This window comes from Planococcus citri, chromosome 2 (genome assembly GCF_950023065.1).
Source record: "Planococcus citri chromosome 2, ihPlaCitr1.1, whole genome shotgun sequence".
In the NCBI taxonomy this organism is placed as follows: domain Eukaryota; kingdom Metazoa; phylum Arthropoda; class Insecta; order Hemiptera; family Pseudococcidae; genus Planococcus; species Planococcus citri.
In genome coordinates this window covers 79,427,647-80,551,134 of record NC_088678.1, presented here as the reverse complement: position 1 = coordinate 80,551,134, position 1,123,488 = coordinate 79,427,647, and the positions used below count along the sequence as shown (strand labels likewise).

At 35.8% G+C, this 1,123,488-nt stretch overlaps 67 protein-coding genes, 4 long non-coding RNA genes and 1 pseudogene across 99 annotated transcripts; 12 read left to right on the top strand and 60 right to left on the bottom strand.

The window, feature by feature from the left end:
• Positions 1-12,571: 12,571 nt before the first annotated feature.
• LOC135837970 (acyl-CoA Delta-9 desaturase-like) lies at positions 12,572-21,505 on the bottom strand. 2 transcript variants are annotated; one of them, XM_065353426.1, is made up of 7 exons: positions 21,332-21,505; positions 21,165-21,213; positions 19,912-20,159; positions 19,683-19,813; positions 13,953-14,158; positions 13,448-13,633; positions 12,572-13,109 (listed from the first exon to the last, which is right to left on the bottom strand). In XM_065353426.1, exons 3-7 carry the CDS (start codon positions 20,147-20,149, stop codon positions 12,791-12,793), a joined length of 1,080 nt encoding a protein of 359 aa, XP_065209498.1. In that variant the 5' UTR covers positions 20,150-20,159; positions 21,165-21,213; positions 21,332-21,505; the 3' UTR covers positions 12,572-12,790. The 2 variants fall into 2 exon arrangements, with proteins under 2 accessions (XP_065209498.1, XP_065209497.1); XM_065353425.1 differs by lacking the exon at positions 21,165-21,213 and having other exon boundaries at positions 21,332-21,503.
• A 43,711-nt stretch (positions 21,506-65,216) lies between these two features.
• Positions 65,217-67,343, bottom strand: LOC135834582 (uncharacterized). The gene is made up of 7 exons (XM_065348499.1): positions 67,055-67,343; positions 66,730-66,895; positions 66,542-66,612; positions 66,180-66,218; positions 65,950-66,076; positions 65,636-65,687; positions 65,217-65,499 (listed from the first exon to the last, which is right to left on the bottom strand). Exons 2-7 carry the CDS (start codon positions 66,884-66,886, stop codon positions 65,328-65,330), a joined length of 618 nt encoding a protein of 205 aa, XP_065204571.1. The 5' UTR covers positions 66,887-66,895; positions 67,055-67,343; the 3' UTR covers positions 65,217-65,327.
• A 10,250-nt stretch (positions 67,344-77,593) lies between these two features.
• Positions 77,594-79,914, bottom strand: LOC135837969 (uncharacterized). The gene is made up of 7 exons (XM_065353424.1): positions 79,747-79,914; positions 79,059-79,217; positions 78,779-78,849; positions 78,630-78,668; positions 78,417-78,543; positions 78,098-78,149; positions 77,594-77,976 (listed from the first exon to the last, which is right to left on the bottom strand). Exons 2-7 carry the CDS (start codon positions 79,204-79,206, stop codon positions 77,805-77,807), a joined length of 609 nt encoding a protein of 202 aa, XP_065209496.1. The 5' UTR covers positions 79,207-79,217; positions 79,747-79,914; the 3' UTR covers positions 77,594-77,804.
• A 34,478-nt stretch (positions 79,915-114,392) lies between these two features.
• Positions 114,393-116,466, bottom strand: LOC135834579 (uncharacterized). The gene is made up of 7 exons (XM_065348496.1): positions 116,322-116,466; positions 115,998-116,169; positions 115,776-115,846; positions 115,382-115,420; positions 115,154-115,280; positions 114,834-114,885; positions 114,393-114,707 (listed from the first exon to the last, which is right to left on the bottom strand). Exons 2-7 carry the CDS (start codon positions 116,149-116,151, stop codon positions 114,536-114,538), a joined length of 615 nt encoding a protein of 204 aa, XP_065204568.1. The 5' UTR covers positions 116,152-116,169; positions 116,322-116,466; the 3' UTR covers positions 114,393-114,535.
• An 11,377-nt stretch (positions 116,467-127,843) lies between these two features.
• Positions 127,844-140,162, top strand: LOC135837967 (dehydrogenase/reductase SDR family member 4-like). Its single transcript, XM_065353422.1, has 7 exons — positions 127,844-128,058; positions 133,232-133,412; positions 133,488-133,565; positions 136,477-136,623; positions 136,731-136,865; positions 136,984-137,039; positions 139,833-140,162. The coding sequence occupies exons 1-7, from the start codon at positions 128,009-128,011 to the stop codon at positions 139,945-139,947; spliced, it is 762 nt and encodes a 253-aa protein (XP_065209494.1). The 5' UTR covers positions 127,844-128,008; the 3' UTR covers positions 139,948-140,162.
• Positions 140,163-153,064: 12,902 nt separating this feature from the next.
• MED17 (mediator complex subunit 17) lies at positions 153,065-162,321 on the bottom strand. Of its 2 annotated transcripts, none has more exons than XM_065353407.1 (12): positions 162,205-162,321; positions 159,083-159,245; positions 158,811-158,993; positions 158,593-158,728; positions 158,324-158,504; positions 158,057-158,251; positions 157,775-157,980; positions 157,411-157,679; positions 154,427-154,517; positions 154,118-154,336; positions 153,874-154,022; positions 153,065-153,564 (listed from the first exon to the last, which is right to left on the bottom strand). In XM_065353407.1, exons 2-12 carry the CDS (start codon positions 159,175-159,177, stop codon positions 153,351-153,353), a joined length of 1,938 nt encoding a protein of 645 aa, XP_065209479.1. In that variant the 5' UTR covers positions 159,178-159,245; positions 162,205-162,321; the 3' UTR covers positions 153,065-153,350. The 2 variants fall into 2 exon arrangements, with proteins under 2 accessions (XP_065209479.1, XP_065209478.1); XM_065353406.1 differs by lacking the exon at positions 162,205-162,321 and adding an exon at positions 159,364-159,485.
• Positions 162,322-162,490: 169 nt separating this feature from the next.
• LOC135837963 (juvenile hormone acid O-methyltransferase-like) lies at positions 162,491-182,877 on the bottom strand. Of its 8 annotated transcripts, none has more exons than XM_065353417.1 (6): positions 182,755-182,877; positions 166,086-166,286; positions 165,690-165,862; positions 165,473-165,605; positions 165,206-165,353; positions 162,491-162,738 (listed from the first exon to the last, which is right to left on the bottom strand). In XM_065353417.1, the coding sequence occupies exons 2-6, from the start codon at positions 166,269-166,271 to the stop codon at positions 162,569-162,571; spliced, it is 810 nt and encodes a 269-aa protein (XP_065209489.1). In that variant the 5' UTR covers positions 166,272-166,286; positions 182,755-182,877; the 3' UTR covers positions 162,491-162,568. The 8 variants fall into 8 exon arrangements, with proteins under 8 accessions (XP_065209489.1, XP_065209491.1, XP_065209483.1 ...); XM_065353419.1 differs by lacking the exon at positions 182,755-182,877 and adding an exon at positions 169,128-169,150; XM_065353411.1 differs by lacking the exon at positions 182,755-182,877 and adding an exon at positions 168,847-168,963.
• Positions 176,215-177,052, top strand: LOC135837959 (uncharacterized). The gene is made up of 2 exons (XM_065353403.1): positions 176,215-176,395; positions 176,470-177,052. Exons 1-2 carry the CDS (start codon positions 176,309-176,311, stop codon positions 176,836-176,838), a joined length of 456 nt encoding a protein of 151 aa, XP_065209475.1. The 5' UTR covers positions 176,215-176,308; the 3' UTR covers positions 176,839-177,052.
• On the top strand, positions 178,081-181,785 carry LOC135837958 (uncharacterized). The gene is made up of 2 exons (XM_065353402.1): positions 178,081-178,339; positions 181,220-181,785. The coding sequence occupies exons 1-2, from the start codon at positions 178,256-178,258 to the stop codon at positions 181,610-181,612; spliced, it is 477 nt and encodes a 158-aa protein (XP_065209474.1). The 5' UTR covers positions 178,081-178,255; the 3' UTR covers positions 181,613-181,785.
• On the top strand, positions 182,755-183,818 carry LOC135837965 (uncharacterized). The gene is made up of 2 exons (XM_065353421.1): positions 182,755-182,887; positions 183,218-183,818. Exons 1-2 carry the CDS (start codon positions 182,780-182,782, stop codon positions 183,653-183,655), a joined length of 546 nt encoding a protein of 181 aa, XP_065209493.1. The 5' UTR covers positions 182,755-182,779; the 3' UTR covers positions 183,656-183,818.
• Positions 183,819-183,967: 149 nt separating this feature from the next.
• LOC135837964 (uncharacterized) lies at positions 183,968-190,364 on the top strand. Its single transcript, XM_065353420.1, has 3 exons — positions 183,968-184,219; positions 189,401-189,574; positions 189,661-190,364. Exons 1-3 carry the CDS (start codon positions 184,136-184,138, stop codon positions 190,156-190,158), a joined length of 756 nt encoding a protein of 251 aa, XP_065209492.1. The 5' UTR covers positions 183,968-184,135; the 3' UTR covers positions 190,159-190,364.
• Positions 190,365-200,846: 10,482 nt separating this feature from the next.
• Positions 200,847-839,649, top strand: LOC135837960 (roundabout homolog 2-like). The gene is made up of 16 exons (XM_065353404.1): positions 200,847-201,248; positions 636,594-636,893; positions 812,170-812,323; positions 818,721-818,851; positions 827,017-827,286; positions 831,361-831,638; positions 831,736-831,943; positions 832,632-832,945; positions 833,036-833,263; positions 836,647-836,878; positions 836,961-837,076; positions 837,179-837,515; positions 837,608-837,925; positions 838,042-838,187; positions 838,263-838,426; positions 839,102-839,649. Exons 1-16 carry the CDS (start codon positions 201,185-201,187, stop codon positions 839,202-839,204), a joined length of 3,363 nt encoding a protein of 1,120 aa, XP_065209476.1. The 5' UTR covers positions 200,847-201,184; the 3' UTR covers positions 839,205-839,649.
• LOC135837966 (uncharacterized) lies at positions 201,193-283,010 on the bottom strand. Its single transcript, XR_010557279.1, has 3 exons — positions 282,802-283,010; positions 264,515-264,606; positions 201,193-201,325 (listed from the first exon to the last, which is right to left on the bottom strand). It is a non-coding gene; the product is annotated as an uncharacterized LOC135837966 (long non-coding RNA).
• On the bottom strand, positions 296,439-299,379 carry LOC135837956 (uncharacterized). Its single transcript, XM_065353401.1, has 2 exons — positions 299,157-299,379; positions 296,439-299,012 (listed from the first exon to the last, which is right to left on the bottom strand). Exon 2 carries the CDS (start codon positions 298,965-298,967, stop codon positions 296,700-296,702), a length of 2,268 nt encoding a protein of 755 aa, XP_065209473.1. The 5' UTR covers positions 298,968-299,012; positions 299,157-299,379; the 3' UTR covers positions 296,439-296,699.
• Positions 310,541-320,926, bottom strand: LOC135837962 (uncharacterized). 3 transcript variants are annotated; one of them, XM_065353408.1, is made up of 3 exons: positions 320,879-320,926; positions 320,702-320,776; positions 310,541-313,417 (listed from the first exon to the last, which is right to left on the bottom strand). In XM_065353408.1, exon 3 carries the CDS (start codon positions 313,368-313,370, stop codon positions 311,532-311,534), a length of 1,839 nt encoding a protein of 612 aa, XP_065209480.1. In that variant the 5' UTR covers positions 313,371-313,417; positions 320,702-320,776; positions 320,879-320,926; the 3' UTR covers positions 310,541-311,531. The 3 variants fall into 3 exon arrangements, with proteins under 3 accessions (XP_065209480.1, XP_065209481.1, XP_065209482.1); XM_065353409.1 differs by lacking the exons at positions 320,702-320,776; positions 320,879-320,926 and adding an exon at positions 313,569-313,695; XM_065353410.1 differs by lacking the exons at positions 320,702-320,776; positions 320,879-320,926 and adding an exon at positions 313,510-313,622.
• LOC135837953 (uncharacterized) lies at positions 325,628-328,939 on the bottom strand. Of its 2 annotated transcripts, none has more exons than XM_065353398.1 (2): positions 328,703-328,939; positions 325,628-328,418 (listed from the first exon to the last, which is right to left on the bottom strand). In XM_065353398.1, the coding sequence occupies exon 2, from the start codon at positions 328,363-328,365 to the stop codon at positions 325,966-325,968; it is 2,400 nt and encodes a 799-aa protein (XP_065209470.1). In that variant the 5' UTR covers positions 328,366-328,418; positions 328,703-328,939; the 3' UTR covers positions 325,628-325,965. The 2 variants fall into 2 exon arrangements, with proteins under 2 accessions (XP_065209470.1, XP_065209469.1); XM_065353397.1 differs by having other exon boundaries at positions 328,580-328,938.
• LOC135837955 (uncharacterized) lies at positions 331,214-335,822 on the bottom strand. The gene is made up of 2 exons (XM_065353400.1): positions 335,228-335,822; positions 331,214-335,078 (listed from the first exon to the last, which is right to left on the bottom strand). The coding sequence occupies exon 2, from the start codon at positions 334,129-334,131 to the stop codon at positions 332,830-332,832; it is 1,302 nt and encodes a 433-aa protein (XP_065209472.1). The 5' UTR covers positions 334,132-335,078; positions 335,228-335,822; the 3' UTR covers positions 331,214-332,829.
• On the bottom strand, positions 339,063-343,172 carry LOC135837954 (uncharacterized). The gene is made up of 2 exons (XM_065353399.1): positions 342,867-343,172; positions 339,063-342,709 (listed from the first exon to the last, which is right to left on the bottom strand). Exon 2 carries the CDS (start codon positions 342,688-342,690, stop codon positions 340,459-340,461), a length of 2,232 nt encoding a protein of 743 aa, XP_065209471.1. The 5' UTR covers positions 342,691-342,709; positions 342,867-343,172; the 3' UTR covers positions 339,063-340,458.
• LOC135837952 (mucin-2-like) lies at positions 344,058-346,498 on the bottom strand. The gene has a single exon (XM_065353396.1). It carries the CDS (start codon positions 346,318-346,320, stop codon positions 344,137-344,139), a length of 2,184 nt encoding a protein of 727 aa, XP_065209468.1. The 5' UTR covers positions 346,321-346,498; the 3' UTR covers positions 344,058-344,136.
• Positions 349,532-355,237, top strand: LOC135837951 (uncharacterized). Of its 2 annotated transcripts, none has more exons than XR_010557278.1 (5): positions 349,532-351,595; positions 353,128-353,387; positions 353,995-354,141; positions 354,232-354,368; positions 354,440-355,237. It is a non-coding gene; the product is annotated as an uncharacterized LOC135837951 (long non-coding RNA). The 2 variants fall into 2 exon arrangements; XR_010557277.1 differs by having other exon boundaries at positions 354,437-355,237.
• Positions 355,560-358,802, bottom strand: LOC135837950 (uncharacterized). Its single transcript, XM_065353394.1, has 5 exons — positions 358,728-358,802; positions 358,575-358,649; positions 357,794-358,239; positions 357,473-357,712; positions 355,560-357,364 (listed from the first exon to the last, which is right to left on the bottom strand). Exons 3-5 carry the CDS (start codon positions 358,233-358,235, stop codon positions 356,223-356,225), a joined length of 1,824 nt encoding a protein of 607 aa, XP_065209466.1. The 5' UTR covers positions 358,236-358,239; positions 358,575-358,649; positions 358,728-358,802; the 3' UTR covers positions 355,560-356,222.
• LOC135837949 (uncharacterized) lies at positions 375,693-378,952 on the bottom strand. Its single transcript, XM_065353393.1, has 2 exons — positions 378,635-378,952; positions 375,693-378,488 (listed from the first exon to the last, which is right to left on the bottom strand). The coding sequence occupies exon 2, from the start codon at positions 378,437-378,439 to the stop codon at positions 376,220-376,222; it is 2,220 nt and encodes a 739-aa protein (XP_065209465.1). The 5' UTR covers positions 378,440-378,488; positions 378,635-378,952; the 3' UTR covers positions 375,693-376,219.
• Positions 382,728-386,053, bottom strand: LOC135837948 (uncharacterized). The gene is made up of 2 exons (XM_065353392.1): positions 385,796-386,053; positions 382,728-385,671 (listed from the first exon to the last, which is right to left on the bottom strand). The coding sequence occupies exon 2, from the start codon at positions 385,653-385,655 to the stop codon at positions 384,345-384,347; it is 1,311 nt and encodes a 436-aa protein (XP_065209464.1). The 5' UTR covers positions 385,656-385,671; positions 385,796-386,053; the 3' UTR covers positions 382,728-384,344.
• Positions 389,148-392,998, bottom strand: LOC135837946 (uncharacterized). The gene is made up of 2 exons (XM_065353391.1): positions 392,609-392,998; positions 389,148-392,432 (listed from the first exon to the last, which is right to left on the bottom strand). The coding sequence occupies exons 1-2, from the start codon at positions 392,626-392,628 to the stop codon at positions 390,230-390,232; spliced, it is 2,223 nt and encodes a 740-aa protein (XP_065209463.1). The 5' UTR covers positions 392,629-392,998; the 3' UTR covers positions 389,148-390,229.
• Positions 397,471-400,579, bottom strand: LOC135837945 (uncharacterized). Its single transcript, XM_065353390.1, has 2 exons — positions 400,243-400,579; positions 397,471-400,064 (listed from the first exon to the last, which is right to left on the bottom strand). Exon 2 carries the CDS (start codon positions 400,024-400,026, stop codon positions 397,807-397,809), a length of 2,220 nt encoding a protein of 739 aa, XP_065209462.1. The 5' UTR covers positions 400,027-400,064; positions 400,243-400,579; the 3' UTR covers positions 397,471-397,806.
• Positions 405,884-409,171, bottom strand: LOC135837941 (uncharacterized). The gene is made up of 2 exons (XM_065353387.1): positions 408,845-409,171; positions 405,884-408,705 (listed from the first exon to the last, which is right to left on the bottom strand). The coding sequence occupies exon 2, from the start codon at positions 408,679-408,681 to the stop codon at positions 406,435-406,437; it is 2,247 nt and encodes a 748-aa protein (XP_065209459.1). The 5' UTR covers positions 408,682-408,705; positions 408,845-409,171; the 3' UTR covers positions 405,884-406,434.
• Positions 414,103-417,341, bottom strand: LOC135837937 (uncharacterized). The gene is made up of 2 exons (XM_065353382.1): positions 417,079-417,341; positions 414,103-416,884 (listed from the first exon to the last, which is right to left on the bottom strand). Exon 2 carries the CDS (start codon positions 416,855-416,857, stop codon positions 414,527-414,529), a length of 2,331 nt encoding a protein of 776 aa, XP_065209454.1. The 5' UTR covers positions 416,858-416,884; positions 417,079-417,341; the 3' UTR covers positions 414,103-414,526.
• On the bottom strand, positions 425,277-429,779 carry LOC135837940 (uncharacterized). The gene is made up of 2 exons (XM_065353386.1): positions 429,358-429,779; positions 425,277-429,200 (listed from the first exon to the last, which is right to left on the bottom strand). Exon 2 carries the CDS (start codon positions 429,163-429,165, stop codon positions 426,889-426,891), a length of 2,277 nt encoding a protein of 758 aa, XP_065209458.1. The 5' UTR covers positions 429,166-429,200; positions 429,358-429,779; the 3' UTR covers positions 425,277-426,888.
• LOC135837942 (uncharacterized) lies at positions 432,894-435,966 on the bottom strand. Its single transcript, XM_065353388.1, has 2 exons — positions 435,662-435,966; positions 432,894-435,532 (listed from the first exon to the last, which is right to left on the bottom strand). The coding sequence occupies exon 2, from the start codon at positions 435,493-435,495 to the stop codon at positions 433,252-433,254; it is 2,244 nt and encodes a 747-aa protein (XP_065209460.1). The 5' UTR covers positions 435,496-435,532; positions 435,662-435,966; the 3' UTR covers positions 432,894-433,251.
• LOC135834574 (uncharacterized) lies at positions 443,332-444,843 on the bottom strand. Its single transcript, XM_065348491.1, has 2 exons — positions 444,376-444,843; positions 443,332-444,231 (listed from the first exon to the last, which is right to left on the bottom strand). Exon 2 carries the CDS (start codon positions 444,226-444,228, stop codon positions 443,359-443,361), a length of 870 nt encoding a protein of 289 aa, XP_065204563.1. The 5' UTR covers positions 444,229-444,231; positions 444,376-444,843; the 3' UTR covers positions 443,332-443,358.
• On the bottom strand, positions 447,377-450,526 carry LOC135837943 (uncharacterized). Its single transcript, XM_065353389.1, has 2 exons — positions 450,166-450,526; positions 447,377-449,996 (listed from the first exon to the last, which is right to left on the bottom strand). Exon 2 carries the CDS (start codon positions 449,955-449,957, stop codon positions 447,741-447,743), a length of 2,217 nt encoding a protein of 738 aa, XP_065209461.1. The 5' UTR covers positions 449,958-449,996; positions 450,166-450,526; the 3' UTR covers positions 447,377-447,740.
• Positions 454,350-457,550, bottom strand: LOC135837938 (uncharacterized). Of its 2 annotated transcripts, none has more exons than XM_065353385.1 (2): positions 457,218-457,550; positions 454,350-457,070 (listed from the first exon to the last, which is right to left on the bottom strand). In XM_065353385.1, exon 2 carries the CDS (start codon positions 457,029-457,031, stop codon positions 454,713-454,715), a length of 2,319 nt encoding a protein of 772 aa, XP_065209457.1. In that variant the 5' UTR covers positions 457,032-457,070; positions 457,218-457,550; the 3' UTR covers positions 454,350-454,712. The 2 variants fall into 2 exon arrangements, with proteins under 2 accessions (XP_065209457.1, XP_065209455.1); XM_065353383.1 differs by having other exon boundaries at positions 457,232-457,549.
• Positions 461,296-463,377, bottom strand: LOC135837944 (uncharacterized). Its single transcript, XR_010557276.1, has 2 exons — positions 462,583-463,377; positions 461,296-462,367 (listed from the first exon to the last, which is right to left on the bottom strand). It is a non-coding gene; the product is annotated as an uncharacterized LOC135837944 (long non-coding RNA).
• On the bottom strand, positions 464,746-468,365 carry LOC135837935 (uncharacterized). 2 transcript variants are annotated; one of them, XM_065353381.1, is made up of 3 exons: positions 467,993-468,365; positions 467,543-467,669; positions 464,746-466,984 (listed from the first exon to the last, which is right to left on the bottom strand). In XM_065353381.1, exon 3 carries the CDS (start codon positions 466,578-466,580, stop codon positions 465,069-465,071), a length of 1,512 nt encoding a protein of 503 aa, XP_065209453.1. In that variant the 5' UTR covers positions 466,581-466,984; positions 467,543-467,669; positions 467,993-468,365; the 3' UTR covers positions 464,746-465,068. The 2 variants fall into 2 exon arrangements, with proteins under 2 accessions (XP_065209453.1, XP_065209452.1); XM_065353380.1 differs by having other exon boundaries at positions 464,746-467,669.
• Positions 471,621-475,388, bottom strand: LOC135837934 (uncharacterized). The gene is made up of 2 exons (XM_065353379.1): positions 474,617-475,388; positions 471,621-474,412 (listed from the first exon to the last, which is right to left on the bottom strand). Exon 2 carries the CDS (start codon positions 474,390-474,392, stop codon positions 472,068-472,070), a length of 2,325 nt encoding a protein of 774 aa, XP_065209451.1. The 5' UTR covers positions 474,393-474,412; positions 474,617-475,388; the 3' UTR covers positions 471,621-472,067.
• LOC135837933 (uncharacterized) lies at positions 480,011-483,061 on the bottom strand. Its single transcript, XM_065353378.1, has 2 exons — positions 482,660-483,061; positions 480,011-482,455 (listed from the first exon to the last, which is right to left on the bottom strand). Exon 2 carries the CDS (start codon positions 482,432-482,434, stop codon positions 480,119-480,121), a length of 2,316 nt encoding a protein of 771 aa, XP_065209450.1. The 5' UTR covers positions 482,435-482,455; positions 482,660-483,061; the 3' UTR covers positions 480,011-480,118.
• Positions 486,183-494,365, bottom strand: LOC135837932 (uncharacterized). Its single transcript, XM_065353377.1, has 2 exons — positions 494,066-494,365; positions 486,183-488,414 (listed from the first exon to the last, which is right to left on the bottom strand). Exon 2 carries the CDS (start codon positions 488,399-488,401, stop codon positions 486,353-486,355), a length of 2,049 nt encoding a protein of 682 aa, XP_065209449.1. The 5' UTR covers positions 488,402-488,414; positions 494,066-494,365; the 3' UTR covers positions 486,183-486,352.
• Positions 495,821-499,596, bottom strand: LOC135834573 (uncharacterized). Its single transcript, XM_065348490.1, has 2 exons — positions 499,215-499,596; positions 495,821-498,009 (listed from the first exon to the last, which is right to left on the bottom strand). The coding sequence occupies exon 2, from the start codon at positions 497,977-497,979 to the stop codon at positions 495,898-495,900; it is 2,082 nt and encodes a 693-aa protein (XP_065204562.1). The 5' UTR covers positions 497,980-498,009; positions 499,215-499,596; the 3' UTR covers positions 495,821-495,897.
• LOC135837929 (uncharacterized) lies at positions 501,492-504,494 on the bottom strand. The gene is made up of 2 exons (XM_065353373.1): positions 504,264-504,494; positions 501,492-503,841 (listed from the first exon to the last, which is right to left on the bottom strand). The coding sequence occupies exon 2, from the start codon at positions 503,808-503,810 to the stop codon at positions 501,696-501,698; it is 2,115 nt and encodes a 704-aa protein (XP_065209445.1). The 5' UTR covers positions 503,811-503,841; positions 504,264-504,494; the 3' UTR covers positions 501,492-501,695.
• On the bottom strand, positions 508,381-517,981 carry LOC135837928 (uncharacterized). Its single transcript, XM_065353371.1, has 2 exons — positions 517,734-517,981; positions 508,381-510,695 (listed from the first exon to the last, which is right to left on the bottom strand). Exon 2 carries the CDS (start codon positions 510,650-510,652, stop codon positions 508,493-508,495), a length of 2,160 nt encoding a protein of 719 aa, XP_065209443.1. The 5' UTR covers positions 510,653-510,695; positions 517,734-517,981; the 3' UTR covers positions 508,381-508,492.
• On the bottom strand, positions 520,702-523,851 carry LOC135834572 (uncharacterized). Its single transcript, XM_065348489.1, has 2 exons — positions 523,437-523,851; positions 520,702-522,987 (listed from the first exon to the last, which is right to left on the bottom strand). Exon 2 carries the CDS (start codon positions 522,540-522,542, stop codon positions 520,851-520,853), a length of 1,692 nt encoding a protein of 563 aa, XP_065204561.1. The 5' UTR covers positions 522,543-522,987; positions 523,437-523,851; the 3' UTR covers positions 520,702-520,850.
• Positions 526,631-529,756, bottom strand: LOC135837927 (uncharacterized). The gene is made up of 2 exons (XM_065353370.1): positions 529,419-529,756; positions 526,631-528,946 (listed from the first exon to the last, which is right to left on the bottom strand). Exon 2 carries the CDS (start codon positions 528,909-528,911, stop codon positions 526,767-526,769), a length of 2,145 nt encoding a protein of 714 aa, XP_065209442.1. The 5' UTR covers positions 528,912-528,946; positions 529,419-529,756; the 3' UTR covers positions 526,631-526,766.
• Positions 534,765-537,941, bottom strand: LOC135837926 (uncharacterized). The gene is made up of 2 exons (XM_065353369.1): positions 537,608-537,941; positions 534,765-537,078 (listed from the first exon to the last, which is right to left on the bottom strand). Exon 2 carries the CDS (start codon positions 537,035-537,037, stop codon positions 534,923-534,925), a length of 2,115 nt encoding a protein of 704 aa, XP_065209441.1. The 5' UTR covers positions 537,038-537,078; positions 537,608-537,941; the 3' UTR covers positions 534,765-534,922.
• LOC135837924 (uncharacterized) lies at positions 543,712-546,673 on the bottom strand. The gene is made up of 2 exons (XM_065353368.1): positions 546,458-546,673; positions 543,712-546,068 (listed from the first exon to the last, which is right to left on the bottom strand). The coding sequence occupies exon 2, from the start codon at positions 546,013-546,015 to the stop codon at positions 543,868-543,870; it is 2,148 nt and encodes a 715-aa protein (XP_065209440.1). The 5' UTR covers positions 546,016-546,068; positions 546,458-546,673; the 3' UTR covers positions 543,712-543,867.
• LOC135837923 (uncharacterized) lies at positions 548,606-552,451 on the bottom strand. The gene is made up of 2 exons (XM_065353367.1): positions 551,393-552,451; positions 548,606-550,881 (listed from the first exon to the last, which is right to left on the bottom strand). The coding sequence occupies exon 2, from the start codon at positions 550,843-550,845 to the stop codon at positions 548,734-548,736; it is 2,112 nt and encodes a 703-aa protein (XP_065209439.1). The 5' UTR covers positions 550,846-550,881; positions 551,393-552,451; the 3' UTR covers positions 548,606-548,733.
• On the bottom strand, positions 555,542-560,630 carry LOC135837931 (uncharacterized). Its single transcript, XM_065353376.1, has 2 exons — positions 560,226-560,630; positions 555,542-557,820 (listed from the first exon to the last, which is right to left on the bottom strand). Exon 2 carries the CDS (start codon positions 557,784-557,786, stop codon positions 555,714-555,716), a length of 2,073 nt encoding a protein of 690 aa, XP_065209448.1. The 5' UTR covers positions 557,787-557,820; positions 560,226-560,630; the 3' UTR covers positions 555,542-555,713.
• On the bottom strand, positions 562,243-565,008 carry LOC135837930 (uncharacterized). Of its 2 annotated transcripts, none has more exons than XM_065353375.1 (2): positions 564,613-565,008; positions 562,243-564,520 (listed from the first exon to the last, which is right to left on the bottom strand). In XM_065353375.1, the coding sequence occupies exon 2, from the start codon at positions 564,482-564,484 to the stop codon at positions 562,409-562,411; it is 2,076 nt and encodes a 691-aa protein (XP_065209447.1). In that variant the 5' UTR covers positions 564,485-564,520; positions 564,613-565,008; the 3' UTR covers positions 562,243-562,408. The 2 variants fall into 2 exon arrangements, with proteins under 2 accessions (XP_065209447.1, XP_065209446.1); XM_065353374.1 differs by having other exon boundaries at positions 564,619-565,008.
• On the bottom strand, positions 569,821-572,382 carry LOC135837922 (uncharacterized). Of its 2 annotated transcripts, none has more exons than XM_065353365.1 (2): positions 572,158-572,382; positions 569,821-572,056 (listed from the first exon to the last, which is right to left on the bottom strand). In XM_065353365.1, exon 2 carries the CDS (start codon positions 572,018-572,020, stop codon positions 569,972-569,974), a length of 2,049 nt encoding a protein of 682 aa, XP_065209437.1. In that variant the 5' UTR covers positions 572,021-572,056; positions 572,158-572,382; the 3' UTR covers positions 569,821-569,971. The 2 variants fall into 2 exon arrangements, with proteins under 2 accessions (XP_065209437.1, XP_065209438.1); XM_065353366.1 differs by having other exon boundaries at positions 572,162-572,382.
• LOC135837921 (uncharacterized) lies at positions 577,502-580,203 on the bottom strand. Its single transcript, XM_065353364.1, has 2 exons — positions 579,904-580,203; positions 577,502-579,797 (listed from the first exon to the last, which is right to left on the bottom strand). The coding sequence occupies exon 2, from the start codon at positions 579,756-579,758 to the stop codon at positions 577,677-577,679; it is 2,082 nt and encodes a 693-aa protein (XP_065209436.1). The 5' UTR covers positions 579,759-579,797; positions 579,904-580,203; the 3' UTR covers positions 577,502-577,676.
• LOC135837918 (uncharacterized) lies at positions 583,368-585,964 on the bottom strand. 2 transcript variants are annotated; one of them, XM_065353360.1, is made up of 2 exons: positions 585,760-585,964; positions 583,368-585,659 (listed from the first exon to the last, which is right to left on the bottom strand). In XM_065353360.1, exon 2 carries the CDS (start codon positions 585,619-585,621, stop codon positions 583,537-583,539), a length of 2,085 nt encoding a protein of 694 aa, XP_065209432.1. In that variant the 5' UTR covers positions 585,622-585,659; positions 585,760-585,964; the 3' UTR covers positions 583,368-583,536. The 2 variants fall into 2 exon arrangements, with proteins under 2 accessions (XP_065209432.1, XP_065209431.1); XM_065353359.1 differs by having other exon boundaries at positions 585,775-585,964.
• On the bottom strand, positions 589,530-592,147 carry LOC135837917 (uncharacterized). Its single transcript, XM_065353358.1, has 2 exons — positions 591,894-592,147; positions 589,530-591,794 (listed from the first exon to the last, which is right to left on the bottom strand). Exon 2 carries the CDS (start codon positions 591,758-591,760, stop codon positions 590,567-590,569), a length of 1,194 nt encoding a protein of 397 aa, XP_065209430.1. The 5' UTR covers positions 591,761-591,794; positions 591,894-592,147; the 3' UTR covers positions 589,530-590,566.
• On the bottom strand, positions 596,541-598,451 carry LOC135837920 (uncharacterized). Its single transcript, XM_065353363.1, has 2 exons — positions 598,231-598,451; positions 596,541-598,111 (listed from the first exon to the last, which is right to left on the bottom strand). Exon 2 carries the CDS (start codon positions 598,074-598,076, stop codon positions 596,832-596,834), a length of 1,245 nt encoding a protein of 414 aa, XP_065209435.1. The 5' UTR covers positions 598,077-598,111; positions 598,231-598,451; the 3' UTR covers positions 596,541-596,831.
• LOC135837915 (uncharacterized) lies at positions 601,155-603,839 on the bottom strand. The gene is made up of 2 exons (XM_065353357.1): positions 603,515-603,839; positions 601,155-603,416 (listed from the first exon to the last, which is right to left on the bottom strand). The coding sequence occupies exon 2, from the start codon at positions 603,377-603,379 to the stop codon at positions 601,331-601,333; it is 2,049 nt and encodes a 682-aa protein (XP_065209429.1). The 5' UTR covers positions 603,380-603,416; positions 603,515-603,839; the 3' UTR covers positions 601,155-601,330.
• LOC135837919 (uncharacterized) lies at positions 607,475-610,478 on the bottom strand. Its single transcript, XM_065353362.1, has 2 exons — positions 610,225-610,478; positions 607,475-610,116 (listed from the first exon to the last, which is right to left on the bottom strand). The coding sequence occupies exon 2, from the start codon at positions 610,081-610,083 to the stop codon at positions 608,821-608,823; it is 1,263 nt and encodes a 420-aa protein (XP_065209434.1). The 5' UTR covers positions 610,084-610,116; positions 610,225-610,478; the 3' UTR covers positions 607,475-608,820.
• LOC135837914 (uncharacterized) lies at positions 614,629-617,985 on the bottom strand. The gene is made up of 2 exons (XM_065353356.1): positions 617,555-617,985; positions 614,629-616,936 (listed from the first exon to the last, which is right to left on the bottom strand). Exon 2 carries the CDS (start codon positions 616,907-616,909, stop codon positions 614,816-614,818), a length of 2,094 nt encoding a protein of 697 aa, XP_065209428.1. The 5' UTR covers positions 616,910-616,936; positions 617,555-617,985; the 3' UTR covers positions 614,629-614,815.
• LOC135837913 (uncharacterized) lies at positions 687,567-691,324 on the bottom strand. Its single transcript, XM_065353355.1, has 6 exons — positions 691,046-691,324; positions 690,564-690,973; positions 690,458-690,481; positions 690,134-690,346; positions 689,496-689,657; positions 687,567-689,414 (listed from the first exon to the last, which is right to left on the bottom strand). Exons 1-6 carry the CDS (start codon positions 691,134-691,136, stop codon positions 688,941-688,943), a joined length of 1,374 nt encoding a protein of 457 aa, XP_065209427.1. The 5' UTR covers positions 691,137-691,324; the 3' UTR covers positions 687,567-688,940.
• LOC135837912 (uncharacterized) lies at positions 715,882-719,756 on the top strand. Its single transcript, XR_010557275.1, has 2 exons — positions 715,882-716,111; positions 716,222-719,756. It is a non-coding gene; the product is annotated as an uncharacterized LOC135837912 (long non-coding RNA).
• LOC135837911 (uncharacterized) lies at positions 774,019-779,852 on the top strand. Its single transcript, XM_065353354.1, has 3 exons — positions 774,019-774,272; positions 774,384-774,508; positions 777,268-779,852. Exons 2-3 carry the CDS (start codon positions 774,385-774,387, stop codon positions 779,007-779,009), a joined length of 1,866 nt encoding a protein of 621 aa, XP_065209426.1. The 5' UTR covers positions 774,019-774,272; position 774,384; the 3' UTR covers positions 779,010-779,852.
• Positions 839,623-842,607, bottom strand: LOC135834201 (spermatogenesis-associated protein 20-like; annotated as a pseudogene).
• Positions 842,608-849,705: 7,098 nt separating this feature from the next.
• Positions 849,706-853,903, top strand: LOC135837909 (uncharacterized). Its single transcript, XM_065353352.1, has 4 exons — positions 849,706-850,040; positions 850,154-850,287; positions 850,378-850,539; positions 850,621-853,903. The coding sequence occupies exons 1-4, from the start codon at positions 849,842-849,844 to the stop codon at positions 852,694-852,696; spliced, it is 2,571 nt and encodes an 856-aa protein (XP_065209424.1). The 5' UTR covers positions 849,706-849,841; the 3' UTR covers positions 852,697-853,903.
• Positions 853,667-860,162, bottom strand: LOC135837910 (uncharacterized). The gene is made up of 4 exons (XM_065353353.1): positions 859,269-860,162; positions 854,972-855,071; positions 854,250-854,354; positions 853,667-854,157 (listed from the first exon to the last, which is right to left on the bottom strand). The coding sequence occupies exons 1-4, from the start codon at positions 860,108-860,110 to the stop codon at positions 853,942-853,944; spliced, it is 1,263 nt and encodes a 420-aa protein (XP_065209425.1). The 5' UTR covers positions 860,111-860,162; the 3' UTR covers positions 853,667-853,941.
• Positions 860,163-864,153: 3,991 nt separating this feature from the next.
• LOC135834566 (uncharacterized) lies at positions 864,154-867,267 on the bottom strand. Its single transcript, XM_065348484.1, has 4 exons — positions 866,369-867,267; positions 865,217-865,316; positions 864,541-864,643; positions 864,154-864,437 (listed from the first exon to the last, which is right to left on the bottom strand). The coding sequence occupies exons 1-4, from the start codon at positions 867,202-867,204 to the stop codon at positions 864,160-864,162; spliced, it is 1,317 nt and encodes a 438-aa protein (XP_065204556.1). The 5' UTR covers positions 867,205-867,267; the 3' UTR covers positions 864,154-864,159.
• Positions 867,268-871,403: 4,136 nt separating this feature from the next.
• Positions 871,404-879,170, bottom strand: LOC135837908 (uncharacterized). Its single transcript, XM_065353351.1, has 4 exons — positions 878,231-879,170; positions 873,071-873,170; positions 872,322-872,426; positions 871,404-872,216 (listed from the first exon to the last, which is right to left on the bottom strand). Exons 1-4 carry the CDS (start codon positions 879,073-879,075, stop codon positions 872,007-872,009), a joined length of 1,260 nt encoding a protein of 419 aa, XP_065209423.1. The 5' UTR covers positions 879,076-879,170; the 3' UTR covers positions 871,404-872,006.
• A 7,232-nt stretch (positions 879,171-886,402) lies between these two features.
• On the bottom strand, positions 886,403-898,431 carry LOC135837907 (uncharacterized). The gene is made up of 4 exons (XM_065353349.1): positions 897,478-898,431; positions 888,121-888,220; positions 887,339-887,443; positions 886,403-887,232 (listed from the first exon to the last, which is right to left on the bottom strand). The coding sequence occupies exons 1-4, from the start codon at positions 898,320-898,322 to the stop codon at positions 887,140-887,142; spliced, it is 1,143 nt and encodes a 380-aa protein (XP_065209421.1). The 5' UTR covers positions 898,323-898,431; the 3' UTR covers positions 886,403-887,139.
• Positions 898,432-901,689: 3,258 nt separating this feature from the next.
• LOC135834564 (uncharacterized) lies at positions 901,690-909,147 on the bottom strand. Its single transcript, XM_065348483.1, has 4 exons — positions 908,081-909,147; positions 902,747-902,846; positions 902,549-902,653; positions 901,690-902,442 (listed from the first exon to the last, which is right to left on the bottom strand). The coding sequence occupies exons 1-4, from the start codon at positions 908,920-908,922 to the stop codon at positions 902,227-902,229; spliced, it is 1,263 nt and encodes a 420-aa protein (XP_065204555.1). The 5' UTR covers positions 908,923-909,147; the 3' UTR covers positions 901,690-902,226.
• Positions 909,148-927,327: 18,180 nt separating this feature from the next.
• Positions 927,328-938,256, bottom strand: LOC135837906 (juvenile hormone acid O-methyltransferase-like). Of its 4 annotated transcripts, none has more exons than XM_065353348.1 (6): positions 938,236-938,256; positions 931,294-931,480; positions 928,254-928,426; positions 928,015-928,147; positions 927,783-927,930; positions 927,328-927,658 (listed from the first exon to the last, which is right to left on the bottom strand). In XM_065353348.1, exons 2-6 carry the CDS (start codon positions 931,477-931,479, stop codon positions 927,474-927,476), a joined length of 825 nt encoding a protein of 274 aa, XP_065209420.1. In that variant the 5' UTR covers position 931,480; positions 938,236-938,256; the 3' UTR covers positions 927,328-927,473. The 4 variants fall into 4 exon arrangements, with proteins under 4 accessions (XP_065209420.1, XP_065209419.1, XP_065209418.1 ...); XM_065353347.1 differs by lacking the exon at positions 938,236-938,256 and adding an exon at positions 937,264-937,558; XM_065353346.1 differs by lacking the exon at positions 938,236-938,256 and adding an exon at positions 931,910-932,218.
• Positions 938,257-943,029: 4,773 nt separating this feature from the next.
• On the bottom strand, positions 943,030-974,515 carry LOC135837905 (juvenile hormone acid O-methyltransferase-like). Of its 5 annotated transcripts, none has more exons than XM_065353340.1 (7): positions 962,636-962,777; positions 957,694-957,757; positions 949,362-949,548; positions 949,095-949,270; positions 948,873-949,005; positions 948,563-948,710; positions 943,030-948,210 (listed from the first exon to the last, which is right to left on the bottom strand). In XM_065353340.1, exons 2-7 carry the CDS (start codon positions 957,744-957,746, stop codon positions 948,041-948,043), a joined length of 867 nt encoding a protein of 288 aa, XP_065209412.1. In that variant the 5' UTR covers positions 957,747-957,757; positions 962,636-962,777; the 3' UTR covers positions 943,030-948,040. The 5 variants fall into 5 exon arrangements, 4 of the variants coding, with proteins under 4 accessions (XP_065209412.1, XP_065209416.1, XP_065209415.1 ...); XR_010557274.1 differs by lacking the exons at positions 943,030-948,210; positions 948,563-948,710; positions 948,873-949,005; positions 949,095-949,270 and adding exons at positions 962,925-963,072; positions 970,479-970,611; positions 970,719-970,891; positions 974,233-974,515 and having other exon boundaries at positions 949,481-949,548; positions 962,636-962,818; XM_065353344.1 differs by lacking the exons at positions 957,694-957,757; positions 962,636-962,777 and adding an exon at positions 956,730-956,886.
• Positions 945,402-948,043, top strand: LOC135837904 (zinc finger MYM-type protein 1-like). Its single transcript, XM_065353339.1, has one exon. It carries the CDS (start codon positions 945,402-945,404, stop codon positions 947,805-947,807), a length of 2,406 nt encoding a protein of 801 aa, XP_065209411.1. The 3' UTR covers positions 947,808-948,043.
• Positions 974,516-1,001,943: 27,428 nt separating the features above from the next.
• On the bottom strand, positions 1,001,944-1,122,509 carry LOC135837902 (ATP-binding cassette sub-family G member 1-like). 4 transcript variants are annotated; one of them, XM_065353335.1, is made up of 14 exons: positions 1,122,338-1,122,509; positions 1,119,237-1,119,416; positions 1,118,668-1,118,849; positions 1,060,179-1,060,297; positions 1,035,360-1,035,477; positions 1,025,650-1,025,845; positions 1,025,382-1,025,527; positions 1,019,927-1,020,165; positions 1,019,164-1,019,283; positions 1,012,765-1,012,895; positions 1,012,483-1,012,651; positions 1,011,526-1,011,626; positions 1,010,973-1,011,128; positions 1,001,944-1,002,997 (listed from the first exon to the last, which is right to left on the bottom strand). In XM_065353335.1, exons 4-14 carry the CDS (start codon positions 1,060,279-1,060,281, stop codon positions 1,002,650-1,002,652), a joined length of 1,827 nt encoding a protein of 608 aa, XP_065209407.1. In that variant the 5' UTR covers positions 1,060,282-1,060,297; positions 1,118,668-1,118,849; positions 1,119,237-1,119,416; positions 1,122,338-1,122,509; the 3' UTR covers positions 1,001,944-1,002,649. The 4 variants fall into 4 exon arrangements, with proteins under 4 accessions (XP_065209407.1, XP_065209408.1, XP_065209409.1 ...); XM_065353336.1 differs by lacking the exons at positions 1,119,237-1,119,416; positions 1,122,338-1,122,509 and having other exon boundaries at positions 1,118,668-1,118,923; XM_065353337.1 differs by lacking the exons at positions 1,118,668-1,118,849; positions 1,119,237-1,119,416; positions 1,122,338-1,122,509 and adding an exon at positions 1,113,502-1,113,646.
• On the bottom strand, positions 1,070,154-1,076,006 carry LOC135837899 (uncharacterized). The gene is made up of 6 exons (XM_065353331.1): positions 1,075,924-1,076,006; positions 1,075,688-1,075,778; positions 1,074,988-1,075,595; positions 1,074,670-1,074,897; positions 1,074,316-1,074,597; positions 1,070,154-1,074,144 (listed from the first exon to the last, which is right to left on the bottom strand). The coding sequence occupies exons 2-6, from the start codon at positions 1,075,756-1,075,758 to the stop codon at positions 1,071,857-1,071,859; spliced, it is 3,477 nt and encodes a 1,158-aa protein (XP_065209403.1). The 5' UTR covers positions 1,075,759-1,075,778; positions 1,075,924-1,076,006; the 3' UTR covers positions 1,070,154-1,071,856.
• On the bottom strand, positions 1,076,110-1,086,090 carry LOC135834199 (uncharacterized). Its single transcript, XM_065348038.1, has 4 exons — positions 1,083,177-1,086,090; positions 1,076,464-1,083,078; positions 1,076,273-1,076,382; positions 1,076,110-1,076,153 (listed from the first exon to the last, which is right to left on the bottom strand). The coding sequence occupies exons 1-2, from the start codon at positions 1,086,088-1,086,090 to the stop codon at positions 1,077,395-1,077,397; spliced, it is 8,598 nt and encodes a 2,865-aa protein (XP_065204110.1). The 3' UTR covers positions 1,076,110-1,076,153; positions 1,076,273-1,076,382; positions 1,076,464-1,077,394.
• On the top strand, positions 1,091,075-1,098,771 carry LOC135837898 (uncharacterized). The gene is made up of 6 exons (XM_065353330.1): positions 1,091,075-1,091,749; positions 1,091,826-1,092,235; positions 1,092,316-1,092,339; positions 1,092,453-1,092,665; positions 1,096,899-1,097,060; positions 1,097,141-1,098,771. Exons 1-6 carry the CDS (start codon positions 1,091,659-1,091,661, stop codon positions 1,097,612-1,097,614), a joined length of 1,374 nt encoding a protein of 457 aa, XP_065209402.1. The 5' UTR covers positions 1,091,075-1,091,658; the 3' UTR covers positions 1,097,615-1,098,771.
• Positions 1,122,510-1,123,488: the final 979 nt, after the last annotated feature.

Genomic DNA, 1,123,488 nt, shown 5'->3' with positions numbered 1-1,123,488 from the left:
GTCGATTAATTTTTTTGCAATTATTTTACATAATCACATTTGATACAACACTATTTGGGATTAAAATACATACCTATATTTTTTAAAAAAATATTTCACTTTCATAAACATATCACATACTGTTCAAACACATCTCAAAAAATTAGAAAAATTATTGGCTACAGATACATATATTTGGGTGGATAAATTTCTCAAAATTGATCAAAAAAAATTACCTCCCTGAACGAGTATTGATTGCGATATATGCTTAATTTAATACCAATTTCTAAACCTGGACTAGTGGTGTACTCCTGTAAATGAAGTTGACAAACATCCCTTACAACAGTACCAGATACGCGGGGTAGGAGGAGATCAGCAAGAACCAAAGACATCCCAGAGAAAGTAGAGAAGAAAACCGGTTCCATCACTCTTTAGTTGGAGAAAATGACTTTTCTATGCAACTACAACATACTACCTAGTACCTAGGCCCCTACCCTACACATTCATATTTCTGTTAATTGTGGGTGTAGTTTTGTCACAAAAGGAATCTTTTTCTTTTGTTTGGTTACTTGTTCCAGCTACATATTACCCCCTACAGTGAATAGCATACCTTGTAGAGCGGATTCGCTATTCGCCAGCGAAAATGCTATAGTGAAGTGGTCCTAAAAAGTCGCTAGCGAAAACGCTCTCATATTTTGTCACTAGGGTGTATGTTTCACCTCTATAAGTGCAAAATTACGTAGGCAATGGGAATTGCAGGAGAATATTAAACCTTTGTGAATTGTTTACCTCGATAAGTGCACATTGTGGAAAAATAACCTTGCTAAGTGCAAACCTTTTGAAGTGAAAAACTCGATAAGTGCAATAATTTTTCCTGTCCCTTGAGTTTGCACTTATCGAGGTTTTACTGTATAAGAAAATCAGATTTCGAGTAGGTATGATTTTTGGCGTGCCAAGTTCAGGGCAGGGCAGTGTACCCAGGATTTTTTCAAGGAGGGAGTAAAACAAGATTTTAGGCATCAAAAATCAATCGGAGGTAATTACATGAAAACCCTTTGTAATGTGTGATGATTTTATGAAAATGAAGGTGAAATTGCATGCTGGAGCGAAGCGAAAGTGTTATGTAAAGCACCTTACACTACGCGATTCTGGTTCAATTGAATTTGAAAGAAAGCCCAACCCGATTTTTTTAAAAAAAAACAACGCAATTTCATAAAAAATAAAAGGGGATTTCGAAAAAAATAAGCACAACGTGGTTTCAGAAAAAAACAAAACGGTATTTTTTTTAAAAAAAAAAAAAGCAGACACAACTCAATTTCGAAAAAGAAGCACAACACAACCTAGAAAATGAAAAAGCGATTTTGAAAAAAAGCAACAGGATTTCAAGAAAAAAACAACGCGATTTTGAAAAAAACACACAGTGCGACTTTGAAAAAAAAACAACACCAACGCGATTCTGACTAAAAAAGCACAGGTGATTTTTAAAAAAAACACACACAATGCAATTTTGAAAAAAACGCTAAACGCAATTTTGAAAAAAAGCACAACGCAAATTTGAATGAAAAGCACAACGCAATTTAGGAAAAAAGCACAACGCAAATTTGAAAATAAAGCACAAAGTGACTTTGATTAAAAAAAGCACAACGCAAATTTGAAAAAAAAACCACCGCTATTTTGACAGAAAAGCACACTACATTTGAAAAAAAGCACAACGTAATTTTGAAATAAAAAGCACAACGCGATTCCAAATAAGTACACTATGCTATTCTGAAAGCTCCAGAGCTGAAAGCGAAAGCATAATGCAACTCCAAAAGCACTATGGTACTGAGAGAACCTCTTGGGAGCACAGCAAAATCACAAATGACTGGTGGGTTTTGATTCCGAAAGGATAACCACCTGCTTTCGATTCTGAAAAGGTAACCACCTGCTTGCGGTGTCTAGGTACTGAATGTGTGTAAATGAAACACCTGCAGGTGTTCTAAAAACAAAACCTTTCTCAAAATTGAACAATGGAGAAATGTTTGAAATTGAACAATGGGGAAGATAACATTGTAGATAAGAATATTTTAGAACACCTGCGGTGTTACATTTTAAAACAGATGTCAATTTCGCTTTTGATAAATATAACACCAGAGGGGTCGGCTTCGCTTTTGATGAAATCTTTTCCATTATTCAATTTTGAAAAATAAATTCGAAAATTGAATAGAAAAGATTTTAGAACCCCCATGGTGTTACATAAATTTCAAAATTTATCTGACGTTGGCTTTGCTTTTGTCGGCTTTGCTTTTGATGTGGCCCTTTTCCCCTTTTTATTCTTTTTTTGGTACAAATTTTTGTAATTAATTGCAATTACTGAAGAAGCTAATTGAGTAATTGCAATTATAATTACGACGTTCCATGTGTAGAGGTGTGGGGGGTTCCCACTTGTACCACATAGGTGGAATCCTACTACATTGATCGAAGATGCTCCTTGAGATGAAATAGGGTAGCTAATTAATTGCAATTACTGAAGAAGCTAATTGAGTAATTGCAATTATAATTACAGCGTTCCATGTGTAGAGGTGTGGGGGGTTCCCACTTGTACCACATAGGTGGAATCCTACTACATTGATCGAAGATGCTCCTTGAGATGAAATAGGGTAGCAAACTCCGAAGGGGAAGAGTATTGGGAAAAAGCTCTTATAATTAGCAAAGGCTGGAGTACAGCTTCTTGAGATCTTGAGAGAATGCTAACACAATAATGTTGATACCGGAGGTATGTTAGGACGTTTATTCGTGAGTCTGAGACAGCTGCATGAATTAATTACACTGCTCTTGATAAAACACGAATGACTACACGAAATACAACAAATGAGTATAGGCACAATTAATTAATACAGAAAATTAAACGAATCCCTAATTGAGCCTACTCATCAGCATAGCTGGAATTCAGTCTCTGCGTGATGTAGCTTAAGCTAACAAAAAACATACTGATGCTGCTTTCACAGCATCCATACAGTGAAGCTTCTTTGAACTACACGGCTAGATCGCGCCGCTAATGGAGCTGCGCGATTCTATGTATGAGAGCTCACAACTTCCACTTATGGTGGTAGCTGCGGGCGCAAGACCCACTGGTACACATGCTTCACGCTAGGTCACATCTACCTATGATAATTTCAAAAAAATCCGCCCATGCATCTAAGAGAACATTCGTTCCAAAGAATTTTTCCACTTTCAGACCAAAACTACTTGTGTGCTACTCACACTAAAAATTACAAATTCAACCAATTTGGAGTTTTTCAAATACGTGTAGACCTCTGTACAATAGTTGGATCTGGCGCATTTGAGGATTGTCGAGCGCCAGAAGGTGAATTAAGCAATGATGAACGATTATTTGTTGAATGCGGCTCTTGTGCTGGCATTTCTGACATGACTTTATCTTGATTCAAATTATCCAATGAGATCGTCGATTGAGTTGGAACATTTCCATGACCAGAGGTGGGAATCGATGTAGTGAAGATCATATCAGGATGAATTTGACAAATTTGATCTGCGTGCTGGTGCCATAGGTTTCCGGCAATGCTGACGGTGTAATTTCAAGGTCTGTGTACAGAGGTGATATGCCCATGCTCCCATCGGCAATTTCCGCAGTAATTTCTTAAGGCAACTTTTTCCCCACTTGTAAATGGCAAAGTTGACATACCATCAACGTAATTTTTCGAATCAACTGAGTTTTTGATCTCAGAATGGAGTAGGTCATAGGTCAAGTTTAGATTTTAATTCGCGCTCCAGCATCAATTTAGCTGGTGATTCGCATGTAATGGAGTGCGGCGCACATCTGTATGAGTACAACAACTTGTCTAATTTTTGTTGAACAGTGCCTGGCTGGTCCTTCATTGCCCAGATCACTTGCTTTAACGTGTATACATAGCGCTCAGCCTAGCTGTTTGTCACTGGATGATACAGGGCTGATTTTATGTGTCAAATTCCCGTTTCACTCATGAATTCTTGGAAATCATGTCCAGTAAATGACTTACTGCTGTTACTTACTACTATTTCCGGCAGACCAAAACAAGTGAAAATGTGTTGTTACTTATTACTATTTCCGGCAGACCAAAAGGAGCAAAAACGTTCAGAAGTACTGACACTGTTGTTGCTGAAGAAGTATTTGGCACAATGATGATCTCTGGCCATTTTGTATAAGCATTGACAATTACCAAAAATAATTTTTCATAGAACAGTCCAGCATGGTCTATGTGTATTTGTGACCAAGGCTGGGAGGGAAATTCCCAACAATGCACTGGTAGTTTGTTTGGCTCCCGAGCTGTAGAAAGGCACCCTGGACAGCTCCTGGCTAAACATTCGATGTCGTGATCGATATTTTTCTAGTGCATGTGAGACCAGGCGAGGTTCTTCATTTCAACCACACCTAAATGTCCTTTGTGCAGCACTTCTAAAATAGCTGCACAGTACTTAGTTGGAATGCGCGTATATATGCCATGAAATATGACGTTATTATGTAATGACAGCTTCGAATTGCATTCACCCATAGAATCACCATGCTGTAGGTTATGTAAAATCGGACTTAGCTCCGGATCTGTGGCTGTAGCTTGGGCAATCTGTTTACTTGTAATTGGTAACAAATCGACCTGCAAAGTATGGACAAATGGAAACGATGTCATTGTGGTCAGCTTTTTGTACTAGTTGTTCTGACTTTGTAGGTAATCTAGATAGGGGAAAGTCCCCTAAAAGTGCGCAGTCTCCTAATAGTGTGCAGCGCCATATCTCGCAATTGGCACCACTGAAAAATTTGTGAGGTAGCTCATTTGAAAGAGCGTGTTGTGACGATTATTTTGATGTATCATACAAGCCATTTGGCTAAATTTTACGCGTGTAAAGTCAAAAAATGTGAATTTTCAATTTCTGATGTATTTTTTTTGTGAAAAGTTAACAATTTGTATTGCTCTCGTTGAATTGCAAAAATTTATGAGATAACTTATATTATATCATTTTGTAGGGAATTTTATCCTCTTTAATATTGTTGTAAAAGTTTGAAAATTCATCCTTCCATTTTCTTGAAAATAATTTTTAAAGAAATAGAGGATATTTTTGAACTATGGATTCCCAATAGTGCGCATCCTAGAAAATCTGTAAATACGCTTGTGTTTTTCACTACCTGACTTTTGTTTTGATAGAATGGAGTGTTAAATACCTGTAAAAGGCTAAAGGGTGTTAGTTTTCAGTGAAGAAACATTCCTAAGAGTGAAAGAATACTTGAACAATGGGCTTTCTTTGCAGAAATAAGCTCACACATAACCCCTACTCATAGTAAAACATATTTTCGCAATTTTCATCAAGTACTCACGTTTTTTTATATCTGTTCTCAGTGTTCTCGTGATAATGAAATGTATTATTGCGATTTTTGTCAAGAATTCATTTTTTTGAAGTAAATTTACACATCGCGCACTATTAGGAACCCTACTGCGCACTTTGAAGGAGCCCATGGTGCCTAATAGTGCGCATTTGACATTTTTTACTCAAGGTAGGATTTCTCAGTCAGTTATCAATGAAAAATTTTGAAACTTTGGAATTATTTAGCTGAATGATACAGCTACAACATATCAAAAAATCACAATCCTAGGTAACTTTGCGGCGGAATGACAGCGATTTTGGTACTAAGTGCGCACTACTGGGAGACCTTCCCCTAAGGCATCCACGTTTCCATTCTTCTCGGAAGGGCGATAACAGATATCAAAGGTGAACAGATGTAACTACCTATATAGAGTAATGAAGTAATCGAGTAGCAGTAAGTGCAGGAAGATGTTTTTTCTTACTATGAAGATGTATATGAGGGGTTGATGATCAGTGTAGAGAATGAAGCGTCAACCATACAAATAAATGTAGAATTTTTTTATACCCCAAACAATCGCTAGCGCTTCCTTATCAATCTGGCTGTAATTTCTTTCACTTTTTGTAAGAACTTGAGAAGTGAAAGCAATAGGTTTCTCCTCGCCAGCAATAAGGTGAGCAAGAACAGTTCCGAGTCCAACGGGACTGGCGTCAAAGGATAATATCACTGGAAGATCAGGATTGTAGTGTACTAGAGTTTGGTCTGATGACAGTTCTATTTTTACCGCATAGAAACTATCTTAGTGTATTTTTTCCCAACAAAATTTGGAGTTTTTTCAGCTCAATGCACACAGAGGTTCGGCTAACATAGCTGAATTTGAACAAAAAGGTCCGTAGAAATTTACCAAACCAAGAAAAGACTTCACTTCAGTGACGTTTTCTGGCTGCTTTGCTTCGAGAATCGCTTCAATTTTCTCTGTCGTTTTATGTAATCCTCGTGAGTCAACACAATAACCAAGAAATTTTACCTTATCTTGGAAAAAATGACACTTGGAAAGGTTAAGATAAATGCTGTGCTCTTGGAGTAAGGTAAGTGCAGCTAATTACGCCACATTGGCAATTACGCCACATTGGCAATTACGCCACTGCCACAGTTCTCATAGTAAAAGGGTAGATGGCGCTGTGTGACGATTTTTAGGTGATTGTACTGTTAAAGCCAAGGTAGGAAAACCAAAAATATCATCGGACCTGATAATTTTCTGATCTGTGGCTTGCTTTTTCGTAAATTTGATGCTAAAAAAAATGTCATGTTAAATTGACCACAGTTTGGAAATGTGCTGTAGGTATTTTGTAATAAGGGTGAAAAAAAATTTGAAGATATGTTTCCTGTAGTAAATTTAATGACAATTTCAATGGGATAAACGGTTTTTTATCATTTCTCAATGTAAGTATCAAAATGTTGAAAAATATACAAAAGTACCAATGTTGAAAATTACGCCACTTTAACAAAACTCTTTCAGGACTTTCACATATTTGACCAAAATGCTAAGAAATAATTTTTAGCGATGTTTTTATCTATAATTTTGAATAATTTTTTTGGTGGTGGGGGGAGAGTGGCGGAATTACCTGCATATGTTGATGAATACACCACTTTGGTGAATAATTTTCAGAAATGGAGGGGTGTGATAGGGGGAGGTGTAATGGAGAACATTTTTTTCAGGGAAAGCTAGCCAATAAGATGCCCAAAATACCAAATGATTTTTACCAATGTTTTCATAGATTTTAAATAGTTTTTTTTGGGTGGTGGTGTAATTACCTGCACCTGTTGATAATTATGCCACTTTTGTAAAAAAATTTCAGGAGCAGATTGATGGTATTGGGGGAGGGGTACGAAAACATTTTTTTTCGTGAAAGGTAGCTAATAAGATGTACTTTGAGGTGGTTCATTCACATTTTTGCCAAAGATGCATTTTAACCCCACTAAATGACCTCAAACCTTAGGGTGGCGTAATTACCTGCACTTACCTTACTTTGAAAATAACTTAGAGCTTATGTAAATGCTCTTCATCTGTTTCTCCGGTTACAATAAAATCATTGTGTACAATAGCATCGCCTGTACCAGCTAAAATCGATTCAATGTAAACTTAATCTTGCCAGGATGTGCCTGCTGCAGCGAGACCAAACATCATACTGAGAGGTTGGTACAGACCACGGTGAGTAGATATTCAGTGTACATAATTTGGCAGCATTTATTTCATGCACTTGTTCATTATACTTACCTAGGTATTTGATATTGATACGAGTATGAATGATATGAAATTACTCTGGCTGAATTTACTCGAATTTCAGCGTTATCACATTCAGCTTTCAATTCAATTCCAATTCGACGTTGATTAAGATAAGCTTGAGATTTAGGTAATTTTTGGGTTGCATCTCGAAACCGGCATAACAGATGGTTTTCTTGAAAGCTTTACACCGTCGACTATATAAACCAGAATTCTGCAGGAAAACAATAGGTTCTCAACTAACTTCCTTGTTATTAATGTGTGCATGTTCCTGTTAAAATTTGTCCAATTCTTCAGATATTTCCATTATGTAAGCACTTCTAGAATACCTCCTTGAACTCTTATTTTGTTTTATTTTTTCTTCAATCTTTTCGGTGTCTTACATTTTTCGTGTTATTTTATTGTATTTTTCAAAATTTTATTTCAAGAGTTGAAATTAAATCTCATTTAGGTACCTATGGCGATGAAGATGATGTTTAAAGAGGAGTCTGCAGAACTTGACTGTAAACTTAAACTTGGCCCTAGAAGTTAAACGAAGGAAACTTTCATGTTAGTGCACATTGAATTCTGTATGAACCAGTCTTATTAGTGGAGTGGCAACTGAAAAAAATGGCATTTGATGAAAGAAGCGTGAATTTTGGTATGATGAATTTTAGGGCCAAAATGAAGTTTTTAAGACCGGGAGCCATTCGGGTTCCCCCCTCCTTCGAGGGGGGTGGACCCTACAATTTTGAAATAAGTCCTGTCGATCGAGTTATGGTCAGAAATCAATTATTATGGTGTCCGCTGTTAGGTATTAATCAGCACTTTCTATTTTCACCATTGAAGCCATCGTCCCCCCTCTCCCCCTGGCGTGGGGCTCAGCCCCCTAAATTGTGGATCTGGAAGACGTTGAGACTCGGAAATGTAATTTTGTGAAAATATCCTTCAAAAAGTGTACAAGTAATTTTGGTGATTCATTTTTTGGTTTCCTCCCCCCTTCTGCCCCCCGTGGCACCTCAAAACTTAAAAAACGCGCAAAATTGCCGCTTTAATGACAAAACATGGTGGAAACGGTGAGCGAAATGCTAATTCTTCTTGAAACTGGTAAGAAACATTTATTGAAAGCAGTACGTAACGCGAAAAATAATGACTCTCCCCTTTACGCGCCCCCATCAACCCCTAATTGCAAAAACAAATATACTGGTCAAAATTCCATCAGAATTGAAATATTAAGCCAGTTACTGTTTAATATTGATCGATATGTTCCGCTAAAAGTGTCGGAATCATCGCATACCTCCCACCCCTTCAAGGGGGCAGACCCCTAAAATGTGGAGTCGACATGAAAACCCCACTTATGGAACTGAAATTCTGTAAATATGCACTTCTCTGGTCATGGGAATATATTTAATAGTCTATTTCATCGATTACATTCCTCACCCCGCTCCCGCCCCTCCCCCTTTATAAACCATTATACAAAATTTGATCAAAAAGTAACCCCTCCTGCTTTGTAGCGCGCTCCATAGAAAAGTTACAGAAGTCGTTGTACACTTAATGGATAGAGAATTTCATCAGCTTTCCAACGGTATGTTTGTGATTATTGTGAGATGAAAACAAGCGAACCTGTGTACAATAAAGTGAATGAAGGTTTGGGTGCTTGGTCCATGCGAAAGCAATTTTTCAATTTTCTATCTCCTACTTTGTGTTGCACTTCGGAGGAACGTTACATTACAGAAATTGTTTTATACTCAATCGATAGAGAATTTTATCAGCTTTCCAACGGTATGTTTGTTATTTGGAAACAAGCAAACCTCTTTCCAATAAAGTGAATGAAGGTTGGGGAGCTCGGTTCATTTGAAAGCAATTTTTGAATTTTCTGTCTCCTACATTGTGCCGTGCTTTGGAGGAACATTACGTTACAGAAGTTGTTTTATACTCGATCGATAGAGAATTCTATCAGCTTTTCAAAGATATGTTTGTGAGATGAAAGCAAGCAAACCTGTGTGAAATATAAGTGAATGAAGCTTTGGGCATTTGTTTCAAGCAATGAAGCAATCCTTGAATTTTTGACAAATGGTCACCTCTCCCATCATCTCACAATGATCACAAACATACCATTGGAAAGCTGATTAGTGATGTTAAAATGCGCGCATGTTCATTTGCCTGCGCGCAAGGTGAGCATTTGCGCGCAAATTCCACAAATGGACGTTATTTGCTTCTATTTGTGATTTTCAACAAGAAAAGTTGTCCAAAAAACGGAAAAGCATGAAAAAATAGAGCAAAAGCAGGACAATTTCTCATATTTTATTTAAAAGGAAGGGAGAGGGGTTCAATAATATTGCAATCGATTTTTTTCACTGCTTTAGAAAGTATTTTGATTTCTTTTTGAATTCGAAATTTTCAAATGTTTGGACCTTTTCTTCCAAATTTATCATCATTTGAGTGAAAATTTTTAGAAATTAAAATATCCAAAATAAGGCAACAATAAAATGGAAATTGAAAAATTTTTGATTCAAAGTATGAAAAAACAAGCAATTCTTCCAAAAATACTCGTACCTACCTCAATATTTTCAGAAAGGGGAGCCCTCAAATTTTTGTTCCATAGTTAAGAAATGGTAAAAAAGACAATAGCAAGACAATTTCTCAAATTTTATATTTTGAATGAAAGGGGGTACTTCAGAAAGCATTTTGATTTTTTTTTCAATTCAAAGTTTTCAGATGTTTAGATGTTCTCCTCTTTCCCTCAAATTTATCATCACTTGACAGAAAATGTTTAGAAATTCATATTTTCAAAAAAAAAAAAAAAATGATAAAATAAGAAAGAATAAAATATGGGAAGTACAAAAATTTGTAGGGTTTCTCCACTAATAGGGGAACCCTATTAAAATCGCCTGGAATCCTCATTTGAGGTTTACCATTTTCTTCCAAAAATACTTGAATATTTTTCAGAAGGGAGAGTCTCAAATTTTGTTTCATGATTCAAAAATAGTAGAAGCGAAAGTGATGTAGGCTACAAAGTGTCAAACAAGCAGGACATCATGAAAAAAAGGGGAAAACAGCAGAACTTTCTGAAGGACAACTTTTTCAAATATTTTAAAAGTTGGGAATCAAATAAAACCAAAATTCATCACTCTTTACCGAGAAATTGTTATAAAATACAGAAAAAATGGCTCAAATAATAACATTTTCTGACTTTGGGGGAGGTGAGTTGAGTTTATAGCATTTCTATTAGTTTATTCATCAATAGCGACCTCTGGTCTGTATTTTGAAATGTCACATGATTTTTTCATTGCGCAAATTTCGCGCATTTGCTCAAAATTTTTAGGCGCGAGCATATGCTCATAACATCACTAAAGCTGATAAAATTCTCTATCGATCGAGTATAAAACAACTTCTGTAACGTAATGTTCCTCCAAAGCAGGGCACAATGTAGGAGACAGAAAATTCAAAAATTGCTTTCAAATGAACCGAGCACCCAAACCTTCATTCACTTTATTGTACACAGGTTCGCTTGTTTTCATCTCACAATAATCACAAACATACCGTTGGAAAGCTGATGAAATTCTCTATCCATTAAGTGTACAACGACTTCTGTAACTTTTCTATGGAGCGCGCTACAAAGCAGGAGGGGTTACTTTTTGATCAAATTTTGTATAATGGTTTATAAAGGGGGAGGGGCGGGAGCGGGGTGAGGAATGTAATCGATGAAATAGACTATTAAATATATTCCCATGACCAGAGAAGTGCATATTTACAGAATTTCAGTTCCATAAGTGGGGTTTTCATGTCGACTCCACATTTTAGGGGTCTGCCCCCTTGAAGGGGTGGGAGGTATGCGATGATTCCGACACTTTTAGCGGAACATATCGATCAATATTAAACAGTAACTGGCTTAATATTTCAATTCTGATGGAATTTTGACCAGTATATTTGTTTTTGCAATTAGGGGTTGATGGGGGCGCGTAAAGGGGAGAGTCATTATTTTTCGCGTTACGTACTGCTTTCAATAAATGTTTCTTACCAGTTTCAAGAAGAATTAGCATTTCGCTCACCGTTTCCACCATGTTTTGTCATTAAAGCGGCAATTTTGCGCGTTTTTTAAGTTTTGAGGTGCCACGGGGGGCAGAAGGGGGGAGGAAACCAAAAAATGAATCACCAAAATTACTTGTACACTTTTTGAAGGATATTTTCACAAAATTACATTTCCGAGTCTCAACGTCTTCCAGATCCACAATTTAGGGGGCTGAGCCCCACGCCAGGGGGAGAGGGGGGACGATGGCTTCAATGGTGAAAATAGAAAGTGCTGATCAATACCTAACAGCGGACACCATAATAATTGATTTCTGACCATAACTCGATCGACAGGACTTATTTCAAAATTGTAGGGTCCACCCCCCTCGAAGGAGGGGGGAACCCGAATGGCTCCCGGTCTTAAAAACTTCATTTTGGCCCTAAAATTCATCATACCAAAATTCACGCTTCTTTCATCAAATGCCATTTTCTCCTGTATTTCAGCTGTTTGCCACTCCACTATATTCTTAAGTTACAGGAATAAAAGTTTACGGTCAAGTTCAGTTCAGTATAGCCGCTCCTTTAGTCTTTAGTGACAAAAAGAGTCATAATTGAACGCATTTCTTCCGAATGCTATGAATTTTACAAATTTGTTATTAGTATCACCAAATTCCTACAGTAAGCTGAGTGAGAAATCTGCAAAAGCTTTCAATCATCACTTCGAAACATTTAATTTTTGCTTTCGCTTCGCTCCAGCATGCAATTTCACCTTCATTTTCATAAAATCATCACACATTACAAAGGGTTTTCATGAAAATTACCTCAGATTGATTTTTGATGCCTAAAAATCTTGTTTTACTCCCTCCTTGAAAAAATCCTGGGTACACTGCCCTGCCCTGAACTTAGCACGCCAAAAATCATACCCACTTGAAATTTGATGCAAAAACCGAAAGTACCCTCGCATTTCTTATAAAATGAACTATACTTAATGCAGGTACTTATCATTTTTATATTTTCGTCATAAATACATGATTTATCGAATATTGTATTATTTCTCTTTGGGGCCATTTCGACTCGATATCTCCCACATGTACTTCAGTAACAGCGAAACTCAAGACCAAACATTTTTTCCCATCCACCATGATGTGATTGATGTGTAATTGGAACGATTTTTTTCAACTGGCGAGCACTTCGTAAGTCTACATTATTTAATCGCCTTTCTTGTTGATGACTACCGCTGTGTCGATGTCTTGTTTCGGGATATCTTTATCATCCCAGCCCCAAACTGGATGGCTACCATCGCCTGTTCTGTTGACACGTTTCTTGATCATTTCGGCGGATGGGGTTTTCAAATCATAAGCCCAACCAATTTTAGCGAAAAAGTCGATAAACGCAGTTGACGGATTAAGCATGTAGTCTCCTAGTTCAGCCGTCTTGTAGTCCCATGGGAACACGTGATGGTAATTGTGCCATCCTTCGCCAAGACATGCGAACGCGACAGCTTTGTTTTCGCATGGATTAATATATCTGAAAAAATGACGACCAATTGAGTAGTAATCTACGAAAATTCCCACTAGATGCAGGGCTCATCACTTGTAAGTTGTAGTTGTAAATCAACAGCGAAATATATACCATTCGCTTATCAATACCTAACTCGAACACTACGTCTATCTTTGCGTTAGTACAACAAATTATATTATACCTACCTATCAACATTTTGAAAAAAGTTCGCCGAGTGATAAACTATACATATTTCCAATAATTCATAGGTATTGTTATTGTATCGTTTAAAAAAAATGTACCCCTACACTATAATGCAAGTTTTTTCATACATTATATGTAGGTACACTATGAGCACAACTCACTTGTCATATGGTTTGTCTCCCCACATGTGAGCGGCGCTGTTCACTAACCACGTTGCATGTAAGTACAACGTGTATCGGAATAAGGCGGGAATACACCACGCGTTCAACCAAGATTCACCCCAAAAGTAAACTGGTACCACAGCAGGAATAATGAAGCAGAAAAGTGGCATCATGATTGAATAGTATCTGCAACAGAAAAATACACATGTAGGTAAATAATTTGACAATGGAAATTGGAAACCACAAATTGAACGTATTAAAGATATAGGTGGTGTAGGCACTTAGATATGTATAGTAATTTAGGCGTTTTTTTTACCCTTTTGAAGTTTTGAACAAGTTACAAATTGGAATAAATAATAAAACCACTTGTACACGAAATTGCTAACAACTTTTACTCTCGTAGGATTGTCCCTAACACGAGCCATGTCAATTTCCAGCTATAACTATGCTCCAATGTCTCCAATGACAGAAATCGATAGCATGTGGAAAATTAAGTCGAACATACTTTTTTTGGAATGCAACAATGGGGTCTTGCTCCAAGTCAGACAAATCAATTTCTTTTCCTTTCTCGATAACATCAGGATGTTTACGACAAAACAGCCAGCCCATGTGGGAGAAGAAAAATCCACGTTTCGCGTTATGCGGATCGGCGTTCGTTTCCGAGTATTTATGATGCACCCTGTGATCTCTGGCCCACTCGTACACATGATTCTATAACAGGGTCAAGTGAAAAAACACACGAAAATTAACGTATGTACATAGTACGTTAACCAAATGGCAAAAGAAAAAATATATACTCTATGAAACGATTATGGTATGACATCATCGTGTTTCATCACCTTTTCATACAGATGGAAAAAACACGACCAAAGGCAAATATACAAAACGCAATTGTTAGGTACCATAAAAAATCGTTCAACGACTTGTGAAAATAATATTTCATATTTGAATGGTGGAAATGCAAAGTATGCTAAGTGCCAAAAACAGTTTTTTACAGAAGAGTGTAAAAACTATCATATGAGTCATATTGATATGTATTGGAAGTTTTTTACATTCATAAAAAGACCATAAAACTGCTGATTTTTAGTAAAAAGAGAAGCTAAATTAACTCTAAGTTGTTTCTATTCCTTATTCTTTGCTTTTTCAGTATCTAGCTACCTATTCAGCGCTTTTAAAGTAATGATGACAATGAAATTGATGATGTAATGTCAGTATTTCACCATCCTACAAAATATGGCCCAGGGCTCCTTTAATAGCTGTAATAATACAGATGATAAATTTCAGGAAATTTATTTTTTGGAAAATTTCAGAAAGTTTCTAGAGATTTATTTTTCTTTGATGAATGAGGCACCCCATACCTGTTTTTAACAAATACCAGTTTTGCTGAAATTCCTAAATAGAATGTACCAAAAAGAAAAGGTACTTGAAGAATTCAAAACAGCAATTCGTTACCTTAATGCCAAATCCGAGTATGTCCATCCAAAAAAACACCGTCGTTTTGCGTCACTGATAAGGCTCTGGGAAGCCCTGAATTGAAAAATTTGCATCGGAGTACAGTTAAAATGCACCACCGAAGATGCACGAAGCTGACCGATGTTCAATCAGAACTCAACGAACCCTTCTGAGCATATCCGAGCCTTATCAGTGATGCGTAAAATCGTCCTTTTTTTGTATGGACATACTCAGATTGGGCATTAAGGTAACGAATTGTAATACCACTGTTCAAGAAAGGCAATATGTCAAACCTGAAAAACTACCGAGGAATATGTCTACTCAACACCTGCTACAAGATATACTTATGTGAAAATACTGGCAACATGGCTGACAGATCATGCAGAAGAAAAGTTGTCAGAAAGTCAAAACGGATTTAGAAAAGGAAGATCATGCACTGATGCAAGTTATACAGTAAAACTATACCACATACTTAATGGAAAAAAAGATCAAATACAACCTAGAAACACACAATTGTGCTTTATAGATGACCTGGAAAAAGCATTACCTATGGTAGGGTCAATAGAAAAAAACTGTTTGAAGTCCTAAAAGATGAAGAGATTACATATAAAATGTGAAAGGTAATAAACAGCATATATAAGAACTTAAGAACACTAGAATAAGAGTAGGAATTGGAAATAAAATAAACTCTCAGAACAAGCAGAAATAAACAGAGGAGTTTGCCAGGGATGTCCACTGTCATGTGTTTTATTCAACATGTACATACATGGATCACATGGTAAAAGAATGGCAGAAAATGAAGCCAAAAGGAATCAAAACAGACAGAAGGTAGGAAATATCAACAGTACTATTCCCGGATGATCAAGCAGTTCTAGCTGAAACAGAAGATGATCTACAGAGATCAATGTACAATCTAACAAAGACATCAGAAAAATATGATATGAGAATATCATCAGAGAAAACAAAGACAATGGCCTTCAAAGGAAACCCGACAAACCACCTCGACACAATCTTGAAAAAAAAAATAGGGTCGAGTTGACTCAAATTTTAAGTCAAATTTGAACCAATTTATTTCCTTTTCATCATTTTTTTCGGCATAAAATCAACCTATTCTCAAACACTATCGGTATAAAATTGATCCATACCATCAAGCATATTTCATATTGAGCATTGCCACATATTTTGTGTCGATAATTTGAAGAGTGTGTGTAGTTTTTCAGTTGATTTTTCAACACTTTTTTGTGATTTGATACAAAATTGACTCAATATCAGTGTCTATGGTTTTGAGTACATTCTATCGACACATTTTCTGATCAATTTTGTGTCGAGCTTATGAAAAACGACCTTACATCTTCAGAAAATTGCTGTTCATATTCTAGTGCATATTAATGCAAATACATAATATTATTACCTATATTGTGAATTGATATTTAAAATGATTTGATGGGAAAATACTTCTTTTCTCCAACATTGAAGTTTTTTGAAAAACTACTTATAGTTTTTTCTACACACTTTATCTGCGAGTAGGTAGTAAATTGATGTCAGCGATGAATAAACTTGATGTCTATTTTTTATCAATTTTTGGTCTACTTTTACTACTACTGTGCTGTTAATCAACCATAAAATTCTGAAGCGATTTTCATACTATTTTCATTTCTCAGCAAAAATGAGTCAAAATCAACTCCAACTTCAATGTACAGAAAAAATATTATATTTTTAAGAAAAAAATTGATGAATATTTTGTGTCAAGTTTTGACTATTTTCAATTCATCAAAAAATCAATGAAAAATTGATTCAAATTTTGAAGCTTAAAAAAACAATTGACTACAACAGCACAAATACGCATTCATTTTTAATCAATTTTCACGCCATCCATTTTAATTTCTAAGTGATAATCGGCTTAAAATCAACTTCAACGTTTATGTGCTAAATTAATGTCAATTTTCAAGGCAAAATCGATAGATATTTCAAATCAAGTTTTCATAGTCTTATCATTTTGACAAAAAATTGATGAAAAATAGATCCAACTTATGATTTAAAAAGTAATCAATTTTACTACTATTTTGCAACAATTTTGAATCAATTTTTTACATATTTTCATTTGAGCAAAAAATTGGTAAAAAATCGATCCAGCATTGAAATTTTAAAAAGGGCATCGATTATGATATCACAAATTTAGAACAATTTTTAATCGATTTTCACATCATTTTTATGACTTGGTAAAAATCATCCTATAATTGACTTCAACTTTTGTTTGCATAATTGTTGCCTATAGAGAGAAAAAAATCAACAAACATTTGCAGTCAAGTTTAGGTCCTCAGCAAGAAATCGACCTGAAATCGATTTGAATTTTCATCATGAAATTTTGATCGATTCAAGTACTACAATAAAGGATGATTTGGGATCAAGTTTCCATCAATCTTACATTTTTTTAAAAAATTGTTAAAAACTATCAGTCGATTATTTTTATATTTTTTGTTAATTCTCAAAATCGTCAAAAAAATGATCAAAAATATTTGCCAATTTCTACTCGATCAAAACTTGACCTCAAACTGAAAGTTGAGATGGTTTGTTAGGAAGGAATTCAATGAAATGAAAATTTTTAAAATTTGACAAAGTTGAGTTGAAAAATTTCTCAAAAATTTTTTTTAAAAAGAAGTGCTCTAATGTCAACCACCCCATTTTTCTCATAAATTACAAACAAATCACATTACCTATGTCTACCTAATGTGTTAAGGAGGTTATCATTTGCCTTTAAATGTAAGAACACTGTTGCTAATTTACTCTGTAATAATAAGGACAAAATACCTAGTGATCGGAAAAGTGGAGTCTATAAGCTTGAATGCAGTACATGTAAGGCTATCTACATTGGGCAGACTGGTAGAGCTTTTAAAGTCCGCATCAACGAACATCTCGCAGCTTGGAAAAATAAAAAGCCAGGAATCTCTACATTTGCTGACCACCTACTCTCCGAAAACCACTCCTCCAACTTTAACTTCAAAATCCTCCATGTGGAAAATAAAGGTAAACGGCTGGATGCGCTTGAGGATTTTGAAGTATTCAAACATATCAAAAACAATTACAATGTTCTCAACGAAGTAGTAAAAGCTCCAACCAGCATCCAACGTAACCTACTGCACAGCTTTCCACCTACACAAACGAATGTACCTACCCCCCTCCCTAAATCCTAAGCACTACGCGTAACTTTTAAGCTCTCAACGAATATTATGTAATAATTTATCAGTCTGTTCTCATGCCTTGAAGATGGTACGTGTTGTACCGAAACGGCCGTCGCAGTTCTCATAATAAATATAGTGTTTTTATAGTAAAAGTGATCTTTATGTCTACCTATTAGGGTGGATCTGAAAAATTTACCCAGTCTTTGATTTTGCTAAAAATTGAAATAATATCCCAAAAAATTTTTCAGTTTTCACCTGCCCCTGCTGTGGAACCATGGTCTCTCAAAGTAGGATCATTTTGGAAAAAACCCATCGGAATGCTCTTGAAAAAATCAGTATTATGTCTATAGCTATTGCTTGAATGAATGATGAAGTTATGAAAATTATTTTTGTAGGTACCTTTTTTTACACATTTATTTTTCAATTTTGGGAGTGGTCGGAATTAGGACCCCAAAAATTTGAAATTCAATTTTGAGTTGTTGAAGAAAAACTTTTGTAGAAACTTTCACAATTTATTTATGTCGATGAGCTTTTGGTATGTGGTGGGGGGGGGGGGGAGGATCAAGGTGTATTTTAAGCCATTTACAGGATTTCTATCTCAAAACGTGTTCGATTGGCACCTAAAACAAAAAATGTAGTTGACATTAGAGCACCTTACCCTTACATGCAGAAAAAACAAAAAGTATTAATGAATTTCTCATTTTTCACATTCTGAACTTTGCCTGGATGGATCTGAACTCTGAAGAGTCCTTGAACTCCTTAAAGGAGACAACTAATTATATTTATTTTTGAAAAATGTGCAGTATTTTTTTTAATTTCAAGAAATTGTCTCAAAATGGATCATCCGCAGGTTTGTATTTGTTATACCTGTTGAAAAAGTGATACCCAAGTTGTGTATATATACGGGTATTTCAAAAATTTCATTCAAAAAAATTTTTAAAAACCAAAAAAAACATACCCACATTTTAAATGTCATAATCTAGGTGTTTGTTTACTGTTTACAAGCATTTTATTATTAAGTTATTATGAATGAAAATGCTGAACTCTGGTGAGTGTTCTGGTAAAAATTTATAAACATAAATTTCCATGAAAATGGAAATTTAAAAATTTCAAAGTTTCCGGAAAATTTCCAGAAAAATTTCAAGAAAATTTCCATTGAAAATTTCCTATATCTCTACGTGTAGTAATCAATATTTTACTTTCTTCAAATGTGACATAACTTGCGCATGTACATACTACAACACATGATATACATAATACATTACTTTGAAGGTGAGACAACACGTGAAAAAAAATTCCACTTAGCATACCTACTTTGCATTTCCACCTTTCATTCATAATAACCCTGCAAAGACAATGTCCTTAACGACAACTTGATGTAATTTTTTACATCACGCTGAAAAGAAAAAATTTTCCACAACATGGTGTAAAAAATTACATCACCACAACACTACAATACTGTAAAATTTTTTCTTTCTGTATTGATGTACTTAAGAAAATACATCAAATTGTGAAAAAAATTTCAAAATTCAACATTTGATGTATTTTTTACATCATTTGTCGTTTGAGGGATAAACGTAATCTGCAGGTAAATAGGTACTCACCTGGAATGCGATCGAGTTGAATATAATTAATATCACTCTTAATGGCCATTTGGCTTTGTAAGATCTATGTGTCCATAGTCTATGAGCACCAGCGGTAACTCCTAACCCATTGGCGAAGAATAATAGAACAGCTGCACAAAATTGTAACACATTAGGTACTTACATTTCAAAACACCACCATGATTATCTTATGATAGCTGTACTGTAAGGTAAATATTTCAATACTAACCCCAAATATTGGTTAATAATTTGGCGGACGTTAATGCTAAATATGCACCGTATAGGGCAGCTAAATGTAAATACGAAAATAAGATGATATTTCTCCAAACTAATGTTATTTTGTATTCTCTAGTTGGCTTAGGTGGTGTAATTTGCTCGTGATTGTTGGGTAAACTGGTTTCGAACTGATCTATTGAGTCATCTTCTGTCAATACTCCAGTAGGAATACTCGCCATACCAGGTGTCATTTCTTTTTATCTGTAACAAACAAATAAAATCATTGTGAAATTAGATCACCTTGTACTACAATGAATAGGTGGCTACATTACTCATTTAAATTAAATTTACAGGGTGCTCAAGAAGATCGAGTACCACAAAGAAACATTTTTTTTCAATTATTTAGGCATTTATACTTTTTTTTGGACATTTAAAAAGTGGTTAAAACTTTCAAACATATAATTTTTTGTTTAACCTGCAGGATCCTTTATTCGTCAAATGCAGTGTGCAGATTTTTACTGAAAGTTCAGATGGCCATGATTTCTGTTGGAATTTCATTGAAAGTTCAAAAGAGTTGAATGTATTACCCCTATACTTGAACCTTGAACACAAAGGTTCAAAAACTTTTTGTCTAGCCTATTTCTCTCATTCATAGGATCTGCACCTTTCAATTCAGAATCAAGTGAAAAAAATTGAGAGTAAACTGAAAATTAAAAAAAATTCTAAGAAACTAAAAACAGAAAACATTTAGAAAATTACAAAAAATCTTTTAAAAAAATGAAAAATTACCAAAACGGTATTCCAAAATAACACTAAAAATATTGTCCAAAAATTACAACTACCTATTACAAGTAATTGAGAAAATTTAAAGCACATTGAATAATTTTTTGTTCAATTTCTCTCATAGGATCTGCATAGACACCCTTCAGTTTAGAAACTTCTAGTTGAAAAAATTCAGTAAATTCTAAAAAAAAAAAACTTTGAAAAGTTGAAACAACTAAAACAAATTTCAAAAATTAAAAAATTTTTAAAAAATTGAAAACATTCAAAATAAAATACAAAAAATCTTTTTTAAAAAAATGAAAAACTAGCAAAAAGGTGTCCAAAATGAAACTGAAAATACCTAAGCATTTTTTTTTTAAACTTCAAAAATTTCAATAATTTAAACCTCAGCGTTTTTTATCGATGCCCCACTAAAAATTGAGTATGGCTTGTCAAAGATTTGGCTTCCAATTATAAGTTATAATATATGGAATGTAATCATACCTATTCGAATAGTAAAAGTCGGCTCTAGCTCATAATCCAATGTAGGTTCCTAAATACATAATCATATTCGAATAACATAGATTCAATGTCAAATGAGAAGAACATACATATGTACAAACTGCAATATGCTGTCAGATGATTGATGATTTATAAAATTTGCTATTTACCTGAATGTTCTTCGCCGACCGATTCCGAGTTGAGAAGAAAAGTTTCGCGATTTTGAATTATTTTTAGAAATTTCACAAAAAAAACTTTCGAGTGGTGATATCGATGAAATGTGATTATACCGTATCGAGCAACCATAAGAAACTGACGTTAACCGTAGGTGTGTGTGTGTGTGAAAATCCATGCCATTAACTCACGTCACTCCGTTCATGTTGCTCGCCATTCGCGAATATTAAATTACACACGTAGATACCTATTTGAAAACAACGATGTCTGATCAATTTTTTTAGTTGCTAATTAGCCCACTAAATTTCAAAAAATCATGTAAATAAGTTGTCACAATTTTATACAGCATGCATTTCGGGTCCAGTTTCTCTTACTTTCAATACACTACACTGCTACATATTTGCTGTTCAATCAATTTCCACAATATTCAGGCTGATCTGAAGCCTCCAGCGTTTGAGGAGCTGAAATATTCCTAGTCTGGGGCTAATACGTAATATAAGGAATTTTTGGAGCTGAACAAATTGAACCTTTTTGTCCTTCCTCTCTTCGTTTCAGGCTTTTCAGCGGGCTGTCTACCCCCCCCCCCTGGGCCAAACGTGAACTCGATTTACGATGGACTCGGAAATACTTTGACCAAAGTTGCACACCTCAACTTGTCTGCTACCCCCGCAAGAGGTCATTAACCTTTGGCAATCTACGTATTTCGGGTATATCGCCAAAATGAAGGGTCGGAGGGAAAAGTGATTCAACTAAAATTATTCTTCGTCAAATTTCCTATAAGCATGGCCAGTTCAGTTAAAATATATTTTTGATTTGTGGTGAATTTTTAAAAAATCAAATTTGGGAAAATAACGTAAAAAAGCAGGGGAAAAATGAAAAAATTGGTACATAAATTTTTTCTTCGGGAATTTGTTCGGATGGACCCTCTGAACCACCAAAAAAAAGCTGACTCTCCTACCCCTGGAGGAAAATTTTTTAGGGGGGTGAAATCGGTTACGATTCACGTTTTTTGCGTTTTACTCCGTAAATATTAGGTTTCTGAGAAAAACTACCATGACAAAAAATGTTCCCCTTCAAATTCTCGACAATTTGATACTACGCTCGATACCCATTCCTCAAAGGGGGTGTCCAAAAAAAGGGGTGGAAAGAGTAGGTGTTTCAAAAAAGGCCAGTCCAATAAATTGATCAAAATTACCACTTAAAATCATTCGTTTTCGCTCAATTTTTTTTTACAAAGTCTACTCACCCAACTACTAATCAAACTACCATTGGTTTGTCTTCAACCCGCCTCGGGGGTTCGTGAGGGTTGGTTGATTTTTCAAGTAACACACTACTGAATCATATATTTGAAAAACAAATCTGGACGTGCGATATATCGAATAGTATGTTTTCGAGGTCGCTGAATACGAACATGAACTTATTTTTTTAATACAACCCCTGAAAGCCCCTCTGTGCCCCAAAATGGGGGTCAAATTCTTGAAAAATCGTGAAAAGTCGAGTGATATATCGAATGGTACGTTTTCGAGGTCGCCGAGTGCGAATATGAACTTATTTTTTGGGTCTCACCCCCCCCCCAATGTCTCTCTGTGCCCCAAAATGAGGGTGAAAATTTTGAAAAATCGTGAAAAGCCGAGTGATATATCGACTTGAATGTTTTCGAAGTCGCTGAGCACGAATGTGGTCACATTTTTTGGGCCCAACCCCTCACAGCTCCCAACTGTCCCAAAAAAAGGCCAAAATTTTGAAAAAATGTAAAAAGTCGAGTGACATATTGAATGGTATGTTTTCGAAATCGCTGAGTACGAATATGAACTTATTTTTTGCCTACAACCCCTAAAAGCCCCTCTGTGCCCCAAAATGAGGGTGAAAATTTTGAAGAATCGTGAAAAGTCGAGTGATATATCGACTTGTATGTTTTTGAGACACTAAACTGGAATATGTACTTTTTTCCTGCTCTACTTCCGATTCCTCCAAATCTCCTTACGCCCCCTAAATAGGATAAAATTTTTACTTAATAAAGCTAGAAAGCTGTTTTGGTATCTATGTATTCTATTTTCGATTCCCTAAATCGACTGGAAACACTTTCAAGGCATTTCGAGTCGTTCTGGAGCCTCCAGCAGATTTTTGAAAATTTTTGGTAGCATTTTGTGGAAATTTCAACATTCAGAAATCTGCAAGAGACTCCAGAAGTACTCAAAAAAACTCTAAAACGTCTGCTTAGTTACGAGAAATTTTAATTTTTTTAAAATAATTTTTTTGCAACAATTTAAAAAATTTACCAAAAATCAAAAAATGGACTCGAAATGCCTAGAATTGAAATTTTTGCTGTTGGGTATTTTTGCATGCTCTTTAGCTTTAATTTACGTACTTAGTTTTGTTCAAAAATTTTCCTGCAAGTTGGAATCCCTCTCTCCTTCTCAGTTCTCTCCTCATCAAAGTTTCAATGAATGATTATTACCAACTTCAGACCCTCATTTTGGGGCACAGAGGGACTTTTAGGGGTTGTAGGCAAAAAATAAGTTCATATTCGTACTCAGCGATTTCGAAAACATACCATTCAATATGTCACTCGACTTTTTACATTTTTTCAAAATTTTGGCCTTTTTTTGGGACAGTTGGGAGCTATGAGGGGTTGGGCCCAAAAAATGTGACCACATTCGTGCTCAGCGACTTCGAAAACATTCAAGTCGATATATCACTCGACTTTTCACGATTTTTCAAAATTTTCACCCTCATTTTGGGGCACAGAGAGACATTGGGGGGGGGGTGAGACCCAAAAAATAAGTTCATATTCGCACTCGGCGACCTCGAAAACGTACCATTCGATATATCACTCGACTTTTCACGATTTTTCAAGAATTTGACCCCCATTTTGGGGCACAGAGGGGCTTTCAGGGGTTGTATTAAAAAAATAAGTTCATGTTCGTATTCAGCGACCTCGAAAACATACTATTCGATATATCGCACGTCCAGATTTGTTTTTCAAATATATGATTCAGTAGTGTGTTACTTGAAAAATCAACCAACCCTCACGAACCCCTGAGGCGGGTTGAAGACAAACCAATGGTAGTTTGATTAGTAGTTGGGTGAGTAGACTTTGTAAAAAAAAATTGACCGAAAACGAATGATTTTAAGTGGTAATTTTGATCAATTTATTGGACTGGCCTTTTTTGAAACACCTACTCTTTCCACCCCTTTTTTTGGACACCCCCTTTGAGGAATGGGTATCGAGCGTAGTATCAAATTGTCGAGAATTTGAAGGGGAACATTTTTTGTCATGGTAGTTTTTCTCAAAAACCTAATATTTACGGAGTAAATCATAACCGGTTTCAGCCCCCTGAAAAAATTTCCTCCAGGGGTAGGAGAGTCGGCTTTTTTTTTGGTGGTTCAGAGGGTCCATCCGAACACATTCCTGAAGAAAAAATTTATGTGCCAATTTTTTCCTTTTTAAAACCGCTATTTGCCCGCTCTAAAAAAAAATCAAAATTTTACCAAATTGAGCTATAAAGCTGAAATTTGGGATATACCCTATTGTCGACCTTCCAAAGCAATTATAAATAATTTCAAACCGTTTTCAGCAATACTGGAGCCTCCAACAAATTTTTGAAATTTGAAATTCCCACAAAATTTCATCAAATGAAGTTGGGATGTGGAAATTCACGCTGCAATCCAATTTAAAAATAATAAAAAATAAAATAAAAAATAAAGAAGCTTTTATTTTACAAGTGTTACAAATAATACAATAGATAACACTCGTGGCCCTAAGATAGGGCAAAAGCCTCCCCCAGCCTGCACCATTCTTTCCTGTCCTGGGCGATAAAAGTGAAATAGATTACATGCTAACCCCTCTAAACTCAAAAAATATCACAAATTTCGAGGTTATTTATAATTTCCCTTGCAATTCTGATCATAGAGTAATATCATGCACTCTGGAGACTCAAAATTCCAAATATCTCCAAAACCCCCAAAAACTCCAAGAAACTCTAACCAATTAACATTGTGGAAGACCCTCAGAGGAAAATAAGCAAGCATACCAAAACGAACTAAACAAAAGTCTCAATGAAATAGACTGGGATGGGGAGACAGATTACATAAATGAACTCATAATGAAAGCTTTAATAAATGCCAATGAAAACACACAAATAAAAAATGAAACACTAAATCCCAGCAAATTACCAGATGGTATAAAAATCTTGATTCAGGATAGGTACAGAAAAACTAAAACTCAAAAAACATAAAACAACAAAAGTAAAAATAGAATTAAATCTACTATGTAAAAGGATAAAATCAGAGTTGAGGATTTTCAACAAAGAAAAAAAAACGAAAAATATATTCTTGAAACTATGGAGTCTACCAAAAGCTTGAAGCAGATTTAAAAAAAACGATGTCTGGGAAAAATTTACACTCCTTACATCTCTGATGAAAGAAATAACAGAATTTATGATAGAAATAAAATTAACGAACACGCAACTCAATTCTATTCCAAATTATATGAAAAGAAAAATCATGTGAATCCATCAGGAAATGAACTAGGAATAGGTTTTTCGGAGCCTGAAATACTATCTAGAGAAGTAGAGTGGGCTATAAAAAACTTAAAAAACGACAAATGTCCAGGCCCAGACAGAATTACTAATGAATGTTTTAAAATAGGAGAGGAAATAGTTACAAAAGTGTTGACCAAATTCTTTAATAAAATCTTGAAAGAACAAAGGATTCCCAAAGATTGGAAATATTCAGATATCATTTTAATCTTTAAAAAGGGAGAAAGGGACAAAATTAATAATTACAGGCCTATTTCTTTAAGTTCAAATATTTCTAAAATCTTTTCAAAAATTCTAGAGAGGAGACTTGGACATTTTTTATATCAACCTAGAGAACAGGCTGGTTTTCGCTCGGGGTTTTCCACGATTGATCATCTCCAGGTCCTAAATCAATTAGTAGAAAAATGTAACGAGTACCAGATAGAACTCCACCTAGCCTTCATAGATTTCACTAAAGCCTTTGACTTACTAAATCATAAATTTCTGCTGTTAGCCTTAGAGAGACAGGGGGTCCCTCCATTCTTTGTTGGGATCATAAGAGAACTATATACAAATTTGAAAGGACGAATAATTACAGATGTACCTGGGGAACTTTTTGATATTCAGTGGGGAGTAAGACAGGGGGATCCCTTGTCACCCTTGATGTTCAACAGCAGTCTGGAGGAGGTGTTCAGAGATCTGGGATGGGAAAAAAGGGGTCTAAAAATCAATGGGGATTACTTAAGCAACCTGAGATTCGCAGATGATGTAACACTGGTAGCAGGGACAAAACAGGAGCTGGAAAAAAAGATAGAAGAACTGAATGAAAAGGGGAAAAACGCAGGTTTAGCAATGAACTTATCAAAAACAAAATTGCTTAACAATGTAGATGGAAGATACAACATAACCATTGACGGAGAAAAAATTGAAACTGTAGAAAGTGTAATCTATCTCGGACAAAAGATTTCATGCAAAAACAACCAAATAGAAGAAATTGAAAGAAGAATAACTCTGGCTTGGAACAAATTTTGGTCGCTAAAATTTATTTTCAAAGGTCCCTTCCCAGCAAAAATAAAAAGTGAAACTTTCAACACATGTGTCCTCTCAACTCTTACGCATGGCTCTGAAACATGGACAATATAAAAAAAAAAATAAAAAAAATAGAACAGAAAATAAGAACTACTCAAAATGCAATGGAAAGATCCATGCTAAATTTTAAAAAAAGAAAAAATCAAAACAGTTAAAATGAAATTGAAAAATAGTCGGAATGCAATCAAACTGATAAAATCAAAAAAATGGGGGTGGGGGGGGGGGTCATGTGGCTAGATTAAGGGACAACAGATGGACACAAAAAGTCACTTTCTGGTTCAATACGGGGGAAAGAAGGCAAGGGAAACAGAAGGCTAGGTGGAGGGACGACTTTAGGAAACTACTGACCCATCACCATTTTCAAAAGATCGCAATCCAATTTAAACACGCTATTAAGTCGACTGTTGGTGGGTTTGAGTCATTTATTGGCCACCAGCAACTTTTCCAAAATCCTTGGAGTCTCAAGTAGATTTTTGAAAATTCGTCAAATAGAGTCGAAAAGCCGAATTCATTCTGTAAACGAATTTTAATACGCTATGAAGTCGACTGCAAGTAAATTTCAAGTCGTTTTTTTAGCCTTCAGCGAGTTTTTGGAAATCTACTGGAGCCTCTAGTGAATTTTTGAAACTTTATATTTCTACAAAATTTCATCAAATGGAGTTTGGAAAACCGAAAGCTATTTCGGATAGATTCTTTGGCATTTTTTGAAATACAGAAGTTTCTAAAAATCTGCTGGAGGCTCCAAAACGGATTGAAATTGCCAGCGATCCGCCTCAGAATAATATCAAAAATGGGGAGTCTCTGTTTGGGGTCATTCCATGTCAACTCAACCAAAAAAAGGCGATTTTGAAAGTCATGTCTTTCGATTTCGCTCAAATTTTTTTTACAATATGTTACGCACCCAGTAAGTCAGAAAGCCGCAATCAGTTTGGTCCCAGCCCCCTCAGGGGGCGGGTGGGGGGGGCTTCCATTATTTGCACATTGTCTCGAGGTACTCAACTTCAGCAGCCCATTTCTCCAGAACTATGATACTTTGATCAAAACTGATTTCACAGTTCGAAAGAGCATTGAAGTTTGAACTTTTTAAGCATTCTGAAATTTTCAAAAGTTGAAAGTTGAACTTTCAATTTGAAAGTTCAAATTTCAAAATGGCGCTGTAAGTGGGAGCTACCATTTAAAATTTTGAAAAAATTTCCATAGATGTACATTTTGATACTTTTTTGAAATATTGAGGTTTCGAGATGGAACTCTTTGACGGAGGTGGAGCACCCCCACCCCCAATTTTGCGTGAAATTTTCGAAAGAAAATCTTGGACATGTGATACATCAACTTCTATGTTTTTGGGGACGCTGAACACGAATATGACGTCAGATTTTGGATTTGACCCGTCCACAGCCCCCAGCACCTCCCCAAAGGGGATGACCCCCCCCCCCCCCAAAAAATGGTCACATTCGTGTGACACATGAAATAGTATGTTTTCGATATCGCTGAACACGAATATTGCCTTAGTTTTTCGAATCGACTTCACCCAGGGCCCCCAGAACCTCCACCAATAGGTAAAATTCCAAAAAAAATGTTGGGGCCCCGTGGATGGGTCCAATCACAAATCTAACGTCATATTCGCGTTCAGCGTCACCAAAAACATACTATTCCATGTGTCACACGAACAAAACGCTTTTTTGAACTTTTACCCTCTTTGGGGAGGTGCTGGGGGCCGTGGATGGGGTTCTATCAAAAATCTGACGTCATATTTGCGTTCAGCGTCCCCAAAAACATAGAATTTGATGTATCACATGCCCCAGATTTTCTTTCGAAAATTTCGCCCAAAGTTGGGGGTGGGGGTGCTCCCCCTCCGTCAAAGAGTTCCATCTCGAAACCTCAATATTTCAAAAAAGTATCAAAATGTACATCTATGGAAATTTTTTCAAAATTTTAAATGGTAGCTCCCACTCACAGCGCCATTTTGAAATTTGAACTTTCAAATTGAAAGTTCAACTTTCAACTTTTGAAAATTTCAGAATGCTTAAAAAGTTCAAAATTCAATGCCCTTTCGAACTGTGAAATCAGTTTTGATCAAAGTATCATAGTTCTGGAGAAATGGGCTGCTGAAGTTGAGTACCTCGAGACAATGTGCAAATAATGGAAGCCCCCCCACCCGCCCCCTGAGGGGGCTGGGACCAAACTGATTGCGGCTTTCTTACTTACTGGGTGGGTACATATTGCAAAAAAAATTTGAGCGAAATCGAAAGACATGACCCAAAAACGTTGGTTGAGTTGACATGGAATGACCCTTTGGTAAAATTTTATGGTAATTTTGAGCATTGAAAAATCTGCTAGAGGCAGCGGTAATTTCCAAAAAGTCGCTGGAGGTTCCAAAACGACTTGAAATCTACTCGCAGTCGACTCTCTAGCGCATTGAAATTAGTTTACAGAATGAATTTCAGCTTTTCAACTGCTTTTGATGAAATTTTGTGGAAATTTCAAGTTTCAAAAATCTGCTGGAGGCTCCAGAACTGCTCGTAAAATGACTTGAAACAGTTCCTAATCGATTTGGCATGTCGAAAAATAGGATTCTTATTCCAAATTTCATCCTTGTAGGTGAATTTGGTAAAATTTTGATTTTTTTTTTATTTTTGACCTAAATTTGATTTTTAAAAATTTACCAAAAATAGAAAAATACACTTTTGCACTTGAAATTTTGCAAAAATGGCCGGACTAATTTTCCGTGCTATATAACGTGGAATTGCAAAACCTGCTAAACAAAAATGTTCGTTAGGTACCTACCTACTATTTACGAGTTTAATAGGCTATGATTATTATAAGTTAATGAATACCCAGAGGAACTGGTTCGGGTTATTTCGGTTCATTTTAGCAACATAATCAATCAGTTAAACATAGGCAGGGGTGGCTTTAAGGGGGGTATAGGGGGTATACACCGCCCCTCCAATAATTTGAAAATTCGGAATTTGTCGGCAAAATCGTTAATTTGCCGACAAAATCAGCAAACTATCCTCAAAAATTCTCAATTATGTAAAAAGCGTTTGCCCTCGCTTCGCTCGGGCTAAAATGTTTTATATTTCTCAAACTGACCTTTCACATCAAAATTACTACTGTTTTGTTTCTTGAAACTACAAATTTTCAAAAGCTTTTGCCCTCGCTTTGCTCGGGCTAATTTAGTTCTCTTCATTCCCACTTAAAATTTCAAGAAACCATTGACAAAATTTTTAAAAAGTTGGGATCGGGAAAATCGAATTCTTAAACTAAAATTGATATTGTTCTACATACTTTTCGAATTACAAATTTTCAAACGCAAGCCCTCGCTTCGCTCGGGCCACTTTCAAAGTCACAATTTCACGAAATCTGTGATTGAATTTGAAAAATATTGAGATCAAATACTCAAACTATTTGAAAGATACGAATTTTTCAGTTTCTCTGAATAGAGCCAACTAACTGTTCAAAAACATACAAAAATAACCGTTTATTCGTTTTTTGGACCAATTTTTTCAAAAAAATGTCGCTCTCGCTTCGCTCGAGCAGTAATTTTACCTTATTTTCGATAAATTAATAATTCTTTTTGAAAAGTTTTCAGAAAATTACCTAAAATTCCGATTTTTTATGTCCAGAAATCTGGTTTTGCTCCCCCCCTCCATCACAAATAAAAATAACCCTCTCCCCAATGATTTCAGCATACGCCACTGGTATTCAGCGTGTTGAAATTTTGATTTTTGTCGGAAAAATCACAATTTTTTGTCGGCAAAATGACATGATACACCCCCCCCCCCAAATAACATCACTTCGATCCGCCTCTGAACATAGGTAATATATTATATGTCCTTACGCGGTTATAAAATTAATAAACTCGAAATTACCCGTCTTTATGGTAGATTAATTATGAACATTTTTCTCTTATAGTATACCGCGGTACACCGCGAATGAATATGTATTAGGTATATTCCACCTACATACACGATCGTGTTAATTAAGTAATTACTGGTAGACACAATGTGCGTAAATGCGGAAATTCAAGTTCAATGTTAATGCCACCGAGTCAACGCTTTGTTTCTCCATAATTTATTGCTAATTCGATTAATCGTTCTTTTATCACGTTATATAAAGCCTGGCACTTCATCAACTGCATTCTGCGGTGAACTTTTGAGTAATACTCACTGAGGTGTCAGATTGGTCAGAATAAGCTCGCTGTCTTTGGCGCTTGATGCACATTGAAATCGATTACCTATCTATCCCTTAATAAAGTGTTTGAACTCAGAACTGAAGATACCGTTGAGTAAATATCATGAGAAGAGACAATGCATATTCATTACGAGAATAGATAATCGATTGATAAATCACTAGGAACCGATCGCCGATCACGTTAAATTTGAAACAAATTTTCAAAAAACAGCGAATCGATGGGGTTGACTCAGATGACAATAAGCACGTCCCATTCTAGAAGAAAATAGAAAGAAACACTTGCGAGAAACAATCGATAAGATATTCGGGAAGAAATATACTCAATGAATCTTTGAAAAAAAATTAAACCGATTACAAAACAAAATTAATTATTACATTAATTAACTGAATACCTAAGCATGAATATCATGGACGTTTCCCTCCCCCTCCCCGTATTCTATCATAATCTTACTTATCGAAACCAAGACATCCATTCTTATCATATTTTTCTTTCGAATTTTCGAAAAATTTCAATTTTATTGCCTAAATTATTTAATTTGATTTTCATAAAAGCTTTAATCGCCAATTTTTGATTTCAGTTGAAAAATTTTATTTATACCAAGTTGACAAATTTAATGATTTTTTCAAACACCTGATTAGGTATGTATGATGCCTCGTGGAGTGGATTTCTTTCCAAGAACCGATTTAAAAAATCGTAGAAGAAGATCAAGGTTAATATCTAATACGTTCATTTTGTCATATGTACCTTCAATAATTAATAACAATTTACTTCTCGATGTTTTTTTTTTCAATGTTTTGCTGTTTTCATTAGAAGTTTTTTAGCTTATTTATGGGAGAAAGTCTCTTTTTGAACTTTTTTTTAGTAAAAATAAGTAATAACGAAATAGTGAATTATGTAAATTTTGATGAGAACTTTTCTAAATCAAAATTAAATTTCCCATCAAATGATGTAAACAATTTTTGTTTTCGTGTAGAAACGAACGACTTTATGAAGGTAGGTAATTTTCATTCACGGATTGTTATATAAGTCTAAGTACCTACACTTTGAATTACAAGTTCTCGATATTTTTAGTGAGCACAAGAGTGATTCAAAATTTCAGAATTTTATTCTGTTCGAAATGTTTTTTTTTTTTTTTTTTTTTTTTTTTTGTAAACGCTGCTAGCACCTTTGTGTAAAAAACTATATTTTGAACAACCGAAATTCTGAATATTCTGGTATTGAAAAACACCTATGTTTTCACTAAAAATTTCTTGAAATTTGAAATTTCAATTCAAAATATACTTACCCACATAACAATTTATCCATGAATGAAAATACTATATAAAGTCGTTGTATCTGCACGAAAACAACCCATTCGACGAGAAATTTCATTTTAATTAAGAAAAGTCCTCAGCGAAAGGGTACCCCCGGATAAGATAGGCAAAATGCCCTTAACCTCAGATTTCGATGAAACTCACAGGGTATGTTTAATACCCCCAAAAAATAATTTTGGGCCCATAACCCGCTCCCCACCCCATCCCCCTCAGGCAGGGGAGCCAAAAAACGCGTTTTTCAGGGGAAAAATTCTGCATCAGCGAGTAATTTAGATAAATTTATTCTGTAAACGAATATAGTTAGAGGATACATGGGGGTACCTCCCTGAAGTTTTTCAGAATTTTTCATCGCATGGGGGGAGAAGGAGGGACAAAAGAAAACTCTAAATCGACATTACTCCGGAACGAAAAAACATACCAAAACGATTTTTTCGTCAAATATGTATTTTTAGATCTACTTTCTATAGAAATCATCACCCGGCCATTTGGAGTGGTGGGTCAAGCTCAAAAGTTCAAAAAACTCTCAAAAACCCACGTTTTTTACGTTTTTTTTTCAAAAATATGGACAAATGGCCGAAATCGAAGAGAACCAAGTTGTTCAGCGTGAAATTTTACCTCAGAATCTGTAATTGAAAATTCATTTATACCGCGCGATCGTGCAGTAAAACTACACGCGCAGAAGTATTTTTGCTTATATTGAACCGATCAAGCCGAAACTTATACAGGTGGTGCTTTTTGGTGTGATTAGTGTTCCCACAAAATTTCAAGTACTCAGCTTTTACCCTTCCTGAGTTTCGAGCACTTTGACCTTACTTTTTGAAGGCCCTTTGTATATATCAAGGTAGCTGAAAGGGTATTCCTGAGTAAAATAGGTGAAATGCCCCTGTCCTCAGATTTCTGAAACTTTGATGAAAAATCGTTGAGTACCTTTCAAAAAAATGTTGAAGCCAAAAAAAATTCCCCAACCTCACTTCCCTTGCTCACAATAGCGAAAAAACGTTGTTTTTTAACGTTTTTTTTGGGGGGGGGGATCATGCTTCAACGAGTTTTGAAAAAAAATCTGTATTCAATAGATATGAACCCTAAACTGGATCGGCTGCTCGTGAAGCACGAATTCTTCACCTCCGGAGATAAGCCACGCCCTCTGTAGATATATTTGCATTCACCTCCCGGGAAATACACGATTTGCGATTGGCTGATTTTTTGCTTCACTTTTTCCTGTACATTTTAAATGTAAGCAGCCGATCCAGTTTAGGGTTCATATCTAAGCTGTATTCACTCAAAATATGTACTTGAAGAAGATATGATTCTAGCAACGTATATTTCTTCAAAAATTGTTGGCTCCCTAGGGAGAAGATCGATTGACAAAAGAAAATTTGAAGCTGCAGTATCTTCAAACCTAATTCAAGCAACATGAATTTTTTTTCAGGAACATATCAGCATGAGTACTATAATTGGTATTTTTTTTCAAATTTTCCCTCCAGGTGGGCCATCATCAAAAACTCAAAAAACACTCAAAATTGTGTTTTTTGAGTCACGGTACCACAAAAAAAATCGATCTGTAATTTTGCCTTCTGGCCTCCAAAAACAATAGAAAACCAACCAACTTCTTGAAATTCCAATTTTGGGGCCATAGGCACCCCCTCTCACAAATTTTGGACCGAAAGTAGATGGACAATATGGGTATCGTTATCATATGAATCGAACTCGCTGAACACGAATATGAAATTTTATTTGCAGTTGGATCCTCCTAACGGTCACATTGTGGAAAGGGGTTGCCCAAAAATTAGATTTTTTGTTAAAAATGTTTCATTATAGCGCAATTAACGCCATGCAAGTTCTTAATCAAGATTTTCTGGAATTACAAGTATTTTTCAAGTACATAGTATAATCTAACTCAAAACTATCAGAAAGGTTTCTTTTTGGTGTCGACCATTAAATTTTTATGTGAGTTACCTACCAAGTACATTGAAAACACAATAAGTATACCTACCTAGTAGATGGGTGGATCGCGAAATAATGGGGAAAATACTGTGAATTTTTATCAATTACAGCAAAAACCGTCATTTTGAGTTGAAAGTTGCACAGAAAAATTCTAGCTCTAGAAGTGCCCCTAAAAAGAAAACATGGGCCCTCAAAGTTGGGGGTATTGTCAAAAAAACCGTGTTTTTTCACTGAAGCCACTGTACCCAATTTGTTTTGAAAAAAATGACGACCCAGTCCCAAATGAAATTATTTGAGATTCTGCGTCCATTCTTCCCCGTGTAGGGACGGGTTAAGAATATCCTTATGGTACCCTCTGTCTGTCATAAAAGGCGACTAAAAGAGGACCAGGCAGGCACGGAGGCCTAGATAGCAGCCCTATCACTGTGATATATCTGGCATGGCTGGTAACCAAGTCAGATGAAAATTATCCTTACTCAAAATACACAAACAACAAGAAACGGATGGAACTATGGGATCCCAGGCGGAGGTGAACCCCTGGTTAAAATAAAAACACCCGCAAACGAAAGAAAATACAAACTCGGAAACTGGAATGTAAGAGGATATGCAGCCAAGGAAGCAGAAATAAACGAAATTCTAAGCAGCAGAAATATAGACTTTGCCGTGATGTCTGAAACAAAGAAGAAAGGAAGTGGAACAATCGAATCTGGAAATTACATCATTATCTACAGCGGAGTTGATAAGAAAAGCAGAGCTGCAGGCGGAGTGATGTTACACATACATAATAAATACCGCGAAAACATCGACTCATACAACATATGGCATGAGAGAATTGTATCAGCAAGGATGAGACTGAAAAAAGACTTTCTTACAATAATCGGAGTATATGCACCAGAAGAGGGAAGAGAGGAACAAAGCAAAGAGTTATATGAGCAACTACAGTAGGCAGTACAAGCAGTAAATCCAGAAGATAAATTGATAATAGCAGGAGACTTGAATGCTCAGGTAGGAGATAGGCGTGTAAAGACAGTAACTGGTATGTATGGAACAGAAGGAATGAATACAAATGGGAAGAGGCTGATAGATTTTTGCATTTTCAACAGACTGAGAATCATGAATACATTCTACCAACACAAAAAAGATCACAAGATGACATGGAGCAATACAAGAGGACAAAGCTCAATGATCGACCATTTTATAGCCAACAAAAACGCGGCTAAGAAATTCTTGGATGTAAGAACATACAGGGGTCTAGAAATAGGCACTGACCATCATTTTGTTCAAGGAGTAATGAGAATGGAAACAACAAGAATACCAGCCAGGAAAAATGAAAAGAAAATCAACACAAGAGCCCTGGATGACCCAACCAACCAATGGCTGTACCAACGACGGATGAACATCATAAGTGAAGAAATACCAAAAAGGCAGGACATAGAAGAAGAATGGAAAAATATCAAATCCATCGTGACAAAAGCGGCAAAAGAAAGTTTAGGAATGGTTCCATGCAGAATCGGGGCAAAGCGAATAAAGAATTGGGACAATGAAATCCAAGAACTCATTCAAAAGAAAAGACAGGCATTTAGAAAATTCATGAGCTCAAAAAGTGACGTTGATGGTGAAGAATATCGAAAACAGTCCGCAAAAGTCAAGAGAAAGTCCAGGAAATTACAGAGAGAGAGAGAGCTGGGAAAATTTCATCACATTCCTGGAGCATGACACATACAAGTTACGGCCAAAGGTGTATAAGATCATAAGGAGAATTGACACAAAGGCTATAGGTGGATAAGTATGGTGAATTTGCCCCCGGGAGCTTCAGGGTAGATATTTGCATGGAAGGTTGGTACCCTTGAGCACCTTTCGTCACGAAAGTTTCAGACCCCCAGACCCCCCCCCCCCCCCGTTTTTGATAAACCCCCCATTTTCTAAAATTACAATAAAAAATTTTTCTCAGCCCCATGTGAACCGATTTTTTTAATTTTTTGGTATGTTGTAAACATTCATAAGAAGCATCCCCACAAAAAATTTCAACCCCCTCCCCCCATATTTTCCCCTCAAAATGGCGTTTTTTAGTTTTGTTTGCCCGTTTTAGCAATGATCATGATTCAGCACAAAAATGCGAATAGCACTTTTAAATGTATTTTTGACTCCTACAAAACAAATATTTTTTTCAAAAAAAAATTTTTGGTGGGCCGTGGTCAAAAATTGAAAAAACCTACAGAGGGGGTTAAAAATGGATTCTGGTGTAAATCATTGTTTTTGGTAAACAAGGTGTCGTTTCCATATGAATCGAACCCCCCAAACACAAATATGACGCCCAATCTTATGCTACCCTCATCCACACCCCTCCAGCGCCTCTGCCCCCTTCTCAATTTTTACTATATCAAAAGTTCAGCTATTTTCGTAATATTGGTGTCGTTTCCAAATGAATCGAACCCCCTGAACACGAATATGACGTCCAATTTTATGCTACCCTCATCCACACCCCTCCAGCGCCTCTGCCCCCTTCTCAATTTTTACTATACGAGTATTAATAGATGAGCTATTTTCGTTATGTTGGTATTGTTTCCATATGGATCGAACCCCACGAACACGAATATGACGTCCAATTTTACGCTACTCTCATCCACACCCCTCCAGTGCCTTAGCCCCCACCTCAATTCCTACTATATTAAATATTGAGCTATTTTCATAATGTTGGTATCGTTTCCATATGAATCGAACCCTCCGAACACGAATATGAATTCCAATTTTTTGCTACCCTCATCCACACCCCTCTCCAGTGCGCCTGCCGCCAACTCAATTTTCACTATATTGAAAGTTCAGATATTTTCATAATGTTCGTGTCGGTTCTATATGAGTTGAGGTTAGCATAAAAGTGGACTTCATATTCATATTCGGGGTGTTAGATTCATATGGAAACAAACACCAACATTTTGAAAATATCTGAACTTTCAATATATAGTGAAAATTGAGTTGGGGCAGAGACACTCGAAGTGTGTGGATGAGATTAGAGCTAAATTGGACTTCATATTCGTGTTCGGGGTGTTCGACTCATATAGAACCGACACCAACATTATGAAAATATCTGAACTTTCAATATAGTGAAAATTGAGCTGGGGTCAAACGCACTGGGGAGGGGTGTGGATGAGGGTTGCAAAAAATTGGAATTCATATTCGTGATTCGGAGGGTTCGATTCATATGGAAACGATACCAACATTATGAAAATAGCTCAATATTTAATATAGTAGGAATTGAGGTGGGGGCTAAGGCACTGGAGGGGTGTGGATGAGGGTAGCGTAAAATTGGACGTCATATTCGTGTTCGTGGGGTTCGATCCATATGGAAACAATACCAACATTACGAAAATAGCTCATCTATTAATACTCGTATAGTAAAAATTGAGAAGGGGGCAGAGGCGCTGGAGGGGTGTGGATGAGGGTAGCATAAAATTGGACGTCATATTCGTGTTCAGGGGGTTCGATTCATTTGGAAACGACACCAATATTACGAAGGGGAAAATATGGGGGGAGGGGGTTGAAATTTTTTGTGGGGATGCCTCTTATGAATGTTTACAACATACCAAAAAATTAAAAAAATCGGTTCACATGGGGCTGAGAAAAAAATTTTTACTGTAATTTTAGAAAATGGGGGGTTTATCAAAAACAGGGGGTCTGGGGGTCTGAAACTTTCATGACGGAAGGTGCTCATGGGTACCAACCTTCCATGCAAATATCAACCCTGAAGCTCTCGGGGGCAAATTCACCATACTTATCCACCTATAGCCATTTAATGAAAGAGTGGGTTTGCCAAAAATAAAAATCAATGATGCCAAGGAATATTTTGAAGAACTCTGGAGTGATGAAAACGCACAAGACATAAAGATAGAAGAAGAAACTGGAGAACCAGAAGACAGAATTTCATTTAGAGAGCTACAAGAGGCTTTGAAAACAGCAAAAAATGCAAAAGCTCCAGGAGAAGATGGCATACCAACAGAATTGTACAAATATGCAAGTGGTGAATTCAAAAGAAGACTGCTGGAATTCCTAAATAGGATGTACCAAGAAGAAAAGGTATCTGAAGAATTCAAAACAGCAATTGTAATACCACTGTTCAAGAAAGGTGATATGTCAAACCTGAAAAACTACCGAGAAATAAGTCTACTCAATACCTGCTACAAGATATATGCAAAAATACTGGCAAAACGACTGGCAGACCATGTAGAAGAAAAGATGTCAGAAAGTCAAAACGGATTCAGAAAAGGAAGATCATGCACTGATGCAAGTTTTACAGTAAAACTATTGATGGAAAAAAGGATCGAATACAACCTAGAAACACACATGTGCTTTATAGACCTGGAAAAAGCATATGATAGGGTCAATAGAAAAAAACTGTTTGAAGTGCTAAAAGATGAAGAGATAACATATAAAATGCGAAAGGTAATAAACAGCATTTATAAGAACACCAGAATAAGAGTACGAATTGGAAATAAACTCTCAGAACAAGCAGAAATAAACAGGGGAGTTCGCCAGGGATGTCCACTGTCTTGTGTTTTATTCAACATGTACATGGATCACATGGTGAAGGAATGGCAGAAAATGAAACCAAAAGGAATCAAGACAGACAGAAGGCAGGAAATATCAACAGTACTTTTTGCAGATGATCAAGCAGTACTAGCCGAAACAGAAGATGACCTACAGAGATCAATGTACAATCTAACAAAGACATCAGAAAAGTATGATATGAGAATAGATATCATCAGAGAAAACAAAAACAATGGCCTTCAAAGGAAAGGAACCAGTAAGAAGCAAGATTGTAATAAACAGAAAAATCATTGAACAGGTCAATAATTTCAAATACCTGGGAAACACGATATCATACCAGGGAGAAGTAGATGTTGGTGGAAAGATTGCAAAGTTCCTGAGAGTCACAGGACTGATAAATAGGACCCTGAGAAGCAGTAAGGTGCGAAAAGAAACAAGATTGAAGGTGTACAATACCCTAGCAATACCAATGATGACTTATGGAAGCGAGGTTTGGGCACTGAAGAAATCTGATAAAAGAAGAATAATGGCAGCTGAGATGAAGTTCATGAGGAGAACGGCAGGGGTGACTCTCAGAGACAGAGTCCCATCTGAGAAAATAACAGCAGATCTCGGAGTGATGCCAGTCATGAAAAAGATAAAAAAGTATAGGAAAGATTGGAGAAATCATGTCAAAAGGATGGAGGAAACAAGATCACCAAAACAGGTCCTCCAATATACACCAACGGGAAAAAGAAGCAGAGGGAGACCAAGGAGGAAACTCACTGATACCTCAGGCTCATCCTCAACAGGTTCCACACCACAGCAGACAGGCCAATAGGCCTACCGCTTATAAGGAAACTACGACAACGGCGTCCATTCTATGCTATTGTTTTTAATTTGTTATTGCCAATTACGAAAAATTTCCCACAAGTTAGGAACTTTTTGCAATTTTTCTCGATTTTTTGAAACCTAAAATATTGGCGTCACTGCGTCCCAAAATATTTCCTCAGTTTCAGAAATATATCTTTCAATGTTTTTTCTTCATTATAGCGAAACATTTGCGAAGAAAATATTTTCAAAACCAACTATTAATACCCCCCCCCCCAAAAAAAAACGATTTGCAAATTTTCAATCGCTCACTAGAACTCTAAAAGTGCACTTGGAATTTGACGGCAATACATTGCATAGAACCACGCAGAATCTCAAATATGTATGTACTTTCATCATACTAGCTGTCTCCTCTACACATTTTGAGTGAATTTAAAACATCTTTTTTTTCAGAACTCGTTGAAGCATGATCCCCCCCCCCAAAAAAAACAACGTTTTTTCGCTATTGTGAGCAAGGGAAGTGAGGTTGGGGAATTTTTTTTGGCTTCAACATTTTTTTGAAAGGTACTCAACGATTTTTCATCAAAGTTTCAGAAATCTGAGGACAGGGGCATTTCACCTATTTTACTCAGGAATACCCTTTCAGCTACCTTGATATATACAAAGGGCCTTCAAAAAGTAAGGTCAAAGTGCTCGAAACTCAGGAAGGGTAAAAGCTGAGTAGGTACTTGAAATTTTGTGGGAACACTAATCACACCAAAAAGCACCACCTGTACAAGTTTCGGCTTGATCAGTTCAATATAAGCAAAAATACTTCTGCGCGTGTAGTTTTACTGCACGATCGCGAGGTATAAATGAATTTTCAATTACAGATTCTGAGGTAAAATTTCACGCTGAACAACTTGGTTCTCTTCGATTTCGGCCATTTGTCCATATTTTTGGAAAAAAAAACGTAAAAAACGTGGGTTTTTGAGAGTTTTTTGAACTTTTGAGCTTGACCCACCACTCCAAATGGCCGGGTGATGATTTCTATAGAAAGTAGATCTAAAAATACATATTTGACGAAAAAATCGTTTTGGTATGTTTTTTCGTTCCGGAGTAACGTCGATTTAGAGTTTTCTTTTGTCCCTCCTTCTCCCCCCATGCGATGAAAAATTCTGAAAAACTTCAGGGTGGTACCCCCATGTATCCTCTAACTATGTTCGTTTACAGAATAAATTTATCTAAATTACTCGCTGATGCAGAATTTTTCCCCTGAAAAACGCGTTTTTTGGCTCCCCTGCCTGAGGGGGGTGGGGTGGGGAGCGGGTTATGGGCCCAAAATTATTTTTTGGGGGTATTAAACATACCCTGTGAGTTTCATCGAAATCTGAGGTTAAGGGCATTTTGCCTATCTTATCCGGGGGTGCCCTTTACGCAAATACATAAAAATTTTATTCATCGTATACTTAGATATATGCACCTAAGGATAAGTATGCGTGTTTTCGTAATTTCTTAGTTATTTTTAATTGGATTGATACAGATGATTTGAAGTTGAAACAAGTTTTTTGCTAATCGTAGAACCATCTTGGCCCATTTTGAAAATTAAATCTTTAATGTGGAAAAGGAAAGACGACATTACGTGCGTCAAATCTTTAGATAACCCTGCAGATTCGACTACAGCCTACAGGCGGTATCTTCAAATCTCGCGAAATTTGTTATTAAATAGTAGGTACCCGTACCCGATGTCCAATATTAATCTACGTAGGTATTTTATCGGTAATAAATTCTGTTTTGCCACTATTGTGTAGAAGTGTTTCGATTGTGATGTAAGTACCTACGTTTTCGTTATGAAACAAATTTGAAAACGCTGTCTCTAATCGCTTAGATATATTAACTCAGTTTATTTACCAATGAGATACCTGTGTCGTATCTCTCCAAATCATGACTCATCATCGAGATCGCCACTAGATATAGACGCGGTCGCGAGTCGATATTAGTTTAGTTTTTAGTCTTAGTCTTGACATATTATACGAATGTTCTAATCTGTAAATATATGGTGTACAGAAACGCGTGTTCATTTGCCTCGGACTTAACAATTAGTAAAATGATTGCTTCGAGGCTGAATATCGTAACATTCCAAGTATCCAACATAAGTACCTAATACCTAGGTACTCTTATTACTTATTCATTATCTATGTACTCGTCCAATTTACAATTTTATTTCTTCGCAACTTTTGAAATTGAAAAAATTTTCAACTCGAATTTTTTTTTGGTCGCTACAAAATTACGTGATGTTAAAAAAGAAGCACAACGCAATTTTGAAAAAACGCAATTTGGATTTCAAAAGCAGAACGCAATTTTGATTTTGAAAACACTGCGATTTCAAAAAAAGCACACCTTCGAAAAAAAACACAGTAATTTTGAAAAAAACGCGTTTTTCAAAAAAAAGCACACACAACGCAATTTTAAAAAAAAAACAAAGCAATTTCAAAAATAAAAAACATCTTGCGCAGTTCGCAAGATCAACCGACTTTGCTCTAAATATACCCCAGTAATTTACCAACATTTATCTCAGTAATTTACCAGACATTACTTAAAAATTTACCAATTTATCAAAATGCGCGGAAGTACCCAAATTTACCGATTTAATGAATACGAAAAGTCGAAAACATCGACAAAATAAAATAGTCAATCATAAGTAACCATCATATTACACTTTTATGAAATTGATTTTCAAATAAAAATTAGCGTACTTATGAAGATGTAACCGTCATATTACAAGTGGAATAATATATCAGGAAAATTGTTGACAAAAAACAAAATTATTACTGAAATTCACCAATTTACCAAAATTTACCAATTTACCAAAATTTACCAATTTACCTATTTACCAAAATTTACCTATTTACTGAAATTTACCTATTTACTGAAATTTACCTATTTTCCAAAATTTACCAATTTACCAAAATTTACCAATTTACCAAAATTTACCAATTTACCAAAATTTACCAATTTACCAATTTACCAAAATTTAGAGGTTTTTATTGGCATAATTTTTATTCAGAATTGAAATTTAGCTATTTACTGAAATTTACCAATTTACCACAATTTACCAATTTACCAAAATTCACCAATTTACCAATATTTACCAATTTACCAAAATATACCGATTTACCAAAATTTACCAATTTACTAAAATTTACGAATTTATCAAAATTTATCAATTTACCAAAATTTACCATTTTACCAAAATTTACCAATTTACCAAAACTTACCAATTTACTAATATTTACCAATTTACCAAAATTTACCAATTTACTAAAATTTACCAATTTACTAAAATTTACTAATTTACCAAAATTTACCGATTTACCAAAATTTACCGATTTACCAAAATTTACGAATTTACCCAAATTTATCAATTTACCCAAATTTACCACTTTACCGAAATTTACGAATTTACCAAAAATTACACTAGCAATTTACTAACATTTACCTCAGTAATTTACCAGACATTACCCACTAATTTACCAATTTTCCATTTTACCAAAAATTACCCCAGCAATTTACCAACATTCACCTCAGTAATTTACGAGACATTTCCTCACTAATTTACCAATTTTTTACCGAATTTTAATTACCCCAGTAATTTACTGTCAAAGGTTTTTACCAATTTACCAAACTTTACCAATTTACCAAAAATTACCCAAGCAATTTACCAAAATTTTCGACCAACTTTAATTACGAGTAATTCACCAAAAATAACTAATCATTTTATTTACTAAAAATTACTATTAATTAACAAAAAAAAAAAAAAATTATCAAAATTTACTGGCTATTTACCAAAAACTTAATGTTTTTTGTTAAAACAAAAATTACACTAGAAATTTTTGAAAAATTTTGATTTTTTATGGCAAAAAAATTTTGGACGGATAAAATTAAATAAAAAATTAACAAAAAAATCAACAAAAAATTTTCTCCTCTTGACTCGCGCAGGATTCGAACACCCGACCTTCGGCGTACCAATCTGCAACCTACACCACCTAACCACCCCATCTGTTTGTTGGGGGTGAGCCGTTTGCGAGATATAAGGGTTTACACAAATTTCTGCTTATCCATAACGTTGAAACACACTTAAACGTTCATATCTCGTAAACGGCTGAACCGATTTCGACCAAATTAAAAATTTCTCTAGTTCAGTATCAAAGCAATATTTTGCCATCATCAGTTTCGACTTAAAGTTCGGAGCTTTTGAGTTCAGAGTGACACAAATTTATACATAAATTGATATACCTATATATAAATATATAAATAAATAGATATGCAAACGGTACCTCTACGTCACCTTTTATATACTCACGCGTTCTCTTCGTCACCGAAATCGGTGACGGAGGCGTTTTGCCGGTGACGAAGACGTTTCCCTGTGTATACCAAGTCCAAACGGTTTGTTTTCCCCTGAAACGTAAAAGGGGAAAAGTTTGTCCGGTGACGAAAAGGTCATGTATACACCTATTGTATACAGATTTTAAAAATTTTGTTCCATTAACACTGACATACCCTCGACGTCACCGCATATAAACAGTACCTTTTGGTCACCGCTTTTTAAATGCTTCCAGTTGTGTTATATTTTCGTATTCGTAGCCAGTGCAGTTGCAACCTGTTAGGCAAGGCAGCAGGTGACAATTTGGTATAGTCAATATCTTTTTAAATACACAAGGTCACGGAAGAGATCAGTTTATAATCGGAGGCAAATTGGTACCATTCTCGTAAATTTTTTTTGTATAAGCTTAAACCATGTAAATCAAGTGGGGAAAAGAGTATAAGCACTATAACAACTGTGCTGGTTACAAATATGAAGTAAATACACCTCCGGAGGCATTTAAAAGCCTGGTGACCAAAAGGTACTGTTTATGTATGGTGACGTCGAGGATACTTAGGTCCATATATATATATATATAAACTTATCTCGTTTTGCGCCATATGTCTTATCGTGATCAGCACACTTCAAAACGTCAAGAAAACCCACCCCCACCCAAATCCTCAACCATCATGACAAATACAATACCTTACTTTTCCGTTTCACGGCAAAGTCGGTAAAACGCAATTTCGAAAAAATAAGCACAACACGATTTGAAAAAAAGCAACAAGCAATTTAAAAAAAAAAAGAAACACAGCACAACGCGATTTCGAAAAAAAACACAACGTGATTTTGAAAAAAAGCACAACACAACATTGAAAAATAAGCACAACGCGATTTCAAAAAAAAGCACAATACAATTTCAAAAATGAAAACGTGATTTCCAAAAAAAGCACAATGCGATTTCAAAAAAATGCACAACAGAAATTTGCAATAAAAAGAGCACTAAACCATTTTGAAAAAGCACTACATGATTTTGAAAAAAAAGCACAACGCCATTTCAAAATATGAAAACGCGATTTCGAAAAAAAGCACAACGCAAATCTGCAAAAAAAAGCACAACGTGATTTCGAAAAAAAGCACAACGCAAATCTGCAAAAAAAAGCTTAGGGCGAATTTGAAAAAAAAAACGCAACTCAATTTCAAAAATTAAAACGCAACTTCCAAAAAAAAGCACACGCGATATTGAAAAAAAGCACAACGCAATTTTTAAAAATGAAAGCACAACACAAATTTGAAAAAAAGCACTACACGATTTTGAAAAAAAGCACTACACAATTTTGAAAAAAAAGCACCATACAATTTTGAAAAAAAAAACGACGCAATTTCGAAAAGCACAATGCAATTTCGAAAAAAGCACAACGTGATTTGAAAAAAAAGCACAAAGCAAATTTGCAAAAAAAAAGCACAGCGCGAATTTTAAAAAAAAGCACCACACAATTTTGAAAAAAGTACTACACAATTTTGAAAGAAAAGCACAACACGATATCAAAAAAAAGCGCAGGCCAAATTTTAAAAAAAAGCACCACACGATTTTGAAAAAAAGTACTACACAATTTTGAAAAAAAAGCACAACGCGATATCGAAAAAAAAAAGCATAGCGCGAATTTTAAAAAAAAGCACCACACGATTTTGAAAAAAAGTACTACACACTTTTGAAAAAAAAGCACAACACGATATCGAAAAAAAAAGCACAACGCGAATTTGCAATAAAAAAATCACAGCGCGAATTTGAAAAAAAGCACCACACGATTTTGAAAAAAAGCACTACACAATTTTTAAAAAAGCACAACACCATTTCAAGAATGAAAACGCAATTTCAAAAAATAGCACAACACAATTTCAAAAAGAAGCACAACGCAAATTTGCAAAAAAAAAGCATCACACGATTTTGAAAAAAAGCACTACTCGATTTCAAAGAGCACAACACGAATTTTAAAAAAAACGCAATTTCAAAAATGAAAACGCAACTTCCAAAAAAGCACAACACAATTTTAAAAGAAACACAACGCGATTTTAAAAAAAAAAGCACAACGTTAATTCAAAAAAAGTGAGATTTTAAAAAATAAAGCACAACGTGAATTTGAAAAAAAAGCACAACGCGATTTCAAAACAAATGCACAACACAATTTTGAAAAAAAGCACCACACAATTTTGAAAAAAAAGCACAACGCAATTTCAAAAAAAGCACAACGCAAATTTTCGAAAAAAAAAAGCACCACATGATTTTGAAAAAAAGCACTACAGGATTTTGAAAAAAAGCACAACGCGATTATGAAAAAAACAACGCAATTTCAAAAAGAAGCACAACATGTGACATAGTTTGGCCTAGACGCCTCGGTTAGAGGGAGAGGAGGAATTATTTGTTTTCCTATGCTAGTGAGTTTTAGAAATATCACCTTAGGGGGTGAATATTTCCCTATTTTGCCTGGATAGCTCAAGACTCTCTATCTAACCAATAACCTGACTTAACTACGCAAAAATCTATGTAATGAACGTTGAAATGAATAAAACCTACATTACAATTTAAAGAATTTATTATAACGTATTTATACATAGGACTTCGGTTCTACCAATCGGTAGCCTACATCTACTACGATCCGTCATAAGGAAGTAAAATGCATAATTTATAACTAGTACCGAGTGCACTTAATTAATTTCCTCGTAGCATTCTTCCTATTTAGGGAATGCTCACGAGTAGAAAAATAAGAAACCTATACACAAAATACACGATGAAGTCATGCAAAACACCATTGATAAAATATTAGGTAGGCATGGAATTCTCCGATTCCACATACCTACCTATTACAATAATTAGTAATAAGCCAATTACCTTGATGATAAATGCGCTTTAACATTTACCTGAAAACTGTCCACATTGACCATCTCTATCATGGGTCCTACTAATACTAAGGACGACGATGGCACCTTAACTAGACGAGATTTCACATAACACTTCGCATAATTTACAGGTGACCGGTTACACCTCAAACTACCGAACAGAACTCCAATACAATTGATCATCGGATCAATTGACTGTCTAAATCAATTAAATAAATTTCACACGCGAGGTGTTAACAAATAAAAACTTATTACTAAATGACGAAGAACCATCTTACTGCAGGAAACGGAACTAAGTGGAGAAAATGCCGCGGACTACTTGTATATATAATTTTTTAAGATAGTCACGTGACCAAAGGCTAAGATCTTTGTCGGCATTTTTCCCTATTTTAAATAATCAACTCGCGGGCGCGAGCTCGATGCAAAGACCTAACTTGTCATCATAAATCTGTCATTTACTTGATGACAAATTGCTAAGTATTTTAGAGAATTTACCCTTCGTAAATAACACGTTCCCAAACTTATCAGTTTAAGGGGTTCACAAAATCATCCCCCTTTAGGCGATGGAGGCAGTATGCCCTATATCATATGCCCCTTCGTAGGTTTAGCTACGGGGTAGAGCACCGAGGTAAAATACGGACTCCAAAAACTATAGAGCAGAGTGCCTCCAACGCACACCTAAACCCCGCCACTCACCCCCCTCTGAGGGGAGTGACCCTATGCCCCTCCGTAATTTGCCGCGATGATCTGCAGGCGATTTCGCTGTAATCAATTTCATTACAGTAAACAGTTGCCAAAAGGGCCGGATCGGAGGGTGGGAGAATGAGGTGTATGAATAGAGAAAGTGTTTTTTGCATCTCTGGCAATGATCCAACGCTTGTGAAGAATTTCAGAAGAAATTGTAAGTCAGCGAAGGTACAATAACCAGAGCGTACGCCAAACACTTTGACAACACCAAGAGATGATTAAGACTATAGACACCTAGTTGTCAGTAGCAGAAAAAAATTTTTTTTTTAAATTTCGACTAGAAAATTTGAGACAAAAATCTATTTGGAGCTCAAAATCAAATGCTCTCTTCTTAATTTTGGCATAAATAAAAAAAAATATCAAAATTTTGAGCCTATCAATTTTGGGTTTTTCCTAGGAAGGGTAATTTTCTATTTCAGGTTTTAAGTTAAGCAGACGGTAGAAGGTATGGTATCGTCATCGTAAGTATAAGTTTTTTATTAAGACCTACATTTTTTAAATTTGTGTATGTTTTTTGTTGCAGATATCAAGACTGATCCGGTAAAGAAGAAGTAAGTATCCCTATTCTATATTTTTACACGATTCTGCAACATTTTTAGAATTTTAACTCGCGTGATTTTGTTTTTCTGTTCACAGGAGTGACCTTGAGGATTCCAAAATCAAAAAGAAGAAACCAAAAGAAAATCAAAATCGAAGACGAGACATGAAGAATAATTATTCTAGGATAAGTAATATTCGGTGATTTTATGTAAAATAAATTTTATGTCACTCTGTTTCTCGTAAAAAAAATTTAAAAAGAATTACAAAAAAAATATTGAAAAAATTGGAAAAATTTGTTCTTAGGTGGTGAAAAAAGATCTCAATTTTCAAACTACGCGATGCTATTAGAATGGAGGAATGATCAAAGTCCTGCCATCGAAGTCAAATTTGGATTCCCTAATAGAACAATATGGACGATCGCAGGTAAATGTTAATCATTCTAAAATAAAAAATTAATTTTGAGTAAAAAAAAAAATTCTCGATTATGGCATATAGATGTCAATCATTCAATTTAAAATAATTCTAAAGGAAAAAAGACGGATCTTACATGCATAATATGTCGATCATAATTTTTATCAATAAAAAAAAATAAAAAATTGGATTGATACAGGAGGTGTCAATCATTCATCGTTAAAAATTGAATAATTAATAAATTGAGAAATAAATTAATAAATATACTCTATAGTGTATCTTATCAATACCAGTTATAAATGTCAATTATCCGATTACGTTATTCGTCTTTGGTTGCAGTTGTTTTTACTCGATTATCCAGTGATGTGAAGAGAAGAGAAGAGTGTAAGCGCATTTTCGACAACAATTCCATAATTGCTGGTCACGAATCGCAAGCACTACAGGTATGCTGATATTTGAATTGGAATCAGGAAGATAAAGTCCGAAGCTCTGATCCTGTGGTCGATCATCTAGTGATTTGAAGAGAAGAGAAGAGTGTAAGCGCACTTTCGACAACAATTCCATAATTGCAGGTCATGAATCTCAATTTCTATGGGTACGTAGATATTCGCTGTCAACAGTGAACAAATATTATTAGTATTTAGTATTTTTCCCCTATTGATTTTGGAAAATAAGCGTTTCATTAGTAAATGTCATTATTCATGCACATGCGTCGTTGTCTTCTTGTCTTCTCTTCGTTAGGTTAGGATCATTTTTTCGGATTCAAAACCTGGTTTTTGAATCATCATTCTTAGTTAGTTATGCTTTCTGGAACATGGAAGAAAAAACTTTGGGCTTGCCAATATTAATAACGTATAATATGTGATAAATGAGATGTGTTACATCATAATAGTAGGTTCGTATAAAAAGTAATGAATAAGAATAAAATATGCTGTATGATTATACAAAAATGGGAAGGATTAACGTCATTTAGTTCTATACTATTGTCACAAAAATTGATCGTTTTCTTCTATCGTAAGGTATTCAATATTAGTGCTGGTCAAACAATGACAGATATCGTATTTCGTAATTATACATAACGTAGTTATAGCTAGTTTATGATACTGAATACTTTAATCTATGACTAATTGTACAGTGATTTGTTATAACTTTCTTACGGTTTAGGGATGTTTTCATCGTTTGTTTTGTCTGTTAGTGGGCTAGGTTTAGAGGTGTCGTCGTCGTTCTCAGTGCTATTGTTTGTGTCATCCTGGGATGTCGCAGCAGGTAGTGGGCGCGATACAGCAAATTTGAGGTTCTTCACGGTTTCCTCTGCCTGCCGGTAGAACTCATCGTAGGCCCTTTTCCGTTCATTCGTAAGTTTTTTATTTTTACGAGCTTTCGGTGTCGTGGGCGATCGCTGCTGTTCAGTATTCGGTCTTTCGGAGTTTCGTCGAAGGTCAGCGGTCGACTCTTCTTCTTCTTCGTCAGTACTACAGACGGTGCCTAATTGAGTTGGGTGTGACTCTTCGTTGACGTGTATAGCCTGGGCTGTGGCATTATCGAAACTCGTGCCCCCGTCAGTCGATTGTCGTGGGTCCAGCATCCCTGGGGGTGGTGCTGGTACGGACGCCGACGGCTGATCGTCTCGATCGAGTTGGCCTAAGGTTGCTTGGACCGGAGAAATCATTAACGGCGGTGGGGCCATTGACCGGGCTGAAGCTGGCTGAGGTTCTATGATACCTGGCACAAGCGGTGTCGGAGGTGTAGGTTCGCCAGGATTCACCTGTGCCGGTCGTTGGATTATGGATACTGCGGCCATTATTTCCTCCGCCTCCCTACGCCTTATTGCATTTATTTGTGCTCGTAGTCGTTCATTTTCCGTTCTAAGTTCTTCGCGCTCTTGGCAAAGTGAAATGGCCAATGCTTTCCACTTTGCTGCTTCGCTACTCGATGATGCCGGAGGATCGTCCTTAGGAAACATTTTTCTCGGTCTGAAACATGTTATCAAAGAAAAACAACTTCGCTATTAGGTCCTGTTACTCTGTCGACTTCGGATGATGAAAGAAATGTGGGTGTTTCTAGAAGAAGAAATTTACTTGGTTTCCGGTCGTTTTACCTTTATCGTCTCGTGCTAGATTGTGTTCTCTGTAACACCGTATAAGAAATTAAATGTGCAAAATCAATTGATTACTTCTATTTCATAAAAAAAATCGTTCAGAAAGAATTTGATATCAAGTAGCCGGTTTATTTTGATTTTGTTATCAGTCGATTTCTAGTCACGGATTTACGAGAGGGAGCTATTACTGGATCGCGTGTGTATTAGAACCGGTTTGCCTACTTAATTAGTCGTAGCATTGCATAATTTTTTTAATTTTTATCGATTACCTATCTAGTTTTTCAATTTGACTTATTTTTTCTGTTTTATTTAGAAAATCGAAGATAAGATGGGTTGCCGAGATTTTTACGATGCTGCGATGCTATAAACCGGATGTCGAGGCTATACCAAAGGGTGTTTTCATTTACGCATCACGAGGGTTGATTTATTTTCACTCCCCTCATTCAACGAGCATCATTTTACGACCGCGTCGCATGGACATCGTTTATAAGGGCGAGTGAAAGAAACCATTAATTAATTTATTTTCTATACATTACAAATGTCACTCCACTTTACGAGTATATCCTATGATATGTTCGTGTATTTGTTGAGTTTCACATTGTAACGTACAGAAAAATAGAACTCGTATTTTAGGATGTTTTAGTATGATTTTCGAAAGTGTGAGAAGTTTTAAAATACCGAAAATGTTTTGATGTCGAGAGAATTAATTACCTAATACCGTTTAACGTTGTTTTTATCGGATAGGGATAAGGAGTAGAGTGATGGGAATTTTTTAGGACTACTATTATTATCTAAATTCAATTCTTTCGACGAAGTTTATGTACTTTGGGTGCCTATTATGATGAATAGGTACTAGTCTATTACTATTTGAGCTATTTCATATTTTGAGAATTTTTGTTTTAATCAGAAATTTTGTTTTTAAATGACGTTAAATCTTTTGTTTAGCGTTGATACGAAGTTTATTCACATTCGGAAGATTTCTTATCGAATTTTTACGTTATTTCAGAATTATTTTATTGCTAATGGGTACAAATTCCTGGGGAATTGTTTTGATACTATTGTTTTGAATTTCCAACGTTGCTTTAATTAGACTATTGATTTTATTATTTCGATGCCTATTTGCTCAGAAGGAACGGGTAGGATATTTTGACTACTATTGTATTTTAATTTACGTTAAGTTTCTTAGGAAAATTAATTGAATTAATTTTAACCGAATGCGAATTTTATTTTAATTATTTTTAAACGCGAATTTTTAGGTCGATGACGTGATTGTTATCATCACGTCGTCCGTATATGCCTGTACTGAATCATCAGGTTGTTCACCTAGTAGCTCGTTTTTGAGCTTCTGGATCTTCCTCGTGGCCTCTTTATGGAATGGAGAGTCGCCTTGAAATTGGTTCAGAAGCTGCTGAGCGTAGTGGTGTACCGCGTTGGTACTTAATGGCGTACACATACGGAAAGGAAGGGTTTCGAATTCGAAGAATGGAGGTTCTGGAATCGCGATAGATTCAGGTTTTTTGGGCTCAAGAATCGGAGGCGCATTATCGACCCAGTATAACGTCCTGACTCAAATGTGGCTCGCGAATATCTCTCCGGGATTGTATTGTCGTTCGCGAGAATGCCCCTCAAGATTGGATAATCAGGATTCTCCAATGGCTCGTTTTCCTCTATTTTCACTTGCTTAACGGGTCTCTCTGTCTCTTTTTTCTCAGGCTTTCTAAACGGTATCGTAATCTTGCGACAATATTCAGGCTTGCATCCTACCTCTCTCTTATGAATGTCTAGGGTCATCCTTAAGTGATCCATCGACATCCTTCCGAGTATACTTAGGTCTGAGTCAACTTCTATTACGTAGAAAGGTACCCTTACAATATCCTTTCCTAATAAAAGTTTCACCTCAGCGAGCACCGATGCCGGTTTGATTATCGAATCATCGGCAGATTTAAATTCAATCCTGTGATCTAAATCCTTCATACTGACCCAGCCTGGAAATCTGAGCCATAAATAATTTACCAGCTTGCGAGGCATTAAATTAGGAAACGCTCCTGAGTCTAATTCTAAACCTATTTTCTCAGTTCCTACAACAACATCAATAATGCAGGTAGGATCCTCGATTTCTTCCTCAGGATTTTCAAAATTCCTCGATTTTGGAATTTTCTCTAAATCAGGGAGTGTAACCTTGACTACACCTGGGAGCTGATCTATCTCCATTTCAGAACATTTTACATTCTTTTCTTTCTTTCTTTTCGTTTTATCTTTTTCTTCGGGAAAAGTGACGTGTTTTTCAAACTCCTTTTCGATTCTCTCCTTTAACGGTCTCATCTCTCTCTTTACATCGCTCCTGTTAGGTAATTCTATGGTCTCTCGAATTTCATAGAATTCCTGAACTTCAGGCTTGACGACGTTTTCTGAGTTTGTTTGGACAGTGGGAGGTACAATCATCGTCGGAAGGTCGAAAAAATCAAGCTCCGACTCCGGATAGCCGGGGTCAATGTATGGTCCGTACCTATGGTCAAATAATCTCTTCAGGCCTCCTTTTATCTTTCTCGGATTTCCTTCATACCTATACTGAGCTTCCTCAAATCTGTCGAGTTCGACAATCATTGAATTTTTAATATCATTATACTCGAGAGTATTGATGGAAAATCTCCTCAAAATTGGTGTGTAATGGAATTTGTGACGAATAGGTAACAATTCCATGTCATCTCCTAATTTGGGACGAACGATGTGCTTTTCGGAGAAAAATTTGCTGCTCTCTAATTCCAAAAATTTCAAACTTGGACCTCTCCAAAGTATCACTCTAGGGTCCTCGGCCACAGAGTCATATAATTTTTTGAAGTCCAAGTATCGCGTAATTCTGATATTTCTCTCCTCAGGATTTCTAGGTTTATAAATCGGGAAGAGCAAAATAATCAACTCCGCGCCTTTTTGAAGTATCAAATTGATCACTTTTCTCAGCTGACTTTCTATAACCACGTATGGTTTTTCGGCGTAATTAAACTCCAATTGACCAGCTGATAAAATGACCCTTGCGTTTTTCGGAATTTTAACAGGCAAAAGTTTCATGTAAAGCTCGTTGAGTGGTATCTGGTCTTTCAAATACTCAGGTAAACGAGTCGTCTTGACCATATGTCTTCTCATTAAAAAATGACATAAGCCATCTCCGATCAAGGTATATTTCTGCAATATGGGAACCGGTATCACGCTACTTTCTTTATACAGTCCAGCATTTTCATCAGTTTCTTCGAGAGAAATATCTGCTACCATCATCATGACCGCAGCCTCAATCGCCTTTTCCTCTGAATCGGGATGAGCATCCTTAAGAAGCTCATCTAACGCCACTGTCAAAATCTCATCCTTGGTCAATTCTTCCTTATTGATGCGATTTAAAAAAGTCTCACTTTTCCTAATTTCTTTCTCAGAAAAATCTTCAAATTCTACTAACTCGAAATCAGGAAATTCATTCGGCTCTTTTTCACTCTTATCAGACAAAGGCGAAGTTTCGACACTTATAGGGGGATTTTTACGAATTTCAAAGGCTTCAGCAGGGTACGCAGTTTCATCATCCGAATGCGGAGGCGAAGGGGTCCTTTGATCTTCTTTAATTCGACCTTCATCGAAATGGGTGAGATCAAAAGCCGGAAACCGAGTATGATTATTAGCCATAGCCACTTTGGGCTGTTTTCTTTTGAAAAATGGTGATGCGAATCGAGAGTCACAATCCATTTTTTCAAAATCAAAGCAAAAAATAAAAACACGAAAGCAGGTTTTTCAAACTTACCTAAGTAGTTGAAAAAATTAAAGGCAATCAGACGTAAACTCGATGTTAGGTAGGTACCTATCCGAAGTCACTGAACACTTGTCACTAGAACAACTATGCTGCAAAGACTAATTTTTCGAATATGCGAGTAAATGGCTATGTAATCGGTTGCTTAGCTCTTTCTGATGTGCGCGCATATCCTTTTCTCCCCTATTTAAAAAGGTTAACACCCTGTCGTCGAGGTGGTCATTTTCTCATCTTTACGCTGGTGTAAGGAACCCTTATGTCTTAACAAATCCTTTGACACTCGCCGCATCGTATCTATTTTATGACTTAAAGCGTGCATATTTGAAGATTTGAAGGGTGGACAGGAGGGGTTGCGCGGATGGCCATTAATTACGCTATTTAACGATTACAAATACACGCATTTTTTCTATTTTCTAGAAAAATTGTGACAGCTACATATCCTAAATTAATGGTGTTGTTTTTCAGTGCATGTAACGCCTACTTGACAGATTTATGTGTCGCATATTTACGCTTCCAGAGGGGTGCGTCGAGTGTGATGACCTTGGAAAGGTACAACACCCTCACAGCATACCTATTTTCGAGTTTACATCTAATATTTACGCGATTACAAAGTACATGGTATACAGAAACGAAAAAATCGCGAAAAAATGCAGATTAGTTGTAGATTAATTTAGTTAATTTTATTCTAATTTATTTAATTTAAATAACCTACTATTATTTAAGATGTTTTCTTGTCAAAATTGCACTGGGGGTGCCCCTGTCTGTTTTTTCGAAATTGTTTTCAATGAATAGGTTGGAGATACCTATTTCACTAATTTCATCCAATTTCTATTACATTTTGAAGTATTTTTGATCAAAAAACGTAATAATAAGCAGGACACAGTGTGACAATTTAATACAAGAAAGCAATGATTTTATTTTTTCAAATTCTTTGATTCGTCTGTAATGCAATAATATTGGAAACTTTGGACTGAAAAAGCATCTTTCAAAGAGGTACTATGTATCGATCGTGAGAAGGATCACTTTTATCAACCAAAGTTCATTATATCCAATACTTCACAATTACCTACGAGGTCAAAAAATTCATTTTTGATTATAATTGACTGCTTTTTACTCGGATAGTCTGAGGCAATCAATTATAATATTTTTACTCTATTTTATATCACTATAAGATATCATTATAATTAGTGCACTTTTCGTACGTAGTTTCTAAATTATGCAAAAAACACTTGAAAAATACACTGAATGGGGCTGAATTTTGAATTCTCAAATATTCAAAATTTTAACTTTTGGCAAACAGAACCTAAATACTAAAATTTAGGTTAGAACAGGGCTCTTAGGGAGCTTTTTGGGTTCTAAAATGAAAATTTCGAAAATTTCAATTTTTGAAAAATACAATTTTAGTGAGTTCGATCGATCTATTTTATGGCAGTGCCATAAAAATAAGATCGCACCTGATCCGGGCGCCATTTGACATAGTTTGGCCTAGACGCCTCGGTTAGAGGGAGAGGAGGAATTATTTGTTTTCCTATGCTAGTGAGTTTTAGAAATATCACCTTAGGGGGTGAATATTTCCCTATTTTGCCTGGATAGCTCAAGACTCTCTATCTAACCAATAACCTGACTTAACTACGCAAAAATCTATGTAATGAACGTTGAAATGAATAAAACCTACATTACAATTTAAAGAATTTATTATAACGTATTTATACATAGGACTTCGGTTCTACCAATCGGTAGCCTACATCTACTACGATCCGTCATAAGGAAGTAAAATGCATAATTTATAACTAGTACCGAGTGCACTTAATTAATTTCCTCGTAGCATTCTTCCTATTTAGGGAATGCTCACGAGTAGAAAAATAAGAAACCTATACACAAAATACACGATGAAGTCATGCAAAACACCATTGATAAAATATTAGGTAGGCATGGAATTCTCCGATTCCACATACCTACCTATTACAATAATTAGTAATAAGCCAATTACCTTGATGATAAATGCGCTTTAACATTTACCTGAAAACTGTCCACATTGACCATCTCTATCATGGGTCCTACTAATACTAAGGACGACGATGGCACCTTAACTAGACGAGATTTCACATAACACTTCGCATAATTTACAGGTGACCGGTTACACCTCAAACTACCGAACAGAACTCCAATACAATTGATCATCGGATCAATTGACTGTCTAAATCAATTAAATAAATTTCACACGCGAGGTGTTAACAAATAAAAACTTATTACTAAATGACGAAGAACCATCTTACTGCAGGAAACGGAACTAAGTGGAGAAAATGCCGCGGACTACTTGTATATATAATTTTTTAAGATAGTCACGTGACCAAAGGCTAAGATCTTTGTCGGCATTTTTCCCTATTTTAAATAATCAACTCGCGGGCGCGAGCTCGATGCAAAGACCTAACTTGTCATCATAAATCTGTCATTTACTTGATGACAAATTGCTAAGTATTTTAGAGAATTTACCCTTCGTAAATAACACGTTCCCAAACTTATCAGTTTAAGGGGTTCACAAAATCATCCCCCTTTAGGCGATGGAGGCAGTATGCCCTATATCACATGATTTTTAAAAAAAGCACAACGCAAATTTGAAAACAAGCACTACACGATTTTGAAAAAAAGCACTCACGTTTTTGTAAAAAAGCGCTTGTTTTTGAAAAAAAGCACCACACAATTTTGAAAAAAGCACAACGCAATTTCAAAAATGAAAACGCGATTTCAAAAAAAAGCACAACACAAATTTGCAAAAAAAAGCACAGCGCAAATTTGAAAAAAAGCACATGATTTTGAAAAAAAGAACAACGCAATTTTTTAAAAAAAGCACCATGCAAATTCAAAAATAAAAGATTTAAAAAAAACAACACGATTTTGAAAAAAAAGCACAACGCAATTTCAAAAAAAAGTACAACGCGAATTTGAAAAATAGCACAACACGATTTCAAAAAAAATGCACAATACGAATTTGAATAAAAGCACTGCACGATTTTGAAAAAAAGCACTACATGTTTTTGAAAAAAAGCACAGCGCAATTCCGAATACACTATGCTTTTCTGAAAGCTCCAGTGGACAACCTGATATATCTCGAAAGCATAATGCGACTCCAAAAGCACTGAGAGAACCTCTTGGGAGCACAGCAAAATCACGAATGACTGCAGGTGGGATTCGCTTCAGAAAGGGTAACCAGAACCACCTGCTTTCATTGTCTAGGTACTGAACTTGTGTAAATGAAACACCCCCAGGTGTTTAAAATAATAACCAAATTGGTTTGAAATTGAACAATGGGAAAGATAACACTGTAGATAAGAAAATTTATGACCCCCCATTGCTTTCGATTATCAAAAGCAATGCCGACCCCATGTGGTGTTATATTTATCAAAGCGAACCCCGGGGGGGTCGTAAAATATTCTTATCTACAGTGTTATCTTTCCCATTGTTCAATTTCAAACGAATTTGGTTATTATTTTAAACACCTGCAGGTGTTTCATTTACATAAGTTCAGTACCTAGACAATGAAAGCAGGTGGTTCTGGTTACCCTTTCTAAATCTGTAACACAGCAGGGGGTTAAAATATTTTTTCCACCCCTTGCTGTGTTACATGCTGTCGGCATTGCTTTTGATATGGCCCCTTTTTCCCTTTTTATTCTTTTTTAGGCGCTAATTTTCGTAATTAATTGCAATTACTCGAGGAGCTGCTTGAGTAATTGCAATTATAATTACTGCGTTGAATGCCTCACGTTAAGGCGCATCTACGTAATGAAATTTCAAAAAAATTGGTCCATTCATCTAAGAGAACATTCGTTCCAAAGAATTTTTCCACTTTCAGACTGAAACTAATAGTGTGCTACGCACACTAAAAATAGGTACCTACGGTTTTGTGTTCAATTAAGTAGGTACCTATAGACTATAAAAATAAAGGTAATACCCGCCCCATTCAGAAAAGTGCAATTTTGAAATTTTTCTCCCGCACAACAAGGGGGGGGACCCTTAAAAAGGTGATTTGGGGACATGGTCGGGACCAAAAAAAACTCGACGGGGTTGTGTTAGGGGACTTCTCCCGATGCCAAATATGTAATTTTTTCCGTGATACCCTGCACAACTGCATTCCATGGCACTTTTAATGCGATTTTTATGCATTTTTGGCTATTTTTGGTGGGAAAATGGCTCTTATGTCCAGGATATGACTGGGGACCGAACGATTCTTGGACGTTTGTTAGACGGGGCTATTTGAAGCCCAACTGCGCAAAAACGGCGAAAAAATATGATCACAACGCGATTTTATGAGCACTAATAGGCTTGTTACCACTCCCCCGCCCCCAGAACTAAATAATGCATTGTCCATTCGATAACAACGATGCGACCCATCAAAATGGTATAAAATTTCGCGCTGAACTCAAAAATAGCAATCGTTTTTTGATCCCCCCTCCCCCCGCGGTGGAGTTTTGCCCCTCAAACTGAATATAACGGTGATATTGAACAAACATTGCACATTACACGTTGATACTGAGGATTTAAGTATGTGTACGCAATCAGAATGATTCTCATATTCGTTGCTTGGGAATATTTTTGCTTCAAAATTTTTCATTTAATCTCCACCCCCTCCCTTCTCCTTTATAGACTATGTTTGAACATTGATTTGAAAACTTGAACAGGACCTATCAAAATGACATGAAATTTCACGCTGAGCTCGAAAATTGGAATCAATTTTCATTTTCATCCCCTCCTCTCGCTCCCCACACTCGATTGACTGTTTTTCTCATGACTGGAATGAAGTTTGGAAATGATGGAGCTCGGGAAAGAGTTTTCTCGTATATTTGTTGTTTTTTAAAACACAAATAAATGGCTAGCAAGACTCCAGTGCACCAATAATCAGCTGATTACATCGCAACTATAGTCTGTTCACCGAAAGAAGGGACCAAGTCTAAACGGAAAGTTTTGTATTTTCAGCCAAATATTTGCGTTGCAATTTTCACTGAAAACTGAGGGTGCGCTTACTTTAAAGTACAATACACATTATCATGTTACATAAATCGAAAAAGTATGTAGAATGAAGTACAAATTCTGATCTGGAATGAAATGAAATATTGAATAGAGGCATTTAGTTGAAATGAAATAGGAAAATTTACGTGAAAATGAAATTCAGTATTGAAAATTTGAATACTCTCTTGCTGTTTATTCAAAGCATACCTCGAATTCTCAATGATGGCCTCAATCGCAGCGCAAATATTTGGCCTCAAACAGAAAATTTTCTGTTCAGCTCGGTCCCTTCTTTTGGTGAACAGACTATATTGTGCTCAACATCCACGTGTTAGTTGTGAAAAATGAATTTGACCAAAATATTTGTGTTATTCATTGTTGTTCCATTTTTCTTGTATGTATTTTTGAAATTAGGCATCCTATACCACTATTTTGCCAAAATGTACAATCAGCAAAAAATAAAACTTTGTTGTTAGAACAAACATTCAAAGACCTGAAAATTGATATTGCATGTCTAAATGAAATATGGCTCAATTCAACCATAATTAACCAGATGTCTGTTGATAATTTTGTGGTGGCGGACAGCTATTCTAGAACAGATAAATTAGGTGGAGGTACCTGTATAATGGAGTCAAATAGCCTTGATACTGAATTTGTCAGTTTCACTCAGATTAATGGATTGTCTATTGAGGGAACTATTGAACTGTCCTGTGCATTATTTCATAGTCTTAAAATTAAGGTTGTATCACTATACCATCCACCAGCTGGAAACTTTGCCGTATTTTTAGACCAGCTCGATAAAATGTTAGGTATCTATATTGCTCCGTGATGATAGTAATATTTATATTGGTGGTGATTTCAACATAAATCTATTAAAAAATCACCCCCAAACAACCAGTTTTCTTGACCTCCTGAACTGCTATGATCTAGTAATAACAAATAAGGAACCAACAAGAGCCTCAAGTTGTATTGATTACTTCATCTGTAAAAGTAATACCAGTTTTAAAGTAATAAATTGTCAAACACACATCTCTGATCATCAAGGAGTTTTACTTGAAGTCTTCTCCAAAACATTACCAACTAAACCCGACTCAATTCGCAAACGTATGTACACTTCAAAAAATAAAAATAGCTTTATTCACGCAATCCAAAACTCAGGATTTCTTAACTCAGATGCAACTTTGTTTCCTAGTTCTTTTAGTGGATTTTTTTCTCATTTCACTGACTGCTATAGGAATTCCATCCCTGTCCAAATCTCTAAACCCTCACAAACCAAGCTCATATTCAATTCTAAAGACAAACAAAATATCCTCAAAATAAAAAACAATCTGCTATATCTTCTTGATTTCTCTAAATCAATCAACTCCAGGTACTTGAAAGAAAAATACAAGCAGAAAACAAGCCATCAGCTATTCGCTGATCGCAAGAGAGTTTTTGCATTTACCTTTTGCTTATTGGGTGATCTAAATTCTAATGCTGTATGCTTTTGAAGAGTTCTTCAACAAATCTTGATGGTATGATCAATACACAAAATATCGTAATTTATTTTATTTTGAAAAATTATTAATTTTTCTGAATTTACCCTTTCAATTCTTGTATAGATACTGAGAAAGATTCCCGATTTTTATAAAATTAAATTCAAAATAATCTTTGGAATTTTGCTACACGAAATATTGTTACCTATATTTTATTTTGGAAAATTACAATCTTCACCGATTCGATTTGTTTTTCGTTGTTGAAAAAAAAAAAGGAATGTAACCCACCAAAGTTATATCTACAATTTCAGTTTTGGCTTATTACATACTTCCTCACCGTCTTATCTTCATTTTCATATAAATATTATCTACAATAAAGTTTTGAATTGAAATCGGAATTTAGAAACAAATAAATGTAGCTAATTATTTTTGCATATTGCTTAGCATTTTAAAAATCTACACGAGGACGACCATGAAAAAGTGGTTACAATAGAGTTTTTTCGCGCTTCGCGCAAAAACTCTAAAAACGGAATATAGAAATTCCATCATCTGTGCAAAAAAGAATGCTACGCATGACTACATTATTAAGTCAGGGAATAACAATAAAGCTATATGGAGTCTAATAAAACCTAAAACAAAAAAACAAATCATCCACAAATTGAAAGTAGATGACAATATCATCAATTCACCAAGAAACATTGCAAACACTCTTAATAATTTCTTTGTAAATTTACCTTCTATAGAACCTACAGGGATGGTTAAAACCCCTTCCCCTCACCCATTCTATTCATTGGGAAATTCTAGAGAGACCTTCTTTGCTAGGCCAACAGATGAATATGAGGTGTACAAAACTATGATGGAAATGAAAAACTCATATTCTGCTGACTATTATGGGCTTAATCCATCAATGGTAAAATTATCTGCCCCTTTTATATCAGCAATTCTTGCACAACTGTTCAATGATTCCATTGTGACTGGAATATTTCCTCAGGAATTGAAAATCTCACTTGTAAAACCAATATTTAAGAGTGGAGATTCCCTTAATCCTAGTAATTACCGTCCAATCTCTATTTCACCTGTATTTTCTAAAATATTTGAGAAACTCATGTACTCTAGGTTGCTAGAATTCTTTGAAAAAAACAACATTTTTAATTCATCTCAATATGGTTTTAAAAAACATATGAATACTATGGATGCCATTTATAATGTAATTCATCAAGTATTGCATTCAATCAATAATCATGAGCAGATAATGGCCCTCTTTTGTGACTTATCTAAAGCTTTTAATCGTGTAGTTCATGATATCCTGATTGGTAAACTGGAGAGGTATGGCATTAGGGGAGTAGCACTCTCGTGGATTGAATCTTTCTTGGCCAATAGGTTACAAATAGTTGAAATTAATGATAATGATGATAGTGGAGTTGTTTTTTCAGATGAGTTGGAAACAAAACAAGGTGTTCCCCAAGGAACGATATTAGATCCATTCTTTTTTATAACGTACATAAACGATCTTCCCAATTGTATCTCTTACCCTTCAACATTATTTGCAGATGATTCTACTGTTCTCCTGAAAGTAGATAAAAATAACCAACTCTCTATCCTTAAAGGGGCACTAAATGATCTCACCTCATGGTTTGAAATGAATAAAATGGCCCTGAACCTAAAGAAAACTGTAGTAGTCCCCTTCACCTCTGGCATACAGCACACTTTGGACAATCCTAGAAATTCCTCTTTACCAGAATTCAGGGAAACTGCAAAATTTTTGGGCATTACTGTAGAAACTAACTTGAAGTGGACTAGCTATGTAGATAAGCTTACAAAAAAACTATCATCTTACAACTACCTTCTCTATCAATTAAAAAAAAACAGCATCAATTGCTACACTAAAAGTAGTTTACTATGGGTTGTTTTACTCTAATATGTTATATGGACTTGCATTCTGGGGAGGAAATAAAACACTTCTAGATAGGATATTCCTTATCCAAAAGAGAATAATTAGGACAATGTTCAACTTAGCCCCCACCCAATCCTGTAAACAAACCTTCATTGATGAAAAAATTATTACAACACCATCCCTATATATACTGCAGGTATCAATAATGATAAAAAAGAATATTATTCAGCCTTTAGTACTGACCCATAACTATAATACCCGAGGGATAAACTCAATCTTTGCAGATCAGATGAGGACTAAAGTCAACGGGGAAGGAATAGATACTATGGCAGTCAAAATCTTTAATTGTCTCCCTCCTCAAATCAGAGATGTTCATAATACTAAGTTATTCAAAAAATTCCTTCAAAAATGGCTAATTAAGGAGGCATTTTATTGTGTAGATGAGGTCCTGGGCAAACTATAACCCTCTATTGAATTATTTTATTTTTTATATTTATTACTTTATTTATTATTTCATTTCATTTTGTTTTGTTTAGTTTTATATCATTCATTTCATTAATTTTATTGTATTGTTAATCATTGTAAAGTTGCTCTGTAGGCTCTATTGATGTAAATGACCATGTAAATGCCGCTTGCGGTAGCTTACAATAATAAATTTGATTTGATTTGATTTTTGTTCCAATTTTTTTATTTCTTTGTATTTCTTTCTCGTTCTTATTTTTCTTGTTTTTTTTTTCATTCATTTCATCTTGTTAATATTTCGTTTGTATTTTTTGTATCTCCCATTGTTGTTTCATTTTTTTTTGTTTTTATTTTTTTCTCGTTTTTCTGTATTTACTCATTTCAACTTATTTTTTTTCATTTGCTTACATTTTTTGTATCTTTCATTGTTGTGCCATTTTTCTTGTTTGTATTTTTTTTTTATTTCTTTTTTCATCCGATTTCTTTTCATTTATATATATATTTTTTTCATCTTTCATTTTTGTTCCAATTTTCATATCTGTTTGTACTTTTTCCCTTTCTTATTTTTCTGTTATTTTTTTTCATTTCATCTCGTTTTTTCATTTGTATTTTTTGAATCATTCATTGTTGTTCTATTTTTTTTTTGTATTTTTTTCCTTGAATACTTTTTATTACAAGTGTCACAATATTGTTATATAAATCCTCATATACAGACGTACATACATGTGATGTGCAACGTGTTCAATTTCATAGTTGACTTTATGGAGGGAGGGGAGCAAAATACCACCAATGGGGTCAAAATGATAAATGACTGCAATTTCCAAGCTCAACGCGAAATTTTATGTCATTTTGATAGGTCATGTTCAAGTTTTCAAATCAATGTTCAAACATAGTCTTTAAAGGAGAAGGGAGGGGTGGAGATTAAATGAAAAATTTTGAAGCAAAAATATTCCCAAGCAACGAATATGAGAATCATTCTGATTGCGTACACATAAATCCTCAGTATCGACGTGTAATGTGCAATGTTTGTTCAATATCACCGTTATATTCAGTTTGAGGGGCAAAACTCCACCGCGGGGGGGCGGGGTTAAAATAAAAAATGATTGCAATTTTTGAGTTCAGCGCGAGATTTTATACCATTATGATGGGTCGCATCGATGTTATCGAATGGACATAATGCATTATTTAGTTCTGGGGGCGGGGGAGTGGTAACAAGCCTATTAGTGCTCATAAAATCGCGTTGTGATCGTATTTTTTTGGCCGTTTTTGCGCAGTTTGGCTTCAAATAGCCCCGTCTAACAAACGTTCAAGAATCGTTCGGTCCCCAATCATATCCTGGACATAAGAGCCATTTTCCCACCCAAAATGGCCAAAAATGCATAAAAATCGCATTAAAAGTGCCATGGAATGCAGTTGTGCAGGGTATCACGGAAAAAAATTACATATTTGGCATCGGTAGAAGTCCCCCAACACAACCCCGTCGAGTTCTTTTTGGTCCCGACCATGACCCCAAAATCACCTTTTTGAGGGTCCCCCCCCCTCGTTGTGCGCGGGAAAAATTTCAAAATTGCACTTTTCTGAATGGGGCGGGTATTACCTTTATTTTGGCAGCGCATTTTTTTGGTCCCCGAAAAAAAAAAATACAAAACCAACTTCTAGAGCACTTTTTCGTGTATGGATTATAGTCTACTAATTAGATGATATCTTTTAATTCGAGTTTCCAATCAAAACTTACAAAATTATAATCAGAAGTTATCTGTTTGAAAATGAATACATTTTTTCACAATTAATCGAATCGATTTCGCAAAGCATCCAGATTTTATTAGGTAATTGCACGATTTCTTAAATTAGGTAAGTTGAATAAGAATACACGATTGAAAACAGTAAGTGAGTACAGTAATACATGATATTTGATCACTGAGATTTCTCATTTTAAAATTGCAAGATCGAAGAATAACTCGGTATTTTTTAAGGATTGTTCCATGGCTTCGTCAAATTCTTTCGGCATGCTTTTGCCATCCAACACCTCAAACACGAACTTTTCTACGTCGTCGGCTTGGGCGTGAAAATTGGTTTCTATAGTAGCCATCAGTATAGCTCTGAAATGGATAAAAATGTATGGTTAGAACATGTATGTATGTACCTAATCGTTTATGACTTGAAAGAACCTAGGTACGATATATATGTACCTATTGTTAATCAATAATCAATTTTATAATATGTATGGGTACTCACTGAACAAATCGATAATATACCAAGTAAGCCCTCTCACATTTATCAGTCATACCTGTAACATAAGAAGGATTTTATTTGCGAATTTAAAATTATTAAGCCACAACATTATTTTAAAATTTCAAGTTCAAGAAATCAAAAAAAATGATCCTATTTACATAGGTAAGTAATGGTAGGTATGCTATAGCCTATATAACTACTTAATAAGTTAAATAAGCACTGTTCACTTTTTTCAAATTTTCGCATAAACCCAGAGATTCAAATCCTAAGTAAATTGAATCGGTAATCGGCATAAATTAATTATATATGTTAGGTACCGTTAATGAAACGATAAGTTTGGAATAAGAAAATTCGGAGTATTTGCTTGTCGACTTTTAATTCAGGAAGTTTTTCAACCATCAAGTCGTACATCTTGCCAGGATCCATTTCGCCGTTCTCATCAGTCTAAACATGGGAAAATGTAAATTGTTAAGTATGGGTAGGTACATGGAATTTTTCTCGTACTGACTTGTTACATGTTTTAAGGAAAACTCAAGAAAAAACTCACAAATCCAAGTTTATCCAGATAACAATTCAGATGACACGTCTGAAACGAAATAAATATCAATAATTAATCAATTCTGCAGGCATGAGTACCATGTATCTATAATTCAGAGTGAATTTGGACAATTTCAATCAGTCTTTATTTCTTTTTTTCTTTTCTTTTTTCTCATAATTTTCCAAAAACCTAAACGAGTTTTTTTCAGCGCAAAATATTATTATTTTAAAAATTTTCAAAAACAATTTCAATTTTTTAAATAAAACTGTTTTCTTATTTTTTTTTTAGTCGGATCTCAAACTTTTCAAATTTTATACTTAGCTAAATTTACATCTAGGTGTTGGATGTAGATTTACAAGTGTATACTTTACCTCTTCTGAATGCAAATCAATTGGGAATGGTTCTCCTCTAACGACGGATCTTGCAAATTTTAAATGCATATCTGAAATCGTGTATAAAGTACAATTTGGATAGTAGTAGGTAACTTAGAATTTCAGGCTTGAAAATTTATAATGAATTAATAGACAAAAAAATAAAACACATCCAATAAAAAAATTACCTTCAGAGACTGGATAAAGTTCGTTACAAAATTTGATGGCATCTTCTTCTATCTTTTCTACTTTTTTATGAATTTCAGCCTGTTCTGCTGAATCTAGCTGACCTAGCACAAATACTAAGGCAGAACTGAACACCGCAGCAAACACGATTGATTTCATGGTGAATTCCTATTCGAAAAAAAATCGACGATCAAGTTTACTGTTTAATAATTTAGAGCTATTGCCGGTCTACCTATTGCAAAAAACTAAAGAAATATTTAAATTCATTTTCTATTAAAAAAAAAAAAAAAAATTAAAAAAAATGCATAAAAATCAAACCATATTTACCTTTGCAAAAAATACTCTTTAAAAAGTAGCTCGAATAATTTTTTTTATTAAATTTAACTTTCAACACTAAAATTTGCTCTAATGAATTAAGATACAGCAGGACAAGAGACTATCAGGATGAGTGTTTTCGCGAAGTAGATTGATTGACCTTAAATAAATGAAGTAGGTATGTACCTGAAAAACAACTCTTTCTTCCTCTTTGCCTCCCTTTCCTTGTGAAATCAGATAAACCTACAAATTGCCTTTATAGGTACATTCAGGGGCGTAGCTATAGTGAGAGGAGGAAAGGGAGGCAACCTACCTCTCACATTTCAAGTAATATAAGTTGGGGAAATGAGCCTCGAGTTGGCAAAAATTGCGATCTTTTGATAAATTATAAAACTGCTTGATAAGTAAATTTTCAATCTCGATTGTTAAACTATACAAATTAGGTGTAGTTGGAACAAGTCCGCAAAGACACTTCGGTTTTCCATATCTGGATTACTGCATCAGAAACATAATCAAAGATAAAAAAATTTATCTATTCTTGCAAAAAAATAAAAAAAATGATAGGTATAATATTTACATCTTGGATTAGGTGTGAATTTGCTAAAAGGAGTATTCTTGCGAATAATTGTACTTTTTTTACTCGATATGAAAAATTACACGAAACTCTTTTAATCTCAGGGTGTTTATTAATTGCTTGTTTAGCGAACGAAACACATAGCTTCTCAAAGTTGTAACGCATAAATTTCTAATAAACAGGATTAGCCAATCATATCACAGCAGCGCTGTCATTTCTAGGAACTTCATACTTTGAGCTTTATCTATTTTAACTATTTAATGCGAGAAGGAGGTGCCGTTTCAAATTTTCGAAAACTTCAGCCCTCGCTTTACTTAGACTTGATTGTTTTTGTAAAAATGTCTAAAAGCAAAAAATAATAAACTCCATACGAATTTTCAAAATTTTTTGCTCCTGAAATTTCTTTTTAAAAAAAAACTCATCTATTGAACCATCAGAAAATTCAGATGAAAGGAAAAATGAGTTCTTTTGTAAGAAAAATTGTCATTTTTTTAGAAAAAAATAATTTTTTACTTCTCGAAATACACATTTTCGAAAGCTTTTTTGCTCTCCCTTCGCTCGGGTTTCTTTTCTTTTCTATTTGCCACAATTTAATATTGTTGGAAGGCTAATACCCTAATTTCAATTCACTGAGTCGATTGGGGATGCTTTCAAGATGTTGTGGAGCTTTCATCAAAGACTTTGTGGAAATTCTAGTTTTCCAGAAAACCCCATTAAAGTTATCCAAATTGACTTTAGCACATTGCTCAGTACAATTCCTATTGTGAAGCTATAATTTTGTACTGCGATTCTGTAATAAAAATTTGAAAAATTCTCTGTTCCTCTCTTCTGATGCCGTTCGGCGTAAAAAGCTGAAATTCGATTTATATCCTCTATTTTTCGCATTCATTTTCTCCAGAAATTTCAAATCGCGCTGGAAGGGCTAAAAATGAATTTGAGGAACAATAAAATTGATCAGGGACCTGAAAGTTGAACTGAAGAAATCATCCACATTGGTTCACTTTGCTCGAAAAATTCCAATTTCATAAAAAATGTTGAAAATTGCCCTAGAAGTAGATTTTTACCCCTACATACCTATGATAAAAATATGATAATAAATTTTCAAGTCTGAAATTGTAAGTTACGACTATCCAAATTATTTGTACTTTATACGATTTCAGATATGCATTCAAAATTTGCCAGAGCCGTCGTTAAAGGTGAACCAATCCCAATGGATTTGCATTCAGAAGAAGTAAGTATGCACTTGTAAATCTACATTTTTTTCACTCTTATTGTAGGTACCCATGCAGTAAAAAAAAATTCAAGACCTACATGTAAATTTAGATACAAAATTTAAAACGTTTTAGATCCAGTTTTTAGCCTTTGAAGATATTCCAAAGGAAAATCGATCAAAAAACAAACAAAAAAACTCAAAATAACATTTTATTTTTAGCCAGGGACTGAAAGCTATCCGAAAGCCGAAAGCCAAAAGCCAAAAAAAAGTCGAAAGTTCCATATTTTTCAGTTCTCACTTTTCAACAAAAATTTTGGAAGTTGAAAGCAAAGGGTAGCCAAGTTTCATTTTGAAAAGGTCAAAACTTCAAAAGCCAGATAGAAGTTTCATTCCATACGGCTTTTTGCCAAGCTTTTTTTCGTGGTTTTGAATTTTTTGAATTGATAAATCGAGAAATTGGGCTCCGAAGTATCGATTTATCATTCTAAAAATTTATTAAATTAGCATTCGTTTACGAGAAAAATTGAATCAAAATTCACAACTTAGCTAAGTGATCCGTAAGTAGACTAGTAACAAAATATACGAGGGCTGTTCAAAAAGTTTTGGGAATGTGGCTCGGAAGGGAATTTCTTTTGAAATTTTGGGGTAACACTGCATATCATCGTGTAGCCTGTTCAATTCTCTATCCTTCGGTGTGTATTTGACCGTGTTTGGTGGATTACGTTGGCTTGTAGAACGATTCTTGTAAAGTGTGGATGGGTGCCGCGTCAACGAGTCAGCATACAAAAAAATTTAATGCAACGTTTTAGTTTGAAAAATTTTGCGTTAAATTGAATAGAAGTAAAAAAAATCACTTGAAATGTTGGAGTCTGCATTGGGTGATGATGTGATGCCCTTTTCAACGTCCCGCCCTTCGTATGATGCCTTTGAAGGGGGCCGGGAGTGTGTGGGAGGCATTTGGGAGGACGTAGCGCGAAAAGGGTGCCCTTCATGAATACCCCAAGCGTTATAATACGTGAAGATCGTCGAATTATACTACTAGAGACCTTGCTTCACATCTAAACATCTCCATCTGTAATGATTTTGCCATTGCTCACGACGATTAAAGATGGGATGTGTTCTGTAAGAGGGTAAAATGACTTAAAGTAATGATCTTAGGAGGGTACCTAATGGTGACATTACTGTCGTGTTGTTTCCTAGAAATATTCCTTGAAGCATTTCTTCTAAACACTTACCAGAATACCTCATATGCTCGGCTAGGGCGTGAGTAGGAAAAGTTGCATTTACACTCTTAACAGATGTTTTCACACACACCATAAATAACAACGAGAAACACAAGAATAGATAGGGTAAGGGACCCCTATTCCGCCCATTGCCTAATCCCGACCACCCTCTATATCTCGTCTGTTATTAGCGCTACCTACCGGAAAGTGATATAAACATGTTCCTCTATCACAGACGATTAATTTGAGACATTCCCGGCCATTGTACAGCCAAAACTCGCGAAATGAATTGAAGTTGAAAAAATTCGATAGTCAAAGATAAGTTTTTTGTCATTTTTCATCGTCAAAAAATTCTAACTAGATATCAATAATTTTATGATGTTATACATGTGTTGTGATCGTTATTTAAGTACGTTTCTGATGATATAGCCGCTTTCCTAATCCATCAAAGGTATGTATAAAATTTTTTTACGAAAGTGTAAAATGACATGGGTCTCCTAATCCCGACCACCCATAAGATCATGTAAATTCAGTCAGGGTGGTCGGGATTAGGGTACCAAATTCAGTCATTTTTGAGGTGCCTCAGAAGAAAATTCCAAAAAGCCATAAAGAATTATTCTATAACCCCAAAATTTCAATATGAGTTAGGGGAAGGTTCAATCTATCTTTTAAGCCATTTACTGTATTTTCATGTGAAATAGTATTTTATTGGTTGCTGCACTTTCAAATGTGGTCGGAATTAGGGCACCTAACTTTTGGAGGTGGTCGGGATTAGGAGCCCAACTTTTGAAAAATCGTTTTTGAGTTGTTTCGGAAAAAAATTCAAAAAACATATTAAGGATTCTTCATTTGGGCCAAAATTTTGATATGAGTTAGGGGAAGGTTCAACCTACATTTTAAGCCATTTACCACGTTTTGAAGTGAAATAGTCTTCAATTGGTGGCGATTTTAAAAAAAGTGGTCGAAGTTGGGCGCCCTTACCCTTATTTATAATGTGCATGAGATTAACAACACTTTACATGACTTATCTGTATACATACTTTGATGTAGTCAGAAGGGGTTAACATGTCAAATGGTTCATACAATTACATACTTTGATGTAGTATATGTGTTTACTCAATGCACCTTTCGCACATTGGCGAGGTTTCATTCGTACATTGATGAGGGGGTGGTCTGAAGGTATCTCTCAACGGAGATTCCCGTACGTTCATTGACGTATTCTAACCGTGATGGCGACCAGTAGATCATCAATCCTTCTGGCCTCACTCCGACGACATCGTGAGCGCATCGACCTTAAAATAAGTAACCTAATTAAAACTAAATGAAATAATAACTAACACTTAACACGCGCGAGTAAAAACTTATATACTAAATGACTGCATTAACCGTTTGACTTTGAATAACCTATCCGTTTCGAACCGAACAAGCTACTGATGTTCTGTACTCTCATCGCTTGGCTCCTACGGCTAGCTGACGAGAATACAACGCAGTGCTGCCAACGCGATGCAGTGTTACCATGTGGGCGCGCCCTAAACATACCACGTACGGCATAGTAGTATATCACAGTTCTTTGTCGCTGGGTACCGCGCCTCCTTACAGCTGATCAGATGCAACATGACCGATTATTTGCACCCTGTTGGCATTCAAATGGTACCACATCCACCTCAAAGCCCAGATCTCGCCTCATGTGATTTCTGGCTGTCCCCGGAGGTTAAAATGGACCTCAGAAATCGAAAATTTGAGTTGGATAAAGAAGTCATCAATGCCGTTGACGCGGCACCCATCCACACTTTACAAGAATCGTTCTGCAAGCCAACGTAATCCACCAAACATGGTCAAATACATACCAAACGATAGAGAATTAAACAGGCTACACGGCGATATGCAGTGTTACCCCAAAATTTTGAAAGAAACTCCCTTCCCAGTCACTTTCCCAAAACTTTTTGAACATTATGTAAGGTACAAATATGGCCCAACTGCCTAGCAGTTATTCTTGTAGTTATCACAGTAGGGGAAATGATGATAATCATCCCTAAGAGGAGAAAGTGCGATCTGTTCTCCTTCTTCTAAAAGAACAACCCTTATACTGGAAGTATGGTAAAGTGGGCGTTTCTAATAGACACGATGTTTTCTGGTAGCTACCAGGTACATCGCGAAAAATAAGATCCTTACTTAGCATCGGAATCTCGAGCTCTCTGGAGTTAAGTCACCCTCGATTGATGTGTTGATCCGTTGGCATATCAAATGCACAAACGCACAGGCATCTTGCCTGTGTCTTTCTTTTTACTGTCTGTACCACTTCTAGCGTGGAAATTTAACCATGACAATAGCCATTAAAAATATCTATTATTGGTTCGTGCCATTGGTTTTTATTCTCGATATTTGCGGTATTGATTGTAAAATCCATCTAAATAACTCTTTATAAATAACTCATGAATTTGTGAAAATAACTCAGAAATAACTTGTGAAAACTACATAAATAACTCTGAAATTCTCAAATAACATTAACGTAATTTAAATATCTCTGCTAAATGATGCTGAATAAAATTATCACTTTGAATAATATCACGGACAACTCTTAATTGTCGTCGAATGCCTCAAGTATTAGGAGTGCAACGGAGAGACAGCTGGACAGTGACAGTGTCAGTAAATATTGCATATTCCCCAGTTAATTGCAATGCGTTGCAATTAACAAACTTCAGTAAGTCTGCATGAATATTTTATATGTTCTCATTTAATGTATTTGTGTTGGTTTAATAATATTGCTTTGACCCCAGTGAACAACATGAATATGTTATACGAGGGAAGATCAAAAAGTAAGTTATACTTGGCTGTAGATTTTGAATGGGTGAACATTTTTTGACCAAAATTGGGGGAAATGTAGTTCAAACATTTGACTAGACTTGACAAAATTTATTTTGCATTTGGATGAGTAGTTCGTTTTTTACAGCGTTATTAGTAAAGTATTGTTGAAGATATTTCCTCCAAAAATGATATTCGAGAAAAAATTAATTTTTTAAGCTGACAAGAAAAAAAATCATCAGAAAATTATTTGAAAACTTCTTAAGACATAATGTACCAACATTATTTTGATTCAAGCAGTATCCAGGAAAAGTAGATTGTTCACTGATAATCTGCTGAACGTTGGCCTTCCATGGAGGCACTCAGCTCCTGAAATTTTGCGATCATCACAATGTACAGTTTACAGCGCCAAATCGCTTCCCAACTTGAAATAACATTAGTATGATATGTTTTGAGTAATTCTTGATGAATTTTAGTCATAATTATGGTAACCAAAAAAAATTTTTTTTGGCCAAACACCACTTTTGGAGGAAATTTTTGTATCAGTACTGTACTAATAACGCTGTAAAAAACGAACAACTCATCCAAATGCAAAATAAATTTTGTCAAGTCTGGTCAAATGTTTGAACTACATTTCCCCCAATTTTGGTCAAAAAATGTTCACCCGTTCAAAATTTACAGTCATGTGTAACTTACTTTTTGATCTTCCCTCGTATTTCCCATTTAATATGTTCACACTATTTTAATTATGCTTAATCTCGGAATTATATATTTGTGTGATTACCGAAAGACTCTGCTTTATAAATACTGTGTATTACGACAATTAAACATATTCAGTACACCTTACGAGTATGTTTTATTTCTTGTCTTACACTCTCTAGTATGATGTATATGGAGGGTTGGAGTTATCCCAGTGTCCAAATTTGAGCTAGTCTGGACCATGTAATTATTCCCCACGTAAGGAATAATTCTTAACCTAACCACCTTATAAGGGAATATCTACCTTATTCCCCTATACCAATAATTCCAATCCCCCATATAACAATCCCTCGTGCCATCTATGAGTATACGCCAATATGACCCTTGGTCATTTTTCATTCAAAATTTCAGCTTTTAAAAAAGCCAAAGCCGAAAGCTAGCCAAAAGCTAGCGGAATTAATTACTAAAGCCAAAAGTTTCAGTTTTTATTCTTTTGGATGTTAAAAGCCAAAAGCCAAGTTTCATTTTGAAGCTTTCAGTCTCTGCATGATATTTAGCACAAAAGTGATAGGTACTATAAGGGGGGATCTGGACCTTTGAAACCAGAAATAAATTGATCTTGAACCCTCGATGAGATTTCAAATCTACTCTGCACACGTCTCCGTTGAAAAAAATTATCAATTCGACTTCTTCAATGACAATTAGCCAGCACAATGGAATATAATATATGACTTCTTTGACGAAAAATAATTAACACAACGAGATGTTTGGCAAGATTTTTTTTTTCTAGTTTTATTCTCCAAACATAGATATTAACAGTCAACACAATTGGAGAAAATCGAACTAAGTATAACTTCTCGAATACATAAATTATTATTAAAACAACGAAATATCAACGAGATTTCTTCCATACAAAATAAGATCAATAATAAATTGCTTCGTCGAAAATTCACAGTATATAAAAGACAAAAACCACCGAACTTCTTTTTTCCAAAATTAATTCTCAACACAGACAAGAGGTGGAAGACTCAACGTTGAGTTTATTTTTCGGCTCAATTATCAACAATCAGAAGAGCGAATATGTAACATTGTAATTTTTTCCATGACTACTTGACTCGATAATAATAATTGAATAATTTGCCAAAAAATTCCCTTCCATATTTTTGATGTACCGTTATATCACGCGATTGTTCATATGGGTTTCTGCAAACTCGGCCTTTTACACATTCGACACAACGTTACCTCAGCAATAAATTTGCATCGAAGTCATTAACGGTATATGTAAAATCTATTCATAACAAATTCCCCCCTTTTTAGATAAGCTGGACCTCTAGCTTATGTAGAAATGTTTTTGGGTTTCAATTTTTATTTACCAAATTTCATTATCTTCCATTTCTCGTTTTTTCTTAAAATCTTAAATATAGTTTTTCTAATTTAATAAATATATGAAAACAAAATACAAAATACAAAAATTGCAGTGTATGATTAAACATATTTGGTTATAACATAATCTTAAATTTCTTATTTTATCACACAGTACCAATTGTTTATAACTGTGTTACTCATTGTGACACAGGTTTGATCTCAATTTTTATTAATTTCCCAAAAGTTATGTTCTATCTGCATATTTTTTAATATTTCAAATTTATTTAAAGTATTTTCAAATTCTTCGTTTTTGGACGTAATTTTGAAATTTCAGATAGTTTTTTTCCAATTTTTATTTATTAGGTATATCTGAATTATTATTGAACTGTATTGCATTATCTATGTGGGTGTGTATGGATGCAGTATCCATGTTTGTCCACTGGATTGGAATAATTTTGTGGATTTTGAATTCGTCATTTGAGCTTTTACATGGGAAAGTTAGAGGTATTAAGATTATATCGTCTTCAGATCAAAGTTCTTGGAAACAGGGAAGTTTTATTTTTATTGATCCAAAAGTTGAGGTTAAATTTATGCTAAAAGTCTTATTAAATTCAACATCGTTTAGGTATGAATAATTTTGCATGTACGTTTGTTAATATGAACTTGTCCTTTTTGATTTTTTTTATAATGATTTTTTCATTTTTTGGTTCGCAAATGAAGGTGCAATGTTTTTTCAGAGTTTCTGAAGACTCTCTTGAGTATATTTCTTTAATGCACTGAGGTGCTTCATTTGTATTTGAAGAGTGATATTCCAAAACTCGCTTTGTCCATTTTCACAGCTTTTCAGGAGAGAGGAAAAACAGTTTCCCTTTAAACGGGTAAAGTGGCTTTTTAGGCGAGTTAAGCACTTTATTTGGGTGGATTTATGACGTAGGAGTGTAGGTCAACATTTCATCCACTAAATGCTGCTGAAAAAAATTTCAATAAAAATGGACAAAACGCGTTTTGGAACATTATTTTTATTTTAATTTTCAGTGAATTGGCTATTTAGGTGAGTTTAACACCTCATTTTGGTAGGTTGATGATGTTGGAATGTGAGTTAATACTTCATCTACCACCCCACAAACCACCTCGACACACTCTTGACAAAAAAATAGGGTCGAGTTGGCTCAAATTTTAAGTCGAATTTAGACCAATATAATCCTTCTTCTGTGTTACATTTTTTAAATGCTGTTCCTGATATTAAAATTTTTTCATCTTTTAGTTCATTGGTTGCTATGAAGGCTTGTTCTGTGTGAATTCTGCGAATTTCGTTTTCGTGTACAAAAGGGGTGGGAATATATTTGAAAAGGTCCCATTGGCTGAGTTTATTCACTATTGGTACTTTGACATGAAGTACTATATTTGAGGAGCCATATTCCAAAACGCCCTTAGTGCATTTTTTTTGAATTGCGTTTTTAAAACTTAAGTTCAAGTGTTAAATTCGAATTAGTTAATTGTGAATGTGTAAGACAAGAATACATCTGGTTCGTAAGTAATCGTGTTATTCATTTCTATATGTAACCCATGTGTTTATGTTGAGTTTGATATACCCCATATAATCTCTCCAGCCAGCTAGGTATTTAATGCATGTGCTTCATCTCAGAATTACTCCGAAGAGTGGATTCTAGATATTTTATTATATGTATTGCTGCAGTCTATTCGGCTCAAGCCTTTAATACCCCTTTTATAGGATTTATCTCTCTCACAATATAGCAGTTTGCTAAATTTTTCATATAATAGGTTATAGTTTCTTACATTGGAATGGCTAATTTGAAATTTTTTCTAAGTATGTAATTTTGATTCTAAAAGTTCAAGGTCTGTTTTGAGAACCTGAGGTTTTAGTACAATTGATGGAATTTTGTGTGCCTTACAATGTTCAATTATTGTGTTTAATTGTTCTGATATTATGAATTTTTTCAATACTGAGAGAGTAAGTAATTGCGTTTCTTATGTATAGGCTACTTGGTCGAACGTGCTGTGTTCGCGTAATTCGATATGTTTTTCGAATGTGTTTAGTATGTTCTGAATGTTTTGGAATCCTGAGTCGATATACTGTGAATTTTCGACGAAGCATTTTATTATTGATCTTATTTTGTATGGAAGAAATCTCGTTAATATTTTGTTGTTTTAATAATGATTTACGTATTCGAGAAGTTATAGTTCGATTTTCTCCAATTGTGTTGACTGTTAATATCTATGTTTGGAAAATAAAACCAGAAAAAAAAATCTTGCCTAACATCTCGTCATGTTAATTATTTTTCGTCAAAGAAGTCATATAATCCATCGTGCTGACTAATTGCCATTGAAGAAGCCGAATTGATCATTTTTTTCAACGGAGACGTGTGCAGAGTAGATTCGAAATCTCATCGAAGGTTCAAGATCAATTTATTTCTGGTTTCAAAGGTCCAGATCCCTCCTTACAGTACCTAATTAAATCAAGTAAATATGCAGACTGGAATTTTCTATCCTGAAGTATCTTCATTACTCTTCCTCTACCTCACTCACAAGTTGTACCCAGTATGCCATTTCCAAAAACCTAATCCTAGCATTACTCGTAGAAATAATTTGAATATTTTCACGTCATTTTGGTTACTTTGGTATAAAAGTGAAATTTTTTGAAAAATAAATCGAAATAAACCTAGAACCATTGTTTAATTTGAATTTTTCTCTTCGATTAATATTGAATTACATATTAGGTACGAGGTACGTACTTATACACATAACACAATTCCTTAAATCAAGTTTAAATGTTGAGTGCAGTACAGAAAACAGTGGATAAGTATACGATTCGATCACGCGAAAAGATTTAACGAATGTTTTCGATGAGCGCAGCATTGAAATTTCTTATTTTAAAATTGCAAGATCGAAGAATAACTCGGTATTTGTTAATGCTCTTTGCAGAGACATCTCTAATTCTTTCGGTGTGCCTTTGCCAGACAAAACGTCGTTCAGAACCGTATCTATGGCGTTGGAATCTGCGTGGAAATCAGCATCCAAAGTACAAATCATTACTGCTCTGAAAATAATAAAAATAGATAGGTAGATAAGTAATTGAAAAAACAACTGCATCAGGTATACCTGTATTGTGTTAATCATTGTAAATAATTTCAAGGTATTAAATTCATATATGTACTTACTCAGAAAATAGATAATAAACTGCTAAAGCCTTTTGACATTTCTCCTTCATACCTGTAACATAGAATGGATTTCTTTAGTGAAATTGTAAATTCATAATTACAATTAGGTAAGTCACAATTTCACATGAGAAATACATATTTGTACATACCTAATCTTAGATGTCAAACTATTAGGTAGGTAATGTAGGTTATAGGTAGCAATTTTTTCAGATTGATTATTTACGTAGGTACCTACTTATATGTGAGTCGTTCATCAGGTACCTACTATAGTCTATAAATTGAATGTAGGTATACCTATACTTAGGAATAAAATTCTTACCTTCGGTCATTCGGTAAGCTTGGAATAATTCAAGCAAAAGGAATTGCCGGTTAGGTCTGAATTCAGGAAGTTTTTCCAACAAGAAATTGTAAATTTTGCGAACTTGCAGCGTACCTTTGGCATCAAACTAAACACGAAAAAATAAGAATTTGTTTCCGGTACCTACTATCTGAATTTTTCATATGGGTACATTATAAGAACTGAAATACTCACGAATCCAAGTTTCTCCAGATTACAGTTCAGATTACACCACTAAAATGGAATACGTAAATTGATATGATTTTTCAAAATTTATTCGTGTTTTTATATTTTAAAATAATTATAGAGTGAATAAATATGCAAGTTGGACTATCTGTGCTCACTTCTTTTGAATGGACATCCTCTGGAATGGGGTCTCCTCTAACGACCATTCTGGATACTTTTCCACGTATATCTGAAATACATAGTATGGATAATGATCAGAGTGTATTTGCAAGGGAGATATGGGCGAGTAGATATTAAATGTACCTACGAGTGACACCACGTCTTAATTTATTTCTCCATTAATTACTTACTTCATCAATTCATTTTAAAAGATTTTCACATGAAGCCACACAGTATAAAGAATTATAAAAACATTGGTACTCAACAAAGAAACTATACCTTCACTGACTGGGAAAAGAGTATTACAATATTTGGCAACATCTTCTTCTTTCTGTTGTACTTTTTGATGAATTTCTTCCTGCTCCGTAAGTCCCATCACAAGTACCAGGGCTGAACTGAGCACAGCAGCGAATACAAATGATTTCATGGTAAGTGTTTCTATTCGGGGAAAAAATTTACACCAATGAAAAAATGTTATCAAAATTAAAAAACAAAAAAATATCAACATACGAGTAGGTACATTTCTCACCAGATGGTGTATCAAAAAATGAGGAAAATTTATCCTTATTACTTTTGGCCTAATAATAGGTAACAGGAAAACCGGTGGTATTACGAACAAATTTTGAGAAAAAAGAATCAATTTAAAATCAAATAACTTGATGAATAGACCGGTAAGGTAAGTATGGGTATAGTACCTATACGATTTTTAAAATTTTATTTTTTATTTTTTATTTTTTTTTTTACATATATAGAAGTAAGAAATTACCTAAGACTGTTTTTTTTTTTTTCGCCAAAAATTTTATGCAATACTTTTTTATTTAAAACTATCATTCAAAAGAGAATTGTGTAAATCAACATTTTCTTCCAAATTCAGAATTATGAAGTTCACTAAGAATATTATCGAACTACTCACCTCTGAAAAAAAATATCCTTTAAAAAATTTTTAAATAACGGCTAAAATACTTACTAGGTGATTAGGTACTTGAAAATGATAAATTTTAATCCAAAAATTTGTTAACATGAATTACGAACAGACAAGGTATATGAGACTATGACGATGCGTATGTCAACGAAGTACCAATATAAATAGACCTGAAACAGAAATATCTGAATCTCACTTTTTCTTCCACTTTACCGCTCTCCCTCCTAGTTTTCCTCAATTCCTACGAAGGCAGGCAATGACAGTTATTATCGGACGTACTAATCTGACCACTCCCTCCCCTTCTTTTATGAAACAAACAAACGCGAATTGATAACTTAGTATTTTAGCTCAACCCTAAGCTCCAGCAGGTTTTCAAATTCTTCCATCTAAGTAACAGTTAGCGACACATTCTTCTCGTTTCCCCTCGCCCTCCCGTCCAAGGCTATTGACTATTCATTTTTTCGAAAAAATCCTTTCGAAATTCGTTCGAACCGGTTGAAATCCAAAATTTTCTCCAGCGATCACTTTTGAAAAAAAATGAAAAATTTACTAATTCGCGAACGAGGTAACGAAAAAAGCTGAAATTTGGTTTGCACCCTATTTTTGAGCTCCTCAGTGGATTTCTTATGGTTTTGAGTTGTACTGGAGCCTCTAACAAATTTTTGGAATTCTCCAGTTTTCGAAAGAAATTCGATAAATAAGTTCAAACTGAAAATTTAGTACTTCTAAACTCGGATTTACTACATCGGAAGGTTAAAAATATCCGAATTTGAGCGTTTTTCGATTAAAAGAAAATTTTGAATATATGGACTGGCACAAACTAATTTTGAAAATATTTGCTCAAGTGAGTCAAATGGTCACATATGTATATGGCAAATTCGAGATTACAAGGGGTGAATTTCATTTTTGATTCTATTTATGGCATTTTTTTTTTTTTTTGAAAACTATAAAACCTGAAGATCCGCTAGATGCTTCTGAATAGCTCAAAATCACGACTGATCTACTCTGCCAGAAGTGGAGAAAAGGATGTAAACCACCGTAAACTGGGGTAACATTGAAGGATTTTTCAGAATTTTTCATGTTTAGAGGTATGAATGGCGGAGGTAAAGGAAATGTGTGTGGTGCTTTTGATAAAGCTATGTCAGCACTACGTTTTGGCGTTTACAGAAGTTGTCTACCTTTTTCCTGTCAGGCGCAAAAGCCAAAAGAAGTGCCCTTCAAAGTTACCCAGCGTTTGGGGTAACTTTGAAGGCCCCTTGAAATGTGCTTAGCTCAAGGTCAAAAATTATCAAAAACATGAATATTCACTTCTGGGTCACTTTATACGCATCAAGCACCTACAAAATGATCCATATTCACAATTGAATTTATAAAAGAGTGCTCCAAAATGATAATTTGAAAGTTTTCTAGTTTTCAGGCGTTTTTCATGCATTTTGGCCAATGTGACTGAATTTCATGATTTTTCAATGATTTTAGAACTGTTTTTCAAGTTTTCACATCATTTTTAACAAGTTTTCAAGTATTTTCATGCATTTTTGGCCAATTTTATTGAAATTTCATGATTTTTTTGTAGCCTTCAAAGTTACCCCAGTTTGAATATTATTTTTTTACTCCTCAGGGAAGAACTTTGGCACATGAACAAATGCGCTAATTTGTAGTCAGGAGGTGTACCAACACATCTATAATGTCACTTGACTCATTATTTGAAAATTCAAAATTCCAGACACCAAGCTTTTCACATTAATTAAAATTAATAAAAACACCACTTTTTTTCACTTGCTTTTTTATTGGTGTTGGAACCACTAGTTGAAAATGATAAAATAGGAAAAATAACTGCCAAAGTGTACTCTATCCATTCCCGGTGTCAGAATTGCTCCATTCTTCATAATTCCACCGCCATAGAGCATAACGTGATGAAAAACCGCACCCTTCAATGTTACCCCGCGATTTCAATGTTGCCCCAGTTTACGGCAAGTTTCAACCTTTAACGTCAATTTGGTGAAATTTAACTTTTTTCATACGAAATTGGGCAAATTAAAAATTTTAAAAATTCGCTAAAAATTGAGAAATCAATTTCAGCACCTGAAATTTGTGTTGGAAGTGTATTTTAGGATCCTCTTTCAATTTTCCGTTGTTCAATTTTGATATTTTTGCGCTAGCTGGGATAATCACCTTCGTGAGGAGTTGAATCAAAAAAAAAATATGAATGACCTCATTAGTATTGGTTTCCGAAAACCAAGTGAATATTCGAACTCGTCTTGGACACTTTTTAATATTTTTCATTATACATACTACGAAAATGTAGCATTTTACTCCCGTTTACATACCGCGAAAATACACTTTTTCCTACTTCGATTGAAAAAATTCCTCTTTCCATCCCTAGGGATGGAAAAGAAATTCTTTTCCGTCACAGTGTGATGGAATAGTATATTACGTGACAGGAGCGGAAAGTATGCGATTAACGAGTGCGAAGTTTAAGGAGCGAGGCGAAGCCGAGTGACTTAAATCGCACGAGTTAATCGCGTTACTGTCCAATCCTGTCGCGTATACTATTTTAATTTCATATGAGAGGAAAATAAATGCTGAAATTTTTAAAAATTGTTAATTTGGAATTTGTAAACATGTGCGGAAAACGGTTACTTTCCTCCCTAGGGAGGAAAGTAACTACTTTCCGCACGTGTTTAGATAGATGCGTTAAAGACATATTTTCCAACCACAAAACTGTTGCGGAAACTACTCATTTTCCGATCATATGAAATTAAAAGAATTTACGATATATAAGTCAATGTGAATTCTTTTCCATCCCTAGGGATGGAAAGAGGAATTTTTTTCAATCACAGTAGGAAAAAATTTTCGCGGTGGATAAATGGGAGTAAATATGCTCTATTTTTTCGTAGCATTTATAATGAAAAATATCTTACAAGATAGTAGTCAAAAGTGAATGAATTCTTGTCTCGTGCGTTGGCTCCACTCGGCTTCGGCTCGTTCCGCCAAACTTCGCACTCAACAAGAAATCATTCACTTTCGTCTACTGTGTTGTAATATACTATTTCTCACTATAAAACATAGAGCTTAAAAGGGTCATTTTTCACTTGTTTATCAAATGCCTGACAAATTTGATAAGAGCTTGAAAAAATTCTGCAAATACCCGTTCAAAGCCCCATGTCAAAAGTGGCCTTTAAAAATTACTGTGAAAGATTCCCAAAGTTATGAATGTCCAATCATACAATTTGAGATTTTTGCATTTTATGGCTTACAACCTGTTCTAATTGATCAAATAGAGCCAAGCTTGAAGAATGAAGTTTTTTTGCGAGCTGTAGAGTTGACCCTTGGGCTGCGGATTCTCAAAGTTTAAAATTACAGTTTTGTTTTCAATTTTCCCCAATCCGCACCAGGTGGTGGGGGTATTTTATTATTAAAGAAAAAACAATCTTAGACTAAGGGTTACTAGGTAGAATAAACATAATTATATGTATCTAAATATAATTATAGCTTCACCGCAAGTCTAAGCAGGAGGGGACCGGGGAGAGGGGGGAAGGTGAGATGGATTGTCCACCACGACCCAAATTCCTAGGCAGTTACCTAGTACCTGTTCCAATCAGGACTGAGCCCCCAACCCATCACAGGGTGAAGTTTGAAGGGGGTGATTTCGCCTAGGGGTGATCCTAACTGTTAAAAAATAAGCAAATTCGGGTCAATATTGTTATCCTTTATTTTTGTTGTAATTACCTGTAATTTGCAGTATTATCGAGATACATTGTATCGTTTTCGTTTCCGAGAATTTATTACCGTTTTCCGTTCGCATTATGGCGATTATATTTTCGTTCGAATTAATGTACATAAGTATTTTAATTATTATGTATTTGTGTAAGGTGCACCAGGGCAAGTCAGAATGATTTTTCGCAATTTCAACTTTGACCAGCTGTTACTCCCCTTCTAATGAACCAATATGGATCAAATTTATTATGTAGGTTCCCATAAGGGTTCTTAACCTATGGTGAAAATATGAGCGCGATTGACACAGTAGCTTTCGCTCAGTGAAATAAAATATAAACTGTTCTGACTTCCCCCAATTGGGGGAAGTCAGAACAGGGTAAACTTTGCAGAGGCGTAGATCACAAACGGAGCGTCCTAGAAAAATTGCATAGAAACAAAATTGTAGAGAATTTAATTCTCTTTGAGATTACTCTCATCAGATTTTCACTAGGACACACGGTTCGTCCGCTATATGCGAAAAACAAAGAAAAAGAAAGTCTGTATTTTAGACCGAATTCAGTGAATTCAAAACAAGTTCAAAACAACAACAAAATACAATTGAACCAAAGATATCTAAAATGAAACTGAATCGCGAAAATTTTTATGCCGTGATGAAGTAGGGGTAATGCCCTCAAGTCACCTTTAGTGGCATTTCGCCAGATATAAACCTCTAGGCGCTAGAGCAAGTTTTCTAACTTACCCCGAATTCCAACTTCCCCCGGTGAACCTTAAATACATCTTTATTTCGAATGTGCACATCATATTTTATTAGGTTATGGGTATAGACAGTGGAGGTAAGACGAGTCACTCAAACGCATTTTACCATTCCTTACATACATTTCTGCAACAGCGGATATTTATCAGGTATGTATTGCTGTTTTTAGTGTTGGGGGGCGTTGTGTCCGCTCACCTCGGCTTCGCCTCGGTTGCGCGGGTCGCTTTGTTGTTCATACTATGTCTGTTAACTTCCCTCGGCCTTCGGCCTCAATGAGTACAGTTTTTATATACAACCACTGTTTTCGCTTTATTCCAAGGGGATGTAGGTGTGTCACCTTTTTCGCTTCATACCAAGGGGATATCACTACGAAAATAAACAAACGGCTCGGCTTCGCCTCGCCTAATTCGGCATACTATTCGAAAAAAAATAATATTAATAAAATACACTTGAAAAAAAATTTATGGCAAAAAAAATCTTCAAAAATTTGGAATCGAGCGGGTATCGAACTCTATACCTTTCGCTTACCAAGCCTTCTGTCCTGCCACACCGCCATCACTGTTGGTTGCTGAAACTAGTTTTCGAACGCTATACAAGCAGCGGGGCAACGACGAAAACGAAAACTACTTATATACGCGTGCGCGCGCATGTACGCGTTGCTGAAACTGTTAAAACGAGCCCATAAATCGAGCAATAGTCGCGTATTCAAATAAAACCATTTTCTAAAATCATCGTGCACAACGTGCAATAAAACCGAAACCTCGAACAGAATAAAAACAAACGTTCATTTCAACGTATAATTTAACAATAATAACGTGTTACATAAAATTACTTCAAACTTTACAAAAAGCTCAAAGCTTAGCGCAAGTTTAGGGTATACAAACGTTATAACAAGTAATGTAACAATAACAGAAACGAAACACTACAATAACGTATCTATACCTACCGACTATTCATTTTCAAGACCTATCAAACAATATCGATAGTAGCAAAGTCGATTAAATAGTGACAAAACTACGACACTCCTCCGTAAAATTAACCCGTACAACGGGAAATTTTAGACAAACTCGAGTTATGTAAACAATCACTTAGCGAAAGCCAAAAAACTTTTACAATTTTACAATCAAAACAAAACAACTTTTAACTTTCGAGCTTACACTTTAAAAACGATTAAATTAATCTAATTAATAATAAAAATATCAATTAAAACACACACGGTGTATAAAAACGCGAAATAAATCGAAAACCGAGCAATTTAAAACAATTTACCGTTACGCTCAATTACAGTGATGCAAAGATTGCGATCAAAACAAAGATTCAAAATAATGAAAAATTTCAACCACCAAACGGTGCAACAAAAACAGGTAAAATAATAATAAAATAAGCTAAAATAGCCATACTAATAGTTAAAACACATAGGTAATACATCACAAATTAATAAAATATAAAAATTCATCAATAATAAAACAAAAAAAATTAAAATACACGATGAAAATGTTTCAGGTATCGAACGTTCGAGCTATCAGTTGATACATACGACTAATTCAACACGATTAATAAGAAACACGATGAAAAATAACACGACAAATAAAGTAAGTACTTCGTACTAGTGCATAAGCACGACAAATATATCAATTAAAATTAGTTTTTAATTAAAGTTAAATGACAAAATCGGGTAATAAAAGTGCTGTCAAACTTCGACATCGAACAGCATAGACACTAATCGAGATAGAAACAATAGACTACAAGGGAAACAAATCGTCGATCAAAATAGAGACCATCAGGTCATTTATTTTAGTACCAGCTAACGATTTGGTGAACACGTCAGCGATGTTGTGTTCGCCAGGTACCTTGACCATTTTCGCCTCGCCATTTCGAATGACCTCTTTGGTCAAATGATAAGACACATCTATGTGTCGAGTACATTTTGACTCCATGGTATTTTTCGCTAGATCCATGGCCGAGTTGTTATCACAGACCAAAATCGAAGGTTCCAAGACAAAGCCCAAAGATTTGAGCAGATTCCGAGCAGCTCTAAGTTCAGTGACCGAGTCAGCCATTGCTACGTACTCAGCCTCCGTCGAACTACGAGTAACACCTCTCTGTTTACGCGACTTCCAATGAACGGCGCAGCCATAGAAAAATAGAATATACCCGGAGGTAGAAATGCGATCAGACTTATCACCTGCGTGATCAGAATCAGAATAGATGGTAAGTAAAGAATTATCCAGTGCTTCGTAGCACAATTTCCTATCAGGATATTGTTTTAAATATTTGATAATTCTTTTACAGGCTGAAACGAGTGCCGCGGACGGCTTAGACTGATATCGAGAAACCATATTGACTGCGTAAGAAATATCAGGCCAGGTCCAGCCAGCGATATAGGACAAACACCCTATCATCGACCTACAAAGAGTCTCCAACGACAAATCAACGACGACCTTCGGATCTGCAAATGATACGTCCTCTAACGGTTTAACAACGCTATCAGCATCAGTAAGGCCAAACTTCGCGCAGATCTCAGTAACGTATTCGTTTTGGTCCATCATAACGCAGTCGTCGGTACGTTTGAAACGCACACCAAGGTAATGTTCGACCGGACCAAGGTCTTTCACCTTGAAATTGAGCTTCAACAAGTCGAGCACCTGCTCGATCAGTTGATTATCGTAGCCGGTGACCAGCAGGTCATCGACGTATACTGCTACGATACAACGAGTAGGCTCCATAGCGCATATGAATAACGTAGCACAATACCAAGACACCGTAAGACCGACCTTGACCAATATTCTCTTTAATTCATCATACCAGGTGACCGGAGACAGCCTCAATCCATACAACGCTCGCCATAATTCAAGAACAGGATCCTTCAGTCTACCAAAATAAACAAAACCCTTCGGAATCGTTACGTAAACGCGGTATGTGAGCTTTCCATAGAGGAACGTGCCGACAATATCGCAATGCCGGAGCTGCCAGCCCAAACGCACAGCCAAAGCGACCAAAGACCTAACGATGTCGACAGATACCACCGGTGCGTACACCTCAGCATCGCTGAGCGCCAGCCGCTCCATATAGCCCAAGACTACAATTCGTGCTTTATAGGTATTGTCGCTTTTTTTCTTAAACACCCATTTTAAACCCAATACTTTTTGATTCGCAGGTCGTTCGACAACTTTGTACGTGCCCATTCGCTGGAGATTGGCTAATTCTGCAGCGATGGCCACTTTCCAATGGTCCTTCTCACTACCGGTCACCGCCTCTTCGTACGTTAATTGAGGAACGTTTGTAGCCACCATCGCAGCCTCTAACGGCCTTTCCAGCTCCTCAGCAAGATACTCCTCCGTGACGTTGACCATATCGACGCAATCGCCGAAGACAATAGACTCATCCACCTTTACATGCGTTACAGGTATCGACTCTGACTTTCCTAATTCCAATACACGGTATCCGGTTTCCGTGTAACCGACCAAAAACACGTCGTTCGACTTCTTATCGATTTTCTTACGCTTTTCAGGCATCACAAAGGAACGTACCAGGCTGCCAAATATTCGGATTTGGTCCCAATCGACGGCCCAATGGTATCTCACCATTTAACGCGCACGAAGGTAAGCGGTTCACCGTGTCGCGCACCATATATGCTGCAAAGGGCCAATTCGTAGATGGCATTCCAGCGTCGAACAACATAGCGCGCATTTTCTCGACTACGGTACGATTCAGACGCTCAATCTTGGCGTTGTGTTCGTGTACGTAGGGTTCGCTGGGCTGTTGGATAATTCCTTTCGCGTCGCAGACGGATTTCGTAAGACCACGAATAAATTCCAAAGGGTTATCGCAGCGTAACTTGTGAATTTTGACACCGAATTTAGCCGTCGTGGTAAGTTCATAATTTTCAAAACACTTCCCTACTTCGCTGCGATTTTTTAAGTAGTACATTACTGCAAAATGTGTAAAGTCGTTTAAAAACATTAAAATATACGAGCAACCGTCCACCGACACCGGCAATGGGCCGACCGTGTCGGTATGAACGAGCTCAAGAACTCTTTCTGCTGTTGAACATTCAGTACAGCAAGGAAGTCTGCACATTTTTGCTCTTGAGCATACCCAACAAGTCGTTGTGGTCAAGATCTTATTCGACGGTATTTTATTTCCAGGTACAGCAGCGATGGTGTCTCCGCAGGTGTGACCTAACCGACGTTGCCAGAGCCGGACCTCATCGTCGACCACCACCGAAGCTGACTCATACGCAAGATCGTACCTAAACCGAAACTCATGCAATCCGTCCTCATTCAACTCAGCACGCGCAATTAAATTGCCGTTCGGATAGAATAAACAGACATCCTCAGCCAACTCCAACTTACAGCCCTTTTCTCTGATACGCTGCGACGAAAGTAAGTTCGAGGCAAATTCCTCTGAATACTTAACACCATCCATGGTGTATTTTCGATTTTCGGCATCGTACAGAACGATGGTACCTTCCCTAGTCACCGTTACGAACTGACCCTTCTGAGCAGTCCGAACCAGTTCACGAATTTCCCTAGACTCCACGAAATACTCGGTCGAATTAACGAAATGATTAGTAGCACCGCTGTCCAATAAGAAAACTATTTCATTTGGACCAGCGGGCTTCGAAGTACCGGCGGATTCGCCAACAGCCATCAAGGCAGTACCAGAGACATTATTTGGTCGTCGAGCTTCACCAGAGTTATCGCCCCATTTATTACAATGGGCAGAAATGTGACCGATGGCACGACATCGATAACAGCGAGGCGGATTTGGATCATTAGGCCCTTTCCAATTTTGATTGGTACTCGTACCAGCGTTAGTACCCGAACCGCCAGCAGCGTTAGCCTGAGGCTGATTAGGCCTCTCGTTTTGACCGTTTCCCTGTGTACCCTGACCGTTCCTATTCTGATAGTTCGAGCCAGACCTACCATTATAACCGCTAAAATTTCGCTGATTATTTCCCTGACCACCGTTACGATTATTATAATGATTATTATTCGGATTACCTCCGTTACGATTAAAATTAACAATACCGTTACCATGTTTCAGCTTACAGACACGAGCAATATGCCCAGGACGGTGACAGAAGTGACAGGTTGGCCTGGTATCGGCGGCGGACATGGCGGACGCTCTAGGCGTAGCAGACGACGACGACGATTCGCTATTTCGATAGGCTTCACAAATAGCCTCACAAACGCCGGTGGTACTGTTGTTGACAATCATCGCGGTACGCACAGCTATTCGAACGTTTTCGCCGGTGGAATTCTTCGGCAATCCATTCAGGAGCCAGGCAGCTTCGTCGGTCTCACCAGCATCAGCACACAGCTTCTTAACGGTATCGCAATACTCTTCGGGCCTCTTGAAATGCCCCATTTGAAGATTAGCAAGTCGAAGCTTGACCGCGCATTTTTGCGCCGCGGACTGCGAACCGTACCGTGCTTCAAGCCCATCGAGCAGCTCTTTTGGATTAGGCTGCGGGAAGAGGACCTGCATAGGCTGCGTCATCATTGAATAAATAGTATCGATGGCCTGTGCTCGCTTTTCCTCAGACTCAGAGGTCGTGGTTTTGTAGGTCTTGGACAGGCCTAACGCAGCGAGCCTAATTTTTACACGTAATATCCAGCCTTCGTAGCGAGTGCCATCACCGTCGAAACGTTGCGCATGGTCGAGCGGCGGCGGAACATAGGCAGCCATGGCGATAGGTGGGTCGATTTGAACCTCTTCTTCGTTTTGCTGATCAGCCAGCGCGGATTGCTTTGCCTTGCATTTCTCACACTTCTTGAGTATTTTTTCAGCCTTTCTTTGGGCAGCTAAAGCGGCGTCGACGGACGATTGAGCAGACTCTTCCTTTTCCTGCTTACGAGTCTTTACCATTGACTAGCAAGACTTTTTCGGCGGCACGTGTTCGGCGGTCAATTCTACGAGCGTTGGGCAAATACGGTCAACCCACTACACCCTCGCAGAATGAAGAAAAAACAGCGTAGCACAACGTAGCGGTCGCGTAAGCAAAACGGTCGCGTAATAGCGAGGTAAAACGGTCGTTAAATAACGATAACAGTACTTACATATAGGCTAGGCCTATGGAACATTTCCATCACGTAATGGCGAACTTCGGCACGACAAAATTGAAAATTTAAAAGTTTTTTGTCACGATAGTAACCTTAGCTAATGCTACCATGTTAAAACGAGCCCATAAATCGAGCAATAGTCGCGTATTCAAATAAAACCATTTTCTAAAATCGTCGTGCACAACGTGCAATAAAACCGAAACCTCGAACAGAATAAAAACAAACGTTCATTTCAACGTATAATTTAACAATAATAACGTGTTACATAAAATTACTTCAAACTTTACAAAAAGCTCAAAGCTTAGCGCAAGTTTAGGGTATACAAACGTTATAACAAGTAATGTAACAATAACAGAAACGAAACACTACAATAACGTATCTATACCTACTGACTATTCATTTTCAAGACCTATCAAACAATATCGATAGTAGCAAAGTCGATTAAATAGTGACAAAACTACGACAGAAACGATGTAGGGAATGCTTAAGGCTATTCTCTACCCCTGTTATCAGTAGCAATTTTTGATGAAAACTACGAACTTTGGCCGGGGATTGTGCGAAAACTACTGGACGGATTTTCGTGGGGTTTGGTTTATTTTACTCAGAAAACATTCAAAAGCGAGGGTATGTCGAGATATTTTTGATTTATGTCATTTTGTGGCCGTCATTGGGAATTGAATGGAGGTATTATTGATGCTCAGATCTCCGTTGGAAAAGCTAAATTGGAAAATATGGCTACATACCCTCGCTTTTAATGATAAATTATTAGCATTGGTGAAAAAAAATTGAAAGAATTTTGAAAATTCACGGAGAAATCCCCGTCTGAAGTTTAGATGGGAGCGGGTCGCGGGACATAAGTACGACTAAATTCGTTCACTCGATTACATGCAATCTTATGAACGAACGATGAAAATAACGAACAAATCGGCTTCATATTTCGAACGTTTTCACTGGGGTAGAGAATAGCCTTAAATGCCACTCGCACGGCCCGCACGGGGACTCAGTAAAATACCGTCACATTTGCGTGCCGTGGACTGCAGAGCGCGCTCGCGCATAGGTTTTGTAGTTGCTCCATCAGATTCTTATGTCAAATTGCATATTTTCACTTTTTGTGAGGAAATAATGCGTTTTGGTGAAAATTTCGTTGTAACATTTTTTATAGAGAATAAAAATCTCTATAGATTGGTATAAAAATTTTTTCATTTTCGTTATGTGATAACGATTTTATTGAGTATTTTTATTCGCGGATTTCATCTCAGTCAACTTTGGGCTAAAATTACTCGAAATTTTGATCGAGCACATAGGTGTTTTATGATACCACAATGTTCGAAATTTTATCCTCTTTAATTTGGGTTTTTATTCGAAGCGCTAGCTCTTACGGTTCAAAATTTACGAAAGCTCAAAGTTGTAAAAACATGTTGCAAACGTTCAAAATCCAACTTTGAATCAATATTACGCAAAATTTTCATCGAGCACATGCGTGTTTTGAATAACCAAAATATTCAGCATTTTATCCTCTTCATTTTGATTTTTTCTTCAAAATTCTAGCTGTTACCGTTCAAAAGTTGCAGAGGTTTGAAGTTGTGAAAAGTGAGTGATTTATTTGCGGAACAGACAAATTCAGTGCCTATTCTAACGTGTAGTTCCAACAATATTGTGTAGCTCCAAAAAATCGATGTGCAGTTGGGAAAAAAATTGTGCAGTTGAAAAAAAATTATTCAGAATCCAAGTAATAAAATAATGAACAATTACCTCAGTAATTTACCAGACATTACCCACTAATTTACCAATTTTCCATTTTACCAAAAATTACCCCAGCAATTTACCAACATTCACCTCAGTAATTTACGAGACATTTCCTCACTAATTTACCAATTTTTTACCGAATTTTAATTACCCCAGTAATTTACTGTCAAAGGTTTTTACCAATTTACCAAACTTTACCAATTTACCAAAAATTACCCAAGCAATTTACCAAAATTTTCGACCAACTTTAATTACGAGTAATTCACCAAAAATAACTAATCATTTTATTTACTAAAAATTACTATTAATTAACAAACAAAAAAAAATTATCAAAATTTACTGGCTATTTACCAAAAACTTAATGTTTTTTGTTAAAACAAAAATTACACTAGAAAGTTTTGAAAAATTTTGATTTTTTATGGCAAAAAAATTTTGGACGGATAAAATTAACAAAAAAATTAACAAAAAAATCAACAAAAAATTATCTCCTCTTGACTCGCGCGGGATTCGAACACCCGACCTTCGGCGTACCAATCTGCAACCTACACACCCTAACCACCCCATCTGTTTGTTGGGGGTGAGCCGTTTGCGAGATATAAGGGTTTACACAAATTTCTGCTTATCCATAACGTTGAAACACACTTAAACGTTCATATCTCGTAAATGGCTGAACCGATTTCGACCAAATTAAAAATTTCTCTAGTTCAGTATCAAAGCAATATTTTGCCATCATCAGTTTCGACTTAAAGTTCGGAGCTTTTGAGTTCAGCGTGACACAAATTTATACATAAATTGATATATAAATAAATAAATAAATAAATATTCTAGGGGGTAAACTCGTAACTTTTTTCTAGATTAACCAGCAAACTCATAACGTTTTGACAAACTCGTAACCTTTTTAGGACGTGACTTTTCGATGAGGTACCATATGAATCTACAAGGTGTGGGGAGTCTACTGGCAAAGTTTGAGCAGGGACGTGAGATTGCTGTGTATACAATTTCACTTTTGACTCAATTTTCAAATGAGTACATAGCCTAATTAACAGGTATGAGGATATGAAGAAAAGGTTTTTACTGCCAAGAATCATTTTTTACGTTATTTACGCTCTTTTTGGTGATTTTGGTGGTTGAAGATGTCCTCTTTCACATGGCGTGGTCAAAAATTGTCTAAAATAACTTTTTGACTGCTGAATTTTAATTTTAAGTTGATTGTACAGGTCCAAATTTTCGTGTTTTTCAATCTAAACATTGATTTTATGGGAAAAGTATGCATCCTAGGAAAAATATGCAATGAAGGAAATTGTAGAGAATTAAATTTCCTTTCTGCTCAGAGCTGGTTATTTTTCTGTAGGATGCTTTGTTAAAAAAGCATTTGCGAAAAACAGAGACGTACGAGACTTTTAAAAAAAAAGCTTTTCTGAAAAATTGATGTTTTGGCAATGAAATACCTTTCCACAGGTGACCCAAAAATCAAGTTAACGAATATAACGCGGCCTAACATCGAGTACTATCAGGCCTATGGGGTGACGCGTCGAGCGTATGCACAGCAACGAAGTTACAGAGGGGTCTTGAGATTGCTGTTTATACAAAACGTTATGAGTTTACCTGTATGCGGCTATATATATATAGATTTAAACTTAGTCATTGTGGTGCCCGTTTTAAGTATACGTAGTCATTGTGGTGCCCGGTTTTGGGCTTGTGGCGCCCAAATCGGGCACCACAAGGTCTTTTTATATAAAACTATGTAGAATCTGATGAAATGCACTCTAAGGTGAAAAAAAAATTTTTGAGGCAGGCACCACAAGTACCAAGTTTATATAACGGGCACCACTATGACTAAAAAAAACAAAAAAAATAAACTGCTCCAAAACACCTTTATCATCCATATATATATGATCCTCTATGTACGCGGGCACCACAATTACCATAAAAGACCCGGGCACCACAAGGTACTAGGTACGTGTATTCATATATATAGATTTCCCCCATACATTACGCAGCCCATGATATTTCACTGACTTTTTGCGGACCGACTTGTGTTGGCACTAGCAGGGGCGCGCTTGAATTTTTCCACGTGTTCTCACAGCAGCTTACTGCTGGGCCATGAGAAGAAGGTATATACTCCACCAGGTTGGAAAAAGACTTACATTTAGGCTTGTAATTCGATTTTCGATTTTTGAGGAGAGCTCCCCACTCAAGTGTATGTTTTTTAGATATTCCCCAGACTTTTTCCGCCACCAAAAAAATGTTTTCATTGACTTACAGAGAGGTGAGGAGCTCGATTCGCTCGTGTATGTAACGCCAAGTTGATAAAATCGGATAATGCAGGTCTTTAGTGATGTTTTGCCTTATGTACACACTGCGTTGGCTTGTTTTTGAATGTCTGTAGTCGTCGAAAACAGAACAGACTTTTTGCAGCCCGGTACTGGGCTGGAAAAAGTCCTGATGTGCCGCAAAAAGTCCGAGGTTTATCTAGTATGGGCTGCGTAATACCACTTTTCATGTGTAAATATAGATTTAAACTTACCCGTATGAAAAAAAACTAGTCATCACTACTAAGTACCACTAGTAACTAGTAGTAACCAGTGGTAACTACTCATCATTGAGTGGTGATTAGTGGTAACTACAAGAAACCAGTAGTGATGACTATTCACCACTAACAGGATGAGTTGTGATTAGTAGTTACCACTGGTTACTACTCATCAGAAGGATGCTTATCAGTAGTGATGACTGGTCAGACTAATGGTAACCACTAATCACAACTAAAAATTTTACAGGTCAAAATTAAAAAATCAAATAATTATTAACAGGATGAAGTATGTGTGACTATTTTTATGGAAAGTGGAAACAGCAATTATTTTGCATAGAAATAATAACTCAAGCGCTCATTTTGGCGTTTTTGCATTACCTGGTTACCCATACCTATTTAATTTAAACTAGATAACCCGTTTTTCGCGCATACTGCGCTCCTCTTCTAGACGTGAATTGTTCATTTTGAAAATTTTGAAAGTATCTTTTTTCGCCTATAATTCCCAAAAAGTCTTGCTTTTTGCTAACATTGTTATTGTTGCTTTTTGCCGGAAATTGTGAAAGTTTATGGCTGTTTTAATAATTGACAGAAAAAAAAATTGTTTCAAAGCAAAAATTCCAATAATTCTTACTTTTTCATCAAAAATAACCCAAAGCGTAAATTGTTCTCTAAAATATCCTGAAAAGCATCACTCTGTCATCGCTTTATCATTCATTAAAATAATGTCCTACTTTTCTACAAAAATTGAAAAAAAGTATCAGCTTTCTTATAACAATTGCCTGAAAAGTCATGGTTTCATTTAAAGTTGGCAAAAATTTCAAGTTTTAGGCAAAATTGCGAATTAGGCTACCTACTTATCACTTTTTTAGCAGAAGTTGCTGAAAAATTCCAAAAATACTTGTTTTTTTTCCTACAGTTGAAATGAAACTAACTCATCGGATTGGATCTAATACCACATAACTGAAAATTTCAAAGTTTCACTTAACTTTGACCTGGAACTTTTTTAAGCTTTCTTCAAAACTGCGAATGTGTCAAAATGTATTTTATGGCAAGCTTTTTCTAAGCAGACTATGAGTACTCTAAATATTGGTTCGGTACTGGAGAATACTTCAATAAAATACTTACTTGACACAATTTTAGAAATATTCCAAGATTTCTGAGTCAAAAATGCAATTAGGAATTTCCTTAAAACGTGATTCTAATTTTGTCAAAGACTCACAAAAAAAATTCAACCTCTCAGTTGAAAAATCTAAACTCCTACCTACATATAACGGTAGAGATTTTCCCAAATAGTCCGAAACTTGCATAAGTTGATGAAAAAGTGAGATGCTAGATATAACCACTCCAGAACTCAAAAAAATGAAACCATGGTTCCAGGATTAATTTTGATACCCAATGTGGTAAAAATAGCACTTTTTCATGTGTGCATCAACACCGTTGATTTTCTGTTTTGAGCTATTTAAAAACTTTTTAAAGCTCCCTTCAGAAACTTTTCAACTTTTGATAAAAACCATCACAACTAAAGTTTAAAAGCTATTTTCAAATTAAAATATTATTGAGTAGTAGAGAATACTGATTGTATGAAGCTTTTTCATGTTTTTTAAGCTTTAGGATTTCATTTAAGCTTTCTTCAAAACTGCGAATGTGTCAAAATGTATTTTATGGCAAGCTTTTTCTAAGTAGACTATAAGTACTCTAAATTGGTTCGGTACTGGAGAATACTAATTTTTTATTCATATCTGAAACTTTCTAAAAAATTTTCAGCTTTAAGCTTTCTTCGAAATTTCACGAATATGGTCAAAAAGTATTTTTTGGCAAGCTCGATATAGGTAGACTATACATACTTTAAAATATTCATTGGGCACTGGAGTATTCTAATTTTTACATCATATCTGAAGCTTTTTGAACTTTTTTCAGCCTTTAAGCTTCCTTCAGAATTTTGCGAATATGGTCAAAAAGTATTTTTTGGGGAGCTCTTTTTAGGGAGACTACACATACTTAAAATATTCATTGGACACTGGAGAATTTTAATTGTTCTTATGAAGTATGACACTTTTTGAACTTTTTAAAGCTTTAAGCTCCTCCATGACTCACCCCACAACCTCGCCAAAAAATAACTCCAGATTCGAACTCTACGACCTCGAAAACATATCAATCGACATTATCACACAATAATATAAGAAACATTTGACATTTGAGCTTTTTTGAACTTTACGCTTTTTTCAAAAATTTACGAATATGGTCAAAAAGTATTTTTGGCAAGCACATTCTAGGTAGGCCATACATACATTAAAATAGTTATTGGGTACTGAAAAATTCCAATTGTTTATGTCATGCATAACGTTTTTTGAACTTTTTCGAGCTTTGAACTTTTTCCAAAATTCTACAAATATGGTCAAAAAACATTTTTTGGCAAGCTCTTTCTAGGTACACTATACGTACTTGCGCGTATACATTGACACAGTCATTTATACTGCCTTGAACTTTTTGAGCTTTTTGAAGCTTTTCAAAGCTTTAATCAGAACTTTCCAAAGTTTTGATACCACAACCCCACCAAAAAACTGACTCCAGATTGGAACTCTACGACCTCGAAAACATATCAATCGACATATTACACAATATAATATAAGGAAAATTTGACATTTGAGCTTTTTTGAGCTTTAAGCTTTTTTTGAAACTTTACGAATATGGCCAAAAAGTAGTTTTTGGCAAGCACTTTCTGGGTAGACCTCTTACGTAATTCAAAATGTTTATGGGGTATTGAAGAATTCTAATTGTTTACGTCATGTACAGAGCTTTTTCAACTTTTTCCAGCTTTAAGCTTTTTATAAAACTTAACAAATATGGTCAAAAAGTATTTTTTGGCTAGCTCTTTCTAGGTGGACCATACGTACTTTCGCGTATACATCGTCACGCTTGTTTATACTGTATCAATTTTTGAGCTTTTTGAATCTTTTGAAAGCTTTTTTCAAAACTTTTTGAACTTTTGACCAAAACCTGCACATCTACGGGTCAAAAGTTTTTTTTTGAGACATCATCGAACAAAATTGGTTCGGCGGTTCTTCCAAACGAACGATCACAAAAAAAACACCTTGCTATTAATATATAGATATTGAGCTTTTTTTGAGTTTTAAAGCACAAATTTTTTGTGAACTTTTTTCTTCAACATTTGACTTTTTTAGATGCTCTTTCAAGGTATAATATACGTACTACTGTGAATACATGAACATGACATATGCTACATATAGGCTAAAATCAATTATTGAGCTTTTTTGAGCTTTATGGCACAACTTTTTTGTAAACTTTTTTTTTGACATTGGACTTCTTTTGATGCTCTTTCAAGGTATAATATACGTACTTCTCTGTATACCTCAAGTTGGCTACGTATAGACAAAAATCAATTATTGAGCTTTTTTGAGCTTTAAGGCACAACTTTTTTGTGAACGTTTTTCTTCAACATTTGACTTTTTTAGATGCTCTTTCAAGGTATAATATACGTACTACTGTGTATAAGTCGAATGCGCTACGTATGGACAAAAATCAATTATTGAGCTTTTTTGAGCTTTACGGCGCAACTTTTTGAACTTTTGATTAAAACCTGCACATCTACGGGTCAAAAGCTTTTTTTTGAGACTTCGTCGATCAAAATCGGTTCAGCCGTTCCTGAGATCTCGCTGTCACAAGAATCCGGTCATAATTTTAATATATAGATAACTTTAAATTTTGAATAGGGAAATTGTTTCCCTTTTTTGGAACATTAAAACCTTTTATTCTTGGACACAATTTCAATACTCAGCACCCAAAAGCAATCATTCACTTTATTCTTTAAAAATTATGAATTAAGTATTTCAATGTGGGAGAATTACAAAAAATCAAAAATAAGGAAAGCTCCTTTGTTTTTTAGGTATAGATGGTGCAATATCAATTAAAATTTCATTTAGAAGTACAAACATACTAAAAACTTGATTATATATCCGTAGTTTATATTTTGTAAAATCATCATACTTGGAATTTTCTAAGTCCAGAGTGCTGAAAAGTGCTGAAAAGTGCATATAAATCCTTAAAACACCTAATCTTTCAACTTGCCCAGTAGCCTAGTAGGTTAGATAGGTGACTACAAAGCGAGAGGTCCCAGGTTCAAGTCTCACCCCAGGTGGAAATTTTTTTTGGTTTTCAAAATTTTTGGGGGTCGAATTCTTTGACCTAGAAGGGTCTACTATAAGAAACAATGACTGTATTGCCATAAAATATATGTTTTAATTGATTTTCAGTTCAAAATATGTACATCCTGCAGCAACTACAACTACCACTACCACTGGTTATTAGTGTAGTGGTAGTGGTAGTGGTGTCGAAAATACCACTGGTACTTTTTACCAGTGGTGATGACTGGTTTTTTTTCATACGGGTAGTCATTGTGGTGCCCGTTTTAAGTATACATAGTCATTGTGGTGCCCGGTTTTGGGCTTGTGGTGCCCAAATTGGGCACCACAAGGTCTTTTTATATAGAACGATGCAGAATCGAGTGAAATGCACTCTAAGGTGAAAAAAAAAATTTTTGAGGCGGGCACCAGAAGTACCAAGTTTATGTATCGGGCACCACTATGACTAACTATGATGAAAAATCCAAACTGCATTAAAACACCTTTATCATATGTATATATGTGATCCTCTATGTACGCGGGCACCACAATTACCATAAAAGACCCGGGCACCACAAGGTACTAGGTACGTATATTCATATATATAAACTTATCTCGTTTTGCGCCATATGTCTTATCGTGATCAGCACACTTCAAAACGTCAAGAAAACCCACCCCCACCCAAATCCTCAACCATCATGACAAATACAATACCTTACTTTTCCGTTTCACGGCAAAGTCGGTAAAATTACTAAATAGCAGTGGCACCCAGAGGATAGAAATGTGCTACTGCGGAATCTTGAGGGTCCCAAAAAATTTTCAGGATGACCCCCATTTTTTTCAGAAAAAACCTAATGATTGCCATGAGTTATGTGAAATTTTTTATGGGCCAGTTCTTTTCACCTCTAATGATAAAAAAACAAATCCAAAGACAATTTTGTAACGCTCTTCCTACTGTTAATGAGCTATTTCTGTGGAGAAGAAAAACTTTTGAGGCTTTTTTAAAGAAATCTTGGGGAAACGAATGTCTACTACCTTACAATAATGTTGATCCATCATTATTTTAAAAACATTTTTAAAAATTTGAAGAGCTGAAGAGCTAAAAACCAGCTTATTTTTGATCTACATATTAAAGGAGTTTATCCAAATTTCAGCTGATTTTCAGACAGTCACACTGTCACACACAGTACGTTTTTTTAACCAACCTTTTTTTAAATGATTGATTGGTGGAGAATACTGGTTGAAAAAAACGTCCTTGATGTGCTTGCCTGAAAATCAAATTAAATGTGGGCAAACTTGTTGAATAGACCCGAAAATGGACCACAATTTTTAGCTGCCCAAATTGATTTCCACATATGTAGGTACCTATTTCATATGAGAAATTTTGAAATTATATTTTTGGGGGGAAAAAATCGCGCTAGAAGTTCCAGAATGGCTAAATGGCTAGAAATTACAAAAGTTAGTTCATGGGAGTTGATTTTAGTTTCAGGGCTCCAAGGGGAGGGGGTAAGACTGAAATATTTTCAACTTTTTTCGCCAGATTTTCTCAACTTCTTTCGCCAGATTTTCTAAACTTTTTACCCCAGGTACCCCCCCCCCCTTCCACGGATTTTTCAAGCCATTTAGCCAGGAGTTGGAAGCAAAAATGTTGAATACTTAATTTAAATTTATCAAATACGATGCTACCTAGAATCACAACAAATTTGAATTGTTCCATTGCATGGTTTGTGTAATAAGATCAAAAATCAAAAATTCGCACCTTTTTTCTTTTTAGGTACATATCTTTTGTGGATTTTCTTCGGCTTTTTGTCTGTGAAAACAAAATTTAAAAAGAGGACAGAACATAATTTTTGGAAAATTTTCAATTTTTCCCGAGCGAAGTGAGGGTAAAAGATTTACTAAGAAAACTCACAATTTGTGAAGTACCTATCAAATAATGATTTTCAATATAAAAGTTTTGGAGAGGCATAATATGGTCCCAGAAGAACAAATAGGATCCAAAATCATATACCATTGGTTAGTACCCCCATTGTGATCAACATAATATCCAAATTTCAGCTTCCTAAGTCATCCCCACTCCGTTTGAGGTGGAAAAAACCTCATGTTACCTATATTTTTGACCCTCCCCACCCCTCCTATTGACCTAAAGGGTCTAAATTTTTACAGCATCTACAACGAGAGGATGTACCCAGTGTCTTTTGCAGGTTTCAACCTTTCAACCTCATTTTACCTCTTTCCAGAGTCAAGAAGTGAATTTTTGGAATATTTTACATGTTTTTGACTTTTAGGAAAGCCTTCAGTCCCTTCAAATTGACCTGAAGGGTTAAAATGTTTACATACAATGAACTGGTGTAAATGTTTAAAAAAGTCTTTTGTCAGTTTCAACCTTTCTATCTCATTTATTTTGATCACTTAAATCGATTTTTTTTGCTTCAGTGCTTTTTCTTTTATAAGGATGGTGCTGCGATTGGCACCAGCTAGGGGCTCCAGGGGTTTTCAAAGTTGTGAATAAAAAAATGATTTTAGGAACCACTAGATACGTATTATTTTCAAAAAAAATTTCAGCATAAAATTTCTGTTTGGTCCCGATAAACGTTATAGGAGAAGATTTTTCTATTTTCGACCCTGTGGGGCGGAAATTTATTTTTGGAAAATTTTGGAACCACCATTTTGAACTTACACCCATTTGAGCACCGCTGAAAATATTTTTACAGTTTATTAGTATCTGAAAGACCACCATCTTATCAAATTTTGAGCTCAATAAAATTTGGCGCTGGAACTCAAAAATCCAATTTTCCGATTATTGATATCTTGAGAACCCCTGGAAAACTGGAAATCTGCGATTTGCGCCAAACGTAAGACAAAAAATGGATAAACCATCTCATTTAAACATTAGGGAAGTAATAGCCATGAAGAAACATAAAACTAATTTACTAAATAATGACTTAAAACCCTTAGAAAATATCCTACTTTCTGTTATTAAAACTAAACTTGAAGACATGACTCCTACCACATCCTCACCTACAACCACACCCTTATTCTGCCACACCCCTGCAGTGTTGGAAAAAAAAACGTTTTTTTTTTAAAAAGACAAAACAAACAGTTTTTTTTTTGTTTAAAACGTTTTTTTGTTTAAAACAGAGTTTTAAACTGCTGGATTCTCATTTGTTTTAAACGTGTTTTAAACATGTTTAAAATGTGTTTTAAACATGTTTAAAATGTGTTTTAAACATGTTTAAAATGTGTTTTAAACACGTTTTTAACACAAATTCATTTGTTTTGGATTCAGTTTTTCAAATTATACGTTATCTAGTCATCAACTTTTAAGATGTGACGTCATAAAATAGCTATAAGGCTCAAGAAATATTGAAAAATTGAAATCAAAACACAAAATTTGCCTTTAAAAAAAAGTACAGGAAGAAGAATGAAAATCTAAAAATTCAGTTCCTTCAATTTCACAACTTTTTCAACGAGAAATTGAAAAAAAAACGTGTTTTTTTTAGGAAATCGGAGTTGAAAAAAAAACTTGTTTAAAACAAAAAAAAACATTTTAAACAGAATTTTGTTTTAAACACTGTCTGTTTTTTTCTCGACGTTTAAAACACTGTTTTAAACGTTTTAAACATATGGTGCTGTTTTAAACTGACAACACTGCACCCCTGACCACATCTTTTTTTTTTGGAACGCAATCCTATCAGGGTGCGCCGAATTTTTAGAGTAATATTGGGATACAATACGGGCGGCCCCCACCATCTCAACATGCCACAAGGCTTTTATGAGGGGCAAGGGCGGCGGGCTGGGGAACTAAATCTACATTACATTAACTTCAAAAAAAAAAAAAAAAAAAATTGAAACAGAAGAAAATATACACAATATTAAGGATACATTAAGGTCCACTATTACAACAGCCGATTAAATTTAAACGGCCCGTCAACGCTCAGTTGCGCATAAATTTTGAATCAAAATTTATGCGCAACCGAGCGTTGACGGACTGTTCAACTTTAATCGGCTGTTGCAATAGTGGACCTAACAGTAAGTGAGATAGTACATGTTATAGTTACACCCCTACTAACACTGCTTCGCAACACTTTGGTGCTACAGGGCCCAGTAAGTGCGTCAAAACAGCGTACAAAAATACTAATACATAAGTACATTCAAACTTTAAGCTCCTCACTTTAGGCACCCCTAAAAAATGAGAAAACTTAACTAATACTAGAAAACTTTAGTTAAAGCTACAGAGCTTATTCGGAATGGAAGAAGGTTGAAATTTTGTGTATGGGTTCTTCAAACATGAGCAGAATTTCCTTTCCTATTCGCATTTTGGAACTTGTTGCCTGTGAGCACTTTGTAAGCCTACATTTAATCGTTTTTCTTCTTGATGACTACTGCTGTGTCAATGTCTTGTTTTGGGTTATCTTTATCATCCCAGCCCCAAACTGGATGGCTACCGTCACCTGCTCTGTTGACACGTTTCTTGATCATTTCAGCGGATGTGGTTTTACCGACTTTTCTTAAGAAAAGTGGAGTACTGTATTTGTTGCGATGGTGGAAGTTGGGTTAGGGAGTGACTTTTCTTTACGTTTTGAGGGTCTGGAATCATGATAGGACTATTCCCGAAAATTCAGGTTTCCTTATATAAGGTTTATATATACATAGCAGCAAAATCCCAACCCCTAAAGAGTGGTGGTATATGCACAATGCGCGAGAATTGCTATGTACAAATACAGAGCTAATAAATAATTTTCTTAAACCCTGTCTTTGATCATAAATGTCATCACGACGCAAGCCTCGAGATCATTGATTTATTGACCTGTCACAGGGGGTGGATGCCGCCCAGGGCTGCATACTGATATAAGTACTAAAATACCAATACCGGCAATACCGGCAAATTTTGAAAAAATTTACGAGTACCGTCTTACCAATACTGATTAGCAGCCAGATGAATTACCAATTTACAAAATACCAATAAAGTTTTTGAAACGGTATTAATACCAAAATACCAATACTGAAATAATTTTCAATGGTATATTTTGGTATTGGTATTTTGTGGTATTTTGAATTTTTTGATTTTATAAATAAAATAACTAATGAATTACTCATATTGAAAAGCTTGTAAGTGATAATGATGAACCTTGAACTTGCAAATTGAGGTGGTTAAATAATTGGAAAAACTTTGTTAAATCTGGCCTAAAAACACACTTTTTACTCGGTATTATATTGGTACAATACCAATACAAATACCAATACCAGATACCGAAAAAAAATCCACAACATAATAAAATACCAATACCAAAATACAAAAAATTGATATCTGTATTGGAAAATACCAAAATACCAATACCATTTTGGGAACTGTATGCTAAATACCAATACCTGGTACCAATACCGTTTATGTTTATCGGTATGCAGCCCTGAGTCAAGGATGTTAGAATGACAGATTTATGAGATCTCTATTTAGCAACGTATGTGGCGGCAGGCAGTTTCCATTGTCAAATTATTTACTTAATAGGTATAGGTAAATCTCTCAGTACACCACTGTTTTCAGAGCAGTATTGTTACACTTTACGGGCGACTTGCATTAGTATGGCATTGTCACGAGTTTATCAGTAAAACTACAATAATATCAACAATACCTATACGCATACATATAAAAATACGGTGAATCTTTGTAACATTTTTGAGATATAAGGATGAAGTACCCCTATTCCACCCAGTGCCTAATCCCTACCACCATGTATATCTCGTCTGTTATTACCGCTACCTATTGAAAAGTGATATAAATGTGTTCCTCTATCACAGACAATAAATTTGAGACATTACCAGCCACCAGGGCTGTTCACCGACAAACATAAACGGTATTGGTACCATTATTGGTATTTTGCATACAGTACCCAAGATGGTATTGGTATTTCGGTATTTTCCAATACAGATGTTATTTTGGTATTGGTATTTTGGTATTTTGTGGATTTTTTTTTCGGTATCTGGTATTGGTATTGGTATATGGTATTGTACCAATATAATACCGAAATGAAAAGTGTGTTTATCGGCCAAAATTGACCATATCACCTACCTAGGTTCAATACTTGAGGAAGTTAAGGATGAAAATTCAATACACAATAATAAAGAAATCAAAAACTTCAAAACTTTATAAATTTTTTTGGGACTTACAATTTTTTTTATTTTTAAACACCTCAATTTTAGAGTTATATTACAAGTTTTTCAATATGAAAATTCAAAATAAGTACCAAAATAATACCATTGAAAATTATTTCGGTATTGGTATTTTGGTATTAATACTGTTTCAACAAGTTTATTGGTATTTTGAAAATTGGTACTTTGTCTGTCTGCTAATTGGTATTGGTAAAACGGTATTCGTAAATTTTTTCAAAATTTGCCAGTATTGCCGGTATTGGTATTGGTATTTAAATATCGGTATACAGCCCTGCCAGCCACTGTAAAGCCAAAACTCGTGAAATAAATTGAATTTGAAGAAGTTTGACATAGTGCAGATTGGCCCCACTGCTGAAGGTAGTGCATATTTTACTGACCCCTTATATTGAAAATATTGAGAACGTGTGAAATTATTAAGAAGTGTAAAAATCTCACATTCTTCTGTACTTTACGTACATGACGTCAGGTCGTTGTCCGAACCCTCCTTATATTATTAAAGGGTTCGCGACAAGGAAATTGGAAACCACCAATTGAATGCATTAAAGATATAGGTGGTAAGGTAAAGTCGCCTAATATCACCCAGTGTCCTAAATGCAGGGCTTGAAAACCGGATAGATATCACTCCTGGTTTTGGTTTTGGTTTTATGTTTTTTGAAAAAATAAAGGTTTCGGTTTTGGTTTTGGTTTAGGTTTTTTAAAATAATATCTCTCTCGTTCCGGTTTTGCTTAATGGGTTTTATTTCAAAGGAAACGGTTTTGGTTTCGGTTTTGGTTTTGGTTTTTTCCTTTTTTCTTCATTTTTTAGAGGGAAGAAGGCCAAGAAAGTGATCACTTTTTCAAATACATTGTGTATGTGCCTAGAAAATGGCACTTTGGCAGTGCCAAATTTGTCAAATTTTTTAGTTTTCAAGTCTTTTCACCTTCAGCATCAGTTTTTACTCAATTTTGACCAAAAATTGTAGCATAGGTCAAGTTAGTTGCCTGAATTTATTTAGGTAGACTAACCTATCTACATAATTTTCTTTGATCTTGGGCTTAAGTGATGAGAGTGGGGAAAAGTTGAACTTACGGACGTTAGGTAAGTCCTACCTAACGTGGTAGGTACCAATAGTAATTCGAAGGCTGATTAGTACGTACGTTTTGTAGTGTTACGCGATCGCGTTATAATTAATCCTTTTCTTTTTCTCTTTTTTATTTTTGAATAATGTTTCGAGTATGAATAAAATGACTTAATTTCGAGTGTTAATTATATTTGAATTTTCGATAATGATTTCGCGTTTATTACGATTGAATCGAGTATAATTATGGAAGAGTAAACCTGTGTCACGTAAGCCAGTAATGGCGGTGCTTAGGCACACGCCTAGATAATGATGTGAATGTAGGGTAAATTCTTCTTAGATAGGGCTACTATATAGTCATGGAAAATGACTTGGTCTTAGTTTAATAAATCGAAATTGTCAAGGTAATGTCAGGTTTTAGAAACTAATAATTAAATATATCAGGTATGATATTTTATTAGCTCTTAGAAATTTAGATAATCGAGTAAACGATTCAATTTCATAATGTGTCTAACATAGTAATTATTCATTCGAATAAAATTTAATGATCGAATAAATACTTATCACCTAAAAGAGGTTACGATCTCAACTTATGCTTTTGGAACTTTGATAGGTATTTACCTATTTGTATATAGTCCCTTTTGTCTAACCTTTTTGCATGATAGGAAATAAATTACTCTCATGTTTAGACATTTTAATTATCTGGAGTATAGGCAGGTTCCTCCGTGTTACTTTCCTGTAAAATTACCCACTTATCCTATTTAGTTATACCAGTCTAACTCCTTACCTACCTATTTGGACACGTCAAGCTTTCCCCAAAAAATGATCCCTTCTTAAAATTGTTTAATCCTATACTACAAAATGCAGTATTAATTAGGCTATTTACCTGAAAAATTCCAAAACCAAAACCAATTCAGTTTTCAATCGGTTACGCTCTCGGTTTCGGTTTTGAATTTTTTAAATAACACTCCCGGTTTCGGTTTTGAATTTTTTAAATAACACTCCCGGTTTCGGTTTTGGTTTTAGTTGTGGGAAAATAACGCTCCTGGTTTCGGTTTTGGTTTCGGTTTTGAGCAATTTTAATCGGTTTTTGGGGGTTTTGGTTTTGGTTTCGGTTTGCAAGCCCTGCCTAAATGTGCCCACCAGGGATGTGCCTTTACCGTAAAGTATTATTTTTTACATAGTTTACTTTACATGTAAAGTAAAATGTAATGTAAATTGAATATGTAAAGTAAAAGTAAAGTAAACTATTCTTTGTTTTTTTCGTTAGAAAATCAAAATTTGGATCAATTTCTTTTCGTTTTCGCGTTTTCAACTTTTTTCTTTGCTTTGTTTCGGTTCTAATGATGGCATAATTACCTATTTTGTGTGATTATTGTATTTTAACTCTAAATCGAGTGTCAGTGGGTCAAAAGCGAAATCTGGCATTCAAAACCCTAGGGTTTTGTACTTTGTTTACATTATTTTTTACCAAATTTTCATTTGTTTGGTATTTTTTGCAAATTCATTTCATTTTTCATTGATTATGAACACAGACACATTCAAAATGTGTTTTTAGGAACTCAAAACGTCAAAACAGTACAAAAACTGACCAAAAACACGAAAATTTACAAAGTTTACCTTTTAGTTTACTTTACAGTAAAATAAAAATATTTTACTTTGCAATTTTACATTACATTTTACTGTAAACTATGTAAAATATTTAGTTTACAGCCAACCCTGGTGCCCGCCTATATTTCTCGGATATTCATGATGCGAAACTGGTGGTGAAAAGCCTTACTACTACCTTAGGTGGGTACCTACTCATCTATATTCATTCGGTAGTGATATTGCATCATGCCAAAAAATCCTGAGAAAAAAATAAAAATTGCTGGTTTCCAAAATTTTTTCCACATTTTTTGTTTTTACTGGGAAAAATATTGAATGTGGTGTACTGATTAATTTTTTTATATCAATCAGAAGAGAATCGATGACACTTTCGAAAGATTTAATTGCGGATTTGATCGAAGTAAGTGTTCATATAATTTTTTTTCAATTTTTGGAAAGTTGACAAATTCCCAATATTGCCTACCCCATGTCCTAATATCGCCCACCTGATTTTTGCAGTGATATTGTGGAAATTTTTTGTGGGTTGATTTTGTGATCACTCGTGCTCAGAGATTTTCGGGTGTGTTTGGGAAAATTCAGGTGTGTGAATGCGTGCTCAGATATGTTCAGGTGTGTTTGGGAAAATTCAGGGGCGTGAACGAGTGCTCAGAGATGTTCGGGTGTGTTTGGGAAAATTCAGGTGTGTACGGCTCCTTTTCATCATTTCATTCATGCTAGCTATCCTGTAGGAGTCGTGTGTAATGGTAGAAGGTGTGCATCTAAGAGAGCTGCACCTCCTGACACATTTCATTTCGTCTTTTACTTTAGAATGAAACACAAAATCAAATAATATAAAATAATTAGTTACCTATACGTAAATTTTACCTTGATTTTCACAAACACGCCAACTTTGAAAACACACGAGAGACGAAATTAGCTACAAAATGATCCATAACTGAAGCCAATTAATTGAAATGATGCATTTCTTAATTGGATTGATATCGATGATTTGAAGTTGAAACACGTTTTTTGCTAATCGTAGAACCATCTTGGCCCATTTTGAAAATTAAATCTTCAATGTCAAAATAGAAAGGCGACATTACGTGCATCAAATCTTCCGATAACCCTGCAGATTCGGCTACAGCCCTACAGGTGGTATCTTCAAATCTCGCAAAATTTGTTATTTAATAGGTGTGTACCTTACCCGATGGCCGATATTAATCTACATGCTATATTATCGGTAATAAATTGTGTTTTGTCACTATATAATGTACATACATACACTTGTGCAGAAGTACATATTTCGATTGCGTAACTATGATTTCGTTATGAACCAAATTTGAAAACGCTGTCTATCCTCGCTTGTATGAACTCGGTTTATTTATCGATGGGATATCTCCCTATATTACGATACTCTGAAGATTGGTAAAATGATTGCTTCGAGGCTCAATATCGTGAATTTTTTTTTCGGTCGCTACAAAATTACTTTAAAAAATAGGTAAGGGTAAGGTGCCCTAATATCGACCACCAGCCGATTTTGGCCCCAAATGGCTAGACTTCCGCGGAAAAAATATTTCCTAGTGTATTTTTCACAGACAAATCGATTGAGACCAAAATCAAAGCTCTAAAACCAAAATTTGCAAAGGTATTCACAAAAAACGTTTTCGAGAAGTCAAAAAAAGTTGAGAGTGTATTTTCAATTCTTCATTAAATTTTAGCAGTCATATGTAATTAAATGCTGTAAATTGCAATTAAGAAAGAAGATTCCATATTTTGAAGACGCTTCATCGATTTGGAAAACAATTTCGTGCAGGTATTCGTGAACTTTTTTCAAACTTTTTTTTAGAGTCTCCTAAATCCGACCACCACCGCGCCGCTTATCATTATGCAAACATTTTTTTTTATTTGCCTTTATCCATCAGTTATGCCGAGAGAACCTAAAACTCGGCAAAAATGATCCCTTTCTGTGGGTGGCGTTATTCAAACGACCAAAATGACCAAATCTGGATCAAGTGTACGAAGTGCTTTTCCTGGACTTACGAGGTCTGCGATACCGCTGTTGAGGAGGCCTCAAATAAAAAAAAATACGTGTGCTCATATTGTTAAAATTAATATTATTCTTTGTGGTAAATTGCTTTAATTAATTTAAACTCGTTTAATCAATTAAAATCATTTTTTTTTTTTTTCATAATCACATAGTCCTTTTTATCCATTTTATAGGTGGTCGATATTAGGAGCACTTTTTTTCAGTATCTAAATTTCGCACTTTTTAGAAAATTGATCGGCAAACATCGAACGAAAAAAAATTGCGGGTTCAAATTTTGGGGGGTAAAACTAGAATAATTGACGGTCATTTTGAGCCATCAATAGGCTTTCTACATAAATTTGGGGCTGAGTAAATTGAAAAATCAAAATGGTGGTCGATATTCGGGTACCTTACCCTTACCTACGGTTTTGTGTTCAATTGAGGAGCTGAGAATCAAAACTCACATTTGCCCAAAAAAAAAAAAGAAAAACCGTTTTATGGCAGATTTGGATACCGTTTTACACTCTATAATGTGACATATTCGGTTTTTTTGGATCAAAGTCATTTTGGTGTGAAATTCACTTTCAAAACCAAGGATTAGAATCAAAACTTAGTTTTGTTTGCAAAATTCCATAAGGAAAAGTTTGATAACAAGCTGAATTTTGGTACGCGGGGGTTTTTTGATACGCTGAACACGAATTTGGGGTGTCCAGGTGAATCCGGTGTACGCTTCCCCCTTTTTTGTGGACCTTAAGCCCCCAAATTTATTTTTTTGCGTTTAAGTCCGAAAATATGCAATTTTATGCAAAATGCTTCTCATCGATCTCGTTTCACTATTCCACGTCGAATGAAGAGTCAGCGAAGTTTCCCACCCCAAAGAGGGTTGACCTATAGTCACTCAAAGTAGGGGTGCACAGTGGACTGTGAGCACCCTCAAAACGGGCGTAATTCAAAAACATACAACGAACCCTAAAAAAATGGTACAATGGTATCCTCCTTCATGTTTTTTGGGTCGCAGAATACGAATTTGACAATATTTTTTTTTGTAGGTGTGGGAGATGAGGGGGTGAGGGGGACGAGAAATTCAAAATTTGACTATAATGATGTGTGATATGTCGAAATGTATGTTTTTGAGGGTGTAGATCACGAATTTGACAATATTTTTTTCGTAGGGGTTATTGGTGGGGGATGAAGGGGGTGAAAAATTCAAAATTTGACCATAATGATGTGTGATATGTCGAAATGTATGTTTTTGAGGGCGTAGATCATGAATTTGACAATATTTTTTTCCGTAGGGGCGAATTGTGGGGATGAAGGGGGTGAAAACGGTGAACAATTCACAATTTGACTATAATGATGTGTGATACGTCGAAATGTACCAAGTATGAATAATTCAACTGAAAGTGAGCAATTTTCATCAATTTACTCGATTTTAGTTGTTATAAAGTCATTATAGAGGTTTAATTTACATTAAAACTCCGTTTTTTGCCTACTCTGCTACATAAATAGCAATAGAACAAATTTTTGCACGTAGATGCACGGGAAATCCCAGGGGCTAATACTTAAGATAGTGTATTTCAAGATGTCATTTGCCATTTTTGCCCCCGAATGCCCCCGCGACCACAACAGTCAATTACAGTGAAAAATCATGGTGAATTTTGTTTAAATGTTACAAATTTTTTCTTCCAGGGACTTTGACGGCTCTCCAATAGAAAATTCTCCATCCCCCACCCTTCACTTTTTCTACACTGTTATGGGAAGGATTGCCCTACACACTCTGCTAGTGATTCGTATCAGTATTTCATAGACGATGTCTCGAAAATACGTACACTAGCGATGTGTACCTTAGTACACATATTTTACTCCCTTATACTAGAAGTTTTGGTAATGTGTTAAATTCTCTAAAAAATAGGTATTCTCACCTACACATACACTCGTTGTGTATGTGTAGTGTAAAACAATGTAAAAAATAGGAGAACATTATTTTAAACATAGGGGAATATTATTTCTAATCTGACAGCTCGCGCTCCCACCTAAAGAGGGTGGTCTCAGGTACCTTTCTTCACCCTGTCTACAACCCTTATTATAAATACGAATGCACGAGTGCATAAAATCGCTAATGTTCTTACGATTTCTAGATAGTTGGTTCTTAGTCACTGCCTGGGGGTATGGCGAGCTTGCTCGTTATACCTAAATATATGATCGCATGAGCATCTTGCTCATGTCATCGCATTTTTGTCTGTACCACTTTCGGCGTGGAGATTTAACCATGACAAGAGCTAATTAAATTATCTCTTATTGGTTTTTAACACTGATCATCTCACTTCAGGAGTGATCTGCTAAATTATACGTGATCTAAATAACTCGTGAATTTCTAAATAAATAACTCGTGATTTTCTTAATAAATAAAACTAAATAAATAATCTTCATCTGAATTTCTCTGCTAAACAAAACTTAATCGAAATATCACTGCTAAACGAAACGTAGACCTTTTTTCATTTAAATATCTATAAATTCCGATTCTGTCGCCGCCTCTAGTATTAGGGAGTGCAAAGGAGAGACAGTAATATTGCATTGTTATGTAAGTATTTTACAATTTATTCCCTGGGCTGCGTTCGCCCATCCAGACAAATGTTGCTTTTAACGTAATTATTTTTAATAAGTGTAAAATTGTAACTTTATCGCATTTTTACGAAGTGTAAATATTTTTGTTCATCCCTAAGAAACTCGCGTCGCGTGTTTAATAACTCGTTGAAAAATCCATCTGTCTCTACTTACGAGCATATACTCGTAAATATGCATAGGTTATAACATTTGTGTGTAAATAAATCTAGACTTGAACTATTTTCTAATAAAAACATCATCGAAAGGTGTAGAGCTGTGTTTTTATTTAAAATGGTATCAAGAAATATCGTTATAAAAGGTTTGAATGATTGAACTCTCCCAAATTGAGCTAGTCTGGGAAACAAGGCAAATATTCCCCACGTAAGGAATATTTCTCGCCGCGTTCACATAGTGTTGATTCTTACCATCTTTCACCAACTAATCATTCTCAATCATTTTATATCAACACTTTCAAAAACATACATTTTGACATATCACACATCATTATGGTCAAATTTTGAATTTTTCACCGTTTTCACCACCTTCATTCCCCCACAATTCACCCCTAAGAAAAAAATATTGTCAAATTCGTGATCTACACCTTCAAAAACATACATTTCGACATATCACACATCATTATGGTCAAATTTTGAATGTTTCACCCTCTTCATCCCCCACCATTAACCCTTACGAAAAAAATATTGTGAAATTCGCGATCTACAACCTCGAAAACATACATTTCGACATATCACACATCATTATAGTCAAATTTTGAATTTTCAACCATTTTCACCCCTCAGCCCCCACCATTGACCCCTACGAAAAAAATATTGTCAAATTCGTGATCTACACCCTCAAAAACATACATTTCAACATATCACACATCATTTTGGTCAAATTTTGAATTTTTCACCGTTTTCACCCAATTCATCCCCCATAATTCACCCCTACGAAAAAAATATTGTCAAATTCGTGATCTACACCCTCAAAAACATACATTTCGACATATCACACATCATTATAGTCAAATTTTGAATTTCTCGCCCCCGCACCCCCTCATCCACCACCCCTACAAAAAAAAATATTTTCAAATTCATATTCTGCGATCCAAAAAACATAAATTTTGCATAAAATTGCATATTTTCGGACTTAAACGCAAAAAAATAAATTTGGGGGCTTAAGGTCCACAAAAAAGGGGGAAGCGTACACCGGTGACCGGATTCACCTGGACACTCCAAATTCGTGTTCAGCGTATCAAAAAACCCCCGAGTACCAAAATTCAGCTTGTTATCAAACTTTTCCCTATCGTCGTAATTAAAACAGTGAAAAAAAATTTGATCGCAAATCTAGGAGTCAAAACTCACATTTGCCATTCTTTGTCTGGATATTAAAGCAGAAGGGAGCTTGGTGGAAATCATCCAACACACGGAATCGTGTGCTAGTGAGTCATTAAGGGCCGATTCCGCATACTTTATTGCATAAGCAGCAGGCAGAATCCTTGACTAAGATTCACACGTTGCAAGTTTACTTAATTCAAGTACATACATTCACTTTTAAGTACTTGATCATCTCTGATCAAATAAATTTACTTGTATTTATTATTTTTCATCGTGAAATAGAATGGATAATCTGTCAATTAATTAAAAAATCAAGTTACTTGCGGTAGTTTGAATTGAATAAACTAGCAGCGTGTAAACCTTGCTTATCAGCATGCATCTTCAGATCTGGAGATCTACTGAACAGAATTAGATGAAATTTGAAATATATATGCTTTGAAACAATTAAAAGAGAATGTCGGAAGCGATTTTCATTTGATTGAGTATTTTTTGCAGAATTTGAAATTGAAAATGAACGAAATTTGAACACTTTTCAATCATTGATAATTCCAAAACTATTCAAGTAATTAAAAATCCCATCCGACATTTTTTCTAATTGCTTCATAGTATCTATATTTCAAATTTCATCGATTTTCGTCGGATAGATCTCGAGATCTCAACACTCGAAAATCAGGCGGGCCGGGTATGCAATCGTGTATGCGGAATCGGCCCTTAAATGATTCATTTTGGCATTATAAGTTTTTTCAACTGGCAACACTACTAACTCAGTTTTTCGCGTTTTTCTCAAAATCGTTTATGGTGGCAAATGTGAGATTTGATTCTCAGCTCCTCAATTAGATGATATGTACTAATATCTTCAATTCAAGTTTCCAAACAAAACTTACAAAATCATAATCAGAAATTGTATAATTTGAAAATAACTAGGTACATTTTTTTCACAATTAATCGAATCAATTTTGCAAAGCATCCAGATTTTATTAAGTAATTGCACGATTTCTTGAATTAGGTAAGTTGAATAAAAATATGTATAAGATTGAAAACAGTAAGTGAGTATGGTAATAGATCTATTTTATATGATATCTGATCGCTGAGATTTCTCATTTTAAAATTGCAAGATCGAAGAATAACTCGGTATTTTTTAAGGATTGTTCCATGGCTTCGTTAAATTCTTTCGGCAAGCTTTTGCCATCCAACGCCTCAAACACGAACTTTTCTACCTCGTCGGCTTGTGCGTGAAAATTGGTTTCTATAGTAGCCATCATTATAGCTCTGAAATGGATAAAAGTGTAGTTATGGTTAGAACATCCTATGTACCTAATCGTTCATCAGTTGAAAGTGCCTAGGTACGATTTATACCTATTGGTAATCAATTTTATAATATGTATAGGTACTCACTGAACAAATCGGTAATATAGCAACCAAGCCCTCTCACATTTATCAGGCATACCTATAACATAAAAAAGATTTCATTTGCGAATTTAAAATTATTAACCGACGACATCGACGTTATTTTGAAATTTCAAGTTCAAGGAACCCAAAAAAACGTTCCTATTTGCATAGGCAATGGCATGCTACACTGCTATAGCCTATATAGGTAACTAATAAGTTAGATACGGTTCATTTTTTTCAGAATTTCGCATAAATCCAGAGATTAAAATCCTAAGAGTATTAAATTGAATCGGTAATTCGGCATAAATTAATATTATACTGGGTACCTTTAATGAAACGGTAAGTTTGGAATAAGAAAATCCGGAGTATTTGCTTGTCGACTTTTAATTCGGGAAGTTTTTCAATCAAGAATGTGTAAATCTGGTTAGGATCCATTTCGCCTTCCTCATCAGTCTGAACATGGGAAAATGAAAATTGTTAAGTATGGGTACAAGGAATTTTTCTCGTACCTACTTGCTATACATGTTTCAAGGCCAATTCAGGAAAATACTCACAAATCCGAGTTTATCCAGATAACAATTCAAATGACACGTCTGAAATGGAATAAATATTGATATGATTTCTTAATCATCGATAATTAATCAATTATACAGGTATATCTATAATTGAGAGTGAATTGGGCATTCTCAATCAGTCTTTGTTTCTTTCTTTTATTTTTTTTTCCAAATAAACAAGTTTCCTTTCAGCACGAAATATTATTTTAAAAATTTTCAATAACAATTTTTTAATTTTTTAAAAAAAAATTGTTTTCTTATTTTTTTCAGCCGGATCTCAAACGTTTAAAATTTTATAGCTAAATTTGCATGTAGGTCTTGAATTTTTTTTTACCAAGTACATGGGTACCTACAATAAGAGTGAAAAAATGTAGATTTTCAAGTGCATACTTACTTCTTCTGAATGCAAATCCATTGGGATTGGTTCTCCTCTAACGACGGCTCTGGCAAATTTTAAATGCATATCTGAAATCGTATAAAGTATAATTTGCATAGTCGTAACTTACAATTTCAGACTTGAAAATTTATTATCATATTTTTATCATAGGTAGGTAACATTCCTTCCACATGAAGCCTTAACAGAAAAAAAATAAAACACGCCCAATAAATAAATTACCTTCAGAGACTGGATAAAGTTCATTACAATATTTGATAGCATCTTCTTCTATCTTTTCTACTTTTTTATGAATTTCAGTCTGTTCTGAATCTAGCTGACCTAGCACAAATACTAAGGCAGAACTGAACACCGCAGCAAAAACTATTGATTTCATGGTGAATTTCTACTTATTCTAAAAAAAAAAATCGACGATCACGTTTAGTAATTTAGAGTCATTGTCGGTGTACCTCTATTGCAAAAAAGTGACTATAGAAATATTTAAATTCATTTTTTTTATATATATATATATAAAATAAAAATGCATAAAAATTAAACTATATTTACCTTTGCAAAAAATACTATTTAAAAAATTTGAAAATAACAGCTGGAATAATTTTTTTCAATTAAATTATAACGTTCAACACAAATATTTGCTCTTATGAATTAAGATACAGCACGACAAGAGACTATCACGATGAGTGTTTTCGCGAAGTAGATTGATTGACCTTAAATAAATGAAGTAGGTAGATCTGAATCTCAACTCTTTCTTCTTCTCTACCTCCCTTTCCTTGTGCAATCAGATAAGCCTACATATTGCCTTTATAGGCACACTTAGGGCCGTAGCTAGCGAGAGAAGGGGAAAGGGAGGCAGCCTGTCCCCACGTGTTAAGTAATGAGTTGGAAAAATGAGCCTTGAGTAGGAAAAATTGCGATTTTTTGATAAATTATAAAACTGATTGATAAGTACCTACATTTTCAATCTCGATTGTTAAACTACAAATTGGGTGTAGTTGGAACAAATCCGCAAAGACACTTCGGTTTTCCATATCTGGATTACTGCATCAGAAACATAATCAAAAACAAAAAAATTTATCTATTCTTGCAAAAAAAAAAAAAAAAAAAAAAATGATAGGTATAATATTTACATCTTGGATTAGGTGTGAATTCGCTACGGAGTATTCTTGCGAATAATTGTACTTTTTTTACTCGATATGAAAAATTACACGAAACTCTTTTAATCTCAGGGCGTTTATTAATTGCTTGTTTAGCGAACGAAACACATAGCTTCTCAAAGTTGTAACGCATAAATTTCTAATAAACAGGATTAGCCAATCATATCACAGCAGCGCTGTCATTTCTAGGAACTTCATACTTTGAGCCTTATCTATTTTAACTATTTAAAGCGAGAAGGAGGTGCCGTTTCAAATTTTCGATAACTTCAGCCCTCGCTTCACTCAGACTTGTTTGTTTTTCTGTTTTTTTTTTTTTTTTTTTTTTTTTTTTCGAAATTTAACTCCATCTGAACATCTGTAAAAATGTCTAAAACAAAAAATAATAAACTACATACCTACGAATTTTCAAAAGTTTTTGCTCCTGAAATTTCTTTTTTAAAAAAACTCATCTATTGAGCCATCAGGAAATTCAGATGAAAGGAAAAATGAGTTCTTTTGTAAGAAAAATTGTCATTTTTAGAAAAAAATAATTTTTTACTTCTCGACGAAATACACATTTTCGAAAGCATTTTTGCCCTCCCTTCGCTCGGATTTCTTTTCTTTTCTATTTGCCACTGGGGATGCTTTCAAGATGTTGTGGAGCTTTCATCAAAGACTTTGTGGAAATTCTAGTTCTCCAGAAAACCCCATTAAAGTTACCCAAATTGACTTTAGCACTGTAAGAGGGTAAAATGACTTAAAGTAATGATTTTAAGGTACTGATCTTAGGAGGGTACCTAATGCTGACATTACTGTCGTGTTGTTTCCTAGAAATATTCCTTAAAGCATTTCTTCTAAACACTTACCAGAATACCTCATATGCTCGGCTAGGGCGTGAGTAGGAAAAGTTGCATTTACACTCTTAACAGATGTTTTCACACACACCATAAATAACAACGAGAAACACAAGAATAGATATTTATAATGTGCATGAGATTAACAACACTTTACATGACTTATCTGTATACATACTTTGATGTAGTCAGAAGGGGTTAACATGTCAAATGGTTCATACAATTACATACTTTGATGTAGTATATGTGTTTACTCAATGCACCTTTCGCACATTGGCGAGGTTTCATTCGTACATTGACGAGGGGGTGGTCATAAGGTATCTCTCAACGGAGATTCCCGTACGTTCGTTGACGTATTCTAACCGTGATGGCGACCAGTAGATCATCAATCCTTCTGGCCTCACTCCGACGACATCGTGAGCGCATCGACCTTAAAATAAGTAACCTAATTAAAACTAAATGAAATAATAACTAACACTTAACACGCGCGAGTAAAAACTTATATACTAAATGACTGCATTAACCGTTTGACTTTGAATAACCTATCCGTTTCGAACCGAACAAGCTACTGACGTTCTGTACTCTCATCGCTTGGCTCCTACGGCTAGCTGACGAGAATACAACGCAGTGCTGCCAACGCGATGCAGTGTTACCATGTGGGCTCGCCCTAAACATACCACGTACGGCATAGTAGTATATCACAGCACATTGCTCAGTACAATTCCTATTGTGAAGCTATAATTTTGTCCTGCGATTCTGTAATAAAAATTTGAAAAATTCTCTGTTCCCCTCTTCTGATGCCGTTCGGCGTGAAAAGCTGAAATTCAATTTATATCCTCTATTTTTCGCATTCATTTTCTCCAGAAATTTCAAATTGCGCTGGAAGGGCTAAAAATGAATTTGAGGAACAATAAAATTGATCACCCAACATTTCAGTGGTTCCCAAAGTTGAATTTTTGTATTTCAAGGTTTTGAAGTCACGCATTCAAACGAGTATTGTCAGTAAATAAATTTTGCAATCAAAAAATTTTTCGGATAAAAAAGTTGCAAAATTTTATGACAATTTCAAAAATGTGTGATTTTTTCCTTAGCATTGGTAGGGGCCGAGGTGAGGGGTTGGAACGTCGAAAAACGTGATCTAACAAAGTTGCATTTAAACCTGAATTTGAATTTCTCACGAGGTTTTACCGTTGAACTGTTCTCTTCATTTGTACTTATGATTGTTCTCGATACACGCAACTACAATCCACCCTCCCTCGCCTCACCCCCTTCGCTTGAGCTTCAATAACTACTAAAAGCGCACTAAACCTGAAATAGCTTCACTTGCGAGGTTATGTTGCTAAAGTGTTGACTCTATAATTAATGAACTTTACATATTTTCCGACGCACGTATCCACAATCAATCCCCACAACCCCACTTAAGCCTCCATAATCACTCAAAGTCCACTTTTGACCCTAAGATTGCATTTCACGCCAGAAATGGTTAAAAAAAAAATACACCAACGGCTACTAGTGATTTGAAAGATATACAATTTTCGCGATATTTCCTCGAAAGGGGACCATTTCCTGACCCCAAAACCACCATTACATTTTTGAGATCGAATTGCAAAACCGATCCAGGGGTTCCCAAAGTTGTGAAAATTGAGTACCTTTTCGTTGTCATCTGTTTTGGCCAATAAATCTTAACCAAAAGGGGATAGAAGCGTGATGACGAAGAAGATAGCGACTTCTAAATAGGTAGGTTAGCGTTTGATCTGATTTTGGTGAACAGTTTTCAGCTATTATTTGTGTTCTTCTTCAACTGTGTAGGTGTCTAAGTTTCGAAAAAGTTTACACTTCAATTTCATTTTCAGGTTTGCGATTCTATGGATAAATGCATAGCTTTGAAGAAATCTATGCCTATGTATCGATCTTGTCATTTTTCAACTTTTATTTCATTTTTCATCTCATTTGTAAGTTCTTGGGGTTGAAACTGTTGAAAAACAAAAAACCGAAAACGAAGAATAAACCAAACATAAATCGGTTGTGTGCAAAACTCAAAACAAAAAATAAAAAATATTTGATCATAACCAATTAACCAAAAACCAAATATAAATTCAAAGAAAACTGTGAGCCTGATATGGTTAGATAGGTAATTATCTAGATGGTGGGAATCGTTGTATTTAATTCCTACTGGAGCGGGATGATAATTATTCCTTATGTGGGGAATAATTACCACTTACCTGGATAGCTCTAGAGATGAAGTGGGGTAGATAATCCTATCCTAACTAATCACGTATGTACTCTAATAATAATAAAACACATTCGTGATGACTACTAAAATGTCTTTATTAAATATTAGTTACATATAAGAAGGTTCGTAGAAAGCAATTACAAACTACACAATTGAACATAATGAAATGATCAGGTGCATTACCTGCCATTACAACCTGGATAAGGAAAGAATTCTAATTAATTACATATTAAGTGAGTACCTAATACATAATTAGCCAGAATGTCACCAATAATTGAGATGAAGTTACAATTATTATGAGTTAACTTGGGTAGGCTACGTCAATATAATATTCCTACTTCAACTAACTTAATTAACTAATGCTAAACTATAATTAATTGAGGGAACCATCAGGCCCAAATAAGTATTTTTCAATACTTACCAAAGACACTGTACATATTACCTATCCAATCGGTGTACTCACTAATTCCAGGTACTTGATAGGTACATAACACACGAGGTTCGATGTAATGCGAGAAATGCCTTTGATGCCTGGGGTGATCAAATGTGCATTCAAAAGAGCCATATTGATTATGTCGAACTAATCAATATGTTCAGGGAAACACTAATTACCACGCTAGAAGTGGGTTAAACACGATAAATGGTACTTGATCTTAAGGACCAAGCACTTTCACATTTTCCGGTGCCGAAGCGAGAATACATATTTACAACATTGACTTAGCTCCAGAGAGCTCGAGATTCCGGTGCTAAGTGAAGAGCCTTGCTCGTGATCTTGCAACAGTTGCTGCCGGATCCACGAGCAGAGAATCCCCCACGTTCCCCTTACTTCCAGTATACGAGGTCTGACAATTATATAACGACATTTTTGACATAGATGAAGTTGTGGTAACACTACAACAATGAACGAGGTCTCGTTCGAAAGAGGAGTGGATTCTCTACTACTGTGCAAAATTTTGAGTCGATTGGATGAATTTTGCGTGTTTTGTAGCTGCTTGAAGTGAACAACTTTTAGAGCCTCGTCGTGAAACTTTGAGGAGTAACTTGAGGAAGATATTTGAGTCAAGGAGATCAAACTTTTGAGTTGGGGGAGAGTTTAAGGTCTGAAAAGGTCAAATGAGATGTTTAGAAGAGGTAAGAAAATTTTGGAGAAAGATCAAGTGATCAAAATCTCACAAAAAGTAGGTCATGAAAAACTTGTTCCCAAGCGGCTCTGAGGAAACATCCTCTGAGGTGAGTAAAAAAAAAAGTTTAAGTAGATTGACCTCATATATCATCAGTGTAGTCATCCTTCAACTCAGGGCATCATATTTATTCTCAATGCATCCCTTTAGAAAACTGCCTTGACTCTCTCAGAGGTGACTTTCTCAAAATTTGAGTGAAAGTTTTTGAGTCGTCCTCAGAAATGCAACTGATGTTGATATTCAAGTAAAAACCATCTGAGAACGAAGTAAAGGTCACAGGGAATCGAAACTGGTGAGGAGAAATGGTGAGGAGACGCTAAGATGTTTTGAGGAGATGAATATTCCTCTGAGAAGTAATTTGCAACACTCATTTTCACGACGAGGCTCTAAAAGTTGTTCACTTCAAGCAGCTACAAAACACGCAAAATTCATCCAATCGACTCGAAATTTTGCACAGTAGTAGAGAATCCACTCCTCTTTCGAACGAGACCTCGTTCATTGTTGTAGTGTTACTACAACTTCATCTGTGTCAAAAGTGTCGTTTTATAATTGTCATACCTAGTAGGTATAATTTTAGAGAGAGCAAGTAACGAAGTATCTCCCTATAAATAGATCGAGTAATATTGTGCAAAAAGGGAGTTATACTAATAATCGCTAAGGCGGTTACAGGCATCCTGCCTCTCACAAACCAAAAACCAAAATCGAATTTTCCGTTTTTTTCTCAATTTTGTATGTTTTGTAGCATCTTGTGACCTCATGACTGTTCGTAACAGTTATGTAACCTGTGTGCTTGAAAATAACGAAATCAAATGAGGTATCTGTTAAAGTGCTCAGTGTTGACAAAGTGAGTTCTTGAAAGCAGGGATGGAAACCGAAATGAAAAAAAATATCGGTTATTTTTTTAGCGGTTATTTTTTTCAAAATTATTTATTATGGTTACGGTTAAGGGTTATGGTTATGACCCAAAAAAATAAAGGTTACGGTTAAAAATAAAGGTTACGGTTAAAAATAAAGGTTACGGTTTTTTTCATTTATCAAAAATTAATTGCACTTTTAATGTCAAAAAAGTGTGCCTGCGGCCAAAAAAATGAGAAAAATGCAATTTTACAGCCGTTTTTTGAGTTTGAAGAAAATTTTAGAAAAATTGAGCCCTTTTTTTCTCAAAAATCATAATAAATGTTATATTTTATTTTAACAAAAAAAATGAGATTTTTACTCAAAAAAATAATCGTTATGTGTTTAACCAAAACAAAAAAATGAATCGGTTAAGGTTATGGTTAAAAAATTTCAAATCAATAATATCGGTTATGGTTATGGTTACGGTTACAGTTTTTGCCTCATTTTAGCGGTTAAAATTTATTTCGGTTAAAAATTTCCGTTACGGTTTCCATCCCTGCTTGAAAGTCATAAAGAAAATATGAAATGTCCGGTGTGATTTCTTTTTTGGTAAATGTGAGTTTCAATTTTTAATTTTGGAGTTGCAGAATAAAGTTTGAAAAAAAAATTGAAATTGATTAGCAATTCTATTTTTAAGAACATCTCATCCATATTTTATTTTTGAAGCAAAGTGAGTAGAATAAATTGTTACCAGTTCCACCAGAGCTTAGTTTGTGAGGGGGTGCGGTGGAGGGACGCAGGTTCGAGGTCTTCCCAAAAAGAAAGTTCGAAAATATCGAAAAATTGCCATGAAAAACTAAAAAAATGAGAGAATTTGAAAAAAATAAATTCTGGTAACTTTTCAAAAAAAATTTAAATTTTTTTTTAGGTCAAAAAATGACCAAGTTTTTTCATTTCAAAAAGCTTATACTTATTTCCAAAAATATTTTTTTACTTAGGTACTTGATTTTTTTCTCAAAACACAGTGTCAGCTAGCAGGGAGGCTATGAAAATTGGGGACTTGCAACTACAATTCACGATTTAGCGTCTCCTACAGAAGGAAATACAAAAAAGGTCTGATTGTCTTAAGGCAACCCCTAATGCTATCCTATATCCATTTTCATTTTTTCATTTTGTTTCATAGAATAATTTTTTTGTAAAAATATTACAACTTTCAACTTCAAAAATGTCCTTTTAATGATAACTAGATGACCCGTTTTTCGCGCATACTGCGCTCCTCTTCTACATGTGAATTGTTCATTTTGAAAATTTTGAAAGTACATATCTTTTTTCGCCCATAATTTCCAAAAAGTCTTGCTTTTTGCTAACATTGTTATTGTTGCTTTTTGCCGGAAATTGTGAAAGGTTATGGCTGTTTTAATAATTGACAGAAAAAAAATTGTTTCAAAGCAAAAATTCCAATAATTCTTACTTTTTCATCAAAAATAACACAAAGCGTAAATTGTTCTCTAAAATATCCTAAAAAGCATCACTCTGTCATTGTTTTATCATTCATTAAAATAATGTCCTACTTTTCTACAAAAATTGAGAAAAAGTATCATCTTTCTTATAACAATTGCCTGAAAAGTCATGGTTTCATTTTTCAAAAAGTTGGCAAAAATTTCAAGTTTTAAGCAAAATTGCGAATTAGGTTACCTACTTATCACTATTTCAGCAGAAGTTGCTGAAAAATTCCAAAAAGACTCGTTTTTTCCTACAGTTGAAATGAAACTAACACATCGGATTGGATCTAATAGCACATGACTGAAAATTTCAAACATTCACTTAACTTTGACCAGGAACTTTTTTAAGCTTTCTTCAAAACTGCGAATGTGTCAAAATGTATTTTATGGCAAGCTTTTTCTAAGTAGACTATGAGTACTCTAAATATTGGTTCGGTACCGGAGAATACTTCAATAAAATACTTACTTGACACAATTTTAGAAATATTCCAAGATTTCCGAGTCAAAAATGCAATTAGGAATTTCCTTAAAACGTGATTCTAATTTTGTCAAGAACTCACAAAAAAATTAAACCCCTCAGATTTATGAGCCTTTTGGACTAAAGAAAAAAAAATTTAACAAAATACTTGACAAAATTTTAGAAATATTTCAAAATTTCTGAGTCAAAAATGCAATTAGGAATTTCCTCAAAACGGATTCTAATTTTCTCAAGGACTCACAAAAAAATTCAACCCCTCAGTTGAAAAATCTAAACTCCTACATACAACAGTAGAGATTTTCCCAAATAGTCCAAAACTTGCATAAGTTGATGAAAAAGTGAGATGCTAGATATAACCACTCCAGAACTCAAAAAAATGAAACCATGGTTCGAGGATTAATTTGGATACCCAATGTGCTAAAAATAACACTTTTTCATGTGTACATCAACACTGTTGTTTTTCTGTTTTGAGCTTTTTAAAAACTTTTTAAAGCTCCCTTCAGAAACTTTTCAACTTATGATAAAAACCATCACAACTTAAGCTTAAAAGCTATTTTCAAATTAAATTATTATTGAGTAGTAGAGAATACTGATTGTATGAAGCTTTTTCATGTTTTTTAAGCTTTAGGATTTCATTTAAGCTTTCTTCAAAACTGCGAATGTGTCAAAATGTATTTTATGGCAAGCTTTTTCTACTCTCTAAATTTGAAACAGTGAAATTTCACTGCTTAGCAGTCCACGACATTTTGGCTTCTTAAAAGCAGTAGTTTTTTACTGCAAAACAGTGAAAAATCTACTGAATTGGTCAGCAAAAATAAGTAGACTATGAGTACTCTAAATATTGGTTCGGTACTGGAGAATACTAATTTTTCATGTCATATCTGAAGCTTTCTAAAAAATTTTCAGCTTTAAGCTTTCTTCAAAATTTCACGAATATGGTCAAAAAGTATTTTTTGGCAAGCTCGATATAGGTAGACTATACATACTTTAAAATATTCATTGGGCACTGGAGAATTTTAATTGTTCTTATGAACTATGACGATTTTTGAACTTTTTAAAGCTTTAAGCTCCTCCATGACTCACCCCACAACCTCACCAAAAAAATGACTCCTGATTCGAACTCTACGACCTCGAAAACATATCAATCGACATATCACACGATAATATAAGGAACATTTGACATTTGAGCTTTTTTAAACTTCAAGCTTTTTTCAAAACTTTACGAATATGGCCAAAAAGTATTTTTGGCAAGCACATTCTAGGTAGACCAGACATACATTAAAATAGTTATTGGGTACTGAAAAATTCTAATTGTTTATGTCATGTATAACGTTTTTTGAACTTTTTCGAGCTTTGAACTTTTTCCAAAATTTTACAAATATGGTCAAAAAACATTTTTTGGCAAGCTCTTTCTAGGTAGACTATACGTACTCGCGCGTATACATCGACACAGTCATTTATACTGCCTTGAATTTTTTGAGCTTTTTGAAGCTTTTCAAAGCTTTAATCAGAACTTTCCGAAGTTTTGATACCACAACCCCACCAAAAAAATGACTCCAGATTCGAACTCTACGACCTTGAAAACATATCAATCGACATATTACACAATAAAATAAGGAAAATTTGACATTTGAGCCTTTTTGAGCTTTAAGCTTTTCTCAAAACTTTACGAATATGGCCAAAAAGTATTTTTTGGCAAGCACTTTCCAGGTAGACCTCTTACGTAATTTAAAATGTTTATGGGACATTGAAGAATTCTAATTGTTTATGTCATGTACCAAGCTTTTTCAACTTTTTCAAGCTTTAAGCTTTTTATAAAACTTAACAAATATGGTCAAAAAGTATTTTTTGGCATGCTGTTTCTAGGTGGACCATACGTACTTTCGCGTATACATCGTCACGCTCGTTTATACTGTATCAATTTTTGAGCTTTTTGAAGCTTTTGAAACCTTTTTTCAAAACTTTTTGAACTTTTGACCAAAACCTGCATATCTACGGGTCAAAAGCTTTTTTTTGAGACATCGTCGAACAAAATCGATTCGGCGGTTCTTCCAAACGAACGATCACAAAAAAACCGCCTTGCCATTATATTTTTAAATCATATCTAAGCTTTTTCAAGTTTTTGCAGCTTTAAGCTTTCTTCAAAAGTTTTGCAAATATGGTGAAAAAGTATTTTTTGGAAAGCTCTTTCTAGGTGGACCATACGTACTTTCGCGTAAACATCATCACGCTTGTTTATACTGTATCAATTTTTGAGCTTTTTGAAGCTTTTGAAAGCTTTTTTCGAAACTTTTTGAACTTTTGACCAAAACCTGCATATCTACGGGTCAAAAGCTTTTTTTTGAGACATTGTCGAACAAAATCGGTTCGGCGGTTCTTCCAAAGGAACGATCACATGAAAAAGTGAGATGCTATTAATATATAGATCATTTATTGAGCTTTTTTTAGCTTTATGGCACAACTTTTTTGTAAACTTTTTTTTTGACATTGGACTTCTTTCGATGCTCTTTCAAGGTATAATATACATATTTCTCTGTATATGTCGAATGCACTACATATAGGCTAAAATCAATTATTGAGCTTTTTTGAGCTTTAAGGCACAACTTTTTTGTGAACTTTTTTCTTCAACATTTGACTTTTTTAGATGCTCTTTCAAGATATAATATATGTACTACTATGTATACGTCGAATACGCTACATATGGACAAAAATCAATTATTGAGCTTTTTTGAGCTTTACGGCGCAACTTTTTGAACTTTTGATTAAAACCTGCACATCTACGGGTCAAAAGCTTTTTTTTGAGACTTCGTCGATCAAAATCGGTTCAGCCGTTCCTGAGATCTCGCTGTCACAAGAATCCGGTCATAATTTTAATATATAGATATAGATATATAGATGAGCAGTAACAGAAGGAGGAGAGGGGATATCATGGTCAAGTGCATCGAGAGGTATCCAAAGTTCATTTGGAGTCGGCACTTCAACAACAAAACCTCACAAGTAAAGCTATTTCACGTTCAGAGTGCACTTTTAGAAGTTATTGAAGCTCTAGTGAGGGGGGGGGGTGGGTGAGGCGTGGGGGTGGATTGTGGTTGCGTGTATCGAGAACAATCATAAGTTCAACTGAAGAGAATAGTTTAACGGTAAAACCTCGAGAGAAATTCAAATTCAGGTTTGAATGCAACTTTGTTAGATCACGTTTTTCGACGTTCCAACCCCCTCACCTCGGCCCCTACCAATGCTAAGGAAAAAATCACACATTTTTGAAATTGTCATAAAATTTTGCAACTTTTTAATCAGAAAAATTTTTTGATTGCAAAATTTATTTACTGACAATACTCGTTTGAATGCGTGACTTCAAAACCTTGAAATACAAAAATTCAACTTTGGGAACCACTGAAATGTTGGGTATCACTAAATGAGAATGGTCATGGGTAGATATTTCAAGAGTGATCCAATACGAGTTATTTGAGACCATAAGCACTCCTCTACCCCCTTTTGGTAAGGATTTATTGGTCAAAACAGATGACAACGAAAGTGTACAATTTTCACAACTTTGGGAACCCCTGGATCGGTTTTGCAATTCGATCTCAAAAATGTAATGGTGGTTTCGGGGTCGGGAAATGGTCCCCTTTCGAAGGAATCTCGCAAAAATTTTATATCATTCCGATGCCACTCTTTTGCGATTTTGAAACGATAGACCGACATGGTACCCCTACTAATAGTTTAATGCTGACACGCGATTCACGGAGCACCGTGCAGAGGACAGCTTTCCTACCTACTCTACTAGTACGTACTAGATAAGATAATTAACCTTCGAAAACGAATAAAATACTCTCATATAAACGGATAATAATATCGCAGGCTTCCCATGAATCCAGTTAAAATTTTATCATAGTGAAACGATAGTTCAAGTTGTAAGTACATACTTACTTTTTCACAAAGATTTTTCAAATTTTAAACTCGTCCTGAAGTGTGTACGCATGGCAATTTTAAAAGCCAATTCCACACCAGTATAATGAACAGATTAATCGGAAAAGTTGCTATTGTCACAGGATCGACCCAAGGGTAAGTAACAGCAGTTTTCATTCGTCGTCATTATGATGATTTTTTTAAAACTAGGTATACGTATTTTCATATACTCGTAATTCCGAGTTCGAAAGTGGGCAAGATTGTACAGTAGGTAGGGGTTGAGATGAGAGGAGGGGGAGGTGTCGAAAAAACCGTAGGTCTCGGAATTTTCTGAAATTCGAAAAAGTGGCTTGTTTTGAGTTGAAACTAGCCCAAAAAAATGTTTAGCCTCTCGCGACACAAGAGCAGCTGAGCCATGTGCTGCCTCAAAAGTCAAAGTAGGGTCATTATAGCTGAAAATTTCCGGTTTTTACCAAGGTTAAAACTTGAAAGCTCCAAAAATCGATTTTTTTTTAGCCTTAGTACTCAATCAGTACAGTTTGAGATGTTTTTTTTTCTTATTTCCCTTTTTAAATTTTTTTAATTCGTTTTTTAAAATTTTTTAAAAATTTTTTCATTTTATATTTTTTTAATTTAAAAAAAAAATTAATTTTGTTATTTTTAAAGTAAGAGGGATTACTGTAAAAGAATTTGTGTTGAAAGATCTCCTATCGGCTATCTTCTTACTAATTTTGTCAATAACCTGTGTAACGACGACGATGCTAATTTTGATGTAAGTACCTAAATGTAGACACATCAAAATCCGTCACAATTGGATGCTTCAGTGTAGATGTAATTGTACATGTTTTGTAGATGTACTTGTGGATCATTTACAAACTCATCGACAAAACATCTACAAGGGATCCACATTTGCACGCCCTTTTGCAATGTAATTATGAAATTTTAGTTTCAAAATTGAAAACTTTTCCCAAAAATTATTTTCTCAGAATTGGCCACTGCTCCTGCAAAGAGTAGAATTCATGCAGAGGCCTTTCTCTGCATTAAGGTACAGACAGACTGAAGATCTGTACAAATTTCATGATGAACATAATTTTCTTTATACTTAGAAACGGCACAATAGTTTATCTAAGAGTACTAAACTAATACGTTTTCATGTCAATGGTATGGTCGGTATGTTGATGTTGGTGTCGATATGAAATTCAACATCAACAAATATGTATGTACATCCATCATCCACAATATCATCGTCATTTTTCATTCATTTAATTCTTGAATTATTTTTTTCAAAAAATAGTTGATGTTTTGTGGATTGATTTGTAGAGCATCAAGTCATCGACATTTACGTCGACCTGTGGATGTAACATCAAAAATGTCGATGTTTACTAAAAAAAAGAGAAAATTTTGAAAATTTTCAATGGAGGGGATTTATTAGCCTGAGAATATACCAAAAGAATCACAATTTTTCGCTAAAATTGCAATTTTAGCGAAAAAAAATTGTGTAGATGGTTTGTGTATGTCTACAATTTGTTACACAGGAAATATCCCTTTAGCAGGGAGATTTATCTGATACCTATGCTAGCTCTAAAAGGCATAAGATTCGAGCAATCAATCCAATCAGTCAAACATACACAGAATACATAGCAAATGAACATATAACAAATTACTATTTACCTACATTAGATATACATATATAGTAGGTATTTAATAAATAAGTTAAGTAGGTAAGTACCAAAGAACTAAGAAGGTACATACAAAACTCTGCTAATCATGGCAATTAACTGGCATTGCCCTCATAGAAAATCACTACTAGCGTCATTACTAAAAAAAAAACACTAGTAACTTTTTCGGCAAGTAGCGTCACAAGTACTGACAGATGTTACTAATGACTAGTAACGTTTGTCAATAGTAGTGACACGCGGAAATTTGCGCATTTTTCACTGAAAATCATGGCAAAAACATGTTAATGGCAGCTAATTTACTCGTACACCCTCCTGGAACAACGAATTCTCCCCAAAAAAATTTTGAAAATCAAAAAAAATTTCATGCCTGGGGTGGGGTTCGAACCTGAAATCCCTCACTCTCTCTAGTCACCTGCCTAACCAACTAGGCCACTGAGGAAATTGGAAGATGAGGTGTTTGAAACATTTGTATGCACTTTTTAGCACTCTGGACTTTAAAAAATTTCAAGTTTGATGATTTTTTACAAAATTAAAACTGAGTTTTTGGTGTGTTAATATTTCTAGATAAAAATTAAATGGATATCATACACTTGTAAGTATTCGATATTTCTTTGCGAAAATGGACCCTTCCTCGTCCCCTTACCCTTGTTCCCCCCTCCCAGGGGGCTGGTACCTCAAAATTTTTTAAAAAATTTTTCGACTGGAATTTAAGCTTTATTCGCAAAAATGGACTTTTTTCTGTTCCTCTCCCCTCCTTTCCCCCTCCGAGGAGGCTGGTACCTCGATTTTTTTTTTCATTTTTCGACTGGAATTTAGGCTTTATTTGCAAAAATCATGGACTTTTTTCCGTTCTTCTCCCCTCCCCTCCCTCTCCAAATTTTTAAAATATAAATGGGGCCCGAGCAACTGAGCAAACCATGACAAAAGCGCTGGACAATTGACAATTCTTCATTTTTTTTAGGATATAATTTCTATACATGCAAAAAATTGAAATGTTAAATGATTGTTTCCAGATATTTGGTGAAAAAAAGGGAGTTTTAAATTGAGGATTTCTGGTATAGTTTGACTGAAATGCAGCAGAGGACCCTTTTTAAAAAAAAAAAATCAAGTAAAAAAATCGCATTATTTGTGATGTGAGAAGTCAATTTTGCTACTATCTAATTTTGGTCGGAGAAAGAAAAAGGAAAATGATCTGGCCCAAGCGGTAACTTTTCAATAATTCATAATTTCAAAAAAAAAAACATGGTTTTTGGGAATTCTTTCATTTTAATTTTTCACTAATTGTAGGTACCTGCCATAGTTGTTAGTGGCATCAGTTTAATCGTTACTAGTGTTGGCTTGGTCATTAGTAGCGTTAAATCATTCACTAGTAATGTTGAGACAGTCGCTAGTAGCACCAAGCTGATCGCTAGTAGTGTCAAGCTGGTCACTAGTAGTGTTGAGCTAGTTGCTAGTAGTGTCGAGCTGGTTGCTAGTAGTGTCAAGTTGGTCGTTAGTAGTGTCAGTACAAGTGCTAGTAACGTTTTCGGTATCACTAGTAACTTTTTCAGAAACGCTAGTAATTTTTTGAAGTCGCTAGTAGTGATTTTCTATGAGGGTGATATCTTATTTAACTATATTTTCGCTATAATCAAATATGCAAAAGAGATTGAAACATTTGTAGGTATCAGGTCATTGTCTTCCACGTACAATAAACTGACTTTATCAATTAACTAGATTAGGCTACCTCTAATTAATTTAGTGGAGGTGCCACCATGTAAGTCTCTACCTACCTAACCACTGACCATCTCACCATCTCTCTATCCTTAGCCTACCCTGGCTACCCCAATAATAGTGGGTGTTGATGGCTGTGTTACTTATACTACAAGGACCAACAAACACTTGCTCCAATTTCATAGATGCCTGGGCACATCCCAAATTGTAAAAGGTAACCGAACGCAGATTATCACTTTGGGTAAATCCGACTTAGAATGATTAATTAAACACATTAATCCCATTGTTAATGAGACTCCTGCCACAGCTGATGGCTAGAATCAAGTGATTGTACATACTCACTCTTGGTCTTTGGCACGTAGCGCAGTAACCTTCAAGTACATCCTCTATAGGCTGTAACACACAATACAATTTCCCATGTTACCATGCATCTTTACATCATCCCTATTGACAAAATTATGCTTAAAAGCATGCATAATAACAATGTGTGATTTTGGACTAGTGTAAAAGCGTGTATTATCGCGTTAAAAATGTGCATTTTCACATGCTAAACAGAAGCAATCTAGCAACCAAGTATTTTCTAAAATGCACCAGTGAGTAAACATTTTTCTAAGTCCAAAAATTGATATCATTTATGCAAAAATAACCTCTACCTAGTCTAAAAAGCTGCGAGGTGGCCGAGTGAGTCAAGTGGCTGCACAATGCAGAAACCATGGATCAATCCCCGCACTTGCTGGAAATTTTTTCATTTTTTAAAAAATCATCATTGGAATGTCTTAAAATTCATAATTAATCGGTAGGTAGTATTGCCTGTGAGTTATGAGCAATTTTTTTTGCAAAATTTCCACACTTTTTGTACATACTTTTATGTAGTTTACTTTTAACCATGCTATTCACTGGCTGAATAGCATGCAATTTTTTGAAAAAGTCCAAATTCACACATGTGTGTGATATGCAAAAAAGCATGCATTTCAGCAGGCTTGTAGGACTGCTCAGGTTTTGTGGTTGCTCCAAAATCAAGGTGCGGTCCAGTCATTCGGTTCTGCATTTTTTGTCTTTGTAGGTCAGTCTGATCCAGTCCTGACCAGAAATTTTCAGCGTAGTCATGGGTCAGCCCAGGTCCAAAAAACGGTCTTCATTTTTCAGAAATAAAAAAGCTTCCTAACGCATAAGATGAGTTGAAAAATTGGATTTTTACTTTCAAAACTTTGAAGCATCAAAAGAAATCAAATCACAATGGAAATTTATTTGAAATAGGCATCTAAAATAGCATTATAAATTTGAAAAATTAGATATAACTGAGGTCCAAACTATGGTCATTGGTCCGATTTTTTAGAAAGGTCTTTCGTCTGTCCCTGTTATTTTTTCTGAAAAGTGTCACCTGTTTGGCTGATATTTACATACTTACATTTTTTTAGAGGTCTAAGGTCTGGTCTGGTCCACTCGGTCTTGTGAAGCCTGCATTTCAGCATGTTGTACGCACAATTTTGACACAATTTTTGTCAATAGGGATGGGATATGAATACCATGAAGTAAGGAGGCATTATTAGAATAACCACCTAAGCGGTAAAGGCAAACTGCACCATAGGTATATATCAATTTAATTTTTTAAATTTTTTTTTCAAATTTTTTTTACAGTTGTTTTTTGTGAAATTCTTTAACTGTTTCTTGTAAAATCTAATTTTTCTCTACCCTCCCCAGCCAGGAGGACACTTTCCTCCACCAAATCCAGTAAGTACCTACAGACAGTTGCCTAATCAAAATTATGTTCAAGCAAAAGTTTTTGCTCGAAACCCAATAAACCCAAACTATTGTTTTTAAAAAATTTTTTTAGAGAATGAAAAATTCTTAATTTCTTCCAAATTTTTGAATGAAAAAATCAGTATTCAAAAATTTACAAAATCTAATTTTTTTCTGTTTTGACTTCTGCTTTACAGGATCGGATTCGCAATGGCTAGAAGACTAGCCGCTGAAGGAGCCAAAGTAGTGGTTAGTAGTAGACAAGAAGCCAACGTAAACGAAGCAGTAAAAAAATTGAAACATTTAGGCCATGAAAATATTACTGGCACTGTATGCCACGTATCTAAGCCAGAAGACCGTAACAGATTATACGAAGAAGTTGGTAGATCTGCCAGGTTATTCATGGGGACAAATAAAATTTACACACTGATCAACTAATCATTTTTCCCACAGGCGTTGAATAAATTCGGAGGCATAGATATATTAATCTCCAATGCAGCTGTAAACCCTCATGTGGGACTCACTGCTGAGGTAGTATGACTTTCATATCATTTTCATCATACCTACCAGAGTACTGCACGGTTAAGTTAAAATAGCCGGATAACCGCCGGAGCTATCGGCTAATTTAACTACAGGTTACAAACTGCAGTTACTTTTGTCGGCGCGCGCAACCAGCGGTAAGTTAGGTTAATAACCATACGTTAACCGCATTCGGTTCTCTGGTGTCTCAACAATACATTTTGGTGACTCATCAAACAGATAAGACAGAATCGAACATTACATTTCCGATAAGAGCGCGGTATAATCGCAGGTAGTTTAGTCATTTTAACTACAAAATTATCCGCATAGGCTAACGCTAATATAACTGCTTTTGGATGAGTTATATTTGGTAGCTTACCGCACACGACACGCGACTAACGCAGATAACTTTTAACTATACCGTGCAGGACTCTGATACCTACATATGTACATAATTTACCTACCTTTTTAATTTTACAATACAGGATGAATCCGGAGTCATCTGGTTAAACTCAACTGTAGATAGACTCGAGGAGACGAACAAAAAACGTTATTATGATAAGTTGCCTATCTTGTAAAATGAAGGGGCTACGTGCTCCGCAAAATCAGAAATTTACCCATTTTGAAAAATTTATCAAAAACAAGAAAATGTTTGAATCATTCAAACCCATAGTACTCGAGTGGACGAACAAAAAATGTAATTATAGACAATTGCCTATCTTCAAAATTGAAGGGGCAAACCTGATTCAAAATATCCAAATTTCAAGTGTCCCAAATTTGAGTTTTGAAATTGTGCTTGCCCCTTCAATTTTGAAGACAGGCAATTGGCCATGATAACATTTTTTGTTCATCCACTCAAGTACTAAGGTAAACTGCCCTAATATGGACAGGGGTGCTAACCGTAACCGCAAAAAACGGAAAACCCAAACCCAAACCCAAACAAGATCCATAATTTTAGCCATTTTCAAACCCAAACTGAAAACAAAAACCGAAATTTCATAGGTTTTTTAAAAACTGTAAAAAACCAGAACAAAAATAATGAAGCAGCGTGAGTGAAACCGAAACCTAAACCGATATAATTTATTTCGATTTTTTTCGGTTTTCAGTTTGGGTTTTTTTCGGTTTTTTAAGGTTTTCTGTTGGGTTTTTTTCAGTTTTTAAAATTTTTTTGGGGAGATTTTTTCTAATTTTTGACTTTTGAGACTCGAAAGTCGAAATCCAGGGAAATTGATAAATATAATGAACTGAACCTAACAAATTGGGTCCTTGGTTGTTGCTGTTTGGGTTGCGAAGAAATTTTTTTAAAAAATATGTGAAACCCAAAAAAACCGAAAACCGAAACCAAAACCGGAATTTTTGTGAGTAAAACCGAAACCCAAACTGAAACCGAAATTTTGAATTTCAAAACTGAAACCGAAATCAAAACCGAAAAATGTCAACAAAAAAATTGGAGTGAAGCCGTAACCTTAATTAAAATAATTAAGGTTAGCACTCCTGAATATGGGATACTTCCTAATATGGGACACTCAAATTTCTCAGCTGTTTATTGGCGCACTCTTGCGCTGATTGCATGTACTAGTATGTATTAGTCAATAACCAGGCCGCACCTTTCAACCGGAGGTTTTCTGTGCATTCCATTGTTTTCATTTCATTGGTGATAACGTGTTTTTCACATCGCCAAATATTTACAGAGGTGTTTTTGGACGTATTACATTAGAACTAAGCAAGGGAATTTCATTTTATTTGCATAAATGTGTAGTGTAGATGTTATATTTTAAGATTCAGGCTTGTCTGGTGACTATATTTCATAATTTATAGATCTATGGGAAATGAAAAAAAAACTCCGATTTCCAAATATGATGGGACACCTTGCTTTGCCTAATATGGGGAACTAGTCTCACATTAGGGTTGAAATTTATTTTTTTTAATTCATGTCTTAAAAATCGCGCACCATCATTAGTAGTTGAAAAACCAAGTAATATAGCGGCCACATTAAATACTATGGGGCCTACGGCCCCCTGGCCGCTTTGCGGTACACCCCCCTATATTTGTGTGCCCAATGTGCCAAAAAGTGAATAAAAAAGGCATAATTATTAAGCAATGACGTTTCCTTGTTTATTTGTAACTAAAATACAGCTTTCCGAATTGTATTTCGCTTTTTTTTTGATCGAAAAAAAATCATATAATTTTTTATTTATTTTTTAAATCAACACAAGGGGGTTGTAGATTGGAGTATTGAGTACGTTTTAGCGCAATCAGAATTTGAAAATATGCAGTAGGTCCGGAGTAATACAGGTTCTACAAAAAGTATCCCATATTAGGGCAGTTTACCCCTATGGGATAGGAGCATTATTTAAATGGCACAAACATTTTCTTACTGTCTGCAAATTGAAGAAATTACCTCATTTTTGAACTAAAATTTACCTGTTTTGAAAAATTCTTCTGAAATAAGAAAATGTTTGAATCATTTAAGTGATGCCCCTAACCCATAGTACTTGAGTGGACGAACAAAAAAATGTTATTATGACCAATTGCCTATCTTCAAAATTGAAGGGGCAAGCACAATTTCAAAAGGGGCACTCAAAATTTGTAAATTTTGAATCTGGTTTGCCCCTTCAATTTTGAAGATAGGCAATTGGTCATAATAACATTTTTTGTTCGTCCACTCAAGTACTATGGGTTAGTGGCATCATTTGAATGATTCAAACATTTTCTTATTTTTGATAAATTTTTCAAAATGGGTAATTTCCGATTTTGCGGAGCACATAGCCCCTTCATTTTACAAGATAGGCAACTTATCATAATAACGTTTTTTGTTCGTCTCCTCGAGTACTATCTACAGTTGAGTTTAACCAGACGACTCCGGATTCATCCTGTATTTGTAGATTGTCTAAAATAAATCCGTAAAATTCATTGAATATAGTGCACGGAAGATAAATGGGATAAAATATTCGATGTAAATGTCAGAAGTTCATTTCTCCTTATTAAAGAAGTGCTACCCTATTTAAAGGAAAGAAACGGCGGGTCAATTGTCACTGTATCGTCAATTGTTGGGCTGAATCCTTTAGCGGCAAGTATAATTTCTTCGTAGACTAGATTCGGCGTTGATTCATATTTTATGTACAATTATTCGTTCATTAATCATTTGAAATATTTTCAAAACTGACTTGTACACAGTTGATTGGTCCATACAGTGTAAGTAAAAGTGCCTTAATATCATTAACTAAAGTTTTTGCCAACGAGCTTGCTTCTCACAATATCCGAGTCAACTGTATAGCCCCTGGAGTGTATCGGACTTCGTTCACGAAAGTGGTAAGTTTCCCTAATCGGATTTTTTCCAATAGCTTGTTAATCAATCAATCAAAGTACCTAAGAATTTGCACTCGACTGATCATACCGAACGTTATTATTCTCATGTTTTCATGAAAAGGTATTGGAAAATAAATCTATTCACGACGCTGTTTTGTCTACAATCCCAATGCGAAGGTAAATTTAAGAAATTGATTTACCTAGATAGGTAAAGAATATCTAAATACCGTAATAGTCCGGCATATGACAATAGGAGTAGGTAATTGCATCCCCCCGCCGATCCTCCGGGACAACTCTTTTCCAAAAGGGGTTGCTCAAAAAAAAGTTGGCCTTACTTACAAAATGGCGGCTATTTTGATTGACAGATCAGCCGAAAAGGCAGATTTTGCGTTTCAACGTAAGACTTGCACGAAAATTTTCAAACTTTACAAAGGTAGATCGAAAGATCATGCAAAAATTTATCACCTGTCAAAATTTCAAGTGCGTTTTTCGATTTTTGGTGAATTTTTGAAAATCGAATTTAGGCCAAAAATGAGTGAAGAAATCAAAATTTTATTAAATTGACCAAGAAAGCTGAAATATGGGATATACCCTATTTTCGACATGCCAAATCGATTGGAAACGGTTTCAACCCGTTTTGAGCAGTTCTGGAGCCCCCAGCAGATTTTTTGAAACTCGAAATTCCCACAGAATTCCATCAAATTGGAGTTGTAAAGCTAAAATTTATTCTAAAAACTAATTTCAATACGCTACGAAGTACTGCAGGTAAATTTCAAATCGTTTTGGAGCCTCCAGCGACGTTTTGAAAATTCCTGAAGCCTCCAGCAGATTTTAGAAACTTTGAATGTTCACAAAATTTCATCAAAACGGAGATGGAAAGCTGAAATTTACTCTACACTCCACTTTTAACACCTTCTGAAGACGACTTCAGGTGGATTCAAGTCATTTAAGGGCCTCCAGCGACTTTTTTGAAAATTCCTGAAGCCTCCAGCAGATTTTTGAAACTTCGAATGTTCACAAAATTTCATCAAAATGGAGATGGAAAGCTGAAATTTACTCTACACTCCACTTTTAACACCTTCTGAAGACGACTTCAGGTGGATTCAAGTCATTTAAGGGCCTCCAGCGACTTTTTTGAAAATTACTGGAGACTCCAGCAGATTTTTGAAACTTTAGATGCTTGCAAAATTTCATGAAAATGGAGATGGGAAGCTGAAATTTACTCTACACTCCACTTTGAACACCTTCTGAAGACGACTTCAGGTGGATTCAAGTCATTTAAGGGCCTCCAGCGACTTTTTTGAAAATTACTGGAGACTCCAGCAGATTTTTGAAACTTTAGATGCTTGCAAAATTTCATGAAAATGGAGATGGGAAGCTGAAATTTACTCTACACTCCACTTTGAACACCTTCTGAAGACGACTTCAGGTGTGTTCAAGTCATTTTAGGGCCTCCAGCGACTTTTTTGAAAATTACTGGAACCTCCAGCAGATTTTTGAAACTTTAAATTTTCACAAAATTTCATCAAATGGAGATGGAAAGCTGAAATTTACTCTACACTTCAATTTTAACTCCCTTTGAAGACGACTTCAGGTGCTTTCAAGTCATTTCAGAGCCTCCTGCGACTTTTTTGAAAATTACTGGAGTCTCTAGTAGATTTTTGAAACTTGAAATTTCCCCAACAATAATTTATCAAATGGAGTTGGCAAGCTGAAATTTACTTCGCAGACTACATGTTGGTTTCAAATGCTTTTGAAGCTTCCAGCTACTTTTAGGGAATATCAATTTTCCAAAAAAAAACGAAATACAACCTTTCAAAAAGTCGCTAGAGAATCAAACACGACTTGAAATCCACCAGCAGTCAACTTCGTAGCGTATTGAAATCAGTTTGCAGGATGAATTTCGACTCTCCATCTCAGTTTGATGAAATTTTGGGAAATTTCAAGTTTCAAAAATCTACTAGAGGCTCCAGTAATTTTTAAAAAAGTCGCTGGAGGCCCTAAAATGACTTGAACCCACCTGAAGTCGCCTTCAGAGAGTGTTAAAATTGGAGTGTAGAATAAATTTCAGCTTTCCATCTCCATTTAAGACCCGCTCTAACAAAATCGACAATTTCGACTCAAAAAATGTTTTTTTCTCAAAAATCTGATCTTTCAACCCTTAAAACTTCTTTTAAGCGTCATTATTTTGGACACTTTTTTTCGTCGAAATGGTCGATTTTGTCAGAACGGGTCACATTTTGATGAAATTTTGTGAACATTTAAAGTTTCAAAAATCTGCTGGAGGCTCCAGTAATTTTCAAAAAAGTCGCTGGAGGCTCCAAAACGATTTGAAATTTACCTGCAGTACTTCGTAGCGTATTGAAATTAGTTTTTAGAATAAATTTTAGCTTTACAACTCCAATTTGATGGAATTCTGTGGGAATTTCGAGTTTCAAAAATCTGCTGGAGGCTCCAGAACTGCTCAAAACGGGTTGAAACCGTTTCCAATCGATTTGGCATGTCGAAAATAGGGTATATCCCATATTTCAGCTTTCTTGGTCAATTTGGTAAAATTTTGATTTCTTCCCTCATTTTTGACCTAAATTCGATTTTCAAAAATTCACCAAAAATCAAAAAACGCACTTTAGCACTTGAAACTTTGACAGGTGATAAATTTTTGCATGATCTTTCGATCTACCTTTGTAAAGTTTGAAAATTTTCGTGCAAGTCTTACGTTGAAACGCAAAATCTGCGATTTCGGCTGATTTGTTAATCAAAATAGCCGCCATTTTGTAAGTAAGGCCAACTTTTTTTTGGGGCAGGTTTGCTTTAAAATGTTCCTTAGAATGCCCCCTGTAAGAAAAAAGTTGTCCCGGAGGACCGGGGAGGGGGGAGGAGGTGCAATTACTCCTATTATCATAAATGCCGGACTATAAGTCTAATTATTAAAAAGTTCATTTACTTATAATTTTGTTTGCTCTGATACAGATACGGCGAGACAAGTGATATAGAAGGCGTTGCTGCTTTTTTGTGCTCTGATGATGCAAAATACATTACTGGAGAAACGATTATTGTTGCTGGGGGAGTGCATTGTAGACTATAGATTGGTATTATTACCTATGTAGATGTTGCAGTTGCAGGTTAAATTAAGATTTATTGAAAGGTGTGATTTAAATTTGTAAAAGTACAGGAAGAAAAATGCAAATCTAAAAATACAGTTCAAATTCCACTTTTTTTCTGCAAGATACTGTACCTAATTGAAGTTGAAAATTAAACAAAAAGAAGCCAAGAAGGTATAAATTTTTTGTTTGTTTAAAACACTGTTTTGTTTTTTTTTTCATTTGTTTTAAACATGTACAACCCTATATACTCACAAAACTCCTGCAAGAACATTACTGACGTCATAAATTTTTATTTTACGAATCGAAAATGGCAATACCTAGATATAAAATATAAATAGAAAAAAAAACAAAACGATTTACACGTGAGTATCGTTAATACATATGTATTTACGATTTACGAGGCCAAGTACAAATTTCATTCAAACGAAATCGTAAGTTGATATCAATCAGCACCTATCTTAAATCAATATCTGCAGCACATCAAGTTGTTTGTGCCAATTTTACTAGATATTTTACGAGTATTTTGCCTTATGTATTTTGACATACTGCGTCGGAGAATCGGGAATGTCGAGGTGAAAAGTCTATACAAAGTGAGAATTGGTGATATCTACAATGTAAACGCTGGGACAATTATTTCGTTCTTTCATTTCAAATAAAAAGATTTTGCATTCAAACCAGCACTAAAATATTCCGACGATTCGTGCCTATAAATCAATCAAAAGGGTCGTAAAAAAATGATAAATCCGAGTTTATAGGTACTGAACTCCATTTTCACCCTACTTACTGAATTTTTTTGAAAATTGGAGAATCCTATAGTTTGCTGGAGGCTTCAAAATGGTTCTTATTGGTTCGAAACCGTTGTTAACAATGGACTCATGCGGTTGAAAATAGGATATAACTACGTCAAATTTGCTAAAATGTTGATTTGTTTCCAATTTTGAAATTTTTATTATTGTTTTTTCCAAGATTGTGCTTTTGAAAAAATTTTGAGGGCACATTTTTACAGGTTCAAATCATTGTCATCGAATCGATGGACATGGTTTTATACCGTGACGTTTTTAGGGCAGTATTGCGGATGATTTGAAATTGCTGGAGAGAAGCAACTTTCGCTGGAGGCTCCAGATCAGCCTGAAAATTGTGGAGATTGATTGATCAGTAAAATGCAGCGTTAGTTTTTTAATATATTCACGAATGGCGAGCAACATAAACTGGCCGACGAAAGTAAATAGGTACCTAGCATGGGTTTTTACACACACGTATAGTTCACGTCAGTTTATTGGTTGCTCGTTACGTGGTGGCCCACTCACGTGTTCTGTACTGTCATAGTCACATTTTCATAGATTTTATCACTCGAATGTTTTTGTTGTGAAATATCTAAAAATTCAAAATCACGAAATATTCGTCTTCAGCTCCGAATCTATCGGCGAATTACATTTACAGGTAAATAGCAATTTTTTAAATCATCTTACAGTATAATTGCAGTTTGTATGTTCTCCTTATTTTACATTGTAGCCGTAGGTATATAGGTTTGAAATTGTTTAAAAATAAGTTACTTTTTTTCTTATACATGTGCGACTCTTGACTCGAATTTTAATACCATACGTGTGATGAAAAATTCTTGGCGCGACGTAAATTAGATTATGAGATAGCTGACTTTACGAGTACTATTCAAATATGATTACCTACGTATCTCTACATACCTACCATTTTATAACTTACGAGTAGGTATAATTGAAAGCAAATCCTTGACAAGCCATACCCCCTTTTGTAGTAGGGCATCAATAGAAAAAAATGGAAGTTTGAATTTTCTCAATTTCTTGAAATGTTTGGATTAAAAAAAAATTTTAGTTTCATCTTGGAATACCACCTTTTTGGGAGTTTTTCATTTTTTCAAAAATATTTTTTGTATTTTTTTCAATTTCTTGGAATTTTTTTAATTTTTAAAATTTGTTTCAGTTTTTTCAACTTTTTAAAATTTTTGGAATATTTTTAAAGAGTGCAGATCCTATGAGAAAAATGGTCAAAAAATTATTTAACGTGCTCTAAATTTTCTCAATTTTTTGTAATTCTTGGATATTAAAAAAAAAATGTATATTTTCAGCGTTATTTATTTGGAATACCTTTTTGGCAGTTTTTCATTTAAAAAAAAAAATTGTTTGTAATTTGTTTGAATATTTTCAATTTGTTTTGTAATGTAATAAAATGACGAATATAGTTAATCCAACCAAAATATATATTGTAGGTAGTTCTCTGGAAACAACTCTACTAATAGGTACCTACTCGAAATGTCTATTAACATTGTTTTATCGCGAATATTTTCATTACAATATTCTCAACCAGGAACCTATTTCATTCCTTATACACTCAACTCAACAACGAATGCTACCTATGTCTTATACCGGATGAAATAAAACCAATTTCGAACTTTAGATATCACGAGACATGTAAAACAGTAACATGTTTACACGAATTCGTATAATATAATCGTTAATTATACCTAGGTACATTAAACCATATTAACATAGACTACAGTTCTTGTGCTTCTCATTAACGTTCCCAGCTTATGATTTTATATTGGTTACCTAATAGGTACCTTCAATGGTCGTAACACGAGTACATTAACTATGACACTACCTAGTAGGAAACATTTTATCGTTTCTAGGTATCATAGATAGGTACTGGTCATATTTACCATGACAGTTTTTGGAATATATTTTTTTAGCCAAATTTTTGTAAAAAATGATGGCTATTGCGGTAGGCCCAACTTTGGATAAAAAGGCCGGGGGTCAAAAATTTTGATAGTTCTCGACGTTTTGAGCTCAAACTAGACGATTCCTGATGTGTCAGTTTTTATATATGTATATATTTAAACTTAGTTACTGTGGTGCCCGTTTTAATTATACGTAGTCATTATGGTGCCCGGTTTTGGGCTTGTGGTGCCCAAATGGGGCACCACAAGGTTTTTTTTTATATAAAACGATGCAGATTCGAGTGAAATGCACTCCAAGGTGAAAAAAAAATGTTGAGGCGGGCACCATAAGTACTAAGTTTATATATCGAGCACCCTATGACTAAATAATATGATGAAAAATCCAAACTGCACCAAAACATCTTTATCATACATATATATGTGATCCTCTATGTACGCGGGCACCACAATTACCATAAAAGACCCGGGCACCGCAAGGTAATAGGTACGTGTATTCATATATATATCTTTTTATTTATTTATAAGTTTCAGCACGATCGAGATTTTTACATTTTTTGACCTGGAACCCACTCTAACTGATCAAATCAACTCAAACTTGAGAATAGGGTTCTTTTAGGACCTAAAATTAACCCCCGCAGTTTGAAGGGTCAAAGTTGGAAATTACAGAAAGGTCATTTATTTGGAGGGGCATAATATGACTCCAAATAGATGAAAAGGGTCCAAAATCATACCATTGGTCAGTACCCCCATTGTGATCAACGTATCCAAATTTCAGCTTCTTAGGTCATCCCCACTCCGTTTAAGGTGAGAAAAACCACATTTGACCCCAATTTCTGACCCCCGCACCCCTAAAATTGATCTACAAGGTCCAAATTTTCAGCATACAATGAGAGGGTGCCCCATGAGTGATTATTGCAGGTTTCAACCTTCCAACCCTATTTGACCTCTCTCCAGGGTCAAAAAGTGGATTTTTGGTCTATTTTACAGGGTTTCCAATTTTTCAGAAAGCATACAGTCCCTCCAAATTGACCTAAAGGGTCCAAATTTTTACAGTACAATGGGAGGGTGTACCCGAAGTGCATTTTGCATGTTTCAATCTTCCAACCCCATTTTTACAGAAAGGTCATTTTTTTGGAGGGACATAATATGACCCCCAAATAGATGAAAACAGTCCAAAATCATACCATTGGTCAGTACTCCCATTGTGATCAACGTATCCAAATTTCAGCTTCTTAGGTCATCCCCACCCCGTTTAAGGTGGGAAAAACCACATTTTACCCCAATTTTTGACCCCCTCACCCCTAAAATTGATCTAGAAGGTCCGAATTTTCAGAATACAATGAGAGGGTGCCCCATGAGTGATTATTGCAGGTTTCAACCTTCCAACCCTATTGACCCCTCTCTAGGGTCAAAAAGTGGATTTTTGGTCTATTTTACGGGTTTTACAATTTTTCAGACAGCCTACAGTCCCTCCAAATTGACTTGGAGGGTCCAAATTTTTACAGTACAGTGGGAGGGTGCACCCGAAGTGCCTTTTGCATGTTTCAATTTTCCAACCCCATCTTTACAGAAAGGTCATTTTTTTGGAGGTACATAATATGACCTCAAATAGATGAAAAGGGTCCAAAATCATACCATTGGTTAGTACTCCCATTGTGATCAACATATTCAAATTTCAGCTACCTAGGTCATCCCCACCCCAAATAAGGTGGGAAAAACCACATTTGACCCCACTTTTCAACCCCCTCACCCCTAAAATTGATCTTGAAGGTCCAAATTTTCAGCATACAATGGGAGGGTGCCCCATGAGTGATTATTGCAGGTTTCAATCTTCCAACCCTATTTGACCTCTCTCCAGGGTCAAAAAGTGGATTTTTGGTCTATTTTATGAGGTTTCCAATTTTTCAGACAGCCTACAGCCCTTCCAAATTGACCTAAAGGGTCCAAATTTTTACAGTACAATGGGAGGGTGTACCCGAAGTGCATTTTGCAGGTTTCAACCTTCCAACCCTATTCGACCTCTCTTCAGGGTCAAAAAAGGATTTTTTTGCTATTTTACGGGTTTTCCAATTTTTCAGACAGCCTTAGAGGGTCCAAATTTTTACAGTACAATGGGAGGGTGTACCCGAAGTGCCTTTTGCATGTTTAAACCTTCCAACCCTATTTGACCCCTTTCCAGGGTCAAATGTGTATTTTGACGTTTAGTAAAGCCTATACAGCCCCTCCAAATTGACCTAGAGGGTTCAAATTTTCACAGTACAATGGGAGGATGTATCCGAAGGCCCTTTTGCCAGTTTCAACCTTCCAACCCCATTTGACCTGTTTCAGGGTCAAGAATGTCAAGATAAGTTTGTTACCATACTTTTTGCAGGAGGAAGAAGAGAGTTGGGCAAAGCCCAAGGGGGCGCAGGGGGGACGGAGTCTCCTCAAAGGCAGACGAAGCACATGAGCGAAGTGAGGGTGCGAGTAGTTCAAGAGCCCTCAATGTTTCTGGCACAAAAATTTGGCTACTGACAAAAAATTATCTAATGTGCTCTAAATTTTCACAATTTCTTGTAATTTTTGGATAAATTAAAAAAATATATTTTCGGCGTTGAGTAAGTATTTTTTTGGAATACCTTTTTGGTATAATTTTTCATTTTTTTTAAATGTTTTTTTACGAGTAATTTTCTAAATGTTTTTAGTTTCTGGGAATTATTCTCAATTTTTTCAACTTTGATTTTTTTTTTTTAGAATTTACCGAATTTTTTCAACTTGAAAAATGACTGTTTTTTCTTCTTCTTTTGATGCAGATTAAATATTCACGATGGTTGAAACGAATCAGACATCGTACCAGTACCAAGTATTACTCCCTTTCGAAGAACTTTACTCAGCTTCGGAGGCCAAAAAATGGATGGAAGAAAACTGGCATGCGAGTTTTTACTTCAGTATCGCTTATGTGATGATTATATTTTCGATAAAATATTTAATGAAGAATCGTGAACCGTATTCGCTATCAAAATTATTGCTGATTTGGAATACTGCTTTGGCAATATTTAGCGTTACCGTGTTTATAAGAACAGTTCCAGAGTTCGTGTTTTCTCTCAATCAAGGCACCTACTATTCAGTGTGTTCGTCCGAGTACGTATATTTTTACTTAGTTATTTCAGATTTGGAATATTTACCCACTAATTATTTTTCAGATTCGAGGGATCGAATTCAAAAAATAAATAGATAATAGAATTTAATTGGGTAATTAAAAATATTTAAACTCGAGTAGATAGGTATCTAATACGAGTATTATTTTTTCAGTTTTTGGACGGAAAACAAAGTTTCAAGCTTATGGACGTTTTTGTTCGTTTTAACAAAACTACCCGAACTCGGTGACACTATTTTCATCGTACTGAGAAAACAGCCGCTCATTTTCCTGCACTGGTATCATCATATTCTGACATTAATTTATGGATGGTATACAACCAAAGACTTCTCATCATCAGCTAGGACATTTCTCATCATGAATGCTTTCATCCATTCTTTGATGTATTCTTATTACGCTTTCAAAGCGATGAAAATTCGTATTCCTAGATTTATTTCTGCACTTATAACGTTTTTGCAAATATGTCAAATGGCTGTCGGATGCTATGTTAATTATAAGGTTTTCGAATACACGTCGAAGGGTATGCCATGCGGAACTTCTCAAACTAATATGTTCGTATCTGCAGTCATGTATTTTAGTTATTTTTGTTTATTCGCCAGATTTTTTTATCTGTCTTATCTAAGTAAAAAACCAAAAAGTAAGAGAACGTAAAAAAAATGTAAGTAGATAGATACATAAAGGTAATAATTTTTTAAAAAAGCAAAAAACATTTTTTCAACTGGACAAAAAAAAACTAGATCGAAAGAGCATTTAAAAATTCATCACCAGCCAAAATTTCAAGCGTCGATTTGGTGAATTTTTGAATATCAAATTTAAGCCTAAAATGAGAAAAAAAATCAAAATTTCACCAAATTGACTTAGAAAGCTGAAATGTGAGACAGCTATTTTATTTTTGACCTACCAAATCAATTGGAAACGGTTTCAAACCTTTTTGAGCAGTTCTGGAGACTCCAGCAGATTTTGAAACTTAAAATTTTCATGAAATTGAAGTTAAAAATCTGAAATTCACACTGCCCTCTAATCTAAATATGCTATCAAGTCGACAGCTGGTGAGTTCAAGTCATTTTGGAGCCTCTGACGACTTTTTGAAAAATCTTGGAGCTTCCAGTAGATTTTTGAAACTTGAAGTTTCTATAAAAATTTCATCAAATTCTGTTCGTAAGCCAAAATTTATTCTGCGTAGTACCTATATAAGTGCTAAAGTTGTTTCTGACAAATTTTGTGCCATTTTTTGAAAAACAAAAGTTTCTAAAAAGCTGCTGGAGGCTCAAAGCGGATTGAAACTGCTTGCAATCCACCTCGGGATCAATGCCAAGAATAAAATATAAACTGAATTTCATCTTTCTACCTCAAACGGAGGCGAAAGGGTAATTTTTCAAATTTTCAAAGAAGATGAAATCGATGGACGAAAATATGATTTAAGACTGGAATACCACGATTTTGAAAATAATAACGGGTATCTCTTGGTCATGAAGGTTCAAAAAGTACCTAGCTGGAAGCTTCAAAATGACTTGAAACAACCTGAAGTCGACTTCATGGCGTATGTATTGAAATTAATTAGAAGAGTATAAATTCCAGTTTTCCAACTCCATTTGATAAAATTTTGTGGAAATTTCAAGTTTCAAAAATCTGCTGGAAGCTTCAAAATGACTTAAACTCATCAGTAGTTGACGAAAAAGATATACTTAGTCCTAAAATTTTAAGTTTTGAAATTGATTCAAAAAAACGTAGTTCTCTTGAAAACCTTACCTACATATAAATCAAAATAAAACTGTAAATTTCAAACAAGATGTAGAAACTCTAAATAAAATTTAATTTTTTATTTTATTTTTGTTATTTACTTTATTGTTCTTTATTTACCTTTTGTTATTAGTATGGCTCGGATTTTTATGCTCGAGCATATTTTTTTATGCATGAAGGATAGTGAATTTTTCAATAATAAGTGAGAACCAAGAACCTAACAGAAACAAAATAATTTAGTTCTAACAACCCTGGATTCCAGATTCCTAATTGTAATTATTTATTTATATTATAAAATGTAATCTACGAATTGGGTGAAAAAATTTTAAAGCGGTACATACAGTGAGTACATTTATGAATCAACCAATAACCACCAAGCAAATAACCAGTTATTATTATAAATTGCGAATTTGAACTCAGCGGCTCCAAGTCACTCCAGAATTGCCTTCTTCACGATCGTAGAGAGCTTTAAAATTAAGGGAAACTTTGAAATGGCAAAGAAATTGCCTACTCTCAAGGCGCAAAAATGATTCAAAACGTGGAGTTTTTCAGGGAGTGAGGTTTAGTGAGTTATCGATATAAAGCTATTTTTAATTCGGTAAGTTGGTATTCCTGAATGAAATAAATTTAAAATTCGAACTCCGCGGCCTCGATTTATCCCAAAATCATGTCTCCAACTTATGCAGCGAGCTTTTCAATTGAGAGAAAGTATGTGATTTTATGTAATCACGTCGAAGAAGTTGCCTACTCTCAAGGCACAAAATCTACTCGAAACGTTGAGTTTTTCAGAGAATGTGGTCATCGAACAAAACGGTTTTTAATCCGGTAAGTTGGCATCTCTGAATGAAATAAATTGTAAATTCGAACTGCGTATTCTTCAATTGGCTTCATAAAAGCGTTAAAATTGAAAATTAAACATAAAAGTTTTAAAAAATCGAAATAAAGTATTCAACATAGCGTTTACTCAGCGGATTTCCACTTTAGGAGAAAAATAAGCTCACCGTCTAATTCCTGGTATCGATAAACCCCCATTTTGACCCCTCATACGACCCATTTTGCATTTAAAATTAATCAGCGATGTCGAATTAGTGGAAGTCGACTATTCGTACAGGCTATTTGGCTTTCATTCGGCTGAAAAGCTCAATTTTGAAAAAGTACAAATTTTTCAGTTTTGATCATTTTTGAGAATATTAGATGCTAAATAAGACCAATTTCATTAGGAGAATATAGAGTATTAGGAGGTTTGATACTCCTAATACTTGAACTTTTGAATCAATTTTGCGAGCTTTAGAGAGCTTTTTAGGCTATACAAACTGTACGGATAGGGGGGTTTTTGGGTACAGCGAATTCGTTTCTGGTGTTGGTTCTTCCAAAAAGCTCAAAGTTCCCTCGAAAATTGAGTTTTTTTTCAAAAAAGTTGAGCTTTCAGGTAGAAAAAAGCTCGATCGACTAAAATAAACGAGCTTGACGTGATCAGCGATGTCGAATTAGTGGTAATCGACTATTCGTACACCCTATTTGGCTTTCATTCTGCTGAAAAGCTCAATTTTGAAAAAGTAAAAATTTTTCAATTTTGATCATTTTTGAGTATATTTAATGCAAAAAGAGACCAATTTCATTAGGAGAATATAGAGTATTAGGAGGTTCGATACTCCTAATACTTTAACTTTTGAATCAATTTTGTGAGCTTTAGAGAGCTTTTTAGACTGTACGAACAGTACGAATAGGGGGGTTTTTGGGTACGGCGAATTCGTTTCCGGTGTTGGTTCTTCCAAAAAGCTCAAACTTCCCTGTGAAATGAAGCTTTTTTCAAAAAAGTTGAGCTTTCAGGAAGAAAACAGCTCGATCGACTAAAGTAAACGAACTTGACGTGATCAGCGATATCGAATTAGAGGTAATCGACTATTCGTACAGGCTATTTGGTTTTCATTCGGCTGAAAAGCTCAATTTTGAAAAAGTACAAATTTCTCAATTTTGATCATTTTCGAGTATATTAGATGCTAAGTGAGACCAATTTCATTAGGAGAATATAGAGTATTAGGAGGTTCGATGCTCCTAATACTTGAACTTTTGAATCAATTTTACGAGCTTTAGAGAGCTTTTTAGACTATAAGGAGTGTACGAATAGGGGGGTTTTTGGGTACGGCGAATTCGTTTCCGGTGTTGGTTCTTCCAAGAAGCTCAAACTTCCCTGTGAAATGAAGCTTTTTTCAAAAAAAGTTGAGCTTTCAGGAAGAAAAAAGCTCGATCGACTAAAATAAACGAACTTGACGTGATCAGTGATATCGAATTAGTGGTAATCAACTATTCGTACACCCTATTTGGCTTTCATTCGGCTGAAAAGCTCAATTTTGAAAAAGTAAAAATTTTTCAATTTTGCTCATTTTTGAGAATATTAGCCATTAGGTGCTAAATGAGACCAATTTCATTAGGAGAATATGGAGTATTAGGAGGTTCGATACTCCTAATACTTGAACTTTTGAATCAATTTTGCAAGCTTTTGCCAGATTTTTAGACTTTACGAAATGTACGAACAGGGGGGTTTTTGGGGTCGGTGAATTCGCTTCCGGTGTTGGTTCTTCTAAAAAGATCAAAGTTTTCTCAAAAGTAAAGCTTTTTTTCAAAAAAGTTGAACTTTCAGATAAAAAAAGTTTCGACGCTTGAAACCAATGAGCTTGACGTAATCAGCGATGTCGAATTAGAGGTAATCGACTATTCGTACACCCTATTTGGCTTTCATTTGGCTGAAAAGCTCAATTTTGAAAAAGTACAAATTTTCCTTTGATCATTTTTGAGAATATTAGATGCTAAATAAGACCAATTTCATTAGGAGAATATAGAGTATTAGGAGGTTCGATGCTCCTAATACTTGAACTTTTGAATCAATTTTACGAGCTTTAGAGAGCTTTTTAGACTATACGGACTGTACGAATAGGGGGGTTTTTGGGTACGGCGAATTCGTTTCTGGTGTTGGTTCTTCCAAAAAGCTCCAAGTTCCCTCCAAAATGAAGTTTTTTTTTCAAAAATGTTGAGCTTTCAGGAAGAAAATAGCTCGATCGACTAAAGTAAACGAACTTGACGTGATCAGCGATATCGAATTAGTGGTAATCGACTATTCGTACACCCTATTTGGCTTTCATTCGGCTGAAAAGCTCAATTTTGAAAAAGTAAAAATTTTTCAATTTTGCTCATTTTTGAGAATATTAGCCATTAGGTGCTAAATGAGACCAATTTCATTAGGAGAATATGGAGTATTAGGAGGTTCGATACTCCTAATACTCGAACTTTTGAATCAATTTTGCGAGCTTTAGACAGCTTTTTAGACTATACGAACAGTACGAAGAGGGGGTTTTTGGGGTCGGTGAATTCGTTTCCGGTGTTGATATTGCCAAAAAGCTAAAAGTTCACCGTGAAATGAAGCTTTTTTTCAAAAAAGTTGAACTTTAGCGTAGAAAAAAGCTTCGACGCTTGAAACAAACGAGCTTGACGTGATCAGCGATGCTTAATTAGTGGTAATCGATCCCTGGTACACTCTATTTGCTTTCTATTATGGCAAAAAGCTCAATTTTTGAAATATGCCTGTGGCGCTATCTATAATGTAAAAAGTAAACTAACTGCTTAAACAGAGAACGAATTCTGTTGAAAAACTGATACAGCGCTTCGGGCGGCCAAAAAATGAACTTCTTTTGTATTCTCAGAAAATGAATTTGAAATGCCTTTTTCTGTATCCAAAATCAGGATAACAAAAGAACTTCTCGTTTTCACCGCCTGAAGCGCTGCATCATAATTTTCGAAATTTGTTCTCTCTTTAAGGGAGTTGTTTCATCTTTTTATACCATAGATAGCGCTGCTATCTGGGTCATTCCATGCCAAATCGGCGGATTTTTGCACGAGGGGTCTTCGATTTTTTTCAAAATCAGATCATTTGTAGAGGTCATCAAACGATGACGAATGACGCAAACCGGACATTTTTTCGATTTTTTTTGACGGAGCTGTGGCGCTTCAAAGTTCTCCAAAATGGCCGAAAATGGAAAATTTCAGTTGCAAATTGCTCCGGTTGTACGTGGTATAGAATTTTGAACTTTTTTTCAAATTGTAGTACTTTGAGAGGGTAATCGACGAGTGATGTCAAAATCAGTGTTGCCACTTTCAAAAACCTAAAAAAATCGATTTTAAAACTTATAATTTGAATATAACCACGATCTCGGCGAGTAAAAATTCTGAAAAAATTCTCAGTTTTAGTCCTTTTTATGTAGAATAACATATCAAAAAATTAGACTGGCATCTTTTTTCATTTTCGAGAAAAAAAAATTACAAGTTTTACAATTGCTGCAAAAGTACCATCCGAAACCTAAAAAATGAAAATTTTTGCATTTTTGAAATATTTTACCAATGTGTAGACGATAATGTGAAAAAAATCCCCCTCCCCCCATTTGTCAACGAATTGACATTTTTCGTGCTATAAATTTTTATTTCAAGAGTGAAATTAATGCATTTTTCGTCAATTTGTCGACAAATTGGGGGGAGGGGGATTTTTTCACATTATCGTCTACACATTGGTAAAATATTTCAAAAATGCAAAAATTTTCATTTTTTAGGTTTCGGATGGTACTTTTGCAGCAATTGTAAAACTTGTAATTTTTTTTTCTCGAAAATGAAAAAAGATGCCAGTCCAATTTTTTTATATGTTATTCTACATGAAAAGGACTAAAACTGAGAATTTTTTCAGAATTTTTACTGGTGAACATCGTGGTTATATTTAAATTATAAGTTTTAAAATCGATTTTTTTAGGTTTTTGAAAATGGCAACACTGATTTTGACATCACTCGTCAATTACCCTCTCAAAGTACTACAATTTGAAAAAAAGTTCAAAATTCTATACCACGTACAACCGGAGCAATTTGCAACTGAAATTTTCCATTTTCAGCCATTTTGGAGAACTTTGAAGCGCCACAGCTCCGTCAAAAAAAATCGAAAAAATGTCCGGTTTGCGTCATTCGTCATCGTTTGATGACCTCTACAAATGATCTGATTTTGAAAAAAATCGAAGACCCCTCGTGCAAAAATCCGCCGATTTGGCATGGAATGACCCATCTAGTTTTTAAAATTATCGTTTTTGCGTCGATTAAACACAATTGTAATGAACGAGGTGTCGATTATTGCTAATTAATCATCGCTGATTACGAATATTTCGTCCGTTTCACTGCAAACTGCATTTTAAACTTTGATACTTTGAACTTATCTCGAAAATATCGATTTTTGAGAATATTCAATGCTTTTTCCAGAGAATTTGATCTTTTGAAATTCAATTACATTGTTTTTAAAGCCTAATTGACCGTACGAGGAGTCAAAATGGGGGTTTTTCAATACGAGGAATCCGTTGGTCCGATAATTCTCAACGTAAAATGCATATTAGCAGAGTAATCGCCATTTTTGATCTGTCAACAACTGATGTTTCGGCGTGAAAATTTTTTTTATAATAGCTAAAATTACAGGTATTTTTCGCATAAAAACAAATGATGAAATTATTTATTCGACGAAAAAAAGTAAGTAAGAAAAAATTTGACAAAAAAAAAACATCAAAATCAACAATTTTTTAAAAAACAATTACCTAAGAATACATAATTATTTACAAAATTCAAACGTCTTGGAAGACGATTATTTACAGATCAAGAAATTATTACAATATTCTGATACTTAATCGTACAAATGTCCCAAACAAATTAAACCGCACAAAAGTGACCAAATTATCGACTACACGATTGTACACAAATAATAAGCGAATTCTTCACGAAATTTACGAACTGCTGGTCAAGCTGGCCATCAACAATTCCATTTTATTTAGGAAATTCTTGCCTTCCATTTTATCCCAACGAACTTCCTTAAACGGTCCTCCTAGGTTTTCCCATTTTCTTTCTTTAACAAGCTGCCCGCTGAAGAAATCCTTTCGAGGCGAATGTGCTATGCTGACGTGTACTTTGCCTTGTGGTTCGCATCTGATCGCGATCAATCTGTAACATGAAAAAAAAAAACATCAAAACTAGGCGGTCACTTTTTTTTAAAAAATGCGTAATTAATTCAAGCTAAAAGAAAAATTTTTCCATTTTTTCGTAATATGGCTCAATTTTTTTTTTGTTTTTTTTTGGAGAAATTCATTTAGTTTCCAACTTTTTAATTTGAAAACTGAAAATTTTGAGCACAAAGTGACACAAAAATTTGTTCAACTTGGCTTTTTTTGAGATGGTCAAACGACATTCCCAAAATTTCAAATAACAAATTCGACTTCAGTTTTCGAATACATATGATTAAAAAATACGTACCTATCTCCCAAAGGTGAAGCCAAAATACACGAGCTAGCGTTGCCCAGTGGTTCGACGTTTCCAATACCCAAATGAGGCGTACTTGTCAGCAACTGCCAACCCATACTTTTGGCAAGATTTTGCACACCGATCATTTGATGATGATGAATCTATTTCAAACAAACAAACAGAAAAAAATTGACACGATAAAACAGAATTCTAATGACATTGGTACGTATTCGAGCTAAAAAAAAAATGTACAAACCTGGCATAAAATCAGATCTCGTAATTCTTGCGGCTCGTACGATAAATTCATGACTTTTCCATCTTTGCAAATACACTTGAACGATTTCTGCAGCACTTGTACCATGAGCGAGGTCCTACATTGGAAATCGAATCCTTGCGAAATGATATTCACTCTGACACAAGATTGAGTAGGCGTGTTGAACGAATTCCAATGCGATATTATCATCGGGTCTTTAATCTGCGAACAAATAAATAAGTATAGGTATTAGTTGTAAAATCGTCATAATTTTTAGTACCAAATTTTTAATCAATCGTAAATTTTTCTTACTTGTTTGGCAATAGTGTCCAGCACTTGTTCGGCTCTGATTCGCATGAAATAATGTTGAGCTTGTTCGATAATCTGCTCCAATAGCATAGGACTGTAAAAAAAAAAGAAATCAGTTTCACATTATTCTTTGATATTTTTACATGGATGGATAATTATGTTTTTTACTCAGCGGGTCTGTAGAGTGTTATCCAAATATTAAAACATTGTTAATCTTAATTTCCAAGATATTCAATTTAAATTTAAATTGATTTATACTCGAGTTGATTCAATTTAATTTTAATTCTACATCATTTAACAATATTAAATTTTTTTTTCGAAAAAAGAATTGAATTTCATTTTTTTTGATTGATTTTTAAATTATTCAATAAATGTTTCAATGTTTAAAACCTTCATAATTATACATATAACTTTTTTGAAAAAAAAATTTTCAACCACGATTTAATTTTCAAAAACTCTTTTTTCAGCCATTTTATGAGAAAAAAAAACATACTCGTACAATTAATTATTTAAAACTGTTATATTTTTTATGAACTTATTTTTCAGATAAATTTAGAAAATTTTGGTACGCTTCAATTTTAAAGAGATGAAAGAGTACAATATGATTGGAATGAGTAACGTCAGTATGAGCTTAATTTTAAATCAAAATTCAATGCAAAAAAAATTGCAGTAAAATCTAAAATTTTTATAAATATTTTTCATTTGCAATGGTTTTAAACACATTTTAAACTCGTGTTTAAAAGACCAGAAAATTTTCACGTTCGAAACTGAATTTTAAGCAAAATTTTTTTGCTACATTGAGTAAAACTAAAATATTTTAGTTACATTTTTATTCTATTTATTCATTTTTTCTTCAGTTTTTAGTTTCAATTTCATCATTTTCCATTCAAGTTTTTCTCAACTTCAGTGTTACTTTCACACATATTTCGAGTGAGAATGTCGGGGATTGAAATAAAATTTAAATGTTTCATTTTCAGTTCTGTTTCTTCCAGTTTCAGTTTTCAATTTTTGGTTTCCCATGAATGATTTTTTTATTCAACTTGAAAAAAATCGACTAATTTTTAATTTCAATCAGCTACTTTTTTCAGGTTTCGTTCAATTTTTACTTCATTTTAAAGGGTTCCAACTACTTCCAATTCATTTTCAATACAATTCATTCGATTTTGATTTACATTCAATCCAACTTGAAATATTTAAATTTATTTTTATAATTTTGTTACATTTCATTCTCATCAAACCAATTAATTTTCAATTAATTTTGAATTTGAATCAAGTTATATGTACTGAATTCGATTCAATTGAGCTCATTTCAATTCTTTTGTGTTTTTCAATTTCATTCAATTTGTTTGATTTTAAAATGAAAATTATTTTACTTCAGTTTTACTTTTAACCATTTTTCTTTCTCATTCAAAATCAATTTAATTTATCCGAATTTATTCAATCTTCAAATTGAGTATTTCGACTTATATTATTCAACTTTTCAATAAATTCAATTTGTTTTGGATTCGATCAAACTTCGTTTTGTTTATAATGTAGATTTTTTCATTTTGGTTCAATTCAATTTCAATGTATTTTTCAAAACAGTCATTCGATTTCAATTTATGTACTCTCATTTCAATTTTTTTCTCGATATTGCTCAATTCTGTTTGAAATAATTCATTTTAAATTAATTTTCAATTTAAATAATTTAATTTGATTCAATTCAGCTCATTTCAATCTATCCTTTGCAGTCACGGAAAACTAAAACTGGAACTAAAACAAAAAAATTTATACTGAAACTGAAAAAAAACTGATAAGGTACTTGGTTTTTTTTTAAAATAAATTTCCAAAAATATTACGAATTGGATAGGAGAAAAAACGGAAGTGAAACGTGAAACTGAAATTGAAAAAAAAAATGAAACTGAAATGAACAAAACTGAACTTGAAAATAAATACTAAAAAAAAAAATAATAAAACTGAAACTGAAATGCAAAAGTTTTGCCATTACTGATGCTTTGTGAAATTAATTTTTTTTTTCATTTTAAAATTACATTAAATTTCATTTCATTTCTTGATTATTTTTTTCATTTGATTAAATCTAAAATTTAATTCATCAATTAAACCAAACTCAACTAAGTTGCAATATTTTTCATTTTTTTGATTTAATACGAGTCAATTTCCATTTTATTTCAAGGTAGGTATTTGATTTACTTTCAATACAATTTATTCGATTCAATTTCATTTCATCTCAATTCAATTTAATATGCATTCATTTATAATTTGAATTCACTTATATTAAATTCGATTCAATTCATATCAAACCATTTCAATCAATATTTCGTGTACTTCAATTTCATTCATTCATTCATATTCTGTTTTTTTTTTTTTTTCAAATCAATTTAATGTATTTTAGCAAATTTAATCAATCTAATTTTAATTTGTGTTTTCAAATTGATTTAATTGTAATTCATTCTCAAGTCAATTTAATTCATTTATTTTTATTCCATTAATTGAAGTGATTAATTTCAATATCGAATCATACTATTTTAATTTAATTGAATTTAGCTCATTTTATTCTACGGTCAGTTTAGTTCAATTCAATTTTATTCATTAAAAAAATATATATATTTTCATCGATTTTAAAATTAATTTAATTTTATACATTTGATTTAATTTCACTTTCACTCTTCAATACTTCAAATTAATTCGATTTAATGTATCTCAATTTAATGAATTAATCTAATTCAATCAATCCTAAATTGGATTCAAATTATTTCAACTGTTCAATAAATTCAATTTGGTTCAATTTTCATCAAAGTTTATTCGGTTTGTTTTTCGTTTTTATTCGATAATCAATTTTTAGTCAAGTTCAGTTACATACTTTCGATTCATTCAAATTTCAAATTCTCATCAGAGACATTAAATTTCGAACAAAATTTCCCCAACAAACAGACATCACCTGCAAACACCTAGGCCTATTTAGAAAAATAATCATCAACTAGACTCACTTTTTGGTCATCGAAAGCAATTCGTAACGATCAGCGGCATTCGGTCCGGCCAAATAACGCTTCTTACTCGGTCCCAAAGGCCCCGAGCTCGGATGCGGGAACGGATGATGGGTATTTTTATGATGCACCTCGCGTAACAACTGATGCAGCGAATGCTCCAGAACGTGATCGTGATTCGACTTCGGAGGCACTTTATTATTATTCGACGGTTTCTTTTCACCGGTCGAACTATGGCATAAGCCGATTATCAACTGGATACCAGGCAGCACCTGTTGTAAAATAATAACAATTTAATAATAAAAATTTGAATTAAGAAAATGAAACCTGATGAGATCTCTAGGTAAAGGTATCGTTGTAATATTACCGTAGCAGTAATCTGATTACCGATCACCATATGAGGTATGGGAGCTTGCAATTGGACAGCTTCTTTGGCCAGTTGGTTAAATAATTCTTTGCAAAATAGCACGTTTTGAGCAGCTTCCAGCTTCTGTTGCCAGTGCATATCTGGATTCGACGGAGCTACCGGGTTACTCAATAGGTTGATATTCGTGTTGAATAGTTTTTCATCGTCTGAAATATTTACAATACAATCAGTCATCAATCATTTCTCATTTTTTTTTTTCAAACATAAAAATGATAGAATTACCTTTCCTACACAACACCATAATATATGCTACACCTTGCAACTCGGTCGGAATAGTTACTCTGAGAGCAGACTGCTGGGCCGGTGTAGTAACGCTGGGCGATGGAGGAGGCGAACCAGAATTACTAGTCGAAGGAGTAGGTTCATCGTCAGCTTTGGTCACTTCGAACATACCAGTCTGAGGGAACTTCGAACCGGCTAAAACGAAAAATTACCCAAAGATTAATCATTTCTGAAAACCGAACCAAACCGATGAACGATTTTAGGCACCTGTTCGATAACTGAGATCGCCGATAATGGAATTCGATACTTTTTTCAGTCTCCAGTTTTGCCTTAATTTTAATAATTGGAAATGAAAGTCGGCCGTGCTGCTGGTACGACTCGTCTCGCTTTGACTGGCTTTCAAACGTTCGGCTGCCGAAGTTAACATAGCAGCTGCTTGAGCCAAGCCCTGCAAATAATTTCGTAAGATGATTACTACGTTGAATAAAAATTATATATTGGAAAATTAATCAATTAATCATTATTCACACACGTACCTTTTTCCTAGCGTATATCACAGCCATAGGTTTAACTTCGACGGCATCTTGTTGTACAGGATCGAAAACCATGTAGTGTTTTTCACGTGCAACGTTCAACACATCGATCAACACGCTAACTTCGGTCGCCGCATTTCTGTACAATAGATTAACAACACATTGCACATTAAAAATCCATCGAAAAATTTCAACTTTTGATAAAGTAAATACTAACGTACCTTATTTTACTAGCGATTCCTTCCCATGGTAAATTAGAAGATGTACTGGCGAGTGCAGTTTCGGTGACCACTTCGTCGGCTTTTTCAGCTTCGTTAGAATCCGATGCCACTTCTTCGGGAAATGGTTTGGAAAAATCTATCTTCTGGGCTAGCCTGATGAGATTCTCCGACATAGACAGAGGGCTAAGTGAACGAAAAAACAAATATATGTATTGTAGAAAAGTATTACTTTAATAATTGATAAGAAAAAAGAACCAATCGGTACTACTTACGGTTGATAGATTTCTTGGCCATCGTAGGTGATTTCTTGGATAATGCTTTCCGAAGGTGTTTCCACCGATACGTTTACGTTTAATGAGTAAGCCATTATCTTGATTAAACGAGTAGTTATCTCCGGGAATTCACTTACTGCATTTCTGCACTATGAAACCGAGTCTGGAAGGAAAGAATACACCGATAATGAAGACTGAAGTTGGGTAAACGGATATTCGAACGAAAGCTTTAATAACTAAGGGTACATTTCGCGCATTAATTACAAGAAAAATATGAATACTTTATTAATTTCTTTTCATTTTCATTTAATTTTACACATTTTCAATTTTCAATTTTCATTTCAATGTTCGCGATGATAAACATCAAACACAAGCACCAAGCATAAAAACACGAAGGCCAGGTTGGCAGGGTACTACAGTAGTGCGCCTAGCGCTTCTAGCGGCATCAAACAAAACTAATTTCTTTCAATTTTAATTTTTATTAAAACTTTTATTTTTTTCCAATTTTTCTACATTTTTGAATTTTTATTTTCATTTTATTATTTTTTAATAGCGAAAATGAAATCAAATTTTATTTATGTACTCTAATTTCACTTAATTCACTTTCTGAAACCAGACTCCTTCTAGTTCTAGTCTATAGACAATAGTCTTGGTATGTATAATTTTCCAACACACATTAGAACACCTAAACAAAAAAATTTCAAACCCTTGCGGCCTTGCCCCCCCTTTGGTTATGTAGAATCTCAAACCCTTGCCTCCCCTTTGGTTATGTAAAATCTCAAAACCTTGCCTCCCCCTTGGTTATGTAAAATCTCAAACCCTTGCCTCCCCCTTGGTTATGTAGAATCTCAAACCTTTGCTTCCCCCTTGGTTATGTAAAATCTCAAACCCAATCTTCCCCCTTGGTTATGTGAAATCTAAAACCCTTGCCTCCCCCTTGGTTATGTGAAAATTTTCAAACCACATTATAACGACTCAACAAAATAAATATTCTCAAAACCTTGCCACCTCCGTGGTTATGTGAAATCTCAAACCCAATCTTTCCCCTTGGTTATGTAAAATTTTTCAAATATCATTAGAACGACTCAACAAAATAATCTCAATCCCTTGCCTTCCCCTTGGTTATGTGAAATCTAAAACTAAAACCCTTGCCTCCCCCTTGGTTATGTGAAATTTTTCAACCCACATTATAACGACTCAACAAAATATTCTCAAACCCAAACTTTCCCCTTTGGTTATGTAAAATCTCAAACCCTTGCCTCCCCCTTGGGTATGTAAAAATAGTCAAACCACATTATAACGACTCAACAAAATAAGACACTGGAACTACAAGATGAACAACTAGTGGGCACAGACGTTAGGGGAATTCAAAGTCTCTTGTCTCGTACTCTCGTTTGATTTTCAAAATTTGAATTTCAGAACTGAAGAAATGAAGATTTATCTGCATAAAATGAAGGGTTCGTTTTTGAAACCAGGGTTGTACCTACATGTTTAAAACAAAAATGTTTGATTGAAGCATGTTTAAATTTAAAATTTAAAACACGTTTAAAACAAATGAAAAAAAACAGAACGCTATTTTAAACAAAAAAAAAAACCGTTTAAAACCATTTAAAACAGTGTTGTTTTTTTTTTGGTTTTAAACGTTTTTTTTTTCAACTCCAATTTCCTAAAAAAAAACACGTTTTTTTTAGTTTCTTGTTGAAAAAAAAGTGAAATTGAACAAACTGTATTTTTAGAGACACATTTTGTGTTTTGATCAGGAATGAAAAGCCTTAAAATGAAACTTCAGCTTTTGGCTTTTAGCTTGAAATAAAATTTCAAAATTAAAACTTTTGGCTTTAGCTTTCGGCTATCTTGATTTTTATGGCTTGCTTTAGGCTTTAGCCAAACTTTCGGCTTCCAATGGCTTTCCCTCATATTTTCAATTCAACAGCGTTCAGCTACATTTCATTAAGCTTTTAGCTTTCAACTTTTGGCTTCAAGTTTTTGACTTTCAACTTTTTTTAGCTGATACAAAAATTAGATCAGGTATATTGATTTCATGACTAGTGATAGTGGAGAACATTCATTGCTAGAATTATTTTCTTTTTTTTTCGTTGCATTCAATCGCATTAAAATAAAATTGAATTAATTTTTTATTTTTTTTCCCATTTTTTTGTTGAGCTTTACAGCTATTTTATGACGTCACATCTTGAAAATTGATATCTGGTGAACCGAAAACAGATGAATTTGTGTTTAAAACACATTTTAAACACGTTTAAAACACATTTTAAACACGTTTAAAACACATTTTAAACACGTTTAAAACGTGTTTTAAACACATAAAAAACTGTTTTAAATTTAAAACAAAAAAAAAACGTTTTTTTTAAACACGTTTTTGTACAACCCTGTTTGAAACAAATGAGAATGGCTTGGAATGACGATTCGATTTCGAAATTATTAACTCGTAAAACAGTCTCCCCATTATAAGTAGTAAGTGTGAGTTCTTAAAAAAAAAATCTGCTTTCTTGTAAAAAATAAACATTGCAAAAATTCAGCTTTTGAATTTTTTCTTTTTGCCAAAATTTACCTACAAAATTACAAAATCTTGATTTTTTCCCATTCATTTGATCAAACATCAAACATTGAAATTATCCATTTCAATATTCTTATTTTTCAGAATTCAATTTTTTCATACTTGAAATAAGATTAATCAATGACCTTCTAAATTCTTATTGAAATCATAAGTACATACACGAGTATATTCTTGCTTCATCCATTCAAACACGTTTTGAAAATATTTACAAACTTTTAATAAATATGAACAAAGATAGGTACCTAGGTATGTACTTTAAGAGTATTAATTAAAGAACTTGATACGATGTTCTGTTTCATTGTTTCTCTTCATTTCGGATGCGTTGAAATAAGTAAGTATACCTACTTTGGTTGGATAAGACGACAAAATCGAATCATATTTTGCAAAATGATATCGTAATAGTAAGTAATCGTAAATCGTATCATTTATTAATGTACACCAGACACCTATGTAATTTTGAATAGCAATCGTGAGGATGTTTCTGTTTACTCGAAAGAAACTTTCGACAGCGTACTTTAAATTATCTTTTATAGAATTGTCTACCAACCTGCTAATAATTATTTATTGATGTTTTGTTGCTTCATTGATGGCTTTAGAGTCGATATAAAGTCCCGATTACATCAGCTCCTAAGCCGACTAGGTAATTACTGAATAGGTATTAAAGTTTTATGTTACCAAATATTGCATCAGGTTGGTAGATATCTGATACGTATAAAAAATCAATTTTTTTTTTACAAAATATCAATGAATTTTTGACAACACTTGTGAGAATATTCTCAAAATTCATGACATTTAGTTAGGTACGTAAGTACATAAATAATTGTAAACTTAAAAAAAAAAACTTGAAAAATCTATTAGTAACACAAATAATAAACAAAAAAAAATTGAAAAACTTGATTCACATTCACACACTATTTATGGGCGAACACCTCGATCACAGAATATTTGTAAATAACCTGCCCCGTTTCAGTTAAAATGCATAATTTTTTGCGCCATAGCGTTTTCTTCACCTCATAGTCGTATTCTTCCAATAGACAGGGTGGAATATTTTTTGAAACCGTATTTGCTGTATTACACCATCCTGAAATCACAAGTGCTTCGTTATCAAACGATTCAAAAATCTATTCGAAACGTCATCTAATCTTATAGTCTTACTAAAGAACCTTCTATAGGTAGGTTTAGGTAGGTACTGACAAACCAGCTCACCTTGTTTGAAGAAAATTTAATGAAAAAGTTGAAACATTTTACCTACTTAATATTAAAAAAAATTGGCTTAGCATTTAAAATTTGGAATTATGTAAAAAAAAATGAAAATTCTGAAAAAATAAAAATAAAATGGAAATGGATAATTTCAAATTAATGGGGGAAAAAATCAACATTTTGTAATTTTGGCAAAAAAATTCAAAAACTGGATTTTTGCAATTTTTACAAGAAAGCAGAAAATATTTTTAAAAAACTTGTTATGGTGCAATCTGCCTCCACCTGCTTGGTGATTATTCTTAGGGTTACCTTTTACGCGATGTGATTTATCTTTATTGGGTAATAAAAGGTACCGAGTACGTGGGAAAGATACTCAGATAGAGAACCAGCCTTATATACGTATTCTTACGAATAACGTGTTTTCTGATAAAAAATATGATCAGATAGCTATCACGTAAGTGGGCAATATACCTCCACACGTTATAATCATTCAAAATCCACAAGATGCGTACTCGATTGCTGAAATCAAGTGAACCTTCTTCTTTATTGTCTATCTCCCGAGCATGACCAATTTTCGATAATCATTTGGCCTTTTTTACTTTTCAAAAATTACTAGTACAATCTCAAAAACCGAGATCTTCAACATTCTTCACCTATTTATTCATTTTATTTTTCTTTTCATTTCAAATTCCCTGATAAAAATTCAAAAAATCAAACCAAAACCTAAAAACTTTCTTAAGCATACTCTACAAACATCGCTACCTTTTAGTTTAGCTCAAATACCTACCTTTCGATCCTCTTGTAATGTAATTGACATTTCTTCTGCACTTCTCTTGGTATTGATTGAAACTTAGTGTTTCCATTTTCGGATGGATCTCTGATGGAAATTGATATCAATAAATGCAGAAACTGTGTTCAATGCATTACTTGCTAAATAATCCCGCCTCCGAACCATCTCTTGGAAACTGTTTTACCCAGAAATAGTTCTGCACATTGCAGCAAAAGTACGGATGGGCAGTGGTATCGCCAGGGCTAAGGAATAGGTAGAGGGGGCGGGGGGCAGATTTAGCTCATATTTCTTTCATGATCCGTGCTTTTTCTCCGTCTGATTAGCTCTCCCCCTGAGTAAAACCCACGAAGGGGCAATTGTTATGGTGCAATCTGCCTCCACCTGCTTGGTGATTATTCTTAGGGTTACCTTTTACGCGATGTGATTTATCTTTATTGGGTAATAAAAGGTACCGAGTACGTGGAAAAGTATTCAGATATTAGGGTGTGAAAGACATCTGTCAATCGCCAAGGAGGCACGAGCTTCTGGCGATACGAGTGTCTCTTCACTTGGTTTCTGCAATCGGCTGTGGTAGGATCCTCGTCGAAATATGTGGTCAGGGAGTAATCTGTATATGAAGACAGGCATCGGCCTAAGTAGTATTATTTTCATAGTTAACCCACCTCGCGTGTGGACTAAATTAAATTAAAGTCTAATCGTAATCATCGCGTAATAATTACTATGGTGATAATCCGACGATTATACCTAATTTTGCGGTCTACTCGAGATGTACCTAGGCATTGAGAGGGATGCGTGTGTAACATGAGTCTCTTCAAAGTAAAGCAGCCACCGACAGCCACTATTATTGGGGTAGGCTACGGAAAAGAGGTGGTGAGATGGTCAGCAGTGTTAGGTAAGTGGGTACTTACATGGTGGTGTCTCCACTGTATTAATTATAGTTGTATCGTAATTAATAGATGAAGTCAATCGTCGTAAGGGATGGAGCAGAGATTCCTCACTTACGCATTATTCGACATATTTCGCTTACATGGTTGTTGTACATTGCGCAACCAGTATGGTCTCAATTCCTTGTATAATTGGCATGAGTCACCTAGGAAAAGTACCTTAAGTACTATCCTATTTGTTTAGATAGAGCACATTTGTCGAAGTAATAACATATCTCAATATGTTATAAATGTAGCCAATGTAGTGAATATCTTCTCAAAATAAACCTTGTGTACATAAATGGTATTTAAATGTTGATTATTTATGTACTTGATGACTTAGAAGTATAGTGATTACTCAACTAGACTCCCATCTGAGCTAGCTAGGAGTCGAATAAATGTCCCCCCTTAGGTGATATTTATGAGATGGACCATTAACAAAATCATTACGAGAACGTTTATCACCGGCTAATCCCTATCATTTCTAAGATAACAAATTTATGTTACTTATAATACGGTGACGGTTTTACGAGTAAACCATTTCGAAATATAATCGTCATTATTTAAAAAAAGAACCATTTGATTCTTCTGAAAATCAAACAGGACTATTTCTACACAAAAAATAAGCAACTTACTGTAGAAAATTGACTTCGATGGGAACGTGAAAGACTTCCACGTAAGAGAAGAATGCTCAATGTGAAAACCCACACCTCGAAGCGAATTTCTAATTTCGGATAATGGATCGTCGCTGAAGTGATAAGGTGATATATAATCTCTGTAGTTCTATGAACAAATAGGTATCAGTGGCACTTCCATTTTAGAGTCAAAGATTATTAAAAATTCACCAAAAATTGAAAAAAAAACGCACATCAGCACCTAAAGTTTTGCTGAGTGAAACGTACTTTCATATAAGAAGACCATTTCGGAGAAGATGCGAAAATTTCATGCAGTGGCCAATGCGGACAATACACCAAGAGAGAGAATAAAATTTCGCCTCCTGGTTTCAACATTGAATACATGTTTTTCAGGGCAGTTCTGTTAATAAATTAAATCTTGTAGGTAATATTGAATAATTATAACCAAGGTAAGTACCTATATATATTTGTGAATAATTCTTACTGCTGATCGGGTATCCAATTCAGACAATAAAATGAAAACATCGTATCGAAACTCGACTCGTATTTATCGATATCTTTCGATTTCACTAAATTCGCAACGTCGAATTTTAAACGAGCATCGGGGTAATTACTTTTCGCCACGTTTATCATATTTTCGCACATATCAACAGCCAGCTAAGCGAACGAAATTAAAAAGCGTATGTAATTAGATAATTAATAGGTACCTACACTCTGTAAAAGGAACCCTCTAGAGATAGAGAAAGATGAAAGAATCGGTTTTTAAAACCAAAAGGCCAAGTCAACTTTAAATTCCCAATTTTTTGCCAAAATTTCTCTGACCCTCACTATTCGGCAGGTCTCCGCCGATTCAAGTAAAACTTTAAAGTCTTTTTATTACCAGTTCCGCGTCATCCGGAATCAAAGGCAGCAAATATTCGTACGTTACGTCTCCAGGACCACACCCAACGTCTATAATTTTCTGTCCACTGCTCCATTTGATTTGCGATTTGAACTTCTGCAAAAGCGTACTGGTGTCTCGAACTTGCAACGAGTGATTTGAATGATATTCGTCAGCTTTAAACATGCTGGATTTCTGAAACTTCGCATGAAAAGTAAGATAAATTTAGTGCAGGTCATCGCGAATCTAACGAAATAATCAAATAAGTAGACAAAATTTAGACATTATTCATTCAAAAATGTTATTCAAGCAGGGCAGTTGAAAAATCAGTAATCGATTTGTTACTTATTCAAATAGTCCGGCATATGACAATAGGAGTAATTGCACACCCCCCCCCCCCGCCGATCCTCCGGGACAACTTTTTCCTTAAAGGGGACATCCTAAGGAACATTTTAAAGCAAGTTGCCAAAAAAAAGTTGGCCTTACTTACAAAATGGCGGTCATTTTGATTGACAGGTCAGCCAAAATCGCAGATTTTGCGTTTTAACATAGGACTTGCACGAACTTTTTCAAACTTTACAAAGGTAGATCAAAAGATCATGCAAACATTTATCACCTGTCAAAATTTCAAGTGCCAAAGTGCGTTTTTCGATTTTTGGTGAATTTTTGAAAATCGTATTTAGGCCAAAAATGAGGGAAGAAATCAAAATTTTACCAAATCGACCAAGAAAGCTGAAATTTGGGATATACCCTATTTTCGACATGCCAAATCGATTGGAAACCGTTTCAACCCGTTTTGAGCAATTCTGGAGCCTCCAGCAGATTTTTGAAACTCGAAATTCCCACAAAATTCCATCAAATTGGAGTTGTAAAGTTAAAATTTATTCTAAAAACTAATGTCAATACGCTACGAAGTACTGCAAAGTCGTTTTGGATCCTCCAGCGACTTTTTGAAAATTCTTGAAGCCTCCAGCAGATTTTTTAAATTTTAAATTTTCACAAAATTTCATCAAATGGAGATGGAAAACTAAAATTTACTCTATACTCCAATTTTAACACCCTCTGAAGACGACTTCCGGTGGGTTCAAGTCATTTTAGGGCCTCCAGCGACTTTTTGTGAAAATTACTGGAGCCTCCAGCAGATTTTTGAAACTTGAAATTTCTCCAAAATTTCATCAAATGGAGATGGAAAGCTGAAATTTATTATACACTTCAATTTAAACACCCTTGAAGACGACTTCAGGTGGGTTCAAGTCATTTTAAGGCCTTCAGTGACTTTTTTGAAAATTACTGGAGCCTCCAATAGATTTTTGAAACTTTGAATTTCCCCCAACATTAATTTATCAAATAGAGTTGGCAAGCTGAAATTTACTTCGCAGACTACATGGTGGTTTCAAATGATTTTGAAGCTTCCAGCTACTTTTAGGAAATTTAAATTTTACAAAAAAAGTCATACAACCTTTCAAAAAGTTGCTGGAGCCTCCAAAACGACTTGAAATTCACCAGCAGTCAACTTCGTAGCGTATTGAAATTATGTAGTTTTCAGAATGAATTTCGGCTTTCCATCTTAGTTTGATGAAATTTTGGGGAAATTTCAAGTTTCAAAAGTCTACTGGAGGCTCCAGTAATTTTCAAAAAAGTCGCTGGAGGCTCTCAAATGACTTGAACCCACCTGAAGTCTTCTTCAGAGGGTGTTAAAATTGGAGTGTAGAGTAAATTTCAGCTTTCCATCTCCATTTGATGAAATTTTGTGAAAATTTAAAGTTTCGAAAATCTGCTGGAGGCTTTAGGAATTTTCAAAAAGTCGCTGGAGGATCCAAAACGACTTGAAATTTACCTGCAGTGCTTCGTAGCGTATTGAAATTAGTTTTTAGAATAAATTTTAGCTTTACAACTCCAATTTGATGGAATTTTGTGGGAATTTCGAGTTTCAAAAATCTGCTGGAGGCTCCAGAACTGCTCAAAACGAGTTGAAACCGTTTCCAATCGATTTGGCATGTCGAAAATAGGGTATATCCCAAATTTCAGCTTTCATGGTCAATTTGGTAAAATTTTAATTTTCCCCCCATTTTTTGCCTAAATTTGATTTTCAAAAATTCACCAAAAATCGAAAAATGCACTTTAGCACTTGAAATTTTGACAGGTGATAAATGTTTGCATGATCTTTTGATCTGTCTTTGTAAAGTTTGAAAAAGTTCGTGCAAGTCCTATGTTAAAACGCAAAATCTGCGATTTTGGCTGACCTGTCAATCAAAATGGCCGCCATTTTGTAAGTAAGGCAACTTTTTTTTTGGCAAGTTTACTTTAAATGTTCCTTAGAATGTCCCCGCTAAGAAAAAAGTTGTCCCTGAGGATCGGCGGGGGGGTGGGTGCAATTACTCCTATTTTCATATGCCGTAAGTACTAAAACCAATGAACATTTTTATGGCAATGTTGTGAAAAATTTTCAAAGAATGAAATATGAATAGAGTAGGTATGGAATTAATTAGGTATATATCTAATCAACTTTATATTAAAATAATTCATTTAAATGTTCAATTCTTTCAATTTTTTTTGTTTAATAAATAGGTAAGTACACATTTAATATTAATATTAAAAAAAAAAAAAAAAAAATCACTTTAAAAAATATAATAAGCCTAAACCGTCAACATTACACAATTACACACTTTAAAATACAAACCAACTATACCCAAGAGTTTAAAAGGAAGATACAAAAATAATCACGAAAACCTTCCGCAATCAATATTCATTCAATACTAACATAATACGTATTATTGATGAATCTATTCATGTATGTACTTATAGTTCAATTTGAACGCGCGAAAATATACCTAGAGACAATAACACTCGACAGCTTTCAACAACACAATATAAAAAATACTTCGTCACACCTCTGAGAATCATCAACTCACTCATACCATAATCAGCGAAGCCTAATCCATAAAATTTTTGTATCAGTCTCGACCTATTAGTTCATTTCATCACCTTCGTTTCAGCAATCAAAATATTATCAGGTACAGTGTAAAAATTCAATAAACGTACTTATTCGTCGAATAAGGGTCTTCATCTCGCTAAAATCCCCTTCACCGGTAACAAAATATTATATAACTAGCAACAATCGACTCCACATTATGACATGGGCCTATAACGACATGCCTGCAGAGCCAACAACGACTGTTACTGCTGCTGTTACAGCAAAAACGAGGGTGTAACGAGTAGGTAACGATATAATATAAACGAACAATATGCGAATGACAAGTTTATAACTAATGATTAAACGGCGCTTATTTCAAACATATAATACGCGAATATGCGAATATTACTTTGCAGCTCTGCTTTACCTATTGCTGTATTGCTGCGATTTGCACCACGTGGCTTGGCAATTTTTAATGGATACGAGAGAATGATTTGTTTTGTTTTTTTTTTTTATGACAGCGTGTGTTTGTTGGCTGTTTGCTTGAACGTTGTTGTTTTTGGCGTCCTTTTTGTCGACTCTTTTTTCACATTTCATTACATTTCGTTTCATCATTTCGTTTTCATTGTTATTGAATTGAATGGGGGAACAGGTCAAATAGGTACCTACTTATTTGGGTAGAAAATCTGCGATACAGAAATGCACTTTTATAAAGAATATTTTTGGGATAAAATTTACCAAAGTGAAAAATAATGAGAGACGATGCACGGTATCTGATAAATAGCCAATTTCAGCAAAAATTAGAAATTATTGTTTCCGAATTTTCAGCGAAAAATAGTAGGTACTTTCAGTAGAAATTGGAACTTTGATATAGTGCAGTATGCCTTCACCTTCATGGTGGTCATTCTCCGATAGATTACCTAGCTAGGGGAATCGTCGTAACGTGGGAACTATGTACACATAACTTATTATGTGTACGATACACCTGGTATGGTAATAAACTCAGACAATGCAGCCGCCTTTGGACATAAAACTACCTTTTTATGTACAAAGGGGTGAGCTGAGATCTTCTGGCTCGTGGCCGCCTGCTATAGGGATCTAGCCACGATCCTCACTTGCTTTCCATCGTCTGCAGCGTGCGGTTACAAGTGGCATTGTGCTTACATAGTGTCGAATATGTATAGTCTCTCGACGAGACATTTAACTTATATTCTGGCTATACCATTTCGAGCATGGTTAATTTATTTATATTAAACTCAATCGTCGGTAGAGTAATCAACGTAATAGTAATTATCATCTATCGCGATTATAAATTATCCTTTGCGGCTACCTTGAATGAATCCGGACATTAATAGGTAGAGCGTGTGTTATGTGAGTCTCTTCTAAAGTAAAGCAGCCACCGACAGCCACTATTATTGGGGTAGGCTAAGGGAAAGAGGTGGTGAGACGGTCAGCAGTGTTAGGTAAGTAGGTACTTACATGGTGGTGTCTCCACTAAATAGATTTAAGTTAATAATAATTAAATAATACTATCAGCATCGATGGGTCTAAGACAAAGATCTTGGCTTGTCGATACTTCTGGTGAAGGTATTAGTGTAATGTTTACGAACCACATGATCGGCAAGAAACTTATGGCAATGATCATAGTTTCTCATGTTGGCGAGAAGATCGAGGATAGAATAATTAAACTCATTTAATTATAAAGGAATCGATGTCTTTAGACCCAATAAAGTTTATCATCGGAATAATAGTGTTAGGTGTTCATTTCATTATTATTCTAACATTTAGTTGTATGGTTGAACCAGGATTGGAAACCTTTGTCTAGTGACATAAATAGACTTTGGCTAAATCTCCCCCCTTAGGTAGTTTCTCATGTACCCCCCTTTTAGAGCAATCATTCACTTAGAGATCCTCCTTTCCTAATCATTCGTAATTTCAACGATATCAACATTAATGATAATTCTAACCAATTCGTCATTAACGATGATTTTAACCATATCAACTTTCTGGCAATTTTGACTTGAATGTATTGGAAAGACCTTTTTTTTTTTTGTTGGAAAATTTCTGATGTGAAAAGTCAACTTTTCACTTCCCAACTTTGGTCAGAGAAAGAAAAAGGAAAATGATTTGGCCCGAGTGAAGTGTAAGGGGCAAAACCTTTTGAAAATTTATAATTCAATTTAGTGCTTTGTTGATCTGGAGAAGGCATATGATCGAGTATGAAGGAAGAAGTTGTTTGAAATCCTGAGGAAAATCGAAGTGAATGAACAAATAGTACGCTTAATTGAAGAAATATACACGGATAATGTATAAGAGTAAGATCTGGAAACATGTCAGAAGCAAAGAAGATAGGAAGAGGAGTAAGACAGGAATGCCCAATGTCATGTAGTCTGTTATGGAATGAGAATCTAGTTGTCAAAAACAAAGGTGATGGCCTTCGAGGGGAAAGAGCCAATACACAGTAAAATTGTTGTAAATGGACTGCCAGTGGAGCCAGTTGAAAGCTTTAAATATCTCGGATGTGAGCTATCATATGAAGGAGAAGTTGATGCACAACTTAAGATCAGTAAATTCCTGAGAGTAAGCGGAGCGATAAACTGAGCCATACCTTCAAGAAAAGTCAGAGCAGAATAAGAATCTACAATATGCAGGCAAGACCAATGCTGCTGTATGGAAGTGAAACATGGACAATGAAAAAGGATATAAAAAGCAGAGTAACCTCAGCGGAAATGAGATTCATGCGAGCCACAGCAGGATATACTAGACGAGATAGGAAAAGGAACGAAGACATCCTGAAGGAGCTAGGAGCAGAGCCAATCATTAGACGAGTTCTTTCCAACTGTCCCCAAATTTCCAAACTTTTTTCAACTCATCAAACTTTCCCCAAAAATTCACAACTTTTTGCCAAAATTTTGCTGCCTGAGGAGAAGGGAGGGTGGTGAGGCAAGCCTCTGATGATTCTGTTCAAAGGTTGCGATTTGAAAAAAAAGTCACCAAAAAATTCAACTTTACTCAAAGGGTCATTGTAATGTCAATTGTCAATTTGATAAAAAAAAATGCAATACCCATTTGTTGGGGGGGGGGCAAGGGATGAGCCTCAGCAAATGTTTTTTTTAAGAACTGTGAATATTTTTTCCGATAAGCTGGCACCCCCTGGAAACAGTAGTTCAACTATTGGCCAATAATCCCATCACTGGTCGATCATGCACCCTATGCCAGGGTTAAAACGGCCCTTCTCAGGGCATCCAATGAGGGCACCTCCCTTAAGGATCATGTCCATAAATATAGATTGGTCTGTCAGGGCCAAAGGAAGTTATATTAGCTGAAATGGTCAAGAATTTGAACATAGATGTGATTGCCATTGAAGAAACACTCAGGCACAGAGGAAGCCAAAAACCAAAAATTGAAGGAATGTAACTTATTATTCATAGACTAGAGCCCTGCGCCGCCGCCACCAATTTTTCAAACATTTTTTAAGCCGCTGCTGCCGCTGGTTTAAAAAATGCCTCAGCCGCTGCCAAGTAATTTGCTTGGCTGAGCCGGCTCAACTCACTCAAACAGCAAATTTCAGGGGGATGTTTAGCATATTTTGGCCTTTTCAAGAGGAAAAACTTTTGCTATTGCCACACACTACCAAAATGGTCTCCCTTCCAGACTTGTCAGACTGGATGGACCAAAAAACCGGACTTATGACCGCGACCAGACCAAAAATGCGCACAAGACCGAGTGGACCAGACTGGACCTTAGAACCCTAAAAAAAATGTATGTAAATATTAACCAAACAGATGACCCTTTTCAGAAAAAATAACAGGGACAGACCGAGACCAAAGACCTTTCTAAAAAATCAGACCAATGACCGTGGTTTGAACCTCAGTTATGTCCAATTTTTCAAATTTATAATGCCATTATAGATGCTTATTTCGAATAAATTTCCATCATGATTTAATTTCTTTTGAAGTTTCAATGTTTTGAAAGTAAATGTAAAAATCCCATTTTTCAACTCATCTTATGTGTTAGGAAGTTTTTTCATTTCTGAAAAATGAAGACCGTTTTTTGGACCTGGGCTGACCCATGATCACGATGAAAATTTCTGGTCAGGACCACACTGGACCAACCTACAATGACAAAAAATGCAGAACCAAATGACTGGACCAGACCGTTTGAAAGCTCTAAACTAGGACCTTGATTTTGGAGCAACCGCAAAACCTGAGCAGTCCTACAAGCCTGCTCCCTTCTCAATTTCTCAGCTCAAAAAAATAAGTATTCTGCCACCAGCCACAGTGCGGTGTGTGCTGTAGCCACCACTAATCATTTTGTTGTTGGTGCAGGGCTCTATCATAGACCCCATGAGAAATATGGAAGTGCCATTTGGTGTTGACATCTTGTGGCGATGCCACCATCGACTTGCTGAAAGGGGGACATTTTGACGTCATTTTGTAGAGAAATCGGAGAATTGCATCTCAACAAGTCGAGTGTGCATGTGTGTAAGCATGCGTGAGTATGAAATGTCCCCCCTTTCAGCATGATAATATGTATTTCATGCATAGGGTTAAAAAGTACTTTTTTTTTCTTGGCTATATGGTCTTAAATGGTAACACTACATCCTAAAAGTGGTAACACTACATTCCAGTTGAAGACTGCGGCATGCTAAAACGTAAAAGGGATCAACTCAGATATAACTTTGAACTTTGAATACTCAAAAACGGTGATAGCTAGAGCTTCGGGGAAAACCCCATTGCGAAGAGGATGAAATTTCACACATTTTCGTGTATTAAAACATGTATGTGTTCAATGAAAATTTTGAGTAATTGCAGTTTGGGCTTCAAAAGACGTTGAAATCAAGGTTACTCAAAATTTTCAACGAACACATGCATGTTTTAATACATAAAAATGTGCGAAATTTCATCCTCTTCACAATGATTCTTTCCCCAAAGCTCTAGCTATCACCGTTTTCGAGTATTCAAAGTTCAAAGTTAGATCTTAGTTGATCCCTTTTACGTTTACGTGTGCCGCAGTCTTCAACTGGAATGTAGTGTTACCACTTTAGACTACAGAGTGGCCCATAATTTGCGCAACGCTTAAGAAAAAGGCGCATGCGTCGTTTTGTTCCTAGTGCAAGGTTAACAGTTGATTTTTCGGCTAAATTTGGCAGGTTTCGGTTGTTTTCGTGTAGAGCAAAAGGATTACCCTTTGATTTTACCCTTGCGCAACATGAGTGGTTGCTACGTCATTCCCATTTCCTTAGTTTTTTTCAATCGGTTGCGCCAATTCTGGGCCACTCTGTATATAGCCAAGAAAAAAAAAGTACTTTTTAGCCCTATTTCACTGCCAGAGTGCAACACTTGTTTGTCAACACCAAATACAAAAAGTACTTCCCTATCTGATGCAAATGATGTTGAGATTCTAACAATTGACACGGGAGACTGCGTAGTCGCATCAGTTTATAAACCACCAAATGTAGAATTTACATGGAAAGAAAACAGCAATGTCCCACCCACAGCAACAAGAATAATAGTTGGAGACTTCAACAGCCATAGTGTAAGCTGGAGATATGTGGAAAATGATACAGATGGCGACCTGGTGGAGAAATGGGCTGTAGAGCAGCAGCAGAGCTTGATCTTGATGCAAAACTGCCGGCATCCTTCAATAGTGAACGGTGGAAACACGGATATAATAGCTATTTGTTGGACATTTACCTATTTGGGGAGGTTCTAGGTACCATAGGCGAGGTCGATTTGAAAAATTAAGGTTTTTACATTTGTGTTCAACGAAATCGGAAACATATCACACTATTTAAATCATTTTTTTGACTTTTACCCCCTTTGAGGAGGTGCTGGAGGCCGTGGATGGGGTACAATCAAAAATCTGACGTCATATTTCTGTTCAGTGTCACCAAAAACATATAATTCTATACATCATATGCCCCAGATTTTTTTTTTGAAAGTTTTGCACAAAGGGGGAGGCGGTGCTTTCCCTCCATTAAAAAACCCCATCTCGAATATTGAATATTTCGAAAAAACATCGAAAGGTACATCCATGGAATTTATTCAGAATTTTAAATGGTAGCTTCCACTTACAGCGCGATTTTGAAATTTGAACTTTCAAATTTGAAAGTTCAACTTTCAACATTTCAAAATACTTGAAAATTCAAAGTGCAATGGCCTTTCAAACTGTGAGATCAATTTATAACCAAAGTATCATAGCTTTGGAGGTATGAGCTGCTGAAGAGTGAAGTTGAGTAACTCGAGACAATGTAAAAATAATTGAAACCCCCCCCCCTAAGGGGGCTGGGATCAAACTATTTGTTGGTTTTTTACTTATTGAGTGGGTAGACATTGTGGAAAAATTTGGGGGAAATCGAAGGACATGACTCAAAAACGTTGGTCGAATTGAGGTGGAAGGAATGACCCCACAATGAAATCGCCACAGAAAAATTCTTCATCAAATCGAAAATCAATCACACTACCACAAACATAAATTTCAGCCTTCTAGGACAATTTGGAGAGGTGTTGTGCGTAACACGAAATTTTGCAGGGTCAAAAACCACGTAAAATCCTGTTTTAACCCCTTCAAATTGCTTTAGGAATCTGTTTTTTTTTTTTTTGGTATGATATAGTATGTACATCTTTTGATTTCTTATCGATTGGTTCCCAGTTTGATTTTTTAGTTTTTTGACATTTTTCACTTTACTCGACCCCTTCCCAAAAATTTGGACATGTACGAATTCTGAGTCAAGGTCACCGCCATCCACTCAAACCCATTCAGTTCACTGCAAACGGCTGAGATGACCTCAATTTCGTGAAAATTCCCTAGTTTCCCAACTTTTTCCAGTTCACTCAATTTATCCCGAAAATTCTCAACTTTTTGCCAACATTTTTTCGTCAAAGGGAGTTTTAGCAGTACAATTCGAGTACTTATGCAAATTCAGCTCATCGATTCGTTGAAACTAAATTTCACTTTCATCATTTCCATTTTATCTGAAATCCCCAGGAATAAATTTTGATTTTGTACACAAATTTTCATATAAGTAAATTTTATCGCAGCTCAATTCATATTATCGAATAAATATTAAATAACCTATACTTTCTCGAGCCTGCAAATTTGCTTCAGCCTACTTTATCGTTTCGATTCCAACAAAGTAGGTAGTTAATCGAAAAAATGAACGCAGATAATGTCCCTAATCTTCGATATCGATCAGATTATAAAATCGAGCAAGCTAAAAAGTTACCGCAAACAGCGTTCGAATGTACCAATATTTAAACTATGAGTAACCGGTAACACAACCAATCGTTTATTTTAATCCTTCAACATGTTTTTATTAAAATCAATTATATTCGGTTTTTGTTTCCTATACCTGAGCATAACTTCAACCGCGAAAGATGACAAGGACGAACTCGTAAGTTTTTTCAAATTTCATCCACCTGCAAATAATCCAAATACGGGCATTAAAACTCGATAAATTTTTCACAGATACAAATACCGAAAAAACTTTTCGCCGAATTGATGGAAAAACGCGACGAACTGATGCGACTAAAACCCAGCGAAGAAGAAACCACCAGCGTGTCTCCTCCGAATCAACCGGATGAAGAAAAATCCAACCCGGTTAAAGAAAAAATTAAATTATTTTTAGAAAAAATCAAACAATGGAAAGACAAAGTCGTAAAAAAGGCCGATATCGATAAACACGTATTGGAATTGAAACAGGCTTTAAACGTGAGCAAGATCAGCGCCAAGGAGTTTTTCGCTGCTGGAAAAAAAGGAGGCAAAAACGCTTTCAAAATTGGTAAAAAAGTTCTCGAAATTGCTTTAAAAATTAAAGATCCCGAGACGTCGGATTAAAAACCAGATTGTTTAAGAACTGTACTTTCGGATTTAAGAATTATTATTTATTAAGTATGTATTTTTTAAATGTAAATATGTAGGTTATAAGTATGGTAAATTAAGTTTTTATTTTTTAATTAGATACACTACATATGTGGGGAAGTAATTTCATCGCGTTGCTCGATATTTTAGCTTTATCTAAGATTTGAAAATAAATTTTGATTGATAATTTTGTTTGAAATGTTGTCATTTTTCTTACACAGTTTAGTTTTAGTGTTGGCAATATTATTTTCTCAAATTATTGCCTAATAAATTAGAACGAAAAACTCGAGGATGAGAAAATATCGAGTATAAAATTACAAGAGGAGTAATTTTGCTAAGAGGAGCCAGGATAATTTCCTCTCAAAACTTTTTAATCACTCAATTTTTAATTTCTTTTGAACTAGTACCTATTTCCTTCCTATCTTCAGAGCTGATGAAATATCTAAGATGAGATGGAATTTTCAAGGAGGAAGAAGAGCTCCTGACGAAATTTTCACTTTCAACTCCTCTCGAATACATGCTGTGAGGTAACAGTGAACAATTATCTACCTTAAAATATACTTTTGAATTGACCTAGAAGACTTTCAGACATTTTCTGGCACCATTCGCCACTTTCGATTAATAATCAACGTATAGAAAAAATTGAAAAATTCATTAAGTACCAATATTACCTACATCATATTGGATGATGAGCAGATTGAAACATCGATAATGATTCCTAATGCATCTTTAATGCGATCCTTGACCCCCTCCTTCCCTCAATGATTTCAGAAAAGTCACGTTGAATAGTACACGAATAAAAAAGAAAGAGCACACTTCAGAAAAAAATTAAGTAGGTAAGTCCGAATCAAATTATGAATAATTTTGACCCATTCAAAGCCTACATATTATGAGATGATAATCTTATCAGTCGTTTGTGGTATTTCTAAACAAACAACATCGACTTTTCTGCACAGCTTTTACACATAGTAGAGATCTAACAGCTAAACCATTCATTGGATTATTAAAATATTCTATCGATGAATAAATTAATACCCATATAATAATATAGGTTATCAATATGTTTATCAAAGAATTCATTTTTAAAAAAAAATAGACTCCTCGAATTATTCTTTACAATTCAGAGTCCCCTCCTCCTCGAAACATGATTAATGAAAAAATCAGGCTTATTTTTTTAACACGATTAATCACTTTAGATAAAAATGAATATCAAAAGCTGAATCTACAAACGATCGATCATATCCCCAGGTTTTGAAATCAAGTCACGTTTCGAAATCCAAATTCAGTTCACAACGAAAGTGTTCACAAATGTAGTTCGATAAAAAAAATTTTTATTCGATTAAGAGAGCTTTTTTTTATTAGCTAGGTACCTACTATTTATAAGTATTGCAAAATGTTTATAAAATTAGTTATTTGTTATTCGATTTATTTAGTCGATTTTTGCAGCGTTGTGATCGCAAGACCGCTGGATGAGCAGGTAAGAGTCATTATGTAATGTAATGCTAAAGTGGATTGAGAGGAGGGAGGGCATCGATAGGACTTTAATTACTCGAAATTGATGTAAATAAGCTGTAATGAACGCCTCGAGAAAATTTGGTTTTAAACACTTTGAAATTTTCGAAGTATGGATCAGAGCCAGTTCAGATGAATTCTGCAGTCTGCAAGGTCATTCTTTGGAGAAAGGGAACCACAGCTATCTTAGCTTCAAAATTCGTCGTAGAATAATAAAATTACGATTTTTCTGCCATTCAATTACAATAATACTTCCAAGATTGCATTTTCAGGGCTTTTATCAATCCACTGAAAAAAAATGAGAAAATCATCTACGAAATTTGCAGGTTTTCAAGAACTCTGATTCTGATTCCAAGAACAATTCCACTCTAAAAAATCAAGCACGACTCTCCCTTCTCCTAAAATGAGACGTCTGAGACACTGGAAGAACATTGGAGCTCTAAACTTCAAAGAATTGAATACTTACGAGTATCAAAATCTGAATTTTTAGAGGAGCTGATGAGTTTTCTTTTACAGTCAGATGAAGAGAGAGAATTGAGGTACAAAAATTCAAAACAAAAATTCCAACAAAAAAAAATAAACTGTCGGAATCTAGCTCATCTGGAGAGCTCTTCGTGTTAATGACATAAAATTCTCAAGAGCTGAAAATTTTCATCACTCGAATGCCAAACTCTGGAAAAAACATTTTCCTCAAATTTTTAGGCCTCCATAAAAATTTCCATTGACATCAAAGTCATTCCATCACATCACTCCATGTCAAATCAGCTCGATTTCAAGTTGAGGTCCTTCGATTTCACCCAATATTTTTGTGTACCTAGGGAAACAGAGAAAACCACGATCATTGACCCACCCCCCCCCAAACCACACTTCAGGCAGGCAGGGTGAATTTTTCACAGCTGCTGAAATTTCTGGTCATAATGTCCAGCTTTGAAGTTTAATTGTTTGGGACTCCTGCAATTTTAAGGGAATCCGTTCGTCGCGTTTTAAAAGTAATTAAGAGTACCTAATTTGAAAAATATTTCCCAAAAGTTTTAAAAATTCAAATTGGACTTTTTTTGAAAATTCAATTTTTAAAAGCTGGCCAAATTTTTCAGCTGCAATTTAGAAATTTGAAAGAAATTCAGGGAGCATGCATTTCAATGATATGTAGGTACCTATTTATAAATGAGAAATTTTCATCTTAGTATTTGTAAAATTACTGGTGGGAGGAAGGAGGGGGAAGGGGATGGGCGCAGAGTCCCAAAATTTGGGTCAAAATATATATTATACAAAACAGAATATTGATCGTTTTATGCGTTTTTGGAGTATTGACTCATTTTTTTGATTCGGACCCCCCTCCCCCACGCCCCCTTTGATCACACTCAAAATATCTCGACTTTTTTTTTGCAAAATTAAGAAAAGAGCTGATATTCAGCACGGTAGAAGCCTATAAACCGTATTTCAAAAGATTTTTTCAAGTTCATTGACCCCTCTGTTTGGCTTTTTTGAGCTCACTGATTCATCTGTCATGCTTCCCAAGGTCATCTGTCTGCCCGTCTGTCCTCTCAAAGTCATTGATCCATCTTTCCCAAGGTCATAATTTTTGCCTGTCTGTCTGGGTTCTCAAGTCTATTGACCCATATATCCGACCTTTCAAGATTGTTTGTCTGCCAGTGAGCCTTCAAAGGTCATTGACTCATCTGTCTAGCCTTTTAAGGTCGTCTGTCTGTCTGTTTTTCTGCTTGTCTGGGCTCTTTAAAGGTCATTGACCTATCTGTCTGGTTTCTCAGGGTCGTCTGTCATCCTGTCTGCTCTATTAAATGTCATTAGCCCATCTGTCTGACCGTTTGAGGTCACTGACCCATCTGTCTGGCTTTCCAAGGTCATCTGTCTGCCTGTCTATCCGGCCTCTCAAAGTCATTGATCCATCATTCCCAAGGTCATAAGTTTTGTCTGACTGTCTGGGTTCTTAAGGTTATTGACCCATCAATCCGACCTTTCAAGGTCGTTTGTCTGCAAGTTGGAGCCTTCCATGGTCATTGACTCATCTGTCTGGCCTTTCAAGGTCGTCTGTTTGTCCGTCTGCCTGTGCTCTTCAAAGGTCATTGACCCATCTGTCTGGCTTCTCAAGGTCGTCTGTCTTCTTGTATTCTCTACGTATTAAAGGTTATTGACCTGGCTGTTTGGATTCTCAAGGTCGTCTGTCTGCCTGCCTAGTCTCCCTAGGTCCATTGACCCATCTGAGTGGCTTCCCAAGGTTATCCTTCTATCTGCCAGATCTCTCAGCAATTCAGCAATTTTGTGTCAAGTTCTTACAAGTCAGATTTGGTATCTAAAATACACATCCGAGAATACCCTACTCTGTCTTGATTATATTTTGACTATCAATTTACCAAAGCGTTCTAAGAGATGTTTTTTTTGGAGGAGAGGGAGGCTGAATTGTCTTTAGAAATGTCCAGAGATCTTGAAATGTGTGATTGAGTAGCTCGCATTCTCAATCTCAAAATTTACATTTTTGAAAAAATTATCAATTTCCTGTTTAAAATTAGAGTGATTCTGCAACTTTTGACGCGTTTCAAATTTACAAACTTTAATTAATTAAGGTGTATTCCTTTTCACTCTCCTTTCTTACAGCCTTCCTACAGTTTTATTCCTTTCCCCACAGACCAACTTTTTCTTCTATAATGTAAAATTGTATTCAAGTCGAAAACTTGCTCATTTTGGCAAATGAAATTATCCTGATAATTGACCCATCAGAAACGAAAAAGATACCTACAACTTTATTTTTATAATTCGAGCAACATTTACGTATGTACCTCAGAATAATGGTACGACTACCTATATCGTTTAAAAATTCACATTCTAGGTCCAAGTACACAGAAGCTTCCTGCAAGAACTACTCAACAATCGAGATGAACTGGTCAAAGTGAAACTCGAGCTTCAAATGAAAAAAGACGAAGAAGTAAAACTATCTGATCTCAGACAAGAATTACAAGCTTTAAAAAGCCAGATAATCAAAAAAGACCAAAATCCCGCATTGCCCGCCGTATCCGATGATGCCAATGCCAAAGCAGAAATGGCAAAAGAAATAGCCGATATTGGAACCGAATTGATCAGATATGGTTTACGAAGGAAAAGTAAAATTTTATCAATCTTACAAGCGATCAAAGGATTTTTCCTTAAGAAAAGTGCCTTAGGAACAGGAGTGCAATTAGCACTACCGCTAGCAGTACCAGCAGTGGCACCAATAATGACGTAGACGACCGTCGACCTTCGATGACATTGTAAATTATTTGATCATTTTTTTTTTCATATCGAAAAATACTTACGTATAAAATAATCATTAGTATTATTATGTACTATGTACCTCATATGTAAATATTGTATTTTTTTCATATACTTTTTCATCGCAATAAAACCGTAAGAGTTATTGCCATTCCATTTAAAATCAGCGCAATTTTGGGATTTAGAAAAGGAGAAATGATTCATTTTCAATTTGCTTTTTCAACCTGAATTCCAAAGTTTGAACAGATTTAGGATTATGAACCGAGAAATGCCCAAAAACCGAATTTTTAGAATCCTCCCTCCCACCACCATAAAAAATTGATCATGATCGAAAATCGAATAATCGAACTCCAAAAATCGATTTGTTTTAGATTTATGATAGCTTGTGTACAAAATGATGAATCAATAAATTATTTGATGACATTTTGTGGAAAATTTCAAATTTTCAAAAACTTCCTGGAGGCTCCAGAACTGCTCAAAACGGCTTCCAATCGATTTGGCAGGTCGAAAATAGGATATATATATACTCAAATTTCAGCTTTCTAGGTCAATTTGGTAAAATTTTGATTTTTTCTCTCATTTCTGGCTTCAATTTAATATTTAAAAATTCACCAAAAATCAAAAAAAGGACTTCAGCACTTGAAATTTTAGCTGGTTATAAATTTTTGTTTGCCCTTTCGATCTAGCTTTGTCCAGTTCAAAAAATGTCATGCGAATTCTATGTTGGAAAGCAAAATCTGCGATTTCGGCAGTCCTGTCAATCAAAATGGCCGCCATTTTGCTACTAGGGCCAATTCTTTTGGCAAGTTTGCTTTAAAATGTACCTTAGGATGTCCCTTTAAGAAAAAAACTGTCCAGGAGGATCGTGAAGGGATCATAGGACTCAAGACACAAAACTTGACCGATCTTATATGAAATGACCCACACCAAGTACACGACGAAAGTCTGCATTTAAGTGAGCAAATAAATTTTAAATTTTTTATTCTAACCGATCAATTGATATTTTATCGATAACCGCACATAAGGTTCTTATTATGCAGTCTAGACCTGAGACCACGTGCAGATAACAGAGAAAAAATTTCGACTGTAAGTTTTTTTTTAATCTTGCTATCTTACCTTTTATCGCGAGTGTTGAGTGGAAATGTTCGTAAAATTGGCTTTCACCTTCTTGACTGTTTTTCTTCTTCATGGCAGCGATTCACAGTCAACCAACACTACCAACAGTACAAATGGCGAACCTGAAAAAACGGTAAGCAATGTACAATTACATACTTTGCAGCACATAAGACATGAAGCACAATAATACATAAATAAATAATACGAGTTTATCATTTTTGGTCACTCAACAAGTCAACATCCTCTCTCTTTCCCTCCCACAAAAGCTCAAACTTTCAAAATTTGAATTTTTCTGAAAAAAATAAAATAAAGTTTGAAACTACAAATCCTCTCTGCATGAAAAATATTCGAGATTTTTATTGATATTGACTTTCAAAGGAGGGGTAAAGCTCACTGCCTCGACACTTGATACTTTCAAATCACCACTTAATAATCCTCACTCAGCTGTATGTTTTCATTCAAGGTACAAATACCTCGATCACTCATCGAAGAAATGTTGAAAAAAGAAGACGACGTCGAAGGTATAAAAGAACTTCTACGTTTACTATCGACATCAAATACCACCGCAGTGACTCTGAATTCCACTGCAGGAACGACCCTGGAACCAAGCACAAGCAGCACAACCACACCGGACTCGGTTATTTTCCCTATACGAAGACTGGTCACAGGAATAAAGAAAATACTCTTCAATTTGACGAAACGAATCAAAGAGGCTAAAGTCTTGGACGCCAATGGTACATTGAACACAAAAATGAAGTATAGATCGAGAAAAGTGGCGAAACTCGTATACATTCTGCAAGGACTTAAGGGTGATTTGGATCTAGTGGTGACCGCCGGTCGTGATATGAAAACCATTTGGGTTTCGATGAAAGAATTTTTAAAAGAAGATATCGAATATTAGCTTTTTAAGTTGTGATCAAACTTGTATGTACTATCAGTTGACAAAATATACATATGTATTACAGAAATTTTCTGATAAGAAAGCGATTTTAATACGAAAAAGCATTAAGTTTGTAGGTAGGTATAAGAAAAAACTGTCTCGATTAAATTTTTTTACTCTTCGATATAGCTTTAACCTCATTTTACTCTTTATCGAACACTAACTACTATGAATATGTGTAGGTACCTCTATACCAACGGTTGAAAAAGTGATCAAATCTCGAATTTGAATTTTATCACATATTCAGATCATTAGATTTAGGTAGGTTAATTAAAACAAGCGCAACGTTGTGTATTCCTGCGATTAATACGTGTTCTTCGTTAGACGAATGTAGTTTAAGAAAATTTTTCCTACAGGTATTCTAGTCAGCTTTTTTCTTCTCAAGTTTCGATGTAATTCGACTACCTAAATTTTATAAGTTCCCGGAAAAGTGATCACGCCATGTTGCCAAAATTCTCAATTCTTTGTATTATTTACACCATCTGGATCGCCTCGAAGACGGAAACAATATCGGCTAATGCTCCAGTAAGTAGAACTTAATCATCACCAGCTTACCCATCTGCATATTTTTTTTTTTGATAAGAAGGTATGATTTAATTGAAGAGGGGGAGGGGGAGGAGGAGAGATTTATAACTCGATACTATTTCCGCGAATAATCTACGTTTATGAGAAAAAGAATTGGAAAATTCTCATACTCATATGATCATAGGACGATTTCAACTGCAGGTTTTGAAGGTTGAACTCATTGATAAATATCAGGCAAGAATGGAAACTAAAAAGAATCGACCTTGAACAGATCAGACTTGGATTACACAGCAAGGTCAATAACCTCTTCAATTGATTAAGAAGCTTTTCGTGATGTCGAGCTATGGCAAACCGCAAATTAAAATTTATTTCATGAAATTTGACGAAGTGAGTTTATCTTGAAATTTGAACTGGAATGCCCGAAAAAAATGCACTTAAAAAAACTAAAAACTAATTCAATTGAGAAAAAACCGAATTAATTCAAAATGCAAAAAAAAAAAACTAAAATGAAAACCAAAAGCAAGAAAAATTACATAAATAAAACTGAAAACAAAAAATCATAAATGAAAACATCAAATATATTATAAACGGAAACTAACAAAAAACAAACATCAAGAGTTGAAAATCCTCAAAATGCAAATGAACCAAACTTGAACATGAGAAAATGAAATGGAAAAACAAAAACTTATGATTCTAAAAATGAAATCAATCTTAAAAGAACTGAATCAAAACAAAAGAAATCAAATCAAATCGAAAACCAAAACCAGGAAACGATTGTAAGAAAAGAAAATGTAGGTAAAAATACTCGACATTTTAGGAACAAACTCAGTTTTTGAAAAACAGAAAGAAATGGATAAAATTAAAATATTTGAAAATTGAAATAAAAACTTGGGGAAAAAATTAATACACCCCCCACCCCCTCCAACGAAAAACCTCAAGAGTTGAAAAACCTTAAACAATGAAAATGAACCAAGATTGAACATGAGATAATGAGATGAAAAAACAAAAACTTAAAATTCTAAAAATGAAATCAACTTTTCAAAAACTGAATCAAAAGAAAAGTAGTAAAATCTATTCAAAAATCAAAACCAGAAAAGGATTGTAAGAAAAGAAAATGTAGAAACAAAAAAAAACACAAATCTTGCATCTAAGTTATCGCCCTCCATCTCTTCAACTTCAGTTCTTTGCAAAATACTTGAAAAAATGGCTATTGAATATCTTAATTGGTATATTATTGATTCCACAAACTTTTGTAGCATTTATCAAAGTGGTTTCAGAAAAAAAAAGATCTACCCCAGACCACCTCTTTACCTAGTCTCCAAATCCAAAAAGAAATTAGTTACTTTTAGCCTTCCAGAATAAAGGAAGTGTTCTTTCAGTCTTTTTTGATGTTGAAAATGCATTTGATAAAGCCTGGCGGTATAAAATTCTCAAAAAAAATTGCATTCCATTGGAGTAAGAGGACATCTGGCCTACTTTATTCAGAATTTCTTAACAAACTGTACTCTACAGTGAGAGTTAACAATACATACTCAGAATTTTTGAAATTATTGAAAATTGAGTTCTCCCAAGGTATACTTTTGATTGATCCAGACCCATTTCTCTAAGAATCTTTGCTGATGATATAAACATCCCAAGAAACCTTTGAAAAAATTGAATCATGGGCAGAGTCTAATGGTCTAACCTTTTCAGAGTCAAAACCCGACTGTATACTTTTCACAAAAAAAAAAAAGAAAGATTCCTCCAGATCTCATTCTAAACTTCAAAGGACACTCTTTAGAATTTTAAACCACTACTAAATTTCTTGGCTTAACTTTTGATTGTCGACCATAATATTATAATGGAGATGGACAAATATTTAAAACCGGTGTATATGAAGGCGACTTTTTGGATGCAGAATCCAGGAAACGTCCTGTGCATGTGCCACTTTACACTTTGTTTACTAGGGTTGGTTGCATAGTTGGATGTGTAAGAAGTGACATTGACTGTGTAGCAACTGCAATGCAACACTGAACCATCTCCCTCTCTCCACCAGCACCTGACCAATCACAACACTATAAACATCATGTTTGGCACATGAGCAGACAGTTTCCTGGATTCTGCATCCAAAAAGTCGGCTTCAACTTTGGCCCATTTTTTTTGCGTTGAAATACTTGTCCATTATAAATGGTCAGTGCTTTTGATAGAAAACTTAATTGGATTTCTCATTTCCTAAAAGTAAAATCAGATCTAATGAAACGCCTAAATCTGTAGAAAATAATCAAAAAATACTTACTAAATATATTCCGGCACAAACAATTGGTGACGTCGACTATGTTTTTTTAATTTCATATGTTTGGAAAATGAGTAGTTTCCTAGACAGTTTTGTGGTTGGAAAATACGTCTTTAACGCATCTATCAAAACAAGTGCGGAAAGTAGTTATTTTCCTTAACTGTTTTCCGCACATGTTTACAAATTTGAAATTAGCCATTTTTAAAATTTCAGCATTTATTTTCTTCTAATATGAAATTAAAATAGTATACGCGACAGGATTGGACAGTAACGCGATTAACTTGTGCGATTTAAGTCACTCGGCTTCGCCTCGCTCCTTAAACTTTGCACTCATTAATCGCATACTTTCCGCTCCTGTCATGTAATATACTATTTTTCAACATAATGATGGAAAAGTGATCAATTAATTATTTAGTAGGAATCTTCTGTCCATACAAAAGCCAGGTAAATGAAAATTTTCAAAATTTTCTCATTATTTCTGATACCTTGACATGCCATCTCGACATGTAGATGTAAAATTCTATGCTCAAAATTGACATCTACAACTATGTCGACCAATTTTTCAGAATTAAAATTTCTGGTTTAGTGTTTAAAAGTTTAATAAACATTCAAAAATATGATCTTGTTCAATGAGGAAAACAAATTTTTTAGGACATTGATGAAATTATTCATTTTTCCACAGTTGGAGTTGTACATAGATGATATGATGTTGATATTGTGGATGTATTTTGTTGGTGTTGAATTTCACATCAACATTAACATCGACATGTCGACATGAAAATGGATCAGTTTAGTACTCTTACATAAAGTATTGCACCATCTTTGATATAAGGAATTTCTGTTCAACTTTTTGATTATACAGACTTTTCATCTGTACTTCTTTGGAAGTGGACTTTGCATCAATGCTGTTTTCAGCACTAGCAACAGCCACATCGGAGAAAATCATTTTTGGGGGAAAAAATTTAAAATTTTCAAACTCAAATTTCATAGCTTTACAAAGGAGGAGGTTGACATAAATTTTGATGTAAATGTTGATCCATCCACATCAGTCACTTTTGGATGCCCCATGTCGATGTGAATTTCGACCCTGTGTGGAGCCAATTGTTGACATGAATGCAGATCAACATCAGTCAACAATTACATCAATAATTAGCTCGACACCGGGTCAAAATTCACATCAACATGTGGCATCCAAAAGTGACGGATGTGGATGGGTCGACATTCACATCAAATTAGCATGGTCATTGTTGTACGGGTAGTTCTTAATGGCAATAAAAAATGATGAAAAACAATTTTTTGATCATGGAATTTCTTCAAATTCAATTTATTTCGCGAGTTTTGGCTTTACAGTGGCCGGGAATGTCTCAAATTAATTGTCTGTGATAGAAGAACATGTTTATATCACTTTTCAATAGGTAGCGCTAATAACAGACGAGATGTACATACATGGTGGTCGGGATTCAGCACTGGGTGGAATAGTGGTACTTTAGCCTTACGGAAGCCCATGTTTTGCAAATATCTCAAATAAAACTACTAATATCCTAAAAACAATTCAAAATGCAGCCCTAAGGATCTGTATAGGTCTATAGGAGCCCTCTATTCCTCCTCATCCAAAAATCTATATTATATCCCCCTTGGCTCCTTAAGCCTCCTCAAGTCAATCTACAGCTTATTGTTACCTTAAAGCTGAAACGGAGTATGTCCATAAAAAAGAAGGTTTGCTTTTACACATCACTGATAAGGTTTGGATTTGCTCAGAAGGATTTGTTGTGTCCTGATTGAACAGTGGTTAGCTTCGTGCATCTTCCATGGTGAAGTTTTACTGCACCCAGATGCAAATTTTCCAATTCAGGGAATCCCAGCGTCTTATCAGTGACGCTCAAAGACAATTAAAACAAAACTATCTTTTGAACTCTTACAAGAATACAAAAAATTCAATCTCTGCTTCATAGATGGATCAAAAATACCAACACTTCATTCATGATATGCCTACTCTATCAAGTTTATGTACTTAGGTATGTACTCAGCCATGTTGAAATCACAGGAAATTAAATTGTAGATATAAATGCAAAATCTGCCACTACTCCTTCTCTTCTCATATTTATTACAGCTGACGACCTCAAATCTATCTTCAACCAAAGCACACTTAAGGTCCCTCCAAGCATCAAACAAACTCTTTCACCACAAAAAACAACTCAACTTTGGAAAAATCTATCCCAACTAAATAGACTAGAAGAAATCAGTATAACTAGATTGAGAATTGGCCACACAAAAATCACCCACAATTACCTCTATGAAAGGGTTGACAGTTCTGCCTGTCAGAACTTCTATCTGTCCCCAACACTTACTATTTCACTGCCCTTCCTTACATCAGCACAGCCTATCCCTACAAATAGATGAAAGATCCATATTCATACCAGATAACCCTTCTGAAATTAAAAAATTCATAGATCTAATAAAAAAAAAACTCAACCTTACCAACTGGATATAAAATCTCACAGGACGGGTGTAATAGTCATGTAATTACAAACGCCCTCTAAAAAAAATTGAATGAAATTAATTCATCAAAAAAGCATAAAAAGGTCTTAGAAATTAGGTGAAATCATAAGAATTCACTTCATAAAGCATTTGAATCACTCAAAATTGCACGAAATCGTTTCAATATCTAATTTTTCATAAATTTTTGGTTGGTAAATTTCAGAAACTTTATTTTTCATTTTTGAGCAATTTTTCAATATTTTTCCTCTAGATTTCTGGTAATTTTCAATAACTAACGCGTCAATTTAGCAATTTTTTCTATACTTTGACAAATTTTCATTCAATTTTAAGAATACTTGATAAATGTTCGGTAATATTCCATCATCTGTTTGAATAGCTTACCAATCACACGTTCTTATTCTTGTTTCCAGGAGGTAAAAGTTTCAGAATCCGAACTGAACGACTTGCGCGCCAAACGAGACGAATTGGCCGCACTGAAAACCACATATACTTTGGAAAAGCAAGCCTGGAAAAACGAAACGCAGAAATTAAATGAGAAAGTACAGGATTTGGAACAAGAATCCGCATTCGATAAGAAGCGAGTGGTAAGTATCGCGATGCTTTCTTCATCTTCATACCCCCACAACTCAAGACTCCAATATCGAACTAATTTTGTTTGTTTTTTTTGCAGTGGGCATTGATGTGGTTCAGATGGATATCGATGATAAAAAACGAAATCGAATGGAGGGAAACAGTCGTGACCAATTTCACATTCAACGAAAAACTATTCGAAGAAGAGAAATCCAAAAACACGATTTGGGTCAAACCCGATGAACACCGTCGTCAAGTTTGGCTCTACATACTCAGAAACTGTTCAGATAACCCGCACATCGTATCTTTACTACACGAAATAGAGAAGGCTGGAATCGAGACAGAGGTTTTCAGCAAAAGCATCGCGTTCGCTTATAAAGACATCACCGCCAAACTGCTGTCTATGATGCGTTGGCGTAGTTTACCGAGTTTCGCGAAAGAGCCTACTTTCAATACACCGATTACGTGGTCTTCCGAAGTCAACAAGTGTTTGTTGATACTGATGTTCGATGTCGATAACAACATGGTGTGGGATTTCGATACCGAATTGAAAATGGAACTGGCCACCGAAGTGCCGCTCAAACAACCAAAAGTTTAATATTCCACAGTTTTCAACTTTTCACATCCCATTCCCACCGAAGGCCAAACTAAGTATTTTAAAAAATTGCATCGAGCCTATATTAATGTATGCATCTGTTTCCCCCTGAACCTTTTCTTTCGATTTATTTATTTCATTCAAATTAAAAAACAAATTCATTACCCAATAAGTATATTTCATTTTTCTCAAGTATAATTTGCTTTTTACTTTGTTTCATCACAACTTTTTCCAGGTCATATGCCAGTTTCTGTTTGATTTTATTCAAATCATGATGATAATCAGATGATGACCAAGATCAGATGCAAAGTCAGTAAAAAGATTGGAAAATTTTAACAATTTTTAGAATTTTGGAATACTTTAGAAATTTTTGAAATCTTTTTAGCATTTATGGAAATTGTTGAAAATTTTGGAAATGTTTTGAAAATTTTTGGAAATATTGGAATGTTTTAACAATTTTTAGAATGTTTGAGCAATTTTTGGAAAATGTGGCATGGCATCATTCTAGAAAGCTTAAGTAGTATATTTTTAATAATTCTTACAATATGAAAATTTTTTGAAATTTCTAACAAATTTTAGAATTTTTATGAGAGTTTTAACAATTTGTGGAACGTGCTTTGAATTTTTGGAAAAATTCAAAATATCTTGACCAATTTTTAGGAATCATTGAAAAGTTTTGTACCATATCTATTTTTGTCAATGTATAAGGAACTTTGTGAAAAATGTTGATTAATTTTGTAAAAGTTGAGAATATTTCAACAATTTTAGTTGATTTTTGGAAAATTTCAGAAACGATGTGTGTAATAATCACCCCCCCCCCCCACCACTACCAAAAAAACAGCTTCAACAGTTTTTGAAGCGCTTCAAAAAAACTGAAATTTTGTTAAAAATCGAGAATATCATTTTGAAAAAAATAGATTTCTTTCTACTTCTGGAAAGTTTTCCAAATTTTGGAATAATTTTGAAAAATTATGTTGACAAATTTGAAAATGTTTGAAAAGTTTTAGAAAATGTTAAACAAGTTTCCACATTTTTAAAATGTTTGAAAAACCGAAAATTTCTGGAATATTTAGAGTATTTTTATCCATTTTTGGAATTTTTAAAACTTTTTATCAACTTTCAAGTTTGGAGAAATTTCAAAGAATGTGATATAGTCAGTATGGGATAGATTACTTAAGGGAGATGTTGGGGGTAAATCCAACTTTGCCCGCTAGGTGTGCCTCTCCCTTCGCTATCCACTCTGGGGGCACGCCAGCTTAGCACTACTACGTCAGACCCAACAAGTAATTAGGGACCCATATACCAATAAACTAATAAAGAGGCATATGTGACCTCTCAAGCGTAAGCGTACCACAAGTCGGATTTTTGAAAATTGATTTTATCACGTATTTAGATACTAGAAACTGTCCTCTTTCGAATGAGACCGACCCCAGCCACCTACATTCAAAATTCGCGACGTGACAGGCATTTGAACTTGAAGTTTAAGAAAAGCTCATTCCGAGAAAAACGCATTTAAAGATAAAGTTTGAAAATCTATTCATTTAAATTTTTTTATATGGTCAAAGTGGGGGGTTAAAAATACCATCAAGTGAAAACAGTTACAAATCACGATTTTATAATATAACTTATGAAAATTTTCATAAAAATTATGAAAAAAACATGAAAAACAAACAATAAAAGTCTTAAAAATAATTTTAAAAATCAATTTTTTTGAAAAAAAATTTCATGTTTTGAATAATTTTAAGTTAAATTTGCTTTAAAACGATTATTTTGAAATAAAATTTACTGAAATTTTCGTAAAATTTGTGGGAAAAAAATGAAAAACAAACAATAAAAGTCTAAAAAAAAAATTTTAAATCAATTTTTTAGAAAAAAATCATTTTTTTTTGTTTTGAATTTCAAGTCAGATTTGCATTAAAACGATTATTTTGAAATAAAATTTACTGAAATTTTTGTAAAATTTGTGAAAAAAACATGGAAAACAAACAATAAAAGTCTAAAAAAAAATTTTAAAATCAATTTTTTAGAAAAAAAACATTTTTTTTTTTGGTTTGACTTTAAAGTCAGGTTAGCTTTGAAAGCTGAAATTCGGGATTTCTGCCACTTTCCGGTCGATTTTTTATCTGTGACTTCGGGGCAACGTAGTACACTTGTAAACTCACCAGATTCCGCTAAAAAACGATTTTTTGACCTGAAATCACGTTATTGCCTCTAACTCGAAAACTCGTTTTCCGACTTGTGGTACGCTTACGCTTGAGAGGTCACGTATGTTTATATAACGTGTATTGATGATACAGGTAAATGGTCACCTGGTCATACAGGTGACACGATACAATACATTGGTATTATTCTGCTGAGCGTTGTATACTAGTAGTAGAGACCAGCGTTAAAGCTCTGCTACGTCAAACAAATGATATACAACTGCACAGAGGCAGGAGCTATCGGCTGCAGCTAGCTCTGGTGGAACCAGTCCACCAGAGGGCGCTAATCCAGTTAGCCTACCCCCAGCCTGGGCATCAAGTTCCCTCCTTAGGTGGGTAACTTGGAGTCCCAAGTCCCCACTACAGAGAGAAGGAAAAGTTTGATTTTGTACTCAGTGAAGATAAGAATTATTCCTTACGTGGGGAATAATTGCCTATTGCCAGCTAGCTCAGAAGGCTGTAACCTATCTATTCAACCATACACATTCAATGTTTATAGTCATAAATAAAAACGCTGTTTTACTTATACTATATATTTACACTATTTAAGCCTGGTACACACGATCCAATATATTTGACAAACCAGGTTTGTCAAATTGACATCGTTGATAAAATTTATCAACATATAATCAACATATATTTGGTTGCATGGAAAGTCAAATATATTAGATCATGTAAACGCTCTGATAATCTAAGTTTTTTTCCAAATTTTCAACGTTTTGTTGATCGATGACACCAATTCTGAAAATAAAAATTATTTATATTTTCAGAATTGTTGTCATCGATCAACAAAACGTTGAAAATTTGGAAAAAAACTTGGATTATCAGAGCGTTTACATGATCTAATATATTTGACTTTCCATGCAAATTGCAACCAAATATATGTTGATAAATTTTATCAATTTGACAAACCTGGTTTGTCAAATATATTGGATCGTGTATACCAGCCTTTACAAATCGTCATAAACATACATCGTGTGCAATTATGTTTTCACATAGCATTTGAATGAATGATATTTGGAGATGTAAATGACTTAACTCTACCTATAGTGAGAAAGCCTGCAGAGAGATATGTAATATTACGAGCATTACAACTTCGTCCATGCCACTCGCAGGTGGAATAGGACGTGAGAAAGATATACCTAATAGGCACCTGATAATATAACTAAGTATTCAACTAATTAAGGTCGTAGCACTAGACATTTTAGTCAGATGTACTACGACGAAAAACTTATAATTAAATAGTACACATATTTCACCAGGTACTTACAGAACACTATACGCTTTTTTCCATCTCTATCGGTGGCCTCCCCAATACTAAAGGCATCGATGGAACTTAACTAAACGAGACTGCACCTAGCACTTTGCATAATCCAAATATGCCGCGGAACATAACGAACTATCAAAAAAGATACTATTTATCGATCACGGGATCGATCAATATAATAAAACAAATTGAATTACCTCGCTAGAAGAGGGTACAAATAACCATCACTCGATCGTGGCCTTCCCTGGGGGCGCATCCACGATCCGTTATATTAACAGGTGACAAGGAACCAGCTAACGCGTATTTGCCGAAACCAAGTGCAAGATACAATTGCTGAGATACAATTGAGGATTTTTCTCAAGAAATCTCTAATATAAAGACGTACATAGCAGCAAAATCCCAACCCCTAAAGAGTGGTGGTATATGCGCAATGCGCGAGAATTGCTATGTACAAGTACAGAGCTCATAAATAATTATCTTAAACCCTATCTTCGATCATAAATGTCATCACGACGCGAGCCGCGAGATCATTGATTAATTGACCTGTCATAGGGGGTGGAATGCTGCCACATACGTTGCTAAATAGAAACCTCATAAATCTGTCATTCTATCCTCCTTGTCGCGAACTCTTTAATAAGGAGGGTTCGGACAACGACCTAACGACCTGACGTCATGTACGTACAGAAGAATGCGAGATTTTTACATTTCTTAACAATTTACACACGTTCTCAATATTTTCAATATAAGGGGTCAGTAAAATAAGCACTACCTTCGGCAGTGGGGCCAATCTGCCCTATGTCAAATGTTTCAGAAATTTTTGGAATGAATTTACTTCCAAATTTTTGAATTATAGGTATTTCAACAAATTTTGAAAATGTTGAAAAATTTTACTTGTTTTGGCATTTTTGAACAATTTTTAAAATTTGTAGAATAATTTACAATTCATTTGACAAATGGAAATTTGTGCAAATTAATGTTAATCAAGCTTCACCAATTTTCAAATTTAAAAAACTGAAAATTTGTAAAAGGAATGTCTTAGAAATATTTTGTGAGGATTTAAAAATTTTTGAATAGCGTAGGATATTTCGAAAGAGAGAAATTTGTATTATTATTGATGAATTTTTGAAAATTTCAGCACTTTTTCAAAAAAATTTTACATTTTTTCAGAATGTTTACAATTTATTTTGGAGAATTTTTGGAAATTTATAGAAATTTTTAGAAATGTTAGAGAATAGTTCTAACAATTTTTCAGGTTACGAGTACAAAAATCTTTGGCAAATTGAAATCAATTTTAGTTTTTTTCGGAGCTTTTCCAAAACTTTTGGAAAAATTTCAACACATTTCGGAATATTTTAGAAATTTTTGAAAAGTTTGGAATATTTCGACAAATTTTGGAAATTTTTGGAGAACTTGAAAAAATGTCACCAATTGTTGGCATTTTTGAGAAATTTTTCTAGAAATGTTAAGAAAAGTTCTAACAATATTTTTCAAGTCACAAAAACTGGAAAACTTAAAAATATTTCAAAATTATTTGACCATTGTTGAAACCTTTTCAAAACCTTGAGAAAAATATCCAAATTTTTGAAAAATTTACAATAATTTAACAAATTTTGACAATTTTTGAGAAATTTAAAAATTAAAAAAACAATCTACTTAGGTACAAATTTATTTGACAACACATATTTGAAAGTATTAAGAAAAGTTTCAACACTTTTCAAGCTACAAAAATATTTGGAAAATGGTCATTCCACGTCAATTGGACCAAGAAGTGGTAGGTGGGTTCAGCGATTTTTTTGAAATTTTTCCTGTGGAAAGACCTTCCGAAGGGATGACCAATGGCGCAAATCGCAGCCCTCTAGCTCATTTTTAACAGCAGCCAGGGGGTGTAAAAGTTTTCAGTGAACCTAAAATATCATCCATTTCAGCAGTGGATTGCTCGATAACCGCGATACCTACAAAAATGGAACTTTTCCCCATAGTTAGAGGTTTTGAAAGGCTTTCTGGTGATATCATAAAAATCAGTGTTGCCACTTTTTTTCGTACAAAAAATTAGCTTAAAAAGTTTCAAAACGTAATTTTCATATCGTTCCGACTCTCAAAAATTCTGAAAAAAATATATTATAGACAACTAACTGTTCATGCTGAATAACATATTAAAAAATTGGGATGGTAACTTGTAACAAAGTCGATTTGAAAAAAATTTAAACTTTGCGAAAAAATGCGATTTTTTGATTTAAAACATGAAAAAAAGTTTTGATTGGTAAAGTTGACCCATTTGATCCCTATTTTCACGTATCTGTTGAAAAGGTTGACAAAAAACCCTTCACTCGGTGAAATTAACTCATCACAAAAAAAATCAAAATTCAAAAAAAGCAAATTTCATTTTTCTCCTGTGAGTGAGATTTTTATCAACTTTTTCAAGAAATACGTCAGAAAGTGGTCAAAATAAGACAACTGAATAAATTTAAACTTTTTTTGATGTTTGAAATTGAAAATTGAATTTTTTCAAATTTTGATTTTTTTGTGATGAGTTCATTTTATTGAGTGAAAGGGGTTTTTTCAACTTTTTCAACAGATACGTGAAAATAGGGATCAAATGGGTCAACTTTACCAATCAAAACTTTTTTTCATGTTTTAAATCAAAAAACCGCATTTTTTCGCAAAGTTTAAATTTTTTTAAATCGACTTTGTTACAAGTTACCATCCCAATTTTTTAATATGTTGTTCAGCATGAACAGTTGTCCATAATATATTTTTTTCAGAATTTTTGAGAGTCGGAACGATATGAAAATTACGTTTTGAAACTTTTTGAGCTAATTTTTTGTACGAAAAAAAGTGGCAACACTGATTTCTATGATATCACCAAAAAGCCTTTCAAAACCTCTAACTATGGGAAAAAGTTCCATTTTTGTAGGTATCGCGGTTATCGAGCAATCCACTGCTGAAATGGATGATATTTTAGGTTCACTGAAAACTTTTACACCCCCTGGCTGCCGTTACAAATGAGCTAGAGGGCTGCGATTTGCGCCATCGGTCATCCCTTCGGAAGGTCTTTCCACAGGAAAAATTTCAAAAAAATCGCCGAACCCACCTACCACTTTTTGGTCCAATTGACGTGGAATGACCCAAAACTGAAAATTTTGAAAAATCATTTGACCAATTTTTGGTATTTTTTGAGCTTCTTCAGCGCTTTTAGAAAAATGTCAAAGTTTGGAATATTTTGACAAATTTTAGTAAATTTGGGAAAGTTTTGAAGGATGATTTTATCCATTTCTACTTTTCTACGATATTCAAACACTTTTTTAAAAATTTTGAACCATTTGGAAAGTTGACATTTTTTTTTACATTTTTTCAAAAAATTTTAGAAAAATTTTGGAAACTTCAGCACAATTTTGACACCTTTAAGATACTTCAGAAATTTACTGATAAGTTTTGAGCAAGTTTTGGTATGTTTTATATTCTTTTGCCAAATGTGAAGTAAAATTCTCAAAATTTCAAGAAATGCCGAAAATGGTGTTCAAATTTCAAAATGTTTCGAAAAACTTTATAGTCCAGGAGCCCAACCAGAAAAAATGTACGAGGGGGTTGAAATTGGGGACCCGGCCCAAAAGTTACTATATGTAGTCCTCTTTCCAGAAATGCCACTCTGGCAATTCGCAGGTGGGGCTTTTAAGCACAGTGAAAGCTCAAAGTTCACAATTTTTATGAACTTTCAACTTGGAAAGTTTTATGGCTGAAACTGGGGGGTTCTTATAGGATTTTTCACGCTGAATCCAAATATGCCGGTCTGCCGACCCCTAAGTGTCCCCAAAGGGGTGCCAGAGTGGGTTAAAGGGGTAAAAATCGCAAAAAATGCTGTAGTTTTTCAATAAATTTTCGTAAAAATCAAATAGATGACAAAAAGTGGCGAATACTTGAAGAATTTTTCGCGTTGAATCCAAATATGTCCGTCTGCTAACTCCTAAGTGCCTCCAAAGGGGTGCAAGACTACTGTAAAGGAGTGCAAAAGGCAAAATATTGAGGTTTTTCACATCTATTTGGTACCTAATTATTTTACTCGAATGTGGTTTGCGAACATCATTTTTGAAAACAGCATAAAATTCTTGTAGACATCCATACGTGAGGTGCCCCACAAAAATTTTCAACCGTCTCCCCTCATATTTACCCCTCGATATGGCGTTAACTTCAAAAATAGTGGAAATTTAGAAAGGAGCCAAGGCTCCGGATGTGCTGGGTGAAACTAAAACGAATTCTGACGCCATCTTTGCGTTCAGAGAGTTCGGGTCATATGAAAACGACGCCAATATTGTAAAAGTAGCTCCATGTTGAAAATAATGGAAATTGAGGAGGGAGATGAGGCTCTGGAGGGGCTGTGTGAGTGTAAAACAAAATCTCAAAGTAACTATTTCAAAAATAGCGAAAATTGAAGCGAGGGGGGGTTGAAGGCTCTGGAGGAGATTAGACGCGTGTTAACTAGCCGAAAATCTGAGGTCATATTCGTGCTCAACGGTATTGCCCTACTTACTCAATTATTTTCCACGAAATTCCTATTTTACCCCCTCTACGACTTATTATATCAATTTCTCATCGCAGCCCACCAAAACAAAAATTTTGAAAAAATATATGATGTTCTAAAGTTGAAAATGCATCCAAAAAACGTGCTTCTAAAATGTACCTCGCGAAATCTACATTGTTGAAAATCATAAAATAAGTTAAAAAACGCCATTTCGAAGGGTAAATATGAGGGGAGACGGTTGAAAATTTTTGTGGGGCACCTCACGTATGGATGTCTACAAGAATTTTATGCTGTTTTCAAAAATGATGTTCGCAAACCACATTCGAGTAAAATAATTAGGTACCAAATAGATGTGAAAAACCTCAATATTTTGCCTTTTGCACTCCTTTACAGTAGTCTTGCACCCCTTTGGAGGCACTTAGGAGTTAGCAGACGGACATATTTGGATTCAACGCGAAAAATTCTTCAAGTATTCGCCACTTTTTGTCATCTATTTGATTTTTACGAAAATTTATTGAAAAACTACAGCATTTTTTGCGATTTTTACCCCTTTAACCCACTCTGGCACCCCTTTGGGGACACTTAGGGGTCGGCAGACCGGCATATTTGGATTCAGCGTGAAAAATCCTATAAGAACCCCCAGTTTCAGCCATAAAACTTTCCAAGTTGAAAGTTCATAAAAATTGTGAACTTTGAGCTTTCACTGTGCTTAAAAGCCCCACCTGCGAATTGCCAGAGTGGCATTTCTGGAAAGAGGACTACATATAGTAACTTTTGGGCCGGGTCCCCAATTTCAACCCCCTCGTACATTTTTTCAGGTTGGGCTCCCTGACTATTAGAATTTTATTGACACCTACACTGAATACCCAATACCCCTATTCACTAGAGGATTGTTTTACTGCTTATTCGCTCTTACTACTGCCATTCAATTTAAAAGGTATGCAACCCAAATAACGTCATGCTAGTGTTTGTTCTCCTGAATTCCCCAAATACCTACTCGTTCAGTGAACGAAATTGAGCAAATTCCTTTTTGAAAATAAATCAATTTTTCAAATCTTCAGTCGATTCAATTCGTTCTGAGAAGAGTAAAAATAGACCAAATCCACTCTTTTACAACAAACTCTCTCAAAAAACGAATCTAACACTCTTTTCAACTCTTTTTGAACTCGTTTGGCCAATTTTCTGAGAAAAAAAAAGTTCAATGTTCACCACCTCCATTGGATCTCGCACAAGATTCCCAATTTTGAGAAAAACCCCTTCCCCCCTTCAAAAAAATGAAAATAGACTCACTAATTTTTGAACAAATTAATCATTACCTGAAAAATGAAAACAATTAAAAATATGTGATCTGTCACGAGAAAACCAGGTTAGTGTCCAAAACGTAAATTTTACAGGATGGGCATTTGAAGTTTTGAATCAATGTGTTCGGGGATCAATGATTCGTAGGTCCGTGAAACTTGGACCATTTTTGACCACCAGGGATGCCAACATAACCTGACATTTTTTTTCAAAATCAGGGTTGCCAAAGGGCAATAATCGAAATTTCCCTAAATCGATTTTTTCGTTTTTTTTAAAATTTCGCACCAAAAATTTCGCGAAAACTACTAAGAATGAATTATTAACATAAAATAGGTAAAGTTATTTATTGAGTTTTTCAATTTTTTCAAAAAACTTGTTCAAGGTGAAAAGAGTTGATTTTTCCAGCTCAAGCCTCATTCAATTTTCAAAAAAATGGCCTAAATCCTACAAATGTGAGCGGATATCCACAAAAATTTGCATGTCGACTCCCCCGGGCATACATTTTAAGAAAATGAAAAAAAAATTTTTTTTCATTTTTTTTTTGTAGTTGCTCTATTTTTTTAACCTTAAATTTAGGGTCAAAAGAATCGTTCGCGAACGTTTTGACCACCACAGGCAGATTCTGCACCCTAAGTACTACCAATATCCATAATAAAAAATATATCGATTTTTTGGACACTAGCCTGGTTTTCTCGTGACAGATCACATATGAAAAATTTCACAATCCTTTCTAGCTTCTTCAAAGAAATATTTTCGTCTAAAATTGATTTATCAATTACAATAAGCGCACTAACACCAGAAAATGTCTCACCCATCCTATTTCCAGCACTTCCCCTCTTCCTCATTTCCTCAGTTCCACGTATTGAACTTCTCACAGGTGCTATAAATCCTCGCACAGCGTTAAACTCACTACACACGACTGCAAAAATCAAAAACCCACCAGAACCGACAAATTGCACCCCCAGCGTAAAAAAAAACTGCAACTGCACACAGCGCAGCATTGTTTTAATCCCGCACAAAGTTTATATTCCAATTAACAAAAAATTAATGCGAGCGTAATTGAAAAAAAGCGCACTCGCGTCGAAATACCAACGAGTAAGTATATGTATAGTACGAGTAGGTAGGTATTTTGCATTTTTCGCAGCAAAAAGAGGAAAAACTAAACGAAAAAAAAAGTGAAAAAAAATGAAAATGCTGCTGTACAGAGAGGAAATGTTTTATACGACGGGATTCGTCTTTATCCTGTGATTATTCAGTTAATCTGGTGTTTTCGTTCTTCATTGGCTACGGTGCTCCCTCTTTACATATACGCCGGCTCCCGCGAACTCCAGCTTCCCTTCTGTCTATAGTCAGAGTCACCCGCTTTCTATTCAGGATACAAAGTAGTATTTCACTTATGGGTTAGTTTAGAGTTGAGCTGTGTTTGACGCGGTAGTTCGTGAACGGTGTGTTTTCGCCGGCTTGGATATTTTTACGTTCGTTCGCGTGTTGTTTTTATTTTTTTTCGAATTATTTTTTTTTTACTTTTTTAAAAATGTTGTATGTATTTTAATATGATTTAAAAATAATGGAAAATAATAATTTACAAATCACTTGGTGAGGTGAAATGATGTTTCAATTTTTTTCGTCGTTTATTTTCAATTGAAAATAATTTTCGAGTGGTGATATTTTTTCATTTTTAGTTACTTATACTTAATTTGAGTGAATTTTTTTCATATTTTATTAGAATTTAAGAGTGCATTTACCATGATCAAGAGTGTGGTGCTGCTTTTGGTGATCTTTACTACCGAATCGCTGTGTTATGGACGAGGTGAGTTCTTTATCTCGATGATCAGGAAAATTTTCATCGTAGTTTGTCAATTTTTCTTCTGCTACAACACTAATGGTCTGAAAAATGAAAATAAAATCCAATTAATCGCGAGTTGTAGAATCAATTCCACATTACAATTTAAAATAACGTCTTTTAAAAATTGTGAAATATTTTTAGCTTAATATTTGAATCTATTTTCAACTTTGAAAAACCCCATTAATATAAATTATGCACATTCGGTCCTTACCGATCGAATGAATCTAAATGAAAATTGAAAATTGCACTGAAAAATTGGAGACATCACTCAAGTTCCTCATAAAATTAATATCAACTCATTTTCTGCATTATTTTTGATCAAAAAAGCTGCAGGCAGCTAAACTAAGGTACTACATATATACATAAAATGGTTTTCCATTCTTACAGTTGTTGAAGATTTTGTAAAAAAAAAAAAAAATGAATGAATAAGTTGAATAAATTTCAGGTCTAGAAAGAGTTGGAAAGTCACACATTTTTATTATTATTCAAATTGTTCAAGTAGGTATTCGCGAAGTTTCAAAATACTTTTAATATCAAATTATTCAATTTTCAAAACGAGTTTTCTCGCAGAAGCATAAAAAGCAATCTCGCTCAAATGTTTGCCAATTATTAACAAAACCCATACGGAGGTGTCTGTCAATTTTTCAAACTTGAATTGTTCGATTTTCCCCTCAAAGTTTTTTTTTTCAATTTTCCAGTAGATTTCCCGAACTTTTTTTTACCATTTCTCAATTTTTTTCAATCAGAAGACGTTTTTGTGATTTTTTTTTTTTTTAAATCGAAAAATATGCAGAAAAAGCAGGAAAAAAATAAATCATTTTTAATGCGTCAATTTGAAATAAGAGGAAGGCTCGGATCAAAATTTATTCGAGAAAAATTATTTTTAGGACAAAAGTATCTAATTTTTAAAGAAAACTGAAGTGAAAAAAAATTCCAAATCCTGAACAAAATGAACTGAACAAGTGAATACGATTAAAAAATGGACTATTCCACAATTTTGACCGAGAAAATTGGAGTTTTCGTTGAAAATTCTTTAAACTAGGTATTCCAACTAATGAAGAAGGAAGAGGTGGGAAAGTAGAATTCACCCGGGTCAAAATTTCTCAATTTTCAAAGAAAATCTAGAAAAAAATGATTTAAATAAAAAAATTAAAATTTAGAAATGAAATAAGAGTAAGTAAGTAACAATTTAGATACCAAATTGAAGAAATCAAAATTATTAGAAAAACGTGAAAAAACAGGATTTTTCTGGCAACTTTTGAAAAAAAAAGACTTCTTTTAGTTCCTTTATTGTAAATTGGGCAAAAAGTAGGACTTTTTGGCAATTTTGGCTAGAACCGGAATTTATCGACATTTTTCGCCAAAAATAAGACTTTTGAGCAAGTTTGGCGAAAAAAGTCGGAAAAAACATGACTTTAAAGCAATTTTGACAAAAAAAGCAACAACAAAAATCGTTTTATCAGAGCTTTTTTTTGCAATTTTATCCAAAAGCAAGATTGTTTTAAACTTTTAGCAGAAGAATAGGATTTTTCATAAATTTTTACAAAAAACACTTTTGTGAAAGCTTGACAGAAGAGGCCACCAGGCAATTTGGGGGGGGGGAATTCTTACAAAAAAACAGGACTTTTTTGGTAAGTAATTTTTCAACGTTTTAGCAAAAAGTAAGACATTATTTTTGCAATTTTGGCAAAATCAGTTTTTTTTTGAAATTTTGGCCAAAAATGAGACTTTTGAGCAAGTTTGACGTAATTGGAAAGAAACATTACTTTTTCATGCAAATTTGTATTTTCAAATTTTGTCAAAAAGCAAGATTTTTCTGTACTTTTGGCAGAAGAACCGATTTTTAAAATTAATTTTTACAAAAAACAGAACTTTTGTGAAAGTTTGACAGAAGAGGCCACCAGGCAATTTGGGGGGGGGGGGAATTCTCACAAAAAAACAGGACTTTTTTGGTAAATAATTTTTCAAAATTTCAGCAAAAAGAAAGACATTATTTTTGCAATTTTGGCAAAATCAGTTTTTTTTTGAAATTTTGGCCAAAAATGAGATTTTTGAGCACGTTTGACGTAATTGGCAAGAAACATTACTTTTTCATGCAAATTTTATATTTTCAAATTTTGTAAAAAAGCAAGATTTTTCTGTACTTTTGGCAGAAGAACCGATTCTTTAAATTAATTTTTACAAAAAACAGAACTTTTAAGCAAGTTTGGCAGAATAAGCCATCAGACGACTTTTTTTTGGGGGGGGGGGGAATTCTGACAAAAAAGCAGGACTTTCTTGGTAAGTAATTTTTCAAAATTTTAGCAAACAGTAAGACATTATTTTTGCAATTTTGGCAAAATCAGTTTTTTTTTGAAATTTTGGCCAAAAATGAGATTTTTGAGCACGTTTGACGTAATTGGCAAGAAACATTACTTTTTCATGCAAATTTTATATTTTCAAATTTTGTAAAAAAGCAAGATTTTTCTGTACTTTTGGCAGAAGAACCGATTCTTTAAATTAATTTTTACAAAAAACAGAACTTTTGTGAAAGTTTGACAGAAGAGGCCACCAGTCAATTTTGGAGGGGGGAGGGGGAATTCTGACAAAAAAAAAAAACAGGACTTTCTTGGTAAGTAATTTTTCAAAATTTTAGCAAAAAGTAAGACATTATTTTTGCAATTTTGGCAAAATCAGTTTTTTGTTTGAAATTTTGGCCAAAAATGAGACTTTTAAGCAAGTTTGACGTTATTGGCAAGAAACATTACTTTTTCATGCAAATTTGATATTTTCAAATTTTGTAAAAAAGCAAGATTTTTCTCAGGGTGTCTAACAAAATTTCAAAATGAAAAAGTAGGACTTAAGCAGGACTTTCAGCAGGTCATTTTTCGAGCACTCATGAAATTTGTTAAGATGGGGGGGGGGGGGTCAAAATTGATATTCAAGTTTTTAGCTAAATTATTGTAAAAAATATTTGCTTTTCTGATGATTTCAAACACGTTTCACTCCAACTTTTCGTTTTATTTTCTCCTAATCAATTTTAAAAATTGATAAATATCACATCATGTTCTCCTAAAATCAAAAACTCGAATTCTTCTATTTCGATTGCAAATATTTCATATTATTATTTGCTTCAAAATTTTGAAATTTAAATTATGATTTTTTGGAAAATTTAACATTGAAAAAAAAAAGCAAACAGACCCGAGCGAAGCGAGGGCAAAAGCTCCCGAAGGGTATGAAAACGATGTTTTCTCGTATAATTTATGAAGAAGTTCATTATTTTTGTTTCAAAATTTTTAAAATCCGAAAGATAATTAAAAAAAAAAATCAAACTTGAAAAAGAAAAGCAAACAATTCCGAATGAAGCGAGGCCAAAAGCTTTCAAAAATTCAATCATATTTTGAGAAGTAAAAATAAAAAGTTTCTTTATGAAGAGAGAAGTTTTTTTTTCTGATTCAAACTCTGAAAATTTCTTGAATTTGAACAATAAGTTTTCTATGTGGGGGAAAAAATGAAAATAGCCCGAGCGAAGCGAGGGCAAAAGCTCTCGAAAATATGTAATTCAAAATCTAAAAAAGTCGACAAATGAGCCTTTTTCTATAAAATTTGTTCAAAATTCCGAAAAAAGGGGAAAAATTGAAAATTTGAAAAAGTCTTATTGAAAAAAAGTAGGACTTTTGGATAAAATTGTGGAAAAGTAGGACTTTAGTAGGACTAAAAGGACTTTTGAGAAATTCTGTACTTTTGGCAGAAGAACCGATTTTTAAAATTAATTTTTACAAAAAACAGAACCTTTAAGCAATTTTGGCAGAATAAGCCATCAGACAACTATTTTTGGAATTCTGACTCAAAAAACAGGACTTTTTTGGCAAGTAATTTTGGCAGAAAACGGATTTTTTTTTGAAATGTCAGCATAAAGTAGAATTTTTTATTTTTTCAATTTTGACAAAATCAATTAATTTTGGGCAAAAATGAGCGAATTTTTTTTTAGCAATTTTAGCAACAATTATTAGGTACCTACTTTTTTTTTTTGCAATTGTGGCAAAAGAGCAGAATATTTACATAAATTTTGTACAAAAAACGGTAAAGTACCTATCCTCCGGCAAGTTTTTTGAAAAAAAAAACAAACAAAAAGTAAAAATTTTCTGCACATATTTTTTTTTTGAAATTTTCATTTGAAAAAAAAATAGAACTTAACAAACAAAACAAAACTTTGTAATAGTTTAAAATGTAATAGAAGGGATATGAGACGGGGGTCATATGCATTGCCATAGAGAGAATGACGGGAAAATATCTCCTAAGGGGTGAGAATTTACCTGTGCCTAGTTACATAATACTATGCAACTTATATTACACAATTAACTATTCATACTAATACCAATCACGTAATTTATAAATTATTTACGAAACAACATTTTTAAACCATTTATTGATGTTTTAAATACTTACCAATAAAATAACCTAATAAGTTATGCATTTAATAAGACATTAATTATCGTAGGGATAATTAATGTAGTAATCATAAACAGGTGAATAGACCTAGATTTACATTAAGTATATTAAACTTTCACCTCAGGACAAATCCTGGTCTAATGATAGTTACATGAGCAGAATTAGAGTAATCTATTCCTTAACATCTAATTCATTCATAGCTCAATGTAGGTAGGTGCAAATGCTCCGCTACACTGAGTCAATTCTATCATTTAATTACGGTATAATTATAATTAAAATGATGATCGTTTGGAGCGTGTTTGAACACTTACCCAACTGTTCACATTAATCATCTCTTAGGGGGCTCACCAATACTAGGCCCAGCGATGATTATGAATAAAATCTCTGAATGCACGTTCAGCAAGTATACTCTCCTATGGTCGACAAATAGGAGGCATACCAAGATACCGATTAAACACGACGTTCAATTAGAAACATACCGCGAATATTGTTAATATACACAAATTTAACCGAACAAGCGGGTAATTATTGAATTTGATTAAAATGTAAGGAGGCACGAGGGCTAAGATAACCAACAGTGACCACATTACCGAGAGCTCGAGATCTAGCAAGGTAATGAAGAAGGTAATCTTCGCGATCCTGTCCAGACCCAGGATTGCGGTATTTCTCACGTAACCTTGTATCCTCACCTACAAGTTACATTAGAACCACCACAGGCGGTTAAGGCATGTCTGCTCATCACAACTTTTGAGTACGGTTTGACCAAAAAAAAAAAAACTAGAAAAGGCAGCATTCGCCCATTCATAGAATTTGGTTGCTCAAAACGAACTAATTCCCTATTTTTTGAATATATGCAGAGCCATCAAAAATTTGAAAGAAATGGAGTTTTTTCGTCATCTTTGAAACAAAATTCTACTATTGAAATCAGTAAAAATCTAGTAAGTATTTCAAACATTTCATTGACATTTTTTTTCTCGAATATTTACAAAGTTTGAACCCTATTCGTGATATGAAGAGGGGAGGGGGGAGAAAGATGGGTCAATTCCGTAATCTGTAATTTCTATCCCAATTTTTTGAGTTAATTTGCCATTTCTCATTCACCACCGCTTCCAACTCTCCAACCGAAAAAACAACAATTCATCCTAATACGCGTATGCCTTCTTCTTTCCAAAACTAATTACATCCCCCCTTCGCCCCTCCCTTTATCTCCCTACACCTACGCCAATAATTCACAATCTTCTGTAATTTCCTCCAGTACCTCTGTTCCTTCCCTCCCTGTTCGACCAGTAAAACAAAAAAGAAGACTAGAAAGATAACTTTATTAGCGAATATGACGCAGCATCCCCCCATATAACTAAACAATACCGCCAAATAACCTCCCAAAACAAACTTACGTAGGTACCTATCGTATATAGTTTTTGTTTTACAGCATCGCAGTATCCCTCAGACCTTCAGACCCTCACACATATCGTACATAGTGCCACGGTAATTAAGCAATTTTGCACGCTAGCTCGTGAAAGGACACGGATGCGAGGATTTTATTATCGCAGTAGCATCGTACTATAGGAACCTACCTACTTCATCTATACGGAATGGCGAATGATGAAGGGATGAAAGGGGTGTAAAGGTACCTATATCTCGGACTCAGTAGTCGGTACCTCATCTTATGTATAAATAAGTTGGGACGCGTATACTTCTCTATCTACGAGTAGATAGGTAAATGGAGAATTCGTCCTACGTCCTTACCGCAGCTGCATTCATACGAGCACGAGCATAGACGCATAGAAAGACATTGGAGAGTGAATAGAGAGATGCTGACGATGCCGAGCAAACTTTGCCAGTGTAATTTTGACCATCGGTTAATTAAAGTTTACGACCGGCTAGAGGCTTTTATGATTTGAAAATGTAACCCTTATATATGTAGATGTACCAAACAAGTAACCTATTCGTACAGTCCTATACAGTAGGTAGTAGGTACTCAAATAGATAGGTAGTACACCGGCCATGTATGATTACGTATCCCAAAAACATTACCTATACTAACTAGGTGTAATAAGCACCAACAATAATGCTTTAATGCTTAATGAATCATTTTACGAACATATACCAAGCTCCCCCTATTCATTTTCTCAGCTACCATATCCCTTCAAAGTACATACACACCTCGTAACTTCTCACACGCGAAAAGACCACCTGCAACGATCATTGGAAAATCGTTCTACAAACAATATCAATATCAGCATCGGGTCTCCCAGCCAGGGGGTGTACAGCCTCACTTCTTACGTACGTACACGATAAGCTATACGAGAGTACGACTCGCAAATGGTAATTAATTCAAAACCGCGAGGTATTTTATTCGGATTACATAGGTAAGCTTATAAATTGTACGTACCTACTACCTAACCTATAAGCGAGTCGAATAATCTAGATTAGGGTATTTCAAAAAACCCTTTTTGTTTTCCGTGCGTCTTTTGGTTTTCTTGAATATTTTTTTTCCTTTCCACTGAAATCGCTAGACTTGTCCAGATTACGTCGCAGTACGTATTCGTTGCACGCACAATTCGTATTATCGTAAAATTCGAAACAATAAAGTAAACGCGCCGACTAGGCTATTAATTATTACTAAATTAATTATTATTACCGGAGCTTAATCGTGTTTATGAGCATTTTATCGGTGTTATTTATTCAAGTAGTTAAGATACGTTGTAGGTACTCGACTCGCTCCCAGACTGGTGCGATAAACGCCAAACAGAATGTTTTTTTCTTCCGAGGAAGTAAAATTCTTCGCTGGTGAGAGAGTCTTACATATTATGGGTTTAGATTCGAATTTCAGCTGTTTTAGGTCTCGATTCAGAGGGCTTTTTCGGCAGCATCTGGTCATTTATAATGTGTTTGGGTAGTTCTGAAAGTAATTTGGGCAGTTTTTAATAAAAAACTTATAAAATTGAAAATTTTTGCTCATCATGTTATAATTTTGAGTCGAAACTCAAAACTGATGTAAAGAAAAAGTACTCAAGTACTTCGATTGACACAGAATATTTTGAATTGGATAAAGCTAAGTATATTGAGAGAGTTCGCAAAAATATGTACATCATAGGTCAAAATTTCATAAGTTGAGAAGCATTTTGTTGTTGTTTTTTTTTTCTAAATCAAAAGGGCCAAAAATGGCGAAAAACCCAAAATTTCATCAAATTGACCAAGAAAACTAAAATTTGGAATTTAATTTACTCATTTTCAACTATTGACTGGACACCGTTTCGAACCATATTTTGAGCATTTTATTGCCAGTTGAAGATTTTTGAAATTTTTTACCAACTTCACAAAAATTGCATTTTTTTTTTTTTTTTTTTTTTTTTTAGTAATTTTGATGTTGGTTTTTTTGACAGACTTTCGTTATTTTTTGCGTAGTTTTGAGAGATTTCCATGCTTTTTTATGTGTTGAGTTTTTTGTTGATTTTCAGTGGTTGTCGTGTTTTTTAAAAAATTATTTTATTATCATTTTAGCACGTTTTGAACCCCTTTTTGAGCATTTTCTCGGCGAATTTTACTTGATCTCATTAACAAATTCATTAAATAGTCATTCTAGTGATTTTTTTAAAATTTGTTTTTTTGAAAAAAGTTTTTCAACTTTTTTTTTACAAAATGAAAACTGGATTTGAAATGTGACTTAAAAAAAAAAGAGAAGATTTGGGTGAAAATTATTCAAGACGATGTTTTTTCATTTAATAAAAAGAAACTAGAAAAAAATGTTTGATCGAAAAAAAAATGTAATGAAGTGAAATCCTTTGGGCAATTTGGGCAACAAAGAAAATCTTGACAATTTTGGCAAAATTGCCAGACTATTTGTCAATTCTGGCAAAAAAGAAGGACTTTTGAATATTTTGATTAGAAGCAAGATTTTTTGCCATTTTTAATAAAAGATGAGACTTTTTTTAGCAATTTGGGCAAAAAACTCAATTTCATTTTTTGCTGAAAAATTTCGCTTTCTCTTAAAAAATTCCGAAAAATTCTAAACTTTTAGAAATTTTTTAAAAGTTGTGCTTTTTTGCCAAGAAATTCCGAAAATTTTCGTTTTTCAACCAAAATATTGCAAAAAGTAGATATCAATTGTTGCCCATAATTTTCAAAAAAATCCTGATTTTGTCAAAAATTGTAAAAAGTTTTCGTTTTTACAAAAATTGCCAAAAATCTCGGTTTTCAGTAAGATGGCTGAAAAATTGTGTTTTTTTTTCATTCAACTCCAAAAAAGCAATTTGTTTTTTTCCAAAAATTCTCCAAAAGTCTCGCTCTTTGCTTTAAAAAAATCCTGAAATCCACATTTTTAGCAATTGAAAAGAACGAATAAAATAATTTCTGGTGAATCATTCGCGAACGAATTGAATAATTTTTGACGAACTATTCGCGAGCCAATTGAATCATTATTAGTGAATTACTCACGAACGAATTGATTTGTATGTATAAAAGACACGTTCGCGAATGAATCTATTGATTTAATTAACTTTAGGTGAATCTTTAACATAAGTACGAATTAAATAATTTTTGGTGCATCATTCGCGAACGAATTGAATCATTTTTGGCGAAACATTCACGAACGAATTGAATAATTTTTGACGAACCATTCGAACGAATTGATTCGTATAAAAGACTCGTTCGCGAACGGATCGATTCATTCAAGTAATTTTTGGTGAATCATTCACGAACGAATTGAATCATTTTTGACGAACCATTCGCGAACGAATTGAATCATTTATTTAATTTTTGGTGAATCATTGGCGAACGAATTGAATAATTTTTGACGAACCATTCGCGAACGAATTGAATCATTTTTGAGTTTGACAAACTATTCGAGCGAATTGATTCGTATAAAAGACTCGTTTGCGAACGGATCGACTCATTCAAATAATTTTTGGTGAATCTTTCACTAACGAATTTGAATAATTTTTGGTGAAGTATTCGCGAACGAAACGATTCATTTAATTAATTTTTGGTGAATCATTCGCGAACGAATTGATTCGTATAAGTGACTCGTTCCGGAACGAATCGATTCATTCAACTATGTAATAATTTTCGGTGACTCGTTCGCGAACGAATTGGTTCGTATAAATTACTCCTTCGCGAACGAATTAATATTTTAACAATTGAAAAATCGCGCTTTTTTACCTAACATTGCCAAAAAAAAATACCAAAAAGTCTCGTTTTTTTTACCTAAAAATTACAAAAAAAAACACTTTTCGAAAATAAAATTGCGAATGAATGTAATTATCTTTTGGTCAGTAATTCCCAAAAATTGCTTGTTCGTGGTGAAATTGTCAAGTTTGTTGCTTCTTGACTCCAGTTCTTGGTTTTAGAAAAATTGCTACACGATTTCAATTTTTTTACTAAAAATTATCCGAATTCAGAAGTCTTGATTTTTTTGTCAGAAATTGCCAAAAAGTATCATTTTCTCGTTACTAATTCCCAAAAACGGCCGTTTTTTGCTGAAATTGTCAAAGTCTTGTCTTTTTATTAAAAATTCTCATTTTTCAACAAAATTGTTAAAAATTGTCATTTTTTGCAAAAAATTTCAAAAGGTGTCTTTTTTTTATGGATTATTACATAATTACTTGAAACTCATTTTTTTGGCCAAAAATTGCTAAAAACTCTTTTCTTTGTTAAAGTCATCAAAGTCTCGCTGTTTGCCAATTTTTTTTTTTTTACCAGAAACTTCAAAAAATTCCCACTTTGTTTGGAAACTTTTTCGCCAAGAAGTTCCGAACGTATTTTAACTTGAAAATACGGTGCAAGAAGTACATACATACAATTTTTTTTCCATTAATTTCCAAACTGGCAGTCCTGATTTTGCCAAAAATATCTAGCAAAAAATTCTATCGTATTTTGGAAGAGAGCTTCGGTCGTGACTTTTATTATTCGAAAGTGTACATTTTATCGCCCCTTATGGCTACATGAAAAAAATGTCGACAAAGGTTGAATGCGGTGAAAAAATTTTCAAATCACCTGACTTCATCTCTGGTTTTCAAGATTGAATTGTACGTGGAAGGTATGAAAATGATTTATTCGTGGGAGGGGGTGGGGGATGAAGGTGTAAATCTGGAAGTGACTAGTATTAGTATCCAGCAACGTATCAATTAATCTCTGCTACCAAAAATCATACGTCTCGTCATCGTCATCTCACATCCTGTACAAATTACAATAGTCAAAACAGTACCTTTATCTACCTTGAAGAAAAAAAACCTGCTGACTCAGCATCCTCCTCCTAAACTACTCAAACCCTCCTCCTCGTTCATCGCTCATCGCTGCACACCTGAAATATGCCCCATTAAAAACAGGTATCGTGCCAACGAGTAACGACGAACGGCACGAGAGAAACGAAGAGTTGTTAATATTCGCGTTATCGCCATCGCCTCGCAAATTCCACACCGCTAAGCGTATTTTAGCAGTCGTAAAACATTCCAGCAGCAGCCTCTCTAATTACGTCATTTTTTGCTTCAGCCACACCGAAACGAGATGCGCGCAGTCATCAAAACACCACGAACGAATGAATGGTAAATCTGCGACGCCACCGTTATCAACGATGGCGAATAAAAAATCACGCCAATTACACCCCGGAGACCAAATTGTACCGTGCACAATTTCCAGATATTATACAAAAATACCCCTACATAGCCCTATACTTTTTTCGCGACTCATTTCGGTGAATTTTTGATTTATCGAGGTCGTTTTCTTGTTTTTTTTGAGGGGGGGGGCTTTTCCTCCCTTTTTTTTTTGAGGTCGCTGATAGTGCGTTCAACTTGGCTCGTTACGATGTAAATATGCCTACCATGCTTGTGCCCCTTTCGATGATAATGGTGGTGTAATTTTGCATCGAGTTCGTCAAAATTATAGTCTGGCATTATCGTTTCGGCTAAATTGTTATCTTACGCTCGCGTCATTTTGATAAAGCGTAAATACTATATAATTTTAGTGACCTGGACCGCACGTTCATCGTTCGTGTATTGTGTATATGCAGACCAGGCTGGGCAGGGTGAAGAGGATGGGCATACATCGGGCACGTATCTTGAATATAAATCGCCGCTGTGTACGGTCCAGTCTCTGGCTGGTCCCTGTATCATCGTTAATCCTGCCTTTGCATATGTGCTACAGAGTGAAAGAGAAGAGATGATAGAAAAAAACCACAGTTACCGGTCGTGTTGGGTGTATTGTTATGTAAAATGGCTTCTGTGTTCGAGGCTGGGTGGCTTATGTATGCTCTGGGTATAAGGGTATGTGTCACCTCACTCACACGCTCACACTCACGCTGTTCTCCAAAGTCATTGTACATATCGAATCTGTACACTGTGCAGCATGGTGATGGGATAGCACAGGACACAAGACCTTACCTTATAGGAGAACATTGTTCCGTATACAGTTCGAAGAATGAACGAACGCGGACACTACCCCATGCTGTGTCATTATGCTCTCTTCTTCTTTTTTTCACTTTCGATACCAAAAAGGTACCATACACAGACAGTAGACAGATACACCTAAAAGAAGAATTCGTTTTCTCAGAAGATACTGTACCAAACATAAGAGCTACTGGGGGTGATGTGTGTTACATTATACCCAGTCTTCGGTCCTGGCACAATAAAAATAGACGACAATCGACAGCACAGCATAGCAACAGCAGCAGCCGGTGTCAATATAGTACGTACTACGTACGATACGCAGACAATGAAGTACATAGTACATAGGGTAGGTCCTATAGGTCGACAAGTGCTCGTAATACGTAGCTAATGCGTATGATATATGAAATTATGGCGGGAGACGATGAGGTGACGTGACGCGGGTTGGAATGATGGAAAAAAAGCCATGAACCCGGTATCAACTTCCCATATGGCGTTTCATCGTCGTCGTCCAGTCAAAATAGATGAATGAGAAACGGGGAAAAAATACCATTAATGAGGAGTACCTACTATAGTTGCACATATTCGCATCGTATTGCGAGCTCTATACATGTATTTTTTCAAGGGTGCCATGCTAAGTAAAAAGTCGCTTTGATACGTAAATGTACTCGGTATAAATGTAGTGTAGTGTGTATTTGGCCTAGATGGCAGGGTGTGCTCGAGGGTGATTCTACTAATACAGCCAGTTGAATATGGTGAGTGATTATGTAACACTAACGCCTGCCATGTGACATAAACTTAGCCAAAATAATCGCGTTATAGAGTGTTTTAAGCTGAATTTTATTTCCATTTTCTATTAGTCGACGTAGAAAAACATGAAAAAGGGGTTAGCAGTTGATTACTCGATGTTTAAGGAACGACTTTTTACAATACTTTTTCTCAGCTCTGCTGCTCGACTGCACAAAGACATCGTGGATTCGGATTCAAAAATGCCCATATTTTCGAATCAGACGTCGTATTTGAGTATTTTATAAAAAATCGGGACTCGCACTCAATTTTAAAAAAAAATTTTGTAACCAAAAAGGTTTGAAAAAGTAAACAAAAAAGTCGCAAAACGTGAGCAAAACATTGTAATGAAGAAAAAAAATCACAAAAAAAGTTATGAATTAAAAAATGAGAACTTTTAGACAATTTACATAGGAAAAAGAGGAGACTTTTTTGCAAAAAATGACAATTTTTAGCAATTTTGTTGAAAAATGAGAATTTTTGGCAAAAAAGCAAAACTTTGACAATATCAGCAAAAAGCAACACTTTTTGTGAATAATAAGAAAATGACACTTTTTGGCAATTTTTTTTTTGGTATTCTTCGCAGCTTTTGGCAATTTTTGAACAAAAAATCAAGACTTTTGGATTTGGGTAGTTTTTAGTAAAAAAATTGAAAATGTTTAGCCATTTTGCTAAAACTAAGAACTTGAGTCAAGAAGCAAAAACTTGACAATTTCAACACGAAGCAGATATTTTTGGGAATTACTGACAAAAAATAATTATATTTATTCGCAATAATGTTCGAAAAGTGACTTTTTTTTGTAATTTTTATGTACAAAAAAGTTAGACTTTCTGGTATTTTTTTTTGGCAATTTCAAGTAAAATAAACTTAACTTTATAATTATTAAATTTAATATTTAAAAATAAATTTTTAATTATAATTAATTTAATATAAAATTATTTAATATTAAATGATTTTTTGGTATTTTTTTTTGGCAATTTCAAGTAAAATAGTGTGATTTTTCAATTGATAAAATATCAATCCACTCGCGAAGGAAAAATTTATACGAATCAATTCGTTCGCGAACGATTCACTAAAATTATTGATTGAATGAATTGATTCGTTCGCAAACGATTCACCAAAAATTATTCGATTCGTTCGCGAGTGGCTCACCAAAAATTAATTAAATGAATCGATTCGTTCACGAATGATTCACCAAAAATTATTCAATTCGTTCGTGAAAGATTCGCCAAAAATTAATTGAATGGATCGATTCGTTCGCGAATAATCCATAAAAAATTATTCAATTCGTTCGCGAGTGATTCACCGAAAACGATTCAATTCGTTCGCGAGTGATTCACCAAAAATCATTCAATCTGTTCGCAAATGATTCACCGAAAATTATTCAATTCGTTCGTGCAAGATTCACCAAAAATGAATTGAATGAATCGATTCGTTCGCGAATGATCCATCAAAAGTTATTCAATTCGTTCGCGAGTGATTCGCTAAAAATGATTCAATTAGTTCGCGAGTGATTCACCAAAAATTATTCACCGAAAATTATTCAATTCGTTCGTGAATGATTCACCGAAAACGATTCAATTCGTTCGCGAGTGATTCACCAAAAATCATTCAATCTGTTCGCAAATGATTCAACGAAAATTATTCAATTCGTTCGCGAATGATTCACCAAAAATGAATTGAATGAATCGATTCGTTCGCGAATGATCCATCAAAAGTTATTCAATTCGTTCGCGAGTGATTCGCCAAAAATGATTCAATTTGTTCGCGAGTGATTCACCAAAAATTATTCACTGAAAATTATTCAATTCGTTCGTGAATGATTCACCGAAAATGATTCAATTCGTTCGCGAGTGATTCACCAAAAATCATTCAATTCGTTCGCAAATGATTCACCAAAAATTATTCAATTTGTTCGCGAATGATTCACCTAGAAACCAATCGATTTGTTCAAATACTAATCGTTCATGAATGATTCGATTCGACTCACTTCGCTTGAAAACAGATCAATTCCTATACACAAAAGTTTCATAAAAATCGAATCAAGTAGTGAAAATAGGAGAAAAATAGTGATTTTAAAAATGAGTAGTAAGAGTAGTGAAAAAGTGGCGAATTTAGTAAAAAAAAAAGTGGTAAAAAAATGAACAAATTGAAAGGCGCAACAAAAATCTTCAAATTATTAAAAAAGTATATAATTACAAAATAATTTGCACCCAAAATTTTCTTCCAATTTCAATTTTTTTGAAAGAAAAATTTGATTTTGTTAATTTTTGTGGGTGTGTGTCGGAGGGGGGTGGGGAGGTCGAGTGGAGGCTTCCTAAAAACTTGGTTGAAAAAAGGTAGTGAAAAAAGTTGTGAAAAAGTAGTGATTTTTTTCAAAAAAAATTCTGTTAGATACCACGAAACAGTTTTTAACAAAAAGCAAGAAGTCAGTATCAGCTTCAGAACGGATTTGCATTACTTATTTTTTTTTTACCGAAAAACACGCTCTGAAAAAAAATCATTGGTACCAACTACCAAATCGATTGGTAAAGTCCTTGCTCAGAATTGAAAAAGAAATACCTACGTGTATTTTCTGTACCTAAAACAGCATCTCTACTATTCGAAGAACTCTCCAATTTCTACAAATACAAAATGCAACGAAAAAGAAAAAGGGGACATAATGAAAAAAGAACGATACACGATATACGTGTATTTTCAATTTTTAATCTCAGCGTTTGAAGTTTCCGACAAAATGTGTAATTTTCGTCGCAACAAAACCACAAAAGCGTAACGAATCAAAAAAACCCTGCAACGTTTCGGGTTTCCAAGTCGGTGGTTTTTTTTGCTTTTTATATGACACGACTCGACGGATGTGTTTTTATAACGTACCCTACATATATATACGAAACAGGAAACTCTGACGAGCAAAATCACAGCTGGAGGTGTACGTACTACGTACACGATTCCGAAACAGTTTCAAAATCTGAGTACAAATACCACTTACAAAACATGGTGCACGAAATTACTAAAAAAAAAACGTACGAAATTCAAAAATGAGTTGAGAAAGTACGAAAAACCTCTAAAATTTTTCAATGAGCTCCGAAAAATTAGAGATCACGGAAAATTTTTTGATTTTGCCTATAAAGATCATCTTTGTCTATTTTTTTTATAGTAAAAAAAAATGTTTTTTCTTTTTTCCAAACGAACCTCTTTGAAGGTAAACATTTTTCCAAGTCGAGAAGATTTATTAAAAATTGACGAAAAATTAAAAATCAAACTTCCTTAGGTAGGTTAGGTACCTCAAAAACAAAGATTTATTAAATGAAAAGAGGCAGGGCTGTCTCATCCCTCATTTCCAAATCGTGCCTCTTTGGCTTCCTGCCAATTGAAATGGTATATTTCTTTGTACGAAGCGAGCTATGAAAAAATTCTAAAAGAGAAAATATTTACCTACTTGGAGAAAATTCGCCAAATAATTAAACTACCTCTTCTCATCGCAACCCCCTGCCCTCGTATACCGTTGATCGAAAGCTCAAGGCAGATAAATCAAATCAACCAGGCCGAGAGATTCGCGAGGCAGAGAACCGAACCGATCAAAGCGAAGAGAAATATTACACTCGGAATTAATTTACGCGCAGATTAACGATTAACCGCGAAACGCGAAAGCGAAATAAGCTCTCAAGTTTGTAAACTTTACACCGAAGATATAAAGGTGTCTTGTAACGTTATCCAGAGATCGGTATTAGTGCTACACCTACACGAAAGAAACACCCGCAGCTTCGTCTTACGAGTATAACAAATGAAAAATTGAAATTCACCTCGCCTCCTCGTACCTTCTTCGCATTTCTCTTGGCTGGAAAATTCATCGTACGTAAAAGACGACGACGTCGTATACCTTTACACCTATATACGACTATATCTCGAGAGAAAGTTTTAAAAACGCAACATTAAACAAACGCTTGGGTGAAATTTGAATTATCGTCTATCGTTCGATTAAAATTTCACCGGAGCGTGTTGCAGCAACATTATCCAGAACACGAGCGAGCACCGAGCACGCGGAATTGGAATTTTCAAAATCTATATAGCACATTTTTCACTTTGCTAGCTATTACGAGTAGGTATCTTAGCGATATATATTTCTCGGATACCAAAAGGGGTAAAATAATCTGCTCACTCGCGAGCGAAAAATTAGTCTCCAGTTTTGGTCTGCGTGTGCTGAAAAGTATATACGAGTTAGGTACCTGGTGCGAAGCGGTGCACTTTATTCCTATACGAAGAAATTACTAGCTCGATGTTCGTGCTTCGTGACACTGAAAATGCGTGGAAATTGACGACGATGGAGGATGGAGGACGATGGAGGGGTAATCTTTCACATCTAACCGAGCCTTCCGGGTATCCCCAAGACGATTAAACTTTCCTTTTCCTTTCGCTCCCTTTTGTTAGAGAACGCCACTCGGTGTAGAGCGGGTAGTCTTTTCAAGGCGTTCGCTGATTCTTCATTCGTCTCGATGCGATTCCCCCTCCCCTCCCGGCACTCCGTGTGCCAAAAAATCGTATTAGTATCCATCGACTGGACGAAATTTCGGAAACGATTTATTTTACAGGGTTTGAAAATTCGACGTCCGTCGCCAGCCACCTGTATTACTATACTTACTACATAATAAATGACCGAATGGTTCGTCGTCGTGGTACGTATAGTCGTATTTTCCGAAGAGCTTTCAACAATACACCTGATAAAGCTTGGAAAACGACGACGACGACCCGACCGACGAGTAGGTACCTAAATAGGTGAATGTGAAATTGAAAAGCTACGCGAAAGTCGAGTATAATAAGTAAGTAGCTCGAGTTGCCCAGCTTTTTAGCTCGACTCGAGAGGTTTTTCCATTTCATTGACTAGAAAAACGAGCCAATTTCGAGAACAGGCTTACTACAGCTTAATAATGAATGATAATAATGTACATGTACTATAATAAGATACCTGAACGTTGCCCTCTCACATTCCCGACTGGTTACACGTTTGCGGAGGTGGTGGCCGGGGGGGGGGGGGGGGCTGGCAAGAAAGATTTTCCAAAAATACTTGAATTTGATAATTTTTTGGTTATGCTTTTATTAATTTGTGTTTAGGAAAGGTAGAGGTTCACCTAAACGATATTTTATGCAATTTAGTCGAGTTTTGTCCAATTTTACAGAAATTTTCATCATTTTTGTTGATTGTTTTATACTAGTATTTTTTCAGTTTTTTTCACCTCAAAAGTCAATTTTGAAATTCCAAAAATTCCCCCCTCCTCCTTCAACCAACCATCCGAGATCCTCGAGATTTTGGTGGTGCACGTGAGTCGTGAGCCTAAAGTTCTGGTGATTCATGGTTCTGATAGCCATTAAAAGTGGTCTGTGGGAAAATCTAGCTGGCCAAAATTCTGAAAATTGATGTGGGGGATTTTCAGGCTGTGGGGGAGAGGGTAAATTTTTAAACTTTAAAAAATATCGTGTAGGGTATCAAAATTTATGTTTTTAAACCTCCTAAAAACATTTTTGAAATTATTTTTACAAAATAGCCAACGAGGAAACCCAGGAAGGAAGGCGGGGGGGGGGGGATTTCAAAATTCTCGAAAAAAAATGGTGTGAGGTATCAAAATGAAGCAACACTTTTTGGTAGATTTAGGTAATAAAGGAAGTCTTGATGAAAATTTTGAAGAAATTTGAGAACAATCTACACACCTATTTTAGCAATTTTGGCAAAAAAGCAAAACTTTTGAAAATATTGGCCAAGAAACAAGATTTTTTCGCCTTTTTTGATGAAAAGCGAGAACTTTTCAGAAATTTGGTAAAAAAAATCAAGGATTAGCTATTTTTTGTACAAATTTTCAAAACTTCAATTTTTTGATACAAAGCTCTGTTATTTTGCTAAAATTGTCAAACTCTCGTTTTCTGCCAAAACAGGGTGTCTAACAAAATTTCAAAATGAAAAAATAGGACTTTTATAGGACTTTTAGCAGGACTTTCAGCAGGTCATTTTTCCAGCATTACTGTGGAATTTTGTAATGTATTTGGGGGGGGGGGGTGTCAAAATTTTTATTCAAATTTTTAGCGACAGGAATTTTAGCGGGACTTTTAACAGGACAGTTTTTGAACACTTGGTATTTTTCAAGAGGGGGATGAGGCATGCAGTGGGCGCGGCAAAACTTTACATTCAAATTTTTCGCTTATCCAATGCCTTCAAACATCCCAAGATTATTTTCAAGCAAGCGTACATCGAAAAGGTAATTTTATCATTACAATTTTTGATGTACATATTTAGGTTCTTGTCAATGTAATGAAATTTGGTGAATAAAAAACTTGTTTCAAACTAACAAATTTTTAAAAAATGTAAAAAAATTAATGGAAAATTTGGAAAAAAGCACAAATTTTTCGAATGTTTTGCTTCAAAATTTTAAAATTTGAATTATGATTTTTTTGAAAATGTAAAGCTAACGGGCCCGAGCGAAGCGAGGGCAAAAGCTTTAGAAATTCACTATTTTGAGAGGTATAAAAACGATGTTTTTTTGAGTGATAAGTTACCTATATTTTGCTACAAAATCATAAAATTTAAAAATGATGATTCAACACCCCAATTCAACAAAAAGAAAAGAAAAGCAAATAAACCCGAGTGAAGCAAGGCTAAATGTTTTCAAAAATTCATGTTTTGCTGAGAAGTAAAAAGAAATCGGTAATTTGGTAAAGAAGGAGGAGTTTATCTTTCTGATTCAAACTTCAAACATTTCTTGAATTTGAACAATAATTTACACATTGGGAAAAGTAAAAGCAAATAGCCCGAGCGAAGCGAGGGCAGAAGCTCTCAAAAATGTGTGATTCAAGTTCTACAAAAGTCGACAAATCAGCTCTTTTCTACAAGTTCAAAATTCCGGAAAGAAAGTGGGAAATACTGAAAATTTGAAAAAGTCATATTGGAAAAAAATAGGACTTTTAGATAAAATTGTTGAAAAATAGGACACTAAAAGGACAAAAAGGTGTCATAGGCAAATAAAAGGACTTTTATAGGATATATAGGATAAATAGGAGTGTTAGACACCCTGCAAAAATACCAAAAAAATAATAATTTCTTGCTAAAAATTGTGAGGTTTCCTCCAAAAATTCCAAAGTTCCCATTTGGTGGAGGGGGAGGAATTTCCAAAAGCTTTGCTTTCAGTTTTTGTCAAAAACTACTGTTACATGGTATCTATCTAATAGAATTTTTTTTGAAAAATCACTATTTTTCACAACTTTTTTCACTGCCTTGTTATATTCCCTAGTAAAAAAAAATGACTAAAAATGCGGAAATTTGGAAATTTAGGTTTATTGTACAAAGTAAAAAATTATAAAATTGTTGAATTTTAAAAATAATAGAAATAAAAAATTATCAAATTATAAAAGAAAGTAAAAAATATGTACTTACCAAGAAAATTCAAATAAAATACCAATTAAAATAAATAAAAAATAAGTAAATATAATTAAAAACTTACAGTTTTGGATAATTTGCCTCGTTGCTCCAAATTTGTGAATTAAATAAAAAAAACACGAACTCAGAAATTTAAATTGAATAAAAATAAAAAAAATTGGATATTTAAGGCTATTCTCTACCCCTGTTATCAGTAGCGATTTTTGATGAAAACTACGAACTTTGGCCGGGGATTGTGCGAAAACTACTGGACGGATTTTCGTGGGGTTTGGTTTATTTTACTCAGAAAACATTCAAAAGCGAGGGTATGTCGAGATATTTTTGATTTATGTCATTTTGTGGCACAAAATGACATAAATCAAAAATATCTCGATTTGTGGCCGTCATTGGGAATTGAATGGAGGTATTATTGATGCTCAGATCTCCGTTGGAAAAGCTAAATTGGAAAATATGGCTACATACCCTCGCTTTTAATGATAAATTATTAGCATTGGTGAAAAAAAATTGAAAGAATTTTGAAAATTCACGGAGAAATCCCCGTCTGAAGTTTAGATGGGAGCGGGTCGCGGGACATAAGTACGACTAAATTCGTTCACTCGATTACATGCAATCTTATGAATGAACGATGAAAATAACGAACAAATCGGCTTCATATTTCGAACGTTTTCACTGGGGTAGAGAATAGCCTTAAATTGAGTAAAAAATTAAAGAGATAAAATGTGAAATTGAAATACTTCGCGAAAATTCAATGTAGACTTTAAAAAATTATATAATTAAATAAATTCGCGATCTACTGACAGAAAGAGTACTTGAAATTATTAAAAATGAAGTACACACACAAAAATTCGGAAATGAACTGATTTTTAAGTCTCTCCTTTGCCTGTATTTATATTAAATTGGACAATACAAGCAAGAGGGAGACTTTGGGCACCTGGATGAGGCCTATGTTATTTTGTGGTCATTTTCAATAGCCAATTAATAAGTTCTAATAGCTATTGAAAATGTACCTATCACAAGACAACAGTTTTTTAACAGAAATTTGTAAAAAGAGGGTTTGTTGACTTTTACGACCACGGTAATAAAATCACTTGACATGATTTTTAAAGGGAGGAAAACAGTGCTGCCTATTGGTATCGGCACGTGAACAATTATGTTGATCAAAAAGTCGTAAAATTTATAACAAGAGATCTATTTGTTATATTTTTTACCAATTGTCCATTTTTGCAGATGTTTGTGGTTGCCTAAAGTAAGATTTTATAGCTAATGGAAAAATCAAAGGAAACCTGAATTAAGTCGTAAAAGTCATCCAAATTTTAAGCAAAGCTTTATATAATCAATTTTTGATTATTGGGTAAACAATATAGGCTCATCCGGGGCTTTGGGGCAGGTGTTTATATACCAAGGGTGATTTGGTTCCTACCTATTTCATAATATTTCATCATGTTTCGAAATATTATGAAATACCCTTATTTTAGAACTAGAGATTTGTAGGTATATTACAGCCTTTTCTCTACCAAATTTTTTAGAAAGCCTCCACTCAACCTCTTCCCCTCCTCCCAACACACACCCACAAAAATTAACAAAATCAAATTTTTTATAAGAAGATTTTCAAAAAAATGGAAATTGAAAGAAAATTTTGCGTACAAATTATTTTTTAATTTCAATCAAATTTTTTAATAATTCGAAGGTTTTTGTTGCGCCTGTGAATTTTTCATTTTTTCACCACCTTTTTGACTAAATTCACTACTTTTTCACTACTCGCACTACCCAATTTTAAAATCATTATTTTTTCCCTACTTTCACTACCTGTTAGATACCCTGCCTGTGTGCCTGTATTTTGAAAAAAAATGACGCTAAAATTAATTTGGACATGGTGAGATCCCTTTTTTGGAAAATCTGAAATTTCCCAAATATATCCGAAGGCTCCAAAACAGTCTGAAACCTCGCGATTGACCTTTCAACTTCATTTAGTAAAATTTTATGGAAATTTCAACTTTCAAAAATCTACTAGAGGCTACAGAACTGCTTAAAACGATTCGAAGCCGTTTCCAATCGATTCGGCGAGTCGATAATATAGCACATGCCAAATTCCAGCTTTCTAGATCGATTTGGTGATTTTTTTTCCTCTAGCGTAAGTATAGAAGTTCTGAGTAGATTTAAATCCACCAAACCAGCTCCAAAATGGCTGAAAAAACACACACATTTCGTAAAAACTAACAAAACTGAAATTCCACCGCAATTTGTCTCAAAGTTGAAATAACGTTCACCCCCATTCAATCCCATATAATATGTACAATCTTCTTTCCAAACAACCGAAAAACTACATCAATTTTTAAGTTTGTTGCATTAATTCGATAAAGCATCCTTCATTCTAATATTTCGCTGTCATGTCGCCACTTCAAACTGCGGTCTCGATTGAAAAATACATATATACACGAACATGTGTATAATCTCGGAGAGAAAACTTGAAATACCAACATGACACGAAGATATATATCTCCCTGTAACGAAATCTACACGATGAGTAAAGTAAAGAAACCCCGAAAACAAATTTCAAATAATTTCCAATGAAACCCTGCTCGCCATCTCCACCGGCATCCACTCGGAAGAAAGTTTTCCGGCGAGAAAGTACGCGTATCCGTATAGTATACAGTCTCATATATGTATAGGTAAAATAAATTCATCTTTAATGTTTTCCTATACAACATACATATGTACACACACTACACAGATACATCGTAGCTATAGATACTCCTACGTGTACGTATGATAAAGAATCGCATTTAGAAAATTGTTTTCGCCGAGCCAATTATTTCAATGGTAAACCTATATCTAACGTTAGTCGTACTATTATGCCTTACAGCAGCATGTGGAAAATTTATTTCACAACCGGTCGAATTATCCGAGCGTAAACTTACACCAGCAACCAAGTTTGCAAAAGTATGCTAAATCATGGATGGAGGAGGCGATGGCGATGGCGCTGACACGGAAGTACCTACTCGCGAAACAGTGGACAGGGGGCTGAGGGGGCCTATCATCTCGATCGTACGCTATGGTATATCTTGTTTAAGGATAATTTACCACGAGCCAGATCCGGAGCCGGCTACAAGCGATAAACTTTTCCACCAGAGTAGTAGAATTTTCAATTTCGTTCGATTTACATAATTGAGAAAGTCGCAGACTCGTTGACGAACTTTTGCAGCCGTTCGCTCTTGCCTCCTCGTTCTCGTCCTCGTGATGTAATAAAAATTGCAACATTTTCTCGACTGGCTCACGTGACGTGGTCCTTTTACGCGCAACTATAATTACTCGTATACGTTGCGATGAAAAATTAAATCCTGCAAAGGGCCCGAGTTGCTGCCTGGTCAGTCATCTCATCCATTATTATGGAGGGGTGAATTGGCAATTAGCCCGTATATGCGATGAGATGTGACTACTTCATCATCCTTCTTCGGCCCATTTGAGAGAATCCTCAACCTTTCAGCGCTTCCAAAACAGCACTGGGGCAGGCTGTAATAAATACCATATCACCTTCGTGCCACCAAGACCCATACAACAGCATGGCCAAGCCACGTTTTCTCATTTATTCCGCTCGTTCTTTTGTTTCGCGTGTGCACTGTGCATTTTACGCACGCAGCATACTCGGCGTATAATTATCTGAGAATCGGAGCACATGTTGAAACAACTGAATTTTTATCCTCTGGCTCCGACGACGCTGCTGATTGAATAAACATCTCATTTTGTTTAGCATTTTACCAACTCGTATGAGGAAAACGAACCAGGAAGGGGCCTCGGAGCTGTATGGTAGGTATTTTCTTCGCAAACGTTCTCCAATTCTCCATCCACCCTGTTTTACGTATATTTGTATAATTTCGCTTTTCGATTGGTATGGCTGGCGTGTAGATATTTTATACGTAGGGTATGTTATAGTTTCGCACCAAACCGCAATCTTTCAACCATGAAACAAGACGCATTCAGAATTTTACTCTTGACTTTTCATCTAGATATTTTTTTCCTTGAGTAAACCAACCAAGGGTCTTGGTGTTTATTCGGTTGCTGAGCAATTTTTGAACGGTAATATTGATCTGTCTCATGTCGTGTATAGGAATGGAAGTCGCTGCAATGCATTCGATTAGAAGCACGTGACAAGTAAATTTTCCGCATTGAACCGCGATCTTTTCTTAGAAAATTTTAAAAACATGATGATTTTATGGATTTTCTCAGTTTTTAATAAAATACTCATTATCACAATTCTTTCAGACGTTTTTAGTACTTTATTTCAGTTTGGATGAAAAATGGAAAAATTCAGGGCAGCTTTCTGGGAAATTTTTACCAAAAAAAAGAAGCGATTAACCTTTTTCGAAAATTCCGCAAGGTGTGTAACAAACAGGACAATATGTAAAGACAGTGCAAAGAAGGTATAGAGGGGAGGTGATCGAAGTAAAAATTCATTTAAGATGAAATTTTTCAATTTAATTTTCAAAGAGAACAAGACGTGAAAAATAGAGAACAAATTTCAAAATTCTGGAAAAAATAAAAAATTCAAAGTTTGATTGAAAAAAAAAACAATATTAAAATAAAAAAAGCAGAATCTTATGGGTTAGTGGGCGAAGGGGGGAGGGAGGAAGGTTCTTAAACAGTACTTTTTTGCAATTTAGCAAAAACCCCCTTTGCAATTTTTGAAAAAAACAAGATAACATTCTCAATTTTTGACAAGGAACACGACACTTTTTTCAATTTTGGAAAGACGCATCTTTTTTGCATGCAATTTTTGACAAAAAAAACAGGACTTGGCACTTTTGAAAAAAATATGATTTTTGCAATATTAGGTAAAAAAAAATCAAGCAAAAACGGGCATTTTTTTACACGAACCGGGACTTTTTTTTCATTCATTTGGCATAACAACGAAACGTTTTTGCCATTTCTATTTACAAAACGTAGTATGCAATTTGGGCCATTTGAAATTTCCACTCAAAAACTGGACACTCGCTAGCAATTTTCAGCAAAAAATCAGAAATTTTTTGCAATTTTGGCGCAAGGCAAAATATTTGTGCAATTTTGGCAGACAAGTGAAAAATGAAAAAAAAAAATATTTCAAAAAAGTTTTGTGAAAATGTGTTTTTTTTTTCAAGTGATATTTGCACCCAAAGATTGCAAGCTGATTTTTGGCTTTCATATTTTTTTGGAGGGAGAGGTGCGAGAGGGGGGCAGTGAGAAAAAATTAAAATTCTCAATATAATTTTTCTGACCAGAAATTGCTTATCATAGCATAAAATCATTGAATTCTTCAAATTTTTGGATTTTTAAAAAGTAAGATTTTAGGCGATTTTAATTATACTATCTACATACATACATTATGAAAGATAAAATATCAAACTTCACCCCTCACTCTTCTCTCTATCAACAAAAATTTCAAACACAATACATATAAAAACACGTCAAGTTATGATTGAAATTTCGTTAGTGGAGGGAGGAGGCGGAGGGGCTTTGAGCAACCCAAACAGAGTTCGTTTCATAAACACTGATATTCGATATTTTGCACTAAATTTTTTGTATTTTTGTTACAAAATAAAAAAAAAATGTTGAATCTGTATTTTTCTTCTTGAGAAAATACCAGACCTTTTGAAAAAACAATAAATTTTTTTGGAATTTTCATTTTTTTTTAAAGTTTGCTTTTTCACTACGAGAAAAATTAATTCAAATAGATAACAATATCACGAGTATTTTTCCATTTTGGTTTCTAATTCAAAATTATTCATTCAAACTTATGTCAAAAACTGAGTCTTTTTGGTAATTTTTGGCAAAAATAGGACATTTTCTGCAACTTTGGTGACAAAATGCAACTTTTTGCAATTCTAAAAAAAAATTGATTTTTGAAAAGTTGGCAAAAATCAAGACTTGTTGCATTTTTGGGGGGAGGGGGGGGGGGCGAAACAGAACGTAATTTTTTTGCAAAGATAAAAAGCAGTAATTTTTGTCATCTTTGGCCAAAAACAAAATATTTTTGCTCTTTCATCAAAAAAAAAAAAAATTGTTTGGAATTGCAAAAAATGGGACTCGTTTACAATTTTTGCAAAAACGAGTTTTTTTACTCGTAATTTTTGGCAAAAGTACGACTTTTTCAATTTTGACATAAACAGAACTCGAGACAAAGGTAGGGAGAGCAGGATTAGCAGAACTTTTGGACACCCTGTCTTAGCAAAGAGTAGGCCTTATTTATGGCTTTTAGAGAAAAAAATTATATGTATTTTTTCGATATTTTTTTTTATTTTAGGTAGTTATATTTCTACAGAAAATTACTTAAAAAAAGGTGAAACTCGTCAAAAATGTAGGAAATTTACAAAATTTATATGAAATTTGGAAGGATTTTTAAAATGAAAAAAAAAATCAAATAAAGAAAAAATGTTTGCACATCGATTGTTTTTTGGATTTGGTATGTAGCGGTAGAAATGATCACTATTTCCACTATAGGCGGTAGAAAATGAATGTTTCCACGTAATTCTACAAGGTACTCGTGACGTCATACTCATTTTATTAAGGTATTCGTGACGTCAGCCGTTGGAAATATTCGCGACTCATCAACCCTTCCACGATACCACCACCAATATATCCGTCATTCCTGCCGCTTTTACATTGAACTTTCACCCTTATAAGCTCCTGCACAAGCGTTTTCTCCTCAGTTGTTAGTTCCAACAACTCACCACGCTAGCTGTTCCAGTTGTTGTACGCATTCCTCTTCACGCTTTCGACTTCTTGCTGCCCAGTGGAATACCTTGGTGACCAAGAATTACGAATACCAATTTATGCTGCGGATACGCTTTCTAAAGACGCTTGGAACTCATCCCATTCATCATGGACCAACATATTGAGTCACGCCTTACGCGTTCTTATATCTCCACCGTATCGTGGGACATAAGTCATGAAGGATCATAAATGAGGAACTGTGGAATGTAACTAGCACTCGGGCATCGGGGTTAAAAGCTCGTCAGTAGACACGGCACTCCAGAGAACGCAATGTCCTTAACCAAGACCCCAACAGGGGGTTGTATATGAGCTTTTTGGTTTTGGGCTCAATATGCAACTAAAAACGTTGAAAGCCTGCTACCAAATTACGCATTCGATTTATTACGTTTTCTACTAGAAGTTTATAATTATCATTTAATTATAGAAGTCTCATTCATGTATATGATTTGAGCAACCTGTGATATTACGTGTTTACGCTATCAATACATGAATGATGAATTTATTATTTGGCTAATTGAGATGTCATAATTTTCTTCATACACTTTAACCCTGAGAAGATCTATTATCAGGGCGTCCTACCTGAACAATTTATGACGTTTTCTACTAATTTATGACTTCGCGCTTCACGATATCAAGTTCCCTGTTAAATCGTGTATCTGTTTCGGTTCACGAGGCTCCTTAGGAAAGAGTCAGAGGACATAATGTTGGTGGATAATTGCGTTTATGCGAAGAAATGCAATTATATCAAGAATCAACAACAGTAATGTGTTCGAATATGCAATCCACCCCCCTACATTGCAGACGAGGACCAGATAATTACTTTCTCCCCCTACAGGTAGACACCCTGTTTTGGATTTTAATGATAACAACCTATGTCGACACAGAATTTCAAACGATGGGCTATTATTTTCAAAAAGGGTTGGGTGGAAATTGGAGCAAAAATACCATACGATTTATTCAAAAATGCCCTCTCTTCGAGTACTCATATCTCCCCTCCAGAGGCATCTCTGGAGCTAAAATTTTTTCCTATTGAGTTTCAACTCAAAATGAAAGTCTGTACTGAATTTGATCAAAATTCTCCTACCTTTTTTTTCGCAATCCCTACACGACAAAATTTCTTCTACAAAATCTTCGAACAAAAAGCCCAACAAATCCGCAAAATCGATTCTACAATCGATTAATCTACGGTAAAGGAACAAATCAACCTACAAATAAGCAAACCCTCCTCGTTGTGAATACGCATATACTACACATTATGTAAATCACCCTTCATAACTCGCTGCCACGTTGCCTCAACTCCACCCCCCCCCGGAGCATTGACGCTTTTCACGGTAACTCGCGCCAACTGCTACGCAAAACGAAATCGAATTAATTAGTTTCATTTTTAATTCGCCTATTTTACTATATTAAAAAGAATAAATACCCGAAAGCGAGTATTTTTCCGGGTCGGTGTTTGGCGAGAGAGAAAAAAGGGGTGAAATTTTAATACCTCGCGAAAAAGCAAAACGCTTTTACGTGATTTGATAAATGGAATCGCGATAGAAACAAAGAATTAAAAAAAAAAACGAAAAAAAAACAGGTGGGGAAAACAGCGTATCGAGTACCTACCACGCACTTTGCAGATTTTGATTCACCATCGTCGTCGTCGTCGTCGTCATCGCACGAGAGTCGTTAATGAATGACGCATATTGCACGAGAGTTTGGGTGTTTTTTTTCGTGGATAGAGATGCAAGTAGGTAGATTATATCGTGTACCTTCGAACAATCGGGAGAGATTTTCCATTTCGGAATTAATTAACAAATAGGTACTCGCAGCTATAGAGGTAGGCAGTAGGCATACAATGACGACGATGACGATGTCGACCGACCAACCTACTGGGAGAATTGAGTGATATTCGTTTTCGCTAATGGAGGATAAAAGCTATACGAAAGGATTTTTTAATCATTTAATACCACGCTAACGGCACAAGCACCAGTGGCGAAGGCGATATTGCCAAATAATCTATCCTATCGTAACGCTTAAAACCCATATCTGTTGTTATTTTGCTATAGGTGTGCCTCTATCTCTATATTTTGTACAGCCATTCGCTATAGATTTCAAGCTAATCTGCTGCTAAAGCTATCCAACGTCAACAACAACAATAACAACAGCGACAGCAGAATGCCCTTAAGTAGCTACTTCATCAAGTACCCATCAGATCGCCGTTGTTGTTGTTGTAGGAGCGTTAAAATAGTCTAATTTATAGATGCTTTCTATTTCGAATATCGATCGCCTCGGTACCTCATCCTACAGGCCATTTTGGGCTAATTTTTGGGCACCACTCGAGCCATCGCTGCCTCATCGTTACGCGTATAGCAGCAGTAGGTACCTTTATTCTAAAAGGTACCTGGTTTTAACGACCTTAGGTGTATTGCGCTTTGATGTGGTAATATAATATTTCGTAAAACCCTGCCTCCTCCTCTTCTCCTCCATCGCTCGTTGCGGGTAGTTACTTTTGCTGTAGATTACACATACATACATACATTTATATATCTATCCGCCAACATTGCAACTCTCTTTTGCTCGGTTTCGGTTTCCCCAAACGATGCCGACGCCACCACCACCTCGCGATCGTCACAAAACCCTTCTCCAGAACACCGAGCCGAGACCGATTGAATGTGGAGAAAAAAAAGCCAACGCCGGAAATCTTTTGTGCGAAATGGGCCCGTGCTATATATCGCCCCTCCTCCCCTCCTCAGCCACCGAACCCAGTGTACCTACTCTTCCTCCGAAAAATATTAATTCGGTTAATTCTTAAACGCGATATAAAAACGCAGACAGTTTCATTCATTTAGTATTTCCCCTTTTTTTCGAATCCGACTCCAACTGGGCGAATAAAATTCGTATAATGTTGATGTAAATTTTAACGTCCCAAAGAGATGCTGAGATGATGACTTTGGGAAACTAAATTGTTATCTCTGTGCTGCGTCCTCTAGTTGTTCGCTTTATTAGCATTTGGTCTTTATATAAATTTCTTCGATGTATATATCGAGTATAAAACCCCTCGAAAAAAGTATAACGACGTTAAATTGTCATTTATTTGTATTTTCAATAGCTGTAGAAAATTTCGCGCACGTTTCGACGATATTTTTCAACTTTTAAATTAGGTAATAGATATTATAGCCAATGGTCGATTCACGAGCACGACGTTTTAGCCGAAAGTTTGCAGAGAACGAGAGGCAGAGAAGCGAGTTATTTTCGGCGATACGATCATTGAAAAGGGAGGTGAAGAAGCGAGGGGTTCAATTTCGTATTACATGATGAAAATTCTTGAAATTTGTTTCGCCATTCATTTCGTATGTTTGAAAGATGATGAACTGCGTCGAGTATTTTTTTTTTTTCGTCGTGATGGGTAATTTTTTCTCTATTTTTGGATCCTTCGAATGCGTTTTGAGGTTTTTTTTTTTGAATAATCGAAGGTTCTTTAACCCTTTGGAGGTTCTCTAGGTTTTCGCGTTAGAAAATTGAAGTGCCTTAATGAGTGTGATAGGGTACCTCGCCCAATTGGCCAAACCACAAAAAAGTCGAGCTTTTGATGAAAAGTTTTATAGGAAAATGAAAGTTTCCAAAAAACACAAATGTGACATTTCCTAAAAAAAATTGAATGTATGCAGAATTTTTTTTGAAAAAATGAACCAAAAACATGTGTCAAAAACATTGAACAAAAGCACTCTTTCAAGAAATGAAATAAAAATTGAATTGGAAAAAAATAAAAATACAAGGTTGAAAAAAAGTCATCTGGCAGTTCACAAATTCAGCGAGAATCAAATCTTGTTGGCAAAAATGCCTTTGTTTAAAGCATGAAGAGAAGAAAAATCTATGCCGCTAAGAGAGGATTTTTTATCAAGTCATAAAATCTTTTCGGAAATCGAGCCGAAATATGGGACAAAATTTAGCAAAATTGCGAGCTTTCTGGCAGGGGGTAACTAATTTATGAAAACATTTTCGCCTTTATTCACGAGATGTAGCATAGAATTTTCTTTCATTTTGGGAAAAAATGAGTATTTTATCACTTATTGGAGTATAGGAATATGAAGATGAAGATGAAGAGAAATAGTGAACAAAAACACAAATCCAGAGCGTAAACGAAATGAAAGACTGAACTCGTAGATGAATTTGGATTTTTATTTACTATTTTTACTATTTCTCTTCATCTTCATCTTCATATTCCTATACTCCAATAAGTGATAAAATACTCATTTTTTCCCAAAATGAAAGAAAATTCTATGCTACATCTCGTGAATAAAGGCGAAAATGTTTTCATAATTAGTTACCCCCTGCCAGAAAGCTCGCAATTTTGCTAAATTTTGTCCTATATTTCGGCTCGATTTCCGAAAAGATTTTATGACTTGATAAAAAATCCTCTCTTAGCGGCATAGATTTTTCTTCTCTTCATGCTTTAAACAAAGGCATTTTTGCCAACAAGATTTGATTCTCGCTGAATTTGTGAACTGCCAGATGACTTTTTTTCAACCTTGTGTTTTTATTTTTTTCCAATTCAATTTTTATTTCATTTCTTGAAAGAGTGCTTTTGTTCAATGTTTTTGACACATGTTTTTGGTTCATTTTTTCAAAAAAAATTCTGCATACATTCATTTTTTTTTTTAGGAAATGTCACATTTGTGTTTTTTGGAAACTTTCATTTTCCTATAAAACTTTTCATCAAAAGCTCGACTTTTTTGTGGTTTGGCCAATTGGGCGAGTTACCCTATCACACTCATTAAGGCACTTCAATTTTCTAACCCGAAAACCTAGAGAACCTCCAAAGGGTTAAAGGGGATGTTTTCGAAATTCCAAACATTAGTTGAATACATAATTATATAATACATATGTAAGTACGTAATAAAACTTTGAATAATTTGAAAAATTTTCAAACACGGTTGTTCATCATTCGATTGTTTTTCATTTTAAAAATCCTTTCGAAATAAATTTAGCAGATACATTTTTCATAGTTTTTTGTACTTTTTAGGTCATTTTTCAATTTTGTAATATTCTTTTAAATTTGTAGTTTTTTCAGCCACAAAAATTGACAACACTGTATTTTCAAACATTTGGTTGATTTGAAAAAAAAAATCAAAATTTTACCAAATTGAACAGGAAAACTGAAATTCGGTAAATGCTTTATTTTCAACACACACCTCCGCTCCTACCCCGCCCAAAAAATCGACTGTTAACTGGTTAATATTTGCTCAGCGAATTCACAATTAGAAATTTGAAAAATTCGAATAAATTCTAGCAAAACTGATGAAAAATTTACTCACTTTTCAAATATCTTGTACTTTTACTCTTGGGCCAAGAAAATGTACTCACCTGAAACAAAGAAACAAATCGATTCTCATTATTCAGCTCATCAGAAGTTGACAAAATTCTAAAAACATCGACTTATTTGACCGGTTAGAGCAGAATGAAGTGCTCGAGGAAAGAACAGTAAGAGTGATATGAGGAAATATGCCTTCATCGTGTAAGCGATGCTTATTAGAAATATCTCTAAGAATATCTCCCGCCAATACTGCAAGTAGGTCAACGTGAGAACTATGTTTTAGAAACAATGCGCATGTCTCATAGAAAAGATCATAGGCATGTATCCATCCGCGACACGTAGCTGGAGGCTCCGTGGATCGGATCTCTGACCAGCAACCTTACTTAGTTTTGGCAGATCGCGAATGCTGGTTCTCAGTCAGCTTAAGGATGATGGAGCTCATCTCCTCTCCTTGGGCTTTACCTTTTAGGTACCCACCTTATGAAGTGGTTAACGTGTGCAATTTAACGCGATAGTTTTTCGTAAGTTTAATTATCGTGGTACTTATTGGGCAAACCCCAGATCCTGCCGGCCATCTGGATTGCTTCTCGACAAAAGGTACTTCATGTAATCCATTTCTACCGCCGCGCCGAGCCTAGTATGAGTGAGCTCCCGCGAAAGAGGTAGAAAAAGCGTACAGTGTTATTTGATCTTGGTACTCATAAAGGTATTTAGTAATTAACCTACTAACACCTATCATTATGGAAACATTTAAATATTCACATTGTAACTAACGCGAGTCGTGTGGCATACATCAGAGTGTATGTCCATTATAAAATATGTCTCGTATGTATTTTATATTTAGAACTAACCATATCCTGTTTGACGTGTACTTACATATTATTCTTTTTATCAATAAATCACATTGTAACATCTCTGTGTCAAATGTGTATTATTTATTGGTAAATATGAGTAATTATATGAAGGGTGAATTGGTGTATACTGGAACCTCTCCTATGAACTGAGCTATCCACAGCAAGGCAAATATTCCTTCTCTAAGGAATATTTCTAGTCTCAAATACGTAAATAGGAAAAGATGATAATTTCCCTCTATCACAGTTATGCTAGAACTCACTCTATCAAGAGTAATGAACTAAAAATTGTTCATAAATGGAAAAAATAAAAATCAGTTTCAAGACTGACTGAAAACTATACAATATATAAATAAATACAACATTTTTTTCATCCCCGCCCCCTTTTTTCAAAATTATTTCAATGTACAAACATTTTCATGGGTTCAAGCATTGCCAAAAAATGATTGATTTTTCAAAATGAGAAATTGGTCAAATTCGATTTCCAAAAATTCGCCAAAAATCAAAAAACGCAACATTTTTTTCGTCCCCGCCCCCTTGTTTCAAAATTATTTCAATGTACAAACATTTTCATGGGCTCAAGCATTGCCAAAAAATGATTGATTTTTCAAAATGAGAAATGGGTCAAATTCGATTTCCAAAAATTCGCCAAAAATCAAAAAACGCATTTTGGTACCCAAACCCTTTGATACTAGGTACATATTTTTATTGATAATAAGTCTGGATGCCTCGAAGAGGGTTTGTTTTTTAACGATAAATGATACAATTAAGTATAAAGACACACGTCCTTTTTCTGTTCGTGTTGACATAGAATATTTTCTTTCCAGTGTAGTAAGGAATCTACGCGAGTATATCTAACGTAATGTGCATCGTGATGAAACCGATTTAAAATTTAACACTTCGGAATTGATACCAAGAAATAAGAATCAGCGGTTTATTGGCACGAGAATATCGTAGGTACTTTCGCGTTTTATTCATAAGTGTTTTCCACAAAACCTCGTCTCATCGTACATTTTTAATGCGCTCATTCTTTCAACTACACTGTGCCTGTGCGAGTATCAACGCAAACCTCTTTCTTTTTTTCCACGACGTACACTGTACACTGTACAGCCTATCCGACACCGGCAACAAGACAGCGAATTTACTCGGAATTCGTCTCTGAAAATTTAATCGCGTCGTTTATTAGAAAAGTTCGCTTTTTTCCCTGGAATTTTCTCGGCTTTTGCTGCTCATTCGTGATAATAATGCCTCGATTTCGATATATGTACTCGTAGGTACGTAATTTTTCCATCAGCGCGTATGTACGAGTATAACTCGTTCCACGTACATATTTATGGGCGTATTATTATTATTGTATGCATGTACTTCGAATCGAACTGAATTTTTTTTTTACAATGGAAAAGGGCTAATGAGCATGTACATACCTATACTAGGAGGATGAAATGTTGAAAAAATCGTACTCTTGGCATTTTTTTTTGAGTGAGAATCAGAGCAGGGAATGTGCTTAAAAGAGTTGAAAGTACCAAGAATCGTCTGATCGATTTCAATACACATTTTTTTCAATGAGAAAGTTGACGTTTTTTTTCAGCGATTGCAATTGAAATTAGATCAGGTCGTTCGAATTTGTTATCACAATTTTTCGATCTGGACTCTTGGATTGTCCAAGAAATCGAATTTTGTAAGAATGGTTGCGATCTTAACTTACAATATTAGTAGATGGGTTGGGGGGTAGTATGGAATAATTTTTTGATTTTTTTAGCAATTTTTGAGCAAATATCAATTTGTTTTTTGTTTCAGGTGAGTACAATTTCTTGTCTCAAGCGTATTAGAAGTACAAGATACGAGCATCTGATAAGTGAGTAAATTTTTTTGTTTTTCGTCAGTTTTGCAACCTCGGATTTTTGAAATTTTAATGAAACATTGTGGATACCTTTGAAAAAACGGTGAAGCCAGAAATTCCAACCCCCCCCCCCCTCCCTTGACTACAATGCCGAAAAACTTTTTTTTTCGGTGGAAAAAATCATATTATGTACTAATTCAACGGGTAAAAGTGTAGCTTTTTTGACAAAAATTGCTAATATGTAATTGTCAAAAATGATGCCATTTGCAAAAAATCGAGTTTTTCAGCAACATTATCAAAAAAATCCACTTTTTTCAAGAAATGATTTAAAAAGGTTGAAAAGCAGTCTATCCTTTTAAACAAAAATTCACCCTTTTTAGCATAATTTCCACCAAGGTTCTTTTTTTCGAAAATTACCCAAAAGTTACTAAAAATTGCCAAAAGGTAATCACATCTTTTCGCCAATAATTCTCAAGTGTTGCTTTTTGCAAAAATTGTCCCAAGTCTGGTATTTTTTTCAGTTTATTTATCGTCTAAAATTCTTGCTGTTTAACAAAATTGCTATAAAGTTTTTTTTCCTTTCCAAAAATTGTCTACTAAGAAGCCCTCCCTGTTGCTTAAATAATTATTTAAGTCCAGTTTTCTGCTAAAAAAAAAAAAAAAAAAAAAAAACACGAAGTCTCGCCTTTTGTCTAAATTGCCAAGAAGTCTCGTTTTTGTGTAAAATTGTGGACTTCTAAAAAAATTCCGAAAAGTTTCACCCTTTTCCAAAAATTGTCCCAATTATTATGTAGGTACATCGCTTTTTTGACAAAAATTTTCCAAAATTCTTATTTGCTGAAATTATCAAAAGTCTTGTTGGAATTCGCCAGAACTTGCAGTAATTTTCTCGTTGATGCCCAAAATAGCCCTTCTCCCCAACTCCCTGAAAAAACACGGCTTTGTTTACTAAAAAGTTGCAGAATAGTTGCCATCTCAAAGCTCAAAATTAAACACTCGCTAAGTCCAGACAATGTACCCTCGTATGTCTACAAAGGAGTGGGAGATTTTCTGATTGAGCCCCTTACCTATATATTTAATTTGATAATCCAGAAGAGCAAGTTCCCGACTGGGTGGAAATGCTCAAAAGTCATACCTGTTCCTAAAAAAGAGGCATCAGGAAATGTTATAAACTATAGGCCTATTTCATTAATTCCTACGCCGGCAAAACTGTTTGAAATGGTGATATATAGCAGGCTATATCCTAAAATTAAGAATATTATTTCGCCAAACCAGCATGGCTTTGTTGAGGGTAGATCAATCAACACAAATTTAATGAACTTTGTCGAATATAGTCTAAGCTCCCTAGATGGTGGTGCTCAAGTGGATGCAATATATACAGATTTTAAAAAAGCATTTGATAGTGTCAGCCATAGGATACTGATTCAAAAACTAGCCAGACTTGGTTTCTCCAATGAGTTGTGTAACTTGTTCTGGTCTTATCTCAATGGTAGATCCCAATATATCTCTTACAAAAACAAAATATCTAGTATTTACTCCTGTCCATCGGGTGTTCCCCAGGGTTCCAACTTGGGTCCCCTTTTCTTTCTTTTATTTGTAAATGACCTTCCATCTGTGATAGGTAACTCTGAAATAGAGCTATTTGCTGATGATGCTAAGATATACAAGAAAATCCAAGATATAAAGGATTGTGAGGGTCTTCAAGCAGATTTGGATATGTTTGTAAAATGGAGTATTGAGAACAAACTGCCCCTTAATATTTCTAAATGTGCAACAATGACATTTACTCGGAAAAAAACTCTTTTGGAGTATAAGTACACAGTTAGTGGGGAAGAACTCTGTCGTTTAACTACTGTTCGGGACCTGGGTATAAACCTTGATGTTGGACTTACTTTCAAGTGTCACACTAACATTGTGATAGCAAAGGCAAGGAGGATGGCCGATTTTATTGTCAGAAACTCAGTGCACTTTAAGAGAATAAGCACACTCAAAGTTCTATACTTCTCCTTCATCAGGTCAATTCTGGAGTTTGGTGTACTAGTTTGGTTCCCTCATACTAAAAAATTTATAAAAGAGCTTGAAAAAATTCAAACTAGATTTTTGAAATACCTATATCTAAAGACTTTTGAGTATTCCCAGTTGACCAAATGCTAGCAAATTTTACGCTAGCACGAATGGTGCCGGAATTTGAGACACTTTTTTTAAAAATGCTAGCAAATCAGTAGTGATTAGGTCGCATTAGCGTAGCAGAATTGAGCACAAACAGCTAGGGTATAGCTAGCATAAAGCTAGCGAAAAGCTAGCATTTTGTTAGCACTTTGCTTGCAATTCTACTACGTAAATGCGACTAAATCGCGACTGATTTGCTAGCATTTTTTAAAAAAAGTGTCTCAAATTCCGGCACCATTCGTGCTAGCGTAAAATTTGCTAGCATGAGGCTAGCATTTTGCTAGCGCAGGAAAAGTTTGATTATCAGGAAAATTATTTTTACTAATTAACTTTTAAAAATACTAGGAGGTGTTTTCAATCAGGTCAAGGTAGTTCTCCAATATCCAAAAATAGGCAACTGACCTCCTACGCTAGCTCACAGCTAGCATAGCGCTAGTGAGGTGTGCCAGAGTAAGTAGAGTGGTAGCACTCTTCTTACTATCATACAAAATACTACCTTGAGCTTATATTCAGATTGACTACATACTTTATCTAAGAGTAGCAAAGTATACCATGAGAGAGAACAACGCTAGCACTTTGCTAGCATTAAGCTAGCGCTTGGGTTAGAAGTCTCTTTATTGAAAAATAAAGTTTTTTTTTTAAATTAAAAAATTGCCAAAATTTAAAAATGAAATATCAAACAAACTAAAAATAAGAAATTTCAAAAACATTTGAACAACATTTTTAATGAACAAATTATACATTATAAAAAATGAAATAATTACAAGAATGATTTTTCAATAATGGAATATTCTTCAAAATTATTGTTAAAAGTTGAAAAGTAGCCAAAATGGAAAGGAAAAATACCTACCTGTTAAAATGAAAAGCATTAACTTTGAAATTTTTTTAAAAATGAAAATAAAAAAATCATTGAGAAACGAAAAATTACGTATTTAGGTATCTGTTAAAAATATTTAAAAATTCCATTTAAAAAATGAAGATAATATGGAAGTATTTTTCTGAAAAATGGGTGAAAGAGATTCACTGAAGTTTTTCTGTACTTGCATGAGTAGGCTATGAAGGAAATGCCAGTGAAAAACATGCTAGAAAAAAAATGCCACATACTTGCTCGCATTTTGCTAGAATCTAATTCCATACAGAAAGCTAGCTGAAAAGTGAGGGCAATCAGCTAGCGTTTTTCTATTGCTAGATTGCAAAGTAAAAGCTAGACGAGAGAGACTAGAGATCTGCTCGCATTTTGCTAGCATTAGATTGCTAGATAAATGTAAGCAGATAAATGCAAGCGTATTGCTAGTGTAGAAAAGCAAGCAATTATCCGTTAGTAAAACGCTAGCATTAAGCAAGCACAATTAGTGTGATACAAATGCTAGCTGAAAAAAGCGAGAGAATTGCTAAAGAATTGCTAGAACATAATTTGCCAGAAAAAAAGTGCTAGCAAATTGCTAGCTTTTTGCAAAAGATTTAATGCTAGCTACAAAAAGCTAGAAAAATGCTAGCACTTTCCCAAAACGTGAGTAAAATGCTAGCAATCCGCTAGCACTTGGTCAACTGGGTTATCCTTATGACCTATCACAAAAAGAGCTTTTGGAAGGGTTTGAAGTGGATCCGTTGGAAAAAAGAAGAGAAACAATTGCATTAATGTTTCTATATGATCTCATCCACTGCAACATAAATGACAGTAACCTCTTGGGAAAAATCAATTTCTGGGCCCCAAAAATCCACTCCAGGCAGAAAAAAATATTCTCCTTAAACAGTTACAACACATTTAGGATGAAGGTGTCTCCTATGAACAATGTCATGGGTATCTCTGACGCTTTTCTCTGTAGGTGTCCAGATGCTGATATTTTTAGTATGGGTAGATCTGCTTTCAGGCGTGTGGTGAGGATGGCATGGGAGTGGGAGTGGGGGTGAAATAGGGGCTGTTTGTGAACCATTTCATAATCTGTGTCTTTTCCTTTGGTTTTATATGTTTAGTTATTTTTTGTTTATTTGTTTGTTTTTTTTTTTATATATAAGTATTTCTTCTGTTTGGTGTTAAACCTTTTTGCTTATTTCTTACCTTCTCTTTTATATAGGAAGAACTACATTTGTAAATATTTCTTTTGTTTTTTTTCCCCTTTTTGCTCGCTTTTTTATTTTCGTATTTCCCAAACTTGTTTCTCTGTGAGCAAATCATAGTCTTGTCTCTTTAATTATAAATGGTCTCTCCTGTAATTGGCTTTAGCTGTTGGAGAGACCTAAATTGTAAAATAAAATAAAAATAAAATAAATAAATATTTTTTTGGGGAAAAATTTCGAAAAAGTATAATAATTTTCTTAGCAATATGAGTACCAAAAAGCTCTGCTTTTGACTAAAATTATACCAATTTCCACCGAGTGTCATTTTTAGTTTTTAATTAAAAAAGAAAAGTTTTGATTCTGTGATATTTTTCTGTATTAAACTTTGAAATACTTTGTTCACTTTTTTCACTATTTTTGATCACTTTTTGGTTACTTTTTCGACCGTTTTTTTGGTTATGGTTAAGTACTAAAGTTATTTTTTAAAAAATCAAATTTATCAAGTTTACATCAGTATTGGATTTTTTCTCATTTTTGGTTCAAAGATTCTCAAAACTCCTTCTAGAAATTAAAAAATGCACTTGAGTCTTTGAAATTTTGGATTGTGATGTGTTTTTGCATGTTCTTTCAATTTAGCTTCGTGTAATTCAAAAATTTTCTGTTAGTCGAATACTATACCTCCTTCGTCAGCTCAAAATATTGGTTTTTGCGAAAGATCATCACAACCTACAGGTTTCTTAGTCGAGTTTCCTGTGCTCTTATTCAAACTGCTTCTGGAATAGCTGTTGGAAACTAATTAACTAACACGAATAAACACGTAGGTACCTACGTACGTGAAGTGAAGGGTAACTGTATAATCTCGTTGAAATCTTTACATTCTCGTTGACAAATCTGGCGCCATTTAGCATTTTATAGCTTTGGGATATTCGTTCATTATTCGAATCGTTTATCGTGCGATATTTTGGCGCAAAAAGTAGCGAAGAAGGTACGCAGAGATGATAGAGCTCCGAACACTACATAGAAGAGGTTGATGAAATGGGTGCGGGGAGCGACGACGACGTACATTTACTCGTATATACTCAAAAGCTAGGAAAACTTTTCCTATAAGTGGCAATTGCGAAAGATTGTTACAAATTTATTCATAGCTTGGGAGTGTAAAGCAGGCGGTATGTACTTGTTTCGGTGTTTATTGTCGCTTTGTGCGGCGTTTTGTGACAAAAGGCTTGGCAATGCCGATGAGTTCGCCGAGATGGTGATACGTTTTAAATTAAACCCTACCGAGGCTGGAATTTAATAAAGCAACCAGCTACACATTCGCTATGTTTATGACTACGTTGACTATACATATATAGCGACGACGACGGCGACCTTTGCTGCTCTATGCTCGTTATTCTCACGTCATCATAGAATACGTATACTATACCTTCTCGTTCTCGACGATGATGAGGCGAATGCATTTATGAAAATTACCCTCTCTCTCTATCGTAAGGTTTTCGTTTCGCTTTGAGGTATGCGTTCGTTGTGTCTTTTGGAGAAATTTCCGCGGAGCGGAAAAATTTCATTACGAGCGAGTTTATTGGATTTTGCACTTCCTACAGGCGGTTTCGCTAACTAGTCAGCCTCAGCGCGAGCAAATTCGCTGTATGCCGAGCATCGTGAGAAAATTTCATTATAACTGTAGAATTGTGTCGTAAGTTTTGCGCGTCGTCTACCAAATGGAAAAGAGGTTTTGCGGATGTAGACTCTTGGTACAGAGCTTCGAGTCATAATCAAGAGTGTGCGGCATTTTCAGATGTAATCGAATCACGAATACCGTATACGTTTCAGGATTTACCAAGCGTGCTTTGCGCTGTTTCCTTGTGTTATTTGGGAAGTCGCGAGAAAGTCACATGATGTGCATTTTTTTGATTTGTCAAAAAATCTAAAATTTTCTGTTAGAAGGGAAATTTTTTGGAATTTTGTTAGAATTGGCCGTGTCTTGTCTACAACCAACCCCATGAGAAAAATTTTGAAATTTTGGAGGAATCTAAAACTGCGCTGGAGGCTCCAAAATGGCCAGAAATACTTAGTGAAATTCGATTCAGGATTAAAATTCATCAGTTTTACTGAATTACATAGTTTGCATTTTTTTTTCGAAGCACTTCTTCCTCGCCTGCCCACATCCGGACATTGCGACTACAAAATCCCAGCAACCAGTTCCCTCCAGCTATCTCTGTCCTCGGCCTTTCTCGTGCACTCTCCCAGTGACATTTTGGCAGTTTTCTTGATCAAGTCCGTGTATTGGGTGGGTGATCTTCCCCTTCCCCTCTTGCCTTCTATGTGGCCTTGGACTGTCAACTTTTCCAAGTTGTCCTGTATCACGATGTGTCCAAAGTAGCGCAGTATTCTTCTCCTAATGACTGTGCTTAGCCTTTCCTCTACACCCAGTTGTTGAAGTATTGACGCATTTGTTCTTTTCTGGACCCATCATATCCTTAGCATGCGTCTGTAGCAGTACATTTCAAATGCGTCAATTTTATCTCGATCTGCCTTGCGTATTGTCCAGCACTCTGACGCATACAGGAAGATGGAGAAGACTAGTGTTTTTACTATTCTTAGCTTCGTGGCCTTCGTAATGGTGTGGCTTTTCCATATCCAGTTGAGCTTTCCCATTCGTTACCTTAATGCCAAATCCGAGTATGTCCATCCAAAAAAAACACCGTCGTTTTGCGTCACTGATAAGACTCTAGGAAGCCCTGAATTGAAAAATTTGCATCTGAGTACAGTTAAAATGCACCACCGAAGATGCACGAAGCTGACCGATGTTCAATCAGAACTCAACAAACTCTTCCGAGCATATCCGAACCTTATCAGTGATGTGTAAAATCGTACTTTTTTTGTATGGACATACTCGGATTTGGCATTAAGGTAACGTATTGCTGTCTTTGCTATAGCCGACCTTCTCCTGCTTTCCCTGGCTGAGCTTCCCTGATTCGTCATTAATGAACCAAGGTACACGAAGTTCTGCACAACCTCTATACCATCAATCTCCAATATTTCAGGTCTGTTCTTTTGCTCCCTATCGAATATCATTATTTCCATTTTTCCTTTGTTGACCCTCAGGCCTGCCTCATTGCTAGCTTCTTTGATTTTCCTGAGCATTTCCTTCATCTCATCTGGTGTTTCTGAGAGCAGGGTTGTGTCATCGGCATATTGTAGGTAAGTTTGACCATGTCTTTCCTCCAATTCTGATTCCCTTTTCCCAATCCTCTAGGGCAGTTCTCATTACCCATTCTCCATATGCATTGAAGAGGATTGGGCTTATTATGCATCCTTGTCTTAACGTGGTCCTTCGGGTGTTGCGTTTTTTAATCTTAGTATAACCAATGGGCACAAGGCGCATCTGAAACCAAAATTATTTTTGTTCGTTTTCGTGTTTAAGTGCAGTAAATTGAAAATGTAATCGATCAAATCGCTAGTATATTGTGTAATTAATAAGATGAAATATTTTGAAGCATTTAAATAACTGTATATTAAGAATTTTTAGCTCTTTTTTGTAAGTGTTAAATTTCAAGATATCCGTTCGGTTTTAAAGGGATTTCTCCGCGAAAACTGAATGAAATTGGATGATTTTTGGATATGTTGTTCATGAAAGTGCCCTTGAGGCTGCTATGTTGCCCTTTTTTTCAAATTTGGATTTTAAGTTGCCCTTTTTTTCAAATTTGGAATGAAAATTCCAAATTTTGAAAAAAGGGCAACGTAGCAGCCTCAAGGGCACTTTCATGAACAACATATCCAAAAATCTACCAATTTCATTCAGTTTTCGCGGAGAATTCCCTTTAAAACAGTCATTCTGGACATCTTCCAAAATAACTAAAACAAATGTACTTATATACTGTTTTTATTATTTCAAAATATTTTATTATATTAAACAAACTAATATTAATCGTTCTGCGCAAAAAGTTTTTACTTTAGTACTTTTAAACACGAAAAAAAAAAGATTGAAATTCTCTGCCTTGATAGGTGAAACGCAACCCTCAATTACCGAAGGACCACGTTAACTAAATACCAGGTATGGAAATACGCCATTTTCGGTTATACATTTCATAGTTTTGACGGTGATTTGATTTTTTCATTTCAGTCATATAATGAAATGGAATCAAAAAAATGATGGGAAAATGTCTGTTTTACGTATTAAAATGAATATGTGGTAAAAAAATAACGTAAATTGGCGGTAATATTAATAAATTGGGAACTTGAAAATTTTTTTCTACAACCAAAGATGACGTATTTCCATACCTGGTATTTAGTTCCTTAGTCTTACTCCCTTTGCTGCATGGAAATGATTGGTGAGCTCTCCTTCAACTCTCACCTGTGCCATGTTGTCCTCATACAGACTCTTCATAAGACTGACAAGGTGCTCTGGTACTCCAAGCTTTTTGAGATTTTGCCAGAGGATCTTCCACTTCACATTGTCGAATGCCTTCTCATAGTCAATGAAGCACATGTACACTGGCTTGTTGAATTCTCTTGCCTTTTCAATCAGTTGGCTTACATTTAGGATTTGTTCCAGGGATGAAACGCTAGCCGAAAGCTGAAAGCCGAGCAGATTTTTGCACTAAGCCAAAAGTTGAAAGTTTGCAAGTTTTATTTTTTGCCAGCCAAAAGTTTCATTTTTTTGGCTTTTTTCATAGGCTTTTTTACAGAATTGAATTCTCTAAATTCAGAAGAAACAAAAAAAATGAAAAAAATTTCATTCAATTTTATTTTAGTGCGATTTAGTGAAATGAAAAAAAAAGGAAAATAATTTTAGCAATGAATATTCTCCACTATCACTAATTATGAAAGTAATGTAGCTGATCTAACTTTTAATTCCCTTTTTTTGTAAATTGATGGCGTATCAGCTAAAAGTTCAAAGTCAAAAGCTTAAAGTCAAAAGTTTATAGCTAAAAGCTTAAGTAATGAAATATAGATGAAAGCTGTTAAATTGAAAATATAAGGGAAAGCCATTGGAAGCCGAAAGTTTGGCTAAAGAAAGCCTTAAAAATCGAGAACGCCCGAAAGCTAAAGCCAAAAGTTTCAATTTTGACATTTCAAGCTAAAAGCCAAAAGCTGAAGTTTTATTTTAAGGCTTTTCATCCCTGATTTGTTCTCTTGTGCCTCTTCCTGGCACAAAACCCGCCTGTTCTGGTGGTATCTGTGGCAGGATGTACGCTTAGATACGCTCATATATGATTGCCAGTAGTACCTTGCTTGTGTGTGATATCAGTGATATAGTTCTGTAGTTTGAACACTCCATCTTTGAGCCTTTCTTGTGCAGAGGTACACATACACAGATGTAGTCCAGTCTTTGGGCCATTTTCCTTCTTCCCAGACCTTGTTGCAGATTCTGTGCAGCACTGTTATGCTTTCCTCTTCTGCTGCTGTTATCATTTCAGCCACAATTCCATCTGCCTCTGCCGATTTGCCTTTTTTCAGCTTTTTAAAGGCTGCTTCGACTTCTGCTCGTAGTATGGCAGGTTCCAGTTCGCGATTTAGCTCTGATTTGCCTTGGTCACCTCTGTTGTGAGAGTCGTCTGCCATTAGTTTTTCACAGTATTCTCGCCATCTTTCCTTCACTCCCTCCTTGTTTGTGAGCACTTTACCTTCTTGATTCTTGACTGGGAGTGATCTTGCTTCAAATGTGCGAGCAATGGTTTTGATTTTCTGGAACATATCTTTGGTCTCGTTCTTGTTCTCATGTTTTTCTATTTCTGAGCATATTTTGTTTATATACTTGTTCCTGTCTGCTCTGAACTTCTTTCTGACCTCTTTCTTCATCTGTTCGTACTGCTTTGCCTTAAAAATCGAAATTTTTTTATAAAGAAATGCTTAAGATGGTAAAAAATTATAATGGTTCGCGTTTGCAAAGTGATTACAAGCATAAGACTAAAATTCTCTCCAAAATTAATACTTTGTAGGTTTGCACGACGAAAAGGAAAATTTTGCCATTTTCAGGACTTACAAAAGCATTAGAAAATATTAAGTCAAATTTTCACTTAAAAGAAGTAACCTTTTTTTTCTTCCTTTTTTGGTCTCTTTACGGTGTTGAAAAAAACCTGATTATCCATCTACACCGCTAAAGCCTTTTAAGCATCGCACTTTGAAGGAAACTCTCGTAAAAGTATTTCTTCCGACTTAAAACCTCGCATAAAAGGGCTAAAATGCTCGTAATCTCTGGAGTCGCCTTCAATGCAGCAATTAGGCAAATTCTCGCCATTTCACCTACTACAAAGCGACGACGATGACGACGACGAGACGAGATAAATCTACCTACAACATAGCTAGGGAAAAAAAGATACAAATTTGTAGAAAAAATTCTCTTCATCTATTACTACATCGAAGTATGAGGAAACGACCGCTACGAGAGCTGTTAATGTACATAAAAGAAAAACCTCAATTTGCGAAAGTCTGCTCTCGTCTGCATAGTGTAAAAGCCTCCTTGTTCGTCGAGTCGAGTCGAGTCGAATCTAGCGTACTATAGAAAACTTTGTTGACATTGTCTGCTAGAAAGAGCACGCCGGTAAAATAAATGGTAAATTTGTTGAGCGACATACTACGTAAAAGGGGGTAAGTTGTGTTATAGCGCGCCGAACATCTGAAGAAACACGGCTCTAGTCCTTTTTGATAAATGGCTCTTTTTCTTGCTTCATTTCCTTTATGAAGGTTTTTGACGCTGAATGTTATTAATGTAATAAAACATTTTTGTCGCTTTCGTCATTCGCGACGTTAGTTACTCGTACTTTGTGCTCTAGTCTTTAATAAAATTTTTATTTAAAAGGCATTTTTTCCCCTTAGCTTTTGCCGTGTCGCTGATGATGCGGGGGCGTAGGTAGGTACGTTGTTGTTGATGTTGATGTTATATTTAGAACAACTTTTCACCCCCCGCTTTTAATGTACATACAAAAACAAACTACCTAATGGATTTTTCGTACTAATTAAAAAGGTTTCTCGCCAGAAACCCAAGTCGACGTTTTAAATTTCTCTCAGAAGCCAGGTAGGGAAATTGAGCTGCTCTGCTGGAGGCGAGGTGAGCCGAGCCTTATACTAGTATACTTGGGTACCTAGAAATCTGCGAAAGCTGCTTTTTCCTATATCTTATGCGGGCTGGATGCCTTGCCTGGTGTATTAGGTTACCCTTGTTTTAAAAAGCTACCACCGCTTGGTTGAGTTCGCAAGAAAAGGATTAGCGGTTGAGGAATTCCCACGAGCTTTTTGGCATCCTAAACATCGTATACCCTCTCCTGTAAAACCGTACTGTAGGCTACGATGTACAGTGTACGTACACCACTCACATGCGAAGGGTACGAGTTCTCATCTATATGCGGAGCACTGTTTTTCCTAAATTATATCTGCGTACTGCGACTGCCGGAGACATTTTTGTTGCGAGTTTTAAAACCACGACTGCACTAAATTCGTCTACGTAATATAGTCGATGGAATTAATTTTCGTTTAATTCGACGTAGTCGTGGAGTCCCAGCCGGTATACCCATAGTCCGGCATATGACAATAGGAGTAATTGCACCCCCCCCCCCGCCGATCCTCCGGGACAACATTTTTCTTAAAGGGGACATCCTAAGGAACATTTTAATGCAAAGTTGCCAAAAAAAAAGTTGGCCTTACTTACAAAATGGCGGCCATTTTGATTGACAGGTCAGCCGAAATCGCAGATTTTGCGTTATAACATAGGGCTTACACAAACTTTTTCAAACTTTACAAAGGTAGATCGAAAGATCATGCAAAAATTTATCACCTGTCCAAATTTCAAGTGCTAAAGTGCGTTTTTCGATTTTTGTTGAATTTTTGAAAATCGAATTTAGGACAAAAATGAGGGAAAAAATCAAAATTTTACCAAATTGACCGAGAAAGCTGAAATTTGGGATATACCCTATTTTCGACATGCCAAATCGATTGGAAACGGTTTCAACCCGTTTTGAGCAGTTCTGGAGCCTCCAGCAGATTTTTGAAACTCGAAATTCCCACAAAATTCCATCAAATTGGAGTTGTAAAGCTAAAATTCATTCTAAAAACTAATTTCAATACGCTACGAAGTACTGCAGGTGAATTTCAAGTCGTTTTGGAGGCTCCAGCAACTTTTTGAAAATTCCTGAAACCTCCATCAGATTTTTGAATCTTTTAAATTTTCACAAAATTTCAACAAATGGAGATGGAAAGCTGAAATTTACTCCACACTCCAATTTTAACACCCTCTGAAGACGACTTCAGGTGGGTTCAAGTCATTTTAGGGCCTCCAGCGACTTTTTTGAAAATTACTGGAGCCTCCAGTAGATTTTTGAAACTTGAAATTTCCCAACATTAATTTATCAAATGGAGTTGGCAAGCTGAAATTTACTTCGCAGACTACATGGTGGTTTCAAATGGTTTTGAAGCTTCCAGCAACTTTTAGGAAATTTCAATTTTCCAAAAAAACGTCATACAACCTTTCAAAAAGTTGCTGGAGGCTCCAAAAAGACTTGAAATTCACCAGCAGTCAACTTCGTGACGTATTGAAATTAGTGTGCAGAACGAATTTCGACTCTCCATCTTGGTTTGACAACATTTTGGGGAAATTTCAAGTTTCAAAAATCTACTGGAGGCTCCAGTAATTTTCAAAAAAGTCGTTGAAGGCTCTAAACTAACTTGAAATCCATCAGAAGTCGTTTTCAGAGGGTGTTAAAATTGGAGTGTAGAGTAAATGTCAGCTTTCCATCTCTATTTAATGAAATTTTGTGAAAATTTAAAGTTTCAAAAATCTGCTGGAGGCTTCAGGAATTTTCAAAAAGTCGCTGGAAGCTCCAAAACAACTTGAAATTCACCTGCAGTACTTCGTAGCGTATTGAAACTAGTTTTTAGAATGAATTTTAGCTTTACAACTCCAATTTGATGGAATTTTGTGGGAATTTCGAGTTTCAAAAATCTGCTGGAGGCTCCAGAACTGCTCAAAACGGGTTGAAACCGTTTCCAATCGATTTGGCATGTCGAAAATAGGGTATATCCCAAATTTCAGCTTTCTCGGTCAATTTGGTAAAATTTTGATTTTTTCCCTCATTTTTGTCCTAAATTCGATTTTCAAAAATTCAACAAAAATCGAAAAACGCACTTTAGCACTTGAAATTTGGACAGGTGATAAATTTTTGCATGATCTTTCGATCTACCTTTGTAAAGTTTGAAAAAGTTTGTGTACGCCCTATGTTATAACGCAAAATCTGCGATTTCGGCTGACCTGTCAATCAAAATGGCCGCCATTTTGTAAGTAAGGCCAACTTTTTTTTTGGCAACTTTGCATTAAAATGTTCCTTAGGATGTCCCCTTTAAGAAAAATGTTGTCCCGGAGGATCGGCGGGGGGGTGCAATTACTCCTATTGTCATATGCCGGACGTGTGGCAAAGAAGATTAACGTGAATTTCAGGCCTTGATCGTATTTCCATTTTCCAGTTTGTCATTGTTTAATTATTACGATGAAGCTCGGCTGGAGGGTTGGAAATCTGTGCAGTTGACGGGGAAGGGAATCAATTTTTCAATTTTTGTCAAATGTCGAGTAATTCATCTTCTGGTAGGTACAGGATATCAAACTATTCGTACAAGAGTGTGAATTTGTCTGCAGATTTATAAAATGAGAGTAACTAAAGTTATTAATTATTCGTATGCACTTAGATATTGTAAAGGTAGGTATATTTTGCACATAGGCTCATCAACCTCATACATAAGCTCACAGCCTCAGTACCTACTTTTCGGTTTTACACAAATAGGACAAACAATTAGGGAACACAGAACATATACCTTATAAATAAAAATCCTTTTGATTATAAAAGCACATGATTATGAATAATCTGTTTAGTTACGAAATACATACCGTCAGGTGGGGTCGCTTTGATTTCGCGAGGTGACTTTGATAGCGCTTATTTTTCTGCACGTTTTGATCTGTGGAGCGAGTAAAACGTCGAATTAAATTTTTTTTTCAAGCAAAGTGGTTACACTTATGGTGAATTGACACGATAACAGTGTTGAGTTGGTAAATAATTATTTTCGTCCCTGCTTTTAATTGAGTTTTTTAAAAGTGGTAATTCTTCAAGATTTTTCATCACTCAACAAAAGTTGATGTTATAGTATTTTCAGATATGTAATAGAACATTGGCTGATAGTCTATCGTAAAGCTACACTCCTTGGGAAATATCTCCAAAAATTTCGAGTTTCTAGGTTGAGGTGCCTCCGATCCTTGGCCCATTGTTCTCAGTGGGGATGTTATTGATTTTTCATTTTTGAGGCTAAAAATCTAAGTTTTGAGACTAAAGTGAAAATCAACGCCATTTTCGGATTCAGTGTGAAATTTCATCCCATTTTGATAGGTCGCAAAGGTATTTTATTAAATATCTAACAATTTTGTTAAAAAACTGAATTTTATAAAAAATTGAGGAAACACAGGGGCTTTTATCGCTTTTTCAATATGATGAATTCCTCTCGGCCAAAATTGGTGAAATTTTGTATGGTAGGTCTAAAGGCGATGAGTAATCATTTTTTGAAAAAAAAGTACCTCTATCAAAGTGACCCCATCTCGTGGGTGACTTCGATACGGCCTTTGAGGGCAATTTTGAGGCACAAAAAAAAACAAAAAACAAAAAGGCCATTTTGTGCGTTTTGACATACTTCACACATTGAGTGGTGCAATTTTTTCAAAAACATCTTTCTACGCCGTACAGAGCAGAAATCAAAGCGACCCCGCCTGACGGTAATCAGTTTCATTAATCAGGGAGAACACAGAGTGTTATGAGATCTGCAATTTACAGACTAACAGATGTACGCACACTTGAACACATAAATACCATAAGGGTATGCTGTAATCTTGTAAAGTCAAATATAGAAGATTTGAAAATGAATGTAAATACTCTGTATGATTTTCCTTTGGAACCACATCAAGTCTAGGAGGTAAAATTATTGTCAAACCATCACCAATTTGTTATTTCCCAGTCAATACTGATATAATTTACTTGAATTTTTAAGTTAAAAATGCGTACTTTTACCAGTTTTTTAAATTTGGTTTTTGAAAATAAAATTCCACCAAGAATTTGTGCTTTTTGGTATTGCTACCCTGCGTTGATTAGCTTACGTTTTTTGAATTTCTGCCCATACAACAATGACCATGCTAATTTCGATGTGAATGTCGACCCATCCACATCTGTCAGTTTTAGATGCCACATGTCGATGTCAATTTTGACCTGTGTAGAGCTAATTGTCGATGTAATTGTCGACTGATGTTGATCTGCTTTTGTGTCAACAATTGGCTCGACACAGGGTCAAAATTCACATCGACATGGGGCATCCAAAAGTGACTGATGTGGATGGATCAACATTTACATCAAAATTTATGTCGACCTCCTGCTTCGTAAACTTATAAAATTTGAGTTTAAAAATTTCAATTTATTTTCCAAAAATGATTTCTTTTGATGTGGCTATTGCTCGTGCTGAAAACAGCATCGATGCAAAGTCCACTTCCAACAAAGGACAGATGAAAAGTCTGTCTGTCTGTATAATCAAAAAGTTGAACAGAAATTCCTTACATATATCAAAGATGGTGCAATACTTTATCTAAGAGTACTAAACTAATCCATTTTCATGTCAACATGTCGATGTTAATGTTGATTAGTGGTGTCAAAAAATATCGATAGTATCGATACTTGGCTGTATTCGATACTTACCGATACTTTTTGAGCGAGTATCGAATACAAAATTATGTTAAAATTTAGCAAAAATGGTGCAAAATATCGTTTAAACTTCCTCAAAATTCGAGTAAAAGCATGAAAAAAACAAAAATACCAAAAACCATTCAAATTTTTGTGAAATTCCAGCATGTTGTCAAATTGTCACTGTATTTTTCATGTTTTCCTCTGGGCCATGGCCCATGGTAAAAAAAAAAAACACCGGCAAAAGTGTGAAAAATTGGGAGTATCGATAGTATGGATACTTATCGATACTCTTGGAGAATCATTTGATACTAATCGATACCTTTTTTCGACAATACTTGACACCACTAATGTTGATGTTGAATTTGACATCAACAAATCATCCACAATATCAACATCATATCATCTACAACTCCAAACTGTGGAAAAGTGAATAATTTTATCAATGCCCTAGAAAATTTGTTTTCCTCAATGAACAAGATCATTTTTTTGAATGTTTACTAAACTTTTAAACACTAAAACAGAGATTTTAATTCTGAAAAATTGGTCGACATAGTTGTAGATGTAAATTTCGCGCAACAAATTTTACATCTAAGTTTACATGTCAAGATGGCATGTCAAGGTATCAGAAATAATGAGAAAATTTCGAAAATTTTCATTTACCTGGCTTTTGTAGGGACAGAAGATTCCTACTAAATAATTAATTGATCACTTTTCCATCATTATGTTGGAAAAAAACGTATAGCCGATGTAAATGTCGACATCGACAATTGTATACTGCGGGTGAAGTTGATTTTTCATTATTGAAAAATGAAAAAACTGATGATTCGAAAAGTAAAAAAATTCACAATTCTTGATTTTCTTCAGGAATTCAGGACATAATTTTATATTTTTCAAAAAGAGCCAATTTTGGAAAAAATTATAAATAATTGTTTTCGAATTTTCGGCGAGAAACAGGAAATTTTGGCAGTTTTGACTGGAATCCATCGAAAAAGCCTTTTTTGGAAAATTTCAAATGAAGTCAGATTATTTTTGATGTGAAAAGTCAATTTTCTACTTTTCAACTTTGAAAAAATTTTCAAAATTTATAATTGAAGAAGTAAAAACTCATGGTTTTTGGTAGGAGTACTTTGAGTTTCCCTGCTTACCAACTCCTTCCCAACTTCTCCAATTTTTTCAAACTCACCGAACTATCCCCGAAAATGTCCAACTTTTTATTGATGTCTCACCCCCCTCCCACCCTCTCGGTTCAAAACGCTTCTGCAAGAGGCTGAGCCAAGGGTGCTCAACGTAGGAGATATTTTGACCAAAATTTTTGGCTACTTTTACCAGGAATAATGTAAGTTCTCAAGAAAACGCTGATCTTAAATCTGGCATTTGGTCTCTGTAGACTCGAAATGAATGCTAGATGATCCAAAATTTTCAATTTGTCAGTTTGGGGCTGGTTATTCAATCGTCAGTTGAAGGTGCTTCACGTCATGTATTAGTATTTTGTAGTTTGACTCGTCGATTTTTAACAACTCGACGTCGTTGAGTTCGAATATATGTTTATTTTTTTAAATTTTACCTCTCAGGGTCTCCTCAGCACCTTTTTCACCTTCATTCAGAAAATAGCAAATGAGTAGGGGTGACAGGGGGAGAGGGTGCTCGCTGCTTGGAGCTATCCCTACGTTAATTGGAATAAAACAATAAAAAATGCGCCAACTTTCAACTTTAGTCAACTAACGAAATTACCACAGCGAACCTCCCACCCCTCCCCTCGCCTTTGAGTCCATCCTCTTCCTCAATGGACGATATCAGAGTTCCATAAAAATGATACATTACCTGGAACAAACGGTACAAAGACGAACGAAACGTATTTTTCGAGTATATGGTAAAGGACTAGAGGTAGGTAGATGCATGTGTCACAATCTGTTGTGTACATTTTGGCGCATTCGAAACCCCTCGGGGGAATCGCTAATTATACGATCGCTGTGGTCATCTGCTCGATATCTCAGGGCATGGCAATCCCTGGCGACACCCTCAATAAAAATCGAACGTCAATTATCTCGTTTGATTGATACGACCAGAGACGACGTCGTGAATTCGGAAATTCGGGTACCCATTAAGTGGTTCTGGTGGTAATTTTTAATGGCACGCTATAGATCCTTATCAGGCCATAAGCGAGAACGGACTGTGGAGGCAGCATGGTGTTATTGGTTGTCCTATACATCAGCGTGATAGAGATGTCTGTTTACGTGTGATTTAATATACTCTCCACAAATGGAATGGAGGGACTCGACTCGACTCGAGTATAGGACATTAGGATATATAGCATAGTATAGGATGGAATGTGAAGTCGCTGATGGCGGCATCAGCATCGAACGCGGACGTTTGCGACGAGTATTTTTAATTTATTCGTTTTACACGCTTTTACCACTGCTGCGGTGCTCTTATCAACGCTTATCATCGACGTGCTCGCGTTTAAAAAGCACATTTCGTGGCTTTCTTACCGCCACAGCCACAGCCGTTCTGCGCCCTGCGCCCGGCGCCCCTCTAAACTACCTCTACATTTTTCTAATTAAATTATTTCATTACTTAGATTCCTATGTAGGCAGACTTCCGAATACCGCCAGTGTCATCACTACATATACCATGTCCATGTCCCATTTTCATGCACTCTTCTAGCTCCTACTGTATCTGTTGTATAGGCTTTTCGGTATTAATGAACTCGTCAACGACAACAGTAGCTCGATTTTATTCCAGTATCTGACGTCGATCGTTGTCTAATATGTTCTCGTGGTTGGGCTTTGACATTTTATACGTATTTTTTGACTTAATCGAGTACATTACTACATGACGAATTAATGTAGGGTTAAAATTAAACGCACAGATACGGACTCGATTACCCACCGAGGAATATATATTTTTTAATTTGCCTCCCTCCTCTCCTCCTCGATTCTGGCACTGGCTGTCGTGAGATGTGTTTCGATCAATATTGTGCATGTTTTTCACTTAAATACATTTATACATCTACATAGTATAGGTATATTTTTGTAATAAGTACGTATATTTTGAGGTGCGACGAGATTTTTACAACTTTACACGAGGTATTAAAATATTCCGCGTCCGGGAGCGGTTTCCTTTTTGGAAATCAAATCTGGCGTAGGAGTTATTTATATGTACGCGTAACCGCCGCCGTCAACGGATTCGAGCGATATTTTCCTTTGATAAGGAATTACTATACTTGCACGTAGGTCTAGAGGTAGGTACAGGTAGCTAGGTTACTTTTGGAACTTCGCCTTATACAGTTTATTTCCTACCGTATAGACCCGAGTATTTAAAAAGATTATTTTTCTGACCGTATTTCTGCCTAAAATTTATCGTACCCGGCTATTCGAGTAAGGTAATGTGAAAATTCCTAATAATGAGGTGCCCCTTCGATAAAACGAAATTAGATTACCATCTGTCACGAATTTTTGTATTTTTCCTTCCAGCTGAGTTTTTCTTTTTTCGGTGACACGCCAAGATAATCGTGGTAAAGTTCAATGATCTTCGAGTGCATGATTATGTATGTCGATGTCGATGGTGGTAATTTTGAAGAATACAGAGAGTTAACGAATCGTCCGGAATCAGGCACCCTTTGATTGAAATTTCAGAGGCTAAAGCAACGAGCAGCTTGACGTGGTTGTTGAAAAATTCGTTCTGTATGCAATTTGAAGTTTTTTTAAAAAATAATTTTAGACATTTTCAATTTCATTTCCACTTCTTAATCAAATTTTCAGAATATTCATTCTTATGTTCAGTTATTCAGAATTTTTGATGTCAAGTTTATTTCACATCTGGATTTTGCTGTTGAGTTTTCAATATAATTTTCAAGATTTCGATTTTCATTTTCAGTTTCGATCTAATTTCTAGAATTCTCAATTTTATTTTCAGCCTTCGATTTTTTTGATTGATTTCTAGGGGTAAATCATTCACGAACGAATTGAATAATTTTTGGTGAATCATTCGCAAACGAATAGATCCGAACAGGTGATTCGTTCGCAAACGAATTGATTCGTACAAGTGAATCGTTCGCGAACGTATAGATTCACTTATTTACTTTTTGGGGAATCATTCGCGAACGAATTAAAATTTTTTTAGTGAATCATTCGCGAACGAATAGATTCAAACAGGTGATTCGTTCGCGAACGAATTGATTCGTACAAGTGACTCGTTCGCGCACGAATAGATTCACTTATTTAATTTTTGGGGAATCATTCGCGAACGAATTAATTCGTTCAAGTGACTCGTTCGCGAACAAATCGATCTATTCAAATAATTTTTAATGAGTCATTCGCGAACGAACTGAATAATTTTTAGTGAATCATTCGCGAACGAATTGATTCATTTAATTAATTTCTAGTGAATCATTCGCAAACGAATTGATTTGTTTGAGTGACTCGTTCGCGAACAATTCGATTCATTTAAATGATTTTTGGAGAATCATTCGCGACCGAATTCATTTGTTCAAGTGACTCGTTCGCGAACAAATCGATCTATTCAAATAATTTTTAATGAGTCATTCGCGTACGAACTGAATAATTTTTAGTGAATCATTCGCGAACGAATTGATTCATTTAATTAATTTCTAGTGAATCATTCGCAAACGAATTGATTTGTTTGAGTGACTCGTTCGCGAACAATTCGATTCATTTAAATGATTTTTGGAGAATCATTCGCGACCGAATTCATTTGTTCAAGTGACTCGTTCGCGAACAAATCGATCTATTCAAATAATTTTTAATGAGTCATTCGCGTACGAACTGAATAATTTTTAGTGAATCATTCGCGAACGAATTGATTCATTTTATTAATTTCTAGTGAATCATTCGCAAACGAATTGATTTGTTTGAGTGACTCGTTCGCGAACAATTCGATTCATTATTTAAATGATTTTTGGTATTTTGGTGAATCATTCGCGACCGAATTCATTTGTTCAAGTGACTCGTTCGCGAACAAATCGATCTATTCGAATAATTTTTAATGAGTCATTCGCGAACAAATTGAATATTTTTTGGTGAATCATTTGCGGACGAATACTGTAGATTCGAACAGGTGACTCGTTCGCGAAAGAATTGAATAATTTTTAGTGAATCATTCGCGAACGAATTGATTCATTTAATTAATTTCTAGTGAATCATTCGCAAACGAATTGATTTGTTTGAGTGACTCGTTCGCGAACAATTCGATTCATTTAAATGATTTTCGGTGAATCATTCGCGACCGAATTCATTTGTTCAAGTGACTCGTACGCGAACGGATTGATTCGTACAAGTGACTCGTTCGCAAACGAATAGATTCACTTATTCAATTTTTGGCGAATCATTCGCGAACGAATTAAATAACTTTTAGTGAATCATTCGCGAACGAATAAATTCGTTCAAGTGACTCGTTTGCGAACAAATCGATTCATCTTGATCATGTTTAATGAATCATTCGCAAACGAATTGAATAATTTTTGGTGAATCATTCGCGAACGAATAAATTCGTTCGAGTGACTCTTCGCAGACAACTCGATCCATCTAGATAATTTTTAACGAATCACTCGCGAACGAATTGAATAATTTTTGGTGAATAATTCGCGAACAAATTTAATAATTTTTAGAGAATCATTCGCGAACGAATCGAATAATTTTTAGAGAATCATTCGCAAACAAATTGATTTGTTTGAGTGACTCGTTCGCGAACAAATCGATTCATTTAATTAATTTTTGGTGAATCATTCGCGACCGAATTCATTTGTTCAGGTGACTCGTACGCGAACGAATTGATTCGTACAAGTGACTCGTTCGCGAACGAATAGATTCACTTATTCAATTTTTGGCGAATCATTCGCGAAGGAATTGAATAATTTTTAGTGAATTATTCGCGAACGAATTGATTTGTTCAAGTGACTGGTTCGCGAACAAATCGATTCATTTAATTGATCTTTGGTGAATCATTCGCGACCGAATTCATTTGTTCAAGTGACTCGATCGCGAACGAATAGATTCACTTATTTAATTTTTGGGGAATCATTCGCGAACAAATCGATCCATTTAAATAATTTTTAATGAATCATTCGCGAACGAATTGATTTGTTCATGTGACTCGTTCGCGGACAAATCGATTAATTTAATTGATTTTTGGTGAGTCATTCGCGACCGAATTCATTTGTTCAAGTGACTTGTTCGCGAACAAATCGATTCGTTTTAATATTTTTTGTCGAATCATTCTCAAACGAATAGATTTGTATGAATAACTCGTTCGCGAACGAATTAATTCATTTAAATATTTTCGGTGTTTCATTCACGAACGAATTGATTCGTTAAAGTGGCTTGACGGCGAACAAATCGGTTCATTTAAGTAGTTAAATTTTGATGAATCAATTCGCCAACGAATTTATTCATAAATTCAATGAATTAATCAATTCTTTGGCGAATAATTCGCTATAGATTAACTTATTTATATGCAAATGGTTCTAAAATTAATCAATTCGTTCACGAATGATTCGCCCACTAAATGAATCGATACTCTCACGAACGCGGTAGGTGGAAAATTCCAACTTCGCAAATTAAGATACACCCTAACGTATACCTAACGATGAAAAACTAATTTTCATTTAAATAAGAAATCAAATCACAAACGATCTCATACATAGCTCATTTCGTAATACGACCAACGTGCAGGGGTCACGAGTCACGACGATCATATTTTTACTCAAATTGAATGCCGCAGGCAGCGTAATAACAATACCTAAACATCGTTTAGCCCCTTCGTTTTGGCAAATTACTTCTTTTTTATAGCTCGTAATCCAAGCACCATGCAACGAATTAATCGCGAATCGTTTCGGTAAACACTGTGAAATCTTACTCTACAGTCTACAGCACAGCACAAAAGCGAAGGAATCGTACGAGTATCATAAGCATAACACAGACTGGTCTCACCAGATCACTATCTATAGCCCATTTCTACCCCATACAAACTCTAACTCATCGTACATCCACCCCACCCTTCCGGGCATCGTTCGCGTTTCCAAAAGCAAGTGCCAGAGTTGTGCAAACCAAGATCAGATTACTCCATCTCATCATCTCATCCCTGCCTCCCTACGGTACGATCCACGTCTTTGAACGCTTAATACGCGAAAATATCGCCATCTCACGTAGCAATTAGCCGCGATAACCGAGCTCCAGCACACGTGACATTGGTGCTGGCATTTCCTCATTCCTGCTCCTGCTCCATCCATCGTGCGAGACGCGTGACTTTGGCCGATTAATTAGAACGGCGAGGTTGGCGAGGATATACGTACAGCCAGCAGCTCGTATAGAGGCCAATTATACCTACCGCCATGCCACCATGTATACAGGCTGTCTGAAAACGCGTCAACAATTCTGTAAAACACGAAACAACACGACCCCTGCTGCCAAAGCTCCTCGCAGCTTACAAAAGTACGCCGCAAAAGCTCGTCAAAATAAAAGCAACGACAGCTACGACGACGACCGGACGAATTTGAAATTAGGGACGTAGAATTTTACACGATATAACCGCATCCCTTCCTCACATAATGTTCTCTCCGCATCCCCCAATACCCTGCAACTCGTAACTCGTAACTTTTCAATTATTTGCATATATGCAGATGAATTACTGTACCACGTACATTACATATGAGGCTTCCCTGCTGACTAGGCGACAGCAAAATCAACGTTTACTTAAGCTCGAGCTCGCACACATCAAGTTGGACATTATAGCGAACGCGTCGAAAAGAAAGCATCGAAAAAAAAGACTACAAAAAAATCACATCACGTGTACGAGAAAAGCGTATAAAAGTGAGATTTTAAAAATTCATATATTCGTTCTTACGCCTCGTCATCGTCAGCCTTCGCTAAAACTCGTAATAAAAATGCTAACATTATCGAAGCATTATTTTTTCAAAATAAAAATTCACATCTGTAAGTAGTTATATTTTTTTTACGTATTCCAATATCGTACGCTCGCCTCTCCTACTCCTCCTCCTGGCGCAGAAGCTGCCGAAGCAACAACTACACTAATACACCGTCGAAATGAAAAATGGCTATGAAAATTGAAAAAGTATAGAAACGTCGGTTTAAACCGAATACGAATAGAGGTACGTAAATATGATGGGGAAAAAGAGCGAAAAAACGTAGACTGGAGAGAGAACTCGAACCAAGACCGATATCGTACTTCACCTATATCTTTTTCTGCAGCATTATCATCATCGTTCGAACGACTATATATACACGAATACGTACCTATATTTATTCATACTCGATATAAGTATATGGTACCTCTACCTATATTATTTGAAAATACGTATAGTTATAAATTGTGTGAAAAATTGCCAAAAATCGAATACTTAATGCGCTTTTGAAGAACCCAAAACCGCGGAGCATTTGTCGGTATCGTTTAGATATACATATTCGTCGCAACGAGGAAAAAAAAACGTAGACAGCGAGTGAGATGGTTCCTGTACACCCCTCCTCTCCTCACTAAAAGCGACCCATTTCCTTTGGAAAAATTATGGCGTGAAAAAATATTACTATACCTACAACTTGAGAATCGTACCTAGCTATATGTAGTATCTATCTACATGTGTACAAAAAAAAAATAGGGTGTCGATGAGGTTTTCAAAAGTTGTTGGAACGGCTCAGCTGAGCTGGTTTTTTGCTCTGGTTTTTAAAAAGTTTTTAACGACGTGACGACGTTTCACCATAAAGTGTCGGAGCTTTTACGAAATAATTAACTGACCGCGCGAATCACACGCTTCGACGAACCTTTAACCCGCGTATATTATATGATTTAAATGTCACGACCGTTGTTTAAATGCACCACGTATAGTGTACTACGTAGAGCTAGGAATAAGGTACTGAATAATCTGATGTTTCCTCGTTTATTATATAACACTATGCATAAATATGTACCATATTCCCCTGCAGTGATGATGGCGACAGGCGAATCGTCGAGTGGAAAATCTCTAATAATTCTCGCCTCTCGTACATGATTTCAATTTGATTGCGTTAGGTAAGGGTTGCGAGTCGGATTCGCCATACTAACACGTTGGATAACGATGGTGATTTTGCACTTCGGTGCCCACTACACTTTTGAGCTTTAGTTTACATCGGAAAAAATCGAATAACGATGCATGATTGCATTTTAAGTCCTATTTTGTAGCAAAACTTCAGGGTGTTTTTTTTTTGGTAAAAAATGTATCAAAAATATCAAAAAAGCTGATTTTTTTTTTTTAAATTTGGGCAAACAAATAAAATTTGACAAAAGAGAAGCTTTTAAGAAATTTTATTTGAAAAATAGCACATTCTTATTTACCAGACTTTGAAACAAACAGATGATTTTTTAGCCGAGCAATATAAGACAAAAATCAATTCTATAAAATAAAAAAGCTTTTTATAAGCAATATTTGGACAAACTTTGAAACAAAAAGAGGATTTTTTAGGCAGGCAAGCAAAATCAATAAATTTTTGATCAATTTTTGAAACAATCATGACCATTTGACGATAATGTACTTATGTACTTATTTCATCAAAAAATTACTTCCTAAGAATTTTCACGAAAAAAACATCACAAGACAATTTCGTCGAAAACCAGGAATTTTTTTGATAAAATTGTGGAAAAAACAGGATTTTTTTGGGCAATTTTTGCAAGAACAGAACTTTTTGACAAAAATGGAACCTTCTTGACAATTTTACTAAAAAAACGAACACTTTTTGACAACGGTGCCTAAAGGGGCATTTTTTGACTACTTTGCTAAAAATTGACGCTTTTTGACATTTTTCCCAAAAATTGACTCTTTTTTGACATTTTTTCCAAAAATCGGCTCCTTCTGACATTTACCCCAAGAAAATACTTTTTTGACATTTTTTCCAAAAATTGACACTTTTGACATTTTTTTCAAAAATCGACTCTTTTTGACATTTTCCCCAAAAATTGACTCTTTCTGACATTTTTTCAAAAATTGACTCTACTTGGACATCATCCCCAAAATAAACTCTTTTTGACATTTTTCCAAAAATTAACTCTTCTGACATTGTCTTCCAAAAATCGACTCTTTTTGACATTTTTCCCAAAAAATTGACTCTTTTTGTCATTTTTTCAAAAAATTGGCTCCTTCTGACATTTTTTCAAAAATTGACTCTTTTTGGACATCATCCCCCAAAATAAACTCTTTCTGACATTTTTTCCAAAAATTGACTCTTCTGACATTTTGTCCAAAAAATCAGTTCCTTTTGACATTTCTCCAAAAATTGACTCTTTTTTGACGTTTTCCCCTCTAAAAATAAACTCTTTTTGACATTTTCCCCAAAAAAATTGACTTTTTTGACATTGTTTACTCTTTTGACATTTTTTCTAAAAATTGGCTCCTTTTAACATTTTCCCAAAAATCGACTCTTTTTGAGATTTTCCTCAAAAATTGGCACCTTCTGGCATTTTTTCCCAAAAATTGGCCCCTGACATTTGAATCAACTCTTTTTAATATTTTTCCAAAAATTGACTCTTTTGACATTTTTTCCAAAAATTGACTCCTTCTGACGTTTTCTTCCAAAAATCGACACTTTTTGACATTTCCCCCAAAAAATCGACTTTTTTTGACATTTTTTCCAAAAATTGACTCTTTTGACATTTTTTCAAAAAATTGGATCCTGCTGACATTTTTTCAAAAATTGACTCTTTTTGGACATCATCCCCAAAATAAACTCTTTTTTGACATTTTTTCCAAAAATTGACTCTTCTGACATTTTTTTCAAAAAATCAGTTCCTTTTGACATTTCTCCAAAAATTGACTCTTTTTTGACGTTTTCCCCTCTAAAAATAAACTCTTTTTGACATTTTCCCCAAAAAATTGACTTTTTTGACATTGTTTACTCTTTTGACATTTTTTCTAAAAATTGGCTCCTTTTAACATTTTTCCAAAAATCGACTCTTTTTGAAATTTTCTTCAAAAATTGGCTCCTTCTGACATTTTTTCCAAAAATTGACTCCTTCTGACATTTTCTTCCAAAAATCGACACTTTTTGACATTTCCCCAAAAAATTGACTTTTTTGACATTGTTTCCAAAAATTGACTCTTGACATTTTTTTAAAAAATTGGATCCTGCTGACATTTTTTCAAAAATTGACTCTTTTAGGACATCATCCCCAAAATAAACTCTTTTTTGACATTTTTTCCAAAAATTGACTCTTTTGACATTTTTTCCAAAAATTGGCTCCTTCTGACATTTTCTTCCAAAAATCTACTCTTTTCAACATGTTTCCCAAGAAATTGACTCTTTCTGACATTTTTTCAAAATATTGGTTTCTTATTTTGATATTTTTTTTTCAAAAAATTGGCTCCAGACATTTTTTCAAAAAGTTACTCTTTTTGGACATCATCCCCAAAATAAACTCTTTTCTACATTTTTTCCAAAAATTGACTCTTTTGACAATTTTTCCAAAAAATCAGTTCCTTTTGACATTTCGCCAAAAATTGACTCTTTTTTGACATTTTCCCCGAAAAATTGACTTTTTTGACATTGTTTCCAAAAATTGCCCCCTTTGACATTTTTTCTAAAAATTGGCTCCTTTTAACATTTCTCCAAATATCGACTCTTTTTGAGATTTCCTCCAAAAATTGTCTCCTTCTGACATTTTTTCCTAAAAATCGACTCTTTTCGACATTTTCCCCAAAAATTGACTCTTTTCGACATTTAATCCAAAAATTGGCTCCTTTTGACATTTTTTCCAAAATTGACTCTTCTTGACATTTTTTCCAAAAAATCCGGTTCCTATAGACATTCTCCCAAAAATTGACTCTTTATTCTGACATTTTTTTTCTAAAATAAACTCTTTTTGACATTTTTCTCAAAAATTGACTCGAACTTGAAAAAAAAATAGTATAATTTAGAATTCTGAAAGGAAAAGTAAATGAATGAAAAAAAAAAGTTGAAATGTGAAAAAAAGCAGAAAAACAGTCCTACCTATTTTTTGCAATTTTAGAGAAAACATTTTTTCTTGAGCAGGGTAAGGAATATTTTTTGTGATGGTACTCATAATGTTATCCAAAAAAAGAAGGCAAGGGACAATAACACAATTTGATACAACTTTAGCAAACAGTTTTTAAAAAAATGATTTAAAAAGTGAAGATTCGAAAATTTTTGGTCAATGTTCAACCTCCTCTCCCAAACTTTCCACCCTTTTTCGATACATTTTGAATTTTACATCTCTATAATGCGAAAAGGGCTTTCCCTTTCCCTCAAAGTAATCCATATGCCACATCAATTTTTGAGAGAAAACAGATGGATATTTAAAAACACTTGAGTAATACTAATAATGTAGTATAGAAATCGAAACGTCATTCACATCACATTTTTGCATTCGATCGTTTTTTCGGAGAGAGAGTGGGGGGGGCCAATGAGAGGTGAGAGGTTGTAAAATTGAGTGGATATAGGAACTCGATCAGCGCCCCTCGGAAACCTGAACAGATCAGAAACAACACATTTGGGGGAGGGTTCTGAGAAGTTCGAATATAATTTTCCAAGTCTCTTACCATTTTCTCAAGTCACGAGGTCCTAATCGGCGCGGCGTCGTTTCATCAACTTGGTCCTCTATTTCTGAACCCAATATCCGAATCCTTTAAACCTGCGACATAAAAAACACACAAAAAAAAGGATGAATAAAATATACACGCAATAAATACCTATAATTACACTATAAATTAGTCGTTGCTACATAAGAAGGAAGAAAAAAAGCACCTCTTTCCACTATCAAAAAACAATCAAACACCAAATTCCAATTAAATTTCTACCTATAAACGAGGAAGGGGGAAAAATGATAAAATTCCATCACGTTGCCATAGCACATATAAACCATGTTCTGCAGTTAGAATTTGGACACCGGATGCATACTTAAACGTTAGGTAGGTATCTTTTAAAAATACACCCTCTTCGAACGTTGAAACATTTACACCAGATCGTTTTACCTCTTGTTTGAGCGATAAACACCGAACGTGTTGTGTAAATTACAAAGAAAACGAAGAACGCCATTTCGACAGATACTTTAACTCGTCCAAGTACCCAGCATCAACAGATACGTGGCGAATGGGGGTGGGGGTCAGGAACAGGTAAGGAAAAGGGTACACACTTACAAAGTTTAGAAAAATCACTCGTCGTCGCGCCGATATTAATGTACGCGTAGTATGTACTCGTATAATAACATGCACTTTGACGAGTGCATGCTGCATAGTTGCATACTTGTCGCATGTGCATCGAGCAAGGGTCGAGGTCGCAGGGTTAAAAATGACTCGGTTAGCGCGTGTTAACGTTTCAACAAGGTGCGCTGTAATTTTCTAAATACTTTACCGGCGGCGGCGCCGCCTAAAATAGATATAAAAACTTCTCGCAGTAGAGAAGAGCTGTTCAAAAACGTCGAAACTTTTTTAATTTCGAATTCGCGATTCCAATCTTATACTTAAATTACTTCAATACACTGTTGCTGCTACGGCAGCGTCTCGCGCTTTTAATATAGCTGAGATGACGAAAACACTCCCCCCTCACCCTCTTTTCCAGCTTCCCTTCCGCCTTTCGTTCGTATTTATTTAATCGAACGTCTTCGAATGGAAATTAATCTCTTTATTCGCCAGTCTGTTGCTGCCATCGAGTTGGCGAACGACAATGTCGTCGAGGATGTTCTCCGTAATATTTTTTCTTTTGTTTTTCGAGTCGTCCGCAAATAGCTAATGAATGTGCCAATAAGAAATATTATAGAATTGGTTTTAATTCAGAATTTCACCTGCGGTCAAATTTTTGGTGAATTGTTCGCGAACGAATTGATTCGTATAAGTGACTCGTTTGTGAACGAGTTGATTCATATAAGTGACTCGTTCGTGAACAAATAGATTCATTTAGTTAATTTTTGGCGAATCATTCGCGAATGAATAGATTTGTATAGTAAGTGACTCGTTTGTGAACGAGTTGATTCATTTTATTAATTTTCGGTGAATCATTCGCGAACGAATGGATTACTTACTTATTGGTGAATCATTCGCAAATGAATAAATTCGAATAGACGATTCGTTCGCGAACGAATTGATTCGTATAAGTGACTCGTTCGCGAACAAATTGCTTTATTTAATCAAGTTTTGATGAATCATTCACGAACGAATTGAATAATTTTTGGTGAATCATTCGCGACCGAATTGATTAAATGTTAGTGAATCATTCACGAACGAATAGATTCGAATATATGTGATTCTTCGCGAACGAATTGATTCCTATAAGTGACTCGTTCGCGAACGAATCGATTAATTTATTTAATTTTTAGCGAATCATTCGCGAACAAATTGAGTTTGGTTTGTCCTGTCATCTTCCTATATACCGAATTCAATCTCGAAGTGATTTATTCGTTAGCGAACGATCTTTTTTTCCCTGAGCGAATCGTTCGCGAACGATTGAACGAATCACTCACAATTTTTACATTTTTTAATAGCATTGCGAAAAGCTTTTGCCTTTTTTGGAAATTTTGTTGACGACGTTTAATTATTTCGGCAAAATTTCCACAAACGATACTTTTTTGCTGAAATTTTCTGTAACATCTTAATTTTTTGGCAAAATGGTCAAAAAAGTTGCTATTTGAAGTCGAGTTATTTGCCAAAATTACTGAAAAGTCTCGTTTTTCAGCTGAAATAGACGTAAAGTTTTCTTTTTTTGTCTAAATTGTCTAAAACATCTTAATTGTGTGCTAAAATCGTGTGGGGAAAAGTTTTTTTTTTTTTTTTCTAGAAAAATTGCAAATTGTTACAAAATAAGTTTGCTTTTTTGGAAATTTTGTTAGTCTTATAAGAGTTTTGATTTTTTGCTAAAATTACTTAAAGTCTTGTTTTTTAACTGAAAAGGCCGAAAAGCTTTGCTTTTTGGCAAAATTCTCAAAAGAGGTATTGTCTTTTGGGGAAAATTCTCTTTAGTAATTTAATCAAAATTTTGATATTTTTTCTGTCAGAGAGTAAAGTGTAGAACAATAAACACGTAAAGGAAAGAAGAACACGATTTAGAGAAAGCTGAGGCATATTAGCTTCTTCAGTAAATCATCAAAAATCATCTAAAATTATTTTTACCTGCAGCTTTTTAGCAGCTCGCCTTACCAATGTGCCTTTTTTGTTTCATTGTATTATTAATTTGGCGAATCTCAACAGTCAACGTCATAGGCGTAGCCTTCGCGATGACACAAAAAAAATCCAGCCAAGCTGCGTATAGTAACCTAATTGCGTGCACCGAGCTATAATTCTGGACGTTTCCGTTTCTCCCTCTGTGCTGTTTTTCCTCTTCATTGCTAGATCTAATCGCACGCTCGTATGCGAAAAATGATTTTTTATACCGTCTAAACATGACATTCGCCAACCAATTGACCCTCTTTTTCGAGTTGATAAAAAACGGCGAAAAATTTCCATTCCAGCCGAAGCTTGCGGAACAGGAACAGTCCGCAACATTGGCGCATTGTGGCTAGGGGGTGAGGTGGAGGGTGAAGGTTGACTCGCAATCACGCACGAACTGTTAAAACTTTTGACACTTGCCAAGTGTTAAATTTCCAAACAAACCTTCTATTCCCCCCCGACGAAGCCTGAGTTGGAACAACGCACGAGGCGATGTTTAAAACCTTTGGTGAAAAATTACCTAAATCGTATACGAGTATGCAAGGTATCGGTGGTACCAGGTTCGCGCACATGGTCCATTATGTGTTATCGAAACACCTCCCTGCGTCGCACCAGCTTGCGTTGAAATATCTGCTATTTCGTGGAAAGGGCTGCAGCTTGAGCCCGGGAGCCGCGTGTAGTCTCGTCTTTCACATCTTGCTAGAAATCCCGCTAACGCTATTAATTATCGTCTGCTCTTCTCCCTTGTAAATAAATGTCAACGTTAAAAGCCTTCTTGTGCTGCTTTGCTGTTTTTGGGCAACTTTATACGTATTATAAACGCTCATCGTCTCGCGTAGACGTTTTCAATCGACCAACAAATCACCCAGCTAACGTTTGGCGTTTGTTTTTGTTAAAACCTCGTCACTCGACGACAGAAGCTGCTCCTCCACTTAACACAAATGTACTACCTACAGAAATAAGCGCGAGAAGGCACCTTGAAAATGTAACCGATCGCAGGCTTCCGTCTGCTGTACATAGCTGTCCTAAGGGTTCGATAAATATCCCAATGATTGGAGTGGAATTGGGTAGTTGCTTGTTTCTAGAGCTCTGGCCACCCGGGAATCCTGCTGAGATGAGGGTCTCCCTCTCCTATTCTCCTTGTACAGCTTCCCACTATGTAGTTGGAAGAATTTATTCGTTTGGTCGGAAGTTGAAAATTTTAGTGATTTAGCGATACTAAATTTCTGAGGAAGTTTGATTCTTGGAATGGGGCAATTTGCTCTACAGAAAATTATTTTTTATTTTTGTTTTTTTTTCGGCTTGGCTTGGCTTGAATCTTTTGAATTGAAATTTATTAGGGGGCTCCGAACATTGGGCTCCTCCCGGCTCACATCCTCAAGGTGGGATCAAAAACTGTCAGATATATAGATTCTTCACCAGAAATTTGAGCGCAGGTGTGAATGATTCACCAAAAATTAATTAAATGAATCGATTCGTCCACGAACGAGTCACTTATACGAATTAATTCGTTCGCGAATTATTCGCCAGAAATTATTCAATTCGTTCGTGAATGATTCACTAACAAGTAGGTAATCAATTAGTTCGCGAATGATTCACCCAAAAGTATTCAATTCGTTCGCGAATGATTCGCCAAAAATTAATTAAATGAATCAATTCGTTCGCGAACGAGTTACTTATACAAATCTATTCGTTCGCGAATGATTCGCTAAAAATTAGTCAAATGAATAGATTTGTTCGTGAACGAGTCACTTATATACGATTCAATTCGTTCGCGCACGAATCATCTATTCGAATTTATTCGTTCGCGAATGATTTAACAACAATTATTGAATTCGTTCGTGAATGATTCACCAAAAATTAATTGAATCAATCAATTCGTTCGCGAATGAGTCACTTATACAGATCTATTCGTTCGCGAAAGATTCGCCAAAAATTAATTAAATGAATTGATTTGTTCGTGAACGAGCCACTTGTACGGATCAATTCGTTCGCGAACGAATCACCTATTCGAATTTATTCGTTCGCGAATGATTCACCAACAAGTAATCAATTCGTTCACGAATGATTCACCAAAAATTGATAAAATGAATCGATTACCCCTACCCCACCCTACCATTTGAATTGGAAGCTGAACTGAATTCGTTCGCGAACGATTTGCTCACAGAAAAGACAAATTGTTCGCGAATGAATAAATCACCGAAAACTCAAATTAATAAATTGTCAATGTCACGACGTAACTTTTCAACTTTTCCAGTTTTATATTTATTCCTAGCATTTCAATTTGAAGCTGTAGTAAATTCGTTCGCGAACGATTCGCTCAGAAGAGTTGAGTCATTCGCGAACAAATGATTCACTGAAAAATTGATTTCTCGTAGTTATTATTATTGACATTACAAAACTCGATAGTTTATGTTATCATTAAAACCTGGACAATTCGTTCGCGAACGATTTGCTCAAAAAAGTGAAGTCGTTCGCGAACGAATAAATCGGCGAAAAATTGAATTGAATTACTCGTAGTTATTAATGGCATTCCGAAATTCAACGGTTTATAATATTCTCCAAATCAGGACCCAATTCGTTCGCGAACGATTTGCTCAGATCAAAACGAATCACTCGAGAACGAATGAATCACTTTCAAATCAAATCTAGTAAAATATGTAGAACGTGGAAAAATTTTATTTTTTTTTTTGAATCCATTAGTAAGAATTGAAGATGATCCGTTCGCGAACGATTTGATCGAAGTAGATGGCAAAGGTCGTTCGCGAGTGAATGAATCTCCAATAACATAATGACAAAAGTACAGTGTTTTAATCCTATCACCAAAAACTGATTTGAATTCGTTCGCGAACGATTTGCTCAGAAACGATGAATCATCCGAGAACGACTGAATCACTTGGAAAGCAAATCAGGAACGACGAATCAAAACGCATAATTTATTAATCTGCTTGTTAAAATTGTGAATGATTCGTTCAATCGTTCTCGAACGATTTGCTCAGAGAAAAAAGAATCGTTCGCGAACGAACGAATCACTTTGAGATTGAATTCGGTACAGAGCAGGGTGACACGATGAAACTTGCCAGTTTGAATCTAGTCATCGTAAGCTCAACTCTATTCGTTCGCGAACGATTCGCTCAGAATCGATGATTGATTCGAAAATGGCCAAATCACCGCTAAATAAAATACTCGTATGTACTATGGAATATGACGTTGAAAAATTCGACTTTTTCAAAACCAACAATAATTCGTTCGCGAACGATTCGATTACACATGGGAGAAAAATCGATCACAAATTAATGAATCATCAACAAATGATATCATGCAGGAAGAAGATAGCGTGAAAACTTTAAATTACAAATTGATTTTTTGGTTGCAAAAAAAGTTGGAGTTGATTCGTTTGCGAACGATTCGCTCAGAAATGATAAATCATTCGAGAACGACTGAATCATTTGAAAATCAAATCAGACACGACAAGACAAAGGACAAACTGAAACTTCTTTCAGTCTACTCGTATTGATATTTGATATAGAATTTTGAATGATTCGTTCGCGAACGATTTGCTCACAGAAAAGACAAATCGTTCGCGAACGAATGAATCACCGAAAACTCAAATTAATAAATTGCCAATGTCACGACATAACTTTTCTAGTTTTAATGCTAGCATTTGAATTTGAAGCTAGACTGAATTCGTTCGCGAACGATTCGCTCAGAAGAGTTGAGTCGTTCGCGAACAAATGATTCACAGAAAAATTAAATTTCTCGTAGTTATTATTAACAACATTATGAAATCCGACAGTTTATGTCATCATAAAAGGTAACCTGGACAATTCGTTCGCGAACGATTTGCTCAAAGAAGTGAAGTCGTTCGCGAACGAATAAATCGATGAAAAATTGTATTAATTACTCGTACTTATCAATGGCTTTACAAAACTCGACCGTTTATAATATTCTTCCCAACCAGGACTCAATTCTTTCGTGAACGATTTGCTCGGATCAAAACGAATCATTCGAGAACGAATGAATCACTTTCAAGTTTCAAGTCAAATCCAGTGAAATAGAAAATGGCAAAATTTGATTTTTTTCAAATCGATCAGCAAGAATTGAAGATGATTCGTTCGCGAACGATTTGATCGAAGTAGATGGCAAAGGTCGTTCGCGAGTGAACGAATCTCCAATCACATAATGACAAAAGTACAGTTGTTTTAATCCTATCATCAAAAACTGAATTGAATTCGTTCGCGAACGATTTGCTCAAGATTCGCCAATCATTTGAGAACCATACTAACATTACAAAATCAACGCAGATCCAGTGACAGAAAACGCGGGCAAAATCTATTTTTGAACTTTCCAGCAACGAGATTTCTTGGAAAATAGTCCTCTAATCTGAATTTTTAGCTGCTTCAGTCATTTTTGAATCATATTAGTCTATTCTGGCGATACTTGTAGAATGGAAAAACATTTACCTCTGGTCACAGTACTTTCTTGGTCACACTGTACAATTCTAAACACAGGCGAGCGTTAATGAAGCGATATAACGAGCGAGCTGCGAAAAGATGGCAAAAATCTAGAGACTTTTCTCATCTGTGTACAGTATACGCGGTTTTGTGGATGTTTTTAATTACACTCGACGATTTCGGGCGTCGTCGTCGCATCGGGTACAGGGCTTTTAATTTGCATCTCGTCTTCGGTCGTCGTCGTCGCAGTTTGATTGCGACGACGACGCGGCTCACAAGGCAGCGACGAACACAACAAAAGAATAAATTTTTTGGTAAATGGGCGCGAACGACGATGAAAGATGCCCTTCTAGCCTCGGTATAATTTTTCAACTTTTGTAAAAATACGACGCGTACGAGCGTCTTTTGAAAATTATTTATCGAGGCTGCGAAAGGAACGCTTCATCGTCGTCGTATATACTTTGTTCCAAAATACGAAACAAATTAAGACAATTAATTTATGCAAATACACCGGTCGTCGTCAAAGCAAAGCCAAACAAAAGGGTATCGGGTAAAAATGTCGCTGTCGCCGCCATCGCGAGACCAGACCGCCAACGAAACAGATGAACCGCAGAAGAGTACAGTTTTTCCATATTTTGAATGCGTCAGGCTGCCCTCATCGTTGCCCTTCTCTCTCTGTCCCTCCCGTGCGCATAATTACAAAGAAAAATAAAATTTCAAACGGATTAATTAAAATCAAAACGTCTTCAATGCGTAATCCAGCGCCGCAAATTACGTCTAAAATGCAAATTTATGCGAAAACTTTTTCATGCCAGCTCCATCCAGTTCTAGTGCCATTATGTGTACAATGTTTCGGATAAACATTCTCGACGAGCTGATAAAATGATACGAACAGCCACGCACCACAGCCCTGGTGCTTGCCTGAACCCCCTGCCCCTACGTATATAGTAACGCGAGTCGCGAAAGCGAAGGCGAAGGCTTTTTAAAAGTAATTTTCTTGCGAGAAAGATAACAGATAAATGCGTCCCGTTTCGCCGCCACAGCCTACGAGAAAAAAAATAAAAACTACCTTTTTATCCGCGTTAAACGTTAAACTTTTTAATATAACTTTTTTTTGCGTTTTTTTTTCTTTTTCTATTCTTTTTTTTTTTTTTTTTTTTTTGAGAAAATTTTAACTTCTTTTTTGAACTTATATTCTTATTACGTCGTTATCATTGGTTAAGCCCTTTGGCGTAATTTGAGAGAGTAGAAAAAAGAATAGAAGAGGGAAACTCTTATTAAGAAACTTCTCCGACAATATCAAACATTTCCAAGTATACGAGTACCAGTACCAGGTACCCTTACCTATATATATTTTATAATTAAAATTTTCCTAAAACGCGTTACTTATACTACAAATACAATAGAGAATGGAGAAAATGTTTAATTATAACAAATTATTGCCAGCAACTAGTGTAGTAGGTACGAATAATGCTAATTGAACGTGGGACGATACGACATCCCTTTTTCGAGAAACGAGTAAAGCATTGAAATGAGACTTCGTGTTCTGGCAGAGGAAAGGAAAGAGAATCAGCTCCTGGCTTTGGGTTACGTTTCGAAGAATTTGTATTGAAAATGATTACTTCCGATAGGCGGTAACTGGTAGGGCAATTTGTTGTGATGGTTTTCAGAAAGCGATGTATTTTCAATCGTGATATAGTATGACGTGATGGTATAAGTGCCCATGTGGGTGGAATGCGAAAAAAGGTTACATCTTTATGCTTCCTTCGCACAGTAGGTGGCACTTCAGGTGGTGTCCGCGTTTCGCACCCTGTTCCAGCTGTGTATCTGGCAAGATATACCTATACATACATAGATGTACCTAGATAAGCTATTAGTTAACACAATATACAAGGTAGCCTATTGGATTGACGTGATTTATGCGAATGTCGGAAGTTTACCTATACGAAGGATACCGTGAAATTGAGATCACCGCGATGTCGTGTCTAATTTGCCGAAAAGATGTTAAAATAATGATTTACGAGCTCTTCCTGAGTGGTTGGTTGCGTTTAAAATGTGTAGTGTTTGTTGGAAATTGAAAATATGCCAGAGTAGAGTTGATTTTTGAAAAATATTTGGGACAAAATTTGGGATGCTTTGGGTTCAAAAATTGTTATCGGAGATTCATGCACTCGCGAACGAATTCCCTCCCTTCTGAGCAAATCGTTCGCGAACGAATTATTGGCAATTTTTATTGGTAGATTAACGAAGGTTTGATTTTGCCCACAAAAGAATCAACTACACCAGTCTTTTCTTGATACCAATAGATTCGCAATGCAGAGTTTCGTCAACTTCTTTGATCAAATCGTTCGCGAACGAATAATCTTAAAATTCTTACTGATGGATTTTTGAAAAAGTGAAATTTTGCAACGTTCTATTTCACTAGTTTTGATTTGAGAGTGATTCATTCGTTCCCGAATGATTCGTCTTGATCTGAGCAAATCGTTCGCGAACGAATTCAATTCAGTTTTTCATGATAGGATTAAAACAGTAGTTTTGTAATTACGTTATTGGAGATTCATTCACTCGCGAACGACTTTTGCCATCTACTTCGATCAAATCGTTCGCGAACGAATCATCTTCAATTCTCACTAGTGGATTTTTAAAAAAATCAAAATTTTCATCGTTCTACATATTTCACTAGATTTGATTTGAAAGTGATTCATTCGTCCTCGAATGATTCGTTTTGATATGAGCAAATCGTTCGCGAACGAATTGGGTCTTGGTTAGGAGAGTATTATAAACTGTCGAATTTCGGAATGCCATTAATAACTACGAGTAATTCAATTCAACTTTTCGCTGATTTATTCGTTCGCGAACGACTTCATTTTTTTGAGCAAATCGTTCGCGAACGAATTGTCCCAGTTTTTATGATAACATCAACTTTTGAGTTTCGTAATTTCATTGATAATAATTAATAACTGCGAGAAATTCAATTTTTCAGTGAATCATTTGGTGGCGAATGACTCAACTCTTCTGAGCAAATCGTTCGCGAACGAATTCAGTCCAGTTTCAAATTCAAATGCTGGGATTAAAACCGGAAACGTTCCATCGTGGCATTGACAATTTATCAATTTGAGTTTTTGGTGATTCATTCGTTCGCGAACGATTTGTCTTTTCTGTGAGCAAATCGTTCGCGAACGAATTCAGTCTAGCTTTATCAAATTCAAATGCTAGGATTAAAACTGGAAAAGTTTCGTCGTGACATTGACATTTGATTTGAGTTTTCGGTGATTCATTCGTTCGCGAACGAATTATCTTTTCTGTTGGCAGATCGTTCGCGAACGAATCATTCATAATTCTCTATCAATATACTGTTAGAATTTTCATTTTGTTTCGTCGTGTCTGATTTGATTTTCAAATGATTCAGTCGTTCTCAAATAATTCATTATTTCTGAGCAAATCGTTCGCGAACGAATTCAAATCAGTTTTTGATGATACGATTAAAACACTGTACTTTTGTCATTATGTTATTGGAGATTCATTCACTCGCGAACGACTTTTGCCAACTCCTTCGATCAAATCGTTCGCGAACGAATCATCTTCAATTCTTACTAAAGGATTTTTTCAGAAAAATCAAATTTTTCCATGTTCTACATATTTCACTAGATTTGATTTGAAAGTCATCCATTCGTTCTCGAATGATTCGTTTTGATACGAGCAAATCGTTCGCGAACGAATTGGGTCCTGATTTGGAAGATATTATAAACTGTCGAGTTTTGGAATGCCATTGAAAACTACGATTAATTCAATTTTTCGCCAATTTATTCGTTCGCGAACGACTTCACTCTTCAGAGCAAATCGTTCACGAACGAATTTAATCCTCCACCTTCAAATTCAAATGCTAGGATTAAAACTGGAAAAGTTCCGTGGTGTCATTCACATCTAATTCGAGTTTTCGGCGATTCATTCGTTCGCGAACGATTTGTCCTTTCTGTGAGCAAATCGTTCGCGAACGAATCATTCAAAATTATGTATCAGTGGACTGAAAGAACTAGAAGTATCGTTTTGTCTCGTTGTATCAGATTTGATTTTCGAATGATTCGTTCGTTCTCAAATGATTCATCATATTCTCTGAACAAATCGTTCGCAAACGAATCAACTCCATTTTTTTTTTGCAACCAACAGATTAATAATAATTATGATGTCAAGTTTTCACAGCATAATCTTCCTGTATGATTTCATTTATTGGTAATTCAATCATTTGAGATCGATTTTTCTCCCATAATCGAATCGTTCGCGAACGAATCACGTGCAATTCTTATTGGTAGTTTTGAAAAAGTCAAATTCTACAACGTCATATTTCATAGTATTTTATTTAACGGTAATTCGGTCACTTTCGAGTGAATCATCGATTCTGAGCGAATCGTTCGCGAACGAATTGAGTTTAGTTCACGATGATTGGATTCAAACCGGCAAGCTTTCATGTCAGCCTGGCTCTGTACCGAATTCAATCTCGAAGTGATTCATTCGTTTGCGAACGATTCTTTTTTCTCCGAGCAAATCGTTCGCGAACGATTGAACGAATCATTCTGCATTCACAATTTCAACAGGCAGATTAATAAATTATTCGTTTTGATTTGTCGTATCTGTTTTGATTTCCAAGTGATTCAGTCGTTCTTGGGTGATTCATCCTTTCTGAACGAATCGTTCGCGAACGAATTGCGTTTAGTTTATGATGACTAGATTCAAACTGTCAAATTTAGTCGTGTCACCTTCCTCTCCACATAATTTAGTTTTAAAGTGATTCATTCGTTCACGAACGATTTTTTTTCTCTGAGCAAATCATTCGCGAACGATTGAACGAATCACTCACAATTTTTACAGACAGGTAAATGAATTATTCGTTTTAATTCGTCGTGCCTGATTTGATTTCCAAGTGATTCAGTCGTTCTCGTATGATTCATCCTTTCTGAGCGAATCGTTCGCGAACGAATTGCGTATAGTTTATGATGACTGGATTCAAACTGTCAAGTGTGGTAGTGTCACCTTCCTCTCCACCTAATTCAATTTTAAAGTGATTCATTCGTTCGCGAACGATTCTTTTTACTCTGAGCAAATCGTTCGCGAACGATTAAACGACTCATTCACGATTTCAACAGACAGATTAATGAATTATTCGTTTTGATTCGTCGTGCCTGATTTGATTTCCAAGTGATTCAGTCGTTCTCGGGTGATTCATCCTTTCTGAGCGAATCGTTCGCGAACGAAAAATCTTCAATAATTTTTAAAACGAATTAAAAAATGTAACGATTCATCATGAAAAAGGAGAACGAAGAAAAAATTCAGCTCATATTACGAAAAAACGAGCAGAATCAGAACTGACCATGGGTCACGATTCGAATCATTTGTGATTTGAGTCAAACATACAAAAATTAAAGAAAATGACGTGGGATTTTTAGATAAATTCGGAATTATTTTACCCAATTTTGAAGTTATTTCATCAACTCTTTTTAAATTTTCATTTTTCAAAAAATGTACACAGTTTTCCTGATTTTCTTATGTGTCTGGTCATTTTTTTTTCATACCTATCAAGTATGTGCCATATTTGCCAAAATAAACTTTGCTATAATAACCTGCCAATTTTCTGTCATTTATAATGATTTTTCCAACAATTTTCTGGAATTTTTTCAAGTGAGATTTTGTTTTGAATCATGCAATTTTGGCTGATTTTTATTGTTCACCATTTTTTGCATTTTTTTTTCAACTTCAACCAACAATTTGAAGAATTTTTTTCATAGTTTCGTAATATTTTATGAATCTTTTTCCAAAATTTTTCACTTTTTCCAAAGTTGATTTAGCATTCCACCAATTTTTTCTCCCTCTTGAACCATTTTCACGTCAATTGCAAAATATTGAATTCTGACTGGTCTAAATTAATGCAACTTTGATCAACTTTTCGCAGCTTTTGACGTAACGTTTTGAACTTTCCACGAGTTAATAACCTTCTCCAAAACGAGGTCTTTGCAAAGGTATCTCAATCATTTCTATATTCAGTACCAATTCGTTGTAATGACTTTGGGAAAATTCGGTACTTAAACTCAGTCATACTCGTAATAATTATGGATATCTAATCAAAATCACCTGCTGGGACTTTTTTAATCACCCTGTGTACCAATAAATAACACCACGAAGCATTCGTTTACCTCACACTCGACTACACTCGAACAAATACCATCTGTACCTCTTCATCCCTGCTCATTATTTCGGTCAATCGCCCACACCGCACGATTTTCACCAATCAACGAAGAATAGAAATTAATTCGAAATCCAGGCTGTGTGCTGTAGTACCTAACCTACAATCGCATCTATAAATCACAACACTTTGCCACCTCTACCGCCACCACCAACCACCATAATGAAGTCATTAAAGTTGAGCTACGTTATAGCCTCTCCTCGTCTACATAGCGCCAAAAGTTGCACACAACTTGCTCGGTGTGCTCATCATCGAGCACACACAGAACACCGAATGGCGAATAACACGAGTCGACGAGCGGAGAGCTTTCGGCTGAACTTTTGCCGAAAAATGCTAACGGCCGTTTTTCGTTATTATAATACTGCTGTACAACCACCACGTCGAGTCAGTCTGCCTTTTCCACCCAGCCAGCCACATCGACCAAGTATAGCCATTTAGGATGCCGCGAGATTGCCACCCTTCGCACCCTCACTCTACTACGATAGTCAATGTATATTGTACGCTATTATAGTACGTTACGTACATAGGCTGTCGTCAAATTAAACTACTCTCAGATGTCTCATATTTTTCGATATACCTCGTCGGTTCGTCGCTTTAGCATTTCCCTATATACACGCGGCTTATTTGTCCGAAGCTTACGCAAGTACGTACTAAAATCCCAGACAAAAACGTCTCATTTACGTTAGTCGAGTTGGTAAACAGAGAGAGGAAAAAATGTAAATTTTACGTCGTCGTAAAAAAACGAAAAAAAAAGGAAGGAAATACCATCCGAGCACGTTAAAATCGTAATGGCGATTTTTTTTCTCATTTTATTCATAATAGAAGGTTGGTTTAACGAGCTGGTAAAAAGGAATTTGTTCGAAGTGATAATGAGCAAAAACGAAAGCGAAAAGCGATCTGAAGTTTGAGTTGAGACTGAGACTCGAGAATAAAAATTTTAATCAATGATTTAATTTTTTTGTCCAATTGAGAGAAAATCCGTATCGAGTGCTTATTTTAATATTCATGTACATTGTACAACCTACCCAGTATCTCTACTCTATATTGTAGACTATGTATTGAAAAAAAAAATGAATGACAACTTTTTAACATGATGTGTTTTTTATTGCTTTGTTTCAGGTGAGTTGACAAAGACATTCGAGTTGAAATCAGCAATATGTAGACAAGGAGTACAATTTCCCAAGTCTACCTACACAACTCCATATTACACCCTCATTACGCTCATTAAATATGTACTCTTACAACAAACTGTTATTTGATGCTCCACCGACACACCGAATAATCGTACAGAATGTTTGGCAAGTATAAGAGAGACAAATTTTACGTATCGTATGAAACAAACAAACAAACAATCAAAACTAAAGGTAATAATTAAAAAATAATTGCTCGTCGTAGGTACCTACTCAGTACCTACTCACAACATGAGCTCCTCAAGCGTAAGAGTTTTTAGAAAGTTGGAGTTATGAAAATCGATTTTTAAAGTTCGATTAATCGATTTACGATAATAGTCTATTTTTGATCAGAAGGTTTACGCTTAGGACTGCAATATTGATTTTTCATTTCAAATATAAATTCGATCATACAGAATCGAAAATCGCAAATAAATCGATTTCTGAGGTTCAATTACATAATAGATTTTCAATCATGAGCGATTTCATCAAAAAGTCTCATTTTTTGAGCGTGGCGAAAAATTGTTCTTCATTTCAAAATCGATCATACAAAATCGAAAATCGCAAATAAATCGATTTTCAATCATGACCGATTTCATCGAAAAGTCTCATTTTTTTGAGCGTGGCGAAAATTTGTTTTTCATTTCAAGGTCGATCAAACAAAATCGAAAATCGCAAATAAATCGATTTAGGGGTTTGAATAATCGATTTTTAATGAGCAATTTTCCATCGAAAAGTCTAATAATTTTGAAAATGAAAGATTGATTTTTCATAAGAAACACGATCGATCATACGAAATCGAAAATCGATCGATTTTTGGGATTCGATGAATCGATTTTCAATAATGATCAGTTTCTGATCGAAAACCCTATTTTTGAAGTTAACACCATAATTTTTCCTTTTGTATCTGATCGATTATACAAAATCGAAAATCGATAATGAATCGATTTTTGGGTTTGTATAATCGATTTTAATCAGGAGCCATTTTCCACTAAAAAGTCTAGTTTTGAAAATAAAATCCGATTTTTTTTAGTAGAAATCCAATCAATCACAAGAAATCGAAAATCGATCGATTTTTGGGATTCGATGAATCGATTTTCAATAATAATCAATTTCTGATCGGAAAGTCTATTTTTGAAGTTACAAGACCCATTTTGTATCTGATCGATTATACAAAATCGATTTTCATTAATATTCAGTCTATTTTTCAGACAAACCAATTTTTCCATTTTTTATACACATGTACAATTGATCACACAAAATCGAAAATCGCAAATAAATCGATTTTGGGGTATGAATTATTGATTTTCAATCACGATGAGCACTTTCCCATCGATAAAATCCAGTTTTGAACCTAAAAATTGATTTTTCATTCTGAACACGATCGATCATACAGAATCGAGAATTGCAAATGAATCGATTTTGGTGTTTGAATAATCGATTTTCAATCATGAGCAAGTTTTCATCGAAAAAGTCCAGTTTTGAAGCTATCATTGATTTTTCACTTGAAACCTGATCAGTGATCATTCATATGGAATCGAAAATCGATCGATTTTTGGGATTCGATGAATCGATTTTCGATAATAATCAGTTCCTGATCGGAAACTCTATTTTTGAAGGTATCATGTACAACCCATTTTGAATCTGATCGATTATACAACATCGAAAATAAATCGATTATGGGGTTAAAATAATCGATTTTCAATCATGTGCCATTTTCCACCAAACAGTATACTTTTGTAAATAAAATTGATTTTTCATTAGAAACACAATCGATCATACGAAATCGAAAATCGATTGATTTTTGGGATTCGATTAATCGATTTTCAGTAATAATCAGTTTATTTTTCGCAGGCTAAAACTAATTTTTTCATTTTGTACACAATCGATAATCGATCACACAAAATCGAAAATCGCAAATAAATCGATTTTAGGGTATGAATGATCAATTTTCAATCATGAGCCATTTTCCATCAAAAAGTCTACTTTTGAAAATAAAATCGATTTTTCATTAGTAACGCAATAGATCATACGAAATCGAAAATCGATCGATTTTTAGGATTCGATTGATCGGTTTTCAGTAATAATCAGTTTATTTTTCGCAGGCTAAAACTAATTTTTTCATTTTGTACACAATCGATAATCGATCACACAAAATCGAAAATCGCAAATAAATCGATTTTAGGGTATGAATGATCGATTTTCAATCATGAGCCATTTTCCATCAAAAAGTCTACTTTTGAAAATAAAATCGATTTTTCATTAGTAACGCAATAGATCATACGAAATCGAAAATCGATCGATTTTTGGGATTCGATTAATCGATTTTCAGTAATAATCAGTTTATTTTTCGCAGGCTAAAACTAATTTTTTCATATTGTATACAATCGATCATCGATCACACAAAATCGAAGATCGCAAATAAATCGATTTTGGGGTATGAATTATCAATTTTCAATCATGAGCATTTTTCCATAGATAAAATCCAGTTTTGAACCTAAAAATTGATTTTTCATTCTGAACGCGATCGATCATACAGAATCGAAAATCGCAAATAAATAAATCGATTTTGGTGTTTGAACAATCGATTTTCAATCATGGGCAAGTTTCCATCGAAAAAGTCCATTTTTGAAGCTAAAATTAATTTTTCACTTGAAACCTGATTGATCATATGGAATCGATAATCGATCGATTTTTGGGATTCGATGAATCGATTTTCAATAATAATCAGTTTCTGATCGGAAAGTCTATTTGAAGTTACATATGACCCATTCTGTATCTGATCGATTATACTAAATCGAAAATAAATCGATTTTGGGGTTTGAATGATCGATTTTCAATTATGAGCCATTTTCCATCGAAAAGTCTAGATTAGAAAATTTATTTTCCAATAGAAACACAATAACAAAAATCGATCGATTTTTGGGATTCGATTAATCGATTTTCATTAATACTCAGTCTATTTTTCAGGATAAAACTAATTTTTTCATTTTGTAAACAATTGATCACACAAAATCGAAAATCGCAAATAAATCGATTTTGGGGTAAGTATGAATTATCGATTTTTGATCATGAGCACTTTTTCATCAATAAAATCCAGTTTTGAGCCTAAAAATATATTTTTCATTCTGAACACGATCGATCATTACAGAATCGAAAATCGCAAATAAATCGATTTTGATGTTTGAATAATGGATTTTCAATCATGGGCAGTTTCCATCGAAAAAGTCCAGTTTTGAAGCTATAATTGATTTTTCACTTGAAACCTGATCGATCATATGGAATCGAAAATCGATCGATTTTTGAAATTCGATTAATCGATTTTCAATAATGATCATTTTCTGATTCGAAAGTCTATTCTTGAGGCTGTAATTCATTTTTAATTTCTATTTTTCTACTAATTTTTAGCAAAAAATGAAAAGTTTTCGCAATTTTTGCACTTTGGGTGAAAAATGTAAGAATTCGAGTCAATTTTTAGCAAAAAGCAAGCGATTTTTTTTTTTGGAAATTACTGTCAATACAATTTTTGTCGAAGAAGTGTGATTAAAAAAGTGACGAGGGAGGGAAGGGGGTTTGCAAAGTGAGACTGGAGATTTTGGCGAAAAGGCAAGACGTTTTTTCAATTTTTGGCAGCAAAGCAAGACTTTTGAGCAATGTTTGGAAAAAAATAAGACATTCGGAATTTTTTGCAAAAAAGCAACAATTTTAGTAACTTCTGGCAAAAAAAAGGAACTTTGTGGGAATTTAAAAAAGGTACTTTTCAACCTAAAAATGACAGAAATTGCAAAAAAAAAGAGTCGTATTCTTTACTTTAACCATTTTAAATCTTACCTTAGCTCTTTCTCGTTTCCAAGATCAATTTCATCGTGTTTATTTTCATATTTCGGCGTTTCGTACCGCCACGTTCCTGCAAACAGAAAGCAAAAAAAACACATCTCCATTAGTTTTTCCAACCATTATACGAAAGAAAATTTACTCAAGAAGCGTGATAAACGTTCATAAACCGAAAAACTTATTTCTTTTATCGTAATTCGAAAGCGTTTACGCACCAGCATGCATCGCATATAGTATCGCATAGTATCGTATCGTATCGTAAACGATAACGTCACAAAGTTGCTCTCTTTTACGACGCATCTATTAGTAAATTTTATTATCGTATCTTCATCGTACTCGTAAAAAAAAGAAAAGCGCGTGTGTCGCGAAACTCGATACACACGTAAGAAAAACGAGAACCACGAGCTTAAACCTTATCTACGGCGGAAAAAAGTCGAACGAATAAAATTTCCCGGCTTATAGTACTCCTACAGGTGATGCACCATCATACTACATACGAGTACAATAATAAATACTACCAGCTTCGAGAGAAAAAAAATACCTCGAGGTATATGTATAGAGAATCAGCCATATTCGCGTCGTCGTTTTCTATAAATATTCTGCAATCCACTACATTTATATTACGTTTTATATGCACTCGAATAAGCTCGTCTTATTGTTAGAGGAGAGAATCTTTTGTTATTTGATTCTCAAAACGTCGAGTTCTGTAAAAAATATCACGTTTTATTGAATTCGTTCGGGATTTTAACGCGAAATGGAACTCATTTCTATGAATCTATACACGATATCGCTAAAAAAAAAGTGCCTATATAATAAAATTGTACGAGAAGAATTTTAGAATTCGAATGTATTCAACTCTTGAAATTTTCAAAACGCCTTCGTTCAAAATTGAATTCTTGTCAACTCTTTTGATCAAATCGTTCGCGAACGAATCATCTTCGATTCTTGCCAATGGATTTGAAAAAGTCAAATTTTGCCACGTTCTCTTTGACTAAATTTGAACCATTTTCATGTCAATTGCAAAATACTAAATTCTGACTAGAGTCGAAAAATTGTTCATCTCCTTCGACCAATACGAAGGACTACCAAAGATGCAACTAAGACCACAAACTTTCGTTTAAAAAGCTCTCACCCGAAGTCTTTTTCAACGACGATAAAGCGTAGCACTTTTTTTTCTAAAAACTTCTTTAAAATGCCAAGTCAGTTCCGCCGTATAAAATAATGCAATTGCTGCTCTAAAGGAAAGGTGAACTCGAAGGCTACATCTTGGGCTCGTCTTTCTCGGCTCGTTTCATTAAATAACCGCAACGTAGCAGGTATTTGCATTATTACCCTCTCTCAAAGGTGTAGTTTTTCTCTCTAAAAAGTGAACTTTCTTCTTCTTCTTCAAAAAAACTCCTCTCTCAACGGATAAAGGGGGAATAAAACTCTATCCACGTACCGTATACTAGTACTTTTTATACGGATCGAGTTATGCAAAAAAAAAAAAGTGTAACAAAGGGATGAAATACGCAAATTGAAAGTACCGAGCGATACGTGCGTATTTTATTAATAGCGCCAGCGCCGAGCGATCGAGGGGCAAAGTCAGGCTCTCTAAGTTGGTGTATAATTTGATAAATAAGCTCGTTGTAGCCGATTTCATTATACAATTAGAAGCTAAATACGAAGCATGCCGCAGGACCAAGTTGGGGTGGTAGATTCTTCAGATACACACCAGTCTGCGACGACACAGGCATTATCAAATTTATACACGCCGTCGAGTACAGTTGCTATATGGCTTGGCTGCTGCTGCTGGTAGGAGCTGGGCTGTGGTACACGCAGCGAACGCATTCGCATTCGGCACTAAAAACTTACCACATAAAAAGCACCTATATATCGCTAAAAGGGGCATTAAGTTTCATATCGAGTTTTCATCCCCCTTCGCGAACAGCGTACTTTTGCACACGCGGATATAATTCGATGAACTTATCAAAAATAGACAACGAAAGGGTCTTAGGGGATTGATTTGTGGCCGTATCGCCGTCATCCTCAGCTCACAGGGGTTGGGGTTGGGGTTGAAGAAGGAATCCTAACCAAGAGATAAGGATATGATTTGTATACCAACATGTTTCCGCAGTAAAATGTGCACCAGTGTAACCAAAACGAAGGATAAAAGGTGAAGAGGACATACCTGGATATTTTCTATTTCTAACTACCGTTTCATGAAGGAAGTACTCAAAGTACATGGCTCTAATTTCACTGAAAGTCGCGCTTTGATGACCAAAGTTTCCGGTATTTTGAAAATCAATGAATAAAACCACACAAATTAAAAAATATCAATTATTATAAATTAGCTGAACTCGCATAAAAATGAATTAAAACAAAACCTCGTTCGAAAAATTCCAAAAAATTGCTAGAAACCCCATGAAAAATAACAGAAAATTGACAGATAGATTTTATTCTAAAGTTTATTTAGCAAAAATGACACCCACAAAAAAAATTGAACAAACTCATCAAAAAACTAGGAACACCCCCCCCCCCAAAGGTGTTACTTCAGGTGAGAAAATTACGTCACGAAATTTTCAGTCCCCTCGATGAAAAATAAGTGATGTCGAAGAGCCCTCCCCTCCCTCTACCCCATTTTACAAAATACGAAAAAAAATCAATTTTATCCTTGGATTTGGTCTATTTTTATCAGAAAAGCACTGTTTAATGTATTTGATTTGCCCCCTCACCCCTCAACGCTGAAAAAATGAAACTTGGTCCTTCTCCAAGTTTCTAATAATATAGAAAATTTCAAAAATATCGGAAAATTGGCACAAAAACTGAAAGAAATGAAAGAATTTGGGGAGGGGGGGATGAAATAAGTAACAAAGCAAATTTTGTTTTGAAAAAGGACTTTTGTTTGACAAACATTGAAACAAAAAGAGGACTTTTCAGACGGGTAAGGCAAAAATCAATGCTTTTCGGACGACGTTTTGGCAAAAAAGCAAAAATTTCTGATCAATTTTTGCTAAAATTACGACCATTTTGACTATGCAAAAAATTACTTCACGAGATTTTTGTCGAAAAAACATTACAGCTTTTCGTCAACTCGCCAAAAATTGACCCTCCCTGACAATTTCGACAGAAACGGGGGATTTTTTGACAATGTTGCCAAAACCAGTTTTTTTTTTTTGGAAAATCTTGGCAAGAAGAGGTCTGTTGGACAATTTTGGCAAAAATTGGCCCCATTTGAAAATTTTACCAAAAATGGACACTTTTTGACAATTTTGACAAAAATGGACACTACATATTTGAATATTTTGCTAAAAATTGACGCTTTTCTTATCAACATTTTAGTGCAAAAAATGACATTTAAAGTGCCATTTTGGTGCAAAAGTGCCATTTTTGTGCAAAAGTAGCATTTTTGTGCAAAAAGTGCCATTTTAGAGCAAAAAAGTGTCATTTTGTGCAAAAAGTGCCATTTTTGAGAAAAAGTGTCATTTTTGAGCAAAAAGTGTCATTTTTGAGCAAAAAGTGTCATTTTGTGCAAGAAGTGCCATTTTTGTGTGCAAAAAGTGCCATTTTGTGTGCAAAAGTGCCATTTTGTGTGCAAAAGTGCCATTTTGTGTGCAAAAGTGCCATTTTGTGTGCAAAAGTGCCATTTTGTGTGCAAAAGTGCCATTTTGTGTGCAAAAGTGCCCTTTTTGTGCAAAAAGTGCCTTTTTGTGCAAAAAGTGACATTAGCATGCGAAATGTAACATTTTGCGCAAAACGTTATATGTTTGCACAAAAAGTGTCATTTCTCATTTTTGTGCAAAATGTGACATTTTTTGTGCAAACATGTGATTTAGTGCACAAATTCAAATTGACTTTTTGTGCAAAAAGTGTCATTTTGTGCAAGAAGTGCCATTATTGTGTGCAAAAAGTGCCATTTTGTGTTCAAAAAGTGCCATTTTGTGTTCAAAAAATGTCATTTTTGTGTGCATAAGTGCCATTTTTCGCGGAAAAGTGCATTTTTGTGCAAAAAGTGACATTAGCATGCAAAATGTTATATGTTTGCGCAAAAAGTGACTTTTTTGGTGCAAAAAGTGTCATTCCTCATTTTTGTGCAAAATGTGACATTTTTGTGCAAATATGTGATTTAGTGCACAAATTCAAATTGACTTTTTTTGTGCAAAAATTGACTTTTTGAGCAAAAAATAACTTGTTCATGCAAAATTGACTTGTTTGTGCAAAAATTGACTTGTTTGTGCAAAAAGTGACATTTTGTGCGAAAAGTGATTCTATTTTTATTTTTGTGCAAGTGCCATGTGCAAAAATTGACTTGTGCACAAATTGACACATTATTTTTGGTGCAAAAAGTGATCAATTTTTGTGCAAAAGTGCCATGTTGTACAAAATTGACCATTTTTTTGTGCAAAAAGTGTCATTTTTGTGCAAAAAGTGACTTGTTTGCCGAAAATTGACTTTTGTGTGCACAAATTGACTTTTTGTGTAAAAATTGACCTGGTGTGTAAAAAGTGACCTCCTGTGCACAAATTGACAAAATGGACTTTTTTTTGTGCAAAAATGAACTTTTGTGTGCAAAAAGTGACATTTTTTGTGCAAAAGTGACATTTTGTGTGAGGAAAGTGATTTTATTTTTGTGCAAAAGTGTCATGTTGTGCAAAATTGACCATTTTTGTGCAAAAGTGTCATGTTGTGCAAAATTGACCATTTTTGTGCAAAAGTGTCATGTTGTGCAAAATTGACCATTTTTGTGCAAAAAGTGACATGTTTGTGCAAAATGTGACATTTTTTATTTTTGTACAAAAGTGCCATTTTGTGCAAAAATGGCATTTTGGGGGGAGGGGCAAGAAGTGACATTTTTTTTTTTAGCAAAAAGTGATAGTGAAAAAGCTTCATGAATTTAGTCAAAAAGGTAGGGAAAAAATAAAAAAATGCGTGAATGCGTTTATTTGTATTTTTTTTTTATAATTTTGACTGAAATTAAAAAATACTTTTACACAAATTTTCTTCCAATTTATTTATTTTTTTTTTGAAGATTTTCCGGTGAAATTTTTTTTGATTTTGTTAATTTGCTTTTGTATATGGAAATGGGCCCAGAGGGAGAGGGTCGAGTAAAGAGCTTTCTGAAAATTTGGTTGAAAAAAGGTAGTGAAAAAAGTAGTGATAAAAAAAATTTCCATTAGATACTGTGTCACTCAAGGTAAAACCTGACCGATGATTCAACCCCCCCCCCCTCTTTTCACGAAAATAGCTCAAATATTTTGAATTTTATAGTCGTTAGAGGACAAATTTTCGTTGATTTTCGAAAATTCGTCTCAAGTCAATACAGTTGTGGAGGTTTTAGAATGCACTGTTTTCAAAAATTCAACTTTCAGAAGCAACTTGGGTATCTCAAGTGACTTTCTTACAAAATGACACCAGCAGCCAGCTCATCACCTAAGGATAGATTAGATACCCATTACTTTATACAACGTATCAAGTTCACGAAAAAATTACACAAAGTATACCCTACGTGTTCGTATTCGTATACAATACAAAATACAGCCCGAGACCATTATTTCAATTCAACTCGTTGTCTTGTCGTCGCAGTACTTAGTCAGCTCACAATTCCCTTCTAATAACACATAACGCTCCCTAATCGCGCGAGCTGAATATAAAAACAAAAGCCAAGCCAAGCCAAACCAACCAACACACACATATAGACAGAGCTGGTACGAGCCTTTAGTTCTATGTATATTATGAGTATAGTAGAATTTTGTATAGTTGGTTTACTTTTATTTAAAATAGGAAACAGCTACAACAGGCTTATGAAAGATTATACCATCGCGAAGCTTGGTAGCTTGGTACCGTTTACACGCGTGTGTGTGCTTTCCTCGCCTATCCAGGGCACCACCTTGGCTACTTTGCCTACAGTTTGGTATCTTGGCTTTGGCATTGCCACACGTTCGCAGTAGTAGATTTGCTGCTCTCTCGCAGTAGGTATACTCGTCGTCGTCGAGGCACATAACGATTTTAAAATGCATACCCTTTGCCCTTATATTTCGCGTAGGTACCTACTGTGTATAGGGTGCACGCGTCTCTTTCCATGTACCTAAACTAAAAACGAGGGTGGTTTATTCCCTCTCCTAGCCTCTCACTCTGCTTGTTTTTTTCTCCTTTTTTTTTAGTATAATGGTACCATATAGTACAATATTTTTAATAACGCGATATTTTATATCTTTTACGCGTGTTTAATGTATTTTTTTCCTCGTTTCTCTTTTTTTTTTTGTTACTCGTTGCCCCCGCTATGCGATATTTTGTACAACACGGTGGTGGCTGGAGGGTGGGCAGAGGTGTAATGGTGCTGCTGTGCTTGCTCCGGGACAAATTACCACCTAACTAACTGTCGAGCTGGTAATTGTGTGACCCCGACGTGTTTGGGATTTCTGTGAAACTGAAAATGCCGCCGAGGCCGAGGCGAAGAACGTGGATGTTTCGAACGATGTAGTTTTGAAATTCATTTCGTGCGTTATGGAGTAGTAGATGCGGGTCTGAGTGTGTGTTTGTAATGAGTTGAGTGCAGCATAACACAGGGAGGGTGTACCTACTGATGACAACAGTCGTTTTGTGCGTTGAAAATCGAACGAGCTAAAATGTTACAGTCGTGTATGGGTTCGAAACACCGATCTTGTGGAATAATTCGAGTTTTCAATTAGAACTAATTCTTCAGCCGAGATGAGCTGCATTCATTCGGCTAGAGAAGTTTTTCGACAGCTGATGTTTTACGTTAGAGATGGTGCATGTCTGTAAAGAGGCAGAGTTTGGTGGAATTGTACTCGAAGAGCACCAGCAAAAAGAGTGAGGAGGGAGAAGGGGGAGGGGGAGGAAGATGGAACTGGATCATTGTAAATGCATTACTCAACTCGGTCAACAGGGGGACGGATTGGTTTCGATTTTTTTCGTCAACAGTTTGAGAGCTCGACGATATAAAATTTCAAAATTAATTATGTACAATAATATTCAAAACACTAATATAATAGAGCTCAAAAGTTCCGAAATAGGCAAATTAACCTACTGCAAAACACCCGTGCAAAAATAATCAAAACTAGAAGTAACTTCAGGTTACTTTATTCAAAGTGCCTCTTTCTTCCAAAAATTGCGAAAAGTCTCATAAAACAATCTCAATGTTCCCCAAAAAATCCAAAAAATGGTCTTTTTTAGCAAAATTTCCAAAAACGCTAGCTTTTTTCCAAATTTGTCAGGAATTCTTATTTTTTGCCAACGAAATTTATAAATCGCATTTTATCCCTAACACTCCGAAAAATTGCCATCTTTCTATCAAAAATTACCAAAAAATTGTATTTTTTGATTTTTTTTGTCAAAAAGTTTTTTTTTTTAATTCTCCAAAGTTTTGTTTCTTTTTTCAAAAAAAAAGACAATTCTGTTTTTTTTAAATGCTTACTTTCTGCCAAAAATTACGCAGAAAGTCTCATTTTTTGTTAAAAGTTCTTAAAAGTACTTTTTCGTCTAAGAATCTCTAAAAGCTATACATTTGGAAAATTTTCCAAAAAGTCTAAATTTTTCTCAAAACTTGCTCAAAACTCTGGTTTTTTGTCAACAGTTCAAAAATGACCAAAAATCTGCCAATTTTCTGTCATTTCGAGGCAATTTTTCGATATTTTTGAAATTTTCAATACTTTTAGGAACTTAAGAAGGGATTAAGTTCCACTTTTTCAGCGTGGGGGGATGGTGAGGGTGTACATCGAATACATTTAATAGTGCTTTTCTGATGAAGATAGACCAAATCCAAGGATTAAAATCACGTCCTAAATTTTTTCTTCATATCAGTATAAAATGGAAGGGAAGGCACACCAGCACCACTTATTTTTTACTGAGGAGACTGAAAATTTCATGACATCATTCTCTCACCTGAAGTAACAACTTTAAAAGGGGGGGGCGAAAAAAAATTTCCACCATACACTAACATATAAATATTGCAGCTTTACTGGATAGAAAGTTGAGAAAATCAAATAAATTACCTTACTGAAACAGAAGTTAAAATTTTTTTGCAATTATCAACTGCATAGATTTGGCTCTATAATTTCTCAAAATGTGCTCTTTTTCAAGAGAAAATCTCCCCCAAGGGTCATTCCACGTCAATTGGACCAAGAAGTGGTAGAGGGGTTCGGCGATTTTTTTGAAATTTTTCCTGCGGAAAGATCTTCCGAAGGGATGACCTAGGATGACCAATGGCGCAAATCGCAGCCCTCTAGACCATTTTTAAAGGCAGCCAGGGGGTGTCAAAGTTTTCAGTGATCCTAAAATATCATCCTTTTCAGCAGTGGATTTTTAAGTTTACGAAAAAATGCTATTTTTTTATTTAAAACTTGAAAAAAAGTTTTGATTTGTGAAGTTGACCCATTTGACCCCTATTTTTACGTATCTGTCGAAAAAGTTGAAAAAACTCTTTCACTCGATGAAACGACTTCCTCACAAAAAAATCAAAATTCGAAAAAATTCAATTTTCAATTTCAATCATCAAAAGTAGTAGTAGTAGTAGTAGTAGTAGTAGTATTAGAAGTTTAAATTTATTCAGTTGTCTTTTTTTGACCTCTTTCTGGCATATTTCATGGAAAAGTTGATAAAAATTACACTCACAACAAAAAAATGAAAATTTGTTCATTTTTTGAATCTTTTCTAATTTTGATTTTTTTTGTGAGGAAGTCGTTTCATCGAGTGAAAGAGTTTTTTCCACTTTTTCGACAGATATGTAAAAATAGGGGTCACAAGGGTCAATTTCACAAATCAAAACTTTTTTTCAAGTTTTAAATCAAAAAATAGCATTTTTTCGCAAACTTAAAATTTTTTTAAATCGACTTTGCAACATGTTACCATCCCAATTTTTTAGTTAATCTGTTCAGCATGAAAAGTTGTCCATAATATATTTTTTTCAGAATTTTTGAGAGTCGGAACGATATGAGAACTACGTTTCGAAACTTTTTGAGCTAATTTTTTGTACGAAAAAAAGTGGCAACACTGATTTTTATGATATCACCCAAAAGCCTTTCAAAACTTCTAACTATGAGAAAAAGTTCCATTTTGGTAGGTATCGCGGTTATTGAGTAATCCACTGCTGAAATGGATGATATTTTAGGTTCACTGAAAACTTTGACACCTCCTGGATGCCTTTAAAAATGGTCTAGAGGGCTGCGATTTGCGCCATTGGTCATCCCTTCGAAAGGTCTTTCCACAGGAAAAATTTCAAAAAAATCGCCAAACCCCCCTACCACTTCTTGGTCCAATTGAAGTGGAATGACCCCCAAATTTCTCGATTTTCGCGGTCTGTAAATTTAAAAAAATCAATTTTCGTCCCAAAATGACCGAGAAAGCTGTAAAGAGTAAATTATAGCTAATCAACTCTATTTGGAATAAAACTTTACAGAAATTTCAACTTTCAAAATCACTTGCGAGCTCCAGAACTGCTCAAAAGTCAAAACGATTTAAACCCGATTGCAGACGATTCGTATAGGGTCTGAAACAGGCTACACATCGATTTTCAGCTTTCTCGGTCAACCGGGTCAACTTGGTAACATTTCGAATTTTCCCCATTTTTGGCCCAAATTGATACATTTTCAAAAATTCATCAAAATCAACCGTGGCATTTGAAATATTGGCCAGTGGTTTTGATATTTACCTATGTACTTACTTCATCCGGTTCGAAAATTTTCCTACCTCAGTATTTATCTTAAAGTCTTCTATTTCCATTTAAAATCCCGTGAAAAGTGAACCTCATTTGACTAATCAACCGAACTAATTGACCACAAAAAAAAAAAAACATCTTGCGCAGTAGGCACGATTAACCGACTTTGCTCTGTTATACAGGAAAATGAACAAACAATTAAACAATTGGTTTTATAAACAATTTGAGGCGTGTAATTTACAAAACAAATACTGAAATTTACCAATTTACCAAAATTTACGGATTTACAAAAATTTACCAATTTACCGAAATTTACCGATTTACTGAAATTTACCGATTTACCTAAATTTATCAATTTACCAAAATTTATCAATTTACCGAAATTTACCAATTTACCGAAATTTATCAATTTACCAAAATTTACCAATTTACCAAAATTTATCAATTTATCGAAATTTACCAATTTGCCAAAATTTATCAATTTACCAAAATTTATCAATTTACCAAAATTTACCAATTTACCAAATTTATTAATTTACCAAAATTTACCAATTTACCAACAATTACGAATTTACCAACAATTACCCCAGCAATTTACTTACATTTACGTCAGTAATTTACCAGACATTACCCACTAATTTACCAATTTTCCAATTTACCAAAAATTACCCCACTGCCCCAGCAATTTACCAACATTCACCTCAGTAATTTACCAGACATTTCCTCACTAATTTACCAATTTTTTACCGACTTTTTTTAATTACCCCAGTAATTTACTGCCAAAGGTTTTTACCAATTTACTGAAATTTACCAATTTACCAAAATTTACGGATTTACGAAAATTTACCAATTTACCAAAATTTAGCTATTTACCAAAATTTACCAATTTACCAAAATTTACCAATTTACCTAAATTTATCAATTTACCAAAATTTAATATTTAGATATCAATTTACCAAAATTTACCAATTTACCGAAATTTATCAATTTACCAAAATTTACCAATTACCAATTTACCAAAATTTACCGATTTACTGAAATTTACCGATTTACCTAAATTTATCAATTTACCAATTTACCGAAATTTATCAATTTACCAAAATTTACCAATTTACCAAAATTTACCACTTTACCAAAATTTACCACTTTACCAAAATTTACCACTTTACCAAAATTTACCAATTTACAAACATTTACGAATTTACCAAAAATTACCCCAGCAATTTACTAACATTTACCTAAGTAATTTAGCAGACATTACCCACTAATTTACCAATTTTCCAATTTACCAAAAATTACCCCAGCAATTTACCAACATTCACCTCAGTAATTTACCAGACATTTCCTCACTAATTTACCAATTTTTTACCGATTTTTTTTTCTAATTACCCCAGAAAACACTGATACGTGATAATTCATCCAAAATTGTACTAACCTATCCATTCAGCAATGATTCTATAGACATTTTTCAAGTTTCGACCACCCTATAGATCAACTTGAAATGCAAATGAAGAGCTCTATTCCAAAGTGGGTTAAGTCAAATTTTTTCATTTTTCATAAAACGCATTTGAAATTTTTGATGTAGAATTTGTTCTGTTCCTGAAGTGGCACCAATTGTAGAAGGTTGATACATCCTTCCTCTCTTTGGACAAAAAAAATCGATCGTAGAAAAAGTTATTTTTTCGACCATTTTGCACCACTGAAGTTGAAAAATCAATGACTTAACCCACTTTGGAAATAAGAATCGCTGTAAGAATGGAATCTGCCGTTTTGAACCGTACAAACTGCACATTTCGTGTTTTTTTCTTCTGAAATTGGTCAAGTCTTCCTTTCACAACTTTGGACTGTCAAATATGAAGTTGAAACATCAATGACTTAACCCACTTTGGAAATAAGAATCGCCGCGCCGCTCAGTGGGCCACAAACCCCCAAAAACGGCGATAATTCGGTTTCAACCCTCATTGATGTGCAATACGTCGAATAATACATTTTCGAGGTCGTAGAATTCGAATCTGCACTTATTTTTTTGTAGGGGTGGGGGTGAGGCGTGGGGAGCGGGAAAATTTGAAATGTTGCTCATATTATCATGTAATATATCGATTTATATGTTTTCGAGGTCGTAGAGTTCGAATATGGAGTTATTTTTTTGGTAGTGGTGGGGGGTGAGGCGCGGGGAGGGAGGAATTTCAAATTTTGCTTATATTATTGTGTAATATGTCGATTGATATGTTTTCAAAGTCGTAGAACTTGAATCTGCTCTTATTTTGTTTGTAGGGGTGGGGGGTGAGGCGTGGGGGAGTGAAAAATTCCAAATTTACTTTTTGATGTTTTCTAATACCACTGATTTTTAAAGTTTGCAGTTTTTTACACAAAATCAGAACACATTTTGGAACAAAACTCATATAATCGCGCAATATCGTGTGTTCTCTTCTGCATAGTGATGTGTATTTAGGAGTAGTGTATATTATGTTTTAGCGATTTTTTGCCCGAAATTGCCCCATTGCTTACAATGAGCAAAATTTGGAATTTTTCACCTCTCCACGCCTCACTTTTAATCCCTACCAAAAAAATAACTCCATATTCGAACGCTACGACCTCGAAAACATATTAATCGATATATTACACAATAATATAAGCAAAATTTGAAATTTTCTTGCTCCCCACGCCTCACCCCCTACCCCTACAAAAAAAGTAAGTGCAGATTCGAATTCTACGACCTCGAAAACATATCAATCGACATATTACACAATAATATAAGCAAAATTTGAAATTCCTTCCTCCTCGCGCCTCACCCCCCACCCCTACCAAAAAATAACTCCATATTCGAACTCTACGACCTCGAAAACATATTAATCGATATATTACACGATAATATAAGCAACATTTCAAATTTTCCCGCTCCCCACGCCTCACCCCCCACCCCTACAAAAAAAATAAGTGCAGATTCGAATTCTACGACCTCGAAAATGTATTATTCGACGTATTGCACATCAATGAGGGTTGAAACCGAATTAGCTGAATCTCACGAGTGTTGACTTAACCCATTTTGGAAACCAAAAGTAATTTGACTTAACCCACTTTGGAAAAATGTGAATTTTTAAAGTGCTGGCAACACTGATATGAGGTAGGTATGAAAGTTCTGATCAGGGTTGTACATGTTTAAAACAAAAATGTTTTAAACATGTTTAAAACACGTTTAAAACAAGTGAAAAAAAAACAGAACGATGTTTTAAACAAAAAAAGCCGTTTAAAGCCGTTTTAAACTGTGTTTTTTTTTTGTTTTAAACGTGTTTTTTTCAACTCCAATTTCCTAAAAAAAACACGTTTTTTTTAGTTTTTTGTTGAAAAAAAGTGAAATAAAACAAACTGTATTTTTAGAGACAAATTTTGTGTTTTTATTCCAATTTTTCAATATTTCTTGAGCTTTATAGCGTGTTTATGACGTCACATCTCAAAAATTGATGTCTGGTGAACTCAAAACAAATGAATTTGTGTTTAAAACACATTTTAAACGTGTTTAAAACGCGTTTTAAACACATAGTTTTAAACACGAGAAAAAAACTGTTTTAAAACAAAAAAAAACGTTTTAAACAAAAAAAAACGTTTTTTTTGTTTTTTTTTCAAAAAAAACACGTTTTTGTACAACCCTGGTTCTGATACCTATGTTTTGTAAGTACCTCTCTGAACTATTAGATGGCGGTGCTAACTCAATTTTTTTTAAATTTGACTTAACCCACTTTGGAATAGAGCTCTTCAAATGTCACTAGGGTTTGACAGAATGCGACACAACAAACCGAGCAGATTTTCCATTCAATAAACAAAATGCCTAAATTTCAACATGAAAACTACCAGCAGAAATAGATAAGAACGATTCGTTTTGCTCTGAAAAAAATTACTTAAAAAGCGAAAAAATTGTACATTAATTCAAGTGAAAACATAATCGTCAAAAAACGAAGTAAGTAATAGAATGGAGGAACTCGAACAAATTTAAACAAAAATATATTATAAAAATTGTCAAAAATACATTATAAAAATTCTGCACCTCTAGAAGGGCTTACTTAGACCTACAACAATAGGTACATATATTCAAATTGGAAAAAACAGACGAATACGATCTATTTAAAATAAAACGATTAGAAACACGAAGAAAAAACTAACATTTAAAAACGAAAAATAAAGTTGATAGAGAGACCATACATAAGATTTGAACATCTAGTAAATCCTTCATTCATCGCACACAATTCTAACGAATTACGAAAGAACATTGATTGACAATCTTATCAGGGTCTATGTTGAACATCTGAATCATCCTCTGAATCATCTCAGCATCCGGAGCAACAGGCACAAGGTTATAGATCGGTTTACCCGCGTATTCAGCGGTGAACTTCTCAATTGCGCCGTGATCGCCGTCGAAAAACCAATACAACATAGCCCGACGATGGCTTCTACGCGTCAACAACTCTGCGATCATATTATACTCGCTATATTTATAAATCATCTCGCGTTTAAACCTCTGCCTTTCCGATTCGGTCGCAAAGCACCATTCTAAATACTCTTCCATCGATTTGGTAGCTTGGAAGGCGTCACCGAAAACGCCACAAGCTGCAAACTGAACCACAAACCCTTTAGGAAACAAGCTCGACTGTTTGAATTTTTCATCTATTAATTTCTCGTCACCGTCGCAAATCCACAACAAAAAATTCTCCACCTTGGCTCGTTTAAACACTCTTATTTTGCGCAACTCGCAATCGAATATAGTATCCAACATGTAAGTCTGGAATCGTTTCTTAAAAATTTCCAATCTGGAATCGTTGGCTGGCAGAATTGTAGTAAGGCATTCCTTCAAATCATTCATTTCGCTATCGCAAAACATCAGACGGTAAATTTCCCTTTTGCATCCTATCTCGATCATATTACAAACCATATACTCGACCGGATCGAGATTCATTGGTGTAAGGGTTTTCTTCAAGAACTCGAACGATCGCCTCCAATCTCCTAAATACAGACAAGTACTCAACGCGATCATAGCATTATCAGGTGCCAATAACTTCCATTTATGGCACGTCAAACAACACGCTGGCGTTTCGTCATCGCCTGCGATCACAGCCGGATAATAAAAGGCAAATACGGCGTCGAATTCGTCGAACAGGCCGAACGACAGGAATACCATAAGGGAGCGTTCTACTTCTTCGGCTGAATTATTGGCGATTGATTTTTTCAACTCGACGATATCGCGATCATAGTGCTGCAGAGAATCACGCAACAAGTTATCTACTTCGGTAAACGGTGCCCACATGATCAGCCAGTAGAAATTCTGCTCGAAAAATGCCATTTTACTCTTGGCGTTCGTGTTTTTCAACACCACTCTGAGGAATTTCAACGGATCTTTGACCAGGCGACGTGCACCGAACCCCTCTATAGGTAGGGTTCGAACATGTTGGATGAATTTTTCACAAATACTATCCCATAGTTGCACGTTGTCGATGGCCGATTGTTTCAATTCGCTAGCAGCGCTGGTCCAAATTTCCACTAACAACGGGGTCCATTTTTCGAAATCGCTCGAGTTACTAATCGATAATGGTACCAGCGTTTCGAGAATAGCGCAGAAATTCTCCGAATCGATTTCATTCTTGCAGAGCTGCCAAACAAACCGTACGTCGTTCGAGGTACCGTATTGGACGATTTTATCGACGATTTTCGAGATGGCAGAATGACTCGCGAGCCTCCACTCTTCATCGGTTAATTTGGCCAACAACTCTTTCAGGTATTTGTTACCGTACCTTTCGACGATACGTTCGAACAAGACAGATTTGCTGCCAGAGTCCAATTTATCGAAGAAGTACTCGGCAGGTGGCCACAATTCTAACTGCTCCGTCGTTATAATAAACATAGTCAAGTCTATAGTAACACCTTCACCTTGCGCTATTACCGAAGAAATCACGTGCATCTCGTTTTTCAAATACTTGCTCCAATACAGCACGAACGGATCCTTTACAATATCCCTTTTCGGTACCGAATCGACCACCAGATCGCGAAACTTTTCCATTTCTTCGACGATGCAATACGTACTGGCGAATCTGAACCTCTCTAATTGACTCAGCTTTTCATTAGTTAGGATATTTTTAGCAGTCGCAGCGTAGTCGATTTTAAAATAATGGTTCCAAACCAGCTTCACGACGTATTCGCTCAACGAAGATATTGGTTCCGTTGGTTGATCGTGGAAGAAATTCACACTGTGATGATACTGGATCCAAACTGTTACTTGCTCGATGATCAGCGCCAAGTTATCTTCGATTTGGTACCGGATTTTATTCGGTATATGAGCGAATCGAGGTACTTGCATTTCATTTAACTGCCACATGAACCAGTCGTGATCCGAGCAAGTATTATATCCGTCGTCGTTTCCCCATACGTCGATTATGGGTATTTCACCCTCGGCCCATTCACGTACCAGTCGAATGCATACGGATTTCGCAGCCAAACATTGCAATTCCATCGGCGAATCGGTCATCTTGCTGCGACTATACAGCTATCGATTAGTACACATGCGAATTATCTGAAAACACACATCGTACGAGTATGAGTATCTTAATTTAATATGTACAAGTTATACGAAATACTTTCACTACAAATTATCTAGAATCGAGTAACATTTCAATTCGAATTTCAAATGATCGAACCACAAATTGAGTATACTTACTGGAACGTAACACGGGATGATGAAATTTTCAAGCTTTTCAAACAGCATTCAGAAATAGAAACACGACAGTTCGTACACCACAGAGAACGATAAACGATAAATAGTATGTTGCAATATCGCATAGCATATGTTCACGTACTGGATATCATTACAATAGAACGGGATCAAAGTTCGTCTCCGTCGCGTCAGTCGCGTGGTCGGCGTGGTTACAATCTAAGGAGTGGGGAGGCTGGAGAGCCGGAGATGTGGAGAGTGACTACAATAACACTGCACGTACACGTCTACCTTACCGGTCTACCCCACCCTACCACCGGCGAAAAAGGGGAACTGGTTACACAATAATGTGAAAACCATACTGCCAGTAGTGCGAGTACTGCAACAGTGCGACTCATATTATTTGTATTTCTTTTCTCTACGTTATTTCGGGAGGAGGTGCCGATGAATTCTCGTGAATTTTTTTCAAGTTCAAGTTCATTATTTTGATAGAGACTAGAGTGATATTAGTTATGAAAAATAGAAAATTTCGCGCCTTATTACCAGGTGACAAAGAATAATGGGTTTGATATGTTCTCATGAGCCAAAAAGAGAAAAAAATTTCCTTAAGTAAAAATTGGAATAATGGAAGAAGGAATAACAATCGAGAAAAATTACTTTCGATTTCGAATTTTGTTGTTTCGATGTAAAATGAAAGATTATTTCGTGTTTCATCGAAACAATCACTCAAACGCCCATTTTTTTTACATGATTATTTGATTTTCTAATTTTCATAATGGGAATTGTCTATCCTTTTTGATAATATCGAAATCCCTTATTCTTGGTCACCGGTATTAAAGAATGACGAATTCGCCATTATCTAGGTAGGAAGCTAATCGAAATCATAGCAACACTTATAGTCCGGCATATGACAATAGGAGTAATTGCACCCCCCCCCCCCTCCCCACCCACCGACTGATCCTTCGGGACAACTTTTTTCTTAAAGGGGACATCCTAAGGAACATTTTATAGCAAACTTGCCCAAAAAAAAGTTGGCCTTACTTACAAAATGGCGGCCATTTTGAATGACAGGTCAGCCGAAATCGCAGATTTTGCGTTTTAACATAGGATTTGCACGAACTTTTTCAAACTTTACAAAGGTAGATCGAAAGATCATGCAAAAATTTATCACCTGTCAAAATTTGAAGTGCTAAAGTGCGTTTATCGATTTTTGGTGAATTTTTGAAAATCAAATTTAGGCCAAAAATGAGGGAAAAAATCAAAATGTTACCAAATTGACCAAGAAAGCTGAAATTTGGGACATACCCTATTTTCGACGTGCCAAACCGATTGGAAACGGTTTCAACCCGTTTTTAACAGTTCTGGAGCCTCCAGCAGATTTTTGAAACTTGAAATCCCCACAAAATTCCATTAAATTGGAGTTGTACAGCTGAAATTTACTCTAGAAACTAATTTTAATACGCTACGAAGGACTGTAGGTAAATTTCAAGTCGTTTTGGAGCCTCCAGTAAAATTTTGAAACTGGAAATTTCCCCAAAATTGAGATGGAAAAGCTGAAATTAACTATGCACTCCAATTTCACCCTCAGAAGACGTCTTCAGGTGGGTTCAAGTAATTTTGGAGCCTCCAGTGACTTTTTGAAAGGTTTCATGGCATTTATAGCACAATTGAAATTTCCAAAAAGTAGCTGAAACCTTCAAAACCACTTGAAACCACCATGCAGTCGACTCCATATTATAGTACTGAAATTAATTTGCAGAGTAAATTTCGGCTTGCTAACCCCATTTGGTGACATTTTGAGGAAATTTCAAGTTTCAAAAATGTACTGGAGGCTCCAGTAATTTTCAAAAAATCGCTGGAGGCTGAAAAACGACTTGAACCCACATGAAGTCGTCTTCAGAGGGTGTTAAAATTGGAGTGTAGAGTAAATTTCAGCTTTCCATCTCCATATGTGAAGAAATTTTGTGAAAATTTAAAGTTTCGAAAATCTGCTGGAGGCTTTAGGAATTTTCAAAAAAAGCTGGAGGCTCCAAAACGACTTGAAATTTACCTGCAGTACTTCGTAGCGTATTGAAATTAGTTTTTGAAATAAATGTCATCTTTACAACTCCAATTTGATGGAATTTTGTGGGAATTTCGAGTTTCAAAAATCTGCTGGAGGCTCCAGAACTGCTCTAAACGGGTTGAAACCGGTTCCAATCGATTTGGCATGTCAAAAATAAGGGCATATCCCAAATTTCAGCTTTCTGGGTCAATTTGGTAAAATATTTATTTTTCCCCACATTTTTGGCCTAAATTCGTTTTTCAAAAATTCACCAAAAATCGAAAAACGCACTTTAGCACTTGAAATTTTGACAGGTGATAAATTTTTGCATGATCTTTCGATCTACCTTTGTAAAGTTTGAAAAATTTCATGCAAGTGCTATGTTGAAACGCAAAATCTGCGATTTCGGCTGACCTGTCATTCAAAATGGCCGCCATTTTGTAAGTAAGGCCAACTTTTTTTTGGGCAAGTTTGCGTTAAAATGTTCCTTAGGATGTCCCCTTTAAGAAAAAAGTTGTCCCGGAGGATCGGCCGGGGGGGGGTGCAAAGAGTGGTTTCTGACCAGCTTTTTTCATAATAAAAATATCCAAAAATTAAAGGGAGGCCCAAGAAATGCTGGAAATGGCGAAATTCGCTCTCGTGTGGTTAATTAATGACCAAATACAGCGATTCGCGCAAGTTTCAGAAATTTTCTCACAAACGAGGAATTTTTGGTTTTTGGATATTTTTATTTTGAAAAAAGCTGGTCAAAAAACCACTCTTGAGGTGTCCGCTCCAGAATTGGCTCAAATGTGGATGAATTCGTTAAACAGGTCGAGTACAACATACAACTTGAATTTTAGATGCCCAACTTCATATTCACGCCTTCTGGAGCAAATTGAAAATTCTGGAGAAATTGAAAAATCGCGCTGGAGCCTCCAGAATAGCTGGAAATGGCGAAATTCGCCCTCGTTAGGTTAGTTCATGACAAAATACAGCGATCCGCGCAAATTTCGAAAATTTCCTCGCAAACGGTAAAATTTTGACATTTTTACTGTTCAAGTAGGTACGTACTTTTCAAAAAAAAGCATAAATCACCAAAATAGTCAATTTTGGATTTTCAAAAATTCGCCAAAAATCGAAAAATGAATTTGGGAAGCTGAAAATTTGGATTTGGAGGTTTCAGAACATGCTCTTTCCAAAAATCGCGGTCCTGTTCAAATCGGAGGCGGACTCCTCGAGAGGTTTCCTTGTAAGGCGTGAAAATTAATTTGGGCAACTGGAAATAGAATTGTGGCATTATCCACTCAGGTGTCCGTCTGGAAATGAGTCTAGATGTACATCCGATTGGAACGGGACAGCGATTTCTTGAAAGAGCATGGTCTAACACCCTCAAAACCAAATTTTCAGCTGCCCAACATCATTATCTCGATATTTGGGCGAACGTTTGAAAATTCAAAATTGACTGTTTTTGGTGATTTATGCTTTTTTCAAAAAAGTACGCACTTACATGATCAGTAAAAACGATCAAAATAAATCCTAAAACTGATATTAATTTTCCAAATCCGAATTTCCCCATTTTCAGCCATTTTGGAGGCTCCAGCGCGATTTTTCAATTCCTCCATAATTTTTAATTTGCTCCAGAAGACGTTAATATGAAGTTGGGCAGCTGAAAATCGAGTTGTGTGTTATACTCGACCTGTTTAACGAGTTTATCCACATTTGAGTCGGTTTTGGGAGGGACACCTCAAGAGTGGTTTTTTGACCAGCTTTTTTCATAATAAGAAATCCAAAAAAATCAAAACATTACCGTTTAAGAGGGAATTTTTGAAATTTGCGCGAATCGCTGTATTTCGAACACAACAAACCCTCCGAGACCGAGTTCCGCCATTTCCAGCCATTTTGGAGGCTCCAGCGCGATTTTTCAAGTCCTCCAGAATTTTTAATTTGCTCCAGAAGGCGTGGGTTTCAACTTGGACATCTAAAAATCGAGTTGGGAGTAATGCTCGACCTGTTTAACGAGTTTATCCACATTTGAGCCGATTCTGGAGGGGGCACCTCAAGAGTGGTTTTTTGACCTGCCTTTTCCATAATAAAAATATCCAAAAATTGAAGGGAGGCTCCAGAAAGGCTGGAAATGGCGAAATTCGTCCTCGTGGGGTTGGTTCATGATAAAATACTGCGATTCGCGCAAATTCCAAAAATTTTCTCGCAAACGGGAAATTTTTGATTTCTGAATATTTTTATTTTGAAAAAAAACTGGTCAAAAACCCACTCTTGAGGTGTCCCCTCCAGAATTGGCTCAAATGTGGATAAATTCGTTAAACAGGTCGAGTATAACACACAACTCGATTTTTAGCTGCCCAATTTCATATTCACGCCTTCTGGAGCAAATTTAAAATTCTGGAAAAATTAAAAAGTAACGCTGGATGCTTTACAAACTTCGATTGAAGTTATTCCATTTTTCTAGATTTTCTCCAACTTTGAGGGCTTCACACAAAGGAACGAAAATAGTCGGTAGGTACTTGGAAAGTATTTTCTCGAAATGTCGATATTTATTCTGCTGCAGCAAAAATTCACGATTTCGAAATTTTTTCCAATTACAATATTATCAATTTTTTTAATAATAGGAGACCCCCTACCAGTAAAACTCACACGTACTTTTCATAATTACTTTTTTCCCCCAATAAAAACTAACAACATTACTTACGGAGTAGGGGATGAGAAAAATATCACGAAAGTAAATAAGCACCTCCCCATACCTACCCATTTCTTTCAATTTTCATACTCATTTTTTACGAATTTTAAAAATCTCAAAAAACGAAGCTCATTTGATAAGTCAACTGAACTATTCAACCATTCCAAAAAATGTTTCAAATTGATACCTTATGCAAAATTATACGTCGATACTTTCCTATTCAGTAATTACCTATACCTAGACTTTCGCATATCGATCTTGCTAGATCAATATTTCGAATGATTTCAGCTTCCTTCGTTAACTTGGTAAAATTTGGATTTTTTCATTCAAAAATTCATTAAAATCAACCATAGAATTTGAAATTTATTGGCCAGTGATGGTTCGAAACTTTTCCCACACTTGTACTTATATATTGAAAATTCTTCTATTTTCTTATGATCTCATTGAACGTGAAGCACATTTGACAAATCAAACAAACTACTCGACCACTAGAAAAAAACCTGATGATTCATTCAAAATTATATGTACCTACGTATATCGAGTCAGCGATGATTCTAGATATTTTTCAAGTTTCTAACTCCCTTATACTTAGATCAACTTGAGATGCCAAAGTCACTAGGCTTGTATGAAATTCAAAATATCAGCGGAATTTTCATTCAATAGAAAAAAATAAGAACCCTGATTTCTGTTCTGCAAAAAATTACCCAAAAAATGAAAACTTTTAAGTAATTCAACTGAAAGCAATAATCTTCAAGAAACAAACAAACAAAGAAGGAACTCGTCCTACCTACAAAATATAAACAAAAATACATTACAAATTAAATAAAGTTGATGCACTCGAAATAGTATAATGTATTCTCGATCAATCGATTTGAAAATGAAATCCAATTCTATTAAATTCGCAAAAACATAACAGGTATTTAAAAAAAAAAAACTAAACCCTTCATTCATCGCACAATTCTACACGAATTACATAAAAAAAAAATATCATTTGATCCCACGAATCATCCGCTTGCAACTTTATTCATCGCTGTTAAATATTTGCAAGTTGCATCAGCTGCTGTATGAGCTCAGCATCAGCATTAGCATCCAGACCAAGAGCAGCAGCAGCAGCAGCAAGAGCAGCAGCAGCAGCATCAGGATTAGCTTCAGCAGCAGCATTAGGATCAGCTTCAGCAGCAGCATTAGGATCAGCTTCAGTAGCAATCTCAGCATAGATCGGATTACGCGAACATTCGACCGTGAATTTCTCAATAGCGCTGAGATCTTCGTCGAAAAACCAAAGCAACATAGCTCTACGATACCTTCTACGAGTCAGCAAATCTTCGATCATCTTGTACTCGCTATATTTATAAATCATCTCGCGTTTAAACTGCCTCCTTTCTGGTTCGGTCTCAAAACACCACTTTAAATACTCTTCCATCGATTCCGTAGCTTTGAAGCACTCTTCGGTAATGCAGAATTTAAACTGCACCAGGAACCCATCGGGAAACAGGCCCGGTTGCTTGTAATTCATATCGACTAGTTTTTCATCGCCGTCGTAAATCCACAGCAAGAAATCCTGCACGTCAGCTCGATTAAAAACTCTTTCTACGTGGCGATCGGTATCGAATATTGTTACGTTCGTAAGTGCGAGTTGCATTATCGAACTAGTTGTTATCTAGATTTTTATCTCGTTGATGTGTCGAAGCTTATTCTTTTTTCGTTTCGTGTTCAATAGTAAATATATCGTTGTACAGTCCACACCAATGCTCTATGTTGTTTTATTTCGTATCGTAACATTATGGTCCTATCCGAGCCGGATTTCTCATGCCGGCAAAAGTTTTCCCTTGTTTTCGCGTTTGTGATGGAATAATTTTTTCGTAATTGCTATTGTTTTTCGCAAATTCGATGTTTCGTAATGTATTCGTTTTATGAAAGTCTCTTGTCATTTTCGTAAAGTTTCGTGACGTGGTAGTTATCGTGTAGAATGACCGAAACTGCTGCTGAAAAGGCAGCTCGCGAGGCCGCGGCCGAAAAAGCGGCTCGTGCTGCTAAAGTGAAGAAAGAAGCACTCGGACGAGAGAAGCGTGTTCTCGTACGCTCTATCTCTATCTCGTTTAATGATGTGGCGAATTATATCGAACATACGCCATCGAAGGAAGCAGTCAACACAATCGCTGCAAATCTTGATTCTATTCAAGGTATGTTGGAAAAGCTATCCAAAATTGATTCGCAACTTATGGATTTTATTGATCAAGCTCAGTTGACGGATGACATTGTAGCCGAAGAAGCTGAGATATGTGATGATTATATGAAGTATTTTCGTTTATTTAATACGTCGATGGGAAAGTTGAAAACCATACAGGAATCGTTAGATCCTGCTGCACGTTCGAGTCGCCGTTCAATGTTTTCAAGCACGTTTTTAGACGCAACGTTATCGAATCCTATGGTAAAGTTACAAGATGTTCCTGTACCCCAGTTTGATGGTACGTACGCTAGTTTTCCCGATTGGTACGCTGAGTTTTCATCCATTGTCGATAAGAACGAGAATTTCGATTCGTTTCAAAAGATGTATTTACTTCGTCGTGCTATGGGAGAAGGTGCAAAAGATATCCTAAAAGATATGGGCACTGAAGGCCATTTATATGAGCCTACATTTAAAGACCTTTATAAGACCTATTATAATAGGCGAAGAATAATTGCTGAGCACTTTGCTAATTTGATCGATATGCCGCCAATTAAGGGCAATAATATACGTGAGTCAGTAAACAAAGTCAAACGAGTCATCCGTGGTTTGAATGTATGTGACTTGAATGTTGATGCGATGTCACCGTTAATCGCCTTTATTGTTTCGAGAAAAATCCCAGAAAAACTCAAAATGGACTGGGACACGTCAAATCATGATTACTCTGTTTATCCCTCGTTCGAATCGCTCGCAACGTTCCTATTGAATCGAAGTTTTTCGTACGAGACCAATGTGGCTTCTTCAAACGAGTCAAAAAATAAGTCGTCGGTTCCTGTCACCAGTACAGTGCCTGGAAAAAATGCTGGAAAAAGTAATTCGTCGTCGAAGTCGTCGTTAGCTGTCAGTTCGCCTAAAGGATCATCAGTTAATTTTCCAAAATGTGTAGTGTGTTCGAAATACCATTTTTTGGACCAATGTGATGTATTTATTGGTAAATCTGCATTAGAACGTTTCGATATTATTAAAGGTAATAAATTATGCATTAAATGTTTCAAGCCGAATCATTCGGTGAGTAATTGTACGCGACCAAATTGTAAATCGTGTGATGGTAAACACCATAATTTATTACATCGTGAAAAAACAACGAACGAAAAGCCAGATAATTCGGATACTCAAGGTACGTCAAATGAGCCACCTAAGAGTAGTTTGTGTGCTTTAGGATCTTCGAAATCTGTGTTTCTTAGCACTGCGATTGTGAAAGTTAGTGATGGTTATTCTAGTGAGTATGCTAGGGTTTTGTTTGATCAAGGATCTGAGGTATCTTTGATTACTCGTGAGTTTTGTGATCGAGCTAAATTGAAAATGATAAACAATCCCTCGCCTACTTCGTTGATTGGTATCAATGAAAAGCCTATCGAATTGAATAAAGTTGTGAAGTGCGTTTTAAGTAGTCGATTTAATGATTTTCGTATCGCTATTGATGCCGAGGTGATTCCTCGAATTCCTTATTCAGTGAATAAACAGGATATTAAAGAAGTCATTAGTAATTTTCCTCATAATTTCGGTGAAGATTTCAACCTGCCTCATGATTCTGTTGATATTTTACTCGGAAGCGAGTATGTCGAGTTTGTGATGGCAGAAAAGCGTTTTTTTGTTGAAGGTTTATGTTTGAGGGAGTCAAAGTTCGGTTTCGTTGTCTCTGGGTCGAGAAAAGCTTCGTTTTGTGCTAGTAAAATGTCGTTCTGTGGTCTATCGAATGTAGAGTTGTCTAATCAACTTGATCGCTTTTTTTCGGTTGAAGAAATTCAGGAGTCTGAATTGAATGAAAAGGTCTTAGATCATGAGTTGATTGAGAAACATTTTAATGACACTTATCAAATTGATGAAGAATCTGGAAAATTCGTTATTCGTTTACCGTTGAAAGAAAGTGTCAAGTGTTTGAATGGATCTTATGATAAAGTTCGAAAAATGTTTTTGAGGTCTGAGTCTCATCGTTCTGAGAGTAAGCACAATTCGTACAAGGATGTATTCGAAGAGTATTTGAAATTAGGTCATATGTCCGAAGTAAATGAACCTAATGTCGATGGTTATTTTATCCCTCATCATCTTGTATCAAAAATAACTACCAATGGTGTTAGTAATCGAGTCGTATTCAATGCTTCATTTTGCGATGCCTCTGGAACATCGCTAAATAATCATTTACTCGAAGGTCCAGTTATTCAGCCAAAACTGAATACCAATATTAATCAATTTCGGTCGAATTTAGTAGCTTTTTCTACTGATATTTACAGAATGTATCGATGTATTTTAATACATAAGGATGATCGAATGTATCAACAGATTTTTTTTCGTTTTGATCGTAATGGTTCTTTATTGGTTTTCGTTTTAAATACCTTAACTAACGGTATTGGTCCAGCTTCGTATTTAGCGACGAAATGTCTGGAAAAAATTGGTATGTCGATTTTATCATCTGATCCTGAAGTGGCTAATATTATTTTGAAATCCTTTTATATGGATAATGGTACAATTGCGGTGAAAAGTGTTGAACAGGCCATTGCAATACAACATCGATTGCACGATGTTTTACTTAAGCATGGATTTCGTTTGACTAAGTATCAAAGCAACTCTAAGGAGTTCCTTAATTCGTTGGATCCGTCTTTGATCGAACCTCTAGCTACGAAGGTAATCGGCGGAGATGAGTTTGTAAGTTTATTAGGGTTAGTATGGTATACTGATAAGGATGAGTTTGGAATACTAATAAAATCAAGCGAAATTCCAGTTATTGCGACCAAACGTATCATTTTGTCGGAGATTTCCAAGGTGTTCGATATTCTAGGAATTCTTACTCCCGTTACAATTCGTGGCAAATTACTCATGCAGTCAGTTTGGCGTGAAGGTCGTAAATGGGATGAGGAAGTGTCTTATGAATTATTTGTCGAATTTTCGGAGTACTTGAAGGATTTAATTTTGTTATCAGAATTTCGGATACCTAGGTGCTATTTTTCGAGCTCATTCGTTGTTCAAACTCAATTAGTTGGATTTTGTGATGCTTCGCTAAGTGCATATTGTGCTGTCGTATATATTCGTTCTATTGATAATGAAGGAAATATTGTATCTACGTTTGTAATGTCAAAGTCTCGTATCGCTCCGATTAAAGCTTCCAAGTCGAATATACATCGTTTAGAGTTAGCAAGTGCTGAATTATTAGCCAAATTGATTCGAGAAATTAGTGATGATTTGAAAGTTGATGAGATTTTTTGTTTCAGTGATTCGATGGTAACGTTAGGTTGGTTGCATATTGATCCTAGTCGTTTGAAGGTATTCGTGTCTAACCGTGTTGTAAACGTATCTAAATTAACAGATATTAATCGTTGGTTTTATGTTGAAAGTTTGTCAAATCCTGCAGATTTAGGTACTCGAGGTATTCCATCGAGAAAGTTGTTGAATTGTTCGCTTTGGAAAATCGGACCTAGTTGGTTAATTTCTGAAGAGTTCCTTCAGCATGTTCAGTTTCAACTTGATAATGAAAGGGAATTACCTGAGTTAAAAGAGAACACATCCTTGATTATATGGTATGATAATCGACCAATTTTATCGATGATAAAATCGTATTCGTCATTCTATAAATGTATTTCGATAGTAAGTTTTGTTCTTAGGTACGTGAACGTGTTGAAAAGCAGAGCGAGAATTCGTTTAGCTGGTAATATTCCCAAGCCAGTATGTCGTATTGTTGATTTTAAGGAAGGAGAATGGGTCAAGCTTGTTGAACCGTTATCAGTCGAAGAGAGAGATATTGCCTATTTTAGAATTATTCGTTACGCTCAAGTAGAACGTTTTGAAGTTGAGATCGAGTGTCTGAAAAAAGGTAAAAAGTTGCATCGAAAAAATAGGTTATCAACTCTTGAATTATTTTTTGATAAGTACGGAATTTTACGTGTTGGTGGTAGAATTACAGCTGCATGTTTTTCAGACGATGCGAAATTTCCAATTATCTTATCCTCGAAGTCTTCGCTTTTGTATTTGTATATCGATTTTGCGCATCGAAAATATTGCCACGCTTCTGCTTCGTTTTTGTACAATTTTGTACGTGGTAGATTTTTCGTAATTGGCAATTTAGCTGCCACTATCAAAGAATGTTTGCACAAGTGTTTAACGTGCACTAGGTATGATGCGAAAATGGTTGAACAGATTATGGGCGATTTACCTTTTCAAAGAGTAAATATTTCGAGACCATTCTCAACTGTAGGTATAGATCTAACGGGTGCTATTTCGATAAAATGCACCAATCATCGAGTAGGAAAAGTTGTTAAGGTTTATGCCTGTTTTTTCGTTTGTTTTTGTACTAGAGCTGTTCATGTAGAGTTGATAGAAGACCTCACGACCGAAGCCTTTTTGGCTACTTTCGAAAGATTCGTTGCTCGTCGTGGTTTACCACACACAGTTTATTCGGATAACGCTACTAATTTTGTAAGTGCTCGTAATAGATTTTTTGCCGAGAATCGCATCAAGTGGTTGTTGATTTCCCCACGCAGTCCTCACCAAGGTGGGCTGTGGGAGTCCGCTATAAAAGCTGGAAAATCGCTCATGGTGAAATGTATTGGAAGTCAAATCTTGAACCTCTTCGAACTTATGACTATTTTATCGAAAATAGAAGCGATTCTCAATTCTAGGCCACTTGCCTATGTTCGAAAAAATGATTTTGTTGAGCCAGTGACGCCAGGTCATTTCTTGATTGGTAGTAATTTACTTGAGCCATCTTTGAATGTCGATAATAAGTCAAGTCTTCGTGATCGTTATAAACTTTGGAGAAAAGTCGTTGATTCGTTTTGGATTTGCTGGCGTCATGAATATTTTAATCAACTTCGTCATCGAAGTAAATGGCGTAAAGAAGGTAGGAATATTCGAATTGATGACGTCGTTTTATTGTCATTACCTAATGAGTCTTCGTTGAATTGGCCTATGGCCATTGTCGTTAAAGTTTACCCGGATTGTCATGGTACTGTAAGAAATGCCGATGTAAAGTTGTCTGATATGTCGATTAGAAGGACTTCGGTCCAACGTCTGGTTTTATTGCCAGTACGAGATGATGAATAATTTCGTTATCTCATTATGCTCGGTATTATGTCGTTTTACGTAAATTCCTGTTCCGATTAATTGTTTTTTCTACAATTTATCGATGTTAGACCTAGTAATTAATTTATTTTACCTGTGATAGTTTATGTCTTTTTATTTTTTATTTAATTTGTAAATTGATTTTTAAATTTTTACTCTTTTTTGTAATTATTTTTATGTATGTTAATTTGTAAATAATTTTTTTTGGGTTCAAATGAGCTTTGCTCATTTCGGGGGGGTGTTTGTTACGTTCGTAAGTGCGAGTTGCATTATCGAACTAGTTGTTATCTAGATTTTTATCTCGTTGATGTGTCGAAGCTTATTCTTTTTTCGTTTCGTGTTCAATAGTAAATATATCGTTGTACAGTCCACACCAATGCTCTATGTTGTTTTATTTCGTATCGTAACAAATATATTCTTAAACATGTGAACCTTGAATCGTTTTTTCAAGAATTCGAATCTAGAATCGTTGGCTGGCAAAATGGTGGTAAGACAGTCCTTCAAGTCATTCATTTCGCCATTATTCAATTTCTCATCCAGGTGACGAATTTTTTGGTACCAGCCGACCTCGATCAGCGTAATCATAAACGCATCCGGCGCGATCTTCGCTTTCGAAATGGTTTTCTTCACGTACTCGTACAACGTTCGCCAATCAGCGAAATACAGACAAATACTCAACGCGTTTAGACCCATCATAGGCACCAAAAACAACCATTTATAGCACGTCAACCTTTCTTGCAGTTTGTCATCATCGTCATCTGCATCTGCTGCTGCTGCTGCCAAGAATCCCTCAACAGCGGGGAAATAAAACGATACCACGGCGTCGAATGCGTCGAAATCGCCAAAACCCAGCAACATGTAAAGCGATCGATCGAGTTTGCCTTCCGAACAATTGGCGATTTGTTTTTTCAACTCGACAACGTCGCGATCGAATCGTTGCAGAAATTCGCGCATCAATTTGTCCACCTCTGCGAACGGCGCCCACGTAATCAACCAGTAGAAATTCTTCTCGAAGAATTCCGTTCTTTTCTTCGCCTCCGTGCTTTTCAACACTAGTTTGATGAATTTCATCGGATCGCTGATCTGGCGACGTTCGCGAAATTCCTTCGTATCTTCGAGCGGAATCTGGAGGATGCATTTTTCGCCGATACTCTGCCATAATTTAAGATCGATGGCCGATTGTTTCAATTCGCTACTGGCGCTGGTCCAAATTTCCATCAACAGAGGGGTCCATTTTTCGAAATTGCTCGGGTTTCTCATCGATAACGGTACTAGGGTTTCGAGAATACCGCAGAAATCCTTCGACTCCATTAAACTCTGGAAAAGCTGCCAAATGTAACGTACATCGTTCAAAGTACCATACCGAACGATTTTCTCGACCAGTTTCGAAATCGCGCAACAACACGCAACAATCATCCACTCTTTAACGTCCAATTTGGCCAACAACTCTTTCAGGTATCTTTTACCATACCGTTCGACGATATGTTCGAATTCGATCGCTTTCATCTTCCGGTCCACTTTATCGAAGAAGTGTTCGACCGGTGGCCACAAATCGAACTCCTTCACTGTTTTATAAAACATCAACGTGTCTACAGAATACTTATCGGTGACTCCGGGTACCGATATCGTATCTAACTCGTTTCTCAAATACTTGCTCCAGTACACCATGAACGGATCCTGTACAAAATCCCATTCCGGTAGCACCAAATTGGCATCGGCCATCCAGTCGCGAAACTTTTCGATCTCTTCGACGATGCAGTAAGTACTGGCAAATCTGAACCTCTCCAACGGACTCAGCTTCTCATTGGTCAAGATATTTTTCGCAGTCGCTGCGTAGTCGATTTTAAAACGATCATTCCAAACCAGCTTCACGACGTATTCGCTCAACGAAGACGTTGGCGTCGATGGTTGATCGTGGAAGAAATTCACCTCGTGATGATACTGGATCCAGATCATGACTTGTTCCAAGATCGACCCGATATTGTCGTCGATTTGGTATCGGATTTTATTCGGTATGATGGTCGCGAATCGAGGTACTACTTGCATTTCGTATAACTGCCACATGAACCAGTCGTGATCCGAGCAGGTAAGATATCCGTTACCTTTTCGCCAAACGTCGATTACAGGTATTTCGTCATCTGCCCATTCGTGTACCAGCTGAATGCATGCGGATTTGGCAGCCAAACATTGCAATTCCTTCGGCGAATCGGACTCGGTCATCTTGCTACGTGTATTGTTATCGATTACTATATGGACACACGAATTATCTGAAACATCACATCATACCTAAGTATATCTTCATTTAATACACAACTAATGCTTTACACAAAATACTTCCATATAGCAAGCATAAACCTACATTCGATAAAAATCTTAATTATTCAATAATAATCAAACCAACTTGAGGAGTATACTCACTGGAAAGTAAATTGAGATCTTTCAAACGGTAAATTAGAAACACGATAATTCGTACACTTCAGGGAACCATTGTAAACGAGTATTTTGCATCAAATAAAAATGTAAAAGTTGCGTCGCGTTTTCGATCGCGTAATTACGGCGTATTTACGCCTCTGTTTATTTACGTTTTCGGATATACGCGGCTATCGTTTGTTTAGACGTTTGTTGTTATTTTCCTCAACGAATTTGTCACTTTTTGAATTTTTACCCGTTTTTCTGTCGTTATGAAAACATTCTCCGTTATTATTACGCGAAATTCAATGGAATAAATGTTAAAAATGTACATTGCTTTTATTCATCCTTCATTATGGTGACCCTAGGACGTGATTGAAATTCAGCAATATCTCAAGTGAGATAATCGTTCCGTTTTCAATGCTTCGGTAATATCCAATCTTGGGTAAGCTTTTTTAATTCGTTTCGAATTCGTAATTCGCTACTTCCGTAATATCCATGTTGGATAATCATCAGTTCGCTTCGCAATCGTAATCGTTTCAACGTTCGTCGTACGTTGGAATTCGAAAATCGCATCCGTTCGTAATATCCACTCCGTGGGTACTCCAGTATATCGCATCCGATCGCTAATATCCACAATCCGTGGGTACACTTCAGTAACGCTATTTTCCAACATCATGGCGAATAGACGCACCATCGAGCAGCTCCGTAAACTACGCGACAACGTTATTATCGTATTCGACAACACCCGTACCTGGGCAGACAATCCGCAAACGAGTAAATCTGCTCCCGAGCTCCGACGACATATCCGACACCTGGAAGAACAATTTGGTTTGTTTGCTTCTTATAATAACGATATTCTTACCACCGAAGGTAACGACACCGAGTCGGATTGCGCAGTTACAGCTGTAACTGCCGAATCCAAGTATTTCGAAATCGTATCAAAGTTAGAAACGCTTCTCGAGCAGGCTACACCCGAACCGACCAACAAAGGCTCCGAATACCGTAGCTGTACCGCAGCCGATAATTCAGTTCGTTTACCTAAGCTAAATCTGCCAAAATTCTCGAACAAGTCCGAGGATTGGGCCAGTTTCTTTCAACGGTTCCAGAGTGGCGTCCGTAGCCCTCGTTTAGACGACCTGCACTGTCATGAACATCTGCTGTCCTGTCTAACTGGCGAGTCAGCTGATCTCGTTCAGAACATCCACGTCGAAGTTGGCAGTTATGCCGTTGTAACCGAAATCCTAAAACGTCGATACGAGAACAAGCGCTTGAATCTTCGCCTTCACCTCCAGAAACTTTTCGAACTGGCAGTGTTGTCATAACGAAATTTTTTTTTCGTTACGTTATATCGTTTCGTTTCAGATTTGTGAAATTTTTCGTTACGTTATTTTTCCGTTATTTCGTTGCACAAATAATTCCGTTACGTTATGTTTTTCATTTAACGTTATTACATCATTTTGTTTTTCCGTTATTTCGTTATTTCGTTTCGTTTTTCGTTATAGCACAAAAATGCGCAAATGGGGGGTTTCTCTGAAAAAAACTGAAAAAAGTACAAGGTTGGTCAGTATACCTAAAGTGTACCTAAATAGCGGGAGCGAAGCGATGGCAAAAGCTCTCGTTTATGTGTGATTCAAAATCTAAAAAAGTCAAAAATGAGCCCTTTTCTACAAAGTTTGTTCAAAATTCCGTTAAAAGGGGGAAAAATTTAAAATTTGAAAAAAAGTCTTACCTATTGAAAAAAAAGTAGGAGTTCAGTAGGACTAATGGGGCCAGTATAGGACCTGTCAGGCTGTCAGACACGATTTTTTGATACATGTGTATTTTTCTGCTCATAAATTTTTACATCAATTTCATTTTCAAGTACAGTATTTTTCAATTTTCAAATAGTTTGAAAATTGAAAAAGTTAACTTTTTCAATTTTTTATTGATTAATCATTTTTTAATCATTTTTCCCAAAAAATTGAAGAAAAAAGCGAAAAAAAAACGGGAAAAAAAACGAAAAAATAACGGAATTTTTTTCGTTTTCCGTTTCGTTATAGCATTAAAATTTTTTGTAACGTTATAATTTCGTTACGGTTTCTTCTGCAACAAATTTCGTTTTCGTTTATCGTTACGTTATTATAACGGAAAAAATTCCGGTTTTTTCCGTTATAACGTTTTTTCGTTACGTTATGAATAACGTTATGACAACACTGGTGAGGTGAAAGAAAACGATCCTGAATCGCTCCGTAAACTCGCCAATACTGCGTTAATCAGTATACGAGCCGTCGAAAACATGGGCTTCAAACGTGATGCCCTGTCTAACGAACTTATTGTCCAGCTCATCGTTACAAAACTCGATTCGCGCAGTCGTGAGCTCTGGGAGACGTCCCTCAACAACGAGCAAGCTGTCGATAACGCCGAACCAGACGTAGACTCATACAGTGAGCTGATCAAGTTCCTAGAAAACCGTATTCGAGTCGTTTCTTCAGTATTCGTAACCGCATCGAAGCAGAACACCGCAGCCAATACTAGACAACATCCTCAACGCACGCGTGGCGCCGCCACCTCGTTAGTAACGCAATCCGCATCGTCAAACCCGTCTTCAGCGCAATCTATGGTTGGCAGCGGTGATTCAGTCGTGAGAATCTGTCCGTGTTGTAGCCAGGTTCATCCACTCTACCAGTGTGACGCCTTCAAACGACTACCGATTCAAGAACGCTATCAGCGGGTTCGTGACGCAAGGCTATGCGTTAATTGCTTCCGTGGCGGTCATTGGGCCAAGGTGTGTCGCTCGATCAAATGCAAGCAGTGCGGCAAAGCGCATCACACGTTGTTACATCCACTCGAATCCAATAACGCGCATCAACCGCCTCCGTCTTCGGCGGCGGCACCTACACCACCTTCCGGTACTCCTAGCACTACAAATCAGACATCCGAGCCTCCGAAACCGACTCAGTCAGTGTCCGCAAATGCGACATTTCTATCCGCAGTGACGCAGCGACAGCTCCGCGAAGTATTATTGAGTACCGCAGGTGTCCGCCTCGCCTCTGCGACCCATCATATCAACGCAACTGCTTTGCTTGATGGCGCATCGCACGTTACGTTACTCACGAAAGATATTGCGCAGAAATTGAACTTGAAGCTCAATAAATCGTCGGTAGTGATCAGTGGCGTTGGTGGAGCGCGGTCTTCAGCCAACTCAACCACCACTATCAAGCTTACATCGCGCAACGGTGAATTCTCCGTTAATCTACACGCAATAGTGGTAGATTCGATCACCGATCCGTTACCATCAGTATCGTTTACGCCTCCGCCAGAATGGGACTTTGCCCAACGCTACCATCTCGCTGATCCGCAATATCACGAGTCAAAGGTCATTGACCTACTCATTGGAGTTGATCATTTGTACCAAATCCTCCAACCGTCAATGATTACGCAACCGAATCGACCAACGCTCATCTCGTCTCAGCTTGGATGGCTCCTCGCCGGTCCATACTCAACGTCATCGATTGAACCGAGTGTGCGCTGCCTTCATGCGAAGTTAACGCAACCAGAAGTGGACTCAATCACAGAGTTCTTAGGCCTCAACGAGCCACCGCGCGTCAAGGACACCAGGTCAGTTGACGAACTCGAGTGTGAACGAATATTCGTTGAGACACACAAACGTGATCCAGTCTCAGGCCGTTTTATCGTCAAGCTACCACGACGATCCGACAAGATTCTTGGTGAATCACGCCAGCTCGCTATAAACCGTGAATTCTTACGTGAATACGAAGCGCTTGGTCATTTGACGCGCTGCGCACCTCCACTACCAAACCAGATTACCTACTACATCCCACATCACGCTGTTTACCACAATGGGAAGATTCGAGTTGTATTCGATGCTTCAATGAAGACGACAAATGGCGTCTCATTGAACGACACACTATTAGTGGGCCCAACGTTGCAAGCGCCACTATTCATCATCTTTCTCCGCTTCCGAATGTTCTTATACGCATTCACCGCCGATATAATCAAAATGTACCGCCAGATGTGGGTACCAGACGAAGACCGAGATCTTCAGCGCATCGTTATCTACGAAAATGGCGAGGTAATCGATTGCCAACTGAACACCATTACCTATGGAACGAGCTCCGCGCCGCATTCCGCGATTCGAACGATTTTTCAACTTGCTGATGATGGCGAGTCAGAATTTCCAGCGGCGGCGGCAGTTCTGCGTAAAAATACATACGTCGACGATACACTGAGTGGTGCCGACTCGTTGGAAGCTGTAAAAAAGCTTATCGACGAGTTAGTCGCTTTATTACGTACTGCTGGCATGGAGCTAGGCAAATGGCGCTTCTCCGGTGAGCTGGCAGACCACGCACCTCTCTGTGGCTCGTCAGTAGGCCGCACTCTTGGAGTCGAATGGGACTCAGCCGGTGACTTCTTCAGTTTTCCATCTCTGGCCAACGTCACAGTTCCAGAGAACACCGTAACGAAACGTATCACACTCTCGAAAGTATCCAGCATCTTTGATCCGTTGGGATTTCTCGCACCTCTTGCAATCACCGGCAAGCTTCTCATCCAAGAGTTGTGGACAGATAATCTGGACTGGGACGAAAACGTCTCTGCCGATTTCCAGCAGCGTTTCAATCGTTTCCTTAACGATATCACCGCATCCGCTAGCTTACAGTTTCCTCGCTACGTAGGAAACGCAGAATCCGTTCATCTTGAGCTGCATGGGTTTTCAGACGCGAGTAAGGAAGCATATGCTGCCTGTATCTACGCTCGCATTCTCAAGGAGAATGCGCCACCAGTTGTGCGGCTGATCGCATCTAAAACGCGTGTCGCGCCCCAACGCCAACCACGTACGATTCCGGAATTGGAGCTCTGCGCTGCTGCACTCCTGACCGAACTTTTCGAACCAGTTATTACAACCCTAGGTTGTAACCGAGATCGCTGCTACGCTTACACCGATTCGACAATAGTGTTGGCGTACCTCGCCAAAGAACCAGGTCATTGGACCCAATTCGTCGCTAATCGAGTGAAGAACATTGTCCGCACATTTCCAGGTGAAAAATGGCGACATGTTGCAGGTGAAATCAACCCTGCAGACCTGGCCACACGCCAAAAATCATTTACCGAACTCGAATCACGTTTTGATCTCTGGCTCCATGGTCCAGAGTTCCTTCACGAGTTGAAGATACCACCGAATCATCTCTCACGCGAATTTGGAGAAGAGATTTTCCAGGCAACGCTAGTATATGTTCATCTGAACACAGTACTGGACGAAATACCACCCCAATATGCAGATTTCGCCAGATACGTCATCAACCAGTACTCGGACCTCAGTAAGGTCCTGAGTATCATCACCGCTTGGCTCCGCATCAAGGACTTCTTTCTCTCACGAGTCAGAAAAACGCCGTCTCCGAGCGGAAGTTTCTCTGCTGCTGAATATCGACGCGCCGAACTTGAATTGGCCCTGAAAGCTCAGCACGAGACCTACCCGAAGGAATTCGACAAGCTGATCGCCAAGCGACCGCTTCCAAGTCGCAGTCGATTCACGTCACTGTCTCCCTTTCTCGAGAAGGGACTTATACGTGTCGGTGGCCGCATCGAACGTGCGGACCTACCTTACCATCAACGTCATCCCGTAATCATTCCGGCAAACCATCGATTCACACATTTGCTGATTCGAGATTGCCATCGCCGATTTGCACACGCCGGACCTCAGTTCATCACCGCTTATCTACGCCGCAGATACTGGCTCATTGGTAACCTGAATGCTCAAATTCAGCAGGTTATACGTACCTGCGCCAAATGTGCTCGATTTCGTCGAAACGCTCACCGAAATCCGCCGATGGCCGATTTGCCAGCTGACAGAGTTCGCCCATCACCGCCATTTTCCATCGTTGGTGTCGACTACGCCGGCCCCTTCAATCGCAAACCAGAGATTCGCTCACGGAGTACCACCAGACTAAAGTCATATGTCGCCGTGTTCGTATGCTTCAGTACGCGAGCCGTTCACCTCGAGGTGGTCCTGGACCTCACGACAGCGGCGTTCCTCGCCGCATTGAAACGTTTTGCAGCACGCCGTGGCTGTCCTTTAACGATCTACTCGGATAACAGCACCAATTTCACCGGCGCTGCCAACGAATTGAATGACAAGTTCAACGAACTTGCCAAATCCACCGAGATACAAAAATTCTCATCACCAGCTCCGATCGAATGGCGCTTCAACCCCCCTGCTGCGCCACACATGGGTGGATTATGGGAAGCTGCCGTACGCATTATGAAGAATCACCTGTACAAAACGATCGGTGACACAGCGCTCACCACCGACGAATTTGGTACACTTCTGTGCCACATCGAATCGATTATGAATTCGCGCCCGATTGTACCGCTGCGCGATCCAGCCTCCAGTTTTGATGCCCTGACACCTGGGCACTTTTTAATTGGACGTCCGCTCGTAGCTGTCTCAGATGACACATCCAACAGCGACGTCACCCACTACCGAACACGCTGGGACCTTGTAACCCAACTGCGCAACGCTATTTGGCGACGTTGGAAGCCAGAAGTCCTAACCTCCCTGCAGAAACGGGTCAAATGGACTGCTTCAACTCGTCAGTTCGAGATTAACGATATTGTAATCCTCAGCAAAGAGGAGACCGCACCTTTGCAGTGGCCATTAGGCCGAATCGTCCGTACGTATCCAGATCGCCAAGGTACAGTGCGCTCAGTCGACGTCATTTGCCGTAACGGCACTGTTTTGAAGCGCCCTGTCCATAATCTGATACCGCTCATCGACGTAGATGAAGTTTCGACGCCGGATGGTACCAGCGCCGACGGCGGCGGGATGTAAACGAGTATTTTGCATCAAATAAAAATGTAAAAGTTGCGTCGCGTTTTCGATCGCGTAATTACGGCGTATTTACGCCTCTGTTTATTTACGTTTTCGGATATACGCGGCTATCGTTTGTTTAGACGTTTGTTGTTATTTTCCTCAACGAATTTGTCACTTTTTGAATTTTTACCCGTTTTTCTGTCGTTATGAAAACATTCTCCGTTATTATTACGCGAAATTCAATGGAATAAATGTTAAAAATGTACATTGCTTTTATTCATCCTTCAACCATAATAACATGATGCAGCATTAACTACATTATAATACGTACCGGTGAATTCGACTGATAAGACATCGGAAAAGGACACAATCTATCGAGCAGCTGCTATCCTCGAGTGCCAGTAAACTACAGTTAAAACATTCCACAATTATTAGTGTTGAAGAAATGCATAATTCACTGTTCAATGTTCACATCACAAATCTGACAAATAAAAAATCTACCACATACCACACTTAGTTCCTTAACCACACCACAGCCACGTTGAAGCTTCGCTTTGAGAATGAGAATAATTATTATTACGCTGAAAAGTGAAAAGTGAAATTACGTTGGGAAGAGGAGGAGAAGGGAGCTTATATCTATCTATAGAACTAGCGATAGCGTAGTTACGCACATTACATATCACATACAGGGTGGCCAGAAATATCGGGTACCCCTAAAAAAGTTTTCTAACTAAATACTTCGGTTGGTCACAGTGTATGATAATAATGATAACACATGATTGGTTGTTGGAGTTGGACTGGAGAGATAACATTCCACCAATCATATGCATCTATTTCACGTTGCCAACCAATATTTTTAATGAAAAACTTTCTTAAGGGTACCCGATATTTCTGGCCACCCTGTATGTTGACATTACCTGCCATGGCTAGCCATGGGTGACATGGGGGATTTATACGGGAGCAGTACCATTTTGTAGCTCTTGTCGAGGTCGACTGTTCGAGGCGAACACAGCGCGCTGCCTACAAGCCCCTTTATCTATTCATGGGAAGAAACTACGGGCCGGGGCGTCTAAAGTCTAGAAAATGAGCAAAACCAAAAAATGAAAATTTGCCAAAATGAAAAATTTGACCTAGGGAACTTGTAGAACATTTTTTTAGATGAATATTGCAATTTTTGGGATTAGCCTACCTTCATTTTTGAAGGATCCATGCAATTTTGAAGTGTTTTGAAACTGATCAATTTCTGAAAATTTTCAAATTTACTCAAATTGATCTGTTTCAAAACTTCAAAATTGCATGGATCGTCCAAAAATGAAGGTATACTAATCCCAAAAATTGCAATATATTCATCTAAAAAAATGTTCTACACAAGGACAAATTTTCATATTTTGGTTTTGCTCATTTTCTAGACTTTAGACGTCCGTAGCTTCTTCCCATGAATAGATAGAGGGGCTTGTAGGTAGTGCCCCTTGTTCCCCGTGATGAGAGCTACAAGATGGTACTACTCCCATATAAATCTGCCATGTCACCCATGGCAGGTTAAAGTGGGAGTCTTAAGGAACATTTCTAGCCCTTCTACTCGAAAAAAAGTGGCCCTACTTACAAAATGGCTACCATTGTGATTGACAGGTCAGCTGAAATCGCAGATTTTGCGTTCCAACATAGAACTTGCACAACATTTTTCAAATCCTACAAAGGTAGATCGAAAGATCAGGCAAACATTTATCACCTGTGAAAATTTCAAGTGCTAAAGTGCCTTTTTCCATTTTTGGAGAATTTTTGAAAATCTTTAGGACAAATATGAGGAAAAAATCAAAATTTTACCAAATTGACCAAGAAAGCTGAAATTTGGGATATACTCTATTTTCGACCTGCCAAATCGATTGGAAACTGTTTCAAACTATTTTGAGCAGTTCTGGAGCCTCCAGCAGATTTTCGAAACTCGAAATTTCCACAAAATTTCATCAAAATGGAGTTGGAAAGCTGAAATTTATCCTGCAAACTAATTCCAATGCGCTACGAAGTACTGCAAGTGAATTTCAAGTCGTTTTGGAGCCTCTAGCGACTTTTTGAAAATTCCTGGAGCCACCAGCAGATTTTTGAAACTTCAAATTTTCACAAAATTTCATCAAATGGAGATGGAAAGCTGAAATTTACTCTACACTCCAGTTTTAACACCCTCCGAAGACGACTTAAGGCGAGTTCAAGTCATTTTGGAGCCTCCAGCGGCTTTTTGAAAATTACTGGAGACTCCAGTAGATTTTTGAAACTTGAAATTCCCGCAACATTTTACGAAATGGAGTTGGCAAGCTGAAATTTACTTCGCAAACTAATTTCAATACGATATCAAGTTGACTACACGTTGTGGTTTCAAATGGTTTTGAAAGTTCTAGCTATGTACTTTTTGGAAATTTCAATTTTCCAAAAAAAACGTCATACGACCTTTCAAAAAGTCGCTGGAGGCTCCAAAACGACTTAAAATCCACCAGCAGTCGACTTTGTAGCGTATTGAAATTAGTTTGCAGAATAAATTTCGACTTTCCATCTCCAATTTTGAGTTTCAAAAAACTACTGGAGGCTCCAGTAATTTTCAAAAAATCGTTGGAGGCTCCAAAACAACTTGAAATTCCCCTGCAGTTGACTTCGTAGCGTATTGAAATTAGTTTGCAGAGTAAATTTCGACTATCCAACTCCATTTAATGAAATTTTGTGAAAATTTCGACTTTCAAAAGTCTGCTGGAGGCTCCAGAACTGCTCAAAACGATTTGAAACAGTTTCCAATCGATTTGGCAGGTCGAAAATAGAGTATATCCCAAATTTCAGCTTTCTTGGTCAATTTGGTAAAATTTTGATTCTTTCCCTCATTTTTGGCCTAAATTTGATTTTCAAAAATTCTCCAAAAATGGAAAAAGGCACTTTAGCACTTGAAATTTTTACAGGTGATAAATTTTTTCCTGATCTTTCGATCTCCCTTTGTAGGGTTTGAAAAATTTTGTGCAAGTCCTATGTTGGAACTCAAAATCTGCGATTTCAGTTTACCTGTCAATCACAATGGCCGCCATTTTGTAAGTAGGGCCACTTTTTTTTCGAGTAGAAGGGCTAGGAATGTTCCTTAGGACTCCCACTTCAAGAAAAAAGCAGTTCCGGAGGATCAACGGGGGGGGGGGTGTGTGGTTCAATAGATCCTTAATCGGGCTCCCCGACTACTAATAACCAAATAAATTTCGTTTTTCCCTTCAAATTAGGGGGGGGGGGATTATATCACAGTAATAATTTTGTTCCGAAATTTTTGTGCTACACACGGAAAAAATTCAAGTTGTCACCCCTGGTTGGCTCTTGAGAGTTGAGATCAGCATGAAAAAATTCATTTGTCATCACTCAAAAAAAATTATTCCCCAGAATTCAACGCTAAGAAATCAATTTGAAAACACCGCAAAACCTTCTGACAAGGGAACTTCTTAAGGTGTCACACTCCGATTTGAACGGGACCGCGATTTTTGGAAAGCGCATAGTCTAAAACCCCCTAAACCAAATTTTCAGCTGCTCAAGTTCATTTTTCGATTTTTGGCGAATTTTAGAAAATTCAAAATTGACTGTTTCTGGCGATTTATGCTTTTTTTCAAAGCACCTACTTGATCAATAAAAATGGTCAAAATAAGCCCCAAAACTAATATTAATCACCCAAATCCAAATTTCACCATTTCCAGCCATTCTGGAGCCTCCAGCGCTATTTTTAATTTCTCCAGAATTTTGAATTTGCTCTCGAAGGCGTGAATATGAAGTTATAGGCAGCTAAAAATCGAGTTGTACATTACACTCGACCTGTTTAACGAGTTTATCCACATTTGCGCCGATTTTGAGAGTGACGAAAAAATTTAGGCAAACGCAAAACTAAACGAAAAAAACTCAGAGCCATAAGGAAAATAATGAAAAGAAAAACTTGAGAGTATTTGTTTAAATTATTGTAATCAACTTCCGAGATAATATTATAAAATCACCATTCCTTGAGAAAAAGGCGCAACGTGTTCTATTTTCATAATTGTCAATAATAGGTATAAGAAATCAAATGTAAGAAAATTTAGAATTCATCGACACCTCCTCCCAAAATAACGTACTGAAAAGAAATACAAATAGTAAGAGCTGTGCGTAGCTCATGCGTAGCTCCACAAATCTACCTGTTATATGGTGAAGTGTGTGAAGGGGAAGGAGGGTTACGTTTCACCCTAAATAAAATAAAATAATTAATACAGGACGCGACAAAACGAATGTTTCAACGACTAAAGAAGTGGATTAAACGACAAAATTGTATAATTAACCGAATTAACGGGACAATTAGCAATTCAAGACATAAAAACTTATCCAACAGGAAATTTCCATCCTTATGGATGGAGGAATTTTAAAATTCTGAAGAAATCCAAAATTGAAAATTGAATTTTTTCGAATTTTGTAGGAGACCCCCTACCATGTAAAACTCGCACATACTTTTCATTATTATTAATTACATTTTTTTTCGATAAAAATCAACAATATTAATATTACGGAGCGTAGGGAGCGAGAAAAATATCACGAGAGTAAATAAGCACCTCCCCATACTCATTTTTACGAATTTTAAAAGTCTCAGAAAACGAAGCTCATTTGATAAATCGACTGAACTACTCAACCACTCCAACAAAAATGTGTCAATTGATACAAAATTGTAAGTCAGATACTTTCCTAGTTAGCAATTCTAGACTTTCGAGTATCGATCTTGTTAGATCTATATTTTGAATGATAAAATAGGGTACACTACACATTTAATTTCAGCTTCCTTCATCAATTTGATAAAATTTGGATTTCTCCATTCAAAAATTCATTATAAAATCAACTATAGAATTTTAAATTTATTGGCCAGTAATGGTTCAAAACTTTTCCCACACTTGTACTTATTTTGAAAATCCTTCTATTTTCTTATGATCTCATTGAAAGTGAAGCAGTATTTGACAAATCAACCAGACTACTTGACCATTGGAAAAAAACCTGATAATTCATTCAAAATCATACCTATACTACTTATCGATTCAGCAATGATCGTAGATCAACTTGAGATGCCAATTGCCAAAATCACTAGGCTTGTATGAAATTCAAAATATCGGCGGAATTTTCATTCAATAAATAACATACCTGAATCCCAATATGAAAATTTTCAGCAGAAAAAAATAAGAACCCAGTTTTCTGTTCTGCAAAAAAAATTACCCAAAAAATAAAACCTTGCAAGTAATTCAACTGAAAACAATTATCTTCAACAAAAAAAGAAATACATATATGAAGGAACTTGTCGTACCTACATACATAAAAATGTAAAAATAAAAAAAAATAAACAAAATTTAAACAAAAATACATTACAAATTAAATAACGTTGATATACTCGAAATAGTACATACCTACAATGTATTCTAGATCAATACATTTGAAAATAAAATCCAATTCTGAATTGGTAAAAACATAATAAGTAAATATTTAAAAAAAAAAAATCCTTCATTCATCGCACAATTCTAACGAATAACATTAAAAAAATATCGTTTTATCCCACCAATCATCCGCTCACAACTTTATTCGTCAAATGTTAAACATCTGCCTCAGCTCCTGGATCAGCTCTGCAGCATCAGCTCTCGCATCCGGACCTGCTTCAGGTTCAGCATTAGCATCCAAATCAGCATCAGCATTAGCATCAGGACCAGCTTCCGCAACGGCGTCAGGATTAGCCTCAGCAGCAGCGCCAGGACCAGCTTCAGCATTAGCATCAGGATTAGCTTCAGCAGCCGCATCAGTATCATCTTCATAGATCGGATTACGCGAACATTCGACCGTGAATTTCTCAATTGCGCTGAGATCGCCGTCGAAAAACCAGAACAACATAGCTCTACGATACCTTCTACGTGTCAGTAAATCTTCGATCATCTTATACTCGCGATATTTATAAATCATCTCGCGTTTAAACTGGCTCCTTTCCGCTTCACTCTCGAAACACCACATTAAAAACTCTTCCATCGATTTGGTAGCTTGGAAGCACTCTCTAAAGCAAGATTTAAACTGCACCAAAAACCCATTAGGAAACAGGACCTGTTGCTTGAAATTCTTATCGACTAGTTTTTCGTCGCCGTTGTAAATCCATAGCAAAAAATCCTGCACGTTAGCTCGATTAAAAACCCTTTCTGCGGGGTGTTTGGTAGCGAATAAATTCGTAAACATGTGAAACTTGAATCGTTTTTTCAAGAATTCGAATCTAGAATCGTTGGCCGGCAAAGCCGTAGTGAGGCAGTCCTTCAAGTCTCTCATTTCGCCCTTATTCAGTTTCTCGTCCAAATGACGAATATCTTGGAACCATCCGGCCTCGATCAGCGTAATCATAAACGCATCCGGCGCGATCTTCACTTTCACAGTGGTTTTCTTCACGTACTCGTACACCGTTCGCCAATCAGCGAAATATAGACTCATACTCAACGCCTTCAGACCCGTCATAGGCACCAAAAACATCCATTTATAGTACGTCAACCTTTCTTCGTCTTCATCTGCTGCTGCCAAGAATCCCTCAACAGCAGGAAAATAAAACGATACCACTGCGTCGAATGCGTCGAAATCGCCAAAAGCCAACAATATGTAAAGCGATTGATTGATTTCGCCTTCGTCTTCGGAGCATTTGGCGATTTGTTTTTTCAACTGGACAACGTCGCGATCGAACCGTTCCAGAAATTCGCGCATCAATTTATCCAACTCTGCGAACGGTACCCAGATAATCAGCGAGTTGAAATTCTTCTCGAAGAATTCCGTTCTTTTCTTCGCCTCCATGCTTTTCAACACCAGTTTGATGAATTTCATCGGATCGCTGATCTGGCGACGTGCGCGAAATGCCTTCGTATCTCCGAGCGGAATCTGGTAGATGCAGTTTTCACCGATACTCTGCCATAATTTGATATCGATGGCCGATTCTTTCAATTCGCTACCAGCGCTGGTCCAAATTTCCATCAACAGAGGGGTCCATTTTTCGAAATTGCTCGGGTTTCTCGTCGATAACGGTACTAGGGTTTCGAGAATACCGCGGAAATCCTTCGACTTCATTTTACTCTGGTAGAGCTGCCAAATGAAACGTACGCCGTCCAAAGTACCGTACCCAACGATTTTCTCGACCATTTTCGAAATCGCAAAAAAACTAGCGGCGTTCATCCACTCTTCAACGGTCAATTTGGCCAACAACTCTTTCAGGTAGTTTTTACCATACCGTTCGACGATATGTTCGAATTTGACTGCTTTCATCTTCCAGTCGACTTTATCGAAGAAGTGTTCGACCGGTGGCCACAAATCGAACTCCTCCACTGTTTTAACAAACATCAACGTGTCTACAGAAAACTTATCGCTGACTCCGGGTACCGATATCGTATCTAACTCGTTTCTCAAATACTTGCTCCAATACACCATGAACGGATCCTTTATAAAATCCCATTCCGGTAGCACCAAATTGGCATCGGCCATCAAGTCGCGAAACTTTTCGATCTCTTCGACGATGCAGTAAGTACTGGCGAATCTGAACCTCTCCAACGGACTCAGCTTCTCATTGGTCAGGATATTTTTAGCAGTCGCAGCGTAGTCGATATTAAAATGATGATTCCAAACCAGCTTCACGACGTATTCGCTCAACGAAGACGTTGGCGTCGATGGTTGATCGTGGAAGAAATTCACCTCGTGATGATACTGGATCCAGATCATGACTTGCTCGACGATCAGCGCCATGTTGTCTTCGATTTGGTATCGGATTTTATTCGGTATGATGGTCGCAAATCGAGGTACTTGCATTTCGTATAACTGCCAAACGAACCAGTCGTGATCCGAGCAGGTATGATATCCGTTACCTTTTCGCCAAACGTCGATTACCGGTGTTTCACCTTCGGCCCATTCGTGTAGCAGCTGAATGCAAACGTATTTTGCGGCCAAACTTTGCAAATCCGTCGGCGAATCGGTCATCTTGCTGCGACTATCGCTATCGATTACTATGTATAGACACGCGAATTAGGTGTCTGAAACATCACATCATACCTAAGTATACTTATCTTCATTCAATACACATCTAATGCTAAATGCTACACAAAACACTTCCGTAGCAAGAATATGTACCTAAATACATTCGATAAAAATCTCAATTCAATAATAATCAAACTAACTTGACGAGTATACTCACTGGAATGCAAAACGGAACCAAAATTGAGATCTTTCAAACGGTAAATTAGAAACACGATAATTCGTACACCTCATAGAACCATAATAACACGATGCTGCATTATTACATAATACGTAGACGTACCGGCGAATTCGACTGATAAGACATCGGAAAAGGGCACAATCAATCAAGCAACTATCTTCGAGTGCCAGTAAACTACATACGATTAAAACATTCCACAATTAGTGTTGAAGAAATGCATAATTCACTGTTTAGTGTTCACATTACAAATCTGACAAATCTTTACCACACCACAGCCACGTTGAAGCCTTTGAGCATATAATATTACATGTAATATTAATACTCAAAGGTTGAAGCTTCGCTTTGAAAATGAGAATGAGAATAATTAAGCTGAAATGACGTTGGAAAGAGGTGGAGAAAGGGGGTTACATCCATCTATAGACAGTAGACACTACTCTACTGTAGTTAGTAGTTACATCATTGTTCGTGAGAAAAGCAATAGCTTTGTTCTTTTCGCATTTACTTTTTACACTAGTGTAGCTTGGTGTATTACACTGGAGTAGGTGGTGTACTCCACTCAGGCACCACTCACACCAGTGTATGAGGTGGTGTAACATTTATTTGGTGATGTTTTTTTCATCCCATTTTTGTTATCATCATCACTTCCGATAGTTCGTAAATAGAATGAAATAAGCTTTTTTACAATTTCACTCTCCATTTACAACTTTTCTTCAATAAATTAATTCACATTTGAACGCAAACGCAAACAATTATCATCAACAATCAATTCAATTTCAGTGTGCATGGTGTACACCATCTACTCCTCCTCCAGAGCAGGAGTAGATGGTGTATGCACCAACTACACCAATGCATTACACCAGAGTACACCCGACTGAATAGAACACAAACTTGCCTGCACTAGTGTAAAAAAAAAATGAAAAGAACAAAAATCCTACACTTTCTACACCAGTGTACACTAGTGCAGTAAATTTGTGCGAAAAGAACAAAGCTAATGCAAAATGAAGCATGCGTGGTGCGCACAGTCGTACAATGTTCCCATCAAGATCAGCTCATAAAACGAGAAAAGTTTGATTTAAATTACCAAAAAAAAAAATCCCACCTAAATACCGAATAATTTATTCTAAATTACTACCAAAAATGCTCTCGAAGAGATCATCATAAAGAAATTCATTTGTCATCGATCAAAAAAAAAAAATCACCAGAATTCAACGCTAAAAAATCAATTTGAATTTTGAAATCACCGCCAATAGTTATGATTCTGAGCTAAGTTTTGAAAAAATGAAATTCCGAATCATCAGGCAAAAATTTATTCAAAAAAAAGTATTGAAAATTATAATAAAAAAATTTCATTTGAAATAATCACAGTTCCAAACTAAATCTTCAAAAAATTCATTTCTGTCATCACTCAAAAAAAAATTCATTGGAATTCGAATTCTAAAAAATCAATTTGAAATCACTGTCTACGAGAAGTTCTAAGCCTGATTTTAAAAAATGAAATCCTAAATCACTATCTAGATGAAAATTTTATTTATTCTAAAAATCACCAATAAAAATTAAAAATTTTCATTTGAAAAAAATCGCGAAAAAATTTCAAACGAAGTAATTCATTACTTGATTTAAATCTCAACTTTCACACCTGAAGTAATAACACACTAAAAAACAATTAAATGGGTTCTATACCGATCAGATTTGACTGAAATGAGTCCATACAGATCTCTTCTTTAATTTAAAAAAAAAAAATACTCACTTTTCCAAAAACAAAGTAAACTCACAAAGGAACGATTCGAACAGGACCAAGATTTAAGGAACAAGCTCAAGCATGGTCCAAAATCTTCATAATCAAAGTTTCAGCACCTCAAATTGATTTTTAGATTATTGGTGAATTACATATTTGATTTTTCTAGTATTTTTTCCATAAGGAGTGAAAATTAATTTGGGCAACTGAAAATAGAATTGTGGCATTTTCCACTCAGGTGTCCGTCTGGAAATGAGTCTAGATGTCGGTTGTGCATAACTAAGCCACAACTGAATCTTTAGTTGTTCTCGTAGTATTCAAAAATTCCACCTGAAGTGTTAAAATGGTCTAACACGGTGAAATTTTCATCATTTTAACGACTAAGAATACATTTTTTAAAAAAGTCGATAAAATCGCCGAAAATAGTCAATTTTGAACTTCTAAAATTCGCCAAAAACCGAAAAGAGAGATGGTCTTCATTTCAAAGTATCGTTTGCTTTCATCCCCAAAAGCTAAAAAGGTCAAATGTTATGAAAAATTTGAAAAAATTTCACTTCTTACCCAAAAGTCTCGTTTTTTTTCTTGGTCTATTCCTAAAAAGTCCTCCTTTTTACAGTGTCTCAATTTTTTTCCAAAAAGTACTTACCTACTCAAATATTTCGCGTTTTTTGTCCAAAAATTATCACGTTTTACACACGAACTAACTAGTCGATTTTTTGAGAAAAAATTGCGAAAAATAATCATTGTATTATATTGTTAGAAAGTGCTGGTTTTGCTAAAATTGTCGAAGTCTTGTTTTTTGAAAAAAATTTAAAGAAATAATATATTCTTACCTACTTTTTAGCAAAATATCAAATTATCGCTTTTTTAACCAAAGTAAAAGTCTCGGTTTTATCATCGAGTTGCATTTTTTAAACAACATATTTTTACCAACCGTTTTCAAAAACGGCTACTTTTGTTAAATTAAAATTGTCATAACCAATAAAATAATTATTCAAATTTCCGAAAAAGCGTCATATCCTTTCCAAACAATGCTTGGTCTCCTTATATGTATGTACAGTTTTTGAAATAAAAAAAATGAAAAACTGCAAAAAAAAAATGGAAAATTTTTCACCAATTATTTTATTCTGGTCAAACTCTCTTTAAATTATTCTCTTGAATGATTTTTTTTCAACACATCACTTCAATTTTTGATTTCTTCAACTTTTTACCCAAATTTGATAGCTCTGGGGAAAGGGGGTGGGGTCAATCGAAAAAGGGACTACATATATTCATCATGAAAATTTTGACACCAGAAATTTGAAAAGAAAACAAAGGAGTTATGTAGGTACTCGTTTTTAGAAGAATTCCTGATACACAAATGTGAAATTGAAAAAAAAAGAAAAAATACATTTTACTTAAATCTACATAATACCTAAGTACCTATCCTATTTTTCTTAATTTTTTTCAACTTGGGGCTTCATACAAAGAAAAGAAAATAGATTATGGAAACGCGAGAAGTACATATTTTCTCGAAATGAGGATACTTAATTCAAAAGTATCCTGCTGCAAAAATGAAGTTTTGAATTTTTTCCCATCAAATCATCAATTTTTTCAAATAATGAAAAACCCTCCATTCCATCAGTTCAACTCACACATACTTTTCATTTTCTTTTTATTTTAAATAAAAATTGACAATATTACGAGGTAACTATGAGAGCGAGGAAAATATCAGGAGACTAATCAAAAACCTGCCCTGTACTCATTTTAACGAATTTTAAATATCTTAAAAAGCGAAGCTCCTTAAATAAATTGACTCGGCCACTTCAAAAAAATGTGTCAATTGATCCAAAATTGTACGCACTTTCCAGTTCAGCAATTCTAGACTTGCGAAAATCGATCTTGCTAGATCAGTATTCTGAATGGTATGTCATCAGGCCAGTCAAACTTGATAGAATTATGATACTTTCTACGAAAATATCAGCAAAACTTCCATTCAGCGAAATAATGCAAAATTACATCATAAAAATTTTCAAGAGAAAAAAATGAACACCATTTTTCCACCCTTAAAAAACATCATCAGCCTCAGCCAAGTTGATTACAAAAATATTTTCAAGTGAAAGAAAACGTTGTATATTATTTATACATATCAAATAACAATTATTATTAAAAAACCAAAAAAAAAAAAAAATGTCTGGAAAAAAGGAATTTTAAAAATTATGCAATATAATGCAAATTATCGTCCTGCACTTCAAATGCCATATATACCTACTTACATATATTTAAATTTCAAATAAAAACACCTACGAATACGACGCATTCAAAAATGAAAAAAAAAATCATTTCGAAAGAGGGAAAAGATTAAGCAAACATACTCGACAACTTACAAATGTTCACTTGTTGGGAAGGAAAAATTCGAGAAAAAATTGTTTCTAAACACGATGAAATAAAATCAAATCTGCACTTCTGATCCCAGCAGTCACTTTTTCACTAAATATGTACCTACTTCAAGTCTTCAGTTACCCATAATAGCGACATACGAGTTCATCGGATTACGCGCGCAATCAGCCGTGAACTTTTCAATTGCACTGAGATCGCCGTCAAAAAACCAAAACAACGCGCTTCGGCGATACCTTCTAGCGGTCAACAAATCTTCGATCGTTTTATACTCGCGATATTTATGAATCATGTCGAGTTTAAACTGTCGCCTTTCTGCTTCGGTTGCAAAACACCACTCTAAAAACTCCTCCATAGACTTGGTAGCATGAAAGCAATTATCGGTGAAACAAAATTTCAACTGAACCAAAAACCCACTAGGAAGGAACTGGAAGACCGGTTTCTTGTAGATTCCATCGATTAGTTCGTCATCGCCGTTGTAAATCCACAGCATAAAATCCTGCACGTCAGCTCGATTAAAAACTCTTTCTACGCGTTCAATTAACCAGAAGTCACTGAACAGATTCTTGCCCATATGATCTTTGAATCTTTTTTTCAACCGTTCCAATCTGTCATCGGTGGGAGACAAAATTGCGTTCACGAATTCCCTCACGTCTTTCATTTCGCCTTGACACAGTTTCACGGTCAAGTCAAAAACTGCCGGATAGTGATCCTGCTCGATCAAAGAAATCATAAACTCATCTGGCGCGATACGGCGAGTCTGCGAATTGATTTTTTTCACATAATCGTATAACGCCCTCCAATCTGCAAAGTATAAACAGCTACTGAGCATGTTTAAACCCCTAGCATTCGACATTAACGCCCATTTATAGCGCATCACATCGTCGTCCTCGACGAAGCCGCCGACACCGGGGAAATAAAACGATATCGCTGCGTCGAAATCGTCGAATTCGCCAAATCGCAGCAATGTCCACAGACATTCGTCAATTTCGTCAGAATTGGCGATTTCTTTTTTCATCTCGATATTATCGCGTTGATGGCATTCCAGAAAATCACGCATCAATTTATCTACCTCAGCAAACGGGGCCAAGACGATCAACCAGCAGAAATTCTTCCCGAAAAATTCGATTCTTTTCTGCGTATTATTCGTGCTTTTCAAAACCAGTCTGATGAATTTCATCGGATCGCTGATCTGGCGACGTGCACGAAAATCCGACGTTTCTCGGTCCATACGGATGATGTATTTACTACCGATACTCTGCCACAGTTTCGTATCGACGATGGCCGATTGTTTCAATTCGCTGCTAGCGCTGGCCCAAATTTCCATCAACAGCGTGGTATATTTTTCAAAATTGCTAGCGTTGCTCATCGATACCGGTACCAGCGTTTCGAGAATGGAGCAGAAATTCTTCGAATCCATCTCACTCCCGAACAGTTTCCAAATGTACGTAACGTACGTCGTTATCCAAAGCACCCCATTCGACGATTTGCTCGACGAGTTTCGAGATCGCAGAACGACACGCCAGATTCCATTCTCTATCTGTCAATTTGGCCAACAAATCTTTCAGGTGTCGTTCACTGTACAGTTCGACGACACGTTTGAATTTGCTGGATTTGCTCGCCGAGTCCAATTTATCGAAGAAATACACGACCGGTGGCCACAATTCAGACATCCGTGAGCTTAAAGTTGCATCAAACATCACCGTGTCAACGGAAAACTCCCCAGTGACTCCGGGTATTGGAATCGTATCTAACTCGTTTCTCAAATACTTGCTCCAGTACACCATTGACGGTTCCTCTTTAAAATTCCATTCCGGTAGCGAATCGGTCGCCATCAGATCGCGAAACTTTTCCATCTCTTCGACGATGCAATAAGTACTCGCGAATCTGAACCTCTCCAACGGACTCAGCTTCTCATTGGTTAGGATATTTTTCGCAGTCGCAACGTAGTCGATTTTAAAATGATGATTCCAAACCAGTTTCACGACGTATTCGCTCAGCAATGAAGATTGCTGTCGTTCGTGGAAGAAATTCCTGTAATGATGATACTGAATCCACATCACGACTTGTTTCAAGATCGGCGCCAGAGTGTCGTCGATTTGGTATCGAATTTTATTCGGTAGGATTTTATTCGCGAATCGAGGTACTTGCATTTCATGTAGTTGCCATAGGAACCAGTCGTGATCCGGGCAAGTGTTATATCCGTGAGCTTTTTTCCAAACGTCGATTACGGGTATTTCATCGCCATCGGCCCATTCGTGTACCAGCCAAATGCATACTGATTTGGCAGCCAAACATTGCAATTCCATCGGCGAATTGTTCGTCTTGCTGCAACTGTTACCGTCCATTATCAGACGCGCAAATTATCTGAAAAATCACATCATACGTGTACCTTGATTTAATACGCAGCTATACGAGTATTTGTACAAATTACTTCTAGTACTACAAGCGTAACCTACTTCGATCAAAATCTTAATTCAAATTTCAAATAATCGAACAAACTTGAGTATACTCACTGGAAAGTAGAACAGGACAAAATTCAGGTGTTTTAAACGGTAATAATTAGAAACACGACAATTTGTACACTTCAGAGAACCATCATATTACACACAGCATTATTATCACCTGGTACCTGTGTATACCGGCTATCTCGACTGATAAGACATCGAAAAAAGGCACGATCAATCAAGACGATTCTACCATATTAGTTGAATCTTAGCTTCGAAAATAATCACGCTGAAATAATGTTGAGAGGAGGAAGAGGGGGTTTGCATCATCATTCGTGGGAAAAACAATGCAAACTGAGTCAGCACGGTCGCACAATGTTCCCAATTTTCATCAAGATCTCATAAAACGAGAAAAATTGAATTTAAATTACAAAAAATAAAAATCTCACCTAAATACATACTGACTAATTTATTCTAAATCACCACAAAAAATTCACTCAAGATCATCATGAAGAAATTCATTTGTCATCACTCGAAAAAAATCACTAGATTAAAAATCGATTTGAAATCACCACAAAAAGTTCTGACGTGAGCTAAATTTTTAAAAAAATGAAATTCTAAATCACTGGGCAAAAATTTATTATTACTAAAAAAACGCAAAAAAAAATCATCAAAAATTGCTATATAAAAATGTCATTTGAAATACTTGATCACAGTTCCAAACTAAATCATAAAAAAATTCATTTGTCATCGCTCAAAATAAAATTCATTAGAATTAAATTTTAAAAAATCATTTTGAAATCGCTACAAGAAGTTCTAAGCTGAATTTTAAAAAAAATGAAATCCTAAATCACTATACCTAGGTAGAAATTTACCTATTTTAAAAATCAACAAAAAAATTTAAAAATTTTCATTTGAAATAATCGCGAAAAAATTCCAAACTATGATATAGTTAAGATTAATGGCCCTGCGTAAAGGTAATGAAGGTATTACTGATTACGTATTATAGTGATGATAATTATCACTCCCTAGGAGGTGAGTAATTGCGGATACCAAGATAGCTCAGAAGGTTGCAGTTCCAATAATTAACTACACACATTTAAAGATGGTTACATAGATAAATAAAAACACATTTCTATTTACGTGTATATTTACACTATTTACAAATCTTCATTAACATACATCGTTTGCACTTATGTTTACACATATACTCTGTTCCAAATAAGAAACGCAAACTTTTCTAGGCGCAAAAACATAGGGTCCACATGAACAAGCAAGGTTGAGCACTACGCTAAACCAACGAAATTAATAACCGGTTTGCTTTTCATTGCTGCGTAATATTGTTTACCTCCCCGCCAGTTCCCCGAACATCACGCCTCGTCGTGTGTTGCGGGTTGTCAGTTTGCGTTTCTTATTTGGAACAGACTATAGCATGAGAATGAATGAAACTTAGACAAGTAAATGATCTACCTATACATATGTTAGGTGAGATCAGCAAAATGATGACAATATCGAAGTATTGAGACTTTAACCTACTCATCTTACATTTGAGTCTGTTAGGCGAAGGTATGTATGTACATGACAGCCAAAATATGTACTTACATAATAATATTTTCTAATTCAATTAATACTAATTATGGATTACGACTCCATGCTCGTAACCCATGTACAATAACTTATAATTAATTAAGTAGCCAAGTAGGTGTATTTCACCACTTACTTGAACACTGTACACGTTTACCATTGCTTTCCAGAGCCCTCCTAATACTATGGGCTTTTGATGGCACTTAACTAAATGAGACACCTATCACACTTTGCGTAATTCGGAATATCTAGATTATTCCTCCTTACCAAAAAGATTCACTAATAATTATGAGTCCAAGGACCATTAATTTGAAAATAAAAAGAATTTGTCATGCCAGAGATGACGTTAACTTAAAAGAATAAATTAATCATAAAATATTAATTGAAAAAGAAGATACTGTGGTCACCTCTATCGGAGAGGATCCCACAGCATCAGATTTTGATGTTGATGAAGAACCAACTATCGCGAATCATGGTCACCTAGCCAAGTGAGGAAACGGCGTGAGAGCGAGAGTTTTGTATTATAAAGATGCATAAGGTACTGAGACTCCTCCCTTCATGGTACTTTTGGCGCAATTTCTCAGTACACGTAGTACATAGGATTCATTGATAAAAATACTATCTTAGGTCATAAAATATAAAGGTGCGAGTTGCGAGCTCTATCCATCTATCTAGAGTGTACCTATAGAAGATTTGGTCTTATGCATCATAATATACAAAAATATACGTACTGTACATATACCTATTTTCGTTGCAAACGTTGTTCTGTTAAAATATAAACACGTTACCGATATGATATTCACAATATAGGGGGGAATTCTAATAAGCATTACCTAACGGCAGTGGGGCCAATCTGCCCTAAATTCTTCAACTTTTTTAGTGAAAGCAATGAAATGAGTTCTACCAATCAGATTTGACTAGAATGAGTTCATACAGATCCCTTCTCTTAATTTTCAAAAAAAAAAAAAAAACTCGTATTCACTTTTTCCTAAAACAAGTTTTGATTCCAAGTAAACTCACATATCAGGAACTAGGTACTCTAGATGCTCGCTTTCGATTCGAACAGTTTCCGTTTTATTATCAAGTTGCATTTTCCTGACAAAAATTGTAAAAAAAAATACCTACCTACATTTCTGTCAATCATTCTCAGATACGGTTACTTTTGTTTGATTTTTTCAAATTTTGGATTTTTGGCAAACATTTTTTCTTGCTTTTTAGCAAAATTGGCTAGAGATTTCCACTCCTTTCCAAAATTACACAAAAGTCGCGTTTTTTCCCCAGAAATTTCCATCATTTCCTTGTCAAAAATTTTCAGAAAGACGAATCCTACAGTACTTTTTTTCAAAAATTTGTACTAAACTTGAAGAAGAAAGTCTCGTTTTTTGCCAAAAGTTGAAAAAAAAAAAACTAAAAAAGAAAATTGTAAGAAAAAGTTGAAAATTTTCAACTCTGATCGAACTTTCTCCAAATCACTCCCTTGAATGTTTTTTCCCCTCGTATTTCAACACATACAACCACTTCGATTTTTCATCAGCATTTTGTTCAAACATTCAAACTTGATGGCTCTAGAGGGAGGGGGGAGAGATGTTCCCTCAAAAAGCAGCTATTCAGTAAGATTTTAACCAAAAATAAGAAAAAAATGAGTTATGCACTCGTATTTAGAAACATTCTGATAGACAAATCCAAAAAATAAAATAAAATTGGCAAAATTGATATTTTTCTGCCACATCAGTCGACCCCCCCCCCTCTAAAAAAGACCTCGGCTCTCGACGGCCCTGGAAAGTATTCGCTCGAAAAGTGGATAGTTCAAAAGTATTCTGCTGCTACGAAAATGAACGATTTAATTTTTTTTCAATAAAAACCAGCAATATTTCGAGGCAGGGAGCGAGAAAAATATCATGAGAGTAAATAAGAACCACCAGATACTGATTTTTTCAATTTTTACTCATTTTTACCAACATTTAAAATGTTTAAAAACGAAACTCATTTGATAAATCAACTGAACCATTCAACCACTTCGAAAAAAATTTGTCAATTGATCCAAAATTGTACACACTTTCCAATTCAGCAATTCTACACTTTCGAATATCGATCTTGCTGATGTCATCAGGTTAATCAAACTCGATAGAATATGATACCACAAAACTGCACCTACACAATTCACTATTTTCAACGAAAATATCAGAAAAACTTCCATTCAGAAAGGATGCAAATAACACTGTAAAAATTTTCAAGAAAAAAAAAATCAACATTATCTTCTCCACCATCAAAAAAATTACCAAGAACTACATATAAATCGATTACGAAAACATTTTTCAAATAAAATAAAAACGTTGTAGGTATATTACACATTTCGTATAAAAACAATATTACATCATCAATAAAACAAAGAAGCATACACATTTATACATATAAATATTTCAAAAAAATGCATTAGGTAGGTAAGTATAAAATTTATGCAAAATAAAATTAATCATCGTGCACTTCAAGCACCTACTAAGTACTTACTACATAATAATAAAGAGCCTTTCAGGATGATATAGTGAAATCCCCACTCTCTCCAATTTTCACAAAACTCGCTCAAAATGTTAATTTCGATGTAAAACTATCCCAAAATTTTTTCAAGTCCCTTCCCTAACCTCAACCCAAGTACATTTATATTGAGGCCATACGTGCTCAAAATTCAATATTCTCTCTTTGCGGAAAAGGTTGTCCAAAATTTTCGAAACTTTCACAGAAAATAAGTCTCTATATGAGTGCGTGTAAATAATTTTTGTTTTTTTCAAAACTTAATACCTACCCAAATTTCAAAACAAAAGGCTAGAATTTTCAGGAAATTGAAAAAAATAAAATGAATTAAAAATAATCAATTTTGGAGTTATGTACTCAAGTGGAGAAAAGCACGAGAAAAATGTTCACAAGTGTATAAAATAATGAGCTACGTGTAATTGGATCCATAATCCATATACCTAAGAATGTCTCCTTTGAGGCTTGAGAATCAAAAATCACCATTTTGGTGTCCTCTTCAAATGTAAGTTGCTCAAAATTCAAATTTAAAAAAAAATATTGACCTTCATCAACACAGAAAAACATAAGACTACGAAGAAATGCGTTTTTAAGAGGGTTTTAATTTTTTTCAGCATGTTGCATCGATTTTTGAACTCCACAAAAAGTAGGTATGTTATACCGAAAATAATCAAATTTTTGAGTAAATTTCGACGAGGGCCTCTTCACATTTTTTTCCTACGAATTTTTGAAATTTTCACCCCCCCCCCCCCCGATCCTAAAAAAATCACTAAACATAACGAAATTATGGCCACAATACTCGAGTTAGTGTGAGGAAGGTCGACTCAAAAAAACATTGGCGATGGTTTCACATCAAAACTCGCATTTTGGGTGAATTTCGCCAAAATCGCAGAGAGAGCGAATTTCACCACCTAAGTCCCGAAAGGCTCTTCAAATTTTAAATACAAAAATACGAGTAGATTAAAGTACATAAAATTCATTCAAAAATGGTAAGAAAAAAAAATAGATTAAAATACATAAAATCCATTCAAAAATGGTAGAAAAAAATAATTTCAAAAGATGACTGAAAAATTAAACCAGCATCTTCGAAATCACAAAAAATATTCTCTCAATGGGAGGAAAATTTGACAAAACAAATCAATTATTCTAAACACAATAAAATTAATACTCGAAACTTTCAATCACTTCGTTCATCGCTCATCATTTACAAGACATCGCATCAACTCCTGACGACCGAAGGTACCTGTATATATCGGATCATGTCCATACTCGTCGGTGAACTTCTCAATTGCGCTGACATCGCCGTCGAAAAACCAATACAACATAGCTCGACGATACCTCCTACGAGTCAGCAAATCTTCGATGACTTTATACTCGCGAAATTTAAAAATCATCTCTCGTTTAAACTCTCTTCTCTCCTCTTCCGTCTCAAAACACCATTCTAAAAACTCTTCCATAGACTTGGAGACTTGAAACGGACCTAAGGAAGCGCAATACTTCAAATGGACCAGAAACCCTTTAGGAAACAGGTGCGGTTGCCTGAAATTCTTATTCATCAAGTTCTCATCGCCGTTATAAATCCAAAGCAGGAAATCTCGCGTATCAGCTCGATTAAAAATCCTTTCAACATTCCACTCTGAATCGAACATGGTCTTGAACATGTGATCTTTGAATTTCTTCTTTAAACCTTTCAATCGGTGATCATTCGGCGACAAAATCGTACCGAGACATTGCTGCAAAACTTTCATTTTGCAATCGATGAGTAGTTCGGTCAAGTGATTGACTCCAGGCACGAATCCCATCTCGATCAGCGTTATCATAAAAGCATCCGGAGCTATAGCGATACTCTGCCACGAGACCATTTTCTTCACGTACTCGAAAAGCGACCTCCAGTCAGCGAAATACAAACAAATACTCATCGTGCTCAGACCGGCCGTATTCATGATCAATGTCCATTTCAAACACATCATACTGTTCTCCAGCGTATCATCGGTTCCTTTAAAGAAGCTGCCTACACCTTGTATATAAAAAGAAATGGCCGTATCGAATTCGTCGAATTCGCCAAATCCCAACAATATCATCAGCGATCGTTCCATTCCCGGAGATTCGGCGATACCTTTTTTCACCTTGGCAACGTCGCGATTATAACGTTCGAGGAAATCTCGCATCAATTTATCCACTTCGGCAAAAGGTGCCCAGATAATCAACCAGCAGAAATTCTTCTCGAAAAACGTCGATCGTTTCTTGGCTTCGATGGTCTTCAACACGAGTCTGATGAATTTCATCGGATCGGCGATCTGACGACGGGCTTGAAAATCCTGCGTTTCTTCGTTCGGTATATGGAAGATGCATTTTTCACCGATACTCTCCCATAGTTTCATGTCGACAGCCGATTGCTTCAGTTTGCTGCTAGCACTGCTCCAGATTTCCACCAATAACTCGGACCATTTTACGAAATCGTCGGCGTTTCTCATCGATAGAGGTACGAGCGTTTCTAGAATGGAGCAGAAATTCTTCGAATCCATTTTAGTTCTGAACAGCTTCCAAACGTAACGTACGTCGTCCAAAGCACCCCACAGGACGATTTGCTGGACCAGTTTCGATATCGAATTACGACACGCTAGATTCCATTCTTTATCTGTTAATTTAGCTAATAAATCTTTCAAGTATCGTTTACCGTACAATTCGACGATACGTTCGAATTTGCTGGATTTGCTGACCGAGTCTAATTTATCGAAGAAGTACGCTACCGGTGGCCAAAAATCATACTCTTCCGACGTCTTAATGAACATAATCGTATCGATGGAGAAATCTTCCGGAACCGAGATCGTATCCAACTCGTTCTTCAAGTACTTGCTCCAATAAACGACGAACGGATCCGTGATAAAATCCCATTCCGGTATCGAATCCATCGCATCTCGAAACTTCTCCATCTGTTCGACGATGCAGTAAGTACTGGCGAATCTGAACCTCTCTAACGGACTCAGGTTCTCATTGGTCAAGATATTTGCTGCGGTAGCTGCGTAATCGATTTTAAATTGATGGTTCCAAACCAGTTTGACGACGTATTCGCTCAACGAAGACGTTGGTTCGGTTGATTGATCGTGGAAGAAATTCACACCGTGATGATACTGGATCCAAACCATGACTTGCTCGACGATCAGCGCCATGTTGTCTTCGATTTGGTTTCGAATTAGGTTCGGTATGATCGCGATTCGAGGCACAGGCATTTCATATAACTGCCATAGGAACCAATCGTGAACCGAGCAAGTATCGTAGCCGTTACCTTTTTTCCATACGTCGATTACGGGCATTTCGCCTTCGGCCCATTCGTGTACTAGTCGAATGCATACTGATTTGGCAGCCAGACATTGCAAATCCGTCGCCGAGTAGGTCATTTTTTTGTACGTTTCGCTATCCATTGCGCTGGCTGGAAATTACCTGCGAAAAATCAGATTATAGTTGTAGTGTATCGTTCAACTCGTGGATATATTCGACTTACGATGAGCATCAAACACTTTCATATTGAGCTTATACACTGAATTAAAGTTTACATTTAAAACGTCAAAATGATCGAATAAGACTCGAATATACTCACTAGAAAGTAAAACTGGATGGAAATTGACACGTTCTGCTCTTGAAATCACAATAAAACCACACAAATATACTTACTACCAAACTGATGAAACATTGAAAAAAAAAAATGGCACGATCATTCAATATACCCAACAATAAACCATCTCAAAAGTCACCAATGGTAAATAAGATAATGCATCATTTGCATCATGCACGAGCAGTTCATAGTTCATATTTAGGTACTATAAATGTAATGTAACGTTAAAATTACGAAATTGCCACAGTTCAAAAAATAGAGTTTTCAGAGCTATTCCCAGGAATCTAGGTGCGCATGTGCGACACACATTTTCTGTACATTCCACATTGGATAGAAGATAACAGAACAGGTGTATCTGACGTTTGTACTTTGTTTTACTTCATATCTTCATATTATTTCGACACTTGGCGGAAGTGGCGATGGTACAGGTTTTTTTTTTTTTTTTAAAAAAAAGGGTTTATTTTGAATAATATTTACATCTTATAATTACTTATCCCTGCGGTGAGGGGGCGGGGCCTAAGCCCCGCCCCTTCCGCAGAGATAATACCAGTACAATCTTAAGTTTAAGGGGAGGGTGATGTATATTCTAATACTAAATTACAAACTTAATACTAAAATTTAGCTATAAAGACTATGTACAACTTAAACTAAGCCAAGATTAGGAGTGTTTCAATTTTGCTTAAAACTAGGAGGGGAAGGGGACGGTTCGGCCACCCAGTGGTCCTGGAGCCGCAGTGAGTGGGGGGCCCCAGTTTTGGTTGGGACTGCTGACCCACCCCCCCAGCACCAGGCCAAAGGCCCGGAGCTCCTAGGCAGTATCCCAGAATCGCTCCCACCACTTCGGGGTTGAGGGAGTGGTCACCCTAGGATGTAGCCCATTCCCCCCTTCCGCGGATTTGGAGCGACCCCCGACCCGTCTCCCATTTTGGGGTAGGCCTAGGAGGTCTCCGGGCACCACTGTACCCTTAACTACCTCAGAAAGAGATCTCCTAGAGTAGGATTGTCCAAAAGGATATTATTTCTGATGTGTGAAAGTGGGAACACTCGGTCCTACCTTACATAGTGGATAACGTTGGAGTAGTTTTGAATGCTGAGAATGGACACATACCATAGGTTTCTTCCATCCTTCAGCTTAGGGTAGTGCTACAATAATATACATACATTGTACTATATAGATTAAATTAAATTAAATAAGATATATTTGGGGAGAATATTTACTTTATTACATTGTTATATAATCTATTTACAAGTGCTATCAATTCGTTTTAGAGCGGGTGTTAGGGGAGGTCCAGTTACATACCTTGATATTGATAGGTATCTCCCTGAACTCTCTTACGATGATTGGCCGTACCTGGCCCCAGTCAAGCTGGTCCAGCCCACATCCAATCCGTGGGATAGCGAGTTTTTTTATTTTTCTTCTGGTACATTCCCTGGCAAGATTTTGGATGCCAAGGGAGAAGTCCTTATATGTTGGTTTGTCGTAGTAATGGATTTTTGTGACGACACAGAATATTATATAATGTCCCTGGCTCACTGTTCCTTCGACTTTCCGCTTTAGAGTTGCCACTTCCCCCACATTGTGTGGTTGGGTCAGTAGCATCTCTCTGCCTCCAAAGTGGCGGACAAAGTCCCTCGCTATCCCAGCGGACATTCTGAGGTCTTGGCTGACACAGTGTGCCAGTGCAAAGGAGGGTCCCTGAAGAAATATGTCTTCATTGGCTTCCTCCAGCGTGAGTAGGCCGTTGGACTCAACTGCTGTTAAAGCCATATTTCCCAAGCTTCTTCTCCTCATTGCTTCTGCAGCAGAGGCGATGAGTCTGGTCTCGACATCACGAGGTGTTGGTTCGTGCATGTCAAGATATTGTTCGTATGGGAGAAGATCCCCCACACTAGCAGCACTGACTGGGGCGTAGAAGCGCTCTTGGATTCCACGAAGCACCAGGTATTGCATAGCAGGTATGTAGACATGGTCACTGAATATCAGGGAGTATGGATGATCCAGGCCTCCTTGAGTGAGCAACTGTCTCTGGGCTGTTGAGATTATCCTCCTGGGTTCAGCCTCCTTTGAGGCCTCTTCCCAGTGCTGGTATGCCACAGAAGTGGAGAGCTCAGTGCTACTCTTTCTGGGAGTTGGGGGGAAGGTGGTCCTTAGGAATATTATTCGTCGGTTTACATCCTCCAAGATGTGTCGGTTTACATATGGTCCCATTGGTGTGTAGTTTGATGGAGGTTTTTTGATGCCCAGCTTCCCACCAATGGAGAAAGTTGAATGATCTTGTTTTGGTGTTTCCTCAGCTACAGAGCCTGGAGTCACCCCTCCATGCATGAACTGTATTCTGTTTTTGTGACTCTCAAAGGCGTCTGCTACCTGCTTAGCTTTCAGCGATGTTTTGTTCAAGTTGATTGGTGGATACACCTTGCTGATAGGTACCTGGATCAGATTTGGAGAGCACTGGACCTCAAAGCTACTTGTGTAGTCCATTCTATGTTGGTGAGCTGTTGGTGTGAGGGTTAACGGTGAGAAGTTGCAGGGTTGAAAGCCTGGGCTGTTCCAACCATTGTACACTGGTATTGATGTGCTGTGCCCCTCAACTGGACTGGAGTGTACAACAGGAATATTATATCTCCCTGTTCCCAGTGTTGTGCTAATGTTGTGTGCAGGGGGGCTTTTACAGTTTCGGATGACACGGCCATGTTGGGCAGTAGTTGTTGATGTTGTTGTAGTTGTGTTGGCAGGAGAATACAGTACATTGTGCTCAGGGTGTGGCATTGCTGTAGTATGTTGGAAAAGGGAGTTGGATACCATGATTCTCTTCCTAGGGGATGAGGTTGGTGAAGAAAGTGGGCCAAGTATGTGGTCTGTTTGCTGCAGGATTGGGTTGATAGGTTGCACCATTGGACTGAATTTGGGTAGGTTAATTGCTGTGAAGTTTCTCCTTGCAGCTAGCCATTCGTTTTCGAACCCTGGTGAATGATGCTGGTCACCTCCTTGTGAGGCCTCCGAACTAATACAGGATTCAGTTGAATGTTGTGTGACTGGGCTGCTGCAGACCTCTTGGTTCCTCTTGAGTAGCTCGCTAGCTATCAGCACTGTTCTAGGCACAAGCTTCAGTGCTGATGGTGAGTAGGTAGGTAAGCTTGTTACTCCGTTGTTTTTGTTGGTGGTTTCTGGTACTTGTGTTAGTTGTGTTTGGAGTATAGAGACTGGTGATGGTGACTGCAGGTGCATTGGTATTGGTGTGCTGGTGATACTGGTAGTAGGAGGTAGTTCTTGGAGACTATATAGTGTGGTTAAAGGTGATGGATCATCCACATCTGACGTTCCCTCAGTATCTGTGGTAGATTTGTCAGCTATAACTTTAATGGAGTCCCGGATGTGAAAGAGTTCTTTGATGAGTTGATTCAGATTTTGTAAGTTGGTGGGAGTGACATCAAGCATTTCTACTGGGTACCGTTCCCTGATCTCAGCAATTTGGGTATTTGTACATTCAGTGATGAGGTGTTGTGGACTTTGTAGATTACCGCATACACAGAGGTTACTCCTTATTATCTTGAATCTCTTCAAGTAATCGGCGAAGAAACCATGGCCTGTGAGGGCCTGGGTTAGGAAGAAGCTTGGTTTGATGGTACAGGTAGGAGGGAAAGTATTTCACAACATCAGGTAAAATACGTAATAATGCAAGTTGAAGCATGCGCACAACCGTACAACGTTCACTTTAACATCACACAGAATGTGAGAACATGTTGAATTTATCGCAATTAAATTTAATACTTGATGAAAAAATTTAAAATACAAAAAATTAAGTAAATTTCATTCCAACAACTCAGTTGCTGGGTAAAATATTGAGGAAATTTCAATTTTTCAAAAAATCTGCTATAGGGTGCTCCGGAACTACACCGCACTCAAACCGGTTCGAAACAGTTTTCCAATCGATTTGGAGGGTTAAAAACAGGGCACACGCCATGTTTCAGCTTTATTAGTCCACTAGGTAAAATTTTGATTTTTTTTTTCATTTTTGACCCGAGATTAATTTTTCAAAAATTCATTAAAAATCGAAATCGTTCGTTAACTCGAAAATTTGATCTACTGTTTTCAAATTCGTATTCGCGGAAAATCAGATCATCTCGATTCTAACCTGATTTGGACAATAATTGAATCGGTGAGAACAGAAAGGGACCAAATCACAATTTCGGAAAAAATAATTTGAGCGCAGAAAAAGGGCGGATCTGCATTGATGACCTCTTTTGTTAAATTTTTTGAATTCCTCGAAAAATAACAAACATTTTCGAGAATAAGTAGAGTAGGTGGGGGCAAGAATCCGTACTTAGTGTTTGAAACGCTATTATTCGGCTGCAAATTTGTCTAGGGGAAGGGTAAGTATATTTATACAATCTGGGAACCTTTAGCTACAAGTTTTTATTGGAAAAAAAAAAAAGTCGTCAGCATTTGGAGTTATTAACGTTTAAAGACGAAGTGTCAAAATAGGACTCTTACCCCACCGGGTGGGGTAAGAGTCCTACATAATAAATATCAGGATTTCGATTCTCAACATTTTTAATACGCTCTCCGGCATGATCTTTTGATCCATTTTTCTAACATAATCCCTAAAAATAAAATAAAAAACAATAAATTATTATCCAAAATTGAGATCTTATCAGTAAAATGTAGTGATAAATATTGTAGGATTCTTGCCCCAACCATGTGTTTTTATTGTTTTTACATATTATTCAAATATTTATAAAGGTATTTATTATTTCAACGATTGAAAAGGGTACCTCAACTCATGGTCTTGACAAATGATCATTCAAATAGTTTCAAACATCACTTATCGCAGCTTGACATGCTAAATATGAAGACGTAAAAATTACAGTGGAGAACAGTGAAAAATATAAACTGATATTTTCACTACTTAAACACGTCGCAGGGTTGCCAATTTTTGTAGGGTGACTAAATTTTGCTAAAGGTACATGTGACTAAAAAAATTGAAATTTTTCAGTGTAGCCAAATATGAGAAATTCAAAATCGGACTCTTACCCCGCTACGTACTCTTGCCCCCACTTACTCTACCATTTTTTGAAATTCAAGGTAATCTCGATACTGAAAAAAGACGAAAAAATTGACAACTTCGGCAAAAAGTTTTACACCTCAAGGGGTTTTTGGTCAATTTGAACGAGATAGCAGTCCAAGAGATGTACTTAGATGTAGAATCAAGCCCCATTCGTGCCCGAGCAATTTTAAGAGAAATTTTGGTGATTGGGTGCAAAAAGGGTGTAAGCCCCATTTGTTTAGGCAGCGACAGCGCCGGCACACGTGAATTTTTTTTTTTTTGAAACTGTGCCAAAAATTGTGTCTTGGGGTTCTCTTTCAACGACCGTACCGTAAGCATGTTTACCAAAAATTTTAGATTTCCGAATAAATCAGTTTTTTGTTATTCCTGAAAACTGCGAAAATGGACTTGTTCTCACCGATTCAATTATTTCAGCTGATTTTCAAATTCTGTGATTTTGTAGTTTTTTTTTTTGATTTCCCATCGAAAATAAAAGTACACGAGGGTATAAGAAGTGACTTAGGTACCTACGTAACATTTTTCACGAAGATTATAAAATTAGGTACTTACCTACTTGTTCTCATATGCGAGTTCGTATTCTATAATTTTTGATAGGAAATTTGTACTCACCTGAAACAAAGAAAAATTAAGGTGGATTAGTACTCGTATTTAGTTAGTTGGCTATAAAATTACTGATCAATTAACAGATATACATATAAAATAATGGTCGAAGGCCAAAGTAAAAATTCTGACGATCTCGACGTTTAATAAAGAGCCAGAAGTGGATATTCACAAATAAAGTATCATAAAAATGATTGTGAAAATCACTCGAGGATATCAAAAATTGATGAGAAAATGTCTCATTTGTGTAAAATTTTGCACACACACTGCTCGAGTGCTTAGACTATTGAAAAATACCAAGAATTAATCAAAAATTCTCAAAATTGAATGACGATTTTTTAAAACTCAAAACTCCCCCCCCCCCCTCCCCCTCAAAAAATAATTGAAAATGACCAGAAGTTGAATCTATGAATTTCCCAAAAAAATTAAAATTTTTTCAAAAACTAGTTTCAAAGTATGTATTTTTCTGCTCGAAACCCCCTCTATCTCGAGTTAGCCTCTAAATTGAATTAATCAAATCCTACCTGGGAACCCACGAGTTGAGAAAAAAATCAAAAAATCCAATTTATCCAAAAAAAAATCATTTTAGTGTCTTGGATATAGTCTCTTTTTCAAAAAAATCGACTGCGATACCCAGACTATTTTGATCCATTTGAATGTAGCACCTGGAAAAAAATGTCACTTCGAAGAAATTCAAAAATTCAAGTCTTCAAAAGCTTTGAAAAATTTTCATTTTGGGTAACAATAATTCTTCAGAATAAATTCCTTCAATTTTTGATATTTTTTTGATTTTTGTTACACAACCTTTGATGTTCTACACAAGGACACTAACATTGATGGACAACATGGGGGGGGGGTGTTTTTTTCTGGAAAACATGGGATATTTGGAAGAATTTTGATCAGAAATCAAAACTTTTCAAAAATTGTTATTTATAACATTTTTTGTCTCTGGGAGGGGGGGAGGTGTTAATACAAGAAAATCACGACCAAAAAAAAGCTTCTTCTCAAAAAGAGGCTATTTAGAAAAATTCTTTTGAAAAAAATAAGAAATGGGAGATTTGAAAATTTTTCACCGCCTTTTCATTTATTCCATTTTTTTTACATTTTTTTAAAATTTAGAAATTGAGCTAGTCTTTTTCTTGAAAAGGAGATGATTTAGAAAAGCTCTGCCCAAAAATGAAAAAAATTTCAAACATCAACTTTTCATTTATTTTTGATAACTTTAAAACCAAAAAAAAAAAAAAAAAAACACATTTGTAGGGGGAGATTATGCATATCTGGGGTGCTGGTTACTTCGATCCTTAGCTTCTAGGAAAGGATTCATGAAAGTAACAAATCTCTCTACATGATCAGGACCCTCTGAGTACCATTGGTTCAGACCGAGAACCTCACGGGGGTCCAACCCTAAATACGAGTTGGGTATTGGTCCAGAACAAATAAAAACTTGTAAATTGGGAATTTACTCCTCGTTATTTCCTCTGGGCAAGTGACCGCACAACCAATATTATCATAGGACGAATTTGAGTGTTGGGAAACGAATAGTAATTACGTAAATAAGAACACAGATCTTCTTCAAGTACATCTAATTATCTCAAATTACGAGAAAAGAACAACATGAAGTTGATATCTCTTGAGAGTAATTATTGGAGAAGGAAAGGGAGGTTGAGAATTACTACAAATTCGTAGCCTATTCTCGGATTGGTATTTTTTGGATAAAAAATTGGTAAAGAAAAGATAAATACCTGGGATTGTGTTGAGTTGGGAAGACAATATAATTAATTCCAACCATACTAGGAATTAATTAAAAATTGCTTGTTGTATGGTGATACACTTCCGGAAGTTCCAATACACCTGACTTTATAGAATTAATAATTATAGGGAGTATCACAAGTCAGTGTGAAAAGATTCCCTATCCAATTAAATTGGACACGTAAATAAGAGGCACTTCCGTAAATAGTGACCCCTGAGCTCCACGTACTTGGCTAGTTTCATCCACTGCGTTATAGAACGAATAGAATTAGTAGAATGAATATTCTGACCCCCGAATCCACACTGGTAGCCCCCCAAGCCTCAGAGAGTCTAGGAGAGCTGACCAGGCAGTTCGGCAGTACATTGGATACTGACTGTACAGTGGAACTAGCAACTATGAGCTAAGGGTAAAAATGAGTCTGGACCAAGCAGCAGAGGCAGCGGATGCGCGCGTTTCTGGGCTATGATTGGTTAAATATTGTGTCATGAGATCGCGGAAATACCCATGTAATGATGGTATCCGCGAGCAGAATATTCGCGTCAGGTTGGGCAATATAGTAAATGTTTTTTCTCCCAGTTAGGTAGCAGAAAAAGCTGTTTTTTCTCCCTCTACAAATGCCCCGATTTAGGTGACAGATGAACAAGGGAGAAATATGGTACGTAAATCAATAAGAAGCGGGAGAACAGAATCAATAGAATCAATAATCTTCATATTCAGCATCAGTAATCTGCATGCCCAACCTATCAGCTAATCAATAGAATTAATAGAATCAATGATGATCATCCGCGCCCACTGCCCCGAATTATGTAGTATATTTACGTGCTTGTGAAGTGTGTACCGGAAGTAATAGAATTAATAAGAAATCCCTACAACTCAATCAAGATATTCCAGGGATAAAGATAGAAGAAAGGTACATGGAAAATTAAACTCAAGAGTAAAAAATACAAAGTAGAAAAATGCATAAAAAGTTACAAAATACAGTAAGTGAAAAATGCATAAGTAGTTAAAGTAGAGAATAAAAAATAACAACAATATTTACAGTATGAAAAAATGAAAAAAAAAAATATCAGGTATTTTCGTAAATAAAAGTTGAAACTTGAAAATACAATGAACTGGAAATATTCAAACGTATGTAAAAAATTCATTTCCATGTATGAGAATAAAATTGTAAAAACTCATTATTAATTGTAACATTTTTTTATTTTTTTTTTATTTAGGAGTACCAATGGGAAGAATACATACCGCATTGAAATCGTGCAGAGTCAACTTACATGAATGCAGAATCAGTGAAGAAGGTAGGTCTAAATTATTTACTGTGTAATAATCTAGCTTCTTGGTATGTCGACTGAAAGCCACTATGATATGTGGTAGGCTATCATAAATTGAATTCTGATGATGAATTAATCGAACTAATATAATATTTTCGGCTTGTTTTCCCTGGTACTCGTGTATGGTGTTTACAGGAAATCCTCTGCTGGCTAGTATTTGCTTTTCGTTTTGCGTAAATACTAGGTAATGAGAATCAATAGAATGAGGCAAATTAGTGACGTTTTTCAACGTATGCAGGTTCATTTCGTCGTATACTTGTGAAGTAGACAGCATTCCGTGTTGATAAAATTCTGATAATAATGCTGTGGTGGTAAGACTGCATCGAAATGAAATGTTCAAAAATTCTATTTCCGCAATTAAATACTCAGGAATGCAGGAAAAATGGATTGATGGTAATGGCGAACGATTAATATACTGTATTTGATGTCTGTCTCCTACTAAAATTACTTCTGAAGCTCGAGCTTTCTCTACTGCAAATATAATTTGGCCAAAGTGAATTAAGAAAGCTTCATCAATAAATATTCGGGAGTAGTGAGATGTATTTTGGCTCATCAAATAAGAATCAATAGTTCGGTAATTTCGTCGTAGAATAACTTCATCAATTGAAAATCCATTTTCCTCATTATAACGCCTGCGAAAATTCTCTGCACTGTCTTTCGTTGGGAATAAAACCAAATCACCAATGCTTCGGGTATTATCTAAGATGTAGGTAGTTTTACCGCAGCCTGGCACGCCTTGAACTAATTTGAAGCGAGGAATTAATAAATGTTGAAGATTGATATTTTTGCACGCAAAGAACAAATCATAATCGCTGAGAATTCGAGTATCTTGCGTAACTACCAGTTTATTAGAATTAATTTTGAACGAATGAGAATTAATATCTGAAAATTTAATTAAATTAATTCCATCACAGGCGTATTTGTAACTACTATGTCGAGGTGTTTGAGTAAATTTATTAGAATTGATATCGTAGATTCCCAAGTCAAAGTTAGTTAGAGTTAATTTTTCTGAATTTTCGCAGCTAGAATGGATAATACTGGCATTCCATAGCGCTAAAATAGAATTTTGGTACCAAATGTTGATTTGCTCATTTGCGGCATAGAATAAATATGAATAAATATTTTCTTGTAAATCAGCCATTTCTGCAAAATTAATAGAAATAATAGAATAAATAGAAATAATAAATCAGGTTTCAACTAAAAGGTTGTACTCGTTGTAAATGAACAAATGACTAGAAAATAGAAATAATTTACATACTCTTCGAAATAATGAACAAAAAAAAATAAATCTCGTCACCGAGAAAAAATAAAAAGAAAAAATTGAAAAAATAATACTAGCTTTTGATTGGCTTGAAAATTGAACTATTTTTTATGACGTAACCAGCGTTATCAATCACCGAATTGTATTTATCTATTTTAGAAAAAATGATAATTGCGAAAATATCGATAGAATTAGTAACACATGGTAATTAATACAAATCATTAACGTCGTTTTTCAGCTCCTCTAAAGCTCGGAGAGTTCGGTCGCTTGAGGTATGGTTTTCGTAGTCGCTTATCAGCTAGAAATGGAATTAATCCCAGCAAGATTTCGAGATGGAAACTCTGCGGTAGTACTGGAAGATCATTCTCAGTTGGATCCTGTCTATCGATTATTGTTTCAATTTCATGAAGGTAGATGATTCGTCGTGTATTACTGAATAATACAGCCTTGTATCGGAGCCAAGCGCGAAAATCTTTGCAAAGCTGATCATTTTCTTTAGTAAGTATAGGTGGTAAAAGTATGATTTTTGATACGTGTGTATTCTTAATAAAACATATCAGCTGCTTCGCATCCTCAGTAATATCATCCAGCTTACGTTTGTCGGCAATGTCGCGATGTCCAATTGATAGTATGATATACTTCGGCAGCACAACAACAAATTTGCGCAAGTTCGATTGTAAATCTTTAATTGAGATTGAACGATTGATGAATAAATTGTTAGGCAGCTGATTGATAAGGTCAATGTTTCCTGCTACAGCATCGTCGACTATGCCATTAATAATTCCATCGCCAATTAACCAATGACTTTGTAGAAAATAAACAGGTTCGGGCCGTCGATCTGAACGCTTGAGTTTTCCAGCCACTAAATAGAAGTAAAATTGTGGCTCATGACAGTAATTTGCCATATCGCGCGGAATTTGTCTATCTAAATAGAAAGGCAGTTCCGCTACTAAAGAGTGAAATGTGGCTGTTGTCACGATACCATTTTGAGGAATGCGCAGCTTCGAAAATACACCATATGTTGGTTTATGATAATATGTAATAGGCTGGTTCGGTCTTATATCAATTCTGTTGATTTTTAATCGTGCATTCTCTCTGTTTACAGGTATAATTGGAGCTGGAACAGGCGCTGCTTCGTGTATGTGTGCTGGAGCCGATGGCTGGAGTACTGGATGAAAGACTTCTTCGAAGTTGATATCTGATGTGGTCGATGAAGCTGAAGAAATCGAGTATTGATCGCATTGACGTGGAGGTACATATCCAGATGTTGAGGGCTGAGGGTCGGAATTTTCGGCGACAAAGCTTTCTAATGCTGCACGTAATTTTTCAACTGTAATCGTAGGTTTAGCAGACGTACCGGAATCAGATGGCAGCGGCGAATCGATTTTGGCTGGAACAGCAGCTTTTTCATCATCAGAGCTCGATTCGGACAGATTTATCTCAGGAATGGCGATCGCTGGCATCGACGCTGGAGCGGAGGTTTGTAACGTTTTGATCAGCTTATCTTTCTCTCGAATTTCTTCGGTTAATGCTGCATTTTGTCGTAGAAGCTGTCGAAGTTCGGAAGCTAGCTGGGAATTACGTTCGTGCTGATTATTCATCGCGATATTCATCTCAGTGAGCTGAGCTCTGGTAGCGTTATTGATGATGAGGCGAATGCTTTCGGCGATTGGTGATTTTTGAACGACGATCTCACGTAGCGCTTTGATATTAATATTCGCGACGCACTTTTTGAACGGACAAAGTATTTTTCGCTCTTTAAGAGTTTTTGTTTTAATCATAAAGCACTTCAAGTGCACCAAATGGTTACACTCCTTACCAGTGATTAATACCGCAGGTCCAGTGGCACCGGATGGAGGAACAGCAAGCGAACCGTCACAGAAAGGGCAGACAGCTATCGAGAGCTCACAAGTATGATCGATTTCCGCGTTGGCCATAGTATCGACGAACTAATTAGAATCAACAGAAAAAATCACCGGAGTCTCGAACAAATAAACGGCTTGAGTAACGAACGAACTGAACGAAGACATACAATCCTTACGAAGAACAGATTACTTATGAAGACAGAATCAGTACTTGCGTAAATTCCTGGTGCAAAAAATGGCCTAAAAGGCTGACGGTGGAAGGGATTATCTCGCAAATATCTTGTTAAATGTTGGGTAAAGGGAGTAGAAAGCTATCTGCGATAGCTGTAGATTATCGCTAGATGTCTGGCAAATTCTATATTTAATCCCTTATCTATTGTAGACAGCATTGTTAGAATAATTGCATTTTAGAAGATATATTTGTTGATAATTTCTGTCTGTATGCTATTTTTATCCTTGAATAAATAGAATCAATAGAATCAATATCGTGTATTAGTAAATTTTCTTTTTGACGAACCATTTTCAGCAAATTCCACCTTCTCACCAAATAGAACAAGTTAAACTCTGTCAGGATAGGTAAAATGTACTCGTGGACATTCTCAAAGCAAAATGAACAATCTCCGAGTTGGTAATTAATGATATCAACGTTGTATGATGTTAAAATAAAGTCGAAATATAATATTTACGCGTTCACGATGAAATAATATGAAATAATAACTGAAACTTCTTTGAAGAGATGAAATTAGGAAACTATGTGTATAAAACGGCTATTTGAATAAATAGAACAAATGGCAATCATCCCCAGTATTATTATTCAAACGACGTATCGTAGTATCACCATTCTCTTGAACATATTAAATGATAATTATTTACAGGTTAAGAACTCAAGTAGAATCTTTTCTTTCGAAATGATACGATATAATGAATTACTCTTAGAGATGTGCATTTCTAGTTATGTTGATTTCGCATTGTAAGTAATTGAATTAATTGAAGCTGTAATTGAAAAAATGAAACAATAATATTCATGCCATCTTCTTTTTTATTTTTATCTTCGGCACAACAAAAGGAACATAACTCACAGCTATTCAAATCGCAATAATAATAGAATCAATATAACATAGAACCAGTAGAAATAATATTTGAATAGGTAATTCAAAACTCAAAAAATAACGAACTTAGAATTAATAGAACTAATATAAACTGGTAATTTCGTAAATACCTGTTAGAAAGAAAAATGCGACTAAAAATCCAAATTAATAGAAATAATACACGAAGACATGTAAAAAGAGTAAAGAGGGTATCGAAAATAACAGGCTTTAACGTGGAGGTAATATCGAATGCTCAGCCGAACCGCCATGTCTTCATTTCAAACTTAGAAATAGAAAAGATAGAAAAAATAACAAAATTCACAAATTCAAGCAACGAAAAAATAGAAAACGAAAGATTTACGCAAATACCGGGTATAGAATTAATCGAAATAACGCAACATATGAGCCAAACGGTAAATGATATCGAAATGTACGAACGGATGCGCATATATGATGCCGGCGAGGTCGGCATGGTAAGGCTGGACGCGATCTACTGTTTCTTCCAAAAATTGCAGATAGGTAACGCGGGATCTGTCTAATTGAGGCAAAATTCCTCGCTGCCATTCGCGATAAGATCGACGAGTCTCCGCATCTGGTCGTCGATCAGCGATGATTATCGGGAGGATAAGAATTCGCTCCACGCGTTGGTCTAACAAAAATTGAATCAACGCTGACGTGTTTATTCTGGCCGTGTGCTCGGACTCAAGCGTTAGGTCGTGTCCTCCCATGGCCACTACGCAGAACCGTGGGATGTTGCGGGCATGTTGTTGGATGTTGTGTCGCAGACGTTTGGCCGAAAGAAAACTTCCTGCGAAGCGGCTACGGTCCCAGCGACTCTTTAACGTTGGATCTCGTCTCAGCGGTTCTCTCGCAACACCGTGGGCAAGACCGTCGCCAATCACCCACCATCCGTTCAGGAAAATATGGGTGGTTGGACGGCGGTCGTCCGGTGACCAGCTCGTATAAACTGAAGAATACATCTGCTGGCTATGCAGAGTATACTCGTGACGAAGCTCGCGCTGAATCTGCGGGTTGAAAGTATAGCCAGACTGGTTCAAAATAGCCATAATATTTCCACGTCGATGTGGAAATACAGCGCTCTGGACGCCACCATCGTAGACGCGTATTTCGCGCCTCGTTCTGAAGTCTTCGTACGGGGCGTCTTCATCATCTAGCAGCGGTTGGTCACGAGGTTGATGATCATTGCGCTGTTTGGTTGCATTCCGCATAACGTGGTTTACCAAGACGTTACTGGAGTTGTAAAATGAAGAGAAAACATTACGTGTACTAGGCCGGAAAGGCTCGCGAAATCGAGACGGTCCGGCAACGTTTCCTACTTCTCCCAGCTCTGGCGCTACTAAAACTGGTCCAGAATTCGATGGGTGAGGCTCCTCGAGGTTTACATCGTCGAGATTAGGAGCGGATGGAGCTGGAGCATTGACCGAAGCTGGAACCGGCTCTGGAATCACACCATCTTGAGCATCTCGCTCTTGGTCCATACGGCGTTGCATCTCACGTTCTTCTGGAGAATAAATAGAATTAATTAGAAATAATTGATCAAAATCACGTTCAGGTAAAATAATTTCAGAAATTGAGATGCGTATATTTGTATTAGAATTAATAGAATTACCGTTCGTTTGAACAAATCCTTCAGCAAATGCTTGATCAATTGGTTCATTAAGGTCGTTGCGCTCATCGACGTCTTGGCAATCGTTGGCTGCGTTATCGTCATTTGCGTAATTCTCTGGAGCTTGATCGTCCTGATTTTCATTTCCAGCAGCTCGATTATCGTAATTTACCATTTGCTGCTGTGCATTGGCGATATCGTCGTCGTCATCGTTATCTCGACGGTTGAGATCGTCTTCGAAATCTGGGATTATAAAACGAGTATCGATGATGAAATTACTCCATCTTGGAATATATCGATGTGGGCTGTAATCAATATAATTACCTTGGTAATCTTGCGCTGGTCGCCTAAGTCGAGTAATTTCGCGTTCCAGATCTGCGATTCTTCCGGTCATAATTTCATTCTGCGCTACCGTATCACGAAGCGAATCATTTAATGCATTGATGCGCTCACCCTGGAAATCAATCGTGTCGCTAAGATTCGCGATTCTATGCCGGTGTCCAGAGTTGGTGCAAATATTTTCGGGCGTCTCGTAGCGGAAAATAACACTGTGATAGTGTTGTCGAATCAAAACCGCACCGCAACTTCGATGTTGACATTTTGCGGGGAGATAGCGGAAATTGCCGGCGGGCGTACGTTGCTCAGTTAAGCTTTTAACGCACTCGCGATGGTAAGTATGTGGACAGGTTTCATTCTGTACAGTTTCTTGTCCTGTCTCAAACTCCTCCCCGCAGTACTGGCATACCGGAACACGATACCTTTCCATTGGCCTAGAGGACAGAAAAGAATCAGTGTCTGATAAGTTATCACTGGAATCTTGGATACTAATAGATTGGATAAAATCCGTTGGAAAATCTAATCGAGAAAAATTAGGTTCGTAGACACGTATGTCGTCCATGTAGAAAGTATTACACAGCGAATCAATAGAATTTTCCCACAGCCCTTCTCTGAACTTTGCTCGATCGAATTCGCGCTGTCTCAGGAAGGAGGTAGAGTTTGGCTTCTTGAACGAGTATTGATTGCCATTCCATGTGATAAATTTATGAATATTCATATCGATAATAGAATTAATAGAAGTAATAGAATAAATGGAAATAATCAATACCTTTTTCACGAAAATCGTAGCGAACAAACGAACAAATCTCGGCAAAACAACCAATGATATAGCAGAACGAATAAACTGGAGAAATAGCAGTGCGTAAGTACAAGTTTCACGAGCGAAATAGAAATAATATGAATAAATTGCTGGTCAATTTACCTTTCCGCAGATTCCGGTTCAATAATCGTCGAACAAATTAATATCTTCGTAAATTGAAACAATTAATCACAGCAACTAGTTTCGATGCTAGATGAACAAAGTAGAATGAATAGAATTAATCGTTCGTCTGGATTTTTGGTTGAAATAGAATTAATATGTCGTACCAGTAACAAAACGAAGCTGGATCATATCGTGAATAAATTCTTGAACAATTCGGTTCACCAATCAACGAAAATCTGCGATGAAACACTCAGATTAGTCAATTGACGATGAAAACAGCAATGTACTTAGGCTAGCTGGTAAAAATACACGTACAGAACCGAAGTAAATGTTGAATTTTGATTTATTCTTTCCCAAATTTGAAAGATTACTTCAAATAGAACAAATAGAATAAATAGCACGTGAAAATTTCGTAATTATCTTCAATTTGAATTAATTATTAAAACAATGGCTGTCTAGGTAGCCTAAAGCACGTGGTGAGATGGTAGGTACGAATGTACGTGTGTTTTACAGCAGAATCGGTAAACCATGCAAATTATTAATGATGAAATCAACACTTGTACTTACGATTCAATAGAACAAATAATTCTCCAATCAATACGTCGTATTATCCACCTTGATTGCAATGAGGTCGTAAACAAATAGCTGGAATTTTCAAAATGGTTTAAACGATCGAACAAATGTAAAAAAAAAATAGAGTAGACGAACCAAGAAAATACAGCACTGCGTAAATCTTACCGATTATAGAAATAATAAGAACGAAATTAAACTTTGAAAGAATAGAAAAAATTTCACCACGTTAGAGATGTACGCACTAAACACAAAGAGAAGCAAAAGTCGAATGATGAAATGGTAGGTTCGATGCGTAGGCTTTGGCTGTCGTTGCTATTTCGAGGAATCAAGATAAGGATCTTTTGTACTCGAAGCCTGATTTCTTATCGCAACCCCCTTCCCTCTGTACGTATAATATCGGTCTGCGACTGTCTATTTTCATATACTAAGCAAAGATCTGCTTGTCGATGATGGTTAGGCGTAGCTCAGTTCGTGGATAAAAATAGAAAAACTATTTACAAGGTCGTATTTTTGTTGATTTTATTTGATAGATTAAAATAGAAATAATACACGAATAAGAAGATGAAATAAAATAACATTTCTTCGCCTGGAAAAAATACACGTTATGTACATCATGAATAAATTGAACAAATATCAATCAACCGAAATTACGCAAATATCGGTCGAATTCATAGTTGGTTAGCTTCTTCTAAAGATTGAGTGAATTTCACGATGCGGTACGCAAGTTCAGCGTATATTAGCGGGTTTGAATAATAGTTTCCAGCTCCATCTTTGTAGAAAGGATCAGCTCTATCTGAAATTTCTTCTAGGCTAGTCGCATATTTCAAAATTTGTGGGTCCATTTCGATTAAATCGGTACGAAGCCATTTTCGAAATTTTCCCCGGAGCGAATGATCTGGCAGCATATTTGAATTAATATTTGGTAAAATTAAAATGTCTTCGACGCCTTGATCCAATAGAAAAGCAATCAGCTCCTTTGTGTTATAGCAACATTTATTGAACGTTTCTTTCAGTATATCATGGCAGCCGATAGATAGGATGATTCTTTTTGGAACTAGGATTTTATGATGCTTGATATTATGCATCAAACGCTTCGCTGAAATATTCGTACCGGACACCTTTGAATTATCCCACATCTTTATAACTCTTTTTTCTTCTTTGACAGCATATCTTGCAATTGCATGCGCGATGCCGTCGCCAATCAGCCACCAGCCGTTAATGAAACAATGCATAATGTGCATACCGTCGTACCTGCTTAATGAAATGTAGCGGCTTATGTAGAAATGCTGCTGAGCGTAAGTGTAATGGTCTTGATAATCTGGCGGCATAATTGGACCATAATCGCAATTTTCATTGACCAATTTGTCTTCTAAATTATCCCATGTAATTGGGAGAAAAACATCTTGGTAGCTGCCATCAAAGCGACGAATTCTGATGATATTTTCGGCTTTATTTACGTAGCGAAGCGGATAACAGTTGTCCAATGGGTACATTTTTCCAGAAATAGAAATAATAGAAAAAATAGAAATAATAGAATAAATTAAAATTTTTCTTCTTAGATGAAATGAGATTTACACAGTTCTGCAGCAATGAGTAATTTCGTACGAATCAATAGAATGAATAGAATAAATAGTGGTTGAATCAATATTTATTTATATTGGGACATTCGTGAGCACGAGATGTTAGCTGAAGCTGGTTGATAAATATAATGAACAGCTTTTTGAAATGAAGCTTACGAAGTAGGTAGAAAATAAATAATCAACAGGTAGGGCTGAGGGGGTCGCGTGGCATTTGCGACCAATCAGGAAGCTCGGATAACAATTCGACGAATTTCATTCGCTGCTCATGGTCGAGCAGGTTTAGAATCAAAGAATTAACGTGTTTAAAACGCCTTCTACATGTCCGCGGCCCGTCTTCAGGTGCGTCAGTACCTTCGTCGTAATTGATATTTTCGCGCTTGCGCATATTATATCGCAAATTAGCTTGCTGTTGAATATTTTCGCGAGATTTTTCATCTGGAACTACCTGAGATAAAACAGCATCAAATTGCTTGGAATCATAATCATTATTTTTCTTACGAAACCGCTTGCGAATCTGAGTAAATTGATCTAATTTTTCCTCATCGTTCATTTCGCTGAATTTGCGAGTTTTCTTCTTTGGTGGAGCTTCTAGCTCTTTAATAAAGTTTTCCAGCAAATCTCGATGCTCAGTAAATTGCTTCATTCTTTTCTGTAAGGAGCGATCATCATATTTGGAGCGCAATTTTGGTTCTTCGCGTAGCTGCTTAAGATGATGTAGGTTGAGGTAGGTCGTAATTTGACGTACGTTGATAAGCCTCTTATCAGTCTTGTCAGCAATTTTTTGAACTTCGTAACAATTTTTCCCCGCGTGAGCCACCACTACATATGGCCCAAACCTTTTTGGAAAAAGTTTAGCTGAAGCTCCTTTGTCTGCGGATGATAGCCTGTGATTGGTTATCATAACAAGTTCTCCTGGTTTAAATATTCGCGGATCACCAAAACGCTTATTATGTTTTTGCTCCCTGGATTGAAAATCTAGCTCACGCTGCTCCTTGATATATCTGATAAGAGCTTGATGATTCGTAAGTTTCTCAGCTGCTGCAATGTCAAATTCGGTAGTGTATACAGCTTTACGAGCGAGTCTATCAGCGGTGAAGTTACCAAAATCAGTCTCGCGTGCATAAACATGAGTAAGTTCGAATAAGTCAAATTGAGATTTCAGCTGAATGATTTCTTTAAATATTTCTTGATGATGAACTGGCTTCTTTGCAGAGTTTTTCCAGTCGTTATCAGTCCATTTAGAAAAAGTATCATTTACAGCTGATGTTAGATATCGGGAATCAGAAATTATATGTAATCGAGTAATTCCTTGCTTAATAGCAATTTTCATTGCGGTAAGTAGAGCAATAGCCTCAGCTAAGTTATTAGTCGGTGTATAATTTTCGTGCTTGATTCTTTCGGAAACATTTTGTTTACCCTCAGGATGCCAGCAGATGCCAATTCCAGCGATTGCGTCGTCTGAACCGTTATTAGCGCATGCGCCATCGATCGATACCCAAACAACGTTATCAACAGAAGTGTAAACATTGTTGAGTAGGTCAAGTTTCGAGTTCATTAAATCTTCGCTGGTGATAGATGGTAAATCTTGACGTTCTTTCTTCTCCAGTAATTTGCGTAAATGATATTTGGCATTGAATGTTACTCTTCCAGTAGGAAGATCAGTTTCAAATTCTGCAATTTGCCATACTTCATCTGGAGGAATGTTGACATCGTTCGGCGTATTATTAATTTCTTCTTCAATTTCCTTGACGTAAGTATTCCATCCATGGTGTGAATACGCACCATCTGCATTAACATTCATTTTAATCCGCAAACGATCTCCAATAATGCGCATAGTTCTCTCAACCAAGTTTGATTGAGGATTGTGCGCTGTTGAGTGTCCAATCGCTATCTTATATTTCTTCAATAATTTACGCCAAATCTTGTTGGTAAATTGAGTAGCGTTATCTGTAATTATTTTACGAATTTTATACTTTTTAGAATGAATTTCTTTAATGACAGCTTCCATAGCGTTGGCAACAGTTTGCTGGAGAATATCTTGAAGTGGTGATAACCAAACTTTTCCAGAGAAAACATCCTTCGATACCAAGAGATATTTCGGCTGATTGGAATAATTTGAAATCGGTCCAAGAATGTCTACAGAGATCACATCAGCAAGTCCGTATGAATTAGTGTATCCAAATTCGAGTGGTTTCTTTTCTGAATAAGTTTTATTTGCTTTGCAGTGCAAACACTCGCTGGTGATGAAACGAATAAAATGCTTCGCATTGGATGAGTAATACATTCGACGAAAAATGGCTTCAAGCTTGTTAGCTCCGACATGACCATAAGTCTCGTGAAGAAATAATATCATGTCTTTGAAGATTTCGTCTGGAAGCACTGGAACACGGCTCTCATCTGGGTAATTGAAAATTAATGTTTCTTTGTTATCAATCACTTCAATTGAATAACGTTTAGCTAGGTTATTTTTAATTTGTACTCCTCTCGCGTCTAAAAATTCATCTGGTGTTTTTAATCGACGAAAAATATCTGCGCATTTTGGATCACGTTTCTGAAATAAACTGAGACGATTGAGATAATCCAATAAATGAGAACGAATACGCAGTGAGAGGTCATTTTCTTCGGTAATGAAATTGGAACAATTCGCACTGTTAATAGTTAGTTCGGGAGCCTGCATTCCGAACCATTTCTTGTGTCTTCTTCGTAGGTCGTAAATCAAATTGTAGCAGTTAAATAACGTAATCCATCCAGCGGCTTTTCTGTGAACCTCTGCGATGGTCTCAAATTTATGTACAATTGAAAGTAAATCGCTACGAACATGAATTGTTCTGCCATGGAGCCATAGTTGTAGTTTTTTGATGCTTTTGGCTAAGGTATACATTTCTCGTTCAATTAAAGTGTACTTCTTTTGATGCGGCTTAAAACTATGGCTGGTAAATAGAATAATTTCGTCTTGTCCTTCGTAGTTTTGATACAAAACAGCATTCATAGCATCATTAGATGTGTATGTATCTAGGTACAGGTCTATCTTGTCTCGAGCTGGAACTAATTCGAAGTCTTTCGTATATTCTTGCTTCAATTTCTCGATAGCTGCATCTTGCCTTGGTCCCCATTCGAAGGGTACATTATCGCAAGTTAACTCGTACAAAGGTGCAATAATTTGTTGATATTGAGGAATAAATCTTCGATATAATCCGGTCAAGCCAATCAGCTCGAGAATCTCGATTTTATTCTTGAGAACAAATTGACCGCGTTTCGTGTGTTTTGCGATGTAATCGTTAAATTTATCAATTTTACATCTCTGCTTTGAAATTCTGCCAGGGCTAAGATCGAATCCTAAATGCTCAGTTTTTCCTTTGAAAAATGTAGTCTTTTTCGCATTTAAACGTAGATTGTTGATTCGTAGAATAGTAAGAACTTCCACCAATAATTCCAGCATGTATTCGAATGTTGCAGAACGAAGAAGAATATCGTCGACGTATTTGGTGATTCCAGCTTTATCCGGGATTATATCGTTGACCATATTTACAAACAGCGCTGATGAAACTTTCAAGCCATATGGCAAACGAATAAATTGATAAACGCGTCCATCGACTTGAAATGCACAATACTTGCGTGAAAATTCATCCATGACCAACTGCCAAAATCCTGATACGAAATCGAGCGTACAAAACAGCTTTGCTTCAGCATCTTGAGTAATAATCCTGTCAAGTAAACCAGCTTCATTGTAATTCTCTGCTAATATTGGATTTAAATCCACAGGATTCAAGCAAACGCGGATTTCCCCGCTTTTCTTGACGTTGACTACAATGGGGTTTACATAAGTTGAATCTGAAGGTTCAATGACATTTGTTGCCATCATTACTTGAAGTTCCTTACGTAAGTCATTCATTAATTTCTTTGATGGATTATACTTAGCTCCTCTGTATCGAATATCTTTAGTTGGAATGTTGAATTTTAATCGAACTCTTTTCCCGGTATATTTTCCAGGAAACTTTGAAAATATGTCACGAAATTCGCTCAAAACATCGAAAGCTCGTTCAGCTTGAGAAACAGTAATTCTTCCAGCAGTAACAGCATCTTGAAGGTCAGCTTCCAGTCGTTCGATAAATATATCTGGACCGTCGTCTATAACTCCATCAGGTAATCGGTGATAATTGTTAAACATATCTGTTCGTCGTAAAATGTTGTTCATTTCTAATCTGTATTCATCTTTCAGTTTCCCGCCGAAAATATTCAGCTTACCTTCGTATTGCTCAGGCGTCAAAAAGTCTACCACTTCAGTATGTACTTTTGTAGATGGCCGGCAGAGTGCTTTTCGGCGCTTGATTCTCGGTTCAATTCCAAGATACTCCATCGACTGGGTTCCAATTAAAAATACATGATTACAGCCTTTCAGCACATAAAAAGGTATTTTCAGTGTGTGTTTTCCAAAGTATAATGTCGGTACAATAATGTATCTTGCTGTTTCAGCTTCTTTCGAATCAGCTAAAATACAAACAGCTGGATTCTCTAGCTCGATAAAATCCAATTCATCGGAATGGTGTCGAATCAGGTGTAAAGCTGTTTCCTCTGACATTATATTTGGCACTGCCTCAGAGTCAAGCTGGGCTGGATAACTGGAATTTCCAAGTCGTAGTGGAATTACGCAGGTAATGGTGTCATTTCTTTCGTGTAATAATTGCGATTTTAAATTATCGTTCATTTCGGAGACTTTTATCGGTATTTTCGTAAAAGATGATGATTTCAAGGCGTTTTGTTCTTCTTGATTGACAGATATGCGATTAACCATATTGACTGAATATGCTGGAAAATAACGATACTCGGGAGAAGAAGACTGGGATTCTTCGTCTTCAGCCTGCTCATCTTCCTGCGCTGAATCGTGCTGGACATTTGTTTCGGGAGCATTTGCGTCGGGCATACCGGAAATGTCATGCGAGTTATCTGTTGTCTCGGTGAGAGTGTCTGATGTATCGCTGGCAGATTGATTTAAGGTATGCATCATTTCAGCTGCAGCTTCTTTATTAGGACAGTCTAATATTTCTTGAATTAATTTTAATGAATTCGCTGTCATATGTTGTAGTGAGCCATCTGGTCGAGCAACAAATCGAGCATTCGTGTCATCTTCGGTAGTCAAATCAGTAATGGTTACAGGATCACGTGAATCCATGAAGCGCTTGGTTGGATCGCAGAAAGTCTCAAGAAACTCAAGAATTCTTTCTCGTCCGGTAATTCCAAGGTTGTAATAATCGCTTTTGTCGTTTAAATAGAAACAATTTTTATCAGGAATCACATTGTCATTTTCATCGCAGGCTACGGTATACTTGGTTCCAACGAGTATATTTTCCACAACTTCAGCGAAGAATATTGATGGATACAGCGAATAGCGTACGTTGCGAGTTGAACAGACATCTAGAAGGATATGACGAAAATCGAGCCATCTCTTGAATGAAGTTGTTGGTTCATCTCCAGCTTTCGGACGAACTGGAGGAAATATTACGAGTATGTCTTTAAATTGTTTATTTACTAACAGTCGAATTATTCTATCGAAATAATTCTGAACGTATTTCATATCGATTGATGAATTATTCAGCTCAAAATCGCCCATCGAAATTAATACATGTTGTTTGGTGAATGAAGCGTTTTCAATTTCATGAGCTAATTCTTTCAATAAAATGACCTCTTTTAAATAAGGTTTTTTATCGAAGTCTAGTTCTGGCATTCCATATTTGATATAATAAGCCAGACCATCACCAATAATTTCGTAGTCATCGAGTGCTGATGGAATTCGATCGAAAGTAATAGAATTAATAGAATTAATTACAACTCCTCGTCCCCCGCTTGGCTCGCAGGGGACCTCCTCAAGTTTTTTGGCTTGACAACTTCAACTTCAGAGTCTTCGCCGTCAGAGCTTGAGTCAGTATCTCGCTCCTGATGATTTTCTTCTTCTTCTTCCTGATTGTCCATTAATGACTGATAAATATAGGTGCACTTTTCCAAATCTTCGGCAGTGATACCTAAGGAATTCAAATATTTGGTTGGAAAACGGAATGAAGGTTTCTTCGGTGGTTGTTTAGGGTCTTTGGATGCCCCAGCGCCGGTGTTGGTACCACTGGTACTTGGTATAGCGTCGTTAGCTTTCGGGGCATTTTTTCCCTTATTTCCAAGTTTATTGAACAAATTTTTAATCGCACGTCGATCAGTATTTCGGTTCGGAGTGGACATATATGGCGGTACCCAAAATTTAGTATAAGGAGGAATGGTTTGATCGTTAACTTCAGCGTTGGCATTAACGTATTCTTCATGTCGACGCATAACTTGCAGTTTTTTCTTGAATCTGATGCGGTCTTCTTTGCATTCGGTGAATTCAAATCTCAAATCCTTCGGTACTTTTAGATAGACAGTGTCCAGCAGCATTGCATCAGTAATATCGGAGTCAGCCAATACATTGAACCACTTGAGTAAAATTCCAGCTATTTTCTTCGATGATTTCTGATTAAACTGCATCTTGAGAAAGTGACTTCTGGCATTATTTTGTTCAACGCCATCCCAAACTTTCTGTACAAATCCATCACGATATTTGAGATATGGTAATTTTGGATTAACGTGCTCCTTATACGCCTTGGCTTCATCGCTTTGAATAATTTGCGCAAATAAATTACGATACTGAAATTCGCTAGCGCGCTGTTCTCGCATAAAATGTTCGAATTTCTCAATGAAGCTCATTACTTCATATTTGTTGGTATTATCGTAATAAATATCAGCTTCGCGTAGATGTTTAGCTTTAAGATTCATTTTTCCTTCGAGGAATTCTAAATCATACCGCAATGTACGTTGACGAGGTTTAACTCCAGTGTCTTTTGTTTTAGATTTATTTCTTCGAGCAAATACACCGGATTCATTGAATGGATTAATATTTCCACCGCCATCGTCGTCGTCATCGTCGCTGCTGTCATCATTGTTTCTTCGCGAACTGGAATCATGTCCACCACTAGAACCCCCAGGATCAGAACGGCGGTCGTTATTTCGAGTAGTGGTGGATACTTGGTCACCGATTGGTAAAATATCAGGATCTCTGGATGGATACTTACCGTGCACATTGTAATAGAATAGATCGTCGACAGAATAAGTAAGTTCAGTGGTTGTATCTTGAATCATATCGGTTTTTCTGTCAATTCTTACGGTATCTTTCTTTAAAGATTCAAACATCTTGTCGTACATTCCAAATTTACGCGAGGCTTTTCCCAATTCTTCAGTCAAATATTTCTCCAGATTTTTATGATCTGATGATCGTTGTTCTTGAAAAGTAAAATACACATCTTTGAGATCTCCTCTCGTGGTCGAAATTCCAACTTCAAGACCTTTGATGCGATCCTTAACCGCAGATGTTCGAGCAGCCCATCCGGTATTTTCTCTCTTGATCCAGTCTATAATTCCTTGAGCGTGAGCCAAGGATACAGCTTGATCATTTTCCAGTAGTACATACTCAGCTACCTCAACAGCAGGATAAGGTGCCTCAGGATTAAAATCATCAAAACAATATACTCGGCCAGCATCTTGATCGACGTCATTATTTTCATTTTCATTTGCCCCAGCCTCAGCATCAGTATTCACCGCGACGTTACGAGTTCTAGGTCTTCCTTCACCGTTGTCAATTTCTTCCTCAGCATCAGGATCAGCTTGAGGGAGTCTTCGAATAACTGCTGGAGGAGGTACCTGTAAATTGATTTCTGGAACATCTCCGAACATGTCAATCCAATGATAAGTTTCTTGAAGTTCTTCGAATTCATTTTGGGTAGCGTCGGGATTGTCGTCGTCTTCGACAACAGTTGACAAATTAACACGTGTGGGCTGGGTTTCCACTGTTCTTCTTGGAGTGGAAGTCGAGGGCTCGAGTATAGTTCCGTCTGGAAGAGTGTATCGAACTTTCTTCTTTCCGCCTTCAGTAGAAATAATTGGACTAGCAATCACTGATTGCTGCTCAGGAGTAGCCTTCTTTTTTGAAGCGTAAAATCTCTGGGTTTCGGTGATAAATCTCGACGTTGCTCCTCGCTCAGAACTTTGAGTCGGATGTCCGAGTTCTGCATTTCTTCGAGCAGTAGCGCGAGTCCATGGCTGACGTGTTGGCTGCGCTTGAGGTTTCGGACGATTTGGAGTTTTCCTTGATTTTCCATTAGAGTTACGCTCTGGATCGCCGTTGCTCATCTTTTCGAATTAGTACTTGCGTAAATTGCTGGAGTAGTGTAATTTATTGAATAAATTAATCGTCGAAGTTATTCCCGTTATTACGTACGATGAAGTATAGAATTAATTGAATCTTTATTAGAATGAATAAAATTAAACAGATGTTGTCGTATAATGTTTCAGGAATACTTACGTAGCTGGAAAGCGAGCTGATTAATTTCTCGAAGAGTTCAGATAAATACAGCACTCCTAATATTACAGCAAGTAGAAAAAATACAATTTGGCAAGGTAAGCGTAAATGTGTCCAGAGAAGTATCCACATCAATAGAATAAATAGAATTAATATTTTATTTATTTTCCAGTTTCGAAGGCGCTGATTGGTAACGTAGAACTAATAACTCAATAATACTCGCCGCGTCGTATTTAGTAACTAATAATTAAACAGGTATCGAAATAATATCCCAATTCTGGAAAAACAATAATATTCGTAGGAATATTTTCCCCAAGTTCGCAATGATAGAATTAATAGAATTAATTACGTGGATTAATTAGAAATAATTACCCAAATAACAGCAGTCGAATTAATATTCAGGAACTATGGTATATTTGAGTTCCGTTTGACTGGTTCTAAAATATTGAAAAAATTCAAAGTCTGAAATTGAAACAATATTCGAAAGAATAGAACGAATAGAGAGCAGTAGACAGCTTGATGTGAACAGGTCAAGAATCAATAGAATAGTGAAGCTTCTGTTCTCTTACTGCTTGGGTATCGACCTACTAATCATACCGCGAGGGGGGTATGTCGTCGTATTTCCGGGAGTAGGGATGGTTAATCGCGATTATTGCACAATATTTTGCTGCTGGCGTTAAAATATTTCGTTGATGGCGTTTAAATACTCGACCGTGCCGATGTTATCTCGTTGATAAATTCTGGATCTTTCTGTACTGAATAAATTTGTAAGAAACTTCGCGAAAGAAGATAACGATGCTATCAGCGGCGCTAACCAGCATCAAGTACCTGCTATCCATCCGTAAACGATAGGGCTCGCAAAATATTTGAATGATGCTGATAAGGAAGCTGCAAAACTACCTAAATATAGAACAAATATCTAACGGTGCTCGCGTAATCGCGAAGGGTAGACAATGGACTAGTATTTTTATCTTGATATAGGTATTTGTGGATTTTCCCAGCTGCCGATTATTGTGTAATTTTTCAGCAACGAAATAATCAATTGAGATAACGATTGATGTTGAATGTGTCGAGTGTACGAGATAAGGATCGTGTAAATACCCGCGGCTATTGTATTACGTTAAAAATACTTCCGTTATCTTGTTTAAGCGCCAGCTTTGGTCAGGTTCGCGTGTATTTTAATCGGACGTGTTTATAAATAGAAAAAATATGAAAATGGGAAAAAACCCAGTGCTATTATTGTCACACTTTCAAACCTGTCGAATTCTTGTTCAAGGTCGGATTGGGTTCGTGGAAAATCCCATAACGAGTGTAAAAAGTGGCGAATTTCATTCCATGGAAATAAATAGAACAAATAATCGTCATTTTGCCGTCATAATTTCTTCCATAAACGAACGAATAAATACGCGATTTCTGGTACTTTCCAGTGTTGTGATTGGATGAACGGTTGGAATAATCATCCAATGGGATTCGCTGGTAATGAATTACGCATTTTGGACGTAATTTTGCGAATTATTTTCGCTCATAAATGCCATAAACATACTCTCGTACCTCAGAGGTTGAATTAACATATGAACGAATAGAATGAATTCTTATTTTAATAGAAATAATACGTAATCGGAGAAATATGGGTACTTTAAACTGCTACATGGCGAAAAAATACGTTCGGATGTACTTATTATCTATGTACTTCGAAATAATTTGTGGGTAAACTGCCCCAGGGGGTGTAAAAGGTCCACAGGGGGCTGGAATACGAACAAATATTCGTTTTTTCTGCAGTAAAAGCGTGATTACGTATGTAAATGCAAAGATTTGCGAATTAATAGAATGGCGAGTTGATAAATTTATGGTGATGGGTAGTATATCCGAGCTCGTGAAAATTTCACCACCATAAACGTTCGTTAAAAGTGAATTAATATTCCATCCGTGGGTACTTTTATGGAATTAATAGAATCAATAGAATTCATAGAATTAATGAATTTTCACCTTCAATCTTCGTGATAGAATCAATAGATATTTTCGCAAATCTTGATGTTGTTTGGCATGAATTTTAGAATCAATCGCAGACTTATGGAATTTTTTCCATTGGCGGGGTTAACAAAAATACATGGATGTAATAATTACGAAAAATTCTGATTCCCTCTGCAACTTTCTCTGTAATCCTGATTCGTCTGCGCAAACGAATCAAACACCCAAATAATAGGAGAAGTAATCAGTTTTTTGGTAAAATACTGCATCATACTGGAGCTAAGATTTTCCTAACAGAAATATCTTGCTATGAGGAAATAATTTGAATTAATGAGAACTAATAGAATTAATAGAACTAGTAGAATCAATAATGCTGATTATTTCCACACCTATGGGCTGGTACACCCATAGGAATTTATCTTGAATTAATATTTAAGTAAATATCTTCGTTCCCCACCAGGGATGCCAAAATGTAGGGGGAGATTATGCATATCTGGGGTGCTGGTTACTTCGATCCTTAGCTTCTAGGAAAGGATTCATGAAAGTAACAAATCTCTCTACATGATCAGGACCCTCTGAGTACCATTGGTTCAGACCGAGAACCTCACGGGGGTCCAACCCTAAATACGAGTTGGGTATTGGTCCAGAACAAATAAAAACTTGTAAATTGGGAATTTACTCCTCGTTATTTCCTCTGGGCAAGTGACCGCACAACCAATATTATCATAGGACGAATTTGAGTGTTGGGAAATGAATAGTAATTACGTAAATAAGAACACAGATCTTCTTCAAGTACATCTAATTATCTCAAATTACGAGAAAAGAACAACATGAAGTTGATATCTCTTGAGAGTAATTATTGGAGAAGGAAAGGGAGGTTGAGAATTACTACAAATTCGTAGCCTATTCTCGGATTGGTATTTTTTGGATAAAAAATTGGTAAAGAAAAGATAAATACCTGGGATTGTGTTGAGTTGGGAAGACAATATAATTAATTCCAACCATACTAGGAATTAATTAAAAATTGCTTGTTGTATGGTGATACACTTCCGGAAGTTCCAATACACCTGACTTTATAGAATTAATAATTATAGGGAGTATCACAAGTCAGTGTGAAAAGATTCCCTATCCAATTAAATTGGACACGTAAATAAGAGGCACTTCCGTAAATAGTGACCCCTGAGCTCCACGTACTTGGCTAGTTTCATCCACTGCGTTATAGAACGAATAGAATTAGTAGAATGAATATTCTGACCCCCGAATCCACACTGGTAGCCCCCCAAGCCTCAGAGAGTCTAGGAGAGCTGACCAGGCAGTTCGGCAGTACATTGGATACTGACTGTACAGTGGAACTAGCAACTATGAGCTAAGGGTAAAAATGAGTCTGGACCAAGCAGCAGAGGCAGCGGATGCGCGCGTTTCTGGGCTATGATTGGTTAAATATTGTGTCATGAGATCGCGGAAATACCCATGTAATGATGGTATCCGCGAGCAGAATATTCGCGTCAGGTTGGGCAATATAGTAAATGTTTTTTCTCCCAGTTAGGTAGCAGAAAAAGCTGTTTTTTCTCCCTCTACACATTTCAAGGGTGCAAGAATTTCAACACAGAAATGGGTGATTTTCAATCATTTCCTATCGACTTAAAAATATTACTTCTTTTCCTTGAATTTCGTTTTTTCAAATTTTGCGGGCTCTCACAAGGGAATAAAAACAGTGTAGAACCTAGGGAAGCTTTTTCTTGGAAAGAGAAAATTATTCACATTTCCATAAATTTTCAAACTTGAACTTTCAATTTTTTCATTTTTTTTTTCAAAATTTTGATGTCTTTTCGAAGGAGAACAACATTTTTAGGGGGCCGGGGGAGGGGAGTTAAAAAGTGTATTTTGAAAAAAAAAGATCGAGTAATTCCAGATAATTTTAGGATAATCTTGTCACAGAAATGGGAAATACGTACATTTATATTAGTATGTATTCAAAAAATCCATCACCCACTTCGATTCGTTTAATTTCTCTTGGTTTTTTTATCAAGAATGAGGGCATTTCATAAAGATACCGAATCATTTTGGACTTTGGAGAATGGCAATACTACTTGGGGAATTACTCGAAGGAGGATTTCGATCAAAAACAGAGAATTTTCACAATTTTTTCATAGACTTCAACTTTTCATTTTATTCGACCTTTTTTTTCAATTTTTGAAAAATTCCATATGAAAGGACCTACAAATTCTGACCAGAAGAAATGAAAAATTTTCAAAAAAATGTTACAGGATTCAACATTCTAATAATTTCTTTAATTTTGAAAGAGGGAGGGGGGAGGTGTGTTGAAAATAGGATAATTCAGAAAAATTCTGACAACCAGAAGACATTAAAAAAAATCCAACCACACCAACTTTGATTCATTCCATTTCTCTTGTTATTTTCAACTTATTTGGGTCTCCGAAAAATCCGAATAATACTGTTTAGGGGGGGGGGGGGTGAGAGGGGTTAGACATTTTTTTTCTTTTTAAAAGGCATTATTTTGCAAAGTTCTGACCAGAAATGAAAAATTCTCCAAACATTTTCACTCTCTTGGGACATCAAATTTCTCATTTTTCTTATCATTTTTTTGAATTTTGGGAGGCCTTATCAAAAGGGACCAACATTTTTGGGGGAGAAGAGGGAACATGGAAGTAATTTAGAGTAATTGAGGAGCTTGGAATCAAAACTCACTTTTGCCACCAAAAATCGACATGCGTTTTTTTGCGGATTCGGATACTTCTTCAATTTCTCTATCACCCTACAGAATCCATTTTTCCGAATTCGGACCCAGTTCTTCACAATTTCGTGTTAAAAAGTGCCCTTGGAGTCAAAACTCACTTTTGCCACTGGCAAAAGTGAGTTTTGACTCCAAGCTATAAAAAAAACTGTATTTTCAAGGTCGCATGGCAGTCTACAAAGCCAAAATGATTCAATTGCAACTTCGGAAGCATTTTCTGATAGTGTAAATAGCGAAAATGGTAGTTTTGAATTTGGAAGTTATGCAACTGAGGAGGTAAAAAATTGGATGTATTGAGCGCTCAAAACTTTTAAAGCTCTCTGGAGGCGGAACAAAATACTCTACAGAAAAATGAAGTCGAGGAAAATTGTAGAGAATTAAATTTCCAATCGACATAATGTCGATAGTTTTTTTCTAGGGTGCTTAGTTTTCTATATATTTGCAAAAGAAAGTATAATTTTTGGAAAAATTCAGCGCTCAAAACTTTTAAAGCTGTCTGGAGACGGAACGAAGCATTCTACAGAAAAATCAAGTCGAGGAAAATTGTAGAGAATTAAATTTCCAATCGACATAATGTCGTTAGTTTTCTTCTAGGAGGCTTATTTTTCGATATATTTGCAAAAGAAAGTAAAATTACCCCACCTTGGAATCAAAACTCACTTTTGCCAAACTTGAAAGCCATACTGCAACGATATGGCAACTTGAAAAAAAAAATTTTCTCATGAAATCCTATTTAGTAGTCTTACTCAAGAGCTCGACACACTTTGCGACGTTTTTTTCATCAACGCACTAGGCGAAATCAGTTATTGTCGATTTTCTCAAAACTTTGTCCGATGGCAAAAGTGAGTTTTGATTCCAAGCTCCTCAATTCTGGCACAAGTAAAGTTGAGGAGGAAGGCAAGGGCTATTTTCTGTTAAAAAGAAGGTTCCAAAGTAATTCTGACTAAAAATAACAACATTTCAAAAAAGTTCACAGACATTTCAAAAAAGTTCACAGACATTTCAATTTTTTAATTTTCATCAATTTGTCTCCATTTTAGAGCCTCTAGAGAAAAGAGCCAAAATAATGAAGTGGGGGGGGGGGGTGAGGAGGTGCGACGATTTTTTTCTCAAAAGTTGAAAATAAGCTAACTCTTACAATAATTCTGACAAAGAAATGGAAAATATTCGAAACAATTGTACAGACATTTCAATTTTTCATTTTCATCGATTTCTCTCGATTTTCGAGGCTCCGGAGAAAAGGGCCAAAATAATGTGGAGGGGAAGAGGTGAAGAGTGCGACGATTTTTTTTCTTGAAAATGAGATAACTATAACGATAATTCTCTGACAACGAATTTTTTTATGGAAAATATTTGAAAAAATTTCACAGGCATTTCAATAATTTAAGTAATATTTGAAAAATTTTTACAGACATTTCAATTTACCATTTTCATCGATTTTTCTCAATATTCGAGCTTCTCTAACAGCTAGAAAAGGGTTAAAAATGGAGGGGGGAGGGTGCGACGATTTTTTTCTTAAAAATTAGGTAAATTGCGATGATTTTGACAAAGAAATGGAAAATATTCGAAAAAATGTTCAATTACTTGTACTTTGATGCATTCCATTTGTCTTGATTTTTTTCACATTGGTCGAGGGGATGAAAAATTTTAAAAATAATTCAAGTCAGCGAGGGCCCTTTTTTTAGCCTTCAAAAAAAAAATTACAACTCACGTTGATTAGGTACGAAAATCTCATCAAGCTCAATCGTGTATTATTTCAAATGAAAACAATCAATATTTGAAAAAAAAACAAAGAATCACACCTACAAATTCAAACTAAACTGAATTAAAAATATTATGCACGAGAAAATAAATCATAAATGTAGTTAATGTACATCAAGTACCCACAGAATCTAATATCAAAAGCTCTCGCATAAAAAAACACATTCATATTCACGTAAAAAAAAACATCTGACAAATACGACTTATTTAAAAACTAAAGTCAATCGAACTTTATAAAATCTCAGTTAATACAATAAGAAACTCGACAAAAAAATCAACTTATAGAATTACGAAAAAAAATTAATTAAACAAACAGGAAAAGACACCTCGAATGCAATGTTTTCTACGTCAAAGGATTCAAAAACAAATTCGAATCAAAAATCACCAAAATTAATAATACATATTTAAAAATCTCGATTCATCTATCGATCATATATTTTCACTGGCTACTCCAAAACATCGACTCCTAATTCCACCCCAATCACTTCTTCATCTCTTCAGATCTCGCCGATCTCAAATTATTCTCCACAATAGTATACATCGGAATACCCGCGCAATCAGCAGTGAATTTCTCGATCAAACCTACATCACCGTCAAAAAACCAAAACAACGCGCTCCGGCGACACCTTCTGTTCAGCAATATATCTTCGATAATCTTATACTGCTTAAATTTATAAATCATTTCGCGTTTAAATCGTCGCCTTTCGGAGACCTTCGCGAAACACCACTTTAAAAACTCTTCCATCGATTTGCTAGCTTGGAATAAGAAACCATCGTGGCCATCGTCGAAGCAACCGATCAACTGGACCAAAAAGCCTTTAGGAAACAGCACCGGTTGCTTGAAGTGTTTCTCGACTAATATTTCATCGCCGTTGTAAATCCATAACAAGAAATCCTGCACGTCTGCTCGATTAAAAATCATTTTACGTCCCGAGTCGATATCGAATAAAGCCTTAAACATGTGCGTTTTGAATTGTCTCATCAGAAGTCCTCGTCTGACGACGTCACCTTCACTATGGCACTCCAGCTTGCTCAGACACTCCTTTAGGTCTATCATTTCGCCTCTTTCTAGTTTCCTGGTAAGGTACTCGAGTCCTGGTAAATGTCCTCGTTCGAATAAATCAAACATAAACGAATTCAACGAGTATCCGGCAACCGAGCACATTTTCTGCACAAATTCGTACAACTGTTTCCAATCAGCGAAATATAAACAAGTGGCCAAGAACATTAAACCCTTCCCTGACGTAACCAGATCCCATTTATGGCACATCAAACCGTTTCGCAATTCTTCTTCGGTATCTTTGGCAACACCTTTGATACCTGGGAAATAAAACCTCGTCACGACGTCGAATTCGTCGAATTCGCCAAACGACAAAAATATCAAAAGGGATCGTTCTATTTCGGCAGAATTATCAGCGATGGATTGTTTCAACTTGACAACGTCGCGATTATATCGTTCGAGGAATTCTCGTATCAATCTATCTACGGTGGTAAACTGCGTCCAGATAATCAGCCAGCTGAAATTCTGCTCCAAGAATTCCGTTCTTTTCTTCACGTTCGTGCTTTTTAGCACCATTCTGATGAATTTCATCGACTCCGGGATCTGGCGACGTGCACGAAAATCTTTAGCATTTTCGAATCGAACGAGGTGTTCGCATTTGCGACCGATACTGTGCCATAGTTCGGTATCGACGATGGCTGATTGTTTCAATTCGCTGGCAGCACTGGTCCAGATCTCCATCAACAGTGGGGTCCATTTTTTGAAACTGGTCGCGTTTCGCATCGATAATGGGACCAGTGTTTCCAGAATGGAGCAGAAATTCTTCGAATCCATTTTACTCCTGAACCTACTCCAAATGCAACGTACTTCGTCTAAGGTACCACATTCGACGATTTTCTCGACGATTTTCGAGATGACCGGACGAAATGCCAGATTCCACTCCTTATCGTTGAATTTATCCGGCAAATTCATTCGTACGCTGTTACCGTACAGTCGGATGATGGGCTCGATATTGACCAATTTACTCGCCTGGGTTAGTTTACCGAAGAAGTACTCGACCGGTGCCCATAAACCGAACTGGCTCGAACTGATGATAATCATTAACGAATTCAGAGACATATCCTTCGGTACCGGTATCGTATGCAGCTCGTTTCTCAAATACTTGCTCCAATACACGACGAACGGATCCTTCTTAAAGTCCAATTTCGGCATCGAATCGATCGTGTCACGAAATTTCTCGATTTCTTCAACGATGCAGTAAGTGCCAGCGAATCTGAACCTCTCCAATGGACTTAGCTTCGTATTAGTCAGGATATTTTTCGCACTAGCGGCGTAGTCTATTTGAAAATGATGATTCCAAACTAGTTTCGAGATGTATTCGCTCAAAAACGAAGATTGTTGATCGTTGAAGAAATCGGCGCCGTGATGATGCTGGATCCAGATAACGACTTGGTCTAGAATCGGCGCCATGTTGTCTTCGATTTGGTACCGGATTGTGTTCTGGATATGAGCGAATCGAGGTATTGGCATTTCACTCAACTGCCACAGGTACCAGTCGTGAGCTGGGCAAGTACCGTAGCCGGCAGCTCTTTTCCAGACATTGATTACGGGTATTTCGCCCTCCTCGGCCCATTCGCGTACCAGTCGAATGCATACCGATTTGGCTGCCAGGATTTGTAATTTCATCGGCGAATCGTTCATTTTTCTGTAGGGTATTATCGCAATTGATCGCCGGGTGTATGAGAATTACCTGCGAAATCAGATTAGATCGTAGTTTAATACACGATGTGTTCGACTAACTCGTATACGAGCACAGATGGACATAAATAATAGATAGGTAAATATTGTAATGTAAATTTCAATCGATCAAACTGACCAGAATATATTTGTACTCACGTGAAACTAAAACAAGACGAGATTTCCGCCTTTTAAAACAGTAATTTGAAACACACAACAGTTCGTACACTTCAGAGAACCATAATAACAATAACAACATTACCTAATATTGATAAAACACTGAGAAAAGGCACGATTATTCAAGCTAGCAGTCGAGTTACGATTGTAACAGTAAAATATCTACGTTCGAAGCGTTGATTTTATGCAACATTCTCGTATGAAAAAATTATCACAGTTCAAATCGAGTTTTCAGCAGTATTTCAACAGAAAAACCTACATTATCGTGTCTTCTCGAGAAAACGAGAAATAATTTTCTCTGAGATTTTTTTCAAACTTTCATTATTGAAATGTCAATAGGTATGGTAGTAGATACTCATAAAAGCTGATCGCAGAGGCGGAGAGGAGAGAGGAGGCATTTATCAAACGTCCACAGCATAAGAATTCAAGAATCAGTGCGATGGCTGAGGTGGAGGAGGAGGAGGAGGGGTTGGCAATTTCTTTTTTGATGGTTTAACACAACACCAAGTTTCCCATACATATTATTGTGCAATTTTCGTTCATCGATTATTGAAAAATTGCCAAGTGATTTTTGGCCAATTTCGCTAATAATTGCAGGTAGGTATGAGAGAAAAACTTCTGAACCAAACAAAGTTAAATCGAAAGAGCACACAGTACATCACAAGCCAAAATTTCAAGAGCCAAAGTGCATTTTTTAATTTTTGTTGAATTTTTGAAAATCAAATTTTGGTCGAAGTACGAAAACATCAATATTTCCCCAAATTGATCTAAAAGGTTGAAATTTGGGACGGCCCACTCTTTTTTTGACACTCCTAATCGATTGAAAACAGATTTGAACTGTTTTGAGTAGTTCTGGAGTCTCTAGCAGATTTATAAAAATTGATATTTCCAAAAAATGTTACTCAATAAAATTGAAAAGTTCAAATTCACTTTAAACCCCAAATTCAATACTTACACGACTGACAAGAAACCTTTACAAATGTGCAGGTGCAGCAACCGATTTGACCTGCAGTTTTTTTTTTCAAGTAACAGAACTACGAGGGTTGTCCAATGTCCATCAAAAAGTCATAGGGTCCGTAAAGTATTTTTTGGCGGTCCCAAAATTTCGAAAAATTTCCCAAAAATGGCCGAAAAATGCGAATGAGCAGCTACAACTTTGGGAGTCATATTTTTCAAAAAGATATTTTTAGGTCCAAAATTTTCAAAAAAAAAAACTCCCCAGAAATGGTCGAAAAATGCGATTGGGCAGCTACAACTTTGAGAATCGTATTTTCTAACCACAAGTATTATTTCGAGAGGTTTGAGCGCGATTTCGAGTCTACGCATATGAAAGGGCACTTTTTGGGTCCAAAATAATCTAAAAATTTCCCCCAAAATGGCCGAAAAATGCGTTTTGCCAGCTACAATTTTGAGAATCGTGTTTTATAGTTACAAGTAGTGTTCTGTGGAGTTTCAGCGCGATTTCGAGTCTGCGCATTTGAAAGGATATTTTTTGAGACCCAAAATTTTCAAAAAAAAAATTCCCCAAAAATTGTCGAAAAATGCGATTGAGCAGCTAAAACATCGGGAATCGACTTTTCCAGCCACGAGTAGTATTTCGTGGAGTTTGGGTGCGATTTCGAGTCAGCACATTTGAAAAGATATTTTTTGGGTCCAAAATTTTCAAAAAAATTCCCAAAAATGATGGAAAAGTGCGATTGACCAGCTACAATTCGGGGCGAAAATTCCACCCTTAAAGGGAGGAGGAGGAAGACTGGAAGAGGATGAGACTAACCCGTAAATGCATACTCAAAAGTGGTAAAACCCCAAGATTTTTCCAAAGATTGCCCCACATTGAGGACCCCTGACTCGTAGTTTCCTGTACCTATGGTTAAGAAGCTCAACATTTTTCCAGATAATTTTTCTACTCAAAGTAAACTTCTTCATCAATTTCCATCAAAACCACGATAATCATAATTTTCTTTTTTTTATTTTTTATTCCACATTCAGAAAAAAAGCATTACAAAATCTTGATGAAAAAAGCAACGCTATGATTATGAAATAAATACGATTAATTCGACTACCTACGAGTAATTAATGATTCATTTTATTTCTATGTTTCAGGTGAGTCACAAATTTGTTCTCAGTTCAATAGTGTCGAGTCTTTGGAGGATAGGAAAAAGGTCACCACATTATTATTCTGGAAAAGTTTTCAGAATTTCATTCCAATAAAAAATGCTTAAATGGGACTTGAAGATTCGTATATGAGGTAAACATTGGGGAATAATTTTTTTCAGCAAAGTGAGACTTTAAAAAAACAGACACTTCTTGGGAATAATTAATAGATGAAAAATCTAGGCTTTCCAATCGCTTAAAAACTAGAATTTCAGGCATTTTCGAAAAAGCGAGAATTTTTGACAATTTATTTCTCGGAAATCAAAAAAATGCAAGATTTTTTGATAATTACAAGCAAAAAAGGATACTTTTTCGCAATCTCACAAGGGAACCTCTTGAGGTGTCCGCCTCCGATTTGAACGGGACCGCGATTATTGGAAAGAGCATGGTCTAAAACCCCCAAAACCAAATTTTCAGCTGCCCAACTTCATATCTCGATATTTGGCGAATGTTTGAAAATTCAAAATTTACTGTTTTTGGTGATTTATACTTTTTTCAAAAAAAGTACATACCACATCAGTAAAAATGATCAAAATAAATCCTAAAACTAATATTAATTTTCCAAATCCAAATTTCGCCATTTCCAGCCATTTTGGAGGCTCCGGCGCGATTATTCAATTTCTCCAGAATTTTCAATTTGTTCCAGAAGGCGTGGATTTGAACTTGGGAAGCTAAAAATCGAGTTACGTGTGTTATACTCGACCTGTTTAACGAATTTATCTACATTTGAGCCGATTCTGGAGGGGACACCTCACAAGTGGTTTTTTGAACAGATTTTTTCATAATAAGAAACCCAAAAAAATCAAAATTTTACCGTTTGCGAGCAAATTTTTGAAACTTGCGCGAATCGGAGTATTTTGTCATTAATTAACCCAACTACAGCGAATTTCGCCATTTCCAGCCTTTCTAGGGCCTCCCTTCAATTTTCGGATATTTTTATTATGAAAAAAGCTGGTCAAAAACCCACTCTTGAGGTGTCCTCTCCAGAATCGGCTCAAATGTGGATATGGATAAACTCGTTAAACAGGTCGAGCATTACACACATCTCGATTTTTAGCTGTCCAAGTTCAAATCCACGCCTTCTGGAGCAATTTGAAAATTCTGGAGAAATTGAAAAATCGCGCTGGAGCCTCCAAAATGGCTGGAAATGGCGAAATTCGCCCTCGTGGGGTTAGTTCATGACAAAATACCCCGATTCGCGCAAATTTCGAAAATTTTCTCGCAAACGGGAAATTTTTGATTTTTGAATACTGTATTTTTATTTTGAAAAAAAAAACTGGTCAAAAAACCACTCTCGAGGTGTCCCCTCCAGAATCGGCTCAAATGTGGATAAATTCGTTAAACAGGTCGAGTATAACACACAACTCGATTTTCAGCTGCCCAACTCCATATTAACGTCTTCTGGAGCGAATTAAAAATTCTGGAGGTATTGAAAAATCGCGTTGGAGGCTCCAGAATGGCTGGAAATGGCGAAATTTGCATTTGGAAAATTAATATCAGTTTTAGGATATATTTTGATCATTTTTACTGATCATGTTCGTACTTTGTTGAAAAAAGTATTTTCAAACGTTCGCCAAATATCGAGATATGAAGTTGGGCAGCAGAAAATTTGGTTTTGGGGGTTTTAGACCATGCTCTTTCAAAAAATCGCGTTCCCGTTCAAATCGGAGGCGGACACCTAAAGAGGTTCCCTCGTCAGTTGAATCAATTATGAACCACTATACGTCCTTCAAAATATGAGAAAATCCATCGAAAATTGGACCAAAAATATCAGCGAAATTTCCATATCTCAGAAATGATACAAATTCTATTGTGAACATTTATCACCAAAAAAAACTAGACCCCTCGGTATTTTTCGATCCTTAAAAAAAATCAATTCCAAATTTGATTGATTACCTACAAAAATATTTCCAAGGCAAGAAAGAAAAAAATCGTAAGTATATTTCAAATGGGAACAATTGATATCACATATTAAAGAACAAACACGTAAATTCAAACAAAAATACATAAAACGATTACGAAGCATAATGGTAAATCATCGCGTACTCAAAGTACCAACTCGCAATTAAAAATCCTCAATTTCAAAAAAAAAAAAATTGAAAATTAAAAATAAACAGTACAGAAAAATACGACTAATCTAAGAACAATTTCCAATAATTCATTTTTTTTTAATAATTAGGTAGGTAGATAATGATTAAAAAACATTAAAAATACTCGAAAAGAAGATTCTACGTTCGCGAAAATCAATATTCAAAACTCTGAATTTTCTTTATTCATCGCTCATTTTCAATAGACTACTTCAAACGCTAATATCTAATCCTACCGCTCACTTTAGACTCACTACTTCCGCCTTCATCATCACTGTCGTCACTACTGTCTTCAGTAATATCGATAAAATACGAGTACATGGGATTACGCGCACAATCAGTCGTGAATTTTTCAATCAAACTGGTATCATCGTCGAAAAACCAGAACAACATCCTTCGACGATACTCTCTGTGCAACAGCAAACCTTCGATCATCTTATGCTCTCGGTAATCGTATATCATCTTACGTTTAAACTGCTGCCTTTCTGCTTCAGTCGCAAAACACCATTCCAAATACTCATCCATCGACTTGGTAACTTGAAAGGAACCTTCGGCAACGCATCCTCTCAACTGAACCAAGAATCCTTTAGGAAACAGGTGCGGCTGCTTGAAGTTTTCTTCGATTAAACGTTCGTCGCCGTCGTAAATCCATAATAAAAAATCCTGTAAGGCAGCTCGATCGAAAATTCTTTTATGGCGACGATTGTTATCGAATACAGCAACCAACGCGTAGCTTTTGTATCGTTTTTTCAACGCTTTCAATTGGGAGTCTGCAGAGGCTTTTACATCAGGGTCAACATTGGAGTAGACCGTGCTAACAAATTCCTTCAAGTCGTTCATCTCGCCTTTCTTGACTCTTCGAATCCAGTATTTGCCCTGCAAGATCGCCTTCCTCATGATCCCGTCAACCGCGAAGGGGGTAATCCATGAAATGTTTTTCTGCACGTACTCGTAGAATGGCTTCCAATCCCCTCGATACACGCAGAAACATACCGCATCGAAAGAGGATTCAGGCATCAAAAACTTGAACTTATGAAACTTGATTTTATTTTGCATCGCGACACTATCATTTGTGGCAATGTCCTCGAAACCATCGACACCGGGGAAATAAAACGATATGACGGCATCGAGTTCGTCTAATTCACCTTTCGCTATCAATATAGCTTGCGACCGTTCTATTTTGGAACTATAGACAGTAAAGGGAAGACTTCGCACTATCGTTATAAAAACGTACATTTTCCGTGCGCAAGGTTTTCGTAATCGCGAAGTTGCATGCGCGAGCGCCCTCTATAATTCACAGCGCGAGAAATGTACGAACTACGTAGATTCAAGAGCATCGCTAAAGAATCGCGAAGTTACATGCGCGGCGCCCTCTACAAATTCTTCAAAACCTGGCGTCCGAAACGCGACTGGTTTTGATTTAGTCCCGCTTTGAGTGCGTAGTCTTCCCTTTACTGTCTATATTTGGAACAATTGGCGACGACTTTCTTCAATTTGACAACATCGCGATTGTAACGTTCCAGAAAATCACGCATCAATTGATCAACCGCAGCGACCGGCGCCCAAACGATCAACCAACAGAAATTTTTTTGGAAAAATTCCATTCTCTTCTCAACGGGTATGCTTTTCAACACTAGTCTGACGAATTTCATCGGATCGCCGATTTGGCGTCGACGTGCACGAAAATCCGTCGGTTTATCGTGCGCAACATTGGACAAGCATTTTTCACCGATACTCTTCCACAGTTTCTTATCGATGGCTGCTTGTTTGAATTTGCTGCTAGCGCTGATCCAAATTCTCATCAATAACGGGGTCCATTTTTCGAAATCTCTCGCGTTTCTCATCGATAAAGGTACCAGAGTTTCGAGAATACCGCAAAAATTCTTCGAATCCATTTTACTGCGGAATAGCTTCCAAACGAGCTGTACTTGGTCCAAGGTACCGTACTGGACGATTTGCTCGACAATTTTCGAAATAGCAGAACGACACGCGAGATTCCATTCTTTATCCGTTAATTTGGCCAACAAATCTTTCAGGTTGGTATCGGCGAAAAATTTGAGAACACGTTCGAATTCGGCCGATTTACTCGCCGAGTCCAATTTATCGAAGAAGTACACGGCAGATGACCATAACATAGCCTTCTCCGAAGTTTTCAGATACCACATTTCGATGGAGGAATTTCTCGGTTTGTCTATCGTATCTAACTTGTTGGTCAAATACCGGTACCAATACGCGACGAATGCCTCCCCAAGCAACTCCCATTCCGGTACTGAATCCATCATATCTCGAAACTTTTCGATTTCGTCGACGATGCAATACGCACTGGCGAATTTAAACCTCTCCAACAGAGTTAGATTATCATTAGTTAGGATATTTTTCGCACTAGCCGAGTTATCGATTTTAAAATGATGGTTCCATACTAGTTTCACGATGTATTCTCTCAACGAAGACGATGGTTCATCGTGGAAGAAGTTCAACAAGTGATGATACATGATCCATTTCTTAACTTCTTTTAAAATCGGCGGCATGTTGTCTTCGATTTGGTATTGAACTTCACTCGGAATATTGGCAAATCGAGGAACTTGCATTTCGGTTAACTGCCACAGGAACCACTGGTGAGTCGGACAGACTTCAGTACCATCGCGGATACCTCGTTCCCAAACATTAATTAGGGGCATTTCGCCCTCGGCCCAATCGTATACCAGCCGAACGCATACCGATTTCGTAGCCAAGGTTTGTAATTTCATCGGCGAATCGTCCATTATCACTGTCGATTGTCTGAAAATTCCATAAAAAATAAACGTAGGTACATCTCAACAAAACGGATTCGTAATGAGGGTATACTTGTCAATACTGCACAATTCAAATTTCAAACGATAAAACTGATCAAAAAAATACTCACCGGAAACTGAAACAACAAAAAATTCAAGCTTTTTCACGCGGTAGGTGATTCGAAACACAATAATTCGTACACTTTCACAGAACCATAATAATGGAGAAAAAATATCACGATTATTCGAGCAGCTAGAGGGTTATGATAACAGTGTAGTTAATACTTCAAACATTATCACTCTTGTATGTAAAATATGCAACAAACAGCTGATCGAAATAATGTAACGTCCATTGATGACGAAATGCCTCAGTTCAAGCTGCGTTTGTAGCTGCAATTGCATACACACGAAAACGCTAGGTGATTTCTGATCAGTCTTCTGAAGAAATTTTCTTGGTGGAAATGAAGCAGAGAAAAAAGAAAGAGAGCAGTTTTCAACAGAACGTCAAATTTCAGATAATAAATTCCTTTTATCCATTATTTTTGAAAATTTTTCGCAACTTTTTTGGTTCATCTTCTTAGTCCGGCATATGACAATAGGAGTAATTGCACCCCCACACCCCGCCGATCCTCCGGGACAACTTTTTTCTTAAAGAGGACATCCTAAGGAACATTTTAAAGCAAACTTGCGAGAAAAAAAAGTTGGCGTTACTTACAAAATGACGGCCATTTTGATTGACAGGTCAGCCGAATTCGCAGATTTTGCGTTTTAACACAGGACTTGCACGAACTTTTTCAAACTTTACAAAGGTAAATCGAAAGATCATGCAAAAATTTATCACCTGTCGAAATTTCAAGTGCTAAAGTGCGTTTTTCGATTTTTAGTGAATTTTTGAAAATCAAATTTAGGCGAAAAATGAGGGAAAAAATCAAAATTTTACCAAATTGACCAAGAAAGCTGAAATTTGGGATACACCCTATTTTCGACATGTCAAATCGATCGGAAACGATTTCAACCCGGTTAGAGCAGTTCTGGAGCCTCCAGCAGATTTTTAAAACTCGAAATTCCCACAAAATTCCATCAAATTGGAGTTGTAAAGCTAAAATTTATTCTAAAAACTAATTTCAATACGCTACGAAGTACTTCAGGTGGATTTCAAGTCGTTTTGGAGCCTCCAGCGACTTTTTGAAAATTCCTGATGCTTCCAGCAGATTTTTGAAACTTTAAATTTTCACAAAATTTCATCAGATGGAGATGGAAAGCTGAAATTTACTCTACACTCCAATTTTAACACCCTCTGAAAACGACTTCTGGTGGTTTTTAAGTCATTTTAGAGCCTCCAACGACTTTTTTGAAAATTACTGGAGCCTCCAGTAGATTTTTGAAACTTAACCAAGATGGAGAGTTGAAATTAATTCTGCAAACTAATTTCAATACGCTACGAAGTTGACTGCTGGTGAATTTCAAGTCGTTTTGGAGCCTCTAGTGACTTTTTTGAAAATTACTGGAGCCTCCAGTAGAATTTCGAAACTTGAAATTTCCCCAACATTAATTTATCAAATGGAGTTGGCAAGCTGGAATTTACTTCGCAGACTACATGGTGGTTTCAAATGGTTTTTCCAGCTACTTTTAGGAAATTTCAATTTTCAAAAAAAAAAGTCATACAACATTTCAAAAAGTTGCTGGAGGCTCCAAAACGACTTGAAATTCACCAGCAGTCAACTTCGTAGCGTATTGAAATTAGTTTGCAGGATTAATTTCAACTCTCCATCTTGGTTTGATGAAATTTTGGGGAAATTTCAAGTTTCAAAAATGTACTGGAGGCTCCAGTAATTTTCAAAAAAGTCATTGGAGGCTCTAAAATGACTTTAAATCCACCAGAAGTCGTTTTCAGAGGGTGTTAAAATTGGAGTGTAGAGTAAATTTCAGCTTTCCATCTCCATCTGATGATATTTTGTGAAAATTTAAAGTTTCAAAAATCTGCTGGAGGCTTCAGGAATTTTCAAAAAGTCGTTGGAGGATCCAAAACGACTTGAAATTCACCTGCAGTACTTCGTAGCGCATTGAAATTAGTTTTTAGAATAAATTTCAGCTTTACAAGCCCAATTTGATGGAATTTTGTGGGAATTTCGAGTTTTGAAAATCTGCTGGATGCTCCAGAACTGCTCTAAACGGGTTTAAACCATTTCCGATCGATTTGGCATGTCGAAAATAGGGTATATCCCAAATTTCAGCTTTCTTGGTCAATTTGCTAAAATTTTGATGTTTTCCCTCATTTTTGGCCTAAATTTGATTTTCAAAAATTCAACAAAAATCGAAAAACGCACTTTAGCACTTGAAATTTTGACAGGTGATAAATTTTTGCATGATCTTTCGATTTACCTTTGTAAAGTTTGAAAAAGTTCGTGCAAGTCCTGTGTTAAAACGCAAAATCTGCGAATTCGGCTGACCTGTCAATCAAAATGGCCGCCATTTTGTAAGTAAAGCCAACTTTTTTTTTGGCAAGTTTGCTTGAAAATGTTCCTGAGGATGTCCTCTTTAAGAAAAAAGTTGTCCCGGAGGATCGGCGGCGGGGGGGGGGGTGCAATTACTCGTATTGTCATATGCCGGACTATCTGACTACATTAGGTGGCAATGCGACAGGTGTCATTAGGAATAATTTTACCTCCCCCTCTCTCGGTCGATCCCCTGGGACAACATTTTTCTCCAAGGGGTGCCAAAAAAGTATTTTTTTTTTTCAAGATGTAGGTACCTATGTATAAAAAATGATCAAGTATTGAAAATCGTGTAAAAAAAAAAGGTAAATTTAGTAACCAAAACTTTGAAAACGTAATTAAAAGTTACGTTCAGCACATTTTTAGTAACCCAGTTATTTTGGCCTTTCCAGAGCCATTTAAAATTTCTGCTCAAAACTGAAAAATCGCTAGAGGCTCCAGAATGGCCCAAAAATAGTACATATTTTGTGGACGGACAGAGTAGGAGTTGGATTGAAGGAATCGTTCACGTTGGTTTTCTTGACTGTAAAAATTTCATATTTCATAATAAAGTTCAAAGCTATTTTGAATTTTCGTAATATGAACTTCAGCATGGGAAGTTTCGGTTATTGAGGTTTCAGGACATGCTCTTTGAATATCTAGGTACATAGCTTGGTTTCGATCGCATAGGAAAGTGTAAATTCAAAAGATTCCCTCGAAAGGAAATCGCTTTTAAGACGCAGAACTCGAATTCAATTTTTTCCGTACCTACTTTAGTCACCAAATAAGCTCGAAAAAGTACCCCAAAGGAACCTAACAAAAAAAGTGATAAAACGTGAGCAAAACATTTTACTATTATAAAAGAAAAAATCACAAAAAAAAGTACTTGTGTCTACCCAAAAATTAAAGAGTTGAACTAGGTACTTATTTTGAAACTTCTTAATGAAAAAACGAGACTTTTCCGCAATTTTTGATTTCCGGCAAAAAACCAATTTTTGAAAAAAGTGAGACTTTTGGAATTTTTTGCAAAAAAATGACAATTTTTAGCAATTATGTTAAAAAACGAAAAAAAATGTTTAAAATTTATGGCAGAAATCAAAAGTTGAACAATTTTGCAAAAAGCAGGATTGTATGGGAATTTATGGCAAAAAAATGATACTTTTTGGCAACTTCTGGCAAAAAGCCTACGGTTATCGATAATTTTTGAAAAAAAAATGAACTATAATTTTTTGGGAAAAAAAAGAACTATAATTTTTAACAATTTTGCCGGAAAAGGAAAGGTTTTCGAAAACGAATTTGACAATTTTAGCAAAAAGCAACAAATTTTGGAAATTAAGTAGCCGACCTATGACTAAGAAATGATATTTTACCACAATTTTGTTTTTGGGGAAAAACAAGATTGATAAATTTGATAGTTAAAAAGCTCGACTTTTCGGTAGTTATTGGAAAAAGATGAAAGATTGTTGAAATATTTTGGGAAAAGGGGACAATTTTTAGCATAAAACGAGACTATTCGGCAATTTTAGCAAAGTGCAACGCTTCGCAACCATAACACTGAAAATGCGGAGTATTCAGCACCTACATGAAAAAATGCATCCAAAACTGGGTCAAAAATATCAGTAAAACTTCCATACATACAGAAATGATAACAAATTCCATTCTGAAAATTTTCTCAAAAAAGAAAGTAAATTCCAAATGAAAACAATAAAAACAAACGCTTGAATTCAAATAAAAATGCAATATCTGTAGGTTTATAAAGGCATAAAATAAATCATAGCGTACTCAAAGTACCTACTTATAATTAAATTATCAATTACGAGTACCTAAAGCAAAATAAAAATTGAAAATAAACAAAAAATGCCACTTATCAAATAAGAACGATTTCCAATAATTCGATTTAAAAACAAAAATAATAACGATAAACAAACAAAAAAAACTCGAAAAAAAAATTCTACGTAGGTACTAGGTACTTAAATGAATTTAAAAAATAATATATGAAGTATAAAGAAAAACAGAACTTTATTTCAATCGACGAAAAAACTTTCTTGATCGACGGAATCACAAATCGAATCGATTCTGAATTCACGATAATCAATAATACGCTTTGAAAACCTCAGTCATGAACTTCTCGATTAAACTATCATCGCCGTCAAAGAACCACGATAACATACTTTGACGATACTTTCTACGTGCCAGCATTTCTTCGAATACGTCGTAATCGCGGAATTTATAAATCATATCGCGTTTAAACCGCTGCCTTTCCGCTTCGGTTGCAAAACACCACTCCAAATACTCCTTCATGGAGTTGGTAACTCGGAACGAATCTTCTACGATGCAAAATTTCAACTGAACCACAAATCCTCGACGAAGCAGGTGCAGTTGCTTGAAGTTTTTCTCTACTAATTTTTCGCTACCGTTATAAACCCATAGCAAAAACTCCTGCACGCGAGCTCGATTGAAAATTTTTTCTTCCGGATCTTCGTGATCGAATAAAACCCCGGCCATGTTGTCCTTGAATCGTTCCTTGAAAGCTTTAAATTTAGGGTCGGTATCGGACAAAACCGTGCACAGGCATTCCTTTAAATCGTTCATTTCGCATTTATCCATTTTGTGAGTCAACAGTTCGCCCATTCTCATCACCTTAATCATGAACGCTTTCGGCGTGATATGGGCTTGCGAAAAGGTCTTCTTTACGTACTCGTACAATGGTCTCCAGTCTCCGTAATAAACGCACAAACAAAGACGAGCCAAACCGCTCGAAGACTCCATTAACTTTCGTTTACAGCACATCAAACTATTTTGCATTTCGTGCTCATCGTTCTTGACAACGCTGCTGTCGACACCGGGCAAATAAAACGATAACACGGCTTCGAATTCGTCAAATTCGCAATATCCCAGCAATATACCGAGCGACCACTCTACTTCGGACGAATTAGCGATAACTTTTTTCAAATTGACGACATCGCGGTTATAATGGTTCACAAAATCACGCATCAATTTATCTACCTCGGCGAACGGTGCCCAGAGGATCAGCCAATGGAAATTCTTCTCGAAAAATGTCATTCTGTTCTTGACGTCGGTGCTTCTCACTACCGTTTTGATGAATTTCATCGGCTCGCTGATTTGGCGACTGGCGCGAAAATTCGTCTTCGTTTCTTCGAACGCGTATTCGATGAATTTTTCGCCGATTCTCTGCCACAGTTTCGTATCGAGGGCGGATTGTCTGAATCTGCCACTGCCGATGGCGTTGGTCCAAATTTCCATCAACAACGGGGTCCATTTTTCGAAATCCGTCGGGTTTTTCATCGATGACAATACGAGCGTTTCGAGAATCCCGCAGAAATTCTCCGAATTCATTTTACTCCTGCACAGTTTCCAAACTAAACGTGCCTCGTTCACAGTACCCCATTGGACGATTTTCTCGAAAATTGTCGAGATCGCAGTAGTGTAACATCCGAGCTCCGATCTCAATTCTTCATCCGTCAATTTGACTAACAATTGTTTTAGGTATCTTTTACCGTACACTTCGACCATACGTTCATAATGGCACCATTTGCTCCCTGTGTCGATACTATCGAAGACGTACTCGATCACTGGCCACAAATCAACCTCTCCGGTTTGTACAATAAACATCATCATTTCTTCGCGAAAATGCCACGGTTCTGGTTCCGGAAGCGAATAGTCCTCGTCGTCATCGTCCCACAACCCGTCTTCATTCTCGTAAATATAGTCGCTCCAAAACGCCATGAACGGTTCCAACATCAAAGCCCAGTCCGGCTTCGAGTCAATCGAATTATAAATATCCTCGATTGACTCGAAGATACAATACGTACTAGCGAATCGAAATTTCGCCAGTGGGCTCAACTTATCGTTGGTGAGGATATTTTTAGCAGTAGCTCTGTAGTCGATTTCAAAATCACTATTCCATACCAGTTTCTTGATGTATTGCCTCAAGTCGGTCGACTGTTCATCGTGAAAGAATTGTATCGTATGATGACACCGGACCCAGCTCACGACTCGTTCGCAAATCAGCGCGATGTTGTCTTCGATTTGGTATCGAATTTCATTTTGAACGGTCTCTAATTGACGAGATAAGTCCATTTCACTCATGTGGTGCAGGTACCAATTGTGAAGCTTGCAAGTACCGTAGCCTTTACGTGGTTCCCAAACGTCGGATACGACCATCGATGGTCTCTCAGCCCATTCCTGTACTAGCTGAACGCATACGGATTTCGCAGCCAAACATTGTAACTTTATCGACGAATCGTCCATCTTTCCGTAACGATCACCAGATCTAAAAAATCAAAATTATATTGTCGTACTGTGTTAAGAACTTGGACAATATTCAATTTATCTACCTACATCCGAAAAAATATGTACATTCACTACGACTATACGCTCTGTTTCATTATTCTAATTCGTAATATAAAATATCAAGTGAACAAATGAAAATGAGAAAAATATACTTACGGAATACGGGAAAATAACATGAGACGAAGAAATACACAATAAAATCGTAATCGTAGTACGAGTAGATAGACACACAAGTTCACACTTTCAAAGTACCACCGTGAAAAAAAGAACACAACAATTCAAGCAGCAAAAGGGTTACGATAACATTAACAATTATTATTCACGGTGCAATCGAATCAAACAACTGGTGAAATACAATGATCATTGATCTCATCTTTCTTCATCATCTTACAACGAAATTAGCGAAAAACGCGAAAGAAAAATGGTCACAAATTCAAGCTTGAAGGGAAGAAAGGGAAAAGCTATATGTTTATCTTTTTCCTTTTATCACTACCTAAGCTAAAGACATGCTAAAGAACAAGCTTTGACGTAGCCAACTAGCGCGGAACTTTTTCTCAATCAACATGCAATCAACCTAAAGCTCTTTAATACAAGTATGGAAATAGATTATACTCTTAAGAAAGTCATAGGATTTTACGTAAGTTTTAGGTACTGCGCAGTGCGCGAGCACGCATCAAATCAGCTGTTCACGTACAACGTTGCACCCCATTGGTTGCTCCACCCACCTCCACCGCGAGACGACACCAACCTGCCATGCGCAGTACGTAACACATACGTAAAATGCTAAGACTTTCTTAAGAGCATGATCTATTTCCATACTTGTATTAAAGAGCTTTAAATCAACCAACATCACTGCAGTGTTGCCAGGTTGGGCTTTTTCCCGCCAAATCCAAAAATGGGCTACTTCAGCTTAAACAGCTTTACTTCAGCTACTTGAAAATTTAAAATTGAAAAGCAGTTTGGCGATCAAAAAAATAATTTGGCGAGTGGTCACCAATTTTAGTCTCCTTGCAATTTTTCTGACTTCAATACGTATTAGGAGTTGGAAATTTCGGTCAAACAGTCGCATTTTTCACAGAGGAATGATACTAGGGTCATTCCACGTCAATTGGAGCAAGAAGTGGTTGGTGGATTCGGCGATTTTTTTGAAATTTTTCCTGTGGAAAGACCTTCCGAAGGGATGACCAATGGCGCAAATCGCAGCCCTCTAGCTCATTTTTAACGGCAGCCAGGGGGGTTCAAAGTTTTCAGTGAACCCAAAATATCATCCATTTCAGCAGTGGATTGCTCGATAACCGCGATACCTACAAAAATGGAACTTTTCCCCATAGTTAGAGGTTTTGAAAGGCTTTTTGGTGATATCATAAAAATCAGTGTTGCCACTTTTTTTCGTACAAAAAATTAGCTCAAAAAGTTTCAAAACGTAATTTTCATATCATTCCGACTCTCAAAAATTCTGAAAAAAATATATTATGGACAACTGTTCATGCTGAACAACATACTAAAAAATTGGGATGGTAACTTGTAACAAAGTCGATTTAAAAAAATTTTAACTTTGCGAAAAAATGCGATTTTTTGATTTAAAACATGAAAAAAAGTTTTGATTGGTAAAGTTGACCCATTTGACCCCTATTTTCACGTATCTGTTCAAAAAGTTAAAAAACCCCTTTCACTCAATAAAATCAACTCATCACAAAAAAAATCAAAATTTGAAAAAATTCAATTTTCAATTTCAAACATCAAAAAAAGCTTGAATTTATTCAGTTGTCTTATTTTGACCACTTTCTGACGTATTTCATGAAAAAGTTGATAAAAATCTCATTCACAGCAAAAAAACTGAAATTTGCTTTTTTTTGAATTTTTTTGAATGTTGATTTTTTTGTGATGAGTTAATTTCACCAAGTGAAGGGGTTTTTTCAACTTTCTCAACAGATACGTAAAAATAGGGATCAAATGGGTCAACTTTACCAATCAAAACTTTTTTTCATGTTTTAAATAACGCATTTTTTCGCAAAATTTAAATTTTTTTAAATCGACTTTGTTACAAGTTACCATCCCAATTTTTTAATATGTTGTTCAGCATGAACAGTTGTCCATAATATATTTTTTTCAGAATTTTTGAGGGTCGGAACAATATGAAAATTACGTTTTGAAACTTTTTGAGCTAATTTTTTGTACGAAAAAAAGTGGCAACACTGATTTTTATGATATCACCAAAAAGCCTTTCAAAACCTCTAACTATGGGAAAAAGTTCCATTTTTGTAGGTATCGCGGTTATCATGCAATCCACTGCTGAAATGGATGATATTTTGGGTTCACTGAAAACTTTGAACCCCCCTGGCTGCCGTTAAAAATGAGCTAGAGGGCTGCGATTTGCGCCATTGGTCATCCCTTCGGAAGGTTTTTCCACAGGAAAAATTTCAAAAAAATCGCCGAACCCACCTACCACTTCTTGGTCCAATTGACGTGGAATGACCCACTAGGCAAAAATTTACCCGAAGTAGGTACATAGGTAGTTAGGTATAGGTACCTATCATAAACACGAAAAAACACCAAACAAGGAAAGTATCCCAACCGACATAAAAATTTTTGAACAGGACAAAGGGGAATTGATAGAGAATCGCAAAATGTACCACCAGCCAAAATTTAAAATGCTGAAATTCATTTTTCGATTTTTGGCGAATTTTTGAAAATACAACGGCCAAAATTAGAAAAAAAAACAAAATTTCTACAAATGGGTCCAGAAAAAAGGAATTTGGTTTACACCAAAAAATTCCGGGGTGGGGACTTTTTTTAATTTTTCAGTTGAAAAGCGAGACTTTTGGGTAATTTGTTTTCTAAAAATTCAGATTTTTTGAAATTTTTTTTGCAAAAATTGGTCAATTTTAAGAAAATTAGCCGTTAGTCGGAAAATCTGCTTAAGGATCTATTTTCGACATGCCAAATCAATTGGAAACTGTTTCAAACCGTTTTGAGCAGTTCTGGAGCCTCCAGCAGATTTTTGAAACTCGAAATTTCATCAAAATGGAGTCGGAAAGCTGAAATTTATTCTGCAAACTAATTTCAATGCGCTACGAAGTACTGCAGGTAAATTTCAAGTCGTTTTGGAGCCTCCAGCAATTTTTTGAAAATTACTGGAGCCTCTAGCAGATTTTTTAAGCTTTAAATTTTTACAAAATTTCGTCAAAAAATCGAGATGGAAAGCTGAAATTTACTCAAGTCATTTTGGAGCCTCCAGCGGCTTTTTGAAAATTACTGGAGCCTCTAGTACATAGATTTTTGAAACTTGAAATTCCCGCATCATTTTACCAAAAATGGAGTTGACAAGCTGAAATTTACTTCGCAAACTAATACCAATGCGATATGAAGTCGACTACAGGTGGTTTCAAAATGGTTTTGAAGCTTCCAGCTACTTTTTGGAAATTTCAATTTTCCAAAAAACGCCACACGACCTCTCAAAAAGTCGCTGGAAGCTCCAAAACGATTTAAAATCCACCAGCAGTCGACTTCATAGAGCATTGAAATTAGTTTGCAGAATGAATTTCGAATTTCCATCTGCGTTTGATGAAATTTTGGGTAGATTTCAAGTTTCAAAAATCTGCTGGAGGCTCCAGTAATTTTCAAAAAATCGCTGGAGGCTCCAGTAATTTTCAAAAAATCGCTGGAGGCTCCAAAACGACTTGAAATTCCCCTGCAGTTGACTTCGTAGCGTATTGAAATTAGTTTGCAGTGTAAATTTCGGTTATCCAACTCCATTTGATGAAATTTTGAGGGAATTTCGAGTTCTAAAAATCTGCTGGAGGCTCCAGAACTGTTCAAAACGGTTTGAAACAGTTTCCAATCGATTTGACAAGTCGAAAATAGGCTATATCTCAAATTTCAGCTTTCTTGGTCAATTTGGTAAAATTTTGATTTTTTCCCTCATTTTTGACCTGAATTTGATTTTCAAAAATTCACCAAAAAACGAAAAACGCACTTTAAGATTTGAAATTTTGACAGGTGATAGGACGTTTTTTAAATTTCTTTTTCTAAACACTTTTCACACAAACTTTTGAAACTTTAGAAATCTTCTCTCTGTACACTCAGTAAAATCCAAAATTCATTTCCAAAAGCTACTACCCTAGCCCAGATTCTCGAAAATCTGCCAAAGTCCGGGTTAAAAAAAAAACAAATCTATTGTAAATTCGAAAAATTCCCTCGAAAGAAAAAAATTGATGGAAGTTGCACATCAACACTCAACAGTAGAATGCTGAAATTTTTCGAAATCTCAAATCGATTTGCGAATGAAATTGATTATTCGATTTTTGACGAATTTGTAAAATTCCAAAATTGATCTTCTCCCAAGACATTTCTCTTCCTTGCGAAAAAATGCTTACAGAAATAAATAAGAAACATTTCATTACAAAGGTACCAATTTATTCAAAAAAAAATCCAAAATTAACCTAAAAAAAATATCTACATGTAAGCAAAAATTTCCACAAAAAAAATGAGACTTCCCTCTTTTCCACCTTAAAAAAAATTAATTCCTAATTATTTAACCTCAAAAATGTTTTCAAGTAGGTACCTACCTACCAAAAAATCGAGTTTTCAAACGAAAATAATAAATAGGTACCTACCAGAAATGAAATTCACTACCTCGAGGTATTCACATCAGATTTGAACGAGAGCACAATTTTTGAAAAAATAGCATGGTCTTTATAGTCTGAAACCATCCTTTCATTCAAAAAACTCGAACACTCACATTTCATAAACAAACGGTAAAGTGAAGCCCATACCTATTCAATAAGTTAAGCACACCTAAGTTTATTCAACGGCTCAACGCACTTCAAAATGTGAGAAAATCCATCCAAAGAGCCGAAAATATCAACAAAATTTCCATATACTTACAGAAGTAATACAAATTTCATCGTGAAAATTTGCACGAAAAAAGTAGACCTCTCACTCTCAGTCTTTTTTGCCTCCAAAAACTAGAAGTCAATTCCAAATGATAACAAAACTATTTCCAAGGAAAGAAAATATAAACCGTAAGTATTAGGTATATTTCAAATGGAAACAATATCGCTTATTAAAAAACAAACTAGTAAATTGAATATAGGAAACAGCGTACTTAGAGTACCAACTTAATAACTAAACTTTCAAATTAAAATCAAGAATAAGCAGACAAATACCTAAGTAAGTACGACTTATTCAAGAACAATTTTCAACAATTCAATTATCTAAAAAATAATAATAACAAACAAAATAACAGAATACTTGAAAAAAAAACAATTCCACGTTTACGAAAATTAATATCCAAAAATCTGAATCTCCTTATTCATCGCTCATTTTCGGTAGATTACTTCAAATGCTAATAACTAATCGCTATCGTCACCACTGCTCGTCTCATCACTACTACCATCGCTAATAAAATACCCGTAAAGCGGCCTACGCCCATAATCAGTCGTAAATATTTTAATCCAACTGGTATCTCCGTCGAAACACCACAACAGCATCCTTGGACGATATTTTCGGCGCATCAACAGACCTTCGATCAACCTATAATCTCGGTATTGGAATATCATGCTGCGTTTAAACGGTTGCGTTTCCTCTTCGTTTTCAAAACACCATTTCAAAAACTCCTCCATCGATTTGGTAACTTGAAAGGAACCTTTGGCAACGCATCCCTTCAACTGAACTAAAAATCCTTCAGAAAACAAACGCGGGTGCTCGAAGTTTTCTTCGATTAAACGTTCGTCGCCGTCGTAAATCCACAGTAAAAAATTCCGCAACGCGGCTCGATCGAAAGTTATTATTTTGCGACAGTTGTATTTGAATTTGAACAAAACACTCAAAAGGTGACTTTCGAACTGTCTTTTCAAACTTTTCAGTTGGCTGTTAGTGTTGGCAGCGTAATAAACCGTGCTGGCAAATTCCTTCAAGTCGTTCATTTCGCCTGTTTCGATTTTCCTAGTCCAGTATCTCTTCGTCGTGATCACTTTTTTCATTATCTCTTTAGACTTATCCGCAGATACCCACGAAACGTTTTCCTCCACGTACTTCTGCAATTCTCTCCAATCACCTTGATAGATATGCGAACACATGCGATCAGTTGCGAACGAAGCAGTCAGAAACTCGAACATATAGCACTTTAAATTATTTCGCATCACGTCTTCGCTGCTCGTGTTTTCCACATTGACAACGCCATCGATAGCCTGTAAATAAAATGATACTACGGCATCGATCTCGTCATATTCACCGTATGCCAGCAATTCATACAGCAACCATTTCATTTTATCGTAATTCTTGGCGACGACTTTCTTCAACTCGAATACATCGCGATTGTAACGTTCCAGAAAATCACGCATCAATCGATCCACCGCTGCGATTGGTGCCCAAAGTACCAACCAAAAGAAATTCTTCTCGAAAAACACGGTTCTTTTCTCGGTACCGGTGCTTTTCAACACCATTTTGATGAATTTCATCGGCTCTTTGATCAGTCGACGTGTACGAAAATCAACTATATGTTGGTTTTGAACATGATAGATGAATTGATCACCGATACTCTGCCATAGTTTCGTATCGACGATGGCTGATTGCTTCAATTTGTTACTAGCTCCGGTCCAGATTTCCATCAACAAAGGGGTCCATTTTTCGAAATCTTTCGCGTTTCTCATCGATAACGGAACCAGCGTTTCGAGAATATCGCAGAAATTCTTCGAATCCATTTTATACTTGTACAGCTTCCAAACGATTCGTACTTGGTTCGGAGTACCGTACCGGGCGATTCTGGCGATGATTTTCGAACTGGCGAAACAACACAACGGATTCCATTTTTTATTCGCTAATCCGGCTGAGAAATCGTTCGGGTACGCTTCACCGAACCTTTCGAGGATACTTTCGAATTTCGAGGTTTTCTTCGCCGAGTCTAATTGATCGAAGAAGTACTCGACAGTTGGCCACAAACCGTGTTCCATCGCAGTATTAAATAGCAACATTTCGATCGACGAATTCTTCGGTACCGATATCGTACGTAACATGTTTCTCAAATACTTGCTCCAATACGCCACGAACGGATCCACTTTAAAATCAAATTTCGGTATCGAATCGATCGATCCACGAAACTTTTCGATTTCGTCGACGAGGCAATAAACACTGGCGAATCTGAACCTCTCCAACAGACTCAGCTTTTCATTGGTGAGGATGTTTTTCGCCGTAGCCAAGTTATCGATTTTAAAATGACGGTTCCAGACTAATTTCACGACGTATTCGTTCAACGGAGACGATGGTGTATCGTGGAAGAAATTCGTATGATGGGCAATAATCCACCAATAAACGTCTGTTAAAATCGGTACTAAGTTGTCTTCGATTTGGTATTGAATTTCACTGGATATATTCGCGAATCGATGAGGTACTTGCATTTCGGTTAACTGCCAGAGGAAAAAGTCGTGGTCGTTGCAACGGTTAGTACCATAGCCTTGAGCTCTTCTCCAAACATTGATTACGGGTATTTCGCCTTCGGCCCATTCGTGTAACAGGCGAACACATATCGATTTGGCAGCCAAACTTTGTAATTTCGTCGGCGAATCGTCGTCCATTTTTCTGTACCATACACAACCACTATCAATCGACAGATCTGTAAAATCAAATTATATCGTCGTATGATCAGTACATGACTATAAATATACCTATTCAACTTTCATATTTTGAACAAAATACATTCGTTACGAGCATTATACACTCTCGGTTAATATTGTACATTTGTAATTTAAACTTCAAATGATAATTGATAAAACTGACCAGAATATACTTACAGGAAAATAAAACAACACGAAATTCACGCTTTGTAAAGCTGTAGGTAATTCGAAACACACAGCAACAGTTCACGTATACTTCACAGAACGATGGTAGATTGGTGAAAAAAAGCACGATGACTTAGTAAATAATTCGAACATCATACCAGTATAACTCTGGTCTGATGAAAATTGAATTGAAATGTGAAGGTATAATCTTCATTCTTCATTGTTCACCAAGAACTGAGGACCGAAGACGAAGAGGGGCGTCGATAACGAGACGAGCAGGGACGAGCCGAGAATCCGAACTTTATTTCGCTAAAGAGCTTGCTTTAAAAGAAAACACGAGTGCTCCAAGCACTGAGGAGTTGCATAACCAAAAAAGTTGAAAGGCATAAATTAATTCACAGACAACCGTTCAAGCGCATTTTTCGATTCTTAACTTGGTGAATTTCTGAAAATCAGTGATTCAAAACTGGAAAAAAATCAAAATTTCACCAAGTTGACCTACAACTCTAACAAAATTTTCGCAGGAATATATAAATAAGTACCACTTCGATATTATTTATTCAAAAAGCTCGAATACTTACATCTTCTCACTTTTTAAATACCTAATAAATGGAAAAGTAAATCTCATTCTCAATACTCTACTAACTCTACATCCTTCAAACCATGAGAAAATCCATCCTATTCAATAAATTGAATACGAACTACTCGGTGCACTTCAAAATGTGAGAAAATCGATCCAAATTTGAACCGAAAATATCTGCAAAATTTTCCTCAGAGAAATGTATTACAAAGGAGGAGTATCGATAAGGCCATTTTTTGGCCCCAGACAGTTATCGACTGAACCACTCTTAAATTTGTTGTAATAAATGCCCCAAATACGAATCCGTGGTTAGTTGACCCAAAATGACCATTTTTTGGGCTCCAGGGGTCCCCAAAGTTGCGAATAAAAAAAGAATTTTTGGAATCACTGAGTATTATTTTCAAAAACTTTTTCAACGTAAAATATCTGTTTGAACCCGTTAAACATTATACGAGACAATTTTTCTATTTTCGACCCTCGGGGGCAGAAATGCGGGGGGGGGGGGGTTAATTTTTGGAAAATTTTGGAACCACCATTTTGAACCTACCCCTTTGAACCCCGCTAAAAAGCTTTTTACAGTTTATTAGTATCTGAAAGATCTCCATCCTACCAAATTTTGAGCTCAATAAAATTTTGCGCTGGTACTCGAAAATCCAAATTTCCAATTTTTTGTAATTTGGATTTTTTGGGAACCCCTGGATAGCTGGAAACCTGCGATTTGCGCCAAACGTAACGTTTTAAGTTAAGGTATGTATTCAATTACCCAGATGAAAAAGTTTAATTAAGCTCCCTGTATATTCGTATTTTTGAACCCTTTTTTTAGAGCCCCCCACTTTGGGCACCCCTGAAAAAGGCGATTATGCATATTTTTTCAAATAAACTGAAGAATTTACATTTGGAACACACTAGCAAGACCTTGATAATTTTTCACTCGATTTTACCGGTAACTTTCAAAATTGAGCTTTTTTGGGCCAAATTCTGAGATTTTAATTCATTGAAATCATGAAAACGTGATTCTTAACGTTTTTTCGAGGAGTAAAATTTCAGAATTTGGCCCAAAAAAGCTCAATTTTGAAAGTTACTGGTAAAATTGAGTGAAAAATTATCGAGCACTTGCTAGTGCGTTTCAAATGTAAATTATTCAATTTATTTGAAAATATACGCATAAATGCCTTTTTTAGGGGGTTCCTAAAATGGGGGGCTCTGAAAAAAGGGTTCAAAATTACAAATGTACACGGAGCTTAATTAAACTTTTTCATCTGGTTAATTGAATATATACCTCAAAACGTTACGTTTTGCGCAAATTGCAAGTTTCTAGTTTCACAGGGGTTCCCAAAATATCGAAATTACGAAAAATTGGAAATTTGGATTTTTGAGTACCAGCGAAAATTTTTATTTTTTTTATTTTTTTTTTTATTTAAACAATTTAGGTCTCTCCAACAGCCAGAAGCCAATTACAGGAGAGACCGATTATAACTATAGGACAATAAAAACTAAATATCACTTTATAAACTGAAAAAAAAAGAAACAAAAAAATACAAAAGATAATGAGGTAAAGTGAGAAATTATCAGAAACAAAAGAAAAATACAATACTAACAACAAAAGATAAGTAAGACCATTAATAAGTGGTGGTTCATAAAGAGAAAAAAAAAAAAAAAAACATAGGACAAAAAAAGAAGAAAAATGAAACCAACCAAAAAAATAAAACAAAATAAAAAATAAAGTATAATAATAACAATAATAATAACAATGCAATAACAACGTGACCCACAAGTAACACCCAATGCGCCCATGCCCCTACTGGCCTACTCCCATGCCCCCCTCACCAAACGCCTGAAGGCTGACCTACCCATACTAAAAATGTCAGCATCTACACATCTACATAGAAAAGCATCTGAGATGCCCATGATGTTATTCATAGGAGACAACTTCATCCTAGACCTAGATGTATGGTAATTGCTTAAGGAGAATGTTTTTTTTTGTCTAGAATGGATTTTGGGGGCCCAGAAATTAATTTTTCCCAAAAGGTTACTTTCATTTATATTACCATGGATATATAATATCATATAGGAACAACAGTGCTATTATTTCTCTCCTTTTTTCTAATGAGTTGATTTCAAATCCTTCTAACAGTTCCTTTTGAGTTAGGTCATCATGAGGATAATATTCGAAGGTCTTCAAATATAAGTATTTTAGAAACCTGGTTTGAATTTTTTCAAGTTCTGGGTTCAAAATGGTGGTTCCAAAATTTTCCAAAAATTAACCCCCCCCCCCCCCGCATTTCTGCCCCCGAGGGTCGAAAATGAAAAAATTGCCCCGCATCACGTTTAACGGGTTCAAGCAGATATTTTACGCTAAAAAAGTTTTTGAAAATAATACTCAGTGGTTCCAAAAATTCTTTTTTTATTCGCAACTTTGGGAACCCCTGGAGCCCAAAAAATGGTCATTTTGGGTCAACTAACCACGGATTCGTATTTGGGGCATTTATTACAACAATTTAAGAGTGGTTCAGTCGATAACTGTCTGGGGCCAAAAAATGGCCTTATCGATACTCCTCCTTTCATCGTGATAAGGATTGTCTAGAATTTTTCTCAAAAAAAAGTAACTTTAGTAACCAAAACTGCTAACCAGAAAAATCATCAAAATAAATTCAAATAATTAGAAACCATTATTATCAACACTTCGAAAGTAACCTAGGTGAAAATACAAAAAGGAAGTATGGAAAAAATATCGGGATCTGCAAACATTCGAACTAATGAAAAAAATTGCAAAAGAAATTGAAAGATGGGTGGGGGGGAGCCAACCGAAATAGGGAGGAACTAAATTTAATCTTATCTAACATAATTTCAAAAAATTAAACACAAAAACACCCATCAATTGTAAATTGCAGAAATTTTGACACAAGCGAGCAATTTGATGAAAAAAATTATTCGAGTGTTGAGAAAGAATAAACAATAATTGGAAAAAGTTCCATAAATAAAAAGAATCATTTTGGAATAGAAAACTCATTAAAATCAATAGTAAAGGGCCGGGGAGGCAAGCTTGTAAACCCAATTTGAGAAAAAAAAGTGATTTGTAAAAATCATTTCAAAACTTCGAATACAAAAAAATGCACCTACTGTGCTTCAGAAATATGTAAAATAAAATCCTCAAAAAATTTACACCCTAAATTTAAAAAAAAAAAAAAAATTGATAAATCGAAAAAAAGCAACAAAAATATTGAAATTGAGAGAAAACGACCAAAACAGGAAACGGAGGATTGATCAAGAATCTGGAGACTGGAGAGGAAATGAATCAGTCAAAGAAAAATGTGGAAAAACATCAAAATCATAATATAAGTCCCTAAGAATAAAACTCAAGAGCGAAATTCAACATAAAAGCACTACCATTTAAAAAAAAAACATTGAAAATTCTTTCAAAAAAAAAAAAAACTCATGAAAACTCATGATAAAATTGCGGAAACTTCACAAAAATTTAGGCACAAGAAAAAACACGAAAATACGGAGAAAATCGTCGAAAAATTTGGAAATAAAATCTACCAGAATTCTAAAGAATAAAACGTGAAAAAGATCAAAAAAGCCCAAAAAAATTCAAAATAAAAACATCGAGTCTTGAAATCCAAAAAAACCTCTCAAAACCTCAAAAAAAAACAAAAAAAAAACTAAGTATAGAAAGGAGAATCCTACAAAAATTCAAGCAGAAAAATTACTAAAATTTGGCGCAAAATTAGAAGAAAATATCATAAAAATTCAAGAAAAAAAGGTTCGTTGAAATCAAGAACAAAAATTCAGTCAGAAAAACGAATCGATAAAATTCAAAACAAAATCGTGGAAGGGATGAAAATAAAAAACTCTCGAAAATTCAGTTCACGAAAAATCACTGCGAAAATTCAGGACAAAGAACTCGCGAGAGAATTAAAAGTACAAAATACGGGCGAAAAATCGACAAAATTTTGAAGAATAATCATCGACAAATTTCATGCAGAACTCAAGACGATTAGAGAGAAACAAATAATTTCAACTAGAAAAAAAAATTGTTCAAAAGAGAGGAAATCTTGAAGATCTTCCCCATAACTGGGAGGGAAGGGAAAAGGAGAGAGGGATCAACGAATGAAAGATATCAACACTCAGAAAAAAAATATCCACTTTAAAAGGTGAAAAAAAAAACTCTTCGAATCTTGAAGAATACTCCCCCCCCCCCTTTCAAAAAATGATCATAATTTAAAGGAAATCGTAACTTTTGGAAGAAGAAAAATCATAATTCCACAAAAACGTCAGCCAACAAATTACTAGGTTTTTTGAAGCACGAGACTCGAAAAAAAAACTGTCGGAATTTCAAAAAAATTCAGTCAAAATTCAGGCAAAAAAATGGTCGTAATTTAGAGCGAAACTAAAATCGTGAAAATTCAAAGTTGAAAAGTATTATTATCAAAACTGGGGAAATTTCGCCAAAATTTGTAAAGAAAAAAAAATGAAAATTCCAGAAAAATTATCCAAAAACTAAAAAAAAGAATTCACGAAAATACAAAAAAAAATAATATCCGTCAAAATTGAGAAAAAACTACAAAAATTCACAAAAAAAAAACACCAAATCGGGGATTTGAGCAATAAAAACATACAAGGCTAAGGGAAAATTTTGATGAAAAAATCACAAGAACTCGAGGTGATGAAATTCAGCAAAAATCCACTAAAATCTAACGAGAAATTCAAAAATAATAAATGAGTAATACTTTGTTAAAATTAAGAAAAAATTAGAAAAATTTCAAAAGAAAAACCACCAAATTCGGAACAATAAAATTCAAAACGCTGAAAAAGTAAGAGCATTTTTTTTTCAAGAATTTTGGTTATAAATTTTGAAAAATCTAAAAAAAATTAACTTTTAGCAGCGAAAATTTTTAGAAAGTAACCAACAGTTACTATTAGTAACTTTAGTAACTTGGTTACGAAAGTAACCGAGTACAATCCCTGTCGTCAAAATTTTCTCGTTAAAAAAACTAGACTCTTCAGTCTTCTAGTCATCACCCCCCTCCCCTTCACCCAAAAATCAATTTCAAATTTGAACACAAAAATATTTTCAAGTAAAAAAAATTGTACTTAAGTATATTTTCAAATGAAAAAAATATCACATAAGTATTTAAAACGAAACACGTAAATGCAAACTACATATAATACATTACAAAACTATGAAGCATTATTAAACTTGTAATATTGAACTTTCAATTTAAAAAAAATTAAAATTAAAAATAAAAAGACAATCAGACTTATTCAAGATGAATTTTCAATAACTCGATTCAATAAATAATAATAGACCAAGAAAAAAATACTCGATAAAAAACATTCTACACGTACCTACTCAAAGTACATACTAACACTTAGGTACAATTCTAAAAAAAAATTAAAATTAAAAATGAACAGACAAATAACTTATCACTCATTTGAGAACAATTTTCAATAATTCATTTCGAAAAATAATAATAAATATTACACGATAATAAACATAGAAAAAAATACTTGAAAAAAACGTTCTACGTTCACACAAAAATTATCATTCAAAAATCTGAAATTCTTTATACATCGCTCATTTTTAGTAAATCACAAATGCTAATATCTAATCCCACACTACTTCAATCATCTTCATCCTCGCTATCGTCACTCTCACTATCATCACTATCACCGTAACCAGAAACAAAATACGGGCACATCGGATGACCAACGCAATCAACAGTGAATTTCTCAATCAAACTAACGTCATCGTCAAAAACCCAGAACAACATCTTTTGACGATACTGCCTGCGCATCAACAAACCCTCGATCAACGGATACTGTCGGTAATCGTATATCATTCTACGTTTAAACTGCTGCCTTTCTGCTTCGGTCTCGAAACACCATTTCAAAAACTCATCCATCGACTCGGTAACTCGAAACGAACCTTCGGTAACGCATCCTTTCAACTGAACCAAAAATCCTCTAGGAAACAGGCTCGGCTGCTTGAAGTTTTCATCGATTAAATTCTCGTCGCCTTTGTAAATCCATAACAAGAAATCCTTCAAATTAGCTCGATCGAAAACTATTTTTTTGCGAAGATTGTGATCGAATAAAGCAATCAACAAGTAGCTTTCGTAACGTATTTTCAAAAATTTCAATTGCGCATCAACTGAGTCTTGATCCGCAGGGTTCGCATTGGAATAGACCGTGCTGACGAATTCCTTCAAGTCGTTCATTTCGCCTTTATGGATTTTCCGAGGCCAGCATTTGCCCTGCAAGATCACCTTCTTCATGATCGCTTCGAGGCCAACGGGGGAAATCCACGTTACGTTTTTCTGCACGTATTCGTATAATGGCTTCCAATCGCCGCGATATATGCAAAAACAAACCGGATCGAAAACGTTCTCGGACAGAATAAACTTGAACTTATGGAACTTCAATTTTTTCTGCATCGCGGCTTCGTTTTTAGCGCTAATACCGTCGACACCGGGGAAATAAAACGATACGAGGGTATCGAGTTCGTCGAATTCGCCAAATGCTATCAATATACCTCGTAACCGTTCGATTTCCGAACAATTGGCGACGATTTTTTTCAACTCGACGACATCGTGATCGTAATCATTTTGCAAAACATCACGCATCAATTGATCAACCACAGCGAACGGTGCCCAAACGATCAACCAACAGAAATTATTCTCGAAGAATGTAAGTCTCTGCTTGGCAGGGATGCTGTTCAACACCAGCTTGATGAATTGCATCGGATCGGTGATTTGACGACGACGTGTACGAAAATCCGCAGTTTCTTCGTGAGCAATAATGGACATGCATTTTTCACCGATACTCTGCCATAGTTTCGTGTCGACGATGGCCGATTGCTTCAATTTACTGCTAGCGCTGGTCCAAATTTCCATCAGCATCGGGGTCCATTTATCGAAATCTTTAGCGTTTCTCATCGACGAAAGTACCAGCGTTTCGAGTATTTCTGCGAAATTCTTCGAGTCAATTTTACTCTCGAATAGCTTCCAAACGAACCGTACTTGGTCCAATGAACCGTACTGGACGATTTTCTGGACAATTCTCGAAATCATCGAACAACACGCCAGATTCCATTTGTTATCCGTCAATTTGGCTAACAAATCTGAAAGGTAGCTTTCGGCGAAAGTTTCCAGGATAAGTACGAACTCGTTCGATCTACTCGTCGAGTCGACTTCATCGAAGAAGTACACGACAGATGGCCATAATATAGACTCCTCCGAAGTTTTCAGATACCACATTTCGATCGAGTAATCCTTCGACACGTCTATCGTATCTAACTTATTGGTCAAATACCGGTACCAGTACGCGACGAATGGCTCTCCAATCGACTCCCATTCCGGTACCGAATCGATCGTATCTCGATACTTTTCGATTTCGTCTACGATGCAGTACGCACTGGCGAATTTAAACCTCTCCAACGGAGTTAGTTTATCGTTGGTTAGGATATTTTTCGCACTAGCCGAGTTATCGATTTCAAACCGACGGTTCCAGACTAGTTTCACGATGTATTCGCTGAGAGAAGACGATGGCTCATCGTGGAAGAAATTCAAGAAGTGATGATACAAAATCCATGTCATAACTTCTTCTAAAATCGGCGGAATGTTATCTTCGATTTGGTATCGAATTTTATCCGGTATATGAGCGAATCGAGGTACTCGCATTTCGCGTAACTGCCACAGGAACCAGCTGTGAGCTGGGCAAGCGTCTGCGTCTAGTCCGCCATCGTCGCGGGTAATTCGTTCCCATACATCGATTGTGGGTATTTCGCCATCGGCCCATTCGTATACCAGTTGAACGCATACCGATTTCGCCGCCAAACTTAGTAATTTCATCGGCGAATCGTCCATCATCTGTATTACTATCGATCGTCAGATCTGTAAAATGAAATTATATCGTCGTATGATCAGTACATGCTTATATTCAACTTACTTAACACCAACACATTTCGAACAAAATACATTCGTGTAATTATTTAAACTTCTAATGATAAAATTGACTAGAATGTATACTTACAGGAAAAGTAAACGAGGCGAAATTCACGCCGGCTTTCTATAGCTGTAATATTCGAAATCGATACACAACCAGTTCGTAACACTTTACAGAACGATGTTGAAAAAAATGTACGATCATGTCGATCACTAAGCAGCTAGCGGAAATGTTAAAATAATAATTATTATTGATCAAATTAATTCAAAGTTTCATTATATATACACAACACCACACGGTAACTCACAAATCAAACTGATAACAAACTGATAAGTGATATCTCTGCAAAAAAAAAACACACACGCACGAACCTACCAACGAACGAACGAACGAACGAACGATACGAACGTCACACGGAACGGAAACGAAAACGACTGAAGAGTGGAGATAGTGGAGAGAAGACGACGACGGAACGACGAAATAAAAATCTGAACACCCTTCTTTTGCTACAAAACCGGTTTTGCCTGTTTATGCAACAGAAACCGCGAGTGCTCTACATACTGAAGAGAAGAGTTGCATAACTAAAGAGGTTAAAAGGCATGGGAATATTCATTTTTTAGTTTTTACAAACGTTCCAGCGCCTTTTTCGAGTCTTGGCAAATTTTTAAAAATCTTTGTCTCAAAACGGGGAAAAAATCGAAATTATACCAAATTGAGCTATAAAATTAATTAATCAAATTTGGAACATATCCCTATCCACCAATCAAAAATCGATTGCAAATAGTTTCGAACCTTTTTCAACAGTTGTGGAGCCTCCAGCGGCTCCAGCATATTTCAGAAAGTTGAAAGGAGGAGTCCCGATAAGGCCGTTTTTTGGGCACGGACAGTTATCGACTCAACCACTCTTAAAATGTTGTAATAAATGTCCCAAATACAAATCCGTGGTCAGTTAACCCAAAATGACCATTTTTTGGGCTCCAGGGGTTCCCAAAATTGTGAATAAGAAAAGAACTTTGGGAACCACTGACAATCATTTTCAAAAACTTTTTTAGCGTAAAATATCTGTTTGAACCCAATAAACGTTATGCGAGGTGATTTTTTTATTTTCGACCCTCTGGAGCAGAAATTGGGGGGGGGGGGGGTTGATTTTTAGAAAATTTTGGAACCACCATTTTGAACCTACCCCTTTGAACCCCGCTAAAAAGCTTTTTACAGTTTATTAGTATCTGAAAGACCTCCACCCTACCAAATTTTGAGCTCAATAAAATTTTCCGCTGGTACTCAAAAATCAAATTTTCCAATTTTTCGTGATTTCGATATTTTGGGAACCCCTGGAAGGCTAGAAACCTGCGATTTGCGCCAAACGTAACGTTTTGAGGTATATAATCAATTATCCAGATGAAAAAGTTTAATTAGGCTCCCTGCATATTCGTAATTTTGAACCCTTTTTTTGAAGCCCCCCACTTTGGGCACCCCTAAAAAAAGCGTTTATGCATATTTTTTCAAATAAATTGAAGAATTCACGTTCGAAACATACTAGCAAGTGCTCGACAATTTTTCATTTGATTTTTGGTGTAACGGTCAAATTCTGGCATTTTTACTTCGTTGAAATCATAAAAACGTTATTTTCACGTCTTTTCGAACAGTTAAATCTCAGAATTTGACCCAAAAAGGCTCAATTTTGAAAGTTACAGAAAAAATCAAATGAAAAATTATCGACCTCTTCCTAGTGTGGTTTAAACTCAAATGCTTCAATTTATTTGAAAAAATTCGCATAAACGCCTTTTTTAGGGGTGCCCAAAGTGGGGGGCTTCAAAAAAAGGGTTCAAAATTACGAATATGCAGGGAGCCTAATTAAACTTTTTCATCTGGATAATTGATTATATACCTCAAAACGTTACGTTTGGCGCAAATCGCAGGTTTCTAGCTTTCCAGGGGTTCCCAAAATATCGAAATCACGAAAAATTGGAAAATTTGATTTTTGAGTACCAGCGGAAAATTTTATTGAGCTCAAAATTTGGTAGGATGGAGATCTTTCAGATACTAATAAACTGTAAAAAGCTTTTTAGCGGGGTTCAAAGGGGTAGGTTCAAAATGGTGGTTCCAAAATTTTCTAAAAATCAAACCCCCCCCCCCAATTTCTGCTCCCGAGGGTCGAAAATAAAAAAATCACCTCGCATAACGTTTATTGGGTTCAAACAGATATTTTACGCTAAAAAAGTTTTTGAAAATGATTGTCAGTGGTTCCCAAAGTTCTTTTCTTATTCACAATTTTGGGAACCCCTGGAGCCCAAAAAATGGTCATTTTGGGTTAACTGACCACGGATTCGTATTTGGGACATTTATTACAACATTTTAAGAGTGGTTGAGTCGATAACTGTCCGGGCTCCGGGCCCAAAAAACGGCCTTATCGGGACTCCTCCTTTCCACTAAATTTTACCAAATCAATAATCCCATTTCAAAAACTACATATTTTCAAAAACTCTCTTAAAAATTGACCAAATCGTCTTCAGCGCGCAGGATTTTTATTCTTTCAAAAAAAAACTTCAAACTTTATTGCAAAAATTCAGATTTTTCCATTAAAGGGTCAATAATATGAGTTGAATTTACGGTGTAAGTACTTACGAATTTGATGCAAAACACTCAAAATGATTCATTCGACTGACCTGAAACACAAAAAGAAAAAGCAAAGAAAAATTAATGATTTGTCTCATCAACTTAAAACATAGGTACAGCTGTAGGTAGGAAGATTACGAAAATTACAGATTTATAACTATCGATTGAAAAGTAACACAAGATCTTATCGTATTGGAGGGAGATTCAGGAACTCGAAATTCACCTATAGGTACGGTTATACAGAAGGGGGGGACTAACGTCTGTCCCGTGAGTGCACAGTCAGAAGGGGGGAAACCAAGATTTCATCAAAAATTACCTACCTTTAGGATTCCTGACTCATTTTCCGTAAGTTAAAGAGCTCAAGATTTTTCTGAACAATTTCCCATTTAAGGTAAACTTCTACCTCACATTTCATAAAAATCCAGCCCCCTCCATTATTTTTACAATGTCTCGAGGTACTCAACTTCAGCAGCCCATTCCTCCAAAACTATGATACTTTGATCAAAACTGATTTCACAGTTCAAAAGGTTATTAAATTCTGAATTTTTCAAGCATTTTTAAATTTTCAAAATTTGAAAGTTGAACTTTCAAATTGAAAGTTCAAATTTAAAAATGGCACTGTAAGTGGGAGCTACCATTAAAAATTCTGAAAAAACTTCCATAGATGAATCTTTTGATGCTTTTTCGAAATATTCAAGTTTCGAGATGGGATCTCTTGATGGAGGGGGAGCACCCCCACCCCCAATTTTGGGCTAAACTTTCAAAAAAAAATCTGGGGCATGTGATATATCGAATTCTATGTTTTTGGTGACGCTTAACACAAATATGATGTCAGATTTTTGATAGGACTCCATCCACGGCCCCCAGCATCTCCCTAAAGGGGGTAAAAGTTCAAAAAAGTGTTTTATTCTTGCGACACATGGAATAGTATGTTTTTGGTGACGCTGAACATGAATTAAATATGAAGTTAGATTTTTGATTGGACCCCATCCACAGCTCCCAACAATTTTTTTGAACTTTTACCTATTGGGATAGGATCTGGGGGTCATGGGTGAGGTCGATTTAAAAAACTATAGACATATTCGTGTTCAGCGACATCGAAAACATATTATTTCATGTGTCACATGAATGTAACAATTTTTTTGGCTTACCCCCTTTGGGGAGGTGCTGGGAGCCGTGGACGGGTCCAATCAAAAATCTCACGTCATATTCGTGTTCAGCGTCACCAAAAACATACTATTCCATGTGTCGCAAGAACAAAACACTTTTTTGAACTTTTACCCCCCTTGGGGAGGTGATGGGGGCCGTGGATGGAGTCCTATCAAAAATCTGACATCATATTCGTGTTCAGCATCACCAAAAACATAGAATTCGATATATCACATGCCCCAGATTTTCTTTCGAAAATTTCGCCCAAAATTGGTGGTGGGGTGCTCTCCCCCCCACTAAGAGATCCCATCTCGAAACCAAAATATTTCAAAAAATCATCAAAAGGTACATCTATGGAAATTTTTTCAAAATTTTAAATGGTAGCTCCCACTTACAGTGCCATTTTGAAATTTGAGCTTTCAATTTGGAAGTTCAACTTTCAACTTTTGAAAATTTAAAAATGCTTAAAAAGTTCTAAACGCAATGCCCTTTCGAACTGTGAAATCAGTTTTGGTCAAAGTGTCATAGTTTTGTAGGAATGGGCTGCTGAAGTTGAGTACCTCGAGACATTGTGAAAATAATGGAAGCCCCCCCCATCCTCCATCGACCTGAGGGGGCTCGGACCAAAGTAATTGCGGGGCTCTTACTTCCTGGGTGGGTATATATTGTAAAAAAAATGTGAGCGAAATCGAAAGACTTGACTTCAAAATCGCCTTTTTTTGGTTGAGTTGACATGGAATGACCCTATTGCGAAATCTTGATACAATGGTACCTACACCTACTTGCGTAGAAAGCATCTGTAACTCATAAAAACAGTTCATTACAATGTGAAATAATTGATCAATTCGACTAATAAATGATTTATTTTGTTTCTATGTTTCAGGTGAGTCACACATTTATTCTCAGTCCGTAGTGTTGGAATTTTTAAAGGACCAGAAAAAGTCAAGTAGGTAGTTGCAGAATTCTATTTCTCCCTAATGCTCTAACAGAACTTGAAGATTCCTATGAAGTAAACATTGGTCATTGGGGAACACCTTTTTAGAGCCTCCGAAGAGTTACGAGTCAAGTTTCTCGAGAAATTTCAAATCACTCTAGAAGGATTTGTTTTATTTTTTAAATTTCCTGGAAGGGAATTACATACAAATAGGTCAAAAATTTATTATTGAACCAACACTTGTGGAATTTTACGGCAATCACCTACGAGTAAAACAGTCAAGAAGGTGGCCACTGTCCAGCTTATTTTTGGCCCTTCCAGAGCGATTAGAATTATTTTTTGGAGAAATTATTGGAAATATACTCCACTACACTTTCTGATACCTATTGAAAAATAAAATTAAAACATCCGGGTATGTTCACGAATTTTCTTTTTAAATTCAAAAAAAAATTTGGACAAAGCACATTTTGGAATTGAGCTCTTCACATTTATTCTAAAATCCAAAATAGAACCCAAAAATATAAGCAAAACTTTCACTCAAAAGTAACACACCAGTTCCATCGAGAAAATCTTCACGAGAGAAAAATCGGGACATTCCTCTTTTCCGCCTTGAAAAAATCTATTTCCATTTTGATCACAAAAAATATTTTTCAAGTACCAAAAAAATCGTGTATTTCAAAACAAAACAATGATTATTGAAAAAGCAAACACGAGTATAAATTTTTGAATAAAGGCTTAGGTATCATCGAAAATTGAAAAGTGTACTTATGGTACCTTTCTAGGGTATTTAAGAATAATAATAATTATTGAAAAAACAATTAGTACATAATTATTATATCTAAATGCAAGCGTAAATGAATTACAAACATCACAAAGTGTACTCAAGTATAATAACTACTTATGAATACATTTCGAATGAAAAAAACTGAGTAAAAAAGCACACGGAATGATTTTTAATAATACGACAAACAAAATCTCATAAAAAAAATAATCATTTAGATCGACGAAGAAAAAAAATTCTTGAACAACGGATTCACCAATCAAACCGAATCCAAATGAAAAAAACAATACTACGCGTTGAAAACCTCAGTCATAAACTTCTCGATCAAACTGTGATCGTCGTCGAAGAACCACAATAACATACTTCGACGATACGTTCTACGTGTCAACATATCATCGAATATCTCATACTCGCGGAATTTATAAATCATATCGCGTTTAAACCGCTTCCTTTCTGCTTCCGTCGCAAAACACCACTCTAAATACTCCTTCATAGAGTTGGTAACTCGGAAAGAATCTTCTACGATGCAAAATTTCAACTGAACCAAAAAACCTAGACGAAGCAGGTTCAGTTGCTTGAAGTTTTCATCGATTAATTCTTCGTTGCCATTATAAATCCATAGCAAAAAATCTTGCAAGCGAGCTCGATCGACTATTTTTTCTTCCGGATCTTCGTAATCGAATAAAGCCCAGAACAAGTTGCCTTTGAATTGTTCCTTAAAATCTTCTAATTTCGAGTCTGTATGGGACATGACCGTGCACAGGCATTCCTTCAAGTCGTTCATTTCGCATTTCTCCATTTTGTAACTCAGCAATTCGCCCATCTTCAGTAGCTTAATCATGAACGCTTTCGGCGTGATATGGGCCTGCGAAAAGATCTTCTTCACGTACTCGTATAATGGCCTCCAATCTCCGTAATATATACACACACAAAGATGAGATTCGCCATTCGAAGACTCCATTAACTTTCGTTTACAGCACATCAAACGATTTTGCACATCGTGCTCGACAACGTTGTCGACACCGCCGGGCGAATAAAACGATAACACCGCTTCGAATTCGTCAAATTCGCAATATCCCAGCAATTTACAAAGCGAACTCTCTACTTCGGATGAGTTGGCGATGATTTCTTTCAAACTGACCACATCGCGATTGAAACATTCCAGAAAATCGCGCATCAATTTATCTACTTCGGTAAAAGGTGCCCACAGGATCAACCAATGGAAATTCTTCTCGAAAAATGTCATTCTGTTCTGGACTTCGGTGCTTCTCAATACGATTCTGATGAATTTCATCGGATCGCTGATTTGGCGACTGGCACGAAAATTCGTCTTATAGTTAGTTTCTTCGAACGCGTATTCGATGAATTTTTCGCCGATTCTCCGCCAGAGCGCGGTGTCGAGAGCAGATTTCCTGAATCTGCTCCTGGAGATGGCGTTGGTCCAAATTTCCATCAACAACGGGGTCCAATTGTCGAAATCGTTCGCGGTTTTCATCGATTTCAGCGTCAGCATTTCGAAAACTCGGCAGAACTCCTCCGAATTCATTTCACTCCAGCACAGTTTCCAAACGAAACGTGCATCGTTCGAAGTACCATACTGTACGATTTTCTCGAAAATTGTCGAAATAGCGTTGGTGTAACGTGCGAGCTTCGACCTCAATTCTTTATCCGACAATTTGGGCAATAAATCTTTCAGGTATTTATCACCGTACACTTCGACCATACATTCGAAGTGGCTCCATTTTCCCACTGTATTGAATACATCGAAGACGTACTCGATCACTGGCCACAAATCGATCTTGCCCGAATTCATAATAAACATCATCATTCTTTTACGAATAAATTCCGGAAGCGAATCCTCCTCTTCCTCGTCATCGTCATCGTCATCGTAATCGTAATCGTCATCATCATCGTCGTCATTGTCGTTCGTCGAATTATTATCAGCTAAAATATACCAGCACCAATAATTCATGAACGGTTCCTCCATACAATCCCAATACGGCATCGAGTCGATGTCGATCGAGTTATAGATATCCTTGATTTCTTCGAAGATACAATACGTACCAGCGAATCGTAATCTCGCCACTGGGCTTAGCTTATCATTGGTGAGGATATTTTTAGCCGTAGCTCTGTAGTCGATTTCGAAATCACGATTCCATACCAGTTTCTTGATGTATTGCCTCAAGTCAGTCCATCGTTCATCGTGAAAGAAGTTTATCGAATGATGACACTGAACCCAGATCACGACCTGCTCTGTAATCAGTCCCATGTTGTCTTCGATTTGGTATCGAATTTCATCCCGAACGATCGATAAGTCCATTTCACTCATGTGATGCAGGTACCAATCGTGAAGCTTGCAAGTACCGTAGCCTTTACTCGGTGCCCAAGCTTCGGTTACGGCCATCGATGGTTTCTCAGCCCATTCGTGTACTAGCTGAACGCATACCGATTTTGCAGACAAATGTTGAAATTCCATCGTCGACGAATTAGGCGGTGCCCAAGCTTCATCGGTTGCGACCACCGATCGCGATGGTTTCTCAGCCCATTCGTGTACTAGTTGAACGCATGCCGATTTTGTCAACAAATGTAATTTTTTCGACGAATCGTCCATATTTATCATGTAAAATATCACTATCGATCAACGGATCTGAAAAATCAAAAGTACACATCGTCGTATGATAAGAATATTGACAATATTCAGTTTATTTATATTATATCTACATCTGGAAAAATGCATTCGCTACGAGCATACTTTCGGTTACATTATTCTAATTCATATTTTAAGTGATCAGAATGACTAGAATAAGGATACAATGTAAATTGTAAGAAATGAATACTCACTGAGAAAATAAATCCACACGAAGAATAACACAACAGCTTGCAGTCGTAGTACAAAAGTTCACAACTCGATTCAAGCAGCAAGATGGTTACGATAACATTAACAATTATTTATTCGCTAATTCACAGTCCAATCGAATCAAATCAAATAACCGGTCACAATGCAATATCACAATTATGAATTATGATTGTAATTATTTCATTTTCATCATCTTTATCTTTTTAGCGATTGTTTTTACCACTACCTCCTCCACTACCCTTCTATTTTATCAAATCAACATCAGCAGTGTAGCCAGGTTGGGCGAGAATAAATTTTCGTAACATTTTTTGATTTTTGATTTTTTTTTTTTAATTTTAATTTGCTATATTATATTTGAAAAAAAAGTTAATAAAGTTGCATGCAATGAAAAGTTGAAAATTTTCGACCTCCCAAGCACTTCGAGGTGTTCACATCATCAGCATATTTGAACAAGAGCACGATTTTTGTAAACAACATAGTCGGAGAGTCGGCTTAACCCTTTCGGCTACGAGACAAACTGACGGATAAAATTTGAAGTGCTTTAAACTGGGTGAGGTCGGTTACTGCCTAGACCTCAAAATTTGCTGGAAATCGCACATTCAGAAAGTATTTATGTCACAAATGGCAATAAACCTTAAATTGTCTATTATTCCATTTATGACACCGAATAGCATTATAAATCAAAATCAAGCCTTCTGAGGCATCTGATATTTCAAGATGAAAATATTGATAACAAGCATTTTTGAAAATAGAAAAAAAAGATGAGCTAAAATAAAATAAGTTTGTGTAAAAAAAGAAATTATTGAAGAAAAATAAGGCATGCGACTTCAGATAGTTATTCAAACTGCAAATGTTTGAAGGTGATTGCTTGTGGGAGGATTAAAATTGATGGAAAAATCTTTGTGTTATAGAGAGCATTTTTTGAAATTTTGAAAACTCGTGTCACAATTCAACCTGAAAAGTATGCCATCATTTTCATTTTCTGACACATACATCTCTCTTGAGGCGATTTGCTTGGGTGAGTAAGTTACCTCAGAAGATAACTAGGTGAACTTTTGCGAGCATTTGAATTTTATGATAGATACAGTGTCATAATACAGCCCTCAATCTGTTTGTCATAAGGAGATAATAAAAATAAAATACGTACGTCATGTTGTGGAATTACTGGAATTTCTTTTTAGAAGTCATCTTACAGATAATGAATTTGATTGAGCGCAGTCTTTATGACACAGTATTCATCATAAAATTCAAATGCTTGCAAAAGTTTACCAAGTCATCTTCTGAGGCAACTTACTCGCCCAAGCAAATCATCTCAAGAGAGATGTATGTGTCAGAAGATGAAAATGACACATATTTTTCAGATTTTCATTGAAAATTAGCGTTGAATTGTGACATGGGTTTTCAAAATTTTGAAAAATGCTCTCTATAACACAAAGATTTTTCCATCAATTTTAATCCTCTCACAAGCAAACACCTTCAAACATTTGCAGTTTGAATAACTATCTGAAGTCGCATGCCTTGTTTTTCTTCAATAATTTCTCTTTTTTACTCAAACTAATTTTATTTTAGTTCATCTTTGTTTCTATTTTCAAAAATGCTTGGTACTAATACTTTCATCTTGAAGTATCAGATGCCTCAGAAAGCTTGATTTTGATTTATAATGCTATTCGGTGTCATAAATGGAATAATAGACAATTTAAGGTTCATTGCCATTTGTGACATGAATACTTTCTGAATGTGCAATTTCCAGCAAATTTTGAGTTCTAGGCAGCAACCGGCCTTACTCAGTTTAAAGCACTTCGAATTCTATCCGTCAGTTTGTCTCGTAGCCGAAAGGGTTAAGGATCTATTGCACGGTGCACCACCCTCCCCCCCGTCGATCCTCTGGGACAACTTTTTTCTTAACAGGGGACTCAGGGGAGTCCTAAGGAACATTTCTAGCCCTTGTACTCAAAAAAAAAGTGGCCCTACTTACAAAATGGCGCCCATTTTGATTGACAGGTTAGCCGAAATCGCAGATTTTGCGTCCCAACATAAAACTTGCACAACATTTTTTAAACTGTACAAAGGTAGATCGAAAGATCAAGCAAAAATTCATCACCCGTCAAAATTTCAAGTGCCAAAGTGCGTTTTTCGATTTTTGGTGAATTTTTGAAAACCAAATTTAGGCCAAAAATGAGGGGAAAAAATCAAAATTTTACCAAATTGACCAAGAAAGCTGAAATATGGGATAGATCCTATTTTCGACATGCCAAATCGATTAGAAACTGTTTCAAACCGTTTTGAGCGGTTTTGGAGCCTCCAGCAGATGTTTCAAACTTGAAATTTCCCAAAAATTTCATCAAACGGAGATGGAAAGTCAAAATTCATTCTGCAAAGTGCAAACTAATTTCAATACGATACGAAGTCGTCTGCTGGTGAATTTCAAGTCGTTCTGGAGCCTCCAGCGACTTTTTGAAAGGTCGTATGGCGTTTTTTGGAAAATTGAAATTTCCAAATAGTAGCTGAAAGCTTCAAAACCATTTGAAACCATTTGAAACCACCATGTAGTTGACTTCATATGGTATTCAAATTAGTTTGCGAAGTAAATTTCAGCTTGCCAACTCCATTTGGTAAAATGTTGCGAGAATTTCAAGTTTCAAAGATTTACTGGAGGCTCCAGTAATTTTCAAAAAGTCGCTGGAGGCTCCAAAATGATTTGAACCTACCTGAAGTCGTCTTCAGAGGGTGTGAAAATTGGAGTGTAGAGTAAATTTCAGCTTTCGATCTCCACTTGATGAAATTTTTGGGAAACAAGTTTCAAAAATCTACTGGAGGCTCCAGTAATTTTCAAAAAACCGCTGGATGCTCCAAAAACGACTTGAAATCCCCCTGCAGTTGACTTCGTAGCGTACTTAAATTAGTTTGCAGAGTAAATTTCGGCTATCCAACTCCATTTTGATGAACTTTGTGGGAATTTCGAGTTTCAAAAATTTGTTAGAGGCTCCAAAACCGCTCAAAACGGTTTGAAACAGTTTCTAATCGATTTGGCATGTCGAAAATAGGGTGTATCCCAAATGTCAGCTTTCTTGGTCAATTTGGTAAAATTTTGATTTTTCCCCTCATTTTTGGCCTAAATTTGATTTTCATAAATTCCACATTTCCTCATTTTCGAAAATTCGTGCTGTTTTTTTGCAACAAAATTTTTACTGGAATAAATAACACTACGATATTCGTTTAACCCTTTGGAGGTTCTCTAGGTTTTCGCGTTAGAAAATTGAAGTGCCTTAATGAGTGTGATAGGGTACCTCGCGCCTCGCCCAATTGGCCAAACCACAAAAAAGTCGAGCTTTTGATGAAAAGTTTTATAGGAAAATGAAAGTTTCCAAAAAACACAAATGTGACATTTCCTAAAAAAAAATTGAATGTATGCAGAATTTTTTTTGAAAAAATGAACCAAAAACATGTGTCAAAAACATTGAACAAAAGCACTCTTTCAAGAAATGAATTAAAAATTGAATTGGAAAAAAATAAAAATACAAGGTTGAAAAAAAGTCATCTGGCAGTTCACAAATTCAGCGAGAATCAAATCTTGTTGGCAAAAATGCCTTTGTTTAAAGCATGAAGTGAAGAAAAATCTATGCCGCTAAGAGAGGATTTTTTATCAAGTCATAAGATCTTTTCGGAAATCGAGCCGAAATATGGGACAAAATTTAGCAAAATTGCGAGCTTTCTGGCAGGGGTAACTAATTATGAAAACATTTTTGCCTTTATTCACGAGATGTAGCATAGAATTTTCTTTCATTTTGGGAAAAAATGAGTATTTTATCACTTATTGGAGTATAGGAATATCGCACCTCGGGAGTAATAAGGTGACATCTCAAAAATAATTGATTTTGGTGTTTTTGCATTTTTGGAGCTTGTATGACCCCCCTCAACCAAAAATAACACTTTGAGTTGGGTACATTATCTAGATCATGTAAAAAACCCAAATGGCCTAACTCAAAATCTCAACAACATTGCAAGTTGTTTGGAGTTATAAGGTGACATCTCAAAAAACTCTACCTTTTTTGAGCAAATTTCATACATACAAAGTGTTAACAAACAGTTTTGATTGTTTTGAATGTTTGTCAGTTAGAAATAGTCACAAGGAGTGCATTTTTTATTGGTTTGTACCAAAAGGGAAAATTTTTTTAAATTGATCACTTTTCAGAAAAATGAATTTGCACATATAATGAAATTTTAGTTTTTTGAGAAAAACTCAAAAACTAAGCACTCTAGAAAAAAACTAATGACATTACGTCGATTGGAAATTTAATTCTCTACAACTTTGTTAACGTGAAAATTTTTTTGGACGCTTCTTTTCGCCTCCACATCAACTTTAATGAAAGGTGCTAACTCAAAATGTTTTCCAAACATTGAAATATTTCCTCTTTAAGATTTTATTTTTCAAAGTGTTCTTATGCTAAATGAAGGTAGGATACCAGATCTTTAAGATGAGGTGCTATTCATTCCTCACAATTAATTGAGGAGCTGAGAATCAAAACTCACATTTGCCACCATAAACGATTTTGAGAAAAACGCGAAAAACTGAGTTAGTAGTGTTGCCAGTTGAAAAAACTTATAATACCAAAATGAATCATTAGATAGCGCTACTAGAACACGATTCCCTGTGTTGACTGATTTTCACCTAGCTCCCTTCTGCTTTAATATCCAGACAAAGAATGGCAAATGTGAGTTTTGACTCCAAGATTTGCAATCAAATTTTTTTTCACTGTTTTAATTACGACGATAGGGAAAAGTTTGATAACAAGCTGAATTTTGGTACACGGGGGTTTTTTGATACGCTGAACACGAATTTGGGGTGTCCAGGTGAATCCGGTGTACGCTTCCCCCTTTTTTGTGGACCTTAAGCCCCCAAATTTGTTTTTTTGCGTTTAAGTCCGAAAATATGCAATTTTATGCAAGATTTATGTTTATTGGGTCGCAGAATACGAATTAGACAATATTTTTTTTGTACGGGTGGGGGATGAGGGGGTTAGGGGGGCGAGAAATTCAAAATTTGACTATAATGATGTGTGATATGTCGAAATGTATGTTTTTGAGGGTGTAGATCACGAATTTGACAATATTTTTTTTCGTAGGGGTCAATGGTGGGGGCTGAGGGATGAAAATGGTTAAAAATTCAAAATTTGACTATAATGATGTGTGACATGTCGAAATGTAGGTATGTTTTCGTGGTTGTAGATCACGAATTTGACAATATTTTTTTCGTAAGGGTTGATGGTGGGGGATGAAGGGGGTGAAAAACTCAAAATTTGACCATAATGATGTGTGATATGTCGAAATGTATGTTTTTGAGGGTGTAGATCACGAATTTGACAATATTTTTTTCGTAGGGGTGAATTGTGGGGGATGAAGGGGGTGAAAACGGTGAAAAATTCAAAATTTGACCATAATGATGTGTGATATGTCAAAATGTATGTTTTTGAAGGTGTAGAAAAGGTGAAGGGTGGGGGATGAAGAATTTTCTATTGGAGAGCCGTCAAAGTCCCTGGAAGAAAAAATTTGTAACATTTAAACAAAATTCACCATGATTTTTCACTATAATTGACTGTTGTCGTCGCCGGAGCATTCGGGGGCAAAAATGGCAAATGACATCTTGAAATACACTATCTGAAGTACTAGCCCCTGAGATTTCCCGTGCATCTACGTGCAAAAATTTGTTCTATTCCTATTTATGCAGCAGAATAGGCAAAACACGGAGTTTTAACGTAAATTAAACCTCTATAATGACTTTATAACAAACTAAAATCGAGTAAATTGATGAAAATTACTCACTTTCAGTTGAATTATTCATACTTGGTACATTTCGACATATTACACATCATTATAGTCAAATTTTGAATTGTTCACCGTTTTCACCCCCTTCATCCCCCACAATTCACCCCTACGAAAAAAATATTGTCAAATTCGTGATCTACACCCTCAAAAACATACATTTCGACATATCACACATCATTATGGTCAAATTTTGAGTTTTTCACCCCCTTCATCCCCCACCATCAACCCTTACGAAAAAAATATTGTCAAATTCGTGATCTACAACCACGAAAACATACCTACATTTCGACATGTCACACATCATTATAGTCAAATTTTGAATTTTTAACCATTTTCACCCCTCAGCCCCCACCATTGACCCCTAACAAAAAAAATATTGTCAAATTCGTGATCTACACCCTCAAAAACATACATTTCGACATATCACACATCATTATAGTCAAATTTTGAATTTCTCGCCCCCCTAACCTCCTCATCCTCCACCCCTACAAAAAAAATATTGTCAAATTCGTATTCTGCGACCCAAAAAACATAAATCTTGCATAAAATTGCATATTTTCGGACTTAAACGCAAAAAACAAATTTGGGGGCTTAAGGTCCACAAAAAAGGGGGAAGCGTACACCGGATTCACCTGGACACCCCAAATTCGTGTTCAGCGTATCAAAAAACCCCCGTGTTCCAAAATTCAGCTTGTTATCAAACTTTTCCCTATGGAATTTTGCAAACGAAACTAAGTTTTCATCAAAACTCACATTTGCCAATGGCAAATGTGAGTTTTGATTCTAACCCTTGGTTTTGAAGGTGAATTTCACACCAAAATGACTTTGATCCAAAAAAAACGAATATGTCACATTATAGAGTGTAAAACGGTATATCCAAATCTGCCATAAAACGGTATTTTTTTTTTTTGGCAAATGTGAGTTTTGATTCTCAGCTCCTCAATTATAAGTTGATAAAAATAATGAATCAAGTTTGAAAAAAAAAGAAAATCACTCTTCTGTAAAATTTCACTTTTTTGAGATGTCACCTTATTACTCCCGAGGTGCGATATGAAGATGAAGATGAAGAGAAATAGTGAACAAAAACACAAATCCAGAGCGTAAACGAAATGAAAGACTGAACTCGTAGATGAATTTGGATTTTTATTTACTATTTTTACTATTTCTCTTCATCTTCATCTTCATATTCCTATACTCCAATAAGTGATAAAATACTCATTTTTTCCCAAAATGAAAGAAAATTCTATGCTACATCCCGTGAATAAAGGCGAAAATGTTTTTATAATTAGTTACCTCCTACCAGAAAGCTCGCAATTTTGCTAAATTTTGTCCCATATTTCGGCTCGATTTCCGAAAAGATTTTATGACTTGATAAAAAATCCTCTCTTAGCGGCATAGATTTTTCTTCTCTTCATGCTTTAAACGAAGGCATTTTTGCCAACAAGATTTGATTCTCGCTGAATTTGTGAACTGCCAGATGACTTTTTTTCAACCTTGTATTTTTATTTCATTTCTTGAAAGAGTGCTTTTGTTCAATGTTTTTGACACATGTTTTTGGTTCATTTTTTCAAAAAAAATTCTGCATACATTCCATTTTTTTTTTAGGAAATGTCACATTTGAAGAGTGATATTCCAAAACTCGCTTTGTCCATTTTTATCGAAGTGCGTTTTTCAGCGGTACTTGGTAGATGAAGTAGTAACTCACATTCCTACATCATCAACCTACCAAAATGAGGTGTTAAACTCACCTAAATAGCCAATTCACTAAAAAAAAATTTAAAAATAATCTTCCAAAACGCGCTTTATCCATTTTTATTGAAATTTTTTTCAGCAGTAGTTAGTGGATGAAGTGTATACCTACACTCCTACATCATAAATCCACCCAAATAAAGTGCTAAACTCGCCTAGAAGGCCAATTTACCCGTTTAAAGGGAAGCTGTTTTTCCTCTCTCCTGAAAAGTTGTGAAAATGGACAAAGCGAGTTTTGGAATATCACTCTTCATTTGTGTTTTTTGGAAACTTTCATTTTCCTATAAAACTTTTCATCAAAAGCTCGACTTTTTTGTGGTTTGGCCAATTGGGCGAGTTACCCTATCACACTCATTAAGGCACTTCAATTTTCTAACCCGAAAACCTAGAGAACCTCCAAAGGGTTAAAACGCTAGCTCGAATACCTACTCATATTTGCTAAATGGAAACGTTGTGTCTATTCAATAAATTAAAATACCTATATAAAACACTCAACGCACATCAAAATGTGAGAAAATCCAAACAAATTTGAGCAAAGTGATCGTGAACATGTCCACGAAAAAAAAACTAGACCACTCAGTATTTTCCTCCTCCAAAAAAACAAAAAAAAGTCAATTCTAAATTTTATTGATCACAAAAACATTCCCAAGGAAAGAAAAAACTCGTAAAAATATTTTCAAACGAGAACATTAATATCATCTATCTACCTATTAAAAAACAAACACGTAAATTCAAACAAAAATGCATTATACGATTATGAAACATCATCGCGTACTTAAAGTAGCCTACCTACCAACTTATAATTATTTAACTTTCAATTAGAAAAAAATGAAAATTCAAAAATAAACAAACAAATATGTACGACTTATTTAACAGGGTGTCTAACAAAATTTCAAAATGAAAAAATAGGACTTTTATAGGACTTCTAGCAGGACTTTCAGCAGGTAATTTTTCCAGCATTACTGTGGAATTTTGTAATGTATGGGGGGGGGGGTCAAAATTTATATTCAAATTTTTAGCGACAGGAATTTTAGCGGAACTTTCAACAGGACAGTTTTTGAACACTTGGTATTTTTCAAGAGGGGGAGGCATGCAGTGGGCGAGGCAAAACTTTCCATTCAAATTTTTCGCTTATCCAATGTCCTCAAACATCCCAAGATTATTTTCAAGCAAGCGTACGTCGAAAAGGTAATTTTATCATTACAATTTTTGTATTTAGGTTCTTGTCAATGTAATGAAATTTGATGAATAAAAAACTTGTTTCAAAATAACAAATTTTTAAAAAATGTAAAAAAATTAATGGAAAATTTGGAAAAAAGCACAAATTTATCGAATGTTTTGCTTCAAAATTTTGAAATTTAAAATATTATGATTTTTTTGAAAATTTAAAATTGGAAAAGAAAAGCTAACGGGCCCGAGCGAAGCGAGGGCAAAAGCTTTAGAAATTCAGTATTTTGAGAGGTATAAAAACGATGTTTTTTGAGTGATAAGTTACTTATATTATTTTGCTACAAAATCTTAAAATTTAAATGATGATTCAACACCCCAATTCAACAAAAAGAAAAGAAAAATTCAAACTTGAAAAAGAAAAGCAAACAAACCTGAGTGAAGCAAGGCTAAGCTAAAAGTTTTCAAAAAATTCATGTTTTGCTGAGAAGTAAAAAGAAATCGGTAATTTGGTAAAGAAGGAGGAGTTTATCTTTCTGATTCAAACTTTGAACATTTCTTGAATTTGAACAATAAGTTACATATTGGGAAAAGTAAAAGCAAATTGCCCGAGCGAAGCGAGGGCAGAAGCTCTCAAAAATGTGTGATTCAAGTTCTACAAAAGTCGACAATTCATCTCTTTTCTACAAGTTCAAAATTCCGGAAAGAAAGGGGGGGAAATTGAAAATTTGAAAAAGTCATATTGGAAAAAAATAGGACTTTTGGATAAAATTGTTGAAAAATAGGACACTAAAAGGACAAAAAGGTGCCATAGGCAAATAAAAGGACTTTTATAGGATATATAGGATAAATAGGAGTGTTAGACACCCTGTTTAAGAACAATTTACAATTATTCAAATTACTGAAAACAAAAATAATAATAAACAAACAAAAAAATACTTGAAAAAAATAGATTCCACGTTTACGAAAACTAATACTTATTCAAGAATCTGAATTTCTTTACGAATCGCTCATTTTCAGTAGATTACTTCAAACGCTAATATCGAATCCTAGTCTTAATCGTCGCTATCATCACTACTATTATCGCCAATAAAATACCCCACGTTTTCATCGTCACTATCGTCGCTGCTATCATCGCTAATATAATACCCGTAAATCGGATTAGCACCATAATCAGCCGTAAATTTGTCAATCAAACTGGTATCTTCGTTGAAAAACCACAACAACATACTTCGACGATACTTTCGGCGCATCAGCAGACCTTCGATCAACCTATACTGTCGGAAACCGTATATCATTTTGCGTTTAAACCGTTGCCTTTCTGCTTCGGTTGCAAAACACCATTTCAAAAACTCATCCATCGACTCGGTAACTCGGAAGGAACCTTCGGCAACGCATCCTTTCAACTGAACCAAAAACCCTTTAGGAAACAGGCGCGGTTGCTTGAAGTTTTCATCGATTAACTTTTCGTCACCGTCGTAAATCCACAACAAAAACTCCTGCAAGGCATCTCGATCGAAAGTTATTTTTTTTCCAAGGTTTGTGTAATCGAACAAAACTTTCAACAGGAGACTTTCGAACCGTTTTTTCAACATTTTCACTAGGCTGTTAGCACCGCATTCGTGTTGGGGTTCTATATTCGAAAACACTGTGTTGACGAATTCCTTCAAGTCGTTCATTTCGTCACCTCCATTGATTTTCCTAGCACAATATCCGTCGCTCGTCAAAAGCACTTTTTTTATTATCTCATTGGGCTTATCGCCAGATGGCCATGCATTGTTTTCCTCCACATACTTGTGCAATTCCCTCCAATCACCGCGATAAACACGTCCACACATCCAATCAAAAGCGTGCGAAGACATTAGAAACTGCCACTTATATAACTTCGGATCATTTTGGAATTTAAAGCCGCCATTCCGGATGAAAACATTGACATAGCCATCGATACTAAACACATAAAATGATACTATTGCATCGATTTCGTCATATTCACCATATGCCAGCAATGCACATAGCAAGACTTGCATTTTGACATCATCATTGGCGACGAGTTTTCTCAACTCGAGAAAATCACGACTGTAACATTCCAGAACATCGCGCATCAATTCATCCAACGCAGCAAACGGAGCCCACAGAAGCAGCCAACAGATATTCTTCTCGATAAATATTACTCTCTTACTGGCGGGCATGCTTTTCAACACAATTCTGATGAATTTCATCGGGTCGCTGATCTGACGACGAGCACGAAACTCGAGTAGACGTTCGTGTTGAAAAATACCGAAGAATTTATCACCGATACTCTCCCACAGTTTCATGTCGATTGCCGATTGATTGAATCTGCCACTGGCGCTGGTCCAAATCTCCATTAGCAACGGGGTCCATTTTTCGAAACTGTTCGCGTTTCGCATCGATAACGGTAAAAGCGTTTCGAGAATACCGTAGAAATTTTTCGAATTCATTTTACTCTCGAACAGCTTCCAAACGATTCGTACTTGGTTCGGAGTACCGTACCGGACGATTCTGGCGATGATTTTCGAACTGGCGAAACAACATAATGGATTCCATTTTTTATCCGCCAATCCGACGGAGAAATCGTCCGGGTACGCTTCACCGAACCTTTCGAGGATACTTTCGAATTTCGATGTTTTCTTCGCCGAGTCCAATTTACCGAAGAAGTACTGCACAGTTGGCCACATACCACGTTCCATCGAAGTATTAAAAAGCAACATTTCGATCGAAGAATTCTTCGGTACTGATATCGTACGTAACTCATTTCTCAAATATTTGCTCCAATACGCTACGAACGGATCCACTCTAAAATCAAATTCCGGTATCGAACCGATCGTGTTGCGAAACTTTTCGATTTCGTCGACGATGCAATAAACACTGGCGAATCTGAACCTCTCCAACGGACTCAGCTTTTCATTGGTTAGGATATTTTTCGCAGTCGCAGCGTAGTCGATTTTAAAATGACGATTCCAAACTAATTTTACGATGTACTCGTTCAACGGAGACGATGGTTCATCGTGGAAGAAATTATTACACCCATGATGGGCCTGAATCCACGTCTGGGCTGTTTCTAAAATCGGTACCATGTTGTCTTCGATTTGGTTTTGAATTTCACCGGATATATACGCGAATTGAGGCACTTGCATTTCACTTAACTGCCACAAGAACCAGTCGTGATCCTCGCAATGGTCGGTACCGTAGCCCTGAGCTCGTCTCCAAACATTTATTACGGGTATCTCGCCTTCGGCCCATTTGTGTAACAGACGAACACATATCGATTTGGCAGCTAAACATTGTAATTTCATCGGCGAATCGTCGTTCATTTTTACGTAATGAATATCACTATCGATCGCCAGGTCTGTAAAATCAAATCATATACATCGTCGTACGATCAAAACATGACTATATATCCAACATTACTTATTATTTTGAACAAAATACATTCGGTTACTCTTGTATGTAATTTAAACTTCAAAATGATAAAACTGAACAGAATAATACTTGAGTATACTTACAGTAAAATAAAATTCTGAAGCTGTAATTCGAAATACACTGCAACAGTTCGTAGTCGTACACTTCACACTTCACAGAACGATGGTGAAAACCAGCACGATCAAATTAAGCATGCAGCTATTAGCTTATTAGTCGAAACTGTCGAAAGATACAATGGTGTTAAAATTCGAACACACCACTCTGAGGTCTCTGTTATATTTTTTTTTAAAAAACTGTACGCGATTGTTCAACACCATCAGGCCTTCAGGCATCAAGGACTAAGCCCGAAAACAAACGGCGCCGACGATACTATATAAATACAAGACAACGACAAGCACTGACCGACTGACGAAGTGACGAGAACTACGAGAAGAGTAAGCCGAGTTTGTTTACAAGATCAAAACTCCACATAACATGTTTTTTTTTTTTTTTTTCTTTACAAAAATGTCAGTGCTCTACGTGGACGTACTTAGAAGTTGCATAACCAAAGAGATAAGAAGGCATAAATTCAGTTTCACAAACAATCGAGTGTATTCTTCGACTCTTTGGTCTCTTTGGCAAAATTTTGAAAATCTTTCGTTCAAAATTGTGAAAAAAATCAAAATTTTACCAAATTTACTCAGAATTCTGAAATTTGAAATGTTCAAAAATGTATCTTATTTTCCACATCTCGAGAATCGATTGCATGCAATTTCGAACCATTTTCAGCGATTGTAGAGGAGGCTCCAACAGATTTTTAAACGTTGAAAGGTTGAAACTCTCACAAAATTTTACCAAATCGAATTGGAAAGCCAAAGTTCACTCTAATTGATGAGCTCATTCCAAGAATAGCCCTTGTCCAAAATGAAAATAAAAAACAAGCAAGACAAAAAACCACTGTAAAGTCCTGATGAATTGGTATAGTGTATTCAAAGTGATTTTTTTATCAACTTGAGTACCTAATTCCTGCTACTCTCAGAAAAACTTTTAGAGGGCTATCTTACTGATGCATCCATACAATGCAGTGGAGAAAAGAACCTTCCTAATTTTTTTTCAACGTGACAAGGGCTGAAAGTTCAATTTTAAATTTGAAGAATACACATGGCAAAAAAAAGGAGAAATGGCCAAAAAAGAGAATGAAAATTGAAACAATTTCAGTTCCAGTTTTTGGAATTTTAATTTTAGTTTCAGTTTTCCAGCCCTGATAATTATTTAGAGCTGAAAAATTTAACAATTTAGGATGAACGGTTTTTTACTCGCAGTTTTTGGAACATTAAAGATTGAAATGAATTTGCGATGTGATGATATGAGAAAATGTGGTAAAAATTTCGGACTCTTAGAATTGAACTTTCATCATTCAAATAAGATTTAGTTTGTGAAAAGATTCGAAAAATTTTAAAATGATATTTTTCATTTTTCGACGGCAGAAAATGTTATCAGCAGCGATTTTCCGCACTCTTACCTGTATCCATTTTTTGAAACCAGCTGCAGTTGACTATAAGCATGTTGAAATTAATGTACCTAGTCCTATGTACATGCAGAGAGAATTTCAGAATTCCTACTTCATTTGATTAAATTTTACAGCAGCTGCAATATTTGAAAATTTTGATGTAAAAAGATGCATTTTTGAGTCTCAAAATTTTTCATTTTCAAGTATGTAATAATTTTTTTTGCCACCTTGCGTTGCCTTTCTATAGTGAGCTAATAAGAAAAAGAAAACAAGCAACATTTGATTCAACTGCAACAGAAATCTGGAATATTTTATTTACCAACAGAAGAATTGGTAAAAATTTTGAGTCGTTCCGAAGCCACGGTGCCCATTTTAAAATTTTTTTTTTTTTAAACTAAAAAATAAAAATGGATGATCTATAACCGTTTATACGGCGACCCAGAGACATTCGGGACTCACTGAGTTGGTAGGAAGGAAGGAGACGTTTGAAATGTCTCAAATTATTGAACCACTATAGGTACTTATTTCGTCCAATTTCAAACAAGTCAATTGCTAATTATTGCTACGTTCACATTTAAACCTCTTGTAAGAGGATTGGAATGGCGTCCAAAAAATATTGAAAACGTTAATTTACCCCCTTTCCGCTCCACTCCATGATGCGCCAGGGTTCAGATCAGAGCACTTGATTCAACTCGTATTTTTTTTTATCAAAATAAAATCGTACTCAAATTATTTTTACCTTACGATACTCGTACAAAAACATCTTCTCAAATCATAATAATGCTTGAAAATTCGCCACTTACCTAAAACAAAAAGAAACAAACAAAAATTCATAGATTAACAGATTGATAATTAATCACCTAATAATAATCACATAGGGTACCAATAAGAACATTTTTTTACTACATAGCAATTAACATGTGCTGGGAAGGGGAATTCCATTTTCACTAATTTGCCAAGTTTTGCACCCTATTTGACTACAAAATACTCAACGTTGAGTTAAAATCGTGAAAATCCTCTATTAAGAATTCACAATTCCCCTTCTTATCCCTCTCTGGAAAGTGGTTAGGACTGTAATGATGGACTCCGAAATTATCATTCACCTCTAAACAACCCAACTAGAGCGTTGAAGAAAATTTCGAGAAATGCAACAACTCTACGAGAGATATTCATTCCTGGGTCATTCCACGTCAATTATTGGACCAAGAAGTGGTAGATGAGTTCGGCGATTTCTTTGAAATTTTTCCTGTGGAAAGACCTTCCGAAGAGATGACCAATGGCGCAAATCGCAACCCTCTAGCCTATTTTTGAAGGCAGCCAGGGGGTGTCAAAGTTTTCAGTAAACCTAAAATATCATCCATTTCAGCAGTGGATTACTCGATAATCGCGATACCTACCAAAATGGAGCTTTTCCCCATAGTTAGAGGTTTTAAAAGGCCTTTTTGGTGATATCATGAAACTCAGTGTTGCCACTTTTTTTCGTACAAAAAATCAGCTCAAAAAGTTTCAAAACGCAGTTTTCATATCGTTCCGACTCTCAAAAATTCTGAAAAAAATACCTATATTATGGACAACTGTTCATGCTGAACAACATATTAAAAAATCGGGATAGCAACTTGTCGCAAAGTCGATTTAAAAAAATTTTAAGTTTGCGAAAAATGCAATTTTTTGATTTAAAACATGAAAAAAAAAGTTTTGATTGGTAAAGTTGACCCATTCGACCCCTATTTTTACGGTCATCTCTTCGGAAGGTCTTTCCACAGGAAAAATTTCAAAAAAATCGCCGAAGCCACCTACCACTTCTTGGTCCAATTGACGTGGAATGGCCCTGCTTCAATTTCCTCAGAATGGCAGCGCATCCTCCTCTCTTTTTTTCTAGATGCCAATACATCAAAATGGGATTCAGTCTATTGTTGAAGAAAATTCAATAAAATTCATTCTTCCCTTTCAACACGAATCAAAATACAATAGTAAGTAAGTATACTACACCATAAGGTGCGAAAGTGAACGTTTTAACGACGAGTATTATTAAATGTACTCAAGTCTCAAGTACCTATAGTAGATAGGTAACTATTTTATGAATAAATTTCAAATTAGAAAAAAAAAACTTTCTTAAAAAAGCAAACAAAATACGTCACACGATTTATTCTGAAATACTTTTCAACATTACGATAAAACAATTGTAAAAAAATAATCATTTAGATCATAACGAAAAAAACAAAAAGCAATTCCTTGGTCAACAACTTTCAATTAGAAAAAATAAAAATTCAAAATAAACAGACTAGTACGACTTATTTCAGAACAATTTACAATTATTCGCTTTAAAAACAAAAACAATAATATCTTTAAAAAACAAAACAAAAAAAATACTCGAAAAAAACGATTCTACGTTTACAAAAATTACCTATTAGTCAAGAATCTGAATTTCTTTATTCATCGCTCATTTTCAGCGAATTTTCAGTACATTACTTCAAAAATGCTACAATATCTAATCCCAATCCTCTTCGTCACTATCGTCGCTACTATCGTCGCTAATATAATACCCGTGAATCGGACTAGGCCCATAATCAGCCGTAAATTTTTCAATCAACCAGGCATCTCCGTCAAAAAACCACAACAGCATCCTTGGACGATATTTTCGACGCATCAGTAGACCTTCGATCAACTGATACTGTCGGTAATCGTATATCATCTTGCGTTTAAACCGTTGCCTTTCTGCTTCGGTTGCAAAACACCATTTCAAAAACTCATCCATCGACTCGGTAGCTTGGAAGCAACCTTCGGCAACGCATCCTTTCAACTGAACCAAAAATCCAGAAGGAAACAGGCGCGGTTGCTTGAAGATTTTATCCATTAATTTTTCGTCACCGTCGTAAATCCACAACAAAAACTCGCGCACGGCAGCTCGATCGAAAGTCATTTTTTTGCGATAGTTGGTCGTGTGATCCGTCTTGAACAAAACTTTCGCCAGGCGATTTTCGAACAACCTTTTCAAAAATTTCAGTTGGTGCTGGGCGTAGAATTCGTCTTCGGGTTTAGTATTCGAATAGATCATGCTGACGAATTCCTTCAAGTCGTTCATCTGGCCTCCGTCGATTTTACGAGCAAAATATCTGCGGGTTGTCATGAACAATTTTATCATTACGTCTCTAGACGTATCGGGATTTACCCACGAAATGTTTTCCTCCATGTACTTGTACAATTCCTTCCAATCGCCACGATAAACCTGCATTAACATGGAATCAAAATTATCCGGAGACATTATAAACGTCACCTTATACCACCGCAAATCATTTTGCGTTATGACGCCGTTTCTGATTTTTGTTTCGAGAATGCGATCGATACCGGGGAGATAGAATGATATTATGGCATCGATTTCGTCATATTCACCATATGCCAGCAATGAACTTAGCGACCATTGCGTTTTGACCTCGTCATTGGCGATGACTTTTTTCAGCTCGATAACGTCGCGATCATAATGCTCCAGACCATCGCGCATCAATTCATCTACCGCAGCAAACGGCGCCCACAGGATCAACCAACAGAAATTTTTCTCGAAAAATCTCTTCTTGGCGGGCATGCTCTTCAACACAATTCTGATGAATTTCATCGGATCGCTGATCAGTCGACGCGCACGAAACTCAGGTATATGTTCGTCTCGAAAGTGATCGAAGAATTTTTCACCGATACTCTCCCAAAGTTTCATATCGATTGCCGATTGTTTCAAATTGTTGCTAGCGTCGGTCCAGATTTCCATCAACAATGGGGTCCATTTTTCGAATTCGCTCGCGTTTCGCATCGATAACGGTACCAGCGTTTCGAGAATGCCGTAGAAATTCTTCGGATTCATTTTACTTTCGAACAGCTTCCAAACGATTCGTACTTGCTCCGGAGAACCGTACCGGACGATTCTGGCGATGATTTTCGAGCTGGCGAAACAACACAACGGATTCCATTTTTTTCGCGCCAATCCGGCTGAGAAATCGTCCCGGTAGAATTCGCCGTACATTCCGAGGATACTTTCGAATTTGGAGGTTTTCTGCGCCGAGTCTAATTTATCGAAGAAGTACTCGACAGTTGGCCACAAACCGTGTTCCATCGCAGTATTAAATAGCAACATTTCGATCGAAGAATTATTCTTCGGTACCGATATCGTATGTAACTTGTTTCTCAAATACTTGCTCCAATATGCCACGAACGGATCCGCCTTAAAATCAAATTCCGGTATCGAATCGATCATTCCACGAAACTTTTCTATTTCGTCGACGAGGCAATAAACACTGGCGAATCTGAACCTCTCCAACAGACTCAGCTTTTCATTGGTTAGGATATTTTTCGCCGTAGCCAACCTATCGATTTTGAAATGATGGTTCCAGACTAGTTTCACGATGTATTCGTTCAACGGAGACGATGGTTGATCGTGGAAGAAATTATTACACCCGTGATGGGCCCGAATCCACCAATAAACCGTTTCTAAGATCGGTACCATGTTGTCTTCGATTTGGTTTTGAATTTCACCGGATATGTACGCGAATTGAGGTACTTGCATTTCGCTCAACTGCCAAAGGAACCAGTCGTGATCCTTGCAATGGTCGGTACCGTACCCCTGAGCTCTTTTCCAAACATTGATTACGGGTATCTCGCCTTCTGCCCATTTGTGTAGCAGACGAACACATATCGATTTGGCAGCCAAACATTGTAATTTCATCGGCGAATCGTCGGCGTCGTTCATTTTTACGTAAATAATATCACTATATCGATCGCCAGATCTGTAAAATCAAATCATATCGTCGTACGATCACAACGTGATTAACATTCAACTTACGTAATATTTTTGAACAATATGCATTCGTTTACGAGCACATTCACTCGGTTAAAACTGACCAGAATATACTTACAGGAAAATTGTAACAACACGATGTCGAAATTCACACTTTTTAAAGCTATAATTCGAAATACACTGCAACAATTCGTAGTCGTAAACTTCACTGAACGATGGTGAAAAAAAGAACGATCAAAATTAAGCGTGCAGCTTTAGTCAAAGTTACATAATGGCGTTAAAATTCGAACACATCACTCTGGTCTCTGTTATCATCTATCTTTTTGAACTAAAACTCGACGAAACAAGCACTGATGAGCAGAGCACAGAGCAAGCCGAGTGAGTTTATAAATCGTAGACAATACTGAGAAGTTGCATAACCAAAAAGATGAGAAGGAGTAAATTCATTATCACATCCGTTCAAGCACATTTTTCCATTCTTTGGAGAAATTTTGAAAATCTTTCGTTCAAAACCGGAAAAAAAATCAAAATTTAAACCAAATCCACTCAGAATTCTAAAAACATTTGAAATGTACCCTATTTTCCACGTCTCGAGAATCGATTAGATAGGTACCTACCTACAAGCAATTTACATCTTGAATTCCTCCTTTCCTTCTTTGTCTTTAGAAAGAAAAACATAAAACAATGAAGAAATATAGTCCGGCATATGACAATAGGAGTAATTGCACCCCCCCCCCAATCATCCGGGACAAATTTTTTCTTAAAGGGGACGTCCTAAGGAACATTTTGAAGCAAACTTGCCCAAAAAAAGTTGGCCTTACTTACAAAATGACGGCCATTTTGATTGACAGGTCAGCCGAAATCGCAGATTTTGCGTTTTAACATAGGACTTGCACAAACTTTTTCAAACTTCACAAAGGTAGATCGAAAGATCATGCAAAAATTTATCACCTGTCAAAATTTCATGTGCTAAAGTGCGTTTTTCGATTTTTGGTGAATTTTTGAAAATCGAATTTAGGCCAAAAATGAGGGAAAAAATCAAAATTTTACCAAATTGACCAAGAACGCTGAAATTCGGGATATACCCTAATTTCGACATGCCAAATCGATTGGAAACGATTTCAACCCGTTTTGAGCAGTTCTAGAGCCTCCTTCAGATTTTTGAAACTCGAAATTCCCACAAAAATTCCATCAAATTGGAGTTGTAAAGCTAAAATTTATTCTAAAAACTAATTTCAATACGCTACGAAGTACTGCAGGTAAATTTCCAGTCGTTTTGGAGCCTCCAGCGACTTTTTTGAAAATTTCTGAAGCCTCCAGCAGATTTTTGAAACTTTAAATTTTCACAAAATTTCATCACATGGAGATGGAAAGCTGAAATTTACTCTACACTCCAATTTTAACGCCCTCTGAAAACGACTTCTGGTGGATTTCAAGTCATTTTAGAGCCTCCAACGATTTTTTTGAAAATTACTGGAGCCTCCAGTAGATTTTTGAAACTTGAAATTTCCCCGAAATTTCATCAAACTAATGATGAAGAGTCAAAATTCATTCTGCAAACTAATTTCAATATGCTACGAAGTTGACTGCTGGTGAATTTCAAGTCGTTTTGGTGCTTCCAGCAATTTTTTCGAAAGGTTGTATGACGTTTTTTTGGAGAATTGAAATTTCCTAAAAGTAGCTGGAAGCTTCAAAACCATTTGAAACCACCATGTAGTCTGCGAAGTAAATTTCAGCTTGCCAACTCCATTTGATAAATTAATGTTGGTGAAATTTCAATTTTCAAAAATCTACTGGAGGCGCCAGTAATTTTCAAAAAAGTCGCTGGAGGCCCTAAAATGACTTGAACCCACCTGAAGTCGTCTTCAAAGGGTGTTAAAATTGGAGTGTAGAGTAAATTTCAGCTTTCCATCTCCATTTGATGAAATTTTGTGAAAATGTAAATTTTCAAAAATCTGCTGTAGGCTCCAGTAATTTTCAAAAAAAGTCGCTGGAGGCCATATACATAATTACTTGAACCCACCTGAAGTCGTCTTCAGAGGGTGTTAAAATTGGAGTGTAGAGTAAATTTTAGCTTTCCATCTCCATTTGATGAAATTTTGTGAAAATTTATTGTTTCAAAAATCTGCTGAAGGCTTCAGGAATTTTCAAAAAGTTGCTAGAGGATCCAAAAAGACTTGAAATTCACCTGCAGTACTTCGTAGCGTATTGAAATTAGTTTTTAGAATAAATTTTTGCTTTACAACTCCAATTTGATGGAATTTTGTGGAAACTTCAAGTTTCAAAAATCTGCTGGAGGCTCCAGAACTGCTCAAAACGGGTTGAAACCGGTTCCAATTGATTTGGCATGTCGAAAATCGGGTATATCCCAAATTTCAGCTTTCTTGGTCAATTTGGTAAAATTTTGATTTTTCCCTCATTTTTGGCCGAAATTCGATTTTTAAAAATTCACTAAAAATCGAAAAACGCACTTTAAGATTTGAAATTTTGACAGGTGATAAATTTTCTCATGATCTTTCGATCTACCTTTGTAATGTTTGAAAAGGTTCGTGCAAGTCCTATGTTAAAACGCAAAATCTGCGATTTCTTCTGACCTGTCATATCAAATCGGCCGCCATTTTGTAAGTAATGCCAACTTTTTTTTTGGCAAGTTTGCTTTAAAATGTTCCTTAGGATGTCCCCTTTAAGAAAAAAGTTGTCCCGGAGTATCGACCGGGGGGGGGGGGGGAAGGAGTGCAATAGATCCTTAAACGGGCTCCCGTCCCCGACTAACATGATCTTTGGTCTGAAACGATACCTTACTAAAATTTCAATTGCCCAAATTGATTTTCATTTCTGATTTTCGGCACAACTGTAAAATTCCACATTTCATAATTTTCGAAGATTCGTGCTTTTTCTCACAATCAAAATTTTCACAGGAATAAATAACACTCCGATATTCATTTAAAAATCTCGAATAGGTACTCATATTTGCTCTTTTTTTTTAGTAAATGGAAAAGGTGGGTTTATTTAATAAATTAAAATTTATAAAAACCACTCAACGCGCATCAAAATGTGAGAAAATCCAACCAAATTTGAGCCAAAAATATCGGCAAAATTTCCATACAAAAATAATACAAATTTTGTCAGTGATCGTGAAAATGTTCACGAAAAAAAACTAGACCATTCTGTATTTTTCCCCTCCAAAAAGCAAAAAAAAATATTCAATTCCAAGTTTTAATGATCACAAAAACATTCCCAAGGAAAGAAAAAAAACCTCGTAAAAATATTTTTTAAACTAAAACAATAAGTATCACCTACCTACTTATTAAAAAACAAACACGTGAATTCGTACCTATACCAACTAATAATTAAAACTTTCAATACTAAAAAAAATAAAAATTTAAAATAATGAATTACAAAAATTATAAATTAGTCTGCCTATACTATTATACTGCATACTTACGAATACTAATGATCATGTACATACCTATATGTAGATGTACTGAAAGAACAAAAAAGAGAATAAATTCAAGCGTAAATGAATTAAAATATTATAAAGTGTACTTACAATTAGTGTAATTCCATACTTACGAGTAACAATAATTAATGAAAAACCAAAAACGAGTGAAAAATTAAGCCCGAATGAATTTCAAAAATCATAAAGTGTACTTAAGTATATATAGCACTGATACTTATATGAATAATTTCCAAATAACAAAAAAAATTTAAAAAATGACAATGATTAGATAGATACTTACACTTATCTAACAGTTTCCAAAGATTCAATTTAAAAAAAAATAATATACTTGATAATAAACAAACGACAAACAACTTGAAAAAAAAAAAAGATTCCACAATCATGAAAATTATAATTTATAATAATAGTCAAAAATCTGGATTTCATTATTCATCGCTCATTTTCAGTAGATAATTACTTCAAATATGCTAATGTCTAATTTCACCGGTCACTTTTCCACGACTTCAATTTTCATCGTCACTATCATCACTACTATCATCGCTGAGAAAATACGAGTACATCGGATTACTCGCACAATCAGCCGTGAATTCTCCAATCAAACTGGTATCTTCATCGAAAAACCAAAACAACATCTTACGACGATACTTTCGTCGCATCAACAGACCTTCGATCAGCTCGTGATTTCTGTAATCGTATATCATCTCGCGTTTAAACTGTCGCCTTTCCGCTTCGGTCTCAAAACACCACTTCAAAAACTCATCCATCGACTTGGTAACTTGAAAGGAACCTTCGGCAACGCATCCTTTCAACTGAACCAAAAATCCTTTAGGAAACAGGCTCGGTTGCTTGAAGTTTTCATCGATTAAATTCTCGTCGCCTTCGTAAATCCACAGCAAGAAATCCTGCACGTTGGCTCGATCGAAAATCACTTTTTTCACACGTTTGTAATCGAATAAAGCAGTCAACATGCAGCTTTCGTATCGTTTTTTCAGCGTTACCAATTGGACGTGGGCAGAGGCTCTTAGCGCAGGATCCACGTTGGAATACACCTTGCAGACGAACTCCTTCAATTCGTTCGTCTCGCTTCTATCGATTTTCCGAGTCCACCATCTGCCCTGCAAGATCACCTTTCTCATTATCGCTTCGAGCGCCATGGGAGATACGTGTGAAACGCTTTTACGCACGTATTTATATAAAGGCTTCCAATCACCTCGATACGCGCAAAAGCACACCGGATCAAAAGCGTACTCGGACGTTAGGCACTCGAACTTATGGAACTTGATTTTATTTCTCATCCCGACTTCGTCATTAACGTTAACGCCATCGATACCGGTGAAATAAAACGATATCACTTCATCGAGTTCCTTGAATTCGCCATATGCTAGCAATATACAACGCGAACGCCCAATTGGAACAATTGGCGACCACTTTCTTCAGCTGCACAACATCGTGATTGTAATTCTTCAAACAATCACGCATCGATTGATCAACCGCAGCGAACGGCGCCCAGATGATCAACCAACAGAAATTCCTCTCGAAAAACGTTATTCTCATCTTGGCCGTAGCGCTTTTCAACACCAGTCTGATGAATATCATCGGATCGCTGATTTGGCGACGACGTGAGCAAAATTCCGACGTTTCTCCGTGCGCAATAATGGACATGCATTTATCACCGATACCTACTCTGCCACAGTTTCATATCGACGATGACCGATTGCTTCAATTTGTAAGTGGAGCTGGTCCAAATTTCCATCAGAATCGGGGTCCATTTCTCGAACTCTTTCGCGTTTTTCATCGACGAAAGTACCAATTCAATTCAATTCAAATATTTATTGCAGGTCACAGCTTCCGCTGCATTTACAATGTCATATAAAATATAGGTACTAATACAGATAGGTATCAATAACATGTAGCATACAGGCCATTTTTTCAATGTTACATACATTTATAGAAGGGTTTAAAATGATAAAAATTATTGAAAATGGAATTTAAAAAGAAAAGAAATACATAAATGAAATAAAATAATGAAAATAGATGAATAAAAAAAGCAAAAAGAAAACAAAGAAAACAAGTAAACTTATGCGTTTAGCTGCAGCATTTCTTCAACATCATAGAACGCATATCTCTGTAGCCAATTTTTTAGTTTCTTTTTAAAAAGGTTTTTGGATTGTATATTTTTTAGTTCTTGTGGTATTTTATTATAAATTTTTGAGGCCATGAAATCAACGTTATTTTGCATAATTTTTGTTCTTAAATTTTCACCTATTGCCAAATGTTTGAATCTTGTTTCATATGTGTGAGAAGGTACCTTGAGATTTATTATTCCATTCTTTATCATAATACACAGTTGAAGTATGTACTCACACGGAGCTGGCAGTATGTTGTTTTCAATAAAGACTGGTTTACAGGATTCTCTTGGATGTTTTCGAAACATTATTCTTACAGCTCTTTTTTGTATTAGTAGTACACATTGGAGTAGACTGGGATTACCACCCCAAAGTGCTATTCCATAGCTCAGATTAGAATGAAATAGGCCAAAATATGCAAGTTTTAAAGTGTGAGAGTGTGTTATTTCACGGAGCTGTCGTATTAAATAGGTATAAGTGGAAAGTTTTTTGATTAAATGGTCCACTTGGTTATTCCATTTCAAGTCAGAGTTTATTAGAACTCCTAGAAATTTAGTTGAATCTATTATTCTGTAACTTTCTGTTATAGAAGAAGGTACCTTACCAAATCCCAAGAAATGTGTTTTATTTAAATTTAGTATCATTTTGTTTGCCGAAAACCAAGCTATCAACCTATTCATAATGCCCTGAACATGATTGCTATCAACACCTTCATCTATTTCTAGAAAAGCTGTTGTATCATCCGCAAATTCTGTGAGGCTGTATCCAAAATAAGGTGATAAATCATTGATATAAATAATAAAGAACAGTGGACCTAAGATGGATCCTTGAAGTACCCCTTGCTTAATAGGTTCCGCATCAGAAAATGTGCTATTGTTGATTTTTACAATTTGGGCTCTATCAGATAAGTAGCTCTTGACCCAATCTAATAGTATACCTCTAACACCATATCTCTCCAATTTTTCTAGCAGAATGTTGTGGTCAACCCTATCAAAAGCCTTAGACAGGTCACAAAGAACTGCTAATAGATTTTTTTTCTGTTGGAGACCATTCAATACCTCATGAACAAATTTATAGATTGCAGAAGTGGTATTCATGTTTTTCTGAAAGCCAAACTGGGATGGGTGGAGTAATTTATATTTTTCAAAGAAATCTGCTAATCTTTTGTGGAATATTTTTTCAAACACTTTAGAGAAAACTGGGGTGATTGATATTGGTCTGTAATTATTCAGTTTATCTCTCTCTCCATTTTTAAAGACAGGTGTTACTACACTAGTTTTCATTTCATGTGGATAAACACCCTTTTCAATGGATTCATTGAAGAGTATGGCAAGGGGGTAAGCAACAAAAGGGGCAGAGAGTTTCAGTGTGTTAACATCAATACCAAGATGATCTTTTGATGTGGAATTTTTGAGGGAATTTATTATGCTGAGTACTTCATACATGTTGGTAGGTTCACAAAAAAAAGAGGGGAGTGTGTGATTTACTAGTGAGAGAGGGTCAAGGCCATGTGACATTTGGGGGTGATCTGGTAATTTTGTGAAGAATGAGTTGAATAGTTGAGCAATTTCGTAGGGTTCTTTTGTTGAGGTATTGCTGTTTGCAATAATTTCAATTGAATGATGATTTGGTCTATGGTTTATAATTTCCCATGCTGTCTTATTATAGTTACATGAGGCCAAGATTTTACTATCAATTGCATGTTTTTTAGCTGAGGCCACTAAACGTTTGTACTCAGTTTTTTCAACTTTATATTTTTCTCTCAAATATGGTGATTGGATTAGTTGACCAAATTCTCGAATATCTTCTAGCTCCTGTTTTAATTTTTTCAGTTCAACTTTGAAGTGGGGTGCAAATTTTGTGTTCACTTGTTTTGATGGGTAGTTTTTAGTCACTATAGGGTAGGATTGTTGGAAATATTTTACATATGTATTTTGAAAATTACTAAACTTCAACTGAAAGTCATTACCCTGAAGCATGCTTTCCCAGTCTACTGTTTCCAGAGAGTTAACAAACAACTCTTTATTATGATTACTAAAATTACGTGTTTTAAAGCTAAATGATTTTGTTCAGTTGATCTAGACTCCAGTGATATTGCTAAGATTATCCCATCATGGTCAGAGATATGCGTCCTACATTTACTTTGAAAAACATACTTTTATCACATAAAAAATTATCCAGACAATTATTAGCGTTTCGATAACGGCGCAGAAATTCTTCGGACTCATTTTACGTTCGAACAGCTTCCAAACTAATCGTACTTGGTCCACGGTACCATACTGGACGATTTCCTGGATAATTTTCGAAATCGCGGAACGACACGCGATATCCCGGCCATTCTTTATCTTCCCCTAATTTGGCCAACAAATCTTTCAGATTGGTTTCGGCGAAATCTAGCATACGTTCGAATTCGGCCGATTTCTTCGCCGGGTTCAGTTTATCGAAGAAGTACACGGCAGCGGACCACAACTCGTGCTCTTCCGCAGCTTTCAGATAGAACGATTCGATCGACGAATTTCTCGGTACATCTATCGTATCCAACTTGTTCTTCAAGTACCTGGTCCAATACCCGACGTATATCTGCCCTATCGAATCCCATTCCGGAACCGAATCCATCGTGTCGCGAAACTTTTCGATTTCATCTACGATGCAATACGTACTAGCTATGGTGAACCTTTCCAACGCGGTTAGATTATCATTGGTGAGGATATTTTTCGCCGTAGCTAAGTTATCGATTTTAAAACGATGGTTCCAAACCAGCTTGACGATATATTCGCTCAACGAAGATGATGGCTGATCGTCGTAGAAAACATTCAACAAGTGATGATGCAAGATCCATTTTATAACTAGTTCTAAAATCAGCGCCATATCGTCTTCGATTTGGTGCTGGATTTTATCCGGTATATGAGCGAATCGATGAGGTACTTGCATTTCGCATAACTGCCACAGGAACCAATCGCGAGCCGAGCAAGCGGTATATCCTCGACCTCTTCTCCAAACATTGATTACGGGTATTTCGTCCTCGGCCCATTCGTACAGCAGCCGAATGCAAATCGATTTCGAAGCCAAGCTTTGTAATTTCATCGGCGAATCGTCCATCTGCTGTAAAATAAAATTATATCGTAGTATCGTCGGTATTCGTGACTATTTATTCAACTAATATTCGAACATAATACATTCGTTATTACGAGCCCATACACTGAGTTAATCGTGTAATACTGATAAAACTGACCAGAACATACTTACATTGCAGGAGAATTGAACAAGGCGAAATTCACGCTTCCTAAAGCTGTGATTCGAAACACACAGAACAATGTCGAAATAAAAGGCACGATCGTCCGTCACTAAAACAGCTAGCCGAAAGTTACAATAATAGCATCATAATTCGAACTTCGAATACAGCACTAAGTAAGCTACGGTCTCGAATATCTTGCAAAGAATATCGAACGGAAGTCAGTAAAGTAAGAAACAAAAGGACATGTGAATGATGATGCAACTGCAAGATGCACGAGCCGAACCGAGTATCCGAAAATCAGAACTCCCTTCGTCATCGTCCCTTCCCATCCAATACAAAACCGGTTCTGCCACTCTTTTCAACAGAAAACGCACGTGCTCTAGATACTGAGGTGGGAGTTGGCAGTTGCAGTAGTAGTTGCATAACCGAAGGCCCGAAGGCGTACGTAAATTAATTTTACTTCGATTCTTGATCTTGACGAATTTTTGAAAATCTTTTGATTTAATTTCAAAACTAGGAAAATAATAGAATCATTTCACCAAATTGACCTAGAATTTTAACTGCTCGAAACCGTTGTTCTGAAGTGCTTCCAATCGATTGAGGGGGGGGGGCGGGAGACAAAATAAAAGTACATTTATCGAATTTCAGGTTTATTAAAGGTACCCTAAATTTGGAGAAATTTCAATTTTTTCCATTTTTGATCCAAATTTGATAAGTAGCTACATAAGTATGTGCTTCAACGCCCGAAATGTAGGGAACCGGACTGGGTACATCCGAGACCCATTAAAACTTGGGAGGAGGGGAGATGTTTGAAATGTCCCAACATTTTTGATCAGTATACCTAGCTAGGTACTTTATTGCGCCCATTTCCAAATACATACAGGGTGTCCATAATTTTTGACAAGTCATTCTCCCTGACTTTTACAGGTTTTCCAGACCAATTTTCCAAGTTTTCCAGAATAGGTTTTCCAATTTTCTATACTTATCCCATACTTTAATTAAGGAAGAAGCTTTGGAAGGGGGGGGATAATTTTTTCGATGAGTTTCTCTTCGAACTGGATACTTCTTTGGGTAGAAAAAAACGCTATTTGCGTCCGGCATATGACAATAGGAGTAATTATTTGCATCACCCCGCCGATCCTCCGGGACAACTTTTTTCTTAAAGAGGACATCCTAAGGAACATTTTAAAGCAAACTTGCCAAAAAAAATTGGCCTTACTTACAAAATGGCGGCCATTTTGATTGACAGGTCTGCCGAAATCGTAGATTTTGCGTTTCAACATACGACTTGCACGAAATTTTTCACACTTTACAAAGGTAGATCGAAAGATCATGCAACAATTTATCACCTGTCAAAATTTCAAGTGCTAAAGTGCGTTTTTCGATTTTTCGTGAATTTTTGAAAATCGAATTTAGGCCAAAAATGAGGGAAAAAATTAAAATTTTACCAAGTTAACCAAGAAAGCTGAAATTTGGGATACACCCTATTTTCGACATGCCAAATCGATTGGAAACGGTTTCAACGCGTTTTAAGCAGTTCTGGAGCCTCCAGCAGATTTTTGAAACTTTAAATTTTCACAAAATTTCATCAAATGCAGATGGAAAGCTGAAATTAACTCTACACACCAATTTTAACACCCTCTGGAAACGACTTCTGGTGGATTTCAAGTCATTTTAGAGCATCCAACGACTTTTTTGAAAATTACTGGAGCCTCCAGTAGATTTTTGAAACTTGAAATTTCCCCAAATATCATCAAACTAAGATGGAGAGTCGAAATTCATTCTGCAAACTGATTTCAATACGCTACGAAGTTGACTATGCAGGTGAATTTCAAGTCGTTTTGGAGCCTCCAGCAACTTTTTGAAAGGTTGTATGACGTTTTTTTGGAAAATTGAAATTTCGTAAAAGTAGCTGGAAGATTCAAAACCATTTGAAACCACCATGTAGTCTGCCAAGTAAATTTCAGCTTGCCAACTCCATTTGATAAATTAATGTTGGGGAAATTTCAAGTTTCAAAAATCTACTGGAGGCTCCAGTAAAAGTCGCTGGAGGCCCTAAAATGGCTTGAATCCACCTGAAGTCGTCTTCAGAGGGTGTTAAAATTGGAGTGTAGAGTAAATTTCAGCTTTCCATCTCCATTTGATGACATTTTGGGGAAATTTAAAGTTTCAAAAATCTGCTGGAGGCTCCAGTAATTTTCAAAAAAGTCGCTGGAGGCCCTAAAATGACTTGAACCTACCAGAAGTCGTCTTCAGAGAGTGTTAAAATCGGAGTGTAGTGTAAATTTCAGCTTTCCATCTCCATTAATTGATGAAATTTTTTGAAAATTTAAAATTTCAAAAACCTGCTGGAGGCTTTAGATATTCTCGAAAGTTGCTGGAGGCTCCAAAACGACTTGAAATTCACCTGCAGTACTTCGTAGCGCATTGAAATTAGTTTTTAGAATAAATTTCAGCTTTACTCCAATTTGATGGAATTTTGTGGGAATATCGAGTTTCAAAAATCTGCTGGAGGCTCCAGAACTGCTCAAAACGGGTTGAAACCGTTTCCAATCGATTTGGCATGTCGAAAATAGAGTATCTCCCAAATTTCAGCTTTCTTGATCAATTTGGTGAAATTTTGATTTTTTCCCTCATTTTTGGCCTAAATTCGATTTTCAAAAATTCACGAAAAATCGAAAAACGCACTTTAGCACTTGAAATTTTGACAGGTGATAAATTGTTGCATGATCTTTCGATCTACCTTTGTAAAGTGTGAAAAATTTCGTGCAAGTCGTATGTTGAAACGCAAAATCTACGATTTCGGCTGACCTGTCAATCAAAATGGCCGCCATTTTGTAATGAAGGCCAACTTTTTTTGGGCAAGTTTGCTTTAAAATGTTCCTTAGGATGTCCCCTTTAAGAAAAAAGTTGTCCCGAATGATCGGCGGGGGGGGGGGGAGTGCAATTACTCCTATTGTCATATGCCGGACTATTTTAGTATTTATTAAAAACATTCAAATTAAAACAAAATTTCATAAAAAAGCAAACAAAATACGATTTATTTTAAAATACTTACTTTTCAACAATACGATAAAACAATTGTAAAAAAAAATCATCAAGATCGACGAAAAAAACAAAAAAAAAATTCCTTGATCAACAACTTTCAATATTAAAAAAAAAATTAAAATTAAAAATAAACAGACTAGTACGACTTATTTAAGAGCAATTTACAATTGTTCACTTTAAAAACAAAAACAATAAAACTTAAACAAACAAAACAAAAAAATACTCGGAAGAAAAAAACGATTCTACGTTTACGAAAATTATTAGTCAAAAATCTGAATTTCTTTATTCGTCGCTCATTTTCAGTACATCACTTCAAATGCTACAATATCTAATCCCAGTCTTCTTCGTCACTATCGTCGCCACTATCATCGCTAATATAATACCCGCGAATCGGATTAGACCCATAATCAGTCGTAAATTTCTCAATCAAACTGGTATCTTCGTCAAAAAACCACAACAACATCCTTGGACGATATTTTCTACGCATCAGCAGACCTTCGATCAACTTATACTGTCTGTAATAGTATATCATTTCGCGTTTAAACTGTCGCCTTTCTGCTTCGGTCGCAAAACACCATTTCAAAAACTCATCCATCGACTCGGTAGCTTGGAAGGAACCTTCGGCAACGCATCCTTTCAACTGAACCAAAAATCCTCCAGGAAACAGGCGCGGTTGCTTGAAGTTTTCATCGATTAATTCTTCGTCACCGTCGTAAATCCATAATAAAAAATCCTGCAAGGCAGCTCGATCGAAAGTCATTTTTTTGCCATCCTTGGTGTAATTCGGCTTGAACAAAACTTTCAACAGACGACTTTCGAACAAGTTTTTCAAAAATTTCAGTTGGTACTGTGCAGGGAATTCGTATTCGGGTTTAGTATTCGAATAAATCATGCTGACGAATTCCTTCAAGTCGTTCATCTGGCCTTCGTCGATTTTCCGAGCAAAATATCTGCGGGTTGTCATGAATAATTTTATCATCACGTCTCTAGGAGTATCGGTATTCACCCACGAAACGTTTTCCTCCATGTACTTGTACAATTCCTTCCAATCACCGCGATAAACCTGAGTTAACATTGCATCGAAATTATGCGGAAACATTACAAACTGCGACTTATACGATTGCAAATCATTCTGCGTTTTTGTTTCGATGATGCGATCGATACCGGAAAGATAAAATGATACTACTGCGTCGATTTCATCATATTCGCCACATGCCAGCAATGAGCTTAGCGACCATTGCATTCTGACCTGGTCATTGGCGATGACTTTTTTCAGCTCGATAACATCGCGATCGTAATGCTCCAGAACATCTCGCATCAACTGATCTATCGCAGCAAAAGGCGCCCAAAGGATCAACCAACAGAAATTTTTCTCGAAAAATCTCTTCTTGGAGGGCATGCTTTTCAACACAATTCTGACAAATTTCATCGGATCTCTGATCAGACGACGGGCACGAAACTCCGGTATACGTTCGTCTCGATACTGATCGAAGAATTTATCACCGATACTCTGCCACAGTTTCGTATCGACGATGGCCGATTGCTTCAAATTGTTACTAGCTCCGGTCCAGATTTCCATCAACAACGGGGTCCATTTTTCGAATTCGCTAGCGTTTCGCATCGATAACGATACCAGCGTTTCGAGAATACCGCAGAAATTCTTCGAACTCATTTTACTCTGGAACAGCTTCCAAACGATTCGTACCTGGTTCGGAGTACCGTACCGGACGATTCTGGAGATGATTTTCGAACTGGCGAAACAACACAGTCGGTTCCATTTTTTTCGCGCCAATCCGGCTGAGAAATCGTTCGGGTACGATTCGCCGAACGTTTCGAGGATACTTTCGAATTTCGAGGTTTTCTTCGCCGAGTCTAATTTATCGAAGAAGTACTCGACAGTTGGCCACAAACCGTGTTCCATCGAAGTATTAAATAGCAACATTTCGATCGACGAATTCTTCTGTACCGATATCGTAAGTACCTTGTTTCTCAAATACTTGCTCCAACAAGCTACGAACGGATCTAGCTTGAAATCAAATTCCGGTATCGAATCGATCGAGCCGCGAAACTTTTCGATTTCGTCGACCAGGCAATAAACACTGGCGAATCTGAACCTCTCCAACAGACTTAGCTTTTCACTGGTTAGGATATTTTTCGCAGTCGCGGCGTAGTCGATTTTAAAATGATGGTTCCAAACCAGCTTCACGATGTATTCGTTCAACGAAGACGATGGTTGATCGTGGAAGAAATTATTACACCTGTGATGGGCCTGAATCCACGTCTGGGCTGTTTCTAAAATCGGTACCATGTTGTCTTCGATTTGGTTTTGAATTTCACTCGATATGTACGCGAATCGAGGTACTTGCATTTCGGTCATCTGCCAAAGAAACCAGTCGTGATCCTTGCAATGGTCGGTACCGTAGCCCTGAGCTCGTTTCCAAACATTGATTACGGGTATTTCGCCTTCGGCCCATTCGTGTAACAGATGGACACATATCGATTTGGCAGCCAAACATTGTAATTTCATCGGCGAATCTTCGTTCATTTTTACGTAAATAATATCGCTATCGATCGATGGCCGGATCTGTAAAATCAAATTATATCGTCGTACGATCACAACATGATTAACATTCAACTTACCTACGTGGCTACGTAATATTTAGAACAATATACATTCGTTTACGAGCACATACACTCGGTTGCTCTTCTATAACTTCAAATGATAAAACCTACCAGAATATACATGTACTTACAGGAGAATAGAAACAACGCGATGTCAAAATTCACGCTTTTTAAAGCTATAATTCGAAATAGGTACACTGCAACAGTTCGTAGTCCTACACTTCACAGAACGATGGTAAAAAAAAGCACGATCAAATTAAGCATGCAGCTATTAGTCAAAGTTACATAATGTCGTTAAAATTCGAACACATCACTCTGGTCTCTGTTATCACCTACATACCTATCTTTTTAAAAAAACTCTAACTAAACTAAACTCGACGAAACAAGCACTGATGAACAGAGCAAGCCCAGTTTATCGCGTAGACAATATTGACAAGTTGCATAACCAAAGAGATAAGAAGGCGTAAATTCATTTACACATCCCTTCAAGTACCTACATTTTTCCATTCTTTGGCGAAATTTTGAAAATGAAGATTTTTCGTTCAAAACTAGGGAAAAATCAAAATTTTTACAAAATCCACTCAGAATTCTGAAATTTTCCACGTCTCGAGAATCGATTATGTACAAGCAATTTACATCTTGAGTTCCTCCTTTATTCCTTCTTTGTCTTTAGAAAGAAAAACATAAAACAATGAAGAGATACGAGAATGTTGAGTTCAAATAGGTATCAATTCATTCCTCTTATTCATCATTCAAAACGTCAGCAGAGCTGGAAAAACTAGAAAATAAAAAAGTTTACTTTTTATTTTTTTATTTTCAGTTTTCACATTCAGCTTTTTCAGTTTCAGTTTTGTAATTCATTGTTAGGTATGTTAAAAAAAAAAAAAACTTTTTCAAAAAAAAAACCATCATTTTCTTAAATTTTTTACTCGAAAAAAAAATATAAAAAATTGCATTATAATTATTGTACTTTGCCGATGTCTGTATTTAAAAATTTGACATTTGATTATTTAAATTTAAATTAATTTTGTATTCGAGCCTTATGAGTTGAAGAAAGGAACGTTCGATTTTGAATTATAAGAATACACTTGCAAAAAAAAAAGGTAGAAATGGCCAAAAAAGAGAATGAAAACTGAAAAAATTCCAGATTTCAGTTTTTGGCATTTTAATTACAGTTTTATCAGTTTTCCAGACTTGATATTATTTAGAACTGAAAAATTTAACAATACCTAATTAAGAACGAATGTTTTTTTTTCTTTTTATGAAACATTTTAAAGATTCATTTGATGAAATTTTACGGAAATTTATAAGATACGAAATTTGAAAATTTGTTTTAAAAAACATTACTTTTAGTCCGGCATATGACAATAGGAGTAATTGCACACCCCCCCCCCCCGCCGATCCACCAGGACAACTTTTTTCTTAAAGGGGACATCCTAAGAAACATTTTAAAGCAAACTTGCCCAAAAAAAAGTTGGCCTTACTTACAAAATGGCGGCTATTTTGATTGACAGGTCAGCCGAAATCGCGGATTTTGCGTTTCAACATAGGACTTGCACGAAATTTTTCAAACCTTACACAGGTAGATCGAAAGATCATGGAAAAATTTATCACATGTCAAAATTTCAAGTGCTAAAGTGCGTTTTTCGATTTTTGGTGAATTTTTGAAAATCGAATTTATAGGTCAAAAATGAGGCAAAAAATCAAAATTTTACCAAATTGACCGAGAAAGCTGAAATTTGGGATATACCATATTTTCGACATGCCAAATCGATTGGAAACGGTTTCGACCCGTTTTGAGCAGTTCTGGAGCCTCCAGCAGATTTTTGAAACTCGAAATTTCCACAAAATTCCATCAAATTGGAGTTGTAAAGCTAAAATTTATTCTGCAAACTAATTTCAATACGCTACGAAGTACCGCAGTTGAATTTCAAGTCGTTTTGGAGCCTCCAGCGACTTTTTGAAAATTCCTGAAACCTCCAGCAGATTTGTGAAACTTGAAATTTTCACAAAATTTCATCAAATGGAGATGGAAAGCTGAAATTTACTCTACACTCCAATTTTGACACCTTCTGAAGACGACTTCAAGTGGGTTCAAGTCATTTTAAGGCCTCCAGCGACTTTTTTGAAAATTACTGGAGCCTCCAGTAGATTTTTGAAACTTTAAATTTTTCCAACATTAATTTACCAAATGGAGTTGGCAAGCTGAAATTTACTTCGCAGACTACATTGTTGTTTCAAATAGTTTTGAAGCTTCCAGCTACTTTTAGAAAATTTCAATTTTCCAAAAAAACGCCATACAAACTTTCAAATAGTCGCTTGAGGCTCCAAAACAACTTGAAATCCACCAACAGTCAACTTCGTAGCGTATTGAAATTAGTTTGCAGAATGAATTTCGACTCTCCATCTTGATTTGATAAAATTTTGGGGAAATTTCAATTTTCAAAAATCTACTGGAGGCTCCAGTAATTTTCAAAAAAGTCGTTGGAGGCTCTAAAATGACTTGAACCCACCTGAAGTCGTCTTCTGAGGGTGTTAAAATTGGAGTGTAGAGTAAATGTCAGCTTTCTATCTCCATTTTGATGAAATTTTGTGAAAATTTCAAGTTTCAAAAATCTGCTGGAGGTTTCAGGAATTTTCAAAAAGTCGCTGGAGGCTCCAAAACGACTTGAAATTCACCTGCAGTACTTCGTAGCGTATTGAAATTAGTTTTTAGAATAAATTTTAGCTTTACAACTCCAGTTTGATGGAATTTTGTGGGAATTTCGAGTTTCAAAAATCTGCTGGAGGCTCCAGAACTGCTCAAAACGGTTTGAAACAGTTTCCAATCGATTTGGCATGTCGAAAATAGGGTATATCCCAAATTTCAGCTTTCTCGGTCAATTTGGTAAGATTTTGATTTTTTCCCTCATTTTTGGCCTAAATTCGATTTTCAAAAATTCACCAAAAATCGATAAACGCACTTTAGCACTTCAAATTTTGACAGGTGATAAATTTTTGCATGATCTTTCGATCTACCTTTGTAAAGTTTGAAAAATTTCGTGCAAATCCTATGTTAAAATGCAAAATCTGGGATTTTGGCTGACCTGTCAATCAAAATGGCCGCCATTTTGTAAGTAAGGCCAACTTTTTTTTTGGCGAGTTTGCTTTAAAATGTTCCTTAGGATGTCCCTTTTAAGAAAAAAGTTGTCCCGGAGGATCGGCGGGGGGTGCAATTACTCCTATTGTCATATGCCGGACTATGACTGAGGTTGAAAGGCATTTATTCATTTTTACAAACGTTCTAGCGTCTTTTTCGAATCTTGGCGAATTTTTAAAAATCTTCGAATCAAAACCGGGAGGGGGATCGAAATTTTACCAAATTGAGCCCGAATTAATAAAATTTGGAGCGTATCCCTATTTTACACCTCCCGAGAATCGATTGCAAATAGTTTCGAACCTTTTTCAACAGTAGTGGAGCCTTCAGCAGATTTCAAAACATTGAAACTTCCACTATTACCAAATTACATAATTTTATTAATCGAGCTAAAATTCACCCCAAACCGAACCATTTGCAACTTGCAACTATCTTCAAACCATTCTGGAACCTGCAACGATTTTATGAAAATTCCATTTTTCAAACAAAAAAAAAGCTGTCTACGTATGTTTTTGATCGGTGCCACTAAATTTCAGTTTTCTCGATGAACTGCAAAGGAACAATCAAGGCCGTCGAGAGCCAATGCGGGCCTGGGGCAAATAATATAATGAAAACAATGAGAAGATAATGACTATAGGTACCTCAATATTTTATTCAAAAAACTCCCACAGGTATTCATATCACTTTTTTTTTCAAACTGAAAAAGAGAAGCCAATTCAATGAATAAAAAATGATTTTCAGTCTGAAATTATCCTTACCGAAATTTCAATTGCCAAAATTGATTTTTCCAATTTTGACGCGTCTGTGAAATTCCCAACTTATATCATTTTCAATCATTCGTGCTTTTGTAACCAAATTTTTCGCACGAATAAATACTTATCAGTAAGTATCACTTCATTATTCATTCAACCAGCTGGTATAATCGCATCTTCTCATTTTTCAAACAAATAGAAAAGTGAATCCAATTCTCAATAAATCAATTAAGAACCACTCTACGCCCTTCAAAACACGAAAAAATCCATCCAAAATTAGGCCAAAAATATTAGTAAGACTTCCAATAGATGTACCTACGGAAATAATAATATATTAAATTCTATAGTGAAAATCATGTGAAAATGATCACGAAATAAAACTACACCCCTCACCCTCAGTATTTTTTGTCTCCAAAAAGAAAAAAAATCAATTCCAAATTTTATTGGTTACAATAATATTTCTAACTAAAGAAAAAAATCGTAATTACCTGTACTACTACAAACGAAACCAATATAATATTAACCTATTAAAAAACAAAATTCAAACAAAAATGCATTGTACGATTATGAAGCATCATCGCCTACTCAAGGTACTTACCAACTTATAATTATTAAACTTTCAATTAGAAAAAAAAAAATTCAAAAATAAACAAACAAATACGACTTATTCGAGAACAATTTGCAATTATTCGATATTTAAAAACAAAAATAATAATGAACAAACAGAAAAAATATTCGAAAAAAATAGATTCTGCATTTACGAAAACATTATTCGAGAATCTGAATTTCTTTATTCATCGCTGTCGCTCATTTCGAGGAGATTACTTCGAACGCTATAATATTGAATCCTAGCCTTAAAATCGTTTACATAGAACTCCACGTCTTCTTCGTCACTATCGTCGCCACTTTCATCGCTAATATAATACCCGTGAATCGGATTAGGACCAAAATCAGCCGTAAATTTTTCAATCAAACTGGTATCTTCGTCGAAAAACCACATCAGCATCCTTGGACGATACTTTCGGCGCATCAACAGACCTTCGATCAATCTATACTGTCCGCAATCGTATATCATTTTACGTTTAAACTGTCGCCTTTCTTCTTCGGTTGCAAAACACCATTTCAAAAACTCATTCATCGACTCGGTAACTTGGAAGGAACCTTCGGCAACGCATCCTTTCAACTGAACCAAAAATCCCTTCGGAAACAGGCTCGGCTGCTTGAAGTTTTCAGCGATTAATTTTTCGTCACCGTCGTAAATCCACACCAAGAACTCCTGCAATGCAGCTCGATCGAAAGTTACTTTTTTGCCGTAGTTTGTGTAATCGAATAAAGCGGTCAACACGACACTTTCGAACCGTTTTTTCAACAATTTCACTTGAGCGTTGATAGCGCGTTCGAGTTGGGGTTCGGTATTCGAATACACTGCGTTGACGAATTCTTTCAAGTCGTTCATCTCGTCGCCTCGTTCGATTTTTCGAGCACAATATGTGGGGCTCAACACCGTTTTCATCGTCTCTTTGGCCTTATCGCCATATGGCCATGCATCGTTATCCTTCAAGTACTTGTACAATTCCCTCCAATCATCGCGATAAACATGCACACACATCGAATTAATAACGACGTACTGAGACATTAGAAACTGCCACGTATATAACTTCGGATCATTTTGGAATTTGAAGCCGCCATTCCGGATGAAAACGCTGACATAGCCATCGATACTAAACACATAAAATGATACTACTGCATCGATTTCGTCATATTCACCATATGCCAGCAACGAACGTAACAAGCATCGCATTTTGACATCATCTGCACTGGCGACGAGTTTTCTCAACTCGAGAAAATCGCGACTGTAACATTCCAGAACATCACGCATCAATTCATCCAGCGCAGCAAACGGCGCCCACAGGAGCAGCCAACAGATATTCTTCTCGAAAAATACTATTCTCTTTCCGGCGGGCATGCTTTTCAACACAATTCTGATGAATTTCATCGGATCGCTAATCAGGCGACGTGCACTAAACTCGAGTATACTTTCGTCTCGAACAAGATCGCAGAATTTATCACCGATACTCTGCCACAGTTTCATATCGATGGCCGATTGATTGAATCTGCCACTGGCGCTGGTCCACATCTCCATCAACAACGGGGTCCATTTTTCGAAATCGCCAGCGTTTCGCATCGATAACGGTACCAGCGTTTCGAGAATGCCGCAGAAATTCTTCGAATTCATTTTACTCTCGAACAGTTTCCAAACGATTCGTACTTGCTCCGGAGTACCGTACCGGACGATTCTGGCGATGATTTTCGAACTGGCGAAACAACACAACGGATTCCATTTTTTATTCGCTAATCCGGCTGAGAAATCGTTCGGGTACGCTTCACCGAACCTTTCGAGGATACTTTCGAATTTCGAGGTTTTCTTCGGCGAGTCTAATTTATCGAAGAAGTACTTAACAGTAGGCCACAAGCCACGTTCCAACGAAGTATTAAAAAGCAACATTTCGATCGAGGAATTCTTCGGTACCGGTATCGTACGTAACTTGTTTCTCAAATGCTTGCTCCAATACGCTACGAACGGATCCATCGTAAAATCAAATTCCGGTATCGAACCGATCGTGTTGCGAAATTTTTCGATTTCATCGACGATGCAATAAACACTGGCGAATCTGAACCTCTCCAACAGGCTCAGCTTTTCATTGGTTAGGATATTTTTCGCAGTGGCGGCGTAGTCGATTTTAAAATTCTGGTTCCAAACCAGCTTCACGATGTATTCGTTCAACGAAGACGATGGTTGATCGTGGAAGAAATTATTACACCTGTGATGGGTCTGAATCCACGTCTGGGCTGTTTCTAAAATCGTTACCATGTTGTCTTCGATTTGGTATTGAATTTCATCGGATATATGCGCGAATCGAGGTACTTGCATTTCGCTCAACTGCCACAGGAACCAGTCGTGATCCTCGCAGTGGTCGGTACCGTAGCCCTGAGCTCGTCTCCAAACATTGATTACGGGTATTTCGCCTTCGGCCCATTCGTGTAGCAGACGGACGCATATCGATTTGGCAGCCAAACATTGTAATTTCATCGGCGAATCGTCGTTCATTTTTACGTAAATAATATCGCTATCGATCGATGGCCGGATCTGTGAAATCAAATTATATCGTCGTACGTTCACAACATAATTAACATTCAACTTACCTACGTAATATTTCGAACAATATACATTCGTTTACGAGCATATACACTCGGTTGCTCTTGTACCTATATAACTTCAAATGATAAAACCTACCAGAATATACTTACAGGAAAATAGAAACAACACGATGTCGAAATTCACGCTTTTTAAAGCTATAATTCGAAATACACTGCAACAGTTCGTAATCCTACACTTCACAGAACGATGGTAAAAAAAAAAGCACGATCAAATTAAGCATGCAGCTATTAGTCAAAGTTACATAATGTCGTTAAAATTCGAACACATCACTCTGGTCTCTGTTATCACTTATCTTTTTGAAAAACTCTATCTAACTAAATTAAACTCGACGAAACAAGCACTGATGACGATGAGCAGAGCAAGCTGAGTTCATCGTAGACAATACCTACATGAGAAGTTGCATAACCAAAGAGATAAGAAGGCGCATATTCATTTACACACCTATTCGAGTACATTTTTTCCATTCTTTGGCGAAATGTTGATAATCATGCGTTCAAAATTGGGGAAAAATCAAAATTTTAACCAAATTCACTCAGAATTTTGAAATTTGAAATGTACCCCATTTTCCACGTCTCGAGAATCGATTACAAACAATTTACATCTTGAGCTCCTCCCTTCCCTCTTTAGAAAGAAAAACAATGAAGAAATATAAACACGAGAATGTTGAGTTCAAATATCAATTCATTCCTCTTACTTATTCATCATTCAAAACGTCAGCAGAACTGGAAAAACTAGAAAATAAAAAAGTTTACTTTTAATTTTTTTATTTTCAGTTTTCACATTCAGCTTTTTTCAGTTTCAGGTTTGTAATTCATTGTTATGTTGAAAAAAAAAACTACTAAAAAAAAAACATAATTTTCCTAAATTTTTCACTTGAAAAAAAATATATAAAAAATTGCATTATACCTTACTTAATTGTACTTTGCCGATGTCTGTATTTAAAAATTTGACATTTGATTATTTTAAATTTAAATTAATTTTGTATTCGAACCTTATGAGTTGAAGAAAAGAATGTTCAATTTTGAATTAGAGGAATATTTACCTATACTTACTTGAAAAAAAAAAAAAGGAGAAATGGCCGAAAAAGAGAATGAAAACTCAAAAGAAATTCACCAGCAGTCAACTTCGTAGTGTATTGAAATTAGTTTGCAGAATTAATTTCGACTCTCCATCTCAGTTTGATGAAATTTTGGGGAAATTTCAAGTTTCAAAAATCTACTGGAGGCTCTAAAATGACTTGAACCCACCTAAAGTCGTCTTCAGAGAGTTTTAAAATTGGAGTGTAGAGTAAATTTCAGCTTTCCATCTCCATTTGATGAAATTTTGTGAAAATTCAAAGTTTCAAAAATCTGCTGGAGGCTTTAGGAATTTTCAAAAAGTCGCTGGAGACTCCAAAACGACTTGAAATTCATCCGCAGTACTTCGTAGCGTATTGAAATTAGTTTTTAGAATAAATTTTAGCTTTACAACTCCAATTTGATGAAATTTTGTGGGAATTTCGAGTTTCAAAAATCGGCTGGAGGCTCCAGAACTGCTCAAAACGGGTCGAAACCGTTTCCAATCGATTTGGCATGTCGAAAATAGGGTATATCCCAAATTTCAGCTTTCTTGGTCAATTTGGTAAAATTTTGATTTTTTCCCTCATTTTTGGCCTAAATTGGATTTTCAAAAATTCACCAAAAATCGAAAAACCCACTTTAGCACTTGAAATTTTGACAGGTGATAAATTTTTGCATGATCTTTCGATCTACCTTTGTAAGGTTTGAAAAATTTCGTGCAAGTCCTATGATGAAACGCAAAATCTTCGATTTTGGCTGACCTGTCAATCAAAATGGCCGCCATTTTGTAAGTAAAGCCAACTTTTTTTGGGAAAGTTTACTTTAAAATATTTCTCAGGATGTCCATTTTAAGAAAAAAGTTTGTCCCGGAGGATTGGCGGAGGGGGGTGCAATTACTCCTATTGTCATATGCCGGACTAATACTGAGAAGTTGCATAACCAAAGAGATAAGAAGGCGTAAATTCATTTTTACATCCGTTCAAGCACATATTTTTCCATTCTTTGGCGACATTTTGAAAATCTTTCGTTCAAAACTGGGGAAAAATCCTCAGAATTCTGAAATTTGAAATGTACCCCATTTTCCACATCTTGAGAATGGATTACAAGCAATTTACATCTTGAGCTCCTCCTTTCCCTCTTTGTCTTAAGAAAGAAAAACAATGAAGAAATAAAAATACGAGAATGTTGAGTTCAAATACCAATTCATTCTTCTTATTCGTCATTCAAAACGTCAGCAGGGCTGGAAGAACTAGAAAATAAAGAAGAGTTTACTTTTCATTTCTTTATTTTCAGTTTTCACATTCAGCTTTTTTCAGTTTCAGTTTTGTAATTCATTGTTATGTTGAAAAAAAAACTACTAAAAAAACCATAATTTTCTTAAATTTTTTACTCGAAAAAAAAACATAAGAAATTGCATCATAATTGTACTTTGCCGATGTCTGTGGGCATTTAAAAATTTCACATTTGATTATTTTAAATTTAAATTAATTTTGTATTCGAGCCTCATGAGTTGAAGAAAGAAAAGTTCAATTTTGAATTAGAAGAATACACTTACCAAACAAAAGGGAGAAATTGCCAAAAAAGAGAATGAAAACTCAAAAAATTTCAATTCCAGTTTTAGGAATTTTTATTTCAGTTTCATCAGTTTTCCAGCCTTGATATTATTTAGAGCTGAAAAATTTAACAATAATTAAGGATGAATGTTTTTTTTCTTTTTTTGAAACATTTTAAAGATTGAAATCAGTAGAAAATATTAAAACCTACTCCATTTTGATGACATTTTACGGAAATTTCAGATACGAAATTTGAAATTTTTTTTAAAAAAAACATTAAGTACTTGTGATGTAAAAAGATGACAGTTTTACATTCAAAAATTTTCATTTTTAAGTATGTATTTGATAGTTTTTTTTTTTTTTGACATCTTGGTTATACCTTCTTAGTGAGCTAATTAAGAAAAAGAAAACAAATGAAATTTGATTCAACATCAATAGAAATCTGAAACATTTGATTTACCACCAGAATTGGCGAAGGTTTCGAGTCGTTCCACAGCCACAGGGCCCATTTTTTCAATTTTTTTAAACAAGACATTCGGGACTCACTGTGAGCTGTGGAGAAGGGAGGAGACGTTTGAAATGTCCCAAACTTTTGAAGCAGTATACTTATTTCTTTCGTCCAATTTCAAACATGTCGGCTGCTATGTTGACAATTTAAATCTCCAAGAGGATTGGGATGGCGTTCAAAAAATACTGAAAACGTTAATTCAACACTCCCCTCCCATTCGATGGTGTCCAAAGGTTCAAATCAGACCACTTGATCCAACTCTTTTTTTTTCATTAAAATAAAATCGTACTCAAATTATTTTTACCTTATAATGCTTGAAAATTCGGCCACTTACCTAAAACAAAAAGAAACAAAAAATTCATGGATTAACAGATTGATAATTAATCACCTCATAATCACATATGGGCGTCAACATTTTTTATTAGCAATTAGCATGTGCTGGGAAGGGGAATTCTATTCTCACTGATTTGCCAAGTTTTACACAATACTTATTATTTAACCAAAAAATGATGATATTCTCCGCCTTGATTATATATTACCTCCGAAATTATCTTTCAGTCTTTCACCTCTAAACAACCAACCAGAGCGTTGAAGAAAATCTCGAGGAATGCAACTATACAAGATATTCATTCCTTAATCGAGGAAAATTCAATAAAATTCATTCTTATTCCCTTTCTACACGAATCAAAATACAAAAATATTTTATCGAACAAGCCAGTCACCTGCCAAAGTCACATTTGCCAGCACTCAAACAGCTGACCGTGCTAAGAAAATTTTTTCAACAGTGAAAGGAACTTTAATTTCTAAACCTCCGTTTACCCCCCCCCCCCCCCGCCAAACGGTTCCAATAGGGTGGCTCTAAGATACGAGTATACAGTGGTTTTGCATTTTTTTTTCATCACCCTATCCCCAACCATCACCTAAAATCGTTGGATTCAAGAAAAAATTAATTCCCTGGTTTTTTATTTTCTCCAGATTCAAAAAAAAAAAAGTCAAGTGTCCCAAAATTGCAAAAAATTTGCAAGAACATCTGGTATCGCTGGGATTGAGAAAATCTCGTGAGAATCGTTTAATATACAATATGACATGAGGTACATTCTCAATGATTTCGATTAACTGAAAGAAAATTCATTACAAAGATGGAAGAAATCCACAAACAACAAACACTTTAAACGCATTTTGAACAAAACATACACTACATTGTAAATTAATTCATTTAAATCTAAAATAACAATCTTAATTATGGACAAAAATAATTGCCTGAGCTCTCGGTCTGTTTCGCCTCAAAAAAGTCAATTCCAAATTTGATTACAAAAATATTTCCGAAGAAAGAAAAAAATCGTAAGTATTATTTCAAATGAACAAACACGTAAGTTCTACTCAATCAAATTCAAAATGCATTATATGATTATAGAAGCATAGGTACTTAAGGCAAATCATCACGTACTCAAAATACTTAATACTTAGGAACACATAATTACGTTTAAATTTAGGAAAAAAATTGTAAACAAACAGACAAATACGACTTATCTATATAAGAATAATTTTCAAATAGGTGATATTTTTAGACAAAATAATAATAATAATAATAATAATAAACACACAAACAAACAAAAAATTGAAGAAAAAAAATGAGTATTCAACGTTCACGAAAATTAATATTCAAAAATACTCAAAAAATGCTAATATAGGTATCTAATCCCACCGATCACTTTTTCACCTTCTTCAGTCACTATCGTCATCGCTATCGTCACTAGTGTCACTAGTATCGTCGTCACTGCTTTCATCACTATCACTACTATCAGTACTGCTATCATCACTACTATCATCACTGCTATCGTCGCTAATATCATCGCTACTAGTACTAGAATCACTGCTAGTACTATCATCACAAAAATCACTATAATAATACGGATACGTCGGATTACGCGCGCAATCAGTCGTGAATTTTTCAATCAAACGGTGATCATGGAATTCGACCATTGATGGTCCCGAGGCCCATTCGTGTACTCGCAGTTGAACGCATATCGAGTTTTCATCCAAATTTTGTACATTCATCGGCGAATCGTCCATTTTTCTGTAAACTATCACTATCGATCGTCAGATCTGAAAAATGAAATCAAATTATTGTATCGTTGTATGATCACTATATGCCTATATTTCAACTTACTTAGGTATACATATTTCGAACAAACTATACATTCGTTAAGAGCACATTCACTCGGTTAATCTTATAGGTAATTTAAACCCCAAGTGATAAAGAATTAAGTAACCACAATAGGTATAGGTCTAGGTATATATGTACCTACTTACTTACTTACAGGAAAATAAAACAACGGCGAAATTCACGCTTTCTAGTTTCTAAAGCTGTAATTCGAAATAGTACACAACAGTTTGCAATTTTCGCGGAACGAAGGTGAAAAAAAGCACGATCATTTAGGTAGCTAGTCGAAAGTAACAATAACACCGTTATAATTAGAACACATTACTACACTGTGGTCTCTCATATGTATCAAAAACATGTACAATTGTCAGACGATTAATGCTGAAATGTGATTGTAATGCAACGTGATGCAATGTGAATATTCGACTTCGACCTAGGAAGTAGGAACGAGGGCCGAGGAAAGGAGCCGACGAGACGAAACAAGCATCCGAGTAGCAAAACTTCCGTTTGCTATACAGGAACAGACAGAACACGTTTTTACATGCATAAGCTAAGAGATTCAAAAGGCACGAATTTATTTTTACAAACGTTCGAGCATATTTTTCGATTCATCGGCGAATTTTTGAAAATTTTTCGTTCAAAATTTTACCAAATTGACCTAGAATTCCAAACTATATTCTAGGTACGTCACAAGAATTCGATTGCGAATAGTTTCGAACCGTTCTCAGTAGAACTGCAGCCTGCGTCAGATTTTTGCACGTTAGAATTTCCCCAAAATTTTACCAAATCAAGCTAACAAGGGAACCTCTTGAGGTATCCGCCCCCGATTTGAACGGGACCGCGATTTTTGGAAAGACCATGTTCTAAAACCCCCAAATCCAAATTTTCAGTTGCCCAAGTTCATTTTTCGATTTTTGGCGAATTTTTCAAAATCCAAAATTGACTATTTTGGTGATTTATGTTTTTTTTTTTTTTAAATACGTATGTACTTGATCAGTAAAAATGTTCAAAATAAGTCCTAAAACTGATATTCACCTCCCAAATCCAAATTTCGCCATTTCCAGCCATTCTGGAGCCTCCAGTACGATTTTTCAATTTCTTTTCTTCTTCTCCAGAATTTTGAATTTGCTCCAGAAGGCGTGAATATGAAGTTGGGCAGCTAAAAATCGAGTTGTGTGTTATACTCGAAATGTTTAACGAATTTATTCACATTTGAGCCGATTCTGGAGGGGACACCTCAAGAGTGGGGTTTTGACCAGCCTTTAATAAAAATATCCAAAAATTAAAGGGAGGTCCAAGAAAGGCTGGAAATGGCGAAATTCGCTCTGGTGTGATTAATTAATGACGAAATACAGCGATTCGCGCAAATTTCAAAAATTTTCTCACAAACGAGGAATTTTTGGTTTTTGGATATTTTTATTTTGAAAAAAATCGGGTCAAAAAACCACTCTTGAGGTGTCCCCTCCAGAATCGGCTCAAATGTGGATAAATTCGTTAAACAGGTCGAGTATAACGCACAACTCGATTTTTAGCTGCCCAACTTCATATTCACGCCTTCTGGAGAAAATTCAAAATTCTGGAGAAATTGAAAAGTAGCGCTGGAGGCTCCAGAATGGCTGGAAATGGCGAAATTTGGATTTGGAGGGTTAATATCAGTTTTAGGACTTATTTTGAACATTCTTACTGATCAAGTACGTACTTTTTTTTAAAAAAGCATAAATCACCAAAATAGCCAATTTCGGATTTTTAAAAATTCGCCAAAAATCGAAAAATCAACTTGGGCAGCTGAAAATTTGGATTTGGGGGTTTTAGAACATGCTCTTTCCAAAAATCGCGATCCCGTTCAAATCGGAGGTGGACACCTCAAGAGGTTCCCTTGTAAGATTCACCCAAAACAGTTTGAATAAAGCACCCTTGCCAAAATTTCAATTGCCCAAATTAATTTTTCGCGAATTTAAAGAATTCCAAAATACCCCATATTCAGAGATTCGTGCTCTGTCGTGCAATAACATTTTCCCAGCAATAGATAAGCAAACTACTCTAATATTTATTCAAAAAACTGATTTTCAAACTAACGCAAACGTGAAACCTCTTCAATAAATCAAATATAAACAACTCAACGCATATCAAAATGTGAGAAATTCGTCCAAATTTGAATCAAAAAATATATCCAGCAAAAATTTCTATACAGAGAAAATTAAAAAAACAACTAGACTCCTCACAAGCCTTTTTCGCCTATAAAAAAAGACAATTCTAAACTTGATCACAAAAATAATTTCAAGAAATAAAAAAAACTCGTCAATATAATTTAAAATGAAAACAATATTATTAAAAAACAAAAATGCATTAAATATGAGATGATGAATCGATGAAGCATAAAGTCAAGGTAAATCATTGCGTACTCAACCAACATACCTATTACCTACCTACTTCAGAATAGCTATATCTAGTTGAATTTCCAATTAAAGAATAAAATAAAATTGATAATAAACAAGACTTTGAAAAAAATAATAATAATAGGAGTAAACAAACATAAAAACGACTTAAAAAAAGATTCCACGAACACAAAAATGAATACCTATTTAAAAATTACTTTTAGGTAATAAAAGCTCATGATATCTAATCCAACCGATCACTTTTTCGCTACATCCAGTCTTCATCATCACTACTAGTACCAGAACTAGAATCGCTACTCGAACTAAACTCGCTACCAGAACTTATAGAATCAGGAATATAATACGAGTTCATCGGATCACCCACGCAATCAGCCGAGAATTTTTCAATCAAACTGGTATCTTCGTCGAAAAACCACAACAACGCACTTCGACGATATTTCAGGCGCATCAATAGACCTTCGATCAACCCATGCTTTCGGTAATCGTATATCATTTCGCGTTTAAACTGCCGCCTTTCTGCTTCGGTCGCGAAACACCATTTCAAAAACTCATCCATCGACTCGGTAACACGAAAAGAACCTTCGGCAACGCATCCTTTCAACTGCACCAAAAATCCTCCAGGAAACAAGGGCGGTCGCTTGAAGTTATCTTCGATTAAACGTTCGTCGCCGTCGTAAATCCATAATAAATAATCCTGCAAGGCAGCTCGATCGAAAGTCATTTTTTTGCGACAGTTGATCGTGCTGTAATCCGGCTTGAACAAAACTTTCAACAGACGACTTTCGAACAACTTTTTCAAAAATTTCAATTGGTTGCTGGCAGCGTAATACACCGTGCTGGCGAATTCCCTCAAGTCGTGCATTTCGCCTTTGTCGATTTTCCGAGCCCAGTATCTCCTCGTCCAGATCACTTTTTTCATTATCTCTTCAGATGTATCCGGAGATATCCACGAAACGTTTTCCTCTACGTACTTGCACAAGTCCTTCCAATCACCGCGATAAACGCGCAAACACATGTGATCTACCGCATACGAAGACGTTATAAAATTGAACTTACGGATCCTCGATATATTATGAAATGACATTACGGTATCGATTTCGTCATATTCGCTATAATCCAGCAATACGCATAACAACGATTGTATTCCGTCATCGTTGTTGGCATTGGCGACTACTTCTTTCAACTCGACAACGTCGCGATCGTAATGTGGCAGAAAATCGCGCATCAATTCATGTACCGCAGCAAACGGCGCCCAGATGTTCAATAAACAGCAATTCTTGTGGAAAAATTCCGATCGCATCTCGACGGGCATGATTTCCAACACCTTTCTAACGAACGCCAACGGGTCGCTGATCAGTCGACGAGCACGAAAATCGCGTAAACGGTCTCCAAAATCATCGATGAATTTTTTGGCCATACTCCGCCACAATTCAATATCGACGGCCGATTGTTGCAACTTGCTGCTAGCGCTGGTCCAAATTTCCATCAACAACCGGGTCCATTTTTCGAAATCGTTCGCGTTTCGCATCGATGAAAGTACCAGTGTTTCGATAATGGCGCAGAAATTCTTCGAGTTCATTTTACTCCCGAACATTGTCCAAATGTAACGTACGTCGTCCACAACACCCCGTTGAACGAATCTTTCGACCAATTTCGAAATCGAAGTACCAGTACGACACGCCAGATTCCATTCTTTATCCGCCAATTTCGCCAACAATGCTTTCGCGTGGGCTTCGTCGTACAACTCAAACATACTCATATTTACAAATTCGGCGGATTTTCTCGCCAAGTCCAGCTTATCGAAGAAGTACACGACCGGTGGCCACCAAAGACGCTGCCGCGAAGTGTTGAAAAGCCACAATTCGAGCGAAGAATTCGGTACCCATATCGTATCCAACTCGTTTTTCAAGTACGTGCTCCAATACGCCTCGAACGGATCCACTTTGAAATCGAATCTCGGTATCGAATCGATCGCGTCGCGATATTTTTCGCAGTAGCCACGTAATCGATTTCAAAACGATGGTTCCAAACTAGTTTCACGATGTATTCGTTTAACGGAGACGATGGATGATCGTGGAAGATACTAGGCGCATGGCAATGATGCGCTTGAATCCACGCATTAACTGCTTCCAAGATCGATATCATGCTGTCTTCGATTTGGCGCTGAATTTTACTCGGTATATGAGCGAATCGAGGTACTCGCATTTCGCATAACGGTGCTGGTGGAGGAGCTGACTACCTCAAGGCCCGTGTTACACGGCGCCACACGATGCTTATGGAGTACGATTTTTATTTTTCCGAGTTGATTTTAATGATTTTTGACTATTTTGATTTGTAAAAAATTGAAAATTATTCAAAATTATTTCAATTTTCAATTTTTATATTTTTTGTGATTTTTTATGTTTTTTCAATTGTAAATGAACTAGAATATGCCGTCGAGCGGTACGCGCGTACCGCTCGGCGGCATATCCCCGCGCGTACCGCTCGGCGGCATATCCCCGCGCGTACCGCTCGGCGGCATATCCCCGCGCGTCCCGTATACAAATTTAGTTCACTCGCACCGTGTAATTCTTCCTATCGCTCGCCTTGACGATTTCACGCATTTTTGGGAGGTAGTCAGCTGCTCCACCGGCCCCCGCATAACTGCCACACGAACCAGTCGTGAGCCGAGCAATAGCAAATAATACTGTAGCCTTGTTTTCTTCTCCACACATCGATTACCGGTAATTCGCCGTTGGCCCATTCGTATACCAGCCAAACACATATCGATTTTTCAGCCAAACTTTGTAACTTCATCGGTAAAGCGTCCATTTTTCTTCGAACTAGTTATCACTTTCGATCGCCAAATCTGAAAAATCAAATTAGGTATATCGTCGTGTGATCAGTATACATGACTATATTCAACTTACCAACTTACGTATTTTGAGCAATAGGTAGTTTATTACAATACAAGCACAAGCACCGAAATAAGCATGGTATGCTGGTCAATCAAGTCCTTTCTCTAAAACGTACGAGCGCTGGAGTTTATTCCATGACGCTTGGTGGGATTTATCATTTATCATTGATGAAAGATACATACATACAATCATCGTCACCAGCACAATCGTACACTTGGTTAATCTTGTATGTACGTAATTCAAACTTCAAATGATAAAACATAAGTATACTTACAAAAAATAAATCCGCACGAAATCACGCTCTCCGAAGTGAAGTTGTAACTCGAAATACACAACAGTTCGTACTTCGTATCTACACTTCACAGAACGACTCGATGGTGAAACAAAGCACGATCACATGCACTACACATCACTAAGGTCTCTATCATATGGTAAAAAAACTAAAAAAAAACATACATATTACATAATGTACATACATGCACGATCGTCATTTCGTCAAACGACTGATGATAAATAATGCAAATGGGAACATTGAGAACTGAGGCAATCTGAAGATGAGGATGAGGAGACAAGAGACGAATTCCGAAAATCAGAACACTGAACAGAACTCCCTTTCGCTACCGAACCAATTGGATTGGCCTGACAAAACCGGTTACGGGTTATTTTTTTCGTTTTACAGATACAGAGCAGTAGACCGTTATCGCAGGATGTTGCGCCGCATATGTGACGTCATTTCCCTGATTAATGATTTATTTTGATGTTTAGATAAGATAGTTTAGATATGAGTAATTTTTTCGAAACAAGAAATGACGTCACTAACGTGTCGCAAGATTCTGCAATAAAAGGCATCAAAATAAGTAATTATTCATTATTACAATTTCAATTCTTGACTAATGCAAATTTTTGAAAATCTTTTGACTGAGTATTGTTATTCAAAATCAAAAGTGGAAAAATAAAAAAAAATAAAAATTTTACCAAATCAAGTTGGAAAGCTAACAAAGGAACCTCTTGAGGTGTCCACTACCGTTTTGAACGGGACCGCGATTTTTGGAAAGAGCATGTTCTAAAACCCCCAAATCCAAATTTTCAGCGGCCCAAGTTCATTTTTAGATTTTTGGCGAATTTTTGAAAATCCAAAATTGACTATTTTGGAGATTTATCCTTTTTTTAAAAAAAAGTACGTACTTGATCAGTAAAAATGTTCAAAATAAGTTCTAAAACTGAAATTGCCCCTCCCATCCAAATTTCGCCATCTCCAGCTGTTCTGGAGGCTCCAGCGCTATTCATCATTTCTCCAGAATTTTCAATTTGCTCCGGAAGGCGTGAATATGAAGTTGGGCAGCTAAAAATCGAGTTGTGTGATATACTCGACCTGATTAACGAATTTATTCACATTTGAACCGATTCTGGAGCGGACACCTCAAAAGTGGTTTTTTGACCAGCTTTTTTCACAATAAGAAGTCCAAAAAAATCAAAATTTTACGGTTGGCGAGGAAATTTTCGAAATTTGCGCGAACCGCTGTATTTCGAACACAACAAACCCCCTGAGGCAGAATTCCGCCATTTCCAGCTATTCTGGAGCCTCCAGTGCAATTTTTCAATTTCTCCCGAATTTTCAATTTGCTCCAAATGGCGTGAATATAAAGTTGGGCAGCTATAAATCGAGTTGTGTGTGTTATACTCGATCTGTTCAACGAGTTTATCCGCTTTTGAGTCGATTCTGGAGCGGACACCTCAAGAGTGGTTTTCGACCAGCTTTTTTCATAATAAAAATATCCAAAAATTAAAGAAGGCCCAAGAAAGGCTGGAAACGGCGAAATTTGCTCTCGTGTAGTTAATTAATGACAAAATACAGCGATTCGCGCAAATTTCAAAAATTTTCTCACAAACGAGGAATTTTTGGTTTCTTGGATATTTTTATTTTGAAAAAAAGCTTGTAAAAAAACCACTTTTGAGGTGTCCGCTCCAAAATCGGCTCAAATGTGGATAAGTTCGTTAAACAGGTCTGGTATAACACACAACTCGATTTTTAGCTGCACAACTTCATATTCACGCCTTCTGGAGCAAATTGAAAATTCTGGAGAAATTGAAAAATTGCGCTGGAGTCTCCAGAATAGCTGGAAATGGCGAAATTCGCTCTCGTGGGATTAGTTCATGACAAATTACTGCGATTCGCGCAAATTTCGAAAATTTCCTCGCAAACGGTAAAATTTTGATTTTTTTGGATTTCTTATTATGAAAAATGCTGGTCAAAAAACCACTCTTGAGGTGTCCCTTCCAAAATCGACTCAAATGTGGATAAAGTCGTTAAACAGATCGAGTATAACACACAACTCGATTTTTAGCTGCCCAACTTCATATTCACGCCTTCTGGAGCAAATTCAAAATTCTGGAAAAATTGAAAAATAGCGCTGGAGGCTCCAGAATGGCTGGAAATGATGAAATTTGGTTTTGGGTAATTAATATTAGTTTTGGGACTTATTTTGATCAATTTTATTGATCAAGTACGTACTTTTTTTTAAAAAAAGCATAAATCATCAAAATAGTCGATTTTGGATTTTCAAAAATTCGCCAAAAATCGAAAAATGAACTTGGGTAGCTGAAAATTTGGATTTGGGGGTTTTAGAACATGCGCTTTCCAAAAATCGTAGTCCCGTTCAAATCGGAGCCGGACACCTCAAGAGGTTTCCTTGTTAGTACCTATGAAAAATCTGCCAGAGGCTCTAGAACTGCTCAAAACTGGTCAAAAATGCTTCCAATCGATGGGTTGTGGTCGAAATAAAGGTACATTACATATCGAATTTCAGGTGTCTTTTTTAGGTAAACTTGAAGAAATTTAGATTTTTTCCATTTTTGATCCAAATTTAATTATTTGACAATTCATCAAAAAACGAAAAATATGCTTCAAATGTTCCAAAATTTTAGATCAGCAAAGTTATTTCGTCCATTTCCAAAAATGTCGGTTGCTGTGTTGACGTTTCAATCTCCAAAAGGATCGAATGACGCCCAAAAAATTTTGAAAACGTTTATTTAACCCCCTCCCCCATATCCTCCACATCAAATCCCTCAGGTCCTAAAATTTGATTCAAATTCATTGATCGAAAATTCTTAAAAGTTGAATTTTTTCATTAAAATGAAATCGTACTCAAATTATTTTTACCTTATCGAAATTCGTACAAAAACATCTTCTCGTATAAATTGCCACTCACCTAAAACAAAGAAACAAAAAATTCATGGATTAACAGATTGATAATAATAACCTCATAATCGCATAATAAGTACCTAAATTTTCATTATCATGCACTGGGAAGGGGAAATTTGACCAAAAAACACCTAAGGTTGGACTAAAAGGGTGAAAATCCTCTATCAAGAGTTCACAATGTTCTCTCTTCCGCTTCTCTGGAAGATGGTTAAGAGTGTAGTGTTGGGCTCTGAAATTATCTTTCACCTCTAGCGTTGAAGAAAATTTCGAGAAATGCAACTACGAGACATTCATTCCTTCAATTTCCTCATAATTTTATTCAGAATTCTCACAAAATCAAATTTGGAATCAGTTCTTTGAAGAAAATTCATTCTTCCCTTTTTACACGAATATAGAGTGGTCCTAAGATATATTGTGGTTTTACATTCATTTTCCATGACCCCACGCATCCATTCACTGAAATCGTTGGATTTGAGGAAAAATTAATTCCCTGATTTCTAATTTTCTCCAGATTCAAAAAAAAAAAACAAAAAAAAAAAATTGGAGTAAAGTGTAATTAGAATTGCTAAAAATTCACAGAAACTTATGAAATCTGTTCCTTGGGACTGAATCATCTCATGAAAATGGTTCGGTTTCGAAAAACAGAAAGAAAATTCATAACGCGAAGATGCAAGAAATTCGCAAACAACAAATAATTCAAAATGATCAAAAACTTTTATACGCATTTTGAACGAAACATACATTATTATTGTGAATTAATTCATTTAAATCTAAAATAATAAATTAATAATCCTAATTACAGACAAAAATGATCGCCTTGTTACGAGTACGAGCAGATCACCTTACAAAACTCAAAACGACTAGAAAACGAACTATTGAAAATTCCTTTTTTTTTCTTCAAACACATGCACCAAATAACTATTACAACAAATTATCTAACCCAAGTATACGAACTATTCGCCACATTGAGCACTTGAAGTAGGTACAATAAATCACAGACAAGTAGGTACAAATCACTTATAAATATCATGGCAAAATACATCTAAGACAGAAAGAGAGGATCGTAGGACAAGGAAGCATAAATCCCCAATAAAAAAAACTGCCTCGAAAAAAAAACAACAAAATACTACACTATCGAAAAAAAAACTCAATCCGCCAACCTCATCAGCTCGTTAGCTCTGAACGTTTCAATCAAATCGGTATCACCATCGAAAAACCAATTCAACACGTTTTGACGATATTTTCTCTGCCTTAAAACCTCTTCTATCGGTTTATATTCGCGATATCTGTGAATCAAATACCGTTTAAACTCTCCTCTATCCGTCTGCGCAGGAAAACACCATACCAAAAACTCCTCCATGGAATCGCTAGCTTTAAACGATCCGTTCTCATCTACACATCCTTTCAACTGCCCCACGAACGCATTAGGAAACAAATGGCGCTGTTTGAAGTGCGCAATCAACGATTCTCCATCATCTCTGGCACACCAGCTTAAAAAATCTCGCATATCGTCTGGTTTAAAAACCAAATTCTCCGCAGATTCATCGTCGTCGTCGTCGTAGTCGTTGAACAAGCATCTGAACAGGGTATCGCAGCACGTGTATTTCAGCAACAAAACATTATAATACTTCGACATCACAGTATCGAAGAATTCTTTAACATCGTCGAATTCAGCTCGACGTAATTTCCTCACCAGATAATTCGTTCCCATGAAACGTGTCCGGAATAATACCATCATCAGCGAATCGACTTCCGAATGATCCGTCGAAAAAACCGAATTCAACAAGAAACTCTGCAATTTTCTCCAATCCAAGGTGCACAAATACGAGCTCAGAGCTGTCAAACCTGAGGCAGATTTCACCACCGAAGATTTATACAGAGCTACGCATTCTTCGCACAGAGCTATTTTTTTCTCCAACAGTTTCAAACAACGATCACGTAAAGTCGCCGTTTCGTAACGCATTTCGATAGATTTCTCGCGTAATTCGACGCATTTCGACACTTCAGCATCGATAGCTCTGTTTTTCGCTTCGTTCGAAGCTGTATTTATTTCATCGATATCGATACTAATACTATCGTCGTACCAGCAAAACCAAACCAACTCGTCGAATTCATCGAATTCGCCATAACGCAGCAGAGTCCAGCAAGCCAGACGTAATCTGTACGAGTATTTCCAGTTCTTCTTCAACATCGACACACATTCGGTATCGAGCTGAATCTCTACGAAGAATTCTTTCAGCTCGGCTAAAGGTTGCCATAACACCAGCCAAAGGAAATTGAGCCGAATAAATTCCACAGTCTGTTTACGATCGCAGCTTTCCAACAATGCTCGAAATACTCTCAACGGATCCGCGTACTCGAGACGTGATTGGAAATCGAATCCGATACTGTCATCGTCGACCAGATCGGCGCATTTTTCGCCAATACGTCTCATCAGCTCGCCTTTGATGGCTGATTTCTTGACTTCTTCTCGAGCACTGGCCCACATCTCCATCAATAGAGGGGTTAAAGCGTTAAAATTGCGACTGTTCTTCATCGACAAAGGTACCAGTTCTCGAACGACGATGGCGAAGTTCTTCGAATTCATCGTATCTTTGAATCGTCTCCATAGGTGACGTATTTCTTCGAAATCACCCGATTCGGCGCAACTCAACATGATCCTAGCGATTGATTTACGATAAACGAGCATCCATTCTTCGTGATCTAGCTTCGAAAGCAATTCGTAACGATATTTTACACCACAATGATTCGCAACTGCGTTGAACTGATGAAATTTACTTGCAGTGTCCAGCTTGCTGAAGAAATACTCGATAGGTGACCATAGATCGTAATCCTTCAGTGCTTTTTCCAACATCAAAACGTCGATCGACGAAATACTCTCTGGTAAACACACCGTATCGAGTTCGTTCTTCAAGTACTTGCTCCAGTACACCAGGAAAGGTTCATCTTTGAAACTCCAACTCGACGTGGTCTCGATTTCAACCAAAGCTCCTAACTTTGTAATCTCTTCGACGAAACAATACGTACAAGCGAATCGAAACCTCTCCATCGTCGTAAGATTCTCATTCGTCAACATACTCCTGGCCGAAGCTGTATAATCAATTCGACGATTATCATCGCTCCAAACCAGCCCTAGCAGATATTCGTTCATAGGAGACGATGGTTCGTCGTGGAAGAAATGCTTCGAATGATGATACCGAATCCAGTCTTTAACGTGGTCCAAGATCGAAGCGATATTCTCGTCGATTTGATCGCGAATCAGATGTGGAACGATGATCGTCGATGGTACTCGCATTTCGTACATTTGATCAATGAACAAGTCGTGATTTTCGCAAGTATCGTGGCCATTTTTATCATTCCTCCAAATTAAATCGTTTACTGGCATGTCGTCGCTGTTCGCCCATTCGTATACTAATCGAATACACAGCGATCTGGCAGCCCACGAACTCAATTTCGCCGGCGTCGAGGGCATTTTTTCGGTTGAAATTCGATCTGAGAAAAATTCAATCGTTGCATTATTAGTTTGAAGTGATAATGCATGTGTATCAATAAATACCTATCTCAATTAGTGTGAGATGAACAGTCGAAACAAAAACCATTTGAGAACATGAGAATACTAATTCGGTATATATATGACATTAATATCTGATTATATGTAGGATTACAATTTTCACGCAGCCTACTTCTTCTACTTACTCAGTGAATAAAGCAATTAAAAACCGTCATCCGAAGGAAATATGATGGGAAATTTACTATTTTGAAAAATTTAACACAGATACTATCAATATTAGAAACTTCATCGATAATAACCTGATAATAACGATACGAGTTAGAAAGCGAAAATATACTTTGAACCGGTTCAAGTTCGATCAAAAAATTGATATTTTTCAACCATGCGACTAAAAAATGACAGGGGTTGAAACTGATTGAAAATTAATTTTTGGTTTTTTGTTTGGTTTCAGTTTTTACCTTTTGGTAATTGGTTTTTTGGTTTTTGGTTTTGTTCAATTTTTATATTTGGTTTTTGGGTTTTTGGTTTTCAGTTTTCCATACTTGTAATTGGTTTTTCGAGTTTTTGGTTTCAGTTTTCAGTTTTTTTTTTTTTTTTTTTTTTACCAATTAAGGCATTATGCTGCTGGATTCTGGGAAGTTTGGTATTAGTATTAGACATTAGTATAATTGACTAATTGTATTCGTTTCTATTCTACTAATAAACACTCAAAACATTACATAAGTACACTTAATACTGGCAAATGAGGTGAAATCCAATGTTTTTCAAATTTCAAATCAACATTTTTTGGCTCTTACTTTACTTTTCAACTTATGTAGTTTTTGAGCTTATGAGCTATTTAATATTAATTTTTTCATAGTTGAAAAATGAAATTTGTCTGAATCATCCTGAAAATGAAGTGAGGTCGGGTCGGACAACCATTGTATTTTTACCTATATCATTATTTCTTTTGGCCAACTTTAACTGCATCTGAGGTGAACTGGGGGACAACACCATGTTTTTTTTTTTTTTTTGAAAAGTAAAAGTAGGTATTTAGCATTGAAATACTTTTCTTTTATCAACATGCAAAGAAAAAACAAAAACAGAAGACAATTCAATTTTTTCATTTTAATGATCAATAACAATAAATAAATTTTCACGATCGATAGATACCTACCTGCAAATGAAAACAACATCAAATTCACATTTATTTTCAAATTAATGTTGACGAAAAACATATTAAAATTTTTTAAAAAACAAAACTTGGATTTTTTCATTTTGATGATCAATCAATTCTGCAAAATCAAAAAAAAAAAAACAGAAAAAACCAAAAACCAGCAAGGATTATTTCTGGTTTTGAGTTTTGGTTCACAACTGTTTCTCATTTTATATTTGGTTTTTTGGTTAACTGTTTTGACCAAATATTTTTTATTTTTGGTTTTGAGTTTTGCACAAAACAGATTTATATTTGGTTTTTCCTTCATTTTTGGTTTTAGGGTTTTTAACAGTTTCAACCCCTGAAAAATGATCATCCTATCAATTAACTTTTTTTGATGATAAAAACACAGTGTTGCACGTGAACCAATACAAAGTTTCGTATCGCACACGAAATACGAATGAATTTCCCTTCTACTTCGCACCTCTCTAAAGCAGTCACCCCGAGACCCAGATACCACCTTGTGCACCTATTAGCAAAAGCTTGTCATCAAGTTTTCCAAAAAATAATTTTTCGAAAATTGAGTAACATTCAAAAAATAGCTACCACGCCCACCACACTTTAAAAATAATATCAAAATTCTGAAAGGAGAGAATGGAAATGGAAACAAGCAGAACTTTCAACGGGAAACCCCGAAATCGCAGATTTTGCGTTTTAACATAGGACTTGCACGAACTTACAAAGGTAGATCGAAAGATCATGCAAAAATTTATCACCTGTCAAAATTTCAAGTGCTAAAGTGAATTTTTCGATTTTTGGTGAATTTTTGAAAATTGAATTTAGGCCAAAAATGAGGGGAAAAATTAAAATTTTACCAAATTGACCAAGAAAGCTGAAATTTGAGATATACCCTATTTTCGACGAGCGGTTCTGGAGCCTCCAGCAGAGTTTTGAAACTCGAAATTCCCACAAAATTCCATCAAATTGGAATTGTAAAGCTAAAATTGATTCTAAAAACTAATATCAATACGCTACGAAGTACTGCAGGTGAATTTCAAGTCGTTTTGGATCCTCCAGCGACTTTTTGAAAATTCCTGAAGCCTCCAGCAGATTTTTGAAACTTCAAATTTTCACAAAATTTCATCAAATGGAGATGGATAGCTGAAATTTACTCTACACTCCAATTTTAACACCCTCTGAAGACGACTTCAGGTGGGTTCAAGTCATTTTAGAGCCTCCAACGACTTTTTTGAAAATCACTGGAGCCTCCAGGAGATTTTTGAAACTTGAAATTTCCCCAAAATTTCCCCAAAATTTCATCAAACTAAGATGGAGATTCGAAATTCATTCTGCAAACTAATTTCAATACACTACGAAGTTGACTGCTGGTGAATTTCAAGTCGTTTTGGAGCCTCCAGCAACTTTTTGAAAGGTTGTATGACGTTTTTTTGTAAAATTGAAATTTCCTAAAAGTAGCTGGAAGCTTCAAAATCATTCGAAACCACCATGTAGTCTGCGAAGTAAATTTCAGCTCGCCAACTCTTTGATAAATTAATGTTGGGGAAATTTGAAGTTTCAAAAATCTACTGGAGGCTCCAGTAATTTTCAAAAAAGTCGCTGGAGGCTCTAAAATGACTTGAACCCACCAGAAGTCGTCTTCAGAGGATGTTAAAATTGGAGTGTAGAGTAAATTTCAGCTTTCCATCTCCATTTGATAAAATTTTGTGAAAATTTGAAGTTTCAAAAATCTGCTGGAGGCTTCAGGAATTTTCAAAAAGTCACTGGAGGATCCAAAACGACTTGAAATTCACCTGCAGTACTTCGTAGCGTATTGAAATTAGTTTTTAGAATAAATTTTAGCTTTACAATTCCAATTTGATGGAATTTTGTGGGAATTTCGAGTTTCAAAAATCTGCTGGAGGCTCCAGAACCGCTCAAAACAGGTTGAAACCGTTTCCAATCGATTTGGCATGTCGAAAATAGGGTTTATCCCAAATTTCAGCTTTCTTGATCAATTTGGTGAAATTTTGAACTTATGTGCTGTTAAAAGCATCTGTGTTCCTTTCAATTCTTGTTTCTGTCATTTCAAGCCTACTTGATAATATTTCCCAAAAGTTGGGCTTACTTACAAAATGGCGGCAATTTTGATTGACAGGTCAGCCGAAATCGTAAGTTTTACATTTTAGCATAGGATTTGCACGAACTTTTTCAAACTTTACAAAGGTAGATCGAAAGATCATGCAAAAATTTATCACCTGTCAAAATTTCTAGTGCTAAAGTGCATTTTTCGATTTTTGGTGAATTTTTGAAAATTCAATTCAGGTCAAAAATGCGGGAAAAAATTAAAATTTTACCAAATTGATCAAGAAAGCTGAAATTTGGGATAAACCCTATTTTCGACATGCCAAATCGATTGGAAACGGTTTCAACCTGTTTTGAACGGTTCTGGAGCCTCCAGCAGATTTTTGAAACTCGAAATTCCCACTGTCCAAAAAATCTAAAAATTTCAACGATTTTGCCGGAACAAGATTTTGTTGTTTTATACACAAACAGTAGGTAACAATTGTTTTCAAAAAAGTAAAGATGAATTTTCAGCAAGTATGGCAAAACAGGACTTCCTTCGCAATTTCCACAAAAAACAATAACTTTTCGCCATTTTTTGCAAAAGCAAAACTTTATGAGCAATGTTTCCAAAAAAAAACACCAGAATTTTTAGTAATTTTAGCGAAACGGACTTTTCTTTTGCTATTTTTACAAAATCAAGTTCTATATTTGCAACTGAAACAATTAAAAATCAAAATTTTTTGCAAATTGACAAAAACTGAGCATTTTTGTGATCTTGTCAAAACAGCAGATTTTTTTTCTTCAATTTTGTTCAAAAAAACAGTGTTTCTTTAATTCCCCCCCTCCCAAAAAAAACAAACAACCAAACGCAAGACTTTGTTGCCATTTGGTCAAAAGAAAACAAATTTTTGCAGTTTTGCTGTATTATTTAAAAAAAAAAAAAAATTAAGCAAGTTTAGCAAAACAGAACTCTTTTTCAAAGCTTATTACAAACAAGAGGAATTTTTCATTAAATTTTTCCAAAAAATCCCTTAATAATTTTTCACAAAAAATGCAATTTGTTTGTAATGTTAAGCAACCAAAAAAATGATACAATTTCGGCAAAAATTGAAAGTTTTTGCAATTTTTACAAAAATGAGTAAGTAACTACTTCTTTTGTAACTAATTTATATTCAAAAAAAAAGAAAATTTATCTAAATTTTGTAAAAAAAACATGGATTTTTTTACAATTCAGGCAAAAATGACGAAACTTTCTGAAATTTTGCCAAAAAGTCAAAAAATGCCAACAATTTTAGCAAAACAAGAATATTTTACAATTTTAGCTCGAAAACATGGATTCTCTTCAAATTTTTTCAAAAGTACAAGAATCAAGGTCAAGAATCAACCCAAAAAAAAGTGCAAGGTTGGCAAAAAAACATGAGTTTTCTGCAATTTCGCCAAGAAAGCAAAAATTAACAGCAAATAAGCAAAACAGGAAAACAGGACTTTCTTTAAAAATTTTTTCTATTTTTTTATAAAAACAATTCTTTTTCAAACATTTTGCAAAAAAAAGTACAAATTCTTAGCATTTTTCACTAAAAGTATAAACGTTTTTGGAATTTTCACAACAGACAGACAATTTTCTTGCAATTTTAACAAAAAAAACTTGACCTAGAAAAACTCTCGGGGGCGAAGGCTAGATAGAGCTATCCAATCACATATTTACGAAATTTCAATGCAATAGAAGAAATAAAAAATTAGACCCCCAAAAAATCTACAATTTGAAATAAGGCTAAAATTGCGCCTCTGCCTCTACAAACTGGTTGCATAATACTTCAAATATATGATCAAAAATACATAATTATGCGTTTTCACTAGCCAATCAGTTTCCACCAATTATTTTTTGAACTATTTTGGAAAATTCAAAACCACTCCCACATAAGGTAATCCTCAATTTTTCGCCCGAGCAACTGAATATTTTTGGGTAAGCTATGGTTGGTTCTGGTAAAAAAAAAACGGTAGTGAAATCGGTGACCAAGTGGCCAAGAGGTTTTCTTGTTGAAGTAACAACATAATTTAGTTACTTCCCCTTGACTACAAATCTAACCAGCTTCGTTGAAAATGGCGAAATTGAAATGCGGCTTTTCAACAATAATTAGTAGTCATTTTTCACACACACAAAACAAAATAGTAACAGTCGAGAGACTTACAAATTGAACATTCTATCCAATTAAAAATTCTAGCATCTTTATTTTCACAAGATTTCATAAAATAAAATTTTAAAAAAAAATACATATTGTTCTGGTGATACAAAATACTTAATTTAACCCGAACAATATTTTCAAAATAAATAATAAAACTCAAAAACATTAATAAAATTGATAAAGCAACGCGTTTACAAAAAATCATAAACTCCAATGTGACTAGAAGTTCAGCAAAAACACACACGACTCAAAATCAAAAACACCCAATCACGTACAAAAATAACCAACTGCCATTCGTAGCCTCTCTAGTTGTTGCCACGATAAAAGTGATACCATATACGTAAAGAAATCACCGCACAAAGGACCAGAAAGTACATAATGCAAAACGAGTAATCATCTTCATCTTCATCTCGACTATTACGTTCATCTCGATTAATATTTTCATTTTGGCCTCGGCCCACCGTTGGCACCCTTACTTTGGCAGCGCTACAAAAAATCACGAAACATTGCACGAACTCGGCGTCGTTGTCGAAAAACCAGTTCAACACCCCTTGACGATACTTCCTCTGCTTCAATAAATCTGCAATCTGCTCGAACTCGGTATATCTATGGATCATATCACGTTTAAACTGTCGTTTCTCCGATTCGGCCGCAAACCACCAATGCAAAAACTGCTCCATCGAATCGCTCGCTTCGAAAGTGAACTCATCAACACAACCCTTCAGCTGAGCCAGAAAAGCCCTAGCTAACAAGCCCGGTTGCGCGGATAATCTTTCCTCCAACCATACCTTATAGGATTCAGCCGAACACCAAGTGAAAAAATTCTGCACGTTTGCTCGATTGAAATTCATACCATTCGAATCGCCGAATATGCACCAGAATAGCTCGACCATGCATCTAGTCTTAAACCAAGCGTATCTGGCAGATCCTGCAAAGTAAGCTTTACCAATCTCTACGACATCGTTCATTTCGCCTCGACTGAACTTCTCTCGCAAATGATACGTTCTCGTAGACGAATCCATCTGCATCCTATCGTCGACTAAAATACTCCTCAATTCGTACAATTCCACGTTCGAAGATCGAAACGTCGTGTAGACGAATCTGCTCACTGTTCTCCAATCACTGGAGTAAAAATTAGCCCGCAGTGCCCGGAAACCGTCGCCATTATCGACAAAGCTCAGCTTATACTGACTGATGGTATTTTCCGTCACGTCATCCAATTCGTCTAAATGGGATAGAAAAAACAATACGATCTTGTCGAAGTGATCGAATTCGCCAATTCGTATCAGCTTCGAACAACTGAAACGCAACTGCGGCGAATCTTTGACTTCTCGCACTATATTCACAACGTCTCGAGACCAGAACAGAAACTCCTCGAGTAATTCCCTCACTGCGGAAGTCGAAGGAGCCCAGATCACCAGCCAATGAAGATTATCACGAAGAAACACCTCTCTACGTCTTCTATCGCCGCAAGAAAGCAACGTACGAATTAATTCCAAGGGGTCGTTGTACTCTCGACGTGCGCACAAATCGAATTCGTTATCGTGATCGATCATATGGGCACATTTTTTACCAACACGAGCCAATAATTCGTCTTCGATGGCCGATTGTCTCAGATCAGCTCCGGCAGTCGACCAAATCTCAATCAATATCGGAGTCAGAGCGTTAAAATATAGCTTATTTTTCATCGACAGCGGTACCAGTTGTTCGACGATACGAGCCAAAGTCTTCGAATCTATTCCACCTCTGAATCGATTCCAAACGTGAGGTATTTGCTCAAAACGACCCGATTCTGCGCAGTCTTTCAAGATTTTATCGATCGAATTTCGACAAGCTGAGATCCATTCGTCGTCGTCGTCTAATTTATTCAATAATTCTTCAAGATGCTCGGCCCCTTTCTGGTTTACGAACTCGTTCAGCAGACGGAATCGGTTCAGAGCATCGACTTTGCTGAAAAAATACTCGATAGACGACCACAGACCGTAATCGTTCAGCGCTTTCTCCAGCATTAAAACTTCGATCGAGAAAATACCCGGTAAATATATCGTACCGAGTTCGCCCTTCAAATACTTGCTCCAATACACCACGAAAGGCTCGTCTCTGAATTTCCAATCCGACGTGATCTCGATTTCGGCCAAATCTCGTAACTTTGTAATCTCCTCGACGAAACAATACGTACAAGCGAATCGGAATTTCTCCATCGACGTAAGCTTCTCATTTGTCAGCATACTCCTGGCCGAAGCTGTATAGTCAATTCGACGACTCTCATCGTTCCAAACCAACCCCAGCAGATATTCGTTCACAGGAGACGATGGTTCGTCGTGAAAGAAATTCTTAGAATGATGATACCGAATCCAGTCTTTTACGTGGTCCAAGATCGAAGTGATATTCTGGTCGATTTGATCGCGAATCAGATGTGGAACGATGATCGTCGATGGTACTCGCATTTCGTACATATGATCAATGAATAGGTCGTGATTTACGCAAGTACCGTGGCCATTTTTATCATTCCTCCAAATAATATCGTTTACTGGCATGTCGCTGTTCGCCCATTCGTAGACTAATCGAATACACAGCGATCTTGCAGCCCACGAACTCAATTTCGCCGGTGTCGAGGGCATTTTTTTCGGTTGAAATTCGATCTAAGAAACATTCAAATTATGGAATTACCTACTAAACTTATCAAATTCAAAATGACAATATTTCGATGCATAGGTATTGCAATTGGCTGCATTATCGAATGAGCATTTCAAACGAACCACACAGAAAGTAAAAACATTAGGATTATATTCTTATCGAAGACTAGATAATTGCACTTGCCCTATAATTATTTTTCATGCACTTACTCGTATAAGTGAAGTAATTAAATCTTTAGTCCAGATATGATGGAAAAATTCACTATTTCGAAGAATTTTCACTCATTATCATTAACGACGAAATATGATCACACAGAAAACTATCAATATCAGGGAACCTTATCACAAACAACCTGATAACGATACAAACTATGAAATCGAACACCGAACAGGAGAATACGAAAATTTGAACCGGTTCAAGTTTCAATCAAACATCGAGTCTATTCAACCAAAGAAGTATGTGGGTAAAAACGTTAATCTGATTCCAATTACTTTACACAAAATACGAATGAATTACCTCTCCTTTCCCCTCATCGCTAAAATACGAACTTTTGCGCCGACTGGCAACAGAAGATTCCCACGAAGGCACGAAATGGACCAAAAAATGTACACCAAAATTTAGCTACTTCGAGAAAATGATACCTACCTCCATTTGGAATTTGGAGTTTGGAGTGAGTCGGATCAAATAAAATGAAACGATGATAATTATTCATGTTCAGCGTTCAGCATCTTCAAAATTCGAGCAATACGTCGTCGCATCGACAGACTTATTCCCTTTCCTCATTGGAAATTAATTCAAATCGTTCAACTTGAATGGAAGTGGTGGATCAAAATTTAATCAACACCTTTTTTTAGGGGGGGGGGGAGGTGGAAAACTGTTCAAAAAACAGGAATATTAAAAAAATTCAAAGTGATGAAAAAAAAAGCTGAAATGGGGAATTAGAATGTTGGAATCTTAAAATAGAAATAAACAGAACACCTGGCAGCAAAACTTTTCCAATGTTAAACTTTGAGAGCTTGAGTGGAGGGAGAAGTAGGGGCGATGTCAAATTCTATTCGAGTTGAAACTTAACATTTTTACAGAAAATTAACAAAAATTGAACAGTCAAGACTTTTTTTGTGATGTTCACGAGAAAAATTTCAAAAATGCCAAAAAATCTCATAAAAACTGAAAAAATGAAAGAATTTGAGGGGAAAAAAGAAAAAAAGGAGAGATTTCAATCAATTTTGAAAAAAATAGTACTTTTGTTTAGCCAAAAATAGGACTTTTCACGCAGGTAAAGCAAAAATTACGATCATTTGAATATTATGTCAAAAAATAGGTACCTACTTCCGGAAAATGTTGACGAAAAATCAAAATTCTATTAAGACAACAGTTGGCTAAAATCCTTCCTTGAAAATAGGGTACGTACAAATAATCAAAATCCAAAATGGTGAGACTTGCAACAACTTCTCTAAAGAGAAAATAATACGATACAGGAGTCTCCCAAGATTCCATACCTTGGACCTTCAATGCTTATTCTCCATGTAAACGATATTTTGTCATCTATCATTACCGCACTTCTTAACACAGTTTGCGGATTTATTTACACTGTAATTGATTAACGTAATTGTCATTAGATTAGAATAAAATTTAAAAAAACTAATTCTTTGTGTATTTCTGTTTCAGGTAAGAACAATCTTGCATTACATGTTTCAAAAATAAGTGCACCCTGCTCCCAAGAAGCAGAACATTTATATAAAGTATGTAAGTGATTAATTACAAAATAAAATACTTACTTTCGAGAAATTTTACGAAATGGATTTTAGTTACTAGTTTGAAAGGCAATGTTTCTTCAAGGTGAGGATCATTTTAAAAACTTTTTAGTATATGCTTGTGAACTTTTCATCGTTTTCATAGTGGAAAGGGGAGGGGGAGAAGGAGGGCAAGGCAAGGTTCATAGCCTCAAAATTTCGGTCAAAATGTAAAAAAAAAAAAAATTAAGTGCCAAAGTGTAATTTTTGATTATTGGTGAATTTTTAATAATCAAATTCAGGCCGAAGCCGAAAATGAGGGGAAAAAATCAAAATGTTACCAAATGGACTTGGAAAGCTAAAATTTGGAATATACTCTATATTTTCGATCCATTAAATCGATTGGAAACGGTTTCAAACCGTTTTGAGCAGTTCCGGAGCCTCCAGCAGATTTTAGAAACTTGAAATGGCCACAAAATTCCATCGAATGAAGTACAGGAAATCCGGCATTCACGCTGTACTCCAACTTAAACACGCTATCGAGTCGACTGCTGGTAGATTCGAGTCTTTTTGGAGCCTCCAGCGACTTTTTAAAAATTCTTGGAGCCTCCAGCAAATTTTTGAAACTTGAAATTTCGTCAAATTGATTTCAATACGCCATGAAGTCGACAGCAGGTAGACTTCAAGTCGTTGCGAAACCACCAGCGACTTTTTGTAATCTACTGGAGCCTCCAGCAGATTATTTAAATTCGAAAATTTCATCATAATATGAAGTTAGGATGCCAAAATTAACTATGTACAGTAGGTGCTGAAGTCATAAGTCGCACAGATCTTGTAACATTTCTTGAAAAATATGAATTTCTAACTGGAGGCTCCAGAACTGCTCACAACGTTTTGAAACGTGTTTCCAATCGATTTGGCAAGTCGAAAATATAAAGTCAGATTGGTAAGTGAAAATTTTGATTTTTTTTTTAAATTTTTGGCCTGACATTGATTTTAAAAATCTGCTGGAGGCTCCAGAACTGCTCAAAAAGGTTTGAAACCGTTTCCGGTCGATTTGGCAGGACGAAAATAGGGTTTATACCATATTTCAGCTTTCTAGGTTAATTTGATAAAAATTTTGATTTTTTTGTTTTAATTTTTTAAATCTGCTGGAGGCTTCAGAACTGCTCAAAACGGTTTGAAACTGTTTTCAATCGATTTGGCAGGTCGAAAATAGGGCTTATACCACATTTCAGCTTTCTAGAACAATTTGGTAAAAATTTTAAGTTTTTTCTCATGATTTTTGGCCTAAATTTAATTTCAAAAATCTTCTGGAGGCTCCAGAACTGCTCAAAACGGGTTGAAACTGTTTTCAATCGATTTGGCAGGTCGAAAATAAGGTTTAAACCACATTTCAGCTTTCTAGGGTAGTAAACATTTTTATTTTCATTTTTGGCCTGACATTGATTTTAAGAAACTGCTGGAGGCTCCAGAACTACTCAAAACGATTTGAAACCGTTTCCAATCGATTTGGTAGGTCGAAAATATGGTATATACCACATTTCAGCTTTCTAGGTTAATTTGATACAAATTTTGATCTTTTTTTTTTCTTATTTTTGGCCTGACTTTGATTTTAAAAAGCTGCTGGATGCTCCAGAACTGCTCAAAAAGGTTTGAAACCGTTTCCAATCGATTTGGGAGGTCGAAAATGTAGGTTTATACTAAATTTCAGCTTTCTAGGTCAATTTGGTAAAATTTTTATTTTTTTTTCTCATTTTTGGCCTAAGTTAGATTTTCAAAAATTTACCAAAAATCGAAAATTAGCACTATTGAAATTTTGGCTGGTGATAAATTTTTGCATGCTCTTTCGATCTAGCTTCGTCCAGTTCAAATGAGATCCCTTTCAAGAAAAAAGTGTTCCCAGAGGATCGGCGGGGGGGGGGGGGGAGGGGTGTCATATAGACGACTGTGTCTGTATATTTAATTCATTGAAAAATTCTGAAAAATAAATCACATCTCAAGGTAAAAATATCACACATTTATTACGTCACTTCAATAATTTAAATACACAATTTTTTTTTAAAAAAGCTTAGAATTCACAAACGAGATAAATGATATCACTATCATCCATTAACAACTTCAAAAACCACATCCAACCTACTGGTACATACTATCTTAGTCGCAAATTTACATCATTTCATCCGTATCCTTCTCAAAAAACCAACGCAACATGTGTCGACGATACCTTCTCTGTTTCAGCCATTCGCCGATAATTCCACATTCACCGTGCGAGTTAATCATTTCCAATTTAAAAGCCTTTCTGTCGCTTTCGACCGGGTAATACCAACGCAAAAACTCATCCATCGAATCGGTCGCACTGAAGGTATATTCGTCGACGCAGCTTTTCAATTGAGTCATAAAAGTCTTCACAATATCGACGTTCTCTTTAAATTGCGCAACGTCTGCCTCAGACCCATCACAGGCCCAAATCAACACTTCGGTGAACGTAGCCGATTTAAAAACGAAATCTTGGTGATCATCCAGGTATTCGTGAAGTAAATCGATGAAGGCCGATTTCACAATCGCTAAATGGTCTTGTCGATTAGATGCGAAAGTTTCAACACAATCTATAACGCTGTCCGCTTCGTCTCGTTGCATCATTTGCTCGAAAAAGGGCAGCTCTCTTACCACAGCATTCAAAATCAGTAGATAATTAGTAGTTTCCCTTAATTCAACGTCATCATCGTAGACGCTGTTGACAAATTCGTGCACGCGTCTCCAATCGATATGATCTAACGCATCGGCAACAGCTGTAACGCCATCCTCGACAGTTAGGATGAACCTCAGGTAGCTGATTCTGTCCGAGTTCCGGTCCGAGTAACAAAACAACACGAAACGATTCATTTCGTCAAACTGACCACCCTCTAAGAACAGCAAAGTAGCGAAATCGATACTTTTTCGAGCCTCTGTTCGCAATTCTTCGACGTATTCGGTGCCGAATTGAAATTCGTCGATTAATTCGACCACTGAGTCGAATGGTTGCCAGATCGCAAGCCAATAAAAATTCATCTTGAGAAAATTTCGCGGTTCGTACGACGAAGCCAAGACACGAAAAAATTCCAAAGGCTGGTGGTATCGGTCTCTCGAGCTGAAATTGAATTTCGCACTTTCGTCCACCAAATCGACACATTTTTCGGCGATACGTGACTGCAAAACAATTACGATCGTCGACCAGTCTGCGACGCCGCAGGCGTCGTTCCAAATCTCCATCAGTAAAGGTGTCAGAGCGTTGAAATTGCGGAAATTTTTCATCGAAAGCACCGCCAATTCTTCGATGAGAAGTGCAAAATTCGTCGAGTTCAACTTTCCCTTCAGTTGGGCGTAAATCCGGCGGATACCTTCGAAATTACCCACCGCTTCGTAATTCTTCGCGAGATTTATCATATTATCTCGATACACGGTATCTTTTTCACGTTCGTTCAGCAGAGCCAGTATCGCTTCTTTACGATGCAGCAATCCACCTTCTATCTTGATAATGTCACCACACAGCCGTATTTTAACACCGGTGTTCAGTTTCGCCAAGAAGTACTCGATGGCTGGCCAAAAACGGTATTTTATCGCAGATATATCAAACATGACGAACTCGATCGGAGCGTTCACCGGTACATTTATCGTATGCAACTGATTGGTCAAGTGTTTACTCCAATAAACCAGCAAAGGCTCTGCTTCGAACCGCCAATTCATCGCTATCTTCGCCATATCACTCAAATTTTGCACATCCTCCGGGAAACAATGTGTACAAGCGAATCTATACTTCTCCATGGGGTTAAAATTCGAGCCAGCCGACACGTTTTTCGCAGTAGCTGCGTAGTCGATTGATCGATCCGGTCTCCAAATCAATTTCAGCAGGTATTCGTTCAACGGAGACGCCGGTTCATCTTGGAAGAAATTTAGTCTTTGGTGTTCACGGATCCATTGCGTGACCTGGTTCAAAATCGACGGTAAATAGTACTCGATCTGATCGCGAACCGAATTCGGCATCACTGGCTTGCCGGGTATCTGCATTTCGTTCATTTGCCAAATAAACCAATTTTGATCCGACCACGTACCGTAGCTTTTTCCATTTATCCCATTATCAATTGCTGGTGTTTTCCAGCTGGCGGCCCATTCGTAGACTAATTGTATACACGAGGATTTTGCCGCCAGTGAACGTAATTTGGCCGGATTGTCGTTCATTTTTATCAGTGATCTGAAAAAAGCATCAATACATTCATTAAAATCGACCTCTTTGTCTCAAGTGTCTCGAATTTTCTTCAATAAGTCTCAAATCAGAGAAAGAGTCTCACAGAGCTAGATACGAGTTACTCTTACTTTATTCACTAAACTCTACCATTTTTTCTTTCAGTTTTCCAGATCTTTCAAAAATCAATTAAGTATTATACTCAAAGTAGTGAAAGGAGGGGGGGGCTGATTTCTACGTTCAGTCAGAACATTTCTGCCAAAAAGAAAAATAAGACTTGCAAGGGAACCTCTTGAGGTGTCCGCCTCCGATTTGAACGGGACCGCGATTTTTGGAAAGAGCATGTTCTAAAACCCTCAAATCCAAATTTTCAACTACCCAAGTTCATTTTTCGATTTTTGGCGAATTTTTGAAAATCCAAAATCGACTATTTTGGTGACTTATGCTTTTTTTTAAGAAGTACGTACTTGATCAGTAAAAATGTTCAAAATAAGTCCTAAAACTGATATTAACCCCCTAAATCCAAATTTTGCCATTTCCAGCAATTCTGGAGCCTCCAGTGCGATTTTTCAATTTCTCCAGAATTTTCAATTTGCTCCAGAAGGCGTGAATATGAAGTTGGGCAGCTAAAAATCGAATTGTGTGTTATACTCGACCTGTTTAACGAATTTATCCACATTTGAGCCGATTCTGGAGCGGACACCCCAAGAGTGATTTTTTGACCAGCTTTTTTCATAATAAGAAATCCAAAAAAAATCAAAATTTTACCGTTTGCGAGGAAATTCTCGAAATTTGCGCGAATCGCAGTATTTCGTCATGAACTAACCCTACGAGGGCGAATTTTGCCATTTCCAGCCATTCTGGAGCTTCCAGTGCGATTTTTCAATTTCTCCAGAATTTTGAATTTGCTCCAGAAGGCGTGAATATTAAGTTGGGCAGCTAAAAATCGAGTTGTGTGTTATACTCGAACTGTTTAACGAATTTATTCACATTTGAGCCGATTCTGGAGGGGACACCTCAAGAGTGGGTTTTTGGCCAGCTTTTTTCATAATAAAAATATCCAAAAATTAAAGGGAGACCCAAGAAAGGCTGGAAATGGCGAAATTCGCTCTCGAGTGGTTAATTAGTGACGAATTACAGCGATTCGCGCAAATTTCAAAAATTTTCTCACAAACGAGGAATTTATGGTTTTTGGATATTTTTATTTTGAAAAAATCTGGTCAAAAAACCACTCTTGAGGTGTCCGCTCCAGAATCGGCTCAAATTTGGATAAATTCGTTAAACCGGTCGAGTATAACACACAATTCGATTTTTAGCTGCCCAATTTCGTATTCACGCCTTCTGGAGCAAATTGAAAATTCTGGAGAAATTGAAAAATCGCACTGGAGGCTCCAGAATGGCTGGAAGTGGCAAAATTTGGATTTAGGGGGTTAATATCAGTTTTAGGACTTATTTTGAACATTTTTACTGATCAAGTACGTACTTTTTAAGAAAAAGCATAAGTCACCAAAATAGTCAATTTTGGATTTCCAAAAATTCGCCAAAAATCGAAAAATGAACTTGGGCAGCTGAAAATTTGGATTTGGGAGTTTTAAAACATGCTCTCTCCAAAAATTGCGGTCCCGTTCAAATCGGAGGCGGACACCTCAAGACGTTCCCTTGTTAGATAATTTTGTCAAAAGAGAGAGGGCTTTTTGACAATAAAAAACGTCACTTTTGGAGAATAAATATTTTACTCAGATAAAAAGTAAAACTTTTCAAATTTTTTGAAAAAAGTAACTTTTTTTTAGGAGGGTCATTCCACGTCAATTGGACCAAGAAGTGGTAGGGTGGTTGGGCGATTTTTTTGAAATTTTTCCTGTGGAAAGACCTTTTGAAGGGATGACCGATGGCGCAAATCGCAGCACTGTAGCCCATTTTTAAAGGCAGCCAGGGGGTGTCAAAGTTTTCAGTGAACCCTTTCACTAGATAAAATGAACTCGTCACAAAAAAATCAAAATTCAAAAAAATTCAATTTTCAATTTCAAACATCAAAAAAAAATTTTAATTTATTCAGTCGTCTTATTTTGACATCTTTCTAACTTATTTCATGAAAAAGTTGATAAAAATTACACTCGCAACAAAAAAATGAAAATTCGTTCATTTTTTTAATCTTTTCGAATTTTGATTTTCTTGTGAGGAGTTCATTTCATCGAATGAAAGGGGGTTTTCAACTTTTTCAACACATACGTGAAAATAGGGGTCAAATGGGTCAACTTCACCACTCAAAACTTTTTTTCATGTTTTAAATCAAAAAATCGCATTTTTTCGCAAACTTAGAATTTTTTTCAAATCAACTTTGCAACATGGTACCATCCCAATTTTTTAATATGTTGTTCAGCATGAAAAATTGTCTATACTATATTTTTTCAGAATTTTCGAGAGACGGAACGATATGAAAACTACGTTTCGAAACTTTTTGAGCTAATTTTTTGTACGAAAAAAGTGGCAACACTGATTTTTATGATATCACCAAAAAGCCTTTTAAAACCCCTAACTATGGGAAAAAGTTCCATTTCGGTAGGTATCGCGGTTATGGAGTAATCCACTGCTGAAATGGATGATATTTTAGGTTCACTGGAAACTTTGACACCCCCTGGCTGCCGTTAAAAATGGGCTAGAGGGCTGCGATTTGTACCATTGGTCATCCCTTCGGAAGGTCTTTCCACACGAAAAATTTCAAAAAAATTGCCGAACCCACCCACCACTTCTTGGTCCAATTGACGTGGAATGAGCCCAAAGGGTCATTCTATGTCAATTCGACCAACGTTTTTGAGTCATGTCTTTCGATTTTGCTCAAATTTTTTTTACAATATCTACCCACCCAGCAGATTAGAAACCCGCAATCAGTTTGGTTCCAGCCCCCTCAGGGGGCGGGTTGGAGGGCTTCCATTATTTTCACATTATCTCGAGGTACTCAACTTCAGCAGCGCATTCCTCCAAAACTATGATACTTTGATCAAAACTGATTTCACAGTTCGAGAGGGTATTGAATTTTGAACTTTTTAAGCATTTTGAAATTTTCAAAATTTGAAAGTTGAACTTCCAAATTGAAAGTTGAAATTTCAAAATGACGCTGTAAGTGGGAACTACCATTTAAAATTCTGAAAAAATTTCCATACATGTACCTTTTGATGCTTTTTCGAAATATTCCAATTTCGAGATGGAATCTCTTGATGGAGGGGGAGCACCCTCACCCCCAATTTGGGGCAAAACTTTCGAAAAAACCTCTGGGGCATGTGATATATCGAATTGTATGTTTTTGGTAACTCTGAACACGAATATGACGTTCGATTTTTGATTCGACCCCATCCACTACTCCCAGTACCTCCCGAAAATGGGGTAAAACTTCAAAATGGAGTTTTTTTTTGTGGGACACATGAAATAGTATGTTTTTGGTGACGCTGAATACGAATATGACGTCAGAGTTTTGGTTGGACCCCCATCTACGGCCTCCAACCAATTTTTTGGCTTTTACCGATTAGGGGAGATTCTGGGAGCCACGGGTGAGGTCAATTTGAAAAACTACGGTTATATTCGTGTTCAGGGATATCGAAAACATACTATTTCATGTGTCACACGATTGAAACCATTTTTTTGGGGATTACCCCTCTTGGGGAGGTGCTGGGGGCCGTGGATGGGGTCGAATCAAAAATCTAACGTCATATTCGTGTTCAGAGTTACCAAAAACATACAATTCGATACATCACATGCCCCAGATTTTTTTTCGAAAGTTTTGCCCCGAATTGGTGGCGAGGGTGCTCCCCCTCCATTAAGAGGTTCCATCTCGAAATTTGAATATTTCGAAAAAGCATCAAAAGGTACATGTATGGAAATTTTTCCAGAATTTCAAATGGTAGCTCTCACTTACAGCGCCATTTTGAAATTTCAACTTTCAAATTTTGGAAATTTCAAAATGCTTAAAAAGTTCAAAATTCAATACCCTTTTGAACTGTAAAATCAGTTTTGATCAAAGAATCATAGTTTTGGAGGAATGCGCTGCTGAAGTTGAGTACCTCGAGATAATGTGAAAATAATGGAAGCCCTCCAACCCGCCCCCTGGGGGGCTAGGACCAAGTTGATTGCGGGTTTCTTATCTACTGGGATAGTGTAAAAAAAAATTGAACGAAATCGAAAGACATGACTTTTAAAATCGCATTTTTTTGGTCGAATTGACATGAAATGACCCAAAAGAGAGGGCTTTTTGGCAATAAAAAACGTCACTTTTAGAGAATAAATATTTAGAAAAAAAGTAAAACTTTTCGAAATTTTTAAAAAAAGGGACATTTTTTAGGAATATTGTGGAAAAGCGAAGATATTTTGCCAATTTAATCACAAAGATGTAGATCTTTGACAAATTTATAAGCAAAAAGTAGGATTTTTTGGCAATTATTATGGCGAAAAAAAAACGATACCTTTATGAAATTATTTTCATCAAGTAAGCGAGATTTTTGGCCAATTTTTTAAAAAAATGGAGTCTCATTTCGTTAAAGTGCAAAATTTTGGATCAATTTTTAAGACTGCGAAAATTTTTGATAATTTCTGCCACAAGGCGAGAATCGACAGCTCTAGCAAAAAGCAACACTTTTTTGCAATTATTGAAAAACAATTAAATTTTTTGCAATTTTTTCAAAAAAGTGAGACTTTTTGTAAACTTTTTTGTTTTTAAAAAAAGACTACTTTTAGTTAATTTTTCACAAAGGGGACAATTTTTCAAAATGTTACCCAAAAGCGAGAGTGTTTTGGCATTTTTTTTTTTTTTTTTTTGGTCAAAAAGGCAAGACTGACAATTTTAGCAAAAAGCAGGATTTTTTGGTAATCGTTAAAAAAAATTTGGTCTACTTTTTCTGAGTTTTTCGCGATTTTTTCAAGTACCTACCTACTTGTTTATCCAAAATGATGAAAAGAGATTCTCAGGTAGGTAATGTTTTGAAAAGCAGTGACATTTTTCTGGAATAATTTTGGCAAAAAATCGGATTTTTTGACAATCATTGAAAAAAAAAATTATTCCCATTTTTTCGCATGCTAGACTGTTTCTTTTTTCAAAATTTTGGTAAAAAAGCGAAATTTTCAGGTAAGTACATAATCTTTCTTGAAAAACAGTCAAGATTTTTCTAGAACTTCGCAAGAATTTTTATCGAATTTTTTGACAATTTCACCAAAAGCTGGATTTTTTGGTAATCATTGAAAAGACATTAAGTACCTACACCCATTTTTTTGCAATTTCTGTTGAATAAGCTATAAGGTTACGTTTTTTTTTACAGGACAGAAATGTACACTTTGACAAAAGACCAAAATAGATATTAGCAACATTTTTTTATTATCATTTTTTTTAAAAATATGCCTGCGAAGATTACATGTTTTGATACTTCGTAAGAAAACAAGTATAACTTTAACAAACAACACGTTGGAAAAAGTGACAAAAGCTAACTTTTAAGTTTTAAGTACAAAACTCAGGTAATCGAGTACAAGCTCTATTCAGAGGATGAGAATTCTTTTCGTTTTCGTTATTTTTCAGACACTGGACACTTTGAAAAAAATTCATTTCGATCGTAATACGATTACGTGAATATCGTAAATTCGGAGCACAATAAGACTCATATAAATGTAGCGAAACTTACCTCAGAATATCAAGTCTATAACACAATGCAATCACAAAACAATTAAATTACTCGATAAATAATACGATTTTACACAAAATCACCATATTTCTGGTTTCCAAGAACACAAACGGCTACAAGTACTTAGGTTTCCGTAATTCCGTACGTATATTCGTATACGACCCGCGAGATAATGACCAATATAACCAGATCGAAAAAATGAAATACTAACAAATGACTCGAGGAAGGATAATACAAAAAAAAAGGAGATAAGAGATAAAATTTTACGCTTTTGATTTGAAATACCCATGCCAGCAAAATAATGCTACAGATATCTCTGAACGTCTGAACCAATGTTGAAGGCTATACTATCAACTGGTTCAGCAACACACCGTATAATTTCACAGCAACTTTGTAATCATATTATCCAAGATAGAACAAGCTCATTGACTATTTCTGTTGAATCAAGACGTGAATGGAATGAAGCCATTGTGCAAGTTGAATGTTGATATCAACAAAAAAGTGGATAAACCTTCGGCTGACTGTAGTTGTTTTTTACTTTCATTATTTTTTTCAGTTGATATTCACATTATTGATTTTTTTCTACAGTATTTCAAATAGGTATGCGTTTCTAAGGTACATACCTCTTGATCTCTCTCGTAAAATAATAAAAAAAATAAAAATCATCAATATTTTCACACTTTAATCCTTGGAATACAGAGGTACAATTAAAAAACATCATTCAGCAGTTTCACTCACACCCTCGGAGATAAAAAAAAGTGTAACTTGGGCTCTCTCAACGTTAAAAAAAGGATTACAAGTAGGTAGGTATTTGCTTGGCTACGAGTAGGTATAAAGCGAAATTCTGACAAAGAAACTGAAGAGAGAAAAAATTTTTACTTCAATTTTTTCCACTTTGAGAGCATCTATGTACTATGTATGTATGTACTTATGTATAAGATGACTTAAAAATGGTGCTGCTTACAATTGGAAAAATTCTGACACAGAGATGGCAGTCTTTCAAAAAAAATTTACCACCTTTATTTCATCTCGTTCCTATGATTTTTCTGAACTGATAAATGGGGGGGGGGGGGGAATTCTCCTTATGAAAGGGTATTATTCAAACGAATTTTAGCCAGTAGGGTAATGCAAAATTTTCAACAAAAAAAAAATGCAGGTTTAAATTTTCTATTTTTAAAATTTTTTAGGCAACTAGAAGAGTGCTGCATTTACTAAGGAAATCTTAACATTGTTCAGCGTACTAAGTTTCTTTTTTTGTTTTTTTTTTAAGGTTAGTAGGTCTAGGTAGGTCCTACGTTATTTAGAAGGTTTTGGCCCAAAATGGAAAATGTGTAACATAAATTCTTCAATGTTCAGAAAATTTTGGGGTCAATACAGGCACCGTATTATGCATTTGACATTATTTTACATTTGAACCAAATTCCAAAACTTTGGAGCTCGGAACCGTCTCCACAAGGTGTTACGAATCCCATTTCGAAAAGTTCATAGTTGCAAATATCACAAAAATGTATCGTACCTGGATTTTTTCAGCATTTTCAAATTACAGCTCCAAAATAGGTATCAAATATGACAGGGTTTTGAAAGTACAACATATCAAAAGTTCAAAGTTTTCGAAAAAAATCAATCCATCCGGCCTAACAATAAGAAGGACTTAAGGAGGGGGCGGTGAGAATTCTAAACCCTCAAATGATTATGATAACGAATGAAAAAAAGAGAAAGATTCAGAATTATTAATGAATTAAACTACAATTCAAATTAAAGTTTTATTGAACTCGACATAACCATCACAAAAAACTTCGAAAACTCATCCATCGAACAATATTTTAACAAACTTAATGGAATGTTTTAGCCATAAATTCCGTTATTTTATCGGCGTCTTTTTCGAAAAACCAATCCAACAAACGTCGACGGTATCTTCTCTTCTTTAAAAACTTCGCAATAGTTGGGAATTCGCCGTACGAGTGAATCATTTCTAATTTAAATGCTCTCCTTTCACATTCGATGGGATAATACCAATGCAAAAATTCCTCCATCGAATCGCTGATTTTGAAGGTTGGTCTGCCCATCATTACGCAGCCCTCCAACTGAGCAACGAATACTTTCGAAACGTTAATCGTCTCTTTAAATCGTGCAGCGCCTGCCTCGCTTCCATAACACCAAATCAACACGTCGTTGAACGCAGCCTGTTTGAAAACGAAAGAGCAATCATCACGGAGGTATTCCGAAAATAAGTCTACAAAGGCCTGCTTTGCCCGCGATAAATTAACGTTGTCTGGCACAAAAGTCTGAATGCATTCCATGACGCTGTTCGCTTCGCCCTGTTTCATCATTCCCCTCAAACAGAACTCGTATCCTGTCCCAAAAACGTGGAACAACAGTCTGGTGGTGTACACAGAGACGAATCCGTCCGTACCACGAAACACGTTGTTGACGAATTCGTTGACTATTTTCCAATCGATGTGATTTAACGCTTCGACGAGAGCTCTCAAGCCATCTTCATCCATCAATAAGTCCTTCTGATACGCGCTTAAAATGGCGTCATGGCCCTGGTAACAAAACGATACGAAAGCGCTGAATTCGTCCAACTTTCCTTTCTTCAAATATTTTAGACAAGAGATCCACATTCTATACGGATGTCGCGTATGACCTTTTAATTCCTCGACATCTTCGGCATCTAGGTGAAATTCGTCAATCAGTTCGACTATCGAAGCCAACGGTTGCCAGACTACCAGCCAGTAAAAATTCGACTTGAGGAAATTTCGCGGATTGTACACAGTAGCTAAAGCACGAATAAATTCCAAAGGCCGATGAAATTCGTCTCTCAAGTCACAGAAGTTACTGCAATGTTCAAGCACCCCGGCGATACGCCATTGCAAATCTTTCACATTTTTGAGAAATTCGCTCTTCCTGATAGCATCGTTCCAAATTGTCATCAATAACGGTGTCAGTGAATTGAAATTGTGATAAGAGTCTATCGACCTTTTCACCAATTTTTCGATAATTAGCGCGTAATTCGTCGAAGTCAACTTTACTTTCAATTCGGAGTACATCTGACTGATACCTTCGAAGTTACGCTGCGCCAAGAAAATCTCGATGATTTTCATCATGTTGTCTTGGTACAAAAGACCTCTTTCACGCTCGTTCATTAGAGGCAGTAGTTCTTTCAGATATTTTATTCCGCTGCTCCTCCAGTTCGTGATAGCGTGGCAACACTGCCGTATTCTAAGACTAGCGTTCAATTTTGTAAAAAAATACACAACGGGTGCCTGAAGATCGTATTTTTCCACAGCTACTCTAAACATGACCACCTCGATCGGAACGTACTTCTGTAAAGTTATCGTATGCAACCGATTGGTCAGGTATTTACTCCAATAAACCAGCAATGGCTCTTTTTTGAAACACCAATCCATCGCTATCTTCGCCATATCTTTCAAATTCCTTACGTCTTCCTGCAAACAATACGTGCAAGCGAATCTGTACTTTTCCATGGCGTTGAAATTCGAGCCAGCCAACACGTTCTTCGCAGTAGCCGTGTAATCGATCGATAGACCCGATCGATCTGGTTTCCAAATCAATTTCAGCAGGTATTTTTTCAACGAAGATGCCGGCTCATCGTGGAAGAAATTTTTCTTATGGTGATAACAGATCCACTTGGTAACCTGCTTCAAAATCCACGTAAATTCGTCCTCGATTTGATTTCGAACCAGTTCCGGTATCACTGGGCTGCCGGGTAACTGCATTTCGTTCAATTGCCAAATTAACCAATCGTGACTCGAGCAAGTACCGTAGCCTTCTTCATTCTTCCAAGTATCGACTGCTGGCATTTCACAGCTCGCCCATTCGTACACTAATTGTATACATGAAGATTCCGCGGCTAGTGAACGTAGGTCGGTCGGATTTCGGTCCATTTTCATCAATAATTCGACTCTTTGCGACGGCAACAACTGTAAAAAATTGACAGAACTTTCATCAAAAATCAAAATCAATCTGTTGGTCTCGAGTCTTCAAAATTTAACCTAATAAGTCTTACTCCGAGTGCTTAGTCTTATTTGGCTAAACGATAATATTCTCTTACTTTCCCATATACCTAATCCGGCGTATGACAATAGGAATAATTTGCACACCCCCCCCCCCTCCACCACCACCAACGATCCTCTGGTACAACATTTTTATTAAAGGGGACGTCGTAAGGACATTTTAACAGCTAAAACAAACTTGCCAAAAAAAAGTTGGTCTACAAACAAAATGACTACAATTTTGATTGAGAGCAAAATCGCTGATTTTGCTTTCCAATATAGGACTCGCTGGAACTTCCAGCAATTTTTTGAATCTCGAAAATTCCCACAAAATTTCGTCACATGAAGTTGAAAATCCGAAATTCAAGCTGCACTCCAACTCGTGCTGTGCATATAAAGTCATTTTGCAGACTCCAGCGACTTTTAAAAAATTCTTGGAGCCTCCAGCACATTTTTGAAACTTGAAATTTCCACAAAACTTCATCAAAATGGAGTTGGAAAGCCGAAATTTACGTACAATGCAAACTGATTTCAGTATGCTATGAAGTCGACGGCAGGTGGTTTCGAGTCGTTTCGAAACTTCCAGCTACTTTTTCAACGTTCATGGCTGATAAGGTATCCGTTATTTTTTCCAAAATCGGTGTACTTACCGTCGCTGGAGGCTCCAAAATGACTTAAACCCGCCGGTAGTCGACTCAATAACGTGTTTGAGTTACAGAGAGCAGCGTGAATTTTGGATTTCCCACTTCACTTAATGAAATTTTGTGGAAATTTCGAGTTTCAAAAATCTGCTGGAGGCTCCAGAATTTCTCAAAACGGTTTGAAACCGTTTCCAATCAATTTGGTAGGTCGAAAATAGGGTACATCCTAAATTTCAGCTTTCTACGTCAATTTTTAGTAATATTTCGAATTTTTTTCTCATTGGCTGAAATTGATATTTTGAATTTTTTTCTCATTGGCTGAAATTGGATTTTTCAGAATTCAACAAAAATAATTGGAAAATGCATTTTAGCTTTTGAAATTTTGCATGCTCTTTGATTTACGTACATGATAAGAATGCCACGAATATCATAAATTGGGAGGTATTATACACTAAATCATAAAAATTCGACACTACGATGTTCTGTACTTACCTCAAAATGTGAAGTTCTTAAAATGAACACGAAACAATGAAATTATACAGCTAATACGATTTCACGTAAAAATACCGAATTTTTGTTTTTAAAAAACATGGACGAGTAAAAGTACATACATTAAGTCTCAGTACGCGTGTTTACATACGAGCTACATGTGATATTACGATTAACGAACATGAAAAAATATGCACCGAACTCGAGACTAGTTTATCAAATGACGTGACGCGAGGAAGGGTCCAAAAAAATAAAGATAACAGATAGGTAAAATTTCACGTACAGGTTTGTTCGAAATATGCCAGGAATTATGGCACAGATGTCTTTCGATTTGTCTTCTGCACAACCCAGTTTTGTACCAGTATGTGCTTGTCTCAATCACCATATCAAGCAGCAAATTTGCAATTATATTTTCAAGGAATACATTTTTGACAATTTCTATTGATTAAATGAGTGAATGGGATTAAACCATTATGACAGTAGATATCAATCGAAAACGTGAATAAACTTTCTCTAAAAAATTGCTTTCGATTCTCATTTTCGTTACTGATTTTTTTTCCCCCTCTGAAATATTCCAAATAATTCAAGGTAGCCTAACTCTTAATTATGTACAAGTTTCGGCAACATAAAATTCGATACGGCGACTCTTATATTTTATGCTTGTAAAAAATCTTCATCCCCCCTCCCCACTCTTGAAACTGTTGATTTTTTTTGTATAAAAAATCTGAAAATTTTAGCCTACAAAGTATTGAAATCAAGTCCTAAGGAAATGCAGGTTCACATTTTTCATTTTTAAAATTTTCAAGTCAACTGGAAAAACTGGAATAGGGCTTCATTTTAATTTTAATTTTTTTTTTTTTTTTTGAAAAGGAACGTATAGAAAATAATATTGATTTCATTTCATTTCGATTTTTTTTTGGACAACTTCTCATCACTCTTGACTCACACCTAGAAATTTGGACATCTGCGAATGTCGAGTCAACGTAATCCCAATTCAAACATGTCCAAAAAAATTAAATTCCAAACACCTATCAAATTTGAGTGAAATTTATTGAAGGTTTCTCGTCGTACGAGATGTTTTTATAGTTAAGTGTGGGGGGGGGCTGAAAGAATAAAATTTGAAAAATACCAGTTACGCCTACAATCGATGAAAATGGACCAACTGTCTTTTGGAGGACCACAAAATGGAATTTTTCAAGTGTCACAAACGCTATCTCAAAATCGTGATGGATCGTACAAATCTAGTATTTCTTTTGTTAGGTATAGAAAAAATTAAGCTAAAGCATGATTTCCCAAACGTGCATTTGTTGGAAAACTATTGCAAGCGTTTCATCAAGCTGTCTAACAAAACTCCCACATAAAAAAAATCATGACTTTTCATGACCTATTATTCACATTTTTATCGCATAAAAATCACCCCCCCCCCTCCAAAAATAAAAAATCAAATTAAAAAACATGAAACTGCGAGGAAGTTACAATGTTTTAGGCAACTAGTTCAGCGAACCAAGTTTTTTTTTTTTTTAAGGTAAGTATGTTATTAATTTAGAACATTTTGGCTCAAAATGGAAAATGTGTAACATGATTTCTTCAATTTTCAGACAATTTTGAGGTCAATACGGACACCTTATTTGAAATTTTTTTACATTTGAACCAAAATTTTGAGGCTCGGTACCTTTTCCACAGGGTGTTATGAATCCCATCTCGAAAAGTTCAAAGTTGCAAATATCACGAAAATGTATTGCACCTGGATTTTTTCTAGCATTTTCAAATTATAGCTCCAAAATGTGGCAGGGTTTTGAAAGTACATACAACATACTCGTAGGTACATATCAAAAATTCAATGTTTCCGAAAAAATCTATCCATCTGCCCTAAGCAGGGGGTTGAGGAGGAGGTGAGAATTGTAAATCCTAAAAATGCTAAAAACACAAAAAACTGGTTTTAGGCCCTCCTGCAACTTGCTCTGAGAAGCTGATTTTCATTTTCGTGTTCAAAACGCTTTTAATTTATTATCGATTGATTCCTATTTCGCCTTTTTTTCTAGACACTTTTTCATCCTCCTTCAGTCCCGCCTAGATAGCCTAGAAAATTGGACATCCATGAATGTCTAGTGTCAACGTCATCCCCATTCAAAATAGGTATCTATGTACTTGAATCAAAACGCCAAAACAAGTTCAAACGTATATCAAATTTGAGTGAAATTTACGAAAGGTTCGTTAAATTTGCCAAACTTTTGGAATACCTATATTTGTGATCAACTGAAAAATGAAGCACAGCCCAAATAAACACATTGCACATTTTATTATTGGTAATAATACATATCGTACATATCTCAATTGATCAACTATGATAATGAATGAAAAAAAAAAATAAAAATTGAGAATCATAAACAAATGAAAATAAACTGAAATTCAAATTTTATTGAATTCGATATAACAAACACAAAAAACTTCAAAAACTCATCTATCGAACACCATTTGACAAACCTAATGGAATATTTTAGCAATAAATTCCGTTATTTTATCGGCGTCGTTTTCGAAAAACCAATTCAACATACGTCGACGATATCTTCTCTCCGCTAAATGCATCTCGATAGTTTCGAATACGTCGTTCGAATGAATCATTTCTAATTTAAAAGCTCTCCTTTCACTCTCGATGGGATAATACCAATGCAAAAATTCCTCCATCGAATCGCTGATTTTGAATGTTGGTTCGCTCATCACTACGCAGCCCTCCAACTGAGCAACGAATACTTCCGAAACGTTGATCATCTCTTTAAATTGTGCAGGGCCTGCATCAGTTCCATAACACCAAATCAACATGTCATTGAACGTAGCTTGTTTGAAAACGAAATAGCTATCATTATGAAGTGTTTTTAAATACGAGTCTACGAAGGTTTGCTTGGCCAGCGATAAATTGACGTTGTCTGGCACCAAAGTCTGAATACATTCCACGATGGTGTTCGCTTCTCCCTGTTCCATCATTTCTCTCAAAAAGTACTCAGTTGTATTCTCAAAAACGTGAAACAACAGTCTGGCAGTGTAGACAGACGCGAATCCCTCCATATTGCGAAACACATTGTTGACAAATTTGTGGACTATTCTCCAATCGACCCGAAAATTTAACCCATGAGCGAGAGCTTTCAAGCCATCTTCATCCATCAATAAGTCCTCCTGATACGCGGTTATAATGGCGTCATGACCCTGGTAACAAAACGACACTAAGGCGCTGAATTCGTCCAACTTGCCACTCTGCAAATATTTCAGACAAATGCGCCTCATTCTATAGGGATGTCGAGTATGCCTTTTCAATTCCTCGACATCTTCGGCATCCAATTGAAATTCGTCAATCAGTTGGACTATCGAAGCAAACGGTTGCCAGATTACCAGCCAATGAAAATTCGACTTGAGAAAATTTCGCGCATCGTACGCAGAAGCCAAAGTGCGAATAAATTCCAAAGGCCGATGAAATTCGTCTCTCACGTAACAGTAATTAAGGCGATTTTCAGGCGAGGAGATTTTTATGGAGTATTCTATGGCGATACGCGATTGCAAATCTCTCACATTTTCCAGGAATCCATCCTTGCCGATTGCGTCGTTCCAAATTTCCATCAATAACGATGACAGTGAATTGAAATTGCGACCATAGCGTATCGAGTTTTTCGCCAATACTTCGATAATTGACGCGTAATTCGTCGAATTTAACTTCCCTTTCAATTCGGAGTACATCTGACCGATACTTTCGAAGTTACGCTGCTCCAAGAAAGTATTAATGATTTCTATCATGTTGTCTTGGTACACGAGATCTTTTTCACGTTCGTTCATTAGAGACAGTAGTAGTTCTTTAAGATATTTTCTTCCTTTGCTCTTCGGGTTCGTGATAACGTCGCAACATTGCCATATTTTAAGACCGGTGGTGTTCAATTTTGTAAAAAAGTACTCAACGGGTGCCTGAAGATCGTATTTTTTCACAGCTTCTCTAAACATGACGACCTCGATCGGAACGTAATCCGGAAAATTCATCGTATGCAACTGTTTGGTTAAGTATTTACTCCAATAAACTAGCAATGGCTCTCTTTCGAAACACCAATTCCTCGCTATCTTCGCCATATCTTTCAATTTCCTTACATCTTCCGGGAAACAATAGGTACAAGCAAATCTGTACTTTTCCATTGTGTTGAAATTCGAGCCAGCCAACACGTTCTTCGCAGTAGCCACGTAATCGATCGATAGACCCGATCGATCTGGTTTCCAAATCAATTTCAGCAGATATTCTTTCAACGAAGATGCCGGTTCATCGTGGAAGAAATTTTTCTTATGGTGATAACAGATCCAGTCGGTAACCTGCTTCAAAATCCACGTAAATTCGTCCTCGATTTGATCGCGAACCGAATCCGGCATCACTGGACTGCCGGGTATCTGCATTTCGTTCATTTGGCCAATTAACCAATCGTGATCCGGGCATGTACCGTAGCCTTCTTCGTTATTCTTCCAAGTATAAATTGCTGACATTTGACAGCTTGCCCATTCGTACACTAATTGTATACATGAAGATTCCGCGGCTAGTGAACGTAATTCGATCGGATTTCGGTCCATTTTCATCAATAATTCGACTCTTTGCGACGGCCAACAACTGTAAAAAATTGACACAACTTTCATCAACATCTATCTGTTTGTCTCGAGAATTAGAGTGTCTAGCCTTACAGATAAACGATATTCTCCGACTATTCCCCACAAATTTTTTTCAATTTTTCAGATCTTTCGTTGCTTTGCATTGTTTGAAAAAATTTCTCCAATTATGAGAATGTTTCCTATTCACAGTGAATTTAATTTACAAGTATACTAAAATCCCCAATTCAGAATGGAATTGGTAAAATTTACTGAGTTTTCCGAAAACTGAGAATGAGAATTTCAAACCTTTTCGCGATTTTTTAGACACAGAACACCTTGAAAAAGATTTCTTTCGTGATAAGAATACCACGAATCGAATATCATAAATTGGGAGGTATACATTTTAAATCATGAAAATTCTACGCTACGATGTTCTGTACTTACCTCAAAATATGAAGTGCATAAATTGAACACGAATCAGTGAAATTACACAACTAATTAAATGATAAAACACAGAATTTTCGTTTTTAAAAAGCATGAACGACTAAAAGCACACACTTATCAGGTCTTAGTACGAATGTTTACTGCGTACGAGTACTTAGGAGCTGCGATATTACGACCAGCTAACATCGACAAAAATAATATGATCTAGAATCGATACTAGCATATCAGATGAATGACGCGAGGAAGGACTAGACGTTAAAGTACACTAGTTTTTTTTTCCGGTGCAAAAACTCGGAAGTCATCGGGTACAGTCGGAAATACTTCGTTCGACTTGTTCTATTTTTCTAGTGTGATAACTGATAACTCAAACTCTGTTCTGCTTTATAAAGATGAAAAGAAATTATATAACATTCCATTACGTACTACATTTCCATAATATTAATCGTTAGATGGTTCAATTATCATCACTTCAAGGTAGTTTTTTAATAAAGTTAAGCCCGACAGTGGTGATACTTATCGTTCACCAACTGTACATACTCCACAAAACATAATATCATATCACATAAGTACGCAAATTTGGATTATATGAGTTGAAAAACAATTGTTGAAAGCTCGGAAATACGTAATAATCTACTTAATTCAACTTGTTTACTGTGTTTTCATATTTTCATTCTCAGTTCGCGGTGATTATGTCAATAATCTTCGCATCTACAGTGACAGTGGTTTTTCAATCAACATCAACTATCGAGTAAGTTCATATGAACATCATTAGTATGCTTTAGTTGTGGAAAAATACTTGACATCAAAAATTTGAATTTGAAAAACCAGTGTCAGGGAAGATCATCATTGATAAAAATAATAAAATCATCGCACCTTACGAATTACGATGAAATGATAAATACAAGTTGAACGAAGTACCTCCGACAATACCCGACGGCTTCCGAGTTTTTGCACCGGAAAAAAAAACTAGTGCACTTTAACGTCTAGTGCGAGGAAGGGTGCAAAAAAGAAAGATAACAGATAGGTAGGTAGGTAAAACGTCGCGTATGTTCGTTCGAAATATGTAAAGAATCAAGCTACAAATATCTCTGAGTCTGTCTTCTGCACAACGCAGTTTTGTATGCACCTACTTGTCTCAATTAGCATCAACTGGTTCAACAACGCAATGTGTCTCATTCATGCCCTACCTACTTCGAAGCAACATTACAATAATACATATTTTCAGCCTGGATTAAATTTTTTGACAATTTATGTTGATTAAATGAGTGAATGGGATTAAACCATTATGCCAGTAGGTAAACAACGGAAAACGTGGATGAATAAACCTTCAGCACCGCAAAATTGTTTTCGATTTTTGTAACTCATAATTTCTTTCGCCGAAATTCACATTTGAATTTTTTTTCCTGAAATATTTCAATTCAAATAATTCGGAGTAGCCTAACTCTTAATTAGGGACAGTTTCGGTAACAGAAAATACGATACGGTGACTCTTCTTTGAAAATCCCCCCCTCTCTTCTCTCAAAACTGGTGATTTTTTCATGAAAAAAAAATCTAAAAATTTTAGCCTATACAAATTGAAATTAATCAAGTCCTACGGAAAAATTAAATATGTGCCTATGCAAAATAAATTTTCAAACAAAAAATGCAGGTTCAAATTTTTCATTTTTAAAATTTTCAAGTCAACTCAATGAGGGTTTAATTTTACTAACAAGAGAACCTTTTGAGGTGTCCGCCTCCGATTTGAACGGGACCGCGATTTTAGGAAAGAGCATGTTCTAAAACCCCAAAATCCAAATTTTCAGCTGTTCAAGTTCATTTTTCAATTTTTGGCGAATTTTTGAAAATCCAAAATTGAATATTTATGGTGATTTATGCTTCTTTTAAAAAAAGTGCGTACTTGACCAGTAAAACTGTTCAAAATAAGTCCAAAAACTAATACAAATATTAATTAGCCAAATCCAAATTTCGCCATTTCCAGCCATTCTGGAGCCTCCAGCGCAATTTTTCAATTTCTCCAGAATTTTGAATTTGCTCCAGAAGGCGTGAATAAGAAGTTGGGCACCTAAAAATCGAATTGTGTGTTATACTCGACCTGTTTAACGAATTTATCCACATTTGAGTCTATTCTGGAGGGGACACCTCAAGAGTGATTTTTTGACCAGCTTTTTTTCAAAATAAAATATCCAAACACCAAAAATTCCTCGTTTGTGAGAGAATTTTTGAAATTTGCGCGAATTGCTGTATTTCGTCATCAATTAACCACACGAGAGCGAATTTCGCCATTTCCAGCCTTTCTTGGGTCTCCCTTTAATTTTTGGATATTTTTATATTATGAAAAAAGCTGGTCAAAAACCCACTCTTGAGGTGTCCCCTCCAGAATCGGCTCAAATGTGAATAAATTCGTTAAACAGTTCGCGTATAACAGGACACACAACTCGATTTTTAGCTGCCCAAACTTCATATTCACGCCTTCTGGAGCACATTGAAAATTCTGGAGAAATTGAAAAATCGCACTGGAGGCTCCAGAATGGCTGGAAATGGCGGAACTCGGCCTCAGGGGATTTGTTGTGTTCGAAATACAGCGATTCGCGCAAATTTCGAAAATTTCCTCGCAAACGGTAAAATTTTGATTTTTATTCATTTCATACTTATTATGAAAAAAGCTGGTCAAAAAACCACTCTTGAGGTGTCCCTCCCAAAATCGACTCAAATGTGAATAAACTCGTTAAAAAGATCGAGTATAACACACAATTCGATTTTTAGCTGCCCAACTTCATATTCACGCCTTCTGGAGCAAATTCAAAATTCTGGAGAAATTGAAAAATCGCACTGGAGACTCCAGAATGGCTGGAAATGGCGAAATTTGGATTGGGGGGATTAATATCCGTTTTAGGACTTATTTTGAACATTTTTACTGATCAAGTACGTACTTTTTGAAAAAAAGCATAAATCACCAAAATAGTCAATTTTGGATTTTCAAAAATTTGCCAAAAATCGAAAAATGAACTTGGGCAGCTGAAAATTTGGATTTGGGGGTTTTAGAACATACTCTTTTCAAAAATCGTGGCCCCGTTCAAATCGGAGGCGGACACCTCAAGAGGTTCCCTTGTAAGCAGATTAACATTTTTGTAGGGTACCGCGGTTTTATTTTATATGTATATACCTATTGATTGATATCATTTCGCCTTCTTTTGACAACTTTTCATCCCTCTTCACTCCCACCTGGAAATTTGGACATCCGCGAATGTCGAGTCAAGGTAATCCAAATTCAAATTACTTGAATTAAAATACCCAAAAAAATTCCAAACACCTCCAGCAAATTTGAGTGAAATTTATTGAAAGTTCTTCGTCGCACGAGATGTTTTTATAGTTTGGTGAGGGAAAAAATGAAAAAATAAAAAATTGAAAAATATCTGCCATGTCTGAAATCGATGAAAATAGCCTACTGTCGTTTGGAGGACCACAAAATGGATTTTTTGAGGCGTCTCGAATACAATCTCAAAATCGTGATGGATCGTAGGTAGGTACAAACAAACCAAGTACATATTTCTTTTGTTATGGAAAAAATTAGGCTAAGATTGATTTTCCAAATGTGCTTATAGTTGGAAACTATTACGCAAGCGTTTCAGATCAAGCTTGTATCAACTACATTATTCATTTCACTTCAAGTATGTGCTTAACTGTAACTATACATGGTATCTAACGGATTATGAACATTTTTTCACTCCTACTCCAAAAATTGGGAATTTTTCAAGAAAAAAAACAAGCCAAAAAATTTTAGTTTGAAATTTCTCCAGGAGAAACTTGACCATCGAAAGTAAAATCTCATAAATTGAAATGTTCACGTTTTCACATTGTTTAGGGTAGGTACCAGTTTTTTTTTATCAGAGGCGTTATTCAGAACGTTTTGATCCAAAATGGGAAACGTGTAACGTGATTTCAGCAATTTTCCAAAAATTTTGGGCTCAATCTTCATTTAACACTTTTTTTTACATATGAACCCAAATTTTGAGGCTCGGTAGTCGGTACCCTATCCACAACAATATATGTATTTGAGCCTAACTCATAGAAAAATTCTACTAAATAAAGCACAAGCCCAGACAGTTAAACACCGCACATTCATTTATTACAGGTAATACCTATCTCAATTAATTACAATAAAAAAATGGATTAAAATTCACAACCGAATAAACTCGACATAACAATCACAACAAAAACATTCCAAACACTCATCCGCATCGAATACTAAACTTAATGGAAGATACGTTATCCACAAATTCCGTTATTGCTTCGGCGTCGTTCTCGAAAAACCAATTCAACATTCGTCGACGGTAACTTCTATCCTTTAAATGTAACCCAATAACATCGAATTCGTAGTACGAGTGAATCATTTCTAATTTGAAAGCTCTCCTTTCACTCTCGATGGGATAATACCAAAGCAAAAATTCCTCCATCGAATCGGTGAATTTGAAGGTCGATATCGTGCTGGTCTCTATGCAGCCCCAAAACTGAGCGAGGAATACTTCCGAAACGTTAATCATCTCTTTAAATTCCGCAACACCCGTCTCACTTCCGAAACACCAATTCAACATATGGTCATTGAACACAGCCCGTTTAAAAACGGTATAGACATCATCGTAAACATAATAGTCATCGTTATAAAGTGTTTTTAAAAGTAAATCCACGAAAGTCTCCTTTGCCAGCGATAAATTGTCGTTATCTGGGACGAAAGTTTGAATACATTCCACGATGTCATGGCCATTCGCGTCTTCTCGTTTCATCATTTTCATCAAAAAGTACTCTCCATTCTGGAAAGCGCGAAACAACAGTCTGGTAGTGTAGCCAGACACGAATCCGGCCACATCACGAAACACATTGTTGACGAATTCGTTGACTATTCTCCAATCGATGTGATTTAACGCATCGGCGAGAGCTTTCAAGCCATCTTCATTCGTCAATAAGTCTTTCTGATATGCGCTTATATCGGCCTTATGGTCTTGGTAACAAAACGATACAAAGGCGCTGAACTCGTCCAACTTGCCACTCTCCAAATATTTTAGACAAACGCGCTTCATTCTAGACGAATGTCGAGTATGCATTTTCAATTCCTCGACATCTTTGACATCCAATTGAAATTCGTCAATCAGTTGGACTATCGAAGCAAACGGTTGCCAGATCACCAACCAATAAAAATTCGACTTGAGGAAATTTCGCGGTTCGTACGCAGCAGCCAAAGCGCGAATAAACTCCAAAGGTCGATGGAATCCGTCTGTTGACCAACAGTACTTGATGCGATTTTCATCCGAAACGATTGCTGTGGAGCATTTGGCGGCGATATACGATTGCAAATCTATCACATCTTCGAGGAATTCATCCTCGCCGATGGCATCGTTCCAAATTTCCATCAATAGGAATAACGACGTCAGTGAATTGAAACGGTTGCGATGAGGGCTTATCGACGCTTTCACTAATTCGACGATAATTGCAGCGAAATTCGTCCAATACGATTTGCCTTTCAATTCGGAGTACATTTGACTGATACCTTCGTAGTCCCTGATCCGAACGAGATTCTCCAAGATTCGTAATATCACGTTGCCTTGGTAGACGAGACCTCTTTCACATCCGTCCATTACAGACAGTAGTTCTTTCAGATATTTTGTTCCCCTGCTCTCTGGGTACGTGATAACGTCGCAAAACTGCCATAATTTGATATCGGAGTAAAATTCTGTAAAAAAGTACACAATGGGTGCCAGAAGATCGTATTTCTCCACAGCTTCGCTAAACATGAAGACCTCGATCGAAACGAACCCTGTGGGTAACTTTATCGTATGATGCAATTGATCGGTCAAGTAGTATTTACTCCAATAAACCAGCAATGGCTCTTCTTTAAAACACCAATCAGCCAACTCCGTTATTTCTCTCAAATTCTGCACATCCTCTGGGAAACAATACGTACAAGCGAATCTATACCTCTCCATCGCGTTGAAATTCGAACTGGTCAAGATGTTTTTCGCAGTCTCTGTGTAGTCTATGGATCGATTCGATTTCCAAATCAATTTCAGCAGATAGTCTTTCAACGGAGATGCCGGTTCATCGTGGAAGAAGTTTTTCTTATGGTGATAACAGATCCAGTCAGTAACCTCTTCCAAAACCCACGTTATTTGGTACTCGATTAGATCGCGAATCGAATCCGGCATCACTGGACTGCCGGGTATCTGCATTTCGTTCATTTGCCAAATAACCCATTCGTGATCCGGGCATGTACCGTAGCCTTTTTCGTCTTTCCAAGTATTGATTGTTGGCATTTCACAGCTGGCCCATTCGTACACCAATTGTATACACGAAGATTTCGCCGCCAGTGAACGTAAGTCAGTCGGATTGCCATCCATTTTTATCAATAATTCGATTCTTTTCGACGGAAACAGGAAACAACTAAAAAAAAAAAAACATCAAAATCAATCTCTATAACTCGAGTCTTCCAAATTCAGCTCAACAAGCATTCCTAAATCTTCTTCAAAGGTCCCTAAAAAATCTGTACCCTAGTGGTGTCCAGAGTTGAAAATTGCTATTCAAGAAAGAAAAAGATCTTTAAGAAAATTCAAAAAATATCCTTCCACTGACAATCTCATAGACTTTAACCCTTAAAGACCCAGGCTAATCCTGAGATGTTGTGTGAAAATGCTTTCAATTTCCTGAATTAGATCATCACAAGCATCACTTTAACCCACAGTTTGCCCCCCAGCCCCTTAAAGCCGTCTCGTAAAAGCCGTACCAATTTATTTAATTTTCCTTGAAAACCGAGAAAGCAAAAACCCCAATGAGGTCAATCATGGAACTGAATGATATAGTATCATTAGGTGTACTGAATGAGTGAAAGCATATCCCCAAAGAACACCCCACCCCTTTTTGGGGGGCAAATTTTCAAAAAAGTTGGGATAAAAAAATTGGACCCATGCTCCATTTTTGGATGAACATATTGATGGTAGACCCTTCACAAAATGAAATCATGAAAGGTGTGAAAATGGTGGACCAGAGCGATTTTTTGAAAATTTGATTCGCTTGTCTCGATAAAAACCCGAAAAAACAGAGCATGAATACGCAAAGTACATAATATGGGAAATATTATCAAGTAGGCTTGAAATGACAGAAACAATAATTGAAAGGAACACAGATGCTTTTAACAGCACATAAGTTCAGATAATCTACAATCCACCCACCAAATCTGTTTATCACTCCGTGGATATTCTTTCTCGATATTTGTCACCAAATAGTTACATCCTACAAAGGTTAGCAGTACGATTGTTTTTCTGCAGAAATATCGAAATAGGTTTATCAACCACTTTGAAAAGCTTTACACAGTCAAATTGCAGCACTCCCTGGCATTTCATAATGTTCAAGCATTCATGAAGAAGTCACTATCCCTTCTCGATCATAGATAATGTAGTTCTACATCATGAAAATTGCACGAGCAGAAGTCGTCGTTTACAATCATGAGATTGTGTCTAGCTTATGACTACAGGATTCAGGGGATTTGAGATTCAGTAAAAAGCTTTCAACTGTTGTTCAACCACAACTCTGAACTTTTGAATGTTTTGAGAAATTCCTGCTGAAGTTGATATTCTTTCTCGATATTTGTCAACAAATAGTTACATCCCGCAAAAGGTTAGTGGTACGATTGTTTTTCTGCAGAAGTATCGAAATAGGCTTATCTACCACTTTGAAAAGCTTTACACTGTCAAATTGCAGCTGTCTCTGGCATTTCATAATGTTGAAGCATTCATGAAGAAGTCACTATCCCTCCTCGATCATTGATAGTGAAGTTGTACATCTTGAAAATTGCTTGAGTAGAATTCGTTGTTTCCAATCATAATATTTCATGATGTTGAACTACACTATCAATGATCGAGGAGGGATAGTGACTTCTTCATGAATGCTTCAACATTATGAAATGCCAGAGACAGCTGCAATTTGACAGTGTAAAGCTTTTCAAAGTGGTAGATAAGCCTATTTCGATACTTCTGCAGAAAAACAATCGTACCACTAACCTTTTGCGGGATGTAACTATTTGTTGACAAATATCGAGAAAGAATATCAACTTCAGCAGGAATTTCTCAAAACATTCAAAAGTTCAGAGTTGTGGTTGAACAACAGTTGAAAGCTTTTTACTGAATCTCAAATCCTCTGAATCCTGTAGTCATAAGCTAGACACAATCTCATGATTGTAAACGACGACTTCTGCTCGTGCAATTTTCATGATGTAGAACTACATTATCTATGATTGAGAAGGGATAGTGACTTCTTCATGAATGCTTGAACATTATGAAATGCCAGGGAGTGCTGCAATTTGACTGTGTAAAGCTTTTCAAAGTGGTTGATAAACCTATTTTGATATTTCTGCAGAAAAACAATCGTACTGCTAACCTTTGTAGGATGTAACTATTTGGTGACAAATATCGAGAAAGAATATCCACGGAGTGATAAACAGATTTGGTGGGTGGATTGTAGATTATCTGAACTTATGTGCTGTTAAAAGCATCTGTGTTCCTTTCAATTATTGTTTCTGTCATTTCAAGCCTACTTGATAATATTTCCCATATTATGTACTTTGCGTATTCATGCTCTGTTTTTTCGGGTTTTTATCGAGACAAGCGAATCAAATTTTCAAAAAATCGCTCTGGTCCACCATTTTCACACCTTTCATGATTTCATTTTGTGAAGGGTCTACCATCAATATGTTCATCCAAAAATGGAGCATGGGTCCAATTTTTTTATCCCAACTTTTTTGAAAATTTGCCCCCCAAAAAGGGGTGGGGTGTTCTTTGGGGATATTCTTTCACTCATTCAGTACACCTAATGATACTATATCATTCAGTTCCATGATTGACCTCATTGGGGTTTTTGCTTTCTCAGTTTTCAAGGAAAATTAAATAAATTGGTACGGCTTTTACGAGACGGCTTTAAGGGTCTGAGGGGCAAACTGTGGGTTAAAGTGATGCTTGTGATGATCTAATTCAGGAAATTGAAAGCATTTTCACACAACATCTCAAAATTAGCCTGGGTCTTTAAGGGTTAAGAAAAAAAGAGCAATGGCTCGCCAAAAAAATCTATCAAAACAAAGGGATAGTTGGACCAAATTCATGTTAAATATCACTCACAGTACTAGTATAAAAGAAATGTGGACTAAAATACAAATATTAAAAGGTTTGCTATGTCCCATCTCACATTTCATATCTTCTCCACAACAATGACATTATTACTTCATTAGATAACATAACCAACACCATGGCTCAATCTTTTTCTAAAGTTTCAGCAACAAGTTCCTATAGTGAAGCTTTTCAAACGATCAAAAACCAAACTGAAAATTTAGTACTTGATTTTTCATCTGATAACCTTGAACCATACAATGCACCTTTCTTTATAAACGAACTACTGTACTGTTTAAACCACAACATCAAAAATTCATCACCTAGACCAGATGATATTCATCCATATATGTTGAAACATCTTGCTGACACCAGTAAAAATGACTTACTAAACCTCTATAATATAATCCGGTCTTCAGATTCCTTTCCTCAAACATGGAAAACTGCAACGGTCATTCCCATACTTAAACCTGAGAAAAATGTTCACCTTCCCTCCAGTTACAGGCCTATTTCCTTAACTTGTGTCCCATGTAAAATTCTAGAAAAAATGGTTATGAAACGTCTTACTTGGTATATTGACTCTACAAATTCCCTCAGTTCTTTTCAAAGTGGCTTTCGGAAAAAAAGATCTACTCTGGACCATCTTTTTAGTCTTACACAGGAAATCAATACTGCCTTTCAAAATAAAGAATTTGTACTCTCAGTCTTCTTAGATCTTGAAAAATCTTTTGACAAAGCATGGAGATACAAAATACTTCAAAAAATACATTCTATAGGGATTCGAGGGCATTTAGCTTACTTTATTCAAAACTTTTTATCAAATCGTACCTTAAGAGCCAGTAGCACAATGCAGGTTTAAATTTTGGTTTAGCTGAACTTAGTTTAAATCTTGAACTAGGTTCAACTTCTGTAGCGTTGCACAACATTGGTTCAGGTTTAGATTAACTAAACCTTTGATTCAAGCGTCATTCAACCAAATTTTGTCACAATTATTGTTGGCTATGTCCGTAATATCACTGATATCAATGTTTTGGAGTGATTTTTGATTACATATTTTTAATGATTAGAAATATCTTACAATTGGAAACAAAGTTCTAATTTTTGAATAAATTAAAAAAAATAAATATTCTCAAACAAATAGTTGACTAGATTTAATTTTTTGCTGCAGGAAATTAATTTGTTTGAGGTAAAATGTCCAATTTTCAACAATAGTCATCAAATTTTTCAGTATGGTGGTGATGTGATTCGAAATTTAACATTCAACAATATTATTCTTGTTTTTTGTCATCAATGTAAGTAATTATACTTTGTCTTTGTCGAAAGTTGGTATTATTTGAAGTTATCAGTTTCCATTTGCAAAATAATCAGTAATCACACAACTTGAAACAACCAATGAACATGCGCCAATTTGTTAATCCTAGGTTAACCTCCAAAAATTGAGGAGTTAAGTAAAACCTGGTTTAAGCTGCAAAAAAAGTTTAATCGTCCATTGCGCTACACTGCATTTTAGTTAAACCAGAGTTAACCTACAACTCTCGTTTAAACCTGCATTGTGCTACTGGCCCTTAGAGTCAGAATTGAAAATACATACTCTGAACTTTTTGATATTGAAAATGGAGTCCCTTAAGGCTCTGTGCTTAGCACCATACTATTTATACTCCTAATTGATGATATCTGTAGTATTATTCCTCAACCTCTTTCCTTAAGAATTTTTGCAGATGATATAAACATTTCAATATGTTCAAATAACATCAAACTAGCCTCAGAAATTATCCAAAAAACTCTAAATTGTATCGAAAAATGGGCTGAAACAAATGGACTAACATTTTCTGAATCTAAAACTCACTGTATACTTTTTACCAAGAGAAATAAAACCTACCCAGAACCTATCCTTGAATTCAAAGGACATCCTTTAGTTTTTAAAACAACTACCAAATTCCTTGGACTTACTTTTGATAAAAAACTTACTTGGACGCCTCATTTTCTCAACATAAAAGCTCAACTTAACAAACGTCTAAATTTACTAAAAATTGTTAAAAATCCAAAGTATAACCCATCACGCCAACTATTGCTTCACTTGTACAAAGCTCTGCCAACTATTGCTTCACTTGTACAAAGCTCTGATACGTAGTAAAATTGAATATGGAAGCCCATGCTTTACAAACCTGTCAAATAAAACTACTAACATTCTCAAAACTGTTCAAAATTCCTCCTTGCGCATCTGCATTGGTGCTCTCGTGAAGCTGCAGAGCTTCCTCCTGATTTTAGGAAAATTCTCATGACAAACAAATTCTTGACAACTGTTGCAAATAATCCATCTCACCGTCTTCAAAGGTCACTCAATGTCTACAGCTCTCAGCATTTCCTCCATACTTCAGGTCCAATCCCAGAATTTATCCAAAAATATGAACAACCTACAAATTAACCTAAAAAACCTAATACATAAACCAATATCTTATCCCCCTTGGTCTCTCAAACCTATACAGATGGAATTTTACTTAAGAAACTACCCAAAACATGATCACTCCCCATTATTAATCAAGAGTCATTACTTAGAACTGTTATCAAACTATACTGAATATAACTTATGGTTCACAGATGGTTCAAAAATCTCTAACATTCATACTGGTTATGCTTACTCAATTAATGACAAAGTTCTCAGTTTCAAAATTCACAACTGTGCCTCAATTTTTACTGCTGAACTCGCTGCCATAAAACATTGCCTAATAGATATAATTTCCATTCAATCAGAAAATAAAAAATTCTTAATCCAAAGCGACTCACTAAGTTCACTGCTATCCATTCAAAACATTTTTTCTGACCATCCCATAGTCCAAGACATACACATAAGTCCCTTTTTAACCTCCAATATTATGATTACTCAATTAGCTTCATGTACTGTTCCCAGCCACATAGGTATCACTGGAAACGAAACTGTTGATAGATTAGCAAAAACAGCCGCTGCCTCCTCCCCTCTTACCTCTCTCACTCCTGATGACATTAAATCTCGTAATCACTCGCAACACATTTACTAACTGGCAAAACTTTTGGTCACAACAAACTTCAAACAAACTCTTCCAACATAAAAAATCTACCCTCCCCTGGAAAAATCTAGGCCACCATGAACAGAAAAGAAGAAATCCTGATTACTAGACTAAGAATAGGCCACACAAAAATTACTCATAACCACTTATACCAAAAAGAACCAAAACCCTCATGCCAAAACCCTCATGCCAATTTTGCAGAAACGAACCCACATCCATCCAACACATACTTTTCAACTGTCCCCAACTAAAACAAAACAGACTTACACTACAGATAAAAGAAAACCCACCTACATATCCCTGACGAACCCTCAGAAATTCAAAAATTCATCTCCCTAATAAAAAACATCAACCTCACAAACTTAATCTAACCCCCCCCCCCCTTACGGGTGTAATAATCTTGTAATTGAATCGGTCAGTACGGAAAGGGGATAAGTCCATTTTTGCGTTTTTCAGGAATAACAAAAAACTGATTCATTCAAAAATCAAAAAATTTTAGTAAACATGCTTAAGGTCATTGAAAGAGGACCCCAAGACACAACTTTTAGCGCAGTTTCCAAAAAAAAATATTCACGTGCGCCGGTGCTGTTGCTGCCTAAACAAATGGGACTTAGACCCTTTCTGCACTCAATCGACAAAATTTCTTTTGAAATTTCTCGGGCACGAATGGGGCTTGATTCTACATCTAAGTACATCATTTAGACTGCTATCTCGTTTAAATTGACCAAAAACCCCTCGAGTTCTAAGACTTTTTGCCCAAGTTGTTAATTTTTTCATCATTTTTCAGTTCAGAGATTAACTTGAATTTCAAAAAATGGTCTTCTCAAAAATGTTACGTTATTTTTCAAGGAATTTAAAACATTTTACAAAAAAGTCATAAATGCGGATCCGCCCTTTTTCTGCGCCCAAATACCACTTTCCCGGCAGTTTTGCGGAAATCTGACATCACCAGTCGACCCGCCGTACTTTGAAACCCCCATTTCCGCAAAAAAACATTTTTTCAAAAATGTGACTTGTTACCTTTCCGTACTGACTGATTCAATTATAAACACCCAAAAAAAAAAAAAAAAAGTCCTTATCAGTGTGTCCAGTCTGCCAGATAAATGATATTCTCTGACTTTTCCCTACCAATTTTTCATGAGATTTTCCCTCCTTTTCGCTACTTTTCAGAATTCAGATACTAGACACTTTGAAAAAGATTTGTTTCATGATACAATGCCACGAATATCACTTATATTACGAGGTACAATAATAAGTCATCATAAACGATGTTCTGTACTCACCTCAAAATGTTAAGTCCACAAAATCAACTCGAAACGATGAAATTTACACAATAAATAATACGATTTCACCCAAAAACGCAGAATTTTTGTTTACAAAAAAACATTAACGAGTAAAATAGTGTAAAAGTACACACATCAGGTATCACTATACGCGTATACGCGTGTTTACATCTATTAGCTGTGATATTACGAACCAGCGAACATCGAAAAACTAAGTACTAGACTTGAGATTACCTAATAGTACATCAAATGAGGCGAGGAAGGATGTAAAAATAGAAATGATAACAGATCGGTAGAACTTCACGTCATTTTAAGCACTATTCGACTCATTTCGCAGTAACTTTTCAATCAGATTTTCAAGAAATAAATTTTTTTGACAATTTCTGTGGATTAAATCAGTGAATGAGATTAATAGTCCGGCATATGACAATAGGAGTAATTGCACCCCCCCCCCCCGCCGATCCTCCGGGACAACTTTTTCCTTAAAGGGGACATCCCAAGGAACATTTTAGAGCAAAGTTGCCAAAAAAAAAGTTGACCTTACTTACAAAATGGCGGCCATTTTGATTGACAGGTCAGCCGAAATCGCAGATTTTGCGTTTTAACATAGGACTTGCACAAACTTTTTCAAACTTTACAAAGGTAGATCGAAAGATCATGCAAAAATTTATCACCTGTCAAAATTTCAAGTGCTAAAGTGCGTTTTTCGATTTTTGGTGAATTTTTGAAAATCCAATTTAGGCCAAAAATGAGGGAAAAAAATCAAAATTTTACCAAATTGACCAAGAAAGCTGAAATTTGGGATATACCCTATTTTCGACATGCCAAATCGATTGGAAACGGTTTCAACCCGTTTTGAGCAGTTCTGGAGCCTCCAGCAGATTTTTGAAACTCGAAATTCCCACAAAATTCCATCAAATTGGAGTTGTAAAGCTGAAATTTATTCTAAAAACTAATTTCAATACGCTACGAAGTACTGCAGGTGAATTTCAAGTCGTTTTGGATCCTCCAGCAACTTTTTGAAAATTCCTGAAGCCTCCAGCAGATTTTTGAAACTTTAAATTTTTACAAAATTTCATCAACTAAGATGGAGAGTTGAAATTCATTCTGCAAACTAATTTCAATACGCTACGAAGTTGAGTGCTGGTGAATTTCAAGTCGTTTTGGAGCCTCCAGCAACTTTTTGAAAGGTTGTATGACGTTTTTTTTGGAAAATTGAAATTTCCTAAAAGTAGCTACCACCATGTAGTCTGCGAAGTAAATTTAAGCTTGCCAACTCCATTTGATAAATTAATGTTGGGGAAATTTCAAGTTTCAAAAATCTACTGGAGGCTCCAAGAATTTTCAAAAAAGTCGCTGAAGACCCTTAAATGACTTGAACCTACCTGAAGTCATCTTCAGAGTGTGTTAAAATTGGAGTGTAGAGTAAATTTCAGCTTTCCATCTCAAATTTGATGAAATTTTGTAAAAATTTAAAGTTTCAAAAATGTGCTGGAGGCTCCAGTAATTTTCAAAAAAAAGTCGTTGGAGGCTCTAAAATGACTTGAACTTACCTGAAGTCGTCTTCAGAGGGTGTTAGAATTGAAGTGTAGAGTAAATTTCAGCTTCCCACCTCCATTTGATGAAATTTTGTGAAAATTTAAAGTTTCAAAAATCTGCTGGAGGCTTCAGGAATTTTCAAGAAGTTGCTGGAGGATCCAAAACGACTTGAAATTCACCTGCAGTACTTCGTAGCGTATTGAAATTAGTTTTTAGAATAAATTTCAGCTTTACAACTCCAATTTGATGGAATTTTGTGGGAATTTCGAGTTTCAAAAATCTGCTGGAGGCTCCAGAACTGCTCAAAACGGGTTGAAACCGTTTCCAATCGATTTGGCATGTCGAAAATAGGGTATATCCCAAATTTCAGCTTTCTTGGTCAATTTGGTAAAATTTTGATTTTTTCCCTCATTTTTGGCCTAAATTCGATTTTCAAAAATTCACCAAAAATCGAAAAACGCACTTTAGCACTTGAAATTTTGACAGGTGATAAGTTTTTGCATGATCTTTCGATCTACCTTTCTAAAGTTTGAAAAAGTTTGTGCAAGTCCTATGTTAAAACGCAAAATCTGCGATTTCGGCTGACCTGTCAATCAAAATGGCCGCCATTTTGTAAGTAAGACCAATTTTTTTTGGGCAAGTTTGCTTTAAAATGTTCCTTAGGATGTCTCCTTTAAGAAAAAAGTTGTCCCGGAGGATCGGCGGGGGGGGGGTGCAATGACTCCTATTGTCATATGCCGGACTATTATGACAGTAGATATCAACGGAAAACGTCGATAAACTTTATCAGAAAAATTGTTTGGTTGTTTTTGAAAATATCGTTGTACCTCACAAATCGTCAATTTTCTGGAACTTTCGCCTTCGCGAACTCTTTTTGAATTTGATTTTCAAACGCCAAAAAGGCTGCAAAAAAATCACGAAAAAAATGCGAATTTTTGTTTTGAATATTTCAGTATCTACCAACTTTGTAGGAGAACGATTCAAATTTTTTGTCAAGTATAAAAGCATCGTTTTTGAACATTGAAAACTAATCAACATTTTATTTCCAGCTCTCCCTTCCAAAATTTGTTCGAACCACATCTGGCTAATTAGTATGACAAATACTGGGGCGTGGAGGGAGATGAGGGTGTCTGGAATAAAAAGTTGGGAAACAATATAACAACCGTCTTATTTGAGCTTGAACATGAATTTCTTTTCAGCAAGGTACCAAGTCAGTTTTTAAAAATTGTACTTGAATTGGGAAAATTTTCATTCGATGTTTCCAACATCACAACAACGATTGGTTTTCAGACATCAATAAGCAAAATTCGTCATACGATACCGATCTCCGATCGTTCATTTTATGTAACAGTTTTCAAATTAATGGATTCGACTGTATTATATATACCTACCTACTGAACACAAAATTCCGAAAAATGAAGCACACTTCTAGCAATCACATCACAAAATTTATTACAATAACTGAATTATATTGGTTGAAATCAAAAAATTTAAAACAGATTTAGAATCACAGATAAAAATATAAGCTACACATTAAAATTACAATATTACTAAAAAATTCAAAAATTCAACCATCGACTATCGTTTTGACGAACTTTCGTTACACGTAGTTAGGTATATTTTAGTAATAAATTCCATTATTTTACAGTCGTCGTTTTCAAAAAACCACTTCATCAGATGTGCACGTGGACGGTACATTCTCCCCTTTAGCAATTCCCCGATCGTTTCGAATTCGCCGTACGAGTAAATCATTTCCAATTTGAAAGCTTTCCTTTCACTTTCGATTGGATAATACCAATGCAAAAATTCCTCCATAGAATCACTCGCTTTGAAAGTGTATCCGTTGACGCAGCCTTCCAACATGTTGATAAAAGCTTCCGAAACGTTGATTTTCTCTTTGAATTCAGCAACACCTGTCTCACTTCCGTAGCACCAAGTCAGAATCTCTTCGATCTGTGTCTCCTTAAAAGTGGGCAGATAACCATTATGAAGATGATCGGAAAGTAAATCAATGCAGGCCTTCTTTGCCCGAGATAAATTGTCGTGGTGTGGCACAAAAGTTTCAATACATTCCACGATGCTATTTGCTTCATTCAGATGCATCATTCTGTCCAGAACATACATTCCTTTCTTTAAAGCGTTTTGCATCAGTAGGGTAGTGCAGGAGGACTCGAATCCGTCGTCGCCATCGGTATCACAAAACACGTTGTTGACGAATTCGTAAATTATTTTCCAATCGATACTCATCAATGCAAGACTAAGAGAGTCCAAATTCTCCATTAAAAATTTTCTCTGGTACGCGATTTTGCTCGCGTTATCATCCGAGTAGCAAAACGATATAATACTGCTAAATTCACCAAACTCGCCACACCTCAAATATCCAGAAAAAGTTCCCTCCATTGTATCCGATTGTCGAATATCATTCTTCAATTCTTCGACATCTTCGGCATTGAATTGAAATTCGTCAATTAGTTTGACTATTGAAGCGAACGGTTGCCACACTACCAGCCAATCAAAATTCGACTTGAGGAAATTTCGCGGTTCGTCGACTTCAGCCAAGGCACGAATAAGCACAAAAGGATTGCGGAATTGGTCTCTATTCTCGTAATAATAGCCCTCGTTTTCCATAATCAAATCGTACCATTTATCGACAATGCGTGATCGCAAGCCACTTGAGGCTACACGGACTTTATACTCCATGCTGGCATCGTTCCAAATTTCCATTAGTAATGGTGTCAGTGCATTGAAATGAAGAAGACCTTGCATCGACAAAGACGCCAATTTTTTGAAAATTAGAGCAAAATTCTTGAAACTCAATTTGCCCTTCAATTCGGTGTAAATCTGTCGAATACTTTCAAAGTCATATACCTTGTCGTAATTTTTAATGATTTTTTTCAAATTAGCCTGGTACACGGAAGTTTTTTCGCATTCATTCAGTAAAGCCAAAAGTTGTTTTTGATATTTTCCACGTTTGTGTGAGACAACGTTCTTAGACTGCAATAATCTGTCGCCGGAGTTCAATTTTTCAAAAAAGTACTTTATGGGCTGCCAAAGATCGAATTCGTTCAGAGCTTTAGCAAACATGATCTCGTCGATTGAATCGTTCGCCGGTACAGGTATCGTATGCAACTGATTGGTCAAGTGTTTACTCCAATAAATCAGCAATGGCTCTTTTTTAAAACACCAATCTATCGCTACCTCCGCCATATCTCTCAAATTCCACACTTCCTCCGGGAAACAATACGTACAAGCGAATCTGTACTTTTCCATCGCGTTGAAATTCGAGCTAGCCAACACGTTTTTCGCAGTAGCTGCGTAGTCGATCGATCGATCCGGTTTCCAAATCAATTTCAGCAGGTATTGTTTCAAAGGAGACGCCGGATCATCGTGGAAGAAATTTTTTTATGGTGATAACAGATCCATCGGGTAACCTGGTTCAAAATCGACGTCATATGACATTCAATTTGGTCGCGTACCAAATCCGGCATCACTGGACGGCCGGGTAGCTGCATTTCGTTCATTTTCCAAATTAACCATTCGTGATCCGGGCATGTACCGTAATCTTCTTCCTTTTTCCAAGTATAGATTGTTGACATTTCACAGCTGGCCCATTGGTACACGAATTGTATACACGTAGATTTCGCCGCCAGTGAACGTAATTCGGTCGGATCGTCGTCCATTTTTATCAATAATTCGATTCTTTGCGACGAAACAACTGAAAAAAGCATCAACATTTTTCATCAATATCAATCATTCTCTGACTTTTTCATAGGTACCAATTTTTTTCAATTTTCTAGATCTTTCGAACATCAGTTACACTTAAAACGTCTGAAAAGGGGAAGGGAGGAGGATTTATTCCAATATTTTGTTCAGAAAAAAGTCCATCAATTGTGAGAATATTTCCTCTTCATGGTGAATTTCGTTTACAAGATTAACCAATTTTAGAACAAAAATTGCTAAATTTACCGAGTTTTCCGAAACGTGAGTGGCTGAGAATGAAAATTTCCTACCTTTTCGTTATGTTTCAGACACCGGACAGTTTGAATAAGGTTTGTTTCATGATACATACTACAAGAACTACGCCAGAAATAGGTATCGTAAGTTGGGAGGTACATCTAGTCATAAAAATTCTACACTATACGATGATGTTCTGTACTTACTTACCTCAAAATGTCAAGTCTATAAAATGAACACGGAACAATGAAATTACACAACAAATTATACGATTTCGCGCAAAATCACAAGGTTTTTGTTTTCAAAAAACATTATCGAGTAATAAGTACATACAGCAGGTCTCAGTACGCGTGTTTACATACGAGCTGTGTGATATTACACGACCAGCGAACATCGAAAAAATATATGTACGTTACTCGACTCGAGACTAGCATATCAAATGTCGGACACGACGCGAGGAAGGATGCAAAAAAAGAATGATAACAGATAAGTAAAATTTCACATACATATGTATGTTCGAAATATGCCAGAAATTATGGTACAGATGTACTTGGGTCTGTCTTCTGCACAACCAAGTTCTGTATGAACCTGTATTAATACACCATCAACTGGTTCAACAACTCAATGTGTCTCATTCTCATGTACCGACTACATATTTCGAAGCAACTTTACAATCATTTATGTATTTTCAATGATTCAATTTTTTTGACAATTTCTGTTGATTAAATGAGGAATGGGATTATATAAATCATTATGACAGTAGATATCAAGGTCAAACGTGGATAAAAGTTCACCAAAAAATTGTCTGCGACTTTCGTTGGTGATTTTTTTTCCAATTGTCACATATTTCAATTTTGGGAATTGAATCTTGGAAAAAAATAAACTTGAAATCTGCGATACACAAAGGTTTAAAACAACGATGAGGGGTGGGGGTGGGTGAGGGTAAAGGACAAGAATACATGAAAGTAGATTTCATTATTCAAACAAGCTCTAACCAGTACGTCATAGGGTGGGTCGGTTTTCATTTTTTTTTTTAAATCGAATATTAATGAACCCGAACAAAAAACCAGGGCCAAAGACCTTAATAAAACGAACGAAAATTTTCGAATTTTTTGGTCAACGTTTGACCATCCGGCTTGAGTTCAAAGCTTGAAAATTTGATGTGTTGAAAAAAAGTTAATTCTTTCTCAGGTCAAGTGGTCTTATAGTAGTGCTCACAATCACGTACAAATGAAATATAAATCAGTTGTTTGACTGTAATTTTACCATCTTAAAGAGGTGATTATAAAATTACCTACACATTTAAAAGAAAAAACAAAAACAAAATTTCGAGAAATCCTGAATTTGGCAAAAATGAACTTTGAACTTTTCTAATGGCCTAAAAACGATCACATGCAAGTACTACAAATGTCAAAAGACCATCGCAGCTGGAAAAAAATTCTGAAAAATCAATTTTGAGCTCGAGCCGAGGCCGGGGGTGAAACGTTGACCAAAAATTCGAAATTTATTTTATGCCATATTAGGGTCATTTATTTGCAATGTCTTTTTGGTAGAATCGATCAACATTCGAAAAAAGTTGAAAAACGATCCACCCTACTTACTAGATGATTTTTTTTCAATTTTTCCGGCTCAAATTTTCCATTTTTGAAAATTTTTTGGCGCGTCATTAAAGGGAATTACCAATGTTCGTAGTACCGAGCGAAGTTATTTCTTGAACAGGGGTAGAAGTGGGTTATTCCGAACGGTTTGGACCAAAAATGGAAAACATGTTACGAGATTTCTTCAATTTTCATAATATTTTGGGCACTAATAGGGACATTTTTTACATTTTGGCCGAAATTTTGGGGCTCTGTAACCTCTCCTCTTCCCTATGATTTTACAAATCTCAATACGAAAAGTTCATATGGTTGCGAATACATAATATCTATCATCACAAAAATGTATCTTTTTTAGATGATTGAACATTTTTCAGATCACAGCTCCTAAATCTCAATCAATCAATCAATCAATCAATTTCATTTATTTTGACGTCGAGCTTTCTAAAATTGAATTTTCAAAAAAAAAAAGGCTAAACTTTGAACTTTTGAAGATTTTGGCGAATATTGTTGAAACTAGCTACCTTAGGTTATACCTTTAATACACCAAGAAACGATTTTTTCCAAACCGTACGACAGTCTCGAAGGATTGAAATCCGAATTTGAGAATTTCACCGTATCAGCCCTAAGCAAAGTTGAGGAATTTTGAAAAAAGGAGGGAATCTGGAATTGGAATGATGGAATTTTAAAGTAGAAATAAGCAGGACATTTACAGCAGAAAAATTTTCGTGATATTGAACTTTAAAGAGCTCGAGTAGAAGAGTAGAGTGAAGGGCGATGTCAAATTTTAATCGAGTTGGAACTTTGAAATTTTTAAGAAACAATAAACAAAACTTACGAGACAGGACTTTTTTTGCGATACCCTCAAAAAAAATTCAAAATAATCGAAAAAATACCATAAAAACTGAAAAAAAGAACAAATTTTTGTAAGGGAAAAAAATCAAATTTTTCAAAAAAAACTATACATTTTAATCAATTTTGAAAAAAACAATACTTTGGTTTAGCAAATTTTGTACGTAACAAAGTAGGACTTTTCAGGCAGGCGAAGCAAAAATTGTTTTTTTTTTGGATGTTTTGGCAAAAAATACGACTACTTGACTATATTATGCCAAAAAAGTACTTCCTGAAAATTTTGACAAAAAAAAAAAAAAGATTCTATTGAGAAAGTTGGAAAAACATGGGATACGGGGTCCATCCAATCCACAAATGCACAGCTTTAGCCAAATTCTATTCTCTATCTAAACGATTTGTCATTCCACATTAATGCACTTCTAACACTGTTTGCTGATTTAGGTGTAGTTGATCAATCTAATTGTCATTAGATTACAATAAAATCAAAAAAAAACTTATTTTTTTGTGTATTTCTGTTTCAGGTAAGAACAATTTTGCATTGCATGTTTCAAAAATAAATGCACCCAGCTCTCAAGAATCAGAAAATTTAACTATACGTGAGTGATTAATTTACAAACTACAATACTTTCGAGGAATTTTACGAAATGGTTTAATAGGGACGTGGAAGCCATGAAAGCAAAATCCCAAAAATTAAAAATTTCACGTTTTTACATCGTTTATAGGGTAGGTACCAGGTTTTTTTCCATCTAAGGGACGTTATTCAGAACGTTTTGATCCAAAATAGGAAACGTGTAACGTGATTTCAGCGATTTTCAGAGAATTTTGGGATCGATTGATATTTGACAGTTCTGTTTACATTTGAATCCAAATTTTGAGGCTCCGGTAGTCGGTACCCTCTCCACAAGATACGTGTTTGTGCCTAACTCATTTGCAAAATTCTATAAAAAATAAAGCACATCCCAAAAAACACATCACATATTTATTACAGGTAATGCCTATCTTAATTGATTAAAATAATGATTCGAAAAAAAAAAAGATAAAAATTCACAAACGAATAAACTCGACATAACCACCACAAAAAACTTCCAAAAACTCATATGGTGATGCGTGGACCACTAAACCTAATGGACGATACGTTAGCCACAAATTCCTTTATTGCATCGGCGTCGTTCTCGAAAAACCAATCCAACATACGTCGACGATAACTTCTATCCTTTAAATATATCGAAATATCTTCGAATTCGTTGTACGAGTGAATCATTTCCAATTTAAAAGCTCTCCTTTCACTATCGACGGGATAGTACCAATGCAAAAATTCCTCCATCGAATCGCTGACTTTAAAGGTCAATGTCGTGTTTTTCGCTATGCAGCCAGAAAACTGAGTAATGAATAGTTTCGAAACGTTGATCATCTCTTTAAATTCGGCAACGCCCGTCTCAGTTCCATAACACCAATTCAACATATGGTCATTGAACGTAGCTCGTTTAAAAACGAAAAAGTCGTCACTATGAATCATATTTAAGAGTAAGTCCAAGAAGGTCTGCTTTGCCAGCGATAAACTATCATTGTCAGGCACGAAAGTTCGAATACAATCCACAATGCCGTACCCATCTTCTCGTTTCATTAGTTTCCTCAAAGAGTACTCTCCATTCTGAAAAGCACGAAACAACAGTCTGGTAGTGTAGCTAGACGCGAATCCGTCAGTATCACGAAACACATTGCTGACGAATTCGTAGACTATTCTCCAGTCGATGCGATACAACGCATTAGCGAGAGCTTTCAAGCCATCTTCATTCATCAACAAGTTCTTCTGATATGTGCTTATATCGGCCTTATGGTCTTGGTAACAAAACGATACAAAAGCGCTGAATTCTTCCAACTTGCCACTCTCCAAATATTTTAGACAAGCGCGCTTCATTCTAGACGGACGTCGAGTATACCTTTTTAATTCCTCGACGTCTTCGGCATCCAATTGAAAGTCGTCAATCAGTTCGACTACCGAAGCAAACGGTTGCCAGATCACCAACCAATAAAAATTCGACTTGAGGAAATTTCCCGGATTGTGAGCAGCAGCCAAAGCTCGAATAAATTCCAAATGCCGATGAAATTCGTCTGTTGACCAACAGTGCTTGATGCAATTTTCACCCGAAACAATTGCTGTGGAGCATTCGGCGGCGATACGCGATTGCAAATCTCTCACGTTTACAAGGAATCCATCCTCGCCGATGGCATCGTTCCAAATTTTTATCAGTAGGGTTAAGGATATCAGTGACCAGAATAGGCAGTGATCTAAGCCAATTGACACTTTCACTAATTCGACGATAATTGGAGCGAAATTCGTCCAATTCGACTTGCCTTTCAATTCGGAGTACATCTGACTGATACCTTCGAAGTCACACACCGCCGAGAAATTCTCCACGATTTGTATCGCGTTGTCTTGGTACACGAGACCTTTTTCACATTCGTTCATCAGAGACAGTAGTTCTTTCAGATATTCTTTTCCAGTGCTCTCCGAGTTCGTGATAATGTCGCAAAACTGCCATATATTAATACCGGAGTTGAATTTTGTGAAAAAGTACACAATGGGTGCCGGAAGATCGTATTTCTCTACAGCTTCTCTAAACAAGAAGACCTCGATCGGAACGAACCCTGTGGGTAACTTTATCGTATGCAATTGATTGGTCAAGTATTTACTCCAATAAACCAGCAATGGCTCTGTTTCGAAACACCAATCCATCGCTACCTCCGCCATTTCTCTCAAATTCTGCACATCCTCCGGGAAACAATACGTACAAGCAAATCTGTACCTCTCCATGGCGTTAAAATTCGACCCAGCCAGCACGTTTCTCGCAGTAGCCGTGTAATCAATCGATCGATGACTCCATAGATCCGGTTTCCAAATCAATTTCAGCAGATATTCTTTCAACGGAGACGCCGGTTCATCGTGGAAGAAGTTTTTCTTATGGTGATAACAGATCCAGTCAGTAACCTCTTCCAAAACCCACGTTATTTGGTACTCGATTTGATCGCGAACCGAATCCGGCATCACTGGACTGCCGGGTATCTGCATTTCGTTCATTTGCCAAATAACCCATTCGTGATCCGGGCATGTACCGTAGCCTCGTTCGTCTTTCCAAGTATCGATCGTTGGCATTTCACAGCTGGCCCATTCGTACACTATTTGTATACACGCGGATTCCGCCGCCAGTGAACGTAAATCGGCCGGATTATCCTTCATCGTTAACAATAATTCGATTCTTCGCGACGAAACAACTGAAAAAAGCATCAAAACTTCCATCAAAAATCAATCTGCTCATCTCGAGTCTTTCAAATTCTCAGCTCAATAAGGTCTTAATCTGAGTGTCTAGTATTCATCTTCCAGATAAACGATATTCTCTGACTTCTCCCAATCAATTTTTTCAATTTTCCAGTTCTTTCGAACGTCAATTTTCACTTGAAACAACTTAAGAAAGGGGGAGGAAGGATTCATTCCACTGTAGGAAAATGATTCCTGTTCATGATTGATGAATTTCATTAACAAAATTCCCCGATTTTAGAATGAAAAACTGATAAATTTACAGACACGAGTTTTCCAAAACCTGAGAATGAGAATTTCTCACCTTTTCGCTATTTTGCAGACACTACAGACACCTCGAGAAAGATTTGTTTTATGATACGATGCCACTAATATCACTTAAATAAGGAGGTATAATTAGTCATAAACGATATTATGTAAGATACTCACCTCAAAATATGAAGTCCATAAAAGTATAAACACGAAACAATGAAATTGTACAACAAAATATAATACGATTTCACACAAAAACACAGAATTTTTGTTTTTAAAAAATATGAATGACTAAAAGTACACACTTATCAGGTCTCAGTACGCATGTTTACAAACGAGCTGTGATAATTATTATGACCAACGATCATCGAAGAAATATGCAACTAGAATATTGAGACTGGTAACTACACGTCCAATGACGCGAGGAAGGGTGAAAAAAAAGAGAGATAACAAAGCGGTAGAACTTCACATCATTTATGTACTAGTTGACTTATTTCGCAGCAACTGTGCAATCATATTTTCAAGAAATAAGTTTACTGACAATTGCTGTGGGTTTAATCAGTGAACGAGATTAAACTATTCATTTCTGACAAGGGAACCTCTTGACTCTTGAGGTGTCACACTCCGATTTGAAGGGAACCGTGATTTTTGGAAAGAGCATGGTCTAAAACCCCCAAAACCAAATTTTCAGCTACTCAAGTTCGTTTTTCGATTTTTGGCGAATTTTTGAAAATTCAAAATTGACGTTTCAGGGCGATTTATGCTTTTTTTCAAAAAGTACGTACTTGATCAGTAAAAATGTTCAAAATAAGTCCCAAAACTAATATTAATTACCCAAATCCAAATTTCACAATTTCCAGCCATTCTGGAGCCTCCAGCGCGATTTTTCAATTTCTCCAGAATTTTGGATTTGCTCCAGAAGGCGTGAATATGAAGTTGGGCAACTAAAAATCGAGTTGTGTATAATACTCGACCTGCTTAACGAGTTTATCCACATTTGAGCCAATTTTGAGAGTGACACCTCATGAGTGGCTTTTTGACCAGCTTTTTTCAAAATTAAAAAATCCAAAAAATACAAAGATAACCGTTTGTGAGGAAATGTTTGAAATTCACGCGAATCGCTGTATGTTGTCTGCAACTAACCCTCCAAATCAAAATTTTACGATTTCCAGCCATTCTGGAGCCTCCAGCGCGATTTTCAATTTCTCCAGAATTTTAAATAATGACGCGAATTTTGCTTATTTTTAACAGTGAATATGAAGTTGGGCAGCTAAAAATCTAGTTGTATATTACACTCGACCTGTTTAACGAGTTTATCCACATTTGAGACGATTTTGAGAGTGACACCTCAATAGTGGTTTTTTGACCAGCTTTTTTCAAAATTAAAAAATCCAAAAAATCAAAAGTTTCCCGTTTTTGTGAAAATTTTTGGCTCAAATGAGGATAAATTCGTTAAACAGGTCGAGTATATACTTAACACAACTCGATTTTTAGCTGCCCAACTTCATATTCACGCCTTCTTGAAGCAAATCCAAAATTCTGGAGAAATTGAAAAATCGCACCGGAGGCTCCAGAATGGCTGGAAATGGTAAAATTTGGATTTGGGTAATTAATATTAGTTTTGGGACTTATTTTGACCATTTTTACTGATCAAGAACGTACTTTTTGAAAAAAAGCATAAATCGCCAAACACAGTCAATTTTGAATTTTCAAAAATTCGCCAAAAATCGAAAAATGAACTTGGGCGGCTGAAAATTTGGTTTTGGGGGTTTTAGACTATGCTCTTTCTAAGAATCGCGGTCCCATTCAAATCGGAGTGTGGCACCTCAAGAGGTTCCCTTGTGAGACCTACTAGAAGATGTCAACGGAAAACGTGGATAAAAAAGTTCACCCAAAAAATTGTTTGAGACTTTCGTTAATGATTTTTCTCTCGTCGATAAGTAACTAGAATTTGAATTTTTCCCCCTGAAATAATTTAAACAGGTACACCCCCCTCCCCACTACTAAAATTGGTGTTCTTTTTTTCAAGGAAATGAAAGGAAATTTTGACCTACAAATTGAAATCAAGTCCAACGGAGGAATTGAATAAGAAGAAGAATCCAATTCTCACATTTTAATTTTAGGAATTGAATTTTGAAAAAAAAAATGAAATCAGAGATACACAGGTTTAACAATGATTGGGGGGAGGGAGGCAAGGGCGAGAAAATAGGTTTCTCCTTGACAAAGAGAACCTATATGTATGTATTATTCGAACATGTTTCGACCAGTAGGTAATAGGGTGTGTCGTTTTTCACTTTATTCGAATCGTTCTACTGCAAAAACGATTCGAATTTTCTCTGTCAAGTATAAAAGCATCGTTTTTGAACGTTAAAACTTATTCAACATTTTTTTATACCAACTCCCTCTTACAAAATTTGTTCAAACCACATTTGGATGATTAGCGTGATAAATACTGGGATGGGGCAGATGAAGGTGTCAGAAATAAAAAGTTGGGAAACAATAACAAGCGTCCTATTCACGCTTGTACAATAATTTTATTATGTATATAGCAAAGTAACTGGTAGGTTTTCAAAAATGGCGCTCGAATTGAGAGAATTTTCATTCAATGTTTCCAACATCACAACAACGAATGGTTTGCAGACATAAAAAAGCAAACTTCGTCAGACCATACTGTTGTATGAGTAATAGGTGTGTACAGAGAGTGAGCTAGTTGGATGAGTCAGAATTCGAGGAATAGGTTGAGGAGTGAGAGAATGAAAAGTAGGACACTCAAACATGACGATTCTATATCGTTTATTAATTTAGTACATATCCAGCTAGACCATAAGTATGTACTGAGACAATTAAACAGTTCAATATTGTGCATTATACTGAATACATCGTTTTGGATAGAACCTGCCTATTATTTCATACGACAGAATTGGCACCCAACAAGGAAGAACCAAGGTAAATACTCCGAGAATAATGGTAAATAATTCGTTGAATTGATTAATTATTGAATATGTATTATGATTATATTTGCACCATTCGCGTAATTATTATTATCTAAATCATAAGTGAAGAAAAAGCACCAAAAGTGAATTTTCAAGAAATCAACCAAGGACATTTCTAAAATTTTGAGCAAAAATCCAGGACCAGTAAACCTCAAGTTTTTATAAAAATGATAGGAGATACACCAACTACAACCAAGACACTCATTTTCCATCCAGGTTCATTTTCTGGCCTGAAAAATACTGCAGATGAATTTATTCAAAAATTTGAACTATATGCCAGTATAAATGATTGGGATGATGTGAAAAAATTCAAATACTTTCCTGCCAGTTAAGGAAAAAGGATACTAGGAAAAAACCAGGATTATTGAAACCAATTGAAGTGAAAAATTGTGAAATTTTTGGACACCTGGAGTTGGACTTTGTTGGCCCACTCACAAAAAGCTCAGGTCATGAATACATCTTAGTAGGTACTTGCCAGGCTACAAAATTTTCAATTGCAAAGCCTGTGTGCAGTGCTTCAGCTGAGAGTGTGATTAAATTTGTATATGAGCTCATAAGTATCTATGGATGCCCGAAAAAAATATTATGTGACAATGGAACTCATTTTAAAAATTCAAAATTCCAAGAAGTGTGCAAAAAATTAGGAATTGAGTTAATTTATAGCTCTAGCTACTCAGCTCAGAGCCAAGGATCAGTAGAAAGGAAAAATGGCACACTTTGTAGCTCCCTTTCACATTACGTAAATGAAAATAGGACAAATTGGAGTGAATTTATAAAATTTGTAGTATTTTCCTACAATACCACTCCAGTAGCTAGATTTAATGGATTGAGTCCATATTACATTTTATATGGCCAACAACCTAATTTACCCATTGATAACAAGCTTGGATTGAATACAAAAGATAAAAAAGACAGACAAGCCCAGATAGATGAAATCCAAAAAATCAGAAAAGAAATTCCTGAACTGATTTTGAAAAATCAGAAGGAATACAAAAAGAGTTACGACCAAAAACACAGGGAGGTTTTATACAACCCTGGTGATCTTGTACTCTTGGAAAAACCATGGAAACACTTGGGAAAATTGAAAACAAAATATACAGGACCTCATACAGTACTGAAAAGAGTAACTCCATTAAATTACCAAATTAAGGTAGATGGAAAAGAAGATACAGTACATGTATGAAGATTGAAAAAATATATTCAGAGAAATCCAAATCAAAACTGCTGAGAAAATAGGATAAGAAATGAATAGGATTACAAATAGGTTAAGAATTTTAATTGTATATTATAATAAGGCTCCACATAATGCGCAGTGTGGATAGAATAAGTAGACTAGAATTATAATAGGAATAGAATTTTAAAATTATAAAAAATTAGAATAAGAAAAATCAGCAGAAATGTAGGCCTACAGAAATAAAGAGAGAAATAAGAGAAAAATAAAGAGAGAAATAAGAGAAAAATTAGAGAGAAAAAGCTACTCACCTTTATAGGTGAAAAAAGCAAAAAGAAAAAAGAAAAATGGCAAAGAGAGAAAAAATTAGACTACCTACCTATTAGAAACTTTGGTATTTAACTACTATAAGTTTGTGTAGAAATTTACTCAAATATGACAAAATACCTATCAAGAAACTTTAGGGACATGGTATGGACCATCTGAGGCCCTATCATGACAGAATGAACTAGAAGGGAGGTACTAGGGGAAAAGTAGAGTACCCTATTACCACAATCCCCAAAGGTCATCTGATCAGAAATTAGACTGTAAGTTGTAAATATAGCTATATGGTTACTAAGTAATATTTTTTAGTGCCTATCCATTATACATAGTTATTTCTATGAAAAAAAAAAAACTGGTCACATTTTATAAATTGGTAAATTATAATAGCATGAGAAATTATTCAACCTATAATTTTTAGTATAGAACCAAACTTGATCAATATTCATTTATTTACTCATTATTTGTAAACAATAATGTTCAAAACTGACCAGAAAAACACTGTTTCATTTTAAATATTCTTGTTTTCATTTTATAAGCATTTTTTTACCCATAAGCATCAAAAAATGTAAACGGTTTGTAAAAACTTGACATAAGATGTTTAGAGTTTTACAATAATAGACTAAGTATTGATAAGTGAGGTCACTTATTTTTTAAAGGAAGAGGTAGATGTTGTATGAGTAATAGGTGTGTACAGAGAGTGAGCTAGTTGGATGAGTCAGAATTCGAGGAATAGGTTGAGGAGTGAGAGAATGAAAAGTAGGACACTCAAACATGACGATTCTATATCGTTTATTAATTTAGTACATAGCCAGCTAGACCATAAGTATGTACTGAGACAATTAAACAGTTCAATATTGTGCATTATACTGAATACATTGTTTTGGATAGAACCTGCCTATTATTTCATACGACACATACCCATCGTTCATTTTTGGTAACACATATTCAAATTAATGGATCCGTCTGCATTCTATACCTAGACCTAGACCTACCTATACTCGATACAAAATTCTGAAAAATGAAGCACGCTTCTAGCAAACACATCGCCAAATTTATTACGATAACTGAATTGGTGAAAATAAATATTTAAAAAAAGATTTAAAATCACAGATAAAATAAACTACCTATCCATTACAATATTACTAACATATTCAAGAATATGCGTATAACCATCCACTGCCGTATTGACTAACCTACACGTATATTTTAGTAGTAAATTCCATTATTTTATAAGCGTCGTTTTCAAAAAACCAATTCAACATACGTCGACGATACCTTCTCTCTTTTAGCAATTCCCTGATTTCTTCAAATTTACCGTACGAGTAAATCATTTCCAATTTAAAAGCTTTCCTTTCACTTTCGATTGGATAATACCAATGTAAGAATTCCTCCATCGAATCACTCGCTTCGAAAGTGTATCCTACGACGACGCAGCTACGCAACTGATTAACGAAACATTCCGAAACGTTGATTTTCTCTTTAAATTTAGCAACACCTGTTTCGGTTCCGCAACACCAAATTAACATATTTTCGAACTGAGTCTCCTTAAAATTGAAAGATTCATAATAATAATAGAAATGATAATTATTTTGAAGGTAATCGAAAAGTAAATCACTGAGGGTCTTCTTTGCTCGAGATAAATCGTCGTCGTGTGGCACAAAAGCTTCAATACATTCCACGATGCTGGTGCTGTTTGCTTCTTCCCGATGTATCATTTCCATAAGATTAAGAACATGCTTTCCTTCCTTTAAAACGTATTGCATCAGTTGAGTAGTGTAGGAACCAACGGATCCGTCGTCGGTGTCGCGAAAGAGGTTGTTGACGAATTCGCGAACTGTTCTCCAATCGATGTACTTCAAAGCATGACTAAGACTTCCCAAATTAGCAATTAATAATTCTCTCTGATGCGAGATAGTGTTCGCGTGATCATCCGAATAGCAAAACGATACAAAACTGCTAAATTCAGCAAACTTGCCAAACGCCAAATATTCCCAACAAATTTGATTCTGTCGAATATCATTCTTTAATTCCTCGATATCTTCGGCTGTGAATTGAAATTCGTCGATTAGTTCGAGTACAGAAGCGAACGGTTGCCAGATTCGCAACCAATAAAAATTCGACTTGAGGAAATATCGCGGTTCGTACACCACAGCCAAGGCACGAATGAACACAAAAGGATTGCGGAATTTGTCTCTATTGTTGTAATAATACTCTCTTCCTTCCACGATCATATCTTTCCATCCTTCGGCGATACTGCGGATACTTGATCGTAAGTCAAATGAGATTACCTCACGTTTATCCTTGTAAATGGCATCGTTCCACATTTCCATTAATAACGGTGTCAGTGTATTGAAATATTCAGGACCTTCCATCGACCTAAACGCCAATTTTTCGAGTATTACAGCCAAATTCTTAAAACTCAACTTGCCCTTCAATTCGGTGTAAATCTGTAGAATACTTTCATAGTCACCTACCCCTTCGTAATTTGTAATGACGTGTCTAAAAATATCCCGGTACACAGACCTTTTTTCGCGTTTATTCAGTAAAGACAGTAGTTCTTTTTGATATCTTCCATCATTGAACAAGACATCTTTCCGACACTGCAATAATCTAGCGCCGGAGTTCAATTTTTCAAAAAAGTACTTTATGAGCACCCAAAGACGGTAGTATTCGTAGCTCAGAGCTTTATCAAACATGATCTCGTCGATTGATTTGTTCGCCGGTACTGGTATCGTATGTAACTGATTGGCCAAGCATTTACTCCAATAAACCAGAAAAGGCTCGGTTTCGAAACACCAATCTATCGTTACCTTGGCCATTTCTCTCAAATTCTGCACATCCTCCGGGAAACAATACGTACAAGCGAATCTGTACTTCTCCATAGGGTTAAAAGTCGAGCCAGCCAACACGTTTTTCGCAGTAGCTGCGTAGTCGATCGATCGACCACTCCAGCATCGATCCGGTTTCCAAATTAATTTAAGCAGGTATTCTTTCAACGGAGATGCCGATTCATCGTGGAAGAAGTTTTTACGATGATGGTAACGGATCCAGTCAGTCACCTCCTTCAAAATCGACATCATATGGCATTCGATTTGGTCGAGAACCAAATTCGGGATCACTGGGCTTCCGGGTAGTTGCATTTCGTTCAGTTGCCAAAGAAACCATTCGTGATCCGGGCATGTACCGTAGTCTTTTTCCTTTTTCCAAATATCGACTGCTGACATTTCACAGCTGGACCATTCGTACACCAATTGTATACACGAATATTCCGCAGCCAGTGAACGTAATTCGGTCGGATTGTGCTCCATTTTTATCAGTTATTCGATTCTTTGTGACCATCAACAACCAACTGTAAAAAATTAACAAATTTTTCATCAAAATCAATCTAAGTATTCGTCTCGAATCTTCCAAATTTGGCTCAATAAGACGTCTTAATGGATGACAAATCTTACATATAAATTATATTCTTTGACATTTCCACACACCAATTTTTTCAATTTTCTACATCTTTCGAACATCAATTTCACATAAAACGGTTCAAAAGTGGAAGGAAGGATTTATTACACTATACCTTATTGTTCAAAAAAGTCCATCAATTAGGAGAATAGGTATTTCTTCTTCACACTGAATTTCGTTGAATAAATTTCCCCAATTTTAAAACAAAAATTGCTAAATTTACGGAGTTTTCCGAAGCTTGAGAGGCTGGGAATGAAAATTTCCTACCTTTTCGTTATTTTTCAGACACTGGACACTATGAAAAAGATTTGTTTCATGATACAAGTACGATGCCAAAAACAGATATCGTAAGTTGGGAGGGAGGTACATCAAGTCATAATAATTCTACACCACACGATGTTGTGTACATACTATATACTTACCTCAAAATGTGAAGTCCATAAAATGAACAGAGAACGATGAAATTACACGCAACAAATTATACGATTTCACGCAAAATCACAGAATTTTTGTTTTTAAAAAATATGAAGGACCAAAAGTATACACTTATCAGGTCTCAGTACGCGTGTTTACAAACGAGCTGTGATATTACACGACCAGCGAACATCGAAAAAATATGTAGGTACTCGACTCGAGACTAGCGTATCAAATGACGGATGCGAGGAAGGGTGCAAAAAAAGAAAGATAACAGATAGTGTTACGAGCGTATATGTACATAAATTCAGACTTCTTTAATCGCTATTTATCATTAGTCTACTCATCAAAAAGCATATTTTGTTATGGTACCGTTACACATGTCGCAAAACCGCCGACGAGCAGGCATAGCTATTTGTGTCGAATGAAATAGGTACCTATTTTAACGATGGCGCTTAAATAAATGCTGATACGACTGTGTTCGCGTATTTTTTAAGTAATTGTTTTCGTATATATATTATGCAGACAGTTGGTGATAATTGGTCATTATTAAAACACATTTCCGTACGTTTCATTCGAGTATTTTTATTTCGTGATTGATTATTTGAGTCGTGATTTGTGTTAGAAGAGTGATAGTCCGGCATATGACAATAGGAGTAATTACCCCCCCCCCCCGCCGATCCTCCGGGACAACTTTTTTCTTAAAGGGGACATCCTAAGGAACATTTTAGAGCAAACTTGCCCAAAAAAAAGTTGGCCTTACTTACAAAATGGCGGCCATTTTGATTGACAGGTAAGCCGAAATCGCAGATTTTGCGTTTTAACATAGGACTTGCACGAACTTTTTCAAACTTTACAAAGGTAGATCGAAATATCATGCAAAAATTTATCACCTGTCAAAATTTCAAGTGCTAAAGTACGTTTTTCGATTTTTGGTGAATTTTTGAAAATCCAATTTAGGCCAAAAATGAGGGAAAAAATCAAAATTTTACCAAATTGACCAAGAAAGCTGAAATTTGGGATATACCCTATTTTCGACATGCCAAATCGATTGCAAACGGTTTCAACCCGTTTTGAGCAGTTCATGGAGCCTCCTGCAGATTTTTGAAACGCGAAATTCCCACAAAATTCCATCAAATTGGAGTTGTAAAGCTAAAATTTATTCTAAAAACTAATTTCAATATGCTACGAAGTACTGCAGGTGAATTTCAAGTCGTTTTGGATCCTCCAGCGACTTTTTGAAAATTCCTGCAGCCTCCAGCAGATTTTTGAAACTTTAATTTTTCACAAAATTTCATCAAATGGAGATGGAAAGCTGAAATTTACTCTACACTCCAATTTTAACACCCTCTGAAGACGACTCCAGGTGGGTTCAAGTAATTTTAAGCCCTCCAGCGACTTTTTTGAAAATTACTGGAGCCTCCAGTAGATTTTTGAAACTTGAAATTTTCCCAACATAAATTTACAGTAGACTCCTAATTATCCGACTCCGAATTATTCGACTTTCGGGTTATCCGGTACAAATTTTATTATTTTTGTTTAATCGTAATTTTTTCGATTCTTTGTTCCCGTTTTGAGCCAAAACTTGATTTTCTGGATGAAAAATTGTCTTCTCAAGCTCATGCACTTCATTTCTACGCTAAAAACATCCATTTTGGATTATCCGACTTTTTTGGTATCTGACCTACCTTACCGAATTTTTTGGTCAACGTTTGTCCATCCGACTTGAGCTCAAAGCTTAAAAAATTTGATGTGTTGAAAAAATATTGGATTTTTTTCAGCTCAAGTGGTCTTATATTAGTGCTTACAAACACGTACAAATGCATGTACATATATCAGTTATTTGACTTTAATTTTACCATCTTGAAGAGGTGATTATAAAATTACCTACACATTTTAAGGAAAAAACAAAAAAGTTTCGAGAAATCCTGAATTTGGCAAAAATGAACATTGAAATTTTCTAATGGACTAAAAACGATCACACGCAAGTACTAAAGATGTTAAAAGACCACCTGAACTGAAAAATTTTGTGAAAAAATCAATCTTGAGCTCGAGTCGAATAGAGGCGGAGGGGGGGGGGTGAAACATTGACCAAGAATTTGAAATTTATTCTACGTCATATTAGGGTCATTTGGCAATGTCTTTTTGGTAGAATCGATCAAAATTTGAAAAAAGTTAAAAAACGAGTCATCCTACTTACTGGAGAATTTTTTAAAAATTTTGCAGGCTCAAATTTTCTATTTTTGAAAATTTTTTGGCGTGTCATTAAAGGGAATTACCATTGTTCGGAGTACTGAGAGAAGTTATTTCTTGAAAAGAGGTAGAAGAGGGTTATTCAGAACAGTTTTGACCGAAAATGGAAAACATGTAACGAGATTTTTTCACTTTTCATAATATTTTAGGCACCAATAGGGACATTTTTTATATTTTCGCCGAAATTTGGGGCTTTGTAAACTCTCCTCTTCCCTATGATTTTACAAACCTCAATACGAAAAGTTCATATGGTTGCGAATACATAATATCTATCATCACGAAAATGTATCTTTTTTAGATGATCGAACATTTTTCAGATCACAGCTCCAAAATCTGACGTCGAGCTTTCGAAAATTGAGTTTTCAAAAAAAAACCTAAACTTTGAACTTTTGAAGATTTTGGCGAATATTGTTGAAACTACCTTTGGTTATACCTTTAAATACACCAAGAAGAGATTTTTTCCAAACTACGACAGTCTCGAACGATTGAAAACCGAATTTGAGAATTTCACCGTATCAGCCCTAAGCAAAGTTGAGGAATTTTGAAAAAAGGAGGGAATCTGGAATTGGAATGTTGGAATTTTAAAGTAGAAATAAGCAGGACATTTATAGCAGAAAAACTTTTCTAATGTTGAACTTCAAGTGCTTGAGTGGAAGAGGAGAGAGAGGAGCGATGTCAAATTTTATTCGAATTAGAACTTTGAAATTTTCAAGAAGCAATAAACAAAACTTGAACAGCCAAGACTTTTTTTGCGATTCCCTCAAAAAAAAATTACAAAAAAAAAATACCATAAAAACTGAAAAAAAGAAAGCATTTGTGGGAAAAAATCAAATTTGTCAAAAAAATGATACTTTTTAATCAATTTTGAAAAAAGCAATACTTTGGTTTAGCAAATTTTGTACGTAACAAAAAGAGGACTTTTCAGGCAGGCGAAGCAAAAATTGATTCTTTTTGGATGTTTTGGCAAAAAAGCACTTTCTTGGCGATTTTGGCGAAAAATACGACCACTTGACTATACATTATGTCTAAATAGTACTTCCAGAAAAGTTTGACGAAAAAAAAAAGATTCTATTGATAAAGTTGGAAAAATATGGGATAAGGGGTCCAATCCAATGCACAAATGCACAGTTGGCCAAATTCCCTTCCTTGAAAATGGGGTACAAATAGTCAAACTCCAAAATGGTGAGACTTGCACCTTTTCTTAAGAGAAAATAATAGACATAGGAGTCCACCAAGGTTCCACGAGTAGGTATTAGTCCGGCATATGACAATAGGAGTAATTGCAACCACCCCCCCCCCCCCCCCGCCGATCTCCCGGGACAACTTTTTTATTACAGGGGACATCCTAAAGAACGTTTTAAAGCAAACTTGCCCGAAAAAACGTTGGCCTTGCTTACAAAATGGCGGTCATTTTGATTGACAGATCAGCCGAAATCGCAGATTTTGCGTTTTAACATAGGACTTGCACGAACTTTTTCAAACTTTACAAAGGTAGATCGGAAGATCATGCAAACATTTATCACCTGTCAAAATTTCAAGTGCTATAGTGGGTTTTTCGATTTTTGGTGAATTTTTGAAAATCGAATTTATGCCAAAAATGAGGGAAAAAATCAAAATTTTACCAAATTGACCAAGAAAGCTGAAATTTGGGATATAGGCTATTTTCGACATGCCAAATCGATTGAAAGCGGTTTCAACCCGTTTTGAGCAGTTCTGGAGCCTCCAGCAGATTTTTGAAACTCGAAATTCCCACAAAATTCCATCAAATTGGAGTTTTAAAGCTGAAATTTATTCTAAAAACTAATTTCAATACGCTACAAAGTACTGCAGGTGAATTTCAAGTCGTTTTGGAGCCTCCAGCGACTTTTTGAAAATTCCTGAAGCCAACAGCAGATGTTTGAAACTTTACATTTTCACAAAATTTGATCAAATGGAGATGGAGAGCTGAAATTTACTCTACACTCCAATTTTAACACCCTCTGAAGACGACTTCAGGTGGGTTCAAGTCATTTTGGAGCATCCGGCGACTTTTTTGAAAATTACTGGAGCCTCCAGTAGATTTTTGAAACTTGAAATTAACCCAACATTAATTGAATGGTGGAAATTCAAAGTATGCTAAGTGCCATTGCAATTTTTTTTCGAAACACGTTTTTTCAACGCAAGGTATATACCTACTTAGTGTTATTGCACATGCACTCATAGTGTCACATTGGAGGAAACACTTCTCCAAGATGTAAGTAAACCCTGAAAGATGACGCTTTCCATAAAACATACAGGTTACAGGAACTCGGTTTTACGCTCTCCCGTGAAAAAACGTTCATGGCACTTAGCAATTAGCATACTTTGAATTTCCACCATTCAATTTATCAAATGGAGTTGGCAAGCTGAAATTTACTTCGCAGGCCACATGGTGGTTTCAAATGGTTTTGAAGCTTCCAGCTACTTTAAGGAAAACAATTTTCCCAAAAAACGCCATACAACCTTTCAAAAAGTCGCTGGAGGCTCCAAAATGACTTGAACCCACCTGAAGTCGTCTCAGAGCGTGTTAAAATTGGAGTGTAGAGTAAATTTCAGCTCTCCATCTCCATTTGATGAAATTTTGTGAAAATTTAAAGTTTCAAAAATCTGCTAAAGTGGAGGCTTCAGAAATTTTCAAAAAGTCGCTGGAGGCTCCAAAACGACTTGAAATTTAACTGCAGTGCTTCGTGGCGTATTGAAATTAGTTTTTAGAATAAATTTCAGCTTTACAACTCCAATTTGATGGAATTTTGTGGGAACTTCGAGTTTCAAAAATCTGCTGTAGGCTCCAGAACTGCTCAAAACGTGTTGAAACCGTTTCCAATCGATTTGGCAGGTCGAAAATAGGGTATATTTAAAATTTCAGCTTTCTTGGACAATTTGGTAAAATTTTGATTTTTCCCCTCATTCTTGGCATAAATTCGATTTTAAAAAATCCACCAAAAATCGAAAAACGCACTTAGGCACTTGAAATTTTGACAGGTAATAAATTTTTGCGTGATGTTTTGATCTACCTCTGTAAAGTTTGAAAATTTTCGTGCAAGCCCTATGTTGAAACGCAAAATCTGCGATTTCGGCTGACCTGTCAATCAAAATGACCGCCATTTTATAAGTAAGGCCAACGTTTTTTTAGGAAAGTTTGCTTTAAAATGTTCCTTAGGATGTCCCGTTTAACAAAAAAGTTGTCCTGGAGGACCGGCGGGGGGGGGGCTGCAATTACTCCTATTGTCATATGCCGGACTATATACTTGAACCTTTAATGTTTATTCTCAATGCAAACGATTTGTCATCCTACATTAATGCACTTCTAATACAGTTTGCTGATTTAGGGGTAATTGATTAATCTAATTGTCATTAGATTACAATAAAATCAAAAAAAAAACTTATTTTTTTGTGTATTTCTGTTTCAGGTAAGAACAATTTTGCATTGCATGTTTCAAAAATAAATGCACCCAGCTATCAAGAATCAGAAAATGTAACAATACGTGAGTGATTAATTTACAAACTACAATACTCTCGAGGAATTTTACGAAATGGTTGAATAGGGACGTGGAAGCCATGAAAGCAAAATCCCTTTTTACATCGTTTATAGGGTAGGTAGTAGGTACCAGTTTAGTTTCTATCTAAGGGACATTATTCAGATCGTTTTGATCCAAAATGGGAAACGTGTAACGTGATTTCAGCGATTTTCAGAGAATTTTGGGATCAATTGATATTTGACACTTTTTTTTTTTACATTTGAACCCAAATTTTGAGGCTCCGGTAGTCGGTACCCTCTCCACAAGATACGTGTTTGTGCCTAACTCATTGCAAAATTCTACAAAAAATAAAGCACATCCCAAAAAAACACATCACATATTTATAACAAGCAATGACTATCTTAAATTCTTAATTGATTAAGTATAATAATGACTTGAAAAAAAAGATAAAAATTCACAAACGAATAACCTCGACATAACCATCACAAAAAACTTCCAAAATCTCATATGGTGATGGGTCAACCACTAAACTTAATGGAAGATACGTTAGCCAGAAATTCCGTTATTGCATCGGCGTCGTTCTCCAAAAACCAATCCAACATTCGTCGACGATAAAGTCTGTCCTTTAATTGTAACGCAATCGCCTCGGATTCGTTGTACGAATGAATCATTTCCAATTTGAAAGCTCTCCTTTCACTATCGATGGGATAATACCAATGCAAAAATTCCTCCATCGAATCGCTGACTTCAAAGGTTAATGATGTGCGAGTCGCCATGCAGCCCCAAAACTGAGCAATGAATACTTCGGAAACGTTAATCATCTCTTTAAATTCTGCAACGCCCGTCTCAGTTCCATAACACCAATTCAACGTATTTTCATTGAACGCAGCCCGTTTAAAAACGAAAAAGTCGACGTCATCATGAAGTGCTTTTAAAAGTAAGTCCACGAAGGCCTCCTTTGCCAGCGATAAATTATCGTTGCCAGGCACGAAAGTTTGAATACAATCCACGATTCCGTTCATCGCATCTTCTTGCTGCATAATTTTCCTCAAAAACTCGTACATTTCGTCTCCATTTTGAAAAGCGCGAAACAACAGTCTGGTAGTGTAGCCAGATGCGAATCCGGCGTTATCACGAAACACATTGTTGACGAATTCGATGACTATTTTCCAATCGATGTGATTTAACGCATCAGCGAGAGCTTTCAAGCCATCTTCGTCTATCAATAAGTCCTTCTGATATGCGCTCATATCAGCATTATGGCCAGAATAACAAAACGATACAAAAGCGCTAAATTCGTCCAACTTGCCATTCTCCAAATATTTCAGACAAGCGCACCTCATTCTAGACGGATGTCGAGTATGCATTTTCAATTCCTCGACATCTTCGGCATTCAGTTGAAATTCGTCAATCAGTTCGACTATCGAAGCAAACGGTTGCCAGATTACCAGCCAATAAAAATTCGACTTGAGGAAATTTCGCGGTTCGTGCGCAGCAGCCAAAGCGCGAATAAATTCCAAAGGTCGATGGAATGCGTCTATTGACCTGGAGTACTTGATGCAATTTTTACTCGAGACGATCTCTGTGGAGCATTCGGTGGCGATACGCGATTGCAAATCTCTCACATTTTCAAGGAATCCGTCCTTGCCGATGGCATCGTTCCAAACTTTCAACAATAACGATGACAGTGGATTGAAATGTACGAAATAAATGCTTATCGACTTTTTCACTAATTTAACGATAATTAGAGGCAAATTCGTCCACTTCGACTTGCCTTTCAATTCGCAGCACATCAGACTGATACCTTCGTAGTCACCCCTCCAAATCAGATTCTTCACGATTTGTATCGCGTTGTCTTGGTACACGAGACGTTTTTCACATTCGTTCATCAGAGACAGCAGTTCTTTCAGATATTTCTTTCCATGGAGGATCTTCGAGTTCGCGATAACTTCGCTATACTGCCATATTTTAATACCGGAGTTGTTGAATTTTGTAAAAAAGTACTCAACGGCTTCTTGAGGATATAATTTTTCCACTGCTTCTCTAAACATGACCATGTCGATCGAAGCGTACGCCGCCGGTAAAGTTATCGTATGCAGCTGATTGGTCAAGTATTTACTCCAATAAACCAGCAATGGCTCTTTTTTGAAACACCAATCCATCGCTATCTTCGCCATATCTTTCAAATTCCATACTTCCTCCGGGAAACAATACGTACAAGCGAATCTATACCTCTCCATCGCGTTGAAATTCGAGCTGGTCAAGATGTTTTTCGCAGTCTCCGTGTAGTCTATGGATCGATTCGGCTTCCAAACCAATTTCAGCAGGTATTCTTTTAGCGAAGATGCCGGTTCATCGTGGAAGAAATTTCGCCTATGGTGATAACAGATCCAGTCAGTAACCTTTTCCGAGATCCACGAAAATTGGTACTCGATTTGATCGCGAACCGAATCCGGTATCACTGGACTGCCGGTTATCTGCATTTCGTTCATTTGCCAAATTAACCAATCGTGATGCGGGCATGTACCGTAGCCTTCTTCTTCTTTCCAAGTATCGATTGTTGGCATTTCACAGCTGGCCCATTCGTACACTAATTGTATACATACGGATTCCATACATACGGATTCCGCCGCCAGTGAATGTAATTCGGCCGGATTACGGTTCATTTTTTTTCGTTTACTCCTATCGATAATTCGATTCTTTGCGACTTCAGGAACAACTGGAAAAAAGCATCAAAAACTTTAATCTAAATCGATCTCTTTGTCTCAAGTTTTCCATATTCAGCTCTCAATCAATAAGTCTTGGTCAGTGTGTCTAGTTGCCAGGTAAACTCTATTCTCTGACTTTTCCCTATCAATTTTTTTTTGATTTCCCAGATCTTTTGAACGTCAATTTTCATTAAAACGGCTGAAGAAGATGGGAAGAATTTATTCCACTGTTTAATCGATAAATTTACCGAGTTTTCCGAAACCTGAGAATGAGAATTTCCCACCTTTTCGCTATTTTTCAGAATTCAGACACTAAACACCTTGAAAAAGATTTGTTTCACGATACGATGCCACGAATATCACTTAAATTACGAGGTATGTACAATTGTTCTGTACTCACCTCAAAATATGAAGTCCATAAAATGAACACGAAACAATGAAATTACACAACAAATAATAATACGATTTCACCCAAAAACGCAGAATTTTTGTTTTCAAAAAACATTAACGAGTAAAAGAGTGTAAAGGTACACACATCAGGTATCAGTATACGTGTGTTTACATACGAGCTGTGATATTATGTGCACGACCAGCGAACATCGAAAAAATATGTACCAGAACTGAGATTACGTAGTACAATCAAATGAGGCGAGGAAGGGGGGTTAGGTGCAAAAAAATCAAGATAACAGATAGGTAGAACTTCACGTCATTCATGTCATTTATGCACTAAGTACTTGTTGACTCATTTTGCAGCAATTTTGCAATCATATTGTCAAGAAATAAATTTTTTGACAATTTCTGCGGATGAAATCAGTGAATGAGATTAAATCAAGATGTCAACGGAAAACGTGGATAAAAGTTCACCCAAAAAATTGTTTGCGACTTTCGTTAGTGATTTTTTCTTTCGTCGATAGATAAGTAACTAGCATTTGAAATTTTTTTCCTGAAATAATTTAAACATGTACCTAGACCTACACCTACGTATTTAAAGTAGCCCAAATCCTTATCCAGAACAAGTTTCGAAAACATTAATTCAATAGGAAGACTCATATTCATACTTGTAAACAATTTTCAACCCCCCCCCCCATCACCAAAATTGATGATTTTTAAAGGAAAAAAAGAGACAATCTTGTCCTACGAATTGAAATTACATAAGTCCTACGGAGGAGTTAAATAATAAGAAGAATCCAATTCTCATATTTTAATTTGAGGAATTAAATTTTGAAAACAAAAAAAAATAGAAATCAGAGATAGGTACATGCACAGTTTTAACACTGGTGAGAGGGGGTGGCAATTGTGAGAAAGTAGGTTTCTTCTTGAGAAAGAGAATCTATACCTACCTACATTACCTACATATTACATATTCGAACAAGTTTCGACCAGTAGGTATAATAGGGTGTATCGTTTTTCACTTTTTTTTTTCGATCTTATTAAACTCCAGCAAAAACCATGGCCAAATGACCTCAATAAGGTGTAAAAAATTGAAACTTTCTAATCCACGTTTGACTCTTCGAATCGAACTCAAAATTTAAAAGATTTTAAATCTGTTTAAAAAAATTTTGATTGATTTTTCAGCTCAGGGAATTTCAAGAAAAATCGGGTGCATGGGAAATAGTACATAGGTAAACTTGAGATAGTTGGAAAAAAATTCTGTAAGCAGGGAAAATCAAAAAATTACCAAAAACCGTGGGTTTTTACATCTCAACTACCTATTAAATTTTCAAAAAAATTTCGCTCTCCCTTCGGGCAGATTATTTTCCTGTTTCTTTCTCGGACCAAAGTTGGAGAGTAGAAAATTGACTTATAAAATCAAAAATGATGTTTTACCCAAGTCTCAACTTCTGCTGGAATATCAAAAAATGTCGTATTTTTCGCAGAAAATTCGAAAACCATACTTAGTTTATAATGTTTGCCAAAGTTGGTTGTTTTTAAAAATATATTTCAACCTTACAAATTGCCAATTTTCTGGAACTTTCACCCTCACGAACTCTTTTTGAATTTGATTTTCAAACGTCAAAAAACTGAAAAAAAATCACGAAAAAAATTGCAAATTTCAGATTTTGAATTTCAGTAACTATCAACCTTGCAGTAGAACGATTCAAATTTTTTGTCAAGTATAAAAGCATCGTTTTTGAACATTAAAAATTCTTCAACATTTTGTATTCAACTCCCCCCCCCCTTCCAAACATTGTTCGAACCACATTTGCCTAATTAGCATGATAAATACTGGGGCGGGGAGATGAGGGTGTCAGGAATAGAAAGTTGGGAAACAATAACAAGCGTCCTACTTAAGCTTGTATAAGAAATAAGAATTTTTTTCAGCAAGGTATACTTACCAAGTCAGTTTTTTAAAATGGTACTTGAACTGAGAGAATTTTCATTCAATGTTTCCAACATCACAACAACGATTGGTTGGCAGACATCAATAAGCGAAATTCGTCATACCATACCTATCGTTCATTTTAGGTAACAATTTTCAAATTAATAGACCCGTCTGTATTCTATATGCTCAATAAAAAATTCTGAAAAATAAAGCACACTTCTAGAAAACACTTCACAAAATTTATTACGATAACTACAAAATTGGTTAAAATAAATATTAAAAAAAAAAAAGATTCAAAATCACTGATAAAATAACCTACATTACAATTATAATATTACTAACATCTTCAAAGTTCAACCATAGACTACCGATTTGACAAACTTACAGGTACACATACGAGTAAATTCCTTTATTTTATAGTCGTCTTTATCGAAAAACCAATTCAACATACGTGAACGTCGACGATACTTTCTCTCTTTCAGCAATGCCTCGATCTTTTCAAATTCACCGTACGAGTAAATCATTTCCAATTTAAAAGCTCTCCTTTCACTTTCGATTGGATAATACCAATGCAAAAACTCCTCCATAGAATCACACACGTTGAAAGTGTACCAATTGACGCAGCGTTCCAACATGGCGATAAAAACTTTTGAAACGTTGATTTTCTCTTTAAATTCAGCAACGCCTGTTTCACTTCCATAGCACCAAATCAACATTTTTTCGAACTGAGTCTCCTTGAAGAAATAACCACGATTATGAAGGTATTCGAAAAGTGACTCAATGCAGGTCTCCTTTGCCCGAGATAAATCATCGTGGTGTGGCACGAAAGTTTCAATACATTCCACGATGCTGTTTGCTTCTTCTCGATTCATCATTTCCATCAGAACGTCCATTCTTTTCTCTAAAACATATTGCATCAGTTGGGTAGTGTAGGAAGACGCTAATCCGTCGTCGGTATCACGAAACACCTTGTTGACAAATTCGTAAATTATTTTCCAATCGATTTCGATACGCTTGAATGCAAAACTAAGATCGTCCGAATGATCCATTAAAAATTCCCTCTGAAACGCAATTCTGTTCGCTTCATCATCCGAGTAACAAAACGATACCAAACTGCAAAATTCGTCAAACCCGCCACAATGCAAATATGTAATTAAAATCCTCTCCATTATATCCGATTGTCGAATATCCTTTTTTAATTCTTCGACATCTTCGGAATTGACTTGAAATTCATCGATTAGTTCGAGTACTGAAGCGAACGGTTGCCAGATTACCAGCCAATCAAAATTCGACTTGAGGAAATTTCGCGGTTCGTCGACTTCAGCCAAGGCACGAATAAACACAAAAGGATTGCGGAATTGGTCTCTATCGTAGAAATATTCGACCACTTTTTCGCCCATGATCACGTAATCCAATCTTCTGGCGATACGTGATCGCCAGCCACTTGAGACCACCAGGCGTTTACGCTCGTCGCTGGCATCGTTCCAAATCTCCATTAGTAAGGGTGTCAGTGCATCGAAATAGTCACTATTTATCATCGACCAATACGCCAGTTTTTTGATAATTAGTGCGAAATTCTTGAAATTCAACTTGCCCTTCAGTTCAGTGTAAAACTGTCGAATACCTTCGAGATCAACGTGCTCGTGGTAATTTTTAATGATTTTTTTACAATTAGCCTGGTACACAGAACTTTTTTCGCATTCATTCAGTAAAGCCAGTAGTTTTTTTTGATATTTTCCGTATTTGTGCGAAACAACCTTCTTGCACTGCAATAATCTAGCACTGGAGTTCGACTTTTCTAAAAAGTATTTTATAGGCTGCCAAAGATCGTATTCGTTCAGAGCTTTGGCAAACATGATCTCCTCGATTGAATCTTTCGCCGGCACAGGTATCGTATCTAACTGATTGACCAAGTATTTACTCCAATAAACCAGCAAAGGTTCTGTTTCGAAACACCAATCTATCGCCACCTTCGCCGTATCTCTCAAATTCCATACTTCCTTCGGAAAACAATACGTGCAAGCGAATCTGTACTTCTCCATGGGGTTAAATATCGAATCTGCCAACACGTTTTTCGCAGTAGCCTTGTAATCGATCGATCGACCACCCCATCGAACCGATTTCCAAATCAATTTAGGCAGGTATTCTTTCAACGGAGATGCCGGATCATCGTGGAAGAAATTTTTACGATGATGGTAACAGATCCAGTCAGTAACCTGTTTCAAAATCCACTTCATATGGTATTCGATTTGGTCGAGAACCAAATTCGGGATCACTGGGCTGCCGGGTATCTGCATTTCGTTCAATTGCTGAATAAAACAATCGTGTTCCGGACATGTATCGCAGTCTTCTTCCTTTTTCCAATTATCGATTGCTGGCATTTCACAGCTGGCCCATTCGTACACCAATTGTACACATGAAGATTCCGCCGCCAATGAACGTAATTCGTTCGGATTGTAAACCATTTTTATCAATAACTCGATTCTTCGTGACTACAACAACTGTGAAAAATTAACAAAACTTTCATCAAAATCAATCTATTTGTCTCGAATTTCGACTATTCTAAATTTAGCTCAATAAATCTTAATACTTAGATGGCTAATCTTACGTATAAATTATATATTCTCTGACTTTTCCATACCAATTTTTTTCAATTTTCTAGATCTTTCGAACATCACTTTCACTTAAAACGGCTGAAAAGTGGAAGGAAGGATTCACTACACTATTTTGTTCAAAAAAGTCCATCAATTAGGAGAATATTTCTTCTTCAGGGTGAATTTCATTTACGAAATTCATCGATCGTAGAACAAACATTGCTACATTTCAACTGAGGTTTCCAAGGTAGGAGAGGCTGAGAATGAAAATTTCCTACTTTTTCGTTACATTTTCAGGCACTGGACACTTTGAAACAGATTTCTTTCATGTGTACAAGTGCGATGCCAGGAATAGGTATCGTAAGTTGGGAGGTACATCAAGTCATACAAATTCTACACTACGATGTTCTGTACTCACCTCAAAATGTGAAGTCCATAAAACGAACACGGAACGATGAAATTATACAACAAATAATACGATTTCACGCAAAATCACAAAGTTTTTGTTTTCAAAAAACATTATCGAGTAAAAAGTACACACATCAGGTCTCAGTACGCGTGTTTACATACAAGCTGTGATATTACACGACCAGCTAACATGGAAAAATACGTACTCGACTCGAGACTAGCGTATCAAATGACGGATGCGAGGAAGGGTGCAAAAAAAGAAAGATAACAGACAGGTAAAATTTCACGTACCTATGTTTGTTCGTAATATGCCAGAATTTATGGTACAGATGTCTCTGGGTTTGTCTTCTGCACAACCAAGTTCTGTATGTACCTGTCTTAATACACCATCAACTGGTTCAACAACGCAAGGTGTCTCATTTATGCACTATTTGGCCGCAATTTTTGCAATCAAATTTTCAATAAATAAGTTTTTTGATAATTTTTATTGATTAAATGAGCGAATGGGATTAAATCATTTTTCTTTCGTCGATAAGTAACTAGATAGTTGCTAACATTCGATTATTTTTTCCTGAAATATGTATTTTAAACAGGTACCTATAGACCCACGTATTTAAGGTAGCCACTCCCACATTAAACTCAATAGGCAGACTCTTATTAATATTTGTAAACATTTTTCATACCCTCCCACTCCTCACTCCCAAAATTAATGATTTTTTTCATGAAAAAAAAAAAAAAAAAAAAAAACAGAAAATTTAAACCTACAAAATGAAATTAAGTCCTACGGAGAAATAATTAAATCAGAAAAATACAATTTCCACATTATAATTTCAAGAATCGAATCTTAGAAAGCATTTTTTTTTCATCGAATATTAAGGACCCTAACAAAAAAACCATGACCTAAGGCCTCAATAAGACGTACGGAAAATTTCAAATTTTTTGGTCCACGTTTAATCATCCAGATTGAGCTCAAAGCTTGAAAAATTTGATGTGTTGAAAAAAATATTGATTTTTTTTCTGCTCAAGTGGTCTTATACCTACACATAAAGAAAACAACAAATATTTTGAGAAATCGTGAATTTGGAAAAAAAATGTCACATAACCATCTGAACTGGAAAAAAAATCAATAAAAAAATCAATTCTGAGCTAGAGCCGAGACAGGGAGTAAAAACGTTGAGCAAAAAATTCGAAATTTTTCTCAAGCCTTATTGAGGTTATTTGACCATGATTTTTAGGATCCATTAAAATCCAAATCCCCCCAAAAAATTAATAACGACCCATTCAGTAGGTACCTATCTACTTTAGTATGTACTTACCTAATGGAAAATTTTTTGAAAAATTTTGCAGGCTCAATTTTTCATTTTTGAACATTTTCTGGCATCTTGGAGGAGAACGTCATGCAAGGGAGCTACCATTGTTCGGAGCACCGAGGAGAAGTTATATCTTGAAAAAGGGTAGAAGAGGGTTATTCGTCAGAACAGTTTTGACCAAAATAGAAAAACACGTCACGAGATTTCTTCGATTTTCAGAATATTTTGGGCACCAATAGGCACATGTTTTACATTTTCAACGAAATTTTGGGGCTCTGTAACCTCTCTTCTTCTCTAGAGTTTTACAAATCTCATCAGTCATCATCAAAAATGTTCAAAGTTGCGGATACATAATTTATATGTTTATTTATTATCACGAAAATGTGTCTTTTTCAGATGATTATTGAACATTTTTCAGATCACAGCTCCAAATTTTTGCGAGCTTTTGGGAATTGAGTTTTACAAAAAAAAAAAAGAGGACTCAATGCAGTTGCCTTTAACCCTTAAAGGCCCAAACTAAACTGGAAGTGATTCAAAAAAATGCTATTGATTTATTGAATAGGACTTACAATGAATATCACTTCAATGTGTTGTATGCCCCCCTGCCCCTCAAAACTATTTCGTAAATGAGGGGTCAATTTTTTCATTTTTTTGTAAATTACGAAAAAGCAAAATACTCAATTGGCCCAAATTTGAGGTAATCTTATATAATCACATTCCACACACCTGATTATTGAAAGCAAATCCTTGATGAGTCCCATCCCATTTTTAGTGGGGCATAAATATGAAAAAGTTGTGGTAAAATACGGGCCAATGTCCTCCATTTTTAATTTTATGAATTTGTTAATATGCTTTCACAAAATATAATCACAAAGGGTATACGCAGGGGGGTACAGAGCGATTTTTTCATTTTTTGATTAACTGGTTTCGTAAAAGTGGCTAAAACATGAGACACGAGTACATCAAGTACCGCATATGAGAATACACTTTACTCGAAGTAAAAAGTATGAAAATTATAAAATGTGTATACAAACATGCCTCAGCTTTTTTAGGACTTTTTACTTTCAGTTGCACAAATATCTAAAGCTCATCAGAATAAATTTCACACATCATTTGTAATTTGAGTGAAGTGAAATTTTTGTACAATGATGCAGGTTACTCAACTGGAATCATGATGAGTTACGAAAAATAATAACTATATACAGGGGTCGGCATAAGTTAGTATTCATATTCAAAAACGGATGCGTTCTTTTTAACACCGGCCCTGTTGTGTGTAATGAGTAGATGGAAGGTCTTGTAGGTAGTGCATTGTGTTCGTGGAAGTCCCACCAACATTTTGGTAATAATAGTTTATAGACACTGGACCTGCGGGAAGACATCCAACTAGCGGCCATATTGGCTGAATTACGTGTGTCATGCCAATTTATCCCGCTGTATGCTTTTGGCTGCGCTGTACTTCAATTCTGCAGGCAACAGGGAAAAGGGAGGGTTGTGTAGTTACGCGAGGTACTCATGACTGCGCGCGCAGCCAGGAGTTCCTTCCAGACTACACAACCCTCCCTTTTCCCCGTTGCCTGCAGATTGAAGTACAGCGCAGCCAAAAGCATACAGCGGGAGAAATTGGCATGACACAAGATTTTACTACCGTCCCTCTTCCCCGTTGCCTGCAGTTGGATGTCTTACCCGGAGGGCCCAGGTGCAGTGTCTATATAATAGTTTCATTCCCCGCTATGTCACTACAGAAAAAAAATTCATTTTTATTTGAAAAAAATTTCGTTTGTGCAAATCGGAATACTAACTTATGCCGACCCCTGTATACAAGAATGCCTGAGCTTTTTTAGAACTTTCAGCTGTCAGCTTCTCATACCTCTAAAGCACAAATGAATAAATTTCACACAGCATTCGTAATCAATTTGGATAGTGAAATTTCTGTACGATGATGCAGCTTCTTCTTCTACAATATTGAGCACAACATTCTCATACAGAAATTTCACTATCCATATTGATTACGAATGATGTGTGAAATTTATACAGATGTGCTTTAGAGGTCAGAGTAGCTGGCAGCTTAAAGTTCTGAAAAAGCTCAAGCATTCTTGTATTTATAGTTTATAATTATCGTAACTAATCATGATTCTTTATGTTGTGCCCAATCTTGTATAGTGGAGGAAGTTGCATCATCATATAGAAATTTTACTATCCAAATTAATTACGAATGATATGTAAAATTTATACAGATGTGCTTTAGAGATATGAGCAGCTTACAGCTTAAAGTTCTGAAGAAACTCAGGCATTCTTGTATATACAGTTATTATTTTTCGTAAGTAATCATGATTCCCTTACGATTGGCCCAATGTCTTCGTCGAGTAAATAGCATCATTATACCAAAATTACACGCTAGTCGCTAGCCAAATTAATTACAAATGAAGTGTGAAATTTATTCATTTGTGCTTTAGAGGTATGAGAAGCTGACAGCTGAAAGTTCTAAAAAAGCTCAGGCATTCTTGTATATATAGTTATTATTTTTCGTAACTCATCATGATTCCAGTCGAGTAACCAAGCAACTAAAAGTCACAACTGGAACATTCCCCAAACATCATGCCAAATCTAGTTAGGTAGGTACGCAGTTAGTAAAAATGGTATGTACTTGAATTGGGAGAATTTCTATTCAGTTTCCAACACCAAAACAAAACAATTGGTTTACAAGCATCGAAAGGAAAAAAAAATTGTCAAAAAATATCGCTCATTTTAGGTGACAAATTCTTAAATTAATGGATCTGTCATCTGTCTGTCCACGTCTGTACTTTATCTATTCATTGGAAAATTCTGAAAAAGGAAGCACACTTCTATAGCAAACAACTCACCAAAATTTATTACGATAGGTAATTGAATTGGTTAAAATAAATATGTAATATATCTACCTATGTACATATTTAAAATCGATTTAGAAAATAAACCTACACATTACAATCATTACTATTAACAAATACAAAAATTCATCCATCAACAACCGTTTCAACAAACCTACACGTATATTTTAGTGATAAACTCCTTTATTTTATAGGCGTCGTTTTCAAAAAACCAATTCAACATACGTCGACGATACTTTCTCTTTTTTAGCGATATCCCAATCCTATACGAGTAATCTTCACCGTACGAGTAAATCATTTTCAATTTAAAAGCTTTCCTTTCATCATCGAGGGGATAACACCAGTGCAAAAATTCCTCCATAGAATCAGTCGCTTTGAAACTGTCTCCTTCGACGCAGCTATCGAACTGCTTAATGAAACATCTCGAAACGTCGATTTCCTCTTTAAATTGAGCAACACCTGTCTCACTTCCGTAGCACCAAACCAGCATTTCATCGACCCGAGTCTCCTTAAAAATGGGATGATAACTATTATGAAGATAATCGAAAAGTGAGTCGATGCAGGTCTCCTTTGCACGAGATAAATCGTCTTGGTGTGGCACGAAAGCTTCGATACATTTTAAGATGTCGACGCTGTTTGCTCCTTCTTGACACATCATTTCCATCACAAATATCATATTTTTCTCTAAAACGTGTTGCATCAGTTTGGTAGTGTAGGAAGACGCGAATCCGTCGTCGGTGTCGCGAAACACGTTCTTGACGAATTCGTAAACTATTCTCCAATCGACGCGCCACAACCCATAACTAAGATCGTCCATACAATCTACCAATAAGCTTTTCAGATACGCGATTCTGCTCGCGTTATCATCCGAGTAACAAAACGATACAAAACTGCTAATTTCATCAAAATCGCCACTCCTCAAATTTGCCGAACAAACGAATCTCATTCTATCGACCGATTGTCGAGTATCCTTCTTCAAGTCCTCAAGATCTTCGGCACTGAATAGAAACGGGTATTTGTCGAGTAGTTTGACCATAGAAGTAAACGATTGCCAGAGTACCAGCCACCCAAAATTCGCCTTGAGGAAATTTCGCGGTTCGTACACTTCAGCCAATGCACGAATAAACGCCAAAGGATTGTCGATATCGTCTACGTCTGCTTCGACCGAATGACTCCAGCTCCAGCTCCATATGTTGCCGAGAATGGTTCGCAAGCCAGTTGATACTACCCGGCGTTTATACTGGTCGCTGGCATCGTTCCAAATTTCCATTAGTAATCGCGTCAATTCATTGATACGGTGACCAGTATTCCCCGACAACTGGACCAATTCTTCGATAATTAGAGCGAAATCCTTGAAACACAATTTGCCTTTCAATTCGGCGTAAATACGTCGAATACCTTCGACATTTTTCACCTTTAAGTAATTTTTAATGATTTCTTTCAGATTAGCCTGGTACACTGAACTTTTTTCGCATTCATTCAGTACAGCCAGTAGTTCTTGTTGATATTTTCCATCTTTGTGCACCAAAACGTTCTTACACTGCAATAATCTAGCGCCGGAGTTCGATTTTTCGAAAAAGTACTTTATGGGCTGCCAAAGATCATATTCATTTAGAGCTTTAGTAAACATGATCTCGTCGATTGAATCGTTCGCCGGTAAAGTTATCGTATCCAACTGATTGGCCAAGTATTCACTCCAATAAACCAGCAAAGGCTCTGCTTCGAAACTCAAATCTATCGTTACCTCAGCCATATCTTTCAAATTCTGCACATCCTCCGAAAAACAATACGTACAAGCGAATCTGTACTTCTCCATAGGGTTAAAATTCGAGCCAGCCAACACGTTTTTGGCAGTAGCTGCGTAGTCGATGGATCGATCCGGTTTCCAAATCAATTTAAGCAGGTATTCTTTCAACGGAGATGCTGGTTCATCGTGGAAGAAATTTTTACGATGATGGTGACAGATCCAGTCAGTAACCTGTTGCAAAATCGACGTCATATGGTATTCGATTTGGTCGAGAACCAAATTCGGGATCACTGGACTGCCGGGTAGCTGCATTTCGTTCAGTTGCCAAATGATCCATTCGTGATCTGGGCATGTACCGTAGTCTTCTTCCTTTTTCCAAATATCGACTGCTGATGTTTCACAGCTGGCCCAATCGTACAGCAATTGTATACATGAAGATTTCGCGGCCAGTGAACGTAATTCCGTCGGTTTAGGGTCCATTTTTACGAACTTGATTCTTCACGACGGTAACAAACTAAAGAAAGTCAAAATTGTCATCAGTATCAATCGATTTTGCGCGAATTTCGCTCATATTTTATTAGGTATAACTGCAGTATGACACTAAGTAGTGCTCGGTGGCTTTACCTTTCAAAATGGCTAATTAATTTGTAACCAGGTAACTTCGATGGCTAGCTGCAAATTAATGAACTGGTTTCAAAATCTGATTTGCGAAAATGGTTCAATTTTCCACACTGTAGGTACAACTTTTGTTTCAAGGTTTTTACACTATCTACAATTTTTGGGTACATTTCCAAAACTGCCCCCCAAATTGATGAACCGTTTTCAAAATCCGATCAGCAAAAATTGTTCAATTTTTCACGCTCAAAAACTTTCGTTTTAAGCTTTTCTCTCGATCTCCAATTTTTAGGTAATTTTTATGACTGGTTGCAAATTAGTGAACCGGTTTCAAAATCCGAGCAGCGAAAATGATTCATGTTTTCACGCTCTACAACTTTTGTTTCAAATGGTTTCAAGCTTTTTTCTCTATCTCCAATTTTTAGGTGATTGTCAAAAACTGGTTGCTAAATGCGAACCAATGAACCGGTTTCAAAATGTGATTAGACAGAATTGTGTAATTTTTCACGCAGTACAACTCTTGTTTCAAGCTTTTTTCTCTGTGTACAATTTTTGGGTATTTTTTGTTAACTGGTTGCAAATTAATGAACCGGTTTCAGAAAAATTCAAATCACGTTTTTGTCGCCCAAGTGTGTAGAATACATACATTGCGCCAATAAAAACCAGTTTGAATTTTTCGAGTAAACCGGTTTATCAATTTGTGGACACCCTGTGTATGGGCCTGACATTTTCATGGTTGTTTTTGAAAGCACATACTTTTCCCAACTTGACGCCGCTTCATTCATCTCGCTAGCTCTTTCCTTTTACAAGGGAACCTCTTGAGGTGTCACCATCCGATTTGAACGGGACCGCGATTTTTGGAAAGAGCATGTTTTAAAACCCCCAAAACCGAATTTTCAGCTGCCCAAGTTCATTTTTCGATTTTTGGCAAATTTTTGAAAATTCAAAATTGACTGTTTTTGGCGATTTATGCTTTTTTTAAAAAAAAGTACGTACTTGATCAATAAAAATGGTCAAAATAAGTCCCAAAACTAATATTAATTACCCAAATTCAAATTCCACCATTTCCAGCCATTCTGGAACCTCCAGCGCGATTTTTCAATTTCTCCAGAATTTTGAATTTGCTCCAGAAGGCGTGAATATAAGGTTGGGTAGCTAAAAATCGAGTTGTGTAATACACTCGACCTGTTTAACGAGTTTATCCACATTTGAGCCGATTTTGAGAGTGACACCTCAAGAGTGGCCATTTGACCAGCTTTTTTCAAAATTGAAAAATCCAAAAAATCAAAAGTTTCCCGTTTGCTTGGAAGTTTTTGAAATTCGCGCGAATCGCTGTATTTCGTCCAAAACTATCCCCCCAAATCCAAATTTTACAATTTCCAGGCGTTCTGAAGCCTCCAGCGCGATTTTCAATTTCTCCAGAATTTTGAATTTGCTCCAGAAGGCGTGAATATGCAGTTGGGCAGCTAAAAATCGAGTTGTGTATTATACTCGACGTGTTCAACGAGTTTATCTACATTTGAGCCAATTTTGGGAGTAAACTTGATTTTTTGATTTTGAAAAAAGCTGGTCAAAAAACCACTTTTGGAGCAAATTCAAAATTCTGGAGAAATTGATAATCGCGCTGGAGGCTCCAGAATGGCTGGAAATTGTGAAAATTTGGATTTGGAGGGTTAGTTTTGGACAAAATTTATAGCGATTCGCGTGAATTTCGAAAATTTTCACACAAACGGAAACTTTTGATTTTTTGGATTTTTTAATTTTGAAAAAAGCTGGTCAAAAAACCACTGATGAGGTATCACTGTCAAAATCGGCTCAAATGTGGATAAACTCGTTAAACAGGTCGAGTGTAATACACAACTCGATTTTCAGCTGCCGAACTTCTTATTCACGCCTTCTGGAGCAAATTTCGAAATTCAGGAGAAATTGAAAATCGCGCTGGAGGCTCCAGAATGGCTGGAAATGATGAAATTTGGATTTGGGTAATTGATATTAGTTTTGGGATTTATTTTGACCATTTTTACTAATCAAGTACGTACTTTTTACAAAAATGCATAAATCCCCAAAAACAGTCAATTTTGAATTTTCAAAAATTCGCTAAAAATCGAAAAATGAACTTGGGCAGCTGAAAATTTGGTTTCGGGGTTTTTAGACTATGCTCTTTCCAAAAATCGCGGTCCCGTTCAAATCGGAGGCGGACACCTCAAGAGGTTCCCTTGTTAGAAATAAAAGCCACCGAGAACTACTTTTGTGTCATACTGTACAAACAAACGATACTACGATTTGATGTGCACCTACACTTACCTCAAAAAATATGAAGACCACAACAAAATGAATACAAAACGCCCAAATTACACCATCGATAAAACGATATCACAAAAAATCAGTCTGTTTTTGTTTTCAAAAAACACAAATGAGTAGAGTGCGTTTTATGCATGCACGTTTCCAAACTAACTGCGACTCCGACTACTGCGAGATAATGGCCAGCACACATCGAAACTCGAAAGAATAAAATATAGGTTATTTACAGTTGCACTGGTGCAACACAAAAAGACTTGTGGAAGGGGTGCGGAGTTCGCGCCTTCGTTCCTTTTACAAAATGCTTTCTAGAGGAACCTGTTTTCTATTGTCCCTGTTCTTCCTTGGTCATCCCTCTCTCGTCTCCTCTAGCGTCTCGACAGAAAACACTGTTAGACACCTTGTTGGAAATCTCAGGCAAAAAAAAAAAAAAAAAAAAAATACTTGGTCGGATTTTTTGACAAAAAATTGGATGAATTCGAAACTTTTTTGATAAAAAAATGAGACATTATGTACCGTTTATGGCAATGTCCAAAAGAAGACTGAAAACAAAGAAAGGCAGGAATTTTTTTCAATTTCTCGCAAAATGATATGATAAGGGAACCTTTTGAAAAAAAGTAAAAATTTTTGATTTTTGGCAGAAACCCAAACGTAGACAATTATTTTATGTGTAGCAAAACTGTAGGTAAAAGGCATGTCTTTTAGCCATCTTCGGCAAAAAAGTGAACCTTTTTCGAAATTTTCGGCAAAAAAATGAGATTTACTCGCAATTATTGGTGAAAAAGTGAAAGCTACTCGATCATATAGATAATTTCTGGTAAAAAGCAAAATTCGCAATTTGGCAAAAAAAAAAAAAACAGAACTTTTTGAGAAAAATAAGAAAGGATTTCCAGCAGTTCTTTAAAAAAATCAAAATTTTTGTCGAAGAATAAGACCTTTTTGCCAGTTGTTGGTAAAAAAAATGTCACTTTTTGGTAATCTCAGGGAAGAAGCGAGCCCTTAATCATTTTAGAAACAGACAAGCCATTTAAGCAACTTCTTGAAAAATGTGAAATTTTTGGAAAATTTTTGAGAAAAAAGAATAATAGTAGGTATTTTGGATTTTTTGCGAAAAAGCGTAATTATAAGCGATTTTTGGCAAAAAAACGAAACGTTTCGGCAAATTTTCGCATACCTACTTTTTATGAATTTGCGCAGTTTTTATGAAATTTTACTCAAATTCTGAGATATCTATCAACGAGCTCGTATTCAACTTTTACCAAAAAAAAAAAAAAAAACAACAACAACAACATCAAGAAAGCTCAAAAAGGTAACGAAGCTTAAGCAATAAAAATTTCGAATGCCGAAAAAATTACAAAAAAATCAACCAAGATTCAACAATTTTCGCAATGTGTAACAAAATTTCAAAATAAAACGCAGCATTTTAGCAGGTCTCAACAAAAAATATGAAAAAAAAAACCAAAGATTTTAGAAAGCCAGACGTAAACAATTTTATGTAGCAAAAAGCACGTATGTATGTATTATAGCAATTTTTGGCGAAAATGTGAACCTTTTTTTGAAATTATCAGCAAAAAGCAAGACTTCGACAACTCGACAAGAAAACATCTTTTTGAGAAAAAAAAGTGAAGACTTCCAGCAGTTTTTGATAAAAAATCACAATTTTGTCCAAGAAGAAGGCTTTTTTGCAACTTGTTGGTAAACAAATGCGAAACTTTTTGACAACTTTAGAAAAAGACAGCGAGATTTTTGGACAATTCTTGGAGAAAAAAGTAGCTAATACTTTAGACCTATTTATATACCTACCTTATTGATGCAGTTTTTGTCCAATTCGTAAAAATCTTTTTCTTTTCTAAACAACATTTCATACGATACTTGCTTAATTTCAATGGCTAAATTTCATCAATTTTTGATCATTTTCGAGCGTTTTTACGTCATTTCAACTTCACTGAAACTCTGTTAGCTTTTGAAAGCCCGAATTTCGGATGGTTTTACTCGTTGAAAAAATCTGAAAAATGAAACACACTTTTAGCAAACACTTCGCCAAATTTATTACGATAACTGAATTGGTTGAAATACATAAGTACCTACTTATTTAACAAAGATTTTAGAATGATTGATAAAATAAACAACATATTACAGTATTACCAACACATTCGAGAATTCAACCATCGACTACCGTTTTGACAAACCTACCCGGATATTTTAGTGATAAATTCGTTTATTTTACAGGCGTCGTTTTCAAAAAACCAATTTAACATAGGTCGACGATACTTCCTCTGTTTTAGCATTTTCCCGATCTCTTCAAATTTACCGTACGAGTGAATCATTTCCAATTTGAAAGCTTTCCTCTCATTTTCGAGGGGGTAATACCAGCGCAAAAATTCCTCCATAGAATCGGTCGCTTTGAAAGTGTCTCCTTTGTCGCACTTATACAACTGACTAACGAAACATTTCGAAACGTTGATTTTCTCTTTAAATTTAGCCACACCCGTCTCGTCAGTTCCGTAGCTCCAAATTAGCATTTTTTCGACCTGTGTCTCCTTAAAAACGAAAAAACTATCATTATGAAGGCATTTGAAAAGTGAGTCGATGCATGTCTTCTTTGCTCGAGATAACTTGCGCTGGTGTGGCACAAAAGCTTCGATACATTTTAACACGTCGACACTGTTTGCTTCTTCTGGATACATCTTTACATACATCCTATCCATCAGAAATAACATTTCTTTCTCCAAAACGTGTTCCACTAGTTTGGTAGTGTAGGAAGACACGAATCCGTCGTCGTCGGTGTCGCGAAACACGTCGTTGACGAATTCGCGAACTATTCTCCAATCGGTGCGGCACAACCCATCACTAAGATCGTCCGAATGATCCCTTAAAAATTTCCTTTGAAACGCGATTCTGCTCGCATCATCATCCGAGTAACAAAACGATACAATACTGTTAAATTCTTCAATATCGCCACTCCTTAAATTTGCCGAACAAATGTATTTCATTGTATCCGATCGTCGAGTATCTCTCTTTAATTCCTCGATCTCTTCGGCGCTGAATTGATATTCGTCGAGTAGTTTGAGCACAGAAGTAAACGATTGCCACAGTACCAGCCAATAAAAATTCTCCTTGAGGAAATTTCGCGGTTCGTACACATCAGCCAAAGCACGAATAAACATCAAAGGATTGTCGATATCGTCTACGTCTGCCTTGACCGAATGGCTCCAGCTCCAGCTCCATATGTTGCCGAGAATGGTTCGCAAACCAGTTGATACTACCCGGCGTTTGTACTGGTCGCTGGCATCGTTCCAAATTTCCATTAGTAACCGTGTCAATGGATTGAAATAGTGACCAGTATTCGCCGACAACCGGGCCAATTCTTCGATAATTACAGCGAAATGCTCGAAACTTAACTCGCTCTTCATTTCGGCGTAAATCCGTACAATACCTTCGAGATTGTTCACCTTTATGTAATTTTTAATGATTTCTTTCAGATTAGCCTGGTACACCGAACATTTTTCGCATTCGTTCAGTACAGCCAGTAGTCCTTGTTGATATTTTCCATCTTTGTGCATCAAAACCTTCTTACACTGCAATAATCTAGCGCCGGAGTTCGATTTTTCAAAAAAGTACTTTATGGGCTGCCAAAGATCGTATACATTCAGAGCTTTAGCAAACATGATCTCGTCGAGTGAATCGTTCGCCGGTAAACTTATCGTATCCAACTGATTGGCCAAGTATTTACTCCAATAAACCAGCAAAGGCTCTGCTTCGAAACTCAAATCTATCGTTACCTCCGCCATATCTTTCAAATTGCATACTTCCTCCGAAAAACAATACGTACAAGCGAATCTGTACTTCTCCATATCGTTAAAATTCGAGCCAACCAACACGTTTTTGGCAGTAGCTGCGTAGTCAATCGTACAATTTGGTTTCCAAATCAGTTTGAGCAGGTATTGTTTCAAAGCAGACGCCGGATCATCGTGGAAGAAATTTTTACGATGATGGTGACAGATCCAGTCGGTAACCTGCTTCAAAATCGACGTCATGTGGTATTCGATTTGGTCGAGAACCAAATTCGGGATCACTGGGCTGCCGGGTAGTTGCATTTCGTTCAGTTGCCAAATGAACCATTCGTGATCCGGGCATGTACCGTAGTCTTCTTCCTTTTTCCAAATATCGACTGCTGGCATTTCACAGCTGGCCCATTCGTACACCAATTGTATACACGAAGATTTCGCAGCCAGTGAACGTAGTTTGGCCGGATTAATGCCCATTTCTTGTACAAATTCGATTCTTCACAACGGCAACAACTGAAGAAAGTCGAAATTTTCATCAGTATCGCGATCGATTTAGCGCGAATTCAACTCATATAAATACATACTACAATTTGTTGTGTACTTACACTTACCTCAAAAAATATGAAGACCGTAAAGTGAATACAGAACTTCCAAATTACACTATCAATAAAACGATAGCATAAAAAAATCACTGTGTTTTTGTTTTCATAAAACATAAAGGGGTAGAGTTCATTTAATGCATGTTTATTCTCATGCTACGAGTAACTGCGAGATAATGGCCAGCACACATAGAAAAAATAATTACACTTACACCGTTGCAAGAAAATATGACGCGCGGAAGGGGAAAAAAGGAAGATAATAAAGAGATAGAATTTTGCGTGTTTGGTTTGAAATACGATATGCCTGCATTTAGCTACAGATATCTCGATAGTACCTAACTACATACCTGTACCTACTAGGTACTTAATATTCCACATTGATAACCATTCGATAAGTTTGATTGGCTCCTATAACGTTTATGAATTTCCCCAATTTTCATGAAATTTCACTCAAATTCTGAGATACATATTTTATCAGCCAGAGGTTGTACTTAATTTTTGCTAAAAAAAAAAAAAAAAAAAAAAAAAAAAAAAAAAAAAAGCTACTTTGATAGGTAACCAAACAAGCTGATAAAAGTAACAAAACTCGAGCAAAACATCTCGAATGCAGAAAAAATTACAAAAAAAAACTCGATCAAGACTTGAACAATTTTTGCAAAAACAAAGACTTTTTGGACAAGGTGTCCAACACAATATCAATTTGAAAAAACAGCATTTTAGCAGAACTTTGGAACTTTTGGCAGGGAATAGTCCGGCATATGACAATAGGAGTAATCGCACCCCCCCCCCCCCCCGATCCTCCCGGACAACTTTTTTCTTAAAAGGGACATCCTAAGGAACATTTTAATGCAAAGTTGCCAAAAAAAAGTTGGCCTTACTTACAAAATGGCGGCCATTTTGATTGACAGGTCAGCCGCGCGCGAAATCGCAGATTTTGCGTTTTAACATAGGACTTGCACGAACTTTTTCAAACTTTACAAAGGTAGATAGAAAGATCATGCAAAAATTCATCACCTGTCAAAATTTCAAGTGCTATAGTGGGTTTTTCAATTTTTGGTGAATTTTTGAAAATCGAATTTAGGCCAAAAATGAGGGAAAAAATCAAAAATTTAACCAAATTGACCAAAAGAAAGCTGAAATTTGGGATATAGCCTATTTTCGACATGCTAAATCGATTGAAAACGGTTTCAACCCGTTTTGAGCAGTTCTGGAGCCTCCAGCAGATTCTTGAAACTCGAAATTCCCACAAAATTCCATCAAATTGTAGTTGTAAAGCTAAAATGTATTCTAAAAACTAATTTCAATACGCTACGAAGTACTGCAGGTGAATTTAAAGTCGTTTTGGACCCTCCAGCGACTTTTTGAAAATTCCTGCAGCCTCCAGCAGATTTTTGAAACTTTAATTTTTCACAAAATTTCATCAAATGGAGATGGAAAGCTGAAATTTACTCTACACTCCAATTTTAACACCCTCTGAAGACGACTTCAGGTGGGTTCAAGTAATTTTAGGGCCTCCAGCGACTGTTTTGAAAATTACTGGAGCCTCCAGTAGACTTTTGAAACTTGAAATTTTCCCAACATAAATTTACAGTAGACTTCCAATTATCCGACTCCGAATTATCCGACTTTCGGGTTATCCGGTACAAATTTATCCGACTTACTTCTCGCATTATCCGACCTACCGATAATCCAAAAAAACCCTAATTTTTAATTTTGAAGTGTAAATAATAATGCAGTGTGCAGCATATTGTATTCTAATGGTGTTATTTTCCTTGAAATCAATCAAACCTATCTCAAAAAATTATAATTTCAGTCAGTATTTCATTGTCTTTTATGTACAAAAGTACCTATATTATTTTTGTTTGATCGTAATTTTTTCGATTCTTTGTTCCTGTTTTGAGCCAAAACTTGATTTTCTGAATAAAAATTGTCTTCTCAAGCTCATGCGCTTCATTCTTCGCTAAAAACATCCATGTTGGATTATCCGACTTTTTTGGTATCCGACCTACTTTATCCCCCCCCCCCCCCGATTACGTCGGATAATCGGAAGTCTACTGTATCAAAATGGAGTTGGCACGCTGAAATTTACTTCGCAGACTATATGGTGGTTTCAAATGGTTTTAAAGCTTCCAGCTACTCTTAGGAAATTTGAATTTTTCAAAAAAAACGTCATACAACCTTTCAAAAAGTTGCTGGAGGCTCCAAAACGACTTGAAATTCACCAGCAGTCAACTTCGTAACGTATTGAAATTAGTTTGCCGAATGAATTTCGACTCTCCATCTTGGTTTGATAAAATTTTGTGAAAATTTAAAGTTTCAAAAATCTGCTGGAGGCTCCAGTAATTTTCAAAAAAATCGTTGGAGGCTCTTGAATGACTTTGAAAACCACCAGAAGTCGTTTTCAGAGCGTGTTAAAATTGGAGTGTAGAGTAAATTTCAGCTTTCCATCTCCATTTGATGAAATTTTGTGAAAAATTAAAGTTTCAAAAATCTGCTGGCGGCTGCAGGAATTTTCAAAAAGTCGCTGGAGGATCCAAAACGACTTGAAATTCACCTGCAGTACTTCGTAGCGTATTGAAATTAGTTTTTAGAATAAATTTCAGCTTTAAAACTCCAATTTGATGGAATTTTGTGGGAATTTCGAGTTTCAAGAATCTGCTGGAGGCTCCAGAACTGCTCAAAACGGGTTGAAACCGCTTCCAATCGATTTGGCATGTCGAAAATAGGCTATATCCCAAATTTCAGCTTTCTTGGTCAATTTGGTAAAATTTTGATTTTTTCCCTCATTTTTGGCCTAAATTCGATTTTAAAAAATTCACCAAAAATCGAAAAACCCACTATAGCACTTGAAATTTTGACAGGTGATAAATTTTTGTATGATCTTTCGATCTACCTTTGTAAAGTTTGAAAAAGTTCGTGCAAGTCCTATGTTAAAACGCAAAATCTGCGATTTCGGCTGACCTGTCAATCAAAATGGCCGCCATTTTGTAAGTAAGGCCAACTTTTTTTTGGCAACTTTGCATTAAAATGTTCCTTAGGATGTCCCCTTTAAGAAAAAAGTTGTCCCGGAGGATCGGCGGGGGGGGGGGGGGGGTGCAATTACTCCTATTGTCATATGCCGGACTATTAGGTATGTAACTCTACTTCTTTCATTTGGAGAAGTGAGGAGGAGGAGGAAGAAAACAGTGAAGTATTTCACACGTCAATTTTTCGCTTCTTTCAAACGTCTTTGAATTGAACATTATGAGATTTTTTCGCTACGTTTTCAGCATCCCCCCTCCCCTCTCTCAGCAGAATTTTTTAAACGAAAAAACTCCGGTTGTCTGGAAATAAATTAAAAATTTTAAGTTTGATTCTTGAAAAAAAAATCACGATTTTCGCCAAAAATCAGGACAAAAGCAGGTTTTGCAGGACTGTCAGAGACTCCGTTGGAAATTCAGGTAAAAAAAAAAAGAAACTTGGTCGCATTTTTTGGCAAAAAATTGTAGAACTTTTTGATAAAAAAAAATGTGAGACTCTACGTCGACTGTTTCAGTCAAAAATTGTGAGAATTTTTAGTCATACAGTTTTTAATCTAAACGAGAATGGCAATACCGAAAGGCTGGATTTTTTTACATTTCCCTGAAAAATGGCGTGATTTGGTGAACTTTTGAAAAAAGTAGGTAAGACTTTTTGATTTTTAGCAGAAGGCCAGAAGACGTAGACAGTTCTATGCAGCAAAAGACATTTCTTTTAGCAATTATTTTTGACAGAAAAGTGAACTTTTCAGAATTTTCAACAATAGAACGAGATTTATTGGCAATTATTGGTGATAAAGTGAAAGCTTTGGGTCATTTTTGGTAAAAAGCAAGACTTCTATTACCGAGCAAAAAAAAATTGTGAGACAAAAAAGCGATGACTGACTGCCAAGACTTTTAGGCAATATCTGGCAAAACGCAAGACCTGCAGAATTTTAGAACAGAGTATCTAACAAAACTCCCTGACAAAAAATTGTGACTTTTTCATGATCTATTTTTCACATTTTTACCCGGTGAATAGGTATATAACAGCCTACTCACTTATATGTAGAACAGGGTAGCCATTTTTCACTGTGGATCAAAAATTAGATATTTCAGTTTTTCCATTTTTCTGATTTTTTGAACAAATTTTTGATTTCTTGATTTTTTTTATTTTATGGGCTTTTTGAAAAATTTTCAAATGTGTTTCGTGCCAAATTATTCACGACTTTTTCACGACTTTTCACGACGTTCATGACCACCTACCAAAATTCATGACTTTTTCATGACTTTAATTTCATGACCGTTAGACATTCTATAGAAAAAACAACACCACTAAACAATTGGTCAATTTTTGAAAAAAAACGTACCTAATATTTTGAAATTTTTGCAAAAAAGCGCATTTTATAAGTAATTTTTAGCAAAAATACAAAACATTTCGACAATTTTAACCAAATTAAGGTGAGATTATTTGCCATTTTTGGCCGAAAGCAAGCCATTATCAATTTCAGCAAAAGGTAGGGCTTTTTGGCGATTTTCAATTAATAAAAAGTAGGCTTCATTGAAAATTTTTGGTGGAACGTGGAAATCGTTGACAATATTGGACAAAAACGACAGATCTTTTTAGCAATTTATTATTGGCAACAATGTGAAACTTTTTCGAAATTTTTCGCTAAAAACGAGACGAATAATTTTATTCGAAGGATATTTTGCCAATTTTTGACAGAAAAACCAGACATTTGGAGCAAGATTTGAAAAAACTCAACTTGGGAAAATTTAAAACAAATTTACGTCGTTCCAAACATAATTTTTTTACGTTTTCAAAATTTATTACATATTACGACAGATTTTGCCAAAACTTCACTGAAATTCTACTAGCTTTTGAATAAAGGCCGAATTTCGGAGGGTTTTGATGCTTTTATACATACCTACGCAGACATAGTGCTTTAACAATGATAAGTGCAGTTTTTACCAAGTTTGATTTGCATACTTATCGCAAAATGTTAACAGCTGAACTGTTTTTCATAACTTTTGATCATCTTATATGTAGGTATTATGTCAATAAATTATGTAATATGTTTTTAAAGGCGTTCTGAAACGTAAATTTTGATGAAATATCACCAGATTTCGATGATTTTATAATGATATTTTTCATGCTTTAAAATAGTTTCAGTAAATCTATGTACTCGTTTGAAAAAATCTGAAAAATGAAGCACACTTCTAGCAAACACATCGCCATTTATTACGATTGGTTACAATTAGAATTGAAAAAAATATTTTACAATTACAGAAAAAAAATAAACTACACGTTACAATATTAGAAAAAAATTCAAAAATTCAACCAACCATCGACTACAGTTTTGACAAACCTACACGTATATTTTAGTGATAAATTCCTTTATTTTACAGGCGTCGTTTTCAAAAAACCAATTCAACATACGTCGACGATACATTCTCTGTTTTAGCAATCCCCCGATCGCTTCAAATTTACCGTACGAGTGAATCATTTTCAATTTAAAAGCTTTCCTTTCATTATCGAGGGGGTAATACCAGCGCAAAAATTCCTCCATAGAATCAGTCGCTTTGAAAGTGTTTCCTTCGGCGCAGCTATCCAACTGATTAATGAAACATTTAGAAACGCTGATTTTCTCTTTGAATTGGGCAACACCTGTCTCACTTCCGTAGCACCAAATCAGCATTTCTTCGATCTGTGTCTCCTTAAAAATGGGATGACAATCATTATGAAGATACCAGGAAATTTCGTCAATGCAAGTCGTCTTTGCTCGAGATAAATTCTCGTGGTGTGGTACAAAAGCTTCGATACATTTCAAGAAGTCGACGACGTTTGCTTCTTCTCTATACATCGTTTCCATCAGATATGCTATATTTTCCTCTAAAACGTGTTGCATCATTTTGGTAGTGTAGGAAGACACGAATCCGTCTTCGGTGTTGCGAAACACGTTCTTGACGAATTCGTGAAATATTCTCCAATCGACGTGCCACAACACGGAATCAAATGAGCCCGAATAATCTATTAAAAATCTTTTCTGATACGCGATTTTGCTCGCGTTATCATCGGAATAACAAAACGAAAAAAAACGGCTAATTTCGTCAAAATCGCCACCCCTCAAATATTCCAAAAACACGTAATCCATTTGTCGAGTATCCCACTTTAATTCATCCGCAACATCTTCGGCGCTAAATTGATACACGTCGACTAGTTTGAGCATAAAAGTTAACGATTGCCAGAGTACCAGCCAATAAAAATGCGCCTTGAGGAAATTTCGCGGTTCGTACACGTCAGCCAAGGCCCGAATAAACACCAAAGGATTGTCCAAATCGTCAACGTCGTCTGCTGCGGCCGCATATACCCAGCCCCAGCCCCACATGTTGCCGAGAATGGTTCGCAAGCCAGTTGATACTACCCGGTGTTTATATTCGTCGCTGGCATCGTTCCAAATTTCCATTAGTAATTGTGTATCGTTGATACGGTGACCGGTATCCGTCGACAAGCGGACCAAGTCTTCGATAATTAGAGCGAACTGCTTGAAACTCAACATGCCTTTCAATTCGAAGTATATCTGTCGAATACCTTCGAAATTTTTCATCTTTCTGTAATTTTCGAGGATTTTTGCCAGATTAGCCTGGTACACCGAACATTTTTCGCATTCGTTCAGTACAGCCAGTAGTTCTTGTTGATATTTTCCATCTTTGTGCGAGAAAACGTCGTTACACTGCGATAATCTAGCGCCGGAGTTCGATTTTTCAAAAAAGTACTTTATGGGCTGCCAAAGATCGTATTCATTCAGAGCTTTAGCAAACACGATCTCCTCGATTGAATCGTTCGCCGGTAAAGTTATCGTATGCAACTGATTGGCCAAGCATTTGCTCCAATAAACCAGCAAAGGCTCTGTTTCGAAACACCAATCTATCGTTACCTCAGCCATATCTCTCAAATTGCATACTTCCTCCGAAAAACAATACGTGCAAGCGAATCTGTACTTCTCCATGGCGTTAAAATTCGAGCCAGCCAACACGTTTTTCGCGGTAGCTGCGTAGTCGATCGATCGATCCGGTTTCCAAATCAATTTCAGCAGGTATTCTTTCAACAGAGATGCCGGTTCATCGTGGAAGAAATTTTTACGATGATGGTAGCAGATCCATTCGGTAACTTGGTTCAAAATCGACGTCATATGGTATTCGATTTGGTCGAGAACCAAATTCGGGATCACTGAGCTTTCAGGCAGTTGCATTTCGTTCAGTTGCCAAACGAACCGTTCGTGATCCGGGCATGTACCGTAGTCTTTTTCCTTTTTCCAAATATTGATTGCAAACATTTCACGGCTGGCCCATTCGTACACCAATTGTATACATGAAGATTTCGCGGCCAGTGAACGTAATTCCGTCGGATTGCCCATTTCTTGTACAAATTCGATTCTTCACAACAGGAACAGCTGAAGAAAGTCGAAATTGTTATCATCAGTATCAATCGATTTTGCGCGTAGTTAACTCATATACTGCAAACAAATACTATAATTCGTTGTGTAGTACTTACTTACAGCTATCTCAAAAAATTAATTGATGACCAGAAAATGAACACAGGACGCCTAAATTACACCATCGCAGTAAAACAATATCACAAAAAAATCACTGTATTGTTAAATATTAAATCGAATAAGAATAATTCACTCACAAAAATATTCGCTAAAGCACACAACAAACACCACAGCAGCAAAAAGTATGACTGATAACGGATTTTGTTCTTCCCCACCTTCGTCGATACCTATCTTCGACATTTTCTGCTTGAGAACTTCTTCCCCCCTCCCCCCACCGCTTTACTCCGCATGTGGGCAGCAGGACCTTTGTCCGCTGGATCCATCACTATAGTAATAAGTAGGGTTGATAGTCAGGTAAAGAACGATGCTGTACAATGTATATGTACATTGTACAACTGCGAGGGCCTTTAGTCCTCGCAGAGGTATATAGTGTACTTTATATATAGAGCTACGCGAGTACCTTCTGTTCTCGCCAAGGTCTATACTAAATACCCTTGCTTATTAGATAGGAAGTTAGGTACATGACGTTGTTGTAAAACTAGTTTCACGATCGCGACTAATACACTCCCTTCGCGTCTTTATATTTGGTTATGGTTGTTGGCGGGGTAGTGGCGGTAATGCTATGCCTTGTCGGCATTTAGGCGTGTCTTTTAGCAATTTCAATTTTTGGCAAAAAAACTTAAAAGTGAACCTTTTTGATTTTTTCAGGAAAAAAAAGAGATTTATTCATTGGTGAAAAAAAAAAGCTCGAAGTAATTTTTGGTAAAAAGCAAAACTGATAATTTGGCAAAAAAAAACACTTTTTGAGAAAAAAGGCGAGGATTTCCAGGAATTTTTTGAAAAATTAAAATTTTCGTCAAGGAATACCTAACAAGGGAACCTCTTTAGATGTCCGCCTTCGATTTAAACGGGACCGCGATTTTTGGAAGGAGCATGTTCTAAAACCCCCAATCCAAATTTTCAGCTGCCCAAGTTCATTTTTCGATTTTTGGCGAATTTTTGAAAATCCAAAATTGACTATTTTGGTGATTTATCCTTTTCTTAAAAAAGTACGTACTTGATCAGTAAAAATGTTCAAAATAAGTCCTAAAACTGATAGTTACCTCCCAACTCCAAATTTCGCCATTTCCAACGATTCTGGAGCCTCCAGCGCTACTTTTCAATTTCTCCAGAATTTTGAATTTGCTCCAGAAGGCGTGAATATGAAGTTGGGCAGCTAAAAATCGAGATGCGTGTTATACTCGATCTGTTTAACGAATTTATCCACATTTGAGCCGATTCTGGAGTGGACACATCAAGAGTGGTTTTTTGACCACCTTTTTTTCAAATCAAAAATCCAAAAAAATCAGTTTCCCATTTGCGAGGAAATTTTTTAAATTTGCGCGAATCGCTGTATTTCGTCCACAACTAACCTCCCGAGACCGAATTCCGCCATTTCCCACCGATCATGGGGCCTCCAGCGCTACTTTTAAATTTCTCCAGAATTTTGAATTTGCTCTGGAAGGCGTGAATATGAAGTTGGGCAGCTAAAAATCGAGATTTGTGTTAAACTCGATCTGCTTAACGAATTTATCCACATTTGAGCCGATTCTGCAGGGGACACCTCAAGAGTGGTTTTTTGACTTGCTTTTTTTCAAAATAAAAATATTCAAAAATAAGAAATTTCCCTTCTGCAAGAAAGTTTTCGAAATTTGCGCGAATCGCAGTATTTCGTCATGAACTAACATCACGAGGGCGAATTTCGCCATTTCCAGCCATTCTGGAGGCTCCAGCACGATTTTTCAATGTCTCCAGAATTTTTAATTTTCTCCAAAAGGCGTGGATATGAACTTGGGCAGCAAAAAATCGAGTTGTGTGTTATGCTCGACCTGTTTAACGAGTTTATCCACATTCCAGGCGATTCTGGAGGGGACACCTCAAGAGTGGTTTTTTGACCTGCAGCTTTTTTCATAATAAAAATATCCAATTACAGGAAGGTCTCAGAAAGGCTGGAAATGGCGAAATTCGCTCTCGTGTGGTTAATTAATGACGAAATACAGCGATTCGTTCAAATTTCAAAAATTTTCTCACAAACTGTTGGCAAAATTTGGTTTCGTAACGATAACTGTAACGTTTTAGTTCGATAACTTTTAAGTTTTTATTTTTAATTAAAATAAATTTCAATTTCGCGAGTATAAAATTCTGTTAGAGCGTAATGAGATATTGTTGGTTACGAGTTATGTGAATTTTATCCTCTTTCGTAAAATCGCGTAAACTGTTGGCTATCGTTTTTATAGTAAGTTAAGAGTTAAAATCGTTATGTATGTTTTTCGTTCGCGTTATTATTGTTTTTATCGTCGAAGAGTAAAGTTATCAAAGTCGAGCAAAAGCTCTTTGTTGTTGTTGTTATTTTCCTTCGGGTCAATAACCTAGAATTAAAAATAAATCTTTTATTTTTATTCTGTGTAAGATGTCTGTTCGATTTGTTCGAGTTAATTGATGTCTAGTAGTCTGATATTTTCCAGTCGAAGGGAATTTATCGTACACAAACGAGAAATTTTTGATTTAAGGATAGGTATTTTTATTTTGAAATAAAAAACTGGTCAAAAAACCACTCTTGAGGTGTCCCCTCCAGATTCGGCTCAAATGTGAATAAATTCGTTGAACAGTTAGAGTTTAATACACAACTCGATTTTTAGCTGCCCAACTGCATATTCACGCCTTCTGGAGCAAATTGAAAATTCTGGAGAAATTGAAAAATCGCGCTGGAGCCTCCAGAATAGCTGGAAAAGGCGGAACTCGGCCTCAGTCGGTTTGTTGTGTTCAAAATACAGCAATTCGCACAAATTTTGAAAATTTCCTCGCAAATGGTAAAATTTTGATTTTTTTGGATTTCTTATTATGAAAAAAGCTGGTCAAAAAACCACTCTTGAGGTGTCCGCTCCAGAATCGGCTCAAATGTGGATAAATTCGTTAAACAGGTCCAGTATAACACACAACTCGATTTTCAGCTGCCCAACTTCATATTCACGTCTTCTGGAGCCAATTCAAAATTCTGGAGAAATTGAAAAATCGCGCTGGTGGCTCCAGAATGGCTGGAAATGCCGAAATTTGGATTTGGGGGATTAATATCAGTTTTAGGACTTATTTTGAACATCTTTACTGATCAAGTACGTACTTTTTAAAAAAAAGCATAAATCATCAAAATAGTCAATTTTGGATTTTCAAAAATTCGCCAAAAATCGAAAAATGAACTTGGGCAGCTGAAAATTTGGATTTTGGGAGTTTTAGACTATGTTCTTTCCAAAAATCGCGGCCCCGTTCAAATCGGAGGGGGACACCTCAAGAGGTTCCCTTGTAAGACTTTTCCGTCAGTTGTCGATAAAAAAATATCACTTTTTGGTAATCTCTGGGAAAAAGCAAGACCTTAACAATTTTAGGAAAAGACGAGACTTGGAAGCAACTTCATGAAAAAGGCGCGACTTTTTCGACAATTTTTAAGAAAAATAATTAATATTTTGAAATTTTTGCAAAAAAACGTATATTTTAAGCGATTTTTGGCAACAAAACGAAATATTTTGGCAAACATTTTCGACTGAAGGTGAGACTTTTTGTCATCTTTGACCGGAAAACAAGACATCGTCAATTTTAGCAGAAGGCAGGGAGGACGTGCTGGTGAAAATTTTCAACAAAAACGTGAGCTTCATCGGAAATTTTTGGTGAAACATGAAAATCGTTGGCAACTTTGAACAAGCAACATCAATTATCTTTTTTACAATTATTATTATCAGCAAAAAGTGAAACTTTTCGCAATAAAAAACGAGACGATCAATTTTATTAACAGGAAATTTTGCCATTTTCTGGCAAAAAAGCCAGACTTTTGAACAGTTTTAAGCAATTTTTGAAATGAAACGAGATAGGTATCAAAATTTTTATATTTATGTAGTTCTTTTTTTTCACAAGAAGTTGAACCAAGATATATGAGAAAACTGAATTTGGGAAAATTTTGAAGGAAAAAAAAATGTTACTCGATTAACGAAAATCAGAAAAAAAAATACCGAGTACGAACACTTTATTTCAAGTCATTTTCAAGTGTTACTATGTTATTGCAACCAGTTTCGACATTGCTTTAAGAATTTTTTGTTACTAAAATTTGCTCAATTTTACCAAAATTTCTCAGCTTTTTGGTACCTACTTTTCAAAAATCTAGACAGTAATTCAACATTTACTCGTATGCATTCATGCAGTTTTTGTCTGCAGAGTTCGTTTAATGCCCACTTGTTCCCATACTAACTGCGAGATTATGGCCAGCACACATCGAATTTACACGTATACCAAACAAAATACACAATGACGTGAGGAAGGCTGCAAAAAACGAAGATAAATGATCGAACTTGGCGTGTTTGATTTGAAATACAGTATATGCCAGCATTTCGCTACAGAAATATCTCTTTCTTAGTACATATAATATTCCACTTTGATAAACATTTGATCAGTTTTATAGAATACCTAGTTACCTAATACCTTTACCTACCTACCTAATATTTATGAATTTGCGCAATTTTCATGAAATTTCACTCAAGTTCTGAGATATCTCATCAACCAGAGCTCGGATTCAATGTTTGCTGAAGAAAAATTTTCTCAAGTACATACCTTATCAAAAAAGCTCAAAAAAGTAACAAAACATGAGCAATAAAATATTTCGAATGCAGAAAAATTTACAAAAAAAATCAACCAAGACTTCAACAATTTTTGCAAAAATCTGCACTTGATGCAGGACTCTTAGACATCCCGCCTCGTTGGATATTCAGCGAAAAAAATATTCCTTTTCGGTCGCATCGCTTTATAAACCTTTTTTTTGGCTGAAATTTGCTCAATTTTATAAAATTTCTCAACTAACTAACTAATTGGTACATTTCAAAAATCTAAACAGTAATTCAACATATTTATGCAGTTTTTGTCCAATTCGTAAAAATTTTATTGCTTTTTGATAGTTTTTTTCTATTGCTTTTTTTTGCTGAATCTCAACAAATTTTTCTCGTACTTATATTTCTTCAATATTATTGGAAATCTTCGATGTTTTCAAAGCTCTTGTTAGTGTTATATTATTACGTTAAGTTTTTTTTTTTTTTTTTTTTTTTTTTTCAAATAATCATATCATACGCTCGATAAGTTAAACAAAATTTCATCAGTTTTTGATAATTTTCACTCATTTTTCGTCATTTCAAACAATTCCCGTTTTACCTAATAATTTTTCAACGTGAATTTTGCCAAAATCTCACTGAAAATCTATAATATGATATTTTTGTGTTTTTAAATAATTTCACTCATTAAAACATTCTGAAAAATGAAGCATACTTCGTCTACATAGCAAACTCATCACAAAATTTATTACGATAACTGAATTCGGTTAAAATAAATATTATTTAAAAAAGATTTAGAATCACAGACAAAACAAATTACACATTACAATTAGGTACTAATAAATACGAAAATTCATTCATCGATTATTTCGACAAACCCCAACCCACTGGTATAATTATGCCTTTGTGAACAGCGCATAAAACGTTGTAAATTTCTTTACTTCGTAAGCGTTCCTATCAAAAAACCAGTTCAGCATGCATCGACGATACCTCCTATCTCTTAGGAATTCCCCGATCACTCCAAATTCATCGTAAGAGTAAATCATATCCGATATAAAATTTTTCCTTTCACTTTCAATGGGGTAATACCAGTGCAAAAATTCCTCCATAGAATCACTCGCTTCGAAAGCGTATCCGTTGACGCAGAATTTCAGCAGAGTGACAAAAACTTTTGAAGCGTTGATTTTTTCTTTAAATTGAGCAACACCTGCCTCAGATCCGTAACACCAAATCAGCAATTTTTCGAACTGAGTCGCCTTAAAAATGATAATACTAAAACCATTATGAAGGTATTCGATAAGTGAATCAACGCAATTCTGCTTTGCTCGAGATAAATTGTGCTGGTATGGCACAAAAGTGTGAATACATTCTACGATGCTGTTTACTTCTTCTCGATGCATCATTTTGATCAGAATACCCCTTCTTTTACTCAAAGCCTTTTGCATCAGTAGGGTGGTACAGGAAGACACGGATCGGTCATCGGAGTCACGAAACACGTTGCTGACAAATTGGTAAATTATTCTCCAATCGACGTATTCGAACGAATAACTAAAATCTTTCAAGTTATCCATTAAAAATTTTCTCTGATACGCGGTTCTGCTCGCGTTATCCGGGTAGAAAAACGATACAAAACTGTTAAATTCATCGAACTCACCATGAGACGCCAAATAATGCAAACAAGACGTGTGGTCAGTTACAAGCTGTTGTCGAATATTCTTCTTGAATTCTTCGACATCTTCAGCACCTGACTGAAATTCGTCCATTAGTTCGACGATAGAAGCGAACGGTTGCCAGATTACAAGCAAATAAAAATTCGACTTGAGGAAATTTCGAGGTTCGTACGCTTCAGCCAAGGCACGAATAAACACCAAAGGATTGCGGAATCGGTGTCTATTGGCGAAATGATCGTCCATTTCTTCCCATAGCAATTCCCACCATTTTTCGACGATACGTGATTGCAAGCCAGTTGAGGCTACCCGGCGCTTATCCGCGTCGCTGGCATCGTTCCAAATTTCCATAAGTAACGGTGTCACTGCATTGAATGTGTTTATAGTAAACATCGACAACCTGGCCAATTCTTCGATAATTAGAGCGAAATCCTTGAAACTCAACTTGCCCTTCAACTCGGTGCAAATCTGTCGAATACCTTCGAAATTTTCCGCCTGTTCGTAATTTTTAAGGATTTCTATCATATTAGCCTGGTGCAGGTACACAGAACTTTTTTCGCATTCATTCAGTAAAGCGAGCAGTTCTTTTTGATATTTTCCTTCTTCGTGCAAGAAAACGTTCTTACACTGCAATAATCTAGCACCGGAGTTGAGTTTTGCAAAAAAGTACTTTATGGGCTGCCAAAGATCGTACTCATCCAGAGCTTTAGCAAACATGATCTCCTCGATTGAATCGTTCGACGGTAAAGTTATCGTATGCAACTGATTGGTCAAGTATTTACTCCAATAAACCAGCAAAGGCTCTTTTTCGAAACACCAATCTATCGTTACCTCCGTCACATCTTTCAAATTGCATACTTCCTCCGAAAAACAATACGTGCAAGCAAATCTGTACTTCTCCATAGGGTTAAAATTCGAGCCAGCCAACACGTTTTTGGCAGTAGCTGCGTAGTCGATCGATCGATCCAGTTTCCAAATCAATTTAAGCAGGTATTCTTTCAACGGAGATGCCGGTTCATCGTGGAAGAAATTTTTGCTGTGGTGATACTGTATCCATATTATAACCTGGTTCAAAATCGACGTCATATGATATTCGATTTGCTCGCGAACCAAATTCGGGATCACTAGGCTGCTGGGTAGTTGCATTTGATTCAGTTGCCATATAAACCATTCGTGATCCCGGCACGTACCGTAGTATAATTCCCTTATCCAAAAATCGGTTGCTAACATTTCACAGCTGGCCCATTCGTACAGCAATGGTATACACGAAGATTTCGCCGCCAGTGAACATAGTTTGTCCGGAATGCCCATTTGTACGAACTCGATTCTTCACGACGGGAACAAGAACAACTGAACAAAGTCGAAATTTGTCATCAGTATCAATCGATTTTGCGCTAATTTCACTCATATATGTGTAAACAAAATATGTAAGTACTACAATTTGTTGTGCACTTACCTCAAAATATATGAAGACCACAAAATGAATACGGAACGCCCAAATTACACCATCAATAAAACGATGTCACAAAAGAACACTCTGTTTTTGTTTTTAAAAAACATGAAGGGATAGAGTTCGTTTAATGTATACATGCTCTCATACTAACTACGAGATTATGGCCAGAACATTACGAAAGAATAATTACAGGTACACCGGTGCAACAAAACATGTACATAGGACGTGTGGAAGGGGGTAAAAAAGAAAGATAAAGAGATAGAATTTCGCGTGTTCGATTTAAAATACGGCATGCCAGCATTTAGCTACAGATAACTATCGCTGTATTAATATTCCACTTCGATAACCATTCGATCAGTTTAATTGGTACCTACCTAATATTTATGAATTTGCGCAATTTCCATGAAATTTCTCTCAAATTCTGAGATATTTCAATTTCAGACTCCGTATTGGTTTTTTGCCGAGAAAAATAACTTTGATAGGTACCTGAGCAAAACATTTCGAATACCGAAAAAATTATCAGTAGATTTCAATAATTTTCCAAAAAGCAGAACTTTTTGAAAATTCAGACAAAAGACACGAAAATGAACGAATCAAAGCTAGATCGAAAGGGGACTACCTCAGGACCCCAAATCCAAAATTTCACGTGCTGAAGTTGATTTCTCGATTTTTGGTGAATTTTTGAAAATTGAAAAATCCAAAAAATTATCAATTAACGTCAATGTTTTTTCCAAAGAAAGTACATATGTGCCTACTTGGTACTGCACATGTGCAAGTCAATGGGCAAAATACACATCTGAACCGGCAGACGCCGATTTTCGCGACAACCCCAAAAATTGGTTAAAAGCAACCCACATAGGCTCCAAATAAAGTGATTTGTGCTGAAGTTGATTTTTAGCCGTTCCAGAGCTATATCAAGTTTCTGGAAAAATGATAAAAAATCGCCGGAGGCTCCAGAATGGTCGGAATGGGGGTTTTACCTATTCGGAACGTCGAAAATAAGTCGGAGCTCGATTTCGGGTAGATAGCATTGCAAAAGATGGAATATTTAACATTTTCAAATTTTGGAATTTTTTGCAATGGGCAAAAATACACATCTGAATCGGCAGACGCCGATTTTCGCGACAACTCCGAAAATTGGTTAAAGGCAAGCCACGTAGGCCCCAAATGAAGTTATTTGTGCTGAAGTTGATTTTTAGCCGTTCCACAGCAATTTCAAGTTTCTGGAGAAATGATAAAAAATCGCTGGAGGCTCCAGAATGACTGGAATTGAGGTTTTGGGAATTTCAATAATTGTAAATTAGTTAGGGACGCCATCTGAACTACTTCCCGAGAAAATTTCAATTTTCATCAATATTTTCTATTTTTTGGTTTAATTGATAATTTTTTGGATTTTTCAATCTTCAAAAATTCACCAAAAATCGAGAAATCAACTTCAGCACTTGAAATTTTGGATTTGGGGTCCTGAGGTAGTCCCCTTTCGATCTAGCTTTGATTCGTTCATTTTCGTTTCTGCCGGTTCTGGTAGTTCCCTTGTTAGTTCAGATATTATGTCGCAACTTCTTGATAGTAAAGTGAGACTATGGACTCTTTATGGCAAAAAAAGTTGAGAATTTTTTCAGTTTTTGACCAAAACGAGACTGACAATAGCGAAAGACGGAATTTTTTTCACAATTTCTTGCAAAATGGTATAATTAGGGAAACTTTTGAAAGCAATTTTTGGAAAAAAAGTGCACCTTTTCCGAAATTTTCAGCAAAAAAAATGAGATTTACTTACAATCATTGGTGAATAAAGGATAGCTTTAAGTAATTTTTGGTGAAAATCAAGACTGACAATATTGCAAAAAAACGAAACTTTCTCAGGAAAAAGCGAGGGTTTCCAGCAATTTTTCAAAAAATCCAAATTTGCATCGAGGAATACGACCTATCCGCCAGTTGTTGATAAAAAAATGTCACTTATTAGTAATCTCTGGGAAAACGACAAGACTTAAGCAACTTCATGAGAAAAGCGAGATTTTTCGACAATTTTAGAGAATTTTGAAATTTTTGCAAAACAGCGCAAATTTTAAGCGATTTGGCAAAAAAAAAAAAAAAAAAACGAAACAGGCGAGACTTTTTGCTATTTTTAGCCAAAAACATGATATCGTGAATTTTAGCAAAAGGCAAGGTTATTCATCAAAAATTTTCAACAAAAAAATGAGCTTCATGTAAAATTTTTGATGAAACGTGATAATCATTGGCAACTTCTAACAAACAACCAGCTCTTTATTTGACAATTATTGGCAAAAAGTGCGACTTTTTCACAATTTAAGGCTAAAAACGAGATTATCAATTTTATTAAAAGTAACTAGCGAGACTTTTGAACAGATTACAGCAGTTTTTGAAATGAAACGAGGTGGAGGTATCGAAATTTTTCGTTTTATATTGTACTTTCTTTTCTTCGACTGAAAAAGTTGGACCAAGATTTAGAAAAACTGAATTTTGGAAAATTTTGAAAAAAAAAATGTTACTTGATACCTAATGAAAATTTGAAAAAATATACCGAGCATAAGCACTGATACATTTCAAGTCATTTTACATTAGGTTTATTGTTTTTATGAATACTTCAACCAGTTTCGACATCGCTTTATGAATTTTCTTGATACTAAAACTTGCTCAATTTTACGTACCTACTAAAATTTCTCAACGTTTTGGTACCTATTTCTCAAAAATCATAGGACAGTAACTCAACATACGTATTTATGCATGCAGTTTTTGTCTTATTTGTAGAAATTTTACTACTTTTTGTTACTTGATTTTCATTTTATCAATTTCTTTCCTTGTGTTTTCACGTTACCATTTGATTACGTTTACACGATGGAGGAAAATTTTGATAACTTTCAGCTTTTTTACTTGGATTTATTCTCTCATAATAATTTGAGAGTTTTAACCATACTTACTAAAAGCAGTTTTTGCTAAATCTTGCGGAATTTTTCTCGAATTTCATCAATATTATTGGAAATTTTTGATGTTTTTAACGCTCGTCGCTCTCGTTACGCGTTTTTATAACGTCAAGTAACAACATTTCACGCGATTCTTGCTTAATTTGGCAAAGTTTCATTACTTTTTGATAATTTTCAAGCGTTCTTACGTCATTTCAAAAATAATTCACGTTTTCATAATTTTTTTACGCAAATTTTGCCAAAATTGGTTTTGATGCTTTACACACAGATAACGTATTTTGACCACGATTCGTGCAGTTTTCATCAAGTTTAATTAAAGTTTACATCTGAACAGTGTTTTCCAATTTTCAACGATTTCATTTAGTTAATGTTTTTAAAGACGCTCTGGAATGTAAGGTTTGATGAAATTTCATATCACATTTCGATGATTTTAATGATATTTTCGTGTTTTAAAATAATCGCAGTAGGTAACTCCCAAAACCTACTCAATAAGAAATTCTGAAACATGCAGCACACTTCTAGCAAACACAACATTTTATTACGATAACTGAATTAGTTAAAATAAATATTTAAAATACTTAGATTTAGAATCGCATTCATATAGTCCAAATAAACAACTCATTACAATATTAGGTATACATACATAAGAAATTCAAAAATTCAACCATCGACGACCGATACCGTTTTGACAAACCTACACGTATATTTTAGTGATAAATTCCTTTATTTTATAGGCGTCGTTTTCAAAAAACCAATTCAACATACGTCGACGATACTTTCTCTCTTTTAGCAACGTCCCGATCTTTTCAAATTCACCGTATGAGTAAATCATTTTCAATTTGAAAGCTTTCCTTTCACTTTCGAGGGGGTAATACCAGTGCAAAAATCCCTCCATAGAATCAGTCGCTTTGAAAGTGTCATCTTCGACGCAGCTATCCAACTGAGCAACGAAAATTTTCGAAACGTTGATTTTCTTTTTAAATCGAGCAACACCCGTCTCAGTTCCGTAGCACCAAATTAGCAGTTTTTCGACCAGAGTCTCATTAAAAATGGGATAAAAACCATTGTGAAGGTATTTGAAAAGTGAGCCAATGCAAGTCTTCTTTGCTCGAGATAAATTGTCGTGGTGTGGCACGAAAGTTTCAACACATTCCACGATGCTGTTTGCTTCTTCTCCATGCATCCTTTCCATCAGAAAGTGCATTTTCCTCTTTAAAGCGTATTGCATCAGTAGGGTAGTGTAGGAAGACGCGAATTCGTCGTCGGTTTCGCGAAACACGTTGTTGACGAACTCGTAAGCTATCCTCCAATCGACGCGCCATCGCCACAGCGCATTACTGAACTCGTCCAAACGATCCATTAATAGGTATCTTTGATACGCGATTCTGCCTGCGTTATCATCAGAGTAACAAAACGATACAAAACTGCTAAATTCATCGAACTCGCCACTCGCCAAATATGCCGTACAAGCGTAGTCCATTCGACGAGATCGTCGACGTCGAGTATACCATTTCAATTCCTCGACATCTTCGGCATTGAATTGAAATTCGTCGATTAATCCAACGACAGAAGCGAACGGCTGCCAGAGTACCAGCCAAAAAAAATTCTCCTTGAGGAAATTTCGCGGTTCGTACGCTTCGGCCAAGGCACGAATGAACACCAAAGGATTGCGGTATCGGTGTCTATCGTCGAAATGATAGGTCCCTTCGTCCATAATCATTTCGTACGATTTAAGGGGGAAATGCGATTGCAAGCCAGTTGAAGCTAATTGGCGTTTATCCTCGTCGCTGGCATCGTTCCAAATTTCCATTAGTAACGGTGTCAGTGCATTGAATTTCTCATGAGTAGAATAATACATCGTCCACCTGGCCAATCCTTTGATAATTAGAGCGAAATCCTTGAAACTCAACTTGTCCTTCAATTCGGTGCAAATCTGTCGAATACCTTCGAAATCATCCAGCGTTTCGTAATTCCAAATGATTTCCTCCATATTAGCCCGGTACACAGAAATCTTTTCACATTCATCACTCAGCAGAGCCAGTAGTTCTTTTTGATATTTTCCACGTTTGTGCCAGAAAACGTTGTTACACTGCGATAATCTAGCGCCGGAGTTCAATTTTCCAAAAAAGTACTTTACGGGCTGCCAAAGATCGTATTCTTTCAGAGCTTTAGCAAACATGACCTCGTCGATTGAATCGTTCGCCGGTACTGGTATCGTATGCAACTGATTGGCCAAGCATTTATTCCAATATACCAGAAAAGGCTCTTTTTCGAAACACCAACCTATCGCTACTGGCGCCATATCTCTCAAATTCCACACATCCTCCGGGAAACAATACGTGCAAGCGAATCTGTACTTCTCCATGGTGTTAAAATTCGAGCCAGCCAACACGTTTTTGGCAGTAGCTGCGTAGTCGATCTTATAATTTGGTTTCCAAATCAGTTTGAGCAGGTATTGTTTCAAAGGAGACGCCGGTACATCGTGGAAGAAATTTTTACCATGATGGTAACAGATCCATTTGGTAACCTGCTTCAAAATCTTATTCGTCATATGGTATTCGATTTGATCAAGAACTACATTCGGGATCACTGGGCTGCCGGGTAGCTGCATTTCGTTCAGTTGCCAAAGAAACCATTCGTGATCCGGGCATGTACCGTAGTCTTTTTCCTTTTTCCAAGTATCGTTTGCTGATGTTTCGCAGCTGGTCCAATCGTACAGCAATTGTATACATGCAGATTTCGCGGCCAGTGAACGTAGTTCCGTCGGATTAGTGTCCATTTTGACAAACTCGATTCTTCACGACGACGGGAACATAGCTGAAGAAAGTCGAAATTGTTATCAGTATCAATCGATTTTGCGCGAATTCAACTCACACAGTCAGATACAAATAAATATTACAGTTTGTAGAGTACTTACACTAGTTACACTTACCTCAATTCAATGTATGAAGACGATATCAAAGTGAACATGGAACGCCCAAAATACACCATCAATAAAACGATATCACTCAAAATCAGTCTGTTTTTGTTTTTTAAAAAACATAAAGGGTAAAGTTCGTTCAATGCATTTGGGCCGGGCACTCACATAGATAGCGCTAGTGAGCTGGCAAATGTTTACATTTTTCAGATGGGACTTTTCTTATCAGCGTTTACGAAAGCATTAATTTCGACTTTCGAGGGTTAAAAAATTCGATGCACATTATTTTTACCATTATTATTGCAATACTAATCATGACCGAATCATATTTTCATTTTTAACTCGTAAAAACAATGGACACACTAGCGCCCTCTAAGTGAGAGACCGGTCTGAATGCTTGTTCCCATACCTACCCATACTAATTACTAACTGCATCCTGCGAAAATTCGAGCTGCAGTGGGCCCCTCAATTTTCAAAAATTTAAAAAAACCTAATTCAAAGAAAAATTTTTAAAATTTCAAAATTTCGAGTTTCATCATCTCTAGAAGGTTCTTTTTGAGTAAAAAAGACTCTCATGGCGATTTTAGCCCCCTCCCATGAAAACCAAGCTGACCCCCCCCCCCAGAATAGCTGAAATTTGTATACATATTATGTGGGATGACCTAAAATTAGTTGTTTTTGGTCTTCCCTCCTCCAAACCCCACAAAGTGGTGTTCTTTGGTGAGAAAATAATTCCCTATTTTTTATTTTTTCCATTTTCAAAAAATTCGGGTTGCGGTGGGCCCCTCAATTCAATTTCCAAAAATTTGAAAAAAAATTCTAAGAAAAATTTTTAAAATGTCAAAATGTTGAGTTCCATCGTCTCTAAAAGGTCTCTTTTGAATAAAAAATAGACTCTCATGACGATTTTAGCCCCCTCCCATGAAAACCAAGCTGACCACACCAGAATAACTGAAATTTGTATTTTAGTTTTTCTGGTGGGGTCAGCTTGGTTTTCATGGGAGGGGGCTAAAATCGTCATGAGAGTATATTTTACTCAAAAGAGACCTTTTAGAGACGATGGAACTCAAAATTTTGACATTTTAAAAATTATTCTTAGAATTTTTTTTTCAAATTTTTGACAATTGAGGGGGCCACCGCAACCCGAATTTTTCGAAAATGGAAAAAATAAAAAACAGGGAATTATTTTCTCACTCGAGGTCACCACTTTAGGGGATGGGAGGAGGAAATACCAAAAAAAAAAACTAATTTTAGGACATCCCACATAATATACGAATTTCGGCTATTCTGGGGGGGGGGGGGTCAGCTTGGTTTTCATGGGAGGGGGCTAAAATCGCCATGAGAGTCTTTTTTACTCAAAAAGGACCTTCTAGAGATGATGGAACTCGAAATTTTGAAATTTTAAAAATTTTTCTTTGAATTAGGTTTTTTTTCAAATTTTTGAAAATTGAGAGACCCACCGCAGCCCGAATTTTTCGAAAATGGAAAAAATAAAAAATAGGGAATTATTTTCTCACCCGAGGTCACCACTTTAGGGGGTGGGAGCGGAAAAAATCCCAACTTCAAAAATAAAGACCACCCTATGCGAGATCATGACCAGCACACATCAAAAGTATATTTACAGGCATACCAACGCAACAAAATATGACGTGAGGAAGGCTGCAAAAAACGAAGATAAAAATACCTACTTATCTCTGTACGAATATTCTTACTTTTTTGATAACCATTCGATCAGTTTTATTGGGTCCTAAGGACCTAATGTTTGTGAATTTCCACTTAAAACCTGAGATATTTCATCAGCTTTGGCTCGTATTCAATTTTTGCCATAAAAAGTAACTTTGATAGGTACAGGTACCTACTTGACCAAACCAACTCTAAAAAGTAACAAAACACGAGCAAAACATTTCGAATTCCGAAAAACTTACCAAAAAAAACACGATCAAGACTTCAACAATTTCGCAAAAATCAGGAGATTCAGACAACAAAAGATATACTTGGTCGCATTTTTTGACAAAAAATTGTATTATTTCGTAACTCTTTGATAACAAAATGAGACTATGCACTGTTTATGGCAAAAAAGTAGATAATTTTTTCATATTATTAAAATATCGAAAGGCAGTTTTTTTTTTACAATATTTTCTATAGCAGAATTATACGATTAGGGAAACTTTTGAGAAAAATAAGACTTGGTGATTTCCGACTGAAAACCAAATGTAGATAATTCTATGTAGCAAAACTGTAAAAGTCATGTCTGTTGGCAATTTTTGGCAAAAAAGTGAACTTTTTACGAAATTATCAGCCAAAAAATATGATTTACTAGCAATCATTGATGCAATAAAAGTGAAAGCTTTAGGTAATTTTTGATGCAAATCAAGATAGACAATTTTTCAAAAAAACAAAACTTTTTTGAGAAAAAAAACGAGGATTTCAAGCAGTTTTTTTTTAGAAAAATCAAACTTTTTATCGAAGAATAAGAGCATTTTTGCCGGTTGTGATGTCACTTTTTAGTAATCTTTGGGGAAAAGCAAGATCTTGACAATTTCAGAAAAAGACAAGTCGAGTTTATACCTAGAGCAACTTCATGAAAAAAGCGAGATTCAAAGAATAATATTTTGAAATGTTTGCAAAACCGAAACATTTCGTCAAATTTCCGACTGAAGACGAGACATTTCGCTATTTGGCTGAGAACAAAACATCGTCATTTTCAGCAGAAGGCAGGGTTTTTTAGCTCAACAAAAAAGTGAGCTTCATTGAAAATTTGTGATGAAATGTGAAAATAGTTGGCAATTTTGAACAAACAACAGGTCTTTTTAGCGATTACGAGACGATCAATTTGATTAAAAGGAAATTTTTCCAATTTCTGGTAAAAAAAAAGCAAGACAGTCGGACAGTTTTATTAAGTAATTTTTGAAATGAAACGAGGTATCGAAATTTTCCCTTTTACATACTTATTTTCTTCAACTGAAAAAGTTGGACCAAAATTTGGAAAAATTTTGAAAAAAAATTATGTACTTGAGCAACCAAAATTTGAAAAAAGAAACCGAGTACGAGCAGCGAGCACTGATTCATTTCAAGTCGTTTTCAATTGTTTTTGTATTGTTTCAACCAGTTTCGACATCAGGTTTATGAATTTTTTTGTCGCTAAAAATGCCCGATTTTACTAAAATTTTTCAAGTTTTTGGTACCTACCACTTTTCAAAAATCTTGACAGTAATATTCAACATACGTGTTTACGCAGTTTTTGTCTACCTAATTCGTAGAAATTTCAATACTTTTTGATTATAATTTTCATTTTTTTAATTGTTTTTTTTTTGTGTTTTCACGTTGTTTTATGGGAATTTTGATGACTTTTTGACGTTTTTAGGTTTTTCTGTCATTGATTTTTTTCAATGTTTTTGAACCTTTTTGTCTTTTAATCATGTCAATGTCCTTTTTTTTAAAACAACATTTCGTACGATACTCGCTTAGGTATTTGGCTTTCAATCAGTTTTTGATAATTTTCAAGCGCGTTTTACGCAGATTTTGCCAAAATATTACTGAAATTTCATTAGTCTTTGATAGCCCAAATTTTGGAGGGTTTTGATGCTTTATACACAGATTAAAGTGTTTTAACCACATGACTTGTGCAGTTTTCATCAAGTGTTATTGCATTTCGCAAAATGTAAACAGTTTATTACGATGATTTTAATGATTCTTTCGTGTTTCAAAATAATTTCAGTAAATCTATGTACCTACCTACTCATTATAAAATTCTGAAAAATGAAGCACACTTCTAGCAAAACACATCACAAATTTATTACGATAACTGAATTGGTTAAAATAAATATTTAAAATAGATTTAAAATCACAGATAAAATTAACTACACATTATAATATCACCAAAAAATTCAGAAATTCGACCATCGACTACCGTTTTGACAAACCTACACGTATATTTTAGTGATAAATTCCTTTATTTTACAGGCGTCGTTTTCAAAAAACCAATTCAACATACGTCGACGATACATTCTTTCTTTCAGCAATTTCCCGATCTTTTCAAATTTACCGTACGAGTAAATCATTTCCAATTTAAAAGCTTTCCTTTCATTTTCGAGGGGATAATACCAGTGCAAAAATTCCTCCATAGAATCAGTCGCTTCGAAAGTGTCTTCTTCGACACAGCTATCCAATTGATTAACGAAACATTTCGAAACGTTGATTTTCTCTTTGAATTGGGCAACACCTATCTCACTTCCGTAGCACCAAATCAACAGTTTTTCGAACTGAGTCTCCTTAAAAATGAAAAAAACATCATTATGAAGGCATTTGAAAAGTGAGTCGATGCATGTCTTCTTTGCTCGAGATAAATTGTCGTGGTGTGGCACAAAAGTTTCAACACATTTCACAATGCTGTTTGCTTCATTCAGACGCATCATTTTCGTCAGAACATTCGTTTCGATATTCTTTAAAGCGTGTTGCATCAGTAGGGTAGTGTAAGAAGACGCGAATCCGTCGTCAGTGTCACGAAACACGTTGATAACGAATTCGTAAACTAGTCTCCAATCGACGTCCCACAACGTAAAACAAAGATCGCCCAAATTATCCATTAATAAACTTCTTTGATACGCGAATCTGCTCGCGTTATCATCCGAGTAGCAAAACGATAAAAAACGGTCAAATTCATCAAAATCGCCAAACCTCAAATATACCAAACAAACATATTCCGTCCCATCCGATTGTCGAGTATACTTCTTTAATTCCTCGACATCTTCGGCATTGAATTGAAATTCGTCGATTAGTTCGACAATAGAAGCGAACGGTTGCCAGATTACCAACCAACAAAAATTCTCCTTGAGGAAATTTCGCGGTTCGTACGCTTCAGCCAAGGCACGAATAAACGCCAAAGGATTGCGGAATCGCGGTCTCTTTCACGGAAAGCATAATACGAGTCTTCGATCAAGGTTCTCCATTGTTCGACGATACGTGATCGCAAGCCAGTTGAGACTATCCGGCGTTTATCATCGATGCTGGCGTCGTTACAAATTTCCATTAGTAACGGTGTCAGTGCATTAAAACTTCGGACACTGTATAGGGACGAAAACGCCAATTTCTCGATAAGTAAAGAGAGATCCTCAAAACTGGGCTTGGCCTTTAATTCGATGTAAATCTGTCGAGTAACTTCGAAATTGCCCAGATCTTCGCAATCGTAAATGAGCGTTTCCATACAGTTGCGATAAACGGTATGTTTTTCACATTCGTTCAGCAGAGCCAGTACTTTTTCTTGATATTTACCACCTCCGAACTGGAAAAAGTTCTTATACTGCAATAATCTAGCGCCGGAGTTCAATTTTTCAAAAAAGTACTTTATGAGCTCCCAAAGACCGTAGTACTCGTAGTTCAGAGCTTTAGCAAACATGATCTCGTCGATTGAATCGTTCGCCGGTACTGGTATCGTATGCAACTGATTGGTCAAACATTTACTCCAATAAACCAGCAAAGGCTCTGTTTCGAAACACCAATCTATAGCTACCTCCGCCATATCTCTCAAATTCCACACATCCTCCGAAAAACAATACGTGCAAGCGAATCTATACTTCTCCATAGGGTTAAAATTCGAGCCAGCCAACACGTTTTTCGCGGTAGCTTCGTAGTCGATCGATCGATCCGGTTCCCAAACCAATTTCAGCAGGTATTCTTTCAGCGGAGATGCCGGATCATCGTGGAAGAAGTTTTTACGATGATGGTAACAGATCCAGTCGGTAACCTGTTGCAAAATCGACGTCATATGGTAGTCGATTTGGTCGAGAACCAAATTCGGCATCACTGGGCTGCCGGGTAGCTGCATTTCGTTCAGTTGCCAAATAAACCATTCGTGATCCGGGCATGTACCGTAGTCTCTTTGTTTTTTCCAAGTATCGATTGCTGATATTTCACAACTGGCCCATTGGTACACCAATTGTATACACGAAGATTTCGCCGCCAGTGAACGTAATTCGGTCGGATTATCGTCGTCTTCGTCCATTTGTATACGAACTCGATTCTTTACAACCGCAACACTGAACAAAGTCGAAATTTTCATCAATATCAACCGATTTTTCGCGAATTCAACTCATATGCAAACAAATACTACAGCTTGTTGAGTACTTGACACTTACCTCAAAGTATGAAGACCATAAAATGAACACGAAACGTCCAAATTACACCACCAATAAAGCCATATCACACAAAATCACCCTGTTTTTGTTTTCAAAAAACACAAAGGGGTAGGGTTCGTTTAATGCATGCTTGTTCGAATACTAACTGCGAGATTATGGCCTGCACACATCAGAAGAATAATCACAGGTACTGGTGCAACAAAATATGACGCGGGGAAGGAGGCAAAACAAGATTGCGTATGAGATAGAATTTGGCGTGTTTGATTTAAAATACGTTATGCCAGTATTTTAGCTACAAAAATCTCTGTAGGTATATTGTGTACTTGGATCTACGCATTTCACTTGAATAATCAATCGATCAGTTTTATTGGTAGATAATGGGTGAAGTATATCAAATGTTATATTGAATTTCCGCAATTTTCAAGAAATTTCGCTCAAATTTTAAGATACCTATTACTTACTATTTTAGCAGCCATGGCTCGTACTCAATTTTAGCAAAAAAACACTGATAGGTAAATAACCCAAAAAGCTCAAAAAAGCAACAAAACGCGAGCAAAACATTTCGAATTAAGTAATTCGAAAAAATTACAAAAAAAAAAACTAGATCAAGACTTCAACAATTTTTGCAAAAAGCAAGACTTTTTGGACAAGGTGTTCAACAACATTTCAAAACGAAAAAGCAGGATCTTAGCACGACTTTGGAACGACTTCTGACAAGAAATGACATTTTTCTAACAAATTATGTCGTAACGACTTCTTTTATTTGGTATTGGAGAAAGGAGGAGAAGGAGGGGGGGGGGAGTCTGACAGCATTTCACTCACGACAATCTTTACCTGTGGACGTTATAAGGTTTTTTCGCAGGGTGGAGGGTGTCAAAGCGACCTTTTTCGCAATATTTTCAGCACCCCCTTCCCACATCCCACCCGAAAATTTACAATTTGAGAGGTAAGCATAATTATACTATAGGTATCAAAACAATAATTTTCTAATCTAAAAATTTTCGAGGCTAAAACTTGGTGCTTTTGGATGGTTTTGCACGACTGTCCCAAATTTTTTCATTATTTGGTGGTACCTACATGACATACATATTTAATCAAGTTTTGCACTTTTTTCACACCGTTATTAGCTGATTTTTTGCGATTTCTCGTGAAAATTCTGATTTTTTTCTCAACTTTGGCGAGCTGCATGCTTTCAAAACGTTTTTACCAAAAAAAAAAAACTCCATCTGCTAAATAATATTTCTACCAACACATTTTTTCATCAGCCAGGTGGGAAAGAAACTTTTTTTTTCAAAATTCCACAAAAAAAACAAGAGCATTTTTTTACAAAAAATTGGATGATTAGGTAGGTATTTCGTGACTTTTTAGTAAAAAATTGAGACTACATTTTTTTTTGCAAAAAAAAAATAAGACAATTTTTGCAATTTTTGACAGTAGCAAAATTATGAAATAAAAATGCAAAGCACTAAAAGTGATAACTTTCTCCATGCAAGATGACGGACGTGATGTCGGAAACTTGATTTTTAGTAGAAAGCCAGACGTAGGCCATTCTACAAGTATGCGGCAAACTGCATGTCTTTCAGCGAAAATTTTTCGAAATTTTCTGTAAAGAAATGAAATTTATTTTCAATCATAGATGAAAAAGTGAAAGCTTTGGGTAATTTCTAGTCAAAAGCAGGACTTCGAAAATTCGGCAAAAAAAGGTGAGGATTTTCAGCAGTTTTTGAAAAAATTAAAATTTTTATCGAGTATCAAGACCTTTTTGCAACATGTTGACAAAAAAATGTGACTTTTTGGTAATCTATTGGGGAAAAACAAGATCTTGACGATTTTAGAAAAAGACGAAACTTTTAAGCAACTTCATGAAAAAAGCAAAATTTATGAAAAAATATTGAAAAAAAAGTAATTTTGGATTTTTTGCAAAAAAAGCGCAAATTTTAAGCAATTTTTGGCAAAAGACGAATCATTTCGAAAAATTAGACTCCAGGCGAAATTTTTTTTTGCTAATTTTCAAGACATCGCCTATTTTAGCAGAAGACAGGGTTTTTTAACAATTTTCAACAAAAAAGTGAACTTCATCGAAAATTTTAATAATGCTTGTTTTTAAAGACGTTCTAGTTTGTAAATTTTGATCATATTATGTATTTCATCACATTTTGATGGTTTTCAATGATTTTACTGGTATTTTTACGGTTTTAAATGATTTTCGTAAGTTTTTGTTATCCACGATTTAAGCAATCAATTTGTGTCAATTTTTCCAAACTTTACCTACTTACTTAAATTTTATGAGTTTTTTGGTAGGTACTTAGTACTTACCTAATCTGAAAATTATTTTAGTGATTGTAAATCTGTTTTTGTGACATTTTCACATGTTTTAATGATGTTTTATCAGATTTTCAGCAAATTTCGCTAAATTCTGATGTTTAACTATGATTTGTGCAGTTTTTTTTTTTTTTTTTAATCAAGTTTCATTGAATCTCGCAAAATGTAAACATGTTGAACAGTTTTTCATAGTTCTTTAACGATTTTATGACATTTAATGTTTTTAAAGACGTTCTGGAATGTAAGGTTCGATGAAATTTCATCACATTTCGATGATTATGATATGAGGAAACATGCCTTCATCGCCTAAGCGATGATTAAATTAATCATCACCCTAGAGAGGATTAATTGAATAACTCCCTTAAACTGCAAGTTCGGTAATGTGTTAACTCCTACTACAGTGCTACTCCTACTACATAGCTATAACGTAATCGCGCGCAGCAAACGCATAGAACGCATCAACGATGCACCCAAAAATAGTATAAATAGAGCAATGCGGCCGCGAGCCAAACTAGTTGTATTTTTGACTAAGTTGCATTTCCAAAGGCTCTAGGACTCGGCGATCGCGTAAGCTGGTTCTTGGTCAAAACTGTACTTATGTAGATGCGAGATGGAATGCGTGGTCCCCCCAGTGGGACACGCACCCCCTTTATTTAGGAATCGCCCACTTGTTTAGTGGTTAAAATGTTATTCGTTTTCGTGATTTAAATTATCGATCGAATTTAATCGCGTTCGTATTGGGTATCATCCGATTATGCTGGCCATTGGAGATACTTCTCGTAGAATAGGTACCTCGTGTATTACATTGCTGTCGACCGGCCTAGTATTAGTGAGCCACCCTGAAAGAGACAGTAAAAGCGGACATTATGTGAACCTAGGTGAGTATGTCTCACCATTTATTCCGAAATTGCATGCAATTTCTAGGGTAATTAATTATCCATCTTCCTTAATTCATTAACGCGTGTCGTAAGGTATAAGCTTGTGCATGTAAGGGTAAGGTGCCCGAATGTCGACCACCTAGTTTATTTTTGGAATAAAAAGACCTGTAATTGACCTAGGTTCGCGCACAATGGCTCAAATGATAGCCACATGCCTCTAGTTTAATGCCCTAAAGTCACTAAACCTAAAACCCCCCCGCTGATTTTTCATGGCGTTTTTTCCAAAAAGTGAGAAAATTGAAAATCGCAAAAATGGTATCCTGATTCCGACCACCCCAAAAAAATTGAAAAAAAGATGGTAAATAATATGTCAACATCGTTGTTTATTAATTGAAATGACACAAATAGAAAGGCAATTAATTATTTAAGCAAAGGGGAACAAATATTCAATTTTTTTTTACATTTTTCTGACCCCGCATCACAAATCTCATGTCCCCATTTGAAACACTTGGAAATTGTTTAGATGCTTTTAAATACCCTTATTCTCGTTTTCTTACAGCTTTTACAGCTTTGTTCATTGCATCAGCACACCATTTTTTACGTTTTGGCATTTTTTTTGAAAATCCAGGAAAATAAAAATTTCAAATATATAGCCAAATCATTGGTGGTCGGAATTAGGGCACTCGATGAAAATAAATTTGATGGAAAATTTATCGGACTTACCTTTCATCGATCCAAAAACTGATTATCGGCTTTTATTCGTCGAACTTTGTACTTTAAAAAATAATTAAAACTTTTTTCACGAGAAATCACACATTTGCGCAACAGGCGATTGAAGTTGCGGGAAAAGTTAATTTTGACTTTTTGAATTTCGTTTTTTAGCTATATTTTTGCGAGTTTTGGCTTTTGGGTTGTGATTTTGGTCTTAATCGTTTTTTCTGTGAAAAATACATACGAAAATTTTTTTTCCGAATTTTCAAGGCATTAGTGGGCGAGATAGGCTTGTGGTCGGATTTAGGCGACTGGTCGACATTCGGGCACCTTACCCTTACCTATTATAGAATAACCCTATAGTTATCCTATACTTTATGACCTTTGTACCCCTTATTTATGTGTATTTGATTTTATTATTTCTAATTAACAATAAACATATTATCACTTTCGTGTAATTAATATGAGTTTTATTGGTAATTGGAGATTATTGTTGTGAGGAATGAGCTGCATGACTGAAAACTCTCCGATGTATTGAGCTATCCAGACAAGGCAAATATTCCCTACCTAAGGGAATATTTCTTAACTTATTCACATAGGTAGGAATTCTGATAAAAACCAATGATCATAGTCGTGCCAGATCTCACTCTATCAATTTTAATGATATTTTCATGTTTTCAAATACTTAATTTCAGTAAGTCGACTCACTGAAAAATTCTGAAAAAATAAAGCACACTTCCAGCAAACACATCGCAAATTTATTACGATAATTGAATCGGTTGAAATACTCACAATATTTACAAAAAAAATTCAGAATCACACTGATCACAGACAAAATAAACTACACATTACAATATTACTAACAACTTCAAAAATTCAACCATCGACTACCGTTTCGACAAACCCACGCAACACCATGGCTCAAGTTCCGTATTAGCACCAAAATGGTAAAATACTTAACTACATATATAATATCGGAGTAACAAAACGATACATATAACCCTTCTTTAATTACTATACATCCTCGTCATTGAATTGAAATTCGTCTTTTAAATTCCACTGCTAAAGCGCGCGGTTGCCAGATTACAAGCCAATCAAAATTCGACCGAAGGAAATTTAGTGGTTCGTGAGCTTCAGCCAAGGCACAAAAAAACACCAAAGGATTGCGGAATAGGTCTCTATTGTCGTAATAATACTCCACGTGTTCCATAATCAAATCGTTCCATTTTTTGGCGATACATGATCGCAAGCCAGTTGAGACTACCCGACGTTTATCCTCGTCGCTGGTATCGTTCCAAATTTCCATTAATAACGGTGTCAGTGCGTTGAAAAATTGAGGAGATACCATCGACCATAACGCCGTGTCACAAATAATTATACCCAAATCTTCGAAACTCCACTTATCTTTCATTTCGATATGAATCTGTCGAACACTTTCGAAGTCCTGCAACTCCACGCAATAATTGTAAATGATTTTTGCCAAATTAGCCTGGTACACGGAACTTCTCTCGCATTCATTCAGTAAAGCCAGTAGTTCTTTTTGATATTTTGCACGTGTGTTCAAGATAACGTTGTTACACTTCGATAATCTAGCACCCGAATTCAATTTGCCAAAAAAGTACTTTATGGGCTGCCAAAGATCGTATTCATTCAAAGCTTTAGCAAACATGATCTCTTCGATTGAATCGTTCGCCGGTAAAGTTATCGTATGCAACTGATCGGTCAAGTATTTACTCCAATAAACCAGCAAAGGTTCTTCTTCGAAACACCAATCTATCGCTACCTTCGCCATATCTTTCAAATTTCGCACATCTTCTGGGAAACAATACGTGCAAGCGAATCTATACTTCTCCATTGGGTTAAAATTCGAGCCAGCCAACACGTTTTTTGCGGTAGCTTCGTAGTCGATCGATCGATCCGGTTTCCAAATCAATTTCAGCAGGTATTCTTTCAACGGAGATGCCGGTTCATCGTGGAAGAAATTTTTACGATGATGGTAATAGATCCATTGGGTAACCTGCTTCAAAATCGACGTCATATGGTATTTGATTTGATCTCGAACTAAATTCGGAATCACTGGGCTGCCGGGTAGCTGCATTTCGTTCATTTGCCGAATAAACCATTCGTGATCCGGGCACCATGTATCGTCGTCTTCTTCCTTTTTCCAAATATCGATGGCTGGCATTTCATCATTTCTGGCCCATTCGTGCACCACTTGTATACACGAAGATTTCGCAGCCAGTGAACGTAATTCCGTCGGATTAATGCCCATTTGTACAAATTCGATTCTTCACAACGGGAACACAGCTGAAGAAAGTCGAAATTGTCATCAGTATCAATCCATTTTACGCGAATTCAACTCATAATACATAAAAATACTATTTTACAGTTTGTAGAGTACTTGAACTTACACTAATTACACTTACCATGAAGATAATATCAAAATGAACATGGAACGCCCATATTACACCATCGATAAAACGATATCACACAAAATCAGCCTGTTTTTGTTATTTTGAAAACATAAAGGGGTAATGTTCGTTTAATGCATGCTTGTTCCCATACGAACTGCGAGATTATCGCCAGCACACATCGAATGAATAATTACAGGTATACCAGTGCAACAAAATATGACGCGAGGAAGACTGCAAAAAAAAAAAACGAAGATAAAAATACTTATCTCTTTACGAATATTCTCATTATGTATTTGATAATCATTTCAATTGTTCAGTTTTATTCGCTCCTAATGTTTATGAAATTCCACTCAAAATCTGAGATACTCGTATATCATCATCCTTGGCTCGTATTCAATTTTTGCCATGAAAAGTAACTTTGATAGGTACCGGTACCTGACCAAAGCAACTCAAAAAAGCGAGCAAAACATTTCGAATTCAGAAAAACTTACCAAAAAAAACTCGATCAAGACTTCAACAATTCCGCAAAAATCAGGACATTCAGACAACACAAGATAGTTATAGTCCGGCATATGACAATAGGAGTAATTGCACCCCCCCCCCCCCCGCCGATCAACCGGGACAACATTTTTCTTAAAGGGGACATCCTAAGGAACATTTTAATGCAAAGTTGCCAAAAAAAAAGTTGGCCTTACTTACAAAATGGCGGCTATTTTGATTTTCAGGTCAGCCGAAATCGCAGATTTTGCGTTTTAACATAGGACTTGCACAAACTTTTTCAAACTTTACAAAGGTAGATCGAAAGATCATGCAAAAATTTATCACCTGTCCAAATTTCAAGTGCTAAAGTGCGTTTTTCGATTTTTGGTGAATTTTTGAAAATCCAATTTAGGCCAAAAATGAGGGAAAAAATCAATATTTTACCAAGTTGACCAAGGAAGCTGAAATTTGGGATATACCCTAGTTTCGACATGCCAAATCGATTGGAAACGGTTTCAACCCGTTTTGAGCGGTTCTGGAGCCTCCAGCAGATTTTTGAAACTCGAAATTCCCACAAAATTCCATCAAATTGGAGTTGTAAAGCTAAAATTCAATCTAAAAACTAATTTCAATACGCTACGAAGTACTGCAGGTGATTTTCAAGTCGTTTTGGAGGCTCCAGAACTGCTCAAAACGGGTTGAAACCGTTTCCAATCGATTTGGCATGTCGAAACTAGGGTATATCCCAAATTTCAGCTTCCTTGGTCAACTTGGTAAAATATTGATTTTTTCCCTCATTTTTGGCCTAAATTCGATTTTCAAAAATTCACCAAAAATCGAAAAACGCACTTTAGCACTTGAAATTTGGACAGGTGATAAATTTTTGCATGATCTTTCGATCTACCTTTGTAAAGTTTGAAAAAGTTTGTGCAAGTCCTATGTTAAAACGCAAAAATTGAGACTTTAGCACTGTTTATGGCGAAATAAAGTTGAGAAATTTTTTATATTTTTAAAATATTAAAAGGCAGTTTTTTTTACAATTTCTAGCAGAATTATACGATTAGGGAAACTTGAAAAAAATAAAACTTGGTGATTTCCGACTGAAAGCCAAACGTAGATAATTCTATGTAGCAAAACTGTAAAAGTTACGTCTTTTAGCAATTTTTGGCAAAAAAGTGAACCTCTTCCGAAATTTTCAGCCAAAAAATATGATTTACTAGCAATCATTGGTGAAATAAAAAAGAAAAGCTTTAGGTAGGTATAATTTTTGATGAAAATCAAGACAGACTATTTTTCAAAAAAAACAAAACTTTTTGAAAAAAAAGCGAGGATTTCGAGCAGTTTTTTAGAAAAATCTAAGTACATTTTTATCCAAGAATAAGACAATTTTTGCCAGTTGTGATGTCACTTTTTAGTAATCTTTGGGCAAAAGCAAGATCTTGACAAGACATATTAAAAAAGCAACTTCGTAAAAAATTCGACACTTTTTGTGAAAAAAGAGTCGTAATATTAGGTATGAAATGTTTCCAAAAAACGCAAATTTTAAGCAATTTTTATCCACAAAACGAAACATTTCGTCAAATTTTGACGTAAGGTGAGATTTCTTGCTATTCTCGACTGAAAACAAACCATCGTCACTTTCAGCAGAAGGCAGGACTTTTTAGCAAATTTTCAACAAAAAAGTGAGCTTTATTGACAATCTGTGATGAAACGTGACAATTTTGGCAATTTTTGAACAAACAACAGGTCTTTTTAGCGATTAGGTATAGGCAAAAAGTGAGACTTTTTTGCAAACTTAGGCCACAAACGAGACAATCAATTTTATTAAAAGGAAATTTTTCCAATTTTTGGTTAAAAAAAGCAAGACTGTCAGACAGTTCTAAGTAAGTAATTTTTGAAATGAAACGAGGTATCGAAATTTTTACTTTTACATTCTGTGGTTTTTGGTGAATATTGACAAAGTTTTCTCGAATTTCATCAATTATTGGAAATTTTCGATGTTTTTAAAGCTCTTTGTTTTCACCACGTCACGCGTCACGTCCTTTTTTCTCGAACAAAATTTCAAACCATACTTCCTCAATTTGGCAAAATTTCATCAGCTTTTTGATATTCAAGTTTTCATCATTTTTTACGCGGATTTTGCCAAAATTTTACTGAATTTTTATAAGTTTTTGATAAGCCGAATTTTGGGTTTGATGCTCTATATACTTACAGATAAAAATGTTTCAACTATGATATATGCAGTTTTCACCCAGTTTCATTGCATTTCGCAAAATGTTACCAGTAGAACAATTTTTCTTTTGGACGATTTCACGACATTTAATGTTTTTAAAGACATTCTGGATGTAAGGTTTGGTGAAATTTCATCAGATTTTGATGATTTCAATATTTTTTGCATGTTTTGAAATCATTTCAGTAAATCGACTCATTGAAAAATTCTGAAAAATAATGCACACTTCTAGAAAACACATTACAAATTTATTACGATAACTATAAATTGGGTAAAAATAAATAGGTATTTAAAAAAGATTTAGAATCACAGATAAAATAAATTACACATTACAATATTAGGTATGCTAAGTACTAACACCCGAATACAAAAATTCATCCATCGACAACCATTTCGACAAACCTACCGGTATATTTTCGTAGTAAATTCCATTATTTTATAGGCGTCGTTTTCAAAAAACCAACTTAACATAGGTCGACGATACATTCTCTTTTTTAGAAATGCCCCGATCGTTTCATAATCACCATACGAGTAAATCATTTCCAATTTGAAAGCTTTCCTCTCATTTTCGGCAGGATAATACCAATGCAAAAATTCCTCCATTGAATCACTCGCTTTGAAAATGTATCCGTTGCTGACGCAGCATTTCAACAGAGAGATGAAAATTTTCGAAACGTTGATTTTCTCTTTAAATTCAGCAACACCTGTCTCGCTTCCGTAGCACCAAATCAGCATTTCATCGACCCGAGTCTCCTTAAAAATGGGACTAAAGTAACTATCATGAAGATAATCGAAAATCGAGTCAATGCAGGTCTTCTTTGCCCTAGATAAATCATCATGATCTGGCACAAAAGTTTCAATACATTCCACGATGCTGTTTGCTATCAGAATGTACGATGAGTACCTTCCATTCCCTAAAACGTGTTGCATCAGTAGCGTAGTGTAGGAAGAAACTAATCCGTCGTTGGTGTCACGAAAAACGTTAATGATGAATTCGTAAAATCGTCTCCAACCGATGTGCTCCAACGCAGAACTAACATGGTCCAAATTGTCCATTAATAATCTTCTCTGATAGGCGATTCTGCTCGCGTTATCATCCGAATAGCAGAACGATACAACGCTGTTAAAATCATCAAACTCGCCATACCCCAATAATTCCAAAAAAGTTACATCCACTTCTCGAATATCCTTCTTTAATTCCTCGACATCTTTGGCATTGAAGTGAAATTTGCCGATTAGTTCGACTATAGAAGCAAACGGTTGCCAGAGTACCAGCCAATAAAAATTCTTCTTGAAGAAGTTTAGTGGTTTGAACGCTTCAGCCATGACACGAATAAACGCCAAAGGATTGCGAAATCGGTGTCTGTTTTTGAAATGATAGTCCGCCTCGAATCCGAGCTCCTCGTACCAGTTTTGGGCGAAACGGTGTCGAAAACCAGTCGAGATTACCCGGCGTTTATCCTTGTCGCTGGCATCGTTCCAAATCTCTACTAGTAATGGTGTCAGAGCATTGAAAAAGCGAACAGCACGCATCGACGATTCCGCCAATTTTTCGATAATTAGAGCGAATTGCTCGAAACTCAACTTGCCCTTTAATTCGACGTAAATCTGCCGCATACCTTCGAAATTTTCAATCTCTTCGTAATTTCTATAGATTTCTATCATATGAGTCTGGTACACGGAACTTTTTTCACATTCCGTCAGCAGAGCCAGAAATTCTTCTTGATATTTTCCACTGCCGTTCTTCATAAAGTTGGTACACTGCAATAATCTAGCGCCGCAGTTCAATTTGCCAAAAAAGTACTTTATGGGCTGCCAAAGATCGTATTCTTTCAGAGCTTTAGCAAACATGAACTCGTCGATTGAATCGTTCGCCGGTACTGGTATCGTATGTAACTGATTGGTCAAGTATTTACTCCAATAAACCAGCATAGGCTCCGTTTCGAAACACCAATCTGTCGCTATCTCCGCCAAATCTTTCAATTTCCATACTTCCTCCGAAAAACAATACGTGCAAGCGAATCTATACTTCTCCATAGGGTTAAAATTCGAGCCAGCCAACACGTTTTTCGCAGTAGCTGAATAGTCGATCGATCGATCCGGTTTCCAAATCAATTTCAGCAGGTATTCTTTCAACGGAGATGCCGGTTCATCGTGGAAGAAATTTTTACGATGATGGTAACGGATCCAGTCAGTAACCTGCTTCAAAATCGACGTCAAATGGTATTCGATTTGGTCGAGAACCAAATTCGGGATCACTGGGCTGCCAGGTAGCTGCATTTCGTTCAGTTGCCAAATGAAACATTCGTGATCCGGGCATGTACCGTAGTCTTCTTCCTTTTTCCAAATATCGACTGCTGACATTTCACAACTGGCCCAATCGTAGACCAATTGTATACATGAAGATTTCGCCGCCAGTGAACGTAATTCTGTCGGATTATCGTCGTCCATTTGTACAAACTCGATTCTTTATAACCGGAACAACTAGCTAAAGTCGAAATTTTCATCAGTATCAACTGATTTTTCACGAATTCAACTCATATGCAAACAAATATGTACTACAGTTCGTTGTGTACTTACGCTTACCTCAAAATATAAAGGCCATACAATGAACACGAGACGTCCAAATTACACCACCAATAAAGCCATATCACACAAAATCACTCTGTTTTTGTTTTCAAAAAACACAAAGGGGTAGGGTTCGTTTAATGCATGCTTGTTCGAACACTAACTGCGAGATTATAGCCAGCACACATCGAAATAATAATTACAGGTACCGGTGCAACAAAATATGACGTGAGGAAGGGGGCAAAACAAGAAGATAAGAGATAGAATGTCGCATGTTCGATTTAAAATAATTACGATAAGGGTCATTCCACATCAATTGGACCAAGAAGTGGTAGGTGGGTTCGGCGATTTTTTTGAAATTTTTCCTGTGGAAAGACCTTCCGAAGGGATGACCAATGGCGCAAATCGTAGCCCTCTAGCTCATTTTTAACGGCAGCCAGGGGGCGTCAAAGTTTTCAATGAACCTAAAATATCATTCATTTCAGCAGTAGATTACTCGATAACCACGATACCTACAAAAATTGAACTTTTCCCCATAGTTAGAGGTTATGAAAGGCTTTTTGGTGATATCATAAAAATCAGTGTTGCCACTTTTTTTCGTACAAAAAATTAGCTCAAAAAGTTTCAAAACGCAATTTTCATATCGTTCCAACTCTCAAAAATTCTGAAAAAAATATATTATGGACAACTGTTCATGCTGAACAACATATTAAAAAATTGGGATGGTAACTTGTAACAAAATCGATTTTAAAAAAATTTTAACTTTGCAAAAGAATACGATTTTTTGATTTAAAACATGAAAAAAAGTTTTGATTGGTGAAGTTGACCCATTTGACCCTTATTTCTACGTATCTGTTGAAAAAGTTGGAAAAACTCTCTCACTCGATAAAATGAACTCATCACAAAAAAATCAAAATTTGAAAAAATTCAATTTTCAATTTCAAACATCAAAAAAAGTTTAAATTTATTCATTTTGGCCACTTTCTGACGTATTTCATGAAAAAGTTGATAAAAATCTCACTCACAGCAAAAAAAAAATGAAATTTGCTTTTTTTTTGAATTTTGATTTTTTTGTGATGAGTTAATTTCACCGAGTGAAGGAGTGTTTTCAACTTTTTCACCAGATACGTAGAAATAAGGGTCAAATGGGTCAACTTTACCAATCAAAACTTTTTTTCATGTTTTAAATCAAAAAATCGCATTTTTTCGCAAAGTTTAAATTTTTTTAAATCGACTTTGTTACAAGTTACCATCCAAATTTTTTAATAAGTTGTTCAGCATGAACAGTTGTCCATAATACATTTTTTTCAGAATTTTTGAGAGTCGGAACGATATGAAAATTACGTTTTGAAACTTTTTGAGCTAATTTTTTGTACGAAAAAAAGTGGCAACACTGATTTTTATGATATCGCCAAAAAGCCTTTCAAGACCTCTAACTATGGGGAAAAGTTCCATTTTTGTAGGTGTCGCGGTTATCGAGCAATCTACTGCTGAAATGGATGATATTTTAGGTTCACTGAAATCTTTGACACCCCCTGGCTGCCGTTAAAAATGAACTAGAGGGCTGCGATTTGCGCCATTGGTCATCCCTTCGGAAGGTCTTTCCACAGGAAAAATTTCAAAAAAATCGCCGAACCCACCTACCACTTCTTGGTCCAATTGACGTGGAATGACCCATATGCCATTATTTATAAATACATAATTACAAAAATCTCTGTAGGTAGATGAGGTATGCCTACAACGCATTTCACCTAAATACTCATTCGTGCAGTGAATTTTCGCAATTTTCATGAAATTTCGCTCAAATTTTGAGATTATGTACCAATACCTACAATTTTATCAGCCCTGGCTCATGTTCAATTTTTCCAAAAAAAAAAGTTGATATATTCCTTGATTTAGAAAAAATTACAAAAAAAACTCGATGCTGAAGACTTCAATAATTTTTGCAAAAAGCAAAGACTTTTTGGATAAGGTGTCCAACAAAGTTTCAAAATGAAAAAGCAGCATTAGCACGACTTTGAACGACTTTCGCTTTTTGTAAACGTTTGTCGCAGGGTGGATGGTGTCAAAGCAACCTTTTTTCGTAACTCTTTCAGCACCCTCCCCCCCCCCCTTCACCTGAAAATTTACATCATTACGCCTAATTATTGACTGAAGGTGAGATTTTTTGCTATTTTTGTCCAAAAACAAGAAATCGTCACTTTTAGCGGAAGGCGGAGCTTTTTAACAAATTTTCAATAAAAATGTGAGCTTTATATTGAAAATCTTTGACGAAACGTGAAAATTGTTGGCAATTTTGAAAAAAAAAAAACAGGTACCTAGGTATTTTTAGCGATTATAGGCAAAACGTGAGACTTTTTCGCAAAAGGCTGATTTTATTAGAAAGAAATTTTGCCAATTTCTGGTAAAAAAAAAAACAAAGACTGTCGGACAGTTTTAAGTAATTTTTGAAACGAAACAACGAGGTATCGAAATTTTACCTTTTACATACGTCTTTTCTTCAACTGAAGAAGTTGGGCAAAAATTTGGAAAAACTGAATTTGGGAAAATTTTTAAAAAAAAACCGAGTAACCAAAATTTGAAAAATGAAACCGTATACGAGTACTAATTCATTTCAAGACGTTTTCAATTATCTCTATGTTATTTCAACCAGTTTCGACATCAGTTTATAAATTTTTTTTTCGCTAAAAATTCTCAATTTTACTAAAATTTCTCAACTTTTTGGTAAGTAAGTACTTACTTTTCAAAAATCTTGACAGTAATTCAACGTTCGTATTTATGCAGTTTTTATCTCGTAAAAATAATTACTTTTTGATAATTTTTATTTTTTTAAATTGCTTTTTTTGTTTTCACGTTGTTAGGTTTTTCTGTTCTTATTTCAGGGTTTTAACCATTTTTAATGTAGTTGCTGAATCTTCACAAAGCTTTGTCGAATTTCATCAATTATTGGAAAATTTCAAAGTTTTGAATACTCTTTGACTTTTCGTCACGTCAAGTCCTTTTTTTTTCAACAACATTTCGTACAATACTTGCTTACTTGGGCAAAATTTCATTAGTTTTTGATCATTTTCAAGCGTTTTCTCGTCATTTTAAAAATGATTCACGTTTTCATAATTTTTTACGCAGATTTGGCCAACATTTCACTGAACTTTCAATAGTTTTTGATAGCCCGAATTATGGAAAGTTTTGATTCTTTAAGTATACGCGGAAATCTCTGTATGTTGGTACTACGCATTTCACTTGAATGATCATTCGATCAGTTTTACATTGGTAGATACTGGGTGAGATACCTACCACCTACCTAGTACCTACCCTAATGTTTATGAATTCTCGCAATTTTCATGAAATTTCGCTCAAATTTTGAAATAAGTACTTACTATTTCATCAGCCATGGCTCGTGTTCAATTTTTGCCCCCCCCCCCCCCAAAAAAAAACTTCGATAAGTAACCATTTAACCAAAAAAGCGCCAAATTAACAAATCGCGAGCAAAACATTTTGACATTCAGAAAAAATTACAAAAAAAAAACTCGATCAAGACTTCAACAATTTTTGAGCAGCATTTTAGCACGACTTTAGAACGACTTCTGACAAGATATTTTTCCAACAGTTAAGTAACGACTTCTTTTCTTTGGGTCTAACTAAAAAAAAAAAATCAAATTTTCTACCAAAAAAATGCGAAGATGGGATGTTCTTCTTCATAGGACAACCTTTCGCTTTTTTTTAAACGTCTGTGGACATTATAAAGATTTGTTCGCACGATAGAGGGTGTCAAAGCGACCTTTTTTTCGCAACTTTTTCAGCACCCCCCCCCCCCCCTTCGCCTGAAAATTTACAATTTGAGAGGTATCGAAACAACCATTTTCAATGTAAAAATGTTTCAACGCTAAAACTAGGTGTTTTCGGATGATTTTGCAAGAATTTCCCACATTAACGAATATTTTCAGTAGAGAAATGAAATTTATTTTCAATTATAGATGAAAAAGTGAAAGCTTTGGGTAATTTCTAGTCAATTCGGCGAGATAAAGTGAACATTTCCAGCAGTTTTTGAAAAAATTAAAATTTTTATCGAGTATAGATATCAAGACCTTTTTGCAATTCGTTCAACCAGTATTAATATCATTTGATAAAATTATATTCAATATTATTAAAATAAGAGATGGAATTAATAATCAAAATCTAAAATTATTTAATCGTGGAAAAATTAAATCTGATGATATCAATATTAATGGTAAAAGTCAATTTCTTAATCTTTGGGAAAAAGCAAGATCTTGACAATTTTAGCAAAAGACATACTTTCAAGCAACTTGATGAAAAAAACGAGATTTTTGGGCAATTTAATTTTTATTTTTTTTAAAAAACTGTAATATTTTGGAATTTTTGCAAAAAAGCGCAAATAAGCAATTTTCGACAAAAGACGAAACATTTCGATAAATTTAACTCAAGGCGAGACTTTTTTTCCGCTAATTTTCAAGACATCGCCAATTTCAGCAGAACACAGGAATTTTTAACAATTTTCAACAAAAAAATGAGCTTTACTGAAAATTTTAGTAAGTATGCATATTTTTGAAGTCGTTCTGGTTTGTAAATTTTGAAGATATTTCATCAGATTTTGATGATTTTCAATGATTTTAATGATATTACTTACGTTTTTAAATGATTTCCGTAAGTTTTTGTTATCCACGATTTAGGTAAGCAATTTGTGTCAATTTTTTTAAATTTTACGAGTTTTTTGATAGGTAGGTAATCTGAAAATTATTTTACTGCTTGTTTTGTGATATTTTCACATGTTTTAATGATGTTTTATCAGATTTTCGCCAAATTTCGCTAAATTCTGATGTTTACCTAACTATGATTTGTGCAGTTTTTTTTTATCAAGTTTCATTGAATCTCGCAAAATGTAAACATGTTGAACAGTTTTTCATAGTTTTTTGACATTTATTGTTTTTAAAGACGTTCTGGAATGTAAAATTTAATGAAATTTTATCGCATTTCGATGATTTTAATGATATTTTAACGTTTTTAAAATTAATTTCAGTAAGTCGACTCATTGAAAAATTCTGAAAAATAAAGCACACTTCCAGCAAACACATCGCAAATTTACTACGGTAATTGAATTGGTTAAGATACTTATAAATTTTTTTTTTTTTTAAATTTAGAATCACACTAATCACAGACAAAAAAACTACACATTTTACAATATTACCAACAACTTCAAAAATTCAACCGATCGACTACCTTTTCGACAACACCAGGCTGAGTTCCGTATTAGCATCAAAATGGCAAAATAACTAAAATACCGGAGTAGCAAAACGATACAAATCCTTCTATAATTCCGCAACATCCTCGGCATTGAATTGAAATTCGTCGATTAGTTCAATTATAGAAGCCGCTGGTTGCCAGACAACCAGCCAATAAAAATTCGACTGAAGGAAATTTAGTGGTTCGTGCGCTTCAGCCAAGGCACAAATAAACACCATAGGATTGCGGAATAGGTTTCTATTGTTGTAATAATACTTCCCGTGATCCATAATCAAATCGTTCCATTTTTTGGCGATACGTGATCGCAAGCCAGTTGAGATTACACGACGTTTATCCTCATCGCTGACATCCTTCCAAATTTCGATCAAAAACGGTGTCAGTGCGTTGAAAAGTCGAGGAGATACCATCGACCAGAACGCCGTTTCATCGATAATTAGACTCAAATCCTCGAAACTCCACTTGTCTTTCATTTCGATATAAATCAGTCGAACACTTTCGAAGTCGTCCAACACCAGGTAATAATTTTGAATGATTTGTACCATATTAGCCTGGTACACGGAACTTTTCTCGCATTCATTCAGTAAAGCCAGCAGTTCTTTTTGATATTTTCCTTCTTTGTGCAAGAAAACGTTGTCACACTGCGATAATCTAGCGCTGGAGTTCAATTTTCCAAAAAAGTACTTTATGGGCTGCCAAAGATCGTATTTATTCAGAGCTTTAGCAAACATGATCTCCTCGATTGAATCGTTCGCCGGTAAAGTTATCGTATGCAACTGATCGGTCAAGTATTTACTCCAATAAACCAGCAAAGGTTCTTCTTCGAAACACCAATCTATCGCTACCTTCGCCATATCTTTCAAATTTCGCACATCTTCTGGGAAACAATACGTGCAAGCGAATCTATACTTCTCCATCCCGTTGAAATTTGTGCTGTTCAAAACGTTTTTCGCTGTAGCTTCGTAGTCGATCGATCGATTCGGTTTCCATATCAATTTAAGCACGTATTCTTTCAACGGAGATGCCGGATCATCGTGGAAGAAATTTTTACGATGATGGTAACGGATCCAGTCAGTAACCTGCTTCAAAATCGACGTCATATGGTATTCGATTTGATCTCGAACTAAATTCGGGATCACTGGGCTGGCGGGTAGCTGCATTTCTTTCATTTGCCGAATAAACCATTCGTGATCCGGGCACGTATCGTCGTCTTCTTCCTTTTTCCAAATATCGATTGCTGGCATTTCACCGCTGGCCCATTGGTGCACCAATTGAATACATGCAAATTCCGCGGCTAGTGAACGTAATTCGGTCGGATTATAGTCGTCCATTTGTACCAACTCGATTCTTTACAACCGGAACAACTGAACAAAGTCGGCATTTTCATCAGTATCAATCAATTTTGCGCGAATTTAACTCATATTATACAAATTACAAACAAATATTACAGTTTGTTGTGTACTTACGCTTACCTCAAACTATTGAAGACGATAGAATGAATACGGAACACCCAAATTACACCATCAATAAAACGATATCACAAAAAAATCACCGTGTTTTTGTTTTCAAAAATACATAAAGGGGTAGGGTTCATTTTACGCACGCTTATTCCTATACTAACTGTGAGATTATGGCCAGCACACATCGAAAGAATAATGTCAGGTGCTGCTGCAACAAAATATGGCGCGAGGAAAGGGGGCAAGAAGGGAAGATAAGAGATAGGAAGAACTTCGTGACGTGCGTTTGATTTTAAATACAGTACGCTAGCATTTAGCTTAGCAACAGATATTCCACTTTGTGACTTTGATAACCATTCGATCAGTTTCATGACTTTCCCCAATTTTCACGAAATTTCGCTCAAATTTTGAGATAGGCAGCTACTCATATTTTATCAGCCAGGGGTCGAATTCAATTGTTGCCATAAAAAAAAAATCAACTTCGATAATTAACCAAAAAACTCAAAAAAGTAACAAAACGCGAGCAAAACACTTCGAATTCAGAAAAAATTACAAAACAACTCGATCGATACTTCAACATTTTTCGCAAAAAGCAGGACTTTTTGGACAAGGTGTCTAACAAAGGAACCTCTTGAGGTGTCCGCCTCCGATTTGAACGGGACCGCGATTTTTGGAAATAGCATGTTCTAAAGCCCCCAACAAATCCAAATTTTCAGCTGCCCAAGTTCATTTTTCGATTTTTGGCGAATTTTTGAAAATCCAAAATTGACTATTTTGGTGATTAATGCTTTTTTTAAAAAAAGTACGTACTTGATCAGTAAAACTGTTCAAAATAAGTCGTAAAACTGATATTAATCCCCCAAATCTAAATTTCGGCATTTCCAGCGATTCTGGAGCCACCAGCGTGATTTTTCAATTTCTCCAGAATTTTGAATTGGCTCCAGAAAGTGTGAATATGAAGTTGGGCAGCTGAAAATCGAGTTGTGTGTTATACTCGACCTGTTTAACGAATGTATTCACATTTGAGCCGATTCTGGAGGGGACACATCAAGAGTGGTTTTTTGACCAGCTTTTTTTCAAAATAAAAATATCCAAAAATCAAAAATTTCTCGTTTGAGAGAAAATTATCGAAAAATGGGTCGAGTATAACACACAACTCGATTTTTAGCTGCCCAACATCAACATCAACGCCTTCTGGAGCAAATTAAAAATGCTGGAGAAATTAAAAATGGTTCTGGAGGCTCCGGAATGGCTTGAAATGGCGAGATTCGCCCTCGTGGGATTAGTTCATGACAAAATACTCCGATTCGCGCAAATTTCAAAAATTTTCTCGCAAACGGGAAATTTTTGATTTTTGGATAATTATTTTTATTTTGAAAAAAGCTGGTCATAAAACCACTCTTGAGGTGTCCCCTCCAGAATCGGCTCAAATGTGAATAAATTCGTTAAACAGGTCGAGTATAACACACAACTCGATTTTCAGCTGCCCAACTTCATATCCACACTTTCTGGAGCCAATTCAAAATTCTGGAGAAATTGAAAAATCGCGCTGGAGGCTCCAGAATGGCTGGAAATGGCGAAATTCGTATTTGGGGGGTTAATATCAGTTTTAGGGACTTATTTTGAACATTTTTACTGATCAAATACGTACTTTTTTAAAAAAATGCATAAATCACCAAAATAGTCAATTTTGGATTTTCAAAAATTCGCCAAAAATCGAAAAATGAATTTGGGCAGCTGAAAATTTGGATTTGGGGGTTTTAGAACATGCTCTTTCCAAAAATCGCGGTCCTGTTCAAATCGGAGGCGGACACCTCAAGAGTTTCCCTTGTAAGAAAATTAAAAAATGAAAACTGAAAAGGCACCATTTTAGGAAGACTTTAGAAGCACTTTTGGCAGGTAATTCTTCGGTAGGCGGAGGGTGCAGTCAAAGCGACCTTCTTTCGCTACTTTCAGCTCCCTCTCTTCCCTCGCGACTTTTATAATGAAAAAAATCAGGTTTTCTGATAAAGTTTACATTTTTTTCTCATCAGTTATTTGTAGTTGAGAAAAAACGAATTTTTTTCAAAATTCCACCAAAAAAATGCTCTGATAAAAAAGCAGGATTTTCTAATAAAATTTTTGAAAAGCAGGACTAGCAGCACTGTTAGACACCCTGTGGGAAATTCAGGCAAACAAAAAAAAAATACTTTTGAAAAAAGTAAGATATCTTGATTTTTTGGCAGAAAGCCAGACGTACCATAAATAATTCTAAGTAGCAAAAGGCAAGTTTTTTTAAAGCATTTTTGGATAAAAAAGTGAACCTTTTTCGAAATTTTCAGCTAAAAATTAAATTTATTCGCAATTAAAAGTGAATGCTTTGGGTAATTTCATCAGGTACATAAAACGCAACATTTCGACAATTTGGCAAAATAACCAAACTTTTTGAAAAAAGTGAGTATTTTCAGCAGTTGACTTTTTGATAATCACTGAGGGGGGGGGGCGCATGATCTTGATAATTTTAGAAAAAGACAAGACTTTTGAGCAACTTCATGAAAAAAGCGAGATTTTTGGACAATTTTTGAAAAAAAAAGTAATAAGTATTCAAGAATTTTTCCAAAGAAGCGGTAATGTTAAGCAATTTTTGGCAAAAAAAACACGAATCATTTCGGAAATTTCGACTCAACGAGAGACTTTTCGCCATTTTCCAAGATATCGCCAACTTCAGCAGAAGGCGAGGCTTTTTAGCAATTTTCAATATAAAAAGTATAGGTAAGCTTCATTGGAAATTTTTTGGTAAAACCGAAAACGTTTAAATTATCGAAAATTTTGAACAAACTACAGATAGCCCTAATTTTGGATGGTTTCGATGCTTTATAAGTAGGTACGTAGACAAAGTGTATTTAACCATGATTTGTGCATTTCTGGCAAAGTTTCAACGAATTTCGTAAAATGTGAACAGTTCAACAATTTTTCATAATTTTCAATCATTTTATTACCTACCTTATTTTTAAAATGATTTTTTGTAATTATACAATATTTGTATGTTTTTTTTAAGGACGTTCTGGTTTGTAAATTTTAATGAAATTTCATCAGTTTTTGATGATTTTCGCAATGATCTACCTAAATGATATTTTCATTTTTTTAAATAATTTCAGCAAGTTTTTTTATTAAACACGCTTTAAGCAATTTACGTCAATTTTTCAACCTACTTACTGGAATTTTATCAGTTTTTTGGTAATTTGAAAATTATCTTAATGCCTGTAAATATTTTTACGTAATACACACTCGTAATCTCATCATTACACCTCTGTCGCTAGATGCAAAATGTACGTCATTATGAGCGACCTAATGTCGGGTCAAACACGTACATAATGAGCGTATTATATCCCTAGTGTTATGTGGCAACGCCGCGAAACTCGCCATTACGTACGTGTTACGTTTGGACATAATTTAACAAATTTAACCGGTGAAGTTTGGTCACTCATAGACGCACATTTTTTGCATCTAAACAACAGAAGTGTAAAATGGTGAGGTTACGAGTGTTTATTATGTAAAGCACCTTACACTACGCGATTAATAAAGTGTGTAATTATGAACTCGTGCAAAGTTACAGCGCTCGTCTTCGACTCGCGCAGTAACTTTGCACTCGTTCATAATCACCCACTTTATTAATCTAGTAATGTAATGTACTATTACATGAAATTTTCACATGTTCTGATCAGTTTTTTTTTATCAGATTTTCACCAAAATTCGCCAAAATTTCGATAAAATGTAATTATTTTTCGTAATTTGTATTGCTGGTATTCAACCCATTATCCATCAAAACACATTCTTCACCCACTGACTTTGAAATTTTATATTATACTTTTAGCCCTTCACCAAGCCCTTGAAAATTTTCGGAACGCAAAGCTGCCCAAAGTTCACTTCTTTTGTCCAAATTTTTTCCATACTTCCTAAAATGTGTGAAAAAATACGAATTTTGAAAATTTTTTTCGAAACGACCACGAAAAAAGCGTCGGTTTTTCGTAAAAAAGGAATTTTCAAAAGTACAGAAAAGTGTTGTAAAAATGATGAATTTTCAAATTGGAGGGGGCGAGGGAGGTGACCGAGGTACTGCGCAGATTACACTACACGAAGGTGACAAAAAACCTCAATTTTTCAAAAATTACTTCACTTTGAGGACACCCGGTTCAGTCTCCTGTACAGCTAATAGGCTAAAAAAAAAACTCTAAAAATTGATAGTCGTGATTCTCACACTCAGATTTAGTTTCTTCGCCAATTTTTATTAAAATCCAAGATTTTTAAAATTCTAGCTCAACGTAACAAAATACTCGATACACCAGAGATCCTTCAATTCACAACCAAATCCGCAAGAATGGATCTATTCTTACCTAACTACACATGACTAAAAAATTCCAAAAATAAAAGCACAGTTACTCCGGTACACACATCACATATTTATTATCCCACTTCAACGAATCAGACAGAATAAATAGAAAACTAAAAAGGGTTGGAATCACAAACGAAATAAATTAGACATTACTTACACATACAAATACAATCATTATAACAACTTCAAAAACAATATCACATCCTTCGACAACCACTTCGCGATGAAAAACCTCTAAACGTATATTTTAGTCACAAACTCGGTCATTTCGTAGGCGTTATTATCGAAAAACCAGTTCAGCATACTTCGACGATACCTTCTCTGCTTCAAGAACCCGGCGATAATTCCGAATTCGCCGTACGAATAAATCATCCCCAATTTAAACACCTTCCTTTCGCTTTCCACCGGATAATACCAACGTAAAAACTCCTCGATCGAGTCCGTTGCTCTGAACGTATACTCGTCCACGCAGCTACCCAACTGAGTAATGAAAATCTTCGAAACGTTGATCTTGTCTCTGAATCGAGCCACATCCGCCTCGATTCCATATCCCCAAATCAACAACTCCTCGAACAGAGTCGACTTGAAGACGAAATCCGCGTGATTATGTAAATACACGAAGAATAAATCGAGACAGACCATCTTAGCTTGCGAAAAATAAATCCCCTCGTGCGGTACGAAAGTCCGAATACATTCGACGATGCTGATCGCCTCGCCTCGGTTCATCATCTGTTTCAAAAAACAATCGTCTTTTCCCAAAGCGTGAAACATCAGCAGAGTAGTGCAATTCGCCACGATACCACCGTCGCTATCGCGAAACACATTTCGCACGAATTCGTAAACCAGTCTCCAGTCGATACGATTCATCGCAGTACTCAGAGCATCCAAGCCATCCAGACTACTCACCAAAGCCTGCTGGGCCAAGCTATTGGTCTGGAACCCGGCGTAACAAAACGATACGAAACTACCGAATTCGGCGAACTGGCCACACTCGAGGTATATCACGCTAGCGTACTCCATTTTATGCGATTTCCGAGTGTTTTTCCTCAATTTCTCCACGTATTCGGCATCCAGTTGGAATTCGTCGATCAATTCTACGACTCGAGCGAACGGTTGCCAAATCACCAGCCAGTAGAAATTCGACTTGAGGAAACTTCGCGGATTACAAGCCGCAGCCAAGGCTCGAATAAACACCAATGGCTGCTCGTATCGGTCTCTGTGTTGGAAAATTGATTTCGCGTTTAGTTCGATCAAATCGACGCATTTTTCGGCGATCCGAGACTGCAAACCGGTCATCGTCGTCGTCATCCATTCGCATTCGTCGTTGCATTGGTTCCAAATGGCCATCAATAAAGGCGTCAGCTCGTTAAAATTACGATAATTTTTCATCGAACACAACGCCAATTCTTCGATCAGAAGGACGAAATTCTCCATACTCAAATCGTTCTTCAATTCCGAATACAGCTGCCGGATACCTTCCAGGTTATCCGACTTGACGTACGTCTTGAGCAACGTTTCCATCTGATCTCGGTAGACGAGACTTCTTTCACCATCGGTCAGCTGGGCTAGCAGATCTGTTCGATATTTTCGATCACCTCCGTTCGTGATAACGTTGCCAAATTGCCATACTTTCAGACCAGAGTTCAGTTTAGCGAAGAAATACTGTATAGGTCGCCAAAGATCGTACTCTTTTAGTGCTTTAGCAAACATAACCACGTCGATCGAAGCGTACGCCGGTAAACTAATCGTATGCAGCTGATTGGCCAAGTATTTACTCCAATAAACCAGCAAAGGCTCTTCTTCGAAATCCCAATCAATCGCTACCGGCGCCATATCTCGCAAATTCCAAACATCTTTGGGGAAACAATACGTGCAAGCGAATCTATACCTCTCCATCGAGTTGAAATTCGTCGAACTAGTCAAGATGTTTTTCGCAGTCTCCGTGTAGTCAATGGATCGATCCGGTTTCCAAACCAATTTCAGTAGGTATTCTTTCAGCGAAGATGTCGGTTCATCGTGGAAGAAATTTAGTCTATGGTGATAACTGATCCATCGTGTGACCTGGTTCAAAATCGACATTATGTGGTACTCGATTTGGTCTTGGATCAAATTCGGGATCACCGAGCTTTCGGGTAGTTGCATTTCGTTCAATTGACAGATGAACCAATCGTGATAGGAGCATGTACGAGTACGATAGTCTTCTTCGTTCTTCCAAGTATAGATTGCCGGTGTTTCGCAGCTGGCCCACTCGTAGACTAATTGTATACACGAAGATTTCGCCGCCAACGAGCGTAACAATTCGACCGGATTATCTTCGTCCATTTTCATCGGCTCGATTTTCTGCGAAGGGAATAACTGGAAAAAATGAACAGAGCATTCATCAATATCGATCGATTCGACTCGAGTATTCCAAATTTAGCTCAAAAAAATATCAATCATGATTCAGGGTGTCTATAATCAGACATACGAACAATTTTTCCTGATTTTTTTCCAGTTTTTCGTACCAATTTTTTTTTCAATTTTCCAGATCTTTCAAACATCAATTGCACTCAAAATAGCGAAAACGTGAGTTGGAAGGGTAGGGGAGGGGAAGGGATTTATTTCAAAGCTCTAATCAAAGTACCTTCGAAGCTCCCAGAAAATGTTTGGAGTTACTGGCCTCGAAAAAATCTCACCCAGGGTTGAAATAAAATTTTTAGAAGTCACAATTTTTAAAAAGGTCTAATTTTTACCAAAATCACCAAAAAGTTCTCAAATTGCAAAAAAAATCAAAATTTCCTGACTTTTCCAGACGATCGAAATTTCCCTGCCTTTTCGCAAATTTTCAAACACAGACACAAAAACCTGGACACTTTAAAACAGACTAGTCAATTTGTTCAAAATAAAGCTGCAATTTATTGATTAGCACAACACTGAGGGTATAAAATAAGTCATACAAATACGCTAGAATATCATTCTCTAATGTGTACTTACCTCGAAATATAAAATAAGCCCATCGAACGAATACGAAACATCGAAATTATTATTACGCTATCAATAATACGATTTCACAAAACCACCATAATTTCGATTTTTACTGCAACACAATAATATGAACTGATACTGATACGAACTGCAAGATTATGGTCACTATACTATAAACACTAGACAAGCATCGAAAAAATAAGCACACTGGTGCAACGTAACAAGACACACGATGACAGACAGGCATCGAAGTTGGTGTACAAAAAGAGAGATAAGAGATATGTAGATATATCATTCACGTGTTCGATTTGAAATTATAAAATACGTGTCAGCAATTATAGCTACACAGATATCTCTGTCTGTAGTAGTTATATACGGTGTACTCGTCTCCTCTTGCAGTATTATGCCTGCAAATGTACATTACTTTAAACCATCGACTGACTCACCAACATAACTTCTTCGTAATCGTAGTAACTCGCGTTAAAGAACATCGCATTTATTTATTAGTACAATTTCTGTTGAATCGAATCATTAAAGTGTGAATGGGATAAATCGTATGTAAATTGATTGATATCGACAAAAAAAAGGAGGGATAAATCTAACCCAAAGGTGCAATTCGATTCGTCTCGTTATGTTTCAAGTACTTACCTACCCAAACTAGTTGACTTTCTAAAAAAAAAGAAAAAAAAATTAAAATGTCAGTTTCCCCTCCCCCCTCCTCCAAATTGTAATTGAGTCGTGTGAAAAAACAAAAGAAATAAAAAAATATATAAAAACTTGACATTTTTACGTCGTCTTTAGATGTTCCAGTTCTTACTTCTTAGATTTAGACTATTTTCACCATAGCTTAGTCCTCCACCTGTCCCTAAACATGATGAAAAAGTGAAACTCAAACCATTTTGACTCCGAATGATGAAAAAGTTGAACTAGGCATGAGTCCTCTAAATTGTTAAAAATGGCTGGAAATCGGGGTTATGCATAGAAAAATGAAAAAAAAAACAACACATCACTTTCAATTTCATCCATCCTTTTGATTTTTCACAACTGCGAGGGCTTCTGCAAATCTGCACATACCAACGAGTTACCATCAGGTATGGAAATTTTTCAAAAAATGTTTGCTGACATCAATTTTTTATTATTTTGATTTTTTTTTTTTGTCAGCTTGGGGAAGGCAGAACCAACATTGTTTAGGGAACCGAGAAATGTTTTTTCTAATAAGAAGACGAAGGTACTGAAAACAGGTTTGCGCAGAAATTAAAACTTTTCATCACCAATTTCAATTTTAATTTTTTTTTAGATTTTTTACAACATTTTGGGGGGAGAGGGGGGGAGTGTACGTGAAATTTTCAAAAAATATTCACAAACATTGATTTAGGTACCTAACGTTTTTTTTTTTTTACAATTTTAGAGAATTTTATTCATACAAACAGGGCTCGCATGCACTCAATTTTTTCCAAAAAAAAGTAAATATTTTAGCAACCAAAAAAAAAAAAAAATGACCAAGAAGTAACAAAAAAAGTAACAAGACCCCCGAGTAACATATTTTAATGCAGAAAAAAATCCCAAAAAATAGAAAATTTCATTAGGGATGCAAAAAACGAAGACTTTTTGGCAATTATTGGCAAAAATTATACTTCATTCAAATTCGAGGAGGTGATTTGCAAAACACAACAATTGCATTTTTTTTCGTTTTCGAGTTAACATCACTTTCTTATAGGAAATCCGAAATTCAACGGGGAATTTAATGGTGCCAACCCCAGAACTCTAGGACCACATTAAGTACCTCTAATCTTCAATAAAAGAAATCAATTCACGTCAGAAGGCAACAAATACAGGGTAATTCGCTTCAAAATGCAACAATTATGCATTTTTTGACGTTTTTGACGTGTTTCATGATGGCAACACTGAGTTAACTAAATCATATGAACCGAAACGACATTCCACCATCATAACACGATTCTAAAATCCAAAATTACCAATCGAAAAAAATTTCAAATTTCAATTTTTTTTCTATCCAACTATTTTGTCTATTTCTGAAAGACATACATGAATGATTAATATTGTGATTTTTGCGACATTTTGCTGCATAAATTCATGAAGAATAACTGCAATTGTTACGTAGTGATGGGAAATTGGGAAATAAGCCAGAAACCAATTCCTAGGGTCCAACCCTTTCATACGAGGCCCCATTGAGCAAACTCCCCCCCCCCACCCAAATTTGAGTGACAGTTTTTTGCAGTTTCCCAAAATTTTGAAAAATGCAGTTGCTGCGTTTTGCAAATTACCTCCTCAATTTATGTGGGAAAAACAAGACTAAGTATAAGTAATAAGTATTTCGCAAATTCTAGGAAACAAAGCAAGACTTAGGCCAATATTGGAAAAAATTAGGCTTTTTGGATTTTTTCGTAAAAAAATATGACGATTTTTTTAAGTAATTTTTGGCAAAAACAATCGAAACGTTTCAAAAAAAAATTTCTGCAAGAAAGTCAGACTTTTTGGCAATTTTTCGTACATCCGAGAAAAGGCAACATTTTTCAGCAATTTGGTGAAAAGTGAGGACTTTTGCCAATTTCAGTATCAATATTTTACATATTATTTATTTAATATTTATTTTTCATTCGAAATAATTTTTCAAATATATTTTGACAATCCAAAATTTTCAAATCTAATCTTGAAAATCAAGGAGCACAAAATCCGAATATTTTTTTTAACTTCAGACTTGGTTTTCTTTTCATTTTGAAAAATTATTACAAGCGTATCATTCAGAATGATTCAACTTGAACTCATTATTCCAGTAATTTCAGACAATAAATCCGCACAAATGCAATTTAATCTACTCACTAGCTATAGGTACTTATGTATATACCTACGTATTACCTACCTACTTTTATTAAGAAAAAAAGTATATGAATGGCCATTTTAACACGATGTGTTTTCTATTGCTCTGTTTCAGGTGAGTTGACAAAGGCTTTCGAATTGATATCTGCAAAATGTAAGGTAACGAATACAATTCTCAAGTTTTCCTATGGCGATCATAATTGCACACTTGCACAGAGTGCCTTTGCAAGTATAAGAAAGACAAATTCACATAGTTATTATCCTATATGGAACATTAAACCAAAACCATTTTCCCAGTCCGAGTCCCATTCATATTTCTTTCAAGTACATACATGCCTACATTATTTTTTGCTTCAATTTTACTGATTTCTGAAATGAGCACGTTGAACGTTCTCACTTTTTCAGTTTCGAGAATAATTAATGGGAAATGTAGGTACAGTGGCGTCGCGATAAGTGAAAATTCAAGGGAAGAAAATTTTTGTTTCACTTATAGAGTTTTTCACATACGAAGGTTTCAGTTAGAGAGTTTCTTTTTTTGGTTAATTTTCACTTATCGAAGTTCGGATAAAAAAACGAAAAACATGAATTGAACAATAAAAGTTTCCGATTTTCAGTGATGATTTTCGAATTTAGTTTGATCCCCAATCGTTAAACAGCTCACAGGTCATCCATGCCTTCTTGTTCAACACATAATCCATTGGAAAAGATTTAACTTTAGCAAAAAATCCGAGGCTCTCTTTCACTTACAGAGGCTGAACGAGTCAGTACCCTTCAGTTAAAGAGGCATTTTCACTTATAGAGGTAAAACGCAGACAACATTTCACTTGTAGAGGTTAACACGATAATTTTGGGATAAATCCTAGTTTCAGTTAACGAGGTAGCCTTTTTTCACATATTGAGGTTGATTTACACGTAAAATTGGTCCAAGGTGAAGGGAAGGAGGGTTTTATTTCACTTATTGAGTTTTTTCACATATCGAGGTTTCACTTATCGCGACGCCACTGTACTAATATTTCAATACTCTGGCAAAAAAATGCACATTCAAAACACGTCGTAACCAATCATATTCTTCTAGGAGTATATAAACTACATAGGTACTTAGACATACCTAATTCGGTTTACGTACTTTTGACTTCTTCATTTCTTTCTTTCTTATTGGATGAAAAGGGAAAACGTATTTCTAGAAATAACACGTATTCAATTCACTCACCTGAAACAAAACGAAACAATAATTCACGGATTAGTACAATATTATTTGTTTTTACACATTTACTCAAAAATCTGGATTTTGGGCGAGACGAAAAAAAAAAAAAAAATTTAAAAAAATAAGAAATACCAACTAAGCATCTACATACATAATTTTCTTCATCAAAAGATCTCTCTTTGATTTTTTCATCAAATTTTTTCTCAAAAACCTCAGCTTTTTTTCAGAAGATACTGATACTTAGTTATTTGTAAGAATAATGCCTCAATTTCTAAATCAATTCGCCATCTTCTCCCCCTCTCATTCCCTCAAAAAATTACACGTTAATCGTTTCTGTCGTCTTACAACCTTACAGAGAGACGAGAGAGACAGACAACCAACTCAGCACTCGTTATCTTAGCCTTTAAATTTTCCTCTTCAAAAATCTACAAATATCCAGCATCCGTTCGTCATTTCCTTCTCGACTGCATAAGTATCCCACGTTCCCCTCCCCACACCCCTCACCTTCTCACAACTGCAAAGTTATTCGCTCTACATTTTGTCAAAATGTAATCCTCTCTTCTTTTTTCTCTCTACACAGACTAAACGACCGAGATTTTAAATCCGTTCTTTAATGAATTTTCCGCCGCGCCGTGGCTAATGCCACCACAGCCTTTTAGTTCACATCTCTTTAATTTCGGTTCTTTACTTCTTGACGAAAGTCGTCGTCGTCGTCGTCGCTTCGCCATTATATTATTATCGCTTTATTTTTCAGCGTCTTTTCTTCCATTCTGCCTACTTCATCCCTTCCTCCTCTCACCCACAACTCGCGTATACATCTTTTCACAGATAGTAATTCGACGAGGATGATAATGGGGTTTTACAACTTTTCATAACAACAGCATCAACGCGAGTCGCGAACGCGCAAAAACTGCCTTCTTTTAAGGTAGGAAGGATTACCGTTCTTTTTCCCGAAGCCGAATTCCTGAACGGACAATTTCCCGAATGGACAAATCCCCGAATGCATTTTCCCCGAATCTTTTTCCCCGAATGCCAAAATACCGAACCCTTTCCCCGAATAATTTTAACCCGAATGACCAATTTCACGAGTAATTTTACCCCAAATGCTCAATTCCCTGAAAAGTCATTGAATCTCTGTTTCATTACAATCTCCATGGTAAGTATGTCACCCCCCTTACGTTGAAAAAAATATATATAGATCTAATGTATGCTGCACTATCTAGATACTTTTTTTCGAAATTTCTTCAGCCTGTCTCCTGCCCCCAGTATCTTCTTTAAAAATTGTGTGATCCTCTTTTGATACAAGTTTCAAAAATTGGCAACGTTGAATTTTTTTTGAAAAAATAAATGATGAATTCGATTGAGCTTCTGCGACTTCACGAATGGAATTTTTAGTACGTACATAAATTTTAATATTAGTTGAGAAAAATTTCTCAAAAAATAAGGTGAAATATGAAATATGCAAATTCTCCGTCTGCTCGCATCGAAAATTGATCGCTTCGCAGTCTAGAAAGTTGTTGGCGGAAAATTCGCCTACTGTGTGTGCTATAAAGTCTCGTCTCGTCTCAGTTGAACGAGCATTCATCGCGTCTTTTGGTTTATTCTCGAAGCGGCTTTCGATAATATATTTAAATTGAAGCCAGTCTCATTGGCTGGCTCGTCTCAAAAGGTAATTGTTTGCCTTTATTATACCGCCGTTTCTTTTCTTGCCCCTTATGCCCACTGTATACTCGACTCGCTTTTCGAGCATAAAGGAACGTTCATTTATTCTTACATTATTGTATAGCGCAGTACTCTAGCGAGTAGGTATAAGAAATATGGAAATTTCAAAAACCTATCGTCTATTGCAGCGTGTGTTAACGAAAAGAAATGAGAAAAATCTGCACTCTGCAGTACGATTTTTACTTTACATAGGCTTCTGAAGACGCCGCACAGTGGGATGTGCAAATATTTAGGAGGAAAAAAATCGAGAAATTGAAAAAAACGAACTGCACTAACATGACCAAAACTCAATCCCAACGTGTACTATAACCCTCAAATGATTTGCTTTGACTTGTGCTGGCAGTTTGAACGCACGTTGTGTCGGTATAGCAGCATGTTGAATAGAAGTACCTGGTTTCGCAACAAGATGCACTTGTTTAAACATACGTGCATTTTCGTGACATAGGCGTTGATGTTGATACCGTTGATGTTTTCTTGAAGCATTTTTAACGTAGATTTCAAAAATATGCTTGTTTTTTAGTTTTGATGTTCTATAGGCCGAGTAATCTTTAATTAAAGTCAGTACATTTTACTATGTAATTTCAACATAAACTTCAAATTTTGAAAAAAGCCTTGATGTATCCTGAAAAACTATTTTCACGAAAAGTACCACTGAAATGTGTACTTTTACATGGTTTTATCAATTTTTGCTACAACTCGCAACATTGGGCAAAAACAAGAAAAATACAACTAAAACTGATGTATTGTGGCTACGAATCATCAATTTTTTGAAAATAAGGGTTTGGTGGGTAAAAATTGGCACTCTAAAGGCCAGGAGGCTACCTAAAACGAGCATAATTCAAAAAAAAAAAAAGTTTCCAGTAAAGTACCTACCTACTAATACAGTCAATTATGGATTTCACCTGGAATTAATTGGGGGAAACATTTTTTTACACCAAAATTCTCGGGATGGTGTCCTAAATGACATACTAAAACCCACCCAAAATCCGCGTGGAGCTTCTCCCCCCAGACCCACATTTGTGCCACCTAGCACAGTTTTTCGCGATTTTCTCGCGAGGAGTTGATTTTACGTCAAAAGTAGCTTTATTTTTGTGTTCTACGTCAAATTTCCGATAGAGTGATATATCAACTGTCCTTCTACCCCTAAGGGGGTGGGGCTAGAACCATTCAAATAGGGGGGTTTCCTGAAAAATACCTAAAGGCTATAGGCGCCTAAAAGGGGTGAAATGGTCCCGAAAGCGTTCGAGTTGATATTAGCATGGAAGATGGGTACCATTGAGAAACTTCCGCGTGAAAAATTTCAGATCCACATCCTCTCCCTTAATTTCAATAACACTTTTCTCAGCCCCATTTTAACCGATTTTGAAAATTTTTCAGTATGTTATGTATATTCTTAGTAGGAAGTTTCTCAATGGTACCCATCTTCCATGCTAATATCAACTCGAACGCTTTCGGGGACCATTTCACCCCTCTAAGGCGCCTATAGCCTTTATGCATTTTTCAGGAAACCTCCCTTATTTTTGAATGGTTCTAGCCCCACTCCCCTTGGAGGTAGAAGTACAGTTGATACATCACTAGATCGGAAATTTGACGTAGAACACAAAAATAAAGCTACTTTTGACGTAAAATCTACTCCTCGCGAGAAAATCATGAAAAACTGTGCTAGGCGGCACAAATGTGGGTCTGGGGGGAGAAGCTCCACGCGGATTTAAGGTGGGTTGTAGTATGTCATTTAGGACACCATCCTGAGAATTTTGGCATAAAAAAAATGTTTCCCCAATTTATTCCGAGTTGAGTTCTCATATGAGCTAATTTGACTAGATTATACAGACATCCACCAATTTTCAAAATTTCGAGTCTTTACTTTCTCCCCCTGTCACTTCCTTATGGTTTTGAGTGGAAATATCTTCAAAATCGTGTTCAGCGCATCAAAAAACCTAGATTTAGACACCCCACATGAAAATGTTCAAAATATTGAGTTTTTACCCACTCCCCCTACCCCCTTTGGGGTTTTGAGTAAAAATACCTTCAAAATCGTGTTCAGCGCATCAAAAAACCTAGATTTAGACACCCCACATGAAAATGTTCAAAATTTTGAGTTTTTACCCCCTCCCCCTACCTCCCCTTTGGGGTTTTGAGTAAAAATACCTTCAAAATCGTGTTCAGCGCATCAAAAAAACCTAGATTTAGACACCCCACATAAAAATGTTCAAAATTTTGAGTTTTTACCCCCTCCCCTACCTCCCCTTTAGGGATTTGAGTGAAAATACCTTCAAAATCGTGTTCAGCGCATCAAAAAACCCCTATACCCCAACTTTCAATTTTTTTCCTCCTAAATATTTTCACATCCCACTGTGCGCCGACGGTGGAATGGCGGCGACGACGCGCGACGCGACGATGAGATGTTAATGAGGAGCCATCGCTCAACGTCGATAAAAACGCGGCTCGCTTAGCTTAGCATGGTCTAATACCTGCTTCTGAGCTTCTGGTACTTTTGCTCCGCGCGTGTAAATTTATTATCGCGCGAATACGCCGGTGAAACTCCAAAATTAGAGGGAGAGCGAGCTAGCTACGCTAGCTGAGCGAGAAAACGCCACGTTGAAAAACTTATCATCATCGAGCGCGCATTAACAACATTCATCATTCGACTCGGCGTGCTTTTTCTTCTCGACTCCTCTTCTCGCGCCTCAAAAAGTCAGGATGAGTTGTGGGGGAGAGTGTTGGTGTGTAATTAGCCGAGCTACAGTACAAAATTAGGTATATTATACGCGAGTAATGAAGGAAAAGTTTTTGGGAAATTGCATTGGTACTGGCGCTTCGAGCTCCTCGGGCTGAATATACTCGTACTACGACGACGACGATGAAGGTGTGTGTATCTGTATATACGTACTATACTAATAGTATACTTCGTTATACCGTACAATTTAACGTTAGTATATTCTCCCTTGCGAACAGGGGCGGATGGGGCATTTTAAAGTTACCGGGATCTGGCGCCGGTGCCGATGCGATGCCAGTTTTTTTGGAGTGATGATTGGGGGGGGGGGGGTTGTGACAAAGAAATAGAATTATGTGTACTTTTTAAAACATTTTTTACCTTGAATATTTTAGCCAATGTTGTTATTTTGAGGTGGGCAAAAAATTACGAATTCGTCAACTTTTGAGGGGAAAAAACGAAAACGTTGCTGATTTTTTTTTTTTAATTGAACAATTTGACGAAATTGAAATGAGTGTATTAGATTTATTTACTAAATTAAATTAGAATTTGTACCTATGCTGAAGTAAGCCAACCTAAGTATGTATGTATTCGTAAAAAAGTAAACAAAATTTTGAAAAATTTAGAGTTTAATAACCAAAAAATTGCACCTACACTAAATTGAGCCAAATAAGTTGAATAAAATAGGTATGAAACGGTGAACATTTTACCAGAGCAGAGCGAGGGCAAAAATTTTGGAAAATCCAAACTTGAAAGGTGTAAAAAAATGTTATTTTTGTTACCAAACCTGCAAACTTTGGAGCCGATATCATCTTGGGTTCTATTTTTAAAAGAAAAACAAGCTTTTAAAAATTTTCATTTCGAGATGCCTAGAAACGAGGTCTTTGAATGCAAGTAAGTATAGCAGTTTATTTTTTGATTTTTTAAACTTTAGAAATAGAATGATGTTTTTTTAGGAAGTTAATTTTGAAAAAGAAAAAAGAACAAGCTCGAGCGAGGGTGAAAGCTCTTGCAAATTTGTATTTTCAGGAGAGGTGTAAAAATGATGTTTTTTCAATGTGAGGATGAAGAGTTTATTTTTCGGCTTTAAAACTTGATTTTTGGGGAAATTTTCATCTTGATTTTGAAAAGTAAAACAAAACAAGTGCGCCCGAGCGAAGCGAGGGCAAGAGCTTTTGAAAATTTGTATTTCAAGAAGTAAAAAATAATGTTTTTCTTTCATCAAAGGTATACTTTCGGCCCTGCTGCGGCGCCGAATTCGAGTCAAAATCAGCGTAAAAATCGGCGCCGAAATCCAATTTTTACCGGGATTTTTCCCGGTTCCCCTTATGGCCCATCCGCCCCTGCTTGCGAAGAACTGAAGATGAATTAGCAGACACAGTGTTAATCAATAAAGCTACGTTGCTCGGCTAAGTGGAAAATGTTGGAAAGAAAAGCGTCGAGTCGAGGTGTTGGAACGTGAAGAAGATCTGTGGTTTGAGTTTGGTTTTGAGTTTTCAAAGCATTGCTCAAGCTGTCTAGGTAGGTATAAGGTACCTAACCTATACACTGTGATTTGTACTGAACAGAAAGTACGAATAAAAAATGCTAAATTTTCAGACTCTTCGTATGAAATTTCAGTTTCTTTGGAGCATATATTAAGTTCTTTTCGTTCAAACCATATCTACTCGTAGATAGGTAGGTCCATACAGAACTTGGTTGAATTATTCGCCATAAAACAAAAAAAATCGAGTAATGAATTTTTTCAAGGTGAAGGGCGAAGGGGACCATGTGGTGTAATTCATCAGTGATTCGCCAATTCATTCGCGAACGATTTTATTCGCCTCCAAGTAGATCATTCACGATCAATTAATCATCTTCAATTTTTATAGATATGGGTTGACGCAGTCAAATTTCGCCATTTTGTCCTCTTTCACTGGATTTGATTTCGGAGTGATTCAGTCGGTCTCCAATGATTAATTTATTCCAAGCAAATCGTTCACGAACGAATTGAGTCTTAGTTTTGATGATACACTGATACATGAATGAACACTCGATTTTTGTCGTGCCTTCATAATTACTTCAGATAATTCAATTTTTCAGAGATTCATTCGTTCGCGAATGAATCGAGCCAAGATTTTGATTATGAGAGTTGAAATTGCCAAATTCCAAGTTTCATGTCCTTTTCAAATGAGATCGATTCAATTTTTCAGTGATTCATTCGTTCGCGAACGATTCTTCTACTCTTCCATGAAACTCGTTCGCAAACGAACGAGTGAATTGAGTACAGATTTTGATGATCAGAGTCGAAATTGCCAAAACCCAAGTTTCATGTCATTAATTTTCACCAGAGATTGATTCAATTTACTTTTCCGAGCAAATCGTTCACGAACGAATCGAGCCCAGATTTTGATGAATGAGAGTTGAAATTGCCAAATTCCAAGTTTCATATCGTTTTCAAATGAGATCGATTCAATTTTTCAGTGATTCATTCGTTCGCGAACGATTCTTTTTCTCTTCTATGAAACTCGTTCGCGAACGAATTGAGTACAGGTCCAAGTTTGATGATGGAGTTCAATTTTCAAACTTCATAATGTTTTATATTGTCTATCAAGATTGATTCAATTTTTCGGTGATTCATTCGTTCGCGAACGACTCTTCTCTTCTGAGTGAATTGGTACAGATTTTGATGACGAGAGTCGAAATTGCCAAAACTAAAGCCAAGTAAGTTTCATGTCATTTTCGCCAGAGATTGATTCGATTTACATTTCCGAGCAAATCGTTCACGAACGAATCGAGCCCAGATTTTGATAATGAGAGTTGAAATCGCCAAATTCCATGTCGTTTTCAAATGAGATTGATTCATTCGTTCGCGAACGAATCGAGTACGGGTCCAGGTTTGACGATGGAGTTGAAGTTGTTTTAATCTTCATCATATCGTTATCAACCAAAAATGATTCAATTTTTCAGTGATTCATTCGTTCGCGAATGATTTTTCTCTTCTGAGCGAATCAAGTACAGACAGATAAGATTGATTCATTCGTTCACGAATGATTCTTCTGTTCTGAGCAAATCGTTCACGAACGAATCGAGCCCAGATTTTGATGGTAAGAGTCGAAATTGCCTAATTCCAAGCTTTATATAATTTCTTTTTTAGTGATTCATTCGTTCGCGTACGATTTTATTCTCTTCTGAGCAAATCGTTCACGAACGAATCGAGCCCAGAGTTTGATGGTAAGAGTCGAAATTGCCAAATTCCATCATCATCATATTTATTTCCTGTACCAGTACGTAAAGTACTATCACAAACATTACAAACTTACGTATATTTTATAATATGCAGTCATCACTTTTTTTTTAGTGATTCATTCGTTCGCGAACGATTATTCTATTCTTCTGAAAAACTCGTTCTTCGCGAATTAGACGATAGAGTTGAATTTTCAATCTTCATCATGTCGTTGTCAACCAAGATTGATTCAATTTTTCAGTGATTCATTCGTTCGCGAACGATTCTTTTCTTCTGAGCTAATCGTTCGCGAACGAATTGAGCACAGGTTAGGGTTTTGTTTTGATGAATTTTCAAATTTGGGCATTTCGTTCGTAATTACGAATAATTAAATTTTTCAGTGAGTAGATATAATTAATTTCCAAACAATTTCTTTATTCCGAGCAAATCGTTTATCGCTGATTCATTCAATTCCCAAATGAAATCTCTAAATACAAAATTCGCACGCGTACATGTAAGAAAATTTGAGTGAAATAATGCTAGTGAAAACTTTCATTCATACATGAAAAATATGAATTTTAGGCGAATTTTTGTCAAATCGATGAACTCATGATGTATTTGTGTCTCTGTCTGTACATGGATCGTGACAGTGTTTGAGAAAGGCTATTGAAAAAATTTTTAGGGTTTCCCACTCGTTCCCTTTGCCACATCGTAGTCGGTTGATTATTCACATTTCATGTCTCAATTCATCGCCCTTGCAGTAGATATTACGCGTGCATAAAAGCAGGAAATCCTTAATCTGCGGATGATCCGGTCACATCGCTAACACCCCAGGTATAAAAAGCCGACGAACGACTTCATAGTTCATTCTAAAAGTTCGTCGTACCCCTTACTACGGCTATGACCAATCACCTAGGAAAATTACACCGAGACCCCGATCAATGCTGCGAAGAATATCCCCCGAAAGCTATTAACAATTAGTCGAGATCGAGCTGCAAGCAACGTTTCCAAGAAAGGGAGAAAAGGAAAGGCCACGCTATCTTTGTACAATGGTCGGGGCAAAAATCACCTAATAACAAATCCGTTTAGTACACATAATAATACTACGAGCCAAGTTGGGAGTAAAACGGCGAGATGTAATTATTTGTCGGGCTCGGTGTGCTTTTACTTTACTTACTTAGTAAGTATAAACACACCGCATCGTCGTTGTCGTGCACTAGTTTAACAGGGTTATATACGTAGTATGGCGAAGCAGAGGAGATGAACACCAGCATCGTCGCCATTCCTACCTATCCCACCGCTGCCGCGCCGCGACGAGAAGACCCGAGCAAAAAGGATTTAATAAACAATAAAATAGACTTATATAGAGATACCATAACCGCGCACCCTAAAACTGCCGGATTTTCTATACCGAAGCACTTACTTTTCCGACGATTATATCGTTGCTGGAATCTACCATACACACATTACGCGTTGGTTTTATATGTATAATATTTCGCCTAACCAACCCTCTGCTTGCCTGCTGCTCCACATTGGGCGACGCGACGCTACTAGCCGGATATTTACACCTCCGGAGGCAGCCCCACCACGTATAAAGCCGGCAGAAGATGACAGGCATTGCTTATTGCTGGAGAGGACGGAGATGGAGATGGACGCCGATCGACCGAGGAGGCGACGACGACGAAGACTCGCTAAAAACTAGTCGAATATTAGCCCGCAAAATAGGCTACCCGCGGTCCTCACCCGGCCCAAGTTGGCCGGAAGGATTATACGGCGCTATTAGCGGAACCCAAATGGAAATGATCCCTGTGCGCCTCACGCACTCGGTCGCGTCGGGTCGCCTTCTAACAGCTCTATACTATATATAAGTCAGAATCTAAATCTTATATACCGTATACATACGATACGATGGTAACTCGAGCCCCCCGCTTCGCTTTTTCACGCTCTTAATTTCCTAATTTATTATCTATACCGTAGACCCATTTCCATCGATATAATAACACGCGGGTATCGTTTTATTTCCCGTATATAAAGTGCACATTTTAGTCTCCATACTTTATACTCGTAATATTGTAAAGGCTCTCTCTCTCTATACCCGCACCTTGGGGCTTATAGTTGCGCTTTTTTCTCTCACATCCGATACTGAAAGTATATGGCGATAATTTTAGGGCTGAAGAGGAGAAGGGAATGGTAGCGATATCGACGATATAATAAGCGATATCCTGTTTACCCGGTATACATTTCGCAGGGCCTGGCCTGGCCATGGCGCAGCACGGATCGCTATTAATTTTCGCGTAATTTTCATTTTATTATACCGCTTCTTTCTGTGGGCCAATCCTTTCCCATCGTTTTATACGCCGATTACACAACAAGTCTTACTATACATATAAAGTCGCTAGGGTAGTTATCGTTAGCGAAAGTGTAATTTGAGTAGCGAAAAATTGTACGTTTTACCAGTTACTGGTGGAATTATTTTTCGGGTCAGAAATTTTAAATCCGAAGGCCGTGTCGTAAAATTTGGACAAATGGTTGGAATTGCCCTTCATCGATGCATGAAAAAAATTCTCGGTTGTTAAAAATAATGAAAAATTGTGTCATTATCAGTAATTATTTGTTTCGTCGTAAATACTGGTAATTCTTCGTATTATCGTGATATTACATTGTATTCGAGAAGTCAACAAACATCAATTGTGACTTTGTAACATTTTTCTATGAAAGCTCATTGCAAAATGTTTGAAAAACGTTTATCGACCAGAGCAGTTGGTGAGCTGCTATCTGGTGATATTTGTGGGCCATTTGATTGCTCCTTCGGCGGTTGCAAATATCTCATCGTGATCAAAGATAATTATTCAAATTATCATCACACGTTCGTCAAGAAGGAGAAAACTGCTGCAGTAGTATCTCGTTGCGTTCAAGAGGTACTATTCAAAGCTTGTAGCCTTGGTCACCTTGTGTTGGAATTTCAGTCTGACAACCAAGGTGAGTTTGATAACAAAGCTGTCCCCGTTCAGTGTTACGAGAGTTCAATGTTCATCAACAGTTTACGCCACACGCAGCTATTGAACGCAGTAGTAGTGCGATCATTGAGATGGCACAAACATTGAAATATTCAAATCCAGATGTAACGTATCCGGTTGAAATCTAGGCTGAACTCGTTACCACCTCCTCATATTTGCTGAATCGAGTAGGCAAATCTTCAATCAACATTTCTACTCCTTACAAGTTGTGGTTTGGAAAACCACTGCAAAGTGCAAATACAACACCCTCTAATTGTGAGTTGGAAGTGCTACACTAATGTTCCGATTCAATTATGTCAAAAAACGGATAAAAAGGTACTCGCAGGTTATCTAGTTGGATATGATGGTGACGAGCAATAATGAGTTTATGTTCCAGAGAAACGTGATGTTATTATTTCGAAAGATGTCACTTTCTGCAAGAAACTTTGAGATTGTGACTTGTGACGAACAAGTTACCATATAGATCAATCCAGATTTGTTAGATCCGATTGATACTGAAACCGATACCAAAATCAGTGATGCGAAGGAAACTAAAAGCACTACGTCAATGACGAAGAAAAGTGCACATTCTACGTCGAAGTCATCGCCTGTTACACTGAAATCTTCAACCAAATCGACTCCAAGAAGTTCACCAAAATCATCGAATAGTTCCTTGCTCGGGAATGATGAATTTGATGATGGTAATGATAATATCAATGACGATATCAACAATGACAGTCAAGACAATTTTGCACATGGTTCAGACTTGACAAAATGGCAATTATTACATGGCCAAAATAAAATCGTTCAAAATCTCCGATTCTCAACGATCTCGCTAATTGCATTGAAATCAAGATTTTCACAGCTGAAATAGAAACTTCACCGAAATCGTACGCTGAAGCTGTTTGAAGCTGAGATTGTTCCAAATCGAAAAACCCTATGGATACTTTGAAGAAATCCATAGTCGCTAATGACGCGCCGAATGTAGGTTTCAGATCTTGGGGAAAGCGATCAGACATTGTTACGTCTGATATTTCCTATCAATCATCAAGCAGCAGCAAGCGAGCTGCTTTACTTCACCAGAGACACTCATCAACACAGTCAGTGTGTTATTGAAAAAATCTGGAAAATTTTTCAACCAAAGACATCAGCTGTCTAAAACGGGAATTCAAGACAGCTCCAACGTTCCAGCTATGCTGATTTTGCCGAATGTCTGACAAGGGAGGTGCCCCAGGTGACATGCACCGATTTTAATGATTCTTGCACCATTGGATAGAGGACATCGAACATAGTCTACCACAAAATTTTCAGCTGCTGAAGTTGATATTTCGATTTTTCAGGGCAATTATTCGATTTTTGCATATCAATTTATTGTGAAAATAGAAAAATCACCCTGGAAGAGTCAAATATCAACTTCAGCAGCTGAAAACAGGGGTGCTAACCTTAATTATTTTTATTAAGGTTACGGTTTCACTCCAATTTTTTCGTTGACATTTTTCAGTTTTTGTTTCGGTTTTGGTTTTAAAATTCAAAAATTCAGTTTCGGTTTGGGTTTCGGTTTTATTTACAAAAATTTCGGTTTTGGTTTCGGTTTTCGGTTTTTTTCGGTTTACGTATTTTTAAAAAATTTCTTCAAAATTTCTCAATCTCAAAACACAAAGCGATTTAACAACCCAAAAAGCAACAAGTCAACAACAACAGCCAAGGACCCAATTTGATAGGTTCATTAAATTTATCAATTTCCCCGGATTTCGAGTCTCAAAAGTTGAAAATGTGAAAAAATCCCCCCAAAAGAATTGAAAAAACTGAAAAAACCCAAACCGAAAACCGAAAAAAACCGAAATAAATTATATCGGTTTAGGTTTCGGTTTCACTCACTCTGCTTCATTATTATTGTTATGGTTTTTTAGGGTTTTTAAAAAACTTATGAAATTTCGGTTTCTGTTTTCAGTTAGGGTTTGAAAATGGCTAAAATTAGGTTCTTGTTTGGGTTTCGGTTACGGTTTTCGGTTTTTTGTGGTTACGGTTAGCACCCCTGGCTGAAAATTTCACTGTGGGCTAGTCTTATCATATGTATTTTTTGGCCAATTTTTCAAAATTGCAATGTGAAAATCCAAAAATCGCCCTGGAGGGCTCAAATATCAACTTCAGCAGCTGAAAATTTCACCGTGGGCTAGTCTTATCATAAGTATTGAAATTCCCAAATAATATTAAAGGTTTTGGTATGCGACCTCTGCCGACCATTTTTGGCCAATTTTTCAAAATCGCTCTAGAAGGGTCAAATATCAACTTCAGCAGCTGAAAATTTCACCGTGGGCTATTCTCATCATATGTATTGAAATGCCCAAATAATATTGAAGATTTTGGTATGCGACCTTCGCTGACCATTTTTGGCCAATTTTTCAGAATTGCCATGTGAAAATAGAAAAATCGCCCTGGGAGGCTCAAATATCAACTTCAGCAGCTGAAAATTTCACCGTGGGCTAGTCTCATCATATGTATTGAAATGCCCAAAGAATATTGAAGGTTTCGGTATGCGACCTGCGCCGACTATATTTGGCCAATTTTTCAAAATTGCTATGTGAAAATCGAAAAGTTGCTCTGAAAAATCAAAATATCAACTTCAGCAGCTGAAAATTTTGTGGTAGACTATGTTTGATGTCTTCTATCCAATGGTGCAAGAATCATTTAAATCGGTGCATGTTACCTGGGGCACCTCCCTTGTGAGTACATTTCACTCAACAACTGGCGTATACTTTCAAAATGCTGACACAATGTTATTATGGATCCAGGTAGCTGATCGAGTTGCTTATCAGAGTTCATTGGCGCTAGTGAAGCATCTTCAACATCGACCAAATTTGAGGAAACATGATTGACGTTCTTCATGTGTGTACAGAGCAGTTTTTGCAGTCAATTTATTGCTTGATAATTCTCAAATTAGGAAAAGTGTTATAAATAATGAAAAATCATGTCATTATCAGTAATTATTTATTTCGTCGTAAATACTGGTAATTCTTCGAATTATTGTGATACATTGTATTTCAGAAGTCAACAAACATCAATCTTGACTTTGTAACATTTTTCTATTTGAATATCCGCAAATTCATTTGATTAGTATTACCGTTTTATGCTAACTTTTGCATTATGGCGATTTTCTATCCGTTTAATTTCGTGTACATATTTTGTCATTTGTAAATATAAAATATGTTAAATACATCGTTTCATTTCGAATTGTGCATCATATTATAATGATATTTCATCAGGTTATGTTCGAATTTCATTATCAGTATGCTCAATTTTTATGATCGGAGATGACCATGAGTGGCGTTTAACCCTTTGGAGGTTCTCTAGATTTCCATGTTGGGGAAACAAATTGCTTTGAAGAGTGTAATAGGGTACCTTGCCCAATGCTCAATTGACTGAATCGCAAAAAAGTTGTGCTTTCAAAGAAAAATCATTTTGGAAAATGTAAGTTTTGAAAAATCTCATATCCTTCATTTCCAACAAAACAAACGAACCAATATAAATTGGAAATTTTTTTCAAAAGTAATTCAACAACATGAGTAAAAAACATAAGTCGAAAGCAATTTTCAAAAACATTTTTAAAAATTTGATGGTAGTAAAAATGGCTATCTGGAATTTCCCAAGTTGAGCAAAAATAAAAACTTGGTGAAAGAAATGCTTCTGACCAAAAAATTGAAAAAATAAAATAAAATCTAGACCACAAATTAATAGTCAGAAGATTTTTTATTGAATCTTAAAATCTTGTTGGAAATCGAGCCGAAATATGACACAAAATTTGGTGATATTGCGAGCTTTGTTGAGGGAGGGGAAAAGGGGTAATTAATGATAGAAACATTTTTGCTTTGAAGCCATCAATAGACTATTTTTACGTCAATTTTTTGTTTGCTCTGCCAACTTTCGTCTTTTTCCAACAATTTTTGGATCAATTTCCCTCATCTTTTATCACATTTTTCTCAATTTCGAAAAATTTGAAAATCAATTTTACTAATTTTCTGACCATTTTCAAGTAATTTATTTTCAATTCTCGATGAACTTTTCAAAATATTTTTTTCATTTTTAACAAATCTCGAATTATTTTGGCATTTAGTCAATTATTTTTGGCTGTGTACCATTTTTATGTCAATTTTTTGTTTTTTAAAATTAATTTTCGCGATTTTCAACCGTTCTATCACATTTTTCTCAACTTATTCACTATTTTAAAAGTCAATTTCACCAACTTTTCACCAATTTTAAAAATATGTACCAGATTCTAATTGGTCGAAATGAACGTATCGCTCTGTCTTCTTCATTCCATCGTATTTGTCTCAACTTCCACCATTCTAATACAATTTTTCGCCTGTTCGCAGATCAATCACGTCCGCCACGAATCACAGAACACCCTCGAAACGTCATCGTACCAAAGGACGAGGCTTTGACGCTGCACTGCAAAGCCGAAGGCTTCCCGGAACCGGCAATCGAATGGTACAAAGACGGCGAACCTCTAATACTGGACAGCAAATCACACCCCGTCCTGTTGGCAACCGGTTCGTTGTTCTTCTTACACGTCATCCACACGAAAAACAAACAAGACGACGGAGTTTATTGGTGCGTGGCGAAAAACGCAGCCGGAACAGCCATCAGTCAAAACGCTACCTTACAAGTCGCAGGTAAGAAAGAAAGTTCAACTTCAAAGTTGCACGTATCGTACGCGTACGTCGGTCGCGAGTTGCCTGCGTATAATTTATTACATTCTTATTGCTGCTACTGCTACCGTCATTTATCGTGTTCAAAATACTATACGGTAGAATGGGGTGAGAAAAAAAAAACAATTTTCATATTCCATTCCCCTTTTCTGCACCCATCACCTCTTCGTAGCACAAATTCCAACGCGTCAACTTCAAACCAAAACCTAATAAAAATAAATACCCCTCTAATAGTTTTCTTTTCTTTTTTTAATCACAACCTATAATCAGTTCTCCTAATTTTTCTCCTTCACCCAAAATAAACAAACACACACGACACGTCGGTGAACGAACAAAAAAAAAAAGAAAAACGAAAACACAACACCACGACTTTCCCACATTCCAACGTTTCGGAAAACAATTTCCTCCACCCCAACCCCATCGAAAGTTCGATTGAAGGAAAACAATCGCTAACGAGTACATACAAGCATCGTCTTCGTTGCTCCTGGAAGGAAAAACCAGCACCCTGGAGCGAGCGTCAATGGCCAAACGCCGAGGAATTTTTACGCAATTTTATCACGTGCCAAGTGTCCATTACTTGGGCGGCGTTGTTGTTGCTTCATCGTCTCGTGCTTAGCAGCCGTACTACCTAACCTACCTACCTACTCGACTTATAAAAATTTATAAGATATGAAAGGGCCTTCTTTCGCGTACAATAGTCGATTATTATTTCTTCGTATATATATTTTTTTCCTTCTTCTTTTTCTATATAATCAAAGGCGACGTGGCAGCCGAAACGCTCGTAGATACGGCTATTTCGACGTTCCTTTCGGCTTTCACTTACGCAATCACCATATACTATAGTATCTGAGCCGATGCAGGAAGAAAGCACTACAGGAAGAGGAAGCGCAGGGTTTTAAGCGAGCTATCGAAAAATACGCTTTATAACGACGCCGACGACGATGACGACGAGACGAAGGGTCGAATAGGTCGAATTTCCTCCTCTCTTTCTAAGTGCTTATTGTGTGAATTTGGAAAAAAAAGGCCCGCGATTCGAAGCTCCGCTGCTCGTGTAATGGAATTCGGCGTTTTTACTTTCGTTTCCGCGTCTGCCATGCCAAATGCTCTCTGTGTGTCGGAATGCTTCATAAAAAAACACTCCTTTTATACGTACGAATATGTACAGCTCGGCTCGACTCGACTTGGTCCACAAAAAGGGAAAATATAGCAGAAGTCTGCAGCCTTTATATGTAGGTAAACCTTGAGAGGAAAGTACAGACTGACTCGAAAGTTATGCCCCAATTTAAACACGATGCTTTCAAAATCACTTCTACAAGTATGGGTAAAAATGATGGACTTATCAAAATCAACAGGGTGTCCACTCATTTCTGGAAATGATTTTCCCTGACTTTCCAGGTTTTCCAGACCAATTTCTCTGTGTCATCAAAATCAACAGGGTGTCCACTCATTTCTGGAAATGATTTTCCCTGACTTTCCAGGTTTTCCAGACCAATTTCTCTGTGTAAAATTTTTTCGAACATCATGAGCTCCAAATATCGTTAATAGATCTACAGTTATTGTGCCCTTTTTTTCCAAGCATGACTGTGTGCTAAATAGGGTGGCCCTTATTTAAACTTGGCAGGAAATTTTTTTTTGGTTTTTCTAGTGGCAAAAATCAAGATTTTAACGTGCTGAGCTCAAAAACTTTTCAAAATTTTTATTTGAACCCTCAAACATCTTCCATTGGAACTTGACACGAATGATGAACTGGACAGAAATACTGAACTAAGTACTGAAATTTTATTTCATTTTATGTTTTTAATAATTCCTCAAATTTAAGCAATAGTTTTTTGAAATTCCAGGGCTTGTAAATTTTTTTTACATAGGCAATACATTGACATTTTGGCAATTCCTTTTTCCAATTTTTTCCAAAAAAGTTGAACTACAAAATATCTGGCAACTTTTTGATTGAAAAAAAAAATGCCTTCAAGATCCACAGAAGTTTAGAACCCCAAATTGAAACCCTTCAAGAAGGAGGAGGGAAGGAGAGGAGAGGTAAGGGTCGACCACATTGAAACTTGGATTTTTTAAATTAAAAAAAGGGGGAAGTACTAAGTATCTTTTCTTTAAAGTACAAGTTGAGATTTCAGAAGTACGAGTAAATACTTCCAAGAAATTTTTTTTTTCTTCGAAAACAATCTTTGAAACAACAATACATCTTATACCCCGAGGTGTTCGTCTTCGATTTGAACAGGACCGCTATTTTTAAAAAGAGCATTGTCTGAAACTGCCATTAACATAATTTCAGCTGCCCAAATTAATTTTTCAATTTTCGACGAATTTTTGAAAAATCAAAATTGATTATTTTTGGCGATTTATGTTTTTTTTTTAATTTTTCAAAATTCATTCTTATTTAGTAAAAATGAGAAAAATCAGTCCTTGAACCGATATCAACTCCTCTGAATTCACATTTTCCTAAATTCCGAGTCATTCTGGAGCTTCCAGCGCAATTTCCGATTATTCCAGAATTTTAAAATTTCTTCAGAAGTCGTAAAAATTAATTTAGCCAGCTAAAATTTTTACTTCCCCAGGGTGTCTAACAAAATTTCAAAATGAAAAAAAGGACTTAAAAAGGACTTTTGGCAGGACTTTCAGCAGGTAATTTTTCGAGCACTTATGGAATTTTTTGAGGTGTAGGGGGGGGGTCAAATTTTTTTCAAGGTGAGGTTCAAAATTTTAATTCAAGTTTTTAGCCAAAGGAATTTTAGCAGGACTTTTAGGACAGTTTTTGAACACTTGGGATTTTTTAAGAGGGTGAGGGAGTGGGCGAGATTTCTCCTTCAAGTTCGGAATTTTTTATCAATTAAGGAAAAGATAAACAAACTGGCCCCGGCGAAGCGAGGGCAAAGCTCTCAAAAATTAGAAGGTACGAGTATTTTGGGAGATAAAAATTATGTTATCTTGTGTGATGAGTTACTAAGTATATCATTTTGCTTCAAAATTTTTTAAATTCGAATAATTATTTTTTTTGAAAATTTAAAATCCGAAAAAGAAAAGCTAACGGACTTGAGCAAAACGAGGGCAAAAACCCTCTAAAATCATCATTTCGAGTTCGAGAGATACAAGAACGATGTTTGTATGTGTGACAAATTATTCGTGTTTTGCTTCAAAATTTTAAAATTTGAATTACGATTTTTTTTTTTGAAAATTTAAAACTGGAAAGAGCGAAGCGAGGGCAAAAGCGTTAGAAATTCAGTATTTTGAGAGGTATGAAAACGATGTTTTTTTGTGCAATAATCTACCTATATATTTCGCTACAAAATCTTAAAATTTAAAAAATGATGATTCAACACTCAATTTAAAAAAGAAAAAGAAAAGAAAAAATTCAAACTTGAAAAAGAAAAGCAAACAACCCCGAGTGAAGCAAGGCTAAAAAAGTTTTGATTTCAAAATTTCATGTTTTGCTGAGAAGTAAAAAATAATCTGTAAGGAAAGAGAAGTTTATTTTTCTGATTCAAACTTTGAACATTTCTTGAATTTGAACAATAAGCCATTTATGCGGAAAAAAGAAGAGCAAATAGCCCGAGCGAAGCGAGGGCAGAAGCTCCTAAAAATGTGTGATTCAAGTTCTAAAAAAGTCGACAAATGAGCCCTTTTCTACAAGTTCAAAATTCCGGAAAAAAGGAGAAAAATTGAAAATTTGAAAAAGTCATTTTGGAAAAAAAAAACTTTTGGATAAAATTGTTGAAAAAAAGGACACTAAAAGGACAAAAAGGTGTCATAGGCAAAAAAAAAGGACTTTTGTAGGATAAATAGGATAAATAGGAGAGTTACACCCTGACATCGTTTAAAAATGAAGCACAATTTTCCAAAACGGACCTTTGTAGGTACTTCTACTTACAGTGTAGGTACTTTTTCAATTGGCGAAAGTATAGTCTCAGGGACGAAACTAGGCATTTTCCAAGGGAGGGGGGGGGGGTGGTCAACCAAAAATTTGCCGACTGATATGACAAAAAAATACCTATTTTGCCGATTAAATCAGCGAGTTTCTTATTGTGAAAAAAAAATGAGAAGAAGACAATTTTGCCAGTTGATATACTTAACACATTATGTAGATATAAAAATTTGCATGTTCATTTTTCAATTTTTAGAAGTCTCAAGCAGAATTTTTGCGTTTCATAAAAATGAAAATATATAAAAAGTTGGCCCGAGCGTAGCGAGGGCAAAAGCTTTTGAAAATTGTCATTTTTATAAGTAAAAGAACAATGATTTTTTTATGGTAGGAGGTTGATTTTTTTGGTCGAAAATTTTCAGAATTTGAATGATTTTTTCAACAGAAATTTTAGCTCCAAAAAAGAAAAGCAAAAAGTTCCAAAACAAAGTGAGGGCAAAGCTCTCAAAATTTCGTATTTCGAGAAGTAAAAAAACATTTTTTTTAATGTGAGGAGTTAATTTTTGGATTTAAACATTTTTTAAAAGTTTGAATACCTAGTTGATTTTTAGAAAGTGTGATTTTGAATTTAAAAAAAAAAACGAGCTTGAGTCATGTGAGGGCCGAGTATGTAAAGTCAATTTCGTAATTATACATTTGACATTCTTGAAATTTAGGAGCGTACTTCTACCTACCTAGAACAGATATGTCCAAGGTGCAAAAATTTTTAAAAATGTGCTATTCAAGTTCCATAAAAGTCGGCAAATTAGTCTCTTTATTAAGACTTGACAATTTTCAAAACTTATCGACTTTGTCCAGTCACAGCAAAGTTGGCAAATCTTGGCAAAGTTGGCAAATCTTGGCAAAGTGGGCAATTGCCGACTAACCCAATTTTTCTCAAATTTGCCGAATTTGCCGACTATCCATAATGACTGGGGGGGGGGGGTATTACACCCCCCACCCCCCACCCCTAAGTTTCGTCCCTGTATAGTCTACATTTTTTCATTCTTCCCTCACTGGCTACACTGAATCTCCATAGACTCTGCCTCTTGATACGTAAAATTGACAAAATTTCGCTTTTTGGTGAAAATGGCTAAAAAATCTTACCTTTGTCGAAATTCATAGTCTCCTAAAACTATTGTGTTTTTTCGGGAAAAAAATCCTCCAAGTCTTTTTTTTTAACAAGTTTGACAAAAATTGCAGTTTTTCCAGCAAAATTGCTAAAACTTTTTGTAATTGTTCTAAAATCTTGTTTTTTGCCATGAATTTATCAAAAATTCAAGTGTATCAGCGATCGAAGTGTGTCACTTTTTCTGAGCTAAAACCACCAAAAATTACTAAAAAAATTCGTTTTCTTTTTCATCGCAAAAATTCTCGCTTCGTTAGCAAAATTGTTAAAGATTTTCCCCTTTTTTCAAAAAATTATCCAAAAGTCTCGCTTTTCTGCCAAAATTGCCATCAACTTTTTTGCCAATTTGTCGCCAACAATTCCCAAGAAGTAAGTACTTTTTTTTGGCAAAATTGTAAAGTTCTTGGTTTTTTGTCAAAAATTCCTGCTTTTTAACATTTCTAAAAAAGTTTTTTGCAACAAATTTCGTGAGAGTCTCGCTTCTTTGCCAACAATTTCCCAAAATTTCTTTTTTTTGTGTAGTTGTCAGAGTCTCGCTTTCTGCCAAAACTAGACTTTTCAGCCAGAAATGGTAAAAATCTACAATTCTTGGCAAAAAATTATCAAAAAGTTTCGTTTTTCAAAATTGAGAACGAGAACATGTTCTCAATTTATGGTGTTCTTGTTTTTTTTCGTGATTTTTTTTCGTTTTTCTCACATTTAACATTTGGTCCCTTCTGAGTTGCTGAAATAATTTATTTTTTTTGGAAAATATTGAGTACGAGCCTTGCTCGTGATTTGTTCTCCCCCCTCCCCTCCCATAAGATCTTCAGAAAATCAGATGCCTTTGGCAAGTGGCAACCTCCAGTCAATCAAACGTGATAGACATCAACATCTGTCCAAACTTTTCAGACACGCTGCACCCGCCAATAGAGTACTTTCACTTTCACTTTCACAATGAAATAAACCACCAGCATCAGCATCAACGAACGTCTAAGGAAGAAAAAAAAAAACACCAAGCGGTGTACGGCGCGTCAGGAAACTTCGACACGGCGGCGTTTCGTTTTCATAATAACAAAATCAATAACCTTTTCTTACAATACTACTCGAACTACGTGTATAAATTGACGAAAACGAAGAAGAAGACGAGGAAGAAGAACGCGAAGCCGAGCAGAGCAGCAAAAAAAAAAACACGCCAAAATCTCGCATGCATCTTGAGTACCTTTTCTTCGCCTTTTCGCGCTGTAGTGTATATACTCTCAATCTCATGCAGAAGACACACGAGCATAGAGAGCCAGAGCGAGGGTTCCAGTCAAGTGAGTAAACTACGAAAACAAATCGGAGCTGGCTGCGTCTGCTCTTCTGCTTTTCCACCAGCACCATTTATTTTACTTCGGCTTCGACTTCGACAACAGCACGGCGGAGAGAAGACGTCGTCGTCGTTTTCGGCAGACACGTGCATTATATTTTTTCATCGTTTTTGCTTCCATTCCCCTTTTCAACTGGTACGAGTACTTTGCTTCACGTCGTACGCCTACGCATCTCCCTCATCGTGGATATTTTCACGTGAGTCGTGATTCTCTTTCTCCCTCTCACTGGTGTATAACGAACACCTTCGTCGTCGTCTCTCACCCTGCTCTTAATTTGGGCCCGAGGAAAATGTAAAAAAAAACTTCCGCAGCATTTGCAATGTCGTCTGTGCTTTGGTCTTGGTGGCAATAGAACGAAACCCGGCGCTAAATCGTTTCCCAAAAACTTTCGCTTCGTAACGTAACGTAATTAAAATTCGCCACACTGCCTCTTTACTTATAGTACAAGAAGAGAGAGAAGTGACAAGAAGAACGCAAGGCGAGGGGACCAAACTACGATTCGAGCACGAGCGAGGATGGTGTGTTTTGGTAATTTGATACAAAGCCATCCCTCTTTTGTCGCCGTCGTGCTATCTTACACACATAATCCGTCCGTCGTCGTGGCATAACAACAATATTTACTTTGCGATGTGTAATTGACGATGGAAAGAGAGGTTGTTGCGTCGGCCGTGTTCTTATTTACGTCAAATTTTTAAGCTACAACCAAACTTAATAGTTCGGCATTTGACAATAGGAGTAATTTCACCCCCCGCCGATCCTCCGGGACAACTTTTTTCTTAAAGGGGATATCCTAAGGAACATTTTAAAGCAAACTTGCCCAAAAAAAAGTTGGCCTTACTTACAAAATGGCGGTCATTTTGATTGACAGGTCAGCCGAAATTGCAGATTTTGCATTTCAGCATAGGACTTTCACGAAATTTTTCAAACTTTACAAAGGCAGATCGAAAGATCATGCAAAAATTTATCACCTGTCAAAATTTCAAGTGCTAAAGTGCGTTTTTCGATTTTAGGTGAATTTTTGAAAATCGAGTTTAGGCCAAAAATGAGGGAAAAAATCAAAATTTTACCAAATTGACCAAGAAAGCAGAAATTTGGGATATACCCCATTTTCGACATGCCAAATCGATTGAAAACGGTTTCAACCCGTTTTGAGCAGTTCTGGAGCCTCCAGCAGATTTTTGAAACTTGAAATTCCCACAAAATTCTATCAAATTGGAGTTGTAAAGCTAAAATTTATTCTAAAAACTAATTTCAATACGCTACAAAGTACTGCAGGTGAATTTTCAAGTCGTTTTGGAGCCTCCAGCAACTTTTTGAACAGGGTGTCTAACAGGTACTGCAGGTACTGCAAGTACTGTAAAAGTACTGCATTGAAATCCTCGGTACTGCAAGTACTGTAAAGTACTGCATTTTGCCTGAAAAGTACTGCATTTTTTCTCGAACTCATTTCGGTTTTTGGTGAAAATTGTGCTTAAAATGGTTAAAAACCACTATTTTTCAAACAAAATTCCACAAAATTTTTTTTCGCCCTCACTTTGCTCGGGCAATATTTTGGTTATCTTTTCATATTTCTCAATTTTAAAAAAACTCATAAAAATCACATTATGTTTGGTCAGTTTTCATCTATGTATACCTTTCAATTTTTCCAACGGACCACCTACCCAAAGTTGTCAAATTATAAAAAGTCAGCAAATTTGCCCAAATGTGCTGATCGTGTTGGGACTCGTCAATGTCAATAAATTTTGAAAATTTTTAGTCTTAATAAAGAGGTTTAATTACTTACCAACTTTTGTGAGACTTGAATAGCACATTTTAAGAACTTTTCGCCCTCGCTTCGCTCGGGCTGAATGCAGTTTCTCTTTTTCTGAATTTCTAGATCTATTGGTTTTTCTTTTTCAAAATCAAACTTTCTAAAAATCCATCATTCAAACTCAAAAAGATGTTTAAATCCAAAAATAAACTCCTCACATGAAAATTTTTTTTTTATTGCTCGAAATACAAAAATTTTGAGAGCCTATGCCCTTACTTCGTTCGGGCTTTTTTGCTTTTCTTTTTTGGAACTGAAATATATTTTAAAAAATTGTTCAAATTCTGAAATTTTTAAGCAAAGAAAATCAACTTCTTCCCATAAAAAACAGTGTTCTTTCATTTATCAAAACAGAAATTTCCAAAAGTTTTTGTCCTCGCTACGCTCGGGCTACTTTCTTGTTTACTTTTATGGTTATTATTTTATTTTTTTTCAAAATGATAAAGTTTTTATGTTTAAGGCCTCTAAAAATTGAAAAATGAAAACGATTTTTTTTCAGTCATGATAGGCTATGAATATATACCCTAATTACAAATTATAAATTCAACTTATTCGGATTTCTTCATAATTTTAGCGTTTGAAATTTCAAGTTTTTGCTGCCAAGTGGCAAATTAGTGTTTGAAAACTCCTGAAAAAATGGAATTCTTCTTTTTTAAAAAATTTTTTGAACCTCAAGATATGAAAGCTGAAACTGAAAACAAACTGAAATTAACAAGTTTTTCCATGTAAACTAAAAAATTGCTGCTTAATTCCAACTGTTTCAAAAAGATTTTTTTTTGGGGGGGGGGGTCGGTGTAAGCTGGATTAAAAAAACAAGGTACTGCAAAAAGTACTGCAAAAGTACTGCATTTCTTCCAAGAAATTTTGTTAGCAACCCTGTTGAAGATTCCTGAAGCCTCCAGCAGATTTTTGAAACTTCAAATTTTCACAAATTTTCATCAAATGAAGATGGAAAGCGGAAATTTACTCTACATTCCTATTTTAACATCCTCTGAAAACGACTTCAGGTGGATTCAAGTCATTTTAGAGCCTCCAGCGACTTTTTTGAAAATTACTGGAGCCTCCAGTACATTTTTGAAACTAGAAATTTCCCCAAAATTTCATCAAACTGAGGTGGAGAGTTGAAATTCATTCCTCAAACTAATTTCAATACGCTATACGAAGTGGACTGCTGGTGGATTTCAAGTCGTTTTGGAGCCTCAAGCGACTTTTTGAAAGGTTTTATGACGTTTTTTTGGAAAATTGTTTCCTAAAACAGGGTGTCCACTCATTTCTGGAAATGATTTTCCCTGACTTTTCCAGGTTTTCCAGACCATTTTTTACATTTTTCCAGACCATTTATTGTCATTTTCTATGCTTACCTCACACTTTAATTAAATAAGAAATTTTTTGTGGGTGGGGGGGGGGGGTGTAATTTTATTTCATAAGCTTCTCTTCGAACTGGATACATCTTTGGATATAAAAAACAGCTAGACTTCGATTATTACCTTAACTTTTTGAATTAAAAATAAATAAATAAATAAAACATGCATCAATTTTGACAAATTGATACAATATTCATATGAATGACTATCATCTCCCTAATAAGAAACATCAACCTCACAAACCAAATCTAACCCCTCCCCCTTACGGGTGTAATAATCTTGTAATTATAAACACCCAAAAAAAAAAAAAAAACTTATGAAAATTTTTCTTCTGTTTTTTGGATTTTTGGAGGGCTTGAAAATGTGAAATATGCTTTTTTCAAAATGAGAAAAAAATTGGCCCGAGCCAAGCGAGGGCTAGAACTTTTCAAAAGTTTAATTTCGAGATGCCTAAAAACGAGGTTTTTTCAATGCAAAGAGTTTATTTTTTGGTTTCTTAAATTTTAATATTGGAATAATGTTTTTTTGAAAGAAGTTACTTTTGAAAAAGAAAAGAGAACAGGCTCGAGCGAAAGCTTCTGAAAATTTGCATTTCGAGAGGCATAAAAACGAGGTTTTTTCATGCGAGGACAAGTAGTTTTTTTTGGCTCTTAAAATTTCAGAATTTGAATGATATTTTTTTCAAAGGAAGTTGATTTTGACAAAGAAAACAGAACAGGCCCAAACGAGGACGAAAGCTTTTGTAAATTGATTTTTATTATCTAGAAATGTTCATCTTGTTGTGAAAAAGAAAAGAAAACAAAAGCTTTTGAAGATTTGTTTTTTGAGAAGTAAAAAAATAATGTTTTTCATTCATCATAGGTCCTTATCCAAAATTTGCAATTGATCGTTTTTTCAAAATTCCAGGGATTTTGCATGAAAATTAAAAAATTCCCTGACTTTTCCCTGACTATTCCAGACCGACCAAATTCCCTGACTTTTCCAGGTTTTCCAGGCTTGTGGATACCCTGTAAAAGTAGCTGGAAACTTCAAAACCATTTGAAACCACTATGTAGTCTGCGAAGTAAATTTCAGCTTGCCAACTCCATTTGATAAATTAATGTTGGGGAAATTTCAAGTTTCAAAAATCTACTGGAGGCTCCAGTAATTTTCAAAAAAGTCGCTGGAGGCTCTAAAATGACTTGAACCCACCTGAAGTCGTCTTCATGGGGTGTTAAAATTGGAGTGTACAGTAAATTTCAGCTTTCCATCTCCATTTGATGAAATTTTGTGAAAATTTAAAGTTTCAAAAGTCTGCTGGAGGCTTTAGGAATTTTCAAAAAGTCGCTGGAGGCTCCAAAACGACTTGAAATTCACCTGCAGTACTTCGTAGCGTATTGAAATTAGTTCTTAGAATAAATTTTAGCTTTACAACTCCAATTTGATAGAATTTTGTGGGAATTTCAAGTTTCAAAAATCTGCTGGAGGCTCCAGAACTGCTCAAAACTGGTTGAAACCGTTTCCAATCGATTTGGCATGTCGAAAATAGGGTACATCCCAAATTTCAGCTTTCTCGGTCAATTTGGTAAAATTTTGATTTTTTCCCTAATTTTTGGCCTAAATTCGATTTTCAAAAATTCACCAAAAATCGAAAAACGCACTTTAGCACTTGAAATTTTGACAGGTGATGAATTTTTGCATGATCTTTCGATCTACCTTTGTAAAGTTTGAAAAATTTCGTGCAAGTCCTATGTTGAAACGCAAAATCTGCGATTTCGGCTGACCTGTCAATCAAAATGGCCGCCATTGTGTAAGTAAGGCCAACTTTTTTTTGGGCAAGTTTGCTTTAAAATGTTCCTTATGATGTCCCCTTTAAGAAAAAAGTTGTACCGGAGGATCGGCCGAGGGGGGGGGGTGCAATTACTCCTATTGTCATATGCCGGACTATAAGGGGGGGAGCCTTGTCTTCACAAAATGTACCAGAATGTTCGTTCAACGCTTCTGATTAGCGCCTGGGGTCATTTTGGGCTCCTATGCACTTTAATAGTATGAAAATTTAGTTTGTTAGATCGATTCACAAAAAGAGCACGTAAGCAGAACAATTGTTTTTATGGTCACACAAAAATGACAAAATAATTTACCTATGAAGCGTTCAAAAACACTCAAATTTTGTATGGTTGCTTCATAGTCTATTTATTACGAGTATATGAGAAGCCAGAACTTGAGCCAAGGGTTTTGAAAGGATGAGAGGTCCTCATTACGGGTCAGTGATCCGGGTTTCACAATATGAAGAATCCCAGGATCAAGGTGTTGGGGTTGGGGTTCAGGTTCAGGGTTTAAAGGTACAGGCTCATTCCGGTTCGGGATCAGGTTCAATTTTTTTCTCTGCCTCCTTGCGATGATTTTGGCGTACAGAAATCCAGATACATAGGATGGATGCAGAATATTACACAGACAATTTTCGTGATAAGTTTCTCTGCCCTCGAGAGTGGTGAAATTGTGAACAGACCAGTCTAAAAAGTACCAAATTTTACCCTAGACCTCTTCACGTTCTGGAATTCAAATCCCTAAATTTGACAAGTAAATTTTTCTGATACCAATCGCGTGAAAAAATAAAAACTAACTTCCATTCCACGTAACGTAAAAAAAACACCCAGAATTCAGGATCAAGTACTACATACGAGTATTTTCCCCCTACAAACTTTATTTGATACAAATGCAGATGTACTCGTGGCTAATTTACAAATACGACGTACGTGTCGAGGGAGGAAAAAAAAGAACGTACTAATGATTCGCGAATAACGGTACGAGCCTTTTTTGACGTTCATTTGATTATTTTGCATTTTTGACGTTATCGTCGTAACCTGGCACGAACGTATACAAATACAACACGTTTACATAACCATGAAAAAATATATGGATATAATCTCTCTGGAGTCTGTCAAAAATACCACCACGTAAAAACTTCACGATCCCACATGAGTGTTTTATAATTGCGCAAATAACACCAAAAAAATCTATCCTATACAGGAACATTTTGTGTACTGCCACAATATAACTTCCAGCAATTCAAAATATTTTTACCAACTTACGTCGTAGCGTGTCTGGCAAAATAATGGGGGAAAAATGAAAATGCTACGTAAAGGTTGTCTGCATTAAATTGCAACGTCGAAGCAACGGTATCAAAATTTTGGAAAAATGTTGGCATTTTCAACGTAGGTATTGCATGAGTTTTGGTCCTGAGAGAAAACATAACGCTGTTCAGATTTTTTTTTAGCTTTTTTTTTTCAATTTTCCACAAATTCGGAAACTCGCGATTTTTTTGGTTGGTTTTCAAAACATAATTTTTCAATACGAATTGAATTTGTTCATTTTTCAAAAGACAATTCGGGTATATTTCTAGCAAAAATGTGTTCAACTGCATTCGAAAGTTCAATTTTCTCACACACTATTCCCACAACCTCGTCTCTTTTTTAAAATTTCAACACAAACATAAACTATCGTACTTCTCAGCAAATAAGTACCTATAGGAAATGAATCGCAGCCACTAAATAATAAGTACAACAAAACCATAAGCCATACTGCCATAGCCATACCCAAATCCCATCAAAATCCTCAACAGTCTCCAAATAAGAGGTTATTATTACACTAACCAGGTCGATCATCTGCCAACGGTATCTTTTACCTTCGGGAAATTTGGTAAATATGATTAAAAGAAGACCTCCCTCCATCCCTCAAACCTCGACGTCAATCTCAAACCACCATTTTAGGGCACCGAGCGAGCGAGCTAGCTATCCCGAAGGAAACGCATTCTTCCACATTTGACATTTTTGACTGATAAGTTGAAACTTTACCACGAAAGACTTTGTTTGTCACGATGCCAAGTAGGAATAATATAACAGCGATTTTTTTTCTTTTCCTCATTCCTGTTTTCCTATCCTCGAGCTAGTAAGGGAAAAAAAGAGAAACATTTAAACGCGTATCGTTTTCCGCCTACACGAGGGGAGGAAGAGGGAGGGGGTAGGGGTTGAAGTCTACGGGGATCGTAACTATAATACTCGACAGATACGATTTTCTTCCTCCCCCTAATACGTATTGTCGTTATTGCTTTATATTTTCGTATACTTACGTGTAAACCTCACTCGTCAAACGCCATAAGGCGAGGGATGAATAAAAAAATGGGGCGTGTAAGGTTAATTTTATTTTTTACAAAATTCTAATACAATAACGTTTGATTTTTGAGAATTTTTCATATCGCAGGTGAACCTTTTTATTCTCGTTTCGAGTTAACATTTCATTGCAGAACTTCCCTTTTTGGATCCAACATTTTTCTTCAAAAGATATCCAACAACGTTTCATAAAAATTAAGGGTCAAGGGAATTTCACCTATTTTACCCGGGATTACCCTTTGCTCTACTGAAAAGAATCACTATTTTGCAAACGAGAGTTGTAGAAAATCATTCGAGAACGATTCGCGCCTCCTCCTTGTAACCTAAATTCAATTCAATCGTCAGCTAACAATTCGCATCGTCGAAATTAATTTCCCTTAGAAAAACTCTCGATATAAAACTCTATCTAAATTATCGAAAACAAAAAAGGGGCTTTCTCTTTCAAAGAAGAAGAACCACTTCATTCAATTAACAACTACACAAGCATCGTATCGACATCGTCGCGGGCGAAATTCCACCCATTACGTACAAAATCCTTTCGAAAAAAGGGTCTTAATACTACGTAAAACACTCCTCCACCAAAAAAAAAAAACATACCAAACTCAAAAGCTACACTCACGCAAATCGCAACAAAAATACAACCACGCGTATAGCTTTGGGCTGATTACTCATTTCGATAGATTCTCAAAAATACTCCTTTTTCGGTCTGAATAATTATTATAAAAGCAATAAAGTGAGTCGAAATCGAATCCACAACATCATAGGTAGGTAAAGGTATCTTCTTCTTTGAACCCCTCCCAATATTTCAGAATTGAAATTTACAAAACGAAGCCTGAAACGATATACAGGTGTACTTTCGACTACCTACTCACGTATTTTCTCACCTCTCACGCTCACCCCTATAGGCCCTATAGGTATACCGACACAGCACAAAATCGATTTAAAACTGCCACAAAATCTCGACGAGAACAACGACGCCACCGCCATCCCAATCACGTTGCGTATACTTTACTATATACTAAACGATGATCAGCCCGAGTGAATTTCCATTTATCAAAGCCATTTTTCGAAAGGTCTCGATAATTCTACGTCAAGTTTTCAACATTTTAACAGCTTCTCTATTTCCAAATCCACGTCTCTTCGTAACAGATGATCCGACAGAGGCGTTATAACGGTGCATTGCGGCAAAACGTATATTTAAAGTAATCACTTCACATATCCTCACTCGTAACTAAATCTACATACATACTTAATACGAGTACAGTAGATCTATCGTATGAGCTCACATAAAAACCTCAAGAATGCAACTCAACGTCAACTAACGTAAAATCACCTAACTTAAGTGGCAACACTGCACCATAATACTACGTAATAGTCATCTGCATACGTGCATAAGTATGCACAATGCTACAGCAGATCAACAGTAACAACGACGACGATTAAATTATATTCCTTTCTATTAATTATAAGTTAAAAGCGTCCTCGAGTATCGGAACCCCCTCCCCTCCTACTCGAGCTCGCGTGCTTCTCTTTCGCAACATCGACGACGACATTTCGTGTATACCTACCTAAGCGGAGGTATAATTTAAGGGATTAATTAATATTCAAAGGGATGTCATTAAACCGAGTACTAGACAGTTCTTGACTTGGTAAAATCAAAACCGTGTCAACGGATTACAAATTAACATAAACGTATAGTTTCAGTCGAGTAAATGTTTACCTTTACCTACCTACCTATCTCTGGTTCCATATACCTCTTCAAGATATCATTTTCTCCACACATTTCACCCCCCCTCCCTTCCACCGATCGTAACAAATTCCTCTCCACATACTGTCGAAAAAGCATTTAGTAAGTATACCTGAACGTAAATGCGTAATCGTGTAGCTCGCTACTTTATTGACTGGTTTCAAAGTACAAGGTCTTCGTTTCTATGAAAAAGAAAATGTTCGACATAGTGACCATTAAACTGATGTAGATTGTAGGTATTAAATTATACCTGTCTTCAATCACATTTTTAGAAAGCTCTCCACTCGACCGTCCCCCCCCCCCAGGACACACTCACAAAAAAATCAACAAAATCAAATTTTTCACAAGAAAATTTTCAAAAAAATAAAAAATTGAAATTGGAAGAACATTTGCATTTAAAGTATTTTTTAATTTCAATCAATTTTTTCATCTGAAATATGCAATAAAATACATCCGAAGGCTCCAGAACATCCTGAAACCACCTCGAATCGAGTCAGCATATTAAAAATGGGGTATGCATGTACTAAATGTAAGTAAATTTCATTTCAACGACTTAATTGGGTAAAATGTTGGGGAAATTTGAATTTTTGAAAATCTGCCAGGGTGCACCAGAACCACCCTAAAAATGGTTCGAAACCGTTTCCAATCGATTAGGAGGATCGAAAACAGGGCACACACCAAATTTCAGCTCTCTTGGTCTATTTGATGTACTTAATTTTGATTATTTTCCAATTTTCCATTTTTGACCCGAGTTTGATTTTTTTAAATTCATTAAAAATCAACATCGTTTGTGAAGTTAGAAATTTGATCTACTGTTTCCAAATTCGATGTATTCGGGATATCGAATCACCTCAATTCAAACCTGAAAGACAATTATTTCAGCTGTTTTCTAAATTCCACGATTTTAGAATCCGTTTTTTTTTTATTTGCCTTTGAAAATAAAATGTAGGTAACAGGTTTTGAAAGTGACTTACGTAACTTTTCTCAGAAGGATTATAAAATTGCTTACTTATTCCCATACGCGAGTTCATATTCTATCATTTTTGGAAGGAAATTTGTACTCACCTGAAACAAAGAAAAATTAAGACTGGATTAGTTATAGTTAATATATAATATATATTATAAAATTATTGACCAATCAGCAGATAAATGAAATAATAAAGGGTGAAGACCAAAGTAAAAATTCTGACGATCGCGATCTCCATGTCAGAAATTAATATTCACAAAGAAAGTGTCATAAAACTCGTACGTATACCAACGTGAAATTGATTGTGAAAATCACTCAAGAATATCAAAATTATTGATAGACCATCAGAAAACGACAGAAATTTGAGAAAATGTCTCATTTGGGTAAAATTTTGCACACACTGCGTAAATTATTTAAATATACCAAGAATGAATCAGAAATTCTCAAAGTTGAATGATAATTTGTCAAAACTGCAGAAAGTGTCATAAAATTTGTCCAATCCCCCCCCCCCCCCACCAATAATTGAAAATCGCCAGAAATTGATCATGGGTATCTGATGACGGAATTTTAAAAAAAAATCATTAACCTACCTTTTTTCAACCAAATTATTGAAAAGCTCTCCACTCGAGGACCCCCCCCCCTCCCACCAAACACACACAACATTAACAAAGTCAAACTTTTCGCAGGAAAATTTTCAAAAAAAATTGAAATTGGAAAATAATTCGTGACAAAAAACATGATTTTTCTCGCAATTCTCGTAAAAAATATGGCTACAAAGCAATTTTGCATCAGAAAAAAATTCTTTGGCAATTTTGGTAAAAACAGAATTTTTTTTGCAATTCTGGCAAATCGAGCAATTTTTTCACAATTATCGCAAAAATGATGAATTCTGCCAAAAAAAGTGTTCTCTTTAGGCAAAATAATATTTTTCTACAGTTTTAGTAAAAAAAAAATTAGCTCTTTAGCAATTTTGGCAAAATATTAACCTATTTTCCAATTTTTTCAAAAACAGACCTTTTTTTGTGATTTTTATGAAAAATTGAAAAATAGAAGCAATTATGACAAAAAATTACTACTTGGCAATTTTCACATGAAATTTGGAACTGATCTATACTTTACAAATCTGCCAAAAATAAGTCTGTTTTCACAAAATTTGCCAGAAAACAAAATTTTTTAAATTTTGGCTCAGAAAAATCACCTTTAAGTAATGCAATACCTATATTCTGCATAAAAAAAGACTGCATTTGCAATTTTGGTAGAAAGCAGGATTTTTTACGTGGTATCTGATGCATTTTTTTTTTTTTTAAATGACTACTTTTCCACTACTTTCTGTCAAACAAATTTTCATAAAGTTCTCCACTCGCCCCCCTCTCCCTTCACAAAACACAAAAAAATTAACAAAGTCAAATTTTTCACAGGAAAATTTTTAAAAAAGTAGAAATTGGAGGAAATTTGTATTTTTAAAGTACTTTTTAATTTCAATCCAAATAATTTTTTTTTTGAAAAAAAAACAATAAAATTACGTATGAACGCATTAGTGAATTTTTTCATTTTTTCACTACCTTTTTGACTAAATTCACTACTTTTTTCACTACTTTCACTACCTGTTAGAATACCCTACTTCATTTTCTGAAAACACGAATTAACATCGGACACCCTGTATGTGACTATTACATATTTCCCAATCCATGCCCTCAGTCAATTTCAATCACACCCCTTCCCCTCGCTCGCTCCCTCTCTCTTCGTTTTCACGAATGCCAGAAAAGAAACGCCAGATAATTACGAAGTGGCACAGAAGGAAAATTGTAAATAGCGAGTACTTCAATCTGTGCACTGCACAGCGTACTACATACGAACACCAACACACTGTACACTGCACCCTGCACCTACCTAGACCTACCATACACAACCACACGCGTACAGGTACTTTCAACGACACGAGACTTTTAAATAATGAGCAAAAGATAAAAGGCCTGCGGTTCTCGCTTTATATTTACAATTCGCTTTGACGCCGCAATTGCCGCCGCACGCCGCGCCGCAATGCAGTCCGCCGCGCCGCCCGAATACCAGAATTTGCCATTGGTGGAAATTCTCAATATTATACCCCTTTAACCTACTCCACGAGTAGGAGTGTTTTTTTGCTTTGTTTCGTATCTCTCCGCGTATTTATTTCAACCCTGCTACCCCGAACCCTTTCCATACATCCCTGTGTAACGTTTAAATATACGTATAGCTCGTGTGTTTAGATTATACAGCATACGAGCGAGGGTGAAGAGGAGGAAGAGATTGCGCTGAAGTAGGTACGTATGCGTACTCTCGTCGAGCTTTTTCATTACGATTATGTCATTTTTTTACATGACGGATTTTTAATCTTTAACCCAGCTGAGGATGGTTTGTTTGCAGCACGAGGAGATCGTGTACAGGAATGACGAGAAGAAGAGGAGGAGGAGGAGAAGAAGGAGATGGAGCCGGAGGCTGCGGACGTGCAGTGCACTGCACGCGTTCGTATATAATGAGAGCAGTTTGGTTACACGGTTTTTGTGATGATGAGGAGGAGAAGCAAAAAAGAAAAAAAGATTGAAATTACCATCGCGCGAGTTTTTATCGATGAAATTTTTTTCCTATACGTCGAAGCTTTATTTAAAAGCTCGTTTCGTTCTCACCCCTCGCTTCCTTCGCCCGAGCATCCATCTGTCCGCAGTATCGAATCTACAAGTGGGAAATGGGAAAGAGGTGGTAAAAACACGACGCATTGATGTTTTAATTAAACCGATTATTATATCGAAACGTCGAACGCGAGCTCTCGTTATTATGAATGCTGCAAATACGTATACCTACAGCAGCATTTTACTCTACGTACATAATACACTCGATGAATGGAAGAAGGAGTGAACGATAAACAAAAACGCAGGATCGGCTGCCGAAGAAGGAAGGGCGCAGTAAAAATATTACCTACGCTCATTAAAATATTCGAATTCAAACCAGAGAGAGAGAGATATGGTATGGTTTTTTCCTCTAAACTTTTTAATTTTGCAGAGAGTGTGCTTTCGTTGAACGGTGAGTGAGAGAGAGGTGTTTTCTCCCCTTTATCCTACAATCGATTAAAGTTAATATAGACCTTTGAGAATTCGGAAAATTCGCGGCGTATTTATTTTTCCTCTTCCCCCCTCTGCTCGCTTTACCCACACACCCCTACGCTATGTACACACAATCGGTATAAACGGTGAAATTATAGAGGAAATTATTTTAGGTACTAACGTATTCAAAAAAAAAAAGCAAAAAAAAAAGGCAAATAGGGGAAAAGGGTGACGACCTGGGTAAAACAGGGCGCAGAAGTATACGACAGACGAATAATCAATCATACTTTTAACTACCGGAGAAGAATTTCGGATTTAGAAACGGGACGCGAATTTCAAAAGCCTGCCAAAATGCGCCGCGCCGCGCCGCGAAGCCCCTCTGCTGCGACGTAATCGTATTAATTTGCCGCGCTTTTAATGAAGATGAAATGGCTTCGTTTTTGAAATGAAGATTGAAAAGATAATTCTCGGCCTGCTTAAACTTATTAAGTGATCGAAGAGGTTTATACTTACTCGTAGTACTACGAATGGTACACTACACACGCACTGCTATACCATGAGTATGACCTAGCAGAAAAGTGAATGACGACGAGGGGAAAGCGGCGCGGTGGTCGGACTAGTCAAACTTAGCCATATACGCGAACCGACCGACCGACCGACGAACAGCACACAGCAAAACTTTGACCGGGAAGTTTTTGCGCCTTCTCCTCCCCGCCATGCCCTCCACACGGCTTACCACGGTACGGAAAATTCGTCGTAAATGTCTCCGAGGGTGATGAATAGCCGTTCAGTTTAATTTACTGTTTGACTATAGCGAGAGAGAGATGCGGTCGACAAAGCGATGGATCAGCGTGAAAGGGGGCAGAGGTAGGGAGGGGGTGAAAGTTCGAACCGGGCGGGCGGTTTTTCTATTCCTTCGAAGTGGACTGAGAGAGACTGACTGCAGTGTGAGACGCAGACGAAGCTGGTCGACTGGTCGTACTATATGGTCATCGTGTTTTGAAAGCTTATACTTACTCCAGTACTCGTGGGTAGGTTTTGTGTTGTGTTATAATGGATGTCTTGCGGATGACTTTTCATTTTGGTCAAATGGACAGAGATGGACACAACAGCAGCAGCAAGAGGAAAGAGAGATTAAGGTGAAGTATCGATTAATACCGTATGAGGAACTAGAACATATACTCGTATATCATTTTTCAATGGTGATAGAACCACAGAAAGTATAAGGATACGTGAAGTGGAAAAATATTCGAGTATATTGGCTAGAAAACTGACCGAATTGGTACAATAATGAAATATCATCATCTCCTTCCCATAGTTCGCGGAAATCAACCTGTGTTTTCAAAAATTACAGTCCTAATAAAAGAAAAAGAAAAAATAATACACGACGAGTAAATCTTGATAAAACATTTTCTCAATCTTCAATTCGTTCGTAGCTCTCAAAGTTTTTCCAATCAAAGAAACATTTTCAATTACTTTCTATCACTCTCATTGGAATTAATGTTTTCCAAATAGTATCGTTAACTTTTTATAAGGAACTGATCAAAACTCAATGTTGAAAGTGAAACATACGTGGGGTGAGCAGATCACAACTCACCCCTTACATTTAATAGTGTAGCAACCCGAATTATTACAACGTAGGTGCTGATAGGTTTTCAAAACTTTATTACTCGAATGGGGTAAAGTTATCTTGCACCATTACCTAAACATGACTTCACAATATTGCTGGTTGACTTTTGGATTCAAAACCGTCCTGAAGAAGGGAGATGAGTAAGTACGTAAATAGGTAGATTTTCAAAATCACCGAAAATCTGAAGAAAGCGAGTCAAACTACCGAAAATTATCTGAAAATTGTTTTTTTTTTATCATCAAAAAATTGCCAAGTAGTTCAACTTTAAAAAATTAAAAGCCTGTTCTTTTTGGAAATGTTTTGCTCTGATTTTGTCCCTGTTTTATTCACTTTTTCGAGTTATTTAAAAAAAAAAAAAAAAAAAACTTTAGCAGAACTTTTGGCAGGATCAGGCATGAAACACGGTCACTTAAAAATTGAATTTGTGACTATTTCACTTGCAAGTCACTTGCAAGTCACTATTCCGGCGAAAATGGCCAGAAAAAGTGACTTTGGTCACTTTTTTAAAGATTTGTCCTGTGAAACATTTTTTTTTACATCATATACCTTGGATTTGGTCCATTTTCATTAGAAATACTGTTAAATATTTTATGACCTGTCTACATGATGAAAAGGTGGAACTTGTCTCTTTCCCCAGAAAATGAAAAACGATGAATATTATTACATTTTTTTCTTCCATATTTTAATCAGAAAAAAGGACGAATTTTTGAATTTTGGCTTTGAGAAACATTGAAGCGGACGTTTTGTAATAAAAATTACGTCAAATTTTCACAGAAGACTTATTGACGTTCTGATATTTTGTAATGCAAGACTTGAAAATTTGGAAAAAAATCGTCAAGAATCCCTATCAATGAGATTTCATTTTCAAGTTTGAAGCAAAAATACATATCCACGAGTTGAAACTATCTTTGCAGAGGAGACTTCACCTCCATTACAAAAAAAAAAAAAACAATTTTATGGATCTCTATCATCTACATATGTAGGTGGTGGGCATTGAAGAGGGGACTGAGAAAAGGTTTTTCTGTAAAAAAGAATTATCTAGAAGCATTCTGCGCACAGAGATGAAAAATGTTCACCTAATTACGAGTACCTAATACCTATAGACATAAATTTTTCATAATACATGCAATGAAACGTCGGTATAACACACTCGATAAATGTTGAGAAACGCTAGAATTACGAACGAGTTCAAACCAGCATTGAAAGAAACATACCAATATGGTTGAACGTAGTTTTTCCCAACTTGTTTACGTTTTAACGCGCAACGATTGGTGAAAAAAAAAACACCCAAGGGAAGGAAAAAAGCAACCGTACTTTTTTCTTCCCTGGTTGCTTTTCTCCTTCCCTAGGTAAGGAGAAAAGCAATCAAGTATTTTGTTAATTATTTACGTAAATCGGTTTGTTTCATTGCATTAATTATGAAAAATATCTTACAATGCAAGAATCGAACTGGAATCATTACGTATTGAGTGCATCTGATTGCTGAACGAGCGAAGCGAGTGAAGCAAATGCACGAGATACGTAATGATTCCAGTTCGACTCTTGTATAGTAATATACTATTCATCTTTCTCGTTATTCTTCAATTTTGGGGGTCTCATAAAAGAGGACCATCATCATTTGGAGGACAAAAGGGTGCTTTTCTTGAAAAAGTGGTTATCTAAAAGTACTCTGCTCAGAAATGAAACATTATCAAAAAATCTGTATAGATATGGATTTTTCATTTTTTTTGTTGATTTTTGTTATCTTTGAGGGGCTTTTATAGGTAACTTATATGATTTGGGAGACCGGGGGGAAGGTTCTCTTGAAAAAGTGCTTATTCAGAAAGATTCTGCACATACATAGAAAATTGCGAAACATTTCTACAGACATCAATTTTTAATATTTTTTCATTTTTCTCAAATTTGAGGAGCTCCATGCAAGTGAGCCAAAATCATTTGGGGGTCCAACAATGGTTTTTTCTTGAAAAGGGGGTTATGTAGAACAATTCTAATGTGGAAATGAAATATTTTCATCAAATTTTCCTTAACTTTGATTTATTATCATTTTTTGTGATTTTTTCAACTTAGAAAGACTCCTTACTGGGGGGCTAATATGGTTTGACCGAGGAAATTTTTTTCTTAAAAAGGGGATCATTTAGAAACATTCTGGTGCAGAAACAAAAAATTTTCACGAATAGAACTTTTTTTGATTTTTTCCCCACTTGGGGGGCTACCGGCACCACTTTTTTTACAGATAGAGAGAAAATAAAAAAATAGGGAATTATTTTCTCACCTGAGGTCATGTTTGGGGGGGTGGGAGCTACATAATTCGAACTTTTCAAAATAAGGTACACCCTAGTATACATCAACACTTTGCTATGCTCGTGCAGGGGGGAGGGGGGTACTAAAAAATCCTCCGACGATTGGTGCATAGCATATTTATGTACTTTGCTCACATTTCTCAAAAATTAAGTCTCTTTTTTCAAATTTTTGGTCACTTTTTTGCTATTTTTCAGTCACTATTAAAGTCACTAAATAAAAAAAATAGGTAGTGAGTTTCATGCCTACAGGATATTTTTCAAACACTTCACGACTTCTTTATAGGAAGGGGGGGGGGTAGTGGACACACAATTTTGGGGAATTCGACTAAATTTTCACCATCTTAATTTTTTTATTTTTCGATTTGTTTTGAGCGTTTTTCATGAATATCATCATCGTTGGTACTTTTTCAACGTAATTACATTGAAAAAATGCAAACCAGTTAATCCAATAATATCAAAAATTAACCAAATTTTAAAAGCAAAGCGAAGCATAACCTTTTTCCGCGAAATTTTCTTCAACACCTTCCCCCTCCCCTAATTTTTTAAAACATAATATCTGACGGATTTTTTTTGTTGAAAAAAATCACTACTTTTTCGTGACTTTTTTCAACCCAATTATCAGAAAGTTCTTCACTTGACCCCCCCCCCCCTTCCCCCTCCTAAACACAAACAAATGAACAAAGTCAAATTTTTCTCAGGAAAATTTTCAAAAAAAATGAAATTGGAAGACAATTTGTATACAAAAGTACATATTTTCTAATTTCATCAAAAATAAGCTTTTATTTTCAATGATTTGAAGGTTTTTACATGGGGGTTGGAATTTTTACATTTTTTCACTACCTTTTTGACTAAATTCACTACTTTTTCACTACTTTTCACCACCCATTTTTGGAATCACTACTTTCACTACCTTCACAACGTGTTAGATACTTACCTTGTTTCATAAAAAAATCGGGCTTTCTGATGAAGTTTACTTATACACGTACTTGCATTTTTTTTTAGGAATTTTTGAATGACCAACTCTCAACAGTTCCCAACTGGTATGAAAAAATGTATGAATTGAAGTACAATCGAGAAATATGAAACTTCAGAGATGGGTGATCTTGTTACACTTTTTAGAAGATTCGCAGTTTTATTTTTGATTTTTCCAGAAATTTCTCATTCGTAGGTATAAAATCTCCAAATTGAAACTACCATGACCCAGTTTTAAGGACTATTAGAACCCTCCTCCATGTACCATATTACGATAAATAAGACAATACGATATGCCTTGAGTTGAAATCGAGTGCGAGCTGTATTTCGTCGTCGGAGGGAATTTCCACCAACCAAACGCACACGTAGGGTATCAGCACGCGTACGTTTTAATCCATCTGCGGGATATCGTTCCCATAACCTAGAAAACACAAACGATGAAATCGAAAACCGTTCCACAAACACGCGCAACAAAAAAAGAAGTGGTCGATGCGACGTGGCGATGGCGAATTCACCCCAAAATATTATTGTAGCATAATTGCACCATCAGATTTCCATCGAACAGTAACGGAAACAGGAACAGGAGAAGTGGGACGACGACGAGCCGACAATCCAGGGCCCAGGCCCTTTTTCGCATTCAACGGTGAAAATTTATCGGCGTTACTAACGATGGGCAATTGTCGAGAGAGAGCTGTAATAATGCACGCGGACGTCAACGTATGTACAACGTATACGTACGAGTATTTTCGCAAAAATGAATATGGTTCGGCGTATGGCGATGACGATTGCCGACAACCAACAATCAGCATTTTAATGGCTTGAGTATAAGCACTAGTATACACATATTACAAACAATTCGACCCAAATATATGTACATAAATGCGTGAAATCGCACATATTGTGCTGCCTGTTAGGAGATCGATTGCGCGAAATTTGATTTCCACGATCGAAAAATACCATCATCTCGGACGATATCCCGAATAACCGTGTGTCTCGTCTCTTCTTCTACTCAAAGGTAGGCCGAAAGGTGCAGGAAGAATCGAGGTACGAACACAAAATAGAAATTATACGAGCATTGTTGACGTGTACGAACAGGAGACGAGAGGAGGAGAGAATTTCGCAGCATATTGAAAAACGACTCGATGCCTGCCTGCCTGCTCTTTTTTTTTGTGATGACGATGATGGTGAGGAAGGTACACAGATTTGCAAGCGTGCGTGTGTTTTATTCTCTCGCTCTTTCTCCCTTTCTCTGTATGCCTTTTTTGTGACTTTGGGGCTCGTTCTCGTTCTCGTTCTCGCATACACGAATAGTTTTCAAAAGCGCGGCGTGTAAATCATAAGGTGTCGTGAAAGGGTGACCTATGCGATGTGTTCGGCGTTCGGCCATCAATCATGGTTATTTCGTCGAATCTTTCTGCAGCGTATTCTCTTATACGTACGTACTACTCTCTCCGCCTCGGCTGCTGCAGTTCTCGCTCTTTTGCATCCACATTGTAATCTGCTGTCGATTTCGTACGTGTAATATGTATGTTTTCAATCGAACCCGAACGCGTAACATCTGCTTAGTCGGTTGGGTGTTTTTTTTTCGCTCTCTTTCTCTCTCATACTCGTCCTAGTCTATATGGTACAATTTACAATACTGTTTTTCTAACTCTCTCGATAAATAGGCGCGATTATGTTGCGATTTTTATTAATACTGAGCTATTGTACGTGCACAAAAAAACAGAAAGAAAAATGTGTACCTAATACCTATACAACACAATTCTTACCAGAGAGGTATCCCCATTGACAGGAAAAATTTCAAACCGGGTAAAGCTACATCGAAAGGAGCATGCGCATGCGAAAATACATCACGAACAGAATTTCGGACCCCGAAAAACAATTTCCGATTTTTTGGAGGATTTTTGAAAATCAAATTTGATCCAAAAAATGGAGATAAAAAATCAAAACTTTGCTGAATTGACGAAGAAAACAGAAATCTGGCACCTCCAAAAAATCAAAACTTTGCTGAATTGACGAAGAAAACTGAAATCTGGCACCTCCTCAAATCGGTTGGAAACAGTTTCGATTCGTTTCGAGTCATTCTGGAGCCTCCAGCAGATTTTTGAAAGCGAAAATTCCTACAAATTTTCACCCAATGAAATTGGAAAGCTAAATAATTTACTGTACATCCTGATTTCACCATGCTGAATCGGCTGTAGATCGTTTCAAACCGTTCTGGAATTTTCAGTCGCATTTTTAGAGAATTCCAGATTATTAAAAAAATGGTTTTATGGATTTATTGAAAATCTAAAATTTCCCAAGTATTGCTGGAGGCATCCGAATCATCTTGAAACCACATCTAAATAACTTGACAATCACGTTGAAATTAACGGATAAAGTAAATTTTAGCTTTCCAACTTCGTTGAGTAAAAATTTGTGGAAATTCCAACTATCAAAACCTTCTGGGACCTCCAGAATGGCTCAAAACGGTTCGAAACAGTTTACAATCGATTTGGAGACAAGAAGAAATAGAGGGGGTGGAAGGAGGGGGGGTCGAAAATGAAGTGCATATCGAATTCCCACTTTCTTCCTAGTCAATTTGGTAAAATTTTCATTTTTGATCATTTTTGAGCTCAATTTTTTTTTTTTTAAATTCATCAAAGATTTTAGTTGCCAAAGTTGCTTGAAAAAAAATTCAAAAATTTTAAATTGTCCTAGTTTTGCTTTCTACCAAAGCAGAAAAGTTTTCTTCCTTGCCAAAATTTGCTGAAAATTGTCGTTTATTAAGAAAAAACTTCACTGAAATTCTCATCTTTTTTTTTTACCAAAAACTGCCTAAAAATCTAGTTTGTTTACAGAAACTAGTGAAAAATTCTCATTTTTTTGACAAAAATTGCAAAACAGCATCATTTTTTTTGACTATAGGTACCTATCGAAAATTAGAAAGATTCTGGTTTTTTACCAGAATGGAAAAAAATTCTCGTTATTTACTTCAAATTGTGAACATTTTTCATTTTCTTTCATGAATTGCCAATGCCTTACTTTTTGCTAAGAAGTTTCTCTATTTTTCCAAAACTTGCTAAAAACCTTAACCAATTTCCATAAAATGTTTATAGCTTCACGTTTAAACATGGAGATCGTCAGAATTTTTACTTTGGCCTTCGACCATTATTATTTCATCGTTTATCTGTTGATTAACCAATAATTTTATAATATGTAGGTATAACTATACTTATAACTAATCCACTTTAATTTTTCTTTGTTTCAGGTTAGTACAAATTTCCTTCCAAAAATGATAGAATATGAACTCGCGTATGAGAATAAGTAAGTAATTTTATAATCCTTCTGAGAAAAGACTTACGTTAGTCACTTCTAAAACTTGTTACATTTCATTTTCAAAGGCAAATAAAAAATAAAAAAATTCTAAAATCATGGAATTTAGAAAACAGCTTAAATAATTGTCCATCAAGTTTGAATCGGGGTGATCTGATTTTCCAAATACGAATTTGGAAACAGTAGATCAAATTTTTGAGTTAGGTACCAAACGATTTTGATTTTAAATGTATTTTTTAAAAATCAACCTTGCGTCAAAAATGGAAAAAAATTTAAATTTTGCCAAATAGACCAAGAGAGGTGAAATTTCCTAGTGAAAAATTTGATTTTGTTCCCATTGTTAATCTATTTTTCAATCTTGAAGAAATCGAAATTCGATCAAATTGAAGTAGGTCTGGTAGGACAGCTTAAATTCGATTCAAGTAGCCATATTTTGATCTAAGTAAATGAATCTATGGCTGAGCGGCGCAGCAACGACGATAAATTTACGCATTTGTCATTTTTCATACGTACGATAACACGTCAATAAACAACGCCAAGGGTGAAAAAAAAGAAAAAGAAACAGAAAAGAAAAGTTGAAACGATATAACGAGTGTAAGTTTTCCTTAATCCTACGATAGGATATGGACAAGGTGAGCAGGGCTGGCAAGAAAGAAGATACGCATACGAGAAAAAAAATGATTTACGCTTCGTAAGACCTTCTACGTCGCGAGATCACGCACAGTTTAAAGAATAATGCATCAAGTTATCTCGACATTTTTTGGTCGTTGCCATTTTGTACCAGACGAGGTGTTTTGTTGTGGTTATATTGTAATATCCCTTGCATTTTTCGAGAAAAAGGAAAGGATCGTCAAGTTTCTCTTGTGTCGCGAGCTAATGATTTTTCTCTAATATGTATACAATACATACTCGCATTATATTCAAAAGCTGCTGTACATGTGGATATTTGGGCAGAAGTATTTCGCAAGGGTGGCATAAGGCATATACTTAATGAAGAATTTCAGATGGAGAGGAATTTTTTGGTCTGGAAAATGGCTCATTTCTTGTGTAATTCAACGTATTTTCAAAATTATTTCAAACTGGTTCAAATCCATTTTTCTAAAATTTTTTCAAGAATACCCAAGTAGGTAATTGCTGACGAAAATTTTTGGATTTAAATCGACAGAAAAAAATTGAAAATATGGTCCCAAATCAATCGATATCCTTTCAAACTGGTTGAAATCCAAAATTTTCTACTTTTTTTTCAAAAATACCGAATTTTACTGTCTGACGAAATAAAATCGACAGAAAAATAAATTATGGTGGTTCAATTTAATTTTCACTTTACAGCTTTTTTCGATAACTGGAGAACCTAAAAACCCGCTGGAGGCTCCAGAACGGTTTGAAACCATCAGTAATTAACTCGGAAGGTTGAAAAAAGAGTACAAACCAAATTTCAGCCCTTTATGTTGATTTGATCAAATTTTGTTTTTTTTTTTAAATAAGAAGTGTGATCCAAGCCAAAGGTATTAAAAAAATCACAGAAATTTAAGTTTTGGGGCACCTCTCCCCATCCCCTTCCCAATACCACCACATCGGTTCAAATTTTCAATTTAAATCAGAAAAAAAGTTTTTCCAACAAATAATGTTGATTTTAATATCTCCCAACTCCAATTTGAGGCCCTTAAAATCAAAATTGGTTCATTCTTTCATCATGTAGTCATACAATATGTTGAGAAACGAACGCAGAGTTCAATTCATTGACATATTCATCGATTTATCCACAATTTAGGTTCCTCCTGCAGCTAACCCAGTCAATACTTTCAGAACCATTTCATCAAATACAAATTTTCCTTTTCTCGCATCATTTTCGGCTGCATCTATGTATCAGCCTCTCCGCTCGTGCAAAATAACCAAACTATACAAACACAAACAGATAGGTATAGTTCAACTTACCCTTTGAAACAACCAACGACGCAGCTTCGACGCACGATTACGACCACCGGATCCTCCAAAACACCCTATAAACACACCAAAGCAAATCGTAAAATTAGTACCATCATTTTCATTTATCACCATCCACCCGTCGCGTAGTCTAATAAAATTAAACCATTGTACTAGTATCCGCTGAAAACAAAAAAAAGGAGAGAAAAAAACACTCGCAGGCCTCAATCGTATCACGCTCGCTCGTCGACCTTAAAACAAGCAAACCCACCATCGCCATCGCCAAAGCTTCCCAGATAGATAATCAGATAAATTCCATCTTTACGCCCCTTTCATTTGTACAAAATACACCGACAACAACCAGCACACAAGACGAACGCAATGCAAAGCTAAAGGCAACCCTAGCTACACGTAACGAAATTGGCACGTGCGCTCGTATATCGCTCACCGAAGGCGAAAAAAAAAATTTATCGTTTCAAACATTGTTAAAAATTGACCCGCGCACGTAAAAGGCTATCAGAATGCAACCTACATCCTTACACGTATCTACCATAGTAGTATATTTACGGTAAAAATACTCGAGGGTAAATACTACAGTACTATACCATCCATATATATATATACCGGATACTGCAACGGCAACCGTGTCGGTGAGAGGCTGAGGGAGTGAGGGAGTGAGACTTACACACGTTGGGCTTGCAAAAATTTACTACTTATGAAGGGGCACTACTTTTCACGCCGCTGTTGCAAGAAAGAAAGACCAAAAAAAAAAGCACCACACAAAACACGAATACTATAGCGTAGGTATATACTTTTTCAGTGTGCTTTTATTATCCTCCGAAGAACTGTTTACAGAAGTACGTTTTTTTTTCTCACTCTACTCCTCATCATCATCGTCATCTGTTTTCTGCTTACCCCTTTCGCAATGGCTAAAACTCGTCCACCAGACCCAGTAGCAAGCAAGCAGCAAACGTACGCCATCCATGTGAAAAATTACTACACACTAAGTCGTCTTCTTTTTATGATACAATGATACCGTAATATTATTTACGATTCACTCTACTATCCTCTTGACTTTGTTCCTCGTCATTCTTCTCTCGCTCGCTCGCTCTTTCCATCTTGCATCACCCATTCGCATAATATTTTCCGGCCTCTATAACGAATATGACCGTCGAATCTTTCAATTTCCAATTTTTTGATTTCGCCATTTCCTATAGCAGCAGGCATCGTATCGATGGCGATAGCCTGCTTCTCGTTTTATTTGCTGCGAAACGTAAGTACCCATTGATAAACCCGCGCCTTCGATAATATTTCTTCGTTTTTTCTCGCGTCGCTCTTTTTTATCTATTTCCTTTTTTCCGATGACACTAAAAATAGTACGAGGTACCTACGTACCTATATAAATAAGTACCTTTTCAATTTGTTAAAAACGCTCGTAAAAATACCGATTTTTTTCCGGCTTTAAATAAACTAGCATGCGTAAAAAATCACAAATAAAAAGCTATACTATACGTAGTTGCGCGAGATCTGCGAATAAAAATACCTACCTACAGACGACGATGTCGAAAAGGGGCGAATTTTCATCCGCACGTGAAACTCGTTCGTATCAGGTAAAGGTAGGTATATTTTGTAAGAATAGAAACGAACAAAATAACAACCTTTTTTTTCTCTCTTTCGTCATTTCTTTTGGAGCAGGTAGTTAGGTATATGTACTTACCAAGGCGAAAGGGCATTGAACTGGTAAAATTGTGCAACTATCGGAGCAACATGTTAAAGCCGGAGAGAATCAGAACTTTTGGTGAGGACATTTTTTCAAAACGTTGGAGGGAGGAGGGTAACAAAAAAAAATCAATTTTTTTTTTTCAAAGAGAACTGAAAAAACTTTTGAAAAATTTCAAAGTTCAGACAGAAGACGAAAATAAATGGATAATTCCCCCCCCCCCCCGATTTTCATTGCAAAAATGCGGAAAAGCGAGCGTTTATGGCAATTTTGATTAAAAAGTATGACTTTTCGACTATTTTGACAAAAAAGTACGACTTTTAGACAAAATTCACAAAAAAGTAGCACGTTAAGATAATTTTGGCATAGAAGTAGGACTTTGTGGAATTCTAAAATTTTGGCACAGAAATGAAGGTACACTTCACAGATGAAAACTGTGCCGATTTATTCTCCGAAGGATAAACCGGAACAGAAAACGATACTTCAAAATCCTCCACAGCAAAAACCAAGTCCGACTACAACATCCCTAAAATACAAGTCCAAAAACTTCCAACATCGATAAAAATGGTAATATGACCATGAATAAATTTAGAGACCAAGAACTGCGTCAACTGCTCAAGCAGCTGCTGTACAAACTGTACAATTCGACCCTGATTTAAATGAATATGTTGTAATTGAAACCCCTCAAGAAGACTTAACTGATCAAGTGGCGATGTGCAACATATTAAATACGATATTTGACAATACAGATATAGAGTTGGATTTACAAACCATCACAGCTGCGCTTCAATCTATGGTTGTTACCCGCGTAGCACAAGCGATGCCAAAGTCGATGGAAAAGACGAGATCTCTAATCCGTCACTTGTCGACACAACATTTGTTGACACCAATGTTGATAAATGACGAGTGAGAAGTTGATATCAAAATCAACTGTCGTCTCCTTTCATTTTTTGTCTCAACAAGGTCTCGACATTGGTGTCATTTTTTTTAGTCCAAAAGAAGCAAATTTTGATTGAAAAATGTGCGAAATGTGCCCAAAACTCTTTTTTTGATTCAAGTAAAATTATTCTCAAAGGTATTTCACCCTAAAAAAAATTTTTGAAAGAAAAAAAGTTGCCCTGGGTAGGGATCGAACCTCAGTTGCCATTCACTTCTGTCACATTCTCTAACCACTAGACCATTGCCGCTGTTGAGTGGAGAGGCCTTAAAAGAATATTCAGTCCATCTTATTCTGGACTTGGAAAATTTTTATTTTTCTTATTGTATTGTCGACTCTGACATCGACAAATGAGTCGGCAACACCTTGAAATTTCTAAAAATATTTTATAGATCTTGTAATCGACATCAACTTCCTAATCAATATTAACCAGATGATTGATGTCAATTACAAGATCTACAGAAGTATCAACTCGATGACGACATTTTGTAGATACTTTTGTAGACCCTAAAATCGATATTGAAATTCAGGTCGTCTTGCCGATGCCAAAGTTGATGTCAATTATTAGATCGACAAAAGTAGGTAACTTTGTAAGATCAAAATTTTGTAGATGCTTTTGTTGATCTTATAGTCGACATCAACTTCGGATTGACAAGACAACCTGAATTTCGATATTGATCATGGGTCTACAAAGGTAGACAGCAATGATGACCATCAGCATTTTCATCATAGTTTTTGAAAACAGTGTCAATTTTTAATCAATCATCTTTAACGTAGTTAGATTAACCCCTTTGTGGATAATGTTTGGACTTTTTTCAATCAACAATCATGTAAAATCATGTCAATACTTTTGTCAAGGCCACTGACGATCTTGTCAGTGCTACATGGGTAATGTACCCTCAGACCTGAGTGAAGATCAATGCTCAGAGCCAGGAAACAAAGGTCACTAAGTAGCCAAGGGGCAACTCCTAGCGCCTTCAAAGCCCCTGCTGAATCCATCACCAATAAATACATATGGGTAGGCGATGGATTGGCCCACTATATGGCCAGAGGTGAGGTGACATTCGCAAGAGATCTTCCACAGTGCCTGCGTGATCAACTTTTGCTGGAAGAACTCCTTTATAGAGTGAAAAGAGCAAAATTCCCAGACAAGTCTCATTACATTCTTTCTGCTGGTCAGTTGTAATTTAATTTTTCACTAAAACCATACCGAGTAATTGAACATAAATTATGTGAAATAATTAACGAACTGCTTGATAAGAATGTAGAAAGCATAATAAGTTATTATTTCCATTGATTAAACCGAGAGTAGCAGGAGAAGTGGAAATAAAACTACATTGTTATGTCGACTTTAAAAACATCTATATACATGTGGCTAACACTCCACACCTTGTTTTTCATCAAAATTAGTTAGAAAGGACCTGAAATTGCCAAAAAAAAAGTTCTGTTCTTCACCAAAAATGCAAAAAGAGGTACTGTTCTTTGCCTGAATTACAGAAAGTGTTGTTTCTGCCTGAATTACAAGATATAGGTCTTGAGGTTTACAAAAATTTGTGAGAAAGGTTCAGTTTTAATCTCCAAAATTGCAAAACACATGATTTTTGTTGATATCACCAAAAAAACTGCTTTTTGTCCAAAAGTTTTGTTGTAAAAAGTTCCATTTTTGGCAAAACTTTAAGAAAGATTCTGTTACTTTATGGAGGGGGGAGGAAGGGAGAGGGTAAAGTTTGCAAAAATACTTTTTTTAGTCGATAATTCAAACTAGACAGCTAAGCTTGCAAAGTGTGCGTAGATAGCTGCCTTTTCTACAGCTATAACCGCTATTACATATCTAGGTAGTGCATAAGTGACTCAACCATGTCACAGTGATGAGAAATAATAATATTTTCAAAACTCTGATTGCTTCAAAATAATAATTGTTTTTCAGTGTTTTCATATCTTCCAAATTACAATAAGTATTTCAGAATAATTTCTAGGCTTGCATTGCTTCTAAATTAAGAAATTTCTAGTTTACAAAATTTTAAATTAATTTCCCAAATTCCCCATTGCTACAATTTCATGAAGTTTTCAATAAATTTTCAGAATTTTGCATTGCTGCTGAGTTAGGAAACTTCCGATCAATTTTTAGAACTCACATTGCCTCTAAATGATCAAATTTTGAATAATTTGTCAGAATTCTTATTGTCTTCAAATTCAATTTTCAAGTTCATAATTATTGTCCATAAATTGCAAAACGTTTACTCAATTTTTGGAATTCACATTGGCTCTAATTTTTCAGAATTCAAGTTCACATTATCTACAACTTACAGAACTTTCAATCAATTTTTGGAATTCTCAGTGTCTCTTAATCTAAATGACAAATTTTCATATTATTTTTTTTAGAATTTCCATTGTCTTCAAATCATATTATAAAATTTCAAACCAATTTTCAGAATTTGCCTCTGATTTTAAATTATTAAATCTAATAAAATATGTTCAGAACTCACGTTGCCTCTAAATGATCAAATTTTGAATAATTTGTCAGAATTCTTATTGTCTTCAAATTCAATTTTCAAGTTCATAATTATTGTCCATAAATTGCAAAACGTTTACTCAATTTTTGGAATTCACATTGGCTCTAATTTTTCAGAATTCTCATTATCTTAATAAATATTACAATTTACATAAGTATGTATAATAACTCATATCATTTTCAAGTTCACATTATCTACAACTTACAGAACTTTTAATCAATTTTTGGAATTCTCAGTGTCTCTTAATCTAAATGACAAATTTTCATATTATTTTTCAAGAATTTCCATTGTCTTCAAATCATATTATAAAATTTCAAACCAATTTTTTCAGAATTTGCCCTTGATTTTAAATTATTAAATCTAATAAAATATGTTCAGAATTCGCATTGCCTCTTAGATTACATGAAAAAATATGAGTAATTTACTTGTAATTTTTACAAAAAAAATTAACATCCCATTCAAAAATACATACATAATATAAGTATGATATTTGTTTTAAAACTCAGTATTTCCAACTGTTCAGTTACAATAATAATTTTAACTGTAATCTTATAGTACAAATTAGGTATCATTTTAATAAATTTTGCTATACCAATAGTAAAAATCATTTTGTTTTAATAATTTTTACTAAAGCGTGATAATAAAAATTACATAAACCAAGTTGTGTAAAAATTACTCATTTTAAGGTAATTTTTATATCATAAAAAATTAAAAATTACTCATCTTAAGGTAATATTTACTATACTTACGGCACTATAGATAGTAAAAAGTATTGGAATAAATGAAATTAAAATTCATTTTAGCAAAATAATATCATCATATTTCATAACTTAATTTTTATAAATTAAAATGAGGGGGTTACAGGGTTCAAAATCCGTTTTTTTTGCACCATCATCATGTACTTGCTCCGCAGCATTTACCTATCCAATATTTCCAATGAAAAATCCGAAACCTATACCTACCTACCTCATGGGGATTCGAACCTGGGACCCTACATATCCTATTCCTAGCTACATGCCCTAACCACTCAGCCATGAGTTCACATGGAGGGTTAGGACATTAAAAGAATATATGTATTGTTTGGTAAACGCCCCACCAAACCACTCCCACTTGAAGGCAGACTGGGGGTATAGCAGGGTACAATGAGCGGCAGGTGTTTTGCAAGTCCCCTTTACCATTTTTTTTAGGAATTTATGCATTAAAATAATGAACTAAAATTGCAATTACTCGGCAATTATACCCATCTGAATTGAATGAAAATTAATCTATTCTCTCCGCCTTAATGATTCTCAATTGGTGTCCAATAGGTAAAAAAAAATGGTTGGATAGCTCAAGAGAACATTCATTGTAAATGAAATTTCATTTCTCAAAGCGAAACCAATAGTGTGCTTACGCACACTAAAAATAGAGATATTCTTACAATAAAAATAATAATAATAATAATGTTTAGATCTTTTATTAACGAAATGGTATAGTATTAGCGGTGTAAATCTGAATTGTATGAGAAGGTCGGGTTACAGGCGTTCCTTCTAATTTACTTTGAACATAAGGGGATGACCACGGTGGGGTCGTGATTACCAAGGATGTACTGAAGATTTTCTGTAAAGTAAGGAAGGTGTTGTAGAGGCAAAATACCTTCTGGTCTTTAGTATACTGTTCGATGTTTTTGGTACTCGACTCTACCGCATGGGCGTACTGATTTGATCGGTATAATGCATACAGTACGCGTTGTGCCAGCAGTGGGTAAGGGTTTTTTGTACTGTCTTCGAATTGTTGAATAATACTTTTCCATAACTGTATTTCAGGACTCGTCGTTATCGAATCCTCATATTTTACCATGTACAGGAAGTAAACCCATTGTTCACATCTTGTTAGCATTTTCCGTGCAGCATCAGACAAGTTCGCAATAGAGTTCGGAATGTCAACGTCATCGTATTCTTCATTTGACATATATGCGAAAGAACATTGATGACGGTCTTTAAATTTCAATGCTGATGTGAATTTTAGTACATAGAAAACTTTCTTCGGTTTGTTTGTTGAATCGATTAATTCTTCGTACTTCATATTAAGAAATTGATTATCTCTACGAATAGTTGCATCGAGCGCATTTGGGATTGGTATATATTTTTTTTCGATTTGGGGAATATATTCGCGAAAAAACTCGGAACATTCTGTATCCTGCTGGAACCATTTGAAACGGCTGCTTAAACTTTTGTACTGCGGGACAAATTTTCTATACGTATCTTTCCATCCTGCAGCCAGTGCCGCCCGGCTGCTAAAGATATGGTATTTGTGTGAGACTGGCTTCTCATGGAATTTGTCGGGATACTCGTAGGTTTCGTTTAACATTTCCATCAGATCGTTAAAATAGTCATGCGTTGAATTAGGCGAGTAAAAATTGTTCTCTTTACTAATAGCAGGAGTTGGCGAACAGTTCTGACTATTAGCCGGCAAACACGATATAATGCGAACGATAACAATTGTTGATGATACTAGGCTTACGCGAAACATGGTAAAATTCTCGTTTATCGAACACAAATTTGAAAACCTATAAAATATTCTAAGTAATAGGTACGTAAAGAAAAATACAATAAATTTGTAAAAGTTTAACACTACGTGGTAAACGGCACGACGTAGACGAAAGTTAAACGATCATCGAGTGATTGGTGGAATTCAAATCAAATCGATACGTACGGCAAAAAAATTATTCTTATCTAGAAATTTTTAATTTCGGCATAATTCATTTTTTGATAGCATTCGCAAGATATTGCTTGAATATTACTCGAACATTCGATATTCTTCACCATCAACCTCGCTTTTTGTGCTCATGAATTTTCTATAAATGCCTGTCTTTTATTTTGTATGAGTTCTTGGATTTCGTTGTCCCAATTCTTTATTCGTTTTGCCCCAATTCTGCAAGGAACCATTCCTAAGCTTTCTTTTGCCGCTTTTGTCACAATGGATTTGATATTTTTCCATTCTTCTTCTAGTATGTTCTGGCTTGTTGGTATCTCTTGACTAATGATGTTCATCCGTCTTTGGTATAGCCATTGGTTGGATGCCTATAGTATAGAGTGTGAGCCCCAATATATCTGCGAATTGGTAAAAGATTGCGACATTATTCTGTTCGAATGCGGTGTCCAACTGTCTAGCAGGTTAGAAGAATTAAAAATCTCGTCTTATTCTTTACTCAATTCTTCACCCGCATGTGTATAACTTTTACAATATAGAAAAATGCGGGTAAAAAATTCGACACCCCCGCGTCGCAAAAGTATCATTTTTTTTTGTTTTGGTTTTTTTTCAAGGGAAGGAGGGGACAAAATTTGCCAAAAAAAATTTTTCAGTAAAATTTCGAAAAAAAAAGTTTTTTGTAGTTGAAATTGTTAAAGAGCTTGTACATTTTTTCCCAAAAGCGAGAAGTTTTTTTTCTGAAATTCCATTAAGAGTTCTGTTTTTGTCAAATTTGTAAAGTCGGAAGGTATGAAACTTGTCAAAGGCACTTGAGGCACATTTTGTCATTGTACTGTAAAAATAATCAAATGTAGCCAAATGGGGTTGGAAGGTTGAAACCTGGAAAAGGCACTTCAGGTATATCATCCCATTGTATTGTAAAAATTTGGACCCTCCAGGTCCATTGTGAGCGGGGGGGGGGGGTGCAGGCTTTCCTGGAAGTCGAAAACACCACCAAATAATTGAATGCGTCACAGTTGGAGGGTCACACGCGCTTATATGTCCTTTTTACGGCGACTGTACATTCTTAAAATATGATATCTCCTCTTTCATATAAGACCATCCCCACTCCTCAATATTGAAAACTCATCGAGATATAGAGGTTTTAAGTCACCAAAGTCTAAAAAAAAAACAGAAAACCTGACTTTTCCGGCAACTTTTTAATGATTTTGATTTTTCACGACAAAACTTTTGTCAAAAAAATGGTGCAACTTTGATGACATTTTTCTTAGGGAAATATTGCTTTTTCTGCATACCTGAAGGTTTCTATCGATAGATCTAGGTGTAAACTTTCGTTTAAAAAAAAAAAAAAAATTACGTGGTCCTCAGTTCTTTTTCTATAGCGCTTTGAATGAAAATTCACATCTGTCACAATAAAAAGGACATATAACTCTCTTGTTTGCGAGCGTTGTGGTAAATACATACACAGTGTTCCGGAGTTGGTAACATTGGTTTTCGTTAGTTGAAGAGTTACTCTTTCAGTTGCAAAAAACTCCGATGGTAAAAAATTCCCTGCTTCATGGTGTAAAATTGAACCAAAACTTCAATTTGAGTTTTGAAAAACCCGTTTTTTTTTTATATGACCTTCTTAATGTGACGCATTCAATTCACTTTTTTGACCCGGTTAAAGTTTTTTAAACCTGTAAAAAACACTCAAGTGGCACCCTCCCATTTAGTCCGGCATATGACAATAGGAGTAGGTAATTGCACCCCCCCCCCACCGATCCTACTGGGACAACTTTTTTCTTAAAGAGGACATCCTACGAAAAGGAACATTTTAAAGAAAACTCGATCAAAAAAAAGTTGTCCTTTCTGACAAAATGGCGGTCATTTTGATTGACAAGACAGCCGAAATTGCAGATTTTGCGTTTCAACATAGGACTTGCACGAAATTTTTCAAACCTTACAAAGGTAGATCGAAAGATCATGCAAAAATTTATCACCCGTCAAAATTTCAAGTGCTAAAGTGCGTTTTGCGATTTTTGGTGAATTTTTGAAAATCCAAATTAGGTCAAAAATGAGGGAAAAAAATCAAAATTTTACCAAATTGACCAAGAAAGCTGAAATTTGGGATATACCCTATTTTCGACATGCCAAATCGATTGGAAACGGTGTCAACCCGTTTTGAGCAGTTCTGGAGCCTCCAGCAGATTTTTGAAACTCGAAATTCCCACAAAATTTCATCAAATTGGAGTTGTAAAGCTGAAATTTATTCTAAAAACTAATTTCAATACGCTACGAAGTGCTGCAGGTGAATTTCAAGTCGTTTTGGAGCCTCCAGCAACTTTTTGAAAATTCCTGAAGCCTGCAGCAGATTTTTGAAACTTTAAATTTTCACAAAATTTCATCCAATGGAGATGGAAAGCCGAAATTTACTCTACACTCCAATTTTAACACCCTCTGAAGACGACTTCAGGTGGGCACAAGTAATTTTAGGGCCTCCAGCGACTTTTTGTTGAAAACTACTGGAGCCTCCAGTAGATTTTTGAAACTTTAAATTTTTACAAAATTTCATCTAATGGAGATGGAAATTTGAAATTTACTCTACACTCCAATTTTAACACCCTCTGAAGACGACTTCAGGTGGGTTCAAGTCATTTTAGGGCCTCCAGCGACTTTTTTGAAAATTACTGGAGCCTCCAGCAGATTTTTGAAACTTTAAACTTCCCCAAAATTAATTTATCAAATGGAGTTGGTAAGCTGAAATTTACTTCGCAGACTAAATGGTGGTTTCAAATGGTTTTGAAGCTTCCAGCTACTTTTAGGAAATTTCAAATTTTCAAAAAAACGTCAAACAACCTTTCAAAAAGTTGCTGGAGGCTCCAAAACGACTTGAAATTCACCAGCAGTCAACTTCGTAGCGTATTGAAATTAGTTTGCAGAATGAATTTCGACTCTCCGTCTTGGTTTGATAACATTTTTGGGAAATTTAAAATTTCAAAAATCTGCTGGAGGCTCCAGTAATTTTCAAAAAAGTCGCTGGAGGCCCTAAAATTACTTGAATCCACCTGAAGTTGTCTTCAGAGGGTGTTAAAATTGGAGTGTAGAGTAAATTTCAGCTTTCCATCTCCATTTGATGAAATTTTGTAAAAATTCAAAGTTTCAAAAGTCTGCTGGAGGCTTCAGGAATTTTCAAAAAATCGCTGGAGGCTCCAAAACGACTTGCAATTCACCTGCAGTACTTCGTAGCGTATTGAAATTAGCTTTTAGAATAAATTTTAGCTTTCTAACTCCAATTTGATGGAATATTGTGGGAATTTCGAGTTTCAAAAATCTACTGGAGGCTCCAGAACTGCTCAAAACGGGTTGAAACCGTTACCACTCGATTTGGCATGTCGAAAATAGGGTATATCCCAAATTTCAGCTTTCTTGGTCAATTTGGTAAAATTTTGATTTTTTTCCCTCATTTTTGACCTAATTTGGATTTTCAAAAATTCACCAAAAATCGAAAAACGCACTTTAGCACTTGAAATTTTGACAGTGATAAATTTTTGCATGATCGTTCGATCTACCTTTGTAAAGTTTGAAAAAGTTCGTTATGTTAAAACGCAAAATCTGCGATTTCGGCTGACCTGTCAATCAAAATGGCCGCCATTTTGTAAGTAAGGCCAACTCTTTTTTTGGCAACTTTGCTTTAAAATGTTCCTTAGGATGTCCCCTTTAAGAAAAAAGTTGTCCCGGAGGATCGGCGGGGGGGGGGGGGGTGCAATTACTCCTATTGTCATATGCCGGACTAATTGTATGCTGAAAATTTAGACCCCTTGAGCCAATTTTAGGGGGAGGGAGGGGTCAAAAATAAGGGTAAAATGCGATTTTTCCCACTTTAAACGGGGTGGGTATGACCTAGGAAGTTGAATTTTGGATATGTTGATCACAATAGGAGTACTATGGCCAATGGTATGATTTTGGACCTTTTCCATCCATTTTGGGGCTATCTTATGCCCCTCCACAAATATGACGTTTCTGTAATTTTCAACTTTGACCATGCCCACTTCAGGGGTCAACTCTAATTCCCAAAAGAACCCCATTTCCCAAGTTTGACTTCATTTGATCAATTAGAATAGGTTTCAACTCATAAAATGTAACAGAAATCTTCCAGTTATAAATACATTAAATCTGACGCACCGGGAATCGTCTAGTTTGAGCTCTGAGGTCGAGAAATATAAAATTTTTGACCCCCCCCCTCCCCACCTTTTTATTCAAATTCGGGCCCCTACTGCAATAGCCATCATTTCCTAACAAAAATCTGGCTAAAAAATGAGGTCGTTCAACCAAGGACAAATATCATGCAGTTGATAAAAACTAGAATAGTCTGATTAAATTAAAGTTCGAAACAATTTGTGATTCGATACCAAAATTCAATGAAGAAAGAGTAAACAATTTTGAATTTTCACAAAAATATCCGCCATTTCTCGAGCAAATTCGCTTCAAACTACACGCAGCAGGTACCATAAACGAGGCAAATTGAATTACAGCTCAACTTGAGCGGATGTCCGAACTCGGACATCGCTGGGAACTGCTATACTGCAGCTAAATTCGAATGAGAAAAAATTAATAAATACGTTTAAAAAATACGCGATATATCTAACATCGCTGCTGACAATATAATTTTCTATAATACGCACGATACGTACACGAACATGTACATCGCGAGTACGTGTCCGAAATTTACAATAATTCCGATTTCCTCCGCTTCTCGCCATCATACGTAGCTCTAGCTGTATCGCGAAGTATATTATAGAAAATCTTTCGAAATTCTAATAAATTAAACGTAATCAAGTTGCCAGCGAGCTTCATCGGTATCCGATGCGCGATACGAGTAATAAATTTCCAGCCTTCTCGACTCGTACACCGTACACCGTACACACGATGGCTCGCTTTTCGTCCACTTTTCTCTTTCTCGCTGTTTTCCTCATTCGATCCGTACAATGTATACCGTCGAGCTTTTCATAGGTCTTTGTACATACCTTGTATAGGGTACCAAGCGTAACAGACGAGAAAAAACAATTATCAACGTATTACTCGACTCGTCAGCTCACACACACACGTCCAGCCACCAGCAAGCAAAATAATATTCATTTCACCGGCGAAGATGTACGATAGGTATATGTCTGAGGATGGTGCTTTTCATGTCAGTCCCACGTCCTCCTCGCTGACGATAATATTACTACCTACAGTGGCCGGTGAAAAGTTACAGAGCTCTACATAAAGCCAACTTTTTCCTTCGAGTCTCGCTCAGGATGAGGTACCTTCATAATGAGAAGCAAGAGACGAAGAAACAGGCTTCTTATGTGTGTTGGGAAAGTTCGACTGGTACCGTGAAAGTTCTACACTGCGGTAAACGTTTATCCGGTGTTCGGCTTTGCGAACTAAGACATCTGCTATATACGATAATCCCTTCGTCGTTTCGCAGCATCTCTCTCTTTCTTTGCTTCATGCAGCAGCACGCCAAGGTATACGATCGTAACAGTGTATATACTTTTAAATGAACTGATAAAGCTTTTCGGCTTCGTTGTCGTACTCGTATTTCGAGGTATAGCTTCTCGCACGAATGAGCACACTTTGCCACCCCCTCCCCCACGCCACAACCATAGGAAAGGTAAGGTGAAGGTACTAGGAAGTACGAGTACGAGTAGGTATCTCGTATACGCGATAAGAGAGATTAAGCCGCATACTATAATACGTATACAGCAACAGCAACACCATAGTCGTCTTTGTTTTAACGACCAAAAGGTGTAAAGTAACTTTATAATGAATCCATTTTCGTTATAGCTTCTCCGCACCACCTCAGAATCCTCTTCCGCTAACTTTCAACTCGCCGCGGCTCAGTCTTTAAAACAGAATATATTTATACCTACTACGCGGTAAAATGTGCGGCAAGGGTAAAAAACTTACCACCGTCAGCAAGGGTTGAGTAAAACATCGAGAGAATTTACAGCGGCAGCGTAGAAAAAAAAAAGACAGACCTCTCAAAAAAAAAACCACCTTAGATACCTCCAGTCTTCAACCTCTTCTGCTGTGCGTTTTAAAAAAAAGTTTTTCGTACATTTTGAGCACGACGACGACGACGGAGAGTCGAGAGAAAAAGTTTTTTCCCTTCAGAAGCACGTGTTGAATTCCATCGAGGTAACTATACGAACGCGTAGCTAACAGGCGAGGAATGAAAGAGGGAGGGGGCACCTTTAAATGAGATTATTAGATATTTAAATTATTTTAAAAGCTCGTCGAGCTTCCAAAGCTTGCCTGAGTACAACGAAAAATAAAACTGCTGTAAAAGCGATCGAAAAGTACTGATAGGAAATACGAACGACAAACGTATCCGATATCTTTGACCAAAAAGGAGGGGGCAGGATGGGAAGGGAGTATATCCGACCAAATTCGCGACATTTTTAGGTACTATACAGCTTTCAACGTACGATACCCTGCGAATATTTATTCTATAGAACGTCGTGTCAATATTCCGATTCCAAAGTCCGCAACTTTTTTGTTCCTTCCAGTCGCAAGTTCCTTTTGAATTTTTTTCCCATGGAGAAAAAAAAAAGCAAAGAGAAAAGTATGCGAAAACTTTTCGCGATGTACTAACTCGAGACTTCCAAAACGGATGATGGTGCACGGAAAAAAATTTTAACATAAATTACCCATTAAAAAATAATAAATGTCCGCCAAAAAATATATTTTACCCAAAATTAGGTAGAATTTACAAACCTCATGGTAAAATTTACTAATCTCATAGTAAAAATCACTGAACGTGTGGTTCAATTCGTGATGAAAGTAAAAATTACTTTTCTGTATAGTATTTTTTTCACAAAATTCAATGTAATTTTTACTATTTACGGATGGTAAATTTTTACTATTCTGTTCTAGTAAAAAATAAAATTGTATGATTGAATAAAAAGTACTGCACCAGGTGGTATTATCTGTTGGGATTGTAACAGTAATTTTTACTATTCACGGATAGTAAAGTTTCAGTATTCTGCCCAAGTAAAAATTACTCAGTTATAAAAGTAATTTTTACTATTATTTCTAAGTAAATATTACGCATTGTGAGAGTAATTCTTACTACATGGAAAACACGAATTACTGTGTCAATATTAATAGGCCTACATGTCGGCCAAAAAATACGTTTTACCTAACATCATGTAAAATTTACCGTTCTCATAGTAAAAATCATTCAAGTTCACTTTAATTTGCGCTAAAAGTAAAAATTACCACCTATTCTAAATAGTATTTTTTTTTTTTACAAAATTCAAAGTAGGTAATTTTTACTGATATCAATTCGCGTTTTTTTTACTGTAAAAAATAATTTGTAAAAGATGTACACAATTGCAAGGGTATTTTTACAAATTATGTCCAAGTAAAAATTACGCAATTGTGACTGTAAATTTTCTCTTAGGTACCTGTCGGGCGGCCCGCATAAGGATCACATGCACCCCCCTGCCGATTCTCCGGGACAACTTTTTTCTTAAAGGAGAAGTCCTAAGGAACATTTCTAGCCCTTGTCCTCAAAAAAAAAAAGTGGCCCTACTTACAAAATGGCGGCCATTTTGATTGACAGGTCAGCCGAAATCGCAGGTTTTGCGTTCCAACATAGGACTTTCACAGAATTGTTTAAACCGTACAAAGGTAGATCGAAAGAGCAGGCAAAAATTCATCACCTGTCAAAATTTCAAGTGTTAAAAGTGCCTTTTTCGATTTTTGGTGAATTTTCAAAAATCAAATTTTGGCCAAAATGTGAGAAAAAAATCAAAATTTTACCAAATTGACCTAGAAATCTGAAATTTGAGATATGTCCTATTTTCGACCTGTCAAATCGATTGGAAACTGTTTCAAACCGTTTTGAGCAGTTCTGGAGCCTCCAGCAGATTTTTGAAACTCAAAATTCTCTCAAAATTTCATCAAAGGGAGTTGGAAAGCCGAAATTCATTCTGCAAACTAATTTAAATACGCTATGAAGTCGACTGCAGGTGATTTTCAAGTCGTTTTGTAGCCTCCAGCAATTTTTTGAAAATTACTGGAGCGTCCAGTAGATTTTTGAAACTTGAAATTTCCCCAAAATTTCATCAAATGGGGTTAGCAAGCCGAAATTTACTCTGAAAACTAATTTCAATACGCTATGAAGTCGACTGCAGGTGATTTTCAAGTCGTTTTGGAGCCTCCAGCGATTTTTTGAAAATTATTGGAGCGTTCAGAAATTTCTCCAAAATTTCATCAAAATAATGTTAGCAAGCTGAAATTAACTCTGCACTTCAATTTTAACACCTTCTGAAGACGACTTCAGGCGAGTTGAAGTAATTTTGGAGCCACCAGTGACTTTTTGAAAAGTTTCATCGCGTTTTCAGGAGAATTGAAATTTCGAAAAAGTAGCTGGAAGTTTCAAAACCACTTGAAACCACCGTGCAGTCGACTTCATATTGTATTGAAATTAGTTTGCAGAGTAAATTTCGACTTGCTAACCCTATTAGTTTGTAAAATGAATTTCGGCTTTCCAACTCCATGTGATGAAATTTTGTGAGAATTTCGAGTTTCAAAAATCTGCTGGAGTCTCCAGTAATTTTCAAAAAATCGCTGGAGGCTCCAAAACGACTTGAAAATCACCTGCAGTCGACTTCATAGCGTATTGAAATTAGTTTGCAGAATGAATTTCGGCTTTCCAACTCCCTTTGATGAAATTTTGAGAGAATTTTGAGTTTCAAAAATCTGCTGGAGACTCCAGAACTGCTCAAAACGGTTTGAAACAGTTTCCAATCGATTTGACAGGTCGAAAATAGGACATATCTCAAATTTCAGATTTCTAGGTCAATTTGGTAAAATTTTGATTTTTTTCTCACATTTTGGCCAAAATTTGATTTTTGAAAATTCACCAAAAATCGAAAAAGGCACTTTTAACACTTGAAATTTTGACAGGTGATGAATTTTTGCCTGCTCTTTCGATCTACCTTTGTACGGTTTAAACAATTCTGTGAAAGTCCTATGTTGGAACGCAAAACCTGCGATTTCGGCTGACCTGTCAATCAAAATGGCCGCCATTTTGTAAGTAGGGCCACTTTTTTTTTTGAGGACAAGGGCTAGAAATGTTCCTTAGGACTTCCCCTTTAAGAAAAAAGTTGTCCCGAAGAATCGGCGGGGGGGGGGTGCATGTGATCCTTATGCAGGCCCCCTGACTACAGGTACCTTTTTTTTTTTTTTTTTTTTTTTTTTTTTTAATTAAATTTCGAAACATCTGTTTTTACTTAGACCCAAGTATCCATTTTTTTGAAATCCAATTAAAGATTGGAATTTTTTGACATTTTGAAATTGACCTTTTTTATTTTCCTTGTAAGTGTTTTGTTCAGAATTCTGAAAAGAATCAATTTTATTGTTTCAAGATCAGCATAGCCTATACTTATAGATCAAAAAAGTTTAGATTGAATTGGGATTCCGTTTCAAAGTTTTTGTTTTCCTGCTTAATCTGGTTTAAAAAATTTGAAAATATAACGTATTTTCAAAATTATTTTGCATTGAATTATTATTTTTCTTTTTAGAATTCAACTCGCAAAATTATTCAACTTTTTTTTTAATGTGATTGAATTCCCATCCAAAAATAAAATTTAGTTAGTTTTGTTTCAAATTCCTTCAACTATTAAATTTCTAATCTAACTGTTAGAATAGCTGGTATTTGCCTTTTTTTTTCTATTTTTTCCCCCTTTTCAAAAAATATTTTCGATATTAACGATTCGACGCGATTTTGTTGTTGATTTATTTACGAGTAGCAATCTTATTATTATGGCAAATCTATGAGTATGATATACCAGCAACACAGAAAGTACACACACAAACATGTGAAAAAGCGCTATCCAATCAAACTGCACGCAATAAAAATACAGTAACAGTGATTTGAAATAGCACCACGCGTTTGCAAACTAATATGTTCTTTTAATCCTCGTTCATTAGTAGCGTGGTCATGGCCGAGTGGTCAAGTTAGGTAGTTAGGAAACCGTAGGGTACCAGGTTCGATTCCCCGTTAGGGCATTAGGTTAGGAAATTTTCGTAAAAGATTAAAATTGTCAAAAATCCTCCACATTGAGTAGTATCCAATGGTGCAAAAAAAATTCAAATTTGCACATCCCTTCCCCTATATTTTAATTTTTTAAAATTTCATTTTGAAAATTGATATCATTGCTCAAAAGTAAAAATTATCTCACCACAAGTACTTTTTATTTCTCAAACAGTAAAAATTATCTCAAAACGAGCATTTTTTACTTGAACGCCTAATAATCTTTACACAATTGGTTCGAGTAATTTTTACTATTGAAATATAGTAAAAATTATTACAATAGAATAATTTTTACTTTTCAAATAGTAAAAATTACTTCAAGTGGAGTATTTCTTTCTTCACCACACATTAATTTTTACATTATTGGTTCGTGTAATTTTTACTATCATGGTACAGTAAAAGTTATTATGGAGGAATAATTTTTACCATGCCATCACATTAAAAATAATTTTGTGTGACTAGTTGAAAATACCAAGTTCTAAAATAAATTCTACTGTATTTTCGAATGGGATCCGGTTATTGTGCTAAAATAATAAAAATTACCTATACTTTTTTTTTTCCGTGTGAATTTGACCGTTTCTAATGTTAATTTTTTACGCTTTTCAAGTTTTCAGTTCTGCTGCTTTTTTTTTCTTTACTCCTGCTCCTTTTCTCCCGCGTTCCATCTAATTGGGAAGAGTTGAACGTGTCGTTAACTCGGTTGAAAGTTGAAAATATTGCCCAAAAAAAAAAAAAGGAAGAAAGAAAGAAACGGAATAACTTTGACATCGGTGTATTATGAAACAGATCCTTGATTTTACTAGAGAAAGCAAATTGATGAAAAAATTTTGAAGACAGATAAGGATAAAATGAAAAAAAAATCAATTTGGAAATTTTCACCGAAAACTGAACATCGAGATCAATTTTGCCAAAGAAGAAGAGTCTTTGCTATTTGGCCACAAAAATGAGACTTTTTTTTAGCAATTTTGACAAAGAACATGATTTTTTTCGCAATTCTGGTAAAAAAATATGGCTACAAAGCAATTTTGCATTTGAAAAAAGTTCTTTGGCCATTTTCGTAAAAACAGCATTTTTTGCAATTTGGCTAAATCGAACCTTTTTTTTACAATCATATCTCAAAAACTATTAATTCTGTCAAAAAAGTGTTCTCTTTGGACAGAAAATAATATTTTTCTACAGTTTCAGTAAAAAAAAATAGCTCTTTTGCAATTTTGGTAAAATAACCTATTTCTTTAAAAAAAGAGAACATCTTACAATTTTTTCGAAAACAAACATTTTTCGGTGATTTTGATGAAAAATATAATGATATTCAGCAATTGTGACGAAAAAATTACTATTTGGCAATTTTTACATAAAAATATAGATCTATTTTACAAATCTGCCAAAAATAAGTCTGTTTCCACACATTTGTCAGAAAACAGGATTTTTTTAAATTTTTGCTAAGAAAAATCACCTTCAAGTATGCAATATTTTTCATAAAAAAAACTGCATTTGCAATTTTGGTAGAAAGCAAGACTTTTTTACATATTATGGTATCTGACGCATGTTTTTTTTTTTTTTTTGAAAAAAGTCACCAAGTACTTTTTCAGTACTTTTTTCAAACAAATTTTCAGAAAGCTCTCTACTTGACCCCCCCCCCTTTCCTCCCTTCACAAAACACAAAAAAAAATTAACAAAATCAAATTTTTCACAAGAAAATTTTCAAAAAGATTTCAATTGGAAGAATATTTTTATACAAAGTATTTTTTCAATTTCAATCAAAATTATAAACAAACAACAACACAAACGAATACATTAATGAATTTTTTCATTTTTTCACTACCTTTTTGACTAAATTCACTACCTCTTCACTAGGTACCTACTTTTTCAGTACTTTCACTACTTTCACTACCTGTTAGATACCCTGTTTTACAATTCAGGCAAATCAGACCTTTTTATGATTTTTACAAAAAGTAAGACTATTCTGAAACTCTGCCCAAAAAAATACTGTTTTGAATTTAGGCAGAAAATGGATTTTTTTGCAGTTTCGGCAAAGGAGAACAAACTATGTTCGAAAATATTGTCAAAAAAAGGGAATTTTTCTAAATTTTTTGAAAATGTGATCTTGTTTTAACAGGGTGTCTAACAAAATCTGAAAACTAAAAAGAAGGACTTTTGAAGGACCTTGGAAGGACCTTTTGGAAGGACATTTTTAAAATTAAAAATGCACGTACTGACCCCCCCCCCCTCATTCATTTTTACAAAATTGCCAAAAAAAATTTCGAAAATTTATAATTTTTAAAAGAAACAAAAAAATTAAAAATATTCAAAATAGACCTGATAAATTTCTTGTCTAATGACGTAATGACTACCAAATCCAAAAAACAAAATTTCGTACTTTTTTCGTATTTTATCATTTTTTTTTTTTTTTTTCATATTACGACATGTTTTCTAGTTATACTTTGTCACGCCTCACGTACCCTCGCTTACTTTTTAGACATCAAAATTTAGTAAGGGAAACTATGTACTTTGATCAACAATTTTAATCTTAGGGATGGTACTCAAATTTTTCTCAAAAAAATAACTTCAATAACCAAAAAATAATCAAAGAGTGACCAAAAAAATTTTTAATGTAATAAAAAGGAGGTGCATGAGCAAAAAACTTTCCACACAAAACATTATACATTTTATTTTCAGAGGTGTGACGAAACGATGCGTGGTGAGAGATGAAGAGGGGGTGAGACTAAGACATTCCTTCAATTTTTCTCGCTAGATTTTCCTAATTTTTTACTCCAAACTCCCCCCTCTCCCCTCCACACCAAGATTTTTTCTAAAGAATTGGCCAGATGCGGTTCGAACCATTTTTTAAAAAGGGAAGTTGAAAACAAAAATGTCAAATGAATTTTTCATTGATTCGATTATATTTTTGGAATTTCTAGAGTTGATTTTTCCATTCTGGGAAATGTTTGAAAATTGCCGTAGCAGCTGTGAAAAATTAATACCTAATTCAAAATGAAAAACATCATTTTTTATGCAAGAAGTTGATTTTCATAGCTTCAAAATTTACAAATTTTCAAGTTTTCAGAAAATTTTATAGGTATTTATCATTGTTAAAAACATGAATATTGAATAAACGCCCGAGCGAAGCGAGGCCAAAAACTTTCGAGAATTCACAATTCCTGAGTAGTAAAACAGCATTATTTTTGATTTGAGGAGTACATAATATTTTTCTACCCTTTAAATCGGAGGCGGAACCCTCGAGATGTTTCCCTGAAAGATGGATATAGATTTTACAATGTCTTATATAACCTGAAACAAATTTATTCTAATATTGATTGAAAACAAAAACGAAAAGTGAATGTAACAGCTTATTGAATACATAAACGTAACACAAATATTAATAACATAAAATTAATATGTAAGGTAGAGTGGAGTAATTGCAAAATTGTGACCTCATCACTTGGTCACAACTCGCGGGGTTCAACTTGTCACTCCGTAGTAAACACATTTATCAAAGCATGTTGAAACCACTCATAAGTAAAGTAAGAGGTGTTTTTTAAAAAAATGTATGTAAAATAGAAAAAACTGTCGATTTATCTGAAATTTTCACGATTTAGGGTCATGAAGGATTAAAGTTTGCGGTAAAAGATATCGCAATTTGAAATTTTTTTAAAATTTTGGCCGTAAATTGCGTTTTTGCAATTACCCCAGAAAAAATCCTCTGATGCATTTGTGTTCATTTTTTATTTCTATTATCATTTTTTGCTATGTACTTTATTTTTGTATTTTTCTATGTTATTGCTTTGTACACAACTAATTCAGAATAAAGGCGTATTTTGATTTTAATTTTTTGAATGAGTTACATGTTAGGGAAGTGATTAACAATTTTACTGAATTTTAACATTATTGCTCCTTTTTAACGTTTTACTAATATATTTGGCGAAAAATGTGTTTCTTTTCTATGACGAGTTTTTTACATAAAAAACATCAGAAATGATCAATAGTTGATTTTTTGTTCATTTTAGCGAGTTTGAAAAAAAAGTAATTTTTCAACATTTTTTCACTCCCCTAAAAATTTTTTTTGGAAGTGGAAAAGTTATCGAATTTTTTACTGAATCAAGACCACGAATACATCAAAAGTTAGCAAATGACACGTACATAGAATACAGTGAGTGTGTTGAAAATGCAAAAAATAAAAAAATGTAAAAAATATTGCCCACTTTTGCATTTACCCAAACATGGGGTAAATGCAAAAGTCGATTCTCAAATTTTAAAATTGCAATTTTCTCCACGATTTGTGGACAAAATTTTACCAAAAGTTTACCATTGATAGAGAACCACCTGCAGTATAAGTGGTACAAATTTCACGGAGCCCTCTCAAAGTGTTACTAATCAAAAAGTGCTTTGCAATTACCCCACTGTACCTTAAAGCGCATTTTGAAGTCCTAATCTACAATATCACTACCAGGATGATTCATCTCGAAAACCCGCAATTTTTAAAATTTTCTTATCAATGTTTAACAGAGCATCCTTGAAACTTTCATTGTCCAAGAATTCGATAATTCCAGTGGTGTGAGTGGGTTTTGTATTCGAAGTCTCAGGTCCATCTGCAGTCGCTACCTCAGTTTCATCTGTTTGTAGTGTAAAATCCAAGTCTCCATTGATCTTCAAGAACGACAAACCCAGTTCTCTGAGTAGATTTTCATTCGTTTCAAGCGAACAGGTGTATATGCAGCCTCCAGCCTCGTATGTTTTTACTTGACGGTTTTTTTCGCATAAATAATCTTGGTCGCATTTCTTTTGAGTGTGCTGCGTTACTAAAATGATGGCGTTATCAGCATCATCCATAATAACTCTCCAAAACGAATCAACAGGTGGAGCATCTTGTATCACTTTTTGACGCGTACCTGAGTACAAATTCAACGGCATGTTTTTCTGTATAGGTAGGGAAAATTTCATTCAATGAAGTTCAAAATCTGATATCAATTGTGTAACATGAATAAATCAGTATTTTACTTTATAACTGTATAGTCTAATGTACCAATCAGCTCTTATCACGCCTTTGAATAAATCTTTATTTCTAGTGATGGCAGTATAGTTGAAAAGAAAGTAAGTTGTCCGTTTCCACGGATCACTTGGCATATCATCAAGTCCCACAAACTGATATTTATAGTTCTTCTGCACAGAATTCGGATTTATTGGAAAAATCCGTTGCAAATTAATAAAACAGAAATTGGACGAACAGTAATATTAAACCTTTCCCTACTAATTACCTACTTGGCTCCTAAGTTTGGCTATTGAAAACTCTGAAGGGGCCACATCACTCGCCCGCATTAGTCATTGAATAAAAAAATACAAAAAAAAATGGTGTTTCAATTTTTTAAAAAAAGTTCAAGAATTTTGAAGCAAAATTTTTCAATTGTAGCCTAAATGTTGGTAATGTGAGTCTCAATACCTACATTGGGGTGGTGGAGGTGGTAAGGGGTATTTATAGTTACAGGATTATTACATTCCTAAAGTTGGGAGGGGGGGTAGATTTAGTTTGAGAGGTTGTTTTGTTTTTTTTTTTTGATTTTTCAATCTAGCTCCTCCTCAATCAAATCAAATATGTCTAATGAATAATTCGAGATATCGGGATGGATGTCATAGCTTACCATGTCCAAAAGAGAATCTATAGTGCTCAAATTGGAATCCAAAATCGATTCGTGATAGTGCCAAAACCTAAATGTTGCATGTTCATTAGGTTCTCTTATTATACCCATAAACAACAGATCTGGTGATTCGATACGGTGAATCGAGTATAGTGTAGCTTCTTTGTCTTCGATGTTTGAATAGCATATTTTATACGTGGATAAAAACTTGATATCCTGCATTCGTTTCGAATTTAAAAGAACATAACTTAAATCGGTCAATGCAAAAAAATGGTGTGCAAATGGTATAAATAATATTCATCCATATTAATTCATATCGTAAATTACCTTTCCTTCATCGTCGTTTGATACCTAAAAGTAGATAACAGTAAAAAATATTGTTAAAATGTTAGAATATTAGCTATAAAATGTTATATTCTTGTAGATAATTTACCGGATATCCGATTTCATACATGTCTGCATCCAATTGGTTGCAATGGTTTACGAGATCATCACTGTTTTCTTCAACTTTATTAATCGAGGGTTGGAACTTTCGCGAACTGCACAACGTGTCTCGGTTTGTGTACTCGTACAGAAAAAGTAGCGTACTTTCTTTAGTGGTCAAAACACGAGTTTTCCAATCCTTTTCCAATTGTAATTGTTTTTCTCCTTGTGCGGGGCACGCAATCATCATTTCTTCTTTAGGGCCATTTTCGTCTTCGGAATCATCGTAACTATAACTGACATACGAGTGATATGTGCTTGGTTTATATGCGTGAGGTATCGCAAGTTGTAGAGACGAGTTGTTCTTTTTTATCACTGCTAATGGGATTCCTTGGTACTCTCGGAGCATCACAGCTTCCTCTGAAATGTTCGTCAAATTGTAGGTAATCATTTATAGTGTAGGTATTCGAATAGGAGACATTTTTCACTCACTCAATGAGACAGCTTCTTGGACGAGCTTAAAAATCGTCCAACTGGCTAGTGAAATGTGTACCAAGTTCATTGCAAAGTTACGGAAATACATCGTTGATTCTCAATAGAAATATGGCCTGTGTGAACTGAATGTTCAATGTAGGATTTCTGATTATTTTATATCAATTTTCAACGATCGTTCGATGTGTGGCAATGCGAAATGAAATCATCGCAATAATCATAAATCTGTCGTAGTATTTTCATAGATGAATACAGCTTTAGGTAGAATACATAAACAAGTCGCTACAAGCAACAGATGGAATACTCAAATTTTACGAAAACTTCGCCGCTACCGCCGATCGAGCAAACATCAAATGTGTTTAATTTACTCGTCAGATGTATGTACTTTGCATGATGTACGACTGTACAAGTACACACATAACATCCTACGTACCTGCGATGTGTGTGGCTGGTATGCGTTTCAAACGAACGTTTATCGTTAGAAATATTCTGAACAAAAATTGTATTTGAAAAGTGTGCCTTGAAAACGACCTAAATGTTGGTTCAATCTTTGAAACAGTTCGAGCATAGACCACAAATCGATTATTGGCCGCCTAAATCGATTTTCACTTCTTCTCGAGGAATTTTAAAATCCAAGGGATCTCGAAGATCTCGCTGAAAGATAGAGCACCACTAAAAATTGCGAAATTTTAACTGTTAGGGTGGGGAAGGGAGGGCCCAGATAGAATACAGCCATTCGTGCAAATATATTCTGGTAAAAAAAAACTGACTTGAGGTGTTGGGCTGAAAATTGGCTCGATTGTAGATAAATCCTTCAACCCTTAAAGGACCAGGAAAATCCTACGATGTTATGAAAAAATGCTTTCAATTTCCTGAATAAGATCATCACAAGTATCACTTTTACTCACAGTTCACTCCCCCCCCCCCAGTCTCTTGAAGCCACCTCGATAATGATAGGATTAATTTGATTATCCTCCAAAATCAAGGAAGCAAAAATCCGACTTGGGTCAATCTTGGAACTGAATGATATAAGGTGCACCGCGCCGGTGGAATTTGGAATTCGGGGTAAGTTAGAAAACTTGCTCTAGCGCCTAGAGGTTTATATCTGGCGAAGTGCCACTAAAGGTGACTTGAGGGTACTACCCCTACTTCATCACGGCATAAAAATTTTCGCGATTCAGTTTCATTTTAGATGTCTTTGGTTCAATTGTATTTTGTTGTTGTTTTGAACTTGTTTCGAATTTGGTCTAAAATACAGACTTTTTATTTCTTAGTTTTTCGCATATAGCGGACGAACCGTGCGTCCTAGTGAAAATCTGATGAGAGTGGTCTCAAAGAGAATTAAATTTTCTACAATATTGGTGCTGTGCAATTTTTCTAGAAATCGCCGTTTGTGATCTACGCCTCTGCAAAGTTTAGCCTGTTCTGACTAGTCAGAACAGTTTATATTTTATTCCACTGAGCGAAAGCTACTGTGTCAATCGCGCTCAAATTTTCACCATAGGTTAAGAACTCTTATGAGAACCTACATAATAAATTTGATCCATATTGGTTCATTAGAAGGGGAGTAACAGCTGGTCAAAGTTGAAATTGCGAAAAATCATTCCGACTTGCCCGGGTGCACCTTAGTTTCATTAGATGTAATGAATGAGTGAAAGCATAATTCCAAGGAATACCTCACCCCTTTTTGGGGGACAAACATTGATAAAAATTGGTATAAGATACAGGGACCCATGCTCCACTTTTGTAGGAACCCCTATTGATAGTTGAGCTTTCACAAAATGAATCAAGAATAGTATGTGCAGGGTGGACCAGAACGTTTTTTTTTTTTACAAATTTGATGAACTTGTTTCGAAAAAAAAAAAAAAAAAAAAAAAACAGAAAAAACAGAGCATGAATACGCGGAGTACATCATACGGAAATATTCTCAAGTAGGCTTGAAATGACAGAAACAAAAATTAAAAGGAACACGAATGCTCTTAATGGGACATATCGCACCTCGGGAGTAATAAGGTCACATCTGAAAAAAGTGAAATTTTTCAGGAGAGTGATTTTCTTTTTTTTAAAAACTTGATTCATTATTTTTATCAACTTATAATTAATTGTGAGGAATGAATAGCACCTCATCTTAAAGATCTGGTATCCTACCTTCATTTAGCATAAGAACACTTTGAAAAATAGAATCTTAAAGAGGAAATATTTCAATGTTTGGAAAACATTTTGAGTTATAACCTATCATTAAAGTTGATGTGGAGGCGAAAGGAAGCGTCCAAAAAAATTTCATGATAACAAAGTTGTAGAGTATTAAATTTCCAATCGACATAATGTCGTTAGTTTTTTTCCAGAGTGTTTAGTTTTTGAGTTTTTCTCAAAAAACTAAAATTTCATGATATGTGCAAATTCATTTTTCTGAAAAGTGATCAATTTAAAAAAAATTTCCATTTGGTACAAACCAGTAAAAAATGCACTCCTTGTGACTATTTCTAACTGACAAACATTCAAAACAATCAAAACTATTTGTTAACACTTTGTATGTGTTACCGTTAATGTGTTTACTCCAGGTAATGTATGAAATAACTAGTTATTCCATACATTACCTGAGAAAGTGTGAAATTGAATTTTTTTCTACACTTTACCTAGTTATTTCATACATGCACTAGGTATGCATCGTTAAAGTATGAAATCAATGAATGAACTGTGATAAAGTAAGAAATGAAGTTTAATTCACAGCTAGAACAGGGTGTCCCGCCACAGAATAACCTCCAAGCCCCAGGGGCAGATTTTTGGCCACCCAAAAAAAAGTTTTTTTCATCTTGTACCTACTTTACTTTCAACATTATACCATTGAGCAACCATGATAGGTAGAGTGTTGAGGTTTGCGGGGCTCGATAGCAAATTCAACGTAGAATTTTTTGATATGGCTAATAACTGCGCTAGATGAATAGGAAGAGTTGTACCAAGCAAAATAATTGGAAAAACATGTTCAAAAATTGGAATTTTTTTGTTTTTGTAAAGAAACCTAAAAAAAAATATAAAAATTTCCCTCATGACATATTTTTTTCATCAGTTGCCTTGAATTGAAAAAGTGTGACATTTTTGGTACCGCAAACCCCCGCTTCTCCATCTCAATTTGTAAAAAAGTTTCACCACTTTCAATGCTGAACAAAAACTTGGAAAAATTCAAAAATTTCATTTTTTTAGTCTCATTTAAAGATCTGGTGCAGTAATTTAGCCACATCAAAAAATTCTACGTGAAATTTGCTATCAAGCCCAGCAAAACTCAATTTTTAACAGTTCATTTAATGATTTAACTAATCACACCTCGCTATTTCATAGAATAACTAGATTCTTCATACATTACCTAGATAAACTATGAACAATTTACTTGCATTAAGTACTTTTTCGTTAATGTATGAAATAACTAGTTATTTCATACATTACCTGGAGTAAACACATTAACGGTAACATATGTACGAAATTTGCTCAAAGAAGGTGGAGTTTTTTGAGATGTACCCTTAACTCCAAACAACTTGCAATGTTGTTGAGATTTCGATTTAGGCCATTTGCGTTTTTTACAATATCTAGATAATGTACCCAACTCAAAGTGTAATTTTTGGTTGAGGGGGGTCATACAAACCCCAAAAATGCAAAAACATCAAAATCAATTTTTTTTGAGATGTGACCTTATTACTCCCGAGGTGCGATATGTTCAGAAAATCTACAATCCACCCATCAAATCTGTTTAAGCAACTTTTGACAAAAAATACAACTATATTTTGCAATTCTGCCACAAAAGTGTCCTCTTCAAGCAGAAAAAATGATAATTTTTGCAGTTTTGATAAGAAAAGAGCTCTTTTGCAATTTTGGTTAAATTTTTAATTTTTTCAAAAAAAAAAAACCATTTTGTACTATTTACAATTTTTTTTTTGAAAGCAGGTATTTTTTCTGTGATTTTGCAAAAATAGAAAAAAATCACCTCTACATATTTGGCAATTTTTACCAAAAAATAAACTATATTTTGCAGATTTGCCAAAAATAAATCTGTTTCCACAAAACAATTTTTCGAAAGCAGATCTTTTTTCTGTGATTTTACAAAAATATAAAAAATTACCTCTACATATTTGGCAATTTTTACCAAAAAAATAGAACTATATTTTGCAAATTTGCCAAAAATAAATCTGTTTTCATTTGGCAAAAAACAAGATTTATTTGTATTTTTCTAAATTTTACCCAAAAAAAGAATTCTGATGCAAAAAAGGACTTCATTTGCAATTTTGGTAGAAAGCAGAATTTGTTTACAATTTAGGCGAATCAGACCCTCGTTTTTACGATTTTTTTACAACTCAGCCAGTCAGCCTCAAAAAAAATTGTTTTACAATAAAATTCAAGCAGAAAATGGGATTTTTCCAAAGTTTTGGCAAAAAAGTATATTGCATTGCCAAAATAGGTCTGTTTTTCAATTCTGGCGAAAAAAATTTCGCAATTTTTGCAAAGAAAGACTGGCTATTTTGCAATTCTGATCAAAAATATTGTCAAAAAAATAAATAAATCTGTTTTTGCAATTTAAAAAAAAACTAGACAGCTGCGCCAAGCGCAGCTGTAACAGTGTGCGTAGCCTCTTTAGTTAGAAAAGCACAACCCGATTTTGAAAAAAAAGCACAACAAAATTTCAAAAAAAGGCGCAACTTCGAAAAAGCACAACGCGACTTCAAAATGAGCACAATGCGATTTTGAAAAAAAAGCACAACATGCGATTTTGAAAAAAAAGCACAACACAATTTTGAAAAAAAGTACCACAAATTTAGAACGAGATTTTAAGAACGCAACCGTGATTTAAAAAAAAGCACATCGCGAATTTGAAAAAAAGGCACAACGCGATTTTTAAAAAAAGCACAACGCGATTTTAGAAAGAAAAGCACAACGTGATTTTGAAAAAAAAGCACAACGCGATATTGAAAAAAAGCACAACATGATTTTCAAAAAAAGCTCAACGCAATTTTCAAAAAAAGCACAACACAATTTCGGAAAAAAAGCACAACCTGATTTCAAAAAAAAGCACAACGCGATTCTGAAAAAAAAGCACAACGCGATTGCGTTTTTGGAAATAAAGCACAATACGATTTAGGAAAGAAAATCACAACGCGATGTTTAAAAAAAAGCACAACGCAAACTTTGAAAAAAAGCACAACGCAAATTTTGGAAGAAAAGGACACGATTTCAAAAAAAGCACAAAGCGAACTTCAAACAAAAAGCACAACGCAATTTTGGAAAAAAAAGCACAACGTGATTCTTAAAAAAAGCACAACTCGATTCTCAAAAAAAAGCACAACACGATTTTGGAAGAAAAGCACAACGCAATTTCAGAAAGAAAAGCACAACGCGATTTTCAAAGAAAAAGCACAACGCAAATTTTGGAAAAAAAAGCACAACGCAATTCAGAAAAAAATGCACAACTCGTTTTTGAAAATAAAGCACAACGCGATTCCGAAAAAAAGCACAACACGATTTAGGAACGAAAAGCACAACGCGGTTCAGAAAAAAAGCACAATTTTGAAAAATAGCACAATGCGATGTTTAAAAAAAAGCACACGCAAACTTTGAAACAAAAGCACAACGCAAATTTTGGAAAAAAACGACGCGGTTTTTTAAAAAAAAGCACAACGCGACTTCGTAAAAAAAAAAGCACAACACCATTATGGAAAAAAGCACAACCCAATTTCGAAAAAATGCACAACGGAAGCTTCGAAAAAACGTACAACGCGAATTTTAGAAAAAAAAGCACAACGCAATTTTGAAAAAAAGCACAACCCGATCTCAAAAAAAAGCACGATGGAAGCTTCGAAAAAAAACACAACGCGAATTTTAGAAAAAAAAGCACAACGCAATTTTGAAAAAAAAAAACAACGTGACTTTGTAAAAAAAAGCACAATGCGATTTCGGAAAAAAGCACAACGCGATTTTTTAAAAAAGTACAACGGACGCTTCAAAAACAACGCGATTTCCGAGAAAAGCACAACGTGATTTTGGAAAGAAAAGCACAACGCGATTTTAAAACAAAAAACACAACGCGATTTCGGGAAAAAAGGACAACACAATTTTGGAGAAAACGCAGTTTTTTTTAAAAAAAAGCACAACGCGACTTTGTAAGAAAAAGCACAACATAATTTTGGAAAAAAGCACAACGCGAATTTTTGAAAAAAAGCACAGCACGAATTTGAAAAAAAGCACAACGCGATTTTAAAAACAGCACAACGCAAATTTGCAAAAAAAAGCACAGCGCGAATTTGCAAAAAAGCACTACACAATTTTGAAAAAAAGCACTACACAATTTTGAAAAAAAGCACAACGGAATTTTGAAAATGAAAACCCGATTTCGAAAAAAAAGCACAACGCGATTGCGAAAAAAGCACAACAAGCACAACGCAAATTTGAAAAAAGCACAACTTGAATTTGAAAAAAAGCACAACGCAATTTTGAAAAAAAGCACAATGCAATTTCAAAAATGAAAACGCGATTTTGAAAAAAAAGCACAACACAATTTTGAAAAAAAAACAACGCGATTTTGAAAAAAAGCACAACGCAATTTTGAAAAAAGCACTACACGATTTTGAAAAAAAATCACAATGCAATTTCAAAAATGAAAACGCGATTTCGAAAAAAAAGCACAACATGATTTTGAAAAAAAGCACCACACGACGCGATTTCAAAAAAAAACACAACGCAATTTTGAAAAAAAAAACAAAAAAAACGTGATTTCGAAAAAAAACGCAACGCAATTTTGAAAAAAGCACTACACGATTTTGAAAAAAGCACAATGCAATTTCAAAAATGAAAACGCGATTTCGAAAAAAAAGCACAACATGATTTTGAAAAAAAGCATCACACGATTTTGAAAAAAAAGCACTACACGATCTTGAAAAAAAGCACAACGCGAATTTGAAAAAAAGCACAACGTGATTTCAAAAAAAAAACAATTCGGAAAAAAAAGCACAACGCGATTCCAAAAAAAGCACAACGCGATTTCAAAAAAAAGCACAACGCGATTTAAAAAAAAAACACGACGCGATTTTAAAAAAAGCACAACACGATTTTGAAAAAAAAGCACAACGCGATTCCGAATACACTATGCTATTCTAAAAGCTCCAGAGCACAACGCGATATATCACGAAAGCATAATGCAACTCCAAAAGTACTGAGTGAGTGAGAGAACCTCTTAGGAGCACAGCAAAATTACAAATGACTGGTGGGGTTTGATTTAGAAAGGATAACCACCTGCTTTCAGCATCTAGGTACTGAACAAGTGTAAATGAAACACCTGCAGGTGTTCTAAAATGGTGGGTTTTGATTTAGAAAGGGTAACCACCTGCTTTCGGCATGTAGGTACTGAATGTGTGTAAATGAAACACCTGCAGGTGTTCTAAAATGGTGGGTTTTGATTCAGAAAGGGTAACCACCTGCTTTCGGTGAAATATAACACCACAGGGGGTCGGCTTCCCTTTGATAAAAATTTGAAAACTGAACAATAGAAAAGATTTTAGAACCCCTGTGGTGTTACATAAATTTCGAAATTAAAACCGATGTCGGCTTCACGTTTGATAAAATATAACACCACAGGGGGTCCGCTTCCCTTTGATAAAAATTTGAAAACTGAACAATAGAAAAGATTTTAGAGCCCCTGTGGTGTTACATAAATTTCGAAATTAAAACCGATGTCGGCTTCACGTTTGATAAATATAACACCACAGGGGGTCGGCTTCCCTTTGATAAAAATAATTTCGAAATTTATCTGACATCGGCTTTGCTTTTGTCGGCTTCGCGCTTTTGATATGGCCCTTTTCCCCTTTTTATTCTTTTTTTGGCACAAATTTTCGTAATTAATTGCAATTACTCAAGAAGCTAATTGAGTAATTGCAATTATAATTACGGCGTTGAATACCTCATGTCAAGCCGCATCTACGTAAAGAAATTTCAAAAAAATCGGCCCATCCATCTAAGAGAACATTCGTCCCAAAGAATTTTTCCAGTTTCAGAACGAAACCAATAGTGTGCTACGCACACTAAAAAAAAACAGGTCATCTTTAACGATTTTTCTAAAATATCACTTTTTTTCAGCAACTTCTGTCAAAAAATACAACTACGTATTTTACAATTCTGTCAAAAAATAGGACTATTTTGCAAATTTGACAAAAAAATAAGTTTTTTTTTCAATTTTGGACTAAAAACACTACGAAGAACGCTACATAACCTAACCTGGAAAAGAAAAAAAAAACCAAATGAAATCCAAACCGAACACACGCAATTATTTCATTCTTTTTTTCGCCACACCAGCTGAATCTTTCATTCAGCATCCCAGGTTCGTCATTATTTCGGCATTTTTCGCCCACTAATTCCCTCGTCTATAAATCCTAAAAGTAATCCGCGTTTCTTCCAAAGCTCTGCGAGTAAAAAAAGAAAAAAAAATCTACTTTCAACTCGATAGGGTAGGTACCTCTACCTACCTACGCTGCCTGCAAAAAAAAATAATTCCCAACTTGCCAATTCGATTGATGGATACGTACGCGAATAAAATCACATTTAAAAACATCATCTCCACGTCCACGTCCTCGTTGCTCGTCGTCTTCGCAACTGCGTAGGAAATGTTTTCTTTCTATTCACGTAAAATGGTAAAATGGCCGTTTGGTACGCGGCTCCGCATTCCGCAGCTAATTAAAATTCTAACATGTTTCGAATTACAAAATGATTTCGACTATTCGTGTATCTTCTCTCCTTTTGTACGTACGTATGTAACAGCGAAACGAAAAGGATATGGAGGAAGGGTCAGCAGCACTCAGCGTATAGATAGGTAAACACGCGTACATACCTATACAACATAATACACCGGTTCTTCGGCAAACTTGCGTGTATGAAAAGAGGCAAAAAATATCCGGTATCCTTTTGCTAAAGCCCATCGCAGGTATTCAATTCGTTCAACTGACAAAAAGAAGCCTCTCGCTTGGCGAAGTATAAGCACCCTCTCTCCCCCTCTGTCTCGAAGGAGCTTTTTAATCCTTGTTTCTGGAGTCCAAGCTCGTCGTCGTCGTCTTTCTATCTCTTTCGCTTTCTTTATCAGAGTATTTCTCTTCTCAGCGAATGCGAATTACGTACGTAACTTACGTCTGCGTAAAGAGGAGTATTTCTTCGTCGTCGCTCCGTAGACCATGGAAAGCGACTGAGGGAGCGAGTCACCCTATAAATAACGTACTCTCTAAATTTGAAGCAGTGAAAATTCACTGCTTAGCAGTCACGACATTTTGCCTTTTTAAAAGCAGTGGTTTTTTACTGCCAAACAGTAGAAAATCTACTGAATTGGTCAGTAAAAAAAAATTTTGACTGACCGATTCAGTATTTTTTTACTGTTTTGCAGTAAAAAACCACTGCTTTTAAGAAGGCAAAATGTCGTGACTGCTAAGCAGTGAATTTTCACTGCTTCAAATTTAGAGAGTAGAATACTTCGTTACAAAAACTTTTTCCGTCTTACAATTACGATTTCCCGCTAATTTTCAGGTTTTATTTGTACGCTACTTAATTCTTTTACGAGAGTCGAATACTTTTGTAATTAAACTTTAATCCCGCCCGGCACGAGTTCTATTCTATTTTGCGACCGACTCGAACTCGACTCGACTCGTCGTATACTTACCCGGCCATAGTCTACGTCTCCGATATACATTTTTTATAGTTTACGTATACTTGTAAATTAATTAGAGATATTACGAAAGTGAAAAAGAAAAAGTAAAAAAGCGAGCAGCGCGGATAAATAAGACGAAATTTATTTATCTATACGTACGTTTACGTATATATCTCATCCGCGCATTTATCTGCTGCTGAATTTGAAAAAAAAAGCTTCTCCTAGCACGACCAACTTTTGCATCGCGGTTGGTTCCTGTGCGTCCTTTACCTCCTGCTATTCATCAAAAGGCAAATCGCGCATTGTTTACACGAGATTATAGCATGTATTTCATGTACCGTCGTTCGAAAGTCAACATTTTCGTGTTTTTTTTTCAGCTGTAACGCGATAAAAAAATACAATAATTTATTCGAATATTTTTTTCATACCCTTTTCGTTTTGATTTATGGAGAAATAGAGGAAAAAAGGACTAAAAAAAAACTCCCAGCGTTGAAGGCGGTGTTTTTTCGTATAGATCTCTGGACAACTGCAGTGAAATAAGTTTTATCGGAAATGTGAAAAGAATTTGGAAACTTTCTTCTCGGCGAGTCTGCTTTTCTGATCGAGGTAGCAAGATTTTCAGAGTTCATCATTTATAGTCCGGCATATGACAATAGGAGTAATTGCACCCCCCCCCCCGGCCGATCCTACCGGGACAACTTTCTTCTTAAAGGGGACATCCTAAGGAACATTTTAAAGCAAACTTGCCCAAAAAAAAGTTGGCCTTACTTACAAAATGGCGGCCATTTTGATTGACAGGTCAGCCAAAATTGCAAATTTTGCGTTTCAACATAGGACTTGCACGAAAATTTTTCCAACCTTACAAAGGTAGATTGAAAGATCATGCAAAAATTTATCACCTGTCCAAATTTCAAGTGCTAAAGTACGTTTTTCGATTTTTGGTGAATTTTTAAAAATCCAATTTAGGTCAAAAATGAGAAAAAAAATCAAAATTTTACCAAATTGACCAAGAAAGCTGAAGTTTGGGATATACCCTATTTTCGACATGCCAAATCGATTAGAAACCGTTTCAACCCGTTTTGAGCAGTTCTGGAGCCTCCAGCAGATTTTTGAAACTCGAAATTCCCACAAAATTGCATCAAATTGGATTTGTAAAGCTGAAATTTATTCTAAAAACTAATTTCAATACGCTACGAAGTACTGCAGGTGAATTTCAAGTCGTTTTGGAGTCTCCAGCGACTTTTTGAAAATTCCTGAAGCCTCCAGCAGATTTTTGAAACTTTAATTTTTCACAAAATTTCATCAAATGGAGATGGAAAGCTGAAATTTACTCTACACTCCAATTTTAACACCCCATGAAGACGACTTCAGGTGGGTTTAGGTCATTTTAGAGCCTCCAGCGACTTTTTGGAAAATTACTGGAGCCTCCAGTAGATTTTTGAAACTTGAAATTTCCCTAAAATTTCATCAAACTGAGATGGAGAGTCGAAATTCATTCTGCAAACTAATTTCAATACGCTACGAAGTTGACTGCAGGAGGATTTCAAGTCGTTTTGGAGCCTCCAGCGACTTTTTGAAACGTTATATGGCGTTTTTTTGGAAAATTGAAATTTCCTAAAAGTAGCTGGAAGCTTCAAAACCGTTTGAAACCACCATGTAGTCTCAGGGTGTCTAACAAAATTTCTCCGAAGAAATGCAGTACTTTTACAGTACCTTTTGCATTACCTTATTTTTTTTATCCAGCTTACACCGACCCCCCCCCCCTCAAGAAAAAAAATATATTTTTGAACCGGCTGGAATTTGTCGATAAAATTTTTTCAAGTATTAATTTAACAAGTGTTGCCATCTTTTAAGGTACAAAATGAACTTTTTTTTTTTTAAATTTTCACCAATTAATTCATTTTGAGGTTTTTAAAAAATTTTAAATGAATGATTTTGAGAAAAAATACAGTACTTTTCAGGCAAAATGCAGTACTTTGCAGTACTTGCAGTACCGAGGATTTCAATGCAGTACTTTTACAGTACTTGCTAGACACCCTGAGTCTGCGAAGTAAATTTCAGCTTGCCAACTCCATTTGATAAATTAATGTTGCGGGAATTCCAAGTTTCAAAAATCTACTGGAGGCTTCAGTAATTTTCAAAAAAGTCGCTGGAGGCTCCAAAACGACTTAAACCCACCTGAAGTCGTCTTCGGAGGGTGTTAAAATTGGAGTATAGAGTAAATTTCAGCTTTCCATCTCCATTTGATGAAATTTTGTGAAAATTTAAAGTTTCAAAAATCTGCTGGAGGCTTCAGCAATTTTCAAAAAGTCGCCGGAGGCTCCAAAACGACTTGAAATCAACCTGCAGTCGACTTCATAGCGTATAGAAATTAGTTTGCAGAATGAATTTCGGCTTTCCAACTCCACTTGATGGAATTTTGTGGGAATTTCGAGTTTCAAAAATCTGTTAGAGGCTCCAGAACTGATCAAAACGGGTTGAAACCGTTTCCAATCGATTTGGCATGTCGAAAATAGGGTATAACCCAAATTTCAGCTTTCTTGGTCAATATGGTAAAATTTTGTTTTTTTCCCTCATTTTTGGCCTAAATTCGATTTTCAAAAATTCACCAAAAATCGAAAAACGTACTTTAGCACTTGAAATTTTGACAGGTGATAAATTTTTGCATGATATTTCGATCTACCTTTGTAAAGTTTGAAAAAGTTCGTGCAAGTCCTATGTTGAAACGCAAAATCTGCGATTTCGGCTGACCTGTCAATCAAAATGGCCCCCATTTTGTAAGTAAGGCCAACTTTTTTTTTTGGCAAGTTTGCTTTAAAATGTTCCTTAGGATGTCCCCTTTTAGAAAAAAGTTGTCTCGGAGGATTGACGGTGGAGAGGGGGCGGGTGCAATTACTCCTATTGTCATATGCCGGACTAAAAGTTGTATTTTATTTTTTAATTTTCAACGAATTTTTGAAAATTGAAAATGGCCTCTGTCCCTCTGTATTAGCCATAAATCAGAAATCTAATCCAACTTTGAGGAAATTGAAGTGAAACGCTATTTAACGTTTTATCGTCCGAATATTTCGTTATGTGCGCATGTACGAGTATGGTTGAAGATATTAACAACGATTCATTTAGAAAAATTGACAACAAAATACGAGGGGTCAGATAGATCAAATGAAAATGAAATCCGAGAACTTTATGTTGCAGCTCAGCAAAAAAACGCATTTTAATTCGCTCCGAATACCGCGTATCGTAATCCTATACCGAGAATCAATCATAAAAAGTGCTTTTCAGTTTTCACCCTCTAAAAGCTTCCTTTTACTCGGCGTCAAATGAGCCTGTATAATGAACTACGAGTATGAATACCCAACACAAACATTCCTATCTTTGAGTTCAGTTCAACTTTCTTAAAATCTACGTAAAACTGTTATTAGACTTCTAACTTGTACGAGACCCTTGCTGAAAATAAGACAAAATTAATCTTCTATTACGGAAAAGCAACGTACACAGATAAACTATACAGTGAATCTTCTCAGCGAACGTTTAGCAGTCGCACTCAGCATTCAGCATTCGAATCAGAACCAACTTCCCTACATCCTTCTTTTACATCCAACTGCACTGAACTTTCAAAAACGTCCCTTCTTTTACACAATAACCACACTCGTTCATACGTACAATAATAATATCGCTGATGCGAATACATTTTTTTTAAATCTGCATACTGCATAATTCGCGAAACGTGAAAATCACAAGTAAAAGGTTCGAGGTGAAAATTCTCCCACATGTGTTTTGACTTTTAAGAGAGATATACCCCTTCACTAGAACCGCTTGGCAACCCACATCGGCACAGCACAAATCGTTGCTCTTCAATACGGTAGCCCACTATGGCTGGTATGCATTACGAGCTACCTATTATAGGTAGAGGTGCTTTTCATTTCTGGTGCGTTGAATTTTTAATATAACGATAAACTTTTCCTCTCCTCTACAACGATGATCCCTCGGCATCGTAATGGTAAATATATACCTTTACAATAGCTGAGGGTTGAGGGTTGCAGTTAAACCGTTTACGTACGCATATTCTGCAGTATTCACCCATATATGGGTACAGGGTGCCAAATTAGGAATAACTGTATCTCTTCTACATAGTAGGTGAACAGTCTCTTCTTTCTACCTTTTTTTTCTCTCTCCTCTCCTTTTTACGAGCTCGTAAATATTTTACAGGGCTTGTTGAACCTTTCACGAACACACCGATATATACGCTACTTTGAACCGTTTAGTACACTTATGTACGTTACGTACCGTATACATTACATATCATACTCTATACTCATTTATAAACTGGAATCTCTCGTTTTTTTAATAGTTTGAAAAACACCCTAAAAGTACACATAACGAGTAGGACGACCGACAACAGCACACATTGCACTGCAGCATTCCCACACACGACGACCAACAACGATGCCATTGAACGTTCAACATGCTTCAATACGTACGGTGGCGTAATTGCATCTCAACTTCGAGATGCTAAACGACTATACTACAGCAATAAACTATAAATTTTTGTTCAATAAGATGGTTGTTTAATGACAGAATCGTAAACGTCTATCATAAAGTATTTAATTTTTCTTCAGAAACACTTTCAAACCAAGCTAGATTGAAATATCATGTCCCAAAATCACCCTAATATCAAATTTTGAGGGGGAAAATTTCTTTTTCGAATTTTTGAAAATGTAAAAAAATTCAAAAAAGCTGTTTCGAGGAAAATTTTTAAACTATTCCATGAAATATGCATTATCATTTCATTTTTTTTAAAAACAAAATTGAACTCCAACACACGGGGCCCAGACATACTCACTCAATTTTTTGAAAAAAAAACAACCAACAACAACAACAAGTTTAGCAACATTAAGAATCGATGTTTTTTCGCATGGAGTTTACTTTTCGGCTTTCAAAATGCTAGAACCAATTTAAAAGATTTTTTTCGAAATGTCAATTTTGAAAAAGAAAAAGAGAACAAGTCCAAAAATGAGAGCGAAAGCTTTGAAAATTTGTTATTCGGGAGGCATGCAAATTGCAAACGATACTTTTTATGTGAGAAGTTTATTTAATTTTCACTTTGAAAATTTTAAAGTTGAATAATATTTTTTTTTAGAAATTACGATTTTGAAAAAAAAACAAGCCCCAGCAAAGCAAGGGCAAAAGCTTGAGAAAATGTGTATTCCACGTTCTCCCACCCCCCCCCCCCCAACAATCCTCCAAATTTCTTGAAAATTGAAAAATTGCGTAGTTCATAGTTTATTAGGTTTTTGGGAGTGCTAAATACAAAATATCGAATCATTTTTTCGATTCATTTGGCGAGCTTTGAAAAAAAGTTCAAGTCAACTTTGAACTTTTGACATTTCGGCGAATATTCTGGAAATTGCTCTCAATGACCTTTGAAATACTGTACAAAAAGCAGCAGTCTCAAGCCATTGAATTCCAAAATTGTACAATGTGACGTAAAATTTCATTTGCTGAAAGAAAATAACTTATCCCATTGTACCTCAAAGGACGAGGGAGGGCCGATGATGGCCATTTTCGTTCTATTCTCAATATGAGGAACCTAGAAACGAGTTTTATTGAGCGAATGCGGAGGACTCGAACCTAAAACTGAGCGGATTAGACATGGAATTATTCAGCTTTGAAAATTGAAAGAACCGAATTTAAAATGTCGTTCGATTTGTCGAATGGTCTTCGATTTCTAACCAAAATACCATCGGCGAAGAAATCGATGAAAAAAAAACCACCTAACCGAGAAAAAAATCAATTGCCTAGTAATGGGTGAAAATTCTTATAAGCTTCTCGGCGCGATGCTCGTCGATTGCTTCATATATGCCGTGAAAGCAGCAGAGAGAGCATTGTAAACCGAACAAAAAAGAAAACGAAACGATCAATGTTGTATATATAAAGTCGATTTCGAACGCCATCGAAGTACCATCAACAACAACAAGAACAACGGCGACAATCGAAATAGCGTCGAAACAACAAACGAAAGCTCCTGCTCCTACTACGAAGACGACCACGACAACGAAATCGTAAAAAGAAGAAGATAATCGTAAAATCCGCAATTTGTACAATGGCACCTTCTTCATATTACTCGGGTCATCCGATGTACTACCGCGAACCGGTGGTACGGTCGACGAGCGGATCTTCGGGCAAAATAGCGCACGGCGAACAACCGCTGACGCCGCAAGTACGCCGCGAATCTCGTTCGATGAGCCGTCGAGGCAGCGCCGTCAGCCAACGTAGCCGCAGCAGTCACGTAGCGGCTGCTGGACTGGCGCCTGCGGCCAACAATGGCGGCGGCCACAACAACGTACGAAGAGCCAAAAGCGAAATCCGTCCGTCCGGTCAGCTGATACCTTCGAGACGTCAATCTTGCGCGAATCTGCAGCACGAGAAGCACTCGAGTCCGTCGTCGAAATCTGGAAAATCGGGACGCGACGCCGGTGTATCGTACGAGCACTATCATACGCCGGGTATGGACTCGAAACCGTATACGGGACGCGAACGATGCTACGATCAGCCAAAGAGGCACGTGAGGGCCGCCTGCCACGATAAATTCGTCTGGGATCACGGTAAATACAACCGAGACGACTGCGGTAGCGGAATCGTACCTAGACGGTTCAACTTCATGGGAAGTCGCAAAATCTGGTGCAAGACGCCGCTATCGATGTACCAGGCGACCATCGGCGAGCTGGGTAGGCAGATTTTATGCCGCGAGAAAGTCGTACCCCGAGATGTGAAACCGGAGCCGCCCTGCAACATCGCCGAATACATATTACCACCCTGCCGCGGATACTATCGTCGTTACGATTGCCTCAGACCGTGCGAAGAAGAGTACTCGAGTTTCAAGCAAGGCCACAAAACGTACAGAGACCGAGTCGCCCGATACTGGGAACCGTGCTTGACCCAGGACCAAAAGAATCACCTCGACGTGAACTCGTACGCCGGACACAACGTCTACCTGGGTATTCGCATGAGACGCAAGAACGTCGATATGCCGTGCTGGTGATAGCCGCCCGAACAAGCCTCTCTCATACCGCAAAAAGTTCGCGCTCTAAAACGATGATGGTTTTTTGTTTCTCCAAAAACCGTATCTGGTACACAGCACGATACTGCGATCGCCGAATACGTATACATGTTCCATCCGGGGCGATACAAACGAGTCCAGTTATGGTGGCCTTATTACCACATCATCTTCGAATCGGATTACCTACCTGCAGAAGGTAGTAATATTTTTTGTAAACGCGCGAAGCGAAACCTTTTTTCCGCTTATTAGTTTTACATCGAGAGGTTTTGTAGTTGAATAAAATATACGATTTAAGTGAATCTCGAGAGTGTTTTTAATCTACGATGGTGGAGGGTCTCTTGGTGTGAGCAGAAGAGGATTCAGTCTTGGCCTTGGTTTGAGGTTTGAGTACTGGAGGACTCAGAGAACATGTGGATGCAATTTGGTAGCTTGAATTGACCTCGATCAACTGTGGTCTAACAAGAGTAGATTTTAATCTTTCGTCTTGGAGAAGCTGCTAAGATTGATATGTAGGTATTTAGAAAACATGTGGATAAAAGTTGGTAGCTCGACTTGACCTCAACTAATCTTGATCCAAGTTCAGGAGGATTTTAATTCCGGAGGGTTTCCGGGTCAGATGAAGAACGAGATGGCTACCTCAAAAGACATGTAATACATGAAATTTGGTTGCTTGAATTGACCTCGAATAATGAGTAGATATGTGCAAGTACAACATTAATTACTTTAAAAGCACGTCTTCGAGAAATGTATGCCCCATCAAAAGGACACAAAAATGTCTTTTTGAGCCATAGAGATGAACCTCTCAGGCAATAAATTAGAAAATACGTAGTACTATCGAGATACTTTAATTGCCAAAGTTTTAGACCTCCACATTGAGTACTTTTTTTTTCGGATCACCATATTAACGTACCTTGTTTTATTTTCAATTGTTAACTATGGATCATCGCCACTCTTCTTATTTACAACTTAACTTCAACAACATAAATATAACAATCTTCTTTATAACTTAAAACTAAAAGGTAACTTCTCTGTCCAGTGGTTGGCAGCTCAGTTTCCTCTTTGTCCACTCTACTGCCAGCATCCTCTTCGCTAGTATTTTTGGTATTTGACTTGTCCGGTGGTGTTGTCACATTTGGGGTTTCTGCAAGCTCCGCTTCCTCTTCATCCGCTTCACTGCTTGATGTCATCTTTGGATTTGGTGTTGTTGACTGCTAGCTTGACTTCCTCTTTGTCCGCTTTGCTGCTGGGATCTTCTTCGCTGGTTTGATGAGAGACACTATGTGTCCTTGATAGGCCAGATCTCACTACTAGCTAGCTCCTACGCACCACTTTCACTTTGCACACCGTGTCTTCATGGTCAATGCTTTGCTGGTGAAGACTGAGAATGGTCTCCCTCCCTGTCCGGGCAGTTCACAGGGCCATTTGTGTAACATCAGGGCCTGCTTGAGCCAGTCTCTAGCTTCATTGTGTCTATAGGACACCTCCACACAATGTGAGGAGTATCTTCAGCTTTTCTGGTGTTGCATCTCAAGCAGGTAGGGGAGTCCCTCTTCATCTTACCAAAATAATCACAAATTTTATTTTATTTAAAATTTACGCGATTGATACGAGGACCTTTCTGCAAAAAAATCAACCACCTCCCCCTTCTCCAACTTCCCCTTCTCCTCAAACAGGGTGTCTAACAGTTCTGCTTGTTGTATCAGTCCTGCAGTTGTCCTGTTTTTTTGTGCTTTTATCAAAATGTCCTGTTTTTTTAAATCAGACTAAATTTTCCATTCATTTACTTTTTTGTGGAATTAAAATTTCGTCATTTTTCACATCTTACTGCTTGATAAAAAATAATATTGTGAATAGTCCTGAGCAGAAAGAAAAATGCAAATAATTTTCTTTTTTGAAAAAAAAATTGATAGGGTAAGTATTAGAGCTGAAAACAGCACTCGCTGACAGCGGATAACTACTGTATCCGTACTGTAAATTCTAGCTTCTTGCTAGTAGCTGGTAGCGAGTTGAAAAAATTTCACACCAGTTTACATTATAACATGTAACGAGTTGAATGCGTTGCCAGTGTACTGGCACTCCGTCATGTCATCATTGTCATCAAACATTGTCAAACGTCAATCACACATATGAACGACATGTGTCGAAGTGTAACTCCTCCCACTTACACATTATCAAGTTTTAGGGTCCGTTTTTGGTCTAACTAGAGTAGATTTTAATCTTTCGTCTTGGAGAAGCTGCTAAGATTGATATGTAGGTATTTAGAAAACATGTGGATAAAAGTTGGTAGCTCGACTTGACCTCAACTAATCTTGATCCAAGTTCAGGAGGATTTTAATTCCGGAGGGTTTCCGGGTCAGATGAAGAACGAGATGGCTACCTCAAAAGACATGTAATACATGAAATTTGGTTGCTTGAATTGACCTCGAATAATGAGTAGATATGTGCAAGTACAACATTAATTACTTTAAAAGCACGTCTTCGAGAAATGTATGCCCCATCAAAAGGACACAAAAATGTCTTTTTGAGCCATAGAGATGAACCTCTCAGGCAATAAATTAGAAAATACGTAGTACTATCGAGATACTTTAATTGCCAAAGTTTTAGACCTCCACATTGAGTACTTTTTTTTTCGGATCACCATATTAACGTACCTTGTTTTATTTTCAATTGTTAACTATGGATCATCGCCACTCTTCTTATTTACAACTTAACTTCAACAACATAAATATAACAATCTTCTTTATAACTTAAAACTAAAAGGTAACTTCTCTGTCCAGTGGTTGGCAGCTCAGTTTCCTCTTTGTCCACTCTACTGCCAGCATCCTCTTCGCTAGTATTTTTGGTATTTGACTTGTCCGGTGGTGTTGTCACATTTGGGGTTTCTGCAAGCTCCGCTTCCTCTTCATCCGCTTCACTGCTTGATGTCATCTTTGGATTTGGTGTTGTTGACTGCTAGCTTGACTTCCTCTTTGTCCGCTTTGCTGCTGGGATCTTCTTCGCTGGTTTGATGAGAGACACTATGTGTCCTTGATAGGCCAGATCTCACTACTAGCTAGCTCCTACGCACCACTTTCACTTTGCACACCGTGTCTTCATGGTCAATGCTTTGCTGGTGAAGACTGAGAATGGTCTCCCTCCCTGTCCGGGCAGTTCACAGGGCCATTTGTGTAACATCAGGGCCTGCTTGAGCCAGTCTCTAGCTTCATTGTGTCTATAGGACACCTCCACACAATGTGAGGAGTATCTTCAGCTTTTCTGGTGTTGCATCTCAAGCAGGTAGGGGAGTCCCTCTTCATCTTACCAAAATAATCACAAATTTTATTTTATTTAAAATTTACGCGATTGATACGAGGACCTTTCTGCAAAAAAATCAACCACCTCCCCCTTCTCCAACTTCCCCTTCTCCTCAAACAGGGTGTCTAACAGTTCTGCTTGTTGTATCAGTCCTGCAGTTGTCCTGTTTTTTTGTGCTTTTATCAAAATGTCCTGTTTTTTTAAATCAGACTAAATTTTCCATTCATTTACTTTTTTGTGGAATTAAAATTTCGTCATTTTTCACATCTTACTGCTTGATAAAAAATAATATTGTGAATAGTCCTGAGCAGAAAGAAAAATGCAAATAATTTTCTTTTTTGAAAAAAAAATTGATAGGGTAAGTATTAGAGCTGAAAACAGCACTCGCTGACAGCGGATAACTACTGTACCCGTACTGTAAATTCTAGCTTCTTGCTAGTAGCTGGTAGCGAGTTGAAAAAATTTCACACCAGTTTACATTATAACATGTAACGAGTTGAATGCGTTGCCAGTGTACTGGCACTCCGTCATGTCATCATTGTCATCAAACATTGTCAAACGTCAATCACACATATGAACGACATGTGTCGAAGTGTAACTCCTCCCACTTACACATTATCAAGTTTTAGGGTCCGTTTTTGGTCTAACTAGAGTAGATTTTAATCTTTCGTCTTGGAGAAGCTGCTAAGATTGATATGTAGGTATTTAGAAAACATGTGGATAAAAGTTGGTAGCTCGACTTGACCTCAACTAATCTTGATCCAAGTTCAGGAGGATTTTAATTCCGGAGGGTTTCCGGGTCAGATGAAGAACGAGATGGCTACCTCAAAAGACATGTAATACATGAAATTTGGTTGCTTGAATTGACCTCGAATAATGAGTAGATATGTGCAAGTACAACATTAATTACTTTAAAAGCACGTCTTCGAGAAATGTATGCCCCATCAAAAGGACACAAAAATGTCTTTTTGAGCCATAGAGATGAACCTCTCAGGCAATAAATTAGAAAATACGTAGTACTATCGAGATACTTTAATTGCCAAAGTTTTAGACCTCCACATTGAGTACTTTTTTTTTCGGATCACCATATTAACGTACCTTGTTTTATTTTCAATTGTTAACTATGGATCATCGCCACTCTTCTTATTTACAACTTAACTTCAACAACATAAATATAACAATCTTCTTTATAACTTAAAACTAAAAGGTAACTTCTCTGTCCAGTGGTTGGCAGCTCAGTTTCCTCTTTGTCCACTCTACTGCCAGCATCCTCTTCGCTAGTATTTTTGGTATTTGACTTGTCCGGTGGTGTTGTCACATTTGGGGTTTCTGCAAGCTCCGCTTCCTCTTCATCCGCTTCACTGCTTGATGTCATCTTTGGATTTGGTGTTGTTGACTGCTAGCTTGACTTCCTCTTTGTCCGCTTTGCTGCTGGGATCTTCTTCGCTGGTTTGATGAGAGACACTATGTGTCCTTGATAGGCCAGATCTCACTACTAGCTAGCTCCTACGCACCACTTTCACTTTGCACACCGTGTCTTCATGGTCAATGCTTTGCTGGTGAAGACTGAGAATGGTCTCCCTCCCTGTCCGGGCAGTTCACAGGGCCATTTGTGTAACATCAGGGCCTGCTTGAGCCAGTCTCTAGCTTCATTGTGTCTATAGGACACCTCCACACAATGTGAGGAGTATCTTCAGCTTTTCTGGTGTTGCATCTCAAGCAGGTAGGGGAGTCCCTCTTCATCTTACCAAAATAATCACAAATTTTATTTTATTTAAAATTTACGCGATTGATACGAGGACCTTTCTGCAAAAAAATCAACCACCTCCCCCTTCTCCAACTTCCCCTTCTCCTCAAACAGGGTGTCTAACAGTTCTGCTTGTTGTATCAGTCCTGCAGTTGTCCTGTTTTTTTGTGCTTTTATCAAAATGTCCTGTTTTTTTAAATCAGACTAAATTTTCCATTCATTTACTTTTTTGTGGAATTAAAATTTCGTCATTTTTCACATCTTACTGCTTGATAAAAAATAATATTGTGAATAGTCCTGAGCAGAAAGAAAAATGCAAATAATTTTCTTTTTTGAAAAAAAAATTGATAGGGTAAGTATTAGAGCTGAAAACAGCACTCGCTGACAGCGGATAACTACTGTACCCGTACTGTAAATTCTAGCTTCTTGCTAGTAGCTGGTAGCGAGTTGAAAAAATTTCACACCAGTTTACATTATAACATGTAACGAGTTGAATGCGTTGCCAGTGTACTGGCACTCCGTCATGTCATCATTGTCATCAAACATTGTCAAACGTCAATCACACATATGAACGACATGTGTCGAAGTGTAACTCCTCCCACTTACACATTATCAAGTTTTAGGGTCCGTGCGCAGACTAAGTTCAAAATTAATCGGGTTGTGCTCGCTATACACTACTATCTACACCCGAATCAACTTGATACCTGCCACTAGTGGGTTTAGCCGGTATTTTCACCAGATACCAGTTAGCTGGTAGTGTAACCGTTTTCAGCTCTAGTAAGTATTGTAAATGTGCTTCTATGTATTACGTTTAAAAATTAGATACCTGTAAGTATTCTGTAATGATAATTTCATTTTAAACGCTCGAAATAATTTGAAAAATTCGAAAAACAATTGAGATGGTAAAAATATGTATTGTCAGCGGTAAAAATATGTTTTGTCAGCTCCCCCCCCCCCCCCAAAAAAATAGAGATACTCCAAAATAACATGCTGTGTACTGTGTACCGGCCAAAAAAAATGCAGTACGTACAAAATTCGAAAATGTGCTGAAAAAGTTCAAAAAATTACCAAAATTCTTCAAAATTTAGTAGGAAAAAAATGTTTTTAAACATGAATAAGAAAGATTGAAATTTGAATAAACTGAATAAAATAAGATTTTCTGTCCTCACAAATTCAAATTGTAACTTTTCTAAATCTCATCGAATTGTTCTCTTCATTTTCTACGTTCAATTTTTTTTTTAAAAATGAGTTTTTGTAGCTAATATTTTTTTGGTTGAAACATTTTTATGCAGGAGGGGGGGGGGGAGGTGTATGACTTAAATTGAAACCATTTTTTAATAATACATAATACAGTTTGTGCACAAACGTTCGGAAAATGCCTCCTCTACCTCTTCCCTTGTTATTCTACTGCTTGTTTATTTCTCTATACTTTTTTTACAATATCGTTTGTCGAGCTTTTCTGTTCGCGAACCAATTACTGTCGGAATTGAATTTCCAGTTTCGCCGAGAAAGAAAAATTTGTGTGCTCATATACGAGCTCGGCGAGAAATGTAAATGGGTTATATTGTATTTGTACGTATGTACTCGTATAGTATGATGTAGATGTACTACGAGTACATGGCACATATACGTATTCGATGGTAAAATAGGCGCTAATATAGCGATTGCTTCCTAGACCGTGAATTACCCCCTTTATTTGCGCTTCTCTTTTTCGTCGAATTTCATCGAACAAGTGTACCACCCAGAGAAGCTGCGTAGCTCACATGGCTGTGCAGATGTACTGTTCGTTTATACATACGTATGTTCAGTATACGCGTAAACGAATTCGATTCGAACTCGTTTATTCGCGAGTCAATGCGTCAATATGGGATCGTAATGTCGATGTGTGTGTGTGCAGTTAGAGTACTTAATTCATTCACATTGTATGTACTCGTATACGTTTGTTCGTAGATGAATACAGAGGCAGAATAAGCAGTTGTACTGGCCTTTTGCATTACACTTTACACACGATATACTCGTACATATTACACATTATATACTCGTACAGCTCATCGAAGCAAATTCGACGACTAATTACATAGTACCTATATATCTACTTCATACCTACGCATAGTGTTGTAGATCCTATACGTACAACGTTATAACACTACCTTTATACGCGATAGTCTATCTGTGTATATACAGATTAAATCTGAGCGCATTAATTGGAATTACTAAACTATACGAGTCGAGAGTAGGTATTTTGCATCGCTCAGCGTGTATTTACTCTTGAAACCCTCTCCCCCCGCCTCGCCTGGCTTACCGATTGTTTATTCATTATTCGAATACATCGCGGTGCATATGTGGTGCTGGAGTATGCATTGTTGTGATACTACAGAGAGAGAAACAGCTCGGACTATACGTACTCGTATGTATATGCTACGCGAGAGCTTTTTGTTGTACTATTATATGCGTACCTCTACCTATATTGTAGTACCTACTTATTTTCAAATAAACGTGTAAAAATAATTTATACGAATTGTATTAACCTTTTCCCAGTGTTGCTCGATGTGTAGATGGAGAGAACAGATATACCTACTACAGACAGGAAGGGAAGCGGGGGAAGCTGAAAGCGATAGCCGGATTTAAAGCTGTTAGCGATAGCGAAAATTTACACGACGGATTTACGAGCGCTTGAAATTTATTTCCGAACGTGACTGCAATTCGATGCATACGTTTTAGGGGTTGGTGTTGTTTTTTCCCCAGCACAGCAAGAAATCGCAAATCGCACCCTGAAATGCAAAAATGGTCGATTCGAGAATTATGGAGTTCCTCGTTTATTGATTTTTGAGATGTTTAACCAGTCAGCAAATTTCGACTAAACGGAAGTGTTCGAAATTCATATAAAGCTCAGCGGTGGGGGGGGGAGGGTGGAGGGGACTTGTCCCTCCCACGACTCTAAAAAAAAAACATTGATTTCTGTGCTGAAAAAAAGTACTGATAACAAATAATAAGGATACAAAGTATGATTGATTTGTAGATGATTAATATTTAATACCACCACATTTACCTAATCTCGAAGCCATACCGAATACATTTCTCTTAATCAGATAACAACTCTGTCTTAAACTAACTATCGTGCGCGCAAGACGCTGTGTGATTATTTGATTTTCTTCATCATCTTTAGCACACACAGCGAACTTCTTACGACTTTAAAATCATGTTTATCCGATTTATTATTTTCTACTCTATTTTATTCGTCGATTTGAGAGACGCTAGACCAGCGCCGATCAAGGTACGCGTAAAAAGTGGTTGGCTAAAGGTAAGTCGAACAGCAGTAGTGATTTTAAATTCATCTCCGTAAAATGAAACACTATAATCGTTGACCTACACTAACAATAAGGAAATTTATCTTTATCTTAATTTCAACAGTCGTTCGTAAAACAGTCATTACCGAATGTAATATTAGGAACACACAAGCTCACCATTCCGAAAGGTTTGTCAACAAAAGTATTCCGAGAGCCCACTTTGCCATATATTTGTCGCGAGTTCCCACCAGGAACGGGAACAATACCGAAATCAATGGCGGGCCGCGTACCACATATCCGCGAAGAATATATACCAAGTGCACCAGCAAAACGCGCACCCAGAGGCAAGCTCAGCACTTTGGGAGCCCCGGACCAAGACCCAGACCCAGACATATTAACAGACTCTGCCAAGCTTTAAGAGGCTCACTATAGGGTGAATGGAAAATTTTTTTCTCGCCATATTGTGCGGTCTTTTTGAAGGCTCGAGAAAATGAAAAATTCATTTAAAATACAGCGAGCTAAATCGCATCAAAAGAGAGGGGGCTTTCTCGCGACACAATCAATATTTATGATGGACACGTGCTTTATAACGTGATGTTTATTTAGCCTTTTGGCTTTTAAAAATCAAATTCAAAAAGAGTACAGATAATTTCGATTTTGGCCAAGCAAAACGAAGGCGAACGCTTCAGAAAATTCACAATTTGTGAGGTACAAAAAAATAATTTTCAATATAAGAAGTTTCAACGCCCAAATTTTTTACTTTTTTCGTTATTTTGAACTTTTTCGAACCGGTACCAACCTTGCAGGTATTTCTTTGGTTATGTTTCTTAAATATTTTTGAACATGGTATCTGAAGGATTTTTTTTTTTAAATCACTACTTTTTCAATCAAATTTTCGGAAAGCTCTCCACTCAACCTCCTCCCTCCTCACACACACACAAAAATAAACAGGATGTCCATTATTTTTGGCAAGTAATTTTCCTTGACATTTCCAGGTTTCCTAAATCATTTTTTCCAATTTTCTATACGTACCTACTTACCCCATACTTCAATTTAAAGAATGAGTTTTGGGAGGAGGGGAGGTGGGATAATTTTTTTTCATAAGTTTCTCTTCAAATTGATTCGAGAGTAATAATCTTGTAATTATAAACACCCCCTCCCCCCAAAAAAAATTGATTCGAGAGCTTTTGAAAATATTTATTTCGAGATGCATAAAAACGAGCTTACTTTTAGTTTTTAAAATTTTAGAATTTGAATAATGTTTTTTTGAAAGAAGTTGATTTTGAAAAAGAAAACAGAACATGCCCAAGCGAGGGCAAAAGTCTTCGAAAATTTGTGTATCGAGAAGTAAAAAATTATTGTTTTTCTTTCATTACAGGCCCATATCCGAAATTTGCAATTGATCGTTTTTTCAAAATTCCAGAGATTTTTCGTAAAAATTACAAAATCCACTGACTTTTTCAGACCGACCAAATTCCCTGACTTTTCCAGGCTTTTCGGAAGAATGGTCAGTTGGTCACTCCTGATTAATAAAGCCTTAATTTTTCACAAGAAAATTTTCAAAAAAATTGAAACTGGAAGGAAAATTGCATACAAAGTATTTTTCATTATCAATCAAAATTATAACGAAAAAACGATAAAAAATATGAACCCATTAATGAATTTTTTCATTTTTTCACTACCTCTTTGACTAAATTCACTATACTTTCACTACTCATTTTTAAAATCACTACTTTTTCACTACGTTCACTCCTTTCTTTACCTGTTAGATATACCATGCTGAAGAACCGTTTTGAGCAGTTCTGGAGCCTCCAGCAGATTTTTGAAACTCGAAATTCCCACAAAATTCCATTAAACGGAGATGGAAAGCCGAAATTTACTCTGCGAACTAATTTCAATACCCTACGAAGTCAACTGCAGGTAGACTTCAAGTCGTTTTGGAGCCTCCAGTAGATTTTTGAAACTTTACTTCGCAAACTTATTTTAATACCACATGAAGTCGACTACCTGATGGTTTCAAATAGTTTTGAAGCTTCTAGCTACTTTTTAAATTTCAATTTTCCAAAAAACGCAATACAACGTTTCAAAAAGTCGCTGGAGGCTCCAAAACGACTTGAAATCTACCAGCAGTCGACTTCGTAGAGTATTGAAATTAGTTTGCAGAATGAATGATTTCGTCTCTCCATCTTCATTTGATGAAATTTTGGGAGGTTTTTCAGTTTCAAAAATCTACTGGACCTGCTCCAGTAATTTTCAAAAAGTCGCTAGAGGCTCCAAAATTACTTAAACCCACCTGAAGTCGTCTTCAGAGGGTGTCAAACTTGGAGTGCGGAGTAAATTTCGGCTCTCCCATCTCCGTTTGATGAAGTTTTGGAGTAATTTCAAGTTTCAAAAATCTACTGGAGGCTCCAAAACACTTAAAATCTACCTACAGTTGACTTCGTAGCGTATTGAAATTGGTTTGCAGAGTGAATTTCGGCTTTCCATCTCCGTTTGATGAAATGTTGTGGGAATTTCCAGTCTCAAAAATCTGCTGGAGGCTCCAGAACTGCTCAAAACGGGTTGAAACCGTTTCCAATCGATTTGGCTTGCCGAAAATAGGGTATATTCCAAATTTCAGCTTTCTCGATCAATTTGGTAAGATTTTGATTTTTTCCCTCATTTTTGGCCTAAATTTGATTTTCAAAAATTCACCAAAAATCGAAAAACGCACTTTGGCACTTGAAATTTTGACAGGTGATGAATTTTTGCCTGATCTTTCGATCTACGTTTGTACGGTTTGAAAAATTTCGTGCAAGTCCTATGTTGAAACGCAAAATCTGCGATTTCGGCTGACCTGGCTATCAAAATGACCACCATTTTGTAAGTAGGGCCACTTTTTTTGAGGACAAGGGCTAAAAATGTTTCTTAGGACTCCCCCTTTAAGAAAAAAGTTGCCCCAGGTGATCCTTATTCGAGCCCCCTGACCATCTAGAATTTTGGATGATGCAAAACATTGGTTTTCATGGCTTTAGCATTTTCAGTTTTCAAGAAATTATAAATGTTATACATACTATTTTTAAAAATACGAATGGGGCTCGAGCGGGGCGAGGGCAAAAGCTCCCAAAAATTCAAAATTCTTTATTTTTTTCAAGACATAATTTCTCTTGTAACTATGTACTCGTATTTTCAAAAACGACAAATTTGTGGTAGAAAATGTTTCCGCATTTTTGTTGAAAAATATATAATTATATATTTTTTTTTGATATTTCAAGTTGAGATTTTCTGGCAATTTTGACTGGAATGCATTGGAGAGATTTTTTCTTTTATAATTTGGAAAATTTCAAGTAAAAACAACATTATTTTTGATATGAGAAGTTGAATTTTATATTCTCCAGCTTCAATTGGAGAAACGAAAACTTTTGATTTATAAACCACGTTTTTTCTGATAATTCTTTGATTTTCCCTGCTCACACAATTTATTTCCAAATTTCCCAAATATTTTCAACCAAATTCTCAGCTTTTCACCTAAAGTTTTCTGTCTGACGGTGTTGCCAAGTTTCTATTTCATGGCTTTCAACGTCTATAGAAGCTTGGCAACTACACTTCATACTTTCAATTGATATTTGTTAGCCAACTACGTATTTGTCATTTTTCTCTTAATAAAGATTAAAGCGTTTCTCTTATTTTCATTCATTTTTTCCAATTTTTTCGCAACAAAACCAAGATGAAAAATTCACGTTCGTTCAACACAACCAACGAATTTTGGAAGATTACTTGATCGGATTTTTTTTTGGTTATGATGAAACTTTACATTGTATCTGGCTTAAGGAAATAGGTAGTGAGTGGAGGAATTTAAGATGAGATCTGACAAGGGATCGGTCAGAAGGGCGAGAATTTCACAGCAACTGGATGATCTGAGCCAGGAGTAGGTACTCATCTTTCTACGAGTAAATTACAAGAGTTCGAAAGAGATAAGGTTCTCCAAACACTCGATCTAGCTCATTTGCCAAGAGCTATTTCATACTGCAAATGCATTCAACATCTGCCTACCTAAAATTCGTCGACTAATATACCAATTTTCAGCTCATTCACCTTTCGACAATTTTACTCAACATTTTTCATTCTCCAACTAGTACACCAATTTTTCGATCATTCACCACTGACTATTTTACTCAACACTTTCATCCTCCATCTTACCCCAATTTTCATCTTTTTTGTTGCAGGTACGTTAACTCACAACAGACTATTCATTCAAATAAGAACACCAAAAGGTAAAAATACGATTTTTTTATTACCAATAAAGAATCTAACGTTCGTTTACATGATCGTTTAACGTATACAAGGACGATGCGTCCGAAAGGATGGTGATTTGGACGACGTTTCGAGCTTTCCGCATTACCAACAGGGGATGGATTCGTTGAATCTGCGTCTGAGTTTCGCCCCCAGGAACACGTTCTGGCCAGCGAAGGTATTGATATCGACCGGAGCTCGTTGCTCTTTCGTCGTACACGGTTCCCAATACCGTTCGACTCGATCTCGGTATAATTTGCGGCCTTGTTTATACGATACGTATTCCTCTTCGCAGGGCCGAATACAGTCGTATTTGCGATAATATCCGCGACACGGAGGTAGAATGTATTCGGCGATATTGCACGGCGGTTCGGGTTTCACATCCCTCGGTACGATCTTTTCGCGACACAATATCTGGCGTCCGAGTTCGCCGATGGTCGCCTGGTACATGGATAGCGGAGTACTGCACCATAATTGTCGACTGTGCTTGAATTCGAACTTCTTGGCGATGATACCGGAGCCGCATTCATCTCGGCAGTAAATACCGTTCTGCCATTTATCTTTCGGCCTGACGCATTTCTCCGGTATGTGACGATAGGGCACGTCGTGGCATTTCTCGTCGCCGGTAGCGATACTTTGGGGCGCATTGCGTTCCTTTTCGGTTAACGAGGACGTCTCGCAGTGTACTTGACCGCCGATGCCCGCTTTGCCCGGAGCTTTAACAATAGAACCGTCGTCGCCGCCTTTGCCGCTGCTTCCGCTAGCTGGCGATTTCTTCAGCTTGTTCTTTTCGGCCGCCGCGGCAGCTTTACCGCACAGAGCTTTGATCGCAGCCGCTGTGCCGATTCGCGATTTGACCACGCGGCCGTGGTCGCCGCTGCTGCTGCTTTGCCGACTCGACGATACTCGATTGCTGGCCATTCTCGAAGGTTGTTGCAGTTGTTGAGGTCTGGCCGCATTTCCGACACGATGTTTGACCGATTGCTGATGATGGTGGTGGTGGTGATTGGCGGATTCTTTGGTGGTTTGTTGTTCGTAACGTTTGTATTCGCCGTTTGACGCCATTTTCGATGAGTTTTTTTAAATCGGTAATACTGGAATTCGAAATTTTTACTTTTTTTTGAACACCGTCGTCGTAGTGGTGATAGCGATTAGTCGTGAATTTAGCCGTCGGTTTTATTATTTACATCTCTCGATGAACTCCGTTGTAAGAATGACGTTCTCGAGAAACGGCTTCGCGATATCGGCTGAATTTTCGTCATTTGCATAGCAATACTCGTTGCTAGGGAATGTATAAATTGCGAGATGAGAAGTTCGACGAAGCTGAGATGGATTCTTTCTCGGTGAAATTGTCGTCGAATATCTAATTCGTAAGACTGAGATCTTTCAAAAGGTCCGCCAACAGTTTTGCTAGCTTCTGATTTGCAGACATTGTTGATTGCAACCAATTGACCCTCTTTTTCTTGGCAGATTCTGTGCTAATCTGCATTACACCTTCTACTATAGGACATACTTCGACCTTTCATCTCACCTCATTGGTACATTTGGAAAGATTGTAATCGAGGTTTCAACTTCGAGGTAATTGTTTTTCAATCTGGGCAATACATTCTACACCTTGGAGAGCTTCTAGCAGCTGGTTTCCAACATATTTTGAGAGATGTTTTGATAATTTGCAACGTTTTGCTTCATCGGCATAGTATAGGCCTAGGCTGCATACAACACCGTGTACTTACATCTCTATTTATGAGATACATCCGTACACATTGTATTTGGTATGAACCTAAGTGACGTAACAGTGGATGAGAAGCTGAGCTGTGTAAGAGAACGTTACCAAAACACGTGGGATAGTGTAACCGAGTCCACGACACGTGTATAGTCGTCGGGTCATTAGCCCTCAACCGCACCCCCTCTACCTAATTCCAATTGACTAGCAAGTCATCAAGTTTCAACTCTCTCACAAGTAATTAGCATAGAATCAGTCAGCCTGACAGAGATGTGGTGAAATAGGTAGTCTTCACTGAAGCCACTGATTCATTCATCAACGAACGATTTTTCCATCTCTGGGAAAATCCTTCACCATGAAAAACCATCTTCAACTCTTATCGATGAATTTGAAAAAGACTAATTTTGCCACTCACTCAGTCACTGAATTTGATTTAGAAGAGATACAGTCGTTCTCCTATGATTTGCCGATTCTGAGCAAATCGTTCACGAACGAATTGAGCCAAGGTTTTCGATGATACAAAAATATAAACTGTTGAGTTTCGTTATGCCTTCAATAAACTATGAATAATTGAATTTTTCAGCGATTCATTTGTTCGCGAACGATTTCACTCTACTGAGCAAATCGTTCGCGAACGAATCGAGTCCAGATTTTGATGACAGAGTGGAAATAGCCAAATGCCAAGTTTTATGTCATTTTCAAATGAGATTGATTCAATTTTTCAGTGATTCATTCATTCGCGAACGATTCTTCTACTCTTTCAAGAAACTCGTTCGCGAACGAATCGAGTATAGATCCAGGTTTGACGATGGAGTTCGATTTTCAAATTCCATCGAGTCATTGTCAACCAAGATTGATTCAATTTTTCAACGATTCATTCGTTCCTCGCGAACAATTTCAGTCCACTGAGCAAATCGTTCGCGAACGAATTGAGTCCAGATTTTGATGATGGAATGAAAATTGCCAAATGCCAAGTTTCATGTCATTTTCAAATGAGATTCATTCAATTTTTCAGTGATTCATTCGTTTGCGAACAATTCTTTGACTCTTCTAAGAAACTCGTTCGCGAACGAATCGAGTACAGGTCCAGGTTTGACGATGGAGTTTGTTTTTCAAATTCCGTCGTGTCATTGTCAACTAAGACTGATTCAATTTTTTAACGATTCATTCGTTCGCGAATGATTTCACTCCACTGAGCAAATCGTTCGCGAACGAATTGAGTCCAGATTTTGATGATGGAGTGAAAATTGCCAAATGTCGAGTTTCATGTCATTTTCATAATAAGATTGATTCAATTTTTTAACGATTCATTCGTTCGCGAATGATTTCACTCCACTGAGCAAATCGTTCGCGAACGAATTGAGTCCAGATTTTGATGATGGAGTGAAAATTGCCAAATGTCGAGTTTCATGTCATTTTCATAATAAGATTGATTCAATTTTTTAGAGATTCATTCGTTCGCGAACGATTCTTCTGCTCTTCTAAAAAACTTGTTCGCGAACGAATCGAGTATAGGTCCAGGCTTGATGATGGAGTTTAATTTTCATTTTTCAAACTACATCATGCCATTGTCAACCAAGATTGATTCAATTTTTCAGCGATTCATTCGTTCGCGAACGATTTCACCAGGGATCGCGGAGCGGAGCGGAGGTGGAGGCCCGGAGGCCCCCGTAGGGTACCCTTTTTTTGCCTTGCTCCGGGAGCAGGAGCCGGAGCAAGAGGTACTTGAAATTTTTCTGCTGGAGCCGGAGGTGGAGGCGGAGGCACTTACCAAAAAAAAACCGGAGCCGGAGCTGGAGCCGGAGGTACTTGAAAGGTACCCTCCGAGCTCCGATTGAATTCAGTAATTTTTTTGTATTTATTTACTGATAAATTCTATAAATTTCAATATTTTTCAATGATACAGTGTGACATTTATGACATAATTATTTTGATACTTATTCAAGTTTGCAAAACTCATTTTTATTGTAAGGAGTGCCCATTTAGGCACTTATCAAGGTTTGAAAAATTCATTTTTATTGTAAGGAGGCCCCCCTCAAACAGCTACCTCCTGGAGGGCCTCTGGAGGGCCTCCCGGAGGGATTGAAAAAATATGGAGGGTGGAGCCGGAGCCGGAGGCACTTACAAAAAATCCTTGGAGCTGGAGCCGGAGCTGGAGGTAAATTTTTTACAAATTCAAGAGCCGGAGCTGGAGGCGGAGGCACTGACCCCCTCCCTCCGCGATCCCTGGATTTCACTCTACTGAGCAAATCGTTCGCGAACGAATTGGGTCCAGATTTTGATGATAGAATGGAAATTGCCAAATTCCAAGTTTTTGTACGATGAATCGATCTAAATCGATAAATCTGACTCAAGAATATTGAAATTAATCAAACAATTCGACTGACAAAACATAACAACTCAAAATAAAAGCAATATTTATTTTACAAGGTCGTTGACCTAAAGATCAACAAACCTAACGAAAACAAAGAACTGAGCAAGAGCTCGATGACTTTATAACTCGACGATTAAATCAATATAAACGCGAACGAGATACGAATATAACGAATTTGACTTATAACTTACTTAAATAAACGATAGCCAACAGTTTACGCGATTTTACGAAAAGTACAAAATTCCATTTAAAACGTAACCAGCGATATTTAGAATTCGCGAAACGAATTTAATTTTTATAAAAACTAAAATTACCGAACACTTTTCGATACGTTACGGTTACAAGACCAATTTTGCCAACAGTTTTATGTCATTTTTAAATGAGATTGATTCAATTTTTCTGTGATTTATTCGTTCGCGAACGATTCCTTTACTATTCTAAGAAACTCGTTCGCGAACGAATTGGGTACAGGTCCAGGTTTGACGACGGAGTTTGATTTTAAAATTCCATCACGCCATTGTCAACGAAGATTGATTAAATTTTTCAGCGATTCATTCGTTCGCGAACGATTCTTCTCTACTGAACGAATCGAGTACAAATTTCGATGATAAGAGTCGAAATTGCCAAATGCCAAGTTTCATATCATTTTAAAATGAGATCCATTCAATTTTTCAGCGATTCATTCGTTCGCGAACGATTCTTCTCTTTTGAGCAAATCGTTCGCGAACGAATCGAGCACAAATTCCGGTTCTGATAATGGAGTTCAAGTTTATGTAGTTCAATTTTCAAAGCAAAATTTTGAATTGCAGGATCGAAAGGAACTGTCAAGCTTCGTATTATTGGATTCGATTTATTAAAGGTTCATTCGTTCGCGAACGATTCTTCCACCCTTGACAAAATCGTTCGCGAACGAATCATTCGCAATTTTGATTGATAAATTGAAGGATTATTCGATTTTTCATGTCGTGTATTATCGGATTCAATTTCCAAGTGATTCAGTCGTTCGTTCGCGAACGATTTTTTCACCCTGAGCAAAATCGTTTGCGAACGAATCATTCACAATTATTTTGATTGATAAATTGAAGGATCATTCGTTTTTTCATGTCACTGTATTATCGGATTCGATTTCCAAATGATTCGGTCGTTCGTTCACGAACGGGTTTTTCCATTATTCTCTAACCTGAGAGGGTCGTTCGCGAACGAATCATTCACAATTTTCATTGGTGAATTTTGACAAATGTTTCCTGTTTTGTTTTGTCTCGCTGAGGTGCATATTATTCGAATTGAATTCCAATTTTTCGATGATTCAGTCGTTCGGGAATGATTCATCATTCCTGAGCGAATCGTTTGCTAACGAATCAACGCTATGGTTTGTTGATAGGCTTAAAAAAGTAAAATTTTTAGAAATAAGCTTTCTTACACTGGATCGGATTTAGAAGTGATTCGATAGCTCTCAAAATATAATTTGTCAACTTTTGGTAAATCGTTCGCGAACGAATCCAGTTCGTATGTTCGATGATAGAATTAAAGCTGTTGAAAATTTTGTCATGTCATTGTCTTTTATATCTAATTTGTAGTTTTCAGTGATCAACTCGTTCGCGAACGATTTCTCTCTTCTGAACAAATCGTTTGCAAACGAATCATTCGCGATTTTTAATGGTATCCTAAAAAAATGTTTCAAATTTTGTGGAATAGTGCGTTAGGTATTTAGTTTGATTTATTGGCGATTCATTCATTCGCAATCGATTTTTCATCATTGATCGAATCGTTCGCGAACGAATCATCTTCAATTCTTATCGATGAAATTGAACGTCAAATTTTACGATGTTATTTTCCAGTGGATTTGATTTAGTAGTGATTCAGTCATTTCCGAATGGTTAGCCGGTTCTGAACAAATCGTTCGTGAACGAATTGATTCGAGTTTTTTGATAATACGAAACTTTTTCTTAATAATAATTTTCAAACGTTTTTCCGTTAGCTTTTCTTCGAACAACTTTAAAATTACTCAGTCAATTTTTTGTCATTTTGCGAAATTTCAGCAAACAATTTTCTCAAATTTGGGCAATATTTTTTTCAATCATTTTTACGCATAATTATTATTTAGCTGATTTTCATGAATTTTGGGGATTTTTGTAACTTATGGACCATACGAGTATTTCATCAATTTTTGTTTCTCTTCAACTCTATTAATTTTCGTCATTTTCAACCATTTTATTTTTGAATTCATTTCATCATTTTACGCATCACATTTTTCTCAATTTCCCTCATTTTTCGACAATTTCAAGTATAATTTTTCTCATTTTTGTATATATTTTTGCTAGTTTTACAAACCATTTTCCTCCCCTACACCCCTCTCCCTCTCAACGTCAGAAAAGTGACCTATTTTTTCCAACTACAATCTCGCAAATCGAAAAACACTACAAACAAATCAACCACTCTTTACCAGTACCTAAATTGAAAAAACAAAGCACTTCTTATTACGAATTCAATTCAGAAAAACGTTCGAACAGAAAATCAAATATAAGTATACTCGCTTCTCTTCCACCAAAAAAAAATCTCTCTCAACTTCTTCGCGTAGGCGACGGCGACAGAATTGCAGCGATGAAAACAGATAGATAGTAAAGAACTGTCACAAACCACGCGATTTTCATCTTCCCAAAGGGATGAAAAAAATTTTCAAACAGAAATCTCGTACTCGTCCCGAACTTTGCTCCCAACGACGTCGATGAAAATAATTCATCTACAGAATCAAGACAGCAACTTTTTAAAAACAGGCAACAGCAACTTACAAAAAAAAAAAAAAACGGAATACGAATAAAAAATATATATATACCCGCACGAAGTTGGAAATTAATTTCTCGCTTTTTTTTTAACGGTAGCTCCCAAGATGATGAAAACTTGCCGAGATTTCGCGCTGCCACGAAGAAGTAAGAAGAAGACGAAAGCGCGTTCTTCTTCATCGGCAACACATGTCTAAAGGCGATGAAATCCGAAGCGAAAAAAAAATTCATTTCCAACTTCGTTCCTCCAAACAAAGCAAGTGAAGGGGAAAAACAACTAAATTGAGTGCTCAACTTACGTACACACAAATAAATACTTACGCAGAAATACTACGTATAATATAGTTATTCGTAGAAAAACTCAAAATTGTATTTTTCAGAGCTATGAAATATAAAACAGCCACGTGCAGTCTATCTCTAATTCTCTATACATATATTGTATGTGTGCGAGTTGAAGAAAAAAGGGCACCTCTCCTCCCACCACCTCTCCCCCAACTTTGGCCTCCACAAAGCTATATAGTATGTCAGTCAAATGGTAAAACGTCGTCGTCGTCTCTCAAGAAAATTTCTCTTTGTTTTGCACACTGCTGAGCTGCGTAAGGGTAGGGAAACATCTTATCCGGGTCAGACCTTTCAAATCCACGCTATTTTGTTCTTTGACGATTCGAATCGACAAAGAAAATAATACGTACATTACACATATACACACGAGCGTTTGCTGACGATGCGTTTTCTTCATTTTCGCTCGAATTTTAGTCGAATTTCCCGTTCTATACTCGATCCAAGTAAGTTGCGCACTGTGAAAACGAATATGCTGGTTAATTTTGCGAAAATTTCCATAAAAGCTGGAAAAATTAAATAAGGAGAGGGATGAAATTTGACAGAAGAATAAGAAGCCGTTGAACAATTTTGTAAAAAACTGGACTTTTGTGTTTTGTTTGGCAATCTTCGAAACAAAAAGAGGACCTTTTAGGCTCATAAATATCCAAAAATTTCCATAAAAGCTGAAAAAATTAAAAAATGGGGAGAGGGGAAAAAATTTGACAGAAGAAGGAGCCTTAAGAAATTTTGTGAAAAAAACATAAATTCTGTTTGACAAACATTGAAACAAAAAGAGGAGTTTTTAAGTAGGATGTTTTGGAAAATTGAGCTGTTTTGGGCCAAACTCTGAGATTTTACTTCGTTGAAATCATGAAAACGTGATTTTAACATTTTTTTGAAGAGTAAAATCTCACAATTTGACCCAAAGAAGGTCAATTTTGAAAGTTACTGGTAAAATCGAATGAAAAATTATCGAGCTCTTGCTAAAGAGTTTCAAATGTAAATTCTTCAATTTATTTGAAAAAATATGCATAAACGCCTTTTTTAGGGGTGCCCAAAATGGGAGGCTTTAAAAAAAGAGTTCAAAATTACAAATTTACAGGGAGCATAATTAAACTTTTTCATCCAAATAATTGAATATATGCCTCAAAACGGTACGTTTGGCGCAAATCGCAGGTTTCCAGTTTTCCAGGGATTCCCAAAATATCCAAATTACGAAAAATTGGAAAATTGGGTTATTGAGTATACCAGCTCAAAATTTGGTAGAATGGAGGTCTTCAGACACTAATAAACTGTACAAAGCTTTTTAGCGGGAGTTCAAAAGGGTAGGTTCAAAATGGTGGTTTCAAAATCCCCCCCCCCCCAATTTCTGCCGCCGAGGGTCAAAAATGAGGAAAAATTGCCTCGTATAATGTTTAACGGGTTCAAGCAGATATTTTACGCTAGAAAAGTTGTTGAAAATAATACTCAGTGGTTCCAAAATTATTTCTTTATTCGCAACTTTGGGGACCCCTGGAGCCCAAAAAATGGTCATACAATTTCAGCAAAAAACAGGATTTTTTCAGCAATTTTGGTAAGAACAGGACTGTTTGACAATTTTGGCAAAAATTGGCATCTTTTGAAAATTTCACCAAAAGTGGAAAAATCAAAACTTTCTAACATCCCCCCCCCCCCCCAGAAAAGTAGTTGATATTTTTTGACAAATTTTCCAAAAATCAACACTTCATAACTTGGACAAGTTTGCCAAAAAAAATTGGAACAAAAAGAGGACTTTTAAACACGAAAATCGATTCTTTTTAGATTTTTGTAGTGGGAACAAGGCACAAAAAATTATGAACTTACAACTTTTGCCTCCAAAAAAAATTTGACAAAAAAAGACCTACTTATCTCACAGAGAAATTTATGTATATCGCTAACCCATTTCTCGTTTAAAAAACACTGTATAAGTTCCTGTTAATGTTAATGCAAAACAATTCGTCATCAAATCATCATCATCATCATATTATATGTACATATTTTTTCCTAAATAAAAAGGGGTAAATCTTTTACAAAAGAGCTTTCTTCACTGCACGAAGCACAGTTCCCCTCACTTCTTTCCATTCACCATGTTGTGCCTGTGTTGTATGTAAATCTGAAGTGTCCTGCAACACTCAACACTCGTTATAAACACCCTACTACTCGTACTCGTACGTATCTACATGAAAACAATCATTATTATCGTTGCCTTGTGTAGCGTATAATTACGTATCATCGATCAACTCTCTCTTTCTTTTTCATATTTTTAAGGAGTAATTGCAGCAATGTATAGGGGTAGGAGAAAAAGTAATAATACTCAGCGGTAACTATCGCTGCGGCCGCTGCTACTGCTTCGCCTTTGCATCGACCAAAAAAAAAAAAACCATGGAGAAGGAAAATGAAAGGGTTATAAGACTAGCAAACAAATGACACGCTGCGACAACGTATATAAAAAATTCTACCGTAAGCCTGCCCTTTTTACTTTTTATATTTTTTTCTCTGTGCTGTGATGACCCCTCCGTACAAATATTTACGCTCAATGGTAGTACCAAGAAGGAAAAACAACAACAACAAACGATAAATAATCTAACACGAGGCGAGAATGAAATATACACAGGCCGACACACACACTCGCACGCGTATCATTCAAAAAAAAAATGGTTCAAAGAAAAAACTAAAAGAGGAGACCACTTCCGCGGTATATCAACGTTCACCTCACACCTCATCTCATCACTCATGCCATACGTATATGAAATGGGCGCGAAAATACGTATGTTTCGTACACTCGGGTCATAAGTTGATGGCTATTCCGCGCCGGCCGCACCGTGTGTTTTGATTTATAACCATTTTCTCGCTTTTCGCGTCACCTTTTGAGTCCCCCTGGTTGCGGTTATGTTTGCCTATACACTTGTGTAAGTACACGGCATTATGGGCTATCATCAAAATTGATGAAAGCTTGCCATTCGCGTTGTGGTACAATGGAAAAGTTCTAAGGTGGCCTACTGTTTGTGTTGAATAGAAATGGCTGCGAGAGGTAATAAAAAATTCTTACATTCGATCGCGTCTGGCTCGGAGGTGTTCATTTTCCTCCCTGCTGTATTTCCTATATACTGTAGATACCTTGAGTTTTCGTTCAACTGTAGGTATGAATCTTTTATTTGGCAGAGCTGCTTGCAAAATTACAGCGTCGTCGTGTGTTGACTGTCGAGCTCGAGTGGTGGTCCCTGTTTCCTTCCTTCTCGGTAAAAAAAATCAGAAACGAAATCTAAGAACCAAAAAACTTGAAGAAAAAAAACAATTAATTTATTAAACTCAAAAAACTCAAAAAATTATGGATACTGCAAATCAAAAACTCAAAACTCAAAAAACGAATGAGGCCGGAAACAGGATAGTAAAAGTGTAGAAAAAAATGAAACTCGACAACAAAACTGAAAACAGACCCCCCCCCCCAAAAAAAAAAAACCTGAAAAATGTTATTGGTACATTACACAGCCCCCTCCTTTTTCTGTGAACCCACCAACATGTATAACGTTTTAACCATAATTAATTCTCTTAAAAATTCCTTTGCAAAGGATCATCTTGGCCTTCATGTAAATACACTAAAGCTCTCAGCACCATTTGTAGCTCACCCCCTTGCAACACTTTTCAACGAGTCCATTGAAAAGGGAGTCTATCTACATGTAATGAAAACTAGTGTAGTAACACTGGTCTTCAAGAAGGGAGAGAGAGATAAACTGAATAATTACAGACCAATATCCATTACACCAATTTTTTCCAAAGTACATATTTCAAAAACTATTCCATAAACGATTATCAGCTTTCTTTGAGAAACATGACTTACAGGGTGCCCAGAAATATTGGGTACCCCTAAAAAAGTTTTCTGCCAAATACTTCGGTTGGTTCCAGTGAATGATGATAATGATCAACACATCATTGGTTGTTGGACTGGAGAGATAACATTCCACCAATCATATGCATCTATTTCACGTTGCCAACCTATATTTTTAATGAAAAACTTTCTTTGGGGTACCCGATATTTCTGGGCACCCTGTACTTCACCCATCCCAATTTGGCTTTTGGAAAAATATGAACACCACTTCTGCAATATATAAATTTGTACACGAAGTATCAAATGGTCTTCAACTAAAGAAAAGCCTAATGGCAGTTCTTTGTGATTTGTCCAAGGCTTTTGCTTGAGAAAACTGGAAAGATATGGTGTAAGAGGAAAGCTATTAGATTGGGTCAAAACCTACTTGTCTGACAGAATCCAAATTGTAAAAATCAACAGTAATGTATTTTCTGGGACAGAATGTATTACGCAGGGGGTTCTGCAGGGATCCATCTTAGGTCCACTACTTTTTATAATTTACATCAATGATTTGCCATATTACTTTGAGCATAGTCTTGCAGAATTTGCTGATGATACTACTGCTCTCATAGAACTTAATGAAACTATGGATAGTGATCATATTAAAATTATAATGGAAAATTTAATATCTTGGTTTTCAGCAAACAAAATGATACTGAATTTAATTAAAACAACCTTTTTGTCATTTGGGAGAATACCTCAATCTATTAGTGAAAATTACAGGATAGCTGACTCAACAAAATTGTTGGGAATTGTAATAGACTCTGACTTGAAATGGAATAGCCAAGTGGACCATTTAATCAAAAAACTCTCCACCTATACTTACTTAATATGGCAATTACGTGATATCACAAACCTAAATACTCTAAAACTTGCATACTATGGCCTTTTTCATTCAAATAAGAGCTATGGAATATCACTTTGGGGTGGAAATCACAATCTGCTTCAACGAGTATTGATAGCACAGAAAAGACTTGTTAGAATAATGTTTCAAAAAAATCCAAGAGAATCCTGCAAACCAGTCTTCATTGAAAGTAAGATACTAACAGTCCCATATAAGTATACATACTGCAAATGTGTATCATGGTAAAAAAAAATAGAACAATAGAACTCAAGACACCTTCTCATACCTATGATACAAGACATCGAAATTTGGTAATAAGTGAAAATTTAAGGACAAAAAATATGCAGAATAATTTTGATTTTATGGCTTCTAAAATATATAATAAAATCCCCCAGAAACTTAAATCTCTGACATGGTAAACTGTTCAAAAATAAACTCAAAAAATGGTGCAGGGATATGCGTTCTACAGCATTGATGAGATGGTACAACTGGAGTAAGTTTTGGTAAATTGCTCCAACAATCCAACATGTATCATTACCTTTTATATACGTACCGTACCAAATGTTAGAATAATTAGTTGAAATGCTGTACATTCACTTAATTATAAGCTGACTTTGTAAGTGCAGCATAGCTGCCTATTGCAAAAATAAACGATTTGATTTGATCAAAAATTTTAAAATCCGAAAAAAAAGAAACCAGAAAAATTTAGTTTTTACAGCTTCGTTTTTAACAAAAAAATCTTGAAGAATCAATTTTTGAAAATCAAAACGACGATTTTATCCTAAATTGAAACGAAAATCCAATGGTAATTTTTTTGCGACTTGCTCCAGGAGCCAGAGAGAAAGTGTGTCCAATATCAGACCAATGAGCCGACTCAAATACATACATCTATAGGCAGGGCCCGTACCCCCTTTTTTTTACTAAAAAAAAGTAACTTTCGTCACCAAAAAGGCTCGAAAAAAGTAACCAAAATGTAATCAAAGTTCTGGTTTTTAATTTTAAAAAGTTGAGCTATTTTGAAACTTGTTGATGAAAAAACCAGATTTTTCGGCAATTTTTGACAACGAAGCGAGGATTTTTGCAGTTTTTGGAAAAAGTTGAGTTCTTGCCAAAAAGGGAGATTTTGACAATATTTTAACACAAGAAATGGCTTTTTGGCAATTTTTAAAAAAAAAGTAAGATGAACAATACTTCAAATATCCTAAAAACAATTCAAAATTCAGCCCTAAGGATCTGTTTAGGAGCCCTCTATTCCTCTCCAATAGATAGCCTATATTGTGAAGCAGCAGAATTACCCCCAGATTTCAGAAGAACTCTCATAACAAACAAATTCATCTCAAATGCATCCACCAACCCTTCCCATCCACTCCAAAACTCAATTAACCCACCTAACCCCCAACATTTTGATCATATAGAAGGACCCATTTCTAATTTCATCACAATGTTGAATGATCTGCAAATCAATCCCAAAACTCTCATCCAAAAACCAATATTATACCCCCCTTGGCTTCTAAAACCTCCTCAAGTCAACCTACAGCTTATTAACTACCCAAAAAATAGCCACTCTCCATTAGTAATAAAACAGAACTATCTTGAACTTTTATCAGAATACAAAAAATTCAATCTTTGCTTTACAGATGGATCAAAAATACCAACACTTCACACAGGATATGCATACTCTATAAATGATAGAATTTCAAATTTTAAAATCCATAACTGTTCTTCAATCTACACTGCCGAACTCACAGCTATTTTCCACTGTCTCTGTGACATACTCACTTATGAATCAGAAAATAAGTCCTTCTTAATTCAAAGTGATTCCCTCAGCTCACTAACTGCTATCCAAAATCTTTTTTCCGATCACCTTCTAATTCAAAATATTCATAAAACTCTATTTGACTTACAAAATTCAAACTTCTTCATACAGTTTATGTATGTACCCAGCCACGTTGGAATCTTAGGAAATGAAATTGTAGATATTAATGCAAAATCTGCCACCATCCTTTCTCCCCTTATATTTATCACAGCTGACGACCTCAAATCGATCTTCACCCAAAGCACACTCAAGAAATGGCAAAACTTTTGGTCCCTCCAAACCACAAACAAGCTCTTTCAACATAAAAAATTAGTCCATCCTTGGAAAAACCTCTCCCACTTAAACAGACTTGAAGAAATCATTATAACCAGACTGAGAATTGGCCACACAAAAATCACACATAACCACCTCTATGAAAAGGCCTCAAAACCCACATGTCAATTCTGCCTCTCAGAACTTATATCTGTCCAACACTTACTATTTCAATGTCCCTCCTTACATCAGCACAGACTGTCCCTACAAATAGATGAAAGATCCCTATTCATACCAGACGACCCTTCCGAAATTAAAAAATTCTTAGACCTAATTAAAAAACTTGACCTTACCAACTCGATTTAAATCTAATACGACGGGTGTAATAATCAAGTAATTACAAACACCCAAAAAAAAAAAAAAAAAAAAAATTAACGAAAAAAAAAGATTTTTTGGTTCTAGCAAAAAAAGTCAAATTTTAGCAATTTTGTCGAAAAGCGAGAATTTTGGACAATTTTTGACAAAAATTGAGACTTTTGACAATTTTAGCAGAAATCGGGACTTTTTGGGAACTATTTGCAAGAAAGTGATACGTCTGGACAATTTTTGGCAAAAAGGCAAGACTTTTAAATTTGAATAATTTTTGGAAAAAAAGTGAAAATTTTCAGAAATTTTGGTAATTTGACAGTTTTAAAAAGAAACAGTCATTTTTGGAAATTGGATGTAGGCAAAAAATTATATAGGTACATTTATTTTTTCCCAATTATTTTCAAAAAAACGAGACTGTTAGGTAGTTTAAGGAAATTTTTGGAGAGTTGGATTTTTGAGAATGTTTGGCAAAAAAAAATACTTCTGGACATTTCTAAAAAGAAAACAACACTTTCGGATTAAAAAAAAAAAAAAAACAATTTTTACCAGTTTTATTTAAAAAAAAAAAAAAAAAACAGGATTTTTGTCAATTTCCAAAAAAGCGAGATTTTTTGTCAACTTTTGGCAACGAAGTGTTTTATTTTTCGCACTTAATGTCAAAAAGTTGACATTTTTTGATCTTGTTGGAATAAAAAAAAACATTTTTGGGTATAGGCGTCGACCGTATATAATGGACGAATAATTCAACGGTGAAAAAATGACAAAATGTGAAGCCTAGATTTTGGATGCAGAATCCTGGAAATCTTCTGCTCATGCGCCAAACATGACGCTTACGGTGCTGGTGGAGAGAGAGACGGTTTACTGGTTGAACGTGGGTTGAACCAGGGAACCGTCTCTCTCTCCGCCAGCACCGTAAGCATCATGTTTGGCGCATGTGCAGAACGTTTCCAGGATTCTGCATCCAAAATGTGGGCGTCATTTCCTGCCATTTGAATTATTTGTCCATTATATACGGTCGACGGGTATAGGTAACTTTTGAATAAAAAGAAAGTTTTTAGAATTTTCAGCAAAAAATGAGGATATTTTTCCAACTTCTCAAAAGTCAGACTGAAAACCAGAAGCTCTACATAAACTAAAATTCGATAAATTATTAATTTTTTTCAGCTTTTATTTCAAGCATTCGTCATAAAATCGCGATTTTTTACGAGTTCATAAGGCTTTAATAAACGCACATTCAAAGTCACAACGATGAACGTATTTTTTTCCGGAAAATTTCGTACTCATTTTATCGAAAGTATAAAATCTACGTCGAGCTACGTAAAGAATTTCATCAAAGTTAATTATCTACTCGAACGAACACCGCCGCTGGTATTTTTCGCCGTTTTTCTCTTCTGTCTTCCTTTTTTCCGCTACCTACCTAACTAATATCCATTGAAGTTAATTTACTCTCTCTCGGTGAAACGTACTTATCATATTGTAGCATCAACCATCGTTCGTCAGTTTATTTATAATTTTATTCCCGATATTCGCAACAACGGTAACGCAACGGTCGTTTGATGATCAACGCGCGATTACAAGGGTAGGTATCGGTATCATTTTATCGAAAGTGTTCGTTCCTCTCTTCTTCTTCTTTTTTGTCTGTCTGTCTTTTTCGTGAAACGAGAGTAAAAAATAAATAAACACTTCCCGCCTGCTCTTTTCGAATAGCTCTCGGTGATGATCCAATTCGTTTGAAGTTTGGACGTTCTCTGGAGCAGTTTCTATTTTTTTTTTTTATAGTCCCTGATGAAACTCGCAGCGTACTCGTATATAGAACAACGGAACTGTACTCTCAAACAAATTCTCTTCCTCTCTTCGTCTGTATTTACGTACGTATACTCATTAAAAGCGGATAAATTAATACTACGAACGACGGAACCCTTCTTCATCGCCTCTGCATCCAGGACTGCTCTTCAGTCTTCACTCGTCCCCTATTACTACCATTCGTGTAATTGATCACCGCGCTCTTTCGAAATAGTACTACATATACTCATTCGTATCAGTTCTTTTAAATCTGTGTGCATCGTTTTCGGTGCCAGAATCGTTTAAGGCTCTACGATGCCGAAATTGTAATTACTCGGTAATTTACGTTCGTTTTAAGCGATGAGCCGCAGCAGCGGCGGCGCGGCGCTTGTAGTGTTACGTGCGTATAAAAATACCGTACGTTTTTGACCCTGCTTCCCACCCTTGAGCCTTGTGCCACTGTCGTTCATCCCGATAATCCAAAACGTGTTAAACGGAGGTTTAATTAACACGGTCGTAAAATACGCAGCGCAGCACGCTAACACCCAATAAATGTTTTTATTTATCTTACCCCCTCCCCCCTCCACCATCCTACTGTGTCCGCTCATACGCCCTGAACTGTACTATATAGGCAGCGACCGTTTAATTCTTAACGATCAATGAGATTAGATGATGTATAAAATTACTCGCGAACGTCGCTGCTCATTTGCTGTTTTCTCTTTCAACTTTTCAAACACACAACGAAAAATTGGTGAAATAGAGCGATTGGCGAAAAATTATGCATTTGGGGGTACAGAGCCCCAAAAATTTAGGTCAAAAGGTGTCCAGTCTTTCAAAGAAATGATTTTCCTGAATTTTTTCCAGTTTTTAGACCAATCATGATGAATAAATAAATGATTTTCGCATAACTTCAAAATTATAACTAAGCAACTAACTTACTTACTACTCGACGTCAGCTCATTTTGATGACAAAAATTGATACTAACCTGAAACAGAAGACAAAAATAAACCATCGATTAGAAAATTAATATTACTCCAATTAGACAAATGATCTGAGGCGCATCATGCACTGATTAAACATAAATAAACGTATTTAAAAAAACGCCATCTTCTTAGACCAATTTTAGCAGATTGGGAGCAATGACGCCCGTTAAGACATACTCGATTAGAGGGGTGGAGGAGAGGGGTCGATTTTGAGGTGCCAAGATTTTTAGGTGACAAGCAGAACCATACCTGAGCCAATGCGGACCCAGGACAACTCTAATTTGGCTTCTGATTGGGGAAAGAAGGGGAGGCATTCGAGTTGAAATTTGTCGACCTGATACAGGGGGGAAAAAATACAAATTTGCCGGTTGATATCTTATTCATATGACTTATGAAAATTTTAATTTCCTGTTTTGGATTTTTTGAGACCCAAATGTGATTTTTTTAAAATTTCAAAACAAGAGACAAATTGGCCCGATCGAAGCAAGGGCGAAAACTTTCGAAAATTTGTATTTTGAGAGAACACTATTTTTTTTAGGATGTTGATTTTGAAAAACAAAAGAGAACAGGCCCAAATGAGGGCAAAAACTCATAAAATTTGTATTTCGAGAGGCATGTTCATTTTTTCACTTCAAAACTTCACAAAGTTGAATGATATTTCTTTTAGAAATTTTAATTTCGGAAAAGAAAAGAAAAGAAACGAAAAGAAAACAAGCCCGAACGAAGTGAGAGGAAAAGCTTTTGAAAATTTATGTTATTGTTTTAAGAAGTAAAAACACAGGTCTCTCTTTCATCACAAGCCCTTCATCAGGGTCCGAGGCAACCTGTTCCCTTTGCTCCTCTCTCAATGGTTCCGCTGCCAAGGGTGGTCGAGTACTCCCATGAACAAAAGTAATAGGTAGCTGCCTGAAATGATTTTTTTGAGCTTGAGGTGAATTTCGAAACCGTTTTTGGCGATTCGTGAGGTTTTCAAAAAAATATATTTTCTCAATAAAAGTGATGTGAAGTGGTCCTGAAAGCGATATCGACTCCCTCGAACTGTATTTCACCATTTCCGGCCATTTTGGAGCCTTCACAGCGGTTTTAGATTCCTCCGGAATAGCATGAAAATTAATTTGGAACCTAAAAATCGAGTTGAAACTTATTCTCAACCTGCTTCAAAATTTTATCCCCATTTGAGCTGATTTCCAATTTTTCCAATTTCAGGAGGACAACTTGAGGGTGTTTCTTGACCAGCATTCTCCAATCTCCAGTCATTAAAAATACCCCTCACACCCCCCCAAACCCACGTGAAGTTTTAGCCAGGATATTGGACCAAACGTGGATGACTCGTCAAATGGATCCAAACTAGGTCATAACTTGATTTTTAGCTGATCAAATTAATTTGCACGCCTTCTGAAGAAATTCACATAGAACAGAGGCATTTTTTCTGAGCATTTCTACAACATTTGTCTGGGTGTTTAAGGGTTAATAAGTCCAGAGTAAGCAACGATAATTTCATTTTTAGCTGCTCAAGTACATTTTCACGTCTCAAGGAGGAATCGAAAATCGCTCTGGAGGCTGCAGAATAACCGAAAATGGTGAAATTTGGTTCCGAAATAGTTGACAGTAGATTTAGGACTATTTTCCATGATTTTTCCTGAGTAAATACATTACATACATTTTTCTATTCTTATCCAAGTTTTTTCTTGTTTGAATTCAAGTTTGTTTTGATTTTTTTTTTTTTTAGTTTTTATGCTTTCACGAGTACCTATCTAAGTACTCAAATGAATTTTTTTGTATTTCAAAATATGTAATTTACATTTTTTTATCGTGGTGTGGTGATGAATAAATTTTTACTAGCAATTTAGAGATCGAAATTCTTTCAAGAATTCAAATTAATCTTTTTGTAGTCATTTTCGATGGATTTTTTTCTCTTTTTTTAAAATTTTCCGGAGATGATTTTAAATTTTATTTTTTGAAATCCAGTTTTAAATTTTTTGTGGTGATTTTTGTCTCGCTAATTCTGGATTCATGTCGCGATTTGAAATATTTTTTTTTCTTGTGGCGATCTACAATCTTGGGTGGCAATTTTTTATTATATATTTTTTTTTAATTTCAGAGGTAAAAATTAGTTTTGTAGCGATTTTTAATGAATTTTTTTTTCAAATTATACCAAGCACACGTCAATTTTTTTCATTTATTTCGCAGTTGGCGAGCGAAATTGAAACCAAAATTAAGCCACGAGCTCCCCCCCCCCCTCCCATATTGAAATCCAACTCGAGCCGAGAGAAATTTTCAATTAGCCTTCAAAAACCTAATATAATTGGAACCAAATTAAAAACCTGCGAGAACATTATTAATTTCACGCGACGTATTTTATTTTCGTATCCTTAAATCAAAGAGTCACGTTTTTGGTACCCTTCCCACTCTACCCGCTACATAGAAAACTAACTATAATGAAAAATTCCATCCTCGCAGTATTAATAAATCGCCTACGCACACTCCTCATCCCATACCTAGATTTCATGTCGGGAAAAATTATTCCAGCGAAATATTAAATTCGTTAAACGAATCGTACAGTACGAGTAGATATATATATACCTAGTGAGAAAAGAAGCAAAAAATGAAATAAAAATAAAAACAAGATGACGAATACGAAAGAAAACGAAAAGGCTCAGTGCTGTTTTCCGCTCGGCTTATTCGAAATATAAGTAATTTTTTCGCGTATAACGACGCGAAGACGAAGAAAAGAAGACGATGACGTCGTTTATACTTTTTCTCCGACTCCACTTAGAGATTCTGGGATCGCTTTCAAACTATACGAGCTCACACAGAGAGAGCTATATCAACGTATAGGATTTTCAAAATGAAAAATTAAATATAATACGAAGACGACGACGCCGAGCAGAATCAAAACCCAACTGATCCATGCATCAGACGAGAAAAGGAAAAAGAAGCTCAGAGCTCAACGTTTGCCATACACATACAATGTACCGATAGGATATAATACATTGTTGTAAATTGTACTATACCTATATATGAGAGTAGAGCACACTAAATGAGCCGATCACATTACCACAGAGAGCACCCGAAATAAATAAATAGACCAAAGGAGGCAGAATCTGAGACATAAACTGTGATAACGATGCTTGTATACACATATTCGTATTGTACGACGAACGATACCGATAAAAATAAATTCGCGTGTAAAATGTAACGTTGTGGTATACGTATAGTATAGTATATTACATTATACATTATAGTAACTATATCGAAGGCTCATCGCAAACATAGACGACGACGAAAGGAAAGGAATGAGCGTCGAAAAAAGGCACCCCGAAGAGATGCAGTATATAGGGGACTAGATTCCACGATATTATGAAATCAAAAAGAAACGACGACGATTTCCAGCGAATTGCTAACTTATGGTAATTGCGCGACAACAAAATATACGATACGTAAGGGATGATAGGAGGTAGGAGGAGAGGGAGGTGATTTTCTCAAATTCCGATTTGGATTCGCTAGATGAGCACAATTCAGCGAGACGTTTTCATTGCTTAAGTAAATGAGGAAAAATTTATTGAAAAACTAAACTCGACGTATACAATACGAAAAACCTAAGTATATTAATAAACATTTCGCCAAATCGCTATTCGCGAAAACTTTTTCCTATACTTTTTATCGTGCTAACTGCTCTGCGGTTCGATTCACTAGTCGGAAATAATGGTCTTTGTATAATCTGTACCCCTTCCCCCAATTTACCTTCTTCTTCCTCATTCAAACAATCGGTATGCGTCGCGCCGGCCCAAATTTCGTATTCTTTCAATTATTCCACTGCTATACGACAGACAACGCAGGGGGGTTGGAGGAAGGGATTCGGATAGCGAACGTGATTAATTGGTATTCGAAATGCGAACTATGCGAAAGCTTCAGATTCAGAGAAACAACACACAGTGCAGCGATACACAACAAAACCGAGAATCTATTTTTCGAATTTCGAATTACAAATAAATTACCACCGGGGGCGGCGGCGGCGGAACTCGGGAAGTGTTTTGAAGCGAAACGGCGGCATATCGCAGCCAGCTCCAGCCAGCGATCTCGCAGCAATAAGTACCTACTCGTTGCTGCGAAAAAGGGATGAGAGAAGGATACGCGCGCGAGAAAATGAAGACGTTAACGTAATTATAAGCCGATAAGGCTGCCAAAACTTCCCGAACGTTTCGCGCGATAAATAATTAAACCGAATTAAACGTGTTAATCAGCGAGAGCGGAATTCGCTATGGTAATATTAATTTTCTACACGTTATAGGCTATAGTAGGTACGTTCGTTCGCGTAGCATCGTCGTCGTCGTCGTCTTTTCCAATATAGCATTATACGTAGCTGGTTTCTTCTTCATTTTCTTCATTCTTCTGCGATAGATTTCGACGCGTTTGTTGCCGCTGCGAAAAAATAAATCGCTTTCGGGGAGATTTACGAAATTACTATAGAAGGTATTGTTCCAATTATGAACCTTTGTGCGTATATAGGAAGGTGCATGATGGCGAGGTGGAGAAGAAGCTGATGAATGTTTCGTTCTTTTGAAAAGTATGCCTCGGGAGGACGCTTTCGAACCTGGTTGAAAATCTCCCCCGTTCCTCCCTCTCCCAAGAAAAAATCGAGTAGAACGATGAAAACGAAATTTTACAAAGTAAATGATAAAACCTGTAGTTATTAAGAAACAAAAAATTTTGAAATCGATTACCGATATTGAAATTATACATAGTATAACCTCAAAAAGGAATCCGAAAGCCAAAAAACGAAAACAAACATGAAAAAAAAACTCAACGCATTTAGCGTGAGAAAAGAACGACTCTTCTCTAAATAAAAATAGTTTACAAACAAATTGATTTGCTTTTTTGAAACGCTTGTATAGTAATTGATCTATTTATAATCGAATAGAATCATTTACGAACGATTGAACAAATTGATTGATTTCTAAGATGAATCATTCGCGAACAAGTTGATCAATAGTTACTGAATCAATCGCGACCGAATTGATTCATTTAATCAATTTTTAATGAATCACTCGCGAACGAATCGATTCGTATAAGTGACTCGTTCGCGAACGAATCGATTCGTATAAATGACTCGTTCGCGAACGAATTGATTCATATGAGTGACTCGTTCGCGAACGAATCGATTCTTTTAGTCAATTTTTGATGAATCATCCGCGAACAAATTGAATAATTTTTAGTGAATCATTCACGGACGAACTGATTCGTATGAGTGACTCGTTCGCGAACGAATCGATGCATTCACTCAATTTTTGGTGAATCATTCACGAACGAATTGAATTATTTTTTGTGAATTATTCGCGAACGAATTGATTCATAAATAATGAATCATTGGCGAACGAACCGATTCATATGATTAATTTTTGGTAAATCATTCACGAACGAATTTATCAATTGTTAGTAAATCATTCGCGAACGACTCGACTTATTCAATTTATTTTTAGTGAATTGTTCACGATCACGAACGAATTGACGAACCTATTAATCAATTGTCAATGAATCATTCATTGTATTAATTTTTCGTGAATCATTCGCGAACGAATTGACGAACAAATTAATCAATTGTTAACAAATCATTCGCGAACGAATCGAATTATTTGATTAATTTTCGGTAAATTATACACGAACGAATTGATCAATTGTTAATAAATCATGCGCATTTGGAATCAACTCAAATCAATCATCATGAAAAAATTACAAATTGAAAAAAAAACTGAAATTAATCACTAAAAAATGATTTTAAATTGACACGTCAAAATTACTCTAGACCCACATGAACAAATTCACTTGATTTATCATAAAAAAAGAGTCATTTTGACCTGAAACCGAACAGACTCTCTCTTGGGGCGCGGGAGAGGGGAAGAGTTTGATTTAAAAATATACTCGAAAATTGAAATTTTACAGAACTACGTATCGAGTTGCAGGGTGTCAAAATACACGTTTTTTGACCTCTGAAATCCGTTTTTGAAGTTGTTTTGACGAAAAAAATATGTAGTGTGCGCTGGATACGATGGACTTACCCAGTTCTTTTCGTGGACCCTTCAGCACGTTATTTTCAATCCACCCTGATGCTCAATTTTAAGCACCACCCAGTTTCTTTTCATGCTGAATATTATCTTTGTTCATTTTGCCAGAAATGAATTTTTTTTTCATAAAGTTCACGTTAATTTTTCATTTATGGGTCTCGGTACCTAAGTTCACTACGATTTTTTTCAGAACTAGGTTTTAGCTTTATGATAGAATATGTGCATATTAATTGTGTTCAAATATTCTTCGCGTTGCTTTTAAATTATCGTACTTAATTTTATTTGTTCTTTTTTTGTTTCAGGTGAGTTCAAGTTTTCATATTTTCAAGAGTAAGAATATGTTGAAATAAATGAGTAAGTCATTTACGTAGTTTTTTAAATAATCCTTCCTTAGATTAAAGTTTGACACGTTTGAATCCCTTCTCCCCTCCCCAATGGAGAAAATGTAAATTGAAACACGTTTGACTCTCCTGTCCCCCTCCTCAACAGGAAAAATGTATATTGAGCACATTATCATTTTTCCTGAATAATAGACAAGGACATGCAGGCAAAAATTGACCCTCAATGATGCATGTAAATTGGACACATGGTATGGTAGCATTTCAGTGCTGAGCAACTCGTTCGCGAACGAATCTAGTCCAGGTCCAGATTTGATGATATTATATGTAGTTCAATTTTTAAGCTTCATCGAGTCATTGTCACTTTTGTCAAGTAAAATTGATTAAATTTTTCAATGATTCATTCGTTCGCGAACGATTCTTTTTTTCTGAGCGAATCGTTCACGAACGAATCGAGCCCAGATTTGGATAATGTGCGTCGCAATCGCCAAATTCCCAGTTACATGTCATTTTCAAATGCAGATTGATTCAATTTTTTAGTGATTCATTCGTTCGCGAACGATTCTTCTCTTCTGAGTGAATCAAGTACAGAATTTGATGATAAGAGCCGAAATTGCCGAAAGCCAAGTTTCATGTCATTTGAACCAGAGATTGAATTAAATCAATTTTTTGCTGATTGTTTCGTTCACGAACGATTTATCTACTCCGCTAAGCAACTCGTTCGCGAACGAATCGAGTCCAGGTCCAGGTTTGATGATAAACTTAGATAGAGTTCAAATTTTCAAACTTCATCGTGTCTATGTCATTTTTCAACCGCAAAATACATTAAATTTTTCAGTGATTCATTCGTTCGCGAACGATTCTTCTCTTCTGAGCGAATCGTTCACGAACGAATCGAGCCCAGATTTTGATAATGAGAGTCGAAATTGCCAAATTCCATATTTCATGTCCTTTTCAAATGAGATTGATTCAATTTTCCAGTGATTCATTCGTTCGCGAACGATTCTTCTACTCTTCTATGAAACTCGTCAGCTAACGAATCGAGTACGGGTTCAGGTTTGATGATGGAGTTTAATTTTTAAACTTCATCATATACCTAATTATCAACCAAGATTGATTCAATATTTCAGTGATTCATTCGTTCGCGAACGATTCTTCTTTTCTGAGTGAATCTGTCTAGTACAGATTTTGATGATAGAGCCGAAAGTCAAAATTGCCAAAAGCCAAGTTTCATGTCATTATTTTTCACCACAGATTTTGAATCAATTTTTTGCTTATTTTTTCGTTCGCGAACGATTCATCTACTTTGTAACATTTGTTTCCAAAATTTCCTACTTGAGTCAATTTTTCTCGAATATACGCACTTTTTTTTCAATGTTTTTCAATACCTGACGAAAAACCAATAAAAAAATTTCAGAAATTGAAAAATTCAAAAGGCAATTATTTTGAAAACTGAACTTTCGAGTAGAAATGGGAGGAACCACAAGGAGTCCAACAGACAAAAAAACCACCTACATTTCACATTCGACACAATCTGACAGTTCTTTTCCTTCCCTCTATACTTAAATATTTCGCACAACTCTTGAAAATTTCACAACTTAAACTTTAACACATGTGTTTGAAACTTTCATGCGCGGCTGTTAGTGGGAAATCATACTTATTCTGTGTTTTTTTTTCTCAATGAATACGTACCTACATGAAAAAAAATTAATACTTATAATAATAAAAGTTGGACGTTTCTACTCGTAGTTTAACAAATTGTGAAAGGGCATTTGTATAAATTTCCATTTGACGTGTTCGTATTCTTTTCGACTGACTATTAAAATTTCATACCAATCTGTTAGTCTGACATGACACTTGGTATACGTACTAAGTTCCCCCGTACATAAAAACAAAACTTACGATTCATTTTTTTTAATTTTTCAAAAGAATAACATCTCATTACGGTGAAAGTTTATCGACGTTGACATTTGATGGATGCATTTCAACGGGAGGGTTCGATTCGAAATCAAAATACGTACGGTAGACTTTGTTGGGTTGCTATGATGTACGGTACGTCTTTTGTCTACGTACGTATGCGTACTTGTATGTTTATGCACACTGCTTAGCTTCAAGTTTGAAGGGGTACCTCGTCGGTCGTCGGTGTTTATTCACTTGACATGTAACATGCTGACGATGGACGTCGCGTAATGCGATTCCAAGAATTTGGCGGCGATGTCCTAAAGGTCTTACGTGTAGGTTATTTTTTTCCTCCTCTAAAGCCCTTGTGTTTTGTATATGGTTGAATGTACAGTGTTCTGTGGCGAAACATGGAGCAAGGGGCATGGGGCATGCTGCGCTGTCGAAGTACCAAGACGACTGCGAATCATCCCCTTGCACAAATTTTTGTTTACATTTCGGCGACGTTTCGTCGAGCAAGCGAGGTATATAACCGAGAGGTCGGCTTTTTTTTCTGATAGAATGCACGACAACGACCCTTATTTACACTACGTGTCGTGTACCATACCATTGTTGGCCCAGTCAGCACCCTCGCGGATGTTTAGGTTATGTCCTACGTATGACATGATGTAGTAGGATGCTTGTAGTCTGCAGCTCTATGGATATTATTATGAATTCATGAAGAATCTTTGTCGACGAAGTGTTGGAAAAATTACGCACGTTGAAGGCAGTGGCGGATTTAAGATAAAAAACCCACACGGCAAAACTTCTTAGAAGGGCTCATTTTGGAAATTGTGATTTTTATCCCCCTTTTCCTCCATTCCTTTATACCAAAGATTGGATTCAGAGGCAAATTATGCCCAGAAAAGAATAGGTCCTTTTGGGATTATTAGCCAAAAACAAACATACAAACAAACAAACAAGATTTTGTAGTTGCAAATTTGGCAAAACCTCCCTTCTTTGGCAATTTTGACAAAAAAAGTCTTTTTTTTACAATTTTTACAAAATAAAAGTAAGCTTTATTACTACATTAAAATTAAGAAAACATTTTGTTTGTAATTTCGACAAATAAGAATTTTTGCACTCAAAAAAGCAAAGTCTTGCTGGAAATTTAGACTATAAAAAATAGGGTTTCAGAAGCTTTATTGGAAAAAAAAAATCTCTTCCTAGTAATTTTTATGAAAAAAAAGGTTTTTGTCAATTTTTGACAAAAAAAAAGGATTCTTCTTACAGTGTGTTCCAAAAAAAGATGAGAACTAATTTTTTACAACAGAAATATGTACAAGATTTTCTGGAAATATTTAGATTGAAGAGTGTTCTCCTGCAACTTTACATAAAAAAGCACAATGACGTGAGTCTTTTTCAAAGCGTTCACAAAAAAGTAGGGTTTGTAACGATTTTGGCGAAAAAAATAAGACTCTTTAATAATTTTGATTTTTTTTAAAAATGATTTTGGATTTTACTGCAGTTATGGCAAAAAAAAATATTACTCAGGGTTTTTTTGCAATTTGGGTAAAAATAAAGTAAGATTAGGTTGTTGGCATTTTGATTAAACCTGGTTTCTGGGTGCAAATTTTGACAAATAGAAATTTTATTCGACAAAGAGCCAAGACTTTCTAAAAAATTTTGACATTTTTGATCAAAAATGAGGTTTTAGTAATTCTGACAAAAAAAAACAGACTTTCTAGCAATTTTTTTAAATTTTTTTTGGCAATTTTTGACCGAAATGAGTCCTTTTTAGAGTTTTTAGGGGCGATAAAGTAAGATTTTTTGGAAGTTTCGACTGAAACTGATTACTTTTTGCAGTTGGCCCAAAATTAGGTTTTTCTGCAATTTTGTAAACTTGTTGGAAATTGTAATGAAAAAACAGGCATTTTTTGCACTTTTGAGTCCAGTAAAAAAAAGTGAATTTTTTTGGTAATTTTTATCTAAAGAACATTGATTTTTTACAATTTTTACAAAAATTGAAAATTTTCAGGGGACAAAAAAGCTAGATATTATTTCTAGTAATTTTGATCAAAAAAAGTTTTTTCAGCGATTTTGAGAACAGAAAGAAAAATAAGATTTTTTTATGACAAAAAAGCAAGACTTTCTAGAAGTTTGGCCTGAGAGTTTCTTCTTGAATTTTGGGGGGGGGGCGACACTTTTTGGCAGTTTAAATTAGAATATAACCTGTCATTTTGATGATTCTGACAACAAACTGATCGTTTTTGTCAACATTTCATCACTTGGTAACTTTCAGTCATTAAAATATGTTTTTCGAGTGATTTTTCAGCTTTTGCATTATCTTAACGAGTTTCAAACATTTTTCATGCATTCTGGGCAGCCTTCGTTAAAATTTCAACAGTTTTGATTATTTTTGAATGATTTTAATGTTTTTTTTTGACAGTTTTTACATCATTCTAACAAGTTTTTAACACACAAAATTTTTTAAATATGTTTAATTCGACTTGATTTTTGATTTTTCCTTTCTGTTTTTTTTTTTTTTTTTTTTTTAATTCGAAACCGTCTTGAAACTTAATTGAATGATCCTTTTCTGTGATCTGTTTCCACAATGCTCAATGGATGAAAAAATCAAAAATACTTGATCATTAAAAGGGTCCCATTTCATGAAGTAGGACCATTATTCTCGGAGGTCCATCCGGCTACTGCCTTTTTACCGTGTATTAAATCCGCCTCTGGTTGAAGGCTTTCCTCATTTTCACTCGATATCAAAAGTGACGAGTTTCTTTTTCGAGTTTTTCTCCACAATTACACGTTAGGTTATCTTCATCACTGTTTCCTAGCAGTCTCATCTATGTTTTATCTGCCTCTGCTGGCGAAGCTCTCATCGTTGACATCGATTGCGAAATGCTAAATTCTCAACGGTATAAACGTCGGGTAGGTATTCCGCGATTCTCTCTGTATCTTCCTCCGTATCAGTACGTGTGAAATGTACGAGAAGCGACGATTTATGCAAGGTCCGCTATTGTACTACAGCGGCAGAATAGTCTCCAATACTATAGAACTTGGTTTGGTTCAATTTACAGTACCCCTACATTGAAGCACCATTGTGGATACACAGTACATCTATAGCACTACGACCGTCTCGCCATCGCTTCACCTTGCCTCCTCGGCTTGAGAGAATAAATCGCAAAAGGGTTGCGTTGCGTTGCACCATCGTCATCCCAGCAGAGTAGAGCACAACGCCGACGAATAACTTAATTTGCTGAAATAAATAGTAGTATGTGTGCGGGTGAATGAGGTGAGCTTTTGCTCTCTAGACTAGCACCAGCACTTTCTATACTATTTCCACCTTTTTCTCTCGTTCGCCCCACCGGTACCCTATATACAAACCTCATACCAGACATTACCGTCGTCGTCGTCCTCGTCGTCGGAAGAGGGATATGCCCTTGCGAATAGTAAAAAAAAATTACTCGTTGGGTTTTTGCTGCTTTTTGGTCTCGTTTGTACGTTCGTAATTCGTATATCTTTGTTGGGCACATTCGAAAGAGTACGTCTGTATTATATCTATATGTTGTATACCTTTAGGAGCACTCTGTCTATTGTCGGTCGGTCGTTCGTTCGGTCGGTACAATTCGAGTGGAAAATTTCGTCGCTCGTCGATAAGGTCCCGCCATCGTCGTTTACGTCTCCCAACCTCACCCTTCGTACCTCCGTCTATCCAATTTTATTTCTAATTGGCTGCTTTTAGTCGTCGTCTGTTTGAAAATTCACCACCGTCGTCAATTTAGCGGAAAATTTGATTACAGGGGAGTTTTTTTTATCGTTTCTCCTTCTCCTCGTGGTAGCGACGTTAAATTTCTCTCGATTGCCCCTCGACAACGTTGAAGGAAGAAGTATTAACCATAACTTGGTGAAATATGAATCAATGCAGTTTCCTGTGCAGGTGTGGTCTTCGGCCCTTATTCTTGTGCATGCTCCCAGCGATATTTTGGCAGCTTTCTGGATCAAGTCTGTGTATTGGGTGGGTGATCTGTCCCTTCCCCTCTTGTCTTCTATGTGGCCTTAGACTGTCAGCTTTTCCAGGTTGTCCTGTCTCACGATATATCCGAAATGGCGTAATATTTGTTTCTTAATGACTGTGCCAAGTCTCTCCTTTACTCCCAATTGTTTGAGTATTGAGGAGTTTGTTCTTTTCTGGACCCACAATATCCTTAGCATGAGTCTGTAGCAGTACATTTCGAATGCATCGATTTTGTCTTGATCTGCCTTGCATATTGTCCAGCATTCTAACACATACAGGGAGACGGAGAAAACTAGCGTTTTTACAATTCTGAGTTTTGTGGCCTTTGTGATGTAGCGGCTTTTCTAGATCCAATTGAGCTTTCCCATGGCCGGTCTTCTCCTGATTTTTCCAGCTGATCCCATTGACTTTTTAGATATAGACTGCTAGCAGTGCATAAGCCAATGGTTTTGAACATTACGTACAGTAAAAGCTCATCATAACACTCTCCAAGGGACCAAAAAAAGAGCGTTATAAGCCAAAACACGTTATAAGCAAAAATCTTGTTTTAATGCTGACGAGCCTAATGCCACAAATTCTCGTTTTAAAGCAAAAAGAGCATAATAAAAGAAGTTTAAACGAAATGTGAACTTTATTTTGAATTTGAAAAACTGAGGAGCTGGATATCAAAACGCCGTAAGTCCATTTTGCAAAATTTTCAGAAATGAGGAAAAACTGTGGGGGGGGGGGGGTCGGGGGGAGTCGAAGGGGGTCAAATGTGGTATCAGAGGAAAGGTGAAGTCACCATGACCTCAAAACATGAAAGTGCCCAAATTTTTGAGAACCGGGGGGAATGTGGGAAGGGGGAGAAAAAAAGTTACTGCGTTTTGATCTGAAAAAAGACAGTTACTGCGTTTTGATCTGAAACTTGCTACAAAAATCACGCACATTTTATATCATAACGCAGTAAATACACCGGCACTCTCTTACTGAAATAAAAACACATGGGTAGAGAACCATTTTAATGATTATTATCTATTAAATAGTAAAAAAAATATTCAAAATTAAAGCGCCGTTTGCCATAGTGACTGAGTTATGACACAAGATTTTGTTTTTTATGTTCAGGCCAAGTGTGATTAATGATTATGATTGAACAATATGTTGGAAATTTTTTAAAAGTCTGTAGTTTCATTACCAACAGTAACCACCTTCTGAAATCAATGTTTACCAACCTTAAAACACAAAAAACGCTAAAAATAGTGTAGTTACTGCGTTTTGAAGTAAAATTGCTGGTTTTTACTGCGTTTTGAAGTAAATCTCAACTTTGAGTGGGATTTTCGAGGTGAAGCATGGCAGATGGATTTACGACGATGGCTGCAATCGATTCCCCATTGAATTTTACATAGGAAAACACTCCTATCTCAATTTTCATAAAAATGGACTTACGGCGTTTTGATATCCAGCTCCTCAACTGTTCCAGTTGGAAATAAAAAAATTGGAAATTTTGCTTTGATTTTGAGGTCAGTTGTAATAATACAAATACATATGTCAGTTTTGCAAAGCTGTTTTCTGTGGTCAAAATTTTAAGAAAGCCTTGCTTTTTATTGTTCCAAATTTTCCAAAAAGTAATCAGTTGCTTATCAAAATTTTGAAAAATTTTACTTTCCAGTTTTCTTCTCAAGATTATGACAAAAAATCTAGAACTCTACTCTTTTGCAAAAGCTTTAGATACTTACTAGAGCTGAAAACTGTTACGCTACCTGCTAACTGGTATCTGGTTAAAATACTGGCTAAACCCGCTAGTGGATGGTATCGAGCTGATTTTGATGTATGAGTAGATAGTAGCTTAGCAAGCACACACCCTAATAATTGATAATGTGTAAGTGGGAGGAGTTAAGCTTCAACACCTGTCGTTTGTATGTGTGATTGACGTTTGACAGTGTTTGATGACAATGATGACATCATGCTGGAAAACCGGCTACACATTCAACGCGCTACAAGTTATAATGTGAACTGGTGTGAAATTTTTTCAACTCACTACGAGCTACTAGCGAGAAGTGAGAATTTATGGTACAGGTACAGTAGTTATCCGCTGTCAGCGAGTACTGTTTTCAGCTCTAATACTTACCTGCCTTTTTTGTAAGAATTGTAATCAAGTTTCTACTAAAGTTTGATAAGGTTATCAAAAAAATCTTTCTTTTTTTGGCCAAAATCGAAAATAATTTCACTTGTTTGTATGAATTGAAACAGTTAAAAAACCGACTTTTTTTTGTGGCAAAATTACACCATAAACATTTTACTTTTTTCAAAATCAAAACTGCAAAAATTGCAAAAAAAAAGTTTTGTTGCGCCCCAAAATTTTCAGAAAGTGAGAATTTTTTACATGAAAGTAAGTAAGCTTTTTTGGCTCAAAAATTGGTTTATTCATGTCAAAATTATGAAAAAAATGTGATTTTTCCTGAAATTTAGAAAATTAAAATGAGATTTTTAATCACTCATGAGCGCTATATCATGTTTAATTTTACATTGGTTTGGCTTCTGCGCATACCCAAATCTGAAAAATCGGCACAGGATTGACATCATACCGGCCATGGAGATATAACATCATAATAATAAAGCTGGCGCATGTGCAGATTGCAACCCTCAACTTACTATGTTCAAGACAATGTCTGTATGTTAAGCAGCAGTCCATATCTAAAAAGTCAATGGCCTGATTCATTATCGACGAACCAAGGTACATAAAGTCTTGTACTACCTCATATGCCATCAATTTCCAAAATTTCAGGTCTGTTCTTGGCCTTCTTACACTCCCTATCGAATATCATTATTTTTGGTTTTCTTTTGTTGACCTTCAGACCTGCCTCGTTGCTGACTTTTTCAATCTTCTGGAGTATTTCCCTCAGCTCATCTGCTGTCTCTGCGAGCCAGGTGGTGTCATCCGCGTACCGTAGAATATTTTCTTTCCTCCAATCGTGACTCCCTTTTCCTAATCCTCTAGAGCTGTTCTCATTACCCATTTTCCGTATACGCTGAAAAGAATTGGACTGACTATGCACCTTTGTCTCACTCCTTTGCTTATGGAAATGATTGGTGAGCTCTCCTTCTACTCTCACCCGTTCCACATTGTCCTTGTACAAACTCTTCATGAGACTGACAAGGTGTGCTAGTACTCCGATCTTTTTGAGGTTTTGCCACAGGATCTCCGATCTTCCACTCAACATTGTCGAACTTGAATGCCTTCTTGTAGTCAATGAAGCACACATAAGTACACCTGCCTGTTTAATTCTCTTGCTTTTTCGATCACTTGGCACACATTTAGGATTTGCTCTCTTGTACCTCCATCATCAGAAAGCCCCGTAAGATTGAAAAGATGGCATGTCCAAAAAAGCACTCGAAACAGTATTGGGAACGATTCGAATCGATTCATTGAAAAACAACGAAATCGACATATTTTAAACAACAACCACGCCAAACACGCCAAATTTCCTCAGGCATTCAACTAATCTATCAGCAACATTTGTCGCGAAACTTTTCGAACAAAAAACTATACAAGCACACGGACATGTAGATAGAAAGAGGAGGCAACTGTGAAAACAAAAAGCATGACGTATTAAAGAACGAAGTCTAAAAACAAACAGTGCCGCATTAGTCACAAAATTCATTTCAACTTTCCAGCGCACGTTCATTCGCTCATCGCAACTCGCAAGCAATCTTTCATCCCACTCAAATACGCCAGATTTTCTTCAACTTGACGAAAAAAAATTCCCACGGAAATCCGGCTATTACGGTTTTTTTTCGGTCGTCTACACGGCTGCAATCGAGGTTGGTTTTTTGTTTCGTTGTTTTTTATAAACCACATAGCAGCGAATACTTACCTATACCCTACAGTGTAAAAAAAAAACGTAATCTCCGGCAGCGATGATAAAAAATAAGAAAAAGGAACGAAACGAAACGAAAAAAAGGCCACCTATTCCAAAGGCTGCTGCGAGAAAAATAATAGCATCTCGGTATTAAATGGGAGAATACGTTTCTAGATTTATCGCAGATACGAAAACGTTGGCGGCAGTTTCGAATGGGGAATTCATTAGCTACAAAGAGAGAGAATTTTTTAAACCTCTATCACAAGCGACGGCTTTAACGACCACGTTACTTTAACCAGCTTCCGTCGGCTTCCACACACACAGACAGATGCGAGAAAGAAAAAAAAAAGTAAAATGATATTATCATATAAATGAAAACAATTTATATCGCATCGTAGATAACGGCGCCAGCACCAACCTCCAGGTACTCGGCTAAAATAGATCGTAAGTTAAGTTGTTCAGGGAGAAAGCTCTCTCTCTCGCGAGCATAGCGCCATCAAATCCACCAACAAGACAGTGGAAAAAAAATAACGCCCTTATAGTACACAGCAAGTCGCCGACTTCAATAGTCATTTAACGCAACAATGCTGGATACGCTACGACGACGCTGCGATAAATCAGCTTTCCAACTTTTCCTCCATAAACGACACACGTTGTTGCTGCCTCATCGCCGTCCAACTCCAAGCTCAGGTGTGAAATTAATTTACACTCCAGAGTGTGCTCGTGTGTTCCTCCAACACATACCATACTTACCTATCGTTTGTCTTTCTTTTCTCCTATACTTCCTCGTGGTATTATCTGCGATCTGAGATATCGTACATTGTATCTCTTCTAGGCTTTACAGTCTGCATTTGCTATAGTGTGTTTTTTTTCTCCTTCAAATGTCGACTCGACCAATTTATACTGTACGAGTACGACGAGTAAGTAAAACGACCATTCGTTGCTGGCGTTTTCATATACGTATAAGAAGTATACGTTACGTTGATAATACCGCAGTATATCCGCCTTCCTCGTTAATGTGCCACAGGCGACGACAATGAGCGATTTTTCTCATCGCCTACAGCCCTGACGTCCAAATCTTTCTCGACTCTCGACTCTCAACGCCGCAATATTATTGTGAACTGAATTACCGCCACACAGCCATCAAAAACAGAAATAGGGTACGATAAATTGCCTTCGTGAAATGGCATCATTTCCTCTATACGTACTATATTTGGACCCGATGTACTTTTTCTGATAATAATATTTCGCTTCATTTTTTCAAATGAAAAATTTCTTCAGTTGCCGTAGTAAGTAGGTATTTGTCTGGTTGACCTGTCTCGTTATTCATGTTGTGATGTGAAACTAGCTCCATGAGATCCCTTTCATGATCTTCCTGCCCACTTGCAGGTCTGCATTGGGAGACTTACTCCGATCATCTTGTTTCTGCAAGTGTAATTTCTTCAATTCTTTCTACGAATTCCGATTCTCTTCGTGATTGTCTCACTCTGAGGCCTGATGTTGATGCATCTGACCTAACCTTGTCATTGAGGATGACTTCCACTGCCCTTTCTAATGAAATTAAACTCTACATATGGCTGACCTGTTTAGTGAAGTCTTTACCGATACAATTTTACTTCGAGTTCTTGAGGATGACTAACAAAATTTCAAAATGAAAAAACGAGAGTTGAGCAGGGAATTTTTGAACGGTTTCATATTTTTGGGTAGGGGAAGGGGAGAGGGGTTGGTATCGAAATTTCACATTCAAATTTTTTGTTTTTCTGATGCAGTTCAGACGTTTTCAAGATGTTTTTCACGCAGGTGTCATACACCAAATTTTTTGATCATTCTGGTGGAAAAATCGACAGTTTTTTTTTCAAATTCTACAGAAAAGAAAAACTAATTGAAAATTAATCGTCTGATTGAAAAAAAACAGGAAATTTCGTTACAAAGCAAGATAAGCAAGACATTAAACTTGATGAAATTTCAGGAAAATGCATGAAACATTTTTGTAACGCATAAACGACAACATGAAAACGCTTCTCAACAAACAAATTGATGAAATTTGTGAAAACGTGCCGAAAGTGGCGTAAATGAGGGTTAATAACTTTTTTCAAGTGAATGAAAAAAATACAAAAATGTAATGTAAAATGATTAAAAATCATCAAAGACTGATGAAATTGCCTCAAAATTATCAAACAATTTCATGGAATGTTGCCAAAACATTTTGAAAGAGCGTAAACATTTTTTTCATTTTAATATAAAGAATACAGAACTGCCTACTGGCATTCACTGCTCAACTTATCTACGTATACTAGTTATCTACTACATATACAGGTGTTACGAAGGGGAGGTTGACCAACATCTCACTCCTGTGGTGGTATCCAAGAGCTGGAATGGCTTCGACATTTGGATGCTGATGGAGTCTCCGGATGTGAGCTTTTTCCACGTGACTGATAACTTCATCCACATATAGTAAATTCCAATCTGTGTGCAATGTTTTATTTCTAATGTACCATGGGGCGTTCGTCATTAGGCGCAGTGCTTTATTTTGGAGTCTCTGGATTATATCCTGGTTAGACTTTTTTGCGCATCCCCAGAGCTGCGCGCCATATGTCCATACTGGATGTAGTACGGATGAGTAGATGAGCTTTTTGTTTTCAAAGCTCAATTTAGAATTTCTTCCAATCAACCAATACATGTCTCTAATGTGTAGGTCTAGTTCCTTTCTTTTCTTTTTTACATGCTCACTCCAGTATAGCTTTGAGTCCAAGATAAACACCCAGGTATTTGACTTTATCTGTCTGCTGGATGATCCTGCCATTGAAGATAATTGGTTGATACCATATTTGCGATTTGAGAATGTAACCATTGCTGATTTGTTGTTGTTGATTTCAATCTTCCATTATTTTGCCCATTTTTCAACTTTGATTGACATTGTCTGTAGTTTGTTGACTGCTGATTTATGATTTTTGTGTATCACCAGCTGAGCTGTGTCATGGGCAAATGTGGCGTTGATGATATCTGGATCACACGGAAAATCGGCCGTGTAAATTGCATATAATATCGGACCAATTTTGCTGCAAAAACCAGCCTCAATTTCTTGCCCATGTGATGTAGCATCATTGTAATGGACAGCAAATCCTCGATTTTTAAGATAATGATGCAAAAATGTTGCACAGTTGTGCTGGAAGTATCAAACCTAGTAAGTAAAACTCGGACTCCCTCAAAAAATATAAGTTGGAGAGCAGAAAAATAAATTTTCAATATCAAAAATATTATTGTTTCACCCAAAATCCCCCTCCCCCCCCAATAGATCTCTCCAATGCATCTCACTTCCTGTCAAAACACCAAACTTCAGCTCGGTGGCGTGAGGAAGTGATATGTCAAAGGGGGGGGGGGGGGGGAGAGGGGGGTAAGACTGACCCAACTCACATTTTCTTGGTTTTCTGGATTATTATTTTTTACAATCAGAGTGGATTGCAAACAATCAGTTCAAAAAGACAAAAACTTGGCAATTTCCGCTTTCTCCTTCCGAATTATTCGTAGCTTACACTTTTGCATTTCGAACTATCATTGCCTGTTTACTATTTAAAATGCTTTTTTTTCTGTCGTAAACTTTTCTCCCCTTTCCTCTTCTTTCCCTCCTTTTTGTACTCTTCGTTGCCGTAACCATTCATCTTTTTAAAACGCTTCTTAGAAAATTGATGTGTTTTTTTCGCCCTAATTGGTCTTATCAGTTAGCATACATGAGTTTCTTCCGGCTTCGGTGTGCAGTCGTGCTCGTATGTGGTGAAAAGTGACGAAAACGATCTTTATATTTCTTTAAAGGATTTAACGACAGCCCAACGAACGCAGCGTGCACCTATTTACATTAGTGTAAAGTCTGCGTAGAACTTGCCTACTTATCTAGATGATGAATATATTATGTGTACAGATCAATCAAACGATCTTATCAGTTTAAGTAGAACTGACAGAATGTGTAAGAGCCGTTCAACGTTCGCCATCGCGCGTATCGCTTCATTAAACTCTTTCAAGTCGTTATAAGTAAGCGAGTTTACTCTCCTCCAATTCTTTTCATCCTCAGCATCTTGGTTTCCATATCTGCGGATGAATTAAAACCCTCCGGACGGGGTACATATGCTATTTCAAAGGTACCTTGCCTACTTTCGTCGTCATGTACCAGCTCGAATGTAAATAGTGTCACTTGAATACTACGTGAGTATGTACGCACAACACCATAAGGATTGTACAAGATGGGAAATTTTTCACTGGTGTGCTTTTTTGCTTTTCTCTCGTTCGTATCGCATGTATGTACAACGTAACATCGTCGTTGCTCGTGTGAGGAAGAGGAAGAGGAGGATGATGGTGATGAGGAGTGAGTATAAGACTTGGAGTGCGGACTGCGGGACTTTTGCAAATGTGCTGCTGCCTTCGTCGTCATATTGTACGTTATGTACGTAGACGTATAGTATAGAATAGACGTAAGAATTGAATACGAAATTGAACCAGCCATGGGTTTTTTTGTGCGTTGCTACGTTTCCTCGTACCTCGCGTACTATACTATACAAGTACGTACTTATACGTGTCATTATATAAGTGTAAGTATTCTGTATACGTTTGCTTGCGTATATAGTACTATACACAGCCATCGCAGAACCACCCTATATTTGTGTACGTTTCCCTAGTCCCTTTGTACGCTTACCTATCCGAGAGTACCTACGTGAAAGAAGTTCTCAGTTTCGTGCATAGAAAAATTGCTATTGGTTTCCGGACTCCGGCTGATATGGAATCATCGTAACTGTCGATTTTTTTATTCTATTTTCTTTGCTCTCTCTACTCTCTTTCTGTCTCTTTTTCTAGTGTTTCTTTTCGTTTTTTGATATTTCGAACGTAACGGTTCCTTTTTGTAGTATATGAATTGAATTTGATTGGTATAGGTGGAAAAAAAATGATGATTGTTTGGGTCTTGGTAGACGTTTGCGTTTTTATTTCGTCGTATGAAAAAAAAACACGTAATAGAAAAGTGTATGTTGTTGTATGCTTTGATTTTGAAGTACTTATTAGATGTATCGATTTTGTTTTTCATTTTCAGTTGTTTTTGTCTGTTTTGTCGTCGAATAAGAATAAGATGGATTTTTTTCCCATCATTTCGATGACTTTGAAGTCTCGTCGATGAAAATGTGACGCTTGACTTGACAATTTTCCAATTTGCATTGTTGTATTTCCAGGAATTGTACTCAAATTTTTCTCAAAAAAGTAACTTTAGTAACCAAGAAATCCGGAAAAAGTAACCAAAAAGTAACCAAAAAAATGTTGATGTAAAAAAAAGTGGCAACCAAAAAACTTCAATGCATTCAAAATCAAAAAATTACATTTGATTCTACATTACAAAAAAAAAAAAAAAAAAAAAAAAAAACGTAATGAAAATTTCGATAGCAGTTTTTTCAAAAAACACAGAAAAAAACATCAAAATTCAAATACCAACCATTTTTGAAAAAAAAAAACCTAGCAAAAGATCAAAACAGCTAATTATTAACATTTCAAAAATACAAAAAGAACGCATGAAAATAATATTATGGATTCCGGAAACATAATCGAAAAATGTGTTAAACTACTAAAAAAATAGCAAAATTGAAAGAAGAGCGGGAAAAAGTCTACCGAAACAGGGAGGAACGAAATTCAATCTTTCAATCAAAATCATTTCAAAAAATCAAACACAAAAATACCAATTGTAAAATAGCAGAAATATTGACAGACGAAAAAAAAATCGAATGTTTGAGAAATAATAAACAATAAATTGTAAAAAAAAATTGCATAAATGAGAAGACTCGTTTTAGAACGGGAAACTTATTATAAAATTAACAGGAAAAGGCGGCGGGGGAGGGGGGAGATTGCAATCCAAATTTGAAAAAAAAAGTGATTCGTGAAAATCATTTTAAAAATTCGAATACAAAAAAATGTACCTTGCTTCAAAAAGAAAAAAATCTCCATCAAAACTGTCAAAAAATGACACGATCCAAAAAAACATGGGAAAATAAAGGCGACAAAATTATTGAAATTGAGAGAAAATAACCAAAAGAGGAAGCAGAGCGAAAATTAAGATCTGGAGAAAAAAAATAGCCCAAAAATAATGTTGAAAAATCTCTTCGTGATCTTCTTTTAATAAATCAAAATCGCGAAATTCAAAATGAACTAGAAAACAGAGTTTTGTCAAAATTTAAAAATTTGAAAAAAATCACGAGGATTCTGGAATAAAAATTTGATTAGAAGTAAGTACCTAGAAAAACTCCACCGAAAAAATTAAGGTAATAAAAAGCACTAAAATTTAAGAAAAAACATCGCAAGAATTGAAAAAAAAAACTCACGAAGGAAAATCGTCGAAAAATTGGAAAATAGAATCTATGAGAACTCAAAAGAATAAAACTTGAAGAAATCTTTAAAAAAATTCCAAATAAAATCACCAAGTCTCAAAGTCCAAAAAAACTCAAAAAAATTTGTAAACAGGGGAATTCTGCAAAAATTTTCAAGATTCGGGACTAAATTAGGAGGAAAAGTTATTAAAAATCTCGAAAATCCTACAAAAAAGGTTTCGCCGAAATTCAGAACAAAAATTTAGGCAGAAAAACGAATCAATGAAATCCAAAACAAAATTATGGAAATGATGAAAATGGAAATCCTTCGAAAATTCAGTTCTGCAAAAATCATTAAGAATTCATAACAGAGAACTCACGAGAACGAGAATTAAAATTAAATTATACATTCGGAAATAAAATCGCAAATTTTTTGAGGAAAATCATCGAAAAATTTCTAGTAAAACTGGAGAGGATACAACAGAGAAAAAAAATTGTTCAAAGAGAGAGAGAGGGAGGGATCAACGAATAAAAGATACCTATCAAGATGCAGAAAAATCCACCACAAAAGGTGAAAATACACAAAAAAAAAACAAAGTCATCAAATTTTGAAGAAGCTTCCCTCCCTTCACGAAAAAGAAGATCAAAATTTGAAGGAAATTATATTTGGAAAAAGAAAAATCACAATTCCACAAAAATGAAAGCAAAAAAGTCACTTTGTTTTTTAAAGCACGAAACTCAAAAAAAACTGTTGAATTGAAAAAAAAAAAATGCAGTCAACATTTAGGCAAAAAAATGACTACAATAAATTTTGGACAAAACTATAGAATCGTGAAAATACAAAGTTAAAAAAATCTTTCAAAACTGTAGAAACTCCGCCAAAATTTAAAACGAGAAAAAAATGGAAATTTCGAGAAATTATCGAAAAACTTGAAAAAAGAGAACTCGCGAAAATTCAAAAAAAATCATACCCGTCAGAATAGGGAAAAAATCACAAAAATTCAAAAAAGCCATCGAACCGAAATAAAGAGAAATCCCGACTATTTGAGCAATAAAACCACACAAGCTCGAGGGAAAATTTTTATGAAAAAATCACGAGAATTCAAGGTGATAAAATTCGGCAAAAATTCAGGGGAAAAATCATCAAAATTCAGAGTAAAATCATGGAAAAATTATTTTCGAAAAAAATCACCAACAAAATCCAAGATATAAAAATAATAATAAGCACATATCGAAATCGGAAAACCTCTTAGTACCTTTCAAATTAGAACTGAAAAAAATTAAATTCATAACGCTGAAAAAGCAGTGATTCCATTTAAATAAAAGCAATGTGTTTTTTTCGAAGAATGTTGGATAAAATAATTTTGAAAAAAAAAGGAAACTTGTGAAAAAACTTGGAAAAAGTAACTTTTAGTGACCAACATTTTAAAAAAGTAACCAAAAGTTACTATGTATTAGTAACTTTAGTAACTTGGTTACTTAAAAAGTAACCGAGTACAATCCCTGTATTTCTCGAATTTTTTGAAGTACGAACTCTTCAACTAGGAAATTTTTGCATAGCTGTTCACAGGGCCGTACCAAGGGAGGGGGGCAGGGGGAGCTCCCCCTTAGACGTCCGAAAAATGGAAAATTTTTGGCAAATTGGGGATTCTTACTCGTCAGTTGGCAAAAAGGTCCTCATTGAAAAAAATAAAAATTAAAAAAAAAAATATTGTCAATTTTTTGTAATTTATTTTCAAAATTTTGCGAGTTAAAAGGGCTTATTTGATCAAGAAAGAAGAAAAATCACCTCATTCGACATTTGAAAAAGTTCTTTCTTTTTCCCAGCAGTCTAGTCGATTTTCTCTATTTTGTTATTTACCCTCATTTTAAAAAATATCCACCCCCAACACCCTGCCTTCAAACTACTTTATCCATTCCGGCTTATACACGAATTCTTTTAATCAAACTCGCCATGCGATTCTATACGGCCGGATTAAACTCGACGACAGAAAAGCCTCCGAAAGAAAATAAGAAACGAAACGAATCAAGTCGCTGGCAGTAAAAAGACGCGTGAGGAGGCGATGAAATAACAACAGAAAAAAAGGAAACTCGAAACATTCACACACGTTATTTATGTTAGTTTTACTCGTATACAGTAATCTTTAAGCAAACACGTATAAATAAATAAACAAATAAATACTACCTAGTAAAAAAAAAACGCAGCTAGGAAAAGCTCGCGGAAAAATTTCGCAGCTCTTGGCGCTTTGGAAAATAACGCATTCGGCACGGATAAAGTATATGTAAGTTGTTCTTTAAAGTTTTTATGTGTACGACATCTAGTACAACCGCCAAAGTACGATAGTAATATTTCTTTGTATAATACGTATAAAGAGTACACCTAAATACCTCGACTGATATTTTCATTTCAGCTTGGCTGGTATAGGAGGACTTTGGGTTTATACCGACAAGAAAAACTACACGGTACAAAAAATAACATTCTTTTTTTCACACATCGCGTAGGTACTTACTATACTTACATAAGTATGGGTACATCTCCAGTTCCTAACACTATACTGCTGCATTTTTTGTCGTCCGTCACTTCGAACCCCTAGATTTCGAGAATTATTCTATTCTATGTATGTATTTTTTTGGACTATTTTTCATCATTTTGCGCCGAGCAAATGTATGTAAATACGTATTACTGACGCCACTGTTTGGTCGTAAAAAGAAAACAACAACGTTAGATAATAATCCCCAAAATTGTGAAACAGGGCGAAAAATGTCTTCACGATTTGATCTATTTTCTCGTGCTGCTCTAGTTCTGCACAGCAATTCAAAATGAGAAAGATGAGATACAAACGAAACTACGTACGCAGGCTACGCATATTACGAATTCTAGGGCGAAATGAGATGACACAAATGGCACCGAAATTTATTGATATTATACACGTTGATGCCGGCGAAATTACAGTCTTCGTGAATTAAGCGCGATGATTCTGAGAATCAGCTATCTCATTTCCGCGTGTAAGAAAATAAATCTCGATCATTTTTTTTTGGCCACACACGCGCTGAGTAAAATACACGAGTTTACGCCTATACCGATACGATTCTCAAATGAAACAACTTTTTTCTCCTGCGGTAAAATTGTCTGGTGGATCAAAGAGACGCCAACACAGTGTACAATGTACATAGAAATAAGTTTGAAACTTTCCCCGCAGAAGTAGCTGGCAAACCACGGTTTCGACTGTGTGATGTGGTTATACTGGTTAGCCGGATAGTTCGAAATTTTCAAAGACTATAGTAGTGATCGATAGTTCGACAACCATTTCGCGGACGAATGAAGACAACAAAATTTTTAAATTGTGGAAAAATCTATCTAACCAAGTTTAAGTATATTGAAAAATCTGGAAAGCTTATTGCAACAGAAAATTTTCGACAAGAGGTAGAAAATTTTCAAAAAAATTTAAATGATTTCAATTTCTCATTTTTTTTCAAGTTTGGGAGTCTTCGGGTTTATAAAAGGACCAGGTCGATGAAAACGAGAGCCCGAGGAGGGAGTTTCCTTGAAAACAGGTCAGATATTTCGCACAGAAATTGAAAATTTTCGAAAAAGATTACCAATTTGGATTTACTTTTTTTCGAAGAGGAGAGGGAGATTTTTTTAACAACTTTGGAGGACTGTAAATAAATGAACAAAAATTGATGAAATTTCAAGGTGTCTAACAAAATTTTAGAATAAAAAAGCAAAAGACTTGAGCGGAAGTTTTGACTGGGCATTTTTCAAACATTTCGGATTTTTTTGAAAGGGGGGGGGGTCGAAATTTTACATATCAGCTTTTCGTTTTTCCCAGATCTTTGGACGTTCTGAGATTTTTTCAGAGGAGAGGATGTCTGAAATACCTTCAAAATCTTATATTTTATTTTATTGGCAGAGAACTTTGCAAATTTTTTATCACTTTTTTTAGGAAGAGGGGTGGATGAAATCGAAATTTCTAACGTCGATTTTCCTCTTTTTCAACGTCTTCGAATATGGCATTATTTTTTATGGAGGAGGGAAGGAGGGTTGAGACGTCGAGACAACCTTACCATTGGAATTTCATTCAAAAAAAAAAAAAACATCACGAAAACCAAAACTGAACCCAAATCCAAAACTCGAAACCTGAAATCAAACAAATCGAACCGAACCAACCCCGAAACAAAGAAACCCCTGATTTTTGGCGAAACCCGAACCAAATCCAAAACTGACCTGAACTCAAAAAAAAAACAGAACTGGAAGCCCAAACGTATCCCAAAACCCACCTTAAGGTCAATATTGACCAGATTTTTCAACTTGAAAAATTTAGAATTGAAACACTTCGGGTCTTTAGATAATTTACAATCCACCCTTTTTGTGTTTTGATCGTTCAGAAGCTGACATTTCTTTTATTTTGAATCTGAAACTGGAAACCTGAATTCAGCACATTTCAAAAACCCAAACCTCGAACAGTCGACCCTTGAATTTATAAAAAATGTGTACCTGGGCAAACACCTCTGATTGGTACATAATACGACCCCTCCCCCCACCTCGTAATAATTCAGGTTCAATTTCAATTTTCTCCTATTTTTGAAAAAAAATTCGTTTTCGCAGGTTGAGGTGTTTTTTTCATGTGATCATAATAAAGAATAAACAGCTAAATACGAGTGCATCCTCTCTTCAAGGCGACTGTTCATAGAAAATTCTTTGAGAACTCCATTGCTTTCAATTGCTAAATCAAATTTCATTCTGACGAAAAAAAATGAGATTTTTTCAAACACCCATTTTCCATTTACGTAGATTTTTCTTTCAAATTTTTGAATTAAAAAAATTACCAAACCTGCCGAATTTTGGCTCGTTTTTAGAAAATTCTGAACGCATGAAGCTTCTCAAATTGACTCTAAGAGGTCAAAATTGAAAAATTGAGATTTTTTAAGAAACAATTTTCTATTTGAAGTTTTCATTTCCTGATTTAATCAAAAAATTGTTGAACCAGTCGATTTTTTGCTAGTTTTCAGAAATTCAGGAGCGAATGAATTGAGGCCTCTCAAACTGGCCCTCTGAAAGAATCAAATTTTTTTAAACACTCATTTCCCATTTTGATTTTTTTTTCAAGTTTTCAATCAATAAAACTGTCAAATCTGCCAAATTTTGTCTCGTTTTCAGAAATTCTGGACGCAAGAAGCCCCTTAAATTGACCCTGTCAAGTAAAAAACATTGAAAAATTGTACTTTCAAAGACCCACTTTCTCATTTGGATTTTCCATTTCATGATTCAATAAAAAAAAAAAACAACTGTCGAACTAATCAAATTTTTGGCCCTCTGAGTCAGAATTTAAAAATTGATTCGAATTTTAACCATTTGGATTTTTCGTTTCAATGATTCAATCGAAAAATTGTCGAACCTGCAGCCGAATTTCCGCTCGTTTTTTAGGTATTTTGGAGCTCATGAAACCCCTTTAAATTGGACCTGTGAAGTCCAAATTTGATAAAAACGTAGATTTTTCAAAAACTCATTTCCCATTTGGATTTTCTATTTCAAAAAATTGTCAAACCAGTCAAATTTCGTTCGTTTTCAAAAATCTAAAACGCATAAAGACTCTCAAATGAGTTTTGTGAAGTCGACATTTAAAAATTAAATTTTTTCAAAGACCTTCTCATTTGAATTTTCTATTACAATTTTTCAATCAAAAAAATTGCCCAACCAGCCAAATTTTGCTCGTTTTCAGAAATTCCGAAGCGCATGAGACTCCTTAAATTGGCGCTCCGAGGTCAAAATTTTAAAAAAATTAGATTTTTCAAAGACCCATTACTCATCCGGATTCTTTATATTTGCGCAATTTTCCAATAAAAAAAATTGTCGAATCAACTGAATTTTCGTTCGTTTTCAAAGAATCTGGAGCACATCCCCTCAAATAAACCCTGCGTAGTGAGGTCAAAATTGAAAAATTAAGATTTTTCGAGACACTATTTTTCATTATTTCAAATTTTCAATCGAAAACATTGTCAAATCAGCCAAATTTTTGCTCGTTCCCAAAAATTCTGGAACGCATTAAGTCCCTCAAAATGGACCCTGTGAGGTTAAAATTATTTTCTGAGGTTTGCTCGTCACGTGTGCTTTTTGTTCTCGCACCAAAGAAATCAGTGCGATGCAAATATGTTCAAAAAATTAAAAATACGTACAAATTTTGAAATTTTTTCACGAAAATTTAATCTGCACTTTCCTTTTCCTTCTCCCTTTCAGTTCATCTCAAGATCTTGATACATAAATATGATGGGAGGACTCATTTCAATTATATTTTTAGTCAATAAAGCACAATTTTTAAAATGAATCGATTCAGGAAGGTATTGGGAGCGAAAAAATTCAAACTTTCAAAATATATAAGAATGATTCTCCCCCCTCCCCTCTATCCTGGCTGCATTCGAAAAAAATTGAACCCCCTCTCCAATGTTCCCCTTTATCATACGTGAATGTATTTGACAGCTGAAAAACGAGAAAAAATAGGCAAAAGTGGCCTGCACAACAGAAAAGAGTCTGAGAAAAATCGTTCCTTCGGAAGATCTAATATTAGATTCGAGTGAATAAAAGAATACATTTTTCTGAAAAATTGATAGAGAAAATAAAATAAATCGAAACTCGACACTAAATAAGCCACCCTCATCAACTCGAACTTCAAAACCTAAAAATTATTAAAAATTCTCTTCTCGCCTCTCCGTGAAACGTTTTGTTTATCATAGTTAAAAATATATGTACAGACAGAATGACAAAACAGAAAACAATTCAGCAACAGAGAGAGAGCTGGAGCTGAAATTGCAAAAGCTCGAAAACTAGGCACATTCACATTCCTGCACACATCGAGCTTTGAGCTGCAGGCAAAAACAAACAGAATACATACAAACATCATAATTTAAAATAGCGAAAAGCTCGCGCAGACCGACACAAATACAGCGTAATATTATTTATTAGCTGGCTAAAAAGAGAGACAGCATCCGCCAAGTACACATACGACGAGAGTACGAAAAACAACCAAGCATCAAGGGAGGGTTTACGATGACGATAAATAAAAGCGGATTTACAATAAACTGTTGAATTCGTATACACTTTACTATACGTATGCAGATGTACATACTACAACATACAAGTGTATACTACACTCACAAAGTATGTATACATTCATACGTGAGCTCGAATTCTGCAGTAGAGAAAGGAAAACCTCGCTTTTTTTGAGACCCTGCCCCCCTCATTATTCAACACTATTAAACTACAAACAATCAAAACCCCTACACTACTTCGGTGAACATTTTCCCAGGCCTTTTTACGTACATTCTAGCGTAATCGATCAGAAAACGGCTGCTGCGAGCGAGTAATTAAAAAAACTAATCAAGCGGACTGAATTACACGTTCATATCATCGCAATTCTCTACATACTGCTGATGAATTGGAAAATGGAATTTTTGACGAGAGAGAGAGACTAACGAGTTGCTGCAATTTCGACGTGGTTTTTGCCTTCGGTCTCTCGGTATACCTGTAGGTATTATTTCAATTCCAGACTTACGGAATTTATTTCACGTAGAAAGTACGTACGTACAGTACTATACGAAGAGAGCGAGCAAGACGAGGAGGGAATTTCTACCGCACGCAATTATCCGCATATACGCCAATTCATCGCGATTGCATTCAAGGATTAAAGTATAGTCTATAGATTCAGATAAATACGACTTATATAGTATGGTTGGTATCGATGCAAATTAAACGAGAAACGAATTTCTACGTCTAGCTGATAAAAGAGCCATAAACGAGACTCTCTCGAGTCTCGAAGCAGCGCAGCAGCGGCGGTGGTAATCTTTTGCCTGAACAAACCACACTTATGCAATTTGCAAAAGGTACTCTATACTTAAGTACGTTCTTCGTTCCGTCTCCGGGCAACTTGACTTCGGCGGCTTGGCTCGGCTCGGCTCGGCTCAGCCAAACCAAAACCAATACTTAACATCGAGTGGGATCTCCTATACGTTAACGTAATTCATTAAAATACCATTATTCTTCGCAGACGACATAATGATCCGAGTAAATTACTATAAAATGCCGAATGGGGTACGTTCTGTTCTGTTTACCAAGTCGACTGCGAGTACGTGAGGCAAAATAAACGTTAAATGGGAGGAGGGGAGAAAGGGGAAGGATACGAATTTGTAAAAAAAAAACATCTCTTCTATCAGAACGAAATTGACGGATGGTCTAATAGTCCGGCATATGACAATAGGAGTAATTGCAAATGCACCCCCCCCCGCCGATCCTCCGGCACAACTTTTTTCTTAAAGGGGACATCCTAAGGAAAATTTTAAAGCAAACTTGCCAAAAAAAAAGTTGGCCTTACTTACAAAATGGCGGCCATTTTGATTGATAGGTCAGCCGAAATCGCAGATTTTGCGTTTTAACATAAATAGGACTTGAACGAATTTTTTCAAACTTTACAAAGGTAGATCGAAAGATCATACAAAAATTTATCACCTGTCAAAATTTCAAGTGCTAAAGTGAATTTTTCGATTTTTGGTGAATTTTTGAAAATCGAATTTGGGTCAAAAATGAGGAAAAAAATCAAAATTTTACCAAATTGACCAAGAAAGCTGAAATTTGGGATCCCTACCCTATTTTCGACATGCCAAATCGATTGGAAACGGTTTCGACTCGTTTTGAGCAGTTCTGGAGCCTCCAGCAGATTTTTGAAACTCGAAATTCCCACAAAATTCCATCAAATTGGAGTTGTAAAGCTAAAATTTATTCTAAAAACTAATTTCACTACGCTACGAAGTACTGCAGGTGAATTTCAAGTCGTTTTGGATCCTCCAGCGACTTTTTGAAAATTCCTGAAGCCTCCAGAAAATTTTTGAAACTTTAAATTTTCACAAGATTTCATCAAAATGGAGATGGAAAGCTGAAATTTACTCTACACTCCAATTTTAACACCCTCTGAAGACGACTTCAGGTGGGTTCAAGTCATTTTAGGGCCTCCAGCGACTTTTTTGAAAATTACTGGAGCCTCCAGTAGATTTTTAAAACTTGAAATTTCCCCAACATTAATTTATCAAGTGGATTTGGCAAGCTGAAATTTACTTCGCAGACTACATGGTGGTTTCAAATGGTTTTGAAGCTTCCAGCTACTTTCAGGAAATTTTAATTTTCCAAAAAAACGTCATACAACCTTTCAAAAAGTTGCTGGAGGCTCCAAAACGACATGAAATTCACCAGCAGTCAGCTTCGTAGCGTACCTATTGAAATTAGTTTGCAGAATAAATTTCGACTCGCCATCTTAGTTTGATGATATTTTGGGGAAATTTCAAGTTTCAAAAATCTACTAGATGGTCCAGTAATTTTCAAAGAAGTCGTTGGATGCTCTAAAATGACTTGAAATCCACCAGAAGTCGTTTTCAGAGGGTGTTAAAATTGGAGTGTAGAGTAAATTTCAGCTTTCCATCTCCATTTGATGAAATTTTGTGAAAATTCAAAGTTTCAAAAATCTGCTGGGGATTCAGAAATTTTCAAAAAGTCACTGGAGGATCCAAAACGACTTGAAATTCACCTGCAGTACTTCGTAGCGTATTGAAATTAGTTTTTAGAATAAATTTTAGCTTTACAACTCCAATTTGATGGAATTTTGTGGGAATTTTGAGTTTCAAAAATCTGTTGGAGGCTCCAGAACTGCTCAAAACGAGTTGAAACCGTTTCCAATCGATTTGGCAAGTCGAAAATAGGGTATATCCTAAATTTCAGCTTTCTTGGTCAATTTGGTAAAATTTTGATTTTTTTCCCTCATTTTTGGCCTAAATTCGATTTTCAAAAATTCACCAAAAATCGAAAAACCCACTTTAGCACTTGAAATTTTGACAGGTGATAAATTTTTGTATGATCTTTCGATCTACCTTTGTAAAGTTTGAAATAATTCGTTCAAGTCCTATGTTAAAACGCAAAATCTGCGATTTCGGCTGACCTATCAATCAAAATGGCCGCCATTTTGTAAGTAAGGCCAACTTTTTTTTTGGCAAGTTTGCTTTAAAATGTTCCTTAGGATGTCCCCTTTAAGAAAAAAGTTGTCTCGGAGGATCGGCGGGGGGGGGTGCAATTACTCCTATTGTCATATGCCGGACTATAAAACTCGGACTTGAAGGTAACAAAAAGGTGAACAAATAAATAATATATTCAACTTTTTGAATAGGTACACTTCCACTACACCACTTATTTCCTTTTCCAAATTAACCAAAACTATCTCCATCCAGCACATGTCTACCGATAGAATTCAATACCCAACTTACACAGATATTTTTCCCCAAAAAAATATTATAATATCGTACATAAAAATAACGTATACTCGTACAATTTCCTCCCACATGCCCAAAACCGATCTAGACCTACACAAATCACAAATTATTATCCGAAAAAAAAGGCAGATACGTCTATAAAATAAAAATTTCCAACTCGCAGGATGAAAAAAAAAAAAAGAAAACTGAGGAAATAGAGTCACTCGAGAAAGCCATATTATGACATATGTCACCGGGGCAAAAACTACGTTACAAATTCAAACTCAATTTAGTTTGGTAGATTTTTCGTTCACAAAGCTCGCTCGGTCGCTGACTTTACACCTCATGTATTTTGACAACGTACGATAAACGACGTTTATTTTATTCAATTTTTTTCCTCCTTTTTTTCCCTTTAGCTTTCGTATTTTTTATACCCTTCTATTTTTTTTTTCGCATACACTCGAGAAAGAGCGAATTTCTATTATAATACACGATGTAAATATTGGCATATCAAACGTATATACAGCTGATATTTCCTGACAGAGTGTTTCAAATTCGTGGAGACATATCTGTGTCGACTTTTTTCTCCAATTAGCTAGTAAAATGGTTCTACGAGATATTTTGTTCAACAGGAAAAAAAAAACAGTTCGCTTGAAAAAATCGAACTCAAAATTATGTTGAAAGAGTCTTTCTCGTTCGAAAAGAGGCAAAAAAAAAAAAACGACTAAAATTGATCTTATTTTGTAGAGGCATGCAGTGCTCCCAAAGTGCCCCCGAAAAAAATTTCAAAAACATCGAAAAATCACCGCAAAAACTAAAAAAAATAATAGTTAAAGAACTTGGAAAAAATTGAAATTTGACAAGAAAAGAAGCTTAGCAATTTTTAAAAAGCACGACTTTAATTTGGCAAAATTTGAAACAAATAAAGGACAAAGGCAAGCAAGACAAAAATCATACTTTTTGGAAGTTTTGGCGAGTATTTCATCAAAAAACAACCTCCTGAGAATTTTGACGAAAAAACATCACAACTACACACATTACTTACAAACTCTCCAAAAATTGAATACGAGAATTTTTTGGCAATTTTGGCAAAAACAAGGATTTTTTGGGCAATCTTGGCGTAAGAAAGTGATTGTTTGACAATTTTGGCAAAAATTGCTCCTTTCTGACAATTTCACCAAAAACAAACATTTTCCGAAAATTTTGACAAAATTGAACACTCTAAGATAAAAATGGACATTTCTCGAATAATCTGCCTAAAATTGACGCTTTTTGACTTTTCATCCCAAAAATTGACACTTTTTGACTAGCGAAAATCTGGGGAAAAATAAAACAAAACCTTCATTAACAAGTTTGACAAAAAAAAAAAAAACAGGACTTTTGTTTGGGAATTTTGGAACAAAAAAAGGACTTTTTAAGCAGATAAGGCAAAAAGCAATTTTTTTCAGATGTTTAGGGTGAGAGGGGGGGGGTTGGTGGAAAAAATATAGATTTACAACTTTCAAAATAAATGACAAAAAAAGACCTACATAAAAGTGAGCAAGACATTTCAATACAGATAAAATTAGAAAACAAGAAAAAATTCGCAAAAAGTGAGACTTTTTTTGTCATTTTTTGGCAACGTGGCAAAATTTGGGCAACTTTCAGAAAAAAAGTGAGATTTTTTGATTTTTGACAGAAAGCGAGACGTTGACAATTATTGTAGGAGAATGTTTGGCATTTTAGCAGTTTAAGGAAGTGATGTCATAACGTTATTCTCAACGTAACGAAAAACGAACAAATCGGAATTTTTTCCGTTACAATAACGAAACGATAAACGAAAACGAAATTTTCTACGGAACAAACGTTAACGAAATTATAACGTTACGAAAAAATGTTTATGCTATAATGAAACGATAAACGAAAAAAAATTCCGTTCTTTTTTTCGTTTTACCCCGTTTTTTTCGCTTTTTTTTCGTTTAAATTACTGAGAAATTCGTGAAATTCATGAAGATATAGATTTAAAAAAAGGTAGGTAATTAAATTAAAACAACTCACAATAGAGCAAAAACTGTTGAAAATTCAATAAAATCGACTTGATTAACAAAATTACTACTTCAATAATAAAAAATCAGTAAAACATACCTGTTTTTTTTTTAAATAAAAAAATAATAAAATATCTACTAATTAAATTGATCAAAGTTAAAAAGAATAGTGTGGCTGAAATCTCTCAAAATTACCAAAAAACTGATTTTGAAAAATGATTGAAACTTGTAACAAACTTGCTCACAAAATGTACAAGAAAAGAGCAAAATCGAAATGAAAATTATGCTGAAATTAGAAAAAGTTACCCCCTCCCCCCCCGGATAACTTCAACGAAACTAAATAACGAAAAAACGAAATGATATAATTGATAACGATAAACGTAAAACATAACGTAACGGAATTATCTGCGTAATAAAATAACGGAGAAATAACGTAACAAAAAATTTCATCAAATCTGAAACGAAACGATATACTGAACGTAACGGAAAATAAATAACGTTATGGCATCACTGTAAAGGCAAAAAGGTGATACTTTTTTTGAGATTAAGTATCAGCAAAAAAGTCAGATTTAATTCATTGCAATTTTTTGTAAAAACAAAAAAAAGTAAATCCTTCGAATATTAATTTTTGTAATTTGGATAATTTGACAAAAATTAAAACTTTTCGAAAGATTGGTGAAAATTTCCAGCAGTTTTTGAAAAAAATGCAAGGTTTTACAAATTTTATAGCCAAAGGCTGGGCTTTTTGACAACTTTTGGAAAAAACGAGACTTTTGGTTGACTTTTGGAAAAAAATGGCGACCTTTTGACAATTTTTAGCGTTTTTTCAAGCCATTAATGACCAAAAGTGATATTTTTTCGAAATTTTTGGCAAAAAGTGAGACGAATAATTTTATTACAAAAAACTTTTGGCGATTTTTAGCAGGAAAACTTGGACTTTTGGGCAATTTTATTTTAAAAAATGTGTTTAATTTTTTTTTGTTTTCGCAAAAAAAAACACAATTTCCTAAAATTATTGAGTGTTGAAACGAGTTTTGCAATTTTTTGGTGAAAAAATGAAACCTTTTGTCAATTTTTGCTGATTACAAGGAACTTTTGGCGATTTTTAGCAGGAAAACTTGGACTTTTGGGTAATTTTTTTTTTAAAAATGTGTTTAATTTTTTTTTTGTTTTCGCAAAAAAAAAACACAATTTCCTGAAATTATTGAGTGTTGAAACGAGTTTTGCAATTTCTTGGTGAAAAATTGAAACCTTTTGTCAATTTTTGGACAAAAACACAACTTTGATAATTTCAGAACCGGGGGAAAAGTAACACTTGGCAATTCTGATTTAATGAGAAATTTTTAACCATTTTTGGCAGAAAACAACGTTTTTGTCAACATTGGAAGAAGGCAGCGATTTCTCAATAAAGAAGTTAGACTGACTAGGAGCACTGTCTGTTATCTAGGATGAAGCTATCCATTTATAAAGTACTGGAAACCAGTCTGGTACATTGCACAAAGATCTGCAACGACACCCCACTGACCCACAACCAGACACATCTTATTCCTACTTAGTACTTACTACCAGATATTAGTCTTTTTTGCAATGGTACGTATTATGTTCCTGAGAACAATCGAAGTGACGTTGACAAACGAAATTCCCCACCGCAACCACCCCCCCCCCTCACCTACCACTACCGTTAATGTATTCCTACTCAAGCATTTTTGTAAACAAAAAAAAAACCTGTATCTTCATCCAGGTCCGTCGAGATGAAGCATCCTGCAGGCTGCAATGCATTCGCATTACCACTTGTATTTTTCTCTGGGCAGTGGGCACATTGCATACATGGTTGAAATTTTGTGTTTCAGTTCTTGCAGTGTTTTTTGTGTACTAAATACGATAATGTGTCATAGTTTTCGTATTACATTATTTATTCGCGATGTATTTGTTAAATTGATTATCAACGTACATACAAAGGCTTGACGATCTTGATCTAAACATAGGTATAGGTAAGTTATAAATTTTGTACTGCTCTATTTAGTTCTTCGTTTCGTTTTTTACAACGAAACATCATAATGGTATGCTTATATAACAATTACGTTATAATTTTTTATTCAAAGAATGGCTCCAGTACGAAGTACTCGTAATACAGACAGAAAATCAATCCAATCCTCAAACTCTCCTGCAAAAACCGAAACGTCTACGATGCAAACCAGATCTTCAGACCCAGACACACAGAGCCAAAGTAAGATATTTTAATAAAATTTATCAAGATGTAGAAGAATGCCTTTTAGGTATAACGAGGCAGAATACCATTTTTTTTATGCTCAAAATTTACAGTAATGAGTAAATCTAGCTTGTTTTGTCGCCAAACAATCTGCGTTTTATGCGTCAAAACTGCAGGAATGCAGGGAAAAATCAGTATTTTTTTAAATTTAAAGGCTATATGTAGGTGGATAAGTATGGCGAATTAGCCCCCGAGAGCTTCAGGGTTGATATTTGCATGGAAGGTGGGTACCCTTGAGCACCTTCCGTCACGAAAGTTTCAGACCCCCAGGTTTTTGAGAACCCCCCCCCCCCCTTTTATGAAATTACAATAGAAATTTTTTTCTCAGCCCCATGTGAACCGATTTTTTCGATTTTTTGGTATGTTGTAAACATCCATAAGAGGTATCCCCACAAAAATTTTCACCCCCTCCCCATATTTACCCCCCAAAATGACGTTTTTTAGCTTTATTTGCCCGTTTTAGCAATGATCATGATTCTGCACAAAAATGGGAATAGCATTTTTAAATGTGTTTTCGACCCCTACAAAACATATTTTTTTCAAAAAAAAATTTTTGGTGGGTCCTGGGTCGTGGTCAAAAATTGAAAAAACTAACAGAGGGGGTAGGTAAAAATGAATTCTGTTGTAAATTATTATTTTTGGTAAATGAGAGAGGTGTCGTTTCCATATGAATCGAACCCCCTCAACACGAATATGACGTCCAATTTAATGCTACCCTCAACCACACCCCTCCAGTGCCTCTGCCCCCACCTCAATCTTTACTATTATATTAAAAATTGAGCTATACATATAATAATATTGGTGTCGTTCTCATGTGAATCAAACACCCCGAACACGAATATGACGTCCAATTTAATGCTACACTCAACCACACCCCTCCAGTGCCCCTGCCTCCACCTCAATTTTTATTATATCAAGAATTGAGCTATTTTCACAATGTTGGTGTCGTTTTCACATGAATCAAACCCTCCGAACACGAATATGACATCCAATTTTACTCTACCCTCATTCACACCCCTCCAGTGCCTCTGCCCCCACTTCAATTTATACTATTTTAAAAAGTTTGATATTTTCATAATGTTGGTGTCGTTTTCATATGAATCAAACCCTCCGAACACGAATATGACATCCAATTTTACTCTACCCTCATTCACATCCCTCCGGTGCCTCTACCCCCCTCAATTTTTACTCTATTAAAAGTTGATCTATTTTCATAATGTTGGTGTCATTTTCATATGACTCGAATACCCCGAACACGAATATGACGTCCCATTTAATGCTACCCTCAACCACACCCCTCCAGTGCCTCTGCCCCCACCGCAATTTGTACTATTATATTAAAAATTGAGCTGTATAATAATATTGATGTCATTTTCATATAAATCAAACACCCCTAACATGAATATGAAGTCCAATTTAGGTCTACCCGCATCTATTCCCTTCCAGGCTACAGCCAGCTCCTCGAAAATGTTAAAGTTTGACCCTTGCGATGTCGTTGAGTTTTCAACCTTCGTGAAACATACCTTTAATAGTAATTGATTTGATTTGAAGTAATTATTGGTCGAGGATTGATCGGAGTTAGCTAAAAAATTTATTGTTTAGGTGGGGGAAGAGGCACTGTAGGGGTGTGAATGAGGGTAGAGTAAAATTGGATGTCATATTCGTGTTCGCAGGGTTTGATTCATATGAAAACGACACCAACATTGTGAAAATCGCTCAATTCTTGATATAGTAAAAATTGAGGTGGGGGCAGGGGCACTGGAGGGGTGTGGTTGAGTGTAGCATTAAATTGGACGTCATATTCGTGTTCGGGGTGTTTGATTCATATGAGAATGACATCAATATTATTATACGTATAGCTCAATTTTTAATATAATAGTAAAAATTGAGGTGGGGCAGAGGCACTGGAGGGGTGTGGTTGAGGGTAGCATTAAATTGGACGTCATATTCGTGTTGAGGGGGTTCGATTCATGTGGAAACGACACCTCATTTACCAAAAACAATAATTTACACCAGAATTCATTTTTACCCCCTCTGTTAGTTTTTTCAATTTTTGACCACGACCCACCAAAAAATTTTTTTTGAAAAAAATATATGTTTTGTAGGGGTCGAAAACACATTTAAAAATGCTATTCCCATTTTTGTGCAGAATCATGATCATTGCTAAAACGGGCAAATAAAGCTAAAAAACGTCATTTTGGGGGATAAATATGGGGAGGGGGGTGAACATTTTTGTGGGGATACCTCTTATGGATGTTTACAACATACCAAAAAATTGAAAAAATCGGTTCACAATGGGGCTGAGAAAAAAATTTCTATTGTAATTTCATAAAAGGGGGGGTTTCTCAAAAACCGGGGGGTCTGAAACTTTCGTGACGGAAGGTGCTCAAGGGTACCCACCTTCCATGCAAATATCAACCCTGAAGCTCTCGGGGGCAAATTCGCCATACTTATCCACCTATAGCCTTACCAAAAAATCCAACTTCAAATGACAATTGCGAAAAAAACCTACCTACTTTTTTTGTAAAAATTCCAATTTCATTATCAACATTCATATTTTTTGTCAAAATTCAGAAAAATGTCATTTCTTTAGTTCAAGTTTACTGTAAATCTTGCTTTTTTGTCTCAAAGAATAAAAATGAAAAAAAAAAATAACCAAATTATTTTGTTATTTCACCTACCTATTTTTAATTCAATTTATCAATTGTTTTTCGTAGGTAGTTCGTCAAAAACATCAATTATGCCTATTAGAAAATATTCTGAACCGAACCGCCTCCTACATCCAAATGATATACTCCCCGACGCTGACATGAAAAAAATTAATGACTGGTGGATTGAAGAAATGCAAACCATAGAATATTCATTCAGCGTCTTCACTAAGAAGAAATACTTTGTGCCGAAGTACAGCTTCATTAATACCATATTCGAGATAGACTTCCCTAGCTATGCAGTATTTTTTCCCACAGGTTGTTGTAAAACTGTTACAGCAATATGGTTAGAATTCTTCTTCTCATTTAAAATATGCGAACGCGATAGAGACGAAGTTCGACTAGAATATTTGACGACTGTAAAATCTCAACTAATAGAAGAACACGAAGGGAAGTATTATGTGATCAGATTCTCATTCAGAAAATTTCCCCTCGATCCGGAGGAATGTTTCTATAAAACACTTTATAACGTCCTAGAGCAAGAGCTGTACACAACCGAGCCTGAACTTTTTGAAGATGCGAACATTCGAAACGATATTAATTCCAGTTTACTACTCAACGCGATCGTTAGTTGGCTGCATAAAAAATACGGAAAACGAACAATCGTCATTATCGATGACATCGATTACCTGCTAAATAGGTTCGTACAATCGAACGTTTCTGCCTCGCATGAAAATAGAATGAAACTTCAGTTAAATAACGTTTTGACCAACTTGAGCTCGGACCCATTAATCGAACGAGCTGTGTTATTCGGAATACATCCACCACACGGAATTCTAAGAAGTCGAGAATGGTGGATTATAGATTTTCACGATAAAAACGCAGCCGAATGCTTTATGTTTACCAGCAGCGAAGTACAAGATTTATTAGCAAGATACCAAATGGAAGAAAAAATTTCGCAAGTGGAAAAAAATTACGGCAACTACCAGTACGACTTGTTTTGCCCAGCCTCGGTTGTGGCTTACGTAACGCACAATGGGAAAGCTGCATTGTATAAATGGTTCCGCGACAGCGGCGACATATCGAAATTCGATATTAAATCAATGGAAAGTTGGTTAGCGCCATTTATCGATGGCAATGAGCATCGAAGATACATCGACATAAATTCTTCCCATTTCGTGCGACCGGTGCATGAACACGACGCGTTATTACAGTACACGTATGCCGGATTATTGAAGATGGATTTACCCGATGGTCGTCTTGCTGCTGGTCTTTACAAATTATCTGCGGGAAATTCGGAAAACTTGAGTATAATCGCCCATTTCCTCGAGAAAATCGTGAATATTAATAATAATTACAGGCAAATTGATACAGCCACGAAAGCATTAAACGAGTGCAATTTCCCAAAACTGGCGACTGTATTTAACATAATACTTGAATCTTTTAAACCAACTGAACTTGCATCAGAAAGGGATTATCGAAACGCCATCAAAGTCTTGTTCAAATTCATACCCGGATGGAAGGAAAGGTCCAACGCTGATAAAGGGACTGTGAATCAGATACTTTTCAATAGTTGCCGAACAGATTTTCGAGTTTTTAATCATCGTTTGAATTATCTGTACATCTTCGAAGTCAACTTTATCGAAAGGAGAGACGACGTTATTGTAAATAGAAATGTAATCAAAGAAAAAATTCAGGAAGCGTTCAAGCTGATAAAAGATAAACGGGCAAATTATACGAAAATTCAAGAAGTGGCGATGATCTGCCATGGAGAATATGTTACGATGGTGGGTCGGCCACATGCCAGCTAATCTAGTATATCTATAGTGAAATTATTATTATCTAGGTATTTATATTTACTAATAGGTAATTAAGTATGCATGTAATGACCATGCCACGAATGTAATGTTGAATTTATTACATTATTAAACTTTTTTTTTGCCATATCAAATAACTGTGTCATTCAAACATTGAAAACCAGAATTTCTAAAAATTATTGACAAAATTTTCAAAATTAAAATTACGAGTACCAAACAAAATTTTTATTGAAAAAACAATTTGTTGAAGACAATTTGAAATGTCAAAAAATTAAATCGAGTGAAAAATTACAATTTTTTCAAAAAAAAGTTGTGATTGTAATGGTTCTAAATTTTTAGAAATAGATTTTTCAAAATTGTACTAAGCGTCCAAGGTACAAGTACATAATTATTAAAGAAATGGTGAAATTTCCAAAATTATCCAAAAAGAAGTTGTTCTACACAATTTCTCCAAAACGGTTTAAAATGATAAAAAAAATCAGAAAATCAAAACTTCCAAAAAAAAATTGAAATTACCAGAAAGTTATATATTTCAAAAAACCAACTAGTAAAGTATCAATTAAGGATGGGAAAAAATCAAGATTTCCAAAATTACCTAAAAAGAAACTATTCGAAGCACTTCCTGAAAAAATATAAATTCAAAAAAGCAAAAATGATTAAAATAATTTCCAAACGAATTTTCTGAATTTCTGATATTCAAGGATTGGGAAAAGGTTCAAATGTTTTTCAAAATTGATCGAAGAGAAGCAGAAAAGTGCATATTTACAAAATATAAATTCTATTAGCCTAAGTACATATGTAATAATTATGAAATAAAAAGTTAAACTAGGTATTCGGAACTTTTTGATAAACAAAAGTGAGATCCTCCGGCAATTTTTGGAAGAAAATCGAGGGAGAATTTTTGCAATAAACTTGGACAATTTAGCAAAAAAAAAAACTTTTTCGGAAAAAAGTGAGAATTTCTGGCAGTTCTTGAAAAAAAAATGCAAGGTTTAAAAAATTGTATAGCAAAAGGCTGGGCTTCTTGACAACTTTTGGAAAAAACGAGAGATTCGAGCTGATTTTTAGAGAAACGTGAGACCTTTTTGACAATTTTTAGCAGATTTTTTGGCAATTTTGGGAGGAAAAAAGACTTACAATTTTGGAAAAGAAACGGGGGTTTTAAGCATTATAATGATAAAAAGTGATACTTTTTCAAAATTTCAAGTTGTTTTGGAGCTTTCAGCAATTTTTTGGAAATTACTGGAGCCTCCAGTAAATTTTTGAAACTTGAAATTTCCCCAAAATTTCATCAAAATGGAGATGGAAAGCTGAAATTAACCATGCACTCCAATTTTAACACCCTCTGAAGACGACTTCAGGTGGGTTCAAGTAATTTTGCAGCCTCCAGTGACTTTTTGAAAGGTTTCACAATGTAGCTGGAAGCTTCAAAACTACTTGAAACCACCATCCAGTCGACTTCATATTATAGTACTGAAATTAGTTTGTAGAGTAGATTTCGGATTGCTAACCCCATTTGATGAAATTTTGGGGAAATTTGAAGTTTCAAAAATCTACTGGAGTCTCCAGTAATTTTCAAAACATCGCTGGATGGCTCCAAAACGACTTGAAATTTACCTGCAGTTGACTTCACAGCGTATTGAAATTAATTTGCAGAATTAATTTCGGCTTTCCAACTCCTTTTGATGAAAATTTTGTGGGAATTTCGAGTTCCAAAAATCTACTGGAGTCTCCAGTAATTTTCAAAAAATCGCTGGAGGCTCCAAAACAACTTGAAATTCACCTGCAGTCGACTTCGTAGCGAATTGAAATTAGTTTGCAGAATTAATTTCGGCTTTCCAATTCCACTTGATGAAATTTTGTGAGAATTTCGAGTTTCAAAAATCTGCTGGAGGCTCCAGAACTGGTCAACACGGTTTGAAACAGTTTCCAATCGATTTGGCAGGTCGAAAATAGGGCATATCCCAAATTTCAGCTTTCTAGGTCAATTTGGTAAAATTTTGATTTTTCTCTCACATTTTGGCCAAAATTTGATTTTGAAAATTCACCAAAAATCGAAAAAGGCGCTTTAGCACTTGAAATTTTAACAGAAGATGATTTCGGATGACTTGTCAATCAAAATAGCCGTCATTTTCTAAGTAGGGCCACTTTTTTTTGAGGACAAGGGGTAGAAATGTTCCTTAGGACTCCCTTTTAAAGAAAAAAGTTGTCCCGGAGGATCGGCAGGGGGGTTCAAGTGATCCTTATGCCAGCTCCCCGACTAAATGATTTATCAATAAAAAAGTAAAGCTGGTTGGGAATTTTTGGTAAAAAGTAAGAATTATCATTGGCCATTTTTGACAAAAAACATGGTTTCAATGGCAATTTTTGACAGAAAAGCTAGACTTTGGAGCAATTTTTACAAAAAAATAAGTCTTTTTGGATGCTTTTTTTCAAAAAAAAAAAAAAAAAAAAAGATAATTTCCATCGATTTTTGGAATGAAACGAGAAATTGTCAACATTTTCTCTTCACTTTTCTTATAAAGTAAGACCAAAATTTTTGGAAAAATTATTTCTGAATTTTTTTTCTTAAAAAGTAACTTTTGTAACCTGAATAATTTTGCTCTGATTCAAACACGGTTGTGAACCGATAGAAACAGAATTTGACAAAGCGCGAAATTGCTCACATTTTCCCATAACTGCAAGGCAAATCAGACCAAAACTTTGAAAAACTCATGTGAAAAAATTAATTAACCAAAAATTCCCCCTCTACTCTCAACAAGACAACTCCCCACTAAACCCCTCATCCTGCCACCTCGATAATAGTACCGACAAATTATCAACAAAACTGAACGCAACTCCGCTCAAAAAAACCCTACCCTAGCAAAATGGCCCAAACTATGGAGTATGTACGTTTGATACAAGCTGCACTATAGGGTGAAAATAACATTACGTCTGGAAATTATAGCATAACTGCAAAATTAGCAATTTGCAGTTACGTCTCGTTTCAGATTGAGCCATAAAGCCGGAATAATAGTCGAAGCCGGTACCCGAACAACGCACAGACCAAAATATACATACGGCCAACAAAAAGGGAGGACGGGAGGGTGGAAGATACCGTCGGTGGTAGTTTAATGAAGGGTACGTCGAACCGCATCTTCCATATACGCCCCCGGTGAGCTGCCGATACATAGGAACAAGCTCCTGATAACATCGCGAATCTGTTCCTTTCCTTTCGTTTCTGTTCGCTGTATCCTCCAACAATTCAACATGCTTCTTACACATTTCATTAGTTCTCAAATCGAATTACACACACAGATATACGGACAAAATAATATATATAAAATATAAAATTCAAACACGGAGAGGTACCTATTTCTTCGCCTTTGCGAAACGTATCTAAATTTACACACGTACACGTACATTAGGTAAAAATTTACCATCTTTTTACGTGCGGTATTCCTCCGATTCGACTAGCGTAATACACGACCATAAGACTCGGGCCTATTTTTTATCGCGAGGTATTCTTTAAAAGCTAAATCGAGTATGCCGTAGTATGCGGCATTTGCAGCGCACCAGGCCAGACGTAGGAAGGTACGTTCGCGTAATTTATTTCGAAAAATCGTGATTTTTCACTTCACGTACAACACAGACCGCATCAGTCGTCGCTAGTTTCGGGCTTCGCTCTGCAACGAAAAAAGATTTACACGCACGTACGACTCTACATCGTCTTACACCGGAGTGTGGTGGGCAAAGGCATAAGGAAACCTCAAATTGTATATACTATGCAATATGCATACCCCATACTGCCTAATGTAAAATTAACCGGTAAATCTTAAATCTAAATTATATACCTACCGTACGTCGTCGAGTGAATTTTCTTTCGCTCGAGTACGATTTACGAGGCGGAAGAAAAATATAAGCTCGCCGATGAGGTCTGCCTAAGAATATTTATGCACTACGTAGAACGAGCAATACGTAATAGATTTCGAATACATTCACGTTTTCCGATGGTTATTTCTACGAAAGAAGCGTCTTGAATACGGAAAATATTAGCTATCTGGATTTTCTTACCTGCAACAAGAAAACAAACGGAGTAATTAGAATATGAATTCGTTCAAAACTATCTATACATTGAATCTAATGCTAAATTAAAATTGGCAAAGTTCATCGCAACTGATACGATAAGATGTTCAATTTTTCAAAACCTAATATACAACAACCCATACACAAAAAAGTGCTCTAGAAGTTGATTTTGTATTTTTTGGAGGGAGGGGGGAATCATGCCCATGCAGGGTGTCTAACAAAATCTGAAAACTAAAAAGAAGGACTTTTGAAGGACCTTGGAAGGACCTTTTGGAAGGACATTTTTAAAATTAAAAATGCACCTACTGACCCCCCTCATTCATTTTTACAAAACTGCCAAAAAAAACTTCGAAAATTTATAATTTTTAAAAGAAACAAAAAAATTAAAAATATGTATTCAAAGGAGACCTGATAAATTTCTTGTCTAATGACTACCAGATTCAAAAAACAAAATTTCATACTTTTTTCCTATTTTTTTCATTTTTTTTTCATATGACATATTTTCAAGTTATACTTTGTCACGCCTCACGTGCCCTACCTTCGCTTACTTTTTAGACATCAAAATTGAGTAAGGGAAACTACTTTGATGAACAATTTTAATATCAGGGATGGTACTCAAATTTTTCTCAAAAACATAACTTTAGTAACCAAAAAGTAATAAAAAAAGTGAATAAAAAATTTTTTAATGTAATAAAAAGGAGCTGAGCAAAAAACTTTCCACACAAAACATTACAGTTTATTTTCAGAGGCGTGACGAAACGATGCGTGGTGGGAGATGGAGAGGGGGTGAGACTGAGACATTCTTTCAATTTTTCTCGCTAGATTTTCCCAATTTTTTACTCCAAACTCCCCCCCCCCCCTCCACACCAAGATTTTTTCCAAAGAATTGGCCAGATGTGGTTCGAACCATATTTTAAAAAGGGAAGCTGGAAGCAAAAATGTCGAATTCGATTATGTTTTTGGAATTTCTCGAGTTGATTTTTCCATTCTAGGAAATGTTTGAAAATTGTTGTAGCAGAATTGCAATCTGACCGAGCGAAGCGAGGGTGAAAGTTGTGAAAAATTGATAATTCAAAATGTAAAACATCATTTTTTATGCAAAAAGTTGATTTTCATAGCTTCAAAATTTACAAATTTTAAAAGTTTTCAGAAAATTTTATAGGTATTTATCATAGTTAAAAATACGAAAAAACGCCCGAGCGAAGCAAGGGCAAAAGCTTTTGAAAATTCACAATTCCTGAATAGTAAAACAGCATTATTTTTAATTTGAGGAGTCATAGGTATTTTTCTACCCTTTAACTTCGGTCAGAGAAAAGAAAAGAAAAATTAACTAGCCCGAGCGAAGCGAGGGCGAAAGCTGCGAAAAATTGATACAATATGAGACGTAAAAAACACCATTCCTTATTTTTATTAAATGACGGAATTATTAGAAAATTCGGAAAAAAGAAGGACCTTTGGGCAAAAAGAAGGACTTTTGCAGGACTTTTTGAAAAAGAAGGACCAACAGGCAAAAAGAAGGACTTTTACTGACCTGGAAGGACCGGAAGGACCGTTAGACACCCTGCCATGCCCCATTCAGAAAACTGAAACTTTAAAACTTTTACCACTCACAACGAGGAGCAGGACGACCATCAAAAAGACTTGTCAACTACCCCCCCTCTCACTACAAGAATTCAACATTGCACTCTCTGAACTCGAAAATCGCAATCATTTTCCATTCTGGACCCCCCCCCCCCAAATCTAACTATGATATTGAACAAATTTTGCACATATTCTCATATTCGATCCCTATCTAAACATGTTTTTGTTTCAAAATTTTTCATTCGTTCTCCTTCCCCCTTCCCCTCCCCTCCCATTTCAAGTCACTCATCAGGCAGGGACGTAGCGAAGTGGTTTTGCTGGGGGGGGGCAGGCAAAGATACTAAGATTCCCAACTAATTTCACTGAAAATTCCCAACTTATTCGACTGAAAATTCCCAAGTTGGATGAAAAAAGAGGGTATTTAAGTTACAAGTAGTGAGGGGATTGTATCACGACATTTTGTAGCCATAAAATTGTAACTTTTCCGGCCAAAATCAAAATTTTAACTTGCTGAACACTTTAGTATTAAAAACTTTTTGAAAAGCTAATGGTTCTGTTCCGAAAGAAATGAAAAATTTGCATTTTTTATAAGCTTTGAATATTATGAGTATTTCTGGAACCTTTTTGTTCAATTTTCATATTCTTGAAATGGTTTAAAGCAGCATTTTGAATGGCCCGAGCGAAGCGAGGGCAAAAGTTTTGAAAAATATATGATTTGAAAAATACAAATAGAATGACATCAATTTTAATGCAAGAATTCAGTTTTTCCAATCTCAACATTTTTCAAATTCAATCATATATTTTTTTAAATATTGTAACTGAACAGAAGAGAATCACTTCGGGCCGAGCGAAGCGAGGCCGAAAGCTTTGAAAAGTTTGTAGTTTGCAAAGAAGAACAACATTAATTTTAATGTAAGAATTCGGTTTTTCTGATCTCAACTTCCTTTTAATTTTATCAATGGTTTTGTGAAATTCTTAGTGTGAAAAAAAGAACTAATTGGCCTGAGTGAACCAATGGCAAAAGTTTTGGAAAATATGTGACTTGAAATGGAAAAGTAGAACATCAATTTTAATAAAACAATCCAGTTTTTCTACTCTCAATATTTTTCAAATTCAATCATACGTTTCTTGAAATTGTAACTTTATTAGAAGAGAATCAAATTGGCCCGAGCGAATCGAAGCTAAAAGCTTTGGAAAAATTGTAATTCAAAAAGTAGAACAATATCAAATTTAATGAAAAAACTCGGTTTTTCTGATCTCAACTTTTTAAGAAATTTATCAATAGTTTCTTGAAATTTTCAAGCGTGAAAAAAAACAAATTGGCCCGAGCAAAGCGAGGGTAAAAGATTTTCAAAATTTGTAATTTCAAGAAGCAAAACAGTAGTAACTAATGTTGATATAAAAAGGCATAACAATTGAAAAAAATGTGAATTTTAGTTGAGAAAATCATAGATTGAGAGTCTGGGTTGGCTTCAAAAGTTGGGAAAGTTTTCAACTTTGATGATTGTAAAAAATTTTAATATTTAAAAACTCCAAAACTAAAATACTTATTGTTGGAATTTTTGTATTTTCCCAACTTTCTTGTATTTCTCACAATTTCCCAACTTTTCCCAACTTTCGCGGAACACTGGGGGTGGGGGGGAGGCTGCCCCCCTAGCCCCCCTCGCTTCGTCCCTGTCATCAGGGTGTCTACAGGAATTCGTTGACCGAAATCACTACCTTTTCATCACTTTTTCCCTACTTTTCAAAACAAAAATTCGCAGAATGTGATCAATGATCAACAAAATTTTTGGTAAAATTGAGCAAAAAAGCATGATAAAGTTTTAAAATGATGAAAAAATACTCAAACAAAGCATTTGAACCACTGAAAATGACCAAAAACTTGATAAAATTTCAATGAATTGGCAGAAAATGCTCAAAAGAATGTTGTAAAAAGAAAAACTTTCAAAACATTTACAAGTTTCAAAATAATGTAGTAAAAACACTTGAAATGATAACAGTTTAGTCAAATTTGCTGGAAATGCATGAATAAAGTGTTAAAATGATGTAAAAACATTCAAAAAAAAGTGAAAATGGCTCGAAGTTGATGATTTTTTTTTTCGCAATTCAACTAAAAATCAAGCACCAAAATTCATGAACTTTTACTGAAATTTGACAAAAATGCATGAAAAAGTGTTACCCTCAACACAGTTGGAAATTTAATAAAATAGAAAATCTATGAAAAAATTTTAAAACGTTGAGAAATACCAAGAAAGTTATTAAATAAAAATGATCCAAAAATCAATGAACTTTTACCAAAACTAAAATTGTGAAAAAAATGCATGAACTCAAGAAATGTTGAATGAACATAATATTACACAAAAAAGTATTACTTATACCTCAATAATCACAAAAAACGATCAAAAGCCGATGACATTTCTCTTAAATTGCACAAAAATGCACGAAAAATTGTTAAAATGATGAAAAAAACTCAAAAAAAATTATTAAAATGACTAAAAATGAATGAAAAAATGGTGGATTTTCTCACAAATTTACTGAAATAATACATAAAAAGAGTTGAAATGATGTGAAAACACTATTAAAAAAAATTGATATAAACTTCACCGAGTTTGGTCAAAATGAAAAATGATATGGATTTTCGAGCTCAACGTGAAATTTTATACCATTTCGATGGGTCATGTCTAAGTTTTTAAATCCATGTTCTCATAATATATAGTCTTGACAGGGGAGGGGAGGGGATGAAGATTGGATGAAAAATTTTGAAAGAAAAACATGCCCAGATAACGAAAATGAGAATCATTTGGATGCGTGCATATAAATCCTCAGTTGTGCAAAATTTGTTCAATATCGTAGTTAGATTCATTAAGGGGGCAAAACTCTTCCTTGTTGGTAGAGGGGGGGGGGCAGAATGGAAAATGATTGCGATTTTCGAGTTCAGCGCGAAATTGTATACCATTTTGATGGGTCGCATCGATATTATCTGGTGGACAATGCAGTGTTGAATTCTGGTGGTGGGGGTAGTTGACAAGCCCATGAGCGTCTACAACGAGGAGGGGGAATAAAAATTTGAAAATTGCACTTTTTTGAACGGGGCAGGCGCTACCTTCATTTTGGTTCCCAAAAAAAAAAAAATTACAAAATCAACTTCTAAAGCACTTCGTGTATCTATGGATTGTGGTCTACGAATTCTACTCCTATTCGCACATACTTTCGAGACAATTGAAAAAATTTCTCGCTAGTTTTTCAATTCCTATATCATCGAATATTTACCATTCGAATGAATTAAATAACACTCGCACTCGGGTATAATACGCGAGCATTCCAGCTAGAATTCATCTCGGTATAAGTAACTACCACAACACTCGAATCTAATACCATTTTCGCCATGTAAATTGCTCCAGTCGCCAAGTACGCTCGGCGAATTTTAAATCAAAATGAAAACTTTAGAGTACCATAGAAAAAGTGAAAATTTCGTTGTATATAAAACGCGTAGAAATACTACACGTATTCACTTTAAGTATACGCTACATCAAGAGAATACCTAGCTATGTAGTTTTTCGTTTCACGAATATATACTTATAACACGGTTTAGAATTACACAGCACACCGGAAAAATGTTTCGCAGCGTCGTTTTAAATGTTTCGTAACAACGACTTCAAATTCAACGACTAGCAGCGTTTAATCTCTGCGTTTGAAAAAATTACAAGAGTGCTTAATTTGTCGTCTCTAATGACCCTTGTTCAAATAAATTTTTCTTTCGTGTACACGATGCCACTCTTGTACCTTTGCGATTCAAATTCTAAACGATATTTTTAACCCGTTGTTTCGGTATATTGTACTTGGCTTATTTACCGTTTCCAGCGACTGTAGCTAGATGTTACGATGGCGAAAATGGTCTGAAACTAACACACACAGACACACGTATAATTTGCAATAAATACTCGACGAAGGAATATATTATATACGAACGTTAAATGAATCGAGTAATTGAATTACGAAGATACGATGCTGTATAAGAAAGTAATTGAAAAACCTAATCAAGTACTACAATGAATTGAAAGCTTCTTCGTTCCGATTCCGAGTGAGATTTGGTATCGAAAACCTAGTTTTCAACTTTTGATAGAATACCTACGTTTTGAATAGATCAAGCTGCAAGCTCGACGGTTATTGTAGGTGTATAAAAAGACACAGAATATAGACAGGCAATCCAACGGTTTTCGTAAACGAAAAGGAAAGTTCATTTTAATAGAAACGAAAGCAATTCAGAAGAAATACCCAAGCTATTCGTTGCCATGAACTCCTTGAGCAATACAATACGTTACACAGGCTTAGTTTACCTTTAATAATCGCTGGATAGATTCGACTGGAACCGTCTGAATTGGATACAGTAGATGTCAGCTGTCTGCCGGAGAATCACACTCGATTATAAAACACTGCAGGATAGATTCGACTATATAGGACCGCAGATTAGGATTCGATGCACGAACTGTCCGCCGGAAAATCATACTTGATTGTCGAACATTACTGGATAGATTTGACCGGAACTGTGAGGATTCAGTCCTCCGGAATATTATACTCGATTGTCAAACATTGCTGGGTAGAATTGACCGGTACCGCGTAAATTCAATACAGCAATTGGACGCCGGAAGATCACTTTCGATCATTGAACGCCGAACGCTAACACAAAGAGTAACACATTAGTGAATAAATGAAACACTTACGTTCGAATTCAACATCGAGTAATGAATTATTTCACTGAATTAGTAATTTGACCGATGACAGACAACTGTTGATTGTGAAGAGAGCACGAAGGATGATCAATTGTTTACATCAATTGAAATACATGTATCGATTTGAAACGAGAACGAGAATGAAATAATTACGCGATTGTTTCATCAAAAGCACGAATATTCGATAATTTAGTGAAGTAATTATGAAATGATGAACACGAATTCCGATTCCGAATTTGCAAACTGAAACTGCAAAGTAAAGACGAGCAAGCGAGAATTTTCAAGAAAAAAATAACAATGTAAACAATGTCAATGACTCAGACTCACAAACAAAATGGCCGAAATGAAACACTTCACAAAATCAGTGTGACCAATTTGCAAAACGCAAAAAAGTGATTCACACGCAGGTGGATCTTGATTTTTAAGCTTTAGATTTTTAATTTTTTACAAAATTTCGCGATTATTTTTATTTTATTTTCTTTTTTTAAAAATTCGCAATTACCTTATTATGATTATTTTAATCGTTAATTATTTTCAACAAAATGTTACATTAGGTTTGTTCGAGTTGGAACGTTTCAACTTTCAGTTTATGAAAAAAAGGCTGGTATGTACTTGGCAAATTCGCACTTTTGGCAGTTTTGGCGTTGGCACCAAAAATAAAATACTTACTCAAAAATAGTGATGGCAAAACTTTTACATTTTACGTTTCAATTTCAGTCTTCAGTTTTTAGTTTCAGTTTTCCATTACCTACACTGGCAAAAATGAATAATTAATTAATTTTTAATAATGGTTTGAAGCTGCCAAGAGCCAAGTGCCAACGATGTTAGAAAATTTAGGTACTAAAATTGGACATAATTATGTTAAAATCAGTCAAGCGACATTTTCGTGTTTTTTTTTTCATCACGTAAAATTACCCTCCTCACGACCACCTACCTACTTAAAACATAAACAAAAAAGTTTTTTGGACTTTCTAGAATGGATTGTTGGAGTGATTTTTTTTCAAGTAGGTATGTGGTCACGTGACGACTGATCTTACCTAGCAAAACGACGAAAAAAAACATGTCGCTTGGCCGATTATTACATAACTACGTCCAATTATTCCTCGGTAGGCTTATTTTTTCATAAAGGAATGCTTGAACAACAAATCCATCTGTCTAGTCACAACGATTTTATTTTGTTTCATCTTCAAAGAAATAAAACTACCTACTGGTATTCACTATTCATATTTAAATATCAATACCTACTTATCTGACTTCAAGTTGAACTTGAAGTTTTGTTAGATACTTTTGATTGAGTTCATAATCAGGTAAGGTATATGGAAAAACCGATTGAATAAAATCCACGAGGTCACGAATCATATAATGAATTCTCGAATTCTCTTTCAAATTTTTATTGTTTTTCAACGTTAATCAATACTTACTAATTCTCAATAACGAACTACTCCTATTTTTAAATTTACATTATAAGTACGTATACTTAATATGCTGACTTCGAGTTGGAAACTCGAAATTTGCTTCATCGTTAATTTATTTTGTCTTTGTCTTCACTTCATCGTTATCTTTCTTTCTTTCTTTCTTTCTATTTTCAAATACGAGTACGAGTAGGAAACGTTTTGAATTTTGAACAAGCCGTGTACTTGATTCTTGAAATTTTTGGCAAAAAAACATCAATGAGGGGTAGGGACAAGGATTTTTGGCCGTTTGGACTTTCTGCTATGAATCTAATAAGCAAAATGCAACGCTTTTTAGGAATTTTAAATCTTGGGGGAAAAAAACAGAACTTAGGGTATCAGAAATTTTGTTAAAAAGAGAAAATTCTAGTCAACTTTTGAAAAATCGATAATTTTATACAATTTTAGCAAAAGGCAAGACGTTGAGACATTTTAACAAAGAACAAGGATTTTCAGAAATTTAACATTTTCTGCAAAAAGCTAAAAAGTGAAACTTTTTGACAATTTCTGACAAAAAGCAAAACTTTTGAGTAAATTTTGGAAAAAATTTATGATTTTTTTGACATTTTTTACAAAACAATGAAAATTTTTAGCAAGAAACGAGTCTTTTTTTGACGAGACTTTTGAATAAATTTTGAAACAAAAATTCCGACTTTTAAACATTCTTTGCAATAAAGCGACATTTTTGGCAAGAAACAATACTTTACATATCTAATAGTCGGGGAGCTCGCTTAAGGGTCTATTGCACCCTCCCGTCGATCCTCCGGGAGAACTTTTTTCTTAAGGGGGGAGTCCTAAGGAACATTTCTAGCCCTTGTACTCGAAAAAAAGTGGCCCTACTTACAAAATGGCGGCCATTATGATTGACAGGTCAGCTGAAATCGCAGATTTTGCGTTCAAACCATATAAAGGTAGATCGAAAGATCAGGCAAAAATCTATCACTTGTCAAAATTTCAAGTGCTCAAGCGCGTTTTTCGATTTTTGGTGAATTTTTGAAAACCAAAATTTAGGTCAAAAATGAGAGAAAAATCAAAATTTTACGAAATCGACCAAGAAAGCTGAAATTTGGGATATACCCTATTTTCGACCTGCCAAATCGATTGGAAACGGTTTCAAACCGTTTTGAGCAATTCTGGAGCCTCCAGAAGATTTTTGAAACTCGACATTCCCACAAAATTTCATCAAATGGAGTTGGGTAGTCGAAATTTACTCTGCAAGCTAATTTCAATACGCTACGAAGTCAACTGTAGGGGGATTTAAACTCGTTTTGGAGCCTCCAGCGATTTTTTGAAAATTACTGGAGCTTCCAGTAGTTTTTTGAAACTTGAAATTTCCACAAAATTTCACCAAACGGAGTTATAAAGCCAAAATTCAATCTGCAAACTAATACCAACACGCTGTGAAGTCGACTGCAATTGAATTTCATGTCGTTTTGGAGCCTCCAGCAGATTTTTGAAACTTGAAATTTCCACAAAAGGAGAGGTATCGATAAGGCCATTTTTTGGCCCCAGACAGTTATCGACTGGACCACTCTTAAATTGTTGTAATAAATGCCCCAAATACGAATCCGTGGTTAGTTGACCCAAAATGACCATTTTTTGGGCTCCAGGGGTCCCCAAAGTTGCGAATAAAAAAAGAATTTTTGGAACCACTGAGTATTATTTTCAAAAACTTTTTTGGCGTAAAATATCTGTTTGAACCCGTTAAACATTATACGAGACAATTTTTCCATTTTCGACCCTCAGGGGCAGAAATTGGGGGGTTTAAATTTTTGGAAAATTTTGGAACTACCATTTTGAACCTACCCCTTTGAACCCCCCTAAAAAGCTGCTTACAGTTTATTAGTATCTGAAAGACCTCCATCCTACCAAATTTTCAGCTCAATAAAAATTTTCGCTGGTACTCAAAAATCCAATTTTCCAATTTTTTGTAATTTGGATCTTTTGGGAACCCCTGGATAGCTGGAAACCTGCGATTTGCGCCAAACGTAACGTTTTGAGGCATATATTCAATTACCTATGTGAAAAAGTTTAATTAAGCTTCCTGTATATTCATAATTTTGAACCCTTTTTTTAGAGCCCCCCACTTATGGGCACCCCTGAAAAAAGCGATTATGCATATTTTTTCAAATAAATTGAAGAATTTACATTTGGAACACACTAGCAAGAGCTCGATAATTTTTCACTCGATTTTACCGATAACTTTCAAAATTGAGCTTTTTTGGGCCAAATTCTGAGATTTTACTCTTCGAAAAAACGTTAAAATCACGTTTTCATGATTTCAACGAAGTAAAATCTCAGAATTTGGCCCAAAAAAGCTCAATTTTGAAAATTATTGGTAAAATCAAGTGAAAAATTATCAAGCTCTTGCTAGTGTTTTCCAAATGTAAACTCTTCAATTTATTTGAAAAAATATGCATAATCGTCTTTTTCAGGGGTTCCTAAAATAGAGGGCTCTGAAAAAAGGGTTCAAAATTACAAATGTACACGGAGCTTAATTAAACTTTTTCATCTGGTTAATTGAATATATACTTCAAAACGTTACGTTTGGCGCAAATCGCAGGTTTCCAGCTATCCAGGGGTTCCCAAAAAATCCAAATTACAAAAAATTGGAAAATTGGATTTTTGAGTACCAGCGAAAATTTTTATTGAGCTGCAAATTTGGTAGGATGGAGGTCTTTTAAATAATAATGAACTGTAAAAAGCTTTTTAGCGGGGTTCAAAGGGGTGGGTTCAAAATGGTGGTTCCAAAATTTTCCAAAAATTAAAACCCCCCGAATTTCTGCCCCCGAGGGTCGGAAATGGAAAAATTTTCCCGTATCATGTTTAACGGATTCAAGCAGATATTTTACGCCAAAAAAGTTTTTAAAAATAATACTCAGTGGTTCCAAAAATTCTTTTTTTATTCGCAACTTTGGGGACCCCTGGAGCACAAGAAATGGTCATTTTGGGTCAACTAACCACGGATTCGTATTTGGGGCATTTATTACAACAATTTAAGAGTGGTTCAGTCGATAACTGTCTGGGGCCAAAAAATGGCCTTATCGATACCCCTCCTTTCATCAAACAAAGTTGGAAATCCAAAATTCACGATACGTTCCCACTGAAACACGTTATTAAGTCGACTGCTTGTGAGTTCAAGTCATTTTGGAGCCTCCAGCGCAATTTTCAAATTTTTAGGAGCCTCCAGTGGGTTTCTGAAACTCAAAATTGCCACAATATTTCATAAAATGGAGTTATAAAAAGGCAAAAACTCCTTTTGATAACATTTTGTGGAAATTTTAAGCATAAAAAATCTACTGGAGGCTCCAGAACTGCTCAAAACAGTTTGAAACAGTTTCTAATTGATTTGGCAGGTCGAAAATAGGGTTTATACCAAATTTCAGCTTTCTTGGTCGATTTGGTAAAATTTTGATTTTTCCCTCATTTTTAGCCAAAATTTGATTTTCAAAAATTTATCAAAAATCGAAAAACGCACTTTAGCACTTGAAATTTTGACAGGTGATAAATTTTTGCCTGATCTTTCGATCTACCTTTGTACGGTTTGAAAAGTGTTGTGTAAGTCCACATGTTGGAACGCAAAATCTGCGACTTCAGCTGACCTGTCGATCATAATGGCCGCCATTTTGTAAGTAGGTCCACTTTTTTTTTAGTACAAGGGCTAAAAATGTTTCTTAGGACTTCCCGTTTAAGAAAAAAGTTGTCCAGGAGGATCGACGGGGGGTGCAATAGATCCTTAAGCGGGCTCCCCGACTATACATATGACAATGTTGACAATAGGCGAATTTTTGTCGTTTTTGGCAAAAAGCTATAATTTGATTTGACAATTTTAGCACCAACACTACTTAAATTCCAACTCAAAACCAAGCAACAATCAGTAAATAGTACCAAGCACCCAACATCTTCAGGTACTCCCCAGATCACCGGAAATTCCTAACAAAAAAATCATTCCTACACCTACTCGAACCCTAGCTAACAATAAGTCCAAATAGTGCACATAGCAGGCAATAAATTACGTAAAGAAACACTTCAACCTATATCTTCGTGTGCAGAAACATCATAATGAAAACACATACCGATCATTTAAACGCTTCGGAGTCAAATTTCAGGGCGACGAAAGTGCTTGGCTTTTAAAACCGTACCGATGGCGATGGGGTAGGTAATTTGAAAGATGAAATATAGACAAGACGCGCGCCAGGCAGGGCAGGGCAGGGCGTTATCGTTGGTGAAAAAGCAAAAGTAAAGTATGTAATTTGATATTCGTATTCTGTGGCTGACAAGTGCAGACGCTCCGTACTCCGCATATAATATAAGATGTATCATCCCTTAGGATGAGGACGTTAAATATATTGTGGATTGAAGTAAACGAAAATGACGCAGACATTTTCAAGTCACGCTTTCAAGAGTTATTATTACGTACATTTCCAGGTTCCATAGCACAGAACTCAGAAACCTATACCTAGGTACCTATATAATTTCTTCTGTTGCAAAAAAAAAAAAAAAACATCTCGAGCTGATTAAAATAGCCCCATTTTATAATCAAATTGGGTCTACGGTTTCAACACTTTTTTATAGTTCAACATCTGTCTTCATCGATGATAGAAAAATAAATTACCTTTAGAGTTATTTTTCTTCGGTTTTGGGTTCGTTTCCACGTCTTTCTTTCATCCTAAACACACACAAAAGCAAACCGTACTGAGTAATAAATTCCATCCAACGATTAATAGCAAACTGTAGAAAATGAAAAAATATACACGGTATAAAATGGGTAAAGTAAATCCAGATAGCGGAAACTTTTGCTCGAAATGTACCCGCCTCCTGCGAAAGCTTAGCGGTCATTTTAAGAATTTCAAACTCGCTACATTCAATTAACTTCGCGAATCTCCTTTTTATACTTCAGAGTTAGACTGAGTTAGTTAGTTATAATACTTACTCGACGTAGAGTAGAGATGTGCTTTTAGAAATGTGACTCGAAGTCGTCGCCGAGAACTCGAACAAGCGTATAGTGAATTGATTTACGTATCATTTAATTATTTCGCTTAGCTTGGTGACCTTTTGTAACATTTATTGCATTTTATCTCTTCGAGAAACTGTAAGAGTTGCAGTAGTAAATTAAGAACGTAACCGTGAGTCGAGTAATTTGTAACACGACCGCCATTAATAACGTTGTTTTTTGTTTCATCGTTTTGTGTACGCAATTATATTATACTTTTTAGTTCCCGAAGTAATCAGATAAATAGTTCTCTAAACGAAGATAACTTTTCGTTTTGCATTGCAAAAGTATAATATAGCAGGGTACGAGTATTTTTAAATACACGTAGATAACAATAGGTACCTACGCAAATTTTAACGAAATATAATTGCTTCTTTTCGCCATTCGCGGTTTTACGTTGTTATTATTATACCTACCTACTCGTATACCTACTTATGCCTTTTTACACGTACACGTAGGAATAGTCTAGTCTTATATAAGAAAAGTTTAGTTCAACAAGACAGCTCGAGCGAGTTTAAATTTCAAAATGACACACTAAAAGCTAATTTGAAAATGATGAGAATTTTAGTGTGCTTTGGGCCGTATAAAGTCAACTTCTCATTAGCATCTTTACTTCTGCTGTGTATACTTATACTTTTGCCTATCATTACATGGCAAGATAAACGCGCACGATAAACATTTTAAAGTTAAACAAGCGGGAAATCTCGAATAAAATGTTCTTCGGAGCAATTCAGCGTTTCTTCTACAACAAATCTACTACGTTTCCAGTTGAGCATTTTCTCGCAGCATTCGACTCTCATCGAGTATACGAAAAAAGCTAGAGTAGCTCGCAAAACGTGCTAGAGGTATTTCGTTGTTGCAATTTTCCGAAACCAATTTATGTAAATAAATGCTGCGAAAAAAAAGCACAACGTAGAACCATTATTCGTATAACGTGGTGTAATATTTCTCTCACCACCGCAACAATAAAGCATATCTGAACATCAAAGAGACGTTAATTTGCTTTTCGACGCTATTCAAGTTATGAACGAGAACGTCGAGGAACTGAGGAAGAGGAGTTAATTTCGACATCTTGCTCCGGCGATGAATATTATCGTTGTATCTACCGACGATGAAATTATATCTGAACCAGAATATGGCGAGAAGGTATTATTTTTTTTTTGTACTGGATCGACGATAGTTTTACTTCTGCTACGGTGGTGCGATTTGCATTTCGGTATCTGCCAAAAAGAGAAAAAGAAAATTATTTCAATGGTTGTGGTAAAGTGAGAAGAGATTACAACGGGATGAAAAAGTGAGCAAAGTAGAACATTGGATCAATTACGAAGGTGTCGTTTTTTTCTAATTTGAATTAGAGGTGAGATTTTTAGTGTCTCAATTATGGGGACATCCTAAGAAACATTTTAAAGCAAACTTGCCCAAAAAAAAGTTGGCCTTACTTACAAAATGGCGGCCATTTTGATTGACAGGTCAGCCGAAATCGCAGATTTTGCGTTCCAACATAGGACTTGCACGGAATTTTTCAAACCTTACAAGTGTAGATCGAAAGATCATGCAAAATTTTATCACCTGTCAAAATTTCAAGTGCTGAAGTGCGTTTTTCGATTTTTGGCGAATTTTTGAAAATCCAATTCAGGCCAAAAATGAGGGAAAAAATGAAAATTTTACCAAATTGACCAAGAAAACTGAAATTTGGGATATACCCTATTTTCGATATGCCAAATCGATTGGAAACGGTTTCAACCCGTTTTGAGTAGTTCTGGAGACTCCAGCAGATTTTTGAAACTCGAAATTCCCACAAAATGCCATCAAATTGGAGTTGTTAAGCTGAAATCTATTCTAAAAACTAATTTCAATACGCTACGAAGTACTGCAGGTGAATTTCAAATCATTTTAGAGCCTCCAGCGACTTTTTTAAAAATTACTGGAGCCTCCAGAAGATTTTTGAAACTCGAAATTCCCACAAAATATTATTAAATGGAGTTGGAAAGCCGGAATTCATTCTGCAAACTGATTTCAATACGCTACGAAGTTGACTGCTGGTGGATTTCAAGTCGTTTTGGAGCCTCCAGCAGATTTTTGAAACTTGAAATTCCCACAAAATATCAATAAATGGAGTTGGAAACCCGAAATTCATTCTGCAAACTGATTTCAATACGCTACGAAGTTGACTGCTGGTGAATTTCAAGTCGTTTTGGAGCCTCCAGCGACTTTTTGAAAATTCCTGAATCCTCCAGAAGATTTTTGAAACTCGAAATTCCCACAAAATATTATTAAATGGAGTTGGAAAGCTGAAATTCATTCTGCAAACTAATTTCAGTACGGTACGAAGTTGACTGCTGGTGGATTTCAAGTCGTTTTGGAGCCTCCAGCGACTTTTCTGAAAATTACTGGAGCCTCCAGCAGATTTTTGAAACTCGAAACTCCCACAAAATATCATTAAATGGAGTTGGAAAGCCGAAACAATTTCAGTACGCTACGAAGTTGACTGCTGGTGAATTTCAAGTCGTTTTGGAGCCTCCAGCGACTTTTTGAAAATTCCTGAATCCTCCAGAAGATTTTTGAAACTCGAAATTCCCACAAAATATTATTAAATGGAGTTGGAAAGCCGAAATTCATTCTGCAAACTGATTTCAATACGCTACGAAGTTGACTGCTGGTGGATTTCAAGTCGTTCTGGAGCCTCCAGCGACTTTTTTGAAAATTACTGGAGTCTCCAGCAGATTTTTGAAACTCGAAATTCCCACAAAATATTATTAAATGAAGTTGGAAAGCCGAAATTCATTCTGCAAACTAATTTCAGTACGCTACGAAGTTGACTGCTGGTGGATTTCAAGTCGTTTTGGAGCCTCCAGCGACTTTTCTGAAAATTACTGGAGCCTCCAGCAGATTTTTGAAACTCGAAATTCCCACAAAATATCATTAAATGGAGTTGGAAAGCCGAAACAATTTCAGTACGCTACGAAGTTGACTGCTGATGAATTTCAAGTCGTTTTGGAGCCTCCAGCGACTTTTTGAAAATTCCTGAATCCTCCAGAAGATTTTTGAAACTCGAAATTCCCACAAAATATCATTAAATGGAGTTGGAAAGCCGAAATTCATTCTGCAAACTAATTTCAGTACGCTACGAAGTTGACTGCTGGTGGATTTCAAGTCGTTTTGGAGCCTCCAGCGACTTTTTGAAAATTCCTGAAGCCTCCAGTAGATTTTTAAAACTTTAAATTTTTACAAAATTTCATCAAATGGAGATGGAAAGCTGAAATTTACTCTACGCTCCAAATTTTAACACCCTCTGAAGGCGACTTCAGGTGGGTTCAAGTCATTTTAGAGCATCCAGCGACTTTTTTGAAAATTACTGGAGCCTCTAGTAGATTTTTGAAACTTGAAATTCCTGCAAGATTAATGTATCAAATGGAGTTGGCAAACTGAAATTTACTTCGCAGACTACATGGTGGTTTCAAATGGTTTTGAAGCGTCCAGCTACTTTTAGGAAATTTCAATTTTCCAAAAAAACGCCACACAAACTTTTAAAAAGTCGCTGGAGGCTCCAAAACGACCTGAAATCCACCAGCACTCAACTTCATAGCGTAAGTATATTGAAATTAGTTTGCAGAATGAATTTCGGGCTTTCCATTCTATTTAATGATATTTTGTCGGAATTTCGAGTTTTAAAAATCTGCTGGAGACTCCAGTAATTTTCAAAAAAGTCGGTGTAGGCTCTAAAATGACTTAAAATTCACCTGCAGTACTTCGTAGCGTATTCAGTTTGATGAAATTTTGGAGAAATTCAAAGTTTCAAAAATCTGCTGGAGGCTCCAGTAATTTTCAAAACAGTCGCTGGTGGCTCCAGAACGACTTGAAATCCACCAGCAGTCAACTTCGTAGCGTATTGAAATCAGTTTGCAGAATGAATTTCGGCTTTCCAACTCCATTTAATAATATTTTGTGGGAATTTCGAGTTTCAAAAATCTTCTAGAGGATTCAGGAATTCTCAAAAAGTCGCTGGAGGCTCCAAAATGATTTGAAATTCACCTGCAGTACTTCGTAGCGTATTGAAATTAGTTTTTAGAATAGATTTGAGCTTAACAAGTCCAATTTGATGGAATTTTGTGGGAATTTCGAGTTTAAAAAATCTGCTGGAGCCTCCAGAACTGCTCAAAACGGGTTGAAACCGTTTCCAATCAACTTGGCATATCGAAAGTAGGGTATATCTCAAATTTCAGCGTTCTTGGTCAATTTGGTAAAATTTTCATTTTTTCCCTCATTTTTGGCCTAAATTGGATTTTCAAAAATTCGCCAAAAATCACTTTAGCACTTGAAATTTTGACAGGTGATAAATTTTTGCATGATCTTTCGATCTGCCTTTGTAAGGTTTGAAAAATTTCGTGCAAGTCCTATGTTGGAACGCAAAATCTGCGATTTCGGCTGACCTGTCAATCAGAATGGCCGCCATTTTGTGAGTAAGACCAACTTTTTTTGGGCAAGTTTGCTCTAAAATGTTCCTTAGGATGTCCCCTTTAAGAAAAAAGTTGTCTCGGAGGATCGGCGGGGGGGGGGTGCAATTACTCCTATTGTCATATGCCGGACTATTATTGATCAATGTATAAGTAGGTAGGTATTTTGGACATATTTATGAATTAATCTACGAATAACGAACACAAATCGAGCAAACATTTCTAAACATACGCTGCGCCGCTGGAAAAAAAATTATTACTGCAGAGAATAGATAAAATTTTCTGCAAATATGGTTTCGAGTTAAACGTTCGCAAATTTCTCGACAACTTTAGCCATTTAAAGTTTTCAAGAGTATCACGTACGTTTTTAGTCTGGTAATTTCGATAAACTTCTTTTAATGCCAAAAGTATTACTATATTACGTGTAAGAGCAAGAGCCCAACAACAAAGTACAACATCCTGCACATACACATGCTAAGACAAGAGAGGACTGTACCGGCACCGACGAACGTAATATTTTTTTATCTAAAAAAGAGTGAAAAAAAAACAGTACCAGGATAACTGGAAATATATCGTTATTTACTGCTGTTTATTTCCGTTCGGTTATTTTTTTTCTCAGTTTTATCAAGATTAATGTAAGTTTTGTTTTTCTGCACGTTGTCGAGATTAATGCCGAATAAAGAGACTTGTTTTCACATTTTTTTCAGTCAACGTGAAATGAAGTAGATACAAGAAGTTCTTGGCACTTAAAAAGGATTTCCCTAAATTTATTGCCGCCGTTTAAAAAAAAAAGCTGCAGTAAACGAGATACTTACATCAAAAGTATAAAACTTTTTACATTGTTGTCGACTCATGCTGCAGCAATATCAACACGCCTTTACGATACTCATCCACTTCAATGTTGCTAAAATCGTAGGCCTCACGCAGGCTCTTCGACGAGAATAAGGGAACTGGGAAGGGAACACGGTGGCAATTAAATAGTGTAATTAATGATCTTGTTTTATCGTCTTCTTTCGATCTTCAAACCATGCGCAGCGTTTGATATCTTCATCTTGATGGTTTTTATTTCACACGCTCGTTTCATGCCTTCGCGTTTTAGGTAAAAGTTTCCAATGAATAATCTGCGATCAAATACCTACCCTACCTAGCTAGGTAAACGCAACGGTGGAATTATTTGAAATCGTAAATCGTCCCGGTATGCCTAAAAATATTCGTTTTTCGTTCCTTGTGCGATTTCACCCTCTTGTTTAGAATACGTAATTTGAAGCGAATGGGCGTTCCGTGATTTCACCTTTATACGAGTTTAATGTTCTAAAAACGCTGCAATTACGACTGTTCTTTTTTTCTTTACTTCGAACGACTTTGTTTATCTGAAAAAATTACCCATATTAAAGTTTGAACATTTCTTCAAACAAATCTTACTACATAATACATATAATAAGGGAAGCATTTGAGCAGATACTCTCAGGTTTAAACAAAACCAAGCTAGAATGAAAGAGCATGTTCTAAAACCTCCATAAATCCAAATTTTAAATAGGTACTTAAAGTTGATTTTTGAATTTTTGAAAATTTGAAAAATTCACAAAAATGGTTTTAATGGCGATTTTCTTCAAACTTTTTCATGAAATAAATTTTTTTGAGCAAAGTGAACCAAAGAGGCATAAAAATTGAGTCCACAGAAATTCAAAAGTGACCTCACGATTCATCAAAATGGGCTAAAATTTCACGAAAAATTCAGATATTCCAACGAAACTTTTTTTTGAGTGTTTTTGAAGAATTTTAAGCCAAAAATTGAGCCTAGATCTTCGATATGTTTTAAAGAGGTGTTATACAACCTACAAAAATAGGTTGAAATTCCACTGTAGCAATTTAAAACAGTAATCCAGTGGGCTGCTTTTCTATGAGTTTGCGCTATCTCTTGAAAACGATTTACAATAGGTAGGTAATAAATTCGAACGTACATTTACGCGATGACCATGTAACCATATCTGTAATTTTTGTACGCATTTTACAAGACACATAATCTCACGATCAAAGAGAGTGAATTTTTTCTGATGGTCTTTAAAAGCAATTGAGACAAATAGTATGATTTGTTTCTCTTCTTTATCCATGTAAAAGAGAACTCCGTTCATATCATCATTTGAGAGTTTTGTATCGAGAAATAATTCTCACTCTTTTGGAGCTTGCTGAAGTTTAAAATCTTTGCGAAATTCAGCTTTTAATTTTTCAAAAGCATTTTGCTGGACTTCTGTCCATTTGACTGGTACATAGAAATTCAAATATTTCAACAAAAATGTTTTTTTGAGCAGTTTTGAAGAATTTTGAGCCAAAAATTGAGTCCTGATTCTTGGGATTTTGAAAAACATGTGAAGTAATCTATCAAAATGGGTTGAAAGAAATTTTGACAGAAAATCAAAAATTGATATCAAAACTTGTTTTGAACGTTTTTGCAGCATTTTTTGTTCCCATTCTCATATATCCCAAGGCACATTCTTTAAAAATCCTGAAAATCATGATTCAGCACAAAATCCTAAAAAAAATGTTCAAAAAACATAATTAACTTATTTGAATTACCGAGATATTTTTACGAAAATGTTTTTTGAGCATTTCTGAAGAATTCAGACCCCAAATTCTTTGAAATGAGTCAAAATTTTGACAGAAAATCAAAAATTCAATTCAAAACTTATTTTGACCATTTTTACAAATTTAAAGACTAAAAATGGGGCCATGATTTTCGGCATTTTCAAAAAAACGTACCAGGAGACTTATCAAAATGGCAGTGCTGTGAGAACGAACGAAAACGGGAACGGGAACGCCTAAAGAACGCTACTTTTTAAATTTCCTTCAAAGAACGAACGGACAATCACACAAATCTTCTTGAAGAACGTTCTTACTCAAGAACGGGGAGAATAAAATTGCGAGAACGGAACGGGAACGGGAACGGAGTGCTAATTTGGCGTTCTCAGATGTTCTTTCAGGGTCTTCTAATTACCTCCCAAAATTCTGAAAAATAGGGAAAAATAAGCTTTTTCCACAAACTTTTAGTTGTTTTATGGTACAATTGAAGAAAATGAAAAAATTTCCACCAAAAATTGCTTGGCTTGTACCACAGAACACTATTGAGAACGGGAACGGGAACACAGGAACGTGAATTCTGGAAATTTTTTTGAGAACGAGAATGGGAACGGGAACTCTTCTGCTTATGGAGCAGAAGAACTAGGAACAGGATCAAGGTGTTGCATTTGGGAACAATAAGGAACAAAGAACGGCGTTCTTTATAGTGAGAACGAAGAACGGGAACGGGAACGAGCACTTCCGCGTTCTCACAGCACTGCAAAATGGGTTAAAATTTTGGTACAAAATCGAAAATTTCCATTAAAACTTTTTTTGAGCATTTTCGAAGATTTTTGAACCCAAAATGAGAGTCATGATTTTTGAGACTTTTGAAAAAGGTGTCATGCGACAACATATCAAAATAGCTTAAGATTTCACAATAAATTCAAACATTTCAACGTTGAAGAATTTGTAGCCAAAAATAGTGTTCTATGCAACCAATGGTTAAAATTTCGGGTAAGAAAATCAAAATTTTCTATCATAACTTTTTCGCATTTTCACTCACTCTTAAAAAATTTTGAGCTTGAAATTGTGTCGCGATTTTCGAGATGTTTCAAAAAGGTATCATATAACAAATTAAAATGATTACCTAATAATTTTTTACAGAAAATCAAAAAATTGGTTTCAAAACTTTTTTTTGGGCATTTTTGAAGAATTTTGAACCCAAAATTGAATCTTGATCTTTAAAATCTCTGAAATAAATTCATGCAAACCTATCAGAATGGGTTAAAATTTTGTTTTTGAAGATTTTTGAATTTGAAATTAGGTTTTGATCTTCTGAATTTTTGAAAAAGTATCATGAGATCTATCAAAATGAGTTAAAATTTCAGGTTAAAAATCAAACATTATTCCCAAAATTTTGTTGAGCACTTTTGAATTTTTTAAACCCAAGATTAAATTATTATTCTGAGGGGTTGGGGGGGGGGGTCAAAAAAGAGTCACGCTTCCTATCATAATAACTGTTGAAATTTCGCAAGAAATTCAAAATATTTCAACAAAAATGTTTTTTGAGAATTTTTACAGAATTTTAAGCCCAAAATTTGGTCGTGAAATTTTGTATGAAATCCTAATATTTCAACGAAAGTGCATATAAAGCATTTATAGAGAATTTTTGGGCCAAAATTAGGCCATGATTTTCACTTTTCAGGATTTGTAACAAGGTTGTCACGTGACCAATCAGTGCGGTTGAAATTTTGACAGAAAATCAACAATTATTTTGAGCATTTCTGAAAAATGTTTACCTCAAAATTTGGTCATGATTTTTGAGATTCCTTCTCGACATTTTCGATAAGGTCAAAGGTCTCATGTGGCTCATAAAAATGGATTAAACTTTCGTGAGAAATTCAAATATTTTACCAAAAATGTTTTTTGGACACCTGAGAGGATTTTTATGCTCAAATTTCAATCTCCATTTATGAGATTTTTGAAAAATTGTCAGACAAATGAGTTGAAATTTTGGTAGAAAACCAAATACCAGATCCAAATACATTCGTTGGAGCACTTTTGATGAATTTTGAGCCCAAAATAGGAGCCTGATCTTTGAAATTTTTGAAAAAGTGTCCATGCAAAAGTGAACCAATGTGAATAATTACATCAATTTTACTCCCACACATCAAAAATGACTAGTTTAGGGCCATTCTTGAGTCTTCAATACGTTTTCAAATCTCTTCAGAATTTCTCTACAAGTTTCAAATCACTCTTGAAAGGACCAAAAATGAACTTCAGGACCGATTACTTGGGTGGGTGCTTACTGGGCACTCTCCCTTGGCCCTTTTTTGCATTTTCAAAATTTTCAAAAATTCTCCACGAGGGTTTCAGAACCTGCTTTTTGCATCTACTTTGGTTTCATTAAAATCGGAGGATAAAATTCAGAGCATGGTGGTGCATCCAGGATTCAATCAAATGCAGAAGCACGATCAACGATAAAATTGAGTGGCTAAAATACAGTGATAGGTACATCAGACTATCAAAAAGGAGTGAAACACACTAAAAATGTCTTATTTCGAAGTATAGATGCACAATTTTCAATAACAACAGCTATAACAGGGATTTCTTTAGAAGCTCTTATAATATGTAACCCTTCTCGTGCACCACTGATCATAAGACTGAAAGAAAATCGCTAAACAAAATTAAATTACTTCTATCTTTTTGATTAAATCAACGAAAAGTAATATCCGCAGGAAGCATTACCTACAGCTATATTCTCAATCTCAACGACTTTCTGTTCATCTTTCTCCTCTTCTTCTTCTGCTTCAGCTTCATCTTTCTACACTCAAGGTAGCTGTTACTGTACACTATACAAGAATAGGTAGCTAGTCTAACACCGCCGTTGTACGAGCTGCTGCGAAAATATAGCGAGAGGGTTGTTTAATGATGCAAACTTATAGCAGCATTGTCTTTTATTATGCTTATCGTTATCACCTCGCAATGCATCAGTTTACGACCGTTTCACTTCACTAATTTGCATTCGAGTGGAAACAGATAACACGGTGTAGGTAACGTGAATCTACGATTATGAGCGTAGAATTTGACGTTCCTTCGTCGTTGTCGTTGCCCTGAACTGAACCAGAAAACAGACACCAGACACGAAAGGGTGGCGAGGGCGGTTCGGGGAAGATGATTTTTAGTGTGCTACCATCTCTGCAGCAGCGTCTTCTTCTTCTCTCGTACCTAATCAAGTTATCTCTTTGAAATGCGTTTTCTCTTCTTCTTATCAAAAGGTACAACGATGAGATGGGAATTCGTCGACAATGTATGTGTATGCTTGTACAACGATGAGGTACAACCGTGATATTTATGAGATAGATATGTAGCTCTTTTGATCTCTTGCGGCCACGATATTCTCTTATATACGTAGGTAAACTGAAACCACAAAGGTACAAATGTTACGAAATTATACGCTCTTTTAATAATTATGATAGCGATAATAAATTCTACAGCTACTTCATCGTATAATACCTACCTTTATTCATGTAACCAAACATATCTCTGTGATTTTTTTTTTCTTTCGAGAAGACTCAACTCAGCATACCAAAAACACGAGTTATATCTAGGGAAATTAATACGAGAGTGTGCTCGTTGCGCTCGAGCTCACAAACTTTTCGTAGAGCATCGGCTGCAGTGCAGTGCAGTGCATCGTTGAGAAACAAGAAGCTATAATAATTAAATAGATTTAAAAACGTCTCGTTAATTGATTACACGACTAGCACATAAAATTACTTAAGAGTATTACATCGTAGAGAGAAAAAGAGGAAACACGTCCAAGATAATGGTGTTTGGAGCACGTACCGACAAACGGCGCTCAACACGTATTTGGTTACCCTTTTTGAAGAGAAAAAATCAACACGTTCGCCGCCATACAATTCGGAATTGGAAATGTAAACGCGGCGCGGATGACCTTTGATAGTCGCCTCTTAACGGTATAATATTCTCGTCTTGATGGCACCGAAATAGACAGCTTTGGCAAATGAAGCGTCGCTGAAAGGGTTTCATCGTGATTTCTGTGGGGGAAAAGGCAAAAAACAAATATAAATTGTAAAAAAAAATCTAAACCAACTGAAAAGTACATCTCTAGACATAGACGATAAATTCCAGCATTTTAAAGTCATTTAGGGGAAACTCCAATAATGACACAAAATTAAAAATTGTTGAAAAAACTCAAAAATCTGAGATTTAGAAGTCGAAACTTCCAAAACGTATGTCAAGAAAATATTTTGAACTTACATGGACAATATTTTAACCTGCAATATCGGTTTGGAAACGTCCTAGCAACCAACCCAAAATCAAAAATCACTTTTTTGTGACTGAATAGGGGTCAGAGGAAGGAGTCGAAAAGTCGAAATATTTTCAATAATCCTTAGTTTGTTTATTTTTCACCTTTTCTACCTCTTCATCCCCTCCTAAATATTCGAAGATCACAAATTTCGAGTCAACGTCATCCCATTTCGAATCCCTTCAATATGACGGTAAAATTTCTCTAAAATAATCTAGGTACTTTATATTGGCGAAGTTTTATAAAGAGAATGAATAAATGAAGATTCAAAATCAATAATCAAAATTTGGTATCCATAAAGCTGTACTTTCACTGCGAAATACTCAATTTTTCATGATGAATATAAAAGTTGAAGGCTGTTGAAATACTAACTAAAAATACATAAATTGGAAATTTGATCAAAATTTGAGAAAAAATTCAAAAGTGAAGTGACATATTAATTTGAAAGTGCTCCAGGCTCGTAATCAACCCCGCCCCCCCTCCTCCAAAAAAAAGTAATTTTGGTAACCAAAAAATCTCAAAAAGTAACCAAAAAGTGACAAAGCGCGAGAAAAACATTTTCATGTGGAAAAAAATCACCAAAAAAAGCAAAACTTCACAAACTGAAATGTTCTGGTTTTCAATTTTAAGCAGTTAATCAAATATTCTGAAACTTTTTAATACAAAAGCGAGACGTTTAGGCGGTTTTTGGCTAAAAAGTGAGCAATTTTTGCAATTTTTGGGAAAAACGTCAATTTTTGGCAAAAAAAAAATAAAATAAAAAAATAAGACTGAGAATTTTAACAAAAAAAAGAGCTTTTAGAATTTAGATTTTTGAAGAATTTTTGTATTGTTTTCAAAAAAAAAACCGACAATTTTTAGCTTTTTTGTAAAGAGCGAGAATTTTTGACAATTTTTCTAAAGAAACACGACTTCGGCGCGATCAAAAGTAGTACTTTTTAGAGAATATTGACAAGAAAGTCATACCTATACTTTTTGACAATTTCTGGCAGAAAGCGGGACGTTCGGACCATTTTTGAGGAAATAAAAGAACAAAATTTTCAGCAATTTTGCTAAAAAATGAGAATTTTTGTCAAAAAGCAATAATTTGACTATTTCTTCGGACAATTTTAGCAAAAAGCAGAATTTTTTTTTGAAAATAACAAACCAAGCAACAAAATTATTTTTTTTCGCAAATTTTTTCGAAAAACACAACTTTTGTTTGCATTTTGTACTAAGGTAAAAAAAATGAGACCTAATATTGTTATAATTTTTTAGCATTTTTAGCTAGAAAAAGCAAGATTTTTATTTCTAAAAAGCTAAAATTTTAGATAAAAAACCAAAACTTTTGAACAATTTTTGAAAAAAAGTTAGATTTTCTTCCAAAAAAAAACGACAAGTTGTAGTAATTTTGCTAAAAATGAGGTTTTTGTCAATTATTGTTAAAAACGCGAACATTTTTTGACAATTTTTGGTAAAAGTTACGACATTTTGGCAATTTACCAGCAAAAAATGATCCTTTTCTAAAATTTTTGTTAAAAAGCGAATTTTTTTCAATTTCTAGGTCCAAAAAACAAAATTTTTAGGTATTGTTTTGGCAAAAAGCAACATTTTGAAATTTGGAGTCATTTTTAGAAAAAAAATTGTGTGACTTTCTAGAATGTTTAACGAAAAAATCATAATTTTTAGCTAGAGACGAGACCATTTTGACAATTTTGACAAAAAGTTGGATTTTTGCTATTTTTGGCAGAAAGCTAGATTTTGACAATTTTAGCAAGAGTCAGGGCCTGTAACCGTAACGCTGAAAATTCAGTGTATTGATACAATTGGTATTTTTTCCTGTTTAATGATGCATAAAAAAAATTTCAATATTTGCAAAAAAAAAACAAGTTTGAAAACCAAAAGTCACTTTTAGTAACCCTATTTTCTGAATTTTCCATCCCCCTCTCACCAAAGCCCTAAACATGTTCGATATTTCAAAAAAAAAAAAAAAAAAAAAATGTATTCACTCATTTTTTTTTACGCATAATGACCCTTCAACGACCCAACGACCCCCTGTCTTTCTCCAATTCAAAAAAAAAACACACATAAAAATACGCGATTTGTAATAATTTTAGATATGATCTTTCAATGTGCTCCTTCCAACTTTCAAATTTTGAAAAAAAAGTAAGCACGAAAAATTGCAAAAATATTATGTGACAAATCCGTTCCTATCAATTTCAGGGTCTCAGTATGTTCTAAAACCGACTGAATTTTTCAGACAAGTCATCTTTACAAGAAAAGAATCCCTGCAGTTGGCACAAAAACTCTCGAACTGGAAAAAAATAATCTAAAGAGGACCCCATAAGCAAAATTTCAGGAACTAAAATTCATTTTTCTGATGAATTTTTAAAATTCAAATTTAATGACATATTTTTTCAAAAAAAAAAAAAAAAAAAAAAAAATAGGTCTTAACATAGAAGATTGAAATTTTGAAATTTGATTTGTATCTAATACCAACTCCTCGAGTCGATTGGTGACAATTTCGAACTGTTCTAGAGGCTTCAGCAGATTTTTGGATTCTCCAGTTTTCGAAAAAAATGCACTCGAAAAAATTTTGGATTTGAACCAGCACAATAAGATTTTAAAAATATGTATCTGAATCGACAGAAAGGGTCACAAAGATGATAAATCCAAGTTCACAGATGCTAAATTTCATTCTCACCCTATTTACAGTTTTTTTTTTTCAAAACTGGAGAATCCAAAAATCCGCTGTAGGCTCCAGAACAGCTCGAAACCATTACAAATCGACTCGAGAAGTTGGTGTTAAGGTACAAACCAAATTCCAGCCTTTTTTATGCCAATTTTATCAAATTTTGATTTTTTCAAAAAATTGACCAAATTTTAATTTTTTTAAAATTTGACCAAATTTTAATTTTTCAAAAATTTGCAATTTGTAAAATTAATTTCAGCCTCTGAAGTTTTTCTTCATCGTGTAGTTCTGAGTCATCTTTATACATTCATCTTCTTCGTCCAATTCGGATACTTCGCCTTCTCCTCCCTGTAGTGACAGAAAATAAGAATTAGCATCACTATACTCGACATTTTTTCACAATTCCAGATTGGTAGCTATACAGAAAAAATACATTCAATATCACCAAAACCTTATTTATTAAGAGTTTCTTATACCCCCTTCCTCCACATCCACCTAAAAAAATCCACCAAATTCCAAACTCTAAACAAAAAAGAGCACTTCCATAATATCCCCACTGAAATCGCTCATACGTTCACTCAACTTTGTCCACCTCTCCATATAGGTACCTAAGTTGAACCTACCAAAAAATAAATCAAACCACGTTCCAAGTTTCCTACTTCCTTCACACGTGTAACGGCTCGGTTACTTCGTCATAATATATACCTAAGTATAAAAACAAAACAAACCAAACCGTATCGAAACACACGGCAAGGGCAAGTTTTTCGTCATTTTTGGCAAAAACTCTCTCTAGAGATGAGGAAAAAAAACGGATACTCGGTAAATAACGATATCGAGATTCGCCGGACTCGTGCAGAGTCTACACGAATGAAAAAAAAAAGTGATTTCTTTCTCGAAAGGAAACAGAATCATTTTATTTGGGGGTAAAGAAGGAAGCTGTGTAGCTGATGCCAGGCAGCAGAAGAGGCAGACAAAGGAGAAAGTATAGAACAAAACCAACTTTTCAGTCGTGTTTATCAGAATCGCAGACAAAATAGTACGTATAGAGAAAAGTTATATATACCGGACCGGTGTACGAGTATATGCCATGGCATGGCATAGTGTATCGTTGTCTTGTATGTGTTGTGAAGACGACGACGACGACGACGCAGCGCCGTGAGAGAAAGAAAATAATAAAACCCATCCGGCATGGAATTGCCAAAGTAAACCCATCGCTATATTTACCAGCAAGCAAACGAAACGTAGCCCAGAGAGCAGAGACGTTAAAGAAAATCTCCCCTGTGCTGGGTCCCTTCTCCAAACATTGCGAGCTTCCTACAAGCTATTAAATTCTTCCATTTGGAATTATACTCTTCGAGATATTCGTTTGCCTTCAATTTACCGTTCCATTGCACTTGTTAGCGCTTTTATATCTACCTTTAGAGCGAACGTCTCGTCGTCTTTGCTCTTCTGCTCCCAATCGCAGCGTGGTCGTTGTTGTTGTTGATGTTGATGCTTCTGTAATACGAGTAGGTACCTACAACTACGCAAGTTCATTTGCCACGACGACGACGAAAGAGGATGAGGAAAACTCGAGTCGAGTTCTTCGGTCTGGAAAAAGTGGAAACGAGCACACAGATATTTAATACGAGAGCATAAGTTAAAAAAGTAAGATTAAATTTGAAAAAAGAAAATAAGAAAAAAGAAATAATAAAATAAATATCTAATATTTGAGACGAGCAGACGACGACGAAAAAAAATACACACAGAATATTATACGATTTATTCGTACGATTAAGCTCGAGGGAATTTTACTTTGCGAAGTTGGCGCGCGTTAAATGCAATTTATTTAAAAATCTAATTTTCTTTTTCAACCCAGAAAAGAATCCTCTACACCACGCCACAAGAAAGGGGGAGGGCTACACACGTAATCGACAACTCATATTAAAACTAACACCGTATTACGTCCTACCCAACCCAACCCTTCTACGCGAACTCTTTCTTCGTCTTCGGTTTTCGTCGTATTTTCACTATAACAAGCTTTTGACAATTTAATAAAAAGTAAAATACGAAAATAAGAGAGAAAAAAAACACCTCTATCTCCATATGCATAGTACACGTCGAGTTGTACTTGGAAATTGCGTTTTTACACTATAAAACTATAATATGTAAAATATATTACTGCAAAGAGCTATAGCGAACACGTTGAGCTTTTTGTTTCCATTTACTGTATACGTCGTCGAGGCGGCGACATAAAGATCGAGAAGTCGTCGTCGGCGTCGTGTATAAAACGTCGTACTAGACATCGTCGAATAATGGAGTATTTTAATTTTTAATTTTCCAGTTTTACGAGATGACTTCAAAGCTCAACCGAAAAATACGCAAACGGCCATCGGTGGAACGACGATATTAGAATGCGGTGCGCCAAAAGGTCAACCGGAACCTGTGATATTTTGGAAAAAAGACAACGATGTTCTTAATATCGATAATACAAGAAGGTAAGCTAAGCTCTCTTACGTGCTATGTAGTTTAATAATAAAAAAAAAAAAAAAAAAAAAAAAATGAAAGCAAAAGGAGAAAAAATATACAGTAAAGCTTCGACGTTTTCCTTTTCCTTTTTTTTTTTTTTTTTACTCGCTAATACGAGGTTGCAAAAGTAGAAAGTAGGTACCTTTTTTTAAAAGAAAAAAAAAAAAGATTCACTACTCGAAGGTACGAAATTGAAGTTTGTAATATGAGTAAAGTCCAATAGGTACTTGGGAGATTTTTTTTTTTATTAAATTAAGATAATTTGATTCCCTTTGGGCCGTCGAGATTTTGCCTAATTTCGAGTACCTTCGATACCTTCATACACGAATATTGAATTAAAAAGGTTAGAGCCCCAAGCCTAAATGTATTGTTTCAAGAATCTGACTATACGAACATTGCTGCATTCCTTTCTCAAATTGAAAAGCTGCTTTCATTATGTTGTGTTGTATCGTGAACATTTTAGAATCGAATTAAATCAACGTTATCCGATGGATTATTGATTAAAATCACGAGAAAATTTTTAAAAAAAGGCTTTTACGCCATATCAACATTTTAGGAATGGGAACTGGGCCAGAAGCGGGTAGGTAAGACAGCGGTGGGAGGGGGATTTTCCCAAGTAGTACTTTTTCTCATTATTTATAATGGGTTTAAGTTGCTCATGGTATACAGCGAAATATTGACCTTTCAAACACATATTTTTCTGTTTATTTAAAATGAAGAAATGGAGCTTATGTGTTCCAAATATTACTTTCTGAGCTATCGATGTTTATTTTAGGAATTGGGACACCAAAACCAAAAATATGTAACAATCGATGTGTCACTTCACCTTTAAATTATTTTGTTTTAATTTCGATCAAATTACAGACCCTCGAACTTCTCAAGTAAGTAGAGATCACATTTTGAAAATTAGTTTGCTGAAAAAGAGATAAAAAAAAATCTTCTTATAAACTGTAATTTTTTCAAATTTTCAAGGGGATGTTTTTTTGCATTTATTATAAAAAGTTATTTTTTTCAGTTTTCAACATCGAATTTTTCATGATCTTAAATCCAATATCTTAAAAACCCACAAACGGATCGGTTCAAAAGTTAAAAAAATTTGAGTGAAATCGGAGGACTATTTTCCTTTTCAATTCGAAGCATTTTTTTTTTTAGAAAAAATTGGATCTTAAAAAATAAGTACCTACATTTTTTCCAATGATGTCGCAATAAGACTGGAATACAAATTTTCAAGTATCTCAGAAAGCACATATTGGAATATTGGGGAATTTTATTGAAAAACTCGAATCCCAAAAAATGGGTCTTTAAATCTGATTTCAAATTTTTCGAATGTGACTTTAAATTATGGTCTTTCAAATAATAACAAATCATTGAAATTTTTCATCAATTTATGTAGTTTTTGGATCATTTTGGAAAATTTAAAACTCTGAGAGGCCTTCAATTTTACATTAGGGCTGTTTCAATCTACTTGGGAGCCTGCTTCATCATCATTCGTTCCCATGCTATGGTAAAAAAAGAAAATCATCAAGATTAGTGACTCATCAGTGACTGAGAGAATTTCATTTGTGCAATTTTATCGATATTTCATATTCCGTACAATTTTCAATTGACAGACAATTTTATCAATTTTTCCGTTATTTTTTACGAAATTATTTTAAGTTTTAATTAACTTTTAAATGAATTTTGGAATGATTTTTTTTATCAATTTTCTCGTCATTTTAAAAATTTTCAAGTTGATTTTCTGTACCTAAATTCAAGATTTTTCTAATGACATTCAGACGAAAAATTAATTGTTTTTTCGTCATTTTGTCAACATTTCGTGACAACAACATTCAAAATGGTTTCACATAAAATTGAATATTATTTTTTTGATAAAGTTAGGCAATTTCTACAAAATTTTAATTTCTACATTTTCATCCTACTTTCTTATTTTTTTTGTTGTAAATTTGAGGTTATTTGGTTGATATTTTGCGCACATTTGATTTGACACAAGTGATGATAATTTTGATGATTTTCAACTCATTTCCAACGTTTTGAAAATTTGAAAATTGATTTTTTGATTTCTACTGAAAAAAATCGATTATTGATTTTGAAAAAACGTCGATTTTCAATTTTGATTTTAAGACAAAATGTGAATACTCTTTTGTATTTGGGAGGGGGGAGGAGGGTGCAGGGTCCAAAAATGGAAACTTCCTAAAAACGAATTCAGGGAATGCTTTGAAATAGCATGCCAAATTTCAGTCCTCCAGATCAATGGGAGGGAAGGGGGACGAGGCAGAGGCGGATTCACTATTTACATGTCCATAGCTTGGAAGAAATAAACGGTAAGTAATTTCGTAAAAAATAACGGAAAAATTGTTAAAATATTTTGTCAATTAAAAGTTGCATAAATTGTAAGAAAATGTACAACTTCTACCTACTTTTTTAAATCTAATTTTTTCCATTAAAAAAAAAAAATCAGGCCAAGCATATTGATAACTTCAACTGTAAATGAAAATATTTCTTCTGATTTCACTCAAATTTTTCAAATATGTAGTTTCAAATTAGGTAGGTACAGTGTTGCCATTTTGGCATAATTAATTATGCTAAATTTAGCATAAATCAAGTTCATTTATCATTGAGATTTTCCATGATTTTCAAATCTAGCATTTAGCATAATGGTTCGCATAATTCCTTTTCATAAATTTTTATCCTAAAAGACGTAAAAGTTGACAAAAAATGGCACATAGGGATCAATTCGTCCGCGAATGATACACTAAAAATTATTCAATTTGTTCACGAATGATTCATCAAAAATTGAGTGAATAAATTGATTCGTTCGCGAACGAGTCACTCATACGATCATACGAATGGATTCGTTCGCGAATGATTCATCAAAAAAATAAAATTGAGTAAATGAATCAATTCGTTCACGAACGAGTCACTTATACGAATCAATTCGTTCGCGAATAATTTATCAAAACTTGAGTAAATGAATCGATTCGTTCGCGAATGATTCAGTAACTATTGATCAAGTCGTTCGCGAATGATTCACCTAGAAATCAATCAATTTGTTCAGTCGCCAATCGTTCGTAAATGATTCAGTGATTCTATTCGATTGTAAACAGATCAATTGCTGTACAAGTGTTTCAAAAAATGCGAATCAATTCGTTCGTAAAATATTTTTATTTAGAGAAAAGTTGGTCTTCTCACGCTAAACGCGTGAGTGTTTTTTTTTTATCCTAAAAGACGTAAGAGTTGGCAAAAAATGGCATGATAATAGCTATTTTTTAAACATAGACTCATAATGAATCTAACATAATTCAGCATAAATTTTTCTTCAATCTAGCATTGAACAAAAATTGCATCTGGCAACACCGATTAGGTACCAGGATTTCCGTGCCATCTGCCAACTCTTCGAGGGAACGATTGAAGGGGGAAGGAAGGAGGGAGGGGGTTAGAGCCTGTAATTTTCAATTTTTCACGGATTGGCGATTTTTTTTTTTTTGAAAAATTGACAAAACTCGACTGATGGCTTATTTCTCAAGAATTTAAATAACTTTTGAGCTGATTCGTTTGTGGGCTAGGTAACTGGGATTTTAAATAAATTAAATTGAAGATTATTTAAATTCAATGCTAAAAACCGAAAAAAACTCATAGTTGAACTTTCACTTGAAAGTTCAATAATAAATGGAAAAGTTGAAGACAATCCCTTGAAAATTTGAAAAAATTACATCTTAGAAAAAGACTTTTTTAAATCATTTTTTAGCAAACTAATTTTCAAAATGCGATCTCAACACACCTGACAAGGGAACCTCTTGAGGTGTCTGCCTCCGATTTGAACGGGACCGCGATCTTTGGGAAGAGCATGGTCTAAAACCCCCAAATCCAAATTTTCAGCTGTCCAAGTTCATTTTTCGAATTTTGGCGAATTTTTGAAAATTCAAAATTGACTGTTTTTGGCGATTTATGTTTTTTTAAAAAAAAGTACGCACTTGACCAATAAAAATGGTCAAAATAAGTCCCAAAACTAATATTAATTCCCCAAATCCAAATTTCACCATTTCCAGCCATTATGGAGCCTCCAGCGCGATTTTTGAATTTCTCCAGAATTTTGAATTTGCACCAGAAGGCGTGAATATGCAATTGGGCAACTCAAATGTGGATAAACTCGTTAAACAGATCGAGTATAACACACAGCTCGATTTTTAGCTGCCAAACTTCATATTCACGCCTTCTGGAGCAAATTCAAAATTCTGGAGAAATTGAAAAATAGCGCTGGAGCCTCCAGAATGGCTGGAAATGGCGGAACTCGGCCTCAGGGGGTTTGTTGTGTTCGAAATACAGCGATTCGCGCAAATTTCAAAAATTTCCTCGCAAATGGAAAACTTTTGATTTTTTTGGATTTCATATTCGAAAAAAACTGGTCAAAAAACCACTCTTGAGGTGTCCGCCCCAAAACCGACTCAAATGTGGATAAATTCGTTAAACAGATCGAGTATAACACACAACTCGATTTTTAGCTGCCCAATTGCATATTCACGCCTTCTGGAGAAAAATTCAAAATTCTGGAGAAATTTAAAAATAGCGCTGGAGGCTTCAGAATGGCTGGAAATGGTGAAATTTGGATTTGGGGAATTAATATTAGTTTTGGGACTTATTTTGACCATTTATATTGGTCAAGTACGTACTTTTTAAAAAAAAGCATAAATCGCCAAAAACAGTCAGTTTTGAATTTTCAAAAATTCGCCAAAATTCGAAAAATGAACTTGGGAAGCTGAAAATTTGGATTTGGGGGTTTTAGAACATGCTCTTTCCAAAAATCGCGGTCCCGTTCAAATCGGAGGCGGACACCTCAAGAGGTTCCCTTGTGAGGAGTACAAGGGTCCATAATGTGATCGAAATTGAAACAAAAAAATTTAGTGATGAGACGATGAGACATACTTAAATCCATTGTTACTAATTTTAAGGTGCTGAGGTCAAATATTTACTTTTTTTTTTGATCTGATCCTTTCGAACCCCCTTCCTACCCTCCCAGCAGGCTCCAATCATGATCAATTTTTGGAAAAAATAAAAAAATAACATATTTAAGCCATATTGTTGGCGAGTTGAAATATTTGATTATTATTTTTTAAAACGACCATTAACGCCTCCCTTCCTCTAAAATTTTTAGAAAAAAAAATTAATTAAATTTGGAGAGAAAAGTCGATTTTTAACAACTGAAGAGCGATGATTCGATTTATCACTTGTTAATTTTTTATATGTAGGTACATGTTCTTTCATTGCCCTTCTAGATTACAATACATAAATTTTGAAAAAAATGAAACGAGAAATGCTAAAAATGAACCACCGAATGAATTTGAGGAGGGGGGGATTCAAATATCTATTCATTTATTAGACACGACCCCTCTCTCATTGCCCTTCTACCTACCTCTCAAAATTTTAAAAATTGCAAAGATATTTTGGGTCTCGACGTTTCAAAATTACAACAAATTTGTATGTTTCGCCACACTTTTATAACTTCTTTGTTTAAAAAAAAAAAAAAAAAAAAAACTATAAATTTACAGAAAAATTGACCAAAATTATACGCAAATCGTGAAAAATAATGAAAAAAATTGTCAAAACATGGCTAAACTTTTAGTAAATTGTAAAAAATAGCTCATCTTGGTCGAATTCGCGCACTTTCCAGTTTCCACCACAATTCGTGTAAGAATTTCATTCGTAGGACCTTTCAAAAAAAAGAAACGAAACTCAAAATATCCTATTTCAATGAATTTTCACCTCCATCAACTCGAAAACGGCGCTGTAATTAACGAAATTACTCAAATTTCACACCAATCGCAATCGAAGCTCCGCTTTATTCCGCTCAATTCGAACACAACTCCAGACACGGTCTCATTTCACAAATTACACACAATACGCAGACTTGCACCGTCCGGTCCGGCTCCGGCGTCCACTGCGTGTACCTTGTTTCATTTAGAGGGAATCAGAGAAAAAGCTTACTCTAGAGAACCCTTTACGTTGCACAGGCGGCGACGACGGACAAAAGTCGAAATTCCAAAACGTTCACGAGCACGAATCTTTGCTGGCCGTTCTCCAGCGTATGCTCTTTGTGAAATTCTAATTTATCTGTAATTTCGTATACTCGCGTAGTATTCGTAATTGAGTTAAAATAAGGAAAACGTCGTAGTATTGTTGTAGTATGAGCGTAGTAGAATCGAAGTAAATTACTCGTACATCGTCCAGTTCAGTCCAGTCCAATTGCAAATGCTAACACAATATGTCCTCCTACTTGCTTTCGATCTCGGATCGTATACGTCAATTAAGCATAAGCTTTACTTCTTGTTCGTGTTGACCAATGACCATTGTGCATGTTGTGGCTTTTTACAGGATTCGAATTCTGGAAAATGGCAATTTAATGATAAACGACGTAAAACAATCGGATATCGGGAAATACCAATGTTTCGCCCAGAACACGGCCGGAATACGAGAAAGTCGTGTGGCTTTATTAACAGTACACGGTAAGTAAATACACTACGAGTAACAAATCCGCCATTCGGCAACCCGTTTTCACTCGCAATCCTTCCATAATCCGACCGAGGATAGTAGAAAAAATTAAATTTTCCTCTAATACTATTATCTAGTTCAATTGGTTTTCATTCTTTTAGCGGTCGCGTCGAAATGAAGTCATTTTTTATTTGTTCGACGAGTAGGACGAGGGGATTCGGGGTATATACAGAGGGAATGTAGTAGGAAAAAAAAAAGAGTGGAAAACCTACAAAGTTTTTCATCCAATTTACGCTTCGGCAGTTTCATTCATTTGCTCCCCTTCGTCAGCTCTTTCTTGCACAACGAGGCTCGATGTGGGTGAGATATTCGAACGCTGCGGAAAAAAAAGAGAGAAAAATTAATAGAATAAAAATCCAACGTGTATATTATTGCAGGCTGTTGTTTAAAAATGTTATTTTCGTCACCGGATACGCAGGAATTCCAAACGTTTAAACATTTTCAAAATTTTACGCGCTGTGATAACACGCTTGAGCACTTTTTTTCGAAATGAGGAAACAAAAAAAAAGAGGCTCGAATAATCTTCCGAGTTATAAACTCGTTTTTATTATTCGGTGTTGTTTTAATTAAAGATACTTTTACGTATTTTATGCTCTTCTCATCTTCTGTTCTTCCCTTAATTTTCTCTGGACTAATCGTCGCAACAGGATCGATGACGATATAGGAAGGGAAAAAGGTCAGAAGCTGTTTAAAATGACCATTTTTTGTATTTTTGGGTGCTTGAGTTGGAAGGGGTCATTTGTAATATTCAAATCTTCGCAGATTTTGCTTTCCATCGTATTAGGACTCGCATGAAAATTTTTTCAACTGGACAAAACTAGATCAAAAGAGCATTTAAAAATTCATCACCTGTCAGAATTTTAAGCGTTGAAGGGCATTTTTCGATTTTTGGTGAATTTTTAAAAATCAAATTCAGGCCAAAAATGAGAAAAAAAATCAAAATTTTACCAAATTAATCTAGAAATTTAAAATTTGGGATATACCCTATTTTCGACCTGCCAAACCGATTGGAAACGATTTCAAATCGTTTTGAGTAGTTCTGGAGCCTCCAGCAGATTTTTGAAACTTGAAATTTCATCAAAATGAAGTAGGAAATCCGAAATTTACGCTGCACTCCAACTTGAACACGTTATTGAGTCGACTGCTGGTGGGTTTAAGTCATTTTGGAGCCTCTAGCGATTTTTTGAAAATTCATGGAGCCTCCAGTAGATTTTTGATACTTGAAATATCCATAAAATTTCATCATAATGGAGTTATACAGCCAAAATTCAATTTGCAAACTAATTTCAATACGCTGTGAAGTTGACTGCAAGTGGATTTCATGTCGTTCTGGAGCCTCCAGCAGATCTCTGAAACTTGAAATTACCACAAAATCTCATCAAAATGAAGTTGGAAATCCGAAATTCAAGCTGCATTCCTACTTAAACACGTTATTAAATCAACTGATGGTGGGTTTAAGTCATTTTGGAGCCTCCAGCGATTTTTTGAAAATTCATGGAGCCTCCAGTTGATTTTTGAAACTTGAAATATCCATAAAATTTCATCATAATGGAGTTATAAAGCCAAAATTCAATCTGCAAACTATAATTTCAATACGCTGTGAAGTCGACTGCAAGTGGATTTCATGTCGTTCTGGAGCCTCCAGCAGATCTCTGAAACTTGAAATTACCACAAAATCTTATGAAATGAAGATGGAAATCCAAAATTCAAGTTGCATTCCTACTTAAACACGTTATTAAATCAACTGATGGTGGGTTTAAGTCATTTTGGAGCCTCCGGCGATTTTTTGAAAATTCATGGAGCCTCCAGTAGATTTTTGAATTTTGAAATTTCCACAAAATTTCATCAAAAATAAAGTTGGAAATCCAAAATTCACGATGCACTCTCACTGAAACACGTTATTATGTGGACTGCTTGCCACTTTAAGTCATTTTGGAGCCTCCAGCGCAATTTTCAAAATTTTATGAGCCTCAAGTGGATTTTTGAAACTCAAAATGGAGTTATAAAAAGCTGAAAACTCCATTTGATAAAATTTTGTGGAAATTTCAAGTTTTAAAAACCCGCTGGAGGCTCCAGAACTACTCAAAACGGTTTGAAACCGTTTCCAATTAATTTGGCAGGTCGAAAATAGGGTGTATCCCAAATTTCAGCTTTTTAGGTCAATTTGGTAAAATTTTGATTTTTTCCCCTCATTTTTGGCCTAAATTCAAATTTCAAAAATTCACCAAAAATCGAAAAATACACTTAAGCACTTGAAATTTTGGCTGGTTATAAATCTTTGCATGCTATTTCGATCTGTACAGTTTTCAAAAAATTTCGTACAAGCAGTTACAAAAAAACTTTGTTTCTAGCTAGAAATTGCCAAAAATTGTGGGTTCCCGCAAAAAATCCCAAAAAGTGTCGCTTTTTAAAGCCAAATTGCTGAAAATCTCTTACTTTTTTCCCCAGAAATTGAGTGATCAAAAATTTGGCCTTTCTGCTAAAAATTATCAAAAAGTTGCAAAATAGTCCAACTTTTTAAACATTTCAGAAAAAATATGATTTTTTGCCAATAATTGCCCAACTGTCTCGCATTCTGCTAAACTTATCAATGTTTTCCTTTTTTTAAAACCAAAATTCTCACATTTTAGCAAAATGGCTACCAGGTCTCGCTTCCCCCCCCCCCTAAAAATACCAAAAACACTCGCTTTTTGCAAAAAATGCAAGTTCTACTTTTTACAAAAATTGTCAAAGTCTTACATTTTGTCAACTCATCGTCATCTCTTATTGGCAAAATCGCTAAAAATGTTTCGCTTTTTTGCCAAAAATTGTTCTGAAATTATTGTTGACGTCTCGTTTTCTGTCAAAAATAGCAAAAAGTCTCTCGCCTTTTGCCTAAATTGCCAAGATTTTTTTTTGGCAAAAATTGTGTTGTTTTTTGTATTCAAAAATTCTCACTCCTTTCCAAAAAAATTTTCATGCGTAGTTTTTTGGCTAAAAATTGCTTTAAAAAATCCCTTTTTCTTGCTGAAATAATCAGAAGTCTCGCTTTTGTTGCCAGAAATTGTTAAAATTCTTATTTTTTTTGCCCAGAATTGCCAGAAAAATCTTTTTTTTTAAATCAAAAAGTTGCAAAAAAGTATTTTGTCTTTGTAGTTTTTTTTTGGCAAAAAATGTGAAGAACTACTTTCTTAATGCTTTTTACTACAATTGCACTCTATCGAGTAAAATTTTTAGATTTTAATCACAAAATGAAAATTCTAGTTTTTATAGCGTTTTCATCACGAGTTCTAAAGAGTCATGAAAGGAGTTATTCTATCATATTTTTCTGCATTAAAATGTTTTGTCACTATTTTAATCACTTTTTCGAATTTTTCTGGTCACTAAAGTTACTTCTTTTTTTGAAAAAAAATGAGTACGAGTCCTGGAATTTTGAAAAACATTTGAAAAATGTTGAGGTGAGAAAAACCTATTTCTTGTATTGAAATTGAAGTGGTTCTATTTTTCGAATTATAAATTTTCAAATACTTTGGCCCGATTGATGCTTTTTAAAAAATTTTAAAAATAGTATAGGTAATTAAACCGAAAAATTACAGAAATAATACCCAAACCAAAAAAATTCGAATTATTTATTCATTTTTTCAAAAGAACTACTCCCTTTTCAAAAATTATAAATTAGGGCCAGGGGTCACCCTAAACTTGACCCTTCAAACACCATTGATATGCAACACATACAACTAAGCAGCAATACATTTTCACCGCTATGAATTCGCATTAATTATTCGGCACATTCCTAATGAGAACCTCGGTCAAAGGAATCGAATCGTACAAATAGGCAACAGAGAAAGGTACCTGAGCCTCAATATAGCTAGAGATATTATTTACATTTCAAACGTATCCAAATGACGTATTCCAAATTCTACAGCATAATAATTTGCTACCTAATTATTTTCGATAAATTTTTTTCCTTCGCTCGATTGCCCATGTCACGTGTACTTCGGTCTACGGTTAGGTACCTTAATTAAATCTCTTTCAATGATATTACCCCTGCTGGATGAACAAGTGCTCTTGACATAAGAATTTTTCTCTTCATTAGACCGTCGAGTTGAGATCTTTGTACGAGTGTTTTCTTTTTTTTTCATCGAGCCTAACTGTAGATGCCTCACAGGCTCGTTATTTTGTAAACGCGCTGTACGGTATTGAAATTTTTCCAAGGGCTATCTTCTTATTCTCTTCTCGTAGTTTTTCGAGAGTGTACTTGTGCTTTTTTGTGAGCCGAAGTGGGTGCGTGACGTGCTGAGAATGTATCGGATGTACTTAATCGCGATCAACATGTGACTCCTTTTTACTTTCTTCGTATAGGTACCTATTTAAAGGAAGAACCTGTCTATGAAAAAAAATTAAATAATGATTGATTATTAAAAATATACAAATCGAATAAAATGGCTTTTTATAGGGAAGCTTTTATAGCAGGTCAACTCCAATTGGGTTGAAATTTGGCGGACTGAGAGAGCATGCCACCAACACCTCAGAACCAAATTTTGAGCAGCCAAAGTCAATTTTTAGAATTTTGTCGAATTTTTGAAGGAAAAAAAAAACATAAATCTTGAGATAAAAATCCAAAAATTGATCTCCTGGGTTGATTTCGACCATTTTTGAGCAGATCTGGAGCCTCCAGCAAAAGTTGGCCGTTCTCCAGTAATTTAGAATTTCGAATTTCGCCACCTAAAAATTAAAAAAATTAATTTCGTGAGTTCGATAGAAAGTTTATTTACCTAGATAGTTTTTATGTCTTTTTTTGTAAATATGGAATTTCCAAAACATCGGTGGAAGCTCTAAAACAGCTTGAAACCATCTCCAATTCTCCATCGACTCGGAATGTTGAAAATTAAGGCAGCTAATGAAGTAAATTTTGAGAAAATTTCTACTCTCAAAAATATGCTGGAGTCGCCAGAATTGTTCAAAATAGTTCAGAACCATTTCCAATTGATTCGAAAAGTTAAAAATATGGTAGGTAAGGATCAAATCTCATCTTTCTACGTAGATTTGGTAATATTTTAATTTTTTAATCATTTTTGGCTCAAACTTGTTTTTCAAAATTCACCAAAAATCCAAATGCATTAAGCTCTGGGAATTTTGAGGTAAATGAATCACGAATTCGAAATGGCGGATTAAAAAGTCGATTTCTTCGCTAGTTGGAAATATTACATTGACAAAAAAATTCCAAGATGGCCTCATTTTTGCAAAAAATAACTCAAATCTGCTCCTAACCACAAAAGTTGATCTTATGAATCAATTGCGACCAATTTCGAGGCCTATCAGGAGCCTCCAGTCGAAATTTGGATTTTTTTTCAGTAATTGCAAATCTATTTTGAAAGCGTTGTAAGAAAATAAAACGTCCAAAAATTCAACTCTAACGTGGCTTTTTATAGTTTTTTCTTCTTTAAAATTATTTTCAACTTATAAAAAACACAGGATTCAGAATTCGCTTGTCCTAATCGATTTAAAATATCTAACTTATGAAAGGATTGAATTTTTAGTTGATGAGATTGATTACAACGTCTTCTAGTAGCGTTCTAAAAGTGCTGGAGAAAATTCAGCTTTTGGTAAAGGGTCCAGATTGACTGGAAAATGGTCGAAATCAATTTTAAGGGGGGTGAGGGGAGGGGAGGGGAGAGAGGTCAGCTTTACTATACGCACGCTGACTTTCTGTCCGAGATTGCAAATTTGTTGACATGGATACGTTTTTTGGGCTGAGAATAGACGGGTCAATGACCTTGGGAAGCCAGACGACCTTCAGAAGCCGGAAAGACGGGTCAATGACCTCTATAAGACAACCAAACACACGACCTTAGGAAGCCAGACATGCAGACAGACGACCGTGAGAAAATATATAGGTAGATCAGTGACCTTAAGAGACCAGAAAGAGAGGTCAATGACCTCATGGGGCCAGACAGGCAGACAGAAGGCTTTAGGAAGTCAGACATGCGGGTCAATAACCTTGAGAGATCAGACAGACAATTGTGAAAGGCTATTAAGGTAGGCCAATGACCTCAAGAAACCAGACAGACGGGTCAATGACCTTGAGATGCCAAACAGAAATGCATACGACCTTAAGAAGTCAGGCAAGTGGGTCAATGACCTCAAGAAATCAGACAGACGGGTCAATGTCCTTGATATGCCAAACATAAAGGCATACGACCTTAAGAAGTCAGGCAAGTGGGTCAATAACCTTGAGAGACCAGACGGGGCAGACAGACAGACAACAATGGGAAGCTGGACGGATCGGTCAATGACCTCAAGAGGGCAGACCGTCAGGTCAATGACCTCAAGAAGTCAGCTAGACAGGTCAATGAACTCAAGAGGACATGTAGACAGGTCAATGACCTCAAGAGGTCCGGCAGACAGGTCAATGACCTTAAAATGCCAGACAGATTTTGGCTTTACAAGAACCTGCTGGTGTCTCTAGATTTCTAGAACAACTCAAAACGTTTCGAAACCGTTCAATCAATTCGACACGTCGCTCGAAAATAAGGTGCACACAAAATTTTAGCTTTCTACTTTTTGTTTTTTTTTTTCATTTTTGACCCCAATCTGATTTTTAAAAATTCACCAAAAATCTAAAAATGCACTTCAACAGCAAAAACTTTAGCTGGTCGATAAAACTGGTCTTCTGGGACCCTAAAACAGATTTTGTGTACGATGCCACCCCATCTTCCATTTCAAAATTGTAATAAAGCAGTTCCTCTTTTGGAAAATTATTCCAAAAATAAAATGATAACTTGAATAAAAACTTCCTCCAATAAAATTACCAACATTTTCAATCCAGGCCAACGAAAAAGAGCGAGAGGCCCAAGAGAGTTCAACAATCCAGCATTATAGCTGTGCCAAATATGTAGCTCAAATCACATCTAAAACACACCGAAAATATCTTTACAAAACCGACCAAAACTCACGTAGAAAAAAAACACATTACATTCAAAAGACATTTACAACGAATAAAAAATTTCACGGGCAATTGAAAATATCATCAGAAACAAACTCCACTTCGACAACGATAAATACTTCAGTTTCGGGTATAGAAAAAAAACAGCGAGCGCCTTATTGTTGTTTGAAAAATATTAAAAGTTTATAAATAAAACATGGAATTTTATAACGTGTTGGGAAAAAGTTGTACGAAATTTTATAACTTTATAGGTTTCGATTTTTTATCAATAAATTTTTCATATGTAATCGTAAGTCACGTCGATAAATTTTTTTTATACTCTGTTGTGTGTACTTCCCTCGAGCGATATTCTTTTTCCTGCTAAATTTCCAAGACACTTGTGTACATAATCGTTTATTTTTTCCTTTTTAGTACCGATAATTTTCCGACATTTTCTATATTTATTTATTGGCAATAACCTCTTTGGTTGTTCCTTTTATTTTTTTTCTTCGTCAATTTAGTAGCAATAATTTTACAGTGTTTGGAAAAGTAGGCTATAGCTATTTCTTCTTAAGAAAATGTTTGAAATATGTTTTTCCTTGGCGAGTGAATTAGTTTCTTTATGTAGCATCGATTCGCGGAAAAAAACCTGTGAAACTTTGCTAAAAGTCTTAAAGTAAGTATACGAAAACCAACGCCAAAAAATAATTAATTCGTAAAAGCAGCTCGCAGCTTTTGTTCGAGTTAAATTATTTTTCGCTTTTAAATCGCCTCTCTCTCTTTCTCTTTCTGCTCGTTACAAAACGCACCGAATCGATATCGAGTTATACGCGAGCAAATCTTAAAACTCAAAATGGAATGTGCCAGTAGGTTGAAAGTCGAAAAACAACACCGACGAATAAAACATTTAGCAAAACAGAAAGGGAAATGGGAACCTTCACCATGTTGAAGTATAAAATTTTCAAGCTCGTTTGCCCCGACAACACGAGTCGTCAAAGATGTGCAGGAATTTTCTACGATTCGTACATTCGCAACCCTACGTAGCTGTTTAAACAAATACACGACGGGATGCTTGCTTGTGTTTTGGCAAAACATGTCAGGGGCTGTTGCGCATCTCTCGACTACGACTTTCCTCGGTCTGATGTTTTTCGCACTCTAGAGCGAACGCCGCCGAGACCGATGAAATTAAACATCTATTTGCTTTTACTTTCGCAGTTCTGCCTCGTTTCATTACCGAGCCACGAGATGTGACCGTTCTATCTGGTCAAGATGTTAGATTCGATTGCGAAGTCGAAGGTAATCAGAATATTCGTATTGTTTGGAAGAAAGAGCACAGGGAAGTGTTGCCGACGGCTCCTCGAATATCGTTCAATCATCGTACTTTGGTGATTAACAATGTGACCGATAGTGACGAAGGACTGTATACCTGTGTGGCTCAAAATGTTGCCGGAGAAGTTACTGCCAAGGCTTCGTTGACCGTTCATAGTAAGTATGGAAGTTTGATATTCTTACTGACTCGTCTTTGATCGAAATTTTTCTCAAAAAACACTATTTTCAAGAAGTCTAAAGACAGAAAACAAAATATAAATTTGAAAATATCATTCGTAGAAAATTAAAGAAACTAAGAAATTACTAAACAAACATAATTTATGGATTAGTCTATTTCAAATCAGCTCGATCCCTTACTCCTCAGATTGAGGAAGTTGGAAATTCACCATAATTGGTCATACAATGGCCGGGGGGCTGGCGAGGTGTGGTTTAATCCAGAAAATAAGTAGATATTCGTATTCAGCGCTCCCGAAAACCTAACAAAACATATGTCACAAGACTTTTCTAATTTTGGGGAAATTGTGGAGGGGGAGGAGGGGGAGGAGGAGGAAAAAATTTCAAATTATCTAAGAAAGTAATATGGGTATCGAAGTATAGGTTTTCGAAGGTGCTGATTCCAATATGAATAATGTTTGACCTCGAAATCAAATTTGAGACCTTCGAGCCTCAAAAAAGGGCATTGGGCTCCAAAATTTGAAAAATCGCGATAGGAGTACGGAAAAATCGGTTTTTGAAAACGTGGATCCTGATTCTAAAATTTGTTTGACTAGAACTCAAAATAAAAATTGGGCCCTCAAAGTCTCAGAGAAGGGCTTGGGGCCCAAAATTTGAAAAATTGCGATATGAGTACGGAAAAATAGGTTTTTGAAAACGCAGACCCTGATTCTGAAATTTGTTTGGCTAGAACTCAGAATTACAATTCGGCCCTCTGAGCCTCAAAGACGGGCTTGGGGCTTAAAACTTCAAAAATTACAACATGAGTATTGAAAATAGGTCTTTAAAAACACAGACCCTGATTCTTTAATTTGTTTGACAAGAACTTGAAATTAAATTGGGCCCTCAGAGTCTCAGAAGAGGGCTTTGGGCCCCAAAAGTTGAAAAATTGATGCATGAGTATTGAAACGTAGGTTTTTGAAAACTTCGATCCTGATTCTGAAATTTGTCTGACCAGAACTCAGAATTAAAACTGGGCCCCCTGAGCCTCAGAGAAGGGCTTGGGGCCCAAACTTTAAAAATTGCAATATGAGTAGGTAATGAAAATACGTAGGTCTTTGTAAACACTGACTCTGATTCTTCAATTTGTTTGTCAAGAACTTGTAATTAAAATTGGGCCTTTCGAGCCACAGAATAAGGCATTAGGGCCCAAAATTCAAAAAATTGCGATATGAGTATGTATGGAAAAAAACGTTTTTGAAAAATATGTAGACCCTGATTCTGAAATTTGTTTGACCTGAACTCGAAATTAAAATTAGGCCCTCAGACCCGCAGAAGAAGGTTTGAGGCCCAAAATTTTCAAAAATTGATGCATGAGTATCGAAAAATAGGTTTTTGAAAACTTCGATCCTGATTCTGAAATTTGTTTGACCTGAACTCAAAATTATAATTTGGCCCCTCAGAGCCCAAGACAAGGGCCTTAAGGCCCAAAATTTCAAAAAATTGCAATGTGAGTATCGAAAATAGGTTCTTGAAAACACAGACTCTGATTCTGAAATTTGTTTGACCAGAACTCAGAATTAAAATTGGGCTCTCCTCCAAGCCTCAGAGAAGGGCTAGGGGCCCAAAATTTGAAAAATTGCGATATGAGTACGGAAAAATAGGTCTTTGTAAACGCAGACCCTGATTCTTTAATTTGTTTGACAAGAACTCAACATTAAAATTGCGCCCTCAGCGCTGCAAAAGAGGGCTTTGGAGCCCAAAATTTTCAAAAATTGATGCATGAATATCGAAAAATAGATTTTTGAAAACTTCGATCCTGATTTTTAAATTTGTCTGACCAGAACTAAAATTAAAATTAGACCCTCAGAGCCCAAAAGAAAGGTCTTAAAGCCCAAAATTTTAAAAAAATGCAATGTGAGTTTCGAAAATTATGTCCTTGAAAACACAGACTCTGATTCTGAAATTTGTTAGACCAGAACTCAGAATTAAAATTGGGCCCTCCGAGCCTCATAGAAGGGCTTGGGGCCCAAAACTTCAAAAATTACATTATGAGTAATTGATTATCGAAAATAGATCATTGTACAGGCCCTGATTCTTGTTTGACAAGAATTTGAAATTAAAATTGAGCCCTCCGAGCTGCAGAAGAGGGCTTTGAGGCCCAAAATTTTCAAAAATTGATGCATGAGTATCGAAAAATAGGTTTTTGAAAACCCTGATCCTGATTCTGAAATTTGTTTGACCTGAACTTAAAATTAAAATTGGGCCTTCAGAGCCCAAGAGGCCAAGAGAAGGTTCTTAAGGCCCAAAATTTCAAAAAATTGCAATGTGAGTAACGAAAATAGGTTCTTGAAAACACAGACTCTGATTCTGAAATTTGTTTGACTAGAACTCAGAATTGAAATTGGGCCCTCCGAGCCTCATAGAAGAGCTTGGCGCCCAAAATTTTGAAAATTGCAATCGAGTACCGAAAATAGGTCTTTGTAAACACAGATCCTGATTCTTTAATTAGAACTCAAAATTAGAATCGGGCCTTCAGTACCGCAGAAGAGGGCTTCGGGGCCCAAATTTACAAAAATTGATGCATGAGTATCGAAAAATAGGGTTTTTTGAAAACTTTGATCCCGGGTTCTGAAATTTGTTTGACCTGAACTCAAAATTGAAATCATGCCCTCAGAGCCCAAGAGAAGGGCCTTAAGGCCCAAAATTTTAAAAATTACAATATGAGTACCTATCGAAAATAGATCTTTGAAAATACAGACTCTGATTCTGAAATTTATTTAACCAGAACTCAAAATTGAAATTGGGCCCTAAGAACCCTCAGAGAAGGTCTTGGGCCCACAATTTTAAAATTACGATATGGATATCGAAATACAGGTTATCTGAGGTGTTGATTCAGATTCTGTAATCTGGTTAGTCTCAAAATCAAAATTGAATCCTCTGTTTACAGAGAGTGTAAGCCCTAAAATTGGAGCTGGGGGCCTAAAATTTTGAAATATTAAATATTGGTACCTATTGAAAGATTTGAAATTGGGTTTGAAGGTGCTGATTAGAATTCTGAAATCGCTTTGATCTGATCAAAATAAAAATTGGGCTCTCAAGCTTCAAGGAAAGGCTCGGGGTCCAAAATTTGAAAAATTCAATGCGAGTTATAAAATATAAGTTTTTGAAACTGCATTGTCTAATTTTGAAATCTGTTGCTCCTCAAAATCAAAATTGAGCCCACTGAGCCTCAGAAACGGGCCTGGGGTCCCTATTGAAGGTGCTGATTTCAATTCTGAAAAGTGTTGGATCTCAAAATCAAAATTGAGCTCTCAGAGCCTGAAGGAAAAGCTTGGGGGCCAAAATTTTGAAAAATCCAACATGAGTATTAAATTATATAAATTTTTGAGGACTCTGTATTCCTATTCTGAAACCTATTTACCCCCCCCCCCCCAATGGAAGAGCCCGAGGCTCAAAATTTCAAAAAAAATCAACAGAGGCATTTAAAAAAAATTCAGGGGGGTCAATTCCAAAATCCACTTGACTTCAAAATCAAAATGGAGTCTTCAAAATCCCAAAAAAAGGGACTGGGGCTGAACTGAACCCCATTTCACCCCAAGAACTAAAATTGAACACCTCCAAAATGAGCTTAGGGCTCAAAATGTTGAAATACGCAATATGAGCATTGAAATATATGTTTTCGTGGGGATACTTATTCCAATTGAACCCGATCACCCCCCCTCCCCCCACAAAATTGAGTCCCTGGAGGAGAGCTTAATGATCTTTTTTTTAGAAATGCAATACAGGCATCGATAAATAGGTTTGCACGGGCACTGATTCTAAATTCGTTCGACCCCGTAATAAAAAATTCACTACCTACTTTTTTCAAAATTTTGGATGGAAAGCCTAAAACCCAAAAACGAGCTGATTTGATAAAAAAATACCCCTTACCTACCAAAATTTCCACAGTTTAATTTCCAAAACTGATCAAAAAGATATCGAATCAGAAAACTTGCCGAAAACAACGTTGAAATCGAGCAACCGTCCGCATCCATATCATTTTTCACCACTAATTCAATTCGATTTACATTACAGCGCCTCCATTCTTCGTGAAAATCCCCACCGATCAACGCATAGGTCTCAATGGAATAGCAACATTCACTTGCGTAACCAAAGGAAACCCTCCACCGTCGGTTTTCTGGACGAAAGAAGGCTCGCAAATGTTGATGTTTGCCGGGAACACTTACGGACACTTTCACGTTCTCGCAGATGGCACGTTACGAATCCAAGGAGCTCAAAGAGAAGATACAGGGTTTCTAATTTGTTCGGCTTTATCGGTAGCAGGATCGACGAGCGTCCGAGCATATCTTCAGGTACATACATCGATATCGACACAATCCCATCTGAAATTTAGAATTTTCCTCTTAATTCCATTGTTTAAAAAAAAAATATTTCTATCAAATTATTCAGGTAACTTCAGTAATCGACATACCTCCACCTATAATCGAGATGGGCCCAACGAACCAAACATTGGCATTATATTCGGATGCCAAACTATACTGTCGAGCCAACGGAACCCCTACTCCGATAATTAAATGGTTCAAGAACGGAAATCCACTCGATACGAACCACGATCCCAGAATCCGAACAATTCTCGAAGGAACTCTTTCCATCAAAGGTAAGATCATCTTCACCGTTTAATTAACTATCGTTGTAGGTACTCTTCAGGAACGTACCAGACACGATGAAAATCTGTAAAGAAGAAAAAAAATACCTACTTCATTCACCAAGTTAATTTTCTTACTACCGAAGTTCACTTCCTCATTTTTATTAATCAACAAGATACTTCTAAAAAGTCAAGAGTGTTGTTCGACGAGGGCGAGATGAGATGAAAATTGAAATTTAAACCGTGTATAAATACCAACAATACGGGTGTTTATGAAACGCTTCTGCCTGTGTCTGCCGGGTGAAGTATGAAAGATTGAGCGTGAAAAAATTAATTTGTCTTGTTTGACACCTCGTTCGTTGTTCTCTATCTGGTGTGTTTTTTTTTTTTTTTTGAAACGTCGGTCGTAGCGACGTCGTGCGCGCGAGTCTTTTTCAGCACAAAAGGCTGCGGCGATGATTAACGATGTTTTGTTATAGAAAAGTGGTTTTCAGAGGGAGGCGAACGACGAGGTGGCGGTGTTTTTTTAATTATTGGAATGTATAATTCGTCTATCTGTAAATTTAAAAAGTAGAGAGGCGGGAGGGATGAGATGTGTAATCAATGATCATCTTTAATGAAGAAGCTAGGAAACCCTAGCTATAATCTAATTTCGTTCGATTTCACCACATGTGCTACATATTTACCTTTTCCCCTATAGCTTTGCAATTCTCCGATAGCGGGCTTTACACGTGCGCAGCTTCGTCAGAAAGTGGAGAAACCACATGGTCGGCATCTTTAACCGTTGATCAATCAACCGACGACGTACATTTGCATAAATCACCGGATCCGTCTAAACTGCCTCATCCTCCTTTAAAACCTTACGCGATCAATGTTACGAATTCATCTGTGACGTTATCCTGGTCATCTGATTCGTATTCCGATTCGATTGGATATACGGTCGAGTGTTTCAGTTCATCTTTACAAACAGGCTGGATGATCGTAGCTCATCGTATTTTAAATAATACAGCAACGGTGAGTTCCATGTTTCGACAATACGTCAACATATAGGCTCAAGTATCCCTATAATTCTTACGTCTAATGAATTACAAATTTATATCGCAGATAAGTAACCTGAAACCGGACTCTCCTTATATATTCATTATACGAGCCGAGAACGCGTACGGTGTGAGCGGAGCCAGCGAGATGTCGGATGTAATTCACACTTTGGGCGAAAAATCCATCATTCCGGATCATATTTTAGCCGAAGCTCGTTTAAGATTGAATGGCAAAGTGATCGCGTTGAAAGAGCTGCACGCTGTAACGTCCACATCTATTAGAGTCACTTGGGAGGTAAACTATACACTTTTAAACTAATATACCTAGGTCTATATTATACCGGTCTCAAATATCGGAATAGTGCCAAGTGAATTTCAGCTTAGGCTGAATTCATCAAAAACAAAGCAAGAGATATAGTTCGGCATATGACAATAGGAGTAATTGCACCCCCTCCCCCGCCGGTCTTCTGGGACAATTTTTTCTTAAAGGGGACATCCTAAGGAACATTTTAAAGCAAACTTGCCAAAAAAAAAAGTTGGCCTTACTTACAAAATGGCGGCCATTTTGATTGACAGGTCAGCCGAAATCGCAGATTTTGCGTTTTAACATAGGACTTGCACGAACTTTTTCAAACTTTACAAAGGTAGATCGAAAGATCATGCAAAAATTTATCACCTGTCAAAATTTCAAGTGCTGAAGTGAGTTTTTCGATTTTTGGTGAATGTTTGAAAATCGAATTTAGGCCAAAAATGAGGGAAAAAAATCAAAATTTTACCAAATTGACCAAGAAAGCTGAAATTTGGGATATACCCTATTTTCGACATGCCAAATCGATTGGAAACGGGTTCCACCCGTTTTGAGCAGTTCTGGAGCCTCCAGCAGATTTTTGAATCACGAAATTCCCAAAAAATTCCAACAAATTGGAGTTGTAAAGCTAAAATTTATTCTAAAAACTAATTTCAATGCGCTACGAAGTACTGCAGGTGAATTTCAAGTCGTTTTGGATCCTCCAGCGACTTTTTGAAAATTCCTGAAGCCTCCAGCAGATTTTTGAAACATTAAATTTTCACAAAATTTCATCAAATGGAGATGGAAAGCTGAAATTTACTGTACACTTCAATTTTAACACCCTCTGAAAATGACTTCTGGAGGATTTCAAGTCATTTTAGAGCCTCCAACGACTTTTTTGAAAATTACTGGAGCCTCCAGTAGATTTTTGAAACTTAAAATTTCATCAAACTAAGGTAGAGTCAAAATTGATTCTGCAAACTAATTTCAATACGCTACGAAGTACTGCTGGTGAATTTCAAGTCGTTTTGGATCCTCCAGCAACTTTTTGAAAATTCCTGAAGCCTCCAGCAGATTTTTGAAACTTTAAATTTTCACAAAATTTCATCAAATGGGGATGGAAAGCTGAAATTTACTGTACACTTCAATTTTAACACCCTCTGAAAATGACTTCTGGAGGATTTCAAGTCATTTTAGAGCCTCCAACGACTTTTTTGAAAATTACTGGAGCCTCCAGTAGATTTTTGAAACTTGAAATTTCCCCAAAATTTCATCAAACTAAGGTGGAGAGTCAAAATTAATTCTGCAAACTAATTTCAATACGCTACGAAGTACTGCTGGTGAATTTCAAGTCGTTTTGGAGCCTCCAGCAACTTTTTGAAAGGTTGTATGACGTTTTTTTGGAAAATTGAAATTTCCTAAAAGTAGCTGGAAGCTTTAAAACCATTTATAACCACCATGTGATCTGCGAAGTAAATTTCAGCTTGCCAACTCCATTTGATAAATTAATGTTGGGGAAATTTCAAGTTTCAAAAATCTGCTGGAGGCTCCAGTAATTTTCAAAAAAATCGCTGGATGGTCTAAAATGACTTGAACTCACCTGAAGTCGTCTTCAGAGGGAGTTAAAATTGGAGCGTAGAGTAAATTTCAGCTTTCCATCTCCATTTGATGAAATTTTATGAAAATTTAAAGTTACAAAGATCTGCTGGAGGCTCCAGTAATTTTCAAAAAAAGTCGCAGGAGGCTCTAAAATTACTTGAACCCACCCGAAGTCGTCTTCAGAGGATGTTAAAATTGGAGTGTAGAGTAAATTTCAGCTTATGATCATGCAAAAATTTATCATCTGTCAAAATTTTAAGTGCTAAAGAGCGTTTTTCGATTTTCGGTGAATTTTTGAAAATCCAATTTATAGGCCAAAACAGAGGGAAAAAATCAAAATTTTACCAAATTGACCAAGAAAGCTGAAATTTGGGATATACCCTATTTTCGACATGCCAAATCGATTGGAAACGGTTTCAACCCGTTTTGAGCAGTTCTGGAGCCTCCAGCAGATTTTTGAAACTTTAAATGTTTACAAAACTTCATCAAATGGAGATGGAAAGCTGAAATTTACTGTACACTCCAATATTAACACCCTCTGAAGACGACTCCGGGTGGGTTCAAGTCATTTTAGAACCTCCAGCGACTTTTTTGAAAATTACTGGAGCCTCCAGTAGATTTTTGAAACTTGAAGTTCCCGTACCATTAATTTATTAAATGAAGTTGGCAAGCTGAAATTTACTTAGCAGACTACATGATGGTTTCAAATGGTTTTGAAGCTTCCAGCTACTTTTAGGAAATATCAATTTTCCAAAAAAAACGCCATACAACCTTTCAAAAAGTCGCTGGAGGCTCCAAAACGACTTGAAATCCCCCAGCAGTCAACTTCATAGCGTATTGAAATTAGTTTGCAGAATGAATTTCGACTCTCCATCTCAGTTTGATAAAATTTTGGAGAAATTTTAAGTTTCAAAAATCTACTGGAGGCTTCAGTAATTTTCAAAAAATTCGCTGGAGGGTCTAAAATGACTTGAACCCACCTGGAGTCATCTTCAGAGGGTGTTAAAATTGGAGTGTACAGTAAATTTCAGCTTTCCATCTCTATTTGATGAAATTTTGTGAAAATTTAAAGTTTCAAAAATCTGCTGGAGGCTCCAAAACGACTTGAAATTCACCTTCAGTACTTCATAGCGTATTGAAATTAGTTTTTAGAATAAATTTTAGCTTTACAACTCCAATTTGATGGAATTTTGTGGGAATTTCGAGATTCAAAAATCTGCTGGAGGCTCCAGAACTGCTCAAAACGGGTTGAAATCGTTTCCAATCGATTTGGCATGTCGAAAATAGGGTATATTCCAAATTTCAGCTTTCTTGGTCAATTTGGTAAAATTTTGATTTTTCCCCTCATTTTTGACCTAAATTCGATTTTCAAAAATTCACCAAAAATCGAAAAACCCACTTTAGCATTTGAAATTTTGACAGGCGATAAATTTTTGCATGATCTTTCTATCTACCTTTGTAAAGTTTGAAAAAGTTCTTGCAAGTCCTATGTTAAAACGCAAAATCTGTGATTTCGGCTGACCTGTCAATCAAAATGGCCGCCATTTTGTAAGTAAGGCCAACTTTTTTTTTGGCAAGTTTGCTTTAAAATGTTCCTTAGGATGTCCCCTTTAAGAAAAAAGTTGTCCCAGAGGATCAGCCGGGGGGGGGGGGGGTAATTACTCCTATTGGCATATGCCGGACTAATACACCCTTGCCATTACTCACTTCTCTACGACTGCATCTTTGGCAATTTTCATCCTATTCCTAATAAATTCAACTCGTTAATCCAACGATGGTAATCTTTACAGATAATCTCGAACGAAGAATGGATCGAAGGTTTATATGTAAGATTCCGCGACCAATCCGGCGGCTCGCAAACATACAGCATCTGGACAGTACTCAAAGGCCAACTGAAACAAGGCTCGTGTTTAGTTCGTAATCTACGTAAATTCACCAAATACGATTTCTTCCTCGTACCTTTTTATAAATCAGTCGACGGCCAGCCCTCGAATTCCATGGCTATTCAAACTTTGCACGATGGTAAGCGGTCGAAAGAGATAGGAAAAAACCTACCCACCACCTAATAAATTATAGTTTTTGTAACGAGAAATATCTTTTACAGTACCTTCGGCACCGCCGGAAAATATCCAAATTGAAACGTTAAACGAGACTACGGCTTTTGTGAAATGGTCTCCTCCGCCGCCTCAGCATTTCAACGGTCATTTACTCGGATACAAGGTAGGATAGTGAGGCAGTTTCACTTTCAATTTCGCAGTTTATTTGTATTCAAGGCTGCGTTGGCGCTGGGTGAATTATCATTTTATCGTGTCTGTTTAACAGATAAAAGTTACCAGCTATAACGACAGCAAAGTGTTAGTTCAAGAAACACTGAACGCGTCTACCACGTCGATTATACTTCATAATTTGACATTCGGTGCGAGTTACGTGACTAGAATCGTTGCCTATACCGGTGCCGGCGATGGGCCTTATAGTAACGGCGTTCACCTCTATATAAATCCCGATAACGCCGTCAAAACCTACATCAATCAAAAGAACAGGGAATACGCGTTAATAATTTTAGCATTTTTTGTCGTCTGCGCTATATTTTGCGGAATTTCTATACCGATTTATTACAAAAAGAGGCATAAAACTGGCAAAAAGTTGGATAGTTTCGATGGTAGGTTTTTATTTTTATTCGTAGAGCCTATTTTGATTCACGTATGGTAAAGATTGTAACTAAATATACGCCTACTTACATTTTCCATACAGGTAAACAAACGTTATGGATTGATCACGGTTGGCAGAATATCGAAAAATCTAAATCACTGGGAATAAACGAACACGATTACGCTGAAGTAGATCATAAAAACTTCTCGACTTTCGGTAATCCGCAGAATAAGGAAATAAATCACTCGAATTATTCGAATCCGACTCCTTACGCTACCACGTCCATTATCAAAAATCCAGAATACATTGTTAGCGAGTCGAGCAACTGTGTTGAGACGAATAGTTCGTTCATGACGAAAACCAGTAACAGCGATTCGCATTCTGAAAAAACAGATATTTTTCAACCTACTTTGTTCATAGGTGAGATTTGCAAACAAATTAAATCAATCGATATCCTACAAGTCTGATTATCTAAACATTAGTTCTGTAAAACACTAAAAACACTTTACTCAAGATGGTAATTTCATCCTTTTCAGAACAAATCAATACTTACAATGGCAACCAATGCTCAGCATATAAGAATTCTACCTGTTGCTACGAAGAATGCAGTAACTGCAGCAATTCCACCGGAAATGAAACCGATTACCGTTCGTTGGATTCGCACAACGTATTAGTTCCTCAGGTACGTACGCTGAAATTAATCCATAATCGAGTTGAAACTGAGAATTAGTTTACTGATGGTTTGAAATATTTGTAGAATAATCGTTATATGAAATACAACGATCAACGTATCAGTGGAGTATACGTTGACAATCGAGAGATTACGCCATCAAATGGTCCTTCAGTTCCTCAGTCGATGAGAATCTCCGACGGTTGTGATTACGAAACTACTAGTTTGTTATATATTCCGACATATACGAGGTAATTCTATCTGAAACTTGAATATTGTATCGTTAATTATGGTATAGTAGAATAATTACAATCAAATTACTTGAATAATTACCGCTGGATCCGGATTTTTGGTGAATTCTGCGTCCATCTCACATTTCCATTCCTGTAAAGGAAACACCACACCGTCAAAAATCGACGCCCCGGACAAAAAAATTAGTCTATTTAGCAAAATTGTTGAAGATAATTTCATGATGAGGTACACTGATAACTGTGTTTTAAAATTTCCATCGTTTTTATGGAGAAAAATCATTTCAAATTCTGAATCTGATTCGAAAGTTTCATTTAATTATTTCCAATCAATTTTAAATTAACAATTGATCTTGAGAAATGAAAATTATTTCATCTTCTATCTCAAATTTTCATGAAAAAGATCACAGTTTGAGTCGCAGATACTAAAAGACAACCGGTCATCATCATTTCCTCACCATTGAACTCGAAGGATTTGCAAAACATTTAGAATTTCGAAATAAATATTTCACAAGAATGAATGATATCAATTGCCACGTTCCAGTTTTTGGCTCAGCTGTACGAACAAATGCCTAAAATGAGCACAGAATATTTCTTATTACGTTTCTTTTTTCTTCGTAACAAAACACCATAGCAATAACTTTAGTCTAATAATCTGTATCATTTTGATATTTTCAGATTAAAAGACGGTCGTAACTCGTACGAAGACATCAGTGTGATACATAAAAACTACAATACTTCATCAACCAACACACACTTCACACTTTCACCAACGATGTAAAAATTTTCTACTTGTTTTTTGATACTTTTCTACGTTCGGAGTTCTGTTGTTAATCGCTTATTTTTAAATTTTTGTTATGTATATTCGTGTACTGCCCCATGAATGATCTCATTCCACGCGTTTTTAATCGTAAGAACATATACTAAATTTGAGCTGTAGAAAAGCATAGCGATCGTACGTTGAGCTTGAGTCGCTTCCACTGATAGTTCGCACAATTGCAAAACAGACTACGAAATTGTTCATATTGTATGATGTAAAATAAAAAAGCTGATGAAAAATTAATAAATAAAAAAGTAAATGTATACGAAGTAAATTTAAACATAATAAGCGTACGTTCGTATGTAAGTATGTATTATTGTTACGTTTCTTTTCTTTTTTTTTTACGTTTGATATACCTACATAATAATGTAATTTCACACACGAATAAATTTTGTTATTAATTTTACATTTTTATACAATTTCATTTACTAAAAAAAGAGTAACGATCACAGTTCGAGTTAACTAGTTAACATTGTTTTTAAATTTTCAACTGTGTAAACAGGTAAGGAACAGACACGTGTTTTTTGCAAACGTGTACGTTGACTTTGCTAGGTTTGGAATCTACGATACTTTGAATGGTTTCTGATTTTCGATACAGCACCGAGGTTTTATCATCGTCGATCACAGCTAAATATGTACACGATTAGGGATGTAGAGTTTGTGAATTTCCGATAACATGTCTTTTGTGACGATGTCATTTTTAGAGCCGATGACGAAAATCTGAAATTGTACCGATTAAGTGAGATATTAACCCAATTAATAAATTGTAGTCTATTCATCGTGTTTCGTGACAGAAAAATTAACCTGTGTATCAGAATCGTAATGAAACACGAGACCGTAAACCATTTCAAGGAGTGATAGAGGGAAACGAGTCAATCTGCTGGTGAAAGACGAAAGCGTCTGTTCGGCTATTTCTGAGTAATCACTTCGATCTAATAAAGTAGACAATCGTAAGAGATTCTGTAACGTTACTGAATTTCCGGATGGCTCAGCTCCGTCATGATCTTGAAAAAAATGAAATTCGTGAGATACGAAATTAATGACTAATTATAAAAAATCAAGCAATTATTTTTACCATCTTTCAAAGATAATAAAACCGTTTCGTCGTTAGGCAAATTCAGATTATAAGCTTTATGTTTGGCATCCCAAAACATCTGATTCTGTTTCTCTTGCAAAGCATTACTCCATTCGATCCATTGAGGATCGTAAGTACAATCATAGAGATCCAAAAGACCACGTATCAAGAAAGCGTAATCGTTCAAAAATCCATGGATTGATTCCGGCTGCAAAAAACAATCGCAATAGTGTTCAAGTACTTCGATTAAAATTTCTAAATTGTAAAAATTCGAACGCATGGATTACATTTGCACCACCTTTTCTTTCTTATCGTAGACATAACAGCAATGTAAAAGTTCTTGGTTAAATTCGTTCCATAAATACTTCTTGATGAACTCAGCCAATTTGATAGCCCTGTCTTTGTAATCATCATTTCGTAATGCTTGAGCTGCTATCGCATATCCGGATAACATGAGACCTGCAATTTTTAAATGTGTATAGATACGTACGTATAAATTAAATCGCTGCAATGTACGTAAATAAATTAGTATTTATACGAACCATTCCACGAAGTGATAATTTTAGAATCTAGGTGAGGTCTAGGTCGTTTATTTCGTTCAACGAATAATATTTTTCTGGCTGTTTCCAATTCACTTTTAAGCTGATCTTCGCTCAGGTTGAATTTTTCAGCGGTATTTTTCTCGCTACCGAAAACTATCAGGACATTTTGATCTAACAATTCACCGTGTGGGTCCTGAAAATTACACAATTATGTAAGAACATCCTTTTGACGAAAGATTTAGAAAATAAATTTAGCAAAATTACTCCTTGAGGATCGACGTTTCCGGTTTTCTTGACGTTATAATAATCTATGAATACATCGCTGAGTAAAACAGTATCATTATCTTTCAAAGGCTGCGACAATAAACTTTCTATTTCTTCGTAAGTCCAAACGTAAAAAGCACCTTCTGCTCCTTCGGTCCTTCGGAAGGCAACGAGTCGGCATCTTCTGCGCTGTAGAAACCACCTTCCTGAAATATTCAAAAATATTACAAAATAATAAATGAAAACCTAAAAAGACTAAATATGTGACCGTGAATACCTCCTTTAGCCATCATCTCGAGTGTTTTCAGAGTCATAGATAAAGCCACCTTGTTCTCATTACCGCTGGGATTTTGGGCGTAAAAATGAAACAAGGAGAGATTACAAGGCTGAGGAAATTTAGGCGCGAAATTAAAACCTCCGAAGGTACAATCGAATTGATCAGAGAGCTGTTGATAGCGTACAGTTTAATACAACTTTCCTCCGGAACTACACCTTTGGTCAATTCAGCGACGATTCCTACTTCGAAGGTGTTAGCTTTTTCCAACATCGAGATTACTTTTCGTCCGGTAGCGCTAAGTTTTTCAGGATCATCTCTCCACTGCGGATAAACGAGATAATAATTATGTTAGGTTCGTAAAAATCGAATTTACACGTCTTAAATGATATTTTGAACTCACTTATTTAGCAATATCTTGTAGAATAGATTTGAATCCACGTCTACCGTACTTATCCTCAAGAGGGAAATACGTTCCTCCGGCAATCGGTTGTAGATTTGAGGTTAGGAATACACTCATGGGCGTGATGGGCCAACCACCGCTATCAGATGTCAACTGAAACGATACACTCGTAATAATTTGGAAACTTTTTCTCATCAATTACTCGAAATATATTTACCTGAATAAACGTCGCGTATAGTTATCAATATCCAGTCTTTCTTCACGATCAACTTTGATATTAACGAAATGCTCGTTCATTATTTTGGCCACTGATTCATTTTCAAATGATTCTTTCTCCATAACGTGACACCAGTGACAGGTGGAATATCCCACCGAAAGGAATATAATCTTGTTTTCATTTTTCGCTTTCTCGATGGCTTCGTTACCCTATGGATACCTGATGCATGAATAGAATTACCATATTATTTCGTGTATTAAACAAGAACGTAGTTTTATAAGAGTATATTTTACCAGTTGACTGGATTCCTGGCATGTTGAAGCAAGTACGGCGATCGTTCGTGGATCAATTGATTGGTACCCGAGTAAGTAGATTGAATTCGTCCAAGCAGCCATAACCGAACAAAATCTCTGCTTGGAACTGATAAAGGCAAGTTGAAATAAGATACTGGAAGTTTAAAATACACAATTTAACAGGCAGAAGTTTGAACTTACTCGAGTATCGTTGAAAGAAGAAATCTTTTCGAGCTTTTATTCAAAACACAGTTCTTCGAATAAATTTTCAGTAGTTTACCTACATTACTTAACATATTACAACGTAAATATATAACTGCGTATAATTAAGAAGTGGTTAATCAACAACATTATGTATAATCGTCGAGATAAAAAAAAATATGTTGATTTTCGCAAGCTTCAAGTGCCGAAAAGTTCAGTTCAAAAACAGCAGAAAAACGACGAAAAAAGCTCAACTGACAACAAAACAAACAAAACACATAAAACAGCTGATCCGATTTGATTTTAATTGTGATAAGAAATTACCGTAAATTACGGTAATTTTGATTCGTTTGTTTACAGAAATGAAAAACATCTAGGGCACTACACAATATGGGTATGCTCATCCACCATTTTGTTCCTGACGGATGTTATCAGCCATAAGAATGCATACAATTTTTCGCGAAAAAACTGCAAATTTTTCGATTGTTCGCGAGTTCTGGCGAACTTTTAATTATTCTTAAATTAAAGACAATGAAATTCCCTATCGATTGATACTAATTTTTCATCATTTAGAGGAAAATTAACGATTTAATGAATACTTTTATTTACCGCATTTTTCATACTATACATGTCAACTTTAAACTAAAAGTTGTCGAACTTTTCAGCAAACCTATGCATACGTTGATATACCAAAATGTTCGGAAATTCATTCTCTTTATAATGATATTTTACCGAAAGCTGTAGAAGCAACCGTTCAAAAGTATTCGAAGTTTAAAGTTGCGAAAACAAGGGAAAAACCAGCCACGGACAGTAAGTATTGAACTTTGGACTAAAATTACTCGAAATTTTCAGTGGACACCTTGGTATTTTAATATATCAAAATGTTCGTTATTTTATCTTCTTTAAAATGCTTCTTTACCGAAAGTTCTACCTTCAACCGTTCAAAAGTTTTCGAAGATAATGTCACCAAAATGTTCAAATTGCGTTATCACTGTTATCAATTCGAACATGTGTTGATGAATAATCACTTTCCGCAACTTTGATCTTCAAAAACTTTTGAACGGTTGAAGATAGAGCTTTCGGTAAAGAAGCATTTTAAAGAGGATAAAATAACGAACATTTTGATATATTAAAATACCTAGGTGTCCACTGAAAATTTCGAGTAATCTTAGTTCAAAGTTCAATACTTACTGTCCGTAGCTGGTTTTTTCCTTGTTTTCGCAACTTTAAACTTCGAATACTTTCGAACAGTCGCTTCTACAGTTTTCGGTAAAAAATCATTTTAAAGAGGATGAAATTCCGAACATTTTGGTATATCAACATATGCATAGGTTTACTGAAAAGTTCGACAATTTTTAGTTTAAAGTTGACATATATAGTATGAAAAATGCGGTAAATAAAAGTATTCATTAAATCGTTAATTTTCCTCCAAATGATGAAAAAATAGTATCAATCGATAGGGAATTTCATTGTCTTTAATTTAAGACTAATTAAAAGTTCACCAGAACTCACGAACAATCGAAAAATTTGCAATTTTTTCGCGAAAAATTGTATGCATTCTTATGGCTGATAACATCGGTCAGGAACAAAATGGTGGATGAGCATACCCATATTGTGTAGTGCCCTAACATCGTCCATTTTGTAAAGTGTAAACAATTTTTAAACGAATATTTTTCTGTAAATTTCACTTTTTGAACAATAAAATGCATTTTATCTTCAAGAAAACTTATGAAAGAAAGCAAAATTCATAAAATTTTGAATTAGCAAACGATTTTTATTTCAAAAACTCTCAACCAATCAGAAACGAGCTTTTAAAAAATCCAAGGACGTTGAACCGGTTAAAATCTGTGTATGGAAGGAAATGGATAGATGAGGTCAATGTTCGAATTTATGCGAATTTATGAAAATTTGTCGAGGTCGTTGACTTACTCGTCTCACTTCTCAAGGTTGTCTGCGTGCCTGACTGGTTTCCTAAGGTGGTCGTCTGTTTGTCTGGCCTCTTAAGGGAGAGCGTATAAATCGTAATTTTGGGGATATTTTTTCGGGTGCTGTCGAAAACGTTCGGAGGACTTTGCATTTTTCGTTATCCACCTTTCAAGTTTTAATGATGAAAATAAAAACAAATGGTGATTTTTTGTAGATTTTTTATGATATGTAACTTTATTTTTATTCAATCATTCGGCGTTGCCTATTAATTACAAATCAAATAAAAAAATATCCGAACGATCATGTATTATCTACTCACTATTCAATAACATCAATGCTTAGTGGTTTATACCAAAAATTCAGATTAAATTACATAGGCCTAGGTACTACTTAGTACTTATACTTACATCAATTTAGGTACCTACCGAAATTATGACATTGAAAACTAATGATTTTGGTGGCCATGTTTTGCACAAACTTACACATTTTGAGTGCATTCTTTATTCAAATATGTACTCGTAGGTGCAACCAACTTTCGAGACCGCAATGCTTTTTGGTAAAGTTTTTGAATTTTTTACCCCATTGCTCGGTTAAACAATGAACTCAGGGAAAACTTCAAACCATCTGTTAAGAAATATGTGCTGAACAAAGTGATTTCCTTAGATTAATGTTGTGAAAGTGGCAACACTGATCACGAATTTCATAGTTTTAGCATGTACCGCCCTTTTTATAGGTAGGTATTCGTATGGGTTTTTAATCCAATTAGTTATTCATGTAACTTATTCATGAAATATAGTATTTTTTAATTGTTCGTCTCGCCTCGTTTTGTGCCTAAAATAACAGGTTATGGGCCCAGGCCCCTTTCGAACTGCGTTTTGTGTTAACTTATGAATTTTTTAAATGAATTTTTATGTCGTTTTTCGGGCAATGAATTTTGAAAGTAATTTCGAATTTTTTGAACTTGTTTTTTCGTTTTCGTTTTCGAAAGAATTGAACTCGTGAATTTTTTGAACCAGAACTTGAACCAGAACTATGGAACACCAGAATTCGAGCCTACCCAAATTAGTGGGTAAATCAAACTACAGAGAATGGAGATTTCGTGCAGACCTTGCAATACAGTCATTAAAACTTGGAAAGAAGCAGTCAGCAGAAGACCTAGAAGTGAAAACAAAGGTATTAATTGTAACTTCGCTATCCGATCTAGTAACTCCGTGCATCATGAAATGTAAAACTGCTGAAGCAATTCTAGAAAAATTGGACTCCCTTTATGGGTATAAAGAAGAAGATCTTGATAAATTTCAATCAGAATTTCAAGAATACAAGTATGACAATTCGTTATCGTTTCTCGAAAATTATAGCAGATTAGAAGTATTGAAGGAAAAAATTGATGAGTTGGATGAAAATCCAATTACTGAGTCCACCTTTAGAACTAGAATTATGAGAAGTCTCCCAAAACGATTCAACAATTTTAAATCTTGTTCAAAATTAGTGAAAGATATTACATTAGACGATTTGGTGGATGCACTTGATTCCGAAGATATTCGTTTGAAAAAAGAATTTGATGAAAAGAAGAAATTGAACTCCAGAAATTCGTCGTCAATTGCATTGGCTGCAATTACCTGTTACAAATGCAGTGTTACCGGTCACAAGGCTAGTGAATGTACTTCAAGGACTCCGAATCCGAATTCCAGATCCACTCCTAGCAGCAGCAACCATGGTGAAAAGAATATTCAGAATCCTGTCCAGAATGCGGAAGTTGGTAATAATACCTGTAAATACTGTAAAGTTGCTGGTCACGAAGTGAAAAGCTGTCCAATCTTGGAAAAAAGAGCAAGTGCCGTCTGTTTCAAATGCAAGGGGAAAGGTCACTTTGCCAAAAATTGTTCTGGAGAACAAAAACCTGACCCTGAGAAGAAAAAAAGTATCGCCTGTGTTGGTTTGACTTCGTTGGTTGGTTCAACTGTAAATAAAGAAATTGACCCAAATACTTGGATTTTGGATTGTGGCTGCACCGATCATGTTTGTAATGATAAATCAAAATTCCAGAATTTAGAACCTGTCAAAGCTGAGATTCTCGTTGGTAATAATTGTTCACTCAAGGTTAAATTTCAAGGTACTGTAATTTGTGATAATGTTACCTGTAATTTGTATTTCAAAAATGTCTTGTTAAATGAAAGCTCTCCTGTAAATCTGATCTCTGTGTATAAGCTGTTAGATTCAGGTTGGGTTGTGAAGGAATTGACTTTGAAGAATTTTATTTTAGAAAAGGAATCGTATACTATCACTGCTAAGTTAGATCAGAATAATTTGTGGATTGTTGATTTTAATTCAGTCAACACTGATTCGAGTTCATCTGGTTCATCTAGATTTGAATTGTTGTCTTTGGTAAAATGGCATGAGAGATTTGCACATCAGAATTTTGAATACACTAAAGAACTTTTGAACAGATTAGAGGTGAAATATGAGAAATTGCCAAAAGATTACAAGTGTGTTGATTGTTTGAAAGGGAAAAATTATGTTTTGCCGTTTGATAACAGTGATTTTGCTGCAACGGAAGTTGGTCAGATGACGCATTCAGATTTGATGAGTTCTCCTACTTTGTCTTTAGGTGGCTCTAAATATGCATTATGTTTGAAAGATGATTATAGTAATTATCGTACGGTGTATTTTCTGAAAAGTAAAAGTGAAACAGTTGATTGTTTTCGAGATTATTTTGAGAGAGTAAAAAACATTACTGGAAAAAATCCGAAGTACTTGAGAAGTGATAATGGAACTGAAGAAGTGAATGCCGAAATCGATTCTTTAATTTCTAGTCTTGGAATGATTCACCAGCTCACTTGTCCCTTTACCCCTCAACAGAATGGTAGAATTGAACGTGATATGAGAACTTTGACAGATGCAGTAACAACTATTTTGATTAAAAGTGGACTTGAAAAGAAATTTTGGGCTGAAGCTCTTTCCTATGTAGTTTATACATTGAATAAAGTCAGTAAATCGAAAGTTAAAGGAAAAACGCCATTCGAAGTATTTGAAAATAAAGATGTGTTTAATGTTGATAGTCTACGTCCATTTGGTACTAATGTGATCGTGCATATTCCGAAGGAAAATAGAAAGAGATTTGATCCGAAGGGTGAGGAAGGTATTTTTGTCGGCTATGAGTTGAATGTAAAAGGTTATAAAGTCTATCTGACGAATTCGAAGAAATTTACAGTATCTAGAAGTGTAACGTTTTTAGCAGACGATGTGAATGGAAATGCTATCATGGAGTTAGAAGAATTCTCAGAACCGGAGGCAGCTGAAGATTGTGAAGTGGTTGAAATTGATTGTGACTGGGATATAGATGAGAGTGAGTGTAGAAATGCTGTAAGTTTATTTAATCTAAAAGTGCCGGCTGATTATTGTGATCTTGATAAACTGTGTAGTGAAGAGAGAAATACTTGGAAATTAGCTATTGAAAAAGAATTAGAAGCGATGAGTCGTTATAATGTCTGGGTTCCAGTTGATAAAATTCCTCCTGAACATCGGCCGATAGATACCATGTGGGTATTCCGAGTAAAGAGTGACGTAAATGGCGATGTAGCCAAAGCAAGATTAGTGGCAAAAGGCTGCCAACTGAAAGGAGATAAGAGCTCTATCTACGCGCCTGTTGCAGGTGTTACGTCTGTAAGAATATTTTTATCATTAGTCATCCATATGAAACTGATACTCAAGCAATTGGATATAGAGACTGCCTTTCTGAATGGTATATTGAAAGATGTCGTTTATATAAAAGTACCACAAGGGTATAATGGTATGGTGAAATACCTGAAATTATTAAAAGCATTGTATGGATTACCACAGTCACCTAGATGTTGGTATGATAAACTGAAAGAAGTGTTACTTAGTCTTGGTTTTACTATTAGTAAAATTGAGAAGTGTTTGTTTATTCTGAGAAAAGGGAATCGTTTTGTTATCTTTCTTACTTATGTAGATGATTTTTTTGTAGCTGGAGATTGTTTAGAAATTGTTGAGTTTGTGATTGGAAAGTTACGTGAGTATTTCACAGTCAAAGTTATGGACAAGGTAACATCTTTCATTGGTTTTCATCTGAATGTTACACCTGATTGTATTGAAATTGATCAAACTTCGTATATAGAGGCGAGTGCAAGGAAATTTAGATTGGATGGATCAAAAAAGGTGAGTATTCCTATGGTGAAAGGTTTCAATCCTGAGAATTTGAATAGTAAGAATGATGAGCTGTGTGTTCAAAAGTTTCAAAGGTTACTTGGATCTATAAATTACATCATGGAACGGACTAGGCCAGATGTAAATTTTGCAACGAATTTATTGAGCAGGTTCACCCTGCAAGCAACGGATGAATTATACAAATATTTGACTCGTGTACTTTGTTACCTGTTCTCTACGAAGAACCTTAGGTTGAGATATTTACCAAATGAAAAATCTGTTCCGTTGGAGGCTTACTGTGATGCATCGTGGGCATCAGAAAAGGACAGGAAATCCACTTCAGGATATGTTATTAAAGTGTATGGTAATGTGGTACATTACAAAACAAGGAAGCAATCCATCGTAGCTCTTTCCTCCTGTGAGTCTGAGTATATCGCTTTAGCTGAATGTGTACGAGAAGTTCTAGGTATGAAGAATTTATTGAATGAAGTTGGAATCGAAGTGGGTCAAGTGAATGTTTGTTTGATTTTTTGTGATAGTCAGTCAGCAATGAAAATTGCTACTTCCGAGGGCAATTGTAATAGATTGCGCCATATTTCCATCAAATACCATTTCATTCAAGATTTGATTGAGAAACAGCTGATTAGGTTAGAATATGTAGAATCATCAAAAAATCTGGCTGATTTTTTGACAAAAATTAGTGATAAAGGTGTTATCGATAAATCACTAAAAGCATTGTCATTCGTTTAAACTCGTTTTTTATTGATATTTTATTTTATGATATTGAATTATTCAGATTATTCTTATGGGAATTTAGTTTTATAAAGTCGTTTTTTGAAAGTGACATATTTTGTTAATCAATATTTTATTGGGATTTATTTCTTATCCGTTTTTATTCTTATTCTTATTGGATTTTTTGGGAATTAATTTTTAGAAATCTTGGCTTAGTTTAAGGCTTAAGCTGTTTAGAATTATTTTTTAAGATTTTTAGAATTTCAGAAATTCGTGATACTGTTGAAGGAGGGTGTTGTGAAAGTGGCAACACTGATCACAAATTTCATAGTTTCATCATGAGACGATCTATACTCACCACGTTCATGGAACACAAGTGAACGACTGACTGAATCATATGTTCGACTTCGGATTTGTAATCATTATCATTTCTACACTTAGCCGACTTCGGAAATTTTTTTATCAAAATTTTACCAATAAAATAATGTGAAATTTTAAAGGTGAAAAATGAAGGATGTGGACGAGTGTTTTTTAAGTAAATTGAAAACGTTTGATGGCGTTGTCCTATCCGATGACGCTTCTTCTTCTGGACTATGTAGTAACGTAAATTTTTACATAGATAATAAGGAAAACTTTGCGGATTTTTTAAAACACCTAAAAAGAGATGGCTACGAGTTCAGCAAGAGAAATTCTCGCTGTTTGGAAGGCAAGTATCCAATTTTTTTATTTTTTCAGTGCTTGTATACTTTTATGTACAATTACTGTTCTCATTATGTCATTAACAAAACCATAAATTTCAATTTTCATTTCATTTTGTAGGTTCTGTGCAAACTGAAATAAATGCATTAGATGTAAAAATCCCATACTTTGATCATCCTTTCGTAAAAGTTCAAACCTCCTACTATGAATGCAGTCACGGTGCGAAGTATTTTAAATCAAAAAATGATAATGTGGTAAGCTAATTGTGATATTATAATGACATATCTACACACTTTTCATGTTTCATTACTTTCACTGATTGATGTTATTGTTATGTTTGATAGCAACATCAAGATCATCCGGTTTGTAAAAAAAAGAAAAGATTCCGAATTCAAGACACGAAAAAAATGAACTGCCCTGTTGTTATGAAAGTGACTCGAATTGTATATTTCCCCAAAGTTGAATTGAAAAAAGATGTTAGCTCTTTTAAAAGGAAAAAAACCAAGGTATGGTGTCTATTTTGTATTGTAGTATTGAAAGTTCATATAAAATGAGATTCCTAATTTTTCTTCTTCTACTTTTAATAGATGATGAACGAAGTACGTAGAGTATTGCAACTGTCCGGTGATAAAAATGGTGAACTGGAGGGTAAAGAACGGTATTACTGCACGTTTTCGTTGCCAAGCAATCACAATCATCCGATAATGACCGCTTATTTGAATCAAAAATTGGACCCTTCCATCCAAGAAGAGATTAAAAAACTTGTCGAAAATGGTATAACAAATACGTACTTCGTGAAAGCTGCCCTGAAGAAGTTTGTATCTGAAATGCCAAATGGAAATAGCATACCTCGGATGTCTAAAGCGTTCTACCCATCCATTAAAATCATTTCCAATTACATCGCTAAATTTACGTTGGAAAATCGAGTAAGCAACATCGATCAAGTTGCATTGCTATCAAAAGTGAATAAATGGGAAAAGAACAAGTCCTGCAGTATTTTCTACCGTCCGCATGATACTGAGAATGATTTTTTACTTTGCTATCAAACTACATGGCAGAAACAACTATTGAAAACGTTCGGTGGAATCACTCTTCTAGATGCAACTTACAAAACTGTGAAATATGCCCTGCCAATGTTTTGTATTGCTGTCAAAACGAATGTAAATTATTGTATCGTCGGAATGTTTATCACGCTCTCGGAATCTTCTGAGAAAATAAAGGAGGCTCTCGAAATATTTAAATCATGGAACCCAGATTGGAATCCAGAATATTTTGTAGTCGATTATTCGGAAGCGGAAATTAATGCTATAAAATCGGCATTTGGATGCTACATTTACCTATGTGACTTCCACCGAGAACAGTCCTGGGGAAGATGGACAAAAAAACGTGATAATTTAGATTATGCTTCCGATGAAGATGAAATTATGGCGATTTTTAGAGCATTTGCGAACTGCAAAAGTAAGTCAGAATTTGAGGAGAAAATTGAAGATCTCAAATCTAATGACGTGTTTATTCGAAACCCAAAAGCACTTCGTTACTTCGAAAATACCTGGTTGCCTGTCAAAGAAATGTGGATAAGGTGCTTTTTTCCTGATGAATTTGTATTTAAAATTTCCACGAATAATGGGATCGAATCGCAATTTAAAATGCTAAAATACGGATACCTAAAAGTTCGTAATGTAAACACCTTAAGCGAGTTAATGACGTTAATGATTGAAGAAGTTTTCTACGATTTGCTGAATAAATACACCCAAAAGAACTCGTCGCTTTATCATGGTTATAAACTGTATAACAAAGAGATTCCTCATTTTCTTCAAAACCGTCCGAAGCCATTTATCAAACACGTCTGTAAACGATATGACACTGCTGAAGAGTACTCTTATGATTCAATTCTCTTTGAAGGTGGAAAATTGAAAGTTCGTAGCAAAACGAATCCTCTTACTCTTTATGAAGTAGATTTTACCAAACCATCTTGTAATTGTGAAGATTTTTGGCGATACCGGCTTCCATGTGTACATTTCTGTGCAGCTTTTCTATACTTACCGCATCTGCTCTCTTTTGAAGATTTGCCTGAAACGTATCGAAACTCTCCATACATCACGATCAATAAGGATTTCAACCTATTTGAAAATCAACCACAATGCGATTGGAATGCTGAAGCTCATTCGAATTACCAGTCTATTGAATGTTGTACTAATACTGCAGAACTTGGCTCGGATAACATGACGAAGAATACAAATGTGTTCGTTGAAGAAGTTTCCTCAGTTAATGTGAATGAGAAAAACCAAGCTCAAGACGATGTTGAAAATAAAAAGAAAGAAAAAAAAATTCGTAATATCCGAGAAATCTGTAAAATGTTGATCGATAAGACATATAACATGAGTTATGAACATGATAAAGTTCAAGTAATTGAAACGTTGCTTCAAGAAGTTGATGTAAAAATGAACGAGTTACAATCCTTTGAATTTTTACCTCTACGAAGTATTGAAAACAAGAAAAGAGGACCAGGATCACAGCTGCGAGACCTACCTAAACGAAAACGATTGAAGAAAACCAAAGCTGCCGGTGAAAATGATGCTAGTGCTATTGCAATGAATCTAGTTATGGAGGAAGCTACACCAGTGCTGATTGAAAGCACTTTAATCGATAATATATTAGTCTAATCCGCAATATGTTAGTCTTGTCTCTTATAAGTTGAAACGTTATATTTTTTAGTTACTCAACTCTAGTAATAGACATCAAACAAACTATTTTATTATACTCACTTATTATAGGTACCTTAAGATTTAAGAATGATTAATTCTAATCGTTACCTCGAATTTTTGTACCTTTTATTATTTTTAGGTATACTTCTGTTTCGTTTTTCATTTATGATAATTTAAGTCTACCTATTTTGTTACTTTCGTTTATGATTATTGAAAATTCAAGTCTTGTAATTTTCATTATTGGTGCCGAAGAATGATTATTTCTAATCGTTACCTCGAATTTTTGTACCTTTTATTATTTTTAGGTATACTTCTGTTTCGTTTTTCATTTATGATAATTTAAGTCTACCTATTTCGTTACTTTCGTTTATGATTATTGAAAATTCAAGTCTTGTAATTTTCATTATTGGTGCCGAAGAATGATTATTTCTAATCGTTACCTCGAATTTTTGTACCTTTTATTATTTTTAGGTATACTTCTGTTTCGTTTTTCATTTATGGTTATTTTAGTCTACCTATTTCGTTACTTTCGTTTATAATTATTGAAAATTCAAGTCTTGTAATTTTCATTATTGGTGCCGAAAAATGATTAATTCTAATCATTACCTCGAATTTTTGTACCTTTTATTATTTTTAGGTATACTTCTGTTTCATTTTTCGTTTATGATAATTTTAGTCTATTTCGTTACTTTTGTTTATGATTATTGAAAATTTAAGTCTTGTAATTTTCATTATTGGTGCCGTAGTGTTACCTAAAGACCTAAGACCTAAACTTTCAAGTGTTTGATTTTCCAAGTCATTATTATTATTATTATATTGGCAGTTATGTACTTTTATTTTTATTAAAGAACTGTCAGAAGTAAATAAACGCAATTGTTCATGATATTTCAAATTTTTATCAATTTGGGTACTTTCATAAAGAAAAAAATACGTGAACTCTTCTCTATTCATTGAAATAAAAAACAACAACTCATATGTTCGAAGTGCGAAGAAAAAAGAACGAATCTGCACTGATTCTTCATAGGCATGTTCCATGAACGTGGTGAGTATAGACCATCTCTTTTATCATGTACCGCCCTTTTTATAGGTAGGTATTCGTATGGGTTTTTAATCCAATTAGTTATTCATGTAACTTATTCATGAAATATAGTATTTTTTAATTGTTCGTCTCGCCTCGTTTTGTGCCTAAAATAACAATTAACATTATTTTGGTGCGTCTGTGTATGCTCGAAAAACATTCACCGTAGAGTTGATAACGTTGCAAAATCGCAGAAATGTTGCCAATGTGAGCGGATAGACATTCAATGCTCGTGGATTGATTGACGCTTGTGTTTGGCATAAAAGTATGTAGACGTCTTTGCGAATGCTTTTTAACCAATACCACGGTGTGGAATATACAGCGAAGGACAAATCCGATGTCTTGAGTAAATAAATGTGAAAAAACAAAGTAAATTCAGTGATTAGTGAACGAGTTGTTGATTTCTAATTATCAACGTGTGACGAAAACTTACAGTTTGTTCCAACGTAGCTCCAATCCAACATGTCATGTAGACTTCTTGAATCGTGAAGAGGAAAACGAAAACTTCTCTCAATCTGAGTATGACTGGGATACCTGGCTGGTGATGGTCCATACATGCGAACAAAAACAAATTCAACCACATTTTACGCATTATTCTTATTATTACACTAATTCTACATGCATGCTCTATTGTGCTCCTATAGATTAACGCGAATCGCGAAAAAAAATTGATAATACGAGTAATAGAGATAAGATGGGACCTTAATTTCAGGTTGTACCTATGTTACCCAGAGAAAATTTTTGCTCTGGAGCTGAGGTGCTCCTGCAGGGGAGGTATAAGTTCTCAAAAAGGGCGATTTTCGATTTAGCCACTATACGAATGAACCAGTTCCAAAAGATAGATACATATTTGAGAACTGCGTCGACCAAGACCATAATTATTTTGAGTAGGCAGGCACCGCTGAGTGGTTGAAAATGTGCAAATCGCATATCTCATGGTAAATTCTGGGGTTGGGTTGAGACCGACCTCTTTTCTTATGAGAATCCATATCTCCTTATTCAGGAGCATCTCCGAAGCCAATTTTTTTCGAAATAACATTTTTATTCAACTCGAAATGAGTCTCTTTTGAATTTGGCTAGAATCTTACAGAACTTTTTTTTACAATCCACCCTCGTACCTACATAATTATAAGCTATCTATTTTATTGAGCTTACCTTTACAGCAATCAAAGCATGGACAACATCGATATACAGCAAAATGGGAAGGGTAAGACTGGCGATAGTTTCAAAAAAGCCTCTGTAGGTTGAAACGAATCTGTTGAAAATCACTTGTTAATAATTTTAATTTTTAGTTGAACTACAATGAACACGTGGCTAGACTCATGCCTCCTCTACAGGGTTTCCGAGGAGTGGTGGTAGCCTATTTTGAAAATTGATGGGATAAAAAAAATACGTTTTCAACATTCAAGAGCCAAAAATCCTATTATGACCATGGGGGTCGATAGTACTTTGAAAAATTAAACAAAATTAGCTAACTTATTATGACTTTTTCCCCAACTTGCACATTGAAGTAGCAACAAAATGACGTTTAATTTTAAAAAATCGCGATTAAGAAAATGAATGCGAAAATCAATAAGTACTGTACTACGACAAAAAATAAACAAAATTTTGTTATATGATCGTATTTTTTCCTACTCTAAAATTTAGAAAGTTTTTGGAAGTCAGAAATTGCCAATATAAGTAATAACAATTTTAGCAAATCAAAAATAAAAATGATCATGATAAGATGTGTTTACTTTTTGACGTAGTATTTGGTAAACTTTTGATAAGGGTCATTCCATGTCGATTCGACCAACCTTTTTCAGTCATGTCTTTCGATTTCGCTCAAATTTTTTTTACAATATATACCCACCCAGTAAGTAAGAAACCCGCAATCAGTTTGGTTCCAGCCCCATCATGGGACGAATGGGGGGGGGGGCTTCTATTATTTTCACATTGTCTCGAGGTACCCAACTTCAGCGGCGGATTCCTCCAAAACTATGATACTTTGATCAAAACTGATTTCACAGTTTGAAAGGACATTGCATTTAGAACTTTTTAAGCATTTTGAAATTTTCAAAAGTTGAAAGTTGAACTTTTAAATTGAAAATTCAAATTTCAAAATGGCGCTGTAAGTGGGAGCTACCATTTAAAATTTTGACAACATTTCCATAGATGTACCTTTTGATGCTTTTTCAAAATATTTAAGTTTTGAGATGGGATCTCCTAATGGAGGGGTAGCACCCCCACCCCCAATTTTAGGCGAAACTTTCGAAAGAAAATCTGGGGCATGTGATATATCGAATTGTATGTTTTCGGTGACGCTGAACACGAATATGACGTTAGATTTTTGATAGGACCCCATCCACGGCCCCCAGAACCTCCCCAAAGGGGGAAAAAGTTCAAAAAAGTGTTTTGTTCGTGCGACACATGGAATAGTATGTTTTTGGTGACGCTGAACACGAATATGACGTCAGATTTTCGATTGGACCCCATCCACGGCCCCTAACAATTTTTTTGGACTTTTACCTGTTGGGGGAGGTTCTAGGGGCCATGGGTGAGGTCGATTTGAAAAACTCGTCGTCGTCGTCGTTTCCTTATAAGTGGTAAGCCTGTTGGCCTGTCTGCTGCGGTGTGGAACCTGTTGAGGATGAGCCTGAGGTATCCGTGAATTTCCTCCTTGGTCTCCCTCTGCTTCTCTTCCCCGTTGGTGTATATTGAAGGACCTGTTATGGTGATGTTGTTTCCTCCATCCTTTTGACATGATTTCTCCAATCTTTCCTATACTGTTTTATCTTCTTCATGACTGGCTTCACTCCGAGATCTGCTGTTATTTTCTCAGATGGGACTCTGTCTCTGAGAGTCACCCCTGCCGTTCTCCTCATGAACTTCATCTCTGCTGCCGTTATTCTTCTTTTATCAGATTTCTTCAGTGCCCATACCTCGCTTCCATAAGTCATCATTGGTATTGCTAGGGTATTGTACACCTTCGATCTTGTTTCTTTTCGCACCTTACTGCTTCTCAGGGTCCTACTTATCAGTCCTGTGACTCTCAGGAACTTTGCAATCTTTCCACCAACATCTACTTCTCCCTGGTATGATATCGTCAATCGTGTTTCCCAGGTATTTGAAATTATTGACCTGTTCAATGATTTTTCCATTTATTACAATCTTGCTTCTTACTGGCTCCTTTCCTTTGAAGGCCATTGTTTTTGTTTTCTCTGATGATATTATCATATCATACTTTTCTGATGTCTTTGTTAAATTATACATTGATCTCTGTAGGTTATCTTCTGTTTTCAGCTAGTTCTGCTTGATCATCTGCGAATAATACTGTTGATATTTCTTGCCTTCTGTCTGTCTTGATTCCTTTTGGCTTCATTTTCTGCCATTCTTTTACCATGTGACCAATATACATGTTGAATAAAACACAAGACAGTGGACATCCCTGGCGAACTCCTCTGTTTATTTCTGCTTGTTCTGAGAGTTTATTTCCAATTCGTACTCTTATTCTAGTGTTCTTATACCTATATGCTGTTTATCACCTTTCGCATTTTATATGTTATCTCTTCATCTTTTAGGACTTCAAACAGTTTCTATTAACCCTATCATATGCTTTTTCCAGGTCTATAAAGCACATGTGTGTTTCTAGGTTGTATTCGATCCTTTTTTCCATCAGTAGTTTTACTGTATAACTTGCGTCAGTCCATGATCTTCCTTTTCTAAATCCGTTTTGACTTTCTGACAGCTTTTCTTCTGCATGCTCTGCCAGTCGTTTTGCCAGTATTTTCGCATATATCTTGTAGCAGGTGTTGAGTAGACTTATTCCTCGGTAGTTTTTCAGGTTTGACATATCGCCTTTCTTGAACAGTGGTATTACCTACATTTGCTGTTTTGAAATCTTCAGGTACCTTTTCTTCTTAGTACATCCTATTTAGGAATTCCAGTAGTCTTCTTTTAAATTTGCCACTTGCATATTATTTGTACAATTCTGTTGGTATGCCATCTTCTCCTGGAGCTTTTGCATTTTTTGCCGTTTTCAAAGCTTCTTGTAGCTCTGTAAATGAAATTCTGTCCTCTGTTTCTCCAATTTCATCTTCTATCTTTGTAGCTCGTGCATTTTCATCACTCCAGAGTTCTTCAAAATATTCCTTTGCATCATTGATTTTAATCTTTGGCAAACCCACTATTTCGTTAGAATTTGTGTCAATTCTCCTTATGATCTTGTACACCTTTGGCCGTAACTTGTATGTGTCATGCTCCAGGAATGTGATGAAATTTTCCCAGCTCTCTCTCTGTAATTTCCTGGACTTTCTCTTGACTTTTGCCGATTGTTTTCGATATTCTTCACCATCAACCTCACTTTTTGTGCTCATGAATTTTCTAAATGCTTGTCTTTTCTTTTGTATGAGTTCTTGGATTTCGTTGTCCCAATTCTTTATTCTTTTCGCCCCAATTCTGCAAGGAACCATTCCTAAGCTTTCTTTTGCAGCCTTTGTCACGATAGATTTGATAATTTTCCATTCTTCTTCTATGTGCTGGCTTGTTGGTATCTCTTGACTAATGATGTTCATCCGTCTTTGGTACAAAAACACTTTTTTGAACTTTTACTCCCTTTGGAGAGGTTCTGGGGGCCGTGGACGGGTCCAATCAAAAATCTGACGTCATATTCGTGTTCAGCGTCACCGAAAACGTACAATTCGATATATCACATGCCCCAGATTTTCTTTCGAAAGTTTTGCCCATAATTGGGGGTGGGAGTGCTACCCCTCCATTAGTAGATCCCATCTCGAAACTTAAATAAATTGAAAAAGCATCAAAAGGTACATCTATGGAAATTTTTTCAAAATTTTAAATGGTAGCTCCCACTTATAGCGCCATTTTGAAATTTGAACTTTTAATTTGAAACTTGAACTTTCAACTTTTGAAAATTTCAAAATGCTTAAAAAGTTCTAAATGCAATGCCCTCTCAGACTGTGAAATCAGTTTTGATCAAAGTATCATAGTTTTGGAGGAATCCGCCGCTGAATTTGAGTATCTCGAGACAATGTGAAAATAATGGAAGCATTGGAAGCCCCCCACCTGCCCCCTGAGGGGGCTAGGACCAAACTGATTGCGTGTTTCTCACTAACTGGGTGGGTAGACATTGCAAAAAAAAAAATTTGAGCGAAATCGAAGGACATGACCCAAAAACGTTGGTTGAGTTGACATGGAATGACCCTAAAGTGGGTACGATTTTTTTCCACCGAAAAATGCGTTTTTTCGCAATTGTGGGCAAAAGAGATGGAGTGAGGGAATTTTTTTTAGCTACACAAATTTTTTTTCAAAAGTACCCAACATTCCAACAATGAACAATGATGTTTCATTAAAATGTCAAAAATCAAACGATGGCGCAGGCATTTTACCTATTTTACCTGGGAATACCCTTTTGCACTTTTGAAGTTTGAAATTCTACAGTGTAGGTAATTATTACCTGTTGAGATTTCGTATATCGTGTATGCATTTTTTGATCACGTATCTGAATTTTGGTTCGATACTTTTATACGTGTCGATATTAATGTCCGTATCTTCACTCAACGAATTCAACTCGTTGATAATCCTTTGCGCCTCATTATGGCATATTACTGCCCAAGGTACAGAAATAACTCGGTGCCCCATGTAAATGATTATTAAACCGCACATCATACAGTACAAAATGAGGTGATAACCTATATAAAATTCGAATGACGCGAATTGTTCAAGTCCAGAAAGTGGAAGTTGGTAGTACATATAGTTTTCAACCTTTTCTTCTCGATAAAAAATTATCACATCTAGAATAGGGACAACTGCATATAGTACAATTGCGATTCCAAGTTCAAGTGTTATAATCTTGGTGATTTTTTTCGCATCCAAATATTTGTCGGATGTACTCGTACGCGTGGTTGATGGTGTTTTCGTTAACATTTTATCAGCCATCGAAATCATTTGCTCTATATCGTTTCCATACCAATACACCGCGATTGCGGGCTTCACTAGTGTTTCCATCACAGCGATAACGAGTAAAAATCCCATGTAAATCAGCAACACCAAGTCGCCGGTTTGTCTACCATAAACTATGTATAGTACGAAGGAAACAAAAGCAGGTAACCATACTATGTAAACCATCCACAACCATACCAGTTTGGTTTTTCTATGTATTTTATCGGTGTAATATACGTTACCGATGATGCAGTAGGATAAATACATCTGATTAGCTAGCGTTGTCTCGAATCCGAACATATTCTCTGTTCCAAATACTTGGTTGATCACTTTTTTAATATCTCTAATCACTTCCATTGTGTTCGAGTTTTCAATCACTTTCGTCGTTGTTAGACACTACCGAATTGGATCCGAGTTCGTTAGGTATTGAAAAAATTAAAAAGGAGCGAGTAATTTCCGACCTGCAGAATATATTGTTTTCTCGATGGTTTCCCTGGGATCTGGTTGTTGAATTTTGCATTTTGTTTAGTTAAATACTTAATGCACAAGTAGAGATTATGTAGGTTTAAGGTGGATGTTAATAATTTAGGGGGTAAGTTGGTGTAAGTACTAAGTACCCACAGGGTGCGCTGAAATGTCGCGTACCCCCAGAATTTTTGCTTAATTTTTTTGCTGGCCCCGGTGAATGATAGTAATGATAGCACGATGACTGGTTGTTGGACTGAGATGATAACATTCCACCAATCATAATCATCTATTTCACGTTGCCAACCTACATTAAGTTCTAAATGTACTGTACTTAGACTTACCCAACTTGGAAGTGTAATTTTTTGTTGCAGGGGGTCAATGGTCAATGGTCATAAAAGCCCCAAAAATGCAAAAATGTCGAAATCGATTTTTTATTTTCAAGATGTAGGTAACCTTATTACTCCGAAGGTGCGGTAAGATGTGCAAATATTGTTTTCAAATTGGTTACCAAGGATCTGATTCTTGAATTTTGCATTTAGTTTAGATGAATAATACAAACGCAGCGCAGAGATGTTAATAATTTAACGAGGATGTTATATGTAAGTGGCTAGCAGCGGCCTATCGTGTGGTTAAACAAAGGTTACCGGGGGGGGGGGGGGGGTTAACGAGTTTCTCAATTCTTGGTCTTCCCTGAAGAAAAAAAAACATGCATATATTTCACTCTTAAAATAAAAAATTGTGGCACGAAAATAGCATTTTTCGTCAATTCGTTGACAAATTGGGGGGAGGGGGATTTTTTTCACATATTCGTCTACACGTATTGGTAATATACCTAAGTATGATGTAATATTATATTATATTGTGTAAGTTCCGCGGTTCTGCCGGTAGACTATCACTAATGCTAATAGGTATTGAATTTAACCAAATCTTTGAAATCAATAAGTAGGCTATGTAGGTAGTGTGATTGATACTTTTCTCGAAAATTCATCGTAGAAGTATATATACAGACTACAGAGCTTGTACCTTTCCTAGTAAGTATTTATGACGTCAGATTTTTGATTGGACACTCCACGGCCGCCCCCAGCACCTCCCCAAAGGGGGTGACCCCCCAAAATGGTTACATTCGTGTGACACATGAAATAGTATGTTTTCGATATCGCTGAACACGAATATTGCCTTAGTTTTTCGAATCGACTTCACCCATGGCCCCCAGAACCTCCCGCAATATGTAAAAGTTCAACAAAATTGTTGAGAGCCGTGGATGGCGTCCAATCAAAAATCTGACGTCATATTCGTGTTCAGCATCACCGAAAACATAGAATTCGATGTATCACATGCCCCAGGTTCTCTTTCGAAAGTTTCGCCCAAAGTTGGGGGGGGGGGGTTCTCCCCTACCATTGAGAGATCCCATCTCGAAACTTGAATATTTCAAAAAAGCGTCAAAAGGAACATCTATGGAAATTTTTTCAAAATTTTAAATGGTAGCTCACACTTACAGCGCCATTTTGAAATTTCAACTTTCAACTTTTGAAAATTTCAAAATGCTTTAAAAGTTCTTTTAATCGAAGTATCATAGTTTTGGAGGAATGGGCTACTAAAGTTGAGTACCTCGAGACGATGTGAAAATAATGGAGGGTATGATCTGATCCAGTGTCATTTTAGATAAATAGGTATGTTGTAAAAATACGATGTAATAAGAATCATGTGCTGTGCGATGTCAATATTATGCATTACATTGCGTACTAAGTTGTTGCTCTGTGGATTTCGAACGATTCGCTTGGGAGGATAAGTGAATCTTGTAGAATTACCTACAGGTTAGATTCGATTAGCTTAAGTGTGATTCCATGTTGAGTTTTGTGTCATTTTAAGGTAAAAGGTCCCACTTTGACATTTTCAGATTTCTCGCAAAATCGATTTAAAGTTGAAAAATGTCAAAGTGGGACCTTTTTATTTTTTGACGTATTCGGACAATACCACCTATAGTAAAAGGCCTGAGCGCTGAATCGTTATCACCTTCTGACGTCACCACTAGTAGATGACTCGATTGTGTTTACCATTTGAATTTTAACGTACATTTAAATGGCGAGTTCGTGAAACAGAGTAAAACTTTCGTTAAAAACGTTAATAAAATGATGACATTTTAATTAATATTTGTTCTAAAATGTGTTGTAGTGATGAGATATTGTTGTTTTCAACTACTGGTGGTGTTGGATTACTTTATTTTTGTACAAAGTGAATTTTTCGCGATCTGTTTGTGTTGTGACATTGTGTGATTCGGATGTGTAGATATCTTGTGAAGTGAATAAAAATGAAAACTGATGTGTACTAGTGCCTGTGTTTTACTGGAATAACATCGCAGTGAAATGAATAGTGAACCATATAATCTAAAATGCGTTTTAAATCTGCATTGTGAATACAACCATCCAACTACAATGGATGGATAAGGTTATCTAATCAAGAATCAAGAAACCATCAACATCTCAAACCAATTAGATGATTTTAGTGGGATTTTGACAAGATTCGACGATTATTTAATTATATTTCACCAGTGAGTGTTGTAATATCCGCCAAAAGGTATAATTTTGTCAAGTTTATGTATAACTTTCATCTTTAATGTTGAAAAACAGTGTTGTTTATAACCTAATTTCTTCATTTTTTTTCATTAAAATCATTCCTACATGATCATGAATTCATTATTCATGTAGATAAAATATGAAAAATAAAATTTTCCCAGGATTTAATTCGTTTGAGTGCATTTTTCATTCAATTCTATAGTGTATTATGATATGTTAGATACGTAAGTACTACCAAGTAGCGATGACGTCACAAAACAGCGCTCAGGCCTTTTACTATAGGTGGTATTGATTCGGATACTAGACGATCTCCTCTAACAGCTGGTATGATTTTTAGTTCGCGCTCCTAACGGGAACCCCGCGAACTAGCGCGTTGAAGTTAACTACTCAGGCCTATCCTTTCATTTATCGGAATTTGAAATTATTTTTTGCTTTAATCTTCTGTCAGGGGGGAGGAAAAAGTTGAAAAATGATTACATGTTTACAATTTTTTGAAAAAAATCAGAAAAAAATTGAAAATAAAAATTTTTTAAACAAGAAAATGATGAAAAATTGCAATTTGAAATCATTTTTTGCTGTGATCTTCTGAGGGGGGAAGGGGAGTTGAAAAATGATTACATTTTTACAATTTTTTGAGAAAATCAGAAAAAAATGAAAATTTTTTTTTTCAAAAAATCATGAAATTTTCTACAGTTTTTTCACGAAAGCAAAGAGATATTCTGCAGATGACTTCGCGTACATATTACCATTAGATTCGGCATAAAATTTCCTTCAAAATGAGCTATCAGAGACCTTTTTTAGCGTTCGTTTGACGATTTTAAATGAAAAAAACACTTAAAAATTTTTAAACTCGTTTTTCTCAAAACTAAGTTTTTTGTAGTGATGAGTGTTTAGGTGGTGTAAGTTGGGTAAAAATCAACGAAATGTCGTCGGGTTTGCTCCATTCGATCAGGAATAGTCCAAAATACAACTTGGCGGTCTTAACTCAATTTTGTCAAAGTGGGACCTTTCACCTTAAAATGACACTTTTGTTGAGATTTTTTGTGAAGTTTTATAATTCGTTATTGGGCTCTCAATCAATGTTGGTATTTTTGCATAGAGTCGAGCCGCCCACCCCCTCCAACAAGTTGTAAAAAATGAACGAATCAAAAAACATAAGTTACTCGTATTATATTTTTTTTCGATTTCAATAAATCATTCGGTGTTGCCTATTTAGTACAAATCAAACAAAAAAATATTCAAACGTTTACTTACCATTCAATAAGATCACTTAGTGTATATATCCAAAAGAATAACTATCTAGGTACTCGGTGAAAACATGTATAGTTGAAAATTTTCATCAAAACAATGAACACAAGAAAAACTTCAAATCATCTGTTTAGAAATATGTAGATAGTTAACTGGACAAAATGATTTCCTTAGATATATATTAACTATTTTCGTGTGTATGCTCGAAAAACATTCACTGTAGAATTGATAACGTTGCAAAATCGCAGAAATGTTGCTAATGTGAGCGGATAGACATTCAAGGCTCGTGGATTGACTGACGCTTGTGTTTGGCATAGAAGTATGTAAACGTCTTTGCGAATGCTTTTCAACCAATACCAAGGTGTGGAATATACAGCGAAGGACAAATCCGATGTCTTGAGTAAATGTGAAAAAACAAAGTAAATTTAGTGATTAGTGAACGAGGTTATCGAATCAGAAAACAGAGTTGATTTCTATCGACGTGTGACGAAAACTTACAGTTTGTTCCAACGTAGCCCCAATCCAACACGTTGTAGACTTCTTGAATCGAGATGAGGAAAACGAAAACTTCTCTCAATCTGATTATGACTGGTATATCTGGCTGTTGATGGCCCATGCATGCGAACAAATTCCACCGCATTTTATGCATTATTCATTGTATTATTACACTAATTCTACATTCTCTATTATACTTCTAGATTAAGGCGGATCGCGAAAAAAAAAAGAATTTTCACAAAATTCAGATGAGACCTTAATTTCAAGTTGTAAGTTACCTAGAGAAAATTTTAGCTCTTTAGCTCTGGAGCTGAGATGCTCCTGCAGGGCAGGTATGAGTTCTCAAAAAGAGCGATTTTCGAACAAAAATCGTGGGTTTTCGATTCAGCCCGTACTCAACCTGTTTTGTTTGGGAAAATGAACCAGTTCCAAAAGGTAGTGTCTAAGAACTACGTCACCAAGACCACTTTTTGGGTAGGCAGGCATCGCTGAGCGGTTGAAAATGTGCAAATCGCATATCTGATGGTAAATTCGAGGGTCCTTTGAGAATCCATATTATCTCCCCTTCAGAAGCATCTCCAAAGCTATTTTTTTTCGAAGTAACTTAATTCAACTCGAAATGAGAGTCTCTTTTGAACTTGGCTAAAATCTTACAGAACTTTTATTTTATTAATCTTACCGATACAGCAATCAAAGCATGGACAACTTCAATATACAGTAAAATGGGAAGGGTTAGACTGGCGATAGTTTCAAAAAAGCCTCTGTAGGTTGAAATGAATCTGTTGAAAGTCAATTTCCTATTAATAATTTTCATTTTATAGTTGAACGATAAAAGGATAATAACTTATCGAGGTGCTTTAATTGTGCCTAATTCGTGATTTAATTTCAATTACCTACAATCGATTGAAAATAACAGTGATTATTGTATAAAAAATTCGTGTAAATATGTAAGTTCGTAACAAAAGGTACCTACTTCCGGGTAAAATGGGCGAAATGTTCCTGCCCTCAGATTTTTGAAATTTTCATGAAACGTTGTTGGGTGCCTTTTGAAAATTTCCTCCAGGCAGGCCATTTTGAAAAACTCGAAAATCACTCAAAAATGTGTTTTATGTGTTTTTTGTGTTACGACACCACCATTTTGAGCCCATGGCTATCCGTTCGCCAATTTTGGGGCGAAAGAAAATTAACAAAAAAATGAATGCGTAGGTAAATGAATAAGTACTACGTCAAAAAATAAACGAAATTTTGTTATTATGCTCGTTTTTTTCCTACTCTATTTAACAAGTTTTTGGAACTCGGCGATTTTTTGAAAATTGAAAATCATTTGTAGCCCCTTCAATGTGCAAGTTAGGCAAAAAGGTATATTCGGTGATTTCGTTCATTTTTCAAAGTACTAGTTACTGACCCCATGGTCAAAATTGAATTTTGAAACGTATTCTGGACCTTCAATTTTCAAAATAGGCAACACCTTCACATAACCTTTTTTTCTCAGTCGTGCTCGGTTTTATCTAAATCTGAAGTTTGTACCACCACCACCACCACTCCCCGAACACCCTGTGTATGTATTTTGAGTGAATTCAAAATTTTTTGTTCAAAACTCGTTTATGATTTTTTTCCGCCGAAAAAGGCGTTTTTTTCGCCATTGTGGACAAAAGGGATGGAGTGTGAGAAAAATTTTTTTTGGCTATTCTTTTCAAAAGTACCCAACAATGTTTCATTAAAACGTCAAGAATCCAAGGATGGGGCAGGCATTTCACCTACTTTACCTGGGAATACGCAATTGCACTTTTGAAGTTTGAAATTCTACAACGTAATTATGAAATGAAATTACCTGTTGAGATTTCTTATGTCGTGTATGCATTTTTTTAAAACGTATCTGCATTTCGGTTCCATACTTCGGAAAGTGTCGATATTAATGTCAGTATCTTCACTCAACGAATTCAACTCGTCAATTATACGTTGCGCCTCATTATGGCATATTACTACCCAAGGTACAGAAAAAACTCGGTGCACCGAAAAAATGATCAATAAACCACAAGTCATACCGTACAAAATAATGTGATAAATCATATAAAATTTGAATGACGCGAATTGTTCAAGTCCAGAAAGTGGTAGCATGTAGTACATATAGTTTTCAACTTTTTCTACTCGATAAAAAATTATCACATCTAGAATAGGGATTGATCCATATAGTACTATTGTTATTCCAAGTTCAACTAATATAGTGCTGGTGATTTTTTTTGGATCCATATATTTGTCGGATGAGCGCTTAGTTGATGGTGTTTTCGTTAATATTTTATCAGCCATCGAAATCATTTGCTCTATATTGTTTCTATACCAATACACCGCGATTGCGGGTTTCACAATTGTTTCCATCAGAGCGAATATGATTGCAAATCCCATGTAAATCAGCAACATCACGTCGCCGATTAGCCTACCATAAACTATGTATAGTAATATGGAAATAAAAATGGGTAACCATACTGTGTAAGCAATCCAGAACCATACAAGTTTGGTTTTTCGATGTATTTTATCGGTGTAATATACGTTACCGATGACGCAGTACAATAAATACATCTGATTAGCTAGCGTTGTCTCGAATCCGAACATATTCTCTTTTCCAAATACTTGGTTGATCATTTTTTTGATATCTCTAATCACTTCCATTGCCTATGAACGAGTATACGTTTTCAATCACTTCTGTTGTTAGACACTACCGAATTCGACCCGAGTTTGTTATCGAAAAAATTACTTAATTGCGACCTGCAGAATATATTGTTTTCTCGATGGTTTCCCTGGGATGTGGTTATTGAATTTTGTATATTGTGTACAAGTGGAGAACATGTAGGTAGATGTTAATAATTTAGCGAGTAAGTAGGGTGCGCAGAAATATCGAGTATTCTCAGGAAATTTTTCTGCTCGATGTTTCAGTTGGTCACAGTGAATGATAATAATGATAACGCGAGTGTACCCAACTCAAAGTGTAATTTTTTGTTGCAGGGGGTCATACAAGCCCCAAAAATGCAAAAATGTCGAAATCGATGTTTTTTTTAAAGATGTAGGTTACCTCATTACTTTGAAGGACAAACGTGCGATATAATGTGCAAATATTGTTTTCAAATTGGTTACCAAGGATCTGATTCTTGAATTTTGCATTTAGTTTAGATGAATAATACAAATGACGCGCAGATGTTAATAATTTAACGAGGATGTTATAATTATGTAAGTGGCTAGCAGCGGTCTATCGTGAATGGAACAAGAGTTCCCGTGGCCGTGGAGGGGGGGGGTAGAAAGTAACGAATTTTTCAACTCTTGGTCTTCCATGAAAAAAAGAACTTGAGTTTCTGAATTCTAAATTACATAACATAAATATGTACAACTGCTAAAGTTATCTATACGAGAAGGGACCCTTTTGAACGCACGCCATCCAATTTGCACGAAAATAAACTAGCTTAAACCAACACTTTTAGTGGATAAATTCATTTTACGATTTTCTTACAAATTTTTGAAAATGTAGAGTTGAGAAAATCAAAAAAAACAAAAAAAAAAAACAAAAACTCGTTCAAGGGGAATTTTTTGCCTTCTTCTTATAATACCTTTACCTCAGAGTAGGTGAGCATTTTAGATTTTTACATAGAAGTGTGATGCTTGGACATCTCATGTTCCCTTTCAAATATTCCAAAATGGAATGCGAACAAATTTTCAAAATTTTTGCTTTTCTGTTTTTTGCATACTAATTATAAATTTTAAAAAACTTCAGCCTTCGCATTACTCAAGTCTGTTGGTTTTTTTTTTTCAAAATCAAACTTTCTAAAAAAATCCATAATTCAAACTCAGGAATATGTTTGAATCCAAAAATAAACTCCTCGCATGAAGAAAAATGTTTTTTTTTTTACTGCTCGAGTTACGAAAATTTTGGGAGCTTATGCCTTCACTACGTTCGGTCTTTTTTTCTTTTCTTTTTTAAAACTGAAATTTCAAAAAAATTTTTTTTCAAATTCTGAAATTTTTAAGCCAAAAAAAGCAATCTCTTCTCTTAAAAAACATTGTTCTTTCCTTCATCAAAACAGGTGCGCATTTTCAATATCTTTACCCCCCTCCCCTCCCCCGAGTAAGATTGGTTTTCTTCGCCCTTGAATATCAAGTTTGTTTCAGCGATCAGTGCTTTGAATTTAATCATCTATTGCCAAAAAATATACATTTTTGCATTCAAGTAGCAAATCAGTGTTTGAAAACTCCTAAAAAAAAAAATGGAATTCATCTTTTTTCATTTTTTCCTCTTTTGAACCTCAAGATATGAAACCTGAAGCTGAAAACTGAAAACTTGAACTAAAATGAAAAAGTTTTGCCATCACTGGTTCAACTTGTTAATTCTAACTGTTTCAAAAAGATGAAGTTTTTGTGTGTGTGGGGGTAGGTGGAAATGTAAAATTTGTAGGGGTGGGGGATGAGGGGGTGAGGGAAGCGAGAAATTCAAAATTTGACTATAATGATGTGTGATATGTCGAAATGTATGTTTTTGAGGGTGTAGATCACGAATTTGACAATATTTTTTTCGTAGTGGTCAATGGTGGGGGCTGAGGGGTGAAAATGGTTAAAAATTCAAAATTTGACTATAATGATGTATGATATGTCAAAATGTATGTTTTTGTGGTTGTAGATCACGAATTTGACAATATTTTTTTTCGTAAGGGTTAATGGTGGGGGATGAAGGGGGTGAAAAATTCAAAATTTGACCATAATGATGTGTGATATGTCGAAATGTATGTTTTTGAGGGTGTAAATCACGAATTTGACAATATTTTTTTCGTAAGGGTTGATGGTGGGGGATGAAAGGGGTGAAAAATTCAAAATTTGACCATAATGATGTGTGATATGTCTAAATGTATGTTTTTGAAGGTGTAGATCACGAATTTGACAATATTTTTTTCGTAGGGGTTAATGGTGGGGGATGAAGGGGTGAAAACGGTGAACAATTCAAAATTTGACTATAATGATGTGTGATACATATGTCGAAATGTACCAAGTATGAATAATTCAACTGAAAGTGAGTAATTTTCATCAATTTACTCGATTTTAGTTGTTATAAAGTCATTATAGAGGTTTAATTTACGTTAAAACTCCGTTTTTTGCCTACTCTGCTACATGAATAGGAATAGAACAAATTTTTGCACGTAGATGCACGGGAAATCCCAGGGGCTAGTACTTAAGATAGTGTATTTCAAGATGTCATTTGCCATTTTTGCCCCCAAATGCCCCGGCGACCACAACAGTCAATTATAGTGAAAAATCGTGGTGAATTTTGTTTAAATGTTACAAATTTTTTCTTCCAGGGACTTTGACGGCTCTCCAATAGAAAATTCTCCATCCCCCACCCTTCACCTTTTCTACACCTTCAAAAACATACATTTTGACATATCACACATCATCATGGTCAAATTTTGAATTTTTCACCGTTTTCACCCCCTTCATCCCCCACCATTAACCCCTACGAAAAAAATATTGTCAAATTCGTGATCTACACCTTCAAAAACATACATTTCAACATATCACACATCATTATGGTCAAATTTTTAATTTCTCGCCCCCTCACCCTCTCATCCCCACCCCTACAAAAAAAAAATATTGTCAAATTCGTATTCAGCGGCCCAAAAAACATAAATTTTGCATAAAATTGCATATTTTCGGACTTAAACGCAAAAAAACAAATTTGGGGGCTTAAGGTCCACAAAAAAGGGGGAAGCGTACACCGGATTCACCTGGACACTCCAAATTCGTGTTCAGCGTATCAAAAAACCCCCGAGTACCAAAATTCAGCTCGTTATCAAACTTTTCCCTATCGTCGTAATTAAAACAGTGAAAAAAAATTTGATCGCAAATCTTGGAGTTAAAACTCACATTTGCCATTCTTTGTCTGGATATTAAAGCAGAAGGGAGCTAGGTGAAAATCAGCCAACACACGGAATCGTGTGCTAGTAGCGCTATCTAATGATTCATTTTGGTATTATAAGTTTTTTCAACTGGCAACACTACTAACTCAGTTTTTCGCGTTTTTCTCAAAATCGTTTATGGTGGCAAATGTGAGTTTTGATTCTCAGCTCCTCAAATAGAATTCATCTTTTTTCATTTTTGTTGTTGTTGTTGTTTTTTTGAACCTCAAGATAGTTATGAAAGCTGAAGCTGAAAATTGAAAACTTGAACTGAAATGAATAAGTTTTGCCATCACTGGTTCAACTTGTTAATTCCAACTGTTTCAAAAAGATATAAAGTTTTTGTGTGTGGTGTGAGGGTAGGCTGACTAAAAATGTTTACATAACAGGGGGAGGTAAGTGGCTCTTTACCGCCCGCTGTGCGGGCGATAAACGCCACTTTCCTCCGCCCCAGTCATGTAAAATCGCGTACACACCACGGGAGCTTTTGGCTCGGGCATTAATTACATGCGCCCTGAGTCATTCTTTATTTTACCTCCCTTGATCTGTAATACACTATTATATGGTAATGCAAAAAGTAATGTAAAAGTAAATTAGTAATGCATTTCTTTCTTCGAAGAAAATTTTGTTAGACACCCTGAATGTCGTCAGCCTTCCTGTCTAGTGTCTCTGTGAAGGTTATTAACCTACCTGTTCAACTTTCCAATGTCGTCTGTCTGGCTTTTCAAGGTCATCTGTCTTTCTAACCTATTGGGTGAATTTTTTGAAGTTTGGTTTGTTGTGTATACATGTAGATTGTGTACCCAACACAAAATATGTACCTAGCTACCAACTTATTAGTATTAAAATAAAGTTCAATATCTACCTTTCAAGTTTTAATAATGAAAATAAAACAAAATGGTGATTTTCGAATTTTTGAAAATTTTTTATGATAACTTCATTTTTATTAAATCATGCGGTGTTGCCAATTTACAAATCAAAACATGAAAATAATCTAACGATTATTTGTTACAAACATACTATTCAATAACATCAATGCTTAGTGTGTACTGCGTAGTGTATCTTAATTGAAAATTCAGGTTAGATGAATATGCGTAATTGCCTATGCCTAGGTATATTTACATTACCAAAATTATGACATTGAGAACTAATGATTTTGGTGGCCATGTTTGGCAGATACCTAAAGGTACCTCACCTACACATTTTGATTGCATTCTTTCAAATGCATAATATGTAAGTAGATGCTGGTGCAACCAACTATTCTAGACCAATGCTTCTGGGGTAAAGTTTTCAAAAAAAGTTTCTCCATTGTTTGGTAAGCTTCTTCTGCTGTTATTCATCATAGGCTGATTTTTTGCAATTGTCAGTTCCCCTGTGCGCGATCTAACAAAGTGTTTCATGAAAATCCCTTCATATTGGGAACTACATACTCGGTGAAAATAATGTAGTTGAAAATTTTCATCAAAACAATGAACACAGGAAATACTTCAAATCATCTGTTTAGAAATATGTGCTGGACAAAGTGAATTCCGTGATTAACTATTTTTGTGTGTATGCTCGAAAAACATTCACTGTAGAATGGATAACGTTGCAAAATCGCAGAAATGTTGCCAATGTGAGCGGATAGACATTCAAAGCCAGTGGATTGATTGACGCTTGTGTTTGGCATAGAAGTATATAAACGTCTTTGCGAATGCTTTTTAACCAATACCACGGTGTGGAATATACAGCGAAGGACAAATCCAATGTCTATGTAGATTGAAAAAAAAAACAAAGTAAATTTAGTGATTAGTGAACGAGTTAATCGAATCAGAAAATAGTGTTGATTTCTATCGACGTGTGACGAAAACTTACAATTTGTTCCAACGTAGCCCCAATCCAACATATTATGTAGACTTCTTGAATCGAGGCGAGGAAAGCGATTACTTCTCTCATTCTGATTATGCCTGGAGTATCTGGCTGTTGATTGATGGCCCATACATGCGAACAAATTCAACCACATTTTAAGCATTATTCTTATTATTTCACTAATTCTACATGCATGCTCTGTTGTACTCCTAGATTTGAGGCTGATCGCGAAAAAAAAGAATAATAGAATTTTGACAAAATTCAGACGAGATGAGATGGGACTTTAATTTCAAGTTGTAAGTTAGCCAGAGAAAATTTTAGCTCTGGAGCTGAGGTGCTCCTGCAGGGGAGGTATGAGTTTTCAAAAAGGGTAATTTTCGAAAAAAGTCGTGGTTTTACACTCGAACTCGTTTTAGGAAAAATTAACCCGTTCTAAAAGGTAGTATTTGAGAACTGAGTCGACCAAGACCACTTTTTGGGTAGGCACTAGGCAGGCACCGCTGAGCGGTTGAAAATTTGCAAATCGCATATGTCACGGTAAATTTGACGGTTGGGTTGAGACCCACCTCTTTCCTTTGAGAAAACATAATTATCTCCCCTTCAGGAGCATCTCGGAAGCCAAATTTTTTCGTAATACTCGTAACTTAATTCAACTCGAAATGAAGAGTCTCCTTTGAACTTGGGTAAAATCTTACAGAACTTTTTTCTACAATTCACCCTCGTACATATATCTTATTCTATTTTATTGAGCTTACCGATACAGCAACCAAAGCATGGGCAACTCCAACATACAGCGAAATGGGAAGGGTAAGACTGGCGATAGTCTCAAAAAAGCCTCTGTAGGTTGAAATGAATCTGTTGAAAGTCGACTTCCGATTAATAATTTGTATTATTTTAGTTGAACGATAAAAGGATATTAACTTATCCAGGTGTTTTCATTGCGCTTAATTCGTGATTTAATTTTTATTACCTACAATCGATTAAAAAAGCAGTGATCATTGTATAAGAAATTCGTGTAAGTAACTTGGTAACAAAGGGTACTTCTGGGTAAAATAAGTGAAATGCACCTGTCTCGGATTTTTGAAAGTTTGATGAAACATTGTTGGGTTTCAAAAATTTCCTCCTGCGGTTGGTCATTTTGAAAAACTCGGAAAACACTCAAAAATGTGTTTCTCATGTTACGACATCGCCATTTTGAGCCCATGGCTAATGGCTATCCCTTTGCCCAATGTTGGGGCGAAAGAAAATTGACAATATGGGTATTGTTATCATTTGGATCAATCTCGCTGAACATGAATATGAAGTTAGATTTGCAGCAGGACCTTCCTAACGGCCACATTGGATGAGGAGGGGTTCTTCAAAAATTGAGCCTTTCACGAATAAAAGTTCAATTTTCAGGCAACCCACCTCCTGGAGTGTGGTCTTAGAAGGATTCAACTGTAAATATAAGTTCATATCCGTGTTAAACGAACTTCTTCGCAAACATTTCGCATTAATGATGCCAAAATATTGAAAGATATCTTTACTCAATTTGAGAAAATAATTTGGAACGTATCTAAATGGTGCCAATTTTTTGGTCATTGTTGCCAATTTTAAAAATTCCAAAAAGTTTCTCAAATTTTTGGCGATTTTTCTGGAATTTTTGAAATCCTCCAGAAAAACTCTTCAAAAAAGAATTACACCCCGCCCTCTCCCCGATTCCTAATGAACTTACTCCATGAACAAGAGGTAAAAATTTCAGTAAGAAAATGTTATGATATCATGGTGGAATCCGCCCCTAAGAATCACCACACCTACCACTTCACCAGATGGTATGAGACAAACTATGAAACAGCTAATGAGCCAAAAATTTGGGAGCTGACAAATCTTCCAGACTCCAGGGTCAGGTTAAATTATTAAACTTATTTGAGGGATCTGAACGCCCCAAATTCTTGGCTCATTAGCTGTTTCATAGTTTGTCTCATACCATCTAGCCCAGTTAATATGCAATTTGACCCAAACATAATTACAAACAAATTTTTTTTGGTGAATATTATCTATGGTGGTGTGCTGAATAACTTACTATACATATAAAAGTCCCCGCCCCTACCCCACGAGCTACACCCCCCCCCACAGTGGATCCAAGCCCCTCCAAAATCAGTTTTTCATCAAGAACTCCTGAAATATTGAATTTTGAGTAAAATGAGCCCAGTGATCATTTCATCTCCTCCCCAATACCTATCAAATGAGCTATCGACCAACTCCCCAGCCTCGAGGGGGGTGGCGCTACGACCACCCCTCAAAGTGACGTGATTTCAATAGGTACCTAATTTTACATTTTATGATTCGGGACTTGTAACCTGTTCTAATTGATAAAATGAAGTCCAACTTGGGGAATGGGATTCATTTGGGAGCTAGAGTTGACCTCTGGAGTGAGGAGGGTCAAAGTTGAAAATTACAGAAAGGTCATTTTTTTGAGGAGCATAACATGACCCCAAATGGATGAAAAGGGTCCAAAATCATACCATCGGACAGAACCCTATCTGTGATCAACATATCCAAATTTTAGCTTCCATGGTCATCCCCACTCCTTTAAGGGGCAAAATAAATGGATTTTTAGCTTAATTCCGCATTAAATGGGGTGGGGATGACCTAGGAAGCTGAAATTTGGATATGTTGATCACAGATAAGGTACTGTCCGATGGTATTGATTTTGGACCCTTTTCATCTATTTGGGGTCATGTTATGCTCCTCCAAAAAAATGACCTTTCTGTAATTTTCAACTTTGACCCTCCCCCCTCCAAAGGTCAACTCTAGCTCCCAAAAGAATCCCATTCCCCAAGTTTGACTTCATTTTATCAATTAGAACAGTTTAAAAATCTCAAATCATAAAACGTAAAATTATTGAAATCACGTTACTTTGAGGGGTCGTAGCGCCACCCCACCTTGAGGCTGGGGAGTTGGTCGATAGCTCATTTAATAGGTATTGGGGAGGAGATGAAATGATCACTGAGTTCATTTTACTCAAAATTCAATATTTCAGGAGCTCTTGATGAAAAACTGATTTTGGGGGGCTTTGATTCACTGTGGGGGGGGGGGGTGTAGCTCGTGGGGTAGGGGCGGGGACTTTTAGTATGTTGTTCAGCACACCACCCTAGACAATATTCACCAAAAAAACCTCTGTTTGCAATTATGTTTGGGTGCACCCATTTTTTTCTGCTATTTGCCTGGGCTAATCTGGTGAAGTGGTAGGTGGTTTTTCTTAAGGGCGAATTCCACCATGATATCATAACATTTTCTTACTAAAATTTGTACCTCTTGTTCATGGAGTAAGTTCATTAGGAATGAAGTGTTCAATCCAATGAATGACAATAGCATTTGAGGCGGGAGCATGCAGAGAGTGGAAAGATTACCTGACATTTTTCATTTAACTGACTGGAATAAAACCAGTGGGTTTTCAAGTGAGATGAAGGGGAGGGGGTGACCAAAAATTCGCCGATCAGTAAAAGAAAAAACTCCAATTTTGTCAAGTAAAATGACTTGAATGACGAATAGCGAATACAAATTTTTAAAATTAAATAATGAATTTTTGTTTTTCGACAGTTTTTAAATGGATTTTTTTTTTAGTTTAGGAAAGGGTTAAAAGATAGCCGAGTGAGACAAGTGCAAAAAAAACGTTCAAAAATTCAAGAGGTGAAAAACTATGTCATTTTCAGAAATTTGTTCATTTTTTTGGTTTCAAAATTTTAGAATTTGAATGTCAAATTTTTAAAATTTACAATTTTGAAAATGAAAACTAAACAAACCTGAGCAAAGCGAAACGTTATTTCTAGAAGTGCAAATAAACAATGGTTTTTTCAGGTAAAAAGTCAAAAGCATATTGTATCTTGTTTGTTTTAAATACTTAAAAAAAAAACCGCTTTGACCGATTTTAAGAAGTGAAAAACAACGTTTTTTTATGATTAGTCTTTTTTTGTGACTTCACAATTTATTCTTTGGAATCAAACATGGAAAATAAAATCAAAATCGCTTTAAAAAAATAAACTCAGAAAAAAAATTTTTGGTTCCAGTGGGATTCAAATCCGAGACTACTACGTGGTAATCCGCAGCTTAAATCATGCAGCCAACTAGGCTGCTTAACAACGGGCGCATTTCAACTGCATACAAGGCAGGTTGTAACGCCAACACGTGTTGTGCTTTAAATCTAACAGTCATTTTGATATTGAGCGCAATAATAATAATTTATTGCGTATAAACCAAAGCTCCAATTAGTTTAAAAATATTAAAAGGCACTTCTGCGATGTTCGAAGTATAAGTATTTGAACAAAATTTCAGCGTTATTGGTGCCTTATTCAAAGCTGTAGCTTTGTCTAAAGAATCGAAATGGCGAAAATTAGTATTATAAATTGACTGTTTCTTAATAGGGCACAAATCACGCTGAAATTTTGTTCAAATATACTTTGAACATCATAGAAGTGCCTTTTGATATATGTACAATTGTACATCTATCCCAGCTTTTGTTTGGTTGTACTTTTGATAAATATACTCCTCATTTTTTCAAAATTTGTCATTTTTTAGCATCTTTAGACTCCACTCAAGCTTGATGTAATTGGGCTACAAAGCTCAATTTTTGCATGAACATCAAGTTTGTAATGGGGAAGTGCCTTTTGATATTTTGGGTCAATTTTGAAAATTTTTGGGGCTCAAAAAGGGGGGGCAGGGTCAATTTTCAAAAAATTCACAATTTTATAACCTTAGTCAGTAATGGATAACAAATCAAAGCTATATTCCAAATTTCATCAAAATTGGTTCGGCCAATCTTTCCAAATTTGAGTGAGACTTGAACAACAATTTCGCCAAAATGACAAAAAACAGGGTACTTGAAACTTCGCGAATTTTTATCGTACAAAAATTATTCTTAAATATTCTGAAAGGTCATTGAAAAATAAGAAAAAAAGTATTCTTGCGTTTTTTTGAATAAACGCATAGTTTTTGAGAAAATTGCGTTTGAACATCGCAAAAAAGCATTGTGAAATAGTTACGGAATATAACTCCCTGCGCCTTTGGAACCAAGGGTGGGCGGGGTGGCAACACTACCGCGTCGCGTCGCCTGATTTTAAGCATTGGCACCACCGCGTTTCTAAATACCTACTTTCTCAGTTTAAGGAACAATATTTTTCTACATTTTGGCATCATCAACTTATCGCGAATATTTGCAAAGAACCCAACTATACACGATTACAAAAATGTATACGCGTATTTACAGTTTGAGCCATTCTGAAGGCCACATTCGAGAAGGTGAGTTGGCTAAAAATTGAATTTTTCGCGAAACGCACAATTTTTGAGCAACCCCCCTCCCCCTCCGAAAGTGATCCTTAGCAGGGCTTTTGTGCATTGATTACTTTCGTTTGTGCTTACCCTCATTCATGGCGTGTTTGAAGGAGGCCTTGGTCGAGACTAGGGACACGCAGCCCCGACCACGAAAGGGAGGGAGTCGAAAATAGTGCTAATCGTTTGTGCACGCTCCCCTATAACAATGTTGAAATGTTCGGGGCTGGGGACACGCTAATGAGGAGAGCCCGTAAGAAGGCCTAAATTGAATTTTGGCTTTTAGATTTTGAAAACGTACCTTTTTTGCACCTTCAATTTTCAAAATAGGCAACACCTTCAACCTTCACATAACCTTTTTTCTCTGCATGTCGTATCTGGTTGTATCAAAATCTGAAGTTTGTACCACCACTCCCCGGATGTGAGCAAGAAAGGTTTAGTGGGGTAATTTTTTGGGTCTACTTACATTTTTTTTTTAAAGGTACCCAACAATGTTTCATTGAAATGACAAAAATCCAAGGATGGGGAAGGCATTTCACTTATTTTACCTGGGAATGCCCTTTTGAAGATTGAAATTCTACGATGTAATAATTATGAAATGAAATTACCTGTTGAGATTGCTTATATCTCGTATGCATTTTTTGATCACGTATCTGAATTTTGGTTCGATACTTTTGTACGTGTCGATATTAATGTCCGTACCTTCACTCAACGAATTCAACTCGTTAATAATCCTTTGCGCCTCGTTATGGCATATTACTGCACAAGGTACGCAAATAAGTCGGTGCGCCGTGTAAGTAATAAATATACCACAAGACAGGCCGTACAAAATGAGGTGAAAAACTATATAAAATTCCAATGTCGCGAATTGTTCAAGTCCAAAGAGTGGAGCTAGGTAGTACATATAGTTTTTAATCTTTTCTTCTCGATAAAAGAATATCACATCTAGAGTAACGCATGATACATACAGTACAACTATTATTCCAAGTTCAACTAATATAGTGCTGATGATTTTTTTTGCATCCAAATATTTGTCGGATGTACTCGTACGCGGGGCGGTTGATGGTGTTTTTGTTAATATTTTATCAGCCATCGAAATCATTTGCTCTATATCGTTTCTATACCAATACACCGCGATTGCGGGCCTCACAATTGATTCCATCAGCATGAATGCGACTAAAAATCCCATGTAAATCACCAACACCAAGTCGCCGGTTTGCCTACCATAAACTATGTATAATAAGAAGGTAAAAAAAGCGGGTAACCATGCTATGTAAACAAACCAGAACCATACCAGTTTGGTTTTTCGATGTATTTTATCGGTGTAATATACGTTACCGACGACGCAGTACAACAAATACATCTGATTAGCTAGCGTTGTCTCGAATCCGAACATATTCTCTTTTCCAAATAATTGGTTGATCACTTTTTTAGCATCTCTGATCACTTCCATTGTGTTCGAGTTTTCAATCACTTTCGTCGTTGTTAGACACTACCGAATTGGATCCGAGTTCGTTAGGTATTGAAAAAATTAAAAAGGAGCGAGTAATTTCCGACCTGCAGAATATATTGTTTTCTCGATGGTTTCCCTGGGATCTGGTTGTTGAATTTTGCATTTTGTTTAGTTGAATACTTAATGCACGAGTGGAGAATATGTAGGTAAGTGGATGTTAATAATTTACGGGGTAAGTTGGTGTAAGTAAGTACCTACAGGGTGCGCTGAAATGTCGAGTAGAGTACCCCCAGAATTTCTGCTTAATGTTTTAGCTGGCCTCGTTGAATGATACTAATGATAGCACGATGATTGCGGTTGTTGGACTGAGATGATAACATTCCACCAATCATAATCATCTATTTCACGTTGCCAACCTACATTTATTTGGAATTTTGAGTTATGCGATTTACGTTTTAACAAGATTTATAAATGTAGTGTACCCAACTCGGAAGTGTAATTTCTTGTTGCAGAGCGTCAATGGTCATCCAAGCCCCAAAAAATGCAAAAATGTCGAAATCGATTTTTTATTTTCAAGATGTAGGTAACCTTATTACTCCGAAGGTGCGATACGATGTGCAAATATTGTTTTCAAATTGGTTACCAAGGATCCGATTCTCGAATTTTGCATTTAGTTTAGATGAATAATACAAATGAAGCGCAGAGATGTTAATAATTTAACGAGGATGTTATATGTAAGTGGCTAACAGCGGCCTATCGTGTGGTTGAACGAGTCAAGGGGGGGGGGTAGAAATTAACGAGTTTCTGAATTCTTGGTCTTCCTTGAAAAAAAAAACTCAAGTTTCTGAATTCTAAATTGCATAATTATTATGCAACTGTTGAAGTTATCTACGAGAAGGGAACCTTTTGACCTCACACCATCCAATTTGAACGAAAGTAAACTAGCCTAAACTAAAACCAAAACTTTGAGTGGATAAATTCATTTTACGATTTTCTTACAAATTTTTGAAAATGCAGAATTGAGAAAATCAAAAAAAAGAAGAAAAACGTTTTCAAGGGGAATTTTTTGCCTTTTTCTTAGAATCTGAGTAGGTGAGTATTTTAGATTTTTACATAGAAGTGTGATGCTTGGACATCTCATGTTCCCTTTCAAATATTCCAAAATGGAATGCGAATAAACGTTCAAAATTTTTTCTTTTCTGTTTTCTTCATAATAGGTATAATTATAAATTTTCAAAAACTTCAGCCTTCGCATCGCTCAGGTCTGTTTGTTATTCTTTTACCGGATTTTCGAAGAAAAGTCAGGTACTGTATTTGTCTCAACTGTGACAGTTTCGGTCCGGAGTAAATTTTCTTTGCGTTTTGGGGTGTTGGGATCATTGTGGGACCATTAGTTTTTTTTCAGGTTTCCTTAAAGTTTATATAAATATTCTAGGGGGTAATCTCGTAACCTTTTTCTTGATTAACCAGCAAACTCATAACGTTTTGACAAACTCGTAACCTTTTTAGGACGTGACTTTTCGATGAGGTGCCATATGAATCTACAAGGTGTGGGAAGTCTACTGGCAAAGTTTGAGCAGGGACGTGAGATTGCTGTTTATACAATTTCACTTTTGACTCAATTTTCAAATGAGTACATAACCTAATTCTTAGGTATGAGGATATGAGGAAAAGGTTTTTATTGCCAAGAATCATTTTTTACGTTTTTTACGTTCTTTTTGGTGATTTTGGTGGTTTAAGATGTCCTCTTTCACATGGCGTGGTCAAAAATCGTCTAAAATAAATTTTTGACTGCTGAATTTTAATTTTGAGTTGATTATACAGGTCCGAATTTTCGTGTTTTTCAATCTAAACATTGATTTTATGGGAAAAGCATGCATCTTAGGAAAAAAATGCAATGAAGGAAATTGTAGAGAATTAAATTTCCTTTCTGCTCAGAGCTGGTTATTTTTCTGTAGGATGCTTTGTTAAAAAGGCATTTGCGAAAAACAGAGACGTATGAGACTTTTAAAAAAAAGCTTTTCTGAAAAATTGATTTTTTGGCAATGAAATACTTTTCCACAGGTCACCCAAAAATCAAGTTAACGAATATAACGCGGCCTAACATCGAGTACTATCAGGCCTATGGGGTGACGCGTCGAGCGTATGCACAGCAACGAAGTTATAGAGGGGTCTTGAGATTGCTGTTTATACAAAACGTTATGAGTTTACCTGTATGCGGCTATATATATATATTTGCTTGCGACCAGACATGTCAACTATGCTTGGCATATATGCAGAAAAGTGAATAAAATTTTAAAATTGGTATAATTTCTGTTCTAAATCATTTATTAAAATTTTATTTGCAGATTCAGTCTAATATTTAAAAAATCTATGTTTTGAAAAAAGTAATCAGATTTTTAGGCTAAATTTTGAAGAAAATTTTTGAAAATGGAGTCAAAGTAATTTGAATTTTGAGAAAGTTAAGACACCAAAAGAAAGCTTAAACAGCATAAAAATTTTTGATGTTTTTAAATTTTCCATACGCCAATAAAATACTGAAAAATTTCAAGTCAAATTTGTTGTCGTGTACACTCAGGATCGATGTATTTGCATACATCTCCACCAGCACATCACATTCTACTCACTACAAATTGACTGTAGACCCTGCGTTCGTCCTCGCGCATTGATTTCTAATCCATGCGCGCTCTGGTGGAAGTTTCTGAAAACTCATGGTTGACTTGTATAGTAAAATTAACCCATGACTTGTCAACTATAGTTGACAAGTTGGTCAGTCCACTTGTATAGTAAAATTAACCCATTCATTAGTTGACAAGTCTGGATACTAATACCTATATATATATTAGTCCAGTAACTTTAGCATTGAATAGTGAATCTCTAGGTGGCAAGCTGATTTTTGGTATACTGGTCCATTTTGATGTCCTGAAAACGAATCCGAGGAGTCCCCTACTGTGCCGGGTGAGCTTTCCCCCAAATTGTGGATCTTAGCCCCCCAAAATAGGTTTTTGGCCAATATATCGAAAAATATCGACTCTAGCGCAAAAATGATAGAAGAATGTTGTTCTACGTTAAATTTCCGATATATTGATATATCAACTGTCTTTCTCCCCCCAAGGGGGGTGGAACTACAACCATTCAAAAAAGGGGGGTTTCCTGAAAAATACATAAAGGATATAGGCACCTGAGGGGGGTGAAATGGTCCCCGAAAGCGTTCGAGTTGATATCAGCATGGAAGGTGGGTCCCATCGAGAAACTTCCTCGTGAAAAATTTCAGATCGGCACCACCTCCCCTTTTTGGGGAACCCCCCTTTTCTGTAATTTCAATACCAATTTTCTCAGCCCCATTTCAACCGATTTTGAAAATTTTTCAGTATGTTATGTATATTTATAGTAGGTATCCCCACAAAAATTTTCAACCCCCTCCCCTCATATTTACTCCTCAAAATAGCGTTTTTCAACTTATTTCAAATAGTATAAATTGTGGGGGCTATGTGCTGTGGAGAGGGCTAGATGAGTGTAGCAAAAAATCTGACGTCATATTCGTGCTCAGCGGTATCGAATCATAAGAAAACGACACCCTACTCATTAATACTTAGTTATTTTCCCCGAAATTTCCATTTCACCCCCAACCCTCCCCAAGGCACATTTTCACACCATTTTGAGGGGTAAATATGAGGGGAGGGGGTTGAAAATTTTTGTGGGGATACCTACTATGAATATACATAACATACTGAAAAATTTTCAAAATCGGTTGAAATGGGGCTGAGAAAATTGGTGTTGAAATTACAGAAAAGGGGGGTTCCCCAAAAAGGGGAGGTGGTGCCGATCTGAAATTTTTCACGCGGAAGTTTCTCGATGGGATCCACCTTCCATGCTGATATCAACTCGAACGCTTTCGGGGACCATTTCACCCCCCTCAGGCGCCTATATCCTTTATGTATTTTTCAGGAAACCCCCCTTTTTTGAATGGTTGTAGTTCCACCCCCCTTGGGGGGAGAAAGACAGTTGATATATTAATAGATCGGAAATGTAACGTAGAACAACATTCTTCGATCATTTTTGCGCTAGAGTCAATATTTTTCGATATATTGGCCAAAAACCTATTTTGGGGGGCTAAGATCCACAATTTGGGGGAAAGCTCACCTCGGACAGTTGGGGACTCCTCGGATTCGTTTTCAGGACATCAAAATGGACCAGTATACCAAAAATCAGCTTGCCGCCTAGAGATTCACTATAGCCTCTATTTTTTTGCTAAAGTTACTGGACTATGAACCCATGTATGGGTTAATCTTGCATAAGAAGTGAGCCAGTAGGTTTACCAGCCTGGCTCACTTTGTAAAGGTTAATCTTACATAACAAGTCAGCCACCTGTTTCAAACTAGTTTTGTCAAAGTTAGCTGCGCACACCAAATGTTTCTCAGAGATGTTCGCTAGATGTAGTACTAACATGAGGCCTATAGAATAGGAAGTACTGGTCGGCATACCCAAAGCCCTGTTGAAATTGGGTATGCACGATGATAAATTTGACTAATGATTTTTCTGCATTTTATAGCTCTATGGGAATACTGTTGATACCAAAAATTTTGATGTGGTTCAGACTTTTTGACAACCAAGCAACTTTCACAAAATTCAATATAGTTCAAAAAATTTTTAAATTTTTTTGAAAAAATTTTCTCCAAAAATTTTTTATTCTATTTCTTGATACAGATAAATTATATATTTCAATGACTGTGCAATTAGAATTTCAATTAGTTAATTAGAACAGAAATTGAAAATGATTTTAAAAATTTTGAAATTTTGAAAAATTGGCTCATAAGCCTGCCGCGATGCCTATATATATATAAACTTTAAGGAAACCTGAAAAAAAACTAATGGTCCCACAATGATCCCAACACCCCAAAACGCAAAGAAAATTTACTCCGGACCGAAACTGTCACAGTTGAGACAAATACAGTACCTGACTTTTCTTTGAAAAGCCGGTAAAAGACCCGGGCACCACAAGGTACTAGGTACGTGTATTCATACATATATATGTGTTTATGTACCAATTTTGTGGCAGAGTAAACTCGAAACCTATGAAATTTTGAACAAAGTGCTTTATCCCTCCCGACTGGTGTATTGCCGATATTTTGAGATTTCGAGTTTTATTAAAATCGGTCCAGGCGTTCCCTCGATATTTCAGATTAAGTGATTTTTTTTGCCATTTTTGCGTCCTTTTGCAGACTTCCTCATCAGTTTTGTTTTTGGTATACCTATTTTTAAATATTTTGCCTAGCAATAAGCACTAACGTCTGTCTTTATACCCAAACGATTTCTCAGTTTATTTCTTGTTAGAAACTCGATGGAAAATCGGTTCAGGTGTTCCTTTGACATTTCAGCTTAGGTAGGCTTTGTTGATTTTTTTTTGTTATTTTTGCAGACTTTTGCAGACTTCCTCATCAGTTTTGTTTTTGGTATACCTATTTTTTTTTAAGCATAAATGTTTTGCTTAGCAATAATCACTAATGTCTATCTTAATACCCAAACGATTTCTCAGTTTATTTCTTGTTAGGAACTCGATGGGTAATGATGGGCCGATTATTAATCGATTAGTCGGGCCTGAAACTCTTTCGATTAATCGATTATTTTAAAAAAAATAATCGATCATGTTTTCTACGAAAAGCCGGTTCTCTCACGCTAGTTGCTTGAGTGTTTTTTTCGAAATTAAACTTTCTAAAAATCCATGACTCAAACTCAAAAAAAATGTTTGAATCCAAAAATAAACTCCTCACATGAAGTGAAATGTTTTTTTTTTTTTTACTGCTCGAATTACGAAAATTTTGAGAGTTTATGCCCTCACTTCGCTCGGTCTTTTTTGCTTTTCTTTTTTAGAGCTAAAATTTCTATTAAAAAATTGTTCAAATTCTGAAATTTTTAAGCCAAAAAAATCAAACTCTTCTCTTAAAAAAAAGTGTTCTTTCATTCATCAAAACAGGTGCGATTTTGTAGCTGGCATTTTCAATATCTGTACCGCCCCCCCCCCCTCCTCCCCCAAGTAAAATTTGTTTGCTTCGCCCCTGAACATCAAGTTTGTTTCAGCGAGATCAGTGCTTTGAATTTAATCATCTATTTCCAACAAAAAAAATGTTTGCTGCCAAGTGGCAAATTAGCGTTTGAAAACTCCTAAAAGAAATGGAATTCATCTTTTTTAATTTTTTTTTTTTGAACCTCAAGATATGAAAGCTGAAGCCGAAAACTGAAAACTTGAACTGAAATGAAAAAGTTTTGCCATCACTGGTTCAACTTGTTAATTCCAACTGTTTCAAAAAGATGAAGTTTTTGTGTGTGGGGGTAGGTTGAATACAGATGTTTATATGGTACCTACCTACCTACCTACCTACCTAATGCAAAAAGTAATGTAAAAGTAGGTAATGCATTTCTTCGAAGAAAATTTTGTTAGACACCCTGAAAATCGAGTTTTTACTTCTTTTTCAATTTTCGCTGCGATTTGTAGTCTATCTTGTAATTCTGTTTTTATTTTTTTTTCAACCTTGAAAATTTTATTGTTTTATTTATTCATTCATTCTTTTGTTTGTTTGTTTGTTTGTTCCTTTTTTTAAAATTATTCTAATTTTGCGAACTTGTTCAGAACAAATTTTTCAAAAATCAGATATGAGAATTTCGTTTTTCATTTTTTTATGAGTGGATCTGCAGAATTTTGATTTTTATTTGGTTTATTTGAACTTTGTAACTTGTTTAGGGGTAATTTTCGTATTCGATTGGCTTGTTTAACTTTTGCATGGTCAACTTTTATTGGCTGTAAATTTTGCTTTCTGAAATATGTAGATTGTATTGGAAACTGATGTAGCCTAAGCATGCCTATTATTATTATTTTTTAAATCCAATCAGTGGTGCCCACACGGGAGTAATGGTATTGCGGCCGCAATAGGGCTCTTGAACAAGCCGATTGCCGGGGCATATAGGACCCAAAAAATACTTATACCCTACTTTTATGAAAGGTGTGTTGGAAGAATCGGACCCTGCTGAAGGCTTGCAATTATAGGAGCCTTGAAACCTGTGGGCCACTTCCCAAGGTCGTCAGCCTTCCTGTGTAGCCTCTGAAGGTCATTAACCTACCTGTTCAACCTTCCAATGTCATCTGTCTGGCTTCTCAAGGTCATCTGTCTTTCTAACCTGTTGGGTAAATTTTTCGAAGTTTGGTTTGTTGTGTATTATTGTGCACCCAACACAAAATATGTACCTAGCTAGGTACCTACTTATTCGTATTAAAATAAAGTTCAATATCTACCTTTCAAGTTTTAATAATAAATAAAATAAAACAAATGGAGATTTTCGAATTTTTTTTATGATAGTTAACTTCATTTTTATTAAATCATGCGGTGTTGCCAATTTACAAATCAAACATAAAAATAATCAAACTATTATTTATTACACACATACTATTCAATAACATCAATGATTAGTGTGTAGTGTATCGTAATCGAAAATTCAGGTTAGATGAATATGCCTAATTGTCTAGGTATATTATAACATTACCGAAATTATGACATCGAGAACTAGGTAATGATTTCGGTGGTCATGTTTGGCAGAAACCTATAGGTACTTTACCTACACATTTTGAGTGCATTCTTTCAAATGAGTATGTAGGTGCAACCAACTGTTCTAGACTAATGCTTCTGGAGAGAAGTTTTCAAGAAAAAATTCTCCATTGTTTGGTGAGCTTCTTCTGCTGTTATTCATTATAGTCTGATTTTTTGCAATTGTTAGTTTCCCTGTGCGCGATCTAACAACGTGCTTCAAGAAAATCAATACATATTAGGAACTAGGTACCTACTTACTCGGTGAAAATATGTAGTTGAAAATTTCCATCAATACAATGAGCATAGGAAAAACTTCAAATCTTCTGTTTAGAAATATGTGCTGGACAATGTGATTTCCTTAGATTAACTATTTTTGCGTGTATGCTCGAAAAACATTCACTGTAGAATTGATAACGTTGCAAAATCGCAGAAATGTTGCCAATTTCAGTGGATAGACATTCAAGGCTCGTGGATTGATCGACGCTTATGTTTGACATAAAAGTATGTAGACGTCTTTGCGAATGCTTTTTAACCAATACCACGGTGTAGAATATACAGCGAAGGACAAATCCGATGTCTTGAGTAAATGTGAAAAAACGAAGTAAATTTAGTGATAAGTGAACGAGTTTATCGAATCAGAAAATAGTGGTGATTTCTACCGACGTCGTGTGACGAAAACTTACAGTTTGTTCCAACGTAGCCCCAATCCAACACGTTATGTAGACTTCTTGAATCGCGACGAGGAAAACGATAACTTCTCTCACTCTGATTATGACTGGGATATCTGGCTGTTGATGGCCCATACATGCGAACATATTCAACCACATTTTACATATGCATTATTCTTATTATTACACTAATAATTCTACATGCATGCTCTATTGTACTCCTAGACGGATCGCAAAAAAAAAATAATAGGTAATAGAATATTGATAAAATTCAGGTAAGATGAGATGGGACCTTAATTTCAAGTTGAATGTTACCCAGAAAATTTTTTAGCTCTGGAGCTATGGTGCTCTTGCGGGGGAAGTGTGAGTTCTCAAAAAGGGCGATTTTCGAAAGAAATCGTGGTTTTTCGATTCAGCCCCTACTCAACCTGTTGGGAATGATAAACCAGTTCCAAAAGGTAGTACATACATATATACATATGTACATATTTGAGAACTGCGTCGACCAATACTACTTTTTTGGTGGGCAGGCACCACTGAGTGATTTGCAAATTTGCGAATCGCATATTTTATAGTAAATTTGAGGCTGGATTATTGAGACCCACTTCTTTCCTAAGAGAATCCATATCTCCCCTTCAGGAGCATCTCCGAAGCCAAATTTTTTTCGGAGTAACTGAATTCATTTCGAAATGAGAGTCTCCTTTGAAGTTGGCTAAAATCTTACAGAACTTTTTTCTATGTACATACAATCCATGCACCCTCGTACTTACATTCGATATCTATATTATTGAGCTTACCGATACAGCAATCAAAGCATGGACAACTTCAATGTACAGGTAAATGGGAAGGGTAAGACTGGCGATAGTTTCAAAAAAGCCTCTGTAGGTTGAAATGAATCTGTTGAAAGTCGACTTCGTATTAATAATTTTCATTTTTAGTTGAATGATGAATGCCTAACAACTTGCCGAGATGTTTTAATTGTGCCTAATTCGTGATTTAATTTCAATTACGATAGATTAAAAAAGCAGCGATTATCATTTAAAAAATGCCTGTAACTTCGTAACAAAGGGTACCTCCGCCGCGCCGGGTGAAATAAGTGAAATGCGTCCGTCCTCGGATTTTCGAAGTGTTGATGAAACATTGTTGGGTTTTAATAATTTCCTCCAGCTAAGGTAAGTTTGAAAAACTCGAAAAACACTCAAAAATATTTTTTTTGTCACGACATCACCATTTTGAGCCATTGGCTATCTCTTTGCCCAATTTTGGGGCGAAAGAAAATTTATAATTTGTGTATCGTTGTCACTTATTATGAGTCGAACCCGTTGAACACGAATATGAAGTTAGATTTGCAGTACTTACGACCTTGCTAAGGGCCACACTGGATAAGGATGGCCGATTTAGAAAAACTGAATCTCCAAAAAAATCTTTTAAAAGAAATCTTACCCCCGCCCACCCACTTGAGGGATATTCATGACCTTAAAAATTAACAGAAAACATTTCAGTAAATACCTAGGTACCTTTCTTCAAAAAAAAAAAAAAAAAAAATTGAAAAAAGATAAAAATTAGGGGAGACTGTTGTACCCCGACCATAATGTACCAGGGAACACTTTGCTGGTGTGAAGCGCACAGCGCTCCTGGCGGTGATTTGACGTAAGTGCGCGGTTATAGTGGAGCGTAGCGTAGCAGTATAACCGCGCACTAACACACATGTGAAGTAGTATTATGAGTCCCACCATATAAAATTTCATAAAAATTGGTGGCCATCTTCGTGACAAAAATTGATAAAATGTATTTTATGCATGTAAAAGTAATTATTTTAATGGTTTTGTTAAACCTACTGACAATAAGAGATTGAAATATTTCAAAATTGTTTCACTGTTGCAAGTTAGTACATTATACCAGCTACCGATTAGCGTTCTTGGATAAGCTTGAAAACATCAACTTTTTTCAAAATAATTTTTTTTCCAAATTTTCATGGGGTCTTGTACCTTGGAACAAAGTGACCTAATGTACTACGGAACACCAATTTTTTGCATTTTTTACTACTTTTTTTTAGCTATGCCACGAAGTAAAGCATCAAAAAATGTAAATAGGTACACATTGCTTCAGAAAATTTACCACCAGCACAAATTAGTTTCATTTTTTGACTTTTAAACTTTCAAAAATTCAAATTTTACCCATTTTTTATGAAAAACTCAAAATTTGATGAAATTGACATTTAAAAACCTCAAACAGGGTTTTTGAAGTCTAAAAACGATAAGCAATAGTTTCGAATAGTTAATCAGAAGCTTCCAAAAAAATGTTAGTGAAAAATTTATTGTGTTTCACAGTGCATTATGTGGTGTTCCCTGGTACATTACCCCAATGTACCACGGAACGAAAATTTTCAATTTTTTGAATGCAAATTGTGGCCATAGTATGTTATGAATGGAATTTTCTATACACGTAATTTATTCCTTTTTAAACGCTCTTTCACATGGGCTAAACAGAAATTACTAAAATTTTGAATTCTCAACGCTGGACGCAAAAAACGAAAAATCGTTCCGTGGTACAACACCTTCCCCTACAATATAAAATTTACTGATATAAAGAGAGTGTGACCCCGCCATTTAAGGCATTACAAAATTATTTAATTATGAATATTTATTTCAATAATGTAATTCAGTAAAATAATTACTGCATAAATGATGAATTAAATGTCAAAGAAAATAAAACAATTTTTATTATTTGATTGATAAATATATATGATTCAAATTTGTTATGTGTAGAAAAATCTACATTAATATTTTCTAATAAAAAAAATAAAATTAAAAAAAGGTTGGACAAAAGCCGATTCCTTATTTTTTATACCTGTATATTAGATTGAATTTTATTATTTTGTCTCATGAATTAAGTTATAATAAACTGTTAAGGCTTTTGTTCGCCCTTTTTTTAATTTTATTTTTTTTATTAGAAAATATTAACATAGATTTTTTTACACATAACAAATTTGAATCATATATGTGACGTGACTGGACAAAATCGACCTTCTGACCTAAAAAATTATTTTTCACTTTTTGACGGATTTTGGTACTCGGACATTCAAAAATCATTTAAAACCACCCAGAAGTCCTTATGATTTGCATAGCTCCATATACATGGTAATCCAGTCAGAAGTGTGCTCATTTTTTGGATTTTTTGGATTTTTTTTTGATTTTTTCATTATTTCAACTTTTAAATCGACCTGGAGGCGAAACAAAGCGTTCTACGAGAAAAATACATCGAGGAAAGTTGTAGAGAATTAAATTTCCAATTTCTCGTAGAACGCTTTGTTTCGCCTCCAGATCAATTTCAAAATTGAGATAATGAAAAAATAAAATAAAAAATTGAAAAAATGAGCGCAATCACAACTGAGCCCCCTGTATCAATGTAAATAACCATTTTACCCAGTGATATTCACACAAGACAGGCAAGAAACGTTATCCAAGACTATGTTTAGCTCAGTTTAGCCGGAGAACCTGATTAGAACGCAAGCGCTTCCGCTAAAGGAGCAGAACTGGACTGAAAACTTTAACCCCCCATAACTCAAAAACTTATTTTCGGCTCGAAGGTCGATTTTGTCGCGTCGCGTCACATATATTTATCAATCAAATAATAAAAATTGTTTTATTTTCTTTGATATTTAATTCATCATTTATGCAGTAATTATTTTACTGAATTACATTATTGAAATAAATATTCATAATTAAATAATTTTGTAATGCCTTAAATGGCGGGGTCACACTCTCTTTATATCAGTAAATTTTATATTGAAATTTTTATCTTTTTTCAATTTTTTTTTTTTTTTTTTGAAGAAAGGTAGGTATTTACTGAAATGTTTTCTGTTAATTTTTAAGGTCATGAATATCCCTCAAGTGGGTGGGCGGGGGTAAGATTTCTTTTAAAAGATTTTTTTGGGGATATCATAAAATTTTTTTTCGTATTCATGAGATAATGCAGACTTATGGTTACCAAAAAGCTTTTTTGAACTTTAAGGTACAACTTTTTTGGTAACTTTTTTCTTCAACATTAGACTTCTTTCGATGCTCTTTCAAGGTACACCATACATACTTCTCTGTATACGTCAAATCCGCTACGTATTAGGCTGAAATCAATTATTGAGCTTTTTTGAGCTTTAGGGCACAACTTTTTTTAAAACTTTTTTCTTCAACATTAGACTTCTTCCGATGCTCTTTCTAGGTATAATATACATACTTCTCTGTATACTTCGAATGCGCCACGTACAGGGCTGTTAAATTACCGTAATTTATTCACTGGTAAAATACGGCGGTAAAATACGGTATTTTACGGTATTTATGGTATTTTACTAATTTGGATATGAAGAGTTATTTTTTGTAGTTTGACTTCGAAGTTCTGAACTTATGACCTGCCTCTCCTCTGAAGTAAATTTTCATCTGTTTTAGGTGTTATTAAAGATTATAGAAAATTTTCCATGAACATTTTTTGGAAATTTATGGGAAAATTTTTGGTAACTTTCAAATCATAAATTTTCATGAAAATTTGGAAATTTATGAAGGAAAGATGGAAAAAAAGTGTTAATTTGGCTTTTTGGTAAATTATGGTAAAATACGGTAATAAACTTTTGGTAAAATACCGTAACATACGGTAAAATACCGCCAGCATAAATTACCTTACAGCCCTGGCCACGTATAGACAAAAATCAATTATTGAGCTTTTTTGAGCTTTACGGCGCAACTTTTAGAACTTTTGATAAAAACCTGCACATCTACGGGTCAAAATTTTTTTTTTTGTGACTTCGTTGATCAAAATCGGTTCAGCCGCTCTCTGTATACATTAAATGTGCTACGCATAGGCTAAATTCAATTATTGAGCTTTTTTGAGCTTTAAGGCACAACTTTTTTGAAAACTTTTTTCTTCGCCATTACACTTCTTTCGATGCTCTTTCAAGGTATAATATACGTACTTCTTTGTATACGTTAAATGAGCTACATATAGGCTAAAATCAATTATTGAGCTTTTTTGAGCTTTACGGCGCAACTTTTTTGAAAACTTTTTTCTTCGCCATTACACTTCTTTCGATGCCCTTTCAAGGTATAATATATTGAGGAGCTGAGAATCAAAACTCACATTTGCCAAAAAAAAAAAAATATCGTTTTATGGCAGATTTGGATATACCGTTTTACACTCTATAATGTGACATATTCGTTTTTTTTGGATCAAAGTCATTTTGGTGTGAAATTCACCTTCAAAACCAAGGGTTAGAATCAAAACTCACATTTGCCATTGGCAAATGTGAGTTTTGATGAAAACTTAGTTTCGTTTGCAAAATTCCATAGGGAAAAGTTTGATAACAAGCTGAATTTTGGAACACGGGGGTTTTTTGATACGCTGAACACGAATTTGGGGTGTCCAGGTGAATCCGGTGTACGCTTCCCCCTTTTTTGTGGACCTTAAGCCCCCAAATTTGTTTTTTGCGTTTAAGTCCGAAAATATGCAATTTTATGCAAGATTTATGTTTTTTGGGTCGCAGAATACGAATTTGACAATATTTTTTTTGTAGGGGTGGAGGATGAGGAGGTTAGGGGGGCGAGAAATTCAAAATTTGACTATAATGATGTGTGATATGTCGAAATGTATGTTTTTGAGGGTGTAGATCACGAATTTGACAATATTTTTTTTGTTAGGGGTCAATGGTGGGGGCTGAGGGGTGAAAATGGTTAAAAATTCAAAATTTGACTATAATGATGTGTGACATGTCGAAATGTATGTTTTCGTGGTTGTAGATCACGAATTTGACAATATTTTTTTCGTAAGGGTTGATGGTGGGGGATGAAGGGGGTGAAAAACTCAAAATTTGACCATAATGATGTGTGATATGTCGAAATGTATGTTTTTGAGGGTGTAGATCACGAATTTGACAATATTTTTTTCGTAGGGGTGAATTGTGGGGGATGAAGGGGGTGAAAACGGTGAACAATTCAAAATTTGACTATAATGATGTGTAATATGTCGAAATGTACCAAGTATGAATAATTCAACTGAAAGTGAGTAATTTTCATCAATTTACTCGATTTTAGTTTGTTATAAAGTCATTATAGAGGTTTAATTTACGTTAAAACTCCGTGTTTTGCCTATTCTGCTGCATAAATAGGAATAGAACAAATTTTTGCACGTAGATGCACGGGAAATCTCAGGGGCTAGTACTTCAGATAGTGTATTTCAAGATGTCATTTGCCATTTTGGCCCCCGAATGCTCCGGCGACGACAACAGTCAATTATAGTGAAAAATCATGGTGAATTTTGTTTAAATGTTACAAATTTTTTCTTCCAGGGACTTTGACGGCTCTCCAATAGAAAATTCTTCATCCCCCACCCTTCACCTTTTCTACACCTTCAAAAACATACATTTTGACATATCACACATCATTATGGTCAAATTTTGAATTTTTCACCGTTTTCACCCCCTTCATCCCCCACAATTCACCCCTACGAAAAAAATATTGTCAAATTCGTGATCTACACCCTCAAAAACATACATTTCGACATATCACACATCATTATGGTCAAATTTTGAGTTTTTCACCCCCTTCATCCCCCACCATCAACCCTTACGAAAAAAATATTGTCAAATTCGTGATCTACAACCACGAAAACATACATTTCGACATGTCACACATCATTATAGTCAAATTTTGAATTTTTAACCATTTTCACCCCTCAGCCCCCACCAGTGACCCCTAACAAAAAAAATATTGTCAAATTCGTGATCTACACCCTCAAAAACATACATTTCGACATATCACACATCATTATAGTCAAATTTTGAATTTCTCGCCCCCCTAACCTCCTCATCCTCCACCCCTACAAAAAAAATATTGTCAAATTCGTATTCTGCGACCCAAAAAACATAAATCTTGCATAAAATTGCATATTTTCGGACTTAAACGCAAAAAACAAATTTGGGGGCTTAAGGTCCACAAAAAAGGGGGAAGCGTACACCGGATTCACCTGGACACCCCAAATTCGTGTTCAGCGTATCAAAAAACCCCCGTGTTCCAAAATTCAGCTTGTTATCAAACTTTTCCCTATGGAATTTTGCAAACGAAACTAAGTTTTCATCAAAACTCACATTTGCCAATGGCAAATGTGAGTTTTGATTCTAACCCTTGGTTTTGAAGGTGAATTTCACACCAAAATGACTTTGATCCAAAAAAAACGAATATGTCACATTATAGAGTGTAAAACGGTATATCCAAATCTGCCATAAAACGGTATTTTTTTTTTTTGGCAAATGTGAGTTTTGATTCTCAGCTCCTCAATTAAACACCGAGAATACCAAATAGACCATTTAAAAATTCATATACGATTCTCTTGAGCTAAAAAATGTCCATTAAAATAAAAATACCAGTATCAGGTACCCCAACGTACGCTAGATTTAAGATTTCTGAAAAAGATTCGCTTTTTTGATAAACATTGAGAGAAGACGTATTTTTTCCACATAAAATGCCTAGCAATAATTATGGTCAGCTAGCAGTTGAATATTTTTTGGTTCAATATAAGTCAACACTGATTTCATGATTCAATTGACAAAAAATTGAATCTTTAGACAAGGCTACAGCAAAAACTATAAATCAAAAAAATCTGAAATTTTAAATATGTATGCTTTGAACATAGACCTAGGCCCTTTTGATATTTTCAAAACATTTTCACCATTTATAGGGGGCCAAAAGAGGGGGTGAAGGTTGAATTTTCAAGATTTTGACAATTTTTTTGTACCATTCACCAATGGATAATGAATGGAATCTACATTTCAAATTTCATAAAATTCGGTTAGACCAATCTCTCGATATTGGTCTAAGTGTGGTGGAAAAAAATTACCAAAAAAACAGCGAAAATACTGCTTGACACTGCCAAAATGATGCTTGACACTTTGCAATTGTTTGACGTATAACAATTGTTATATATATTTTCTGAAAGCTCTTTAAAAAATAAAAACATTGGTCTCCTTACTTTTTTAAATAAGTTCATATTTTTCGAGAAAATTGCATTGGCGTGATGTCCAAAACTGTCCAAATAGTTTGAGAATATTACTCCGCGGTGTTGCCGTACCGCCACCTACGGTTCGAAAACCGTGGGAGGGCGGGGGGGGGGGGCAACACTACCGCGTCGCCTGATTTTTGAGGAACCTCCCCTCTCCGGAGGGTCCAACTGCAAATCTAACATCATATTAATTGGTGTTCAGCGGGTTCGACTTATATGATAAGGATACCCATATTGTCGGTCTTCTTCCGCTCCAAAAATGAGGCGAAAAAGGGTGCCCATGGGCTCGAAATGAGGTCTTCAATAAGTTATTTGTTTTTCTACTGTTTTTTCAAAGCCCACATGCAAAACTGCAGAATTATATCATTGGCAGTATCGTGTTTTTTTGGGTATGGTGTCCGGGCACAAAAAACTCATTTTTGAGTGTTTTTGGAGTTTTTCAAAATGACTGACTAATCTGGAGGAAAAATTTGAAACAAATTTGAATATAAGTATTCATTCAATATCTCCCTTCTGTTGAAAAAGTTCACGTGGCTAGACTCATGTCTTCTCTACAGGGTGCCCGAGGAGTGGTGGTAGCCTATTTTGAAAATTGAAGGGGTGATGAAATACGAGTACGTATTTAACATTCACAAGTCAAAAACCTAAAATGAACAAAATTTCCTATCATGACTTTTTTCCCAACTTATACACTGAAGGGGCTACAAATATGTAGTTTTTAATTTCAAAAAATCGCGATTAAAAAAATGAATGCGGAAATGAATAAGTAGGGTCTACTACGTCAAAAAATAAACAAAATTTTGTTATTATGATCGTTTTTTTTCCTACTCTGAAATAGCCAATTTAATAAAAATTTTAGCAAATCAAAAATTGTTGAGCTTTAAAAACTTTTTAAATTTTGGAGTAAAAACAACAATTATCATGACAAAGTTAGTTTACTTTTCGACGTAGTACTCGTATTTATTCGCTTAAATTCATTTTTTTAACTCGATTTTTTGAAAAATAAAAAAAATCATTTGTAGCCCCGTTCATTTGCAAGTTAGGCAAAAAGTCATAGTCGGTAATTTTGTTCATTTTTCAAAGTTCTACTGACCCCATGGCCAAAATTGAATTTTTAAAACGCATTTTGCCCCTTCAATTTTCAAAATGAGTAACACCTTCACATAACCTTTTCATGGAGATTGTAATGAAACAGGGATTCATTGACTATTCGAGAAATTGAGCATTTGGGGTAAAATTACTCGAGAAATCAGTCATTCGGGTTAAAATTATTCGGGGAAAAAAGATTCCAGAAAAATGCATTCGAAGAATTGTCCATTCGGGAAATTGTCGGTTCGGGGATTCGGCTTCGGGAAAAAGAACGGTAAGGTCGGTAAGTATTATTCTTTTTTTCTTTAAGGGGATATTCTCAATACACCAAATTTTCTCATAGCATAGGTAACCAAAATGCCTTATTTTACATTAGTCTTATGGAACAAACTTTGATATACTTATTCAGAGCCGCGGATGAACGGAATGGGCTCAAATTTGAAATATAATATATTTTTCAAGACATTTCGAACAATCCTATGCATGCGTTTGTCGATACGTTAAATAGTTTTCGAAAAAATACACTTTTAAAAATGTTGGATTTTTCACCAAAAAGTCCCAAATTTCATTAAACCGTATTTTTTCGAAAACTATTTAACGTATCGACAAACGCATGCATAGGATTGTTCGAAATGTCTTGAAAAGCATATATTTCAAATTTGAGCCCATTCCGTGCATCCGCGGCTCTGAATAATTATATTTACGTTTGGCAGGCAAACCGATATACTACCATGTATTGAGAATATCCCCTTAATCTAAAGCTGAAGTTTGTACCACCATTCCCCGGACACCCAGTAGAATTTTTTCCACCGAAAAATACGTTTTTTCGCTATTGTGGGCAAAAAGGATAGTGAGGGATTTTTTTAGCTACACATTTTTTTTTTTTCAAAAGTACCCAACAATGTTTCATTAAAATGTCAAAAAATCAAGGATGGGGCAGGCATTTCACCTATTTTACCTGGGAATACCGTTTTGCGAACTTTTGAAGTTTAAAATTTTACAACGTAATTATGAAATGAAATTACCTGTTGAGATTTTTTATATCGTGTATGCATTTTTTTAAAACGTATCTGCATTTTGGTTCCATACTTCGGAAGGTGTCGATATTAATGTTCGTATCTTCACTCAACGAATTCAACTCGTTAATAATCCTTTGCGCCTCGTTATGGCATATTACTGCCCAAGGTACGGAAAAAACTCGGTGCACCGAGAAAATGATCAATAAACCACAAGTCATGCCGTAGAAAATGAGGTGATAAACTATATAAAATTGGAATGACGCGAATTGTTCGAGTCCAGAAACTGGAGCTAGGTAGTACATATAGTTTTTAATCTTTTCTTCTCGATAAAAGAATATCACATCTAGAGTAACGCATGATACATATAGTGCAATTATTATTCCAAATTCAACTAATATAGTGCTGATGATTTTTTTTGCATCCAAATATTTGTCGGATGTACTCGTACGCGGGGCGGTTGATGGTGTTTTTGTTAATATTTTATCAGCCATCGAAATCATTTGCTCTATATTGTTTCCATACCAATACACCGCGATTGCGGGCTTCACAATTGTTTCGATCAGAGCGAATATGAGTAAAAATCCCACGTAAATCAGCAACACCAAATCGCCGGTTTGTCTACCATAAGCTATGTATAGTAAGATAGAAACAGAAGCTGGTAACCATGATATGTAAACCATCCACAACCATACCAGTTTGGTTTTTCGATGTATTTTATCGGTGTAATATACGTTACCTATCATGCAGTACAATAAATACATCTGATTAGCCAGCGTTGTCTCGAATCCGAACATATTCTCTTTTCCAAATACTTGGTTGATCACTTTTTTAGCATCTCTAATCACTTCCATTGTGTTCGAGTTTTCAATCACTTTAGTTATTATGACACTACCGAATTGGTCCCGAGTTAGTTATTGAAAAAATGATAAATATGTACATGAAAGGAGGTGAGTCATTACGACCGACCTGTAGAATTATATTGTTTTCTCGATGGTTTCCCTGGGACCTGGTTGTTGAATTTTGTATTTTGTTTAGTTAAATAATATGTATGTAGGTACATAAAAATCGTTTTCAAATTGGTTACCAAGGATCTGATTCTTGAATTTTGCATTTAGTTTAGATGAATAATACAAATGAAGCGCAGATGTTAATAATTTAACGAGGATGTTAGGTATATGTAAATGGCTAACATGCAGCGGCGGCCTATCGTGTGGTTGAATGGGAGTCACCTAAGGGTGGGGGGGGGGTAGCCGGGACAATTTTTTTCTTAAAGGGGACATCTTAAGGAACATTTTAAAGCAAACTTGGCAAAAAAACAGTTGGCCTTACTTACAAAATGGCGACAATTTTGATTAACAGGTCAGCCGAAATCGCAGATTTTGCGTTTTAACATAGGACTTGCACGAACTTTTTCAAACTTTACAAAGGTAGATCGAAAGATCATGCAAAAATTTATCACCTGTCAAAATTTCACGTGCTAAAGTGCGTTTTTCGATTTTTGGCGAATTTTTGAAAATCGAATTTAGGCCAAAAATGAGGGAAAAAATCAAAATTTTACAAAATTGACCAAGATAGCTGAAATTTGTGATATACCCTATTTTCGACATGCCAAATCAATTGGAAACGGTTTCAACCCGTTTTGAGCAGTTCTGGAGCCTCCAGCAGATTTTTGAAACTCGGAATTCCCACAAAATTCCATCAAATTGGAGTTATAAAGCTAAAATTTTTTCTAAAAACTAATTTCAATACGCTACAAAGTACTGCAGGTGAATAAGTCGTTTTGGATCCTCCAGCGACTTTTTGAAAATTCCTGAAGCCTCCAGCAGATTTTTGAAACTTTAAATTTTCACAAAATTTCATGAAATGGAGATGGAAAGCTGAAATTTACTCTACACTCCAATTTTAACACCCCCTGAAGACGACTTCAGGTGGGTTCAAGTCATTTTAGGGCCTCCAGCGACTTTTTTGAAAATTACTGGAGCCTCCAGTAGATTTTTGAAACCTGAAATTTCTCCAACATTAATTTATCAAATGGAGTTGGCAAGCTGAAATTTACTTCGCAGACTACATGGTGGTTTCAAATGGTTTTGAAGCTTTTAGCTACTTTTAGGAAATTCCAATTTTCCAAAAAAACGCCATACAACCTTTCAAAAAGTTGCTGGAGGCGCCAAAACGACTTGAAGTTCACCAGCAGTCAACTTCGTAGCGTATTGAAATTAGTTTGCAGAATGAATTTCGACTCTCCATCTTGGTTTGAAGTTTCAAAAATCCACTGGAGGCTCCAGTAATTTTCAAAAAAGTCGTTGGAGGCTCTAAAATGACTTGAAATCCACCAGAAGTCGTTTACAGAGGGTGTTAAAATTGGAGTGTAGAGTAAATTTCAGCTTTCCATCTCCATTTGATGACATTTTATGAAAATTTAAAGTTTCAAAAATCTGCTGGAGGCTTCAGGAATTTTCAAAAAGTCGCTGGAGGATCCAAAACGACTTGAAATTCATCTGCAGTACTTCGTAGCATATTGAAATTAGTTTTTAGAAAAAATTTTAGCTTTACAACTCCAATTTGATGGAATTTTGTGGGAATTTCGAGTTTCAAAAATCTGCTGGAGGCTCCAGAACTGCTCAAAACGGGTTGAAATCGTTTCCAATCGATTTGGCATGTCGAAAATAGGGCATATCCCAAATTTCAGCGTTCTTGGTCAATTTGGTGAAATTTTGATTTTTTCCCTCATTTTTGGCCTAAATTGGATTTTCAAAAATTCACCGAAAATTGAAAAACACACTTTAGCACTTGAAATGTTGACAGTTGATGAATTTTTGCATGATCTTTCGATCTACCTTTGTAAAGTTTGAAAAGTTCGTTCAAGTCCTATGTAAAACGCAAAATCTGCGATTTCGGCTGACCTGTCAATCAAAATGGCCGCCATTTTGTAGGTAAGGCCAACTTTTTTTTTGGCAAGTTTGCTTCAAAATGTTCCTTAAGATGTCCCCTTTAAGGAAAACGTTGTCTCGAAGGATCGCCGGGGGGGGGGGGGTGGTGCAATTACTCCTATTGTCATATGCCGAAATATTAGTCTTCCCTGAAAAAAACTAAGGTTCTTTCAAATTCGTTTTTCTCGGAATTTTAAAAAAACGGACTAAAATTGCGTTACTGCGCAAATTTTCAACGAATCGAGCTCTTTTTTTTACGGAGATGTTCGTCTAAGTGTGGGCTACAACGTACCTCATCTGATTTATTGTACCTTTTTGCTTGGTGCATCACAAAATATCAAGTATCACTGAACGACATATGCATTATAGTACATAGGTATTGAACTTGCTGCAGTGATGAAGACGTGTTGTTTATTATGTACTCGTAGCTACTGCTATTCGAGAACTTCAGTGTATTTTGTCTCTTCTTCTTTTTTTCAGAATTAACGTTCATTGATTTTTTTACAATCCATAATGCTATATCAACATATTGATGGGTCTATCATTTCTTTTGAATTTCGTGTTAATTTTTGAATCTTTGAACCAAGTTTTCGAAAAACAAGAAATCATATTGAAATGCTTCGTAAATTGAAAATGTTCACCATTGATGAAAAATATCAAATATGATGTACTTGTACATAGTACCTACACCTAGGTAGATGTGTTTACCTTGCCCAATGTAGGTATTTTTATAATTCATTGGTTCGTTTCCTTTTTTTCAGCCGAACGTACCTACGCCAGTTTGTTTGCTACATCAGTTTCACGTTGAAATCGAAAGTTTCTGGAAGAAGGAAAAAAAAATGAATATTCGACGTCTGATTTTCCAATTGGTAAGTGTAATTTGATGTATGTGAATATCTACAATCTACATATTGGGTTAGATGTTCGTAGTAGAGGAATTCGAATGTTCGATTACCTGTTTTTTTTTAAATCTCGGTATTTTCAAGCATAACTATGACCCATGTGACCTTATGAGGGAGATTAAGTATTCAAAATGTTACAAAAATTCAAATGTTTAATTTCTCAAAATTGCGTTATTCTTAAAAGTGATTTTTATGTAGGTACATATTTTGAAATTATAACTTGAGTGGCCGGAGAGAGATGTTCATTAAGTATGTAGGTGTACTTTACCATTCGGAGGCATGTAATTTATGTTTTGGTACATCCTCGATTTTTTGAAGATCTTTTATGATTACTTTATTTTTATTAAATCATTCGGTGTTGCCTATTTACAAATCAAACAAAAAAAAAATCTAAACGCTCATTTATTACATACTATTAAATAACATCAATACTTTAGTGTGTATATTGAAAATTCAGATTAGGTAGATGAATGGGCCGAGGTATATTTACATTACCGAAATTGTGACATGGAGAACTAATGATTTCGGTGGCCATGTTTGGCACAAACCTATAGGTTCCTACTACCTAGACCTACACATTTTGAGTGCAATCTTTCAAATTAGTATTTGGGTGCAACCAACTATTCTACTCACACCAATGCTTCTGGGGTGAAGTTCTCAGAAAAATTTTCTCCATTGCTTGATGAGCTTCTTCTGCGATTCTTATATTTATCTTACAATTAGGATCATTTCTTGCAATTGTTAGTTCCCCTGTGCGCGATCAAACAATGTGTTTCAAGAAAACCCCTACATATTGGGAACTATACCTACTCGGTGAAAATTTGTAGTTGAAAATTTTCATCAAAACAATGAACACAGGAAAAACTTTAAATCATCTGGTTAGAAATGTGTAGATACTGAACAAAGTGATTTCCTTAGATTAACTATTTTCGTGTGTCTGTGTATGCTCGAAAAACATTCACTGTAGAATTGATAACGTTGCAAAATCGCAGAAATGTTGCCAATGTGATTGGATAGACATTCAAGGCTCGTGGATTGATTGACGCTTGTGTTTGGCATAGAAGTATATAAACGTCTTTGCGAATGCTTTTCAACCAATACCACGGTGTGGAATATACAGCGAATGACAAATCCGATGTCTTGAGTGAATGTGAAAGAACAAAGTAAATTTAGTGATTAGTGAACGTCGAGTTTATCGAATCAGAAAACCGTGTTGATTTCTATCGATGTGTGATGAAAACTTACAGTTTGTTCCAACGTAGCGCCAATCCAACATGTTATGTAGACTTCTTGAATCGAGACGATGAGAACGATAAATTCTCTCACTCTGATTATGAATGGGATATCTGGCTGTTGATGGACCATGCATGCGAACGAAAATCTTACAGAACTTTTTTCTACAATCCACCCTCGTACACATATTATCTATTTTATTGAGCTTACCGATACAGCAATCAAAGCATGGACAACTTCAATGTACAGTAAAATGGGAAGGGTATGACTGGCGTAAGTTTCAAAAAAGCCTCTGTAGGTTGAAATGAATCTGTGAAAGTTGACTTCCTATTAATAATTTTCATTTTTAGTTGAACGATGAAAGCATAATAACTTGTCGAGGTGCTTTAATTGTACCTACATATAATTAGTGATTTAATTTCAATAGATTAAGAAAGCAGTGATTATAGTAACTTCGTAAAGAAGGGTACTTCCGGGTGAAATAGGTGAAATGCGCCTTTCCTCGGATTTTTGAAATTTTGATGAAACGCTGTTGGGTTTAAAAAATTTCCTCCTGGTAGGTCGTTTTGAAAAACTCAAAAATGTGTTTTTTGTGTTACGACGTCATTCACCATTTTGAGCCCATGGCTATCCCTTTCCCCAATTTCGGAGCGAAAGAAAATTGATGATTTGAGTATCGTTATCATGAGTCGAACCCGCGGAACACGAATATGAGTAAGTTAGATTTGCACTACTGTAGAACCTTCCTAAGGGCCACATTGTTTGCTCAGGCAATTTTCTATTGGCAAATTCCCAGAAAGTCTTGTTTTTTACATGTTTCGCTTTTTTGATAAAAATGATTAAGAAGTCCTGCTTGTCCTGCCTTTTACTGAAATTATTGTGGAAGTCTGGAATTTCAAAAAAATATTGATGAAAGAGTAGGTAGGTAATGTTGACATTAAAAAAATATCTTTCTTCATGAAATCGTCTTTTCTTTAGAATTATAAATTTTCCAGAGCTTTTGCCCTCGCTCCGCTTGGCCCATTTAACCTCGAAAAGACGAAAAGACAGACAGACGGAAAGACGGAAAGACAGCGGAAGCACAGAACGACAGAAAGACTGGATGAATGAATGAATGAATTGAAACATGAAAATAAAATAAAATTTCAGTGTTCAGTTCAGTATATTTAGTTCAGCATTCAGTTCAGTTCAGTATTCTGTCCAGTTCATCATTCGTTTCAAGTTCCAATGAAAGATGTTTGATGGTTCAAATAAAAATTTTGAAAAGTTTTTGAGCTCAGCACGTTAAATAAATCTTGATTTTGCCCACTAAAAAGCCAAAAAAAAATTTCACACCAATTTAAATAAGGACCACCTAGTTCAGTGGCAAACTGTAAGTAAGCGGCAAATTATAATAAAGCTTTGAAATTTGGTACGATAAACAAGGACACCAAAACAAAATTTTTAAGCCCGGGAGGCAATCGCCAAGTCCCATAGGACTGGGGATGGGGGTGATTTGGGGGAGGGTTCAACCCCCCATTTTTCCAAATGGGGCTAACGGGGCGATATTGGTGTCAATTCCATATGATTGAACCCAGCTGAGTTCAAAAATACCATTACTTTCAAAATCTGAGAAAGAGGCATGCCTCAAATTTGAGATTTTAGAATTTCTGAAATCAGCATCCTTGAAAACCTACATTTCGATATACTACGTGCAGGGTTGCGGAACGATACCGATACCGAAAAACCAATACCGGCAAAACCACCTAATTTTTGAAAAAAATTGAAAAAACCGAAAACCGATACCAATAAGTTGACAAATGAAAAACCGATTTAGAAAATACCAATATAATTTCAAAATCGGTTCAAAATACCGAAAACCAATACCGAAATTATTTTAAAATCTGTATTTTAGTACTCATTTTTGCATATTTCTGCAAATGAAACAATTCCAACATCAAACAAAATGAGTTTATTCCTTTCAATGATCACTTTTCTTTGTTGATGTTCCTCTCATTTCATTCTCATTTCAACTTTTATACTACTACTCTCTCAATTTCTGAATTTTAAGCCAAAGTGTTCTGTAATTAGCTTGATTTTTGGGTGATAAAATACCAATACCGAAACCGAAAACCGAAATAAAATTCACAAAAATTGGAAAAACCGATACCGAAAACCGAAATTTTGAGGTAGAAATTGATGAAAACCGAAAAACCAATACCGTTTTAGCCACCACATTTGAAATACCAATACCACATACCGATACCGTTTTGTTTTATCGTTCCGCAACCCTGACTACGTGTTGATTTTTTGTGAAAAATTTCATTCCCCACCCCTTGAATGCAGTATCATCCCCTTAGCTTCGACCAAAATGAAAAACTAATAGCATTTCTGAAATCAGTGTCCTTGAAAACCTACATTTCGATATACATGTCGATTTTTTGTGAAAAACAGACCTACTCCCCTATATGGTCTCACCCCTGCCCCCCCGGAATCGAAAAAATTATTGCAAATTTGGGTTTGACGGTACAAAAAACATTGATACAAACATCATTATCTCGGTAGTAAGAAAATGTACACTTACGTTGATTACATTTCTGAAATTGATTCAATATAAGCAAGATAAGGATCAAATTTGACCCCCTCTACTACCTCCCAGGAGGGGTGTAAAAAGTGCCTCCTAGTCTTATTCGGTGGCATTTGCTTTGAAGTATTCGAAAATCGACATTAGAACCTGTAAGGTTCAAGTGTGGCCCAACTGCCTAGCAGTTATTCTCGTAATTATCACAGTAGGGGAAATGATGATAATCATCCCTATGAGGAGGAATTAGGGAACTATAACCCAGGTATGTCAGACGGCCATTTTGTTCCTGGTTTGACGAACTTAGCATTGCAGTATATGGGAATTCGGCAAACTTTAACCGCGTATATCTTCAAAACCGTGCACTTTTACAACTTTTTCATAATAACATCTTTGAAAGAGAATTGAACGAGCTTTCCAATGGTATGCTACATGTATCAATTGAAATACATTTAATTGTTTTGAATTTTAGTCATTTTTCAGCACTTCATTTTTGGGTTAAAAATAGTTTGAAATTGTGTGAAATTCACAGCATGTGCTCTAATTCAATGATTACTTTCATTCTATGCCAGAAATTCCGTCATAAAAACCTTGAATCAAAAAATAACAATTTTTTTCGTGAGGAACAAAATGGGAGTCTGACATACCCGGGTTACAGTACCTTAGAGGAATATGCGATCTCTTCTCCTTCTTCTTAAAGAACAACCCTTATACTGGAAGTATGGTAAAGTGGGCATTTCTACAAGGTGTGATGTTTTCTGGTAGCTACCAGGTACATCGCGAAAACCAAGATCTTTACTTAGCATCGGAATCTCGAGCTCTCTGGAGCTAAGTCACCTTCGATTGGTGTGTCGATCCTTTTGGCATATCAGATGCATAAACTCACAGGCATCTTGCCTGTGTCTTTCTTTTAACTGTCTGTACCACTTCTAGCGTGGAAATTTAACCATGACAATAGCTATTTAAATATCTATTATTGGTTTATATCATTGGTTTTATTCTCAATATTCGTGGTATTGAATGATAATAATCCATTTAAATTACTCTCTATGAAGAACTTGTGAAAACTAAATAAATAACTCTGAAATTCATTCAAATAACGCATTAACATACTTAATTTAAATATCTCTGCTAAATGATGCTGAATTATCACTCTGATTAAATAATGCGAACAACTCTTAATTGTCGTCGAATGCCTCAAGTATTAGGAGTGCAACGGAGAGATGGCTGGACAGTGACAGTGTCAGTAAATATTGCATATCCCATCAGTTAATTGCAATGCATTGCAATTAACGAACCCCAGTAAGTCTGCATGAATATTTTACATGTTCTAATTTAATGTATTTGTGTTGGTTTAATAATAATGCTTTGACCCCAGTGATTAACATGAATATCGTTACCTTAATGCCAAATCCGAGTATGTCCATCCAAAAAAACATCGTCGTTTTGCGTCACTGATAAGGCTCTGGGAAGCCCTGAATTGAAAAATTTGCATAGGAGTACAGTTAAAATGCACCACCGAAGATGCACGAAGCTGACCGATGTTCAATCAGAACTCAACGAACCCTTCCGAGCATATCCGAGCCTTATCAGTGATGCGTAAAATCGTCCTTTTTTTGTATGGACATACTCGGATTTGGCATTAAGGTAACGATATGTTACTTCCCATTTAATGTATTTGTGCTAATTTAATTATGCTTAACCTAGGAATCACATATGTGTGTGATTACCTAAAGACTCTGCTTTATAAATCTTGTGTATTATGACGATTAAACATATTCAGTACACCTTACGAGTATGGTTTATTTCTAGTTTTACACTCTCTAGTATGATGTATATGGAGGGTTGGTGGAGTTATCCCAGTGTCCGCAAATTGAGCTAGCCAGGACCATGTAATTATTCCCCGTGTAAGGAATAATTATTATTGACTTAACCACCTTATAAGGGAATGTCTACCTTATTCCCTATAGCAATAATTCCAATCCCCCTTATAACAAACCTTTTCTCGCTATTTGTATCCGGCGCACAGCTCAAAAGCCCCAATTTTTGCAAGAAAATGCCGGAAAAACGCCAATTTTTAGCCCCTTTAGACCACTCTGTACACCCAGGGTAGAGGTATGCGAAAGTATTGATGGTCGATTCGCATTGGAATTGACCTGTAGAATTCGAAAATGACCATAAAAAAGTCGATGGAAGGTCAGCGTGTCGTCTAGGGTTAAAAAACTGTAATTTTGGGGTATTTTTGAGAAAAACGCAAAAACTTCACTCAAAAAATCTCAAATTTGAGGCATGCTTCTTCCTCAGATTTTGAAAGTAATGGTATTTTTGAACTCAGCGGGGTTCAATCATATGGAATTGACACCAATCTCGTCCCGTTAGCCCCATTTGGAAAAATGGGGGGGGGGTCAAATCATCCCCATTCCCCTCCTATGGGACTTGGCGATTGCCTCCCGGGCTTAAAAAATTTCTTTTGGTGTCCTTGTTCATCATACCAAATTTCAAAGCTTTATCATAATTTGCAGTTTATCACCCCCCAAAAAATACATTTTGCCAATGAACTAACCCTATTGAGCACATTAGTCATGCTTGGGAAAAAAGGGCACAACAGACTGTAGATACTATTAACGATATTTGGAGCTCTTGATGTTCGAAAAAATTTGACACCCCCCCCCCTCCCAACCTGATCTCGTGTGGAATTCGTTTTCAAGAATCTGGAAAATTGGAGACATTGGTCTGGAAAACCTAGAAGTCATGGAAAATCATTTCCAGAAATGAGTAGACACCCTGTTTTGATTAAATCCAGTGAGGGAATTTTTTTTAGCTGCACATTTTTTTTCAAAAGTACCCAACAATGTTTCATTAAAAGGTCAAAAATCCAAGGATGGGGCAGGCATTTCATTTATTTCACCTGGGAATACCTAAGTATGTACCTTTTTGAACTTTTGAAGATGAAATTTTGCAACGTAATTATGAAATGAAATTACCTGTTGAGGTTTTTTATATCGTGTATGCATTTTTTGATCACGTATCTGCATTTCGGTTCTATACTTCGGAAAGTGTCGATATTAATGTCCGTATCTTCACTCAACGAATTCAACTCGTCGATAATCCTTTGCGCTTCATTATGGCATATTACTGCCCAAGGTACGGAAATAACTCGGTGCATCAAGACAACGATCACTAAACCCCAAAACGTGCCGTACAAAACGAGGTGATAAGCTATATAAAATTCGAATGACCCGAATTGTTCGACTCCAGAAAGTGGAACTAGGTAGTACATATAGTTTTTAACCTTTTCTTCTCGATAAAAAAATATCACATCTATAGTAGCGACTGATACATACACTGCAATTGATGTTCCGAGTCCAACTAATATAGAGCTGGTGATAGTTTTTGCATCCAAATATTTGTCGGATGTACTCGTACGCGTGGTTGATGGTGTTTTCGCTAGTATTTTATCAGCCATCGAAATCATTTGCTCTATATCGTTTCTATACCAATACAACGCGATTGCGGGCTTCACAATTGATTCCATCAGCATGAGTACGAGTAAAAATCCAATGTAAATCAGCAACACCAAGTCGCCGGTTTGTCTACCATAAACTATGTATAGTAAGATTGATACAGAAGCTGGTAACCATGATATGTAAACTATCCAGAACCATACCAGTTTGGTTTTTCGGTGTATTTTATCGGTGTAATATACGTTACCGAGGACGCAGTACAATAAGTACATCTGATTAGCTAGCGTTGTCTCGTATCCGAACATATTCTCTTTTCCAAATACTTGGTTGATCACTTTTTTAACATCTCTAATCACTTCCATTGCCTATGTATAAGTTTTCAATCACTTCTGTTGTTATGACACTACCGAATTGGACCCGAGTTTGTTATTGAAAAAATTACTTAAAAGGGAGCGATGAGTCTCATTACAACCTGCAGAATATATTGTTTTCTCGATGGTTTCCTTGGGATCTGGTTGTTGAATTTTGCATTTTGTTTACTTAAATAATACATATGTACAAATTCGTTTTCAAATTAGTTACCAAGGATCTGATTCTTGAATTTTGCATTTAGTTTAGACGAATAATGCAAATGAAGCGTAGATGTTAATATTTAACGAAGATGTTACAAGTGGCTAGAAGCGGCCTATTGTGTGGTTGAACAGGAATTACAGGGCGAGGGAAGTAAAGAGTAATGGCAATGAGTTTCTCAACTCTTGGTGTTCCCTGAAAGGAAATCAATGTTTTGCATTCTAAATTACGTATTATACAACTGCTGACGTTATCTACTAGAACGGAACCTTTTGAATACATACACACCATCCTATTTGAACCAAAATGTAGGTAACATTCCACCAATCATCCGCGTCTATTTCACGTTGCTAGTCTATATGTATTTTCAATGAAAAATGTTTTGGGGTACTCGATATTTCTGCGTCACAGTGTGCTGGATTCAAACAATAATGTATGTAGGTATACATGTAGTCCTATTTGGTCATTGGAAGAAAAAACACGAATTGCTTTTGAGTAGGTAGGTAATTAGAAATATTATTTATTGGCTAATAATTGCGATTTTTTTTTTTTTTTTGAAAATTACAATAGAATCAGAACAAAATGCCTAGATAAATGCTATTTCAGGTCATAAGACTTAGGCTAAGGCATGTAACAATAATCAAGCAAATCACTAATGAAAAATATTCAATCATGGCTGCCGTTTTTAACCGTTCGTTGCGAGTTCTTTTCAAGGAGGAATCCTCGGTAATGTCTGAGTCGTGAGTGCTTGCATCATTTCCGCAGTTGCTTTTTCTCCGATCTCGTAAAACTTCCTAAATTTGAAAGTGTTTAGAAAAATACAAATGTGTTAGTGATTAGAAAATATATCGTGGGGGCTGTATACTTAAAATACGTACATCTGTACAAATGTTTGAGGGAGAAAGATTATTATTTCTAGTTTGTATTAGTATACATCTGTTATTGGTTGATTGTTTATTGGAGGTTCGACATTTTACACGTCAATTTTTCGTTTTTCCAATGTTTTTGGGATATTTTAAGCTTTTTTTGGAAGGAGGGGGTGCCAAAAATATATTTTTTTTCAACAATTTCGAACATGACAATCGATTGAAAAAATAATCGATCGAATCAATTTTTTTCATCATTGATCAATTTGGAGTCGCCATCCCAGCTCTGTTTCTGTTTCAGTTCTTCGCTTCGATTCCGCTCTTTGTTTTGATTCGGTTCTTCAAAATTTACCTATAGTTCTTTGGTCTTGGTTCATTAAAATTCAGTTCTTTGTTTCGGTTCCCTACAGTTTTTTTTTATTCTAATAAATTGAGCTTTTGCAGAAAAATACCATGATCAGCGATGGGTGGAATGAGCCTGATTTTCTCGCGAACCAAACCATATAGGTAGTGATGCAGCTGGATAATCCGATTACTGACAATAACACTATACATCCAATAACTGAAGTGCACAATATGAAATGAATCAACAAAGTATAATAAATTTTCATGTAGAACATATCGTATTCAATAAACTTACGTTAGCATCACTTACCAAAATTATGAGCAATCGTGGTCAAATAAGGAATCGAATACATCAGTATTACAAGAAATGTTAGAAGTAGCAGTAGTGAAGATATTTTCGATGCCAGTTTAATTCTACTTGTTGGTGGTATCAGAAATGATACCAATGTCACCGAACTCATAGCTGTGAAAAGAGTGGTCTATTTATTTGCTCACATTTTTTTTTACTGAAAACCAGGGCTCGCTGAACCAAAAAGTGACTGGTTTGGAGAATTATGTGTCGGTGTTTTTTTCCATTTTTAGTCCTTTCAGACGAAATTTTAGGTAGGTACCCTAGACCTACTTCGTTTCCCACCCAATTTCGTTTTAATCGCCAGTATAACTAGGAAAAAAACTCAATTTTTTTTTGATTTCATTGTCTTTTTAAATAATTTTGGTTTGACGAGCCTTGTTCAGAACAAGTGAATGTAGATTTGAAGGGTTTGGGGTAAAAACAGAAGCTGCAAGTAGCTGATTCATTTTTTCTCTCAACTTGGTGTTCCACTGTTCCCATTTATTTTACAAAATGAATATGAACTGAACCGTGAATTGAATTTTTTTTCTCGTTTAATCAAGTTTGTCAGCTATTCTTATACGTATACCTAATTTGTGAATATTTCCTTGCACAGATTGATGATAGGTACCTAGTGAGGTTGATGGTGAAGAATATCGAAAACAGTCGGCAAAAGTCAAGAGAAAGTCTAGGAAATTACAGAGAGGGAGCTGGGAAAATTTCATCACATTCCTGGAGCAGGACACATACATACAAGTTATGGCCAAAGGTGTATAAGATCATTAGGAGAATTGACACAAATTTTAACGAAAGAGTGAGTTTGCCAAAAATTAAAATCAATGATGCAAACTTGCAAAGGAATATATTGAAGAACTCTAGAGTGATGAAAATGCACAAGATACAAACATAGAAGATGAAATTGAAGAAACAGAAGACAGAATTTCATTTAAAGAGCTACAAGAAGAAGCTTTGAAAACGGCAAAAAATGCAAAAGCTCCAGGAGAAGATGGCATACCAACAGAATTGTACAAATGCGCAAGTGGTGAATTTAAAAGAAGACTGCTGGAATTCCTAAATAGGATGTACCAAGAAGAAAAGGTACCTGAAGAATTAAAAACAGCAATTGTAATACCACTGTTCAAGAAAGATGATATGTCAAACCTGAAAAACTACTGAGGAATAAGTCTACTCAACACCTGCTAGGTACAAGATATATGCAAAAATACTGGCAAAACAACTGGCAGATCATGCAGAAGAAAAGTTGTCAGAAAGTCAAAACAGATTTAGAAAAGGAAAATCATGCACTGCCGCAAGTTATACAGTAAAACTACTGATGGAAAAATAAAAATGATCAAATACAAGCTAAAACACACAATATGTGCTTTATAGACCTGCAAAAAGCATATGATAGGGTCAATAGAAAAAACTGTTGGAAGTCCTAAAAGATGAAGAAATAACATAAAATGTGAAAGGTAATAAACAGCATATATATATAAGAACACTACCCGTACCGTACAACAATTGTTGATGTCGACATTTACATCGACTACGTTTTTTTTCCAACATGATGATGGAAAAGTGACCAATAAGTTATTCAATAGGAATCTTCTATCAGTAAAGAAGCCAGGTTAATGAAAATTTTTGTAATTTTCTCATTATTATACCTTGACATGTGATGTTGACGTAAAATTTGATGCTCGAAATTTACATCCACAACTATGTTGACCAATTTTTCAGAATTAAAATTTCTGTTTCAGTGTTTAAAAGTTCAGCAAACATTTAAAAATATGACATTTTTTTGAAGGGAGAAAAATTTTTTAATGGCCTTGATAAAATTATTCACTTTTTCCATAGTGTGGAGTTGTCAATGTTATGTCGATGTGAAAGTCGATTATCCACAAATACATCAACACTAACATCGACCAAATTTTCAAAGATTTCTCATAATTTGAAAAATTAAGTTGATATATTATTGTGGATGTATTTGTTGATGTCGACTTTCACATCAACATTAACATCGACATGTTTTTGACATGAAAACGTATCAGTTCAGTACTCTTAGGTAACCTATTGCACCTTTCAGTATAAAGAGTTTAATGTTCAACTATACCGAATATGGACTTTCTGTCTGTACTTCTCGGAGGTGGCCTCTGTGTCGATGCTGCTTTCACTTTCAGCATGAGCAATGACCACCTAAGTGTGTAAGAAAAATGATTTTTGGAAAAAACTTTCAATTTTGATAGTAAAATTTAATAATTTTGCGTAGCTGGAGGTCGATGTAAATTTTGATGCCAATGACGATCCATCCACATCCGTCATATTTGGATCCCACGTGTCGATGTAAATTTCGACCGTGTGTCGAGCCAATTGTCGATGTAAATGTCGATCAACATTGGTCGACAATTACATCAACAATTGGCTCGACACAGAGTCAAAATTCACATCGACGTGTGGCATCCAAAAGTGACGGATGTGGATGGGTCGACATTCACATCGAAATTAGTATGGTCATTGCTGTACGGGTAGAATAAGAGTACAAATTGGAAATAAACTCTCGGAACAAGCAGAAATAAACAGCGGAGTTTGCTAGGGATGCACACTGTCATGTGTTTTATTCAACCTGTACATGGATCACATGGTAAAAGAATGGCAGAAAATGAAGCCAAAGGGAATCAAAACAGACAGAAGGCAGGAAATATCAACAGTGCTATTCGCAGATGATCAAGCAGTACTAGCCAAAACAGAAGATGATGTACAGAGATCAATGTACAATCTAACAAAGACGTCCATAGGCGTGACTGCAGGGCATGCCAGGCATGTTCTGGCACTGCCTACTTTTTTCAGTTTCTTTCTCGATTATCATTTCTCAATAAAAAAAATATACTATTCATTTTTCACTTTAAAAAAAAGTAAAATTCAAAATTTTCAATTTATCAAAGAAAAATTTAAAAAGTAATTTCATTATGCTTAGAAATAGTATCGCCAGTGTTGAATTCAATTTTGCTGACTAGTCATTAGTCAATCTCTCCAAGATCCTGATTCAAATCTCAGCACAGCATATAATAATGTAAAACTCCTCTGAAGTGCACTACTTAAACTGAGAAACGAAGATGACCCAAATGATGTCGATAGTTTTCCAAATAAATTTTGATTGGTTTTCCAAACATGTGAAAGCCTTGGTATTGAAATCCCAGAAATATATGCAAATATGAGGCGTGTATCCAAAAAAATCGATGAAAATCCAGAAAATCAATTCTTATATGAAATTAAAGAACAGGAAATGAGAATTTGCATATATTACCCTTTCTTAGATTCTCTAATATCCAGAATAGATAACCATTTTTCTCAAGAAACGAATAATATGTATTATATTTTCTATGGAGAACTTATTTCGCTTGACTATAACTTCCTGGAGCTGAATTAGCCTTACCTACTCAAAAGAGTTGAAAATTCACCTCCCAAACTTGTGAGCTAGAAGAAGAGTTCAAGATACCTTGTGGAAAACTGGATCAAATGGATGAGTGAATTTAACAGAAGTGCAACTTTTTCAACCTTTATTACATTATTACAAGAATTCACAGTTATTCAGGTGACTTATAGTTGCTCATGTGAGCGATGTTTTTGTAAGCTCACTCTTGTAAAATCAAAATTACGTGTTAGGATGTCACAAGAAAGGCTTGATAATTAGATGCTGCCATATGTAGAACAAGATTTAGCCAAAAACGTGAATGTGAAGTCCGTCATCGCTGATTTTAAAAATAAAAAAGATCGCTAAATACAACTTTAAATAGGGTAAATGTGCCTAAGTTTGCGCACCTAATTTTCAAACAGTCACTACTTTTTATGAAAAGGAGCTAGAATATTGAAATTTGTACAGAAGGTTCTTCAAACATTTGGCTATGATTTGCCCTAGAAATAAAATTTTCAATCGATTTAGTTTTTGATATTTTGACAAAAAACCAAAAAAAGTCAAATGCGCAAACTTAGGCATATGCCTTCCTAAGATTGCGCATTCACCTTCCCAAGATTTTGTACCAGTGAAAAACATAGAAATTCATCAATATTGTTTAATTAATGATGAAAGCAAACAAAATGTCTCACATGAACGTGCATTTGAAACTTCTGAGTGAACCACACTGGAAATGCGCTCATATCTGGTATTTACAGCATTACACCCATTTCTCCCTAGCTTTTGACAAGGAGTAAACTCGATACACGTATAGAAGGTGTCATTTCATTCAAATAAATTGAATTCTTAATGAAAATTTCGAAAAGTATCATTATTAGTCTAGAAAAGTAACAAAAAATAAAAATCGCAATCTTAGGCACAGGGGTGCTTTTTTAAAAAATTGAAAAATTGAAACCTAATTAAAGCAGAAAATACTTGAAATATGTGCTTGTTATAATCCCCAGACAATGACGAATCCAAAAATAGCTCATTTAGATTTCTACTGCCATTTCCATAAAAATTGATGCGTGTCGCTTTTATTGGAAAAATTATAAAAAAATTTGAGAAAAAAGTTTTTCGCTTGTCAATTTGCAACACTTGGTGCTACCATCACCAAAAATCGTGAAGTATGGTCATTTTGATTTTTCTTTCAAGTAAAGGCGGTATCAAATGTTGTAACTCTCACTAGTTCTGAGAAATCGTTACTGCGCAATCTTAGGAAGCGCGCAAACTTAGGCACATTTACCCTAATAAATTTTGAGTTCAAGTACCTATTTTCTTAATTGTTTTAATGTTTTGAATGTGTTATTTTTCAAATAAGTAATTATATTTTTGATATTATATTTTCATGAATATTGACGTTTTAGAACTTGTGAGAACATTGAATATCCCTCCCCCGTCTCCCACACATCATCTTGGCACTACCTCCAGAAAAGCTCCAGTCACGCCTATGAAGACGTCAGAAAAATATGACATGAGAATATAATCAGAGAAAACAAAAACAATGGCTTTCAAAGGAAAGGAACCATTAAGAAGCAAGATTATAATTAATGGAAAAATCATTGAACAGGTCAATAATTTCAAATACCTGGGAAACACGATATCATAACAGGGAGAAGTAGATGTTAGTTGAAAGATTGCGAAGTTCCTGAGAGTCACAGGACTGATAAATAGGACCCTGAGAATGCAGTAAGGTGCAAAAAGAAACAAGATTGAAGGTGTACAATACCCTAGCAATACCAATGATGACTTATGGAAGCGAAGTATGGGCACTGAAGAAATCTGATAAAAGGAGAATAACGGCAGCGGAGATGAAGTTCGAGAGGAGAACGGCAGGGGTGACTCTCAGAGACAGAGTCCCATCTGAGAAAATAACAGCAGATCTCGGAGTGAAGCCAGTCATGAAGAAGATAAAACAGTATAGGAAAGATTGGAGAAATCTTGTCAAAAGGATGGAGGAAACAAGATCACCAAAACAGGTTCTCCAATATACATCAACGGGGGAAGAGAAGCAGAGGGAGACCAAGGAGGAAACTCACTGATACCTCAGGCTCATCCTCAACAGGTTCCAAACCGTAGCAGACAGGCCAACAGGCCTACCGCTTACAAGGAAACGACGACGACGACACTTTCTTCAAAAAAGTGAATTGCTGCCAGGAAAAAACCATCAGTTGACGCTGTCCTGCTTTGCTTCTTTCACCTCAAGCCCTTCATTTGTAACTTAATTAAAGTTGAATAATCGAATAAGTATGGTTATTTTACAAACCTACAAATGTCCAACACAAAACGACTTTTGAGGGATGGTTTTTCATTTTAAAGGTTACTTCCACGTTTATTTTGGGAAAGTTTGATTTTGTTTTGGCGTCCGTGATTTCCCACAATGATATCACTCCAGGAAAATCTTGTTCCTTTTTGTTTATAAGTAATTATGGATTAAACTGATATATTTAAAAAGACAACCTGTAAACGAAGCTTACTGGAAGTTGGGAGAAATAAGATCTCAGAGTTGACGTATCCGTTGTAAAATTCAGGCTGCAGGTTCGAGGATCCCATGGCCACTTACTAGAGTGCGTGTCACATTTTGTATATATATTCATTGAAGTGGTCCATGATATGTCACCATATGACGTTACATATACCCCGTGATGGTCATTAAAAGATTTGTTGTTCAAGTAGTCTTCTTGAAACAAATTACTGAAAGGTTTTTCAATGTTATTTGATTTCGATGTGCAATATTCATTGGTTATAGGTATTCGCATTTTGCACACTGAATTGACTAAGGAAGATATGTGTTCAGCTCACTTGTCCAATGTTAACCCCGGCTTCCATATTGAATCAGGTTCTACGAATGCACTAAAATAGCGTCCAAAATTTAAGTAATTCCACTTGATTTCTAAATTATTCCATTTCTGTTGAATGTAGGTATGTTCGTAGGTAAATAGGTACATAGATACAATTATAGTATAGTGATGAAGGAAAAGAGAGCTATTAGTACTCGTACCATATATGACATGAAATTCACTTACTTACTAAGTATAGTTTGCCGATCAACAGAAGCGTTCCGTCTTCAATATTCTATAGCAAATAAGTCAATTAAAATAGGTACATTTTCATCATAAATTCACAATTAGGTGTGTAGATATTTTTTAGAGATGGCGATATTTTATTATTTTAGGAATGATATTGCCCCTGTCCACTAGCTTTTTGAAACTTTAGGAGAGATGAAAACTCGTTCCTTTCATGTATCTGTGTGCCTATTATCAGAGATGGGGCGATCATCTAATCAAATTTCTTACACATTAAATTTATGCTCTGGAGAATCGATTGATCTTGAATATGACACAAGTATTCCTTTATTTCCTCCAAAGTGAGATTTGTAGACGAATGCTGTCCGTTGAGTGTCCGTAAATATCGCCATCCCTCAGTTAAGTTTTCAAAAATGCAAAAATTTAGTATCTTACGAAGTCCATGTATGATACAATCATTTCTGCATAAGGATAATTGAGATAAGAAAATTTGGGAACTGGTGCAGGCTTAAGCAAGTCAAAATTGGAAACTAAATAACAGTTCAGTTCAGCTTCGTAGCTACCTGTAAAAAAATTTCAATTACGAAATGAGATTGGCTACAATCATAAGGAATACAGAGTCGATAGTTTAATAACGATGAAATGAACTCCTCACGCAAAAATCAAAATTCGAAAAGATTCAAAAAGTGAACGAATTTTTATTTTTTTGTTGTGAGTGTAATTTTTATCAACTTTTTCATGAAATACGTCAAAAAGAGGTCAAAATAAGACAACTGAATAAATTTAAACTTTTTTTGGTGTTTGAAATTGAAAATTCAATTTTTTCGAATTTTGATTTTTTTTGTGATGAGTTCATTTCATCGAGGAAAAGGGGTTTTTCAACTTTTTCAACAGATACGTAAAAATAGGGGTCAAATGGGTCAACTTCACCTACCAAAACTTTTTTTCATGTTTTAATTCAAAAAATCGAATTTTTTCGCAAACTTCGAATTTTTTTAAATCAACTTTGCAACATGTTACCATCCCAATTTTTTAATATGTTGTTCAGCATGAAAAGTTGTCCATAATATATTTTTTTCAGAATTTTTTAGAGTCGGAACGATATGAAAACATACGTTTTGAAACTTTTTGAGCTAATTTTTTGTACGAAAAAAAGTGGCAACATTGATTTTTATGATATGTATCGCCAAAAAGCTTTTCAAAACCCCTAACTATGGGAAAGTGTTCCATTTTGGTAGGTATCGCGGTTATCGAGTAATCCACTGCTGAAATGAATGATGTTTTAAGTTCACTGAAAACTTTGACACCCCCTGGCTGCCTTTAAAAATGGGCTAGAGGGCTGCAATTTGCGCCATTGCTCATCCCTTCGGAAGGTCTTTCCTCAGGAAAAATTTCAAAAAAATCGCCGAACCCCCTACCACTTCTTGGTCCAATTGACGTGGAATGACCCTTCAGAAATTTGTTCGGCCTTATTTAGAGCAGGCGACTTCCTCAAAATTTAATTGTAGGTTCTTCAGTCATCCTCAAAGCACCACTAAAGCTGAAATATTTCAGATAGAAAGCTTTATACGAACTTGGATATGAGATGCATTGCGTGGATTTATAAAGCTCGATGTTTCTGTGCAATGTAACGTTTATCGATGTAGGATAACCAGTTGAATCGTTGCTGCTGCCGTTTTTCATTTGCACATTTTGAGTTTCGTTGACTATCCACGGTGATTTAATATCAAAATCAGGATTTTTTACATCCTGTATAAAAATAAGATGTAAATTAGAACAAAGCTGGGCATGAAAGTTTCACCTTTATAAAAGCCTCATACTTACAGTCGAGTCGTTGAATGTTTTAGAGGATGAAGATACATTTTCGTGATGAATGGTGATAATAAAGTTGGGCGAGTTGGTTTTCAATTGCAGTGGACAAGCGTGATTAAACCATGGTCTGCTTTTTATTGTGATCTGGCATCTTGCTTGTATACTGATATACGGTGTCCGGAATGTTACAGTTCCATTATGCGTTACTCTGGTAATGTGTTCGACTGATCCCAGTAAACATTTATTCTTGTGAAATACATTGCTGTAATGATTGATAATGTAATACGGGATGTCGAATGAAACGTGGGCAATAATTTCACAATACATAGATGCAACTCGAGAAGACGACCAAAAAACATCACGATAAGTAGCCTATCTTGTAAAATGAAGGAGCTACACGTGCTCCGCAAAATTGGAAATTCGCCAATTTTCAAAAATCCATCGAAAATAAGGAAATGTTGGGATCATTTGAATGATGCCCCTAACCCACAATACTCGAGAGAACGAACAAAAAAATATTATGACCAACATACCTGTGTTCAAAATTAAGAAGGGGAAAACTTGATTCAAAATTTCCAAATTTCGAGTGCTCCGCATTTGAATTTTTAAGCTGTGTTTGCCCCTTCAATTTTAAAAAAATTGGCGATTGCCGGTTGATCAAATAACATTATTTTTTCGTCTGATCGAGTACTATGGGTTAGAAGAGTTATTTCAATGATTCAATCATTGTTTGATTATTATGGCGAATTTTTCAAAATTGGTGAATTTCAGTCCAAAAACTGGTTTAATTTCTACAATTCGCAGACAGCAAGGAATAATTGTTATACAAATGAAAAATTTACATACTTGATCAATATGAAATCAGGTCTCCATATTTTGTTGAAATCATTCGAAATATCTAGATGATATGTATCATTATATTCGCTCGGTTCCCAGGTCATTTGGTTGTCTTGCCAGATCTAGGATCGCATGTACAGACATAAATTTTCTTTTTTCATGCGATATAAAATCTCAGGAAGAAATTCATAGAATGTTCGATTTAAAAATGAAAACTCTGTAACTCCTGTTGGCTGTAATTAAGGTGGGGGCATAAAAACATGAAAAACATGATTCAAATTCCATTTTTTTCTGAGAGGAAGAATGTTAAAACTTGAAAAATGGCACTTGAAGATTTTTTTGGTCAAGTATTGAAACAGCTGGTGTTTAACAGGTAGTGAAAGTAGTGATTTTAAAAATGAATAGATAGTGAAAGTAGTGAAAAAGTAAGGAATTTAGTCTAAAAGGCAGTGAAAAAGTAAAAGGTTCATTACGTTTGCTGTTTTTTTTTTATATAAATAGGTAATTTTGATTGACATTTTCTTTAAATTTCAATTTTTTTGGAAATTTTCCGGTGAAAAATTTGACTTTGTTAATGACTTTTTGTATATAAAGAGGAGGAGTGGGGGAGGTCGAGTGGAGAAAGAAATTGTCAATCATTGTTTGTGTATGAAGAGGAGGAGGAGGAGGGGGGGGGGGGTGAGTAGAGAAAAAAATGGACGTTTTTTACTGTGCAGCAGTAAAAAATAAATTTTTATTAAGGCCATTTTTGGACATTTTTTTCAGTGAATGTCGATATATAATGCCCTATTATGAAGATCTAATAAGTGTAATCTATCGATGTCGTTAGCCCTTCAAAATACGTACTGCTTGTGCATCTCCGATCAGCTGCAATATTCCTGAAACATCCTGTAAAATATATTTGCTTTTTTGTTGAGAATATCTATAGCAATATGTAGCTAGGTAGTAGGTAGTAGGTAGAGGTACCTAGGCAATCAATCCTATTGGAAAAATTTACCCAAAAAAAACTTACTATATCAGCGTGAAAAATTCTCAAGTCGAGTTTTTGAGGGTAATTGTGGGAAGCAGTCGTGTTCGGAGCTATGGATGAATTATAATTTGAAAATAAGCGACATTTCAGTTTTTCTGAAGAGTTGCCTGGAGGAATTTTTCACAAAATGAATATCGAAAGAGGTGTACTTCGTATAAAATCTACGAACACATAATTAAAATTTGCGAACTACCTAATTTAAGTACTTATGTATACATGTGCGTGTATGTGTAAGTAATAGGTAAGTATACCTGCTTTGGATTCACAGTCGCGTGCATTTGTGTAAGTCAGACTGGCCAAAATTTGAAAAACCACGACGAATTTCACTAACATCTGACTAGAAATCATTTCAACTTTTCAAACTTACGTTGAAAGCGAAATACCACTTGTGTGATGAAACACCAAAAACAGAACTAAGTACCCATCATTTTTGTGTGAATCCAGCATCCGTGGAGTCGTATCTTGGCGGTATCACGAACTACGGAAATGAAGATAACCAAAACATGGTGTAAACTATGGGCTTATAAGTTATGAGTGTTTATCCGGTCAATGCACTACAGTTTATTAGCTCAGTTGAAATCTCTTTTAATTGTTTATTAAACCAGCGAGAAAATGTAGGTGTAGTTTCCTATTTGAGAATGGTAGTATAGTTTTAATTTAGCAATAAGTGAATTCAGCCAGGAAGTACCTATTTCATTTTCGAAGAATTCTTAGGATCGTATTTGAAAAATTTTATCGAAAATGTTTTTTGATCAGTTTTGAAGAATTTTAAACCTAAAAGTGGATCAATCATGGTTGTGAGATTTTTGAAAAAAAAAATTCACGTGACCTATATAAACGGGCTGATATTTCGCGAGAAATACAAATGCTTCGACCGAAATACTTTTTGAAAAATTTGGAGCCAAAATTGGGTATAACTTTTGGAATTTTTGAACAACTGTCATGCGATACATTTAACCATATTGAAACTTTTCGAAATACCTATGCTAATTGGCTCACCGACTTTTTGGTTACCATTTTATTTTTGATGATTAGGCAACTTATTTTACACAGTTTAAACACGTCATGGATGTTTTTTATTTGGATGGATTAAACTTTGAGGGAAGGGGGGCGGGATTTTTAGGCTTCGACATTTTACCGACTTTGCCGTGAAACGGAAAGTCAAGGTATTGTATTTGTCATGATGGTTGAGGAATTGGGTGGGGGTGGGTTTTCTTGACGTTTTGGAGTGTGCTGATCACGATAAGACGTATGGCGCAAAACGAGATAAGTTTATATATATATAGATTTATATATAGGTACTCATAATTGATGTACTTGTGGCACCATTTTATATACTTTACACACGTTCAGGCACCAAAATTTACGTTGTGGCACCACCAAATGGTGCCACAACGTATTTTATTTAAAATCGTGTGGAATGTCATCAGGGCACTGCCAGGGGTCGTTAGGCAAATTTTTGTAATGGTGCCACAACGACATTTAAAAGTCCCTTTTAACATACTAGTAAAATTATATAGTCAACACACGTTGTGGCACCATTTTCAGGTCTCATTGGTTTTCGATGTATTATTTTGTAAAAATTCGTTGTAAAATGTTTCGATTAGATGGCGCTGTTGCTTATACCCTTAATCATCACTCTATACTCATATAATATAGAGGCACCAGTTGGTTTTTATTAATGAATAAACCATTGCCAGAAAAACGCTCGCGTAAATGACTAAGTTTTCTTCACTTGCTACCTGGTGCCACAACGACGTTCAACTAACTGGTGCCATAACGTTACAAAAGTAGATATTGATATATCAATTTATGTATAAATTTGTGTCACGCTGAACTCAAAAGCTCCGAACTTTAAGTCGAAACTGATGATGGCAAAATATTGCTTTGATACTGAACTAGAGAAATTTTTAATTTGGTCAAAATCGATTCAGCCGTTTACGAGATATGAACGTTTAAGTGTGTTTCAACGTTATGGATAAGCAGAAATTTGTGTAAACCCTTATATCTCGCAAACGGCTCACCCCTCAACAAACAGATGGGGTGGTTAGGGTGTCTAGGTTGCAGATTGGTGCGCCGGAGGTCGGGTGTTCGAATCCCGCGCGAGTCAAGAGGCGAAAATTTTTTGTCGATTTTTTTCGTTAATTCTTTTGTTAATTTTATCCGGCCAAAATTTTTTTGCTATAAAAAATCAAAATTTTTCAAAAATTTTTAGTTTTTGGTAAATAGCTAGTAACTTTTGATAATTTTTTTTTTTTTGGTAAATTAATAGTAATTTTCAGTAAATAAAATGATTAGTTATTTTTGGTGAATTACTCGTAATTAAAGTTGGTCAAAAATTTTACCGACTTTGTTGGTAAATTGCTTGGGTAATTTTTGTTTTGGTAAATTAATGGCGTAATTTTTGGTAAATTGGTATTCCAATAGGTAAATTTTCGTAAATTGCTGGGGTAATTTTCAGTTTTCCAATAAAGTTGGTTGAGAATTTTGGTAAATTACTGGGGTAATTTTTGGTAAATTGGTAAATTTTATTAAATTGCTGTGGTAATTTTTGGTATTGTTAAATTAGTGGGGTAATTTATTTTGTTGAATTGGTATCAACCTTTGGAAGTAAATTACTGGGATAATAAAAAATTGGTAAATTAGTGGGGTAATGCCTGGTAAATTACCGAGGTAAATGTTGGTAAATTGCTGGGGTAATTTTTTTTTGGGGTAATTGGTAAAAACCTATGGCCGTAAGTTCCTGGGGTAATTAAAATAAAAGTTGGTAAAAAATTGGTAAATTAGTGAGGAAATGTCTGGTAAATTACTGAGGTAAATGTTGGTAAATTGCTGTGGTTATTTTTGGTAAATTGGTAAATTTGGGTAAATTGGTATGAATTTTGGTAAATTGGTATAAATTTTGGTAAATTTGTATAAATTTTGGTAAATTTGTATAAATTTTGGTAAATTTGTATAAATTTTGGTAAATTGGTATAAATTTTGGTAAATTGGTTAATTTTGGTAAATTTTGGTAAATTGGTAAATTGGTAAATTTCGGTTAATTAGTAAATTTTGGTAAATTGGTATAAATTTTGGTAAATTGGTAAATTTTGGTAATTTGGTAAATTTTGGTAATTTGGTAAATTTTGGTAATTTGGTAAATTTTGGTAATTTGGTAAATTTTGGTAAATTGGTAAATTTTGGTAAATTAATAAATTTTGGTAAATTGGTAAATTTTGAGGTAATGTCTGGTAAATTACTGATGTAAATGTTGGTAAATTGCTGGGGGTTATTTAGAGCAAAGTCGGTTGATCTTGCGTACTGCGCAAGATGTTTTTTTTAAATGTATCCAACAATGTCACATGAAAATTTTAAAAATCCCAGGACGGGCGTTTCACCAATTTTACCCTGGAATACCCTTTTTGGAGAGAAGGTAGCATCAGTTTACTGACGTGACGTATTCGATGCTACCTATCTATCTAGATTTATAGAAGTTGAATATTTTCAAACACCGATTTCTTCTAATAATGTTACATATGTTGTTAATTAAGGAATAGTTTTATTAGTCATTCATATCTAATTCTAATCAACTTGCGTTAATTTTTTTGTTTTAGGAGGCGAAGACAGACCCTGCAGATCTAGAAGAATATGGAATTCAGATGCAGATCCTGGAACCAATACGTGTGATATCATCAGCAGCACCAGACCAGAATATACGCCGGCTTCGAACGTGTAACGTCTTTACGTATGTAATTTTTCTTTGTGAATTCGATATCTATCGCCTCCCCTCCCCGCCTCTCCAATGTTTAGCATCGAACTTTCTAGGAATGTGGTTTAGTCATCATTGGTCGGATGGGAGATGACTATGTGAGATACTATCATGCCGACATTTGGTGTTTGTAAGAAGTACAGAAATCACTGGCTGGTGATTTCAGAAGTACTTTGTCAACAACATCTGTTGTTGACAAATACTTTTTAGCTGAGTACCTTTCGGACCGCGCAACCGCTACGTATGTTCGCGTCAAATTATATTTTTATCTTTCCATAGTTAATGCTTGATTACTTAAAAATAAATCGTTAGATTTTTATTTAAACTTTCTTGATAAAAGTGTAATTCTTTTGTTTTAAGAACCTTAATTATTGTATTCGTGACAATAAACATTATTGATTATTTCCGCGAGTTTAATTAAGATTAGTGTTTATTTGCGTCAAATTTCAGATATAAGACAAGTGATGATCAAAATTGTCAATCATTCACGCTGTTTTACCATGAAATTTGCAGAGAAATTGAAATTAGGACCCCCTCCCCCGTCCCTCTACTTTTTATGCATATCTTGTTGATGTACATATCATTTCTGTTTGTGTATTTTTTTTTTAAATTTGTGTATGTATCACATGTTATTATTATTCATGTATTTTTGTAATGATCAATCATGGTTTTTCACTGTCCAGCAGCCGGCAGTGTTTTTTTGCCCAGATTGGTCAACGTGTTGTAGAATTAAGTTTGTATTGATTTCTTTGCCATTAAAAAATTGAAACGATTTTCGTGTTGTGTTGTTTTATTTTATTTCATTTTGTGTTTTGAAACTTGACGAATTCGTAGAATAGGCGAACAAAAGCTATTTTTCATCGAATCTCCCTCTCGAAGCCCATTTTTGATTTTTAAACCTCCCCCTCTGAAGCCCATTTTGGGGTTCACGCTGAAATAATATTGAATTTGTACTCGGGAGCTTTAAAAACATTCATTTTGATGCGTCACATTATATTTGGGCTGATTTTTGAGTTTTGAACCTCCCCTTCACAAGCCTCTTCTGGAGTTTCCTCCAAAACAATATCGAATTCGTACTCTGGAGTCTCGAAAACATACATTTTGATGTGCCACTTGAAATTTGGGGTGATTTTTGAACTTTGAACCTCCCCTTTACAAGCCCCTTCTGGAGTTTCCTCCAAAACAATATCGAATTCGTACTCTGGAGCCTTGGAAACATACATTTTGATGTTCCACTTGAAATTTGGGGTAATTTTTGAACTTTGAACCTCCCTTTCAGAAGCCCATTTTGGGGGTTTCGCCAAAATGATATCAAATTCGTGTTCAGGAGCGTCTAAAACATTTATTTCGATATGTCTCGTGATATTTGAGACCAATTTTGGAATTTTGAACCATTCTCCTCAAAAGCCCCTATCGGGGTTTCCTCCGAAATGAAATCATATTCGAACTTAGGATCCCTGATAACATATATTTTGATGTACAACTTGATATTTAGGGCCATTTTCGAGTTTTGGACCCCCCCTCCTTCAGAAACCCATTTCGGGGCTAACGTCGAAATATTATCAAATTCGTACTTAGGATCTTCGAAAACATGCATTTTGATATGCTACATACTTGGGCTTGTTTTTGAGTTCTGAACCTCCCCCTCAAAAGCTCCTCGTGGGATTTCCGCCCAAATAATATCAAATTCGTGTTCAGGAGCCTCAAAAACATATATTTTGATGCGCAACACGATATTTGGGCCCATTTTTGAATTTTGGACCTCTCCCTCTTAAGCCCGTTTTGGGTTTGGGGCCGAAATATTATCAAAATCGTGAACAGCAGGTTCAAAAAAACTTAAATTTCGACACTTCGCATGATGATATTGCACTAATTTTGAAATTCATTAACCCTCCCCCCCCCCTCCTGAAGCACAATTCTTCAAAATGTTATGCTCCTGCAGAAAAAAGTTTAAGGCGACCCGCTTCTTCCAAATTCCGAAATTTGAACATAAGTAGCTGCTAATATCAGAAAATCATCTTCATACTGTATGGTAAGTAACAAAATACAAGATTCATAAATTATAAAGTCGAAAACGCCTTCGAAATACTCGATAGGCAACTTAAATAATCGATCAAAGTCGAAACACGGTAATTTTTCACTTTTAACAAAATGCCCCTGCAAAAATAATCCATAAGCAACTCAAATAACACGTCAAGTCGGAAGGTTCGAGCCTTGTGCTGCGCGGAGACATTAATTTATTGCCATTGAACGGACACACAGCGTCATCTATCAGAATAAAACGGAACTAAAAATCGTAGTTGAAAAAATGAGGAAATGAGAGCTAGATATGCGCGTGGCGCTATCTATAGGAATATTACGGAATTACGTCGATTTCGAGCAATAAAAATGGGGTTTCGAGTGTTCTTTGCGAAGTAGTTCCGTAATATTCCGATAGATGGCGCCACGCGCATATCTAGCTCTCATTTCCTCATTTTTCAACCTCGATTTAAAAAAAACACAGAACAAAGTTTATTTTTTTCTCCGATAGAAGGCGCTGTGTGTCCGTTAAAAAGTCAAATCGAGTAACTTGAAAAACGCCGTGTTTGGTGTAATTTTTATGCCTTGCGAGTAGGCAACTTCTTCGACACGCGTAAAATTCGACGCTTTTTTTTCTATTTAAAAGGCCTACTCAAAGTGTGAGTTTCTTCAACTTATCTTAGGGTGGAGATTTCGACTTTTTTCTTCATGTTTTTAAATGAGAAATAAAAATAAAAATTAAAAACGAGTTTTTAATGAAAAATACAAAATATACAATTGAAAATTCGCTAACAATAGTGAATTGTGGTGATTTACGAATACGTACGCTTGAAAGTTTATCACCACTTATAAATTAGGTACATAGGTATTGATATTTATTACGCATTCGTTACTGGTTTTTGAGCGAAAGCTGTGATCACAGAATACTTATAAGTAACTTCGCCGGTTTCGTGCAGAAAACATAATTTCTCGTTCCATAAGGTTTTCTCCCATTCTTGGCCGTATTCTTCCAGCAGGCATTGTGGAACATTTCTCAGGAAAGGGTTTATTCCGTCCATAAATTCTGAAATCGAAGAAACTTTTTATTATCTAGTACATTAAAACAAAAAATCGTATCAAAATTTTTTTCTCAACATAAGTAAGTATTCTGATTTAATTTATTACTGTATGAGGTAAAGACGACTTACTGTGGAAAATTTGCTTTGTTGGGAACGTGAATGATTTCCATTCGAAAGAGCAATGCTTAATGTGAAAACCCACGTCTCGAATCAACTCGCTGATTTCAGATGCGGGATCGTCGCTGTAATGATAACGTGGTATGGTGTCTCTAAAATTCTGTAAATAACAAAATATGATCAGAATTAGTTACCTACATTTTGAGATAACTAAGCCAAAATAATGATCAAGTATCTAGCTTACTTTCATATACGCGGACCATTTTGGAGAAGCTGCTGTAAGCTCCCAGACCAGATGATTGGGAGAATCGACGACGAGCGTGAATAACATCTCGCCTCCTGGTTTCAACATTGAATACATATTCTTCAAGGCCAGTCTGTAAATAAATAGAAGCTTATTACCTAAATCAACTAGATCTATGTATAATAACGAATGATGCTATTTAAGTGAGTAAGTATCAATTATCCTCATCCAATCCTTACCGTTGATCTGGTATCCAATTCAGACAATAAAACGAAAACACCAAATCAAAATTCGACTCGTATTTCTCGACTTCTTCTGAATTCGTTAAATTTAGAACATCGAAATTCAGACGCGGATCGGAATAGTGATTTCTGCCCAGGTTAACCATCCTTTCGCACATATCAACGGCAAGCTACGCAAACGAAATTGAAAATAGACATATTAAACGAAACTACAAAAATGTAAATAATTATAAGTAGGGTTTTTTCAACATGGTGTGAAGTCGGCTCTAGAAAATTGGAAAAGACCATACCATCGAAAGACTTACGCGTGGAAAATTTCAGACCCCCCGACCCCTCCCTTTTTGAGAAACCTCCCCTTTTCTGAAATTTCAATAACAATAATTTTCTCAACCCCATGTAAACCGATTTTTTCAACGTTTTAGTATGTTGTAGTTGTAGACATTCATAAGTGGTATCCCCATAAAAATTTTCAACCCCCTCCCCTCATATTTACCCTTCAAAATGGTGTTTTTATGCTTTCTATTAATGAAAATTGGTAGGCACAATTTTTTGATGTATTTTTGACCTCTAAATATCATATTATTCAGGAGGTTCGATTCATATGAAAACGACGCCAATATTATACAAGTAGCCTTATTTCAGGAATAGTGAAAATTGAGGGGGGATGAGGCCCTGGAGAGGCAGTGGAGGGGCTGTATTAGTGTAAAACAAAATCTGACGCAATATTTAAGCTCAGGGGGTTCAAATCATGAAAACAATACCTACTAATATCACCAAAGTAATTTTTTTCAAAAATGGTAAAAATTTGTGGTGGGGGTCTGGGGGCTCTGGAGGGGGTTAGATGAATGTAGCAGAAAATCTGACGTCATATTCGTACTCAGCGGTATCGAATCATGCGAAAACGACACCCTGCTCATTAATGGTAATTTTCCCCAAAATTCTCATTTTCAGAAAAGGGGAGGTTTTTCAAAAAGGGAGGGGTCGGAGGGGGGTCTGAAATTTTCCACGCGTAAGTCTTTCGATGGTACCCACCTACCATGCAAATTTCAACCCGAAACAACTTGCGTTGGATTTTTTCCCTTGTTGTCTGGTATTTGTAACCGGGGGGGGGGGGGGTCGTCCACCATAGTGGCGGGGGATGGAAAAATGGTCGTAATATAATTCGTTGGAAAAGAAATTCAATTCTAAACAATTTATGTTAGATATTACAGATTTTTCTTCAACTTTGAAACTTTTCATTAAAAATGTGAAAAACGTAAAATTGATGTTTTCTGGAGGGGTGTTTACGAAATTTGAGAGGGAAGGGTTGCTCCAAAACAAATTTTGATGAGCTCAAATTGTAGATCTGATGTCAAGGAACAATTTTTGTTGAATAATTTTTTTTGTACGACCCATAGATTAGGAGATACACGAATTTCAAATGTTGGGGGGTTGACCCTCGGGAAAGGGGGAGGGGAAAAAATAGGCATACAAGCTAAATTTATTCGCTCTAGTGTGTAGAACAAGAATCAATCATAAAATTGCTTTTAATAAGAATTGCGAGCGGGAGCTTTTTTTTTGTGAAATAGAGACCTGACTAATTTGTGGAGTGAAAAAGTACCTACTGATCCGGAAAAATTCCCCCTTCCCCTCTCCGCCAGCTTGAACAATTCCGAAAAAAAATCAAAATTTGCATAACACGTCCAAAAATCAACCTTCCCAATTGTGGTTGGGGGGGGGGATTTTTTTTTCATCTCCATGCACTCCTTTACAGCTGGAAAAAAGTATATTTTCGCGCATTTTTTACGGGTTTTCATTTTGTATCATTTAAAAAAAAATATATGAATTCAATAGGCGCTAATTTTGAATTTTTGGAACATTTCAATCCCCTCTCTTCTCTCTTGCTCAACTCATCCCTGGTGCTAAATTGTTTTTAGATTATTCATTTTTTTATTTTTAACCAAAAAATTGTCAAATCTGATCATTTTTTGCTGCTTTCAAAAACTTTTATTGGACTTAAATTCTTTCAAAATACCTTATGAAGTCAGAAATTATTCTCTTAGACTAGGGTCGCAAGCATTTTCTAGTTTTGGCGTTGAAAAAAATTGCTCAGGATGTCCAAAAATTCGTACCCACAAATTATCAAATTTTTCGGCACTAAACTCTGAACTTCCTCACCAGAGGCGTGACGAAGTGATGGGGAGAGGGGAGAGGGACTGAAATTTTCCCAACTGTTAACCCCCGAAACATCCCCTTCCCTCCGCCTGAATTTCTTGATGGGGTTCGGACAAATTTTGGGAAGGGGATTTGGAAACAAAAATGTTGAATGATTTAATTGTTCAGAAAAAAAAATGCTTCATTACTCGACATAAAATTTGAATTGTTCTATTGCAAAAATGGTAGGTACTGAAATCAAAAATCAAAAATTCGGAATTTTCTCGAGTTATTTTTGGCGTTTTATTTTTTGTTTTTAGGAATACTTAATTATATTGTTTTTACAAATATGAGGGCTCGAGCGAGACCAAGGCAAAATCTCTCGAAAATTCAAAATTCATTATTTTTTTTTAGGACACAATTTTTATATTTTCAAAAACAACCAATTTTGGAAAAAATTAGAAATTAAGTTTATTGTTTCCATCTAAATTTAGTTGGAATTTCTAGTAGTTTTGACCAAAATGCATTGGAGACTTTTTTTTTTTTTTTTTTTTTTTTTTTTTTTGAAAATTTCAAGTAAGTACATAAAACAGTATTATTTTCGATGTGAGAAGTCAATTTCTTATTCTCGAACTGTGATCGGAAAATGAAGAGGGAAAGCGATCTTCCTCTATTCAAACTTTATAAATAGTTACGCGTCAAAAATGATGACTCTCAAAAAAATGAGACTCGTCTCCCTTCACTGTTTTGTTTTTGTGTACCTGGTGTTTGAAATAGCTATCTATAAAATTGGAAAAATTGGTCAGTGGTCTAAAAAACTGGGAAAAGTTTAAAAAAATCATTTCTTTGAAAGACTGAACACCTTGAGATCGAATAACAGATAAGCATAATTTCATCATCTTACCAGTTCCGCATCATTTGGAAGTATAGGCAGCAAATAGTCGTGTGTGACGTCTCCCGGACCGCAACCAATATCGATCGCTTTCTGTCCACGTTTCCATTTAATTTCCGATTTGAATTTTTGTAAAACTTCATCGGCATCGCGAACTTGCAGCGAGTGATTGGATAAATACGTTTGAGCTTGGAACATCCTGAAACATCACATAAGTAGGTAAAGGTATCAGACGAGTTTGGTACATACGTGCATTTTTGTAAAATTCAAATAATATGTAAACAGGTAAGCTGGTAATCGAATTAAAAAATATATAAAAATCTAGTACTTTGTATTGAACATCTCGCTGTGAGATTTACAGCAATCAAATCGAAACATTCTGAATTCAAATTCGAAAATATTATCCAAAAAAAACTTTGAATAATTGATAGACAATTCTGCAAGTATTATGTACGTCTAAAAAAACACACCAAGTTGGTGGAAAATTTCAAAAAGAAACGGATCACTTCGCGATTCTTCTTTAAATAAAAAATCGAGTGCAGAGCATTGGGAGAGCTGAAGGGGGTAAGAAGACCATAATCACTTGAAAATTCGAAAGTACAGCAATAAACGATTAAATTATGTTTACCTCGCAGCAACAAAGTAACAAAAAATGCATTCGAGTAGATAGGCAGAGGCACCTACTCAAGGAGACACAACGATCACAGAATTGCCGACAGACTATAATACTTATAGCGAAATTGATAAAAACTCTTCAAATATTGAATGCATTAAATAAAAAAAACTATAAAAAGAGCAATAGAAAATTTTTCAAATTTTGAACAAGCTCGCCACTAGAGATGCCGACGATAAATTTACGCACCGATAGTATTATAAATACAACGACAAACCAAGTTTTAATAGATATTATGTACTTATACTGTCTTCATAGGTATTAGGTACCTAGTTAGATAGCTCAACATACGCATTTCAAGACCCATATAGCATAGCAGAAATAGGTAAATATTGCGTAAATTAATTAAATATTCGAAAAAATTTTGTAAACAGAAATGATTACACACATGCGCCAAACGAAGAACGGACAAAACGAAGAAAAATATGCGACTTACGTCATAAAGAATTTTTCATTTCCATATACCTACCTCGATGATTTTAATACCTAATAATTGAAGAACCTTCACAAATTTGGAACCGGTTTATAGGGCAAAACGCCCTGACGTCACAAGGTGTATAAATGGTGGTATCTCTTGATTCCCCTTACATATTGTGGGCATGTTGCTAGTGATTGTTCTGTCCTCTTTGCATTTTGATATGCCAAAACTTTCAAACCATCTCGAAGATCCCATTATTTTATGGCTCTAAATTGTAGAGAAATTTGTTCCCTTTCCAACGGTAATAAATTTTTTGAAATCCTCAAAGGTCTTCCTTGAGAAAATTGACTTAACGAGCTGAAATATGTAGCCAATTCAACATATTTTTCTGTACACTTTGAACTTTGAGGCGACAGAACTTTTAAACCATCTCGAGGACCCCATTATTTTATGGCTCTAAATTGTAGAGAAATTTGTGCCCTTTCCAACGGTAATAAATTTTTTGAAATCCTCAAAGGTCTTCCTTGAGAAAATTGACTTAAGCCTTAAGGAGCAGAAAAATGCGGCAAAATTCAACTCATTGTTCTGGCAGCTTTGCACTTTGAGGCAACAGAACTTTATACCATCTCGAGGACCATATTATTTTATGGCTCTAAATTGTAGAGAAATTTGTGCCCTTTCCAACGGTAATAAATTTTTTGAAATCCTCAAAGGTCTTCCTTGAGAAAATTGACTTAAGGATCAGAAAAATGCGGCAAAATTCAACTCATTGTTCTGTCAGCTTTGCACTTTGAGGCAACAGAACTTTTAAACCATCTCGAGGACCCCATTATTTTATGGCTCTAAATTGTATAGGATTTTGTCCTCTTTCCAACGGTACTAAATTTTTTGAAATCCTCAAAAGTCTTTCTTGAGAAAATTGACTTAACGAGCTGAAATATGTAGCCAATTCAACATATTTTTCTGTACACTTTGAACTTTGAGGCGACAGAACTTTTAAACCATCTGGAGGACCCCATTATTTTATGGCTCTAAATTGTAGAGGATTTTGTCCTCTTTCCAACGGTACTACAGATTTTGAAATCCGCGAAAGTCTTCCTTGAGAAAATTGACTTAACGAGCTGAAAAGTAGAAGTGAACAGCATTGTTTACAGCTATACTTGTAAGGTTTAGCCCACAAAACCAAAGGTGCAAGTATGCAACCTGAAATTCGCGTTTTGCCCTATAGTGTTCGCGCATCAATACTTGACATCGAGAAAAACTGCATGTGATCAAGAAAGCGTTGTTCGAGCATTTAAAGAGCCCTTCAGGATAATACGTATAGTGAAATCTCCAATTTTGACGAAACTCACTCAAAAATTTTAGTTTGGATGTGAAATCATCCCAAAAGAATTTTGAATACGTAGTTACCTATTATTAATTGGATTGGGGGGGGGGGGTTGCTTGAAATTTTACATCTAACATCCAAATTAACGACATTTTGGGTGAGTTTCTGTCAAACATTTGATCTGCCAGTAGCCTGCTTTAAAAGGCAAACAAAGTAGGCAACTTAATCAACTCTCATGAACAATCTGTTTATGAACATAATAGTCCGGCATTTATGACAATAGGAGTAATTGCACCCCCCTGCCGATCCTCCGGGACAACTTTTTTCTTGAAGGGGACATTCTAAGGAACATTTTAAAGCAAACTTGCCAAAAAAAAGTTGGCCTTACTTACAAAATGGCGGCCTTTCTGATTGACAGGTCAGCCGAAATCGCAGATTTTGCGTTTTAACGTAGGACTTGCACGAACTTTTTCAAACTTTACAAAGGTAGATCGAAAGATCATGCAAAAATTTATCACCTGTCAAAATTTCAAGTGATAAAGTGCGTTTTTCGATTTTTGGTGAATTTTTGAAAATCGAATTTAGGCCAAAAATGAGGGAAAAAATCAAAATTTTACCAAATTGGCCAAGAAAGCTGAAATTTGGGATATACCCTATTTTCGACATGCCAAATCGATTGGAAACGGTTTCAACCCGTTTTGAGCAGTTCTGGAGCCTCCAGCAAATTATTGAAACTCGAAATTTCCACAAAATTCCATCAAATTGGAGTTTTAAAGCTGAAATTTATTCTAAAAACTAATTTCAATATGCTACGAAGTACTGCAGGTGAATTTCAAGTCGTTTTGGAGCCTCCAGCGACTTTTTGAAAATTCCTAAAACCTCCAGCAGATTTTTGAAATTTTAAATTCTCACAAAATTTCATCAAATGGAGATGGAAAGCTGAAATTTACTCTAGACTCCATTTTTAACACCCTCTGAAGACGACTTCAGGCGAGTTCAAGTAATTTTAGGGCCTCCACAGACTTTTTTTGAAAATTACTGAAGCCTCCAGCAGATTTTTGAAACTTTAAATTTTCATAAAATTTCATCAAATGGAGATGGAAAGCTAAAATTTATTCTACACTCCAATTTGAACACCCTCTGAAGACGACTTCAGGTGGGTTCAAGTCATTTTAGGACCTCTAGCGACTTTTTTGAAAATTACTGGAGCCTCCAGTAGATTTTTTAAATTTGAAATTTCCCCAACATTAATTTATCAAATGGAGTTGGCAAGCTGAAATTTACTTCGCAGACTACATGGTGGTTTCAAATGGTTTTGAAGCTTCCAGCTAGTTTTAGGAAATTTCAATTTTCCAAAAAAAACGTCATACAACCTTTCAAAAAGTTGCTGGAGGCTCCAAAACGACATGAAATTCACCAGCAGTCAACTTCGTAACGTATTGAAATTAGTTTGCAGAATGAATTTCGACTCTCCATCTTGGTTTGATAAAATTTTGGGGAAATTTCAAGTTTCAAAAATCTACTGGAGGCTCCAGTAATTTGCAAAAAAGTTGTTGGAGGCTCTAAATGACTTGAAATCCACCAAAAGTCGTTCTCAGAGTGTGTTAAAATTGGAGTGTAGAGTACATTTCAGCTTTCCATCTCCATTTGATGAAATTTTGTGAAAATTTAAAGTTTCAAAAATCTGCTGGAGGTTTCAGGAATTTTCAAAAAGTCGCTGGAGGCTCCAAAACGACTTGAAATTCACCAGCAGTACTTCGTAGCGTATTGAAATTAGTTTGCAGAATGAATTTCGACTCTCCATCTTGGTTTGATAAAATTTTATGAAAATTTGAAGTTTCAAAAATCTACTGGAGGCTCCAGTAATTTTCAAAAAAGTCGTTGGAGGCTCTAAAATGACTTGAAATCCCCCAAAAGTCGTTTACAGAGGGTGTTAAAGTTGGAGTGTACAGTAAATTTCAGCTTTCCATCAAATTTAAAGTTTCAAAAATCTGCTGGAGGCTTCAGGAATTTTCAAAAAGTCGCTGGAGGATCCAAAACGACTTTAAGTTCACCTGCAGTACTTCGTAGCGTATTGAAATTAGTTTTTAGAATAAATTTTAGCTTTACAACTCCAATTTGATGAAATTTTGTGGGAATTCCGAGTTTCAAAAATCTGCTGGAGGCTACAGAACTGCTCAAAACGGGTTGAAACCGTTTCCAATTGATTTGGCATGTCGAAAATAGGGTATATCCCAAATTTCAGCTATTTTGGTCAATTTGGTAAAATTTTGGATTTTTCCCCTCATTTTTGACCTAAATTCGATTTTCAAAAATTCACCAAAAATCGAAAAACGCACTTTAGCACTTGAAATTTTGACAGGTGATAAATTTTTGCATGATCTTTCGATCTACCTTTGTAAAGTTTGAAAGGTTTCGTGCAAGCCCTACGTTGAAACGCAAAATCTGTGATTTTGGCTGACCTGTCACTCAAAATGGTCGCCATTTTGTAAGTAAAGCCAAATTTATTTCGGGCAAGTTTGCTTTAAAATGTTCCTTAGGATGTCCCCTTTAAGAAAACAGATGTCCCGGAGGATCGGCGGGGGGGGGGGTGCAATTACTCCTATTGTCATATGCCGGACTAGTTGGGCAGCTAAAAATCGAGTTGTGTATTATATTGGACCTGTTTAACGAGTTTATCTACATTTGAGCCGATTTTTAGAGTGACACCTCAAGAGTGGTTTTTTGAGGTGTCACTCTCGCTCCAAAACGGCTGAAAATGGTAGAATTTGCGCTCCTGGGATTAGTTCTTGTAGAAATACAGCGATTCGCACAAATTTCAAAAATTTACTCACAAATGGTTATCTTTCGAGTTTTTGGATTTTTTAATTTTGAGAAAAGCTGGTCAAAAAACCACTTTTCAGGTGTCATTCCCGAAATCGGCTCAAATGTAGATAAGCTCGTTAAACAGGTCGAGTATAATATACAACTCGATTTTTAGCTGTCCAACTGCATATTCACGCCTTCTGGAGAAAATTCAAAATTCTGGAGAAATTGAAAAATCGCGCTGGAGGCTCCAGAATGGCTGGAAATGGTAAAATTTGGATTTGGGTAATTAATATTAGTTTTGGGACTTATTTTGACCATTTTTACTGATCAAGTACGTACTTTAAAAAAATCAAAGCGTAAATCACCAAAAACAGTCAATTTTGAATTTTCAAAAATTCGCCAAAAATCGAAAAATGAACTTGGGCAGCTGAAAATTTGGTTTCGGGGGTTTTAGACTATGCTCTTTCCAAAAATCGCGGTCCCGTTCAAATCAGAGTGTGATACCTCAAAAGGTTCCCTTGTTAGATAAACCACATCTCATTAATGCCATTAACCAGACTGGTTAAAATTCATACAATTCCTAATTTTTTACAACACCAAAAAAAAAAAAAAAAAAAAAAAAACAGAATTTCAATGTCCAAATAAGTATAGATTTAAAAATAGAATTTACAAGCTAATAAAAGCAAACGAAATTTACCTGGGTACTTTTAGAAATAATTTTTAAAGTGCACCAATATAAAAGATAAAATTGTTTACCTTATTCAAGAACTCGGAAAGATGAAATGATCGTGAAATTCTCACGAAAAAAAAACAAAGGTATTACGTTTGATAAATTATAAAACAATAAAAATTATAAATAAAATAAACAAAAAATATCACTCAACGACTAAGTTGTCTTACAAGAAACAAAAAAATCAAATTGCAAAATCTATAATAGTTGAATTATTACCGAGACACCAAATCTACTCAGATTATAACGAAAACAGCGACGAACCAAGTTTATATAGACGTATAGGTCAGTCGACACTAAGTAAATACAAAGTACATACGTAGTAAGTACTCGTACCTACGTCACACCAAGTGTTTTACGATAGTTCCAGTCGAATTTTGAGATCATAAATACGATTCGAGTATATGTACAATATACAGCTAATAATTGATAGGTACCATTTTTTTATTCGATCCGAGTAACTGATACCCTACACTTTTATTCTACTCGAATCGTTTTAATGAGCTTAGGACCTACGATTTCACCGTTTAAAAATAGCACCGAGCAACAGCTAATTTAATTTTTGTAAATTTACTCAACCTAATTAATTACGACATTGGGTAATGTATAACAAATGAGCCATTCTCATTTGCGTCACTGAGGATCCTCGATTTTTATGACTTGCGTCAGTGATTTAAATATTGACATACATCAACAATCAACATTTGCCATAAAAAAGAGAACTGTCAAAAAAACGACGAAACAAGCATTTCCCCTGTTGTTTCTTAGAAAAAGTAGGTAGGTATTCAGTCAAGCATTATACTTTAAAATAAAACAAAGTAAATTCAAACTCGATGTTATATGAAATGTTTCGGAAACAAAACTGTTTTTTTTTTTTTTAAAAATATTTTTGCATCATTATTAAACCGTCAGCGACTGCGCAGTTCGAAAAATTAACCAAATTAAAAAATTAAAGCAAAGAAAAGTCGATAGAAATTACTAACAAATTATTAACTCACCAACAGAAACAGAAATTGGCCGAACTGGACGAACTCGAGGTGATTTCCTGAAATTCGCTGGAATGCGAACGATTTTTGGGTTCAACATCTCCGAAGAAGGTAACGGTTCAGCGGTGAAAGTCATTCTCCACGGTTTCAAAAAATGTACGAAGAAAGTTGAAGTTTCTGAGCGTTGGGAGGTTGCAGATCGGCTGGAAAAGATGAAATTCATTATTAGCAAAGTCACTATCGGTTGAGGAATAGATTTTTATTGATTACATGGGAAAAGTGGGAACTTGAGGACTTAGACGTATGTAATATGTACATCCTTCCATCATCCCCAAAAATAGGTAGAAATATTCGATTAAAATTCAAAAATTTCCCAAAAATTGAAATTCAATTTTGACAGCTGAAATTTTGATTAGGTACAGGTTCAATACTTTCCAAGCATATCATTATGTATATTATTGTCTATATTGGTCAATGGCATTTATAGAAGCCAAAAAGGAGTAACAGAAGGGTTATTGCACTTTTCTTCATTTTTTGTTTCGATATCTTTTTTCAGCCAATCCGCTATGAATAAACATGCAAAAAAACATACTTAATAATTTTTATATCCTACAATAATGTTGGGAAACAAATAAAATTTGGCTTACGCAAATGATACAATATAGCTCAAGCTGCAGGGCCGGCCAGCCAGCCGGGTGCGCAGAAATATCTAGTGCTCCAAAAAAAGTTTTTTGCTAAACATCTTGGCTAGTCACAGTGAATGATAATAATGATAGCACATGATTGCTTGTTGGACTGCAGTGATAACATCTATTTCCAGAGACTGGAAGCAAGCTGACAGTGAAAAGCTAAAAGCAGTAAAAAGTCGATATTTTCAAGATTTTTGGAAGCTAAAAGAAATCTAAGCTTTATAAAAATATGAAAGTCATAAATCTAACTGAAAGCTTTACTTATCCAGCTTTCTTGAAGTTGTAACGACTTTTTGGTTTTTACTATTCTTTGTTCTTGCAAGGTGTAGGTACCTACCTGAGCTGAAAATGGTACTCACTAACAGTGTGGTATAGATACCTATCTTAGCCATCATATATAGGATTCTAATAGGTAAAGAAAAATGAAACTAGAGTTCGTTAGTTGATTCTGTTGAATAAAAATTGAATATCAAATACATCAGAAAACGGATCAACTAACTTATGAATTTTTGTTGCATAGATATAACGTGTGTATGTGCGTTCCTTTTTTGCGTACTACTTTTCTTTATTATGTTTGATTGGTAATTATGTTCATTGTAAAGTGAAACGAAATATTACAATGATTTGAATCGATCTAACTCTTTATTTTGTTCGATATACCGCGAAGTGATTTGTGGAAAATTATTCATCTTCGAAATGAATATCATGATGGTTGCCTGAAGCCTAGCACAGAGGTGCCAATGGTATTCGACATGTAGTTGAGAACCCCAAATCCCTTCACTAGGTTAGATATGCATTTATATCTATGCGACATGAAATACCTAATTGTGTAAATAATGAGATAGTCTAATTTATGACCTAATATATGTATTTATTTTCCTCGATATGATTTAATTACGAATCTCAGGTAGGTTTATCTACCTTCTAAATTTTGAATGATATATCTCGATTATGAGATTTTTAGACAACCTTTCGGAACTAAATGAGAGTTGTAATGAATCATACGTTGTATGATATCTTTGATATTCTAAATTGCTTACGAGTTTAACTCGTACCTTCTTGGTTATACCTACCAAATTCTCTTTCTTTTATGTGTAGAAGATTCTTTAATTTAGATGAGTTCTGATGTCAATAGTCCTATATGTGTTGTCTTGAAGGTTTTGTTTCCTATTATACGTTTCCTATCTCCCTAGTCTCTTCCTATTTTCATCTACCTATCTTCTATACTTAATTTACCTATTCGTTAAATCCACTCATTATCCTATCTATATGAAACCAATATTCCTTGTCCCAAAATTTTATCCAAATTTTACTCTCTAAAGACACCACAACAGGGAGTAACTACTGTACCCATACCATAAATTCCTGCTGCTAGCTAGTAGCTGGTCGTCATTAGTGGTGTCAAAAAATATTGATAGTATCAGTACTTGGCTGTATTCAATACTTATCAATACTTTTTGAGCGAGTATCAAATACAAAATTTCGTTAAAATTCAGCAAAAATGGTGTAAAATATCGTTTAAACCTCCTCAAAATGTGAGTAAAAGCATGAAAAAAACAAAAATAAGTTAACCAAAAACTGTTCAAATTTTTGTGAAATTCCAGCTGTTGTCAAATTGTCACTGTATTTTTCGTTTTTTCCTCTAGGCCATGGCCCATGGTGAAAAAAAACACCGGCAAAAGTGTGAAAAATTGGACTAATTGATACTTATTGATACTTTTAGAGAAACATTCGTTACTAATCGAAACCTTTTTTCGACGATACTTGACACCATTAGTCGTCATCGTAGTTCCATGTCCTTTACAGAACATTGGAAATCACATTTTTGTGGTACCCTAACAGGGTGAGGCGAATGCCTATGCCACTGCAATTATTCTGGGGAATCGACATTGTTTTGAGCTTTCACATAGTAGTTTTCCATTGCTTTCTACGCTATCTACAAAGTAGCTCATACATCACTAGCTAGGTTTTTACAACCCGGAGTTCCGTAATCACTGAGTAGCTGGTAGCAAATCGAAAAAATTTCACACCAATTCACATTGTAGCTGGTAGCATGTTGTATGCGTAGCCGGTGTACCAGCATTATGTCATCATTGCCAACAATCACTGTCAAATGTCAATCACGCACACCTACAACAGGTACCAAAATGTAACTCCTCCCACTTACACATTATCAAGTTTTGGGGTGTGGAAAGCAATTTGGCCGTGCTCGCTATACGCTACTATCTATACCAGAATCAACTTGATACCAGCTAGTAGCGGGTTCACCAGTATTTTAACCAGATACCAGTTATCAGGTAGTGTAACCATTTTCAGCTCTGGTACCTACCTCTCTACACTTTGTCTATAAGCATGTGGCGATACGAGATGATTTAGCTCAATTAATAAATAATTATTACTTAATGAGCTTCTCAAGTACCTGCCTTAATGCCTTATTGACAAGAAAAACACAGTTAGACATGTAAAACTGTGACTGCGTTTTTTGGTGCATTTACCCCTGGCAAAATCATGTAAACGCAGTGCGTAAAATTGTTTTTATGAAAGACTCCCTCGAGTGTGAGTGGCATAAACGCAGTGCGGATACAGTATAAAAATGCTGTCTACTTCAACAAAACTGGTTTCAGGTAGAACAGAGTAACCGCGGATATGGGGCGTAGCGTAATAGCTGAAAAGTGAGACTAAAACACGTATTTCTTGTCAATAGGGTGGTAAATCACCATCCCTTATCTGCTTGATTTTCAGCCAATAATGAATAAATAAATTCCTTTATTGGCTTTACAAAATGATATCAAATGTAGGTGCAAACAGTATAAAGTTATCCCTTTAGTAAGCCAGGCCTAAATCTTGAGCAACGGATTCCTTTAGCTGGGCTCGTTCAGCCCAGTAAAGTGCTATTCTGCAGTAGTGTTTTGTTTTTAGGAATTTGACAATGCCATCCTTCTCCCTTCTGGCATCCAGTTTAGAATTTGTTTCCCCACCAACCATCCTTTGCCCTCGCAATATGTCCAGCCCACTCCCATTTTTCCTTATAGGTGATTTCATGAGTTAAAACCCTGTTACTTCTGGCTGTATGTCTGAGACTTGCCACTCTGATTTTTGCTTTCTTGAGATTTCCAACATTGAGCAAATTATGGCATTTTGTCCAACATTTAATTTTTTCTTGAGATTACTGCTGACTGCTGAGAGTCCAACTTTGATCTCTATAAGAAATCACTGGGAAAACACATGGGTTGATAAAATTATATCAGTTTTTAGTTTATTTGAATATTTTCATTTTAGAATAAATTTCGAAGCCCAAATTTTCTCCACCCTGTCGAGATTTGGTTATCAACTTCCTTCTCCATTTTGTTTTCAAATGAAATAATTTGACCTAGGACCTAGGTATTTTGTTTCTATAACATTTTCAAAGTGTTCACCATTGATAGTAATTTCATTCCCCTCTGAACTATTAGGATAAAATCCTAGTTTTAGAAGCATTCATTTTTAGCCCTGCTTGTAGGCATGCCATTTGCAATTCTGAGATCATTTTTAAAAAGCTCTTCCAGGTTTTTGGCCACAAGACTACATCATCATCAGCAAACCTCAACTTATTTAAATTTTGCGGTCAAATTTTGATATCCCTATTTTCCCATTTTAATCCATTGAAAATTTCTTCAAGAGCTGCACAAACGATGATTGGTGATAATAAAGGATGCCCTTGTCTTACCCCTTTTTGTATTCGGACCAGGCACTCGCGAAGAGGGCGCTAGTGTGCCCACTGTTCCAGCTTCTTCAGAGGGGGATCTTCTTATCAGTCATACGTTATCAAAACGCTGGTTTGACGAGTTAAAAATGGAAATATGATTCGGGCATGATTAATATGCAATAATAATCATAAAAATAATGTACATCGAATCATTATTTCAGTCTTAACACTTTTAACCCTACAAATTAATTCTTTTGTAAACGCTGATAAGAAAAGCCCCGTCTGCTCACTAGCGCCCTCTTCGTCAGTGCCCGGTCCAAATGCTGAAAGGCTCCCCTTTGATTTTGGTATTGATGTTTGCCTTCAATTCCGTGTACACATAACGAATCAATACGGAGGTAAGCAAAATGAATAATAAAAGACAAGATAAAATAATACAAAACAAATATCAAGTGTTTATTCAGGAATACAACAATAAGATTCAAAATAAAAATATAAGTAAGTATAAGTAAGTTCATGGGAAACTAAAAAAGAAATTGAAATGCAAAGAATGTATTAGACAATAGTCTAGACCATTTTTTTTTTAATGGGGACTGGGGAGATAAACTGTTTTAGGCCCATTCCCACCACCTCAACCTGCCTCAAGGCTTATAAATGAGGGGTGGTGTTATGCCTGTACCTTGTTGATTTTCTTAGCTTCCACTAGTAGTTCCATTTGCTTACTATAGTGTCATCAACACAAGCACTTTGGAGCTACTCAGGATTCTCTAGAGACCCTGAGTTGCACAGTGTTGACACTGTTGACGACCTCTATAGTCACTCAAACCAATTTAGCTTTTTGATTCTGTTAACAATTGATGTGCACAATCTGTTAACTCAGCTGATACTGGTGGTCCCCATTACTTGACTTGTAAATGGTGATAAATGCATGTAAAATTGTTTGAATTACACAATCAAGCTTGCCTTTGTAGTGAGTTTTGAACTAGTTAATCCAACCCACAATGGGGAATCTACTGATATGCTGAATAAAAACATCCACCAATACTCGTACTTGTTCTGTTCACTAAGCTGCGGAATTTTTTTTTTATAACCTTACACAAAAAATTCTGCCAATGTTACCAGTCTATGAAAAATTTTTGGCCTTGCCACGCCAGATTATAGGCCATGTGATGTGCTTTGGCAGGTACATGTAAAAATACGCTAACAAACATTACTGTAGCATATTTTCCAGTAGGCTGAGAACAATAGCCCTGGCACTGTGTTACTTGACATGACATACTGAGTACAGATATGCTGCATGAGGCTGATCAGCACATGCCAGAAAGTTGGACATTACCCTCAACACTATCATGAGAATCATGTCCAGATACCTCGGACCAATCAACATCCTGTGTGGTGACTTCTGGTGAGAAAATAATTACCTATTTTTCATTTTTCCCATTTTTGAAAGACTCGGGCTGCGGTGGGACTCTCAAATTTCCAATTCAACTTCAAAGCATTTTTAAAATTCAAAAATTTCAAGTTCTAACCCTTTTAAAAAATCTTATTTGAGTAAGATGAAGTCGGTCTCCTAGAATATCTGGAATTCGTATTTTACATTAAATTTCAGCTATTTTAGGGGGTCAGCTTGGTTTTTAATGGAGGGGGCTAAAATCGTCGTGAGAGTTTATTTTACTCAAAAGAGACTTTTTAGAGATAACAAAACTTGAAGTGAATTTTGTATTTTATAAAATTTTTGAAAATTGAGTAGGAATTATTTTTTCACCAGAGGTTACCACTTTGGCGGTTGGGAGAGAGGAAAGTCCCAACTTTGAAAATAAGGACCACTCTAGTGAATACACTATATTGGAACCGATATCGTGACATTTAACTATGTACGTGATTGTAAATTTAAAAAACTTGAGAAAGATAACACAAATTTTTTTTAAAAATGAGAAATTAATTGAAAAAGCTAATCTGCACTACTCTGACAGGTAAAGGATTGCGTTACGATGTATTCACCCCTCTATGATTCCCTTCCCGGAAAACAAATACTTATCATTCACAATCACGTAGGTACACTACTTGCAGGGCCGTATTTACGTATAGGCAATATAGGCAGCTGCCTAGGGCGGCAGATTTTAGGGGGCGGCAGATTTTTGCGTTAAAAAAAAAAAAATGTATATTTTTAAAATAAAAATTTATATTTAAAAACACTGAAAATTTGAAATCGGAATGATTATTTTCATGTATCTATAAACACATTGAGCAGAGACAATCCAATACCACCCATATGACATACTATAAAATATCTTAGAGATAAGGCCAGGATTCTTCTGTTAGAGTTGGATTCAACTGGTGGAGGGGTTTCTTGGAATTATGCATCGAACGAGCGATGAGGTTTTATTATCTACGATTGCTTTTGTTTGACTCGACTCGACTCGACTCAACTCGACCAACTGGCAGGCGTATCTACAAATCACGAATTAACCAATTTTGTGAAATCAATTGACTATTATAATATAAATGAACAAAATGCAATGTTTCTGTTCTGATATTTAATTACATTGATATTAATATCGAATGAGTTCGGTACGTTTTTTATATTTTGTCTAAAAATTGAATTATGGATGGGCGTAAGCGATTGAGTGGCGCTCAATATAGAAAACAATCGTCGGAAAAAGCAGAAAAGCAGAAAAAAGTTGTGGCTGAGACGAAAAAAATCGACAAGTATTTTAAACCTTCGACAAGTAAGTTGCTCAAAATAATAATTTAATAATCTAAGAAATCAATTTTTCAAATGCAATAAACTGGCATTTTTACGTATGTGCAAAGGTGCAGGTCAACAACCCTCTTCAGATGTTCCATCTTCTAGCCCTTCCTCTACTTCTGCTGTACCTGAGAATATTGATGCTGAAGAAAATATACCACACGGAGCTGACTCAGATTTAACTTCATCTCGTGATGAGAACACAGAAGCAAATGAAATTGAGAAAAATGTGTTTGTATTCAACAGTGACCCGGCTACTTGGATTGCAAATGAATTTTATCGAGAGTACGTTGCATTGAATGGTTACAACCAGAATAAAAATTCAGATTTTAAAGAATCCAAACGAGTGTACTCTGAAGGTAATAGGTACTTGAACCATTCTGCTTTTAAAAAAAAACTTCTAAATGGTGAAATAGGAGATCGTACGTGGCTAGTTTATTCCAAGAGTACAGGTTCTGTTATTTGTGCACCATGTTTTCTCTTTGGAGACACAACTGACGAATTTGCGTTTAAACAAGGATTCAATGATTGGAAGAACATTCACCACTTGGCTCCTGCCCACGAAAATTCCGACCATCATAAACAATCTTTCCTAAAATTGTTTGAAAGAGCTCAAATAAGTGGAAGAGTAGATCAAGGTTTAGCAGAACAACTTCAAGAAGAAATTTCTTACTGGAAAGAAGTTCTTAAAAGAATTGTTGCTACTGTCAAAACTTTGGCAAGTCGTGGACTCTCATTTAGGGGTACCAATGAGCATTTTGGTGTTCCTAACAATGGAAATTTTCTGATGTTATTGGAATATTTACGACAATTCGATCCATTTATAGATGAGCATATTCGTAATTATGGAGATAAAGGTAGTGGTAGTACAAGCTACCTATCCAAAACTATTTATGAAGAAGTTATTGAAATTATGGCTGGAAAAGTGACATCAAAAATAGTAGAAGAAATCAAAATTGCAAAATACTATTCTATTATTGTGGATTCAACGCCGGATATCTCTAATATCGACCAACTTTCATTCATTTTACGATATGTTAAACCAGACGGCACTGTGGCTGAACGTTTCTTAACTTTACTAGAAAATCCGGGTCACAAAGGTAAAGATTTATATGATGCAGTCACTTCTACTTTGAAATCTCATGGAATTGACATTCTTGATATGAGAGGACAATCTTACGATAATGCTGCTAACATGAAGGGCATATATTCCGGACTTCAAGCTCGAATCAAAAAGGACAATCCTCTGGCAGAGTACACACCATGCAGTGCTCATTCGTTGAATTTGGTAGGCACCCATGCTGCAGAAAGTTGTTCAGAAGCGAGTAGGTTTTTTGAATTGGTCCAGGAGGTGTATAATTTTTTTTCCGATTCAACAGAGAGATGGTTTGTTATGCAGCATTTTGCTGATTCAAAATTTGCTAAACTGAAATCACTGTCTACAACTCGTTGGTCTGCACGCGCTGATGCGGTTTCTGTTATGAATGAATTTTGGAGTGAAATAATAAATGCTTTATCAGCTTATGAAGAAAATTCCAATGAAAAAGCAATAGTCCGAAGTAAAGCTAAAGGTCTTCGAAAGAAAATGCAACGACTAGAAAGTGCGTTAATGCTAAGTATTTGGTCTGTTTTACTTGAACGATTTGACGCTACAAGTCAGAAATTACAAGCTGTGGATACCAGCATTTCAGATACATTGGATTTGTACAAATCATTGGTTGGTTTTATAGAAGATGCTCGAGAAAATTTTCATCTTTACGAAGAAACAGCACAGAAAATTTCTACCAAGCAGGAATTTGAAAAAGATGTACGTAGGACGAAAAAAAGAAAACTAATGTCCGATGAATTGCCCAAAACTCGTAAAGATGAAGTCGAGTTGAGTGGAAGAGACGATTTCAGAGTTAATACTTTCAATGTTATTTTGGATAGAATCTTGCAAGATTTGAATGATAAATGCCGTGATTATGAAAGAATTTTTCAAAAATTTATTGCGCTTGTCGAATTTGGCACATTGGATCAATCTGACTTGAGAAAACATGCGGCGTCACTACAAGAACATTTTCCAAATGATTTGGAATTAGTTTTTGTAAATGAGTTATGTCATTTTCAAAAATATTGCAAAGTAAAAAAGATTGAAACCAAACCGCCTTTGGATATTTTAAAGTTTATTCGACAGAATGACCTACAAGGAGTCTTTCCTAATGTTGATATAGCATACCGCTTATTAAACTGCACAGCAGTCACCAACTGCAGCGCTGAACGCTCATTTTCATGTTTGAAGCGCATAAAAGACTACTTGAGCTCAACTACTAGTCAGGACAGGTTAGTCTGCCAAATGATTTTGGCAATTGAAGCCGAGTTGATGTTCAATATGGAATTTGATGATATCATCAAAACCTTTGCTGAAAAAAAAGCAAGAAGAAAAATTTTTGACAGCACACCTAGGTCGGCTAAGTCCTAAGAATACCTATATAATATACCTGTAAAATTTAATCGTTTTAATATACCTAATCCTCATATTGTTAATCTTACACATGTACCTAATGAAAATAAAGTTAAATAATTTTTAATATGTTGCCTTACTAACGAAGTAACGGATCATTCAATGTTCACACAAACCAAAAAATTTGGGGGGTGGAAGGGGCGGCAAATTTTATTCTGCCTAGGGCGGCCTAATGCTAAATCCGGCCCTGACTACTTGTTGGCGAAAACCCTGATTACAGAATACTTGTAAACAACTTCTCCCTTCTCATTTAAAATACATAATTTCTCGTCCCATAACGTTTTCTTCACTTCTTGCTCGTATTCTTTCAACAGACATTGCGGAATATTTTTTAAATACGGATTTATTCCATGCAACCATTCTGAAAGCACAAAAGTTTTACATTACATTATCGAATGAATTCAGAACGTTATCTAACATCCTGATAACTAATAAGAAAGCCATTTAAACTGACACACCAGTTAATTTAAAAACAAAGAAAAATTATGAAACAGTAGAAAAAATGCAATAGTAAAAACACCTTTTTGAATTTCTTAAGATTTTCAAAAATTTACCAAAAATCCAAAAACTAACTCAAGTAGCTAAAATTATCAGACTTCAAGTGTGTCAGTTCAAAATGCTCCCTTGTAAGAAATATACAGCAATAGTGATCGAATATTTTTCGAACTAGTCTAGGTATTCAGCAAACTCATTTATAAATAATGGCGACTCACTGTGGAAAATTGGTTTCGATGGAAACGTGTAAGATATCCACGTGAAAGAGGAATGTCTAATATGAAAGCCCACATCTTGAAGCAAATTCCTGATTTCAGATAAAGGATCATCGCTGTAGTGATAAGGTGATATAGAATCTCTGTAGTTCTGTAAGTTCAAAAACGAAAAAAAATAATCAAAACGTTACCAAATTGATCTAGAACCCAAAAAGGGGTCTGATGGAAGGGAAGAAGGGAGGGTAAATGACCTAAAAAAAAATTACATTGAGTCGGTCAATAGACCAATAAGTAATTAAAAATGATGTCTTACTTTCATAAACGGAGACCATTTCGGAGAAGATGCTAAAATTTCATGCAGTGGCCAATTTGGACAATCGACAACGAGAGAAAATACAATTTCGCCTCCTGGTTTCAACATTGAATACATATTTTGCAGAGCAAGTCTGTAAATTAAATGAAATCGTATTAAAATAACGAACGATGCTCGTAACTACAAGATACGAGTACCTACACACAAAAATTAAAATATTACCGTTTTTCAGGTATCCAATTCAGACAATAAAAAGAAAACACCGTATCGAAACACGACTCGTACTTATCGATATCTTTCGATTTCACTAAATCCGCAACATCAAATTTCAAACGAGCATCGGACGAGTAGTTAATTTTCGCCAGGTCTATCATCTTTTCGTCCATATCAACAGCCAGCTAAGAGCAAACGAAATGAGAAAAATAATCAGTAATACACTTTCACACTTTATGGAAAAGCAATGATAAACTTTTTGGCATTTTTTATTACCAGTTCTGCGTCATCTGGAATTAAAGGCAGCAACAACTCGTACGTTACGTCACCGGGACCGCAGCCGATATCTATAATTTTCTGTCCACTGGTCCATTTGATTTGCGATTTGAACTGTTGTAAAACCGTAATAACGTCTCGAACTTGCAACGAGTGATACGAATAATATTTTTCAGCTTTAAACATCCTGAAACATCACAATACCTAAGTATTATGAAACTTTAAGCCAAAAGTTGTAAATTTTAGCAAGAATAGCAATTTTTGGGAATTATTGGCAAAAAAATACATTTTCCCCCAATTTCTTCAAAATTTTTGTCAATTTTCGAAAAAGCGAGAATTTTATGATTATTTATCAAAAAATAAAAACAAAAATAAAATCAGAAGCTTAAAAAAATTAAACCAAAAATTATGAACACAAAAATCAAAAATCAAAAATAAAATTGAAACCTTTGGAAGAATTGAAACCTAAAAATAAAATTGAAATCCAAAAATAACATCTTGCCTCTCTCTTTCTAGCTAATTTTACAAAATAACGCATCAGATTCGTAATTAAATTCCATTTTTCACGTTTTGATCCAAAATTCAGAATTTAAAACTTGTATAATAAATAACAATGGAAACAAAATTGAAAACCCCATAAACTTTTGGATCAAGATGAACAAAAAAAAATCAAAATCAACATTCCAAAATGCAGAATTTTTGAAAGTATTAAACGTCATTGAAATGATTGAAAATTGATATGTTGACACATAAATCCATTTTTTTTTTTTTTTTACAAATTTTACACATTTGGAAATCTCCAGTATAAAATTAGATGCCAAAATTGAAAAAAAATTTTGTAACTGAAACTAATTTTTAAAAAAATTAACGACAACTTTTTCTAAAAAATCAGTTTAAAATAAACATTTTGAATGAATAAATTATGTAAATTAGGTACCTAAAAAAAAAAAAAATTAAAACAGAACTTCAATTACCAAAATTAGTTTTAAAAAAAAGATCCAGAAACCAGAAACAATAAGCAAACCTATCTTTAAAATACCAATATATTATACAAAAAAAAAAAAAAAATTATAAAATTATTTACCTCGCAGTCACAAAAATCAAAACGCTCAGTCACTCACAACTTTATTCAAGAATTCGGTGAGATGAAATGATCGCGAAATTTCCACACAAAAAAGTATCACGTTTAATAATTTTTTTTATGGACCAAAAAAAAAAGATAAATAAAATAAACAAAGAATTACACTTAACGATAGTCTTATCTGCAAGAAAAAAATTTCAAACCGCAAATTTGAGAGCATTAGTTTGAAGAATAGCTCAATACCTACTCAAGATACCGACTACAAAGTATCTACTCACGATAGGTATATACGCCAGTCAGTATAAGTAAAACCGTTTAAAAATTCCGATAGTTAATTTAATTTTTGCAAATTTTCTCAATCTAATTACCTAATTACAATAGCCACAATAGGTGTTACAATTGAGCTATACTCTTATTTGCGTTAACTATAAGGATCCTCAATTATTTTTACGACTTGCGTCAGTAATTTAAATTGAAATACATACATCAACATTTGCCATAAAAAAAAGAACTTCCAAGAAAGCGTTAAAATAACCATTTCCTCTATCGTTTCTAAGAAAAAAAAAAAAAAAAAAACAGCCGAGCATTAAGTGTAGGCACCTTAAAACAACAAACAAATTCAAACTGAATGTTTTATGAAATTTTTCGAAAAAAAAAACAACAAACTAAATTCTAAAACCAACTCTCTGAATTCGAATTTCACAATATTCCATCCGTGATTCTGGAGCTATTTCAATACCTACCTATTCCGGAGAACCCAAAAATAGCTGGAAGCTGGAGGCTCCAGAATGGCTTTAAAGTATGAAATTCGTATTCGGTCGTCAAGTCAAAAAATAAAAAAATTAGCCAAAAATCTCGAAAAACCAACTTGCGCAGCTGAAATTTTGGTTCCTGGGGGGGGGGGGGATGTGAGGTTATATTTTTCGGCCAACTCACAAGGGAACCTCTTGAGGTATCACACTCCGATTTGAACGAGACCGCGATTTTTGGAAAGAGCATAGTCTAAAACCCCCAAAACCAAATTTTCAGCTGCCCAAGTTCATTTTTCGATTTTTGGCGAATTTTTGAAAATTCAAAATTGACTGTTTTGGGCTATTTATGCATTTTTTTAAAAAAAAAAAGTACCTACGTACCTGATCGTTAAAAATGCTCAAAATAAGTCCCAAAACTAATATTAGTTACCCAAATCCAAATTTCACCATTTCCAGCCATTCTGGAGCCTCTAGCGCGATTTTTCAATTTCTCCAGAATTTTGAATTTGCTCCAGAAGGCGTGAATATGAAGTTGGGCAGTTAAAAATCGAGTTGTGTATTATACTGGACCTGTTTAACGAGTTTATCCACATTTGAGGCGATTTTGAGAGTGAAACCTCAAAAGTGGCGTTTTGACCAGCTTTTTTCAAAATTAAAAAATCCAAAAAATCAAAAGATGACCGTTTCTGAGGAAATTTTCGAAATTTGGGAAAATCGTTGTATTTCTTCAAGAACTAACCCCCGGAGCGCGCATTCTACCATTTCCAGCCATTTTGGAGAGAGAGTGACACCTCAAAAAACCACTCTCAAAATCGGCTCAAATGTGGATAAACTCGTTAAACAGGTTGAGTGTAATATACAACTCGATTTTCAGCTACCCAACTTCGTATTCACGCCTTCTGGAGCAAAATTCAAAATTCTGGACTATCTGGAGAAATTGAAAAATCGTGCTGGAGGCTCCAGAATGGCTGGAAATGGTGAAATTTGGATTGGGTAACTAATATTAGTTTTGGGACTTAATTTTTATTGATCAAGTACATACTTAAAAAAAAAAAAAAAAAAATTGACATAGTGTAGATGGCGCGCATCGGCTCAGGTGGTGCTTATCATAAGTACTACCTGAAGGGATGCTTATTATACTTACCTATTTTATCTTATATGGAAACGTGTGTAAATATTTAGAGAGTTAGAGATGTACAAATACTCTGTATTCGTACATATGACATCACAGGTGGTCAACCCTTCTTACTTGGTTGAGTTATTTATTAGACAAGGGTTGACAGCCCCCGCGACATTTATGGCTCGAGATAGGAAAATAAGATCATTATTTACCATTTATTGTAAAGAATGCTCGCTTTTAGACAGGTCGCGGATTCTCTTTGAAATATGCCGACGTCGCCAGCATTTTTAGTGATCGTGGGGGAGGTTCTTATTTCACCCTTTTTTTCTATAAATTGAATTGTTTTAGCGCCAAAAACCACTTGGCTCCTGAACCTGCAGTAAATAGGTACCTCGTCGCGAATGTCCATACAATCGTGATTTTGATCATACAATTTCTAACCTTGAGTGGAGAAATTGGTCATTGTATGATGATTAATCTCGGGATCTACTCTTTTAATTTACACCACTCCGGTCAGTGGTTAATACTTTTATAATTTGGTCATGGATCCGATGATCATTAATTTGTGTCTTTTTGGCAATTTATCCTGAACTGGTCAGGTACGAATTGTGCAAAGAATTAAAACGATTCTCATTTAGTTAAGTTCCATCGATGCTTTTAATGCAAGTAAAGCCCAGGAAAGTGATGGAAAAAGTGTATAGTTTGGTAAGTAAGTTTGAAATAACTTACTCATTTCTGATTAATTTAACAATAGCGATTAATTAGAGTAGATGGACAAGTATTCGACAGCATGTTGACATTTAACCTGTAAAAAATGGCTCTAAAGTGAGGTAGCTCCAAGAAAAATCTTCCAAAAAAAAAATTTTTTTGTTTTTTTTTCAATATACGTTGAAATACTTACTTATTGCTAATGAAAATACTTTTTGAAAATTGGAAAAAAGTTTCAAAAACTTTAAAACGAGTTTTTCTCAAAAACTACGCTTTTGCTCGGGGTAGTCAGGGTAACCTTATTTTCATATGCCGCGTCACATATGGTTTTGATGAATACAAGTGTTATTTTACGGTACTTTGATGTAAAAATGTTCTATCTCTGCCTTAAAATGGCTCTTAGGCAACCATTAATGTTTGTAAAAAGATTAGATGCTGTCTTTGTAAATTACGTTTTAATAAAATGATCTTAATTTGTTTTGTTGTCTGAATATATTTCTTTAATCACTGCATAATATTGCATAAGGTGCACGGGGGAAGTCAGAACGTTTTTTCACAATTTCAACTTTGATCAGCTGTTACTCTTGTACTAATGAACCAATATGGCTGAAATTTGGTATGTAGGTTCCCATAAGGGTTCTTAACCTATGGTAAAAATTTCAGCGCGATTGTCGCAGTAGCTTTTGCACAATCGAATAAAATGTAACTTGTTCTGACTTACCCCACTTTGGGGTAAGTCAGAAAATCTACAAAAATAATTGGTATTATTAGGATTCGACCCTGATTGATGCGCAATATGTCGAATAACATGTTTTCGAGGTCGTAGAATCCAAATCTGGAGTTATTTTTTTTGTAAGAGTGGGGGGTGAGGCGTGGGGAGGGGGTAATTCCAAATTTTTTGTACTATTATTGTGTAATATGTCGATTGATATGTTTTCGAGGTCGTAGAATCCGAATCTGCAGTTATTTTTTTTGTAGGAGTGGGGAGTGAGGCGTGGGGAGAGGGAAAATTTCGAATTTTTCCCACATTATTGTGTAATATGTCGAATAATATGTTTTCGAAATCGTAGAATCCGAATTTGGAGTAATTTTTTTTGTAGGAGTGGGGGGTGAGGCGTGGGGAAAGGGAAAATTTCAAATTTCTCCTACATTATCGTGTTATATGTCGAATAATATATTCTCTAGGTCGTAGAATTCGAATCTGGAGTTATTTTTTTTGTAGGAGAGGGAAGTGAGGCGTGGGGAGAGGTAATATATCAAATTTTTCCTACACTATCGTGTAATATGTTGAATAATATGTTCTCGAGGTCGTAGAATTCGAATCTGGAGATATTTTTTTTGTAGGGGTGGGAGGTGAGTCAAGGGGAGAGAGAGTAAATTACAAATTTTGCCCATATTAATGTGTAATATGTCGATTGATATGTTTTTGAGGTCGTATAATTCGAATCTGGGGTTATTTTTTCGCAGGGGTATGAGGCGAGGCAAGAGGAGAGGAGAAATTTCAAATTTTGCCTATAATATTGTGTAACATGTTGGTTGATATGTGTTCAAGGTCGCAGAATTGGAATCTTGAGCTAGTTTTTAGGGTCGAGTGCTATTCAAGTATCACCGTTTGGGGAGAGGGCCCCACCCATGCGAACCTACGACTCACCTTCCACCTTAACCATAAAAAATGACTCCGGATTCGAATTCTACGACCTCGAAAATATATTATTCGACATATAATACGATAATGTAGGAGAAATTTGAAATTTTCCCTTTCCCCACGCCTCACCCTCCACTCCTACAAAAAAAATACTCCAAATTCGGATTCTACGATTTCGAAAACATATTATTCGACATATTACACAATAATGTACGAAAAATTCGAAATTTTCCCTCTCCCCACGCCTCACCCCCCACTCCTACAAAAAAATAACTGCAGATTCGGATTCTACGACCTCGAAAACATATCAATCGACATATTACACAATAATGTACGAAAAATTTAGAATTGCCCCCTCCCCACGCCTCACCCCCCACTCCTACAAAAAAAATAACTCCAGATTTGGATTCTACGACCTCGAAAACATATTGTTCTACGTATTACACATCGATGAAGTCGAATCCTGATTATCAATGTTCACTTTTCTGACTTACCCCATAGCACTAATTTAGGGGGTAAGTCAGAAAAAGCGATATAAATAATGAATAATTGAAAATTAACAAAAATTGAATACTTGGGGTTTTACATTATTGTTTTAGGAATACTTTCACTTATAATACCACTTTTACTGATCATTTCTTCTGAGGTAAAAAGCAGTTTGAAAAACACTGATTACAATTTGAAATCAAATTCAAAACAGCAACTAAAAATGAACCAATGAAAAGCCTGTAAAATGAAACTGGGTCGCGAAATTTTTTATGCTGTGATGAAGTAGGGATAGTACCCTCAAGTTACGCCTGGGTAGCGCTTCGGCAGATATAAGCCTCTAAGAGCTAGAGCAGTTTTTCTGACTTACCCCGAATTCGGACTTCCCCCAGTGCACCTTATATACTCATTCAGCATAACCTTTAAAAAGCCTCTTCAACTGAGCTAACCAGGCAATCTTACTAATATTCTTCCCTTAGAGAATATTAGGAAAAATCTAACCGCCTAGGTAGGGAATTCTATTCCTTATCAATTGGCGCAGTTATGCTTGTTTGAACTATATCAACATAAATCGTCAAAAACAGTCAATTTTGAATTTTCAAAAATTCGCCAAAAATCGAAAAATGAACTTGGGCAGCTGAAAATTTGGTTTTTGGGGTTTTAGTCTATACTCTTTCCAAAAATCGCGGTCCTGTTCAAATCGGAGTGTCACGCCACAATTAAAAAAAGTCAAAAACTGTAGCAATTTTGCTAAAAATTGAAGACTTTTTCCAAAAATGCAAAAGTTTGTCAATTTTAGTTAAAAACAGTAATTTTTGGGAATTATATTGGCAAAAAATTCAATTTTCGCCCAATTTTTTTAAAATTTCAACAAAAACATTGACACGAATATTTTCAAAAAATAAAATTTTTGATCAACGTATAACAGGTAAGTAGTAAATGGGGAGGGACGATTTTAAAAATTTTCAAATTGCTTTTAGGGATGGAAAAAGTTACCAGGTAAACCATAAAATACATAAAATGAAATAAATTTGGAGATATTTGCACTTGAAACGGTCACTTGGATACTAATTTTTTTCATTTGACATCCCACGAACGCCATGAATCAGTTTCTCTTGCTCTTGGTAAATTTTTAGTTTAAATTTTCTCATATAATTTTTAATTTTTTACAATACAAAAAAAAAATACAGAATTTCAATGATCAAAATTATTTTTAAGATACGTAAGTATTTAATTCACGTAGGTACTTTTAGAAATAGTTTTTAAAGTGCACCAATAAAAGATAAAATTGTTTACCTTATTCAAGAATCCGGAAAAATAAAATGATCGCGAAATTCCCACCAAAAAAAAAAAAGGTATCACTTTTGATAAATTATAGAACAATAAAAATTATAAATAAAATAAACAAATAATAATATCACTCAACGACTAGTCTTATATAAAAAAAAATCAAATTGCAAATCTATAAGAGTTGAGATACCGACATCGAATCTACTCAGATTACAACGAAAACAGCGACGAACTAAGTTTATATAGACGTAGGTCAGCCGGTACTAAGTAAATAGTAAGCACATACCTACGTCACACCAAGTGTTTTATGATGTTTCGAGTCGAATTTTGAGATCGTAAACACGATTCTAGTGAGTACCTAATTGATAGGCACCTTTTTTTTTGTTTGATCCGAGTAACTGATACCTACACTTTTATTCTACTCGAATCGTATTGATAAGCTTAACACCTACGATTTCACCGCTTAAATATTGTACCATGCATGAGGGTTAATTTAATTTTTGCAAACTTACTCAACCTAATCAATTACGACATTGGGTGTAACAAGTGAGCCACTCTCATTTGCGTCACTATGGTGATCTTCAATTTTTATGACTTGCGTCGGTGATTTAAATTTAAATACATACATCAACATTTGTCATAAAAAAGAGAACTTCCTAGAAAACGTTAAAATAAGTATTGGCCCTGTCATTTCAACGAAAAAAAAAAAAAAAAAACACACAGCCTAGCATTATATACTAACAATTTTCAAAAACAAAATCACAAAAATATACTCTAATCGGAATTATTAATTAATCTGCTAAACGCGTCTCATATTGACACCTTAAAACAGCGACAAACAAATCTTCACACTCGGGTCAGGTCCAAAGCTAAAAAATCGCATCTACCGCCTAATTAAATATTCAAACCATCCGTAAAAGGTAGGTAATTAATTACGCATGAGCCAATGTCAGAAGCGCAGTAGGAAAGCAACGCCAGAAGAAACGCGAATTTACGTCAACAGAAGCCAAATTTTCCATCACGTTTTCTGGCAAACTATAGGACCTGCTTTAAAATACCTATACTTACAAGTATCGTCTAAAAAAGAATACATTTTTAAAAAACTACACACGACTGCATTACAAAATTATCGAGTACTATTTAACAATTTAACATCAATGTAAACAAAAATTGTTTCTAAAAATACGGTATAAGAATTTCGAGTAGAGGTAATAAGATCTGTTTGCTGATTATCTTGCTGTTTTACCTACTTGAAATCTTTCCATTTATTATTATGTACATATAGATCCTCATCATTCGACATAGATTAAGCCGCTGAAAATCAAAGCAGATAAATTCGATCCACAAAAAATGTTCGAAAATAATAAGTATAATAAGTATGACGAGAGAGGAGAAAAATCTCATTTCAATTGGCAATCTCTGTAGACCATAATCAGTAATCACGAATACGACTCTATTTTTTCGATCTGACTCCTTTCAAGCCCTCCCTCTCTACCTCCCTCCATTCGAATTAACGCTCTAAAATAATGGCAAAGCCTCGGGCGGTAAGTATATCGAAATATAATTTTAAAATTCGTCCTCAAATTATAGAGTGGGCAAATAGCGGTTTTAAAGAGAAAAAAAGTGGCACATAAATTTTTTCTTCGGGAATGTGTTCGGATGGACCCTCTGAACCACAAAAAAAAACCGACTCTCCTACCCCTGGAGGAAAATTTTTTAGGGGACTGAAACCGGTTCTGATTCACGTTTTTTGCGTTTTACTCTGTAAATATTGGGTTTTTGAGAACAACAACCATGACGAAAAATGTTCCCCTTCAAAATCTCGACAATTTGATACTACGCTCGATACCCGTTGCTCAAGGGGAGGGGGGTGTCCAAAAAAAGGGATGGAAAGAGTAGGTGTTTCAAAAAAGATCAGTCCAATAAATTGATCAAAATTACCACTTGAAATCATTCGTTTTCGCTCAAATTTTTTTTACAAAGTCTACTCACGCTCCAACAAGTCAGTCAACGGATGAAGAAATTGAAGAATTTTACAAGGACTTGGAGGAGACGTTGGGCAACGTACTTAGACATGATGTGAAACTGGTTACGGGCGATTTCAATGCAAAAGTTGGAAAATCTGATGCCTCAGATGGGTTCTAACTTCTATGGCATGTTGGCTGCCACGGATTAGGTGCAAGGAATGAGCGGGGTGAAAGATTGTTACAATTTTGCGCTGAACAAGAATTGGTCATTACAAACATGCTCTTTCAGCATCATAGTCGAGTCGATGATTGTATGTACACATCCAGTGGTGGTGTCAAAAACCAAATCGACTACATCCTAGTACAGAAGAGGTGGAAGTCAGTGATAACACAGCCCAAGACTTATCCTGGAGCAGATGTTGCATCAGATCACCAATTGCTGGTGGCTTCCTTCAAATTGTGTCTTCGCAGTGGGAAGAAACCAACAAAGAAAAATCGCATATACCTTACTGACCAAGAAAGGAAAATACGTCTTGTTGCCCAAATAAATACTGATTACACGAATGAAGAGGACCCAAATAACTTATGGGAAAATATGAAGGCAGAAATCTATAGGAAACGCGATTTGGTGATCAGGAATAAGAAGGAAGAATGGAAAAAACATCAACCATGGGTGTCAGAAGAAACATTGAAGCTCATAGAAGAACGCAGAAAAGTTAAACTGGAAGGAAATGATAACAGATACAAGGCCTTGAATGGCTTGAATAGATGCGTACAGAGAAGTTGCAGGAATGATAGACAAGCTTACCTGAACAGATGTTGTGAGGAAATTCAAGAACATACTGACCACAACGAATCAAGCATACTATTTAAGAAGATAAAACAGATCACCAGAGATTTTAAACTACAATCACGTGAAATCACAGCCGAGGATGGTTCAGTCCCATGCGACTCTAAAAAGATTCTAGAGAACTGGAGATTGTATTGTAGCAAGCTATACCGTAAGCGGGTGATATTTGGCAGGTTTTTCTGGGGGTTTTCAACTTTGACGCGCTGTGTAGGTTCTATAATTGAAGATAACATAGGCAAATATATGCTTAAAATGATCGTCTATGTTAGTAGAGTAGAATGGGGATGCCAACTTACCTCCAGAGTTGACGGTATTAGCGTGCGGAGAACTCGCGCAAAAACTGCCAAATTAGCCGGCGATGGGGATATTTGGCACTACATGATAATCTGGTGGGTCATGGTGAGTAATTTGGCATTTTCAACACAAAAATCACACGAAAATCACACGTTTTCAACTAAAAAACCAACTACAGCAAGTGTTGGTACCAATATAACTCCAACTTCATGTATACCATTGGAAAGAGGATAAAATTCTGCGTATGAAAATGTAACGCTCGCCAATGTAACTTTTTACCAGCTTGGTCAGTAGAGGTAACTTTCCAAGGTGACTTTTTGAATGACAATTAACATCATTTCGTAATTTCACTCTCAATTTCCTTAAAATGCATCTCGAAAAGCAGTATTCGTTCTAAATTATTATTTGTGGACTTGGGAAGCCTAGACTGTGTGATAGCACTCTGCTGAGTGTTAATCAGTCCCACAGTATGCAATAATATTGCTCCATATGAGAGACTGCCAAATTACCCCCGGACTGCCAAATATCACCCGCTTACGGTATTGGAGTGAACCATTGAACCCAAACAACAACAAAGTACCAGGAATTGAAATAGATAGTGTAGAAGAGCCAGAAATCTTACTTGATGAAGTGAGAGATGCCATCAAGGCGTTGAGAAAACGTAAAGCACCTGGATGTGATGGTATTGAGGCTGAGATACTACAGTCCATGGGTAAGAAAGCAGAGACGGTGATCTGGAAAATATGCAACAACTTATGGCACAAAAGAGAATGGCCAGAAGATTGGTGCAAATCAGTGTTAATCCCGCTACACAAGAAAGGTTATACGAAAAATTGTGCCAACTATCGCACAATAGCCCTAATTCCACATGCCAGTAAAGTGATGCTCCAAATAATCAACAACAGAGTCAAGGCATACTTACATAGGCAGATTCCACCTGAACAAGCAGGATTTATGCCTGGAAGAGGTACAAGAGAGCAGATCTTAAACATCAGACAAATAATTGAAAAGTTCTGCGAATTCAACATCCCGGTGGTACTATGCTTCATTGATTATGCGAAGGCCTTCGACTGTGTCAACTGGATAAAGCTATATGAGATACTATGCGAGATGGGAGTTCCAGAGCACCTAATTGAGCTGATCAAATCGCTGTATGACAAAAACGAGATGATGGTGAGAGTAGGCGGAGAAGAGTCAAACCCATTTCAGTCAGAACAAGGAGTAAGGCAGGGCTGCATACTCTCACCTCCGTTATTCAACATCTATAGCGAGTGCATCATGCAGAAAGCCTTGGAGAACTGGGAAGGCGGCATCAAGATAGGAGGAAGACAAATCTCCAATCTCCAAGAGGAACTGGCAGAACTGATCAAGCAAGTCAGGATGGCCAGTGAAGACATGGGACTCCTCATAAATGTGGGGAAAACCAAGGTCATGGTAGTTGATAGAGCTGGACACCTACCAGAATCTGAAGCCTCGAATGAATTGAAAAAGTGAACTCATTCATTTACTTGGGTTCACTGGTGGATGCTGATGGAGGATCAGCCAAGGAAATTAGAAGAAGAATAGCTCTTGGGAAAGCAGCGATGTCTCGGTTGAGAAAAGTCACCACCAACCGGAAAATCTCCATAAAAACAAGGAAGAGACTAATCAGGACGCTAATTTTCCCAGTTTTCTTGCATGGAGCGGAGACCTGGACATTGAAGCAAGATGATCGAAGAAGAATTGATGCTTTTGAAATGTGGGTATGGCGCAGGATGTTGAGGATACCAGCATACACTGCGCACCAAACAAATGCATCAATTGTGGAACAACTGCAAGAACAAACCAGGCCGGATAAAATATGTGAGACCAGGATAATGAGTTATTTTGGACACATAGCCAGAAGAGGACTGGAAAACATTGAAAAGGGAATTCTTTTTGGCAAGGTCCCCGGAACAGGAGGGAGAGGAAGATCTCCAACAAGGTGGACCGATACAGTCTGGAAAGTAGCTGGTTCAGTTGCGAATGCCGCCACTCTGGCTCAAGACAGAGAGGAGTGACGGTTGTTATTGGGGGCACACTATGACGTTGATAATGACTCACCAAACTACTAATCAAACTACCATTGATTTGCCTTCAACCCTCCTCGGGGGTTTGTGAGGGTTGCTTGATTTTTCAAGTAAAACACTACTGAATCATATATGTATTTGAAAAACAAAAATCTGGACGTGCGATATATCGAATAGGTAGTATGTTTTCGAGGTCGCTGAATACGAATATGAACTTATTTTTTGCATACAACCCCTCAAAGCCCCTCTGTGCCCCAAAATGGGGGTCAAAATTTTGAAAAATTGTGAAAAGTCGAGTGATATATCTACTTGTATGTTTTTGAGACACTGAACTGGAATACCTATGCACTTTTTTCCTGCTCTACTTACAATTCCTCAAAATCCCCTTACGCCCCCTAAATAGGATTAAATTTTGAAAAGTCGCCAAAAAACGTGTAATACATCGAATAGTATGTTTTCAAGATCGCTGAATAGTGAATATGACTATAGACTCATTTGTATTATTTCACTCATTTTAGGTACTATTCAAACGTCCTACTAACGCTCCAAAATTATCTTCAATGTCTTTTGTAGGTACGATGTCAATCTTCTTGCCTATCTCAGTGTTTTCATTTTGATTGTTTTCCTGTAAAGTTTTCGAATTCATTTATTATTGTTGCTTTTGTATATCTTGACTCATTGAGGGGTGAGATTTTATCCATATTTTGAACTTTTTTTGGTGCAGTTGGGAGCTCAGATTTTTCTTTGTACTTCCCCTCCTCTTTACTCCTCACTTTCCAACAATAAATATTGGGAGGGGAAAAATCGTCGGAAAACAAAAGGAAAAAACTGACCAAGAGGAAGAAAATAATACATGGAATCTAATTGATTTGATTTGATCATTAAAATGACGTAGGTATTCAAATTTTTCCAGCCCCCATTTTCAAACGACAATTCTTCTCTACTCTCTTTTTGTTGTATGTATCATGCTTCGCCTCATCTCCTTCTCGTCAATAACCCATAGATATAAAACATAAATCATTCTGACACTTACGTTTTGGTTTAGTTTTACTAGCGAAAACCGTTATCGCCGAATAGTTCAAAGTCACCTTATCAGTTAATTCGTGAAAAGTCAATGAACTTTCATCGCGTAAGATTTCTTTACATTTCTGGTCATATTCTTTCGAAAGATGCGCAGGTATATTCCCCCGGAATGGGTTCAATCCATCGATCCAATCTGGAAAGTGGAAATCAAAAAATATTTATCATTGGACGGGTCGAATTTATAGGCTAAATCTATCTGGTAAATTGAGCAAAAGAACACGAAAAGAAACTCAACTTACCGTAGAAAATCTGAGTCGATTTAAATGTATAAGATTTGTAGGCCAAGGAGCACTCGTCAACATCAAAACCTACATCTTGCAATAATTCTCTCATGTAAGAAACAGGATCTTTCATGAAACGATAAGGTGATAGTACGTTTTCATAATCCTGAAAAAATCGTTACACGTATACTTAGTATAAGTGTTACAGTATGACACAAAAGTAGTGCTCGGTGGCTTTTATTTCTAAGGGAAAAGAGCTAGTGAGATGAATGAAGCGGTGTTGAGTGGCGCAAAATAAGGGCTTTCAAAAGCGACCTTGAAAATTTTAGGCCCATGCACATTACACAGGGTGTCACAAATTGAAAAACCGGTTGGGCATAAAAATTCAAACCGGTTTTTATTGGCACAAAATGTATTCTACATACTAACCTCTTGAGGTGTCCGCCTCCGATTTGAACGGGACCGCGACTTTTGGAAAGAGCATGTTCTAAAACCCCTAAATACAAATTTTCAGCTGCCCAAGTTCATTTTTCGATTTTTGGCGAATTTTTGAAAATCCAAAATTGACTATTTTGGTGATTTAAGGTATGTTTTTTTTTAAAAGTACGTACTTGATCAGTAAAAATGTTCAAAATAAGTCCTAAAACTGATATTAACCCCCCAAATCCAAATTTCGCCACTTCCATCCATTCTGGAGCTTCTAGCGCTATTTTTCAATTTCTCCCGAATTTTGAATTTGCTCCAGAAGGTGTGAATATGAAGTTGGGCAGCTAAAAATCGAGTTGTGTGTTATACTCGGTCTGTTTAACGAGTTTATCCACATTTGAGTTGATTTTGGGAGGGACACCTCAAGAGTGGTTTTTTGACAAGCTTTTTTCATAATAAGAAATCTAAAAAAAAATCAAAATTTTACCGTTTGCGAGGAAATTTTCCAAATTTGCGCGAATCGCAGTATTTTGTCTTGAACTAACCCCAGGAGGGCGAATTTGGCCATTTTCAGCCTTTCTTGGGCCTCCCTTTAGTTTTTGGATATTTTTATTATGAAAAAAGATGACCAAAAACCCACTCTTGAGGTGTCCGCTCCAGATTCGGCTCAAATGTGGTTAAATTCTTTAAACAGGTCGAGTATAACACTCAACTCGATTTTTAGCTGCCCAACTTCATATTCACGCCTTCTGGAGCAAATTGAAAATTTGGGAGAAATTGAAAAATCGCGCTGGAGCCTCCAAAATAGCTGGAAATGGCGAAATTTGCCTTCGTGGGATTGGTTCATTGAGAAATACTTCGATTTGCGCAAATTTCAAAAAATTTTTCGCAAACGGGAAATTTTTGATTTTTGAATATTTTTATTTGAAAAAAAGCTGGTCAAAAAACCACTCTTGAGGTGTCCCTCCCAAAATCGACAGAAATGTGGATAAACTCGTTAAACAGACCGAGTATAACACACAACTCGATTTTTAGCTGCCTAACTTCATATTCACGCCTTCTGGAGCAAATTGAAAATTCTGGAGAAATTTAAAAATCGCACTGGAGGCTCCAGAATGGCTGGAAATGGGCAAATTTGGATTTGAGGGGTTAATATCAATTTTAGGACTTATTTTGAACATTTTTACTGATCAAGTAGGGGAGAAGGAGGATGTTCTGGACAGGGTGATGTTCTGGACGAAATCTAGTTTGACCACTTTGACTGTGCCTAAAAATTATTTTTTCATAAAAGTAGGTGGCGTTGTGATACTACATGCGTTTGCACTGACAAACATTCCCCTGGCAGTTCTTATCAAAAAAATATGTGACTTTGTCTAAAACATGTGTGATTTTTTCTCCGACAACTTTTTTTAGTTTTTAATATTTTGAAAAGAAGAAACGACCGGAGAAAAAACTGCCAGTAATTATGAAAGTAGTAAACCTTACTTTATAACGTGAATTGGTGATATTCATCCTAGAACGCTTTCAACTCGTAATATTTCCGATTGATTCCAAAATGAGGGGGTGTGATGTTCTGGACACTTTGCTTATATTACATGTATGGAATACCTACATTGTCTCAGAAACTGAAGAAATGAATGAAAGATCGGAAAACTGGCCTAGAAAGAAAGAAAGCTTGGTTTTGCGTAGATATGCGTCCTTTTTTGAAATGTGTCATTTTTTTGCATGATGTTTGCTGGATGTTTGCCTCGGATTTTCAAAAAATGACCAAGAGGTTGTAGAATGCCCTAAATGTTCTGAATAAACACATAAACTGTTTTTTAATAAATTTCAATCGTTTTTCCTTTGACTAGAATACCACCACGTTGATTTTAGGTACAATTTGTATGCTGTCCAGAACATGGCACCCTCGCGTCCAGAACATGGCACCCAAAGTTATGTTCTGGACAAAAACATCGAAATTTTCAAAGTTGAATTACTCCACCAGTTTTGTATTTAAAAATTTGCAAAAAATATATGTGGTATGTGTCACCCAAAGGAATCGTTTGCCGCACTTGATCAATTTTTTCCACATTACTGGGAGTCAAAAATCGGGTTCAAACTTTTTTGTCCAGAACATCCTCCCTCTCCCCTACGTACTTTTTTTAAAAAAAACATAAATCACCAAAATAGTCAATTTTGGATTTTCAAAAATTCGCCAAAAATCGAAAAACGAACTTGGGCAGCTGAAAATTTGGATTTAGGGGTTTTAGAACATGCTCTTTCCAAAAATCGCGGTCCCGTTCAAATCGGAGGTGGACACCTCAAGAGGTTCTCTTGTAAGGCGACAAAAACGTGACATGAATTTCAGGAAACCGGTTCATCAATCTGCAACCAGTTGACAAAAAATACCCAAAAATTGTAGACAGAGAAAAAAGATGGAAACAAAAGTTGTAGAACGTGAAAAATTACACAATTCTGTCTAATCACATTTTGAAACCGGTTCATTGGTTCGCATTTAGCTACCAGTTTTTGACAATCACCTAAAAATTGAAGATATAGAGAAAAAAGCTTGAAACAAAAGTTGTAGAACGTAAAAAATTGAACCATTTTCGCTGATCGGATTTGGAAACCGGTTCATAATTTGCAACCAGTTATCAAAAATTACCTAAAAATTTGAGATCGAGAAAAAAGCTCGAAACAAAAGTTGTAGGGCATGAAAAATGACACAATTGTGTTCAATCACATTTTGAAACCGGTTCATTGGTTCGCATTTAGCAACCAGTTTTTGACAATCACCAAAAATTGAAGATAGAGAAAGATGCTCGAAACAGAGGTTCTGGAGCGTGAAAAATTGAACCATTTTCGCTGATCGGATTTTGAAACCAGTTCATAATGTGCAACCAGTTCACAAAAATTACCTTCGATAAAAAAGCTTGAACAAAAGTTGTAGGACATGAAAAATTACACAATTGTGTTCAATCACATTTAAAACCGGTTCATTGGTTTTCACTTAGCAACCAGTTTTTGACAATCACTTAAAAATTGGGGATAGAGAAAAAAGTCTGAAACATAGGCCTATGTTATAGTGTGTGAAAAACTGAACTAACTATTTTTGCTGGTCAGATTTTGAAACCGGTTCATCAAATCGCAGCAATCCATCAAAAGTTACCTAGTTGCAAGTTGATTATCCATTTCCGATATTTGATCAGCAAAAATGGTTCAAACTGCACGCTCTAAAACTTTTGTTTCAAGCTTTTTTCTCTATCTTCAATTTTCAGGTGATTGTCGAAAACTGGTTGCTAAATGCGAACCAATGAACCGGTTTCAGAATGTGATTAGACAGAATTGTGTAATTTTTTACGCTTTACAACTTTTGTTCCGAGCTTTTTTCTCAATTTACAATTTTTGGGTATTTTTTGTTAACTGGTTGTAAATTAATGAACCGGTTTCAAAAATTTCATATTACGTTTTTGTTCTCCTTACATGAGTTTTTTAATTTTTCACAAATAGGTATAGTTTTGTATTCTACAATAAATTGTCAGATAATTTTTTTTTTTCTGAAGTTACCACAAAGACATCCAAAATGTCACTATGGAAGAATTAAGAGGCAGGAGGAGGAGATTTCTACTGATCGCAATTTTCATACACATCTGTGTTTTTTAGTGGAAGGTATTTCAAATAGGAAATAATTAGTTAGATCATTTCATAACTGTTCCAACTTCCATGGGGCACTGTGGGCCACAACCCCCCTTCCCAAATGGTGATACTTAATTAGCATTTGAACCTAAAAACTAACTCCAGATTTAGTTCAGTGGCAAACTGTAAGTAAGCGGCAAATCATGATAAAGCTATGAAATTTGGTATGATGAACAAGGACACCAAAAGGAAATTTTTGAGCCCGGGAGCCCATCGCCAAGTCCCATAGGAAAGGAAGGAGGGTGATTTGGGGGGTGGGTTCAACCACCATTTTTCAAAATGGGGCTATCGGCGCGATATTGGTGTCAATTCCATATGATTGAACCCCGCTGAGTTCGAAAATACGATTACTTTCAAAATCTGAGGAAGAGGCATGCCTCAAATTTGAGATTTTCTGAGTAAAGTTTTTGCATTTTTCTCAAAAATATCCTAAAATTACAGTTTTTCAACCCTCGACGAGATGCTGACCTTCCATCGGCATTTTTATGGTCATTTTCGGATTCTACAGGTCAATTACAATGCGAATCGACCATCAATACTTTCGCATACCTCTACCGCGAGTGCACAGAGGGGTCAAAAGGGGTTAAAAATTGGCAGTTTTTCGGCATTTTCTTACAAAAATCACGGTTTTTGAACTGTGCACCGGATACAATTGGCGGAAGAATGTTCTAATGGTGATTTTCGAATTCTACAGATCAAATACTATCGAATAAGGCTCGGAGGCACTTTTTACACCCCTCCTGGAAGATAGTAGAGGGGGTCAAATTTGACTCTCATCTTGCTTATGTTGAATTAATTTTAGAAATGTAATTAATATAAGTATACATTTGCTTACCATCGTGATAATAATGTTTGTATCGATGTTTTTCGTACCGCCGAACCCAAATTTTCAATTATTTTTTCGATTCCAACCACGGAAGGGGGGCACCATATGAGGGGTGGGCCCATTTTTCACGAAAAAGCGACATGTATATCAAAATGTAGGTTTTTGAGGGCGCTGATTTCAAAAATACTATCGATTTTTCATTTTGGTGCAACCCAAGGGGATGATACTGCGTTCAAGGGGTGGGGATGAAATTTTTCACAAAAAATCGACTTGTACTTATATCAAAATGTAAGTTTTCGAGGATGCTGATTTCAAAAATTCTATCGATTTTTCATTTGGGTCCAAGCCAAGGGGATGATACTGCGTTCAAGGGGTGGGGGATGAAATTTTTCACAAAAAACCGACTTGTATATCAAAATGTAAGTTTCCGACGATGCTGATTTCAAACATTCTATCGATTTTTCATTTGGGTCCAAGCCAAGGGGATGATACTGCGTTCAAGGGGTGGGGGATGAAATTTTTCACAAAAAATCGACTTGTATATCAAAATGTAGGTTTTCGAGAACGAACACATTGAAAAATTGGGATGGTATTATGTCGTAAGTTGATTTAAAAAAATTGAAAGTTTGTGAAAATGCGATTTTTTGATTTGAAACATGAAAAAAAGTCTTGACTGGTGAAGTTGACCTATTTGACCTCTATTTCTACGTATTCCGTGAATAAGTTGATAAAAATCACACTCATAGCAAAAAATTAAAATTCGTTTATTTTTTCAATTCACTCAGAATTTTGATTTTTTTGGGATGAGTTTATGGAGTGAAGAGGGTTTTTCAACTTTTTCAACGGATACGTAAAAATAGTGGTCAAACGGGTCAACTTCACCAGTCAAAACTTTTACTCATGGCTGGATCTTTATAGTAAGTTTTTGAAGGTGGTTGTTCAGAATCTTCCTTGGCTCGGAACCAATAAAATATCAATAGCATTTTTGAAATCAGCGTCCTCCAAAACTTAAATTTTGATATACGAGTCGATTTTTTGTGAAAAATTTCATCCCCCACCCCTTGAACGCAGTATCATCCCCTTGGTTTGGACCCAAATGAAAAATCGATAGTATTTTTGAAATCAGCGTCCTCCAAAACTTACATTTTGATATACAAGTCGATTTTTTGTGAAAAATTTCATCTCCACCCCTTGAACGCAGTATCATCCCCTTGGGTTGCACCAAAATGAAAAATCGATAGTATTTTTGAAATCAGCGCCCTCAAAAACCTACATTTTGATATACATGTCGCTTTTTCGTGAAAAATGGGCCCACCCCTCATATGGTGCCCCCCTTCCGTGGTTGGAATCGAAAAAATAATTGAAAATTTGGGTTCGGCGGTACGAAAAACATCGATACAAACATTATTATCACGATGGTAAGCAAATGTATACTTATATTAATTACATTTCTAAAATTAATTCAACATAAGCAAGATGAGAGTCAAATTTGACCCCCTCTACTATCTTCCAGGAGGGGTGTAAAAAGTGCCTCTGAGCCTTATTCGATAGTATTTGATCTGTAGAATTCGAAAATCACCATTAGAACATTCTTCCGCCAATTGTATCCGGTGCACAGTTCAAAAACCGTGATTTTTGTAAGAAAATGCCGAAAAACTGCCAATTTTTAACCCCTTTTGACCCCTCTGTGCACTCGCGGTAGAGGTATGCGAAAGTATTGATGATCGATTCGCATTGTAATTGACCTGTAGAATCTGAAAATGACCATAAAAATGCCGATGGAAGGTCAGCATCTCGTCGAGGGTTGAAAAACTGTAATTTTAGGATATTTTTGAGAAAAATGCAAAAACTTTACTCAGAAAATCTCAAATTTGAGGCATGCCTCTTCCTCAGATTTTGAAAGTAATCGTATTTTCGAACTCAGCGGGGTTCAATCATATGGAACTGACACCAATATCGCGCCGATAGCCCCATTTTGAAAAATGGTGGTTGAACCCACCCCCCAAATCACCCTCCTTCCTTTCCTATGGGACTTGGCGATGGGCTCCCGGGCTCAAAAATTTCCTTTTGGTGTCCTTGTTCATCATACCAAATTTCATAGCTTTATCATGATTTGCCATTTATTGCTTAAAAAATACATTTTGCCACTGTACTAATTAGGATTCTACGACCTCGAAAACATATTATTCGACATATTACACAATACTGTAGGAAAAATTTGATATTTTCCCTCTCCCCACGCCTCATCCCCAATGCTACAAAAAAAATAACTCCAGATTCGGATTCTACGACCTCGAAAACATATTATTCGATATATTTCACATCGATGATGGTCGAATCGTAATATCACCATTTAATTTTGTAAATATTCTAGTCAGAACAAGTTACATTTTATTCCACTGTGCGAAAGCTATTATGACAATCGCGCTCAAATTTTTACCATGGGTAAGTAGGTAAAAACCCCTTATGGAAACCTACATAACAAATTTGAGCTATATTGGTTCATTAGTAGGAGAGGAACAGCTGATCAAAGATGAAATTGTGAAACCCCGTTCTGACTTCCCCCGGCGCGGTGCACCTTACATTTGAGTGTGCAAATATCGAACGAATTCAGGTTTGTAATATGTATGTACTTGACTTACTTTCATGTAAGGAGACCACTTCGGTGAAGCTGCTAAACGCTCGTGTAGCGGAAAAGTTACAGCGTCAACAACCGTAAAGAATAACATTTCACCACCAGGCTTCAAAATTGAACACAAATTCTTCATCGCTGCACTACAAATATGTAAAAATTTAAAATTAAATGCTTAATGCTTGGAATGTGATTAAAATGAACGTCTTGAGTAGATATACTTAATATACTTATTATCAAGTAGACTTGCCATTGATTCTGTATCCAGTGTAAACAATAGAAAGAAAACACCGAGTCGAAATACGAAACATATTTTTCAACAAGTTCCTTTCCAGTTAAATCCATAACTAGAAAATTCAGACGAGAATCAATGTAATGTGAATTTGCATAATGGATCAGTGGCGCAGATATATCGATACCAACCTAGGAACTGTAACAGACATGACGATACAAAAAGTAAAAATCGTCATTAGATAAATTCATTTATAAAGAAAACATGAAAAGTACATGAAACAAATAGATATTATATAAATTTTGCGAATTCGCGTACATAAAAAAATTATAAGAAAAAGTACATTGACGAACCAACGAATTGAAAAGGAATGAAAAATGATTCAACAAATTTTCCGAGCATGAAAACAAAAAAAAACAAGCGCAGCCAAATATTATTGAGAAAATTCGCGAATGCCTCGAAAAATTGGAAAATTTATCGGATAAGTTTGGAATCACAATTTTGGCCGTTGCATATGCCCCCTGGCTAATTCAAATTTCTCAAAGCAAGCTTAGAGAAAATTGAATTGACCATAGATGAAAATAACAAAATTGTGAAATAACAATAAACAATGAAAAATTACTTAAATTAATTTTATCGCGTTCTAAATTAAACAAAACAATAAATTAAAAAGAAACAAAAAATATATAGGACAATATTAAGTACGAGGAAAAGGAGACAAAAATCGGGAGACATCATGGGAAGATAAAAAAATAGGAGAAGAGAGTGACACCAACGTGAGACTCGCGCAGATGGAAAACAACGAGCCTGCACCATGGTCTGCCACCTTCTCTGGAATGTAAGGCTTGGACAAAAGTCCCTCACCCCATTCCAGAGAGTAGGAAAGGAAAACGAAGGAAAACGAAAAGATTAATTGGAAAAAACTAGGAAGAAAAACTGGAAAGTTGGAAAATTGGATCAGAAAGATGTGCATAGAAATGCCACTAAATCAGAAAAAATTAATCATTTTCATTTTGAGAATAAAAATTAATTGATCAGAAAAATCATTAACTTAGAGCAGTTTGAGCGAATAAATTTACAGAGGAAAGCGAACCATAAAGATCTAAAAAACGTTTTTTCCTTTTGCGTTTCAGGGAAATCAAAATAAATTTCAAAATCAATTGATCATCGAACATTTTATTATATCCACAAAAATTATGATCCTGCAAAGGTTTTACAAAAGATACAGACTTGCCCCCTGCATGAGAAAATGCAGTAAAATAAGAGAGATAGGTTTTATCAAAAATCATTTTTAAATAACGTTTTGTTATACTGATGATTATAAATTTTGTATCAAAATTATTGACAAGTTTGAAAAAAGGATTTATAAGTTTGATTTCAACTTCAAGATCTTCAGACACGTTGGATTTGTGAGAGTTCTCACTTATAGTTACATCTAAAACTAGTTTATCATGAACTTTTGGAATTTGTGATCCTAAATTTATCAAGTTTGAAGTTTGTGGTCTAGTAACACTATTTGAAGACGACTCAAACATGATTGGCTCAAAAAATATTTCATTTTCTAGTTTTAACAAATCAAACTCAGAAAAACTTGAACTGAAAACATAGTTTTCTGAATCACAACAAACTTGAGATAAAATTGGGGGTTCAGATACCTCAACTATGTTAATATTTTCAATCTCCGAAAAATTCTCAACTGAATGAGCCTTTTCAGATATTTTGATCTCACGAGTTTCAAACTTTGGTGAAAAATCAGGACAAAAATTATTTGAGTTTTCTGCTTTGGGAAAATCATCAATGATTTTAAATTCCATTTTCAAAGAATTATGAGTGAAATCACATGCGTGATTTTTGTCTGAGTTCAAAATTTCAAGTTGGAAATTATTTGTATTTTCATTCACAAGTTCCAAAGATTTGCTCGAAACTTTTGCCTCACAAAAATCATCCATAAAAGACATATCGATAATTACGTGATCTGGTTTTTTGTGAAAATTAGAAAATCTCGTACCTACATGGCTTAAATCAAGATAATTTCCATAAGTTTGTTCGTAAACTTGAGAAACAGGTACAATTTTTGGTTCAATAAAATCATTAATTTCCTTATTTTTGGAAAGACATCTTTTTGTATCACTGAAATTGAGATAATTTCCATAACTCTGTTCATAAATTTGAATTGAGCTTGTAGAATCATAATTATCGGTTGCATTATTCGAAGACAAATTAACATTACCTTTAAATGTTTCTATAAAATTTGACACAGGTATTTGAGGTAATTGATGAGGAAAAGGCTGACAAAAACCTTTTTCATTGTTTTGGGCTAACAAACCAGAGTAATAAAACCTTTTCAAGAAATTTAACTGATTTGCATTTTGGATATTGTTACCTTCTGATAAATCTAGATGATTATGAAGTCTTATCAGAGTTTTAGTTAATGTAAGGAGACAATTGAACAATTTTGGATTATTTGAAAATTCCTCCATTTCTTACCTTGATCAATCAATTTTTTTAAAAAAATAGCATAAGATAGGTAATTAATTACAAAATATTGTGGGTTTTAAATATGCGAAAATAAATTGGTGATTTATCGAATAAATCATCACGAATACATAAAAATTACAAAAACGTATTTTTTTTTCAAAACATAAATACCATGTATACTTGAATACCAAATGAAAACAATGATGTGATGACCTGAGTGGTGATGAGCTGAACGAAATAAACGAAAACAGCGAAGTATTATTACCAATCAATTGACACAAGTTGCTGGCAGTTCAGGTTGAGAAAAAACGACATCGATAATTGCAGAAAATTGAACGAATTTGGCAAATTATGCAGACTCATTTGACAGAAATCGGAGGTAGTGACGTAATATCAAGGTTGACGCATTCGGCATATTCAAACTCCGCGGAGAAAACGTAGTTGTAGATAGTAGTTGTAGATACGTACAGACGATACAGATGTTTATATTTTGGTATAAAATTTCAACCAAATCACTTCTTGGATCAAACATTTTTTTTAAACAGTTAAAAACAAAATAATATGTAAAACGAAATTACAAACCGTTTCGTTTCTATCCCGGACGGGCCCCCATTTATGTAACAGACATGACGATACAAAAAGTAAAAATCGTCATTAGATAAATTCATTTATAAAGAAAACATGAAAAGTACATGAAACAAATAGATATTATATAAATTTTGCGAATTCGCGTACATAAAAAAATTATAAGAAAAAGTACATTGACGAACCAACGAATTGAAAAGGAATGAAAAATGATTCAACAAATTTTCCGAGCATGAAAACAAAAAAAAACAAGCGCAGCCAAATATTATTGAGAAAATTCGCGAATGCCTCGAAAAATTGGAAAATTTATCGGATAAGTTTGGAATCACAATTTTGGCCGTTGCAGAACAAGGTAACAATAACACTATTTTATGTACCTATTCGTATAAGCGCAATCTTCCCATATCTCTGAATGAATAATTACATTTCTAAGATGTTATATTCTGTATGTAAGTACCTACCTACTTACCAGTTCAGCGTCGCAGGAAACTAAAGGCAATACATAATCGTAAGTTGCGTCTCCAGAACCGCAGCCAATATCAATAATTTTCTGCTTTCTGGTCCACTTTATTTTTGATTTGTAGCTTTGCAAAAGCTCAATCACGCCACGAACTTGTAGTGGATGGTTCGATTGATATTCTGGAGCTGGAAACATTCTATGAACGTGATGCATCGGTTATAATATCGGTAGGTAACGAAAACAAATAAATAAATAAGTATAAAAATGACAAAACACCACAAGTGAACAAGCAAAATAGGTACCTATGAAATGAAATTCACTCAAATTAAATTCATACGTAAATATTGCAATAAGTAAACCAATTCAGCGAGTATGTCGAACATCACTAGATAGATATATGTATCATGTCATCATCAATAACGACGTAAAATACGACAACAATGCATAATTATTTTCGAATCAAAACAAATATGAACTTCAAACCAGCGATCGAGCCAGACACGTGTGACTTTATATAAAAATACCTATGCATAATAACAATCACTACCGTTAATCATCACTGGTAAACAAATTTTTATAAACGATTAAGTAAGTGTTATTTTGAACGCCTACCTGCATCGGATTGCAATTAAATTGAAACTCCGAAATTGTTCATAGAGGATGATCGTAATGAGAGGAAACTACGCAGGAAAGGAGGAAAGGCAACGAAACAAACAGTCAAGACTTGACAAAATGTTCTTGAGAAATACGGCGAACAGGATAGGCAATTTATTCAACTCCTTTACATGGGCAACGCAACGGGAGCGGTACTATTCAAATGTGTGAATGTCCTATAAAGAAAATCTTCTTGAAAATACATATTCCTTTAACATGCGCCCAATTACCAAATTCAAATGTAATATTGCTCGAATATGACTTACCAATAAGTACCAACTAAATACTGAAGTACCTACATTTAATATCTACCAGGTATCAAACGTAATGGAAAATTACTGAATTTTTATCTCAATTTAGTTATCATTTGCATATCACCTCACTTTGTTTCACATAGGTAGCAGGTAAGGTACCTACCTAAATTTCTCAAATAAAAAACCCATTTCTTCGGGTTCAATTCAACATACTAGGGGCGAAACGATGCCATTGAAATACAAACATTATTTTAAAGTTCATCTCGTGGGAGAGCGTCTGCACTCTCTTGTTCCCTCAACCTTGCCTTGGATGAACAGGGGCTCCATGGCATCTGCCCTTGTGACATGCCCAAAGTATTTGAGGATTCTGCTGAGTACCACTGCTGACAATCTTTTCCAGACACCGATTTCCCTCAGGACAGCTACGTTGGTCCTTTTCTCCATCCATGGGATCAGAAGCATTCTCCTCCAGCACCACATCTCAAGCGCATCAATATTTCTTCTGTCTCCCTCTCATACTATCCAAGTTTCTGAAGTGTAGAGAAACATTGAGAAAATCAGAGTGTTTACCAGCCTTATCTTCAGAGTCTTGCTCACTGCTGTGTCTGACCATATCTTCTTTACACGGGACATGGCGCTTCTTGTGATCTGCACTCTGCATCTTATCTCAGCTTCACTATCTCCTTTGTTATCCACAGTGGATCCCAGGTATATAACCTGACTCTCAACTTCAATGCCCTCAATTTCCTATATTTCAGGCGAGTTCTCAGGCCAGTTCACAATCATGATCTTTGTCTTTGCTTTATTTATCAGCAAGCCATATTTTGCACTGACCTCTTCCAGACATTTCAGAAAACTGATCATATATTTGACACTTGAGGTGATGAGGGTGGTGTCATCAGTATAGCAAAGTTTCAACATTTGTACACCTCCAATCAATACTCCTCCCTGCCACTTGCCAGAGTTGTTGTCATTGGTGCTTTCTATAGACACTGGACCTGCGTATAAGACAACCAACTGGCAGCCATCTTGGCAAAATATCCTGTGTAACGCAAATTTACCCCGCTGGGTGCTCTTTGCTGCGCTGAAGTCGATTTTGCAGGCAACAGGGAAAAGGGAGGGTTGTGTAGTTTGCGAGGAACTCCTGGCTGCGCGCGCAGTCAGAAGTTCCTCGCGAACTACACAACCCTCCCTTTTCCCTGTTGCCTGCAAAATTGACTTCAGCACAGCAAAGAGCACCCAGTGGGATAAATTTGCGTTACACAAGTTTTCTTTACCGTTTCCGTTCCCCTCGGCCTGCAGTTGGTTGTCTTATACACAGGTCCAGTGTCTATAGTGCTTTCTGATACGATTAGCTGCAACATTTCATGAATTATATATTCTCCATATAGATTAAACAGGTGTGGGGATAGAATGCAGCCCTGTTGTACTCCTCTCTCTGGGTGGAATTTCTCCAACGTTGTATCTCTGTTGATTTGGACATTTGCCATGCTCCCCTCATATAATTGTTTTATCGGCCACACCACATGTATTGAGGCACCCATCTTGAGTAGAATTCTCCACAGTTTTTGCCATTGTACGCAGTCAGATGCTTTCTTGTAATCTACAAAGGTTGCCCGGAAACAACTGAGACACTCTTTGACCTACTGACTTCGTTAGTATCTCATTTGAAAGCTCATCAAATTCTCTACAAAATGATATAAAAATTTTATCCCCACATCGCGTGAAAAAAAATTACGGCATTTCCCGCGCAACCAGTTAGGTGCCACCCTCCACTTTTTTCAATCAGCTGTGATTCACGAACCACGTGGTCTATCGATAAAATTGAAAAACAGTCTGATAGAAAATTCTTTCCTCCACAACATACCAAAATTACAAGGTGGTCACAGCACCAATCAGAGTTCAGAAAGTGGTAATTCCACTGGAAGTGGTAGTGCTTCGACTACAAACACTTCAGCTTGTGCCTTTGCATCCTCTCGTTCAGTTATTCTATCCACTGCGATAGTGAAAGTTCAGGGTAAGCATGGAGTGACCTTGGGAAGAGTATTATTTGACCAAGGCTCCGAAGCTTCCTTGATTTCAAAGTTGTGGTTTGAAGATCTAACTGTTCTGGTTGATCCTCAAACATCTCGTTGAGGTAGTTGCATATTGTAACTGTTTCCTCTAGATCTTCTGTAGGTGTTTCAACAAGAACGTATTTTATCAGCTTTTTCATAGAATTCTACTGTTTGAATCGCAGCGGGAGGTGTACGCGGAGAAATGAAGCAATGAAATATTGTAAATATAATTTTACAACTGCGGAGGATATTAAGGACATGGCAAATAACATGATTCGATGGGCACGATCTCTTTCTCATCAGTCATCATTGTCACAGTAATGAAGAAGAACTTATTGAACTTCTAATCAATAAAACTCCAGAACAATATCAAGATCGGCTCATGGAAGAAGGGCAAACTTTGGAACAATTTATTGAAAAGATATCAATGTTGACCAATATTCAACGTGATACAGAAAATGAAGTACCAATAAGCTTCCCTCGAATTCGTAGATATCAAAATTATGAAACATTTACACCTCCAGTGCCAAGACAAATATCGATATCATATCTCAAACATCCGAATGGGAAAAAGGGAGGAGAATCGGAGGGTTTGAATCTTCTCTAGTCAAGCTTCCTTGAAAAGGTCAACCCATTCAAATATCAATATCAACTCAAAACTCCCTAAAAGCTCCAAAGGCAAATTCACTCTTCTTATCCACGTCAGTTATGGCGTTTGGGCGAATTTCGTTGAAATTACTTCAGCTGAGATGTTCTCAGAGTCCTGAGCGAGGAGAGGGGGGTATTGGTATTACATGTACGTACGTATTTTAATAAGGCGTAAATATCGCGAAAATAGAATTCCAGGTCCTCAAAATGGATTTTGTGTGGGATGCCACCGTGAGTCCGAGAATCATCAAATGCTGGGAACTAGTTCCAAAGCGCAAATTAGAACAGTGTTGAAAATCCCATAGATCGAATAACTGGGGGGGGGGATTAGTCTTTTCTTGACTTTTCATACCCCAAACCATAACTTAAGGACCAAAGTAGAAGAAAAAAGAACTCACCAAAATATGGCATCTTCATAAAAATTCAACATCCCCATGCTTATTGCTCACCAATCACCATCCCTATGCCAGATAGGTTCATAGGTTGGCAATTATGTAGCGTAGCATTCAAAATAAAAATTACACCTTGTCTTTTATTGCAGTACAAAAAAAATCATACACAAATGGTTTTCCCATACGTACAAATAAATTGGTAACAATGAAAAGGTCCGATAACCGTAAGAACACGACGTTCTTACGATCAACGTACATTTTTGAATTTAAAATTTTTCAATAACTAATAGGTATAATTATTGCTTAAACGGATTCGAAAAAAAGTAATGAGCACAAGATACATAAGTCGTATTATGCTTATAGTAATATATAGTACACTTACACAAAAAAACACACACACACAAATAGGTACGTATAAATAATAAGATTATCACAAAATTTAATTCATAAGCATTACGTCTCAAAATCATACCACATCGTACATATTACATTCATCTAATATAAAAACAAGCTCGTTTTCGATTTCGAATCAAGTATAAAACGAGCACTTGGGAAGGGACACACGGAGGAGAAGGAGGAGAAAAAGAAAAAACTCAGATTTCCACGTATTATATCCAAACACGATTCACATGGCACAACTCGGCCGGACAATATCAGAAATATAGGCCTAATAAAAAGATGAGTAGGAGGCACAGGGGGTAAAATGAAGAGGTCAGTCTTACATCGACGCACGCGGCTCAATGAGTATCGTAGTAGCAGGTAAACGTCAAAATGTATAGGTATCTATAAAATGTACCTACCTCGGTTAGGGCTAGATATAATCCACTGAAAAATACTGTTGTTGTTCATTAAAATTTTTTATATATAAATGTGGATTCTAAAATTAAATCTTTTATTATTCCTTTTTGAATTTTCAAAACAAGATAATGTTTTTATACAAACTGCCAAAACTGTTGAGAAGCAGACTGTCACACTATGGTGTAATGTGTCATTCAATGACCAAGAATTTGTAACTCGACTACAATGGATTCAAGGCGAATATCCATTTAGAGCCACTAATCTAGAATATATTAATCCCCTCACAACCAAAAGGATAGATATTGCTTCTTTCCTAAAATTTCCCAAGGATGAAGTTGGTGGAAATAAAATTTATAAATGCGAGGCTTCAACAAAGAATAATTCTTATAATACAAATATTTACGTGGACAAATGCCCTTCAACTGAATTGCCTGTTATTATATACTACCCCAATCCTTATATTTTAAAATACTGGGTAAAAACTTTGGTTGTAGAGGAAGGCTCAAATATTATTCTCAGATGTGTCTATGATGACCATAAATTAGAGGGAAGTAAGATTTGGTTTAAGGGGAATGAGACCATTAATTTTGATGAGAGGGTTAGTCTAAATAAATTGGACAATCTTCTTTCTATCAGTAATTTAAATTTGAATGACACAGGTCCATACAGATGTGTGAGCTCTGAGAATGAGTTTTTCACAAATTTAATTGTCATAAAAAATTATAAACAAAAGCCTAAGAAAAATATGAGACGAGAGTGAAAAAAAAATCAATTTTAATCATACCCTACTTGATACAGCGATCCATTTATTCCGCGCTAATGAAAAATTTTTATCTCGCATTGAATTATCAGATAGGTCAGATTACGTCTTGAAATGAGAGATTCTGACTGTACTGTATAGGCTGTAACCAGTCGCTCAGATTTCGGTAGTCTTGAGATTATTACGTCGTCGATTTCACAGTGACCATCTTCCTGCTTGTTTTATTCAATCGTAATTCATTTATTAGAATCATAATGGGTCGTTCAATAATGTTTGTTTCCTGTTGTTTGTTAATCTCTTATTTGGCAAGTTTGAGTTTGTCATTTTCCATTAACTATGAAAAGGTAAGCATAAATGCTAACAGAGCTTAGGCTTATTACTTTTCTTAAATCTGTAACTGAAAATTTCTTTGAATATTTTCAAGGAAAAATCTAAGATCCGTGAACGAATAGAACACATTAAGGATCCTAAAGAGCGGGAGGAGAAGCTACTTCAAATTGCTGTCGAAGATCGGGAGGACGAACGAGTCCGAGCTGAAAAATTCAAAGAGGAAGCTGGCCAATTGATAAACCAGAAAGTAAGTCGTAATTTTTCTCTCATTTCATCAGACCGCAGTCTGAAAGGGTTAGGGAAAAATTCGAGTGCGTAAAAAGGGAAAAATTCGATTCTATTCGCGACGACGAGTTAAAATTCCTTAAAATTTTTTCATTCGAAAGTGAAGATCACGCGTTTCGTCTTCAAAGAGAATTGTAGGCCATTTTTAGGCGTTTCTTACGTGATATAAGTAGCTAATTTAGATGTGATTGAAGGGTGAGGGGGGAAATTTGAGTGAGTAGAATCATTTCTTATTCAAAATTCGTGACGACGAGTTGAAATTCCTTCAAATTTTTTCGTTCGAAAGATTTCATGACGTGTATGAGTCGAGATAAATTTTAGAGGGCATTCGGCGTTCACGTGATAACTATAGGAGCCTGTTTTTCTTTCTCGGATTTTTTCCTGGCAGATTAATGAGTAATGACGTTGTACCACTCATTTTTTTCACTCTACACAACTAACCCTGATAAAATGATGAATTTTTTTCAGAATGACGAACAGGAAATAAAAAGAGGATTGTTGTTCCGGAGAGCCTTACGTACACGGATTGAAGCAATCGAAACAGAATTCTACATGTGGAAGTTGCAATCCGAAATCATTCGGGAAGACTCGAAATTGTTAACAGAATGGACTTCGCAAAAGTATAAAGCCCCCTATGATAAAGGTCCAACAACATATGTTCACTCGAAAAATCTGAAAATCAACAACGTAAAAACAATTTTCGATGTAATACAAGACCATCGTGAAAATCATTGGTATTTTTACCTCGAAAATCCGCCCCCCGTTGATACTATGCCAATATTTTCGAAATTTAGGGAAAGACTGACGAATGAAAAAATACTGACCAACAGACAAGCTGCTCGTGGAATAGCACGCGCTTTTAGGATTCTTTCTAGCCCGTTCCACGAAGAAGGTGATATAATATTGGATCAGTTTCCGCTAAAGAAGAAGATTTCTACGGACAAAGAAACCCAACAAGTTTTGTCGACACTCGAGAAGGACCTTGATCTTGAAGAGCCGAAGACAAAATGAATAATTTAATTCAAAAATTTACATTATAGATTAGATTGAAAATGGTAACATGATATTATTATACTTCTAATCATTCATATTCATAGTGAATTTTCATTTTTCTTCAGATGATGAAAATGGGAAACAATGATCGTGTATCGTTTTCGGACACTCGTTCAGGGACCAACCCATAGCTTGATTGAGGCTTATGAAATTTGTTGAGACTATTTTAGAGAGAATTGATGAAAATTAGTTTTGACTTACTATTTTCAGTGGAGATGATCAATTATGAATTTCGAGTCGAGATTGCTGGTATATATACGAATCTGAAATTTTATTAAATTGTTGGCGGGTACTCCTACGTAAAATTAACGGCTTCGTCTCGTAGCGTTGTTCTATGTGATCGTAATGTCTCTCTGTCGTAGAGTATGTGCGCACCCCGCCAACCCGTCTGCTTATTCCGGTATGCGATAAGTATGACGTGTAATATGAGTATGCCCGTCGTTCTGTACTCTGGTATGCAGTAAGTGCGACGTAACTTATATCATGGTATACCCGAACGTACATTCGATTATTCATATCTATAGTTTGGGCCCAGCTATAGCTATGAGTAATCCGATGTACGAAGCGACGGCGGTTCGATGCCCACCTACAAGGTTTCGTTGCGTTCGAAATTAGTGTTGATTCAAAAAAAAAATTCGTATGCATATGAACGATCGCATATGTGTACGGATTTTCCGATGCCCTGTGCCAGGAAATAAACAATAAAAATAAAATTAGGTGACCTGGCACAGGGCATCGGTTTTGCTGATTTTTTTTCAGTCATCTTGATAAGAAGGTATTTCGAATTAGAAAATACTTGTCAACGTTCTCGTCGACCATGGGAAAAATAGATGTCGATCGGTTGTTGAAATTATTGATAATTGATTTTTGGAAATCAACTTTATTCATTAGGTCTAGGATCAGGTATCATCGACGTATGATGAAAAAATGAGCGTCGACCGAGGAAATATTAATGTCGACCAGTTATTGATAATTGATTTTTAGGAAATCGACTTTATGTTAAACATGCGTCGACCGAGGGTAAATGAGATGAAAGTCAATGAAAACGCATTCTATTGATTTGTTCAGGATCAAGTATCATTGACCCCTTGTCAACCTTTGAAATCGATGTCGAATTGGGTGAGTTGAGATTCAAGGTATTTACATCGTCGACCAGGTTTACTCATTGACTTGAGTGAGATGAGAAAAATTACTTTTAAATTCGTCATATTTACTTCGTAGACCTACATAAACTACCTTATTGATTTTGAAAAATGGGTGAGATGGAAAAAGTGGGAAAAAAGTGAGAAAGTATGCTCAAATTTGTGGGATTTACCTCGTCGACCAAGGGGAAAAATAATGTGGTCCAGGATCATGTATATTATATACTACTTGTACGTCTAAAAATTACTATATGGTACCACACATCAAGTTGGTGGAAAATTCTAAAAAGAAATGGATCATTTCGAAATTCTTCTTCAAATAAAAAACTGAGTGCAGAGCATTAGGAGAGCTATAGGGGGTAAGAGGACCATTAATCACTTGAAAATTCGAAAGTACAGCAATGAACGATTAAATTATAAAAAAGTATCACGATTGATAACTTTTATGGACCAAAAAAAAAGAAAAAAAAGATAAATAAAATAAACAAAGAATAACACTTAACAACTAGTCTTATCTATCAGGAAAAAAATTTCAAATCGCAAATCGAGAGCATTATTATAGTTTGAAGAATAGCTGAATACCTACCTACTTGAGACTGATACCGACTACAAAGTATCTACTCACGATAGGTTTAGGTATAGGTACGCCAGTCAGTAAGTAAAACCGTTTAAAAATTCCGATAGTTAATTTAATTTTTGCAAATTTTCTCAATCTAATTACTGTGGTGACTCAATAACGAACAACCGATTAACGAACGTCTGTATTTACACACGAATGTACAATGACTAACTATAGTCTCTAACTCTACATCTAACCTAACATCTAGTTCCATAACAATCTCCCCCTGCAAGAGAGAAAAAAAATTGAAAAATTTGAGTTGAAAATTTGAAATTTTGAAAGTTTTTTGATTTTAAAAAAAAGTTAAAAATATGATTAAAAATAGTTTGATTTCCAAAAAAAAATTACAATATTGAATATTGATTGAAATAACGAGTATGAATAAAAGTATTATGAATACGGATAATAGTATAGGAATAAAATAATGTAAAATTATCGAATATAATCGTTGAATCGCGCCGGAGGCGGCGCTTTCCTCGATGATCGGCGCACTGTTGGAGGCGCGCTTGGATCGGTACTTCCAGCTGATCGAGCTGGACAGGTTGCAGCGTCGCTGGTTGTAGGCATTTCAGCGGCGCTGGTATTAGGCGTTGTATTTTGATGCGGTGACTTCGGCCAATACCACCTATAGTAAAAGGCCTGAGCGCTGAATCGTTATCACCTTCTGACGTCACACCTTAAGGGGACTCGATTGTGTTTACCATTTGAATTTTAACGTATGATTAAATGGCGAATTCGTGAAATTGAGTAAAACTTTCGTTAAAAAAGTTATTTAAATTAAGAAATTTAATTAATATTTGTCCTAAAATGTGTTCTAGTCATGTGGCACTGATGTTTTCAACTGTAGGTGGTCTCCGTTTATTTGATTTGTGTATAAGAATGAATTTTTTGCAAGTTGTTAGTGTTGTGTGATTTGAATGGATAGTGATATAATGTAGATTAAAATGAAAATTAATGTGAACTAGTGCTTGTGTTTTACCGGAATGATGTCGTAATGAAATAAATAGTGAACTATGCGATTGCATCAAGTTGAAGAAAAATCTACAATACATTTGAAATCTACTTCTTGGACCATCCAGCTAAAGCTATGATATGATGGATATAAAGAAGAAATCATCAACATCTCAAACCAATTGAAACAGCTTTAAATTCCAAAATTCCTTTGGATAGATGTCAACAGGCATAGTCAAGTGGTACAATGTTTGCAAAGAACTTCAAGAGAAATCTCCGTCACATATGCAATGTTCAGTGATCATGTTCCTGGTGTATCTTATTTATGAGCTGGAGATTATGTTCGCGTTCGCGTATATTGAATATTCACAATAATTTGTATTTGTTGAAGTCATTTTTTAATCTCAATTGTCATTCTCCAGAGTTTTTCTCAGTATTCTTTTAGAAATCGGATCATAAACGATTGTAGTTCTCAATGTTCTCATCTTACATGATAAAAACAGTGTTGGTTATGAGCTAATTTTCACTTATTTTTTCATTTAAATCATTCCCACATGATCTTAAATTAATTATTAAATATCAGAATGTGATTTAAAACGCAAAATAAAATGTTCTTGGGATTTATTTCGTTCTAGTGCATTAATATTGCATTCATTTCTATAGTGTTATCGGAGTATGTACTCCCCAATAGTGATGACGTCACAAAACAGCGCTCAGGCCTTTTACTATAGGTGGTATTGCTTCGGCACATCAAAGGACTGCGTTGGACCGAAGGTGATGGCTTTATTACCTTGTTCCCAGGCGGGTACGAGTTGATCGATATGCCTTTTTATTTGTCGTCCGGAGTTCTCCAGTGTAATTAAATAATGACGCGTTCCATACTTCTCAGCAACAACACCGCGTGCCCATACAAGTTTTTGATTAGTAAAAATACGAGCCTGAACTGTGTTGCCAACGTTGAATTGTCGAACTGACGGCGTTTTTTTATGGCTTGGCTCATGGTATGGAAAAAAACGCATCTAGGCTAATTTTCAATTTACGGCCTAGGTATTGTTCTGCCGGGGAAAGACCGGAAGCGAGCGGCGTTGCATGATAACGGAGGGTGATTTGACGTAATTTTTCATGAATTGAAGTCGAATCAGCCTCTGACTGCATGGCAAGAAGTCTGCGTTTCCAAGTTTGTACACTGCGTTCAGCTAAACCATTGGTTTGTGGAAAATTTGGAGCAATAAATCTCTGGTGAATTCCATTTTTCTTGCAAAAATTTTGAAACAACTCAGATTTGAAAATTGTTGCATTATCTGAGACTAAACAAGTAGGAAAACCATGAGTAGTGAATATTTCTGTGAGAAGGTTGATTGTAATTTCAGAGGTAGGTGCTTCTTTTACTGCTCGGACTTCGGACCATTTGGACTTGGCATCAACACATACCAAAACGTAATATCCTAAAAATGGTCCGAGGTAATCCATATGAACTCTTTCCCAATTCCGAGCTGGGGGGTCCCATGGATGAATTTTTTCTTTTGGCGGATTTCTCCGCAATTCGGCGCAATCGCTACATTTCTTTACATAACGTTCGATATCAGCATCTATGCCCTTCCAATAAACATATCGGCGAGCCAATTGTTTCATACGAGTTGAACCCATGTGAGAGAAGTGTAGATCAGCGAGAACGTGACTTCTCAAGGACACTGGTACATATACACGGTCGTTTCTAAAAATTATACCATCAGCTGTCGTATATTCGTAGTCGGAGTTATCGGTGAGCAGTTTTAGTAATAGCGGCTGTAGTTCTGGATCTTTTTGTGTTTCAGCTGCTATCTTTGCTGAGTTAACTATTTCGTTTGACAAATAAAAGATATTATCAGTGTAGATTTGGTCTGGTTCATTTCCGAGAATAAAATCGTTGGTTGGCTCGGACATAACATTCACTGATAGATTTTCAACATAGCTGATTTGCGGATCAACTGGTGCCCGAGATAAACAGTCAACGTTTTGATTATCGATACCTTTCTTGAATTTTACATCGTAGTTAAACTGAGCGAGAAAACATGCGTACCTAATTAGCCTGGCTGACGTCATCTGTGGTATATTTTTATTTGATGCGAAAATTCTTGTCAGAGCTTCGTTGTCAGTAACCAGAGTGAATTTTTTTCCAAGTAGGTAATTGTAGAAATAGGTCGTTGCAAAAATAATCGCGAGAGCCTCTCTATCAAGCTGAGAGTAATTTTTTTCTGCCGGAGTTAACGCTCTTGAGGCATAAGCGATAGGCCGCTCCTCTCCATCACTGAAATGAGAGAGAACAGCTCCGACCCCAACTGGACTTGCGTCAGTGGTTAAAATTAATGGTTTCATTGGGTCAAAAGGTACAACAACACGATCACTGCATATTTCTTCTTTTAATTTGATGAATGCTGATTCACATTCCGAAGACCAGAAAAATTTAGCATTTTTCTTCAGCAGAGCTCTGAGTGGTGCAGTGAGGTTTGATAAATTTGGAATAAATCGATGGTAATATGTTATTAACCCAATGAACCTACGAATTTCATCAGCATCTTTTGGTCTAGATAGATTTTTCACATCCTCCATCTTTTCTGGTGATTTACCTATTTTCCCTTTTTCAATTACGAAACCAAGGTATGTTGTTTTTTCTTGAAGAAATTTGCACTTTTTCTTATTTAGATGAAGGTCATTTTTCTTCAGTGCTTCTAGACACTTACGGAGGTTTTCTAAACACTCCTCTAAGGATGACCCATAAACAATTATGTCATCAAAGAAATTTGCAGTTCCGGGACAATTTAGCAATATTTCTTTCATTTTTCTGTTAAATTCAGATGGCGCAATTTTTACACCAGGACCCAAACGATTCATTCGATATGACCCACGATGTGTTACAATGGTTTGAATTATACTGGATGCTTCATTTACACACATATGCATGTAAGCTTGATATAGGTCCAATTTACAAAAATGCGTGGCGTTTACTAGCAGATCTAAAATTTCTTCAACCCTGGAAATTGGGTAACTGGCATCTACTAGCTGCACATTGACAGTGACCTTGTAATCGATACAGAGACGAACTTCGTTGTCTTGTTTTAAAACGACAACTAGAGGCGATCCCCAGTCTGAAGAGCTGACTGGAGTTATAATTCCTTGTTTTTCGAGTACATCTAGAGCGGCATCAACTTTTGAACGTAAGGCATAGGGAACAGTTCGCTCACGTAGCAGTTTAGGCGTTGCATTTTCACGGAGTTGTAGGTTTACGGCGAAATTCGGAATGCGACCTATTTTGGGTTCAAAAAGTTCAGAGTATTCTTCTAATATCGATGATAATTTTTCTTGTGGTGTAGGCTCAGATGTGTAAACTGGGTAATCAAAGGAATTTGATTTTTGCTGATCAAGGTCAAGTTCTTCAAGAGTAACCTTTAAAGTGCGAATCCATTCGCGGCCCATCAATGTAGCATGACCTGGAGGCACAATGTACAAATTTGAACGAGTTTTCCTATCTTTGTAGGAAACATCAACAGTAACATAACCTAGAGCTGGCGTTATGGCACCGGAAAACGAACGAAAAGCGATTTTTGCTTCTTTGATTGGTGCTCGAATTCCCAATTTTTTGAATTCATCATCAGGAATCAACGAATATTTAGCACCTGTGTCAACTTCCATTCTCTTCGATTTTCCATTGATACCTACTTCAATGAAATATTTATCATCAGTATTGACACTGTTTTCTTCAAGCTTATAAAGGTCAACGACATGATAATTGTCTACATACTGAGAATATGTTGCATAGTTTGTAGGCTCAGAGATTTTGACACTGGATTCATTTGATTTTGAATTTGACATAAGGGTGGTAATACACACCTTTGGGAGATGACCTGGCTTGTTGCATGACGTGCATTTTAATTTATTTCGATCAACAGTGCAATCTGATACAGAATGGTTATTTCTACCACAACGGAGACATAACCCATCAATTCCCAGCTTTTTATAATCGATTTTTGATCTACGTTTTGCTGGCGTATTACTTCGATAATGATTTTTTGAATAACCTCGACTGTGTGAACGATTTCGTTGTTTACTGTGATCATTATAACGATTCTGAGAACGAGAGTCGCGATTGAAGGCGCGAGATAATTTATTTACATCTGAGTTATTACCTGGTATTGTATTCGGAGTATTTTTGCTCAATTCTCTGCTCTCAATTCGCGAAGCTTCCAATGAAATTGCTTTTTCCACAATTTTATCATAATCATCAGAGTCTGTCTGGAGTACCTGTTCTTTAATCCATGGCTCTTTAATACCACGAACCACTTGAGCTGCTAAGAACAGTTTGGCACAGGATACCTGCTTTTTACACTCACATTCAACAGTGAATTGACAATTTACTACCTTATCCTGAAGTGAGGCAACAAATTCGGCAATATTTTGATTTTCTTTTTGCTGCGTTTCTAGAAAATAATGCCTTGATATGATGACACTTTGACGTGGAACCAATAGATCGTTGAACGAAGTTTTTAAATCAGCGTAAGATAGGTTCTGGATTGATTTATCAGGTCCCAAGAAAGCGGCAAGTTTATTATAATGGGTAGAACCAATTGAAGTACGTAATAATCCGGCTTTCTTTTCAACATCAGTGATGTTTTTTGTAGCTGTGTAGTCTTCGAAACAAGCGATGTAATTTGTGAACTTTTCTTTCTTTGAATCAAAAGCATCAAATTTTTCAGTGTTTTCTGGTGTCCGAGGAGTATTTTGACTTTGAGTTAAAGCTGCTTGCAAAATTGCTTGAAACTGAGTATTTTGTTCAGCTAAAATTCTCTGAAGTTCTTCTGCGTTCATGGTGCTGAGTTTCTAGGCTGAGATGTGTCTGAGTAGAGTGAAAATAGCTGAGTTGACTGAGTGAAAATAGCTGAGTTGACTGAGTGAAAATAGCTGAGTGTGACTGTGATTATCGAAGGTAGCTGAGTAGAATGGTTGAAAAGGTAGGTAATGAAATTGGCACTTTTTTCACCATTTCACACGCGAAAATTTCTGTCATAAAAATCATTTATTCGCGATTTACCTATTTACGAATGATTTAATTAATTTTCGATAAAAAAAATCATCCGAGAGCGCGAAATCGGTACATTTTAACGCGCACGATTACCGCGCGAAAATTTTTTTTCCTCGTCGCCAATTGTGGTGACTCAATAACGAACAACCGATTAACGAACGTCTGTATTTACACACGAATGTACAATGACTAACTATAGTCTCTAACTCTACATCTAACCTAACATCTAGTTCCATAACAATTACCTAATTACAATAGCCACAATACGTGTTACAATTGAGCTATACTCTCATTTGCGTTAGGTAACTTAAGGATCCTCAATTATTTTTACGACTTGCGTCAGTAATTTAAATTGAAATAGGTACATACATCAACATTTGCCATAAAAAAGAGAACTTCCAAGAAAGCGTTAAAATAACCATTTCCTCTATCGTTTCTGAGAAAGAAAAAAAAAACAGCCGAGCATTAAGTGTAGGCACCTTAAAACAACAAATTCAAACTGAATGTTTTATGAAATTTTTTGAAACAAAAAAAACAAAGAAACTAAATTCCAAAACCAACCGTCTGAATCCGAATTTCACAACATTAGCCCAGTCAAAATGCAATTTGACCCAATCATAATTGGGATCAAAGGTTTTTTTGGTGAATATTGTCCAGAGTGGTATGCTGAACAACATACTAAAAGTCCCCGCCCCTACCCCACGAGCTAACCCCCCCCACAGTGGATCAAAGCCCCCCCAAATCAGTTTTTCGTCAAGAACTTCTGAAATATTGAATTTTGAGTAAAATGAGCTCAGTGATCATTTCATCTCCTCTCCAATACCTATCAAATGAGCTATCGACCAACTCCCTACCTTCAAGGGGGTGGCGCTACGACCCCTCAAAGTGACGTGATTTTAATAATTTTACATTTTATGACTTGGGACTTGTAACCTGTTCTAATTGATAAAATGAGTCAAACTTGAGGAATGGGATTCTATTGGGAGCTAGAGTTGACCTCTGGAGTGAGGAGGGTCAAAGTTGAAAATTACAGAAAGGTCATTTTTTTGGAGGGACATAACATGACGCCAAATGGATGAAAAGGGTCCAAAATCATACCATCGGACAGTACCTCATCTGTGATCAACATATCCAAATTTCAGCTTCCTAGGTCATCCCCACCTCATTTAAAGCGGAATTAAGGTGGAAATCCCCTTATTTTGCCCCTATTTCCGGTTTTTTCCATATTAAAAGGAGTGGGGATGACCAAGGAAGCTGAAATTTGGATATGTTGATCACAATGGGAATACTGTCTGATGGCATGATCTTGGACCCTTTTCATCCATTTGGGGTCATGTTATGCTCCTCCAAAAAAATGACCTTTCTGTAATTTTCAACTTTGACCCTCCCACTCCAGAGGTCAACTCTAGCTCCCAATAGAATCCCATTCCCCAAGTTTGACTTCATTTTATCAATTAGAACAGGTTACAAGTCCCAAGTCATAAAATGTAACATTTTATAAAATCACGTCACTTTGAGGGGTCGTAGCACCACCACCCTTGAGGCTAGGCAGTTAGTCGATAGCTCATTCGATAGGTATTGGAGAGGAGATGAAATTATCACTGAGCTCATTTTACTCAAAATTCAATATTTCAGGAGTTCTTGACGAAAAACTGATTTTGGGGGGCTCTGATTCACTGTTGAGCGGGGGGGGGGGTTAGCTCGCGGGGTAGGGGCGGGGACTTTTAGTATGTTGTTCAGCATACCACCCTGGTCAATATTCACCAAAAAAACCTTTGATCGCAATAATGTTTGGGTTCACCTATTTTTTTCTGCTATTTGACTGGGCTACATTCCTATTAGTCCGGCATATGACAATAGGAGTAATTGCACCCTCCCCCCCGGTCGATCCTCCGTGACAACTTTTTTCTTAAAGGGAACATCCTAAGGAACACTTTAAAGCAAGCTTGCCCAAAAAAAAGTTGGCTTTACTTACAAAATGGCGGCCATTTTGATTGACAGGTCAGCCGAAGTCGCAGATTTTGCGTTTCAACATAGGACTTGCCCGAAAGTTTTCAAACTTTACAAAGGTAGATCCAAAGATCATGCAAAAATTTATCACCTGTCAAAATTTCAAGTGCTAAAGTGCGTTTTTCGATTGTTGGCGAATTTTTGAAAATCGAAGTTTGGCCGAAAATGAGGGAAAAAATCAAAATTTTATCAAATTGACCCAGAAAGCTGAAATTTGGGATATACCCTATTTTCAACATCCCAAATAGATTGGATCCACTTTTAACCCGTTTTGAGCAGTTCTGGAGCCTCCAGCAGATTTTTGAAACTCGAAATTCCCACAAAATTCCATCGAATTGGAGTTGTAAAGCTGAAATTTATTCTAAAAACTAACTTCAATACGCTACGAAGTACTGCAGGTGAATTTCAAGTCGTTTTGGAGCCTCCAGCGACTTTTTTGAAAATTACTGGAGCCTCCAGCAGATTTTTGAAACTTTTAAATTTTCACAAAATTTCATCAAATGGATATGGAAAGCTGAAATTTACTCTACACTCCAATTTTAACACCCTCTGAAGACGACTTTTGGTGGGTTCAAGTCATTTTAGGGCCTCCAGCAGATTTTTGAAACTTTAAATTTTCACAAAATTTCATCAAATGGAGGTGGAAAGCTGAAATTTACGCTACACTCCATTTTTAACACCCTCTGAAATCGCGTTTTCATTTTTGAAATTGCGTTGTGCTTTTTTTCAAAATCATGTGGTGCTTTTTTTCAAAAACGTGTAGTGCTTTTTTTCAAAATCGTGTAGTGCTTTTTTTCAAAATCGTGTAGTGCTTTTTTTCAAATTCGTGTTGTGCATTTTTTTTGAAATCGCGTTGCGCTTTTTTTTTCAAATTTGTGTTGTATTTTTTTTTGAAATCGTGTTGTTTTTTTTTGAAATTTGGTTGTACTTTCGTAACAAAATAGGCTATGCACACTGTTGTCTAGTTTTCATAGAGTTGACATGGAATGACCCCATAAACATTAATTTCATTTTCTGAGAAAAGCCCAAGCAAACTATCAAAATTCGAGAAGCTCATTCCACATACCAACGTTAAATCAAAGCTGCCGAAGTCGTGTGTTTATATTTTTCTGATTTCTCGTCATAAGTTCTCCTCCATGGTGTAGTGTAAAATAACCGCTATAATTTTTCCTCATTTTTATGGGGGTGACTGGGTGAGGGAGGGAGAGGGAAAGGATGAGGCGCGCATTGGTGATTTTTTGAAAAAATGTTCAATTTTGATAGCTCATCTCGAAACTGGTCTCAGGGCAAATCCATGGGGGAGGCGGGCAGAAATTATTAAAGAGAATAAATTGAAAATTCAAACTAGGTACCTCTAAATAAATAATTAAAATTGGAAATTTTGAGGTTGAATTATTATTTTTTGTGAAAGGCCAATTTTTTTATTCGGAATACAGAAGTTAAAAGCAACGGGTGGGGAGGGCGGAGGGAGGGGTTCGAGAACATGCACTTTTGGTGTAGTTTGGTTTCTTTCAAATAGGAGAAGTTTTCTTGTGTCGATTTCGACCATCTTTTTGGTTCAAATTAATGCGGAATAAGCCAGCTCAAAATCAATTTTTTTAAAAGTAGTGTTTGAATAAGCACTACCGCTATACTCTTGACAAGGCTAGGGAAAACTCTTGGAGGATCTTTTGTAGTCCGACCCGCCCGTGGGGACCAGTGTATAACTGGGCCCGAGCAAGGCGTTCTTCTTCTGAGATCCCCAAATTAGTTGATAGCTTAGGAAACACGTACTCTGGTAGTTTAAAATACAAACATCTCCTCGAATCTAAGTTTCCTAGGGAACCAGGTCGAATTACGGAAGATCAGAACAGGCTCTATGAAGAATTTGTGAACCACATAAGGACACCAGTGGAGTACAACGAGTATGTAACCTATGAATCGTTAAATGGTATAATTCGTAAGTTGAAAAGAAAAAAAGCGGCGGGTGTAGATGGAATTACTACAACTACTGTCAAGTTGCTCTTCTATAATCACTCGTTACTTCTTATGAGATTGTTTGATTGTTGTATTTCTCGTCGGTACTTTCCAAAGGCGTGGAAAGTGGGTAAAGTGGTGTTCATTCCAAAGCCTGGTAAGCCAAGGAATAAGGCTGATGGGTACAGACCCATAACCTTGCTTCCTATTCTGGGGAAAGTGTTTGAGAAGGTGATCAACTACCAATACTGGGAGACAATCGAACAAAAAGGCTTGATAAGTGAGTTCCAATTTGGCTTTCGCAAGGGCAAATCATGCGAGGATGCAATCCATGCTCTTTTACATAACTTGGCAGTGATGAGAAACAAGTTTGCCTTTGTTGCGATTGTTTCATTAGATGTCCAGGCAGCTTTTGACACTGTCTGGTGGCCAATGATAATGAAGGTTCTTGGAGAGCTTGGTTTTCCCCTGGTAATTATCGATCTGTTCCATAGTTATTGTCAAGATAGGGTAGTCAAAGCCGGCTTAGAGGGAGTTTTGGAGGAGCTAATGGTAATGTTAGGATGTCCTCAGGGTTCTATCTCGGGGCCAACCATTTGGTTACTTTTTTATAACCGGATACTTACTATAGCAAGGGAGTATCTCTATATACAAGCATTTGCTGATGATACAGTCTATATTGTGGGTGCGAACTCCCAGGTACAGTTGGATAGCAGAGTGAACGAGGTAATGGAAGAGATAGCGACGATGCTTGAAGAGGGCTTTGTTAAGCTGAATGCTGCCAAGACACAGATTATGGTTTTCTACAAAAAAGCAGACCCAAGTGCTGACCACTTCTTTATACACCGAGGGACGTACTTGGTAGTCTCCAAGCAGATTAAATATTTAGGTGTAATTATAGACAATGATTTGAGTTGGGAGCCCCATATCGACAACATGGTGTCAAAAGCAAAAGCAGTGTCTAATTCTCTTGAGGTTATTATGAGAAACGTCTACGGGTATTCAAATACACTGAGGCGCATAATGTATAGGGGACTGGTTGTGGCCTTCTTCAGTTATTGTGCTTCTGTTTGTTTGAAAAAAATTGCTCAGAAAGGTACCCAAAAGAAATTACTTTCGGCTCAAAGGGGTTTTGCCCTCAGGATAGCTAGGGCCTATCGCACTGCTGCTACTGAAAAAGTCTTGGTTGTCGCAGGTATTCCTCCTCTCTACTTGGAAGTCATTGAAAATGGTGTAACGTATTTCGCTAAGAAAGGTATCCAGACTAGGAAGTATCCATTCAACTATCCAGAGTTATATAAGGTAGAGCCAAAGAAGTTTACATATGTCATGTCACCAAGGGTGAGGCTTACATATAGGGAGGTTAAGGATAGGCTGAGAAAGCATACGATCCGGCTGTGGCAGAAGGACTGGGACAAATACGATGCTTTTATGAAGACTATGTTTCCTAATATCTCAGATAGGCTACAAGCACCAGACGTTGCATGCAACTATTGGTCCTCCCAAATCCTGACAGGGCATGGCGAGTTTAGGTATTATCTACACACCATTAATCGCACATTCAGTCGAGAATGCCAATGTGGGGACCTAGAACAGAAAAATGAACACATTGTGTACGACTGCCCAGCATCCTTGTTCATCACTTCTAAGTACGATTTCATCGACCGTACAAATAGGAAGATAGCCATCAGCAAAGAATTCGACACTTTTGCCAAGGAGCTGATTGAATGGCTAAAAAGATTTAACATGGAGTATGAAGCTCGCCGCCGCCGCATTGCTGGTACTGATGGGTAAACCCCCTTTGTAGGGTTTGCCAGATTCCTTTCTTCACCAGTGTTGGCGTACCGTAACGGTAACTGTAACGAAAAACGAAAATAACGAAATTTTTTTCGTTCCAGGTAACGGAACTGTAACAAAAACGTTATTTTGATCATGTGATATTGTGTAACTAAAACGTAACGTAACGATATTTTTCTTGATGTAACGTAACGAAAAACGAAAAAATTCTGTTACCTTTTTTGTTATTTTTTTAGTTACAATATTTTCAAGTTGAGTCAAAAAATGAGATTTTTTACCTTCCAAGTTTGACTTTTTCAAAAATTCCCTTTTTAATAAACGTAATTGTATCATGATTATATCTGTAACGAAAAAATGTAACGGTATTTTTTTCGTTACACTGGTATTCAAACCTTTTGGTTCCGTTATTTTAGCCATTTCTGTTACAATTTTTCGTTACAAATGCACAGAGTTGGCGCGATTCGAATCGCGTGAAAGAATCGAGAAAGAATCCGATTCTCACGATTCGAATCGGATTTGAATCGCGGTTCCCCAAGTCAAAAGAATCGGGAAATGCAGGAATCCGATTCCCTTTTATAGAGAATCACACCGCCTCGATTCCCTGCGATTCCTTGCAGATGTTTTTCACGTGTTAAAACAGTGAAATGTACTGTTTTTAATGACTTTTAAGTGATGCATTTGCATTTTGTAGCTCGGGACTGATGACATTTTTTTAAAGGTTAGCTGTTGTGTGAAAATATCTTGAATCATCGATTCTATACAGTGAAGGAATCGCGCAACGTAAGAATCGGATTCAATTTAATGGAGAATCGCGCCTTCTCGATTCCCTGCGATTCCCTGTTCACAGCAACAAACGAAAGAATAGAACTAAATAGAACATGCAAAATGAGCATATACCAAGTTGGGGAAATTACTCATTTCATTTCAGATTCATTTGTAAAGTCCTGAAGTTGAGAAAAATTAGTATTTGGGAATCGGAATCGGAGGGAATCGAGAACCGCTAAAGAATCGGATTCAGAACCGGATTCGCTTTGTGAAAGAATCGAGACTGGAGAATCGCGATTCTCCCAAGTATGAGAATCGTAATTCAGGAATCCGATTCTGACGAACCAAGGAATCGCGCCAACTCTGCAAATGCATTTTTCTTTGAAAATATCATCAATTCTACGTTGAAAAAAACGTTTCTGTAATGAAAAAATCGTAACGGAAATAACGAAAATAACGTAACGAAAAAGTTCAAGTACCAGTGTAACGAAAAATACCGTTACAGCATTTTTTTCGTTACAAGTACTGTAACGAAAAAACGTAACGAAAAAAATGCTAATTTTGTAACGTAATGAAATAACGGAACGAAAAAAATATCGTTATGCACAACACTGTTCTTCACTTCAGGCCACGTGTGTCGCCTGTGGTTTCTCCTGAGTTCCTTCCCTTTTTCCACAGTGTGGTCTATCATCCAGTTGTCTTGCTGGCTGGCGCCTTGAATCGTTGTGCGAAAGAACAAGCGTTCCTTTTATCCTGAGGGGGAGACTGGGCAAGAGATCTCTGTAGTGGAGTCACTCTTGGTCGGTGGTCCTTGGCTAGGCACGTGACGGTCCATTTACTCCGGTTAGCAGGGCTTCCCTTTCATTTCTTTTGTTATTGGTCCGGTCAGTGACCCACAGTGATGGAGCCCTTGGCTGTTCGGGCTCACGTCGGTCAAGTCTTTGCGGCAGTTAGTGGGCCTTTGGGTCCACTTTCGGGTTTCGTGATGCTTTTCCTGCGTTCCCGTTCCGGCATGCTGATCTGCGACAGGGGTCATCTGTGCGGTGGGAGTAGTCACTGTCCAAGGCACAGTCCGGTGCCCTAGGGAAGCTTTACCATGTACGAAGTCTCTTGTTGTTTTTATATATGCTTATGCCTTATGTTTTATGTGATATGTACTTAATGATATGTGATCTGCTGTTAAACTGTTCCAGGTAGAACCACACTCCGCTGCAAACCTTGCTGTCCGGAGGCAAGACACCGTTCGTCGGTAGCCACCGAGTTTGGCCCGCTGCTGGGTGCCTCTACCAAGGGGCAGAATTGAATAAACAAATAATAATAAATGCAAATTCTCGGCACCTTCTCCCGGGGCCGTGGATCCCTGGTGTGAGTTGTCCCGCGTGAGTTGTGGGTTTCAGGTTTTTGGGCTTGGGACTTTTCGGCCATGTTGGGTGCAGTGAGCGCGAGGTGGTCTGAGCGGTAGGTGAGGTTGGTGTTTAGGAGAAATGAGCAGTTTTCGAAGTACAGTATGATAGGAATACACACAAAAAAAAAAAAAAAAAAAAAAGGTAGTAGGTACCTACTTAATGAATACCCTACTCTGCTTCAAAAATTAATCCTAAAGCTCCCTTATTAGGTTTTCACTGCATAAGCAGACCTGCTATATTTTTAAAATACTTACCAGATCTGCCTGGCTGGAAATTATAGGCAGTAAAAAATTATATGTCACATTTCCCGGACCGCAACCAACATCTATGATTTTTTGCTTGCTACTCCATTTCATCCTAGGTATGAATTTTTGTAAAAGCTCGTCAATATCTCGAACTTGCAGCGAATTACTAGAATGGTATTTCCGAGCTTGGAACATGCTGAAATACTTAATACATCACAGATTAGTAAAATGATATGAAAAGTAGTAAAAGTTATCAGCTTTTTAGGAAAAAAACTCACCTGATCAAAAAAAATTCAGTCTCGTTGTAGAATATCAAAAAATTCTCGACTTGGAAAAAATGTGATTCAAAACTAAAAAATTTCAAGTCTCAAATACCTAGATAAAAAATGAAAAAAAAAATTCGCGATATTTAAAATGATTTTTACGCGGCCAAAAAAAAAACCGTTCAATTGCAATAAATGTATACTTACAACACACAATAAAATTAGTCAATTCGGAACGACAAAATATGTACAGTAAAAAAATTGCGCGGCAATTTTTGTAAAATTTGTTCAAATATTGTAAACTGTGAACCCGCAATAATACTCGATTACATTAATGTCATCACAAGGGAAAATTTCAAATCATGAACCAATAATTTGCAAATGCTACGCGTAGGTAAGTACTCGAATCAACACTGAATTTACTTTGGAATCAACCAAAATTTACACGATAAACTGTGTTTTTATATAAATTTCGTAGCTATGTGGAATTTGTAATCAGAATTAATTAAGCGCTAGAGTCCGTCAAAAAAACTCCGACAACATGAAGAAAAACAAGCGGATTTACGTAATCAAGGAATTTTCTTAATTTTTTAATCACGTGTGTAGCATCACCGCAGCTTTCGAAAAATCCTCGCATAAGTATCAGCTGAAAAACGCTTGTATATAGGACCTATACATCAACTACCGAAATTAGGTATTAAATATAGAGGGGAGAGAAAGGACAAAGATATCCATAAACAAAAACACAGGTCAATGAAGTCACTGTCCCGGATCAAGGCAATTTACATGTATAGGTAAGGTACCTACCTAAGTTCTTCAAATAAGCAACCCATTTCTTTGGGTTCAATTCAACGTAGCAGGGGCGAGATGATGCCACCAAAATACGAGTACGAACATTTAAATACAGAACACAAAATAATATGTACCTTATGGGTACCTATGTACTTCAATGTGCGTCAGCAAATTAAAAAAATTACAACGGTTCAGGCAAAATAATAATTATTAAGAGTATACGGTGTAGGTACAATTCGTATGTAAATACGTACCTGTACATACATTGTCCATAGATCTTCATGACGTCTGCAATTTTGAAAATAATGAAAAAATTTCGTTCCCTAAAAACCCCCTCTAACCTACACAATTCTTTTACGTAGTTTCCTCATTTACGATCAGCTACGAGTATTTTCACGTAAGGTGCACCGGGGTAAGTCCGAATTCCTGCTCTGGCGACTAGAGGTTTGCACATTCCGAAGCGCTACCCAGCAGTGACTTGAGGGTACTACCCCTCTAAAACAAGATCATTCAACTTTCTCCATTGGGGAGAACCTGGGCATCAAAAACATACCGATGGGACCATATGTAAACAGACACATCTTAGAGGATGTAAACCTACAAAAAAATAATATTCCTAAGGAGTAAGGACCACCTTCCCCTCAACTCCCAGAAAGAGTAGCACTGAGCTCTCTACTTCCATGGCGTACCAGCACTAGGAAGAGGCCTCAAAGGAGGCTGAACCCAAGGAGGATAATCTCAACAGCCCAGAGACAGTTGCTCACTGAAGGAGGCTGGGAGCATCCGTACTCCCTGATATTCAGTGACCATGTCTACATACCTGCTATGCAATACCTGGTGATTTGTGGAATCCAAGAGCGATTCTACACCCCAGTCAGTGCCGCCAGTGTGGGGGATCTTCTCCCAAATGAACAATATCTTGACATGCACGAACCATCACATCGTGATGTTGAGACCAGACTCATCTCCTCTGCTGCGGAAGTAATGAGGAGAAGAAGCTTGGGAAATATGGCTTTAACAGCGGTTGAGTCCAATGGGCTACTCACACTGGAGGAAACCAACAAAGACATATTTCTACAAGGGCCTTGCTTTGCACTGGCACACTGTGTCAGCCAAGACCTCAGAATGTCTGCTGGGATATCGAGGGACTTCATCCGCCACTTTGGAGGTAGAAAGATGCTGCTAACCCAACCACACAATGTGGGGGAAGTGGCTACTCTAAAGCATAAAATTGAAGGAATAGTGAGCCAGGGTCACAATAATATTCTGCATCATCACAAAAATCCACTACTACAACAAACTAACAGACCAGCTTGACTGGGGCCAGGTACAGTCAATCATTGCGAGAGAGTTCAGGGAGATACCTATCAACATAAAGGTGTGTAATTGGACCTCCCCCAACACCCGCTCTAAAACTAATTAATATCACTTGTAAATAGCTACATGTAATAGTGTAACAAATTAGCAAATATTCTCCCCAAGTATAACTTAAGGTAAGCTACCAGTTATGGACCAGGGTACCAATTACAGATCTTTTTTTTGCAATGGCCTGGCTAGTTTGCAACTTGTCAGATAGGAGTGCCAATTGGGGCATTGTGTTGCCTTGAGTATAGCCAACCTAGCAATGCATGGTCTTTGGATGTTGGGTGTTATCAGTGTGCTCAGCCTGTTTGTAATCAGAAAGTGAAAATTTTTACGGCAAAAATTTTGTTAAATTTGTACAAGGGTTTTTAATTAATTCAATTACATCGATCCAAAGAGTATATTCGACGAACATTTGGTTTCTATGTGTGAAGCTAAGTACCAAGAACTACTTTTTTGCATGTTCAAACTTTTTTGCGGATTTTAGGTTTATGTTAGGCACTTTTTGGTAGAATGACAATGTTCAAACATGAAATCACTGTAATGCTTTCAAAATTGATGATTATAAGCCAAGTCTTATGTATTTATGTTGCATCCCGCATACGTTTCGTGTTCAGGTGAATAAACATTCGAATTGTGAAATTCAGTTTTGGTCAGCAATAGGTTTGATCCAAAATTGGTAGCTAATTTTTTTTCTCTATGAATTTTTTAATTTCAAAAGGGTTGTCAGGTACCAATTATGGACCAGTCTACAATTGGTAGTTTTTCAACTTCAATATGTATTTGTAAACTTGGATGATGAAAATTTTCTAATGTGGTTCTCAGGGTACTATAACTGGTCTCAGAGTGAAAAAAAATTAAACCCTACTGTTCATATATTTTGCATGATCCGTAATTGGTACCTCCTAAAAAACTGTCTTTTTTTAGACCTTATTTCGAATAGGAATTAGGGAAATGAAAATTACTTTTTTTTCAAAACTGAACACCTTAAAGTAAAAGAGGAAGCTTCGAGGATTATTTTATTTAATATTAAAATTGGGTCATAAATGATGTCTTGGCAATTAATTGCAAAAAAGTGGTCCATAACTGGTAGTTTACCTTATTTAATTTAATCTAAGTACATAGTACAATGTATGTATATTATAGCACTACCCTAAGCTGAAGGATGGAAGAAACCTATGGTATGTGTCCATCCTCGGCATTCAAAATTACTCCAACTTTATCCACTATGTAAGGTGGGGCCGAGTGTTCCCACTTTCACACATACGAAATCATATCCTTTTGGACAATCCTGCTCTAGGAGATCTCTTTCTGAGATAGTTAAGGGTACAGTGGTGCCCGGAGACCTCCTAGGCCTACCTCTAAATGGGAGATGGGTCAGGGATCGCTCCAAATCTGCGGAAGGGGGGAATGGGCTACATCCTAGGGTGACCACTCCCTCAACCCTGAAGTGGTGGGAGCGATTCTGGGATACTGCCTAGGAGCTCCGGGCCTTTGGACTGGTGCTGGGAGGATGGGTTAGCAGTCCCAACCAAAACTGGGGCCCCCACTCACCACGGCTCCAGGACCACTGGGTGGCCGAACCGTCCCCTCCCCCTCCTAGTTTTAAGCAAAATTGAAACACTCTCAATCTTGGCTTAGCTTAAGTTGTATATAGTTTTTATAGCTAAATTTTAGTATCAAGTTTGTCATTTAGTATTAGAATTTACATCACCCTCCCCCTAAACTTAAGATTGTACTGGTATTATTCCTGCGGAAGGGGCCCCAGGCCCCACCCCCTCACCGCAGGAATAAGTAATTATAAGACGTAAATAATATCTATTCAAAAATAAACCCTTTTAAAAAAAAATCATCATCATGCTAGGAACTAGTTTTAGAGAACAAATGAGAACACTTGGAAATTCCATAGATCGAATGACCGAAGAGGGAAGGGAGGGAATTCGTCTTTTCATAACTTTTCGTAACCCAAACCATAACTTGACGACAAAAGTAGAAGAGCAGAGAAGAGAATACATACACCAAAAAATGGCATCGCCATAAAAATTCAACATCTCCATGCTCATTGCTCACCAATCGCCATCCCATCAATAGTTTGGCAATTGTAGCTCAGAATTTAAAATAAAAATTACACCTTGTCTTTTATTGCAGTATAAAAAAAAAAAATCATACACAAATCGTTTTTTCATACGTACAAATAAATTGGTAACAATGAAAAGGTAGGTAACCGTAAAAACACGACGTTCTTACGATCAACGTTCATTTTTGAATTTAAAATTTCTCAATAACTAATAGGTATCTATAATTATTGCTTAAACGGATTCGAAAAAAGTAATGAGCACAAAATACATAAGTCGTATCATGCTTATAATATAAGTATAGTACAGAAGTACACTTACACAAAAAAACACACACACACAAATAGGTACGTATAAATAATAAGATTATCACAAAATTTAATTCATAAACATTACGTCTCAAAATCATACCACACATCGTGCATATTACATTCATCTAATATAAAAACAAGCTCGTTTTCGATTTCGAATCAAGTATAAATATAAACGAGCACTTGGGAAGGGACACACGGAGGAGGAGGAAAAGAAAAAACTCAGATTTCCACGTATTATAGTCCAAACACGATTCACAATGCACAACTCGTCGGCCGGACAATATCAGAAATATAGGCCTAATAAAAAGATGAGTAGGAGGCACGGGGGTAAAATGAAGAGGTCAGTCTTACATCGACGCACGCGGCTCAATGAGTATCGTAGCAGGTAAACGTCAAAATGTATAGGTATCTATAATATGTACAGACACTAAACTAATGAAATTCAACCCTTTCTAATATTATGCCTTAAACTAAAGAAGCTCATTACGAAGAACAAGACTAAAAAGAAAAATAACATAAGTACATCCTTCACGTAACGAGTCTCATCCATGCCCAGTTCTTCGAATATCTTCTGCGGGTATCTGTAATGGCAATAGGTTTCCTCTATGGGGCATTTCAGAATTTCACGATTGTTTCCGTAGACCGACTGCACCAACGCTTCGAAAGCGTACCGGAAGTAGCTCGAATACGAAACGTAATACAGTAATCTGGGCATATGGGCGAAAAGTACCACGTATCCGGCGAACAGGATGAAGAAACAGATCAACACCGCTCCCATGAAAACTCCGTTCTATAAAATGGGGAAAATCATTATTAGATATGAGTGAATGTTGAGGTGATTTTAGTCTCACATCTATTTAAAAATAAGACCTGCCCCCCCCCCCCCAATTTGAAATGATATCTTAGATTTTAGTATCTTGGAGATGATAGAATTTCGCACACAAAAATCTAGCCCAGCCTCAACTCACAGGTAACTGCTTTCAGCACGTAAGAGACATAATGTTTGCCTATTCGCAATTTTCAAGGCGCTACGGGCATAACTTGAAAACGAACAAAAATAATTTTCAAAATTAGAAGTTTAAAATTCATCAATTATTATCATCCGTAATAATGATTGTTCTCAAGATTGTGACGTTAAATCAATAATTTAAAAAAAAAAAATCAAAATTACCAGAATTGAAAATAATGAAATTTCATTTTGTGAGATCGAAAGTCGTGAATAGAGAAATCTTCATCATTTTTACCCATAAATACGCATTTCACTTGAAAAATATTGCATTTTCGCTTCGAAAACAATTACGAAAAAAAATCCAAATTCCCAAAAATTCATGAGGTAGGGTGTAAAATGTTGGCTTCTTGAGTCTATTTACAAAATTGGCTCTGCCCTTTAAAGTGAAAATAACACCAAGTTATGGACCATGGACCAGAAAATTCCCATTTTTGGGACCGAAAATTTCAGTTTTGGGGCTAAAATGAAAATTGTCATAATCTACGGCGAAAAATAATCCTCAATTAGATTGTAGGTTGTAATCATATTTTTTGCAGAAATTGTGAGAATTTAACATCAATTTCCCATTCGAGAAGCTAGGAACTCATTCTCTGGCACCAAAAATATCAGCTTTACAGCCAAAGTAGAAATTATGGTCATATTTGAGATCAAGGAGAGATTTCGGTCCCTTTTGATGAATTTGGAAAGTTCCATTTTATCTACTAAAAAAGCGACAATTCTCGATTTAGGGATCAAAGAAAACAACCATTGTCAATTATTTTGAGTTCGGCGCGAAATTTCATCTTATTTCGATGAGTCGCAAGCGTATTATACTTATTTAAAATATTTGGAATGAGTTTTTAGAAGTAAGGAGGGGGCTACATAAGTAAAAAATGTACCAGAACCATAGTTTCGCACATGAAAAGTCGAAATTTTGATAATTATAATATGGAGGAAGGGGGCTGATGAGGACTCTAGTTTCAGTTTTGATGATCATTTGACCCACAACTCTGGCACAGGCATCTGTGGAGAGGAGCCAAATTGAGGATTTTAAAAAAAAGAACAATATTCGTACCAAAATGAGGGTTTTTAATGGCGCTGATTTCATTTTTGATGATCAATCGACCCAGAAATCCAAAATAAGTCTTTGGAGAAGGTACGTATTGAACAGAAAATTTTCAAAAAAATATAATGTTGGAATTATTGGGGTAAAAACGCAAGTTTTTGAGGACGTTGCTTTCATTCTTGATGAAAATTCGACTCGAAACTCCAAAATACGAATCTTTATGGGGAGGGGGAGGTGCCTAATTGAAAATTTTCAAAAAAAATATACTTATATTGGTATCAAAAATAGAGGGTTTGTGAAGGCGTTGATTTCATTTTCATTCGACCGAAAAACCCAAAATAGGTCTTCATTGGAATTGAACTGAAAATTTTCAACAAAATACAATGTTTGAATTGTTGGTGTCAAAATGTAAGGTTTTGAGGACATTGAGTTCATTTTTGATGAAAAATCCAAAATAGGCACATGTGAGGAGATGCCAAACTGATAACTTTAAAAAAATTCATTGACATCAAAATAACTATGGTTTTTTGATGAACTTTAATTTTATGTTTGATGAAAATTTCAACCAAAATTCAAAAATGGGCAGCTGCAGGGAGGTGTAAAATTGAAAATTTCCCAAAAATATAATATTGGCATAAAAATTTTGGTTTTCGAGAGCATTGATTTCATTCTTGATCATCATTCGACGTCAAAACCTCAAAATAGCCCTCTGCGAGGGTTTATCAAATTGAGAACTGTTTAAAAAAAACATACTATCAAAATGGTGGTTTCAAGATCACTGATATCATTTTTGAATTTTGACAAACATTCCACTCAAAATACGTTTTTTGAAAAGGGAACAATTGAACTGAAAATTTCCAAAAAATGCTATCTTCATGTTGTTGGTGTCTAATTGAAAATTTTCGAGGATGCTGATTTGATTTTTGATAACAATTTGATCCGGAAACCCGAAATGGGCACCTTAGTCGGGGAGCCCGCTTAAGGATCTATTGCACCCCCCCCTCGTTGATCCTCCGGGACAACTTTTTTCTCAAAGGGAGAGTCCTAAGGAACATTTCTAGCTCTTGTACTAAAAAAAAAAGTGGCCCTACTTACAAAATGGCGGCCAATTTGATTGACAGGTCAGCCGAAATCGAAGATTTTGCGTTCCAACATAAGACTTGCACAAAATTTTTCAAACTGTACAAAGATAGATCGAAAGGTCAAGCAAAAATTTATCACCTCTCAAAATTTCAAGTGCTAAAGTGCCTTTTTAGATTTTTGGCGAATTTTTGAAAATCAAATTTAGTCCAAAAATAGGGGAAAAAATCAAAATTTTACCAAATTGACCAAGAAAGCTGAAATTTGGGATATACCCTATTTTCGATTTGTCAAATCGATTGGAAACTGTTTCAAACAGTTTTGACCAGTTCTGGAGCCTCCAGCAGATTTTTGAAACTCCAAATTCTCACAAAATTTCATCAAAATGAAGTTTGAAAGCCGAAATCAATTCTGCAAAATAATTTTAATGCGTTACGAAGTACTGCAGGTGAATTTCAAGCCGTTTTGGAGCCTACGGCGACATTTTGAAAATTCCTGGAGCCTCCATCAGATTTTTGAAACTTTGAATTTTCACAACATTTCATCAAATGGAGATGGAAAGCTGAAATTTACTCTACACTCCAATTTTAACACCCTCTGAAGACGACTTCAGGTGGGTTCAAATCGTTTTGGAGCCTCCAGCGACTTTTTGAAAATTACTGGAGCCTCCAGTAGATTTTTGAAACTTGAAATTCCAGCAACATTTCACCAAATGAAGTTGGAAAGCTAAAATTCACTTCGCAAACTAATTTCAATACGATAAGAAGTCGACTACATGGTGGTTTCAAATGATTTTAAATGATTTTGAAGCTTCCAGCTACTTTTTGGAAATTTCAATTTTCCAAAAAACACCATACGACCTTTCGAAAAGTCGCTGGAGGCTCCAAAACGACTTGAAATTCACCAGCAGACGACTTTGTAACGTATTGAAATTAGTTTGCAGAATGAATTTTGTCTTTCCATCTCCGTTTGATGAAATTTTTAGGAAATTTAAAGTTTCAAAAATGTACTGGAGGCTCCAAAATTACTTGAAATCCCCCTGCAGTTGACTTCGTAGCATATTGAAATTAGTTTGCAGAATAAATTTCGGCTATCCAACTCCATTTGATGAAATTTTGTGGGAATTTCGAGTTTCAAAAATATGCTGGAGGCTCCAGAACTGCTGAAAACGGTTTGAAACAGTTTCCAATCGATTTGACATGTCGAAAATAGGATGTATCCAAAATTTCAGCTTTCTTGGTCAATTTGGTAAAATTTTGATTTTTTCCTCATTTTTGGCCTAAATTTGATTTTCAAAAATTCACCAAAAATCTAAAAACGCACTTTAGCACTTGAAATTTTGACAGGTGATAGATTTTTGTCGGTCATTTTGTAAGTAGGGCCACTTTTTTTTTTGAGTACAAGAGCTAGAAATGTTCCTTAGGACTCCCCCTTTAAGAAAAAAGTTGTCCCGGAGGATCTACAAGGGGGGGGGGTACAATAGATCCTTAAGCGGGCTCTCCAACTACCTGTGGGGATCGAGGTGCTCAATTTTAAAACATTTAAACAATGTAGGTTTTCAAGAATGTTGATCTCAAGCGATGGTTTCCAACAATTTGACACAAAAATTCAAAATAGGCGCGGGCATTTCATCGCAAAACCCAAAAATAGGCACTTGAAGGGAGTAGGAAATTGAAAACCACCAAAAAAACATATAATGTTGGTGCATATCAAAATGTAGGTTTTCAAAGTCGCTACTTTCATTTTTGATGACCATGCGATCCAAAAACTCAAAAATATAGACATCTATAGAGAAAATAAAAAACTGAAAATTTTCAAACAAAATTACAAAATTTTAATTAAACGCCACTTATTGACGGCACTGATTTCGCTTTTGATGACCATTCGACCCGCAACCTTGAAAAGACGTCTGCGGGAAAACGAAATAAAAAATTGTGAAAAATTGTAAGTAGTATTAGTACATATCAGAACGTACGATTTTTAGGGAGCTAATTTCATTTTTTTTACGACCTCCTCCCACCCAAAAAGGAGTTCTATTTTTGGTCTGCGAGGCAAATGATTTTGCGTTCGAATTCATTTTCCAATATACGGTCAGGAGTGCCAACCGGTTGTACAAATATAATTTAATATGTAATTCATGTTAGTGTTTGCTTTCATTTTCTAGCATCTGATTGTCGATTCGTAATAAAAAATGTAAATTTATTCCTTCTGAAAATCATCTCACTCTCGTGCAGAATCACTTTTTCCTCCCCAGTCGTGAAATCTAAGCGGCACGGTCGTGCCGCACCCCCGCCCTCCCGTTCCGAGATTTCCATGGAAATCCGCGGAAAAGGCCGAGAATGTCCGATATACGGCCGACCGTGCACTGCTTATTATTCTGTAATCATTTGGAAATTTATTTTAAAAATTATGTATCTCGTAAACGGTACATTTTTAATATAAAATGAAATAGTACCTAGGCTTATTTTTACGAGCTCTATCTAGGTACACCAAAACCAGTACTGTATGTTGAATAGTTTTTAAGATACGAAAATACATTTTGCATTTACCCCAAATTTATTGCAAAATTTTTTGTCAGCCATTTTATGGCAAAACTACTGAACGGATTTTGATGAAATTTTGAATACTGCTACGAATCGTCTTAATCAAGACATTGTCGTCGAGAAAATTCTAAAATTCTCAATTTTCACTCTTTCTCCCCGTTTTTGACCCCCTAAAAATGTTAAAAATTTCCCGAAAATAACAAAAGGCACTAGTCCTATGTTCAAGGTACCTATATTTAAAATTTCAGCTCTCTACAATTTATAGTTTTCTCTGTAGCCTTGTCTAAAGAATATATTTTGTATGAAATCAGTGTTGATTTATTTGCAATCAAAATATCTCTATATAATTTGCTGAATCTATCCCCTTGCTAGGCATTTAATTAAAAATAGAAATTATTGTACAGGGAATTTCACTATCTCAAATTTGACAACACGTATTAGTAGATTGTTTTCGGCTGGAAATGCAATTTGTTGTTGTTTTTGGGTACGTAGGCGTAGTATTTTTCCACGAATATTGTAAAAAATAAATAATTGAAAAAAATGAACAGTAAAACTGTAAGTTTGTGTCCTGATAGTAAAATAAAATGCTACTTTAGTCACTCTTGTTAATTCCTTCAGCAATAAAATGCGCATCTTTCTTCCATATTCATGTTTAAAAATGTTATCAGAATAATGAAATATGGAATAGCATTTCAAGTCGTGAATATTATAGAGTAATTAATTATAGTAATAGTAAGTACAATACAGCAGATCAAAATGGAAATATACAACGGTATTTATTCGCAATGGCAACTGCCGAACTGGCAGGTAAAACATAGACTTTGGTATCAATATCAAACCAAATCAAATCTCATCACCATAATAGTAAAATACTCCTTTAGAATCTTTGGGATCAAAAAAAAAAAAAATCGATACAAAACATAAATCGTAAGTTGACCAATAAGGATGGTGATACTTTAATGAACCAAATTCAAGTATTGACTATTGTCATAATGATGTTGCTTTTTTCATGTAACCCAATCAAGAAACTGTATTTTATTTATTTTTTCAACTTGTACTAGTAGTTTCCAGGCTAATTTTAATGTACTCCTTTCCTATAAAATCTGCGTTTATTCAAGTACCTACTTTTATCCGAAAAAATTGCTTGCAAAGATGTAACTAGGACTTCAGTCTGTTAATAACAAATAATAAGTCAAATACAACAGTCATGACCAGTGTGATGCCGAGGAGTAATTAATTTTGACGATAATTTATTATCTAACAAATAACACTAGGCAACAATTTTTGACCTTTTTTTTGTGTTTGGGTTGAAAATGGGCTTAATTGATAGTTTAGAACCTAAAACAAAAAACAGAGTGGGATTCTTTAATTTGAGTTGTTTTTGTGATGAGGAGAGATGATCAAAGTTGCAAAAATGGCCGTTTTTGCCCTATTTTTGTCATAAAATTTACAAAAATCATTATTTTAACCAATGAAATTACTTTCCATGAATATCGCCTCGTAACAAATTCTTTACTAGGTATTGATAAGATGGCTATTCACCACAAAATCTCTTTTCTAAATCATAGAAATCAGGTGATGATAAACAAATTTCGTTAAAATTTCTCATTCAACGTCAACCTATGTACCTATAAAACAAAACTGCCCCCCTTGAATCAAAAAGAAATAAAATCGAAATAATTGAAGCATTTCAACGTTTTCTTTTCTCTATCCTGATGAAATATAAATATCAACACAAGCGTCTTTATCCTAAAACCAGTTTCATAAATATAAAACAAACAAAATATGCAAATATGAATCAGTAGATAATGTGATTTTGAGAAACTATGAAACAAAATGTAGGAATAAAGGAATATGAATATTATGTAAGTAATGTTAATTTGAGAATTGGGTTATCAAATGCATTAAAAAAATTATCTGATATCCGCAAAAAAATCTTTGGGAAAGAATTCTAACCCCCCACCCTCCCTCCAAGGAAAGTTATTACAATTATGAAAATAGAGGTTGGAATTGACAAATTATTTTAAATAAAATTAATAATGACAGTATCAAAATTTATTGATATAAATAGAGTAAATCCCCGCCATTCAATACATTACTCAATAATTTGAGTACAAATGTACATTTTGAAAATGTGGTTTGGTTAAAAAACAATTGTAAAAATGATCCATTAGCTGTCAATGGAGATAAGAAATGAAAAATTATTGAAAAAAATAATGATAATTAAAGTAACAAAATTTAATGATATAGATATAGTAAATCCCCGCCATTCAAAACATTACTCGACGATTTGAGTATGAACCAAGATTTTGAAAATGTAGTTAGTTTTACAAAAATGAAATATTTTATATGTATAATTTAACTGAGAACTGTTTATGATTGAAAATGGTAATGCTTTAAGAAATTTGCAGTAATATTCTCTTGTCAAAAAAAAAGGGCGGACAAAACCACAAATTTCTTAAATGAACGGGAAATGATACATTATGATGAATTAAAAAAATTTAGAAAAAGGTTTTGTCCGCCCTTTTTTTTTGACAAGAGAATATTACTGCAAATTTCTTAAAGCATTACCATTTTCAATCATAAACAGTTCTCAGTTAAATTATACATATAAAATATTTCATTTTTGTAAAACTAACTACATTTTCAAAATCTTGGTTCATACTCAAATCGTCGAGTAATGTTTTGAATGGCGGGGATTTACTATATCTATATCATTAAATTTTGTTACTTTAATTATCATTATTTTTTTCAATAATTTTTCATTTCTTATCTCCATTGACAGCTAATGGATCATTTTTACAATTGTTTTTTAACCAAACCACATTTTCAAAATGTACATTTGTACTCAAATTATTGAGTAATGTATTGAATGGCGGGGATTTACTCTATTTATATCAATAAATTTTGATACTGTCATTATTAATTTTATTTAAAATAATTTGTCAATTCCAACCTCTATTTTCATAATTGTAATAACTTTCCTTGGAGGGAGGGTGGGGGGTTAGAATTCTTTCCCAAAGATTTTTTTGCGGATATGTATACCTACTAAGTACAATATTTTCATCACCATCAACAAAATACTTACAACTGGAGAAAGACTGGTTCCCAAAAATAAACCGAAACCTTCGTTTATCAGCGTCGTCAACATGCATACCAATAAAAACTTGAGGAATCGCCAATACACTAATACTTGAGATGATAAATAATATGCAAATATCGCGTACACCACGGTGAATAACATCTGTAACAAAATAATACCAGCTTAGTCGTCGTAAATGATACAAAATCAGTCGAAAAATTAACTCGTAAAATACTCGTACTTATAGGCAGGTCCCCTCCCTGAACACATCCACAAAGTAGAAAATCAACTCGTGAAAAAATTATAAAATTTGGTCAATTTTTTTTTTTTTTTTCTTTAATATTGAAATTGAAATTTTCCCAAGTTTTGAGGATCTTTAATTTTGGGCGTTCCAAGTTCCTCGTTACCCCTCTTCTCGGCAACCGCCCTCGGAAAAAGTTTTAAAAAATCATTGATTTTGTTTTTTTTTTTCACCAAAAATATCGTTTGATTTACTTTTTACAACCCTGATTTTAGAATCAATTTTCCATTTTTCATTATCAATGAAACAAATACTCACTTGCATAGGAATATTCACGAATAAAAAGGCTAAATAATACGTCTTCAATTTATACCAATTATTGAACTGCTCTTTTTTAATTACATTCAACTCGGTAGGAACTGTAAAAATACAATTAAAAAAAACACGTAAATACCCAAGTACATCATACAGAAGATACCTATTTATATTACCTATACATATATTGAATCAAAATCTCGTTAAAATATTTATACACTAATTCTGGCACTCAATCTATCCATAAATTAATCAAACCTAATCATTCGCGACTAAAACACACACCAGCATTTAAGTAATTCATTGACGTCACCGCGTTTTCAATTTACAGGTGCTAAGCACGTTGCGATCGTTTATTAATTTACCACAAATAGAATATCATTATTTTTTTCTCTCGTGCAAAAATTTTTCGCCAAACATCCTGTCATTCGACTCGACTATGCAAGTTTAACGATGAAACAACTTGAGAGTTGCGTGTTTCTAATACCTACACATAGGTAATAGGTATCTACTTTTTCGATAAGTAAATTAGTTATTTTGGTTTATTTTAAGATGGAAAATAAGATACCCAATGTGACTCATCGTCAAGTCGTCGAGTACCCGCAAAAAAATAATACCGTAAAATTATCTCAAAGTGGTGAAAATTCTGGGTACATTCGGAGCAAAAAAAAAATTTTTAAACGATATAAAAAACAATCAAAAACCTGATCCTCGTCATACCATAATAACCTTCAATTTATTGCTCACGCTACGCCAAAGCTTTCATCTCGTTTAAATGCAATTGAGTATATTTTCGAATGATGACTCGAAAACCGAATTATAAAACAAAAAATAAAATTCGATCGAAAATGCAAACGATTCTTTATACGGTAGATTGAAGAAGAAGGAACTGCGTGGAATTGGAATAAAAAATCTACATAAAGTTAACACACACGTCGAATCAATCGAATGCAGACTTACATTTTAAAATGGCCGGCATTAAAGATGTATAGCTTAAATAGACTAAAGATACGATGAGAAATCCCACATTATATATACTTTTGCTCGCATCTACACCGCACTCCGAGTACAATACACCGATGAAAATGCCTACGAGAAAATGTAAGGCTACTTTTAAATGAGACACCGTCTGTAAAATGAATACAAATCAATTACTAGCTACAATAAATATCGTCATCAGTATCAAATTGCATCAAAATACATACGAAGGTATAACAAATTATAATTCAAATCAACACGTACCCAATCTCTGTACAATTTCACAGCGCATCTTCTAGCTAAAATGAAAAATCTGTAAATTTCCGAAGGTGCGGAGTATAATTCGCTAAATTTCTGTATACCGTTGTTAATACTATACTCATCGAAGTCCTCGACTATAAAAAAAAAAAAAAAATGAAATTAATATTTCACCATGGATTAACTTTAAATACCTATTTTTCGAAAAGAAAATAAGAAAACTGGTTTTCATCAGTTGGTGGTCGTGTAGGTGGCTTATATACTTTCGTATAATATTACGAATACCCACCTATGAAAATATGAAAGACAAAATATTTTTCTCGTACGATCTCAGAATTAATTCAGGATGAATAAAATTTCCATCACAAAGAGTGAACAAATACTAGTGAAAAATTTAACGACAACGATGTAAAATCACAAACATACCCAACACCTACTCACTAAAAATTGGCCAAAATATTGTGGTGGATAAATTGGGGGGAGGGGGGAGGGGAAGCCCTGAAATATTTGGAAGAATAACGCACGCTGATGATACGAACGTATTTGCGTTCTGGTCTGCTTCTGGTAATTTTCCATACTTAATAAAAATTCGTGATTTTTACGAACTCGAAGTACTCATCACGAATATCAGGCAATTGACCCGGCGAAGAAGAGCAAACATATCGTAAACATAAACAACCAATTACCGGCGCGCGTTGCAAAAACGATTTTTTTATTTGTTTTGATAGGTACCTACGTTTTTTTCACTTTAGCCATCATTAAAAAGTAATTCTGTTGTTTTTAATCTTTGTTTTTGACTGTTTTTCTCCGAAAATCTGCGACATTTTCGTAATATTTTTGTTGTTTTTTTTTTCCGAAATTGAGAAGAGATAACTGAGGGGTCCATAACCGAAAAATAACTCGATATTCGAAGTTGGCACCTTCGAAAACCCAACAAACCACGAGTCATGTACGTCGCGTCGATCGTTTCAAATTTTTCAGAATTTTAACCACGTTTGAGGCACTAAACTGGTGAGAAAGAGGTTCAGAGGGGTAAGAACGAAAAAATGAATCGATTTTCGAACTCAGCACCTTCGATTCAACAACAATCGATATCTCACTTCATTTTTAGAATTTTCTTGGATTTAGATCAAAATTAAGGACTCAAGCACCCCGTCCCCCCTTCCAAGGAAGGATTTTATGATCCAATTTCGAAAATCAGTTCGTCCAAGAGAGAGTAAAAAACGTCCGAAATACCTACAGTATGACACAATAAAGTATAGTGCCCGGTGGCTTTTATTTCTAAGTGGAAAGAGCTATAACCAGATGAATGAAGCGGCGTTGCGTAGGGAAAAATAAGGGCTTTCAAAAGTGACCTTGAAACTTTCTGGCTCATGCACAGGGTGTCCACAAATTGAAAAACCAGTTTGGTCAAAAAATCCAAACCGGTTTTTATTGGCGCAATGTATTCTACACACTAAGGCGACAAAAACGTGATATGAATTTTTTGAAACCGGTTCATTAATTTGCAACCAGTTGACAAAAAAAATCCAAAAATTGTATAGGTAGAGAAAAAAGCTTGAAACAAAAGTTACAGAGCGTGAAAAATTACACAATTCTGCGTAATCACATTTTGAAACCGGTTCATTGGTTCGCATTTAGCAACCAGTTTTTGACAATCGCCAAAAAAATTGGGGATAGAGAAAGAAGCTTGAAACAAAAGTTGTAAAGAGTAAAAATTTGAACCATTTTCGCTGATCGGAGTTTGAAACCGGTTCATAATTTGCAACCAGTTATTGAAACTTACCTAAAAATTTGAGATCGAGAACACAGCTTGAACAAAAATTGTAGGGCATGAAAAATTAAGCAATATGTGTTCAATCACATATGAAACCGGTTCATTGGTTTGCATTTGGCAACCAGTTTTTGACATCACTTAAAAATTGGAGGTAGGTAGTGAAAAAAAACTTGAATAAAAAGTTGTAGAGCGTGAGAAATTGAACAATTTTCGCTGATTGGATGTTAAAACCGGTTCATTAATTCGCTGCCAGTCATCAAAAAATTACTCAAAAATTGTAGATACCTAGTGAAAAAAGTTGGAACTAAAAGGTGTAAGACATGAAAAATTACACAATTCTGTTCAATCACATTTTGAAACCGGTTCATTAGTTGTAGGACATGAAAAAATTAAACAATTGTGTTCAATCACATATGAAACCGGTTCATTGGTTTGCACTTAGCAACCAGTTTTTGACAATCACCTAAAAATTGGTGATAGAGAAAAAAGTTGAGAACATAAGTTATATAGAGTGTGAAAAGTTGAACCATTTTTGCTGATCAGATTTTGAAACCGGTTCATTAAATCGGACTTTGAAACCGGGTCCTTAAATAGGATTTTGAAACTGGTCCATTAATTTGCAACCAGTTATCGAAAATTACCCAAAAATTGTAGATATGTAGTGAAAAATAACACAATTCTGGGTAATAACATTTTGAAACCGGTTCATTGGTTCGCATTTAACAACCAATTTTTGACGATCACCTAAAAATTGGAGAAAGAGAAAAAAGTTTGAAACATAATGTTGTAGAGTGTGAAAAATTGAACCATTTTCGCTGATTGGATTTTGAAACCGGTTCATTAACTCGCTGCAAGCCACTGAAAGTTACCTGGTTGCAAATCAACTAACCATTTTCAAAATCCGATCAGCAAAAATGGTTCAAATACGCTCTACAACTTTTGTTTCAAGCTTTTTTCTCTATCTTCAATTTTTAGGTGATTGTCGAAAACTGGTTGCTAAATGCGAACCAATGAACCGGTTTCAAAATGTGATTGAACAGAATTGTGTAATTTTACACGCCCTACAACTTTTGTTCAAGTTTTTTCTCGATCTCCAACTCTTAGGTAAGTTTTAATAACTGGTTGCAAATTAAGGAACCGGTTTCAAAATCCGATCAGCGAAAATTGTTCAATTTTTCACGCTTTATAACTTTTGTTTCAAGCTTTTTTCTCTATGCCCAAATTTTTTGGCGGTTCTCAAAAACTGGTTGCTAAATGCGAACCAATGAACCGGTTTCAAAATGTGATTGAACAGAATTGTGTAATTTTACACGCTCTACAACTTTTGTTCCAAGATTTTTTCTCTATCTACAATTTTTGGGTATTTTTTGTCAACTGGTTGCAAATTAATGAACCGGTTTCAAAAAATTCATATCCCGTTTTTGTCGCCTTAGTGTGTAGAATACATTGCGCCAATAAAAACCAGTTTGAATTTTTTGACCAAACCGGTTTTTCAATTTGTGGACACCCTGTGCATGGGCCTGAAATTTTCAAGGTCGCTTTTGCAGGGCTTATTCTAAGGAAAATTTGGAGCTGCGCAAACATAGCTCACAATGCGACCGACCAAAAATATTAATGAAGGCCCGAGCAAAGTGAGGGCAAAAGCTTTTGAAAAGTAGTGATTCTTCAGAAGTAAAACAACATTAAGTAGATACCTATTTTTAATGCGAGAAGTCAATTATTCTACTATACCCTAACTCAGGTCAGAGAAAAGAAAAGAAGAATGATCTAGCCCAAGCGAAGCGAGGGCGAAAGTTGGGAAAAATTGATAATTCGAAACGCAAAACAACGTCCATTTTGATGCAGAAACTTAATTTTCATGGCTTCAAAATTTTTTGTTTTCAGGAACTTGAAACATTTTCAAAAGTAGGAATGCGCGGGCAAAAGCTCTCAAAAATTCAAAATTCTTCATTTTTTCATGATAAAATTAAGTATAAGTAGGTACCTAGTATGTTTTCAAATTGTTTACGAATTTTTGACGAAAAATAGAACTTTTCTTTTGGTATTTTTGCAAAAAATAGGGAATTTCTGGTACATAGTTATGACAGGAATGAAAAGACTATCTATTGGTAAATTTCAAGTGAAACAGCATTCATATTTTCTAATGTGAGCTTAGAAGACAATTTTTCTACTCGCGAGGGCAAAAACTTTTAAAAATTTTGATTACAAAGAAGTAAAAATCCATGGTTTTTGGTAATTTTTTGATTTTCTGAACTTACACGAATTCTACTGCTGACATTCATTGTCTTTCTTTATGACTTTTGTGTTTGTTCAAATTTTTTTTTAAATAAATAAATGGAAAAATGTACGTAGCTGAATTTTTGGAACTGCACAAACTAATTTGGAACTATACACACATTTTTTTTGGAACTGCGCAAAATGTGCGGAGCTGCGCCTTAGAATAGGCCCTGCGCTTTTGAAAGCCCTTATTTTTCCTTACGCAACGCCGCTTCATTCACCTCGCCAGCTCTTTCCACTTGGAAATAAAAGCCATCGGACGCTATACTTTTGTGTCATAATGTATGTAATGTATGTACATGATTTTCTCAAATTTTCAAACTTTGGTTTTCAACTTCTCTACCTATTTGTAGGTATATAAAAAGTTGAACTTTCACTTTCACTGCGAAAGTTCAAGTTTGACATTTTTCAATTTTGAATTGAGAAAACTGAAAAAAATAAAGAGTTGGGGGAGGGGGGATAAAATTTGAGAAAAATAGAAGTTTTTAAGCAATTTTGAGCCAGCAAGGCAAAAATCAACGTTCTTTGAACGTCTTGCCAAAAAAGCACTAATTTCTTAGCAATTTTGGAAAAAATAACGACAATTTGACTATTTTATCAGAAAATAACTTCCTGAAAATTTTGACTAAAAAACATTACGATATTTTGAATTTTTCGTCAACTCGCCAAAAACTGACAATTTTGGCAAAAACAGGATTTTTTTGGGAAATCTTACTCTCTAAATTTGAAACAGTCAATTTCACTGCTTAGCAGTCACGACATTTTGCCTTTTTAAAGCAGTAGTTTTTTTTTACTGCAAAACAGTGAAAAATTACTGAATTGGTCAGTAAAAAATCATTTTGACTGACCAATTCAGTAATTTTTCACTGTTTTGCAGTAAAAAAAACTACTGCTTTAAAAAGGCAAAATGTCGTGACTGCTAAGCAGTGAAATTTGACTGCTTTAAATTTAGAGAGTAGAAAGAACAGAACTGTTTGACAATTTTGACCAAAATGGTCACCATTTGATAATTTTTTTTTGTGCCAAAAATTGAAGCTTTTCGATTATTTTACCAAAAATTGAGGCTTTTTAACATTTCCCTCAAAATTAACTCTTTTTGACTTGGGCAAATTCGGCAAAAAAAAACCTTGTAGAAGAACCTTATGAGCAAGTTCGACAAAAAACAGGACTTCTGTCTGACCATTTTGGAACAAACGGAACACTTTTCAAACTGATAAGGCAAAAATAATTTTTTTTTTTTAATGTTTGGGGTAGGAAGGGGGTACAAAAAATTATGGACTCACAACTTTTTAGAATTAGCATGCCCCTTTCCCCCCCAAAAAAGATTCATATTTGAACCGATTCGAGGTATCTTGATTTCGAGAAAAAATTAGCGGAAGGGGAAAGGGGGGTTGAAAGCTTTGAAAATTAAAAAAATATATTATTATTATTATGTCAGTCATTTTTGGAAATTTTGATATCGCACTAACCTTTTTCAATCCAAGAACTACGAAGGGGCATAAAAAGCAAATCTGCTGGAAATAATCTGTATTAACCTCGTAGGGCTCATTTGGAGAGATTTCATGTAAACCTATAACTTCTCGAAAATGCCAAAAAATTGCCCAAATCGGCAATTTTTTTGACCGTGAAATTGAAAGGATCATTTAGAAGGGGGTGAGGGGTTTGCGAAATCGCAAAATTGTTGCCACTTTCACTCTTTCTGCTCTAAAAGGACTGTGCAAAACACTATGAGCCACAGGCCATCCTCCTTCCCAAAGCCCTCATAAATTCAATAATTTCGAATACGTATCTTGAAAAATCAATTTGAAATCCACGCAGATAAGATGTTTCTAAGGTTGTAGAATTTAATATTGAAATTATTTTATCAATCAGAAGAGGAGTGGAGAGATGGGTGGGAGGGAAGGAAGGGGTTAAAAAAACAAAATTTCATACCTATACATATATCCACGTGTGACATATGTATCTGAATACTTTTTTTTTGTTGAAATTTGACGTAATTTTTTCACTCTTAAAGAGGGGATTAAGGGGTAAAAAGCAACAAAAAAAAAACCAAAATTTCACGATTTTCATACAAGTAACATATCGAAACACATGTTTTTGGGGTCGTGAAATCTGAATTTGAAATCATTTTTTCGGTGCGATATGATCCAAAAATGTTGAAAAAAATTTCGAGCATTTGGACCCCGTTTCCCCGGCTCATTCCATATCTCTCATGATGACTCAAATCACGATATTTATTTTGATTTCGCAATACGTGATTTCCCCTACTCTTCTCCAAAATGTCAAAGATGGACCTCTTTTTCACTTTGATCTTGGCTGCGTAAAAAAAAAGGTCACTATAAAATGCTCACCAGGTAAAACTAAAGTATTCGCTTTAGTGCATTGCGTATTCGTTCGCCACAACGGATTATTAGCACTGGCGACCAGCTGCGACGAAAAATGACCATATTCTCCAGTAACAACTTCCAAAACTGCAGACAAACCAACAAGAAAAACATTTTAGTAGGAACTCTATAATAAAAAAATAGAATAACAGCTTCATAGTACGTAATACGTATATTATTCTTATAGGAGCAGGAGGTGCAGGTATATGCATCATTCGACGTATGTACAATAATACAATATACCATTACCTATCTAGGTACGTAATTATTCGGCTTAAAACGATGATTAATCGTCAACAATCCAGCACTTATTCTTACGATTACGCGGTATAATTACGTACCAGCAAATAAGTAATTAAACAGCGCAGCGTATAAAATACAAAAATATATCGTCGAGTAACGGGTAGATGATAGGTAAGTAGGTACATATAAAACGATTAATTTATATATTGTTTTCGAAAACGTCTTTTGTCGTCATCGTTCGTCGTTGTTCACCAGTCACCATCGCGGATGTGGGAATTTTTCCCTCATTAGTCCACCTCTATAGTAGAGTACAATCGATTTCAAAAAAAAAAAACAAAACAAAACAAAAACAACCACCTCGAAGTCAGTGTATATAGTGACCAATGACACGACATGACGCTTGACGTCAACGCATTTCTACGTATTGAGCCATCGATCGTCTCGTAGTCTCACAAAAACAAGCTAAAAAAACAAAGGGTGCGCTCACCGAAATCGGCCGGATTATGATATTGCGGGCAATGCAATCCTATCGTCTGCAGATACGGTATAATATTAAACGAGGAACCTTGATAAACGCATAAACCATCGGCGATCACGTAAACATGATCGAACATCTCGAACACCGAAGCACTCGGCTGGTGGATGGTACATACGATGGTACGACCACCTTTGGCTAATCTTCTTAGGGTAGCCACAGTTTGAGTACAACTGCTACTGTCTAAACCTCTGCAAAAAAAACAACAACAAAAAATTGAAAAATAATTCACAATTGAAATTTACTCGTGTATCTTGAGGGGCATGGGATAGGGATTAAGCAGCCAGCCAGATACCTCTATAGATAAAAGAGACGGTAGCTAAATCGAAGCCAGAAGCTGCGTTTTGTCTTCGTCATCATCATCGATCAACACGCAGAGTTGCTTATTACGTGGTCATCAATTCATCTCGCCTTAACCTTTACCTTGGTCGATGGTCGATGGTAGGCATAAACTATAAACTAGCTGTTAGAGTACGACCGGTTATCTTTCTTCTCTCTCTCGTTCGATTGAGATGCGTACAGCGTCTCTCTATCCTGCAGTAGTTATATGTAGGTAGTGGCACATACAACGCCTCATCATAATTTGCTACCACACTACCAAACCATCAGTATAACTGACCACTGACCATCCAACTAACCAACAACCAACGCGTATATCGTTTTATGAATTAGACTCGTCAAATCGTCCGTCGATGCATATTATCGATTTGCGTAAATGCAGATTAACTGTACGTACGTGAGCGTGATGTTAAAAGCTAATGTGCGGAGTAATGAAGCTTTGAAATTCATCTAGCGTTCATTTTTCGAATTCCTAAGCGTTGAATTTTGATGAATTTATAATTTACCGCGTGATTCTAAATACTGATCAGCGATCAACGAAATGTAATCGAGTAGAATATGTAGGTTCAAGTAGGTGCTCAGTACATGTTTTATCCTGACAAAATGTCTTTTAAAATTGATTAATTAAATAATCATTTTCGATCATTGGTTTAACGAATAGATTGTTGAATGTTCAGTAGGTAAATATGTATTTCTCAAAAATTGGCTCAAGTTTCATTGTATGAACCACACTCTGGAGGAAAAATAATTGGACTTGACCACATCTGATCAGATCATAATCAGGTTTCCCTATGGGACTGATCTGGAAAAATCAATCTAGTCTGATCAGATCTAGTCAAGATCAAACCAGGCCTCCAAAGCAAAAAACAAACATCACCTAAAATAGGAAAAGAGCAGCTTTCTCAGTATGCTAACAAAATTTTCTCAATCAAGTCAAATTTCTTTTAATAAAATCAAAAATTGATAGAATAATTATCAACATAAAATAAAATTTACATATTTTGAGCTTTACAGCCATTTCGTAGGCACGTCATTTCATGGGTACCTAGCTACCTACCTACGTCAAAAAAGGTAGGCAGAACAAAGCCAAATCGTAGGTACGTCATTTTATAGGTATTAAAATTGGGTATAATATTTTAAAAACCTATTAATCAAAAAGTAGGCACCTCATTTCGTATGCAATATAGTCGAAAGCTTTATTAGCATGCTAAATCAAATCATAGTACGATTTGGCGTTGTTCTGCCTACGTTTTGACGTACCCTACCAATGAAATGACGTGCCTACGAAATGACGCGCTCCCAAAATATTCATCATAATGAAAGATAATTTCAACTATGTACCTACATAGTCGGGGGAGCCCGCATAAGGATCTATTGCACCCCCACCCCACCGTCGATCCTCCGGGACAACTTTTTTCTTAAAGAAGGAGTCCTAGGGAACATTTCTAGCCCCTGTCCTTAAAAAAAAAGTGGCCCTACTTACGAAATGGCGGCCATATTGATTGACAGGTCAGCCGAAGTCGCAGATTTTACGTTCCAACATAGAACTTGCACAACCTTTTTTAAACCATATAAAGGTAGATCGAAAGATCAGGCAGAAATTTATCACCTGTCAAAATTTCAAGTGCTAAAGTGCTTTTTTCGATTTTTGGTGAATTTTTAAAAATCAAAAGGCCAAAAATGAGAGGAAAAAATCAAAATTTTACCAAATTGACCAAGAAAGCTGAAATTTGGCACAAATCCTATTTTCGACATGCCAACTCGATTGGAAACGGTTTCAACCTGTTTTCAGCAGTTCTGGAGCCTCCAGCAGATTTTTGAAACTCGAAATTCCCACAAAATTTCATCAAATGGCGATGGAAAGCCGAAATTTATTCTGCAAACCAATTTCAATACGCAAAGAAGTCGACTGCAGATGGATTTCAAGTCATTTTGGAGCCTCCAGTGACTTATTGAAAATTACTGGAGCCTCCAGTAGATTTTTTGAAACTTCAAATTTCCCAATATTTCATCAAATGGAGATGGACAGCCGAAATTTATTGGATTTCAAGTCGTTTTGGATCTTCTAGCGACGTATTGAAAATTACTGGAGCCTCCAGCAGTTTTTTGAAACTTCAAATGGTGATGGAAAGCCGAAATTCATTCTGCAAATTAATTTCAATACGTTACGAAGTCGACTTCCAGTGGATTTCAAGTCGTTTTGGAGTCTCCAGCGACTTATTGAAAATTACTGGAGCCTCCAGTAGTTTTTTGAAACTTCAAATGGTGATGGAAAGCCGAAATTCATTCTGCAAACTAATTTCAATACGCTACGAGGTCGACTGTTGGTGGATTTCAAGTCGTTTTGGAGCCTCCAGCGACTTATTAAAAAGTTGAATGGCGTTTTTTGGAATATTGAAATTCCCAAAAAGTAGCTGGAAGCTTCAAAACCATTTGCAACCATCATGCAGTCGACTTCATATCGTATTGAAATTAGTTTGCGAATTAAATTTCAGCTTGCTAACTCCATTTTGATAAAGAGTTGTGGGAGCAAGTTACAAAAAATCTACTGGAGGCTCCAGTAATTTTCAAAAAGTCGCTGGCGAGGCTTCAAAACGACTTGAAATTCACCTGCAATCGAATTCGTATCGTATTGAAATTAGTTTGCAGAATACATTTCGGCTTTCCATCTCAATTTTGATGAAATTTTGTGGGAATTTCGAGTTTCAAAAATCTGCTGGAGGCTCCAGAACTGCTCAAAACGGTTTGAAACCGTTTCTAATCGATTTGGCATGTCGAGTATAGGGTATATTCCAAATTTTAGCTTTCTTGGTCAATTTGGTAAAATTTTGATATTTTTCCCCTCATTTTTGACCTAAATTTGATTTCCAAAAATTCACCAAAAATCGAAAAACGCACTTTACCACTTGAAATTTTGACAGGTGATAAATATTTGCCTGATCTTTCGATCGACCTTTGTACAGTTTGAAAAATTTCGTGCAAGTCCTATTTTGGAACGCAAAATCTGTGATTTCGGCTGACCTGTCAGTCAATATGCCCCCCATTTTGTAAGTATAGGGCCACTTTTTTTTTCAAAGACAGGGGCTATAAATGTTCCCTATTGTTCCGGAGGATTGACGGGGAGGGAGGGGGGCAATCTCCCCGACTAATATAAATAAAAAATCGTAACTCGTATATGATGCCTTTAAAATTTATTAATCCAAATTATTAGATATTTTTATGAATTTTTAAGAGTTTTTAAGAAGTCTACAGACAATTCTTTTTTTGATTTTGTCAACTTTCGTTCAATTTATGGTCTTTCGGTAGTTTTCAAGAATTTTTGTCATGTTATTATAGTTCTTGCATTTTTTGCAAGATTTCTTTCAATGTTGATAACATTTTAATCTACAAATTTTCACGGTTCTTTACAATTTTCCTACATATTATTCGAGGTCAGTATTTCTTGGTGCATTTCTCTCGATTTCGTGTTACTTTTCATCAACAACTTTTATTAATATAATTAACAGCTTTTATGACATTTTAAAAAAGCCCTTTGCAATGCTTTTCCAAGTTTTATAAACTCTGACATTTTATGGTTTTCCGGTAATTTTTAAGAATTTTATGACGATTTTATAGTTTTTTTTTACAACACTTTGCATAATTTTTGTGAGATTTTCTTCAAGACTGATAATATTTGACCAATTTTTTCGTATTCTCTGCAATTTTCCTGCAATTTGAAATATTTTTTGAGCAATTTAGTTATCTTAATTATTGTGATGTTTTATCAACTTCAATTCATTTTCAACGGCTATGTAACATTTTGAATGGGCATTTATTGCTTCGCATTCCCTCCCCCCCCCCCTCCTTCAACAGATGTATTTTCAAAACCATTTTACAAAAGTTGAATCAATGTTCAGAATTTTTTTGAAAATTCGTACGTTTTTTTGGCTCTTTCGTTCCTTTTGTTAGACGTCATTGCTTACTTATGATCGTTTTATGACATTTCGCTCAAATTTCAAGATATTTTATCAACTTTGAGCAATTTTTGAAAAATTTCACTTTATTTTACTTACAATAAATTTCATTTATTTTCGACAGTTTTTAATAATTTAGATTTCACCTCATTTCGATACTTTGCACATATTTGATCAATTTTTGGCAATGTTCCACAATCTACTCGGTTTTCACAAGGTTTTTTTCAAATTCGGATATACCTCCCATCAATTTCTGACCGTTTACAATTATATTTTTTATGCCATTTTAACGAGTTTAAACAGCAACTTTTCTGAAATTTTGATCAATTTTACCAATTTTTATCTGTTTTTGCTAATTTTTTAATAATTTATGCAATTTTTCAATTCTTAAGGGGGATTTAGTTGTAACAGATAGGTATTTTATGCACTTGATGATATTTCGGCCAATTTCGTTTCTTATTTCTGTTAATTTTTTTTACATTTTTTCATTTTGTTCGAATTTGATGTCATTTTTAATTTGTATGATGTAATTTGACCGATTTTACTTCTCACTCTCGGCACAACAAAGCAGAAATATCGCAATAAAATAAAATCGTGACATTTTTCAATCACTTATTTTGAAAAAGAAACATCTACATAATCGTTTTTTGACCTAAAGCTGGAAATTCTCCGCCACAATTTGGCAATGAACATTCCAAAGAGAAGTTCTCGCGCCACCTCTGATCACATTAATGAAGATATCAACAAATATCAAAACCATGCCATACCCTACACATGATATATCCACAAGATACATAGGTAGTGTGTAAATATGCACCAACGTTTGTGGTTGAATTTGTTCACTCGTTTGGTTTTCAAACGTACGTATAAAAAAACCGGAAAAACTTTTTCAATGGCAAATACCTACTCGCCACTCGCCGCAAATCCTATGGATTATGTAAATAAACGAGGTGTAGGTAATTTAACGAAACTAGTTTATAACGGCGACGCCGGCTCTGACTCTGGCTGCTCAATCAAATGCAACGTAGCATAGCTACACACTACACAGGTATATGCATTATGCAAAAAAACTACTAATGAGCTTTCAAGATACAAATAGGTAACACGAAACTTACGTAGTCGGTTCATCGAGGAACATCACCGGAGGATTATCGATAAGTTCGAGGGCTATAGAAAGCCTCTTCTTCTGACCGCCTGATAACCTGCCGCATCTGGTTTCTTTCGTTCTGGTTAGGCCGATCGTCGTAAGGATACCTTCTATCTGCAAGCACATCGTCATCATATTATATTATATTGAGGTAAAAATGATAAATTATTAATAATCTTAGGCAATATGCATTTCGATTTCGAAACATGCAACATTCTCGACAACATGACACCTACCAAGTACTCTTTCGATTCTTTCGAAACAGACGGGCCAAGTTTCAAGTCAGCCGTTATACTCATTATCTCGTGCACTGTAAACAAAGGACATAGCTGATCGTCTTGCAAAATGTAACACGAATCTTTGCAATCTAGGCCTTCTTTTTTCTTGTTTGCCTGATTCGTCGTTTTGATGCAGCCTCCTACACCGAATTCGCTGCAAAAGAAAAAAACAAACAGGAAAAACACATTAGTATTAGGATACGATATATTTGAGCCAAAAATGTAAATTTTCTCGCCATTGTTGATGACATTGAGAATTATGCTGAGGGAAAACTCGTGTGTACTGAGAAAATGCAGGCAATAGGTATTAAGGGCCACCTGACTATTCCTGCGCAAGATCTGTGTGCTATTTTTGAAAAACGTCAGTTCATCCAACTCTCAAAAGTCCGACATATGACAATAGGAATAATTGCACCCCCCCTCCCGCTGATGATAAAGACAAATCGAAAAAACTTGCAAATTCATCACCAGTCAAAATTTCCAGCACTCAAGTGCACTTTTCGATTTTTGGTGAATTTTTGAAAATCAGATTCAGGCCAAAAACGAGGGAAAAAATCAAAATTTTACCAAATTGACCTAGAAAACTTAAATTTACAATGTGCCCTATTTTCGACCTGCCAAATCGATTGAAAACTGTTTCAAACCATTTAGAGCAGTTCTGGAGCCTCCAGTAGGTTTTTGAAACATGAAATTACCTCAAAATTTTATCAAATGCCATTAGAAATCAGAAATTCACGCTGCATTTCGTCGACGCTGTTGGGTTCAAGGTAATTTTGGAGACTTCGGCGACTTCTTGAAAATTCTTGGAGCCTCCAGTAGATTTTTGAAACTTGATATTTCTAAAAAATGTCATCAAATGCAGAGGGAAAGTCAAAATTTATTCTATAAACTAATTTCAATCCCCTATGAAGTCGACTGTTGGTGGATTTCAAATCGTGTTGGAGCCTCCAGCGACTTTTTGAAAATTCCTGGAGCCACCAGCAGATTTTTGAAACTTGATATTTCCATAAAATTTTATCGAATGCACAGGGAAAGTCAAAATTGATTCTATTAACTAATTTCAATCCCCTATGAAGTCGACTGTTGATGGATTTAAAGTCGTGTTGGAGTCCCCAGCAACTTTTTGAAAATTCCTGGAGCCTCCAGCAGATTTCGAAACTTGATATTTTCAAATAATTCCAACAAATGCAGAGGAAAAGTCGAAATTTATTCCATAAACTAATTTAAATCCCCTATGAGGTCGACTGTTGGTGGATTTCAAGTCGTATTGGAGCCTCCAGCGACTTCTTGGAAATTCCCGGAGCCTCCAGCAGATTTTTGAAACTTGAAATTTCCGCAATATTTAATCGAATGGAGTTGAAAAGCCAAAATTCACACTGCAAACTAATTTCAATACGCTTTAAAGTGAACTGCAGACAGTTTCAATACGTTTTGGAGCCTCCAGCGGCTTTTTAGAAACTTCTGTTTTTCAGAAAAGCCATAAAACTTGTTCTAATTAATTTTAACACGTAACGTGCAGAATAAATTCCAGCTTTCCAGCTTCATTTGATGAAATTTCAAGTTTCAGAAATCTACTGGAGACTCCAGTAGTTTCCAAAAAGTCACCGAAGGCTCCAAACGACTCGAAATCCACCTGCAGTCGACTTCTAGCGTGTTTAAATTGGAGTGCATCGTGAATTTCGGATTTCTAACTTCATTTGATGAATTTTTGTGGGAATTTCAAATTTCGAAAATCTGCTGGAGGCTCCAGAACTGCTCAAAATGGTTCGAAACCGTTTCCAATCGATTTGGCAAGTCGAAAGTAGGATATATCTCAAATTTCATCTTCTTAAGTCAATTTGGTAAAATTTTGATTTTTTTCTCATTTTTGGACCAAATTTGATTTCCAAAAATTCACCAAAAATCGAAAAATACATTTTTAGCACTTGAAATTTTGGTTGGTGATAAATTTTTGCGTCCTCTTTCGGAAATCAAAATCTACGATTTCGACCGACCTATCAATCAAAATGATCGCCATTTTATTAAGGTGCACCGGGGGAAGTCCGAATTCGGGGTAAGTCAGAAAAACTGCTCTAGCTCTTAGAGGCTTATATCTGCCGAAGCGCTACCCAGGTGTAACTTGAGGGTACTACCCCTACTTCATCACAGCATAAAAAATTTCGCGACCCAGCTTCATTTTACAGGCTTTTCATTGGTTCATTTTTAGTTGCTGTTTTGAATTTGATTTCAAATTGTAATCAGTGTTTTTCAAACTGCTTTTTACCTCAGAAGAAATGATCAGTAAAAGTGATATTATAAGTGAAAGTCTTCCTAAAACAATAATGTAAAACCCCAAGTATTCAATTTTTGTTAATTTTCAATTATTCATTATTTATATCTCTTTTTCTGACTTACCCCCTAAATTAGTGCTATGGGGTAAGTCAGAAAAGTGAACATTGATAATTAGGATTCGACTTCATCGATGTGTAATACGTAGAATAATATGTTTTCGAGGTCGTAGAATCCAAATCTGCAGTTATTATTTTTGTAGGAGTGGGGGGTGAGGCGTGGGGAGAGGGAAAATTTCGAATTTTTCGTACATTATTGTGTAATATGTCGAATAATATGTTTTCGAAATCGTAGAATCCGAATTTGGAGTAATTTTTTTTGTAGGAGTGGAGGGTGAGGCGTGGGGAAAGGGAAAATTTCAAATTTCTCCTACATTATCGTGTTATATGTCGAATAATATATTTTCGAGGTCGTAGAATTCGAATCCGGAGTCATTTTTTATGCTGAAGGTGGAAGGTGAGTCGTAGGTTCGCATGGGTGGGGCCCTCTCCCCAAACGGTGATACTTGAATAGCCCTCGACCCTAAAAACTAGCTCAAGATTAGAATTCTGCGACCTTGAACACATATCAACCAACATGTTACACAATATTATAGGCAAAATTTGAAATTTCTCCTCTCCTCTTGCCTCGCCTCATACCCCTGCGAAAAAATAACCCCAGATTCGAATTATACGACCTCAAAAACATATCAATCGACATATTACACATTAATATAGGCAAAATTTGTGATTTACTCTCTCTCCCCTTGACTCACCTCTCACCCCTACAAAAAAAATATCTCCAGATTCGAATTCTACGACCTCGAGAACATACCTATTATTCAACATATTACACAATAGTGTAGGAAAAATTTGATATATTACCTCTCCCCACGCCTCACTTCCCTCTCCTACAAAAAAAGTAACTCCAGATTTAAATTCTACGACCTAGAAAATATATTATTCGACATATAACACGATAATGTAGGAGAAATTTGAAATTTTCCCTTTCCCCGCGCCTCACCTCCCACTCCTACAAAAAAATTACTCCAAATTCGGATTCTACAATTTCGAAAACATATTATTCGACATATTACACAATAATGTTGGAAAAATTCGAAATTTTCCCTCTCCCCACGCCTCACTCCCCACTCCTACAAAAAAAAAATAACTGCAGATTCGGATTCTACGACCTTGAAAACATATCAATCGACATATTACACAATAATGTACGAAAAATTTGGAATTGCCCCCTCCCCACGCCTCACCCCCCACTCCTACAAAAAAAATAACTCCAGATTTGGATTCTACGACCTCGAAAACATGTTATTCGACATATTGCGCATCGATCAGGGTCGAATCCTAATAATACCAATTAATTTTGTAGATTTTCTGACTTACCCCAAAGTGGGGTAAGTCAGAACAAGTTACATTTTATTCGATTGTGCGAAAGCTACTGCGACAATCGCGCTGAAATTTTTACCATAGGTTAAGAACCCTTATGGGAACCTAAATACCAAATTTCAGCCATATTGGTTCATTAGTACGAGAGTAACAGCTGATCAAAGTTGAAATTGTGAAAAAACATTCTGACTTCCCCCGGTGCACCTTAGTACAAAGGCGAACTTTTTTTTTGGCAAGTTTACTTTAAAATGTTCATTGGGATGTCCCTTTAAGAAGTTATCACAGATGATTGGCCGGGGGGGGCAATTATTCCTATTGTGATATCCAATTGTAGTATTTTGTCGTCGTAAATTCCAGGTTCCTGGGCAAGTCTTAGGTAATTGATGAGATCTCCCAGAGAGGTCTTAGTTCAAAATAAGGTCTCAAGACTCCGAAAAATATTCCATCATGTCCCATAAAATATACAAAGGTCTCGCAAAATAACCTCTGTACAGAAATCAACTTCACTTTCGTACAGAAAAAAGTCACAAAAGAAGCTAAAACAAGCACACGATAAAATCCCAAGTAATTAATATACAAGGTGTCCGGTGAGTGGTCAGCGAAACTTCAAATTCGGATACCACCTGGGTACCATTAAAAAAAAAAAAATGATGAAGGTTTTGCCCGAAAGGACAAATTGCCTTCTTCGATATCAACAGTCAAAATTCATTTTAGACCTCACGAGTGGGTATAGAACATCAAAAACTAAACAAAATCACATATCAAATCTTTTTGCCTAGCTTGCAAATGGAAGGGGCGACGAATGTAGGTATTCTTATATCGAAAAATCAGAGAGATGGAAAACTGAAACTGAACTGAAGAAATTGAAACTAAAACTGAAACTGAAACTGAAATGAGCCAAACTGAAACAACTGAAACCAGCTCGCCTCTCACTGGACACTGGACAGTGGACACCCTGTATATCTATGTACATCTAATCTAACCTATGTTGATGTACGCAATAATGTACATAGGTAAAATATGCGAACATATTCCTACTAAAAACCAGTTTTTCTTTCTATCAATTCTCCATATAGGAACAGCGAAATGCTGTTGGGTATTTATTTTACACAAATACGAATTTTCAACTCGTTCCTGGTTAACTTATTTCCTAACGTCGCGTCGGTTGGCATTAGGTATTGTCGCTGTACCATTTCGAATGCAGATGGAATTTTTTCAATATTGGAAAAAACCGTAAACTAGGAAACTTGTTTTTTGAACGTAGATAAGTAATCCGATACTTATTATTTTTTTTATTCGTATTCGAGTAGTAAGGTAGGTATTTTATATCTACATAGGTACATTTGTGTATCTCTGCACACGATCCCTCACATTTCAATACACATTGGATTAGGTACCCATACCTATACATACACCTACCTACCTTTATCAATATCAATATGTTATGTTACAGAAAAACCAAGAGAAGTATGGTAAGGGTTCGTGAAATGAACAGGTTTATTGAATATTCATTAGAATTTGCAACAGATTTTTAAGCAACCCGCTTTGATAGTGAGTCTCGTCACTATAACGATACAGCTATTTTTTGGTCGTGTGATAAAAAATAAAATTCAATTCGAAATATTTTTCTAAAATAACGCGAGATGGTAATTTTTTTTTCAAAATCATCACCATTCCAGGAACTAGAAAAAATAAATGATACCTACGTTAAAACAAACATTCGCCAACAAAATTCTCAACAAAAAAATTAAAACTAACAAAATTTAATTGGCTTGTTTTAGAATTTCAAATTAATTCTCACCTTCAACTTCAAAAATTCAACGATTCGATATTTTTAGACCATAAAACTAAAAATACTCGTAGCACTCATTTCAGATATCAAGGTTGTCGTGAGAAGAGCGGAGCTGGATGAGAAGGGGAGGGAGGGGGGAGGGGGTTAAATATTCCCGAAATGTTTAAGATTAGTATTCCAGGCAATTATTTTGACTTCATTAGAGTTTGAAAATTAATTTATTCAATTTTTGTTCGGCAATTTTATAATTAATTTTTTTTGTATTTATTTATTTTTTTTTTTTACATATTTTTACGATTATTTGTGTAAATTTTGTCAAATTTTTACGAATTCTTCAAAAACATTAGTTTTTAAAAGGATTTTAAAGCGTTTTAAATTAGTTTTTTTTGTTGTTGTTGTCATGTGTTTCAACAATGTTTTGCGCACCAGAAATTCATCAGATTTTCGTAATTTTTCACAATTTTAATGTTTTTAACATATTTTAATGACATTTTCAACATCTTTTTATTACTTTTTCATGCAATTTTTGCTAAATTTTTCAATTTTTTTCTCGACATTTCATCAGTCCGAATCATATCACATTTTACTTCTAAATTGACTTTCAAAAGTGAGAAATCGAAATATGTGGACCTCGATAATTTTGGCCACTTGCAGTAAAAGCTGAAAGGTCCACAGGAAGTTGGCGATAAGTATATCCTAAGATGTTCAAAATTCACGATAATTGGCCTAATTCGAAAATGGCATTTGTTGATTTGAACATTTTTAATGCAAATTACACTAGTCGAAAATTGTTGGATTTTAGGAAAAAATGGATTTTCCCTCAGTTCCAAAAAAAGTTGTTGTGCTGAAAACTTTCCTCCCAAGTTGAAAAAAAAAGTCTAAAAAATCCAATTTATCAAATTTTTGCGTCAGAATGCTTCTATTTTTTTTTTTTTGAAAAAAAAACGAATTTTCAATGTTTTTTTGCAAAATACCCAAAATCCTAAAAGTCCGTCATATGACAATAGGAGTAATTGCACCCCCCCCCGCCGATCCTCCGAGACAACTTTTTTCTTAAAGGGGACATCCTAAGGAACATTTTAAAGCAAACTTGCCCGAAAAAAAGTTGGCCTTACTTACAAAATGGCGGCCATTTTGATTGACAGGTCAGCCGAAATCGCAGATTTTTCGTTTCAACATAGGACTTGCACAAAATTTTTCAACCCTTTCAAAGGTAGATCGAAAGGGCCAAAAATGAGGGAAAAAATCAAAATTTTACCAAATTGACCAAGAAAGCTAAAATTTGGGATATACCCTATTTTCGATATGCCAAATCTATTGAAAATGGTTTCAACCCGTTTTGAACAGTTCTGGAGCCTCCAGCAGGTTTTGAAAATTCGAAATTCCCACAAAATTCCATCAAATTGGAGTTGTAAAGCTGAAATTTATTCTAAAAACTAATTTCAATACGCTACGAAGTACTGCAGGTAAATTTCAAGTCGTTTTGGAGCCTCCAGAGACTTTTTGAAAATTCCTAAAGCCTCCAGCTGATTTTTGAAACTTCAAATTTTCACAAAATTTCATCAAATGGAGATGGAAAGCTGAAATTTATCCTACACTACAATTTTAACACCCTCTGAAAACGACTTCAGGTGGGTTCAAGTCATTTTAGAGCCTCCAGCGACTTTTTTGAAAATTACTGGAGCCTCCAGTACATTTTTGAAACTTGAAATTCCCGCAACATTAATTTATCAAATGGAGTTGGCAAGCTGAAATTTACTTCGCAGACTACATGCTGGTTTCAAATGGTTTTGAAGCTTCCAGCTACTTTCAGGAAATTTCAATTTTCCAAAAAAAACGCCATACAACCTTTCAAAAAGTTGCTGGAGGCTCCAAAATGACTTGAAATCCACCATGGTGCATTCAACTTCGTCCTAGCGTCGACTCTCCATCTCAGTTTGATGAAATTTTGGGGAAATTTCAAGTTTCAAAAATCTACTGGAGGTTTCAGGAATTTTCAAAAAGTCTCTGGAGGCTCCAAAACGCCTTGAAATTTACCTGCAGTACTTTTCGTAGCGTATTGAAATTAGTTTTTAGAATAAATTTCAGCTTTACAACTCCAATTTGATGGAATTTTGTGGGAATTTCGAATTTCAAAAATCTGCTGGAGGCTCCAGAACTGCTGAAAACGGGTTGAAACCATTTTCCATAGATTTGGTATATCGAAAATACGGTATAACCCAAATTTCAGCTTTCTTGGTCAATTTGGTAAAATTTTGATTTTTTCCCTCATTTTTGGCCTAAATTGGATTTTCAAAAATTCACCAAAAATCGAAAAACGCACTTTAGCACTTGAAATTTTGACAGGTGATAAATTTTTGCATGATCTTTCGATCTACCTTTGAAAGGTTTGAAAAATTTTGTACAAGTCCTATGTTGAAACGCAAAATTTGCGATTTCGGCTGACCTGTCAATCGCCATTTTGTAAGTAAAGCCAACTTTTTTTTGGGCAAGTTTGCTTTAAAATGTTCCTTAGAATGTCCCCTATAAGAAAAAAGTTGTCCCGAAGGATCGGGGGGGGGGGTGCAATTACTCCTATTGTCATATGCCGAACTATAAAACAAAGATTTTAAAAATCCAAATATAAATGATTGATCGAAGTGGTTAAGAGGATAATAAATCTGAGACTGTAGACACTTATTTCAATTCACTCCTTTTAGTGGGATTCTTAATCAAAAACTAGAAAATTTGCTGGAGGCTCCAGAAAGGCTCGAATCATAAAATGTCGTTTTATGAGATCAGAAATACCTAAAAATCAAAATTTTAAGCTGCTGATTCAATTTAACCAAATTTTTTATATTTTTTCCAGACGAATGAGCCGAATTGAGAAGTCCAAAATTCACCAAAAATCAAAATTAAGCACTTTAAATTTTTACCATTTTGTGAATTTTAAAAAAAAATTTCTTGTCTGATGTGAAATTTTTTCATCAATTGAACACTTCCCCTCGAAATCAAAAATAGAAAATAGCAAAACATACATCCATCTAAAATTCTTCCATTAAATAATAACATTTAATCACATCGCGATAACGAGCAAATCGATTATAGAAAACCCTTCAACAAAAATTTCAATTCGCGCGATAACGATGTCTTTTCAAAGACCCCCAGATGGCCATAACACCAATTTTTCATCGTTCTAAACCTTCGCTTAGGTATGTACATAGTAAACTGATGATAAAAAAAAATTTCATCACTAACGACCCTGAAATCAGACGATCTATTTTCGTTAAGTACAAATTAAATTAACGATTAAATTTTTCAACAATTTTCTCGCCACTTCCTTGGACTTTTAACAACCGCGCCGCGTACCCGAGAAAATTTTTATTAATAAAATATAAATTTAATCGAACATTACGCGGCGAAGGTAAAAAGAGTACGTAAATTTTATCGCCACGTTCACCTTTAAAAAGAAGAGTAAAAAAAAAAAAAACAAATCACCTAGGTAAAGTAAGTTATATACCAGCAACAAGAACAGTTGGGTAAATATTTATACAGCGTGATTCGTTCAATTATGATGCTTGCTGGCGAAATTCTCTCAACATATAGCACTCGATCGTAAAACAAAAAACCCATCATCTTCATCACTTCAGCTATACCAGCAGCTTCCACTGTAGGCTGTAGGACGAGACCCTACTTGGCATTGCGTTCGCAACTTCGACTTATTCACTCGAGTAGCTATTTCAAAACCATTTATCAGTTATCACGGACATCAGTGCAAATCGTCGATCGAAATACCTACCTGCAGTAGGCAAGTCGAGATATCAACAATGGGTACTTTGAGGCTGCAAATTAGCACATCGTGCAGATTGGCGAATTGCATACCTGCTTCTCGACAGCTCGGTAAATTGACTTTTTTTTTGCTCGACGTCATCGCGTTAAACGATGAGATACGATTTCGATCGAAACATGCTCGCTATAATAATGATAATTTATAATGACCATAAAAATAAATACAAGTACCCTAAATATGCCTTTATAGTCGATACACACGAGTGAAAAAAGGGAAAAAGGGGGAAATTATACATCCAAATGACCCCAGCTGCATTATTGCTGATAATATTGAGAGAAATAAAATCATCATTCTCGAAATTTAAATGCACACAAAACATGGGTATACAAGTACTTACTGAAATCCAGTCAATATATTGAGTAAGCTCGATTTACCAGCCCCGGAGGGCCCCATAATCGCTGTCAGTTCTCCGGATCTGAAATGTCCGGATACGCCTTTCAGAATTGTTTTTCTTTCTGAAAAAAACAAGCGAAAAATAAACGATAAGTATTCAATTATTCAAATTACGTATACTGAATAAATTTCACAGAGTATACATATAAACGATCATTACCCCCTTCCCTTCCTGACAATGCATAGGGCTCGTTAGAATACCTGGAATATCAAAACATTTAATCCAGCATATGACAATAGGAATAATCACCCCTCCCCCCTCCTCCCGAAGATCCTTTGAGACACCTTTTTTTTAAGGAGACATCCTAAAGAACATTTTGAAGCAAATTTGCCAAAAAAAAAGTTGGCCTTATCAACAAAATGGCGGCTATTTTGATTGACAGGTCAGCTGAAATCACAGACTCTGCTTTCCAACATACAAACTCGCACAACGTTTTTTGAACTGGACAAAGCTGGATCGAAAAATATGCAAAATTCATCAGCAGCCAAAATTTTAAGCGCTAAAATACAAGTATTTTTCGATTTTTGGTGAATTTTTGAAAATCAAATTTTTCTAAAGTTCATCTTTGGACTTTCAAAATTAGTTAGATAAAAAAAGCTCAACAAAAATAGCACATCAATTATTTTTGGAGTTAGGCAATTACAAAAAGTTGCTAATAACCCTGGCAAAAAATGTTTTTATCAATTTTTCGTCTTCCACACGCCAGTCTTCCAATTCTCCTCGAGGCATCCTCTCGCAAAATGGTACGTATAAACATAAGGTAATGCCAACAAAGAATTTTCCATTCAATCGTCACGCACCTCTTTGACGCAAAATCTATCCTCGACAGGAGTCAGAAAAAAATACCTAGCTATGGCGATTACATGTTGCATTCACGTACGCATCGGTAAACCAATCATGTACATATGATCGTTGATTAATGATTACATAGATAGCCAATGAAAAAACGAATGAAAAAAAATCATTTTTGCGGATAGGTTGGTATTTAATTTTCATGAAAGGCGAAATTATGCCACATTATGCGTTATTGCTTTCATTATTATTGCCGATAATTTTCTCGCGTATTATTCAAATTGCAATTTACGTAGGTTTTTTTTTATTCTTTGACGTAAGTCAGATGATGTGAGGTTGGATTGAAATAGATACATAGTTAATGGAAAAGTACACGTCTATCTATAACGACTGAATTATTCCAGCGTTCAACTGAGTATCAAACTATCGATTATAAAATTATCATAATTGCATAGGTACCTTGCCTACTCTAGTTATCTGAATCGTTAGAACTAACTAAAAAAAATTTTGAAGGTCATCTATTTTCTAAATTTGCACTTTCCAGAAGTAGGTAAAGGTACCTATATCCAAATTTAGCTCACAGACATGAAAAATATCAAAAAGCCTGACTCACGAAATCACCTGGTGGCCCAATCTGAGTTGTTTTGGACCCTCTCTAGCGAATTTTCAGATTCTCGAAAATCACAACGAAAAAATCAGCGAGTACAAACTCAGGATAATGCATCGACAATTTAGGCACAAGTTTTCAAAAACAGTTCTGCCAAAGCAAATAATCCAAGTACATAATTGTTTAATTCTGTTTGTGCTTGAAAAAAAAATGGCTGACATCCGAAGCCTCCAACGAATTTATCTCGAAATCATTATTTTTTTCTCATAGTCTGGCATATGGCAATAGGAGTAATTGCACCCCCCCCCCTCGGCCGATCCTCCGGGACAACATTTTTCTTAAAGGGGACATCCTGCAGAAACATTTTAAAACAAACTTGCCAAAAAAAAAGTTGGTCTTACTTACAAAATGGCGGCCATTTTGATTGACACGTCAGCCGAAATCGCAGATTTTGCGTTTCAACATAGGACTTGCACGAACTTTTTCAAACTTTACAAAGGTAGATCGAAAGATCATGCAACAATTTATCACCTGCCAAAATTTCAAGTGCTAAAGTGCGTTTTTCGATTTTTGGTGAATTTTTGAAAATCGAATTTAGGCCAAAAATGAGGGAAAAAATCAAAATTTCACCAAATTGACCAAGAAAGCTGAAATTTGGGATATACCCTATTTTCGACATGCCAAATCGATTGGAAACGCTTTCAACCCGTTTTGAGCAGTTCTGGAGCCTCCAGCAGATTTTTTAAACTCAAAATTCCCACAAAATTCCATCAAATTGGAGTTGTACAGCTGAAATTTATTCTAAAAACCAATTTCAATACGCTACGAAGTATTGCAGGTGAATTTCTAGTCGTTTTGAATCCGCCAGTGACTTTTTGAAAATTCGTGAAGCCTCCAGCAGATTTTTGAAACTTTAAATTTTCACAAAATTTCATCAAATGGAGATGGAAAGCTGAAATTTACTCTACACTCCAATTTTAACACGCTCTAAAAACGACTTCTGGTGGATTTCAAGTCATTTTAGAACATCCAACGACTTTTTTGAAAATTACTGGAGCCTCCAGTAGATTTTTGAAACTTGAAATTTCCTCAAAATATCATCAAACTAAGATGGAGAGTCGAAATTCATTCTGCAAACTAATTTCAATACGCTACGAAGTTGACTGCTGGTGAATTTCAAGTCGTTTTGGAGCCTCCGGCAACTTTTTGAAAGGTTGTATGACGTTTTTTTTGGAAAATTGAAATTTCCTTAAAGTAGCTGGAATAAGCTTCAAAACCATTTGAAACCACCATGTAGTCTGCGAAGTGAATTTCAGCTGGCCAACTCCATTTGATAAATTAATGTTGGGGAAATTTCAAGTTTCAAAAATCTACTGGAGGCTCCAGTAATTTTCAAAAAAGTCGTTGGATGTTCTAAAATGACTTGAAATCCACCAGAAGTCGTTTTTAGAGCGTGTTAAAATTGGAGTGTAGAGTAAATTTCAGCTTTCCATCTCCATTTGATGAAATTTTGTGAAAATTTAAAGTTTCAAAAAGTCGCTGGAGGATCCAAAACGACTTGAAATTCACCTGCAATACATCGTAGCGTATTGAAATTGGTTGTTAGAATAAATTTTAGCTATACAACTCCAATTTGATGGAATTTTGTGGGAATTTCGAGTTTCAAAAATCTGCTGGAGGCTCCAGAACTGCTCAAAACGGGTTGAAACCGTTTCCAATAGATTTGGCATGTCGAAAATAGGGTATATCCTAAATTTCAGCTTTCTTGGTCAATCTGGTGAAATTTTGATTTTTTCCCTCATTTTTGGCCTAAATTCAATTTTCAAAAATTCACCAAAAATCAAAAAACGTACTTTAGCACTTGAAATCTTGACAGGTGATAAATTTTTGCATGATCTTTCGATGAAGGAAAATTTCATATAAAATAACGTTAAGGTGTAAAAATTACATGAAAACAAATTAAAAGTTTATCAAACATTACATCAATGAAACAGATCAAATGTCGTCAAAGTTTAAAGTTTTAAAAAGCCGCAATTTGATGAAATATCACGACATTTGAGCAAAATAAATCGCAAAAGCGTTCAAATATCAAAAAAATTGTAGAAAATTACGAAAAATCAATCAACAACACCAAATTCAGCGTACACCCAAATTTTGGACATTATTCCGGAGTGATTTGCAGACAATTTCAATCCGTTTTTGAGCCTCCAGCAGACTTCTAGATACTTCTGTTTTCCAAAAAATTCCAAAAAATTTGTCGAGTGAATTCTGGCTTTCAAATAATCCATTTGATGGAATATTAACTTCGTCAGCTGAAATTTTAATCTTACTAAGTATATAAGTTTAATATTCTCAATCGATTTGGGCGGTTAAATTACGAATCTGAGATGACGAGGTGACGAATGTATTTTTTTAACCAGTTGAATAATTATTTCATATTTTCAAAAAATTCTAGTAGCGCATATCTCTGGAGAAAACTGTCCAAAACTTCGCATATACCCTAAAATCCTACTGTAGGCCCCAATAATTTCCAAAAGTCGCCGGACAGGTTCCAAAATGACTTGAAATTCACCTGAAGTTGACTTCACAACGTATTGAAATTAGTTTGCAGAAATAATATCGGCTTTATAACACCTTTTGATGCAATTCTGTGAAAATTTCGAGTTTCAAAAATCTACTGCAGACTTCAAAAATTTTCAAAAAGTCGCTGGAAGCTCCAAAATGACTTGAAATCCACCTACATTCGACTTCATAACGTGTTCAAGCTCAAGTTCAACTGCAGCTTACATTTGGAATTTCCAACTCCATTTTGACGAAATTTTGCGGAAATTTCAACTTTTAAAAATCTGCCGGAGGCTCCAGAACTGCTGGAAACGGATTAAAACAGTTTTCAATCGATTTGGAAGATCGAAAATAGAGTACGTTCCAAATTTCAGCCTTCCAGGTCAATTCAGTAAAATTTTGATTTTTTTTCTCACTTTTGTTTGCTCTAATTTTGATTCTCAAAAATTCACCAAAAATCAAAAAAAATGACTTTAGCACTTGAAATTTTGGGTTGTGATGAATTTTTACATGCTCTTTCGATCTAGCTTTACCCTGTTCAAAAAATTTCGTGCGAATTCTACGTTGGGTAGCAAAATCTGAAATTTCGGGTTGACCTGTCAATCCAAATGGTCGCCATTTTGTTATTAAGGTCGACTTTTTTTGGCAAGTTTCTTTTAAAATGTTCCTGAAGAGGTCCCATTTGATGAAAAAGTTGTCCCAGATGATCAATGATCATGCGGGGGTGGGTGGTAAAATAATTCTTATTGTCGTATGGCAGACTAATATTTATTCACCAACGTGTCATCAAACTCTCGAATGCAATTGATAAGAAAGGTGGATAAACCGATGACCACGTTCTACACATTTATCGCTTCGGTAAAATTATACAATCGCAATATATCTACACAACGTATTTCAACGTTTAACCAACCCACCGCCATTCTATTCGAACGTAAAATTGCGAAACCAAATTAAAATCGAATCCAAACACATTAGTATAAATTTTCATGAACCGAACAGATGAACGCTCAAATAAAACTCTACCTATCAAACCATCAAAAAAATACGTATTTTGAAAACAAATCTCACGCCATCTAATCCACACACGTCTATTGCTCTCTTCAGTCTTCCTTCTGTTTTCAAACACGCAAAACATTTTACCATTTCACGACAGTAAATATTTATTTGACGTGAAATTGAAATTCACATGCCCACAGTCATCAGCCGCCGAAGACGTAATCGCGTAAATTTTCATTAAGACATCAATACGAGATTTTCAATTTCGACCATCGACCTTGATAAGTCGTAAATTCCATCAAAAAACTAAAATCCATTTAGTCGATTAGGCGCCCCACCGATCCCTAAAACCTATCGACTTCTCGAGCGAGCCAATCAAATTAGAATTTTAATTACTCGTCAGCCGATCATCAGTCGAGTGGGCAATAGATCGGAGGAACGACTAGTAGGCTAAACCAAATGACATCACAAATCGCAAAATCGTGACTGCTTCCAATACCACAAAAATTGGTATTGCCTATATAATTACCCACACACACCAATAATTTCACGCTACAAAGGATTTTCGCTTCAAAAAAAAAAAAAAACCTTAAATACACATAAAAAGCAAGGTGACCGATATCTGCTACACGCAGGCATATGTACTGATTAACTCAGGTTATCCACGTGACCACATCACCGTCACACCGTCGCGTCGTCCTGGGAGAATGACTGAATGAGTTATTCTTGTCTTCTTGCATAGTGGGTTATCATGATTTTCCCAAGGAAAATATCGTTTAAACGTACTAACCATCTACGTAAGTAATTATACTATTAAATCTGTCGACGACGTATTCGATTGAAATAAAATAAGAGAGTACAAGTTATGCGGAAACATGGAATTACCTACACATATAACTACTCTTCATCCAAACGAATGTTACAAAAAAAAGTCGCTAATTGATGGTTTCGATCCGCAAAATGAGATAAAATATAAATCTATTCCTTTAGGACTAACTATTTTGTGGCTTTTAAAAATCAAGTACATACATCAATTTATCACAAGTTTTCATCAATCAACTTCGCCATACACGCAGCATGGGGAAAACCACATCAGCAATTTGCTTACGAGTGTCTATAGGCAGGCTGTATTCGTCGTGAAAATTTATATTAATTTATTTACAAACGCCCCCAGACGAATAAGTAATAAAATATCTGCAAACGAGTAGGTATCATCTAAAATAACGAAAAAAATTTGCGAACTAATTTACGCGTTTAGTTTTTAACATCTGATAATCGACTAGGTATTGAAATTTCTGACGTACTTATACAAAATTAGAAATAAACACCATACGTAATTTAAACCTATGTGAAGCTGTTTTTTAACGAAATGGTGAATAGAAAAATTTAGTCGTAATTTACGAAAGGATATGCAAAAATTTCGAAAATGAAATTCAGTGGAAATTTTAAGAAATAATGTTCAAACCAAGAAAACACACTTTTCACTTAAAAAATGCATTGTTTTTCTACTTCCTTACTCCGCTCGAGCCTGTCCGCTTTTCATTTTCAAAATTAACAGTTTTTAAAAACCCGTCATTCAAATTCTAAAATTGTGAGCTAAAAAAGTGAACAAGTTTTTAAAAAACATTATTTTTTCACCTCTCGAAATACTACATACGAATTTTTAAAATCTTTTGCCTTATTCGCTTTGCTCCAGTCAATTACTATCTATCTCTTTTATAACCCCCCCCCCCCCCAAAAAAAAAAAACATTTCTGAAACTTCCATAAATTCAAAAAGGAAAAGAACAATTTTTTATAAGCCCCAAAAATGCGAATTATATCAAATAAGTACATAAAATTGTCATTCCATCTTTTATTTCACGTTAAAAACTCGTCATTTTATTCGGAAAAATTTGTATTTTTTTCTCGTCGGAAATTTTTTGTCCCCCCTCCCCCAAAAATACCTTTAGTTTTGTTCACGTCAGGTCGACTAATATTTGCAAAATTGAATAAGAACACAGAAACGAAAATCAATTACATTCAAGTATCCAAACCTCAGAAAAAAAGAGGACGAGAATAAAGATTCTTTATGGAGAGGGAATACATACAATTTTGAGGGCCCTATTCGGTCCATTCGTCAGGGGCCCCCAACCTGCCCAGTCCGCCACTGAATAAAGTTATCAATCGATCGTTAGGAACTAATTTGCGAAGGTGCACAGTTGGAATACTTATTCATTTAATTCACCCCTCCCAGATTATCCTCAATTTAAAAAAAAAAAAAACAAAGGTAAGAAAGGATGAAAAATGACACATCGATTCCTACCAGTTAAAAGGTGCTGAATTCGAATATTCGTATATTTCTTAAAAGCGATCCTCAGTTAACCACCCACTTCTTGAAATCAAAAAATAGGACGAAACTTCGTGAAAATGTGATGCGACATAATGATTCTTACAAATTTTTGAGAAGCCAAATTCCAATGAAATCGACTAAATTTTTCAAACAGATAATCCTCGAACTTTTTGTAGATTTTTTCAAATTTTGACAAATGTGAGAGGAACATTTTGCGTACCCCTCTCCCCCTCTCCCCTCTCAAACATTTCAGAAAATACATAAAATAGGGAGGCAATTTTCGCGAGAATTGACAAAAAGGTTTTCTTTCCTGCAAAAATTGGCAAAACATTTTGCTTTGTCACCCAAATTGCAAAAAATTTAGTATTTCTTTCCAAACTGCTTTTTGAATTTTTTTCATCGTTTTATGATTTTTCTACAAAAATAGGACAATTTCAACGTAACCCCCCCCTTCCATTTAAATACTTAGCTGTTGCCAAAGAGACCTGGTTTTTTGTTGCTAAAATTGCAACAAAAAAAATCCCAGCTCTTTTCAAAAATCTAAAAAAAAGTCTTGTTTTTTCCCCAGAATTTTTAGTTTTTCAATTTTTCCCAGTTCTTATCAATAATGAAAAAACTTTGAACTTGCTCACTTCTTTCCTCCCCAGGTGTCATAACTGAAACAATAACCAATAAATAACCGAGTATTTTACGAAAATTAGTAACTAAAAACTAATTTACCAAAAATGATGTTTCTTAAAGAAAAACCGTGAATGATCCATTGATCCATAACTCTTCGAAAATTTTTTTTTCGGATCAAACCAAAAACCAATAATAATTTAATTCAATGATTAGTAAATTTTTTCAATTCTTTTATGCAATATTTCGTCTATTTTATATTTTTCCTTAATTTTTTCAATTTAAATAATACAATTAACTGAACTCTGTTATAATTCCTTCACATTTTTACATATTTCTTTTCATGTTTTCACTCAATTTCAATTTTCTATTTTTGAAAAAAATAAAAAACCCAGAAAATCACAATGTTTTACATTAAAAATGACTAGAAAAAAATATGAAAAAACCCAAGAACCAAAAACTGTAACCAAAAACCAATTTACGGAGATGAAAAACCGTAATCAAAAACAAAATAAACAAATTAATATGAATTTCATGATCGAAACGAACCCTACCAAATAATATGTATGTTTCGACTAAATCGTGATCCATAACCAATAACCAAAAACAAAAATAATTTCTGTTATTGTCACCCCTGCCCTGCCCTATCCAGTATCCACCAATAGCAATTGAGAAAATATCTCACCAGTGGTTCTGCGTTTTGCCAAAATTGCCAACTTTTCTCGTCAAAAATGCCAAATTTTCCATCAATACTTTCCTCTTTTCAGAATTTTGACTTTTCTTGAAATTTTTTTCTGGATCTTTTCGAAAACAGAAAAATTCTAGCATAATCCTCGCCCCCTCTTGGATAAAATTTTCCAAATAAAAATCTCGTTTTCCCCCAAAAGTTACCAAGAAGTCTTGGTTTATCACTCAAAAATTGCAAAAAAGTTCTTTTTTTTCATTTTTCAACTCAAGCTTTGAAATTTTTCATTCGTGCCCCCCTTTGTCAAGAATTTCAATTTTCTTATTTTGTTTTTCATTTTTTTATTGTTTTTTTTTCGCGAACAGAAGAATTTTAACTTGACGCTTCCCTCTCCTCCTCCTTCCCTTCCCTTCCCTTCCCTTCCCTTCCCTTCCCTTCCCTTCCCTTCCATCTGAACATTTGGAAAAATTTCTTGATGATTTATTCCCACTTCTCCCCAGAAATTATCAAAAGAAAAATTATGACCTGAACCAGTGTAAAGCTAGAATTTGTTTTCGTTCAAGTTTTGGTTTTTATTTTCGACACGCTTCGATTTTTTTTTAGACCTAATATGGACAATTTCAGTGACTTTTTAATGTGTTTTGCTTTGCTTTGGTTATCGTTTTTCAAAATATCCACAAAAATCAACATTCACTGCTCATTCGTCTATCGCAGCGTCTGCCAATATAATAATAAAATAATAACATTTGAACACACGAAAAACAATTTCGTAATACGAATATTTTTTGTCAAAGCCCTTCAACGTTTCACATTTGGGTCAGTAAGGCGTATCTGACCCTCGAGATAAGCCAAAGATAAGCTTCATCGCGTATAAGGAAGTGAAAAAATTACACAAAAAATGTATACATCGTTCATTAACGTCTGACACTTTATCTTTAAAAAGACCTCCATCGAGTTGAAAATGTTCATCCGAAGATTAATTTCATCTTCTACCTACATATCTCATACATACAAGCCGCTTATTTTTGCACTTTTCGAGTTGATATTTTTAATTGACATAAAGTCCACAAATCAGGGCTACATGTTATGTATTTCATTGAAATACTCGCTAGATATGGGCGAAATTTTGCGACGAATATGATAATATTTTGCACGCATTATATGTACATAGGAGTACATACAATCGGCTATTGATTGGGCTCTCAGCAGCAATATCGCGAGCATAGTTCGTATACGCTGGTTATTGCTCGTATCGCGATGATTTCATTTCCAATATTTAGGTTACTGTTTCCTCGAGATAAGATTATACGTAAATTAAGAGTACCAACATCAGTGTTCGAGCACAGCTTGGTATGGTACTGCGCTAACATGCACCTCTAAACCTACTGTACACAGACACACAAATACTCGTACACCGACACCATCGTACGCAAGACGAGGTTAATGGCCGCACTTTGAACGGTTGACCAACAAAATAAATTCTACAATACAAACATAATATGGGCTACAACCTCGTGTGTGCCGATATTCTTCATCGAAACCACAATACACATTATATAGCACATATGTGTATATGTACGAAAATATCTCTTAAATTAACACGAAACGAGAACTCTTATCAACGTGTGGTGTGGTGGTTTGCGAGCCCGATGAGTCGTCTTCTTACAGATATAGAGAGATACTCGTTTATTGTCGGTTGCGTATATTATGCAGATGCAGTGCAGCCGGAATGACCTTTGCAGCCTCCAGGCAATAGTTTGGCGACGACTAAAGTCAAGGCTACACTACTGGTATTTGTGGTGGCGATTGAATGGCGGATACGTGATACGTGATACGCGAGCCAGCGGTTATTGCACCTTGTTGTATAGATTATGCCTATGCCAGGCCTATTACGAGTACCTCCTAGATTGTGAAAAGTTGACCTATCCTGAACGTTGCCGAGATGCTGCGGTATCATTAACTTATACTTATAGGTACTGCTAAAGTTGTTCCTCTTCTGGCAAACACTTCACACCATCGAATCGAACATCGTCTCGATTATATTCACCAATCCAAATCCGATTAAATATACCAATACTCGACACTCGTACGTATCCTTGAAATTATATGCTCTCGTACAATTGAAATTTCCCCCATTGCCGCCAGCAGTCACCCCGTATCTCATCGTCGTCATCGTTATAGTCGGTGCATAAAATTAAGCAGGCTGGTTCGCGGTCTTCGCCAAGCTATCATTAAGTAACCCGACAAAAGAGAAGAAATTAAATTAAAAATAGAAATAGCCTACGTGAGATAGAAAACGACCACCACGATTTATCGCATTTAAGCGAAATTACCTCGAATGGCTCGAGATTGCTGACGCGTCAGGTGCACTCGATATAGCGATTATGAATTATATGTATGTAGTTTCCACAGTCAAGAGTACAATGAATGGAAGGGTTAATTTGAAAATTACTAATAATTATTTTTGCATTTTTTTCCCCTTCGATTTGATTGAAAGAAAATCCTCGTAGGCTGTTGTGAGGCCGATCTACATTAGTTATTTGAAGGAAGAAAGGAAGGGGAGGGAGACAGAATGTTCTGCGATGTCTAGACTAACGATATCCAATTCGGAAGTGCTCTTTGTGCCATTTAATTGTTAGGAAACGTCCAAAAAGTGCATTGCGACATGCTTGAGCAGGCCTTCATTTGTGCTTCCATTCTTGGAGGGACGCTAAATCGAAGTTGCAAGTCCCTAATTTTCATACCCCCCCCCCCTCTGTCACTGTGTTTAGAGAAAAAATATAACATTTTGAACCGTTTTGAAATAAAAATTTTGGTAACTTTTTTTTGCTTTTCAAGTAATAATATTCCATATGTTCAAAAATTTCAACTTGGTAACTGGCCTTGATAGATTTTGTATTTAGGTAGATAATTTTGACCAAAAAAAATACCAAATTTTTTGAAAAAGTTACCAAAATCTATTTATTTTTATTTTTTTCAAATTCTTTCATTTTTTTCAGTTTTATTGACAATTTTTTGATATTTTTGAACTTTTTCTGGGTAGGACTGCGTTCCCTTGCAAAAAAAAACCCTGTCAAGTAATTCTTAACAAAAAGTCTACAAATTTACAGAAATCATCACGACACTGCTTAAAGACCGGAGGTTCTATGTGACTTTAGATGGAAAGAACAGCACTTGGAGAAGGCAAAAGAATGGCTTGCCGCAGGGAAGTGTTCTATCACCCATCCTTTTTAATATCTACACCAATGACCAACCAATTGGAGGACCTGCACGTCGCTTCCTTTATGCAGACGACTTGGCGCTCACAGCACAGTGTGACACATTTGTAGAGGTGGAAGACACACTGAATCAGGCAATAGAAGAACTCGACGAATACTATAAAGCCAACCACCTCAGGCCAAATCCATCCAAGACAGAAACCTGTTTGTTCCACCTGCAAAACCTTGAGGCCAAGAGACAGCTCAACATCCAATGGGGAAACACTGCACTGAACCACAATGACCACCCCAAATATCTAGGAATGACACTGGATAGATCACTCACCTACCGGCAACACCGTGAAAAAACCAAAATGAAAGTGGCTGCTAGAACAAATCTGATCCGATCAGAAAGCTGGTAGGTAGCAGATGGGGAGCTAAACCACAGGTCCTGCGCACATCAGCACCAGCGCTGTGTTACTCAGTTGCAGAATATGCTGGCCCAGTATGGGGATGATCAGCACATGCTAAAAAAGTAGATGTGCCCCTGAATGAAGCCTGCCGATTGGTGACAGGATGCCTCAGACCAACTCCACTCACAGCTCTGCATTGTCTAGCAAGGGTTGCACCACCAGAAGTGTGTAGGGAGGTGGCTGCTAAGCAACACACAACCTTCTACACCCCATGCATGGCTACAATGAATTACCAGAGAGCAGACTAAAATCCAGACACAGTTTCCTGAGAACAGTGAATGAATTGAGTACTCCTGCCGAAGTTGAACGCTGTCAAATCTGGAACACAGCATCAAGTAGCAATACTATGAGCGAATCATTGCCCCAAGGCAACCAACTGAAGTACAGCCTCTGGAAAACGCTGAATAGAATTAGAAGCGGAACAACACGCTCAAAATCCAACCTACACAGATGGCACTTGGCTGATGACGATCTGTGCAAATGTGGCGAGGTACAAGATGACAGACATCTTTTCAGGTGTTGATTATATGGTGACTTTGACGCCGACAAACTGGCCCGGACAATTGATGATGAGGGGATGAAGTTCCTCGAGTATTGGGACAATATGGGAATTTAGGTACTCAGTACTGCCAACTGGACAAGAGAAAAAAAAATCAGAGGAGTTCATTTTTTGTTTTAAACATTTTTTGGGTGCGAATATTAAATTTTTAGAAACACCTAAGTTTGATTTTGAAAAAGAAAAACTAACAGACCTGAGCGAAGCGAGGGCCGAAGTTTCCAAAAATTTATAATTCAAGAAGTGAATTATTGGGTACTTTTTTTTACAAGAAGTCAATTTCTCCGAATTTAGCATTTTCAAAAGTTAGATAAGTAAGTGAGTATTGAGAACAGACATTTTCCACGAGCAGAAATTCAGAAACAAAAAATTTTTAATTTACTAACTTCAAGAATTTCATCACTCAAAAATTAATATTTTACATAACTATCGAGTTGAGTGTCAAAATATATAATTTTTGACCCCCAAATCCGTTTCAGAAGACGTTGTTTTGGTCAAAAAATGTAGAGTGCGCAGGATAAGATGGACTTACCAGGTTTTCAACGTGGATGCGTTCTTTGAAAGTCAATTTTCAGAACTCTGGGTATGTTTTTTAAAAAGACTGAAAGACAAATCTAAAAATGCCAATATCTCCATCTATCCGGTTTTTTCTGAGGGTTCTTCAAATATTTTCTCATGCATTTTTTTTTTTTTTTTTTTGTGCAAATTTTACTAAAAGTTCAACTCTATTAGGTAAAGTTTAGTGATTTTAATGTTTTTGTAAAGAAAATTTTACATCACTTGGATACAATTTTGAACACTTTTTTTTATGCATTTTCAAGAAATTTTACTAAAATTTCATCTTTTTTTATTGTAGTTTATTACAGTACATATTTTAATTTTGAAACGCTTTATTATGCATTTTTTAATGAATTTCACAAAAATTTCCTTGCTTTTTAATATAAGCTTGAGGAATTTTACGCTTTTTTTGCGTGTTTTTACATCATTTTAACAAGTTTTCTGGACATTTTATTAAACTTTCTTCATTTTTCGATAAGTTTAAGTGATTTTAACGTTTTTTTCTGAGCGGTTTTATAGCATTTAAATTTGTTTCCAACATTTTTTCATGACTTTTTAGAAAATTTCATAACTGTTTGTTATAATTTTGAGTGATTTTAATGTTTTTTTGAATGTTTTTACAGCATTTTAACGTATTTTTATTACTTTTTTGCAGATTTTTGAAAAATTTCGTTGAATTTTCAATTTTTATAATTTCTTGGTGATTTGCAATTTGCACTAATTTCAAGGGGAAAATGAGAAAAAAAATCAAGAAAAAAGCATTTTTTGCTATTTTTGAAAAAAATACATATAGAACTTTCACAACAATTTTGGAAAAAAGTGAATCGAACGTTTTGGAAATTGTGGCAAAAAAATAAAAAGCAGCACTTCGTCGACGATTTAAAAAAAACAAGTAGAAAAAAATGAAAAAAGTTCGTGGAAAATGTCAATGTTTGATTGAAAAAACCAAAAAAAAAGACCCTAGGTAAGTTTGTAATTACTTTTTTGCAATTAAAAAAAAATAGGTTACGTGGATTAAAATCAACGCTTTTCGAATCTGAAATTCTCAAAAGACTCCAATTTAAAACTTTTCAAATTCTCATGTCTCTGAAAAATTGCAGAGATCTTTTGGTTGCCCAGTTCGTCATCTCATCGTTTGATTGTTTAATTTGATACATAAGTTATGAGGGTCATTCCATGTCAATTCGACCAACGTTTTTGATTCATGTCTTTCGATTTCGCTCAATTTATTTTTACAATATCTACCCACCCAGTAAGTAAGAAACTCGCAATCAGTTTGGTCCCAGCCCCCTCAGAGGGCGGGTGGGGGGGGGGCTTACATTATTTTCACATTGTCTCGAGGTACTCAACTTCAGCAGCGCATTCCTCCAAAACCATGATACTTTGATCAAAACTGATTTCACAGATCGAAAGGGTATTAAATTTTGAACTTTTTAAGCATTTTGAAATTTTCAAAATTCGAAAGTTGAACTTTCAATTTGAAAGTTCAAATTTCAAAATGGCGCTGTAAGTGGGAGCTACCATTTAAAATTCTGAAAAAACGTCCATAGGTGTAACTTTTGATGCTTTTTCGAAATATTTGAGTTTCAAGATGGGATCTCTTGATAGAGAGGGAGCACCCCCACCCCCAATTTTGGGCAAAACATTCAAAAAAAAATCTGGGGCATGTGATATATCGATTTGTATGTTTTTGGTAACGCTGAACACGAATATGACGTCAGATTTTTGATTCGGGCCATCCACGGCCCCCAGCACCTCCCCAAGGGGGTAACCTGAAAAAAAATGGTTTCAATCGTGTGACATATGAAATGGTATGTTTTCGATATCGCTGAACACGAATATAGGCTTAGTTTTTCAAATTGGCCTCACCCATGGCTCCCATGAACCTGCCTCAATTGGTAAAAGTCCAAAAAAATTGTTGGATGGGGTCCAACCAAAAATCTAACATCATATTCGTATTCAGCGTCACCAAAAACATACTGTTTGATGTGTCGCACGAAAAAAAAAACATTTTGAACTTTTACCCCATTTGGGGAAATGCTGGGGGCCATGGATGGGGTCCAATCAAAAATCTAACGTCATATTCGTGTTCAGCGTTACCAAAAACATACATTTCGATATATCACATGCCCCAGATTTTTTTTGTAAGTTTTGCTCAAAATTGAGGGTGGGGGTGCTCCCCAACTATCGAAAGATCTCATCTTGAAACTCAAATATTTCGAAAAAGCATCAAAAGTTACACCTATGGAAATTTTTTTTCAGAATTTTAAATGGTAGCTTCCACTTACAGCGCCATTTTGAAATTTGAGCTTTCAAATTGAAAGTTCAACTTACAAATTTTGAAAATTTCAAAATGCTTAAAAAGTTCAAAATTCAATATCCTTTCGATCTGTGAAATCAGTTTTGATCAAAATATCATAGTTTTGGAGGAATGCGCTGCTGAAGTTGAGTACCTCGAGACAATGTGAAAATAATGTAAGCCCCCCCACCCGCCCCATGAGGGGGCTGGGACCAAACTGATTGCGAGTTTCTTATTTACTGGCTGGGTAGATACTGTACAAAACATTTCAGCGAAATCGAAAGACATGCCTTTCGAAATCGCATTTTTTTGGTCGAATTGACATGGAATGACCCATGAACAACCCTTTAATTTTTCTACTTGAAGAGCTGGATTCATTTTTCCAGATACGAAAATTCATTTCCAAAAATTAATTTACCTCTCGGAAGTCCATCACTGCTTCTGCTCCACTTGAACACCAAAAATCACCACCTCTCATGCTCAAAAGCTCACACACCAAAAATCCAAAATCCGCCACTTCAACTGCACTAATAATAATTATGCTCTCTCAAATCCACTTTTCGACTCGTATCGTATACGTATCCGTCCTTCGTCGAATGAATTTTCAAACCGCAGACACGTCGCTAATAAATTTTCCGACAATCGTCCTGGTCGTGCAATTCGATTACAATAATTAACTCGGTCGACCTCTCCGGGTACTTGAAGAAAAAAGTACATATAATTTGACCAGTGCGTCAGTTACGATTTACGCAGGTAAATCCAAATGTATGTAGACAGGCCAAGTGCTTCGTAAACGAGTATTTAGATGCACCAGCCAGCGTGTATACCCAGACCTACGTAAATGCATTCGCCCTTTCTGCGTACCTCATACTTGTGCCCACCAGATCTCGGTCACCTCCACAACAGATATAATATTGCAATTTTCACGCAGCAAATCACCGACGACGATAAAGCCAGGCGACGTAGTGTTTAATTTCAATTCCGAAGTCGAAAGGTGACGTTATCTATAATTAAAACTTCGTATTCGATTGTATTCTTCTCTTCTTTTTTTTTTCCTTCTTTAATTACACCGTGTTTACACTCGCGTAATATGCAATTGAGTAAAAAACTGCGTGAAGAATGATTCATGACGACATTTTTCAAGAAGGGTAGGTGTAGGTATAATCGCAGCAGGTGCGAATAAATTCCTCAACGAACGGAGATTTCCTCCAGACAAAACGTCGATGTGACGTAAATCAGCATGATTTACGCCAATTTTTATCTCCTCGTATTGACCAATGGCAATTTATATACCTCGTACGTTTGTTTTTGTCCAACAAGAGTGCAATTTTCCAAACATTTATTACCAGCATACATCATAAATATCAAACCAATACGTAAATATTCGTAATTTCGTCGCTATAATATAGGTACACTTTAACGTGAAGTGGGACATTCGACAAGTATATGTCTAGGCCAAAACAATTTCCAAAACTACATAACGACGAGTATACTATCAGTTTCCGGCGATCGCTTAAAAAAACGCCACAGTGTTGTCCTCGACCTTTCAACTCGCCATCAGATATACTTAGGATTAGGTACTACACTTACATTAATATCACACAGCTGATCTAACTCTTTGTCGAGAGCTTTAACATTAATCGTCGCATTAAAATGTCCATCATTATTAACCAAAACTCGACTCATATCTCATAGAGAAGACTCGTCTGCTCCACATAAATAAGCGGTTCAAAAAACCCCGAGAAAACTATATGGAAAAACCGCACATATCCGCGTCCGGAAAAATACATACATACGAATACACGTTTGTCCAGAAGAGTATCAAAACGACGAATTGGGTCAATGTAATGGATTTTTTTCCTCACTTCTTTCGAACTAGACATTGGCGATGTTTTAATAATACACTAAAATCTCGACGCGTTTTATGATTTATGTATACATAGGTAGTAGAGGTAGAGGTACCTATATCAAACCATTTCTAACCTTGGCATCATAAAATTTCGTTCGCACATACTGTACATAGCTGCATACATATTTTCTGTCTCTATCTCACACTCTTTCTCATACGAGCTGGTTCCTTGATTCTCTACGGTGGTGTTGGTACTTGAACGCGAACCCAGTTGAACTTCCAGTATACATCACGATGGACACAAATAGACGAAAGCTATATATGTACGTGAACTTGATCTGGATTCGCGTCAAATCAACAAAACGCGTTCACTTTTAATGACGATGGATTAATAGCTGCATATACAGCCTAAAGCTTTATGTCGATGTCGTGATAGATAATTACGCGGTAGCAACGTTAGGGGGCTTCCTGGAAATGCAGTTATGCAACCAGGATGTTTGCGTAAAGTTTTTCATACGGTCGAGATGCAAAAAAGGAGGAGTGTTTTTAGGTTTTTCACCATTTTTTGAATTTCTCAACATATTGCTGACAAATCTAATTCAGTTTATAGCATAAATTTTGGTTTACGATTTTTTTGACTCGTCACAACACCCTACGGAAGTCCTATAACAACGAAAATGACGGCTACAACTTTCCAAAAAGGTGGTGCAAATTTCGTGAAAAGTTCATCAACCCCCCCCCCCCCCCTCCCCCCCAGAAATTGCGCCAGACCCTCTTCAAAAAAAGGGAGATCTTTTTTTGTTGGGTAAGTAACGATTTTCCAAAACGTTTGGTAACTGCAAACAGCAGCGACCCGAACTCTCAATTATTGTGATGGGGGGGGGGTGAGGAACAAAAATACCGACTAAAATTTTTGAAATGCGGAATAATTTCTCATTTTCAAAATTGATTACGGATTTATAAAACAAAATCAGAGATTTTTCCATTTTTGAAAAGTTGCTTTCATCAAAAATGCAGAAAAAATGAATTTAAAATAAGTTAAAAATGATGTAAAAACAATGAAAAAAATTATAGAAGTCACCGCAAATCACCAACAATATCGATGAATAATTCAGTCAACTTTACTGGAAACAATGCTCGAAAAAGTGTTGAAAACGATGCAAAAACACTCAAAAAATCATTAAAATCACTGACAACCACGAAAAAGTATTCAAATTTTACAGAAATTGGCCAAAAATGCATGAAAGAAGTATTGAAAATGAAAACACATTAACATGATGTAAAAATGTTCAGAAAACCGTTGAAATAATTGAAAATCACACAGAAATATATTGAAATTTCAGTAACTTAAGGTACCTATAATTTGCTGAATTTTTTCAAAAATTGCGTAAAACCTAGTTAATAAAATCTCTTATGATCATACGAGTAAGTACATAAAAGCATTTTATGAGTACTGTATGTATATTGTATATGGCCAAAAAATTATAAAATTACAGTAAAACTTGCCAAAAATGAACTAAAAAGTTTTGAAAACGCGTTACAGTTATGTAAAATCACGAAAAAAAGCATTAAAACCTTTAAAAATTACCAAAAAAACTATATGGAAGTTCGGTAAAATTTGTGAAAAAAATATTTAAAAAAGAGTTATAAACAGATTAAAATGATTAAAATCATGTAAAAATCACTCAAAAAATGAAATTAAAGCATTCGTTTCCAAAACGCACCAAGTCCACAAAAATATTGATAAGAAATTCATGGTACTCAGGTACAATTTGGAAACGTAAAAATGACCCAAATTGGCCGATTTTTTGATATATTGTAGCCAAGACCCTTGGGCAAAACATATCAAAAAATCAGCCATTTTGGGCCGCAACTTTATGCTATTTTTTTGTAGATGGCCTTGCAAACCTCAGAATCTTTGAAAATGGACTTAGTGCAGTTTAGAAACGAACGAATATGCTTCAATTACTCTAAACCACCAAAAGATAGTAAAATTGTGAAATTGAGAAATTGTAAAATTTGCTACAAATGCACCAAAAAGTAGCAAGAGCTCTTCTAAATTATGCAAAAACACTCAAAAAAGCATCGAAATCAATGAAAATAAAAAAAAAGTAATTTGTAAAAGCTGCCAAAAATGCATGAAAAAATATCAAAATTGCGCCATAAGGATGTAAAAATACTCAATCATTAAAATCTCTGTAAATAAATAACTAAAAAATAGTAAAACTGTCGAAAACGCACGAAAAAAGTATTAAAACGCTTAAAATTGATGTAAAAACATTTAAGATGGCATTAAAATCACTGAAAAATTCCAAAAAAATGATGAAAGTTCAGTAAAACTTGTCAAAAATGCAACTAAAAGTGTTGAAATTATATCAGTAGGATGTAAAAATATTCAAACAATAATATTAAAATCGCTGTAAAAATTTTGAAAAAAAAAATTCAATAAAATTTATCAAAAATTCTCGAAAAAATATTGAAAACGCTTTAAAATAATTATAAAATAAGCAATAAAATTTTGGAAAAATTTGTCAAAAATGTATGAAAAATGTGTTGAAATTATGCAAAAATGGTGTAAAAATATTTAAATAATCATTAAAATCACAGAAAATATTTAAACAGTCATTAAAATCATTGTAAATCACCTAAAAAAAAAAAATTACAAAAAATACTGAAAACACTTCAAAATAATTATAAAATGGTCAAGTACTAAAAAGCAACGAAATTTTCAAAAAAACTTGTCAAAAATGCATTAAAAAATATCAGAAACGTGCTAAAATTATCATTCTATTCAACATAAATCATCAAAAAAAAATTACAAAAATGCACGCAAAAGTGCTATAATGTCGTAAAAACCTTTCAGGAGGCATTAAAATGATTGAAAATGAACAAAGAAATGATGATCTTAGGACAATTTTGAAAATGCACGAAAAAAATGTTGAAAACGTGTTAAATTGATGTAAAAACGTTCAACAATGTATATTTTACTATAGATTTCGCATTTCAGAAAAAACTAATCTAAACTTGAAAAAAAAAAACGCCGAAGTTTGGTTTAGGTACCTACACTTTATTTTTAGCCTGCTGAGTCAACCGAGGCCGATTTTGAGCCATTTTGAAACCTCCAATGCAACTTCAGAAATTCCAGTTTTCTAAAAAATGCTCCAAAATCTATCAAAATTAACCTGAAGCCGTTTATAAACACGATTGTTGCATGGTAGAGCCCATAACGACCGACATTACACCACCTCTTTAAATTTTGCACCTTTTTCAGCAAATTGTAATTATTCTAAAAAAATATTTTAAAGTCTTCAGAACGACTCGAAACAGCCTCTAATCGATCTAAGAGGTTAAAATTGTTGAATACACCAAATTTCAGTCCAACATATAAGGTTAATATACTTTATAATGAAACATTTTGTGAAAATCCACAAATTCTCTGAAGGCTTCAAGCATTTTCAAAACGACTGGAAAACCTCTACCAATCGATCCAGGGACAGGGTTTCTTATGCTTTATAAATTTTCAACAACTTTTAAAATGATTTCTCACACGGATGTGTTTTGATACACATCAGAAACAACTCATTGAATTAGGTATTTCATTCAAAAACAGTGAGTGGAAAAACATACTTATAAAAACAATCGTCGTGTAGACTACTTATAGCTCTATCTATACCTACAGATCATTACACTCAAGTAAGGTCAACCTCAAAACACCGCCATAATCTCGGGGCAAAAAAAGCGAAAAAAAAAACAAGGGAAAAAGGCTAAATCCGGTTTACAAACACGCGGAAACTTGAGCATCGGTGTAGCGTATTCGATACAAATGCGGAATTGCGGAATTTCCTCATCTACGAGTACGAGTATAAAATAAAACAACCTTTTACTGTAGCAATTCGCAGTTGTTCGCACATCGCGTGCGTAGGATTTTTCCGCGCATGTGTTCTCGAACTAGACTAGACATGATTCGTGACCTGTCGCATCGTGTAGTTTGACCAGTTACTATAGTATTTGAGTCGATTAACGAGGTTAGCTAATTGCTCATCATTTCTGTTACAATTATAGATACTTTTTTTAAAAAAAAACATCGGCGCCATAATAACAAGAAAAACAAGGGAACATTACTTACTCTGTATATTTATATCTGTAGTTATTACTACTCGTATTAAGCATAGGAAATCGATAAAGTGGTTCAGTTTTGGCAAATACTCGTATGTAGAATTGTTTAAAAAAATTTCAATGACATTTTTAAATAGATACGTTTAATATTACACAGAAATCATTCATAGTGTTGGTAGGTGATTTTGATTTTGACCATGAAATCGCAGTCTCATTAAGCGAACAATTTTTCACTCAAATTATACCATAGAAATAGAAGAGGAACCTCACGTATCTAATTTGCATACATTTTTCACCCTTTTTCATGTTTCTCCAAGAGGGTAGTTCAACCCTAGCAGGATAATTTCTGCTTTTAATACTTTCAAAGGCCTGACGAAATGATGTGTCGTAGGGAGGGGGGGGGGGGACTGAAATTTTCTCAACTTTTTTCGCCAGATTTTTTCAACTTTTTACCTCAGACCCCCCCCCCTTCCCCCTCCAGTAATTTTCATGCTAATTAGCCAGATTTGCAGATTCGAACAAATTTTGAAAATGAGAAGTTGGAAACAAAAACGTTGAATAATTATTTTTAAATGTTCAAAAACGATGCTTTTATACCTACTTGACAAAAAATTTGAATCGTTCTGTTGCAAAATTGATACTAAAACACAAAATTAGTAATTTTGTTTGTGTTTTTTTCTTAGCCTTTTGGCCTTTGAAAAAAAAAACAAATAAAAAACAGAATATTTTCGATTTTGCCTGATCAAAGCGAAGACGGAAGCTTCAGAAAATTTTCAATTTGTGTGGTATTAAAAAATATCATTTTCAATATAAGAAGTTTCAACGCCAAAATTTTTTGCTTTTTGTGATTTTTGAATGAAATTTCGCAACATTTTTCTTTATTTTGATCTTTTTTGTACCGGTACTAACTCTATAGGCATTGATATGGTGAAGTTTCTTAAATTTCTGAAGTCAATTTTTCATTCTTGAAAATTTTTGAAAAACTGAACAGAAGAATTCAAATCTGCCCGAACGAAACGAGAGCAAAAACTTTGAAAAAAAAATGATAATTCGAAAAATAAAATACCTGGAGCAAAAGTTGATTTTCATGGCTTCAACATTTGAAAATTTTGAACAATAGTTTTCAGGATGAAATTATAGTATTTTCAAAAATAGGAATCATATTTTTTTCACGACAATTTTTATATTTTCAAAAACGACCAATTTTGAGGCAAAAAATTAAAAATTAGTGTTTTCGAATTTTTGGCGAAAAATAGGACATTTTTTTTGATATTTCAGCAAAAGTTGGGACTTTCTGGCAGTTTGGGCTAAAATGCATTGGAGAGACAAGTTTTTTTTGGAAAATTTCAAGTAAAACATCATTTTTGATATGAGAAGTCAATTTTTCTACTCTCCAACTCTGGTCGGAGAAAGGAAAAGAAAAATAATGATAATCTGGCCTGAACGAAGCGAGGGCGAAAACTGCTGAAAATTTCCGATTCAAGAAGAATAAAAACTCGTGGTTTTTTGGTAACTGTTTGATTTCCCCTGCTTACACAATTTCTTCCCAACTTTCCCAATTTTTTCCAATTCGCCCAATTTCCCCCAAAAATTCTCAGCTTTTCACCTAAATTTTTTTCTGGGGGGGAGGGGGAGGAATTCGACACACTTCTGGATACAATTTTTTTCGAATTTTGATGGAACCTAACAAAAAATTAAGGCCAAATAACTTCAAAAAGACGTACGAAAAATTGTAATTTTTTTGTCAGCATTCAACCCCCTCCGTTCAGCTTGAATCAAGTTTTGAAAATTTATTTCAATTTTTAATTTCGACACAATAGTTACCCCGCCTGACAAAATCGACCATTTCGACAAAAAAAAAGGTCCAAAATAATGACGTTTACAATGAATCTTAAGGGTTGAAAGGTCAGATTTTTGAAAAAAAAACATTTTTTGAAATTGGTCGATTTTGTCAGGTGTAATATTAATGGAAAACTTTTCAAATTTTTCATTCATCAACGGATAGACAATTAGCGAACATTGGAAAGGTAAAGGTATTTCAACGAACTACGAAGTCAATTAGCGATTAGGTATGTTTTATTGAAACCAAATGTTAGACTGAATCGGAATTCGAATTGAATGTTTTTATCAATTTACGATTGCATTAATCGAGTCAAACATATCACGAACATATTTATTCCGTTTGTCGTGTTGTTAGCAGCAACTAACGAAATTCTCACCCAGTTATCATCATTAGGTAATTATTTAATGAACATTAAACCTTTGCTTTTCGTGTCAAAATCGACAATCTACTTTCCACCAAAACATCGCAAGTAGGTACATACAAAAATGCACAATTTTTTTAAAACATACTTCTCACTACGTCATTTTGCAATATTTTTTCACGTATCATGCTCAAATCTCCCCAGACCAGCCACCGTTTACCCAAAAAATGACATCTCACCCTAAAACACATTTTAGAAAATTTCAAGGGAAAAACAATCAATCTGATGAAATTTTCCTCTTTGCTTCTTATCACAGAAATTTACTATAAAATAGCTATTAATTTTTGATCAACATATTTTCCTCCTCTTCTCATCTCCTCAAAAATTCTCAAGCTGGAAGTTGCTTTAACATATTTTCATCAACAATTTTACCCCAAAAAAATCTGTTCTACAAACATCCGAAATTTGGTCAAATTTTGAATAAAATTTGAGAAACATATTCGATCTACATGTGTAATACTACATGCCACAAAAAGAATCAAAACATCCTCGAAGGATAATAATAATCCGCGTACAGGGCAAAAAAATTGTGATGTTCGTGACCAGCCAAATCAGACAAATGAGTAGGTAGGTAAATTTCCACGCAACTATAGGAAAATTTCATGGTAAAATTGTTTTCAACTTATTCAATGTAGTTTTTCGGGTGAATCGCGACCTGATAATTCTGATAAAGCTATTCTTCCTAAATATTTATACGTATTATTTATTCAAGCGAAATACGTCGTTCGGTCGATTAGTCGACGATAAATAAACCCAAAAGAAACACGTGCAGTTGAAATAATCGAAGAAAATCCCACAATACATATAACAATACGTACATATAAACATGCGAATAGGTATACCAAAAAATCACTCACCAGCATTAAATTTGCCATATGAAACGGTATAGGTGAGATTATCGAATATAATATCGATCGGTTTCGGGTTCATGTGAATAGACATCTTCTTGATAGGCGCCATTTTTCCGTTTGTTCATCTAGGTCATGCAAAGAGAGAAAAAAAAGGGAATATGAACACTAAAAATACATGTATGTATGTACACTCGCGCACAAAATCAGCGAAAAAATCCCCAAAAAAATGAAAAATCGTCTCGTCAATGACCTCTTTTCACACGTACGAATCAATCGAACCACCGCGATAATTCGAAAAAAATTACTACGATGGCGGAAAAAACAAAAGAGGAGGCAATGTGCTTTATAGAAGGCTAGACGCGAACAGCAGGAACAAATGGACACGACTTATTCATTGAGTCTTCATTACCTGTTTATGTTGCGGTTCGAAGATCGGAGAGCGTACGTCGCGGTCGCGCGGGTCTTCTTCGCAAAACCGGTGCCCGGTGGCGGCTCGCGAACCTTACGTTAGATCTGGTTCGGCTGCGCGAGCGCAGCAGCCGTCGTCGCAGAAGCTGCGGATCTCAGAGACACGCGTCTTTGGCCGTGGTACACGAACGTCTCATATTGACATAGCACTTGACATTGCCGATTACGATTACTTCTTTCTCTCTACCTGCCTCCGACTCTGACAAGTTCTTCTTCGCGGCTCTTTTCTCGTACTCGTACTCGTATTTTACAACTAATCGACGATGATGCTGCTGGTCGTCTCTCTGATGCAATATCTCGACTCGATCGATGCTTTCTTCACTCTTTCGACGATATTTGCGCGACTTGCATTACGTTTGGTAACGGTATCAAAACGGTTCACTTCGAGATCGAAAACGAAAATTTCCCAAATCAGCGACGAAAGCACAAGAAAACAACGCGACGATGAAGAGACTATACAAGCGACGTGTTTTCCAAATCATCGGTAAAAACGTATAGGTAATTGACTATTGAACGAGATATTTGATCTCCTTCTTCTCGTGCATGACGTCACTGGTGGCCTTTATCAATAATAATATTAAATATTTACATTAGCAGGGTTTTCTCTCTCGCGTGTAATCTCTCATGATTGTCCCCTCTCCTCCCTTCGCGCTTCTCTCACTCGTAGGTACCTCTCTGTGTTCTCGTAAAACCCGCCGATATAAAAATCAAAACACCTTTGCACATAAATATTAAATACTGACAATCACTTATCAAATAAGGTCGATGAAATATGGCAAAATATTAGGTTATTTAATTTCCATCACCCGCAGATAACCTTATTCGCCCGTGTAGCAGTCAAAAAAGAGCGATAAAATTTCTGCCATTGAACGTGCATCAGCATCAATGCCTACGCTACACATACAGACTTCGTGATTTTCAATTCGAATCAATTTGCACAGTTTTTTGACATCAGATTCATTTGTTTTCGCTTTGACTGGACACTGGACTACTCGCGAAAGATTGATCAAAATCAGTGAATCAGAATGTTATCAATGAATGATGAGTTTTATTTTCTGCGAATGATTTGTTGAAAATTTACCTATGAATCACTCGCAAACGATCGATCAAAATGGGTAAATCATCAACAACTGAACAAAAAATACGATCGGAGATGAAAACATGTTCGAAATCAAATAAATGAACAGGTTCAAAAATTGAATCATTCGCGAACTATCAGTCAATTGAAGTCGGAGAATCCTTTGCGAGTCAACCAAAGATATCGCTAAAGATGAAAACACGTTACTTGAAAACCAAAAAAAAAAAAAAGAATCATTCGTGAATGGTTTGCTCTAATTCAATCGAATCATTCGCGAACGACTGATCAAAATGCGTACCTACATAACCAAACAGAACCAAAAAAAAAGATTACTGAAAATTTGAATTTGCCAAGAATGAACAACTCAAACAAATGAATCGTTCGTGAACGGTTTGCGATCCGGTTCACTGATTGAATCATTCGCGAACGATTAATTAAATTAAAGTAGACAAATTTCTCATGAGCCAACAAAAAAATAGCAAAAAAATCCAAAAATGAATCATTTGTGAACACAGGACAGTTCGTTTCCGATCTGGTTCAATGACTGAATCACTCGCGAACGACTGAACAAAACGAAAAAATCCAAAAATGAATCGTTCGTGAACGGTTTGTTATGATTCAGTGATTGAATCATTCGCGAACGACCAATTAAAGTAGACGAATTTCTCATGAGCCAACCAAACAGTACTAAAAAAATCAAAAAGTGAATCGTTTGTGAACACTGGACAGTTTGTTTTGGATCTGCAGTTCAACGACTGAATCATTCGCGAACGACTAAACAAAACGAAAAAATCAAAAAATGAATCGTTCGTGAACGGTTTGTTATGATTCAGTGATTGAATCATTCGCAACCGAGCCAATCCCAATTGACTTTATATTTGAATCATTCGCGAACGATTGATAAAAATGGGTCCACGACCGAACCATTGCAGAATGAAGATTATAATACTAAAAATTTGAATTTTCCAAAAAAGAACAAACGAAACAAATGAATTGTTCGCGAACGGTTTGCGAACTGGTTCAATGATTGAATCATTCGCGAACGACCAATTAAAGTAGACGAATTTCTCATGAGCCAACCAAACAATACTAAAAAAATCAAAAAATCAATCGTTTGTGAACACTGGACAATTTTTTTTAGATCTAGTTCAACGACTGAATCATTCGCGAACGACTAAACAAAACGAAAAAATCCAAAAATGAATCGTTCGTGAACGGTTGATCAAAATGTGACCACGAACGAACCCTTGCAGAATGAAAGTTATGCTAAAAATTTGAATAATTTACCAAAAATGAACTAACCAAACAAATGAATCGTTCGCGAACGGTTTGCGATCTGGTTCAATGATTGAATCATTCGCGAACGATTAATTAAGTAAGTAGACAAATTTCTAAACAATACTAAAAAAATTTAAAAATGATTCGTTTGTGAACACTGGACAATTTTTTTTGGATCTAGTACGTTCAACGACTGAATCATTCGCAAACGACTAAACAAAACGAAAAAATCCAAAAATGAATCGTTCGTGAACGGTTTGTTCTGATTCAGTGATTGAATCATTCGCGGTCGAACCAAATAATGCAAATTGACTTTATCTATATTTGAATCATTCGCGAACGATTGATCAAAATGTGACCAAGACCGAACCCTTGTAGAATGAAAGTTATTCTCGTACTAAAAAATTGAATTTGCCAGAAATGAACAAACCAAACAAATGAATCATTCGCGAACGATTAATTCAAGTAGACGAATTTCTCATGAGCCAACCAAACAATGCTAAAAAAAATCAAAAAATGAATCGTTTGTGAACACTGGACAGTTTGTTTTGGATCTGTAGTTCAACGACTGAATCATTCGCGAACGACTAAACAAAACGAAAAAATCAAAAAATGAATCGTTCGTGAACGGTTTGTTCTGATTCAGTGACTGAATCATTCGCGGTCGAGCCAATGCAAATTGACTTTATCTATAGTTGAATCATTCGCGAACGATTGATCAAAACGCGTCCACGACCGAACAAGATTAGGTGCTACCAGCGAATGGAGATGAAAACATGCTAAAAATGAAATAAATCAACTAAATGAATCGTTCGCGAACGTTTTGATCTGGGATCTGGTTCAATGATTGAATCATTCGCGACGAACGATTGATTCAAATTGACGAGTTCGTCACGAGTTGACAAAAGATCTCTACCACGCACTCAAGATATAAATCACGTGTTAAAACAAAAAAAAATCAAAAAATGAACGATTTGTTCTGATTCGTTGATTGAATCGTTCGCGAACGATTGGTCAAAATCTGCGAATCATTCACGAGCCAACAAAAGATATCTATCCTTCGAGAAGAAAAGATATTATTGGAAACAAAAAATTGAAAATGAATCATTCGCGAACGATTTGTCTCGGTGCAGTGATTAAATCATTCATGAACGATTGGTCGAAATTATTGAACCGCATACCCACAATCAAACAAAAAAAAAAAAAATTTCAAGATGGAAAATGCTCACAAACTGTTTGTCTCAATTCATTATAACTGAATCATTCGCGAACGATTGATCAAAATGTGTCCAGCTGTCCACGACCGAACAACATAAGCCGCCGGAGAATGGATAAATAAACATGCTAAAAATAAATAAACCAACTAAACGAATCGTTCGCGAACGTTTTGATTTTGTTCAATGATTGAATCATTCGCGAACGATTGATTCGAACTGACGAGTTAACAAAAGATGCCTACCACGCACTCAAGAGTCAAGATATAAGCACGTTTTAAAACAAAAAAAAAATCAAAAAATGAACCGTTCGTGAACGGTTTGTTCTGATTCATTGATTGAATCATTCGCGAACGATTGGTCAAAATCTGCGAATCATTCACGAGCCAACAAAAGATATCTATCCTTCGAGAAGAAAACATATGATTGAAAATAAAAAAATTTAAAATGAATCGTTCGCGAACGATTTGTCTCGGCACAGTGATTAAATCATTTGAGAACGATTGATCGAAATTATTGAATCGTGTAGCTACAATCAAACAAAAAAAAAAAAAAAATTCAAGATGGAAAATGTTCACAAACTATTTGTCTCACTCAATTCATTATAACTGAATCGTCTGAATCATTCGCGAACGGTTGATCAACATAGGTAGGTAAATTATTCATGACCAAATAAGGAATACTACTGAAGATGAAAACAATCAAAACATATTCAAAAACAAACGAATCGTACAAATGAATCGTTCGTGAACGATTGGTTCAAAGATTGAATCATTCGCGAACGATCTACTGAAATCGACGAATCCTAAAAGATACCGCTCAAGATGAAAACAAATTTGAAAACCGAAAAAAAAATCAAAAAAGAATCGTCCACGAATATTTTTTTTCTTGATTTATTGATCGAATCATTCGCGAACGATTGATCAAAATTATTGAACCCAAATAAAAAATACCTTCTCAAAGATTAAAAAAAAGTTTACGAACGGTTTATGCTCTAGTTCAGCATACCTGAATCATTCGCGAACGACTAATTAGAATTCACTGCATTCAGACTCGACAAATCATTCAGGACTTGCCTTGTAATACAATCGATCATGAGAAAAATCGTTCAAAAACGAATGAACCATGAAAATAAGCCATCTGCGATGCCGCTCATTTTCTCTTGATCGAACGTGATTGAATCGTTCACGAATGATTCAATTAAAAAATGATCAAACATGAGGGTTTTTCTCGCGATTGACTTGACTTATTGAAATAATCACTTATGAATCGTTCACGATTGACTCACAAAAGAATCATTCACAATCATTTAATCAAATGGGTATAGTACAGTACCAAATGAATCATTCAGGGCTGAACAAACTGAAAAAGGGTCATCACCAGAGAAAAATATCTGGCCAAAAATGATTCGGTCTAATCAGATCAGATCTCAAATCAAGTTTTGATAGGATTAGATCTGTTCAGACAGGATCTGATTCTATTCCGACCTGATCAAAAGAAGAGACCTAATGGGATCAGATAAGATCTGACCAGACATGTTTGATTAGATCGCGATTTTAATCGGATTAGATCTGTGCAGCTGCAGACTTGATCAGATCTACATAATTTTCTCTTTGATATATTGATCAAATATCAGCGAATCATTTGCAAACGACACCAGAGCTATAGGTAGATGAACCATTTCTAAAAAAAATTAGTCGTTCGCGGAATAATTCTTTCGTAAAAATGACTGATTCAATCTTCAATTTTCACTACGCCACTCAACTCTTCTTCTCAAAATGATTCATGCAAAACTACACCGTACACAGGCGCTGCTTCCAAAAAAAAACCCTCTGCCCTTCATTTGACGCGTTTTTGTTTACTCTCTTCCTTCACTTCGTTGAAAATTTTTCCTCGCGGTGTATTTACAAACGAAATTAGAACCTTGGAAACGATTAGTAATTTTCTTAATTAGCTACACAAGCCAAGGGAAGGAACTTTTCGTCTTATGCAATTCCAAATTCCTCCTGCTCTTATCAAGTAAAGTAACAATAATACAGAAAAAAATTCAATCATAATTTGAATGCATTTTTGTCTGAGATCAGAGCCTCAGTCTGTTACGGGAATAGGTCATTTCCCCAGCCAATAAACCGAAATTAGCGCCGTATTTAGGTAATAATATTATTCCGAAGTTCAATGTACATCAAACAACCTTCTCTTCACTATCATAATAAGAATCCAAGATCTCGCGAAATTATCGCAAATTAATTTTTAACCGCATATTCCATTACAACGAGACGGGATAAAATTAAACTACATAGGTAACTACGAGTACTACAGTCATCCGGGAATTCGCACAGCATTTTTTTTTACACATCACCAGATTCCGAATCCTCTCTGTCTCTGATAGTGATAGGCATCTACAGCAGATAGAACACTGCATCGCGTCGTCGCAGTCCTTCTCTCATACATTTGAAGGTTGCAGCACGATGCAATCTAAATTTGTGAACGTTAACGAAACACTTAATTGCGTAAACGACCGTTTAAATTCGTATTTTATTTTTGACGTGTGTGGTGATTAATACATACCTATACCTACATTTCGTTGTAAATAAGAATTCGTAACGACCTCCTTTTCCGCACTCCCTATGCTCAAAAATGAAAATCACGTGTTAATACCCGAACAATTTTTCAACGTGTTAAAGGAAAAGAACAACGACGATTAAACCAAATTTATGCCACAGTCGCAAAAATGTAAATTGAAATATTCACTTTTTAAGACACGATAAAATTAAAAATACATACATTGTATTAAGCAGTCGTGAATAAACGACCTTCTACTTAGTAGTTCTGCACTTTTTTTTTCGATGTAATTTTGCACTCTCGTTGAACAAAAAAAAAGTTGTGCAGTGCTATAAAAACCATGTTGAATTTATCCAGCCATTTTAAAATTTTTTGGAAAAGTTGATTCGTTACACTCGAGTACCTACTTGAGCAATAAAATACCACATTTTATTACCAAAGAAACAAAATTCGTGAATGATTCATTTTGAAGTAAAAATAGAACTTTCGGAACGCAAGAGTAATTTTAATTCTGCTGAACGATGAATCATTGCATTCAGGGAATACCTGGAACTAACCTGATCCATTCAGATGTGATTGAACGGGTTCGAATATGGTCTGCTCAGATTCAATCAAACAGGTCTCATCAGATCACTTTTCCTTCATCTTGATTTGATCGAATAAGCGTTCATCAAATCACATCTGCTCAAATTCAGTCAATTTTCTATTCTGATCAGATCATTCCCCCCCCCCCCGGATTAAGTACTTTATCCATCAATCTTTCACAATCTCAGAATTATTCCAATCATCATTCGATCACTTGAAAGCCTCAAACACAAAAAAAGGCAACAAAATTCATCATCAACGACAACACCCGTTTCTATAAATTATTCAAAGAAGGTTTCCAGTTCGTTCGTGACTGAATTAACACGCCCAAGCACAACCACAAACATCTAAAATCAACTCGAAACCTCAATTTTGAAAAAAAAAATCGATAACTTGGCATCTTTATAAATTATGAAGATAATTTTCGCAATTTTTTTCATTTTCATTTTCAAATAAAATAAAATTCTTCGCCATCCATCGTTTACTACCTACTCGACCATTACGAAACCCCCGAAAAAAAAATCAGCATGCCAATTTGTAAGTAGGAACGTTAATTTAATTCGTTATTTCATTCAACATTCGCCACTTTTCCGCCAAATTAGTGGTTAAATGTAGGTATAGGCAGGGACAGCACACATCACAGCCATTAATCGTTAAATTCCATTACTACTTAGGAAAAAAATTTCCTTCTGAAGCATTCAAACGTGAAAATTAAACACGAAATAATATACTCTAATTATACCTTCAGAAAAAGACACCCATAAAAAAAAAAATCCTCCTCGCTTCAGTGATTCGACTGCTGAAAAGTCGTTTAACCGAGCTCGCATCAGGTAACATTTCCAATCTGACGTCGGGTCTTCCTGATTAAACTTCGAGGGCCTACATTATTTTTTAGACCTCGTAAATGATCATAATTAACGCTACCAGTTACCTATCACTATGGACGTTCATTCATATTAATTTACCCAGACCGAAAATGAAAAAAATAAAAATGAGTTGAGTGAGGAGAGGGGGGGGGGATCCCAGGCCAAGAATCTGGAGAATTGTATTTGTATTCGCATTCGTAGAATACTCATCACTACCGCGTCCGCGATACGTATCTTTTATAGACAGGAAAATGTGTAAAAATATAAATATTTAGTCAGTAGGTATTCAACGAACGATAATCGTTCTTCCACGCAAATGTTAAATGTAAACAAACATAACCGTCCTTCACCTTACGTCTACTCGAGCGAAACTTCAATACATCTACCAACTCACACTACCTGTACCTCGACCTACACCATCCATAAATGAATTTTTTCTCGAGACGATTTTCGAACGAATATATCTATCATCTCTTTATCAGATGCTTTAGCTTGTCAAAAATCTTATAGAAGTATAGATAATATAATTATTTTGAAATAAAACTGATCCAAGACGTTGCAATGACGTTCAAACCAATTTAAATAGGTAGGTAGCTAAATGCAAATCGAGTCCAGTATTTTGGTTAATCGATGAGGAAAAAATCTCAAGGTGAAGGAATTAGTTCGTCGATTAGGTATACCAACCTACGATACGTCGAACACGTAGATACGTTATTTTTAAAGTCAAATCTCGAAGAAAAAAAACGATTAAGTAATGTTCAAACGTTTATGAGCTGAGCTAACGTTGAAACAATTTTTAGCAATAATTTCTTCTCAGCAAAAAATCGAGTAACTCAAGTCATAACTAACTGTTCCAAATTCAAGTTATTCTGGCTTTAGCTTCTGACGCAGCTATTGAAATTATGTTCTTCGAACGAGGCCGAGGGCTAAATTAAGCTCCCTTTGTCTTTATTAGGTTTTTATACGTATACGTACATATATAAACTTGATGATGATTGTTTTCAAATATTTTATTACAGCACTCCCTCCACTCGTTTATTCTGATCGAAAGAATTAAGAAGAGAATATGTTTTCAAGTTTTAGCTCAAAAAAATTTGAGATGTATTGTCTTGGAACAGAACTGAAGAGCAGGAGGGAGTCGAATTTGCCAACATTTAAAAAATTACCTCCCTATGTTATTATTACTTTTTTTGCATTTTCCGATACATCGACACCAGTCAGGTTGATTGACTTTCAAGTTTCAAAGCTTCAAGACTGATGAAGGTGAGTTCATGCTCTTCAAAATAATTATAAATCACGAAAATTGGCCTGATTACCTACTTACATGAACTCAAATAAATACTCTGATCTGTGGAATGAGAGACTTTGAATTTTCAGGGGTAGAGGATGTGCATGCTCCCTTTTTCTTATCGTTCCCTTCTTCCCTCCCTTCCTCCTAATCCATTGTGAGTCTTAGATGCCACTACTGCCTCCAAATTTATCCGTTTCAGTTTTTCAGTCAAAATGGTCCATTTGTATGTGGCTCCCAAAAATTGAAAAAAAAATATATTAAAGCATCGAAGTCTGAAAAAATTATTAAAAATTTTTCATTCCTGGTCAACATTTTTCTGAATAATTCCATTCCAAAAATTTCAAAAATTTTCACATGCTTCAATTTTCAATTCTTACCTAAATATTTCAAGAGTCGAGCCTAATTCCCCCCCCCCCTCAAAAAAAAGTAACTTCAGTGACCAAAAAAAACTCTGTTAGGGTAAAACTAAGGGTTCTTATGGTTTAGGGGAAAAGTCTTACTTATGCCACCTGGTACCTTAACCCTAAAACAACCCAGTTCGTATAGAACACTGAACCCGCAAGGTATAAATACCTATCTCAGTCTACCCAACTACTACTCTCCACAACTCGTCGTAAATCAATGATCAACACAAATACATACGTTTCACCATATATTTATATCTCTCATTTGATGTACAGTGAATAAGAACGTTGCTACGATACTATTCGATACCATTCGTTTACACGAAAGATTCTGCTGGTGATGAGGCGTTTCCTAACAGACAGAGTTGGCATAAGCCAGCGTTAAACTTATTACTACTCTTTATGAAGATGGTTAGAAAACTGCAAGGCGGCTCGCTTCGGCAATCTCGGCCGTCGTCTCCACTGAACTAGTACACCAGATGGCGCTGTACCGGTTGCAGTGTTGCCGCCTGCCTGGGCATCAAATTACCACTGTAGAGTGGTAACATGGAGTCCCAAGTACCCTCTACATAATGCCCCGGCTGGGTATAGCTCGGGGGCCCGTCTGGATACGCAGCCTAAAAGAGGCCTACTCAGCGTCTCGTAGAGTACTTGGGCTCCCCCTGCCCCGCCTCGTATCACAGATGTGGCCTACTCGTCCTAAGACCCTATCAGACCCTATCTGGCTACTCGTGCAGAATCTTATAACAATACGCGAACTTAAGATTAACATATCTAAACATGTTTACATGAAATCATAATCTAATTACATTACTATGTTAACCTTAATTCTACACCATCCTTGGATTGGAATCTTGTCCGGAGCTCTGGATTGCTTCATTAGTCTGAACTGGAACCTGTGACACTACTCAGGTGAGCTTCTCACTAACCTTGCTCTTTCTTCTTTCTGTTTCAGATTCTCGCTGGAATTCTTCTCACTGGAGCCAGACTCAGGTAACTACTCATATCTCTACTCATAATTTACCTCAGAGTGCTAACTCTTTATTTTCACAGATGCTGGCACTCGACACGTCTGGACCAGTTTACACGTCTCAATTCCAGCTGCTCACATGACTACCTCAAGCTATTCACGATCATTTCAAGTTACTCATGAGATTGCTCCAATCTACTCATCGATACCTACCACGGGACGTAATATTTTTACTTCTTTATTGCTCAAATTGAAGAAAAACTTTGTACTTTGTTCTTCGTTTTTCTTTTCACAGGTACCTCTGAGGTATTTTCGAGCTACTCAAGATCGTTATTCCAATACTCAACTTCTCGAATGGTGATATTCGCAACAAATAAAAACACCGTCTATTCCAACACGTAAGTTTTTATTTTATTTATCACAGCAGATTTAATTTCACCTCGTATGTTTGGTTACTCAATGATCTTAATTAAATTCCAAAAAACAATTCACAAAAAACATTGCTTTCGTAAACTAAACTACTCATTTGCCTGCACAAATTCACACACAAATTCACACTTATTTACATTTCGGCATACTCTACTTATTAGCACGCCTCAAAATTCAATAAACAAAACTTCATCTTTTAATTTGGCAAATGGTAGAAACAAAAAACAACAAAACAATAGTATAAACAACAAATACCAAAAAAAAACTGCTCTACTCGAAAAATTCTCTTTTCCTCGAGGAGCTTACTCGTAATTACATCAGAAAATAAACAACAATAATAATAATAAAAAAAAAATTTGAGACCACGATCGAGAAAAATAAAAAAATACAACATCAGGGGGAAAAAATTTTACAACTTTTGGAACTACTTTCGTTCACTACTCGTAATACTGCAACGAATCGCGCGTGAGACAAATTTCACATCGAGAAAACAAAACTAAACAGACAGAGGCGACTCTTCGAAAAATTCTCACCGCATTTTAGCGTGCTTCTCTGCCATCATTCTGGTTCTGTTCGTTCTGAGGGTTTTGTCTTTCTTCCTCCGCCTCCAACCGCATTCGCTCGCGTCTCTCCGCCAGCCTGCCACGACCTCGTCCAAATCCGGCCAATCCAGGTGCTCGTGGTATAGCCACCTGTAACTGTCTTCCTTCTTGTGCCGGCTGCTGGCGACTCGGTCCAGCTTGCGGCTGCTGCGGCGGCTCAGGCATCTGTCGGTTCACCTCGTTGACCAACTGCGCGGCTCGCTCGGGCAGTAGTTGACGATCGGCGCCAGGAAGGTGTCTCATCTGGCGCTGCACTCTCTCGATCAGCTCCCTCTCGTGTACTTCTCGTTCCAGCTGCTCGCGGACATTCCTTCGTTCATGCGCCACCAAGGCTGCACGGTCTTGCCTCAACATCTCCTCGATACGTTGAAGTTGGTTTGCTTGGAGCTGCTCCACCGGACGCGGCGGATCCTGCTCTCGCGGAAACTGACCGTACCCCCATCTCCGCTCGACCGTTGCGTATTCAAATATCCTGACTAACGCCTCCGACGCTTGGTGCTCGTTCAAATACGGCGTCTCACCACGGAACGTCGCTGGAGGGCATCTCTCGATCGTTTCTTCTAATGCCTCCATATATACGTATCTGCCGTCGAACTCTGCTCTCGTCGGTCCTTGCCGTAGAAACTCCCGTATACGGACGCGTATTTCCGGGCAATGCGGCCACGTCAGCGGAGGCACCATCAAAATGTGTCGCGTACCCCGCCGATGCATCGCGCGCCAAAGTTCGAGGATTCTCTCGGTTACAATTTCGAACGTCTGCGACTCCATGCAAAACTGCCCCGCCGACATTACCACTCGCTGCGGCGCCCGCTGGACCAAGCTTCGTAGGTTTCTGCACATGGTGGTCGTTGGAATTCGTGAGCCCGCGAGCGGGTGCACACTCCACGCTCGCCTCGCCGCTACGTTTTGGTAGATCACCTCGCTTACCACCGCATGCGCGAGAGCATCTCCGATGACGACGAACGAGTTTATTACGTAATACGTAGCGCCTCCACGGTATACTCGGCCCAGAATCCAAGCCCCGCCGTCTCTCTGATAATATAAGTCATCTCGTACCGTCAACTCATTATTGATCAAAATTCCTCGGCTCTGCATCGACTGTTGAATCGTGTCGCGCGTGACCGGAAAAAACATACCTCGAACGTATCTCTCACCGCGCGGCTCGTACCGAAACTCGGCCATCAGCCATACTGGCGCTGGTGGCGGCGGGCAATTTTCCAGCGGCTCGAAATAGTCTTCTATTGGTCCGAGATCCATTCTTCCTTCACGTACTCTAGCGGCTTCTCGGTCGTGATGTCGCAACGCTATTTCCATGTTTCGTCTAAACTCGCGCTCTCGTTCTTGAAAGGCGCGCTGCGCCCGTTCGCCCGGCGTTAACTGCGCTAGACCAGGCTGCTGGTCCTGTAGAACTCGCTCTGGGCTCGGGGGCGGCGGCTGCTCAGGTGCCGGTACGTTCGGTAACGGTGGTCTTGATTCGGGCTGCTCCTCGAATTCACTCGCATCTGCCGCAAGCTCGAGCGTCTCTTGACTAGATTGGGTAACTTCACCTTCCTCTACCGATTTCGACTCGCTTCGCGTCTGGCTACGAGTCTTCACTCCTTCAGGCGGTATTTCCGGCGTCTCGTCTCTCGCTACTGGGAGTTTACGCTTTACCGCCGGTTTCGTCGTCGCCGGTTTACGTTTTGTCGCCGGTTTCTTTTTTGTCGACGTAACCTTTTTCTTCTTCGGCGACGCTTTATTCTTTGAAGTTGACTTGCGCTTCGTCGCTGCTCGCTTTCTTGACGACTTCGACTTTCTAGACTTCTTCGGTGGCGTTGACTCGGACGAATCTGAATCCGACTCGCTGGACGAGCTCCTCGATGGCGACCGCTTCTTTTCAATCGACTCAACGCCGCTTACTCTCGATCCGCGCGAACTACTCGATACATCCGTCTTTTTTGACGAGGAATCACCCGTGCTCGTGTCGCGCCTCCGTGACTCGCTCGTGCTTCGCTGCGATCGACTCGCTGAATCGGACGCCGGAGTATTCGGCGTGGCGTACCGCGGCTGTTGTTGCTGCGTCGTAATCGGCGTGCGCTCTTGATTTTTCACCCGCGCCTCGAGTATCGATTTTTTGACTACGTTCTCGGAATCTTGAGGCGTCTCGGTCTTCACCGTTGATGTTTCGTTGTATGAGTCGAGTATCCCCTGAATTCTTTCTTTAAGGTCTCCACGCGCTGCTCTTTCTAAACAGATTTTTAGCGAAGCATAAATAACCGAATCGGGTATAACATCCTCTAGCTTAGGGCTTTTTGGCGAAGAGCTCTCTTTAGACGACTCTGTACTCGTTCTTTTACGTGTCTCTCTTTTCGCACGCTCATCGTCAGGTCGAGGGCTTTCACCGTCGTTACTCTTACCGTCCGTCTCGATTCCGTCCAGGTTTACGTCTGGTGTGTTCGGGACCGAAGACCGCTTCTCTTTCGACGTTGATGGTTTCTCTTCGGTCTTTTGAGGCTTCTCAACTACCGCTTTCGCCGCCGGTTTCGTAGTTTCTTTCTTTTTCAGCGACTTTCTGGCTTCCAGACGCGCTCGCTCAGCTTCATCGTTGACTACCTCGAACACGTCGTCGTAACTTATCTCGAGCTGCTCGAGACTTCTGTTGAGTTCAATCATTCTTTGCACCGTCGGCTGCTCGATACCTAAAAAAGAAATACCCAGCGTGATATCTCGACTACTCATATTTTGCGACTCAGCGTTACTCAAATTCGTACCTGTCAATGACGGTAGCACGCTAATTCCATCGAGAACCTCTGACAATCTAACTTCTTTGTCCAGCGCTTCTCTGTCGATGTCGATTAAAACCATCATCCGTGCACTGTCGACCTGCGTGAATACTCTTTGTCGGTCTATCGCTTGCAGCGCCTCGTCGAAGTTCATGTTATTTTCTTCGATTTTCTCCGTAAACTGTCGGTAGCGCCGGTCGCGTTCTTCTCGGTTCACTATTGAAACAAAAGACACAAAAAATGAACGTAATTAATCTACTCATCGCGACCGCATTCACTTATGTGCTCCTCGAATTTTACACTTACGTCTGTCCAGCGATGACTCGAAACCGCGTCTCTCCGCCTCGGCTGCAAAAGCCTCCTCAGAGAGTTCCTCGACTGACCAATCTCTTGGACCTTGACTCGCGAGCAACAGCGCATCGTTCTGTACCACTAGCGTCGCAGCTCTTTGCTGTACCTCTGCCAACTCCGACTTGAGCTGCTCTATTTCGGTTTTCGCGCAGTTTAACTCAACTCGAATTTGCTCGGCTTCAGCACGCGGCGACTCTCTCGACGACTGGATCAGCGACTCGTTTTGCTCAATCAGCAATGTATTTTGCCGCATCTCTTTTATTAGCCGCTCGCGTAAGGAATCCTTTTCTTCTTCCGCGCACTTTGATACCTCGGTAGTACCGCCGCGTAATTTCCGCCACGTCTCAGGATCGACTTTGCCATTTTTCCGGCAGCCATTAACGAAGCAATCACACGGTAATTCTGCTTTCTTTTTCTTCAGGCACTTTTTGTGAAACTGGTGCCCACACGAAACCGCGAACGCCGTCGTATTTGATTTTTTCTTTTTTGGCCCTTCACCGATCGGCTTACCGCATATCTGACACCGAAAAATTCTATAATGCGTGGCTTCCGTCTCCGAATCGCTAAACATAATACAAAACGACCAAAATTTTACTACTCAATTCTCACTCGTGTATTTCTACTTTATTTTTAAGTAGGTACTCCAAATCTTTACCTTTCAGAATCGCTACTCTCGTCGGTATCATCCCAATCAGGTTGCTGCGGCTTATCGCTTTTCATCGCCATCTTCTCAGGTCAAAAAATAGCTGCGAACAGTTGAACAAGTATAGGTAAGTTTTCTTCTCACGAAAAATGCATCAAGTTAGCTACTCGAAAACTAATACATGTATATATCTACTACGCTACTCATAATTCTAAATATCGTGCTCATAATATTCCAACTCAACTCACCTATTTTTCAGCGTCAAAAAAAACTTCGTCACACGAATCGACTTCAAACAACGTCGAATTCTTCGGCTGAAACAGGCAATCGAGACAAGTTACTACCTGAGCAGTTCACTTTCAACATGAGTGCAAAAAGGCTACTCGACGTGCCACGAAACACATTGGCTTATGCTAATTTCTACTCACCTTTTTTTTTTTTTTCAGCGTCAATAAATAACACTCCGTCCAATAATCAGCTGAAACAGGTGACCAAATGAAATTAACACCAATCTCCCTCATATTACACCTCGCTACTCAACATGCACATTTATGGTAACGTATTATTGTTAAAAAGCTACTCAACCACTTCTCTTACCTTTCCGATTAAAGCTTCGTCCAACCAAAGTCGCAATTACTAATCGAGAAAAACTTTCTGGCAACTCAAAGGAATTTCCAACCACGTTGCTGCTCGTTTTGTTCTTTTAGCTACGCAAAAAATACATTACATCACAATTCACGAGCACCGAGCTTATTATTTCCACACGAGGTTACTTTATTTCAACTTACCAAGCACACGCGACGAGAGCTTCTCGATTTTTGAAATTTCCACGATTTTTGGCTAACCACGCACTCCAGATGTACGAAACACAATACTTCTCGGCTATGAACATAGAAAACCGCGTATTAATATTATTCTAAATTGGACTTACGCAAATTCCGTCAGGCACATTTCTGCTACAAAATTTTCCAACACCAAACCTGCACGAAGCTGCTCATTTCGCGAAAAATCACCGTAATTCAAAATTTCTTACCTTAATCGAACCGCAAATACGATCACGAACACGAAAAATTACTTTTTATACACCACCGATCGCAATTTACCGTAATAATTGCCAAAAAATCACGAAAAAAATTCACATTTCAACAATCAAGCACATTTCGACATATTTCACAACTCAACGCAAAACACAATAGTCAAACCATCTGCCTTTTCATTCGATCGAAATATTTTTCTTATCAGTTGGTTGCCTGTTACAATGCAACCGGCTCGTTGTATTCGGCTCGTAACCACTCCCCGCCTACTCGCTTACACGCAAAACGACTCTTTGCTTCGTTGCAATGGTACGAGGGGAGCCGTTCCTTTTCGTTCTCGTTGCGTTCGGTTTACCTCTACCCCGCGCCTACTCGCTAGTACGCATAAATGCTTGCTGCTCGTAGTAACACGGTGCGGAGAGCCGTTCTCGCTTCGTTCTCGTTGTGCGGCGTGTCTAACCACCCCCCGCCTACTCGCTTACAGTACTCTTTTCCTATAGCTCATAGGCTGCTCGGGTAAAAACACTCTCGCTTTCGTTTGCCCAATTCTGATGTAGTGAAACCGATTAAAACACTTCCACGAGTAATTTTTGAATAAAATAAATTGTTTACAGGTAAAAAAAAAATTTACAGGTTTTGACACTGCAGAGCAATGTCTGGAACTCCAGCTACTCAATCAACGACTCTACTTCGCAATATCATCGTAATTTAAATACAGCTCGACGAAATTTATTCTATGGTGAGATTCCAACTTCTCTAACGCAATAAAATTGGCTGTTTTCTTTTTTCGCCTTTTCATACTCGTTGGAGGTACGTAATCAGGATCAGCTGATCCTGGTGGCGTCTCACCTGGCTTCAAAATTTTCGTACGTTTTCTCTCTTTATCTTTCTTTTTCGCATTTTCAATAATCTCTCCAGCCTTTTTACTCAAATTTACCGCTCTTTTTATACAGTCTTCGATTTTTTCATTCTCTTTATCATCCAACTTGCGTCTCGCATGTTTTTTGAGTCTCTGAAATTCCTGCAGTTTCTTACTTTTATTTTTCTCAGCTTCTTCGAGTTCTTTTTTACGCATTTCTCTAGCCAGTAGCCTAGCTGCTCTTTCCGCGACTTGATCATGTATTTTAAGGTCAGTGACCTCTTCTTCAACCTCTTCCTCACTTTCTGACTTCTCGATTTCCTTCGGCGTTACTTTTTCTCTTATTTTCTCAATTAGGGGCCTATTATCGGTTTTTGACTGTAACTTAGGGTCATTTTTGAGCTTCTCTTGTTGTTCTAAACTCAAATAGATCGTCATTTGTCTGGCATTTACAATTTGTTCATCAGACTCATTAGCGATGCTTCTCACTCGGTACGCGTTATCACCAACGTGTTTCATGACCATGTAAGGTCCAAAACGCTTGGGAAACAGCTTTTTCGAGACCCCTTTGTCGTAGGAGCTCTGCCGGTGCTCTGTGAGCATAACTAGCTCCCCCTCCTCGTAACAAATGGGGTCACCCTTAAGTTTGTAAAATGCTACTTCGTCTCTAGATCTCTGTAGCTTTCTTCTCTCCCTAATGTACGAAATTAACGCCTGCTGCTCAGTCATTTCATCAACTCGTAGGTCTACTAATTCTTGGGTATACACTGCCTTACGTGCAAGCTTATCAGCTGCATGATTATTACGATCAAAGCTTCTCGCGGGGGTGTGCTTTAATTCAAACTTCTCAAATTTTTCTTTCAATTCTAAAATTTCTTGAAAAATTTCGCGGTGCACAACTGGTTTTCGACTCGCATTCTTCCAGCTGTTGGTTTTCCACTTCTCCACGTTATAATTAATCGCGGTTGTTAAATAGCACGAATCAGAAAAAATTTTCGCGCGTCTCGCACCTAACTTAAGCAACACCTTCATAGCTTTACTCAGAGCTACCGCCTCAGCTAAATTGTTGGTATTTCGGTACCTAGGGTGGTCAATTCTTTCAGAAATGTTGAATTCTCCATTAGGAGTCCAAGCCACCCCTATACCCGCGATGGCATCACTGGAGCCATTGTTAGAGCAAGCTCCGTCAACAGCAGCCCAATAATAACCATCTTCGTCTCTTATCAGGTTTGAGAGCTCAATGGGTTTTTCCATGAGCGTCTCGCTAGTCACAGATTTAGGATTCTTTTCTAACATATCCTGCTGCAGCTTCTTGAGCAGGTATTTCGAATTTAACTTGGCCAACTTGGTTGGCATATTGGCAGAAAACTCATCTTCGATGCCCCATACCTCATTCGGTTTTATGCCATACTCAGTAGGGGTGTTGTTTATCTCCGACTCAATTTTCTTAACATGTACATGCCAACCGTGGTGAGTATACTCATCATCTTCCGGCTCATTGTTTAACTTTGCTCGCAATCTATCACCAATTATGCGCATCGTGCGCTCAACCAGTGATGACTGCGGATTGTACGTTGTCGTATGGCCTACTTTTACGCCATTAGCTTTAAGCATCTCATTCCAGCTTTCGCTTCTAAACTGAGTGCCATTGTCCGTGATCACTTTACGAACCTTATGACCGAGCTTCTCGATATCTTCTAGTACTAACTCCATAGCGTGCACAACTGTCTCAGCTGGAATCGACTCCAATGGAATTATCCAAACTTTGCCAGTAAAAACGCACTTAGCTACAAACATGTACTTTGGTTCTCCTTGCTCATTCGCGATTGGTCCACATAGGTCCGCCGAGATGACGTCCGCTATGTTGAACGCCTCAATTTGAGAAAATTGCAAGCGCTTCTTCTCGCTATAGCCTTTGGTCTTTCGACAAGTAATGCACTCACTTGTAATAATCCGTGTAGTTTTTACGATATTGGGTGAGTAATAAAGTCTCTTAAATACTGCCTCCAATTTGTGAGCTCCAATATGACCATACATCTCATGCAGGTATACAATGGTATCCCTGAATAACTCGTCAGGCATCACTGGAATTCTCGAGCCATCTTTGAACTTTCTGTAGAGCAACTCTTTATCCTTCTCTTTAATCACTGCATACTTCGCCTGAATTCTTCTCTTCGACTCTAACTGCTTTGCAGTCATATCAAGCTCAAGAGCGTTCAGTTTGCGCACAATCTTTGTACACATCCTATCACGACTCTGGAAGATGTCCAAGCGTCTCAAGTGATCCAAAATCTCATCTTTGACCAACTCTACGAATGATACGTTTAACGGTATCATGTTGGACCAATTTGTGTCATAAATTGTCAACTCAGGCGCCTGAATTCCATACCATTGGCCACGTACTTTATGTTTCAAATCGTACGTGAGATCATAACAATTCAACTCTGTTATCCAGCCAGCCGCCTTTCTATGCACCTTAGCCAGAGTTGTAAACTTGTGCACGACTGACTGGAGGTCTCCTCTCACATGGATACGCCTCCCATGAAGCCACAACTGCAGCTTATTTATTACTCGAACCAAAGCATACATTTCGCGCTCAATTAACGTGTAATTTTGTTGGTGTTGTTTAAACGCACTACTCACGAACATTACAATTTTATCTTCTCCTTTGATGTTTTGATACAAAACACCATTGATCGAATGCTCAGTGGAGACTGTGTCCAAGTACATGTCTTCTCCATCTACCGGTGTCATAAGCTCAAATTCTTTGGTAAACTCCTCAGTTAATTTGTCTACCGCCTCTTCTTGAGCGGTGCCCCATATAAATGGTACACCTTTTCGAGTTAAGTCATAAAGAGGCCTCACTATGTCTTGGTAGTTAGGAATGAAGCGACTATAAATACCAGTTAAGCCAATCAATGCCAACACTTCTCGTACATTTCTTAATTTTACTTTACCAGTTCTAACGTTTGTTTTCTTTTTCAAATACTCCAAGTAACCTTCAATTTTCTTTTTTTGTTTTTTTATGCTTCTCGTTGAAATGTTGAAGCCAAGATGGTCCGTGGAGCTTGCAAAGAACTTACACTTGTTGGCATTCAGTCTCAATCCATTATCACGCAAGATGCCAAATATATAAATCATCAACTTCAGCATCTCGCGAAAGGTGAGTGACCTCAGTAGCAAATCATCTACGTATTTTGTCACTCCCTCCATATCCGGTATAATTAAATTAATAACTTTTACGAATTCCGCAGACGATATCTTCAGACCGTATGGCAACCTAATCATTTGATATACTCGGCCATCGACCTTGAAACCACAATACTTGCGCGACTCTGGGTGCAACACAAGCTGCCAAAAGGCTGTAGTAAAATCCAACGTTGTGAAAAAACGAGCGTCTCCATCTGAAGTAATAATTCTATCTAGGAGGCCCGCCTCATTATAATTAATCTGTAGTATAGGATTTAACTCTACTGGGTTTAAGCAAAGTCTAACGCTACCGTCCTTCTTCTCGTTAGGCACCAAAGGGTTAATGTAAGTTGTGTCAGACGGCTCTGCTACTCCCTGCTCGATCATATCAGCTAATGCACGCCTAACTTTTTCTAACTGCTTGTTTGAAGGTGTATACTTTGGGCCTACGAAGTTTGGAATTTTGTTGGGGTCAACGAACTTTAATTTGACCATTGCCCCAGTGTATTTTCCAGGAAAACGGCTAAAAACATCTTTAAATTGGAGTAGCTCCTCCAGCGCCTCTTCCGACTCAACTTTTGTGATTCTCCCTTCTCGTACCGCCTCACCCAAATACCTCTTAAGATTTCTCTCAAAGATATCTGGACCATCATCCTTAGGCCTACCGTCTCTTCTAAAAAAGCTATGTAGGTCTGCTCGAGATACAATCTCAATGGACTCAGGTTCGTACTCGTCTACAATCTGAATTTGGTTTGCAGAAACATCCTCCTCCCTGTACTCACTTCTCTTGACAAAAGCTACTTCTTCTGCTCTGTTCGTACCTGGGGGCTTACATTTAGCAGTACCTGTTTTCATGTTTGTAGTTATTTCGAGCTTCTCGAGTGATTTGGAACCAATCAGTAACAACTTGTTGTCACCAGGCATCACGAAAAATGGCACCTTAATCTTGTGCTTACCGAACTTTAGAGGCACTACTATCGCTTTCTTCCAGGTTCTCACCGTTTGATTGTTCGCCAGTCTGCATTGCAATACTCTTTTCAAATGAATAAACTCGATTTTATCTTTGTAATTATTTATTAACATATTTGCACATGACTCAGACATTATATTAGGTGTAGCACCGGAATCCAATTGTACGTACAATTTTAAATCAGCGAACCACAATGGCACCACACAAGACTTCGCTTCTTCAAAGTTCTCGATCTGGCTTCTCACTAGTGGCTCGACAGTACTTGGATCCGTACGCTTCTCATCAATTACGTCATTTTCCAGCGGGCTGCTCTGAACTGCATCCGCCTGATTGACCGTAACTGCTTCTTGATTGACTCTTGCCCCATCCGATTGCGTTGATTCTTCTTCTCCAGAACTTTCTTCGATGGCTTCGCCTTTTTTATTCTTCCAGGCTTTACACACCATTTTCACTTTCTTCTGCCAATCAGGTGACAGCTTAACTTCCATCTTGGTGAGGTCTTCAATGATTCGCGCCAACGGCCGGCTACTCTCTGGCATTTTTGCTTTTGTTTTTTCAACCGACTCTTTGGTGGTTACCAAGTAATCACCATCCGACTCAGTAACAACTTCCGCAGACAAGTTTGTGCTTGTTTCGACACATAAATTCTCAGAGTTAAAAACTGACTTTTTTGGCTTAAACTTGTAATTGTAGCACTTTTTCAACTCGAATAATAGGTCTTTCTCGCCAGTTTCATTAGGCATGTATCGACTCCCTTTCTTTTGAAGTCTGTTATCTCGCGGAATAATCTTGCCATCTTTGTCAGGTTGGAACTTCAACCTGCCATCTTCGAGCTTGTTCAGTCTAATGAACACTGCTGCCGGCGACCACCACAATGTGACGGTTTCATTATCACAAACCTCCTCAAAGATCCTCCTCCAAGCATAATAACGTTTCGCCGTCACTCCTCGATTGTTTTTTCCAGCTGGAAAAATCATGGGAAAAAGCAACTTAACATCTTCAATGCCTTTCTCCTTCAGAGTGAAAATTACTTCTCGTAGTATGCGTCTCATATGGCTATCTCGAATACTACCTTTATTTATTTCATACGTGCCCAATGACAAAATTACTCTTTTTTTAGTAAATTCTCTTTTTTTGACATGTTCACGCACGGTTGCCATCGTACAGTTCTCAGAAATTTTTTCAACGCTACTCTTGCTTTCTTTTTTAGCATCGTCTCCGCTACCGTTGTTTTTAGCTCTAGCTTTTGTGATTTCGGTTAATAATTGCGCGAATGCGTCGCCAACTAAGTCAAACTCTTCGTAGGGGAGATCGGGCTCGGGGGGGGCTGTGGCTCTTTTCTTTTTTAAGCCTGCGTCACGTCGTCGTTTAAAGACGACGTCTGAGAACTGTCATCAGACACCTCCTCCTCAGAGTAAGGTGGATCATCCGGATTCATCTCAGAATAGCCTGCATCAGCCTCGTTGGTGGTACCACCGTCTCTCGCTCTACGATCACGTCTAGCATCTCCTTTGTTGTCGTCTCTTTTCGAGTTTGAGCCAGAAGCTGTGGCTCCGGTGTCGTTAGTACGTCTTCGCGAATCTTCTCTGTTATCGCGGCTATCTCGGGAGTTGCGAGTATCATCGCGATTGCGCGTTCGGTTGTCACGGTTCTCCCGCGAATCTCTGTTGTCACGAGTGTCGCGGCTGTCACGTGAGTCTCGATTATCACGTGTATTTCGAGCGTCTCGGTTGTCAGATCTAGCTCTGTCGTCTCTACGGCCATTGTTGTCATTTGACCTATAACCACCGCCATTGTTACGTCTCGTATCCGCTGAGTTTGCTCTAGCGCCGTTGTTGTTACTAGCGCCTCTCTGCCAGTTATCGTTCGTACGATTTCTACGATTAACTTGAGGTTGAGCATTATCTTGAACTCTGAGCTGCAAGTTCGGTACTCCTTCAATGAACTCCTCGTTTTGAGTCATTTCTATGAGGCGTCTCGCAAACAAAACAATATCGTTACGCTCCTCATTCGTAATCCTAGTTCTTAAAATTGGATTAATTCGCGGATATACGGCATTTATCATTTGCCATTCGGTGGTTTGCACATTCGAGACTACTCGCAACCAGCGCAGCGCAACTGTTGCCATATCAGTAGAACGTGTAGCAGGAAGTACTACTGCTCTAACATGACTCATTGCGTCTTCCTGACGCTGCTGGCTCCACATTGCTTGCAAGAACGATTGTCTCAACGCTTTGTACGATTTTTCGGTACCGGTGTTCGCTTTCCAAGTAGCCGCTTTCGGGTGTGTTACTAGTTGCCTAAACATACTAATATACATCGTCTCATTCGCATACATACTCTCCATTGCCTCCTCAAATTGGCGCACGAAGAGATGCGGCTCAAATTCGTTACTTTCATCGTAAATAATTTTCAATACTTGCAGCGTGCTTAACTTTGCTGCACAATTTCCGGCACCGTAATTTACATTCTCATTTAGCGGCTCGTATGCAATTCTCAGCCCTAAGGCATTGCATTGCATAGATCTTATCAATTCAGCTTCGCTTCTGTGAGGCTGCGCGTCGTTACTCAAACTTCCAAACGAATCTCCTCGACCCTCAGGTCTCGATTGCGCACTGTTTGATTGCGCATTATTCTGCTCAATTCTCACATCTTGTTGCGAAGCTTGTTGTGGTCTCATCTGGGGACCCTGCTGCCATCTTGCAGGAATGTCCTGCCACTGAAAATGGTTGTCAAACCCGAATCTTCGGCCATCGGGTGGTACAGGGTCACTTTGGGGAATGTTTGAGCCCGCTTGAACTTGGGAGCGTGGCCTCCCGCCTTGCGGCGCCTCGGCCTGACGCTCATTTTCCAACTCAACGACTCGCTGTGTTAATAATCTAATTAGACCGGCGTCTCGTTGTCTCGCTTGCCTTTCAACCCGAATCTCATCGGCCAGCACCGCTACCGCGTCCATCGTTTGTGTCATTCTCAGACCTTCATTATGAATCTCATCACCGATACGATTTATAAGCCTAGAGTGATTGGTACCCCATGCCTGTGCCATTTGGCGCATTCGAGCGGTACTCGCTGTATCTCTATCAATTATATTATTTTGAATCTCACGGTATATTGTTTCCAAATCAACGCGAGTACGCGATAATTCAGTCTCAATGCATTCGGTTCTATGGTCTAAGATTTCGCAATTATCGCGCAAATTAGGTATTTGCGCATTAACGTACGCGTCTGTAGCAGTTTCCGGTCGTCTATTTTCTACTCGGATAAGCTGGTGCTCAACGCCTAAATTCACCGGCCTAAAATCAAATCTTCTAATGGCTACGTTCACGCTCGGACGTGCGCGTGTAACCGCTGGTCTAGTCATTGTGTCAACTTCCTGTTGAAAATTATTTTGAGCTCGTCGCGACGCATCTCTGGTGCCTAGTGGTGGCTGACCATTTGCGAGGGGGTCTACAGCAGAGTAGGGAGGAGGTGCACTCGGGTCCCTAGGTCTATTCTCGGATGGTAAAAAACCACCAAATAACGTCTCTCGGGGCCTAGTTCTTACGTTGTTTAGGCTCAACTCCCTAAATCTACTCGCCATTTGCGCCTGTGCTTCTTCCTCAATGCTCGTGGTGACATTTTCGACTGTCACCCCATAGACAGGTTCGCTACTCGCTCTTACACTTCGAGGGGGTGGTAGGGGGCTGATGCGCCTCGCAGTAGGCCTTTGCACCGCACTTTGGCTACCACTGGATTCACGGCGCGATTCGGGGTTGTCTGAGACAGTCACTGTTCGTCCAGACTCCCTAGAACTCGATCGCCTCGGATTTATTGTCCTATTTAGTAAATCTTCAGCTTGCAGGTTTTGACCTGCAGCCGAATCGACATTATCTTGGCTTAACGCTTGCTGTACATCAGCGTCGAGGCTATCCAACAGGCTTTGCATTGGGTTTGGCTCAGGTCTACTCACGACAGGTTCAGACTCAGCTTCATTTTGCGCATTTGGAGCAGGTTCGTTCCTGCTCGTATTTGCCAAATTGGACATTGCTTGATGCATGTTCAATTCTGCTTGCGCCTCAGCTTCGTCTCTGTTCGTCTCACTACTCTCACTTTCAAGCCTCGCTTGCTTTCTAGGTGCTTCCGAGCCTGCACTGTTCTCATTTCTTCTCCTCGGAAAAGTTTCGTGAATTCTTTGGGTACAGGCCACTGCCGCATCTCTCGGTTGTCTTTGAGGGATTTGGGAAGCACTGGGAGTAGCTACACGATTACCATTAACGTTCGAGCCTATATTACGACGATAATCCTCTAATGATTCTAAATTACTTCCAGAATTCGATCTACTCAAAGAATTAGAGGAGCCACGCCCACCTCTGTTGGAACTCATTTTACTCAAAAATCAGGTAAATAATACTCAAATTAGGTAAGCAAACTTTCGTTTACTTCAAGGAAAATCCGGCTAAGCAACGTCTACTTTTTTGTTGCAGGACAGAACTGCACACAAATCAAGCAGGAATGGACCTGACCAGGTTAGTACTATCTTGCACAAAAGTGCAAATTTTCACTTTCTCACTATCAAAAAACACTTCGCGAATTACGAACGATCGCGAATAAACGAATAACTTAACGAAATAATAAAACCTTCACCACTAACCTGGTTACACATGGGTTTGTCCGATCCGCATCCGAGCAACTTCGTTCCACTTTGCACAGTTGTGCAAACTTTCACTTCTCAACCTGCTCAGAACTTCTCAGAAAGAAACACCACGTTTATGGCGCCAATGTTAGGGTAAAACTAAGGGTTCTTATGGTTTAGGGGAAAAGTCTTACTTATGCCACCTGGTACCTTAACCCTAAAACAACCCAGTTCGTATAGAACACTGAACCCGCAAGGTATAAATACCTATCTCAGTCTACCCAACTACTACTCTCCACAACTCGTCGTAAATCAATGATCAACACAAATACATACGTTTCACCATATATTTATATCTCTCATTTGATGTACAGTGAATAAGAACGTTGCTACGATACTATTCGATACCATTCGTTTACACGAAAGATTCTGCTGGTGATGAGGCGTTTCCTAACAGACAGAGTTGGCATAAGCCAGCGTTAAACTTATTACTACTCTTTATGAAGATGGTTAGAAAACTGCAAGGCGGCTCGCTTCGGCAATCTCGGCCGTCGTCTCCACTGAACTAGTACACCAGATGGCGCTGTACCGGTTGCAGTGTTGCCGCCTGCCTGGGCATCAAATTACCACTGTAGAGTGGTAACATGGAGTCCCAAGTACCCTCTACAACTCGAAAATGTGAAAAAAAGCGACAAAACGCGAGCAAAATCTAATTGCAAGAAAAATAACAAAAAAATTTTTTTAAACAAAACATTGCGAATTCAAATGTTTTGGTTTTTAATTATACATAAAATTAATATGAAGTGTTTAGAAAAATTTTGATAAAGAATTTGATACATTTTGAGCATTTTTCAGCAACAAAGTAAAGATTTTTGCAATTTCTGCCAGAAATCCAATTTTGGGTAAATATGTAAATTGTAAATTGTAAATTGTAAAACAAGACTGACAGTTTAAATAACAATTGGAATGGTTTTCTTGTAGTTTTGTTAAAGCACATTTTTTCAAATAAATTGAAGAATTTACATTTGAACCACACTGGCAAGTGCTCGATGATTTTTCATTCGATTTTTCCTATAACTTTCAAAATTAAGCTCTTTTTGGTCAAATTCTGATATTTTACTCTTAGAAAAAACGCCAACATCACGCTTTCACGATTTCAACGAAGTAAAATCTCAGAATTTGGCCCAAAAAATCTTAATTTTGAAAGTTACAGGAAAAATCAAATGAAAAATTATCGAGCACTTGCCAGTGTGGTTCAAATATAGACTCTTCAATTTATTTGAAAAAATGTGCTCAAACACTTTTTTTAGGGGTGCCTAAAGTGGGGGGCTCTAAAAAAAGGGTTCAAAATTACGAATATACAGAGAGCTTAATCAAACTTTTTCATCAAGATAATTGAATATATACCTCAAAACGTTACGTATGGCGCAAATCGTAGGGTTCTAGTTTTCCAGGGGTTCCCAAAATTTTGAAATTGCAAAAAAAATGGAAAACTGGATTTTTGAGTACCAGCGGAAAATTTTATTGAGCTCAAAATTTGGTAGGATGAAGGTCTTTCAGATACTAATAAACTGTAAAACGCTTTCTAGAAGGGCTCAAAGGGGTAGGTTCAAAATGGTGGTTCCAAAATTTTCCAAAAATCAACCCCCCCCCCCAATTTTTGCCCTCGAGGGTTGAAAATAGGAAAATCACCTCGCATAACGTTTATCGAGTTCAAACAGATATTTTACCCTGAAAAAGTTTTTGAAAATAATACTCAGTGGTTCCAAAAATTATTTTTTTATTCACAACTTTTGGAACCCCTGGAGCCCAAAAAATGGTCATTTTGGGTCAACTAACCACGGATTCGTATTTGGAACATTTATTACAACATTTTAAGAGTGGTCGAGTCGATAACTGGCCTGGGGCCAAAAAGTGGCCTTATCGGGACTCCTTTTTGGGAATTTTGGCAAAGAAAATACTAAGTACACTTTTTTACAATTTTTTTTAAAAAAGTGAGATTTTTTCCTTGTAAGTTGTCGGCAATTTTAGGTAAAAATTCGAGATTTTTCAATAACGCTAAAGAGATAGAACTTTTGACAAAAAGTCCAAGGCTTCTGAGCAATTTTTGGAAAAAAAGTAAAACTTCTAAGAATTTCTTGGAAAAAACCGAAAACTTTTGGCAAAAAACAAAACTGGAAATTTCGGAAGAAAGCCCGAATTTTGACAATTATTGGCAAAAATTGATACCTTTATTTGCAATTTTTGTTGAAAACAGGAAACTTTTTTTGGGCAATTTCTCAGTTAAAAAGTGAGACCTTTTGGCATTCTTGAGAAAAAACAACAATTTACGATGTATTTTAAGTTGATATTAGTCTATATAAACTGTTTAGACATAAATTTTGGTCGCTCGGGTAGCCCGGAAGGAGGTTCAGGGGTTCCCAAAATCATTATTAAAGATGGAAAAAATTAACAGATTTGGTCCAAATTTGATTTGATGGTGTAGTTGAATGTCTTTCTTGATCTTAATACATTGTGAGAAAAAAGATTTTTCGGCAAAAGTTGGCCAATTTAGACTGCAAACATCGCGAAAAAAAACAGTTCTTTCGTTTTTGAAGGTCTTCCACCTATATAAAAAATTCTTTTAAAAAATATATGTTGCACATCTTGTTGAGATACATAAAATTTACATACTTTTGGTGATGGCACTTCTGAAGTAAGTTACCCAAAATGTGATTAAAAACTAAAAATGCGAGCTTTCTGGAAAAAATTGGTAAAATTTTGGTTTTTGCACTTTTTTTACTCAATTTTCAAAAAGGGTAGGTATAGGTAGGAGGATAAGGTACGGTTTTGGGCCCAAAAATGGATTTCGACGTGGGTCACCCCAAAAGTTACCCATGATGAGAAGATATCGCACCTCGGGAGTAATAAGGTCACATCTCAAAAAAAATTGATTTTGATGTTTTTGCATTTTTGGGGTTTGTATGACCCCCCCCCCTCAACCAAAAATTACACTTTGAGTTGGGTACATTATCTAGATCTTGTAAAAAACGCAAATGGCCTAACTCAAAATCTCAACAACATTGCAAGTTGTTTGGAGTTATAAGGGTACATCTCAAAAAACTGCACCTTCTTTGAGCAAATTTCGTACATACAAAGTGTTAACAAATAGTTTTGATTGTTTTGAATGTTTGTCAGTTAGAAATAGTCACAAGGAGTGCATTTTTTATTGGTTTGTACCAAATGGGAATTTTTTTTAAATTGATCACTTTTCAGAAAAATGAATTTGCACATATCATGAAATTTTAGTTGTTTGAGAAAAACTCAAAAACTAAGCACTCTAGAAAAAAACTAACGATATTATGTCGATTGGAAATTTAATACTCTACAACTTTGTTATCATGAAATTTTTTTGGACGTTTCCTTTCGCCTCCACATCAACTTTAATGATAGGTTATAACTCAAAATGTTTTCCAAACATTGAAATATTTCCTCTTTAAGATTCTATTTTTCAAAGTGTTCTTATGCTGAATGAAGGTAGGATACCAGATCTTTAAGATGAGGTGCTATTCATTCCTCACAATTAATTATAAGTTGATAAAAATAATGAATCAAGTTTTAAAAAAAAAGAAAATCACTCTCCTGAAAAATTTCACTTTTTTGAGATGTGACCTTATTACTCCCGAGGTGCGATATGTCCCATTAAGAGCATTCGTGTTCCTTTTAATTTTTGTTTCTGTCATTTCAAGCCTACTTGAGAATATTTCCGTATGATATACTCCGCGTATTCATGCTCTGTTTTTTCTGGTTTTTTTTCTTGTTTTTTTTTTTTTTTTGTTTTTTTTTCGAAACAAGTTCATTAAATTTGTAAAAAAAAACGTTCTGGTCCACCCTGCACATACTATTCTTGATTCATTTTGTGAAAGCTCAACTATCAATAGGGGTTCATACAAAAGTGGAGCATGGGTCCCTGTATCTTATACCAATTTTTATCAATGTTTGTCCCCCAAAAAGGGGTGAGGTATTCCTTGGAATTATGCTTTCACTCATTAATTACATCTAATGAAACTAAGGTGCACCCGGGCAAGTCAGAATGATTTTTCGCAATTTCAACTTTGACCAGCTGTTACTCCCCTTCTAATGAACCAATATGGATCAAATTTATTATGCAGGTTCTCATAAGAGTTCTTAACCTATGGTGAAAATTTGAGCGCGATTGACACAGTAGCTTTCGCTCAGTGGAATAAAATATAAACTGTTCTGACTAGTCAGAACAGGCTAAACTTTGCAGAGGCGTAGATCACAAACGGCGATTTCTAGAAAAATTGCACAGCACCAATATTGTAGAAAATTTAATTCTCTTTGAGACCACTCTCATCAGATTTTCATTAGGACGCACGGTTCGTCCGCTATATGCGAAAAACTAAGAAATAAAAAGTCTGTATTTTAGACCAAATTCGAAACAAGTTCAAAACAACAACAAAATACAATTGAACCAAAGACATCTAATGTGAGTAAAAGTGATACTTGTGATGATCTTATTCAGGAAATTGAAAGCATTTTTTCATAACATCTCAGGATTTTCCTGGGCCTTTAAGGGTTAAAGGATTTATCTACAATCGAGCCAATTTTCAGCCCAACACCTCAAGTCAGTTTTTTTTTTTTTTTACCAGAGTATATTTGCACGAATGGCTGTATTCTATCTGGGCCCTCCCTTCCCCACCCTAACAGTTAAAATTTCGCAATTTTTAGTGGTGCTCTATCTTTCAGCGAGATCTTCGAGATCCCTTGAATTTTAAAATTCCTCGAGAAGACGTGAAAATCGATTTAGGCGGCCAATAATCGATTTGTGGTCTATGCTCGAACTGTTTCAAAGATTGAACCAACATTTAGGTCGTTTTCAAGGCACACTTTTCAAATACAATTTTTGTTCAGAATATTTCTAACGATAAACGTTCGTTTGAAACGCATACCAGCAACACACATCGCAGGTACGTAGGATGTTATGTGTGTACTCGTACAGTCGTACATCATGCAAAGTACATACATCTGACGAGTAAATTAAACACATTTGATGTTTGCTCGATCGACGGTAGCGGCGAAGTTTTCGTAAAATTTGAGTATTCCATCAGTTGCTTGTAGCGACTTGTTTATGTATTCTACCTAAAGCTGTATTCATCTATGAAAATATTACGACAGATTTATGATTATTGCGATGATTTCATTTCGCATTGCCACACATCGAATGATCGTTGAAAATTGATATAAGCTTAAAATAATCAGAAATCCTACATTGAACATTCAGTTCACACAGACCATTATTTCTATTGAGAATCAACGATGTATTCCCGTAACTTTGCAATGAACTTGGTACACATTTCACTAGCCAGTTGGACGATTTTTAAGCTCGTCCAAGAAGCTGTCTCATTGAGTGAGTGAAAAATGTCTCCTATTCGAATACCTACACTATAAATGATTACCTACATACAATTTGACGAACATTTCAGAGGAAGCTGTGATGCTCCGAGAGTACCAAGGAATCCCATTAGCAGTGATAAAAAAGAACAACTCGTCTCTACAACTTGCGATACCTCACGTATATAAACCAAGCACATATCACCCGTATGTCAGTTATAGTTACGATGATTCCGAAGACGAAAATGGCCCTAAAGAAGAAATGATGATTGCGTGCCCCGCACAAGGAGAAAAACAATTACAAGTGGAAAAGGATTGGAAAACTCGTGTTTTGACCACTAAAGAAAGTACGCTACTTTTTCTGTACGAGTACACAAACCGAGACGCGTTGTGCAGTTCGCGAAAGTTCCAACCCTCGATTAATAAAGTTGAAGAAAACAGTGATGATCTCGTAAACCATTGCAACCAATTGGATGCAGACATGTATGAAGTCGGATATCCGGTAAATTATCTACAAGAATATAACATTTTAGCTAATATTCTAACATTTTAACAATATTTTTTACTGTTATCTACTTTTAGGTATCAAACGACGATGAAGGAAAGGTAATTTACGATATGAAATTAATATGGATGAATATTATTTATACCCATTTGCACACCATTTTTTTGCATTGACCGATTCAAGTTATGTTCTTTTAAATTCGAAACGAATGCAGGATATCAAGTTTTTATCCACGTATAAAATATGCTATTCAAACATCGAAGACAAAGAAGCTACACTATACTCGATTCACCGTATCGAATCACCGGATCTGTTGTTTATGGGTATAATAAGAGAACCTAATGAACATGCAACATATAGGTTTTGGCACTATCACGAATCGATTTTGGATTCCAATTTGAGCACTATAGATTCTATTTTGGACATGGTAAGCTATGACATCCATCCCGATATCTCGAATTATTCATTAGACATATTTGATTTGATTGAGGCGGAGCTAGATTGAAAAATAAAAAAAAAAACAAAAACAACCTCTCAAACTAAATCTATAGCTCAGTGGCAAACAGTAAGTAAGCGGCAAATCATGATAAAGCTATGAAATTTGGTATGATGAACAAGGACACCAAAAGGAAATTTTTGAGCCCGGGAGCCCATCGCCAACTCCCATAGGAAGGGAAGGAGGGTGATTTGAGGGGTGGGTTCAACCCCCATTTTTCAAAATGGGGCTATCGGCGCGATATTGGTGTCAATTCCATATGATTGAACCCCGCTGAGTTCGAAAATACCATTACTTTCAAAATCTGAGGAAGAGGCATGCCTCAAATTTGAGATTTTCTGAGTAAAGTTTTTGCATTTTTCTCAAAAATACCCCAAAATTACAGTTTTTCAACCCTAGACGACACGCTGACCTTCCATCGGCATTTTTATGGTCATTTTCGGATTCTACAGGTCAATTACAATGCGAATTGACCATCAATACTTTCGCATACCTCTACCGCGAGTGCACAGAGGGGTCAAAAGGGGTTAAAAATTGGCAGTTTTTCGTAATTTTCTTACAAAAATCACGGTTTTTGAACTGTGCACCGGATACAATTGGCGGAAGAAGGTTCTAATGGTGATTTTCGAATTCTACAGATCAAATACTATCGAATAAGGCTCAGCGCCTTTTTTTACACCCCTCCAGGGAGGGAAGAGAGGGGGTCAAGTTTGACTCTCATCTTCCTTATGTTGAATTAATTTTAGAAATGTAAATTAATATAAGTATACATTTACTTACCATCGTGATAATAATATTTGTATCGATGTTTTTCGTACCGCCGAACCCAAATTTTCAATTATTTTTTTGATTCCAGCCACCAAGGGGGGCGGCACCATATGAGGGGTGGGTCTATTTTTCACGAAAAATCGACATGTATATCAAAATGTAGGTTTTTGAGGGCGCTGATTTCAAAAATGCTATCGATTTTTCATTTTGGTGCAACCCAAGGGGATGATACTGCGTTCAAGGGGTGGGGATGAAATTTTTCACAAAAAATCGACTTGTATATCAAAATGTAATTTTTAGAGTACGCTGATTTCAAAAATGCTATCGATTTTTCATTTGGGTCCAAGCCAAGGGGATGATACTGCGTTCAAGGGGGTGGGGGATGGAATTTTTTACAAATAATTAGAGTGCGGATTTTTATGCACAAAAAATCTCAAATTAGGCACATAATTTATGCATTGTAAAAGCCAGAAATATGTAATTTTTATGCATTTAAATGCTGAAAAATGCAAAATATGCACAATTGAGATTGGTGTTGTTGGAGAGCATTTTTCAATCTGAGTACAATGGTAGGACTCATTTTTTGTTATTTTCCAATTAAATTCTATAACACACACAAAAAAAAGAAAAAAATACAGACAGCCTGTATTAAAAATCGTCATAAATTGAAAAATCACAAAATCAGTTGTGAAAAATTTTTATTTTTATTTTTTTTTTGTTTAGGCAGTCATTTTGATTAAAAAAAAAAACTTGGAAAATGAGAATTTTGGTCAAAATTTTTGAAATATGCTGAAAATGGCCAAAATATGTCGTTTTATGCACATTTAATGCTAGAATTATGACGTTTTATGCATTTACAGCCAAAATATGCAAAATATGCACAATTAAATTGGGCTCATTTTACTCAAAATGTTCCGAATCACAAAGATCAATGCGATATGCACAATTATCTCGTACATATCAAAATATGCAAAAAATAAAAATCCGCACTCTACAAATAATCAATTTGTATATCAAAATGTAGGTTTTCGAGAACGAACATATTAAAAAATTGGGATGGCATTATGTCGTAGGTCGATTTAAAAAAATTGAAAGTTTGTGAAAAATGCGATTTTTTGATTTGAAACATGAAAAAAAGTCTTGACTGTTGAAGTTGACCTATTTGACCTCTATTTCTATGGATTCCGTGAATTGATAAAAATCACACTCATATAGCAAAAAATTAAAATTCGTTTATTTTTTCAATTCACTCAGAATTTTAATTTTTTTTGGGATGAGTTTATTTCATGGAGTGGAGGGGGGTTTTCAACTTTTTCAACGGATACGTAAAAATAGTGGTCAAATGGGTCAACTTCACCAGTCAAAACTTTTATTCATGATTCAAATCAAAAAATCGCGTTTTTTTGCAAACTTTCAATTTTTTTAAATCGCCTTTACGACATAGTGCAATCTTAATTTTTTAACTATCGGGACGCGGTTATCAATTAATCCACTGCTGAAATGGATGATATTGTTCAGTGAAAAATTTGACACCCCTTAGTAGCCTTTAATGGGAACCATGGAAAGATCCCATTTTTTTTTTCGTTGAAAAATTGGGCGTGGGAACTGTTGAAAAAACATTTTTTTGTTGAAAAAATTGGGGAGGGGGGTGAGGTACTTGATTGAAAAAAAGTCGTGAAAAATCGCTATTTTTGAAAATTAAATTTCGGTAGTCACCCTGTTTAATTGTTTTTTCTTTAATTTTTTGTAAAACTGGTGTTACATGAGAAAAATTAATTTTATATTTCTTTGTAAAGTGCCGACTATCATAAAAAAATGTCAGACAGGGTAGATCTTTATGGTAAGTTTTTGAAGGTGGTTGTTCAGAATCTTCCTTGGCTCGGAACCAAACAAAAATTGTAAAAAATTCCACCCCCCCCCCACCCCTTGAATGCAGTATCATCCCCTTGGCTTGGACCCAAATGAAAAATCGATAGCATTTTTGAAATCAGCGTAGGTACTCTAAAAATTACATTTTGATATACAAGTCGATTTTTCGTGAAAAATTTCATCCCCACCCCTTGAACGCAGTATCATCCCCTTGGGTTGCACCAAAATGAAAAATCGATAGCATTTTTGAAATCAGCGCTCTCAAAAACCTACATTTTGATATACATGTCGATTTTTCGTGAAAAATGGACCCACCCCTCATATGGTGCCGTCCCCTCCCCCCCTTGGTGGCTGGAATCAAAAAAATAATTGAAAATTTGGGTTCGGCGGTAACGAAAAACATCGATACAAATATTATTATCATATCACGATGGTAAGTAAATGTATACTTATATTAATTTACATTTCTAAAATTAATTCAACATAAGGGAGATGAGAGTCAAACTTGACCCCCTCTCTTCCCTCCCTGGAGGGGTGTAAAAAAAGGCTCTGAGCCTTATTCGATAGTATTTGATCTGTAGAATTCGAAAATCACCATTAGAACCTTCTTCCGCCAATTGTATCCGGTGCACAGTTCAAAAACCGTGATTTTTGTAAGAAAATGCCGAAAAACTGTCAATTTTTAACCCCTTTTGACCCCTCTGTGCATTCGCGGTAGAGGTATGCGAAAGTATTGATGGTCGATTCGCATTGTAATTGACCTGTAGAATCCGAAAATGACCATAAAAATGCCGATGGAAGGTCAGCGTGTCGTCTAGGGTTAAAAAACTGTAATTTTGGGGTATTTTTGAGAAAAATGCAAAAACTTTACTCAGAAAATCTCAAATTTGAGGCATGCCTCTTCCTCAGATTTTGAAAGTAATGGTATTTTCGAACTCAGCGGGGTTCAATCATATGGAATTGACACCAATATCGCGCCGATAGCCCCATTTTGAAAAATGGGGGTTGAACCCACCCCTCAAATCACCCTCCTTCCCTTCCTATGGGAGTTGGCGATGGGCTCCCGGGCTCAAAAATTTCCTTTTGGTGTCCTTGTTCATCATACCAAATTTCATAGCTTTATCATGAGTTGCCGTTTATTGCTTAAAAAATACATTTTGCCACTGAACTACTACCCCCCCCCCTCCCAACTTTAGGAATGTAATAATCCTGTAACTATAAACACCCCTCACCACCACCACCACCCCAATGTAGGTATTGAGACTCACATTACCAACATTTAGGCTATACAATTGAAAAATTTTGCTTCAAAATTCTTGAACTTTTTTTAAAAAATTGAAACACCATTTTTTTGTATTTTTTTATTCAATGACTAATGCGGGCGAGTGATGTGGCCCCTTCAGAGTTCTCAATAGCCAAACTTAGGAGCCAAGTAGGTAATTAGTAGGGAAAGGTTTAATATTACTGTTCGTCCAATTTCTGTTTTATTTGCGACGGATTTTTCCAATAAATCCGAATTCTGTGCAGAAGAACTATAAATATCAGTTTGTGGGACTTGATGATATGCCAAGTGATCCGTGGAAACGGACAACTTACTTTCTTTTCAACTATACTGCCATCACTAGAAATAAAGATTTATTCAAAGGCGTGATAAGAGTTGATTGGTACATTAGACTATACAGTTATAAAGTAAATACTGATTTATTCATGTTACACAATTGATATCAGATTTTGAACTTCATTGAATGAAATTTTCCCTACCTATACAGAAAAACATGCCGTTGAATTTGTACTCAGGTACGCGTCAAAAAGTGATACAAGATGCTCCACCTGTTGATTCGTTTTGGAGAGTTATTTTGGATGATGCCGGTAACGCCATCATTTTAGTAACGCAGCACACTCAAAAGAAATGCGACCAAGATTATTTATGCGAAAAAAACCGTCAAGTAAAAACATACGAGGCTGGGGGCTGCATATACACCTGTTCGCTTGAAACGAATGAAAATCTACTCAGAGAACTAGGTTTGTCGTTCTTGAAGATCAATGGAGACTTGGATTTTACACTACAAACAGATGAAACTGAGGTAGCGACTGCAGAGGGACCTGAGACTTCGAATACAAAACCCACTCACACCACTGGAATTATCGAATTCTTGGACAATGAAAGTTTCAAGGATGCTCTGTTAAACATTGATAAGAAAATTTTAAAAATTGCGGGTTTTCGAGATGAATCATCCTGGTAGTGATATTGTAGATTAGGACTTCAAAATGCGCTTTAAGGTACAGTGGGGTAATTGCAAAGCACTTTTTGATTAGTAACACTTTGAGAGGGCTCCGTGAAATTTGTGCCACTTATACTGCAGCCCGGGGTTCTCTATCAATGGTAAACTTTTGGTAAAATTTTGTCCACAAATCGTGGAGAAAATTGCAATTTTAAAATTTGAGAATCGACTTTTGCATTTACCCCATGTTTGGGTAAATGCAAAAGTGGGCAATATTTTTTACATTTTTTTATTTTTTGCATTTTCAACACACTCACTGTATTCTATGTACGTGTCATTTGCTAACTTTTGATGTATTCGTGGTCTTGATTCAGTAAAAAATTCGATAACTTTTCCACTTCCCAAAAAAATTTTTAGGGGAGTGAAAAAATGTTGAAAAATTACTTTTTTTCAAACTCGCTAAAATGAACAAAAAATCAACTATTGATCATTTCTGATGTTTTTTATGTAAAAAAACTCGTCATAGAAAAGAAACACATTTTTCGCCAAATATATTAGTAAAACGTTAAAAAGGAGCAATAATGTTAAAATTCAGTAAAATTGTTAATCACTTCCCTAACATGTAACTCATTCAAAAAATTAAAATCAAAATACGCCTTTATTCTGAATTAGTTGTGTACAAAGCAATAACATAGAAAAATACAAAAATAAAGTACATAGCAAAAAATGATAATAGAAATAAAAAATGCACACAAATGCATCAGAAGATTTTTTCTGGGGTACTTGCAAAAACGCAATTTACGGCCAAAATTTTAAAAAAATTTCAAATTGCGATATCTTACCTCAAACTTTAATCTTTCATGACCCTAAATCGTGAAAATTTCAGATAAATCGACAGTTTTTTCTATTTTACATACATTTTTTTAAAAAACACCTCTTACTTTACTTATGAGTGGTTTCAACATGCTTTAATAAATGTGTTTACTACGGAGTGACAAGTTGAACCCCGCGAGTTGTGACCAAGTGATGAGGTCACAATTTTGCAATTACCCCACTCTACCTTACATATTAATTTTATGTTATTAATATTTGTGTTACGTTTATGTATTCAATAAGCTGTTACATTCACTTTTCGTTTTTGTTTTCAATCAATATTAGAATAAATTTGTTTCAGGTTATCTAAGACATTGTAAAATCTATATCCATCTTTCAGGGAAATACTCGAGGGTTCCGCCTCCGATTTAAACGTGACTACAATTTTTGAAAAAGAGCATGTTCTGAAACCACAATTTCAGTTGCCTATATTCGTTTCTAGATTTCTTGCGAAATATTGATAGTTCAAATTTGACCATTTTTAATGACTAATGTTTTTTTTTTGAAAAAAAAAAAGGTAATTTATATGTAGGTATTATTCTTTTTAAAAAAATGTATAGCCTACTTCTGTACTAAAAATGATGAAAATTAGTCCAAAAACTGATATCTACTCCTTTTCAACCAATCAGTCTTCGCCATTTTTCGGCCATTTTGGAGCTTCCAGCGCGGTTTTCGATTTCTTCAGGATTTTACAATTTCTCCAGAACGCGTGAAAATCAATTTAGGGTACCAAAAATTGGCAAAATCTGCTAGGATGCTCCGGAACTACCACTTGAAATGGTTCGAAACCGTTTTCAATCAATTTGGTGGGTCGAAAACAGGCCACACCTAAATATCAGCTTTCTTGGTCAATTTGGTAAAATTTTGATTTTTTTCAGTACCTAGTACCTACTGACCCAAGTTTGGTTTATTTTCAAAAATTTTATTGAAAATCAAAATCGTTAGTGAACTCGAAAATTTGATCTACTGTTTCCAAATTCGTATTCGGGAAATCAGATCACCTCGATTCAAACCTGATGGACAATTATTTCAGCTGATTTTTTAAATTCCATGATTTTAGAATTTTTTTTGATTTGACATTGAAAATAAAAGGTCGCAGGAGTAAATGACTTACGTAACTTTACTCTTAACGATTATAAAATTAGGTACTCACATATTGTCATACGCGAGTTCGTATTCTACCATTATTGGAAGGAAATTTTCACTCACTTAAAACAAAGAAAAATTAAATTGGAATAGTTAGTTATAAAACTACTGATCAATCAACAGAATGATACAGGATGAAATAATGAGACCTTTTGGCATTCTTGAAAAAAAAAAAAAACAATTTACGATGTATTTTAAAAGTTGATATTAGTCTATATAAACTGTTTAGACATAAATTTTGGTCACTCGGGTAGCCCGGAAGGAGGTTCAGGGGTTCCCAAAATCATTATTAAAGATGAAAAAAATTAACAGATTTGGTCCAAATTTGAGTTGATGGTGAATGTCTTTCTTGATCTTGATACATTGTGAGAGAAAAGATTTTTCGGCAAAATTTGGCCAATTTAGACTGCAAAAATCGCGAAAAAAAAACAATTCTTTCGTTTTTGAAGGTCTTCCACCTATATAAAAAATTCTTTAAAAAAATATATGTTGCACATCTTGTTGAGATACACAAAATTTATATACTTTTGGTGATGGCACTTTTGAAGCAAGTTACCCAAAATGTGATTAAAAACTAAAAATGCGAGCTTTCTGGAAAAAATTGGTAAAATTGGTAAAATTTTGGTTTTTGCACTTTTTTTACCTCAATTTTCAAAAAGGGTAGGTATAGGTAGGAGGATAAGGTACGGTTTTGGGCCCAAAAATGGATTTCGATGTGCGTCACCCCAAAAGTTACCCATGATGAGAAGATACGCTGAAAAAATTGTCAGACCCCCAGACCTTTTCTTCAGGGGGGGGGGGGGGAGGGAGCCAAAATGTGTTTTTTAAACGTTACCTATCTTCGAGTTTTTCTTAAAATGTAGATAAAAATTTCGCGTTTTTTAAAATCAATTTTTAAGAGTGAGGGGAAGCCCCTGAAATTTTTTCAAAATTTTTTGGACCATTTTTCACAAAATTGTGGCGTTTTGAAAATTTTGAGCGGTCATTTTGTAGAGAAGTTGCGGAGGTACAGTCGCCATTTTCCCCCCTAAAATACGTTATCTAGTCTAGATTATACCATATAAGTTTCAACGAGTTTGAATTGGTGCAACATTGTCAAAAAAAATAAAAACTGACCACGCGTCATATTTGCCGGGGGTTGGGCATGATAGTCCACGGCGCTATCGTGGGAAGTTACGTAGCGTTCGCGCGCGTTACTGTCGTTCGTGCTTTTCTCGTAGTCCAGTCAAATGCGGGGGAAAAATGAGTGAACCACATACTCGTTATTCCGATCAAAGATGGCCCTAATATTGAGGAGAAAATTTTCAAAATCTGGACCCGTTCAATTATTTGTCTCTAATTCAAACTCCTAATGCAATTTTCGCCCTTGATACGATCATACGTAAGCTGTCCAAAAAAAGCCAAGTTCAAAATAAACCCGCTTCTCTTTCCTACGAGCAGTTCAATATTAACAATAACAAACAGAAATAAATGACATTAGATCTAAAAAAAAAAAAATAATAATAAAGAACAGTTTTTTCTACTGGAAGTGATTCAAAATTAGTACTCTACGTGGCACCATAATTAGTCAAATACGTTCGCTCTCCTAAGGTCAAAACGATCAACGAGCTATAATTTGATTTATATCACGTTCATACTACGACATCTCATGTTAAACACCACCATAAAAGATCAAGGTGCAAGGGGAAGTCTCTAAGCATAGAAAACCGTCTGGAACTTTTTTTCAGCAAAAACACGAAACTTTTCACAAGAATGCAGCTACATTATACAAATACAATCCGGACATCACAATAAATCGCACCCGCTTCATCATCAATAATTGCACCACAATCCCACATGACCCTGCTAATGTTATTAATATCCAGATCAAATTCTCAGAACGTGCATAAAAATTAAAAACATACTTCAGTCGTTCAGTTTTTTTTTCGAAAAAAAAAAAAATTAATTTTTCGATGAACTTGTGCCACTAACCCGATAACCGTGAAATTCACCATGCACCGTGGCCCTTTCCTCAAATTAATAGTCTCGGCGCAAGGTAAATTATTGCCGAAAGAGCAACCGTTTAGTCGAGTTTGTCCATCTTTACATACCCATGATGTGGAATTGTGCATAGGAAAAAAAATTTTATTACGCCGAGTCGGCGCGTGTCAATGCCATTGCGCCGGCTCATTAGAATATTTTTTATCGGTATATAATCTGAGCCCGGGGCATTTACGTTTTTTTTTTCCTAATTTTTGAGCATTGTTGTCGAGTCGCGTGGACGTGTCACTGCTGCCTCTAAAGATTAGCTATATGTAGTACTGCTACTTGGGACATTTTTCGATATGGAGTTTTTTTTTCTTCCAATGCGGTAATCTTATAGGCCTATAATTCGGTGAAGGTCGGTTTCCATGTAAGACGTAGGTCTAAATGATGGTTTGTTGTGAAACGACGACGTATCAAGAGCGCGAACGCATTCATAGACGAAAATTGAGCCTTTTTTTCCATTCCACCGGTTAATTAATCGGCTTCTTGTATAGACAACGGTAAATAAACACGCATGCCGAGAACTGCTCGTATACCTAGTGTGATTAAGCTCGATTATGTAGCTTCGTTGGGGGGTCTGATTTGGCGCTCGTCCGTTGTACGAGTAATTATCATCTCGACACGTTCATTGTTTGTTTTTTCCATCGACTTTGAGAACATCTAAGTACATACAATATTTGTTCGAGTACATTCTACGGTGGCTGTGACAGTGGCAAGTCTTTGAGTCTTTCTTCGAAACATTGTCTGGATTATTGCTTTCTACACAGCGTACTGTACCTATTTTTGAGGTCTTTTCGAATTTCTTCGATGACGAATTCGTAGTCACGAACGGTGTCGTCGTCGTCTTCGTCGTCGTTATCCTCGATGTTATTTTGATCAGTGTGCTCTTCGTCACCTCAGGCGGCTCGACGATTACGTCCCAGATGCTGTTCCAGTGATCTTGAAGTCTTCGTAATTCATTCTGACAGTTTTATTTCTTCAACGCTCCGAGCAGCTGAGAAAAAATTCCGTTGAATCCGATTCCGAAATTTATTCGTTAACGAGATAGTTATACCTACGTACCTATTTGCTCGGATGAATGAAAAGAAATCCATTAAGTAATTGATTAATAATGATTCCATACAAAATTGTTAATTCCTCGCAATTCGAGATCATTAGCCGAGTTTTTAAAAGCGAAAAATGAGAAAAATTCAGCAGCTTATCTCGGTAGGATATTTTAAAAAAAAACAAAAAATACGAGAATTGAACTTATGCTCTCTAAATTTGAAACAGTCAATTTCACTGCTTAACAGTCACGACATTTTGCCTTTTTAAAGCAGTAGTTTTTTTACTGCAAAACAGTGAAAAATTACTGAATTGGTCAATAAAAAATCATTTTGACTGACCAATTCAGTAATTTTTCACTGTTTTGCAGTAAAAAAAACTACTGCTTTAAAAAGGCAAAATGTCGTGACTGCTAAGCAGTGAAATTTGACTGCTTTAAATTTAGAGAGTGCATATTAAAAATGAAAAAAGTAGACAAAGAGAAAGAAAATTCAGGTTTAACTTTTTTGAGAAAATTTTTTATCAAAAAAATACCTTAAACTGGGCATATTATCGGTATAATTTTTAAAATTTCAAAATCGAGTAAGTTGCAGAAAAATTTGAGAAAACTGACATTTTTGTCAAATCAGCCTGGTTGCGAAACCACAGGAAGTTCGAAGCCCAAAAACAGCTCATTTTTTAAATTCAACCCCTCCTTACAAACAAATTTTGAGTCAAATTTTCAGAACGCGAACTCAAAGTTGACCCCTATTTTTACGTATCTGTTGAAAAAGTTGAAAACCCCCTTTTACTCGATGAAATGAATTCCTCACAAAAAAAATCAAAATTTGAAAAGATTTAAAAAATGAACTTTTTATTTTTTGTTGTGAGTGTTCTTTTTATCAACTTTTTCATGAAATACATCAGAAAGAGGTCAAAATAAGACCACTGAATACATTTAAACTTTTTTTGATGATTGAAATTGAAAATTGAATTTTTTCAAATTTTGATTTTTTTGTGAGGAGTTCATTTTATCGAGTGAAAGGGGGTTTTCAACTTTTTCAACAGACACGTACAAATAAGGGTCAAATGGGTCAACTTTACCTATAAAAACTATTTTTCACGTTTTAAATTGAAAAATCGCATTTTTCGCAAACTTTGAATTTTTTTAAAATCGACTTTGCAACATGGTACATACCATCCCGATTTTTTAATATGTTGTTCAGCATGAAAAGTTGTCCGTAATATATTTTTTTTCAGAATTTTTGAGAGTCGGAACAATATAAAAACTAGGTATGTTTTAAAACTTTTTGAGCTAATTTTTTGTACCAAAAAAAAGGCAACACTGACTTTTATGATATCAGTAAAGCTCTTTAATACAAGTATGGAAATAGATTATGCTCTCAAGAAAGTCATAGCATTTTACGTATGTGTTACGTACTGCGCATGGCAGGTTGGTGTCGTCACGCGTTGGAGCAACCAATGGGGTGCGACGTTGTACAATGTGAACAGATTTGTGTGTGCGCAGTACGTAAGTTAAAACTTACGCAAAATGCTAAGACTTTCTTAAGAGCATAATCTATTTCCATACTTGTATTAAAGAGCTTTAGATATCAGTTGGTAGAATATGTAAAACTTTCTAAACAAAAAATATTTCCAACAGCTTATCAACTGTGTCGGTTTTGCAATTTTCTGGACCAGCTTGAAATTCTCGATGTTGGTTTTTCATTCTCGCAACAACAGAGGGCGCATCATCGATATCATTCCATTCGGTGCTGAAGAAATTAAGACATTCTCAAAATAATTGGTCTTCAGCCTTATCGTCGAATTCTTTTATGAGCACTAACCATGCTTCACATGCGGAGAGCCTACCATGCGATGCGACTGTGTAGCTCTTGGGAAATTGTTTGAGAAATGATTATCTTCGCTTGATGTGACAATTTTTGCCATGTAGCAATCGACTTATGAATTTCAGCTGCATCTTTGACTTTATCCATCGATTTTGGTTCTTCTAGGCAGGTTGATTTACCCTTGATGATGTCTATGGCGTTAAAAAGGGCGAGTACATCGAGCACTTTATCCTTCCACGATGGCCAAGGCCAATCACTGGCACTGGACAGAGGTTTGATTCCCTTTAGATAATCCATGACAGGGTGTCCACTCATTTCTGGAAATGATTTTCCCTGACTTTTCCAGGGTTTCCAGACCAATTTTTCCATTTTTCCAGACCATATTTCTCAATTTTCTATGCTCACCCCATGGCCCATACTTTAGTTGAAAAAAAAGGGGGGGTAATTTTTTTCACAAGCTTCTCTTCGAACTGGATACTTCTTCGGATATAAAAAACAGCTTAACTTTGATTATTAACTTTTCTAATTAAAAATAAATAAAACATGCATCAAGTTTGGTCAATTGATAAAATACATATGTATTCATATAACTTATGAAAATTTTTCTTTTTTTTTGATTTTTGAAGGCCTCAAAATGTGAAATTTGTTCATTTCAAAATGAGAGACAAATTGGCCTGAGCGAAGCGAGGGCGAGAACTTTTGAAATTTTGAATGCGAAGAGTGTTCATTTTTTGGTTTTTTAAATTTGAATATTGGAATGGATGTTTTTTTGAAGGAAGTTTACTCTTGGAAAAGAAAAGAGAACAGGCTCGAGCGAACAGAGGGCGGAAGCTTCTGAGAATTTGAGTTTCGAGAGGCATAAAAACGAGGTTTTTTTATTTGAGGACGAGTAGCTTTTTTTTGGCTTTTAAAATTTTAGAATATTTGAATCATGTTTTTTTTGAAGGAAGTTGATTTTGAAAAAGAAAACAGAACAGGCCCAAGCGAGGGCGAAAGCTCTTGTAAATTTGTATGTACTATTTCGAGATGCTCAAAAACGATGTTTTTTTTTTCGTGAGGAGTTCATTTTTTGACCTAAAAACTTGATTTTTATAATGTAGAAATTTTCATGTTGCTTTTGAAAAAGAAAAGAAAACAAGCCCGAGCGAAGCGAGGGCAAAAGCTTTTGAAAAATTGCGTTTCGAGAAGTGAAAAACAATGTTTTTCTTTCATCACAGGTCCTTATTCAAAATTTTCAATTGATCGTTTTTTCAAAATTCCAGGGATTTTGAGTGAAAATTACGAAATTCCCTGACTTTTCCCTGACTTTTCCAGACCGACCAAATTCCCTGACTTTTCCAGGTTTTCCAGGTTTTCCAGACCTGTGGACACCCTGCATGACAAATAGGCGAATATGGATATCAACAGCTCACAACTGTGATCCACAATCTGCACGTCAAATGATAATGCTCGATTAGATATCAACTGCAGCTAACAACTGCCATCTAATTTCCAAATAATACAACCGCACATGAAACTTTGAATACAAATTCAGATAAAGTTATGAACGAAATACATGTCACATAGCATTTCATCTCAAAAGGCAAAGTGTAACGCGTCTGGTACCCATAACCTGATAGTTAGCATGATTGGAACATTAGCTAGAATATTCGAAAATCGGATTTGCGAGTATAAAAATATTACAAAGTCATCTTCGATGTTTGTTGACTTCTTGAATACAATGTATCACAATAATACGAAGAATTACCAGTAACAACGCTGTAATAAATAATTACTGATAATGACACGATTTTACATTATTTTTAACAATTTTAGGATCACTGAAAACTTTGACACGCCCTAGCTGCCTTTAAAAATGAGCTAGAGGGCTCCAATTTGCGCCATTGGTCATCCTTTCGTGGAAGGTCTTTCCACAGGAAAAATTTCAAAAAAAATCGACGACCCCCCCCCCTCCACCACTTCTGACTTCTTGATCCAATTGATGTGGAATGACCCTACCTATTACATTTTTGGAAATTTAAAAAATTCAAAAAAGCTCAAGAATGATTTCCAAACTTTTTCATGAGATGAAATTTTTTGAGCAAAGTGAATCAATGTGAATGATTCCTTCCCTTAAACTTCCACTCGTCAACTAAATGGTACTTTTATGCCACTCTGGAGCTAATCTCAAATCGCTCTGAAAAGGTCAGAAATGAATTAGGTATTGATAAATTTGTAAACTCCAGAAAAAGGTGAGAATCAAATTTTCCAAAAAGGCGTGGGAAAAACACAGTCGAGCTGAGGATGTCAAATAAGCTGTGACCTGGTTGAAGTTCATTTTTGGCCCGTGTAGAACGTTTTGAAATATTTTTGGAGAAAACTAAAAAATCGACAAGGCTTCAGAATGGCCCAAAACTGCCAGTTTTTGATGTATGGGAGTTGGATTAGAAAAACTATTTACAGTAGTTCACTTTGCTCAAAAACCCGCCTTTAAAACAGTTTTATTTTTGAATTTTCAAAAATTCGCAAAAATCCAAAAATGAACGTAGTTTTCTCCAAAAATACCTATTTCAAATCGTTCTGCACGGGCCAAAAATGAACTCCAACTGCTCTGAAAATTTTGAAAATTGATAATTCCGTATTCAACCCAAAAAAGAGTAAATTTTATAGAAATCCAAGAATTGGTTTTCAAACTAAAAGGGGTCCTTTCTCCCCTAAACGGGATGCTACTCTGTTTCGAGCCCATCTGGAACCACCAGCAAACGTTTAGTTCGTTCCAGACCTAGGTAGCATTATTGCTCCGTAAAATGCATTAATATTGTTTTTGTTGGAGACTTCAATTTGTTAGGCAAGCGGTCGTAATTGACTCAAAAAGCAAAGAAGGAAGATACCACAAATTTTGAAAAATATTTTACTTTGTAGTACGTACCGATTCTTAAACATAATGATTAATTTTTTTGCCACGTTTGTTTTTTGACAATATCTATAGGAATAGGACTACAGAAATATAATTATTACTGAACCCTACTGCGATTACGAATTTACTATGCGGAAGGAGCTCATCGACCTATATATTATTACATATTTCGTACCATTAAAAAAAAAATTAAAAAAAACAACAACCTTGTACGATAACAAGCAGACTGCGATGTAAATAGATAAAGATAATACCTTATCTAATTATAATTCTGCATTTTGAACGTGTTAATTGAACCACAGAACTGGTATTATTACGAGCGAGGCGGATCTGTCTTATTTCTTTGAGGGTTTCATCGATAGGGTCAGTGTTCTTTTTACTAGTTTTTCGGACAATTTTTTCTAATACGAGTAGATATCAAATTGCAGGTATCGATATAATTACATAGTATTTCAACCAATAAGCTTTCTTCCTCTTTTTTTTTAAATCCAAAAAATTAAATAACACTTTCGATTTCGTTCAATTGAAAAATCACAATGTTGAATGACGTATTTGTATAGTACGTTGATATTGCACCTTTTTTTCCTTCAAGATGATGTACATATTAGTATAGCGAAATACTGCGCGAATACAATGACCTTTAGACAGCTCATATTACCAACTACTTTTACGTACCGTATAAATACTTCGAACGAACTACAATACCGAGCATAAATGCTCGTAAAATGAGCTCTTTCGTAACTAATCAGGTCATCTTGAACAAACATCCACAAAATAGGTAGTTCGAGTGTTCATTATTTGAATGATTCTATTTGTCTGTACCTATACGAAGGTATGCTATGGCCTTCCATTTTCTTCCTTGAGCGTTTTTTTATAACTCGAAGACTACGACGACATTTAAAAATTTTTTACAATAGTCCTTTATTGTAAAAAAATGAAAAAATATGACAAATTTTGCAAAAATCTTAAAATTTTATGCAGTAGAACCTGAAATATTGAAAAATTTTTAAAAAAATTAAAATTATTCAACATTTTTGTTTCCAACTCCCGATTCCAAAAGTTGTTCCAAAGTGCCCCTCCCCCCCACTAAAACATCTGCTCTACCTGCGTCCTGTGCCATTTAATCAGCTGAATATCGAATCCCAACCCAAGTGCAATATGTGCTGCTGGTGAGCTGAAAAAACCTGAGCTATAGTCATCCATCTCAGTGCATATAGTGGACATCCTTCTTGCAAATTATTTTTTATTACTTTTGGGTATAGGTAAAGGTATTCCGATTGTGGCGTCTGTGGCAAGGTTATTCGGTTTAAATTCTTCATTATCGAGTGCGATGGTGATGGCGACGGCGGCGACGGTGTCGTAATTATGACACATATATACTTGATAATATTATGACGAGAGCAGAAGGACGAGTGATGGAGGAGATGAGATGAAAATCGAACCGCATACATCGAACCATTGCTGATGTGTTTTTTTTTCTTCTTTCAAACCAAGAAATCCCAAGTCCATTGAACCGCGAGCTGTCTCGCTGGGCTGCTAACTCTTTGTTTACGATGCGTACGTACAAATACGTAGGTACTTATATGCAAAGATAATAATAAGATACCTCTAGACTAGACCTAGCCAGCCAATGCTACTAGCCATTTATGTAACGTACGAGTACAAGATGAATCGAAAGAATGCGTGTTACGAAAAGTGACGTAGATATTCGAAATCAATGACCAATACTAAATTACTCGTAATTGGTCTCATTCAATGCGCGAAAATTATTACGCGACAATCTGCGATATAAATCATTTTTAAGGAAATCAGGGGTTCCTAAACGAGACTCACGTTAGACAGATGCAAAATCCATTCAAATGGTTGACATTTTCCCACACTCTTGGAAAGATCTGGCATGGTTCAAGTTTCAAGTTTTGAGATTAGTCCAAAATAAATGGGTATTTTCATCCTTATTCCTCATAATGCGATTAATTAATTCAGCTTTTATTGGATTTCTTCTCCACATACTCGTAAGTAGGTAGGGTAGGTGTACAGCTGAGCGTTGGTTATACCGGAATTATCATTTCTATACATTAGAAAAGCGTGACTAATAAATGTATTTGTCATTAGGTGGTCAGTACGTGCTGCTGCGGTTCGTTCAACTCGTTTAGGTTGCGTAGGGAAACATATCTACACAGTATTTGAAGAGCATTGACGTATAAATTACTTCACCTATGATTAACTCTATAACTGTTAATACGAACGCAAGTAAGTACTACGTGTATGAATAATACCTGCCTTAGCAGTTTCTGGTATTTCGTAATGACTGAATAAGTTCTTCTACGTAGTGCCCAAATTTCAAGAAATATTCTACGACTGTTGCTCAACAATTTCCTCAAATAGACCCTCCTTCCCCCTCCCCCCTTAATCCAAAAAAGATGAACCAAAAATCAAAATGGATAAAATGGACTGCAAAAGAAGAGGAGCGGGGGAGGGGGGACTACAAGCATCATCTTGCGAAATTTCAAATCTTTTTTCACTCCCCCCTCTCCAATAAAAAAGATACACCTAACTCGAAATGGATATAATGTGCGAGGAAATGAAAATTCGAGCGCAGTCTAAAATATTATTTTTTTTTTGTTGCAAAATTTCAAATTCTTTGATTTTTCACAAAAAATAACTTCAAATAGCTTTCAGAAGAGAAACACAATTTGAATTAAGCATGCAAGCTGAACAAATTTTTACAATGTGTCTTAACTGAACCCGCTACAATAGATAGCGTGATATTCAGTGGCTCACCCGACAGCCTATTTTGTACGCTAGATTTTACCTCTGGATTCTGGCAATTAGAGCTAGATGAAGAGTCGAAAAAATATACAGCATTTATAATAAATGGCCAAGTGTATGAATTTAATCGATTACCGTACCTACGGACTTAAGATCTCGAGTGGTGAATTCGTACACATGATTAATCAAGTATAAGTCGACGAAGAAGGCATCTCTAAATTTGTAGATGATGTTAAGGTGTTGGGCACCACTTTCAAAGAAACACTGGAAAGACTACTTAGAGTGTTTGAGAAGATAACACAGACTGGACTAAAATTGAATCCAACCAAAACTCGGCAGTAGTCATAAAAATTGCATAAAGCCATCATTAAAATAATGTGAAAATAGTGCAAAAATATACATATGTATAATTGAAGAGTATCAAAATCATTAAAATTATGATAAAATTACAGAAAAATTTGTGCTAAGGTGCACCGGGGCAAGTCAGAACGATTTTTCGCAATTTCAACTTTGACCAGCTGTTACTCCCCTTCTAATGAACCAATATGGATCAAATTTATTATGTAGGTTCCCATAAGGGTTCTTAACCTATGGTGAAAATTTGAGCGCGATTGACACAGTAGCTTTCGCTCAGTGGAATAAAATATAAACTGTTCTGACTTCCCCCAATTGGGGGAAGTCAGAACAGGCTAAACTTTGCAGAGGCGTAGATCACAAACGGAGCGTACTAGAAAAATTGCATAAAAACAAAATTGTAGAGAATTTAATTCTCTTTGAGAACACTCTCATCAGATTTTCACTAGGACGCACGGTTCGTCCGCTATATGCGAAAAACTAAGAAATAGAAAGTCTGTATTTTAGACCAAATTCAAAACAAGTTCAAAACAACAACAAAATACAATTGAACCAAAGACATCTAAAATGAAACTGAATCGCGAAAATTCTTATGCTGTGATGAAGTAGGGGTAGTACCCTCAAGTCACCTTTAGTGGCACTTCGCCAGATATAAACCTCTAGGCGCTAGAGCAAGTTTTCTAACTTACCCCGAATTCCAACTTCCCCCGGTGCACCTTATTTAAACGAAAACCGGGTAAAACGTCAACAAAAAAATTATGTTGAAAATGACATATTTAAAGTAGGTATTTGAAAAGCATTAAAATTGATAAAAATCACACAAAAATGATGAAATTTTAGCGATATTTGGTAAACTGTTGAGAAAAATGCAAAAAAAACACGTTTAAAATGACTTTAGAACCAAACTACCAAAAATTGTGGAAATTTTCGCAAGAGCAAAATTTGCATAAAAATCATGAAAATAGGTACATTAAAAACTGACATAAAACCACCAAAGAAAAAGCAAATTATCAGAACAAAACAACAGAAAATCAGTACAATATGATGAAATATCTCAAAATTTGAGCAAAACGAATTGAATTGATTCAACACCAACATTTTTTTTTAGTAAAACTGAGGTCGGTAAACCAAGCAAAAATTGTTTGGAACATCGCTTCAAGTTGACAAAAAAATTATCTTGAAATTAGAAAAAAATGTTTGCAAAAATCTACAATAATTAGAGGCGGATCTAAGAGAAAATGCCCACACAGCAAATAAATGCCTCAGAAGAGCCCATTTCGGAAATTGTAATTTTTACTCCCCCCTCCCCTCTCGTTCTATCATATCAAAAATTGAATTTTGGGGCAAATCATGACACGGAAAAAAATCAGGTCATTTTAGGATTTTTGGCACCCCCCCCCCCTCCCTCTATCCAAAAAAAAAGTAGAATTAGTAGCAAAGTTGACAAAACCACATTTTTTTTGGCAATTTTGACGGTCTTTTTCACCAAAAAAAAGATTTATTGGTAAGTATTTTAATGGAACCTAAATTTTGTGTTAGCTACTCGTATGCTCTTAACAAATGGGTCCTCTTAACAAATGTACAAAAAAGTGACATTTTTGGTAGTTTTGGAGAAAATCTGCAATTTTGCAAACAAACAAAACTTGTTGGAAATTTTAATAAAAAACATGCATTTTTAGCTAGAGCGACTTCAAGTTTAACAAAAAAAATTCCAACTTTTTGGTAATTTCCCTGATGAAAAAACATTGATTTTTTTTTTTCAATTTTGACACAATATAAAATTTTATGTCGACCAACAAAAGGTTGCTATTTCGGCAATTTTGGCCAACACAGTGCTTTTTGGCAATTTTAAGAAAAAGATTGGCCAATTTTGACAAAAGATATCTATTCTTGCTTTTTACAGTTTTTTTTTGCAATTTTTGCAAAAAAGTAAGATTTTTTAGTAATTTTGCTGAAAAACACGACCATTTTGTCTTGCAATTTTTACAAAAATAAAAACTGTTTTTTTGCGACAAAGTTTTGAGGCACATCATCTAATCGAGGAAAATGGAACATTACCTCTTTTTCAGTATTTTTGAAATTAAAATCAAATAGGTAGGTACTTTTTTAGAAAAATGGATAAGTTCATAAATGCGTATAATATCACTCGCAAAATCAAATCCCACAATTTTGAATCCAAGAACTGAAACCACCCATTGGGAATTGGTATACGAGTAAATACATTCAGAAACCAGAAACATATCATCCATTCGAAATTCCAATATTTCAATAAGCACTCAAATTCGAATAAATATACACTCGTACGTGAGTATTTTCATGCAGTTAGGTATGGTAATCAATCATGTTCTGGTAATTATTACTGCCAGTAGCTAAACTTGTATTCGGTATTATCACAACAAAAGGCAATCAATAATTACCGAACGGCGATATTTCAGAAGCTATTTCTATTTATAATTCATAAACCGACTAAAATTATAGATAATCGTTTCATTTTCCACAAGTTCTCATTTCTCGTATATTGTTCAAGTAATATAACCAAAGTTCCGGCAATATTTGTACACGACTTAACATGTGGAAATTAGTTTGAACTTTTTCAATGGGGCCGATGAATGAAAGCACGTGACTACCGACGATCAACATTTCCAACACCTTCTCGTATTTATAATCGTATCTCTTTACAAAAATGACTCCAAACATGATTAAACAAAACACACCCCACTTGCAAATTAACAACCGACAATAATTATTCCTAATTACACAGATGTTGTTAAGTTTACTTAGCGTACATTGTACATCGTTAGCCTATCTCGAAGTCGAATCCGATGACAGGGCCGAGTCGCTCAAAAGTGTCAGAACTGTCAGACAGCTCGACTCGACGCAGCTCGTAAACTAAAAATACACACCACGCATTCCACCTTATGACTCGAACAGTAGTTCAAGAACCTTAAAACGAAAAAACAGGTGATACTTACATCACAACACTTGAAATTTTTGTAGCCGACCCGGCTCAACGGATCAAATCACCAATGACATTGCGAACGAAACGTGTTTCTGATATAGTGACGAGTGAGACCGCACAATATTATAATATGATTATGACGTAAACGAATAATTAATTTAGGTATGCAAGTATATTAAAAATAAAACGAGCGAATTTCTGAAATATCCAACGAGTTTTTTCGCCGTTCATAAAAATTGAAAATAAATAAGTTCAAGTAATAAATCGAGCCAAAATTATTATCTATAACATGTTGCTCGATTTTTCGCAACACCAAAAACGGTCTAAAACATAAAACGACGCGGTGTTTTATCCTCACCCAATGACGGTTGCACCAAACACTTACTTACACTTTCGATAACAAAACAAAACACAAAACAATCGATACAGTGTTGCCGGGTGGATAAACTATATGTGCATTGGATTGGATGCCGAATGCCGAATACATATAATGCGTGATGTGTGCAGCAAGCAGTGGAAGAAGTTATCTTCAAGATTAGGTATAGTGTGAAACTATCACTAATTAGTAATTTTATCGTAAAGATTTGATTCTATTTGAAATATTGCTACGTATAATCAGTTTTTAACGAATGGAAAAATTATCAAGAAGGCACCTCTGCCTCTGCCTACACCAAAACAATGTCTTTAATCTATATCATTTTTAACTGAGAAAAATTTTCAGCTTTTAATAACTTGATACTCAATTCCAAATCGAAATCTAACAAAGGTCAACTCATCCTCAAAAAAACAACAAAAAATAAATTTCTCCGTGAAAATTTCAATTTTTTATTTCATGCTCTAGTCACCAACCAACGAAAAATATAACACAAAATTGTCCATGTTCAAAAATTGAAATAGCCACTGACGATAAAATTGTTGAAATTTGTGGTCCACTTGAAAGTTTCAGCCCATAACCCTTTCAATTCAAGAAAAAAAATACATAACGACTCTTAAACTATTTTATTTTAGGTAAATCCCTGCAGAATAGGCAAAGCTTCCGAAGGATTATTCTAACAATTAAGGAAACGTTTTGAACTCACATTTCCCATTTCAACGAATATTTTCAAAGTTCATTTTTGGATTTTTGGCGAATTTTTAAAAATTTGAGAAATTCAAAAAAGCTTGACTTTTAAAGGTTTTTTTTTGGAGCAAAGTGAACCAATATGCATACCTAAATCCTTCAATTCAACTCCCAAATGTCAACATCTATCAGCTTCAGGTCATTCTGGAGCCTCCAGCAATTTTTCAATTTTCTCCAAAAATTTTCAAATTGCTGTGAAAGGGCCAAAAATGAACTCGAGTTCCTATAAGTATCTTTGGTGGATAAATTGGGCATGGCCTGTGGGAACTAAGGTATAGGTACCTTACCCATCTTATACTTTATTTATGGTGGGGATTTTTTCCTTTTTTTTCACCCCTCCCCCCCCCCCATTTGTATTACGGGTGAGAAAATCACATCATGAAATGTTCAGCTCCCTCGTTGAAAAATTAGTGGTGCCAGACACTCAAAATATGAAAAAATCGAAGTACCTATAAGACAACGTTTTCAAAATTGTGAACTCTCTGGTTGAAACACCTCGGTCAAGTCCCCAATTAGGTAGAATCAACTCATAATACCAATTTTAGCCCTTTTTCCAACCCCTGACTAATCTGCGAATTAGAGGGGAGAGCTTTTATTATTCATACCAAATACCAATTCTTAAAAAAAATACTTGTTGACACCCTAAAAGTTGTCGGGTTTTATGAGGAAAATTTTTCCAATCATGTTGGTAAAAAATTAATCATGTTAGGAAGCCTCCCCCCACCCTCACTCTCAATTCTCAAAATATATATGAGAAATCCAAAAAATTGGAAGTTTTCACTTTTTTTTACTCCCTAATCCTTAAATTTGGTCCATTTTCACAAGCATATTCCCTTTAGCATCCAACACATGATCCTGGAAAAGAACAGACTTTGTCGCTGCTGGCAACGTATTAAAGATCCAAGTATAAAACCTCAACTCAACCATGAAGAATCTTAATTAATTTCGCTATACATCATACCAGAACTACTGTGCTAACCTAGAACCAGGTAGTAAAGATGTTTGGAATGCTACTAAATGAATTCTCAATCTGCAAACTCCTATTACCTCCCAAATTGTCTATAACAACCACACAGCCACCTCCGACAGCAATGAATGCAAATTATTTGCTGACTATTTTGAAAACCACTTTAAACTTCATACTGGTCAAGACATCAACCATGTGAACCAATCAACAACATCACAGCGTTTACATTACAAATTCACCAACATCTCCAAACTCGTGTTTCGAATTAAAAAACTAAAACTAAAAAATCACCTGGCCTGGATAACATAAATAATCAACTTCTCAAGAACATGCCAATCTGTTGTATTCAAATAATCAGGGATATCTTTAACACTTGCCTAAAACAAGGATATTTCCCACAAGAATGGAAACAAGCAATCATTGTTTTAATCCCAAAGAAAAGTCCTGATCCAACTCCTCTTGCTAGCTATAAACAAAGACCAATCAGCCTACTGACTTCACTTTCCAAATTACTAGAATGTATCAGCCTTAAAATTTGACTCGTCAACACGCTGGTCTTCTCTGTCTTCCTGTATGCGTCGGAGATTTGGACCATTCGCGAAGGTGATCGGAGACGGATCGACGCGATGGAAATGTGGTGCTGGAGGAGACTGCACAGAGTTCCTTGGACAGCCAAGAGAACGAACGCCTCAATACTTCAAGAAACTGGAGTGACCAAAAGACTGTCTGCAGTGGTTCTTGGTCGGATACTTAAGTACTTCGGGCGGCTGACCAGAGCGGATGCCATGGAGGCGATTTTTGTGCAAGGCAGAGTCGAAGGAGCAAGAGACAGAGGACAATCTTCGACCTGATGGACTGACTCTATTCGCAAAGCGACTGGCTGCAGCTTTGCCGAATACGTGAGAAGCGCGCAAGATAAGGAACAATGGCGCACGATTACCCCCAGGATTACGTAATTTTGGAATGGTCACAATACCCCCGCACAGGGTGATACGATTAAATGATGATGATCATCTTGAAGCCCTCAACTGATCACACCAACAGACATGACATATTGCCACAGTTTCAGTTTGGCTTTCAAAAACATACAGCAACAACACATCAACTCCAGTGTGTTACTGAAATTATCCACCAAGGTTTTGAAAATAAACAGTACACCAAAACAGCATTTCTCGACATTGAACAAGCTAATGACTCTATAATTATGGCATTCCAGTCTCCTACAAAAATTGCAGAATACTCGAGTACCTCGTTACTTATTTGATATTATCAAATCGTTCTTATCAGACCATTACTTCCAGATTCACATCAACAATTCACTTTTAGACCCTAAACCTATCTTCAGAGGCATACCTCAAGGAGCTGTTTTAAGCCCTTCACTTTTCAACATCTACTTACTGCAATGAAATCACAACTTCATCAAATGCTAAAATTCTTCGATTTGCAGATGATATCTGCTTATGCACCCAAAGTATTAATCTTTCCAGTGCAACTGACGAACTCGAACAAAGTATCAACACCACTAACTCCTGGCTAAAATCCTGGAAACTTGAACTCAATCCAAACAAAACAGTTACAAAAATCTTCACGCTGAGACATCACTGTAACCCTGCCAGAAACATTAATATCAAAAACACTAGTAGAATGGAGTGATGATGCCGTTAAATATCTTGGAGTATTCCTTGACAACCGACTTACTTTCACAAGTCATATCTCACAGAAAATGAAAGCTAGACCTACTTCAAACTCAAAACACTTTTCCCACTAATCAACTGAAGTTTGAAAATCCAAACAGCATTACTGATCTACAAGACTATTCTTTGTCCTACATTTACATATGCGGCTCCAGTGTCCTACGGTACCTCCAAAACAAACAAGAAAAAACTTCAAATATTCCAAAATAAATTTTGTCAAATTGCCACTAACACTCCATGGTTTTGCCGGAATACCCAAATACAACGTGAGCTCAAAGTTGAAACAATTGATGACTTTCTGAAAACTGTAACTGAAAAATACCTGAACAAATTATCTGAAAACACCCTCGCTTGGTGCTTTGATATCAGGCAAAATCGCCCTTCAAGACTCTTCAAAAAATAAAAAAAAATGAATATTTTTACGTCCCCCCCCCCCTGAATTTTAATCCTGGAATTTGGTCCACCTTCATCAGAAAATCACTATTTAATGTTTTCGATTCGCCCTGCCCTCCCCCACCCCTACATTCACGATGAAGTAGTGGAACATGTTCCCTTCTCAAGTTTCTAAAAATTATTTGACTTGCGGACTTCCATTTTTCATCTTCTTTAATTATTTAGGTATCGGCCAATAAATAACATTATTTGAGGATCCGACCAGGTTTTTTTTTTTTGAAAAGTGGGTTATGTAGAACAATTCTAAGGTGAAAATGAGATAAGTACATATTTTCAAAAACTTTTCCCTGATTCTAATTTATTCTGATTTTTTCAACTTGGGGGGGGGTGTGGGCTACTGGCTTAGACTTTTTTTGCAGACAGATGAAAAATAAAAAAATAGGGAATTATTTTATTGTGCGAGGTAACAACTTTGGAGGAGAGGGGGGGGGGTAACTTCAACTTTGCAAAATAGGGTGGGCACCCTCTCGACCATTCTAAATTTAAAAATTTAGAGAAAAATAGAGCATCGAAATTTTCAAAAGTTTTTCTTCCCCATGCACAAGTTTTTAAAAAAACACGGTCCAATATGCGAAATCACTCAACTAATCAACTGCTAGCTCGCAAACGATTAAAAAAACGTGATATTTGTTTTTCGTATCGAACGAATAAAATATAAAAAACCTCGTATTCGTACATATAAATCGCCATCGTACCTACGTATTACGTACAGTTTTCAATCGAATAAAAAATTATTATACAGGCGATTTCACGCCGTAATATAGTTATCGCGTTCGAAAAAGAAAAAATTGTCTTTATCTTATGAGGTCATTGACGAATCACGATCAGGAATTAAATTGACATACGAAGTAAGTACCTACGTACAGTACGAGTAATTTTCTGGGAAAATTTTATCATTTAATAGTACACAATACTACGAATAAGTAATAGGGACTACACACTTACCTTTATCTAGTGGATCGTACTCGCGTACTTCCACTTTGATTATACGCGGTGCAAAATTCCATCTTATGATGCTGCAGGTAGACGTAGGGCATACGAGTAGATAGGTATCTTCAAACAGCTCGTCTCATCGATCTCGGTACTAATCGTAATCAAATTAGACAATTTCAACGATTCGAATTTACCTACAAGCAAAACGACGACGTTTTATGATCATTAACACCACATCGTGCACTAATTACCTTCAACACGGAGTCAATTTCAATTCAAATCGAAAGCTCTACTCCGACGGTAGACACGGTACAATGTCAACTGTCTTCATTATCATTTCAAATCTACTTTTTTTTTCCTTTCTCGTAAATGAATAATTATCTCTTTTTTTTTTGTTTTTTTACGAGCGTAAAATCAGAATACTCGATACTCGATCATGCGCAAAACACAGACATGCCTATACGTTCAACAGTAGGTGTAGGTAACGCAAGTTGCTCAAAATAAACATACAGGTAAACGTCTCACAAAAACGATAAGTAGCCTATTCGTTATTTGCCTAAAAAATACGCAAGAAAGCTTACCCGTATAAGTAAGTCGTAGCTGCAGGTGTTATGTATGTAGTTGTAAACTTGTAACCTCGACGAAGAGAAGTATCAACTCTAGGTAATAAACTCGATTGTTAGGTAATAGCTAACCCTTCTGTATGCATCGCGAATTCCGTAAATAAAATCGACATCTCATTATCAAGGACGTTCACCGATCTAGAAATTCAATAGTCTTACAATAATAATATTATCCGGCTAAAACACTCGCCTTCCCGTACGTCGCAGACACACAGCAACGTACGTAGGGATTCATTATGTATACATACAATATTCTAGGTACATTCTGTAGTAGTCTATTACAGTGTGGACAATTACATGAGTGATGAAACAATAAAGGCGCAAGGCGACATGCAATTGTGCACAGTATACCCAAGTATCAAGTATTAATATAGATAATTAATTATGATAGGTAAAGGTACGATTGTAGCGCAGGAATTTTATAGGGAAATGAAATAATTAGATAATGAGGTACTCATGTAGATCTAGGCTTTTTAGTTTTTACAATATTGTTTGACCGAATCGAGATAGTGAAAAGATTCCAAAGGTGTTGGATTTTCCCTATAGTGATTGACAAATGCTCGAAAATCCCTGAAATTTTGGCCTTTCCTGCACAAAAATGCAAAAGTCCAAAGAAGCGAAGAACACAGATAGAAAAAAGCAATCTCATTAATTCAAGTTTCATTTTTTTGCGCCCCCCCCCCCCATTAAAATATTAAACTTCACGAGAAAACAATTTCCTATTTTGTAATTTTCCTCAAAGTTCAACCCCTCCCTCCTCCAGCAACTATATGAACTCACACTCTACGATTCAAACGAGAAACCAAGCCACATCGAGATAGCATCATCTTAAAATGCGCTCTAATTAAAATTTCAAGTGCTTAAGTTGATTTTTTGAAAATTTTAAAAATTCAAAAAAAGCTGCTTAAAAGTCGATTTTTGAAAATTTTAAAAATTCAAAAAAAGCTGCTAAAAAGTCGATTTTTGAGCATTTTTATAAAAAATAGGTATGAATTCTTTTGATCGAAGGGAATAAAAATCCCATACAGCAACAACTTCTAGTTTTGGACCATTCTGAAGCCTCCGTCGATTTTTTATTTCTCCACAAATTTTAATTGGTCTGGTAGGGCCAAAAATGAACTCTGGTAGGTACCTACAACATTGATCGGTGCTTATTGGGCACTCACTCGACTGGTTCAAGAGGTTTCCACGAAATTCCAAGAGTGCGAGTTCGAAATTATGATTTTGACCAATTTGTAAATTCCAGAAAAGGTGAAAATCATCAAGCAGTTCTAGTCCCCTTAAGCAGAAGACCCCCTTCGAAAAATGAAAAAAAAAAAATAAAAAAAAATAAAATAAAATAAAATAAAATAAATCGAAGTCAGTAAAATTTATTTGAAAATTTTCCATATGAGTTCTAAAATTCTTCTAATACAGGCCTTTTTTTTTGTAAATTCTATTTTGAGGACACGCTAATCCCTGAAAGTTGCAAGTCCATAATTTTTTGTACACGCCCCCCCCTCAAACGTCCAAAAAATTTATTTTGGGGTTATCGACCCTTAAAAACGCCCACTTTTTGTTCCAAAATTGCCAAATTAAAGTTCGGTTTTTTTTTTAAACTGCTTACAGATAATTAAGTTCTGTTTTTCTTGTCCGAATTTGCCCATGTCAAAAAGTGCCAATTTTTTAGGAAAAAAAGTCAAAATGTGTCAATTTTTTAAAAAGTTGTCAAAAAGTGTGATTTTTGGCACAATTGTCAAAAAGGGTCAATTTTTGGCAAAAATTGCCCTAAAAACATCGTTTTTAATACCAACATTTTCAGTTAATTTCTGTTTTTTGTCAAAATTATTAAAAAGTGTCATTTTTTGGTAAAATTGTCAAAAAGTGTCAATTTTTAGTAAAATTGTCAAAAAGTGTCAATTTTTGGTAAAATTGTCAAAAAGTGTCAATTTTTGGTAAAGTTGTCAAAAAGTGTCGAAATTGTCAAAGTGTCATTTTTTGGTAAAATTGTCAAAAAGTGTTCATTTTTGGTAAAATTGTCAAAAAGTGTCCGTTTTTGGTAAAATTGTCAAATTGTGTCCATTTTTGGTAAAATTATCAAAAAGTGTCCATTTTTGGTAAAATTGTCACAATGAAGCAATTTTAGCCAAACATTATCGAAAAGTCCTGTTCCTGCCAAGATTGCCCAAAAAATCCAGTTTTAGCCAAAATAATTGTCAATAAATTTCTGTTTTTTGTAAAAATGATCAAAAAGTGCCCATTTTTGGTAAAATTGTCACAATGGGGCAATTTTAGCCAAAAATAGTCAAAAAATCCTGTTCCTGTCAAGATTGCCTAAAAAATCTCGTTTTAGCGAAAATTGTCAGTAAATTTCTGTTTTTTGTCAAAATCATCAAAAAGTGTCCATTTTTGGTAAAATTGTCACAAAGGGGCAATTTTAGCCAAATTTGTCGAAAAGTCCTGTTTTTGACAAGATCGCCTAAAAATACCGTTTTTGCCAAAATTGTCAGTAAATTTCTGTGTTTCGTCAACATTTTCTGGAAGTAGAAAATTCTCTGATGAAATACCCCAATGGTCGTATTTTTGCCAATACGTCTAAAAAGCATTGATTTTTGCCTTGCCTGCCTAAAAACACCTTTTGGTTTCGATGTTTGCCAAAAAAAGTCCTATTTTTCACAAAATTGCTTAAAAACTTATTTTTTGTCAAATTTTATCCCCCTCTCCATTCCTTTATTTTTTCCCATGCAGTTTTTATAGGTACCAATTTTTAGATATTTTTGAAATTTTTTGCGTACCTAGTTTTCTAGGAGGCTCCACAATGGCTCAAAAACAATTGTTCTCGAGTTTGAAAGATTGAAATGAAATCACTATTCGGCGTATTCGCGCTTTTATGTTTCTTGATGAATCACAATCAAGTTTGAAAATATTTTTAAAAATTTATATGAGCAGCTTTTTTGAATTTTCAAAAGTTCTCCCAAAATTTAAAACCAAATTTTATTGCCTAAAATTTTGATTAAGGGAGGGGGGTGATCTAAAGGTGAACATTTTTACATAGCATAATAAACTGCAAAAATACTCACTTGAGAAAGCCAAACGTCGCTATTTTCTGAACATCCTGTAGTGTATGATTGGTGTTTCAAGGATTAATCCATGTCGAAGATGTTCACTATCATCATGTTGAGAAATCCGACTCCGCTGTTACAACTTTTTTGTTTTCGTCCAGACTCCGAGACTCGAATTACTTATACATATTTTCATCTGTCGAGATTCTCAGTATCTAGTAAAATAATAACAAACATATTTTACTAGTACCTATTTTTATGCAGATTATGTAAGAAAAGTTGTAGGTGGACCTTATTAGATTATTACTCACCTAATTACGTCATCAATAAAGCCGTTCCTTTTGAATTTCTCGAATGAATCAAACACGTTCGAGGATTTTTTTTCAAAACTTCTAACCGATTTATAATGTGTATAGTTGAGATATTTTTCGTATGGTCATCATGAATTCATTCATTCTACACGTAAAAAAAAAAAACTGAAACTACTGAAATCATTCTGTTTAGGTATCGAATCAAAAGTCATTCTCACCCACACAGAAGTGTTCAAACATCATTTTCAAGTCGTATGCAGAAATATAATAGAAGCACTTACCTCACAGACATGGACTCAAAATAAGGACATGCCAAATTTTTTGGGGTTTCTGGTCTTCTTAAGGAGAAAAATTTGAATAAAATTCAGGAAAACTATGAAAACCACTTTCAAAAATTCGTTCACACTCGTAGAAAACTCTTTCATTCAAATAGGATGAATATCAATTTTGAACTTTGATATTCAGCATTAAGAATTTAGATTTCTAATCGTTTAGACTCAAATCTCAAAAAAAAAAAAAAAAATTGTAAGGTGACGATGAAGCTCGAATATTTTCCCAAAGATCGAAAACACTTTTCAAGTACGCATCCCTCGCTAAAACATTTGAAAAGTTTTCAAGAAGAAAATTTTCCTCTAAAAAATTACACGATCTTTGGCCTTTGGCTCATCATTTCTCAAAAACTGATCAAATATAAAAAATCCCAGTTTCATTTTATCCCGCAGTGCCATATCTGATTAAGAAAACATACTCCCCCACCCTCCTCTGCAAGAAGTGGAGAGAAATACAATATTACGAGATTTATGACAATCCATAACTTGGGTACCGTGCGATTCGAGCAGACAGGTAATGCATGGACGA

Bases quoted from the DNA above. Each gene is read 5' to 3' on its own strand.
- LOC135837970 (XM_065353426.1), bottom strand. From the start codon at position 20,149: ATGACACCTGGTATGGCGAGTATTCCTACTGGAGTATTGACAGAAGAT. The intron at 19,814-19,911 runs GTTAGTATTGAA...AATTTTGTGCAG, and splicing joins ATTATTAACCAATATTTGGG to CTGTTCTATTATTCTTCGCC. The intron at 13,634-13,952 runs GTATGTTCGACT...TTTCTGTTGCAG, and splicing joins ATTGTTGCATTCCAAAAAAA to ATACTATTCAATCATGATGC.
- LOC135834582 (XM_065348499.1), bottom strand. From the start codon at position 66,886: ATGAAATCAATCGTGTTTGCTGCGGTGTTCAGTTCTGCCTTAGTATTT. The intron at 66,077-66,179 runs GTGAGTTTTTTC...TCCCATGTTTAG, and splicing joins ATCTGGATAAACTTGGATTT to ACTGATGAGAACGGCGAAAT. The intron at 65,500-65,635 runs GTGAGTACCCAT...TATCCATTTCAG, and splicing joins GTATATTATCGATTTGTTCA to AGCTATACTGATGGCTACTA.
- LOC135837969 (XM_065353424.1), bottom strand. From the start codon at position 79,206: ATGAAATCATTTGTATTCGCTGCTGTGCTCAGTTCAGCCCTGGTACTT. The intron at 78,850-79,058 runs GTATAGTTTCTT...TATGTATTTCAG, and splicing joins TCTTTTCCCAGTCAGTGAAG to ATATACGTGGAAAAGTATCC. The intron at 77,977-78,097 runs GTAAGTACATAT...TATTATTTTCAG, and splicing joins GTTTATTATCTATTTTCTGA to AGCAGTAATGATTTGTACTT.
- LOC135834579 (XM_065348496.1), bottom strand. From the start codon at position 116,151: ATGAAATCAATAGTTTTTGCTGCGGTGTTCAGTTCTGCCTTAGTATTT. The intron at 115,847-115,997 runs GTAATTTATTTA...ATACGATTTCAG, and splicing joins ACTTTATCCAGTCTCTGAAG to ATATGCATTTAAAATTTGCC. The intron at 115,281-115,381 runs GTGAGTATTTTC...TCCCATGTTCAG, and splicing joins ATCTGGATAAACTCGGATTT to ACTGATGAGGAAGGCGAAAT.
- LOC135837967 (XM_065353422.1), top strand. From the start codon at position 128,009: ATGAACAGATTAATCGGAAAAGTTGCTATTGTCACAGGATCGACCCAA. The intron at 133,566-136,476 runs GTAGTATGACTT...CATTGAATATAG, and splicing joins ATGTGGGACTCACTGCTGAG to TGCACGGAAGATAAATGGGA. The intron at 136,866-136,983 runs GTAAGTTTCCCT...TTTCATGAAAAG, and splicing joins GGACTTCGTTCACGAAAGTG to GTATTGGAAAATAAATCTAT.
- MED17 (XM_065353407.1), bottom strand. From the start codon at position 159,177: ATGGCTTACTCATTAAACGTAAACGTATCGGTGGAAACACCTTCGGAA. The intron at 154,518-157,410 runs GTGAGTCTAGTT...TTTTTTTTACAG, and splicing joins TTGCTTTCGATGACCAAAAA to TCCTATGCTATTGGAGCAGA. The intron at 154,023-154,117 runs GTTTGTACATTT...TGTTTGAAATAG, and splicing joins GAGATCTGATTTTATGCCAG to ATTCATCATCATCAAATGAT.
- LOC135837963 (XM_065353411.1), bottom strand. From the start codon at position 168,876: ATGAATAGATTCATCAATAATACGTATTAT. The intron at 166,287-168,846 runs GTTAGTATTGAA...TTTCATGCGAAG, and splicing joins TCATCAATAATACGTATTAT to TTTCAGAAATCCAGCATGTT. The intron at 165,606-165,689 runs GTAAGAATTATT...ATTTATTAACAG, and splicing joins AATTGGATACCCGATCAGCA to AACTGCCCTGAAAAACATGT.
- LOC135837959 (XM_065353403.1), top strand. From the start codon at position 176,309: ATGTTTTTATTAAAATCAATTATATTCGGTTTTTGTTTCCTATACCTG. The intron at 176,396-176,469 runs GTAAGTTTTTTC...AATTTTTCACAG, and splicing joins AAGATGACAAGGACGAACTC to ATACAAATACCGAAAAAACT.
- LOC135837958 (XM_065353402.1), top strand. From the start codon at position 178,256: ATGTTTATAAAATTAGTTATTTGTTATTCGATTTATTTAGTCGATTTT. The intron at 178,340-181,219 runs GTAAGAGTCATT...TTCACATTCTAG, and splicing joins CAAGACCGCTGGATGAGCAG to GTCCAAGTACACAGAAGCTT.
- LOC135837965 (XM_065353421.1), top strand. From the start codon at position 182,780: ATGTTCGTAAAATTGGCTTTCACCTTCTTGACTGTTTTTCTTCTTCAT. The intron at 182,888-183,217 runs GTAAGCAATGTA...TTTTCATTCAAG, and splicing joins ATGGCGAACCTGAAAAAACG to GTACAAATACCTCGATCACT.
- LOC135837964 (XM_065353420.1), top strand. From the start codon at position 184,136: ATGTTGCCAAAATTCTCAATTCTTTGTATTATTTACACCATCTGGATC. The intron at 184,220-189,400 runs GTAAGTAGAACT...TCTTGTTTCCAG, and splicing joins CAATATCGGCTAATGCTCCA to GAGGTAAAAGTTTCAGAATC. The intron at 189,575-189,660 runs GTAAGTATCGCG...TTTTTTTTGCAG, and splicing joins CATTCGATAAGAAGCGAGTG to TGGGCATTGATGTGGTTCAG.
- LOC135837960 (XM_065353404.1), top strand. From the start codon at position 201,185: ATGATCAAGAGTGTGGTGCTGCTTTTGGTGATCTTTACTACCGAATCG. The intron at 818,852-827,016 runs GTAAGTAAATAC...TTACTTTCGCAG, and splicing joins GGCTTTATTAACAGTACACG to TTCTGCCTCGTTTCATTACC. The intron at 837,077-837,178 runs GTAGGATAGTGA...TCTGTTTAACAG, and splicing joins GTCATTTACTCGGATACAAG to ATAAAAGTTACCAGCTATAA.
- LOC135837956 (XM_065353401.1), bottom strand. From the start codon at position 298,967: ATGACCGATTCGCCGATGGAATTGCAATGTTTGGCTGCGAAATCCGTA.
- LOC135837962 (XM_065353408.1), bottom strand. From the start codon at position 313,370: ATGACCGAGTCCGATTCGCCGAAGGAATTGCAATGTTTGGCTGCCAAA.
- LOC135837953 (XM_065353398.1), bottom strand. From the start codon at position 328,365: ATGACCGATTCGCCGACGGATTTGCAAAGTTTGGCCGCAAAATACGTT.
- LOC135837955 (XM_065353400.1), bottom strand. From the start codon at position 334,131: ATGGATTCGAAGAATTTCTGCTCCATTCTCGAAACGCTGGTACCGGTA.
- LOC135837954 (XM_065353399.1), bottom strand. From the start codon at position 342,690: ATGGATAGCGAAACGTACAAAAAAATGACCTACTCGGCGACGGATTTG.
- LOC135837952 (XM_065353396.1), bottom strand. From the start codon at position 346,320: ATGCTTGATGTCACTCCCACCAACTTACAAAATCTGAATCAACTCATC.
- LOC135837950 (XM_065353394.1), bottom strand. From the start codon at position 358,235: ATGGAAAGGTATCGTGTTCCGGTATGCCAGTACTGCGGGGAGGAGTTT. The intron at 357,713-357,793 runs GTAATTATATTG...TTATAATCCCAG, and splicing joins ACCAGCGCAAGATTACCAAG to ATTTCGAAGACGATCTCAAC. The intron at 357,365-357,472 runs GTAATTCTATTA...TTTATTCTCCAG, and splicing joins AGGATTTGTTCAAACGAACG to AAGAACGTGAGATGCAACGC.
- LOC135837949 (XM_065353393.1), bottom strand. From the start codon at position 378,439: ATGAACGATTCGCCGATGAAATTACAAATCCTGGCAGCCAAATCGGTA.
- LOC135837948 (XM_065353392.1), bottom strand. From the start codon at position 385,655: ATGGACGATTCGCCGATGAAATTACAAACCTTGGCTACGAAATCGGTA.
- LOC135837946 (XM_065353391.1), bottom strand. From the start codon at position 392,628: ATGTTATTTTCCCGTATTCC. The intron at 392,433-392,608 runs GTAAGTATATTT...TTGATTTTTTAG, and splicing joins ATGTTATTTTCCCGTATTCC to ATCTGGTGATCGTTACGGAA.
- LOC135837945 (XM_065353390.1), bottom strand. From the start codon at position 400,026: ATGGACGACGATTCGCCGACGAAATTACAAAGTTTGGCTGCCAAATCG.
- LOC135837941 (XM_065353387.1), bottom strand. From the start codon at position 408,681: ATGATGGACGATTCGCCGATGAAATTACTAAGTTTGGCGGCGAAATCG.
- LOC135837937 (XM_065353382.1), bottom strand. From the start codon at position 416,857: ATGATAAATATGGACGATTCGTCGAAAAAATTACATTTGTTGACAAAA.
- LOC135837940 (XM_065353386.1), bottom strand. From the start codon at position 429,165: ATGAACGACGATTCGCCGATGAAATTACAATGTTTAGCTGCCAAATCG.
- LOC135837942 (XM_065353388.1), bottom strand. From the start codon at position 435,495: ATGAACGACGCCGACGATTCGCCGATGAAATTACAATGTTTGGCTGCC.
- LOC135834574 (XM_065348491.1), bottom strand. From the start codon at position 444,228: ATGGACGATTCGCCGATGAAATTACAAAGCTTGGCTTCGAAATCGATT.
- LOC135837943 (XM_065353389.1), bottom strand. From the start codon at position 449,957: ATGAACGAAGATTCGCCGATGAAATTACAATGTTTGGCTGCCAAATCG.
- LOC135837938 (XM_065353385.1), bottom strand. From the start codon at position 457,031: ATGAACGACGATTCGCCGATGAAATTACAATGTTTGGCTGCCAAATCG.
- LOC135837935 (XM_065353380.1), bottom strand. From the start codon at position 466,580: ATGAGTATGTTTGAGTTGTACGACGAAGCCCACGCGAAAGCATTGTTG.
- LOC135837934 (XM_065353379.1), bottom strand. From the start codon at position 474,392: ATGCCCTCGACGCCGGCGAAATTGAGTTCGTGGGCTGCCAGATCGCTG.
- LOC135837933 (XM_065353378.1), bottom strand. From the start codon at position 482,434: ATGCCCTCGACACCGGCGAAATTGAGTTCGTGGGCTGCAAGATCGCTG.
- LOC135837932 (XM_065353377.1), bottom strand. From the start codon at position 488,401: ATGAACGACAATCCGGCCAAATTACGTTCACTGGCGGCAAAATCCTCG.
- LOC135834573 (XM_065348490.1), bottom strand. From the start codon at position 497,979: ATGAAAATGGACCGAAATCCGACCGACCTACGTTCACTAGCCGCGGAA.
- LOC135837929 (XM_065353373.1), bottom strand. From the start codon at position 503,810: ATGAAAATGGACCGAAATCCGATCGAATTACGTTCACTAGCCGCGGAA.
- LOC135837928 (XM_065353371.1), bottom strand. From the start codon at position 510,652: ATGGATGGCAATCCGACTGACTTACGTTCACTGGCGGCGAAATCTTCG.
- LOC135834572 (XM_065348489.1), bottom strand. From the start codon at position 522,542: ATGGAAAAGTACAGATTCGCTTGTACGTATTGTTTCCCGGAGGAAGTG.
- LOC135837927 (XM_065353370.1), bottom strand. From the start codon at position 528,911: ATGAAGGATAATCCGGCCGATTTACGTTCACTGGCGGCGGAATCCGCG.
- LOC135837926 (XM_065353369.1), bottom strand. From the start codon at position 537,037: ATGGAGCACAATCCGACCGAATTACGTTCACTGGCTGCGGAATATTCG.
- LOC135837924 (XM_065353368.1), bottom strand. From the start codon at position 546,015: ATGAACCGTAATCCGGCCGAATTACATTCACTGGCGGCGGAATCCGTA.
- LOC135837923 (XM_065353367.1), bottom strand. From the start codon at position 550,845: ATGGTTTACAATCCGAACGAATTACGTTCATTGGCGGCGGAATCTTCA.
- LOC135837931 (XM_065353376.1), bottom strand. From the start codon at position 557,786: ATGGACCCTAAACCGACGGAATTACGTTCACTGGCCGCGAAATCTTCA.
- LOC135837930 (XM_065353375.1), bottom strand. From the start codon at position 564,484: ATGGGCATTAATCCGGCCAAACTACGTTCACTGGCTGCGAAATCTTCG.
- LOC135837922 (XM_065353365.1), bottom strand. From the start codon at position 572,020: ATGGGCAATCCGACGGAATTACGTTCACTGGCCGCGAAATCTTCATGT.
- LOC135837921 (XM_065353364.1), bottom strand. From the start codon at position 579,758: ATGGGCATTCCGGACAAACTATGTTCACTGGCGGCGAAATCTTCGTGT.
- LOC135837918 (XM_065353360.1), bottom strand. From the start codon at position 585,621: ATGGACACTAATCCGACGGAACTACGTTCACTGGCCGCGAAATCTGCA.
- LOC135837917 (XM_065353358.1), bottom strand. From the start codon at position 591,760: ATGGACGAAGACGACGATAATCCGACCGAATTACGTTCACTGGCGGCG.
- LOC135837920 (XM_065353363.1), bottom strand. From the start codon at position 598,076: ATGGGCATTAATCCGACGGAATTACGTTCACTGGCTGCGAAATCTTCG.
- LOC135837915 (XM_065353357.1), bottom strand. From the start codon at position 603,379: ATGGACGACGATAATCCGACAGAATTACGTTCACTGGCGGCGAAATCT.
- LOC135837919 (XM_065353362.1), bottom strand. From the start codon at position 610,083: ATGGACGACTATAATCCGACCGAATTACGTTCACTAGCCGCGGAATTT.
- LOC135837914 (XM_065353356.1), bottom strand. From the start codon at position 616,909: ATGAAAATGGACGAAGATAATCCGGTCGAATTGTTACGCTCGTTGGCG.
- LOC135837913 (XM_065353355.1), bottom strand. From the start codon at position 691,136: ATGTATTTCCGTAACTTTGCAATGAACTTGGTACACATTTCACTAGCC. The intron at 690,974-691,045 runs GTGAGTGAAAAA...CGAACATTTCAG, and splicing joins CCAAGAAGCTGTCTCATTGA to AGGAAGCTGTGATGCTCCGA. The intron at 690,482-690,563 runs GTAAATTATCTA...ATCTACTTTTAG, and splicing joins TGTATGAAATCGGATATCCG to GTATCAAACGACGATGAAGG.
- LOC135837911 (XM_065353354.1), top strand. From the start codon at position 774,385: ATGGCTCCAGTACGAAGTACTCGTAATACAGACAGAAAATCAATCCAA. The intron at 774,509-777,267 runs GTAAGATATTTT...TGTTTTTCGTAG, and splicing joins CCCAGACACACAGAGCCAAA to GTAGTTCGTCAAAAACATCA.
- LOC135837909 (XM_065353352.1), top strand. From the start codon at position 849,842: ATGAAGGATGTGGACGAGTGTTTTTTAAGTAAATTGAAAACGTTTGAT. The intron at 850,288-850,377 runs GTAAGCTAATTG...TATGTTTGATAG, and splicing joins AATCAAAAAATGATAATGTG to CAACATCAAGATCATCCGGT. The intron at 850,540-850,620 runs GTATGGTGTCTA...TACTTTTAATAG, and splicing joins TTAAAAGGAAAAAAACCAAG to ATGATGAACGAAGTACGTAG.
- LOC135837910 (XM_065353353.1), bottom strand. From the start codon at position 860,110: ATGGAAGTGATTAGAGATATTAAAAAAGTGATCAACCAAGTATTTGGA. The intron at 855,072-859,268 runs GTAATAATTACC...GATTTTCAACAG, and splicing joins GATATACGAAATCTCAACAG to ATTCGTTTCAACCTACAGAG. The intron at 854,355-854,971 runs GTAAGCTCAATA...GACCATCACCAG, and splicing joins ATGCTTTGATTGCTGTAAAG to CCAGGTATCCCAGTCATACT.
- LOC135834566 (XM_065348484.1), bottom strand. From the start codon at position 867,204: ATGGAAGTGATTAGAGATATCAAAAAAATGATCAACCAAGTATTTGGA. The intron at 865,317-866,368 runs GTAATTTCATTT...GACTTTCAACAG, and splicing joins GACATAAGAAATCTCAACAG to ATTCATTTCAACCTACAGAG. The intron at 864,644-865,216 runs GTAAGATTAATA...GGCCATCAACAG, and splicing joins ATGCTTTGATTGCTGTATCG to CCAGATATACCAGTCATAAT.
- LOC135837908 (XM_065353351.1), bottom strand. From the start codon at position 879,075: ATGGAAGTGATCAGAGATGCTAAAAAAGTGATCAACCAATTATTTGGA. The intron at 872,427-873,070 runs GTAAGCTCAATA...ATCAATCAACAG, and splicing joins ATGCTTTGGTTGCTGTATCG to CCAGATACTCCAGGCATAAT. The intron at 872,217-872,321 runs GTAAGTTTTCGT...CAATCTACATAG, and splicing joins GGGCTACGTTGGAACAAATT to ACATTGGATTTGTCCTTCGC.
- LOC135837907 (XM_065353349.1), bottom strand. From the start codon at position 898,322: ATGGAAGTGATTAGAGATGCTAAAAAAGTGATCAACCAAGTATTTGGA. The intron at 888,221-897,477 runs GTAATTTCATTT...GACTTTCAACAG, and splicing joins GATATAAAAAATCTCAACAG to ATTCATTTCAACCTACAGAG. The intron at 887,444-888,120 runs GTAAGCTCAATA...GGCCATCAACAG, and splicing joins ATGCTTTGATTGCTGTATCG to CCAGATATCCCAGTCATAAT.
- LOC135834564 (XM_065348483.1), bottom strand. From the start codon at position 908,922: ATGGAAGTGATTAGAGATGTTAAAAAAGTGATCAACCAAGTATTTGGA. The intron at 902,847-908,080 runs GTAATTTCATTT...CAACTTTCACAG, and splicing joins GATATAAAAAACCTCAACAG to ATTCATTTCAACCTACAGAG. The intron at 902,443-902,548 runs GTAAGTTTTCAT...CATTCACTCAAG, and splicing joins GCGCTACGTTGGAACAAACT to ACATCGGATTTGTCATTCGC.
- LOC135837906 (XM_065353345.1), bottom strand. From the start codon at position 931,659: ATGTTTCGATTTGATTGCTGTAAATCTCACAGCGAGATGTTCAATACA. The intron at 928,427-931,293 runs GTAAGATGATGA...TCGTTTGCGTAG, and splicing joins TTCCAAATGATGCGGAACTG to CTTGCCGTTGATATGTGCGA. The intron at 928,148-928,253 runs GTAAGGATTGGA...ATTTATTTACAG, and splicing joins AATTGGATACCAGATCAACG to ACTGGCCTTGAAGAATATGT.
- LOC135837904 (XM_065353339.1), top strand. From the start codon at position 945,402: ATGTGCAAAGGTGCAGGTCAACAACCCTCTTCAGATGTTCCATCTTCT.
- LOC135837905 (XM_065353340.1), bottom strand. From the start codon at position 957,746: ATGTCGAATGATGAGGATCTATATGTACATAATAATAAATGGAAAGAT. The intron at 949,549-957,693 runs GTAGGTAAAACA...GTGATGTTTCAG, and splicing joins AATAAATGGAAAGATTTCAA to GATGTTTAAAGCTGAAAAAT. The intron at 948,211-948,562 runs GTGAGTCGCCAT...TTGTGCTTTCAG, and splicing joins ATCGAAACCAATTTTCCACA to AATGGTTGCATGGAATAAAT.
- LOC135837902 (XM_065353335.1), bottom strand. From the start codon at position 1,060,281: ATGGCGCCTATCAAGAAGATGTCTATTCACATGAACCCGAAACCGATC. The intron at 1,025,846-1,035,359 runs GTAAGTACTTGT...TTTCTTTTGCAG, and splicing joins AATATATTGACTGGATTTCA to CGAATTCGGTGTAGGAGGCT. The intron at 1,011,627-1,012,482 runs GTAAGTCTGCAT...GTATTTTTACAG, and splicing joins AATGCCGGCCATTTTAAAAT to TTCCTACCGAGTTGAATGTA.
- LOC135837899 (XM_065353331.1), bottom strand. From the start codon at position 1,075,758: ATGGCGATGAAAAGCGATAAGCCGCAGCAACCTGATTGGGATGATACC. The intron at 1,075,596-1,075,687 runs GTAAAGATTTGG...TATTATGTTTAG, and splicing joins GAGAGTAGCGATTCTGAAAG to CGATTCGGAGACGGAAGCCA. The intron at 1,074,145-1,074,315 runs GTAAGAGTAACG...AAATCTGTTTAG, and splicing joins GGACGGAATCGAGACGGACG to AAAGAGCAGCGCGTGGAGAC.
- LOC135834199 (XM_065348038.1), bottom strand. From the start codon at position 1,086,090: ATGAGTTCCAACAGAGGTGGGCGTGGCTCCTCTAATTCTTTGAGTAGA. The intron at 1,083,079-1,083,176 runs GCTATTCTGAGA...GACGTGACGCAG, and splicing joins CACCAACGAGGCTGATGCAG to GCTTAAAAAAGAAAAGAGCC.
- LOC135837898 (XM_065353330.1), top strand. From the start codon at position 1,091,659: ATGTATTCCCGTAACTTTGCAATGAACTTGGTACACATTTCACTAGCC. The intron at 1,092,340-1,092,452 runs GTAATTTACGAT...AAACGAATGCAG, and splicing joins CAAACGACGATGAAGGAAAG to GATATCAAGTTTTTATCCAC. The intron at 1,092,666-1,096,898 runs GTAAGCTATGAC...AATTCTGTGCAG, and splicing joins TAGATTCTATTTTGGACATG to AAGAACTATAAATATCAGTT.